At 53.7% G+C, this 1,068,428-nt stretch overlaps 9 protein-coding genes, 5 long non-coding RNA genes and 2 pseudogenes across 47 annotated transcripts; 8 read left to right on the top strand and 8 right to left on the bottom strand.

Annotated features, from left to right (window-relative positions):
• Window positions 1-42,509: 42,509 nt before the first annotated feature.
• Window positions 42,510-52,025, top strand: LOC744077 (large ribosomal subunit protein uL1-like; annotated as a pseudogene).
• A 7,393-nt stretch (window positions 52,026-59,418) lies between these two features.
• On the bottom strand, window positions 59,419-66,726 carry COX4I1 (cytochrome c oxidase subunit 4I1). Of its 2 annotated transcripts, none has more exons than XM_009431356.5 (5): window positions 66,533-66,646; window positions 65,139-65,212; window positions 61,312-61,479; window positions 60,551-60,682; window positions 59,419-59,677 (listed from the first exon to the last, which is right to left on the bottom strand). In XM_009431356.5, exons 1-5 carry the CDS (start codon window positions 66,547-66,549, stop codon window positions 59,541-59,543), a joined length of 528 nt encoding a protein of 175 aa, XP_009429631.1. In that variant the 5' UTR covers window positions 66,550-66,646; the 3' UTR covers window positions 59,419-59,540.
• Window positions 66,727-66,780: 54 nt separating this feature from the next.
• Window positions 66,781-87,821, top strand: EMC8 (ER membrane protein complex subunit 8). Of its 2 annotated transcripts, XM_001153950.8 has the most exons (5): window positions 66,838-67,352; window positions 77,367-77,443; window positions 85,162-85,231; window positions 85,972-86,066; window positions 86,578-87,821. In XM_001153950.8, exons 1-5 carry the CDS (start codon window positions 67,122-67,124, stop codon window positions 86,735-86,737), a joined length of 633 nt encoding a protein of 210 aa, XP_001153950.1. In that variant the 5' UTR covers window positions 66,838-67,121; the 3' UTR covers window positions 86,738-87,821. The 2 variants fall into 2 exon arrangements, with proteins under 2 accessions (XP_003315283.1, XP_001153950.1); XM_003315235.6 differs by lacking the exon at window positions 85,972-86,066 and having other exon boundaries at window positions 66,781-67,352.
• Window positions 73,482-74,043, bottom strand: LOC104002705 (uncharacterized). The gene is made up of 2 exons (XR_675096.5): window positions 73,821-74,043; window positions 73,482-73,709 (listed from the first exon to the last, which is right to left on the bottom strand). It is a non-coding gene; the product is annotated as an uncharacterized LOC104002705 (long non-coding RNA).
• A 2,001-nt stretch (window positions 87,822-89,822) lies between the features above and the next one.
• LOC134808831 (uncharacterized) lies at window positions 89,823-90,920 on the top strand. Its single transcript, XR_010152659.1, has 2 exons — window positions 89,823-89,883; window positions 90,410-90,920. It is a non-coding gene; the product is annotated as an uncharacterized LOC134808831 (long non-coding RNA).
• Window positions 90,921-115,574: 24,654 nt separating this feature from the next.
• Window positions 115,575-159,589, top strand: C16H16orf74 (chromosome 16 C16orf74 homolog). Its single transcript, XM_003952913.6, has 4 exons — window positions 115,575-115,786; window positions 131,296-131,341; window positions 156,819-156,962; window positions 159,040-159,589. The coding sequence occupies exons 2-4, from the start codon at window positions 131,314-131,316 to the stop codon at window positions 159,096-159,098; spliced, it is 231 nt and encodes a 76-aa protein (XP_003952962.1). The 5' UTR covers window positions 115,575-115,786; window positions 131,296-131,313; the 3' UTR covers window positions 159,099-159,589.
• An 18,382-nt stretch (window positions 159,590-177,971) lies between these two features.
• Window positions 177,972-189,370, top strand: GINS2 (GINS complex subunit 2). Its single transcript, XM_024349980.3, has 5 exons — window positions 177,972-178,315; window positions 179,558-179,672; window positions 185,358-185,457; window positions 188,374-188,500; window positions 188,703-189,370. Exons 1-5 carry the CDS (start codon window positions 178,226-178,228, stop codon window positions 188,826-188,828), a joined length of 558 nt encoding a protein of 185 aa, XP_024205748.2. The 5' UTR covers window positions 177,972-178,225; the 3' UTR covers window positions 188,829-189,370.
• A 1,462-nt stretch (window positions 189,371-190,832) lies between these two features.
• Window positions 190,833-695,326, bottom strand: GSE1 (Gse1 coiled-coil protein). Of its 17 annotated transcripts, none has more exons than XM_016930303.3 (17): window positions 692,995-695,310; window positions 502,612-502,792; window positions 232,857-233,075; window positions 217,973-218,172; window positions 212,341-212,513; window positions 211,800-211,997; window positions 210,820-211,011; window positions 210,090-210,394; window positions 209,151-209,478; window positions 204,982-205,601; window positions 203,654-203,766; window positions 203,133-203,403; window positions 201,620-201,733; window positions 200,398-200,769; window positions 198,313-198,597; window positions 195,651-195,754; window positions 190,833-194,600 (listed from the first exon to the last, which is right to left on the bottom strand). In XM_016930303.3, exons 1-17 carry the CDS (start codon window positions 695,275-695,277, stop codon window positions 194,466-194,468), a joined length of 6,093 nt encoding a protein of 2,030 aa, XP_016785792.3. In that variant the 5' UTR covers window positions 695,278-695,310; the 3' UTR covers window positions 190,833-194,465. The 17 variants fall into 17 exon arrangements, with proteins under 17 accessions (XP_016785792.3, XP_063653974.1, XP_063653975.1 ...); XM_063797904.1 differs by lacking the exons at window positions 502,612-502,792; window positions 692,995-695,310 and adding exons at window positions 311,299-311,320; window positions 312,133-313,440; XM_063797905.1 differs by lacking the exons at window positions 502,612-502,792; window positions 692,995-695,310 and adding exons at window positions 311,299-311,320; window positions 312,152-313,440.
• Window positions 550,674-565,523, bottom strand: LOC129137359 (uncharacterized). Its single transcript, XR_008539845.1, has 2 exons — window positions 556,556-565,523; window positions 550,674-552,057 (listed from the first exon to the last, which is right to left on the bottom strand). It is a non-coding gene; the product is annotated as an uncharacterized LOC129137359 (long non-coding RNA).
• LOC107968919 (uncharacterized) lies at window positions 574,795-579,181 on the top strand. The gene is made up of 3 exons (XR_001710467.3): window positions 574,795-575,300; window positions 576,090-576,226; window positions 577,178-579,181. It is a non-coding gene; the product is annotated as an uncharacterized LOC107968919 (long non-coding RNA).
• A 56,623-nt stretch (window positions 695,327-751,949) lies between the features above and the next one.
• On the top strand, window positions 751,950-766,381 carry CIBAR2 (CBY1 interacting BAR domain containing 2). 2 transcript variants are annotated; one of them, XM_001153164.5, is made up of 9 exons: window positions 751,950-752,434; window positions 754,303-754,537; window positions 756,670-756,738; window positions 756,822-756,923; window positions 757,099-757,104; window positions 759,334-759,438; window positions 762,419-762,532; window positions 764,514-764,615; window positions 765,397-766,150. In XM_001153164.5, exons 1-9 carry the CDS (start codon window positions 752,415-752,417, stop codon window positions 765,556-765,558), a joined length of 915 nt encoding a protein of 304 aa, XP_001153164.1. In that variant the 5' UTR covers window positions 751,950-752,414; the 3' UTR covers window positions 765,559-766,150. The 2 variants fall into 2 exon arrangements, with proteins under 2 accessions (XP_001153164.1, XP_009429619.1); XM_009431344.3 differs by having other exon boundaries at window positions 751,953-752,434; window positions 766,058-766,381.
• Window positions 766,382-770,529: 4,148 nt separating this feature from the next.
• KIAA0513 lies at window positions 770,530-836,842 on the bottom strand. 10 transcript variants are annotated; one of them, XM_063797898.1, is made up of 15 exons: window positions 836,702-836,804; window positions 807,049-807,187; window positions 799,762-799,876; window positions 797,189-797,689; window positions 792,691-792,790; window positions 791,569-791,642; window positions 788,641-788,711; window positions 786,936-787,143; window positions 786,115-786,155; window positions 785,567-785,645; window positions 783,185-783,262; window positions 781,986-782,015; window positions 777,866-777,946; window positions 777,423-777,517; window positions 770,530-776,490 (listed from the first exon to the last, which is right to left on the bottom strand). In XM_063797898.1, the coding sequence occupies exons 4-15, from the start codon at window positions 797,515-797,517 to the stop codon at window positions 776,441-776,443; spliced, it is 1,236 nt and encodes a 411-aa protein (XP_063653968.1). In that variant the 5' UTR covers window positions 797,518-797,689; window positions 799,762-799,876; window positions 807,049-807,187; window positions 836,702-836,804; the 3' UTR covers window positions 770,530-776,440. The 10 variants fall into 10 exon arrangements, with proteins under 10 accessions (XP_063653968.1, XP_016785790.1, XP_009429617.1 ...); XM_016930301.4 differs by lacking the exon at window positions 799,762-799,876; XM_009431342.5 differs by lacking the exons at window positions 799,762-799,876; window positions 807,049-807,187 and having other exon boundaries at window positions 836,702-836,822.
• A 15,872-nt stretch (window positions 836,843-852,714) lies between these two features.
• On the top strand, window positions 852,715-890,379 carry ZDHHC7 (zinc finger DHHC-type palmitoyltransferase 7). Of its 6 annotated transcripts, XM_016930298.4 has the most exons (10): window positions 853,026-853,303; window positions 862,695-862,921; window positions 868,603-868,688; window positions 873,974-874,305; window positions 875,736-875,846; window positions 882,601-882,725; window positions 885,542-885,638; window positions 886,829-886,910; window positions 887,611-887,741; window positions 888,317-890,379. In XM_016930298.4, the coding sequence occupies exons 4-10, from the start codon at window positions 873,991-873,993 to the stop codon at window positions 888,491-888,493; spliced, it is 1,038 nt and encodes a 345-aa protein (XP_016785787.1). In that variant the 5' UTR covers window positions 853,026-853,303; window positions 862,695-862,921; window positions 868,603-868,688; window positions 873,974-873,990; the 3' UTR covers window positions 888,494-890,379. The 6 variants fall into 6 exon arrangements, with proteins under 6 accessions (XP_016785789.1, XP_009429616.1, XP_016785787.1 ...); XM_016930300.4 differs by lacking the exon at window positions 875,736-875,846 and having other exon boundaries at window positions 852,715-853,303; XM_001152806.8 differs by lacking the exon at window positions 862,695-862,921 and having other exon boundaries at window positions 853,028-853,303.
• Window positions 890,380-944,371: 53,992 nt separating this feature from the next.
• Window positions 944,372-945,045, bottom strand: LOC107968917 (interferon-induced transmembrane protein 3-like; annotated as a pseudogene).
• A 10,753-nt stretch (window positions 945,046-955,798) lies between these two features.
• Window positions 955,799-1,045,391, bottom strand: CRISPLD2 (cysteine rich secretory protein LCCL domain containing 2). Its single transcript, XM_016930296.4, has 15 exons — window positions 1,045,243-1,045,391; window positions 1,026,660-1,026,973; window positions 1,019,447-1,019,565; window positions 1,015,916-1,016,048; window positions 1,014,745-1,014,860; window positions 1,010,614-1,010,714; window positions 998,350-998,493; window positions 996,479-996,539; window positions 992,898-992,964; window positions 992,286-992,416; window positions 991,454-991,497; window positions 987,914-987,986; window positions 984,688-984,763; window positions 975,870-976,003; window positions 955,799-958,708 (listed from the first exon to the last, which is right to left on the bottom strand). Exons 2-15 carry the CDS (start codon window positions 1,026,897-1,026,899, stop codon window positions 958,654-958,656), a joined length of 1,494 nt encoding a protein of 497 aa, XP_016785785.3. The 5' UTR covers window positions 1,026,900-1,026,973; window positions 1,045,243-1,045,391; the 3' UTR covers window positions 955,799-958,653.
• A 590-nt stretch (window positions 1,045,392-1,045,981) lies between these two features.
• On the bottom strand, window positions 1,045,982-1,065,602 carry LOC107968916 (uncharacterized). The gene is made up of 5 exons (XR_001710464.4): window positions 1,065,319-1,065,602; window positions 1,064,187-1,064,310; window positions 1,062,857-1,062,983; window positions 1,048,023-1,048,160; window positions 1,045,982-1,046,149 (listed from the first exon to the last, which is right to left on the bottom strand). It is a non-coding gene; the product is annotated as an uncharacterized LOC107968916 (long non-coding RNA).
• Window positions 1,065,603-1,068,428: the final 2,826 nt, after the last annotated feature.

The raw sequence follows: 1,068,428 nt of genomic DNA, 5'->3' as shown, positions 1-1,068,428 counted from the left end.
GAAAAAGGTTTAATTGACTCACAGTTCAGCATGGCTGGGGAGGCTTTGCGGAACTTACAATCATGGTGGAAGGTGAAGAGGAGGCAAGGCACCTTCTTCACATGACGGCAGGAAGGAGAAGTGCTGAGAGAAGGGGGAAGAGCCCCTTATAAAACTATGAGATATCATGAGAATTCACTCACTACCATGAAGACAGCACGGGGGAAACCGTCCCCATAATTCAGTTACCTCTACCCGGTCTCTCCCTTGATACGTGGGGATTACGAGGATTACAATTCAAGGTGAGATTTGGGTGGGGACAAAAAACCAAATCATATCAGTGGCATATCCATACCCTAGAATACTACACAGAAATAAAAGGAACCGACTACTTATACAAACATCAATATAACAATACAGATGGCTCTTCAAAGCATTATATTAAGTGTAAAAAAAAAAAGAATAAGAGACTAAATACTGTAAGATTCCATTTGGCTACAATTCTTAAAAAGGGCAAAACGATGATGAAAAGCAGATCTGTGTTTGCAGGGCACTGGGACAGAGCATGGGTTCATTACAAAGGGGAATGACAGGACCTTCTGGAATGATGGGAATGTTCTAGGTCATTATTGTGGTGGTTATGAAACTTACCAAATTGTACACCTAAAACTAGTGGGTTCTGGCTGGGTGCGGTGGCTCACGCCTGTAATCCTAGCGCTTTGGAAGGCCAAGGAGGGCAGATCACCTGAAGTCAGGAGTTTGAGACCAGCCTGGCCAACATGGTGAAACCGTGTCTCTACCGAAAATACAAAAATTAGCCAGGCGTGGTGTCGCATGCCTGTAATCCCAGCTACCCAGGAGGCTGAGGCAGAAGAATCGCTGGAACCCGGGAGGCAGAGGCTGCAGTGAGCTGAGATCAAGCCACTGCACTCCAGCCTGGGTGACAGAGTGAGACTCCGTCTCAAATAAATAAATAATAAATAAATAAATAAATAAATAAAATTGGTGGGTTTTATTGTACATAAGTTATGCCTTGGCAAATCTGACCCCCAACAATCGCCATGCAGTGGAAACCACTGACACGCCTATAACCAAAGTCAAGTCCGTATCCTGTGGCCACCAGGAGGCTGCCAGTGGGGAAGTAAGATTTCAGTTTCATTTTCCCAGAGGATTCCTCTAAATCTAGGTGAGCAAAAGCAAAACATGCTGCAGAAATTTTAGAGTTTTCCTGACGTCTGCTCCCCACCCCCGTGCCCCAAGCCAGCTCATGGCAGCTCTCCCATCACAAGCGTCTCAGTTTCTCTTCTTCCGAGAGGGGTCTGACCTCATGGTCAAAGGGGTGTTGGTTCTCAGTGGCCACATCAGCGTGTACTTTCCAAGCTGCATTCTCCAATGGGCAGCCGGGACCTGTAGCCTGGGCCATCTCTGTCTGCTCCCATGAATGCTGACCTACATCCTTTGCTTCCAGGCGGCACGTGGCCGAAACGTGCATCCAGGGCAGATATGGCAAGAGCAGGGTCCTGCATGAGTGGCACCCATGGGCGGGAAGAGAACATCACAGCCAGGAGCACAGCTCAGACCGCAGCTTCCAGGAAGCCACTGCTACCCTTGGAAATAGCACTGTGGACCCCAAGACAGGGCCTGCCACTGTCCCCGATTGCTCATCCCCCAAAACACAGCTGCCCCATTACCCAGTCTAACAGGAGCGTGTGTGGCCATCCCTCCACTGCCAAACCAATGAACATTTTCAGGATTTCTTTGTCCTTCTCCACACCAGGTGAGTCTTCATCCCTTCGCTTCCTTGAACACGTAGACCGGACTCTCCTCATCCATCTCTCCTGCTCCAACGTCTGTTCCTCACTTCCGCAGCCGGCAGGCCCCAATCTCACCTGGAAAGGCAGAGGTCGGCCAAGACAGCAAGGCCCACCTGGCTCTTTTTTTTTGCTTTTCTTTTGTTTTATTTTTTTGTTTTGGGGGAGGGGGTTGAGATGGAGTCTTGCTCTGTCACTCAGGCTGGAGTCCAGTGGCGCGATCTCCAATCACTGCAACCTCCGCCTCCTGGGTTCAAGCGATTCCCCTGCCTCAGCCTCCCTAGTAGCTGGGACTACAGCCACCCGCCACCACTCATGGCTAATTTCTTTTGTTTTGATTTTTTTTTTTTTTTTTTTTTTGAGACAGAGTCTTGCTCTGTTGCCCAGGCTGGAGTGCAGTGGCACGATCTCGGCTCACTACAAGCTCCGCCTCCCGGGTTCACGCCATTCTCCTGCCTCAGCCTCCCAAGTAGCTAGGACTACAGGTGCCCGCCACCACCTCCGGCTAATTTTTTGTGTTTTTAGTAGGGACAGGGTTTCACTGTGTTAGCCAGGATGGTCTCGATCTCCTGACCTCATGATCTGCCCTCCTCGGCCACCCAAAGTGCTGGGATTACAGGAATGAGCCACCTCGCCCAGCCTCACCTGGCTATTTTGTGCTCTGCCCACCCATAGATCCCATGGAAGGCTGGAAGGAGCCCATGCGGGCCCAACCCCCTGAGGGACAGCTCCCAGGCGGCGAGATGCCACTTCTGCCGTGAGAGCTGAGAGGGTGGGGAATGCAAGCATGAGAGTGCTCCACATAAACAAGGTAAAGTCAGGGCCCAGAGCCCAGATATGAGCCTTTCCATTTTCCAAACTCACCCAAAGGCCAACTGGCCACATTGTGCACCGCTAGTCACAGCTCAAGAAAATTAAAAATGGGGCTTTTCCACTGCAGAAATACCCAGTCAAAGGAGGAGTTTTCCTGCAGAGCTCAAGTGGAGGTAAATGAGGCCCGTGTCCTCCCAGCCTCAGCCACTCCCTGGAGCCCAATCAGTCCCTCTCGTCCCGGGCACTGTGGACATTGGGGCTGGGTCATTCTCTGTGGCAGGGCTGCCCTGGGCATTGTAAGATGATGAGCAAGATCCTGGCCTCGACCCACCAGATGCCTGTAGCAACCACCAGCTGTGACAACCAAAAATGCACCCAGACACTGGCGAGTGTCCCCCGTGGGGTGCTATCACCCCCTGTTGAGAACCACTGAATTAGGTTTCTTCCTTTTACTTCAGTCTCCTTTAAATCTTTTTCCCTGTACTCCCTGCAGCCTCTGCTCCCCAACCTTCCAGCCTGCCCCCATCCTGCAGTGCTCCTTGGCGTGTTCTGTAGCCGACAGACCCAGGGAGGGGGCTCCCCTCGACAGCAGCAGAGGCAAGAGTTCTCCCACGTGAGCACCCCCAAGGCAGGGTCCCAAGGAGGCCTGGTGGCGTCTAACACGACGGAGTGCTGCTGTCCTCGGGGAGGTGGAAGTCCGGCAGAGAATGGCACTGGCCTGTTACCTGCCTGCTCTGTGTCGCCCACATTTCCTCAGCACCGGCTGGGGGCCTTCCAGCTCAGGGGCACCCACCCCTCTCCCACTGATCCTCAGGCACTCCACAAGGTCTGAGCAGCAAAGGCCCAACACACCAAAAGTTTCTAGGAAGGGCTTTTCCTGCCACATCTTTAGGTACTGGAGTCGTTGGATGCAAAAGGAACTGATACGAAAGCAAACTGGATACCAGGCACCACTTCCCGTCAGAGGGACCTCCCATGCAGGGAACTGGGGAGTCCCTTGTGCTGCCTGAGTCACAAGCGTAGCCCATAAAAGGCTTTGAGGACACACCTGTCAGAGCAGCCCACAGCACAGACAGAAACTCAGCCTGCAAACCTCTTGGTCCCTGGTTTTTTCCCATTGTCTATTTTCATGGGGAAGGACAAACCAGAATGGATCCTAATCCCCAGGTCTGAATGGGAAGTCACTTCTGAGCTGGCTTGCTGTTCTCCTGCCTCAGTGGACCTGCTGCAGACTGGGCTTTCTTGACTTATGTGCCCCTGAACCCCTGCCTGTCTGGTGCATGGCAGACATGCCCTGTGAGCATCTGCGACGCTCATGGCACCTCGCCCTCCAGCCTGAGGTTGTGGGTAGTGAGTGCTGTGTTCAGACAGTGGTCCCAAGTGGAAGATCGGGTCTTGGACAAACAGCCTGAGGGCCTGGACATTCATGCCCCCTCCCCTCCTGCTCCTTGGCATTGCCACCTGAGATCATATTACAGCTCAGGACAGCCGTGGAGGAAGCAGGAGGCCATTTACCTGGGTTCACTGAGAACACTCCAGATGTCCTGTGTGTCCCTGAGCTCCTTCACTCCCACCTCCGATGTGGCCACCCTCAGTCCACAGGGGGAGCTCCCACGCACTCTGCAGAAAACAAAGGGGAACCTCTTCCCACAGAGGCTTGCCAGCCTGGCAAACACCTGGCCTGAAGAAAAGCACTCTGCTCCTCCACCCCGGCGCCCAGCAGCTGAACACAACAGAGGGGCCCCCTCTGCAATGGGACCTTGGCCCCCAGTAAGCCTGCCCGCCCTTCCTCTGTCCTAGACAACCCTCCCCTAGCCTCCAGCGGCCCCGCGGCCCTGCCGCTATTTCACCAAGAAAATAGAAGAAGCAAAAGAGAAGGTGGATGGCATCCCTGAGACCCAAGCGGAGGAGCAGGGCTTGGCCAAGGGACTGGGATCCACCTGGAAACAGGGTCTTCATGGAAGGTTGCTTCCCCAACCCCAAGCTGCTCTGGTGCCAGCCCACTAGGCCTGGCACTGCCCACAGCAAGACATCACTTAAAGAGACCTCAATGGTCACATAAGTGTCACCCCGAGACGGGCTGGAAATCCCCTGGGTTTAGAGCATGATGTCAGTCTTTCTTCCCCTCTTATTGGACAAATGCATGCCCAGGAAGTGGAAGGAAAGGATGAAAGGAGAGACATTGAGGAAAATTCAACCAACATTCCTCTCTAGGACCCAGGAAGACAGCAATGAGGAAGAAAATGGAGTTTCTAACACAACAGGGGAGTGAGACGTCAAACACATGTGCAGGATGACAAGTCGTGTCCTTCTATGAACGGCAGGAACAAGAGGGAAAGTGTAGGGGGGAAAGAGGAAGATGGAGAGAGGAAAGAGAGATGGAGAGGGAGAGGGAGAGGGAGACGGGATAAAGTTAAGGACTCTGAGATGGGGAGGTTATCCTGGAATCTCCAGGTGAGTCCAATGTACCCACAGCGTCCTTAAAAGAGAGGCAGGGCCGGGCACAGTGGCTCACGCTTGTAATCCCAGCACTTTGGGAGGCTGAGCCGGGTGGATCACCTGAGGTCAGGAGTTTGAGACCAGCCTGATCACCATGGTGAAACCCCATCTCTACTAAAAATACAAAACATTAGCTGGGCATGGTGGCACACGCCTGTAATCCCAGCTACTCGGGAGGCTGAGGTAGGAGAATCACTTGAACCTGGGAGGCGGAGGTTGCAGTGAGCCAAGATTGCGCGACTGCGCTCCAGCCTGGGTGACAGAGCGAGACTCTGGGGGGAAAAAGAAAAGAGAGAGAGAGAGAGGGAAAAGAGAAAAACAGGTGGTATCTCAAGGCAGCACCTGCTAACTAGGGGCCACATGAAATGCACATGTGGGAAGCACATGGACAGCTAGCGAGTCTTGCCATTCCCACAGGGGTTCAGCAAGAAACATCTTGGGCTGCTGGGACAGAAACATCTGGAACCAAAAGAAACACAGAAGATCCCCCAGCCCCCAAGACAAGAGCCATTGGTCACATACACCACCTTGTGTCTGCTATGACCAACAGACTCACAAGAAAAGATGAAGTTTAGGGAACAGGTCAGTGCCCATGGATAATTGTTGTAGGTTTAGTAGGAGTCACACTTCATAGCTGTTGGAGTATTTCCTGATAGACTTTCCACCAGGAGGAGTTCTACACACAATAAACAATTAGGAAACATTTCAATTTAACCACAGATTCTGAGTTTCTGTGACTTATGAGCCAGGCCGTAGGCGTTTTATAAAGACACCTGTTAGCCAGGCGCGGTGGCTCACACCTATAATCCCAGCACTTTGGGAGGCCCAGGAGGCTGGATCACTTGAGGTCAGGAGTTTGAGACCAGCTTGGGCAACAGGGTGAAACCCCATCTCTACTAAAAATGCAAAAATTAGCGAGGTATGGCGGTGCAAGCCTGTAGTCCCAGCTACAGCTACTTGGGAGGCTGAGGCAGAAGAATCGCTTGAACCAGAGAGGTGGAGGGTGCAGTGAGCCAAGATCCCACCACTGCACTCCAGCCTGGGCAACTACAGCAAGACTCCATCTCAAAAAAACAAAACAAAAAAAACACCTGTTGTTTGGTTTAGGTCCAGCCAGGTAATCCAGGCTGATCTCATCTCGAGATGCTTGACTTAGTTACATCTGCAAAGACAAATCACACTCTGGCCTGGGGGTTCGAAAACGGGCATCTCTGTGGGAGGCCACCATTCAGCCCACTGCGGGTGGACCCGTACCTGGCAATAGGGACAGGCTCCTCAGCACCCCAGATTTCCCCCCTCTTCCCCCTCGGAATGAGCTTTCCAGACCCTCAAGTGCCCCCCACAGAGGGGGTGATCAGGAGCAGTTCCAACCTGGAGACCTAAGACAGGTGTTCCCCCTCCTGCCAGCCACCCCAGGACCTCCTTTCTGCACAAGGAGAAGGGCAGTGAGGTCTTGGGTGAGACGAAAGGGCAGAAAGGAGACTCGACACCAGTGTGGAGGCCAGCTGCACCTGTCACGTCTCTGAAACCTGCTTCTTCCTCCTGACAACAGGATGACAGCAAAGCCTGGCATGGCTGTCCTGTGTGAGAGAAGGATAAGGCTGGCGACTGTCATGATGTCACAGCTCCTGTAGACGTGGGCTACGTCTGTGTGCCTGCTGAGAGCAACACTGAAATTCAGCGGACGTCAGGACCAGCTTGGTGGGGATCTGCCTCCTCTACTTTGGACCTGTTAGAATCATTTTTCTCATCTGGAAAACGGAGCATCGGCACTCACCTCACCTGGGGACTAAATGAGATGTTTGGGAAGCCAATACCTAGCCCATAACCCACACTTACTCGATCGATTTTCAAAATTCTCTCTCCATATTGTGGATTTCTCCTACCTCAAAGGCACAGGTTGTGTGCTTACTTTAGTACAGCATACATGGATAAGATAAAAACATATATACCTTAGAGAGAGAAATTATATCATACGTCAGGAGGCCATTTGTCATGGCCAAAAAACCCTCAGCAAGTGTGAAACTTACGCCTTGAGGACAAAGAATATCTCTCATCCTTAAGAAAGGCTGCCAGTGAATGTCTGTGCCATGCAAACTATTTCCACAGTCATGTTTTATTTCATTGCAAATTATTGAAAGTATTGTGTTAGGATAATACATTCCTCAGTCCAGTAAATCAGACTTGCAACCTACATATGTCTCGGTGTGCAACCTACACACGTCTCGATATGCAACCACGGCGGAGTTTCCCCTTCACCCTCAGAGTCTTCTTTGTCCTGCACATGACAGTTGACATCTGGCAACCTTGCAAGAACCAAGCGAGGGTGCTGGTGTCTCCCTACTTCTAAACATCTGCAAACTTCATTTTCTTCTTAGACAAGCAGAAATATGAGTAGAAGTTCAAATATTTTATTCTCTGACTCTAATGGGTCACCTACCCCCCCGCCCAGGGTGAGATAATTTGGAATCCTCCCATCCTGGGACACATTGGAGGAATAGGTGGCTAGGGGGTGACAAGATGGCCATTTCAGTGTGAGATCTTCATCTCCTAAAATTCAGGATACTAGGAAGGAGCACTGGTTGGCAGAGTCACGAGCATAGAGGGGACACACATGGTCTCTTGGCGCTGGGATACTTACTCCTGGAAAACCCAGGGGCTTTTAGGAAGTCCCATGGAGTGTTAGAGCAGTGTGCTGTCACAAGAAGGAGCAAAATCGGGAGTCCTGGGGTCAAGCCTTGACCCTGCTAGAAACTGGCCGTGTCATCAAGGTAGACTGCTGCCACAATGACTCCCTCCCCACAGCATGACTCATGCTTCCCTGTATTCTCGCCCCCTGGTCATGTGGCTTTCCTGCTCCCCCCATCAATAAATGAGGTCTAGGCCAGGCACGGCAGCTCATGCCTGTAATCCCAGTACTTTTGGAGGCCAATGTGGATGGTTCACCTGAGGTCAGGAGTTCAAGACCAGCCTGGCCAACATAGAGAAACCCTGTCTCTACAAAAAATACAAAAATCAGCTGGGCATGGTGGTACATGCCTGTAATCCCAGCTACTCGGGAGGCTGCGGCAGGAGAATCACTTGAACCCAGAAGGCGGAGGTTGTAGTGAACTGAGATCCTGCCATTGCATTCCAGCCTGGGCAACAAGAGCAAAACTCTGTTGAAAGAACGAACGAATGAAAGAGAGAGAGAGAGAGAGGAAGGAGGAGCGGAGAGGAGAGGAGAAGAAAAAAGATGAAAAGAAAAGAAAGAAAGGAAAAGAAAAGTCAAGTCCAGGCCAGGTGCTGTGGTTCATGCCTGTAATCCCAGCACTTTGGGAGGCCGAGGTGGGCAGCTCACCTGAGGTCAGGAGTTCAAGACCAGCCTGGCCAGCATGGCAAAACCCTGTCTCTACAAAAAATACAGAAATCAGCTGGGCATAATGGCAGGCACCTGTAGTCCCAGCTACTTGATAGACTGAGGCAGGAGAATAGCTTGAACCCAGGAGGCGGAGGCTGCTGTGAGTGGAGATGGCATTGCTGCACTCCAGCCCAAGCGACAGAGCAAGACTTTCTCAAAGTAAATAAATAAATATATATATATATATTTATATACATATATATGTATATATATGTATATAAATATATATATATGTATATATATGCGGTCTATTTCCCCATTTCCCCCACTCCTTGCCCCTCTGGGGTAGCCTGTGACATGCTTTGACCAATAGAATGGAGTGGAAATGACCTGCAACTTCCAAGGCTGGAGAGCTCCTGCTTTGGTACATTCTTAGCATCATTTGAAGATGCTGCGATGAAAGCTTCTTGGTGGCTCCCACCACACAAGTGAGCCCAGGTAAGATGAGCTGAAGAATCACTCAGTCAAACCAAAGAATCTTCAAGAATAATTCATCATTGCTGTTTTAAGCCATGAAGTTTGAGGGTCATTTGTTATGCAGCAATGCTGACTGATACATTTTCCCAGTCTGTTTATTCCTCTTCTGTACATCTCAGTTTCTTCATCTAAAACATGAGTTTGAATTAGATGATCTCTAGGTTCCTAAAGCTCTGAAGCTCAGTCATGAGGAAAGGAGATAAATGTTTGCCACATCAATAAATAAAAGGATGGAAAAGATGCCAAGTCAAAGAGAGCAGTGCCTGAGAATGAGCATTGTCTCCTCTTGGCTGAAATTGGTCCCATTCCATAGATGCTGCCAAGGAGAGCATAAAGTTTACCCCAGCTGCACACATGGAAGCATTGCACCCCGTAGGATGTGGAGCAAGAGATAAGTGATCTCAGACATTGGCCACACAGTCCTACAGCCCTGCACTCATATCTTGCCTCCACTGTGCCAACCTTGTGCCCTGACCCAAAAGTCTCTTTGATCCTGAGCCTGCAACCTCCTTTGCATGCTGCAGTTAGAAGTATCCACCTCAAAGAGCTGTTACAAGGATTAAATGAGATGTATGAAGTAGCTGGTGCCTGGCAAGCATTGAAAGTGGCAGCTACAGTCTTCCTGCTTCAACCCACAGGTGCCTGGAGATGACCACCTGCAACAGGCAGGAGGAAAAACTGCGATGGGACAAGCAGATGAGGAGCCAAGGTGTTTTCTATCATCCCGGCTACTTCAGTGACTAGTACTGTTAAGTACAGGAGGGCTTCATGCAAACTCTATGCGTGCTTATGGAGGCAAGACTATCAGAGGGTGGCACCCCTACCCCCCGCACCTACACGGCCTGGTACAAACATTGTAGTAAGTCACGATGCACGACTCCAGCGTTGTTTGTACATTCATCAAGGCCATAAGCCAGTGACCCTCGAGCTCCCCATTTTAAGTAAAGGGCACTTTCAAAGCAGCAGTTCTGGGTCACTGCTACTTCCCAGTGGTAGGGTCATTCTATTTTCTTCTAGCCCTTCTCAAAACTCTTAACTTCCCCATTAGAGAATCTCATTGAGTTGAACTCTCATTTCAGGCTCATTTCCAGAAGGATTTAGACTCGCAGTTCTGCAAGTCTCTCTCATTAGAGTGAATATTTAATGGCTTCCATGATGCTTACCTTGGCTGCCTGTATGCAGGAATCATGCATCAGCTATAAGAGCTCCCTGCTGCATTTGACTTCCAAATTATAGCTGCCATTAGGGCCTGAAGTCCCAGTCTCTCGACTTAAATGTCTGCATGTTGTGAAATCGAGGGTATAAAGGGATGTTCAGAAAATAGCTTCTCCAACAGGGCTTCCTTCCTGTGGCCAATTTCATGTAGACATGTCACAATTGCAGGGGGGCAAAAACTGAGAGGTTAAAAAAATACGCCGGATTTGCTGAAAAAGTTATTTCTTGTAAAAGCTTCTCCCTTCCACTCAGGGAGAAAACAAACAAGCAGATTCCCCTTTGGTTTCCTAAATTTGTGAAGCTTAAGAAAACCCTCGCTTCAGCAAGAATCCTGTGACTAAGCCTGCAAGCCCCTGTCCAGCCCAGAGTCCATCAAACCAAACCCCAGGTTCTCACCCCTGGCTACATTCAGGGCCTGTCCAGCCAGTTCTGTTTGAACACTTCCCATGACCTCAAAAAAAAATGCAGTGGAATGGGATCCCTGCTGAGCCAGGCTGAGATTTGGGCAGATCTTCCATTTGTATTCAGTTACCTTGTTCCTGAATACAGCCTTTACAAAGTATTTTAGTGCTGGTCACTCGTGGCAACCCTCTGTTAGTTTTTGCCTAAAATGTCATTGTTTCATTATCTCCCTTGAGTGACAGTTTAGCTGGGTTTATTTGTTTTTTCATATTTTGCTTGTTTGTTTTTGAGATGGAGTTTCGCTCTTTTCGCCCAGGCTGAAGTACAGTGGTGCCATTTTGGCTCACTGCAAACTCCGCCTCCTGGGTTCTAGCGATTCTCCTGCCTCAGCCTCCTGAGTAGCTGGGATTACAGGTGCCCGCCACCACGCCCAGCTAATTTTTGTATTTTTCGTAGAGACGGAGTTTTCCCACGTTGGCCAGGCTGGTCTCAAACTCTTGACCTCAAGTGATCCACCTGCCTCAGCCTCCCAAAGTGCTGGGATTACAGGTGTGAGCCACCGTGCCTGGCCTTAGCTGGGTTTAGATTCCAGCTTCATGGTTATTTTCACGGCTCTGTTTGGAGATATTCTTCTACTGTCTTTTGCGTCTAGAGGTGCTGGTAAGAATCCATGGTACACTGATCTGTGTTCCACTGGGGAGGGCTTTTCTCTCCGGCTGCTTGCAGACATTTCTTTGTCTTTGATGTTCTGCAGTTTTGCTGCAATGCATCTTACCGTAGGTTTGTTTTTATTTGTCCTGCTTTGTCCTTGCTGGTTGGAAGAGTCATGTTCTTCATCACTTCTGGACCTCTGCAGACATTCTCTCTCAGCACTGTCCTCTCTCTCCCGGAACTCTGATGTAACCTATGCTGGACTCCAAGATTCTGTAAACTCCTTTTAATGATATTTTGCACCAAGTTTTTCATTCAGCTACTGTCTTATTCTGAGAATTATTTTCTTATATTTTTAGTTTCTTTTGTGTATTTAATCATTTACACATAGTTATCATCTACCAGATTGCCTGATTATGTAAAGTTATTAAGGATCTAATCCTGTAGCATATTGTCTGTAATCAATTGGCTTACGATTATTGGAGACAATTACTGCATTAAGGTCTACCAAGAGAATTCACGCAATCCTTGCTTTAGCTAAGCTTTTTCATTATTCTCCTGTTGTGAATAAAACAACTTAATGGTGGTTAATATTTTAAAATAATTATAAATTTAAAGGGAAAATCATCTCCTTCAGTTTATGGAGATAGTCATGTCACAGGAAAAGCAAAGGAAAATTATTAAACAACGAAATTCAAATGATGGAATAAATTGGAGCAATCATCTAATCCTTTACTTCTGTAAGGATCAGAGAGTAAGTATTTTAGCCTCTGCAGGTCATACCGTCTCTGTCACAACTGCTCGAGTCTGTGTGCCAAAGCAGCCGTAGGCTCTGTCAACGAGTAAACGTGGCTGTGTTCCACTTTATCTTCAAACACAGGAGAGGGGCGGAATTTAGCCCACGAGCCATAGTTTGCCAAACGCTGATCTAGTCCTGTGTCTTACTCAAAGCAGGAACATTTTCCCAAAAAATTCCTGGAAGCCTATCTGAATACTTTCAGTGATGGAGAGCTCACCCCTTTCTAAAGGCCTTGGGAAAGCAGGAGTGTTAGTAACAACAGAAACAGTAGAAACCAATCTCCATGTCCCTCAAATGATCCTTTCTCAAGGATCATTAATGTCTATGAAAGAATTAGATTTTTCAAGGATCTTAATGTCTATGAAAGAATTAGATTTATCTCTTACAAGTCTCCAGTCCGTCTGTAGTTTACAAATGGGAAAACAGAGGCTTAATGAGGTTAAACGACGCGCCCACAGTGGCACAGCCGGCTTGCAGCAGAACTGGTTTTTTGGCCCTGAGTCAATGTTCATTTCCCCACACCACCTTAACAGGGTTTCCTGGCCAAAGAGCAGGGATGGAGATGATGATGGTGGTGATGGGGTGTGTGCCGGGCCCGGGAGAGGGTTGTAGTGGGAAGACGGGGAAGAAGCCACGCCCCTGGCCACTAGTTTCTTATTCGATTACTCATCTGTAGAGAGATTTGAGACGCATCACCTGACCCATCCGTGAATTCGCATCTGGCATCTAAAAGCACCAGAGTCAGTGCTGGGGAAAACACTATTTTAAAAAAATTCCCAGTTTAACCTCAATCCCCCAAGCTTCATCTCTCGATGGGTGCCAATGAGACTGTATTGACACCTACACCAAAACGTTTCCAGCTCGACAGCCCACGACCTGCTTATCTGCAGGACCCAGCCCTCCCTTTGAGGACCTATCTAACATCCTTGGGTACCCCAGCAGACACCTGACAGAGCAGCCCAGGCTTCCAGCCCAGTGGATGCAAAGTGGTGTCTCATCAGGGTCCAGAGTTGTGCTCTCCGATCCCCCTTCCCTATACTCACTGGCATAAGCACACTGTCTTCCGTGCGATATCTGTTCCTGCCTTTTGCCCCCTTTTTTAATTGGGCTGTTTATGTTTTCTTACCACTTTGCAAGAGTTCTTTATATAGTCTTGCTACTAAACTTTTATGTGTGTGAAGACTATGTTCTCCCAGTGAGTAACTTGTCTTTTCCCTTTTTCTTCAAGCTTCTTTTCGAAGAGCAAAAGTTCTTCATTTTAATTCAGTCAAATGGCTCCATCTTTTCTGGTGGACTATATCCTATCAGGAAGTCTTCCCTACTATGGGTTTTGCTGAATCACACTGCATAACAAACAAGTGGCTTACAGTCACAGACGTTTGTTGTCCTAGCTCATGGTCTGTGGGTTGGCAAGGGCATCCTGGGTAAGGCTGCAGGGCAGCTCCAGGTCTGGTCCCCAGGCCTTCCCTGGCTCTGGTGTCTACCTGGAGCATGCTGTTTTCATGGTAGGTGCCAGAAGCACTGGAGACCAAGCCAGATCATGCAGACGCACTATGGCCCCGGCTTGTGTCACCTCTGCCAAACTTGTTTTCGTCAAGCAAGTGTCACAGTGTGTAGTAAAGAATTTATCTTTGACCAAAGAGAGACCTGACCTTTGCCCTCAGCTTCTGGAGGGTCACTGCTAAGCCCTTGGGAGGCCATGCCTGATAAGAGTATCTGTTGGCATGAGGGCCTTGGGACAGCCAGATAGGACAAAAATAAAAGTGAGCCTTTGGATTCTTTTAGGACATTTTGGAGGGGAAAAAAATGTGGAACATGGTGAGTTTCAGGTGGACGGGTAGGACCGAGGAGGAGGGAGTGTCAGGAAGCTGATGCCGAGTCTTAGGAGCCAAGAGGGAACGACTGACTTAAATTAAGGTTAACCTCAAATGCTCCAGGAAAGTCAGTGGATTTGCAGCTAGAACATCTCTGATGTGGCCGAAAAGGCAGGTTAGTTACAGTGCAGACCACGGTGCATTGCCCAGGAAGTCCAGGTCACTTTCTGACATCTCCCTTTGATCTCACTGCCCTACGAGGTAGAACTATTACCGACTCTGTTCTGCAGATGAGGACAGTGATGCTCAGAGAGGTCGAGTGACTTGTCCAAGACCATGACCAGGGGAGGGTGGAACTAGAACTTGAACTCACATCTCCTATGGACAAACCCCACTTTGCTTTCCAGTAAACCACTCCTGTAGAGATGTGCCCACATTGTGGGACTGAGGAGCAGAGAGGGAGCCAAAGGGTCCCAGATGAGAGGAGAAGAGAGGGAGAAACAGGCGTGGACGGTGCTGTCTGCAAACTCAACAACCGAATGAAGGTGAAGGCAAAGGATGGAGCAGGTGGTCTTGCAGAAGAGACCTACTCCTGTGTGAGCGACGAGGACACAATGCATTGTGTCACCTGCTGCTAAGGGGAGACATTTAGCTGTCCTTCCTCCCTCTTATAATTGGAGAGTCAGCAGTCCCAAGTGGTACCCAGCTCCCAAGATACAGTAGAGGCAAGAGGTGCAGGGCACAGGCTTGAGAGTCAGAAGAACCTTGCCCTCAGCCTGGCTTTGTCACTTCCGAGCTTTATTGTCCTTGTCTGCGAGATGGGAGTAGCACTGACGAGCTCATAGTCACCTGATCCATGCTCAGTTGCATTAGCTATTCGTGTTATTACAGCTATCCGTAAACCATAAGAGCTAATACCTGCACGAATCATGGTTTATATTTATCAAGCACTTTTCAGGTCAGATACTTCGTTGTTAAAATGTGTACAGGTTCCCACTCCAGTTCAGGAACTATTTTCTTTAGATTATGCCGCTTCATTGGAAGAAACAGCTGGTGGAAAGGAAGAAATTGAAGATGCTGGAACGTAAGGGCTGGCTGAGGGGCAGAGGCAGTTGGAGGCCGAGTGGGATCAGAGCCAGCCAGGATCTGCTCAGCTGGGATGCAGAGAAGGGTGGGGGAGGTGTCGTGGATGTAGAGACTGAGGCCACAATCCCTCGGCCTCAGGCGTTTATCGGGAGCTTCCTGCGCCACAGTGACCAGCATTCTGGTTGCACCAGCAGGTGAAAGTGGACTTTTTTCTGAAAGTTACCATTTATTAGCTTCATCCTGCCCAGTACTTCACACCTTATTTCCTCATGGCAACCCCTCGGAGGCAGGTTATAATTGACCCGTTTTACAGATAAGAAAACTACGACTGAGACATTAAATAACCTGCCCAGGAAAAAAAAAAAAAAAAAAGGTTAGGAAATGGTGAAGCCAGGTCTGTCTGCTTGAACTTTCTCCACAATGCCACATTTCTTGTTTCTCCCCCGAATTTTTTAGTTGCGGTAAAGCACACATAATATTATAATATTATTTATCATCTCAACGATGTTTGCGTGTAGAGTTCTGTGGTACCAAATACATTCAGAGCACTGTGCAAGCAAAGCCACCATCCATCTCCAGACTCTTTTCATCTTGTAAAGCTGAAACTCTGTCCCGGTTAAACACTGAGTCCTGTCCCCAGCCCCCAGCCCCCAGCAGCCAGCATTCTACTTTCTCACAACACTGTGTTTCCAAACCTTTGAGACACCGCAGGATAAGGGCTGGCACCAGCCCCAGGCTGCAGGTTTGTAGAGAAAGGTCCGGAACGTCCTTTCCTGATCCATCTGAATCCATGGTGCCCTCTCCCGCCCTGGACCTTGCTGGGAGACAGACGGCGGGCTGTGTGTAGGGGTGATCGGATATTTATTATCCCACCTGGGACACTTTCCCCCCAACACTTCAGCATGAACATTTCAAACACACAACAAGGCAGAGAGGATCTCACGGTGCAGCTCGCGTCCTCACTACCCGGAGGCCGCATGGACACTGGCTCTCCCTGCCTGGTCAGGCAGCCGCCCGTCAATCCTCCCTCACCCAACCATCCATCCACCTTGGCTTTTGGACAAACGACAGAGCAGACTGCAGACTCCAGCACCGTTCTCTATTTAATATTTTAGTGTGCATATTGCTAGCTCATGGCCAACATTTGTTTACAGTTGCTTAAATATTTGCTGAGTTTGGGCAAATGCATAGACCTGTGTAACCCAAACCCGTATCAAAGTACATGTTACCACATCCCCGAAGCCCTTCCTGCTTCCTGCCATTTCCTGCTCAGTCCTGCCCGTGCACAACAGCGACCACCGTTCGTCTGGGCTCTTGCCACCACCGGGTGGATCTGCCGGTGCTGGGATGTGACAGACACGGAATTGCACCGGGGGTGCCCGTCTGGGCAGGACTTCTTCCACTCAGCACAGCCTTGCTGAGCCTCACCCACGCTGTCATTTGTCCCTTTCTGCTACAGAGTGACATTCCACTGCACAAAACGCCACGGCGTGTTCATCCATTCTCCCGTCGGTGGGCACCTGGCCGGTCTCCGATCTTGAACGAAGCTGCTCCGTCCATTCTTGTTCCAGCTGCTACACCTTTAAGAGGAAAAGTGAGCACAATTTATTTTTTGTTTTGTTTTGTTTTGGGGACAGGGTCTTGCTCTGTTGCCCAGGCTGGAGTGCAGTGGCGTCTCAGCTCACTGCAACCTCCGCCTACTGGGCTCAAGTGATCCTCCCACCTCAGCCTCCCCAGTAGCTTAGATTACAGGCGTGCACCACCACATCAGGCTAATTTTTTTTTGATTTTTTATGAAGGCAGAGTTTCACCACGTTGGGCAGGCTAGTCTCAAACTCCCGGGCTCAAGGGATCCGCCCACCTCAGCCTCCCAAAGTGCTGGGAGGGAGCACAGTTTAAAGTTAAGCCACCACCATCGGGTGAGTTGGGACTGCCCAGCAGGCCGGCACCCCGCGCAGCGCACAGAGCCCCCTGCAGGGCCCGATTTCCACCCCTTGAGCAGGAACCCGCCAGTTCCACCCCTGCAGCATAGGTGCCCTTGCTCCGCCTCCTCCCTGCACTCAGAGGTGAATGCACAATCTTTCTGCCGCTTCCCTCCAGACCTTGGTGTCAGGCCGCTGTCCCAACCTAAGCCTGTAGACCAGGGCCCCAGCAATATCTGCTGGTGGGTTTTCTTTGCTCCTTCACGACACTCTTCTGGAACATCAGATTTCCAAGTTCCCCTGCCTGGCTGTAGGACTGCCAACTCTTCCATTTATAGTAGAATCTTGGTGTCTGAGATCAACCGCACCTTAGAGACCCTCCCTCCCAGCTCGGCCTTCTCTTGTGACCTGGAGTGTTCTCCCCAACTGCCCTCTAGCTGGCCAGCTCCAAGGCTCAATGTGAAGAGTCAGGCGGCCCATGGCTGCTAAATCTGAAGGCCATCTTCCCGTCATCTTTCCCAGAGAACCCTGCTGACCCACACACTTTCTCCTGCGCCCTGGAAACCATCACCAGACCAGGGCCGGACACACAGGATGTCTCGAACCAATTTTAGTGAAATCATGAAATCTGTTTTTCATGCATGAAGTCCCACCATGCAACCCTCCAGGGGGAGACCCAGGAGTCCAGGCAGCCTGAGTGACTCACACAAGCCAGAAGTTTCTTCTTTAACAGATAAAACCTGCCTTGTCCCAAGAGATGTTGTCCCGTATTAACTTTCTAGCCTTCCAGAGACTTTGGGTTCCAGCTAACTTGGGTTCTGACATCCGAAGCTCTGGGAGGCATATTTATATTTAGCTTTTTTGTGATCCTGACAGTGCGTGGGCCAGCATGCCTTAGCCCCCGAAGGACTCTGATAAATATTTGTAGAAGAAAGAGGGTGAGGAAGGGAGAGCGAGACAGCGGTACGAAGGAAGAGAAAGACCCAGGGGGTCTCCTGCAGGCGCACTGTTTGCCTGGCCAGTGTGTAAATATGTGAGTACCAAAACTATACACTTTTTTTTTTTTTTTTTTTTTGGAGACAGGGTCTTGCTCTGTCACCCAGGCTGGAGTGCAGTGGCGCAATCTCGGCTCACTGCAACCTTGACCTCCCAGGCTCAAGCAACCCTCCCACCTCAGTCTCCCAAGTAGCTGAGACCACTGGCTTGCACCACCATGTCTGGCAAATTTTTTTTTTTTTTTTTTTTTTTTTTTTTGGTAGAGATGGGGCCTCACAATGTTGCCCAGGCTGGTCTTGAACTCTTGGACTGAAGTGATCCTCCTGCCTTGGCCTCCCAAAGTGCTGGGATTACAGATGTGAGCCACCATGCCAGGCCTACATTTTTTTGTTTGTTTTGAGACGGAGTCTCGCTCTGTCGCCCAGGCTGGAGTACAGTGGCGCAATCTCGGCTTACTGCAAGCTCCGCCTCCCGGGTTCACGCCATTCTCGTGCCTCAGGCTCCCAAGTAGCTGGGACTACAGGCGCCCGCCACCACGCCCGGCTAATTTTTTTGTATTTTTAGTAGAGACAGGGTTTCACCATGTTAGCCAGGATGGTCTCGATCTCCTGACCTCGTGACCACCCGCCTCGGCCTCCCAAAGTGCTGGGATTACAGGCGTGAGCCACCGCACCCAGCCCAGACCTACATTTTCTTTTCCTTGATAACAAGTCTGAGGGCAAAGGCCTTAAGGAAAAAGAAAAATGCGCTGTGGCGCTAGGGCAAAAATTGGGATTCAGACAAGTTGCCTACAGGAACAAGTTCAGCGTCGCTGAGCTCAGAACGCAAGGCTTCCTCCCGGTGGAGAAGCTGGTGTCCTGTGTTAAACATGTCGGGATGCGAGGGCAGCCTCGCCAGGCAAAGCAAGGAAAGGAAATCCACGCGTCCTCACACATCAGCAATGCAGCGAGCGGCGGCGTCTCCATGCAGCAAGCGTCTGCACCCTCCGTTCGGCTGCTCTCAGCCACGCACCGTGGGCCTTTCTTGGCCAACTGCAAGTACCCAAGGCAATGCCAGATTTATTTTAAAGGCAAATGTGTTTCAATGAAATGAGCCCTCCCCCACCCCCCAAATCCTCTGTCAGCACTCCAGAATTTAAAAGTGAGAACTTTTTAAAAGCCACAGCAAACGGCAAATGTTAAACCTGTCAGACAACGTCTGTAGCTAGACACACGCTCGCTATACAACCCAGAGCTCCAGCCGCCCATCCATCTCTCCCATCCCACATAAGAGTTAACCTACATTCGACCTTCAAAAACCCACAGACGCATAAACAGTGTGAGATAACACACAGCCCTGAGACGTCCGCTCTGAAGGGAGGCTGGCTGAGAACCTCAGAGAGGGAAGTAGCTGCACTGTTTAAATAGAGCTTGTTAGTCGCTGAGTTCCAGCGCAGCCTCCTCCCAACAGCTGCCTTTTGCCATATTATTAGAGTAAATATGCTCTTGGCTCCAGAAACACGGGAAAAGGGTGCAACGAAGGGGTCAAAGTAATAATACCCAGGAGCAAAGAAGCAGAGGCCGGGAGGAGACGGTGTTCGAGGAACACACTTGCAAAGCAGATGCTGGTGTGTCTTGCTACACAATTGTCAGTAGCCTAAGAGTAAAACACAGACATTTCCATGACCTAAAAAACTTAAGAGAGTGAAATGCAACATAGAAATCAACTGATTTGGGCCGGGAGCGGCGGCTCACCTCTGTAATCCCAGCACTTTGGAAGGCTGAGGCGAGTGGATCACCTGAGGCCAGGAGTTCGAGACCAGCCTGGGAAACATACCAAGACCCCAAATCTACAAAAAAAAAAAAAAAAAAAACTGTAATTGACTAGGCATGGTGGCTCACACCTGTAGTCCTAGCTACTCAACAGGCTGAGGTGGGATGATCCTTTGAGCCCCAGGAGGTTGAGGCTGCAGTGGGCTGTGACTGCCACTGCACTCCAGCCTGGGTGACAAAATGAGACCCCCATCTCTAAAAAAAAAAAGAAGAAAGGAAGGAAGGAGGGAAGAAGGGAGGGAGGGAGGAAGGAAGGAAGGAAGGGGAAGGAAGGAAGGAGGGAAGGAAGGAAGGAAAGAGAAGGAAGGAAGGAAGGGAGGGAGGAAAGGAAGGAAGGAAGATGAAGGAAGGAAGAAGGAGGAAGGAAGGGAGGGAGGGAGGGAGGAAAAGAAGGAAGGAAGGAGGAAGGAAGGAAGGGAGGCAGGAAGGAAGGAATCAATCAATTTAAAAAAGATCTGGAATTAGGCGTTTCTGTTGAAAAAGGGCCAGAGTTGAACCGCTGACACCAGTGATGGAATTAGTCCCTGTGCTGGGCGGTCTGAGTGAGGATATGCGGAAGTGTATGTTGGACACATGCAATAAAACAATAACAAAAATTCAAAATGAAGACAGAGGCGTAGGAAAGCCAGCATCAGGAAGTCAAAATAAGTAACACCATGGTAATACATGGACAGGGCTTTCAGGAACCCAAAGCAGAGAGCATGGGAGGCCAGCACTGGGGCGCTGGGATGTTGTGGATAGGGGAGGTTGGGGAGTTCCAGACTACCAGAGTAGCCACAGGAGGCCAAAAGTGGAGGCCAAAAGGGTGGCAGAGGGACCCAGCAACACTGCCGCGTGGGGAGAGTTCACACAGCAGCCTGAGACTGCTGCCCCTGGAAGGCGGCCTCCAAGGTCGGCCCTTGACTGGCACCTAGGAACTTGGACCTGGAGAGGGTTCCCACCATTTCCAGAGCTGATACGAGTAGCTCCATGTGCCTAAAGTGGGTCAAGAGTTATCACAAGAATGGCTAAAACCAGTAAGTTAGTAGAGCAAGCCGCACCACGCTTTTTGATGGGACTTCCAAAATCAATGCATCCTAAGTGTAAACTATATTGATTACCAAGAACAACAACAACAAAAATCAGGATTCAGTTTTCCTCTCTGTTTTGGGTTGAACTGTGACTCCCAAAAGGATATATTGAAGTGTTCACCCCTAGAACTTGTGAATGTGAACGTATTTGGATAGTTCACATTCCTATAGGATCTTTGCAGATGACATACGATCTTTGCCGATGGAGTCAAGTTCAGATAAGGTCATGCTGGATTGGACTGGGCCCCCACCCAGTGACTCCTGTCCTCATAAGAAGAGGGGGAATCTGGACACAGGGAGGAAGGCCCGGTGCTGACACAGGCGGGACTGGAGTGTTGGGTGCACAAGCCAAGGACTGCTGGCCACTCACGAATGAAGGAGAAAGGCAAGGAGAGAGCCTCCCCTGGAGCATTCCAAGACAGCATGGCCCTGCGCACACCTCAGCTGCGGACTGCTGGCCTCCAGATCTCTAACCGAGTACAGTCCCCATTGTTTTAAGGCATGCAGTTTGCAGTACTATGTTTCGGCAGCCCCAGGAAACCTACACTGAGTGACGCAGTGTGGGTGGAATGTCTCGTGCATCATCTGATGTCAGGTTCAAAGCTTTCTCCCCACTCCGGGTATTTCAAGGAGATACACGTGACCCGTCTTCTCTCTATGTAGAAGTGAATCAGCTTCAGCAAACCAAGCAGTACTAGCCAGGGTTTCAAAGTCAATCATCGAGCAAGCCCCCTCTCCATCCACCAGTCACTTCTCTTCTTGCAAAGCAGAGACTCTGACACCCAGCCTGACAGTCCAAGTCAGGGCCAAATCCGTCAGGGTGAAAGGACACCTTCCATGACAGATGGGTTCGTTCTCAGTCACCGAAGGACTGGGGCAACGGAAAGCCTATAGACACCCAGGCTCCTGCCGATGGGAGATAAACCACACAGCTGCGAGCTTAAGAGGAGGTGTTCATGTGTGGGAAAAAAACTATTTTTAAATTCTATATATGGGAATCAAAAGAAAAAAGTCTACACCCCAAAGCTTGTTTGGGGTGCTTTAAAATTTTGAAGACAGACTTTGGAATCCTGATACCACAAAGCAGACTTCTAATTCACATACACGCCCAGAAGCACCCAAGAACTCATGAGAGGTTCTTTGGCCTACAGCAAGTTGGTGACACGGACAAGGGGACAAGGGGATGGATAATTCACGACCCCATAAAAGACTCCAAAGAAGTTACACTTGACTGTGGCCAAGGGTCTTCAACAACATGTCTAGAGACTCTCAGGGCCTTTCCAAAGGGATCTTAGAGTCCCCGCTTCTTCCATTCGGAGGATTAGGAATTTTGTAGCCAAGTATATGAACTCATGCTCTCCAGGCTTCACAAGGGGAGGGGCAGAGCTGGGATCCTAGCTCCCAGTCCCTTCCTCGCCCATGCCCAACATGGCCCAGTGGGCCTGTGATCCCCACAAGAGCACTCTGTGCATTTTTTCTTAACTGATACATAAGTATACATATTTATGGGGTACATGTGACAGCTGGATGCATATATACAATGTGTGTGATCAAATCAGGGTAACTGGGATATCCATCACCTCGAACCTTTATCATTTCTTATGTTGGAAACATTCCAAATCTTCTCTTCTAGGTATTTTGAAATACACAATAAATTACTGTTAACTAGAGTCACCCTACTGGGCTACAGAACACGAGAACCTATTCCCTCCTATCTGGCGATATGTTTGTAATAAACTTTGTTGTCTTCTCCCCTCATCCCACACTTCCCAGCCGCTTTGTGCATTTCTGCACTCAGCCCATTGGACAGGTGGGAAAAGGGCTCAGAGAGGCGAGCGATGTCTCAGTACATGGTGGGGTTGGGCCAAGAACCCAGCTCAGCAGACATTCTCCCACACAGCCTGCCTCCCTGCATTCTGGGGAAAGAGTTTGATCCAGCCTGGAACGTGTGTGAGCAGAGCCTTCAAGAAAGGCTTTCCTTGAGCTTCGGAGGGGGGCGTCTGTGACCAGGTAGAAGGGATGCCTTCCTTTGGGTGGGAAGAAGGAAAGAGGAGAGGGAAAAGGAACGTAGCTGATGTGCTAGCCCTGGAGCCAAACTTCTCCGATTCTCGCTGCAGCAAAGCTAGGGCAGTGATCTGGGGGCATCTGTGACGGCAATTCAGATGAGGGGGTTCGCCCCAACTGTTGTCACGGGAAACGGTCAGGAACCTGGGTGCTGCATGGGAATGCTCCCATGAGGTGTAAGTTCTCCCCAGTGGCTCTGCGTTATCCAAGAGGCCAGTGCCTAGCTGGGCTCATTCCCAGGCGTTAGGCTTCGCCTGGCCAAGGCCCATCTCCGGCGTCTCCGCATGCCTTTGGGAACCACTGCAGATCACCAAGTCTCCCGCATGCCAGGGACACGGAGTGGAGGCTGTGCCCCTGCGTTTTGAAACTCTGCTCAACGCAGGAACACTGGAGGTCACCTGGGCACCTCTGCACATGTGGGGATGGGCTCATGGACTCTGGACAGGAACACTGGAGGTCATCTGGGCACCTCTGCAGATGTGGGGATGGGCTCGTGGACTCTGGGGTCCCCATGATAAGATAGCAGAAGAGATTGTGCCTGTCCAGGCTGGGAAGTTCTGAAAATGCGTTCAGACTTAGAATGCCTTGGGGAGGGGAATGGTAAGTAAGCCTTCTCCCTGGGACTTATTTCCACCTTGCTTCGCACTTGTTGATAAAAGGAAACGTCCCTGAGCTCACACATGTGTGAACTTCCCTCGCAGCCACCCTGAGTTCTGGGAGCAGGCTGTGTGGCGTGGCCCGGCTGCTTGCAGGATGAAGCGCAGGTAGGGTCTGGCAGAGGGGACGGAGGGCATAGGAGGACTTGCCCAATAATGCTTCCTCCACCCCTCCACCCCTAGGTGACTTATGGGGTCACCAAGTCAGAAGGGATTCTCACAAGGACCCTTTCATTCAGCACCTTAGGAAGCACCCCTCTTCCTGCAGTCCCAGCATGGCTCAGGACACCTTGGGGTGCAGGGCCCAGCTCTGTGTGCAGAGAGAAGAGGCCAGAGTGAAGGGGGCCCAGCTCCTCCAGACTGGGGGAGGGCAGTGTCTCCATGGGAAAGGAAGGAGGCAAAGCCGGGAGGGAGTGAAGGCCCTGAGAGGGGAGGCCAGAGACAGCGAAGCCAGGGACATGTTCTGGCACCAGCTCGTGCTAAGGAGTTCAGGCATTTTGTCCCATTGTCTCCTTCCATCCACGCTCCGGTGGAGAGCGTATGGCCCTGCCTTACAGGGGAGGATCAGAGGAGCTGGAGACTAGCCCAGCGACACACAGCATGGGGCCCAGGCCCGGGCAGCATCACGGATGCCCTGCCTGCCCTGCACCACAGCTTGTCTGAAACCCAAAACACACACCAGGCCGCCCCGTGCCTAGGTCCCCATCCAAATGGGATGTGGTCCTGCATGGTTGGGCAGGCGCTGTCACGCCGAGCCCCACACCCACACTCCCACACCACGCCAGCCACAAGGAGACCACAGACCCGCGGCTGGGCCTTCCAGCTGGGCTGGGCCACCGCCCGCTCCCCCAGCAGCAACCCTGAGAACAGAGGCTCCATGGGGAACTGAAAAACAGTGGCACGGTCCAGCTGGAGTTGGGGAGCCCGGCTCACGGGGACTTGGCCTGGGGACCCGGTTAAACCACGTCCATGTTTGCGTTTTGCTCACCGACCTTTCCTCCAGGCCTGCCTTTCCTGGTATCTGCGCGCCCCTCGAAGGCCTGACCATGTCTTCTTTCCCCACCTGTCTGTCCCCAAGCTTCCCACAGAGCCTGGCCACCGGGAGACAGTGGGCTCGCCCTTGTCAACCAGCTCACTGCAGCTGCAGACTTGGGGTTCAGGGACACTAAGAGGAAGACTGAGGGAAGAAGAGACGAGGCCTCTAGGACCTCCTGTGGAAAACGTGGTCCGAGGACCAGGGGCACTGTCCCATGCTCCCTCCCGTTGGCTCTGAGCCTCACATGGCATGCTGAGTGCTGGGCACAGAGGCCTCAGTGGCACTCGGGAGAACGAGTCAGGAGACACAATTCTGCCCCACCTGCCCTTGCCCCACACGTGCACCCGAGATGCACCCAAGCACCTGAGATGTTCCTTCAATCACATTTCACCCCCTCCTCTGGGACCTCCATCAACGCGCAGCCCGCATTCAATAACTGAGGAATCCTGTTTCGCTTCGTCTCAGGGGCACACCGGGCACCGTGACAACTGCTCTCGAGTGTTCTGGACAGGCTTCTGGACCTGCTCTGCTGGGTGCGGCACTGCCCACCATCAAGGACGGTGGGCTTGGTGCTCCGGGCCCAGAGCGGAGCTCTCAGAACAGCGCTGGAGCACAGCACAGCCCGGCCAACCCTGCTGCCCTCCCCACCTGCCGTGGGGTCTAACTCATCTTGGTCCCTACTCTCTACTGATCCACCCCAAGTTCCATCCTGGAAGAGGTGGTGCCCGCCACTCCATGGGAAGTCACCTGTGAACATGGTTCAGTGGCTTCTGAGTATTAAAGGACAGAAAGCCAGCGCCCCGGACCCCCCAGGAAAAGGACCCCAGGCCACACTGGAAACTGAACCCCTGGGTCCAGCCTGTGATTTATCAGCCATGTCACCTGCCTGAGTCACCCCTGTGGCTATTGGAGGCCCCAACAGTAAGCCAGGGCCAAGGCCTTCTCACGAGAGCAGGGAAGGATTGAACTCAAGGTCTCCTCAAGTTGCCAGGCTCAAAGATTCATGGGTCTGACTTACATAACCACCAGGGGCCATTTCCTCATTCGAAACAGAGGGACTTGCTGAGGACCCCAAGCACTTCCACTTCTAGAAGTCGAAGCCATTCTCGGAGGAGGCGTAGGAGACACGGGCGGATCCACAGCAGCTCCAGGGCATCCCCTGGAAACGGAGGTTCCTTCTGTCCTTCCGAACGCCTGACGTCCATGTGCTTTCTTATAATTTGCCTCTTTCTCCTAAAAATAGAATTTTTCTAATTCCCTTATTTGAGGTTTTACTTCATGATGAACTCTAAGAACAGCACTCACTCCTATTTTTTCCAAGAAACATTTTGGACTCCAAAGCCAAAGTCAAATACATAAGCACCCGTCCTAGACCCTCTTTCATCCTGAGAGCTTGGATAGAAATTCAAATGAGCTCAAAAGCCAGAAATCTGTTTTGAAAATAAGGTTTTCTGCCTTCCTCCTATAGGTTTGGGGTATTTTTATTTCAAATTTTAGATACAGGGGGTACATGTGCAGGTTTGTTACGTGGGTATATTGCACCCCGGTAGTGAACATACTACCCAATAGGTAGTTTTTCATCCCACGCCCCCCTCCTCCCTCTCCCTGGTAGTAGTCTTCAGTGTCTATCCTTCCCATGTTTACATCCATGTGTGTTCAAGGTTTAGCTCCCACCTTTAAGTGAGAACAAGAGGTATTTGGTTTTCTGTTCCTGCATGAATTTGCTTAGGATAATGGCCTCCAGCTGCATGCACGTTGCTGCAAAGGACAGGATCTCATTCTTTTTTATGGCTGCATACTATTCCATCGTGTATAAGTACCACATTTTCTTTATCCAGTCTACAATTGATGGGCACCTGGGTTGATTCCATGTCTTTGCTATTGTGAATAGCGCTGTGATTAACACATGTGTGCCTGTGTCTTTTTGGTAGAATGATCTACTTTCCTTTGGGCATATGCCCAGTAGTGGGATTGCGGGGTCAAATGGTAGTTCTATTTTTAATTCTTTGAGAAATCTCCAAACTGCTTTCCACAATGGCTGAGCTAATTTACATTCATCCTTTTAATAGTGGCCTTTGAAATAAACTTTGAAGTCAAGAGTTTCACGGGCATTGATTGCGTCTGCTCCTCCCAATTCCAAGGTGGGGCTCATGATCCCCATTCCACAGGAGAGTCACCTGGCCTTGAGGAGCTTAAGGGACAGTCCCGGGACCATGACACCACCACCTCCAGTGGACTGTGTCTCCCAGCTCTCAGCCTGGCGTGTTCTCTCCTTAATCAGCCATGCCCCGCAAGGGCTGATTCTGGGGTCTTGGCTGAGACCAGTTTCAGGAAGCTGTGCTTTCCAATCCCTCCAGGTGAGCTTGCGTCACACGCCTTGCTCGCCCCTCTAACCTGCTCCACAGCCACTGACATTGTTTCTAAAATCCAGTCTCCAACAACAAAGTGCCGTGTTGCAACAGCTTCTCGAGGCACAGAGTGGTGGTTCTCTCCTCTTGACCCACTTCTCTATATTCAAATTGTACTCAGCTCGCTGGAGAATATGAAAGATTCAGAACAGCAAGGCCACTGGACCAGCCCAGCAGGTCTTGGAGGAGGGGGGCACAAACGATCTGGCGTGATCACCGCAGGTCCTGGCGCTCCCAGGTGGCTTTCTGGTAGACCCATCTGCTTCCATGACTGTGGTCTCTTGTGTAATTGTTACATAAAGTTCACACACCTGGCAGTGGATGCCGTATCCCACCACCTGTCCTCCGGGGTGGCACACCTGTAGCTGGCTTCCAGACACACCTCTCAAACTCTCCTAAGGGGCCTTTGGATTCCTGTTTCCCTGGGTAGGGTGTCATGTGCCCCAGCGCACGTGTGCACCGCATCACAGCGAGAGGGCCAGGGACTTGCAGCACAGCCGATTACGTTTCTAGAGCAACAGGAGCAGTGAGGGCAGGGCAGCCAGCCCCAGCTCCCACCAGCTCACCAGAGCCCATTCTGTGCACCTCATTCCAGGTCCTCATCAGTGACGCCGTGGCAGTGACATGAAATCGGCCACAGTGGAGGGTTTGCCACCATGTGATGAGCAAGCCCTGGACAATCGGGGCTTTCCCCGAGCGAGCTGATTGTTAGGGTCGCCAGCACGTCACCAGCGGAAGGAGCCCCGAGCAACTGCTGGGCTGCATTGCATTCACCTATCCCAGCAGAGTGGGGGTTCCATGATCCCCAAGACATCTTCTGGTTTCTGAACCAACATTCTCTACTGCACAGCAGAAACGGGCTCAGAGGAAGGGCCCAGAAGCCCAGACTTGCTGCCCGGGTTTCCCTCGAGACCTGCCTTTCCTCTTCTCCAAGACGCATCAGCCCCCGACGGGGACAGGGCTGCTCAGTGTCTGTGTGGGGCTGTTTGACAGGTTCACTGAAACAGAGCCCCTCATCCTCCCTCTCCAGCCAAGCGGGACTCGACCTGCCGAGTGCTTTCTTGGCTGAGTATTTATTTTCTGCTTATGATTTATAAGGGACACCCTCTCTTCCAGAAAGGCCGGGGGGAGCCTGGTACCCCGACAAGCAGCACCTGCCACTGCAGAGAAGAATCTGGAATGTGGTCCCCGGGGTGGCTGGAAGCCGGGTTGTCCTCTCCAGGAGGCCTCGTGGGGTGACATTTGGTCCCCTGTCCCCAGTCCTGCTCCAGAATCTGCTAGCCTCAAAGATGCAGAACTGAGTAGAGATCCTGACCCAATAGACAAGCACAGGGAGCCAGGACCTGCTGACTTGGTGATCGGCATTGAACATTCTGCGTGTCACGGCCTGGAATACGCCTGCCAGGGTTACCTGCACAGTCTCTTGCTTTGAAATGTCTGTGCAGAAGCCAGGTCATAAACACGCAGTTTCTTGGCGAGCTCAGGGTTAGACAGCAGGAGCTGCATGAAGCAGACACCCCATAGCCTCTGCTGAGATGCCTGGGCCTCCCTCCTACGACGGCCGGTCACTCACAGCCAGCAGGCCTGGGACACCGCGCCGCAGAGCCGACACCTGCTGCCCAGGCACAACCTGGTGGGACAGCTGAGCTCCTCCCCCTGCATGGAGCCGCCCTTGCCTCCGCTATGCCCATGTCCTCTGGGGTCCTGCCAGAGCATGCGTGCCTGGAAGCCACTTCCAACTTTTGCTGACTTTTGTCTCTGCACTGGTCCAGTCGCCTGACACATGTTCAAGTGCTGGTCAAGGCTGCCCAGGTTCCAGCCCTGGCTCTGCCTCCTGCCAGTGGTGGACATGGGGCACACCACACACTGCCACCCACCTCTGTGTGCTCAGCCTCAGGTCGGGAGGGTGCTGGGCTCACCCGCTAGGCCTGGAGGGCTGCATGAGATGACACTTGGCAGGCACCTGGAACGGCACCCAGCACAGGGCAAGGACGTACAACAGGAGGACCGGTGGTTCCTGAAAGGGATCAGAGCTGAGCTCAGAGGGCAAAGCTTTTTCCTTTTCGCACTCCTCAGGAGTGGTTCAGGAACTCCTCAGTGGACAGGAGCTCCTAAGCTCTCAATTCTTGGAGATACATTGAGTTGCAGGCGGTTGCCCCCCAAACCCATCCCAAATACCCAGAGAAAATCCATTGCACCACCCCGTTTGAAGCTGCTGATGTTGAAACCTGGCTCCTGCACCTGCCCTGGGCCCACAGCCACTCAGGCTACTACTCCCTTCTCTGTATGGCGGCCCTCACATGGCTCGGGGTTGCAGCCCTCACCAAGCCCCCTTCGCTGCTCCTCACTCCTCACTGGCTTGCTTGGGTCTCTGGACTCCAGCTGCACCCTGGCTGGTCAACTCCTGGTAAGCAGGGGAGTTTCTCCTTAGGCAGAAATCAAGAGCACCACCCCATCCCCATCCCCATCCCCAGCGGCCCCCACCATTAAGCACTGAACCAAATGACGTGTGAGCTGAAGGGCAGTCTGTCACTTCCATGCATTCTCTTCAAAGCGAAGGAGCTAGCTCTGTCTCCCCCTCTTCCCCTCTTGCTGGTTTGAAGGCAGACACGATGGCTGGAGCCTCTGCGGCTGTCTTAGACCCTGAGGTGCTGTGCTAGAATGGCAGAGGAGCACGAGAAGAGAGAGCAGGCACTGTGGACCATGCCATGGTCAGCCCTGAGCTGCTGCTGATACCTGTGTAGTTTTCTTGTTTTAATATGTTGAGGGGAAATGGCCTGTCTAGAGAAAAAACACAGTTCCTCTCTCTCTTTTCTTTCCTATTCTTCCTTCCCTCCCTCCTTCCCTCCTTCCTTCTCTCCCTTCTTTCATCTTTCCTTTTCCCCTTTCCTTCCTCCATCCCTTTCTGCCTCCCTCCCTCCCTCCATCCCTTTCTGCCTCCCTCCCTCCTTCCTTCCTTTGACACAGCCAAATCTGATTCTGATACTCAGCCGGCATTGTTTCCATCTGTTCTACCCAGCAGACCAAGTGGAATAAAGTGACTGGTGCCATCCCACCACCTTCTCTGCAGGAGAACGCCTCCCATCAGAAGAGGCGGGCTCCATCCAGTCAAGCCAGCCGCCTGCTGCGGAGGAGCAGGGACCCCACCCTGGGTGCGAGGACAGCCCATTCCTCTCCCACAAGCCCCGGCTGGGCCAGACCTGGTGAGCTTGTGCCCCACCTCTGGCATCCGCTGCGGCCTGGCTGAGGGCAGAACAGCCCTCTCCCTTACTGACTCCCTCACCACTGGGGTGAAGGGGACCTGTGCTGTGACCTGTGCTGTAGCTGCAGGCGTCTGATTTCAAGAGTGGGAGTGAGGGGAAAGCGGCGGAGGTGAGCTCAGCCCTGGTCTGGAGCCCGGGTGTTACGCAGCCCCCACCCCTAATCTCATCTGGGGCCTTGGACAGCACACTAAACCCCGGTGCCAGAATCTCCCCTGACTCGAAGGGAAATGAGGAACAGGATCTGGCATCATCCCAAAGTACCTCTCCCCGAAAACATGTTAAAACAAAGGGAGGAAGCACGTTTACCATGGAGAAACCCAGCAGACGCCATGTGCACTGGGCAATGAAAGCTGGTGCCATCACGCTGGACAGACCCCACCATGTGTCCCCAGGGTGAGCTGAGAATATCTCGGCCTCCCTTCTGTGCTTTTCCAGCCAAAATGCATCACGTGGGTCCCATCATGAGGAAACATCAGACAAAACCAAACTGAGGGGCATTTGACACAACACGAGCCTGTCATACCCAAACAGGGCAAGGCCACAGATACCAGGAAAGACAGGACTGTTCCAGACAACAGGAGGTGAGGGAGGCGTGGCTATGGGACGTGTGCCCCAGAGGGGATGGGACTGCAGCAGCAGGCGCCCGTCTATTGAGAAATCTGAGTGGGGGCTCTGGGGATGGGGATGGGGAACACAGGAGTTCTCTGAAATAGTCTTACAACCTTTCCGTAAGTTCGAAATGGTTTCCAGATAAACAGTCACAATAAATGGAAGGAGAAAAAAAATAAAAACAGGCGGAACAGAGAGTGACAGAGCTGCGGTGCCTCCTGACAGCACGAGGGGGATGGACACCACTTCTGCCGTGTAGTCGCTGAAAGCTGTCCCTGAGTCAGAATGCCCTGGGGACAGGCGGCCACCAACAGGCACCTGGCAGGTCCTCCATGTGTGTCCCGCGTGCGAGGCGGCCTCCAGATGGCGGCCCAGCTTCCTCAATGAAAGGCGGCTAGAAAGAAAGAACTGAGGGAGATTTAAGACACAAATCGACCTTTTTGCATCTGAATTCAAGCAAACCAGCAAACCAACTTCAGGAAGACATTCATGAGAAAATCAGCGAAACCTGAATGTTGCCTGGATATTACATGATATGAAGGAATTATTGTTAAATGGTCTACATGGAATGATGATATTGCTGTGAAGGTTGTTTTTTCTGATTTTTGTTTGTTTTGGTTTTTCGTTTTTTGGGGGTTGTTTTTGTTTTGTTTTTGAGATGGAGTCTTGCTCTGTTGCCCAGGCTGGAATGCAGTGTCACGATCCCAGATCACTGCAACCTTCACCTCCTGGGTTCAAGCAATTATCCTGCCTCAGCCTCCTGAGTAGCTGGGATTACAGACACGCACCACCACACCCAGCTAATTTTGGTATTTTAGTAGAGATGGGGTTTCACCATGCTGGCCAGGCTGGTCTCGAACTCCTGACTTCAGGTGATCCGCTCGCCTCAGCCTCCAAAAGTGCTAGGATTATAGGCGTGAGCCGCTGTGCCTGGCCTGTTTTGGTTTTTTGAGACAAGGTCTCACTCTGTCTCCCAGGCCGGAGTTTAGTGGTGGGATCACAGCTCATTACAGCCTTGACCTCCTGGGCTCAAGCAAACTTCCCACCTCAGCCTCTTGAGTACCTGGAACTACAGGTGCACACCACCTCACCCAGCTAATTTTTTAATTTTTTGTTGAGACAGAGTCTCACCATGTTGCCCAGGTTGGTCTCAAACTCCTGGGCTCAAGTGATCTGCCCACTGCAGCCTCCCAAAATGTTGGGATTATAGACACAAGCAACAGTACCTAGCCAGTTTTCTTTTTTTTTTTAAGTCTTCATCTCTAAGACTATTTGGACACATTCATGGATGAAACAAGACAATGTCTGCAACTTGTTTAAAAACACCAGCATCAAACCACACAAATGTCTGTCAACAGATGAATGAATAAACAAAGGGTGATATATTCAGATATTCAGATGGTGGAATATTATTCAGCCTTGAAAAGGAAATTCTAATACATGCTATGACCTGCATGAACCTTGAAAACATTATGCTGAGTGAAACGAGACAAACAAAAAGGACAATACTATGATTCCACGTATATGAGGTTCCTAGAGTAGTCAAAATCGTAGCAGCAGAAAGTCAAATGGTGGTGTTCAGAGGCTGGGGGATGGGGAATGGGAGTGAATGTTTAATGGGGACAGAGTTTCAATTAGCGGCAGAAGGTAGTGTTCAGAGGCTGGGGGACGGGGAATGTTAGTGAATATTTAATGGGGACAAAGTTTCCATTTCAAAGATGAAAAAGTTCTGGAGATGGAGGGTGGTGCTAGTTCCACAACAGTGTAAACGTGCTTAATGCCACTGAAGTGTGCACTCAAAGAAGGTTGAAATGGTAACATTTAGGCTATGTCTATTTTGCCACAATAATTTTTAAAATACCAGGGTGGGTGAGCGCTATGCCAATCATCGTTGAAACTGGGTGTGGGAGCATGAGGAGCTCTTTTGAGTATCCACCGCATTTTTGTGTGTGTTTGAAATCTTCCACACGAAAATGCTCCCTTTAAAACTTCAGAGTAAAACAGCAATCCAAATCCATCAGGGCTGATGAGGAAATGCATGAAACGGCATGTGAAACGATCATGGGATTGTGTGGGGAAAAGTCTGGCTACCCAACGATGTCTATGATATGATTTCAATTATATGCAAAAATAGGCATTAGGGGGAAAAGTCTGGAAGGAAATATACCAAAATTACAATAGCTACGGTGTTCAGAGAGCGGGATAAGCGATCATGGTTTTTCTTTTTCTGAACTTTCTCTGACAGAGTTCCTTGTAGAGTTTGTTTGTTTGTTTGTTTGTTTGTTTGTTGTTTTTGAGATGAAGCCTGGCTCTCTTGCCCAGGCTGGAGGGCAGTGGTGCGATCTCGGCTCACTTTAATCTCTGCCTCCCAGGTTCAACTGATTCTCCCGCCTCAGCCTCCCGAGTAGCTGGGACTACAGGTGTGCACCACCACACCTGGCCAATTTTTGTATATTTAGTAAAGATGGGGGTTTCACCATGTTGGCCAGGTTGGTCTTGAACTCCTGACCTCAGGCGATCCCAAATTTCTAGGATTACAGTTGTGAACCACCGTGCCCAGCCCCTTGTAGAGTTTTATAAGTAAATTACATCCACCCAAGGCAGGAACAGGAGAGAGGATGTCAGGAAGTAACCAGGGCAGGGATACGGCAACATCACTCCAGAGAGCCCAGCAGCTTCCTGGGAGAGGCAGGCTGGGGGTCCATCAGGACAGCCCTAGCCCAGAGCAAGGAGCTCGGGGGCTCTGCCACCAGCTGTCTGGCCCTCAGATTTGAAGGCTGGACTCCCATCCCAAATGGACATGGTGCTGGTTGCAATAGGAATGAAGGAGGGAGCCAGTCTGCAAAGGAGCCCGTCCACCTTCTGACACCAGCCTTGGCCTCTGCTGCCCAGGGACCCCACCACAGGCCTTCAAGCCTGCCCGGTCCTACCCACTCCTGCCCACATTCTATTCTCTCAGAGGTCCATCCTTTGCAGCTACGGCTTGTTTAGGCCAATCGCTGCTGGCTCCTGGGGGTGCGATGGGCCAGGTCTGTCCTGAGAAATGGCCCTGGCAGGGAGGGGCCTCAGCGCCCACCCAGCTGCAGCAGGCCCCGTGGAGGGCGCTTCCTGCCCCTTCGTCTCCCGCTGCGGCGTCCATGGGCTTGTGGTTGCCTCGGCCCCAATCTGGACTCCGAGTTGCTCAACCGGCCATGCTTTTCCTGTTCCCCTTTTCCCAGGCGGGTGCAGCTCCTGCCGGTGTGGTCCCGGCCTCTGTGGGCTCACCGCAGGGAAGCACAGCCCCTGCACGTTGGCCCCCGGGGCTGTTTCCACGTCTCTGATTGCTTTTTCCATGCCTGGGTTGCTAAACAGTTGATGAAAAAACCCTTTCATTTGCTTTTTTATTTTGAGGAAGGAGCCCAGTTTGTCTGTCTGGGAAGACGTTAAAATGGTCCTAAGGACAAGCCCCCAGCAGACCCAAGAGCCACTGGAAGCACCTGTCCTCCCTGTCCCTGGGTGATGGTGCCCAAGCGTGCCCAGAGGCTGCGCAGTCATAATTGCTGGTGTTTACAGAGACTTCCTGTTCACCCAAGGAGAGAGTGCTATCCCATCCCACCCTCCCCGGAGTCCTCCAAAGGGGTGCCGCTCTGACCCTGGGTGTGCCGACAAGATAACTGTGTTGAGCTCAGGGAGGCAGATGGAACCACTTCCCCAGGCAGAATCACCTAGCATCTCACCAGGTGCCCACAGGTGCCCACGTACCACCCAGGCCACACAGACATGGGAGGATCCTTTGGTGAGTGGAGACTCATGCCCGAGTTTACCCTTTTCGGAAGGAAATATCGAGGGGCAGAGAAAAACACCAACAACCAAAAACACGTGCAACCAAAAACACCTGCAACCAAAAACACCTACACCCAAAAACACCTACAATAAAAAACACCTACACCCAAAAACACCTACAAACCAAAAACACCTGCAACCAAAAACACCTACACCCAAAAACACCTACACCCAAAAACACCTACACCCAAAAACACCTACACCCAAAAACACCTACACCCAAAAACACCAACAACCAAAAACACCTACACCCAAAAACACCTACAACCAAAAACACCAACAACCAAAAACACCTGCAACCAAAAACACCTACAATAAAAAACACCTACACCCAAAAACACCTACACCCAAAAACACCTACAACCAAAAACACCAACAACCAAAAACACCTGCAACCAAAAACACCTACAATAAAAAACACCTACACCCAAAAACACCTACACCCAAAAACACCTACACCCAAAAACACCTGCAACCAAAAACACCTACACCCAAAAACACCTACAATAAAAAACACCTACACCCAAAAACACCTGCAACCAAAAACACCTACACCCAAAAACACCTACAATAAAAAACACCTACACCCAAAAACATCTACAAACCAAAAACACCTGCAACCAAAAACACCTACACCCAAAAACACCTACACCCAAAAACACCTACAACCAAAAACACCAACAACCAAAAACACCTGCAACCAAAAACACCTACAATAAAAAACACCTACACCCAAAAACACCTACACCCAAAAACACCTACACCCAAAAACACAACCAAAACACCTGCAACCAAAAACACCTACACCCAAAAACACCTACAATAAAAAACACCTACACCCAAAAACACCTGCAACCAAAAACACCTACACCCAAAAACACCTGCACCCAAAAATACCTACACCCAAAAACACCTGCAACCAAAAACACCTACACCCAAAAACACCTGCACCCAGGAGAATCCCTTCTGCGGGGAGGGCGGGGGCGAGATTAACACTGGGTCCCGGGTAACGTGGCATTCTTATACCAGCTGATGGGTCCATGGGGGTTCACTGTATTACCCTTTATACATTCTGTGTGTTTGAAATCTTTTATAATAATTTTAAAGCAAAAAACTTTACATAATAATATAATTATATAATAATTGTATAATTTTAAAGCAAAAAACTGTACAGTTTTCCTCCCTAGCACTGAAAAAATACAAGGAAGAATATTAGCCAAGTGGCTGGTGGTCTTTGCATCAAAGACACTGGGCTCCACTATTTATCCCAAAACACACATTCGGGATTCAAGTACCCAACATACAGCGTTGGGCCAGGCCCGCCCTAAGGTGTCACCATGGAATTGGAATCGTGGGTTTATCGAGGGTCCCGCCACAGCCCCTCCGGCCTCCGAGGGCCGTCTGACCCCACCCCCTGCCATCAGCCTGTGCAGGTCACTCCCGAGGCCCATCCCCCGGCCTCCACCACCAGCTGTATAAAAACAGCAACCCTGACTTGAGGAACCCGCTACACTTTTCAAACCCAAAGAAAGAAAAATGCAGGCTGCTCAGACACCTGAAACAAACACTGACTTGGCTTTTCTGACCCTGAGTTCCACAAGGATCTTTATTACATAAACATCTGAAAGATCCATTCTCTGGAAACGGACAAAATACATAATTCACTCACAGCATAAACAGCCCAGCATCCCGCTGCTCCAGTCCCCAACTATCTGTTATTATTATTTTTATTTCAAAAACTTCACGAAGGGTTTCATGGCCAGTGACCAACGCTCGTCTCCACGAGCAGAGATCGGGCGGCAGCTGCTCTGCAGGGAGAGAGTGTGGAGAGAGCCTGGAGTTGGGGTGATAACTTGAGGCCCTGGAGGCCCCCACCCCCATGCCCACTCTCAGCCCCCTCTTGTGCATCTGGTGTGGGGTGGGTGCTAGATTCTGAAGTTTCAAATACTGGGGTTCCTTCAACTTGAAAATGCTTTCACAGGACCAGAAACTATGCTTTACATCTTTATTTTTTTGAGACAGAGTCTCAATCTGTTGCCCAGGCTGGAGTGCAGTGGCATGATCTGGGCTCATTGCAACCTTCGACTCCCAGGTTCAACAGATTCTCGTGCCTCAGCCACCCAAGGAGCTGGGATTGCAGGCATGCACCACCAGGCCTGGCTAATTTTTTTTATTTTTAGTAGAGATGGGAGTTCACTATGTTGGCCAGGCTGGTCTCGAACTTCTGGGCTCAAGTGATCCACCCGCCTCGGCCTCCCAAAGTGCTGGGATGACAGGTGTGAGCCACCACACCCAGCCTGCTTTACATCTTAACAGGTCAGTTCTCTGAGCCTGGGGTCTTTCTGTCCATGACACGGGTGGGTGGACTGGATCAGTGCATAAAAGGTCCCCCACAGATCCAAGATGTCCACATTGATCCTGTGAAGTGCATCGGCATTAGAGGTCTTTGGTCACAAGTAACAGAAGCCCGCCCACCCTGATGAAGCAAGGGAAAAAGAAATGTATGGACCCACATAACCAGGAAGTCCCAGAATGGACCCAGTGTGAAGGGGTGTAGAGACTCATCAGTGGGTGTACACATCTGTGCCCGTGTGTGCTTTGTGAGTGTGTGTGCATGTGTATGGTGTCCGTGTGTGCTTTGTTCGTGTGTGTATGTGTGTAAACATGTGTGCATGATTTGTGCATGTGTGTGCAAGTGTGTGCTTTGTTCATGTGTGTGCACATGTGTGTCCACATGTGTGCATGCTTTGTGCATGAGTGTGTGAAGCCCGCAGCGTGGCGAGGCCTCTGGACGCAAGATTTCTGGGGAGTGAGTTGTGCTGCCTGGAGCAAACCCGTGCAGGACAGTTTTTCTGTGTTTGCTTCAGAGAACGAAAACATCTCAGATACAGTGGGGGCCCCTTCATTCTCCCGATTCCGCTCCCTACCCTCCTTTCCCGGGGTTGGTATGGATTCCACATGCCTGTATTTCTTCTGCTACAGCTGAAGGCATCTGTAGGAACGGTCTATTGCCACCTTCTGTTTAACATTTGTCAGTAGAGGCTTCCTATGGCACAGACCCTCAGCAGCCTCTCTTCTTATGCCCCCTGCATGTTTCCAAAATCCTTCCTGTTGACGCAGGTACATCTGCTGCTTCCAGATTAACTGCAGGATGCGACTCTCGGGTGTAGCCCTGCCGCAGTTCATTTCTCCATTCCTCCCTTGATAAACACTCGGGCAGGGACCTCCACCGCCGGCTGTGCCCGGCATGGCCAGACAGCCCCGCAGCGTGGTCACACCTGTTTACTCTCCTCCTGCCCGCGTCTGAGAGTGGGGGACATATTTCTACTCAAAACAAGGTGGGCAGGGGACGCTGCAGGGAGGAATGACAGAGAAGAGGAAGGCGCCCACACCACAGCAGGAGTTGGAGACACGGATATCCCACGCTTCCACTGGCTTGGGGATGCCTGGGAGGAACAGCCTTCCCATCAACAGCCCGTCCTACCAATCTCCCAGCCCAGAAAGTCTCAGGAAGCCACCAGCGCAGGCTTCCAAGGACTTTTCAAACATTTTTAAAAGTAAATTTTAGCCTGAGATTCTTGGTACCTTGAAGGTCCATGGAAGAGATCCACGGGCCTAGCAGCTTGAGTGCAAGAGGTTCTGTGATCTTGCATGTACTTCTGGGAGAGGATTGTCAGCTTGTGTTGGATTTTCCGGGGCTGGGAACTCCAAAAGTCTTAGGATCTGTGTGTTAGGTCAGGGCTGTTTCTCTTACGAATGATAAAAAAAAAAAAAAAAAAAATCCAACCTAAACTGTCTTGAGTGAAAAAAGGAGAAAAAATGGAAAGTATTGGCTCACATAAGCAAAAGTTCCAGGGGTAGCAGGGCTTGCCAATCACACGAGAAAACAGGGTCTCCGAGGGCTTCACCTCCAGGCGAGTGCCTTCCACCTGGGGTCCCTCAAACGGATGCACACACACACCCTTGCATCTCCACATGCAGCAGAAAGTAATGCTGTCCCTCAGTCACTCCAGCAGAAGTCCTGGAGTCCAGTGAACCCATATACATCACATGCCCATCCGTGAACAATCCCTCTCCCAGAAAACTGGGATGTGCTGGTGGCTCGGGCCGGGTCCCATGCCCACCCCTGGCCTGCGGGATGCTGAGTCACCTGCCCCCACGTGGCTGGGCATGGGAAGTGTGACTCCCCACCAGAAATCCAGGTGATGCTCTGCCGAAGGGGTTACAGAGCAGGGCAGGGCATTGAACAACCCTTGTATTCTGGAACAGGCAAACTCCTGAGCCTAGAGCTGAGCTCTCGGGTAGTTTACTGTGGCCAGTCCTGGACGAGGCCTGGTGACTCTGGTGCCTGTCTGCAGGGATGTGCTGGGGAAGGCAGTGCCGTCTGTCGTGGGCTGGATTGGGTCCCCCCCCAATCCCAGAAGTATGTTAAAGTTGTTGAAGTCCTGAGCCAATGGATATGACCTTATTTGGAAATAGGGTCTTTGCAGATGTAATCAGGTTAAGATGAGGTCATGCTAGATTAGGGTGGGCCCTAAATCCAATGACAGCTCTCCTTATAAGAAAAAGCAGAGAGGGATTTGCAGGCACCAGGGGGATGGCCGTGAGACAACGGAGGCAGAGACTGGGGTGAAGTGGCCAAAGCCAAGGAACGCCAGGGAGCGCCAGAAGCTGGGAGAGGCCAGGCAGCCCCTCCCCCGGAGCCCGCAGACAGCGTGCCCCCCGGCAATGCTTTGATGAAGGCTCTGGCCTCCAGGACCGCGGGGAACACATCTCTGTTGTTCTGGGCCTCCCAGAGTGGGGCCGTTTGTTACAACAATCCCAGGACACTGTCACACCCACTGTCCAGTCCTGCCGTTGGCTCTGACCAGGCGGTGCACCCAGGCAACCCGACGTGGGTGCACGGTCACCCTGGCTCCTGTCCCTCACAGCCCCAGACCACTGGCTCCTCTACGCCCATGAGGATCCCAACCTGGGGTTTTCCAAAAAGACCACGAGGAGGTTTGAGGAAGTAGTGGCCCCAATGGCTGGGAAAGTCCTCTGGGCAGCCTCATGACTCTGCTTCCCAGGTGACCCCAGAGAGTCTGAAGACGCATCCTCCCCCAAATCCCCAGAAGGCTCCTGATCAAAGGGAAAACCCCAGGGACCCCCCTCCAGCCCAGCACACCCACAGCTTGTGTGGGATGCCTGGGCAGCACCAGAAGCCTACATGGCTATTAGCCAGGAAGCCCGGACACAGAATGACTGCCTGAGTCCCCTGTTGGCCACACCCTCTGACCACATGTGGTCACCTCCAGTTGGGACTCTCTGGTATCTGGACGTGGCTTGCCTCGATATCCAGTGTAGGAGCCAAGCCACAGCCACTCCTGACCAAGTTGGCCTCAAGGGCTTGCTCCCTCTGAGCTCAACTCTTATCTGAAGTCTGTGCTATTAGCCAGGCTACCATGGCTCAAGGCTGAACACCCTGGCCCTGGAAGTGGACAGACTTGTGTCTGAATCCCGATCCTATCACCTGTTTGACATACAGCCTTTGGAAGTTGTTCGGCCTTTCTTGGTGTCTCCATCTGGAACAGAAAACCATACCTCCTATATCTTAGGGTTGTAGGAATAGGTGACACAATGTACAACATAGCTGTTAGCATGATTTATGATGACAAGGCATGCATTAAGTGTTTATTGAATGCCTAATATGTGCCAGACAATATCCTAGAAGCTAAGGTTACAGGAGAAACAGAACAGGCACCATTGTCTTTAAGCCTATGAACATGACAATGGTGATGGTGGCAATGACGATGAGGATGAAGATGCTGATAGTGATGATAATGGTGATGGTGACAGTGATGATGATCATGATGGTGATTATGGTGATGACGATGATGATGATGATGGTGATGTTGTTGGTGATGATGATGGTGATGATGGTGGTGATGATGAGGATGGTGATGGTGATGATGGTGATGTTGATGGTGATGATGATGATGATGGTGATGATGATGGTGATGGTGATGATGGTGATGGTGATGGTGATTATGGTGATACTGGTGATGATGATGAGGAGGGTGATGTGATGATGGTGATGGTGATGATAATGGTGATGGTGATGATGGCAATGATAATGATGATGGTGATGGTGATGATGAAGGTGAAGCCAAGACTACTCTCTAGACCACAAGATCCTCCTGAACAGGAACTTTATCTCGCATTTTCTGTCCCCTTCAGCATCTAGCACAGTGCCTTGCACATGGTAGGTACTCAAGAAATATGTGTTGATGGACTTATGTTTCTTCAGGTTGCTTTAACCAAAGGAGAACCCTCTCCCAAGAGTAGCTCAAGCTGGCCTGCAATGCAAATTTCTTTGAATTTGTGTATTTTAAGATTGACTTGGGCTTTTTATTTCATTCCATTGTATATCCATGTTTGTTTTACTTATAAACAACAAGAACTTTTTTCCAAAACTTTGAGTGAAAATGATACCCCAGGAAAACATGGCTTGTTTATATCTGTGGCTTTTGAGACACTAACCACCCCCACAGACTCACTGACCCTCCCACCCCAAACCCCTCGGGCCACCACCCCATACATCTGGAGGTCCACAGAGCCTTGGGCCAGATGCACAAACCCAGGCTGCTAAGCCACTCTGGAAAAAACACTTCTCTCTCCCAGTGGTGTTGGGGTGGGGCGAGCCTTTGAAGGCAGGGGTCTCTTCTGCCAACTCAAGTGTCTCTCTGCGATCTGAATAGACAAGGAAGGTAGGCCTGGACGCAACCACTGTATTCGTAGAGCCAAAAGGATATCAAAATAAGAAGGCCCTGAAAAGGTCTCTGGAAACTTTGTTTTCCCTTTAAAACGGGGTATTTCCAGCATAGCGGCCACATAATGGGGCTGAACAGGCGCTGGATGACTTGGATGCAGCAGTGTGGGTTCCAGTATCACCTCCGCCAGACAGTCCACAAGAAGCCAGCGCCTTAGTGAGCCAGCACTATCTGCAGCCAGCACAATGGGATCTGCTTTTGAATCCTCACAACTCACTGCTGCCAGAAGTTCTATGACTAGGCCCCTTCCCGATGGTAAAAGCGAGCAGGAAGCGGTCAGGGCCCTCACCCAGGATGCGGGGCAGCCCAGAGCTCTGTCCAGAGCTGGGCCCCACCATGGCTCCCCTGCCGCCTGCCCCGCAGGGCCCGACCTCACTGCCACCTCCCTGAGTTTCTATTTCCCGGTTCCTAAAGTGAGGCCTTTCCTCGGCTGCCCAGATGTGTTCTGCTCTGTTACACACGCTCATCTTCAGAAGAGTGGGAGTGGAAAGCGCCACACAGACAATTTGATAACGACACGTGCTCAGAAGTAAATTGAAATTTATTGAGCAGATGAGAATGCTCTGGCTTGGCCCTGAGGATGGACGCCCCGTCCTTCCCCTAGCAGAAGTGTGGCAAAGATGAAAAAGCGGGTGTGGGTAGTGCCTACCCATCTCATTATCTCCCTCTTAGGTCAGGAGGGAGACCTACACCCCAACCACGTGGATTGCACTTCTCACACCAGGGAGGCTCCATTCACCTCCGAGGGGGTGCAGGGCCAAGAAACCTGTAAAAGCAGGTGCATCTTTGGGAGATGTGTCTTGTGGAATTTATGGAAATACTTATTTCTGTGTTAAAACAAACACAGCAGCGTACCATGGAGCAAAATGGGAAATTCCCATGGATTTTCGAGATCAAGGACAAGACTTTTAAAGGAACTTGACCTGTGTGGCAGGACAATCGGGTCACTGCCACGTAATCCAGACGGCGCAGGCTCCCTCTCCAGCTTCTCAGCAGATGGTTTCAGAAGAGAGATTAATTGGGGGAAGCGGAGCAGCTGCCGGGGCTCCAGGACAAGCGCGGGGCCCTAGCGCCACCTGGTGCTCACGCGGGATATGACCGCCAACTCCGCGCCGCGGGCCGGGAAGGTGGCCCAGATTCAAATGCGGGCAGGTGGGTACAGTCCTGGGGGAGGGGTTGATGTGTGGAGGGCAACCTTGCATTGCGGACCTCCCCCCAACTCCCGCCAGCCTTCTTCAGAAGAAGCTAGGCCCCCACCCCTTTATGAATGGGTTCCTTTGGCCTCAAGGTGTTCACCTGTGGGCTGTTAAGCTCAGATCTGTTCCCCTGGAGATTCTGATTAAGTAGCTCTGGGTTGGAGCCAAGAGATTGGTGTTTTCAACCAATTTCCCAGGTGACTTTCGTGATCACGCAACGTGGGATGCATGCAGTGGCTTGAACCTGCATTAGAATCACCTGAGGGGAACTTGAAACTGTAGCTGTGTCTGGGGTGGGCGCCTTGAAACAGTCGCCCAGGTGATTCTAACGTGCAGCCTTCACTGAGACATGCTGGAATGAAGGCCTTGGGCCAACATGGTGTTTTGTTTTGTTTTGTTTTGTTTTGTTTTGTTTTGTTTTGTTTTATGACAAGGTCTCTCTCTGTCGCCCAGGCTGGAGTGCAGCAGTGCGATCTCGGATCACTGCAACCTTTCCTCTGGGGTTCAAACGATTCTCCTGCCTCAGCCTCCCGGGTAGCTGGGATTACAGGCACCTGCCACCACGCCCAGCTAATTTTTGTATTTTCATAGAGACGGGGTTTCGCCATGTTGGCCAGGCTGGTCTCAAACTCTTGACCTTGTGATCCGCCCACCTCGGCCTCCCAAAGTGTTGGGATTACAGGCACGAGCCATCCATGCCCACGCCCAGCCTGGGAATGGGATTCTTAACATCCATCCCAAAACGAGGTGCTGCCCACAGCACAGGTCTAGGAGTGGCTCGGGGGTAACTGGTTAGTTGGAGACCACTGGACATCTGAGTTATCTGCTTTCATTGTTGACCTTTGATTAGGTTTGGAGTAGTGGCAAAGGGACAAAAGATGAGAAAGTTATTTGAAAAGACCCTTAGAGGTTGGCCCATGCCGAGGGCTTGCACGTGTTCGTTGATTCAGTAAACACTTACCATGTGCTAGGTGCTCACAAGGTACTCCACCAGATTGGACTGACTGAATTCTGGGGTAGGCTGATGCAAATTCAAATCCCAGCTCCAGCTTTATTGGCTGTCTGACCTTGTGAAAGTCACTTAACCTCTCTGTGCTTCTGATCCTTAACTTGTAAAATGGGGATTAAAAACCCCATGGGGTATAGTGAGGAAATAATGCATGCGAGGCAGTGGGCCAGGGCTCACATCCAGGTCTGTCAAGTCAGTGACCCTGCACTTACCCCTGTGCCAGGCTACTTCAAGAATAAAGTCCTCGTGCACTGTGAGTTAGGGCAGAGCAATGCCAGACGCTACATGCAACTGAAAATGGAAAAAGGCACATTTTTCCAGCCTTGTAAGCCTGCCGCAGACCCTTATAAAAAGCGTGCTTGCTTTCAGGGGCTGTGCCAAGTCAGAGTCTGTGCAAAGAATTCTTGGTGGTGAAATTATGTTTCCAGACTGCAGAGCTGTGACCTGCTGCAAGACGTTCCTGCTGGCAAGGACCCTGTAGGAGGCAGAGTCCAGCAGCTAGAGGAGAGGGAATCACAGCAGTTGCCTGGTGAGTAATGGGTTTGGCCAGAGCCATCCTGCAAGTCCCCTGCCTGTGGGCAAAGTGCCACTGCAAGAAGAGATGCAGGCAGCCACGGTGGCTCATGCCTGTAATCTCAGCACTTGGGAGGCCAAGGCAGGAGTTTGAGACCAGCCTGGCCAACACGGTGAAACCCTGTCTCTACTAAAAATACATAAGTTAGCCAGGTGTGGTGGTACGTGCCTGTAATTTCAGCTACTTGGGAAGCTGAGGCAGGAGAATCGCTTGAACCTGGGAGGTGGAGGTTGCAGTGAGCCAAGATCATGTCACTGCACTCCAGCCTGGGCAGCAGAATGAGACTCTGTCTCAAAAAAAAAAAAAAAAAAAAGAGAGGAAGAGAGAGACATAGAGAGAGAGAGACAGAGAGAGAGAGAGAGAGAGAGAGATAGAGAGAGAGAGAGAGAGAGAGAGGTGCGTGAAAAGGAGGGTGTGTCTCTCCTTTGCCCTCTGGGCTGGAGGAAGCTCCAAGGAGAAAGAAGCTCACTCAGCCCTGGGACCAGTTTCTGGACGTCCCCGCTCTACAAACGGGACGGGTTATGTCTCAGAACGCCCTCTGCTGTCCAGACCTGAGAATGCAGCCCACACAAACGCAAGTCTAACTCCAAGATGCAGGTCCCCGTGTCTCCCATCGCTGCAGTTTGAGACGCCTGCAAGTTGGAAACCCTTTAAGAGGCATCTGAGAAGTGTCTGTTCATATCTTTGGCCCACTTGTTGATGGGGTTGTTTTTTTCTTGTAAATTTGTTTGAGTTCTTTGTAGATTCTGGATATTAGCCCTTTGTCAGATGAGTACATTGCAAAAGTTTTCTCCCATTCTGTAGGTTGCCTGTTCACTCTGATGGTAGTTTCTTTTGCGGTGCAGAAGCTCTTTAGTTTAAGTAGATCCCATTTGTCAATTTTGGCTTTTGTTGCCATTGCTTTCGGTGTTTTAGACATGAAGTCCTTGCCCATGCCTATGTCCTGAATGGTATTGACTAGGTTTTCTTCTAGGGTTTTTATGGTTTTAGGTCTAACATTTAAGTCTTCAATCCATCTTGAGTTAATTTTTGTATAAGGCGTAAGGAAGGGATCCAGTTTCAGCTTTCTACATATGGCTAGCCAGCTTTCCCAGCACCATTTGTTAAATAGGGAATCCTTTCCCCATTTCTTGTTTTTGTCAGGTTTGTCAAAGATCAGATAGTTGTAGATGTGTGGTATTATTTCTGAGGGCTCTGTTCTGTTCCATTGGTCTGTATCTCTGTTTTGGTACCAGTACCATGCTGTTTTGGTTACTGTAGCCTTGCAGTATAGTTTGAAGTCAGGTAGTGTGATGCCTCCAGCTTTGTTCTTTTGGCTTAGGATTGACAAGTTAATGGGTGCAGCACACCAACATGGCACATGTATACATATGTAACAAACCTGCACGTTGTGCACATGTACCCTAGAACTTAAAGTATAATAAATATATATATATATATATATATATATAAAATAAAAAAAATAAAAGGCATCTGAGCCCCAGCTCTGGGGTAGGAACTGGGGATCATGGGTGATAAAGGACACAAACACAAATGAACCTCCCGTGGTGACACTCCCTTTCAGAGAGCAGCGTGTGACTCTTTGTGGGGCCCAGGGACCCCTTAGGCACAGAGCCCCACCTGACACCTGACAGCCACAGAACTGCACTCAAGGTCATGAGGACGCTCCTCAGCATCCTAGGCCTTGCTGCAGGCTGCTCTCCACCCATGCCGGGACTTCTCAAAGAAACGGGAACCACATCAGCTTGATGGTGGAAACATAAAATGGTGTAGAACACTTTGGAAAACAGTTCAGAAGTTTTTCCAAAAAAAAAATGACATATAAAACTGCTATATGGGCTGGGCACAATGGCTCACGCCTGTAATCCCAGCACTTTGAGAGGCCGAGGCAGGTAGATCACCTGAGGTCAGGAGTTCAAGATCAGCCTGGCCAACATGGTGAAACCCCGTCTCTACTAAAAATACAAAAAAACTAGCCAGGCATGGTGGCGGTCACCTGTAATCCCAGCTACTCGGGAGGCTGAGGCAAGAGAATCGCTTGAACCCAAGAGGCGGAGGTTGCAGTGAGCCAAGATCACACCACTGCACTCCAGCCTGGGCAACAGAGCAAGACTCTGACTAAAAAAAAAGAATGCAAAAAGATATGCTATGAAAATAATAACCAAAATATTAGGCAAAATAGACTTTAAGACTAAAGTATTATTGGAGATAAACAGAATCACTTCATAATGACAGAATTTCAACTTTCAGGACATTATAACCAATTTTAATTTGTAAATGCCTAATGATATAGTCTTAAGTATATAAAGCAAAAATTTACCAAAATTACAAGGAAATAGATAAATAGACAAAAATTTGTCTCAGAAATAGAACAAGCAAACGAAAACATCAGTGAGGAATAGAATGAACAGACAAAAATATCAGTAAGAGATGACATATGCAGGGACTCACGCCTGTAATACCAGCACTTTGGGAGGCCAGGGCAGGTGGATTACCTGAGGTTGGAAGTTCGAGACCAGCCCAGCCAACATGGTGAAACCCTGTCTCTACTAAAAATGCAAAAATTAGCCGGGTGTGGTGGTGGGCGCCTGTAGTCCCAGCTACTTGGGAGGCTGAAGCAGGAGAATCACTTGAACCCGGGATGCAGAGGTTGCAGTGAGCAGAGATTACACCCTGCACTCCAGCCTGGGCAACAGAGTGAGACTGTCTCAAAAAAAAAAAAAAAAAAAAAACAGATGATATGAACAACACAACTAACAAACACGGGCCCATCGGACGCACAGAAAGAACACTGCACAGGGCAGCTGAGGACCAAGTGCCATGTTCCAGCACACAGAATGGTAGTCAAAATGCCCAGGTGTAAAGCCTTAAAACAGGTATCAACAAAATCTAAAGGATTGAAATCACACAGAGCATATTCTCTGATCATAATGCAATTACACTTGAAGTTAATAGCAACAAAGTAACTAGAAAATTCCTAGATGGTTGGAAATAACATGGGTCAGAAAAGAAATCCTAATGGAAATTAGAAAGTATTCATATATTTCACTGAACAAGAATGAAAATTCTACAGATCATAAGTTGTGGGCTGCAACTGAAGCAGTATCAAAATGCATGGGAAAAGGCTGAAATTAGTAAGGCTAATTGTAAAAATACAGTTCAAGAAGTTAGAAAAATAACAGCAAATTAGCCTAAAAAAGAACAAATAAAGAGCACAAATTAAGGAAATAGAAAGAAAACAACAGAGATTATCAGCAATGTCAAAAGTGTGAGAAAGACTAATAAAATTGAGAGCCACTGATGAGAAAAAGAAAGGGAGAGTGAAACTGACTTCGTTAAGTGAAGTAAGCTTGTTCAAATTTTATGAGTAACCCCTAAACCAGTTAAAAAACCAGAATGCATAACATCTCTGTCAGTTAGGATATAGTTGTGCAAAACCACTCCAGAAATTCTATGCCGAAAGGGATTGAATACAGATAATTGGGTGCTTACAAAACCACAGGAGAGGCTGGAAAAGGGAGCAGCAGCCTGGGCCTTCAGAGGAATTTTAGGAAACAGAGCTGACTCACTAAAAGAGCTCTGTCTTCCACACAACTAGTAGGGTGGCAGACCCAGGCTGACGCTGGGACCACTTCAAGAACTGCCATCAGGCCAGGAGTGGCGGCTCACAAATATAATCCCAGCACTTTGGGAGGCCAAGGCAGGAAGATCGCCTGAGGCCAAGATTGTGAGACCGGCCTGGGTTACATAACAAGACCCCATCTCTACAAAAAATTAAAACATTAGCTGGGCATGGTGGTACACATCTACAATCACAGCTACTCAGGAGGCTGAGTCAGGGGGATCACTTGAGCCCAGGAGGTCAAGACTTCAGTGAGCCATGATCACACCACTGCACTCCAGCCCGGGCAACAGAGTGAGTCCCTGTCTCAAATTAAAAAAAAAAAAAAAAAAAAAAAAAAACCTGCCATTATTGTCAGTGAGGGTCAAACTGACACCCACCAAGGTTAGCAACAGGTCCTCCAATGCTGCTGCAGAAAACCCAGCATGACTATGTTTGCTGGCAGAAAATGCGATCTTCCTAGCAAGAGGGCCACTGCTTCACTCCTGCCTTTCCAGTCTCCTCCAAGTGCATCTAATTCACACCACTTGCATCCAAAACTTGAGCTGAAAAGGAGACTGGAAGAGGTAGCCTGTCTCTGCATTACAGGAAAGCTGTATCAGTCAGGGTCCAGTCAGGAGACAGAAACCATAATGACTGTTTGAACAGAGACAATTTAATATGCAGAATGTTTAACCAGGTTACTGTTAACTAGGTCATTCAAAGGGTAAAAAGAAAGGTATCACAGAAGCAGCAGCTCAAGAAGTGACCACCATTCCTAAGGCTAAGAGACAAAGGGAAGAGGTTGAAACTATTAAAAATCTAGAAATTTGGGGCCGGGCGCGGTGGCTCACGCCTGTAATCCCAGCACTTTGGGAGGCCGAGACGGATGGATCACAGGATCTGGAGATCGAGACCATCCTGGCTAACACGGTGAAACCCCATCTCTACTAAAAATGCAAAAAAAAACAATTAGCCGGGCGTAGTGGCGGGTGCCTGCAGTCCCAGCTACTCAGGAGGCTGAGGCAGGAGAATGGCGTGAACCCGGGAGGCGGAGCTTGCAGTGAGCCGAGATCGCACCACTGCACTCCAGCCTGGGCGACTGAGCGAGATCCGTCTCCAAAAAAAAAAAAAAAAAAATCTAGAAATTTGGGGAGGGACCGTGCAGAGCTGAAACTCAGATCCAGAAGAGAGGGTGCCATTTGATTGGTGCTAGTGTCTCTGAAAGGCATGATGGGCTGACACTTGCAAGTCTGGGAAAAACTGAAAACTGGACTCAGCTGCTGCTACAAAAGGAATTGCCACTGCCAGGGTGAAGGAGCATGCTGTGGGGATGCTCACAGGAAGTAAAAAGAAGCTGACAGGAAGCTCATAGGAAATAGGAAGCAGACGGGAAATAGACAGAATGGTAGTCCGGAAGCTCACAGGAAATAGGAAGCAGACAGGATGCAGACAGGAAGCAAACAGGAAGAGCAAGTCTCTTCCTTCTCCCCCAGCATTCCAGGCTCCCAAGTGCCCCTATTGGCAGAGGCCAAGCCAGCTGGGCAAGCAAAACTGCAGTGTGCAGCACCCCAGCCCCCGCATCCATCAGCTGAGTATGGAAGGTGGGTTTAGAGCTGAGAGTCAATGACTTGCCTGGCGTGGTCATCTCTTTACCTACCATGCATGTTCCTCCGCACATTATGAACTCCCGTATGATATCAAAACAACTGTAAGTCCCCAGCAAACAGATGCAAATAGTCTTCATACAAAGGAAGATATTCGCATCCTCACCCCAAAATGAAGATTCTCTGAGTTCCAACAGTCATTGTACAGATCTCTCAGCTATGTGAATTACCACTCAAATTCAGTCACACTCCCATCTGAATATTCTGAATATTACCTAAATACTGCATTGTAAAATTAACCTCCAACAAACTTGTATGAAACAGTTAAGGAAAGGAAGATAGAGAAGAAAAAATAGTTAATAGAAACATGTGCATGCACCCTCAACCAGCAAGAAAAAACATGCATAGGTGCTAAAGTCCTTATTTCTGAAACTGGTCATGAAACTGTCGCTCGTATTCACAGCTTCCTTGTTCCACTCTCCATTCCGTATTTCCTTGGCCCTTATCCAGGTCTCAGCTGGTTGGGGTTCTTCACATCATGGGTTAACCCAAATCTTCATTCATGTAGGGTCCAAAGCCTCGGTGGTTCTGCCTTACTGTGATTTTTATAAAACTTCTGTTTATGTAGCTTTACATTAACTTTTACGATTGGACTGCAGAGTTCTAAGAGGAACCCGAGAGAATCCCCTGGGTTCTAGACATAGACTTCCCTGTCAGCATTTGTGTAGCGCAAATCCAGTTTCCTCTTGATAAGCAGGATCCCTCACTCCAAACAGTAGGGGAGGAAGTCCCCCTTCTTTTCCTGCTGGTTCAGTGGCAGGAAAAGCCCCAAACAGTTGTGGCAATCTCAATTCCTAGTTCATTAAAGCTATTGTTCTGTCTCCTGGTAGAATTATTCATTCCCTTGGGAATCAAGACCTCCAAACCCGCAGAGAAAATGTTCAGAGATGGGAAACAGAAACCCTGCAAGTGTGAGCTACGATTGTGCCGCTGCCACTCCAGCCTGGGCAACAGAGACCGTATCTCTAAGAAGACGATAGGTGGCCGGGCACAGTGGCTCACACCTGTCATCCCAGCACTTTGGGGGGCCAGGGCAGGAGGATCACTCGAGGCCAGGAGTTCAAGACCAGCCTGGCCAACACAGTGAAATCCCATCTCTACTAAAAATACAAAAATTAGCCATCTGTGGTGGCGCACGCCTGTAATCCCAGCTACTTGGGAGGCTGAGACAGGAGAATCACTTGAACAGTGATTGAACAGAGGAGGCAGAGGTTGCAGTGAGCCAAGATCGTGCCACTGCACTCCATCCTGAGTGACAGAGCAAGACTCCATCTCAAAAAAAAAAAAAAAATCCTGCAAGTGTGAGATACAATTGCACCACTGCCACTCCAGCCTGGGCAACAAAGACCCTGTCTCTAAAAAAATAATAGGCGGCCAGGCGCAATGGCTCACACCTATCATCCCAGCACTTTGGGGCACCAAGGCAGGAGGATCACTTGAGCCCAGGAGTTCGAGATCAGCCTGGGTAACATAGCGAAACCCTGTCTCTACTAAAAAATAGGCTGGGTGCGGTGGCTCACACCTGTAATCCCAGCACTCTGGGAGGCCGAGGTGGGCGGATCACGAGGTCAGGAGATCGAGACCATCCTGGCTAACATGGTGAAACCCCGTCTCTACTAAAAATACAAAAAAAAAAAATTAGCTGGGCATGGTGGTGGACACCTGTAGTCCCAGCTACTCGGGAGGCTGAGGCAGGAGAATGGTGTGAACCCAGGAGGTGGAGCTGGCAGTGAGCCGAGATGGCGCCACTGCACTCCAGCCTGGGCGACAAGGCGAGACTCCGTCTCAAAAATAATAATAATAATAATAATAATAATAATAATAGTGCTCTTTTCCAGTTAGCACAGTGGGAGAAGCCATAAGCAGCAAAGTCTCTCGCGACACCCTGTACGAGGCAGTGTGGGAAGTCCTACGTGGGAACCAGCACAAGCACTGCAAGTTCCTAGAGACAGTGGAGTCACAGATCAGCTTGAAGAACTATGACCCCCAGAAGGACAAGTGCTTCTCAGGCACCGTCAGGCTGAAGTCCACTCCCTGCCCCAAGTTCTCCGTGTGTGTCCTGGAGGACCAGCAGCACTGTGACGAGGCCAGGGCCATGGGTATCCCCCACATGGACATCACATGGACATCGAGGCGCTGAAAAAACTCAACGAGAATGAAAAACTGGTCAAGAAGCTGGCCAAGAAGTATGATGCGTTTTTGGCCTCGGGGTCTCTGATCAAGCAGATTTCACGAATCCTCGGCCCAGGCCTAAATAAGGCGGGAAAGTTCCCTTCCCTGCTCACACACAATGAAAACACGGTGGCCAAAGTGGATGAGGCGAAGTCCACAATCAATTCCGAATGAAGAAGGTGTTATGTCTGGCTGTGGCTGTGGGTCACGTGAAGATGACAGATGATGAGCTTGTATGTGACATTCACCTGGCTGTCACCTTGTTGGTGTCATTGCCCAAGAAAAACTGGCGGAATGTCCGGGCCTTATGTATCAAGAGCACCATGGCCAAGCCCCAGCGCCTATATTAAGGCACATTTGAATAAATTCTACTACCAACAAAAAATTTTTTAAAAAGTACTAAATAAATAATAAACATAAATAAATCACGTAAGTGGTTATTATGGGTGATCGTGAATGGAGCCACTCATACTTCTAGCCACCGGCTCCCTGACCTGCACGTTCAGGCTCTAGTGGTCTCCCACGCAAAGCACAGTGCTGTGTGAAAAAAGAGAACACTCACCTTGACAGGGTGGAGGCCCTCAGGCCTGCACGATAGGGGACAGGTGAGGCATTGCCACCTGCATAACTGCTTCCGCGTCTGGGAATACACCCCAAAGAACTGAAAGTGGGGACTCCCGCAGATATTTGTGCACCTGTGTTCGTAGCAGCATGATTCGCCATAACCAGAAGGTGGAAACAACCTGATTTCCACAGACAGACGAGTGGAAAAACAAAATGTGGGATATATTTGGGGTACAAAAATGTGGTCTATCTGTTCAACGCAGCATTATTTAGCCTTAAGAAGGAATGAAATTCTGACACATGCTACAAGATGGATGAATCCTGAAGACAACTTGCTAAATGAAATAAGCCAGGCGCAAAAAGCCACACACTGTATGAATCCACTCATTTGTGGTCCCTAGACTAGTCAAATTCGTAGAGACAGAAAGCAGGATGGGGGGTGCCAGGGGCTGGGGAGGGGAAATGGGGAGGGAGTGTTTGGTGGGGACAGAGTTTCAGTTTGGAAGATGAAAAAGTTCTGGAACAAGTGCTGATGGTTACACACAAGGAAACGGGGGAATGTCCATGATGCCTGAGAATTGTGTGCTTCTAATTGGCTACCCTGACACCTTCAGTAGTAAACAAGACAGAACAACTTCTTAAAGATACATCTGAGCACACAGGTGTGAAAGTCAGTGTCCGAACCTGGGGCTGTGCTTTCTTATACTCTAGAATACATGAAGACAAAGGGAGGCTCTAATGAAGAAGTTGTTCAAGATGGAGTCAGAATGTTCATCGAAAAGAAGGTATAGCTAGGGCTGGGCGCAGTGGCTCACGCCTGTAATCCCAGCACCTTGGGAGGCTGAGGTGAGCAGATCACTTAAGGTCAGGAGTTCCAGACCAGCCTGGCCAACATGGTAAAACACGCCTCTACCAAAAAAAAAAAAAAAAGAAAAAAAATTCCAAAAATTAGCTGGATGTGATGGCATGCACCTGTATGTAATCCCAGCTACTCGGGAGGCTGAGGCACAAGAATTGCTTGAACCTGGGAGGCAGAGGTTTCAGTGAGCCGAGATCATGCCACTGCGCTCCAGCCTGGGTGACAGAGCAAGATTCCAGCTGAAAAAAAAAGAAAAGAAAGCACAGCTAACACTTTTAGGAACAGAAATGGACCATGTTGAAGACAAATCATCCAGCAAGTTTGTGTTCAGTAACCCAAACATCAGATGAACTTATGCCATGGAGAAAGCTGTAATATTTGAAACCTCAGGACACCTTGAGCCACGAGCTCCAGGAAAGCTCACGGAAACCCTAGGGCTTGCTGAAGAAATCATGTGATTGTTACATGTTTAATGCGTGGCTACCTTGTAAGGAAAATTAAGTGACGCGTTTTGAAAATGAAGAAAAAAAAAGTCTGGGTACCGTGGCTCATGCCTGTAATCCCAGCACTTTGGGAGGCCGAGGCGGACAGCTCACAAGGTCAAGAGATCGAGACCATCTTGACCAACATGGTGAAACCCCATCTCTACTAAAAATACAAAAATTAGCTGGGCGTGGTGGCACGCACCTATAGTCCTAGCTACTTGGGAGGCTGAGGCAGGAGAATCGCTTGAACCAGGGAGGCGGAGGCTGCAGCGAGCTGAGATTGCACCAATGCACTCCAGCCTGGCGATAGAGCAAGACTTGGTCTCAAAAAAAAAGAAAATGAAAAAAAAAAGGTTAAAATGGCTAATTCTATTTTATATGTATTCTGCCACAATTTTAAAAATTGGTATTTTTTACAAAATAATGTCCTGCATCGGGCGGGATGGTGCCCCAGCTCTTCAGAGTATTAGCGTTCACTGGCCTGTCGCGGAGTGTTGGGATGACCTTTTCAACTGGGCGGCTGCTTCCGGTGAGGGCAACGGTGAGGCCAGTGGCGTCCTCACCACTGAGGCATGAGCCCTAACCCTTTACTCTCTGGCTGTGAAGTGAGTGAGCTTCTTGATTAGAGCGATGTGTGGGACGCCCAGACAGCAAATGAGGCATGCACGGTGCTGTTGCAAGGAAGGCAACTCCATTTCCAGAATATGGGCCTATTCTTGGAGGACAAATCTCTGCCCCTCCGCTGGAGGAGGGGGTCTAATGTCACCCACCTGCCACTGAGTGGCTGCCTGGTGCTCCCTCATGAAGCTGCCACCTCAGGGTACCTCAACAGCAGTGCCTGCAGGCAGCCCGGGGGAGCGAGCGGGAGCGGTAGGGAGGCAGTCTGTTGCGTGGCAAGAGTGATGCCATCTTGGAGCAAAACTGCCATGATGACCAATGCTGGACTCCTGCACACCAAGCTGTTCTGCAGGAAAGTCTTTAAACAATGCCTTTGGCATTCATAACCGCTCCCAAAGATGCTTATCCAACCTCCCCAGTGGTAACGAGCTTTGGCAAGAAAGTCTGAGGCGTGATCAGCTGCCCATGTCTTTACCTCAGACGCCTGCTGTATAAAGGTGACTTTCTGGAAGGCAGGTACGGGGAGCCACTATCTGTTCGTAAGTCCCTATTTCTGTTCCTAAGTTCCTATTATTTCTTTCTGGTCATGTGCAGTGGCTCACACCTGTACTCTCAACACTTTGAGAGGCCCAGGTAGGAGGATCGCTTAAAGCGAGGAGCTCAAGACCAGCCTGAGAACATAGCCAGTGGTTGTCTGCACACAAAAATTTTAGATTAGCTGGGTCTGGTGGCACATGCCTGTAGTCCCAGCTACTCAGCTACCTGAGGCGGGAGGATCGCCTGAGCCCAGGAGGTTGAGGCTGCAGTTAGCTATGATTGCACCACTGCATTCCAGCCTGGGGGACAGATGGAGATCCTGTATCTTAAAAAAAAAATTATGTTTATTATTTCTGAGAAACTGAATTTGTCAGCCTCTTTCTTCGGCCTCTGGGCTCCCTCAGCCTTTGTGGATGGGTCTGCACAGACCTGTTCACGTGGAATAGAAACCCATGTGGCCCGGGCCATGCCATGCCTCCGTCCCTGTGCGATGGTTCCTTCTCCACGGCCCCAGCTCGTGTCCCCTGCTCTCGTTCTGAGCCCTGCCCATGCTCTCCTGCCGCTTTGCCTGTCTCTCCACCCAGGGATTTTAATCCGTTACAGCGCAAATTCTTCCCTGCAGCCCAAACTCACTTTCCTGCACTTCTGGAAGGAGGCGGGGCTCAGGAAAACTTTTCTACTCCCAAGAGCTCCCGCTGGGGTTGTTTTCTTTTGAGGTTCAAAAGCATGGACTTGGCCTCTGGGATTTCGGGCTCTCTACACTTTCCCCACGAGAATCTGGATCTTGCCTGTACTTTCTTTGCCTGCCCTGGTCAGTCCCCTTCCACTCCCGGCAGTTTCTCTGTAGTGTGGATCCCTGCCCGGGTACGGTAGCCTGGGAGAGTGGGTATAGAGAGCGCTCCAGCCCCTTCGGGACCCACTGAGAAGCCCCACAATCGCCTGCTTCTGCACGGGGCGGCCTCTCAGCGTCACAGGAGGGTCGCTGTGCTTCCCAGTGAGTGCCCCGCTGCTGTGTCCCAGGTCCACCCGCCGTCCCTTTGCTTCCCTCCGCGTCCTGCTGCACCAAAGCAGATGCTGTGTCGGGCTGTGGCGCAGGTGACTTGTCCCCACCCATTTGTATTCCGCAGATCGTGGGGGGTTCGTGGGAGTATCTCCTCACCTAGTATTGTCCATTGGGTTTATGGTTTTGCTACCTAGTTACTCTGTCTTTACATGGGGATTCAGGGAAATTCAAACACTCTGCCACCATCTTCCCGGAACCCCGTCCTCTTTGCTTTTTAAACCAAATTGCCCACCATTATTTTTACTGTTGTATTCAGCCAGTGCTTGAGTGGCTTTGCGTTCATGGTTTTCAGTTCCTGTGCCTACCGTTTCTCCTGGCATCTCACTCCTCTTTGAGCAGTTTTCTTCTTCCTGAGCCACATCTTTCAGCACTCTTCTCAGCAAGGGCTTGGTAGTGGTAGACACTCGTCATTTTTTCCCTCCTCTTGGTTAAAAGCTTAGCTGGTACTATTAATCTAGAGGAAACCACTGCTCCCTTATCTTCCAGCTTCTAAGATGTCTTTTAATGTGTCTGCTGCTGTCCTGCCCTATATAGGTAATGATTCTTTTATAAGCAGTTTTTTTTAAGAGACAGGGTCTTGCTATGTTGCCCAGGCTGGTCTCAAAACTGCTGCCCTCAGCTGGGTGCGGTGGCTCACGCCTGTAATCCCAGCACTTTGAGAGGCCGAGGCAGGTGGATCACTTTAGGTCAGGAGTTCGAGACCAGCCTAGCCAACATGGCGAAACCCCACCTCTACTAAAAATACAAAAATTAGCCAGGTGTGGTGGTGTGCGCCTGTAATCCCAGCTACTCAGGTGGCTGAAGCAGGAGAATTGCTTGAACCCAGGAGGTGGAGGCTGCGGTGAGCTGAGATCACACCACTGCACTCCAGCCTGGGCAGCAGTGAGACTCCATCTCAAAAAAAAAACAAAAAAACAAAAAAAACTGCTGGCCTCAAGCAATCCTCCCGCCTAAGCCTCACAAGTGGCTGGGACTGCAGGCTCAAGCCACCATGCCTGGCTGTGAATTTTTAAATTCTGGAGAGTAGAAAACTGCCAGCTGGGAGGAAGATGAGCAGAGAAGGAAGAAGAGTGACAAAGAGGGACATAGTGTATCTTAAATTCCAAGGAGCTTCAAAGTTAGGCTGGGGGACGAGGTCTCTGTGATGGTCCCACGTGGAGATGCAGGCCCTGGACGGGTAAGGAACCTCATCTCTAAGGCATCTTCCCTTGAGGCCCCGGCCTGGGGAGACAGGGCCCTCTCCAGCCTCCAGTGAGCTAAGTTGGGGTTGTCCCAAGGGCTCATCTTGCTCAAAGTCCTCCTGCCTCGTTAAGGAGCCTCAGTATTTTCCCTGAGCACCCTGGGAGGGGCAGTCTAGGGGTGAAATGAGACCCCGCACACACACACTCAGAAAGAGCTCAGTCCTCCTCTTCTTGTGGGCCGCAGTCCATGTGCCCTGGCATCTGAGCACCCCTGCCACACCCCCATCCTGCCTCCTCCCACAGTGCTTCTGCCTGGTGGCCGTCTTGCTGTCCTTTGAACACACCAAGCCCTGTTCTGCCTCCAGCGTCATGCCTGCTGTGCAGGCTTGGTGCTGTGTCCACCTGCCAGCCCGACCTTCCCTCAGGTTTCAGCGTGAGTGGCTCATCTTCAAGTCTCAGCCGAAATGTCACCTCTTCAGTGACATCTGCCCAACCAACCCCCACCCATAACCTTTTCTCCCTGTGCCCCCTCCCTCCACCCTGCTGGATCCTCTACTTCTCTGTGTATTTGTTTTACTTGTTGTCTGCCTCCCTGTGAGCCTGGGAAAGTGAGCACCTGGGGTCAGGTCAGCATCACGTCCCCATGGCATGCGGGTGACCAATGAAGGATCATGGGCTGAATCCAGCCATGAACCCCTGCGGCCTCCCAAATTCCCACTAAAATGGCAGTAAAAAGGGATTTTTATTTTTTTAAGCGTGAGGACAAAATCAGGATGGACAGCCACGTTTTGGAATCTGAATCCAATGGACAAATGGCAGTTCTCTTAGCAAGGTCAAGAGCACAGCTTCCTAAGCAGTAGGAGGGAAAGGCCAGGAAGAGCCTGACTGCTCAAGGACTCACTCAAGGCTAAAAGTAGAGGGCTTGTACAGCAGGCTCGATTCCACAGACACCTCTGCCTTCATCCTAGGGTGACAGCTCCTTCCTCTCAGCCTCTCCTGAGGGAGATGCAGGCGATGATGAGCCTGGCCTGCTGCCTGGCCCAGGGCAGGCGGCTCCACCAGAGCCAGGCAAAGGGTCAGGGACCAGTGGGGCCAGGGTCAACTACTTCAGCTTCCCCTACCACCCCCAGGAGCCCACCCTCGGGCAAGGAACTGAAAATGGCATCCCCCAGAGGGCAGTGTGGGCTTTTGTGGTAAAACCACCAAGGGGTTCACATGAGTCCTCACGGCAAGACTCCACAAGGCCCTGTAGCCCCCTGCATCCCACTCTCCCGGGGGGCTCAGCTGGTCCTTCGAGAACAAGGGATCAAGGGCGTTTCTACAGCACTGGAAGGTGCTCGATTGGGGTGTATTTGACCTGCTCTTGATTTTGAACTGAGCCCAAACCTTCCAGCCAGCCAAGGTCTTTGTCCCATGTATTTCCTCTGGGCAAGATCTAAGGGTCCCCTTTCCCTTCCTGGCTACAGCTGTGCTTCTCCGGGGCCATTCTCTCCCCTTGCCTCATTCCTATCCCCCAGTGCTGGCAGGAAACCCCTCTCTGCCAACCATCTCTGCTACTCTCAGCACACAGGCTGCAGATTTGTTCTCTTCTCCAGACAGGGTCTCCAGTTTGGGAACTGGTGCTTGGGTGGGACAGGTAACAGGATGAGTCCTGGAGAGAGCTTGCCAGGGGCCAGGATGATGCTCGTAAGACCACCGCTTTGACACTGGCCTTGTGACTACGTTTTAGATCAAAGAGTTGTGAGTAGCCAGGGAGCTGAGCAGGCCACAAGCAGTCCAAGGGAGACGGGGCCAGCACCCACACCTCAGTCAGACCTCAGAGTGGGGCTGTCCTCCCTGAGCTGGTGGCCGCCCACCCTAGCCAACATGAAAACTGCAGGGAGGGAGGGACAGCCCCAGAAGAAAAGTGGTTCATAGGCTGGGCACACTGGCTCACACCTGTTATCCCAGCACTTTGGGAGGCCAAGGCGGGCAGATCACCTGAGGTCAGGAGTTCAAGACCAGCCTGGCCAACATGGTGATACCCCGTCTCTACTAAAAAATACAAAAATTAGCTGGTCGTGGTGGTGGGCACCTGTAATCCCAGCTCCTTGGGAGGCTGAGGCAGGAGAATCCCTTGAACCCGAGAAGTGGAGGTGGCAGTGACCCAAGATTGTGCGGTTGCGCTCCAGCCTGGGTGACAAGAGCAAGACTCCGTCTCCCAAAACAAAAAAAAAGGGTTGTGGTAACTCCTGCCGGTGTGCCTACGATAATGGGATTTTACTTATGTAAAGATCTCTTGCCAAAAACCTCAAATGTCCTACATCAAGGAATTCTATATTTTCAGTTTTTGTATAATGTCCCCTTATACAATTTAAGATACTAGATTTTTGCCATTTCATTTGCACCCAAAATATATTTACTCCAGACCCTTGGGAGAAAACTATTGTTTTAATTAGCTTTCATTTAGGTATCATTAAAGAACTGATCACAAAGGGTTTCAGGTAAACTGGTCATTTATTAGCAGTGGTACAACTGTTTGGCATAACAGGTTTCCAGTAAATAGGCATGGAGTTGCATGGCGGTGACAGAGCCAGGTGCAGGCGCAGGCCAGCATCTCTCACTTCTTCCACTCGTTCTTTTCGTAGTCCCACTTGGAGGCTAAGCCCTGGATGGGGTTCACCTTCATGTCCAGCATCCTCTTGGTCTGCTTGGCCACCCACTCTTTGTCAAAGCTTTGCGGGAGGGGGCCGTACACTATGGTGTGAGACAGGTTATGGGGCAAGACTATCTCAACAGGTTGTTTCTAGGCCAATCCCTCACACAGGTTAAATCCTCCCAACACACCAGCCACCAGGTCAGCAGAGCCACCTGCCACTCAACACCCGCTCAAACACACGGTTTCTGACCACTGACAACACTGACATTTTAAAATTAGCCCTTTGTTTGTAAAAAGTTAGCAACAAAATAAGCTAAAAGCAGAAGGTCTTCTCTAAAGGCTATGGATAACAGGATCTGACAAACAGAGCCCAAGGTGACCTGGAAGATCAAATAGATTCGGGTCTGTTATTAACCCACATCCACATTCAAACCAAAAGTACGAGAATATACCTATTCAGAATGCAAAAATGCCTGTTCTGCCTGGACAGAAAGAACCTCGGGGAAGAGTCATTACCACGAGCGAGCAACCCGGCAATGCCCACACACAAACTATCAGGTCGGGACCCCCAGATGCTGGCTGTTGAGATGCAGTCCTCACAACAGTCGAGACAGTCATTAAATGAATGAGTCCCCTTATCCTTGCTCGAACCTTCACGAAGTCATCTTTTGCTAAGTGACTGGCGAGCACATAAATTGCTCCTGAAAACATGGTGTGCCGTACAAAGTAGTTAAGGTATTTCACCACCCAACAAGCATGGCTATGAATAATCAGATGCTGGCTTATAAACTAACCTCCCACGACTTCAGTTCTCCAGGTCACCAAGGCCTGGAAACAATCCTGAGATGAACTCTGGAATGCAGTCCCTATCTCATGGCCTCAGGGTGTGGAGGTCCCCCGCAGCCCACCAATGGGCACTGCAGGCTGGAGCCCCAGTCCAGGCGCCCATGCCTTCCTCCCTCTCTACTCACCATAGTGCTTCTGCCACATGATAACGAGCGCGGTGAAACCGATGAAGAACATGGCACCGCCCACAACCGTCTTCCACTCGTTCGAGCCCCTGTTCATCTCAGCAAAGCTCTCCTTGAACTTAATGCGATACACTGGGGGCAGAGAGGACAGCCATTTACAGGCACAAAGGTCAGCAGCTCCCTCCTCTGCAACATTCAACCACTTCTCCCCAAAACCACACTTGTGAAGGAGGAAACACAGAGCTGAAGGATACACCAACCCAGGCCACATCATGTTCATGCACGTACGTGCACACACGTGCCCACGCAGGCATGTGACAGGGCAAGGAAGGAAGAAAATGCATACAGTTCGCTTCAGGTGCAAATTAAAACTGCAAAATTATTTCTTACTTGAATTACAGTATTAGGGTCTATTTAATCTTGTTATTTTTCTGCCCCTTTCATACCAAACACTATGCATTTTGCTGAGTTTCTTTCAATAATTTACAGTTAACAATGTCTTACCCAGCAGATATGCTGAGAGGGTACCTCCACTCAGCACAGAGAAGGGGGCCTAGCAAAAGATCCTGTCAGCTGGCAGAGCTAAGTGACTGGTGAGCACATAAACTAGGGCCCTGGGACAGTGACCCCGAAACCCAGCAGAGCAACCCTCCTGTGCAAGACTGCTCTCTAGACAGTAGGCCCAGAAGTGAGCAGAGGCTCTGTCACACACACACTTCTGAGAGCTGCTGGGCGCGCCTGTGGGTCCCTTCAATACCCACACTCGACTTTCTCATCCATGGAGAGGCTGCTCCAGGAGGCCTTCTCCTTCTCCTTCAAGGCCTTCTGGCTGGCAGACAGGTGCTTGACATGGGCCACCTCCGGCAAGGGGTGGTCACGCCGATCCATATAAGCTGGGAGCGAAAAGTCTTCGCTCTTCACAACACTTTCTGAAAAACACATTGAATAAATCTTTGAAAATCCATGTAGGTTGAGAGTCACCCCAAGGTGATACTTCTGAAAACCGAAACACAGACGTGTGCACGCCTTGAAACCCTGGATCATCTCAGGGGGTCACAGCCACTGTTTAAACAGTTGCAGGAGTGTGGTGGAGGGGGAACAGAAGCACTTCTCATCACAGCCAACAAAAACCCACCAGGGGCAACTGCTAATGAACCCTGGGGCCAAGGTGCCCAGAGGCAGCACTTCCTACATTAACAGTTACCTGCAGGGCTGGGCGCGGTGGCTCACACCTGTAATCCCAGCACTTTGGGAGGCCCAGGCAGGCGGATCACGAGGTCAGGAGATCGAGACCATCCTGGCTAATATGGTGAAACCCCGTCTCTACTAAAAATACAAAAAATTAGCCGGGCGTGGTGGCACGTGCCTATAGTCCCAGATACTCGGAAGGCTGAGGCAGGAGAATCGCTTGAACGCAGGAGGCGGAGGTTGCAGTGAGCTGAGATCGCACCGCTGCACTCCAGCCTGGTGACAGAGCGAGACTTCATCTCAAAATAAAAAAATAAAAGTAAGAAAACCAGTTACCTGCAGACGTGGGCCAAGGCCCTCAGGGCTCCCTGAACAGGTGACTGGACAAAATGAAAGCCTATCTGCAAGGGACTCAAACTAATGAGGAAGAACAAAAACAATAAAAAACTCAAAGCGTTTCAAATTCAGAAACAAAGACACGTGAGAAGATAACCACGACAGCACTGTTCCAGGGAACCTGTGTCCAACCAGGACTGAGTGAGAAATCGTGCTAGCTCTTAGAAACGAGGATCATGGAGCCATTCATTCAGAGCATTATTTACCAAGCACCCTCTACAGGCAAGGCAGGGTTCTAGAGATCTGGGATCATCAGTGAACAAATCAAACATTCCTGCCTAGCGGCACACTTCTACAAGTGGAAAACAAACAATAAACATAACAAATGTGCAAGTCACATGTTTGGAAAAAGTACTCTGGAGAAAGAGGAGAGCAGGGGGGCATCAGGAATGTGTGGATGGCACGAAACAAGGGGCAACGTCCACAGGACGAGGCCGACCTAGGAGCCCAAATGCAGAGGAAGCGTGCACTCAGGAGTCACAGAGCACGGGCAGTATCGTGCACTTCTCCTTTCTGGAAATCATGTGCACATACTCACATACGCGTAACGAAACACACAAAACAGACAGGGCAAGCCACAAACTGTTATACAGGTAGGAAGGAGGAAGATCTGAGTGAGGATTTCTGCTCTATCTGCTTCTGTTATTTTAGTGCCTTCAAAGCAGCAGGTATCACATGGAAAAAAGTTCAGAAATCAGAAAGGTAAGGAATAGCTTGGTTGTACTGAGAGTCTTCCCACTGTTAGAAGCTGTTTCTCCAATTCTGTCCTACGTCTGCAAGAACTCTTTGTATTACACACTGGTCTGGAGATACAATGCCCACAACAATGCTTCAACTCCATTAGCTCAGTCCCAGTGACTAAAATCTCCCAAATCATGTGAACAGTAAATCAACATTCAGCTTTAAGCAAGTCGTATACAGACTTCTCTAGATGTTTATCTTAGCCGTGCAAATGACTGGTGTACTTACAAACTTATACTTGACACCTCATCCCAAAACTGAGCTGGGATTTGAGGGACAGGAGATGGAAATGGCCTGAATTACTTTCTAATTTTAAAACCCTAATTCTATGAAAATGATGAGTGAACTATAAAGAACACTTGTATACTGAATATTTTTATCAAGTTCAGCAACCCCCAGAAGTTTCTAAAGTTTAAAACACTCAGCTTACACATGAGAGTTATTAAAAATAAATGTAAATATGGGTGATGAGAATGTTCTAGAACTGACTGTGGTGCTAATGACAAAACTCAATGAATATACTAAAAACCACTGGAGCATACACTTTAAACGGGTGACTGTTATATGAATTACATCTTGTAAAGCTGTTGTAAATGCCATGACAGGGAGACTGGGGGGAAAAAGCTATTATAACGATGTAAACCCTCAAAACCTTGGCGCATGCAAACCTCAAAATTGCATCTTCCAGAATAAGAATGGCCAATTCATGGTTTCAGGGGTTCTTCAGAGCTTCAGGATTGGTCCCCCAGCAATTAAGGGAAAAGCAATGGTTAATATACCAAACATTTCTTTTAGAGAGAGAGAAAAACAAAGACTCTAGATTGTAAGGAATGTTTGTCACCGCTTCAACGTGGACGGATTTCTGTTGAGCCTCTGCTGGGGAGATCTGGTATATCTGGGCACCCCTCACTCAGGTGCATCACCACACAAATATCCCAACTGACTTCAGTGACGGCTGATGGTATTCCAGAGTGCTTTAATATCTTATGTTGAGAACAGATTCATGTATTATTCATGTATGACTTACGTAAGTTAAAACTTAACAGAGAAGACTTGTCTAAGAGCCTGCAGTTCGTCTTCATCTGCCTCCTATGTGCTGGAGATACGCCAATGAGTAAGACAGGCAGGCTCCCTGGCCTCAAAAGGCTTACACTCTAAGAGGCTGAGACAGCGATACTCAAATAGACATGCATTCATGAGGCATCCAGTGTTATAAGGAAAAGCACAGCAAGGTGAGGTGACAGGGAGCTTCCTGAGAAAGGATGGTCAGGAGAGGCCGTTCTAAAAGCACATTTGTATCGACGGTGAATGATTAGACAGGAGTGACCATCCACAACTCGGGGCTCTACGGGAGGAATGGAGTAAGGCCAGGGGGCTGGGGCAGTGAGCAAGTGGGGATGGGTGGTTCTGATGGTAGTTTTTGGGTTTTGAGTACAACAGTCAGTAATAAGATCGGAAAGGCAGGCAAGACCAGCTCTAACCAGGCAGGGTGTAGACTCTACTAAGGCAATGAAAAGACCATGGAGAGTTTCCTCCAGAAGCCTTCCCTGAAACCCACATCGGGCTAAATGCTTCTACCCAGGAGCCATCTCTTAATAAAACAGGGTCTTCACCCATCTGTCCCTCTTCAGATTACAAACAGCCTCCTGGAAAGAGTGTGTATTTCATATTCTTTTTCTTCTCGGTGCCTAACAGTGTCTGGTACAAAGTAGATAGACGCCAGATAGATGCAAAAGTAAATGTGCTGTATGCCAGACAAAGAACTAAGTTCTGTCCATATACTTCAGGTGAGCAAAGAGATTCCTGAGCTTCAGTAGCTAGTCCTTGATAGAAATGAGATGAAAACCCAGCTCAGGCTAGGAAGTCCAGGCTCTTTCGTTTCCATTGCCTCTATAACGTAAACAGAGGTGATGCAAATGGTTGGGAGTTGTGGGGGCAAGGTGGGGAAGGAGGTCATTAAGGTCAGTCAGTTATGGTGCAGAAGATCTTTTGAAAGGGGTAGATCTCGAAGCTTAAAAAAGTGGAACGGAAGGGAAGGGTAAGGGGGGAAGTATCAGTATAACCAAAGATCCAGAAGAGATTCAATTTGACTTATAAACACTTCTTAATCCAGAACCAAGCCCTGTGAGAACATTTATATCTCCCCTAAAGACCCTCAAGAGCCGAATTAAGGTCTTTAAAACTCCAGCACAGGGACTTACACACAGCAGGAGCAAAATGAAATTAGTTCAGCCTATTTAAAAGTAAGAAAAGTCACACTTACCATGAGCTCGTACACACACAGAGGTGGAAATTGCTCGCTTGCCAACTAGGCTAAATACCCTGGTAGCCAACATTCTGAAAGATAAAAATGTACACCTTCTCTATGAATAAGGACAAACAGCAAGGAATGAGTCTTCTTTTTGCCCCAGAGCATTTTGGAATTTTTTTGTTTGCTTCTCCCCAGCGCAAATGATCCATTCTTTATCACTGTCTCTGAATTCACAAAATGACCTAGGATGAGGTTTTTCTTAGTAATTGGCATGCTTTTAAGGAGCTTCATTATAAATCAACTGCCATAATATATACGCGCTTCAGGTAATTAACAGAACATTGGTCTTTTTAAAAAACAAGGAGAGGCCCGGCGCGGTGGCTCACGCCGGTAATTCCAGCACTTTGGGAGGCTGAGGCGGACAGATCACCTGAGGTCAGGGGTTCAAGACCAGCCTGGCCAACATGGTGAAATCCCGTCTCTACTAACAATACAAAAATTAGCCGGGCATGGTAGTGGGCGCCCGTAATCCCCGCTACTTGGGAGGCTGAGGTAGAAGAATCGCTTGAACCCGGGAGGTAGAGACTGCAGTGAGCCGAGACCGCACCACTGCACCCCAGCCTGGGCAACCAGAGCAAGAGTCCGTCTCAAACAAAAAAAGGCAAGAAAAAATGTTAACAAGGTGACTCTGAAAAAGCTAGAGATCATTAAAGCACTGTGCTGCCGTGACAGGCTCCATTCTTCAGGGAGCGGTGGGGGGAGGTGACAGCTCACAGGGACCGTGGCATGCATCACATTCAACTGAGTATTTGTTTAAAACCTAATACCGCCTGTACATAGACTAGAAGGGGAAATTGGAGAAGGCTGCCAACACAGCCCCGATCAATTTCCAATCCCTGAGGAGAGCGGAAAACCTATGAGACCCCCCCTCACCCGGGCCCTCCTCTATTCAGGCCCATCAACCTTACACGGCCGCCTTTAAATCGACCCTTCGGAGGACTGGTGAGAGTGATGTGGGGAAATACCCTCCTTGGGGCAGAATAAACAAGCATGACGTCAGGGCTGAACGCCCGCGTCTAGCTTCTCTCCTTGGGCCTAGCCCTTGCGTGAGCAAACAACTGGCGCCTTCCAGGCTGGAAAGCCGAGCGCCGCCCGGGAGCCCCGCAAAACCCGGGAGGGGTTGCACAGGGACCTTTTGAAGGAGGAAGGGCGGAGGCTGCAGGCACAGAGCGCGGGCCCGCCTCCCCGCAGCCTGCGCCCTCGGCCAGCGGGCGCTCCAAGGTCAGTGCCCGAGGCCGGTCCGCAGCCGCTGCGAGACCGGGGAAGATGGACCGGGCACTTCGGGGCGGCCCCCCGAGCCTGGAGCCACCGAGCCCGGAGTCCCCACGGGCCGGCCTCAATGTCACCTGGCTCCGAGGCCCATTCGGTGTTTCCTGCTGAAGCCGAGCGGCCAGGCTGCGGACGTGCAGACTTGATGGCTCCCGGCCCCCCGACCCGGCCCGGCCTGACGGCGCCGCACCGGCCACCTCCTGTCTCACCTGCCGCCACTGCCCGCCGCGACCGCCCTCTACACCCGGTGTCCCGCGACCGGAAGAGAGTAAGGCCGCGCCGCGGAGCACCACGGGATCGAGGAAGACTCCGCCCGCACCCGGCCGCACGGAGGTCACCGTGGAGCGGAAAAGGGTAGCGCTGCGAACGTCGTAAAATGCCGGGCCGGGCTGCTTTCCGGCAGGCGTTGGAGAGGCCGCTTTCCGGCGGCGCCGGGCGAGAAGCGCGACTGGAGTCTGGGGCTGCGGCTTCCCAGAGGCGCGAGTCGCTTTTCCAGGAGCCGAGGCCCAAACGGGGCCGGGCCTGAGGGGTCCCCCGCCAGCCCGCGGCCGCGCCATCAATCGCCGCCGCCTCGTCCCGCTTCTCGGCTGAGGCGCCGCGCGGCCAGGCAGCGGGTCCAGGCCTCAGCCGCGCGCCCAGGGGCCTCCGGGGCCCTCCCGGGTCAGCATGCCCGGGGTGAAGCTGACCACCCAGGCCTACTGCAAGATGGTGCTGCACGGCGCCAAGTACCCGCACTGCGCCGTCAACGGGCTCCTGGTGGCCGAGAAGCAGAAGCCGCGTAAGGAGCACCTCCCCCTGGGCGGCCCGGGCGCCCACCACACCCTCTTCGTGGACTGCATCCCCCTCTTCCACGGCACCCTGGCCCTAGCCCCCATGCTGGAGGTGGCCCTCACCCTGGTAAGCGCGGAAAGGGCCCCTTCCCCTTGCAGGCAGCCTGGCCTCCCCTCAGTCAGCAGAGAGGAAGCTGGCCCAGCGCTCGCCCTCCAACAGGCTCCTAGGACCCGCTCCCTAGGGTTGCCGTGGCCAGGAATGGGGTGATCCACGATGGCGCTTGGGTCTTGGCGCTCAATAAATAGCATCCCGTAGTAGCAGCGACTTTAACTGTCGTGGATGCTTTTAGAGGCACTTTAAGGCGACGAGTTATACGTTAGTTTCCTGAAATCCGTAGCCTTTGTAGAAACAAGTCATCGTTCACTTGGTGGGGATTCGACAGAGTTTCCCTTGAGGATTTCGAGTTGCAGGAAGTGTTCACGTTGTTGGGACATTAATCGCTAGCATTTGGTTCTTCGCACCTTCGCAGAGCCGATTCCTTATCTGGCAAAGTGTAAATGCTTCTTTGGCTGTCGGTGCTCGGGCACCCCGGAGCTCAGACACTTGTAGAAAGGTAGTTGCATGGTCAGATCTGTGTGATGCATCTTAGGCCTGGCTCCCCTTGATTGAATGTGCCTGAGCTTTGTGTAAAGAGAATTTGTTCCCGTTAATGGTTAACAACTTATCTAGAATCCTTCCATGGCTTTTAAAAGCTAAAGAATTTCTGTGGGGCAGGGCGCGGTGGCTGACCCCTGTAATCCTAGCACTTTGGGAGGCCGAGGCAGGCGGATCACCTGAGGTCAGAAGTTTGAGACCAGCCTGACCAACATGGTGAAACCCCTTCTCTACTAAAAATACAAAACTTAGCCGGGCGTGGTGGCGGGCGCCTGTAATCCCAGCCACTCGGGAGGCTGAGGCAAGAGAATCGCTTGAACCCAGGAGGCAGAGGTTGCAGTGAGCCGAGATCACGCCACTGCACTCCAGCCTGGGTGACAGAGCAAGACTCCGTCTCAAAAAAAAAAAAAAAAAAAAAGAATTTCTGTGACATTAAACAGCAGGGGCAGACGATCTGTCCAACACGCTTTTATGTTTTTGTTTGCAATGACAGCTTTATTGAAGTACAGTGGGAAAAAAGATGTAGCATGCAGGTAGACTAGTTGGTAATTGAATTTTAGGCAGTAGCTTTTCAGTTACGGTGATCAATGAAGGGAAAAAGACCATCTATAAATTCCATCGAGTTGTTAAAACCTGAAGGAAAAGTAAACTGTAGCTTCAGACCTGCATACCTGAGCTGAGGTGCTGTTTGTTTTTCATTTAAGAATAAACTGTGATCCTAAAAAATAGTAGCTAATTGATGTAAGAAGTAGCTAAGCTTGAGAAGGTGTAAGTAGAATTTCTTTATCTGTGTCCCTCCTCCACCAAGTAAAACGAAGCCATTTCATAATCTACCATTTATAACTTACCTAATTATGACACCCAAGTCAGTTCTGGGCAAGCAAGAAGTATCTCTGGGCAAAGAGTCCTGGCGTAAGGTTCCTGGGCACATCTTTGAGTGCCTGTTAAAGTTAAACTTCATATCATTTCCGGGTAGGATTCAGATTATTATAATACTTAGATGATATTTATAAAACTAAGTATTTTAGCTCTTGAAGATATGTGCTGTCATTACCGAAACTCCACTGGGGAGTGTGTGTGTGTGTTTTATTCCAGGTCTTTCCAACCATCTTTTTGTTTTTTTGAGATGGAGTTTCGCTCTTGTCACCCAGCCTGGAGTGCAATGGCACGATCTCGGCTCACTGCAACTTCCACCTCCCAGATTCAGGTGATTCTTCTGCTTCAGCCTCCCAGGTAGCTGGGATTTCAGGCGCCCACCACCACACCCAGCTAATTTTTGTATTTTTAGTAGAGATGGGGTTTCACTGTGTTGACCAGGCTGGTCTTGAACTCCTTACCTCAAGTAATACGGCCACCTCCGCATCCCAAAGTGCTGGGATTCCAGGCATGAGCCACTGCGCTCAGCCTTTCCAACCATCTTAATTGTTCTGTTGTCAAGAGAATTATTGGATCTGTGAAATGCATTGACTTGCAGGGAGCTAGATTCATCAGTAGCATTTATGCGGGATTATTCACTTTTCTAATAAATGTTTTTGAGTATCTGCTTTGTGCCAGGCCCGTGCTGAGGAGGGATATGGCTGTGGATGAAACACAGTACCTGCTTAGCACTTGAAGGTGCAGCAAGCCAGCAAGCACAGCACCTAAACCTCACAGGCGGAGCTTAGTAAAAAAGTGGCAAGGGATTCGAGAGAAGTCAGCCAGCCTAGGCTTGGGCAATCAGGGCAGTCAGGTTGCCCAGAGAAAGGGACATGCAGGCAGCGGGCCAGCCTTTGACCCTCAGGAGGTGGGGGATGGAGGGAGAACATTCAAGGGACCAGCATGTGCAAAGAGCAGGAGAAAATAGTGGGCGGGAGAGGAGAGCGAGTGGGGGAGTTTGGAGAGAGCAATAGGATGGAGTGTAAAGGGGCAGCGGGCAGAGAGAGTTGAGTGGTGGACAGATTGCTTTGTAGTGACCTTGTAGATCATGCAGAGGCATTTGGGCACCATCCTGAGGACAGAGGGAAGCCACTGGAGGAGAGTTGCGTGATCAGATCAGTGCCTTCGAGTGACGGCCCCAGCCTGCAGCAGAGAGGATGCTGGAGACAGGAGTACACCCAAGACTAGAGGCAGGGAGGTGGCAAAACTGAGTGCAGCATGGGTACGGAGAAGGGGACAGAAGAGAGAGCAGGTGGGAGAATCCACAGGTCTTGGTGACTAATCGTGCATGGACCTAGGGGGAAAGGAAGTAAGGGTGATACCTAGGTTCCTGGCTTGTGCGCTGGGACGATGGTGCAGTGGTGCCATTTGTTGAGGGAAGAGGCAGAGAAACAGGTCTGGAGGGGAGGTGATTACTTCTGTTTGGGGTATGTTAAGTTTGAGATGTTCAAATGAAGAAGTCCTAGGTTGAAAGGTGAAGAATGGGTCTGAGTACAGAGACCAGAGATGGATGTAGATTGAGAACCAGTGGTGTGCCGGTGACTTCTGAAGCCATGAGAGCAGGTCTTAGCACTTGAGGACTGCGTAGGGAAAAGCTCCCCAACCGCGTGTGTCCTCTGCTCTCACCGCCAACAGTCAACACAGAAGAAGACTTGTGTGACCAGATGTATAGGAGTTTCCCCACACACCAAGCAGCGGCCACCAGCTAGGTGTCTCCGCATTCTGTTCTGACCCTGCCTACCTGGAGATAGTGTCAGAGCCCACGGGTTGAGGGCTCAGCAGCAAGTCCAGGCTCTGGAACCTCTGACCCACCAGCTTCAAGGTGGGGTTTCCATGGCTTCCTGTTTGGATTTGATTAATTTGCTGGAGCAACTCACAGAGCTCAGGGAAACCCTTATGTTTATGGGTTTATTATACAGGACACTGCAAAGGATACAGATGAAGAGACACATAGGGCGAGGTATGGGAAAGGGGCATGGAAGCTCCCCGTCCTCTTGGGTTTTTATGGGAGCTTCATGACATCAGCATTCCTTCCCCTGGGGTCTAAGGGGGACCCTCTCCTGGAGGGTCTTAAGACCCACCATCAGCAAGGCGGAGAGGGAACAGTGGAGTGGAAGGAGGGCAGGAGAAGGTGGGGTCCTAGCGCCCCTGAGGCTCACGCATCTGGCATTCTATCAAAAGACTAACCAGGGCCGTGAGGAGCCAGGAACGGGGAGGAAAACCAGTGTCTCTCATCACACCCCAGGAACGTGGCGTGGGGACACTCTGGCTTTTATGGGTTGAGTGGAGGAGGAGTCACAAAGCAACTGAGGACCAGCCCAGGAGTGGGAGAAGAAGGTGTGGTGGCTGCTGGCCATGTAAAATCCTGTCAGAAACTTCTAGGAGCTTCTTGAAGACAAACTTGAACCTCATTTGGAATGTCAGATGTTGCTTATTCTTCTCATTCTTAAGTAACCTTGACAGAGTTAAACACTTCTGTTCCGACTATGGGATGTGAATGCAGTACTTGACAGAGTTAAACACTTCTGTTCCGACTATGGGATATGAATGCAGTACTTGACAGAGTTAAACCCAGGAACTATAAACAACTGCATTCAAGTCACCTGTACATGAATTTTCCACGGGGGAGCAGGGCTGCCTCCCAAACCACTTACCAGGGAGGAAAGATGGCCAGAGGGGACGGTGACTGCCTGCTACTTGAGCGTGAGAGAGCACCGGGCACCGCAGGAGCCCACTCTGACCTTGCTCCCGCGCCTCATTCCTAGTTACACTCTGCACTGTAGACACCCAGCCTCCAGCACCTCCCCCCACCACATGAGTCCCCATCCAGCAAGTAAGGGCCACACTTGACTCCCTGCAGTAACTACTCTTCAGCAGTGAAAACAAGCAACAAGTTTTGCCAGGCAATAGTTATTTATACTGACTTTTCCGAGATGGAGTCTCACTCTGTCACCCAGGCTGGAGTGCAGTGGAGCGATGTCGGCTCGCTGCAACCTCGGCCTCTCAGGTTCAAGCGATTCTCCCGCCTCAGCCTCCCAAGTAGCTGGTACTACCAGCGCACACCGCCACGCGTGGCTGATTTCTTTTTTATTTTAGTAGACAAGGTTTCACCGTGTCACCCAGGCGGGTCTCGATCTCCTGAGCTCAGGCACTCCGCTCGCCTCGCCCTCCCAAAGTGCTAGGATTACAGACGTGAGTCAGCGCACTCAGCCCTGACTTTTCTCATATTCACAAAAACTCATTCCCTGAGCAGTGGGCAAATATGAAAAAGACAGCAATCCAGTGCCCATGAAATAACTTTCAGAGGAAAGTTACAGGGGAAAATTTGCAGCTGGAGTCCATCCACAAATTTTGTACTTCAGTTAAGCTATTAAATTTATATTATTCACTTTTTGACTTAGTGACTTTCTAACCTGAAGGCAATGAAAACTCTCAGTGTTTAGAGCCATAGTTTATGAGGTTATCAGCCATAGAAGATGCAATTTTCACAAAGCATCTAAATCCATGCAGCTGTGTAAATGAGGCCTTATTCTCATGGCTCTGTTCCATTCAGAGAGCTTCCTATTGGAATTGTTTTTGATAAAGGGGAAAGACCATAGACTGTCTATCAAAGGACAACATTAGATTCCTTTGAAAGGCTTTTCATTATTTTCCATTAAAAAAAATCCTTGCATTTGTGCATGCTTTTTGCATGCTTTTTGTTTTTTTTTAAGTACTTACGCCTATTAACTTATTTATCCTTATAACCCTTTGACGTAGGTAGTGAAGGAATTATTTCTAATAGCAGAAACCCATAAAATGTTAGTATGAAAATTAGCTTGAACCTGTTTCTCTAATCCCTTTTTGCCCTTTTCCGCTTGTTGATTTCTAGTGCGGTGGAGTAGCTTTCTGTTACATTCTGCTCAGATGACTTGCTTGCTTGCTCATTGGCCTCATCACCATGATTTCAGGCTAGAATTCTTGCTGTGGCCTCCATGTGGGCCTGTCCTCTGCTCCTCTGCACAGCGGCTGCCCTGGAGCTCTCCCATGCCCCTACTCCCTCCTGCCCTTTGTTCATCTCCAGAACATTCACGTGCCACCTTGGGGATGGGGAGAGGGATGCTGTGGTTCCCTCTTTGAGTTCTTCCCCCTGAACTTCACCCTCTATCTCGGTCCCATTGACCTCCCAAGCTCTTCTTTCATGGTTCCCGCTCCTTCTCATTCCATAGAAAGATCAGCAGCTGACTTGAGAAGGAACTTTCCTTCTCAGTGAAAATAACAGTTCCTCTACTTCTGAACTCCAAGGCCTACTTTTTGCTGCAGATAGGAAGGCTCAGCAGGTTACCCTCATCTTGTTGGTAAGTGGCAAGTTGCGGTCCCTGCCTCGCCTTCTTTACGGTTATTGTACAGTCACAAGGGGCGTGGGGGGATAGTGCAGATTTTAGCAAGGCTGCTGTGAGAAGCTACTGCCTCTGTGCAAAGAGTCTAGTTGGGAATGAAAGGGGTGGCCCTAGCCCTTTTAATAGTTCTCTTCCATGTCTGGAACAGAAGCAGCCAAAAAGGACATTGAGCAGAGGGTGGTAGACTCCTGCCAAGGTGAAAATGTCCTTTCTCTCTTAAAAGTAAATGAAATTGCATGAGTAAGTGCAGAATGTGGAAGGTGTCTATATCAGAGTCAGTTTGACTACATTGACAGCAGTCTCCACAGAGTTTTCTCCTGAACTTTTATTTTCATCTTGATTTTTCACAAGATGCACATCAGGGTGTGGGGTGTCGTGCAGCGAAGCAGGGACATGGAAATGGATTCATTGGGAACAGAGGTTGAGTGGCTTCTCAGCTGTGCCTTGTCTTGCCTCACTTCGGAGGAAGCTAGTTGCCTTGACTCGTAGCTGCCACTTAGATCCACCGCAGCTTTTCATGCAGGAGCCATTTGGGCTGAGGGCAGGATCCTGCAGCCACTGGAGACCTGGCTGCCACACCCACACCCACACCACCAGCAAGCCCCATCCTCTTCCCCCAGCCCATTCCACTCCAGGGCACTCTCACCTGATGCCTAGTTCCAGATTCCGGACTGTCACAGGAAACTACCCTTATTAGAACTCATCCACCCTGCCGCTGTGAGTGCTGAGGCTTGGCCGAGTCTCCGTTCCTCCCTTCGAGTTCTCCATTCCTCGGTTGGTGAACGGGCTGTGTGCACCCATCATAGCCATCCATACAGCTAACTTGGTTATTCTCATGTGTGTCATTCAAAAGTTCTAAATTCTAAAGCGAGGCCAGAGCTTTTGTGACCTGGTTCGCTTTAAGGGCAACCTCTTCAAAGAGGTTCTACTTAAAGTTCCAGGTCATGACATTTTTCTGCTGGAATTTGGTTGGGCCCTTGGAGTTCTCATACAGGAATTTGTCCCTCAGCAGGCAAAATGTAAGTTGAGATATACATGTGTTTGTCATAGGAATCATCTTTTGTACCAGGTGGTTTCTGTGCTCTGAGAGCGGGTACAAGGTGATACCATATGTGTTTACTGGGCTATGAGTCCTAACCAGGTGGCTTCAGCCCAGGAAAGAGATGGAGTAGCCAACTGAGACTGCTGCTGGGGGTCTTCAGGAAGTTGCCTGTAGCTAAGTGAAAAATATGTCCTATGCTTTTTCCTAGAAAATGTTGTATGGTATGGTCAGCTGAGTAATAACCCCCCCAAATATGTCCACATCCTAATCCCCAGGCCTTATGTAGCAAAAGGGATTTGTAGATGTGATTAAGTTAAGGGCTTGAGGGTGGAGAGAATATCCTGAATTACCTGGGTGTGCCTCATGTAATCACAAAGACCTTTGTAAAGGGGAGGGAGGCAGGAAGGTCAGAGTGAGAGGAAGAGATGGATGATGGAAGCAGAGGTCAGAGTGATGTGGCCATGAGCCAAGGAATGCGGGCAGCCTCTAGGTGCTGGAAAAGGCAAGGAAAAGGATTCTCCCCTAGAGCATCCTGAAGAAGCACAGCTCTGCTGACCCATTATAGACAAAATATAGATAAAAAATTTTGGCTGGCATCATCCTCAGCAAACTAACACAGCAACAGAAAACCAAACACCGCATGTTGTCGTAAGTGGGAGTTGAACAGTGAGAACACATGGACACAGGGAGGGGAACATCACACACCAGCGCCTGTCAGAGCAGGGGAGCGAGGGGAGGGAGAGCATCAGGACAAATAGCTAATGCATGCGGGGCTTAAAACCTAGGTGACGGGTTGGTAGGTGCAGCAAACCAGCATGGCACATGGATACCTATGTAACTAACCTGCATATTCTGCACATGTATCCCAGAACTTAAATAAAAATTAAAAAATAAAACATGCACTTTAATCAAATATGGTTTATTTCAGAAATGGAAGAAATTAGGGAATTTGAAGTTAGAAAATCCAAAAACTGTATGCATTAAAAATTCTAAGAAAAAAAATCATATGATAATCTCTATGGATGGTGAAAAATCCTTCAATAAAATTTATTTCTTGCCTTAAAAAAAAAAAATTGGGCATGGTGGCTTGTGCCTGTAATCTCAGCACTTTGGGAGGCCAAGGCAGGAGGATTGCTTGAACCCAGGAGTCCAAGATCAGCCCGGGCAACATGATGAAACCTTTGTCTCTACAAAAAATTTAAAAATTAGCCAGACAGGATGGCGCACACCTGTAGTCCCAGCTACTCAGGAGGCTGAGGTGGGAGGATCACTTGAGCCCAGGAGTTCAAGGCTGCAGTGAACTGTGATCTCACCACTGCTCTCCAGCCCGGACAACGGAGCAAGACTCTCAAAAAAAAAAAAGTGTTGTTTTAAGCCACTAAGTATGTGTAACTTGTCACAAGGGCAATAGGAAACTAAGACAGTGGCCAATCCGACTATGAAAATAAGGGCAGGCTACGCTGGAGAGCAGGGATAGGGACACCCGGGGGGCAGAGACGTGGGTCACCTTAGGGGAGGACACACTCAGGAGGCCGGCCCATGATGGCACATGAAGGCTGGGAGCACGGTGCTCAAGGATCAGCTCATCAGGGAACTTGACCAAATTTAGAGCAAGGCCCTTTGATAGTGTATAGAGATGTTTGTTCTAAGCAGCAATAGAAAGCTTCTGGAATCTGTTCCATTAAGAGGTGATAGAAACAAAATATGAGTCGTTTTGGAGTTGTTTTCAGCAAAGTCACAATGATAGCACCATTATAGATATTTTACAGACATAATCCTGATCTTTTGGGTGGATGACCAGAATGTCTAGTTGGTTCACTGAGCCCTGGTTTTGACCCAATATGGTAATTCGTGAACTCTTAGGAGGCCAGAAATATCCTAATCCTGTGCAAGCCAGGGACCCCTGGACTGTAACCGTCTTGTCTGCTTTTGGTCGTGAAGGAGACTCAGAGGCCCAAACCAGAATTTAGGAAAAAGAGCAATAGGATTGTGTTTAAAAAACACACACATCCATTTTTAACCAGTTTATTCCCTACAAAAAAAAAAAATCAAGGTACCAATTTTTGTTTCCTCTTGTGCAGACTGAGAATAGACTTTATTACAGTGTATTCAAATTCCATTATGCCAAAACAGGATGAGCTTTTGTTGTTTTCAATAATGGCCTTAGACCTGCAGGAAGCTGCATCTGGTGAGAAACATGGTACCATAAAAGAAACCCAAAAACTTCGAAGGTCTGCCACCTTGCTCCCATTTCAAAGCACGCCGGAGAGAACTAAGGACATGTGCACCTGCCCTTCCTAACTTGGGACCTCTTTACCCTACACCCCAACTGAGGGGTATTTCATGATGCGGTGCTTAGAATGCTGAGATGGAGTATTAAAGACTTTTTTTTTTTTTTTTTTGAGACGGAGATGGAGTTTCACTCTTGTCACCCAGGCTGGAGTGCAGTGGCATGATCTTGGCTCACTGCAACCTCCCCCTCTGGGGTTCAAGTGATTCTCCTGCCTCAGCCTCCCGAGTAGCTGGGATGACAAGCGCCCACCACCACGCCCAGCTAATTTTTGTATTTTTAGTAGAGATGGGGTTTCTCCATATTGGCCAGGCTTGTCTCGAACTCTTGACCTCAGGTGATCCGCCCACCTCAGCCTCCCAAAGTGCTGGGATTACAGGCGTGAGCCATTGCGCTTGGCCTAAAAGACTTGTTTTGAAAGAGACTGAGATTCCCTTCTGGCTCTGTTTCTATCTGGTTCTGCAAACTTAGAACCTCTCTAAGCTTTGTTTCCTTAACTATGAAGGATAATGATTTAAATAATTTTAAGCATTTCTAAAGCCCCAGTTCTTTTTATTATAAGAGAAGGTAGGTGAAGGTCATCTTCCCTCCGACTCTCTGCAGCACTGTACCAATCCAGTACCTGTAGGCAAAGGGTCTTCTCGCTGGGACTGAGGAAGATAGTCATTCCTTATGTTCAAAGTCCTGCCCTTCCTGACCATTTTTTCCTGAGTCCCACCCTTTCTTCTGGGGTGTAGGGTATGAGGATTAAGATTCTGTCATGTCTTGTCCCAGCATGTGGGGGTGAGATCTGTGGTTTTTACGACTTGATATTTAAGGGAGAATCATTCATCTTTTCCCAATTTTTGTTCGTCTTTCAGATTGATTCATGGTGCAAAGATCATAGCTACGTGATTGCTGGTTATTATCAAGCTAATGAGCGAGTAAAGGATGCCAGGTACGTGGATGCAGAACCCTCTGTGGGCGAGGAAGTGAGCACGTGTTGGGCAGACCCCGTCTCTCGTGTGCTTTTCTACCAGATACGAAACCTGTGAGACCCACACCCCTTCCCTCTGTGCTTATTTATAGTATTTGAGGCAAACTGTGGTGTGGATAATTCCAAACAACAGAAATTCCAAACATTTCTGTTAACTTTGGGGTTCTGTTTTGTGTCTTCTTTATTTTGCATGAAGGGAATTCATACAATGAAAGCGACAGTTGGCTTCCGATTTCTGTCCCTGCTCAGCTCTGCCTTGCTTCCCCTTCCCAGACTAGGGGTGGTGTTGGGCAGAGCACTGGGAAGGAATGTTGCTCTATTTGCCGGTAAATAGACCAGCCTGTAGGTTTGGGGTCAGTACTCTGATGAAAATGTGGTATTTGCTGCCCCGTTTATACTGGCTCCTTCTTTCTTTTCCTTTTATCCAGATCCTTCCCCAACTGGGGCTCTCGCTAATAACAAAGCTGAGAATTTTTCTATATGTCTGCGACATCTTGGTCCCAACAGAAAAACAGATGACACACTCAGGTGGTGATAATCTGAGGAGGGCTTAATAAGCAGGCTGTTCACAAGGCCTGGGCCATAGATAACGCACAGGGGGTCGTGCAGTAAACAAGGCTGGCGACAACAGCCCAAAGTGTGGGGAGGAAGGAGCTGGGTAAACAAGTCCACCTTGAGAAGAGCAGTGCCCTTGGGCAGGTGGCCACAGCCAGCCTGACGTGGCCTCCCATTAGGGGAGAGGTGGCCCAGAGCAGTCAGTACATGATGTCCCCCTTCCGTTTTCCTTTGGCTGAACAGAGCCAGAAGCCAGATGGGCAGCTGGAAAGTCCACGCCGTATATAACAGGGGCATGCGTCAGGCTTCCCTGACATGGCTTCCTCATGTTGTCAGATAGAGCCGACCCTCCAGTGTCCGGGGAGATGGGGGTGCAGTGAAGGGCCCTGCCGTTGGGTCCACTTGCTCAGCACAGATGAGAAGGTGAGCTCAAGCACTTTGGAAATAGTACAGTAAGCTGGTGACAGCATTGCTATCACTGATGAGGCACCAGTGTTTCTGATGAGAAACATGGTATCCTAAAAGAAACCCAAATTTAGAAACATAATTATCTTACCCTTGGAGGGCTGGGTCCAGGCTGGGTCCAGGGCTGGGTCCATCTGCCTGAGGGAGGCAGATGTCCTAGGAGATGCTGCACTCAATGTCAGTCCGCTGAAGCGTCTGCCAAGGCGGTGGGCAGTGCGTGGAATCCCCGTGCACGTTGGCTCTTCTGCTGCTTCCTCTGAGCCCACGAGCAGCACTGGCCTCTCCGCCTTCAGCGCATCTCTTCTGACTCTCACTGGGATGTCCTCTGTTTGATATCGCCTGCCTCCCTTTGTTGATGAATCAGTGCCTCCCCTCTCAGTGCCTTCACTGAGCGAGAGCCTACCCACGGGGCCACATCCGTCTTAGTCTTTGTTACATGAAAGACTAGGCGTGGGCTGAGGAAAGCGCAGCCCTCTGGCCCTTGCCCTCACGTGGCTGAGTTGAACATGAAGGACAGTGCAAACACAGGCTGTGGTGCAGGACAGCGGCCCCTGCAGGGGGCTTGGTGGCAGGGGCCGGGAGACTTAGACCTGGTAGAATGATCCCAGAAGTCCAGGGCATGGTGTCCTGTAAACCAGGCCCTCGAGAGTGAGCAAGGCCTTGTCAAGTGCAGACGTGGAGACCAGGAGGTCAGCATTCCTGGTTGGGGGACAGCAGACACAGGTGAGGACGTGGCAAGGACTGGGGCCGTGCCCACATGGAGATGCTAGGAAGTGAGGCTGCACAGGTAGGTTGGGCCACACCTGAGGGCTCCTCCGTGCTCAGAAGCATTTTGAACTTCACCTTGCAAGCAGTGGGGAGCACCCTTGGCAGGAAGGTGTTCCTGGACCAAGCAGTGTCTGCCGTGGCTGTCCCTGCAGAAGGGAGAGGAGACTGGGCAAGTGGGAATGGCACCAGGTTGTCAGATGAGTGCAGGGGCCTCCCTTTCCTTAATCCCCCACCTGCAAATCCATGCCTGATGTGGTCGCCCCACATGGACCTGCGCAGGCTCTCCTATGCTCCTCTCTGCACATGCCTCATCTGGCTCACAGCTCTCACGTTCTTACTTCTGTGCTGACCTCGTTACAGCCCAGCCTGGAATTATCCTACTCAGACACAGTTTTCCTGCTCTCCATACCTTCCTTCTAGAATGTCCTCCCTATCCTCACCTAGTCCACGTCCTTCTGCGTCCTCCAGGAGGTTTTGCAGTCCTTCATTAATACTGACTTTTAAATGCATCCGGAGCAGCCATTTGTCAGATGTGTAGAGAGGATAAACCTTAGCTAGGAGTCTGCCACCCTGGAATAGGGAATCCACCTCCCCCTCCCCCACTGTGCCCAGTTGTTTGAGGAGGACATCTCAGGTAGGTAATGCCGTGCTATCCCTGGGCTCTATTGGGGTCATTTTATTTCATCCTCACAGCAATGCACAAGTGAAGAAACCAGCCAGAGAAGGTGGCTACTCAGAGGCCACACAGCTTGGGAGCTCAGGAGCTAGGATCCTGCCAACTTCTGACTTAAGTATGGTTTTGCTTCTGCCTGGAAAACCTTCCCCTCTCTTGAGCGAGACCTAGCTGAAAATTTGCTCTTCTTATTCTAGAAATATTGCCTGATTCACAGTGTCTTGCAGCATGATTTGGAGCCAAGTAGACCTGGATTCAAATTCTAGGTGACTTACTGATTAACCTCCTTGGGCCTCTGTGGCCCTGTCTGTAAAATGGAGCTGAGCTCATGCCTCAGAGAGTAGTCATGAGGACAGAATGAAATTGCGCAGCGTGTTTGTCCTTGTGCTTGGTTTACAGTAGTGGCTGGTGCTGTTACTAGTGCTGTGATGACTGTTTCTATTACTGTTCTAACGTAGTGTTTATAACTTTTATGAATTTCCTAAACTTTAGGTCATTCCATCAAGTTTTATTATATGATTCATTGTTGGCCAGTGTTTTGCTTCATAGTTAGCATTTGATATGAGTAGGTTTCGGTGCCCAGCAGAGAGCCCTGGCCTGAGGCAGACACTCAGGAGGAAGCTGTTAGATACACAGTGTAAGATGGCACTTACACGCTGGCCCGACATGGTGCTATTGGGAGGGTGAGCAGAGTGGTCTGCCTTCAGGGTGCCTGCAGTTTCGGTTGGCAGCTGGCTCTTCCTAGGAGCAGGGAGTTCCTGACTAGCAGGAACCACAGCGTGGCAGTCTTCATTCAGGATCAAGTGGATCAGTATTGGAGATTCAGTGCCTAAGACAGAGAAATGCAAAGTTGGCAGCTGTTTCAAATACTTTGACAGTTCATTAACTACAAATTTTTTTTTTGGCGGGGCGGTGGCAGAGCGGGCAGAGTCTCACTCTGTCGCCCAGGCTGGAGTGCAGTGGCACGATCTCACCTCACTGCAACCTCCACCTCCCGGGTTCAAACTATTCTACTGTCTCAGGCTCCTGAGTAGCTGGAATTACAGGCACCCACCACCACACCTGGCTAATTTTTGTATTTTTAGTAGAGACGGGGTTTCACTGTGTTGGCCAGGCTGGTCTCAAACTCCTGACCTCAAGTGATCCACCCACCTTAACCTCCCAAAGTGCTGGGATTACAGGCATGAGCCACCACACCCGGCCAACTACAAATTTTTAGACTTCTTTTAAAATAATAAATTTTAGGCCAGCCATGTTGGATCACACCTGTAATCCCAGCACTTTCAGAGGCCAAGGCAGGAGGATTTCTTGAGCCAGGAGTTCAAGACCAGTCTGGACAACATAGCAAGACCTCATCTCTACAAAAAAATACAAAAATTAGCTGGACATGGTGGCCTACGCCTGTGGTCCCAGCTACAAGGGAGGCTGGGGTGGGAGATCACTTGAGCCTGGGCAGTTGGGGCTGCATTGAGGCATGATCTCGCCACTGTACTCCAGCCTGGGCAACGGAGCAAGACGCCATCTCAAAAATCAGTGAATAGAAAGACAGATGTTAAGAGTTCTTGAGCATCTACAATGGTAGTTTTTCTTTTTAATGAGTGTTTCCTTACCCTCTTCCCAATAAAAATCACCAACCAGCATGATCAGTGTTAAGTAGGAGGGTAAGGGCTTTGCAAGCTCTTCATGGCAAGCGGCCCTGCCTTTTGCTTTCCAAGTTCCTCAGCAAATGCAGGAGCAGGCAGAGGTGGGTACATGGGCAGGCCTCCTGAGGGCTCTGTACCCACTCTTCACCACTTGCCGTCAGTGCTGTGGGGACCTGGCGCCCACCGAGTCCTGGTCAGTGCAGGGAAGCAGTGCCTTCCCTCTGCGCTAGGAGCCACCATCGCACTGCTTTCTTCAGTACAATTGGCTTCTACCTGAAATCCTCCCCTTCCCTCTTAAGTCATATTTTTCTTAACACAGTCACATTTTTAAGTCATGTTTTTCTTAATACTGCAGATTTATAATCAGTACATCACTTTGTCAATTTTGAAAACGAAGATACAATAATCATATAAAATAATTTGTTTTTTAAAAACATTATTAATTTTTTTTAGCCTAATCATAAGGGAAGGATTGTAATTGTATATAGTGTGCTTTGTTAAATAACTCACAATAATCCATGTATTTTTATGGCTGTTAAAAGAAAGATGGGGCCAGGCGCGGTGGCTCACGCCTATATTCCCAGCACTTTAGGAGGCCATCGCGGGCGGATCACGAGGTCAGGAGATCGAGACCGTCCTGGCTAACACGGTGAAACCCCATCTCGACTAAAAATACAAAAAATTAGCCGGGCGTGGTGGCGGGCACCTGTAGTCCCAGCTGCTCGGGAGGCTGAGGCAGGAGAATGGCGGGAACCCGGGAGGCGGAGCTTGCGGTGAGCCAAGATCGCGCCACTGCACTCCAGCCTGGGCGACAGAGTGAGACTCCATCTCAAAAAAAGAAAAAAAAAAGAAAGATGGATGGCTTGGTCCCTGCCACAAAAAGCTGAAAGCCTTGATGGTGCAGGGCAGACAGGATGCACAGAAGGAAAGCAGCACGTGCCATGGACTCTGTGTCAGAGCCTCTTAGAAATAAATCCTCAGAACTCCAGCAGGGCAGGGGGTCTCATCCTGGGCGGTTTAGCAGGGCTTTGTGGTGAGGGTTGCATGTCTTCTGGGCACTGAAAGAGGGGAAGCAATTCAGTAAGGAGGCCTTGGTGTGGAGGGCCAGACGGGACAGTGCGAGTGAAACAAGACGGGCATGTGAGGCAGATGACATGTAGGCGGATTTCCTGACATTGAAGACACAGCATTGCCCCTGTGGCTGCACACGGTAGCTCAGTTCACCGTAATGAAGGCCTGCCTCTGCCAGCCTGAGAATAGCAGCTTTCATCTTGCAGGCAGTGGTGAGCAGTAGTCTGTGGGGCTGTGAGCACCAGGGGATGTGATGGAAGTTCTGTTTTAGGAAAATCTAGTTCAGGAGAATTTTCAGGTTACATCGGATAAGAAGAGCCTAAGCTGAGCTTCGTAGCACGTGCCTGTGGTCCCAGCTGCTTGTGAGGCTGAGCAGGAAGGATTGATTGAGACCCGGAGTTTGTGGCCATGATCATACTTGTGAATAGCCACCATGCTCCAGCCTGGGCAACGAAGCGAGATTCTGTCTCTTTTTTTTTTTGACATGGAGTCTCACTGTTGCCCAGGCTGGTGTACAGTGGCATGATCTCAGCTCACTGCCACCCCCGCCTCCCGGTTTCAAGCGATTCTCCTGCCTCAGCCTCCGGAGTAGCTGGGTCTACAGATGTGCATCACCACACCCAGCTAATTTTTATATATTTAGTGGAGACAGGGTTTCACCATGTTGGCCAGGCTGGTCTCGAACTCCTGACCTCATCAGGTGATCCACCTGCCTCGGCCTCCGAAAGTGCAGGGATTACAGGCGTGAGCCACTGCACCCAGCCGACCCTGTCTCTTTAAAAAAGAGAGCGAGCGAGCGAGTGACCCTAGAAATTATGAGGCCAGTTAGGAAGCAGTTTTAGAAGCCCCTGCCTAAGGTGAGAGACTGAAGGAAATAAATGGCAGGGAGAATGCAGGAAAGGCGGGCAGAGAAAGGACCTGTGGCCTGCAGGGTGGGGAAGAGCAGAGGGAAAGGTGGCCTCAGGTCGGAGAGGCTGGAAATGGACTGGCCTGCCTGAGGGTGGTGGGTTCCCGCTGGGAGGCTTTTGAGGGGGTAGCAGTCTTGGGGCCATCAGGCAGTGGTCAGGAGACTTCCGGAGTGCTGCTCTGCAAGGGAATGGGTTAGATGGCAGATTGCACAGAGCTGTGGTGAGGACATGGAGCAAGACTAGCGGCTTGTTAAAGAAGTTGAAGAAACAGTCGTGGAAGGGAGCAGGGAAGCTGGACAGCAGCTAGAGGGAACCAGTTCAATGCTTTTGTTTTTCCCTGAAAATAAAGACTTACACAGATTTGAAGGCAGAACTGGGGCTTGGGCACAGAAAGAATATAAATAAGGCCCCCGAGGAGAAGGCCCCTTCCTGGCATAGGATAGAAGAATAACTTTGTGTTTGGAGACATGGTGCAGGAATGGTGGAGGAGCTGCTCTATTATTAGCTCTATTAACTTAAGGTAGAAAGGTGTCATTTATCAGGGTTGGGTGGCGGCAGGGCCAGAGCCAGCAGTGGAGGCTCATGAGTGTGGAGAAGATGTGGAAAGGCTGAGGAATTGCTCAGAGGGTGATGGACTGCCAGCTGCCCTGAGGTTGCTCTTACTTGTTGCAGTGGCCAAGTTGCTTTGCTAGCGTGCAGATGGAGAAGGCGGGCCCGGGAGGCTTGGAGTTTGGCCCAGGAGCTGGCAGGTGCCCAGCAGCAGTTTCACTGCCCTCTTCAGGCGACTCTCCACTGGCTTCCTGGGAGCCTTCCGTTAGGAGATACTCTCTCAAGATCCCCGTCACCAGGGTTTTCTGGTTGGAGTGAGGCAAGGACCCGCTTTACACGGTGCGCCCCATTACCCAACAGCGTTTCCTGTCCTTGCTGGCCACACCCATCACAGTGGGGCTGTCATCAGCCACTTTAAACGGGCAAAACGTATTTACCTGTCGGGGAAAACACCAAGATCACAAAGGTGGTTTTCCCAGGGCAAGGTTCGTCCATTGCACTCCAGATGTGCTGACCCCTGCGATTTCTTCATATGTGGGGAACTGCACTCACACTCTCCCCAGCAATACAAATAAATAAGTAGGCTGGGCACAGTGGCCCATGCCAGTAAGCGCTTTGGGAGGCCAAGGCAGTAAGATTGCTTGAGGCCAGGAGTTCAAGACCAGTGTGGGCAACATAGCAATACCTCCTGTCTACCAAAAAAAAAAAAGCAAAAAAAAACACTAAAAAGTAACTGGGTATGGTGGCCTGTGCCTATAGTCCCAGCTACTCAGGAGGCAGAGGTGGGATTGCTTGAGCCTAGGAATTTGAGGTTACAGTGGGCTATGATTGCATCACTGCACTCCAGCTAGGGCAACAGAGCAAGACCCTATCTCTACCAAAAAATTAAATAATAAGTAAACCGGCGAAGCGAGCACGTGCAGCCTGTTGGCTCCGCCAGTCTTTCTGTCATTGCTTGTTAAGTCTCAGTGGTGTTGACTGTGCCTTTTGTAAACAGTGTTGAATGGCATTAACTGGAATGTGGTAGCCTGACTATTTATTTGACAGTCCAAACCAGGTTGCAGAGAAGGTGGCCTCCAGAATCGCCGAGGGCTTCAGCGACACTGCACTCATCATGGTAAGTCACTTCTGTGCAGCATGTGGGAGGCCCTTGCGCCTCCTCTCACCAACCTGGAGCTTGCTCTTCGGCGGTTTCCTTTCCGCTAACCCCTTCACTCATTTATCTGCTTGAGACCATTGCCGCCTCTTGCAGTTTTCTCCTAGCTGCAGACCAGTCGAATCCCAGGCCATGGCTTCTGTGCTCCCGCATCACTACACAAGTGGGAGTGAGGTCCCCTGCCAGCCGCAGCACCTGGGAACTTGTTAGAAATGTGAATTCCCAGGCACCCACCCCAGACCCCACTGAATCAGAAATGCGGGGGGTGGAGCCCAGCAGTCCATGTTAACACACCTTCTAGATGATTCTGATCTGAACATGCCAAGTGTGAGAAGCACAGAATTAGAACAGCCAGCACAGCCTCTAGGGGCACAGGGAAGGAAGGTGCTTGTATGTGAGCAGATGACATCGAGGGCCTTGCTGAACAGCCTTGATTCAGACAGAATCCTAGGATGAGGGAAGAAGTCACATTTGGAAGCTTCGCTTTTGTGAAAAAACAATGAAGGACTTGACGTTTTCCTGCATGACACAACAGTTTTCCTCAGGCCAGACACTCGCGCCACTCTGCATACAGGCTCTGTCGGAAGAGTCTCCGCCCCAGCCAGCGTGGGCACGGCTGCAGGGAGAGCCCCGAGGAGGCGCCTGCCGCTGCTGTTTGGCTGGCATTCTGTTCACTCTCGTGTCCTTTGCCTTGTGCTCAGGTAGACAACACCAAGTTTACGATGGACTGCGTAGCGCCTACGATCCACGTGTACGAGCACCACGAGAACAGATGGCGGTGCAGAGACCCACACCAGTGAGTGCGCCCCATGCTGCCGCGCGGGCTGGGCTCCGTCAGCGCCCGGCCACGTGAGAGCCACTCTCACCCCGCCTGTGTTTTCAGTTAGCGTTTTCTCCAGAGGCATGATACCAAGCATATTCCCCGGCTCCTGTAGGCCCCAGTGTTCCAGCGCTTCCAGGCAGTAGAGGGAACCTCAGTGGTACCCACAGGTCTTCCCACCCCAGGTGCTAGGGCACAGACACTCTTCCCAGGCCTTTGCTTTGATGTATCTGTGGCCACTCAGAAAGCTTCAGTCATCTGCCTCCAACTTTCTGAGAATTCCATGTGAAGGGCGTCCCTTCCATGTATTAACCATGTCTTCTATGCTCTGTGTACATCTTCATGCGTTTGAAATGCTCATGTTTCTCAGTACTCTGCACCGTCTCTGTTCATACCACTGTGCATGTGGCTGGCCTTCTCTCTTGATGCTGTTACAAGCCACCCGTTTTCACTGTTAGTTCCTGACTTCTTAATGTTTGACCCGTAGTGACTACTGTGAAGACTGGCCAGAGGCACAGAGGATCTCAGCCTCGCTCCTGGACAGCCGGTCCTACGAGACGCTCGTGGATTTCGATAACCACCTGGATGACATTCGGAATGACTGGACAAACCCAGAAATCAATAAAGCTGTCCTGCACTTGTGCTAGGCAGGCACCGCTGTGACTGGGCTCCGGGCCTTTCCACTACGTTGAAGAAGAAAACCTATTTTTAAATGTAAATAAAATATCTCATAGCCTGTGTGGAAAGCTGACCGTTTTAAGAAGTGGCATGTGCCTTGAAAGGGGGCAGAATGTTCAGTCGGTCGTGGTTTTAACACAGAGTCTCTAGAAGAGGTGCAGACATCCCGTCTGACTGTCCCTGTGGACTCTGTCAGTTGTATGTTGCTATAATCCTCCACATCAAAGCTCTTTCTGCTTGTGCAAGATTGTTCCTATTAAACACTTTTAACTAACCTTTTATAATCTGGAGAGAATACTTTTTAAGGCTTTTGAACTATCTTTTTAAAAAAAAAAAAAAAAAAGCCCACATCTTATACTCCAATGAGTGTGTTTGTGAGTTTTTATCCTGTTTGAATTTTGATGTCGTCCAGGCGTCCTGGGATCAGGGTAGACACGTGGAGTGCTGGTGCTGAGCTGTTTGAGAAGCTCTGTGTGGGTGTTTCTGTGGTCAGGTGGGCTGGGCTGTGAACAGCACTGCTCCACACGGTGTCGGCTCCCAGAGCCACCGCAGCTCTGCCCAGCGGGAGTGACACCACTGATGCCACAGGAGCCTTTATCGTTACGGGCAAAAGCAGACATCTCTGGTAGCACGAGCTCAGTGTGGTGCTCTTCAGCCACCCAGAAACCTCACATGCCTGCAGGGCCAGGAAAGGGAAATGATCATTTCTTTTGTATTAGGAAAAACAAGACTTAGACTTCCCGAGTTGTGCAGAGTGACGTCTGTACTTTTTATACTTAGAACATTTGGTCAAGTTTTCTAACCAAACCTTAGGAAATTGAGAGGGAAACTTTATGGTACGTTTACCTTTTTTCCTTTTTATATGAACTATTTTGTACAAAGTTCAGAGAGCGGTACCTGTCCTACTGTCTTTTCTTTGACTCCATGGAGGAATTTGTAATGATCGGTGTGACCTGAAAGGGTTTGTGATACAGCGGTCACTATTTTCTCTTAACACATAGGAAAAAAGTTCAGACATCGCTACAATAAATGTGCTTTATTTGATCCACCAAATTCTCTCTTCCCCTTTCTTCAAATACCTCTTACTCTTGATTTTTTAAACTGGCGTTCTTTCACGTGGGGAGCACAGGAAAGCGTGAGGTGTCTGTGCAGCCCCTTCTCTCCCCTGCCCTTGGATGCCAAAGCATCACAGCTGGAGCGAGGCGGGCAGTCTTGTTCCGAATGGGCTTGGGTTTGTTTCATAAAGGGAGAAGAATCACCTCCAGCATTTGCACGTAAGAAGCTGTTTTGTCCTGAGACTGAAACAGCAGCGTAGGCCCCCTCCAGTTAGAAGTCCAGGGCAACTGGCACAGCTACTTGGAATGAAGGTGTGGTGAAGGCTAGTTTGGGAGGCATTTTAACGACACAGCCTTCCTGAAACCCTTCAAGGTGGCTTTCCCTCTGCCACCTCCCTGTGGAATTCTTTTCCTTGGTTCTCCTCCTGCCTCCCAGGAGCATGTGCTGTCCTAAAACCCTTCAGGGTGGTTTTCCCTCTGTGTCACCTCCCCGTGGTATTCGTTTCCTTGGTTCTCCTCCTGCCTCCCAGGAGCATACACTGTCCTCTATTTTGGATTTAGGCCAAAGCTTAAGCCACATAAGCTGTTCCCTGTCTATGGCTGAGTCAGGCTTAAATTTTCTAAAGAAAACATATGAGATACCCTGAAGGGAAGGATATATTTGTGAAAAGCCAAAACAGATTTCCAAAGTGCAGAGACTTGCTCCTATATTCCTTGTAAAAATAGCAGAAGCCTCTGCTGAGCCCTTAGACCCTGTGCTGACCCCTCTCTCTTGGTCTACACACACTGTGCTGTGTGGCCTGTGCTGCCTCCCTCTTACCACCTCCCCAAAAAGACAGAGTCTGGCCCTCAGCTTAGGCTCTATCTTGCCCCACCCAGGATGAAAGAACAAGCCTGTTGCAGAGCCACCTGAAACTTACTCACACTCTGCTTTTTTGTGGGCAAGACAGGAGCAACACAAAGTATGTATGTTGAAAATCTGCCCTACAAAATGTTGAAGCCAGGATCCAGTGCTGTGCACCTGTAGTTCCAGCTACTTAGGAGGCTGAGCAGGAGGATGGTTTGAGCCCAGGATTTTGAGGCCAGCCTAGACAACTAGCAAGACCCTGTCTCTTAAACTAAATCTGAGAGGGGTTACAGCTATGTTGACGTATGTTTAGAGACACCTGCCTTTAGAGCCAGCCATCTGCTTACAGTCATTCTGGTGGCCATTTTCATCTTTCATAGCATCCATCCGTTAAGAAGTAAGACACATACATTATTAGTTTATATGAAAATGTCATATTCTATTTCTAGTCATGGTTACCTTTAAGATCCGAGGATACTAAACATGAAAGATAGGCAGTAACTTCATAAATACTCTAAAAAACAGTGCACTTACTAAGGAAAAGTCAACTTTGCTAATGAAATTGGATTGCTTTAGAGCAGAAAACTAAGACAGTTAAATTTTCAAGTCAATTTTCCATGGATCTGGTATTTGTAAGCCTCCTGGATGTAAAAAGTCCTTGTATAATTAGCTTTGGTTTATTTTATTTTTAGACAGGGTCTCGCTCTCACTCAGGCTGGAGTGCAGTGGCAGGATCATAGCTCACTGCAACCTTGAACTCCTGGGCTCAAGTGATCCTCTACTCCATCCTGATATTACTTTAATAGCGTATTTTTCTGGTAGTTGTCTCGAAAAACCTATTGTTTCTGTAAAGTGTGTTTCTCAGCTTTTCACATCAGCCTTTTTTGTTTTGATTTGCATTGGCAAGACAGTGTTTCCAAAACCTCCTTTTTAGCATTACACTTCTCTTGCTACAGTAGCTACTTTATGCATCGTGGTAAACAGAAGCAGAAAAATAGCCTTGAGCAGCAAACTCTATACCATATGGACATTTTTAGCAATTTTAGTGAAGATAGCTGAACTTAAAAATAGACTTCCGCGTTAGTAATTGACATTTCTTGAGGCTTCCCATCAACTCTTAATGCCTCTTATGCATTGGACTTTTTTTTTTTTTTTTTTCAGTTCAATCAAATGCCTGGTAGGAATTGCTAGCGTTGCCCCTGCCAACTCTCAGGTATGTGGTGTCTTAATCTGACTTCATTTCCATACATCTCAGAATCCAGGAGATAATGTAAATATTTTCATCCTCATAAAGTTGACTCGTTACTCTTTAAAATCCTCACAATATTCTTGAATGGGACATAATATCTAATCGAGTTTGTTATTTCTCAGAAGTGAATCACCTGCTGGGCGTGGTGGCTCATGCCTATAATCCCAGCACTTTGGGAGGCCGAGCGGGGGGTGGATCACCTGAGGTCAGGAGTTCGAGACCAGCCTGACCAATATGGTGAAACCCCGTTTCTACTAAAAACACGAAAATTAGCTGGGTGTGGTGGAGTGCACCTGTAGTCCCAGCTACTTGGGAGACTGAGGCAGGAGAATTGCTTGAACCCAGGAGGCAAAGGTTGCAGTGAGGCAAGATCACACCACTGCACTCCAGCCTGGGCAGCAGAGTGAGACTCTGTCTCAAAAAAAAAAAAAAAAAAAGAAGAAGAAGAAGTGAATCACCATTCTTCTGAGGAGCCTTTTTTCCCTTTTAGGATTAACTTCTTGGAGAAGATGTTTCCTTGCGGGTTTCTGAAGTGCTGCCATTAGAGAAGCGATCTGAAGACTTCTGTGGAATAGGAGATCTAGCCCAGCTTTAGAAGAGCCGAGAATCATGTTCTTGGTCTTTTGCTTTCAGAGCCAAGTGACAGGCACCCGTACAGTGGCCACCTGAGTTTGACTAGAGGAGCCCTTCGGCTCCCACTTGCTCTGTTACCTTGTAAAGCAGAATAGCATCCTGTATTTAGTGCTGGCTGAAAAAATTCTAGATTCCATCAGTACACCTAAAGAATTGCAGTTCAGAATACTCATGACATTCTGTGGCCCAACTGCCTGCGCTCTCGGCCCCCGGAGGCAGGACCCCCAAGTTCCACCAAGCACCCTGGGTGCCCACCCTCACTGAGGAGTTCAATGAAACCTCTAAGGTGGGCCAGGATTCAGTAGCCTCCAGGTTCCCTTCTCTGCATTCCCTTCATTACTAAGAATACAGATTCTTCTTCAAGGCTGGACTTTCTCAGAATCTTGTTCTTGTTTCCAGCAGTGCCTGTTTCCCATTCTGCGTGTGTGTGTGTGTGTGTGTGTGTGTGTGTGTGCGCGCGCGCGTGTAAGACAGAGTCTCTCTCTGTCACCCAGGCTGGAGTGCAGTGGTGCGATCTCGGCTCACTGCAACCTCTGCCTCCCAGGTTCAAGTGATCCTCCCACCTCAGCCTCCTGAATAGCTGGAATTAGAGGTGCCCACCACCATGCCTGCCTAATTTTTGTATTTTTGGTGGAGACAGGGTTTCACCATGTTAGCTAGGCTGGTCTCGAACTCCTGACCTCAAGTGAGCCGTCCACCTTGGCCTCCCAAAGTGCTGGGATTCCAGGCATGAGCCACCGCACCTGGTCCCCATTCTTAAGATAACCCGGCAGAGCTGCGACAGCCCCTGCGGTTTCCACTAGCAGGGGGAGCTAGTGTGGTTGGGGGTTAGGGTGCTGCTCCCAAAGCCTCCTGGGGGCAAATCCCAGCTCTACCACTTTCTAGCTCTGTGGCCTTGGGCAAGTTACCTCGTAGTGATAACACCTGCTTGCATGGGTGTTACGGAGACCAGAACGCTTTTGCTAATACTTAGAATATTCGAGCCATGATGAAAAAAGTTCTTAACTGGTTTTTTGTTGTTGTTGTTGTTGCTGTTTGGTAAATATAGGACATTCTGTTGACCAGACTGACCTGAGAGGTACTTACTCATAGGAAACCTTCAGTGAACATTTATTGAATGAGTGAATCAAACCATTCATTCCCAAATTAGAGCAGTTTACATCTGCCTTCCCAGCAACCCTATGACAGTTCCATTTGACAGACAAGGAAATCAAGGCCCAGGCTGCAGAAGTGCCTGCCTGAGGCTGCACACCCAGTAAGCAGCAGAGGCTGTGGCAGAGGACTGCACAGGGCGGCCCCACTGCTGCCAGCAAAAAGCCATCTCTTCCTCCACTTTCCATCCTCCCCTTCCCCATTCTTGCTCACCCCCCACCCCAGTTTTAATACATTTTCTTCCTTTCTACAAAATCGATGTATGTTCATGGTAGAAAATCAAAGAGAAAATAAAAATATCTCCATTCTCCCATGCCCCCTCCTTCACTAGACAAGTGTAAGGAAGACAGAAAGTAGTCGAACCAGCAGGGATTTTGTGAACACCTTTATTGTCCCAGATCCTGAGATACAAAGAAATGGAAAGCATGGTGTCTGCGTTTGAGGAGCTTACAATGTAATCTAAGAAGTAAAAGGTGGCGTGGGTGCAGTGGCTCACGCCTGAAATACCAGCACTTTGGGAGACCGAGGTGTAAGGATCACTTTAGGCCAGGAGTTCAAGACCACCCTAGACAACATACTGACATCCCATCTCTACAAAAAAAAAAAAAAATTAAAATTAGCCAGACATGGTGGGGCACACTGTAGTCTCAGCTACTCAGAAGGCTGAAGCAGGAAAATTGCTTGAGCCCAAGAGTTTGCGGCTGCAGTGAGCCATGATCATGCCACGGCACTCCAGCCTGGGTGATAGAGCAAGACCCCATCTGTCTCTCTCTCTCTCTCTCTCTCTCTTTTTTTTTTTTTTTTTTTTTTTTGGTAACAGGGTCTTGGTATGTTGCCCAGGCTAGTCTTTAACTCCTGGGCTTAAGCAGTCCTTCTGCCTCAGCCTCCCAAAGCCCTGGGATTACCAGAGCGACCACACGCAGCACCCCATTTCTTTAAAAAAAAAAAAAAAAAAAGCAAAAGGCATAAATACCAGTAAAATATTACAAAGTTTGTGCAGATTCCTGGGCTCAGGTCCAGAGAATTCAGATTCATTGAGATTTGGGGCCCAAATTCTGCATTTTTAGCAGGTGGATTCAGGCCATGCTATAAATAACCCTGATCTTTAACCAAAACCTGCATTTTACTATGAAGAATTTCATTTTATTATTATTATTATTATTATTATTATTATTATTATTATTATTGAGACAGAGTTGGTCTGTCACCCAGGCTGGAGTGCGGTGGCACAATCACAACTCTATAGCCTTGACCTTCCAGGCTCAAGCCATTCTCCCACCTCTGCCTCCCAAGTAGCTGGGACCACAAGTGCGTACCACCACACCTGGCTAATTTTTTTTATTTTTTATAGAGACAAGATCTCACTATGTTGCTTAGGCTGGTCTGGAACTCTTGGCCTCAAGCAATCCTCCCACCTCAGCCTCCCAAAATGCTGGGATTACAGATAGGAGCTACCGCACCCGGCCTGCGAATTTCAGATATGCAGAAATAAGCAATTTGGCCAATGGCACATGTTCAACCAGGAACTGAAGAATTGGGGCATAAGGTTGAACGCTATGAAATTGCTAATTTAGTAAGTCAAAACCTCAAACATCAGCAATTTCACAGGAGTTGACCTAACAGAATTCAGACCTCCTGAATGAACGCTGTTATCTGTCTCCACAGGAGGCCATCTCATTTTCTGCTCTTTCAAAATTTGTTGCACAAAGAACGTGTGAATGTGATCTCAATTAAGAACAGTGGAGCAACATGGGGGCGCTGTGGCTCACACCTGTAATCCCAGCACTTTGGGAGGCTGAGGCAGGTGGATCACCAGGTCAGGAGATCAAGACCATCCTGGCTAACATGGTGAAACCCCATCTCTACTAAAAATACAAAAATTTAGCTGGGCTTGGTGGCGGGCACCTGTAGTCCCAGCTACTTGGGAGGCTGAGGCAGGAGAATGGCGTGAACCCAGGAGGCGGAGCTTGCAGTGAGCTGAGATCGTGCCACTGCACTCCAGCCTGGGCGACAGAGCGAGACTCCATCTCAAAAAAAAAAAAAGAACATTGGAGCAATATAAAGCAGACAGATTGTGAGCCATCTCAGCCCTGGAGCCAGGACGGCAAGAAAGGACAGGGCTTTACACTGCTTTCTGTCTCCCAAAGCATCCTACACATAGAAGACCTAGTTGTTTATTGGTGTTTTTTTGTTTGTTTTTTTGGGATGGAGTTTCACTCTTGTCACCCAGGCTGGAGTGCAATGGCGTGATCTCAGCTCACTGCACCCTCCACCTCCCAGGTTCAAGCGATTCTTCTGTCTTTGCCCCCTGAGTAGCTGGGATTACAGGCGCCCGCCACTACACCTGGCTAATTTTTGTATTATTAGTAGAGATGGGGTTTCACCATATTGGCCAGGCTGGTCTCGAATTCCTGACCTTAGGTGATCCGCCCGCCTTGGCCTCCCGAAGTGCTGGGATGACAGGCGTGAGCCACCGCGCCCGCCCGTAATTGTTATTTTTACTTAATTTTTGAGAAGTTGAATTCTAGTCTGTCACGTACTCCCCACTTCCAGCAGGCAGCTCTGTAGCAAGGCCTCTCTGTCAGCTGCCTGTCTGGTCTCTGGGGCCCTGGCCCAGTCCCTGTGTGTGCAGGACATGCCCCCAGAGACAGGGTATTGATCCCTATTTCCTTCAAAATAGCTCTACCTTTGTCACCAGAATAATGGCTTTTTGGTTTTTTTTTTTTTTTATCCAAACACAAAAAGGTACAAACTAAAAAAGCAAAATCACCTAAAATCCCCCCATTGGCTGAATATCCTTCTAATCATCTCTCTCCTAAATGTTGGGATTCTTTATTTTTGGCTTGTGAAGTCTGACATTTAAATTTGTTGATAGAGATGTATGGTACAACACTTTTTTTTTTTTTAGACGGAGTCTCGCACTGTCACCCGATTGGAGCACAATGCCGCAGTCTCGGTTCACTGCAACCTCCGCCTGCTGGGTTCAAGCGATTCTCATGCCTCAGCCTCCCGAGTAGCTGGGATTACAGGTGCCCGCCACCACGCCCAGCTAATTTTTTGTATTTTTAGTGGAGACAGGGTTTCACTATGTTGGCCAGGCTGGTCTCGAACTTCTGACCTCGTGATCCACCCGCCTCGGGCCCCCACAGTGCTGGGATTACAGGCATGACCCACCGCGCCTGGCCGGAACACCTTTTTTTTTTTGAGATGGAGTCTTGCTTTTGTTGCCCAGGTTGGAGTGCAATGGCACAATCTTGACTTACCACAAACTCTGCCTCCCAGGTTCAAGCTATTCTCCTGCCTCAGCCCTCCAAGTAGCTGAGATGACAGGCATGCGCCACCATGCAGGCTAATTTTGTATTTTTAGTAGAGATGAGGTTTCTCCGTGTTGGTCAGGCTGGTCTCGAACTCCCGACCTCAGGTGATCCACCCGCCTCAGCCTCCCAAAGTGCTGGGATTACAGGCGTGAGCCACCGCACCTGGCCTTGAATTACAATCTTGCCAATAAAAGTGTTCCACCACCAGGAACACATGAGATGCCTCAAAAAAAAAATTGTAATTGATATTTTCAGGATTATGTAAACACTTCATTTCCAGAACCGCTGTTTGGACCCCCACTATGTGAATACCCTAAATTTTGTTTGTATCCTCATCTTAGATGTATTTGGCAGAGGGTGTTTTTGAAAATAAAACTTATTTATTGATGTTTAAGAGGTGCCCAGAAAAGGACACAAATCATAAGGGTATAGCTCAGCGAAGGTTCACAAGGTGAGCAAAAGGACAGGCTCCTGGAAGCACCACCAAGCTCAAAAAACAGGCTCTAAGACGCCCCAGCACCCAGGAGCCCTTGTGTCCACACCCTGGACTAGTTCTGCCTGGCTTTGAGCCTGTGTAAGCGGGAGCAGACAATAAGTATTCTTACTGTGTGTGTGAGATTCACCTGTGACCTGATATGTAGCAATCTTTTATTCATTTTCACCACTGTGTGTTATTTTGTTGTATCAATGTACCCCAATTTATCCATTTCTATGTTGATGGATATTTGGGTTATTTCCAGATTTGGGCTGACACAGCTAATGCTGCAGTTAACATTCCTGCACGTGCTTGCCACACACCTGTGTATGCTTTTCTTTCAGGATATGTAGCGTGGACTTGCTGTGTGTTCACTTTTCAAGATATGTTGCCAGTTTTACAAAGTGATTGTACAAGCTGAACTTCCCACCCGCAGTGTCTGAGAGTTCCCATGTCCTCAGATCTTCAGAACTTTGTGTTATTAGCCTTTTTTTTTTTTTTTTTTTTTTTTTTTGAGACAGGGTGTCACTCTGTCACCCAGGCTGGAATGCAGTGGTGCAATCATAACTCACTGCAGCCTTGACCTCCCGGCTCAAGCAATCCTTCCACCTCAGCCTCCCAAGTAGCTGGGACTACAGGTGTGCATCACCACACCGAGCTACTTTTTTTGTAGAGACAGAACTTTGCCCTGTTGCCCAGGCTGGTCTCAAACTCCTAGGCTCCAGTGATCTGCCTGCCATGGCCTCCCAAAGTGCTGGGATTACAGGTGTGAGCCACTGCACCCAGCCATCAGTCTTTTTTATTTTAGACATTTTGGTAGTATGTAGTAGTATCTCAGATTCTTGGTCAAAATATGAAAAGTAAAATGATACATCTTCTAGACAATAACAGGAGGATATATTCATGACCTTGGGCTTGGCAAAGATTTTTAAACAGGACACGTAAACAATAAGTTGTGCTACATTAAAATTAAGAACTTTTGTTCATTAAAAAACAGAGTGGTAAGAAGGGAAATCCCACAGTGGGAGATATTTGTAATACAATTACCCAGCAAAAGACTTCTTTCCAGAGCCGGGTGCCATGGCACACGCCTATAGTCCCAGCTAATTGGGAGGCTGAGATGGGAGGATCGCTAGAGCCCAGGAGTTTGAGGTTGTGGTGAGCTATGATCACACCACTGCACTCCAGCCTGCATGAGAGAGTGAGACCCCATCTCCGAAAAAAACAAAACAAGGCTTCTTTCCAGATTAGGCACATCTCAAAAGAAGATATCCAAATGGCTCGTAAACATATGAAAATTGCCTCACTAATGTCATCAAAGAGAAGCCAAGTGAGAACATGAGTCTGTTTTTGTTTTTGTTTTTTTGAGACAGGGTCTCACTCTTTCGCCTGGCCTGGACTGCTCAAGTGATCCTCCCGCCTTGACCTCCAAAAGTGCTGGGATTACAGACTTGGACAATGGCACCTGGCCATGAGTCTGTTTTCTTCCCTTTCTTTCCTTTTTTTTCTTTCTTTTTTTTTTTTTTTTTTTTTTTTGAATAGTCTCGGCCAGGCGCAGTGGCTCACGCCTGTAATCCCAGCACTTTGGGAGGCTGAGGCGAGCGGATCACCTGAGAGGTCGGGAGTTCAAAACTAGCCTGACCAACATGGAGAAACCCCATCTCTACTAAAAATACAAAATTAGCCAGGCGTGGTGGTGCATGCCTGTAATCCCAGCTAACAGGGAGGTTGAGGCAGGAGAATCGCTTCAATCCGGAAGGCAGAGGTTGCGGTGAGCTGAGATTGCGCCACTGCACTCCAGCCTGAGCAACAAGAGGGAAACTGTCTAAAAAAAAAGAAAGAAAGAAAAAAGAAATAGTCTCCCTCTGTTGTCCGGGCTGGGGTGTAGTGGCGCAGTCTCGGCTGCAGCCTCTGCCTCCCGGGTTCAAGCAATCCTTGTCCATCAGCCTCCCAAGTGGCTAGGATTACAGGCATCCACCACCATAGCCGGCTAATCTTTGTATTTTTAGTAGAGACGGGGTTTTGCCATGTTGGCCAGACTGGTCTCCAACTCCTGACCTCAAGTGATCTGCCCACCTTGGCCTCCTGAAGTGCTGGGATTACAGGTGTGGGCCACCGCGCCCGCCCATGAGTCTTGTTTTGTTTGTTTGTTTGAGGCGGAGTGTTGCTCTGTCGCCCAAGCTGGAATGCAGTGGCACGATCTCGGCTCACTGCAGCGTCTGCCTCCCGGGTTCAAGGAATTCTCCTGCCTCAGCCTCCCCAGTAGCTGGGATTACAGGCGTGCACCACTATGCCTGGCTAATTTTTTTGTATTTTTAGTAGAGATGGAGTTTCACCATGTTGGCCAGGCTGGTTTCAAACTCCTGACCTCAACTGATCCACCCACCTCGGCCTCCTGAAGGGCTGGGATTATAGGTGTGGGCCACCACACTGGGCCGTGAGTCTGTTTTTTAATGGGAAGAAAATGTTTAGAAGCAGAATCCTCTTTGTGTGCACAGTCCAAGTGCCCTGGATACCCCAGGACAATTTCACACGTGTGACTGAGCGTCAGAATGCCTTCAAACAAACAGCAGCCTCCACTGCCTCTTTCAGTCCTAGGCCTGAATATTCTTGAGATTCTTGGCCTCGGTACCTGGCCTGGGCACACAGGTAGCAGTGGTTCTCGGTCTGAGGGTTTCAGCTGTGGATCTCTCCTGCACTGTTGAGTGGTTTTCCTCTGAGGGGCTTTTAAGAAAGGCTATATAGTCCCACCCTGGATGTCATCACCTACTGCCTCTACCAGCCTGGCCTCCCACCAGTCCTGCCCTGGAGCTCAGAGCAAGACCTCCCAGAATCTGATTGTTCTGTTAATCACCTACGGTGCCTGGAATTCTCTCTGCCAGCTTTCTGAGGAGCTCAAAACCATTTGCAGATCCTGCTGGTAAAATGGCTGCCCTGAGGTCAGCTGAGCTCTGTGCTAAATTACTTCTGCAATAAGAGGCAATTTTCCAAACTGTGCCTGAGAGTCCCAGAAACCCAGAGCTCCTCACCCACTGGAGGCCTTGGGAGGAAGGCAGTGTTTAAACAGACATCCTGGGACTCTCCCGTCAGGGTGGTGGTCTCCATAGTTACTGGGATGTGGTTCTCACAGTAGGTAGAGCGTCTGCTCACACAGCCCCTCCGCCTTTACACCTGGGCAGAGGGAAGCAGGCAGGACTGTGTCTGGGCAGGCACGTAGGCTGGAAGTAGAGAAAGGAGGGATGCATTTTCACTGGGGGACCCCTGGAGCAAAGCAGGTGGGAAAAAAAAAGTCCAGGACCCAAAGAAAGTGCCAGCTTACCTGGGTATCTCCCCGTCTTCAGCAAGGGGTCCCTTGGCTCACTTCCCATATGCACATCCCAAGCAGCCCACCCTGACACAGCCCTAGGTGTTCTGAAGATGCCATGTCTTCCCTGAACCTCCAGGAATGTTGGGCATAGCTGCTCTGAGCTCTGCCCCACCCAGACTCTGCCTTCGAAAGTCTTACCCAGGCTGACTCACTGTCCTATTACTCAGCCTTTCTGGGTGCTGTGTTTGGGATAACGGAAGGCACGAAGGGTAGCCTGGGGACTACGGGCAGTGTTGAGAGAGTAATGGAGTGCAGGGAAGGCCACAGACAGGAAGGAACCTGAGTGCCTGGAGGGGCAGGGAGGTACCCGGGGAGGATGAAGCGCCAAGCAAGAAGGGTCGCAGGTGGGGCTCCCATTTGCAAGTCCGGGTGGCAGGGAGGTGACAGTCTGTGGGGGTTTGGGCAGAAAAGGTCAGGAGAGGCAGCTGAGATGGCACAGGAAGCCCTTCCTGCCCCTCGCTCCTACCTCCTGCGCCGTGGTTCCACGGAGCGTCACTCCCTCTGTGACTTCTGGGTCAGCCGATGGGGATGGACAGAGTCTGGCAGTGGGTACAGGAACCCTCGCCACTGTGGGTGGCCTTGAACTCCTGAACTCAAATGATCCACCTGCCTCAGCCTCCCAAAGTGCTAGGATTACAGGTGTGAGCCACCGTGCCTGGCCATGAACTTTATCTTAATTTTAAAATAAGGTGGGTTTCGGTGGCTCATGCCTGTAATCCCAGAACTTTTGGAGGCCGAGGCAGGTGAATCGCTAGAGGTCATGAGTTTGAGAGACCAGCCTGGGCAACATAGCAAAACCCTGTCTCTATTAAAAATACACAAATTAGATGGACGTGGTGACACGCATCTATAGCCTCAACTACTCAGAGGCTGAGGTGGGAGAATCACTTGACCCCGGGAGGTTGAAGGTGCCATAGAGCCATGATTAGGCCACTGCACGCCGGACTGTGTGACAGAGCAAGGCCCTGTCTCAAAATAAATAAATAAATAAATAAATAAATAAATAAAACAAACAATAGTGGAGCATCAGGAAAAGAGATCTGGGAAGGGGGCACAGGGAAGGGGGAGCCCTCCTGGGCTGCCTGAAACCCCAGTATGGGGATCACAACCAGCTACCACCTCTCTCCCACTGCCATGTTAAGGGTCCCAGCTGGGTGTGGGGGACTGGATTCTGCTTTTCCTCCCTGAGGTCCAGCCTCGAAGAGCCAAGGCCACACACAGCTAGTTCTCATGAGGAAACTGGAAACTCTCCTCCAAGCCTCTCAGGGTTGCAAGGAAATGAAACAGGCATCAGATCCAACCTCTCCAATAAATCCAGTGCAGCGATCAGCCCGTGCCTAACCCGCGACGTTCGGGGAACTCACTGGGTCTTGAGCAGCTCAAGCCCGCTGCTGATTGCCAGAAATTTCCCCCCATGCTGTATGGAAACCATTTCCTGAATCTCCCATACTAACCCCAGTGTCACCCTTAGGGTGCCCCAAGATCTCCACATCTGCCTTACCCAGGACAGATTTGCAGAAGTGCTTTCCTCTTCCCGGGAACACACCCACCGTCAGTCTTCCTCCTGGCAGTGGCTTAGTTCCCCCACCACGTGGGCTTCTGTCTTTGGCATGGGCTCGGGTTGGTCCATTCCTCTAACCTCAGCCAGACAGTGGGATATGGAACAAGGGATTAAAGTTTCCCACAGCAACGGGGGCAACGGCAAGGCCTGAGCTTAAGGATAATTTCCCTTCTCTGCAAAGGCCAGGCATTTAGTCTGAATGGGCAGAGTCTGGAAAGAGTGGGCCAGGAAGGGACGGGGAGCAGCCACAGCCCAGATGGCCCAGAAGAGCGAGTGACTGTCCCCAACCTGAGCGAGGTCCCTGACACCCAAGGTGGCTACTGATCTCTTATCCCCAGAGGTAGGAAGGAAGGTGGGTGGGAGCCTGGGAGGGGGCTCCGGGCAGAGCTCCTGTGTGTGGCGGGGGAGCAGCCTGGTCTCCTCCCCTGCCCCAGGTCCCTGGGAGGTGTGGGAAGAGCTTCCTCCTCTTTGCCCTCTCTCTTCACTTCCTCTCAATACTTAATGCCACCTTCTGGGTGCCCACTGTGTGCCCAGCACTTTCCTGTACCCCTTTTCGGTGAATTTTCGAAAATACTATCTTTAGTTTCTTACAGCAGAAGTCATATGTACTCCAGTTTGTTTGCAATGTAAGGATCACAAAAAATCTATACAGACAAAGCAGCGGCTGCGCCGTGGGTTCCCTCCCACCCCCACCTCTGCCCCCACCCCCACCCAGGCACAGTGGAGTATGAGTCATTCCAACTGAAATTAAATGAGATATTGAAATTAAATGGCATGTAGAGAAGAGAGTTCATTTTCTTCACACCGTTGGCTGGCAGCGCCTGGAGGGAAGATCGCGTTCATTTGATGCACAATTCATTTGCTCGTGGAGAAGTCACTGCCGGAAGAGAATTTCTGAGCATCCAGCTTTTTTCTCGGGAGCTGCAGGGGAGCTGTAACCACCCTCCATCCTCAGCTGAGGCAGCCAGGGGCTCCTGGGGAGGTGAGCTGGCTCTCCAGGCTCCCAGGACAACTTAAGGGCGGGCTCTAGGACTCAGGGAATCCCCCTTCTGTGCAGACACCACTCTGTCAAATATTTTTATGGCTGAAAGATGGAAAGACGGGGCGATTGGTTGTGAAGTCCTCAGCAACCTTTGATATGCGGATGGACCCTGGAGTGCCGGGGTGCCCTTCCAGAGAGACTGGGCCATAGGGAGAGGGCCCAGCCCCGAGGCTCAGCCGTAAGCCGTCAGCAGCCAGAGCAGGTACCACCTGCCTCTTAAGGGGTTAGCCTAGGCACCAAGCGCCAGTGGGTGATGTGGCACCTGTAGACTTTAAAAATAATTTTCAATCTCTGGAAAAGGAAAGAAATGAGCATTGATTAGAGGCAGTATACAGAAGGGGGTAAAAATGCAAATTCTGAACCCGACTGAGTTCAAATCCTGGCTCCGCCACTTACCTGGCTGGTAACTCTGGGCAACTTACTTCACCACCCTGTGCCTCAGCGTCCTACCTGTAAAATGGGAGCATAATGAGTGTCTGCCTTTTATGCGTGCTGTGCTTACGTGGCTTTTTGGTGTCTAGCACATAGCAAGCTCTCACTAAATGTTCACGACTGCTAATGATGAGGGGCTTCCGTTTCCAGATGCTGGTCGTTAAAACATGGCTGTATTTTTGTCCTACATCAAAATAGTTCCACTGACATAGGTACTGTCATCCCTGTTTTTCAGACGTGGGAACTGAAGCACAGGGAGATTAGGTGGCTTTCTCAAGGTCAGTCTTTTTTTTTTTTTTGAGACGGAGTCTCGCTCTGTCGCCCAGGCTGGAGTGCAGTGGCGTGATCTCGGCTCACTGCAAGCTCTGCCTCCCGGGTTCATGGCATTCTCCTGCCTCAGCCTCCCAAGTAGCTGGGACTACAGGCGCCCGCCACCACACCCGGCTAATTTTTTGTATTTTTAGTAGAGACGGGGTTTCACCATGTTAGCCAGGATGGTCTCCATCTCCTGACCTTGTGATCCACCCGCCTCAGCCTCCCAAAGTGCGGGGATTACAGGCGTGAGCCACCATGCCCGGCCTAATTTTTGTATTTTTAGTAGAGATGGGGTTTCACCATGTTGGCCAGGATGGTCTCAATCTCGACCTCGTAATCTGCCCGCCTTGGCCTCCCAAAGTGCTGGGATTGCAGGTGTGAGTCACTGCGCCCGGCCAAGCCTGGAATTATATCAGTGTCAGCTCCGCGACTAGGCAGAGATCCCCTCGGTAAAGGGTCTGGGTGTCCCTGTGTTTTGTATTCCTAGACCTAGACCTGCACTGTCCTGACTGGCACAGGTGGCTCCAGAGCCCTTGACCCCTGGCTGGCTCGAGTCAAGGTGTGCTTTAATGTAAAATACACACCAGCTTTCCAAGACTTAAGACAAAAAGAAGAGAAATGGAAACTATCTTATTTTAATATTTTAATATTAAATCAAATATTAATATTGATTTAATATTAAAATTAAAATAATTTTAATATTGATGACATGCTGAAATGATAATTTTTGGATAAATTGGGTTAAATGAAAGATGTTCTTACAATGAATTTCACCTGTTTCTTTTTACTTTTCTTTTTTTTAACATGGCTACTGGGAAATTGTAAGTGGCACTTGTGGCTTGAGCTAGATTTCTATTGGCCGTAGGCCTTGCCGGCCTGGCGCCCCACAGGAGGTGCCCAGGAGGGCTTCGTAAGTGGATGAATGGATGAATGAATGAATAAGCGAGTCAGTGAGCGAATGAAGGAGTGTGGGAGGGAACAGACCCTTGAGAACAGGACCACGGTGCGTCAGAGTCCCAGCTGGCCCCATCCCTGGTGTTCTCAGACTGTGCAGAGAGGCAGGTCCCTTGGTGAGGGGCCTCACGCGAGGTGAAGTGAGTGAATGGGCTGAGGAGCCATGCCCATGAAGGACTGCCTGAGCGTTCCCCAGCCAGCCTACTCCCTGGGCAGGGCCTCACGGAAAGCCCCACGCTGACCCGGGAAGCAGCATCCTGCAGAACAGCTCAGGCCCCTCTGGGGTCCGGTGTGCACCCCTGGCCCCTCCCAGCCCCTGGCCAATGCATGTGACACCCCCTTGCTTCTAGCACTTCCTCCCATGTGTTCATCCAAAGCCCACGGGGGGCCAGGACCACACTGTAGCAGGCTTCGAGCCACCTGCTCTGCCTGCCCCAGAGGCCTCATGGAAGAATGCCAAAGCTGTGCTCAGCCCCCAGGACACGGTGCCCAGGCCAGCCCCAGCAGGGGCCTGCACACCATGGCGCCCACTGTGATGCTCGAGAAAAGTTAACTTTGAAGCTGCCAGTCCGAGCAGCTGAGCCAGGCAGGCTTTAGGAAGAGTGTTAAGGCTTCTAACCCTGCAGCCTCTGGTTCACCCATGTACAGTTGGGGCATGTGGTCTGAATCTCGCAGGGAAGCCCGCTGGACTCAACAGCACTCCCCTCTCTTTTCAAAGATGTGCGGAAACCCTACTCATTTGGAATACTTGGGAAAAAATATTTTACTTAAGGTTTCAGGTACCTGACTTTTAGCCCCTTAAGCACAATGCTTAATTAAACATGGTAATGGTTTTAGGGGAGAAATGTCTAACGATGGCATTTATCCTTTTCTTTATGACAAATGGTGGTGTAGGGAGGTACAAGGCTGGACTCTGTTGGACCAAAATGCTCTTGGCACTACTGGGCATAGAGCACTGGACTGGGAGTCCCTCCACAGCTCTCCCAGCGGCCACCCTGTTTGGATGTTGGGTATCCTTTTCACAGTTCTTCATTCTCCTCCTCTGGTCATCAGCTCTCGCTCCTGCTGCGTCAGGGCAGGGCGGCGTGTTCAACCTCCTTCCCTGCAGCCCCTTCCCCGCAGCCTACCTAAACCATCTTCAGATGGCTGCTTCTGCTACACTCAGCTGGAAAAGCCAAGCTTATTCAGCATGTGTACAGTTAGGCCAAAAGTTTGGGCCAGCTCTTGCCTCTGATCGCTGGGTGGTCTTTGGTGCCAGGCTTTGGGTCCCCCTAGACTCCTCTGCTGCCTCCTGATTCTCTGTCGAGGTGTGGACAGGTGAGGTCCCCAGGTGTGCCGTCAAATAAATGGCATTCCTGTCCTTCTCAGGATATAATTGGTCTATGAACAGAAATGGCTATTGCTCGAAGGCAACAAGTTCCCTGCAGTTAGCAAAGTACCAATCTTTGTGTCTTCGAGATGGTTTCAACATCTGCTACTTCCTGAATTTGGCAGGAAATAATTAATTCAACAAAGCAAGCTCACCCATGGGCTGAGTGGGGCACAAGGCTGAAATCTGGGAGCTATGCTTCATCCCTGTCCGCCTGGCCACAGATCCCATCCCTGCCCCTACCCCACCCACCCCACATCTCAGGGACTCACTTTACCTCTCCACTCCCCGACACACCCATCCCATCTTTCCATACCACGATGTCAACCCCAAGCAAAGCTGGGGCCTCCAACTCTCTTGTTTTGGGAGGTTCCACTCCTGAGCCCAGCAAGCTTATAAAAAAATCCCACCCATTTACACCATTAAATACCATTTGTTCTGGAACATTTAAAAACTAATTTTTATAATTTTGCATTTGAAATTATTTGGCTAAAGGTAACTTAAATGTAATGGTGGGCTGGGCGTGGTGGCTCACGCCTGTAATCCCAGCACTCTGGGAGACCAAGGCGACCTCACCTGAGGTCGGGAGTTCGAGACCATCCTGACCAACATGGAGAAACCCCATATCTACTAAAAATACAAAATTAGCCAGGCGTGGTGGCACATGCCTGTAATCCCAGTTACTTGGGAGGCTGAGGCAGGAGAATCGCTTGAACCCAGGAGGCAGAGGTTGCATTGAGCCGAAAATGCGCTATTGCACTCCAGCCTGGGCAACAAGAGCGAAACTCCGTCTCAAAGAAAAAAAAAAGTAACGGTGGCCGTGACTGCTTGGCAATCACGCATATTCAGGAAGACTGGTGAAGCTAAACTTCATTTGGCTTCTAAACATACTGAAATCGTTGTGAAGACTACACTTAATGACAAAGTTTCTGTGTCTTAAGTAAACTTTTATTAGCTTGGATTTTGCAGTTTTCTCCATATTTCAGAACCCATAAGGTTTTTTTTTGTTTGTTTTTTAACTTTTGGACTAGATAATACATTTTCATGATCCAAGTTGCAGGAGGAACAAAGGACATAGAGAAAAAGTCTCCCAGGACCTCTGCCCACCCCATTCCCTTCCTCACAGGCAGCCAAAAGCCCTGGTTTCCATTGGAACCTTATGGAGATGTTTTATGCTTCAGAAAGTGCAGATCCAGGTTCTCCTCCCTTTTTATTTTTATTTTTATTTTGAGAGGGAGTCTCGCTCTGTCACCCAGGCTGGAGTGCAGTGGTGCGATCTCAGCTCATTGCAACAACCTCCACCTCCCAGGTTCAAGCGATTCTCCTGCCTCAGCCTCCCCAGTAGCTGGGATTTCAGGTGCCCATCACCACGCCCGGCTAATGTTTGTATTTTTAGTAGAGACGGGGTTTCACCATATTGGCCAGGCTGGTCTTGAACTCCTGACCTCATGATCCACCCGTCTTGGCCTCCCAAAGTGCTGGGATTACAGGCGTGAGCCACTGCGCCCAGCCTCTCCTCCCTTTTTTATGCAATGATTGAACATTTGTATGGTCTTCTACACCTTGCATTTTTTCACTTGGAGATCTTTCCATATCAGAACGTAACAGCCCAGGCACAGTGCCGTGCACGTGTAATCTCAGCACTTTGGGAGGCTAAAGCAGGAGGATCACTTGAGACCAGGAGGTTGAGACCAACTTGGGCAATATAGTGAGACCCCGTTTTTACAAAAAATGAAAACAATTAGCCAGGCATGGTGGCGTGCTCCTGTACTCCCAGCTCCTTGGGAGGCTGATATGGGAGGATCGCTTGAGCCCAGAGGGTGGAGGTTGCAGTGAGCTATGATACGCCACTGCACTCCAGCCTGGGCCACAGAGCAAGATCTCGTCTGAGAAACAACAACAACAACAAAAAGGATATAAAAGCTTTGTCATTCTTTATTTCTTTATGGCTACGAAGCAATCTTTTCCTTTTAGTTTTGAGGTTTTTTTTCCGCTCTGGAACATCTTTATAGGCTCCTGGGGAGCTCACCGACCCAGGCATTGCCCACCTCCCAACACAGCCCCCATTCTCCTGAGTTCTCTGTGCCCCAACAGCCCTGCCCTGCGCCCACTCACCCCACCAGCAGGTGGAGCCGGCTTCCCAGGCAGCCACTGATCTGACCTCCCGCCCCTGCTGAAAACGCCTCCGTAGCCAGCTGCTAGCATTGGCACAGAGTTCCAGAATGGGACCCCAGCACCTGCAGGTCTCCGAGGATCACACTGCCCATGCCCTCGGGTCCAGCCCATCAGCCTCCTCCCTGCTGATCCTGCCCTCCCGGCCCTGCCCTCTCTAATCCCAGCCCTGCCATCTGCCCCTCCGGCCCCTCCACTTTGCTTCCTCACCCGCCTCACACTCACCATCAGTCAGGGTCTCTGCCCACGGCCTCAGGCTCCATGAGGCAGGGGTCTTGCTTGTCTGTTCCCCAGACTGCCAGCACCTGACCAAGTGTCCAGCACGTATGAGATGCTCAGGAAATAATGTCAGGAATGAATGAGCGAGTGGGAGACTGCCATAATTCTTCCTGTCCCAAGCGTGGGCTAGGAAATTTGAGACCTGACTCCTAATCCCAAATGCCCCCACTCATGGGGGACCTGCGGCAGCTCGCTCCTCACGTGACAGCCTGACCCTCCTTGCTTGCATCAGTGGGGCGCCCCCAAGGCCCGGCGCGGCTCCTCCGTCGTCTTCAGCGCCCCACCTGTCTCTTTTCCTCCCCTTCATCTCCTGCTGTCCCATGGCTTCTGCTTTCTGGCTTCCTTCCTCTTTCCGTGTGAATCTTTTTGTTTTCTTAGCACCAACTTTGCCCTCCTACCTCCTCCCTGCAGGAGGGCTGCCCCCCACCACCGGGGGCCAGGCTGTTCCTCTTTCTATGTGTGTTTTTGAGACAGGTTCTCACTCGGTTGCCCGGCCTGGAGTGCAGTGGCGCGATCGTAACTCACTGCAGCTTTGAACTCCTGGGCTCAAGTGATCCTCCCCCCTCAGCCTTCCGAGTAGCTGGGACTACAGGCATGCTCCACCATGTCCAGCTAATTTTTAAATTTGTTTTCTTCCCATGTTGCCCAGGTGTGGAAATCCTAGCCTCAAGCCATTCTCCTGCCTAAGCCCTCCAAAGTATTGGGGTTAGAGGTGCACACTGCCATGCCCAGCTATGTTCCTCCCTCTCTGCTGCAGAGCCAGCCTTTGGGACTGTGGGGCCCATGCACCCTCGGCTCTGCCACAGCAGTGGGGCTGCCTGGCATCTGTGGCATCTGTGGGTTATGTGGTCATGTCAGGGCCTGGCTGCTGTGCTGGGTGAAGCACCCCTTCCCTCCCTTGACCTCCCTTCCCTCCATTATTGTTTTATTACAGCCTCAATGAGGAGCCTTTTTTTTTTTTTTTTTTTTTTGAGACAGAGTCTCGCTCTGTCGCCCAGGCTGAAGTGCAATGGCGCAATCTCAGCTCACTGCAACCTCCGCCTCCCGGGTTCAAGCAATTCTCCTGCCTCAGCCTCCTGAGTAGCTGGGATTATAGGAGTGTGCCACCATGTCCAGCTAATTTTTGTATTTTTAGTAGAGATGAGGTTTCACCATGTTGGCCAGGCTGGTCTCGAACTCCTGACCTCATGATCTGCCCACTTAGGCCTCCCAAAGTTCTGGGATTACAGGCGTGAGCCAGTGCATCTGGCAAGGAGGCATTTTCATGTCGTAAAATTCACTTGTTTTAAGTATTCGATTCAATACTTTCAGTGAACTGACAGGTCTCTCTGCCCCTTTGCAGGCCCTCCTCCTTCCCAGCCCCAGTCCCAGGTAACAACCCATCTGTTCTCTGTTGCTAAGGACTTGCCTGTTCTGGACATTCCATACAAATGGAGCCATACAGTATGTAGTGTTGTGTGACTGGCTTCCTTAAGCATCATGTTTTTGAGGTTTATCTACATTGTAGCATGTATCGGCACTTTATTTCTTTTATGGCTGAATAATACTCCATCATAGTCCTGGCACGGGTGCCCACATCTATAATCCCAGCACTTTGGGAGGCTAAGGCGGGCAGATCGCTTGAGCCCAGGAGTTCTAGACCAGCCTGGGCAATATGGTGAAACCTCATCTCTACAAAAAAATACAAAAATTACTGTATTTTTATATACAAAACGCTGTGGTGGTGCAGCATGCCTGCAGGCCCAGCTATTCAGGAGGCTGAGGTGGAAGGATCACTTGAGCCTGGGAGGTCAAAGCTGCAGTGAGCCAAGATCATGCCACTGCACTTCAGCCTGGGTGACAGAGTGAGACCCTGTCTTCCCAAAAAAACAAAAACACCCGCCATCATCTGGCTGGACCACATTTGGTTTATCCGTTCATTCGTTGACCCACAACCCACAGTTGGGTTGTTTCCATTTGTGGCTACTGTGAGTCAAGCACTGTGAACATGAGTGTCTAAGTCTTTATATGAACATGTGTTCTCTTGGCCAGTACCTAGAAGTGAAATTGATGGAGCGCATGGTAAATAAATGCTTAACTTTTTAAGATTCTGCCAAACTGCTTTCCAAAGGGGCTGTATTATTTTACATTCCCAGCAGTCATTTAAGCATTCTTACCCACGCTTACCAATATTTATTTTCTTTTTTTAAAAAATCACAGCCATCCTAGTGTGTATGAAATGGGATCTCACTGTGGTTTTGATTTGCATTTCCCCGATGACTAATGATGTTGAGCATGTTTTCACGTGTGTGTTGGCCATTTGTATATCTTCTTCGGTGAAATGTCTACTGAAATCTTCTGCCCAGTGGTGTTTTTGTTTTTGAGACAGGGTCTCGCTCTGTTGCCCAGGCTGGAGTGCAGTGGTGCGATCATAGCTCACTGCAGCCTCGACCTCCTGGGCTCAAATGATCCTCCTGCTTCAGCCTCCCGAGTAGCTGGGACCACAGGCACATACCACCATGCCTGGCTAATTTTTTACTTTTTGTAGAGACAGGGTCTCCCTGTGTTGCCCAGGTTAGTCTGGAACTCCCAGGTCAAGCCATTCTCCCACTTTGACCTCCCAAATTGCTGGGATTACAGGCATGAGGTAGTGCGCCCAGCCCAGTCTTTTGGGGTTTTTTTTTGGTTTTGGGGTTTTTTGTTTTTGTTTTTGTTTTTGAGATGGGAGTCTCACTCTGTCACCCAGGCTGGAGTGCAGTGGCGCGATCTCAGCTCACTGCAACTTCTGCCTCCTGGTTCAAGCTATTCCCTGCCTCAGCCTCCCGAGTCTTTTTTTTTTTTTTTTTTTTTTTTTTTTAAGACAGGGTCTTGCTATTTTGATGACGTGGCCAACTATTCTTGGGACTTCCCCTCTGTTGGGAGACGCTTTTTGTGCTAGGTACAACAGCCTGGGCTTGAGTCTGTTTCCTGTCATCCCTTTAACACCTGGGTGGCCACTGTGTGTGACTCTGATCCATGTCCACTGAGGGACAGCACGGTGAGAATCCCAATCGGACTGCCTAGCGGGAACCCAGGCTCTGACCCCCACTCTCCTGGGGCAAAAGTGAGGACACCGCTCTATGCATCAGTCACTTCATCTGCAAAAGGGGAATCAAAATAGTACTGACCTCAGAACTCTATGCAAAGTTTGTATTTGAAGCAGTGCCTGGAACTTAGGCAGCTCACCACAAACACTAGCTATGATTCGTCTGGTTCCCTCGACTTCATGGTGAATTAACATTCACGCTCACTCCATCTTCACAGCGGTCCTCTGAGTGGTTCTCCTCAGCCCATGCTGGGGTGAAACACTGACACCCAGAGAGGCCGAATGATGTCACTAAGGTCTCACACAGCCCGTGAGGGGCTGCCGAGGCTTCAGCCCAGGTCAGGGGATTCCAGATCCCCTGCCACCTCGCTCCCCGACGGCTGCTCCCAGGAAGACAAAGTGAGGTTCATTCCATCCGTCTGAAATCTCAGGCAGAGGCTGTTCCGACGTCCCTGGGCCCCACGCTGATGCTGCTCAATAAACCAGTGCCTGCCAGGGGCCCAGGCATAGGGCTCAGTGGTGAAAGACTCAGCTCCCGCTGCTGCAAGAGGAACCCTTGGCCCTAAGGGAGGCAGAGCTGTGGGGGGTGGGGATAGAGGGCACCGGTGTTTGGGGACACACTCAGGAGGCCGGTGTGGGGCATGAGGAGGGGGCATCTCAGAGCGGGGGCTGCAGAGCCACAGGCTGAGCCTCCTGCATGGATGGGGTGTCCCTGCCTGTCCCCTTGCCGCCAACCCCGCTCCTGGGGCCTGTCTCCCCAGAGCCTGTACTTCTTTTTTTTTTTTTTATTTTGAGACAGAGTCTCACTCTGTCACCAAGACTGGAGTGCAGTCACGTGTTCTCGGCTCACTGCAACCTCTGCCTCCCGGGTTCAAGCGATTCTCATGCCTCAGCCTCCCGAGTAGCTGGAGCTATAGGTATGCGCCACCAGGCCTGGCTAATTTTTGTATTTTTAGTAGAGACAGGGTTTCACCACATTGACCAGGCTGATCTCGAACTCCTGACCTCAGGTGATCTGCCCACCTCGGCCTCCCAAAGTGTTGGGATTAGAGGCGTGAGCCACTGTGCCTGGCCCTGTACTTCTTTTTGTTTGTTTTTTTGGCTTTGTTTATTTTTTGTTTTTGAGACAGGGTTTCACTGTGTCGCCCAGGCTGGAGTTCAGTGGTGTGATCTCAGCACTGTGTCCAGCCTGCAGCCACCTTTAACCCTCCACGCTGCTTAAGAAACCATTGTTGGGCCAGGCGCAATGGCTTACGCCTGTAATCCCAGCACTTTAGGAGGTTGAGGTGGGCGGATCACGAAGTCAGGAGTTCGAGACCAGCCTGGCCAGCATGGTGAAACCCCCGTCTCTACTAAAAATACAAAAATTAGCCGGGCATGGTGGCACACACCTATAATCCCAGCTACTCAGGAGGCTGGGGCAGAAGAATCGCTTGAACCCAGGAGGCGGAGGTTGCAGTGAGCAGAAATCATGCCACTGCACTCCAGCCTGGGCTGCAGAGTAAGACTCTGTCTCAAAAAAAGAAAAGAAAAGAAACCATTGTTGAATAGGAAACCGAATGTCACAGGTGAACCACGTGTTGGTAGGACGTGGGGAGTTGTGAATGGGAAGAGGGTCTCCCTGCTAGCCCCACTCCCCACCCTGCAGGACCCCTAGGAGGTGATGCGGAGCCCCCGGGCTCAGGTCCCTGCAGAGTGGGGTGTGGCTGCGGGGTGCTCCTCTCATCCTGCACCCGGAACCCAGAACTTTCCTGGGAGCTTTTCCTCCTGACGCCCACAGGGCAGCTCCCTTGCACCTGCCAGGGCTTCCTCTACAATCACTGGCTCACAGAAGCTTTTTCCTGCCCATCCTGTCTACAATTTTGACTCCCCACCCCCAGCCTTTATAGCCTCCGCTGTAAGCATTTTCCCCGTAGCACTCAGGCGCTGGTGCCCATGAGGGGCAGGGTTTGGCCTGTCTCTCTCAGCCTCTCTATTCTCAGGGCATGGAGTGGTGCCTGATGGGCGCCAGTAAATGTGTAGAGCTCTTGTCAAACTGTGCACAGGAAGCTGCTCTCCCAACCATTAATCCCCAAGGGGAGACGGGGGGAGAAATTGCTCTAATTCTTCTTCTCCTACTTCCTCTGCAGACCGAGTCTCCAGGTCTGAGAAGGAAAGACGGGACTCAGAGGGCTTTGGTGTCAGGGGCCTACCTTCCCATCCTGTACCCCGCACCTGAAGAATCCCAGCCTCCAGCACCTGCCTTTCCCCACACTCCAGGGGATTCTGATCACAGGCAGGTGTGGGGCCACAGCCCTGGCCTCGTCTCCGGGGTCTGCAGGCTCAGTGCTCCCTGCAGCTCTTCCCAGGTGGTGGGACAAGGTGAGGCTGCTGAGCGGGACTCTCCTCCCAGAGCCCATGGGTCCCCACTAGCAGCTGCCCGCTACCAGCCCCACCCCAAGGTCAAGACCAAGTTTCTCTGGCAGGCACTTCACCTGGCTGCCAGGAAAGTGACATGCAGCTGGGCTTTCTGCTGCTAGATTCAAAGTTCTCTGTCAGAGCCAACTATTAACATCATCTGGGTCAGCCTCGACCTCCTAGGCTCAAACAATCCTCCCACCTCAGCCTCCCAAGTAGCTGGAACTACAAGCATGCGCCACTATACCTGGCAAATTTTTATATTTTTTGTAGAGATGGCAGGGGTTGTGTGTGGGGATGTCTCACCATGTTGCCCAAGCTGGTCTCGAGCTCCTGGACTTGAGTAATCCTCCCGCCTCAGCCTCCCAAAGTGCTGAGATTACAGCCATGAACCACCACACCTGGCCTCACCTAGGGGTTTTTACGTAACACCCATACCTGGGCCCTACCTGGGCCAATTAAGTCAGAGCCCATGGGGCGAGGCCAGGACCTGGGTATTTGCTTCATTCATTTTTATTTATTTATTTGTCAGCTTGCCAGGTGATCCTGGCATGCAGTCAGGGCCGGGAACTATTGGAAAATACTCAGGGGTTCTCAGCCAAGGGCATGGTGCTCCCAGGGAACAGGTGGCAATGTTGGGAGATATTTTTTGGTTGTCATGACTTTGAGGAACGGCTCTCCTGGCACCTCGTAGGTAGAGGCCAGGGATGATTCTCAGCACCCACAAGGCGCAGGACAGCCCCCAGCACAAAGGGTGACCGGCGCAGATGCCAACAGCGCAGACACTGGGAAAGTGACGCTGGAGTGTAAACCCACTGTTCTCAGGGCAGCAGCCTCCTGGGGGAGGAGGCAGCCGGATTCTTTCCACTCCTCATCTCAGTCTGTACAGTTGACAAAACACATCCTCCTCAGCCTCCAATCATTAGTGCACCGTCCCCTCCCCCAGGGCTGAGGCTTGGGCCAAACTCCCCTGGGATGAGCGGCTCCTGTCTCCGCTGGGGGCAGGAGAGCGCAGGAGTGGAGACAGAGCAGAGTCAGAAGGCAGTCCTCACTGGCTGGGAGACCCAGGACCTGTGACCTCCCTAAGCCTCGGGCCCCACACCTGAGAGGGTTGTCATGAACAGGCAGTGACGTGAGGGCCACCTGCCCAGTTGGCGCCAGGTTAAACACATAACCTGATAAATAAGTAAATCCCCAGTTCTCCTTTGAGGAAACTGAAGCCCAGAGACAAGCTGATCTCCACCAGTGTCACTCCTTCTGCACCCTTCCAGAACAAGAAAGCAGGGGTGAGGGCAACTGCTTGTCTGTCATCCCTAGGGACTTCCGCTGCCACCATTAGAGGAGACAGTTCACAGCAGCTCTGCCCCAAAGCTCCCTAGAGAGGAGCAGGACATAGGACCCTCAGCAGCCCAGGAAATGGCCCCTTGGGACCTTCAGGAGGTGCTGCACTTCCCCAGGGACCCGCTGACTCCTGAGGGGCTGGGGCACAGGGATCCCCTGGGATGGGCAGGAACCGGCAGTGCGGGGGAGATAGATATTAATCAAATCTTTGCACAATCATGAAAGGGAACCTGGCTCCAGGGCAGGCACAGCTGGGCCGGGAGGTGACTGACGGAGGAGGGAGACGTTGTGCCGTGGGGTCCCGGAGCCTTAGTTCTTAGTCGCCTAGGCTTGTCCATCTCAGTTCCTCGGAAGCCTAGGTCTGGTCCCTGCCTCCCCACACCCAGCGAAGGGCCGGCACACAGCCAGGCATGATGATTTGCCCACAGCCAGCTTGTTGAGCCCCCTCCCCCTCCTACCCTGAAGCCTCTGAGCTCTTCCTGGCTTTCTAGCCCCTCCCCAGGGATGTGCCCTCAGCAGGGAGCCACCTGCACAGGCCTCCCCGAGCCCAGCAGCTGGGGCAGCAGCTTTGATGGGCACGCCCACCACCCCAGCACCGGCCAGCGGCAGGTCCCATCCTGCCTCTGGAGGGTGGGGACGAGTGGAAGGAACGTCCTGCCCCAGGCCTGCCCCTTCTCTTTGTTAGAGGCGGGGGAGTGGGGGACATGATACATTTCCTGCCTGTCAGTCTGGACTCTATAAGGTCAGGGGAACCTAAAGATCGCTCCATTTTTAGGAATGACTCAAGCAGCAGCACACGGCTAGGAAGATGACTCCATTTCCTGCAACTCTTTGCCACATTCACTAAAGGAATGTCACTTTCCTGCTCTGTGACTCAGTTTCCCCTTCTAAGCCTCCAGAAATATATAGGGCAGGGGGTGTGGAGACGTTGGGCTTGTAGGGTGGACAGGGTACCACAGGCTTGTGACAATGACGTGGAAAGCACAGGGCAGGCATCTTTCTGTTCCTCCTGCCCCACTGGGCAGGTGTCTGCAGAGGCCTCCACACAGGTAGGGCTGACGGAGGGAGTGTGCCTCCTAAGAAGCTCATCTGGCCAAAAGACCTCTGTGTCCACACCGCGGGGAGCTCTGTGTCCACACCGCGGGGAGCTCTGTGTCCACACCGCGGGGAGGTGGGGGATTCCTCTCCCTGATGCTCATCAAGGTCATCACCAAACACCTGAAGCTGCCCAGGGGGCCAGGAGGCAAGCCCTGACCTCCTTGTAGGCTGCAACCCAGGGTTCGCCCCCGAAGTGGGGTGCAAAGGCTTGCGTGGAGAGCAAAAGGGAACCCCCACAGCTGCAGCCACAGGGAAGGGGCACTGCCTACCAGTCCCTGGGGTCCTGCACAAGGGGAGGGCGGCTGCAGACGGCGAGATGGGGCGGGGGGGCTGTTCTCGCCTCCCCTCTTCGCTTCCGGGCGGCGAGGTCCACTGAACCCGGGCCCCCCAGTATGGGAGGAACCCTGGTGCCCTTTTTCAACACCCAGGGCTGGGGTGCAGGGCCTCAGGGAGCCCGGCACCCAGCTCCGGAGAGGGGCGCACGGTGGGGAGCCATACGGGCCGCGGCCCAAACTTTCCCCGGGACTGCCCAGGGCCTGGAGGGAGGAAACAGGCAAGCAGCGAGGGGTCGGGACCGCCGCCGAGGGCGCCGGGCGGGTCCTGGCACGCTCCCCAAGGAGGCGACGGGCGGGCCCGCTCCGCCCCGCGCCTGGCCCGTGCAATCCTGGCGCCCGCGGCCCGGCGGCTGCCGTCAGCGCCGCCCTCTAGGAGCGGGGCGGGACCGCGGGAGGCGCGCGGCTGCCCGAGCGCCGGCCGGGCCATGACCCCCGCTGCTCTCTCTTGCAGGCTCGTCGCCGCGGCCCCCCGAGCCCGACCGCCGCCGCCACCACCACCAGCGCCCGGGCGGGCCTCGCGCGCCTCGGGCGCGGCTCCGCAGTGAGCCCACCAAGAAGGAAGCGGTGAGTGCCCCGCGCCTCGTGCCCGCCGCCCCTTCCCCGGGACGCCCGCCTTCCCCGAGCAACACGGCCCCGGCCGGGCGGCGTCCACGCCTCGCAAGCTCTAGCCGCTGCAGGGGCGCGGCCCGGGGGTCAGTGGGGGACCCACGCGGGCCCGGGCGTCCCCCCAACTTCTTGCAGACTTTGCTGCGGAGACACGGGCTTTGGGAAACTTGGCCCGGCTCTGGCCGCGCTGCAACTTGCACGGCGGTGGGGGTGTGTCCCCGCGCGGAAGCCTCTGGCCCCCCACTCACCACAGGCCACCCCGCGCCGTCACGAGTTCCTTGGGAATGGACCAGAACGCCATTCCTGAGAGCTGGAAGGCAGCCCGGCGGGGGGCGGGGGCAGGAGGCCTCCCGAGGAACCATTTCCCCTCTATCGAGTATTTCCAAATCTATTATTTATGAACTGCCTCACTTAGGGGCCCCCCTACGCTCCCAGGGCATCAAAGCAGGTTTGCAACCGCAAAGGGCGACCCGTGTGGACGCACGCGCTCCTTCTCCTGGCTGGCTGCGCTCGAGCGGAACTAGGGGAGGCCTCAGTAAAAAGGGGCACCCGCAGCTCCCCCCAGGGATAGGCGGAGGGCGGGGTCGGAGGGCGGCTGGGACTTCTCTCAGACCGCCTCTGGCTGCGGGGCCCAGATGGAATCAAGGGAAAATGTGTGCAGGCTCGACAGGCTTTGGAGCCCGGAGGAAGAGGGAGGAAGGGAAGGCTGCGAGGCAAAGGCACTTCTGAGGTAGTGCAGTTCTCGGGGAACGAACGCCTCAATGTACAGGTTAGGAAACTGAGGCTCTGAGAGGCATACCCTGAGTCACAGGCTCTGGCGTTTCCTGCCTAGACCCCACCCATCCGACGCTGTGGGGAGGCCCCTGTCCTGGGCTGGGTTAACTCCAAAAAGCACCCTCACCTGTGCGGGCCACGCCCTCCTTGGGTTCTGCGCCCCCACCGCTGGGGACCCGGTCCTGTGGATGGGAGGAGGCCGTGTATTTATGGAAACACTTAATCCCTCACCAGCCCCAAGGAGGCTGAAAGCTCACCACCTAATCTCGTCTCCCTGGAAGCGCCTTCCCATGCCGGTGGGGTGCACCCCAGACCCACGTAGAGTGTATTTTCCCAGCTCAAGGTGCAGGTTACCTCTGGAGACTTGAAATGGGAGCGTCCCGTCAGTGGACACTGAAGAAGAGCGCAGTGATAGTTCATGCTTACGGAGCACTCCTCGTGCACCAGACCCTGCGTTTTCTGTTTTAATCCCCTGACCAACTCTCCAATCAAATACTGTCAGCCCCATTTTAAAGATGAGGAAACAGGGCCAGGCACAGTGGCTCACGCCTGTAGTTGCAATACTTTGGGATGCCAAAGCTGGAGGAGTGCTTGAGGCCAGGAGTTCGAGACCAGCCTGGGCAACACAGTGAGTCCCCCCAGCTACTAAAAATTTTTTAATTAGCTGGGTGTGGTGCATACCTGTAGTCCCAGCTACTTAGGAGGCTGAGACGGGAGGTTTCCTTGAGCCCAAGAAGTTGAGGCTACAGTGAGCTATGATCACACCACTGCATTCCAGCCTGGGCAACAGAGGGAGACCCTGTCTCTTAAAATAAATAAATAAATAAATAAAAATTAAAAAATAAAAATGAGGAAACAGAAGCTTGTAAAGGCAAAGTCACTGACACAAGGTTACATGGCTGGAAAATGGCAAGGCCAGGCCTGGAACCCTGAGCCGTGGTACTGAATTGCTCTTACCTGCAGTGGAAGCCAGGCTAGGCCTCTGGGCCTGCTAAGTGTAATCCCCCATCATTAAAAAGATTAGTAAGTGATGATGGGGCCCAGGCACAGTGGCTCACACCTGTGATCCCAGTGCTTTGGGAGGGTGAGGCACGAGCATCACCTGAGGCCAGGAGTTTGAGACCAAACTGAGCAACATAGTGAGACTCCTTTCTCTAAAAAAAAAAAAAAAAAAAAGATTAGTAAGAGATTGTAAACCAAAAAAAAAAAAAAAAAAATCAAAGCCTCCCAATCATCTGAATGGACCACTCCCCTTGGCTAAGGGCATTCCAGAGTTAACCTGAAAAGCTGGTTCAGGCCATGATGAGAAGTGGGGTCAGACATGCCTCATTATACTCTCTTGCCTTTTGAAATTCAGACCCCGCTGACCAGCATTAACATCAGTGCAGACCTTCAGACTAATAGGACAGTCCCTTTAAGTCTGATAAGAAACATGTACAATCTGTTCTCTCTCAAGCCAAACCCCTTATCATAACCCAGACATTCCTTTCTATTGATTCCAGGTCTTTAGATAATAACTCTTTTGGGTTTTTTTGTTGTTTTTTGTTGAGACAGTCTTGCTCTGTCGCCCAGGCTGGAGTGCAGTGGCATGATCTCGGCTCACTGCAACCTTCGCCTCCCAGGCTCAAGTGATTCTCCTGCCTCAGCCTCCTGAGTAGCTGGGATTACAGGTGCGTGCCACCATGCCCGGCTAATTTTTGTATTTTTAGTAGAGATGGGGTTTCACCCTGTTGGTCAGGCTGGCCTCAAACTCCTGACCTCGTGATCCGCTCACCTCAGCCTCCCAAATTGCTGGAATTACAGGCGTGAGCCACTGCCCCCAGCCCAGATAATAACTCTCTCAACCATTTGCCAATCAGAAAATCTTTGAATCCTCCTATGACCCAAAAGCCATGTCTCCCCATCCCACCTACTTCCCCCTTCAGTTGTCCCACCTTTCCAGATGAAACCAATGTATGTATGTGTGTATATATATATATATACACATATATATATACACACACACACACATATATATACACACACACACACACATATATATATATATATATATATATTTTTTTTTTTTTTGAGACAGAGTCTCGCTCTGTCACCCAGGCTGGAGTGCAGTGGTGCAATACCAGCTCACTGCAACCTCTACCTCCCGGGTTCAAGCAATTCTCTACCTCATCCTCCTGAGTAGCTGGGATTACAGGCATCTGCGCCACACCTGGCTAATTTTTTTGTATTTTTAGTAGAGATGGGGTTTCACCAAGTTGGCCAGGCTGGTCTTGAACTGCTGACCTTGTGATCTACCTGCCTGAGCCTCCCACAGTGCTGGGATTACAGGCATGAGTCCTTGCGCCCAGCTGGAACCAATGTATATCTTACATGCTCTGACTGATACCTTGTGTCTTCCTAATGTATAAAACCAAGTTGTAGACCAACTACCTTGGGCACATATTCTCTGGGTCTCCTGAGGCCATTGGTCACTCACATTTGACTCAGAATAAATCTCTTCAAATATTTTACAGTTTGATACTTTTTGTGGGCAAGATGATATGCCCATTGTAATAAATGTACATCAAAAGTGTGCACCAGGTCAAGAAAGAGACCTTCAGCCCCCCAGGACACCCCCAGAAATCCCTTCATGCTCCTCCCAGCCATGGTTTCCCTATGGGTAGCCGTTAACCTGACTTCGAAGAGCAGACCCCTTTTATTTATTTTGAGATGGGGTCTCTCTGTTGCCCAGGCTGGAGTGCAGTGGCATGATCATGGCTCACTGCAGCCTCAACCTCCTGGGCTCAGGTGATCCTCCCAACTCAGCCCCCCAAGTAGTTGGGACCACAGGTGTGTGCCACCATACCCAGCTAATTTTTGTATTTTTTTGTGGAGACAGGATTTCACCATATTGCTCTGGCTGGTCTCAAAGCCCTCTTATTTTTTGATAAATGTTTGTATTGATGTATAATGTACAGAAAGGTGCTCAAATCCTAAAGGTGTTCAGCTCTATTATTTCACGGTGGCCCAGAGGCGGCAGTGGGCAAGTATTTTGCTGTGAGTCACGTGGCTCATCCGTGGGAGGCCAAGCAGGTGGGGATTTCGGTGGGCCTCCTGCCTCCACCCCATCCTGTTTCACTTCCTGCTGGTGAAGGCTTCCTGTGGGCCAGGTGGAGGTCCTGGCCACTCAGAGCGGGACTCACTGTCCCCACAGGACCATGGCTAAGCTGAAGGCAGCCCTCCCTTTTGCGCTCTGTGGACCAGGATGGAAGCACATGAATGCTTGCAGTATCGCTTCCCAACCCAGTTCCTTTGGCTGGAGTTGCAGGAATTCTAATCCTGCTGCAGAAAGAAAGTGGCTTTCCTAAAGAAGGAAGAAAAGCACCATGTGTGTCGTGAGCCTGCTGGGAGCCCCGCTTGCCCGCACTCTCTTCCCTGCTTGCAGCATGACCAGGCCCAGAGAGCTGAAGGGGCTTACCCAGCCTGCCCCACTGGGATTGGAGCCCACTCACCTGGCAGACAGTCACATTCTTCAGCTGTGACTCTTCTTCAGCCCTGCCCTCTTCTGGGTCCTCCTCCCAGGAGGTCTTTATTAGGCAAGCAGGGCAAGGTGCCACCGTGACTCAGGACCTCCATGGGGTTACTCTGATTTCATCTGGGAGGTGGGTCTGCAGGAACCAGTTCATTCACTTTCCCTGTCTGGTTCTCCAGGTCCCCATCTGGGACAGCCAGACGTTAGAAATCAGATGACCTTGAATAGGGTGGTCAGATTCAGCAAATAAACACAAGGATAACTAAGTTATCCAGCTAAGTTTTTGTTGTTGTTTTTGTTTGTTTGAGGCGAGTCTCACCCTGCCGCCCAGGCTTGAGTGCAGTGGCGCGATCTCCACTAGCTGCAGCCTCTGTCTCCCAAGTTCAAGCAATTCTCCTGCCTCGGCCTCCCTAGTAGCTGGGATTACAGGCGCCCTCTGCCACGCCCGGTTAATTTTTGTATTTTTAGTAGAGACGGGGTTTCACCATGTTGGCCAGGCTGGTCTTGAACGCCCAGCCTCAAGTGATCTGCCCGCCGCCTCATCCTCCCAAATTGCTGGGATGACAGGAATGAGCCACCGCGCCCAGCCCCAGCTAAGTTTAACTGCAGATAAACAATGAATAGTTTTTATGAGTGTGTCCCATGCAATAACTGGGCATCCTGTATTTTACCTGGCCATCTCTCTCTGACCACTTCCAGCTCTAGATTTGTATGAGGCTCTCCAGGATGGGTTTATCTCATAGCCTAGAGCTGAACTTCTGTGATCCATAGAAGTGGTAACTGAAGGGAATCGGCAAACGTTGGAGCCCGCTTTGAAAAGCAGGGTCCCTCCAGCCAGCGGGAGATTCTGTCTCTGGTAGGCAGTGAGCAGGGTCCCTCCAGCCAGCGGGAGTTTCTGTCCCTCATAGTCAGTGCTATGCCTTGGTTGCTTTTGACTTTATGAAAGAACACATCATTTTGCTTTTCTGTTTGCACTGAAAATCTGTAGAGGGCAAGCTGACAAGCAGTCATGTTGTGAGCTGGTAATTTGTGGCACCTGCCTTCAAGGCTGTTGCAAAAACAAACACAGCCAACATGGAAGTGGGACCTGTCCCTGGAGATGCTCTTGGCCTTAGAGAAGCTGTGTGGCATGCATGACATCTAATGTCTGTCTGTCTTGCCACCCCTCAGGAGGGAGTGGACCTCTGCCGAGGAAGTCGGTTTTTATAATTGCCCATTGCCTATCCTTGTCACCATAGAGAATCCGTGACCATTTGGCGACAGGAAGATTTTTTTTTTTTTTTTTTTTTTTGTGAGACAGAGTTTCATCTTGTTGCCCAGGCTGGAGTGCAATGGTGGAATCTCAGCTCACCACAACCTGCAACTCCCAGGTTCAAGCGATTCTCCTGCCTCAGCCTCCCGAGTAGCTGGGATTACAGGCGTGCACCACCATGCCTGGCTAATTTTGTATTTTTAGTAGAGATGGGCTTTCTGCATGTTGGTCAGGCTGGTCTTGAACTCCCAACCTCAGGTGATCCGCCCACCTCAGCCTCCCAAAGTGATGGTATTACAGGCGTAAACCACCTCACCCGGCTGACGGAGAGATTTTTTTTTTTTTTTTTTTTTGAGATGGAGTCTTGCTTGCTCTGTTGCCCAGGCTGGAGTGCAGTGGCGCGATCTCGGCTCACTGCAAGCTCTGCCTCGTGGGTTCACACCATTCTCCTGCCTCAGCCTCCCAAGTAGCTGAGACTACAGGCGCCCACCACCATGCCTGACTAATTTTTTGTATTTTTAGTAGAGACAGGGTTTCACCGTGTTAGCCAGGATGGTCTCGATCTTCTGACCTCGTGATCCGCCCGCCTTGGCCTCCCAAAGTACTGGGATTTCAGGCATGAGCCACCGCACCTGGCTGCTGACAGGGAGATTTTTATGCCTGGGTGCAAGAAAGAAGCTGTTCTTCTTCAAGCTGTTGTGCAAATAATTAACAATCTGATATTTCAACGGGAACATAAACAGAGCCCAATTCAATATGAAACGGAAGTTTTTCACACCCCTGCAAATGTGTGAAAAAGATAGAACATTTATACCTAAACTAGCAGTTCTTTTGGGCCCAACTGCTCCCATACCATCATGCCAAGCTAAGGGTATCCTTGCCTTAAATCTTTTTTTCTCCCATTAAATCTTTATTTTCTTTTTCTTTTCTTTTTTTTTTTTTTTTTTTTTTTTTTTGAGACGGAGTTTTGCTCTTGTTGCCCAGGCTGGAGTGCAATGGTGCAATCTGGGCTCACCGCTACCTCCGCCTCCGAGGTTCAAGCAATTCTCCTTCCTCAGCCTCCTGAGTAGCTGGGATTATAGGCATGCACCACCACACCCGGCTAATTTTGTATTTTTTTTTTCTTTTGAGACGGAGTCTCGCTCTGTCGCTCAGCCTGGTGTGCAGTGGCACAATCTCGACTCATTGCAAGCTCCGCCTCCTGGGTTCTCACCATTCTCCTGCCTCAGCCTCCCGAGTAGCTGGGACTACAGGCGCCCACCACCACGCCCGGCTAATTTTTTTGTATTTTTAGTAGAGACGGGGTTTCACCGTGTTAGCCAGGATTGTCTCGATCTCCTGACCTCGTGATCCGCCTGCCTCGGCCTCCCAAAGTGCCGGGATTACAGGTGTGAGCCACCGCGCCCAGCCCAATTTTGTATTTTTAGTAGAGACAGGGTTGCTCCGTGTTGGCCAGGCTGGTCTCGAACTCCTGACCTCAGGTGATCTGCCCGCCTCAGCCTCCCAAAGTGCTGGGATTACAGGCTTGAGCCACTGCGTCCGGCCTTAAATCTTTATTTTCTAGTTACAAAGATACATGTGTTTGTAACAAACTCAAACAATCTAGAATTCTGGCGTGTGGAATAGAACACTGCAACCCAGTGCAGTGATGTGGGCTTGGCTTTAGTGTCTGGCAGCCCAGAGCTGTAGCTTGCTAGCCCTGGGTGCTGGGAGTCGCTGGATAGCTGAGAGCCCCAGCTCCTCATTTATAAAACAGGATGATGATAATGTTTATCTCTTAGGGCATTGTTAGGGTTCAGTGGCATCGTTTTTATAGCAAACTTGGCCCACAATTTGGCACATTGAAAACAGCTGGATATCTATCAGCTGATATTGTCATGACGATGATGATAAAGTTTAAGGTAACAGTGGCTCTTCCCCATGTTTAGACAACTGTATGGCTTCTATTCAGACAGATGTAGAATCAAAGCTGTAACTCCTCCTTGTCAGACATTTCAGCTCATGTAAGGGGCCTCTCGCATGTAAGCATCTGTGGTCTCTGAAGGGGGCTGGCCCCAGATCTCAAAGGGAGTGGACAGGGCTCTCCACACTCCCACATAAATTCACCCCCAACACAACAGGCCACACTGTGGAATTGGGGCCACGTAGTGGGGGTGCCCTGGTGGTACCTAGTGGCAATCACACTGATGATGATGATGAGGATGATGATGGTAAAGGTGGCAGCAACAATGATGACAGTGACAAGGATGACAACAGTAGTGAGGTGACACCTGTCTTAGTCCATTTGTGTTGCTGCAAAGGAATACCTAAGGCTGGATAATTTATAAAGAAAAGAGGTTCATGCCGGGCACCGTGGCTCACGCCTGTAATCCCAGCACTTTGGGAGGCTGAGGCAGGCGGATCACCTGAGGTCGGGAGTTCAAGACTAGCCTGATTAACATGGAGAAACCCCATCTCTACTAAAAATACAAAATTAGCCGGGTGTGGTGGCGCATGCCTGTAATCCCAGCTACTCGGGAGGCTAAGTCAGGAGAATCACTTGAACCCAGGAGGCGGAGGTTGCAGTGAGCCGAGATCGCACCATTGCAGTCTAGCCTGGGCAAAAAGAGTGAAACTGTGTCTCCAAAAAAAAAGTTTCATTTAGCTCACAGTTCTGCATGCTGGACAAGAAACATGGCGCCAGGATGGTGAGGGCCTCAGGCTGCTTCCACTCAAGGTGGAAGGTGAAGGGGAGCCACAGAGATTGTGTGGCAAGAGGGTGGCAGCAAATGGGAAGCAGGGAAGGTGCCAGGCTCTTTTATTTTTTCTGAGATGGAGTCTCGCTCTGTCAACCAGGATGGAGTGCAGTGGCATGATCTCGGCTCACGACAACTTCTGGCTCCCAGGTTCAAGCGATTCTCATTCCTCAGCCTCCTGAGTAACTGGGATTACAGGCATGCACCATCATAGCCAGCTAATTTTTGTATTTTTAGTAGAGACGGGGTTTTGCCATGTTGGCCAGGCTGGTCTCAAACTCCTGACCTCAAGTGATCCACCCACCTCAGCCTCCCACAGTGCTGGGATTACAGGCGTGAGCCACCACGCCCAGCCACCAGGCTTCTTTTTAACAGCCAGCTCTTGCAGGAACCACTAGGGAGCGAACTCATCCATTACTGTGAGGACGGCACCAAGCAAGCTGTTCATGAGAGATTACCCCATGACCCAGACACCTCCCATCAGGCCCAATGCTCCGAATCAAATTTCAACATGAGGTTTGGAAGGGACAAATATCCAAACTATATCAATAAGAATGATGAGAACAATGATGATGATGAAGATGATGGTGACAACTCTGTCCCAGGCCCTGTCCTGGAGGCTGGTGGCTCAATGCCTGTTTGGCAGAGGAGGACACAGAGCCTGGGGGACCGAGCCCCAGCACCTCAGACTCGGGAAATGACCTGCTTGAGGTGGCACATCTCCTCTAGACTCCCAATTCTTTCTTGTCCCCTCAGCCAGTCCTGTGCCTACCGCCTTTGTGCTGTCCTTGGAGGCAGAAGCAGGATGACAATGAGGGCAAGTTCAGGGACACTGGGGGAGATCGTGTGAAAACTTTCCGTGTGGGAGTTCCACACACCCCACATCAAATTGCCATATGTGGACGTGACCACCCTCGATGTTGCACCTGCCGACCCTCACTGCATCCTGCCCCCAGTGTCACCTGAATCCCGGCTGGAGCTGCTCCTGGTCTCCCATCCTCTGGTTTGCTTCTTCCCTCCTTCCCTCTCTGCCTTCCTTCCTTCCCCTGTGTGTTTTGAGGTAGGGGTCTTTCAAATTGCAAGACAGCTGTTCAGAGAAAACCTGTCAGTTCCAGACACCTCTTCTGGGAGGTGGTGCTGCCTGGCACGGCATAATACAGATCCTTTGCTCGGCCGGAGCCTGGCCCCAGGAACGCATCTCCACCAAATCGTAGAAGCTGCTAGCAGGAAAACGGGATCTGACGCACATGCTGCCGCCCGCATCCTGCCCTGGGAGACCATGGTGGGGAGCCCAGGCATTGTGCAGGCTCTCAATGAGCTGCCCTGTCTCTTCTGGATGTTGCCTTTCTTTCCTTTTTAAGCCTTTTTCTTGAAGCAGTTTAAAAGTTAAAGAAGAGTTGTGAGAATATGAAGAGGCCCTGCAAATATCCTTCGCCAGAAATGAACATTTACCTACACGCGTGTCCTCATCTGTCCCTGCACGTATTCATGCGTATCATTATGTTCCTGCTGAACAATTTGAGAGTTAAGTTACGGAAATGATGACTCTTGAGCCCAGACACGTCAGTGTATATTTTCTTTCTTTTTTTTTTTTTTTTTTTTGAGGGTCTCACTCTCTTGCCCAGGCTGGAGTGTAGTGACACAATCTCAGCTCACTGAAACCTCCGTCTCCCAGGTAGCTGGCATTACAGATGCCCACCACCACGCCCGGATAATTTTTTTTTTTTTTTTTTTTTTTGAAACAGAGTCTTGCTCTGTGCCCCAGGCTGGAGTGCAGTGGCACGATCTCGGCTCCCTGCAAGCTCCGCCTCCCGGGTTCACGCCATTCTTCTGCCTCAGCCTCTCTAGTAGCTGGGCCCGCCACCACGCCTGGCTAATTTTTTGTATTTTTAGTAGAGACGGGGTTTCACCGTGTTAGCTAGGATGGTCTCGATCTCCTGACCTCGTGATCCGCCCACGTCAGCCTCCCAAAGTGCTGGGATTACAGGCGTGAGCCACCGTGCCCGGCCACACCTGGATAATTTTTTGTATTTTTAGTAGAGAGATGGGGTTTCACCATGTTGGCCAGGCTGGTCTCGAACTCCTGACCTCAGGTGATCTGCCCACCTCAGCCTCCCAGAGTGCTAGGATTACAAGGTGTGAGCCACCATGCCTGGCCATCAGTCTATATTTTCTAAGAGCAAGGACCATTTCTTTTTTTTTTTTTTTTTTTTGACACAAAGTCTCGTTCTTGTCGCCCAGCCTATGGTGCAATGGCGTGATCTCGGCTCCCTGCAACCTCTGCCTCCTGGGTTCAAGCGATTCTCCTGCCTCAGCCTCCCGAGTAGCTGGGATTACTGGTGCCTGCCACCACGCCTGGCTAATTTTTGTATTTTTAGTAGAGACAGGGTTTCACCATGTTGGCCAGGCTGGTCTCGAACTCCTGACCTCAGGCGATCCACCCGCCTCGGCCTCCCTAAGTGCTGGGATTACAGGCGTGAGCCACTGCGCCCGGCCGAGCAAGGACCATTTCTTACAGAACACAGTACAATAATCAGAATCAGAAAACTTAATATTGACCCCAGACTGTCACCTAAAATACAGTTGTTTCTCTTCTGACCGCTTTATTACTTCTTTTCTTTTTTTGAGACAGGGTCTTGCTCTGTCTCCTAGATAGTGCAGTGACACCATCACGGCTCACTGTAGCCTCCACTTCAAGGAGGCTCAAGCGATCTTCCTACCTCAGCCTCCTGAGTAGCTGGGATTACAGGCATGCACCACCATGACTGGTTAAATTTTGTATTTTTTTGTAGAGATGGGGTTTCGCCATGTTGCCCAGGCTGGTCATTACTTTTCAAACAAACACACCAGTATGTCATGCTCTCCTATCTCCCAGTCTCAACAGTAAACAGCATCCCGCTGCTCTCATGGTGACGCCTCCCTGTGCCCCACAGCATTTTGTTGTTGTTGTTTTACTGGAGTATTTTACAGCAAATTCCAGACATCATTCTTTCTGTGAGAACTTCCGTACAGATCACTGGTTTTCAAACCCTGGGTTGAGACATGTCAAAATCCACCGGGTGGGCTGTGATCAATGCTGAACAAAGACAGGATAAAAGGGAATAGATGATAAAATCTGAGTACTTTGTGCAGGGCCGGTCTGCGCTTGGTTGGGATGTCGAGTCTGGCTTACCAGCAGCCACAGTCCAGGGAGGTTTGGGAAGCCTGGCCAGCAGAGGCCCTGGGGCTCTGTGCAGCTTTCCCTCTGGCTTATTTGTGGTTGATCCTGACGTCAGGGCTGCAGGACCCCTTGGCAAGGCTGGCGGCAGGAGAGCCAGCATGGGCACAATTGATGGGGGATGGAGATGAGGTCTGCTCCGCCCTCCCCTGTTCCTGGAAGCTCTGTCCCCTGGGGACTCCAAGACTTCCCAGGTCTGCCTGGTCACTAAAAGCGTGGGCTCCAGAGTCCAAAGTTCTGGCTTCAAATCCCTGCTCTGTCACTTGCTACCCAGATGACCTTAGGCAAGTTAACTAATTTCTCTGTGCCTGTTTCCTGTGAGATGGGGACAGGAACGGTCCCAACTTCATGGGGTTATAGTGAGGATTCACTAACCATGAATACACATAAAGGGCTCTGAACAGTGCCGGGCCCATGGTGAGTGCCAGGAAATGTGCCTGTCGCTCCCACAGGCCTGGGCCCTCCGTCCCTCAGCCCCAGCCCCACTCCTCCGCTACCCCTCACTCCTCCCATAGGGAAGGATTCTCTCTCCTGCATGTGAGAGTCCTGCAGGGAGCTTTTAAAAATCCCAGTGCCAGGCCCAGCGCGGTGGCGCACACCTCAAATCCCAGCACTTTGGGAGGCCGAGGTGGGTGGATCACTTGAGGTCAGGAGTTCGAGACCAGCCTGGCCAACATGACAAAACCCCATTTCTACTAAAAATGAAAAAAAAAAAAAATTAGCTGGGTGTCATGGTGCACGCCTGTAGTCCCAGCTACTCGGGAGGCTGAGACAGGAGAATCACTTGAACCTGGGAAGTGGAGGTTGTGGTGAGCCAAGGTCACGCCACTGCACTCCAGCCTGGGCAACAGAGTGAGGCTCTGTCTCAAAAAAAAAAAAAAAAAATCCCAATGCCAGCCACACACCAGACCAATTGACCCAGAATCTCTGGGGGTGGGACTCAGGCAGCAAGCAGCATTTTGTTTTTAAGAGACAGGCTCTTGCTGTCACCCAGGCTGGCGTGAAGTGGCACGATCAAGGTTCACTGCAGTCTCAACCTCCTGGGCTCAAGTGATCCTCCCACCTCAGCCTCCTGAGTAGCTGGGACTACAGGCACAGGCCACCACACTTGACTAATTTTTTAAAAATGTTTTATAGCCAGGGTGTCCAATCTTTTGGCTTCCCTGGGCCACACTGGAAGAAGAATTGTCTTGGACCACGGATAAAATACACTAACGACAGCTGATGAGCTAAAAAAAAAAAAAAAAATCACAAAAAAAATTCATAATGTTTTAAGAAAGTTTACGAATTTGCGTTAGGCCACATTCAAAGCCACCCTGGGCTGCAGGCAGCTGGAGGGCTGCGGGTTGTACAAGCTTGTTCTTTGTTTTTTGTTTTTGAGATGGAGTTTCGCTCTTATTGCCCAAGCTGGAGTGCAGTGGCATGATCTTGGTTCACTGCAACCTCCATCTCCCAGGTTCAAGAGATTCTCATGCCCAAGACTCCTGAGTAGCTGGGATTACAGGCACCCACCACCACACCCAGCTAATTTTTTGTATTTTTATTAGCGATGGGGTTTCACCATGTTGGCCAGGCTGCTCTCGAACTCCTGACCTCAGGTGATCTGCCCACCTCGGCCTCCCAAAGTGCTGAGATTACAGACGTGAGCCACCGCGCCCAGGTGTAAGCTTGTTTTATAGAGACAGGGTCTTCTTATGTTGCCCAAGTTAGTCTTGTACTCTTGGCCCCAAGTGATCCTCATGCCTCAGCCTCCCGAAGTGCTGGGATGACAGGTGCGAGTTACCTAATCTGGAAGAAAAGGTATTTTGTAAAGCTCCTGGGTGATGTGCGGAGGCTGCAGTGCCCAGCTCTTCTTGGCTGTAGTGTGGATGCAGGTTCTGAGTGGGCAGGGCCAGCTCAGGGCCTGAGACTCTGCATGCACAGCTCCCGGGAAGCCTGTGCTGCTGTTCCATGAGCCATTCTGGGAACAGCAAGGCCCTGGATAAAAGGCCTAGCTGGAAACCTCGACCTCCTTTCCCTCCCTCTCTGTCATGAGGGACAGCAGCAGCTGACATTGTTCGGACTTCTCCTCTGTCCCCAGCACAGATCACTTCCCCACACTCACTTCTCGCTGCTGCTCAATGAGACTGTTATGTGCCTCACCCCTTTTTACATTTTTTTTTTTCTCGAGATGAAGTCTCACTCTGTCGCCCAGGTTGCAGTGCAGTGGCACGATCTCAGCTCACTGCAACCTCCACCTATGGGTTCAAGTGATTCTCCTGCCTCAGCCTCCTGAGTAGCCAGTATTACAAGCACCCACCACCATGCCTTGCTCATTTTTTTATTTTTAGTAGAGATGGGGTTTCACCATGTTGGCCAGGCTGGTCTTGAACTCCTGATCCACCCACCTCGGCCTCCCAAAGTGTTGGGATTACAGGCGTGAGCCACTGTGCCCGGCCAGCTCATCCCATTTTAAAGATGAGGAAAATGAAGTCTTGAGATAAACTATCCGTGATCACATGGCTGGGAGTTGCCAAGCTGGGACCTGGCCCAGCTAGTGCAATGGGGAAGCTCCAGAGAACACTCGTAAGTTGGAATGGCTGCCTTTCATACGCAGCTGGCCCAAGCCTGTTCCCATCAGTATCTCTCGCTTTCCCTCCCTTCCCAAGGCCCCAGTCTATGTCTTGGTGGTATCACCCACCCATGTCTTACTAGCTCCACCTGGACTTCCAGCTCCTTCTCCTCCAAACCCTTCCTGGCCTGCCATCTTCACATTCACCTCCCCGATTTCTGGCCCAGAGCAAGCATCTCTGACCTCAGCAGGCACAGAAATCCCTGGGGCCTTGTGCGCCTGGGTGGGCCTGAGCTGCTGCCTTGCTCCCCAGCCTCCGGGTTGCTGATGCTACCAATCCACCAACAGCCTGCACATGAGGGCCAGGCCTGGGGTCTCCTCACAGGCACTAGCCACACACCCCTCTAGAAAGCAGACTTGCTCCTTGGCGTCCTCAGAATAAGCTCTTAACTCCAAACCAGCCCCAGAAACCCCAGGTCCCGCCCATCTTTGGCTTCTCCCCACCTGTTCCTGCCTGACCTCCCATCCCCTGGGGCTCCTGCCACGGACTGTTGCTTTATCTTCCTCTGGATCTCTGCACACTACAGGCCCCTGTGGGGTGGGGCTCCAGCCTAGGGATTAGGACAGTCCTGGGTTCTAGTCTCAGCTCCACAGTCCCTAGTAAGCTGGTAGCCTTGGGCAGGTGCCGCCACCTCTCTGAGCCCTGATTTTTGTGTCTGTGAAGTGGGGACAGTAATAGTACCTTGCGGGGCTGTTACTGAGGGGTGAGTGTCAAGAGCATGCAGAGGCCCCGCACCACTGGCTGCTGCTTCTATTTTTCAATTGCTTAGAACTCGGGATGCCTCATGTTGCAGGAACATCATGAGAACACTGGTTGGGACAATTCTAATACCCGTGGGCTGGGGGGGTGCCACACGTCCTCTATAGCTCAGGCTGTAAGATCTCCAAAGAACCTGCATTAGGGGGAAAAAAAAAGCAGCATTAGAACGGGAGGTACATGGCCATGGGGGCCTCTGGGCCACCCCCGAGCCCTGCTGGCAGGTCTTCACATCTCTGCAGCTGCGGCCGTCCTGTGGCTCTTGAAAGGAAAGGCTTGGTGGTGTCGGTTTCCCATCATCAGTTCACTGCAGCCTCCACCTCCTGGGTTCAAGTGACCTCACAGAGCCAGGGCTGCAGACGCCGCCTTGGCTTCCTGTATATTTAACTTTGAGGCACCCGTAAGTTATTTCCACCAGCACAGACTCCATCTTTGAGCAAATCCAGCCCAGATGTAGTTGGCAGGTGGCATGACCTGGAGGCCGGTGGTTTCTCTCCACCACAACCTCCTGTTTTGCACTCATCAGGGCCAAGGGTGGGGGCCTGGCTGCACGTGGCCAATACAAACAAGTCGCGCCCTCCCCTCTCTCAGCGCTCTCCTCTCTCCACAGGCCTGCAGAGGTGCCGACATGGGGCTTAAGATGTCCTGCCTGAAAGGTAAGGCCTGAAGCTCTGCCCCCACCAGCTCTCATGGCGGAGGGGGTGCTGGGTTGGGGGGCAGGAGAGAGGGGAGTTGAAGCCCTCTGCCTTGCAGAGGGAGCAGGGCACCATCCCTTAAAGCAGTCCTGTACACAGCAGGTGCTCTAAAAATGCTTGTCCTGACTCTGAGCACCCCTCCAGGCCTTCCATTTCACTAGCAGTGGGTGACTGGGAAGGTGGCAGTGCCTTGGGGCCTCAGTTTCCCCCTCAGGGTGCCTAATCTCAGGCTGTGGAGAGTGAGGGAGGAGGAGGCCTTTGGGAAGGAGCCAGGCACATGCTGGGCTGTTTGCTTTCCCAAGGACACACCCGGGGCCTGTTATCACCCAGACAGGAGGTCCAGCGTCCAGGTGGTAGGAGAGAAGGCCAGCGGGAGAAAGTTCTAGAAGGACACAAAACCACTGAAGGGTGTTGTGGGTGTTAGCAAAGGCAGCCCAGACTTCTGTCCTGTGTGTGGATGGCCCTGGGGCACCTCAGACCAATGTTGCAGGAAACCTCCCATCCCAAGTCCATTGCTGCCCCTCTTCTTTACCTTGGTGACAGTTGCTTTGTTCTCCCCAGCCAAAAACCTGGGAGTCACGTGGGTGGCCCCTGGTCTGACTTGCGGCCCCGCTGCCTGAGACCGCCTCTGGCTCCAGGTGTCCCATGGCCAGTGGTGTGAGTGCCGAGCTCCTAGCCTGCCCCGGGGCCACCTACCTGACCCCAGCAGCCCCTTCCAGGCAGAGGCCACCTACCCACCTGGAGAGGTGGTTGGGAGCTGAGCCAAGCCTGGGATCAGCCTGCATGGTGTGAGTTGTGGCCTCACCAATGCCTCTGTGAGACCTAGATCAAGGGCCTCAGTTTCCTTATCAGTAAAATGGGGATCATGGCGGACCCGTCTCAGGTCACCAGGAGCACGAGAGCAGGGCCTGGAACACTCTGGCGGTGGCAGCTCTTAATTAATTGTACTATTTCCTTCGTCAAATTCACCAGGCTCTGTAGCCCATCCTTTGGGTTTAGGCAGACTTAGGGCTTTTAGATGCAAGCTACAGAAGCGGATACTGGTTAACAAGGAATTTACTGGAAAGCCGAGGGGAGCCCACAGGAAAAGTGAAGTAAGGAGGCGTGAAAAGGCCCCTGCTGGGAGCCGGGATGAATGGACCACCCTTCAGATTCCCAGGTTGGGAGGAATCCGCTCCAGGAGAGCATCCGATTGGCCCAGTTTAGGTCTTAGGCCCGCCCCCTCGGCCTGGAGGGAGGTGCATCTTGATTGACAGCTCCTCCAAGACCGCTTGCGGAGAGATTGGTTCCCCTGGTGAAAATCGGGGTGTGGTTTACTAAGCGGGATGGGATGCCGGACAGACACAAACAGCCCACGTCCCCTCCAGGACCTGGCTTCCTCTGAGACTCCAGGCTGACCCCACAGAGGAGTGGGGAGATGTTTGTTGAATGAGTATCTGTGAGTGGCTGAGGTTAATTCAGCAGCAGACAGTGGTTGAGAGGGTCAAGCCTAACCCCTTGAAACTTGAGGACTTTCTTCCCTTAGACATGAGTTCCCCAGTGCCTGGCACAAAGTAGGCATTGAGGATACTTTTCTTCTTTAAAAAATAATATATATCACATAAACTTACCGTTGTAACCATGAAGTGTACAAGGTTAGTGGCATTAAGCACGTTCACAGTGTTGTGCAACCATCACCCCACCCATCTTCAGAATGAAGGTTTCATCATCTCCAACTGAAACTCTGTCCCCATTAAACACTAACTCCCTGTTCCCTCCCCAGCCCTTGGCAGCCACCATTCTACTTCCTGTCTCTAAGAATCTGCTCTAGGGACCTCGTGTCAGTGGAATCTTCCAGCATTTGTCCTTTTGTGTCTGGTCTCCATCACTCAGCTTGGTGTTTTCTAGGCTCATCCACATTGAGCATGCATCACTGCTTCTTTCCTTTTCACGGCTGAATAATATTCCACCATGTGGACAGACTACATTTTCTTTATCACTTCTCCAACGATGGACACTGGGTTGTTTCCACCTTTTGGCGATTGTGTCAGGACATCTTTGACGGAGAAACCAGGCCCCTGGAGGTATCTCTGGGACGACTTTTCTTCCAGCCCAAGGCCGGGACTTGATCAGGAAGGTAGACCAAGACTCTGCAGATCCTGACAGTGCCTGGGAAATGCACTCCCACCTCCACCCACCCCCGGGCCCTCACGAGTGAAAGCACAGGCAGCCAGATCAGGGCTCATGGGGCTGGGAGCTTTTAAAAGGACCGCCTTCCTGTCGGCCCCAGAGCTGCTAAGTGTGCTAAGTGCTGGAACAGCGCCTGTCCCGAGTGTGGCTTGTCCATCCATTTTTCATGGCTGGCTTTGGTGCTGCCGGCCCCTGCCCACCCCCACTCACCCAGCCTGGGTCTCTGGAGGTGATGAGGCCCACACAATCATGGGGGTGACTTGGGGAATGGGGATTAGGGGGCCAGAACTCTTTTTTTTTTTTTTTTTTTTTTTTGAGACGGAGTCTCGCTCTGTCACCCAGGCCGGAGTGCAGTGGTGCAATCTCGACTCACTGCAACCCCCGCCTCCCGGGTTCAAGCAATTCTCCTGCCTCAGCCTCCTGAGTAGCTGGGATTACAGGCGTGTGCCACCACGCCCAGCTAATTTTTGTATTTTTAAGTAGAGACGGGGTTTCACCATGTTGTCCAGGCTGGTCTTGAACTCCTGACCTCAAGTGATCCGCCTGCCTCAGCCTCCCAAAGTGCTGGGATTACAGGCCTGAGCCACCACACCTGGCCCAGAGAGAATCATTTTAACTCGACATTTGAAGTAGCCAGGAACTCTGTAACATGGGGTCTTACTGTCCTAGGGCTGCCGTAAGAGATGACCCCAAACTAGGTGGCTTAAAAGAGGAATTTATTCTCACAGTTCTGGAGGCCAGAGGTGTGACGTCCAGGTGTGAGCAGGGCCTCGTTTCTTCTGGAAGCTCTAAGGAGGCTCCTTCCTGCCAAGCTCCTGGTGGCACCAGCCATTCTTTGGTTTGTGGGCTTAGCTCCAGCCTCTGCCTCGTGGCACATGGCTTTCCTCTTCTGTCTTCCCTTCTCTTTTAAGGACAACTGTCATTTGCTTTAGCACCCACCCTCGTCCAGGGTAATCTCATCCCAAGATCCTTAACTCAGTTACATCTGCGGGGCTGCACGGTGGCCCGTGCCTGTAGTCCCAACACTTTGGGAAACTGAGGCAGGAGGATCTCTTGAGCCCAGGAGTTCAAGACCAGTCTGGGCAACATTGCAAAACCCCATCCCTACAAAAAATACAAAAATTATCAGGGAATGGTGGCATTTCACGCCTGCAGTCCCAGCCACTTGGGAGGCGGAGGTGAGAGGATCCCTTGAGCCCAGGAAGTCAAGGCTGCAGTGAGCTGTGATCACACCACTGCACTCCAGCCTGGGTGACAGAGCCAGACCCTATCTCAAAAAAAAAAAAAAAATGACATCACAAAGATCCTGTTTTCAACAATGTCAGATTCCCACTCACTGGTTCCAGTTAGGTGTATCTTTTGGAGCGGGCACCGTTCAGCCCTGGATACGATTACTCTCACTCCCTGGGGCCTCAACACTACATGCTGCCCAGGGCACCAGGAGGAGGGACCCGCCAGGACCCAGGCCCTCTGCCCCTCTGCTCTAGCCCCGCAGCCTGGCCCAGGGACTCAGACCCACCCACCTGTTTCCAGGTGACCCTCCTGTACCATGCCCCCAGCTCCAGGCCTCCCTGGGTTCAAATCCCAGCTCTGCCCCTTAACGATTTGGCCTTGGAGCAGGGCCAGCTTCACGGGCATGTGACCTCTGCAGCTGCACAGGGCCCCGTGCTCAGTTTAATGCTCTTAATACATATTGAACAATGGGCCTCACATGTTCGTTTTCCACTGAGCCCCACAAATTACACAGTGGTTCCTGCCTTAGGGCAAGTGACCTTGTCTCTCTAGGCCTCAGCTTCCTCTGGGGTAAACTGAGGCATCCTGCATCCAGCCCACAGGTTTTATTGAGTGCTGGGTTCTGGAGAGGACTTGAAGAATCATAAAGACAGGACTCTGCTCAAGGACATGCTATCTAGAGCCACACCATCCAGTAGAAATAGATTTTAACGTTTCTAGCAGTCCCATGAATAAGGTACAAAGAAACAGGTACGATTACTTTTAAAATGTTTTATTTAATTCAGTATACTCCAAACATCATTTTAATGAGTGGGGTCCAGTTCACTGGTCTGGGAGGTTCAGTCAACTGATCTGGGGGGGTTCAGTTGTCTAGGGGATTTAGTTTTGTGATTTGGGGGATTTTGTTGTCTGGTCTGGGGGGGTTGTCTCGTATGGGGGAGTTGGTTAGTTGGCTGATCTATGGAGTTTAAGTTGTCTGGTCTGGGAGTTACTTGGCTGGTCTCGGGGGCTTGGTTGGCTGGTCTGAGAGGGTTTACCTGCCTTGTGTGGGGGTTAATTGGCTAATCTGGGGGTTCAGTTGGCTGGACTGGGGTTACTTGGCTGGTCTTGGGGGTTTAGTTGGCTGGTCTGGGGGTTTAGTTGTGTGGTCTGGGGGTTCAGTTGGCTGATGTGGGGGTTCAATGGCTGGCCTGGGGGTTCCCTCGGCTGATGTGGGGGTTCACTTGCCTGGTCTGGGGGATTTAGTTTGCTGCCCTCCTTTCCCTTCCCCTCCAGTCTGGGAATCTCTCCCTCTAGAACCAAAGTAGGCTTTCTGAGCCGGGAGGCACCTTGGCACTCATCTTGGAAAGCCTTACATTACAGATAGGGAAGTTGAGGACCAAGGAGAGGAAGTGACCAGCTACAGTCACACCAACTAGAAATGAGACGTGGGCTCCTCTAGGGAGGCAGCTCCGAGACCCGTTCTTATTCCCTTAGGAGGCGTGGTTACGGGAGGCATGGGCTGAGCCCACTCAGCAGAGTGTGAGGGTCACAGTGGGTATGACGTTCTTCCCTGCAGGCTTCATCTCACCCGCTCTGACCAGCCACAGCCCCAGCCCTCGCCACCTCCTCCTTCCTCAGCTCCCCCAGGGGCTCCGAGGCTGTGTAACTGCCCAGGAAGACACAGGCCCCTTCCCTATTGGGCTGGCTTTGTGTCGATGGCACCCGACTTGGCTGGCTGGGATGGGATCTGCCCACTGCTGGGCTGGCTTCCATCTCTACCGTGCAGGACTGTCCGGTGGCTGCTGTGACAAATGACCACACACTGGGGGGCTTAAAACAGCAATTTTTATTCTCTCATTGTCCTGAAATCGGCCTGGCAGGGCCGCCCTCCCTCCTCAGCTCCAAAGGAGGAACCTTCCTGCCTCTTCCAGCTTCTGATAGCTTCAGGCCTCCTGGGTCCAGTCTCTGCCTCTGTCTTCACGTGGCCTTCCTCTCTTCATGTTGCCCTGCATTCAACCTCCCTCTCCTCCTCTTGTAAGGACACCAGGCATTGGATTTAGAGCCCCTCCGCCCCCAAATCCAGGATGAGCTCATCATGAGATCCTTAACTAATTACATCGGCAAAGACCTCATTTCCAAATAAGGTCATATTCTGAGGTTCTGGGTTGATGTGAATTTGGGGGACACTATTCAGCCCCCATTAAGTCAGTTCACCTCTGAGCTTCCCCTGTGGGGGGCAGGAATGTGCTTCTCCTGTCTGGCAACAAAGACTCTGCCCAAGGGTGGTAGATATTGAGAGGGTGGCACAGGAGGAACACAGATGTGCCAACACCCCTTTGTTTCCGAGTCCAAAGGAGAGGGGCTGCAGAGTCCCTCTGCTCAAGGGCCTGGCCGTGGTGACTGTGACCCACGGGAGTGTCCCACAGGCCAAAGAAAATCTCCCTTGTGCCTCACCCTATAAGGGTTGGCACGTGCTGTCATCAACAGGATCTGGGCATGGCACCCTCATCACAGCTGAACTCTACAGACAGGGAGGCTGAGGCACAGGGGACCTCTCACTGGCTCAAGGCCACATGGCCAGTTAAGAGAGGTTGGCTTCACAGACGGAAGGGGAAAGGGGGAGTCGTCTCCTTGGTCCCTAAGTGCACCCTCTCCAGGTTCCAGCAGGTCGGCACAGCCAAGGAAATGGCGTGGTCCTGCTGCATGGTTCTCAGTGGGGTCCGGGACCTTCTGTATAGGCATCACTTAGGAACCAGTCAGACCATCAGATTCTCAGGACCCACTGGATCAACTGAGTCAGGAACTCAGTGTTTTCAACACGTCCTCCGGGGGGATTCCAGTGGCTGTGTAACTTTGAGGACCACTGGCAAAGTGGCTCTGGGGTCAGAGATCCGAGTTCATATTCTGGGTCTGCCTCTGACTGACTGCAACGTTGTGCAAGTCACTTCCCATGCCCAGGCCTCAGTTTCTGTGTCTGTAAAATGGAGTGGTGACTGGGAATATCTCCTGGGTCAGGTCTCGAGAGTTTTCTGAGATAGGCACTAAAGATGGCACCCAAGGAGCCGTTACACCTTCCTGCTATGGAGGTGGCTGCAGGTGTGCGGGGGCCTCCGCAGGAAGACTTAAACTGCAGGCATGGGCTTTCCCACTAGAGTGGCTGGCTGGGGCGTTAGGGCTACCTGGGAGGACCCCTGTGATCTGTGAGGTTCTGTGGGGGCGGGGTGGGCGTCAGCTCCAGCCTGGGTTAACTCCAGCATAACCATGGATACAGGCTCCTGGGAATGAGACTGGTCCCAGCAACTGTCCTGGGGAAGGTCCCTTGGGGCTGCCTGGGGCTTGGTGGAAAAGACGAAGGCTTTGTCCTGGGTTGGTAGTTTGTCATTGTTTTTTTAATTAGACTTTATTTTTTAGGACAGTTTTAATTTACAGAAAAATTGAAAAGATAGTACAGAGAGTTCCCACACACCCCACACCAGATTCCGCTGTTATGAACAACTTACACTCACACGGTCCACTCATTACAGCAAACCAATCAATACAAATCCATTGTTATTTATTTATTAGTGTTTTATTTATTTCTGTGCTTATTTATTTATATTTTTGAGACAGGATCTCACTCTCCCTCTGTTGCTCAGGCTGGAGTGCAGTGGTACCATCACAACTCACTGCAGCCTTGATCTCTGGGGCTCAAGTGGTTCTCCTGCCTCAGCCTCCCAAGCAGCTGGAGTATAGGTGTACAACACCATGCCCAGCTAATTTTTTTTTTTTTTTTTTTTTTTTTTTTTTTTTTTGTAGAGAAGGGGTCTCGCTTTGTTGCTCGGGCTAGTCTTAAACTCTTGGCTTCAAGCCTTGACCTCCCAAGGTGCTAGGATTACAGGCATGAGCCACCGCACCCGGCCAGATCCATTCTTATTAACTAATATCCACACTTTTTGTTTTTTTGAAACAGGGCCTGGCTCTGTCACCCAGGCTGGAGTGCAGTGGCACAACCTCAGCTCACTGCAACCTCCACCTCCTGGGATCAAGCCATTCTCCCACCTCAGCCTCCCAAGTAGCTAGGACTACAGGCAAGAGGCACCATACCCGGCTTATTTTTTTGCATTTTTAGTAGAGATGGAAGTTTTACCATGTTGCCCAGGTTGGTCTTGAACTCCTGGGCTCAAGCTATCCTCCTGCCTCAACCTGCCAAAGTGCTGGGATTACAGGCGTGAGCCGCCGCACCCGGCCAGATCTGTTATTATTAATTAATGTCCACATGATTCCGATTTCCCCCATGTATTTTTTCTGTCGCAGGATCCCACATGATATTTAGTTGTCACACCTCCTTAGGCTCTTGGCTGTGACAGTTTCTCAGACACTCCTCGTTTTTGTGGGGACCCCAGGCTGCCAGGCATGGCTGTGACTCCCTCGCTCAGGGGGCTCAGCCTGGGGGTGATTGGTGGTTGGCCGTTATGATACCCATTTTTCCGATTTGCCTTCAGAGGCTTGCGTCTAGCCCCTGGTCAACCCAAAACCCAGAATCCCTCCATATGGCCCCGTGACAGTGTGAATGCCTGGCTCTGCTGGCGGACAGCTGCAGGCCAGAATTGCGTGAGAGATTGATCCCTCCACAAACGTTTATTGCGTCCCTACCGTGCACTGGGCGCTGGCCCAGGTGCCGGGGCTACAGGGATGAACAAGGCAGTGTGGTCCTGGCCACTGGGAGTGTACAGAGGTGAGGAATGACCTTAATGCTAACTCAGTGCTGGATGGAAGCTAGCACCTGCCTACCCGGGGTGGCTAGGGGTGGCATCACCCAGGAAGCACCCCAGCCTAAAGAGCTGGCCTGGCACAGAGCGGGGAAGGGGTGGCTGTTTCCGGTAGCAGAAACTCATGGGCACGGGCTGGGAAGCAAGCAGCAGCCTGGCGTGCATGGTGGAGGAACTGGAGGGGCCACAGCGCCGGAGAGGATGGTAGCAGCCAGGTGGAGCCAGGCAGAGAATATGGAGTTTCCATCCCTGGGGACAGGAGCTCTGTGAAATGGGAGGGTGAGAAAAACGTTCATTCCACTAATACATTTCAGCAGTGTTCAGAACAAACTGGAAATTTCATACATTTGAAGGGAGATCACATGGTGGAATCCAGTCCCCGCTGAACCAGGAGTTAGAAAATAGCCAAGGTCAAGCGCCCCACTTCCCTGAGCTTTCCTGTCCCCGTCTGTAAAATGGGCTCAGGCTCCTGCCTGCGGGGATCCTGGGGGAGGTCCTCACCCGCCAGTGCCACCGCCTGTTCCAGGGGTCTTTGTCTACTCTGCTGACCTCCACACCCAAGCTGCGAACAGGAGCCAACGCACAGTCGCTGTTCCATGGTGCTGGTTCCCTTCCAGTGCGGGACAGAGCCCAGAGGAGAGTGTGTCCTGGGCAACTCCACACAAACATGTACTGAGTACCTGCTGCATGCCAGGCAGCACTCAGCCCTCGGGATGCAGCAGTGAGCAGCACAGAGCTCCTGTCCATGGGGGAGAGACGGAAATGTGGAATGGTGTGTGTGAACAAACACACACCCAGCAGGCTGGATTTCGTGGTGAGTGCTGTGAAGGGAATTGAGCAAGGGGGTGCAGTCGAGGGGATGAGGCAGGATGAGGGGTTCTCTGTGGTGCCGACACTGGAGTCAGCCATGTGGATGCAGGGAACAGTGTTCCAGGCAGAAGGAACAGCAAATGCAAAGGCCCTGAGTCAGGACCAAGCGCACTGAGCTGGTGAGCAGCGAGGAGGCAGGTATGGAGGCCGGGCTGAGCTGGAGGAGCTGAGGTCCCTGGGGCCAGCAGGTGATAGAAGCTGAGGTGTGGATTGAGAACTTCAGAGTAATACAGGCCAGGCGCGGTAATACAGGCCAGCACTTCGGAAAGCCAAGGTGGGCAGATTGCTTGAGGTCAGGAGTTTGAGACCAGTCTGGGCAATGTGGTGAAACCCCATCTCTACAAAGAATAGAAACATTAGTTGGGCGTGGTAGCATGCGCCTGTAGTGCCAGCTACTCAGGAGGCTGAGGTGTGAGGATTGCTTGAGCCCAGGAGATGGAAGTTGCAGTGAGCCAAAATTGCCAAATTTTGCCAAATTGCCAAAACCACTGCACTCCAGCCTGGCAACAGAGCAAGACCCTGTCTCAAAAAAGAAGAAATACAAAGCACTGGAATCATTCTAGCCCAGGAGTCTAAACCTCCACCCACATCAGAATCTTCTGGAAGGCTTCCAAATGGATGCAGCCACTGCCCATTCCCCAGAGGTTGGGATGAGATTGGTGTGGATGGGTCCCAGGCATTGGTGCTCTAGGAGGCCTCCTAGGTGATTCCCCTGGGTGGTCCAGGCTGACAGCCAATGTCCTTGCCTTGCAGATGGGGCTGCGGTGGGGACTGGCTGCCCAAGGTAACAAGGAGCAAGTCAGCCTGGCTGGGAACCCAGGTGTGCAGGCTCAATTCCAGGGCTCTTTCTGGAACCTTCTGAACAGATCTCTGCCCGGGAGGCAGGAGCTCCTGAGAGACACCCCACTCCAGCCTCCCTTCGGCTCAGGGCAGTGGGGTGGATCATCAAAGCCTGTTTTAAATGAGGGAGCAGATGGCGTCTGATCTCGCCCCCCCCCTGCCCAGGGCAGAGCGGGCACCCCTCCTGGCTTACAGCAGGGACTTAGCCGGTCCCCCCCATCAGTCACCCATGCTTAAGCTAAACCTCCGGCACCTGATATCCTCCGAAAGGAGGGAGGCCAGCAGGTGGGAGACGAAGCGCCATTTCCAGCCGTGCCTGGGTAGGTCAGCCCGGCTGGTCTACACCCCAGCACTCTGTGTTAGTATTCGGGTGATAGTTCCCAAGGATGTTCTCCTCCTCACACTCCTGGCTCCGTGAGGTCAGGAACCACGCTGCCTTTTTCATCCCTGTAGCCCTGGTACCTGGCCCAAGACTTGGCACACACAGACCACGCAACAAATGTTTGCAGAATGAATGTGCTCTCAGCCTTAGCCACCGTATGGAGACCCTCCTCGGACTGACCCTCCCGCCGGCCGGGGTGGCTGCCCCGTCATCCCCATTATCCTCATCATCCCCATGATTCCCATCATCCCACAGGGAGCTCAGTGCTCCCAAAGCTCACACCTCACCAGGCAGGTTCGGCTCTTTCCCTCCATCTCCTTTCATCCGCATAGCAAGGCTTCTGTGCTGTCCACTGTCCCCACTGTAGCTACAGAAGCTGAAGTGTCAGGTGGTAAAGCTCCCACCTGAGGTCACCCAGCCAGAGTATGGCCGAGCTGGATCCCTAGGGGCCTCAGGAACACAACCCAATCCAGCAAGTCCAGAGTCCAGACAGAGCCTCCCCCTCGTTCCCTGCAGTTTCCTTAGGGCCTGGCCTGCACCACGTGCTCTAGAAGTATCTGTGGGATGGACAAAGGTGAGGAATGAGCCTCCAGGGAGACAGAGGGATGGGGAGGTGCTGGGACTCACGGTCCCACCAGGGGGTCTCCCTGGGTTTGTGTTGCTCAAGACTCGGAAGTCAGAGCGGGCCAGGTGCAGTGGCACACACTTGTAATCCCAGCACTTTGGGAGGCCAAGGCAGGAGGATTGCTTGAGACCAGACTGGGCAACATTAGTGAGACCCCACTTCTACAAAATAAACATAGCCAGGTGCCACTGCATTCCAGCCTGGGCAGCAGAGTGAGACCCTGTCTCTGAAAAAAAAAAAAAAAAAAATCAAAGGAAGTTAGGGCAATGTTGACCAATTACCAGCTGCTGGACATGGCTGGGCACGGGAGCAGACCAGCCTAGTTATCCTGGGCCAGGTCATCACGGCTGCCCTCCCAGGGGCCTGGTTTCCAGAGAGCAGATGTGTGTCTGGGCAGAGGCAGCCTGCTCTTGTGCCCTGTTTTTGTCACCCAGCAGCACACACCAGGGTTGGCTCCTGTCAGCCCCACAGTACTGCCCACCCTTTCCCACAGCTGCACAGCACGGCTACGTGCACGCCCCACCGCCCTTGAACCCAAATCCGGCCTGCCTTGCCCAAGCAGGACTTCAGTAAATATCCTTCTACCATCCACTCAGAAGGTGGCCTAGGGCGGAACATTCTAGATGGTTGGAGGGTGTGCACCCTTCACATTTTGACAGCTTTGCCAGTGACCCCCCTGAAGTCACACCAGCAGCCCCTTCCACTCACCCCATGGGAGATGACCGTGGCCATAGCGTTAACAGCTTTCCCGTTTTTGCCAATCTGTTGGGTGAAAAATGGTACCTCAGGAGAAGTTCATGCTTCCTCTCTTTTTAACGGGAAGCATTTAACTTTTTTTTTTTTTTTTTAGTACGGATGGGATCTTGCTATGTTGCCCAGGCTGGCTTCAAATGCCTGGCTGGCCTCAAGTGGTCCTCCTTCCTCGGCCTCCCAAAGTGCTGGGATTACAGGCATGTGCCACTGCACCTGGCCTAACTTCTTTTCTTTTCTTTTTTTTTTTTTTTTGAGATGGAGTCTCGCTCTGTTGCCCAGGCTGGAGTACAGTGGTGGGATCTCAGCTCACTGCAGCCTCCACCTCCTGGGTTCAAGTGATTCTCCTGCCTCAGCCTCCCGAGTAGCTGGGATTACAGGCACGCACCACCACACCTGGCTAATTTTTTGTGTTTTTAGTAGAAACAGGGTTTCATCTTGTTGGCCAGGCTGGTCTTCAACTCCTGACCTCAGGTGACCTACTCGCCTCAGCCTCCCAAAGTGCTGGGATTACAGGCATGAGCCACCACACCCCACCAGGCCTAACTTCTGATTGAAGTGTAACATACACACAGGAAAAAGATGCAGGTCCTAAGTCAGCTGCTCCATGCATTTCACACTGACCAACAAACATGTCAGCTGCCCAGAAGCCCCTCAAGCTCCCTGTAAGGGCAACCAGGCTCCTGACAGCACAGATCTTGACCTGCATGTGAGCTCCACGTGTCTCTCTTGTTGAGCAAGGAACTCGTGCCCACATCACAGCTGAAGCTCCTCTGAGACCCTCCTCTGATGGCTCAGTGCACTGGCCACCGGGAAGGGAGGGCTGTGCCTCCAGCCGGTAGATGGAGGCTGCGGTCTCAGCTCCTCCACCCGTGAGGGACCCTCGGTCCACGCCTGAACTTCTCCAAGCCTCAGTTTCTGTGAAGTGAGGGCTGACCTGCCTCTCCCAGCGCTAACTTGAGGACTGCAGAAGATGCTCTAGGTGAGGTGCCGTTTCCTGGCTGTCACCCTCAAATGTCATTTGTCACCAAAAAGAACTTCACCATTTACAGGAGGGACACCGCCTCTGATAGGATGGCCTGTGTGCCCTTAGCTGTGTGATCTTGGGGAAGTGGCTTAACCTCTTTTCGCCTCCGTTTCTTCCAGGATGAGCTGGGCGGGATAACACCAGGGGCTATTTGGATCATTTCAGGAGCCAAGTCCTGTGAAGGCACTGGCATCGTGGCGCCTGGTGCACATAGGCGTTCATAAAACATGCTGAGGGACCTGTCACTGCACTTGTCTCTTCTCAACAGTGGGGCCAGCAGCTCCTGGGGCCCTGGGCCAGGGCTTTCCCGTCAGCAGTGAGCCCCTCTGTAAGATTCGCTGAGGTTGCCTGGGCAACAAAGGCCGGGTCCCAAAGCATGTTGCTGCTGTCGGAGTCCAGGAAAGTCCTGGTCCCTGATCAGGGAGCGAGCAGAGCAAGGCAGTCCTGGGGCCCTGGGCCCACTCAGCGGGAGCCAGGACTCCCCGGAGAGCTCACCTTGCAGAGTGGCTGGACCTGAGCTGGGAGTGACAGTGCTTGGTGCTGCTTCTGCTCCTGAATGCTGCTCCTACCTGGAGCTGCAAATCCAGCCCAGCCTTCAGTCTGCTCTGCTCTCTGGCTGCGGCCTTTCCTAGCTTCAGCTGCCCACAGGGCCCAGGTTCCCCTGGGATACTCCCAGTTTGCTCAAGTAGCAACGTTCACCACCTTTCTCTGGTACTAACTGAAATCGGCCTGCTTATACTACTCCTTCCAAAGCAGTAATAATGGTGCTAATTATATGGCCCGACTAAGTGCCTGCCATTCGACACCTTCCTCTTAGTACCATGCATCCTTATGACAGCACTGCAGTATACAGGTTATTATCTAGGGCAAAAGTTACAGTCAGAGCTGGGCACAGTGGCTCACACCTATAATCCCAGCTTACTTAGGGGGCCCAGGCAGGAAGATCACCTGAGCGCAGGAGTTAGGAAGCCAAGGCAGCAAGACCGCATGAGCCCAGAAGTTTGAGTTCCACCTGGCAACATAGCAAGACCACCATTTCTTAAAAAAAAAAAAAAAAAAAAAAAAAGTTAGAATCTCTATTCCAATGAGAGGGCTAACTGTGTGTAGCAATTGTTAGCGCCGATAACCCCCTTTGCATTAGGTGACAGAGAGGGTAAGAAACTTGTTCAGACCACACAGCAGGTCAAGGGCAGCCTGGGGGCTTGGGTTCCTCTGGTTTGGGCCATCCTGGAGCCCCTCTGTGTAGCCCCAGGCACTGGGGCCACATGGGAACAGAGGAGGCCAGCAGCTCCATGCCAGGAGTGGCAGCGCCAGCCCTGAAATGCCCAGTTATTGTTGCAGTGAATGACAATTACCCCTGTCATTGAAGATCGTGGGTGACGGGCCTGCTACCCCGACAGCCCCATGTAGAGTTGCCAGATTGAGGAGGAAAAAACATAAAAACAGGAGGCCCAGTTATATTTGAATTTCAGATAAGAAATACTGTCAAGTAGAAGCATGTCCCAAGCATTGCAGGGGACATGCCTCTACTAAAAAAACTATTTGTTAACCTGAGATTCAAATGCGATGGAAGGCCCGCATTTTACCTGGTGACCCTGCCCTCCAGGGACAGTTGGCAATGTCTGGAAGTATTTTTGATCATAGAAGCTGGGGGTGCTACAGGGTCTAGAGGCCAGGGACACTGCTAAACATTTTCTGACACACAGGACAGCCCCACCGCAGAGAATGACCAAACTGTCAGCAGCGCCAAGGCCAGGGGACCCTGAGTCACACACGAGTGTTTCCATGGCCAGGCAGGGTGCCAAGTACGTGGCTTTTTTTTTTTTCTTCTCATGGTTGTCCTGCTCTTGTTTCCATTTTAGGGATGAGTAGATTGAAGGCTGGAGGAGGGGACACTGCTGGGAAGTGATGGAGCCAGGGCTGGACCTGGGCTTCATTTTTTTCTTTTCTTTGGAGACAGAGTTTTGCTCTTATTGCCTAGGCTAGAGTGCAGCGGCGCGATCTTGGTTCACTGCAACCTCTGCCTCCTGGGTTCAAGTGATTCTCGTGCCTCAGCCTCCCAAGTAGCTGGGATTACAGGTGCCCACCACCACGCCTGGCTAATTCTTTTTGTATTTTTAGTAGAGATGAGTTTTCACCATGTTGGCCAGGCTGGTATCGAACTCCTGCCCTCAAGTGATCCACCCGCCTCGGCCTCCCAAAGTGCTGGGATTACAAGCATGAGCCGCCACGCCCAGCGCCACCCCCAATCGCTTTTTTTTTTTTTTTTTTTTGAGACAGGATCTCTCTTGCCCAGGCTGGGGTGCTGTGGTGTGATTGCAGCTCACTGTAACCTTGAACTCCTGGGCTCAAGCAATCGTTCGTTCTCAGCCTCCCAGGTAGCTGGAACTACAGGTGCACATCACCACGTCCGGCTAATTAAAAAAAATTTTTTTTTAGAGATGGGGTCTTGCTATGTTGTCCAGGCCGGTCTTGAACAGAATTGCTGGGCTCAAGCAATCCTTTGTCCTTGTCCTTCCAAAGTGCTGGAATTACAGGCATGAGTCACTATGCCCGACCCTGGACCTGGCCTTTGGAATCTGGGCTCACCACACTGTACCCACACCCTCCACAGCCTTCCCAGAGCGCCCAGTGCTAGGATGAGCAGGAACAGACCACGGGAACTGGGAGGGCTGCCCAGGAGGGAGGAAGTGCAGTCAGTGCCCAGGGCAGGAATGTGGTTTGGCTGGGTAGAGCCAGGTGGCTGGGCACCTTCCCCCACCTTGGTGTGTCGAAGCTCCTGTATCTAGCTCCTCTCAGGTTGTCTCTCTCCAGCAGCTCATCCCTGACGCAAGCTAGGGCTTTTTCCTTAATTAAAAAGAGATTTAAAACATCCACTGCTGTCTCTATTGGGCCTGGGATGCCTTGAAAAGGTAAAACCGCCAAGAGCTGCCCCAGCCTCATCCATAATAACACAAAGCTTTCCCTGTAATTGGAATTAAAAAAAAAAAAAGATTAAACGCATCTGGAACCCTTGGAGGAATTTATCAGTTTGCTTTTGAAAGACCTGCACTAAATCCAGACACCCGGTCATCTCTGAGGGATTAGTGTCAGCCCCGCTCAGCCCCTGTGGCCCCTATGTTCCTGCCTCAGGGCCTTTGTGTGTGCTGTGGCCTGTGGCCCCTATGTTCCTGCCTCAGGGCCTTTGCGTGTGCTGTGGCCTGTGGCCCCCCTATGTTCCTGCCTCAGGGTCTTTGTGTGTGCTGTGGCCTGTGGCCCCTATGTTCCTGCCTCAGGGCCTTTGTGTGTACTGTGGCCTGTGGCCCCTATGTTCCTGCCTCAGGGCCTTTGTGTGTGCTGTGGCCTGTGGCCCCTGTGTTCCTGCCTCAGGGCCTTTGTGTGTGCTGTGGGTGCCTCGGGAATCTCTCCTGCCGCTTTCTGATTGACCCCTTCTGAAAAGCCTTTTCCAATTCCCAGTCTCCCCTAAACCCTGCTTCTTGCCACTGTGAGTGGGCTTATCATCTGCCCCTAGTCCCTGCTTGAACTGACCCAGGATCTTGGAAATATCTTTGTGCTTCCAGCCCCCAGATCACAGGCTGTGCGCAAAACCCTGCATGGCCCCTGCAAGGGCCCTGACTTCTCTGTGCCTCAATGTGCCCATCTGGAAGATGGAGGCTGCCTCACTGGGAGGATCAAACGATCAGTGCCCAGAGGCACTCACACAGTCCAGCCTCCCACAAGCACTGTTCTCAAAGCTCAGCATTGTGGGCCCCTCCCAGTGATGGCTTGAATCCCTGGGGACCCTCCTGCTTTTTCTCCAGTTGACCCTGAAATCTTGGGGACCCCATTCCTGCTACTGGAGCCTGGACAGGAGGCATAGGGGGAAGGCACAGATAAACTTCTGTAGAGGCCGTTCTTTCCTCAGCAGTGTCTGCAGCACCTGGGGCCATGCAGGGCACACAGCAGGTGCACAATAAATGCCTGTTGACTGGCCACCTCCCTGGCCCAGGCTCAGAGCTGGGGTGTTACACCTGCGCTGCAAAGGAGGGTGATGTAAGCTGGCTCTGCGGGTGAGAAAGCCCAGGCCGCGAGGCAGCAAAGAAGGGTGACATAAGCTGGCTCTGCGGGTGAGAATGCCCAGGCCGCGAGGCAGTGTCACAGCAGGAAGCAGAAGTGAGATTCAGATGGAGAATGTCCTCCTTCCCAAGCCCCTGGCCATTCCCATAGAATAAGGGAAAATTGTGCCCCAAGAGTCAGGTTGGAACCAGGAATATTTTGCGTAGCACCCACTACAGCTGCGTGACCGCAAGGGGGCGACAAGGCCCCCGACCCACACTCAGGGGGCTGGAACAGTAGCCGTTGGCACCCAGTAGGTGCTGAATGTGGAAGGAATCAATGAATAAGTGCCCTGAGGACACTTACACCTGCAGTTCAAATCACGTGATGTGAATGTAAGCTTAGTATCAACTCGTGATCTGAATGACAGCTTGTGTTTATTACGTGTGCACAGCAAGGCCAGCACTGGAGTTTTCTCATCCACAAAACACATATAGAATCATCGCGCCGCATTGGCTGGAGTGAGGACTCAAGTGTGGTCCTTAACCTCTCATGCCTGCCCACCCGGACCTGGGCACTGTTATTTACCCCAGTTCTGCAGGTGAGGAAGCAGAGGCCCAAAGAGGTGGAGCCACTGCCCAGGTGGACTGTAGCCCAGGTGGGCCTTCTGGCCGTCCATCGCATCGTGGGTCCGACAGGCTGGAGCCCTGTGTGTGTGTGATGGTGCCTTGGGGAAGAGGGCGTGGTCCCATTCAGGGCCTCCTGGAGCCCTGTGTGTGTGTGATGGTGCCTTGGGGAAGAGGGCGTGGTCCCATTCAGGGCCTCCAAGTGAAACGTCTGGGTGCAAGCCCGAACACTGTTTTTGAAAGAATCAGGCCGCATGGGGTGGCTTATACCTGTAACCCCAGGACTTTGGGAGGCCAAGGCAGGAGGATCGTTTGAGCCTAGGAGTTCAAGACCAATATAATGAGGCCCTGTCTGTACAAAAAAGTTTAAAACTTAGCCAGGTGTGGTGGAGAGTGCCTGTAGTTTCACCCAGCACTTTGGGAGGCCAAGATGGGAGAATCGCTTGAGCCAGGGAAGTCCAGGCTGCAATGAACCTGAGCCACAGAGAGAGACCCTGTCTCAAAAAATCAATTCATTAATTTAAATGAAATGAAAAAGAACCAGTAGAGGGCGCACGTGAGCCGTGATGCCCGCGCTTGCTCCTGTCTCCAGCGGGTGTCTGCGGTGACCTCTGGGCGGCCGGGAGTTCACCAAGAGCTGGCACAGGGAGTGGTGCCCTGACCCCAGGGACCTGGGCATCCTCCACAGAGCCTGGATGTAGCGTCTCGGGCACGGGCTTGCCTGACTCAGGGCTTTTGAAGGATCAGGGCTGCGGATCCCAGCAGTGGTGAGGGCAGTGGGGCCTGGAGCCGCGTCAAGCCCCAGCCCTGCTCCCCAGGCTCTGTGTATTCCCAGCACGTTACCTCCCTTCTCCAAAGCTCAGTGTTCTCCTTTGTAGCATGGGCGTGATCCTAGTGTTCTCCCTGAGGGATGGTGTGAGGGTTGAATGCAGGAGTGCAAATGGCAGGCTCAGCCCAGAGCCTGGCTGCGGATGCTTTGGAAGTAGTGGTCTCAGCGGAGAGGCGGCACGGCACCCCCAGCTCAGGACCCCCTAGGCCCCGGCCAGCTGGCCTCCTGAGGGTCATTTCTCCCCACACTTGGCAGCCCCACTCCCCACACCTGGCACTTCCTGCAAGGCTGGTGTCATAACAGTTTTACAGCCAGGGAAACTGAGGTTCCAAGAGTAAAGCCACCTGTTCCCACAGTGGCCCTAGCTCAGGGGTTCCCATCCCTGGCTGTTAAAGTCACCTGGGAGTTTTTCAAAATCCTGGCGCTTCTCACAGAGCCTTGAATTAGCCTGGGCTGAGGCCCTGGATAGGTGATGTTAACTTCCCAGGTGATCTCAATGGGCAGCCGCGATGGGAACCACTGGGTGTCCTGGAGCTAGGAGGGCCCAGAGCCGGGTCTCAAAGCCTGTCCAACCTCGCCATGCCAGCACCCGCCTATGTAACCCGTGTGGAAATCCAGCTCCAGGGGCCCGGGTTCTGTGGTCTGGTCTGCATGGCTCTGCCCCCACTGCAGAGGACAGTGCATGGCCGTAGAGCGGGGGTCAAGGCCTGGTGACCCGGAGCACGAAGCCTCCCCGGAAGTGGGAAGGTCTTCCTGCACAGGCTCCATCCTTCTGAAGCCTTGGGACGGGCCTGGGTCCCTGGGATCTGCTCCCTTCCTTCTGGAATCCCAGGCTCAGGAAATAGGCTTTTAATAGCCCGAGGCAGGCACATAATTAACAAATAACAATTCTGGCCTTAGCACAAATGAGCTCCTTGTCTGGGGCAGGGCTGGCATTTGGTTTTTAATCCCCAGCATTGGCTTCATCCTCCTGAGAGCTTTCCCTCCTGTTTGGCCACCTCTGCTGCTGAGGCTTGGCAGCCCCTGGGGATGTGAGAGGGGCTGGGGTGTCTCTCTCCTCCCTGCCTGCCCTCCCCTCTCCCTCCCTTCCTCCTCCCTCTCGCCTTCCTCCTCCTCCTCCCTCTCCCTTGTCTGCTCCCTCCTCCTCCTCTCTTCCTCTTCCTGCCCTGTCTTTCCTCCTCCCTCCTTTTCTCCCCCCTTCCCTCTCCCCTTCCCTCCCTCTGTCCTCCTTCCCTCCCTCCTCTTCCTTCTCCCCTGTCTCCTCCCTCCCTTCCTCCCCTCTCTCCTGCTCCCTTCCTCTCCCTCCTCTCTTCCTTCCCTTCCTCCTCTTCCTCCTCCCTCCCTCTTCTCCCTCCTCCCTCCCTCTTCTCCCTCCTCCCTCCCTCTTCTCCCTCCTTCCCTCTCCTCCTTCCCTCCGTTCTCTCCTCCTTTCCTCCTCTCCCTCCAACCCCCTCTCCTCCGAGACTTCTGCCTCTCCAGGGCTCACTGAGAACCTGATCCTTCCAGGTTCTATGTGTAGGTTTTGTCCTCAAGCTCCAGACCACGTTAAAATGCAAACGTGGGGTGTTTTATTTTAGAATCTTGGAGTATTCACCAAGGAAGGGGTTTGGAGACTGAGCAGGGAAGCTCCCTCCTGTTACAGACACGATCATCAGCGATTCCTTTTGTCGGGGGCCTCCGCAAGGAGCTCTTTGTGGATGATAATAGAGAACACTTATGGGGCAGCTGGCTGGGCGAAGTGCTTTCGTGAATTCATTCATGTCCTCACACGCAGCCCTTCAAGAGGGAGCTGCCCTGCCCACCTGCAGCTGGGGTTCTGGCTGTGGCTTTTGTTTTTGGCACGAACAAGCCTCAGGCTTTCGAGGTTCTGTTATTGCCAGTGTGTCCTAGATCCCAGCTCCCCTCCGCAGCCAGTCCTGGATGTTATAGAGCAGGGATTGGCAACCACAGCCCTGAGACCCAATCCTGCCTGATGCCTGCTTTTAGAAATAAAGTTTTATTGAGACAGAGTCATGCTCGTTCATTTCCACGTTGTCTACGGCTGCTTTCAGGCTGCCGTGGCAAAGCTGTGTGTGTAGTTTGTGTGGCCCACAGAGATCAAATATTTCCTGCCTGGCCCCTTGCAGAAAGTTTGCCAGCTGTTACATGGGATTATGCTACAGGAAGCACCGGCTCTTGGGGTCAGCCAGATTCCAGTTTGGGGATGGATCCTGGCCCTGCCTCCCACTAGCTGTTCAGTTGTGGGTGGATATTACTCTCTTAGGTCCCCAGTTTCCACATTTGTAAGACGGGGCTGGTGACACCGAGCACGGTGGCAGTGGAGCCTGAAGGAGCGCACGCCTCGGCCCCAGTAGATTGTCTGGGCGGTGGCAACACATCCCTTTGTCTGTGGTTGTTTGGGGTAGGGGCGCCTCTCTCCAAGTGACTTCCTTTGATTTGTTTCACACTCTGGGCTTCTGTGCAAGATTGCAGGAGAAATGTTCTCTTCTTTTTTTTTTTTTTTGAGACGGAGTCTGGCTCTGTCACCCGGGCTGGAGTGCAGTGGCGTGATCTCAGCTCACTGCAAGCTCCGCCTCCCGGGTTCACGCCATTTTCCTGCCTCAGCCTCCCGAGTAGCTGGGACTACAGGTGCCTGCCACCGCGCCCGCCTAATTTTTTTGTATTTTTAGTAGAGACGGGGTTTTACTGTGTTAGCCAGGATGGTCTCGATCTCCTGACCTCATGATCCGCCTGCCTCGGCCTCCCAAAGTGCTGGGATTACAGGCGTGAGCCACCGTACCCGGCTGAAATGTTCTGTTCTTTAAAGAAGGTTCAAACCCCACTGTATTAGACCTGCTTCGATGGGGCTGTGTGGGTGCCGCTGAGGGGCTCGGAGTTCTGTTGGGCTGAGGTGGCCTCTTCCCCCAAACTACCCAGCAGTCGGGGGCCAAGAGTCTTCCAAGGCCAGGCACGGTGGCTCATGCCTGTAATCCCAGGGCTTTGGGAGGGCAAGGCGGGTGGATCACAAGGTCAGGAGTTCGAGACCAGCCTGGCCAATATGGTGAAACCCCGTCTCTACTAAAAATATAAAAATTAGCTGGGTGTGGTGGCAGGCGCCTGTAGTCTCAGCTACTAGGGAGGCTGAGGCAGAAGAATCGCTTGAACCCAGGAGGCAGAGGTTGCAGTGAGTCGAGATCACGCTACTCCATTCCAGCCTGGGCGACAGAGCAAGACTCTGTCTCAAAAATAAATAAATAAATAAATAAATAATAGGTCTTCCAAAGGAGGAAACAGGGTTGGGGTTCAGAAGGTGGGGAGGTGACTGGGGCAGTGCCTGGGGTGAGGGGCGGATGCTGGTCACTAGGTTTGAGAATGAGGGGAGGGAAGTGAGTGGCTGTGCACAGGACAAAGGGGGCTCATCATGGTCACCTCACACCAGCCGTGTGTGCCAGGGACCGTGGCAGTCTCTCCCCAGCCCAGGGAGTCGGCTGATTCCCCCACTACCACCTTGCGCTTGTCTGTGAAAACAAGAAGGCTGCAAAGAGTTAGACTAACAGAAGTGGGGCGGGGGCACACATGACCACCCGCCCTTCCACCACCAGCTGCAGGTTTGGGGCTTCCCCAAACCACCCTCATGTTTGTTCATTTGCTGAAAGGACTCACAGAAGTCACTGGAGGCTCTGATTCCCGGTTATGGCTCATTCCAGGGAAGGGACCCAGGTTAAGACCAAAGGGAAGACGCTCACAGGGCAGATCCCACGAGGGTCCCAGGCACAGTCTCCCACTGTCCTCTCCTTGTGGAGCCATGGACAGCACCAACTCCTCCTGACGATGGTGCGTGACAGCACAGAGCATCATCAGGAGGGAAGCCCCTGGCTTCAGTGTCCAGGGGCTTTAAGGATTGAACCGTGTCTCCCAAAAATTCATAAGTCAACCTCCTCGCCCCCAGGGCCTCAGAATGTGACCACCTTGGGAGTAGTGTCTTTGCAGGTGTAATGAGTTAAGATGAGGTCATTTTAGTAGTGTGAGCTTCTAGTCCAATATGACGGGTGTCCTTATCAAAAGGGGAAATCTGGGCTGGGCGCGGTGGCTCATGCCTCTGATCCCAGCACTTTGGGAGGCCGAGGTGGGCGGATCACCTGAGGTCAGGAGTTTGAGACCAGCCTGGCCAACATGGTGAGACCCTGTCTCTACTAAAAATACAAAAATTAGCTGGGCATGGTGGCGCATGCCTGTAATCCCAACTACTTGGGAGGCTGAGACAGGAGATTTTGTTTGAACCCGAGAGGCAGAGGTTGCAGTGAGCTGAGATTGTGCCACTGCACTGCAGCCTGGGTGACAGAGTGAGATCCATCTCAAAAAAAAAAAGCAGGGGGGAGTCTGGACAGAGACAAGACGCAGGGAGGATACAATGTGAAGGCAAGAGGCAGAGATGGGATGAGGCTTCTACGAGCCTAGGAACGCCAGTTTGTCAGCAACCACCAGAAGCCAGGGGAGGGGCTTGGAACAGTCTCCCTTGCAGCCTCCAGAGGAACCAGCCTTGCCAACACCTGGATCTGGAACTTCTGGCCTCCAGATCTATAAGACAATGAATGTCCGTTGTTCCAGCCACCTGGTTGACGGTGCTTTGTTGTGGCAACCCCAGGAGACGAAGGCACTGGGGCTCCTCTGGAGGCTGATTGATTGCTCACTTTGGAGCTCAGGCTGCAGGCTGCTGTCTCTCCGGGCATGACCCGGAGCCCCCCTCCATCAATCACGCCTTTGGACACCCAGTGTAACCACAGCCCCCGGCAAACAAAGACTCTCCTATCAGGCAAGATATTCCAAGGGCTTAGAGAGCACCTCCCAGAAACCACAGACAGAGACCAGACCTCTTTTTAGGCAAGATTAAATTATTTACTACACAAAGGGCCCAGAGAGGAGGTGCAGTGCACGCAGGGTCACACAGCTGGTGGCCTGATTCCAAAGCCAGTGTGCCTACTGCTTTCAGTTTTTCTGAGCCTGCAGCCTTGGTCAAGCTGCAGGTGAACCAAGAATTTGGCCTGAATGGCGTGGCTCCAGGTCCTCTAGGTGTACATGCTTTTGTGGATTCAAACAGATCATCCCTGACAGCCCAGGTGTAACCTGCCTCTCAGAGGAACACCCCTTGGGTGAACAAAGGTTACCCTGAGAAGCCCCCTGTGATTTCCCCACAGCCGGGTATGAGATTCCCACTGTGCACCTGCCATCCCTTCCTACTGGGTCAGGGAAAGATTTGCTGACTCTGTCAGTAATCTATCACTGCATAACAAACTATGCCAAAACTTTGTGGCTTGAACATCAAACCTTTATTATCTCAGAGTTTCTGTGGGTCAGGAATTGAGGAGTGGCTTATCTGGGTGGTTCTGGCTCAGGGTCGATCATGATGTTACATCCAAGATGTCAGCTGGGGATGCATTCTCATCTGATGGCTGGACTGGGGCTGGAGGCTCCACTGCTGAGGAGGCTCCCTTGTGGCTGTTGGCTAGAGGCCTTGATTCCTCACCCACGTGAGCTGCTCCACAGGCTGCTTGAGCATCCTCATAACATGGTGGCTGGCTTCCCCAAGAGCAAGTGTTCCAAGAGAGAGCAAGGAGGAAGTTGCAATGTCTTTTATGACCTCATCGTGGAAGTCACACACCATCATGGCAGTCCTATTTGTTGGAAGCAAGTCACTAAGTCCATCCACACTCAAGGGCTTAGACTCTGCCTCTCAGAGCCATATTTCAGAACCCCCACACTGACCCTACAATGGTCACTTAGGAACATTGTCCTAATGGTGGTCAAGGGAGGCCTGAGAACAGTAGGAAAAATATCCCCCCAACCCCTTATTACTCAGCTTCTCCTGTTGGTCAGGGGTTCTGATACTTGAGCTAATTTAATCCCAGCCTGGCACTGTTTGGGGCAAAACCAAAGTGATGGGACATAGAGACAAGGATTGTAACACCTAGCTTAATGCTGCCTGAAGGGTTTTTGGTTGCGTTTAATTTTTTTTTTTTTTTTTTGAGACAGAGTTTCACTCTTGTTGCCCAGGGTGGAGTGCAATGGCACAATCTTGGCTCACTGCAACCTCCGCCTCCCAGATTCAAGCAATTCTCCTGCCTCAGCCTCCCGAGTAGCTGGGATTACAGGCGCATACCACCATGCCCAGCTAATTTTTTTTTTTTTTTTTTTGTATTTTCAGTGGAGACGGGGTTTCTCTGTGTTGGTCAGGCTGGTCTCGAACTCCTGACCTTAGGTGATCTGCCCACTTCAGCCTTCCAAAGTGCTGGGATTACAGGTATGAGCCACCACGCCCAGCCTTTTTTTTTTTTTTTTAAGATGGAGTCTTACTCTGTCATTTAGGCTGAAGTGCAATGGTGTAATCTCAGCCTACTTCAACCTCTGCCTCCCGGGTTTAAGTGATTCTCCTCCTGCTTCAGCTCCTGAGTAGCTGGGATTACAGGTGTGTGCCACCACACCCGGCTAATTTTTGTATTTTAGCAGAGATGGGGTTTCACCATGTTGGCCAGGCTGGTCTCGAACTCCTGACCTCAAGTGATCTGCCCGCCTTGGCCTCCGAAAGTGCTGGCATTACAGGCATGAGCCACCGTGCCCGGCTGGCATTTGAAATTTAAAGCACTCCTACTTACTCTGTCTCGAGCATGCGCTAGGCTCAAGGGAAACACAGATGAATGAAATAGAGACTGTCCTCCAGGTGTTCACAGCAAAGAGAGGCAGAAGTAAAAATAAATCATGTCATTCATTGATGAATGAGTGAGTGCAGATGGGCAAAAGAGGGAGCAGCCAGATCTGCTGCGACACCTTTCCCAAGGAAGAGCCCGTTGCACTGGGCTTTGAAGGATAAGCAGGAGCTTGTTACTCAGGCAGAGGAAGAAAGAGCATCCCAGGCGGGGGGAGCAGCATATGCAAAGGCACGAAGGGGCCCCAGGAGCCCAGGGAGTCTGGGGAAGTGTGAGCACTTTGGAGAGTGGAGGCTGGAGCGCTGTGGAGAGTGGGGGCTGGTGGCCAGGAATGAGGCTGCAGCTGGCTGGGCCACATGGTAAAGGCTGACAACTGGACCCAGAGGCCAACTAGCCTATGATCAGCATTTCCCAAAATCTGTTTCCCGACTCATGGTTCTGTGAGATGTGACAGGGGCTCCTTTTTCATTCCTGAGATGCCGGTTTTCATCTGTGATGCGGGGACAGCTGCGCCCCTTGCTGCGAGGCGTCAGGACCCAGGTGATAGTGAAGGGAGGGTGGCGCCCGCGGTTCCCGGCGGCCACTGATGCCTGTCTCTCTGTCGTGTGTACGTGCGTGTGTGCTCCACGCCTGGCTTCTCAGGCTTTCAAATGTGTGTCAGCAGCAGCAGCAGCAGCCACGACGAGGCCCCCGTCCTGAACGACAAGCACCTGGACGTGCCCGACATCATCATCACGCCCCCCACCCCCACGGGCATGATGCTGCCGAGGGACTCGGGGAGCACAGGTGAGGCCGTCCCCTCCACCGCCAAGCCGGGTCGGGTCTGGGGGCCCGGTGGAGACAGCTCTCAGGGGCGTCCTTCCGGGCCACGGGGCCTAGCTTGCGTCCCCACCTCCCCCTGGGTTCGTTAAACATTTATGGTCAGACCTGTGTACACTGCACCGTGAGCCCCCTGCCACGGCACCAGCCTCAGCACGACGCGGCGTGTTAAGTAATTAGTAGACAGCCGCTGCCAGCAGCCAGGACGCTTGATGGATGGGGCCGGGCTGGCCCGCCACGCCGCGGCTCCCGCCAGCCAAGGTAATTGATGGATGCTCCTTCCCCTGCCAGCGGGAGGACCGCTGCTCCATCTTGTTGGCCGCTGCAGTTTGGCTGGACAGGACACACTTGGAAACACAGCTCGTGCCCAGGCTGGGGCCGGACCCTGGGCCTTCCAGATGCAGCTCACTGCTGGGAGCGGCGAGGAAATAGAGTTCTTCCCAGGGAGAGGGTGAGGAGGTGGGAGACAGAGGCCCAAATCGGCAGCCCTACCTGCCTCTCTGTGATACCTCTGGAGCTGGTGGGACAAACTGTTCATGTATTCATGGAGCAGAGATTTACTGAGCTGGGCCTATGCCAGGTGCTGAGGCTGCTGCTATGAATAATAATAACAACACTGGGGATGGTCATGATAGTTGGCACGGTACTGAGTGTAACAAATGGATTTTCTTATTTAGTTCTTACAGGAATTGTCAGAGTTCAGAGTTAAGTACAGATTTCATCCCTATTTTATTATTTGTATTTATTTATTTTTTTGAGATGGAGTGTTGCTTTGTCACCCAGGCTGGAGTGCTGTGGTGCAATCTCAGCTCACTGCAACCTCCACCTCCTTCATTCAAGTGATTGTTCTGCCTCAGCCTCCTGAGTAGCTGGGATTACAGGCACCTGCCACCACGCCCAGCTAATTTTTGTATTTTAGTAGAAATGGGGTTTCATTGTGTTGGCCAGGCTGGTCTCAAACTCCTGACCTCAGGTGATCTGCCCACCTGGGCCTCCCAAAGTGCTGGGATTACAGGCATGAGCCACCACACCCCCATTTTAGATATGGGTAAACTAAGGTTGAGAGAGGCTGAGACACTTGCCATGTAGCTAGTCAGGGGTGCCGCAGGGATGCAGCCCCAGGCTGTGTGATCTGCACTTCACCCCGTGGCCCCCAGGCCGGATGCCCTCCCCGCAGGTGGCATCAGTTAGCTGACAGCCATCATGACATGGGTCTCGCTGGGCCCATGCAGGGGACAAGGCACCCATGAGGCTGGTGTAGTGTGCGTGGAAGGCTGTCTGGGAGGGGGAATCCATAGACCCTTCCAGATGTCCTGAGCTTGGGTCTCCGCTTGCCCAGCAGAGTGAGTGACTGGGAGAAAGCTGTCAGGCCCCTCTGGGTTGGGCCAGTGCAGGTGCTGGGTGGAGCCATGGTGGGTGCAATGGGGCGCATTCCTCTGTGACCTTTCCAAGTGCCTGGCACCAGGCTAAATGCTTTTCACAAATCTCATTTAATTCTCATTCCAACCCTTATCTCTAGTTTACAAATGGGGAAACAAACAGGTCCAGAGAGGGACAGTGCCTCGCCCAGGGACACACAGCAAGGTGGGAGAAGAGCTGGGCTCCTGCTGCAGTGCGCCTCCTGCACCCCAGTGCTGTCTAATCAGAGAGCCCAGTGTGGGCGGACAGAGGCCCAGGTCCTTAGCTCGGCTGTCACAGTCTCTTCCCTCTCTGAGCCTGTGTCCTCACCTATAAAATGGGATCATACCACCTTCCCTGCTCCCAGGACCAGTGGGGGCATAGGGGAGACACAGGGTTACTCTACAAAGTCTGAGCCCTAGGGAGGTCCCTGAACGCTGGGAGGGGTTCCTCTTAAACTGAAGCAGTTCCGGGGTCCGATTCACCCAGAAGGATCCAGCATCACTGGGCTGGGTCCCATCTCAGCCTCTGGCAGCACCAGAAAGCAAGGAATCCCAGAGGCCCCAGCCCTGCAGTTCCCAGGGAAACGGGGCTTGGCGTGGTGGGGGCAGGGTGCATCCAGGTGTCCATCCCCTCTTTCTTCTAGTCTGGCTGGATGAGACAGGGTCGTGCCCAGATGATGGAGAAATCGACCCAGAAGCCTGAGGAGGTGTCCTGGGTTTGGCTGGCTGGCTCCTGCTCCAGCGGCCCGGCTTCAGGTGTCCGGGGGTGTGGCTGCCTGGAGCAGGTGTGCTGAATACCCTGGATGGGAACTGAGCGAATCCGGGCCTCCGCTCAGAGAGACGTGGCAGGACCAGCAAGGAATCCAGCCTGCCCACTTCCAGAACAGTGTTTCCCAGGCCCCGCTGAGTGGACCGGACCTCTGACACCTCCAGGTTCTTGCTGACTCCGGCCTGGTGAAAGGGAGCGCCATGGTCCTGGCTGTTGGGGTCCCAGGGAGAGGCTCTCTTCTGGACAAACACACCCTCCCAGCCCCCAGGGCTGTGCAAACACATGCCCCTGCCATAAGCACCAACAAGAACTTCTTGCAGGTGGAGTGGCTGTTTTTTATAAGTTGTTTTACAGATACGGAAACAGTCCAAAATGGGATTTATAATTTCTTTTTTGCATTATAAATAAAGATCCTCTGTAACAAATAGTGAATCCTTTTTTTTCTGAGATGGAGTCTCACTCTTGTCTCCCAGGCTGGAGTGCAATGGCATGATCTCGGCTTGGCTCACTGTAGTGTTGCCTCCCAGGTTCAAGCAATTCTCCCGCCTCAGACTCCTGGGTAGTTGGGATTATAGGCATGAGTCACCACACCCGGCTAATTTTTGTATTTTTAGTAGAGATGGGGTTTCACCATGTTGGTCAGGCTAGTCTCGAACTCCTGACCTCAGGTGATCTACCCGCCTCAGCCTCCCAAAGTGCTGGGATTACAGGTGTGAGCCACCATGCCCGGCCACAAATGGTGAATCCTGCTTCTTGGGTCAGGAGAAGGCGATGGATCATGCCAGGTAAAGCGTGGGTTTAAGAGAGACGCTTAAGATGGAAGAGCCAATCTGGTGTGTGCAGGCCATTGTGGGGGTCTCGAGCCCCTCCATTTTCAGTCTGCTGTCTAGGCTTCAGCGTGGCCCAGCCATGGGCTCTGCGGTCACGTGGACCTCGTTTGAGTCCCAGCTGTAGGATCCTGGTAATAATACATCTCTAAGGTGAGAGGCAACGTTGTGTTGGCTTTTTAAATTACATCACATCAGGGCCGGGCACAGTGGCTCACTCTTGTAATTCCAGCACTTTGGAGGCTGAGGCAGGAGGAGCTTGAGGCCAGGAGTTCAAGACCAGCCTGGCCAACACAGTGAGACCCTATCTCAATCAATCCAAATAAATACATAGCCAGTGCCCCTATCTTCCCATAGAGCACTCTGATACTGGTGTGGATGCACGTGTAGTGTGTATGCGTGTGTAGTGTGTACGTGCATGAGTGGGTGTGTGCATGTATGTGCAGGTGTGTGCATGTGTGTGGCATGTATGTGTGCATGTGTGTGTGGTCATATGTGGATATGCCTGTGTGTGTGTATGTATGGTGCGTGTGTGTTTGTGGGTGTGTGTATGTGTGTGTGTGGTGTGTATTTTCTCTCTCTTTTTTTTTTTGAGACAGAGTTTCGCTCTTGTTGCCCAGGCTGGAATGCAACGGTGCGATTTTGGCTCACTTCAACCTCCGCCTCCCGGGTTCAAGCGATTCTCCTGCTTCAGCCTCCCAAGTAGCTAGGATTACAGGCATGTGCCACCACACCCAGCTAATTTTGTATTTTTAGTAGAGACTGGGTTTCTCCATGTTGGTCAGGCTGGTCTCGAACTCCTAACCTCAGGTGATCTGCCTGCCTTGGCCTCCCAAAGTGCTGGGATTTCAGGCGTGAACCACCGTGCTCAGCCTTTTTTTTTTTTTTTTTTTTCTTTTTTGAGACAGAGTTTAGCTCTTGTTGCCCAGGCTGGAATGCAATGACGCGATCTTGGTTCACTGCAACCTCCACCTCCTGGACTCAAGTGATTCTCCTGTCTCAGCCTCCCGAATAGCTGGGATTACAGGCATGCGCCACCACTCCCGGATAATTGTGTATTTTTAATAGAGACGGGGTTTGTCCATGTTGATCAGGCTGGTCTTGAACTCCTGACCTCAGGTGATCCTCCCATCTCGGCCTCCCAAAATGCTGGGATTACAGGTGTGAGCCACCGCGCCCGGCAGTGTGTGTTCATTTTCTGTGGTGTCTCTTGAGTTTGGTTTTCCTTGTGTCTCAGGATCCCTAGAGCAAAGCCTGAGCCAAGGCTTTGGGTGCGAGGGGTGGATTTGGAGGTGGCTCCAGGACACAAAGGTAGCGGAGTGGGGAAGGGCACTTCCAGGGTCCCCAAGACCACCCTCAGGTCTAATCATCCACCAGAAGAACGTCATGGTGATGGCTTATTATGGCAAGCAGATACAGGTTAAAATCAGCAGAGGGCAGGAGAATCCAGGAGAGGTCAGGCACAGGCTCCCAGCCGTCCTCTCACAACAGAGTTGGGGAGAGTGGGAAAGTGCTAACTTCTCTTGACCATGATGTGGGACAGCACGCGCCAAGCATTGCCAACCAGGGACGCCCCAAACCTCAGTGTCCAGAGTCTTCGCTGGGGCTTGGCCACATGGGTGTGGCAGATACCACATGGCTGACCTTAGTCTCCAGCCCCTCCAAAGGTCAGCTGACACCAGGTAGCCTAAGGCCCCACCATAAATTCCATGGTTAGCCTAGACCATCCTGTGTAGCCCAAGACCTCAGCAAACAAAGACAGTCTCATCAGGCAGGACACTGAAAGGGCTAGAGGTGAGGAGGGAAAGGCCAGGCCTGTCCCTGGGCATGGCTGATCCTTCACTGCACGAGAGGCCAGGCAGGGCAGGAAGGAGCTTATAAGGTGCCATGGGGCCTCTGGGGAGGCAGTGTGGATCCCTTCAGTGAGGGGATCCTTGAGGGGTGAGATGTGGGGTCTGCACCCTCCCACTCCCACTCATTGCTGGCCAAGAGCAGCTTCCAGAACCACCCAGGATTCCCAGCCTGTCCACCCACGGACAGCAGTGCCCGCAGAGGCCGTGTGGGCACACACCAGGCTCTGAGTCCCAGGGATACAGTGGGCCCCACGGCCAGGGCCAGCTCTCTGGATTTGTCCTGCACACTGCCACAGGGCCCATCTCAGAAGGCCCACGCTGGGTTCAACACTCTGCTGTCGCACCTTGAAATTCTCAATCAGGGTCAAGCATGATGGCCCATACCTGTAACCCCAGGGCTTTGGGAGGCCAGGGTGGGTGGATCACTTGAGCGCAGAAGTTTGAGACCAGCCTGGGCAACATAGAGCCCCATTTCTACTAAGAATTTTTAAAAATTAGCCAGGTGCACACCTGTAGTCCCAGCTACTAGGGAGGCCAGGGTAGGAGGTTCACTTGAGCCCGGGATGTTGAGGCTATACTGAACTACAATGGTGCTGTTGCACACCAGCCTGGGCGACAGAGTGAGACTCTATCTCAAAACAAAAAAGAAGGCTGGGCGCAGTGGCTCACGCCTGTAATCCCAGGACTTTAGGAGGCTGAGGCGGGTGGATCATGAGGTCGAGACCATCCTGGCTAACACAGTGAAACCGTGTCTCTACTAAAAATACAAGAAAAAGTTAGCCAGCGTGGTGGTAGGTACCTGTAGTCCCAGCTACTTGGGAGGCTGAGGCAGGAGAATGGAGTGAACCCAGGAGGCAAAGCTTGCAGTGAGCGGAGATCACACGCCACTGCACTCCAGCCTGGGCGACAGAGCGAGATTCCATCTCAAAAAAAAAAAAAAAAAAAAAGGAAATTCTCAATCATGGCTGTGCAAGGGGCCCTGCGAATGTGATATGGCCAGTCCTGCTTCCAGCCCCCGTGAACATCTGTGTGCCGAGACGCAGCTCAAATGATGTGATGGCATTACACCCACTTGGGGGGTTCTGCCCGCTGTCCCCCTCAGCCCGTCCTCCTTAGAGGTTCACATGTTGTCTTTCTCATCCTTGGAGGAACCAGCCCACATCCTGGGAAATGGGAATGGCAGCCTGGCACTGGCATCTAAGCTGCTAAGCCACTGCCGCATCCGCCCCCAGTGTGTGTGTGTGTTTGTTTGTTTGTTTGTTTTGAGATGGAGTCTCACTCTGTCACCCAGGCTGAAGTGCAGTGGCACGATCTCAGCTCACCACAGCCTCTGCCTTCTGGGTTCAAGCGATTCTCGTGTCTCAGCCTCCCAAGTAGCTGGGTTACAGGTGTGCGCCCCCGCTTCCCACCACCATGCTCGGCTAATTTTTGTATTTTTAGTAGAGATGAAGTTTCACCATGTTGGCCAGGCTGGTTTTGAACTCCAGACCTCAAACTATCTGCCCGCGTCAGCCTCCGAAAGTGCTGGGATGACAGGCATGAGCTACAGCACGGCCTCCAGTTTTTAAACTTCTGTATTAAGGTATTACCTGGACAATTAAGTACAGCCAAACATCAACCTGTGGCTCAATCAGGTGTGTGTGCATGTCCACCATGAAACCACCTCCCTGAGCAAGACAGGACGTCACTGGGACCCTGACCACAGGCTTCACTGGGACCTTGGAGAGGTCATTGCTGTCCTGGGTACCTGAGCATGGGTTCCTCTGTCCTGTTCTCGCCCTTCATATACATGGACTCTGACTACAGTGGACTGCCTTGGCTGAGTAACTGTCTTAGTCTGTTCCTGCTGCTACAAAAATACCTTAGGCTGGGTGAAAACAGTAAAATGTATGGCTCTCAGTCTTGGAGGTGAGAAGTCCAAGATCAAGGTGCCAGCACATTTGGAGTCTGGTGAGGGCCTGTTCTCTGCCTCAAAAGAGGGCACCTTCGTACCGTGTCCTTGCCTGGTGGAAGGGGCAAGGCAGCTCACTTTCCTCTCCACCCTCCTGACTTAATCACTGCCCCAAGACCTCACCCCTTAATTCTATCACACTGGGGCTGGGCACAGTAACTCACACCTGTAGACCCAGCACTTTGCGAGGCTGAGGCAGGAGGGTCACTTGACCTCAGGAGGTTGAGGCCAGCCTGGGCAACATAGTGAGACCCCCACCTCTACAAAAAAAAATAAAAAAATCAGCTGGGCATTATGGCATGTCTGTGGTCCCAGCTACTCAGGAGGCTGAGGCAGGGGGATTGCTTGAGCCAGGGAGGTCGAGGCTGCAGTGAGCTGTGATTGTACCTCTTCATTCCAGCCTGGGTGATAGCGAGACCCTGTCCCAAGGAAAAAAAGAAAAGAGGAAAAAAAAATCCTATCACATAGGAGATTAGTTTCCAATATGTGAATTTAGGGAAGATGCCAACGTTCAGACTATAGCGGTAACATAAGTGGCTTGATTTAAAGGTGGCTTTAGGCCAGGCGTGGTGTCTCCCGCCTGTAATCCCAGCACTTTGGGAGGCCGAGGCAGGCAGATCACTTAATACCAGGAGTTTGAGAGCAGCCTGGCCAACATGGCGAAACCCCGTCTCTACTAAAAATACAAAAATTAGCAGGGCGTGGTGGCACATGCCTGTAATCTCTAGCTGCCCGGGAGGCTGAGACATGAGAATCACTTGTACCCAAGAGGTGGAGGTTGCAGTGAGCCGAGATCACGCCACCGCACTCCAGCTGGGGTGACAGAGTGAGACTCGGTCAAAAAAAAAAAAAAAAGGGAAGGAGGGAGGAAGGGAGGAAGGAAGGGAAGGAAGGGAAGGAAAAGAAGGAAGGAAAGGGCATGCCTGCTGATGCTTGGTGCTTGCCTTCTCTTCTACTTCTGTCCTTCACTCTGCTGCCTGCTCAATCTCTGAGCCCTCCACTGCCTGCTTAGCAGCCTCCAAAAACTCTCCACACTCCCTAAGAGGCCAAAGGCTCAGCCTTGCTCACCCTCCACTCCAATCAAGCTGAACTCCTTGATTTTCCTTGTGTGCATGCCTCTCGTTCTGGTTACCATTGCTGCATAACAAATATTTAGTGTGAAACAACAACAATCATCTATTTCGCCCACAAATCTGCAATTTGGACAGGGCCTGAAGAGAGAGTTTGTCTGTTTCATGAGACACCAGCTGAGACATGTATGTCATCTGGGGCTAGAAGATCCACTTCCAAGATGGCACACCCACAAGGGCAAGCACCTACCACGTGGCTGCCAAGTTGGTTCTGGGCTCTTGTTTTTCTCCACGAGAACCTCTCCCTGGGCGGCTTGGGCTTCCTCACAGCATGGCAGCTGACATCCAAGCAAGAGCATCTCCAGAAAACCAGGTGGAAGCTGTATCGCCTGTGATGACCTAGTCTCTGAAGTCACATCACATCACTTCTGCGGTCCTCACGGGCCTTCCTAGATGAAAAAGGAGGGAACATAGGTACCACCTCGTGACGGGAACAAAGTCAAAGGCGTAAGTAGAGCACCGGCTGAGTGCAGTGGCTTCTGCCTATAATCCCAGTGCTTTGGGAGGCCCAGGGAGGAGGATCACTCGAGGCCAGGAGTTCAAGACCAGCCTGGGCAATGTAGTGAGCTCCTGTCGGTACAAAAATAAAAAATAAAAATACACTGGGTGTGGTAGTGTAGACCCACCAGTTGGAGGCTGTAGTGAGCTGTGATCACACCGCTGCGCTCCAGCCTGAGTGACAGAGCATTAAGACCCTGTCTCTAAAAAAAGAGGAGGAGGAGGAGAGAGGAGGAGGAGGAGGAGGAGAGAGGAGGAGGAGGAGGAGAGAGGAGGAGGAGGAGGAGGAGAAGGAAGAAGAAGGAAAAAGATGAAGGAGAAGGAGGAAGAAGAAAGAAGAAGAAAATGTGGATGGGAGATGTTGTGGCCCGACTTGGAAACTACAACCTGCCACCCGGTTCAGGCATTTCTTCTCCCTGGAACGCCTTTGCTCCCAACCCCAGTCTCTCTGCAAGGTCCAGTTCCATGGAAGCCTGGTGCCCCTCTGTGCCAGGCCCTGCCAGCAGAAAGCCTTGCTGTCCTCCAGCTCCCACAGCACGTGTTCCCTCCCTCCCCTGTGAGCGGGGTGCCCTTCTGTTGTTTCGCAGTCACTGATGTGCAGGACATCACAGGAAGAGGTGCCTTGTCACTGGGGCTCACAGCCTAAAGCTGATCAACTCACCAACACCCCGGGAACCCCTGCCACTGTCTCTAATAAATACATTTCCTAAAGGTAGTGACTTAGTCTCACACATCAGTATATTCCCAGCACCTCTGTCATAGGCACTACCATATTTATTTAGTTTTTGTTTTTTGTTTTGTGGTTTTTGTTTGTTTGTTTGTTTGAGACAGAGCCACATTCCCTGCTGCCCAGGCTAGAGTGCAATGGCGCCATCTCGGCTCACTGCAACCTCCGCCTCCCAGGTTCAAGCTATTCTCACGCCTCAGCCTCCCAAGTAGCTGGGATTACAGGCCCCCAGCACCGCGCCCGGCTAATTTTTTTTTTTTTTTTTTTTTTTTTGAGACGGACTCTCACTCTGTCGCCCAGGCTGGAGTGCAGTCGCGCAATCTCAGCTCACTGCAAGCTCTGCCTCCCGGGTTCACGCCATTCTCCTGCCTCAGCCTCCCGAGTAGCTGGGACTACAGGCGCCCTCCACTATGCCCGGCTAATTTTTTGTATTTTTAGTAGAGATGGGGTTTCACCACGTTAGCCAGGATGGTCTCGATCTCCTGACCTCTTGATCGGCCTGCCTCGGCCTCCCAAAGTGCTGGGATTACAGGCGTGAGCCACCACGCCCAGCCTAATTTTTGTATTTTAAGTAGAGATGGGTTTTTGCCATGTTGGTCAGGTTGGTCTCGAACTCCCGACCTCAGGTGATCCGCCCACCTCAGCCTCCCAAAGTGCTGGGATTACGGGTGTGAGCCACCGCACCTGGCCTTGTTTTGTTTTTTAGAGACAGGGTCTTGCTCTGTCACCCAGGCTGAAGTGAATAGTATGAGCGAACTCTGGGGCTCAAGCAATTATCCTGCCTCAGCTCTGGGATTACAGGTGTGCACCACTGTGCCCGGCCCTCATTTAGCATTCATATTGCCTGCTATGTACCAGGCACTGTACTTAACACTTGACAGATATTTTAACTCACATAATTCTCATGGAAACCCTGAGAGATAGCGTATTAGTCAGTTTTCTTTTTGCTGTGATGTTGCTATGTAACAACCCCTGTCCCCCGCCCCCAAACTCAGTGGCTTACAACAGCGAGCACTGATTCCTCACTCACGGGTCTGTGGGTTGGCCGTGGCCTTGCCGATTGGCTGCAAGGAGCTGGGCTTTATCAGCTGCAGTTGAACTCCGATTTCCTTCAAGTGTCCTCTCTTTTAGGAACCAACCAGAGTATGTTCACTCACTCAGTGGGTGGCAGAGGCACAGAGCACAGGCAGAGCCAATGCAGTTGCAGCTTCTGCTTGTGACACATGCCCACATTCCCTCAGCCAAGCAAGTCACATGGCTAAGCCCAACACTGTGAGCCGGGAAGTTGCATGGCACAAGGAGGGGCCAGACAATTCTTCTAAAGAGAGGGAAAGGTGAGTCAGAAACAATAAGCTAATCTCCCGCAGGTCGGTGCTCTTATTACCCGCATTTTACAGATGGGGGACTGGAGGCACCTAGAGGTTAAATCATTTGCCCAAGGTCATCCGAGGTAAGTAAGTGGCAGAGGTGGGATTCAAACTCAGAGCCTGTGGTCTTACCACCCAAGGAATCTGCTTCTCTTGTGCTTGTTGATTGGCCAGGCAAATCGTCGCCCCCTTCCTTCTGGCTTCTCAGAGCCCCTTCTGTCCACCTAGAAGCCAGGCTGGACCCTCTGCCCTCCTCTTGAATCCAGGGGGCACTGGGTCTCAGGGTTGCAGGAAACCTCATGCCTCCCTGAATACTCCTCAGCGGTCTGCCGTGGCTGGTCACCGGCTTGCCCTAGGATTCTAGGGCCCACAGCAACCTGGCTGAAGACTCTGAGCTGGGGACACAGGTGGGAGGGCCAGCTAGAGGCTGCAAGGCCCCAGGACTCTGGGTGTGGCTTTCTCTCAGGGGCCTGGGCTGAGTTCCCTTATCTCCTAAAGGAACTGGGGCCCAAGGCATGTGTAGCAATCCCCAGCTTTGGGCCTGGTGTGGCCAGAGGCCTCAGTGAGGTCAGCATTTGGGAGGTGTTACCCCACGATGATGTCTGCTGAGTAAGGGCAGAGAGACCCTTCCTGGTGACAGCTGCCCCCACGCTGTCGTCAACCCTGTAGCATACCCACTGCCCAGCTCCTCTGCCTCTCATATGCTTCCCATAAGCTCTGCCACCCCTAGGAAGGGAGGGGCTCAGCGGAGGGGGGCCTGCTCCGCACCAGCTCTCACACAGGAAAGCATGGGAGCTGGGGGAAGGGCACCCACTACAGCCCTGGCACCGGGGAATGGGTAGGAGCGAGGGCTTTGGTGTCAGCCAGCTCCCCGTTGTGCTGTGTGATCCTAGAAAGTCACTCAACCTCTCTGAGCCTTTTCTTCACCTATAAAGTGGGGATAGTAACTACCTACCTTATGGAAGCATATGAGGATTGTGTGAAATCATCCATGTAGCCCTTCCACCGCCACGTGGAGTTTGGCACGGAGCAGTTTCTAAATGGAAGTCATCTTGATCAGGTGGGCTGCCAACCTCTCTGAGCCTCAGTTTGCTCTTCTAGGGAATGGGGACAATGCAATGGGAATCTGAGGATTGTGTGAAATTGTGCAAATGCATGAATGTGGGCTGGGATAGTAAAAGGGAGGGCCCCGGAGCAGCCCACCGGGGGTCCTATCTAGTGGACGCGCCCAGTGCCCACCCATTGCTGTGATGCCAGCAGCCCACTGCAAGCATCCTCTTCCTTTCCAAGGTTCTCTCTGGTGCATGAATAGGTGTGGCAGGGGTGGGGGCTCCTGAAGACCAACTAGGGGTACTAGGGACCTTAGACTCTTGCGAGAGCCTGCACCCCATATCAGGTGGGGTCAATAGATAAATACCCCTGCCTCCTTGCCCCTTAGTTCTGGTGTGGTGGGCAAGTCAGAGGAACTGTTCTTCTCACACTTTCACGTGCTCTCGGTGGAGATCTGGTTCAAAGGCAGAAGTCTGGGCTGGGGTCTGTGATTGTGCATCTCCAACCAGCTCCTGGGGGGTTGGCTCTTGCCGATGGTCCACGGGCCACACTTTGAGTGCGAGGCATCATAGCTGCCCAGAGGTTCCCGGTGGAACTGAGCCCTGGTTGCCGGCCATAGAAACCTTCTCGCTAACCTGAACCGGCTCCTTCTCAAGTTCCCGGTTTCAACCTCCCTTCCTGGGACTACCTTCCGAATAAACCACTTCCACTTGGATCCTGTTTGGGGACCCAACCTCAGGTGACGCTCCCGCACTCCACGTATCAGCCGATGGCCTCGAGCAAGTCACTTGGCCTCTCTGAGCCTCAGTTTCCTTAATCTTCAAATGGAGATGGTAACCAGGATGTGCAGAAGATGGCATGAATGAACACGCGCAAGGAACCGGAAATGCTAGCACCAGCGCCGATGTTTGCCCAGCTGTGCTGTAGAAAAGCAAGGCTGATCTGCGTTGCCACAGGGTTGCTGCAGTGTTGGGCTCTCAGTGAACCGGACGCTTCATCAAAGGCTGGGGTTGCTCTGTAGGTGGGGGTGGGTGCCCCTTTGGAGCAAATCCAGAGTGAGGATTTATGTTGAACCCAAAACGTCACTCCCCTATTCTTATTTTTTGTCTGTTCTTCTTTAAGTACGTCCTGGGGGAATGGTTCCTAATGTCTGCAGTTTATTTTTCATTTATTTTTAATGCCAAAGCCAAGCATACTGATTAAAACCAACAATAAAAAAGCTTCATGAATGGCTCCCCCAAAGTGTGTGTTGGGGGAACATGGGGCCACAGTAAATGGCAAATGAAGAGGAAATAGATGGAAATTAACAGCACCGGCTGCCGGCAAAGCCCGTTAACCCTAACCCTGATGTGTCAGGGGAAAGTTCCCAGGTTCCAGGAGGCGAGGGAACGTTCTGGTCTTGAAACTTGGGATTCATGTTGTATTCCTCCAGGAAGGGAGGTTGGGAGGGAGAAAAGTGTGAAAACAGATGGAAATGTAATTTTTTAATGACAGCAGCAGATGGCAAAAAGACACAAGAGTGTATTCACACCATGTCGGAGCCATTTGAGAACGCCTGGCCCAGCCGTAATGTGCGCGGCGGGGCTGTCATCATGGCTCCCCGGCCAAACCCAGGAGCCGGCGCGCTGCAGGCAGGAACATGCCGGTCCCCCAAGGAGGCATGGGACACGCTGCCAGGCTGTGCAGAGCTACAGGTAGATGGGGAAATACCTGTGGCCACCTGGGTTGGATCTGGAAGCTTCCCTGTCCCTGGCTCTTCCGGACAGAGTGTAGATGGTCCGTGGGCTTTAGATTCAGACAGACCCCACTCTTGGTGCCTTGGCTGCTCGGCTCACCTGCCTCCAGGTGAGTCTCCTGCTGCTATACTGCATCCTACCCTCAACTTCATGCACCCTAAATTCTCTTCTAAAGTGTATATCTAGGCTGGTCATGGTGGTGCACCTGTGATCCCATTGTTTTAGGACGCTGCGGCAGGAGGATGGGCTGAGCCCAGGAGTTCAAGGTTGCATGAGCTATTATCATGCCACTGCATTCCAGGCTGGGGAACGGAGAAAGACCTGGTCTCTAAAATAAAATAGGCTGGGTGTGGTGGCTCACACCTATAATCCCAGCACTTTGGGAGGCTGAGGTGGAAGGATTCCTTGAGCCCAGGAGTTTGAGACCAGCTTGGGGAACAAAATGAGACCTTGTCTCTACAAAAAAAAATTTAAAAATTGGCTGGGTATGGTGGTGCATGCCTGTGGTCTCAGCTACACAGAAGGCTGAGGCAGGAGGATCACTTGAGCCCAAGAGGTCAAGGCTGCAGTGAGCTGTGATTGCACCACTACACTCCAGCCTGGGTGGCAGAGTGAAACCTGTCTCAAAAATATTAATCAAATAAATAAAATGCAGCTCTATCATGTCACCCCAGGGTCTCCTATAATGAGATGGCTTGCCTTAAAGGGCTTCTCATTGCCTTCGGGATCAAGTCCAAGTTCTTCAAAGTAGCTCGCAAGGGCAGGCCCCTTCAGGCTGGCCCCCACCCATCTTTCTGGCTTCACCACTGGCCCCTGCCCTGGTGGGATGCTGCACTCAGCGGGAGAGGAACGCCTGGCAGGACTGTTGAGAGACAAGCCCTGCTGCTGCCTAGAGGACACGCCACTGTCTATTGAGCAAGGCTGCGCCAGACACCACTGAGGACTTTACGTGCGTCAGTCCCTTTAAGCCTTGCAACAGCTCCAGGAAAAGGTGATGTTCAAAATAAGCCACAGGTGAAGTGGTAGAGGGCCCAGTCCATCAGACTCTCTGCTGCTGGCCAGAAACACCGGGCCATGGGCACCAGGTGGAATCGGCCCTGCAGGAGGTCACGTGGTTGCCCCCTCGCAGACCGAGGTGGACTGCATGCCCAAGTCTCTCAGCAGGAGCCGCGGAGGTGGGAGGCCCCGCGTGGGAAGCCCTCCTTTCCTATTCTCAGGGCCCTGTTCTGTGCCATATCCCTGGCTTGTTTCAGAGGAGGCAGAGCAGGAAGAGTTACCCCCGAAGAGGTGATTTCCATTCTGTGTGTCTTTTTGGCTGTGTCGCTGTTTTTCTAGTCCCCTCCTCAGCTCAGCGATGACACCACCAGCTGCTAGCTACTGCTTTCCCCTAAGCTCCCCCCAGGAGACCCCAGGACACAGGCTGGGCTCAGTTTATGCCACAGTGGTGGCGCCTAACCTTGGCCGAGGAGTCTGGAAAATTCTGTTGCCCTGGCCCTGCCCCTAGAGGTGCGGATTTCTTTGGTCCAGGAGAAGGCCTGGTCGTGGGGCCGGTGGTTCTATGGCAGGTGGGGCTGGGAGTTTGAGGAGACTCTCCCCCATCTCCTCGTGTCTTCACTGTAACTCATTATTTTCCTAGGCTGCTGGTCTCCTCACTATAAGAGGGTGAATTAAGGGTTGAATTAACATCCTCTGTGCAGGTGGCCCACAGGTGCTCAGCCCCAGAATGACCTGTGCAGGCGCATCGGGGGGCAGGCCTCGCCCCAAGTGCTGCCAGCCCAAAAGTCAGACACATGCTTGAGTGGCCCACAGAGGACCCGGTCCCCTTGCAGGCACTCAGTCTCAGGGGCCACCTTGCAAGCACTGTTTCCCACATGCTGGGTGACACATCCCATCGTTGCTGAAAGATGACTGCTTTAAAATAGCACGACCAAGTCTCATTTCTGGAGGACCATTTGGCCTGTCTACATTCTAATGTCACCAAAAGATACTCTAGTGCTGAATATCCTGAAATAGGTTCACAGCTTCACGGTGTTACAGTTTTAAGGGTGGGTGTGGTGGCTCCTGCCTGTAATCCCAGCACTTTGGGAGCCCAAGGTGGGAGGATCGCTTGAAGTCAGGAGTTCAAAGCAAGCCTGGACAACATAGTGAGACCCCCATCTCTACACAAAATACAAAAATTAGCCTGGTGTCGTGATGCATGCCTGTAGTCCCAGCTACTCAGGAGGCCAAGGGAGGAGAATCACTCGAGCCCAGGAGACTGAGGCTGCAATGAGCTGGAATCACGCCACTGCACCCCAGTCTGGGTGACAGAGCGAGACTCCATCTCAAAAAGCAAAACCAAAAAAGAAACAATAACAAAAAAAACCACCCACAATAAATAAAATAAAATAGTTTATTTATATTATATTATATATATATATATATTTTTTGAGATGGAGTCTTGCTCTGTCTCCCAGGCCTGAATGCATTGGTGTGATCTTGGCTCTCTGCAACCTCCTCCTCCCAGGTTCAAGGGATTTTCCTGCCTCAGCCTCCTAAGTAAGTGGGATTACAGGCGCCGGCCATTATGCCCAGCTAATTTTGTATTTTTAGTAGAGACAGGGTTTCACCATGTTGGCCAGGCTGGTCTCCAACTCCTGACCTCAAGTGATCCACCCGCCTCAGCCTTCCAAAGTGCTGGGATTACAGGCGTGAGCCACCGCACCCAGCCACTCCCATGTTTATTGCAGCACTATTCACAATAGTCAAGATATGAAATCAACCTAAATGACCATCAACGGATGAATGGATTAAAAATGGGGTACAGGCTGGGCATGGTGGCTCACACCTGTAATCCCGGCACTTTGGGAGGCCGAGACAGGTAGATCACCTGAGGTCAGGAGTTTGAGACTAGCCTGGCCGACATGGTGAAACCCGTCTCTACTAAAAATACAAAAAAAAAAAACTAGCCAGGCGTGGTGGCACACGCCTATAATCCCAGCTACTTGGGAGGCTGAGGCAGGAGAATCGCTTGAAGCAGGGAAGTGGAGGTTGCAGTGAACCGAGATCACACCATTGCACTCCAGCCTGGGCAACAAGAGCGAAACCCTGTCTCAAAAAAAAAAGGTAGGTATATATACACCATGGAATACTGTTCAGGCTTAAAAAAGGAGGAAATTCTGTAATTTGTGACAACATGGGTGAACCTAGAGGACAGTAGGCATACTGAAATAAGCCAGGCACAGAAAGACAAATAACACTGCATGATCTCATTTATATGTGGAATCTAAAAAAGTTGAACTCATAGAAGTAGAGAGTAGAATAGAATAGCAGGGGAAGGAAGGGGAAATGGGGAATGGGGAGATGGGGGTCAAAGGGTACAAAGTCTCAGTTAGACAGGCGATCTGGCCAGGCACGATGGCTCATGACTGTAGTCCCAGCACTTTGGGAGGCCCAGGTGAGAGGATCACTTGAGCCCAGGAATTTGAGGCCAGTCTAGGCAACATAGTGAGACCTCATCTCTACTAAAAAAAAAAAAAAAATTAGCCAGGCATGGTGGTGCAGAATTGTAGTCCCAGCTACTCAGGAGGCTGAAGCAGGAGAATCACTTGAGCCTGGGAGGTCAAGACTACAGTGGGCCGTGATCATGCCACTGCACTCCAGCCCTCCAGCCTGGGCAACAGTGAGACCCCATCTCAAAAAAAAAAAGAAAAAAGAAAAAAGACAGGAGATGTATTGCAAATCATGTTTACTACAGTTAATAGTCATGTATTGTCTATTCAAAATAGCTAAAAGAGTATATTTTAAATATTCTTACTACAGAAAAATAAAAATAAGTATTTAAGTTGATGGATACATTAATTCACCTGATTTGACCGTTCCACAATGTATACCTGTGTCAAAACATCACTGTAGCCAGTAAATATATGTAAGTATTGTCAATTAAAATAAAACATAAAATGCAAAAGAAAATACTTCTGTATGCATCCCCTGGCACCTGCATTAAGCTAAACTTGAGTTTATACTGACGTCTCCAACCCTAATTCATCTCCATGTGAATCATTCCAGTTTTCTAGGGGAGGCGTTTTACAGAACAGAAAATGATGCTGGAAGGTCCAGCACCCCCACCTCCACCACTGCCCTCTTCCCCTCCCGTTTGGTTTCCTTCTATCTATTGGCTCTGGTTCCCCCACCCTGAGGCGAGGTGGGAGGACTGGCATTCACCTGGGTGCTGGGAATGTCTCAGAGCTGGACCAGATTGGGGCAAATCACTTCACCGGTGTTCTCAATCATAAAAACCTCTTGGGAGCTTCTTGAGTGTGCTGTATACCTGGGCCTACCCCAGACTTGTCAATCAGAAAGTCTGAGCCTGGGGCTTAGAGAGGGGCATTTTTCAAAACAGCTTTATAGGCTGGGCGTGGTGGTTCATGCCTCTACTCCCAGCACTTTGGGAGGCCAAGGTGCGTGGATTGCTGGAGCCCAAGGGTTGTTTGAGACCAGCCTGGGCAACATGGCAAAAACCCGTCTCTACCAAAAACAAAAAATACAAAAATTAGCTGCATGGGGTGGCACACCTGTAGTCCCAGCTACTTGGGAGGACAAGGTGGGAGGATCATTTGAGCCTAGGAGGCAGAGGCTGCAGTGAGCTGAGATTATACCACTGCACTCTAGTCTGGGTGACAGACCCTGTCTCAAAAATTAACAAACAAACAAACAAACAAATAAAATGGCTTTATTGAGGCATAATTCACATACTGTAAAATTCCCCCTTTTAAAGTGTACAATTCAGTGGTTTTTAGTATATTTACAGATTTGTGCAAACATCACCGCTATCTAATTCCAGAATATTTCTGTTACCCCAGAAAGAAACCTTGTACCCCTAACTCCTCATTCCCCCTCCTCCAGTCCCTGGCAACCACTAATTCACTTTCTCTTTCTATGGATCTACCTATTTTGGACATTTCATAGAAATGGAACCATATAATATGTGGACTTTTGTGTCTGGCTTATTTCACTTAGCATCACTTTTTTTTGTTTGAGACTGAGTCTCGCTCTGTCATCCAAGCTGGAGTACAGTGGTGCACTCATGGTTCACTGCAGCCTCCACCTCCCAGGCTGAAGCAATCCTTTCACCTCAGCCTCCTTAGTAGCTGGGACTACAGGTGTGTGTCTGTGTCCCTGTGCTGGGTTAATTTTTTTTTTTTTTTTTGAGACAGAGTCTTGCTCTGTCACCCAGGCTGGAGTTCAGTGGCACAATCTCGGCTCACTGAAACCTCTACCTCCCAGGTTCAGGTGATTCTCCTGCCTCAGCCTCCCGAGTAGCTAGGACTACAGGTGTGTGCCACCACACCTGGCTAATTTTTGCATTTTTAATAGAGGCAGGGTTTCACCATACTGGCCAGGCTCGTCTTGAACTCCTGACCTCATGATTCTCCTGCCTCGGCCTTCCAAAGTGCTGGGATTACAAGCGTGAGCCACCGTGCCACCACCCCCCCTTTTTTTTTTATTTAATGTAGAGATGGTATCTCACTATGTTGCCTAGGCTGGTTTCGAACTCCTGGGCTCAAGTGATCCTCCCACCTCAGCCTCCCAAAGTGCTAGGATTACAGGTGTCAGCCGCCGCTGGCATCACTTTTTTGAGGTTCATCCACGTCGTAGTGTGTACCAGGACTTCATTATGATTTGTAGCCAAATACTACTCCATCGTATGAATAGGCACCATTTTGTTTGTCCAGACGTCAGTTGGTGGCCACTGGGCTGTTTCCACATTTTGACTATTATGAATCGTGCTGCCATGAAGGGGAAGACACAAGCCTACCATGTGATTCTCACACACTCAGGCTTGAGGCATCAGGACACCACCCTTCTGCAATCTGTAAAGCTGCACACTTTCCCATCCTGTTCTTTCCAAAGCCCAGTGAGGCTAGCAGCAGCCCTGTCCCCATTTTACAGATAAGGATGCCGAGGCTCTGTGATGTGGACAGCCAGGCTCTGGTAGCCCTCCTACCCATCCCTCAGCAGCCTCTCTGAACCTCAGCTTTCTCATCTTTTCCTTTGCTCTTTTATAGGCTGGACAAATCAGGACGCAAACCCTCGTCAGCTTTGGAACACAAATATTTGCCAGTGAAGAAAACATTCCCCCATCAATCAAAACCCGGACAGTCTGGCACACACGTCTGCAGCTGCCTGAGGGAGCTTCTACTGTGGGAGGGGCCAGATGGCCCACAGCTCCCCCTCCTCCCGGAACACTGCAGGCTCCTTCTCTTCCTACTTCATTTTGAAGATAAAGAGACAGGGGTTCAGAGTTGTCACTTGCCCTTGGTCACATAGCATCCAGAGTGAGCTTTGATTTCTTCTCTTCGAGCATATCTGTCTTTTCTCTTTTGTTTTTATTTATTTTTAATAGAGATGGGGTCTTGGCATGTTGCCTAGGCTGATCTCAAACTCCTGGCCTCAAGTGATCCTTCTGCCTCGGCCTCCCAAAGTGCTGGGATTACAGGCGTGCCTGGCCAAGAGTATGTGTCTTCACACATGAAAGTAACTCAGCGAAAACTCCAGATCTGTAAATAACAACTTCTAAGGCAGATACACAACAGACACAGATTTGTGAGCAGGCTTGTGAGCTTTACGGCTTTTTTTCACCTTCCCAGTGACCGTCTATGGGGTTTCACGGAGGTTGGAGAGGAGAGCATCCGGTTAGCTGGGGCGGGGGCAGGGGGTGCTTTCTGCTGGAATTCCAAACCCTGGAATCCTCATGTCTCCTGTGATTTTTCTCGGGGGCCTAATTATCAGGGTTTCAAATTCGACTGCAGTCCTAGAATAGCGTTTCACCCCCAGGAAGCTTTTCCGGCCATGACCACCCCATCAAAATCACCTGGCCCTGGATGAAATTCAGCTTTCTGTCCTTTCCACGACTCCTGAATCCCAACTCCCAGGAGCGTGCACACAGACAATGGGCACCTGCTAGGGGATTCTGACACAGGTGAGCTCCAGCCACCGCTCTGGCTTCACCTGTGCCCACTGTACAGGGGCAGCCGGTCCAGCGAGCAGGTGAGTATTTGCTCAGGTGGTGCAAACCTGCCGCTCCTGTCTCATCTGGGGCTCCTGCCGAAGTGCAAATTCTGAGCCCCTGCTCTGAAGTGTCCGAATTGGAAGCTGTGGGGTGGGATGGAGGAATCTGCGTTTTTACAGATGTTTTAAACAATGTGTGCAGAGAGGGCAGAAGATTGTGAAATTAATGGAAACAAGGTCTTCCCTCATCCCTCTGTCAGCCCGGGTGATGCCTAGTCCTGGGCCCGGTGCTGAGTTTGGGCCAATAAATGCTTGTACTCTTGGCCTGGCACGATGGCTCCCACCTGTAATCCCAGCACTTTGGGAGGTCGAGATGGGAGGATCGCTGGAGGCCAGAAGTTCAAGACCAGCCTGAGCAACACAGCGAGATCCCAAATCCACGAAAAGTTGTTTAAAAATTAAAATAAAATAAATGCGTTTACTCTTGGCCCCATGCGGAACGCCGGCGTAGAAGCGGCCCGGAACCCCACCCCCGGCTCTTCACTAGGGCCGTTTGCGGCGGGCGCCGGGGACAGGTGAAGGGACACCAAAGCTGGCGCTCGCGGCAGGAGATCCTGACGGCGCCAGGTGCACGCCTACGGGCGGGGCGGGGCCGGGGAGGGGGCGGGGCCTGTCCGCGGGCCGGGGCAGGGCCGGCGCGCAGCCTCCCTCGGCCTTGCCAATCCGCGGGCTCTTCGCGACCGCGGTCTCCGGCCCCCCGCCCGCAGACAGCGCCTATAGGCTGTCTACCGCCTTCCTATAGGCTGGCGCAGGCCGTCTTCCGGCCGGGGCGGGCTCTCGCCGTGGCGGGAAAACGGCGGCCGCGGCGTCTCCTCCGGGACGCTGAGGGGCCCGAGGAGACCGTGAGGTTCTGGCCTGCAGCTCGCGCCGCCATGGACGCGGCCGAGGTCGAATTCCTCGCCGAGAAGGAGCTGGTTACCATTATCCCCAACTTCAGTCTGGACAAGATCTACCTCATCGGGGTGAGGCCTGGGCCCGCCGTGGGGAGGGGAGGCCGGGCTGGGCGCGTCCGGGGCTCCCGCGTGGCCTTCAGCCCCGGGGTCGCGGGGTCGCGGGCTCGCCCTGCTCCCGCATCTGCGGAGGCCACCACTCGGCGCTTGACTCGCTCACCGCCGTTCCCGCTTCTCGGATGAGGAAAGCGAGACTGCACTCTTTGCCAGTGCCCCGAACGCCCGGGTTTACAGGGCTTTTTTGATTTGTTTGGGGGCTTTTTTGGTTTGTTTTTTGGTTTTTGAGGTGGAGTCTCACTCTGTCGCCCAGGCTGGAGTGCAGTGGTGCCGTCTCGGCTCACTGCAGCCTCCGCCTCCCGGGTTCAAGCGATTCTCCTGCCTCAGCCTCCTGAGTAGCTGGGGTTACAGGTGCCCGCCACCACGCCCGGCGCATTTTTGTATTTTTGGTAGAGATGGGGTTTCACCGTGTTGGCCAGGCTGGTCTCGAACTCCTGACCTCATGAGCCACTCGCCTCGGCCTCCCAAAGTGCTGGGATGACAGGCGGGAGCCACTGCGCCCGGCTTATTTATTTGGTAGAGATGGGGCTGGCCTCGAACTCCTGGGCTCCCCAGGCGATCCTCCCACCTCGGCCTCCCAAAGTGCTGGGATTATGGGCAAAAGTCGGCTTTGCCTCTGTTTGTTTTTGTCTTTATTTTTGAGATGGAGTTTCGCTCTGTCGCCCAGGGGGGAATGCAGTGGCGCGATCTCGGCTCCCTGCAGCCTCCGCCTCCCGGGTTCAGGTGATTCTCCTGCCTCAGCCTCCCGAGTAGCTGGATTGTGAGCCACCGCGCCCGCCCGGCTTTGCGTTTTAAGTATAAGGGAGGCGCCTCGGCGCTGGGAGTCCTGGAGAAGGAGGGCAGGCCCTGTACCTGCCCAGACCCACCTCCCCGCACCCCAGGACCCCAACATTGGGTGTGTGAAACCTGTTCTGGAGTTGGAGGGTGCAGGCGGGAGAGGGAGCGCCCCCCACCCACTCAGGGGAGACTTGCATCCTGTCCGTGGAAAGGCCAGAAGGACTGAGCCCCACGCTCGCAGGTGTCTCGGAGCCGCTTAGGAGGTGCTTTGTTCTGAGTCTGGTAACAGTTGGGTTTTTATTATTTGCATTTGGACTTCAGCCTCTGCAATGCCTTGCCTCTTATTTGATAGCAGTAACGCACAGTAATGCTTTTTTTGTTCTTTTTTAATCTTACGGGGAATTGTTTTACTTTTGGCAGGGGGACCTGGGGCCTTTTAACCCTGGTTTACCAGTGGAAGTGCCCCTGTGGCTGGCAATTAACCTGAAACAAAGACAGAAATGTCGCCTGCTCCCTCCAGAGTGGATGGACGTAGGTAAGGATGTGGAGACTGGTTGATGCGTGGGTGGGGCTGGGCTTGGGGTGACGCCCTCTCCCACGGGGTGGAGGCATGGGGCCTCCTTCCTGACTAGGTCCGTGCTCCCTCTGTTCCGTTATCCACTGATCAGCTGAAAGGAATACTTGCAGATTCACCTCTCAGCAGAGTCTGCTAACCACTGTTAGTAATGTCATGTTAGGTTTTGGTGTGTGTGAAAGTTGTAGTTTATTTTTTGAGACGGGTCTGACTCCATCACCCAGGCCGGAGAGCAGTGGTGCAATCTCGGCTCAATGCAGCCTTCACCTCCTGGGTTCAAGTGATCCTCCTGCCTCAGCCTCCCAAGTAGCTGGGACCACTGGCGTGCGCCACCACACCCTGCAAATTTTTGCGTTTTTGTAGAGATGGGGTCTTGCCATGTTGCCCAGGCTGGTCTCAAACTCCTGGGGTCCAGCGATCTGGCCACCTGGGCAGATCTGCTGGGATTATAGGCGTGAGCCACTGTGCCCAGCCTATATTTTAATGTAAGATATTTCAATTTGCTTTAAAATAAATATATGACCTTAAATAAGCATTTGTTTTAAAATTTTAAAAATAAGTATAGGTTAGCATGTTGAGAAGCAGTTATAGCGAATGCATGAAAATAAAATATCACAATAGGGTTGAATATTATTCAGCTATAAAAAGGAATGGAATTCTGATACATGCTACTGCGTGGATGAACCTGAAACATCTTATAGATCTTGCTGAATGAAAGAAACCAGGCACAAAAGACCGCACACTGTATCATTCCATTTCTGTCAACTGTTTAGAACAGGCAAATCAATAGAGACAATGTAGATTAGTAGTTGCTTAAGTATGGGGGTCTTGCTTTGGGTGATGGAGGGATTGTGGAGTTTCTTTTTGGCGTGATGAAAATTGGGATTGATGGAGGTAATGGTTGCCCAAGTCTGAATACACTACACACCATTGACTTGTACACTTTGTTTTTAATAGCCCACAAGTGCTACTAAAACTTGTATACTTTTTTTTTTTTTTTTTGATACAGAGTCTCGCTCTGTCGCCCAGGCTGGAGTGCAGTGGCGCGATCTCGGCTCACTGCAAGCTCCACCTCCTGGGTTCACACCATTCTCCCGCCTCAGCCTCCCAAGTAGCTGGGACTACAGGCGCCCGCTACCACGCCCGGCTAATTTTGTTTTTGTATTTTTAGTAGAGACTGGGTTTCACCGTGTTAGCCAGGATGGTCTCAATCTCCTGACCTCGTGATCCATCCACCTCAAAACTTGTATACTTTAAATGGCTGAATTGTATGATATATTAATTATGTTTCAATAAAGCTGCTAGGAAAAACTGAAACAAATCAAAGATGCAGACAGACTTTATTCTGAGCCTTTGAAATCTTTTTCCTCTCTTGGACATATGAGTTGCTTATTATAGGAAAAAAAAATCTTAATTTTTTTGTGTGTGTTGGTGAGGAGAGGGGTATGGTCATACATGTAGAATTTGAAAAGACCCTGAGTGATTTTTTTTTTTTTCTTTTTGTGGAGATGGGGTCTCAGCCATGAGTGATTTTGACTGCCCCCTCCTTACTGGGACTTACTGGGGGTACCTACCTCCTAGAAGCAAGAGCTCATTGAGCCAGCTACTTCTGGGGTCCGTTTAAGACAGACTGCTTAGTGTCTTCCCCTTGCTCCCTGTCCTAAAGTGGCAAGTGACTCAGGTAGTCCTGAAACATAATGGGAAACCCCAGTTCCTCTGCTTTGAGACGGTTTTTTTGTTGTTGTTGTTGTTTTTGTTTTTTTTTTTGAGAAAGGGTCTTGCTCTGTCACCCAGGCTGGGCTATAGTGATGCAATCATAGCTCACTGCAGCCTTGACTTCCCAGCCTCAAGTCATCCTCCTGCTTCAGCTTCCGGAGTAGCTGGGACTACAGGTGTGCACCACCATGCCTGACTAATTTTTTGATTTTTTTTTTTTTTTTTTTTTTTTTAGTGGAGATGGGGGTCTTGCTATGTTGCCCAGGCTGGTGTCAAACTTCTGGGCTCCAGTGATCCTCTCAGAGTGCCGGGATTACAGATGTGAGCTGTTGCCCCTGGCCGGAAGGCTTTTGTAGCGGAGAGGCCCACCAGGCCAGGCTCCATTAGTGCAGCATCCTCTCCAGGCCCCTTGTTTAAAATCAGTCTCTGGCAATTTTGTCCCATCTAGACCCGAGGTGATAACATGGCAAGGGCCTGTTTTATCGCAGGCTAGAGTCAGAAGGTGTGGAGAGTTCCCCTTGAACTTTTTACCTGGGCTGGAGCCGTATTGTGGGAACAGTGAGGCACCATTAACCTGTTTATAGACCCTACCCAACACCCTGCTGCCTCCTGACTTCTGCACCACAGATAAGTTCTGCCTGTTCTGGGCCAGGCGCGGTGGCTCATGCCTGTAATCCCAGCACTTTGGGAGGCCGAGATGGGTGGATCACCTGAGGTCAGGAGTTCAAGACCAGCCTGGCCAACATGGCGAAACCCTGTCTCTACTAAAAAATACAAAAATTAGCTGGGTGTTTGGTGGGCGCCTGTAATCCCAGCTACTTGGGAGGCTGAGGCAGGGAGAATTGCTTGAACCCAGGAGGCGGAAGTTGCAGTGAGCTGAGATCGCGCCACTGTACTGCAGCCTGGGAGATACAGCGAGACTCCATCTCAGGAAAACAAACAAACAAAACCAGTTCTGCCTGTTCTGGGACTTCATGTAAATGGAATAATCTAGTATGTCATTTTTTGTTTCTGACTTCTCTCATCCAACACTGTTTTTGAGATTTACCTGTTTACGTTCTCAACACTGGGACACAGAGCTCAGCTCCCAACGGCTTTCTCCACTACCGAAACTCATATTCACACCACCTGGCTATGTTCTTTCATTGCTGGGTACTCTCCATACTACATATTTGTTCACCGATTCTTCTGTTGGTAGATATTTGGGATTCCCCTTTTTGGCTTTAAAAAAAAATTTAGAGACAGGGATTTCTCTGTTGCCCAGGCTGGATTGCAGTGGTTATTCAAAGGTGTGATCATAGTGCATTGCAGCCTCCAACTCCTGGGCTCAAGTGATCCTCCCATCTCAGCCTCCCTAGTAGCTGGGACTACAAGTGTGCATCAATGTGCCCAGCTCATTTTTGGCTTTTGAGACAGAGTCTCGCTCTGATGTCCAGGCTGGAGTGCAGTGGCGTGATCATGGCTCACTGCAACCTCCACCTCCTGGGCTCAAGCGATCCTCCCACTTCTGCTTTTTGAGTAACTGGGAATACAGGTGTATACCATCACATTCAGCTAATTTTTATAGAGACAGGGTCTCACTTTGTTGCTCAGACTGGTTTTGAACTCCGGGGCTTCCACCTCGGTCTCCCAAAGTGCTGGGATTACAAGTGTGAGCCACTGTGCCTGGCTCATTTTTGGCTATTCTTAATAAGGCTTTTGTGGATATTCTTGTCCACGTCTTTTCATGGATATGTTTCTTTTTCCCTTGGGTAAATAAATACCTAGAATGAAGGACTTGCTGGATCTCAGGGATAATGCTTAACTTTGTAAGAAACGGCCACCTGGTCCTTCAAAGCAGCTGAGCCTTTATCCTACAAGAAATATGAGTTCCCATTGTTCCATGTCCTGGCCAAAAATTTTGATTGTAGCTTTTTTATTTGCTAGAAAGTTGGACCAGAGGTGTTTCATAAGCTGATTCAGATGTTAATGAAAGGATCACTCTGCTGTGTAGAGAAGGTTGGTGCAATAGGAGCAGGGAATGAATCCAGGCAAGCACTGAGAGTGGCCTCTAGCTGATAGAGGTGGGAGATGTGGTAGGTGTCTAGGTGTGTTTTGAAGGAAGCAGCAGCAGGATTGGCTGAAGGACTGGCCATGGGGTGTGAGGGAGAAGAGTGAAAGCTGACAGCCAGGCTCTTGGCTGGAGGCCCAGGAGAGGGAGTTGCTGTCTTCTGAGGTGGGAGGCTGCAGGAGCAGGCTGTGGGCTGCAGTGGGTATCAGGAGTTGGGGTTTGAACTGTTGTGCTTTCTGGATATCCAGGAGGAAGTTACAGCAGCAATGAGGTTATTGAGTCAGGAGTTAGAGCTCAGGGGCTGATGGGGGTATAAATTTGGAGGTCTTTCTGAGCATGTGGGTGGCATTTGGACGAGGTGGTGTGGATATGAGTTTAGGTAGTGAAGAAAGGGGTTGGGAGCTGAGCTCTTTGTCCCAGTGTCGAGAGGTCAGGAGGAATTGCCAAGAGACAAAAAGGGGAGCCTAGTGAGTTCAGAAGCAAGCTCAGAGGGGTGTCCAGGGAGGGCCTTCTTTTTAAGGCTATATCTATTAGTGTGTTTGGGAGGATCAAGCAAGGAAGGGACAGTGATCATTTAAGAGCATGAGAGCTGCTGGAGTGCCTTACTGTGCAGGTGAGAGGAGGGTCCAGGACACCTGGAAGGCTGGTCCTCGAGTGGGTAGGAGCTACACAGGGAGTTTGGGGGATGGGGTGGCGTGTGGGTCACACTCAGCTGGGTGTCAGGTGAGAGGTGGGTGGTGGGTTGAGGCGGTGCTGGCGGCAGTGAAGAGAGGGTGAGTAGACCAATGAATTGGGCCAGGATTGCAGGACCGCACCAAGGGCCCTGGGGATGGGTAGTTGGCCGTTTACAATGGGACCCTGCAGCGTAGCTGTGCTCCGTGCTTGTCTCTTAGCTACAGTACACAGTCCGCTCCCAGGACAGATTTCTCTGTAGAGGGAGAGGGCTGAGGGAGCTGGAGCATGTGTGAGAACAGTGCTGATACTGGTGGAATTGGATACAGCTGTTTGATTCTAGACGCTGGGCTTTCACCCCTCTAGGATATCATGCCTCCTCCCGGCTGGGGTGGCTTAGCCCTCTAGGATATTGTATCACGCCCAGGCTGGGGTGGCTTAGCCCCTCTAGGATATTGTATTGCGCCCAGGCTGGGGTGGCTCTAGTTTTGTAAGTTGTCTTGCTCCCTTCTGAACAAGGCTTAGTATAAATAAATTTAAGTCACTGACTAGTTTGATCACTTATTGCATCAAAGGTCTAATACTGACCAGGTGACTCACTCCTATAATCCCAGCACTTCGAGAAGCTGAGGCAGGGCGATCACTTGAGCACAGGAGTTTGAGACCAGCCTGGGCAACATAGTGAGACCTTGCCTCTACAAAAAATAAATGGTGGCATGTGCCTGTGATCTCAGCTACTCCTTGGGAGGCTGAGGCGGGAGGATTGCTTGAGCCCAGCAGGTTGAAGCTGCAGTGAGCTGTGATGGTGCCACTGCACTCCAGCCTGGGCATGAGAGACCCTCTCAAAAAAAAAAAAAAAAAAAAAGGCGGTAAAGGTAAATCACTTTGCTGTTTCCCTAAAAAAGAAAAAAAAAAACAAAAACAAAACACAACAAACATCAAACTTTTGACTCTAACATTCTTTTTAGGAATATCTTCTGCAGGCCAAAGCAGCGACAAAAATTTACCTTTCTTTTGGAGAGAAAGTTTCAAGGAGGAGGCCTCAAATCATCTAGTTAATGATACAAATGTCATCCCAAAATGTTTTTTCATGTATTTGCTAGTTGATAATGTATTTGCCAGATAATATAGGCACTTGGTAAATTTGGAAGGTTTAATAAATATCTTGGTTATAATGATGGTAAAATGTATTAACTTCTAAATTTCAGAAAAGTTGGAGAAGATGAGGGATCATGAACGAAAGGAAGAAACTTTTACCCCAATGCCCAGCCCTTACTACATGGAACTTACCAAGCTCCTGTTAAATCAGTAAGTAGATCTCACCTCTTAGAGGCCACACCCAAGACTGGACTCGCCATGCCCTTCCCCTAACCCTCGTCCTTCCTCTCCGCTTCCCTGCTTATTGCCTCAGTAAGTGGCAACACTGGCCGCCCTGTTTCTCAGGTCAGTGACCATGAGGTCATCTGTGTACACACACCTGCCAGGTGCACTCTGTCTGTCTCTATGTGTCTTTCTGTCTGTTCTTTGCCTTTCTCTGTGTCTCATTTTTCCTTTTCTCCACCTCCCGGTGAAGCCCTTGGCTCTTTTTGTTCTGCCTCACATCACTCGACATTGGACCCCAGTGTGAGCCACCAGCATCTCACAGAATTGGCAGTAGCCATTCTTTGCCATGTATGTGTTTTATTTAGCACAGCTTTACTCCTGTTTCTCCTTGGAGTAGGTGGATTTGAGTTTTTTTTGTGTCTTTCGCAGGAAAGGCCAGAGGGCTTACATTTGCCTCTGTCCTTGGGTTACAGGAAAGCCCACTTCCCGGCAAAATCATGCTGTAGTAACTCCGTAGCTTGTTTGCCTTCATCCATACTGGCTCCGCTCAGCTTTCCATTGATTCTTCACATCTCAGTCAGAGGGGCCTTTGAAAGGCAGAACTGCCATGTGACTCCCTGCTTAAAATCCTGTCTTCCCTCTCGTCTACCTGAGCATGGTGTTCAAGCAGTGTACAGCCTGGTGCTTGCTCCTCCTCCCTCTTTCACCCTCTCTGCAGCTCTTTTCTCTGCTTCTGGAGGGCTCAGGCTCACACTGGCCCCTGTCACTTCTTCAAGCATTCTGACTTTGCATATACTGTTTTCTGCCCTGTAAGTCTGTCCTTTCCCTGCCCCTGCTCACCTCTGCTGGTTAGCATAACATGTCTCTTCTGGGTTCAGCACACATGTACTCTTGGCAGCTCTACACATTGCTATGGCATTTGCCAGTTGTAATTTTCTTGTTTGTCTGGCTGTGCCATCACATGTACCCATTCTAAATGGGTAGGGGCTGGGCCTCGTGTGCATATGTCCCCAGTGAGATGCCTGGGGCTCATGTTTGTTGAGTGAAAGTGAAACTAGTGAAGAAGGCAGACAAGGGTGGATAATTTTGCTTGGGAGATACTTAGAATGTCATTTGTACAATATCAAGCTTCTGAAGCTCCCCAGGTATCCTTTAACTGGGTTCAAGAGCAGAACTAGAATAAAAAATAGTGACACTAGTACTACTGCATGCTGCAGAGCAGCAGGAAGGGCTGGGAGCCCACTGAATGGCGCTGCTGAATTTAAAGGAAAACTTGGGGACACAACATGGGCTTGTGCTTAGGCTGAGACGAGGCTGCAGTCAGCCCATGAATTTCATAGAAAGCTAAGAAGCAGCAATGCACCAAGCATTCCACTCGGCAGTGGCGTTTGTCCCATAGGCTTGGTTCCTGGTGTGGTGCGGGAGAGATGTGGGCCTGGGAGCCTATAGTGAATCTTCAGTGTGACCAATGCTCTTGACAGTCCATCAGAGCGCAGTAAGGCCAGGTGGTGCCAGAGAGGGCTCACAGAGGTTTGCTGGGAGTGCAGACTTGTAGGAGGTGGATGGTAGGGGAGAGGGCAGTGAGGCAGGAGCTGATATGCTCAGGCAGAGTGTGAAGGACCTGGTGTAGCCGGGCAAGCAGAGATATTTGAGGATGTGTAGTACATTCATGGGAGCAGGGGAGTGGAGGCATAGGTTCTGCTGCAGTGGCCAGCCCCTGGGAGGGGCATGTGGCCTCAGAGGGACCTGAGAGAGACTGTAGTGGTGGTGGGGATGGTAGCTGGAAGGGAGAGGATCTATAAACAGGCTAGGTAAGAATTTGGCATTAGCTAGGTGAGGGGGCCTATTCATTTTTTGTTTTTGAAGTTCAATATATTATGGATGTAGTTTTTATCAAAAACCTTGTTTTATAATTCATTCGGTTAAGGGACTTAATTTTACGTTTGTTCTGTAGTTCAGTTGACGAGGAGTTGGGGTCCTTTGTCCTTTAACCTGCTGTTCAGAGCACAAGATCTAAATGTTTGGGTTTATAAATAAAACTCACTACATAAATTTTGTCCCAGTGGTTTGCCACTTACTAATCAGGAGTTTATTGTAGCATATGGAGAGAATGTCTAGCGTAACCTGTAATGCCTAGTGACGAACAATATTTGCTTCTGCTTTTATCGTGTAGTTTTTCTTCAAAGGTTAGTTTAAAATACTTCACAAAGGGAGCCTCGACTTTGTGAAAGCCTTCCTTCATCCCTTGCTGACTTTGAGCTTCTAGCCAGAATTTTGCTATGTGTAGGTGTGCTCACTGTATACTAATTTGCAGTTTCTTCTGTGATTTTTGAAACTTGTTTTTGTCTTCTCTGAAGAGCAGGAGAGTCCCTTCCCTTCAGGGCTTTTGTGAGGATAGAAATGCCAGGTAAAGTGCTGAGCCCAGTACCTGGCATGGAGTTGGCGTTTTCCTTCTCTAGGCTGTGAGCCCTGGATTCCTGGTGGGGAATAGGGAGATCTGCTCAACACTCTGTAAATGAGGAGCAATAGAACTCGACCTTTGAGCCAGCCCTTGAAACTGATTCCTTGTAGATGGAGGTTATGCAGCACGGAATGCTGTTATCCTGAGACAGAGGCTTCTGACTTAGAGCTGATTCTCTACTAATTTTCTTAGGTAAACAGCAGTCCTGTTCAGCAGCCTGCCATGGGATAGTTAATGTGAGCAAAAGAAACTCCATGTGGATCACTGCCGCACCAAGCTTAACTGCTACAAATCTTTACACCCTAAAGTTGAAAACAAAGCAAAACAGACTTTCTGAGTCTGGAATAGCCACGGTATTTTGCCTGAAAAGAGCCACTCTATCCAGCATTGCCTCAGCTTATCAAGTGTTCCCTGACTGACTTTAGCCCTTGCTCCTTTAGTGCTTCAGACAACATCCCGAAGGCAGACGAAATCCGGACCCTGGTCAAGGATATGTGGGACACTCGTATAGCCAAACTCCGAGTGTCTGCTGACAGCTTTGTGAGACAGCAGGAGGCACATGCCAAGGTAGGTGCCGCCTTGCCTGGGTGCTGGTGGCCTTGATGCCGCATAATTTCACATGGCTCCCGTCTGCTGAGGCTATTACAGGCAGGCATTACTAGCTGTGCTTTTCAAGAGTTCATTGGTTTCTTATTTTTATTCAGTAGAGTTTACCTTTTTCTCAAAATCAAAAACTCCTTGGCCAACTTGGTCTGTTTTCTTGCTTTAGCTGGATAACTTGACCTTGATGGAGATCAACACCAGCGGGACTTTCCTCACACAAGCGCTCAACCACATGTACAAACTCCGCACGAACCTCCAGCCTCTGGAGAGCACTCAGTCTCAGGACTTCTAGAGAAAGGCCTGGTGCAGGCGGCTTGCTGGGGGATGTGAGTGCTCAGGACGTGATGAGGTACTTGTGGTTCTGGAGCTCTAGAAACACTTCTGATGCATGAAAAATGTGTGATGGTGCAAGGAATGGATTCAGGATGTTGTTGGAGAAACAAGTTTGTGATTAGTCCTTAAAACTTAGCTCCCTGGGACATTCTTCAATTCCACATCTGTTTCTAGAAACCAGCCCTTTCCCCCCCCTCCTTTTGAGAAATAAAAAAGCCTTAGGCAAATAAGTTAATTCTCCCTAGCAGAGCCACTTGGGTCTCCTGCATGGGAACTGTCACACTTGGGCAGGTGTTCAGTGACTGGTAGGTGTAGATATAGCAGGAGTGGCCACGTGGTCCACGGCTTTTTTCCCCCTTCTTGATCCTGATTTCTTGGGCTGAATTTAGACTCTCTCACAGAGGTGGGTCACAGAGAAGGATGGCAGATGGTGCAGCTAACAATGCTGACCAGTGCTTATCCTCTAAGCCCTGATCCACAATAAAAATGGACCCAACTCAACTCTGACTCTTTAGGTTTTTGTGCTGCGTAACTACCAAGTAAAAGGACTGAGCCTGTGGCTGAGATGACTCAGTAAACCAAACTGAGGCACACGGCAGTTAAGTGGAAACTGCAGACCAACACCTGGGGTGTCTCCTTCTCTTGGCTACTTCTAGCTCAGGTTTAATGGGTTGCTTATCAAGAGGAGAGTCAGGAAAAAAACGAATCCAGTGTATTGAGCACGAGTGACACTTAAGACAATGCTAGAAGAAAAGTCAGACTTTTAATGCTGCTCTTGATGGATTTAGGGAAGGATTCTTTGTTGTAGGTAACAGTGGGCTCAGGGGAAATTATTTTTTTCCTAAGAGAAAATGACTTCATTCGTAGCATTTTGGAAATGTTAGGACCTTTACAGAAATTACATTACCTTGAGAGGTGAAATGATCGTCCAGCATCATGCAATGGATAGAAGGTTCTGTAATCAGCTTTAAAAAAAATTTAATTTTTGGCCGGGCACATTGGCTTGGCTCATGCCTGTAATCCCAGCACTTTGGGAGGCCAAGGCAGGTGGATCACAAGGCCAGGAGATTGAGACTATCCTGGCTAACATGGTGAAACCCCGTCTCTATTAAAAATACAAAAAAAAAAAAAAATTTGCTAGGTGTGGTGGCACACGCCTATAGTCACAGCTACTCGGGAGGCTGAGGCAGGAGAATCGCTTGAACCCGAGAGGCGGAGGTTGTAGTGAGCCAAGATTGCGCCACTGTACTCCTGCCTGGGCAACGAGAGCAAGACTCCGTCTCAAACAAAAAAATTTTTAACTTTTTTTTTAGACAGGGTCTCATTCTGTCATCCAGGCTGCAGTAGAGTGGCGTGATTATAGCTCACTGCAGCCTCGAACTCCTGGGTTCACACAGTCCTCCCACCACAGCCTCCCAAAGCACTGGGATTGCAAGCATGAGCCGCCATGCCTGGCCAGCCTATTTTTGGCTGGACACCAGTGGGCCAAAAGCAGTGGGGTGCTGTCTGGGGAGCTCTGAGAATGCGCATGTTTGACAGGCTGAGCCTAAAGACTGTCACCCAGCATCTGCCCTCCAGTGTCTAGCATGCTGCACACTATCACTCCATGTTGCTGCCCACGTGTCCCCGCCAGGCAGGTATTGGTGGTTATTTGGACACTGAAGGGTCAGACCTGGAAGACTGGGACCAAAAGACGAGGTCTCCGTAATTTAAGGTGCTGTTCAGAGTTGGTTCAGCTCATAGGACTTGTTCTTTCATCTCAGCCTTCCTTGGAATCCTCCTGCTTTCATCTGGGGATCTTTTAGAATGAAACCACTTGTTATTGTGGACGGCAAGGGGTCCTAATGCCCTCCTCTTAGAGCCTGAGCCAGTGGAGGCAGCTCCGTCTGCGGAGATGTATAGTTATTGAGCTTTTCTTTGTTTGGCCTTGTTTTATATCATAAAAAAGATTTTCCTCTTAACATGATTTAGGAAGATTTTATTTTTTGGATGTTGTCAGAAATTACAGCAATATATTCATAAATACCTAATTACTACATTCAACAAATAATATTACAATACAATTAATTCAAACAAGTACACTTAGAACAGGTTTAATTTCACAGCATCTAAACTGCCCCCAGAGTGACCGAGGCACCGGTGTTCCTCCCTCCCACCTGTGTATGGGTTTACTGTTCTAGAATTAAGCACAGGGTACATACAAAATAACACCAATTAGCATGGTCTTCCTCAGGTCAAGGCAGAGTTAAGGAGTTTTTTAGGTTAAGCACTGGATGGAAAAGTTGGGGACAGGCTACTGCAAGTAGTAAGAAAGTCAACAGCTTGGTTACTTGAAAGAATATAGAGATTGCTAAGTGGCTAATATACACTTTAAAGAGGAACAGAATCGGTTTGTGCTGACCATCTCCATCTTGTGGTGGATCCCTGGCATTTTCTACACTTGTGTGAAACACGTGGCTCAGGGAAAGGGGTAGGATCTGGTGTGAAATTCAGCTTAACTTTTGAGATGTGGCAGTATTATGAGCTACTTGAGGAAAATACCATTCTGCTACAAACTGCAGATTCCCTGTGTTAGAATCGTTCACTGCTGAAGGTGTGGGCTCCTTTTGATGCTCTCTGAATACTCTTAAGGGTGCAACCTATCAGAATGTTAGTCCCAATTCAGTGCTTTATTCCTTTAAGATTAGAATGTAGACTAAAATGTGGAAAATCCCGTCTTGGTCACTTATCTGAGACAACAGATTAGGAACATGGTATTTTATCATGTCAGTCTGACTCTGACTATATGAAACAAAAATAACTTGTTTCAGTGAGGAACCAGATAATTTACTATTGGAAGGTATCCCTCTGCAGAGGGACAGATGGCAGCTCCCTTCCAGGTAATGTAGGAAGATGGTCCAAGGACCGAGCCGAGGGCTTTCACGTACATCCTGACACACAGGTGGCATAATCGACTCCAGAGCAGATTTGACGTACTCAGTGTGAAGTAGCTGAACAAAAAACTTAAGAGATTGCATGTCAATTTTTAAGCCCAATTGAAAACAGATTTAGGTGCTACTGTGTTCTTTGAGAATAATCTGAAAGTAAGTTTTCAAAGTATGAAACTAATAGTTGGATGGGGAAACCATGACTGGGTACTGTGCTTTCGTTTTTGAGAGACAGTTCTTACCTTTTTCTTAGTTTATTCGTGTGGCCTTACTGGTTTGTATTCTGATTGTCGTATTACTTCTTGAGCAAGAGTACTCAGATCGCCACAAGTAGGTGGAAGGATGGGGAGACAGTGGGCAAGCAGCTCAAGGGCCGGGCAGAAGTGGGGTTTCCACTGGCAGGGGAGAAGCCAACTATTGCTAGCACAGTGACACTGCTCCCACCCTGGGCAGACCTCTCATGGTGTGCCACACCTGTCCCCTGTGCTGTCATAGAAAATCCAACCAAGGGAGTGCCCCTTGGATGGTAAGGGATGAGCTACGTTTTTAAGTTATCGGATCTACTTTTCCCTTTTACTTTAGCCAAGGCCATTACCAAAAGCATCCAGACATCTGTGATGGAGGAGGAGGCCTGAGAGCGGAAGTGCTAAGATGTGACTCTTAAGCCTTCAGACCAGAAACCTCAAGTAGGTTTTCAGTGGAGAAATCCAGTGAGATTTTGCCCTGATAGTTTGTAGCAGACTCCCTCTGAACACCTGTGGAACATGCTGACCTCCCAGTGTCTTTCGAGGGGAGGCCTGCAGCACAGCCCCTCGAGTTCTCTTCCAGCTGCTTCTGTGGAGAGGAAGGCGCTTGTTGACTGCTGATAATACTGGCGGTACATGTGTCTGAGTTTGCTAATAACTGGAAGATTCTTGGCAGACGTACAAAGCAAACTGTGCGGGGGCAGATAAAGCGACACGATGCCAGCTGCCAGCAAGCTGTTCTGCGCAGCAAGGGCTAGGGCCAAGGGCTCGGCCGCTGGTCACAGCAGTGAGCAGCCGGCACACAGGTCAGGCACCCTGCCCTCAGCTCAGGCCTCCACCCCCAAGACCAGTGACTGGCAGCCCTGGCCTCTGGTGAGGGCCCTTGGGAGCAAGAGAGGCCTTCTTGATCTAAACACTGCCTCCATAGGCAGTAACTAGGACAAGGAGGAAGACTCGCCCGTTGCTTTGCCTTGGTGTGATGAGCCCAGTTTCTGACCGTTCCTGTGCTTGTGACAGTAAGTTCAAAAAGGAGGGGTTCAGCTCAGACCTTGTGGCTTTTACAAAGCTTTGCGTTTAAACACAGCCTCTGAAGTTCCTATTCTGTACCTGCTCTCAGACACCTTAGAATTCTATCACAGAAATCACTGACTTCCTGAAAGGTTTTTAAAAGCCCCCGCCCATGTGTGCACATGACTGTCACACATGGGTTCTATAGACCACCCCCTCCTCCCTTGATAGCAATGGGTAATATTTGCTATTAGCTTGTCCAGATGCTGGGGGCAGGGAGGGGGAGTGGAGGAGGTAAGCAGTAGCGCATGGCTTTCTACGGCAGCTTCTGGTGCAACTCAAACTAAAAATGAAGTGATCGCATAGGCGCCAGTGGTAAGCTCTTTTACTTTTCTTCTTCTTTAATTTTTAAAAACATTTTAATGTCCTGACCAGCAGCAGTACAAACACTAAAAGCAAGGTTTTTTTTTTTTGCCCAAAAAAAACCAAAACAACAAACAAACAAAACCCCCAAACAGGAAAAACAAACAAAAATACCCCAAACCACATATTAAAAATGGCAGGCTTTTTATAACAATAGTTAAAGTAATAAAAACATACAAAACTTTGTTTTTTTTTTAATATATATACACAGTACAAGGCTGAAGCACCTTTGACTTTTCTCTCAAAATTTACGTCTGTATGAAAACCCCACCCACTGTAGTAAGAATCTGGTGGGTGTGAAGCTGTGTATACACAGAGCTCTGTACATGCTCCCCACGGAGTAATAAAAAGGTACCTTCAGTTTGTGAATTGGTTTTATCTTTAGGTAAGAAAGAGCTTTTCCAGGGAAAAGCCTTTGGGTTGCTTTGTGTGCTCCTAGGACTTGTTGCTTTGAAGAAAATTTTGCAGGAAAGTAAATGAAACAAATAAGCCCTTTTTACTGACAATGCACCCAACCTTTTCAGCTGAAGCAAGTTTCACTCCTGGGGAGGAATGAGACTGGCCCCATCGCTGCGGCAAAAGCAAACTGGGCTTGAGGCATAGTAACATGGCAACACAAGAAAGAACAGAACCGGTTTGATCCACTCATATGCACAGGGGGCTGTTAATGATCAAGTTTTAGTGTTAGCTAATGGAGCCTTCATGTTCAGATTAAGAAATAATGTGGGAGAGGAAGGGCCAAAACCACCTTTAAAAAGAAAAACTGTGGGCAATCCTACATCGGTTGCTCGCTGAATGACAACGGTGATTCAATTGCATTGACGCCAAGGTGAGTTCATTCTTTTTTTCTGGAGCCTGGAATCCTTTGCTTCATGCATGGCACATTCTCATTTTGTAAGCTTCAAACCTCCCAGTGAAAAATATTAAATATTCAAGGTAATAAAATAGATAATATTTCTATACTATAGGTTCAGCCTAGTGCAAGGGAAACCGTCACCTGGGGTATCCCTTCAGGTAGCCCCTAGGCCAGTGCATTGCAGGCAAGGCAAGGCACTTTCGTAAGTGGTCCAGTTCTGCCTGGAGCCGCTCCCGTTCTGAGACCATCTTCTGTTTCTGGCTCCTCAACTCCTGGAGAGAGGGAAATTTGTGTCAAAACCAACCCGTTTCCTCTGTAAGGACAAGCATGTAGAGTACAAACATGCTGGATGGAAGGGTAAACCTACATTTGAAAATGTCCCGGCCGGGCGTGGTGGCTCACGCCTGTAATCCCAGCACTTTTGGAGGTCGAGGCGGGCAGATCACCTGAGGTCAGGAGTTCGAGACCAGCCTGGCCAACATGGGGAAACCCCATCTTCTAAACAAAAAAATTAGCCAGGCATGATGTCGTATACCTGTAATCCTAGCTACCTGGGAGGCTGAGGCAGGAGAATCGCTTGAACCCAGGAGGCAGAGGTTGCAGTGAGCCGAGACTGTGCCACTGCATTCCAGCTTGGGTGACAGAGTGAGACTTTGCCTCAAAAAAAGAAAAAAAGTCCACTTCTCAGCCTGTGTTCTGTCCCTGGCTCTTCCAGAGTCTTAAGAATCGGCATCTGCTGCTGTCTTGGCTCAAACTCGGAGTTCTTGGAACCCCCAGATGTAAAAACTTTGAGACCTGCTTCCCATCCCTGCCCCCCAAGGACATCTGCTGGACCAATCCTGCTAGTGTGGCTGTGAGCCACGTGAGATGGTTTCAGTTGCTTCAGCTTCCCTTCTCTAATAAAACCCTGCTGCTCTCCTCAGCAAATCACGGTAGAGGAGACTGATACAGGCAATAGTTCATTCTGCAAACAGCATCCCTACCCTTCCAGGATCAATATTCTATAAGTAAATCCTAGATAATCAACTGGTGTCTGTATTTTCCCCTTTAGGAGACAGTGGTCTTGCTCTGTCAACCAGGCTGGAGTGCAGTGGTGTGATCAGAGCTCACTGCAGCCTTGAACTCCTGGGCTCATGTGAGGCTCATGTGATCCTGCCTCAGCCTCCCAAAGTGCTGGGATTACAGGTGTAAGCCATTGCATGCAGTCCAAATTTTGATCTCTTAAGAGCACATTTCCTCTCTAAAACTTATCTTCACGGGTGTTTCTGAACCCAAACTCAAAAGGTTGCGTGTTTGAAGGTTTCCATCCCTTCCCAACTCACCGCCACGCTGTGGGAGAGCTGCTCTGCCGTCAGGCTGAGGCTGTAGTGCCGGGCCTCCAGTCGTCTACATTGTGTCTGTAACACCTGCCGCTCTAGATTTTGCTCTGAAAAGACAGGAGATGGTGATGTATTTTCCGTATGCAGGAGCCCCAAGGCCCGCTTTGTGCTCTCCTCTTCACACCCTGCCCAGCAGAGCCCAAAACCTCTCTCCAGTGCAGCCAGCCAAGGCCTCTCCTGTGGGCCACAATGCTCCCAGCCCTTTGAATTGTACCGATAAATACATAAACGTCACTAAATTAAGCCCAATACACAGGAATAAAGACAAAGGATCCAGGACCTAAAGGCAATTTGATACAGATTAGGAAGAAATTTGATGGCCTTAAAATGCAGCTTTCCAAAAAAAAAAAAAATAGGCTTTCAGTTTAGGCTGCTGGAAAAAGGCCAGAGTACACCTAAAGCACAGATTTAATTAATAAAATAAAGCCTCTGCTCTACCAAAAGATACCAGGCCTAGTTTGAACAGGAGAGTGACTTCAAATCTTTCAGGACAAATCCCTACCTTACACACAGTGTTTCAGCAAATGAAAATCAGGGAAAGTGCTCACAATCTGGATACCAAAGTACAATAAAACTAGAGTCTAATACTAACGAACATACATTAAAAATCCTAAAAGTACTAACAAATTCAACAAGGATGGAGCAACATCAAGAAAAAAAAATCAAAGGATGAAAAACTCCGGAAATGGGAACCTTCACTCTTTAATGGGATGCTTTAAAGTTTCAGAGACAAGGGCCCCACCAGTGCCTCTCTTTGGCAGCACTGGAGTGACATGACAATCAGACAAATTCAAAAGGAAAGAACCGAACCTTGTATCTGCAGGTTTGATCATCTGTGATTCCTATGATCTAAGGAATAATCATAGGCAACACAAAAATCCAAAGACCCCCAAAATCTATGTGATACCTGAAACTAAATCTAGTCAAAACTTCACGTACAAAAATGATGTAATAGTTTTGTACCATATTCATGGAAAAGGATGCCAACCACGCCTGTAAATTCAATGCAACTGAAAATCTAACAGGACTCTTTGGGGTGAATATAAGGCGATCCTAAAATCCTTGGGGGAAAGCCATGGGCTAAAAACAGCTGAGCGGTAGCTGAGAGAAGAGGGGGTCAGCGCAGGTCATGCCTGACAGGGGCGAAGCCAGGCCCAGCAGGTGTGGGAGTGAGGCAGGGAAGAGGGCGCCCCACACATTGCCAGGACAACTGGTTGGGTGGGAAAGCTACAGTTAAGATTTCTGCCTTACTCTGTACACACAAATGAATCCTACGCAGAACAGGAAAAAGCCGAACTCACAGAAGAAAATACAGAAGAATAGCCTGACAGCCATGGGGTATGGAAATAATTCCCAACACCACACCAAAAAACCCACAAAACCAGAAAAGATGGAAATATTTCATCTAGGAGAGTTAATCACTGTGTATTGCTTCTGGATATATATGAGTGCACTAAAAGAATAGCAACATGTAGGGAGTGGTGCGCAATAAACTCAAAGATTCCACGGGAGGAGGAAAGGAAGCAAAATACAGGATTTGATGTCCTGGTTGTGGCTACATGGGCGTTTGTTTTTAGTTTGGAGAATACTTTTCCAGACTGAGTTCTACCAGGAGAAAAAAGAAAAAAACTACTTTTCTAAGTATTTGAAGTGGCTGACATTCATAATCAAGTCTTTGTATTTGATGATATTTACAACACTGTCATATGTGATGATAAAGAGTCCTCTAGGACATGTTAAATCAATTGCAGGTGGCTGCGGCCTGGCCCAGCTTTTGTCAAAGCACATACCCAGCAGTGCCCATGCAGTAAGGATGGTGAGTGCAAAATGAAGGCTGGGTACCTCTGCTGTTCCCCAAAGGGGCCTGTGCAATATCCTAGGGAAACTGAGGCACAGAGGCAGAAGGTGGGGTGCAGTATACAGGAGCATCAAATGCTGCAGCGCCCAACTTCGTGGCCCCACTCCCTGGCAGGGGAGATGTGGCCTGAGTCCGCCTGGTGCTGTGGCTTCCCAGGAGGGTTGGTGTGTACATTCCCAGGTGGCATCAAAACATCCTGGGTATTCTGAGAGGCGGCGAGCCTTCGACTAAGCCTTTACCAGGAGCCTGTCTCTTTAGGCAAAGTGCTTGGCTAAAGTAAAGGCAGCTGAAAACATGACTGGCACCCACTGGCCACAGAGCAATCCTTGCAGTGTGGGGAGTCTGTCACTAGGCAAGAGGCATGCTGGAGCAGTGACCAGGCCTAGCTGCCAGGGCTCAGCAAATCAACCAACTAGGTTGTCTCCCAGGACCCTTATACGAAGCTGAGGCCAACATCAGCACTGATGCAGCCCAGAGAGCAGGGCCCACATAAAGAATGACAAGTGCCACCAGAGCTGGCATCATGGTACTTGGATGCCCTAGCAAGACTGGCCTCAGGTTCCAGCATGGGACATCACCGCTACCAGAAGCCGGAAGAAACTTCCCTTCCAGTATTCATATCTACTGTGCCCCAGGACGGAGAGACGGTCCCCAGGCTGGCAGAGGTCTGCATGAACTCATCACTCAGCTTCCTTTCCAAAGGTACTTTCCTGACCCCCTCCCCGCTCTTCCCCAGCACCCCCTTACCTTCTATGTGTTCCTGGTAAGCTTCAAAAACGGCGTCGATCCCTTGCCACTTGCGCTTGGGGACTTCCTCATCATCTTCTCCATCTTCATCCTCCTCCTCTTCCTCCTCCTCCGAGTCCCGGTCCATCTCCTGGGTTGGGGGGCCCTTCCTTGCAGTGGGGGGCTCCTGCTGCCCATTGTGCTGGGGTGGAGGGGCGCGGCTGGAGGACTGCAGCTCAGGAATGTTGTAGTGGACGGACGTGTCAACCTTGTGGTTCTGCTCTGCGGACAGCACAGCCACGCTCCCTGTGGAGGGGACAGGGCTTGCATCAGTGTGCTGGGGGAAGGGACACAGGGTGCTGTCTCAGAAGGGAGCTCTGCCCTGCCCTTGGTGCAGAGTCAACATGACTGCAGGGCTCCGGGGACCAAGATGACATGGCGTAGAGAGGAGGGATCTAGCCCAAGACCTCTGGGCCACAGACCCAGCGTGAGAAAGTCCGAGACAGCCAGGAGACAACGCAGCCCTGAGTGCTAGTTGATTCTGGTACGTGAACCATTTTTGTTGGAATTCATCTCTGAGACTCCATTTTTTGTTTTGGCTGCCCTCAGTCCTCTGGGTAGCAGGCTGGAGAGAAATGGCGTGATCTCGGCTCACTGCAACTTCCCCTCCCAGGTTCAAGCAATTCTCCTGCCTCAGCCTCCGGAGTGGCTGGAATTACACGCATGTGCCACCATGCCCAGCTAATTTTTGCGTTTTTAGTAGAAACAGGGTTTCGCCACATTGGCCAAGGCTGGTTTCAAACTCCGGACCTCAGGTGACCTGCCCGCCTTGGCCTCCTAAAGTGCTGGAATTACAAGCGTGAGCCACCGCGCCCGGCTGCCTCCATCTCTTTGAGCTTGGTCTATAGTTAGCCCTCAGCAGACACCAGCCCATCCTCTCACAAGGCATGGCTGTTTTGATCCCTAGGCATAATGGGGCTCTGCCCTCCCCCAGGAGTCAGCCTCATTGTGCCCCGTTTCAAGAGGGCATGCCCTGTCTCATGGCATGGCCTGGTGGGTGACATCCTCAGGAGCACACCTGGCCTCCCGTGTGGATGGCAGCCCCTGGTGGGGCCTGAGACCAGCGCAGTCAATGGAGTGACTTGGCTCAAACTGGTATGGCAGAGTGACTAAAATCTAGAGGAAACAGTTTAGTGCAAGGCCAGGACAAGGTCAGAATACGGCAGAAAGTGTCCTAGGGCCACAGAAAAGCCTCTACAAGGTGCACTGCCAAGGGGCAGGGAAGGAGGGTATTCTGAAGTTTCGAAAGGCATCTCAGTAGCACTGTACAGTCTCCCTTGGTATCTGTCATGGAGGACTGGCTCCAGGACCTCCTGTGAATACCGAAATCCAGGGATGTTCAAGTCCCTGATATAAAGTGGCATAGTATCTGCGTATCACCTATGCACACCTCTAGAGTACTTGTAATACCTAACACAATGCCTACACTTGACTTGATTTGCATGGATTCAATGTAGTACCTGGTGCTTGGCAAATCCAAGTTTTGTTTTTGGAACTTTGTGGAATTCCACCCCACCCACAAATATTTCTAATCTGAAGCTGGTTGAATCCAAAGACACGGAACCCATGGATCCAGAGGGCTGGTGGTGACATCTTTAGATACCACCATGAAGGAAGGGAAGCTCTACCCTGAGGACTGGCGGCCATCTGCATCTCTGTCTTGAAAAACATGATTCTTTCAAATGAATGCGGGTAAAAATCCTCAAGTGCTCTTCCTGCCTTTGGGGAATCTTTTTTAATCTCTGCAAAAACCAACGCCTGCTGGCTTCACTCCTTTACCTCTTACCGATTGATGCGTCCCTGCTCACAGCACAGCGTCAGCGCTGGTGCCTACAAACGTTTCTCACCTACGAGTTCAGGTTTTAGAGCTTGGAGTTAAACAAACAAACATGGTTTTGGCATAATAACGAAATCATTTTCTTCTGGTGATTGGAATTTATAAAAACTTGTGCCCACGGCTGAACGGCTGAGCAGCTGTGGCGCTCAGCGACTTTGGTCAGCCTCAACCACAGCCGAGAGCTGAGCAGGGACTGGCAGCCTCGTTACCTTTATGCTTCTGCAGGGCCTTCTGGGTGGACTGCAGCACTGACTCGTGGAACTGATGTGCAAACTCTTCTGCCACAAAGGGCTCCCACGGCTTGCTCTTCCCATTGGTGCTGTGGGACAGCGGCACAGGAATGTCCTTGGGTGCAGCGCCCCGGATGTAGTGAAGCATGCTCAGACTCTTTTTGCCTCCAGGGGCCTCGCTCAGCCTGGCCTTCTCCCCGCTGGCAGGAGCTAGCTCCTGGACTCTCGACAGCTCCTGGGGCCGGACCTGTTCCAGCTTCCCAGGCTCCGCGGCCTTTGGGATGTCAGACAAGGAAGCAGCAACGCCAACCGGCTTCTCCACATCCAGAGAGGCTTGCTGCGTGGCTGGTTCTTTTAGAGACAGAAAGTGAAGGAAAATATTAAGAAATGCAAGTTAACAGGCTGAGTGTCCAGCACGCAGATCCTGGTCTCTAGAGCTTACACTTAACAAAGACCTAGTGCAAAGAACCAAGACCCGGGGAACATTTAAATAACCGCCGCGCACATGGCTATTCTCTGAAGACAGTGGGGTGTTTAGTGGCAAGTCCATCCTTGAAAGATGTCTCAAGAACGAAGAAACAGATCCACAGGAAGAAGGAAGTCCCCCAGCCACGGAGACAGTATGGAGGTATTCAGTCCAACCGGACAAGAGTGTGTGTGAGGAGCCGAGAACTGGGATGAACTGTAAAGATTCCCTGTGACATTTGACAGGGCAGAGGTCAGCCAGAAATGTAAGAGGAGGAAAGGTGTGGCGGCAGGTGCCGGCAGGGCCCAGAGGGCAGAGTGAGGAAGACAAAGAGCAGGAAGAGAGCCAGGGCGGCTAGGCTAGTGGCAGGACCAGGCTGCGGGCACTAAGGCTGGAGCACGCCCTTGCTCCTGGGATGGTACCATTGGATTGGCCTATCATGTGAGCCTCTGTGCCATAACTGAAGAACAACGGTAACTATGACCACAGTGACCACCACGTAGAGCTCCACAGAAGCCAGACCCTCCCCTCAACTCTGAGCCCGCCTTTAAACTGACGTTCCATCCCAATGACTGTCACAACTGTGCAAGAATCGTACGCTGGTACAAGAATGGAAGAAGACAGTCTGCAGGAGGCCACATTCACAATGATGAGGACCTCGAGTGGTCGCCTCTGAGCCTAGGCAGCCCATGGGATGGTCCTGGGTGGTGGCAGGTGGGGCTATCCTTCCCTTACCACTCAGGGAGACGGCAGGACTGTCCCTCGGAGAGTTTGTCAAGGAGTCGGCCACTGCTGCTGACAGTGCCTTCTGCTTCATGGCACGGAGCATTTCAACAAGTCTCTCTTTGTCTATGAGAAAAGCAGCCTGAGATTAACGAGCCAGTTGCGTCATTTTTTGGAGAGAAGGACAGCGGGATTCTAGCCGAGCCTTGATGGGCAGGCAAAGCACTAAAGCCCGAAAAACCAAAAGCAGGTGTGATGGGGCAGGCCCAGTTGAAAGGAAGCAACCATCTCAAAGCGAGCCCAGATTGCTCTCGGCATCCACTACACAATGTCCTAGACGTGCTCCAAAGACAGCTGTCCGTGCGGTGACGCCGCCTCTGTGAATCACTGTGCCCACGGACCTCGGTGGTGACGTGCGAGGATGTGTTCTTATTTCAAGTCAGAAAAGGTGGCCCCAACCAAAGAGACACCCCAAAGACCCAGGCCTGGCCTCTGAGGCAGGGCGCCTTCTCACCCACTCCTACCATTACTGCCACTTCCTGAAAGGGAAAGATGACCCCACGATGTTCCACACAGCAGATCCCTCATGTCACCCGGCCCTTCTTGACTGTGAAACTCAAGGGCTGCATCGCCCTTAATTTTTTTTCCTCCAAAAATTCAGGTAAAAAGATGCTCTGTATCTAGGGAACTGGGCTGGCAATCAACACGTCACTAGCCCACTAAGAGAAAGGGAAAACTACTGACTGGTTAAAAGCAGAAAGTAAACGGCTACACCCTGATCAACACCTTGAAGCTGCTCAAGGTCCAAGAAGTAACTCTGCTTTCCTTCGACTTTCTCCCAGAGAGGAGGCCAGGGGCCCATGAGGACTTGAAAGCGTGCATAAGGGGCAGGGCCAGGAACGTCAACATCTGGGCACCAAGCCGGCCTGCGCTGCAGGCCAAGGAAGCCAAAACCCTGAGCAGGTGTTGTGGCTGCGTTGTTTCTTCTGCTATATGGATTCTAGCCCAGAGGGTCTGTCCCAATGTGGCCCTGTGTGGCCAGACTGAACTGGAAGCATCTTTCAAGGCAAGCCATCTGCTCAGTGTGTGCTGCCCTGCTTGGCAGCCCTTCCCCAGGCCTCCAGCCACCAGGACACAACACCCAGCAGACCACCTAAGCGGTCCAGCAAGAGGAAAAGCCTGCAGCAGACAAACCTGGAACACCTGGCACCTCCCCTCACGCCTGGTGGTCACTGGAGCACTCGGCTCAAAGAGCGCCTTCTCGGGCGCTGGGAGATGGATGAGTGACAAGGGTAGTCCTCAGGTCAAGACGGTGGGGCTCTCAGAGCAAAGCCTGCCAGGTAAGGCTGCTGTGGAGGGCTTGTAAGAACAGAGAGGCTGTTCGCGGGAGCCGGGAGGAGTAAAGGGGCAGCCTCAGGCTGAGTGATCCCAGATCCTGCCTGGAGTGCACCGGCCCCACCTGCTGCTTCAGAAACCCACTTCCACCCCAGTGAGCCCCCACCTTCCTAGCCAGGCAAGGCCCTACCTTTCCTCTTCTCGGCGCTGATGTGGGTCAGGTTGAAGATGGTCAGGAACTTCTTCTTTTCTTCGAAGTTGGGACTGTTGTTCATCTCATCAGGGCTGTAGCGGGTAGACAGCGCCAGTCTCGGTGAAGGCGTCTGCCGCTTGCTCTGAATTGTTGGGGGCGACGGGCTTCTCTCTCGCAGCATCCGCCGCCGCTTCCTCCGCTTCTGGGCCACCAATTCCTCCTTCTGCTGTTGGGTGGTCAAGCCAAAAAGTTGCAAAAACTCTAGCTTCTAGATTGGGAAAGAAAACAAATGAGTTTGAAGCCACTGGCAGTGGTATGCTTGCACTGTCCCAGGGTCCCCTCCTGGGGTCCTCGAAGTGTGGGCCGTAGCTGGCTGCGCCTGGTGGCAGAAGAGCTTTGTGGGGCGAACCCGCCAGAACTTCGGAGGAACCTAGCAACAGTGGGGTGGACTGCGGGGTGTGGACGCTAGGAAGGAGAGCCCAGCCCAGAGCATGTCCATGGGGAGGAGAGCCCAGTACCTCAGAGGACGTGTCCAGTTTGAGGGGCGGTTGCTCGGCCACGCAACGGAGGTGGGCCCTGACCTCCTCCTCATCGCTCTCATCGTAAGAGTCATCGAGGTCGTAGTAGTATCCTGATGGAGAAATGGTTGTATTCAGCCAGACAAAGAGCCTTCATCTGTCCAGTGGACATGCCCGCAGGGGCTCATGTGTGCAGAGCACCTATCAGGCCAGGCCTGCTGGCACCTGAACACCCTGAAGGCCAGTTCCTTTCAACCGAGGTGGAAACCAACATTAACCCAGTCCTGGGGCTTTGCAGGACCGCAGACACCAGGCTTCCCTGGGATCCATGGCTCCCAGTGGCTGGGTGGTCCCCTGGGCTGACAAGACCTCCCTCCTCCCCCTGGCAGGGAACCATTCATCACACAGGCCTGGGGCTTGTGTCCACGGCAACACAGGGCTGCTTGTGCACATGCACTCCCCCCTGCTGTGGCCATCTGAGTCCATCTCCTGGGAGGGGACAGGCACACACAGGCCTGAGCTCTCTAAGGCACAAAGAACAATAGCAGAGCCCCTGCCCAGGGGCGCTGGGGTATCTCCCTCCTCCTTTACAAAGTGAGTAGGGGAGAGAAATTTGGCTGGGCCCTCCATCCAGCCTAGACCAACAACCAGGAAGACTGCCTGTGGCCCAGCTTCTATTGAAGAGGGGGCTGAGCTCAGCACTGGACAGGACCTGAGTGTTCAGCATCAGGAAGGAAACTGGGCTGGAGCCCCTGCTCCCCTCTGCACACTCTCGCCTGCTCAGTTGCTCTTCCTGGCTCTCTGGAGAACTCAGGGAGCTGCTGGCTGAGGACGCCCTGCCCCAAGCAGAAATAAGAATGAAGTGCCTGACCTCCTACCCTGACCCGGGGCAGTGCCAGCCGCCGCGTCCTCACCCCCTGGCCCACCTGCTGCAGCTGGTGGCAGCAGCCCTGTATGTGGAGCCCCCGATGAGCCCAGGCCAGCTCTCCTGTTATGCTGCACTATTAATATTTAAAACTCTTATTAGCCTCCGCTCATCACTTATTCATCATGCTTGTCTGTGGAACTATCTTCACAGGCGGGCTTTGATTTGGCTTTTTGGGACAATTTGCATCGAGGCAGGACAGGCACGGGGACTAGGGTCTGCCTCCCCTACGAGGGTGTCATGCTGCTACACAGAAGCCAGTGCACTTGCCACCAGGGGCCTGGGACTACCCCAGGCAGAAAGCAGGAGTGGACGGAGAGAGGGGCAGGTGGCTGGCATGCAGGCTCCCCATCCCCACTGTGCGGCTCTCCCTCAGCAGCTTGGGGCCCGCGGGGAGGCAGACCTTTCTCCTGGGCCTCCCGCCGCCTGCGCTCCTCCAGGTCCAGCTTGCTGACCAGCCTCCGGCGCTGCTGCAGGAACTCATCATAGATGTAGGCAGGGTCGGGGGCCCGTGGCACTGGGGGACGGTAGGGCGAGCCAGGCTTCAGGGGTCCGCTGAGCTCCCCAAAGGTGGCCGCCTGTGGGAGGGAGGCCCGCTGCTGGCCCAGGATGGTCTGGGTGGACTTCTCGAGCTCAGCCAAGAAGGGCCCGGGCCCGGGCAGGAAGGGCTGGTGCTCCAGGCTCCCTCCCTCTCGTGGTGGCGGCGGAGGTGGCTGGTACTTGTCCAGAGGGGCAGGCTCTCGCTTCCGCGGCCCCTCCTCTGCTTTCTCCGGGCAGAAGACCCGCTCCACCTTCACCAGCGGCACGGGGGCCTGGCGGCTGGGCTCAAATGCAGCCGGGTGGCTGTGCAGAGAGTGGCTTTCGGCCCGCCGCGTCTCCAAGGTGTTGTCCATGAGGGACACGGGGTTCCAGAGGGCCGTGGGTGCAGTGTGGAGCTGGGGCTTGGGCGAAATCAGAGGCGGTGGCCCCCCAAAGTGCTGTGGAGGGTCGCGGCCACCTGGCTCGTGACGGTTTGGTCCTGGCCTAGGGAGTGAAACCAACCCTTCAGTCAGGGAGAAAAGACCCTTCAGCCATCCACAGGCTTCCCTGGCTGCCTGCCGCTCCTAAGATGACACAGATGGCGCAGCCCCTTCGAGAGCCAGCGCCAGCGGGGCTGCAGGGAGGGGACACACACTCCACCCCAAGGATCACTGTTTCTGTCTTTCATTTTCTCTTTTCCTTTTTCTTTCTTTTCTTTAAAGACTCGGCCGGGCGCAGTGGCTCATCCCTGTAATCCCAGCACTTTGGGAGGCCGAGGAGGGCGGATCACGAGGTCAGCAGTTTGAGACCAGCCTGGCCAACATGGTGAAACCCCATCTCTACTAAAAAATACAAAAATCAGCCAGGCATGGTGGCGGGTGCCTGTAATCCCAGCTACTCCAGAGGCTGAGGCAGGAGAATTGCTTGAACCCAGGAGGCAGAGGTTGCAGTGAGCTGAGACCGTGCCATTGCACTCCAGCCTAGGCGACAAAGCAAGACTCCGTCTCAAAAAAAAAAAAAAAAAAAAAAGACTCACTCTGTCACCCAGGCAGGAGTGCAGTGGGGCAAGCTCGGCTCACTGCAACCTCCGCCTACCAGGTTCAAGAGGTTCTCCAGCTTCAGCCTCCCGAGTAGCTGGGATTACAGGCGTGTGCCACCATGCCCAGCTACTAATTTTTCCTATTTAGTAGAGATAGGGTTTCACCAAGTTGGCCAGACTGGTCTCGAATTCCTGACCTCAAGTGATCCACCTGCCTTGGCCTCCCGAAGTGCTGGGATTACAGGAGTGAGCCACTGCGCCCGGCCCTCCAACACCTGCGGCAGGTGTGTGCAGGCTGCTCCAAGAGGATGGGGAGGCTCCCAGCCTAAGCTGCTAGGGAAGGCAGAGACCCTCTCAGGCCCAGGACAGATCCAGTTTCAGTCGATTTTCCCACCTGCTTGCGTGAATTCCCCTAAGGGCAAGCGCTCATCCGCACTTGCCATGGGGAAACCCACTCTATATACTGGGCTGTGGCCCTGCCACCAGCACCCTCTCTCCTGCTGTGCCTTGTAGGGACACATGACACAGGGCAGGCTGGCCACCTTCACAGGGCAGTACTCCCTCCCTCCCCACTGTCCCCACAGGCAGCCACAAGACAACCTTCCAGTGTCTGCCCAGCCAGAGCCAAACCCACTGTGAAATGAAGATCCTCCCAGTCAGGATGGGGCCTGTGCCGAGACTGCCCCCCAGTGGCCCCTGTCACAACTGCAGCGACCCCACTGCCCAAGTGGCCTGTGGCAGAGGCCTCAAAGTGTCTTCAAGGACCCAGGCTAAGGCCTGCTGAGGCAGGGAGGGAAAGAAGGGATTTCTAACATCGGAACCCTTCCATTAAACAAGAAGCTGCCCCTTAGTTACACTAAATGGCTTGTTTCCTCAGTGCAATTAAAACAAGATTTAATCTACTCAAAAGGCTATTTTTAGTATTGTTTTTCCAGCTTATTTTTAAGAGACGGGTCTCGCTGTGTTACCCAGGCTGGAGTGCAGTGGCTATTTACAGGAGCAATCCCACTACTGATCAGCGCGGGAGTTTTGACATGCTCCATTTCCGACCTGCCCTGGTTCACCCCTCCTTAGGCAACCTGGTGGTCCCCCGCTCCCAGGAGGTCACCATATTTGTGCTGGACTTAGCTGGGACACCTAGTGGGTATAGTACACTACAGCCGAGAACTCCCGGGCTCAAGCGATCATCCCATCTCAGCCTCCAGAGTAGCTGGGCCTACAGGCATGTGTCACTGTGCCTGGCTATCTTTCTTTTTTTTAAAGGGAGATATACTCACAGGATGTCTGGACCAATACTGTGCAGAGACCCTGGGCAAAGCTTGAGGGGAAGAAAGAGGCAGAGGCCACAGCAGGCACATGGCCGGGCTCAGGGATCTCTAGCCTGCTCCGGGGGCCCTGTTTAAACACAGCCACCAAGGCTCTCCCTAGTTATTCCAGACTCCAGGCCAAGGGACAAATCCGACGCTGCTGTCCCTCTTAGCAGAATACAACAGGGAACCACAGGAAGAAGCTGTGTCCTTAAGTAAACAGCAAAGGAATGAAACCTGCAGGAGAATAAATATTTCATGCGCCACACCAAGCACTGAACAGTTTTCTAGCATGGAGCATGAGGGCCCTGTCAGGCCCCCGAGTTCACAATGCTGTAAGGCCACGTGTGCAGCCGGCCACAGGGGAACCACCGCAGGCAGGGGAGGCCAGGCCCTGTTTCCCATCATGCCCCAGGTCCTAATGGGGCAGCTACACTGGCTGGAAGCAGTCCATGGGTGGGCAAAGTCACAACACCTGTGCTGGGGCCCTGGGGATCCCTGAGGAAGAAGATGCCTACAGGAGTCAGGGCACCCTGATGTTATCAGGCCATGCCAGGTAGGAGCTGGCTGCCCTCAGTCCTCTGGGTAGTAGGCAAGGCTGATCCTGAGAGGCCTCAGGGACGGGGGCTGGGAGAGGCAGAAGGGATCTCACTTCGGCCGTGCCGGGCAGCGTGAGCCACAGGGAGACTTAGCTGTGGCCTGGTGACAGTCACTCCCAGTCATCCCTGATCAGCGGGGGCGCATTCCCTCGCCGCCCTACTGGATAACGAAGGCAGGCAGAAGGGAGGACAGATTTTAAACCACAAACGCGCTTCCGTCCCAGAGCCCAAGGGTTTCTTATCCCAGGACAGCACCCCAGCCTTGAGAGCTGGAAAGATGCTCAGAAATCATCCTACCCACCCTCCTTTGTGGACAGTTGAGGAAAGTGAGGCTCAGGGAACAGAAGCAGTGTCCCTAGGTCCCTGAGCTGGGCCTGGAGCAGAGCTATGGAAGGCTGGCAGGTCATCCCCACCAACTCTGGCTGAGGGTCTCAGCTCAGCCCTTCAGAGTGAGCCCTAGGGGTATATGACGTGGGGGCCTGGGACCAGCACAGCCCCAAGGCAGGAATCCCAGGGCAGGGAGGGGCAGGGAGGACTCGGGGCACTGGGGCCCAGCTCATAAGACCTGTGTCTGCAGCCGGGGTCCAAGGGACCACCACACAGTTTCCTGGGAAATGCTTTCATAAAGGGCTAGAAAACGGGCATGTGTTTTACTATTAATACAAAAGCAATAAAACTCATTTTTTTCCTTAAAATCAAAAGCTGTCCCCCTCTTGTTAAAAAAAAGAAGTCCAGGCTCAAAAGCAGAGGAAGATGGAGAGAACAGGTATTATTAGTAATTAAAGCTTCTACCTTGCACTCCATCTGCTGTGAATGGCCTCCTGGGAACTAGGTCAGGCTGCGTGTGCAGTGCCCTGGCTCTCAACATGGACTTGATTGGTCTCTTTACTTACTGGTGGGGGATACCTTTGAGCAATCCATTTTCTTCCTCAGTCTCAGCTTCCCCATAGGCAAGACAGGCATTATAACGTGAAGATGAAAGAACAGAAATGAAAGAGGCAGGCAGAAACGCTGGGGCAGGATGTCGGGCAAACAGGAGGTGCTCAATACACGCTGAACAAATCGGAACGTGAAGGCTCATCCCTCTTCCTTCCTGGGGCTCACTCACCTGGTGGTGCTCTCTGGCCTGTGCTCTGCCTCTGCCGGCACTGGGGGCCGGCCCATATCCAGGTGCTGCTCCAGCACCTGCTGCCGGAACTCGGACACCTGAGACTGCCGGTCCTCCTTCTCCTGCCGCAGCCGCCGCTGCCGCGCCAGCCACTTCTCCTCCTCATTGGTGCGCTGGATCAGCAGGGCTGTGGCAGCACTGCTGCTAGGCAGAGAGAAGATGCCATGGTTGGAGATGAGGCTGGGCACCGTGTGGTGTGGGGCGGGCACCGGATGCAAGGGGTGTTGCACGGGCTTGGGCGCCTGCAGGCCGGCATCCTTCAGCTTCTCTGTGGGGGGAAACACGGTCAAGCAGGATCTCAGCCACGTGGGACAGCATGCTCCCTCCCCGTCCTCTCTCACCCAACTGCTCAGAGAAACCAGAGCCCTTCCAAAGGGTTCTTCCCGCAGCCAGAACCAAGATATTCAGAAGGGGCCCTATGGGAGCTTTCAAGAAGCATGTCTTGTCCCTGGAAGGAAACGCTCCGTGGCTGGCTGGCAAAACTCTTGCCCAGCCAGTGCGGTGCCAGAGCCAGCTCACGCTGGCTCAAAGAGCAGACTATTAAATTTCCGGGAAACATGCAAAAGCTGGTTGTTATTACTGGACAATTGTTTCGTAAACTTACAGAGAAATAAAATCAACAAAGCACTCAAAACATCCCTTCCTAATGCCCCGGCTACATTTCACAACTGTCCTCCTGGGGTCATCTATATCCACTGTGTCTACATCGTGTGCCAACGTGCCTCTGCTCCCTACTCCATGTTCAGCCACGCCACGCTTTTAGGGTGAACTCAGCTGGGGAACATTTACACCACCCCAACCGGCAGGTGCTGCGACTCAGGGCTCCTCCCCGCGGGCGGCTGAGACCTTGCCCAGCACAGCCCACCCACGCCCAGGTACCTGCTCGGGTTGGGGTCAGCTGCTCCGAGGGCTTGCCCCGCTCCTCAGTGGCATGGCCACGCAGCCCATGCAGCTCGGCCACGGGCAGGAAGCTGGGCTCCAGGGCCTTGGCGGCCAGCAGCTCCTTCTCCCGGGCCCGCTGCTCCCGCTGGCGCTCCAGCTCGCGCTCGCGCTCCTTCTCACGCTCGCGCTCCTTCTCTTGCTCGCGCTCCTTCTCGCGTTCGCGCTCACGTTCCTTCTCCCGCTCGCGGTCAGCCTCGCGCTCGCGCTCCCTCTCCCGCCTTAGCTCCTCGTCCATCTGCAGCCTGCAGCACATGGAAAGAGTTGGGGGCTCTGCTGCACCAGGAACAAGAGACGGACCTGGGGCAGGCCCTTAAAAAGCGTAACCAGGAACGAGCCAGGGCGCTAATCTGAACAGTGACCGGAGGTGAGCAGGGTTTCACTGGTGCAGGAAGAACTTAAGGTCCATACAATCAAAGCGGCTTACAAAATGCCCAAGCACGCCCGAGAGCTCCTCGGCCTGCAGGTTTACTGCAGGAGACCACAGCTACCGAGACAGGCGCTATTTCAGAGCAGAGCCTGAACGATCATCGTCCCATTGGGCAGGTGGACAAACTGTGAGGACAGGCATGGCCAAGGAGTCCAGTCAGGTTCCAGCCCAGGCTTTCTGCCCAGCTGCCATCAAGGGACAGGGAGGGCAGAGGGGCTCCTCGGCTCGAGACGCACTTACCTCTCCGCGCTGAGGCCAGACATGCGCTCCGAATGCAGCGCTGCCAGGGATGAGTGGGACAGCTCGGGGGGGTAGCGGACCCCAGAGAGGTGCAGGTGCATCGCTGATGGGTGCAGCGGGGGCAGGGAGCCGGGGGTGGGGATGGGGTAGAACGGGGACCTCAGGGCAGACAGGCAGTAGGAGTCGTCCATCCTGTGCAGAGAAGACGGGGCTGTGAGCAGCAAATGAACCAAGGGGAAGACCCAGCCCTGTTAACAGGTGTGTCTCAGCCAGGTACACACACCTGCCTGAGCGTGAGGAACGTGACAAAATGGCTGGGGATGAAGACCATGCCTGCTGCTAGCCCCAAAGCCCCTTGATGCCGGAGGCTGCTAGGTGCCGACAGCTTGGGGTTCCAGGGCACCGCCTGCCACCTCCCTCCGCTCAGCCAGACCAGCACAGAGTGGTCAAGTGCCCAGGCCCTTCCAAGGCTGGCCAGCAGGCTGGGCTGCCCTGACGTGGGGTGGTCCATGTCATGACTACAGGCCCCTCTGACTAGGATGGGCAGAGCTTCTCCATGGACCCAGGCCAGACCACAGTGCCACCGAGGTCTCCTGCTACACAGCAAAGCATCGCCTCTCCCACGGGCACAGCCCTGCTCTCTTCACAGTGACTTGCTGTCAATGGAAAGCATCGCCTCTCCCACAGGCACAGCCCTGCTCTCTTAACAGTGACTTGCTGTCAATGGCCCCCCCGGTGAGAAGGGGAGGAGCCAAGGATGACAGTGCAGTCACCAAGGGGGACTGTCTACCAGGAGGGGACCCCTAATGGACCATCAGGGCTGAATTTAGGCTCAAAGCTGGGGACGATTTCAGGGGCTACTCTAGACCCTCCCCTAGGAGCCTGGCTCTCAGGTCATAAGAAACACCTTCCCCGCCAGGTTCCATCTTGCCAGGAACAGGCCAGCACCTAGACGAGAGGGCGCGTGGGGGATGCCTCACCTGAAGGCTGGGTGGGGGAAGGGGTGTGGGGCCAGGTAGCTGGGGTGGTAGTAGGCTGCAGCAGTGGCCGGGTCCAGGCCGAGGGGAGGCAGTGAGGACATGCGGAGGTCGTCGGTGGTGTGGTAGGGCCGGAAGCTTCTCAGGTAGTCCTCGGTCACGGTACTGGGGGGCACCACGTGGTGCACGGGCCGCTGGAGGCTGCAGGCGGGGATAGTGGGCAAGGTGGGGACAGGTGAGTGGAGACCTGCTCCTGCATGGGGGGACGGCTAACCTCCCTGCATCACCCCTGGCGCTCAGTTGGCACCCAGACTCCTGGCACCCCGAACGAGGACGGGGCTTAAGCAGCGGGGGGAGCGAGCTGCCACTGCCACCTCAGTGTGAAGGGGCACAGACAGGGCTGCAATCCCCAGGGCTCAGCGGCCGACAACCATCTGGCAGGCACAGCCTCATGTGTGCAAACCGCAGGCTGCCTGGGGACCCAGACCCTGAGCGCTGTGTCCCCACCTGGCCACCTCACCGAAGTCCCCGCCGACCAACTTACTTGAGTGGCGGGAAGCGGGAATCCTGCACAACTGAGCTGGGGGAGAGGCCGAAGGGGTAGGGGGTGCTGAGCAGGTGTGAGGGGATGGCTGGTCCCCCTGCCTTCTCCTGAGGGAGCGGGGGCTCCACAATGAGGCGTTCCCGACCTCCACTGCTGCTCCTGGAGCCGGCATCCTGCGGGAGGAGAGCGTCCAGTCAGGGCAGGAGCCTGGTATAGGCCACTGACCACAGGACACAGCCAGGTCTCCTGACTCACGGGAAGGCGCTAGATTTAGTTCATGTTCTAGAAACATCCTTTCCCTAAGGCTTTCTACGCAAAACATGGTGCATGTGGTGTGGGAAGCAGAACCGTAAGGAAGGGGATGTGGCTCCGACAGGTCTGGGGTGAAGTGCGTCTCGGGATCCGTCTCCCTCCCTGGGCCTCCTCAGTCCAGCAAAAGACCTAGAACCCCCCAGAAACACAATGTGTGCAGGTGAAGGATGCAGGGTGGCAGGGGCTCCTGCCTCCACCCCTCCTGGTGTGGACATCCGAAGGTCACACCAGACACACACCCGGGGAAGCAGACACCGTTGGCACCCAGCACACCGTGAAGCGAGTGCCACGATGTAGCCAAGACGTCAACTGCGCCGACAGCTGCCCACCTGGCCTCAGATGTCCTGGCCCCGGTGCCCACGTGGAGGGCAGGGGCCAAAGGAAGCTGGCACTGCCCCTGGGCCGAAGGTGCTGGTCTGCCCCCAACCACCTCCTGGGGTGGCCCTGGCCCTGGAGCCCACCAGAACAGGCAGCAGCTGGGCCCTGACTGGCCAGCTGGGGTACCGGCCTTCACACACACGGTGGGGCAGGGAAGGCAACAGCTCGCCTGTCCCAGGCTCCTGGACACAGTGGACCTGGGTGTAGCTGGGAAGGTGGCCCAGAGGACTCAGATGAGGGGTCTGCTCCAGGCACAAAGCAGGAGGAGGCAGTGGCCCAAAGCCCACCTTCCGGGCTGAGGTCCCTGCCAAGTTCAAGGATAGGCCGTGCCACCCCTAGCCACGCAGAGGCTGCCCCGCACACACGCAGGGTCCAGCCCGGAGAAACCAGAGCATGAAAAGGCCTTGCTTGTTCCTGTCATTCGTGTGACTAAGTGGGAGGAGGAGGGAGGCGGAGCGAGCCTCAGGGCGGCCCAGATGGGGGCTGTGCTCTGGACTCTGGATGGCTGCCAACCCAGGCGTCACTCTGTCACTGGGGCAGCCGCTCTCAGCCCCAGCATCTTCCCCATGTGGGGACAGCACTGCCCAGGCCTACCCTGACCTAGGGGTGTCTGAGAGCCATGGCCACGCTGGCCCCTCTGAGCTTCCCAGGGATGCAGAGCCACGGGAACCCGGCCCTTCCTCACGTTCCATCTGGCCATGTCGGGTAACGACTGCTGATCAGCGGGCAGTGCTCCTGAAGAGCACCAGCCCCGCTCTGCCTCCCTGAGCCACGAAATGCCAAACACCCAAAAAACAAGGAGGCCATGGCCGTCTCCCCACAAGATCAGCCGGAATGATGGCCCAGGGGCTCTGAGACCTGCCCCACCGTGGAGAAGCATCTGTCTCCCAGGGGCCGTGCCTGTGTCCCTGACCCGCCAGCCCCTCTTCCTGGGCCCATCCATCTTCATAGCGGCAGACGGTGACCCGGCAGCAGCACATGGCACCCGCGCAGAGGCAGTGCAGGCAGCCTGGGCCAGCGCCTCCCCACTCTCCACCCTCCAGGAGACAGTCAGCGAGGATTAACTGGAGGAGGAGCCGCCACCGCCGCCTGGAATCTTCAATGAGAGGCAGCATCTGCTCCCTTCCCGCGGGCTGAGCCCCGGCCCCCCTTCTCTGTAGGGTCCTCCTGGGTTCACGACCTCTGACCTGCCTCTCCAGGGTGCTGGTCTCGAGGGTGGGAGGTACACATGGGCACTGACGCCCTGCGTGGGGCCGGGAACTTCCTATTGAGGGGCCAGCGCCTGGCCTTGGGGTCTCCAGCCGATGTCAGCAACCGGGGTAGTGGGGGAGTGGCCGAGGGGCCAACCTGACCTTGGGAGACCTGGCCATCCTGTCGTGCCTCGTGCACACATCAATGGCATGTGCCCGTCACGGCACCTGCTCAGAGGACAGCGGAGTTGATGGCACGGCTATGAACGGGCATGCGGGGGACTCACAGGGCAGCAGAGTTGATGGCACAGCTGTGCACGGGCATGTGGGGGACGCACCAGCAGGGTGGGGGCCCGGACATGGCAGGTGTGTTGCCAGGCTGGCCTGCCTACCCCAGCCCCGTGAGGCTATTTCCAGGCTGGGCTTCTAGATCCTGCCTCACGCCCCTACCCTGCCTGGCATAGGGCCAAACATCTGAGGAACGGAGCACGAGGAAGGAGACACCCTGTTCCTAGGGTCTGGGATGGACTTAACGAGACGGAGTGGCCCCTGGCCCCCCAGCATCCAAGTAGCACCCCAATGAACACCAGGCCCAAAGCTAGTGGGTCTCTGGATGCCCAGAACAGGGGCCTCGCCTGCTCAGGCAGCCGGGGTACCTGGACTCCCCCTCCCAGGCTGGTGGTGAGGCCTCCAGGGCAGGAGGGAGACGACAGCCAGGGGCTTCAATCATCACCCAGCCTTGGGTGGCCAGAGTCAGAAGAGGGCTGGAGGACAGACCTCGACCTGAGGACAGCACCCAGGGAGAAACTACCAACAGCCCAGGCCTGCCGCCCGTCGGAGGACAGACCTCGACCTGAGGACAGCACCCAGGGAGAAACTACCAACAGCCCAGGCCTGCCGCCCTCCTCCGCATGCTGCCTGCGCCGTGGGCCAGGTCAAACGACAGAGCACAGGGCCCCAGCCGCCCCGCCACAAGGAGGGGCCTGTCCCCAGCCCAGACACGGCCCTTGAACCCCTTCTCCCCTCAGCCGAGGACAAAGCCCTGCTCGCAGGCCAGATGGCACCTTCCTGGCCTGGCTGAGGACAAACAGGGAGTCCGGGAGGCTGGGGGGCAGCCAGCAGGCGGGGCAGGGGCCCGGCGAGCCAGACCCACATGTCTGTGGCTTCCGTCTGGCTGGCGCCCCGCCAACCCTGGCACAGACACCTGGGAACTAGGTCAGCGGGGCCTGGAGTGAGGCACAGGGCTGCCCCCCATCCAGGCAAGGCCCGGCAGGCTCGGCAGCTACCCCAAAGGCACCCCGATAGCAGCAGCCGGGGTCTCACTGCCGTCTCCACAGACAGACGCATCAGGGCGCATCTGTGGGCAGCTTTTCATTTCTGAGCAGCGGCTGCAGCCGCAGCTGCAACGATGAAAGAAAGAAGGCGGAGGGGGAGGAGGGGCGGAGGGGGAGGGGGAGGAGGCAAATCCGTCATTCTCCGGTGATTAGAGCAAGGGTTCCATAGTCAGACAGGCAGGACATGCCCTGTTAGCTTTAAAACAGGCTTTTTCATCTCATTTCTCCTCTCGCAGCTCCCACTACACCTGGGAGAGAGGGGTGACCCCGAGAAGGGGCCGAGAAGCCTCCGGCCCGGCAACTGCCGCCTGCGTCTGCAGCCTCAGAGACTCATGGCCACAGCTTTGAGCCGGGTGGGAGGGGAATCCTCTCTCCGCCTCCCAACTCCGAGAGGATTAAATGCCCCGCTGAGCCTCTGTGCCCGAGCGAGGAGCCGTACATCACCTGCTAATCCAGCTGCCGGCCCCGCGCCTTCCCTGGCGGCACCGTGTTCCATTAAGCGCCGCGGTGGTACACTGCTGGAGCGGGCCTGTCGCACCCCTGCTCTGCTCTGGGGTAGCTCAATGTTCCCGAGGCGGTAAGGACCCTCCGAGGAGGGACCAGCTCAGAGCGGAGGAGTCGCCGGAAAAGGCGCTGGAATCCCCTCGAGGCGTCCTGGGTCTAGGCCAGGAGCTCTGGTCGGGGTCAAGGCAGTGGCTGGGTGCAGGGTCCTGGCTGGTAGAGGCTCCTGGTCCAGGCTGGGGCAGGGAAGTGGCCTCCCATGAGCTGCGGGCGCTGGCACCAGCAGCCAGGCCCCACCAGTGGGGCGCAAGGAGCCTCAGCTGTTTGAGTCAGGTGATTCAGGGCCCCTGGGGTCAAGGCTGGCCCTGGGGGGTGGCCTCTGGAGGCAGCGGAGCTGGTGACAACTCCCTCAGCCTCCCTCAAACCAGGACCAGGGCCGCCTTGGGCTGCTGCAAGCCCTGTGGGGTGTGGAGGCCCCTCTGGCCAGGGTCCACCCTCCAGGCCACGCCCTGCCCCTCGGTCTCCAGACCTCACATGAGGATTAGTCAAACTAAGAGAGGCTTCAGGGGCAGAGGAGGTCCAGCAAGGTGAGGACCCTGGGCAGGTTTGTCCCCTCAGCCAGGGAAGGCGTGAAAGGAAGCAGAGGCAACGTCAGGACCCGGGGGTCCCAGTACGGAGTTCCCAGGGATTCCCACTGGGACCCTGGATCAGGGCCTGCCCGGGGGCCATCACCTGTGGACTGAGGCTGGCTCCCTTCCCACACCTCTGGGGATAGAGGGCAGACAGGCCCTGATGATGAGCAGGTGGCTCCAACACCCATGTCCCCCCTGGGGGAGAGGGAGCTTCAGGCAAGAGCCACTCTCCCCTCCTCCCCACCTTCTTTGTGGTTTAATTAGTATTTCCAAGTGGGGCTGTCCCTCTAGGAACTCAGCAGAAAAGTCCAGGCGACAGCAGCCCCTGAGAATCACTCTTAATTAGGAAGGGCCCACTCCAGGCTGCGCGCCAGGGGTGGGGGGCCGGGAGAGCTGCAGGTACCCACCTGAGGGCGCACAGGCCCCAGGCAGGGGCAGAAGAGCAGCTCCCAGTGCCAGCTCCTTCCACACAGGCCGGCCCCAGTCAGTGCAGAGCGAGGGGCCCACAGACATAAGGAGCCCCGAAAACTTGGGGAGGGGCCTCCGCTGGGAGCCCCAAAAGTAAGACAGAAACACAAAACCCACCAGATGTCTTGTTCTGATAGCGTCTGGGCTGGGATCTTTCCTACCTCAATTCTTTGTTCAGTTCACAGACTATGACAGTCACAGCTAGGGTGCCGGGTGCTCAGCGTGCAAACACCACTTTACGGCTCGATGGTGTCACAGCTTGAACTGGACTGCCACCCCCGCCCAAATCCGTGTTAGAGCCCTGATGCCCAGGGCCTCAGAACGGAACTGCATTTGGAGACACGGTCTTTAAAGAGGTGACTAAATGAGAATAAGGACATTAGGGTGGGCGCTAAACCAGCTGACTGGTGTCCTTATGAGAACAGGAGATCAGGACCCAGACATGGAGACACCACAGATGACCCAGGGAGAAGACAGCCACCAGCAACCCAGGAGAGGCCTCTGGGGAAACCAGCCCTGCCGGCCCCCAGATTGTGAACTTGTGGCCTCCAGAACAGGAGAAAATAACGGGACACCCCCAGCGGGTGGTTTCTTCTGACAGACTGATGCGTGGGCCGATGTACTCACCTGCACAGGGCCTCCAGGAGGGTGCCGCTGTCACCCTCACGTTGCAGAGAAGGAGACGGAAACTCGGGGTGGGGGAGGCGGTGTCTTTGGAATGTAAACTCAACATCGAAAGCTCCAGAGCCCCCAACGGATGCCTGAATCCAGCCTCCCCACTTAGAGGACGCTAGGCTCCCTGCCCCGCCCCACTCACCTGCCGGCTCTCACTCCTCCAGACACCATTCACGGTTTTGGTTGGAGCGATGGTCACCACGGGGGGTGTGCTGGGCACGCTGTGGCCCCCAGGGGGGACGATGATAGGGCCCATGGGCACGCGCTTGGGTGTGCTGGCGGGGGAGCTGTGGTTGGTGGCCGGAGAGGACACGGGGGACGACTCGCTGCTCAGTGAGGACCCTGTGGAGGAGAAGACGGTGGCCTGAGTGGGAGCCGCAGTGACAGCCACTTGCAGTGCCAGCTGGGGACCTGGGCTCCAGCTGCCCCCCTGCTCCAAGTGAGGCCCCAGAGCTCCAGGTCTACCAGCCTCATGGGCCCCCACCCAAGACAGGCAGGCAGGAGACACCTCTCCTGAGGCCCGATCGGGTCAGCAGCTCAGTCTACCCCGGGCACTCCCTATCCCTTTGCCCCACGGGCCCTGCTCACGTGGCACAAAGCACAGATGCTCTGGTGCCCAGGGCCGCCCACTGCCACCAGACAGGAGGAGCCTGGGCAGGGCGGGCAGGACCAGTGCCTGACGTCCCTGAGTGAGAGACGAAGGTAGCACCTTCCGGGACAGACATGGAGCCCCAGAGTTAAAGAACACACGTGTTTCTAGGAGGTGTCATGAACCAAGGGCCTGTGGACATCCCAGGACACACGGGCCAGCTGGGCCACGCACCCTGCCCCACCGAGAGGCAGCTCCACGTGTAAGCAGCAGAGACCCCAAGCCTCTGAGTCTTCCCAGGGAGCCCCCATGTGCTTGGGGGGGTCACAGGAAAAGGCACCCCCTCCAGGGGCTCCCATCAAGCAGGGCAGACTTGGGGCTGCAGTGCAGCAGGGAACAAACACAAGAAGCGGTCAGCACTGGCCGGGCACAGCGGCTCACGCCTGGAATCCCAGCACTTTGGGAGCCCGAGGTGGGCAGATCACGAGGTCAGGAGATCGAGACCATCCTGGCCAACATGGTGAAACCCTGTCTCTACTAAAAATACTAATATTAGCCGGGCGTGGTGGTGCGCGCCTGTAGTCCCAGCTACTTGGGAGGCGGAGGCAGGAGAATCGCTTGAACCCGGGAGGCGGAGGTTGTGGTGAGCAGAGATCGTGCTGCCGCACTCCAGCCTGGTGACAGAGCGAGACTTCATCTCAAAACAAAAAAAGAAGTGGTCAGCACCCCTCTACGGGGCCCAGCCAAGCAGGGATGCAGTGCGGTGGTGGCTGAGGAAGCCCAAATGGCAGCCATTCAGGGTGACCCACGGTGACCCTGGGGGAGTTTCTTTAAAAGATCCGTTTATTTTTAAATTTCAGAAACTGAGATATAATTCACCATCTTTAAGGGTACACATCAGGAGGTTTGCCTAGGTTCGCTGTTTACAACCACCACCACGACCTACCCCGGAACACGCCCGTCGCCTCAGAAAGAACCCCTCAGCCCCCAAGACGCCGCAGGGATGGGAGAATGGGTGGCTGCAGCCCCGCTGGTAGCAGGGGGAAGGTGCAGGGCAGGCAGGAGGGCTTTGGGCCTGGGTGACTGGTGGCTCCAGCCAAGAGGATACCCCAAGGGCAGGGGGCATGGACGGGCAGGGCTGCCCCGGCCCATCTGCAGGTGCGGCAGGGCTTTGGACCGGGGAGGATGGGGAGGAGTGTTCCCAGGCCCTAAGGGAAGGGGCTTCCTCCTTCATGGAGCAAAACTGCCTTCTCAGACCAGGGCTCCCCTCTGTTGTCTCCCTCCCGCCCAGGTCAGAAGGGGACCAAGTGTGTGTGGTGGCAGGGGTGGGGGTGTCCAAAGGCACCTGCTGCAAGAGTCCTCCTGTCCCCAAGCAGGCACCAGCCTCGCTTCCGGAGCCCCCACCCCCTTGTTGTGGGGATCAAGCCCCCGTGACCGAGGCCAGAGCAGCTCCCCAGAGGCTGGGGCTGCCAGTGAGGCCTGGGCCTGGGGCTCCAGAAGCTCTGCTGCCTGGGGGTCAAGAGCCCTGCCCAGCCTGACGAGGCCCAGGGGGTGCACGGCTGCACACTCACACCCCCGACTCCAGCTGGCCTGCAGCCTGCAGCGGGGAGACCTCGTGCCGCTCACACGGTTGTGGACTTGTACACAGGTCAGTGTCCGGCTCACCCTCCCCAAGCCCCCTTCCCTGACACAGGCCCAGGGCAGATCTCCGCCCCCAAGAGCCACACACAGCACCCAACTGGTGTCCAGCACAGGCCAAGGTCCCCAACAAGGCAGGCTGCAGAGGTGGCCCTGGATTCTATGGTATCACAGCACAGTGTCCACTGCGGTCAGGTTCCGGCAGGAGCAGGCACATGTCCACCCACCAGCAGCACCGTGCGTTCAGGCACCCAGACCCCGTATCACAGCAGCTGTGCAAGCTTGCACTTGGGCCCATGGGGACAGATGCTGCCGTCTGAGGAGGTGTGGTACAATTGGGCACCTTCTGTTTGCAAAAGCCCCACTTGGGAGGCACCTACAGCCCGGGGCATGGTAGAAGCAGGTAGAATGCGTGGTAGAAGCAGGTAGAATGCATGCATAGAAAGCATGGTAGAAGCAGGTAGAATGCGTGGTAGAAGCAGGTAGAATGCATGCATAGAAAGCATGGTAGAAGCAGGTAGATGCCCTTTCCAGAAGGAGGACCCCAGCCCATCAGCTCCCGGCATCCTGCTCGACTTCTGTTCAGACCTGGCCTTGGTTCCGGGGGCAGAAGCAGCCTCATCTCCCCTTTGCTGTGTCCGGAGTGGGCACACGCACATTCACCAAAGAAAACTGCTGCTCACAGGGGGTGCCCAGAGGCCTCAGGCAGCCAAAGTGGCCTTAGTGGCGTGACCAGGAGGCAGAGGCCCCACAGGCATCCTGATGTGGAAACAGAGCTTTGCTCTCCCAAAGGTGCTCCCTTGGGGTGGGGCAGCTGCCCTGTCCCGAGGGCAAGTCCGTTGCTTCCTGCAGAACGGTATCTGGGCCTCTTTAATGTGGTTTCCTGGGCTTGTGTGCAACCTGCACAACTGGATAGGGCAGCCCCACAACAGACACTCAGTCTAGCCAGATGGGCCACGCCCCAGAGCAGCCCAGAGGCACATTCACATTCTCCCCAGCAACCCCTGAACTGCCCAAGGCAAGGCCCCCACCTCATCACGCTCCCACCCACCAGGATCTGGCCCAGGTGGGGAATGAGGCTGAGGGCTGCTGCCCCTGAGGCATGACCCACCCCCAGACCCCCAGATGGACTAGCCAGCCACTGCCCACACCCTGAGAACTCCACCACCCCAAGTCGGCTGGGCCAACACCTGGGACTGGGCACTGTGCCGGCGGGCTACTAGATCCACCTGAAGAGGGGAAACGCTGGCTGCAGGGCAGGGCACCGCGCCCCTCACCTCGGGGGCAGAGGGTGGGGAGAGGAGAACAGGCCTCAGCCTTCCTGATCCGTGGGTTCGTTCTGGACACTGGCAGTCTAGGTGCTTTTCTGTACGTATTTAGATTTTGAGAAAAAGTTCACTTTAAGTTTTTGGGGAAAAAAAACAAACTAGGGAAAGGATCGCTGTTTAAAAAAAAAATTCCATGGAGCCTCCATGGCTCTTGGGTTTCACCCAGCTATGATTCCACCCCGCGTAATTCACCCACCCAGCGCACGGCCCCACGGTTCTAGCACGTTCAGAGTTGTGCGACCATCACCACAATCCATTTCAGAGCATTTCCGTCACCCCAAAAGGAACCCCCTACCCACGAGCAACCACTCCCCTCTCCCCAGGCCCCGCACGCATTGGCTCTCCGTCTCTACGGAAGGGCCTGTTCCGGAGACTTCACATCAAGGGAATCCCACCGCGTGGCCCTTCTCGTCTGGCTCCTCTCACTGGGAGCCGTGTCTTCACGGTTCATCCACACTGCAGCACCTAAGAGAATCTCTCCTTCCCGCGGCTAAGTGACAGTCCGCTGTGTGCCTCTGTCCACCCACTCCTTACTGGTCCGTCCCTCAGCTGGTGGCATACAGGCTGGGCCCACCTTGTGGCCGCTGTCAACAGTACTGTGACCACCCTTTTTCTTTTTTTTTTTGAGACAGGATCTCACTCTGTTGCCCAGGCTGGGCTGGAGTGCAGTGGTGCAATCATAGCTCACTGCAGCCTCAACCTCCTGGGTTCAAGTGCTCCTCCCACCTCAGCCTCCTGAGGAGCCGGGACTAAAGGCACATGCCACCAGGCCCGGCTAGTTTTTTGTTTGTTTGTTTGTTTTTGGTAGAGACAGGGTCTCGCTATGGTGCCCAGGATGGTCTCAAACTCCTGGGCTCAAGCGATCCTCCCGCCTCAGTTGCCCACAGTGCTGGGATTACAGGCATGAGTAACGGTGCCTGCCCCACCACCCTACTTCATGGAAAGCCCTCCTGTGCACCCGGCCCAAACCCAGGGTGTTCCCATCTAGATTCCAGTACCTGTGAGTGGGGGAAATGTGGACATTTGTGCTGTGGAGCTGAAAAAGGAAATAAAACCAACACACCAAGAGCCGCCACCCCACCCAGGCAGAGGCTGCCAAGAGCTCATGATCCGGGCTCCTGCTGCCCAGGGGAAAAGTTGGGGCCAATGGCCAGGTGGGCTGTGGGTCCTCCCTGGGGACCGGACAGTGGGGAGCTGGGAGCAGGAGCTTCCGAGCCCCACCACGTGCCAAGCCCCAGGAACCTCAGAGACTTCTCTGTACCCCAACTCTACAAATGGGAAGAACCTTATAGCCCATGCCATAAGGGGATGCACAGAGAGCCAGAGCTGCCTGGCTCCAGACCCCATGCTGCCCCATCCCACTGAACCCCACCTCCCAGAGAGACCCCTCGCCATGACCAAGGCAGCTGCCACTCCAGAGTCTCTGAATGAGCCTCGTTTCTAAGCACCAGTGGGTGAGGAAGAAAGAGGGGTGGGTGAAGAAATAAGAGGGGCGGGCGAGGAGGTGAGGGGGGCGGGCGAGGAGGTGAGGGGGGCGGGCGAGGAGGTGAGGGGGGCGGGCGAGGAGGTGAGGGGGGCGGGCGAGGAGGTGAGGGGGGCGGGCGAGGAGGTGAGGGGGGCGGGCGAGGAGGTGAGGGGGGCGGGCGAGGAGGTGAGGGGGGCGGGCGAGGAGGTGAGGGGGGCGGGCGAGGAGGTGAGGGGGGCGGGCGAGGAGGTGAGGGGGGCGGGCGAGGAGGTGAGGGGGGCGGGCGAGGAGGTGAGGGGGGCGGGCGAGGAGGTGAGGGGGGCGGGCGAGGAGGTGAGGGGGGCGGGCGAGGAGGTGAGGGGGGCGGGCGAGGAGGTGAGGGGGGCGGGCGAGGAGGTGAGGGGGGCGGGCGAGGAGGTGAGGGGGGCGGGCGAGGAGGTGAGGGGGGCGGGCGAGGAGGTGAGGGGGGCGGGCGAGGAGGTGAGGGGGGCGGGCGAGGAGGTGAGGGGGGCGGGCGAGGAGGTGAGGGGGGCGGGCGAGGAGGTGAGGGGGGCGGGCGAGGAGGTGAGGGGGGCGGGCGAGGAGGTGAGGGGGGCGGGCGAGGAGGTGAGGGGGGCGGGCGAGGAGGTGAGGGGGGCGGGCGAGGAGGTGAGGGGGGCGGGTGAGGAGGTGAGAGGGGTGGGTGAGGAGGTGAGAGGGGTGGGTGAGGAAGTAAGGGGGCGGGTGAGGAAGTGAGAGAGGTGGGTGAAGGGTGGGGAGCTTCTCTGGGGCAGGGCAGGCCAATCCCTGCTGGCGGGTACTACTCATCAGACCAGCCAGCTCAGCCTCGATCGATGCCCCCACAACGCCAGGCCCATTAGCGAGGCTGGCACCTGGCCCTCGAACCCTCATTCTCACCGCGTGGCTGGAGCAGGAAGGTCTGTGATTGCTGTAATTAACTGGCAGTATTCAGCCAGGAGTTAGTCAACGAAACGGATCTGGATTGGAGATGACAAGACCCCGTGTCCGCGTCACCTCTGCTGTCTGACCTCGAAGATTAGCGCTGAGGCCCACGGGCAGATGTAATTAACAGCTGACACCCCAAAGTCAGCGAGGGAGTGTATTGAGGGCAAAAACAGGACTGCAGCGCCACAGCAGCACCTGTCAGCCACCCAGGCTCAGGCCCACCCCGCCAGGCAAAAACCACCGGCACCCCCTGAAGAGTCATCGGTCTTTAAGAGGCGCTTGGGGGCCAGGCCACAGGACCACTCTCCAGCGCACTGTAGACCGAGGCGGGCGTGGCCTCACCGTGGTCAGGCCCCAAAGCCACAGGCCCTGACCAGGCCAGCAGCGAGCATGGAAGGAAAGGGGAGGGGAGGGTAGGGCACCCTGAGACGTAAAGACTCCCCGGCCGAGCTCGACTCAGGCATTCCCCAGCCGCTGTTCTGCACGGCCCCGACCCACCCCAGGGCCCAGCCCCGCTGCAACTACTCAGGGGAACGGCGGAGACAACAGAACGGTGACTATCGGACATGCTTCCCTAAAGAGGGTCCCTGGAACGTCTTTGTGAGATGCCATGGCCGGGGGCTGCCCAGAGCTTAGCAGGGCCAGAGCCCCAGGGGACGGCTCCGGTGTCCACAGCCCATGCCTAGCCCATGCTGCCGATGGAGACACAGGTGAGGGGCAGCTTGAACAGATGGGTGAGCGACAGACCCCTGTCTCAGCCCCTTGGAAGGAGGGTCCCCAGCTGCACTTTGCCCCCTGCTTTCAACCATGCAGGGGCAGGTGCCGGCCAGGGTGGGAACCCAGGGGACCCTGTGTGTCTGCTAACCTGGGGGGTCTTCCTGTCATCTGTTCTGTCCCCAAGTCAGTGTTTAAAATTTTCTTTTTAATTACAAAATATTTTTAGAGACAGGCTCTCTCTCTGTCTCCCAGGCTGGAGTGCAGCAGTGCGATCATGACTCACTGCAGCCTCAACCTCCAGGGCTCAAGTGATCCTCCCACCTCAGCCTCCGAGTAGCTGGGACTATAGGCATGCAGCATCATGCTCAGCTCCCAGCTCAACCTTGAAAAGCTCTGGGCAGAGTCCACTCAGCAGGAGCCTCGGTGTGCCACTTGCCATGACTCTGGAGCAGACCCACCAACGGCAATGCCAGCTGGGCCCTCAGCCGGTGTAGGCTGCAACAGCTGGAGGGAGGGCGGGGCAGCTCCACAGAGCCTGTGTCTGCCAGGGCTGCTCCTCCACTTTCTACTTTCGCCTACCGACCTGTTTCCACCCAAAACCTGGGAACCCAGCCCTGGGCGGACTTGTGGCGACATGGACGTGGAAAGGAGCCCGGCCAGAGGAGGTCCAGCCCCTTGGCCCAGGAGGCCCACGGGAGCCACAGGAAGCCACCAGCCAGTGAGTAGGGAAGTGGGACAGGAGCTGAGTCACCCCAGCCACTTTCCTTGAAATCTGCCCAGTGGAACGGGAATAGCAGACCCCAGAGGAAAGAGCCAGTCAGACCCCCACCCACTGGGAACGGTGCGGGTCTGGAAGGTGAAGTCCCCATCGCACAAGTGACAAGAACAGGCTGGGAAACCTTCTGGAGTCACCGCAGCCCTGGTACACGGGACAGCAGGCACACCACAGCGCAAGGCTGAAGTCACGCCGCGACCCCCTGCGTTCCGGGGAGAAGCAGGAGACCAAGTAGCAGCAGCCGCCCTACAAGGCTCCCAGGACAGGGCTCTCCCGACCCGCGGCCTGCGTCCACCAACGAGGCTCCACCTCACAGCTGCAAAAGGGCGGGGGGGGGGGCGTCAGCCAGTGGTGGGCTCCCATGCCCACCCTGCCATCACATGCCACGGTCATCAAACCCAAACTGACAACGGGAGGTGTGGGTTTCTAGCTTGAGATGCGTTTTGCCGGGGGCCGATTATGTGCTGAACAGCGTGAGCTTAGATGCTGGACCCTGGGAGCCGGATGGAGCCGGGAGAGTCCGCGTGGGACCAAAGAAGCTGAGACAGGTACCCTGAGGGAGGTGGGACATTAGGACAAGGAAGAAGAAAGGGGCACAGGGGCTGCAGGGAGGCAGAGGGTGCATCAGGGGAAACCGGAAAAAAATCACCCTTATATCCAAGTGGCTAGGGGAGGCCTTGCCTCCATTATCCCAGGACAGGCCCCCAAAGGCTGACACGCCAAGTACTGGGCTCCTCCACCCTGCCCAGGGCTCCCCACTGTGCTATGCGGAGAAGGCGTCGGGATAGGTGGTGGGGTCCTCTCCGTGGGCCTTGCTCCCCTCTGGCTCTGGCTTCCCCTGACCACCAGCCCCCTGGCCCCCGGGCCAGGAGAACGGAGAGGCACCATGAGGACGCCCGCGGCGCTCACACCTGCGCTGGAGACAGACGGGCTCCAGACGCCTGCAGAGCCGCCGCCGCCGCAGACTGACACCCACGCGAGGCGCGCCTGCCAGGCGGGATCCTTCCTCCGTGTTTGTTTTGCTGTTTTCTTTGAGAGGCAGATTTCCGAGGCAGCGGCAGAAAGGGGGAGCCTCTCCCCCGCCCAGGCCGGCTCCACGGTGGAAACATTCCCACGGCAGCTCACGAGGATGGGTCTGTGGTCCCTGCTCCGTGGTCCCCGCTCACGTGGTCCCTGCTCACTCAGGTGGGATCTTGGTTTCAGGTGGCACCAGGGACCGAACAGTAACCGGATCTGCCTCCCCTCTTGCCTGCAAAGCCAGTGACAAGACGAGGCAGGCAGCCAGCAGACACCACCAGGGGAAGGCGGCACAGGGCCCCGCGGGCCTCGATGACAAGAGAGCAGTGCCAGCCCCACTGCCACCACCTGTCGGCCCCGTCCCTGTGGCCCAAGCCGGGCTATGGGTGGCTGGGCCACCCCTGCTGCAGGTAACACAGCGGCCAACACCTGCTTGGAGAGGCCTCTGGCAGCTTCCAGGGCAGGTACCATGAGCCCCCCAGCCAGTGTTAAGGGAGCAAAGTGTGGGCAGGGAAGCCATGAGTCCCGGCCACGGGGCTGGTGACAAGGAGGCGGGGTGGGAATGGGCTCAGACTCTTGTGCGCCCAACCCCAGCTCCCTGCACCATGGGTGGTGCTGGGGTGAGGTGGGGCTTCCTCTCCAGCCAGGAGCACCTGCTCAGAACTGTCCTCCAGACGGCGGCTCTCCAGCCCACCTGGGAAGGCTCTGAAGCCACCCTGTTCCCAAAGCGCCGGCCTCCCAGAGCAAAGGCCCGCAGCACGATTGCCCCCAACTGTTTCCCAGGGAGGGGGTGCCTGGTCCCAGGTGCTGCCTGTGCCTCCTAGAGCAGCTGAGGACACGCGAGGCTCCCCGTACCTCCGCCCCCGGCCGCCTTGGCAGACGGGCGCTGCGTCCCTGCGGGAGGCTGCTGCCTGCTGCACACGGCAAGCAGATGCCACACAGCTTGCGAGGGTGCCTGGCAGCAGCCCTGGCTTCGTCACACAGCAGTGGGGGCGGCGGTGGAGGCTCCACGGCCTGCCCTCTGCAGAGACACTGGGCAGGCCCGACAGCTGTCAGACCCCAGCCTGGCTCAGGGCTGCCTTCAGGGTGTGGAGCTGGGGAGCTGGAAGCACAGGGCCTAGCTCCAGGCACAGGCGTTCCCGGGGCACCCTCGGGGCAAACACCTCTTATTCAGTCAGTCAACAAGCACCTCCAAGGACAAGGGATGATGGGGGGATCCCGACACACCCGCAAGGCAGGCTAAGCCTGGCGCCCAGGAGGCTCAGAAGGGAGTCAAAATCTGTCCAGGGCAGGGGGTGGGACACAGGGCTGGGACCCATCCCCCAGTCTTGGGACTCCTAGGCTGAGGTTTCAGATGCCTATGGGGGTGGTTGGGTCTCTGTGCAGAAGAGGTCCTGGTAGGAGAGGCAGGGAGGGAGGCGGTGGCCAGGCCGCCATTCCGAGGAGGGGACAGGTCCCTGCTTGTACCCAAGGACCTGGTGCCACCCGAGGAGTCTGGGCTACAGCGGGAGCTGGCCCAGCTGCGTTGAAGGGAGGGCTGGGTGGCCCCGGGGACGTCCCTTTGGTGGCTGGGACAATGTGGGAGGAACAAAGAGACTAATAGCTACCAGGGCAGAACAGGGTCAGGGACGCCTCGGCTCAGACTGCAGCCCAGGCCGGTCGCTGGGAAGGGGCTGGGGGTGCAACCCAGGATCAACTCAGGATCACGCCCAAACCTGCAGCCTCCTTCTAGAATGTTCTGCATGGTGCCCGGGCACTCCAAGCCCCATTTCTCCCAGAAAGTCAAGACAAACAGGCAGCCACTTGGCCCTGCCTGCACCCTGCACCACTGGGACAGAGGAAGCCACCGCAGGCTCCCGGCCCAGAGCCATTGACGGGGGGAAGCCATGGCGGACCCACACCTTCCAACCCCACCGGGGAAGTACACGCCCTCCCAGGGCAGATGATGGGGGTCACAGGGGTAGGACGGGGAGTCAGGGGAAGGGGTGGCGGTGGGTGGAGGGGTAGGGGAGGCACGTAGGAGGTGGGGGTGGCAAGAATGGGGAAGGTGAAAGGAGGCAGCATTAGGGTGGGGGGCAGGGAAGGGGAGGCGGGGGTGGGAGCCAGGGTGGAGGCCTGCTGCATTGACGCTCATGCCACCATGCCCGGCTGTGGCACATTCCCACCCAGTCCCCACGATTCATGAGGTAGAGACCTGCTCCTCACCCAAGAAAAAGTGGAAGCTCAGAGAGGCAAAGCGGCCTGCCCGGATCACACAGCAAGGAAGGAAAGTGCTGGGGCATGCATCGGCGATTCGCAAGCGTCTGCCCTTGCCCAAAGCGCCCCAGCCTCGGGAGTGAGTAGGTTAAAGGGTCAGGCTGGCCCTGGGGATGGGTGTCTGGCCCGCGCTGGTGGGCGGGTGACTGAGCTTTGAAGATGAGAAGATGTCTCAGCGCCTCCAGAAAAATAAATCCCAGCGAGGGCCTCCTCTTCCTCTCCTTCCCAGCCTTTCTCCCAGGACAGCGCATGCCACAGCTTCGTCTGAATTGAATTTTTAAACTACACCCTTGAGACACAATGAGAGGAGAGACGCGGAGGCAATCGCAGTCAGATGGCGAAAAACGAGAGGCACTTCCAGAAGTCGTCAGGCGCGCACTGGAGAGGAGGGTCAGGGTGAGTGAGAAGGCTTGCCGCAGGCGGCTGGGGCCCAGGGCACCCAGAGGAGGGGCCGCGTGCGGCAGCACAGCCTCTGCTGTTCCCTGGGTGCGCCAGCTCTGCCACCTCCCCCTGCAGCTCTGGGAGCTGCCCTGCTTCCATCCCTGCCCCCTCTGCCCAGGACGTGCCGTCGCCAGGAGGCTGCCCTGGCTGCGGGCCTGTGAGCTGGCCAGCTCAGCCGCTAGCCCGCTGGGGTTTGGTGCTCTCTTGGGCACCTGGCAGGCACCAGAGAGACCCCACTCCCCGGCAGGTGTGGCTTTCACAGAGGCCCGGTCTCCCTTTCTGCAGGGAGGAGGCTACACCTGCGGGGCAGGGGTCTATGGAGTCTCAGGCACAAGCTGGGGGTTGGAATTCCCCATGCCACTTACAACGTGGGAGCCGGGCAAGCCGGAGGCTCAGTTCTCATCCACCAGAGGCGAAGGGTGTGTGAGAAGCACAGCGAGCCCGCCAGGGGCACAGCAGGTGCTCGATACACAGCCACTGCTGCGATCAAGGGGGGACTCGATACATAGCCACTGCCGCAATCGAGGGGGCACAGCCACTGCCATGATGAAGGTGGGGAGGCCCTCACTGGTCCAACTCCAGGACGGAGCAGAAAGGCAGCTGCGGGTTCGTGGCCCCACCCAGCTCCCCCGACCCGGGTCGTCCAGCCACGAGAAGCAAGAAGGGCTGTCACGCCGCAGATGGCCCACAAGGACCAGGAGATGTCACGCTCAGGGTCCAGACACGCACCGCGCCAGCCCGTGTGTACAAAATGCCCACAGGTACATCTACAGAGGCAGAAAACAGACAGCGGCCGCCGGGGGCTGGGGGAGGGCGTGGGGGCTGACGGCAAATGCAACCGAGGTTCTCTTAGGGGTGACCCAAATGTTCTAGAATTAGATGGTCACACAACTGTGTAGGAAAATCACCAAATCATGCGCTTCTACAGGGTGAATTTTATGGCATGTGAATTGTAACTAAAAAAATTTTAAATAAGAAATCCAGACCCCTCCCACTGCCAAGTCCACCAAAGGTTCCCCCTGCTGCCCTCTGGCGCAGATGGGGAGGTAGCACCAGGGAGCTGGGGGGGTAGCACAGGGGAGCTGGGGGGTCCACATGTCCCCACTGTCATCCAGGACTCCACAACCCACAGGGAGGCAGGGTCAGCGTGCTGACAGCGAGGCATAGACCCTTTGGTGCGCCCAACGCCAGCTCCCTGCTCCACTGGCAGTGGTGCTAGGGGTGAGGGGGGCTTCCTTTCCAGCAGGGACCGCCGGGACCACCAGCTCAGAACTGTCCTAACGGCGGCTCTCCCAGCCCCCCCGGGAAGGCCCAGCAGCAGTGGGACACGGACACGACCCCACCCGCTGTGGCTGCCGTCTTGCGACTTGATCTCTCTGAACTTCGGCCTTCTCAGCTGCCCGAGGGTCCCGGGAGGGCTGCCGGCCAGTTCCACGGACAGGGAAACGTGAGGTCAGGGTCCGGGTGACTCCATGAGAATGGGGACCAGGTGCGCTGAGTGGCTGAGGTCACGACGAACGAGTCACCCAGTCCCTCCCCATCCAGACCAAGGCCTGACAGGGGTGACCAGATGGAGATTCATCAAAACGGGTGGGGGCGACGAGGGCCCAGGCCCGGCTGAGGGCGTTCCAGGACCCAAACACTGCTCCACATCCGCAGACTCCGAGCCCCACAAACCTTGGCGTTCCCAGCTCAATAGGGGGTGAGTTGGGCGAGTGAACCGATGGGCACATGGCTCAGGCAGTGGCACTGCTCGCCCGCTCTCCCGACCCTCTGCCATTCAGTTCCCAGGCATCCACCCCGGGGGCATCTTTCCTGGGGGGCATCCACCATGGGGGACCCTTCCCAGTGCCCAGGTCGCAGCTGGGAGGGAGCAGGGCCCCGAGGCCATGGTGTCTGGCCTCCCGCCAGGGGCGCCCAGCGGCACTTTGTTCCTGGCCAGTGGGGACCAGCGGCCTCTGGCACTCAGGCCACCCGCTGGCCGAGCCACCAAGCCAAGTGCTGGGGCCAGCAGCATGGGGCAGCGGAGAGGAAGCGACGGCCCTGTGAGGCAGGCTCCTGCTGTGACACCCACGGCCGCTGCTGGGCCCAGGGAGGGAAGGTGAGTCTCAACACCTCTCTACCACCTTCCTTGGCGAGGAGGGAAACCTGCCCTTTCCTGACCACGTCCTCTGCAGCGTTACCCAGGGGTGGAGCCCAGAGGCCCCAAAGCAGACATAGCTGCTGGATGAAAGCAGGATGCAGGGATAACCCAGCCCAGGCAGCACCAGCGCCAGTCACGTGTCGCCCGTGGCCTCGGAAATCCCTCACCAGCCCTGGTTCTCCTGCCCCCAAACGCTGAGAAAAAAGACAACTGCAGCAGCAGGAGCTGGGCCAGCTCTGACCTCGCTTCTCTCCACCCCTCTCAGGAGAGCCCGAGTCTCGACTCCAAGCTCAGCTTCCTCCCAGGGTCTGTCCCCAGCTGCCTTGTTCACCGCCCCAGAGAGTCCAGGATGCCTCCACCAGGCAGGCAGTCCGCTTCCCCCTGAGCCACCTTGCCTGCAGCTGCCCGGCCTCTTGACACAGGTGGGGCCCATGCAACCTGGCCCGCTCAGGTGCGGCCAGGGAGTCCCCTGCCAAGGGCGTGGAGGGTTTTCTGGCGGTCCTGCCTGTGCCTGGTTTGCCAGGAAGAGCCAGGAGGCGAGGGGCTGCCCCCTGGTGGTACAGAAACCAGACCCCAACGGGCCTCCCTCCTGGGCCAATACCCCCCATCCATCAATGTCAGGTGTGTCCTCTCACACTCCCCCCCTCTCCAACGAGCAGTAGCAGAAAGGATCCAGGAAGGAGACATTCAGAAATGAGAAGACCCCCAGCCCGCCCTGGTCAGGGCAGGTGTCCCATCTGCCAAGCTGGAACCCGGGTAATGTAAAGACGGACATGGCTCCTGCATGTGTTGCTGTGGCCACCCCGGAGGGCCCTGGCACCCAGATCTTAACCCGTGGGCCATGGAGGTGAATGAAGCAGATGCCACTGGGGTCCCTGTTTCCTCAGCCCCCCGCCTGTCAGCAGCGAGTCCAGAGGGTGTCCGAGGCCAGAATCCACATGGCCGAGGCCCCCAGCAGCTCCAGCCGCCCACTGCCCCTCCCCATTTGTGCCAGCAGCAGCCCCGGACAATGGTCATCGCAGGTGCCAAAAAGTACCCCAGAGCCACAGCCAAAGGGGGCATCTTGAGAGCCTCACTGCACAGACAGGAAAAATGAGGCTCAGAGGATCAGCACGTGCCCAGGTTCACACAGCAGGTCCTGCCCAGGTGATACCAGAAGCCAAGGCTCCAGACCCCGGGGGCCGCTTGTCTATGCTCCCCACAGTCTCTGCCTCAGGGAGTTGAGCAGTGGTGGGTTCAGCGGTGCCAGAGACCCCCGCTCCAGACCAGTGTGTTTCCAGGGACACCATGTTCTCTGCCACTTCTGGAGGGAGTGTCAAAACCTGGGCAAGGAGCCACTTGGGGAGCACTAGGGCCCAGCTCTCCCTCTGCAGCCTCTTGGGACTCCCCTGGTCCAGGGCACCCACCCTCCTCCCGATCAAGTCACAGAGCTGGTAGGAGCACCTCGCTACATCCAGACACCCCTGCAGTGGCTCCGGGGGCCGTGGAAGGACAGAGGCAGGAGAGACAGAAGCACAGAGGCAAAGCGGAGGTGCTGGGGCAGGCGGACTGGCCCAGGGTCTGCAGCTCAGCCAGCACTGCCTGCTCCACGCAGAGCACACGGCGTGGGAAAAACGAGACCTGCTGTGAGCGTGCACGCCGCAGGCGGGAGGCTGAGTCCCGGCCTCGGGAGCCGCCGCTCCCCCCACGCGCAGCCTGGCGGGCCCCCTTACCTCTGGGCTCCTCCGCCTGTTTGGCGAGCTTGCGCAGCGCGGCGGCAAAGCTGGAGGATGGCGCGGCCTGGGCCGACAGCGCGCTGCTGGTGGCGGGGCTGCCGCTGGGCACCAGGGCGCCATTGAGCGGCGAGGGGGTGAGGGGGTTGACGGTGGCGGTGGTCCTGGTCGCGGTGGAAAGCATCCCTAGCGAAGGGGACTTGGGCTCATGGCTCATGCCTGAAACAGGAAAAGAAGAACCAGAGGTCACCCAGAGAGCAGGAGCGCCCAGCACCAGAGCAGGGTCGGCAGGGCCGGTGTCGGCAGCAGCAGGCAGGGAGCAGGGGCAGCCCCGGGGGCTCCAGCAGGACAAGCAAGAACAGGACAGAGCCAGCGCTGCAGAGAGAACAGACCCCGTCCCCAGAGTCCAGCTGGAACCCGGGACAGACCCAAAGGGCCCCCAGGACCCCAGATGCTGAACGGCTTGGGCAAGCACTGTCCCTCTACCTCTCCAGGGCAGTCCGGGCTGGGCAGGTGGTGGGGGATCCCACGCATCACCCAACAGGCCCCTGACCATCAAAGGGCGTGGGGAAGGAGACTGAGGCCCAGGGTGAGGAGGCGTGCGGCCCGCATCCTCAGGATGGAAACACGCTGGTGGAGAGGCCCAGGGACGACAGGAACCAAGACAACTGCTGTGGCCACTGACGCGACAAGCACACGATGCCAGGCACGCATGGCAGTGCCCTCAGAAGACTGGCGGGAGTTCTGCCCCACGTCACAGGCCACTGACGCAACAAGCACACGATGCCAGGCACGCATGGCAATGCCCTCAGAAGACTGGCGGGAGTTCTGCCCCACGTCACAGGCCACTGACGCGACAAGCACACGATGCCAGGCACGCATGGCAATGCCCTCAGAAGACTGGCGGGAGTTCTGCCCCACGTCACAGAAAAGGAAACTAAGGCCCCAACTCGGCCCAGTCCACGCGGGCACTCAGGGCAGACCCCCGGCCTCCCCGCCACTCAGGGACCCTGTGCGTCTCTGTCTGAGATGGGTCCCAGAGATGGGGCCACACAGGCAGGCTGACGGGGAGAGGCGGGGAACAACACGGCCGCACTGCAGACCCCACTGTGGCCCCTTACTGGGCACAGAGTCTGCCCAGAGATGCTAAAAACAGAAAACCGCAAATCCAAACCGCGGTGCAGCTTGGAATCCTCTTTCCTCCCGGGGCCAAGTTCAGGCCGACCTGGCCCAGCAACGGCTGACCTGGCCCTCCTGGCCAGTGGTGATAGCAGCAGCAGCGGCGGCGGCACCAGAGGTCTGAGCCCAGGGGCAGCCACCTGGTGACATCAGAACCACTGGGGAAAGGACATGGCCACCTCCAAACAAGCCCTCAGTCCTCCCACCCCGTGTGTCCAATCAATAAAAGCCCAACCTGGTCAAAATGTTTCCACCAACATCCCTCCCCCGCAGAGACGCCCCCACCCCTACATCACCCACAGACAGGGTCCCGGCTTCCTCCCTGTGGATGCATTTTGGGGCGGAGGGGCGCTGGGGCCACACATGGTGGGGCTGGTGTCACAGAGATCCGGGGGGCAACACACAAGAGGGGCGGACTGTGCACTTCCTATGGGGTAAGGGCAAGGGGGCCCCCAGGTTCCTCCCCGGAAGAGGCTGCCCTGACCTCCAGAGCCCACTCCACCTCTGCCAGATTCTAAGTGACATTGACAAGTCTAATTGGAACCTGTCCCCATGGGACAGCAGGCTCGGAGGCAGCGTGGAGAGGACCCCCTCAAGACCTCCTTTGTCCACCTGCTATCCCCAGAACTTGCCACCAAAGGCCGTGAGTCCTGGCCATGTATTCAGGGAGCCAAGTCCTCCCTCTCCTGATAGAGGGGACGTAGGGAGAAAATAATTCTTTGGGGGCACTGAGGGAAGGGCCGGGGGCACTGCCTGAGAGGGTGGGGCTGCAAATGAGAGAACAGAGAGGCTGGAGCGAGTTCGGGGGGCATCGTTTGTTCTCCCCAGTGAGAGCTCACACCTTGGGAACAAAGGACCCCTAAGAGCCCCATGCCCATGGCAGGCGACAGCCACGTGGCGCCGTGGCTGTGCCCTGCAGCAGCTGGCCCCACCTAGCCTGTCTTCCCTTGGCTCTTTCTGGAGGGGCCGGGGGTGGAGGGGGACCTGCACCCCCACCCTGCCTTTCCAAGGCCGCTTCAACCCGGCACAGACATCCAAACACGCGGGAGGGCGGGGGCTCTGCCTGGCAGCCTGACTTCCAGAAAATGCGGGCGGCCAATGAGGGCTCATCCTCGGCCAGCCTGAACCCTGCCAGCTGCTCTCTGCTCCGCACCGCCAGCCATGCTGCCCCCAAGGCTGGCCTGGCCTCTGCGTGTCCCCCGCACCGCGCTGCCATCAGTGCCTCTCCCTGTGCACAGAGGCGCACCGGGTCCAGTGGAGGCGAGGAAAACGCGCCTGTGGCTCAGACCCAGCTTCTGGGTGCTTCTGGCTGAACAACCTTTTGGGGCAAGTTACTTTGCCTGTCAGGGCCTCGGTTTCTTCATCTACCAAACGGGGTAACAGCACAGCAAAGCCGACCTCATGAGGTCACTCCCCTGAGCATAATGGGGTAACTGACATGAGGGGCTTCAGAGCCTGTGGGGCACCCCAGGGCCATTACGAGACAGCATGCCAGCCAGCGAGGACAGATGCCAGTCCCAGCAGGCAGATGCCAGTCCCAGCAGGCAGGGGGTCCAGCCAAGGCCACGCAGGTGTCTCAGCAAATGGGACCCATGCTCTGAGTCTGCGATGCTCACCCCACTGGAGCCACAATGGGGAGGGCACATGGTGTCAAGCTGGCAGGCACCCTGCCCACGAGCCCCGTGCCCTGGGCCCACGAGCCCACACACCTTCGGCAGAGGGCCACCCCGTGACCCCAAAAGGCCAGTGGCTGGGAAAAGGTGACCCACAGGACACTGGAGGATGGGGGAGACCAGAGCTCTTGTCCTGGTGCCTGCAGGGGACACTGGAGGACATGGCCCACATGGGGGCTGCCATGGGCAGTCCAGAGGACCTCCGGGTCCTATCTGTCACCGAAGCACCCTCAGCACCACACTGAGTAGGCTGCGGGGTTTTTAGTAGGGAATGTCTAGAAAGACGAAGTGGCACAGGACAGAGCCCCACCTTCACAGGGACCCACACGGACATCAATGAACCAGGTCCTCGTGGTCCCAACGAGGCACTCAGGAGGGTGGCGCTAGGAGAGCTGCCTGGAAGACAGGAGCAGGGCCCCGGGGAACGCAAAGACCACCCCCCCAGGGGATACTGCAGCAGCTCTCAGAAGTCACACAGACCAGTCGGGCACCTCTCAAGACAGTCTCACAGTGAGCCCAGGAGAGGCCACAGCAGCTGAACTGTCACCCACCACCCAGCCTGTGTCCCACCCCTCACAGCCATCGCCCAAGCCCAAGAGGCCTAACGTACAGATGGGGAAACCGAGACCAGGAGATGACCTAAGCTTGGTCCAAGGTCAGTCAGTTGAGCAACATGTCCAGGACTTGAACCCGGCTTCCTGGGCCCCCAGTGCTCATTACCAGCACCTGCCCAGTACACGGCCCAACCATGGCACCTGATCAGAAGGCGTGAATGGTCACATGCGCGCGCACCACACACAGCTAAGATATGTTGAACTGTAATGGTTAAAAACATTCATCCTGGGCATGGTGGGCACACCTGTAATCCCAGGTAAGTAGGAGGGTGAGGTGGGAGGACCGCGTGAGGCCAGGAGTTCAAAACCAGCCTGGGCAACATAGACGCTGTCTCTGTAAATTACCCTGAAACTACACATGCGTACCTGTAATCCCCACTGTTTGGGAGGATTATTTGAGCCCAGGAGTTGGAGCTACAGTGAGCTATGATCACACCGCTATACTCTAGCCTGGATAACAGAACCCTGTCTCTCAAAAAATAAAAAGAATGTCTATAGAGTCTTCATCAGTCATCCTTTCAAGAGGTAGAGACCAATTCCCTTCCCCAAGCGTGGGCCAGACTGAGCAACTCACTTCTGATGAACAGAGTATAATGGAAGCAGCAGTCTGCAGCTGCCAAGGTAAGATCACCTCCTTCCTGGCCCTCTTGGGTCACTCCAGTGGAGGGGGGTCAGCTGCCGTATCATGAGGATGCTCAAGCAGGTCATGGAGAAACCCACATTTCAAAGAACCAAGGCCTCCAGCCAACAGCCATGTGGGAAGCCACCTTGGCAACGAATCCTCCAGCCCCAGGCTGGCCTTCTGATGAGACCGCAGCCCCAGCCAACATCTCAAGTAGGCTCATCACAGACCCTGAGCCAGAACCACCCAGCTAAGCCATCCTCCAATCCCTGGCCCACAAAAACTGAGATAACAAAGGTTTTGTGTTTAAGCCACTGAGCTGCGGACAGTTGGTCACACAACGCTAGATAACTGATACGGTCAGCATCACCACACCCTCTATTAATCCAGGCCGCCCCCTCAATCCATCAGAAAGCCAAGAAGTGAAACTATCTGCACACAGAGACTCTGCATCTTCACCCAGAGTCTCCAAAACATGTCCCTTCGATGCCAGAGACCATCAGCATCCCCCATCCCCCTTTCCCACATTCCTCAGAGAGCCAGCCACTCTACATCTTGGCCGCCCTATGAGAAAGCTGTGACTGGGCCTATTTCCCAGATAGGCGAAGGCAGGCTTGGGGCCCAGGTCCAGTGCAGAGCAGGGCTGAGATGACCTCAGCACAGTGCCCACGTGACAAGCCAGCCAGGGCCCAGCTCGACCTGCTCCAGGGCCGCAGGAGGGGCCGATCTCTGGTGCAGGCTGGGTGGCTGACTATGCCCTGCAACCCACACCACATGCTACCACAAAAGGGGAACGTGGGGCACTGTATGGTCATTTCACCTCCAGGTGACCCGCCCTGAAGGTCTGGGAGCAGATGCCAATTCTCTCTCCCATGGCCTTCATGAGGCTGGCTGGCCACCCGGGCAGATGTGCTGTGACCACCAGCCACAGGCACGGGCTGGGTGGCTGAACTAGGCTGTCTGTGTTGCTATAAAGAAATACCCGAGGCTGTGTAATTCATAAAGAAAAGAGGCTGACTTTGGCTCCTGACTCTATGGGGTGTACAGGAAGCGTGGTGCTGGCATCTGCTTCTGGGGAGGCCTCAGGAGGCTTCTAATCATGGCGGAAGGCGAGGGAAGCCAGCACATCCAGTGGTGAGAGAGGGAGCAAGAGTGGGGAGGTCCCAGGCTTTTAAACACCCAGAGCCTGCGAGAGCGTGCTCACCACTAAGGTGACGGTGATAACCCCTTCATGAGAGATCCACCCCCATGATCCAATCACTGCCACTGGGCCCCACCTCCAACACTGGAGGACACATTTCCACATGAGATTCGGAGGGGACACACATCCAAACCCTATCAGTGGTACACAGAGGCCATGGCGCGAGTCCCAGACCAGACCCCAAATGGCGCACACACCTTGAAGCTACTGGCAGTGTCTTCAGATGGCAAGGAGAGGAGCTATGTCTTTCACTTTCATCCTTTTTCTCTCTCTGTATGTTCTAATTCTTCTGCAGTGAACCAGGCTTTTAAAAGGCGGACATTCAAAGGGATGGCGGCTCGACGGCACGAAGTCAGCACCGCTAACAAAAGCGTGGGGCTGTCCAGCCACAGGGCAGAGGTGGAGGGAACTGGGGTGTCCCTGCAGGAGTCTGAACCTGAGCCCTCACCCACAGCTCCCCAGCCCTTCCCTGGTGACCAGGGAGGCCCTCTGCCTGCTCCCTCCAATGCCTGGGTCTGAGGCTACCTCAGTGTCACTATCACCAGCCCACTGGCATCCTGACAGCAACCTCCCTACCCCGGCCTCTGACAAAGCCCAATATCTGCTCCCCGAGCCCCATGGGCCCCCTCCAGCCCCAGGTACAGTCTCCCTGGGTCCCTGGGGGTCCCCTGCGGGCAGCATCCCTGCCCCGGTGTCAGCTGCAGGCTCCTGAGGAGCTGTGAGCCTGGGAAGCGGCTCTGCTGATGTCAGGTCACTTAAAATAGAATTCCAAATGAGCGGCTTCATTAGGGGGAATCTAAAATTAGCGCTGCTCCTCAGTATGTGTGCACTGGGCAGGAGGGGTGGGGGCCGCAGCAGCCGGGCGCAGCTCCCTTGAGGCCAGGACAGGAGGCCAAGAGCCGGGGAACCCCGAGATCCTTGGAGGGGTCCCCCTGGGCCTGCTGCGAATGGACACAGCCTCCAGGGCCCACCTGCCTCCTGCCCCTCCATCACAGGCCTGGTGGGGTCACTTCAGGGCTGCTGCCCCCGAGGCCTCGGCACAAAGCCCCCAGCCCTCCCCAGGGAGGCAGATGCGGGCCTCCTCCCGTGCAGGTGTTCTCTGGCTGAGGTCAGGGCAGGTGCCAAGGTGTCCGTGGGGGACACAGGGATGGCGGGGGGAGAGGGAGGCCCTGGGAGAGCACACCCCCCTGCTGCCCTCATTAGAGAGGTATTTATTAACTTCTGCGCTCCTGGACATTGACTGAATTCTTGTCTACATTATCAGCTCATGTAAATTCATTATCCTAACAGCTGGGAATACGCTCCACCGTGTAAAGGCCTGTGACGGATGAGGGCCGGGGGGCCGGGGGCTGTCTCTGCACTGTACAAGATCTCTTGACATGTGCAGCTCAGCAGGCGAAAACGAGCCAGGGGTCTAGGTGGACCAGGTCTGTGAGGCCCCCACCCTCTTATTTACATCACGGGCTGCTCTGGACAACCCTTCCTGCCACTGTCAGCTGCCACCTTGACCCCCACCCCCAGGAAAAAAAAAGCTGCCACAGCCAGACACCTAAAGGCCCCTCGGCCCTGAGCACCCTCAAACTGAGGGGCCAGGGAACATACCCCTTCTTCATGTGAGCCTCAACTGTCTGCTCCCTGGACCCTTTCAGAAAGAACCCACCTGGTCTAGACAGTCTGCCTGGCAGAGCTGAGAACCTAGAGGCTTCTGCCAGAAGCCAGAGGGCAGGAAACGGAGAATGAAGCAGCTGCCCACAGCACCGCAAAACCCTCAGGTCCCACCATTTCACAGACAGGAAAGGTCTGGGGAAGCAAAGACCACCCCCTCCGGGTGAGGCCCCCCCCCGTAACAAAGCTCCGCTTCTTGAATCAATACTTTCTCCTATTCTCTGGCTAGGTTTCTAATAGGGTCAGAAGCAGCACAATGTTAAAAAAAAAAAAAAAAAAAGGCAAGAAGAAAAGGAAGCAAAGTCCCAGTGGAGGGGGCAAGGCTGGCTGGCCCAGCGAGCTGCTGTTTTCCGGAACCCCTCTCATTCTTGGTTCTTCAGAACAGACCCCAAACCGGTTTGCCTGCTGTCCAAACGCTCCAACAGCAGGATTTAAACGAGGGGGGAGGCCTCTCTACTCCATGAAATATGGTGTCCCACTCCTCGCTCCCCCTCCCCACGAGGGTGGAGGGGCTTATTAATCAGCGTGCCAGCCGCCCTCCCGCGGATCCCGTAATTACTGCTTCCTTTCATCCCGGCTCTTCCCCGGCACCAGACCTCAGGCCTGCTCCCTCCCTGCTCTGTAATTACAAGCTAATAGCTGAGATGAATTTTCTGCTGGGTCCCGGTTCAAGCACCAATCCGCCCCTTCCCCCTGACAGCCCCCCGTGGGGTAATTACACCCCGTGAGGCTGGGCCCAGCAGGCCTTCACTTTCAGGCCCTGCACGCACAATCTGGACCTGGATTCTCTAATCACCCCTCTTGGTAATTTTTCATTACCGCAGAAAGAAATGTTTGTGAACAAATAAAGGGCGTCCCCCAGCTCGGGGACTGCTGCCCGCCCCCGCGATCCCCGCTCCCCCAAAGGGGCGAGGCTTCCGTGGGCCTAACGAGGCCGGGTCACCCTGCTACAGACCCTGGCGGCTGAGGCTGCACGGGCACCACGTGATCCCAGGAGCCTGGGCGGCTTCATGATAAATTCATTATCATATCTGCCCTCCACGCGTTCCAAGCTCACTGGCACAAAGCAATTTTTCTTGGGGGTGGAGGCAAGGGAAGGGGCCGGGAGACCCTGGGGAGAGGTCTTCTTGCTCCAGACGCATGGGGGCAGCCTGCTTCTGCCTTAATTTTTTTTTTTTCAACTACAAACACCCCCCCAGGCTGCCCTGGGTCCCCATACTGGACTTGCTTCCCAAGGTCTATGCCCCAGAAACCGGCCAGCGCCATCACTCATGGCTAAGTCAAAGGACAGCCCTTGCAGGTGGCCAGGATCCTGACCTGGAACAAGAAGGGCTGGGAAAACACAAGCAGGTGGGCGGGGGCAACCTGTGCAGCCACAGGAGTCCCTACCCCAGGAGGAAACAGCAACACAGCGCCTGGCCCGTGTAGACCTGTCCTCTGCCACGCTCACTGAGCCACGGCAGGAGCCCCCAGACGCTGCCCTCCAGGGCCCCGGTCAACCACGTAGAGCCACCCGCAATGAGCCATCTCCCAAGCAATGCCTAGGGCCCCCAGCAGCCACCCTGAACCCCATATTCTGCCCGGGCCCCCACGACACCCTTGAAGCTGCAGTCCTGCTGTGAATGGGGGTGACGGGGAGTGGGCTGGCCACCCCGGTTTCTCCCCAGCCTTCTCTTGCTCACTGCCATGCTGGGAACACAAAGGAGGCCGTGTTCTGCAGAAGAACATGGGGTGCAGAGCTCTCGGGAGACGTCCACACAACAGCATTGGACAGTGCAAGGGACCAGGTCAATCCCAGGGGTGTCACCTGGGGGGCCAGGTCACCTGGAGGGGCTTCCCAGGTTGGACGCCACACTACAGTTTTAAGGATGGCAGGGGGGCTCTGCACAGAAGGCGCTGGATGCTGAGGTTGCACTCTGGGGGCCCGCAGACAGCAGCCTCCTAGGAGCCGACAGTCCTGCGACTGAGGTTCACGGCCACAGACTGTTCCCGGAGGTTCCCGGATGGAGGCGAGGGACGGGAAGTCAGGCAACAGATGGCAGCAACATTTGACGCGATTATCCTAAGCGGCTGCTGTGTGTGCGGAGAAGCAGGCCGGGCAGATGAAGGGCTGGAGAGGAGGGCGGCGGGAAGGGCGGGACTGGCAGATGCGGGCAGCAGCCTGGCCTCGGCGGGGAGGCGGCCTCCTAAAGGGGCACCACAGACCAAGTGAGAGGGCGGGGCCCTGAGGCAAGGCTGGGGTCGCTGTCCAGAGCTGTGACTCTGGGAGATGGTGCCCAGCACCAACAGCGATCAGGGTACCAGAGGGCAACTTTTACAGGGTGCCGGCTACCTGTACCCTTACTTCCCTTTATGTAAGCAGACCCCAGAAAGCAAAGCTGCAAACAGCAAAGTGACACAGGCCGCTGGGGCCACACAGCTCAGCTGAGACAGAGCCGGGGGCTCACCCACGCCGGCCGATTCCCAGCCGCTCCGCCACCCTGTGCCCTTGGCGGTCCCTGGGTTCCCTTGTCACATTCTCCCCATGGGCTGCTTCCCGGAGGCAGTGGTCCTGGCGGTGCCCAGGCGCCTCTGTCCACCTGTTTATTCCACACAGTGGGATGCTCACTCCCAGCCTACAGAGGGTGAACGGAGGCTGGAGATTCACGCCCTCAACCCGGGTCACATGTAGAGGCTCAGGAGCCCGAAGGAAACCCAGCTGTCCTGGCCATGGTGCCGGCTGCTTCCCTTTAATGTGCGAAGAGATTGGAAACGGCTGGCGTCACTTGGGGTCCCCTCCCTGTGGCAGCTCTCACCCTGTGGCGGCTGTTTGGGTGCCCATCCTTGTGCTATACCCGTTTTACGGACGGGACCTACACGGCTGGGAATAGGAAGGCTCTGGACTCGAGGCCTCCCCCAGCCCCACTTTCCCACAGCTCTCAGCCAGAGGGCACCTGTGCTGGAGGCCGGAACCGCCCCCGGGTGCCCTGTGTAGTCCATGGCACCAGAGCTGACCAGGCTGCCTTCCATTGCACCTGCTCCTGCGGGAGCCCTTCCTCCCTCCAGAGGCCCTGGGCAGAGGAACGGATGAGGTCCAAGGTGTCCAGGCAGGTGAGAGGTGCCCAGGAGGGAAATCCAACCTGGCTCCCCCACCCCAGGGCGGGCACTGAGGTCTCCAAGTTTCCGTGGCATGGCGGGTAGCGGCCGGGGGGCATGGGCCAGCAGGAAGAGGAGGCTGAGACGCTTGCTCACGAGGACCCACGAAATGCAGGCCCCTCTCCTCTCCCCAGTGTGGAGGAGGCTGAGTGTTTAACAAGCTCCCTCAGGTAAGTGGGAGGGAGAGAGGATCCAGGGACGTCTCCTGTGAGTGCCTGTCCCTTCCGTACCGAGTGAGTGCCGGTACCTATCTACAGGGCCCTTAGTCTCCAGCCAAGAACAGGGACCAGGCCGTACAGGAGCTGGACACCAACAGGTGCTCAAAGAAGCAATCATACAGGGGCCAGGAGTGGCCTGGGCAGCAGGGGAGCTGGCGCGGGGGCAGAAAGGGCCACGTGGCCTTCGAAGAGGGGTCCAGGGTCTCCAGCTTCAGAGGCGGGGAGATGGTGATGACTGGAAAACGTCCCTTCCCTCCAACAGGGCGGACGCCCACACCAGCAGAAATGGGCGCCTTTAAGTCAGAAGGCGCAGTGTGCCTGCCTGCAGGCACCGGGCTCCTCACATCCCACTCAGCCAGCCTGAACTTCCACTGAAGGCTGAGAGCTGTGGAGCCTCGAGGGAACACACTATGGGGGCAGAGCAAAAAGGGCTTGGTCCTGAGCTGGAAAACCAAGGGGAACGGGGGTGGGCCCAGGCTGACTCATGCCCAACAGCTCAGTGCGGACTTCCAGGGCACCACATGGCCTGAGCCTCAGTTTCCCTGTCAGTACCATGGAGAGAGGGTGCAAATGATTAGACGAGAGGGTCAGTGAACAGTGGCTCACGCCTATAATCCCAGCACTTTGGGAGGCCGAGGTGGGGGATCACTTGAGCCCAGGAGGTTGAGGCTGCCTTGAGTTGTCATTGCACCACTGCACTGCAGCGTAGGTGACAGAGCGAGACCCTGTCTCAAAAAAAAAAAAAAAAAAAAGGAGTGGACAAGGGGCCGGCCTTTTACCCTTCAAGCTGTTTTGATTTGACCTGAAATCACGCTGTGTTGTTTAAACGAGAATCAATGGCCAATGTCTTAAAATAGGAGGCTTCAAGTCAACGAGAAGGTGCCCAGTTTCTCCCGAAAAGTCAAAGCCATAAAAACCACAGCCCCATGAGTGGCACTTCTCCCTTAGTTTGTCCCTAAGTCTCCAGGTTGCCAGAGTCTGCACCCCTCCCCTCCCTATGGTCTCAGGCCAGCCAGCTTCCTCAACACCAGGTCTTCCCAGTTCTCCAAGTACATGCAGGTCTGAGCAACTAACAGCCCTGCAGCAGCTGCAGCTGCAACCCTCAGCACAGACACTCCACTCAGATGTCATCAACACGGTAACTCCATCAGGGTGTAACAGAAAGAGGTCAACCCCTTCCCAGGCTGAGCTTCAGGGGACGCCTATGAAGGCCACAATTCTGGCGTGTGTCAACCCCAAGGTAGGTCTCCCCTGAATCAAAGCAAGCTCACCAAGTCAGGACTTGCCCTTCAAGTCATAAAACAGTTACATCCGCCTTTGCAAAAAGGTCCACTCTCAAGATGGTTCAAAGTGGCGGACCAGACCCTCTCCCCAGGAAAATACACCTACTTCATGTTGCATAGTTTTACCAAGTTCGAAGAGCCTATCTGTAAACCCTGTGGGAGCCTGTGTTTGAAGATGTGTAGCATCCGTGAACCCAGGCCACAAACTCCTACAGCACAGAGTTCCGTAAGTGGCAACCCACGAGTATGAACACCCTCCCCAATATGACCTGCCTGGACAGATGAAATACAGAGTGAAAAAGAAAGGGCCCAGAACCATCCACGTTCTAATGGCATTTCCTCATCCAGACTCGTCTCCCATCTTCAAAGCCCCACATGCTGTGCCCAGACATCACTAAATGCCTCACTGGAAAAAACCAACAAGCTCCCTCAGCCAAGATGGACTTTGGAATGGGGCTGTCCAGGAAAAGCTCCCAGAACAGTCATGCGCCAGGAGTTGTGGACTCCCTCATCCAACCCAGCCACCAAGCAGGACAAACTGGTCACCTTTTCTGGCCACAATCATCCTGTCAACTGCTGAATGGCTGACTGCTTAAGTCTAAATGATTCTGTAATTCTCAACACACACACACACACACACACCCCTCCAGAATCCCAGTGAGGAACTTGTAAATTTCCCAGTCAGGTGCAGACCTGGCTGTTGGGAGCTGGCAGTCTCTGCCCACCAGGACTGGTAACAAAGTTCTTGTTGCGCCCTGAGAAGTAGTCCAGGCTATGTCTCCTGTCCTGAAGGCTGCATGGGGGGTATGGGGTGGGAAGAATGAGCCCGAGGTGGGCAGGTAAGCAGAGGTGGGCCGGAGCGCCCTCCCCTCCCCTGCTTCTTCAAGGGTAATCTGGCAGAAGGAACACAACAGTCTCTCCAGTGGATAAGAGACACGGATGACACAAAACCCCACGGTCCACTCTGCCAGCCGTGGCTGGAGAAACCCCAGCTCCAGCATCCAAGCAGACACAGTCCTGCTGTTAGTGGATTCAGAGTCACTCCGCAGGATCCCAACCAGTCTCAACCTGGAAACCAGATGCTTAGTTAAAATGTCCTCCCTGTGCCCAGGTGACAGGCTCCAGGGGTCTGGCATCCCTGCCGAGGATGGATTAACTTCCTTAGTCCTATAAAGTCTTATAAGATGTACATTTAGGTGGAAACAACAAGTTGTAAAACGGTAAGACTCTATTCAAAAAAGGAGGCCAGGACATCAGCTTGATTTAAAACAGATACGATCTCAGCGCACACCTCCACTCCCTGCACACCCCGGCACGGGTGGGGGCCACAAACCTTTTTCAAGAGACGATCTAAGCGGGTTCCCCCAACACCGCAGAGACCCAAGGCCAAGACCATCTAAACGGGTTCCCCCACACAGCAGAGACCCTGGGCCGAGACCATCTACACGGGTTCCCCAACACAAGCAGAGACCCAGGGCCATGACCATCTACACGGGTTCCCCAACACAGCAGAGACCCAGGGCCGAGACCCTCTAAACGGGTTCCCCAACAGAGCAGAGACCCAGGGCCGAGACCCTCTAAACGGGTTCCCCAACAGAGCAGAGACCCAGGGCCGAGACCCTCTAAACGGGTTCCCCAACAGAGCAGAGACCCAGGGCCGAGACCCTCTACACGGCTTCCCCAACAGAGCAGAGACCCAGGGCCGAGACCCTCTAAACGGGTTCCCCAACAGAGCAGAGACCCAGGGCCGAGACCCTCTAAACGGGTTCCCCAACAGAGCAGAGACCCAGGGCCGAGACCCTCTAAACGGGTTCCCCAACAGAGCAGAGACCCAGGGCTGAGAACAGTGCAGAGACCCAAAGCTGAGACCATCTAAACGGGTTCCCCAACAGCTCAGAGATGCAGGGCTGAGTGGGGCGCCAGCCCAGGCATTCCACAAGGGCCGATTCCGAAACCCTGTTTTCTCATCTGTTACGGGGTGACTAACCGCATCCTCCCGACGGGCGGCAGAGACGACCGCGTGGATCGGCAGCCTCTGGGAGGCGGAAGTCTCTCCAATGCTCCCATCTGGCTGAGAATTTTTGCTTGAACCGCATTCCACTTTGTGTCTTCAACACCCAGTATAGCATCGGCTGTCTAGTGGATCCTCGTATATTTAAGTGAATGGAAAAAATACCACATGTCAAATGCAAAAACATTACAAAAATACACTCAAAGATAAATGTACACTGGGAATTCAGTTGGAAGAATCCACTCACATCCCGAGACTGGGTGAAGCAGCTCAGTTTAATTTTGTTTTTTTGCTGAGACAAGAGTCCTGCTCTGTCACCCAGGCTGGGGTGCAGTGGTGCGATCACAGCTCATTGCAGGCAGCCTCGAGCTCCGGGGCTCAAGTGATCCTCCCTGCCCAGCCTCCTGAGTAGCTGGGACCACAGGTGCATCCCACCAAGCCTGGCTAGTTTTTTTTATTTTTTTTATTTTTTTTGTAGAGAGGAGGTCTTAAACTGCAGAGCTCAAGCAATCCACCTGCCTCGGCCTCCCACAGTGCTAGGATTACAGGCTTGAGCCACCGCACCCCATAAGCAGCCCAGGTTAAACAGGGCCTTCAGAAGCAGCCGGTGACCTCTCTCCAGGCTCTAAGGGAGAGTGGGTGGGAGTTGGGTGAGGAGGCTGGAGTGGGAAAATCATGGTGTGGGTTTCTGCTCCGCTACCAATTACCAGCTGTGTGACTACAGGGAGGATATGGATCCCCGGGGCCCCTTTCTTCCCTGGTGCATGGCTAAATGGGGATAATCCCTGCCTAGCAAGTCATTCCCTCCCTGGGGAGGAGGAGCACGTTGGAGTGAAAACGTCCCCCCACCATGCCTGGCGCACAGCCCACGGCGTGACCCTCATAGGCTGGGGCAGCCACAGCACCTCTGGATACAGAAATACAGTCTTTCCCATCTGGTTACTAAATCCCAGAGACAACTCCTTAAGTGGGATCAAGACCTGGCCAGCACACCATCTGCCCACAGATCACACCACGTAAGAGCGCCTGCCGTCCCTCCAGGCCCCTCTGGGGCTGTGGGGCATCGCTTGGCACCCCCGGGCTTTGCCCCCCAACCCAGAAGATAAGACTCAGGGTTAGCCTAAAAGTGGCCCTTAAGGCTGCGCCCCACCTCCCTCCCGCCCCCACTCGCAAGCTGTCTTGTGCTCAGCTTGACATATAGATTTTCCTTCGGGACGGCTTAACCTGTCCAACATCAATACTGCTCAACCAAAAGCTGGGCGATCGATACCCTTCATTGCTGCCTGTGGCCACAGACCCACCATCCGAGCGCAGGAAGGGCAGGGCTGGGGGAGGGACAGTTTGTTAAAGCATCTCCCGCCACCTGGGCCCAGAGTGCGAACCAAGGGGGCAGTGGTGTGCATGTGAGCCCAAGGGGGCGTTGAGGCTCCTAAAAAGAACCTCTGGTTGTTAAAGCCCAGCAGAGGGGCCGGCAGGGTCTGCTGTGGTGACTTGAGCCTTAGGGCAGAAAAAGCAACTCCAGTCTTTTTGGGAAAAGGGGCCACCCCCAACACTGCAAGGGAGTGAGTTGAGCGTAGGGGAACAGAGCCTTGGAACTTTATAAATTAAAGCCAAGCTGGACACAGTGGCTCATGCCTGTAACTCCAGTGCTTTGGGAGGCTGAGACGGAAGGATCACCCAAGATCAGGAGTTTGAGACCACCCTGGGCAACACAGTGAGAGACCCTGTCTCCACAAAAAAATTTCTTTAAAATTAGCCAGGTGTCGCGGCATGCATCAGTGGTTCCAACTTCTCAGGAGGCTGCGGCAGCAGGATCACTTGAGCGCAGGAGTTGGAGGCTGTAGTGAGCTGTGATCGCACCACTGCGCCCCAGCCTAGGCAGCAGAGCAAGACCCTGTCTCTAATTAAAACAACAGCAACAGGAGTAGCCGCAAGGCTTTGCAGAGCCTGTGTCAGGCGCTGTACTGGGCACTTGGTAATAAAGGCTTTAACCCTCAACAGCCTCAGGATACAGGTGACATTGTTATTCCTATTCCACAGATTAGAAGACTGAGGCCCAGAACACAAGTGCCTGAGGTCACACAGGCTAAGCAAGAGGCAGATACGAACAGTCAGATGCACTGATCAACACAGTAACAGCTGACACTCACCAGGGGCTCACCCCACGCTCCAGGCCTTCTCAACCCTCACCCGCATCTGTCAATTACCCGTCAGGGGCATGTGGCGGGCATTACAGCATCTCATCCTCACCCTCAACTGCCAGAGGGCCTCTGCATCCTCGTCTTACAGATGAGAACATGGGGGTGGGGGGTGAGGACGTGATGATTAAAGTGGAAGGATCTATGTCACCATGAGCACGCACCCCCCTCACGCCACCTCAGTCCAGTGATCCCAAAGCCACTATAACACACACCTCCTCAGACACGTCAAGTCCTCCAGCCGGAGGAACCGGTTCCAGAATTGGAAGGCCTGGCTAGAGATGCAGGTGAACACGCATCCACCCATGCCAGTGGGACTCTGCATTTGTAAGCCCCTTTAGAAGAGCTCAAAGCACACCTGGGCCAGGCAAGAATGACCTTCAGGATTCTGCCTGGGGTTAACACAAGGCCCACAGACATCCAGAGAGCAGCCAGGTGACAGGTGCCCCGTCCTGCGGGGGAGGTGGCGTAGAGGGTAGATGTCCATTTCTGAGTCACCAGGGTTCTCCAACCAATTCCGGGGCAAGCAAGGCGGTCTCTGGCTTCCCAGGTGGGAAGAGAGACCCCAGGTCTCCTGAAACAGCATCAGCCCATCTTCCCAGGAGAAGGAATTCCCACCCACATTGCTCCCCCCAGCAGAAGGCCCTTCTGGATTAAGGGGGCCAAGCATTGAAAAGCTCCCACCCTAGCCCCTAGGTGACTAGGAAGCTGCTCTGGAAGAAAGCAGAGCCAGGGTCTCAGCTTGGGCTGCACGTGGCAGTCACCGGGGGGGTTGACACACGGATGCCCAGGCTGCATTCCTCCGAGATTTGGCCTGAACTGCCTGGCAGTACAGCCTGGACACTGGGAGCTTTTAAAGCTCCCCGGGTGATTCAAAAGTGCAGCCAGGAGAGACCCCCGAGCTGGAGGCTCCCCACTTCCTCCACCTGCCTCCCTAGAAACCCCCAAGTCACAAGGACCCACAAAAGCCTCAAGTGCAGCCCAACCCCTTCTTTCCACAGATGATTGGTAGGTGCAGGTGAAGGTAAACCAGAGGCCCTCTCCAGCACCAGCCCTGCCCTCATCGACAGCTCCTTCCTCCAGGCCTGGACTCCGCCCCAGCCTCCTGGGGGCAGCTCTCACTTCCCCTCTGAACTTCTGATTCCAGACACGGGGTGGGCATGGGAGTATGGATGCGAGGGAGGCATCGGGTTAGGAGGGGCAGGTGGACTGGCCTCAGTGACAGGTGGGCTTTGGAGCAGACGGGAGAATCCCAGGCAGACGGGATGGCCCATGCTAGGACAGGGACGTGGCCAAACGCAGGAGTGGCGAGAATGGCGTGTGGTTTCGTCTGGCTGGAGCTGAGGGCGTGAGAGAAGAGGCTGGTGGGGAATCAGAGCTGCAGAAGCAAGATTAAAAGGCCCCCGAGTGTGCGTTTGGCAGGCATGCAAAGGGCTGCTTTTGGCCACGCTCCTGTTTTATCTGTCTGTACACCTCCCAGCAGCAAGCACACGGCTGGATTCAGAGGAGGAGCTCAATAAATTCTCATTGACAGGGACACTCCGAAACGTCACCTCCCAGGCTGTGGCCTCAGCCGGGGGAGAAAGGCCAGCATGCGGAAGTGAAGCCAGCAGCACGGCGTCCCACACCGCACTCGGTGAGGCCACCGAGATCTGAGACTCCACTGGGGGAGGAATTAAAGCCAGGCGGCCAGGCTTCAGCACAGCCACCAAGCTGAAATGTCACCTGCAACATGGATCTCTGCAGGTTAAAAAAACAGCTCTCCCGGCCCACCAGGAAAGGGAGGGGAAGCCCTGTGGTTTCAGAGGACCCTGCTGTTGCCACAACAGAGACAATTCACAGGCTACCCAGAGAGGGTCCCCATCCAACCCTGGCCCGATCCCAGGGTTTGATCCTTGGACTTCGAGTAACCCAGGCTGGGAATTCCAAGGCTTCAAATGGGGCCAGGAAAAACCGGCCCTGCTAGCCGACTCCACAAGCCCCTGCGAGCTCCTGGGGGCAGGGAAAAGGTAGCAGCCAGGCCTCTAGCTTACCCGCACTCTTCCAGAAAAGTGGGAGGCACCAGCTCCTGCCCCTCAGCTCGGGGCTCCGAGCCCAAAGGCCCCCCAGTCCGCCTCCTTCAGAGCAGGGGAGGACAGACAGTACCTGCTCCGGAGGCTCAAGGGGAATTTGGGACTCCAGGGGTTGGAGGGGGGGAATCTCTAGCTCAGAGGTGCAGGACCCCGGTCTGCCACAGAGTGGCGCTGTGCAGACTTGGCTCTTCCTGGGGCCGGCGATGCTGAGCCCACAGGCAGGCTTGGCTTCTGCTCTGAAACCACAAGGCACTCAGATCTGCAGCCCCTGAACTTCCCCCAGAGACAGGGAAGTGACTGCTGGAGGGGAGGGCTCATCGGGGCCATCGGAGGAGGCTTCCTGCTGTGAGCGCGGTGTCCGCCCCACGCCTGGCCCCAAGCCTCAGTTTGCCCCTTGTTCCTACCCCCAGTGTGTACGTTAGGATCAGCTGGGGAGCTCTGACAACCCCCAGACCCGGGTCAGGAACCCAGAGGCTGTGGCTTAACTGGGCTTGGAAAGGCCTGGCCAGCAGCAGTTTTAAAACACCGAGTTTGGAGATCTACAAGCCCCTTTGAACTCTGACACTCCAGGATCCTAAAAACTGTCCCAAACAGCTCAGAGCCTGCGCCACAGTGGACACCTTGTTGCCTTCCTTGTTTTGAGCTCAGCCTCACTGTGCCTAGAACCAGGACTTCCCGACCTCCCTTCCCAAGGCAGGGCTGACCCTAGGTCACCAGAGGCTCCTGGCGGGCTCTCACAAGCTCTGGCACGGCACCGCCCCCAAGGCTCCAGGAAAGAAAACTCCAAGCGTCAAAACCGTGGTTGGCTCCAGCTTCCCCCGCTTCCCCTCCTGACTTTGGTGTCTGCTGCCAGAGTGACAAAAGCCATCCTCGCACCCGGCCCGCAGGAGATCAGGAACGCTGCCGACACGGGGCTGGCTGTCTCGGAAAGTCTCTTAGGAAGCACCGAGGTCGCTGCTCTCGCAGGCCAGGGCCTCTTCCAGCGCTCCTGAATCTACCTGGGCGGGTCGACTCCCTGCACAGCCGGCGGCCGGGATGACACACGCCGCCGTCGGAGCCTGCGCCCTGGGCCCCTCACCTGTGGCGTGGCGGCTGAGTCAGGCACAGCCTGTGCCTCAGGTTCTGCCGTCCCTGCTGGTGGAGGCGGCCGTAAACACAGGGTGAGCAATACTGAAGTGCCCCAAGCTTAAGCAACACCGAGGGAGGCCAGGGAAGGCTGCTCACCTGGGTTCCCCCTTCCACCCCTGCCGAGAGGCGGGAGCACGGAATCCCAGGGGAGAGGACGAGACGGCCGACCAGGGGGCACATTTCACAACGCCCCACCAAGAACTTCTCTCTGCCCCTTTGTCCCCCGCCTCCTGGAAATCGGCTTAGGCGGGTTCGCTTCCACCCGGAGTGCGGCTGGGCCTTTTGTTCAGGCGCCTTTTACAAAAGGAGCCCTCTTTCCATTTGGTGGCCCCGCTTTTTGTTTCCAAACCCCAACCTGTGTGGCCGCTACCCCTCAGGCCCCAGATAAGGCACCGCAGGGGGGAGCAAGGGTTTAGTGTGTTTTAGACGCACTTTGTACAAAGGCTAGTTTGTAAGAGCCAAACCGACTCAACTCCGGCTGGCATCCACCGCCCAGCTGGGAACCCGGCAGGTGCTCCCCCACCGCCAGCACGCTGCCCTCGGAACTCAGACGGGCACTGCGGCCAGGCCCCCGGCCCACCACGTGGAAAGGGCGCAGCCTCCACTCCCCCATCTAATGAGGGTGTCGCGGTGTCCCTTCCCCCCATCTGGGAACCCCCTCCCTATGGCCTGCGCCTCGAGTCTCCACCGCACATTTCTAAGTGCCCCCCCGGTCCCCCACCCGGCGCTGGGGAGGGGAGGCGGAAAGCTGGGGGTGGGCGGGCGCAGGGAGGGTGAGCTCCACTCCCGCTCCGCCTCCATGAAGGGAATTTAATTAGCCTGCTAGAGAGGCGGGCGGGCGGCCGAGGAGGTGTCTCTGGTGCTGCAATATAATTGAATCGGCTCCACTCGGTCGGGCCACTCGCCGCCCATCAGCGCGGCCGCAGGGCCCGGGAGGGCTGGGGGCGGGGAGGCGCATCCAGGCAGAGCAGGAAGGGCCGGGGAGGGAAAAAGGCCAGTGCGGGTCGGGGGCGGCGGATGTGCAATCCCTCTCCCACCTCCGAGGCTGGGGCAGCCATCTTCTTTGGGGGGGAGGGGAGGGGCAGGGAGCCGCTCCGCCGGGGGTGGGGGGAGAGAGAGGAGAGAAGCGGCCGAGCCCGTGGAGCGCCCTTCCTCGGGAAGCAGGGCGTGGGGGACACAAACCCGGCAGGCTACGGTCCCGCCCTCCCGACCAACTCCCCCGAGACAAGGGGTCGGGGAGGGGGAGAGGAGCAAGACAAAAACCCTAACCGGCGCGGCCCCAGTAGCGAGCACCCCCCCCCCCCACACCCCCGCTTCCTTGGCCGTCGCCAGCACCTGCCGCGGGGGCGCACAGCCACCCCCATTCGCTCCCTCCCGCGTCGCCGCAAAGTTTTCATTCCAGCTCTCCAGCGCCCGCAGCTCTCGGAGACTCCCCCCGCCACCCCCATCCCCCCACTTTATCTGCCCTCTACCCCGCACGCACTTAAACGCACCCCCCCATCCCCCGCTGAGCGCACTCCTGAGCCCGGAGCCCCCGCGTCCCCGCCCGCAGCCAGGCCTCCCAGGCTGCGACCCGCGGGCGGAGGAAGGGGGTGGCCTTTGGTCGCCTGCCCGCCCTCCCGGCTCTTATCGCCGCTAACACTCCGGGGAAGTTGCCCGGGAGCCGTTGGCGGCCGCCCCCGCGAAACCCGCGAACTTGCAGGAGGAGAGTGCGGTGGGGGAAGGGGGGAGGACCCCGTCCCCGGCCGGGTGCGGCGCGCTCACCTTTCATGCCAGGGCCCCGCAGCTCCGCCTCGGCCGATACATGCTGGAGCCACCGTCGCCCAGTGTTTGTCTAAACTGCTTATCTCACCCGGGGCTGCTCGGCGGCGGCAGCTCGGGCCCGCTGGGGAGGTGGAGCTTCCGGGGCCCCGGCCAAGAAACACCTGCTGCTGTCGCCGCCGAGGACACACCCAAACGCAACGCCGCCCACTCCCGGGCCACTGGCTCGCTCCCGGCTCCCTGACCTCAGCCAGCGGGAGGTGTCGGGTTTCAGCCGCAAACACACAGGCGCGCGCGCGCGCGCACCGACGGGCGCCCGGGTCCACCCGCCCAGGCACACGCCCCTCCCCGGCCCGGCCGGCCAGGTGAGCCGAGGACACCAGCGGGGCCGCGGAGGTGCCACCCCCACGCTCTCGGGAGCCCCTGGCGGGACTGCTCGGGGGTCCCGGGGACCTTGGTGGCTAAGACCGGCCACTTGACTCTAAAAGTAGTGAGCAGCTACAGCACCCTCGCCACGTGAGCGGAGCCCTGTCTCGCAGCTGCGTCCCGAGAACCTAGAACAGTGCCTGACACAGAGCAGGCCCAATAATGGGCGGACGGGTAACTCCGTGTCCTGGAGGCCTTTTGGAGAACAACTTTCTGGGCGCTGGTGGCGCGTGGGGTGGGGGGAGGCGACACAAAACAGACTGTGTACCCAAGCCCCACCCCCCCATGCCTGACCTTATTACCCCAACTAGAAAAGGCTGAATACTAAGAACTTGGCCTCAAAATTCCATAAGGCACCCCACCCCCCAGTTTTAAGTAACTTTTGGGAAGGCCACAATGCGGGCCGCTGCGGGGGGTGTTCTTTAAAGAACCCGCGGCCCAGGGGCTGGAGAACCCACGGAGGCGCCGCTTCGCCAGGGGGATCATTAAGTAGCTGGGGTTGCGGTCAGAGGCGAGGTCGCCCGCCTCCAGAAACTGGCACGACCCATTGCGCTTCTGGCCCCAGCGCAGCGCCTCCCCATTCCTGGCACCCCCCCCCCCACCCTACCTCACCCAGGCACTTGACTGGAATGACTCAGGGAGCGTCCTGAAATTCCTGGGCACCCACAGGCGGCGCGGAGAGGGACTGAAGGCCCCAGCCTTCCCACCCCCCGGCTCCGCCCACCCCGCCCCGCCCCGCCCCCACCCCATCGCGGCGGGCGCGTCCCCAGGAAGCTCGGGGTTAAAGGGGCGGGCCTCGGGGGCAGGGGTCGCCAGGCCTCCCCTGCCGCCTTCTGGCGCCCTGGGCTGTAACCCCCCCGGGCGGCTCTGAGGCCCCGGGGTCGCTCCCTCCTCATCCTCTTCCAACACCCCTCTGATCTAGCGCGTCCCTACTTCTGAGCCCTGGGGCAAACCAGCACCCCCTGGGCGGCCGCCCCAGCGCTGCGCTGCGGGTTTCGACTTTCAGCCCCCTCGTGCCAGCCCCAAACCTGCCCCGGGACATGCCCGCGCCAGGCTTGGCAGGCGCGCACGCTGCCGTCCCCGCGAGCCCGCCTCCCCCGCCTTCCTCCCTCCCCCTCCCCGCGCCAGCCCGGATTGCGACGGGAGCGAGCGCTGGGCGCCTGCCACCCCCCATCCATCTGTTCCCGAAGACGCTGGCGGGCCTAGAGCGTTCGGGGCCCGCGCCAGCGGGGAGCAGAACCAGCCTGTGTGCCCTCCGGGGGGCAGGGTCTGGCGGGCTCCCTCAGGCCCCACGCTCCCCGCTCGACCTCCGACCGAGCGCGCGCCGGGGCCCGGAGGTGGGGGCGCGCGCGGGCCGGCCCCCCGCCTTGCACAAGGCTCCGGGCAGACCACAAACGAAAAGGGAAACGGACCGGCGAGGCCGGGTCGGGCCGTTACTGGCTCCTACCTGCGGACGCTGGCCGGCCCTGGCACGGCGCGGGGGTGCTGCTTCCCCGCACGACCCGCCAGCTCACCGGCGGCGCCCCCCTTGCGGCCTTGGCCGGACGCTATAATTTACGCACCACACGGTGGCTCGGCCGCGCGGGCCCGGGTAATTTATACCCGCACTGGCCGGCGGATTCACCCGGCCCCAGGCGGCCAGGGCTGGGAGGGGGAGGGGGAGGGGCGCCTCCACCCCCACTGGGAGTCACGGGCGGGGGGAGGGGAGGATAGGGAGGTGTTAGGAAGGAATGGACGACGACTGGCCCGGAGCCTTAAAAACAAAATTCATCTCCGGGACTGGCCCAACCCCTTTCCCACCTGGATTACACGCTGCGGGGGGAGGGGAACAGCATGCAAATGAGCCTCTCGCACCTGGCCGGGAGCTGCCTCCGGCCTAGTTCTCCAGGTAGGCACCTAGGCCCCACCTCCAGGTCTCTCACCGGGACACGGTGCCACCACCTACTCCCTTCTTCCTTGGAGAGGCCCTTGGGCCAGGGGTGAAGGTGGGGTTAGGTTTCTCCACCTGTTTGAGCAGGACCACGACGGCCAACCACAAAAACGTGTGGAGTGGCCACTGGGAGGTGCATCACTCGGCTTTTTAGGGCCGGCCAATCCCTCCGGCGTATACATCTAGCTCCCCTGGATTGCGAGATGGGTGGTCTGGTCCCGTTTCACAGATGAGGAAGTTGAGGCCCTGAGTTGCTCAAGATCATGTGCACACAGGTGACATGCAAGGTGCGCCCCAAACTGCTCACACCTGGAAGTCACTCCCCTTCCCAACCCAGTAGGCCTAGGGGAGCGAGGCGCTGCCGGACACCCCGGCAACCGCCGGGGGGCAGCAGCGAGCCGCTCTGTGAGTCCTGGCCGGGAAACGCTGGCGGCCACCAGGCGGGCTGGCAAGGGGGAGATGGATGACACTCACTGTCAGTGCGCCCGGCCCCCGGAAATTAGTAATCCGGAGCACGGCCTCCGAGTTTAAGGGTGGGAATTGCTCTCCTGCAGCCGGCGCGCTCCTCGCTAACGAGGTTTGTCGCTTGACTCCTAATTTCCCAGCACTGGGGCTAAGGCTGGCCTCCCTCCATTTCCCTCCAGGCCTGCTCCTCCTCCTCTCTCTTCCTAAGCAGCGCCCTACCCACAGCCCCGCGCCCCCAGATAGTGCGAGCCCTTCCTGGGCACAGCTCTCTTTCCCTGGACCTCCTTCCCACCCTCCACTCCCATTTGCCTGGAAGGAGCTAGGTAGGTGCCAGGGCCAGGCCTACGGAGGCACCTCCCAGAGCAGGACACCTGCCCTGGGGATGCTGCACGCGGTGCTCCTTACCACGGACTGTCCTTTGTGCCAAGGCAACAGGATGCTGGTGGCTGGTGCGCGTTTGCTCACACCCTGAGGCCCCTGCCAAGCTAAACTGTGCCTCCAAGAGCGGAAGGCAGGCTCCCAGCCCCTCACCTGCCTCAGGTACCTGCTTCAGTGACACCTAGGTGCGAACTCTAGCCCTACCTCCACAAGCCCTGGAACCTATCAGACCTGCACCACAAAAGAGATTTAAAATTTAAAAGCTTTCCTAAGGGCATGGTAGCTCACGCCTGTAATCCCAGCACTTTGGGGGGCCAAGATAGGCATATTGCTTGAGATCAGGAGTTCTAGACCGGCCTGGACAACATGGCAAAACCCTGTCTCTATTAAAAACAAAAAAAAATTAGCCCTGCATGGTGGCGTGTGCCTGTAGTCCCATCTACTTGGGAAAGTGAGGTAGGAGGATCACTTGAGCCCAGGAGGCAGAGGTCGCAGTGAGCTGAGATTGTGCCACTGCACTCTAGCCTGGGCGACAGAGTGAGACCCTGTTTCAAAGGAGGAAAAAAAAAAAACAAAGCTTTCCATCTCAGATGAACATGAGACACCTTAAACCTACTCCCTGAGCTCAGGAACTAAGAGGGGTGTCTGGAGGCGGGAGTCCTAGGAGGATCCACCAGAAAGAAAGGGACGCCTTGAACCACAGAGGGTGGGCGGTTTTTCACTCAACAAACACACTAAACCCTGGGCTGTGTTTCACACTTGGTTTTCCAGAAACAAAACTGAAAATTCCAGTAAGCCTTCAGCAAGCACCTCAGAGAGGCCAGGGTTAGCTGGGTGTGATGGCACAAGCCTGTGGTCCCAGCTACTCGCGAGACTGAGGCAGGAGGATCATTTGGGCCCAGGAGTCTGAGGCTGAGGTATGACTGTGCCACTGCACTCCAGCCTGAGCCACAGAGCAAGACCTTGTCTTTTTTTTGTTGTTTTCAAAGGCGGGGGCGGCAAGGGACAGACAGCAGAGGGCAGATGCTGACAGAGGGGACACTTCAAGGCAGCAAGGAAATTTGGAAGGCAAGGGGGCAGGATGACAGCACAGACCACCACCACCACTGCCTGGGCATCAACCTGGGCCACGTCAGGTGCTAAGGGGTGCGGGCGCCACCCGTGACTGTCACCACCTCACTAAGTCTTAGCACACGGCCCAGCCCTGGCGGAGGATGGATCCCGGACACGTTCTTTCTGGTTCTTGCTTCTTCTAGGGCTCAGCAGGACAGCACACAGCCTAACCCAAGGTCCTTCTCCATCCTGGCCAGTTGCTCCTAGCACGTAGGAACTGCATGTCACCTTCATTATGTTGCCTGGGCACCTTGTTCAGCGCCTGGATCCGCCAATAAGTATCAGGGACCTGGATGTCCGTGGGCCAGGAGGTAAAGATCACCTCTGCCATTCACCAAGCACCTAACAAGAGCCAGCGCTGCTCAGCGCATGTCACTGGAAGCCCTCCCGGCCCTGCAAGGCAGGCAGTGGCCTCCATTACACAGCCCGAGTGGGGAGACCTGAGAAGGTTAATTGGCCTGCCTCAGGCACACACATTCCAGCACGAGTCTCATCCAGACGTGGCTCTTACACCTGGCAGCACTTCTCGGTAACCACCTGCCATGGTCACTCTGATTATTAAGAAAGATACACCTGCAGGGGTACGACAGGTCTCAAGCGGTTTCAGGTCTACGCTCTTACCTCTGGGCAGCTGTCCAGTGCCTGAAAACCATTTTGGTTGGGGGCCGGGGGAGGGGGCCGTTAGCTGCCTAGAGCTGAGCACCCTGGGATTCACCCAGCTCCCCTGTATGCACAGCCCACCCTCCCCAAGGTTACCAGCCCTGGTGCAGGGGCAAGGGGCGGGGGGCTAAGTCCACAGAGTGCACTGAATCCGGGGCGCACGAAGAGCGGAGGGGTGGAAGGCTGCCAGGCTACCCCATCTGCCCTCAGCCCCCAGCCCTGCCCTACGCATCGGTGAAGGTGCAAGCCCCCACCACTTAGATTCCACCCTCCTCTTTCTGTTTCCTGCCCTGCTATCACTGGCCCAGAAATCCTCCCCATTCTTCAAAGCCCGGCTTACATCTTATCTCTTGCAAGAAAGCTTTTCCCATCCCTGCCTCTGGAATTCATCTCTCCAGGTTGCGTCCCACTCTTAGATAGCAATCACACAGTGCAGTGGGTCTGAAATCATGGGGGGGAGGAATACAGATCCCCAGGCCCCTCCCCTTACGGAGCCAAGGTCTCCAAGCAGTGCCTGAGAAGCAGCATCCTCCACCAGCCACCCTGCAGGCCGGGCCACAGCGTGTCTGCTGGAGTCCCAGACTCCCTGCTCCAGAGTGGCAGTGGAGGCCTCAAGGGAAGAAGGCCCCCTGTCTCCTAGCAGGGACACAGTCCCCAGACCCTGGGCAGGATTTAAGATTTAACCCAGATCTGCTGATTGGATAAAGGCTGGAGGGAGAGAGGGGAAAGCAGCGCCTGCCTCTCCCTGCCTGCCCCTCTTGGGGAGGAACCAGATTCGCCAGGGATGCTGGGGGAGCCCCACCCCAGCAGCTCAGGTGGCCCTCAGTAGCCCAGGTCACCTCTAGGGTAACAGGAAAGGGTTAAGGCCCGGCTAACTCCCTTTGAGGAGTTTTCCTCTTAACCCCGGGCTGCCCCACACTTCCTGCCCTCTCAGCGCCTGGTTCCAATCCGCACCCCGCACACAGCTGCACTCCTTTACAATCAGTTAACAGCTGTTTTGCATAGATTTTCAATTCTAATTGCCTCGCTTTGTGAGCGCCGCCGAGCCCTGGTGAATGGGGACGCCGCCACCGCGGCTGGAAAGCGGGCGGGAGAGGGAGTAAAAGGAAGCCGTGTGCGTCGGGGCTGCTGGCTTTTATTTTTCTAAATCAGAAAAGAATACCCCTGCTACCAACCGCCCCCCAGCTCCTGCCTCTCCTACTGGAGCGGGGAAACCTGAAACGGGTGACCCCCACCTCTGGAGAGGCACCCACCCTATGACCTGGGCTCCCTGACCCCAACCCAGATACAGGTCCCAGAGGGCAGCTTCCAGCTCCAGAGCTGGCCCAGGAGCCATGGCTCTCCTCCCTCCTGCAGCTCCCCTCCCCCTCCCCTTGCAGCCCCCCTCCTCCCTCCCGCCCCCCCACCCCAGGCTCTCCAGTATCCAGATATGGGAAGCTAATTGGACAATAAAGTTGAACAGCAAGGAAACGCACTCTCTGGAGACAGCTGGCATCTATAAAAGAGAAATATTTGCATTTAAAACCTTTAAACTTTATATGGCGGGGCCAGGCCGAGGCAGGGGAAGGGGGCTGGGGGAGCAGCGCTCGGACCCTTGATGGGGGGCAGAGAATCCTGGGAGTTTTGGGCGCTTCTGCCACCAGTGAGCACCCCCCACACATACCCCTTGCCCTGTTACTGTCTGGGAGACAAGTTGGCCCCTGCTAGCCAGACGGCCCTGGCCAAGTCTAAGTGTCCCAGGTGATTGAAATCCTGGGAAGAGCTTGCGTCCACTTGGGCTGCCACAGGCAAGCCACAGGGATCCCAGGGCATCCAGGCTGGGTCCTGTACCCTGGTGGTGGGCCTGGCTCAACTGCTGTCCACAACCTGTCCCTCTCCCGGGTCACCCAGAAGCTCCAGGACCCAGTGAAGGGCAGACTCAGTGGCAAAGTGGCCCCTTCCTGGCAAGGAGACGTTCTGCCAGGAGCCGCCTCTGGTGGCCTGAAGCCCTCCGTTCCATCCCCTGCACATCCAGACAGTGCAGCTGTGTGAGAGCACCTGACCAGGTCCGCGTTCAGGGCCCTGCAGGCTGGCATCACTACACTGCACGGATGAGGTTGTGGAGCTCGGAGAAGTCCGCCCTGCCTTCCCAGCACTCCTGCTGTCCGGGGTGGGGATGCCAGGTTTTCATTTCCTCACATGCCTAGTTCCCATTTTTCATATTTGAGAGAAACCTGGCCAAATTTTCCTACTGTCAACATTGGTGATGTAAAGCCGGGAGAGCATGTGTTCCGGAGTGGTCTGATTTTAGCAGGCTTTTATAAAATCCCAGGGCGCTGAGAACCCCGTCTACCTGGCAGGCCTGCTGGAGTGGGCTGTGCCACGGCAGACTTCAAGGGCAGGAGACGAAACTTCTGTGGTGGAGGTGAGGAGGAGGGCAGGGGCTGCCGGCCAAGCCCGATGGGCACCTGGGTAGCTTTCAATGATGTCAACTGAACAGAAACCACGGCAGAAACAGGTCCAGTTCACTGGCAGCAATCAGAGGGGAGCAGGGTCTCCTCCTTGCAACTTTTCTTCCCATCAGGAAACTATCTCCAGTCCAAGCAAGGCAGTCTCAGCTCCTGGGCCGCCCATGAGCACAGCCTGCTGTTTGAGGCTTCTGATCACCTACAATGCGGTCTTCAGTTTATCTGGCTCGCTACGGGCAGCACCCTCTCTACCACTTACCTCTAAAAACACCCTGGGGCCAGACGTGTTAACCCCATTCAATGACCACCCAGACAGCAAACGTTAAAGTGTGGCTTTGGAGAGCACAGCCGGTGGCCCCCCCCGGGGGTGCAGGGGGAGGATGGACATGGCAGTCAAGCTGCCGGAATGGGCAAATCTCCACCCACTGTGCACCCGTTTCCTTAGCTGCTGCCCTGCAAGGAACGTGTCCCCCTGCCCCCACTTTGGTGAGGACCAGACAAGACAATAGAGAGAGCCATGCCCAGTGCCTGGGACGAAGCTGGAGCTCAGAAGCGTTCCCTTACATTTGCTGTGCGGAGGAAGTGGAAAGGCGGCAGCACAGACAAATAAAGTTTTACGAGGAAGCACTTCTTGGCGCCAGACCAGATGGGCAGGGAGGTCGGTCACTCAGACCACTTCTGCCCTGGGACACTGGGCCTAGAGTGAGAGCAGCGGAACTCTTTTCTCCTCCGACATTAGGAGAGGCCTTGGAATGTCACACACACTCCAAGAATGACACCAGCAACTTGCGTGAGCCCAGCCCCTGCCGGCCCCTGGCTGGTCACTAGGCAAGGGGAGCAGGACAGCGGGTGGGGCCCGGCCGGCCACCCAAGTCCCTGGTTTCTGTAAGTGTGAGGATACTGATAGCAGGCCAGGCGCGGTGGCTCACATCTGTAATCCCAACACTTTGGGAGGCCGAGGCGGACGGATCACAAGGTCAGGAGATCGAGACCATCCTGGCTAACATGGTGAAACCCCGTCTCTACTAAAAATACAAAAAACTAGCCGGGCGTGGTGGAGGGCGCCTGTAGTCCCAGCTACTCGGGAGGCTGAGGCAGGAGAATGGCGTGAACCCGGGAGGCAGAGCTTGCAGTGAGCGTAGATCACGCCACTGCACTCCAGCCTGGGTGACAGAGTGAGACTGCATCTCAAAAAAAAAAAAAAAAAAAAAAAAAAAAATATATATATATATATATATATATATGAAAAAGAAAGATACTGACAGCACCCTGTCCGGCTTTCCCTCTCAGAGATCTTTCAGATATATATATATATATATATATATATATATATATATTTTTTTTTTTTTTTTTTTTTTTTTTTTTTTTTTGACAGAATCTCACTCTGTTGCCCAGGCTGGAGCGCGGTAGTGCGATCATAGCTCACTGCAGCCTCGACCTCCTGGTCTCAAGGATCCTCCCGCCTCAGAAGGTGCATCTTTAAAAATTATCAAATCAGCCCATGTGACCATCAACGGGGGGAAGAGATAAACAAAATGTGGTCTCTGTGTACAATGGAATATTATTCAGCCACAGAAAGGAATGGGTCCCGATACACAGTGAGGCATGAAACATACCTTCGCGTCCACGCAAAACCTTGTACGGATGTTCCTATCAGCATTGCTCATCATAGCCAAAAAGTGAAAACCTACATGTCCATCAGACGATGGATAGATGAAGAAAACATGGTTTATCCATACAGTGAGTGGACTATCACCCAGCCATAAAAAGGACTGAGGTGCTAATCCACGCTACAACACAGATGAACCTTGAAGACACGATGCTGGATGGAAGAAGCCAGACAAACAAGGGGGATTCCATTTGTATGAAATGCCCGGAACAGGCAAATCCAGAGACAAAAAGCAGATGAGTAGTTGCTTAGGGCTAGGGGAGGGGAGAGGGGAGTGGCTGCTAATGGATCTGAGTTTCCTTTTGGGGTGGTCCTTTTGGTCCCTCTGTCTTGCCCCTGCCTTTGCCACGTGATATGCTGGCTCCCCCTTTGCCTTCCCTCATGATTGTAAATTTCCTGGGGCCTCCCCCGAAGCTGAGCAGATGTGAGCACCATGCTTCCTGCAGGGCCTGCAGAACCATGAACCAATTATACCGCTTTTCTTTATAATTAAAAAGAAAAAAAGAAAATGATTTGGACCAGGACAGAGACGAGGGCTGCATATTAGGAATGTACTAAATGCCGCTGAACTGTACCCTTTAAAACGGCTAATTGTATGTTACATGAATTTCACCTCAATTAAAAACAATCCAATCTGGGCTGGGCCCAGTGGCTCACACCTGTGATCTCAGCATTTTGGGAGGCCAAGGAGGGAGGATCGCTTGAGCCCTGGAGTTCGAGACCAGCTCAGGCAATATAGTGAAACTCCATCTCTACAAAAAATAATAATAATAAAATAACCAGGCTTGGGGGTACATGTCTGTGGTCCCAGTTACTCAGGAGGCTAAGGTGGGAGGACTGGCTTGAGCCTGAGAGGTTGAGGCTGCAGTGAGCCATGACCGCACCACTGCACCACAGCCTGGGCGACACAGTGAGACCCTGTCTCAAAACAAAACAAAACAAAACAAAACAATCCAATCTGAAGGCCTCTGCCTGTCCCTGGGAGAGGCCAGATGCAGGGCAGGGCCTGCAGTTTCCAGAGAAGCCTCAAGAAGAGAAGCATCCCCTGGAAACTCCCTTTCGGGCTGTGCGGCTGACCCTCGGGCACTGGAGGCTGAGCGGAGTCACGAGCGAAGCCAGTCATGACCCAGCACATTTTCCTTCCGGGGAACTTTCCCCACTCGGCGTCTCTCCCCCTTCCACGGACGCGGTGCCCTCTCTGTGGACCCAAGCTCTGAGATGGAGGGGTTCACAATGTCCCCTCCCCCAGCTGAGCTCCCTCAAAGCTGCAGACCTATTTTTGTCCTCACTGACAATTCTCCCATGCAGGGGAAAGGCGGGTCTTGCTGCCTCGTGAGCTCTGAGCAGCTGGAGGTCGTGACACTGAAATGAACACACCTGTCTCCAAGCAGGGCTGCACGGCAGCTCCTGCCACCGGGCCACTCGGCTGGAAAGCGGCCAGCTGTGACCCTGGCAGGCCTGGAGGGGATGGGATGGCAGCCCAGGCAGGGGCACAGGGAAGCAAGGCCTGCAGAGGTCACCAGCTGCCCACGGAGCGCCCCCCTCCGGTCCCAGACCCCTGACCTGAGGCCAGTGTGTGGGCCCCTGCGGGGGAGGGCAAGGGCAGCCCCTGTAACCGGGTACATCGCTGGCAGCAGTGAGTACACTTCCACCTGCTGAGCCTGGACACCAGTGGACTGGAAATTTGGGTGATTCACTCAAAAGCCCGGGAGGAACTGTCTTCCTTCATAAAGATCAACCGGCTGTCCTCAGGCTGGGTGAGGGGCTTTCCTCTGGCTTCGTGGTCCATCCACTGGCTCAGAGGACACCTACACCCCAGGCCCCCACCAAGGCCACCACCCAGAGATGGGCTACATGCCCAGAGAGCACCCAGGAGGGCGGGTTCTGGAGCAGCGGGTCACCCTAGGCCCAGGACAGATGTGGGTCGGGCAGGGATCCAGCAAGGTCAGGGGAGCTCGCTCACACCAGCAGACCAGGAGCGGTTCTAGAACCCCAGGGCGGCCAGGGCCCAAGGGTCTCCATTAGCCCCCAAGAAGCCTCCCAGGGATCCTTAGAAACTTTTATTTCTGGGTCCCTGTTCCCTGATTTTCTACCACATGTTAAAAGCCTTCGAAGTTCTTTTCCGTATCAAGTAGCACTGGCTGGGGACACGCAGGCCTGTGATTCAGTCTACACGCTGCTCCCGCCCCGCCTCCTCCCTGCCTGGCCCCCGCCTCGGCCTCCAGGCAAGCCCCCTGGGCGCTGTGTGCTGCTAACCCGGCCCTGGCAGCAGCCCTGGCTGCTCAGAATCAGCATTCGTTAAGTGCCTACTGTGCCCGGCCTTCTGCCTTCATCCTTGCTGCAAACCTATGAGAGGCCAACTTCCCTGGATGGTGGGGCTGGGATCTGAACCACGGAGGAGCTTCTTCTAGAACTGCACTCTCTCTTCCTCCAGGCCCGTCTTCTCCCTCTCCCTCCCCGCCGCCTCCCAGTGCTCCTGACAAATGTCTTGATTAATAACCTACTGCCTGTCATTAAGATCACAACTGTCACTCGGACAATCAAGTCCCAGTTGCCTTTATCACTCGCGGGCTCGACAAGCGATGCACGCAGACAGAGGAGACCCTGGTGTCCAGGGCAGCTCTGCCCTCACCCACCACAGGATAGGCGGGCCCTGGGGACGCGGGGTCAAGACCTGGGCCTCAGCTCCCTAGCTCAGGACGGCTGCAAGGAACCCTCTGCTGCGGCTCTTGTTGTGTTTATGTCTTTATAATTTGGTCTCACAAAAATTAAAATAATCAAAAAGGAAAGGTTAGATGGACAAAGTTGTTTTCACCGCGCGAAGTTCCTGGTGTGGAGATTTTTAGTCAGCTGCCTGTGGCCCTTCTGGGTGTCTGCCGGCCCCGCGCTGAAGGTGAGCGTGGAGGCAGTGGATCCCCAGGTCACCCCCCACCTTGATTTCTACCTGATTGCCTCAGCTCCGCCTCTTGCCAGACAGCCTCTTCCCGCCTGGCCTTCCTCTGGCCTGTCTTTGAGCTCCCATCCTGAAAGGCCTCCTCCCCACCAGCCTGGCCCCTGCAATCCCTCCCAGTGCCGGTAAAGTTGCTCCCACGTTCCCTGACTGCCGTGGGCCTGGCAGACACCCATGGCTGCCCCACCCCTGCTGCCTCCTCTCCTGGGGCTGCTCCCCTCCCACCCCTCGGACGGCACCTCTCCCTCAGCCTGCCTCTGGGGTCTATTTCCCCTCTGAGACTCCCTCCTGGCCCTCAGGACTGCACTAGGGGCGTCTGGAAGCGTCTCACAGTCTCTCTAGACTCGCCCAGCCCCACCACCCTTCCCTGGGCCTGCTGTATCCTCCCCCAGCACAGCCCCATCTCCTTTATTCAAACCCTGACCTCTTCCTTCAAGCCCTGGCTTAAAATTCTGCCTCCTCCAGGGAGTCCTCCTGGATGGCAGCTCTAACCCCCCACTGGTGGAAGCCGACCTTCCCTCCTCCCACCGAGGGGTTGCTTTGGCATTCTCACTTTCTTCCAGGCGCTCACTGAGCTGAGCCGTTGGAGAGGAGACTGAGCTAAATGAAATCAAGAAGCCCCTAGGAGGACACAAACCCTCATCAGCGCCAAACAGCCCTCCTGTCCCCAAAATAAACCCAGCCAAAAAAGGATGCGGGAACCTCCTGCAGGATCCGCACCATGCCGTCTTGTCCTGGATTGCTGAGTGCCTTTCCCCAGTTGACAAGGATGGGTTTATTTCATCAGCCCTCAGAGTCCCTACATCTGCGATGCTACGCCAGCCCCTCCCCTCTTCATAGCTGGAGTGTTTTGCAAACAGCCACCAGGAAAACAAATGCTGGGTTTTTGGGGGGTGTGTGTGTGTGTGTGTGTGTGTGTGTTTGGGGTGTGTGTGTGTGTGTGTGTGTGTGTTTTAACAAGGCTCCCAAATGATCTTAAGACACACACACCACAGCCTTCTTAGCCACAGCCAGCCACTGCCTCTCAACACCAGCCTCTCACCCGGAGTTCAGACACTCTCCTCTCCCACGAAAGACAGTGGTCCTCGAGAGAGCTCTCAGCCTGGCCTTCCCCATCAGGCCTGGGTGACATCTTCCCAGCCCCTCCCCTTGGCCCACATGGAGGCATCGAGGAGGCCCAGCCCCCTCCTGCCTGGCCATTTGGGCACAGGGTGATCACAGCCCGGCTCAGGAGTTCTATTCCTGGCTCAGCCAGCAAATTGCTTTGTGACCTTGGGAAAGTCCCCACACCGCTCAGACCCCACCTGTGAGTGTTCCAAGTGAATAACCCAAGGTGGCACCTTAAAAGCAGGCTCAGCTCAAAGAAGCCACGTGGATAGAGCGGGCCTGGAAGAGGAAGGACCCCGTGTCTCTCTGGCTGCAATGCATAGAGAATACCCGCAGCCGCCCTCGGAGGCCACAGAGACCCAGAGGGGTAGCCAGGCACGGCTTCAAGGGGCTCACACAGGAGGGACCTTGCCAGGTCCCCGTCACAGGGAGGACAGCTGCCGCCCTCCCATTTTAGAGAGGAAAAGTCTCAGAGCCTTGCCCATGACTGGGGTGACAGCCTCATCTGTCTTCCAGGTGGCAAGTCTCTGTTGCCCAGGCTGGCAGTGGTACGATCATAGCTCACTGCAGCCTCTAACTCCTGGGCTCAAGTAATCCTCCTGCCTCAGCTTCTCAAGTAGCTGGGGCGACACGCACACCACCGTGTCCAGCCAGGTTCAGGGATCTTAAGAGGGAGAGGAGGAGAAAGAGAAAGGAAGAGAAGGTAGGGCCCGCGATAAATGTCTCTTCCATCTCCTCCAACTGCCTCAGCCCATTTCTGGCAATTCTTCAGGTCCAGAGAAGGCCACAGAGGTGAGATGCAAGAGGCTTGTGATCACAGGTGGCCAGGGAAGCACGCGGCCAGGAAGCCAGATCCCAGGATGCACCCCACTGCCACTTCCGTTGACTCACGATCCCCAAACTTCACTCTGCACAAGAACCAGCTGGTCCCGTGTCACCACCCCCACCTCCCTCACCCACATTCCAGATTGGGGGCAGGTCCAGGGTGGAGCCCAGGAATCAGTATTGTCCACAGGTAGCCCCTGTCCCAGCTCTAAGGGGGTGCTCTGCCGCTCAGCCCTGGAGAACCACCCCATGACACCAGCTCACCTCGTCATCTGACCTGTGGCGTGATCGTCTTTCAAAAATTAATTGTAATTTATTTCTTCTCCCCCGCCTCTCTCTCCAAAAGAATCTGAAGCAGCATCACCAACCTCTGATATCGAGATGTGTTTATTATTTTTATGGTTTCTCCAGGAAGCGTCGAGTAACTCAAAGGGGAATTTTATTCAGAGAGAATTGGGTCCCCAGTGTAAGTCAACATTATTCATTTAACAACTTCTATCGGCGCACGAAGATGTGAGTGGGCCTTACCCGAAGACGTCTCCTGCGGTTACTAGAAGATTTAATTCACAACATCCAAGAAAAATAATTGAGGGGGAGTAGGAGAGAGGAGGGTATGGAACAGGGCCTGTGGCTTGGCAGTTTCTTGTGCCAACCACTGCCCCGATGCTCCAATCACCGCCTGTGGGCTTTGTCATTGATCACAGACCACAGGTCCCTGCTCCAGCAAACAAGGGGCCATGTCCTCATCCAGAGGCTGCAGAACGGACGAGGGGGCCGCACCACAAAGCCCATCTGGACAGAACTTTTGGAAGAGGTGACAGCCAAGGTCCGAGCAGCCAAGCCAGCCCTCCCAGCACTCAATGGTTGCGGGATGCAAACCCTTGCCCCATGCCTACTTGGGAGGCCCACGTGGCCTGGAGCCCCTCTCGGCCTGCCTGCCCAGAAGGCATCTTCCCTTGCCTTTGCTGCAATGCTCCTTGGTGGCTGAGGGAGCCTGGGGTCCAGGCACTAGGGATTAGAAGTTCCTGCTCAGCTATTTGGAGTGCTGGTGCTTTCTTAAGCACATTCGTTGTAAAGTACACTGGCAATCTCTGAAAGATCAAAGTTGGTTTCTAATATGCATCGTTTGGAGGCAGGATACCAAGCATGGAGGGCCAGACACACGGCTCTGGGATGGGGCTGGGCATTCTCCTGAAAGCTGATGCCCACAGACAGGGTGCACCGAGGCACAGGGACCGGCTCTCGTGGGCAGCCCACCCGAACTGCCCTGCGCAGCTGGGTGCTGGCAAACCCAGGCACAGCACATGGGGTCCCAGAGAGCAGGAGCCAGCTGCAAAGAACCTTCTGGGCCCTCTTGTCCAGCCCTCCTCTGCTGAGAGATGAGAAAGTGAAAAAAAAAAACAAAAACAACCAAACCTCAGGCCTGGGAGAGAAAGAGAGAGAGAAAAACGCCGTTGCCTGCACAATGATTTTTGCAGATGGGATACACCTTCTCCCTGAAACAGTCCACGGTCAGGTTCCGAGGAATCGCTTCTTCAGTGCACCAGTCATTTTGGTATTTTATGTTCCATTTTCCACTCTCCTCTCTACCATTCCACAAGAAGCAGGACACCCTTCTGAATACCCTGAGGGCCGATCTCTACCCGTAAGAAAGGTTAAGCACCTGAACCCAAGTCACACAGCAGCAGAGAAGATCAAAATTCAAATCAGATTCCCAGCTCATTCTCCTACAGAGCGAATGCAAAAAGATCTAACCTGAGACCAGTAATGGCTGAGGCTGGCCCATCTTTTAGTTATTGAAGAATCCAGCCAGGCGCAGTGGATCATGCCTATAATCCCAGCACTTTGGGAGGCCAAGGCAGGCAGAACACTTGAGCCCAAGAGTTTGAGACCAGTCTAGGCAACATGGCGAAACCCCATCTCTACAAAAAAATACAAAAATCTGCCAGGTGTGGCGGTGCATGCCTGTAGTCCTAGCTACTGGGGAGGCTGAGGTGGGAGGATTGCTTGAGGCCAGGAGGTTGAGGCTGCAGGGAACTATGACCTCACTACTGCACTCCAGCCTGGGGAACAGAATGAGATCCTGTCCCTCAAAACAAATTAATTAAATTTAATTTAAAAAGAGAATCTGTGTGAGTAAACTTGTAGAATACTGCTCTCTGATAGAACTTTCTTCTTCTTTTTTTTTTTTTTTTTTTTTTTGAGACAGAGTCTCACTCTGTTGCCCAGGCTGGAGTGCAGTGGGACGATCTCAGCTCACTGCAACCTCTGTCTCCTGGGTTCAAAGCAATTCTCCTGGCTGGGCACGGTGGCTCACGCCATTAATCCCAGCACTTTGGGAGGCCAAGGCAGGCAGATCACCTGAGGTCAGGAGTTCGAGACCAGCCTGGCCAACATGGCGAAACCCCTTCTCTACTGCAAATGCAAAAATTAGCCGGGCATGGTGGCGGGCGCCTGGAATCCCAGCTACTTGGGAGGCTGAGGCAGGGAGAATTGCTTGAACCCAGGAGGTGGAGATTGCAGTGAGCCAAGGTCATGCCACTGTACTCCAGCCTGGGTGACAGAGCGAGAGTTCATCTCAAAAACAAACAAACAAAAAAACAACTACAAAGCCATTCTTCCGCCTCAGCCTCCCAAGTAGCTGGGATTACAGGTGTGTGCCACCACGCCCAGATAATTTTTGTATTTTTAGTAGAGACAGGGTTTTGCCACATTGGCCAGGCTGATCTCGAAGTCCTGGCTTCAAGCTATCTGCCCGCCTTGGCCTCCCAAAGTGCTGGGATTACAGCTGTGCGCTACCGTGCCTGGCTGAACTTTCCATGATGAAGAGAACGTTGTCCATCTGAACTGTCCAGTACTGCCACACATGGCCTCTAAGCACTTGAAATGTGGCCAGTGTGACAAAGGAACTGAATTCTAGATTTTATTTCATTGATTTAAAATTTTAAAATTAAGCATAAATAGACAGTGGCTACTGTATTGGGCAGCATAATGTTAGAATACAGAAACAACTTAAATTTTCTGAGCCAACGTTTATGATATTTGGTCTGTGAGGTGTATGTGGGCTTATGGAGAAAACAAGGTGGGCCACCTGAAGGCAGAATCTTCCTGGGAGGATTCCAGAACACACGAGCACACACATGATGAACACAGTGAGCCAGGTGCCCGGCTGCTGTCATGGGAGTCTCTCCGAAAGCTTGAGTCTAGAAACATCACAGAAGTCTGAGAACACTGCTCCTCCCCGGGGAGCTATCTTGAGGCTTCATTTCCCAAGTCAGTGATGGGGTCTGCAGCTAAGGTGGGCCAGGCCCCCTCCCCTCACATTAGGCGGACCATCATGCTGATGTGAGAAGAGCGGATGCATCCATCCTTCGAGCTGCGATGCAGCAGTGGGTGAGGCAGCCACGTCTCTGCCAGAGAAAAGATCCTACCTTTAGACCAAATATAGGGACCACGGATAGACAGTGGATGAGTGCATGGGTTGAGGGACAGATGGGTTCAGGGGTGGACGGAGGAATGGGTGGGTGGGTGGAGGAATGGGTGGGTGGGTAGATGGATGGGTGGGCAGATGGAAGAATGGGTGGGCGGATGGAGGAATGAGTGGGTGGATAGAGGAATGGGTGGGAGGGCGGAGGAATGGGTGGGTGGGTGGATCGGTGGGCAGATGGAAGAATGGGTGGGTGGATGGAGGAATGGGTGGGTGGGTGGAGGAATGGGTGGGTGGGCAGATAGAAAAGTGGGTGGGTGGATGGATGTGTGGGTAGATGGAAGAGTGGGTGGGTGGGTGGGGGAATGGATGGATAGAGGGATGGATGGATAGATGGTTGGGTGGATGAGTGAATGGCTGGGTGTGGGGATAGAGAGAGGAATAGGTGCATGAATGAATGAATGGGTGGGTGAGTGGATGGGAGGAAGGAAGGGAGGGAGGGAGAGAAATAGATGAAAGGTAGATGGGTAGATGATGGATGGAGGAATGTTAAAACACAGAAAAGATCTGGCATTACAAAGTCCCAACCACATGGAACGTGTCCTAGAGGCTCCTCAACAGGCATCAGAGGGTTTTCAGGAAGGAACATACTAGTGTTTCCTGATCAACAAGACCATGAGGACTCTGAGCCAGCTATCTGCCCTGAGGGGTTCTCAGCCAGGAGGCACAACCCTCTCCACCAGCCTAAGTCTCTAAGTCTCCGCAGAGGGGTCTTGGGCATTCAGGCTGCGTCTGTCAAACTGAAAAGGAGAAGCTGGGCCCCCAAAGAGAAAGGATGCAGAGAAAGGATGCTTCCTGAGTTTCTCCAGAGGAAAATGCTAGAAGACCCCAGGTAATAAAGACCCTTGGGGCAGCGTGTGAGGCCTGGGCAGGGCTTCCAGAACGCAGTCTAGAGGGGATGCAGGGGCCAGAGAGCAGGACCATGTGCTGGTCTGTACTCGAGAGAGACAGGAATGTCCCAGCCTCTGTGGGCCCCAGAGAACCTGCCCGTCTGTACTCAACAGAGACAGGAACGTCCTGGCCTGTGTGGGCTCCAGAGAACCTGCCAGTCTGAACTCAACAGAGACAGGAACGTCCTGGCCTGTGCAGGCCCCAGAGAACCTGCCCTTCCTTACCGCCCCTCTGCCTGTTCCCCTGGCCCCCTGGTTTCTTTCCAAGGCTCCTCATTCCTGGGCCCTTCCCATGGCACTGGTACCTCTTCCTTCAGCATGTTCAGCACAGCCTCGTGGGCCTCCAATGATGCCCAAGGCGAGCGGTGCTGGCGCCCTCCCCGGGAGCGGGCATGACCAGCAGTCACCAGCCACAGACACTGGGCCTGTGTTTCATGCAGGTGTCACTCGACAGACTTTATCCACATTCTGTCCTTTGATCCTCCTAATAGGCCCAGAAGGCAGGGACAATAATGACTCCTGTGTTACAGAGGAAGAAACCTGCTCTGAGAGGCTGAGAAACTTGCTCACATCCCACAGTGGCCATCTGACCCACGGAGACCAAGTACGAACCTGCACTCTGATGTAGGAAGAGGCTCCACGGGCGTTTGCTGAATGAATGAATGTGTGCGTGTATGCGTGAGGGAGCAAGTGAAGGAAGGACAATTTGAAACCGTTCCTGGAGTCTAGGAGCTAAGAGCTTGCTGGAAGGACAGCATGAAAGGCAGGCCAGCAGCCCCAAGGAAGGCCCTGGCCAGGCGACCGTCCAGCCAGGGAGCCACAATTCCCCTGGAGACTCAGGGCTCACAGATGGGGCCTGGGGCATGGAAAATAAAGGAGGCTTCAGCGGAGAGCAGATGGAGAAGCTGACCGCGGCGGGGCAGGGAGGTCTGGCGGTTCCAACCCCTGCCCGCCTGTCCCCTCCGGCCCCCCCCCACCCCCCAGGGATCGGGCCCAGGCCCTCCACAGCAGGCCTCCTGCCCTGGCCCATCGGGGCCACCGACAACCGGCAGGCAGGCCAGGCCTTGGGCAGCCCTGGCTGGTCCCCCTCCTCCTCCAGGCCCCTTTCCTCCCTCCCTTTTCTGCAAAGAAGTCAAATTTGCCACTCTGATGCATTAACCAAGCCGGGTAACGAATGCCGAGTGTGTGGTGTGCCCGCTTGGAAAGAGAGAAGCGCAGGCCAGGCGCGGACCCCAGCAACCGGGCAATTTTCCAGGCACTGCTTCCGAGCCCCTCCATTCAGCCCCCTCCGGCCCCCCCAGAAGAGAGAAGCAGCATGCTCTGTCATCAGAACCGCATTGTTCTGGCCAGAAGAAAAAACGGGTCCAGCAGATGGCAGGTGTAACAAAAGCAGCTTGCTGTGGCCAAACCAATTATTTATCTAATTATGATTTACCACTTAACCACATGATCTTTCTGCAGAGTTGTGGGCAATTAAAACCAGGGTGACTGTGTGGATTATGCAAATGGGCTGGAGCCCAGCGAATAAAATTGGAGATTAGACATTCACACAGGCAGGCGCTAGCACAGGGCAGCCCTGGTGGGGGGGGAGTGAGGGGCCAGGAGGGAGGGGAGGCTAAGGGGCCGGGCTGGGGAGGGCCAGGGGGTCAGGACGTGGAAGCAGGAAGGAGAAGGAGAAGCAAGGGAAGGGGAGGGGAGGACGGGAGAAGGCAGTGGGAACTGCATCTTCCCTCAAGTCCCCAGGCTGCCCCTGAATGATGACATCAGGCCCCTGGGAGAGGGAAATCAAGGCAGCTGACCTGACCAGCCCTGCAGAGAGCCAGCCTTGCCAGGCCCTGGAGGGGAGGCACTCCTGTGGCCTCCAGAGCTTGTGCTGGGCCCCATGGAGCCAGGGCACTCTCTGCTGTGGAGGGGAGGGGCGGGGTGGGGCAAGCTGGCCCCGTCCCTCCAGCTGGCTGCCCCACAGTGAGAGCTGGCCCGTGGGACCAGGTTTGGTTAGGTAGGTGGCAGCCACCACAGTGACCCACTCGATAGACCAGGATGCCCACGGTTGCCCCCAGCTCTGTGACTGACCCAGCAGCTGTGTGACCCCAGCCAGTTTGCTTGTGGTCTCTGGGCTCAGTTTCCAAAAAGGACTAGAGACGATGATTCCTTCACTTCCCTGCAGCTTTAAAAGATGGGGTGACACTCTCCAATAGCCAAATGCAATCCAGGTCTCCCAGAGCTGGCTGAACAGAGGTGGCGGGGCCTGGAGAGAGAGGCAGCCATGAGGGAGTCCAGGCACCCTCGCCTAGAGCTGGTCTCCTCCACCCAGAGCGCCCCCACCCACACTGCTCCAAATGCTTAGGGTGACTCATCCAGTTAAGCCTTCCAGAAGGTCTGTAAGGGGTGCCGTCATCATCCCTATTGACTGAGGCACAGAGAGGTTCAGTAACTTGCCCAAGGTCACACAGCTTGTAAAGGGCAGAGCAGGAACTGTCACGCATTTGTGCCTTCAACTCAGGCTCCCCTGAAATGCCAAGCTCTGGGTGGAAGTTAAACATAAAAACCAATGTAACCAAGGCCCCCATCCTTGAGGGGCTGCATTCTGCTGGAGAGAAATTTCTGGATCTGCCGTGTGTTTAAGCAGAGGAAGGGGCCACGGGTAGAAATGCTCCTCCCACCCCACCCCTGCAAGTGCCCAGGCAAAACCCTCCCGGACACGTGTGAAGGCCTCTGTGACTTGGAAACAGGGTCAGTGAAGAAAATATGCACAGGCCGGGCAGAGTGGCTCACGCCTGTAATCCCAGCAGTTTGGGAGGCCAAGGTGGGTGGATCACTTGAGGTCAGGAGTTTGAGACCAACTTGGGCAACATGGAGAAACCCTGTCTCTACAAAAAATACAAAAATTAGCTGGGCATAGTGGTCCCAGCTACTTGGGAGGCTGAGACAGGAGGATCACTTGAACCCAGGAAGTGGAAGTTGCGGTGAGCCAAGATCATGCCACGGCACTCCAGCCTGGGCAACAGAGAGAGACTCCGTCTCAAAAAAAAAAAAAAAAAAAAAAAAAAACCGAAGAAAAAAAGAAAAAGAAAAAATCTGCACAGAAAAGCTCCTCCTCACACGGAGCTCTTCCCACTAGCTCTGTACTGATGGGAGCGGGGGGCGGGGGGTGCCCCTGGCCGCAGGTGCTACTTAGCCTTAAACTGACGTGAATTAAAATTAAATACAACGAGTGCATCCGATCCTCATTGCTCCAGCCACATTCTGAGCACTCCATAGCCACATGTGGCTGGAGGCTTCCGATTTGGGCATCGCGGATCTAGAACATTCCATCAGTGTAGAATGTTCCAGCAGACAGCGCTGCTCTGGAAAGTCAGCTCCAGGAACACGGGATTTTTGTCTTTTGTTGGTGATGAATTCCTAGCACCCAGAACCGTCCCTGGCTGTCCATTTATGAAATGAATGAAGAAATGAAACGCCTCTTCTACAAAGAACAACAACAGCTGATTTTGAAAAGGAGCCGACGGAGTCCCGGTGAGGTCCGGACCCTGAGTGCCTGGTCTGCCTGCAGCCAGGAGCCCCCAGCACCCCCAGCCCATGCCCATCTCAGGGTCAGAGGGGAGGCTGGTCTTGCCACGGGGGGCACTGCCGACAGCCAGGTGACTGCCTCCAGGACCCCTCCCCAGCACCGCTGAGCCAGCAAGGCTGTGAGGAGCAAAAGGTTGGCTGTTTGCAAAGAACCAGTTCCCACCAAGGCTCCATCCGCATCTGGGAGTCGGGAGAAAAGTTAGAGCCACTGGGCTCCCAAATCTCCCTTCTCTTGGCCCAAACTAACCAGCCTCATCTCCCCACTTTCTGAGTTGGGGCCCTCAGTTCTAATTCAGGCTGGGGGTGACAGGGTAGCAACTGGAGGGGAAACTAGAGTTAAACAATTAAACTCCTGGGTACCTCCAGGGGCCCTGGAAATAAACCAGGAGGGCCTGACAGAGGCCCCTACACCTCAACCCCAGGGTCAGGCGCTGTTCTCTGGATCCGATGAAAGCCGTGGACCTTCTGCTAGGACTACAGGGAAGGACCCCAATTTTGCCACCAACGTCAGGGGGTCTGTAAGTCCCGATGGCCCCTGCCCTAGCATCTCTTCCCACACGAACAAGAGTAAGGAGGAAAGGGCAGGGTGGCCCTCGGGACACAGGCACCTCAAATGCCCTGTGCCCTGCTCCCCAGGAGGGCACACAGCTGTGGGCTGTCCCTGGTCCAGCTCCGAGAGCACGTCTGGTCCCCCCCACCGCATGTCAGCACCGAGTGCGGCCCAAGCTTCATCCCAGGGATTCTCGGCTAGCTCTGGGGAAAACAGGGTTCCCATTTTACAGGACGGAAAAGAGGGGTCCCAAGAGGCAGAGTGAGCTGCGGAGGGTCACAGAGCCAAATGGTGGTGCAGCGTGGCCGGGCGGGAGCCCAACACCCACTTCTCCCACAAAGGGCCCGCCACACATGCTCCACACACACTCCATCCCTCCCACACGCACACGCTCTCTCACACACATTCACATATCACACATGCTCAATCACACACGCTCACACACATTCACACACAGGCCCACGCATTCACACATGCACACAATGTCACACATGCTCAATCACACATGTTCATACTCATTCACACGCGGGCCCAGTCACACACGCAATGTCACACATGCTCACACAATCACACACACACTCATTCACACACGGGCCCATGCGTTCACACATGCACAAGATGTCACACACGCTCAATCACACATGCTCACACATTCACACGCGGGCCCACATGTTCACACACTCAATGTCACACGTTCACAAAATCTCACACACTCACACTCATTCACAAGCAGGCCCACGCGTTAATCACACACACATTCACACATGGGCCCATGCGTTCACACACACAGTCACACATGTTCACACAAGTTCACACTCACATGCGGGCCCACACGTTCACACATGCACACAAGGTCACACATGTTCACACAATCACACACATTCACATTCAGTGACATACACAATGTCACACACATTCACTCACACGCTCACAATCACAGGGTCATGATCACACGTTCAATTGCACACGCCTCACACACACCTTCACAGATACATTCATAAACACACACGTTCACACATTCACACTCACGTCTCACATGTTCATTCACACAGGTCACACAGTCTCACATTCACACATGCATTCACACACCACACGATCACTCTCACATTCACACACACGTCACACACGTTCACATTCATGCTCACTCAGGTTCACATCACACACAATCACTCACACACAATGTCTCCGTCACATGTTCACAATATCTCACACATGTTCACACACGTTCACACATATTCACACTCACATTCACACGTCTCACACATTCACACATACATTCACAATATCACACAAGTTCGCACATGTTCAGTCATCCACATTCACACAATGTCACATTCACACGTTCACACACACAATATCTCACGTTCACATTCCATACACAGCCATACATTTGCACACGTCACACATACACATTCACTGACATTCACACATATTTGCATGCACACACACACTGGGTCACACATGCTCAGGCACGATGCTTCAGAAATGTTATTCACTTGGAGAGCTGGTAAACAAATACCAGGGACCCCCCACCCCACCTTCCAGAGATGCCAGGGAAACTCAACCCGCCAGGTTCCCGCCATGGCTCCTCTGGAGTTCTTCCAAAAGTGCCCAGGCTCCACCCGCGCCGTGTCAAAGCTCCCACCCAGCCCAGGCCCTGCCCACCCAGCGTCCAGGCTCTGCCCAGCGTCCAGGGCTCTCAGGTCCACAGCCCTCTCCCTCTCCACCTGTGTGCACAGCTGAGAAACAGGGCCCTGCCCGACCTAGAAGCCACCCACAAACCCTCCCCACCCCAGCAGGTGCTCAGGTGGCATCCTGGGTCTCCCATGCCCCAGGCAGGAGGTCTGGGGTGCAGAGTGGTCACCAATGTTCCTTTCAGCTCCTGCTAGGAAGCGGGTGGGGGTGGGGCCTGAAAAGTCCCCAGCTGGGCAGAGAGGAGGGAGGGAGGGGAGAGGCGGGTACACGGGGATCCCGGGAAGGGGAGGATTTGGGGACCTGGAAGTCAGGACAGCCCATGGCCCTCCTGGCATGCAGGAGTGTACCCCACCCGCAGATGTGTGAGTGTGTGTGAGTATATGTGTGAACGTGTTAGTGTGAACGTGTGTGTGAATATGTGTGAGTGTGAACATGTGAAAGTCCCTGGGGGGACTCTCATTCCCCCAGAGTTGTGCGCACAGCTGCCCCCCAGGGCAGCAGGTACAGAGGCCGAGGGCCGTTCGGGAGGCAGCAGGCCTCGGGTGCTTATCTGGGCTGTCCTCAGCCCTCCAGCCTCCCCAGGCCCCCTGACAAAGGCCCCCCTCCCTCCAGGAAAGTGCTCCTTGTTAATAACGGCCACGGCAGATTTCGCCGCCTGCCCGAGTTGATAGGAGATTTATGCAGCCCGCCAAGTCGAGAAATACAGAAATATTCCTGATAATACTTCTTGTCCCAGCAAAGGTCACAGACAGGGCCTATCAATCCCGAGAAATAAAGAAGCCCCCGGTTTTGCTTGTTCTCTGGCGAGGCAGGAGAAGAGCCCTTTCTTTAATCGCCTCATTTGGAGCACTGGCCGGGGTTGTATGTCATCCGAATTACAGATTCAGCATTAATTGACCAGATGTGGGGGGCTCTTTCAGGGCCCTTGAGGATCATAAAGCCGTTCCCACACTGGTAATTAGCAGCCTAGCAGGCCCAGGCTGGGACACGGGCCCCCCAAGGCCCGCAGCGGGGAAGGGGGGGCCAGTCAGCCAGTGAGCATGTGCTGCCTCTCTCAAGGCCCAGGGACCCCCTCAAGAGCGGCCAGGCTGGTGGCCGATGCCATGTAGGGAATGCAGTGTTCTGGGAAGCTGGTGGCAGCCAGCAGTGGGTGCATTCCTTGGCTGACCCTGCCCTCCTGGTGGGGAATCGAGCGAGATGCAAGAGGCCAGCTGGGGAGGGGGGCTCACCCCAGTGAAGTGAAGTTGGCAAGGACAGCGTCGCCCACCACCAAAGGGGTGGGTGCAGCAGTGAATCCCCTGGCCTCTGGAAAGAGGAGGATGAAGAGACACTGCCTCCCCTGTAGAGAGGCAGGGGACGGTGACAGCCAGGTGACCAATTACGATGACCGAGGGCATCCACAGGGGTGACGTTACATTTAACAACCAGCCCGGCAAGGCAGGGGCTGAAGCAAGGTGGTGCCTGCCTGTCCTGCAAAACCTTAACTCTTTCACCGTCCAGACACGGGAAGGGCTGCGGGAGGGGGCCCAAGGGTCCGGGAAGGCTTGGGGGTAGGGTGAGGAACAGCCTCTTTGCCAACCGGCATGAAAGTCCTGTAACATTTTATCCACCAACCCAGACTAAGTATCCCAGCCCTCTAGCACTGGCTCCCTGAGGAACAGCTGGGGCAGGAGAGGGTTCTCGGTGGCAGAACCTTCCTGGGGATCCTTGCAACCCATACTCCAGCCTCTGCTCAGTGATGGGGCAAAACCAACAGGGGGCCTGGGCTGAGCTGAGAAGCCCCCACCTCGCCCAGGATCGTACCTGGGTGTACCTAGGCCGAAGGTGTGAAGCCCCCGCTGTGTCCCCAGGAGCCCAGCAGGTGCACGGTGTCCCTCCCCCTCCCCCTCTGAAGCCTGACCACCCACAGCCTCACATGCACACCGCCGTGATCAGTTCTGCTGTGATGTGTTTTATGAACATGCAGATGGTACGGCCAGGGCCGGGGGAAGGTTTTACCTTGGGATAAGAAATTAACACTGGCTAATAGCAAATTTACTGCATGTATTTTCATTTTCCTAATACCAGCACCATCTGCTAGCAATTGGGGCTCCACATCGCCGTTTCCCCCTTTATTTCTCCCGTCCGCTCTTTCCTGTTTTCATCTTCCATGGCCGGGCCCTCCAGACCATGGGGTCTGGTCTGGGGGTGGGGGTTTCATCCTCAGACCAGAGCGCCCGCACTGGGACCAGCACCCTGTACCCTCCCGCCAGAGGCCGAGGCCCATCCTACTATTGTCTCCTCCAGGCTACAAGAGATGGAGGTGCCCCCACCACACACATAATTCTGCATCTTAGAGGGGTGATGCGAGCCTAGCAAGGAACAGCCTGTAACCAACCCTCACTCTCAACCGTGGTAGTGCAATCAAAACAGCTCCATCCAGCCCCCTGGCAGCTGCGGGCACTTACTCCTCTCGCTGCATGCTGGAATTATTTAAAATAAGAAAGTTAGCTACTGTGCCTTCTGCACTGAGCTCGCCTGAGCTGGGGGAGTAGGGAGGGGCTGCCAGGGGGCCTGGGGGCACGGAGGAGAGCCCACCGGCTCCGGGGTTTCCTGGAGCCCAGGAGAAAGAGGCCCTCCATGCCAGGGCTGTGGACGGGGGTCTCACACGGCTGCTCTCAGAGGTGGGAGGGGTGATACTTTCCACATGGGAAGCCATGGAGCACGGCAGTCGGGGGGGCGCGGGGGCCGGCGTCGGGCCCGTGAGCACGTTGTAGGAGCAGCTGCGACTCTTGGCCATGCGGCCTGGCAGTGGGACAGCTGGTGTGGCCCGGCTCCCGGGAGGGACTGGATCCATCCTGGGAGCCCCTGGAAGAACAAACATACCAGGGCCGACCGATGATGACGCTCATGAAACAGCCTTTGGGCTGAGCCCATGGGAAGGCGAGATCAGAGAGATGGGGCTGGAGGAGAGGGGCTGTCCCCCCCGGCACTCGGGAACCTCACGGACAAAGGCATCCAGGCCAGGGCTCCGCCGTCCGAGGCAACACCTATGTCATGGGCTAAACTGTGTCCCCCAAATTCTTACGCTGAAGTCCTAACCCCCAGTGCCACAAAATGTGCCCTCATCTGGAAATTGCAGATGTAATTAATTAGTTCAGATGAGGTCACACTGGGGTAGGGTGGGCCTGAACCCACGGACTGGAGTCCTTCTAACAAGGGGAAATCTGGACACAGAGACAGATGCAGATAGCAGAATGATGATGCGAAGAGACACAGGGAACGGACGGCCAAGTAGGGGAGAGAGGCCTGCCTGGACAGACCCTTCCCTCCCAGCCCTCAAAGGGAGCCAGCCTTGGGGTGAACCTGCACCTCCCACCAAGACGTAGGCTCTTCTATTACCCCCATTTACAAGTGAGGGAACTGAGGCACAGAGAGGTTGAGTAACTTGCCCAAGGTCACACAGCTAACAATTGTCAGAGGCAGGAAGTGACCCTAGGCAGGCTGGCTCCAAGTCCACACTCCTCACACAGGTCCCAAGTCGCACCCTGCAGCCAAAGGAAGTGTATGTGGATCAGACACTTAAGACACTGGCTGGGAAGCTCTCAGAGTGGGATGATGCTCGTGTCATTGCCGTCAGCTGTATAAACAAGGAAACTGAGGCCCAGAGAAGGGACGGCACTTGCCCACGGCCATGCAGGAAGAGTTCCAGAACCAGGATGGGCCCCTTGGGTCCTGCAGCAGACTGCAATGATGGGAAGGACCTAGACTTGGGCTGGGACAGGACAGGAAAGTCTCCCTCCCTCCTCCCCACATGGAGACCCAGCTGGGCAGAAAGACACCCCAAAAGCAACCATGTGCCAAAGCGAGTGTTTGGAGAAACTGTAGGTGACACAGAGGAGAGTCCTGCTGTCCTGGGCGTACTCCATGGGGTCTCATGGCACGGGCCTCCAAGCTCAGGGGTCATGCCTGGGCACCCTGAAAATGCCCTCTCGGCTGCCATACAGAAGAACCGCCAAAAAGGGAAGAGAGAAGGAAAGCCCCAGGGCAGGGCTTGGAGCCATCCTGGATGGGCCTCTGGTTCCTGGAGCCCTTGGGGACCAATGGGTAGAAGCCTCTGGACCCCAGGATGCCGGTAACACACAGCAGGGCAGGCAGGGCTGCGGCAGGGGTTCCTGCAGGCCAGCACGTTTTTATTGTCCCATCCTCTGTGGCCTCGCCAGAGACAACAGCAGGTGGAAAGCGGCAAACGGCTCAGCAGCTGATCACGCCTTTTTTTTTCACCTTTTAGAAAATGTCCTCGCAACTTTTCTTTCCCGTCAGTGAAAGCTCCTGCCCCATACGCTGGATTTGGCCTTGGAAGACGAGGTCTTCGGACTTCCCTGGCCATCTCTGGCGCATCCCATTACCGTGACAACCCGGGCCACGTGGCCCCACGGTTTGCCTCCTTGGAGGTTGTGGATGGGGCTGGAGGGGTGGGGGAAGGAGCGCAGGGGGCGAGGGTCTTGGCAGCCTCCACCTTGGCACGCATTTCCATCCTGCAGAGCCGCCCCCACACCCTGCTCAGCCGTGCTGCTCCCACCAACTTTTCCGGCCAGAGGGAAGCCAATGCACGAGATTAGAGGATAAAATTTGATTTGAAAGAATTTTATCGTTCAGCCCAATAATGGTTTTAAATATTAAAAAGGCATAAAACGGAGGGGGAACGGAAAAGCAGTACCAAGTACCAGCCTCAGATGGCTTTCGCCAAATAACGCTGCCATCTGAGAAAGAACGCGTGCGGGGAGAGGAAGGGGTGGGGGAAACTGCTCCACCTCCCCGATCCTACTGCTTCGCAGGCGTTCTCAAAGCAGCATCCCGGATCTCCCAAACCTCACGGAGACAGGTAATACATTCATTATTGATGGATCAGTACCCGGAGAGTGTAAATTACTGAAACAAACACGGCATAATTAGGGCATTAGAGGCAGCATGGAGGGAAGGCGGGGTGTGCTCCGCTTGGCTGTGGCTTTCATCTTTGCAGGTGTTCATCTTGGTGGTAGCCAGCATCCCAGCCTGCCTACCATATGCACATCCCAGCTAGCCAGTTCTCAGCTGGGAGGCCCACTGGGAACTCCCTCCTGCCCAAAAAGAGGGGAGCCAGGGGCCCCGAACCAGCCTGGCATCTTGGGGAATACGCAGAGGGGGAGGAAGCAGGTCTCCAAACAGACAGGGGCCCACGCACCGGCACGCACGCACACAAAGACCCAAGGCCAGTCTGCGGGCTGTGCAGCTGGCGAGCCTGTGTCCCCGTCCCCATGCGTGCCCTCAGGATTTCATGACAAGAATGAAACTGATCAGGCAGCCTCCAGCTCCATAATTAGGGCCAATTGAAGGAGACAAAGAAATCTATGGAGATCACAGTGGGAAGTGGTAGTGATGAACGCTGGCTTTGAAACAGCGTTTTGTACTCACTGGACCATCACTGTCTTTACATAAAAGCTGCCTGCCTCCTTTCCCTCACTCCCCTCCCTGGGAGCAGAGGCCGCCGGGGAGGCAGGCTCCAGACAGCCCCTCCAGCAATTGCCTTTTCTGGGTCAGGCCTCATTTCTCGTGGCACGACAGGAGGAGGACGGGGGGCGGGTGAGGCCTCCTCTTTTGTTTTTTTGTGTTTTGGCAGTGGGTAAAGACAAAAGGCAGGCATGAAAAGCCCCCACTCTCACATGCATCTGAATATGGGGGGGCTGCAGGAAGGTGACTCACTCACTGGCATGCTGGGAGAGCACAGGGCCCGTGTGTGAGTTTGCGTGCGAATGTGTGAGCATGTGTGAGCTCCTGCGTGTGTGACTTCAGGCGTGCGTGTGCGTGTGTGTGTGTGTGTGTGTGTCTTGGAATGGGGGGGGGGGGGCGGTCCTGGAAAGGCCGAGAGCCTTGGAATCTGAGGAGTCTGCAGCCCATTCCTGATACTGCTTTACTTTCCAAAAAGTTATGACAACAAAACCACCCTGGGGCCCAGACCTGGAAGCCGTCAGCTATGGAGGACCCTGGAAGCAGGCAGAGAAAGGTGAGTTTGAGGGAACAGGGCCAGGGGCTGCTGGCAGAGCTGCAGGGCACAGGGCACACATGGCCAGGGCTGCCTGGGCAGACAGCTCACTACCTGGGGATCCTAGAAGGAAACCCCAACTGAGAATCACTGTATGTCCTGCCTATTACCCTTGTAATCGGGGGAACAGGGTTGGAATCAAAGACTGGGCCAGCGTGTCCTACTGTCCCCCAGAATTCCAGCGGGAGACCCCCAGGACACCACCCTCGCAGGAGGGTGTCCTCTGGAGAGCTGGGGGTGTACCCTGCGGGGAGGAATGAGTGGCTCCAGGAAGCCACCCTGGCTGGCATCCCCGAGATTGTGCCAGCCTGCTCAAGCACGCATGTGTGGCTTCCCTCCCCGTGCCCACAGTAATCCTCCGACTTTACAGCAAATTATTAAAACTCACTTATATTTAATCTGCCTTCTGGAATTAATTGAATTTTTACGCTCAGCAAATGCCACAGTTTGTGCTGCCTCCCGATCGCTGGCTCGGAACAGCTAAATGACAAGGCGGTCGACCAACCGCAGGCTGTGCAGACAGGCTCTCGGGGGGTGAAAAGGCATTAAGAGGCGAGCGGGGGTTGTGCAGGATGGCCCCGTCCCCACCCCGACGCCCTGAACCGTGAAGAAGAGAAGCTCAATTTATCAACACGGGGAGGACTGAGCTCCAGGCGCCCCAGGCGGCTGCGTAAGGGGGAACTGGGTGTCAGCTCTGGGGATGCCACCAGTGCTGACTGAGGACCACCAGAGGGAGGAGCCACCCAGGAAGCAAGCCAGGCAGGGCTCCTCCCCTCGCCAAGGAGGGTCCTCCCAGGGGATGTCGGGTCCAAGGAAGCTTCACCCTTTCCCAAGTGACCGGGCTCTGGCCAGTCCCCAAAAAGGCCCCAAGAACACCATTCCCTCTCCTGCACTTAGCATTCCCAGGAACCCAGCACGTGGGGGCTTCCCCATCCCCCATGAACCGCAGCCAGCTTCTGCAGTGGAGTTCCACCCGAAGGCGAAGGGATGGAGGATCCAAGGTCACACTGAATACTGGCACGCTCCCTTCTCGCCGAGACACATTAATCCAGGGGGTGCCGACACCTCGGGGGAGGAGGGGCAATGTTTGCAGAGCCCCATTCGGGTGCTAAGTGAATCCTCTTACATTTGCCAGGTTTGGAGTTTTCAGTGCGATGACACCAGCGTGCCTGCGGAAGTGGCTGTGTCTCCTCTTGCCTCCTTCCCCACCCAATTCCGCCCCAGGAGCCCAGGGATGGAGGCCCAGGAGACGGATCCCACAAGAGCCAGCACCCACTCCACCCCAGGTAGCTGGCAGTATCTGTCTCTTCAATCTGACTGATCATCCAACTTGGGGTGGGGAGCTTTGAAAAATGTAGACTCCCAGGCCCCACCCCAGATCCTCTGGCTGGGATTTGCTGGGTGGTAGAAACCCAAGGAAATTTGTGTTTTCTAGAACCCCATGAGATTCGGATGCAGCCACTGGGGGACAGGAACCTCAGCAGGGGAAGCCGCAGCCCTGGGTGTAGACTCCATCCGCTCGTGCCTGATGCAGCCCTCCTCTCAAGGAAGGGCGAGCTCACTGAAGGGGACAGGTCATAGGTCACCCCAATTCACCCTGAGCACAGAAATGCACACTGCATTTAGGACGGCCGGATTGCTGGACCAAGCCTGTCTCTCTGTCCTCTGCACACATATGCACATGCACGTGCACAGAGACGCATGCTGAACTTCTACGGAAGAGGAGAGCGGTAGGACCAGGCTCTCCAGGGTCCTGCCTTGGGGTCTCTCCCCACAAATGTGGCATAAACCTCTCTCCAGAAACAGAGGGCCTGATAACCCGTCAGCTCCCCAGAATCCGAATCCTAAAAGGCTCTCCCCAGGGTTCGTCCGGCTTCAGCAGAGACCCTTCCCACCCAGGCCAGAGCCCTGCATTCAGTTGCCAGGGACACTGTGCAGTATGGCCCCCAGCAACCTGAAGACATCAAGGTCCCGTCCCCCTGCTTCCAAGCTGCCAACCTTCCTCATTTCCTGGGTGGTGGGTAACGGGCAGGGGGGATGGGGCAGAAAGAGATCCTCCCCCTCTCTTGGGGCTTCCTCCACCAGCCCCCTCCCCACTGAAGCTCCCTTCTGAAGGAGGCTGGAGAGCTGCTGCGGAGAGAGGAGCCCATGTGGGATGCCCTCCCAACACACACAGGCTGATCACCTCACCAAATCCTTATTAAAACCATCCCTGTTCAAAGGCAAAATCAGCCAACCACCAGTGTCCCTCTGACCTGATGTCCAGCAGGACAAGAGCTCAATGCCTGGATGTCACCTCCAGGGCCTCAGCAACTGTGCATCTCTGCTCAGGCTGCCAAACAAAACACCCCAGACTTCGTGGCTTAAACACAGAAATTTATTTTCTCATAGTTCTTAAGGCTGGAAGGCCAAGATCAAGGTGCCGGCAGGGTTGATTTCTGTGGAGGGCTCCCTGCTTGGATTGCAGACAGCTGCCTTCTGGCCGAGAGCTCATGTGACGGAGACAGCGCACTCTCTGGGGTCTCCTCCTGTGAGGACACTAATCCTAGCAGAGCAGGGGCCCACCCTGAGAAGCTCACTTAACCATAACTATTTCCTTAGAGGCTCCATTTCCAAATACAGCCACCCTGAGGGTCAGGGCTTCCACAACTGAATTTGGGGGAGCACAAACATTCAGCCTGTGACAGGGATACCAACAGATGTGAGCCACCACAGCCAGGCCTTGTGACCCAACAGGAGGCTGCAGTGTCCCTGGGCATCGCTGGGGCATGTCTCAAATGGGTCTAAACCCAGTCCCTCTGGCTGAGAGCAGAGGTCTGAGAGGCTCAATGGCAGGAAGGAGCCCAGTTCAGTGGGGAGGCAGAGAGCACGCAGCCTCCCTCCTTGGCAGGGGTTCGGATGCTGCCCAGCCTTCAGGGCTGGCCGGCTGTTGCCCAAGCCCTCCCGCTTCTCCAGGAAGGGCCCTCCCTTGCTCTCTCCCTCTCTGAACTCACCCCTTCTCCCTCTCCCTACACGCTTTTCCACTGTGAGACTGGAACATCATCGGGACAGCCCAGAATGTCCTCTTCCCCTGCAGGAGCTCAGCAAACATCCACAGAGTGAACATTCCAAGCAACATAGTCCAGGAGCCACGTTCCAGCCATGGGGCCTCTGCACTGCTGTTCTCTTCACATGGCCTGCCCTTCCCCCAGAAAGAGAGAAGAGGCCCTCTCTGGTTGTCCCATCAAAACTCCGCCCTTCTCTCACCCCCCTCCCAGCTGTATCCCTTCTCTGCAGCCCTAACATGCATTCCACTTTATTTGCCTTGTCTACTGTCTGCCTCCCTAACTACTAAGTCAGTTCCAGCGGCTCCAGGATTTTTGTCTTTTCAGTTTAGCCCTGGTTCCCCAGGGCCTTAGTGACTAGTGTGTAGTGCCTAGCAGCCAGTAGATGCTCAATAACTGCTTGCTGATTGACTGGGGTGAGCTCCCCATCCATGGAGCTATTTCAAGCCAAGCCTAGACGATCTTTCAGGGCTAGTTCTTACCTAAGACTTGGTAGTTCCATGACTCTCTTCCTGGCCCAGACCAAAAAGGAACTTTCAGCAGGAACCCGGGACTGGGATCTGAGATGGGGCTCCTTGGAGGACTCTGACTAGGAAGAGAGACGGGAGGCCGCACCAAAAACACAAGCCCTTCATGGGTCTCCCAGGCGTAGGTCTGGGGAATCCCCCAGGCCCCTCAGGATCGACCCTGCTGGCCCTGGATCTCCAGGACGCGTCCCTCTGACCTGCCTGCCCGGCCTGTGAGTCCCCGGCAGCAACCGCTGCAGACACAGGCTGCCCAGCGCCAGGGCCAGGCCGGATTATCATACATTAAGACATAATTACTCTGCGGAAATTTACAATACAAAGCGCCCTCCCCAAGTTGGCTTCAGAAGGATTCCAAGGATACAAAGACCTGCTGTGTCTGCCACCGACCCAAGCTGGCCCCAGCCAGAATTTCAAAAGAAGTGGGTGGGTTAGTTTTTGGAAAAACCCCATTCTACCCTCCAGGCAGACGCCCCGCCCCAAGGGTAGAGCCCTCAGATACCCCAAGCCCCACCCAGAGGGGAGGGTCCCCTCCACCCCGACCAGCGTTGCTCCTAAACCACTCGGGTTCCCCCAAGCCCAGAAGCTCCAAGCTGACACCACCAAGGTCACCCCACTTCTCCCAAGTTCTCTCTTTTTAGACTATTTAGGCCTAAGGGCAGAAAGAACCTTAAATCCCAAGATGCTAGCTTTTGACCTGCAGAGAGGTGTGGCAGCCCACTGACATTGATTAAGCGCCTGCTGTGTGCCTGGTACTGTGTCAGCATCAGGATGCCACAGAGAACAAGACAAACCAGATCGCTGTGCTGGGGGGAGCTTACAGTCTAGTTGAGGAGACGCAGTAAGATGCTAAAAAAAAAAAAAAATGCACATCAGGTGTGCAGGATGGGTGAGTGACCGGGGTGCACGGTGGCCAGAGAGCCTCAAAGGTGGCATCTGAGCAGAGGCCTGAATGAGCAAGAAAGACTAGCCTGTGCAAAGGCCCTGAGGTGGGGCCATGTGTGGTGAGGGGTAGCGGGGGCAGAGCACAGGAGTGCTGCAGAGAATGCTGGCTTTTACTCTCAAGAGGGTTTCCAGCAGGGAAGCTGCCTGATTCAGGGGACACTTGGCCTGCTGTTCTGTTAGATTCCTGCATCTACCACCTCCTGGCCCTGGGATGCTGGGCAAGTCAGTTAGCCCTTTAAGCTTTTGTTCCTCCCTGCAAAATAAAAACAGTAACCACAGCTAACACACACTTGTTGCACAGAACAAGACAGAGAAAGTCGGGAAAGGGAGGGCCATGCGTGTGAGGGGCGGGGGAGAAGCTCTCTGAGCCTTAGCTGCCCCACATGTGAAATGGGAACCAGCCCCTGCCAACAGAAGGACTAAAGGCCCAGTGACTTGTGCCTCTGTCGTCTGGGGAGCCCAGGCACTTGGAGCCTGGCGTTCGGGACAGGCTGCCACCGTTATCCATGGCATTCAGGTGAAAACACTGACGAAGGGGTTATTTATCCCTCCGGCCATAAAACCTGGGGGAAGCCACACAGCAAGCAGCTGTCCCGGTACCGCCCTCCCAGGTGACAGCGCACAATATCTGGGGCGGCTCAGGGGGTCCTGGGGAGAGGCCCTGCCAATCTCCTCCAGCCTGCTGGGTGCCAGCCAGAGTGGAGAGCTGGGAGGGGCCAGAACTCAACAGAAGAACTGCAGGCCTTTCAGCAGCCTCCTCGCAGGAGAACAAAGGCTGCAGCCTCCCAACACCAGGTGGCTGACAGCAAAGAAAGAGGCTCAGAGAGGGGAAGCAACTTGCCTAGAGCCACACAGCGCACAGCAGCAAGCCGGGCTCTGCAAAGGCACGGCCATCGGGCATCAGCACCTGTGCTGCTGACTGGCTTGGAAGGCTCAGCTCAACTGAGAAATGCAAAATGCTGGAGCCCCTGGAGGACTGGGATGGAAAAGGGGAAACCTGGAACCCAAGCCTTTATCTGCCCTGCTGGGGTGGGGGACCCGGGCTTCTTCCTAAAACTCCCGGGCAAGGGTAGAAAGAAACATCAGTTCCTGAGTCAAGGGTAGAGCCAGGCCACCCCTTCCTAGGATGGGTGATCAGGACCTGCCGGGTGACCCTCGACCTCTGTGCCACACTCACACCCTGGGCAGGTGACTGTGCCTCTCTGGGGCTCAGCCCCTCCTCTGTGAAAGGGGGATCATCGCAGCGCTGCCTCCTGGGCTAGTGAGAAGGAGAAATGAGCCCATGCAGGTACTGCATAGAGTAGGCGCTCAATAAGCTTCAGCTCTGGCTAGCCCAGGATGGAGGACTCTTTGGATGTCCTCCAGCTGCTGGGTGGGGTGGTGGGGTCCTTGTCACAGCAGACCTGCCCTGGCTGGCCCTGAAGCACTTCCTCCACCACCCTTGCAGGGACAGCAGAGAAAACCCAAGTGCCCCGAATGCACACCCCACTTCCCTGACAGGACCGCGTCCTCCCTCCTCGAGGTGATCACCACTGGGCAGGCTGGGCACCTCCACTTTCTGGGACCCCAACTTCAAGGGCATCAGCCACCACCTACCATGAAGAGAACCGCAGAGGAGAAGACCTGCATCTGCCCCTGGCCGGGTGCCCAGGGACGGTCAGCTCACCTCCAGGACCCAAGTCCTGACTGTGATGCCCCTGGCCGGGTGCCCAGGGACAGTCAGCTCACCTCCAGGACCCCAGCGTCCTGACTGTGATGCCCCTGGCCGGGTGCCCGGGGACGGTCAGCTCACCTCCAGGACCCAAGTCCTGACTGTGATGCCCCTGGCCGGGTGCCCAGGGACAGTCAGCTCACCTCCAGGACCCCAGCGTCCTGACTGTGATGCCCCTGGCCGGGTGCCCGGGGACGGTCAGCTCACCTCCAGGACCCCAGCGTCCTGACTGTGATGCCCCTGGCCAGGTGCCCAGGGACGGTAAGCTCACCTCCAGGACCTCAGCGTCCTGACTGTGATAATCAAGACAGGGTCACCTAAAGTCCCCATGCAGGGCCTGCATTCAGGGAAGGGCCTGCCTGCTCTTGTAAACCAGGCAGTGTTGCAAAACTGGGGTGGGAGAAGCTGTGAGAGCCCAGTGATGACCCAGGGTCCCCGTGTCTAATCCACAGGCTTTGCAGTGGCAAAGCAAGACAGAAGCACCATGATCCCCAAGGACACACCAGGGCATCAGTTCCCAAGCAAGCCTGGAACCCAGATTTGCAACCCCAGGACACAACTGCTTTTAGTCCCTCCTGGACACTTGGGAAAGAAAAGCGTTTCTAAAACTCTACATCAAGAATAGGTGACCCTTCAAAAAATGCCCCATAATACCCATAACATACCCCTGCTCTTGGCAGGGCTTAGTTAGGAAGAAAGGGTCTGGGGACAACTTCTCCTGGGAGAGCAGACAGTCAATTGGGGACTTGCTAGAGGAAGACATGCTGCCCAGATGTCAGGTGATCCGAGCTCCAGCATCTACCCCAGGCCTCTAGCAGAGACCAATAAGGACGTCTAGGCTCCAAAAGTGTGGAAGGGGCAGCGTTTGGCTTCCCTTCGCTTTTCAAAAGCAAGCCCACCTCTATGCTCATTTCAAAGTCCTTCGTTAAGAGATAAACTATTTCCTTGTAGAGTCTGGAAAACCCATTTATTTTCAAATTCCAGTTACATCGGAGACCATGTCCCTTTAAATGTGCCTTTCCCTCTGGAATCCAAGAGACTCCGAAGCATTTGGTAATATTGTGTATTAAGGACGCACCATAAAAATAAACTGCATTGTAAAAGCCGGCCTCTTAACAGACAACCTTAGCTCCAGGGTTAAATGTCTAATTCCATACTATTACCCAGAGAGAGATCAGATAAATCAAAGGGCACCGGTATTCCTGGCCTTGCTCCTGTGGGCCTCTGGCCTGGCACAGAATGTGTTAAGCAGGGCCCAGGATAAGAAACCTCTTCCAGGTAATACTCCCCCGTCACTGCTGGAACACCAGGAGCACCTTCAAAACCAAATGCTCCCAAAGACAGCTGTCAGACACGTTAAAAAACAGGAAGGGAAAAAAAAAAAAAAAAAAAACAGAAACGAGGCAGCATACCAAATGCCAAAATATAATGAAAATTCAACAGCTAAAACAAATATAACCATAAAAAGACTGGAATCCTAGAAAAGCAATCTCTACAATTAAGCAGTTTTCTGCTATATAGTGATAATCACCTAATTATACTATTAATGACAGTTCAACCTGCTTTGAAATAAAAGGACATTCTTCCATAACAGGACGCCAGCTGTTAGTTACAGATGTCAAACATCTTTAAAGCATTATTATTAAGGGGGAGGAAAAAAACCCTATAAAATGAACACATCCATACCACCCCCACCGCCCGTCATGAAAAAGAAATCGCAATTAGCCGTGTGCTTTTGCAAGTGAAAAAATAAAAATAAAATGTGAAAGCCCAAGGAGGAGATCAGAAAAGAGGGGAGACGAGAGGGGAGACGAGAGGGAAGCCGGTCCCCACAGGGCACACAGCACCAGAGCGAAGCAAGGAGGGGTCTGTGTGTATTTTAACGGCATCCTTAATTCCTTCCAATGAAATAATCTCCGGAACCAGGATGTTTATGCCGGAGAGCAGATCTCCTAGATTCCGCCAGAACTCCCCGGGTAAACACAAATCCTGGAGTGCCTCGTTTGAAAGCTGCTCGCCACAGCCAAAGCTGGGAGCACCGCAGGTTGCAGAGGTGGCTGCCACCTGCCTGCCCTGGCCCTGCGGACATATGCTCAGCCTCATTCCCTGCCAGTATTTCTTCAAACTGTGCGTGCCTCTGACATTCTGTAGCGCCAAGGTGTGATAAATATCCAACTTTGTCTTCTGACAATAGGCAGCCACATTTAATTAACTGGAGCGTAAAAAGCCGGGGGGCGGGGGAGAGGGGGAGTGGGGAGCCGCTCCCCAGCGAGGGGATTAACCTTTGAAGCAAGCCGCTGGCGGGGCAAGGGGGCTGCCCGGCCTTGTCGGGAGGGTGCGAAGACAAGCTGGCTCAATCTAAAGAGGGGACGCTCAGGGTTAAATCCCCTGCCTGCCTGGAGCGCAGATCCCAATATAACCAGGGCAGGCTCCAGCAGGGAGCCCCCAAGGGTCCGTGACCGATGCCTGCTGCCTCCCACCCTGGCTGTAGCTGGGTGAGGAGGAGACCCAGGGGACCTGAAGCACAGGAGGAGACCAGCCAAATCTCAGCAGAGCCACCAGCGGACAGGACACAGTGTTTTCCGAAGGAAAAAAACATCTGGCACATTCCACACCAGCGCCTTCTTGGGCTCTTGGCATCACAGCCCAGGTGTCCTCTGGAGGCCGGGCGGAGAGGCCCAGAAAGGAATGACCTGGCTTTGGGTGTGTTCTATGAGGTCACTCCCTGTAGCTTTCTGACCCCGGGGCCTCGTCGGAGGCGGAAGAGACAACTTCGCAGAGTTCGGCTACTGCTGACGCGCAGGGAGTAAGCCTCGGGTTTTGATGGGATAGCAGACAGGTGGATTGCAGAGCTCCTGAAAGACCCAGCCGGGTGTCAAGAAGAGCCCTCCTAGTTTGGCCTCTAACTGGCTGTGTGACCCCAGGCAGGTCACTTGTCCTCTCTGGGAAGCAGCTGAATAATGAACACTGGGATTTTCCCAGGCTGGCTTCTCACTGCAGAGCAGAGGAAAAGCATTCTGGGGGCCTGCTATGGAGGGTCATTTATCCAGTTTACAACTTCCACGGCCGGCCCTCAATGGCTTCCTTTCTCTCCCACAAGAGCGCTGGGCCAAGCCAGCTCTGCACCAGTTGGACGCCTTCCAAGAAAAACTCAGGCTCCGGGGGCTGCTTGTCAGGACCAGACGGGAGGCCTGGCGCCCCCGCCCGCCATGTGTGGGGAGCGGGCCTCTCCCAAGCCAGTCCCCGCGGGGGCTGAGCTGATGGGATGTCCTGCTTCTTCTCTGGCCAAAGAGACGGCGCCACGTCTGCCCGAGTTCTCCTGAAATTCCCACACAAGGAGGGTGGCAGCTGTCACCTGCCCTTCCCAGCTTTGGTCTCTTTTTCTATGGAATTCAGCTTTGGAAAACATTTTCTTGAGTTCCCAGGAAGTTCCCCAGAAACACAGGGAGGACACTCACTCACAATAACTCCAATCTGAGGCAACTGGTGGCCGGAGGAGGAGAAATGCTTTCCGGGCCCAGACTGGCACAAGCCAGTGCGCCTGCCGGCTCCCCCTCCGGACGCGCCCACTGTGATGGCTGGGTGTTGCTATTAATAGCAGCAATGAAAGACATCATTCAGCTCCTTCCAGTTTCCAAATAAAATACACTACTTGATGCAGAAAACCAGCGGGACCCCAGGACACAGCTCCACTTCACAGCTGGGAAAACTGAGGCTCAGGAAGAGAGTCTGGCAGTTCCTCAAAAGGTTAAACAGACTTACCAGAAGGTGCAGCAGTTCCACTACAGATACATGCCCAAGAGAAAAGAAAACATACAGACACACAAAAACGTGCACGCCAGTGTTCACAACAGCATTATTCGTAATAACCAAAAAGTAGAAACAAGCTGAACGTCATCAACAGATGCATGGAGAAACAGAACGTGGTCTATCCAGGCCAGGACAGATGACTTGGCTATGAAAAGGAATGAAGTACTAGCCCAGCACAGTGCAGCACACCTGTAGTCCCCGCTACTCAGAAAGTGAACATGGCTTGAGTCCAGGACTTCGAGGCCAGCCTGGACAACATAGCAAGACTTCATCTCTTAAAAAAAGAAAGGGATGGGCCAGGCGCAGTGGCTCAAGCCTGTAATCCCAGCATTTTGTGAGGCCGAGGCGGGCGGATCACCTGAGGTCAGGAGTTTAAGACCAGCCTGGCAAATATGGCAAAACCCTACTAAAAATACAAAAATTAGCTAGGTGTGGTGCCGTGAGCCTCTAATCCCAGCTCCTCAGGAGGCTGAGACAGGAGAATCTCTTGAACCCAGGAGGCGGAGGTTGCAGCAAGCAGAGATAGCGCCACTGCACTCCAGTCTGGGTGACAGAGGGCTGCCAGCCCTCTGCATGTGTGATTCCTCTCTTGCAATGCCCTGACTTGATCATCTGCAGGTTCTCCAAAGTGGGCCTTCCTTTAGGTAACAGACAAGGCCCCACACCTCTTCCAGAAAGCCCACAATGACCCCTTGGCCCCCCTTTCCCGGATGAGGTCCTGGAGCAGCAGGGGCCCCTAGGGTTGGGGGAGCCCTCGGAAACCGAGGGAGGAGAACTGGGTTCCGGAGCAGCCCCTGCTGGGTTCTAAGCAGCCCATCCCAGGCACATCATTTAACCTGCTCTGGAAAAGAAGGCAAGGCACACTGTGCTCACACACGGCCTGGTGTGTGTGTGTATGTCGTGTTGTGTGTTGTGTGCACGTGTATGTGTGTGCGGTGTGTGTGGTATGTGGTTGTGTGCATGTGGTGTGTGTGATGTGTGTGTGTACGTGCTGTGTGTTGTATGTGCTGTGTGTGTGTGGTGTGTTGTGTGTGTGGTGTGTTTGTGCGTGGGGGTATGTGGTGTGTGTGATTGTGTGTTGTGTGTGGAGGAGTATGTGGTGTGTGTGGTGTGTTGTGTGTGTGGTATGTGGTGTGTGTTGTGTGTGGGGGTATGTGGTGTGTTGGTGTGTGGTTGTGTGTGGTGTGTGTTTTGTATGTGTGGTATGTGGTGTGTGTGTGCTGTGTGTGTAGTATGTGGTGTGTGTGTGGTATGTGGTGTGTGGGGTGTGTGTGTGGTTTTGTGTGTGTGTATGTGGTATGTGTGGTGTGTGTGTGGTGTGGGTGTGTGTGTGTGTGGTGTGTTGTGTGTGGTATGTGTTGTGTGTGTGTGCGTTGTGTGTGGTGTGTGTGTGGTATGTGGGGGTGTGTGTGTGTGGTTGTGTGTGTGTGGTGTGTTTTGTATGTGTGGTATGTGGTGTGTGCGTGCTGTGTGTGTTGTGTGTGTAGTATGTGGGGTGTGTGTGGTATGCGGTGTGTGTGTGGTGTGTGTTGTGTGTGTAGTATGTGGTGTGTGGGGTGTGTGTGTGGTTTTGTGTGTGTGTATGTGGTATGTGTGGTGTGTGTGTGGTGTGGGGGGGTGTGTGTGTGGTGTGTTGTGTGTGGTATGTGTTGTGTGTGTGTGCGTTGTGTGTGGTGTGTGTGTGGTATGTGGGGGTGTGTGTGTGTGGTTGTGTGTGTGTGGTGTGTGTGGGGTATGTGGGGTGGGGGGGTGTGGTTGTGTGTGTGGTGTGTGGGATGTGTTGTACGTGTGTGTGTGTGCTATGTGTTGTACGTATGCATCACTAGACACTAGTACTGATGTCCTCCAGGGTCCACCTGGTCCCCACATCCAATGCCACTTGACAATGGAAACCACTCCTTCCTTCATGAAACTGCCACTTGGTGGTTTCTGCCCCCACGCCCAACTCACTTCCCCATTTCATGGACAGCCACTGTCTCTCAGATTCCAAACATGTCCCTTGCTGCCAGCTCCTCCCTGGGCCTGGCCACCGACAGGGACCCTCTGCAGCCTGAGCTCCGCCATGGCCTCTGCCCCCACGCCTCTGCCTCCCTTGCTGGGGCCTCTTGCAGTCTCTGACCTGTTTCTCCCCCTCAGTCCTTCCTGTGTTTAATGTCAAAAGGTCAGTCAGTCAGGTCCCTGCTCCAGGTCCCTGTGGCCCCAAACACGGCAAAGACCTCCCCACTGGGCTCTCAAGAGCCTCCCCGAGAAGACCCGGTGACGCTCCCAGGCCCGTGCCAGTATCGCTCCGAGGACTGCAGGCCCAGCCTTCCAGCTTCTGGGCTGAGGACTGGCACGGTCTGGTGGAACTTTCTGGAACAATGGAAATGCTCTCTATCTGCACTGTCCGACTGAGCAGCCTCCATCCGCACGTGGCTGTTGGGGGCTCAAGATGGAGCTGCTGTGATTGGGGCACTGAAGTTTTCATTTTCTTTAATTTTGATCAGTTCAGTTTTCAGGTCTGATAGCCACGGATCTATGCTAGATCCGTGCAGGTCCAGTGCCCTGGCTATCCAATGTGAGGCCTCTGGGCCAGCAGCACTGATGCCGCCCGGGGCCTTGGAAGGGTGCACGTGACTCCGGGCTCAAGGGAGGGAAGTTCTCCTGTGCCTTGTTAGAAAGGCAGAGCCTAGGGCCCCTCCCAGACCCGCTGAATCCGAACCTCCCCTTTAGCAAGATCCGGGTCACCGGAGTACACAGTACAGTTTGTGGCATGCTGAGATAAAAACCACTCTCCTCTTCACACCTCCCCCACCTTCCCTTTTCAAAAGTAACCAACGCTTCAGAATCTGCTTCAAGCACCACCTCCTGCAGGAAGTCCTCCCAGATCACTCCAGCCAAAAGGAAACTTTCCATCCTCCAAGTGCCTGGAGTTATCTGTATCCTTCCAACCCCCAGAAACTTGGAGTCAGTGGCTTGCGGCTGAGCTCCTGCCTCCTCCGGTGTCCGGCAGTGTCTTCGAGAGAATCCTGTGACAGACTTTCCACCCTCCCCCTCAGCCCCTCCAGGGCCTGGCACCAACAGGTGCTCAGGAACTGCCCTGGCAGTTGCACTTGCAAGAAGCCAACGTCTCTTTCCAAACCAGGGCAAGGATAACAAAGTTGGTTGCGGGCTATTTGCGTTCCTATTCCTCCCACGCGGCTCACCCCACCGGTCTGACCCGCTGGCCACCTCTCTCCGAGAGCCCTAGCACCTGGGAGGTGACAGGGCCCTGAGTCAAAGGCATCAAAATCAGATGAAAAGCCAGGCAGGTGGAGTTATGGGTTTCAATAGCCAAATAAAACCGCACATGCTTTTCATGAGTCTCTCTGCAGGCTGGGATCAAATGCCACGACTTTGTCACACAGCAGGTGTCAGTTCTCGAAGTGCCTGCCAGCAGGCCACTTGCGGGAACCCCCAAAGCCCCAGAGAATCCCTGGCAGAGGCGGGTCAAGGGCCAGGTCTTTCCTCTCCCCATTGCACTCCCTCTCCTAAGCACAGACTTGACAGCCTCTTACATGCTGGGAGGCTCTGAGGACCTCCTCCAGCACCAAGGTCCTCGAAGATGGACACTGACCAAGTGCCAGGCCCATCCAGAACTCCCCCCGCCTTGGAAGGGGCCCTCAGAACCAGCCTGTGTGCCTAGGACTCTGGCAGGCAACCTCTCATTCCATCTGGCCACTCAGCTAGCCCGAGGGCTGCTTCTCCGAAAAGCTCACTGCAAGAAGTGGCCAGTTCAGCCTGGGAACTCAGGGCCGCAATTGTATCTTGGCTCTAACCCCGGAAGCCACCAGAAACCTCACTTTTCTCTGTCCTCCTCCGACAGAGGCGGGGATTGAAACCCCCACCTCCACCCCCTAGGGCTCAGGCAGGAAGTGGCCTCATCTCCACACAGAGGTGGGCGGTCTCCAGGGCTTGTATTACAAATGGGTCTGTCCAGGCGGTGGGCAGGTGCAAGGCCCCCCGGAGAGACTGGCAAAGCCCACACAGGCCTGATGCAGTGCAGAGGCTTTCCCCAACGCACGCCACGGCCACAGTGTAGTAAACTCTTCGGTTCCTGAGAAGCAGGGAAAACACACGTAACACGAGACGGCAGTCATCCGCATATACCCGTGTGTGCTGGCACTGAGCTAGGGAGTCCCAGGAGTTCCTGCACTGGAGCTTCTCTCCCAGCAGGAAATACAGTGATGATGACGATCACACAGACGATAATACCAAGAGCAAGTCCGCTCTTCCTGACAGCCTAGACACCACACTAAGCTCTTTAAATGTACAAAGCCTTTTAATTCTCACAGCAGCCTCAGGAAAATTATCCTCCACATTTACCACCCAAGTAAACTGAGGCCCAGAGAGTTTCAGTAACTTGCCCACGGTCTCATACACAAGGACTCAAGGCGGAGCAAGAATTCACAACCGACCACTTGGCCCCCGGGCCCAGGGGCTGAGCTACTAAATAAAGAGCTACAGTGGTAGGTCACGGTTGCTTACTATCTACCCAAGAGCACAGAGCAGGGAGCGGCCACTCCTAACAGGAGTGAGCACTGACCGTTCCCAGACATCTGGGCTCAGCGCTCTAGGCAGCAGGAACAGCCTGGCCAAAGGTGTGGAGGACAGGTAGAGAAGGGCAGGCTAGAGTGTTAGGCAGGGTTGGCCCTGTCAGGGAGAAAAGGATCCCAGCAGAACCATCTTGGAAAAAACGCAAACTTACTATTTCAAGAAGCCTTGAATTTGGGAGGAGGCTCCGTTGCATGCCACCCAGAAAGTGACCTCAATGACACTAACCATGATCATACTCCAGAACCAAAGATTATCTGTTAAAGGGACTCATTTCTAGGGGTCTCCATCCTTCCCAGGAGGCTCTAAGAGGGGAGCAGAGGCAGAGAAGTGGGAGCTTCTGGCTCCTTCTGCACAGACGTCACCCTCATCCACAGCAGCTCCACAGTGGGAACAGACCGCTATGAACCCAGGGTGATCCACGGGGTCAAGAACCCTCTGATTTCTCTCCCGTCGTGAGCTGGCCCCAGCCCAGCCCTGGTCGAGCTTCAACTTTGCTAATGAGCTGTGAGTTACCAGCCCCACCTCTGGACCAAGAAACTAAGGGAGTGAATGGGGAAGGGTTTCCCAAGAGCCTCCGCCCTGGGTAATAAGCCCGTATCTGGGTCACGAGGCTGGCTGCCTGCTCTAGCCACTGATCAACCAACCCTGTACTGAAGTCAACGATGAATATTCATGAGCCTATCCAGTTCCACACTTTCATTTCTGGCCCAAATTAATAATTTACCATGGAGTTTCATAAAAATCAGACATAGCTCATTAGTAGCTCCCTAAAAGGCACTCCCATCTTCCCACTGATCCAGTGAAGGGCTCATCTTACCTCTGTGACAAGAAACAACACCTTTATTTTGAGAGACAACCCTCACTATTGTTTTCAGAGGGCTGGTGAACCTGAAACTGGGGGCCGCCATGACTGTGGAGGCCCACCCCGGAGGCCTACCAGCCTCCCCACCAGGGCACAAAGACCTCTGCCCTCAAAGCTCCATGTCACAGGTCTTCAGGAAACTTCAGAAGCAGACCCTGGAAGAAGATGGAACCTCTTTCCTTCCTCAAGGCAAGGCTACCACTCTCTGGAAACACAGACTTCATAGAGGATGTGGGTGGGTGGAACATGTGTAGCTGATGACATTTTCAAGAGAGGAAACATCGATCGCATCTCCCAAACCCCATGCCCTTCTAGAAGGGTACCATTCCCCCATTAAGAGGTGGAGCCCAGGCCAGGCACAGTGGCTCATGTCTGTAATCCTAACACCACTGGGAGGCTGGGGCAGGAGGATCACTGGAGCCCAGGAATTCGAGATCAGCCTGGGCAACATAAGAAGACTCTGTCTCTACAAAAAAATTTAAAAATTAGCCAGGAGTGGTGGTGCATACCTGTGATCCCAGCTACTTGGGAGGCTGAGGCAGGAGGATCACTTGAGCCCAGGAGGTAGAGGCTGCAGTGAGCTGAGATCGCACCACTACACTCCAGCCCGAGCAACAGAGCGAGACCCTGTCTCAAACAAACAAAAAGAGATGAAGCCTAACTCCCCTCCAGTTGAAAATGGGCAGGCTTGTCCCTCACTTGCAACCAACAGAATGTGGTGTGGTACAGCCTTCCTTCCGAGGCTAGGCCCTAAAAGGCCGTGCAGCTTTCCGCTTGTGAGCTGGGACCACTGCCTTCGGAGCTCTGAGGCCGCCATGTTTTGAGGAAGCTCGTGCCACACTGAGGGGCCACGAGGAGGCGTCCCAACCTGAGAGCCCCGGCTGCGGTCTGGTGAACAGCCAGCACCAACTGCCAGGCCTGAGTGACAGGAGCCTTCAGACGACTCGGGACTCTGCACAGCAAATCACCTTGCCTCCCAGTCTTCCTAGCTGAGGCCCCAGGTGTAGCTGGGCAGAGACCGGCTCAACGCCACCACACCCTTTCTGAATTTCCAACGCACAGCAGCTGGGAGAATAAAACGATGTTTTATGACCACACACTTGCTCATGAAGTCTTCCTCCATGCCAGGAGCCCTGGTCCCCTGCAGACCCACCCACCAGCCGCCCCCTCCCCTCCCCCGCAACGGTTGGTCTGACCTGCCCACCGACAGGCCGGCACCCTGTGGTGAGTGCTGTCATAAAGACGGGTTGAAATCCGCCTGTGAGTGAAACTTTCCAGGAGAGAAATTGGGCGGAGGGGGGTGGGGGTGGGGGCGGGAGTAACACCTTGTCCCTGGGCCCTTAAGATCTAAGATAAAGGCCGTGACACTTCCGACAGTGACACAGGTTCTTGGAGCGGGTGAGAGGCCTACGTGACCGCCCCCCACTGCCCATGCAGTGGCCGGCCCTTCCGCTGCGGCCCCTCCACAGCAAGTTCAATTAAGACCCCGCCATTCTCTCCTCCTCCCTTCTTTTATGTTCCCTGCCGGCCCCCCTTTCTCTTGTCAGATAATCACGGGAAACCAGCAAACGGTTGACACAGTTACCAAGACGACAGAAGTTAGGACCAGCGAGGAGGTCTGAAAGCTAATCCTAAATGAATTACAGGACAAGAATGACGAGAGGTGGGGAGGGTTGGGGCCGGTTCAAAGGCCCCAGAGTCTGAGACAAGGTGCCATCAGCCTCGGGGCACTGGCTGTGGGCCTGTCACTCACTAAGGGTGACACTGAAGTCTTCTGGGGTTGGGGAGGTGGAAGAAGAAATCTATTACAATGAAATTCTCCGCTGAGGCCGGGCTGGCCAATAGCGCTCTCCATCCAGTGACTCCTGGGGCCCAGGGTTCACCCAGTTCGGCTTTCCTTACATGGGACGCAGTGGAGACAGGGCCAGGACGACCTCACCAGGCCAATTCCGTTTCTTCTTTACTTATTCAGAACTTGCCGCCTTGTGACCACGGCGCTGCGCATGGCCTGGGCTGGCGGACAGCCATTTCAGGAGTCTGGGCTTCTCAAAGGCCCTCCCTGCCCAGCCCACTGCCTCCACCAGGAGTGACTTGGCCAGGTCTCCCAGGTGGGGTCCTCCTCTTCCAGGTCATTCTCAAATCCAAGATATGGACGGCGTGCAGCTGGGAGCATGACAGCTGGGAGCTATCAACCCAAATGGTAATTGCAGCTCAGGGTCCTACAGCGCTTGGTCCCTCCCTTCTGCCAGTTAACTCATCGAACACTGTCAGCAGCCCCAGGAGACAGGCTCTGCTACTGGCCCCATTTAGCAGATGAGAAAACAGAGATCCAGAGAGGGTAAGGAACCTGCCCAGAGTCACACAGCCAGTAAGGAGCAGAGGCAGGATGGAACCCAGTGCTTAGGCAGCGCTGCAGCCTCAGAAAAGCCTGCTGCCCTGGAACCCACAGGGCCCACCAGAAGACTGGCAAGGACACCCGGGGAACCCTCGCCATCGGGACCCAGCTCCTCCTGGAGCATGGCTGAGACCCAGCGTCCCTCCTGCTGCTTCTCACACCTTCTCTCAGGCTTTGGCCTGGTTCGAGCACCGCTCACCCCACAGCCTGCTCTCAAATCTCCTCCTGGTGTCCAGGGTCAGGTGAAGGGGTCAGGCCTGTTCCCTCACTCCAGTGGGCACTGGCATCCCCAGGAGGGCTCATGAACATGCAGACTCCACAGGAAACAGCCTTGGCACTCGCTGCCCTGGCTCTCTCACCCTTCCCCTTCTCTCCAGAGCCTCCCTCGAGGGACCCTTCGCCATGGGCCCCTCGCCGGTGTGGGCACTGCACGAGGATGCAGCTCTGGGGGCTTCTCGGGGGCATCTCCCTGTGCCTGGCCTGTGCTCCCTCTACACGTGTTAAACAAGCACGGGGGGTTGGTTGGTGTTTTTTTTTTTTTTTTTTTTTTTGAGACAGAGTCTCACTCACTCTGTCACCCAGGCTGGAGTGCAGTGGCACTATCTCGGCTCACTGCAACCTCCGCTCCCAGGTTCAAGTGATTCTCCTGCCTCAGCCTCCTGAGTAGCTGGGATTACAGGCACGCGCCACCATGCCCAGCTAATTTTTTTGTATTTTTAGTAGAGACGGGGTTTCATCATGTTGGTCAGGCTGGTCTTGAACTTGTGACCTCGTGATCCACCTGCCTCAGGTTCCCAAAGTGCTGGGATTAACAGGCGTGAGCCACCGTGCCCGGCCAAGTTGGTCGCTTTTAAGAGCCCAGGTTCCCACTCACTGACAACAGAATCGAGTTCATGTGTCACCGGCTTGATGACATTCAAGACCCTCTTAAGACGTGGCTCCGACCCACTCCCCAGCTTCATTCCCACACTTCACCACCCCCTGACCACACTCTCCCCACCCCTAAACTCTGGGCTCTGCTTCCTGCCAGAAGCTGTGAAGGGCCCCGTCCACCACACTCCCGCACGCCTGGCTGTCTGAGGACAAGGACTGGGCCTAATGCATCTATCTCTCTGGCCTGCAGAGCCTGGGAGGAGCAGGGAACAGATTTGACAGGCACAGCTACCCCTTCCGCACAGCCTCCCTCTGCCTGCACATTCTCTCCTACTGTTCCTTGGCTTCTGGAAAGGGCCCTGCTGCCGGACACCCTCTGGTCCCCATGGTGCCTCTGAAGGACGCAAAGGCTTCAGAGCCCCACCCCTAGAGGGTGCTGCTGAGCAACGGGGCAGGAGTGGTGGCCTTCCCTGCCAAGTCCCCACTGGTGAGGAATGTGGGTTTCCCCAGAGTAGAAAGGAGAGCTCAAATGTCACCTCCGCTCTGTGGCCTTCTTGGACACAGCCTTCACCCCCATCTCAAACCAAACTGTTTTCCTCTGCACGCCCAGAAAATTCTACACACACCTCTCAGCACCAGTACTTGTCACCCTGATTACTCAATCCATGCCCCCCACACACCACCACCAACACCACAACGGGGGCAGGGATGGCCCCATGCCCAGCTCCCGGCACACCTGACATGAACCTAATGTGCTGAGTCTTGTAAGAGCAGTTTCCCTGTTTCTGTTCATCCCTCCTCACTGTGTTAGCCTCCTTCCTCCCAGCCTCACTCACCTCGAAGCTCCATACTTCCAAAGCCTGCTTTTAGTGCCACCTCCTCCAGGAAGCCTTCCTGGATTCCCTCTGCCAGGATGCTTCTAAGAGTTTCCAGAGCAATCCATCTTTGCTCAGCTCTCTGTTTGCTCCCTAAGTGACTTACAGATAAAACATAGATCTCCTCTGCTGCTCCTGCCCAGTGGACAGACGCAGCGCAGTGCCCGGCACCCACTGGCAGGCGCAAGCTCTGCCCAGCTCACAGGGGGCCTGACGGGAGGTGCTCAGGAAGGGGAGGCTTGGTCTGTGTCCTCAGAGGACAGGACTAGGTCACAGGCACGTGTTCTGTGCGAAAAGCAACAACATCCTAGCTCGCCACAGTGGCACAGCCCGGTCCAACCCAGGGGCAGGACCTGCACGTGCCCAGCCTGAGGTGACCACGAGACCCCCAAATCCAGAGAAGGGAGGGACAGCCCGTCTGACCTCTGAGGTCCCTCCCAAGTCCAATGTTCCGTGACTTCCTGACCCCACAGGCCATTAAGCAAGCAGCCAAATGCCCACTGGGCGGCGGTCCAGGCCTGGTCAGAGGGCGCTTCCTGTCTCACTGCGGGAGGGAGCAGAGGATGGAGCTGCCCGGATCCTTCAGGGCCTGGGCTTCCGGCAGGGCTGAGCTCCAGAATGGGGTGGGATCACCCTCTGGAGATAAGACCTGGACCTGGCTTTACCCAAACCCCGCCAGTGCCCTACTCCCGCAATCCCCCAGCCCCAGCACCCACTCCCAGCTTCCAGCACAGCTGTAACTGGGGCTGACGGTAACGACCAGCGCCAACCCCAGCTGCGGAGGGCCTGGCATGAGTGGGAAAAAGCCGGAAAAATACATTTTCCCCTAAAGACTTGTAAGAAAATTCTCACTGATTTTTTTTCCTTTTACCCCAAGCTTTCACAGCACTAAATGTGCCACACTTAGTAATTTTACGAGCAAACCAAACTATACATCACACGGTTTTATGTTCCTAAATTAACAAAAGGACTTTAAATCTATATGGAGCTCTTAAAAAAAAAAAAAAAAAAAGGAGGAGGAGAAGGAGGAGGAGGAGGATACCATGTGGATGTTGATTCCCTCACCCCCGAACTCCCTCTTCCCTTCGAATACACGGTGCCCCTATAGCTTCAAAATTTCTGCTGATCCTGCAGCTAGACCACCAAAAGGGGACAATCCCAGACAGGGACAAGGATCTGTTTGGCTGAGGAGGTCCCCTAAGAGGGGATCCCATCATCCTTCCTGAAAGGCCGCATTAAGGGCCACAACAGTCTAATGATTTTCCCACAAAGAGTATGACAGGACGCACCCTAGTTGATGGAGAGGCTGCCTCTACCACCCTAGTCTCCCCAAAAGTCTAAGGAAGAGAATTTGAAGTCAACAGGACTGCGAGTTCTCCTGACCGCTGTGATCTCATCTACACAATGCCAGGGTAGACCAGATGACTCCATCACACTTGACACTGGTGAGAGGGAATCCCCCTGGGACCGCTCCCCCCACACGTGTCCATGTCCAGGAGGAAGATGGGCAAGCGACACGGAGCACCAGGCTCAAAGCAGGAGGCCAAGTCCAGACACGTCCTCCCCTTCCCGGCTCTGTCCAGGAGCTGTGTGGCTTGGGCCACCTGCCGCTCCCACCCTGCACTTTCCCCTGCGTAGAAGGACACGCATTCTTGCCCCGGAATCCAGGTAACATAATGACCATTTGCTCCCAGAGTACAAAGAAACCTCTTCTGTCTCCAGAGTCAAGGAGATAAGAAGAGAGTTTCCAGCGGGACTATATCAGGTTCCCACCCATGGCGTAACAACAACACATTTAAGCAAGAAAAAAACCTTAATGAGAACCAAATTGGGCAGGGGGGGTGGGAACCAGACCAGGCCCCTCGGAAAAGGGCTGGGCTGCAGCTGGGACAAAAGGGCCCTGGCTTTCCCAGCCGACAGATGGAACCGTGGCGGCCTCCCCATCTCTCAGGGGTATCGGAAGATTAATTAGTGACTGCCTGGAAAGTGCTAGATGGAAGCCGAAATGCCTGTCCCCGCTGAGTTTCTGAGCTGTAAATAAGCAGCTTTCTCAATCACAACTAAAATAGCCATGTTTTCCTTTTATCTGAGTCAGATCCCATTAGGCCTAACCTGCGCCCAGAGCGGGTCTTGGGCGGTTCCGGTGCCACAGCTATGGTTTGCTAACGTCCCATGACAAGCCTGAGGCTATGCAAGACCTTGGTTCTTGTGGGTGCCCCGTCCCCGCCTCGGCTCCGAGCACCCTGGGAGTTGGGTTCCGGCCTGACCTCACCTCCAGACACCACCCCCAACCCAGGTGGGCCTGAGCCCCTGCCTCACACCTTGACTTTCTGGAAGCAGTTTAGATGGGTGGGAAATAGAAGCCAGCAGCCCCCACAGGCCGAGCTTCACTCTGGGTACCCCAGCTCCCAGCAGGGGACGCCTCAGCCTCCTGCAAGCCCCTCCCAGGATGGTCAGAAAGGGGCCTAGGACAGGCCGGATGAGATATTTATGACTTGCTCTGGCCTCCGGGGGCAGCTGGGGGTGGGGAAATATTCCAGGGGGACCCCGAGTCCTAGAGCAACCACCAGCAGGCTTCATGGCTATGGGCCAAGCCCCAGCTCTCTCTGGGCCTCGGTTTCCTCCCTGGAGGGCCGAGGGCAGCCTTTCTAGCAGTGGACAGTGATCCTGAGGGAAGGCCAGGGTCACCCAGAGTTCAGTGTGGGGCTGGGGTGGGGTCAGCTGATGGCTGAGGAGTCAGTCCTCCCTCCAGAAACAACAGGAACCAGATAAGGGGCTGGGAGGGTGCCGCTGCCAACGCCAGCGGCCAGCTCCCACTCAACACAGTCAACAGATATTTATGAAGCAGGGACTCTGGAGCCAGACTGCCCAGGATCGGCGCCCTGCTCCACCATTTAGCGCACATGTGACCTCAATCTCTCTGTACCTCAGTTTCCCTGGCTGTCAAGTGGGATAAGAGTAGCCTCACCTCCAGAGCTGTTCTGAGGAAGCACCGTGTCTGGCGTGGAATGGGAATAGTAGACGAAGCAGCCACTGCCTCTTCCTCATGAATAATTTTTTTTTTTTTTTTTTGAGACAAGGTCTTACTGTCACCCAGGCTGCAGTACAGTCGTGGAATCACAGCTCACCGCAGCCTCGACCTCCTGGGCCCAGGTGATCCCCTCACCTCAGCCTCCTGAGTAGCTGGGTCTACAGGCAGGCACCACCACGATCGACTAATTGTTTTTGCATTTTTTGTAGAGAGGGGTTCTTACCATGTTGCCCAGGCTGGTCTCGAGCTCCTGGGCTCAAGTGATCCACCCACCCCGGCCTCCCAAAGTGCTGGGATTACAGGTGTAAGATACCACGCCCAGTCCTCGTTATTATTATTATTATTTTTAGGATCGTTATTATTGTCCTGGCACTGAGTCTGGTAAAAAGGAGACACCCAGTCTGCGCCAGCATGGGGCTAGCAGCCTGGTGCAGTTCAGGAAAGGGGGGATCTAGGCATACGTACATACAGAGGAAGGTTTGAGAAGGGACCCCCGTTTGAATTTCCCAGTCGCCCCATTTGCAGGAAGGTGGAGGCCACAGCTTGTGCCCTCCCACTCACCAGCCCCATCTCCTTTCACACATGCCCCTGCACCTTGCTCTCCCTGCAGCCAGCATCCCCTCACGGCTACCATTTCCCCCTGGCCAGTGAAGAAGCACTAAGAGGCAGACGCTACAACCATGGCGGCAAGAGGCCTGGTCCAAAGACAAGAGTTCAGGTCCCCACTAAGAAGCTCTATGACTTGGCCAGGTGCGGTGGCTCACGCCTGTAATCCCAGCACTTTGGGAGGCCAAGGGAGGTCAAGAGATCGAGACCATCCTGGCTAACATTGTAAAACCCCATCTCTACTAAAAATACAAAAAATTACTTGGGCGTGGTGGCGCGCTCCCGCAGTCCCAGCTACTTGGGAGGCTGAGGCAGGACAATCGCTTGAACCCGGGAGGCGGAGGTTGCAGTGAGCCGAAATCTCGCCATTGCACTCGAGCCTGGCAAGAGAGAGAGACTCCGTCTCACATAAAAAAAAAAAAAGAAGAAGAAGAAGAAGAAAAAAAAGCTCTGTGACTTGCTGCAAATAATTCTACCTCAATAACAATAATGACCGTGACAAAATAAGAATTATTATTATTACAGTTATCACTCGACAAGCGCTAACTTCATCCCAGGCACCATCTTCAGTGGACCTGCTCATTCTGTTTCTTGCAACAGAGCGTGGGCAAACTTTCTCTGTCCAGGACCAAATAGTAACTAAAGATTTTAGGCGTGGCCAGCCCAGATGGTCTCTGCTCACAACTCAGCTTGGCCATTATAATGTGAAAGCTGCCAGAGGAACAGGCGTGGCTGTGTGCCAATCGAACTTGACTTACAATGGGCCGGGCCATGGATTGCTGACCCTTGCCTTACACGGATCCTGAGGGAGATACAATTATGGATCCCATCTTACAAATGGGAAAACAGACTCAATTGAGAGTATCAGTCACCCGCCCAAGGACACAGCTCAGGAGAGGCAGAGCCTGACTTCAAACCTACTGCCCAGCCTCAGTCCTCTCACCTGTCAAACAGGAGCAGCGGGTGCCTGATGCCAGCCTGACTGTGAACTGCCCCTGGGGCAATGGCTGGACAGGCGGGTTCTGGGCCCTTGCTCCCTGCAGTGTCTGGGATCTGGCATCAGGCATAGAAACCAAGCCCAAGAGGCTGCAGAGCACCATGGTGTCAGGCCTCTGTGGGGCAGGGTCAGCCTCTCATCCAGAACCACAGGCCCGAAGCAAGCCATGCTGGCTACTGCACCTGGCCCCCCTTATTCCCAGTTCAGTGTGGCAGACAGAAGCCAGCTTCATGTCCCAGCTCCGCCACTCCCAAGCTGGGCAATTGCTGAGCCCCTGGGCCTCACTTTGCTCATCTGATAAGTGGGTGGATGGCAGCAGCTACCTCAGAGAGAGGAAGTGAGATCTACAGAGAGCCCACAAAGCATTTGTAACAGGGCCTGAGAGCACTCAAGAGGACCAGGCCAGGGCTGGGCACGTAAAGCCTGTAATCCCAGCCCAAGGTGGGAGCCCAAAGTGGGTGGATCACCTGAGGTCAGGAGTTCGAGACCAGCCTGGCCAACATGGTGAAACCCCATCTCTACTAAAAATACACAAATTAGCCTGGCATGGTCGTGGGTGTCTGTAATCCCAGCTACTCGGGAGGCTGAGGCAGGAGAACCTCTTGAACCTGGAAGGTGGAGGTTGCAGTGAGCCGAGATCACACCACTGCACTCCAGCCTGGGCGACACAGCAAGACTCCATCTCAAAAAATAAAGAGGACCAGGCCACTGCTGTTTCCATCACTCTCAATGCGTTAACCCCAGCCCTGGGAAGCCACTCCCTGACCATAGTTCTTCCCGGTAAGCCCTCACCCTGAATACTACACTGAGACAATAAAGTGTAAAACCCAGTGGGGACTTTAAATACAACAACCAAAACAACTATAATGCGGAGAAAGCCTGCACCCACAGGCTGAGATTTACTTGTGCCCCGACCTCCCCTCCCCTCACTTCTGACCTCTCTTAATCTCCCTGGGGGTCAGGACAAAAGTCACCCCTCCTGCCTACCCACTGGGGGCTTTACTCCAGCCTGGGCTGATCTTCCTTAATGGCTTTGAATTTCCCAGCCTGACACTTCCTCCTCCTCTTTCTGAGTCTCCCTGTGTAAACAGAAAATCGGTCACCTGATGAATAAATATGCACCAGCAGCCTCCAGTGGCAGGTGAAGAGGGGTGTAGATTACAAACACCTGTGCTTTGAAGACGCCCTGTACTTAAGAAGATTCATTCTTGGCACAAGCTGGTCCTGAGCGCCTCCAAGGCAGGCACAGCTGCCGGGGAGGCACAAGCTCTCTGCTTTCCCCTAGCCAGAGACCCTGGGGGAGACAGACGAGAAAAACCCAGATACAGCATGAGGATCTGTTACATTTTGGGCTAAAGGGCTCTGGTGAATGTCAGCGCGACTCAGACCCAGCAGCCCTCATTTACCTGGCATCTTCCCATGGGAGAGAGAGCTCTGAGTTCCCAAGGGCTCACTCCGCCCTCCCCTTACAACCTTTATTTTACTAAGTTGGGGATTCCCGGTTCTAATTTGGATTGGATCCGCTAAGGGAAGTGCGGAGGGAGGGAAAAGCCAAGCTTGCTGTTTGTTGTTGATTTGCATTTCAGGCAGAGGAGGAGAAAAAAAAAAGATCAAGAATGGAATGGAAACGCTGGAAAATATTCAATATTCTTCCTATCAAAACGGCATACACACCAAGGAAAAAACATAGACCTGGTCAGTTACTGGGAACTAAAACAGACACCACGAAACTCAAAAAGAGTAAAAGTACAGATTTCCTCCAGGAGGAGTCTCTCCTGCCTTTTTTTTTTTTTTTTAAAGTCAGTTGGACTCTGGTGACCCTCTGCCCTGCTCTGTTAACTCAGTGAAAACGTTTGCCCAGGTTAGGGCAGCAAAGGCCAGATCCAAGGGAGCTGGGTCCTGTCCAGGCCCCTTCCTGCCCCACACGCTGCTCCTGGGGACTCCAGAGCGGTGTGGAAGCCTCAGCAAAAGTGACAGGATCTTCTGAACAGAGAAAAAAAAAAACCCGAAACCGAACACCGGGCCACGTGCACCCTTCCCCAGCAAAACAATTCAGAAATAAAGCTCCAGGGCAGCGTCTTCTGCAGAATTTTATAAAAGCCTCAACATGGGAAAACTAGGAACTTCCCCTCTCCTCCCTACACCCCCACATCACCCTCCCCACCCACACACACCCCACCTTCATTAGGTACCGTGTGTCAAAGCTCAAGGGAGATCAACTCGGAGGGAGGGAGGAAATAAAATCAGCTCATTCCTAGAACCAGCGGTCACACGCAGCACCGCCTTCCTGACCTGCGGTCACGTGGCCCCACCTGGGGCAGGCCTGTGCGTTTCTCCCCGACCCCAGGGGCACAGGAGTGGGGGTGACGGCGCGCGGTGGGGGAAGAACCCTGGGGTTCACCACCCAGGGCTCCCTCGCCTGAATTCCTGGATCACCAGCTTCCATGTAGCCTACACTTAATTTTTTTTAAGGTTTAGAAATCCAAATAAGGTGAATTCAGGAGGGGCTCCCCAAACCTCCAGCTGTCAACCCCCTCCCCTCCCCTCCCCTCCAGGCTGAAAGCGCGACTTGCCCCGAAACAGAAAGTTACAGGGCAAGCGGCTGTCACCGCGCAGGAAGGTTAAGGAAACAGGAAGCCACGCCAAATACCCTCCTGAGCTTCCCCGGCCCCCTCCTCCGACCTCGGCGGAACAAAACCTTCCAGGGAATCCCAGGCAGGAAGGGGGGCGGCGGGGGGGCCGGCGAGCCACGCTCGCGCCGAGACCGCGCAAGGGGGTTGGCTGGAGGGAGAGGGAAATAAACCCCAGGACTGGGGTTGGGGGGGCATGCTACCCGATCGGGGCGGCCTGCAGGAAAGTAACTTCACACTCGGCGCTTAATTCACCTTGGAAGGTTTAAGTGCCTCGGCCTCTCGCTCCGCCGCCGCGACGGAGCCGGCTCCCGGCAGACAAAAGGAGCGAGACGCGCAACCCCCGGCGGCGGCGCGATGGGGGCGGCGGGCCAGGTGGGCGCTCCCCGCCGCACGTAGCCACGCACACCGCGGGCTTGACCGCAGCGGGAGGATCCGAGGCCGCGCGCGTCTGCGGAGGGCACCGGCGGACCCAATGCCCCGACCCTGGCTCGGGGGTCTGGCGGAGGGGGGTCGGGTGAGGGAGGGTCCCGGGCGCGCCGGCGCCGCGCGGGACCCAGGGAGGCGCACGGCTCGCTTACCTGGTAAGTAATACAGAGGCGGCTTCAATCCAAACATGGTTCAAATTAGAATTCCATAGTGGCCAGAGAGGGATGAAGAAGGAAAATAATATTAAAACCCAGGAATGAACAAAAAAGCACCGTTCAAGCCACGGCGCTCAAAAATGTCCAAAACAATAAAATAAAGGCAGAAGAGCGATCCCGAGAGCGACGAAAAAAAAAAAAATCAGTCTTTCCCCCCCCCCCCGCCCCGCAAGATGATCAAAAGGCTCTCTCTCCGACCAGCGCCCGGGCAATTTCGGCCACCTTGGCCCTGGCAGATCCACAATGAGGTAATTGATGACCAAGGACGGGCCGGAGCCTCCACGGCTGCCCGGGTGTCTTCGCCGCGTGTGTATTTTCTGCCTTTTGGACTTGAGATGCAAATAAAAAAAAGGAGGGGGGAGCGCGGCGGAGGGAAGCAGGCGGGGAAGAGGAGCGAGAGAAAAATAAAGGGGGGAGGTGAGGGTGATGAAATTGGGGGGTTAAGATCTTCAGGGATTACTCATTTGAAAGGAAAAGAGAGAGGGGGGAAAGAAAAAAAAAACAGCCCCCAGGACGTGCGAGTAGCAATCTCTCCTCCATTCAGCCATTTGAATGTCAAGGGCGAGGGTCAAGAGACCTGTTTCCAACAGGGTTTCACGTTCAGAACCAGAAGGAAAAAGGAAGGGGGGGGGCGGCGGGAGGGGGTATCTCTTGTTGCCAAGGAGAAATCGGCTTTGTTTTGTTTCCCCTTAGCTACTGGGTGAGGAGGGGCGGGGTGGCGGGGAGAGGAGGAGGGGGCGAGCGGGAGAGGGGAGAGGAGAAAATTAATACCCAAACAGCCAAGAAGTACCGAGGGGGAGATTTCTTCTCGTAAATAAAAGAGGCGGCGATTGCAAACAAGTCTCCGGCAGGAGAAAGCAGGCTGGGGAGCCTGCTCCCCTCCCCCTCTCGCCACCAACACCCCTCCCCCCCCTTTTTTGGTTATCTCCCTGGCCCGGCGTCCCACCACTGACTCAGAGAGAGGGGGTGGAAGGAGGAGGAGAAAGAACTCGCGGGGGCTCTGGCGCCTGGGCAGAAGGAGGCAGGAGGAGAGCGGGGAGGCGAGAGCGCACGGCGGTGGAGAGCCCCTCGATCAATTTTCATGCAAGAATCATTATCGGTAAATTGGAAAGCTGGCTGCCTGACAGCAGATTTGTCTCCCCTAATGAAAGCGAAAGGGTAGGGGCGCAGCGGCGGGCGGCTGAAGGCGGCGGCGGCGGCGGCTCCTTCCGTCTCTACGCGGCATCTTCCAACAGCTCCATGCTTCGCAGGGCGATAATAATAGTTTCACTTGCGAGCTTCCCCCCGCGCGGCCGCCGAGCCGGGCGGCAGATCCATGCGGACGGGGAGCGGGGCGCAGGAAGCCGGGCTCGCCTCTCCAAACCCGGGGAGGTTGCCGCTGCCGAAGGCAGGGTGCTACCCTTCGCTCCGAAGCGGGGGCCGTTTGCAAACAGTGGGCGGCTGCGGGCGCCGCTGGTCCCCCCTCCGGCTGCCCAACTCCGCGCTCTGGCCGCCCGCCCGCCCGTCCGTCCGTCCTCCCTCCCTCCCCACCCACGACTGACAGCTGCGGGAGCCGGGAGTTCGCCCTCCGCCAGGACCCGGGAGGAGAATCCCCAAACCGTGACCCGGGGACTCGGGGCCGCCTTTTGTGGAACCCACGCGGGGCTGCGGCAACGCACACGCCGGCCGGCCCTGGTGAGCTCCTCGGGCGAGCGGTTTGTTTCCCTCCTTTCTTTTTCTCTCACCCCTCACCCCGCACCCCACCCCTTAAAAATCCCTGTTGCAAGTGTAATCAAATGCTTGATAGCATCTCCCACACTCTCCCTGCACTGGTGCATTATCAGATCCGGGAAGGCATGCTTCCAGGCAAATAGACCTAATAAATGCTATTACTGGGATTCTGCAAGCCCCGGCTGCACCATAGTAACGAAAGCCCCGGCTAATTTGGTTTAAGAAAACGATCAACTGCACAGAGAGTGTGAGTGTGGAGCCTGTATCTCTCCTCCCCACACCGCCTCCCTTTCACACCAGCTCAAGAAGGCCCCATGTGATAATTCCCCAAATCGAAGGGGAAAAAACCCTGCCGCCAAACCACATCCTGTGCGCTCATTGTCCAGCCCAGCGATTTTAAAGAGACAGGATCCATTTACCCACGTCCCCCCACCCTCTCCTTAAACGCACGCTGCAAAGCTGCCTCTTGATGTGACAATTTATTTTCAAGCCCTTTTACCTTCTGAGGGGCCCCTCGGTGGCACAACCAGCCGGAATCACGACTTGGTGACACTAAGGGGTCACCTTTTGACCCCAGATACAATCATGGTTTGAGGAACAGACCTGAGCCCGCAGGTACACACGGCGGGGCACCGCGGTCGCACCAGGCTTGGGTTCCTGCCAACGCTCTCCAACCACTGCGTAAATCAGGGGTCCCCAGCGGCAGCCCCGGGGTCCCTGCTAAATGCAGCGGCTTCAAATGACAGTTGAACTCCCGGAATACGATACCCTAGAGAAAAGCTCCGGAGGGCAAATTGGAGGAGGTGGGGGAGAGGGGGGAGCGGCGTGCCTTTTGACCTCTCCAAGCCACTTGCCAAACCCTCGCCTACCCCGCCAGAAAAATTCTTAAATGAGCTGGGCGGAGCGCTCGGAGCCAAGGGAGGGGTTGCGCTCTTCCCCGCCGCCGCCAGCGGCTCGGTGGCTGCGGCGTGCTGGCGGCCGCCTTCCTCCGGGGCTCGACCGCCGGGGTGCGAGGAGCGTCTTTGAGTCCCCAAGCTCGCTGCTGCGCCCCCTCCCCGCGGGCGGCCTAGCGCACGCGGGCGCAGGGGAGGGCGCCAGAGCTGCTGACCTGTAGGAAACCGGCCGCTCGGGGCCGCCCGCGCCCGCCGCCAGCCTCTGGCTGCTCCGCCCCGCGCTGACCCTGGAGGTCGCGCCAGGCCCTCGGCGCCGGCGGCCCTTTGTTTCCGGAGCTGCGTGGCGGCGCGCTCTCTGCGCCTCCCCTTGCACCCGCCGCCGGCGGCGGCGGCGGCCTGGCAAGCGGGGCGGCGGGGTCGGGGTCCGGCACCTGCCCTCCCTGCCCCCACCCCGCGCGCCCAGCCGGGCCTCCGCTCCAGCCCCCGCTTTCCCCTCCCACCCATTTATCACCCGCGAGCTGCACGATCTGCGCCCCTGGGGGGCGGGGCGGGGGGCGGCCAGAGCGCGGGTTAGACCGCCCGGGTGAGCTACCGCCCACCCGCTAACCCCTCACAAACTGGAAAAATCTCCCATCTTACTCAGGGGAAAAAAAAAAGAAAACTATTTTTAAAAGACCCTAAACTATCAGTTTCTGTTGTCATTCTTATATTGGTTTTTAATTCTCCGGGATTACACGAACAACAGTAGTAATTAATACTAAACCTTCCTCCACTGTATATGCTAATGGCAGGAGCCATAAAAATTAATTTGCAAACATGTCATTACACAATAGCTGTACAGGCAATAAACCTGTAATTATGAGCCAATCACAGGCATGGTACAGAGGGAGGGGTGCTCCCCCAATCTGCTGGGTGCCCCCCTTCCCCTGCTGCAGTGGGGAAGACTATGCCAGAAAGAAGCTTGCCTCCTGGGAGCCACCTGTGGAGATTGGGAAAGGGGCCTTTAGTCTGGAGCTCCCATCAGCCTGGCTTCCAGGCAAGATCACTTGGAGACAGCCATCGAGGTCCACCTGAGAGTGAGCGCGGTGGCCGGACGCGGTGGCTCACGCCTGTAATCCCAGCACTTTGGTAGGCCGAGACGGACGGATCACGAGGTCAGGAAATCGAGACCATCCTGGCTAACACGGTGAAACTCTGTCTCTACTAAAAATACAAAAAAATTAGCCGGGCGTGGTGACGGGCGCCTGTAGTCCCAGCTACTCGGGAGGCTGAGACAGGAGAATGGCGTGAACCCAGGAGGCGGAGGTTGCAGTGAGCCGAGATGGCGCCACTTCACTCCAGCCTGGGCACAGAGCGAGACTCCGTCTCAAAAAAAAAAAAAAAAAAAAGAGGAGGGGCGGGTGCGGTGGTTCACGCCTGTAATCCCAGCACTTTGGGAGGCCGAGGCGGACGGATCACGAGGTCAGGAGATCGAGACCATTCTGGCTAGCACGGTGAAACCCCGTCTCTACTAAAAATACAAAAAATTAGCTGGGTGTGGTGGTGGGCACCTGTAGTCCCAGCTTCTGGGGAGGCTGAGGCAAGAGAATGGTGTGAACCCGGAAGGCGGAGCTTGCAGTGAGCCAAGATTGCACCACTGCACTCCAGCCTGGGCGACAGAGCGAGACTCCGTCTCAAAGAAAAAAAAAAAGAAAGAAAGAAAGAAATTGAGTGCACGGAGGCGAAGCAGGGGCTTGGAGAGCTCCCCAGGCCTGGCTGGCGGTGGGTAGGCCAGACCAGGAAGGAGAGGGCCACAGAAGAGTGGGCATGCCGGTGGGCCAGCTCCTGGCTGATCTTTGCTTCCTAGTCAAAGGTGAACATCTCCCTCTAATAAGTATTTGAATGCCTGCATTGAATTACCTTAAAATGCTCAGGCCAAGCCCTAATTGCTTTTAGCCACACCCTTGGGAAGGAGAGCTGTAAGATTCTAGTGATAGCCCAGCCTCCTTTGGCCCTGGATCTGGGCGTCTCAAAGTAGGTTAGTGACATTTCCTGGTGACAGGGACCTTCGTAAGGGAGGAAAATATGAGACCCACTATGGGAGGGTGGTTACACCACAGCTGCCGACCTGATGCCAAAACAGCTGAGAAACAGAAAGCAACCCCACCGTGCCGCGCTGTGGGCCTCCCGGGCGGCCTTCCATTGAACGGCCCGGTTGTTTGCCACAGTGTGGCTGAACGGGGTAGCGGGAAGGATTTTCCCCTTCCCACTGTCCCTTGTGGCTTGGCTGTGGCTTTTGGAACCTATCACTACAGCCATTCATTCCCAGGGGAGCCGCAGCCCCCCTGCCTCTGAGGGTGCCTATGGCCTGGCTAGGGGTGACAGGGGCCACCCGTCTAGGCCACACCAGGACAGACTGCCAGGTGCCCATGTGAGAAGGGCAGTGCTCTTCGTAAGACTTCACCCCAGAGGGATTCTGTCCAAGGAAAGGATGTCTCTGTCTCTCTCCACCCACACTTCTCCGGAAAAGCCCGGTGGTGGCAATGCTCTCTGTCCCCATCCCTCAGCTCACCGCTGGGGAGGAGTCAGACATTTATGGAAAAGAGGTAGGAAACTGGGCAGGCTGGACCACCCAGACCCGAGCCTCCAGGTAGCCCTTGTTAAAGACTGGGGACGCCAAGGGGCAAACTCACCCCGCACCTCCCTGAAAAAGCCCTGCCCACGCTGCAAACCCACCCAAGGTCAGAGGGAAGAATGGGCCCCAACAGCACAGGGCCATGTTCTGGACACAGCAGAAAAAGAGAGAAAACTGCTTCATGTCTCAATGGGAGAAAACAAGCTGGGGGCTGCTAGGCTGCTTCCCAGGAGGCGGCATGCGGCCCGCCGGATCCCCACTCTGAAGATGCAGCCCCCCACCCAACACCAGCTGCACCTTCAAAATGGAGGGTCCCCAGACTCCCTCTAGCGGGGCTGTCTTTGCCACAGCAGGGAGACAGCCTAGCTGGCCAAGAGAGTCAGCTGAGAGCAATAAAAATAGCCTCCCAGCACGTGCTGGGAAAACTGAGGCTGCAGGCTGGGGTCTGGAGTGCAGGCGGCGGGGTGCCTCGGCTGGGAGCTGTGCCCACTGGCATCTGGTGGCCCCCCAGGACCAGGCCACAACCTCCCCCTCTGGAGAGAGGCACTGCTCCCCAAATTCCAGGAAAGGGAGGGGCGGGGAAGCTGCGTGGCTAACCTGGAATGCCCCGTCTGTTCTCGGGTGGGCAGCCTCCGTTTCCCTCTTTAGGGTAATAATACCAGCTGATGCTTCCCGCGTGCTCAGTCTGTGCCAGCTGCTGTTCTAAGCACTTTTCCTGGATAGCGCATTGGATCCTCGTGACAATCTGGTTCAAGGTCACCATGAGTTCCATTTTCCAGGTGAAGAACAGAGAGGTCAAGCAGCTTGCCCAAGGACACACAGCCAGTGGGTGGCAGAGCTGGGGTTGGAACCCAAGCTGGCTCCAGAGTGCATGTTCATTACCATCAGCAAAGGTTTGCAGTCAGACTTCAAATTCCGTCTCGCCCCCACCCTCTGTGTGCCCTCGGGCAGTGACATCAACATTTTGACCCTCAGTTTCCTTACCTGGAAAATGAGGCGAATCACCCCCGCACTCCAGGAACATGTGTGTAATCACACCGGTGCCTGGCACACAGAGACTCCATGAGCAGAGCATCCATTAGTCCTGTGTTTCAGATAACAGTGGTAATAATGCTAATAGCAGCTCCCACTGATGGGGCCTTAGTGCACTGGGGCTCCACAATGCCTGCTTTCCTACGATGTCATCTTACTTACGACCTGCCCCAGCATCCCCTCCCCTTGAGATGGGCACCACAGTGACCATCACCCACTTTTGTGCATGAAGATGCTGAGGCCCAGAGAAGTGAAGTCACTCACCAAGGGCAAGGGCATACAGGGAGAGGACACACCCTCTTTCTCCTTCTGTCCGGCTCTAGTCCTTGGGTCCCTGGACCGTCTATGAACATTCCAAGTCTCAAGCCACTCTGAGGTTGAAAGAAAAAAGGGAACCTCTGTGCGGTCACACCTCATGGTGACTTCTGCATATCCAGGTTTTGTTTTTACCTTTGCTTGGTGGGAGCTACAGGGCACACCCCACCCACGGGTGCTGTCTCCTCTCAGAGCATCTAACCAGGATCCTGGGACCGAGGCATCCCCAGCCTGCCCCTGTGCAGCAGGCAGAATGGTAATCTGCCAAAAGTGATGTCTACATGGCCAGGTGCAGTGGCTTATACCCATAATCCCAACACTTTGGGAGGCCGAGGTGGAAGGATTGCTTGAGCCCAGGAGTTCCAAGACCAGCCTGGGCAACACAGTGGGACTCCGTCGCTACAAAAAATAAAAATGCTAGCCAGGTTTAGTGGCATGTGTGCCTATAGTCCCAGCTACATGGGAAGCTGAGGCAGCAGGATCTCTTGAGCCCAGGAAATGGAGGCTGTAGTGAGCTGTGTTTGTGCCACTGCATTCCAGCCTAGGCGACAGAGCAAAGACCCTGTCTCAAAAAAAAAAAAAAAAAAAAAAAAAAAAGAAGAGAAAAAGAAAAAAGATATGTCTGCTTGGTACCTGTGAATGTGGCCTTATTTAGAAAGAATCTGCGAAGATGTAATTAAGAATCTCCAGGCCGGGCGTGGTGGCTCACCGCTATAATCCTAGCACATTGGGAGGCCGAGGCGGGCGGATCATGAGGTCAAGAGATCAAGACCAACCTGGCCAAATGGTGAAACCCCGTCTCTACTAAAAATACAAAAATTAGCTGGGCGTGGTGGCGCACGCCTGTAATCCCAGCTACTCGGGAGGCTGAGGCAGGAGAATCACTTGAACCCAGGATGCGGAGGTTGCAGTGAGCCGAGATCGAGCCACTGCACTCCAGCCTGGTGACAGAGTGAGACTCCGTCTCCAACAAAAAAAGAATCCCCAGACCAGATCATCCTGGATTATTAGGGTGGGCCTAAACTCAATGGCAAGGGTCTTTATAACAAGAGGAAGCACCTGCACCCCCACGTTTATCACCACACTGTTCACCACAGCCAAAACATGGAATCAACCTCGGTGTCCAACACGGACGAAAGAATCTAGAGAATGTGGTACCTACATGCGATGGAATACTACTCACCCGTAAAAAAGAATGAAACCCTGTCATTTGCGGCAACACGTGTGGAATTGGAGATTCTTACGTTAAATGAAATAGGCCAGACACAGAAAGGCAAACACTGCATGATCTCACTAATATGTGGGAACTAAGAAAGTGGATCTCATGATGACAGAGGCGGGAGGGGCAGAGGGAAGGCAGGGCAGAAGAGAAGTTGATTAATGGGTGTAAATATACAATTAGATAGAAATAAGACCTAGTTTAAAAAAAAAAGAGAAGACCTAGTGTTCTATAGATCAGTAGGGTGACTATAGTTTATAATAATCTATTGTACACTTCAAAATAGCTAGAATAATTCGAATATTTCTTTCTTTCTTTCTTTCTTTCTTTCTTTTTTTTTTTTTTTTTGAGACAGAGTCTCACTCTGTCACCAGGCTGGAGTGCTGTGGCTCAATCTTGGCTCACTGCAACCTCTGACTCCCTGGTTCAAGTGATTCTCCTGCCTCAGCCTCCAGAGTAGCTGGGATCACAGGCATGCGCCACCACGCCCAGCTAATTTTTTTGGTATTTTTAGTAGAGACAGCATTTCACCATGTTGGCCAGGATGGTCTCGATATCCTGACCTCATGATCCGCCCGCCTCGGCCTCCCAAAGTCCTGGGATTACAGGCATGAGCCACCTCGCCCGGCCTCGAATATTTCTAGAATAAAGAAAAGAAAAATATACCAAGCACACTAATTTTTTTTTTTTTTTTTTTTTTTTGAGACAGAGACTCATTCTGTCACCCAGGCTGGAGTGCAGTGGTGTCATCTCGGCTCACTACAGCCTCCGCCTCCAGGGTTCAAGTAAATCTTGTGCCTCAGCCTCCCAAGTAGCTGATTACAGGCACATGCCACCGTGCCTGGCTAATTTTTGTATTTTTAGTAGAGACAGGGTTTCACCATGTTGCCCAGGCTGGTCTCGAACTCCTGACTTCAGGTGATACATCCTCCCCGGCCTCCCAAAGTGCTGGGATTACAGGCATGAGCCACCACACCTAGCCCCAGTACACTGGTTTGATCTGTACTAATTATACAAATGTATTAAATTATACATTAATTATATAAATGTATTAAACTATCACATTACCCCAAAAACATGTTTTTTAAAAGAGGAACAGACAAAAGAAAAGACACACAGGAGAGATGGCCACGTGAAAATAGAGGCAGAAATTGGCGTGATATGGTCACAAGCCGAGGGATGTCTGGAGTCCCCGGGTGCTGGAAGAGGCAGGAAGGAGCCTCCAGAGGGAGCATGGCCCCGCTGACACCTGGATTTCAGTTTCATTCCGTGAGAGAATACATTTCTGTTGTTTTAAGCTGCCACCCAGTTTGCAGTAATTTGTTATAGCAGCCACAGGAAGCTAATACATCCTGTCACTTCTATCAAATGCCCTCTGTCCCACCAGCCCTGGGAAGCTCTGGGCATTGTCCAAGTCTGGAAGCCGCATGCTTTGGGCCACAGCTGGGTCAAGCCATCCTTCAGGTGTGTCACAGGGACTCAGACTGAGATAAAGTGTCCTGAGGCCCTGGACAGGGGTGTGGTGAGGCTGCCCGCCCTCCACAAAACTCACGTCTACACTCCACTGGGACCTGCCCGCCCTCTCATCTCACTCCCTTGTGACACACATTTACCAGCCAGGCTTTGGGTGGAAGCCTCGCCCCCGGAGATCATCGGATGTGGCCATCTGCCCGGGGAAATGGCCCGCCAGCCTTCCTGAGGGTCCTCCCCTAACTGCTGGCCTTGCGCACACCTTCAGGCCCCACAGGGCCAGGGGTGACAGTAACGACAAGAATCCCTGGTGGCCAGCTTCTTACCAAGCCATGCCCTTTCATCCCAGCCTCTAGGGCAATTGGGTGGGGCCAGGTGACCAAGTTCTGGCCAAGAGAATGTGGGAGAAGGAATCACTGGCCGCGTCCAGGCCTGGCCCGGAAGAGCTGCCTGTGCGAGCCTCTGTTTTTCTCTTCCTAGGTCTTTGTTATGGATACCTTCTCCCAGGATGACTCTGAGTACAGATACTGAAGCCAGCAACACCTCCATCAACTCCCCAAATGATGCTCAGGGCAGAGGCCCCTGTTCTGGCTCCCCACCAATCCTACATTATGTGGGCGTGTCCTTGAGAAATAAATATCTACTGTACAACTTCTAATATAGTGCACCCCTGAGAGGTTGAGCCTCTTTGTTACGGGGGCTTGTGTGAGTTTAACTAACAACACAGGCCGGGCGGGGTGGCTCATGCCTGTAATCCCAGCACTTTGAGAGGCTGAGGCGGGTGGATCACTTAGGCCACAAGTTCGAGACCAGCCTAGCCAACATGGTGAAACCCCATCTCTACTAAGAAATACTAAAATTAGCTGGGCACAGTGGCGCACGTCTGTAATCCCAGCTACTCAGGAGGCTGAGGCACGAGAATTGCTTGAACCCGGGAGGCGGAAGGTGCAGTGAGCTGAGATCGGGCCACTGTACTCTAGCCTGGGCAACAGAGCTAGACTGTCTCAAGAAAAATAAAAATAACTAATGGCTGGGCGCAGCGGCTCCCGCCTGTAATCCCAGCACTTTGGGAGGCCGAGGTGGGCAGATCACGAGGTCAGGAGATCGAGACCATCCTGGCTAACACGGTGAAACCCCGCCTCTACTAAAAATACAAAAAATAATTAGCCGGGTGTGGTGGTGGGCGCCTGTAGTCCCAGCTACTCGGGAGGCTGAGGCAGGAGAATGGCGTGAACCCGGGAGGCGGAGCTTGCAGTGAGCCGAGATCACGCCAGTGCACTCCAGCCTGGGCGACAGAGTGAGACTCTGTCTCCAAAAACAAACAAACAAACAAACAAAAAAACCAAAAAAACAAACTAACAACACATACCCATAGGTCTCTAGGTCTCCTTTCCGGATGCTGACTTTCTGCCGAATACTGTGCTACATGCTTTAAGTACATTATCTTGTTACGTCTTCACAACAAAAGCAAGTCTATTATTATCTCCATTTTTCAGATGAGGAAACTGAAAAGCCCTAGAAAAGTGAAGTGACTTGCCCAAGGTCACACAGCCAGTAAGAAGCAATGCTCAGACTGGAACTCAGACAAGTCGGAAGCCAGGCCCTGTATTTTCAACTCTCTCATCTCTCCGTGGTAGGAGCTGGCAAAGACACTTTACCCAGAAACCCTTCTTAATTAAAAGCAAAACAAACAAAAAACAGGAAGGGCAAGAACACCGCATCTGCAGTCTACATGCAAAACTGTGTGTCCGACCTCCATTCTGGGGCTGCCCCTGGAGCAAGCTGCCAGCAAGCTCAGTATTTGGGAACTCTTTAAAATAATGGTTTTACAAGATAGAGGCAGCAATATGACAAAAGGCCTTCCTTCCTATGACTATGGAGATGCCAGAGAAATCAGACAGCGACTGTGTTGGGGACTGCCCAGGCCACATAGCTCATCCCTGTGAAGGGACCCTCTGCCTGTCCTCGGAACGCCTCCTGGGACGCAGACGGGCCACTTTTGGAGGGAGTCCATTGGTAATCTCAGACAGCCCTGGTTGTCCACATTCTGCATTGTGCAGAGCCCATGGAGGCCTGGCAAGAGCTGTTGGAAGGCACCACGGAGGCCTCCCGAGGGGAGGAGAAATATGGGAATAAATGCGACTCTGCAGTCCCTGGACCAGTGGCTCACACACCATCTGTGGACACCGTGACAGCACGGGCACGGCTGGCCTCTTCACATCCTGCTCCGGCCGCGGTCCTGTTCTGCTGCCTGGGGGCAAACCGACAAGGCTTTCTTCTCCCCAGGCACTCCAGAGACCAGGCGAGGCCCTGCTCCAGGAAAACAGGCATTGTGAACAGCCCTTCCCACTGCCGGCTGCTGGGGTCTGCTGGACAAGAAGTCACTGCCAGGGTTGTAATTCCCCATTTGTGGATGACACACAGATCTCGCTGTCTCCTCCTGGGCCTAACTGGTTCAGGTCCATGTAGCCCTCTGGCCAACAAGATGTGGTTTCTATGAGCAGCTTCATCCCTGTCTTTCCCCTCATACTGGGTGCGAGCTTTTTAGTGCGACAGACCAGAGTGCGATGCCCGAGGGCCCTCTGTGTCCTTCTCTGCCTTTACCTTGCAAAGAAATCTGGAGTCAGCCCCAGCCACTTCCTTTCCTATTGGTCTTCCTCGCCTGCTCTTTCTGGACTGTCCCCGTGGCCTGAGCTGTCCTTTACTTGCCCTCCAGCGGGTCATGCCTGAACTGATGGGGGAATTCTCGATGTGTCCCCAGCATGGGGTATTCAGTAGAATGGCTCCTCTGTCCTGGCACTTACAAAGCATGGGCACAGCTCAAGGTTTCTCAGCCTCGGCAAAACTGACACTGGGGGCCGGATGATTCTTCGCTGCGGGGGCTGTCCTGTGCGTTGCAGGATGTTTAGCAACATCCCTGGCCTTGACCCACAAGATGTCAATAGAACGGCACAGTCATGACAATCAAAATATGTCTACAGGCTGGCGCAGTGGCTCACGCCTGTAATCCCAACACTGTGGGAAGCCGAGGTGAGTGGATCGCTTGGGCCCAGGAGTTCGACATCAGCCTGAGCAATGTGGTGAAAACCCATCTCTACAAAAAATACAATTAACTAGGTGTGGTGGTGCACGCCTGTAGTCCCAGCTACTTGGGAGGCTGAGGCAGGAGGATCGCTTGAGCTTGGGTGGCAGAGGTTGCAGTGAGCTGAGATCATGCCACTGCCCTCCAGCCTGGATGACAGAGCAAGATACTGTCTCAAATTAGAAACAAGTTTCCAGATACGGCCAACTGTCCCCCGAGGAGCATAACTGCCTCCGTAGAGAACCACTCGCATAGCCTAAATAATCCAGCCAGCACGCTGGGTGACACAAGTTTTAGACCTCCCACTACGGCTGGCCTTGAGCCAACAGCTGCCCTCTCTTGGCCCCAGCTTTACCACATACAAATTTAGAGGGGCTGAATGGGGTGCTCTGGTCTTCCAGCTGTCTCAGATTCTCCAGTGCTGCTTAGAACCAATGGTTCCAAGATAGGGATAAGCTTGTGACTCAGGACAACAGGATCAGAAGGGAAGGGACCCAGGGCCTGCCCCCCAGCAGGGCTCATGCAAAAAACACGGGGAATGGGGTGTGGACTCTATGGGGTGGGCAACCCTGGTGCCTCTGGCATCTCAGTGTTTCTCCCTTTTCTCTGTAGTCCTCTTTCTCCCCAACCTGAACAAAACCTGCTCTGAAAAGAAATATCTACTATTAATCATTCACACTGTAGTATGACTTAGCCTTCCCTCTGCTATCTCTATAGAATCCAGGCTGTGTCCCTGGTTGGGTCCATCTCCTAGCCCCTGGAACAGCTGTAGGATATATTTGGGAAAAGCAAGGCAAAGGAGACTTTTTTTTTTTTTTTTTTTTTTTGAGATGGAGTCTTGCTCTGTCGCCCAGGCTGGAGTGCATGGCACAATCTCGGCTCACTGTAAGCTCTGCCTCCTGGGATCAAGCAATTCTCCTGCCTCAGCCTCCTACAGGCGCCTGCCACTGCACCTGGCTAATTTTTGTATTTTTAGTAGAGATGGAGTTTCACCATGTTGGTCAGGCTGGTCTTGAACTCCTGACCTCATGATCTACCCACCTTGGCCTCCCAAAGTGCTGGGATTACAGGCATGAGCCACCACGCCCGGCTACAAGGAGACATTCTTAAGGGCATTTACGCTAAAAACAGTGGCTTCCATTTCTCAGGTCATGTAATGAGGGAAACTACTGAGTACCCTGTATTGCAGCAGCTGCTGCAGGGAGGGAGAAGCCCCAGCCTGGTGCTGGACTTGGGGGGAGGTCATGTGACTCACAAGTATCATGGTGAAGAGGTGGGGCCAGCAGGGCCACCCACAAACCAGGTGCTGTGTGGACAGTCCCCCGGGCTTCACGACCATCAGTCTCATACAGCAAACGCTAGCTTGTGCTGAGCTGAACACAGCACGAAGGCCAGAGCACTCTTAGTTAGCAGTCACAGTCCCAACCCATGTGTCCCAAAGACGGCCTTTCCGGTTGTTTGTGGGGGTGGAGCAACCCAGAAGCATCTCCGCTTCAGCTCTTCATTGGGAGGTAGGCTGGCTGCGCCTGGGCAGAGCGAGACACACCTGTTCAGTTCTGCACAGCGGAGGCTTATGGGTGTGGGAGAGGATGCTGGGTCCCAGCACGGTTCTGCCCCTGTGGCAGGTGCAGTGTGGCTCTGGCCTTCAGTCTCCTCCTCTGTAGGACACTTGGACGAAATGATCCCCCAGGCCCTCCAGCTCGGTGAGCCCATGATTAATAAAACTCAGACACACCATCTGCTCACTCTGACATTTAAGAAACAGAACGGGTTTCCAAAGAGAAAGCTGCCCTGTGCAGCCTGCTCCCCGCCTTCGCCTGCTGATCCAAATGTGGGTTCACACCCTCCCCGCATCCCAGCCCTGACTCTACAAATTCCAACATGCACACAGACAATCACACGCAGAGCGGGCTCCCCCTCCTCCACCCAGAAGGTCAAAACCGGATGGGGTGGGGGTGGGGCAGGGCAGCTGAAGGCAGAGGCCTGCCCTAATAAAACCCTGAAATGACTGATGTCTTCTGGGCCTCCCACCCTTTATACTGCCTTCTCTACCCCGAGGGCAAGGATGCATTTTGAAAACCACACATCTCCAAACTTCACAACTCCCCTGATGCCCAGACAGCCTTCCCTCATGCTCAGCCCGTTCCCAGTGCTGGGGAGGGAGACTGCTCTCCCCTTCTGCAGATGGAAAAAGTCAGCCCAAGGTCACACCAAGGACAAGCAGCGAGGCAGGGACGTGGCCCCTGACAGAGTACACGCATGTGGAATGTTCTGTGCCATGCAGGGCCCCTTCCCCCTGTACTGCTCATCAACACCATCCCTGCCGCTCTGTCCTCCAGACAGCCCTTCACCGTGCCCCGTGGCTTTGCCTCTTATGTGACAACTCAGAAACAGGACCTCAGGCCCACTCTGATCCCAGGCACAGAAGTGAACCCTCTGTGATGTGCCCGTGGCCCTGCCTTGTCCACGGAGTGGCTGGCAGGGGTCTGCTGGGCAAGAAGTGGGGGACAGTGTGGGCCCCCAGGTGAGACTTTCCCACCAGCTGGACTTAGAAAAGGGTTTTCACTTGGCCCAGGAGCTCAGCTGGGGCGGTGGGGACACGGTCAGGACAGTGAGGCCTGTGCCAGCCAGGTGGCTGCTGTGTGGCTTCCTCCGGGTACCCAGGCTCCGCCTCTGGCAGGGCACAGTGGAGAAAGTCCCTCGGGAAGGCCCTAGCCTAGGGCCTGGCACTCTTTGTTGACTGAGTCTCGGTCACCCCCAACTCAAGCTGTCCTCTTGCAGCTGGCAGCCCTCCCGGGGAACCCCCAGGTGGTCAGCTCTCACCATCCCAGTCTTGGCCTATCAACCTCCCTGGATGGCTTCTAGACTCTTCCTCCATGCTGGTCTCCTCCTGAACATTCCATGCAGCTGCCTACTCCCACCCTGACTGCGCTGGACAAAATGCCTGCTGCTCCCCACCATTCTCCCTGTCGAGCACTGCCCCCAGACCCTCCTCTCAGGCTCTGTCTCTGCCCCTACCCCCATCCCCGCCACACCACCCTGCTTGGCGAAGTGGCCTGAATGTCTCATAATGGCCAGTAAAACCAACCCAAAAAAACTAGATGAGAATGTACCCTAGGCTTCTTTTTTTTGAGACAGGGTCTCACTCTATTGCTCAGGCCGGAGTGCAGTGGTGCAATCACAGCTCACTGCAGCCTCAAACTCCTGGGCTCAAGGGATCCTCCTGCCTCAGCCTCCCTAGTATCAAGGACTACAGGCCCATGCCACTTCACCTGGCTAATTTTTTGAAGAGACAGGGTCTCACCATGTTGCTCAGGCTGGTCTCAAACTGCTGGGCTCAAGCGATCCTACCTCAGCCTCCCAAAAAGCTGGGATTACAGTTGTGAGCCACCACACCTGGGTACCTCCAGCACCAAAGAGCTGTCAAGACTAGAAGGGATCACCATGCCAAAAGGAATGGAAATAGGAAATCCTCAAGCTGACCTAGCTCAGAGGCCACATTTGCCCCAAGGGCATCTACAGGTCCTAGGAAATTTGAATTTCTGTTTTTATGGCCTTGAGGGTCAAGGGGAACACAAAGCCAAGCCTCAGGCACTTTGCACAAGTTGGGTATCCGATAGGAGACCCTCCCCACAATAAGCTGGGACTCCAAAGAACTACCTATTCCATGTCTCCAAAGAACTACCTATTCCGTGTGAGTGAAGGGCAAGTCGACCAGCCCCTGTGTGAAAGGACAGGCAGGGTGGAATCTCTAGTGCTGCCCAATGAACATCAAGGCCTGAACTGGATGAAGGGGGTCCAAAGCCGTGTCTCTAGGCACCTGCCAGACGTGTACGTCCTCCTGAAGGAAAGCACCTTCCTTCTGGGCTTCAAAGTATGCCTACAAAAATGTTTCAAATACAATGAGCTGTACACAATCAAAAATAACCAGGCAAACAACAAACCACACTTCCCAGTCGAGAATCAGCAGCCACAACAGCTGACAGAAGCAGACCTGCAGTGACTTTGGAAGCTGGAATTATAGGCACCCATACAACAACCCTGCTGACTTCGATATAAAATAAAAGACGAGCCTGCAGCTGTCTGCAGAGAAGAGGAAATCATAACAAGAGAAGTGGCAGTCTAACCTCTCACCAGGTCACAGGCCCCATGAGGGCCAGGACTCTCCTTTGTTCCCTGCCATGACCCCTAGAGCAATGCCCTGCCCACATGGGAGCTCAGTAGCAAACTAACTAAATGAACACACTGGACTAAGGCCTTCAGGGAGGGGACAGGGCAGCCATCCGCCTGTTCTGGGTGAGCCTGGTGAATCATTCTAGTCAGCGAGCAGATAGGTGAGAGGAGGTGATTAACCCCAAATTTCCCTTCAACATGACATGTCTCTGTGTGAACGCAGGCGCTAATGAAAAAACAAACCCAGCCACAGAACGGCCTCCACAGTGGAGAAAAACAACCCAGAGGTGTAATGACTATTGCAAAAAGCTGAATCCTTTAGGCCAAAACAAGCACCCCCCACCGTTATAATTTCGAGTTATCCATTCTTTATTACAACTCATAGCCTTGGCTCGAAAAGCCTGTACCAGGGATTCTTTCTGTGGGGGCAATTTTGGTGCCTGCAATTAGCTGAACAGGCAGCTTTTGTCCCTGCTAAAGCACTCAATTGCAGGTGTAATTAGGTTCCCTCACCCCTGAAATCTGCAGAGAGCCGCCCGCCTTGACTAACTGCACCCACAATTAAGTGCTTACGGGTATGTGGCTGGAGCCGGGAAACATGTGCATGCAGCTAATAGCAGGGGCACCAAGCAGGTTTGCAAAAATAGACACTGCGGTGGAGAGATCCAGGCTTTTTGCATTTGTTGTTCAAACGGCTCTGTCCAGCTGGGAATAACGAGGAAAGACAAACACACCAATTAGGCTGGGTCCATACATAAATAAACTGCACAGCTCCTTAATTAAGACACTTACAGGAGTGGGCAAAGCTGTGTGGAGGCAGGGGAAGGTGAGCCATGCCCCGCGGGGCTGGCACTGTGCAGGGGCACCGGCCTTGAAGAGCACCCAGGGCGGATGCCATGGTGGCCGGGATGGCAGAGTCAGTGGCAGACCCACTCCTGGTGAACACAGCTGTAGGCCACTCCAGCCAAGGGAAACCGAGGTGGGTGGGGGAGATTTGGGGGCTGGAGAGGGACTGGTGGGAGATGGGGAGGAGCCCCAGAGGTCTTCCAGGGCAAGAGGGAGGTTAAAGCAGGAAAGGAAATGAAGGTGGCTTAAATCCTGTGTGTCCAGAGAGCGGCAGTGGGGCACCGAGCCTGCTCCCAGATCCTTTTCCAAGAGCTGGTTGGTCTGGTGGGTGACCTCCTCCCTGCAAGCAGCGGTACCTGCCCTCTCCTCCTCCACTTCCTCCCCACAGGGGCCTCCGAAGGTGGCAAGTCCCCAGTGAAACCACCTGCTGGCTTCCAAGGCTGGCTCCCCCAGGGCACCTTCAGTCGAGACCCAGGCCCTTGTCAAGCTCCCTGGCTACAAGCACCGTCAGAGAAAAGAAAGGACGCATGGGGCCGGCGACAAGACGGTACATGCCAGGAGGTGAAAGGCTGCTGGGGACTGAGGGGAATTTGTGTATTTCTGCTCCCCAGTACCCCCACCCTTGTAAACTCCCTGCCGCACTGCTGTATTTCTTCTCGACAAGAAAACCAAGCAGATCATAGTCACTGCACTCAGGCCAGGGAGAAAAGCTTCCGTCTCTCCCCACAAGTTGAGCCACTGAAAGCGATTTGCCTTTTGCAGGGCTCAGCAGTCCTGGCTGAAAGCAAAGGGCAGAGGCAATATTTAGGTAATTAAAAACCCATTGCTGGCGGGCCAGCCGGGCGGCCACAGGTGGCTCTAGGGTGGCCCGGCAACGGCTCAGAACGGCCAGCGTGCCTCTCTTCTCCCCTCCCCTTCTGGCCTGGGTCTCCTGATTCAGCTATGGCTGTGGGAGATGAGAGGCCAGCAATCCAGCCGGGTGGCCAGTGGGAAATGGTGCCCAGGGAGGGGTCCGGGCCCAAGGCTGCAATTCTGGCTCCATGGCCCTCACTCAAGAGCTGGCCTCAGCTGCCTTTCCGTCCACCCCTGCTCCAGCCACGCTCGCCTCCCTGCCTCAGGCCTCTGTGCTGGCCGTGGCCTCTGTGTGGCTATCCATGGCTCCTGGCTCTATCCCAGCCTATACTCAAACACAAACTCCATAGAGAGGCCCACCCCGACCGCCCCAGCCTCCTTGACCCCTCACTCTGCTGCGGGGCTTTGGGTATCATTTGATTTCTGAATTCACACCTGGCTTTTCTGTCCTTCATTCATCTTTCTCGCCAGGGCCTCTTCGGTCTTCACCATGGGATCAGCTATGCAGCAGACACACAGTGACTGGACAAGTCAGTGGCCAGGTACGAAGCCAACCAGGCGCCTCGGAAGGTGGCTGGGCACGAATCCAGATGGGGACTGTGGCCTCTGTGAGCCCTATGGCTCTGGAAGCTTCCTCCCACGGGGGGGTTCCTGCTCCATGGGAGCTTGAGCCCAGAACTCGAGCCCTGGCTGAGCTGGGCCCCAGCTTTCAGGCGCCTGGGCAGCCCCGTTGACCCCAGGTTGGGCTGGCCGGGCAGCCCTCAAGCCCTCACTTAGCTTCACCTTTGCATTTTTAAAGCTCGTCTCAGGTCCAGGAGTCACCGAGCTCCCAGGAGCGGGGCAGAGAGCCCCCTGTCTCCACTGTCCCGCCCTCTCTCCACTCCCCTGCTCTTAGCAAATGCCTGTGAGAATCAAAATCAGGATCGGCTCCTCTTCACACAGCCCATCCTTGATGGTCTGTTGTCATGGGGACAGCCTGAGCGTGGGCCACCACCATCCACAGCTAACCTGCAGCCCGGATTTTAGGCCCTGCGTCACCTGCCTTCCGACCAAACGCTGCTCAGAGCCACTAATGAGCCACAGAACGGGCAGCTGGAATCTCCCTCCTGTCTCGCTTCTGCATCTCGGCTTCACTGGAGCCTTCCTGGGCGAGGTGCTGGAGAGGGCAGGGCCTGACCACTGCCCAGCCCACTCGTCGGGGTGGGGCCTGCTGGCCGGAAGGCTCAATGACCACGTCAGGCGTCCTGCTCTTTCTCCAAACTCCAGAAGCATGTGTCCCATGCACAGGGTCACCATTCCTCGCTGGTTCCATTCCAGGTCCTGAGTTTCTACAGACTTCCCCTGTGACCCATGATCTTTCCTGACAGCAGCCCCATCCCTTTGCCTGTAGCAGTGGCAAAATCAGCCACACCTAGCCCATCCCAGGAGGCCCCGGGCACCTCTTCCCTCCCTCTCACCCCTCAGAGACAGGAACAGTGACATGGCCATTCCAGGCCAGGCAGGCTCCTGGAGAGGGCAGGGGCTGGGAGCCAGAGGGCCTGGGTTCCAAGCCACTGCCATGCAGGGCCCGTGGCCTCGCAGTACCTCAGATCCTTGTCACACTGAGTGTGGGTGAAGAAGCTGCCACCCAACCGTGTGAAACACAGCGGAGGCCCAGCCCTCCGTTATCCGTGAGGTGTGACCGATGTCCCATGTGCTAGACGAGCCCTGCCCGCGGCCCACACAGGCAAGGACTGCAGAGGCGCCTGGCAAGCAGGGAACACCCTGGAGACCCTCCTCCTCCCTGGGAACTAGAGGCTGCTTGGCCGACCGTCCTGCCTCCTGGAGCTTCTGGATGGGGCTCTATTTCTTCTCACCCCCATGCAGCCAACTCCACTGTTACTTACTGAGAGAAGGTTCAGCCTCTCCTTTTCAGAGAAGCCCCAGTCGACACCTCCTGAGCACCACCCACTTCCCTAAAGGAAGCAAGCCAGGGAGGCCCCATGGAGAGAACTCAGAACTTCCTGGCCTTCAGCCACAGAAGCCTTGTTGGTGACCTGGCCAAAACCCATTAATCACTAGAGGTGGCTGGGCCTCCCTCCTGGGGACCGTTTCCCTGGGACATTCCCTCCAAGTTCTTCTGAATCTCTTTCTCTTGGCCTTCTGGGTCTGCTTTGCTACTGTCCCCTCTTGCAGCCCCTGTCCTGATGACTCAGCCCTTACTGTGTCTTCCATCTTTGAATCCCAAAGCCTAGGCCTAGGGCCTGTGTATGGCAGGTGCTCAATAAATGCGTTCCGGGTATACAGCAGGTGCCCAATGAATGCCCATCAGAGACCACATGAGGCAGAGATAGGGCCGGACAGGACAGGCCTTTGAAGCTGGAGGGAATTAAGGAAGAAGGCCCGCTAGCCCTGCGGCAACGGCTTTATTTCTGCAGGCAGAGTAGGGGTGAGGGTGGAAAAATGGTTCCCATTGGCGCCAAGCCAGGGATTTTGTGTTGGTCTCTCAGGCCCTGGGGCTGGTATCTTGACACATGCAGCTCCAGGTCAGTGATAGGACCTACTGGGGGTCCCACCCACTTCTCCTTTCACCCAGTATCACCCCAACCCCCAAGCAGCCTTCCTCTTATCAGCCAACTGTCACACCCAGAGGGCCGCGGTGGCTTTGCTTTTTAATCCCTCTCTCCCGGGCCCAGATAAGAAGGCCAACCTTTACCCTCTGCAGCTTCCCCTCAGCGGCCTGGAAAAGCTCCCGGGTCACACAGGCTGAGGGTGTCTGTAAAATCCCACTGACTCCGGAGGTAACCCAGGCGGGGCAGAGAAAGAAGGCCGAGGCCAGGGTTTCCCATCTGGGAGAATCTCATACCCCCCGGAGACCTGGCTGTGGCCGCAGACAAGGGGAGGCAAAGACGAGCACCTCATTCCCCGAGGGCTCCGTAAGGATGCCTTGTTGTATGACTGTGGCTCTGAACTGGCTGCTCCACCCTCTCGGCACCGTGAGGCAGGAACCAGAGTCAGGCAGCGGCACACAGGGCAAGCCTTCCTCATGCCTCCCCCAGGCTGGTGTGACCTTGCCCCACCTCACTGAGCCTGGAGCCCTTTGGGGCCAGGGCTGGGTCTCATTTCTGTCTGTATCCTGGCCCTGAGAAGGCCTGGGTCCCCTGCTCAGACCATCTCTGTGTATGTGAGACAGTCCCGCACAATCAGCTCTAAGAAACAGGTGTGTAAGGAGCTGCTGCCATGCCGTGCACACATGCCTCCAAGACCACGGGCTCCTCATTCCTCATTCACACAGCCCCAGCTGGAAGCAACCCAAGCATCTGTCCCAAAGCAAAAGACTGGACCAACAAACCGCTAAATCCCTACCACGGAACACCACGCAGCAGAAGGAACAGGCTATCAATACACGCAGCAACGCTGACGGACGTCACAGACAGGGGAGCAACGCTGTGTGACTGCATCTCCATGAGGTTCCATAGCAGGCAAAACTACCCCAGTACCCCAAAAGAAGCGACGGGAGGGCCCCAACAGACATTGCACACCCGAGCTCACGGCGGCACGACCAGCAGCGGCCAAGAGGCGGACACGACCCAGGAGTCTGCAGACAAACGACGAATAAACAAAATGTAGTACGCACAGACAGTGGAAGATGGCTCTGCCTTAAAAAGGAAGAAAATGTGGATGCCACAGGCTGGAGGGACTCTGAGGATGCTGCACTGGGTAAAATGAGCCAGTCACAAAAAGGTACTGCAGGATTCCACGTAATGTTATGTATATTTTACCATAATTTTTTAAAAAAAGAAATTGGCCGGGCATGGTGGCTCAGTCCTGGAATCCCAGCACTTTGGGAGGCCGAGGTGGGCGGATCACTTGAGGTGAGGAATTCAAGACCAGCCTGGCCAACATGGTGAAACCTCATCTCTACTAAAAATACAAAAATTAGCCAGGTATGGTGGCGCCCACCTGTAATCCCAGCTATTTGGGAGGCTGAGGTGGGAGGATTGCTTGAGCCTGGGAGGTGGAGGTTGCAGTGAGCCGAGATCAGGCCACTGCACTCCAGCCTGGGCGACAGAGCAAAACTCCATCTCAAAAAAAAAAAAAAAGGAAGAAGAAATTTAGAAACTAGCCTAAAGGGATGTAAAGCAGATGACAGTTGCCAAGGCTTGGCTGTGGTGGAGAGATGATTGGGAAGGAATACCTGAGAAGGAACGTTCTGGAGTGACAGCATTATTCTAGACCTTAATGGGGTGGGGGTTACACAGACGTACGCATATGTCAGACACCAGTGAGCAGTCCCCTCACAGTGGGTACATTTTGTTGAATGCAAACCATCCCTCAATAATGCCGAGTTTATTTTATTTATTTTTAAGACGGGGTCTCCCTCTGTTGCCCCGGCTGAAGTGCGGTGACTGGATCACAGCTCACTGCAGCCTCCACCTCCCGGGCTCAAGTGATCCTCCCACCTCAGCCTCCCAAGTAGCTGGGATCACAGGTGCGTGCCACTATGTCCAGATAATTTTTAAAATTTTTTGTAGAGATGGGGTCCCTCTATGTTGCCCAGGCTGGTCTCAAACTCCTGGGCTGAAGTGATCCTCCTGCTCTGGCCTCCCAAAGTGCTGGGATTACAGTCACGAGCCACCATGCCCGGCCAATAACATTGATATTAAAAGCTAAAAACATACTTTGAACACCCATCTTCCAACATATGCATATTTATTTGAGTCATTTTTATGTACTACATGTTAAAGATCTCTCCATTATAACACATATGCAAACAGAGATTTTTTGTTTGTTTGTTTTTTGTGTTTTTTTGAAACGGAGTCTCGCTGTGATGCCCAGGCTGGAGTGCAATGGTGCAATCTCGGCTCATTGCAACCTCCGCCTCCCAGTTTCAAGCGATTCTCCTGCCTCAGCCTCCTGAGTAGTTGGGATTACAGGTGCCCACCACCATGCCCGGCTAATTTTTGTATTTTTTTTTTTTTTTTTTTTAGTAGAGACAGGTTTTCGCCATGGTCAGGCTGGTCTCGAACTCCTGACTTCAGGTGATCCACCTGCCTTGGCCTCCCAAAGTGCTGGGATTACAGGCGTGAGCCACCACGCCCGGCCAAACAGAGAAATTTCTAAAAGACAAGACACATTGAGTTCTAGCATTTTCTTCCAGAGCCCACTGGGTTGCTGTCCTCACCTTGGAGACCAGATCAACACTGTTGACAGGCAGCGGCCGACACCTCCGGCAGAACAGGAGGTAGGGAGCGGGCTGGTTTGTGCTGGTTTTGGAGTACGTGGGGCATGTTCTGGGGAAAATCTCAAGTCCCTGAAGTGTGCTGATGACAACCACCAAACCAGGGGCCACAGGCGCAGGACTTGCAGGGGCGGCCCACTTCATGGCACATGCACTTTGCAGGTTCTGGAGCCCTCTGCCTACACCCTCACGTATAAGAACAGGCGTGACCCCAAAATACACATGTGGCAGATATGCCAGAATTCTCCAAAGCAGACGGAGTCTCCACCTGGAGCCACAGGCCCATCCTGCCTTCCACCCGATGCTGGAGCCTGGGGGCTTTGCTCAGAATCCAGGCAGGGAGGAACAGTGCGGGGCGGTGGGAGGCAACCACTGCAGACACACAGACGTGGCATGTAGGGCAGTAATCAGGAAGGAGGGGTCCCCAGCGCTAGGCCAGACGTGGTGGTTCACACCTATAATCTCGGCACTCTGGGAGGCCAAGGCAGGAGGACTGCTTGAACCCATGAGTTTGAGGCCAGCCTGGCTACAAAGGGAGACTTCATCTCTGCAAAAATAAAAATAAGTTTAGCCTGGCGTGGTGGCATACGCTTATGGTTCCAGCTACTCGGGAGGCTGAGTCAGGAGGATGGCTTGAGCCCAGGAGGTCAAGGCTGCAGTGAGCCATGATGGTACCACAACACTGCAACCTGGGCAACAGAGCAAGACTCTGTCTTAAAAACAAACAAAATGATCCCAGCTCTACCACATTTTAGCTGTGCAGCCTTAGGCATACTCCTACGTGCCTCAGTTTCCCCATATAAAAATGTGGATGGTGCTATGTGCTTGGGGTTATCAAAGTTGTGAGGATGAAAAAGCTAATATACAGAACCAATATATAAACCATATTAAAATGGAGTGTCTGTGTCAATGTTTCTTCAAGGCTAACACTGTATACAAAGCGCTCAGAGCAAGCCCTGTGCTGAAGACTAGTCACTGCTACTGTCTCCCTAGACATCCGGGTCCTGCCTCTGCCTGCCCCCCTACTCGCGCCCCTTCTCCATCAGCTCCCTGGGGAATCTGTGTTCTCTCTGAGGACACCAAGAGAGAGGGAGGAGAGTCTCAATCAGCCAAAATAGTCTCTTGTCTCTGCAGTCCAAGTTCAAGTCCACAGTTGGGTTTGTGTTTAAGTTGTCCTTTTCCTGTCCTGCGCCCAGCACCTGGCCCCTCCCTGAGCCCATTGTCTCAGGACCCGGGGCCATCCGGTCCATCCTGGGGGAGAACAAGGGAGCCCCCTGCCATTTCCTCAGACTTCAAGTCCCTTGGCCGAATAAACACAACTTCACACAAAAGACATTCCGGCGAGGCCATACAGCAGTGTGGGGCCGGGGCAGGGCGGAAGGGGGGCAGGCGGAAGCCATTGTTCCAGAACATTCTGTGTAAGGTGCCAGCGGGGCCATCCTTGGGTTCCAGGGTTTCTTTTAGCAGAGGCTGGGCCAAGAATGCCTGCCTGGAAAGCTGAGACCCTCCGAGAGGGCTCCTTCATCCCTCTCTCCTACCCGACACCACAGAGACATGCCCTATGAGAATCTATGGACGAGAGTCTGTGCTCATCCGTCTACCCAAGCAAGGGCCATGACAGGGGTCAGCGGCCCTGGACGACTTACTCCTACTCCCAAGCTGTCTACGGCCACCATCTGACCTCTCTGCCCCAGGACTGTGTTGTTTAGGGCCTCACAGGACACAGGACAGATGGGTACAAGCAGCTCAACACCCCAGCCGTCTCAGAGCTGTGCCCACAGTGGGGCTAAAGGACACACTCTCTATTGCTCCTTCCCTTCCCCATGTCCCCTTCCCACTTTCTCCTGCTATCTCCAGAGATCATTTCCCAAATAAAGCTCCTGCACTGAGGTCTGAATCCGGGCAACCAAACGAAGCCAGAGGCAAAGGTGTGTGCATGGCATCAGTTGGCAACTCCTTGGAGCCAGAGATCAGCCCCTGCTCCCAGCACAGAGCCAGGCTGGTGGGGTTCAGCCCAAGGTGACAACCCAAACAACACCTGTCAGACAAAGGGAAGCCAGGGCAAGTCACTGTCCAGGGAGTGGCCAAGGGGGCTACGCCTCAGCTCTGGCACGGAGGCTGCAAGAAGAGAATCCTCCTCACTTGGGCCTCAAGGTTTCCCCTGGTCTCAGTCACGTTCAGATTTTCCCTCCTCCGATGACACCCAACTATCTCAGAAGGAACTGCCATGCAGGCTGTAATTGTTTCCTGTGTATTCCATCCATTAATGGGAACTTGGATTCCCCGGCTGGGTGCTCTGTGAGGCTTCAGGTAGCAATTTTCCATTTGTGTTTCAAATTTTAATGAACGCACCTGTCCCCTGGGCCCTCGTTGCAGGCTGTAATCCTCATGGAGTGGGTCGCAGGCATGTCACCCAAGGCTGGGCTCCAGCGGGATTTCTACAAGGGCTTGATTTCTCCAGGGAATAGCTCCGACGAAAAATGGTCCATGCCACAGCCTCCTCCACCCCCACCACCCCTCCCTGCTGGCTCAGTGTCGAGCTGGCTGCAAATCGTAAGATTATTATTTCTTTCCGACATCCCCAAAGTATCCTATATCCCAAGATGGAGAGTAAAGTTCAGCTCTGATAAGATTGCATCACCGGGGAGGAGATACATTCTCGCCCTTGCTCCCTCTGCCTCTGGCTAACATAATTCCTTTCTGATCTTACCCAGGGCATCCAGTCAGGCTGGGAGGCAAACAGGATAATCCATTTTAGAGAGATTGATCAATATCGTTACGAGCTTTTCAAATGGTTCCACAGGCTTCAGGGAGCCAAGGCAGACAGCTGAGCTGGAAATCGGGGGCCGGAGGAGGCAGGACGGCAGGCGCTACCCTCACGGATTTCCAGACAGTCCTTCCATTTCCTACCAGGCTTCAAGAGCTGGTTCCAATCAGGGCAGGAACGCTGGGTACATGCGGGCAGGTTGTGCACTGCACAAGGAGCTGGGCAAAAGGGAACAGCAGGCTGAAGTCTAGCTGACCTTTCACTCATCTCGCCAGTGCCTGTCCACACACAGGAGGAACCCCTTTTCTAATCTGCAGCAAGGTGCCCTACAGGCCACGGCTGGTCCTGCTGGCAAAGGACAGAGGTGTTTCCTGGCTCCCAGCTGCCTAGCATTCTGGGTCCTGTTTCCCAGTAATCAGGAAGACAGCCTTTCTGGCAAACCCCTTCTAGCTAGACAGTCTAATAGGTGAGGTTCCGGAAGCCTCCCTGTTCCGTCTCCACCTACCCTCCCCTAGCCTACCCCCAAACAGGCCTCCATATTCCAGCCAGGGACACCTAAAGCCAGGGCGTAGAAACTCACGTGCTGGGAGGGCCAGTTAGGCAAGGAAAAGGGGCCCGGTAGTGGGGGTGGGGGGCTAGAGCAAATAGGAGGGTGCCTGCCCTCTCGGCATAGCAGGGGCTGCTCAGCTGCCCCCAACAGGTGCCAAGGGGGAGCACAGACCCAGGGTACCAGGAGTTTTAAAGAGAAGCTGGAACTCTGGGGTTTAAATGTGGGGAAGAAATTTCTTTGTTTTTAATTGTAAATACTGGCAATACATCTTAAAAAAATAAATAAAATACTGTGTAGGAGCTAAGAAAACATGGCTGCAGGCTGAGGCCTGCTAAGGCCTTCCACCAGCTGCAACCGGGAGACTCTGCCCCTGTCTCCTGGACCGCTGCTCGCTTGCCACGGAGCCACTGACGTGGCCTTCCGGGCCACACACCGATGGCACAGCTTCTCTGCTGAAAACCTCCTGGCGGCTTGACACCCCCACCCCCACTCCAGTCCCACACACGATTAACCACCTGCACATCCGGAATTGGACCAAGTCTAACACGGTCCGACCCCCCTGGACAACTGCAGGCGCCGCCTCACTGGCCTCCTGCTGCCACCCACGCCCCCTACAGTCAGTTCTCAGTACTGCAGCCTGAGGAGGCCGGTCCACCAAGATGAGGGTGCCTCTGCCCAGAACCCTCCATGGCTCCCATTTGATTCTGAGTAAAGGCCAAGTTCTTACAATGGCCTCTGGGATCTTGAGCTATTTTCCTCCCACTCGCTGATCTCCTGGCTTTCACTCCCGCCCCAGGGCCTTTGCACCGGCTCTTCCCATTTTGCCTGTCTTACCTCCTCCACGAGGCAGCCGCATGACCAGTAAGGGCTTTATCAATAATCATGCTGGAACAAGAGGCATCAGCTTGCACTTCCCCCAGACGATAGGACATCCCACCACCCTTGGTTTCTTCTGTGCTCTGCCAAAGGCTATCAGAAGGCCCTTCCTGACCACCCCATTAGAAAACAACAAAACAAAACAAAACAAAAAACAGCAATCCACGGCTGGGTGCAGTGGGTCAGCCTGTAGTCCCAGCACTTAAAAAGGAGGCTGGGGCAGGAGGATCGCTTAAAGCCAGAGTTTTGAGACCAGCTCTGGCAACATAGTGAGATCTCATCTCTACTAAAAATTAAAAAAAAAAAAAAATTAGCCGGGGGTGGTGGTGCACACACCTGTAGTCCCAGCTACCCGGGAGGCTGAGGTGGGAGGATCCCATGAGCCCAGGAAGTTGAGGCTTTAGTGAGCTAGGGTTGTACCAGCTGGGTGACAGAAAAAGACTCCAACTCAAAACAAACAAACAAACAAACAAACAAAAACAACCCCAGCCATCCCTGCCCTGCTCCCCCAATCCTTACTCTTTTATATCTTCCCCATATCGCTTTTCAACATCCAACCTAACACATATTTATCTGTTGATCTGTTTGTTCGAGGCCCTCATTGCACTGTACGCTTCACGGGGGTGAGAATCTTGTTTGTCCAGCTCACGCCCACACACCCAGGTTAGAACAGTGCCAATGGCTGAAGGCCTCCTCCCTGTTTGCAGGGTTTGTGCAAGCTGCTTAGCCTGATGCTGGGGCCCCCCCACACCCCTGCCCACCTCTGCAGCTGTCCTCGTCTCTCCCTCTGCCGTGAACTGCTGGAGTGTGAGAACAGAACAGACACACATGCTCCTCTCTCTCTTCCAGGAACGGCCTTCTCCTCCCCACCTACCAGGCAAACTCCTATGCATCCTTTAAAACCCAGTGAGGAAATCTCCTACTTCAGGAAATATTCCCTGACTCTGTTCCCATTCCACCAGTTAATCCCCCCTCCTTCGACGGTCACTCCTGTATATGTCTGTGCTGCCATTCACAGCTGTCCACGTCCATCAGTGTGGGCAAGCCCATGCGCTCTCTTCCAGAGCACAGGCTGTGCAATCAGCCCACTTCCCCGGCCCACTGCTGGCCCCACATTCCCCTGCCAGGGCTGCCAGCCCCACTTCCCACCAGGGTAGGCTGCTGGTCCCGGAACTCTATTCACTGCTGCAAGCCCCTCCCGGGGCAGTGTGGCGCGGGTGCGTAGGAAGTAACCGCCTCCCCAGCACAGAGCAACTGCCTTTTTGGCAATGCCCGTGCAGCAGGGAAGAGGGTCAAGAGCCTGGCTCTGGCCCCAGCTCTGGGCACGTGGCCCTTGTCCTCAACCCCTGCCTCCCCGGTAACCCTGGTTCATCCCAGCCCAGCTTCTTCTCTGGGAGAGGTTCTTCTGAGGGCAAACCTCTTCGGCATGGTCCTTTCGGCTTCCCTCCCTCGCAGCAGGGGCAGTGGCCTTCTCATCAATCACCCGCCTCACATGATGCCCTTTAACACACGCGTGTGCACAGGTGGGCGAGGCCGGAGCCAGGCCCTGTGCGCCCATGGACCAGTGGGGAGACAAGCCCAGGCAGCGGTTCCTCACGAGGGGGAAGCATGACAGGCCTGGCTGCAGCTCCCTGGGCTTGAAGTCAGGCCGCTGCTCAGGAAGACAGAGGAGGTGGGGCGCAGTCCACGGCCTCATCGGGATCATCCTGACCGGAGAGGTGAACGCAGGGAGAGGGCCACCCCCTCCCCAAATCCCTGCACCACGGACAATATTTTTACAACACTGTTTTGGCACTTCCACTGTGAACTTAATTTAACATCCATATTGCTGCTACTTAATTAAATAGATGAACTCATTTTACATTTACAAGTCTTAATTCATCCTGAACAAAACTGGCCATGTTTAGTTCTTTATACGCTAGCAGCTCCCTGGAACAAATGGTGACCTTTTCCAGTTAACGGTGGGGACAGGTTAAAAGCTAATTATCAGCTCTGGTCGCCTGTAAGAGAGCGAGCGGACGTCTTTATCCATCATCAGAAGTGAGGGGAGAGGTGGCTGGTTTGAATTCTTTCTTATGCAGTCACAGGCAGCCAAGCTGGCAGGCGGCGTAGACCTTGCCCAGATCCCTGATAGTGGGCAGGTGGTCCCACCCCTCCCCATCCCTGCTCTCCACACTGCCTGTAACCACTGCCCTGTCTGTGCTGCCCAACACACTCCTGTGTCCCTTTGGCCTGCCCGGCTGACCCAGCCTTGCTCCCAGGCAGCCGCTGCCTTTGAAGATTCACCTCTCTCCCCACAGCCTGACCCTTCCAGACCACCCTGCCCTGGGTCCCAGCAGTCCTGGCTGCTGGCGCGCGTGGGACTGGCCGTTCTTCTCACCCTGTGCAGACAGTGGGGCACGCACTCTACTTCTGCAGCTCCTGAGGGTCGGGGGCCAGTGGCACAGCGGCCTGGGTCCCCAACATTGCCTTGCATGCCCCATCACTACAGCTGGCAAAAGGGAACAGCGAGTCCCTATGTTGAGGGACTGTGGAGAGGGTTCTCGAGCTAATCCCTGGGGAGGAGCTGGACCTGGCACACAGTAGGTGCTCAGTGAATGTGTCTTTTGCTGCTGAGCACAGGGTGGGGGTGCAGAGATGTCTGGCTGGTGGGCTGCGAGTCAGGTGTCAGGCTCAGGTGCCTGTCTCTCAGCAGCTGTACCAGGTGGGGACTGTCTGCACCCAGGAGCCACGAGCTAGGGGACAGGGAAAGTTGCACGGACCCAGGACCTTTGCTGGAGGCGTCTGGCAGGTCCCTGCCTTTCTACCCCGGCAGAGTCAATGCAGCCAGTCCAAGGCTCCTGGCTGGTGTCCTAAAAGGCTGATGGGAGGCTGGAGGGCCGCGAGCTCAGGCTCAGCCACCAGTGAGGTACCCAAGGCAGCCAGTGCTCCCTCTACTAGGCAGGCAGGTCCTATTACTACCCCTGTGGGATGTGGGTGGCATTATAGGAAGAAACTGGAACCCAGAGAGGTTAAACAGCTTGTCTGGGGTCACACAGCTAGCAACTGTGGAGATAGGATTTGAGCCCAGACATACTGATGGCAAAGTCCGTGGTCTAATCACAAAACACACTGCCCCCTGAGGGACAAATGGAGCCCCCTAAAGGCGGGTAACTCTGTAGTCTGGGCTCTGTGACGTTAACTGGTCCCCAGGCATGTGAGCAGTGACACCCCCCATTTGGGGGGTCAGCTCCCACACCATGAGGTATTCACCCCCACAGGAAAGCCTGCCGGCTGGCTGGGCATCATGAGCAGGGTAGGAGGGAAACTGTGAAACAAGGAAGCCTAGGGCCAGCCTGGCCACCTCGCTCCTTCTCAGCTCCCTGGATTTCCCCAACGCTGGGGAGATGACAGCCACGCCGACAGCTGCTCTCCCACAGCCGCCCTTCCCTCAGGCTGAGCCAGCCGCACTGGGCCCACAGCTAACAGAGGGGTGTTGATCCCAGGAGAGGGGCTGTCTGTGCCCCCGGCAGTCACCTCACCATCAGTGGGGGGGGACAAGTGGGCCAGAGGAGCCCAGCTGCAGGCAGAGGGGCAGCTGCTGCCAAGGTGCCCTCCCCGGCTGATGAAACCACTGGGCCGGCCAGGGGCCAGTTACCCCCTGGCCCACTGCCCTCAGGTTCCCTGTGGAGGCCAGGAGGCTGGCGAAACCCCCCGGGCCAGCAGACGTGGTGACACAACCACAAGGGCCGATTGCAGCAGAGGCTGCGGGCAGCCAGTGAGACGGCCGGATCACCCCAGGGAGCAGGTTGTTTGTTTGGGGAAAGGGGAAGCGGGCATGGCGGGGGCTCACTCATTCATGTTTAATCCTGCTGGGCTCACTAATGGCAGCCTCTGTGGCCTCGGGGGCCTCGGGAGATCCCGGCAATGCAGAGATGAGGCAGGGCTGCTGCAGACAAGCCCAGGACCATGGACCGGCTGCCTCAGTTTCCCTAGGGTGTAAATGTCCTGCCCCTACCTCCCACCCATACGGGATGTGATGAGGCCATCAGATGCCCCTCGGGGGAAGTTGACTGGCCCCGGTGCCCTCTCCCCCTCGTGATTACAGGCCTGGCCTCAGGCTTCCTGGCCCAGGAATGCAAACAGGTCAGGACAGTGTACACACACACCTGGCTTCCTGGCTGAGGCTGACAGCCCCTCCCGGCCCAGGGCATGAGGCCTCAGCACCCCTCGGCTCCCCTTGGACCCCACCCTCACCCTCCCACATGTGGCAAGCCCGGGATGGAGACTGCAAGACCTAGGGGCTGCTACTGGCTCTGGGAGCAGGGCCCCATCCGACAACCACCACAGCCACGGCAGCCGTGCTGGCATTTAGGAGCCCTTGTGTCTCTGCTATCCCATTCTGAGCTTCGCAGGCAGCCCCATTTCTAGATAAGCAGACAGAGGCCCAGAGAGGCAGAGTTCCTTTCCTGAAGCCACAGAGCCAGCAAGCAGCAGGACTGGGATGGCATCTGAGGTGCCCTGGGGGTCTCAAGTCCAGAGCTCTTACCATCCCCGCCACCCCGCGTCACCTCTGCTGACATCCAAAGGGCAAAGACCTGGCCACCTGACTGCCAGCCAGAGAGAGCCAGCCACCTGCAGCCACAGGAATCAGACGGGGAGGTTTGAACGTGTAGGTCCCCCGCACCCCACCGGCCCCCAGACCTGGGCCCCGGAAGTCAGAGGGATGAGGGGCTCCTGGCTGCAGCAGCTGGCCCTGGCCCCACCACCCGGGAGACAGGGCTCAAGGCAGACACACAGGGGTCTCGGAAACAGCATCACCCCAAAAGCCCTCCCCTCCCCAAGGCGCTCCTCAGTTGGCCAGAAACCGAGGGAGTAAGCTGCCCCCTCCTGCGCCCTCCCACCTCTGCTCAGCCTGGGCCTGTTGACCCCGCCTCCCGCAGCACTGCCCTCCAGGCAAGAGCCCTGTGGTGTTGCTGGCTCTGAACCAGACCGCTGCGCCTGAGGGCCAGCCCCTCTCCTGGGGAAAACGTGACACCTAGACTGAGCTACCAGGCCAGGCAGCTAAGACTCTCAGGGTCTCCCAGTGTTCGGGGAGGCCGCCTGCAGTGACACTGGAACCCAGGGAAGGTTTGGGGGTGGAGGCAGGCACGAGGAGGGACCCCCTCTGTCCCTCAGCCCCCTGGAACCGCATCAGCTCCAGCCCCAAGGGCTGGGGCCAGGAGTGGAGTGGGAGGCGGCTCCCAGGGGTTCCTTAGCCCTGCTTCCTTCCTGGCCCCAGCCCTGGCTCCTTCCACAGTCCCTGGAGACTCTCCCTGATCTGGGGAGTGTGGCCAACTCCTCCCAACCGGGACGCTGTTCCATCAGCCAGATGGCAATGTATTTACCCAGCACCTTCCTGAGCATGGAGGATGGAGATGGGGTTTAACGAAAGTGGGAGAGGGAGCTCTGCTGGACAGGCAGGATGCCCCATGCACGCACGCACACACAGGGCACGCACAACCACAGGCACACGCATACAACACACAGAGGTCTCACACACACAGGGCACACACAACACAGTCACACGTACACAACACACAGGGGACACACAACCACAGGCACACGTGCACACAAACAGGGCACACACAACTACAGCCACATACACACAACACACACAGGTCTCACAGCCACACACACACACAGGCCACACACAACCACAACCACACACACACAACACACACAGGTCTCACACACACAGGCCACACACAACACAGTCACATGCACACATAGCCACACAGCACACAAAAGACACACACGCATACACACAACACGTGCCCACATAGTCACATTCATACACAATGCACAATCATACACACAACATACACCCACACAGGTCATGCAGAGTCACATGCACATACAACATACATACACAAACACAAAGTCACACATACAACACACAGCCATGCACACAACAAAGTCACACACAACACACACCCATACACAACATACTCACTCCTGACACTTATACATATATCCAACACACATTCACACCCAACACATGCACACACCCATTTACACCACACAGCACAACACACATACACCCAGTAAACTCCAACACTCTGCACAACCAACACAGACACCCACACGAGCACCCACTCATGCCCTCACACTCACGGACTCGGAGCCGGCCTGCTGTGAACCTGGGGCAAGTGATGTCACCGCCAGGTGACTCAGTTTCCCCATCAGTAGGATGCAAATTATCCCCACTTTGTGAGCCACAGATGAGCTAAGGCCGGAGACACAGGCAGTTCTCAGAACAGCATCACTGGCTCCAATCACTCTCACGAGAAACGCAGGGGTGAGTCGGTTGGACGAGGCGGGCAGGAAGGTCTCCTCTGGCAGGGAGGGAGTGCTACTGGCCCCGGAAGGACATGGGGAGGGATGGGCTGGGGAGGGGAGGGAGGGCTGCATCCTGGGGGCGGGGGGCTATGGGGTGGGCCCTGGGCTGTGGACATCTTTTATACCTGACCCAGTCCTGACGGCCCTGACCACAGCTCAGGCAGGCTTTGGGAAGGGCGCAGTGCAGGGAAAGAGGGGGGATACTGGACAAGCCACGGCCCGGCCAATCCCACAACTCATCCAGGGCTGTGGGAGGAGGAGAGGAGGGAGCCCCACTTCATAAGGCATCCATTAAGGCTGGTTGGGTGGGGGCTGACGATTGTCTCATTAAATCCTTAGAGCAGCCGTCCGCCCAGATATGCCTGCCTGGCTTCCAAAGACCGTCTTCCCATGGGGTCTCCTGGAGTTTCTAGGAGGCTCTGGAGAGGTTCCCATGGGAGGCTGGTTCCCCTGCCACCTTTGCCAGCTAGAAGATGCCCCTGGCTTCTGTGAGCGGGGCCCAGCTTCACGCTGGCACGCTCTGTCACGGGAACACTTGGCACTGCCGGGCCCTCATTAGCAGAGGATCTTACAAGAGTCGTGTGGGAACCCTCCACGACCCCCTGGGCTGAGTGCCAGCGCGCTCCGGATTTTATGGGGTGAGAACACTCAGACAGAAAGAGGCTGGCCCCTCTCAGGGTGGCTCCAGTGCACAACCAGGCCCCTGCCCTCCACAGAGCAACACACTCGTGCTCCTCCAGGCGGGAGATGGAAACCCCTTAGCCGCTGCTCAGATGCAGAGGGACAGGGAGGCTGCAAACACATGTTACTGACTGCAAGGGAAGGATGCCTGAGCAGGAAGGGGACTTCAGGGACACCACTGTAAAGAAGAAGATACCGAGGTCCACAGAGGACCCAAACGTGCCCAGAGCTGAACTGCTGCAGGTAAAGCTGGGCCTGAAACCCTGGCCTATTGATGTCCGCAGGCTGGGCCCTGGACAGGATTCTGCTGCAGGCAGGAGGAGAGTGAGTGTGCCCAAGGAGGCTGGGCTGGGAGAACGGCAGCGGATGGGAGACAGGAGCTTCGGACCCCATCCTGGCTGCTTCACAAGTTTGCTCTGAGCTCCAGGTCCTCCTCTACAAAGGTGAGCGCGAGGTGAGGTTTAAGTACAGGCACAGGGTCACTCTTTGGGTTTATGTCTCTAAATCTAAACAGAAAACCAGCTCCCAGGCCTGGCGCCGGTGCCTCTGATCTCTGACCCTGCCCCGGGACCACATCAAGTATCAGTGGATGGCCATCGGTGGTCAGGAGTCCAAGGCCTCCCAGCACTAGTCAAGACGGAGGTGCAGCCCGGGGGTCAGGGTGTCAGCATGAGCATGTTGATCCCTGAGATCTTCACGAAGAACCCAGACAAACCGGCTCGTTGGGCTCCCAAAGGCTCCTCAACCCCGGCTGAGACCTTCCGGCCCCAAGCAAAGACCTGTTGGACCAGTCTGTCTGCCAAGCCACCTCCATCCAGGGCAGTGCTGGCCAGCTGTCAGAGGGTGGCGGGACCAGGCCCACTTGGTCCTTGGTCCTGCACCTAGGACGCTGCCCTGTTTCTCCTTCCCCCCAGGCTGGTCCCCATTGTGATCCACAAAATCTTTTTCTCTGGCAGAAAATCAGAAAAACAGAATGTGGGTGTGTGTTGGGTAGTCTTGGCTTCTGAAAGGTTGAGAATAAAAATAGGAGCAGAGGCTAGGCACGGTGGCTCACTCCTGTAATCCCAGCATTTTGGGAGGCCGAGGCAGGTAGATTACCTGAGGTTAGGAGTTCAAGACCAGCCTGGCCAACATGGTGAAACCCCATCTCTACTAAAAAAACAAAAATTAGCCAGGTGTGGTGGTGGGCGCCTGTAATCCCAGCTACCTGGGAGGCTGAGGCAGGAGAATCACTTGGGCCCGGGAGGCTGAGGTTGCAGTGAGCCGAGATCACACCAGCCTGGGTGACAAGAGTGAAACTCCTTCTCAAAAAAAGAAAAAAAAAAAAAAATAGGAGCAGGGCTGGAAAGATTCCTCCAAGACCCTGCATGTCTTCTCTCAGGGGTCTGCTACAATCCAAATGTTTGTGTCCCCGCCCCCAATTCCTGTGTTGAAATCCTCACCCCCAAAGTGATGGTGTTAGGAGTTGGGGCCTTTGGAGGTGATTAGGGCATGAGAGCGCAGCCCTCACGATGGGATTAAGCTCTTGTTAAAGGGCCCCCCCTTTCACCATGTGAGGATACAGCGAGAGGGCACCATCCAGGAACCACGAGGTGAGCCCTCACCAAACACCTCATCTGCCAGCACCTTGATCTTGGACTTTCAGCCTCCAGAAATTGAAGCAGTACATTTCGATGGTTGTTAAGCCACCTGCTCTATGGTATTTTGTTATAGCAGCCTGAGCTGACTAAGACAGGGTCCTGGGCCTCCCTATGCACCCAGAAGGGCCAGAAGCCCCAAAGCACCGTGGGTCATAAGGAGAAGCCTCTGGGACCCTTTCCCAAGTATAGAGGGCATGAGAGAAAGGTGCCTTCCTTCTCCTTACCCCCAGCCGGGCTTTCTAGAATCCCAGAGCACCAGTCTCAGGAAGGAAGGGGAGCACTTGGACTCCTTAGCCATGAATGACGATGACAGTGACCACAATTGCTGGTTGTGGTGATGACAACGGTGGTGATATGGTGGTGATAGTGATGCTGATGGTGGTGATGGTGATGGTGATGATGATGACAGTGATGGAGACTGTGGTGATGTTGGTGAAGGTGATGATGATGGAGACTGGTGATGGTGGTGGTGATGGTGATGATGGTGGTGAAGGTGATGATGATGGAGACTGGTGATGATGGTGGTGATGGTGGTGAAAGTGATGATGATGGAGACTAAAAGTGATGATGGTGGTGATGGTGATGATGGTGGTGAAAGTGATGATGATGGAGACTGGTGATGGTGGTGGTGATGGTGATGATGTTAGTGATGGTGGTAAAAGTGATGATGGTGGTGAAGGTGATGATGATGGAGACCGGTGATGGTGGTGGTGATGGTAATGATGATAGTGATGGTGGTAAAAGTGATGATGGTGGTGATGGTGATGATACAGATGGTGGTGAAGGTGATGATGATGAGGGTCATAGGGGAAAACGTTTACAAATACCTAGAACCTAAGTGGTCCCACACTTGATACCCAGTACCTCATTTAGCCCTCACAGATCCCTATGAGGTAGTGGCTTCATTACTCCACTTGTCCAGAGGAGAAACTGAGGCACAAAAAGCAAAGTGATCTGCAGCCATACATGGTGAGGGAGGCGCTGGGATCTGAACCGAGGCAGACGGGTCCAGAGTGCGCTTCTCAACACCACGTGGTCCTGCCTGGATCCAGGTCCAGAGAAGAAAAACACGAGCCAGCAGAGGACAAAACGGGGGTGTGTGTTGGGGGCCCAGGTGTGAGCCTGAGCTGGGTGGCAAGACAGGGCTTCCTTCCTGCGTGGGTATCTCACAGTGCCAGGTGTCAGTCTTGCGTAAGGATAGGTCCTTTTTATACCACAGGGGCGCTAAACCCACGGTGGCAGCTCTGGGCACACCTGAGAGCACGTCCCCTGCTTGCTGGGTGATTTAAAACAAGGCCATCCGCACCCCACATTCTGGCTTTATAGACTGACTCTGAACCTCACCTATGCATAAGATGCAGCACTGAGGCGCTGCTGTCCCCATTTTACAGCTGGGGAAACTTAATCTCAGAGAGAGCAATTGCTGGCTGAAGGCAGAGTTGGGGCCGGAAGCTGAACGTGACCCACCCTGAAGGCCCCCTCAGCAGCCCAGCCTTGGCTCCCAGCTGTGAGACCTTGGCCAAGTTACTTCTGCGCCTCGGTTTCCTCTGATGTAACACACACAGTTGCATCCCTGTGTGACAGCGAATGAGATGACGCAGACACAGCACACGGGACGGTTCCGGCCACGCGGTCAGGGCACCGTCCTGTGGCTCCATTCCATATCTCCTTCCACAATCTGCCCCATCCACGGTGGGCACACTCATCACCCAGAGACCCCCTTCATTCTCTCTTGGGCCCTCACACCCAGAGAGAACTGACCCCGGGGGGCTCACCCAAAGCCCCCCACCAAGGCGTCACTGGATCTGGGCCTGCAGGCACAGATGTCTGGGTGGCCGGGGATGGCGGGGCCATGGCAGCAGCCTCTGCAGGGCAGTGATAGCCTGGCTGGCGCTGGCCGGCTGTGCCCAGTTCCAGCCGACGCGCCTGTCAGGGCATCTCGGGCCAGGAGCCGTGTCCCTGGTGCCCGGCTTGGGGCCGGCAGCAGGAAGCGACGGGGAGGCAGAGCCCCTGACAAAGCACACATCCTCTGTGAGCAGAGATAAACCTTGGAGGGGAGAGGGGCGCTCCATCAGCCCTGCCAGGCGCCACACACTGACGGGGCACACGCAAGGCCTTTCGCGACCACGCGGCTCCGCTTGTCGTTGTTCACGGCGGAGCCTGCTTTATCTCCCGCACAGCATGTGAGGCCATGAGGCGGACGCTGGCTCCGTGCACGGGGCTCCCTTAGAAAACATTAATATGTAAATGTCACTCTCCGAAGACCAGAAATGAAATGGAATGACCGACTGCAAGATGCTCTGCTGGTGAGATAAAACGAGAAAAGAAAAGGAGAAAAGGCTGCCGGGGCTGGAGGTGGGGGCGAGTGCTGAGCTTAGGCAGGCGGGGCTGGAGGGGAGCGTGGGATTCAGGGGCCGGTTGGTTTGTGGGGAGCAGGCAGCCACTTCCACTCTCTCCAGGCAAACGGCTTCAGCACAAGGCCTGAGAGCAGGTGGAAGCTTCTGGGCTGAGGCCCCAGTGTCTTCACCCCATCACAAGATGACACATACGGGCACTAATGTGTTACTGTCTCCAGGAGTCTGCTGGAAGCTTTTTATGTGCAGAACTCACTTGGTCACTGGCAGCTCTATTGCCCCATTTCACAGATGAGAAAGCTGTGGCACGGGGAGGTTAAGCAGCAGGACCAAGGACACATGACTGTGCTAGAACCTAGGCCCCTGCGTGTGTCCTCAGGTAACCCATCTCCTCCCACCTCCCACAGAGACACCAGGAAGGACCCATCTGATGGTCCCTGTGTGCTGTCGAACCCTAGGCTGCCTTCATCTCCCCAGCGAGGGGGGACACAGCCTGCCCACAACGAAGGCAGAAGCCCCCACCCACCAGGAACATCCAGAACCAAGACATGGCCGGGCGCGGTGGCTCACGCCTCTGATCCCAGCACTTTGGGAGGCCGAGATGGCTGGAACACGAGATCAGGAGATCGAGACCATCCTGGCTAACACAGTGAAACCCCGTCTCTACTAAAAATACAAAAAATTAGCCGGATGTGGTGACAGGCGCCTGTAGTCCCAGCTAATCGGGAGGCTGAGGCAGGAGAATGGCGTGAACCCGGGAGGCGGAGCTTGCAGTAAGCGGAGATCGCGCCACTGCACTCCAGCCTGGGCGACAGAGCGAGACTCCGTCTCAAAAAAAAAAAAAAAGAACCAAGACACATCCCTGCCCCAAGCTGCACCCCATGGTTAGTAGGTTAGTAGGTAACGCTATGAATACCACCTGGCTCCTCAAATCAAGGTGGAAAAAACGGCAGGGGGGCCTTAGAAAGAATCCAGCCCACCTCCTGGCCCTCTAATGTTACAGCTGAGGAAACTGTGTCTCGGGTAATTTCTTAAATCTTTTTTTTTTTTTGAGACAGGGTCTCCTCTGTTGCCCTGTAGAGTGAGGGCAATGGTGCCATCATATCTCAGTGCAAACTCGACCTCCTGGGCTCAAGAGATCCTCCAAGCCTGGCTAATTTTTTTTTTTTTTTTTGTAGAGATGGGGGTCTCTCTATGCAGCCCAGGCTGATCTCCAGGGAATATTTAATCATTGTTGAAATATCCACCACCCCGGGCCACACCACACTCCAACATTCCCACCCACCGCCCCCTTGAACTCTGGTGAGTGGGTGCCGGCTCTGTCTCCCAGTCACAGTCACAAGGTCACAGGTAGAGCAGCAGCCTGCCCAAGGTCCTGAGATCACAGGTGCTGGCACCAGATCACAGCCCAGCTCCGCCCCCTTCCCCAGGCCTCCCAGGAGTGAGTACTCCAGGGGTCTGGTCCCTGTGAGGCTCACGTGACACAATCTGTCCCCAGCAGGGACCACAGACTTAGCTCTGGGGAAGCTCTGTCAAGAGGGAAGACTGGAGTGAAGACCAGGGATGCCACTACCCCCAGGCCTCCTTTCCCAGCCTCGGCTGCTGCCAGGCACTGGCATTTTATTCCTCCTCCTCCCATCTCCTCTCTGCCCTTTCCCCTGCTTGCCCCCTGCCCAACATGTGCGGTGCTGGGACAGCAGAGTGGAGTCCCAGGCTCCGGGTGGGAACAGCCACTGGCCAGAGCCGGTGGGGAAAGGCAGGCTTAAGGCCTTGGCAGAAGAGGCAGGAGGGGACCGGCTTTCTTCCCCCGTGTTTCTGGGGTGCTTAAAGGGCTGTGTCCACATGTGCTGGGGGCCACTGAAGAGCAGGTTCCAATGTGTTTCCACCCCACCCCATCCTAGCCTCGGACCTCAGGTCTGCACAGCCCAGCTGCAGGGTGCCCTGGAAGGCATCAGGGACATTTCCAACTCCAGCCCCCGCCCTCCACGCCCCCCGACCTGTTCAGGCGATCTCCCCCCACACAGAAAACTGCCTGGCCCAGTCTGGGCCCCTGGTGCCCCAGGGTCCTCAGAGGACACAGGCCAGGCTAAGACCAGCCTCTGGCCCTTCTTTCTGAGCTCCTGCCTTCCCCCACGTCCCTCCGCCCACCCGCTGCCAGATCTCACCAGCAGACTCTCAGGGTGACCCCAGGCCCCGAAGCTAAAGAAGCAGTTGTGTTTCTTCCTCACCCACTGCCAGCTTGCTACTTAACCCTGTTGAGCACGGAAGCCCTACGGCCCAGGAGGCTGGCAGGAGGATCCTCGGGAGAGCGTGGGCTGAGACCAGGCCCCTCCTGGCTCCCCGGGCACTGCCTCCAGGCTGGAGTGCAGGACCCTGAGGACGGGGATGGGGGCAGAGGTGAGGCGGGTGCCCGCAGATGGAAACTGTGATTTCAGAAAGCTGGAATGCCGATTGGGAAACATCAGGGCTTGTTTGTCAAAGTGAGGCACACTGGGAGCAGCAAGATTGCCTCCTGGGCTCCCCGGAGGCGGAGCACCCCTGACACGTGTGCACACACATCCATAGGCATGCATTCATACACACACATGCACACACATCCACCCACACAGATATTCACATGTGCCCATGGGTACACCTGCACACACACACAAACATGCATGCACGCTCACATGCACACTCATAGGCAAACACACAAACACATGCCCACACACACGTACAGGCAAACACACGCACGTGTGCATGCACACACACATCCCTGCCAAGCCTCTGACTCATCAGCGTGGCCTGCAGCTCCCAGGATCCCTGCAGGGACGGGGAGAGGAGCTATTGGGGGCTCAGGAACCTCCTGCCAAGGCCCTGACCAACCCCCTGGGGCAAGGGGCAGGCAGAGAGCAGGCACTCGGGGCCTGGACGTGTGATCGGGACTTGGGAAACCTCCATCCTGGAATGAGAGGTTTCTGGCAATAGAGGCCCTTCCCAGGGACAATGGGCGCAGAGCCTCTGAGCTCAGCCGCCTGTGTGACAAGCCCAGCAGGGTGAAGAGTGGGGCTGGCCGCCTTCCCGGAGGCTGTGCCAAGCTTCCAGCGGTGTCATTCTCCCAGGCAAGGGGGCTACACAGCCAAGCCCGCCACCTCCAGGCCTGACTGCCCTGTCCCTCCTCCAGAGCCAAGGATGCCCCAGGAGCTGCCCTGGGGAGGGGACTCGAGAGCATGCGGGCATCCTGGGGGCAGGACTCAGAGGGTGCAAAGGATGGTGGGGGGGGGGTGTCCCACGAAGGAGGAAATGCAGGCAGCAGTGCAGAGGTGTTTCCAGGGAAGGCCTGGGGGTTCCTGGCCCTCCTCCCCTGAATCTCAACCGGAGGGAGAGGAAGAGGACAGAGGGAGAGGGCAAGAGAGAAACCGGGGAGGGGAGAGGGGAGACAGAAGAGGAGGAAGAGAGGGGTGGAGGGAAGATAAGAGGAGAAAGAGAGCAGGGGAAGAGGGCTGGGTGGGCAAGGGGGTCTTCCAGAAGGAGGCAGGGAGAGTGATCAGCCCTGACCTCTGCACCCAAGGGAGACCCCCTCTTTCTTCAGCCTGGAATCACCCGGGGAGCCTGGGGTCTTTTGTTTTCTTTAGGAGGCCCCAGGGATTCCAGTGTGGAGGGGTCTCAACAGGAGGATCCCACATAGCAGCAGTACCACCTGGGAGCAGAAATGCAGATGCAGATCCCGGGGCCCTGACCCAGAGTATCAGACACCGCGGTGGGGTCCCGATTTCTGCATTGTACACGTGCCCTGCCCCGGGGGGATTCTGATGTTTGAAGGAATGTGGGACCCCCCCCCTCCCCGGTCTGCAGTGTGCACCGGGGGTGGGGGGCTCCAAGAGCAGCCCTTTCTCAGGAGCAGGACAGGGAAGGAGTGGCCCAGGGGCCTCGCACCAGGCAGGAGGTACAGGGCCCAGGAGAGCTGTGGAGATTCAGGCGGGATTCCTTCTGCTTCCTGGAGGAGGAGGGTGAGGCCTGGAGGCGGCAGATTCCCCCAAGTCCTTCTAGAAGCTGGACAGACAAAGAAGGGGCTGGCCCAGTGAAGCCTGGGAATGTGTTTTGAGGTTGAGGAGCAGCAGAGGGGGAAGAGAAGAGAGGACGTTGGGTGCGTGAGCAGTGAGGGGGGTAGCCTGCAGGAGCCCCCCACGGTGGGGACGGCTAGTGCTTCTAGGCACTGTTTCAACCATTGTGGGAAGCTGTTCTTCCCACAATACTCAGGAGCAAATGGGGGCACAGAGACGGTAGGGCAGTGGCCTTAGGTCACCCAGCTGCAAAGTGGCTGAGCTGGGAGAGGAGGAACCAGATAGGCTAGAGTCCGGGTTCATGCTCCCAGCTGCCATCTCTGAGCCGGGAGGGAAAACCCAGGCGGGCTGGAGTCTGGGTTCATGCTCCCAGCTGCCATCTCTGAGCCGGGAGAGGGAGAGGCAGAACACAGAGGCAGCAGGAGTCAGGTGTGGCTGGGGGGTCCCTGCTGGGCCAGGTGAGGAGCTCCCCAGATGGGCTGATGGACCACAGAGCAGAGTGATGGAGACGCCCACAGGGCTCAAAACTCAGGCTGTGGGTCCCGAGAAAGCAGACAGCGGCAAGCGTACAGGACTGTTTTCAGGGATTCCAGAGCTCCCCATGGCAGCTGGGGTTTAGGGTCAGATAAAGTGTGGTGGGCAGAACACCATGGTTGTAGCTAGCCCTTCCAACTCTCTCAAGGCCTTGTCTGGTGATGCACCACTGCCCAGCTGTCCCTGTGAGTCAGCAGGCCGGAAATACACAGGCAAGATTGGGGTCCCCCTATACCCAACCGTCTCGGACCTGCGATTAAATTAGCTTCTGTCTCCACCAACATCACTGGCTAATCAGCGCCCACCGCTCCCGTTCCCTGGGTGATGGGAGCGCTTTGATATCGGAGTGGACTCTAATGCGTGTGGTGTGAGGGACCCTTAATTTATTACGTGCCTGTAATTGATGTTTATATAAAGTAGCTCTTACAGCTACTCAAAGTAGGAGATGAAAAGCAATCAATCAGCCATTTGCCTCAGAAGAGAGGGAAGAAAACACCACACATATCAAAAGCAGTCCCCGAAAAAATCTTGGGGAAGGGGCAGGATTAGCCCGTGAGCACTTTGAAGCGTGGGGTTCCCATCAGGCAGACGGATGGCACAGCCAGGATTTGGGGAGTAGCACAGGCTGTCCTGGCTCGCAGAAGCACGGCGAGTGTGGAGTCCCTTCTGGAGAACCCAGGCCTCACTGCAAGACGCTGTCCTGGGGCCCGACAGCTGTCCTGGGTGCCTGGCTAGTCCTGCTACCTACTCTAACTGCTTCACAGCCACCTGCTGTGTTCCCTCTGGGTCACAGCTGCGATGAATACTGCCTGGGTCCAGGCTTGGCGTTGAGGGGGCTCTGCTGAGAGGATGACCCCAGGGCCACACCCCTGCCTCACAGCCGAGGTTTAATAATGCCCATGGTGGGCCCAGCCAGGCTGTGGACTCGCAGAACAGTGCTCCTTACACCTTGTGCAAATTCTCTCTCCTCTGCTCCCACCCACACATTGCATCCAGCCCCCGGACCCTCACAACACTGCGATGCACCTCCCTCCACTCCGGCATGGAGACCTTGACTACAGAGCAGTGGGAGAGGCTGGGGATCGAGCCCTCCAAGCAGCCTGCAGGGGTCTCTGCCCTGCAGTGGCTTAAAACAACAGAATAGCTTCTCTCACAGATCTGGAGGCCAAAAGTTGGAAATCAGTAGCACTGGGCTGAAATCAAGGCAGAGGCAGGGCCCTGCTCCCTCTGGAGGCTCTAGGGAGGCTCCTTCCTGCCTCTTCCAGCTCCTGGAGCTCCAAGTGTTCCTTGGCTTGTGGCTGCATCACTCCAGCCCCTGCGTGTCTCAAATCTCCCTCTGCCTGTCTCTTCTGAAGACACTTGAGATTGCAATTAGGCCACCTGGATACCCCAGGACAATCCCATCTCCAAATCCTTAACATAATCCCCTCTGCAAAAACCCCTTTTCCAAACAAGTTCACATACACAGGTTCAAGGCATCAGGACCTGGCCATCATTTGCCAGGCCATCTTTTTTTTTTTTTTGAGATGGAGTTTTGCCCTTGTTGCCCAGGCTGGAGTGCAATGGCACAATCTCCACTCACTGCAACCTCCGCCTCCTGGGTTCAAGCGATTCTCCTGCCTCAGCCTCCCGAGTAGCTGGGATTACAGGCATGCACTACCATGCCCGGCTGATTTTTTGTATTTTTAGTAGAGACAGGGTTTCTCCATGTTGGTCAGGCTGGTCTCGAACTCCTGATCTCAGGTGATCCACCCGCCTTGGCCTCCCAAAGTGCTGGGATTACAGGCGTGAGCCACTGAACCCAGCCTGGAGGGGGGAGGCATTTTTCAGCCTACCACACATAGAAAGGGAAACGCCTTCCAGGTTCTTGCTTCTCTGAGTCCAGCTCAGATGGCCACAGAAAGCCAGGCACTTGGTCAGCACCTCTTCCATCCGTCTAATGTTCACTGAGTGCCAGGCACTGTTCTGGGCACTGAGGACATAGGAGTGAAGAAACAAGAGCGCAGCCCTTGTCTTCATGGAGCTTTACGGGTACGTGCTGTTAAAGAGCAACGCGTGCAAGTGGAAAAATAAAGCCAGAGAGGAATGGGGTGCTTTTTGACCCAGTTTTTGACAGAGTGGTCAAGGTTGGCTGCTTTTGCATAAAGGAGGAGCCGGGAGCATGAGCTTGTGCAGACCTGGGAACAGCGATTCAGGGAAAGGGAACGGCAGGTGCAGAGGCCCTGAGGCTGGAGCCATAAGGCCTGTGAGGCAGGAGTAGGGCACATGGTGCAGGGAGCAGGTTGAGCAGGAGGCCTGCAGGGGTCGCGGGGGGCTCTGGGGTTCCAGGGGCAACTCTGACTTTCACTCTTCATGCATGGGAGCCGTGGGAGGGTTCCTACAAGGCCAAAGCTACGTGCACCCACACTTGGGGGGCTGCCTCCCTAAAAAGGCTGGGTTCCCCCTCCCTTCCAGTGTTTTCCAGCAGAGAGCCTCAGAAACAGCCCCGGCCCCTGCTGAGGTACCAAGCCCAGGGCCTGTTCTCACACACACAGCTGCAGGCACAAAGCAAGGCTGCCAGGCGTGCCCCTACCAAGGCGGGTGCATGCAGGCCACACCGACACACACACACACACACACACACACACACACACACAGAGACACACACGCACGCTGGGGCCCTGGTCCTGGGCTGGGGGAAGCGGTGGGTGAGCCCAGGGGATGCTGGAGTACAGCCCCATTAAGAATTTATCAGCCCAGAGGGAAGGAGTCTTTCGTGCTGGGCCTCACACAGTGGGGTCCTCGTGGCAGCAAAACTTTGCTTCTGGGAATAAAATGGAAATTCAGCCCCCAGAGTATAATGAAAAGCCGGCTCACAAAGCACTTTCTTTCTGAGCAGCTGAGCGGCCCCCTAATGATGGGAGAGCCGAGGGGCAGGCAGGGAGCCCTGAGGGCTCCAGGGCGGGTACATCTGATGGTGGCGGCATGGGGGTGCTTGGCCCCCGGGGCCCCACCTGCTCAGCGCTGCTTGGCCTAATAAAGCCTCTCTCTTTGGAGTCACATTCAATGCGGTTCCAACAGGGAGCCATACGTCACCAAATCCGGCAAAAATTTGTGCTAAATTGAATCAATCCATCTTGGAAATGGCTCTTGTCAGCTTCTGTCAGAGGAACCGTCTGCAGGGGACGAAGGGATCAGGACGTGGGGGCTGGGGGGGTCTCCTCTCCCTTCCAAACACCTCCAAGGTTCCTGCAGTCTCTGACAGAGGCGAGGAAGGGACTCACACACACACATTTACCCTCACGAATGCGGCTCATGGCACACAGTCAGGGAGAAGGCAGGCAGCCGAGGGGTGCCGTTAACAGCACACATGTCCCCCACCCGGCATGGCCATTCGGCTCTTGTTCCCCACGCTGGCCTTCAGGGCCAGCACACATCCTCAGATGGAGCCTCCTGGCCTTTCCATTCAACGTCACTCCACAGTCATCAGGCACCCGCAAAGCACCAGGCAAGCTGATGACAGCGAGGGCCAGAGGTAGCTGGCCAAACGGAGCTCGGACCCTCCAGGTGGGTGACCAAGGACGATGACCCCTTCGTGCTCTGGAGCTGGCTGGGAGGGCCCTGGCCTTGCCCTTGGCCTCCTCGTATCTGTACCTGGAGCTGGAGGCTCCTGAGATGAACAGGACACCAGATGGGAGCCAGCCACTCCCCCATTGTTCTGAGGAGAAACTTAGTGAGACTCAGGCAGCCTCTGAAGACCCCAGCCCTGGTCCCCCACCAACACTGCCTTCCCACGACCAGGACTCTTGTTACCGCCGCCCAAAGCTGTCCCTGGCATGGATCCAACCCTTCCTGCCCCCTTGCGTCCATGTGCACCCACACATACCCACACGCCCATCATGTGGGCAGGCCACTTTCTCCGTCACACGATAACCCCGCTCTGCCCGGCCTTCCAGCTTTTGTCCGTGTCTTGCCCCTCACCAGGTGAGCGTTTCTTCTCTACAGAGGCCACCTGGATCCCTCCTCTTCCTCAGGTCCTGGTTCAAGTCCCTCCCCCTGCTGTTCCCACCTTTGCCCAGCCCTACCAGACATATCCACTGTGTCCCAGCCAGCCAGTCGCCAGTGACCAGCAGCGCTGTTGTCCAACGAACCATGTTTGCCTGCCCAGTGCACATACGCTGAGGGGGAAAGACCCTGACACACACGTTTGTACATCCCCCAGGACCTGACACCAGGCTGGGCACACAGTTACGAACCTTTCTCCTGGATGTGAAGTTCAAGGACCCCAATTCAGGTAAAAGACAAAGCATGATTAGCTTCCTGCTAATTTCAGTCTCTACAGAAAAACAGACCAGCACACCAGTTTCCACCAGCATACTGAGCACAAGCAGCAGCCTCCCCTCCGAGGCTGTATCTGGGTAACTATTGCCACGTGTCCACGAGGCACCTTCCCCGAGGATGTTTTAGAGGCCACGGGCCCTGCCCTGACATCCATCCAGGCCACAGCTGAGGGGGTGGACGGCTGGAGGCCCAGGCTGAAGCTCAACCACCTCTCACCCATGCAGGCAGCCCCTCCTGGCTCCCCACCCTCCATGGCATGTGCTCCTCCTGGAGCTGCTGGCTTCTCCTCCATCCCATCCCAACTCACCTCTCGCCCCTGGTGGTGCGGAAACAGAGCAGGGGCTAGGTAGAAGCTACCTGCGTATGTCACTCTGGAACATCATCTGTTCCGAAAAATAAGTGAGGGAGGCCGGGCGTGGTGGCTCCTGCCTGTCATCCCAGCACTTTGGGAGGCCGAAGCGGGTGGATCACCTGAGGTCAGGAGTTGGAGACCAGCCTGGCCAACATGGTGAAACCCCATCTCTACTAAAAATACAAAAATTAGCTGCGCGTGGTGGCGCATGCCTGTAATCCCAGCTACTCGGGAGGCTGAGACATGAGAATCACTTGAACCCAAAGATGGACATTGCAGTGAGCCGAGATCGAGTCACTCCACCCCAGCCTGAGTGACACAGCAAGACTCCATCTCAAAAGACAAAAAAACAAGTGATGGAGTTAGAAGTCGGGGCACTGGCCACCTCGGCAGGGGGCCACAGGGGGCTTCTGGGGGACTGGGCACACTCTTTGTCATGCAGGGGCCCATTACATGCTGAGCTCAGCCCATAGAAACACACGAGACGTGTGCTCGCAACTCTTCTGATGAATATGACGCATCCATTTCAAATTGAAAAAGAGGGAAAATGACACCTATTATAGGCTGATTTGTGTCCTGCGAAAATTGACACGCTGACATCCCAGCCCCCGGGCCTCCGAATGTGACTGTATTTGGAGACAGGGCCTTTGGAGAGGTGACTAAGGTCAAATGAGGTCACCCGGGTGGCCCTAATCCAATAGGACTGGTGTCCCCATAAGAAGAAGAGGTGTGGACACAGACCTGCACACAGAGGGAAGACGGCGTTCACACACCAAGGCGAGGGGCCCCAGAGGAAAGCAACCCTGCTCACACCTTGACTTCAGGCTCCTGGCCTCCAGAACTGCAAGGAAATGGATTTCTGTTGTTCAAGCCAGAGTGTGGCATTTTGCCATGGCAGCCCCAACAGAAGAATGCAGCACCCACTGGGCAAGGGCGAGTAACCCTGCGGTCCCAAATGGGAATCCCAGCCTTCTGGGCTGCCCTCCCCACCCCGGCCCAGGAGCCTGGGTGAGGCCAGAGGAAGAGAGAGACTAGTGGGGTTTGGCCTTGTGGGGTCGCCTACCACAGCCCCCCGCTCAGTTTCCAAACCGGATACCACGTAAGCAGAATGCCGAGGACGGAGCTCTGCAGAGGGATTTATGAGCAGACAGAGAAGACAAAAGCAATCTCGCTTGACACAAATCTAGATGAATACGTGGATAGGAAACCCACAGACTGGCAAATTAAAACGTGGTTCAGGGCCGGCGAGCGTCGACGACGCCCGCTGATGGATCTTCTCAGCCACACAGCCACGCCATCCAAATATGTCACCACGACGTGCTCGGGAGAAACCGCAACCCCGCATGGTTACCCCAGGAGGGAGGCAGAGCCACTGCTCGGCATACCACAGGCCACCAAGGCTACGGACTCCAAGCTTGCGGGGTGGCGTGCATGCAACTATGGACCATGCCTTGGAAGGAGGGGGCTGTCGGGGCCTCCCTGGCTCAACAGGGGAGGGTGGCTGAGCGATTGCTGGGTTGCTGGCACTGTCCCCTCACTAAGCTATAAGGTTTGGGGAATAAACCCTTCGTCTGCTATGATCACTTCCCCCAGCAAGTAGCAGGAGCTCACGGATCGGCTGATGAATGAATGAATAATGACAGTGGCTGGCACAGGGCTAATCGACGTTAGCAGTTGTTATGATTACGGCGCTGCCCCTACCTCCCCAGGTTGAAATGCATTGAAAACACACCCCCTCTACATATAAGAAAACACCCGACCCATGAGAGTGCGTTTTCCCCTACCTGGGCCAACCTCCTCTTCCATCCTCAAAACACGCCTTCTGCACTAGCCACTCCAGAAGCTCCCCTGATCGTCAGCGGGCCCTGCTCTTCTGGCTCCTTCTTCGCTTGTCTTGCCCCCTTTTCCTGGAATAACCCTTCCCTCCCTCCCTGGTGGACCCACCAGATCCCTCAGGGCTACGCTTGGACGCCATCCATCAGCTGAGCCTTCCCCACGTGCCTGCTCCTCCCCACCTGCAAATACAGCCAAGCCATCCATACGGTAGCCACATGTGGCTATTTACATTTAAATTATTGAAATAAAATCAAAGGAAAAATTCAGTTCCTGGGCCTCACGGACCACATTCCAAATGCTGGAGAGCCACATGTGGCTGGCGGTGACCGTCAGGGACACACCAGACACAGGACATTGCTCCATGGATGCAGGAAGTTCCGCTGGCCGGAGCTACCATAGGAAGCTCTGCTGCACAACTGCTCACAACAGCTGGTGTCTGCAGGTCACCTCCCCGGGGGTGGGTGCCTGGTTGGACTCACTGTGGAGTCCCTCTTGGAACGTGGCATTCAGGAGGCACTCCAAACTTGCACACAAACTGGAGATGTTTAGGGTGGCACCAGGTCTTTTTTTTTTTTTTGGAGACAGAGTCTCCCCCAGGCTGGAATGCAGTGGTGCAGTCACAGCTCACTACAGCCTTGACCTCCTGGGCTCATCCTCCCAAGTGGCTTGCACCACGATGCTCAGCTAGTTTATTTTTATTTTTTATAGAGATGGGGGTCTCCCTATGTTGCCCAAGCTGGTCTTGAACTCCTGGCCTCAGCCTCCCAAAGTGCTGGGGTTGCAGGTGCAAGTTACCGCACCTGGCCTACCTTTTGTTCTTAATTCCAGGGAGGCAGAGTTTCCAGAAGATTCTGTGATCATGATCACAATCATGTATTAGGGGTGTCTATACACGCCAGACCCTGAGCATGTGCCCCCCGACACTCCCAACTTCACCCTGTAATGTCCTATTTCACAGCGATGGACACTGATGCCCACACAGGTGGCACAGCTGGCACTGGAATGGTGGGTCTGACACCACAGCGGCACCTTAAAATCATGCTCCCAGGGCCTGGGCTCTATTTTGAATTCTTTGTAAGATAGGTAAGGACCATCTTCTGTGACCCTCCCCAGCCCCCAGGCAGAGTGACAGGCACCATCACAGTCCCAGGAGCACTCGCTGTGACTGATATGGGCATGTGTGGAAGGCCTCCCGGGTGGGACTCCCACGCGCATGGGAAGTTGGGGCTGGAAGTGGTCTCGGGTGTCCCTGATCGCATGGCAGGCCCTGAAAAGTGAGGGAAAGGCCTCAGGTGACATGAACATCAGCAGATGCAGCTCATCACCCTATCACCCTGCTCTTGGGGCGCCTCCCACCCACAGCACCATCCTCCCCTGGGCGCCAGAGAGTCCATCCCTAGGCACACGACAGGGCCAGGCCCAACATTCAACAAACCAGGATCCAAACCGGAAAAGGAGAAGGCAAATTTGGCCTAAGTGAAGGATGGGAGTGCTGGGTCACGTGGGGCTGTGTGTGCGTGCACATGTGTGTGCACATGTGATGCTGACGAGGAGAATGGTTGGGAACAGACCGAACTCTCGATGCAGCGACTTCATCGTCATAACTTCCTTTCAGACCTTCATCTTCCTATAAATTATTCATGCACCAACAAGCAAGGCCAAGGAGGATGCTCACATAGAGGGGCAGAGACAAGGCCAGAGCCACCGGCCTGGAGCACCCCCCATCCACCCTAGCTCTGTACCCCCTTGTTCTGGGATATTAAAAATACCCAGATGGTTTAAGCCAATTTGAGTCAACGTTTTCTGTAACCTGCAGCCCCAGACATCCCGACAAATAAATTTACTTAATATTTATCTAAATTGGCTCACTTGCCATTTTTTTCTTTTTTATTTAAATTTCTTATTTGTGTTTAAAAATTGTTTTCTTTCATCTCTTTATTTCCCAATTCTAATTACGTGGCAATCACTCACTATTTAACCCAATTGTCCCTGAGCCCAGACCCCAAAGACTCGTCGGCTTCACACTAACCGTATGCTACCTGGAAACACCTTAAAATAGCCATCAGGTGGCTGGTGAGTCAGAAGACATGCACGTGTGTACCCCTGTCACCGCTCTGCGGGCTGCAGCTGTCCTCACACGCAGCTTTGGAAAGCCAGACCTCTGGGTCTCAAAAGACCTTTCCAGATCAGGGCTCCACAATTCTGCCTCTAAGGGGAAAGTGTGGGGCCCGCAGCATGAGTCCAAACCCACCTGCTCACAATAGGCTTTGCAAACCTTCAAGTGCCCATCTTACATCGTGGGCTTTGGGGGTGGCCCTCAGGGACGGTCCACACCCACCCTCCTCAGCCCACTTCACCAAGATTCCCTCTGCTGAGCGGGGTACCTGTTCCACCCAACCTCTCTTCACACATGGACTCCTGCAGAATACTACCACCTGGTAGGGATCAGCAGTAAACACAGGCCTGGAAGAGAGGTGCGGGCAGCACCGTGGGAGGCAGAGGGCGGGCGGCGGATGGCGCTTTTCTGCAGGGTCGGCAGCCCGGGCTCCGGTGACCACCGCCACACCTGACCCTCCCTCCTAATGAAGGGAGCAAAAAGGATGACCATCTATCTTCCGCACTGCCGGTCCTAATTAAGCGCCGGCGAATTCCCCAGCCTGGCTGCTTTCCGTCCCTGGCATAATATGTTATTTACCTGCAGCTAATGGGTTCACGGGTGATGATAGTCTTGTATCAAATGACGGCTGCTTGGCTTCTGACAGTTTTAAAGACCAGTCTCGGGGACACTACAGTTTCTAATTACAGGGTCTGTCATCGGCGAGGTTTGCTTCGACACTGCCTTCTTCTCCCTCGGGTGACACTTCTGTCCAGATAGGAAATTTAAGTTCAGCCCCGACAGTTAAGGTTAAAAATACTGCTTGGTACAAGGCAAGAGATCATAATTTGGGTCGCTGCCGTGTTTAATTAATTGGACTGCGGCAATCAGAGCTCCGTGGGCCGTAATTACCAGCAGGGCCAGAGGCCCCGCTCCCCTCGCCGTGTCTCACAGCTGTAATTTTGTGGAGGCTCTGACCTGGCTCAGAGCAAGAGGCCCCGGAGTTCTCTCAAGGCCGAGGTCCTTCATTAGGTGGTCATGATTTGTGAGGAGGAGGAGGAGGAGTGGCAGCTGAGGGCAGGTGGAGGCTGGGGAGCTAGGGCAGGAAGGACTGCACCTGCCCACACCCTTCCCTCCTGGGCGCTGCCTCTCCACCAGGTCATTTTGGCAGCTGACCCTCCCTGAGACACCCGTGTGGTGACCCCTGGATGCTGGAGAAAGTCACAGGGAATGGAAATCCTGGCTTCAGCGTCTCACTTAATCCCGCGAGTGGCTCCCACCCACTCTGGCCTCCTGCTGTTCTACCAATGGTCTGGGTGAGCTCAGACCTCAGGGCCTTGGCACTGGCCGTGCCCTCTGCCCGGGGCACCCCTCAATGTCAACATGGTTTCCTGCCACTGTCTTTGCTCAAATACAAGCTCAGTGTGGTCTCCTCATGGGGCCTTTCCCAGCCTTCTTACCCCCATCGCCCTCCAGCCCTGGACCTTGTCTGTCTCCTCCAATAATCCTCCTCCCGCCATGCATTCTGTCTTCCGTGAGGACCCAGCCCTGGCCTCCTGGAACAGGCAGCTCTTTTTCACCCCCCTGCTTGCTCCTGGTCCCCAGGGCCAGTGCTGCTCTCCAGTCCAGGTTGATCTTGTTCAAGTTTCAGAGGATCCCTGGACAAGCCAGAGTAAACGCAGTCCTTCCCGGCTCCACGGACACCAAGATGGCCCTGCCCAGCTCGCTCCTTGAACTTGACCCCAGGCTCCCCTGCAGGTCGGCGGTAGCCTTGCCTCTGACCCTGTAGGGTTCCTTCTCCAGCTTCTTTTAGCTCATGATCTCAAGAGCAGAGGCCTCGCAGCCACCATGGCAGACACAGACCAAGAACTCGGACCACCAGGTGGAGGCCTTGGCTCAGGCCTGGCCCAGCGCTGGCTGAGTTCCGGAAACCCGGTTGCCCTCAGAATCTCACTCACCAGTAATAGCGGGAACTTTGGAACCAGACTGCTCCCTGCTGAGCCTCAGTTTCCCCATTGGTAAAATGGGAGGAGTCCTGCTTCCTCCCTCCTGGGAGCTGTCCTTCTGAGCAGATGAGCTGACGGTGCTCAGGGCGGCACACACAGGGCCATGAACCTGCGCTACCCACGGCGCTACCCACAGCACAGGCTGATCTCCTGGGGAAGCTGCCAGGATCGAACTCCACTGTACGCACCTAGGTCCTACAACCTCACGCACGAGGTGTCACCAAGGTTCTCTCGGGACGCAGCCCATATGGTCCCCCTGGCTGTCCCAAGCTCAGCTGGGCAGTTCCATCCCATCTCACCCAACCTCCAGCTGCCTTCCCTCAGGCTCAGCGCCTGCAGCCAGCACAGTCCCTTCCCACGGACCCCCATCGAGTGCCCCTGACACCCACTCCCCTCCTCCCGGGATCTTCCTGCCAGAGAGAGCTCTTGGTGGACATCTGGCTCCCCGGCTGAGCCTCCTGTGAGGAGAGCAGCCCCTCCAACCCTGCCCCCCAACAAAATATTCTTAGATGACAGCTCTGCCAGGGCCTGATGGAAATTCAGAAATAAAATTACTCGTGTGAAGGAGATCCAGTCTGCAACTGTTGGAGAATGAGGGGTGGAGGCAGGGCCCTGTCGGGGGTGGGTTCCCATTCTAAAGCCACACAGCCAAGGGGCAGCATCGGTGGGCAGCAGCCTGACCTGAGCGGTTCTCACCCAAAAGGGGGTGTTGTGGGCTGAACTGGTACCTCCAAAAGACATGCTGAAGTTTTGGCAAGGCACAGTGGCTCATGCCTGTAATCCTAGTGCTTTGGGAGGCCGAGGTGGGAGGGTTGCTGAGGCCAGGGGTTCAAGACCAGCCTGGGCAACATAGCGAAACCTAGTCTCTGCAAAAAATTTTAAAAAAATTAGCTGGGCATGGTGGCACACGCCTGTAGTCTCAGCTATTTAGGAGGCTGAGGCGGGAGATCGCTTGAACCCAGGAGTTGAAGCTGCAGTGAGCTATGATTTGCATCACTACACTCCAGCCTGGGCAACACAGTAAGACTCCATCCCCTAAAAAAAAAAAAAAAAAAAAGGTGAAGTCCTAATCCCAGAACCGTGTATGTGACCTTATTTGGAAACAGGATCTTTGCAGATATTAGTTAAGAAGAGGCCATACTTGGCTGGGTGCGGTGGCTCACGCCTGTAATCCCAGCACTTTGCGAGGCCGAGGCAGGCGGATCACGAGGTCAGGAGATTGAGACTATCCTGGCTAACACGGTGAAAGCCCGTCTCTACTAAAAAAGTACAAAAAATTAGCCGGGCGTGGTGGGGGGCGCCTGTAGTCCCAACTGCTCGGGAGGCTGAGGCAGGAGAATGGTGTGCACCCGGGAGGCGGAGCTTACAGTGAGCCGAGATCGTGCCACTCCAGCCTGGGCAACAGAGTGAGACTCCGTCTCAAAAAAAAAAAAAAACAAAAAAAACAGAACAGGCCATACTGGAGTAGGGTGGGCCTTTAATCCCAAGATGGAGTCTCTAGCAGAAGAGGAAAAGGGACTCAGACACACACACGGAAGATAGCCACGTGCTGACAGAGGCAGAGACTGTGAGGAAGCTGGAAGGGGCGAAGAAGGATCCTCCCCTGGGGCCTTCAGAGGGAGCATGGCTCTGCAGACACCTCGACCTGGGACTTCGGGCCTTTATGACATAAGAGAATACATTTCTGTTGTTTCAAGCCCCCTCTCCATCCCCCGGTTTTGGTACTTTGTGTCTGCAGCCATGGGACACTGATGGGGGGAGGGGGTGAAATGGAGGAGGAAGGGTGACATGGAGAAGAGGGGCAGAGCAGAGCGGCTGGCCGATGCCCTGGCACACCCCACTCGGGTGCCCTCTGCAGCGTGCCCAAATCCATCACTGCCACGACGTGCCTCTCCTCCCAGACCCTTGGTGCGCAGTTCCCATGGAGATCGGGGACCCAGGGGCTGGGGGACAAATACGCCTGTTTATTAGGAATCGAAGGCTGGGCTGTGCACATGTCAGTGGAGAGCTGCTTTTGAAGTGCCGAGTGATTTATTTTAGCCAATTACTGGTGCACTTCCCCTTCCCCAAGACCACACGTAATTGATTGAAACCTATTGAAAACAAATTAGCCAGCACCAGGATGCAAAGATCTGTTTATCACTTCTCTGGAGGTTTGCAGGAAATCCGCGTGAACTACAAAACACGTTCCCATTTGTTTTTCCCTTCCCCAGAAGGACAGGAGGAGAAAAAAGAACAAACCTTTTCCAGACTGAGCAGGCCTCGCTCTGCACCTGGCAGCCGGTTATTTTCTAGCTCTTGCAATATTGGGGATGATGATATGGAGGGGGCCCTAATATTCCACAGTACTAACACCACTGCTCTGTGGTGGGGTGTTTAGGGTGGTCTCATGATTTTACTGCAGAAACAAAACATCTGCATTCTCCCATTTGTGTGTCTGTTTGCTACGACTTGCTTCCTTACAATAAATTCCCCAGCATGGGATTTCTGGAATCCAAATGAAGAAACGTCTCCATGGGTCTTGCTTCCACTTTTGCCTTTTTGCTTTTCCAGAAAGGTTTTTCCCATGTACGTGATGCTTGGGCTGCAACAGTCTGTCCATTTCACCACAACTGTGCCAACAACATATGTTATCTTTTTATGTTTGGGGGCTGACCTAGCAGGTATAAAATGGTACTGGAGGGTGGGTTGAAATTGTACCTTTTACGTAAATTTTTAAAAATTATTTTTAATTGCAGTAAAATGCACATAAAATTTGCCATCTTTGCCATTTCTAAGTGCACAGTTCTGGGATATTAAGTACATTCACCCTGAGGTGCATTCTTAAAGATGACTTTCTGCTGGGTGTGGTGGCTCACTCCTGTAATCCCAGTACTTTGGGAGGCCGAGGCAGGCGGATCACAAGGCCAGGAGATCGAGACCATCCTAACACGGTGAAACCCCGTCTCTACTAAAAATACAAAAAATTAGCCAGGCGTGGCGGCGGGTGCCTGTAGTCCCAGCTACTCGGGAGGCTGAGGCAGGAGAATGGCGTGAACTCGGGAGGCGGAGCTTGCAGTGAGCCGAGATCGCGCCACTGCACTCCAGCCTAGGCGACTGAGCGAGACTCCATCTCAAAAAAAAAAAAAAAAAAAAAGTGACTTTCCTGCCTTCTCTCTGACAGCTGGCAGGCGCCGTCTCGCTGATGCCCATCTGGGTTGTCCTTCATGCCGCAGATCCTATGAGCTTCACTGTGCCCAGGCCTTGGCCTCAGAAGCCACTCTCAGGAGTCTCCCAAGTCCTAGAGTCCTACTCATACTCAGGGGATACCAAGGGGCTTCCTCCCCTGCTCAGAACCTGCAGTCTCACTCCTCTGCACTTCCCATCTGGCCTCAACTCCTCCTGGAAAAAGCCCTGCCTTCCACCAAATGCAGGTCACATGGTGGCCCTAGCCCTGCCCGTCTCCCCACTCTGGCATCAAGCTTCCACTTGCTGGAGCTGGCATCTTCTCTCCCCGGTCTGTGCAATGCCGCTCACTGCCTGTCAGCCCAGGCCAGGTGCAAGTGACTCTAACCACAATGGCCCTGCCACTCTGCAGGGGGAAGTGTGGCTGGGCCAGACAGGTGTTCCTTCAACTGGAGCCCAAGTGAGGCCTGCCTGTGCCACCCCTGGCCAGCTGCACCACTGCCCAAGCCGAAGAAGGTGAAAGCTCCCAGGCCCTGGGGGATCCCAGCCCTCTCCCCTGCGGTCACAGCCACCACTGTGTGCTGTCGTGTGCATACACGTGTGAGTGTGGGGGGTGTCTAGGTTGTAGGTGCGCACGTGTGGATGTGTGTGGTATGTACATATATACACATGTGTTTATACATATGTAAGGTATGCATGGGGGTGTATGCGTGAGTCTATATGCATGGATGTCTGTGTACATGCATGTATCTCTGTGTATGTCTGTGTGTCTGTATGCATGTGTGTACATGTCTATGCATGTATATGCATATCCGTATGCATGGGTATCTGTGTGTCCGTGTGTGTCTGTGTGTCTGGATGTATGTGCATGTGTGTACATGTCTATGTGTGTATATGTTCATCTGTATGTGTGGGTATCTGTGCATGTGTGTACATGTCTGTGTGTGTATATGTTCATCTGTATGTGTGGGTATCTGTGTGTCCATGTGTGTCTGTGTGTCTGGATGTCTGCGCATGTGTGTACATGTCTATGTGTGTATATGTTCATCTGTATGTGTGGGTATCTGTGTGTCCATGTGTGTCTGTCTGGATGTCTGTGCATGTGTGTACACGTCTGTGCGTGTATATGCTCATCCGTATGCGTGGGTATCTGTGTGTCCATGTGTGTCTGTGTGTCTGGATGTCTGCGCATGTGTGTACATGTCTATGTGTGTATATGTTCATCTGTATGTATGGGTATCTGTGTGTCCGTGTGTGTCTGTGTGTCTGGATGTCTGTGCATGTGTGTACATGTCTATGTGTGTATATGTTCATCTGTATGTGTGGGTATCTGTGTGTCCATGTGTGTCTGTGTGTCTGGATGTCTGTCCATGTGTGTACATGTCTATGTGTGTATATGTTCATCTGTATGTGTGGGTATCTGTGTGTCCATGTGTGTCTGTGTGTCTGGATGTCTGTCCATGTGTATATCTGTGTAGCCATCTATGCATGTGTGTTGGGGGGTGGGGAAGGGGACTCACTGAGGACGCCCCAGCAGTTCAGTGCCGTAGAAGGATGGGCACAGGCTGGGAGGATCCCAGGAGAGGAATCGCAGCCTGCAGAACAAACGGGGGAGTGTGTACTGTGCTTCCCTCCTCCCACCAGCTCCACTCTCCTTCATCAGCCAGCACGGCCCTGCCCACACACCCCTGTGGGGCCAGATCCAGGCACCCACCCCATCCCCACCCCACTGAGGTGTGGTGCTCCTGCGGAGCACACAGGCACGGTGGTCAGGGCGTGGGGTCCCTCGTCGCCCGCTCCCCCACCTCCCAGCTGTCAGACTTCTGGTAAAAGCGATGTCAGCTCCCCAGGCTTTGGTTTCCCATCTGTAAAAAGGGGATAACAAGAGCGCCACCCTCCCAGGGAGGCTGTGGGGACTAACAGAGTTGCCACGTCAGGTGCTGAGATGGTGCTGGCTGTGGGCCGGGGGTGCAGAAAAGCAGTCTGCCCCACCCCAGGTTCCCCAGTCCCAGACCTTGAAGAAAGTGCTGGTTGTGTCCCCCAAGAAGATGTGTCCATGTCCCCATCCCAGGACCATGCATAGGACATTATGTAGAGATGGGGTCTTTGTAGATGTGACAAAGGTGTAAGTTCATGCCACACCATACTGCTGCGTGGACATAGGAGGCCTGGTCCCTTTCAGCAGTTTGCTGTGAGATGGCTGTTAGGAGAAAAATAGGTTCCCATTAGAAAGAATAACTAAAAATAAGAGCGGGGTGCCTCTCAGGGAACCGTGACTCTGTGCTGGGCACTGGGCTGAAGAATTCACGCACACGACCTTGTCTATCCCAACCATCCCGTGGGCCCCTGGAGAGCTCTACAGCCCCATTCTATAGTTGAGGAAACTGAGGCACAGGGCTGAAGCCTCTCACTCCAGGTCCCACATGTGCTAGGATCTAGGAATCCCTGCTGCCACGAGAGTCCCAATGTAAAATGCAGGAGGCAGAGAAGGAGGTCTAGCACCAGAGGTGCGCCCACCCACTCCGCCTTCAGGAGACCCAGCAGCTTCAGTGGGACCAGAAAGGCCCAGATCAGGGCCAGGCATGGTGGCTCACGCCTGTAATCCCAGCACTTTGGGAGGCTGAGGCGAGTGGATCACCTGAGGTCAGGAGTTCAAGACCAGCCTGGCCAACATGGCGAAACCCTGTTTCTACTAAAAATACAAAACTTAGCGGGGCGTGGTGGCGCGTGCCTGTGATCCCAGCTACTCGGGAGGCTGAGGCAGGAGAATCGCTTGAACCTGGGAGGCAGAGGTTGCAATGAGCCGAGATAGAGCCATTGCACTCCAGCCTGGATGACAGAGTGAGACTCCATTTCAAGAAAAAAAAAAAACAAGGACCCAGACCAAAAGGGGGGACGTGGAAACCCTCCTGCCACAGGGGCTGCCCTGAGCCCCAAACTGGCCAGTGACAGGAGCAGGTGAGGGGCACTTTACAGCCCTGCCTGTCCTGGGTCCCTGGCAACAGCATCCCTCTGCTCCTGCCCCTCCCTCTCGTGCACCCCCGACCATCACTCACACCCTCCAAGGAACCCGGCCTCGAATCAGGTTTTGAATCTTCCTGAGCACTCTCTATATGTCGTGACAGCATGGTCCTAGCTCCCTGCAAACAAGTCAGTTTCTCCCCAATTCCACTTCTGCCCTCAGCCTGCAAAAGCTGCCAGCGGTGGGTGGGTCGGCCCCCCTGCCCACAGCTGGCCTGGATGCCACTCCGCAGACACGCCCCACCGAGGCCACCCGGGCTGCCCGTCTCCCCAGCACCCTTTGCTAGTCTCCCGGGCGCAGTAATGGTTCCCTCTCTGGAAGCTTCCACTCAGTGCTTATCACTCTGCTCTCTGTGAATCTCGTTTTCAACACTGTTGGGTCCCAGCGGTGCTCGGCGTCAGCCATGCAAACGCCATCACTCACGCAGCATAAACCTGTTGTAACCATCCCGGTCGGGCCTGCGAGGGGCGGCCCATCGCTCATCCCTGACGACGGCCTTGGAGGCACGGGGTGGCGGGAGATGGATGGTTCTGGGAATTGCCATTGGCTGCAAAGTGGGCACCTCTCACCTCTGGGGAGCGAGGTCAAGTCACTGTCACCGCAGGCTCGGGCCCTGGGGAAATGAAGCCGGAGACCCTGCTCTGAGCTGTGCCCCCATACAGAGTGCTTGGATGGATTCTGCACCCGGGATCCAGCTCTGGCTTGCAGAACAATCGATTCCCGAGGTTCCCTGCGATGCTCTGAGGCAGGTCCCCCCGCGGCTTTTGACAAATGAGGAGTCTGAGACCGAGGGATGCTCGATGAATCACCCCAGGTCTCCAGGCTCTGGCATCCTTTCTATCAGGACAAGCTGCTCTGGCAGGCCTCAAACTCAGCCTCCCCTCCTCCAGCCTCCCGGAGGCCTTGATTAGGCCTTAACTGCCCTGGCAGGGCTTTAAAATGTCCCCAGCATGGCTGGGCGTAGTGGCTCATGCCTGTAATCCCAGCACTTTGGGAGGCCAAGGTGGGCAGATCACCTGAGGCCAGGAGTTTTGAGACCAGCCTGGCCAACACAGTGAAACCCCATCTCTATTAAAAATTTTTTTAAAAAAATTAGCTAGACGTGGTAGTGCGCACCTGTAATCCCAGCTTATTGAGAGGCATAAGAAATGCTTGAACCCAGGAGGTAGAGGCTGCAGTGAGCTGAGATCCCACCACTGCACCCCAGCCTGGGCGTGACAGAGTAAGACTCTGTCTCAAATAAAATAAAACATAAATGAATAAATAAATACACAAATAAATAAATAAATAAATAAAATGTTCCCAGCATGTTCTCATCTGAGCTTCAAACCTTCAAACCCAGCAAGACAGTATCGGCCTTTGTCGGTGTCCTGAGCAATCTAGCAGGGCTCATGCTGCCACTACCGAACCACAGGCCGGGACTCCCACTCCGGTGCTCCCTCCTCGCCCCACGCCACCCTTTGCCTCAGAAAACATTATGGGCAGGGTCTTCCAAACTAGCTTGACTTGGGGTCAGTATTTTCAGGGACCCCAACCTTGGCTTTCGGGGAACAGGCCCAGCCATACTGAGCTTTTCTCTCCCTTTCTCCCCTCCTCCCGAAGGACAAAGAACACTAGAATAGCCACATGTTAAATAATTTAGTGCTGGAAACAGCCCAGCATGATCATAGCCCATAGGAAGGCTACCAGCCTGACCTAGAAACTCCTGGGCCGGGCCGGACCCAGCTGGGCTCTGCCCCTGTGCCCAGTGGTTGACCTCTCCACAGCCCACCTGTTTCCAAGCAGCAGGGGTTCGATACAGAAAGCCTGCACCGGCAGAGGCAGGGGACAGGGCCCGGCACCTCCTTTCTGTGTGGGGGCTGCCACAGAAGCACCTCGCCCTTCTGGGCTTGGCTTCCTCATCAGAAGAACAGGGGGTCACACTTGGTGAGCTGTAAAGCCCCTTCTAGCTTCTGAGTCTGCACTAGATTTAATAGAGTTCCCCCCAAATTTATATCCACCCAGAATCTCAGAATGTGACCTTATTTGGGGCCAGGTGTAGTTGCTCATACCTGCAGTCCCAGCACTTTGGGAGGCCAAGGAGGGAGGATTGCTTGAGTCCAGGAGTTTGAGACCAGTTTGGGCAACATGGCAAAACCCTATCTCTACAAAAATACAAAAAATTAGCTGGGCGTGGTGGGGCATGCCTGGAAGTGGAGGCTGCAGTGAGCTGGGATTGCACCACTGAACTCCAGCCTGGGCAACAGAGTGAGACCCTGTCTTGGGAAAAAAAAAAAAAAAAAAGGTGACCTTATTTGGAAATGGGATCTTTGCAGATGTTATTAGTTACTAAGGATAAGGTCATTTTGGAATAGGGTGGGCCCCAAGTCCAACATGACTGGGGTCCTTACAAGAAGACACGCAAAGCCAGAGGAAGAGACTGTAGTGAAGCGGCCACAAGCCAAAGGACACCAGGAGCCACCAGAAGCCACCAGAAGTTGGGAGGCGCAGGGAAACATCCTCCCCTAGAGCCTGCACAGGGAGCACGGCCCTGCTGATGCCTTGACTTCAGACTTGTGACCTCCAGAACTGGGAGAGAATATGCTTCTGTTGTTACAAGTCCCTCTGTTCGGGTAAGTTCTTAATGGCAGCTTTAGGGAACGAATACACTGACTTTTTTGTTTGAGACAGAGTCTTACTTTATCGCCCAGGCGGGAGTGCAATGTTGTGACTGTAGCCTCAAACTCCTGGGCCCAAGCGATCCTCCCACCTCAGCCTCCCAAGGTAGCTGGGACTACAGGCATCCACTACCATGTCTAGCTAATTTTTTTTTTCTTTTTGTAGAGACAAGGTCTCACTTATATTGCGCAGGCTGGTTTTGAACTCCTGAGCTCAAGCAAGGAGCTCCCAAGTAGCTGGGACTACACATGTGTACCACCACAGCTGGCTTTTTTTTTTTTATTTTTCTTTTTTTTTGAGACGGAGTCTCACTCTTGTTGCCCAGGCTGGAGTGCAATGGCGTGATCTCGGCTTACCACAACCTCTACCTCCCGGGTTCAAGCGATTCTCCACCTCCGCCTCCCGGGTTCAAGCGATTCTCCTGCGTCAGCCTCCCAAGTAGCTGGGATTACAGGCATGTGCCACCACGCCCGGCTAATTTTGTATTTTTAGTAGATATGGGGTTTCTCCATGTTGGTCAGGCTGGTCTTGAACTCCCGACCTCAGGAGATCTGCCTGCCTCGGCCTCCCAAAGTGCTGGGATTACAGGTGTGAGCCACTGTGCCCGGCCACAGCTGGCTAATATTATAATTTTTTGTAAAGATGGGGTTTGCCTCTGTTGGCCATGCTGGAGTACAGCAGTGTGATCATAGTTTACTGCAGCCTCCAACTCCTGGACTCAAGCAATCCTCCTGCCTTGGCCTCCCAAGTAGAAGACTACAGATTTGCACCACCCTGCCCAGCTAATATTATTTTGTTATAGAAATGGGGTCTCACTATGTCACTCAGGCTGGTCTTGAACTCCTGGCTTCAAGCAATCCCCCTGCCTCGGCTAATACAGAGTCTTAAACCTCAAGCCAGGTGCAATGGGAATTTGCCACAGCAAAGTTCTGCCTGGGGCCTCTGCATCGCCCCTCCCTGGAGAACACAGGGCTCACCAGCTCCCTTCCTCCAGGCCTCTGCTCCAACATCCCCCCACCAGCCTCCGCTGTCCCCCACTGGCACCAGCCCTGTGGCTCCCTACCCTGCACTAGCTCTGAGCTCTCTTAGTGCGCATATCCACAGACCGATCACATACTCTCAGGACGTGTAAAGCCAACCCCAACACACACAGAGACGATAAGCTCCTCCAGGGCAGGGGCGTCTACCTCTGTCCCTGCTCTGTCACCTGCTCCAGGCTCATAGCAGATGCTCAGCAAATACTCCTAGGATGAACATGTGTGATCTGAGCCCAGCACCACTCCAGGCAAACTCAGGAAGGAACAGAAAGGCACCGTGAGGTCATGTGTCAGAATCCCCCAGGGACGGCTCCCTCTGGGAGGGAAGAGGCCTGACTGTGTCATCTCTGGTAGGCAGTGTGGCTACTTAAGGGCGCTGAATCTGGAAACTACCTGTGTTGAAATCCAACCTCTGCCACTTCGGAGCTGTGGAGCCTCAGACAAGCTGTTCGGCCTCTCTGGGCCCTAGTCGTCCATCTGTAAAGTGGTGATATGAAAGTACCTCCCCTCATTGAACTCTTGCGGATATTAAAAAAGTGAACATGGGTGAGGCCCTCAGAACAGGGGCTGGTATTTCATAAGCACCAGGTAAGCATTTACTGCTGTTGCCATCATTGCTGGAATTCCAGGCAAAGAATTCCTAAGAAAGTAGCGTGCAGCAAGGGGGAGGGGATTCGATTTGAGAGGGGGACTCAAACAGGGATGGGGCCTGCTGACGGGGACAGAATCTGAGTCCCCAAACTGCTAGAGATGGAACCCCAGAAACCTCAGCACAGGCCGACGGGGGCAGCTCCCAGCCAGCGCAGCCTCCGGCAGCCTCTAGTCTATTTATAGATCAAACACGCTCACCATCAAGGTCCCTGTGTCCCCGCCAAAAAGCTGGTTCTGACAAGCAGGAAAAGCAAGTCAACCGGAGGCTCCGGCCAAGCCTGTCTGGCACCCGCTGCCTCGGAGGGGCGGGCGTGTCCAGTGGTAGCCAGCTCTCCAGGCCTGGCTGCCCGTGTCCAGGGGTCAGCTTCCCAGCACCTCGGTGGTGGTGGTGGTGCCCAGGTAAGCAGAAAGATGCCCCAGCCCACAGGGTGCTCAGAGCACCAGGCGGGGACAGGGACAGGCAAACAGAAGGCACCTCCTGTCCACATGAATGGAGCCATGTGGTGTCAACACAGGCCACAGCCACCCCCTGGCTGACCTCACAAGGGGCGCTGTGTCTCCCAAGAAAGGGGCACCCTCCAGGCTGCATCTAGCCAGGCCCAGTGTCACCCCCACTCTGCCCCTCTCCTCATCAGACTGTGGCACTGAGACCTGGCTTTCAGGCTCCCAGGAGGACTCGGGGTACCAGCTGCCCCTTCCTGAAAGGAGACCAGGCTCGGCCACTTTTCTCGCCTCCTCCACCATCATGTCTGACTCCTCAGGCGGGCCATGGCCCCGCCTGAGCCCAAGCTCCCTCCAGCTGCCACACAGCCTTCTCGCCCTCCTCGCCCACAGGCCAGGCCTCCCTGCGCCCCAGCACCCCTGCCAGAGGGCAGCTTCTGGGCTCACACCCTGGCCCCCCAAGTCATCCGGCACATATCACCTTCTCATAAAGCCCCTCCCAACACACTCTCTTCTAAACCACCACCCAGCCCCCCAGAATACCCTGCATCTTCCAACACCCCGCCTCTCCTGTTCCTGTAGGGAGCTTCCTGTCTGTCTCCAAGGGCAGGGACTGTTCCTCGTGGCTCCAGGGCACCCCAGGTGCTGGTAGGTGCTCAGTGAACATTGGGTGAAGAAACAGATTGATCCTGGGTCCCTTCTCGTGGCCCCAGGTGGCACCCAGAGGCCTGAATTGAGGCCTGATACTGTGTGAACACAACAGTGCCTACTAGCGGCTCCGGGCTGAGCTGCAGCTGAGAAGGCTCAAAAGCTCTTTCCATCTGCTCTGGTGCCGCCCCCCCTGCGACAGGGCTTGGGGGGCCCAGCTGTACCCCTCCCCTGGCGCCTGCAGGACCTACCTCAAGGAGGGCTTTGGGGTACCCTGGCGGCCAGAGGCAGGGGGAGAGATCGGGGTGTGGAGTCCAGCCCCGTGTTGGGGAGGCTCCCGGGGCCGCTAATGGCTATGCCCCCATCCAGCAGACTTGGCCGGCATTAATTTGACCATATATACACAGGCTAATCAGCTGTAACCGTGGCACCCAGCTCAATTCAAATTGATTTACTGAGCCTGGAAATGCATACAAATGTGATTAAAGGCTTTTTATTTTACATAGGTTCTCTATAAAATGATTTAAATCAATTGCCCGGCAGGCCCCACGCTACTGCTGCACAGAGCCTTCCTCTTCTATTGATGGATATGGTGCTCCGAGCCAGGGCTGGAGTCACAGTGCTCTCCATTCCCGCCCTGGGATCAAAGTCGGGGCAGCCACAGCATCCACTCGCGGTGTGGCCGCCTGCACTCGGGGTGCCTCTCTGCGGTGACCGGGCACCTCCTCAGGAGCAGCAGGAGCTAGCGAGTGAGGGGCTGGCCTGGGAGCCAGGCAGGCGGGCCATGGTGACAGCCTCCTACATCATCATTCCTTCTGGCTACGATGCCCTAGGCCTGGGAGGTCAAGTTGAGGATCTAGACCTCTGAAGGGGGTGCAGGAATGGGCGCTTCTGCGGACATCACCTGCTCTACCCTGCTGCCCCTTTTACACATGAGGAGACCAAGGCCCAGGGGTGTGCCCCAGGGCAGCAGAATCAGGGATAGACGGGTCCCAGCTCCTGGCATCCGTGAAGGCCCCACCTGCCCACATGAGCACCTAGCAGCTCTCGTTGATTTATAGAACATTGTCTCCTCCAGTGAACACAGAAAACACGAGGTGCTCCTGGGCCCCTCAGCCTGTGGGAGGGCTCAGCATGGAGCCAGGGTGCCACTCAACATCTAGCACAAGGGAGACTGGAGCAGCAGCCAGCAGGCCAAGGCAGGTATCTGCCACCACCCCCACCTGTATGTCTCCAGGGGCCACCATAACACAGGACTGCAAATAGCATAAAGCCACAGATCTTTCTTCTCTCTCAGTTCTGAAGCCCAGAAGTCTGAAATCCAGGGGTGGGCAGGGCTGTGCCCCCTCAGAAGGCTCTAAAGGAGGTAGGTCCTTCCTGTCTCATTCCCACTCCCGGTGGGTGTGGGCGCCGCGTGGCTGTGGCTGCCACGGCTACACTCTCGCCTGTCTTCACGTGGCCTTTCCTGCCTGTCTCTCCTCCTAAAAACTACCAATCAGATCGGATTTAGGGCCCACCCTAGTCCCATGTGACCTCATCTCAACTCGATGACATCTGCAAAAACCCAATTTCCAAATAGGGTCACGTTCTGAGGTTCTGGGCAGACATGACGTTTGAGGGGACGCTATATTCACCCCAGTTCAGACGGGGTCTGAGTCACCACACTGGGGCTTCAGCTGGGAAGAGCCCATCCTCTTGTGAAGGAGGCGCGGGCCGCGTAGCAACTTCACGAGTGAAACACGGCTTGTGGGGTGGGTGCTATGGGGCGGGGGCTGTGGGGCAGGCGCTGCGGGGTGGGCACTGGCTGTGTGTCTGGGTCCGATGGCTGCACAGTCCCTGCTCCTTGGAGGGGCGATATGCCACTGCCTGTCTCTGCTTGAGAGCTTCTGCAGCGGTTCTGAGAACTGCAGAGGCAGATGGTGCTGGAGCCATGTGCCACCTGGTTTCTAGGCAGACCCCCAGCCCCCAGTGCCCACTGACAGGCAGGGGCCACTAGCCTCTTGCATCTTGGTGGCAGGGACGTTGCTCAGAAAATTCTCACCGGCCCGGCTCAACAGCCCATCCAGGATGGGGAAGGGCTGGCTGGGGGCAGGGAGAGGGTCTCTGACTCCAGACCTGAGCTGTCCAGTAGAATAGCCACAGGTGATGATTTCAATTCAAAGTTAAGCTAATTAACATGAAATAAAATTAAAATTCCATTCCTGCGTTGCCCAGGCTGTGGGTAGCTCACTGGTAGCACACGGGACGCTGCAGACATGGATACTTCCCAGCATGACAGAAAGGTCTGCGGACAGCAGCTCTGGACCCGCTTTTCCTGGTGTAATTTGTACCATGTTGCCCATGGAGCGGGAAAGAATCACTGCAAACACTAACAACTTAAAAACGAAAGGCCAGGGCTGTTGATGGCCCTCATCCCAAATCTGACCCCCGGGGGTCTGTTAGAATCGGGGGGTCTTCTGCTGTTTCACCTTCCCTCTCTGGCCACACTGTCCAGGAAATCACCCACCTCTGATCCCCCCGGTCCCCAGACGAAGAGGCCCTTGCCTAATTCTCTGGTGTGCTCAAGCTTCTCCCAGAGGCAGCTCAAGGTCCTCCTTCAGTCTCCATCACTCTGTCCTCTGCTCTCCACCTCACAACTCCTGCACATCCTTCAAAACCCAAGTCCAACTTCATCACCTCCGGAAAGACTGTTCCTGAGGCACCTTGAACTTCCTCTCTTGTGGCTCTTTTCACCGAGAACCTGAGTCCCTGGTGTGTCTGCCCTTCCCTGTCTGGCTGTGAGCATTTCGTAACTAGTCAGTTCAGGACCTGGCAGGAACAGGGAACTTGGACCTGCTGAGAGAGGAATAAGCCAGACTTGCAACAAGACCCTGCGTTTCTAGAGCTTAGCCATGCAGAGAGCCCCGTAGGCTGTAACGTGCTGGCTGTGAGAATAAATGAATGTGCGACAACCACAGATGGGAACCAGCTCCCATCCTCTGTTCGTACTCTGAGCATACTCCTAAGCACACAGTAGGAGCTTAATAAACGGAGGCGGGCAGACAAGCTGAATTAAGTGGAGAAAAGACTGCAAGAGGACGAGGATGCTAGATGGGGAAAGTGAAGAGCTGGAAGGACCAAGAAGAAGATGAGGCAGCAGGGCCCATGTCCCCTGGGAGGAAGGACAGGCCCTCCAGAAGCCAACCCCATCACTCGGGTTTTCCTCCGCCTCCTTCCTGGCTGCAGAGGGAAGCATGGCCCTGCAAGGTCACAGCGAGGACAGCCACAGACTCCAGGACGTTCCCCCAGGTTCCCCTTGTCTGGTCCTGCTAGGAGCCTCGATGGCCAGGCAGTGGGGCTGCCACTGCTCTGCAGAGCCCAGAGGAGTGACGAGTGGCACTGGGGTATAGCCCTAGAGGTGCCAGGGGCATCAGTGATGGGTGGGTAACCCTTGCCCCGAACCACCCTTTGTGAGGCCAGGAGCCACGGCCTTCAGGGACCACCAACTGAGGCGGAAAGGGCACGTTAACCGTGCAAGGTCACACAGATGCCTGCCTTGAGCTCCACCATTCCAGAGTGAGCAGTGGCCTGGACGACCCACCTCCTTCCCCCACCACCGCCCATTTCCCGAGGGCACAGCCCTGGCCCCAAGCCCCCAGCTCCCTGCTTCTATTCTGGGGTCGCCATCAAGGTTGTATCGCGGGGTGATTCCCATCCTGGACTTGGGGACCTGCATTCGAGAGCCTGGCTCTGCCGTTCTCAGCTGTGTGACCTGGGCGGGTCACCTAGCCTCTCCGTGCCTGTTTCCCATCTATAACACAGATAGAAATAAGGGGAATAATGTGGTCACTGTGGGCTCACATCTTCCTGGCTCATAACGAGGCCTCAGTGGTTATGAAATCAGCCTGCCCAGGTGCGAACGTAGACCATGCGAGGGCTCTCAGGCCCTCGACATGCCTGTCACAGCCAGGAACACTCTACAGACCCCAGAGCTCAGTTCTGCAAAGCCTGAGCTCTAAAACACTCCTCTGTATCCACGGGACGTAGCTCGCCACGTGACAGGAGGAGACGCAAGGCTGTGAGTGCAAGGCAGACTCAGTCATTTTTGTAAATGCAGAATTTTTCCTGGGGGGGTGAGGAGGTGACACCCAGTGAGAGGCTATTTGTATCCACGCTCACCTCGAGCAGGACAATCTCTTCTGCTCCCGTTTTGCTTCCCCTCTTTTCCCAACTGGACAGAGAGCCCATCCGCTGGGGCAGGGCAGCCTCTGGAAGCTTCTGGAATTCTCGCCTTCCAGCATGGCCCAAGGCCTCCCTGCATCAGAACCCCCTGGGGTACATAGCAACCACCCGTGAACCCCAAGTCCCTGGGGTGCCTATACTGAGGTGGGCACAGGGCTAGGCACAAAATGACCACTCATCAGTAAAAAACTATAATTTCGCCTGAATCCTGCAGCCTATGTTTAGCAACAGCTAAACTCATCCCAAGAAATGCGCACTGAGCACCAGGCACCGGCGAGGCCCCAGCCATGCCAGGAGGGAGGGAGAGGGCTCTTCTCACAAGCCACAAACGGGGGGCTGGGGGAACCCCCGAGAACAGCCTGTGCAACAGGACAGATGCCCGCTCCATCCCGGGCATGGAGAGGCTGCTGGAGGTGGCAGGACAGAGGGCGGGACGGCGCTCCCACCATCCTCGCCAGGGCAGGAGTGGGACGAGGCTGGGGGCCAGGGCGGGCCCCTCAAGGAGAGAGGAGACTCCACACCACAGGAGCCGTGGACGGTTCCACACAGAGGCAAGGCCTTATCAGTTTGGAATCCTGAAATTCTAAGACAGGAGACATGCCACCCCCGAACGGAGCCACCTAGTGCCACTCAGTGGCTGCAATGTCTTTTTGATGCCTGCCATGCCAAGAGGTGGGAGCTGTGCTGCCGGGTAACAGCGGCCCTGGGCAACGCCGGGGAGAACAGGGGAGGGTCCCTGCTGCCCTTGGAAGGCTTCCCGGGCTCTTGTGTGCACGTGACAACATGCGTGCAAGAGCAGGAGCGTGTGCGTACGTGTGAGTGAGAGCAGGTGACAGCGTCCACCTGTGAGTATAAGGGAGCATGTGAATGAGTGTGTGAGTGTGCAAGCGTGTTATGTGTGAGTACAGAGAGAAGGGGAGAGGGAGAGAGACAGGCAGGGAGGAAGGGAGTAGGGAGGGAGAGAAGAGGAAGAGGAGGTGAGGACAGAAGCTGCAATTGGAGGGACTGGGCATGGGGTGCCCCCAGTTGGCAGGGCTGCACCTGAGGTGGGCACCCTCACTGCACTGAGCTGCCGTTATGTCCCCATCTGTAGAATGGGGCCATGACACTCCCTAGCAGGCTTCTGGGCCAGAACAGGGCCCCTATCGAGGGGAGGCAGCCGCCGGTGCAGGCTCATGGCCTCAGGGCCGGGGTGAAGGGGCCTGTGCTCCCTCTCCTTGTGTGTTTGGGGGAAGAACGTGGGTGTTTCCCGGAGCAGCAGCTCCCAGCTCCTACCTGGAGCCCGAGTTGGGTAGGGGCTGCAGGGGGAGGGCTGCTTCTGCCTGCCTGCCGTCCCTAGGGAGGGTGGCATCAGGCTCCCCAGGAGCGAGGCGGCCCAATTACAGGAACAATTACGGGCACACTGATGCACAGCCGGCCGCCTCGGCGCCCACCTCGCGAGTGACAAGCTGGCCCGGCGGGCTGCGCACGGCTTTAATCCGAGGAAGGCTCTCGAGTGCTAATGGTGCGAGCAGGCTCATTAGCTGTAATCCATCTGTCCTTAACGCGGCGGCGGCGGCAGCCGGGCCTGCGGGATGAAGGATGCCCTCCCAGAACGGCAGGCGGCAGGCGCCGCAGGCAGAGCCTGAGCAGAGGCCGTGCCTGGCTCCCTCCTTTGCCGCCCAGGAACATGAAATAAAGGCAGAAGTGAAGGCACAGGGGAGGAAGAGGAGGAGGACAGGGCTCCCCACCGCCCCTGGTGTGACAGTGGCTGCACAAGGGCTGCACGGGACCTGGCCCACCCTGCTGTGTGACTGCAGGCTCCTGTCTCTCCCTCTCCGGACCAACGCCATTCTCTGGGAAAATGCAGGGCCTGGGATCCATGCCTCTGGGCGCGGGAAACCGTGAGTGGGTGGCCCTGGGGTGCCTATCTCCGGGCACAGGCTGTCGCTCCACTTCCTTGGGAGGTGTGGTGGCGTGAACGCTGCCCGGAATGTTCCAGATGGTTTTCTGACAACCATAAATCCTGCTTTTGTCTGTGGTGGCGGAAGTGGCCCTACCGCACCATCTGGACAACGGGTAGCCTGGCAAGGGGCATCACTGTTGGGTCCCCAGGGCCTGGCCCCGGGCCTAGGACAGGTGCTGAGGAATCAAGGCTGAATGAGGGCTGAGCAGGCAGGTTCCTCAGGCTAGATTCGGGGTGCAGCCCACGCCCAGGGCAGGCACAGGGTGAGGCGGCACCCACATGGCCATCACAGTGGAGGGCAAAGACCGTGAACTGGAAACGAGGCCCAAGGAGACAGGTAAGGCGGGGGAGCTGGCTACAGAAGAGGGGCCACCCCAGGCACAGATCCGGCGCATGGAGCAGAGGTGGAGCGGCTGAGAGGGACTCTGTGCCAGGGCCCTGGTTTTGAGTCGGGCCTCTGCTGTGCAATTGAAGGAGGTTACTGAGCTTCTCTGCGCCTACTTCCCCAGCTGTAAAAATGTGGGAAATAACAGCCCCTCCCTCAGGAGACACGTAAGCTGCTGTGCAGAAAATCTGTTCCAATGGGCCTGGCCCCTGAAGCACCAATGGTGGCCCCTGCTGTGTCGCGGAGGCGTCTCCCTGGCTTCGTCACTCAACGGCCACTTCCGTGGTTTCCGCCACGGCTGCGTACACCCTGCCCTGTAGTATTTACTTACTCCTTCAAATCCATCTGTTGTTTCTGGTCTGGGTTTTGGAGGGATAATTTATATCAACTAATTTTTAAAAACTAATTTATCTCCAGAAGGAACCTGTCGATCACTGGCAGAAACGGGAATCCAGGCTCCCATCTGAGTCCTGCTGGCTATGCTGGCTCTGAGCGCAGACCCCTCTCTTGGTTCCCAGGGGACCCGCGGAGGAGAAAGGGAGAGGCAGGTGTGTGGGACCCACTGGCCCCTGGCCACGCCTTGCTCACCGCCCCAGTTGGAAGACTGTTAGGATGGAAAAACCTCACTGCGGTTCTATGAAGGGGCATATTCCTGCACGGCATAACTGGTCCAGGAGCCACATAAAGTCACCAAGTGTGGGACGTCATCCTACCGCGAATCTGAGGGTCTTCTGGGGTAACCCCAGCTCTGCCTCAGTTTCCCCATCTGGAAAACAGGGACGCACCTCTCGGGGAGGGTCGCTGAGGAGGTTTCCTCCAACGCTTAGGTCTGAAAGTCCCCCACTGTCCCAGCTGAGAGGCAGCAGAGTTGTACCCGTGACGGGCAGGGCCCAGAGGCCTGCTGGCAGGGGACGGTACAGCGAGGACTGCAAGCTCCCCAACATTCTTCAATTATTCAAACAATAATCACGCCCTTATTTAAAGTCTAGCCTTGCATTCGCAGCATCCCGGCGGCAAGCACCGAGCCTGCTGCTAGGTTTACATGGGGACGGGCTCCCTCGTTCAAAGTCAATTAATTAAGCAAACGCTTTTGCCAGCATGTTCTCAGGTGTGCGGCCAGGAGGCCCATCCGTCTCAGCCCGCCGCCTCGGAGACACTTGATCCCACAGGGCCTGCCAAGAGGGTGGAGACAGTGGCCGGGGGCCTGGGCATCGCCTGGTGGAAGAGAAGGGACCAGAAACAACTGTTCACAGGCTTCATGGAGCACTTGCTGTGTGCTGGGCTGCGCTGGGCCACGGGCACTGGACAGGCTCTCACAACCCTCTTGGCCAGCCCCTTAGCACCCCAGTGTACAGGTGGGGAAACTGAGGCAAAGAGTGGGTGAGGGACTTGCCCAAGGTTGAAGGTCACAGAGAAGGGGACTCAACTCCACGTACTCCCCTCTGCCCCGTTTCTGTTCTCGCTCTCCCATGACCCACCCAGGCAGGGAACAGCGGGAATGACAGCTGAGGCTTCCTTCTCTGAAAGCTCGGGACAGAGAGCCTCGCTTTTTCAGCTTTCAGAATGTTTGCATGTATTAATACACAGTGAGATGTCTTGGGAATGGGACCCAAGTGTAAACAGGAAATTCATTTATGCTTCATATACACCTGATCCACATAGCCAGAGGTAACTTACACAATACTTTGAATAATTTGTACATAAAATAAAGTTCATGTGAAGTCCTTATGTGTGGAATTTTCCAGATGTAGTGTCGCACTGCTACACAGAGAGTTTGGTTTTTTTTTTTTTTTTTTTGAGACGGAGTCTCACTCTGTCATCCTGGCTGGAGTGCAGTGGCGCAATCTTGGCTCACTGCAACCTCTGCCTCCTGGGTTCAAGCGATTCTCCTGCCTCAGCCTCCCAAGGAGCTGAGATTACAGGCGCCCTCCACCATGCCTGGCTAATCTTTGTATTTTTAGTAGGGACAGGGTTTCACCATGTTGGTCAGGCTGGTCTCGAACTCCTGACCTCAGGTGATCCGCCCTCCTTGGCCTCCCAAAGTGCTGGGATTACAGGGGTGAGCCACCGTGTTCGCCTGAGCTTTGTATTTTGGAACACCTTGGATGCTGGATTTTCGGACGGGGGTGCCTGATCTGTACATACAAGCAAAACACACACTTCCAAACAGAGGCTGGCACTGAAGACAGATGTCCCATCCACGTCACTCACATCGGTTCTCATATTAAGCCCCCAGGTAAGGACTATTGTTACCAGGATTTTATTTGGGGGGGGAACTGAGTCACGTGGAGGCTGAGGGACTCGCTGCAGGTCGCGGGTCGCTCGAGTTGTCAGAGATGGGCTGGGGGTTTGAATCCAGACCACCTGACCTGGTCCCTGCTCTGGAGCCAAGTAGAGCCTTTCTAATCCCCTTGCAGGGCAGCTTGAAGCACCCACGCCCTCCTCCAGGAAGCACGCAAGGGCGGTCTCTCACCTGGCAGGACTGGGCACACATCCGAGCACCCCCAGCGCCAGTGAGTCCCAGCATGTTCTGGAGGGTCCTGGAGCTGGACCCTCACCCACCGTCTCCCATCACCCACGGCTCTTCTCCAGCCGACAGCACTGGGCATCACCTGGAGACACTGAGCATCGTGCCAAGGCCTCCCTCCTACAGCCGCCTGGGTCCCAAACAAACAGGACAAGGTGGGTCGTCCACAACAGCGGCTCCCTTCATGGGTGGGGACATGAAATCCAAAGGCCGAATGACTGAGGCCAGATGGCCCGCCTGCAAGGGGCGTAGTCCCGGCAAGGGCATCGGCCACCCTGCCCCCAGGGCCTTGAGGAGCAGGCCGGTATGGTCCGTCGGCGGCTGAGAATGTGGATGCCGGCTGGAGGGCTGCCCTGCACCCCAGCTCTGCCACCTCTGCGCTGTGTGACCTTTTAGGTACATCACAAATAACATCTCTGGGCCCCAAAACATGGTCTCACAGGACTATCTTCTCACCTTTTCCACGCTTCTCACCACATCTCCCAAAGTGCCGGGCATTGGGCAGAGTCCTCCTAAATGCATTTGCTCTGGCGGCAGAATTAGCGACACCCAAGGTCAAAAGGAGCTGCTGGGCCCTGTGTCCACCTGCTCGTCTCAGCTCCTGGAAAGTGACCACATCAAGCACTTCCAGAAAACGGACATCAATTGCCCAAACCTTGGCACACACACAGGACAGAAGATTCCAGCCAAACAAAAGCATCTCAATCAACTCCCCACCTGGAAGGAAGAGGAGCCATCCACAAAGAACTAACTTCAATTCCTTGGCAAGGTTCCTCTTACATGGATTGCCCTTCTCTCCCTACCACCTCCTTCTAGAAAACTCCTATACACCCCTCAAAACCCTTCCTAAGCATCAAGCTCCTCTGTCCCCAGAGTTAATCCCTGCCTCTTCCCCTCTGAGCCTGGTACAAGCTCTCCCATGACAAAAACCACTGACTGTGCTATGCACTTTACATGGTTTATCTCAGGAAATTTTTCAAAAAAAGGAGGTGTCTTTTATCTCCATTTTACTGAGAAAGAAACTGAGGCACAGAGTGGCTACGCCATGTGCTGAGGCTGGGCGTAAACCTGGGAAGTCTGGCTCTGACCTCAGCTGCTTGAGGATGGACCGGGTGGGGAGAGAAGCGAGGCGTGGCTGTCCCAGGAAGAGCAGGTGTCGGGGCTGGCTGGGGAAAAACGCCGAAACCGAGGTGGGAGGCCGAGTGGCCCAGAGAGGGAGCAAGGGCAGATTAAAAAATAAAACTGAAATCAGAGCAAAGGCAGCACACGCTGTCCCAGGAGTGGGTGGGAGACCTGCGGTTCTGCACGCGCTGCTCCCTGGGGGCCCCGCCGGTGCTTGCTCAGCGTGGAGCCCAGCTGCTCCGGAGTATTATTTCAGGAGTGCAGGGAGGCAAGCAGAGGTCTCTGGGCCTCAGGTCAAAACTTCAGGGAGCAGGCGCTGGGATGTCAGGCAGAAAAATCAGACGGTAGGGATGGGGGCCCTGGACCTGACCGACAGTGCTGGCCACCCAGTCTGGCCCCACATCTTCTCAGGAGCCTTGGCCACCCCTGCCGCCCGCCACACCTGCTGGGAAGGCAACACCCAGGGTGGGTTGTCCCTGCTCTGTCTCCCGGGAGGGCAATCGGACACCAACCAGAGGAACAGGTCCGATGGGCCATGTGATTTGCTCTGGGTGGCCGGGGAAGGCGGGGGCTCCACTGGGCCTCCCAGGACAAAGAATGGGTGTCCCTTCAGCAGCTGCAGTCACAGGAGTGTCGAGGCCCAAGAGGGCTCAGAAACAGGGTGGAGTGGAGGTGGCGGCAGAGCTCACCAGGGACCCTGGAGCAGGCAGAGGGGGGTGGAGGCTCACATTGGTCCCACGCGCGCCCCCTGCCGCAAGGCCAGGAAGCAAGCAAGATGCAAAAGACGTCGCCCAGGAAAACTCCCAGTCCCGCCTCACCCAGTGGGGCCCTGGAATTTCCCTCCATCCCCATCCAAACATTGCCTCTCATGCAAGTGGTACAATGTCAGGGTCACGCTGTAGATTCTGGAGCCAAACTGCCTGAGTCCTACTCCTGGCTGGGGCCCTTGAGGCCGATGACCCTGGTTCCTTACTTCACCTCTCCGTGCCTCAGTTTCATCATCTATTAAATGGGAACGGGATGTTCAGGATGTTGTGAGAGTTAGTGATTTCAACCAAGTGCTGGGGACCGGCCAGGAACACGGGCAATGGCAGAGAAACATCACCCGTCCTGCATCATGGCCGCTGTGGGGCCTCAAGCACCTTGGGTCCTTTCTGAGCTTTGCGTCCTCAGATCTGAATCTGAACACCAGGCATGGAGAGCTTTGAGGAGAAAACAAACCTCGATGCTGCAGAACTATAAGCCACTAGGCCCGGGACTCAGTTTCCCCACTCTGTACTAGGAATGATGACAGCCCCACTGCAGAGCTGCTTGGGCTTCTGTGAAGGGTTCAGGCCGGCACCTGGCACACAGTGACACATGGAAAATGTTCACACGGCAATGGGACGTCCCCAGCCAGCCCCTCGCTGCGCTCAGTGTCCCAGCACCAACAGGAGGTTTCCTGCACGGAGAAGGGTTGGTGAGCTAAAAACCTCGACACTCAGTGAATTGAAAACATGACACCCACACACAAACTCATACAAGCCAGGCACGGCGGCTCACACCTGTAATCCCAGCACTTTGGGAGGCAAAGGCAGGCAGATCACCTGAAGTCAGGAGCTTGAGACCAGCCTGGTCAACGTGGAGAAACCCCATCTCTACTAAAAATACAAAAATTGGCCAGGCATGGTGGCTCATGCCTGTAACCTCGGCACTTTGGGAGGCTGAGACGTGCGGATCACCTGAGGTCAGGCGTTTGAGACCAGCCTGGCCAACATGATGAAACCCCATCTCTACTAAAAATACAAAAACTAAGGCCGGGCACAGTGGCTCATGCCTCTAATCCTAGCACTTTGGGAGGCCGAGGTGGGTGGATCACGGGGTCAGGAGATCAAGACCATCCTGGCTAACATGGTGAAACCCCGTCTCTACTAAAAAAAAAAAAAAAACCAAAAAATTAGCCGGGCATGGTGGCAGGCGCCTGTAGTCCCAGCTACTTGGGAGGCTGAGGCAGAAGAACGGTGTGAACCCGGGAGGCAGAGTTTGCAATGAGCCAAGATCGTGCCACTGCACTCCAGCCTGGGCGACAGAGCGAGACTCCATCTGGAAGGAAGGAAGGAAGGAAGGAGGGAGGGAGGGAGGGAGGGAGGGAGGGAGGGAAGGAAAGAAGGAAGGAAGGGAGGAAGGAGGGAAGGAGGGAGGGAGGGAGGGAGGGAAGGAAGGAAGGAAAGAAAGGAAAGAAAGAAAGAAAGAAAGAAAAGAAAGAAAGAATAAATGAGCGGGGCATGGTGGCGCACGGTTGTAATTCCAACTACTTCGGAGGCTGAGGCAGGATAAAAACTTAAACTTGGGAGGCAGAGGTTGCAGTGAGCTGAGATGGCGCCACTGCACTCCAGCCTGGGCGACAGAGCCAGACTCCACCTCAAAAAGAGGAGAAAAAAAGAAAAAAAACCTTATGCAAGAACGTTCATGCCAGCATCATTCTTGATACCCAAATGGTAGAGCTAGCCCACATGGCCACCAACTGAAGAATGGACACACTGGTCTGTCCATGCCAGGCCATGGAATTTTTTTTTTTTTTTTTTTTTTTTTTTTGAGACAGTTTCGCTCTGTCACCCAGGCTGCAGTGCAATGGCACGATCTCAGCTCACTGCAACCTCTGCCTCCCACATTCAGGTGATTCTCCTGCTTCAGCCTCCTGAGTAGCTGGGATTACAGGTGCCCGCAACCATACCTGGCTAATTTTTGTATTTTTAGTAGGGATGGGGTTTCACCATGTTGGCCAGGCTGGTCTTGAACTCCTGGTCTCAAGTGATCCGCCCGCCTCAGCCTCCCAAGGTGCTGAGATGACAGGCATGAGCCACCGTGCCTGGCCCCATGCCATGGAATATTCCTCAGCCATAGGAAGGTAGGAAGTACTGACGCACGCTGCTGCACGGACGAACCGTGAAGATGCAATGCTTCCTGGAAGAAGCTGGACACAAAAGGTCACACAGTGTGGGAGGTCCATTTCTCTGAAATGACCAGAACAGGGAAATCCACAGACAGAAAGCAGATGAGTGGATGTCCGAGGCCAGGGTGCAGAAATGAGCAGCGCGGAGTGACCGCTATTGGGGAGGGGGATTCTTTCTGGGGTGACGGGAACGTTCTGAAATGAGGTCGTGATGACAACACCATGGGCCTGTACACTTGAAAAGGGTGAAATGCATGATACGAGAACTTCATCTCAATAAAGCTGTTTGAAAAAACAAAACCCTAGGCCAGGCGCGGTGGTTCACACCTGTAATCTCAACACTTTGGGAGGCCGAGGCGGGCGGATCACAAGGTCAGGAGTTCGAGACCAGCCTGGCCAGCATAGTGAAACCCCGTCTCTACTAAAAATACAAAAAATTAGCCGGGCATGGTGGCGGGTGCCTCTAATCCCAATTACTCAGGAGGCTGAAGCAGGAGAATCACTTGAACCCAGCAGGTGGAGGTTGCAGTGAGCCGAGATCGCGCCACTGCACTCCAGCCTGGGCGACAGAGCGAGACTCCATCTCAAAAAAAAAAAAAACAAAAAAACCCTAAGACCTTTTTCTGCAGCTGGAAAGTGACCACCGAGAGCCCAGTAGGCCGGAGGGGCTCACAGCATTCACAATAAGGAGGTGAGCGGTGCCGAGCAGACCCAGCTGGCTGTGGGCATGTTTGCCTGTGGCTGGGGGGCACCCTCCTAGGTGGGCAGCACACACAGGAAGGGTTCCTAGGGTTTTAGTTTTGGCCAAAGAGTCAGGATGTACATTAAACAAAACGCATATTCGGAGTCTTCACTGAGCAGCTCCTGTATACGTGTTTTGGGCACCCGGGACAGGCTGTGGAGCCAAAGCCCATCCAGTGCCCCCCGGGTCAGCTCCAACTCAGCAAGAAGTTGCACAGGAACCAAGAACCGCATATACATCCCAGCACTTTGGGAGGCCAAGGCAGGCGGATCACCCGACCATCCTGGCCAACATGGCGAAACCCCGTTTCTACTAAAAATACAAAAATTAGCCAGGCATGGTGGTGCGTACCTGTAATCCCAGCTACTAGGGAGGCTGAGGCAGGTTCAATCACTCGAACCTGGGAAGCGGAGGTTGCAGTTAGCCGAGATCACACCACTGCCCTCCAGTTGGTCAACAAAGCAAGACCTCAGCTCAAAAAAAAAGAACCACATACGATGCCAGGCATGGTAGCTCACACCTGTAGCCTCAACACTTTGGAAGGCCAAGGTGAGAGGATCACTTGAGCCCAGGAGTTCAAGGCCAGCTGGGGCAACACAGTGAAACCCCGTCTCTGCTTAAAAAAAAAAAAAAATGGTCAGGCGTGGTGGTGCACGCCTATATTCCCAGCTACTGGAGAGGCTGTGGTGGGAAGATCGACTGAGCTGTGACTGTACCAGTCAACTCCAGCCTGGATGCCAGAGTGACCCTGTCTCAAAAATAAATAAATAAATGAAAGAATTACATCCACACAGTGGGTCAGCCAGGAACAGCATTCCAGACAGTGGGAACAGCATGTGCAAAGGCCACAAGGTGGATGGAATATAATGAGCCAAAAACGGCTGGTGACCCAGGGAACAGAAGGCATGGGCAGCAACCGCCATAAAGCCATGATACACGGAGTTTAAAGCAGACGTGAGTTCCAGGATTGCTGGCTGCCTGCCTTATCTGGGACTGTCATATGCACGTGTATGGGGGGATTGGAAGACCCCTAGAAACCTCACCATCCCTGAACGTCAACCCAGCCTCGGCAGGTGCCTGCAAGTTGCCACAGGAACTCCCACCCGATTCCACTGAGCGCCATCCCAGGTCTCCGGGAGCCCATCGTGTTCTTAGAAGCCCGCAGGCCTCAACAAAAGGTGAGGCACGGTGGCTGACGCCTGTAATCCCAGCACTCTGGGAGGCCCAGGCAGGAGGATCACTTGAGCTCAGCAGTTCGAGGCCAGCCTAGGCAACATGGCGAAATCCCGTCTCTACAAAACATTTTAAAAATTAGCTGGGCGTGGTGGCACGCAACTGTAGTCCCGGCTCCTGGGGAGGCTGAGGCGGGAGAATCATCTTAGCCTGGGAGGCGGCAGTTGCAGTGAGCCAAGATCGTGTCACTGCACTCCAACTCGGGTGACAGAGAGAGACCATGTCTCAATAATAACAACGATAATAAAGAAGTGGCCGCTGCAATGGCTCACACCTGTAATGCTGGCGCTTAGGGAGGCTGAGGTGGAACGATCACTTGAGCCCAGGAGCTTGAGACCAACCTGGGCAACAGAGTGAAACCCGGTCTCTAGTCTTTAAAAAAAAAAAAAGAAAAGAAAAAAGAAAAACAATTAGAAGAAACATTCCCCCAAAGCTCCTGCCTCCTCTTTCTTCCCAGTACAAGCAAGAAGCTCCAGTTCCCTCTGGAGAGGGCCCCTGGCCTGGGAAATTTCAGGCCTCGACCCCTGGACAGAGGCCCTGTCACTAGATTTACAAGGCCCAGAATTGCCCGGGCACTGCAGACAAAACTGAGGCATGCTACAAATAATCCAGCTTCTGAAGGCCGGAGCCAGCATCGTGATAAATCATCACTCCTTAGCACAATTACAGGCTCCAGGCAGCAGACCGTCTCCACCTCGGCATGGCCAGGCTGGAGGGACAGCCTGCCCTTGCCTGCTTCAGGACACCAGGTGCCTCTACAGGACAAACACGGTCCGCCTGCCTGCATCCCGCCCTAGCCTTTGGGCTATGGGCTGGTGATGTCCCACCCACCCAGGTACAGGCAGCCCTGAGGGGCCCCCAGCACTGATAACAGATTCAGCGACGCACTTGTCTGTACTTGCACTGCTCTGCAAACCGTCCCTCCCCTGCTGCCCCTGGTTTACAGGAGGTGGGGTGGGGTCTGGGCTGGTGGAGGCAGGGAGAAAGAGAAGGAAAGGAGATGGAAAAGTTGGGGCCTTGTCTGAGAGGGGCAGGAAGAGAAGGGGGCCAGCAGGGACTGCCCGTCAGAGCAGGGTCAGTTAACCCATCAGGGAGTGTTATTACAAGGCACAATTTATCGTCCCTGGGCCACATTAGTGGTAGCACAGAGGACATGGGGTCGCCCTGACTGCATCAGGAGATAAACTGGAGACGTCTGGAGAACAGGGTGGAGGGGCAGATTACAGTGAAATTCAGACGCCAAGGTCCCGGCCACGAATCTGTCAGTACCACGGGGTCTGTCCAATAAATTAGAGAAGATAAGGATTGAAGGATGAGGCAGGAAAAGCAACATTCTCTTCCGAAACTGGCACAAGGGCTTCATGGCATCTTTCTTCTCCAGGCTCCCCCTTCCAGGGGTCCTGGAGGCTCAGTTTCCAGGCAGAGAGGAGCTTGTTGGGGAGGAGAAGGTGGGAGTGGGGAGAGGGAGGAGGGGAAGGGGCACAGGGGAAGAGGAAACAAAAGGAGAGGAGGGGGAAGAGGAGGGGCAAGAGGAAAGAGAGAGGGAGGTGGTAAGAGCAAGGGGGACTGGGGGAGGAGAGAGGGTGATGGGGACACAGCCCAGGCAAGCACGTTCCCCAAGGCTGGGTCAGGTCATCAGCACAGGCACTCGGGTTTAACTGTGGGAAGTGCCGCAGAGAGGAAAATGAAATGTGACTCCCCGCCGGGGCTGGCATGGCCCCTCTGGCATCCCCACTGCCCGAGGTCCCCCACCCGCCTCCCTCCGTGCACCTCCAGCTGTTCTCCTCTGGCTCCCAGGAACAGCAGCTGCCAACGCGGCAGGATGCGGAGGAGGGCAGAGGGCAGGGCAGGCTGTTTGGGAGAAAGACAAGACAATCAGAAGCCCATCGGAGCACGGGCCGGCGGGGTGGAGGCTGCACTGAGATGCCGGCTCTCCCTGCATGGAGAGCCCAAACCTCTGCCCCCCTTCTCTGTCCCAGGTCCCTGGCCTGGCCTGGCCCAGCACCTCTCGTCTGCACTGGTGCAGGAGCCAGCTCACTGCCGTCCCTGCTTCCGCCTCAACCCTCACGTCTCATCCTCCATGTGGCAGCAGAGGACCCATCAGAAGACGGGTCAGCTCATGTTTCTCCTCTGCTGGGAGCCTCCCTATGTCACAACCTGCCCGCCTGTGCTGGTTTCAGGCCTGCTGCCCCCCAGGGCCTTCGGCCCCCAGGCTGTTCGTCTGTCTGGAGCTCTCTCCCAGGCATTGGACCAGCTCCGGCTCTTTTTTCGGAGCTGGTCATGCTAGTGCCTGGGAGAGTGCTACAGACAGACGCTCCCCTGCAGCGCCCTGCTCCCCACCAGACTTCTCAGAGAGGTCTCTGCTGTCCTCCTGTAGTGCTGAATGGTGACCCCCCACCAAAAGACAGGACCATGATCTGTCCTTGGAACCTGTGCGTGTGACTTATTTGGAAAAAGGCTCTTTGCAGATGTGGTTAAGTGAGGGCTCCTGCAATGAGGTGGTCCTCGATTATCTGGGCAGGCCCTAAATCCCACGATGTGTGTCCTTACAAGAAAAGGAGACAAAGCGCAAAGGCAACATGAAGACAGAGCAGGGAGATGCGGCCACAAGCCAAGGACCGTGGCAGCCAGGGGGAGCCGGCAGAGGCAGGGAGGGTCTTCTCTCGGAGCCCTGGAGAGAGCCCGGCCCTGCCAGATTTCACACTTCCAGCCTCCTGAACTAGGAGAGAACAAACATCTGTGGTTTTAAGCCCCTCAGTTTGTGATGCTTTGATCTGGCAGCCCCAGGACTCCAACCACCCCCTCAAATCCTGCAGCCTGCCCACTCCCACACCAGCTCCTGGCCCTGCCCCTGCACTAACTTGGTTTCCACAGCACTTTGCACCTTTCCACTCATCACTTTTATGGTTTATTGCCTGAAACAAGCTCCCCAGGCCAGGGACCTGTACCTTTTACTCAGTGCTGTCTCAGTGCACAGGACAGCAAATGGTGCAGTCAGTGACCAGCAAATAGGCCGTGGAACAAAGGACAGTTTCTGCGTGGCCCTCCCGCTTCCTGCTGATCTCCATTCAAATGTCCTCCCTCGAGAGGCCTCCCTTGTGCCCTGCTCCTGGCACCTTGGTGCCGAGCGCACCTCCTGTGCCCCCACCCCAAAACTCCTCAGCCTCCCTCGCCTGTGCCCATGTGGAGAGGAGCCCAGTGGGCTTGGGCCAAAAGCTCTCTGCAGACACACACAGAGTGAACCTCAGTTGGAGGAGTCACGGCATGGCAGGGTCTGCAGGGAGCCCAGGAGAGGCTGCAGCCCCTGCCCCCTGCCACCACTGCTCTGCAGCACCCTGCTCCCTACCAGAGGGGCCAAAGTCATCTCACTTGGATCCATGTCATGGTGACAGCTTCCCGGATCTTGTCCTTAGCCTTTAGGCCGTTTAAAGTCATTTCCCGGTGGCAGAAGCAGACAGAGCCGCAGAGAGCAGCAGGGTCAGACTGAGCAAGGCCTGGGGCTCCAACAGGGGGAGGCCAGACCGGGTCCAGAGCCGCTGCTGAACTTGGAGCTGTGCCGGGCTGCGCTATGCCTCCCATAATGCATGGTCACCCCGTAACATGGCCTTATTTGTAAACAGAGCCTTTGCAGATATAATTAGGTAAGATGAGGCCACACGGGAATAAGGTAGGTCCTAAGGCCAATGAGCTGTCCTTCTGAGAAGGAAATTTGGACACAGAATAGCACAAAGACAGACACTCAGAAAGAAGGCCGCGGGAGGAGAAGGCAGGGACCACGGCAATGTGGCCAGAAGCCAAGGAACGCCCAGAGCTACCAGAGGCTGGAAGAGGCAGGAAGCTTCCTCCCCCAGGGCCTCCAGAGGGAGCACAGCCCTGCGCACACCTTGATTTTGGACTCCTGGTCTGTAGAGCTATCAAATAATACATTCCTGTGGTTTTAGGCTACCCAGTTTATGGTCATTTATCATGGCAGCCCCAGGAAACATACACATACCTTAAGCAAGGATTTCTCAACAGGGACATTTGGATGGTCTGAGATCCCCCAGGAGACACTTGGCAATGTCTGGGCAGGTGTCTGGTTGTCAAACTGGGACAACCAGTATTACTGGTATCTCGTGAGCAGAGGACAAGGCCAACCTACAAAGCACAGGACAGCTCCCAGGACAAAGAAGTATCTGGCCCCAAACCTCAACGGTCTTACGGTGCCTTAAGGTGTAAACACTCATCAGATTTCCCCCATGAGGGGCCACCACAGGCGCCAGCCACAAGTGGGCACTTAACAAATGTGGGCTTAGCCAGGCACGACAGTGTGTGTCTGCAGTCCCAGCTGCTCGGGAGGCTGAGGCGGGAAGATCACTGGGGCCCCAGGAGTTCAAGGCTGCAGTGAGCTATGATCACACCACTGTACTCCACCCTGGGCAACAGAGCGAGATCATCGAAAAAAGTAAATTAAGAAATAAATGGGCTGGGTGCAGTGGCTCACGTCTGTAATCCTTGTACTTTGGTAGGGCGGATTGCTTAAGCCCAAGAGTTCAAGACCAGTCTGGGCAACATAGCGAGACCCTGTGTCTACAAAAAATGCAAAAAAATTATCTGGGCATGGTGGTGTGCCTGTAGTCCCAGCTACTCTGGGAGGCTGAGGTAGGAGGATCATCTGAGACAGGGAATGGAGGCTGCAGTGAGCTATGATCTCACCACTGCACTCCAGCCTGGGTGATGGAGTGAGACTTTGCCTCAACAAGTCATAAAGAAAGAAAACTAAATAAATGTGGGCTGAAAGGCCTATGAGCCTGACCTCTGGTACCATGCAACCAACATTGACGATCTTCATCTTAAACTGTGACTAAATGAGGTTGGAGCTACGAAATCCTCACATGAAATAAGGTGGCATTGGGACTGGCAGATCCCTACACTCAGCCACCCCTGGAGCTGGGGACCTGCCCCCACCAGAAATGCTGAGAGCCCAGCCTCTTCTTCAGGGCAGCAGGGACTGGGCGTCTCTGGGCAGGGGTCGGGCTGAGAGCACCCAGGGCGAATGGGGGAGGACTGAGCCGTGCACCTCTGACGTGGCTGGGCTCAAGGACATGCCACGGAGGCGTCCATGGAGAGAATGCCTGGCGGCTCCTGCTCTGGGGTGGCAGTAGGAGCCCCCAGCGCCCTCCTCCCCACCAGCACCAAGCTTCAGTGGGCCGCGTGTCTGCCAGATGGCAACGCGCTATGTGTCAGGAGATAATCACTATTAAAAATTCACTGGGTTTTATTTTATCTTTGTATTTCTTTCAGGTTCTGTTTGGGCTCTCTGCTTCCTCCTAAAGAAGCTACCAAACTGCCACGGTTACACTGTTTTAATCGCCGCTCATTAAAAGAAACACTGACTGGGTCACAGCGTTTCTCCACCCCAGCAGCTGTGGGGATAAGGGAAGTGGGCAGGGGGCGGGGGCTGGCTCTCCTGGGCAGCCTGATGGCTGCAAGCCCACCTGCTCACCCCTGTGGAGGAGACCCACAAGGTGCAGCCCTTCCCGGGGCACCCATACAACCCTCCCAGACCCCAAGCTCCCTTGAGGTGCAGAGCAATTGCATTGGGAAGGAATCTGGCCCCATCGGGTGAAGGTTACCAGGGAGATGAGTTTAGCACCCCAACAAGGGGCACCCAAGAAGCCACACATAGAGCATCCCAGGTGCAGTGGCCGGGCATGAAGGGGACCCCAAGGGGCCATGTCACTCGGGAAAGAGACAAGGATCCCAGCTCTGCGTCCGGGGCCTCGGGCAAGTCCTGACTTCTCCAGGCCTGAGCCCCAGCTCTGCCCAGTGGTGTGCTGAGCTTAGTCTGGCTGTGGCTGGATCACTGAGGGGCGCCGAGCCCCACAGAGGCACTCCAAGTCAGTGGGAAGACCCCCGCTGGCTGGCCCCAGGTGCCCTCTCACATCAACCGAGGATTCAGGCACCTCCTTGTTCCAGCAAGTTCTGGGTGCCGTGGGCACAGCATGAACAGCCCAGCTGGCTCGAGCTGCCGACTTTCTAGAGGGGTAGGAGGTGATAAAAAGCGGAACATGGATGGGGGCTCCCGCACCCTGGAGCGTGGCCCTCACCCTCAGAGTGAGCACATCCCAGGGAGGGGCCTCTGGGCAGTGGAGGGGGTGGCATTGAGATGCCTGAGGGCCTGGGGTGAGTGGGAGCAGCCCTCCATTTCCACGGTTGCCACTGCGGGGAACCACAGTGAGGATGGGGTCCTGGGGTACCCTGTGCCTGGTCGGGGACTCTGACGGGCCAAGGGCCCTGGCTCCCCCTCCCACCTTGCCTCCCACTCGTGGTGTCCCTAATCCTCTGAGGTTAGGGGACCCGCTTCAGCAGCTGCTGGGGAAAAGGCTGGATTTTTGCAAGGCGCATTTCAGACTGGAAAATGACCTTCCTCCAGTCAGCCTGGCTGATTTCTCCCACCTGAACTGGGGACAAGAGAGGGAAAGTGACTTTCCAGCCTCAGGGAGCAGCAGGACCCAGGTCCCCAAAGCTATGCCCCACAGTACTGGGGGCCTCAGAGTCCACAAGGAACGCTAGACAGAATTTTTAACCATCACACATTTTTAAAATATGTAAGGTGGGGAAAAGGTGATGCCCGTGTCCTAGTATTGCCTTAACAAACGGCCACAAACTGGATGACTAAAAACAAAGAAATGCCCTCCCTCACAGTCCCAGAGGCCAGATGTCCAACCCCGCTCTCACAAGAAGCTCTTCAGGAGGGTCCTTCCTGCCCCTTCCAGCATCTGGCGGACGCCAGCGCATCCTGGCTTGTGGCCACACCACTCCCATCTCTGCCTCCATCTTCACATGGCCGCCCCTGTGTCTGTGTTTTCTCCTCTTCTGTCTCTCATAAGGGCCCCTGTCATTGAATTTCGGGCCCACTTTTTTTTTTTTAGACGGAGTTTTGCTCTTGTGCAGGCTGCAGTGCAATGGCACGATCTCGGCTCACTGCAACCTCCACATCCCAGGTTCAAGTGATTCTCCTGACTCAGCTTCCTGAGTAGCTGGGATTACAGGCTCCTGTCACCACACCCAGCTAACTTTTTGTATTTTTAGTAGAGATGGGATTTTGCCACATTGGCCGGGCTGGTCTTGAACTCCTGACCTCAGGTGATCCACCTGCCTCGGCCTCCCAAAATGCTGGGATTACAGGTGTAAGCCACCACGCCCAGCCTCGGGCCCACTTTAATACAGGATGATTTTAGCTCAAGAGGCTTAATTAATTACACCTGCAAAGAAACTATTTCCAAATAAGTTCACATTCTGAGGTTCCCGGTGGACGTGAATTTTGGGGGTGGCCCTATTCAACCCAGTGTAGATGGTCGATGCCATCAGCACACTAAGATTAGCTATTCTTCTTCCAGCTCATACTCTTAGACATCAGGAGATGGGGAAAGGCAGCCACTCTTGCCAACATCTGTTCTGCGTGGCTCCAGGCAGGGAGGGGAGAGACATGGCCCTCCTGTTCTCAAAGCTCTCCAAGATGACATCTCTGGGTGGCACAGGCACAGAAGGGCCCTACGAGGGCTGGGTGTGGTGTCTCACACCTATAATCCCAGCACTTTGGGAGGCCGAGGGGGGCTGGTGGATCACAGGAGGTCAGGAGTTCAAGACCTGCCTGGCCAACATGGTGAAAACCCTAACTCTACTAAGAATACAAAAACTAGCTGGGCATGGTGGCACGCACCTGTAATGTCAGCTACTCAGGAGGCTGAGGCAGAATAATCACTTGAACCCAGGAGGTGGAGGTTGCAGTGAGTTAAGATCGCGTCACCGCACTCCAGCCTGGGTGACAGAGTGAGACCCCATCTCAAAAAAAAAAAAAAAAAAAAAAAAAAAAAAAGGAAAGAAGGGCCCTACAAGAAGAAGCTGGTCCAGCCCTTCAAGGAGTTAGGGAGGCTGAGGCTCTGAGAGCTTCATACCTTGCCCAAGGTTCTCGAATATTCCCTGTTCCTCTAGGGCTTTCCCACCTTCTTGTGGTTCAAGGAACCCCAAGTACAGAAACACCTGAGACCCAAAAGGTGGGAATCCATCTCCCATCGGGACCTCTGTCAAGGCTGAGGTGGGCTGTGGCTCTTGGGAGGAGGCCAGGGGGTCACTCCAGGGACACAGGGATGGGCAGAGAAGGAGCCCTCACTGGCTCGAGAGAAGGCAAGTCTGCAACCCCGACCCCTCCCATGCCCCATTCTCTTCTGTCCCTCTGTGTAGCTTTCGATGCAGACGATGTCTCAGGTCCCAGCTCAGAGATGTGCTAACATTCACTAAGTTCTCCCTATGTTGTAAGCACGCTTCACACTAATCAACTGTCAACTCCAACACCCCTAGCAGGTATGTGGCAGTCCTGAAAAACATCCACAAATTCTTTGACACTCTTCCCATCTGGAGGGGGTATCTCCGTACCTTCCCCTTGAACCCGGGCAGCCTTTGGTGGCTACCACCATAGAAGTGATGCTGTGTGATCCCTTTGGCTAGGTCAGGAAAGGCCACACAGCTTCTACTGGCCTCTCTTGGGACACTGGCTCTGGGAGCCAAGTAAGATGTCCAGCCACCAGGTTGAGAGATGGGGGGATGAAACCAACCCAGTATTCTCACCCCACCCATTTGAGTCTTCCCAGCCCAAACACCAGGCACAAGTACGGAATCGGCAAGATGCTCCCCAACCCAGCCCCTGTCTAATACAACAACATGAGATCCCAGGCGAGAGCTGCTAGCTGCACCCCCAGATTCACCAGCAAACAAAATTTGTGTTCTTGTTTTACGCCAATGTCTTGGGGTAGTTTGTTACATAGCAATAGCTGACTGGAACAAGACAGGTGCCACCATATTTATTTCCCCTTTTAGAGATGAGGAAACTGAGGCACAGAGAGGCCAAGTGTCTTGCGCACAGCCCGTAAGAGGCAGCAGCAGGATGCGAACCCAGGCTGGCTCGCTCCGGCCCCTCGCTCCTTATGGTTCAGCCAGGCAAGGGTGAAGACGCGGGTGCCCACACCATCCAGCAGAGGTCTGCATGCTCGCCCGGCTGCTGGAGGCCAGGGCCCAGGCCATCTACCGCCCACCCTGCCCCACTTCCTACCTGGCCTCTTCCTTTTTATTTTTAAGATGGAGTCGCCCAGGCTGGAGTGCAGTGGCGCTATCTCAGCTCACTACAACCTGAGCCTCTGGGGTTCAGATGATTCTCTTGCCTAACCCTATCAAGTAGCTGGGATTATAGGGGCCTGCCACCATGCCTGGCTAATTTTTATATTTTCAGTAGAGATGAGGCTTCGCCATTTCGGCCAGGCTGGTCTCGAACTCCTCACCTCAAGTGATCTGCCTGCCTTGGCCTCCCAAAGTGCTGGGATTACAGGTATGAGCCACTGCATTCAGCCATCTTCCTCCCTTCCTTTCTCTCTCTTGCTCTCTTGTGCGCTCTCCCTCTCTCTCCCTCTCTCTCTGTCTCTCTCTCTCTCTATATATATATTTCTTTTTTTTTTTTAATTTGCAAACCTGGAAACTCTGCACGCTTTCCTTACTGGAAGACAAAAGCACAAATGATACCACCGTCATTGCCACCCGCAGTGAGTCTTCAAGAATGCCAAAGGCATGGCCACCTGGCCCTATCTATAAGGCACCCAAATGCCATCCTCACCTCCCAGGGCTGCTAACTCCTCAGGACCGACGAGCTCAGCTGCCAGTGTGCGCCAGGAAGGCCCCTCTGAGGCCATGGAATCTCAGGGGCAGAGTCTGGCCTGGGCCCACGGGCGCTGGCAGCCATGACAGGGATCCGCAGGGTTCACACAGCCCCTACCCACTCCCCAGGGGGTCCTGGGGGCCACTCCTCCTTGGGGAGTAATCACATCACCACGCCTGCGTGGCAACTGCTCCATAGCCCTTAATTTCCAAGCACAATGAGAGCACTCCTGGCTACCAGAGCCTGGGCCCTGGCAGAGCAGGTCAGCTGGCAGGCAGCCGGGTTACCACGACCTGGCTTTGGGGATGAGCCGCCCTTGTCCTTTCAACACTGACCACATGTTCCACTCAAAGTGCCCGTGTTCTCACATTCCCACAGCCGGCTGCTGTCACTGAGATGTGAACCTGCCCTCTGGGCCCCAAAGGAAAAGCTAAGCTCTTAAGGCTGGGTCCACACCCCTGCCAATGAGCTCATCCACCCACGGGACTTGGAAACAATTTTAAGGCATCCCAAAGTACAGACTGACTTCGGATGTGACTCCACTAATCATTAGAACAAAGTGCTCACTGAATAGCTGGGAAGTGGAGCCACTCATTGGTCTGGCAAGAAAAATGGTTACTCTCTAGTCATATGACAAACATTTATTGGGCACCTACTACATACTCAGTAGCTTGGAAGATTCTGAGATCAGAGTGTAAAGGATCTTGAGGAACGTCTGTCTGATAGGGAGAGAAAATAGGTACAAATGTATGAATTCCACTGAGAAAAACAACAGCATAGACCATGAGGAGGCAGGAGAGATGACTTATGGCTGGGTGGAGTCTGGAAGGCTTCTTGGAGGAGGTGGCATTTAAGCTAGGCCTTGAAGTATGGGGAGACGGTAGGGAGAGGCAGGAAGGGACTTCCAGGTGGAAGAAAAAATAGCAGCTGACATTTATGACACTGACAGTGTGCAGTCATTAACTGGACTGATGCACTTACCCCTAGCAGGGCAGTCCTGCCATCCCCATGGAACGAATGGGAGAATGTGGCACAGAGAGCTGAGGTCACTTGCCCCAAGTCACACAGCAGTAATGAAGAAGAACCCGGATGGGAGCCCAGGCCTGGCGCTGTTCATGGTTCTATTACATGCTTCCCTTACAGCCCAGGCACCAAGCAGAGATGGGAAGGGCCAGGGCGTGGCACAGCAGCAGCATGAGATTCGGTTGGCAGGAGAGCTGGGGAGGCAGGAGCTCCAGGTGGGCGGGGGCAGCCCATGGAGGAGCCCAGGATTCCCACCCAACCGCTGCATGCAGCCGGGAACCAGGGGCCGTCCCACACTCCTGGATATCGGAGTGACCGGATCTTTCTGGAGCTGAAGGAAGAGATGCCAGTGGCCACAGATGGCTGGCTGGGGGCGAGACCCTGAGTGGGACTGCCTGGGCTCCCACCAGCCTCTCCCCTCTGCAGCTCACTAGCTGTGTGACCCTGAAAAACGAGCACGCTGTTTCCTCACCTGCAAAAACGAGAGGGCACGAAGCCAGTGCCCTCCCCCTGATGCTGCCATGAGGACTGAGGCGTGACCACAGGTAAAGGACATAGGGACGGCCCATTCTGTCTGCAAGGGGCCCCTACCAGCCCCTGTGGGCAGTCAACCAGGCCTCTCCAGCCGGCATCCTCCTCCCGGCCTCACTAGCTGGCCTTTGGAAACAAAGTGAGGGCCCTTCCAGCTCCACGCAGGTAGCCTCTGCACCTGGACAGAGGAGTTGGTGTGGCAGAGGAGGAGCAGCACAGCATCCAACCACCACACCCTGCAGGCCAGGTACACCCTCCGCCCGGGAGATGGTGGCACATTCCCGAGGCTTCATGAGTATCCTGTGCAACCCACATGACCATCACCCCTGGGGGGAAACAGAGACTCCCAGACACCGCATGACCAGGCCAAGGTCACACAGCTGGTGAGGCCGTCTGGGGGCTGCCGAGGCCCTCCTCCACCAGCCGGGCACCCGGAGGAAGGGCGATCAGAGGAAGCCAGGCAGAGGGGAGCCGTGATCAAACACCCAAATAAGAAGAGAGTTTTGCAGGTTCACTTAGCTTCAAGGAAAAAAGCCTCCCCTTTTCTCTAAGCGGCTGCCCCCCACCCCGGCCCCCCAGGAGAGCGCTGGAAACCGCCTAAGCCGACATCTGATGGACAGGGATTTGTTTTAAGCTCTTTCTACCCACTGGACTATAATCATCAACCGTTCGCGACCTCTCCACAAATGACTCTTTCTCCCCCTGAGTTTTCAAAAGGCAAAAAGCTTTAAAAGCTGCAGTTCAAACAGGCAGAGAGGTGCACAGAGAGAGGAGGGGTGGGCGGGCAGGCGAGGCAGCCAGGAGGGGCCAGGCATGGGGGATGGCGTCGTCCCCCCGCTGCTGGCCTGGCTCACCTGGAAGAAAAGGCCCGCAGGTAAGGGGCCTGAAGGTCAGGATGGGAAGGAGCAGTCCTGAGGCCAGCGTCCCCGCCCATTCTCTGTCACTGGAGCCACCCCAAAGGGACCTTGGTAGCCTGAGTTGCTGTTCATCGAAGGCTTCTCTCCATCCCTTACTCTGGCCGCCCCTCAGCCTGAGGACCTCAGTGGCCCACCGCCAGCTTCACACCCTCACCTGTGGCACTGCCCCAGGCCTCAGAGTCCCGCTCACCCTCTCTCCGATGGGACTCATGGCGCTCCCCACCCTCAGCGGGCTCTGTGACTCTCACCCTCTCGCTGCCTAACTGCGCCAGTGATGCGAGGCCTTGATGCCAGGAGTTCTCCCCAGAGAGCTGATGGGGCCAGGGAGGTGATCGGGCAGTTTGGGGAGGGGTAGGTTGAGAGTTCCAGTCCCACAACCCACCCCAGGTCCCACCTGTGCAAGCAAGAGGGCACGAAGTCCACACACACGCAGCCCCATTTCCCACCTCCCGGGTCACTGCAGGCACGAGGGGCCCTGCCAGGGTTGGACCCACCTCCAGGAGCCGCATGGCCAGGCTAAGGCAGAGCCCTGCGGTGCAGCAAGCCCGGTGCCCGCCGGCCACTTCCCTACACGGGGTCTGAGGGCAGCCTCCCCCGGCTGCCTAGAGTTGGCCCAGGCACAGCCAGACCGCGGGCTCAAGGGTTTTCTACCTGAGGAAACCAACCCAGGGCTTCTCTTCTGAGTTGACAGCATGAGGAGGCGGCGCTGGGGAGCACGTGCGTGGCCTGAAGGTGATGGGGCTGGAGGGCGAGGCTGGGTGAGTGCGGGGCCAGGTTCCAGCCCCGGGTGGGTGGCGCGCCCCAGAAAGTTCCATCCCGGACCCCCCACCCTCCCGTCCACGGGGCGGTGAGCTGGGCACTTACTGAGGTTCTGGAGCAGAGACGACCAGGTCTTCATGCCCAGCATCCTGCGCCGCCCCCAGGGCCGCGGGACCCGGGGCCTCTAGGAGGGGCTGCCCAGCATGGCCCGCGGCGGAGGCGAGCAGTAGGGGCGTCACGGGGCGGCAGAAGACGGGCCTGGAGGGGGCTGGGGAGACGGGGATGGAGCCCCGGGATTCTGCGGGGCGGCACGGAGCAGCCGGGGCGTCCCTGCGCGGTGCGCCCTGCCCGCGGCGTGGAGCCCGGGGAGGGGCCGGGGCGCCTGGGGGCCCCGCAGCCGCTCACGCCGCCCCCCGGCCCCGCGCCCCCGGCTTCACGCACCGCCAGCCGTGGCGGCGCGGCTGCCTCGCAGCCACCACCTCGTCCCCCGCCTGGCCGGCGCCGCCTCCCGCCTCCCTCCCGCGCCGCGGCGCCCCCGCCGCCCTCCCCCGCCCGCGCTCCCCGGGCAGCCCCCGCTCCCCTGCACTTGATAACGCGCTTGTCAAGACTGCTGAGTTGTCCTGACCTCTCCCCGCCGCTGCTAATTAAGGCTCCGCCGTGACAGTTCAAGTGCCGAGCATCAAGTTTGCAGAACCAAAGCCTCTAATTGGGGCCGCTTTTCATTTCTCCATCCCCAGGGCTGGGGCTCCCCAGACCTGGGCACTGGCGCATTTTTCTTTTGTATTTTTCATCAGGGAGGAGGGGGAGAAGGAAGACAGGCACCAGGAGAGGAGGGCAGGCAACCAACCAAAAAGCTGAGGGTAGGGAGGGTGGAGGGCCCCCTCCTGCCCAGCAAAAGCCAGGTGGCGGCCACAGGACACCTCCCTACCAGACGACCTGACATCGCTTCTAACCCAGGGGTCTCTGAGCTCCCTGACCCAGGGCTTTAAGGAGCTGAGCCCATCCCCCAGGAGGCGACTGCAGGGGGACCTCCTGACACCCTGTGCTCTGGCAAGGAGGGGCAGACCCGAGACTGGGTGCTGGGGACAGAGGGTGTGTGTAGCTCTGGTGCCCACAGCCCTGCAGAGCACAGCCTCCCTGCCCCTGTGGGGAGGTGTGCTCAGCCTCGCGCCCCACTCCCCGGGGGCCTGCTGGCCTCTCCTTTCCAGATAAGTGCTGTGAGCACCGAGGCTCTAAGTGACTCTTCAAGCTGCCTTTCTCCTCCACCGCCTACTAAATCAAGCTGCGCTGAGAGCCAGGGGCTGGGAGGAGAGCAGGAAGGAGGGGCAGGGCTGCCTGCCGCTCTCAGGAGCTGGGGAGGGGTGAGGGCTGGGAGTAGGTCCGGGAGGAGGGGAGGTGAGGAGGGGGCCCAGCCTCGGGGATGGAATAGGGGAGCTGCAGGAGGTCTAGTGAGGCTAGCTGGCGAGGCCTCTCAGCTCTGAATCCTGGAGCTTCACGCAGCACGGGGATTATGGCTATCCCAGCCCACCGACTGCAGCCTGAGAATTCCAGGTGATCCTAATTAAAGGGGTGGGGGCTTTCATTTGAGCCACTACCCAGGCGATTCTTATGACAAGTCAAGTTTGAGAAACAACCATGTACACCAGGGGGTCTCGAACCCCTCGCAACAGATTAGAACCACCTGGGTGCTTTTAAACCACAGCGCCCCCCTCCCCCCCTTGCGTGGGCCTGCCCCCAGACCAATGACATCACACCTCTGGGCATGGACCCAGCCATTGGTAGTTTCTAAAGCTCCCTGGGGGCTTCCAGTGCGCAGCCAAGGTAGAGATCCTTTGTTCCAAACCAGTGGCTCTCAAAGGGGGAGTGGGGGTTGTCCCCCAGGGCATAGTTAGCAACCAGTGTCTGCAGACATTTTTGATTGACACAACTGGGGGTCACAGCGCTGCTGGCACCTGGTGGGTAGAGGCCAGGGATGCTTCTCAACACCCTCCAGCAGACAGAACAGCCTCCAAACCAATGAATCAGCCAACCCCAAATGTCAACAGTCCCAAGGTTGAGAAACCCAGGGTGAGCTAATCCCCCACCAGGCAAAGGCCCTTCAGCAACTGTCCTCCACTGCGCCCAGCTCAGGGCTTGCCCGAAGCAGGTGCTCCCTAAGGGTGTGGGGAGAGAGGGTCCCTGGGTCTCCCTTCCCACTCCAGAGCTCACTCCTTCCCACCCGGCTGGCTGCCGTCAGCCTGTGACTGTTACAATTGCTTCCTGTGTTGAGCTGAAATCTCTTGACTTCTACCCCACTGGACCAAGCCCTTTCCCATCTGTCATCAGACTTCACGTCCTTATTTGCAGCCCACTCTCACGGTCCCCTGGGTCTGAACTGCTCTGGCAGACTCTCCCCACCCCCACCCTGGCTTCCTCAGCTCCTTCTCCATTGCCGTCCCTGGTTATGGGACGTTCCTTGGCCTGTAAACAACCTCCTTAAAGTGCAAGACCACAGGACCGTGTCTGCGCATGGGTGCTCCGCCCTGGCCTCCCACAGCCCCCGTCTCTTCAAGTCTTGGAAGTGACATTAGCTCGGGCAAGGAGAGGTCACTGCCGGCTCTTGCCCAGCTTGGAGCAGCCGAGGCCTCATTCACCCGAACTCCTAACAAGTGACGTCGCCCACTTTCTGCGTGTCAGTTTACTTTTGAAACGAAGTGCTGGGCTTTACATGAACTACCTTGCATTTTACCGAGTGCTTTCTTCCCATTGTCTAGCAGATTAGCAAGATCATGCGGTTTCCAAGACCAAATCGTCCAGCATCCCTCTCTTGAGGGTAAGCCCTGGTGGTCACCCCTGCTCGACGGGACAATTTGGGAAGTTTCAGAAAATACCAGGCTGGGCCCCACCCCTGAGCAGTTGTATCAGAATCTCTGGAGAAGGGGGTCCAGGTATCAGTGTGTCTCAAAGCCCCCGGGGTGGTTGCAAGGTGCAGCTACGGCTGAGAAGGCTGCTGGAAGGATCAGGGACTCAAGGCCTTCTCCAGGCCAGCCCGTTTGACCTTGAACACACTTGGTGTTTCAGGCTGGAGTGTCTGTAGGGGAGTGTTTATCTGGTCAAGGGATGTGGGCCAGGAGCTTGCATCCCCTGGGACATCGTGTCCTTGCTCGTCGGAGGCCAGGCGCTGGGTGAAGGTATGTGCACTGCGGGGCCCTGGGGGCTCATGCACCCCGGCAGGAGGACAGGATCACAGGGAACAGGGTCTGCTTTCTGGCAGAAATGCTTTGAGAAGCTCCTGAGAGGAGCCAGGAGCCTGGACTGAGATCCAACCAGGCCATCCACTCACCGCGTGAGCTGGGGGAATCGCTCAGCTTCCCTGGGCTTCAGCAACCCCCTCTGTGAAGGAGGAGTGAATGCCTGTTCAGCCTTGCACAAAACAAGGGCTCAAGACCAAAGAGATAAAGCCTCTGGGAAGGAGAAACAAGTCTTAACAGTGACTTGCCCGAGGCCACATAACTTTCAGGGCCTCAATATACTCCTCTGCAGGGTGGGCAGACTGGGTTCAGTGACTCCGTGGAGTCCTCTACCTCTAATCCAGCCCTTGGCATGAATTAACAGATCTTAGCCACTCCACACTAAGCACATAGGCAAAAGGGACCAGGCAGAGCATGGAAATGGATGCCCTGGTCTCTCTGGAGTGAAAGGGCAGCTGAGTGGTTTGTGCTTTAAGCCCCTAACAGCCAATGGGGTGGTGATGGGAGCCAACAGGAGCCCAGGGAAAAGGGCTGCCAAGTATAGTTGTCCAGATTGTTCACTGCACAAGAGCTCCTGGAGGAAATGGCAAGTGGGAGCTGAAACCCAAAGTCACTCTACTCTTCAACAAGCAGCTGGGCACAGGATGGGTCTGCCTGAAGCAAGGGGTACGTTGTAATTTGCACAAAGGAGCCATATGGGCGGGTGGTGGCTCTGTGGAGGGGCACCCACAACTCCTGCCTGGATGCATGTGGAGACACAGAGAGTGCCTGGGGGTGGCGTTTGCAATTGGCACGGTGGTTGTTCTAGATAGACTCCGCCTGCCTCTGACTTCACCCCGATGCCATCTTTCTGGGTGAATGAGCACAGGCGGCGTCAGAGGCCACTGTGTAAGCAGAGGATGATGAGCCGAGGCACCACAGGCAGCAGCCGACGGAAAGTCTCAGTCCCTGCCAAGGCCCTAGGCACAGGGTGGCAGGAGCGAAAGCGGCCAATACTCCTGAGAGTGGGGAGGGCACTGCTTGCCCCACCCAGACCTGCGGGCAGGTGGCACGGTTTCTCCAGAGCAGGGAGATAGGTACCTCCTTGCTGAAGGTGAAGGAACACAGCTCCCCTCTGGCCTTAGATGGAGGGTTAGCAGTAGAAAGAGGAGGCCCCAGGCTCCCTGAACCCAAAGTGACTTTATCCCTCCTGCAGTACAGGGGACCTCATGCTTTAAGAAGCACCAGGATCCCCAGCAGTGCTGGGGAGGACACAGCCTTGCTCTGCCACCCAGCGTTTCTCATTTAGCAGGTCTGGGGCGGGGCCTGAGAATCTACATTCCTAATGAGTTCCCAGGGCAACCCCACTTTGGGAACTGCTGCGGTGGTGTGATAGCCACCCGCAATGTGGAAGCCCCTGCCACTGGCCAGTAGGGCATCAACAGGAGATTCCCCTGGCCCCTGGGCCTCCATGCCCAGCTCAACCAGCCTCTCCATCTGGGCATCCTGGTACCTGGGACAGGGCCTCAATCTCTCCATGCCCCCTTCCAATGCCCTCCTGCTAGGGCAGTGTCTGCTCAGCTCTGGCTGCCCTGGGGCGCATCCTTCAGCTCCAGCTGTCGAGGGCTGCCCTCCAGGCACCTGCACCTGAAGGGCCATTCCTCCAAGCAGGGCCTCATTTACCTGTGGCCTGGAAGCTTCTACCTCAGTTGTGTCCCTGGGCTGCACTCCTCCCTGCTCCTTGAGGGCAGGACTGTCTGCCTTTTCTGAAGTGTCCCACGGCATCCAGCTGGGAGTGAGGCAGGGGGTCCCCGGAGCTGGAGGGGATCCAGAAATGGCTGGCCCACTTCCAAGTGCTGGGAGGCCAGGTCAGTGCCGGCTGGTGCTGCAGAGGGGGCTGTGAGGAAGCCCGGAGCAGATTGTAGGGTTTGGGGAGTCAGATCACACCTGAGCACCTCACTAGAAGACAGGAACCAGGGTGCACCAGGATGGGGTCACTGCTGTGTGCCTCAGTCTCCTTACATGTAAAATGGGGTCAATAATAGCTACTTCAATCTCAGAGAAGGTATGAAAATTACACACCATCAATGCTACCACATCTCAGGATCGAATGAGGCAGTGTATGGAAAGCCTCCACACAGGGCCCTGCACACTGCCAGTCCTTAATAAATGTTGGTTGCTGTTATTTTTACGGGAAAGCAGGGTTACCACCAAGCCTTGGTTATATTCTCCCCACATTCAGGGTGGCTCCCTCCACCCCTAGAGCCTGCCACTCTGCCCAGCCGGGCTGAAGCTGGATGCCCGTAGGGCAGAGGGTGGGGGTGCAATCGCCCCCAGGTCTCCTTCCTGGGGCATGAGGACCTGGCTGGCAGCTTCACCCAAGGAGGCAGGGGGTGCTGTGTGCAGGTAGCCTGGGGCCCTTGAGGAGCCCGTCCAGCCCTTGCCCTGCTCTCTGCATGCCTGAGCTCAGCCTCCACCAGGTCCTGGGACGATGACACATCTCATCACCACGAGGGAGACTGTGAAGCCTGCTGTGCCAACCCTACCGGACAGAGAAACCCAGGATGATCTGTATCCCAGCCCCAGGTCAGGGACCATCAGAGACAGCCTCTCCCCTGCAGTGGGCAAATGCTGGGACTCATGGCCAGGCTGACAGCTGCGGTCCAGTCTGGGGGGAGTCTCGCTGCCCCCCATCTCCCTGCTGCCCAGCTCAGGGTAGAGATGGACATGCTCCCTTCTCTCCTCCCAGAGCATCTTCCTTGCTCTGGGTTCCTGACCTTGCCCAGATAAGCTCTGACGGGGCCTCTGCCCTTCCACTCTCCTCATCCTTATCTGGCTATGTGCAATGCAATCCTGGCAGCCTCTAGGGCAGACCCCGCTGCCCTTTCTTTTGGGGTCAGAGGAAAGCGGGAGGCAGGAACTGCCTGGCTTACCCCCACAGCCACCCCGAGCAGGCAGTGATCTCAGGATGCCTACTGCTGAGATTCATTTATCAGAAATTCTTTCGAGTCCCCAGAAAGGAGGCTGTGGAAGCCCCTGGTCAGCTCTTCTGTCGGGAGTTGGTCTCTTGTGACTTAGCAAGGCAAGGCCCGTTTTGTCCTGGGCTGTGCTGTGAATGGCATCTTCTTTGAAAACACAGCCTGCCGGTGTCTCTCCTGTGAGTCCCACCATCCCTGGCAATGGCGGGGCTTGGGAGTGTGGCGGGGCACAGAGGGCAGATTCTCCCTGCCAGGACCCTGAGTCGCCACAGCAGCCTCCTAGCGGGCCTCTCACCCACCAGCGCTCACCCTGCTGCAGCCTCCCTCCCTGGAAATGCTTAATCTTCTTTAAATACCACTTAGCTGCCTCGAGTCCTTTCTGGAAGCAGAGCAAAAATGGCAGACCACACACACACACACACACACACACACAGAGCAGGAAAATGACCCTCCCCTCCCTGTCCTCAGGGTGCTTGGGGATTTGCAGCAGGGTCCTTGTCCCTACCACACCACCCCGGACTTCGTGGCAGTGTGAAATGGTGGGCTGCGTGCTGCTGAAGGTACAAGCAATTTGGAAATCCCAGAGCATAATCTGGAAGGCAGAGGGTGGTAGAGATGGCTGAGCTCTCATGTTCCAGAACAAGCTCAAAGGGTCCCACCTCCAAGCGCTTCCTCTCGCAGGGCCTCCCCACTGGAATGCCCTCTCTCTCTCCCACTGGAATGCCCTCTCTCTCTCCCACTTTGCCTCACTGGATTCTGATGCCCCAGCTCCACTACTTCTCAAAGCCAAATGTAATGCTGATGACAGACCCCCTTTGCACCCCACGACAATATACCAGGGGTCTGGCCCAGGTGTCCTCCAAAATACTGTCCTACCCCTCGGTGACCCTCCTCTGAACCAGGACTGGGTGAACTCAGGAAGGCACAGCTTCCTCTGGACACAGGTGAGGATGAGTTGAGAGGGAGGGCCAGCCGCTCAAGTTCAAATCCTAGCTCTGTTACTTACAACTGGCTATCCTGGGGCAAGTCATTAACCTCTCTGAGCCTTAGTTTCCTCGTCTCTAAAATAAGGATGCTATGAGTTTATTTGCATTTGTAAGGCACACAAAGCGGTGCCTGACCCCAGAGGTGGGGGTGGGTCCCTGGGAGGGAAGGGCATTAGGCCAGGATGGGAGTTAGGCAGCAGGATGGGCTCCAGGCAGGCGTGAGAGTGGAGAGAGAGCATGACGCTTTCACCCCCAGACAGCTGCCTGCACGTGGATGGGTCACATTCCCCCCAAGCTTGTCAGAAACTGAGAGCAGAACTCCCCAATGTGGGAAGTCTTGGCCACCTGAAGTCTTGTGCGGGGGAGGCAGCTTGCAGCGCGCCAGGCTCCCTGAGTCTGTCTCTGATCTGAGACTGAGCCATCAATTCCAAACGGGGCTGAGTTGCAGCCCAGATCATCGGGGTCCCCCAAATGAGCAGAGGCTCTGCTTGCCCTTCTGTTTCCTGGGTAGCCGATATAAACCCCACACTGGCTTGAGCATGGGGTGTGAGTAGGGGACCATGGGGTCTGCTGTTAGAACACCCCAGCTCCATCCCCAGCCCTACACTGGGTGGAGTTTCTTTTTTCTTTTCTTTTCTTTTCTTTTCTTTCTCTCTTTCTCTCTCTCTCTCTTTTTCTTAATGCCAGGTCTTGCTCTGTCTCCCAGGCTGGAGTGGCAGTGGCACAATCTTGGCTTACTGCAGCCTCAAACTCAAGCGATCCTCCCGCCTGCCTCCCCAGTAGCTGGGATTACAGGCATGTGCCACCACGCCAGGCTGAGTGGAGTTTCAGAGTCTCTGTTTCCTCTCCTGTAAAGAGGGACCCTGGGTCACCTTGGAGGAGAATGAGGCCCTGCTCTGAATAACCATCCAATCTGCAGGTGTTTATTGCAGCCGCAGGGCGCTGGTCAGGCCATCACCCCAACCCCCTCCTCTGATGCTTACGAAGCCTCATGGGATGCACTTTTACGGAGGAGGAAACAGAACATAAGGTGCCTGCACAGAACCTGGCACCCAGAAGGTTGAGTTATGGCTCTCCAGAAAGATCTGTCCACACCCTCACCCTCTGCACCTGGGCAGGCGACCTTATTTGGAGGCAGGGGCTTTGCAGATGGGATTAACTTAAGGCTCCTGAGATGAGCTCATCCTAGATTAGGGTGGGCCCTAAACCTAGGGAGGAGTGCCGTTCTAAGAAACAGAGAAGGAGACGTGGACCCATAGAAGGCCGCATGATGATGGAGGCAGAGCCTGGAGTGACGCGTCTACACGGCAAGGAGTGCCAAGCCTCCTTGCCAAGCATGGCCGGCACCGCCAGCAGCTGGGAGGAAGGCTGGAACAGATCCTCCGCCAGGGCCTCCACAAGGAACCCGTCCTGCCGACACCTTGACTTTGGACATCTCCAGAACTGTGGGAGAGTCAGTGTGTGTTGTTTTGAGGCCCCCGGTTTAGGGTGATTCATTATGGCAGCCCCGGGAAACTCATCCGGCATCTGCCCAGGAGCCTGGCTGCATGGATGCTCCAGGGAAAATGAGCCCAGCCAAAAGGGCACTGTGGGCTCAGCAGGGCAAACTAAGGCCCACTGGCAAGCCTGGCTGGCCACCCCTCCTGAGCTGTTCTGCCTTGGCTTGGAGCCATCTACTGGCCGCTCCCCTGCCGCATGGGCAGCCCTCCAGGGCCACTGCCACCACCAGGGCTGAGGGCGAGGAACCAAGGGCCTGGGGCAGCCTTGGAGAAGCTCGGAGGGTATGAAAATTACACACCACCAATGCTACCACATCTCAGGATCAAATGAGGCAGTGTATGGAAAGCCTCCACACAGGGCCCTGCACACTGCCAGTCCTTAATAAATGTTGGTTGCTGTTATTTTTACTGGAAAGCAGGGTTACCACCAAGCCTTGGTTATATTCTCCCCACGTTCAGGGTGGCTCCCTCCACCCCTAGAACCTGCCACTCTGCCCAGCCGGGCTGAAGCTGGATGCCCGTGGGGCAGGGGGCGGGGGTGGAATCGCCCCCAGGTCTCCTTCCTGGGGCATGAGGACCTGGCTGGCAGCTTCACCCAAGGAGGCAGGGGGTGCTGGGTGCAGGTGGCCTGGGGCCCTGGAGGAACTCATCCAGCCCTTGCTCTGCTCTCTGCATGCCTGAGCTGAGCCCCCACCAGGTCCAAGAGTGCCAAGCAAGTGGGGCCGGCCGAGGTCAGACACGTGGGGGTCCTCCCAGAGCTGGATGGGGTGTGACCGCCTTGTGCAGAGGGAAAAGGAGGTCTAGAGAGGGAGGGCGCTGGATGAAGTAGGATCCCCCCACAGGAAAGGCAGTGGCGCCCCCTCTTCTCAGCCCCCTGAGCTCTAGACTTCAGGACAGGAACTGCCCACCTGAGCCTGGTCTCATGGGGTGAGGGGCACAAACCAAGCCCTGCCCTCAACAGCTGGGGCTCCAGGAGCCACACCCAGCCCCAGGGTCACCACCTGAGGGACGTGCTACTTCCACCCACCGACCTCCTCCTGATGAAAGAGGTGCCCTCACACCTAAGCTGGGACCCAGCCCCCGCAAGCAGCCCCATACCCCAACCCTCCCTGCGGCCTTGCTTCCTGCGTCCAGCCACCCCGGCATGCACTGTCACTGCCTGGCACGCCCCAGCGCCCGATGCTGAGTCCTTTGTACACACTGCTTCCATGCACCGAGCAATCTGCCCAGCCTCCGCGGAGGGAAGGGAGGTACAGGAGGGTGGGCGGACTGCTCAGGGTCCCCGAGCCACCGTGTGACTTTACCACAGAGCTCCCCAAAACAGCTTTTCTTCACACCCCCATCAGCCGTGCCAATGTCTAAATCTAGAACCTTCCCCCGATATGGGAGCTGGAAAGGACTGCCTTGCAGTTGCTAACCCCCTGCCCCCATTTTACAGGTGGGGGACCCAGGCCCAGGAGCTTCCGTGACTCATCTATCCAAGATCACACAAAATCCTGGCGTCCCTCCGCCCTGGACCGGCAGCGTCGGGGACAGAAAACCAAAACACAGAGGCAAATTGCCAAACCACACAGCCAGAGAAGCCAGAAAGCTCCAGGGAGGACCCTCAGTGACCACAGGGTGGGGTTGGAGGCACCGAGCGACCACCCAGTCCCCCACCCAGCACTGCAGCACTCACCTAGCCCAGCGCCTGGCAGAGGGAAGGGCCCAATCCCTGTTTGTTAACAAAACGAACGGGGGAGAGAGAATGCCAATCCACTGCCACTGCCGGAAAAGACACCCGGAGTTCTGCCCACCACCCACCAGGGGCTTCTCTCTCCCAGGACCTGTGCTGAGGGTCTCTGGGTTCAAATCCTTCTCTGAATTTCGGTGAGGCCTTAAGGAGGAGAAGACCACAGGCCTCCCGGTGGGAACAGCCTGGGCCCACTGGGGCAGGGGATTCCGAGGAAGGAGGCCCTTTGTGATGCAGCAGCACCCCAGGCTTCCAGGAGAATCTACGTCCTTTAGACCAGGGGCTTCTGGGCTCCGCTGGGGTAGCTTTGAAAAATCCCAGTGGCCTTGCCACAGTCCCAGATCAACCAACTTAAAAGTCTGCGGGAGTATGGCCTGGCCATCTGCATTTGTTAGAGTCTGTCCCTAGGTGATGCCCTGAGCTGCCAGACAGAGGGAGAGGTGGGGGCCGGAGTGGGAACACACAGGCTCAGCACCCGCTGTTAATTACCGGGGCCCACTGGCACGTCCCAGCTCATGAGAGTTGGGTAAATAAATAAATAACCGCGCTGGCAGGGCCATCAAACATCATCACATTAGGGACGCGAGGAGTCAGACAGCTTGACTCTCAAAACATAATCGGCTTAATTGCGGGGCCCCGATGCAGGCCAGGGTGGCAAACGGCTTCAGCACTCCCATTCGTTTCATTAAAATCCAATTATTCGCGCCGGACACGGATCTCTCTGGCAGGGACAAAGATGCATCTTTGGCCATGGTCTAACCTGACACCGAGACACGGACCTTGGGTGGGGACGCTTCTTGCTTACAGCACATGGACCCAGTCTCCCTGGAACCAGAAACTCGGTGAGGGGGGAGGCAGGCAGAGACGGGCCTCTTGGGTGGCCTCTCAAGCCAGGTGGCCTGTTATGAGGAGCCTAGCAGTGTGACTGTGGGCTTCAGTGTCTCCACCGGGCAAACCATTTGTGGTGCATCCATACAGTGGTGCGCTGCTCTAAAACAGGAAGGAACCAACCACCAGCGCAGGCACCAACAACCACCAGCGCACGCACCAACCACCAGCACACACACCAACCACCAGCACACACACCAACCACCACCAGCTCACGCACCAACCACCAGCACACACACCAACCACCAGCACACACACCAACCACCAGCTCACGCACCAACGTAGATGGGTCTCAACCCTGGCACACTCAGCACAGGAGTGTTTGTACTGAACGCCTCCGCCAACATGACATCCTAGCAAAGGTGAAACAATCAAGTCAGAAAACAGACCCGTGGGTGCAGGGGCTGGAGGTGGGGAATGACCACAAAAGGACACCATGGGATTTTCTGCAGTTGGAGGCAAAATTTTGTAAATTATGGTGGTGGTTTTGCTGTATATGATTGTGAGAATTCACCAACTGGTACGCTCTAAAAAGACTGAACGCTCTTGTGCATAAGCTATATCTGAATAAACCTGGCTTTTTTTTTTTTTTTTTTTGAGATGGCGTTTTGCTCTTGTCACCCAGGCCTGAGTGCAGTGGTGCGATCTTGGCTCACTGCAACCTCTGCTTCCTGGGTTCAAGCAATTCTCCTGCCTTGGCCTCCCTAGTAGCTGGGATTATAGGCACACACCACCATGCCCAGCTAATTTTTGTATTTTTAGTAGAGACGGGGCAGGGGGATGGTTTCACCATATTGGCCAGGCTGGTCTCGAACGCCTAACCTTAGGTGATCGGCCCACCTCGGCCTCCCAAAGTGCTGGGATCACAGATGTGAACCACCGTGCCCGGCCAAACCTGGCTTTTAAAAAATATGTAAGGTGGGCCGGGCGAGGTGGCTCATGCCTGTAATCCCAGCACTTTGGGAGGCCAAGGCGGGTGGATCACAAGGTCAGGAATTCAAGACCAGCCTGGCCAAGATAGTGAAACCCCATCTCTACTAAAAATACAAAAAAAGTAGCTGGGCATGGTAGCGGGCGCCTGTAATCCCAGCTACTTGGGAGGCTGAGGCAGAGAATTGCTTGAACCTGGGGAGTGAAGTCTGCAGTGAGCCGAGATCAGGCCACTGCACTCCAGCCTGAGTGACAGAGTGCGACTCTGTCTCAAAAAAAAAATAAAAAATAAAAAATAAAAAAATAAAAAAACAGTAAGGTGGCTGGGCACGGTGGCTCATGCCTATAATCCCTGTACTTTGGGAGGCCAAGGCGGGCAGATCACCTGAAGTCGGGAGTTCGAGACCAGCCTGACCAACATGGAGAAACCCCATCTCTACTAAAAATACAAAATTAGCCAGGCATGGTGGCATATGCCTGTAATCCCAGCTACTTGGGAGGCTGAGGGAGAATTGCTTGAACCCAGGAGGTGGAGGTTGTGGTGAGCCGAGATCACACTATTGCACTCCAACCTGGGCGACAAGAGCGAAATTCCGTCTCAAAAAAAAAAAAAAAAAAGTCAGGTGCCTAAAATAGAACTGGCCACAAAGTACCCACTATGGTAACAGGGTTCCCATTACATGGGGACAGCTGGGTGCAGCTGTGTGGTTCCGATTCTACACCAAGGGGCTGAAGACAGAAGGCCACTGGGGCTGAGACTAGGCCCTTCCTTTTGGGCCAAGCTGGGAGCCCTGGTGGGCATGGTGTGGCAGGAAGGGCAGCGGCAGGCAGAAGAGGCAGAGCACAACTTTCTGTGTTTTATTCCCCACCAGGGAAATGATTATTATTGTTGTCATCATCAGATTTGCAAGGTGGATCTTCAAATGCAACCCTTCTATTTTGCAGGAGACAGAATCAGAGAAGTCAAGCGATCTCTCCAAAGTCACACAGCAGCGATCCAAACCCCAGGCATGCTGGCCCCAGTGCCCCCAGCTCACAACCACTACACCTGGCCCCTCCTCAAAGGCTACCAGTGTTTCCTGAATGCATCTCAGCTGGGCTGGGAACAAGGCATTTGGGCTTCATAAGCGTCCACTCCGGAAGAGAGGGCAGGAGCCGCCGCCCACTCCGATTTCCAATCAATCTCACTTGGCAAGCGTTGCTTACTTCATCTGGGCCTATGGAAATTGGATTCTCAGGTGACCCTGTGGCCAAAGGTGGCCAGACAGGGCCACGACCGCAGCCGGATCTGGGAGCCGGGGCTCTGATCTTCCCCGCCCCCCATGCGGCCTCGGCCCAGCTGCCGGCTGCCATCCCAGGGAGGCCCTGAGGTTTCCCAGCCATCCCTTGGCTTTGTTTTTCTGGGCCCTTCCAGGCCCAGAACCATCCAGAAAAGTCGGTTAGGCCAGGAACAGCTGCCTGGCGCCTCTTGAATGGCTCAGATGTGGTGCGCGGTGGGGCCCCAAGCCAATACACTGCCACTAGGTGAAACGGGCACCATTAGAGTCACAAAGACCAATTAAAATGAGAGGAAAAACAGCCTTCCGTTCTCCCAGGGCACCCCGGCCAGCTGCTCCCTGCTCCCACCTCACTGGCCCCAGGGGCTGCTCCCGGCCCGGTTTCCAGCCTGGCTCCCTCCTGCGCCCAGCCACCTGCCTTTGACAGAGTCAATATTGACGCCTGAGAGGCCTCCTGCTCAGGCGAGTGAGGGCTGAGGGGGTGGAGGGGCGGGGAGAGGCAAACAGCTCCTGGATTTTCGACTCAATTGCTGCGAGTAGAGATGAGAAATTGCCTTTCTGACCCAAAACCAGAGTTCACAGCTGCACTTCATTACCGATTTCTCCAGGAGGCCCTGGGAGAGGCTCGGCTCGGGAAGGGCTCACCTGTTAGCAGCAGCTGCCGCCTGCCTCTTTCATAAACACGTTGGTGGTTTCCTGCCCCGGGTTGCAGGGCCGGGGATGTGGGCGGCGTGGGGCGGGCTGCCAGTGGTGCCCCCGGAGCCCCCCTCCATCGCCCCTGCCAGTTTGCATTAACTTGGCAGATGGAGGGAGGAAGAGGCGCCAGATAAGCGTGCAGGAGGGACAGGAAATGGCCACAGGGTCGGCTCTGCTCACTTTAGAAGGGACCAGAAGGTGAGAGCACATCATCCCCCTGGGGTCCCGCCTCATCTCTCGGTCTCATGTCCACTGCACAGGGCTAACAATAGCATGACAGGTGACTGGAGCATCTCCAGGTACACAGTAGGCACTCAGCAAGCACTCTCTCCCCTCCTGGCTGGCAGCTGGCCTCTCTGCTTTTGAAACACCACCGTTCAGTATCTGGTCATCACTCAAAGAGCACAGGGTCTTGCACCCCAGGGGTCTTCCACCCTGGCTGCAGAGCAGAATCATCTGGAGAGCTTCCAGAAAGATCCCAAAGCCCAGCTGTACCCCAGAATCCCTAAGCTTGGGCCCAGGTATGTTTCCAGAGCTCCTGGGCAGCTGGAACACAAAGCGAGGCTGAGGCTCTCCGTCTGGGATCATTATTATCTGGATCTTCAAGTCTGCACATCCTTTTCCAGAGAAGGTGATGCGGGCAGGGCAGGCGGAGGAGCCCAGAGCTGGGTACACGACTGGGAGGAGGCAGAGGGCTGATGAGCCCTCGCTGGCTGCCAGGTGCCCTACGCTTCCTTCCCAGCTCTGCTTCTCCCTCTGCCATTAAGATTTGCAATCCTGTCCCCTACACTAAGCCACAGCAAGCCCTGAGGTATCAGCAGCTGCCTCGAGTCGCCCACCAGGAGCTGGCAGTGAGAAGCTGTGTGACCCTGGGCAAGTCACTTGAGCTCTCTGGACCTTTGCTGATGAGGCTGGAGACTGAACCAGATGGCCACTGAGCTGTGTGAAAGGCACCTCAGGGTCTGACCTCACACCTAAAGGTGCAGGTGGCTGCTCCCTTTGGAAGCCTCAGCAGCTCACTGCCAGTCTTTCTTCTCAATTCAGCCTCCACTGCTGGGTACCTGGGTGACCCTACAGAAGCTCCCAGCCCCACAGAGCCTCCGTGGCCTCATCTGGTTAGTGGGAAGATGTGACACCTCACAGGGTTGCTGTGAGGGTGAAATGAGGAAACAGGCACGGAGCAGGCGCCTGGCCCATGATGGTGACAGCTGGTGACAGCTGGTATGTGCTGAGCACCTGCGTGAGCCAGCTCCGTAGCTAACCTGAGTCCTCCATCCTCACAGCGCACCAGTGTGGCTGGTTCCTTTAACTGCCCCGTTTTTCAGATGAGAAAGTCAAAGTCCAGAGAGGTCATCTGCCCAAGGTCAAGTGGTGAATCTGGGACTTGAACCCTGAACTGTGAACCCCAGCTCCTGGCCACCACGTGTTTATATGAGCCTTCTTCCAGTGCCTTCTCAGGGCCACTGGGGCCTCAGAGTGGCCAAAACAGTGGTCCAAGAAAGAATCCTTGTGCGGAAACAGGGCCCAGACCACGGAGGGCTGGGGGTGCTCACACTCCTAACTAGTGCCTTCTTCCTAGCAAAGCAGGCAAGGTGGGCCCGGCATGGCCCCAGGTGCTGGGAGGGCCCATGACACGGAGGCCCAGAAAGCAGCAGGGCAGAGGGCCCAGAGTGAGAGGCCCGAGCAGGGTCACTGCTCAGGGCAGGCTGCTTTGTGTCCTGGCTCAAAATAGAGGCTCAGCTCAAGGCGTGTGGCCCATGGAGCACCCGACATTGTGCTGGAGGGGTCGGAGGAGCCAAGCTGAAGGGCATGGGGGTGCAGGGAGCAGGCACACAGAGCAGGAGGAGGGTGTGCCCGTGCAGAGGGAACGGAAGGCCAGATGGGGACAGCGGGAGCGGGGTTGCGGGCCCTGGAAGGAACCTTGGGAAGCTCCAGTGAGGAAACGGAGCCTGAGACAGATGAGCCAACCTGCCCAACGCACCCAGGAAGCCAAGCGGAACAGGACGCAGGCTACCGCCTCCACCATGCCCGCTCTTCCCTTGTTCCTCTGTTCCCCAGGGCTGAGCTCCAACACACGGTAGGTCTCCCTGCCATGCAGGCAGAGAACCCGCTCGATGGCGTCTACTGAGCCACCCACACCCCATAGGGGTCGAGCCCCACCCCGGGCTACCCTCTGCTCTCCACTCCTGCTGCCGTCCTTCCACATGAGCCCAGTCATCGCAGAACCCAGAGCCAACGCTGGGCCCACCGGGGGCTCCTGGCAAACAGGAGAGCCACCAGCAATGCCGAGTGGGGGGACATCACCCACCCATGCCTATCACGTGCCAGGCGTTGGTCCAAGAGCTTACAGCAGATCGTCTCCAGCACTATGAGGTTCAGTTCTGTTTTTATCCCTGCTTGACAGAAGGGGAAACCGAGGCAGAGAGCATTGCAGCTACCGCCCAAGGTCTCACAGCTGAGAGACCATGAGGTAATCAGACCATCTGGTCCCAGAGCTCCCACGTTCAACTGATGAGTGGAGGACGCAGCAGAGGCCTTGTTGTCCTGGGAAATACAGGTCCTCCGGGGAACAGGCCCCGACGTCGCAGAGCTGACGCCAAACAGCTCCCTGCCTGGTGGGATGCCAGGGCCAGGCGGGGCTCTCTGGAAGCAATCATACTACCAATCAGGCTGCTCATGGCGCTGATACCAGCAGCTAATGTTTACAGAACGCTCACTGTGTGTGCACCCAGGCACTCTTCCAAATGCTACACGCACAGCCGTTACCCGTGGAACCTCCCAAGCCTGTTAGGTAAATGCCATTATTTGCCCATTTCACAGATGGGGCACTGGCAGCACAGAGAGGTTAGGACACCCGCCTGAAGACACACAGTTACTAGGTGACAGTGCCAGGATGTGAACTCATCAGCCTGACCCCAGCGAGCTGCAAGGCGGGCCCCCAGCAGAAATCCCACAAGGGCAGCATGGCTGCAGGGGCCAATGGGAGCAGGCCAGCCACCCACCAGGGCGGCTGGGGGGAGCTCTCCCTCGAGCCAGGAGAGGGCTGCTGCTGCTGGCGCACTCCCCGAGAGGCCAGGCCTTGCAAGGGAAGCAGAAATCTGTCGTTAACACAGTGCCAAACCCAAAGTGGCTGCTCCCAAACTGCAATCCAATAAAAGTGCGACTTGTCTATTTATCATCCTCAGGGCTTTTTATCACAGTGCAGATGGCTGCTACCTTTGGAAGGCTCAGCAGCTCGCTGCCAGCCGCCCGCCACGCAAAGCTTAGCTCAACAGAATCTGGGCCTGCACCTGTGAGGGGTCTGGGGACTGGCCGCCCCCCTTCGCTGTGCGTGGCCGCCAGCGAGCACACTGAGGGCTGGTCCAGCCCACCTTTCCTCAGCCTCTCCCGCCCCCCATGTTCACGGTCTGCCTCCTTTGCAGAGTGGGGGGGTTCGCTGGAGCAGGTAGCAGCACACTCGCCTCTCCACTGTGCTAGCGGCAGTGGCGGCCACACCTGGTGTCAGCCTCTAATTACCGCACGTGGCAGCTGCTCCCAGGAGAGGAGAGCAAGCAGCAAGGGGCCCCATGGGGGAGGGCAGTCAGGTGTGTGGCACCCCGATGCCCAGTCTCAGGTGGCTCAGAACAAGGGGGCCCTGTGGGGTGCCACCAGCGATTCAGGCTGGAAGATAAAGCCAGGGAAGATCAAGGGCAAGGCGTGCAGAAAAGACAGCCCCCGCTCCCCTGCCTGCGTGCGGTGGGAAACCTGAAGCATGAAAAGCGGCTCAAGATCTGGCTGCTGCGGAGCCGGCGGCACACCTGGGCCTCCTGTGACAACGTGGGCAGTGGGGAGGCGGGGGAGGCACAGCCAGTGCCGCGGGAAGGGGCATGGGCGGGACACCCCAGGTTCAGCAATCCTGAGCTTCTGCTTCCACAGTGGAAACAGTCCCTTGGAGGCTGGAGGGGGCGGAGGAGAGGGACTGGGGCAGGGGCCCAGCACAGCGATGGCACGAGAGATCAGGCCTGTGCTGGATGCTGGTTCAGTGGGTCATAGGAGGCAGCTTTTCTAGCAACACGGAGCCCGGCTATAGCGTGTGTGCACGTGTGCATGTGTGCACATGCATGGAGAGGGTTGAAGGACTTACCCCAAGCAGACGGCAGAGGTCCTGGGGACACCTGCAACCAGGGCACTGCCAAGCTGGCAGGCCGTGACCTTTGCTCTCTGGACCATAACCCAGGAAACAGAATGCCCCAGAAGCCCCTGCCCAGGGTTCCTCAGGCTGTCTGGTGTTGCCTCTCCAACTAAACCAGACTCGGCAGCTCTCGACACCAGCGGCCTCCTGCAGTGCGCACTCAGGCCTGGCTGAGCTGGAAACGGCACCTATGAACTTCCTGCCATCTCTCTCGCCTCCCTGGACAAAGCCCTTCAGAGCCTCTTGAGACACTGTCCCCTGGTTGCCTTTGCTTATGTCCTTTGGGCTGGCTAGAAAGCACCCCCCTGACCGGGCATAATGGCTTACGCCTGTAATCCCAGCACTTTGGGAGGCCGAGGCGGGAGGGTCACGAGGTCAAGAGATCGAGACCATCCTGGCCGACATGGTGAAAGCCTGTCTCTACCAAAAAATACAAAAATTAGCTGGACTTGGTGGCATGTGCCTGTAGTCCCATCTACTCCGGAGGCTGAGGCAGGAGAATCGCTTGAACCCGGGAGGCGGAGGTCGCAGTGAGCCAAGATCACGCCACTGTACTCCAGCCTGGCGACAGATCAAGACTCCGTCTCAAAAAAAAAAAAAAAAGCGCCCCCTTGTCTCCCGGAACGTGGCAGCCACCCTCCAGGGCCCCCTTTATCACAGGTGGGCCGGCCCACAGCTTCTGCAGATGTGCTTTCTGGTCGCCATAGGTCACTGAGAGTGGGCGCGATCTCATCCTGTAGCTGGGCTGGGAGCTGAAGCTCCGAGAGGCTGGGGCACCCAGGCAGAGGGATCTGCCTGGCACTTTCCCCGCTGGGCTATCCGGCTCCGAGGTCCCTCTGTCAGCCAAACGCTAGGCCCCTCTGGTGCGAGGACTCTCCAGCAGGGAAGGCAGGCGGGTGGGGATGCGGCATTGCACCTCCTGCTGCCAGGCCTCGGTTCCCTGCTGCACTCGGCACACGCCACGGGAACAGCAGGAAGCATCTGTCACCTATGCTTCTCTGAGTTTTTACTTTTTGTATTAATACTACTTAAGTTTCTACCCAGAATAATAACAGTTAACGCTTATATAAACATTACCATGGGCCAGGTGGAAGCGCCTTCCATCCATTTCCTCACTGGATCTCAGTAACACGAGGAGGAAGGTCATTGTCCTAGCTTTGTTTTACAGGTGGAGAAGTGGCCACATGGAGGTGAAGACACTGGCCCGAGGTCAGCCAGTGGGAGCCAGGCCAGGCTCTGGGCCATGCGCTGCACTGCGCTGCCTCTTGGGGTACAGGGACCAAAGGGAGAAACGGGCGAGATGGGCCTGGAGAGGGTGGTCTAGGGCCTGGCGGGCCATGGTGTGCTGAGGACAGCCCCTCACGGAGCGGGCAGCGGCACGCTGGGGAGGAAATGGGGGCTGCACCGGGCTGGCCGGTGCCCCCCCCAACCACATTCACTTCCACCTCAAACCTTAGGCTAGGACCTTACTGGAAAGAGGATCTTCGCAGATGTCATCAATCAGAGATCTCAGATGAGACCATGCCACTGTAGGGTGGGCCCTCGATCCAATGACAGGTGTCCTTATAAGAAGACACAGAGCCCACAGGGAGGACGCCATGGGCGGACGGAGCCAGGGGTCAGGGTGATGCAGCCACTAGCTGCGGGACACCACGGGTCACCAACGGCCACCGGAGCTTGGAAGGGACAAGGATGGATTTCCTCCGGGGACCTCCAGGAGGAATCAACCCCACCAACACCTTGATGTCGGACTTCCGGCCTCTGGAACTGTGAGAGATGCATTCTTGTCATTTTCAGCCACGGCATTTGTGGCAATATGTTACTGCAGCCACTAATATGGGAGCTAATGGGGTGGCTGCTGTCAAGCAAGGGGGCCAGGGGCTGCCTCTCCACCTGATGGGTCGCCCGGCTCACAATGCCACCTGGGTGCCCTCTGGGTTTGCAGCAGCAGGCACAAAATCTAACAGCAGTCACGTCACACCTGTCTCCTGCCAAAAATTCCCAATGACCACTTGGCCAGATCCTAGATGCTGTGCACCACCCAGCCTCAGTTTACCTCCTGTGCTTCCCAACACATCATCCCCTCTAGCCTGCCTGAGGCTCCCCTCTATCCATTCATTCATTCATTCATCCATTCATTCAATAAACATTTGTCCACCACCTGCTGGACACCCAGCGCTGGGCCAGGATGCAGCAGGGAACAGGATAGAAGTCCCTGCCCGTGTGGGGCTGACGCTGAGACAGGGCCAGGATGGTAAACAAGCACGCAAACATGGAACAGTGTTGCAGCAACTGGGGGTCCCACAACGGAAACAAAGCCAGTGAAGGAGGCAGCAGAACAGCTATTTAAGGAGGAGTGGGGCAGCAAAGGCCTCTCTGAGGAGGTGATACCTGAGCTGAGGCCTGAAACGACGGCAGGACTAAGTTCTGGGAATATTTGGCAGAAGGATCTCCAGGCCATCCACAACAGCAGGTGCAAAGGCCCTGAGGCAGAAAGAGATCTGGCTGTTTGGAGACCAGCAAGGTGGTCAGTGTGGCTGCAGCAGGGGCCCACGTGGAGGTGGAGATGAAGCTGGACAAGGCCGCTAGAAGCCACAGCATGCAAGGCTTTTAGGCCATCGTGAAGAGTTGGGATTTTATTGCAAGCGGCACAGGGAGCTGCTATGATGTAGGGGGTTGTGGCGAGGGAAGTGAAATGGGCTCTCGGATGTTCTAAAATGGTCCCTCTGGCTGCTGCGAGGAGAAAGCATTGTAGGGGTTAGAGGGGAGGCAGGGAGGCCAAGGAGGAGCCCACTGCCATCAATCCTGGTGTCTTTCTCTGATCCTTCCTTCTATCACAACAGCTTTTCCTGGAAAACTCCTACACATCCCTCAAGACCCAGCTCAAATGTCCTATGTTTTGTTTTGTTTTTTGTTTTTGTTTTTTGAGACGGAGTCTCACTCTGACACCCAGGCTGGAGTGCAGTGGCGAGATCTTGGCTCACTGCAATCTCTGCCTCCCAGGTTGAAGCGATTTCAGCCTCCTGAGTAGCTGGGATTACAGGCGCACACCACTACGCCCAGCTAATTTTTGTATTTTTAGTAGAGGTGGGGTTTCACCATGTTGGCCAGGCTGGTCTCAAACTCCTGACCTCAGGTGATCCACCCACCTCGGCCTCCCAAAGTGCTGGGACTGCAGGCGTGAGCCACCGCGCCAGACCATGTCCCCTGTTTTGTGAGTGTCCCTTAACCCCATGATTCTCAACTAGGAGGTGACTGTGCCCCCCAGCGGACAAATGGCAATGTCTGCAGACATTTTTGGTTTTGACAACTGGGGGGTGCTACTGACATGTGGTGGGTCGAGGCCAGAGATGCTGCCAAATGTCCTACAATCCACAGGACAGCCCCCACCACAAAGGAGGAGCCAGCCCAAATGCCAACAGTGCCGAGGCTGAGAAACCCCAGCCTATCCCCATCCTGCAGCCCCCAGGGAGTTCCCTGAAGTCCACACTCTGCTGCCACAGCACAGGGATCAGCTGCCACCCATCTCCCCGCCAGCCCCTCGTTCCTCAGGTGTGGCCCAGCATATGCGTTGGCCCCCTGGGAGCTGGCTGGACGTGTGCAGCTCAGGCCCACCCCCAGCAAGTGGCCCAGGGCTCCAATTGCCACGAGGCCCCGCGTGATCGGTGAGGACTCCGGTGGGACCGCGTCCTCGGGAAGCCAGGCCGGGGCTGAGCCAGTTGGCCTCCCAGGGCACAGATGTGGCCTGCCTGGCTTCACTGCTGCCCACGGTTTCCAAAGCTGCAGGAAAAGCTCCCAGGAAGGCCCCACCTCCACGGGCATATTCCAGGCCGCGCTGTGCCCCCATGGCGGTTCCTGGGGCCTCAGCACCAGAACTTACCCAACCTGAAAAAAGTAAAAGCTGCAGGGAATGAGACCCAGTCAGGTTAGCATCCAGCTGACCAGTGACCACTGACCCCAGCCAGGGAACCTGGTGTGGCCCTTGGCAAAGTTAACCCCATGTCCTCCCAGTGTCGGCTGAAGGTCAGCAGCCGAGTCCTCATTCTGGGGTGGGTGTGAGAAAGACAATGTTTGGGACTGGCCAGCTGTCCGTCTCCTCTCCAGCAGGTTCATCTCAGATGCACGTGAAACTTCTGGAACCCAAGGAAGCGCCTCCCCTAGATGGCAAGTGCTTAGTCCAGCGGCTGGCTATCTCTGGGCAGTGGAAAGGAACACTACAAGGAATCCTGAGGCCTCAATCCAGGCTTGTGATTTGCTAGAGCAAGTTGTGCCTGCAGCTGTCCTTCTCTGAATGTCCTAAAGGTGTTCCCCAGTCTCCAGCAAAGCAGAGGGCTGACTGTCTCCTGATCCTCACCTCCAGACCCCAGTGGTCCCGGTGTTGCTGAGTCAAGACATGGTTCGAGCCATCCATGCATTCACTGACTCGACAAACATTTACCACACCCAGCCCCATGCTTGGCACTGGAGACACTTTGGAGAACAAGACACGGGATGTCAATTTGCTCAGGGCTTAAACTCGAAGGTGCAAGTGTATGTCTGTGGAGCTCTGTGCAGTCTGTGTACCGTGCATATTTGCATATGCATGCATGTGCACATATGTAATAATGTGTGTCTGTGTACCTGAGTGTCTCTGCGTATGCCTGTGTGCATGCATGTATGTATCTATGGGTGTGCATGCCTGTGTGTACCTGTGTACACATATGTGTGCATGCCTGTGAGTTTATGTGTCTGTGTGTGCATGCATGCATCTGTGCCCGTGGATCTGTAATCTCTGTGCACATGTGTGCACTCACTTTTGTGTGCGTGTCTGTGTGTGTGCATGCATGTGGATCTGTGGCTCTCTGAGCACCTGTGTGTGCACTTTTGTTGCATATATGTGTGTGCACATGCATGTCTGTGTGTGTTGGGGAGTGTCTTCACCAGGCGAGGCTGGACCTGCAGGTCCATCAGAAGCCCACCCCCCACTGACACAGGCCGAGAATTACAAAGCACCTCAGTGTGACGCCTGGGGTGTGTGTGTGTGTGTGTGTGTGTGTGTGTGTGACAGACTGTGTGTTTCCCCGCCTGTGAGTGCCTCTGAACAAAGTACACCCTTTACCTCTGTGAGTCCACTGCCATCTGTCTCTCCCCCTCCTGCTAGGCCATTTGAGCCAGTGGTGGAGGGGCACCCCCAGCCTCCCAGGCTGAGAGAGCCAGATGGCAGGAATCAAGGCCTCATCTTGCCCCAGGGAGGCCAGCGCCCGAGGCCGCCCCCACTGCCCCTCTCTGGCCACCTGGGTCACGGGGCAGGCCACCACCCTCATTCTTGGTGCCTCCTGGCTGTCCTGACCCCTGTTCCCGGGCCCCACCTCAGTGGCTTTTTGCCTCAGCCACATAAATCACCATCCAGGTCAGTGCCGGGTGAGGGGCCAGGGCAGGCAGGGCACGTCCCCTGGGTCTGCAGACAGAGTGGCTGCTGAATGACCCCTGACAGCCCTGGCTGGGGGCCTCAGAGGGCCAGAGGGCAGGTCAGGAGGCTCTCATGTTCCCCTGGGCTTTGTGGGTGATCTTGGCTTTGCCTCACCGTGTGGGGAGGTTGACTCTGATCACAGGGCCTGGGGCAGAGGTGCAGGCCCACACCTGCTCAGGTGGCCCCTGGAGGCAGGCAGGAGGCCGCGGGGGGATCCCTACCCTAGGACTGCACGGGTAGATTCCCAGGACGCAGTGGTCAGTATGGGAGCTGCACAGACAGTGCCCACAGACCTGAGGGCTGGTCCCAGCTCTGCCAGCCACAGCTGAGTGTCCCAGCACCAGCACCCTTTGCTTCTTCACCCCTGAAACTCAGGTGCTCACACCTACTTTATACAAAGTTCCCCAAGAACTCAAGGCAGCGATCACTCGCTCAAGCAGTCATTCAAAAAACAGAGGCCCAAGAGGCTGTGGCTGGGACATGCAGGCTCTGGAAGCAACTGCTTGGTGTGAATTCTGGTGACTCCCTTCCGAGCTGTAAGAGCATGGGCAAGTGACTCCACTGCTGTGGGTCTCAGTTTCCCCATCTGTAAAAGAAGAGGCTGACAGCACCTACCTTCTAGATTGTCCCGAGGACTAAGTGAGGCGGCGTTTAGAGCAGGCCCAACACCACAGAGCCTCTCCAGGCGGCAGCTGATGTTGCCCACGAAGGACCTCTGGGCAGGCGCGGGTACCAAGAACAGAGCGGGGTGCGCCCCTCCGTCTCCTGTCCCTCCCCAGAGGCCACCACTCCCCACTTTCCCCAGCAAGGAGCAGCACAGACCCAGAAAGACACCACCGCATGGCCTTGCAAGGTCCCCCGGGCTGGGCTGAATCCTCCAGCATCTGGAGTATCGAGTCTTCATTCATTCACTCTCTCATTCCACACATTCTACAGAGTGTCTACCTGTGTTAGGTACCCCGTGGGGGCTCACAGACTGACGGCGGAGGCAGAGACGAAAACACAGTATCCTGTCCGGGGGACACAGAGAAAGGTGGGCAGCCCCTGGGGTGCTGAGAACAGAACCCCTCTCCCGCCTCCCCCAGATGAGCCTGGAGTAGCTTCGGACACGGAACTGGCTCCTGAGCAGTAATAACACTAGTTAGAATAGCTGTTATTTATGCACCTTCCACACATAAGTGACTTAATCCCCATGCAACCCTATGATGGGAGGCAGGTACTATTGTCATCAAGGAGGCAGGCTCAGAAAGGTTCAGCAACATGCCTGACACCACACAGCGAAAGGGTGGGAGGGAGATTTAAACCCAGAGCCAGTCCAACCACTGAACATAGCCCCTGCTAGCTCTAGGCGGTGGTGTTCGGCCTCCTGGATCCCCCAGCCCTGATCTGTGGATTCCTAGACAGGAGGAAGGTAACTAGGAGGCAGATCGACTTTTTAAAGTGGGGAAACAGGTCCAGGTGGGGCAGCAGACAGGTAGGACAGGCGGCTCCTGCACAGGCTGAGGCTCCAGCCCAGATCCCTGCCTGGTCTCCGATCCCAATCCCCCGAGCATGTGGCTGCCCCTCCTCGTCCTTCTCCTTGGTAGAACCCGCAGGGCTGTGCAAACATGTAGCTCCCTCCTCCCCCAGGGCGGGTGTGGGTGCCGCCTCCCTAGATGTCATTATTTCCTTATTTCTCCTCCCAGGCACCATACGGCTGCCTCCCGGTCCAGCAGGAGGCCCCGGGTCTTGGCAACATCCTGCTTTCTAGAAATAAAAATGAGAAGAGGGAAAAAAGCCTTCCAGGAGGCCAGTTCTTCTATTTACATGTAAAAAGGCCTCCTCGGCACTCCTCGCCCCTCCCCCACTTCTTTTGGGGGTTGAAGATTGTTTGGAGGGCGTGCAGGGGGCCTCTGTGACCCCAGGAGCCTCCTTGGGGAGCCCGGCGGCGGAGGCGTCCGCAGGGAGGGAGATCAGATGGCCTCAGAGGGTTGGGGGACTGTGGGGAGGGGCAGGCCGCCTCGTCGCCCCACCTCCCTTAATGGGAAATTTCATGGGTGTGGTAGCTTGTGAGACCGGCCGGCTGCGCCCATGCCCCCGCCCCCGCCATCTGCTCAGAGGCCAAAAGTCGCTGGGGAGGGGAGTAGGCCTCTGCCCGGGCTCCGCCGCGTCGACCTCGACGGTAACCTCCCCTCCCCATCCCCACATTTTTTAAGCAGATGTCTCCCACTGATGAGCTCAAGGTTGCCTCCAGCCCGCCCCCACAGTCCCGGGCCGCCCACTGCGTGGGATGGGGGAACCGAGCCCAGCCCACACTCTGGCCTGCGGGCTCCCACCACCAGCCCGGCAGCCTGGCAGCGCGCGTGGGGTCCCAGCGGAACCAGGCACCTGGCCAGCGGGGACTCTGCCAGGCAGCTGGCCCGCCCCTCGGGCAGGAGACAGGCGCCCACGGGCCCTTCGGGGTTTGGGCCTTGCCCAGCTGGCCGGGCCTGGGGCTAGAGCTGCCTCCCGGGACTCTCTGGGAGGTCAAATCCTAACCCCACTGGGGCTACCGAGGTCCCCGCCTTCACACTCTGGGCCGAGTTTCACTGTTAGCCCCCACAGAGGAAGGGAGGCCCCCTGTTCCTGGGAAAAACAAATTCCACCTCCTGCATTCTAGGCAAAGAGTTACCCCAAGTAAAATGAAAGGTCAACCAGGGAGACGGCAGATTGGCAGAATCGCACTGGAGTGTGGCTGACTGAGCAGAGACGCCGGGATGCTGGGGCCGGACTCAGGGCTAGGACGGGCTGGGCCAGGATCCACAGTGGCCTGAGACAGTGTCTTGAGCTCTCTGGGCAATTTCCCTACCTGCAGAACTGGAATAAGAAAAGCTGGCTTGCAAGACTCCTGCGCTCTGATACCTTCACGGGCTGCTTTGCCAAGAGCAAGGGAAGGAGAGGAGAGGAGTTTAGGGCTGAACTTTTGGAGGAGAGAACAGGAGGTTCAAGGAGCTACCCCATTAACCCAGGGCTGGGCAAGGCCACTCAGTGACCCCTGACTCCTAATGTTTCTGGAAGGCTGTAGAGGTTGGGGGGTACGATGATGCAGACAGCTTAAAGAAGCTTCTGGAAGCTGCCCAGCAGGGTTCTGGCCCTGGAAATGCAGACCCACGCCAACCACACTGGTGAGATCCGGGAGCCCCAGACCCCACCTGCCTTCTGGGGTGACTACATGGGGCTGGTGGGGTACCAAGGACTTAGGCACACACAAGTCCCCTGTGGCCTCAGCTTCCTGCCTGGGGAACATGGGACCCACAGATCCACCTACAGCCGAAGGGCCCACTGGGTGCATGGCTCCTGGTCAACCCTCAGCCCAGGCCTCTTGCACAGATGAGGAAATTGAGGTACACACAGGCAGGGATGGAGTCACAGAGCTGCGTGGAGACGTCAGGAGAGGGGATTTCAGGAGAGGGATTTTCTGCTGCCCATTCCCAGGCCATCCTCATCCTACACCGTCTCTCCCTCTCCCCTTCCCTCTCAGACATTCCCATCAAGCCCAGATCCCCACTCAAAACCCACTCAAGGGGAGGAGTTGCAGGGGCAGCAGGAAGGCAACAGACCCCTCCCCTCCCTCAGCCCCCAGCCCCTCCCCCAGGACCCGCCCCAGAAGTCAGATGGGCGCACCTGCTGCGGGGGCTGTGACAGATCTAGGGCACAGGCTCAGAGGAATTTCCGCTGCAGTCGAGGGAGAGGGAGGGAGGGTGCAGGTCTCGATCTCTAGAGCTGGGCAGAGGGAGGACCCAGGCCGGGCCCCCTGGAAGGCTGCTCCTCCATGGAGGGCACAGGCTCAGAGGAATTTCTACCACAGTGGGGGAGGGGGTGGTGGGAGGGCACAGGTCTCCATCTCTAGAGCTGGGGAGAAGGAGGACCCAGGCCAGGCCCCCCAGGAGGCTGCTCCATAAAGGGCACCTCCTGGCGTGTGCAGGGCCGAGGCTCTGGGCATCTAGGCCCTGCTGCCACATCTCAGCCTGCCTGGGCCCCCTGCCTGACCTGGACAGGGAATCGGGGCTATGGGGCTGGAGGGGCCCCAGTGCAAAATGAAAATGGGGACCTCCTGTTCCAAAATGATTAAGCGCATCAAGATGGCAACACCAGGGCAATAAAACCAAGCGTAGGCCCTCCTGAGTGTGGGGCCTGTGTGACTGCTGAGGCTGCACAGCCACGAAGCCGCCTTGCTGCCAGTTTGGGGAGGGGACAGGGAAAGGCTGCGACCACAGGGGCCCACCCCAGTAGGACGGGGCAGCAGACCAAGATGGGCAAGCCCAGCCCCTGGCCTGTCTTTCCATTCTGGCTCTGATACTTCCTTTTATTTTTTGAGGCAGAGTCTCACTGTCTCCCAGGCTGGAGTGCAGAAGCACGGTCTTGGCTACTGCAACCTCTGCCTCCCGGGTTCAAGCCACTCTCCTGCCTCAGCCTCCCCGGTAGCTGGGATTACAGATGCGTGCCACCATGCCTGGCTAATTTTTGTGTTTTTAGTAGAGAAGGGGTTTTACCATGTTGGCCAGGCTGGTCTTGAACCCCTGACCTCAAGTGATCCGCCTGTCTCAGCCTCCCCAAGTGCTGGGATTACAGGCATGAGCTGCCGTGACCAGCCTGGCTCTGATACTTTCTAACTGGAGCCTTGGGCAAACAGCTCAACCTCTTTGTGCCTCAATTTCCTCATCTGTAACATGCAGGTAATAACACAGCAGTCCTTCCCTTACTGGATTGCTGGGGAAATAAAAGGAGTTACACATACAAGTAAAGCGCTGACACCGGGTATACAGGAGGCGGACGGCACTGATTATTATTATTATTATTATTATTATTATTATTATTATTAGACCACCATCCTAGTGACTCCTAGGCCATGCCCTAGATGGTGCTCATGGGGCAGGAGGGGCTGTAAGGCGTTCCTTGGGACCCTTAGTATGTCACAGAAATGAGGCTGCAGTCCCCAGCCCTGCGGGAAATAAATCCTGGGACCATGGCAAGTCTCTTCCCATCTTTGAGTCTCAGTTTCTTCCCTGGTGAGGAGTTGGGCCACAGTCCTTCAGACTTTGATACTGGAGAATTTCTGCTGCCCCTTTGGGTGGGAGATTGGTGCCCACAGGCCCTCAGGTTTGGGTTGTGCCCAGCTGAGCAGGCCTAGGGCTGGAGCTAGTTAGTCCCCCTTTCCGCTAGGGATATGAGGAATTATGGCTCTTCCTTCCCCTCCCAGAGCCAGAGATTTCCATCCTTCCATCTAGTCATCTAACCAACATCCATCCATCCATCCAAACCACTTCCATCCATCTGTACAACCAACATCTATCCACCATCCATTCATCCATTCTCTACCCATCCAAAATCCATCCATCTATCCAACATCCATCTATGCAGCATCCATCCATCCAGCATCCATTGATCCATCTGACCCTCCATCCACCATCTATCCAACATCCACTGGTCCATCTATCCTTCTGCTCATCTAATCCCATGCAAGTATCTATTCATTCAACATTCACCCAATCATCTCTCCATCCATCCATCCATCCATCCATCCATCCATCCAGGATCCTTCTCTTCATCCATCCATCTACACAGCCTTCATCTGGTCAGAGATACAGACACCAATGCCAAACAGCAGGGCCCAGAGTTGTCAGGACGCTACAGTGAGTGGGCAGCAGAGGTCCCTGGGGGTGGCCAGGGATCACAGCCAGTGGTGTGCACTCCTGCTTCTCTCTCTAAGGCTGGCCGAGGGCAGGGAGTAATTTGTGGGAAAGTAAAGGATTGAAGTCAAATCACAACTCTACTTTTATAATCTGGTAACTGGACCCAGGTGACTTAACCTCTCTGTGCCTCAGTTCCTTTGCTTGTAAAATGGGCATAAGAGATGTTTCTTTGGGGTTCTTATGAAGATTAAATGAAAATGACAATGTAAACCAAGCAAGAGAATGTCTGGAGCCAGTGTTGAACCCAAGGCTGGTTGCATCACTCGCCCACAGCTCGAGGCCCTCTGTTGAACAAGAGAGCACCTGCCTGGGGCTGGTGCTGAGCCTCCCTGAACCCCTGAGCCCCATTCCAAGTTGCCCCAGGGAAGTCTCTGGGGGGGACTTATCATCACCTGATCCCCCAAGCAGATCTGAAAAAGCACAAGATAAAAACGGGGCTCTTCCATCCACAGTGTGACCGCTCTAGGCCTCTGGATGCCAGATCAGTCCCTATCTGCCACCCCAGTAAGTCCTGGAGCCACAGGATGACCCGTGTAGAGCTGCAGAGAGTGCCGGGGTAGGCAAAAATCCCCAACCAGACAGACCGAGGTTCATATCCCAGCTCCATCCTCACCTGTGCACCTGGGGCCTGCTGCTGAAGCATCCCAGCCTTGCTTTTCCTATCTGTCAACTGGGGGCATTTCAGGACTGTTGGAAGCATTGCAGAGAATACCTGGAAAACACCTGATACACAGTGGTCCCTCAAGAATGCCTGTTTTTTCATTAGAAATGGGGGAAGAGGAGAGATGCTGAGAACCGTGGAAACACACAAAGGTGGCATAAAATATGCCCCACAAATGACACCTGCCACGATGTGCAACATATGTGCTTGCAGGCAGGGCCCTGAAGAGAACACGCAAGCGAAGCGTGGAAAGAACCGTGTGCAGTTGTGTGTTCTGGGATGTGCAGCTCAGCTGCTCGGCACCTGGGAGACAGTGGGCTGGGTCAGAGCTTCAAGCTCATTCTCTCCCTCTTCCCACCCAGTGTCTCGTTGCCTGTGAAGTGAACGCTACTGAGAATTCCCACCTCTAGGGAGGAGGTTTCACTTCAATACGGACTTGACTGTTGATTTCAAGTGCATCCTCAGTTCCCTAAAATTACTGGGAAGGGATGGCTGTGTACAGACCCTCTCCCTCCTCCATCTGGACGTGCCCGTCTTGGCCAATGGCAGAATGTTCTGGAAGCATGGCAATCCATTCTGCATGCATAGAACCTAACCTTACTACACTCTAAGGGCTTTATTAATAGCCTATTAGCGGGTAATTCATGCATTTTGATGAGAAGTCAGCCAGTGGTCGTTTATGGGGGAAGAGGGGTGAGGGGTGAGTTCGGGGGCGTGCAGCTAGAGGGTCACCTCCGGTGTGCGTCCCAGCACTCGCCCAGGCGGCGAGGATTCCACCAGGCGCCCATGCCATGGTGTGCCTGGGATGCCCCTCCCACAGCCCCGCCACTCATTAATCTTGATGAGTTTTCTGCTGAGTATTCTTCCAGGGCTTTCAAACCGCTAGCTAATTGCAATTAATCACTTACTGAAACAGATGTCAGGAACAATGGGCTTGGGAAGGCTGGAGGCTTGATAAAGCTGTCAGGAGAGGGTGCATGGGTGGCTGGGGGGCCAGGGAGGCAAGGCGGCCCAGATACCCTCTGGGCCCTGGGTGCTCAGAGTGCCAGACAGGCCAGCTCCTGTCCAGGTGGGCTGGGTGGAGCTTCGCTCCGAAGGAGGACGGAAGGCCAATGGCGGGAGGCAGGTGCCATGGCCAAGTGTCTCGGGGAGCACGGGCAGAAACCTCTGAGGCTGCCACGGCCACCACCCCGGAGGCGACTTTCCAGCCCTGATGCTCAAAGGATCAGATCTGGGGACAGCAGGCGTTGGATCAGAGACGCGCTCTGCAAGTGTGGCCTGCAAACACGGTAGGGGCGTTGTGTGTTTTTCGCCCCGCGGTAACGTAAGAATTGTATTTTCGCATTAGTTGCCAACATTTAAAAATCAGATTTGACAGAAAAATCTGGACTTCTGGCTTCTCTTTGAAAACACAAAGATTTTGCCATACGCCATCATGCGGCACCGCGGGCTGGGCCTGAGCGAGCTCCCGTATGGACGGGGCCTGGAGGCTGGCTTCTGCCAGCAGCTCCTCCACATTCACCCCAGGGGCTTCCCTCCTTGGGTCTCTGGCTCCTGCGCGCCCCTCACGTTGCCGCCCTATCAGGCTAGACTGAGAGGTTTTGCAGATTAACACCCCTGGGGCTTGGTGCAATTCTGAGCCAAGCTCAGGAGGGCTTGAATCCAGGATGTGAGAAATCCGCCCCCCCGAGGCAGTGGCTTTCAACCTGAGCTGCACTCAAAAATCACTTGGGGAGCTTTAAAAAACCCTCAGCCCAGGGCCTTGCGGGGGGCTGGAAATGTTCTGTATCAGCGGCTCTCAAAGTGCAGAGTCTTCAGCAGCGGCAGCCTCTCCTGGGAGCTGGGTGGGAACGCAGGCTCCCAGGCCTCACGCTGACCTGCAGTGTCTGAGACCCCGGGGCAGGGCCCGGCAACCTGCATTTGCCTTCAGGGGATTCTGCTGCCCGCTAAGTGGGGGAACCTCCGCTCCAGGCCCTGATGGAGGCGGGCAGATCATGCACGTGTGTGCCTACGTCAGGATTTCCCCAGCGGTGCCCTTCAGACGAATGCCCTAGACTGCCGCCGCCCTGTGCCCAGCCCGTACCTGGGGACTATCAAGCCAGAGCCTCTGGGGGTGGCACCAGGCGTCCCCGTTCCATGCAGCTCCCAAGTGACTGCCGTGTGGAGAGGGCTGAACGCCGCTGTGTGGCTCCATGCTCACCCCTCCGCCCCCTGGCCCGGCCTCCGAGGTGCAGGGCAAGTTTTCCAAGGTCATTCCCAGGCCGGGCTCCCTCGGCCACCCTCCCAGCACAGTTCCCACCTGTGTCCCTCTTGGAGTTGGCTCTGGCCCTACCGGGCTGGGTGACCTTAGGCAAGTTGCTGAACCTCTCTGTGGTTCTTCCCCCATCTGTGACTGGGAATGAGGACTGCACGGGAGGCCCTCTGGGTGTCCGGCCATTATCATGGCTGATCTCGGTTCTTCCTTCTGTGTGTTTCTTTGCTCCAAACTGCTTCTGGGGCTGGCCTCATCCTTCACTGCATTCTATCTGTTTCCTCTTCTGTCAAATGGGCTTCATGACCCATGAGGTTGTGAGGATTAAATGTGCTCACGGGCAACGTTCCTAGCCTCGCCCCTGGGATGTTGTAAGTGCTCAAAAAGTGCTAGATATTGCAGGGACCCTGCTCACACATCACTGGGCTCCGTCTGAACCCCCGATGGATTCCCCGAGGACTGGGAGGTGAAGAGACAGGAGAATGAATGAAATTCCCTGACCTGTGCTTACTGCACGTTTTTACCGAGCCCCCGCAGAATGCCAGGCTCTGTTCACAGTCCTGGGAACTGCACGGAGGAGAACAGGTCACTGGTGGAGCTGACAGCTCAGCAAGGAGACAGAGAATAGCCACACACACACATCCATGAGTAAGCTCGCTGTGACCCAGAGCTCTGGAGAAAAATGGAAAATCGAGGAATGGAAGGAGGCCATGTGGAGGCTGTGCGGGAAGCAAGGGGGCTCAGAGCCACATGCAGGGCTGTGCAGGTGGGAGCAGCGTTCCAGGCAGAGGGAACAGTGGGGGCAAAGGCCCTGGGGCAGGTCTGAGGACAGGGGAGGAGGCCTGTGGGGCTGGAGCAGAGCCAGCAAAGGAGATCTTGGGAGGAGGTGAGGACAGGAGATGCTGGGGGCCATGGAACAGATCACACCAGGCTTTGAGGCCAGGCTAAGGACTCTGGCTTTTGTCCCCGGGGACATGGGAGCCAGGGGAAGGTTCTGGGCAAGGAGGGACATGATGACGCCTCACTAGCAGATTCGCACTTGTCACAGCTGTGCCTGCCTCTGCCACCAGAGCCCCCGTCCTTGGTTCCTCTGCACTTGGCTTCCAGGGAGGATGTTTCGGGGCAGCAGCGCAACCCCTGCATGGAGAAGCTCTGCCCCCAGACAGAAGACCCTGCGGGGAGCTCCTCCATGCACATGCCCGTGGCAGAACATGCCAGTGATGCATGCCACACAGAATGTGACCGTGGCACCTGGCACTGCCGGGCATCCTGGGGGGTGCTCCGGACACAGGTCCTGGGCGGGGGCTGTGTGTCCTGAGAAGGCGTGCATGCCCTGGGCTGTCTCCCCACCTGCACCTCTGCATGTATGTTGCATGTGCTTGTGATGAGCAGGCACCTGCTGCTCCTGCGGCTGTTTACCGTGAGTGATGCAGCGTGCGAAGGCTTCGGAGCTGTGGGCGCCCCATGTATGTGCACGTGTTGTATGTGTGCGTTGTGCACGCTGCTGTGTTATGAAGCTGATTCTCGAAGGTGGCTGGGCAGAAGGAGTACCTTACAAATGTTACTGCTCACTCCAGCTGCCCAGGACGGTGGCCACAGCTCACCGGCCAGTGACAAAGACAGTTTACTGGTCTGCTGTCAACACCAGGGACCCCCCAGGCGTTTGTCTACTGGAAGCAGAATCGATTTTCCCCTAACTGCCAAGGATCCCCCAGCCCGCTCCCACCCACTGGACCCCTGGTAACTAGAATGGGGGGTGGGAGGTGAATTCAAACAGGAGCCAACAGTGAAATTCATCTTCTGGGGCTGTGGACAGTCCAGTTCAGGGGAGGGCTTACCTTTCAGCCAGGTGTCCCCCTCAGAGGACCGCCCTCAGGGGCTGGCCTGCAGCCTCACTCACCTGCCCACTCCAGAAACCCCACAGGGACCCAAAACACCTTGTCTTAGTGAGGCAGGGGAATAAACTGCTAGCAGTGCTGGTTCCAAGTGCTACGTCACTGCCTCAGCACCCCGTGAGGCAGGGGCTGTTATCGCCCCATTTTACAGCTAAGCAAGCTGAGGCTTGGTAAGGTTCAATCACTTACACAGCGTTACAGGGCCAGCAGGTGGCAGAGCTGAGCTCTGAAGCCAGACGGTCGGCTCCGAAGTTAGAGCCATGCCATGCCTGACACCTACCTGCCTCCGCCCATCGTTGCCCCTCACAGCTCTCACCAAGGCACGAGGGAATCCTGGGTGGTGCAGGAAGCCCAGGTCAGGAGCCCAGGGCCGGGGCTGGACCTTGTCTCGGGCCCTCAGCCTGCCCTGCTAATGAGGGGCCAGCCCCTGCTCTCCCTCCTGCCTGGGATCTGGTGAGGCTCAAAGAGACAAGGGTGGGCGAGATGCACCAGTTCCCAGCACCGAAGCCCCTTGAACAAGGGGTCTATCTGGGTCCTGTCCAATGCAGCGGGTCCTGTCCAATACAGCAGCCACGGGCCACGCATGGCCATGGAGCACTTGAAATGTGGCTGGGTCCAACTGTAATGTGCTCTAGGTTCAAATTCACACTGGCTTTTGAAGATTTAGGACAAAAATAAGGATATGGAATATCTCACTGATATTTTTTAATATTGTCCATGTGCTGAAATAGTAACAGGATATATGGGGTTTGTTAAAACATATTATTTATTTATTTATTTATTTATTTATTTATTTTTGAGACGGAGTCTTGCTCTGTCGCCCAGGCTGGAGTGCAGTGGCGCGATCTAGGCTCATTGCAACCTCCACCTCCCGGGTTCAAGCGATTCTCCTGCCTCAGCTTCCTGTAGCTGGGACTACAGGCGCATGCCACCACGCCCAGCTAATTTTTGTATTTTTAGTAGAGATGGGGTTTCACCATTTTTTTGAGATGGAGTGTTGCTCTGTCGCTCAGACTGGAGTGCAGTGGCGCGATCTCGGTTCACTGCAACCTCCACCTCCCGAGTTCAAGCGATTCTCCTGCCTCAGGCTCCCGAGTAGCTGGGATTACAGGCGCCTGCCACCATGCCTGGCTGATTTTTGTATTTTTACTAGAGACGGGGTTTCACCATGTTGCCTAGGCTGGTTTCAAACTCCTGGTCTCAGGTGCTCCACCCACCTCAGCCTCTCAAAGTGCTGGGATTATAGGCCTGAGCCACTGCGCCCGGCCTAAAACATATTGTTAAAATCAATTTCACTCTTTCTTCTTTTTTAAAGGTGACTACTGGAAATAAAACCTAAGCCAGCACGTGGCTCACATTTGTGCCTGAGTTGTATAATCCGTAGACAGTGTTGCTTTGCTTTGAACTCAGGCACCCTGGAGGGTCTGGGAGATACTTCTCCAAGGGCTGAATTTGCCTGAACCTGCAGCAGCTGCTGTCCCACTCCCAGGACCCCAGGACTCACAGTGCTGGTGCTGGGGTTGACACTGCATAGCCACCACATACTGAGCCTGTTCCCAATGTGAGGTCTGGGCTCATAGGTGGGGATAGAAGCGGGGACAGCCTCATAGCTCCATTTCCTAGGCAGGCAAACTGAGGCCCCCAGGTCACTCAACAGTAAGGGGCACAGTCAGGATTCAAACCAAGGTCTATGGGACACACCACAGTCCATGTTCTGTTCTACCCTCACCAGACATTTTTCAAGCACTTCTCCCTACAAAATAAAAGAGGAGGATGCATGAGCCACCAGAAGTGGGCTGAAGCCAGGGTTAATTTAGCACACTCCCAGTGACTGGAAATAACATAGCTTAAGAGGATATTTTTCTGTGGTTCATTCATCCATCCATCCTTCCATCTACCATCCATCCATCCATCCATCCACCCACCCATCTATCTACCCATCCTCCCTTCTTCTTTCCTTCCTTCCATTCACCCATCCACCCACCTACCCATCTACCTACATCTGTCCTTCTTCCATTTATCCATCCATTCATTCATTCACCCATCCACATTCATTCACCCCCCATCCATCCACCATTCAATCATCCATCCATCCACCCATCCACCCACCCTTCCACCCACTCTTCCATCCATCCATCCATATACACATCTACCCTCCCTCCCTCCCTCCCTTTCTCCCTTCCTTCCTTCCTTCCACCCACCCATTCATCCATTCACTCATCCATTCATCCGCATTCATTCACCCACCATCTATCATCCATTCATCCACCAGCCCACCCACCCTTCTTCCATCCATCCATATATACATCTACCCACCCACCCTTCCTTCCTTCCTCCCATTCACCCACCCATCTACCCATCCATTCATCCATTCACTCATCCATCCATCCACATTCATTCACCCACCATCTACCATCCATCCATCCATCCATCCAGCTATCCATCTATCCACTATACATCCATCCACCCCACCCACCCATCCATTCATCCATCCATACATACATCTACCCTTCCTTCCTTCCTTCCTTCCTCCCTCCCTCTCATTCACCCATCCATCTACCCATCCATCCGTCCATCCATCCATCCATCCATCCATCCATCCATCCATCCATCCATTTTCCATTCATTCTTAGAGAGTGGTGGTTAAAAGTGTGGATTCCAGAGCATGACTGTCTAAAGTTTGAATCCTGGCCTTGCCACTGACCAGCTGCACAACTGTGGGCAGGAAACTCCACTGCTCCATGCCTTAGTTTCCCCATCTAAAAGAAAGGGATGATATTGTGAGGTCTCAGTCTAGGATGTTCAGATTCTTCCTTGCCTTTTACTTGCCATGGATTTTTAACCAAAGTAAAAGTTACTTCATCTCTCAGCCTCAGTCTCCTGTAAAATGGGAACAAAATTGCTTCTTCCTAGTGGTAAGTGGTCAGGAGATAAGACTGCTCAGTGCGATGGGTAAGCGGGGCTGCATGACTTTCTGGGTGGGCAGGGCAGGCTTGCCTTGGAGGGTGGGTGGGGTGGCCATGTTTGGGTGACAACATCCTTTACTGCGCCTCTTCCCTGCGGCTCAGTCTCCGCCAAAGCATGCATCGGTGTGGCTCCGCTCCAAATCCCGCTGGGAGGAGACCAGCCCCTTTTTGCCACCACAAGATGGGTTTTGTCTCACGAGCATCACGGGCGACTTCCCTTCCCCTGACACTCGCAGCTCCAGCCCGGCAGCACACCTGCCTCCAAGGTCATTCCCAGATCCATCCTCCACCAAGCCTCTGGGTCCAGCAACTCCACCCTTTCCCTTGGCCCTGGGGGTGGGGCTGCTTCCTGCTGTCACCACCTCACATCACCCGTGCATCCCCTCCTGCCTTCCGGGTCCTCCAGCACCTGCTCAGCAGTGCCAAGAGTCAAATCCTCTCTGTTGAAATGCCTCAAGCAGCTTCTATCGTGGCTGGCCCCTAACTGAGATGGTACAGAACAGGCAGCTGGGACAATGCAGGGACAGCCAGGGATGCAAGCGGCTGCTGGGACAACCCCCCGCCCCAGGGCGCCCAGGGAGGGCCGACCGGAGTCCTGGGTGAGTGGCCCGGGGCCCCCAGCCCAGTCCAGTCCAGCCCAGCCTGCTCGGAGCTTGCTCTCCACCCTGGCCCTCTGCCTGCCCTGCTCCAGCTGCCTGGCATGGGAGGCAGAGCTCTGCCTGCAACCCGAAGAGGCCCTGACACATGTTAAAATAAATATTCTGCAAATATGATGTTCCATATGTATGACTTCGTGGGGTGATGATTTTTCCACTGATCGCTGTAAGTGACAGCTGCGCGGGCAGCGCTGGAAACACAGGCTCCAGCGGCCCTCGCCATGCCACGCAGAGGGGGTGGTGAGGGGGGTGCCACAGCGCGGAGCATCTGGCGACTCGGGGCGTGAGGAGCCCTCGCGCCTGTCAGTGCTGGGCGCAGGAACATTAGCGATTCCAAGGGACGGCGGGAGCAGGTGTTCCCAAGCAGCCTGTTTGTAATAATTACTTTTAGATTGTTTTAAAGTATGTGAGCAAGATCCTGGAGGGCTGGGAGAGAAGGAAGAGGGCGGAGGCTGCAGGCGGCCAGGCCAGCTCAGGGGCAGCCTTGCACATGCCCAGGGCCAGGCAGGGCTAGAGGCATGGCTGGCGGGTTCCCATGTGGCTCGTCCCCACGTGTCCCGCCAGGCTGGTTAACTGACACCCTGCCATTGCATCCTGTGGCCCCAGCAAGCTGCTTCCAGAAGGCCTGGCCTCTCATCAGGAAGCCCCCAGCCTCCCCATGAGCCCCGGGCCGAACAGGTGAAATGTTTTAAGCGGCGACCCTGCCGTCGCCAAGAACCTCAAGCCTCGACTTCTGGGTAAGATGTCTGTATGCTGGCACCGGAGGGGCGGGGGCTTTGTGCCCTGTTCCATCCCAGTCCTGTGAACACAGTGCTCAGTAAGTCCCCCAATGAACGAACAAATGCGTTAAAGCGGATTTCCATTATTAGGAGGACAAGAGCTTTCTTTCTGGTTCCTTCAAGAGGCCCCAGAACACTCTTCTTCTGAACACACTTGCTCCAAAGAGCATCCTGAGGTCTGGGCTGTGGGGCATGGATGGAGGAGGCTCTGGCCTCCCTGGTGGATGCAGGTGAGGGCTGAGGAGGGACTCGAGGAGAGCAGGCAGTGCCAGCCTCCAGCAAGTGGCCTCACGTCACTCCTTCAGGTGGGGTGCAGGTACTGGGGCTGACATCCTGGATGGGGCCTCAGGGGGGCTTCCCCGAAGATGTCCCACGAGACTGGGGCTGCGGGGGCCCTGCCTGTGAGCAGCAGAGGCCAAGACCGTGGGGAGAGCATTCCAGGAGAAGGGAGAGCAAGTGCAGCGGTGGGTGGGAGAGTGGATGGATGGACAGGTGGATGGATGCGGCGACAGAGAGAGGGATACACGCTTGCCACGGTTTGGGCTGCTTGGTGGAGTAAGACTCCCACCCTGGACACCAGGCCACACCCCACCCACCCAGGTCCCACCCCTACCCCACTGCGCATTCTCTTTTCTACAGCCCCCTAACTCCTCTCTTGTTGGGGTTCCCATGTTAGTGCATGGTGGCTCTCCAGGGGCTCAGCGGCCCCCCAGCCTGTGTTGAGGCCCTGGCTGCACACTGGAATCGCCAGCTTTAAGCAAGCCAAACCCTGCCACCCCAGACCAGCTGGATGGGAACAGCAGCTGGGACTCTGGCTGGGGGTGACTTCTGAAGCCCTCCAGGGACCTCAGGTGCAGCAGAATGAGGCCACGGCAGAGCAGCAGCTGGGTGGAGCCCCCGAGGCAGCGATGGGTGAGGCCATGGGACATCTCCGGCTGGAGCCTGACCCAGGGCCTGGCCTTGCCACTCAGGGAGGACGTCCATGCAGGTCTGGAAGTGGCTCTCCAGCTTGGCTGGGCATTTGCCCCTTCCCTGCAGAGAAGGGTTCCCCTGACCATTTCCAGCACAAAAGGTGAGCAGAGAAGCTTTCGCTCCTCAGGGGTGGGGCAAATGATGAGGATCTGGTTCCTGGGGAGCTGACTCTGCTCCACTTCAGTGCTTGCGAGGCAGTGCCTGGGGCCAGCCTCACCTGACTGCCTCCTTGGGCAGGGATGTGTGGACCAGGGGCTGGGAGTAGTGGTGTTTACAGCTGCTATTTGAAAGCCAGGCAAGTTCAATATTAGCTCTGGGGTTTGTGCAATCTGTTGTCAAGATAAAGCAGCCAGGCAGGTGAGCAAGCGGGGTGCGGCCCCGCCCCTGGAGCCCCGAGCGTCAGGCCCGGTTAATGAGCAGCCAGAGGGTTCAGCCGCCCTTCCTCCAATGCCTGCTTTCCAGAGTCTGCTGAGTCCAAATCCAGGGCAGCAGCACCCCCAAACCCCTCTCTCCTCACTCCCTGGCTCCGGCCTCCCAAGTCCCCAAGCCGCTTCTGCACCTGCAGGGCCTCTGCCTGGATCTCTCTCCTCTCGCCTCCTTCAGGTCAGAATGCCGCTTCTTGCGGCCAGAATGCCCCCTCTCTCCTGCCCCTTTCTCTCTCCTACTGTCTGCTTTTTTTTTTTGTTTTTTCTTTTGGCCAGAACAGGGCAAGGCCCACAGTGGCTGCTCCGTGAACGTGTGTACAAGGGGACTCCCGCACGGTGCTCCTCCTCCTCCTCCCTTCCTTGCTCAGCCCCACCCCACACTGCCTCCCGCGTGGGCCCCAGGCTTCTCCCATCCACCAGGCCTCCGGGGGAGGAACCGACATCCCTCATTTAGTGGCTCCACAGGGGCACCCCCCCGCCCAGCTCCTTCCCGCAGAGCCTCTTACTGTCAGCCTTGCCGGGAGCCTCGCCTGTGCGGGGAGGATCCTGACAGCCACCCCTAGCAGATCTCATCTTTTATTCATGCCGATAATGTCAACGGGATTGTGTCTGATGCAAAGTCACTTAACCCATTAGAAGAAGCTGTGGCTGCAGCCCAGCCAGGGACCAGGGGAGGAGGGGGCCGAGGTGGGGTGCGAGGATGACCCGGGCACACCCTGGGGACATGGGGGTTCGCTGATGGCCTGCCTGGGTCAGAGGTGCGGCTTTTCCATGCTGGGCTGTTCCTGTACATGGGCCGTGGGGTGGGAGTCCTGCCCACTATAAGCCTACATGGGAGAGGGGCCCCCGGAAAGACAATGATCACACCTACCTCAAGGGGGGTGCTGTGGGGCTGAACGGGATCCCTTCGAAAGCCCTCAGCACGGGCCTGCCAGAGGAGGCCAGCCTTGAAGCTTCTTTTAGGAAAAAGGCCCTGAAGTCGGCCCCTCACCCCGGAAGCCATTCCCCCCAAAAATACAAGCATGGAAACACAGCTACCCTCTCCCCATCTACCTCTCTGGGGTTCCTGGTGGGAGGCCCTAAGCCTCCACCCAGGACGACAGGAAGCCACCAGCCCTTGGTTCCCCGAGGGAAGGGGCTCCCTCCAGGCAGGAACAAATGGTACCTGGAAGCACCCCCGACGCCCCCAGGTGGAAACCGTTCACAAGCTCGGACCTGCAAATGAGCAGCTGCCAGCAGCCCCGAAAACCTGCCTTCTCCTCCCGGCCTGGTCAGAAAATCGCTGTGCAGCTGTTTGTTGAATTAACAAGTCATGAAGGAGTTGGGGCTGCTGTTTGAGACCCAGCTTGGGCTGTGCATCCTGGGGCCAGGCCCTGCCCCTCTCTGTGCCTCAGCTTTCTCCTGGTTGAATGAGGCGGTGGAGCCCCTGCTTGCTGTGCTCTTTTCTGGGGTGCATCTCCCGGGGCTGAGTGTCCAGAGGGTGTGGAAATTGGGGTGACCCTGTGGAAAGCAGGACCCCCGCAGGATGCCCTGGGCTCCCATCCTCCTGCAATCTGGGGCCAGGGCCCGAGAGACCCCCCCCCCAGGGACCCCAGTCTTGGGCCCAAATCGCTGGCGGCGGTCCTCGTCCAGGAGACAGGAGGGTGCCTGCTTGCACTCCGAACTGCCCAGCCCTGCCCTTCCTGTTTCTCTTGGTTTAACACACACTTTCACAGCGCCCACTGCGTGCCGGGCTCTGTGCTCAACACCAAACATATCAATTCATTTAATCCTCCCAACGCCCCCGGGTAATAACGGTAGGCTCTGTTATGATTCCCATTTTACAGAAGGGGCCACTGAGGCCTTGAGCGTCACGTGGCACAGGCGGTGGCGGCGCAGACGCGGCAGCCCGACTGCAGCGCGCCCCCTGCAGGACAGCGCGGTCTCACACCGCGGGCGAAGCCGCCATCGCCGCCGCAGCCGGTAGGGGCGCCCCCGTGTGGAGGCCCGCGGCACTGCAGCTCCAGGCTGCGGCCGGGTGCCCTGCAGCCTCTCTAGAGGTCCTGGTGGGAGGCCCTTACACTCCACCCAGGGCGAGAGGAAGCCACCTGCCCTTGGCTCCCCAAGGGAAGGCAGCTGCTGGCTAGCCACCCCTGAGAGTGCTGACGGATCACAGGTGTGGTCATAGTGGAATCTGAGCACCAGCATGCCCGGTGGGCCGAGTGGGCTGGCCTCATCTGCTGCAGGCCCTCCAGTGTTTGTGAGTCGCGTCACTGGAGGAGGCATGATGGTGACACAAAGGAGGCACATGGGCCCTGAGTGACCAGAGAGCAATGGTGCCACCCTTGGCCCTGGAAGCCCCAGGGTCCTCCGCAGCAGGGACTTCCTCTGAGGAGACATGGCGATGGGGAGGGAGGACAAGACAGAAGCAAATCCTGCCTGATCCTGTGTTAGCTTTCCAGGGCTGCCAGAGCTACAAACTGCGTGGCTTAGATCAACAGAAGTACGTTCCCTCACGATCCTGGAGACCCAAAGTTCGAAATCAAGGTGTCTGCAGGGCCACACTCTCTCCAGAGGTACTAGGGCGACAGGGCAAAACCCTGTCTCAACAAACAAAAAGCACACAAAAAGATATCGGGTCTCGCTGTGTTGCCCAGGCTGGTTTCGAACTCCTGGCTTCAAGCAGTCCTCCTACTTCAGCCTCCCAAAGCATTGGGATTATAGGCATGAGCCACCACCCCGTCTGGCCTGAGCACACTGCCCAGTGTCTGCCAGGGCACCCGTCACACCACTCTAAACACTTTAGGGCAGGGACTTGTTCTGTTCAGCATCCCTGGCCCCGATGTCAAGCTCAGCATTCACAGACCCATGATAACTGCCAGCTGGGCCTCAGAGGGGCCTTCCTAGCTCAGACTTTGCCCCTGCTGTCCCTCAGTTCTGTTCCAGCCCAGTCCCCCCGACTCTGACCCTCCCAGAGCAGTGGTGGTCAGCCCTGGCTGCCCACTCCACTTCACCTGTGGAGTTCCTGGCTGGCCCTGCAGAAGCCCTACTCGGACCATTTCCATCAGAGTCTTGGAGGGGTGGGGGCGGCGGGGGAGGCAGGCATCAGAGGGGTTTTTAGAGATCCCCAGCTGATTCCAATGTGCATTCACCGTTGCACAGCACTGCACCCGAGGCATGAGAAAGGCTGGCATGTTCTGGCATAATGTTATTTTTTGTTTTTTGTTTTTTTTGAGACACAGCCTTGCTCTATTGCCCAGGCTGGAGTACGGTGATGCAATCATGGCTCACTGCAGCCTCGCTTTCCCAGGATCAAGCGATCCTCCCACCTCAGCCTCCCGAGTAGCTAGGACCACAGATGTGCACCACCACACCTGGCTAACTTTTGTTCATAGAGACAGGGTCTCACTATGTTGCTCAGGCTGGTCTCAAACTCCTGGGCTCAAGCAGTCCTCCCATCTCAGCCTCCCAAAGTGCTGGGATTATAGGCACGAGCCACCACGCCCCGCCATCTGGTATATTCTCAAACCCTGACCCCGACTCTAAATGTTGCCTCCTGAGGTGGCCTCTAGCGCCCTCTATGAGGTAAACCTTTTGTAAGGGCAGGGCCCGGGCACCCTCACTGCTGTCCCTGCAGAGACTAAGGCAGCCTCTGACTGTCAGAATCCCCAGGCTCTGCGCCTGGGCTCCCATCACGTCACTCACTCCCAAGGTGTCTCCCCAGTCTCCCAGCTTTACACGCCATCTGTGCACTGGGACGCCCACATTCATAGCTCCAGACTCAAATATCCAACTGCCAGTTGGATCTCCGCACAGTGTCTCACGGCAGCTCTCACATGGCCAGGACGGAGCTCCAGCGCCTCTCCCACCCCCAAACCTGCTCCTCCTGGCAACACTAACCTTCCAGCCGCTCAAGTCAACAGACTTGGAGATGTTCTAAGGTTCTCTCTCTCTCCTATCCCACCTCTGCTCCGCCAGCAAATCCTGACAGCTCTATGCTCAAAACGTTTCCCAAATCCAATCCCTCCCTACAAAGCTGCCACCCTGGTCCTGCCTGGATCCCTGCAGCAGTCTTCTGGTGGCTCCCTGCTTGCCGGCTTGTCCCCCTTTTTCTGTTCCTCATATAGTGGCCAGGGGGATCCTGCATCAGTACCTTGGAAGGACTCTCTCTCCTTTTGGCACTAGACTGTGTCCTCTTGATGGTGCCTGTCCCCAGCGTCCCACAGACAGCAGTGGCTTCTCTATGCTGAGAGGCTGGGTCTGGCTCCTGGGAGGGGCAGGAAGGCTGCTGGCCTGTGTGTGCCTGTTCCTGAGCAGGCTGGGCTACAGCAGTCAGAGAGGGCTTCCTGGAGGAGGCGGGGCTTGTGCTAAGGGCTGATCTGGATGGGCAGCCAGGAGAAACACAGGAGATGGCCAAAGAGCAGTAGACGAGACAAGCAGTGTGCCAGGAAAGGCAGCGAGTGGGCTGCATCATCCTCTGCTTCTGAGGGAGCCGTGCCTGGGGCCACCCTGGGGTCCTATGCCTTGGAGGTTGGACCTTTCAGCCCCACCTCTGTGACTTTGCATGTTACTGGCTTCATGGCAGCTAAAAAGACTGCTCAGCATGCTTCCCGGAGCACATTTCCCCAACCTGCCTCCGTCTGGCATGGTGACTCGCAATGTGGCCCTTGGGCCAATGGCGGCATTGTTAGAAATGCAGCCTCCAGCCAGGCGCGGTGGCTCACGCCTGTAATCCCAGTACTTTGGGAGGCTGAGGCGGGTGGATCACGAGGTCAGGAGTTCAAGACCAGCCTGGTCAAGATGGTGAAACCCCATCTCTACTAAAAATACAAAAATTAGCTGGGCATGGTGGCAGACCCCTGTAATCCCAGCTACTCGGAAGGCTGAGGCAGAGAATTGCTTGAACTCGGGAGGCGTAGGTTGCAGTGAGCCGAGATCGAGCCCCTGCACTCCAGCCCGGCCGACAGAGTGAGACTCCATCTCAAAAGAAAAAGAAAAAAGAAATGCAGCCTTCAGCCCTGCCTCAGACCCATGGAATCAGAAATCCTGTGGGTGCAGCCCAGCATCAGGACTGTAACACGTCCTGCGACGGATGCTGATGCCCTGGGACACCGAGATCCTCTGCTCTAGCCTTGGGAATAGCCTGGGCCCAGCGCCCCCTCCTCTCCCACTGGCCTTGGGCCCCAGCCTTCCATACCCAGGGACATCTGGCCGCCAAAGCGGCCTGGGCCACCCATGGGGGAACAGAGCCACTTAACCCGCTGATGCAGACACTCTGGAGGCAGTGGTAGAGGTGAGCTTCCTACCGCTATGCTGCACACACACCTGGGCGGCCCTTCTAAAACCACAGGCACTTAGAGCCAGAGGGAGTCCGAAACCTTGTGCTCTGACCCTCCCCAGGCTGCAGGGAGAACACAGAGGCCAAGGAGCTGAGCTAAGCCTGAACTCGGGTCTTCCAGCAGACTAGCGGCCTGACAGGCTGTGCAGGTGGTCAGCCGGGGGTGATGTTGCCCCCAGGGGGACATCTGGCAATATCAAAAGATGTTTTGGTTGTCACAACTCGGGGAGTGAGTGCTACTAGCATCTAGTGGGGTTGAGGCTGGGAATGTGGCAAACACCCAACAGTGCACAGGATGGCCCCCACCACCCAAAATTATCTCACCCAAATATCCACAGGGCTGCTGGGCATGGTGGCTCACACCTGTAATTTGAACTGTAATTTGTAACTTTGGGAGGCCAAGGCCGGTGGACCGATTGAGCCCATAAGTTTGAGACCAGCCTGGGCAACATGGTGAAACCTGCTCTACAAAAAAATACAAAAAAATTAGCCGGGCATGGTGGCTTGTGCCTGTACTCCCAGCCACTCAGGAGGCTGAGATGGGAGGATGACTTGAGCCTGGGAGGTTAAGGCTGCAGCGACCGTGATCGTGCCACTGCACCCCGGCCTGGGGGACAGAGTGAGACTCCGCCTCAAAAAACAAACAAACAAACAAACAAACAAACAGAACAAGAAAAACCACCAACAACAAAAAACTCCACAGGGCTAAGGTTGAGAAGCCCCGGGATCCATGCAAGTTCTTGGGCCTTCAAGTCAGCCGTGACCCAGGGAACCTGTAATTCCACGAAAGTGGATTTTGCCAGGGACTCTTGGGTTCCCATGAAGAATCTTAGCAAGGAAACCTGCTTAGCAACTCTTAGCAAGGAAACCTGCAAGGCTGCTGAAATGTACAGGATGTGATGGGCCCCTGAAAGCCTGGCAGGCCCTACAGGTTGCCACCCTCAACCCGGGCTCCCCCTAGAGGGCAAGTGGGCACACCGCATCCCACGTGGCAGGAGCTGCACCTCCTTCCGGGAAGGAGCTGGGCAGAAAGCACCGCCCGGTGGACTCCCACCTGCTCGGGAGGAGCCGCTCTGAACCCACGGCCCCACCCCATCTCACCACTTGCTCCCACTTGGGGGCTCTGAACGGAGAAACCCCACAGAGCAGAATTATACATTCAACCTTGAGAAATTAGGCGGCCCTCCCAGCTCCCGGACCCGGGCCCCTCCCTCCTCCAGCACGCTGGCAAGCCGGGTTCCAGGAGCGGTTCATATTTAATAACGCAATTTATATTCCACTCTCAACATAAACTATTGTAAAGGCGCTCTAATGTAAAAATACATCTGGCTTGTCAATAGTTTATCTTCTGGATCGGCATCTAAATCCCTGGGCCTGTTTGACTTATGGCTGCACCACTGTCTAATGAATAAAAAGGTGCAAATTATAGGCCCGGCTTTAATGCTCATCATAAAATTAGACGATAGTTGCAAAAGCTGCATTCTCCTGCCCACAGTGCCGCGATGGTGAGCCATAAATAAAGTGTATTTAATGTATCCCTGGGCTGTGCAAACCCAGGAAACAGTGTGTTATTGCTCGGCCTTCGATGGGTCCGCCACAAGTTCAATGAAGTGATAACGGATCCATCATGTGAATTTATGTTAACTGTCTCCTTGCAAAGCCATGGCCTCAACACTGTAAATAGCCTACAATCCTTCTAGCGGGCCTGCCTGCCAATAAAACTGTCACTGCCAGCTTGGCAGCCAGCACCTCCAGGACAGGGGGAACAAGCCTAAGGTTCTGGAGGCCGACCCGGGCTGCGCCTCCCACCCTCGCAGCTCTGCTGTGGGGCCGTCAACTGTACAGGGAATGAATCTTCTTCCAAACAGAGCAGATCCCGATCACGGGGTCAGCAGAGGCCAGCTGCTGTAGAAGGGTTTGCTCGGGGCCCTGGCTGGTAGGGGACGGGGGCTGAGAAGGCGGCCATCTGCCTTGCCTTTGGGGAGCAGAGCCAGGGATCTCAGGGTGAGGACCCGATTTGCCAGCTCTGCATCTCTAGGATGGCAAGTTTGCCGTAGCAAACCCCAGGATGCCCTCAGCACCTGGAAGCCACCAGTAACAGTCATTATATAGTCATTCATTTGTTCATTCATTCATTCATCATCATGTCCTATTTAGCACTTTGTCTGTTGTAGGTCCTCTGTAGACATGAAGAGGACACACTCCCTCCCCAGGGGGACCCAAAAGATGAGAAAACAAGGTACACAAATATAAAATTAAGTCCTGGCCAGACGCAGTGGCTCACACCTGTAATCCAAGTACTGTGAGTGGCCAAGGTGGGAGAATCGTTTGAGTACAGGGGTTCAAGACCAGTCTGGGCAACATAGCGAGACCCTGTCTCTACAGAAAATACAAAAATTAGCATGGTGGTACACACCCAAGGTCCCAGCTAGTCAGGAGGCTGAGGCAAGAGGATAGCTTGACCCCAGGAGGTAGAGGCTGCTGTGAGCTATGATTGGACCACTGCACTCTAGCCTAGGCAACAGAGTGAGACCCTGTATCAAAAGTAAATAAATAAAAATAAAATTAGGCTGGGCACGGTGGCTCATGCCTGTGATCCCAGCACTTTGGGAGGCCGAGGCAGGTGAATCACCTGAGGTCAGGAGTTCGAGACCAACCTTGCCAACATGGTGAAATCCCGTCTCTACTAAAAATACAAAAAATTAGTCAGGCATGGTGGCAGGTGCCTGTAATCCCAGCTATTCAGGAGGCTGAGGCAGGAGAATTGCTTGAACCCAGGAGGCAGAGGTTCGAGTGAGCCAAGATCGCAACATTGCACTGCAGCCTGGGTGACAGAGCAAGACTCCATCTCAAGAAATAAATAAATAAATAGAATAAAGTCATACTAATGTCTATGCATATCAAAATTATGATGCTGTCTCCCTTCTCCGAAGCCCCAGGGCACAAGCCCTGACACCTGTGTTTCTGAGCGTGGGTGTGGGGACCCACGAAGGCATGGCGATGTCATTCTGTGGGTCAGGGCAGTAGTCTTTTTCCATGGCACAAAACAGAATAGAAAATACGAGAGATGTGGGTGTGGAGAAAGGGTGTGCGCTGTTTCAGGGAAGATGTGTACGTGGCCTGCGTCATGATATAAAATGTGAAATCCATATTGTGGGTTGTTGACATAGACGTTGGAGAAACACCTGACCATGGCAGTCATTTAGCAACCAATGCAGTTCCCGAAATACCAGCTTTCTCAGCACGTGAAAGTATCTGATGTTTCCGAGTAAGTCCCCTAAATGCCCCCTCCCTGCTCTGTGTCTAGCTTGACTCCTCATCCCATAGACCTGTGGCATGGAAGGGGAGCGTGGGCCCATGGGGGAGTGCCAGCTGTGCACACCCTCTGTGTTAGTCCGTTCTCACACTGCTATAAAGAACTGCCTGAGACTGGGTTATTTATAAAGGAAAGGGGTTTAATGGATTCACAGTTCTGCATGGCCGGGGAGGCCTCAGGAACTTACAATCATGGCGGAAGGTGAGAGAGAAGCAAGGTGCCCTCTTCACAAGACAGCAGGAAGGAGAAGTGCTGAGCAAAGGGGGAAGGGCCTGTTATAAAACCATCAGATCTCACGAGAACTCACTCACTATCACGAGAACAGTACAAGGAAAACCACCCCCATGAACTAGTCACCTCCCACCAGGTGTCTCTCTCAACAGCTGGGGATTACAATTCAAGGCAAGATTTGGGTGGGGACACAAAGTCTAACCATATCACCCTCCTTGCCCTGGAGGTTCTGGAAGTAACCATTAGGATTCTCTATGTTATATTCCTCACCCCCTTTTTGAATTGCTGTTTGGGGGTCAGTTTTATAAGGTACAGTCTGCTAGGCCAGTGGTACATGTATGTAATTGATACCTAAGTAACTACGTCCATTTGCGAAGCGTGTGCTTAATGTGGCTTTACTGACATGGGTTGAAGGAAGTCTGGAGACCACCGGGACCCTCAGCCCACCCTCAGCCCTTGCCGCCTGAAGGTGTAAGTGACATTAGTGATGGAAGATGGTGCTCCACGGTCACCCGGGAGAGCAGGCCGCCATGCTTGGGGGTCACAGCTGGGGAAGATGGTGACATCAATGTCCCCATCTTCAGGCAGCTCCTCCCTCCTGGACCCTCCCTCCATGGCCCTGCCTTCCTCCTAGGTAAAGCACCAAAGCTACTCAGCTCTCGGCTTCCCAACCCTCAACTCACCTCATTCCCCGTGTCCCACACTCTCGTGGGAGATGGGGGTCCCTCAGCCCCGCTGCCTCAACCTCACTCGCAGCGGCCGCTGCCGGGATGGGAGCGGCACTTCCACGTGCTTGTTGCAGGGTGTGCGGAAACACACAGGCTTCAAAATGGAAAAGGGCGCTCGGCCTGGAAACAGCCAAGAGACAAGCAGAGCAGCAGGGGCTCAGTGGGGCGGCCCCTCCAGCAGCAGCACGGAACCTTCCAGAAGCCAGGCCTTCCTAAGTGTGTGATAAAGGCTCAGCATTATAACCTGCACCCGAACAGGCACCCGGGCTGGTGGCTTCATGGACACATGGTCAATAGTCACACAGGGGCTGGGGTGGGCTGAATCATGGCCCCCTGAAAAGATGTCCCTGTCCTCATCCCTGGAACCTGTGAATGCGGCTTTATATGGCAAAAAGGTAAGGGTGTTTGCAGGTGTGATTAAATCAAGAGTTGCACTGGAGAGGTTAGCGAGGATTATCAGAGGGACCCTGAGTGCAACAGTGAGGGTTATCCAGGGGGGCCCTGAGAGTAACAGTGAGGATTATCCAGGGGGGCCCTGAGTGTAACAGTGAGCATTATCCAGGGGGGCCCTGAGTGTAACAGTGAGCATTATCCAGGGGGGCCCTGAGTGTAACAGTGAGGATTATCTAGGGGGGCCCTGAGTGTAACAGTGAGCATTATCCAGGGGGGCCCTTAGTGTAACAGTGAGGATTATCCAGGGGGGCCCTTAGTGTAACAGTGAGGATTATCCAGGGGGGCCCTGAGTGTAACAGTGAGGATTATCCAGGGGGGCCCTGAGAGTAACAGTGAGGATTATCCAGGGGGGCCCTGAGTGTAACAGTGAGCATTATCCAGGGGGGCCCTGAGTGTAACAGTGAGCATTATCCAGGGGGGCCCTGAGTGTAACAGTGAGGATTATCCAGGGGCCCTGAGTGTAACAGTGAGGATTATCCAGGGGGGCCGTGAGTGTAACAGTGAGGATTATCCAGGGGGGCCCTGAGTGTAACAGTGAGGATTATCCAGGGGCCCTGAGTGTAACAGTGAGGATTATCCAGGGGGGCCCTGAGAGTAACAGTGAGGATTATCCAGGGGGGCCCTGAGAGTAACAGTGAGGATTATCCAGGGGGGCCCTGAGTGTAACAGTGAGCATTATCCAGGGGGGCCCTGAGTGTAACAGTGAGCATTATCCAGGGGGGCCCTGAGTGTAACAGTGAGGATTATCCAGGGGCCCTGAGTGTAACAGTGAGGATTATCCAGGGGGGCCGTGAGTGTAACAGTGAGGATTATCCAGGGGGGCCCTGAGTGTAACAGTGAGGATTATCCAGGGGCCCTGAGTGTAACAGTGAGGATTATCCAGGGGGGCCCTGAGTGTAACGGTGAGGATTATCCAGGGGGGCCCTGAGTGTAATGGTGAGGATTATCCAGGGGGGCCCTGAGAGTAACAGTGAGGATTATCCAGGGGCCCTGAGTGTAACAGTGAGGATTATCCAGGGGGGCCCTGAGTGTAACAGTGAGGATTATCTGGGGGGCCCTGTGTCCAATCACAAGCCCGTTTCTGAGAGGTGGGCAGAGGGAGTTCTGACGCACACAGAGGAAAGGCCCCGTGAGGACGGCGCAGAGAGGGAGGTGAAGATGCCTGCCCTGAAGGCTGCAGTGAGCGGCCACAAGCCCTGGAAGCCAGAGCCCCCAGAGGCTGGGAGAGGCAGGAAGGGGCCTCCCAGCAGCCTCTGAAGTGGGTGCAGCCCTGCCCACACCTTGATGCTGAAGTTCTGGCCTCCAGACTGTGGCAGAATACATCTCTGGGTTTTTGTTGTTGTTGTTTTGAGACAGGGTCTCACTCTGTCACCAGGACTGGAGTGCAGTGGCAGGATCACAGCTCACTGCAGCCTCAACCTCCTGGGCTCAAGCGATCCTCCCGTCTCAGCTTCCCACATAGCTGGGACCACAGGCATGTGCTACCATAATTTTGTTATTTTGTTTTTTTATTTTTGTAGAGACAGGGTGTCACTATGTTGCCCAGGCTGGTGTCAAACTCCTGGGCTCAAGTGATCCTCCCACCTCAGCCTCCCAAAGTGCTGGGATTTCAGGTGTGAGCCACTGTGCCCGGCCTACAATGTCAATTTTATCCCTCCCTTGAAGAGTCACAAGGCACATTCATTAACAAACTTAACCAACCAAGAGACCCTCATTCTCCAAACACTCAGTGTTGGGGGCAGCTTTGACGAGCCCCCAAGGACCACGCCTCCTGGTGGTCATGCCCCTGGGTGGCCCCCGCCCTTTAAGTGTGGGCTGGACCTGGTGACTTGTCCCTAATGAATGGAACATGGCACAGGTGAGGGGGCTCGCTTCCGGGGTCGGTTACAGACTGTGGTTGCCATTGCGTGTGCCCTCTCTTGCCCTCCCCCGCACCCTCGCTTGCCTGATAGCACAGGATCCCTGTGGTGAGCTCAGCGTGGCTTCCAGCCAGCATCCGGCAAGGAACTGAGGCCTCTGTCCCACGGCCCAGAGGAACTGAGTCCCCCCAGCAACCATGGGAGAGGGCTTGGGAGTAGATCCTTCCCCAGCCAAGCCTTCAGCTGGGGAAGGCTGATACCCAGGAGGCCCGGCTAAGCTGGATCCGGATCCCTGACCCGCACACGCTGTGGGATAATAAATGGCGTCTGGAGCCACAAAGTTTTGGGGCAATTTTTTTTTTTTTTTTTTTTTGAGTCAGGGTCTTTCACTGTCACCTAGGCTGACGTGCAGTGGCACAATCAAAGCTCACTGCAGCCCCCATCTCCCCTGGCTCAGGTGATCCTCCCACCCCAGCCTCCCAAGTAGCTGGGACTACAGGAGCCACACCCGGATAACTTTTGCATTTTTTGTAGAGACAGGGTTTCACTATGTTGTCCAGGCTGGTCTTGAACTCCTGGGCTCAAGTGATCCTCCCGCCTCAGCCTCCTGAAATGCTAGGATTACAGGTGTGAGCCACCACGCCTGGCCTTGGGGCAATCTGTTAGGCAGCCAGAGGTAACTGGCAGGCCCAGGGCTGCGCTCCCGACAAGCTCTCTTCAAAGTGCCGCCCTGTGATGTCCCAGCCCCGGCTCCACATGGCTTGCAGGCCACTCTCTCTGGGTCCACTCTCCCATCTCCAGCCTCAGCTTTGGGACTCAGCATGGCCCCGGCCCTCAGAGAAACCACCATGACCTTCCCTATTCGCTCAGCCCCGTTCTTGAGGCTGTGCGCTCCCTTCTGCAAACCTCCTCCTCCCAGGCTCTCTCGAGTCCCCCTTCCTGGCAGCTTCTCCAACCAGACATCCCACTGGCGACTCCTCTCCCTCGAGCTTCTCAGCGTCTTGGGTTCAGGATGGAAAACACGGTGGCCCGGTGGACAGGCCGCTCCGGCTTCAGTACCCACCAGCTTATCTCACCTCCCCGCCAGGCCGCAAGGTTCCTATGGACACAGCCCAGACATCGCAGGGCGCCCAGAGCGTGCCGTAAGCTGGGTTCCGGGACAAACAGCACAGGATGCTACCCTCTCTGGGCCAGTGGTTCTCAAACTTGGGAACAGAACGACTTGTGCGGAAATGGTTGCGCCTCCAATGTCTCCGGGCTCCAGTTCTGAAAACCTGGCATGCAGCCCAGCTGCTGTCCCTCAGGGCGAGCTCCAGACACTGAGCTGCACCTGCAGACTCATACCTGGATCCCCCAGAAGTGCCCACTCACAGCGGGGCTGCCCAGTAACCAGCACAGGCTCACACCAGGCACAGTTAGATGGCTGGAAACACGGAAAGCACATGTTTAGACATTCCCGTCAGGAATGGTGGAACCCAGATTGAGAAACACTGCTCTCGGCCCTCCCCCACGGTAGCAGAATGGACGGGTATCAACCCCAGTAACCGGCGTGCAGTGCTGCGTGTACACAGCAGGTGCTCAATAAACACTCAGCAGCAGTTAGAAGCTCTTATATATGGCTCATTTGGGCCTCAGCCACTTGTCCCAGCCTGGGGACCCCACCCTGGCCTCGGCAGAGTGTTGGCCCTCACCTGGATGGGCCGCCCCACAGGTAGAAGTCCCCTGCCTCCACCCTGCCCTCCCAAGCCCTCTGGAATGGCTCATTCTCCTGGCCCCTGGTGCCTGACTTTGCGGGAGGTACCCCAAGGGAAGCAACTGTGTCCCCTCTTGGGGTCAGCAGGCCCATCCAGAGCCCCCGAGCTCCGGTCCGGCTGGGGCAGCAGCATCTTTCTCTCTCTGCCCCCACCCCTGGTGCCCCACCCACCCCCACCCACTCTGATGGCCCCGGTACTCCCTGATAATAGCAGTACTAAATCTTCCTGGCCAATTCTGCTCCATTTCTATAAATAATGTAGAATCTTTTTATTTACTGACAGGTTGTAAACGTATCAGGGAGAATAATGTGAAATCAGGAGCCGCTGAATAACGCATGACGTTGGCCTCACTCCCTCTCCTGCCGGGCGGGGGCCCCCATCGCCCCTCCCCGCACCGCACCCACCCAGCTGGGCCTCAGAAAGCCCAAGCTGCGGACCCCAGCACCATGTCCGCTGATTTGGGCTTTCGTGGTTTGGTCTCCATGCGGAGGTCTTCGTGGGTGGGGTCTCTGGATCTGCACCCGCACTGATGTAGATGCTCAAACCAACCTCGCCGGCTGCCTCCTCTCACACACAGAGATGTGCAAGGTCAAAGCCAGGTCTCCATTATGACCCCTTCCGCACATACACAGACACACAGACCCACAATCACACACAGAGACACACACAACATACACAGACCCAGAGACACACACACCACACGCAAACACATAATCACACAGACACAAAATCATACAGAGACACACACCACACACACAGAGACACACACATCACAGAGACACACGTGCACAACCACATACAGAGACACACCACAGAGAGACACAGACACAACACATACGAACACACAAAAACACACAGAGACACACGCAACATACACAGACAGAGACACACACAATACACAGACACACAGAGACATACAACACATAGACATACACTCATACACAGACGCATCACACAGGTACACAACCACACACAACACACACAAAGACATACAAAACACACAGGCTCACAACCACACAGACACACACAACACACCCACACAACACAAAACTACACGCAGAGACATACAACACACGGACATACAACCACATGCAGAGACACACACAAAGACATACATGCAACACACACGACCACAGAGATACACATACAGACATACACGAAAGCACACACAGTACACAGAAACACATGACACACACAGATGTATAACCACACACACAAAATCATACACAGAAACACACACACACAATTACACACACACACACACACACATAGAACCCTACACTTCCTGTTTTCCCATCTCTTTGATGATCCCAAAACCTCAGTAGGGAGGGGAGGGCCTGTGGGGCGTCTGGCGGATCATTCTCTGTTTTCTTGCCTTTGAAAGAATAAGCATTAATGATTTGCAGGGCCGGTGTGGCGGCGAAGACGCAGGTGTCAGCAGTCAGTAGCTCCGTGTGGCCGTGACACAAGGTCCCTGCAGGAGGCCCCTGTGTTTGCGCTGGGCCTGCTCAGGGGCTGCTGTGCGCCCAGTGTGACTTGGCAGGTCGCACTCCATGGGGCGCAGCTCCAGGTCACAGCCCCCTGTAGCTGGGTGTGCAGTGGCCTGGGGCCCAGGGTCTGCCCTGGCCAGTCTTGACTTCTCAGCAATCTTAATGGTAATATTAATCATGATAACAGCAGCCCACACTCACGGAGCACCCACCACCAGCCAGGGGCTCTTCTAGGAGCGAAGCACATATTCCTAATTCATTCTTCCCCCAAACTCAGCAGAATGTGCACCCCGCCAAGTGTAGGTATCCTTGCCCGTTTCACTGTCTGCGGCATCCCCCACGCCTACGGCAGTGATTGGCACACAGTAGGTGCTCAATAAACATGTGCTGAGGACACGAAGCTTGGTACTGCTATATCCCCACTTTACAGGCAAAGAAAGCAGGCAGGCAGCTTAGGAAACTGGTCGGTTTATCCAGGGGCCTGCAGGGGCTTCTGAAAGCCCGCAAGGATAGGGGGTGTGAAACTAGGGACAAGGTACAACCGCATCAGCAACGTTCTCTTCCTGAAGCTGGTGGGGTATGTGGGTGCTGGCTGTATTATTCTTTATACTTTTTGGAATGCATTAAATATTTCACAATTAGACACTCTGAAGGCCGTGGAGCCCCCGTGGACTGAATCCCCCCGGAAGCCCACCTTTCCAAGTGCAGAGGGCCCCACTCGGGGCAGCCTGAGAGGACTCTGTGCTGGGGGGGCCCAGCAGACCAGGCAGCCTCCCATGGGTGCAGGGTCAGGAGCTGACAGTAATGAAACCCTGGAGGGCTCCCCACAGCACCACACACATCACACGTGCACATCTATACGGTCACATGCACACAATACAGACACACACAAGCCATGTGTATGTGCAATCCTATGCATCCTCACACACACATGTACACACCACATACACATACACATGTGCATGCATATGTGTCTGCCAATGTCTGCCAACCACACACAAGTACTTACACAATGTACACACATATGTACATGCTACACACACACCGAGAGGCACACACAAACATACAACACATGTGGATACACACTCGACATGCAGTATACATGTCTACACAAACATACCACACATGTCGGTGCACACTCGACATGCATTATACATGTCTACACATGTGCACGTGTACACACGCACCCACACACATTCTCTGTGCGGGACCATGTAAGGACCACGTGAACAGAAAGTGACATTTTCTACCAGCCCAGGAACCCAGAGCTGGGCTGTAAAGTTACATTCTCTCTCCTGGCTCTGACACTAAAGTTGTAGGATCTGAAATGAGCCCCTCGATCCTAACCTATCCCATTTTATAGCTGGGGAAACTGAGGTCCGGAGTCATGCAGCGGTTTGTCAGATTATGCGGGAACATCATCATTATTTGGCCATGTGTGGCCATGTCCTAGGCAGCTCTCCCACGCTTTACCTCCATCTATCCTCACCACAGCCTCAGGGGGTTGCAGGGGTATCCCCAGTCTACAGATAGCAGCAGGGCACAGCCACTTACCCACAGACAACAAGCAGACAGGCGGTACCGGACCCAGCCCTGCTGACTGGGAGCTGGCACACTTCCCCTCCACCTCCTGCTCAGGAGGGACTGGGCTCTCGCCTGCTCTAACCCCTGGGAGCTCTGCGACCCCTCAGGCCTCAGTGTCCCAGGTTCTGCCACTGCAAATCACGACATGTTAACACTCCTTCTCCACTTCCCCAAAGACGCCTGAATTCTTCACCTGCTCACTTCATCTCACCCAGTGCTCACAACCATCCTGGGAACCCGTGATCCCATCACGCCCATTTTGCAGATGAGGAAACTGAGGTACTGAGAGCCAACATCACTCATCGGGGTCCGAACCTTGGAGACCTAGCTCCAAGATACCCCAGAATACCAAGGTGCGTCTTCCCTAGGGTCCTCTCCTGCACAGAATCACCTGGAAGCTCTGAGAATACACCAAGGTCTGCAGCCCCCACCCCCAACCCCACCCCCACGATTCGGAACTAACTGGTCTGTAGGGTGGAGCCCAGGCCCCGGGATTTTGTGACTCTAAGGGGCAGCCCCTGGTCTGCGGGGCTCATTTGCTTCCAGAAGCCTCACACCTCCTTCTATGCGGGCTGGAGGAGGAGGATCCCAGGGGAAGCTCCTGAATTTAAATCAGACCTTCAGGAGGGCAGCAGGGGACGTGCGCCTTCCTCCACAATTCAGCCCCACAGCCCAGGGCCACCAGTCCCCAGGGAAGCGGGGCAAAGGCGATGCAGGTGTGAGGCTGACGCGCGTCCTCCAGAGGGGGCCAGATGGCAGGTGGTGCCTCCCGCACCCTGGTGCTCCGGGGAGGCCCCAGGCTGAGTCAGAACCCGAAGGCTCCCTGCATGGAAGGTGACTTTGGAACCTCGTGAACTCAACATGACAGCTCCAGAAGCTGGAGGCAGCGGCGGGGGGCAGACAGAGGCAGAGGGCTCAGTCTCCAGATTTAGTCTCGTGACAAGCCTGGGCCAGCGGAGACCACATGTTCCAGGCAGGGTCCATGCGAGGAGATACACGTGCCATGCACTCTGCCTTGCCTTGGGGACACACCGCCCGCAGGAGACGGCTCAGCACCTGCATCAGCGAGTAGACACTGAGTGTCACTTGAGTGCCAAGGGTGGGAGCGGGGGTCGCAGCCTGAGCGCCCTGCTGTGTGGCCCCGGGCCCTCCAGTCTACCTCTCTGAGCTGCTATCTGCTTCCCCCAATGCAAAAGGGGAGAAAAGTGTCTGCTTTGCCAGGGGGCTGAGAGGAGGCATCTGAGCCCCTGCCCCAGTGTGTGGGAAATCAAGTCTCCCCCCAGGACTTCACAGAGGAGATGGGGGACAGGGGCAAGGGGGCTCCCTGGGACATTGGCCTGTCTCCTTTTCCATCTGCCCATGCCTCTCTGCACCCTCTTCCCACCCACCCAGCTGGAGGGGAGCCCCCGTCTCTTGGTCCTTGCTCTGCTTTTCACGTTTGCTCTCTCTCTCTGGACCTTTCTGTCACTCTGTTCTCTGCCTGGGTGTCTTCCTCTGTCTCTCTCCATGACCATCTCACGCTGTCTCTTTGCTGCTCTCTGTCTCTCTCTGACCTTCACAGGCTCCCTGGAGAGGGCACCCCCATCTCACACACAGACAGGAAACAGGCAACCGCCCAGCCCATGGCCCTGACCTGCGCTTCCCAGACAGCCTCCCCTGCCGCCACCCTCACCCACTCCTGGGTCAAGTCCCCACGGGGGCCTGTGGCCTCCCACTTGTGTAGCGTCCGGACATCCATCCTGCCCCGTTGTGGGGTCCTGAGAATGGCCTGGACGTCCTGAACTGAGCAGAAATGCTGCTCCCAATCGGAGGGAGGAGGAAGCTGCCCGTCCAGCCAACTGCTCTCCTCCATGGCTCCAGGTGGTGGGCAGCTGCCTCTGGCAGTGGCCAGGCAGTGGAAGGTGTTGGCAGGCACAGGAGCGGAGAGCATCCGGGACAGCGGCTCCTCCACCCAGCATGGAACTAGACTTGGGTGCTGGGGAGGTGGAAGGGGTGTGGAAACAACTAATCAGAGGTGTTTTTGCATTACAACTGCAGCACATCCACTCTGCGCTGGAGTTCAAGACAGGGCCTGTCTGCGCTGGGCCATGGCCTAATATTTCCTGTCTCTCCAAACAACACGGCCGCCCACTCCCAACTCCCCCCGCCCCAGTGCCTGGGCAGCAGGGAGAGGCTGAGTGAGCAGGAGAGCGTGTTATCCTCCTGCCTCCATGGACTTGGGGAACTAGGGAGGAGACGGGCAGGGGCAAGGAAGGACAGGCCTGCTGATGTCCTGCCTCCTGCTCATGGGGTCCCAGTGAGTTTTCCAAATGAAGTGGACAGACTGAGGCTGGAAACAGGCCACTTGGGGCTGAAGCTTTCATCAGCCTTGTTCATATCCAAGAGAAGGTTCTAGAAGCAGCAAGCTCAGGGGTAAAAAGCAGAAAAATCCCCAGAGCATCTTGCAACTCAGAGGACATACCAGCCAGGGGACAGGGCTGTGGGCTCTGCAGGCTGGGGGGACTCAGGCCGCCGGGACTCCTCACGCAGCCCTTCTGCGGGGCGCTGGCTGGTTTTCTTCTCTCCCCATCTCTGGGCTGGCTCTGCTCCAGGCCATCCTGGGAACAGGGCAGAGCCTGGGGAGGGTGGGCGGGCGCCCAGGAGGAAGCCGGGGGGAGGAGGCAGGCGGGATGATTTAGGAGCTGTTTTGGGCAGGCCCCTAGAGAGCGTGGGCAGGGGAGGGCGGACGTGACAGAGGGAGGGAGCATTTGTTCAGGGTGAGTCAAAAGATGCAAAGGGCTTTCTCGGGAGGCCTGGAGAGAAAGGGAGGTCTGGAGCCGCTGTGGCGAGGGCTGGCATGGTGCCCAGCCAAAGCCAGAGCTTCAGAGCTGGGTGCTGGCTGCTGGGAGGGTGTTTCCAGGCAGCGAACATGCCAGCCTGTGTCCAGCCTGGCCAGACATGCAGGCTCTGAGGTGCCCCTTTGCATCTCGGCTCCACCCTTGGCAGCCTGGACCCATTGTCGGGCCTTGGTGTGCCCACCTGTGAAGCGGGAGATTCCTATGGTCCTTCTCACATGAGGAGCCTGGCACACAGCAGGGCGCGATCATCTTAGCTGCTGCTTCTCCCTCCTTTCTAACACGCTCAGCAGGCGCCACTGCCCTGACACCTCAGCAGCTCGGGGCTTGGATTTTTCTGGGCCTCATATAGATTTTACCTGTTCATTCGGTTCCATTCCATTCCCAGGGATTCAGGGTAACGTTCGAGAAGCCAATAGCCTGGCATGCAAGGCCTACCCCAGCTTGCCCCAGACCATCCTTCCTGCTCATCCTCAGCTTTGTGTGGCTGCAGCCTACAACCTCCCTATGCTTAGGTGCCCCAGCCTCTGCCCGCCCCATTCCTCCCATCGAGAATGCCCAGGTGCTTCCCTCTGCAGGCCTAATTCCTATATGTCTTTGCCCATCAAGGCCCGACTCAACTGCCACTTCCTCCAGGGGGCCTTCCCTGGATGCCTCTAGCCTGCCCCATTGAGCTTCCAGAGTGCCTCCTCCAGACCATTCATCTACCCTTGGTCTGGGCCAATGTTTGAGCCCAGAAACCATGTGCCCAAGGAGCCAGGGCTGGCATGGAGGGGGATGCCCGAGGAAGCCTGGATTTTTGCAAGCGGCACGAACAGGAGAGGAAAGGTTTGCTCTGCTGTAGAAAAAGAGATGTTCTCGGGGGAGACGGACGGGGCTTCTGCTCCAACTAAGACAAATGAGCTAATATGAATCCCCAGGGCTTTCAGGGGGAGACGCCCACACACTTGGCTCCTGGCAGGGCCTGGAATCTCAAGGTGATCCTGCAGACAGGAGTGTGTGTGTGTGCGGGGGTGCTGGCGCCCATCCAGGACTAAACCAGTGACCCCACAAATGGGCACAGGGGAGGGTGCATAAGGCAGAACCCCCTCAAGCCGCTCATCCGAGGAACCACCCAAATCATTCGCTTTAAAGGGACCCTCAAAGCCCAACCGTCCTCTTCCTGTGAACATCACAGAAGCAAGCCCCCGACCTCCCCGATTATTTGAGAACTCTCCCTCTACACCCATCAAATTAGAGCAGCGTCCAGCGGGGCCGCACCAGCACCGACAGGTATTAAACTTTAATGAGCGCTAATGGCTTTGCCCTACTTTGTGAGTGCCAGGCCTACATTTATGAACATTTAATTTCTCGGGCCTTGACCTCGCTCCCCGGCCCCCGGCTGCCTCCCACCCTCCAGCCCCGCCTCTCCCCTCACAGATGTTTGTGTTTTTCGTCAGCAGTCACGGCGGAGCCTTCCCCGCCCCCCGACAGCCCGAATGTTCATTCTCCCAGGGGGTCAACAACCCGGAGCCAGCAGTGAGCCCGAACGGTATCGACGCCTGGTGACAAGTGGCCAGAGGTCCCCAGGCAGATTGGAAGTGTCCTGTGGGCCCCCGAGAGGGGCGCGCTCCACCGTGGCCCCAGGGTGCCTGGAGTTCCCCAGCCCAGCCCCGCCCCAGTGGGCCTGCATCAGGACTGCGGGGCGCAAGCTGGCGGCCAAACCCCTGCTGCCCCCTGGCGGTGAGAAGGCCCACCTGCCCGTGGTGGGGAACCTCAAGCCCCTCAGCCCAGCCCAGCCACCAGGCTGGGGGGCAGTGGGGGAATAGATAGAGGGGGTCTGGGCAGGGCACCTCATTCTGGACTGGGCCCCTAAGAAGATCAGAACCCTGAACCGCCTGCTGCCTCCTGGGTGCAGGTCCCCTGCCTTGGGGTCCTGTAAATCACACAGGAGCCTGAAGACTGTTCCAGAAGGTTGCAGACCTGTCTCAGTCAGGGATAGGTGGCTCTTTGGGACTCAGTAGTAGTCTCTGCAAAATGAAGTTAGCAAAACACCCTGCCAGCTGCTTCCACACCCCTTCAGCTCCAGGGATGGAGTCAATACGAGAGGCATTTATTAGGCACCTACTGTGTGCTGGGTACTGTGTGAGACGGAGCTGTAACGACATCAGACATTTCTACCATCAGGATTCAAGGGGATGGTGCATCAATCACAGACACCAGGTCATTTGGGCTGGGAGCCCTGAGAGGGTGTGGCCCCTGGCCTCCCTGCCGCTCCTGTCTTGCCAGAGGCCTCAGACAGCCTCAAGTTCATATATTTTGTGCCCCCGCCTCCCTTTTCTTGAGACAGGGTCTTGCTATGTTGCCCAGGCTGGAGTGAAGTGGCGTAATCACAGTTCATTGCAGTCTTGACCTGCTGGCCTCAAGTGATCCTCCCACTTCGGCCTCCCAAAGTGCTGGGATTACAAGTGCGCACCACCGTGCCCAGCGCAGTTTCTCTTCCGACCTCCAAGAGGCAGCTGCCTGTGAGAAGCAACGACTGCAGGCCCTGCACCAGCAGCCTTGACAGGGCCTCTATCTGATCCTCCTCCCTCTGACCAGCCTGTGGTCCTTATGTGAGGGAGGAGGCCGAGCCCAAAGAGGCAGGGAGAGGATGAGAGGAACCTCGGCCACATTGGGACCCCTTGCTCAGAGGCATGCACTCTGCCTCTGGGTGGATGGAGAGACCTCGGAGGGCATCCCCGCACATTCGGGGTCAGCCAACCTGGCCCCAGCCGGCTCTCGAGCCTCAGGCTCCATCTTCCCTGAGGCAACGCTCCCTAAGGGTCAAGGAGGCTGGCCTTCTGGGTTCCAGTCCCTTCCACAAGTCCTGGCTGTGATATGCGGCTGGCTCTCAGTTTCCTCATCTGTGATACAGAGATAGTGGGAAAACCTACCCCCCAATAGGATTGCCTGATAAAATATAGGACTCCCAGTGAAACTTAAATTTCAGATAAACAACAAATACTTTTTCAATATAACAGCTTTATTATACATAACCTGCATCCCATATGATCCCATTTAAAGCATACAGTTTGATGGGCTTTAGAATACTCACAAAAGTGGGCAGCTACTCACCACAGTCAATTTCAGAATATGTTCACCACTCCAGGGAGAAACCCCATAACCATTAGCAATCACTCTCCATCCCCTCCCCAGCCCGAAGCAATGGATGTTTTAAGAGCATAAGTATAGCCCAAATATTGCATGGGACATACTTATACTAAAAGGTATTTGTTGTTTATCTGAAATTGAAGTTTCACTGGGTGTCCTGTTTTTTTCTTTCTGGATCTGGTGACCCTCTCTGCCAGGCCTGCTGTAGTCCTGAAGGAGTTGGCCGCCTGTGCAGAACCAATGCTGTGTGTGCCAGCTGTTCTGTTATCATTATTTATATTGCCTTCATTTGGGTTCCTCCAGAAGCGGATCCCAGGACAAGGATCAAGGGCAGGGAGATGATCTGGGAGGGAATCACGGGAAGGGAGGGAGTGGGGGGTGAGGCTGGGAAGGAAACCTACAGGGGCCACATTGAACAGGCCAGCTGGGGCCCCTGGGAGAGGAGTTGCCAGGAAGGACAAGGACGATGGGGAGGTATCCACCAACACCTTTCCTTCTTGGGCTGGAGTGACTCCTGGGGACACCCACCTCCTGGCATGTAAGTTGCAGCCTGCGTGAGTCAGGGCAGCCCGGGAACACGTTCCAGCATAGAAGTCCAGAAGCCACAGGGTTCTATAGAGCCATCTGCAGGTGAGCTCGGAGATTGGTGGGGGACATGCCAGTGAGGCCCCACGAGCATCTACTCCAGTGACCTTGGGCACACATGTCAGCTTGAATAGTGTCCCCACCCCCAATTCATGTCCACCCGGAACCTGTAAATGAGGTCTTGCTTGGAAACAGGGTCTTTGCAGATGTCATCAAGTTAAAATGTGGGCATATTAAATTACGACCGGCGTCCTTATAAAAAGAGGGGAATTGGGACATAGACACAGAGGAAAGGCGGCCACGTGATGACAGCAGACACTGGAGTGATGCTGCCGCAAGCCAAGGAATGCTGAAGTCACCAGAGACTGGAAGAGGCAGGAAGCATCGCCAGCTGGACCTGCCAGGCAGAGTGTGGCCCTTCCAACCCCTTGATTTTGGACTTCTGGCCTCCAGAACTGTGGGAGAAGAAATCTTTCAGCTCCCCGGTTTGTGGTACTTTGTTATGGCAGCCGCAGGGGACAAATATCACAAGTCACTACCACTCTGTGCCTCAGTTTACTCAATTGACAAAAGGGATAAAAATGCCTGCTTCTTCGGGTGGGTGCGTGTGACATGCATTAATGCCCGAATGTGTTTGCACACTACCTGGAATGTCACAGCTCTGTGCCATGTGGGCTGCTGGGACCATTCTCATTGCTGCTGTGGGTCTGCCTTGCTCCATCCTGTTGCTCCATCCTGACCCTCTCTTGGAGGTGCTGGGGCTGCCAGCTTGGGGGAGCGGGGGCGGTGCCTGGGAGCTGACAGCATCAAACCAGCTAAGCAGCCCCAGCCAAGGAGGCTGGCGCCTTGTCCTGTCAACTCCCAGGGCGCGGCAGCGGAGCCGTGAAGGCGCTGCAATAAAGTGGACCGCTATCAGTTCCCCGTGGTGCCCGGCCCCTCTGCTCAGCCCTGCCCAGAGCTTGTCATTCTGCCAGCATGACGCATCTCCAAAGTGCAGACACAAAAATGTAATGTCATAACATTCGCAGTCCAATAACCTTTGCTTCAGGAGACAGCTCTGCCTGTCAGAGGAGCCGGGAGGTAAATATTTCAGCAGGCGAGGCCAGCACGGGGTTCGGGCTGGGGCCAGGCTCCCAGAGCTGGGCGGTGGCGGGGAGGGGTGGGGGGCAGAACAAGGCGGTGGGGGGGACAAGGTGGGGGTACGGGAACACTAGCGTCCAAGCTCACCCCGTTTAAAATATCCGCACAGTAAATCCAAGGTGAGTGAGCAGGAGAGGCCAGAGCCAGGATGAAATATGAGCAGACATAAAGCCCGACACCTTTATTGTTCTGAAATGTCTTCCAACAAGTTATAGGACGACAGCTTGACCCTAACCCATCATACTGTTATATGGAGGGACACGAAGCTAGCTCTTAGAATTAGGGCTCAAAGGGGACTAGCTGCCCTGGCCAGGCACAGCCCTGGGGGGCACGGGTGCCCCCCACTTAGCAGGAATCTGACCCTGATCTTGTTGCCAGAAAGCAAAGGAGGCCCCGTCCCCGTCTGTTGCTGGACACCTCCCCTTGGTCACTTGAGTGATGACCCCCACCCCAACGCCAGCAGAACCGTGCCTGTGACCGCACAAAGCTACAGGCTGTGAGTATTTTGGAGCACCTACTGTGTGCCAGCGACTGTCCCAGATTTCAGGGACACAGAAGTATGTGTAAGAATACATAGTTCCCTTGGTACAACTATTATGTATCCATCATAACTACAAATAAATAATTTTATAAATAGATAAAGAAATAATCTGTATTTTCTAGACCTGATCTGCAGCTGAATCCCAGCCTAGGCCCCGAGGTAAGCTGCTTGTGCTTTCTTCGCTTTCTCTGTCCCTTCTCAAGCTTCAGTCATGCCTCAGTTTCCCCTTGGGTAAAACGAGACGAAGAGCCTGACTCCACGGGGTCTGTGTAAGGCCTCAGTGCCCAGATCCGCTAAGCGTGGGCCCACCTGCCATGCAGCTGTTTGCAAGTGATGCCCCTCTCTGGGCCTCAGTTTGCTTATCTATTAAATGGGGGCAATACTAGCACCTGCCTTGCAGGCTCGTGGGGATTCAATGGGTTAGTTCAGGTAAAGGGCTCCAAGCAGAAGGGCTTCAGTGATTTGTTAGGATTATTCTTCCGTATATAGAAGAGAAGACCTTGGGGGCTCAGCTGTGAGAGCAGGAGGTTCTCTCTGCTTGAGGCTTTCTAGGACAGTGACAAATGGTGGGAGGGATGGAGGACAGAAGCAGAGACACGGCCACGGGAAGATGCTTTGCACATCCTGGTTTGCACCACCTGCATGCAAACCAGATGAAAATAATGTGACCCCCACCCTCAGCCCCTGGTATGACCCTAGCAGCCACTTTTTTTTTTTTGGAGACAGAGTTTCGCTCTGTCACCCAGGCTGGAGTGCAGTGGTGCAATCTCGGCTCACCGCAACCTCCCCCGCCCGGGTTCAAGCAATTCTCCTGCCTCAGCCTCCCGAGTAGCTGGGATTACAGGTGCCCGTCACCACACCCAGCTAATTTTTGTATTTTTAGTAGAGACGGGGTTTCACCATGTTGGCCAGGATGGTCTCGATCTCCTGACCTCAAGTGATCCACCCGCCTTGGCCTCCCAAAGTGCTGGGATAACAGGCATGAGCCACCGCCCCGGCCCCTAGCAGCTTCTTAATGAGGTTCTGCTCTACCAGAATGCCTCAGATGCTTCCTCGCCCCCATTGCTGGCCAGTCCCTCCTCTCCCCAGGACCTGGCTGGGGGGCCTCAGAGCCTGAGCTCCTTTTCCCAGTCAATGAGGGCCATTCCATGGTTCAGAGATTACCCTCAACATCGTGGAACATTTCTCTCTCTCTTTTTTTCCTTCATGATCTATACCCAAAGAACACTTCTTTACCTTGTAGGATTCAGGACACCTATGATTTTGCCCGGGGATTCCCCATCTAACCACAACCTCATCACCCAGTCACTTGTCCTGGCTCAATCCAACCCCCAATGCAGAGCCACCAGCTGCCCCACTTCTTCACCAATAGTCAGAACTGAGTCAAGGGAAGGAAAGAAACCCAGATGTTGCCTGCCCTTTTTCCATCTTTCCGTCCTTCCTTCCATCCACCCATCTATCCACTCATCCACCCATCCATCCATCTACTCACCCATCTACCCATCCATCCATCCATCCATCCATCCACCCACCCACCCACCTATGTATCCATCCATCCATCCATCCATCCATCCACCCACCCACCCATCCACTCACCCATCTACCCACTCATCCATCTGTTCATCCATCCATCTATCCATCCACCCACCTGTGTATCCATCCATCCATCCATTCATCTACCCACCCACCCACCCACCCATCCACTCACCCATCTACCCACTCATCCATCTGTTCATCCATCCATCCACCCACCTGTGTATCCATCCATCCATCCATCCATCTACCCACCCACCCACCCATCCACTCACCCATCTATCCATCCATCCATCCATCCATCCATCCACCCACCCACCCACCCATCCACTCACCCATCTACCCATCCATCCATCCATCCATCCACCCATCCATCCATCCATCCACCCACCCACCCATCCACTCACCCATCTACCCAGCCATACATCCATTCATCCATCCATCCATCCACCCATGTATGTATCCAACCATCCATCCATCCATCCATCCACCCACCCATCCACCCACTCACCCATTCATTCACGAATCCATACATACATCCACCCATCCATCCACTTACCCATCCATTCACCAATCCATCCATCCATCCATCCACCCACCCATCCACTCACCCATCTACCCACCCATCCATCTGTTCATCCATCCATCCACCCATCCACCCACCCATCCACTCACCCATCTACCTACCCATCCATCCCTTTATCCATCCATCCATCCATCCATCCACTCACCCACCTATCCACTCACAAATCCATCCATCCACCCACCCATCCAACCAATCATCCAATCATCCAATCATCCATCCATGCAAACATACACCCATCCATTTTCATTCACCCATTTGTCTAACCAATAAGTACTTACTGATCATCTACTTTGTACCAAAGCACTATCACTAATGTGTTCTGGTGACACATAGTGAACTACACAGATGAATGAGCTCTCACAAAGCTTATGTTCTAACCAAGGGAGAGAGATGTTTCAAAGAAGAAAATCAATGAACAAGACAGTTTTGGATAGTTGGTGATAAGCAAGAGGAAGAAAGCAATCCAAGGTAACATGAAAGTGGGTGATGTCCTGGAGGAGAGGGGCCACCAGGTCAGGTGATCCTGGAGGGCCTCACCAATGAGGTGACATTTGAGTGAGGCCTGAAGGCTGGGAAGAAGCCAGTCCTGCAAAGCTCTGTGGAAAGAGCATCGCAGGCTGAAGGGACAGAAGATGCAAAGGCCCTGGGGCAGGACCACAGAGCAGGAGCCACAAGGGCTTCAGCATGCGTGGGGGGTTGAGGAGGGGGGCTAGGAGGGAGGCTGAGGCCAGACCTTGCAGCACTCCCAGCGTTCCACAGCCTGTGGCAAATGGCAAGGCATCGGGAAAGTGGGGGGTTCTGGGGAGTCACTGGGCGTGAGACTCAGGAGAGGCCTGGGGCTGGACCATGGGTGCAGGGGGCTCCCACCACCCTCCTTAGGCCCGGTGTCTGTTGTGCACAGCACCCTGTGCTGGACTCCAGTACCTGTGGCATCTGGGCTGGAAGGGCCATCCAGAAACCACGGTGGTTCGGCAGTGGCAGGGGCACCCCACTATCACTCCTTTCTGTCTTTCAAGTGGTTTCTGAGAACCTCACGTTCAAATTGTCAAGAACTCAGGGAGCTGGTGCTAGAAGACCCTGGGTGATGCTGTGTGGCCCCAGGGAGCCCCAGAACCTTCAGTGGGAGCTGTCCAGTTGGCCCTTCCAAAGTCCACCCAGCCAAAGCCAGCAGCCAGGGCCACCCCAAGAGGCACCCCAGGAATGGCACCCTGGCCCCTTCCCTCCCCTCCAGCACCCATAGGGTAAAATCTGGTAACAAGAACTCCAGGAGAAGCCTCTGGAAGGGGTGTCCCAGGAGGGCAGCATGGGGGGGGAGCTGTTTCCAGCACCCACTAAGTGAGGTCGTCTTTCCTGACCACTGACTCAGGCCAACCTCCTTCCAAGGCATTTCACGCACAATCGTGCTGAACACTCAGGTCACAAAACTGAGGGAGGCCCAGAGAGGGTTTAGCATCTCCTCCAGGTCACACAGCCGACACAGCTGGGACCAGAAGCCATGCCCTGAGCCACCACTATGACAATGATGATGAGAAGGATGACAATAACCACAGATACCGCTTCTGTGGCACTAGGTGCCCAAGCTGCCAGCCATAGCCTGTCATGGCGACAGCTCACCCTATCAGCTCAAACCCCCGTGCGTTCCGTCATATCTTTATTATTGTCATTTTGCCTATAGGGGAAACTGAGGTAAGATGGGGCAAGAGACTTACTCATTTGCACAGTAAGATGGCATGACCAGGTTTGACCCAGGCAGCATCCAACTCCCCACCTAGAGTCAGCCGTCCATCCTGGTGTCAGGCACGCAGGCAGGATGCGTTGGGCCAGGCACCTGCCACAGTGTCAGGGCCTTGTTCAGCTCTGCTGGCCGAAATGCTGAGCCCAAACAGGGGGAACGGCGTGGGAGGGTTCCACCTGAACCACCATATTTAAACAGGGTGGGAGGGGGTGGTAGTCTCTGAGCCAGTGTCCCCTCAACCCTGACCTGTCACAGAGAGGCCTTGACCAGAAGCGCCGCTATCCCATGGCCACGGGAGGCCCAGACAGCCCCGCAGAGTGATGCCCTCCCTGGGTGTACCCTCAGGGAATGGGGGTTCGCTCCCTGCCCGCCCCTCCCCAATGGGGCTTGAGCCAGCCCTGAAAGCACCCCATACCCCTATCTAGCCCACACCCAGGTTCAGGGCTGTGCACGCCCCGTCTCAAGCTGGAGCTGGAGCTGGAGCCATCCTGGCCCGGGGGTCACCCGCGGTCATTCTTAATGGTTCCCCTCCCCTGTCCAGCTCTGTCTCCACCAGGGAGTGATCTATGACCCCATTACCGCCGAGGCCTCGGAAGGGCTCCAGGATGGATGGCCGGCTGCTTTGCGAGAGCGGGGAGGCGAAAACACGTGCAGGTGAAAAATGAACTTCATCAGACTCCCCGGGTCTCATGACCATCTGTCAGCAGCCAGGCTGGCCCTGGGGGGCCACGGGACTTGCTGGGTGCAGAGGCTGCGGACACCCCTCCTCCACCAGGGGTCCACCTCAGCCACAAACTCCGCTTGGCTTCCTGCCCTGCTCCCCAGGGACCCCGAGAAGGAGCTGTCTGCCACGGGTAGTGGTGGGAGGCAAGTATGTCCCACCCAGCCCGGTCTCTGTGTGGCTTTGAGTCTCTGTCCAGGCGTCTGGCCCCCTCTGCATGGTGACTCCAATAGTGGGGGCCATACTACACTCTTCTGGGAGCCCTGGCCTCACACACAGATGGCGTCAGGGGCAAGGGGCAGTTGAGAGGAGCCCTGCCTGCACCTGGGCCAGAGACGCACAGCTGATGTGACTCCCCTTCTCCTCCCAGCCTCCTGCCCCGGACAAGCAGCCACAGGCTGGAGGCACCCACCCCAAAACACCTGCTGCGGGTGCCCTGCCCCAGGCACCCATCCCAAGCCCCATGTGGCTCGGCCCAGGGTGGCACAAAGGGCTTCCTTGGCGAGAACAGACTTGTCTCCTGACTGGCGGAGCAACAGGGCCCGGGGCAGGTGACGGAGCCAGTGAGACTTTTATGATGGGAAGCGTTTCTGAAAGTATCTGGCCGAGCCAAGCTGAGGCCAGGGCGGGCGGGGCAGGTGTGCACAGCACGCTAACCTGCTGGGTCTGCGGCAGGCCGGATGCAAGGCCGGATCTCCTACCTGCTTGGCTGCTTGCCTGAGGGCCCCCAGGGTGCAGAAAAGCCCAGCAAGACTCGGACAGGCCTGCTCTGTCCCCTCCTGTGTGTTCCCTCCTGGATCCTGGCGCTGGAGGACCTGTTTCCAGTCCTCCACGCCTCCATCAACATCTTGTCCCCTCAGGAGAGCCTGGGCTTCATTAGCTGGAGCTCATCAAGGTCCCTGAAGAACAGGGCTATGAGGCATCCAGAACAATCCACCCACACGCCTGGCCGTGATTTCCCAGCCCTTCTGTAGGCTGAGCCACCGCCTGCACAGGTCCCAGCTTGCAGGAGAAGGGAAAGTGAGGCCCAGGGGCAGGGAACAGTAAAGGAAACCTCCCTCATGATGCCAGTCGGCACCATGTGTACAGGCCTGGTGCTGCACACACTGCAGGACCCTCTGACACATCTGGCAAGGTCTGGGATTGGCGCTATCCTTGGTCCCATGTATAGTTGTGGAAATAAAAGCTCAGAGAGGTTGAGAGAATGGTCTGAGGTCACACAGCCAGTAAACAGCAGAGGTGGGAGGAAGTGGAGCCCTTGTCCCATCTGCCACGCTATGGGCAAGGGGGAGGTTCTCCAGCCCTCCCAGGATGGGCCGCTCGCCACCCGGCCGCACCCACACAGAGCAAGGCACGTGTGTTTCTTGCTCCTCTGGGAGAGGGTCTCGGGGCCCCCATCAGGAAGCCTGGGCTGGGCAGTCACCTGTCCGTGTTCACAATACCACCTCCCTCCCCTCCTTTGAGTCTGTGCCCCCTGTAAGGGGAGTGGCATTGATTGTGCATAGCAAGGCCGGAAGGTCGAGGGAGAGGTGCTCTCTGGAGCAGCCTGGAAAAAGGAGGCTCTGCCCATGTGGATGTGATCACTGGCCTGAACTGGATTCTGGAGGGAAAGCCCAAGAGGCTCTGAAGCAGTCAGGGGTGGCGGCCAAGCCCCTGTGAGGACGGCCAAGGATTGAGGACAGCAGCTCCCGGGCCAAGGACACAATCCTGTGGACCCCATGCCACTGGCCCAGAGACCAGTGGTCCACTCTGACCCCAAGCTCTGTAGGAAAGAGGTCTGTGTGGTCCCCCCATTCTCGGCTGGATGACTTCCTGCCTTCATGGGGACCCTTTAATGGTAGACCCCTCTTAACCCTGCCAGGGTCAGCCACCCTCACAAGCCAGCCACTCTCTCCTCTTGGCCTCTGCTCCCCTCCCCAAGTGGACAGACACCCATGAGGCAATGAGAGGGAGGCAGGAAGAGTCCATGTGGTCGGCTTCTGAGGAAACTCATGGTCACCCAGGCTGGTCTGGAGGAGGAGGAGGAGTATGAGTGTCAGAGAGAGAGAGAGAGAGACGCAGGTGTGCGTGTGTGTGAGTGTGTGCTGGGAGCTCTGCGTGTATGTTCAAATGTGTGACAGACTGTGTGTACATGTGAATGTGTGCGTATCTATGTACAGAGGCTGTGTGTGCGTGCGTGTGCATGTGAGTGTATGTGTGCTGTGTGTATGCAGCTGTCTATTGGGTGCAGGTGTATGTCACGGTGTGTGTGTGCTGAGGACTGTGTATGTACATGTTTGTGCACATGCATGTGTGCTGGGAACTGTGTGTATGCTCAAGTGTGTGACAGGCTGTGTGTGCATGTGAATGTGTGTGTTTATGTACAGAGGGCTGTGTGTGGATGTGTGTGTGCAAATGTGCACTGTGTACGCAGGTGTCTACTGTATATATGGGTGTGTTATGGTGTTTGTGTCAAGAGCTGTGTGTGGGTGCACAGGCATGCTTGTGCACTAAGGCTGTGAGTACATATGTGTGTGTGCACATGCATGTACACGGTGTGTGTGTGCATGTGTGGGTGCAACCGTGTGTGCATGTGTTGTATGTGCACATGTGTGCGTGTGAGCGTGCATGTGTGTGTGCACGTGTTGTCTGTGCACGTGTGTGTGCACGTGTACGTGTTGTGTGCACGTGTGTACATGTATGTGTGCACAAGTGTATGCGTGTATGTGCAAGGTGTGTGTGCATGTGTGCTGTGTGTGCACATGTATGCATGTGTGTATGAGTGTGTGCATGTGTGTATGAGTGTGTGTGCATGTGTTGTGTGTGTGCATGCATGGGTGTGCATACATGTGTGTGCACATGCTTGAGTGTGCACATGGCTGTGTGTGTGTGTGCATGTGTGAGGTGCCATGCTCTTGATGGCCTGGGGCTTCTGCTGTTATTTGGCAGTGCTTTGGCTCTGGATCTGCTTCCCTGCTCCCCATTCTGTCCCTCCCATCTCACCCAGCATCTCCGGGTGTGGGCTCCGAGCCTGGGCACAGGCAGGTACCCCCTGCTTTCAAGGGCTCTGCTGTCTCATCGGGAAAGTGAGGGGCAGGCCATGTCCATCTTCCCAGGGTCCCTCCCAGCTGTGTGACTGGGAGCGATTTTACCCAATTCTGCACATTGCAGGGGCAGCGGGTCACCATGTGGCCTCTGAAACAGAGGAGCCCTCGTCCAGGGCCTATGGACCTGATTAGCCTTGTGTGGGAAGCAAATCCTGTCCCAGAGGGTCTGGTGACTAAAAGGCGGCCGTCCCTGCCCCCACCACAGTCAGGGTTTGCAAGTAAAGGAAGAGCCCAGACACTGAGATAAGGGCGGGCTGGAGAATGACCAGGGCGGGAGATCAGGCAGGGGAGATGAGCCATCGAGGGCCGCCTGTGCGAGCCCCGGGCCCCAGCAGCGATGTGTGGCCGGGAGATAACCACATTGCCTGGGGGTGGCTGCCCGGCCAGCCCAGGGCCGCATGATTGATCACAGCGGAGGAGCCAAGAGACCACAGGAGATCAGATCAACAGAAAGCCGGGGCTCTGTGGAGCTCCAGGAGACCCGAGAGCCAGCTTGGCTGACAGCCTGCACGCCTGTTATTTATTCCTGGGCCTGGGACCAGACTTCCTCAGGCACTCTGTGAGCAGGCCTGGAAGCCTGGCCCCAGCCCGGTGAGATGCCCCCAGGCGGGTGTCAGGCAGGGGACCCTGACAGGGAGAGGCTCCCCCTCTAGCTTGCTTTGCAGTGACATTTCTGTGAACAGATGCACCGGCCTCAGGGTCACCCAACAGCATCTTGAGGAGTGATTTGCACAAGGGAGGCCTCCTGGGCCTGTAACCCTGAGAAGCGGTTCCCAAGGGCCACTCAGAGCTGGTGGCCTTGATGCCAAATTACTACACTGACTAGTGAAAGCCAGCAGCATCTGGCTGCCTGGTTCAAATCCTGCCTGTTAAACCCACATAGCCTCAGTTTGCTCATCTGTAAAATGGAGGTAACAGTACCTCCCTCTTAGTGAGGTTATGAATATTAAATTGGCACCCAACAAGAGCTATGTATGTGCTTGTTAAACAAAATGAAAAGGATACCGTGGCCTATCAGATCCCCTCTGTGGAGCTCTATACCCAGAAGAATGGAAAACAGGTGTTCAAGGACCAATTTGCACACTCATGTTCCCAGCAGCATTCTTCACCATAGCCGAAACCTGGGGACGGCCCAAGTGTCACCAACAGAAGGACGAATACATAACATGGGGTCTATCCACACAATGAAATATTATTCAGCCATAAAAAGGGATGAAGTTCTGATTCGGGCCGCAATGTGGATGAACCTGGAAGATACCACGCTGAGTGAGAGAAGCCAGACACAAAAGGCTACAAACGGTACGATTCCATTTCTGTGAAATGTCCAGAATAGGCAGATTTATAAAGACAGAAAGTAGATCGATGGTTGCCAGGGACTGGAAAGGAAGGTGGGGGAGTGAGGAATGGCAGAGCTAATGCGTCTGGGATTTCCTTTTGGGGTGAGGAAATGTTTTTGCACTGGACGGAGGCGGTGTTTGCACAGCACTGTGAAGGTCCTAAATGCCACTGAATTGTTTGCTTCCAGTTAATTTTGTGTTAGGTGAATTTTACCTCAACTTTAAAAAATTAAAGTAACATACATTGCAAAGACTTTACCGGAGCTCACCACGTTCCCATGCCCACTGGAAATTCACAGGTCCCCAAATAAAATGCAAAGACCAGGTAGAAGGACGGTCTCCCAGCTTGGCAGGGCGACACTCCCTTCAGCTGGAGGAGCAGCGGAGGGCTGTTTGCGAGGCTGGATGATGGATTGGGGCTTGATGCAGGACCCCCAGTGAGTATTAATTAGATCTAATTAGGTCCGGGGCCACGTCAAATGGAGCCAATTTGTTAACCTTGTTTATGTCAAGATTTCAAATAGCTACCGTCTAATGCAGAGCACAGATCAAATGTCTGAGATGCCACACTAAACCTCGACCATGAGGGATGAGAGGCCTCCCCCAGCGGGCAGTGATGGGAGCTGGGGGTACCAGGGTGGCGGGCGGAGGGGGGGTGACCTCCCACCTTGCCTCACCCTGCTTCTATCCTGTTTCACCAAATGGTTCCCTACGCTACAGATTCATCACCTGCTGAACAGTGGGGTTGGCCAAGGGCTCGGGGAGGATTTAGAGGGTGGTCTTAGCACTGCCACCATTTAGATACGGCCCTGGAGTGCCACCTCCTCCCCTCTTGGACTTGTCTCCCTCTGCCTCCAAGAAGACCTTAACTACTCTCCTTTGCGTCCTGGAATCTTTCAAGTCACAGCCTCCACCTCTCCTCCTCTAGGGAGCCCTCCCAGACTGCCTCAGCCACATGCCCTAATCCTTGGGGTATAAGAGCCCTGCCTGCCCAGCTGGACTTGATGATCCCTGAGTACAAAGGATCACAGCTGTTCACAGCTATGGTGAATGTCCAAGTTCAGATTAGAGAGTTATGACCCTTTTACCCCATCAGAATGTTCTAGAAATGGCAATGCTTGGGCTTCCCAAGGCCAAACACCTGCTGTTCTGTCCTTGGATTTGGAAATTAAAGCCCCTTTGCCCACCATGCTTGGCAGGGCAGGGGTAGGGTCTTGGTAGATGTTGTCTGGGGCAGCCTGGCATGGACAGGCGGGCCAAGGGGCCAGCTAATGGCTACGTCTTAGAACCAGCGAAGGTCTTCTCTTTGGTGACCTTAGGCCAGGGAGCAGGAGCTGGGGGAGGAGCACAGTGATCTGCTTCCCTCAACCCCTAGGCCATGGCTGCTGGGCTCTGGCAGGGCCCAGGATCCAGTAGCAAAGGAAGTGCACAGCCAGGCTGAGGGGACTCCGGGACTCCTGGCGCCCCTTCAGTGGCCTGGCAGGGAGCAGGGTCCAGGCCCAGCTGTCTGACCTGCAATGGAGGGAGGGGCCGCAGGAAAACGCCCCCAGGAGCTGGGCTGCTGCTTCTAAGGAAGACCTTGGATGGTCCATGAGAACCCAGGGGTCCCAGGAGACCTGAGCCGTGCTCACCACGGGGTGAGGAAGGAACCAATACACGGAAGCACCTACTATGTTCCAGGGAGACCTCCTGGAGTCTTCTCAGGAGCAGGGAGGGGTCTGTGGGAGAAGAGGAGGGGAAGACCACTCTGTGTTCTCCCTTCTACATCTGACAAGGTTTTTCCGAGGGCCACCTCATGGGGCCAGGCACCATTCTAGGCACTGGGGGTGATGGAGAGGAGCAAAACGGATGGAAACTCTGGCTTTCTGGAAGCTGCTCAGCTAGTGTGGACACCAGACCAGGATTGGAGTTGATTGGTGCAACACACTCCCTCTGCCAGATGGCACTGCATGCTGAGGAGGCCCAGCGAGGAGGGTGCTGAGGCCCAGGGAGGGGCAGCCATCGAGGAAGAGGTAGGCCGGGCCCCGGAAGTCCAGGGAGATAGCAGCTCTCTGGGGAGAGTGCAGGGAGATGGCAGCTCTCTGGGGAGAGTCATAGCGGCTCTGTGGGAGAGGTGTGTGGCTCTGTGCATGGTGCAGGTGATAGGTGGCTTGCCCAGGGCTGTCTGGCCAGTGAGACCCAGAGCCGGGATCTGAACTTGAACCTGGATATTTTAATTCTCAAGTCCTCTGGCATTTGCAAGAGTTGGGGAGCATCCAATTTGGCCACCCTCAGTACTGGTTCAGGGAAGTTCTCAAGTGGAGGAGAGGGAGCAACAGCAGAGCCGGGAGGAGACTGCAGAGCAGCACAGGGGTAGCCACACGGACAGGGACAAAGGTGGGGAGGGAACTGGCAGGTGCTTTCCATCCCCAAGTTGCCTTCCTGGCACTGCCCAGAGACTCAGGGCAGGCACAGGGCTGCAGGGGGCAAAGGTTCGCCTGGGCCTCGGTCTCCTGGTCTCTAAGATGGGTCAGCAACTGTGCCTGCCTCATGAGAGCCATGGGAGGATTCAAAAAATCAATCAGCGCGAAGTGCGCCAAGCAGGGCTGCCCTGTCTGGTGAGCGCTGCATGTGTACGCTGTCATGGTCCTGATTACAGAGAGGGAGAGCCTGGGGTCTCTCTGGCCCTGGGGGAGTCAGGGAGGCTGAGCAGACTTCCCGTGGCTCACAGCTCCTAAGTGAAAGGCTTCCTGCCTCCACCCTCCCACACATGCCCACACTGCCAGGCGCAGGCTGGGACCCCTTACTGCCTCCTGGCACAGAGAGGAGACTGCCCCCAGGAGGCTGCCCCAAGCCGCCCGGCCTGGAGTGGATGGGCAGGAAGCAGCGTGGAGGACACCGACCCAGCTGAGGGAGGGGCTGGCGGAACCTGAACATCACAGAGTCCCAGAGGGGAGTCTAGAAGCTTGGCCTTTCCAGAGCCCGCCACGGAGGAGGGAGCCCTACCCCCACTGCCCTCCTCAGCCCTGCCCCAAGCTGGCCTCTACTGCCCTCCTCAGCCCTGCCCCAAGCTGGCCCCCACTGGCCCAGGGCCCTGCCCCGAGCCCTGACACCGGGTGGTGGCGGGGGATGGGGGTGGGGTCTGTCTCCAAGAGACGCGGCTGCCATTCCCAGAAAAATCCACTTGACCACATGTGTTCCCAAGCCCGGGGTGCAGATGACGGAGCTGATAGAGCCCTTCCTGGAGACAGGGCTGTCTGCAGAAGGCCAAGATAAGGCTGAGAGGCTGCCCAAGGAGCGGCCGGGCCCTGCGGTTTCCCCTGTACCAGGAGGTGGATGCTGGTGTGGACGAGGATTGGGGGCCCATGCCCTCCCCCCAGCTCCTGCACATGTGGATGCTGGGCCATTTGGAAGGCCACCCCCAGGGAGCCTCCTCCTGCAACCCTGCCCATGTTTACAAATCTGGGGCTCACCCTGGGCTAGGCCTGGTGCCGGCCACTCCCGGGAACAACAGAGGGGAGCCCCGGCCCCCTGCCTGCAGGACCTCCAGGTGTCACAGGAAAGCAGGAAGCAGCGGCTTCTGCCCAGGTCATGTGGGGTGAGAACTGCTGCTCACGCTTGCTTACTGTTCCTTCTCACAGTGCCCCCATCATCATCTCATTTAACTGCCTCCAGCCCTACCACATATTCTATCAGTCCCTCCTTCGTTCAGATAGACAGCTAAGGCACAGAGAGGGTAGGTAACTTGCCCAAGGTCACACAGCCAGGAGAGGTTTCCATTGGCATCTCTTTCCCCAGGGATCTGAGGGAGCCAGCAGCCCAAACCAGAGTCCTTGAGTTAAGAATTTTATTTCTTGGCAAGGGGGGCCAGGAGCCAAGGGGGAGAACAGGCCAGACCCGAACCACTGGGGGCTGTGCAGCATGGCACCCTGCAATTCAGACACTGCACAGATGCCTGTGGAGAGTGGGATGCGTGACACACCCAGAGAGACGCACAGAGAGATGTCCTTCTGTCCCCTGAGGACAGAAACGGCTTCCTGCAGCCCCCAAATCCTCAGACCACGTGCGGCCTACCAGGGGTACCCCGTCATCCACAACTGTGCACACACGGCAACCTTGTCAACATTCCAGGCTTACAATAAAAAATAAGGTGATCAGAATTCCAGAACCAAAAATCAACATGTGGTCGGTGAAGGTGGGAGGCAGGCCTGGGTCACTCACACTGGGCAACTCTGGCCAAACGGCCACCCGCGACTGCACAGTGTGCAACCTGCACAACAGGAGGGGCCATCGGGTAACGCGGGGCCGTGTGTGCGGTGTGCGGAGGGGTGTGCAGAGAGGCCTATGGCACCACGGACACAGCCTCTTTTCCCAGCAATCCTTGCTGTCCTGTCCTCCCCTTCACAGCCCCCACCTCCATCTCCCAGCCCCAGCCCCCTGCTCTCTGCCCAGCAAAGCCCCCTCTCACCCCCTGTGCAGCAGAGGCACCTGTGGCTTGGCAGGGCCTGTGCTGAAGGGTGAGGGCACAGACATGGCGTCCTCTCTCCCTCTGGGCTGGCCTCCAGCTCCCAGCCACTGCGGTGACAGCCCGCCTCCCACGACTTCGAGAACAGAGCCAGGGCTGTGTTCCTGTGTCCCCAGCCAGGACCACAAGCCCGGCAGGCAGGCAGGGAGGGCAGAGCCCCCAGCCCACTCTGCCCACACCACCCGGCCACAGGCTCTTTCTGTGCCCAAATCTGCCATCAAGGAGCCAGGAGGTGGCCAGACCAGCCCGCGCAGCCACCGAACTCACCCCAGCCCAGCCCTAATGGGCCGGGAGCAGAAGGGCAGGGTTCCAACAGTTGCGGTAATCCTAACGGGCAGGGGCACTGTGCCAGGCACCCAGGCACCTCCCCAGGACTAACCGAGGTCGAGCTCCTCGATCATCCCCATTTCCCGGAAAGAGAAACTCAGGCTCAGATGTGCCTGTGGGGTCTGGTTCCTGGGCCTCTCTGCGGCCATCTCACCATGTTCTGCTTGCCAGGGGAGGCAGAACAGGGGGTGCAGAGCTTGTTTGGGCTGGGGATGAAAAGAGAGAAGGCTGGAGTCTGTACCTTCTTTGGCGGGGGTGAGGACCCTGAGGGTTGTGGGCAGTTGCTCAGGCCCAAGGAGAAATCCACATAGCAGGAGGGAGGCCAGCTCGGAGTGTGGGGTCTGGTTCCCTGTGAGAATTCCAGCTTCAGAACTGCTGGGCTGGAGCCAGGCCCCCGGCACACCTGGGGCATACCTCAAACCTCTCTGAGCCTGTTTCTTCACCTATAAAATGGGGCTAATGGTGGAGCTGACATGCGCACGAGAGCTGGCATGCAGTAGGCACTTAATACATGTTCTTTCCCTTCCAGTATCTCACTTGGTGAAGGGGAGAGAGTCACAGGGGCCAGGGTACTGGAGGCGGGCAGTGTGGCTACGGAGCTGCCCCCGGGAGAGACAGGCAGGCCTGTGTGGTTCCCTCGCCTGTGCTGGCCCAGCCTGGGCTCATGGCACTCTGGGTGCTGCCTGGGAGGTGCCTGGCGAGGGAAGACAGAGTCAGAGGTGTCCAAACTCCAGTCTCCACCCCAGCTTCCCCTATACCTGGTTGAACACCAGCAAACCCACCGCTTAAGCCCTGCATGGCCCCAGGCAGGCTTGGGGGTCTCAGGGTCTTGGCATCCGGCTGCCCTGTACCCCACCAGCACTGGCGCTGCCCAGCTGTGGCTCTTTGTGACACCCGCTGCTTCCCAGATATGGGGGCTGGACTGGGTCCCACCTTAATGGGCGCCCTGGGCCTGGTGAAGATGAGGCGGGAACCTCCCTCATGGCTGCGGTCCTGCTCATCTGAGACTCCTGCATTGCCCCCCACCTGGGGGAGGTGAGGTGACTTGGCAGGGCCAAGGCATGGGCTCTGGGTGGCCCGAAAAGGCACCTGGGGCCTGGGAGGTGACACTGGGATACAGAAGCTCCCAGGCAAGGGGATTAGTAATGACAAGAGTGGCAGTGACAGGCAGGGTGCCGGCAGCTCGCACAGCCTGAGCTGGGTGTCCTGAGGGCCTCGCACCCCAACTCACTCTATCCTACAGTCCCAGCCCGTGAGGGGCTGCTGACTCCCCTTGATGGCCGGCAGCGGTGCAGAGAGATTAGGTGGCTCATCCAGGTCATACAGCAGCGAGTGACTGTGCCAGGATCAAAACCCAGAACGCTGGGGCTGCAGCCCTGTTTTCTACCATGACACTCGGGGGCAAAGGGGTGCTTGGGATGGCCTCGGCCCCAAAGGGAAGGCACAATGTCACCATCACCAGGAGGAGTGACGAGAGGAAGGACTGTCTTCGTCCCTCATCTGTCTTCACCCCACAGAGGATGGGGGCTGTCCGTCCTCAATGAGGCAGAAGGCAGCCCAAGAGGAGCTTGGCGAGGGTCCTGAAACTGCGTGGGCGCCTCCCTCCTCCACAGCCCTCACCAAACCAGCGGCTCGAACGCATCCACCGGGCCCATCCACCCCCCACCCCCTCCAGGGTCATGGGCCTGGCTGGCTGCCAAAGCTATTGTCTCCACGCTACTGCCCTCAGCCTGGCCATGGCAGCCACACACCCTGAGACCTGTACATCACACCACACAACACGCTAGGAGCTACCTGTGCACGCGCACACACACACACACACACGCACACACTGACACACATTATACACTGAGAGCCACACACCCACACACAATCATACATGTGCACACAAAAATGCACATGGACACAGACACAGACATGCACACTGACACACACTGCACACGGAGGGCCACACACAACCACACACATACACACTGACACACACTGCACACCAAGGACCACACACGACCATGCACAGGCACAATGACACACACTGCACACCGAGGGCCACGCGCGAACACACAGAGGCACACTGACACACACTGCACACCAAGGGCCACATGCAACCACGCACAGGCACAATGACACACACTGCACACCGAGGGCCACGCGTGCACACCAACACATACAGCACCACACACATACACACTGAGAACCACATGTGCACACAGACACAGGTACACAGATTCATGTGAACCTGACACATGTGGACACCCACACACATACGCACATGCAGCCACTGTGGGGCGATGGATAAGGCACCGCTGACCTGACAGGTCCTGCGGGGAGCGGGGAGGGAGGCCGGGCGGGTGCCTGGAGGCTGCCGCTCATGAAAGAGACACAGAGACTGGCCCTGCCGTGGCAGTGGTAACCGTGGGGCACCGTGGGGCAGGAGCACAATCACCCTGCCCTGGGCTGCCTCGGGGATCCAGGGTCCCCAGGCCTGCCGGGAGAAGGCGGCCAGCACTCATTCATTCGCCCTTTCGTCCCTCCACCCACCCGCCACACACCTGTTCACTCCAGAATCTCCCTGGAGCACCTGCTCTGAGCGGACTCTTCCAGGCCGTGGCCGGCATACCTGTGGCCCTCCCAGACACTCACTCCAGGCTGGGAGGACACATAGTAGCGATGTGGTCACTGAACCCCTGCTATACACAGTGCCCCAGCCCATTCTCCCGGGGGCCCCGGGAGGCAGCTGCCACAGCATCCCTACTTCACAAATGGGGAGACAGGCTGAGCTGGAAAGCAGCGGAGGGGGAGAGGTTCTCGTCCCCTCCCCTCCTCTGCTCTTCCCTCCCTTGCTTTCTTTCCATTTTTTGTCTGTTTGACAAGAGAAGACACCAGAGACACCCAAACAAACAGCCCATGATAGAAGACATCAGAGAAGGCACCCCAACAGCCTGGCTGTTTGAGACAAAGGGGTGGAGGGAGAGCGCATGAGAGTGGGGGATCCCAGCATGGAGCGATCCATCCCTGGGAGCACCTCAAGGCAGCTGGGCCTGCTACCAGGTGCCTGGCACCCACCCTGGTGGACAAGGAGCCGGCCTCCCATGGCCACATTGGCTGCTGCTGTTGCTGACACCTGCCTGTCCTGGCAGAGGACCTGGGCCTAGAAGGCCACAGCCCACTGCCCTCGCAGTCAAAGCCGTGCAGGTGATTCTGGAGAACTTCTGCATGTCTCAAAGTTTAGAGAACACTTTCCTAACCGGTGGACTTCCTGTAACTGAGGTCAGGATGAAAGCTCTGTGCCACATGGCCTGGCTTTGCAACCCAGCTCTGTGACTCAGCTGACTGGCGGGACGACCGTCAGCAAGTCACTTTTCCCCTCCTCCTTAGCCTTCTCATCTGCAACAAGGGGGAGGAGCCTGCCCACCTCCCAGGGTGTGGTGAGGATTTGGTGAACTGGTGCCCACCGAGGGTGGTGAAGAACCTTGGTATACAGTAAGTGCTCACTAAATCCTGGTGGCTAGGATCCTCATTACAGTACAGATGAGGTGCATGGAGGAACTGGGATCTGGAATCTAAGACCCAGAAGGAATATGGTCTCTTCTGACCTCCACAGACTCCTTGACGGGTTGCATGAATCCTGTTTGAATATGGTCAGGGATGGGGAGCTCACTACCTCGCAGCCAGCCCACGTGCAGAAGGGCACGAGGTGCGCACTACTTGCTAATGTGTGCTTGCCATAGGGTAGTGTGTTTTTTTTTTTTTTTTTTGAGACAGAGTCCAGAGTTTCACTGTCACCCAGGTTGGAGTGCAATGTGCATGATCTCGGCTCACTGAAGCCTCAACCTCCCAGGCTAAGGTGAGCCTCCCACCTCAGCCTCCTGGGTAGCTGGGACCACAGGCATGAGCCACCATACTCTGCTTATTGTTTGTGTTGTTTTTTAGAGATGGGGTTTTGCCATGTTGCCCAGGCTGTTCTGAAACTCCTGGGCTCAAGTGATCTGCCCACCTTGATCTCATAGGCACAAGCCACCGCGCCCGCCAGGGGTTCCTTCTTAATGAAATCAAATCCATCTTCCACAGCCCAAGCCAGGGACTGGAGGGTCCGGGCCACAGTCCCGCGCTACCTGTGAAACCAGCCATGATGGAGGAAGGGGAAGGTGAGAAGCCGCTTACACCCCACCTGGTAAGGGAACTAGGAGCACCAGGGCTTTGGTGTCACCTGTGCCACACACACCTGTGCCCTCCCGGAAGCTCCGCAGAGGCGGAGCCCCTCTGCACGCTTCCTCTCCCTCTCTGCCCGTTCCTTCAGCCAGGGCTGCCTGGCTCCTCTCCCAGCCCCTCCTGCCCTTTTCCTCCCACTTCCAGAAGCAGTAGGAAGCTTGGGAGAGGGTCATTCAGGTTCTAGACTTGGCACCATCCGGGGCTACTGAGCAGCCTCAGTTTCCCCCTCCACGGGAAAGGAGTGTGGGATTCAGTGACCTCAGAGGGCCACCTAGTACCCAGGGGCCCAGTGAGCTGGGAGGATGGGAGGCACCCTGAGCTCACCCTCAGGTGTCTGGTGCCAGGCTCTGTGCCAGCCTGTGTCCCGTAAGGGTCCATGCACAGTACAATAGGGGTGCCAGCAGCAGAGGCAGCTGGGATGTGCCCAGGGAGTGCCCAGAAGGCTGTCAGCTGTGGCCCCAAGGCCCTGCCACGCCCCCTTAGAATCCTAACGCCTGCGCCTGGGCACTGGGGCTCAGACTAGGACCATTATGCCTGTCCCTGGGGTCACCGTCCCCTGGGCCAGCACTCATGCTCCACATCTGCACCCATGCAGCCCCTGCAGCCAGGACGCACACCCTCACCGAGTCACAGCTCGGCCCTCTGTCCCTCCTTGCTATCTCCGTCTTCTGTCCTGGAAGTCTGGGCACTGTCCCAAGACCCACTCCCTGGCTCCTCCATGGCGCTGCGTGGGGCCATCCCCGGGGACTCACCCGGCAGGAGCACTTTCCACTTGGGGCTCTTCTGGTCCATGAGCACTGCCTGGCCCAGCCCCTGGCCCCCCTGCCCTGGCCTGGTAGCCCGAGGAGCAGCGGTGGCCTCAGTCATCAGTCAGCTCCCCTTGGCCTGGGGAAGGAACGAGGGGGGCGGAGCAGCGAGGCTGGGAGGAGAAGAGGACGCCTCCGGCTCCCTCCCGGCCCAGGCCCACAGCTCAGTGTGGGGCGCAAACTCCCCAGAAGAGAGCGCGAGGGTGTGGAGCAGGCCGTAGCCAGCCGCCGCCGGGCGCAGGCCCTCCTCCTGCCCTCCCAGCCTCCGCCCCACCCTGGCACAGGCTGCTGCAAGCTGTACACAGGAGCCAGGCTGGCTCGGAGGGTAGTGGGAGCTGGGAGCTGCGGCGGCCACTTCCTGCCTTCCCTGTCAACTCCGTGGGCAGCAGAGAAAACCCAGTTCCCAAAGGTGGTCACACAGAGTGATATCCCGCCCAGGTCACACCCATGGGCTCGCAGAGTCATCCAGCAGCACACACTGAGTTCTCACTCCAGGCCTTCTGCAGTGTCCAGCCCTGGGTTGGGGCCTAGAACTCGCTCCAGGCAGAAGCAGCCGTCCCCATGGGAGGGAGGGAGAGAAGGAGGGAGGGAGAGAAGGAGGGAGGGAAGAGAAGAGGGAGGGGAAAGGAGGAAGCCCACCATCATTGCTGTATCCACTTTCAGGTTCTTTTCCCCTGAGGGGCCTCCTTTGCCCTCCTAGGGTCTGGGTGCCCAGTTCAAGTAGTGCGCCTCCTCCCTGGAGCCCTCCTGGGTTGCACCGTGCTGTGTTCTCTGCGTCTTGTGAGAGCCCATCTTAGTGTATTTGGGGATAGATGGGTTGAGCAGTGACCAGAGGTGAGGACCATGGCTTAGCTGCTTGAGGGGCAGGCAGAGGCAGAGGGACGCCCAGTGCACTGGAAGGTGGGGTCAGTTGGCCATCTCCTGGGGTGCGTTGCTGAGAGGCTAGGGGAGGGGCAGAGCCTGGCTGGGTCTCTAGGGTGAGTGCCCTTCCCAGTGCCCAGGGACAGGGTGGGGGCAGCCCCAGGGCTTGGCTTTGGCTGTGCATCCAGGGCTTCACTGCGCCACCTCCTGGGAAAATGCTAAACTGCACCCAGAACCTCCTGGGTCCGGCCAGTATCCAGCCCCTGCCCCGCGAGGGTGGCGCAGGGACCACCTAGAGGGCTGCCCTCCCAGCTCTAAACTCGGGAGTTACTAACTGAGGCCACCCTCTCAAGGGGGCTCCGTCATCAGCCCCGTGTTCCCAAGGAGGGGACTGACCCGGGGTGACGCAGAATGCACCCTTGGGGTTGAGCCAGGCAGTGGGGCCCAGTTTGCCCCTGCAGAATGACCGTGAGGCTGAGGGGACCAGTCCCAGCAAAGCACCTACAACAGTGCCTGGCACACAGTCGGCGCTCAATAAGTGACTAATTGTGAGCATGGACACCACGCCCCTCAGGCTCAGCCAGCTCAGCCCAGCCAGGGAGAGTGCGTTAGGCTGCATGACAGCCCCAAAAGACGTCCACATCTAGTCCCCGGAGTCTATGAAAATGTCACCTTCTATGGCAGAAGGGACTTTGCAGACATGAGTTGGAATCTTGAGATGGGGAGAGTATCCTGGACTGTCCAGGGTGGTGAGGGGCATCTAATGGGGTCACAGGGTCCTTGCAAGGGAGGCAGGAGTGGGTGGTGGGAGATGTGAGAACAGGAGCAAGTGGGGGCTCATGCCTGTAATCCCAGCACTTTGGGAAGCTTGAGGACTGCTTTGGGAGGGAGGACTGCTTGAAGCCTGGATTTTGAGACCAGCCTGCACAACAGAGTGAGACCCCATCTCTACAAAAATACAAACATTAAGCAGGAATGGTGTCGCATGTCTGTAATCCCAGCTACTTGGGAGGCTAAAGTGGGAGGATCGCTTGAGCCCAGGGAGGTCAAGGTTGCAGTGAGCCGTGATCACGCCACTGCACTCCAGTCTGGGCCACAGAGTGAGATCCTGTCTCAAAAAAAAGGCAGCAGCAAGAGGTCAGAATGATGTAGGAGATGAAACGGCCCCTAGAAGTGGGAAAAGATGAGGGAACAGTTTCTCCCCTAGGGCCTCCAGGAGGAGCCAGTCCTGCCCACACCTCGAATTTATCCTCGTGAGATCCGAGTCAGGGCTCTGACCTCCAGAACTGTAAGGGAACAAGCTTTTGGTTTAAGCCACCAAGTCCACGGTGACTTCTTACAGCAACACAGAAATAATACGACTAGGAAGAGTGCTGTTCCCAGACACAGCACCCGACTCACAGCAGCTGCTTGGGCAGGACCCCCTCCACATGCTCAACTCAGGGAGCCTGCAGCCCTCCCAGAGCCGTCCATGCCCTAGGGAGGAGGAGCCATCACTCTCGGGTGACCTTGAAGTGCCCTTGACCCCAATCTAATCAGTCTGGGAAGCCCCCTAGAGAAAACAGGGTGGTCTACAGTTGCTGGAATTTTATTTTAAACTTCATCATCATTTCAAATGGAATTTTAGTTTAGTTTAGTTTTTTAGTGACAGGGTCTCACTCTGTCACTCAGGCTGGAGTACAACGATGCAAGCATGGCTCACTGCAGCCTCGAACTCCTGGGCTCAAGCGATCCTCCAGCCTCAGCCTCCTGAGTAGCTGGGACTACAGGTGTGCACCACCACGCCCAGCTAATTTTAAAATTTTTTGTAGAGATGTGGTCTCATTATCTTGCCCAGGTTGATCTACAACTCCTGGGCTCAAGCGATCCTCCTGCCTCAGCCTCCCAAAGAGCTGGGATTACAGGCAGGAGCCACCGTGCCTGGTCAGAATTGTATCTTTTAGAGAAGGCATTTAGGGCTGATCTAATCAGTTGTGAAACAGGCGGCAGGAGAGCCAAGGCTCTCCTCCGATGCTCCAGTGACCTTCAGAACTCTCCCAGCACAAAGAGTTCTGCCCAGAGAGGCCAGATGGTTGACTCCACCCTGGGTCCTGGAGAGAGAATGAAGCTTCTGGAATGCAGTAAGAACCTGCTTGGAACATCAGCTCTTGACCCAGGAAACTCGGGAAGATGCGCACCCTCCGTGCTTGTAAGAATCTTATTTCCGGTGGCTCACGCCTGTAATCCCAGCACTTTGGGAGGCTGAGGCGGGTGGATCACCTGAGGTCGAGAGTTCGAGACCAGCCCGACCAACATGGAGTAACCCCGTCTCTACTAAAAATACAAAACACAATTAGCCGGGCTTGGTGGCACATGCCTGTAATCCCAGCTACTTGGGAGGCTGAGGCAGGAGAATCGCTTGAACCCAGGAGGCAGAGGTTGCAGTGAGCCAAGATCATGCCATTGCACTCTAGCCTGGGCAACAAGAGTGAAACTCCGTCCCGAAAAAAAAAAAAAAAAGAATCTTATTTCCTCTTTACATTTGCCCTCCCCTGGTCATGTCTCCCAGCAACAGCTGACTTAAAAGCTCGCAGTCACTCAACAAAAGTTTACTGAGCACCTATTATGTGCACTGTGCCACGCACTGGAGAGATCACGAGGACAGAGAGCCACGGTCCCTGCCTTCATGGTGAGGGTAAGCATGCCAGGCACTGGCTGCCTCAGGGCCCTTGCACATGCTCTTCGCTTGGTCTGGAACTCTCTGCCAAATGCCACCTCCTTAGGCCTCTGTGACCACCCATCTAAAAGCCACGCCCTCAGGTCTCTCTGTCCCCTGCCTGTTTCTTCGTGGCCCTCTCACCACCCAGCATCACTCCTTTACCTGCTCATTTGGGAGTTATCTGCCTTCCTCTTGAATATCTGCTCTCGGGGCAGGGGTTGTGTCTGTTGTGTGCCCTGCTATGCCCCCCATGCCCAGCATGGTCTTTAGCACACAGGTGGTGTTCAATCAACACTTGTGAACAAAGGCACACATACGGCATTGTAGCAGCAGAGACAGACGTGCCGGCAGACAATCAGAGCTCGGTCAGATCGGAGCCGTGGTGAAGTTGCCAGCCAGGAGAGATCCCCAGCTCTCCCGTGGTGTCTGCTCCCACTTAGAAGGTCATGGGTGAGGGCAAGGGCGGCACTCTTCAAACCGCGTAAACCCACAGTGGTGCCAGACAGACCAGCCGAGGTCCCTGGTGACAGTTTATCAGCTTGGACCGGTCGAGGGGAATGAAGGACAGTGGGTGAGCAGAGGCCACGGCAGGGTGGTGGCCAGGCGGGCCAAGGCACAGTGGCCCCTGCAGAGACGGTCTGTGCCTGGTGACACGGCTCTGTCCCTGGGGTCCCTGGCACTGCCCCGGGGACACCCCACCCTAAGCTCCAGAACAGCCACTCCTGCTACTTAGCCAATCTCGTCTTTTCCATCTAAAATCTTTATCACCAACTTATTGGGAAAGAAATTCCAGTTTAGGGTAAACAGACCCTCTTAACAGCAATTTTGCCAGTTATAAAGATCTGCTTTTATTCAATGCTTGGTGTATTGTTTTTTCAATTGCCCAAGTTAAATTCTCTTTTCTTTTTTATTTCATACAAATCTAAACCAGTCACAGACAGACACACAGAGTCACACGCTAGCAAGGGAACCAGCTGAGGGAAACCAGATCCCAGTAAGTAGGAGAGCAGGAAACAGAGGGGCGAGAGGGTCTCTAGACCCAGCATGGGTAAAAGTCCCTGCTAAATATTCCAAGAGGCTCCTGGGGAGAGATCCACTTACAAGGAAAGAGCCTCTCAAGGCTGCCTGGGCTTCTAAAGCTTCCTGCCCCAACTTGCAAGCTCTGCACTCCCGGCATTACAAGAAGTTCCCGAGAAGATAAATAGATTGGTCGTGGAGAGGGAAACAGACTATGGATCCCAGCTCAGCTGGAAACGTATGAAGAGAGACAGAGACAGAGCGGGTGACATGAGCCAGGAGGCAGTCATGCTGCAGAAGGGCCAGCGAAGGGGGGCTCTTATGCAGAGCTGGAGAAGCCACAGCCAAATCCAGCCCCCCGTGCCCTCCAGAGCAGCTGCCGCTTGGCAGTGGGGGCAGAGCTCTGGGAGCGCCTGGTGTCAAAGCACTCAGCACCGGAGCCGCTACAGGCAAGGCTTGCCAAGGACTTCTGGAGGCCAGAGCCAAGTACCCAAGCACAGTCCCGCCTTCCTGGCGATGGAGGCCCAAGCCCGGCTGGGAGCCCATTTGCCCAACAAAAAAGAGACAAAAGCCGTCCCAGGGCCAGGGTTTCTGGTGGTCACCAGCTCTCTCTCGCTGCCAGGACAGGCCCAGCTCACACATTCCCGTGTGCCAGGCAAGCATCTGATGTGGCCTCTGATTCTTGAAACCCCATCATCCCCGTTTTACACATGGGGAAAATGAGGCACAGGGAGGCTATCTGCCACATAGCAGAAGCTCCAAAGGAGCAGAGCCAGGTTTGGAACTCAGGGAGAGGGAGTCCAGATGTGCACACTGAAAGCCATCCACAGCCTAGTCATTCCCAACGAATAACTGATTTCAACACATGGCTAGAAAAGAGAGAGTGGAAATGAAGTCGCTGTAGGCTACTATAAACCTTCACCTTCTATAAACCTTCGCCTTCTACAAACCTTCGCCTTCTACAAACCTTTGCTTTCTACAAACCTTCACCTTCCAGGCAATGCACATGGACGCACCCTTACGGCCCTGTGGTTCCATCTACTGAATGTGGTCCCCAAGGACGCTCCCCAGGCTCCAAGAGATCCTCAGCCTCAGGTTGAGGGGCTGAACCCCAAGGCTACGCTCTGCAATGAACCTGTCTGTACTTGCCCTCTGCTGGCTTCCTTCTTTCGTGTTCCCAGCTTGACCTGGGAGGAGCCAGGTGAACCAGCTGCCCCTTTGTCGGCAGGGAAAAGAGGAGAGTGAAGGTGGAGGCGGAGTGCAGGAGTGAAGGAGTGGTGCGTCTGAAGTGCTGTCTGCATAGACCAGACTGAGGCCATGGCCCTGGGCGTGTGCTGTCTCAGGAGGGTTTCTCAGAAGCAGACAGGGAGACCAGGACGCCGTGATCTCTAAGGCTGGTCTCCCGGGGATACTGGGGGCGGGTGTGAGGATGCAAGGGTGACTTCAGACACAGCCCCGACCCCAGCCCTGTCCCAGAGGAGCTCTGGAGGGTGGGTGGCTCCTCTCTCCAGAAGTAAGGGGCTTCCCACCCCACAGCTGCCAGTCACTGGCTGCAAGGGGCTGCCCCAAAGATGAGAGCTCCCAGCCCTTCCTACAGAGCAGCTGCAGGGGCCTGAGGACAGGCCTCCAAAGACAGCCTCGAAGGCAGCCAGGGGCTGCCTCAGAACCACAGTACACAGGAACCAGGGAGGGCGTATAGAAGTGGGAAGTGCCTGGGCAGCGCACAGACAGCCTCTGACCCGTGCCGTCTCAGGGACCGTGGAACCATGGACGAACCGCCCAGCAGAATGGCAGGGCTCGGCCCCTTCTGCCGGGGACAGAGTTGCTGGGGAGTGGCTGCTGTCCTGCTCCCCTTGCGTCTGGGTGGGGTGTGAGCTGGTCCAGGCCAATGGGAAGTGGGCAGGAACGGCATGGGTCACTTGAAGGCCACAGCGGGAGAGTATCCAGGGGTGTTCCTGTGTCTGTTGCCTGTGCCCGCTGGTGATGGGACATCAGGGCACTCTGGAAGTCCCAAGGAAGCAGAGACCACGGCTTGAAGAGAATCCGGGATCCTGAGTCACCCAATCAGGAAGACCCACCATGAACCCTGGGACTGTCTGTTACGGCACCGGGGGTGCCTACCCTGACTAATGCAGCTGACTTTATAAACACTGTGGCTGCAGGCTAAGCATGGACTCAAAAGATGTCTACATCCCAATCCCTGCAGCCTGTGCACGTGCCACCTTACCTGGGAAAGGGGGATTAAGGTTGCTAACCAGCTGACCTTGAGATGGGAGATGGGCCTGGATTAGCCACGTGGGCCTGGTGCAGTCACAGGGGCCTTCTAAGTAGGAGAGGGGGGGCAGGAGAAGAGGAGAGAGAAGGAGGTGCCACCCGGAAGCAGGGTCTGAGAGATGCTGAGTTGCTGGATTTAAGGTGGAGGGAGGGGCCGCAAGTCAAGGAATGCAGGCGGCCTCCAGCCAAGGAAGCTGCAGAAGGCACAGAAACAGATTCTCCCCTGGAGCCCCCAGAAGGAACAGGCCCTGCCCACATCGGGATTTTTGCACAGTGAGACTAATGTCAGACTTCTGACCTCCAGCACTGTAAGAACTATGTGTGCGTGTAAGAGTAATGAGTGTTGTTTTAAGCCACGAAGTTTGTGGTATTGTCACAGCAACCATGGGAAACAAACACAAACCTCTTCTTAAGTAAGACCCTGCCATGGTGATTGGCAAGGCAGAAGTCACAAGAGCAGGCAGAGGGAAGGGACCTTCTGGATCAGCCCAGAGTAGAGACGGAGGGCATGCTGTGTCTTCTCCAGCAGCTCCCACCCACCCTGCCAGCCCCCTCCTCTTCTCCTCTGCCCCACCCACTGTCCCAGACCACAGGGAGAGGCTGGCTTTCCTTTCCTCAGGTGGCCAACAGAGGGCAACTGGTGGTGACAGTACCCATGGGTAAACTGAGGCACAGCATGGGAAAATCAGGCTTTTGCAACTGCACCCTCTGGTGGGAAAACAGCTCAGTGCTTTCATTCTCTTGATTACCCTCGCTCCCTCCTTTCTCTGCTGTGTGTGGATGCTGGGATCAACCCTGCCCTGGGAACAGAGAGAGAAACCCCATGGGAAGAGCCAGGAGGAGGTGGAGACACCACAGGCTCTGACACCCATGTGTAGGGAACGCAAGTCCAGTCCTGGTTGGCCAGGGTTGGAGGTAAGGCCTGGCCCAGTGGTTCCCCAAAGCCTGGAGCAAGCACTGCTGAGAACAGGGGATCTCTGGGTGGAGGCAAAGCAGACAGCTACTGGGGCAGAAGGAACCCACAGACTGCCCCAAAGGGGCAATCAGCCCCAGCACCCCTGTCAAGCAAGGCAACACCCCAGTATGGCAGGTGAGAAAGGGAGGAGCCCCTGGAACATGGCCATAAGCAGAGAGTCAATCTTGGCCTGGTTTTCTGCAACCCCACCCCAAACTCAGCAGTGGGGTCTGTGGCATCTACTATCTCTATTAATAATGATATCCAGTGGGTGCGGTGGCTCACGCCTCTAATCCCAACACTTTGGGAGGCCAAGGCAGGTGGATTTCCTGAGTTCAGGAGTTTGAAACCACCCTGGGCAACATGGTGAAACCCCATCTCTATTAAAATACAAAAAAATTAGCTGGGCATGGTGGAGTACGCCTGTAATCCCAGCTACTCGGGAGGCTGAGGTGGGAGAATTGCTTGAGCCTGGGAGGCGGAGTTTGCAGTGAGCCAAGATCATGCCACTGCACTCCAGCTTGGGCGACAGAGTGAGACCTCATCTCAAAAAAAAAAAAAAAGAAGATATCAATAACCACTTCAGAAACGGTTTCACAGCTCAGGAAGGATACCCAGGGCCCACGTGACACTACTCCAGGGCCACCACTGATGTGCCACACGGCAGCCCCAATGGCCATGCAGAAAGCACTTTCACAGAGACCACAATAAGAATGGTGCCTCCTGGAGTTGTGCAGTGTGCAACCTGCACAGCCTTGCATGGCAGCCCTCAGTGCCTTCTCAATGTTCATCCAATGTCACTGACACCACGCTACCAGAAGGATTTTATTTTTACCATGCCTATTCAGTAGTCAGAGCAGCTGAGCCCAGGGAAGGTCCTGAACCTTGAGAAGGCTCCATGGCCGGGAAGTAGTAATGCTACGACTTGGAAACCTGGACCTGAGTCCAAGCCCCTCCCTCCTATCACCAACCAGTGCTGCTTCTCTCCCAAGGTGGCTGCGGACAACACAAAGATAATTGTTCTAGGGAAGCCTGTTCCCATCCACTGGTGATAAATTAGGAGTGTCCTCTCAATAGATTTTATACTGCATGCGATGGCACATGAGAAATGGGTCTTCATTTGACTACAGGCCGAAGAGTATTGGAAAGAGATGAGCTCAACTGCTCACCCGCCCCACGAGGGAAGGACATCCATCACAAGGTTTCGATTGCACCCTTCTCCCGGCAGCTGAAGATGCCTGGTCAGTCCGTTTGGGCCTTGCCTGCCAGAGGAATCCCAGCCCCAGGGGTCCTCATGGCCTTCACAGGAAGGCAGAGTCCCCAGCCCTGGAGCTGTGCTCCCGGCAGCCAGCAAGTGGCCACCTCCCAGACGGCCACTTCAAATGCAACACCTGGGAACCAAAGCTGCCCACATGGTGAGAGCCTGGCCAGCCACCAGGAGCCTTTGCCCGGGAGTGGCCCCACTCTGGACACGGCAGTGGCCCTATCCGACCGTAGTGACGCAAGTCTGATAAGCTCTGTGGGCTGGCCTGGGAGTCTGGGACGGCAGGGAACCCAGTGTTACCAAACTCATCACCGCCTTCCACAACACACACAACCCCCACCTCTGGGGGAGACCAAGGCAGCTGACGGCCACGTGTTTCCCTGGGGGACTCTGCCCAGGGCCCAGCTCGGCACAGGCTCCTCCTGTACCTGCTTCCTTTCCCTGGCAAAAGCTGCTGTCCCCACGTACGAGGCATTTCCAGGGAAGTGGGGGTCAGAAATGGACGGCCCTGGGCGGTTACAGTTCCGCCACCTGCCCTGGCCACCCCCACTGCTGGGAAAGGCCCCTGCCCCAGCCAGTGCCAGGGTGGGGCCACCATGGTAGGGGGCCAGAGAGACAGAGAGGGCAGAGAGGGCTCAGTGCCCCTGAGGCCGTGGCCTGGAAAGAGGGAGACGGGGCTGTGGTGGGGATGGGCATTTGGAATGTGTGTCCTGTGTGTGTGTGTCTGTGTGTTTGTGTGTGGGGGGGTCTGTGCCTGTCTCTGTGTGTCTCTGCCCCTGTGTGTGTGTGTGTGTGTTTGTGTGTGGGGGGTCTGTGCCTGTCTCTGTGTGTCTCTGCCCCTGTGCGTATCTGTGTGTTTGTGTGTGGGGGGTCTGTGCCTGTCTATGTGTGTCTCTGCCCCTGTGCGTGTCTGTGTGTTTGTGTGTGGGGGGTCTGTGCCTGTCTATGTGTGTCTCTGCCCCTGTGCGTGTCTGTGTGTTTGTGTGTGGGGGGTCTGTGCCTGTCTATGTGTGTCTCTGCCCCTGTGTGTGTCTGTGTGTTTGTGTGTGGGGGGGGTCTGTGCCTGTCTCTGTCTGTCTCTGCCCGTGTGTGTCTGTGTGTTTGTGGGGGTACTCTGTGTATGTATCCATATGTGTATTGCATATGTGTATGTGTGTCTGTGCTTGTATCCACCTGTGCGAGGATGTTTGGCTTCTGTGTGTGTGGCTGTGTGTGGTATGTTTGTGGTGCAGACAGGGTCTGTGTCTGTCTGCACGTGGCCCTGTGCCTGTAAGTCTGTGTATCCACGTGCATATCGTGTGCTTGGGAAAAATCTATGCAGGTGTGTGTGTGTGTGTCATGGGTTTGTGTGTGTGTATCTGTGTGTGTGCTGGGTCTGCCCATGTGTCTGCGTATGTGTGTGTGTGTCTGACTTATGCGTTCACCCGTGCCTATGCCGTGTCTGTGGGCTATGTCTCCGAGCACCTGCTTTCATGTGTGTGTGTGTATGTGCGTGTGTGTGTGCCTATGCGTGCACCCGTGCCTATGCCATGTCTGTGAGCTGTGTCTCCGAGTGCCATGTCTCCGACTGCCTGCTTTCCTGTGTGTGTGTGTGTGTGTGTGTGCGCGCGTGCATGTGTGTGATCTATGCATGCACCCGTGCCTATGCGTGTCTGTGGGCTATGTCTCCGAGCGCCTGCTTTCGTCTGTGTGTTTGCGTGTATGTACTGTGTCTGTGTCTGTCTCGTGCGTCTGCATGTCTGGACGTGCCCCCTCCCGCTGCACCCGCCCCGCCGCCCAGCTGGCAGTGCACAGCTGGGCCCGGGAGACAGCGCCCGCCCGCCTGCCGGATGAGAGGTGGCAGGTGTGTAATAAACCATTAGTCACTGTCACGTTTCTGAGCAGCAGTGGCTGCCCAGGCGGGGCCTGACTGCGGGACATGCTCCTGGTGGGTCTCTGGCTGGGGAGCTGCCCGGACTTGGCAGCAGCCTGACAGGGAGCAGCTGGCAGACGCAGGTTCGTGCCCCGGCCCTGCCCCACCTGCCCCTACCCGGCCACAAGGCAGGGGCTCCTGGCTTGCCAGGTCAGCCCTTGTTGCAGGGACACTCACGGGGGTCCCCCACAACCTCTGCACCCTTCTTGGCACCCCCAGACTCTCAGGCCCCCGCCCCCAACGTACCCCGCTAGTACGCAGTGAGTTGCAGCAAGGACCTGCTGATGAGACAAGGTTCTTTCCAGGGACCTGATGGCCACCGGGACCAGGGACTCAGGAGTGACCAGCCCCATCCCCAAAGGTCTCCAAAAAGGGCTCCTTTTGGAAATGTCACTCTGAAAACTCCTGAATTGATTATTTTAAAACTTTTTTTTAATTAAAAAAAATTTTTTTGAGACGGAGTCTTGCTCTGTTGCCTAGGCTGGGGTGTGGTGGTACAATCACGGCTCACTGCAGCCTCAACCTCCTGGAATCAAGTGATCCTCCCACCTCAGCCACCCGAGTAGCTGGGACCACAGGTGCGTGCCACCATGCCCGGCTAATTTTTGTATTTTTTTGTAGAGACAGAGTTTCGCCTGGGGGTTGCCCAGGCTGGTCTCGAACTCCTTGGCCTCCCAGCACTCAGGGAAGCAGCCTGGTGTGCCGAGGCTGAGTTCGGCGCGGGAGCCAGACGTCGGGGTTCGTGCGCCATCCCCCTCGCTCACTACTGTGTGGGTGGAGGCAGATTGCTCAGCCTCTCTGGCCTGCAGGACACTGTTTCACTGATGGAGGAGGACATGTGTCCCAACATGAGTGGGAAAAAGGCAGACTTGGTTCTTCCTCGGTGCCCAGCCCTCTTCAAGCATCTTACAAGCATCAGCTCACGAGGTTGCCACGAAACCTCTACCAACACCTACTATTAGGGCTCCCTCTTACAGATGTGAGGACAGAGGCTCAGGATGACTCATTCATTTGCCAAAGGTCCCTCAGATAAGAAGTGGGTGGGCCTGCTCCCCAAACCACAGCCAAACTCCGCCTAGGGGTCCATCTGGGCCTTGTTCTGCTCCAGAGGACTCTGGTTTCCTGGGGCAGGGCTCTGCCCAAAGCTGTGGGAGAGAAACGGTGAGAACCAGGCAAGCTGCCTCCTCCTCCGAGCCCTCCACTGACCCGTGAGCCGCCAGGCCCAGGAGGACGCATCGCCAAACAGGGGCACCCGGCCTGCCCTAGGCACAGGGGAACACTGGTGTCCTCCTCTGCCTGAGCCTCCCCTGGGGATGTCCTGAGTGACAGGTGGGTGTGGACCCAGCCTGAGCTGCCACCCAGAGCTGAGCGTGAGAAATCGCAAACAAATCATAACTCCCTGGCCCCAGCCTGCACCCTAAACACGGAGGGTGCCAAGGCCTGTCACAAACACGCTCGGGTCCTGGCTGAGTTAATCCCCACATCTGCCCCGTGAGCCAGGCACTCCCATTAGCTTTCTTGCCATTTCCCAAATGAGGAAACTGAGGCACGGAGCAGGGAAACTCACTTGTCCAAGGCTCTTAGCCATTCCTCCCCGACAATGGCCTGGCTTTTGTGATCAGGAGCTCTGATTCGCTGGCTCAAGGCAACGGCAGAGCAGGTCCTCAGACAAGGTGGGGACAGTAGTCCCTGCCTGGCCTGTTTTGTGGCCTGACCACCCTGACCTCAACCGCCAGTGTCTGGAAGCCCTCCAGAGGGGTCAGCGTCCCTAAAGCCCCTGGCCAGCCCCTTCCCTTCCCCGGAGCCTACCACACAAAGAGAAAGAGGTCGGTATTAGGGTTGCCCTGCAGATGGAGGTCCCAGATAAAAGTCCAGGGCTTGGGGGATGGGCCAGCTGTCCCCAGGCCCCCAGCAGTCCCCTGTCTGTCCATCTCCTCCCCGGCTCAGCCCAATAACATGGGGTGCTTTGGACCCACTGCCCTCACTGTGGTTGGCACCAGGGGCGGGCTGGGCTGGGGGTCTCAAGTCTCCCGTGCTGCGGGGGCAGCGATGGGGGCAGGACAGAGCCTTGACCACAGCCCTCTGGAGGGTCTTGCTGACGAACCTATGGCCTAAGGGGTGGCTTCAGGATGAGGCCATAAAAACGCATCATGGGGGTCACCACATGTCCAAGCCCAGCCAAAGCATCTGACCTGGCCCAGGCCCCAAGGCCCAGCAGCCAAAGCCTCAAGGGTCCACACACGGCGATTAACCAAGGAGGGCACAGCCTCGCCTGGCCTCAGGGAAGCACCATGCAGAAGCCCTTAGGATGTGTCTGAGGATGCCTTGGAGTGGGGGTGTGGTCCACAGCACGCCTGTGGCTGGCGGGAGTGGGAGGGGGAGGACGGCGGCGCATCTCCCCGCACAGAGCAGCCTGGTTCCCCGTGGCCCAGCCCAAGAGAACTGCACACGTGCACCTGGGACACAGTGTGTTGACATCCGAGAAAACCAAGAAACGATCCCCTCTGGGCTCAAGACTATCCATAACATCATTTTTTTTAATGAATGAATGAAGACAAGAGAGTGTATAGGTAAATAAATAAACAAAGGCAGCCCAGGAGCCCAGCAGGCGAGAGTATCTAGAACCAGGGATGTTGATGAAACTACGATTTTGGAACCCTAAGGAGTATGGAAGAGAAAATCCAAACTCCAGTAAGGGAGACCCAGCACCCGGTCTCTCCCCTAGGATGCCGAGGACACAAGGTGGAACTGTATCTGAACTCGACTCTGGGAGCCCCCATCCCTGCTGGGACAACCGCATCCCAGCCCAGTACCCAGAGATACAAAAAGAGCTGGCGTCTACCTGCACCGGTAAGGTCTGGTCCGTCCTCCTCCCGGCTGCTCTGCAGACACTGCGCTGGCCTCAGCTCCTGGGCCATCCTGGGGCCTCTGGGCAGGGTCTCCGTGGGGGCGCGTGGCCGGGTCTCGGACTCCCGGGTGGGAGGGTGGGTGGCTGTAGATGCTTCCAGAGATCCACAAACAGCCTGAAAGGAAAAGAGGTGGACACAGTGAGCCTGGGCCATGCCTGCAGGGGAAGATGCATGAATGGACTCTCTGGCCATAGGTGCCATTCCTCCCCGATGATGGCCTGGCCTTGGTGATCAGGAACTCAGACTGGCTGGCTCAGGGCAACAGCAGAGCAGGTCCTCAGTAAGGCCAGTGCCAGTGTCTTCCTTGCCCAGCAAGCCCAGCCTAGGGGACACCAGGCTGGACCCCTGCTGCTGGGGTCCCACCCACACAGCCCCATCTTCTTGGCCATCCAAAACTGGAGCTTCTGGAGCCCTCGCAGCAGCTGGCCAGCACTGCACGGAGCCCAGAAGCATCTAAGAGGGAGCCTGAGGCTAAGCCCAAAGGTCCAGCCTTGTCCTGTCCCCTGGCGGTGGTGGGGACAAGGTTTATTCGGTGGTCCTTGCCCAGAGACCCCCTGGGGCCTGGCACTTGGCTCAGAGAGCTGGGCAAACCATCTCAGCCGCACCCTGCAAATCAAGGAAAGGCCCTCATCTGAGTACCCCCGGGGGATGCTCTCTTCCAGACTGGGCCGCCGGGCACCTGGTGTGATCCTGAGCTGTTATTACCAGCCGGGGAGCAGCAGGCAGGCCCCTCACCTCTCTGAGCAACTGGAGTGCCTTGATTACAACATGACAAAATGGATACAGGCCAGGCACGGTGGCTCCCGCCTGTAATCCCAGCACTTTGGGAGGCTGAGGCAGGAGGATGGCTTGAGCCTAAGAGTTCCAGACCAGCCTGGGCAACATAGGGAGACCCCATCTTTACAAAAATAAATAAACAAATTCAAATTTTAAAAATGGACACAGGAAGGCTGTGATTGTGATGTCTTGATTTATTGCAGGAGAACAGGTGGGGCGGCACCTGGTTTGGTGCACATCCTGGTGGGGACCAGCTCTACGCCACAAGCTGGCTGGAGTCTCACCTGTGGCTTACTAACACAGATGTTTCTTCTAGGTCCCTGCATCAAGGGGAATCAAAGGGAGCACAGAAGTGGTGGGACCCTCCTGGGACCTGGCAACACTGGCCACTGACCACTGACAGCCGTGTCCCTCCCCGGGTGCTGCCCCCTGCCAAGGGAACGGACCCGTGCGAGGGCCAGGACTGCAAGGGTGCAGCCCCGGGCCTCAGGGCACTTTTGCAGGCACTGCAAAACGTGCCTCTCCATCCTGCGTGCACCTGGGCTCACTGGTCCCGAGGGGAGCAAGAACTACCATGATGACGACGATAATGGGGATGCTGATGGTGACGACGCCAACTGCCCGTTACTAAGGGCCTACCTGTCCCTAGCTCTACATGGAACTTGGAATGACCAACTACCCGTTATAACTATACGGATGAACTCAGTCCACACTGCAGGGGGGTCATCCCATGCCCACAGCCCTCACTTTTTTGTAATCTTTACTTTTTATTTTATTTTGAGATGGAGTCTCACTCTGTCGCCCAGGCTGGAGTGCAGTGTTGTGATCTCAGCTCACTGTAACCTCCACCTCCTGTGTTCAAGCGATTCCCCTGCCTCAGCCTCCCGAGTAGCTGGGATTACAGGTGCCCGCCACCATGCCCGGCTCATTTTGTTTTTTGCTTTTTTAGTAGAGATGGGGTTTCACTATGTTGGCCAGACTGGTTTCGAACTCCTGACCTCAAGTGATCCGCCTGCTTCTGCCTCCCAAAGCGCTGGGATTATAGGTGTGAGCCACTGCGCCTGGCCACTTTTCTGTAATATTTACAATTGTCATAAAATATACCGAACACAAAATTTACCATTCTGACCATTTCCAAGTGTGCACTGAGTACATTCCCAGTGTTGTGCTACCATTACCACCATCCATTTCTAGAACTTTCTCATCATCCCACACAGCAACTCTGTCCCCATTAAAAGGCTCCCTGCTCCCCGCCCTCAGCCCTGGCTGTCGGCATCTGCTCTCTGTCTTGGTGACGGGCTGCTCTTGTTGGCCCATCCCCTTTCCAGGAAGAGTTGGTAGGAGCCCGGGGTCACAGGCAAGGTCAGCCCAGGCCAGGGGCTTCAGAGCCCTCGGTGTGGGAGGCTAAGGGCCTGCCGTCTGGTGAGGTTGTGAGCTAAGCCCCAGCTTGAACAACGAACTGTGCTACCAGGTCCCTGTCGTGGGGGTTGGTGACCCTCCACTTCCCAATGATGAGCTCCAGGGACAGCAGGGTTGCGGAAAAGCAACTTTCTGTTGATCTGGTTTTTTTTTTTTTCTTTTAGGGATTAGTGCTATAAAACCCAAGTGCCTAAGTGAGATGGATGGTTCAGAATTCCTCGGGCAAGCGCAGGCCCCACCAGCCCTGCATGCGAGGGACGTATAAATTTACCGTTTGTTTCCGGGAATGCTTTAATTTATGGGATCCATATGGTGACACTGGCCAGACCACAGCCCCCACAAATCCCACAGGCATGCCGGCGGCTTAGGCTGGAGCCAGGAGGCGGCAGCACCTAGGGCCAGCACACTTGATTCATTCATCCACTCACTCAGGGCCCAGGGTAAGTCCATCAGGACGGCAGGTACCCTGCGGCCTGTACCAAGGTGGTTCCCACCCTGGGGACTGAGCTACTCCTGCAGCCTTGCCCTGAGTCATCTCAGGAAATGCTGCAGGGTGATGCTAAAGAGAGGAAGGCTTGGGGCTACTGTGTCCATGATGCGGCATGGACAGCAGCTCCAGCCAGCCCCAGAGGCTCCTGCTGCCAGGGACGGCTTATGGGGCAGCACCCGGTCATGCTGGGCCGCATCTGCATTCAAGCCCCCAGGGGATGGGCTGGAGGGGTGCAGGGGAGGGCTGTGCCATGCCCCAGTCTCGACCCCTGTCCACCTCCTGGTCCCTCCTGGAGCTGGGGGGCCAGGGTTCTGCTGGAGGGAGAAGCTGAGATGCCCCTCCTGGGGTGGAGATGGCTCCCAGAAGCGGGACTGTGAGTATAAGGAAAGAAGGCAGCAAACACGGCTGTGGTGAGGCTCACCCTCCACTCAACTCAGCACTGGAACAAAAGAGAAAACAACCCTTTTTACTGAGCACCTACTGTGTGCCAGGCACTGATCTAGGACTTTGTACTGATTAGCATAGTTAATCCTTCCAACAAGGCATGGAGGCAGGAAGAGATGAACTGAGTGATCTGAGCTCACACAATAACTGGAGGGATACGGGTTTGACCTGAAGCAGTTGTCTGTAACCTCAGACAGCTTACAAAGCAACTGGGGGACACAGCTTTTCAGTAGAGAACAGAAGATGGCAAGAGGGAATACCACTGGGGGAGATGGGAGCACAGATGACAAGTACTATAGGAGTTTGAGAAGGGGAGGGGTCCCCAAGGTCTGAGGAAATCCGCACAGGCTTCCTGGAGCAGCTGGAATGTGAAGTGGGCCTTCAAGAGGAGTAGGATTTGAAAGGGAGTGGGAACAGGAGGGACAGCATTCCAGGTGTGGGAGGCACCTGCACAAGGCGCCAGAGGCAGGAACACACACAAGATTGTTCAACAGACGCGGAGCCGACTGGGCAGCGGGCTTCCTGCAAAGGCAGCTTGGACGGGCTCCTGCTCTTCCTCGAGGGGCTCGTGGTCTAGGACAGGAGGTTGGAACACACATCCCCGCAGGGGCCAGGAGGGGAAACTCTGCAAGGGCATTGAGTGGAGGAGACTGCAAGGAGACAGCCACAGCCCTTCCCAGGGTCAGCAGTTATCACCTTGATGGAATTGAGCCCCACCTTGACAGATCTTCTGATTTTCCAAGAAGAATCTGGGAACCTCTTTTTAAACATGTTTTTATTAAGAGACAGGGTCTTGCTTGTTGCCAAGGCTGGCCTTGAATTCCTGGACTCAAGTGATCCTCCTGCCTCAGCTTCCCAGGTAGTTGGGACTACAGGTGGATGCTACCACTTCTGGCTTTGGGAATCCATTTTTTAAAGTTGAACTCTCCTGATGATGAAGTGTCAGCAACTAATCCCCAAAATGTGAAAACACTGTGCTTTTGATGGGAACGCTTTTGATGGGAACGTAAAATGATGCAGTTGCTTCGCAAAACAGCTGGCAGTCCATCAAACGGTCTAACATAGGGTTACCCTGCAACCCAGCAACTCCACTCCTAGACATATAGCCAACAGAACTGAAAACATCCAGCCACCAGCACACGAACTTGTATAGGAAGGTGCGTAGCAGCCCTCAGTCCTACAGACAAATGAATACTGACTGGCAACAACCCAAGTGAGTGTGGAGGTGGGTTCTTCCCCGGTCGAGTCCCCAGGTGAGACTGCGTCCTGGCCAACAAACCAAGTGAGTGTGGAGGTGGGTTCCTCCACGGTTGAGCCTCCATGTGAGACTGCGTCCTAGCCAACACCTTGATCTGCAGCCTAGTGAGGCCCAGAGCAGAGGGCCCAGTGGAACTGTGTGATAATAAACATGTGTGGTTGTAAGCTGCTAAACATGTCATACTTTGTTACACAGCAACAGAGAGCTGATACAGTCCTTAAAGTTCTAGAACAGTGCCTGGCCTGGGTATCAGTGTTCCCTGGCACCACTGTCTGCTGAGCTGTGTGTGTCAGAAACAGAGGGAACCAGGTGCCAGTCCCTCCCCTGGCCTAGCTCTTCCCACTACCATGACTCTTGTTGGGAGTGAAAGGATTTTACCCCCTTTCTTTGTCAGCAGCTGGCCTGGACTCCCAGGGGAGCCTGGTCAATATTAATGGACAGGCAAGGCTGTGGGGCACACAGGGTTTTGTGATTATAGATTATCTCATGCTCAGCACCATCTTGAAGGTGGAGACAAAAGTTCTCAGCCAGGTAATCAAACAGAGGCAAAGGGCCCCCCTTCCTTATCCTTCTAAGGCCACATTTACGACAGTCCCTGAAAAAGCAGGCCCTGAAACCTGCATATGTGCTGTGTCTTCTCTACCAGGGCCAGGAATTCCAAGCCCACAGTGGGTCTGGATTTAAAGTACTATTGTGCCTGGGCCTGTGATGTCAGCATCCCCCACTCCCAGGGGGCCCTGGAGAACATGGCATCTCAGAGCAGTTCAAGGGGCTCAAGCAGACTGGGCCTCGGAGGACTGGCCAGGCTGGGAAAATGCCATTGTTTCCTGAATTTCCCTGGACCGCAGCCACCACCTTTAAAGCTTTAGTTAGTTAATGGGGAAGGGTGAAAGGGGGAAATTTAATAGGGTTCTTCCAAATAAATGGGGATTCACAGCCCACCGCTGAATAGCCTAATGAGATCCTGCATTGTTATGCTTTCTCCGGGGAGCTGGAGTGGTTTCTGGAGAAAGCCGACTCCTGGTAGACTCAGGGGAGAAGGGTGTGGGGGAAGACAGACGCCACATCCCTGCTCCAAAGAGGAAGACTGTGTGTGTGTATGTGCATGCACACATGTGTGGTCAGTGCCAAGTTTTATTAATTTTATTAGTCCATGAGATCCCTAGGTCTGGGATCCCCAGTCTATTTGGGTTTTTTTTTTGTTTGTTTTTGTTTTGAGATGGAGTCTTGCTCTGTCGCCCAGGCTGGAGTGCAGTGGTGCGATCTTGGCTCACTGCAAACTTTGCCTCCCGGGTTCAAGCAATTCTCCTGCCTCAGCCTCCCAAGTAGCTGGGACTACAGGTGGCCGCCACCAGGCCCAGCTAATTTTTGTATTTTTAGCAAAGATGGGCTTTCACCATGTTGGCCAGTCTGGTCTCGAACTCCTGACTTCAGGTAATCCGCCTGCCTCGGCCTCCCAAAGTGCTGGGATTATAGGCATGAGCCACTGCGCCCAGCCCAAGGCTATTTTTAAAAATGCTTTATTGAGATACAAGTCACATACTATACAATTCGCCCATTAAAAGTGTATCGTTTGATGGCTTTAATGTATGTACAAGCTGTGTAACCATTACCACCATTCATTTCAGAACATTTTCATCACCCCCAAAAGAAACCCCCATCCCCATGAGCAGCCCCCCTCAACCCCATCCTTCCAGGCCCTGCAATCACTCATTTGCTCTCTGTCTCCGTGGACTGGCCTCTTCTAGACATTTCATACAAATGTCATTTCTGGACATTTCATACAAATCCAATATGTGGTCTTTTGTGCTGCCTTCTTTTTAAAGTTAGCAGCATGTTTTCAGGTTTGTCATGTTGTAGGGTGTAAACCCAGTATTTTGCACAATAAAGGACATTCCAGTTTGACGACCCACAGCAGCCCAGGGGCTGCTGGACAGAGAATTCCCTTCTCCAGGAGCCTCTTCGGCAGGAACTGGTTGGCTGTTCATGGAGCCAGTTCCCTCTCCCTCCTGGGCATCCAGCCAGATTCCATCTCCCGGCCTCCCCTGTAGCAGGGCACAGCTGGTGCCCCAGGTCTTGGCTACTCTCCCAGCTGGGAGATCTTAGCAGAGTGATTTCACCCCTCCAGGCCTTGGTTTCCTTTTGAGTACAATGAGAGTGGCACTTTGGGAGGCCGAGGCAGGCAGATCACTTAAGCCCAGAAGTTCAAGACCAGCCTGGCCAACATGGCAAAACGCTGTCTCTACTAAAAATGCAATAATTAGCTGGGCACGGTAGTGGGTGCCTGTAATCCCAGCTACTCGGGAGGCTGAGGCAGGAGAATCACTTGAACCCAGGAGGCAGAGGTTGCAGGGGACTGAGATCATTGCACCACTGCACTCCAGCCTGGGTGACAGAGCAAGAGTCCGTCTTGAAGAAAAAATGATAGTGACAACACAGTGCCTACCTCCAAGAGGAATGACGGAGGAAATTCAATGAACTCTTCTGCTAAGGCACTTGGAACATAGCAGGTTCTCAACAAACTAGCTGATCCCATGAACTAAGAGCAGGAGCATCAGGAACAAGAATCAAAGCATTACGGTGACCTCATGGCCCCTCAAAGCTTGAAGGGGTGTGTGCTGGGGAAGGCGTCTTGGCCTTGGGTGCAGATGGTGGGGGCAGGGCCTGTCCAGTGTCCCTCACACCCTGGCTGCTGGGCAGTTTCGGCTCCAGCTGGCAGGGCTGTCTCCTAGCTGCTGGCCTGGAGCCCCATGACAGTCTAGGGTCCCTGAAGTCACAGGGGCAGGATGCTCTGAACAGCTAAATGTCAGGAGAACAGGGCTCACCCACTTTTCCTGACCAGCCTGAATCATCTCTTCCTTCCAAGCAAGCTCCAGGTGCACCCCAGGAAGCCGGCACTGCTGATCTTGAGTAAAACACACGTAGGCCTGAGTCCAAGCTGCCACTCACCTGCTGGCGTGACTAGGAGAAACCAAGCGAGCCACAACTGCTCTGGCTCTCAGCTGATGTCTCCGGGAAGTGGGCTAGTAACACCTGCCTTACTTGTCCCGAGTACCTACTATGTGCCAGGTGCCAGCTGAGCACCTGCCATCGGCAGCCCATTTAATCATCCCAGCAACCCCACCTGAATTCTCAGAGGCTCAGAAGTCAAGTCCGCTGCCCAACGTCACCCAGCTGGTCACAGTGAGAGCCGAGAATGCAGGCCAGCATGTGTCCTCTGTCAAGTACCTAGTCCCCGCACAGTGTCCAGGGCACAGTAGGTGCTCAGTAAACACTGGCAGAGCCTGGTTCTGCACCCCCACGCCTAGCGGCCGTACAGCAACCCAGGCCGCACTCTGGGGCAAGTAGGTTTGTGCTGCTGGTGAATGGCAGAGAGGGGAGGTTTGCTGATGGGCTGAGGCTGATTTATCTCAAGAGCAAAGCAGGGAAGATGAGACAAGGAACACAACCGCAGGAGGGGGAAGAGACGCCAGCATCCTGACAACACAAAAGAACGCAGCGTCGCCTCCCCTTCGCCCCGAGGAAAAATCAAGCACAGGCACGAAGCCAAGTGTAGGGGGAAAGACAGTCCCTTCCCCAGGGCGCTGGCAGGGTGTGTGCATTGGCTAGGGAGGGCGGCGGGCACAGCCAGCCCAGGAGCACCTCCCGGGCTGGCCAGAGGCCCCTGCCCCTGCTGGGGACACTCAGGTTGCAGCACCAGTGCTGTCGTCTGCCAGGGAGGGAGAGAAGGGAACATGGACAGGCCAGCCCTGCCACGGGAGCCCTCTTCTCCCGCTGTCCTGACCCGCTGTGGCCCCGCACCAAAGCCCACCTACGAAGACATTCTGCTCAACCTGCCCTGATGGGATTTCTTGTTCTGTGCTGCAAGCTAGTGTGTCAGAAGCCAAAAACAGTATTTTACGCCCCTTAATTCCCTGTAATAGCTCCATAATGGCAAGCAGAGGCTCCAAATACTGCAATAAAGGGAATGATAAGGCTTCGGGTCAGGGGGAGATTGGAGATGCCGAATGCAGAGTCCCTGATAAGCAGACAACTAAAGGGTTATTAAATGTGCGCTGGCGACCGGGTGTAATTGGAAAGTTATTAGATATGGAATACACACAGCACCCGGCAAATGAGTAATCAGGGACTAATTAAGCACACGCCACACGGCAGATCGCGCGGGAGAGGCTGGTGGCTGCCACATCTGTGACTGCAATTAGGGCCGCTCCGGCTGCGGCGCTCCCGGCTGGGGTTGGGGAGCGGCAGGGCGGTGGGGGTTGGCTGTATCGGGCAGGGCGCCGCAGCTGGGGGGTCAGGATCAGACTCTCCCCCATCTCTCGGGGGCTGGAGGGAGGGAGGACAACAGAAGCTCAATTAGACACATGGTCCAGGGCTTGAAAAAATAAAAAGGCGGTTCTGTCCCAGGCTTCAAGTTTGGCCAGGTGATGGCTGGCTGCAGCTGCCCGAGTCTCCTGGACGATCCACGAAACACATGCACAAAAGCACGACCCAGAGCCAGGCAGGCCAGGCGAGAATGACCAACCCATTTTATAGATGGGAAAACTGAGGCTGAGCGGACAGAAAGTGGGCAGAGGTTGTCCAGCTGGATCCTCTTCCAGCAGGCACAGAGCACCTTGCCCTGGATGTCTGGGTTAGGGAAAGGAGCCTGCATTTCATGGATGGGCAGTGGCCAAGATCAAGTGGAGAAAGGGGCCAGATGCAGCTGGGTGACCAAGAAAGAGCTGGGACCTGTGCGGGAGTGAAGGTAATCTAGGGAATGCCTCTCTGTGTCATGTTCCTGCCTCAGCTTCCTCCTCCATAAAGGTGGAGCTGAGAGTCCCACCCATAGCTTTAAACTGGATGGGTTGATGGACTGAATGGACAGATGGAGAGGCAGTGGATGGATGGAAGGATGGATGAACAGTGGATGGATGGATAGATGGAGGGGCAGGTGGGTGGATGATGGATGGATGGATGATGGACAGGTGGATGGATGATGGATGGGTGGACAGATGATGGACAGATAGATGAATAGTGAATGTGTGGATGGATGATGGTTGGATGGTAGACAGGTAGGTGGCCTGGCCAAACTTGAAGCCTGGGGCAGAACCGCCTTTTTATTTTTTCGAGCCCTGGACCATGCGTCCCGGACCATGAGGCAGCTGTGCAGTCCAACGTAGCACAAGAAGTCCATGAGTGCATTTGCTACATAAAGAGTGGAAGAAAGAAGGGGACCCCACCCCGCCTGCCGCAAAGAAAAGCTTGTCACTGGAAGACAAGAAAGTCCCTGGTTCAAGGCCTCGAGGGCTGCTGGGGCTGAAAAATCTGGGTTCAGTTGACACTGGGGTTGTCCCCAAGCCCAGGAGCTGCTGTCTGTCCCTGACCAGGTGGAACAGAAGGTCCTAGAGCGGAAGCTTGTGGCAAAGATGGCTTTTGCAATGCCCGCAGCCACTATGTCCACAGCATCTACTGAGGGCCAGGCCTGAGCTTGTCCCTGCAGGTGCTGACCCATTTAAGCCTTAAACAACTCAGTGAGGCAGGAACTGTGTGTCCCATTATATGGATGAGGTCACTGGGGACAGAAAGATTGGTGCACTTGCTGTGTCTGATCCCACTGTGGGATGGGCGGGTGGGGCACGGGTCTTTCCGGGAGGGTCACTAGAAAGCGGGGATCCATCCATGTTGACGAAACTGAGAGCCTCAGGACACACTCAGGCTCGGAGGCAGCTGATGGTCCCTCGAAAGGCTGGCACAGGGCAGGAGCTCACTGCTTGCCGAGGCAAGAGCGCCTCCTCATGGCTGTCAGGCAACAGGGCGCTTGGGTGCTGCTGGGGAATCCAGCCGGGCCAGGGTGAGAGGCCAGCGCCCCAAGATGTGGAGGCCCTGAGACCTTGGCATCAGCCCAAGAACCTCCTCCTAGGGGCTGGCAGTGGGAGCTAGGCTGAGCTTAGACCGGCTCACCACGGACATCCTGTCTCTCCCAGGGACCCCTCCCAGCCCCAGAGGTATCCCCCCACCCCCAGCCTGCCCCATACCTGCTCATCTCCTGCCTCCAAGGGTGAGAGCCTCCGGCTAGACCTGGATGTACAGCCCTGCCAGCCACAGCTCTCAACACCACCGAGCAGCGGCCTTCCTGAAACACCACATTTATCCCGCCAACCCCTTACCAAAGTTCTGACCCTGTCACGTGACATCTAAGAGCCACGTTATTTCGTTCAGCTCAGCTTTGCATCCACATTTCTGTCACACCCTCATATCCACCCATCCACCATCCACCCACCTGTCCACCATCCACCCACCTGTTCACCATCCACTCACCTGTCCACCATCCACCCACTCATCCACCATCCATCTACCTGTCAATCACTCATCCATCCACCCATCATCCATCCATCATCCATCCACCACTTATCCATCTACCTGTCCATCATCCATCCATCCATCCACCATCTACCACTCATCCATCTACCTGTCCATCCATCCATCCATCCACCGTCCACCCACCTGTCCACCATCCACTCACCTGTCCACCATCCACCCACTCATCCACCATCCATCTACCTGTCAATCACTCATCCATCCACCCATCATCCATCCATCATCCATCCACCACTTATCCATCTACCTGTCCATCATCCATCCATCCATCCATCCATCATCCACCCACCTGCCCACCATCATTCCACTCATCCACCATCCATCTGCCTGTCCATCACCCATCCACCCGCCTATCATCCACCCATCCATCATCCACCCACCACCCATCTATCTACCTGTCCATCATCCATCCATCCATCATCCACCCACCTGCCCATCCATCCACTCATCCACCATCCATCTACCTGTCCATCACCCATCCACCCGCCCATCATCCATCCATCCATCATCCACCCACCTGCCCACCATCCATCCACTTGTCCACCATCCATCTACCTGCCCATCATCCATCCATCCATCATCCATCCACCCATCCACTATTCATCCATCTGTCCATCATCTATCCACCCATCCATCATCCATCCATCCATCATCCACCCGCCCGCCCCTCCATCTATCCATCCATCTTCCCATCCATTGTTCATCCATCCATCCATCATCCACCTGCCCGCCCCTCCATCTATCCATCCATCTTCCCATCCATTGTTCATCCATCCATCCATCATCCACCCGCCCGTCCCTCCATCTATCCATCCATCTACCCATCCATTGTTCACCCATCCATCCATTCATCCACCCGCCCGCCCCTCCATCTATCCATCCATCTTCCCATCCATTGTTCATCCACCCATCCATTCATCCACTTGTCCATCTGTCCACTGCCTGTCCCTCTGTCCATGCATCTATCCATCCACCCATCCATCTGTCCATTCATTGACGTGTCCATGTGTCCACCATCTATCTATCTGTCCATCCAGTCATCTATCCACCCATCCACATATCCACTGTTCATCCACTCATCCACCTGTCCATTTGCTCATCATCCATCCATCCATTCATCCAGTAAACATTTATTGAGTACCAGCTATGTGCTAGGCTCTGTGCCTGGGATGTAGTAGCAAGAAAAACAGCTAAAAATCCCTGCTGACATTCTGGCTGGGGAGACACACAGTATTTTAACATGAGTATGAATAAACAAACTGTTCATCTGTCCGTCAGTAGGAAGTGCCATAAAGACAAACAGCAGAAGAACAGGATGGAGAGAAGGGCGGGTGGGTGGAGAAAGTAACGGATGGGTGGGCAATGGTAGAGATATCATTTTCCATAGGCTGGCCACACTGAGAAGAGGATGTTTGTGAAAACACCCGAAGGAAACGAGGACACTAGCCACGGAGATATCTGGGGAAGAGTGTTCCTGGAACAAGGAACAGCAAGCGCAATGGCCCAGAGGCAGCAGCACATTTGCAAACCTTTTCTTAAAGGGCCAGATGGTATTTTTGGCTTTGTGGGCTGAATGGTCTCTGTCAAAACCACTCAGCTTTGCCACTGCAGCACCCAAGCAGCCTCAGACAATACCTAAATGAACATGTGTGGCTGTTCCAATAAAACTTTATTTATGGACACTAAAATTTGAATTTCACATAATTTTTATCTGTGGTGAAATACTGTTCTTCCTTTGGGTTTTGTTTTTGGCAACCATTTAAAAACGTGAAAGCCTTTCTTAGCTCATGGGCCATCCAAAAACAGGCAGCCAGCTGGACTTGGCCCGCAGGCCCCTGCTCTAGAAGCAGAGAGGAGGCCTGGGGTTTAGGAGGGGGTGGGAGGTGGGGCACAGTGCACGCTGACTCCTAAACACAAGGAAGTTTCTTGGAGGCAAAACCCGTCAGGGAGGGGGGCCTGTGGGAGGGGGCGGCTGAGTCTTGACAGAAGAGGCGAACCTGTGAGCCACGGTGAGGGCAGAGCAGAGCTGGCTACAGCAGCACCCACGGGTCACCTGCATCTGCCTGAAGGCGGCAGACAGCTCATTCTGAAGCACACATGGCACCAGCCAGCTTGTCTACACCACCGGCTCCTCCCCTCCCTTCTCTCTCCAGCCTGGGAAGCTGCATCCTGCTGGGGCTGAGGGCATAGACTCAGCCTTGCCTGCTTCAAAGTCCAGCACCACCTGATGAGTTGTGTGCCTGCAGGCGAGTGGCTCTGCCTCTCTGGGCCTTGGCTACCCCATCTGTGAAATGGAAACAGTGACAGTGCCAGCCTCCTGGGGCAGCCGCAAGGGCCAATGAGTCTGTGTTGTGAAGCTCTGGGACAGGGCCTGGCCCGCCAAGGGCACTGAAGGATAAACAGGGAGCAGCCCTGCGCTTCACACGTGCTCCTGGTGCCCATCAAATGTGCCCCGCACACCTGTCCTCCGCAAACCTGTCCTCCGCACACCTGTCCTCCGCACACCTGTCCTCCGCACACCTGTCCTCCACACACCTGTCCTCCGCACACCTGTCCTCCGCACGCCTGTCCTCCGCACGCCTGTCCTCCGCACACCTGTCCTCTGCACGCCTGTCCTCTGCACATTTGTCCCATCACAGCTTCTCAGGAGGGCAGCTCTCAGCCCCGAAACAAGGGCTGCTGCCGTCCTGGGAGCTTCGGGCAGCCAGCCAAGGAGGCTCCCCGGGCAGGACCCCGCTCGGCCCAGGGTTCCGGGCAAAAGCAACGCGCGGGCTGCTCACAAACCTTGCCAACTGCCTAGGAGTCCCCTCCCATCATAAAATGCCCCCCGCCTTTCTCCCAGAAATGTTCTCTGCCTCCTCCTCAGCCAGGGACCGTACCCTTTCCCCTGGGCACTATCCCCAGCTCCCCCGCCGAGCAGGGCTGGCCGCATCCCACCCCAATCCCAGTGACAGAGATTTGGATTGCAGATCCGCACCCCCAGACCATCAGCAACCTGTGAACAGCACTCCCAGGCCCTGGCACGGCGTCCTCAGCACAGCCGCTGGAGAAGACGTATCTGAGTTATGTAAGGAGCCATGTTCCTGGGGGAATGGTGTTTCAGGCGCAGGGAATGGCCAGTGCAAAGGCCCTGAGATGGGACTGTGCCTGGTTGCATTTGAGGAAGAGCAAGGAGCAAGTGGCACGGGAGGAGCTAGGGAAGCAATGGGTCCCATTTTGGAGGTCCCCACAGGTCCCCGGGAGGACTCTGGATCTCATTCGCAGTGAGAGGGGAGCCTGCTGGATGTTCCGAGCTGAAGAGACATCATTTTGATTTTTGCCTTTTTAAAATTTCAACTTTTTTTGAGTCAGGATCTCACTTGTTTCCCAGGCTGGAGTGCAGTGGTGCAATCATAGCTCACTGCAGCCCCAACCTCCTGGGCTCAAGCGATCCTCCCACCTCAGCCTCCTCAGTAGCTGGGTCTACAGGCGTGCACCACCATATGCCCTGCTAATTATTTATTTTTTGTAGAGATGGGGTCTGGCTATGTTGTCCAAGCTCATCTCGAACTCTTGGCTTAAAGTGATCTTCCTGCTTCAACCTCCCAAAATTTTAGGATTACACGTGTGAGCCACTGGGCCGGGCAAACTTTTTAAGCAGAGACACCTGCAGATTTGTTTGCAGCTGTAAGCAGTAATGGAGCCATCCCCGACACCCTTCACCCAGCCTCCAAGGGCAACCCCTTGCTCACTGTAGTACCCGCCACAAGCAGGAATGGATAACCACTAATCTGCTCTCCATTCTAGAACTCGGTCACCTCAAGCACGTAACGGAAATGGAATCACACAGTGCTCGGTCCTTTGGGGCTGGCCTTCCCGTTCAGCGCGGTCCTCTGGAGATGCACCCAGGTTGCCCTGTGCACCCATGCTTTGTTTCTTTTCATTGCTGAGTAGCATGCCGTAGTGTGGACGCGCCACGCTTTGTTGAACTGCTTGCTGATTTTGGGTTTAACAGGATCAAGAAGCACCTTCCTCCCTGAGAGGCTGAGGGAGGGAGGCACATCCAGCAGCTCAGCTGCTCCCTCTGCACCCCCAGGCCTTCTCCACAGCCTCTGCTCCCCACTCCCTGCTGCCTGCCACCCCCTCCTATCTTCAGAGCCTGTGCCCGGCTTTCTCTGCTGGCCCCCCTTTTCAGCGGCGCCCCCTCTTCATGCACAAATTGCTTGGAGAGGGGTACAATTTGTGCATGGAGAGGGGGTGCCACTGAAAAGGGGGAACCAGCAGGGATGCCCCATTTGCTAGGCACCTGTGGAGCACAGTGCTCCCTTCACCCTACCATCGCCTCCTCTGATGTCCCGGGCTGGGGAGGCCATTGGCTATGAACAGCTAATCCTTAGGGTGTGCTCCCTGTTTAGATGTGGCTCAGAGATGTTTAACAGCCTGCCAAACGTCAGACAGCCTGAAGATGACAGACTCTCGCCCTGGTGCGCCTTGAACCTCACAGAGAGAGATCCTCAACACATGCACTCTGAGGAGGAGGAATTCACCCAGCAGGTCTCCCAAAAGGACATGAGAGTGGGGGCTGGTGGGGCCGCCAAGGCCCACGCCCTGGGCTCTCAGCTCGAGCGTGGGCCACCACAGATGAGCGTGACACAATGACTGAAGGAGCAGAGCCGCCTCACCCAGGGCAGTCAGTTTCTCAAGCGCTGACAGGGCATTAGCTAAAGTGATCACTAGACTATTAATTTCGTCCCCAGCCCCTGCCAAGAGTATTACAGTGAAAAATGGCAGCTCAGCTACAGGGAAATTCTTCAGGGTGACAAACATAAAAATAGCTCTAATTGAAGTTGATAGAAATTATACCCTTTAAAAATACACGTCCGGATGCACTGGCTACAATGTGAGTTAATGCCAGGGCAGGGTTTCTGTCACGGGATCATGGAAACACAGTGACAGCCACAGCAAACAGCCTCAGGAGATATCACTTCTGCTTGGTGGGTCCCGAGGTGTCAGGGAGGTGGCAGTGATGGGCTGGAGGGCTGGCCACCGGGCCCTGCAGACACAATCCCACCTGCTTACCTGCAAGTCCCTGTGGAGGGACGGCAGGCAGCCCAGGGATAGAGAGACCACCTGCCGGTCTCTATTCCACTGCCGAGAGACCGAGTGTATGTCCTGAGCATCCCCAAAGGCCCAGGGACTGAGGCCATTGGCTCGTTAGCAGGCAAGTCTAGGATCCAACCCTAGCCATCATCATGAGGCCTTACTCCCTAAAGCCTGATGCCCATCTGAAACTCACACATTAAAAAATGTAAATAACAGGCCAGGTGAAGTGGTTCACACCTGTAATCCCAGTGTTTTGGGAGGCCAGGGAAGGAGGATTGCTTAGGGCCAGGAGTTTGAGACCAGCCTGGGCAACATAGCAACGTCCTATCTCTACAAAATTTTTATTTATTTTTATTTAGAGACAGAGTTTCACTCAGTCACCCAGGCTGGAGTGCAGTGGTGTGATCTCTGCTCACTGCACCTCTGCCTCCCGGGTTCAAGCAATTATCCTGCCTCAGCCTCCCGTGTAGCTGGGATTACAGGCACCTGCCACCAAGCCCAGCTAATTTTTGTATTTTTAGTACAGACGGGGTTTCATCATGTTGGCCAGGCTGCTCTCAAACTCCTAACCTCAAGTGATCCACCCGACTTGGCCTCCCAAAGTACTGGGATTATAGTCATAAGCCACTACGCCTGACCTCTAAAAAAAATTTTAAAATTAGCTCAGCATGGTAGCACATGCCTGTGATCCCAGCTAATTAGGAGACTGAGGCAGGAGGATCACTTGAGGCCAGGAGGTCAAGGCTGCAGTGAGCTGAGATCCACTGCACTCTAACCTGAAGACAGAACAACACCCTGTTTATTTAAAAAAAAAAAGGAAACAACAGAGCCCCTAGAGAGCTTAGAAAAATTCGCATGTTCTTGCATGCAGTGATGAATTGACTTTCAGCAGTCAGGAAGGTTTCAATTCAGTGGATGGAAGAATAATAAGTATAATGGCAATAAAATAATAATCAACACAGGTGCAGCATCTGCTCTGTGCTCTGCTCTGTTTTAAATACTTTCCACATATTTTAATTCACTTAATCCTTGCCACAGCCTGTGAGGTAGACACTGCCATTATCATCATCATTTTCCAGATGAGGAAACTCGTGCAGAGGCTCAGAGAGGCTGCATAACCTCCTAGACTGGGGGCCTGGGCAGAGCCGGGAGTGGAGCAGCTCAGGGCTCCAGCCCACCCTCGCACCGTCCTACCCTCCCAGCCACCTGCAGAGCCTGTCAGCCTGACATGTGGGAGAAACCCCTTGACCTGCTGACCTGCAGGAAGTGTCTCTGTTCATTCTTAAACCCAAGCTAGGAACGCACCACGCACAATGGTATCAGGAGCTGGTCCCGAACAGCTCACGTGAAGATGTTTTTTCTTTGTTTGTTTTTGGGACAGGGTCTTGCTCTGTCGCCCAGGCTGGAGTACAGTGACGCAATCTTGGCTCACTGCAACCTCTTCCTCCCGGGTTCAAGCGATTCTCCTGCCTCAGCCTCCCGAGTGTCTGGGATTACAGGTGTGCACTACCACACCCAGCTAATTTTTTGTATTTTTAGTAGAGATGGGTTTTCACCATGTTGGCCAGGCTGGTTTCGAACTCCTCACCTCAAGTGATCCTCCTGCCTCGGTCTCCCAAAGTGCTGGGATTACGGGCATGAGCCACCATACCCGCCTTTGTTTTTAAGACAGGGTCTCATTCTGTCACCTAGGCTGGAGTGCAGTGGTGCAATCACCGCTCACTGCAGCCTCGAACTGGTGGGCTCAAGTGATCCTCCTGTCTCAGCCTCCCAGGTAACTGGGACCACAGACACAAGCCACCACGCCCGGCTAATTTTTTTCTACATTTTGTATAGATGGGGTCTCACTATGTTGCCCAGGCTGGTCTGAACTCCTGGGCTCAGCCTTGCATGATGATTCTTAAATGATTTGTACCATCTGCTTCCATTCTGGATACACCTTTATCGACTGAGATTCAGAAATGTACCTAAAGCCCACTGTCTAAGCTCAAAGCTGTGCTGAGAGAAGTGGGGACCAGGGGACATAAAACAAGCCTGTTAGTGAATTTTAAATTATTTATCTGGCCCCCGCCCTGGGCCAAGCACCGTTCTTGGCACTGAGGACTTGGCAGTGAGTAAGACAGGGAAAGATCCGGCTTCTGTGAAGCTGACATTTCAGGTTAAAAGACAGACGATGTATATCCACTCCTTCAGGTTCCATAGGCAAACACGAAAGTCACCATAAATGAAAATGCAGACGCCGTCCCCTGGCATAAAGACACAATTCCAGAGTCTAAGACTCTCACCAGCAAAGGATTAAGAGTCATTTTTTTAAAGAGAAGAAAAATGGAAAGATTAAAAAGAACCGCCCCCACCCCCACCCTGCACCCGCCGCCTCTCTCTGCCCCCCTCCCCCTCCGCACATCCTCGGAAAGAAATCTAATAATGGGAGAACATTGAGAAGACAGCAATTTTAGTGCCTTTTCACTGCCGCCTTCCCTGAAAAGATCTGAAGGGAATAATTGACTGAAGTGAGTCCCAGTTGGGGTGGAAAGGGAAAAAGGAAACATAGGAAATAAAAGGCAGAAGCTTCTAGAAAGGGCGCAGCAAGCAGGCAGAGTCGTGCCAGGGCCTTGTCAGCACCGCGGCCATTTGTCCGGAGAAATCACGGCTGGAGCGAGCACAGCCCTGGGTCCAGGCAAAGACAAATGTGCCCCTTCCACAGGAGGAAAAGGATGTCGCCGGCTGGAAATCCCGGGTCAGCCAGCTTGGCATCCACGCCCAGGTGGACTCTAGAACAGATCACTGGGAAAATCAATTTGCAATCACGTAAAATAGCCACGAGAACTACTACGGGCCTGGCTACTGGCCTGGCTGGTGGGGAGGGAAATGACACCAGACCCAGTGACCTCCCTCCCTTCCGGGTGACAGCAACGGTTCAGGGGAAGAGAGCAGGGTTGGGGGCATCCACCTGCCCATGACAGTCACAGCGGTGGGGGGTGGTAACATGCCCAGCTGCGACTCCACCCAAACACCCACCCCAACACCGAAACCGACGACGCTCACAGGATGAGATGCCCCATGCTTCTGCCTGCCGCGTGCCAGGCCGAGCTCTGCAGACACGCGCTCATTCCATCCTCAGCAGTATCACGAGAGTAAGGCCACTGGCAGCAGCGCCTGTCCATCACAGCTTGCCCTGCTTCACGCACTGACTTGGTTACTGCGGGCTGTGTGGCCACGGGGAAGTGATTAAACCTCTCTGGGCCCCAGCTTCCTCATCTGTAAAATGGTCACAATGACAGTACCTACTACCTACCTCACAGGGGGAAAAAAGTGACTCAAGATGGGTGTATTTAGACTACTACCGGGCCTTTAGGAGCCGCTGGATAAAACCTAGCTGATTTTATTTCCCCTGATGGTAACCCCTTAATTATTTAATGTTATTTAAATTATTTAGCCACCACATGTGCCATGCAATGCTCAAGCACTTTGCAAATCTTACTTGCCTGATCCTCCAAACATGCCTATGACATAGGTGCTATCATTATACGCCCATTTGATGGAGGGGGAGACTGAGGCAGGGAGGGGTAAGTCAGCTGCCTCAGGTCACACAGAGCCAGCTCTGCACACAGACGCTGTTATCCTCAGCCTACACTGTTAACCCTGGGGGACATCTACCACTCAGAGCAGCCCGGAAGGTTAGGAGGGCACTCAGGGTGGCCCCATCGCAGGAAAGAGGTTCACCAGCTGAATGCACCCAGAGGTGAAGGCAAGATACAGAAAAAGCCACATCTGGAGATGCTGAGGGGGAAGATCTGCCGGTGCAGAGATGAGAAAGGAGGATGAAGCAGGCAACGCCCAGGCAGCCTGCCCCACCCTGCCGTGGGCAGCCCAGGCTCAGGGCTCCAGGGAAGAACAGGACAGGTGGTCAGCAAGTGGGCGCCCCAATGCAGCCGGGGCCCCTCGTGCTCATCTGGGACAGCAGGGCAACTGCACATGGATGATCGGCATCCATTCTCCAGATCTTTATTCAGACCCTGGTTTTGCTTTCAGTCACTATGAAAAGCAACAACAGCCACCAGCACCCAAGGAGGTAGAGGTGCGGAGCAGGATGAGCAGGGCCAGCACCCACAGGTCCAGCACAGGGAAGGCGCAGCTTCTGTGTTCATTCTCTTGATCCAGAGGTGAGGGAGAGCCCAGGGGTGTTCCCAGCACCCTCAAAGCTCGGTGGTGGGAAGAACCTGAAAGGTCACCTGCTCCATAGTCTCCAACTCCAGGCTGGGTCCTGCATGAGACCAATACGGAGGCTTTGGCCAGTGGTTTTCAGAAAGAAAATCAAATGGAATGAGAACACTGACTGCGCCGCATGCAGTGAAAACTGCAGAGGCTGACGCTTCCATTTCAGACGCCAGGTGTGGCAGCATTGCTGAGACCTGGACAACCAGGACTCCTGCCCTGGGCCCCGTGCTGAGAGAAGCCCGGCCCTGGCCCACACCCATGGACCCCTGAAGGCAAGGAGATGTGCAGCCCAGGGGACCGACCCCCAGCCCATCCCTGCGCCAGGTCCCCAGTTTCCCTGCTTGAAAGTCCTGAGCCCAAGTGCAGGGCCTCCCCCCAGGCCTGTCCTCCTGAGGGGGCTGTGCTGCCTAGGCCCAAAGGGTAGCATGAGCTTTGAGAAGCAGGCGGGGGTGCCCACAGGCGTGGCCTGGTGTGATGGGGGACACAGTGGCGGGTGAGAAGAGACAGCAACAGTAGGAGCTTCTGTCTGCACTCTGTCGCCAGCCCCTCGATGCTGGGGGCAGACCCGGGGTGTGTGCATATGTGTCAGTGTGCATCAAGCGCATAGCAAATGTGCCTGTGGATACATGCACTTGTGTGTACATGTCTGTGTGTGTGCCCGTGTATATGTGTGCCTATGTGTATACAAGCATGTGTGCATGTCAGCGTGTGCATTTGCGTGGGCATGCGTGTACACGAACGTGTGTGCCTGTGTGAGCACGTGTATGTGTGAACGTGTGAATGTTCATGCATGTATTTTGGCATGACATATGTGTACATATGGGTGCCTTGTGTGTGAGCATGCCTGTGTGCACATAAGAATTGTGAGGGCAAGGCTGGGCGTGGTGGCGGGCGCCTGTAATCCCAGCTACTCAGGAGGCTGAGGCAGGAGAATCGCTTGTACTGAGGAGGCGGAGGCTGCAGTGAGCCAAGATCACACCACTGCACTCCAGCCTGGGCGATGAAGTGAGACTTCATCTCGAAAAAAAAAAAAATTGTGAGGGCATGTGTGTGTCATGCGCACACATGAACATGCTCACACGTGTGTGTGTGTTAGACTGTTCAGTGGCTCACAGCCCACCAGGCTGCAGAAAGCCACCAGTGTCCTACCCGAGCCACCAAGGCTGCAGGTGGCCTAATCCTGCACCTCTGATTCTGCCCCTTCTGTGCTGAACGCCACCGACTAGTCGGCATCTCTGAAGCTCTGTCTTCAAAAGCTGATGAGCTGATGCTTAGGCCGGGAGCTCCTTGAGCAAAGTCTTGGCCATCCCCTGGCTCAGTGCCAGGCTTCATGAACATTTGTTGAATGAATAATCAAGGGAACGAACAAAGGCTCAAAAATCCATCAGCCAATCCCCAAACACTGCTGGAGTGGCACATGTCAGGAGGGCTAATGGAAGCTCATTAAAGCACCAAGGCTTGATGCTGCCCAGTCAGCCCCTGGTGACCCTGGAGTCCTGCGGAACTGCAGCCGGGTCCTCACCAAGGCTTCCAGGAGGACCCTGGCCTGAACCCGGGGCAGGGGCAGCCTCCACGCCCTGTTCCTCCATATCTCGGAGACACTAGGGTCGGAAGGCCTGGGTCCCACCTGTCCTAGTACGCGGTCCTGCCCTGGCTCTGTCCTCCTGGGACCCCAGCCCCAGCTGCTGGAAGTCCACTCAGGCCAGCCGGTCAGCATGCTGGAGCCTTCTTTATGGGACATCTGGGGTGGCAGGGAAACTCCACACTGGACGTGAGGTCTGAAGGGTGTCCCGCCCTGCTCCCAGCGCGCCCGGCTGCTTGGAGGCCTCAGACAAGGCACTGGCTTATTTGGGCATCAGGGTTCCCAACTCCGAAATGGACATGGCTCCCTCCCTTCTACCTCTTCCCTTCCTCTTTTCCTTCTCTTTCTCCCGGCAGCCAACAGTGTTATTGCTGCTGTCACTGTTGGTGGTGCCGGGCATGAGACTGCCACCCTGCAGCAGTGGCTGTGGGAGGAGCTGGGCACCTTTTGTGGTGCACGGCCTCACCCCATGTACCTCCTCCTATTCTGGGCCATGTACTCCCTCACCCCACAAACACACGCCCCAGCACCTGCAGGGAGCCCAGCCCACCCAGCACGGCCTCCGCCTCCTGCCAGCCCGCACAGCACGGCCTCTGCCTCCTGCCAGCCCGCACAGCACGGCCTCCGCCTCCTGCAACTGCCCACTCCCGGCTCCCCGCTAATTACTCATTCCTGCTGGATCAAAGGTCTTGCTGATTAAAAAGCCGACTGAACTCACTCGCTTGCCGAGGAAAGAATGCCAAGACAGTACGGCCCTCCACCCGGGCCCGGGGCTGCTCCCGGCCTCAGCAGTGCCACCATGGGGCAAAGGGCTGTGTCAGCGAAAACTACTCAGGGCCGCTCACACCCGGGCTCAGAGCTGGGCCCTCCCGGGATGGGTGTAGGGAGAGAAAATGACTCCCCTCCACCCTCCGGGGTTCCCTGGCTGGGCTGTGAATAAATCAACATGAGCGATTAACAGGAGAAAAACCATGTTTAATTACATGCACAGGCACGGGAGTCCCACCGCACGGGAAACTCAAACAAGGGTCAGGTGACTGTCGCTTGTACAGATAGCATCCGAGCTGAAGGAAGGAGCAGGGGCCTGGGGCTTCCAGGGGTGGCGGGAGGTGAGGGAGGAAGTGCCTGGTGAATCAAGCTTGTCTTGCTATGCAGATAAAGTCTCCCTGGTGATAAAACTTGTTGGAGCAGCTCTCTTCCGGGTGCAGACACCTCACTAAAGCGGCTCTCCTTTACAGATGCAAATTGCTTTTACAAAAGGACAGCTTTTCAGAGCGACTCCTGGCTCCGCAGTTTCTCAGAATAACCGGCTGTAAATACGCTGATGAAGTATATTTTGGGGTGCCACATTCTGGTCTCCTACAGCCATATTTTGGGGTGGTGGGTCTTGAGCCCCCACATTTAGGGGGAAGAAAAATGGCTTCCCTCCATGGGTCACACATAGCCCCAATAAGGGGCTCCTCACAAGTGGCCCACCCCACGCCAAGCGTCCCCAAAAGTCAATGCACTGCCCCTGCACCTCAGAGTCCACCCTCTGGTCGGGACACCAGGTCCTTCAAGGATGAGCAGAACCTGGGGACAGACAGGAGAGAGGAAACGCAGAGAAGGGATGCCGGGAGAGGAGAGCTCATCATGGCTGGAGGGGGCCAGAAGGGCCCAAGTGCGGGACCTTGGCAACAGGATGGTGACTCCAGCAACCCCAGCGCAGCTCCCCCATGCAGGCCCTGTCCAAACTCAGTTCCAGAAATGCTGTGAGGCGTGGATGACTTTTTCAAGATGACAAAACAGAGGCCAGTGAGGCCCAGGGCCACCAGGTGGCAAGTGGCAGCTCCACATCCACACTCTGGATGGACCAACTCGACTCCCGCAAGGTCCGTGGGCAGTAGGGAGCCAAGGCGATCATAGAGTAGAGGAGTGCCGACACAGCATCATGTGTGGGACGAGGAAGGCCGCGTGGGCTCAGAAGACAGCTTGGTCAGTGCACATGGTGAGGGCAGGAGCAGGGGAGTGGCTGGAGAGGGAGCGGGTCCGAGGAAAGCAGAGGCCCCGTGTCCACGCCCTGGAGGACAGACGGTGTTGATCCCGAGGCTGACGGGGACATTTTGGTTGTCACAGTAGTATCTAGCAGGAAAGGCCAAAGGCGTAGCCCAGCATCCTGCCACGCACGGGACATCCCCAATGTCAACAGTGTCCAGGCAGAGGAAGCGTGAGCACGGGGCGTCTGGGTCAGGGAGGGCAGGCAGGGCTGTGGGGGGAGGAGGAGGCTGCAGCTTGGGGCCCCCTGAGGGAAGTGGCCCAATGGGATGTCCACGCAGAGATGGCGGGTGCTCCGGAAGTGAGATCTCCAGAAGAGGCGTCCAGGTCCAAAGCTGAGGACCCTCTTTGGGCCCCCATGCCTGCCGGCCCAGCTCCAAAGACTTGCTCTCCTGTAACCCAGCCAGTTCCCAGGAGGCTGGTATGTTATTGTCCCCATTGTATAGAGGAAGAAACTGAGGCCCAGGGCCACATACAGTAAAGAGGCGGAGCCAGCTTCTGATGCAGGCTGGCCTCAGGCACCTGACCCAGGCCCCCCAAGCCCTAAGGGGGTGAGGTGGGCAAAGTGGAAGGGCCCGAGGCCGGGCTGCAGCCGCACTCAGAGGAGCCCGCAGGAGAGACAAGGAGGCGGCCGGGTGGGAGGCTGGAAGGGAAGCCTGGTGGGCTGGGCCAGCATGGGGTGGGTTGCTCCATCATACTGGCCTCTGGGGCTGCTGGGAGGGGATTTTGCCCTCTCAGTAAGGAAGACTGTCCTAGATGACCTGGGTGGGCCCGCGTGGATCAGCTGGGAGGCCTTCAGAGCCAGGGTGAGGCTTCCCTGAGGAAAGAGGACCCACTTGTGACAGAAGCTCCCCTGCCACCCCTCCTGGTAAGAGCCCTACAGACGCTGGGCCTGCCCACCAGCCTCCCCACTGTGAAGCTCAGTGTCCACCTCCCAGCTCTGCAGCCCTGGGTGAGTGCTGGCTGATTTGGGGGTTTCTAGAAGGGTCCAAGGCTGCGGGGTACAAAGGGATGACAGGTGGAGAAGTGGTCCCTGGTGGTGAGGGTCTCTGGTGGCCTCTGAAAGGACACACTCTGGGAGCAAGGGGGGGTTCAGTCTGAGAAGCTGGTGTAGACCAATCACAAAGGCCCCGGCTGGGACAGGGGATAAAGGGGGGTTCTGAGGTGGGACAGCATCCTCCCTGGGTGGCCAGCACACGGCCTGGCCCCTGGGCCCGCCATGAAGGGCACTCAAAAGACAAGCAATGACCCTGAGGAGAGAAGAGGCTGGAGGGGGAGAAAGGGCGTTTCAGAGGGAGGTGTAGACAGGAAGAGGCCGAACTGGTGTTTCCAGGTAGGAAAACAACCAAATCCAGCGTGGGAAAAGCATCACACCATCCAGTCCCCTCGGTGCGGCGCAAATGAAGCCAGGAGAGAAGGAGAGTCCTGCAGGGTCCGCAGAGAGCAGTGCGGCCCTGGCTTCTCAGTCCCACCAGCTGAGGGTCGGGGGAGGCACACGGGGAGGGGGCTTTGGACTCCATAAGTCATATTAACCAAGAGCTGCTGGCTATGGATCCCGCTGTGTGACCTTGGGGAAGTCACATCCCCTCCCTGAGCCTCTGCCACCCCATCTGGAAAGTGGGGACATTAGTCCTGACTTCGTAGGGTTGCTGGAGGATTCAGTGAGTTAAGGACAAAGCACCTGCAGTGCATGCTCGGTATGTACCGCATTCCTTAGTGTGATTATGGAGACGGAGGAATTCCACCCATCTGGGTCTGTAAGTGGGAGACCAAGGCATACAGACCCAGGGGTTGGTGGCACTGCAGCCCCCTCTCATAGTCGACGGCTACAGGACCCCAAAGGACAGACAGCAGCGGTGTTGTGCTTTTTACCTCTACATATGAGTCACCTCTGGTACTTCTCCCACTTGCTTGGGTGTGACTGGGAGTCTGGGCCCCCTGCCCCATCCCTGGCTCCCCACTTCAGACCTGGGGCAGTCAGGCTAGGACAGGAGCCCCCAGATGGTTGCCAAAGGGCCCCAGAGCCTCTACTTTGAGGCAGGAAGCACCCTCTGGATGCAGAATTGCCATAAAGGTGATTCAGGTGTACACACCCCTTCCTCCAGAGGCCCCAAGGCTGGACGCGCTCATTAAAGCTCTTAGGCCCTGCGCCTCAAGCTTCCAAACATGGGAGGCACACCCTCAGGAGCACTGCAAAGACAGGGAGTAGCTGGGCGCGGTGACTCATGCCTGTAATCCCAGCACTTTGGGAGGCTGAGGTGGGCAGATCGCTTGAGGTCAGGAGTTTGAGACCAGCCTGGGCAAGGTGGTGAAACCCCATCTTAACTAAAAAAAAATATATATATATATACACACACACATATATACACACATATATATATACACATATATACACATATATATGCACACATATATACACATATATACACACATATACACATATACACACACATATATACATATATACACACATATATACACAAATACACATATACACATATGTACATATATACACATATACACATATATACACATGTACACATATATACACATATATACACATATACACATATATACACATATACATATATACACATATATATACATATATATACACATATATACACACACACACACACACACACACACACACACACACAGAAATTAGCTGGGCATGGTGGCATGTGCCTATAATCCCAGCTACTTGGGAGGCTGAGGCAGAAGAATCGCTTGAACTCGGGAGGTGGAGTTTGCAGTGAGCCAATATCGTGCCACTGCACTACAGCCTGGGTGACACAGTGAGAGTCAGTCTCAAAAAATAAATAAATAAATAATAAAAATTTAAAACATAAATAATAACAATAAAAAAACAAAGACAGGAAGCATTTCCCATCTCCATTCCCATCTCCAGAGGAGCACCTGAGCTCAGAGAGGTTAGGTGCCCAGCCTAAAGCAACATAGCAGGGTATGACCTCTCTAACTCCCCACTAGGTGGCTTGCATTAAATCCTACCCCAAAGCCAGGCTTTGAAATGTGAGCCATTAACAGTTCCCACGTGTCTTAAGCAGCAAGACAAGAGTGATTCCCACACAGCAGCAGACTTCCAGAAACACTCAGACTTCCCAAGCCTGGGGTAAGAAGGGAGGAGGGAGATAGAGAAAGACAGGGAAGATGTGTCCCTGGGCCCCAAGGGCTCATGCTTGGCCACTGACATTTATCCAAGAGGGGCAGGAGAACTCAGAGAGGGGCAGACTCTGGGATCCGGGCAGATGTCATTTCACAGTTTAATTATGAAACATTTTAAACATACAAAAAATGATGCATCATGCCCTCCGGTGCCCACCCCTGCCCACCTGCACGCTTCCTGGATCGGCAGAGGCAGACGACATGGCAGTGGGGTGCTGCAGCCCCTCACAGTGCCCCAGGTGAGGCGCCTGCTGCGAGCGGCTGTCTCTGTGTTCTGCGGCTGCTGTAACATGCGACCACGAACAGTGGCTCTAACAACACATATCCACCCTCTTTGGAGGTCAGAAATCCGACTTGGGTCTTGCTGGACTAAAGTCAAAGTGTAGGCAGGGCTGGCTCCAGGGGAGACTGTTACCCGTCCTTTCTTCCAGCTTCTCCAGGCCCCTGCATTCCTTGGCTGGTGGCCCCCACCCCACAGCACTCCAGCTCCTCGGTCTGTCACCACACAGCCCACTTCCTCTCCTGCAGCATCAGCTTCCATCACCCTCTTCTAAGGACAGTCACAAGGACAAACCAGGACATTCTGTTTCAAAGTCCCCAGCTCACATCTGCAAAGCCCCTTTGGTGGGGGGATCAGGACAAGAGCCCTGGGGTCCCTGCTCAGCCCAGCACAGCAGGCATTTATTTCACAGACGTGGCTCTGCCCATTCCCCACTCCTGGCCGCCACCAGGAAGAACACGTGCACCTCGGAGCCCACCGGGGAGACTGCAGAGCACCTGGCAGGGGCATCTGCCAGGGGGGAGAAAATAAAGCAGGAAGCATGGGAGCCCCTGGAGGGCGGGGCCTTACCCCTGCCCCCCCACCAGCCTCTTGCCCCCTGCATCCCCCAGCCCCTTGCCCCCTGCCCCTGATGCCTGGCCCTTTCCCCTCCTGCCCTCCGCCCTCCCCACACGTTCCCTCCCCTCCCGTCCCCAGCCTTCTTCCCAGGCAGTCCCTGGAGTTACTGTTTTAATGAGTTCCTTGCCCTCTAATTAGCAGGTGCGGCTCTGAAAGGAAGCGCCTGGTGTTTACCCTGCGCGGAGCCTTTAATAACCAAGCCCAAGGAATCCTCGGCTGGCTCCGGCCTAATCCCCTCAGAACACCGGCGCTTAATGAGCCTTGGCACAGGCGAACCTTCTCCTGCCCTCTCCCCGCACCCCGCAGCCCCCCAGGGGCTTGTTGCTGAGCGCCTCTGAGCGGCTCCCACAGCCTGCGGAGACGCAGGCCTGGGGCCAGCGGGTGCCCGACTGGGGGTCCACCTGCAGGTGGCTCTGCAGCCCCCAAGCCAGCAGGGCACCCGGCTAATATCCTTCCAGCAGCCCCTGGGGCTAGGGCTGTTCCAGGCTTAGCCGAAGTGGCTGACTCACACCCACCCTATGTCTTCCCCACGCCGCCCCTAGCAGAGCTGAGGCCCTGTATTCACAGCACACGGGTGCTCCGAAGGTCCTTCTCCACTCACTTCACACACCAGCCCTGGAGGCAGCCAGCGTCCACCCCCATTTTACAGATGAACAAACTGAGGTGCAGAAAAGCTCAGGCCTTGGCTGGCTCCTAAAGGGCGATGCTGGGTTTCCAGCTGGGCTTGGTTTGATGCCAAGGCTGTGGCTCTTTCTGGGGGGCCCAGGGAGCTGTGGGGGAGGGGGAGGAGCCTAGGGCAGAGTTCAAGTGTTAAAACACTGGGGCCGCGGGGGTTCTGGCTCCACTAGGGGCGGGGCAGCTGACCTCACCCCTCAATCCCCCCCGAACGCCCCTCTTGGGCCCTTATGAAGGGTTGGGGCCCCCAGTCCTGGAGGGGCATCAGCCACCCTGCAGGCCCTGTCATCCTCTTCCTCTGCCAGGCTGCGGGGGCAGGGGTGGCAGGGGTGCAGCTGGAAGGTCTGGGTGGTCTCCTCTGTCCCCGTCCATCCATTCCACCGCGGGAGGCCCCGGGGCGGGGACGCCCAGCCGCAAGGCCTTGTCAATCACTGCAGAGGCGGAACCTGTGAGGACCCGGCAGGGGCACGGACATGACTACGGGGAGAGACCCAGCCCCGTTGTCTCTCTCCAATTCCCTGCCCCACTGCAGACCCTGCAGGGCCCACAAAGGGACCTGCACTCTGAGGAGGAATATTCTGGAACATGTTGTGGCTTTTTTCTTTTAAATAAATGGCTCTGCCTCTATGTTGCTTGGGAAGCAGGGGCACCTCCCACCCCATTTTGTGCTGCAGTTGAATAGCCCGCCAGTCGGCTGAGAGCTTGAAAGGAGCCTGGAGTGTTTAGGCGGGCGGGGGAAGGCCTCCGCAGGCTTCCTTTGTTGGAAAACGGCTCCCTCCGGCCCCCGCTGTGCCTTTATCTGGCTCAGCCGGCTCTTCCTGCAGCCCCGACGCCTCTGAGGAGGTGGCTGGGGAAGCAGAACCCTCCAGGCTGTGGGCAGACAGTGGCCAGGAGACTCTTCTCTGGGGTGACAGCCCCACCCTGGACAGGGAATTCCAGGCCCTTCCGCCCCGTCTGGGGGCTTGCTGTGGAGGAGGAGCGGAAACGGGGCCTGCCAGGCCTGGCCCCCCAACTCCGCTGTCCTATGTTCTGCCCTGGCCTGGTGAGAACGAGCTTCTTGGCATCGGCTGGGCATGAGCAGCCAAGCATTTATTGAGCACCTACTGCATGCAATGCTGTGTGGCCAACATAAGGAGGAGAGGCCAAAAGGCTGAGTGACCTTCTGGGACATGACCTGGGGGTCCACTTGACCACAGCCAGCTGGATTCAGGCATGGCCAGGGATCTGTACCAGGCGATCTGGGGGTGGGGGGCACCAGGGCAAGGATGACCCATCCGCCTCCCCACTCCAGGAATGTGGTATCAAGCAGGAAAGACAACATCCTCCCAAATAGCCTGTATATGGCAGGCTGTGAGTCTGTGATCCTAAGAATTCACTCTCCCCCCGGGACCTCAGTTTTGCTGATCCGTAAAATGGGCATGTGGAAAGGGTCAATGACCTGTATGAATCCATGCAGCCTTGACCCTCTATTTCACAAAGATGGAACAAACACAATGTGTGCCAGATTCTAGTTTCCAAAAATGGCCACAACAGTATTTCCCACCTGACATGCTCTTCCAGAACCTTCTAGTTTTGTTTATGTTTTGTTTTGTTTTTTTTTGAGACAGAGTCTCGCTCTGTTGCCCAGGCTGGAGTGCAGTGGTGCGATCTCAGCTCACTGCAACCTCTGCCTCCCGGGTTCAAATGGTTCTCCTGCCTCAGCCTCTGGAGTAGCTGGGACTACAGGTATGTGCCACCATGCCCAGCTAATTTTTGTATTTTTAGAAGAGACAGGGTTTCACCATGCTGCCCAGGCTGGTCTTAAACTCCTGGCCTCAAACGATCCGCCCACCTCAGCCTCCCAAAGTGCTGGGATTACAGGTGTGAGCCACCGCATCCGGCCTTAGAACCTTCCAGTTTTGTCCCATTCCCTTGGACCCGGGCAGGAGGAGGGCTCTGTGTCTGCATCTGCTAATAGCACGTGGTGGAAGTGGCGGGTGCCTTGTGGCTTTGGAGGCCAGGTCATAAAAGTAATCCAGCTCTTTCTTTTGGGACACTGGTCTTGGGACCCTGCCACCATGTTGTGAGGAAGCCCAGGTTGCCCAGGGAGAGGCTCCCGTGGAAAGAAACAAGCCCAAACCAATCTAGCAGCCCTGTGGTAGGTGCACGCACTGTCTTGGAAGTAGATGCTCCAGCCCTAGGGGAGCTGCCTCCCCTGGCGCCCTGTGGGGCAGGACCAGCCCTCCCTGCCGAGCCTTATGCAAATCACAGACCTGTGAGCAAAAACAGCGATTATGGTTTATGCTGCTAAGTTTGGGGTGATTTGTCACCGGGTAATAGACAACCGGAAGAAATGTTTCCAGGCAGGGACTGGGTCTTAAACTGATCGGGACCCCACAGCGTCTAGCACCTTCTAGGTGCCCACACGTGCTTGCTGATCACAGCTTCTACCCTGGACAGGAGCTGAAACCACAAAGTAAGCACCAGACCGTATTAGTCTGTTCTCACGCTGCTATGGCGAAATATCCGAGACTGAGGAATTGATAAAGAAAAGAGGTTTAATTGACTCACAGTTCTGTATGGCTGGGGAGGCCTCAGGAAACTTACAATCATGACAGAAGGGGAAGCAGAAGCAGGCAACTTCTTCACAAGGCGACAGGGGAGACAGTGAGTGCAAGCAGAGGAAATGCCAAACTCATGATCACAAGAACGGCATAGGGGAAACGCCCCCAAGATCCAATCACTTCCCACTGGGTCCTTCCCAGGACCTGTGGGGTTTGTGGGGATTACCATTCAAAATGAGATTTGGGTGGGGTCACGGCCAAACCATATCACAGGCTAAACTCATTTAACCCAACAACAATCATCCCCATTTTACAGATGAGTTCACTGAGGCACAGACATGTTAATTAACTCACTTAAGGTCACACAGCCAAGATGTGGTGGAAGTGAGATTCAAACCAGGCGGGTGGTTCAGAGTCCTCCTCATTAACCCTTAGGCTTAACCGCCCCTCCCAGGTGGTTGTGATGAGCCCATATCCTGAACCAGCCAGGGGGGCACCGATTCCAGAGATGTCTGACCCTTCCAGTCAAGGATCTTGTTAAAGTAGACACCGTCAGGCCAACTTTCTACCCCTGTCAAATTTTTCATATGAACATATTTTTAAAATTGACTGAGCTGGGGGTGGTGGCTCACACCTGTAATCCCAGCACTTTGGGAGGCTGAGGCGGGGGGATCATGAGGTCAGGAGTTTGAGACCAGCCTGACCAACATGGTGACACCCCCTCTCTACTAAAAATACAAAAATTAGCTGGGCACGATGGCATGCGCCTGTAATCCCAGCTACTCAAGGCAGGAGAATCGCTTGAACCCTGGAGGCGGAGGTTGCAGTGAGCTGAGATCGTGCCACTGCATTCCAGCCTGGGCGACAGAGGGAGACTCCGTCTCAAAAAAAAAAAAAAAAATTGACTGAAGGCCGGGTGCAGTGGCTCACGCCTCTAATCCCAGCACTTTGGGAGGCTAAGGCAGGTGGATCACCCGAGGTCAGGAGTTTGAGACTAGCCTGGCCAACATGGCGAAATGCCGTCTCTACTAAAAATACAAAAATTAGCTGGGCATGGTAGCATATGCTTGTAGTCCCAGCTATTCCAGAGGCTGAGGCAGGAGAACCACTTGAACCTGGGAGGCGGAGGTTGCAGTGAGCTGAGATCGCGTCACTGCACTCCAGCCTGGGCAACAAAAGTGAAACTCCGACTCAAAAAAAAAAATTTTTTTTTTACTGAAAAATACCCTTTATCAGATCACAGGACTCAATTTTTGGTTTGAAAACCATGATCGTGACACTGGAAGAACTTAGAGGGACAATAAAGAGCCCCCAGAGGTCAAAACACAGTGCCCGTCCAGGCCCAAGGCCTGCCCCCCTCGCCACTAAAGCTTTTTAAGACATTGAGATCTAGACTGGGTATGGCGGTTCATGCCTATAATCCAAGTACTTTGAGTGACTGAGGTGGGAGGATCACTTGGGGCTAGCAGTTCGAGACCAGCCTGGGAACACAGTGAGACCTCGTCTCTATGAACGATTTTAAAAAGTAGCCAGGTGTGGTGGCATGCACCTGTAGTCCCAGCTACTCAAAAGGCTGAGGTCCCTGGGCTCAAGTGAGTCCAGGAGGTCGAGGTTGTAGCAAGCTGAGATTGTACCACTGCATTCCAGCTGCAGTGACAGAGTGAGACCTTGTCTCAAAAAAACCAGATAAAAATAAAAATGAATTGGGATATAATTTATACATCACAAAAAGCACCATTTTAAAGTGTCCAACTCAGTGCTTTTTACATTTCACAATGCCGTGCAACTAACTCCAGAACTCTTCCATCACCCAAAACAAAACTCCATACCCATTCAGAGTTATCCCCCTTTCCCCCCCGGAATCGCCTTCCCCAGGCCCTGCCAGCCACTCATCCGCTTCCTGTCTCTGTGGATTTGCCTATTGGACATGTCACGGATGGGGCAGACCCACCCTCTGTGTTCGTTCCTTTTATGGCCCAGTCATACTCCACTCTCTGGATAGACCAGATTTTGTTTATCCGCTCATCAACTGACAGCTTCTGTGCTGTTTCCACTTAGGCTGTTACAAATAATGCTGCTGTGAACGTGTGTGCACAAGCTTTTGTGGAACCGATGTTCCGATGTTTTCTTTTTCTTTTTTCTTTTTTTTTTTGAGAGGGAGTCTCGCTCTGTCACCCAGGCTGGAGTGCAGTGGCGTGATCTCAACTCACTGCAACCTCTGCCTCCCAGGTTCAAGTGATTCTCCTGCCTCAGCCTCCCAAGTAGCTGCGATTACATGCATGCGCCACCACACCCAGCTAATTTTTGTATTTTTAGTAGAGACGGGGTTTCGCCATGTTGGCCAGGCTGGTCTCAAACTCCTGACCCCAGGTGATCCACCTGCCTCAGTCTCTCAAAGTGATGGGATTATAGGCGTGAGCCACTGTGCCCGGCCACCGATGTTTTCATTCTCTTGGGTACCTACAGTGCAGTAACTGGGTCCTCGGGCAACTCTAAGTTCATCATCTGAGGAGCTGCCAGGCTGTTTTCCATGGCAGCTGCACCATGTGCATTCCCAGCAGCTGTGCACAAGGGTTCCAACTTCTCCACATCCTCGCCAACACTTGTTATTATCTGCCTTTTTAATTCCTGCCACGTCATGGGTGTGCAGCGAGACCTTGGTTAAGCTTTCATGTGCAAAGGAATCGGGTGGTGCAGAAGCAGTTCACAGAAAATGCTCCTGGGCTCAAGGCAGATTCGGGCTCAAGGCCTTACTGGACTTGGAAGCTGTGTGGCAGGCGGCCAGATGACCAGCCACTCTGTGTCAACCTAGACCACAAGGCAGGACCCTTCTCATCTAAGGGGGAACTCCTCACTCAACAACAATGCAGCACATTAGGGTGGCGATGGGGGAGCGTGGAACTCAGCCTGGGGCCCCAAGTGTCTGCACAGTTGCCCCCCTTGGGGCCGGCCCTGGACACAGGTCTCCAGACCTCCGCCCACTGCTCAGCCTGGCCAGAATCAGGGGTGGGGGCAGTCACTGGGCAGAGCCTCTGGGAGTTGGCAGGTTCCCACCACACAGGCCTTGGGATTGGGGTCCCTCATTTCATGCCCCACCTCACCTCCCGCGAGCTACCAGACTGTGCCATCCACCCGGCAACTCGCCCCCTCCTCCAGGCCGGCGACTTTCCCCCCAGACGCCCTGTCTCTCTGGGCCTGTCTCCCTTCTTCCAGAATTCGGCTCACCTTGGCAGCCTCCTGAGACTCTAACTCCCAAGGCCTGGTCCGCCAGTGCTGCTGACCTCTAGGCTCTCACCCTTTCTAGAGGCAGTCCAAGTGGGCCACTAATTCTATCTTGCCATTTCGTGGTCTCCAGCAACCCTCAGAAGGTTCTGGAAATGTCAAGGCTTTGGCACTGAATGCTGTCTCCCACCCGGAGACAGCACAAAAACGCTCTATTGAACCATGTGACCCAATCTTTGGTTTTGAGACTGCAGCCCTTCAAGTTCCAGGCCCACCTGAAATTGCCTCTCACGTCTTGCCCCAAGATTCTGTCTCCACCACGAACCACAAACGGTCAGAAACAACAAACAATGACGCCCTGTTCTGTTTTCCCTTCCAAATGCTATTTTGGGAGGTGACAAAGTAGGAAAAAGCAGGAGCTTTTGACTCAGACCAACTGACATCTAGTCCCCGCAGGGTCACTCACCAATCAGCACTGACCCCGAAGTCGTCTGAGCCTCAGTTTCCTCAAAAGCAAAACGGAGGCTGGGCGTGGTGGCTCATGCCTGTAATCCCAGCACTTTGGGAGGCCAAGGCGGGTAGATCACTTGAGGTCAGAAGTTCGAGACCAGCCTGGCCAACATGGTGAAACCCCCTCTCTACTAAAAATACAAAAATTAGCCAGGCATGGTGGTGGACGTCTGTAGTCCCAGCTACTCAGGAGGCTGACGCAGGAGAATCGCTTGAACTCGGGAGGTAGAGGTGGCAGTGAGCCAAGATCACGCCATTGCACTGGAGACTGGGCGACAGAGCAATACTCTGTCTTAAAAAAAAAAAAAAAAAAAAGCAAAATGGAGATAACAGCCCTTTGCTCAAAGTCACCCAAGAGGGCTGGGAACAACCTCCCTAGAGCACGGCAGAGAGGTCCTGAACCCAGCAGACCCCTGCAAGTATCCACTGTTGGCTCACTGCAGTACAAACAGTCCCTTGGTCACTGCCTGCAAACCTCCTCTGATTAGGTTTATGTATTTATTTTTCTTTGCAACAAGGTTTGAAAGTGCAAACAGTGTGGCCAGTTACAATATTTCCAGAAGCCTCCGGGAGTTCTCAGCAACTCTGGGTGGGCTGCTCCCCTTCCCCCACTGCCACCTTCCCCCCCGCCCGCCCGGGGCTTTCAGGGTGCTGACCCACCCGGTACTATCAGACCCAGACTGGCCTCCAGGGATGGCAGAGGCCGCTCTGTTTCCTGGAACGTGTGCCATGTGACACTGAGCTAGCCGCTGGCAAGGCAGAATGTTGAACTTGGAAACAACACTGCTCTGAGCGCCTTGGAAGGTCCACCCAGTCCCAGCTCTTCTGACCTGCAAGTTGCTGGGTGCAGAGCCTCAGGCACCTTCCCACGCAGGCTCCACGCCAGCCCCTAGCAATGGTCACTGCCCAGGCAGGGAGGAGCTGCGGCCAGGCTCAGTGGGTGGACACGGCCCTGGCGGTCAGGAAGCTGGACTTGGGGTCTGGCTCTACCCCAGCTGGCTCAGGACCTTAGGCTGCATCTGCTTAGGTCCTTCTAGGAGCCTCAGTGTCCGAGGCTGTTACTCTAGATGTTCCAATCAGCCTCTAGATTCTTCCGTCAGTTACAGGCAGAACTTTTTTTTCTTTTTTTTTTTTAAGACAGGCTCTCACTCTGTCACCCAGGCTGGAGGGCAGTGGCACAAAAGTCCTGGGCTCAAGCGATCCCCCTGCCTCAGCCACCCAAGTAGCTGGACTACAGGAGCACACCACCACACCCAGTTACATTATTATTTATATTAACAAAATTTTTTTAAGAGCTGGCTCTTGCTCTGTCACCCAGGCTGGAGTGTAGCAGCATGATCGTGGCTCACTGCCACTTCAAACTCCCCCGGGCTCAAATGATCCTCCTGCCTCAGTCTCCCCAAGTGTTGGGGTTACAGTTGTGAGTCACCATGCCTGGCCTAATTTTTTAACTTTTAGTACAAACAGGGGCCTCAGTACATTGCTGGCAGAATTCTTTTCGCCCTTCCTTTCAAACAAAAATAAATATATAATTTAGAGAAAAGCAGACCAACTCAGGCAGAAGAGGGGAGAAACCATGGAGTGGATCCCTTCTTCGCCCTCCTCTCTCCTTGTGCTGCAGCTTCTGAAACCCCTGTGCTGAAGAAATCATTACTTCAAGGACCCCTTGGGATTCCACAAGCCTGCACACTTGAGCTACACGAGCATTCACTCAGGCTACAGATGGAGTTGAGCACCTACTGTGTGCCAGGAACTGTTCTAGGACACGGGCAGAAGAGATAGACAAGGTCCCGGTCCTTCCAGTTGCCTGGAGGTGTCACAGACTGGCAAATACACATACAACATATAGAGGGCCAGGGGTACACAGGAAACTAAGGCGACCTAAATAAGGTCGGAGTGATGGGGGCAGGGGGCGCAGAGGAAACTAAGCCATGCTAAATAAGACTGGGGTGACGGGAGTGTGATTTCTAGGAGGTCATGTGAGTAGACTCCTAGAAGAAGTGAGGAAGGGAGCTCTGGGTGTTCCGGGCAGGAGGACGGCAGGTACCAAGGTCCTGGGGCACAAGCATGCCTGGTGCTGTGGAGCAATAGCAAGAAGGCAGTGCCTCCAGGGCAGCCACGCAGAGTGGGGAGAAAGGACATGGGGGCTGGAGAGGTGGTGAGAGCCCATCCTTGGGAAAGCAAGTGCAATGGCTGGAACAGTGTTCCCCAAGAAGTCATGCTGCTCAAAACCTCAGAATATGACCTTTTTTTGAAATACGGTCTTGGAAGATGTTACTAGTTAAGATGACGTCACACTGCATTAAGTGTTTCTGTAAGAAGAGAGGATACAGGCCGGGCGCGGTGGCTCACGCTTGTAATCCCAGCACTTTGGGAGGCTGAGGTGGAAGGATCACTTGAGCCCAGGCGTTTGAGACTAGCCTGGGCAACATAGAGAGACTCCATTTCTACAAAAAAAAAAAAAAAAAAAACATTAGCCGGGTACGGTGGTGGCCCTGTCTGTCCTGGTTCTGTGAGCTCTTGGATTCACCAGGTGAAAACTGGGCGTCTGCTCCACACACCTCCTGGCCTCAGAGGAGGCAAACGGGCCTGGTGTTCTGCGTGAGCAAAAGGAAAACTGCTCCGGCCTCAAGTGACACAGGTCTGCTAACCCATGTGCCGCCCGCTCCCTCCACGGAGGGCGACCAGGGCCCTGCTGGGTGGGGCCGCGGCTGCCCACTCTGCTTCCCACCCAGTCCCCTCTGGAGGCCCTTGGCCCCAAGAACAGCAGCAACATGGATTCCCCGGCCCCGACTGCTTCTCCTTGTTGCCTTATTTAAAGTTTCCCAGACAGATTTCTCCTGTGAAAATGTGGGGCCTGTCATTATCCATCTGAGAACCTGTAATTTGTTTTTAAAGAAACGCAACCCCAAGGAGAAGCGAACCGGCTGGGTAGGGGCAGCCCCAGTCTTTGCCAGTTGTAAGCCCGGGACCCAGGGAAAGCTTACCCATGGACTCAACAAGCATTTATTGAGCACCTTATGTTTGCCAGGCACCATGCTAGGTGCTGCCTCAAACGGCACTTCAGTTCAGTTCAAGGATGTTGTACTGAATGCGTACCATTTGTGAGAAGGCCTTCAAAGAAGGTCTAAAAGGTATAAGATGTAACACCAAACTGAAATAACACAGTACGAGGCAGAATCTGCAAATGCCCCCAAGAGAGGCCTCTAAAAGATGACAGGGAAGCTCAGAGAAAACAGAGTGAACTAATGCTGGAGGCGGCGTTCGAGGCCCCTGTGGGCCCTGTTCTGGGTGGAGCCTCAATATGCTCATCTGTGAGATGGTCGCAATAATGTCTGCCCAGAACCTTGCCTGGCAACTGAAAAGCTCCAATGGGCTCAGCACAGGGACCCCTTCACACAGGGAGCTCATCAGCCCGACGCTCGCCACCCCACCCACTCCCGCTGGAACGGAAGGGTGAGGACGAGGAGGCTCCGCTGCCAGGGCGGACACAGGCTGAGGCCCAGGAGCTGGCGTCTCTCCTGCTCTGCTAGAAGAGCTGCCCGGCTCACTGCAGCCTGGTTACGACGGGACTCGATCCAGAGGCTTCCATTAGGACTCCCGCTACACTGTCCCACCCAGTGCCCTGGCACCGATCGCGAGTTCTGGGTCACACGCCTACTTTTCCAGAATTTTCTTCACAAATTTCTGACAACTGATGGTGGAAAGCTAGTGTTTTCATTGGCTCTGAGACCCTCAATCTACCGCCTGGGCATTTGCCTAAATGTCAAGAGAGAAGAGGAGGAGAAGGGAGGGGGTGAGCGATACTGAGGGCCTATGACATGCTGGGCCCCACAAGTTCACATCTAATGTCACCGCCACTCCACCCTTCCAAGATACAGATGATGCTCGCTTTCCAAAGGACACCAGACACTAGGTGATGCGCCATTCTTAGCACCTGGGTCCTCAGCCCAGCCTGCTTCTTCAGGACTCCGCCTTAAACACTGCCTCATCCATGTTATTAAGGGACCCAGGTCATTTACCAACATCTCAACCTCACAGGTTGAGTCAACAGCTAAGGTGGCCCAGGAACTGACAGTCCGGGAGGTCTCCCCGACCCTGTGTCTCCTGCGACACTACCTTTGGGGAGTCATTGGGGGTGAGAAGCTGAGAAGCCACATCCTCACTGGAGGCTGCTCTGGAGTCTGCCCAAGCAGCTTGATAGGGCTGTGCCAACCCCACCACCTCTGACGCTGACCTGAACGATGGCGCTGGCTCTACGTGTGCCCCACAACCACCACTGTTCCAGGTGCTTCTCACAAATCACTCATTTAGTTCCCACTATCGTCAGCCCCATTTTATGGATGAGGAGGCTGGGCACAGTGGCTCACGCTTGTAATCCCAGCACTTTGGGAGGCCCAGGAGGGAATATCATTTGATCCCAGGAGTTTGAGACCAGCCTGGGCAACAAAGGGAGGTTCCCACTTCACAAAAAATTAAAAAATTAGCCAGGCATCGTGGTGCATGCCTGCGGTCCCAGCTACTTGGGAGGCGAAGACAGGATGATCACTTGACCCCAGGAGGTTGAGGCTGCACTGAGCCACAGCTGCACCAGTGCACTATAGCCTGGGGCCCAGAGTAAGACCCTATCCCCCCATCCAAAAAAAGGGATAAGGAAACCGGGGCTCAGAGTGACCGAGTTACTCATCTTCCAGACATAGCCAAACTTCAAAGCGATGCCCTTTGAAGTTTAGAAAGGACTGAATCTCTTAAGGGGCCTGGCGGTGGGCACCGCATCCCTGGCCCCAGATCTGAAGCCTCCTGCCCACTTGGGCACAGGTCCCTGCCCTACCACCATGGGACGGCCTCCACCCCTGCCCTGTTCAAACGTGGCCTTGTCCTGTGGCCAGATCTTTGCAGATGCTATTCTTCCTGACTGGCTTGCCAATTCCTCTCTTTCCAGCTTTCTAGAATGTTCCCAGTTCTTTTGAGACCCAACTCAGGCCCCACCTCCCCCAGGAACCCCGGGCTGAGGCAGATGTCCAAAACACCTGACGATTCACACGATAGTTTCCCTCTTAGTCTGGGCTCTCCCAGAAGCGGACGAGGCAAGGAGCTGAGCTCAGAGCTCAGGTCCCACACTTAGGAGGGGAGTGCTGGATACACTGGTGGGCAGCGCGGCAGGAAAGCGAATGAGCCAGCGCAGGGTGCATGAATGCTCACCAGCGTTCACTGTGGGCACCGGGGCTCAATCTTGCCAGGGGCCTCGGGGGCTGTGCAGGGCGCATGGATGCCCACCAGTGCTGACCGTGGGCATTGGGGATCAATTTTGCCAGAGACCTTGGGGGCTGTGCAGGGCGCATGGATGCTCACCAACACTCACTGTGGGCAGCAGGGCTCAGTCCTGCCAGGGACCACGGGGGCTGTGCAGATCAGGCCTAGGCTATACCACCTGAGGGGCTGGGACTCGTAGGGGGGTTGTCCTCACTTCCTGGGGCTGCTGGCTGAGGCTGGTCCTGGGGGCATGAGTCTGCAGCACCGCTGGAGCTGGAGGTAGGAAGCGTGGTGTGCACAGCACACCAGAGAGCCAAGAGGAGAAGGAGGGCTATCGACCTTCTACAGGAATGAACCAGCCAGAGGGACGCATGCCTGCTGTCAACAGCCAGGAGGTCCTGCAGCCCTGACATGGAGCAAGTGTTAGTCCTGTCCACACCCAAAGGAGGTGCCTGATGTCACAGTCACTACAACCAGACAAAGGCCCCGTCTTGTCCCCACGTGATCTTCAGAGCCAGGCATGGTGCCTGCCCAGCACACAACAGGTGCTCAGTAAACGCTCATGGTTAAATAGACACATGGCAAGATGGAGCAGAGACTTTTACGGGAGAGAATCAATGTGCCTGCCTCTGCCTTAGGCCCCAGCAGTGCAGGGACGGGGCCTGAGACTCGCTCAGCAGCCCACCCCCAACAGAGGTGGGTTCCCCAAAAGTGCCAGGGCATCCCTCCCGGGGCTCCTGCTCTGTGGCCTACTCAGTTTTTCCACTCTTTGAGGCCGTACCCTGTGCCCTGAGGGGCTGCAGCCACGCCGGGCGGGGTTCCCTGAGCCCAGGTTCGGCCCCTGACACCCCATCATCCTGACAGGGAGACGTCTGATCCCAAGACACACAGGAAAAGGGCCACAGCACCACTGTGGATGGTAACCCCTGCAGAGCCCCATGGAGGTTGGGACTCGATCTACCGCAGCCCCCAGTGAGGACGTCTGCTGTCCTTGCAGGTGGCCTGGTCCATGGAGGGCAGAGCACTGACCTCCACTGCCCCCTACTGGCCACGGGCAGTCCAGTCCCCTTACCCCTGCGGACCTCAGTGACTCCTCCCCCAGTGGGAGAGACCTCAGATCAAAGCCTGCTGGAGCGCTCTTCACCGGGGAGAGAGGACACCCGGACCAGTGGCTGGGAGGTGTGGGTGCAAGATGGGCTGGTCCCTTACGGCCACCTGGGCCACACGTGGCTAGGGAGCCCTCGAAACGTGCCCTGTGCAGATTGAGACATGCTATAAGCAGACACACCGGATTCTGAAGACTTGATAGGAAAAAAGGAATCGCTCTCTGACAATTCAACATATTGATGACATGTTGAAATGATAATATTTTGAATATATTAGGCTAGAGAGAATATATTAAAATAAATTTCACCTGCTTTTCCTTTTTAAAAGTGTGGCTAGTAGGAAACTGAAAATGGAATAGGTGGCTGGTGTTGCACTTCTGCACCGAGTTACTCAGGGAGCTCGTGGCTGCTATCAGGTTTCTGGTAAATTCACTTCGCCCTTTGGAAACAGTAGTCAGGCCAGATGGCCTCTGCCGTCCATCGGGTGGGACATTCGATGGCTCTGAGCGCTGACGCAGGAGCGGCCAGAGGAAAGCCCAGCAGGGGCACCATGGGCACCAGCCCTGCCCCTCCAGCCTGGTCCTGCCCCTACCTTCACCCCCCCTCCCACTAGGGCTTCACCCTGCTCTGGCGTGGGATGCAGTGGATACACTTGCTTGGTCCTTTCCCAACCTGGGTGTGCTCCGAAGCCTTTATCCCCACTACTCAGGGTTGCCAAATACAACAAATAAGAATACAGGGTGCCCAGTGCATTTCAGATGAACAACGAATACGTTTTTAGTATAAGTATATCCCAAATACTGCATGGGATAGACTTTTATACTAAAAGCGTGTTCGTTGTTTATCTGAAATGCAAATGGAACCGGTGCGTATTCCTCTCTTGCCTTACACACGGTCTCAAGTCTACACACACCAGGCAGGCGGCTCCCCCAGGACACAGGGGTTGGGTTTTGGTTACTCTTGTCCCCAACACTGTCCCACGGAATGAACGAGGGAGCCCAGCACTTGCTGTAGGAGGCAGCAGCCAACCCGAGGCCCTCTAGGCTCTGCCCGCTCCCAGGCACTCAGCACGGGCTCCCTCTCAGGGCCAATCCCCAGCCCTGACCCCCAGGGCTCTGCAGGATCACCATCCACCATGGTGCCATGGCCTGTTCCCTGCCTGTTTGCCATCTGAGCCCTATTTGTAAGCAAAACGTCCTTCAATCTGATGTGCGTGCAGGAGGGGCAAGTGAGACCGGACTGCAGGAGAGCAGGCCCTAAATGCTCCTGTGAAGACGGGGCAGAGCTGTGTGGCCTCCCGCTGAGCCTCCCCCCGACCCCTGCTCCCTCAGCCACCCCTTTGTCTCCTTCCTTGTCAAAAGATCACCCTGCAGTGCTGCCCTCAGAACTTCTCAGAGGAAGATGTTAAGGCCCACTGTGTCCAGGGCGGGCAGGGTGGGGCACTCCCAAATATTTCTAAAATAAGTGACAGATCTTCACTGGGCCTTGGCTTTGTCCCGGGACATGCTGCAGATTTTCTGAGCTGGCCCTGATTGCAAACACTAACCAGTTTTCTTCCCAAGCATCTAAGCATCCTGGGTGTTCCTGTGAGGTCAGCAAATGGCAAACGCAGGGCCGTGCCAGCTTGTCACTTGATCAACACACGGCCCAGAATGCTTAGCTGGGAGGGTCCCAGGATGGTTCTGTCTCCTCTCCAAGAGGCCTTGGAAGATACATGAGACACAGAGACCTCTCCTGGGCCTGCCCCCAGGGAACCTTGCCTGGGAGATGAGAAACAGCAGGAGAAAACAAGCCTGGGGAACCTAGGGCCTGCTGCGGGGGAGACGGCGGAGCTCCAGGCTTCTAAGCCAGAGACCCAGCCCCGTCATGCATGGGGAGCCTGCCAGGGGAGCAGGTGTTCAGGAAGGAGTGGGGCGAGGAAGGAGGGAGCCTGTGGATGTGTTCGTGTGTGTGCACATGCTCACGTGTGTGTGTGTACATGCTCATGTGTGTGCATGCATGTGTGCACACACGTGTAGGGGACAGTGGGATGACCAGCCTGGCCACCTCCAAGCCCTGCAGCCTCACCAGGCCCCACTGTTCCTGACATCCCTTCATCTGTCCCACGGCCCCACACAGATGCTGGGCTGGGACATGGCAACCTGCATGCTTCACCTCTACCCGTGAGACACAAGCTGAAAACAGGCACCCAGCGCAGACTCAAGACCCTTCCAAGGGACTCCTGGGAGGTGGCAGCATTCACGTCCCCCTATTTTGGCGAGACATGTGTAGGGTCTGGCTGGTTTTTGTGGCACTAGCCGGCAGAATGCCTGCCTCCTCCTTTCCTTTCCTTCTCACTCCCCGGACTCTGTGAGGCACTGCCTCAGGGGAGGGAGGCTGGGGAAGTGACAGCCCTTCTCTGAGCTAGGCTGTGTCACACACACATACAAATGGCTATGTCTTATACACACACACAGCTGTGTCACACACACAAATGGCTATGTCTTATACACACACTAGGCTGTATCACACACACACACACTAGGCTGTGTCACACACACACTAGGCTATCACACACACACACACACACACACACACACACAGAGGCTCAGACTAGTGCAGTAGCACATCACCCCAGGATGCATTTGCTGTTCATGTATCTTGGGTCCTCCGGCCTCCTAACTCCCCAGTGGGCATGTACGAGGGTCTCGCAGCCCAGGGTGGACATCGCCAGCTCAGCCCAGGCTGGCGAGGAGCAGAAGCCAGGCCTTGGCCACATGAGCTGCCCAGAGGCTCCCGGACAGCTCTCCGCGGGCTTCCTTTCCCAAAGCCTGTTCTGACCGCCCAGACTTTGGGCCTGCCTGAGCAGGCCCCAGAATCCTCCTTCCCCACCCCCCAGCCTAGGGCCTCTCCAGCTGTCCCAGGGGGACCAGCAGGGTAGGAAAACCTCTCACAGCAAAGGGCAGGGAGGGGGCAGGAAGGGGATCAGGGGGGTGGGGGGTGGAAATATTCTGCTTGGCTTCCTCGGGGCCAACATGAAAGGGGCCCCTTGTCTGCAAGAGAGGAGGCCGAGATGGCCTGGCCCCGGCCCAACGGGACAAGCCATTCCGAGACTTCCACCAGGGTGGTCTCGGGGCAGGGGCAGCCCTCCCCAAACACGGAATCACGCTGGACAAGGTCAAGCCAGGTGTCTCGAGGACCTTGAGGAAGACACGCAGGACAAGGGGGTCTGCCCAAGGAGAAGCAGGGCAGGTCTCACCAGGAGCCTCTCGGAGCCCTGACCCCACGCAGGTGCTGCCCCCGGTCCATGAATGCTCAGCTGTGGTCAGAGGGACAAGGGACCCCAGCAGGCCAGGGGCCCCACCTCTCACTTTCTGAGACGGTTCCCTGGGAGGCCCCACAGGCTTCCCTCCTGCTGTGGCCAGGGCTGAGTGTGCACTGGAGTGTCAGAGCTGGGGCCTCTGCGAGTATCAGCCGGGCAGTGGCTCCTCCTCCTCTCCCAGGGAGGCTGCCCGCTCCAGGGACCTGCAACCCGGCTGGCCCTGAGGCCCGCTTCATCCCCTGCCCCTTGGCCTCAGCACTTCCGTCGCACCTGCCTAGGAGGCCATTCAGGAAATCCACCAGCCTAGACAGGGTTGGACAGTGTGGGGAGAGGACACTTCAGCTACTCCCCTCTGAGGCCAGTGTCAACCTGGGTGGACGAGACCTCCTCCTCCTCCTGCCCCTGCTCCTCCTCTCCTCCTCCCCCTCCTTCTCCTCCTCGTCCGCCTCCTCCTCTCCTCCTTCTCTTTCTCCTCCTCTCCCTCCTCCCCCTCCCTGCTTCTTCTGTAGTGAATAGCATCCACTCAAAACCCATGTCCTGCTGGAACCTGTGAATGTGGCAGTCTGGAAAGGGGGTCTTTGCAGATGTCAGGAAGTTAAGATGCTCTAAATCCAGTCTAAATGCACCCAAATCCACGGGGCTCTAAATCCACTAACTAGCGTCCTTATAATGAGAGAGAGATTTGGGGACAAAGAGTGAGGAGGCCACGTGAAGGAGAGGCAGAGATCGGGGCAATACAGCCATGAGCCAAGGCACACCTGGGACCAATGGGAACTGGAAGAGGCAGGACGGGTCCCCGAGCCTTGGAAGGGAGGGCGGTCCTGCCAACAGCTCGACTGTGGACTCCTGGCCTGCAGAACCGTGAAAAAGTGAGTTTCTGCTGTTTTAAGCCGCCAATTTGTGGCACACTGTCACATCAGCCTAAGGGCACTCACTTGTGTTTAGGGTTTTGGGGTAAGTGTGTCCCCCCCCGCCGGCAAGAGGATCAGAGAGACCACAGAGGGATTGCAATGTTCTCTGAGCTGGGCACATGGGAGGGGATGGAAGCGGTGGGCGAGGGGGCCAGCAGGAGAGTCTGAGCGCGTCCTGTTCTTGCCCCAGGGCTCTGGGGGTGCGAGGCAGAGAGGCCAAGCCAGCCTGGGCCACCCTGGTCCCAGAGGTCGAGCTGGCCCAGCTGCTCCAGCAGTGTGCACGGACACCGCCCACATCTCCAGACATGAGGACAGTGGTGCGGGGCTGGGGCTGGGCAGTGCTGGGCCGGCGGAGGGAACCCGGGAAGGCAGGGACTTCACAACCCTCATTAAACACAGACGCTGGGGTCTGGGGTGAGAAGGACTCGGGGCTGGGGCCACAGGTCAGTGGGTCCCCATCACCAGGACTGCAAGGTGGTATGTGGGCATCGGCAGGTGGGACAGATGTCCCTGGAGAGCCTGCACCACCTCAGGTCCTAAGACATCTGAGAAATGAAGCAGGCAGGAGGCATCCAGGGCCCCAAGAGAGCCACAGACAGAGCCACCAGGCCCAGGTACACAGCCCAAGGGGCCCTGGAGAAGGAACCCCAGGGGCACCGAAGCAGAAGCCCATGGAGTACCCCAAGGAGGGAAGAGAAGAATCCGGAAACAAAGCCTCGGGGAAGGTGAGCACCCCGGCACCTCCTTCCCTCCCTCCCTCCCTCCCCAGTGTCCCACGGTGGGAGGCAGCCGAGGGCTCCGCCCACGTCCTGTCCCCAGCAGCTCTCTTGTGGTGCCACGAGGGCAGGGTGTCTCCGATGCTGCTGCTGACCTGGGCTGTCTGCACCAGAGCTGGTTTAGAACTGCACAGTCTTGGGTCCTGCCACCACCGTTTCTGCTCTCACGACGCCCACCCTGTCCAGGGAGCCCGCTGCCTGGCAGAGAGGATGGCACACCCTCTCTCCGTGGCTAGGCTCTGCCCCTTTGTGCCCACATCAGTGCCATGGGATTCAAGTCTCAGCTCTTCTGCTGGGGGCACCCTGGGAACCAGGGGCATCCGATGGGCCTCTGGAATTTGGGACCAGCCCACGGAGCAGGCTGCCCTCCCCTCTGCCGTCCTCCACGGCTGTCAGATGCCCTGCCTGCTGGACGACGAGATAATCCTTCTTGACAGAGCCATGGCCATTGCTGACGGCCGCGGAAAGGCGGCTGGGTTTATATTTAGCCTCAAACTGCTCCTGCCTGCCGGGTGCTGAAGGATGCGGAGCGGCGGGGGGCCCTGCTGTCCCCTCTACTGTGCCTGTGGGTGCCCCCCTCCATCCCCAGCCCCTGAGCAGACACACAGGGCTTTGGCTGTGCACTGCCTTGCAGCCCACCTGGCCACACTTGCTGGACCCGGGGTGGGTGTTGAGGGGAGGGGCTGGGCTGGGGAGGTGGGTGGGGTGGGGACGCAGGCCAGAGGTTGCTCCGAGCACCTCAAGTGGACCCTGACTGGGTGCGCTGCCCTTCCACATCAGGCTCCATCTCTCCCTGGTGGGCCCCAGAGGGCCCTCCTGCTCCCTCCCTCCCTCCCTGCCAGCCTGCGATGGCTGAGAGAGGATGCCCAGGTGTCAGGGAGCAGGGAGAGGGGCTCAAAGGGAGAAGCAACAAGGACCAAGGGCAGTGGGCAGGTGACAGGATCTGAGAGGTGGGGGAGAAGGAGGAGGTGGGAGGAGGGGGGAGGGGCAGAGAAGAAGAGCACGGCAGGGGAGGGGAGGGAGGGAGGAAAACAGGAAGGAACCGCTGATCAGAGCCACTGTGAAAGGAAGGCAGCCGACAATGACATTAATGAGAACGACAGCTTAATAAAGTAGCTACTGTTTCTCCAGTATCGCCAGCTGGTTCACACATATTAAGGCGCTGAACCTCACAAACACTCCATGCAGTGGCCACAGCGATTGTTCCCATTTCCAGATGTGCAAAGTGAGGCCCACAGCAGTTACACGCCTCACGCACCCCTCCCGGGTCCTCTCCTGCCACCCAGGCAGGCTGGGTCAGGGCGTGGGGGCGCCAGCGGGAGCAGGTGGTGGGGGCAGCTGGCAGGAGGCACAGGCCTGCGTGGTGCCCCTAGCCCTAGCTGAGTGCCAGGCGGGACAGGGGTGAAGCCGTGCTAAGTGGCTTATGCCGGGGCTTATGCCTGGGCTCGGGCCGACTGACAGGCGCTGGATTAACAAAGACACGCTCTGTTCCCAGGCAGGTCATGTGGAAAGCACAGCCGTGACCCCGCCACTTCTCCTTTTTTATTTTTTTGTAAGAAGGGATGTCTGTTCCTGAGCTGGGGCGTGAGGGGGTGGCAAGGGGGCGCCCGCCACTTCGCCAGCTGTAACCACATCAGCTGCTGCGGGCACAATGGATGTTTCTTGGCCGCGTCCACCCTTCACCCGAAACCCCAACCCCAGGCCGCCAGCCGGCCCAGACCCAGGGCTCAGCCTGCCGCTCGGCTCTGCAGCACCGCGACAGCACTGAAAGCCAGCTCACAGACAGCAGCTGATAATGGATCATTAGCCCCAAATGGCGTCTGCAGAGCAGGGGAGGGGGACAGGTCCTGGCACCGTGGAAGCTGCTCCCGGCCAGATCCGGGGGGTGGGCCACGTGCCTCGAGGACGCTATTTTGGATGTGCTGAGTTAAATAACATATCATCTCAAAATTAATCTCACCCGGTTCTTCTTATTTATTTATTTATTTATTTATTATTGTTTTAGAGACAGGGTCTGGCTCTGTCGCCCAGGCTAGAGTCCAGTGGTGTGATCATGGCTCATGGCAGCCTCAAACTCCTGGGTTCAAGCGATCCTCCTGCCTCAGCCTCCTGAGGAGCTGGGACCACAGACAGGTGCCACCATGCCTGGCTTTTACATTTTTTGTGGAGATAAGGGTCTCACTATGTTGTCCAGGCTGTTCTCAAACTCCTGGCTTCAAGCGATCCTCTAGTCGGCCTCCCAAAGTGCTGGATTACAGGTGTGAGCCATGGCACCTGGCCTCCGTTTACTTTTTAAATGAGGCTACTGGACCATTTAAAATCCTGTATCCGGCTGGCATTCTGTTTCCTGTGGGCGGCCTGGGTCGAGAGCTTCGCTAGTGCAAAACCGGCTGAGACCAGCAGCTGCAGCAGCCCCTCAGAGCCTGTCAGAAATGCAGAGTCTCAGGCCCCGCCCCATCCTGTGGAACTGAATCCCAATTCCCAGGCCAATTTTGGAGCCTCCACGGCTGTCCTTGTGACCTGTCACTACCTGAATGCAGACCTCCCGTGCATCTGCGCTTCTGAAAAGCCCCATGTCACTCTAGATGGCTTGTCGCTGTCACGTCATCCGAGATAGCACAGTCCCAAGCTGGGAGGAATTTCTCCTGTGGGTCATGGTAGTGGCAAAATTGGATCTGAGAAGGCTGAACTTGACCCGGTCTCTCCAAAATGGCTTTTGCTGCAAACCTCTCTGATTCAGACTGAAAGGAAGGAAACAGCTGTCTTGCAGAATTCGAGAACCATTGACAGAGCGAGAGCCTTCCCCAGGCAATGTGTTTTAAAAATATATGTTCTTCTTTGTGGCTATACACAACATCAAGCCAGGCTTCCCTGTTGAAAATCTTTCTGGGGTCAGTTTTAATAAATAGATGAGAAGGTTTCCTGTTCAGAGTGGATTGCAGGAGCTACGGTGACAGCTCCTTTCAAAGTCCCCGAGGACTTTCTTTTCTGAAGCAGTTTAAAGGAAGCCCTCCGTATTCCTGTTTGTAATCAGTATTGCGCTTTATGGCTTAAAATGCACACTGATGTTCGAGGATTGCCAGGCTCCAAAACAGAAGCTTCTCTGTTTTGATCCAGAGCCTTAAGAAGTGAAAGGCGTTCTCTGCCCTGGCTGTCCCAAAAGGTTCCCTCAGCGTCCTCCCGGAGGCTGGACTCGGGGTCCACAGAATGGTGGGAGTAGTCATCCTTTCCTGTCCCCAGCTCTCGCTCTGAGATTCCAGCTAGGTGGTCTTCAGAGCTGAGGGCTTCCTTTAGATGTCTCTTTGGAATTCAAAGAGAAGAGCAGCTCAGCGTTCTAGGTGAAATACAAGGAAACCGAAATGCAGACACTTACTCGGAGTCTTCTGAAGTTCATGACCAAGTCCCTCCTTTGCCCACAGAACTGCACCTGACCTCCCTCCTGCCTGGTGGAAGCTGTCCACGCTGCCGGCACAGCCCGCGGAGGGAAATAACCAAGCCCGCCCCTGAGGATCTAGAACCCGCTATCAGCTTCACAGCTGAATCCAAATTCCCAAACTCCCAAGTACTGGTGTACAGTGAAGGATTAACTGAACTCACAGAAAGTCTGACCTTTCCCCCGGCTCCTGGGGCGGTCACCTCTAGGCCCTTGAAGAGTCCCGCCTGATGACAGTGTCTTTGTTTACCTGAGGGCTTAGCCACCCTGAACAGCCTATGCTAATGATAAGATTCATGATGGGGCCTTGAACCACAGGGCATCAGCTTGACCTGCGGAGGTGCTGGAGGTTAAGGTCAGTCACATGGTGTCAGCCGTGCCCACGTGACCAAGCCCCAGCAAAGACTCTGGACACCCAGGCTGGCGGAGCGTCCCTGGTTGGCAATGCTCTGTGTGTGCCATCACACGCTGTTGTCATGAAGAGTTAACACTGTCCAGGACTCCACGGAGAGGGACAGCTGGAAGCTCTGTGCTGGGAACCCTCCTGGGCTCACCCCATGGGTCCCTCCCCTTGGCTGACTTAAACCTGCATCTGTAATAAACTATAACTGTGAGTGCAGCTTTTGGCTGCCAGTTCTGCGGTTCTTCTAACAAATTACTGAACCTGAGCGCTGTCTTGGGGCCCCCTGAGCTGGGCAGGTGTGTCAGAAGTGAAGGTGATCTTATAAGCTGCCTTGGAACGTCACAGGTGGTTAAACCAGAGAGAACATAGAAAAGAAACAAGAGAAAGCGGTGGCCACTGACAAGGAGCCTCCAGGCCTGACGCGGAGTGTACCTGCCTCTCCACCATGCAAACCATTTGACAACCTCAGGTCAGCAGGTAAACGAGGCCTGAGCTTCCATCCCACCCCACCCCACCCCACCCCCACTATCGGGGGCGGGCAGCCGGCTGCAGCCTGTACGTGTGACCAGAGCACAGAACAACCTCTGCCCAAACTCAGCTGCTGGCCCAGCCTGGTGGACACTTCCCAACCTGCCCTCACCTGCAAGGAGCTTGGGCTGCACCCACACACCTGGGTGGCTTGTGCTGAGCTTGGGCACAGCGCTGGATGTGTCACAGCAGAGCTTGTGCCCCAGTGCATAACAGGAAGGGGACACCCAGGCCTGTATGCTCCTGCCTTTTATGAACAGGTTCAAACCGTTTGGGGCCTCTGAAAGGCCACTCTCCTTTCTGGAAAATGCTCAGCCTAAAAGTCGCTCTGTCAAGTCCACAGCTCCTTCCGATCTGCCTCCGTTTGGCCATACCCAGGGCTGGAGGTGGCCCGCTCTTATTGGCCTCAAATTGCTAGAAACAGCCAGGCATGGTGGCACATGCCTATAGTCCCAGCTACTCAAGAGGCTGAGCAGGGAGGATCGCTTGAACCCAGGAGGTTGAGGCTGCAGTGAGCTATGACTGTACCACTGCACTCCAGCCTGGGTGACACAGGAGACCCCATCTCTAAAATAATTTTTTAAAAAAGGCTAGAAAGTTATTTCTCCTACTGACTCAAAGCCTTTCTCCTGCAACTCCTACCCACAGTCTGAGGGGAGCCCTTGGCTCTGACCGGAAAAACTCTACTTACTCTCAGCACAACTCACAACCGAAGCAACGACCATGTGACCACGCCCCTGTGATGACGCAGCCCCACTTCCCTCAACTGCCGCTCAGGCACCGTGGCCTCCTGCACTCACGCAGACCTGACCCGCCAGGTCCACATGCCAGAGTGTCAACATGACCCAGCCAGCCTCCTTCCTGAGCTAGGAGGATTAGGAAATGAGGCTGGCTAGGAGCACAGCCAGGGCTGGACTGTTCTTTAGGGAAACTGGAGACCAATACATTCTTGGAGGAAGGTTCTCTCTTTCTAGAGCAGGAGTTCCTAACCCTGGCTGCAACCAAATCACCAGGGGAACTTTATTCATTTATTTTTCTATTTTTTGAGACAGGGTCTCACTCTGTCACCCAGACTGGAGTGCAGTGGCACGATCTAGGCTCACTGCAACCTCCACCTGCCAGGCTCAAGTGATTCTCCTGCCTCAGCCTCCTGAGTAGCTAGCATTACAGGCACGCACCACAACCATCCGGCTAATTTTTGTATTTTTAGTAGAGACGGTGTTTCACCATGTTGGCCAGGCTGGTCTCGAACTCCCAGCCTCAAGTGATCCTCTTGCCTTAGCTTCCCAAAGTTCTGGGACTACAAGTGTGAGACACCATGTGCGGTCCACCAGGGGAACTTTAAAAAATACTGATGCTGGGCGGAGTGCAGTGACTCACGCCTGTAATCCCGACACTTTGGGAGGCCAAGGCAGGTGGATCACCTGAGGTCGGGAGTTCAAAACCAGCCTGACCAACATGGGGAAACCCCGTTAAAAATACAAAATTAGCCAGGCATGGTGGTGCATGCCTGTAATTACCCAGCTACTCGGGAGGCTGAGGCAGGAGAATTGCTCGAACCCAGGAGACGGAGGTTGCAGTGAGCTGAGACTGCACCACTGCACTCCAGCCTGGGTGACAGAGCAAGACTCCGTCTCAAAAACAAAACAAACAAACAAACAAAAAACAACAAAAAACTGATGCTGGCTGGGCATGTGGCTCATGCCTGCAATCCAAGCACTTTGGGAGGCTAAGGCAGGGGGATCACTTGGGCCCAGGAGTTCGAGGCTGCAGGGAGCCATGATTGTACCATTGCACTCCAGCCTGGGCAACAGAGACCCCACCTCCAAATAATCATCATCATCATCATCATCCTGATGCCCAGGGTCCATCGTCAGAGATTCTAGCTTCGCGGACTGGAACGAGGCCAGGACATCAGTATTTTGTGGAGAGCTCTCCAGGTGATTCTCAAGTGTAGACCGTGCTCCAGTCACGGGGGTGGGGAACCTGGAGATGGCCCAGGGAGCTGCTTGCCTGGGGCAGAGCCCACCAGGACAAGCTGCAGCCCAGGATGGCATGTGCCCTAGGGGAATGGGAGGGCCTCTCATAAGGAGTTGAGCTGGGCTGGATGGGCTCCTAACAGGATGTGGGCTTGTGTTGGGCGGGCCTGAGAAGGGTGTGGAAGTGGGTCCCACGCTGGGTTGGACAGTCAGGAAGCAGGGGTCACTCAGTGCTGGGCTATCTTCATTTTTTTAAGGGGCTCAGAAGGTTAAAGCAAGGTTAGAGTTGTCACAGGTAAAGGAACAGCAATGAACAACGCTGGTTGAAAGACGGGGACATTGAGTCATTCTGTGGCTGCAGAGTGGCCTGGTCGCTGTCTTATCCCCAGTGAAGTCGAGAGGGCCCTGGCCTGTCTCTGCCATCTTCTGCAGGTGTTATTTATGTTCAGGCAGGAACATCACGGCCCAGCTGCCAACAGGTGGCTTTTCACGTTCTCAGATGACACCAGGTTTGGTGGTGGACTCAAGGCAAAAGGGATGCCCCCCACCCCCGCCCCCGGCTTGGCAGCTGCCATGCAGCTTTTCAATCTCAAAAGCTCCCCACTTCCCTTTCCTTTCTGAAGCTACACGTTGGGTGCTTCTCCTGGCATGGGAGAGCCTGAGCTCCACAGAGCTGAGGGCACTGCCCCTGGCGGGCGGCTACCCTGCCTCACCCACAATGCCCAGGAGTCAGCTGGGGCCCAGCCCCCACAGAATGCAGGCACCCAGCCCCTCTGCTAGAGAGCCCCGGCCCCACCGAGGGCCTCTCCCCTCCTGGCTGTAGCCAGGAGAAGAAAAGGGCAGGAGGTCACTAAAGACACCATGCCAGGGGGCTACTCCCAGCTCTCCACCACGCAGCCGAGTGATCGATCCCTTCCTTTTCCAGGGACTCAGTTTCCCAGCATAAAGCAGGACGGCTGGCTATGTCTCTGGGGCCCGTTTGCTCTGTATTCCCTGGCAATGGGATGCGGTGCAGAAAGGCCACTGGGCAGCGATTCTGTTCCCTAACCATGGAGAGACACACCAGGGACCTCAGGAGGCCAAGGGGATCTGTCCTGCGGCTTTTTCTGCTGTCTCCTCTTATCTGGGCCTCGCTTCTGGAACCTTCTCCTGCCCTAGACCACTGCCGTCCTGTTCTCATTGTCTCCGCGGTCTTCGCAAGCAGCCCAGAGGCAGGAGGCCGGCAGCCGAGAGCAGCACCAACGGCTGGGGCGTCCCCGGGACAACCCTGGGGGCAGCGGCACTGCCAGGCGATTCCCAGCCTTCTCCCATGCAACCCTCGCAACCCCGCCAGGCCAGGGCCTGTGTTCACCCTCGTTTCACTCGTGAGGAAACTGAGGCAGGGCCAGGCCGCAGCCGCTTTCCCAGGTGCCCCCAGAACTCGGGAGGCGGCGGCCGGTGCCTGTGGCCCCAGCGCCCGGCTCCTGCCCGCACCGCCGTGTTTCCTAACCTGGTCTGCAGCTGGCCAGCTGTGCGGCCTCGGGCAGCCCCGTTTACCTCTCTGAGACTCAGTCTTCCTGTCAACAAAATGGGAGTCACAATAGAACCTGCCACCCTCAGTTGTCGTGAAGGTCCAATGAGCGAGTCCAGCGGCCCCGGGCTCACAGCAAGCGCTCAGCAAGCGGCGGACAGCGGCTGGGGTGCGGCGCCCTCTGGTGGCTGGGAGGGCTTCCTGCAGGAGGAGGGGACGCGCGGCACCGTCAGACCGACAGGTGGGAAACCACAGACCTCCTTTCTGGAAACATCTGGGTCGTGACTCCCCACCGAGGGGTCATAGACCCTCACTTCCAGGGTGTGCCCTGACCTCAGCATGACTGGGGCTGGGGCATATCCTGGAGCCCCAGATATGAACCCAACCAGAGTGACCGCGGCAAGCAGGGCAGTGGGTCCCATGGAAAACTCCGCCTCCGCTTCCCGTTGCTTGGCCACCTGTCCTCAATGCCGGGCACCCCACTAGGCCTCCGGGCTGGGCAACAACGGCCAGAGGGATGGTCACTAAACCCGTTTCCTCGCTCTGGACACATGGCTAAGCAACATTTTCACCCCCTCGCTGCAGGCGGGGGCCACAGGACTGGCTCCAGTCAGCGCAATGTAGGTCGAGGTGACGTCACCACTGTGCCATCCTCTGCTCATCACTAGCAGTGGGGAGGCCGAGGCTCCGGGAAACCGGACCCCGAGTCACCTTGTGGAAGACCCACTGAGCACCCCGTTGGACCCGATTGAAGAAGAATGCGCTTCGGCTGCATCACGCCACTGAAGACGCAGGGCTAATTGTCACAGCCGCTGACCTCACCCACCCTGCCCGGCACACCACACCTCGACAAGGCAAAGGCCAAGAATTGACCTCCTGGAGCTCATCACGTTCTCAGGTTCAGATGCCTGGGCCCCCTACACCAGAATTACCAGGGGTGCTTGTGAAAATGCAGATTCCTGGGCCCAATCAGCTCTTCTGATTCAGAGGCTCTGGGGATGAGGTCCTGCAATCCACATTTTAAACCAGCAGCCCTGGTGATGCTGAGGCATGCGTGCATTTCAGAGCTGTCAGTATCAGTGCAGGAAAGCACAACCTCTCACGCCTGCTGTCCTCCCGAGCCCAGCCCCCTCCCTACTGTCAAGAAGAGCCTTGATAGCAGTACTATTGGTGTGTGTGGCGGGGGGCGGGGGGCGGTATGCTGTGACTCATTTGTGGCTAATGGTCATTCAGTAAACTAGGCCAACAAGAGATTCATTAGGGTCCTTGCTTAACGCAATGACGAATTCATTGAATTCTGCTAAGGTCGCCCCTTAGCAGGTGGGATAAATCGTGGCTGATCTCTGTCAGGATGACTCCGAGTCACCCCAGATTAAATTAATAATGATTAATTGGGGCTCCTGAAAGCTGAACCGCCAAGCGAAGATTAGAGTGTGCGTTCGAGTCCTCTCTCTCTCTCTTTTATTTCCTCGCTCCCTTCCTGGGCTGTGTCTCCTCTCCCCAGGTGACATTCGAAGACGGGAAATTGGACGTGGATGATTTTGAGATCTGGGGTGGCCATTAGCAGCTGTTCAGAGGGCTGCCCTGCAGCTCAGCCGGGGACGGAGGTTTGGAAACAGCCCTGCCTGGAGAGTTCTCTCTGGTTCTCCAGCGCTGTGCCCCATGAGGGTGGACAGGGCCATCTTCCTGGGGCATGGAACTGCTCAGGCTGGTCTGCACCCTGATTTCCAGACAAGGCTTGACTATCAGAACCCAAGGATGCAAGGACAGAATGGGGACAAGGTCACGGGTTCCTGGCTGTGCTCATCTCGTGAGACAAACAGCAGGATCTGACAGCCGGGGCCTCTGGGCCATCTGGAAGGAGGGTGCTCCCTCTTGGGGACTGCTGCCTGTGGGGGTGCCCCTCTGCCCTGCCCTGGGAGGGGACCCAGGGAGACAGGGTCCAGCTTCAAGGGCACAGAGGCAAAGGAAACACAGATGGCAACAGAGCCGAGACGAGGGACAGATGTCCATTAGAAAGCACTGTCCCTGTTTAAAAATCAACCCTGCAGGGAGAGAAGTCCCACATTGGCCCCAGCAACTTTCCTTTGGCGGGATTCTTTCCGGTGCCCATGCAGGGCAGCTTGCCATCCACCAACCGGCAGCCACTGGATTTTATCTCAAGTGTGGCTTGCACAGGTGAGGGCAGGAGCCTGTGTCTGCTGGCAGACTTTTAACAGGAGATCATGTTTCCTGGAAACCTTCCATCATCCCAGGAACACGCCTCCCAGAGACCACCCACTCCAGGGCCTTCCTCAATCACCCCCATGAATCCGACACGTCTCCCAGTGAAGGCCGCTCCTGCCAGCTGCCTGGGTTCTTAGCAAACATTCACCAAGGGCACCACTTTCCTGGGCCCAAAAGGCTCATAAAATGGAACACGGGCTCGACCTGGGAGGTTTAACCATAAACATGCCTGCAGTGGGCTTGGCAACCGCCCCGACACTGACCACCACGGCGCCATGTGAGGGGAGAGGGAGCGCCCCACCAGGCCTGGGGGTCTGGGGAAGGTTTGGGGCCACTTTAGAGAGCCGGTAGGTGCAACCACATGGGAATTCTGTGTAGTGGGGGAAGGTGGCCCCTGGAGGAGGGAACACGCTGGATCCTGTGGCCGAATGCTCCCATCCCACACCGCCACTGCATCTCTGCCTATGTCTTCCCCTTCTCCAGCCCCCAGTCCCCACTCCCCCCAAATTCTGGGAGGCAGGATGGCTGGCGGGTTCAAGGTATAGGGCGTGAGTCCAACTACCTAGTGTGTCCCAGTTCAGCCACACGCCAGGTGGGTGGTCGGGGCCAAGTGGCTTCACTCTGTAAATCCTGCCTCACCATCCACACCGCGTGAGACTGGAAGCGGAAGCCGAGAGGCAGGAGGTGAAAATGCCTGATGCAGAGCGGCTGCTCCAAAGTGGAATCCTGGCAGACGAAAGGACACACAAAACGTGGTCGGACCACTCCATGGACTGTTCCTCAGCGAGAGAGGAATGAGGCACTGACACCCCCTGCAACGCGGTAGACCCTGACGACGCTGCTGAGTGAAAGCAGCCAGACACCAAAGGCCGCAGTGTGTGTGAGTCCATTCACATGAAATGTCCAGACAGGCAGCTCCTTAGAGACAAGAAGCGGATGAGTGGTTACAGGATCTGCTGGGAGGAGAACAGGGGCTGACACCGAATGGGTACAGAATTTCTGTTTGGGAAGATGAGAAAGTTTGGGAACTAGATGGCGGTGACAGTTGTACAGCATTGCAAATGTACTCAATGTCGCTGAGGTGTATACTTAAAAATGGCTAACATGGGCCGGGCGCAGTGGCTCACGCCTGTAATCCCAGCACTTTGGGAGGCCGAGGTGGGACGATCACCTGAGGTCAGGAGTTCGAGACCAGTCTGACCAACATAGAGAAACCCCGTCTCTACTAAAAATACAAAAATTAGCCAGGTGTGGTGGCGCACACCTGTAATCCCAGCTACTTGGGAGGCTGAGGCAGGAGAATCACTTGAACCCGGGAGGCAGAGGTGACAGTGAGCTGAGATGGTGCCATTGCACTCCAGCCTGGGGAACAAGAGCAAAACTATGTCTCAAAAAAAAAAAAAGCTAACATGGGAAATTGTATGTTATATATGTTTCCACACAATTAAAAAACATTGTTTTTTTTTTGAGACAGGGTCTCACTCTGTCACCCAGACTGGAGTGCAGTGGTGGGATCAGAGCTCACAGAAGCCTCCACCTCCCAGGCTCAAGCGATCCTCCTGCCTCTGCCTCCTGAATAGCTGTGATTATGTATGCCACCATACTTGGCTAAATTTTTTCTTGTTTTTAAAATTTTTTATAGAGACAGAGTCCCACTGTGTTGCCCAGGCTGGTCTTGAACTCCTGGGCTCAAGCAATCTTGCTGCCTTGACCTTCCAAAGTGCTGGGATTATACGTGTGAGCTACCTTGCCTGGCCAAAAAATACAATTTTTAAGTTTGCAGTTAAAACTGCTTAATTTCTGCAGAGAACGGAGTAGGCAGAGGGCTCAGGTGTGACATGCTGGGCTTGAATCCTCAAAGCAAGAACAAGTTCACTGGAGGCCCAGAGGCAGGCCTGCTAGGGATACGCTCCCTCCGACCTCAGGCAGGTCACTGGCAGAAGTGGGCTTCGTGGCTTCCCTGGATTCCCCTGTGGCCAGGTGAAGGCTGGCAGGGGGGTTGGAGAGGATATAGAGAAGGCAGCCCAGGACTCAGAAATCCAGGTCCTACCCCTGGCTCTGCCACCACTAGCCTGTCACCTGCAGACTGGCCCATTCCTGAATAGACACAGGAATTCCAACATCCCAGATCCAGCACCTGGCGCATTTAGGACCAAGCCCCTTAACAACTCAGGTATTATTTGGCCAGCATGTTGCCTAGACTTGCCAGGACAACCCCAAATGTATTTTCCCCGAAAAAGACAAGACGGTGCAAACATACGGACATGGGATTTGACTGACCTAACACCATGCTGCATGTTCACTGCACATATTCACTGACCAGAGGGCCACGCCCCACAGAGGAACCGGGGTCACGAATGTCAGGAAGCATCCTCACACCTGTCCTCCAGCAGCGAGGAGGGACATTCCAGACAGGCAGGCTGGCCTGTGTGCCTACGACTGCAGGTGACTGGGGACAGCCACAGACTGCCTTTGCCAACCAAGGACAAAGCCCGTCCACCAGCACAGACATAAAAACCCATAAACGCCTATGCTCCCCCACACCCACTCCCAAAAGTTCTAGCCCATCTGCAGCGGAGTGCCCCTGCTCTACCTGTGACATTCACAATGCGGTCCCGGCCCAGATTAACATGCAAAGGGCGTGAATCTGTTTCTTTAAAAATATTATGAGGTCTCGGCCAGGTGCAGTGGCTCACGCCTGTAATTCCATCACTTTGGGAGGCCGAGGCAGGTGGATCACTTGAGGTCAGGAGTTCGAGAACAACAGGGCCAACATGGTGAAAGCCCATCTCTAAAAATACAAAAAAATTAGCCAGGCATGGTGGCGCACGCCTGGAATCCCAGCTACTTGGGAGGCCAAAGCAGGAGAATTGCTTGAAACCGGGAGGTGGAGGCTGCAGTGAGCCGAGATCATGCCACTGCCCTCCAACCTGGGCGAGAGAGAGACTCCATCTCAAAATAATAATAATAATAATAATAATAATAATAATAAATAAAATACTAAGAGGTCTCTTGTCAGGGCTATGCAAACAGTGGTGATAGCCCTGCTCAGCGGGTGACTCAGGAAGGTGGACAGTTTAAGAAGGAGGTGGAGATAAAGCGCTTCTTCTTGGATATGTCAAATTTGCCTCTTGGAGACATCTGGGCAGGGAGGCAGCTAAGGGATGGGGCCAGGCTCTCGGACTCAGAGGGCCCTACACCAACAGCAACAATGCATCACCAGGGAGCTCATCAGAAATACAGAGTCCCAGGCCCCACCCCGCATTGTGGAATTCGAATCCGTTTTTCTAACAAGATCTGGACATGTCCCACGTTGCAGTTTGAGAAGCTCTGGGTGTCCTCCCCTCTCTGGAGAATGGAGATTACAGCCTTCTACATCTTTCCCTCAATGATCTGTTCCAACTGTCTTCACGGAAGGCAATCCTTAATAAGCTGAGCTCAAGATAACTGGCCTGTTTCCCACTCTCATCCCCACATTTCTGCATATGGAACGCAGGGACTAAAATCAAGTTCCACGGCACCCTGAAAATAAGTTCTGCAGGCCACGATGGAGATTTCATATCTCAGCAACAGAGGGAGACAAGGAAATATAAAACTCAAAAGATGAGGGCCAGGTGCAGTGGCTCACGTCTGTAATCCTAGCACTTTGGGAGGCCAAGGTGGGAGGATCCCTTGAGGCCAGGAGTTTGAGATCAGCTGGGCAACAAAGTGAGACCCTGTCTACAAAAAATAAAAAAGAAAAGGAAAATTAGCCAGGCACTTTGGGTGGCATGTGCCTGTGAGCCCAGCTACAAGGGAGGCTGAGACTGGAGGATCACATGAGCCCGAGAGGTGGAGGCTGCAGTGAGCCATGATCACACCACTGCACTCCAGTCTGAGTGACAGAGCAAGACACAATCTCAAAACAAAACAAAACAAAAAAAAACACAATAGCTAGACATTCATGACAGGGGCAACCCATCTGACAGGAAGTCATAATTCTTAAACTAAAACTAAAACGTCATCTGGGTTCAGATCAAAGTCTAAGGGATTTACAGATGCTTTGCTTCTCTGGCTAAGAAGGTTCCTCTCTGTCTCTGGAGTTCGTCTGCTGCCCCTACCCTTCGGCAAGTCACTTCACTGGTGGGCCTGAGGGAGGCCTCTGGCCCTGTGAGTCCCAGTTTTCAACGCCCACTGACCTGGTGGCCCAGCTTCTGTACAGATGCTCCCAGCAACTCCAGTGCGCCCTCTGGAGGGAGGGAAGAGGAAGCGCCGTCTCCTGACAAAACTGGAGGGTGCCAGCCTGGCTGGGCAGAGGGCGGGCAGCAGGATTCACTGGGATCACTGCACCCACCCATCCTCCCCACTCAATCCCCCTTGCCCCACACTGTTCTGAAGGCTTGGGACTTCCCAAGCCCCATAAGTCACTAAAGATGCAGTCCACACCCAGCAGGCACAGAGTGAGGTCAAAGGAGGAAAGATCGGGCACTGGCCGGGGCAGCGCCGGGGGAGCAGCATGGGCGTGCCGACAGACCCCCTGGGTTCAGACCCCACTCCCGCCCTCACAGACTGCAAGACTCCAGGCAAGCTGTGGACTGGCCCATGCCTCAGTCTCCCCGACTGTTACATGCAGCAAGTGACAGTCCCTTCCTCCCAGGGTCTCTGTAAGAATGGAAGGAGTTAGGACATGAAAGGGAGGGAAGCCAAGGCTCTGAAAGAATCGGTGCACAGTCAGCGTTAGCCCAGGTCGTTTGCACAGAGGAAGAAGTTGAAGGGCGCTCAGAAATGGGTTCATGCTGCACACTTTTTGTTTGTTTGTTTTTGGTTTTTGTTTGTTTGGAGAAGGAATCTTGCTCTATCACTCAGGCTGGAGTGCAGTGGTGCGATCTTGGCTCACTGTAACCTCCACCTCCTGGGCTCAAACGATTCTAGTGCCTCAGCATCCTGAGTAGCTGGGATTACAGGTGTGCACCACCATGTCCAGCTAATTTTTTTTGTATTTTAGCAGAGTCGGGGTTTCACCATGTTGCCCAGGCTGATCTTGAACTCCTGAGCTCAGGCAGTCCACCCAGCTCGGCCTCCCAAAGTGCTGGGATTACAGGCGGGAGCCACTGCACCCGGCCCTTTGTTTTGTTTTAATGAAACTACCTGACCCCGCTTTGTGCCTGGGTGTCCGTGCTCACACATGATGAGCCGTGCGTGGGAGGTGGTTAGAGACTGGCCACAGGGAGGGACGGGCAGTGTTCGCACAGGCTGTTCCCTTCCCTAACGTGACTTTCATACCTTGTGCAGTTCAGAAATCACCTCCTCTCCGCTCCCACATCGCCCCTCAGCCTTGAAACAGCTTTCATCCCTACATTTCCCAAGCCGGCCTCCTGGTTCTCAGCCTGCAAAGCTGATCCAAACTGGCTCCGAGGAGAGCTGTGGTGCCGGCTTCCTGGATGGGTGCTCAGAAAGGCTGGATTGCAGTGCAGCAGTGACGGTTGCCCCTCCTTTTACAAATAAGGGCCCAGAGCAAGGGGGACCATTAAAGTCCCAAGTTAAGCTGGGTGCGGTGGCTCACACCTGTAGTCCCAGCACTTTGGGAGGCCAAGGTGGGAGGATCACTTGAGCCCAGAAGTTCCAGACCAGCCTGGGCAACACAGAGAGACCCCATCTCTACCAAAAAAAAAAAAAAAAAAGTCACGAATTAGCCAGTTGTCCATGGGAAAAAGGATCGATGTGTGTTTTCTACCAGTGTTGCTGTGATGGTCCTGAATCATGTCCACAAATTCTTTGACAGCACCAGCAACAGGGGACTCTAATTCTCCTCCCCTTGACTTAGACCAGCACAGGCTCACTCCTGACATCGAGAGTGCAACAGAAGTGACACAGCCCTGTAACTTCCACGGCTAAGTCATAAAAGGCCACGAGGCTTCACACAAGACCTTCTGCATGGACGTGACAGCAGCCGAAAGGTGGAGACAGCCCAAACGGCCATCGGCGGTGGACGGGCAAACAGGACGCGGTCTACGCGCACGGTGGAATAATCACTCAGCCATAAAAGTGCTGATGCGCTGACCAGCGCTGCAGCACGCGTGAACCTTGAAAACTGATTTGTTTGTATTTTTAGTAGAGACAGGGTTTCGCCCCAGGCTGGTCCTGAGTGAGAGAAGCCACAAAAGAGCTTGTACTGCAGGATTCCATTCCCAGGAAATGCCCAGCACAGGCCATCCTCAGGCAGCAGGTGGACCGGTGTGTGCGGAGGCCCTGGGAAGCGGGGCATGGAGTAACCGCTGGGTGAGTGTGGGGTTTCCTTTTGGGGCGATGCTATGCACTGAATATATCTCCCTCAAATTCAGGTTGAAACCCGAACCCTCGAGGTGATGGTATTAGGAGGTGGTGCTTTTAGGAGGTGATTTGGTGGAGAGGTAGCTCCCAACTGTAATCCTAGAAACTTGGGAGGCCTAGACAGGAGGATGGTTTGAGGTGAGACATTCGAGACCAGCCTGGGCAACACAGTGAGACCCCGTCTCTGCAAAAAAGTAAAAAAACAAAAACTAAAAAACCCAAAATACTGTGAACGTACAAAATGTCACTAAACTGTACACTTTCAAATGGTAAATTCTGTTATTAACCTCAATTCACAAGAGATCCCCACCCCTTCTCTCTTTGGACTTGCACCTTGGGGTCCCTGGACTTCTGTGCAAGGATCCCAATTACCCTGAAGCACCCGTGCTGGAGAGATCATGGAGAGACTGGGGTTTTGGTGGGGGGGGGAGGGAGGGAGGGAAGGAGGGGGGAGAGAGAGAAAGAGAGAGACAGAGAGAGAGAGAGAGAGAGAGAGAGAGAGAGTGAGAGGCATGCTGGCAAGATCCAGGAAGGCTGAATGTGACCCCAGCCTGTAACCCTGAAATTCAGCCCCACACTGTTGAGAAACTGTCAGGCACCAATATGAGGCAAAAGAACAGCCTGGGCAGCATCTGTAATAGCAGAACCTGGAACCAACCTCCCTCCATCGACGGAACACGAACAAACAAATGTCACCCATGGAACACCACGCAGCTGGGACAAGGGCCAGCAGGGCCTGCACGAGTCACTCAGAGTAAAACTCACACTTTAAGCGCAGACTCCAGAGGGTACAGGTTCCATGTGACCATTTATCCAGGGTTTACAAACAGGCAAAACAAAACCAGAGGTGGACTCTGACTGGAGCCATATGCCCTGAAAGTCTAAAGGAAGCATCAGGTTTTCAAGAGTGGGCTGCTCTGGGGTGGAGGAAGGAGGCAGAGGGGACCCCGGGGTTCTCGTCTGCAGCTGAAGAGATGACAGCTGGAACAGGCCACCTGGTTTGGCTGTTGCGGGGAGCCAGGCTGTGCTCTGGAGTCTTTGCCGGTGTTTTCTCATTTCACCAGCGGCCGGGGAGGAGGCATCACTGCTGCCATCCCCATTGCACAGAGGGCGCCTGGAAGCATGGGGAGGCATCGTGCTGGGTTGGCATTGCTCCCGAGACTTCAGGTCCACCACAGACTCAGCACGTGACCTCCTTTGGAAAGTGGGTCTTTGAGATGTAATTATGACCAGATGAGGTCATGCTCGGTTAAGGTGGGCCCCCATCCAAAGACCGGTGTCCTCCGTAGAAGGCCGCGTGAAGACACACAGAGAAGGTCACATGATGGCAGAGGCAGCGATCACAGCGATGAAGTTCAGTGATCGGAGAGATGGCTTCTAGGAGCCAAGGAACCCCAAGGACTGTGGGCAATGCCAGAAACTGGAAGAAAGGCCCGGACAGATTCCCACTCTAGCTCCAGCAGAAGGAAGCCGTCCCGCTGACACCCTGATTCCGGACTTCAGGTCTCCAGAACTGTCAGAGAACACATTTCTACTGTTTCAAGCTACTTTAAAAAAAATTTTTTTTTTGAAATGGAATCTCACTCACTCTATCCCCTGGGCTGGAATGCAGGGACTCAATCTCAGCTCACTGTAACCTCCACCTCCCGGGTTCAAGCGATTCTCCTGCCTCAGCCTCCCGAGTTGCTGGGATTACGGGCACACACCACCACGCCCAGCTGATTTTTGTATTTTTAGCAGGGACAGGGTTTCGCCATGTTGACCAGGCTAGTCTCAAACTCCTGAGTTCAAGTGATGCACCCGCCTCGGCCTCCCAGAGTGCTGGGATTATAGGTGTGAGCCACCGTGCCAGGCCAAGCCACCACTTTTGTGGTGATTTGTTACAGGACACTAACAGGACACGGGACACTACCACAGGCTTGTCACTCATCCAATCACTAACAGAAAGAGTACAGCGATGGGGGGACAAAAGCCGATCCGTGACTCTCAGGTGCTGGGCTGGGGAGAGAGGCCTGACCATGGGGGCTCGGCGGAACACTGCGGAGAGGGGGAGGTGTTCAGCATCACGATGGCGGTGGTGATGGCCACACAACTGTACACGCTTGTCAAAACTCTTCAAAACAGACACTTAAAACATCTGGCTTGTATTGTATGTATAATATTCCTCCATAAAGCCAATAAAAAAAAAAGCAATTTAATTTGCGTGCACACTCAGCTATTCATCACAAGAGGTAATGTCTAGCATTGTCCCTGTTTCACAGACGATGGAATGTTCTGGGACCACACAGAGGTGACGGGTGTGCACTGTCGTGAATGTGTGAAATGCCCCTGAACTGTACACTTACCAGTGGTTCATTCTGGCCGGGCACAGTGGCTCACACCTGTAATCCCAGCACTTTGGGAGGTCGAGGCAGGTGGATCACCTGAGGTCACGAGTTTGAGACCAGCCTGGCCAATATGTCGAAACCCCATCTCTAAAAATACAAAAATTAGGCCAGGCACAGTGGCTCAGGCCTGTAATCCCAGCACTTTGGGGGGCCGAGGCAGGTGGATCACAATGTCACAAGATCGAGACCATCCTGGCCAACATGGTGAAACCCCATCTCTACTAAAAATACAAAAATTAGCTGGACGTCGTGGCACGCGCTTGTAATCCCAGCTACTCGGGAGGCTGAGGCAGGAGAATCGCTTGAACCCGGGAGGCGGAGGTTGCAGTGAGCCAAGATCGCGCCACTGCACTCCAGCCTGTTGACAGAGCAAGACTCTGTCTCAAAAAACAAAAAAAAAAAAACAAAAAAAAACAAAAATTAGCTGGGCATGGTGGCGTGCACCTGTAGTCCTCGCTACTAGAGAGGCTGAGGTATGAGAATTGCTTGAACCCAGGAGGCGGAGGTTGCAGTGAGCCAAGACTGCGCCACTGCACTCCAGCCTGGGTGACAGTGAGACCCTGTCTCAAAAAAAAAAAAAAAAAAGTTCATTCTTTTGTGTGAATTTCACCTTCAATTACAACAAATTAATCAAAGCCCAGAGAGGTTAAGCAATGTGCCCAAAGCTGCACAGCAAGTAGCTGGGAATATGGGGGGCGGCACCTCCCATGCTGAGGGTGGATTTCCTGATCACCTCTCTGCCTCCTTTACGGGGCTCCCAGGGTCAAGGGCAGGGCTGCCTTATTTCTATGTAAGTCCCCATAGCCTGACCCGGTCAACCCAAAGCCGGCTCTAATAAAAGCAGGAGGGAAATAAGGGCCCTTTGTGGTGAGAAGGACGAGTGTTTTGTGCTGGCGGGGGGATGGGGAGGAAGGCAGACAACCAGGAGGTTATGGGCCCCACGGAGAGGCCTGGGAGGTGGCCTCTGGCCTCTGGGCCTCTGCCCCCAGCCTGACCTTCACCCCTAACCCCCACAGGGTGAGGGCAGTGTAGGGAGGGTCTCCCCGGGGTCAGGGGCCCAGCTGGGCTCTGTCAGCAGCTGCGGCTGGCCGGGCGGAAAAGGGCGGGGATGAGGCCCAGCCTCGTTACCAGGCGGTGGCCACACACTGCGCCCAAGCCGTGGCCCTGAGCCCTGTGGGGAAGTCTGCCCTGCCAGGGCCGACAGCCCTTTATTCGACCCCATGGGACACCAGAGCTCACGCGGGGGCCGGGGAAGGAGGCTGGGGAGGGTGGCGTCCCCTCCAAGGGTGGTAGCAGGTCCAGTGGAAGAGAAGGATCCAGAAAATGCTGCTGGATTCAGGAAGGAAAAAATCCAGCACAAGCCAGATGGGCACAAAGGCGCCCTTCTGCAGAGCGGGCTGCCCAGGGGGGCTGGTGCCACCCTTGGGACAGGGAGGAGGAGGGTGAGGAGGGACGCCTGGCTCCTACTCAAGCTCTGAGCAGGCTCAAGGTGATCAGGAGACCTCAGCTGGGATCTGCAGCCTGATGTCCAGCTCTGCTGAGAGACCCTGGGTGAGGGACATACCCACTACATGCCTCAGTTTCCCCTTCTGTAAAATGGGGATAATGACAGTGCCAACCTCCCAGGGCTGCTGTAAGGATTCCATGAAATACTGGATGTCACATGTGTGGACAGTGTCTGCCTGAATCAGGCTTTGCTGTTCTCGTGATTATTCCAGGCCTGCAGCCCCCTCCCACGTCTGTCTGCTACGGCTCTGACACTGAGAACGGGCACTTCGCTGCTCCCTGCTCGGGGACCCGGCAGACACTCCCCAACTGCTTGCTCTCAGGGGAGGCTGGGTGGGGCTCCCACACTGGCCTGCTCAGGGACAAGGGGACTGCACGAGCTGGTGAGGCTGAGGAGCAGGAGAGAATGCAGGACATGGCACTGGCCGGCCATCTGGTCAGCATGACAAGGTGAAACAACTCAGAATCTACTGGACAGCTCGTGGGTGGCCATCTCCTATCTTTGTGTGTCTCAGTGACAACAAAGGCTCTATGAAGAGTTAGTTATTATTACAGATTATTACAAACAGGGGTGTATGTTGGAAAAAGGTGCTCCCTTGCTCCAGAACACCTGGCATGGTGTGTGCTGTGTGGCCTGGATTTTGGTCTGCGTCCTTGGTCCTTGGGCAGTGTGTAATCTGCACAACTGCACGGGGCAGCTGTGGAATGAACACACAGAAGGCCAAGCAAGTGACGGAGGGTTTAAGGCATGCTCCTTGCCCCCTAGAGGCCTAGTGTCTATCGAGGTTGCAGAAAGAGAACTGCTTACATGTCATTTGATGGGATCAGTACCCAATGGAACGGAGCTCACTGGAGGTCATGGGGAGGGATCCTTGAAGGCTGCCGCACTCCAGGTTGGGGGCCTGGGGGTGACGTGGACATGGCCTTGTGATGAGAAGACGGCAGGGGCCCGGGTCTGCTGAGGCAGGGCAGGCCTGTGCAGGGAAGTGCAGGCGGGGCCTTGGCCAGGGGCAGGAAGGCTGCCCTCAGGAGTGCCACAAAGGGGACGACCCTTCCCACGCAGGGAAGTGACTGACTGTCCAATAACTGGCATCCAAACCACTTCTCCCCTTCAACAAAGAAAACCCAAGCGGCGACTCTGGGAGGGGAAGAGGCGTCGTCTCACTTCCCCGCTGGGTTCTGCACCCAAGACCTCTGCTCCCCGGCCTTCTTAACACCCACCTGCCCCCATCACCCGCAAGGACATGCACCAGGGAGCTGGAAGTCAGGCATGGGACAGCAGAGTGGGGAGTGGAGTCAGCTGAGCCCCCCGCTCTGGGGGATGCTGGGCGCCTTCCACAGAGCCTTGGGGCCCTCAGCCATCCCAAGGGGAAGGGAGACCTCCACAGTCAGCAGCGTGGCCTGCGCTCCCCTCATCCCTCCTTGGTACCCCCAGGTTGCCATCCTCCCCTCTCCAAAGTTCTAGGTGGCTCCTGAGGATGATGGACCCCCCTCTCCAGGCAAAGCTGTGCAGGCCTTGGCTTGGAGGCAGCCTTTACCCCAAACCTTCAGTGGCTCCCCACTGCCCACAGCTACTTTCCACCAACAGTGAGCCCCCAGCCCATCTCCCTCAGCTCCTCCACACACAGCTCCTGCCCAGCCAGGCCCCCAGGGCTCTGTGTGCCTTCCTCTCTCTAAACACCCTTTCTTCAGGCCCAAAGATAAAGAACGAAGCCAAGGAGGCCGAGTGGCTTCCCTGTCACTCACACAGCTTTTCGGGTAGGAATCAATCAAGCTAGACGCAGACATCTCCTGCCTGCTGGGGCCGCAGGCTCAAGGCCACCGTGCTGCGGTTCTGGGGAAGCCAACCAGGTTCTAGCTGCCCTCGGGGATCATCGTGCACGGTTTCTATCACCTCATAGTGCCCTTTTCAATCATCCACCACATTCTCATGACAGTGGCATTTTGATGAGCACCGGGCAGGTGCTGGAAGCCTTCATAAGGACCACATAACTCTCCCATTTTACAGATGAGGAAACCAAGGCTGAGAAAAAGTAAAGGTCTTGCCCAAGGTACACAGTAACCCAGTGGCAGGATCAGCACCAGAACCTGGTCTTCTGTGCCCACGTGCAGCACACTGCCACCAGGCTAGCCTGGCATGACACAGGTGGGACCCCAGGTGACATGGAACCTCCCAGTTCATGCTGAGACCCTTGGCACCCAAGACATACCCCCAGGTTTAGCCAGCACTGGTGATGCCTCCCACCAGCCCCTGGGCCCACATAGAGATGGGGGCGGCTGAGCAAAGCACTGCTCTTCACCTATCCACCTGCCCACCAATCCCTTCTGTCCCATGTCTCCCTGGCTTCTGTTTCAGGGGGCTGATGGCGGGGCAAGCCCAGCCTCCCTGCACCCCCAGCCTCAGCTCTCCGCGGCACTTCCTGTTGGCAGCCTCTGCTGTGTCTGTGAAAGGCCGTGTGGGCTGCAGCCCGCCCGATGGGAACCCTGGGGCCTGGCTTCTGCTGCAAGTGTTCAGAGGCAGTTATTTCCGCATGAGGACTTGGAACGGAAATGAACGTGGCCAAGCTCGGCGCCCTTCCTGCAAAGTGCCCCTCAGGGAACCGCCGCTCTGAGCTTTCCTGCACGTGTATGTGGGGAGATCTGACGGATGGGCGACCCGGGGGAACCTGCTCCCTCCTCCCGAGCCTCTCCATCTTTGCCCAGGCGAATACCCTGGCAGCTGTCACAGCTCACCCTGCAGGGCTGGCTAAGCGGCAGGATGGCCCAGTGGGTGGGGGTCTGGGCTCCCACCCAGGGCCCCTCCTCCTGCTGCTGCTTTCTTTGAGTGGGAGCTCTAGAGAGATCAGCAAGGCTCTGTGGGCCAGGAGTGGACAAAGAAGCTTCTGCAATGACTTGTGGGAAGGACAGTGGACAGCCTGCCCCTGCCTGCCATGGTTCCAGCAGCAGAAACAGGTGCTGGGTGCCCTGGGGTGCTTCTAGCCCTGGTGGCTGGATGTGCCTGGGACTGATGCTGCCCAGGTTTGAATCCTAGCTTTGTTGCTTCTTAGCTGTGTGACCTTGGGCAAGTTACCTGCACTCTCTGGGCCCCAACTTCCTCTTCTGTACTCTGGGCACAGTCATGGCCCCCACCGCCCAGGACAGGGCTGAGGCACTGGATGAGACAACCCTTGTCAAGTATGGGGAACAGCACCTGATGCTGCTCCAGTGTCCAAGAAGCGCCAGCGGCTAACGCCGGTCCAGAGCTCAGCAAGTACCAGCCAACAACCGTCAGAATTGCACACCTCAGTCTCCCATCTCCTCTCATTCCCCATTGCCAGTGGCAGACGACGAGGACAACTGGCTCCCACGGGAGAGCTGAGAAGGAGGTAGAGGCTTCCGTATTCCTGGTGGATGGGTGCATCACAAGTGGCTCCCAGCACCCACGGGAACCTCCAGCCAGCAGGCTTGGAGTCTACTGCCTCTCAGCAGTGGGGTCTTGGGCACTGGTCCGACCTCTCTGGGCCTCAGGTCTTCATCAGGCAAACAGGGACATCAGCCCCTCTTGGGAGAAGGCGTCAGGAGGGCTCACAAAGAAAATGTGCCAGATGCAGAGCCTGGCCCCAGCGCAGCTCCCGGGCAGGGTCTGGCTTCTTCCAATCCCCATCTGCAGACCCCAGAGTGTCTGCCCTCCAGGCTGCACTCAAGCCTCTCTGTGTTTCTTCTTGGAGGCTGCTCTGGGAGATGGTTTTGGGGTCACCCAAAAGAAGGGGACTCATTACTTGACATTTGCCCCTTGGCATCATCTGCCCCTTGGCTTTGCCCCACGCGGAACCCACAGCCTGATCCTTAGCAGAGTCAGAGACAAACCACGGCTGGCCATTCTCAGAAATCCAGTCCCCTCTCACGCCCTTGAACATGGGCTCCCGAATGTGACCGTGGAAGGAGAAGAGACCCGAGGCCTGTGAGTGCAGGTGAGGCCACCAGACTAGGAGCCAAGCTGTGTCGGAGCAGGGGGGTGGGGAACAGCGGTGTTTGTGTTGTCAGAATTGTGTGATTATCTAATAATTCATTTTGTCCTCTCAAAGTAACATGCTGGCTTTCCTTCTTTCCTCTGCCTGGAGGACCCTGTCCTCTTCCAACAGACAGAGGCTCATCAGGGCATATGTCAAAGGACACCTCTTCCAGGAAGCCTTCCTGGATTGGCAGTCCCCATAAAGACTATTGCTGCTCCCACAGCACCACTGCCCTCATCATCCAGGGTCAGGGAGCCCATCCGCCCCTTCACAGGACTGGGAGTCCCCCTCCCCCACCTCCAGTAGGACACGGACTTCTCTTTCATCTTCCTCTGAAGTCAGAAAGCCTAAGTCACCGGGCGCAGTGGCCCACGCCTGTAATTCCAGCACTTTGGGAGGTGAGGGCGGGCAGATCATGAGGTCGGGAGATCGAGACCAGCCTGGCCAACATGATGAAACCCTGCCTCTGCTAAAATACAAAAGATTAGCCAGGCATGGTGGCACGTACCAGTAATCCCAGCTACTTGAGAGGCTGAGGCAGGGGAATCGCTTGAACCCGGGAGGCGCAGGTTGCAGTGAGCTGAGATAGCGCCACTGCACTCCAGCCTGGCAACAGAGCAAAACTCCATCTCAAAATAATAATAATAATAATAATAATAAATAAAAATAAAAAAGCCTAAGTCTAATCAGCGTCATGCTGTTTCCAGCTCCCTCGCATACAAATGTGTTCACTAACCACTACCCTAGATTACAATGGGGGTTGTTACAATGGGATTTTAGAAGGGAACGGTTCTAATGGCCAGAATTGATTCTTAAAGTTCTCTATCCCTTTCCCATCACTTACCCACACCCCATCTCATCAGCTCTGGTGATTTGCTTAGGTCACGCATTCTTGTTCTCATGCTGTAGCTAAGGCAACTGAGGCCGAGGGACAGGAGCTGGTTTCCCCAAGGTTCCCCGGCATCCAGCAGCAGAGCTGCGGTTAAACCCAGGAGGTTCAAGGTCACCTGCTGCGCCCCAGCCTGGGTGCTTCTTAAAAAATGCAAATTCCTGGGCTCCAGCCAGATCTAATGAATCTGAATTCCAAAGAGAGGTCAGGCACACACATGCTCAGAAGCTCTACCAGGGGTTTCTTTCTGAGTGAAACCGTGGTTTTCATCCCCGCCCCAACATGAAGGAGCCCCCCAGCCTGTGAGCCAGAGGCTGAACCAGTTGAGGGACAAAGACCAGCCCGGCCTGGGTTCCTCATCGGGCGACTGCCCCAGGACCTTGCCATGTCCTTCACCAGCAAACGTGAGTTGCCTACTCTACCCCGTCCTCTGCACCCTCCTGTATCCCACCACCACCCCGTTGCTTACCCTAAGCCCCTAAGCCAGGCTGCAGACAGTCCAGCTCCATGGTTCTCAAAGTGTGGTCTGTGGCCCAGCACATTGGCCTTCCCTGGGAGCCAGTGAGAATGCAGAGTCCTAGGCCTCATCCCAGACCTGCAGAATGGGAAACGGCATTTCCACAAGGCTCCCAGAGGGTTCACACACATTGGTTTGAGAGGCCTGGCACCACATATGTGTTACTTAGGGGACACGAAGCAAGGCCTGGACACGAGTGTGTCAGGGGCAGGGGAGCTGAGCTGGACACGGGTGGCCACAGTACAGGTGAGTCCTTGCGGGGCAGCTGCTTCTTTCACTGACAAAGCCAGCCTCTCGGGCCTGGGAAAAAACCCCAGCATTGGAGGGGAGGCCAGTGGCGGGAGGATGAACTCACAAGAGCCTCTGGGACTGCAGGGGGGACTCCAGGGACCCTCCCATGTAGCAGGTCAGGCCTGTTTGTATATGAGCTTTGCAAGCAGAAGGGGTCAAGGTGACACCCTGCCGGAAACTCAGGGCTGTGCCAAAGATTATTTGAAGATAAAATGAACCTTGAGCCCAGGATCTGATCATTCAGAGGTAGGTGGTGAGAGCTGCTGCCCCACAGACCTGGCAGGTGGAGGTGAGGAAGGCGGCCGAGGCTCAGGAGAGCCCGACACCATTGTTTTCTCGCTGACCTCCCCTCCCTGCAGTGTCCTAGTGCTACGCACACCATTTCTCAGGCCCATAGAGCCCAGGCTGGGCCTCCCGTCTCAGACGGCAAAGAGGGGACTGAATTTTACCCCCACTCCCTCTCTCTCAGGGTGGGTGCCTCCTGCAGATGCTGACAGCCCCACCCTCCCCACCTCCAAGATTTGCTGGGGCTGAAATGCCCCCACCCCCAGATTCCAATGATCCAGCACAAATGCCGCCTCTCCGAGGAAGCCTGCCTGGACCCCATGTGAGTTTTGCTTCTTCCTCTATGCACCCCGGCCCCCAGGACAGAATAGACTGCATCCTGACCTCTGCTGTCCTCAGTGGCAGGGGTGTCTCCCCACAGAAGGGAGGCTCCTTCAGATCAGAAGCTTCTTTGAAACTTTTATGACCCCAGCTGGGCATGGCACTGCCACACACAGCGGGCTCTCAACAGGTTGTCACATTCCACCTCCCCAGTGCCCCCATGGGTCAGCCCAGGCTAAGAGGCAGCTCTGCTTCCAATTAACTGCACCGCCCTGGGCAGGTGGCTTCTATGCCCTGGGTCTCTTTGACCATCTGCCCAGGTTGGCTGTATTGTCCTACGAGTTCCTCCAGCTCTGGCACCCCAGAGTGAGTTCAGGGTCAGTGCCTCTCTAATTATTTTTTAAATGTCAAAGTGCGTAGCGGGGCTGAGAGTACTTATTTCTTTTCTTTTCTTTTTTTTTTTTGAGTCAGATTCTTGCTCTGTCACCCAGGCTGGAGTGCAATGGCGTGATCTCGGCTCACTGCAACCTCCGCCTCCCGGGGTCAAGCGACTCTCCTGCCTCAGCCTCCTGAGTAGCTGGGACTACAGGTGCACGCCACCACATCAAGCTAATTTTTATATTTTTAGTAGAGATAAGGTTTCATCATGTTGGCCAGGCTGGTCTCGAACTCCTAACCTCAGGTGATCCGCCTACCTCGGCCTCTCAAAGTGCTGGGATTACAGGTGTGAGCCACCGTGCCCGGCCAATAGCGCTTATTTCATGATGAACTCCATTTCCTCCTTCCACAGATACTTCCATGCCTACTGTGCGCAGGCATTATTCTGGGTCCTAGGGATGCCGCTGTGAACAAAACAGACCAGCCATGGAGCTCCTGCGGCTCCTTTAGGCTTCAGCAGGGGTGAGGGCAGGAGACAGGAGGCACAAGGTCAGTAAGTAACTCACCAGCCAGTGCTGGTAACACATGCCAAGGAGGAAAATGGCATCGGGGGGTGGGGTCGGGACTGTCAAGTCTGGGGCTGGAGTTTTAGAAAGGGTGGTTAGGGAAGACCCCACAGAGAAAGTGACCAATACGGAAAGGCCGAAGGAAGCGAGGGAGGAGCCGTGTGGAAATCAGGAGGAAAGCAGTCCAGGCAGAGGGGGCAGCAGGTACAAAGGCCCCGGGGCAGCGGCGTGGCTGGTGCAATCAAGGAACAGCAAGAAGGCCAGCAGGGGCAGAACAGATCGGGTGCGTGGAGGAGATGAAGTCAGAGGCGGGGATGTGGGTGGATCATTACTGCCTTGTCAGTCACCATAGGGACATGCACGGCTGTTTCACTTTGAGGTCTTCCATGAGGTCCCACAAAACCCTGGGGTGGCTGGTGCAGGGGGATGGGCAGGCAGCAAGTCCCCCACTCCCCAGCTTGCTCCGGCCCCATGCGTCAGCCCGAAAGGCCACCCTGGGAGCTCAGGCCTCCAAGCCTCACCAAGTGGTGCACGTCTTGCACAATTTCCAGGAGCCAGAACTGACAGAGCCATCTGTCTCGAACAGACCCCGGCACTCGCCTCCAGCTGGCCTCGTGCATGAGCCAGAGTTCTCAGTGACACGGCAGAACACTCATCTGCCGCCGCCAGCTCAGTCCCCCTCCCCCGAGACATGCAGGGAGGCCAGAGGCGCTGGAGAAACAAGAGTCCAGCTGTGGCGGGCGGCACCCGGGGCGGGCAGAGTGACCCGCTGGAGCCCGCGGCCCCCGGCGCTTTCCAGGGTGGAAACACATTTTGCAAAGGCTTCTCTTCCACCAGAGCTGCTTCCGACCGGGCCCTAGTCCGCGGAGCCCATACTATGGGGCAACGAAAAAAACTGCGTTTTCTCACTATTTTGTTTTTAATCCCTACACAGGGAAGAAAACATCCCACTCGCTGATCATACGAACTCGTCTGACTTTAAACTTCCCAAGTGATACCAGAGCAGATGTTCAAACAGCCCCCATATCTTTCATCTTTCAAAAAAAAAAAAAAAATCCCAACCCAATCTGAAGCTGTTGGGCAATTGGACTAATAGATGCGTAAACCGCAGCGCCAAATAATTTCTGGCAAGCCCAAGAGCTGCCCACGATGATTGTTGCAGCTCCGACCGGCCTACTCTTAATTTATTTTAACAGCCCTCAGCCCTCCGGGCCAGCCGCACTACAATAACCTATTGTTAACATGGAAGTCTCCCCATGTGGGAACGGACATTTGGAAGACCATCTTTTGAACGGACACCAGGCTCACCAAGTCCTTGATTCAGTAACACGGACTGCGGCAGCAATTTGAGGGGAGATGAGGCACCAGCCGGGCACAAAGACACAGACACCCCCTTTTTATTTGTCAGAGCTGAGTTGTCATACACTCCCTCGAATAAATGTTCCCATCTGGAATGAGTCACTTGGCAAGGACACGGAGAGCCTTTGCCAGCCCGTGGGCCGACCCGCCTGAACCCCGTATTGGAAAATATCAAGTGGCCACTGTGTCCTCCTCCCGCTAACATGCTCGGAGCACGGGGCCCTTTGCTGGCACTTGTTCATCACCGCCCAGTCTGCTGACCTCCTGGCTGAGCAAGAGGCACACATGCGCCCTGGGCTGTAAACTCAGCAGCTCGGGACGGGGGAGGGGCTGCAGGCCAGATGAGGGGACATCCCGCCCCGTGCCAGGCCCAGACACCAGCCCCTCCATCTTTTCTGGGGGACCGCCCAGTGCCCAAGATAGTGGGCCTCACTCACCCCCGCAGCCTGATGCCCACAGTTGCTTTGACTTGTCTGCCAGGGCACGCCACGAAGTCCTGTTTTCCCATGTGCTTCCTTGTGATGTTCAGACAAATGGCATCAAAGCCACACGCTCTGGGAGGTGGAAGGTGTTTTGGATTAAGCATTCTCAGCCTTTACTGTGTACATGGATCACAGATGTGGGGCTTGTTAACATGCAGGTCCTGATTCTAGGTCTGGGGCAGGGCCTGAGACTCTTAATTTCTTTCTTTCTTTCTTTCTTTCTTTTTTTTTTTTTTTTGAGACAGAGTTTCGCTCTTGTCACCCAGGCTGGAGTGCAGTGGCACGATCTCGGCTCACTGCAACCTGCACCTTCTGGGTTCAAGTGATTCTCCTGCCTCACCCTCCCACGTAGCTGGGATTACAGGCACCCATCACCACGCCTGGCTAATTTTTGTATTTTTAGTAGAAACGGGGTTTCATCATGTTGGCCAGGCTGGTCTCAAACTCCTGACCTCAGATGATCCACCCACCTCAGCCTCCCAAAGTGCTAGGATTACAAACATGAGCCACCATGCTTGGCCGTGCTTTCTTACAAGCTCAGGGTTAAGGAGGTACCCCTGCTGCTGGTGTACAGACCCCACTTTGAGTAGTGAAGGGCTGGTCCAAATCCCCACCCATACAGAATCAGCTACATCGAGAAGCACACACTCTCGTGAGTTTAACCAAATGGACTGTTTGGGGCAGGAAGAACCCCAGAAATGACACTGGGTTCCCCTTGGCGCTTCATGTCACAGGCACACCGTGTCACCCTGGAGATGGCAACATGGATCACTCAGTGTAAGTGACATCTGCCAGGCTTCACCTGGCCATTGTCCCCTTTGAAATTAATAAGTATCTCATGGAGAGATACTTTGAGACGATGCAAATCGCCGTTCTTCATCACACTTTTGCTCACTGATGTCAGCATCCGTTGATGGTTTTGCCTGAAACGATGACCACAGCGCTGTTTGTAAGCAGCGATTTTCTATTTCCATTGTGCCCTCTAGGTTTATTAATTTTTAAGTTCAAATTCTGGTCTGTGATTACAGACCTACTCTAATACCAAAAAAGAGCCCAGACACCCTTGAGCTGACATCTCAGCAACACCTGTCACTGACTGCCGGGACGGCAGCGGAGCAGGCAGCTTCCTCAGCTGAAGGTGAGCTGTGTGTGCCAGCCCTGCCCGCACCTGACAGCCTTCCCCTTAGTATTCCATGAGCCACCATTTTCCCCACAATCCCTCCAGCCTGAACAATCACATCCTACTGTGGACCACGACTCTCCCAGCAGCGGGCGTTTAATATCCAGTTAGCAGGTTCTCACCACCCCCTCGCTGGCTCGAATACAGCATCTGCACCGAGTTCCCGAGAATTGTCAACCCAGCAAATCCCTTAATTGGTGGACATGAAAATCCAGGGCTTTGTGCTGTAATAACAGAGTCCTGGGGGCCTGGGGAGTTTGTGCCGCTTGGAGCTCAGGTTTCTGGGACAGAGGCTGAGCGCAGGGCAGGGAGGCAGGTCTCACCTGGCACCTCCCAGAGTCCTCGCCTAGCAGATGGAAGCAGAGGCCTCTCGCGCCCGGCCCCCGCCGGGAGACCTCTCTTTCCCTCGGCCTGCTCTGCCCTCTCCCGCCTTCTCCCTGTCTGATCCTTCTCTGCTGTCATGTTCTTTGTCCTCGCGCCACACGCTGTGATTACACACCAAGAGTCGCCCTACAGCGACAGCTAAAGCACGACCCGCCGGGCAGATTCTCAATTCTCCCGGCCTCCCGACCCGCCGGGCCTTCTCCTGGGCCGGGGGCATCTTGAAAGCTGAACAACTGGCCTCTGAAGGCTGGCAGGCAGCTGTCCTCACGCATGCCACAGCCACGGGCATGCATTTAATTGCTGGGAGGGACTGTGGAGGCCATGCAGCCTGCCTCCCTCCCCGCCCCCATCTTACTCACAAGAGGAAACTGAGGCCCAGAAAGGCAAAGAGATGGGCCTGAGGACATGTGGGCAGGAGGGAGACGTGGTGGAGCGGATAAAAGCATGGATGCTGGAGCCAGACAGCCTGAGATTAAAGCCCAGCTTCAGCATGTCCTAGCTGTGCAGTCTCAGCTTTTCTGGGCCTCAGTTTCCTCATCCATAAAATGGGTATAATAATGGTCTCTACCCCTTAGGGGCTGTTTGAGGGCTGAATGAGCTAATACACTTATGAAGCACTGAGAACAAGCCCAGCAGAATCAACAGCCATAAATACTGTTTTACCCCACGTTCAATTCAGTGCCCTTCCTTGGGCTGCGGCTGGACAAGGTTGCACCGTGCATCAAACCCTGCCTGCTGGGGTCCACAGCCCATCCCAGGGAGAGCACTGAGGATGCCACCAGCCCAGCCCACTCGCCGGCAGCTGCAGGACGACAGCCTGGGTCCCTCTGGGGCCTTCGCCAACTACTCTGCCTGAGTTAGGCCATGCCTCAGGGCCTGCGACTCTCACGAGCCCATTCGCTCCAGAACAAGGTGCGTGTGCAGCCCCAAAGTCCAAAAAGGGGATCCAGCTGCAAGCCAAGTAGAGCCAAGATGCTCAGGGCGCATGGGGTTGGCACCCACTCTCCGGAGAGCCCGAGTCTGCAAGCCACAGGGGCCCCATGGGGCGTTTTCATTCTCTGCCAGTCCAGCATTTGGTTAGGACGCAGCGAGGAGACGGGAGGCACAAGAGCAGCAGAGAAGAGAGCAGGAACCTGTGTGGCCGGGCCCAATGGCAGAGGCATGGCTAGTACCTCCCAAGTTGGGCCATCCAAGGGGTTCCAGCCTCTACCCTGGTCAGCAGCCACCATATCATGAGGTCATCCAAGCAGCCTTGTGCAGAGGCCCACTTTGGAGACAGGAAACCATGCGCCTACCGTGGGAGGGAGCCGCCTCTGAAGCGGAGCCTTGGAAGCAGATCCCCCTGCCCGGCCCCAGGCCAGCCTGCAGGTGACTCCAGCCCCAGCTGATGTCCAACTCCAACTCCGAGAGAAACCCCAAGGCAGAAGTGCCTGGTGGAGCCACCCCTGGAATCCTGACCCACAGAAACTGTAAAAGATCATCAGTGATGACTGTGGTTGTAAGCCACAAGGTTTGGGAGTGATTAGTTATGCAGCACTAGATAATTAATACAACACAGAATTATGCAAATTTGTCAAGAGACAAGACTTCAAGGCAGGTGATAACATTGAATCTCGACTAAAATCCTGGTATAGCAAAAGCATAAAATTATGGACAGAAATAAAGGAAATCATAATTCATAAAAATCCTCCAAGGAAAAACAAGAGCCTCTGAGTGTCCCCAGCTTTTAACGAGCAGCCCCTGATCCTCCGGGGGCTCTGGGACCTCGTCATCAAACAGTCCAGGATGCCTGAACATTTCCCCGATCCCGTGCGACTCTGACTTTCTGAGACTGGAATTTCCAGCCCTCACTGGGTTCGGTAAATGCCCTGGGTCCCCAAAACATGCACGAGAACTCTGAACCGGGCTTTCAGCAAAAAACAACTTTCAGAAACCTGGAGGAGAAAAAAGCTTTGAAGTCAGTCTACCCCAGTGAGAGGCAGGTCGGTGGCAAACTGATCTAAAGCAATCATGAAAATACAGCAACCCAGCCGGGCGTGGCGGCTCACTCCTGTAATCCCAGCACTTTGGGAGACCGAGGCAGCTGGATCACAAGGTCAAGAGATCCAGACCCTCCTGGCCAACATGGTGAAACCCCGTCTCTACTGAAAATACAAAAATTAACTGGGCATGGTGGTGCACGCCTGTAGTCCCAGCTACTCGAGAGGCTGAGGCAGGAGAATCACTTGAACCCAGGAGGCAGAGGTTGCAGTGGGCTGAAATCGTGCCACTGCACTACAGTCTGGGTGACAGAGTGAGCCTCTGTCTCAAAAAAAAAAAAAAAGAAAAGAAAACATAGCAACTCACAGGATAACCCCGGATGTGGCACCCGGCACCATCTGTGCCATCTAAGACCCTACACAGGGCTCTGCATGTGGGTGGCAAACCTGGGGACTGTGAGGTTTCTGGCGAAATAATGCTGGCATGCTGTGGTGGGCGTGTCCTGCTCAGATAACGTGAATCTATTCCGCTTTTCTTCCAGAGCTCCTGAAATCAAGAGTGGCAATGATAAGCTTGGAAGCAACACTAACCCCGTGCACATGCTCTCCATCCTCCCACCCCATCACTGGACACCACCTGTAACCTGAAGTGGGCTGACACCCTGAAAACCACGTCCATGCACCTTGGTTTTGCCCACGGTGACCAGGTAGGAGGGAACTTGAGTTTTACATTCTTCTAGGGTTTTCTCTTTCTGGAGCATTGCATATCGTTTTTAGAGGAAAATAACAAAAATGGAATCCTTGAAAGTCACTGGGGCCTCTTAGCCCCAACTAATTAAGAGGCAGGTTAGATGGCGCTCCCATGCAAGGTAACTTCTCATCTGGCATTTAAGACACTCACCCCACCCCTGTGGGCCTCGGTTTAGCCACCTACAGCGGGGATATGAGTAATAATTATCTCCTTTGGAGAGCTGCTGTGAGGGTTAATTAACTCGTGCCTGGAACTGCTTGGAGCTGCTGGTGGCCGGGGCTTGGAGGGTGTGAACGTCACCATCCAGAGTGCTGTTCTCAGAGGAGCCGTCACCTGCCTGCTGTCAAGAGGGCCTCTTGTGTCCCCAGCTAACTGGGACCTGGGACAAGCCACAGGGCTTCTGCAGGCCTCAGATGTCCTCCCCAGTAAAGGTTCAGAAATGACAGCCTGGAAGATCATGTCCAGCTCTAAGGCTTTGTGGAGGTGATGCTGAGAGAGGCCGTTTGCATCGTGGGTTCATTTGCTTCTTGACAATTTTGGGTCCCTGCTGAAGTGACTTTAGAGCAAGGAGAGCCGTTCATCTCAAACTTCCCCACAACCCATCAGAGACATGGGGCGGCAGAGGCAGCTCTGACCTGGCCCAGGCACTGGTGCAAACCCAGATGGGAAGACCTGGGCAGGCAACGCCAGGACCTGGTTCCAATTCAGTCCGAGGACCCACGGGACCCTCTCCTTGTCACCGCCGATGTTCTCTGCTTCTCCCTGCACTGGCTTTCTAAGAAATCAGACACAGTAACACAAGAGAGAGTCCTCAGAGGGCTTGAAAAATGGAGAGACACTGACACAGCTGCAAGGAGGCAAAGGTGACATTTTGTAAAGAATGACAGCAGGGATGGTGTGGGGGCAATCCCCAAATTAAAGAGACCATGTGGCCGGGTGCTGTGGCTCACACCTGTAATCCCAGCACTTTGGGAGGCTGAGGTGGGCGGATCACTTGAGGTCAGAAGTTCGAGACCGGCCTGGCCAACATGGCAAAATTCCGTCTCTACTAAAGACACAAAAATTGGCCAGGTATGGTGGCGGGCGCCTGTAGTCCCAGCTACTCGAGAGGCTGAGGCAGGAGAATCGCTTGAACCCAGGAGGTGGAGGTTGCACTGAGCCGAGACTGCACCACTACACTCCAGCCTGGGCGACAGAGAGAGACTCTGTCTCAGTAAATAAATAAATAAATAAATAGACCACGTGACCCAGTGGGACAGCCCAGGAGTGGTGCATTCCATGGGTGGAATCTGAGAGCTTGGGTGCTGGATGGGGCCTTGGCCAGAGAAGCCTCACCCTGGACTGGTAGAGGCCTTACTCAAGGTCACCTGGCCAATGGAAAGCAGGGGCCGGGTGTACTTTTCCCAAAACCTCCAACTCCTGGGCCAGGGCCTTCCTACCATCTCAAGCACCGCCTGCTGGGAAGCTGGGTCTCCAAGGGCCAGTTCCATCTGCTCCGAAACAGCATGCGCTCTGGAGAGAGTGCCGCAGACCTTCCGAGCGCTGGGCGTGTTGCCAACAGAACTGCAGCCCTCAGCAACCCTTGGGTGAAAGGAGAACTTTCTGGAGCCTCAGCAAGGCTCAATTTCCCCCTCAGCTCTGTGTGTGAGGAGAACTGAGTAATTTCACTGATAAACCCTGGAGTCACCGCTCACACTTAATGAGCTGCCATCTCCCCGGCTAATGACGCCGCCGGAGTTTGCTCTGAGCTGGCGTTCCTTCCACCGGGAAATGGGCGGCTCTTGAAACACAGATCCTCACTCAGGCAGGGGAGGCACAGAGAGTCCCGAGAATTCAAGTGAAGACAGAGAAGTTGGAGTTGAGAAAACACCGCCTCCCATAATGACACAAGGCTTATGGGCTCAGGTGCTCACGAGGCCCCATGGAGCAGGCCGGGCAGCACCATTTCACAGGGAGGAAACTGAGCTCCGACCCACAGACCTACATCACTGTTTGATTGATTGATTGATTGACTGACTGACTGACTGAAACAGGGTCTTGCTCTGCCACCCAGGCTGGAGTGCAGTGGTGCGATCTTGACTCACTGCAACCTCCACCTCCTGGGCTCAAGTGATCCCCCCTTGAGTGGCTGGGAACACAGGCACACATCACCATGCCTGGCTAATTTTTGTACTTTTTGTAGAGATAGGGTCTTGCTATAATGCCCAGACTGGTCTCAGACTCCTGGGCTCAAATGATCCGCTGCCTTGGCCTCCCAGAGTACTGGGATTACAGGCATGAGCCACCACACACAGCCCCATGGCACTACCTTAAATGAGCTTGTAGCGGGCTTGCATGGTAGAAGGTATTTCAGGACTGAGAATAGAACCCGTAGAATACATAGGAAAATACACTTTCTCCCTGGGGCCTTGGCCTGAAGCATCCTCCTCCCTCCCCATTATTTTATCACCCTGTAGCCCTGAAAGTTACCACATCGTTATTTTATGTCGTTTGCATTTTTTAAAAATCTGGGCATTTCTCCATCAGCTGGGAAGGACACTGGTGTTGAGGTTGATGTCCCTATCAAGGACAATAACCGCCAAAGCTTCCAGTGCTTTGACAAAACCTCAGATGCGTGGCCTTCTGGCCAACGTCTGCAATTTCCTGTACTGAGCATTCACTGTCTCTCTGGGGGCTGTAGCTCTCTGTAAGTCTGCTGTGGCTGAACCAAGAAAGAGTCATTCGCAGATTTCTACAGCAATTAGGATTCCGTGAAGGATTTTGAGGAGATGAGGAAGGCTGGTATCTTTCAGAGTGCAAGGTGATTATGGAACATAGATAATCTTCTTGGGTTGACCTAAAAGTTTGTCGCTGACCTATGTTCCTGAACTATGAAACATGAATATGTGAGTTAAGAAATAGTTTCTCTTGAGAAATAAACAACTGGCAAATACTTTGGACAGGAAGGTCTCTGCTACATTATTCTTACTGATAATTCAAGACACTTACTTGTATCAGAATTGGTTTGGGATTTTTAACTGTGCTTATGAAGCCTACGAGGCTAACAGAAAAATATCTGAGGTAAAAATATACCCCTGAAAAATCTGGGGTAAACAAACAAAACCAAAAACAAACCTTGTGAATTCAGGCTCATAGAGTCTGACCAGGCTCAAATGATTTTTTTAAAACCTGTATTGTTAAATACAGTGTCTTCTTTCTCAAAAACCTAATGAAAAACAGGCAAACACAGACAAAAACAGAGAAGCAAAGCACTGCTCAGTAAGGGTGCTCAGAGCACCTTGCTTCAGGCATGTGTGGAGAGGGACCTCCAGGGCTCCCGCCAGTGTGGCCTCACTACTCAGGAGCAAGAAGAGAGGGTCTCAGGTCACACTCTGCAAAGGGCCTGGGTCAGAGGACGGCACCCCCGCCCCCTGACGCTGCAGGAGGGTGAGTCCAGGGGGGCCTCACCAGTTTGGATTCAGACCCCGGACTTTAGCCAGGGACATGGACCCCTCTCCTCCATCTTCTCATTGTAAAATGGGGCCATGCCCGTGACCTTCCTCGCGGGACAGCTGTGAGGTTGAAATGGACAATACGGTTGGGACACATGCCGCCAATATTGTGACTGCTCTCAATGGAGTCGTGAAGCCTGCTTTCCCACCCATTCCCCTCTGTGTGCACTCATGGGATCTAGGGACCCGCTGACCCCAGGAGGAAGGAGCCCCGAGGTGGAGGCCAGGAGGAATCCACAGGCCAGTCCCAGGCAGAGGCCCAGCAGCAGCTGGTGTCCTGGGGCCGGCCTGGAGTCTGCCATAGGCGTGGACGGCACAGAGGCTGAGGGCTGGCCCAGACACAGCTCGAAGGCAGTGGCAATGGAGAAGCAGGCCTGAGCTGTTGGAAATGGACATAAAGCAAAGAGGAGATGCTTTGTAGGGGTGAGGAGTCCCCAGCAGACCACCACACACCCACCGCTTCCAGGCTGCCCAGCTGCAGCCCAGGGGCTCTTCCAGGTGGGGTGGAAGTTGGGCTGGATGAGGCACCTGTGGGTAGGCGGGACGGCTTCAGAGTGAGGCCCTGACCCAGCATCACAGGCAACAACGGAGTTTTTTAGAAATCCGGAATCCCAGGCCTGGCCCCAGGTGACTCGCATACACATCTGAGCAGCACAGGCTTGCCCTGTGCCCACCAGCCGCCCAAGAGACAGGCCCCACCAGACCGGCAGCTCAGCCTCTTCCACCTTTCAGGGGTGGGTTCTGGCACTGACAGACCCTGGAACCCCATTCTCTCCTTCAGGGCTCCTGTGGAGGGCTCCAAGGCACCCCAACTCTCACATGCAAAAAAAACGACCCAGCCTGGGCCCGTCTGGAGGCACTGGCCAGAAACCCAGGAGGAAATCTCCTTCCCTCCTTGGGCAGCCCTTACAGTGCCCCACCCCCACCGCCGCCTCACCTGCCCAGTCTCGCCTCTATTTCTCCCCACTCCACAGGCTGGCCGTGGGGTCTCAGGGGCCTCTGATGGGCCAGGTGTCCCCTACACCCCTCCCCCAGCTCTTTCTCCAGATCCAATCCATTCTGGAGCAGCTGTTAGGGACTTTGAAGATGCCATCCGATCCTCTCATCCTGCAACCTGAAACCCTCAGGGTCCCCCTGCTCTCAGAACAAAGCCCCCAGGCCTGGCCCGGCTGCACGGTCCCCTCCTGCCCACCCACGCTGCCCAGCACCTTCTCCAGAGCCCGGCCTTGGGGGTTCTCTAACTTGAGCGTGCACAGGAGTCTGAGGACACCTGCCTTTCAGAGCCCTGGTGGGAAGCTCCTGAGTCAGGCGGACTGCGTGGGGCCGAGAGCACATCTCTAAGGAGTTCTGGGTGACATCCTGCTGCTGGGCCATGAGCGAAGTCCCACCCCACACACCTCCCCGGCCCCTGCCCTGGCCCACGCTGAGAGCAGCGTGGTGGGTCCATCCTGTCTCCCGCCACCGAAGCATCCTCCACGTCCTTCCCGGCCACTTGCCTCTACTAGCCCCTCATGGTCATCACAGAGAGGTCACCCCGAACCTGGGCCCTTTCTGGATTAAACATCCTTAATATTGCTCCCTGAGGCCCTGCCTTGGCTGAACCTGCTCAGTGACTTAGGAGCTGATTCCATTCATTACATTCACCACCAGCAGGCTTTGGGGCAGCAGGCAGTGTACACAGGCGGTGCTCAGAAAACCGTTGGGTGAACAAATCGCTGACCTGGCCAAGCTGTAAGCCAGACTTCCTGGTCCAGTGCGTACCAGCTCTGAGGCTCCTGGGGCACCTTCCTGAAGTCCTCCTACCTCAGTTTCCCCTTCTGCAGCAGTACTCGTTGTAACAAGTGAGGAGATTCAAGTCAGGTGCTCAAACAGTTCAGACAGCAATGCTCGGCATGGGCTGGCAGCCACCAGGAGGGTCTTCCAGCTGCCCCGCAAGGCGGAAACAACAGGCCTGGCCTGCTGCTCCCAGCTGTGTGACCTTAGGCAAGTCACTCAACCTCTCTGGGCTTCAGTTTCCCCATCTGTAAAGTGGGGAGGCAAACCCCAAGGAAATCTACCAGGACCATCTTTTCTGTGGCTCTGGCTATATCCCAGGCCCTGCGCTAGCACAGGACTCAACTGCTTATCAGTCCCTGTTTGCCCATCGCTGGGAGGGGGACCCTGAGGCCAAGGACATAGGAAGCTTCCCCTCTGACTTTGCCTATAGCTCTGCAGCATGAGGCATTCCACCCACCTGTGCATAAGTGAACGGGGCCAGAGAGCAGAGACCGCCAGCAGGCAGGGCTTCCTCCATCACCAGCCCTCCTCCCAGCCAAGCCCTTCCCTTCCCAGGCCGAGGGCGCCATCTGCTGGGGGCATGGGGCTCAGCGCCCCGGTTCATCCCTTCGCTTGGTTTCCACCTGGGTCCAGGGCCCCACGCGGAGGGCTGCAGCTTTACATGCCCCTATTCAGTCCCTGGGGTCCCCTCACCCTGACTGCCTCCCCACCTCTAGGACCGACCTCTGGAAATCAACTTTGACCCCAAGGACCCTGGGGGTGGCCCAGAGAGGACGCCACAGGGAAAGTATGAAATGCTGGGTGCTAGCTCCAGAATCTTCTCTTTTCAGTGGTGCCATTTGAACTCGGTGGCTTGTCGAGTGAGACAGGTCTGAGACTCGCACCGAGGTACTTCTGGATGCAAAGTCCAGGCCCTTCCTCCAAGGTGCTCCTTGCCGGTGCCAAGGGAGTGAGCCCTCAGCACCCCTGGTTCATGCTCTCCCGACAGAGCCTTCGCCCCTCGATGCCCTCTGCCCAGGCTTCTGTCCCCTGCCTGCCCTCTGCCCAGCTTTTCTGTCTTGTCCTTCCTTCGGTGTGGAGGAATGGGGGCTATTGGAGCCCTGGCTGGCTGTCCTAGCAGGGAGCTGTTCTGTCTCCTCCAGTTCGGAGGCCTGCGTGGTTTGGGAGTAAGACTTCACGCCACGTGGTCCAGGGAGAGTTTTCCCTTGTCTGGGGGTGGCGCCCGCACAGGCCCAGGTCTGTGTCTGCGGATCAGCTGATGCTCCATGTCATGCTCCCTGGCCAGCCACAGCAGAACAGCATATGGCCCCTCACACCTGACAGACTCCTGGCTCTAGGCACCAGCCACCAAGGAGCTCTAATAAGGAACGCTTTGAGCCTCAAGGCTGCTGATGGAGAAACTGCAGAAAATGCCTGGTCTCACTCCAAGAACAGCGGGAGGGGCCGGAACTGGAACAGGGGCAGTGAGGGCCAGGCCCCACATGCATCTGCAGGGTCCAGGACTGAGCTTTCTGCAGGTGACCTGCTGCTGGAGGCAGGTGCCAGTGTGAGCTTTCTGCAGGTGACCTGCTGCTGGGGGCAGGTGCCAGTGGCTGGACGTGCAGGCTGGAAGCAGCCTCAGTGGTCACACTGGACCAGCGCTCTGGGTTTAGTTCCTCCCACTGGCGAGAGGGAGACAGGCACCTAAGCCCTGTTAGCACTGCTAACACTAAGCTGCCCATCCCACGTGGGAGGCTGGGGATCCCTACAACCGCCAGGTCCCCTGCCCACAGAGGCCTCGACGGCTGCCCATTCATGGCCCTCTTCACACTCCTGAGGCCATTCCTAAACCTGACAGGTAGCAAAGTGCACAGCCACTGGGATCCCTGAGCCAGGTTTTAGGAGAGCCACCAAAGCCATGTGGCCGAGTGCTCGATAAGTACATCAATACACCCTTTCCCTCCTTTATTTATTTTATTTTATTTATTTATGTATTTATTTTTGAGATGGAGTTTCTTGTCACCCAGGCTGGAGTGCAGTGGCGTGATCTCAGCTCACTGCAACCTCCGCCTCCCAGGTTCAAGCGATTCTCCTGCCTCAGCCTCCCGAGTAGCTGGGATTACAGGTGGCTGCTGCTATGCCCAGCTGATTGTATATTTTTAGTAGAGATGGGGTTTCATCATGTTGGTCAGGCTGGTCTCGAACTCCTAAACTCAAGTGATCCACCCGCTTCAGCCTCCCGAAGTGCTGGGATTATAGGAGTGAGCCTCCGTGCCCAGCCTACAATTGCCCATTTTCAAGTGTACAATTCAGTGGCATTCACAATGTTGTGCAGCCACTACCTCTATCTAGTTCCAGAACTTTTTCATCACCCCGAAAAGAGACCCCAGATGGGTGTGGTGGCTCACGCCTGTAATCCCAGCACTTTGGGAGGCCGCGGTGGGTGGATCACCTGAGGTCAGGAGTTCGAGACCAGCCTGGCCAACATGGTGAAACCCCATCTCTACTAAAAAAAAAAAAAATACAAAATTAGCCGAGTGTCGTGGCGGGTACCTGTAATCCCAGCTACTTGGGAGTCTGAGGCAGGAGAATCACTTGAACCCAGGAGGCAGAGGTTGCAGTGAGCCGAGATCGCACCACTGCACTCCAGACTGGGCGACAAGAGCTAAACTCCATCTCAAAAAAAACCAAAAAGGAGACCCCATGCCCATGAGCAGTCACTCCTCTTCTTCCTCCTCCCAGCCCCTGGCAGCACCAGTCTGCTTTCCGACTCTATGGACTGGCCTGTTCTGGGCAGCCCATACGAATGGACTGATACACTATGCGGCCTCTGCAGACTGGCTTCTGTCACTCAGTGTCACGTTTTCAAGGTTGATCAATGCTGCACCATGGATCTGCACTTCACTCCTTTTTATGGCTGAGTAATATTCCACAGCATGGAGAGGCCACATGTTGTTTCTCCATTATCAGTTGATAGACACGTGAGGTGTTTCCACCTTTTGGCTGCTATGCATAATGCTGTTATGAACATCTGGGCACACGTTCCCTTAACTTGTCCTAAGGTCTGATTGACTGGGGACGCTTAATTATATACAGTAAAATCTACTCTTCCTAAGTGGATGTTGTGCTGACTCAATGGCCTAGCATCACTGTTTTCAATCTTCCCCCACCCCCAACCCTAGTGATGGGGACACCAGGGCCCGGAGAGGCCAAGTAGTTGGCCTGGGGTCCCCCACCTGTAGGCTCCCATTCCGTCAACTCCCAGCCAGTCACGGCTTCAATTCTTCCCTGAGAACAAGTAAGGCCCCCATGGGCTGGGCACAGTGGCTCACGCCTGTAATCCCAGCACTTTGGGAGGCCGAGGCGGGCAGATCACCTGAGGTTGGGAGTTTGAGGCCAGCCTGATAAACATGGAGAAATCCTGTCTCTACTAAAAATACAAAGTTAGCCGGGCATAATAGTGCATGACTGTAATCCCAGCTACTCGGGAGGCTGTGGCAGGAGAATTACTTGAACCTGGGAGGCAGAGGTTGCAGTGAGCAGAGATCATGGCATTGCACTCCAGCCTGGGCAACAAGAGTGAAACTCCGTCAAAAAAAAAAAAAAGAAAAGAAAAGAAAAGAAAACAAGAAAGCAAGCAAGCAAGAAAGAAAGAAGTAGGGCCCCCTTGCAAGGACAGCTTCAGGTTCTCTTTTCTCCTGTGGGTCCCCTCACCAAGCCCCCAGCACTGCCAGGGGCTGTCCACAGTCAGCCCAGCCTCCCCGCACACCCGTGGCTTCTCCAGAAAGGGCCAGCTCTGAGCACGGCTCCACCCCTCCCACTGCCTGGGCCTGAGGGACCCCAGGCACCATCCCACAGACATTCAGAAGGTTTAGGAGAATGCCACCTATGGCTGAAGGGTGACATGTAGAAAGATCTCACCAAAACCAGACCGTTTTCCAGGAAAACAGAAACTGTCAGCATTCACCCAATAAGTAGAAACAAAAACAGATCTCAAATCAGGGCAGAAACAGAAGAAAGTTGCCCAAAGAATCACTCCAGGAATGGCAAAGGCCCCGACACCTCTGCGGGCCTGAGGCTCCTTCAGACATGGAAAAACGGATCGTCCCATGCGCGAAGCCCTTCCAGAGCACGGCCAAAGACAGGAGCCCCTATCCGCTCCATGCTAGGAAGTGTGCAGCCCAAACTCAGACATCCAAAGCGGAGCCTGTTAGGAAAGGGAGCCTGGGCTTCCTCGGGCCTGCGTGTGCACCCAGCTAATGGCGGCCGCATGGTGACGATGATGGGAACGCAGGATACGGGTCTGGGGCCATCTGCCCTCAGGCTGGCGGCACCATGCCCTGTAGTGCACAGGAGGCAGCCTCCATCAGAGGGAAGGGGTGAGACAGTGGTTTGGAAAGCGAACCCTTGCAGAAAGGCGTCCTGCAGACACTGGCCTGGCCACGTAGCCCCCGAAGGCACTCCTGAGGTGCCCTGACCCCAGCCCTGGGGCCTCCGGCTGCTACCCTTAGAACAGGGTGCATCTTAACCAGAATGTGACCCATTGCTTCACCAAGAAACCATCACAGCCCGACTGGAGCTCCCCCATCCCATCTCTCCCTCCAGGCGGCACTGCTCTCCCCACTTCCCCTCTGTCACAGGCTCCCAAGACAGGGTGAAAAGTGGCAGAGGTGGCGGGTCATGGCACCTGATCACAGGCCCCTGGTGTCTCTGAGCCTATGTCCAGCTTTAAGCTCCTGTACATACGGCCCTGACTGCCTCTGACTCTCAGGACACGCTGCGAAGCGGCAGGAAAGCCGGTGTGGGCTGCAAAGGCCTCACCAGTGCTGTCACTCCCGCACTTTGGCAGATGATTCAGGCTTTGGGGATGCCTCTCCTTTCACCCCCAAAAGTCCTACTGCTGACTCCAAGAACCACAGTCATACTTCACCACCAGTTCCCAAGCCCTGATCTTCCTGTACCAGATTCTGAATATATATCTGCATCCCACAGAAACCCCAAGGAGCTGACTGAGAGGAAGATGAGCCATTCATGTGAGCAGAGATGTCAAACGGGCAGGAGTGCGGGGAAGAGGGGCAGGGGAGGAAGAGGCTGGGAGAGAGCGTGGGCTTGAGCCAGTCACCCTGGTGGGCAACTGGAACTCGATCCTGCTCGGGGGCTCTGGGACCCACCGTGAAAGACATGCTTCCGTGGTCCACCCACAGGAGGGATCTGGGATATTTATACACCAATTCCCACAGACACTAGTAAAGGGCTCCTCCCCGGGGCATTCACCTCCCGGTACTTCTGGCCTCCCTGAGGCCAGGTGGGCTGCTGGGCCACAGAAAGCACCTAGGAAAAGAGATCCTTTTGCGGACAGGGCCTGATGGCATTCGCTCTGCCTCAGTGAGACGGGGGAGATTAGCACCAGTAAAGAAAGGAAGAAATGCTGGTTCAGCTGGCACAGAGGAGGCAGGTATGTGAAGCCAGGTCTGTGTGCCTGCACCGGGTGCCTTCTTTCCATGTCCGCCTGCCTCTGTCCAGCCTGGGATGGATGGGCTGCCGGAGGAGCCAGACAGGCACATTTAGAAACTGCTCTTTCCCGAGTGGATGGCGAGACCTCATAAGGAACCTCTCCCACCCCGGAAACACCCAGGGCGACATTCTCTCCAGCTGGCGGGAGCTGGGCTTCTGAGGATTATTAAATGGATTTTTCCTCCCTCTCGTGTGTGTTTCCTTCAAGGCCGCACGCAGGACAGAGCATTAACAAAGCAGCCAGCCCAGGGCAACATCAATCCAACAAATACAACAGCCCGAGAGCTTTGATTTAATAAAATCGGCCCCCACTGGGCCGCTTTAATTGTTTCCAGATTCTGAAAACACTGGAAAAGAGGATGCAAATGGAAAAATCTACCTCTGGCTACCGAAGCATCCCAGGCTTGCTGTGCCGAATGTCTACAGGAGCTGTGTCCTCGGAGAGTCACCCAAGCAGACGGAGTGGAGCCTTGGATGTCGCTGGGACAAATGTCCGGGAGAAGAAGGGCACCAGGAAGGAGACTCTCTCTATCCATCAGACACGGAGAGCAGCAGGTCACTGGGATCATCACCTGGGCCTCAACAAAGAGGCATGTGCTGGGAGCCTAGGTGGTTCTGTTTTGTCCCCAGAGACCGTGGAGTTGTGCTGTGGCAGGTGGGAGCCCCAGGATCTGCTCAGGAAGCCGATGGCCCGGGGAGGTTACCACTGAGCGTCTGTCCAGTCCCTTCTGGCCAGTGTGACCCCAGAGGAGTGAAGCCACGCTAGGCTCCACAGCAGAAGGTAACATAGCCGCATGGAAGGAGGAGCATGGGGTGGAGTCCAGCAGACTTGGATTTGAATCCTAGCTACCAACAGTGTGGCCTCAGGCACATCACTCACCTTCTCTCAGCCTCAGTCTTCATACCTGCAACACGGGCTCACTATGCAAACCACAAAAGCCTTCCGAAGTGTCCACAGAACGCAGCACATGTCGGCGCTGCCTCGGGTGCTGCTTGGTCATCAACATGGCGTGTGTGTAGGGCACAGGCATCCCACCTACGGTGCCACCTCTCTCGACAGGGCCTGGTGCTGCCCCAGGGGAGGAGCCCAGAGACCCCGGCAGACCTGCTGCAGAGTGCCAGGTGCAAGGGCATCTGGTGCAGCTCCTCTCTGGGGACACTGGGAGCCCCTTCCCCATGGCTTGGGCTTCAAGGTGGGCACTGAAGGCTGGACAGAGGGGTTTCGGGGGCCAGGGGAGGGGCCGGGCATGCAGAGCACGGGAGGCAGCACCGGGGAGTCAGGAGTCTCCTGTTCTGTCCTGGGTCTCCAGCCCCACAGGCCATTAGCACTGTGTTTGTAAGAATTTCCCTAACAGGAAAGAGTGTTTTGTTACCTCCGTAGAACACAAGGGTGAGAACACTCACACACACACACACACACACACTCACACACCCACACACTCATGCTAACAGGCGTATTCCCACCCTGCGCTGACGCAGATGACAGCCTGCCACGGTCTGTATGTTACAAGTCAATTACGCTCGCCTCCCAGCCTGCCTCTGATGCCGCTGGGGAGGTCATCTCACCATCTTGGGACACAGGGGAAGGATGTGGGATGCTCCCCCAGGAAGGGCCTGGCAGCCCTCAGGAGGCCACCTCCCGTCAATCAAAGGAGTAAATTGGAGGTGGGGGTGGCTCATTTATTTTCATCTCTCCATATTAGATGGCATGGTAATAAAAGAAAAAAACAGTATGGTTCTCGGGTGGCCTCGGGCAAGTTTCTGAATGGTGTTGATGCTCGGTTTGTCCATCTGTAAAACGGAGGCCATGCCCACCCCAGGGTCACTGTCCAGGAAGCCCTTGACTCAGAAGACATCACAGATCCATCCTTTCCTCCCTCCTGGCGTTTTCTGCAGCCTCCCCCTCCCCTGTCATTAAAATCAGAACCTGTTGGAAGGCAGGGGCAAGCCTAGCCCCCTGGTCCCCCCTCAAGTAGAAATGGGTCCCATCCTTCAGGGCCTGTGTCTGAGCAGCTTTGAGTGTGGAGAGAGCACGGGGGTCCCAAAGTCCACCTGGAAGGTGGTGGCTCACAGGTTCTTACCCAGGAGGCTGGGCACAGACGGAACCAATGCCCCCCGAGGAAGGCAGAGGGTGTCTGGACAGCTGCACCCCTCCTGCTGAGGCTGTGCTGGCAGGTGAATTGTCCAGACCCTTGGGGGGCTCCAGGGGCAGCTACACGCCAGGATCATAGCAGCAGCAGTGCCCCAGGCCAGCCTCACAGGCCTCACACCTGTCCTTATGGCCAGACAGGGTTTCATCAGACACCTGAACGAGGATGAAGGTGCCCTTTGGTCTACATGGCTCGCAGCCCAAAGCCAGCACCCCTGACTGGCAACCCCCCTCCCCACTCATAGAAGAGTGATCGCAAACTAGGACCCACACCTGGGGCAGGGGCCAGACGGGGAAGGGGAGTGACCTGAGTGCACGATGCAGAGGGGATCACTGAGGGACTCGGCGCGGTCACTCAGTGGGGACCTGGCAGTGTTTGTACTGTGACCATTATCACTATCAGGAGGAGGACTGCGGGGGGAGTACAGCTGTGCGATGCTGTGTGTGAAATTATGCTTCTGCACCAGTGGCCTATAGAACCCCCACCTGGCCACACCTTGTGCCAGTACCAGGGCCTCAGAGAGTAGACGAGCTGTGGCCCCTTCCCTGGGCCCCAAGCAATCCCCCCAAGGCAGCAGGATAGACAGCACTGTGTCACCAAATACAGAGGCATCATAGCAGACCGCTCAGCAGTGGGCATAGTGAACCCCACCTCCTTACCAACCGTGACAAAGCCTGGCAGCCTCTGGGCAGTGCCAGGCAGTGACTTGAGCTCTTGACAAGTATCACTAAGTTAATCCTGGCAACAACCCTCTGAAGTGGGCACTGCTATTAGCCCCATCTCCCAGATGAAGAAACTGAGGTTCAGAGAGGCCACTTAGCTGGGGCCAACGGTTAGTCTGTGGCAGAGCTGGGGTTTGAATCTGGCATCTGGTTCCATGGCTCATGTTTAACCACGACACTATGCTGCCTCCTGTACAGTAAGAGCATATCGATACAGTGCCCTGGTTGTTTGAGGAGGGTTTGCCTGCAGTGGGTTTTGAAGGATGAATAGGAGTTGTCTGAGCAAAGGAAACAACCCAGGGGTCAGGGAAAGCTTGGATGTGTTCAAGAGAGTAAAGAAAAGTGAGTATAGCTGGGAATAAGGGCAGCTCAATCCCTGGCACATAGTAGGTGCTCAATAAAATACTTGTTGCAGCAGGTGCTGGGGAAGAGCAGCTAGATGTAAGCTCGCAGGGGGTGGCTAAGGAGCGTGACGTGACTGTCCTTTAACCCACCTGTACATGCATGCGCACATAGGCACCTCCCCATTCCCCCACCCACCACGGTCACTGCCCTCCTTTCCTTCCTGCCAGCCCCTCCATGCCAGGTGTCCTTGGGAAGTCACCGAGGGTGTGATGGAGAAAAGAGGAGACTCAGGAAGGCAGGGACAAGGCAGGGGTGGAAAAGCTGGTCTACTTTGCTTCTGGATTTTTATGGTTTTGGAAAATATGCCAGGGGCAGGGGAGGTTAGCTATCCACTGCCACCCCCACTTCCTGGGCACCCTGATGGGGAGGGGGCCGAGGATGTGGCTCGGCCTCAGGCCAGGGGCGGGAGTCTCAGGGGAGGCCAGCCCAGGCAGCCACCGCTGCTGCTCCGATAACCTTCAGCCCTGACCTCATTTCCCACCGAGGCTCGTGCAATTTCTTCCAATTTTCCACATAATTAGCTGAGCGGGAGACGCATCCCCTGCTCTAGAGGCCCAGCCTCCCGGGCAGGAAGGAGCCAGCCATCTCGGAGCCCAAGGGCCTGTGGCTGAGAGCAGAGCCATCCCCCTGCAGGCTCCCTCCTGTCCCCCCGCTGAGCAGGCACCAGATGTCCAGAAATTGGGTGTCAAGGGGGAAAGGGCAGGAGCACAGGACATGGAGGTTGGTTTCCACTCCCCACCAGCTGGTTGTGTGGCTCCAGTACTCAGCCTCTCGGGCCTCAACACACAGGTCACATATGATCAGTACCTGCAAGAGTCCACTAGAGCCCTGTCTCTGCCCACCCCTCCCAGCCCCAGCATAACCCCAGCAAACAGCCACCCCTCCTTCATGCTGCCCTCACCTTTTCTGGCAGGCCCCAAACCACCCCTTCCCTCCCTGGAGAGGTAGGGGGTACAAGGACTAGGAAGGGGCATCTAGGAGGCCCACAGCTCAGCTCTGCACCAGATCCATCCCTTGTCTGCTGGGTGACAGGCAGTGTTGGAGACCCATCAGCCTCAGCCTTGCCCTCTGTGAAGTGGGCACAACAGAAGCTACCTCAAAGTTGGGAAGAAACAGGTCCTTGTGCCGGAGACCCTCGGTGCCAGCCCTGCTCCCTGCCTGGCAGACGGTGCCATCCCTGTCCTGTTAGAGGGAGGCCTCGGGATGCTTCTGGAATGCTTGCCATTGGCAATCTCCAATTTGGCTCAACAGAAGCAGGGAGGGAATTCACTCCTCGGGCCTCAGTTTCTCTAACTGAGCAATGAGCCCTTGCTCATTGCTCTCTAACTGAGCAATCAAGCTCGCTCATTGCTAGAGTTTTCCTAGAGAGAGAGGACGCATGCCCAGCAGTCTCGCCCAGAGCTGGAAGGGGGCACTACGGCCCCCAAGGTGCCCAGACACAGGGACAAGTTTGCCCTTCCTGGGGAGGGAGGCCCCAGTCAGATGGGTGGGGTGGGGCGCTCCCCCACCTCCCTGGGGAGCCTCGGGCTCCTTGGAACGGCCTCCCCGTGACAGCATGAGCGATTCCCTTCCTCACTCCCGAGCCCAGCGCCGCGGCCTGAAATCCATCATTCCACTTTGTCTGTCCAAGGACCTGCAGGCCACCCAGCCACTCTTACAGGGAGTACAGCAAACATTCTCGGGCAGAACCAGGCACAGCGTACCCAGAAAATGTCAAGGCCAGAGAATGCAGAGACCCAGGCCCACCCAGCCCTGTGACCGTGGACCTGGGACCTCACCTGCCCTGGCCCTGGGCTGCTCATCAGGAAAATTCAATCATCTACGTCACACAAGCCTGGACCCTGGCGATGCATGGGATGCTCGGGCACCCCATGTCCTGAGCACAGCAGAGAGCCCCCCATGGCCTGATCAAAACATTCCTCCCTCATGAAAACCAGAACCTGCCCCAAATACACATGGTCTTTCAGTGCCTGCTCCCAGCAATAGCAGGGTGGGCATCAGCCTCTGGAGTCAGCTGATTTGGAGAAGGCTATCAGGCAAGGCTTCCTGAAGGAGGTTATGCCCGAGATGAGGAGTTTGACCAGGGGACAAAGGAGGGGTCTGCCCAGTTATGAGATATAGTCTGGACATATTCTAGAAAAGGCCAGGAATTGGCCTGAACTGGGGCAACGATGTCAGCAGTGAGGTCCACAGGGTGCATTAGTGTGGGTCTGGGGCGGTCGAGACTTAACAGGGGGAGGACAGCGTCTCTGAGCAGTCAGCCCTCCTTAGCAGCAGTCATGTCTGCCTCCACCCAGCGGAGGTGGCCGCCAACTCCTTTCTGTTCCGTTTATGAAACTGGCTTGCAGGCAGTCAGGATTGGTGACAAGCTCTCCCTTTGCAAACAGGCTGGTCTCAGCGTCCCGTCCACACTCCAGGCATTTACCCGCAGGCCCTCATTCTAATTCTGCTACTTGTTTGCCCTTAAGAATAACAAAATTATATTCCCCCTTGCAACTCTCCCAACTCACCAATGCAGGGAAGCAGCCCCCGCCATTGCAGTGATAAGAGTGCACGTTTACTGCGCACTTACAACATGCCAGACGCTGCTCCAGGTGTCACGGTGGTGCCTGCTCGTTTACTCTTCACCGCAGCTCTCTCAGGCTGTTGTGATGTGACTGTCCCATTTCTCAGAGGAGAAAACTGAGGCACGGAGAGGCCAAGTCACCTGCCTGGCCTCACACAGCTTGGAAGTAGGGGAACCCCTGTAAGGACCCAGGGCGTCTGATCTCCAAATGCGAGGACTCAGCCCAACCCCTTCACCCCTCCCGGTCCTGGTTACCCACACTCTACACACACCTGACACCAGGGGTCTCCACAGGGGACGGGCCAATTTCACATCGTTTTCCTGACTCTACACACACTGGGACACCAGCAGCTGGGAAGTCAAGCAGGGAGAGAGGGCTTGAGCTGCGACAAGCACCAGGGACTGCCCACCCGACGCCGTCCATAGGGGGATCTCATGCGAGCTCAGAGTCCGAGCAGCCACCCCCGGCCCTGGCCCCTTCCTCTCGCCCCTGGGGGTCCTCTGCTGTTGATTCTTAGACCTCAGTTCCAGGTCTTCAGCGAGTGGCAGGTGCAGAGGAGAGTCGGCCGAGGAGGGAAGTGGTGATGCTGGGGGAATCAATATGAAATCAAGACTGGGCCCGGAAACCTCAGGGGCTCCCCGGAGTTGAGGCGTGGAACCCCCACAACAGCCTGCCCAGCGTGAGGCCAGGGCTCCCCTCTACCTCACCCGGTCCCCCAAGCCCATCTGAGATGGGGTCTTCCGCAAGGTCTCCCTCCTTGTGCTTTTAAGCTAGGGATGTGGGACAGATACCACATTCCACACCAGGGACGTGATATTCCACCCCACGGGTCAAGGGCCCCTCTACCCCAACATGAAACCTCAGGCCCTCTGAGAGGGGCCCACTCCAAGCTCCAGCTGCCCCCCACCCTCCCACAACAGGCTGTGCCCCATGATCCCTAACTGCTAACCTCCTTGCAAGGCGCCCTACCACTTGGAATACCCTTCCCCGCCTTCTGTATCTGGTAGTGCTAAGGGTCTGTGGAGCCCTCACTGGGGGAGAGACGTCCCTGCCTCCTAGAAGCCCTCTCTGGCCCCAGGCTGGAGGGCCCGCTGTTGACTAAGCTCTGTCTGTCCTCCCTGCCGACCAGCAGCTCTGTGAGGCCAGGACGGCAGAGGAGACCTGGAATGACGAATACGAAATAGAAAAAGTGGCCAGGCGTGGCAGCTTATGCCTGGAATCCCAGCACTTTGGGAGGCCGAGGAAGGCAGATGACCTGAGCTCACGAGTTCCAGACCAGCCTGGCCAACATGGTGAAACCCTGTCTCTACTAGAAATACAAAAATTAGCTGGGTGGGGTGTCCCACACCTGTAATCCCAGCTACTTGGGAGGCTGAGGCGGGAGAATCGCTTCAACCCTGGAGGCAGAGGTTGCAGTGAGCCAAAATCACTCCATTGCACTCCAGCCTGGGCGACAAACTGAGACTCCATTTCAAAAAAAAAAAAGGAAAGAAAAAGTGGCCATTTCATATGGTGTGAGCTGACCCTAGGTGCCCCCGAGGTAGAAGAAATTCAAGCTTTAATGCAAGAGCCAAGTCCATTTGGGCCTAGACCAGGGATTCTCAAACTGCAGCCACCGGGCCAGGAGCGCAAATACCACCTGGAAACTTGCTAGAGACGCAGATTCTGAGTGAGAAACTCCCAGTACTGCCAGCAACCTGATTCCCCGGCTCTCTGGGGGCCTCTGATGCACACTCCAGCGTCACAATCCCTGCCCTAAAAATTGTAAATTAATAGGCTGTGTATTTCTAACAAGCCAAAAAAAAAAAAAGGTTTGATGATCTTTGCTAAACAAGCATGATGCTAACATGATGATGATGATGATCTCAGGGAGGCCTATTCTGACCACACTCTTTGAAGCTACAACCCTCTTCCCTCCCGCACTCTCCAAGCGTGAGCTTCCTTCTTCTGGAAGCCTCTAATCACTGCGCGTCGCTAATTAGCTGTCAGGAGTGCTGTAAGCGAGCCCGGCCCCCGCCCTCCCGCGATCTGTGGGATCTGTGTGTTATTTATCTATTCCTGTACTGTCTCCTTCCCTGCTAGAAGCTCAGCTCCCTAAGGGCAGGGATCTCTGTCCACTTTGTCCACTGCTCTATCCTCTGAGCCTAGAACAGGGCCTGGCATACAGTAGGTGCTCAATTAACACTGAATTGCAGAATGGAGGAACCCAGACGCTCGCCGAGTTCTCTTCAGCTCCCATTGCAACACATTTTCCAACTGGTGCCCACGGCAAGCTTGTGAGAGACGGAGCAAGCGTCACTCCTATACCCAATTTCGGATGAGGAAACTGGGCTGTGGGGAGGATGAGAACTTGTGCAAGGTCACACATGGAGTCTCGGACTCCCACTCTGCTCTGATTGCTAAATCCAGAACCCTGTGATCTGTTGGCAAATTCAGGCTCTAGGGATCAGGCGTTCTGGCCTTGCGTCCTTCTCCTGCTGACAAGCCCACAGTCTAATGGCATGGCCAAAATGGAAACCGTTACCCTAGAAATCACCGATGTGGGGCTGGAGGAGGGAGGCCACGGCATGCTTCCTCTGAAGTCCCGGCATGCGGCTTCAGGGCCATGACGATGATGCCTGCCATCTGAGAGGCCCCCCGGTGCAAAGACACACAGCTAATTAGCTGTCAAAAGCGATGCAAACTCTAGCTGGCCCCCTCCCCGACAATCTCTCCCAGAATCGCCCTCTGCCACCGCGTGTCACCACATGATAAAAGGAAATATGTTCAAAGCAGAACCACTAACAAGAGACGGGGAGGCTCTGAGAGGCAGAAGGAAGCAGATTGCCTCTGACACTCTCCGAGGAAAAGGGGATAAATTAAAACCATTAAATAAATAATTTGTCATCGTCAGTTTTCAGAAAGAAGTCATTCTTGAAGAGCAGGCTTCTTGTTTGGGGCATTCCAAGCACCCGCCGGGGAGACGTCAGTGAAGTGGTTAAGAGTCTGGGCTCTGGATTCAAAACAGGCTCTGTCCCTTGCAACCTGTGTGACCTGGGGCAAGTCACCTCACCTGCTCGGCCTCAGTCTGCCCATCTGTAAAGTGGGGGAGACAAACATCCCGACATAAGGCATGGGGGAGAGCCTCTGAGAAAATACACATATCTCAGGATACACATGAGGGTTTAGCCCCCCAGGGACAGCCGAAGCGGGCACCAAATCACAGGTGCTGATACGCCCCACTGCTGCCCAGCTGCAGAAACACAGGCACATTCTCAACCCCCTCAGCTTCCCTGTCTGTAGAATGGGGACGACGGCGGCTCTGGCATACAAAGTGCTTAGCGTGCACCTGAACAGCCATCCACCGCGGGATGATCTGTCCGAGAGCAGCTGCTGGGCCCTGTGGACACTGCTGAAAGTCAGTGGCCTCAGGATGGCCGGGAACTCATCAATGCCCAGCCCTCTCCTGCTGGCCGCCATGTCCCCTCTACCACACGGGGCAGCCCTCCACTCTGAGCCTGTCCTGGCCTCTCCCACGAGGCCCCCATGGATGCGCCTCCTGTCGGTCAGAACCAGCTGGGCTGCCTCGGTGATGTGCCTACCCACTCTGTGCCCTCCTGCTCTGCGGGATAAGGGGAAACATGCCAAGCGCCTACCTGGCTGAGCCCTTGCCAGAAGTCAGGCACAGCTCAAAACTGCGTGAAATTCACTGAGTCAGCAACTGCTCACTGTACAGATGGAACACTGAGGCACCGAGGCAGAGTCACACCCTGAGTGAGTGGGGGCACCAGGCCTCCTGCCCTCAAGGGTAGGTGAGGCAGAGTCACTCCCTGAGTGACTGGGGGCACCAGGTCTCCTGCCCCCAAGGGTAGGTGAGGCAGAGTCATACCCTGAGTGACTGGGGGCACCAGGTCTCCTGCCCCCAAGGGTAGGTATGACAGGCAAGCACACGGCACTGGGTATGGTTAGGGCCAAAGCGAAGGTGTAGTCTTGAGCATGTGTTTGGAAAGCTCTGGCAAGAATGCGAGCTGGGATGGGGCAGCCCAGGGCAGAAGAAGTGGCCCAGACCCTGGGCAGCCTTGGCCCTCCAGGCGGGGGTGGTAAGGGCTGATCACTTAGAGCACTGGGTGAGGCCCGGTGACCAGAGCACCCGGGAGAGGCCAGGACCCGTCAGGGCCAAGCCATGGTGGAACTGAGCACCCCCAGGCTGAATGCCCCCTCCCAAGATGCCAGGCCGGGCCTTTCCAAACACATTCGCTTTCTCCCTGCAGCTAGGCCAGGGTAGGTCAACAGATGTCCTTAGCCCCCATCTGGATGCTGGCACAGAGGCCACCCATGGACTCCCTGAGCCCTCAGTGCCACGCCCCATGCGCTCATCGCTGCAGATGTCGTGCAGGGGTGGGGGTTCCCAGTACAGTGCAGGGGCAACAGGGAAGCAGAGAGTAGATAGTGGGCACATGGGCAGGGGAACAGCAGCTCCCTGGAGTAGGGAGCACGGGGGGCCAGAAAGGGCCGTGTGGAGTAGCCCCCATTGCCCTGGGAACCGCTCCTACCAGAGTAGTCGCTGAGTTCAAATGTTTGACCTGGCTGGGTGTGGTGGCTCATGCCTATAATCCCAGCACTTTGGGAGGCCGAGGCAGGTGGATCACCTGAGGTCAGGAGTTCGAGACTAGCCTGGCCAACATAACGAAGCCCGTCTCTATCAAAAATACAAAAATTAGCCAGGTGAGGTTGCGGGCACCTGTAATCCCAGCGACTTGGGAGGCTGAGGCAGGAGAATCACTTGAACCCAGGAGGTAGAAGTTGCAGTGAGCCAAGATAGCACCACAGCACTCCAGCCTGGGCAACAGAACGAGACTCCATCTCAAAAAAAAAAAAAAGAAAAGAAAAGAAAAAGAAAAAGGAAAAAGGAAAAATAAAAAAGAAATGTTTGACCTGACAAGAGTCAAGGTCACTGAAATTAAAGCCGTGGTGTGACCCAAGACCAGAGGCAACCAGACTGTCAGGTGTCCAGGTACCATGGGAGGGCAGTGGGCTGCCGTGAGCCCCAGTCTGGAAGCGCCACCAAAGATGACCGGCACCGCTGCGGGGGGCTGCCCATGCCCCGCAGGGCCCCCTATGTCCTGTGGGGCTCACACAGGGACACCAGCCCCCTCCTCCACTGCCTCATCTCCGTCCCTTTCTGGTAAGTGCTGGCCAGATGGAGCCCTGAGCCTTGCGGTAGGCCTCCTTCTCCAGGAAGCTGGGTCGGGCCCCGCCTTTGTATGCCTGAGTGGTCACCATCCAGCCCTTTCTCCCTGCAGCTGGGCCGGGGTAGGTCAACAGATGTCCTCAGCCGCCATCCGGATGCTGGCACGGAGGCCATCCATGGACTCCCTGAGCCCTCAGTGCCATGCCCCATGCGCCCATCACTGCAGGATGTCATGCAGGGGTGGGGGGTCCCAGTACAGTGCAGGGGCAACAGGGAAGCAGAGAGCAGGTGGTGGGCACACGGGCAGGGTCACAGCCCTGCCCTCAGGACTGTTACTGCTCTCAATTCCCCTCTCCTCTGCCACCTGTGTGGCCCCCATCTGGCACTGATGCTTCCACAGGGGACAAAACCCCAGCAGCAGGACAAGCAGCTCCTCCCCTAGCCCTGGGCAGCTCTGTGCAGCTGCACACCCTCTCTGTGCCCTGGCTGCCCTGGGGCAAAACAAGCCGGCCGTGAGGGCCTCCAGCCCACACCCCGCAGGACAGCTGTGACTTCGGTCTTTATTCTGAGATCCCCTGTCTGGCTGTTTGTGGATCCTTGGCCTCTTTACACAAAAAACAAGTCTTCAGGTGCCTGGAGCCCAAGGCAGGAGGGGTGGAGCACGGAGGGAAGGGGCGAGCACAGGGTGGGCCAGGGTGGAGCACAGGGCAGGACGGGGGCTGCACATACTGGGGCCGTGCGGATGGGCAGCCGGGAGGCAACCAGGGTTCCTTAGAGACCAGGGGCACGAGCCCCCGCCCCTGGTGACATGATGTTACTTCTCCCTTCCACAGTCGCGGTGGCCCCTGCAGAACCCTCCTCCTCCCTTGCACTGAGCCCCCATCCTGCCTGGGCAGAGGTCAAGGCCCTCTCCTCTCTCCGGGACCAAGAGGGGCCTCTGGGGAACTTCTCCCCAGCCTGGCAGCTCCCGGGGGCCTCCCAGAAGAAGCCTCCCAGAAGCTCAGCCCCCAGAGAAGAAGGGGGAGCAGTGAGCCCCTGACAGCTGAGCGATTGCTATAGCAACCACGCGGCAGGGCAGCTGGCAGGGGGGAGGTTGGCAGAACAACGGGCTGGCCTCCCACGGGGAGAGGGCGAGGTCAGGCTGGGGCACGGGGGCCACAAGGGGCGGAGGCTAAACCACCACAGCTCCCTTCGCAGGCCTGACAAGCGCCAACATGACAAGCTTGTCCCTCTTGGAGGAGTGCATGGTGACCCCGCTGGGCGGTCACTGACCAGGCGGGAAGGACATCTGGGAACCCCTCCAGGCCCGACCGCTTTGACAACCATCTCCCTCCTCCTCCCACAGGCGGAGAAGGGGCTCTCGCTGGGATTCCTGATGCCTTGGGGGGCAGAGGCGCCCTGGCACCCAGCTCCCCCTCCACCTGGAGGGCAGCCAGGAAGGGGTGGCAGGAGCAGGGGCCACGGGGCCGCAGGATGCAGGAGGGCTGAGCTTTGCTGGGTTTGCCTGCTGCTGTTTCTGCAGCTCATGGTGGGGACCCGGTGAGAATGTGTTCAGTGGAAGAATCAAGGAATCAGTGGGCCTCGTCTCAACATCCTTTCACTGCGGCTCAGGAAGGGAGTCCCAGGGGTGCGGAGCCAGGACAGATGCTCGGCTGAGATCAAGCTCAGTCTGTGTGACTCCAGCCTCTTGTCAGCCCCTCAAGGGAACTGGGCTGCTCCCAGCGGTGTGATGGGCCAGTGGGCCATGTTTACAGTTTTGGGGGAGCTTCAGGAGACTCTCAGCCCAACTCTGTCCCTTCTGAAGATGCGTGAGGAGGCCCCTGCTGCCTGCTGGCCTTCTAGGTGCACACCCTACCCTGCCCCTCAATTGAGATCCTCATCCAACCCATCTGTAGAATGTTTTGCCCATGGGGCCACTGGGGATGGGGAAACTGAGGACCCCCAAAGTGAGTCAAGCTGCCCAAGATTACTCTGCAAAGTGAGGAACTAAGTCCAGGCCCTGAGCTCCCAATCACACCACCCCTCCTAGGCCCCTGGAATCTCCAGGTGAGGGGCCTCAGTTTACGTGTATGTATAAACTGAGACATGGAGGAATGATGAGAGAGCGTCCCAGATACTCAGGGAGATACTCAATCTTAGCTAGTCTCTTCTCTCCTTTTTTCTTTTTTGTTTTTGAGACAGCGTCTCACTCTATTGCCCAGGCAATGATGCCATCGTGGCTCACTACAGCCTCACTCAAACGACTGGGCTCAAGTGATTCTCTCACCTCAGCCTCACCAATAGCTGGGACCACAGGTGCGCACCACCACGTCCTGCTAATTTTTAAGTTTTTTGTAGAAACGGGGGTCTCACTATGTTGCCCAGGCTAGTTTTTTTCCTTTGCAATAAAGGCAGTTTATAAAATGCTTGACTAAATGTGATTTCATTTTTCATTATCTTTTAAGACTTCTGTAAATCAATTTACAAGTATATAAGAAACATCCTTCCTCGCGCTATGTGCTCCAGCTTGAAGTTGGATAAAATATAAGGGAATGAGCTCCTGGGGAAATATGGTAGAAAATGCAGAACATTGCTGAGCGTGGTGGCTCATGCCTGTAATCCCAGCACTTTGGGAGGCCGAGGCAGGAGGATCACCTGAGGTTAAGGGTTCGAGACCAGCCTGGCTGACGTGGTTGAAACCCCATCTCCACTAAAAATACAAAAATTAGCCAGGCATGGTGGCGGGGCTCCTGTAATCCCAGCTATTAGGGAGGATGAAGCAGGAGAATCGCTTGAACCCAGGAGGTGGAGGTTGCAGTGGGCCGAGATCGTGCCACTGCACTCCAGCCTGGGTGACCCTGTCTCAAAAAAAATGAAAATACAGAGCATTGTTCCAGTTGTTCTTCTCCAACAAATACAGCAAGTATAATCCACCCTTCATCTCTTCAACCTCCCTATGTCCCATGTCCCCCCACCCAAAGACTCCCACCTTGTCTAATAACAAGAGCAGCACCATCCAATACAAAGTATCCTGACAGAAAGAATCTTCTAGATCTGTGTTGCTCAATGCAGTGGCGACCGGCCACATGTGGTGAGCACTTGAAATTCAGTGAGTGCAGCTGAGGAACTGAATTTTGCGTTGCGTTTCATTGAAATATAAGTGGCCACATGTGGTGACAGTCCTGGGCCCCAAAGCTGGAGAGTAAAACGTTTATCATTTACTACAAGTGTGTCCTGAGGCCAGAGGGCAGAAGAGTGAGGGACGAGACCCCAGGGCTGACAACACCTCTGGGTGGCTCAGCACCCCGTGACGGGGACAGACATGGGGTCTGAGCTGGTGGGTGTGTTCAGGCAGGGATGGGGAGGAGCTGGTGGAATCCGGGGTCCCGGATGGAAATACAGCGTAAGCCAAGGCCGGGAGGCCCGGCCAGGTGCTGGATCAGGCCCAGTGGGAGCTTCGCCAGGGAACGTGCCTGGGCGGCCCTGACCCCGAGTGAGCGCCTCAGCCACATCACACCTCAGCTTCCCCATCTGCACCAAGGCAACGAGAACAGTCCCAAACCTAAGGCTACTCTAAGGCTGAATGAGCCAGTGCATGCAAAGCGTCTGCCTTATACAGGGTGCTCCTAAGTGCTGACTGTTGTCATTTTTATTAATGCAAAGCACTTAGACGTGTCTGCCTTATAGCGGGCGCTCCACAGGTGCTGGCTGTTGTCATTATTATTATTATATTATTATCATCACATGTTTGTTGGGTTGTTTTCCCCACTTGAAGCTCCCTTCCTCCACCCCCCGGTGCTGTCCGAGTCGGCCTGCCAAGGGAAGAGCCTCCAACTCACCCTGTTGGCGTCCCCTCCCCACCGCATGATTTAACCAGAAAAACCGGCACTGTTTCAGCCCCACAACACTATGAGGAAATTAGTATTATTCTCCCATCATACATATGGGGAAGCTGAGGCACACGGAGGTTAAGGGACTTGCCTGAGGTCACGCAGGATTGAGAAGTAGGCACTGGCCGGGTGTGGTGGCTCACGCCTGTATTCCCAGCACTTTGGGAGGCTGTGGTAGGAGGACTGCTTGAGCCCAGGAGTTTGAGACCAGCCTGGACAACACGGTGAGACCCCATCTCTACAAAAATTTAAAAATGAGCCAGGCATGGTCATGCACACTTGTAGTCCCAGCTGTTCAGGAGGCTGAAGTGGGAGGATGGCTTGAGCGCAGGAGGTGGAGGCTACAGTGAGCCGAGATCACGCCACTGCACTCCAAAAAAAAGAAAGAAAAGAAAAGTAGGCACTGACTGGCCAGGTGCGGTGGCTCACGCCTGTAATCCCAGCACTTTGGGAGGCCAAGGCAGGCAGATCACGAGGTCAGGAGTTCAACACCAGCCTTGCCAACATGGTGAAACCCTCTAAAACTACAAAAATTAGCCGGGTGTGGTGGTGGGCGCCTGTAATCCCAGCTACCTGGGAGGCTGAGGCAGGAGAATCACTTGAAGGCAAAGGTTGCAGTGAACTGAGATCATGCCACTGCGCTCCAGCCTGGGCAACAGAGCAAGACTCCGTCTCAAAAAAAAAAAAAAAGTAGGCACTGACATCACCCCCACTTTACAGATGGGGAAACTGAGGCTGGGGGTATCGTCAGTGGTCCTGGACCACACAGCCAGAAGGCAACTGGGTCACGCTGAGCCAGCAGCTGGGCTTTCAGGCCTCCCAAGCCCAGGCTCTGGCCTCTGGGCTCCCGGGTCTCCCAGGCAGCAGGAGTGGGGGGAGAAGCCTCTGGAAGGGCTGGGGAGCGGGTGGGGAGGTGTGGACAGCAGGCTGGGCTTCTGCCACTCGCTCCATCCTGCCTCTCACGCCCGCCCCTCGGGGAGCCGGAAGCTGGCAACAGCGACCGCCGCCGCCGCCTCCCTCTCTGGGCCCATCTGCTCCGGCACCGGGATCCGGTGGGTGGCGGGTCCCTGCAGAGACCGCCCGCGGCAGAGGTGGGTGCTGCCCCCAACCACCTCTTCTCCCCAGCCTGGGGATCACCGGGGGACACAGAACAGTGTTCATGAGCGCACTGTGGTGGGCAGAGCAGGCCGGATGCCCCTCCACCTCCAGCACTGGGACCTGGGCACACATCTCCGGCCTCGGCTGCTGCAGGTGTGAAACGGGCACAGCATGTCTTGGTGTAACAGTGGGCTCTAGGCCAGCTCCTGCCCCTGACTGGGACCCCTCTGCCTGCGTCCTTCCCTTTAGGTTTCCTGACCATAACGTCTGGGTTTCCAAGACCCTCCCATTTCAAATCAGTGCTGCCGCCCAGGAGCACGGTCATCCTGGTCACAGGTGTGTGGCCGGGCTTAGGATCAGAGCGAGCGAGGCGCGAGGATGTGTGGACAGGGAGTGAGATTTCCAAAAGACCTCCCCAGTGGGTGGCAAGGGCCCCCCAGAAGCTAAGAGCCCAGAGTCACCTGTCTCAATTGATGACGCTCATTGCCAGACCTCCTGGGGTCAGGGGACCTCTCCGAGTGGGGGGGTCATGCTAAAGGGTCACCTAATACCAGAATATGTGCTGAGTGCCTGCTGTGTGCGAGGCACCGTGGGAGAGGCTAGGGGACAACTTCTTCAGGGTCAACACATGTCCCAGTCCAGACAGCCAGGAGAACCAGGTCTGCAGGCACCTGGGCTGAGGGCAGGGGCAGGCAGGGCTCTGTGGGAGAAAAGCTGGGTCCCACCACGTGTTCCTGCTTCCCAGGAGTGGGCTCCAGTGCCGGCTCTGCCAACGGGCTGTGTGACCCCAGGCCAGTCACTTGACCTCTCTGTGCACCAGAGTACACCAGGGTAGAAACCATGCCCCCTTGGGGGCGATCCCGAGAGGTGAGATGAGCTGCTGCCTGGCACATGGTAAGTGCCCCATACGGGCTGGTAATCGGATGGTGCTGAGGCTGTGCCCCACACGGCAGGGTCCCCATCCTTCTCCAGATGGGAATTCGGCCTCTATTTTTGCTCCAGCTCCATCCCACACCTTCCAGACACGATGCTCCAGACATCCAGACATGTTTGCCACCTCTGAGCCCACAGCACCCAGTCTGTGCCGCCTCCTGCCCTTTGCACACACAGTTCCCTCTGCCAGAGCAGCCTCCGAGCCCACAGAACCCAGCCTGTCCCACCTCCTGGCCTTTGCACACACAGTTCTCACTGCCAAGAGCAGCCTCCAAGCCTACAGCACCCAGCCTGTCCCACCTCCTGGCCTTTGCACGCACAGTTCCCTCCACCGGGAGCACTCTTGCCACCCTCCTTCTCCCCTGGCTAACTCTTCCTCCATGTCTTCCAGGAAGGAGGCTGGGCGGGATGTCCTTCCTCTGGGTTCTCCCAGACTCCTGGAGCTCCGACCAGTGGCATCAATCACACTGTGCCATAGCCCACCCTGGCACAGTGAGCCCTGGGAGGGTGAGGCCTCCCCATCCCTCTGCAACACCTAGAAACCAGCGTACAGGAGGGACTCCAGAAAGAGGAGGCAGAGGAACAAAGGGGTCCCAGGTGGAGACAGCAGAGGTGGCTGCAGCAGCAGCTCTGTTCCCCCTGGAGACCCCACCCCATTTCCAGGGCCACACAGGCTGCAGCTCTGCAGGATCTGGCAGGGGACAGCGACACCTAGCGGGCAGCGGGCACAGTGCCCCACCACCCAGGAGGCCCAGCACAGCCCAGGCCCCAAGCAAGCGGGGTTGCAGACTCCAGGGCAGGACTGGGGCAGAGGGGCACCCAGCAAGCCAGGTGGGTGCTGTGAGTCGCCGGCGGCGAGGCAGGCCTTGGCGCCTTCTCTGCTCCTCCTGCCTCCTCCCGTGGGCAGCTCATTCCCGCATGGCATATGCCCGCCATATGCTCTCCCCGTCACAGCATCTTCAGCGGGCCTGCAAGCAGCCTGCTGGTTGGGGGGGGGGGGGGCGGGGGCACCTATGAGCTGGAGCCGCCTGGCTGCTGCACCTTACAAGCTGTGGGGAGTGGCTAGGGGCTGCCGAGGGCAGGGAGCCCACCCAGCTTCCACCTCCCTGTGGGCACGTGTCAGCTTCACCAAGGCCCCTGCAAGGGAGCCGAGCCTGTGGTCATCCCACATTACAGGCAGCCAAACTGAGGCTCGGAGAAGCTGAGTGCCTTACTGGAGGATACAGAGCCTGCAAGGACAGGCCCGTCCTGTCACCGGCAGCCTCAGACTGCACCTGTAACTCGGGGCAGGTGAATGGGGTGACTCACTGTGGCGCTCTCTGATGTTGGAGGCTCAAGGGTTCAAAGCTTTGCTGTGCCGTCCCCACACCGGCATGACCTCAGTTTCCTCCTCCCCTGAAGCCACAGCTGGGGCCTCTCCGGCCTCTTCCTGCTCTGACAACCCCCTGAAGGAGGATCTTCAGGGCACTTCTGGGCCTGACACCTGACCCTGACTTGAGCTTCTCAAACTGGGTTCCCCAGAGTGCTGGCGCCTGCAGATGGGCTTGGGTGTGCCCAAGGGGCTCAGGGGAAATTTGAGATGGGGACCGGGGGTTGTCCCCCTGAAACCAGAAAGTGTCTAGGGCTGATTTCCACAGTAATTTCATGCACATACACATCCTAAGCAACAAAGGGAGGGAGGAAGATTCCAGAACTTTGTGCTATGGAGGAGGTAACACTGAGCTACAGTGACAGGTCCAGCCCCCTCCTGCCACCAGATTCCCTCAGGAGCCAGGCCGGGTGATCCCATGGAGATAGTGACAGGCTCAGCCCCCTCCTGCCACCAGATTCCCTCAGGAGCCAGGCCAGGTGATCGCATGGAGATAGTGACAGGCTCAGCCCCCTCCTGCCGCCAGATTCCCTCAGGAGCCAGGCCGGGTGATCGCATGGAGATAGTGACAGGCTCAGCCCCCTCCTGCCGCCAGATTCCCTCAGGAGCCAGGCCGGGTGATCGCATGGAGATAGTGACAGGCTCAGCCCCCTCCTGCCGCCAGATTCCCTCAGGAGCCAGGCCGGGTGATCGCATGGAGATAGTGACAGGCTCAGCCCCCTCCTGCCGCCAGATTCCCTCGGGAGCCAGGCCGGGTGATTGCATGGAGCAGATTCCCAGGCAGCGGATGTTTACTGAGCATCTACTCAGTACGAGGCTCCGTCATTTCCAAGCTTCGTTTAATCCCACAGTGTGGGAGTCAGCCCTGGGTCTCTGGAGTCAGACTCTGGGGTTCAACTCCTCTCTCTGCCATCTATTAGCGTGTGCCGATCAGGCAGTGACTCACCTCTCTATGCCTCCGTTTCCTCATCTCTAAAATGGAGCTGACAGCAGTTCCTACCTGTTCATGGCAGCCTGGCATGGTGGCCTCTGACAGCCAGGTAGTGGCTGGCTCTGAGCACACAGCAGGGACCTACTTGCCTGGAGGATGGGATAGGGGTTCCGCACACCCAGCGGTTGTGTGCAGCCCCCTAATGCAGACAGGAGCCGGGTGCCAGTCCACCAGGCAGCTGCTGCATTACTCAGGCCCCCTGATGCAGAATCACCTGGGAAAGAGGAAGAGCCGCTTGCGTTTAGAAAAGCGGGTCCTGTACCCCGCAGCAGAGGCCTGCGTGTGAAAGGGGGCACGTGCCCAGCAGGCAGGGTCTGACCGCCCAGCAAGGCCCGGGAGGCACCACCACAAGCAGGCAAGCCCCGGGCCCAGCCCCTGCCCAGGGTCACTCTGCTGCCCTTCTCCAGCCCTGTCTGGTTTCTGGGTCAGGCGGAGCAGGGTTCGAGCCCCGGCCTGGCCGCACCCCCGCTGGATGACCTCGGGCCTGTTTCCTGCTGAGCCCAGGGAAACAGAGAACAGGACTGTGCTGCAGCTCAGCCAGCTGGCGAGTGCCAGGCCATATGGCCGCCCACTCACCCGGCGCTTCCTGGGCACCTACTCTGTGCTGTTTGTGCTGGGTGCTGGGACACAGTGGTGGAGAAAACAGACATGAGCCCTTCCCCATAGGGACAGGCTTTGTCACCTTGAGGGCATCCGTGGGAGGACAAAGCAGCCTGAGGGCAAGGCCTCTGAGAGCTAGAAGAAGCTGCTCTGCGGAGAGCACTCACACACGGAGGTGCCCAAGAGCCATAACCCCATACCAAGGCACATGTCTGAGGGGATGGAGACACGCGTCCACAGGCACGCTCACAGCCGGGTGATTCACAACAGCCCAGAGTGGGAGCAGCCCAAACATCCATCCACGGATGAACAGATAACGAGACGTGGCACACCCACACAGTGGAATATTACTCAGCTATGAAAAGGAACGAAGCCTTGACTTGTGCTACATGGATGACTGCGGAAACCAGGCGCCGAGTGAAAGATGCCAGACACAGAAGTCCACATGCTGTGATTCCACACAGATGAAATGTCCAGAACAGGCCAATGCCTGGAGACAAGAAGTAGATGGGTGGTTGCCAGGGACTGGGGAGGGGATGGGGAGAAGCAGATGGGTGGTTGCCAGGGATGGGGGGTGGGGGTGGGGAGTGACGGCTGAGGATGCAGGGTTTCTTTTGGGGGTGGTGGAAATATTCTAGAATTAGATAGTGGTGATGGTTGCACAACTCTGTGAATATCCTCAAAACCACTAAACTCTACACTTTAAATCAGTGGCTTGCATGATATGTGAATTATATCTCAATACGGCTGTTATAAAAAAACTGCACTTAAAATAGCACTTACAAAATGCCATTTTTCATACATTGGGGTATTTTTGAAATACAAAAATGAAAAGGCATGAACACATACTGTTTTGCTGATCAGCAGCATAATAAAGGTGCTTGGGGTCTCCATGGCAAGGGGCTTGCAGACAGAGCGGTAGGGGGTCGGGGGAGGCCTGGCCCTGGCGCCTCCGCCCCCAGCTGGGCTCACCAGCCATCCTGGGAACACCCAGCTGGGGCGGGGCCAGCCAAGCGCAGACGCCCCACAAGCTGCTCTGTTTGTAAACTGCCAGCCGGTCCTGCAGGGGCTGGGCAAGAGGGGGTGCGCTGCTGGCGCAAACAGGGCGCCACGAGAACCTCTGCCGGGAACCCAGGACCCTTCGCCAGGCCTCCCTGGAAAAGTCCAAGCCCATTCTGAAAGAAAGGCCACTTGGCCTCCCTCCCTGGTGTGGGCAAGGGGGAGAGGGGTCTCTTCGAGGGACACAGCCAAGGGCTCGGCCTGGCCTCAAGTTGGTGGATGAAACTAGGAGAGAACCGAGCAGAGCTGCCGAGGCCGCGGCAGACCAACACCGCAGGAGCTGCAGCAGGAGCCAGGCAGATGCTGCTCCACAAACCTTGCCCTCACCCCAGGGGACCCCGCAACAGCTTGGGAGGCAGGAGCCGTTCTCATCACTCCTACAGACAAGGAAACCGAGGCATGGAGAAGCGCCCAGCTGGCATCGCTCTCGGCCCTGCCGCATCACCAGCTTCTGCAGCTGTGACATTGCTGCCCTCATGGAGGACAACTGGAGCGATGGGCTGTGGAGGGTATCTGCCTGCCCACCTGCCAAACTGCAGGGCGGCCTGACCCTGTGCCACTTGGGCACGGAGCTGTGAGGGGCAGCCCCGACTCCAAGCCAGGCCCTCAGGGCTACCAGAACACCCCCTTCCCAAATGTCCTGCTGCGGGGACAGCTGGACAACGGGAGCCCCAGGACCAGGCCTGCCCCAGAGCAGCTGGACGCCTGCCCCCAGTGTCCTGGCGGGAACCCAGGACTCTGCCCTGCTGTGCTGTTGCTCCACGGAGTGACAATCCGTGAGAAGTCTTGGTGCTCGTGCTGGCACTTGCAGCAGCCTTTGGAGAGAGGCGCGCCCCCGGAACCCAGAGCTCTGGCTGGCATCCCAGCACTGCCACTCAGGGTCCCAGTCTGAAACAGGCTGACGGCAGCCTCACCTCGGGGTTGCTGCCTGCACAGGCCCACAGAGTGCTGGCCCGACTGGGCCTCCGCAAGTGCCACAGTCCTCGCTGCGAGCATCCCTCCTGGGCCCCATGCCCCCTTCTGCGAGGGGTCCCCGCTATCCCCCATGGGACCTAGGGAAGGGGCCAAGTCAGAGACGGGCTCTGGGCCCACTAAGGCAGCTTCGTTCCTGCTGGCTGGGTATACTGGGCTACTGGGCACAATGAAGTCTGCACAAACGCGGCCGCTGCTGCTTAAATAACTCTCATGCCTGGGAAAGGCAAGATGTCTTAGCTGGGCCTCAAGCTGGCTGAGCAAAAGGGCTTTTGTGGACTCGGAACATGAAGTGTCTGGGGCAGGAGACCTTCAGGCATGGCTTGATCCAGAGGCTGAAGGCATCACCTGGGAGCTGCCTCCTATCTGTGTCTGTGTCTCCCCTGCCCCAAGTTCCTCACTCTTGGGGGACTCTAGTCATATAACGCCCCAGAAGCTACAGGGCTCCACCTGCCAGTTGAGCACTAACTCCACGGGGGTGCCCAGTGCCCAGGGCCCATGCAGGCTGGTCCAATCAACCACTCTCAGCACTGACTCCACGCCTCCCAGGACCTCAGCCTGGACCCTGGTATCTTCACCCAAAGGGAGGAAGCAGTTCCCATTAACTAAAGACCTTCTGAGCTGGTATCAATGGGGGGAGATGGCTCCAGCCAGCACCCCCCTCCCTGCTTGGTTCTAGCCAAGATAAGGTTCCCAAAGGACTAATGCTGGTGTGTAAATATTAGATACTTCTGTCTCCTTCGAGACCAATTACACAGATCATGGCGGCTCCCCCAGGACTCTGCCTTCCACTTACTGTATCATCATTAACAGCCTATTAGGTAACAGCTGCTCAGAGAGAGAGAGAGAGAGAGAGAGAGAGAGAGAGAGGCAAAGAGGGAGGAAGAGGCAGAGAAAGGGAGGGAGAGAGAAAGACAGAGGGAAAAAGGAGGGAGTGTGAGAGAAAAAGGGAGAGAGAGATGCGGGAAGAGAAAAGAGACAGAGGAAACAGAAAGAAGAGGGAAAAAAGGGGAAAGACAGACAAAAGGAGAGAGAGAGACAGAGCTAGTGAGGATGGCAGCACAGGACACAGAAGGACCCAGAATCCAAACCGGGCAGAGGCGGGAAGACAAACAGTCAGAGAAAGGGAAAGACAAAGGGATGCGGAGGGAGGCCAAGGCGGAGTAGGCAGCTGTGAAGACTCTCTGAAGGGTACAGGGATCCGGGGGCCCAAGCCCACCTGCCCAGCGGGGTCCCCACAAGATGAGCAGCAGGGTCCTGCCCATCCTTCTCCATTTGCACCCGCAGCTCTATGCACCCCACCCGCCCTCAGCCCCACAGGCAGGTGGACAGAGCTGGGGGCACCAGGCAGGCCTCAAGCAAGCTCTTTTAAAGCCAGGGTCACCCCTAGCTGTCCTAAGCCCAACAGCACTGGGCAATTTGTCCCCGAGGAATTCCTACAGCCAGAAGTGACAAGATGGAAGCCACCATCTGGCGGAGCCCAGGCCTCCTTGCAGAAAGGGCCTTCAGGTGCATGCTTGGATGCAGGGCCTGTGCCACTGCTCAGAACGGGGCTCAGTTGTCCCCACTGCACTCACAGACCAGCCCCCTGGCATGTCCCCCATGTGCCCAGCCCCTCCCTCCCCGCGTTCCCTCCCTGAGTGCTCACAGCAGCCCCAGGGGCAGCAATGAAGTGAAAGATGAGAGGCAGGGGCTGTGAATGACCTGCCCAGGGCCAGCTGGCCGGGGAGCCCCAACGCTGCTGCTGCTAAACTCCAGGACAGGCAGGTCCTTGCACCCAGGGTGGGAGAAGTGGCAGCGGTGGCAGTGGCTTGAGCCAGGCTTAGGAGAAAGAAGCCCCTGTATGGTCAGCCAGGTCCAGGCCTCCTCTGAGGAGCATGACGTGCGGGTCCGGCCCTCATCCCGTCCTCCTCCCTGGCTCAGGCCCAGTCCCTGCATGCAGCCACTGCCTTCTGGAGCCTGTAGAGTCCTCTAAGCCACCGTCCCCTGCTCAGGGACCCCACTGAGCTCTGAGGATCTCCCAGTGCTGCGGTGGGTTTCCCATCCATTGTCCATCCAATGTCCAATGGACAATTATGTGTCCAAACAACACATAATTGTGGAGCACTCCCTACCCACTAGGTCTTTTCTAGGTGCTGGGGACACAGCATGGACAGGGAGACACATACCCTCCCACTCAGAGCATCCAGCCCGTGGCGAAATCAAGACCAGGACACTTGTGACCAGAGAAACCACAGATGAGAGCCTGGGTGGAAACAGAGCAAAGAGAGAGGTGTACCAGAGGTGGTCAAGGAAAGCTTCCGGGACAGCACAGAGCAGCAGCAGCAGCCCTGGGGGGTGGGGCAGGCGACGAGATGGGTCAGAGAAGAAGGCTGTGCCCCCCTCTAGGGACCCCCCTGAGCCATTTAAAATTGTATTCTAAGAGCACTGGGAAGCGCCTTGGCGACAGTAGCAGGGGGTAACCCAACCTAGCCCCTCTACCAAGCTCCCCTGGGCTATGGTGTGGGGGACAAACCAGCCAGGACTCTGTGACAAAGGGGCTGATTTCCTGAGCACCCCCCTTCCTCTGGTGCTCAGTAGGGGCCACAGACATCCAGGGGGGGAGGCTCCCCCAGAGGGTGCCCGTTTCATTGCTTCCAGGCACAGTGCCTTTGGCTGCCCCCCCCGGCCCTCTCTAGGCCACTAGGGTTCTGGGGCCTCCGAGGGTGGGAGTGGGGTGGGCCTGGTGCCCAGAACCCCTGCTGAGATTTCAGGCTCCCAGCCCTGCAAAGCGCCTCATTTCTCCTCCTCCAGGGCCAGGGATAATTAGACGACTGGGGACATAAATCACGGCTGCTCCTGCACAGCTGGTAATCACATCTCCTGCAGACAGTGTGTGGTGTGTGCGCGCGCGCGCGTGTGTGTGTGTGTGTGTGTGTAGGGTCCCTGAAGCTGGGGCATCCTGCAGTAGGGCCTCCACGGCACCCCATGTCCACCAAACTCCCCAAGAAAACGCAGGTGCTAGTGTGTATGGTCTCAGGTTTCCTGAAACTCACAAGCATTCACACAGTCACACACACATGCTCTGCACACTAACACATGCAGACAACCCCCTAACACACACACACACACACACACCCGTTGCCTCCCCACTAACACACCCAGACACCCCCCCACACATACACACGCCTTGCTCCCCAACTAACACACGCAGACACCTCCCCACACACAGACACCTCACACACACACACACACACACACACACACACACACACACACACACACGCGCACGCGCGTGCGCACACGCAGGAGGCAGAACCCCCAGTAAGGACCAGGAAAGTTCAGGGTTGGGTTTTGGTGCCACCTAGAGTCCATGTCCTGGAACTGCCAGAGCTGGACAAGGCACCCCCCAGGCGGTGCCCACAGTCTTGCCGTCCCCCTCTAACCAGAGGACACTTTTTTTCTATTAAAGGTCCCTAATCTGTTACGAGTCCGGTTCATACAATTAACTGGAAGAGATAGTAAGGACTATTTTAAGAGTTAAAACGTTTAATGTAACCGCTTTTAAACAAGATTAGGGCATGAAACTTTATATCCAAGAAATCCAATCAAAAGGGGCAAGAAAAGAGGGGAAGTGTTTTTAAACACAGCCAGTTAGGAAGAAGCTCCTTCTCCAAGGATGACAGGACAATGACGACAGCAACAATAATAACAGGACACATGAATGGGTATGTGTCAGGCAGAGGCTCTGCCCCTGGACCAGGTGGAAACGCAGCATCACGTCCACACACAGCAAGCGAACTTCCCTTCACCATGCTCCCGGCAGAAAGTCTCGGGAGGGTGATGATCTGGCTTCAGTGCCTCTCAAATACTAGCCGATCTCCAGCTTTAATAGCAGGGCAAGGGCTGCGGCTGAGAGACATCAGAAGCTATAATATCAGAAACTCCTCACTGGCTACCTTTTATTTATGGTGAGTGGAGCCAGGGGTGTTTTGTTTTGTTTTGTTTTGTTTCTTGAGACAGGGTCTCACTCTATCACCCAGGCTGGAGTGCAGTGATACAATCATAGCTTTCTGCAGCCCTGAACTCCTGGGCTCAAGCCATCCTCCCACCTCAGCCTCCTAAGTAGCTGGGACTACAGGCATGTGCCACCACACTCGGAAAAAAAATTTTTTTTTTTTTTTAGATGAAGTCTCACTCTGTTGCCCAGGCTGGAGTATAGTGGCATGATCTCAGCTCACTGTAACCTCTGCCTCCCGGGTTCAAGCGATTCTCCTGCCTCAGCCTCTTGAGTAGCTGGGACTACAGGCATGTGCCATCACGCACGGCTAATTTTTGTATTTTTAGTAGAGACAGAATTTCACCATGTTGGCCAGGCTGGTCTTGAACACCTGACCTCAAGTGATCCACCGGCCTCGGCCTCCCAAAGTGCTGGGATTATAGGTGTGAGCAATTGCACCCGGCCCCAGATAATTTTGTATTTTTGGTAGAGATTGGGGTCTCACTATGTTGCCCAGGCTGGCCTCGAACTCCTGGGCTCAAGCGATCCTCCTGCCTCAGCCTCCCATCGTGCTAGGATTGCATGCGTGAGCCACTGCACCTGGCCTGGTTTTTCACATATAGTTGCATTCATTTCCTGTGGCTGTTGTAACAAATGATACAAACTGTCCTAAAATTAATTTTTCTTATTAAAACACAAATTAATTTTCTTATGCATCTGGAGGTCAGAAGTCTGGTAAGGTCTCCTGGGCTAACATCAAGGGCTCAGGAGGGCTGTGCTCCTTCTGGAGGCTCTAGAGCAACATCTCGTTTCTTTTCCAGCTTCTAGAAGCCACCTGCATCCCTTGGCTCATGGCCCCTCCTTCCATCTTCAAAGCCAGCGATGCCAGGTGAGTGCCTCCCGCATCCCACCTCTCTGACTCTCTTCTGCCTCCTCTCCACTTACAAGGACCCTGTGATTACACTGGGCCCACCAGCATAATCCAGGGTTAATTCACAGCCTTAATTCCACCTGCAACCTTAATGCCCCCCCTTTTTTTTGGACACAGAGTCTTGCTCTTGTTGCCCAAGCTGGAGTGCAATGGTGCAATCTCCGCTCACGGCAACCTCTGCCTCCCAGGTTCAAGCAATTCTCCTACCTCAGCCTCCTGAGTAGCTGGGATTACAGGTGTGTGCCACCACACCTGGCTAATTTTGTACTTTTAGTAGAGATGGGGTTTCTCTATGTTGGCCAGGCTGGTCTCAAACTCCTGACTTCAGGTGATCCGCCCACCTCGGCCTCCCGAAGTGCTGGGATTACAGGCGTGAGCCACCGTGCCTGGCCAACACATGATTTTTTAAAAGCCAAACAGTAGAAACAGTTAAAAGTGAAGGTTGCTTGGACTCCTCAAAAATGACCACGGTGGATCCTTCCTGTGCATCTTCCCCAAATCTGCCACGCGTCCACACATGCACAGATGCGCCCACACACATTCTCACCTGCCAGGACAAACCACGGTGCACCAGACACGAAGCCTGCTCTGTGCTCCTCCACTCGCAACATCTCGGGGAGCTCTTTCCACCCCAGCTCCTGCTGCTGCACAGAGGCCAACGCTTGGCTCCTGTGGTTCATTTCCCAGCCCCGCCTTCCAGGAGGGCATGTGCAAGGCTCCTGGGATCGCTGTGTGCACCCGGCAGCAAGCAGCCACACGCCACCGCCTTCTTCAACACAGGCCGGGATGCCAGGGACACAGTTTCAGCAGCAAAACTGTGACGAAAGGAGTGTGTGTCCCCGTTTGGGGTAAGCCCCACTGCCCATGTCCTTCCCCTCACAGGCAGCCTCTAGAAGCAAAGAGATTCTCCCCTGTAGCCCCCAGAAAGAACCTGCTCCACTGGCACCTTGACTGTAGCCCGGCCCAGCAAGAATGATTTTGGACTTTGGACTTCCAGAACTGAAGAATAATAAATGTGTGTTGTTTTAAGTGCCAAAGTGTGTGGTCATTCGTATCAGGACCACACACTTTCCAAACTGATACATTTGTGTGTCTCCTCAGGGGCTGCATGTTACTCACCTGAGGGATGGGCGCAGAGGCTTATGCCTGTAATCCCAGCACTTTGGGAAGCCAAGGAAGGAGGATTGCTTGAGCCTAGGAGTCCGTGACCAGCCTGGGCAACACAGCGAGACCCCATCTCTGTAAAAATTTTTAAAAATTAGCTGGACTTGGTGGTGTGCACCTGTAGTCTCAGCTACTCAGGAGGCTGGGGTGGGAGGATCACTTGAGCCCGAGAAGTCAAGGCTGCAGTGAGCCATGATCACACTACTGCACTCCAGCCTAGATGACAGAGCAAGACCTTGTCTCAAATAAATAAATTAATTTAATTTAATTTAATTTAATAAAACAGGGTCACCTAGAGAACTTTGCAAAGATGTCCAAGCCCAGGCTCCACCCCAAGCCAATTACATCAGAATCCCCAGGAGCAGGGCCAGCATCAAGATTTTTCTAAGGAGCAGTGGGGTCGGGGTCGCTGTCGTATACCTCCTGTTTCCAGAGTCCCCATCCAGCCCTCCCTGCTTTGGGCAGGGGCTGCTCCCTCAAGCCCAGCAGGCACGGCTGTCCTGGATGGGTCTCAGTGCACCCATCTGTAAAGCATTGGTGACAACACTGTCCACACTGTGCTGCTATGAGTTTAGAAGAAGGACCAGTGCAAAGTGGCCGAGCACAGGCCCTGCCCTGCGGGGCACCGACAGAAAGACGGAAGGTGGCCTTCACCAACTGCTCGGCTCCAGGTGGTCCTGCTGACCGCACTGACCCACCCCTTCCTGCATGGGGGTGCGGGGAGGGTGACACATCACCTGTTTGCAGGCCCTGGCCAGCAGGGACAGACCCCGAGGGCTGCTGAGCCTCTGGCAGAGGGGAAGCAGGAGGGCGGCTGCTTGCAGGGGGGCTGGGGTGAGCAGAGGATACTGAGGCTTGTGGACAGGAAGGCATTACACTCTTCTTTGGTGCCAGGAGAGGAAGCGAGGGCCTCTGCAGGCATCCACAGGGCGAGATGCCTGGCGTGTGATGGGCAGTGAATCTGTAATGCCAGTGAGCACCAGCACAAATCACTTGGGGACGTGGGACTCTTGCAGCTCCTGAGAGTGGAGGGCTCAGGGCAGAGGCAGGGACACCAGGACGGTGTAGTAGGGAGCAAGGGAACCTGGCTGACCCCAGGTGCAGACAGCAACTGGGAGAGATGAGCAGCTTTGGAGGGGCCAGCTCCCTCCCCTCCCGGCAGCCACCATGAAGGGAGGCCAGGATGCCCAGTGTGGGCTGGGGGTGCCCGGGGAGGGGGTCTATTGTGTAGGCCATGAGATACCATAAAGGGCATCAGCCACTCTTAGTCCTAAAGTGAGTACAGGAGGAGAGATCTGGGAAAGAAAGTCCTTTGAATCCCAGCTGGGAGCCACACCGCCTCCAGGAAGCCCTCCCAGACCACCCTAGGAGGGCTGAGTACATAAAGCACAGGGTTTCAGAGTCATGCAGACCTGAGTTTGAATCCCTGTTCGCTGGCTTACTAGCTGAGTGACATATTCCTAAATCCAGGCACTGGGAGACCACACCGGGTAACTGACACAGTTTATTCAGAGACTCACCAACGCCCCCTCCCTGCGGTGTGAGGTAAAGGTTTAACCACCAGCTTTCTGAAAAAAAATAAACAACTCCAGCTTGCAGTACCTGCCCATTTCCCTGGTGTAAACACTCCCACCACAGCAGACTGCAAGCTACCAGCATGAAGCCATGCAATGCCCACTTGGGAAAAGGTGGGGCAGAGACAGAGAGGGCCTGGGAGGTAGCACAGGGAAGCAGGCCCTCAGGGGGCAACTGCCAGGTGCCAGGGCCTATGCTGGGTGCCCCAGCACCGACTCCTCACCACAGCCCTCTAGGTGAAAACCATCAGCCCTGCTTTTACAGACACAAAGAACTGAGGCTCTGGGAGGAGAAGCAACGAGCCCAAGGTTATGCAGCCGAGCCCAAGGTCACGCAGCCGAGCCCAAGGTCACGCAGCCGAGCCCAAGGTCACGCAGCTAGGAAGTATCAGAGCCAGGTTCCAGCTCAGGTCTGTCTCAGAGGAAGAAGGAGGCTTGTTTCATGGGGAAGCCTGGCTAAAGCCTTGAAAACCATGACAGGCATCCATGGAAGATGGAAACGGCCTCCTCCTGCCTCCAGACTGGACTGAGAGACACCAAGGCCTAGGGTGGCAGCTTTCAAGGGGGCATTTTTTCTAGGAGGGAGCTAGCAGGATGGGAACACATCTCTCCATGACTTACAGAAAGGCGTGTTTCTGCTTCCCTGGGTCCTGCGTCCAGCCTCTCTGCTCCCTGACTGTGCTGGAATCATAATTACCTGGGACCCCCCAACCCAGCACCAGCCTCTGAATACAATTCAGCCAAGAGAGACGAAGTCCTGAGCGCCCACTCTGACACCCTCAACTGTCACTCTGCTCAGGACAATGGCAGTCCTTATGGGCAGCATGCCAACAGTGGCCCCAAGGAACCTCGCAGGGCGCACCCAGGCTCCAGCTCTTCATGACCCCTCCATGCACCATCTCGTTTAAGTCCAGGAGACCCCTAGCAGCGGGAACTACCATCTTCCCCTCACTCCAGGTGAGGCTCAGAGAGGCTCAGTGACCGCCCCTCGCCCCTGCCAGGACTCCTGGGCTGCGAACCCCAACAGGGAAGCTGGCAGGAAAGGCCAGCAGCAGCCCCAGGAGAGACGTTGATGAGGAATGCAGGGGTCGGAAGTGCCGGATGCTGACACTCCACCCCCCTCCCCCTTGGTGGGGGTCTGGTCTACCCCGAGGGGGCCTGAGCCAACTGAGGGGCTCTGGCTGTGGCTGTGCGGCTGGGGAAGGGACCCAGAACCAGCAGGGAAGGTGCGGGATTCCAGATGGGGAAGCCCCTGGGCTAATGACTGGGGAGGAGGGGACAGGTACAGAGAACACCCTGGGCACCCACGTGTCATCAGAACAGTGACAACGGCCAAGCATCACATTCCTATTAACTTATTTCATCTTCACAAGAACGCTTGGAGAGCAACACCACTGTCCCACTTTACAGATGAGCAAGTTGAGGCTCAGAGAGATTCAGTAACTTGCTTAAAGCCACCCACTGGCAGCGCCACAGGGCTGCAGGCTCACTCTAGGCCCTTGAGCCAGGGTTGTTCTACCAGGCCACAGACATTTACAGTGAAGCGCACACAGTTCAATGTCAGGCCTGATGCTCTGATGCAGAAGGATGCACCCCGTTACCCGTAGACCAAGACCAAAAACATTTCCAGACCTAAGGTGGCAAATCAGACTTTCCGTTGGTTTGGGATCTGAGATTTTCAGGATTTCAGTATCGGATTTCAGGATCCAGAACTGGGGTGATCAAGATGGAGAAGAGATTTCTATTGAATCATGACAATATGGCAGAATCACAGCCCCGGTGGGACCCCCAACCCTGGCTGTGTTCCTGTGTCTCCCCAAGGTCGGGTATGGAGTTACCCGGAAGAGCCCTCACTAGGAGCTGGGAGCCGTGGGGCCCGCCCTGGCTCTCCAGCTCTCACCTCTCCCAGCCTCATCTCCTGCAGCCCAGGTTAGGTGGGAAGGTGCTTAGTCCTGAAGGCATGGTAGCACCAGGATCCTGAGGCCAGGCTCCAGGAAAGGCTTGCAGGAGGAGCCCAGGGGGACTCAGGGCAGCCGTGCAAGGACAGGTCAGTGTCCCTTCTCAGAGCTCTTGAAGCAGACGGTCCTCCTCACCCCTGCAGCGCCTTCCACCAAGCTCCCCAGGGAGGGATCTCTGCCAGCTTTGCTCACATGCCCTGCCTCACACCTGGTGCTCAATACCTGCTTGTCCCCAGAGGCAGCCACCTTGCACTAGGAGGGTCTTTAAATGCCCAGCTCTGGCCACCGCCCCCATTAACACCTTCCAATGACTTTCGCTAGAAAAGGCCACTGCCAGGCCTGGCGTGGTGACTCATGCCCATAATCCCAGTACTTTGGGAGGCAGAGGTGGGTGGATCACTTGAGGTCGGGAGTTCGAGACCAGCCTGGCCAACATGGTGAAACCTCAACTCCACCAAAAATACAAAAACAAATTAGGGGGGCGTGGTGGCGGGTGCCTATAATCCCAGCTGCTCGGGAGGCTGAGGCAGGAGAATTGCTTGAACCCGGGAGGCAGAGGTTGCAGTGAGCCGAGATCACACCACTGCACTCCATTGTGAGCAAGAACGAGGCTCCATCTCAAAAAAAACAAAGAAAATGCCACTGTCCTCCCCAGGCCCGGGTGTGCAGGTGGCGTCAGCAGGTCTAGCACACAGTAGATGCTCATTAAGTATCTGTTGGAGGAAGGACTGGAAGGAAGGAGCCCTGTGGATGAATAAGTTAGGGGAAGGGTAGCTCAGGTGGCAGTGGGAAGAACAGGAGCCCCCCTACCCTGACTGAGGGTCCCCCACCCTGACTGATGGTCCCCCACCCTGCTGAGCGCCCCAAGGGCTGGCTACAGCAGGGAGACCCTGCGGCAAGCCGCCTGGAGCCTTCCTCTACCCCGGCTCTGACCCAAACCCTGCCTGGCTCCTCCAAGCGGGAGCGCAGAGGCTGGCGGCCCCAGTGGGGGCAGAGCTGAGCGAGCAGAGGCAGCCAAGACAAGCAGAGAGGCTTCCAACGCCCCTTCCCAGGACACACGCCGAAGCCAGGGCGGCCCTCACGCACGCTCGGGATTCCGCCTGCAGAGCCCGGAGCCAAGGGCTGACGAAACCGCAGCAACAGCCCCCAACAGGCTGCCGCTGCAGGGGTGCGGGGGGCAGAGGATGTCTCCGGAACACCGCCCCCCTTGGATGGCTGCCTTGGTGAGAGGCGATGGCTCTGGAAGAAAAACAAACAGGCACTGAGGGAGAAGGAGGTAGGCAGCAGATGCTGGAGGGGGACTCTGTCTGGGGATGTCAGGGCAGGCTGGCACACCTTCCCTAACCCCGTGTGTGGGGAGAACCTGGGCAGAGAAAACATCAATAGCAGGACGCCACCTCCCGGGGGTCTTCCTGCACCCACCCACCCCCAGGCCTGTGTTGGGTCCAACAGCACCACAGGCCATGTGGCCCAAGGCAGAACCTCCAGCCTCAGCTCCTCACTGCCCTCCTCTCTCCACTGCCCCTACCCAGGGCCAAGCCCTCTGCATTCTTCCCTCAGAACCTTTCACTCATTCATTTATTCATTCATTCATTCAACTAGTGATGAGCAAACTCCTACGATGTCCCAGGCCCTGTTCATGACGCTGGGGTTGGAGCAGCAGATAGGCCCGTCTTGCCACAGGGAGGTTTCATTCACTCACTTTCTTTTTTTTTTTTTTCTTTTTTTTGGGGGGGGGACAGAGTCTTGCTCTGTCGCCCAGGCTGGAGTGCAGTGGCGCGATCTTGGCTCACTACAAGCTCCACCTCCTGGGTTCACGCCATTCTCCTGCCTCAGCCTCCCAAGTAGCTGGGACTACAGGCGCCCGCCACCACCCCTGGCTAATTTTTTGTACTTTTAGTAGAGACGGGGTTTCACCTTGTTAGCCAAGATGGTCTCAATCTCCTGACCGCGTGATCTGCCCGCCTCAGCCTCCCAAAGTGCTGGGATTACAGGTGTGAGCCACCGTGCCCAGCCTCATTCACTCACTTTCAGTGGCTCCCCAGTACCTTACGGAGAAGCCAAACCCCAAGCACGTGCTGTCAATCCCCAGCTCGGAACTCCCTCCCAGGACTGTAGCCCCACCTCTGCCCTCCAGTCACTGAACAGTCCCCTGCAGCGGGCACCGTGCTCAGCTCACACCTCCTCTACCAGGTGTAGGGCTCTAATGCCATTTCCATCGTTTTATTTATTTATTCATTCATTTATTCTGAGACAGTCTCTTGCTCTGTCGCCCAGGCTGGAGTGCAGTGGCGCGATCTCAGCAAACTGCAACCTCCAGCTCCCGGGTTCAAGTCATTCTCCTGCCTCAGCCTCCCGAGTAGCTGGGATTACAGGCGACCGCCACCACGCCTGCTAATTTTTGTATTTTTAGTAGAGGCGGGGTTTCACCATGTTGGCCAGGCTGGTCTCAAACTCCTGACCTTGTGATTCACCCACTTCGGCCTCCCAAAGTGCTGAGATTACAGGCGTGAGCCACGGCGCCCAGCCCATTATTCTTTCTGGAAGTCTCTTTCATCCTCTGTGAGACACCAGCTTGAAATGGAAACCCTTGGGGTGGTGACAGTGGTCATAAATGCACTCAGGGTGCAAGTGACTCACAGTTCATTCGGGGAGTTCTGCAAGGGCAGGTGGCTGGAAGGTGTGAGGCCTAAGGAAGGGATGGTCGGGGGGAGCCAGGCAGAGATCCCAAGGTCCCAGGGGGCCTTGTAGGTACAGGGGAGGCACACTTTAGAGGTATTACAGGCAGCAGGAGTTGTTCCCTCATAATCTCTGGGGCACTCTACCCAGGCTGGAGAGAGAACTTTGGCCAGGACTCCACAGGCCACTCTCCTGCTCAGGAACCTTCAATGGCTCCCTATGACTCAACCACAAAGTCCAAAGAAATACAGGCTGTTGGGACCCAAGAGCAGGCATTCACAGCCTTCAAGCTGGCCCAACCCACCCCCAGGCCTACGCACACACTGTTCTCTCTCCACACCATGAGACACACGGAAGGTACCCACACCCAGGCCTATGCACAGGCCGTTCTCCCCACAACGGGAGTCACACATGATGTGCTTGCCTCCGCTCATTCCTATGCCCCCAGTGGGACCCCAAGTCAGAGTTTCTAGCCCACTGGGCCAGAGGCCCAGACCCAGCCAGGGCCATGCAACTCGGGGGATGTGAAAATGAAGCTCTGTGGACTTGACCACACTCAGATCCTTATTTGACTTTTACACAGAAGTCAGCATCTGTTGTGCCACAGCTCGCACCACGGGGGCCAGCCAAGGTGCCCTAGGACCCGGCCCTTCACCCCTCCGGGCCTCGGTTTCTCCCTCCGTACTATGGGGGCCCCAAGAGCCGGTCCCAGCCCCCACCAGGAGAAACCCGAGCCCAGCCCCCACCAGGAGAAACCCGAGCCCGGCCGCCCTCTTTTCCGGTCCGGTGGCCCAGCTTACAGCCTGCCCGGGAGCCACACAGGCAGCCAGGGAGGGAGGAGCCGGGAAATCCGGGAGGGGCGGCACCAGCCCCAGCCCCAGCCCCAGCCCGAGCCGCAGCCGCAGCCCCAGGCCCAGGCCCAGGCCCAGGCCCACCCTCAGCCCCAGCCGCAGCCCCAGGCCCAGCCTCAGCCCCAGGCCCAGGCCCGGCGCCGGAGGGGGCGCCGGCTGCTGCAGCCTCGCTCCCCAGATGCGCGCATTCCTGGAAGGTAGCGCCCGGCCAGCGCGGGGGCGGGGCGCGGGCGCCGCTGCCAGATGTGCATCGCGAACAGCTGCCCCGGCGCCCGTAAGGTCAGCTCCTGGCTCCAGCCAGCCGCGCTCACCGGCCGGCGCCTCGCCCGCCTGGCACCCGCCACGCTTCCTGGGGCGGGCGGGCCCCCCACCTCCTAGTCCCGCCGCAGAGGGGAAGGGGCCAGAACGCCACCCAATGGTCTGGGGGAGGGGACGGAATCCAACCCCACCCTCGGGGGCAGGAGGGGGGACGAGGAGTATGAGCCCCACCCCCGTGGTGGCAGAGGAGGGGCGAGAACACGCGCCCCCGCCCCCCCCCCCACACACATATAGTCCCTTTATCACCCCCTCATCCAGGTCTGGCCAGGAAAGACCTCTCTGCGGTGGGAGGGAGATGGGAGGCCAGAACACACCCCCTACACACACACACACACACACACACACACACACACACACACAGTACCCTTCCATCACCCCCCTCACCCCACCCCCCGCTGCGGTCTGGAGAGGAGAGGCCTCTCTGAGGTGGGAGGGGGGTGAGGGGGCCAGAACCAACCCCTCTTCGCCTGGGGAGCCGTCACCCCCCAGCAGTGGGGGAAGAGGCCAGCCCACCCCCGCCTGGCAGCCAGAGGCGGCCGGGGGGTTGGGAGCTTGTTCTGATTTTGTTTTATTGGATGTTTCCTTTCAGTAATTGAGAGCCCCAGCCTGGGGAGAAAGGGCACCCCTATTTCGGGCTGGGCGGAGCTGCCTGGGAGGGGCAGCGGTGAGGAGTCTGGGGCCCCTAGGACCCCTGCCCCTCCACCTCACCCGACCCAGGAACACCCCGCCCCCATCTACAGATGTGTGGTCCCATCTCTGAGGGTCCTGGGGATGCGAGGAGCCAGGAGGGGGATCAGGGCCCAGATTGGCCTCTCTCTCTAGTATCCGGGTCTCCGGCGGGGCCCAGGGCAACCCCCGCCCCTCCGCAGTAGATAAAGGCGCCGGCAGCCGCCTTTGTTTCTTTGGTGTAAACTGAGCCAGATGCCTTCTAATCCCCCAGCTGGGCCGTATTCGCTGGCGGCCGCGGCTCCCACCGCCTCCACCCCACCCGCCAGCACTCCCAGGGCTGCCGGCTCCTCCCTGCTGCTGCGGGGGCGGAGCCGGCATCCTCAACCTCTCCCTTGGTCCAGCAGAGGGTCAAGGGCAGTGTGAGGCCAGCGGCTTTGAGATCTGCCCTCCTGGGCCTCCTGGCGTTGGGAAAGTCACAGGGCCTCCCTGAGCCTTGATTTTCCTGTCTGTAAATTGGGAATGAGGACACAGCCCACAGGGATGGAAAGTGCTTGGCAGGCATCTGTTACCCTTAGTGGGATCCACTAGCTCAGAGCCACCCCGCCCCACCTAACCGCCCATCCATCTCCAGGGCAGAGAATAGCAATGGCAGGAACGTCACTATCCAGAGTTGCTGCTGGAGCGGTCCCTGTACTCACTCACTCCTTCCATGAGCCGGAGAACCTGGGGAGGTGGTGCTCATGTGATCCCCACTGTACAGACCAAGACCAAGATGGTGGAGCCCAGAGAGGCCCCAAAGCTAGTAAGAGAGGAGACTCTTATTTCAAAATGAGGCAGTAGCCCAGAGAGGTAAAGTGACTAGCCTAGCATCACTCAGCAAAAGGGAGCCGGGGGATGGGTATCTAAGGGGCAAATACAGGAGGGCGGGGAGTGGATACCTTCCTTCCTGGCCTGCACCAAGACTCCCTTGCAGCACTAGGTGGGTTCTTCAAAGCCCACCAGAACCAGACACCTACAATGGTTGTTAAAATGCAGATTCCCTGGCCCTGGTCTTGTCCTATTGAACCTGAGTTCCTAAGGGGGCCTTGGAATCTGCTTTTGTTATATAGGGGCTGGGGGGCTGGTTCTGGGGCCCATTCAGGTTTGAGGAGCCGCCTTCTGTGCTCCTGCCCATGTGATCCCTGCCATGTGTGGACAGGGGGCAGGGGTAGGAGGGCCCTGGGACACAACAAACCTGTGTCGGCTCCAAAGGGGCTCCCTACACCTCCCCAGGCCACTTGGGCTGAGCAGGCAGCCTCACCTGGGCTGGTCCAGCCAGGAGGCCAGCAAAGTGCCAGCTGAGAACCTGCCAGGAGCGTCTGATGGATGCCTGCCTCCTTCCAAAAACCATTAATCATTCCAAGAAAGTCCCTGTCAGTGTGTCTGTTCCCACTGCCTCCACCACCCATCCACACGCACATCCCCCATCCACACACACCACATGCACACACACACATGCAGAGGCCACACATGCAGATGCCACATGGACACATATCACACACCGCATACATGCAAGCATCCAGACACTGTACAACATGTGTGCATGCACATACATGAACACACAGGCACATGTGTGCATATGCAGCTGTCAGAGCAGTTCCCACCCCTCAGGAGGAGAGAACGGGGCCCTGGAACTGTTCTACATTTCCCCAAAGGCCGAACCACCCCGCCCAGCCTCCACCTGAGGGCTCCAGCCTGGCTCCAAATCAGGTACCCTTGATTTTGGTGACAATTCTGTCAACCTAGCAGGCACTGGGCTGTTCACCCCACGCAAACACCTGGTGGGTGGATAGTGATTTGATGAAGAAGACGAAATGAGGCAATGAATGAGTGCTTGGCTGACAAACGAGGCTGGGTAGACACCTCGCCTTTGCACGCACAGGGTCCCATGAGGGAAACAGCAAGGGGGACTGTCGGGGATGAGGAGACCAGGACTGGAGCTGCCTCTGCATTTCATTCAAGAGGACAAGGCCCAGCTGGGGTGCCTGTTTGGAGCCATGGGGCCAGCAGCCCCAGCAAGGCCACTGGGACCAAAGCAAAGGTCTCCCTGCCCTCGACTGCCGACTGCCATCTCTGACCTCAGCTGCCCACCTTGACACCCACATGGCCCCGCCATGTGGACCTTGCCCAGGCTCATGCACTTTGCATGCTCACACCTGGAGCCATTCATTAATTCACACCTGGGGCCATTCATTCATTCATTCATTTGGATCAGAAAGAATACTAACATAGGGTTGAGATCCTGAAAATGCAACCTGGGTGGAAGGAAGCTAAGAAAGCTGGGGTGGTCAGGGAGGCCTCCGGGAGGAAGTGGCTTTTGAGCTGAGACTTGGAGCTGGCACTCTGGGCAGAAGAGCCACATACAGTGGCAGGAGACTTGTTTCACAGGACCCCACTGGCTGGAGCCTAGCGAGGAGCACCTCGATGGGAGGGGAAGCCACCTCCTCCTGCCCAGTCCTCACACAGGAGCTGGGTCTGCTGGGCCTCCCTTGGGCCACATGGCAGGAGACCAGGGCTCTGGAGGGTCTATCCATTTTGCTCCCGAGACCACACCCTGAGCAGGACAAGCCACCAGGGAGCAGCTCGTTCCTCTTTCACTCTAGATGCTCACAGCCTGCCCACACCATCAGCCCCTGCCCATCCACCCATCTGAGGATGTCAGAGCCTGAGTCCTCTTGGGGTAGCCTGGGTTCCCATCCTCCCCCTGGGAAGGTGGAGGTCTGAGGGGAGTAGATGTCAAGTGGACAGAACATTTAATTTCAGATAAACGAGGGTTGGCCTTTTCAAAGTGAGGCCCCTGGGGAGCACACTGTGGCCAGAGCTTCTCTTTGGATGTTCTTTGGGGTTCAGAAGGCAGCTCCCAAGGAAGGAGTCATAAAAATGCTTGGCTCGCTGTGGCCTTGTTGAAACAAACATTTACCTCCCAAGGGATGTATCGAAGGCCAACGCCTTGCTTCTGGTCCGCCTGCCAGGAAGGCTTTTGCTGCTTTATGTCTCCCCAGCACCACCTCTCACTGTGGGGGAGTGAGCCTGGCTTGGCCCAGGTCCCCTGAGGCCTGGCACTCCCTAAACAGCGGCAGGGGGGCAAGCCAACACTGGCATTCATGGCGGTCAGAAAAGAGCCACCAGAGAGACGCCCACCAGATGTCAACATTGGGTATCCCCGGAGGCCAGCACCATGATGACTTTTCATTTGCTTTTGCAAGTTCCTCGCCTTCTAGCTTTTTTCAGATAACCAGGCATCATTTTATGCTGAGACAACAGTAATTCTGACACAGAGAAAAGAGCAGAAATAACCTTGATACAAAAATGAAGGTTTAAATGGGCTTCAGAGCCTAGACAGGTTGCTGACCAAGAGGAAGACCCAACATGGTCATCATCACACAGGTAGCTCTGCCCAGAGAGCTCCCAAGAAAGGCAGGGAGAGGGGGCTACATCCAACTAGCCACCCCTCTATTCCACCCAAGCATCTAACCACTGGTCCATCTATCATCTACTCATTCATCTACAGTTCCACCTGTCTATTTTGTCTAACCATCTGCTCATTCAGCCATCCATCTTTCTATCCATCCCTCCGTCCATCCATCTATCCATCCATCCATCCATCCATCCATCCATCCATCCTTCCATCCATCCTTTCATCCATCCATTCATCTGTCCATCCATCCATCCATCCCTCTGTCCAGCTATCCATCCATCATCATCCATCCATCCTTCTGTCCATCCATCATCCATCTGTCCATCCATCCATCTGTCCTTCTATCCATCCTTCCGTCCATCCATCCATCCATCCATCCTTCCATCCATCCTTTCATCCATCCATTCATCTGTCCATCCATCCCTCTGTCCAGCTATCCATCCATCATCCATCCATCTATCCTTCTGTCCATCCATCATCCATCTGTCCATCCATCCATCTGTCCTTCTTTCCATCCTTCCGTCCGTCCATCCATCCATCCATCCATCCGTCTGTCCATCCATTCATTCATCCATCCATCCATTCCATTCTATCCATCCTTCCATCCATCCCTCTGTCCGTCCACTCATCCATCCATCCATCCATCCATCCATCCATCCATCCTTATCTTTCCATCCGTCTAGTCTTCCACACACTCATTTGTAGTAGGGAACTTTTCCATTTTATCTAATCAGCATCTGTCCCTCTCCAACCCAGGAGGACTGTGAGTTAATACACCCCTTTCCCCCTTTATAGACACGGCATGTGCCCCGGGGTAGGCCAGTCATAATCTGCCCTTGGGTATTCGCTAAGAATCTCTCCCCACACGTCCAGGATCACTAGACGTCAGCCTAGAACTGCTGGTGGCCATCTCCGACAGCATGCGAGGAGAGCCTGCTGGAGAATGAACCCCCGCAGCAAAAGGCAGAGCGAAGTAGGGAGAGGTAGAGGCCTAGAGACAGCCAGTGAGTCCTGCATCCAAGAGGCTGAAGCCAACGTCACCCCATCGGTTACACGAGTCAGTAAACCCCCTTTTGCTTGAGTGAATCTGAGTTGGGTTTGTGTCAGTTGCAAAAAGAAAGGGGCGTGGGTAACACAAACCCTTTCAATATAATACAAAGTGATTTAGAACCTTCTAGAAGCTTAGCCCTGAGCCAGAGAAGGACACACAAAAGATAAATAAGCCCTGTCCTTGCCTGCCAGTTGGAGCAGCAGTTCTAAAACACAAACAATGAGGTTACAAACCAGACGGCACAGGCACTCAATGCCAGCATGGGGTTAAAGGAGGCCAGACAAGACTCCAACCAATTAACTTCAGTTTTCCTACGTGTAAAATGCAGACAGCACCACTTACAGTGCAGGGCTCCTGGGAGAACCCATGATGGAGCAGGGGACTCAGCTGCCCACGAAGCAGCCATATTGGCCCAGCCTGCCCCCTACAGAGCCTGAGGAGGCAGATAACGTTCCCAGAGCCCTTTCAATTACAAGTGGGCATGTGGCACAGCCCTGGACAACTGGACCTAGGTTTGCACAAACCTCCTGGGAGACACTTTCTTCCCCTAAAGAGAAAAGGGCAAGAGGGCCCTCTACCCCCTTCTCACCCTGCTTTTGGATGCTATCGTGTGAGAATGTGATGTTTGGAGCCGTGGCAGCTATCTCGCAACCATGAGAAAAGGACCAAGAGAATCACACTTGGATTTACTCTGATTTAAGGAAAAGCTCATTTGTTGTACCCTGGAGCTGCGAACTGCGCTTTCCACTCTCACTGAATATTGGTTTCGGGAATCAGTCTCTTGAAGCAGTTAAGAGCATGGCTTCTGGAGCCAACCTGCCTGGGTTCAAATCCCAGCTCAACGACTTGCTGGCTGTGTGACCTTAGGCAAGTTTCGGAACCTCAGTTTCCTTCTCTATAGAATGGAACTCATGTGAGTATGAAATCATTTAGTACACATGAAAACACTTAGCACGGTGCATGGCACATAGACAGTGCCCAAGAGACTCTGGATGCCGCACTAGCCAGAGAAGGCGGGGTGGAGTGAGAGGACGGACCAGGTGGGCCAGGGAAGGCCAGAGGGGTGCAGAGGCCAAGGCCCCAGTGAGCTGAACGGCAGCCACAAGCCCACTCCCGGCCTTGACACGGCACAGGTGGAGCTGACTCTCACTGTGTCCGCCCTGCCAAGGCCAGAGCTGGCTCCGGCCTGCCGCTGACTGCAGCGAGGGCCACCCCCTCAACCTGACATGGCTGCCACCCCCCTACCCGCCCGCAGGCCAGGCCGCTGGTGCCGCGCCAGATCTCAGCTGGAACCCACAAAGGGGGGTATCTTCTTAGGTAGGGAGACCTCAGCCCCCTGCTCCCACGATGCCGCCACCCCCACGCTGCAGGCTGTGCTCCACAACTCCCCAGCGGATGTGTTTCCTCCTTGGTGGGGATGGCGAGTGTCGCACCCTCCCATGGGCCCAGCGTGGACGTCCATCTGGTGAGGCAGGAACAGTTGTTCCCTCCTGGGATGCCCAGGTCCTGCCCAGCTCAGAACAGGCTGCAAGGCTGGGATGGCTTAACTCTTTCGGGTATGTTTTCCTTCTCCATGGAAGACCAAAGGCCCCAGGGTGCCTTCTAGTGGGGTAAACTGAGGCAGAAGGCGGCCTCAAATCTTGCTGCACAATTTCCTTTTCTGAGAAGATGCTTTATGCCAACTGGTCTTCTGGGCTCAAGCATATGTCACCGCTGGCCCTCTCATTTTCCAAAGCCACCCAGCCACGGCAGATCTGCTCTCTGGCCCGTCTGTGCCTGTGACCCATAATTCATGCCATTCTCGTGGGGCCTGGAAAACGGCACCCGTTAGGCATACACTGCAGGCAGGGACTGTACTGCTGACACGCAACACTTCCTGGAATGCCCACGGCAACTCCAAGAGATAGGCGATATTATTATTCCCATTTTATAGGAAAGCACACTAGGGCTGGGGAGCGTAAACACCCTATCCACCTCCCACATCAGGGTGGGGAGTTCAAACCCAGGCACAGCTGACCTGGAAGCCTGGGCCTCCGCCGCACTGACTCAGCCTTCCCCGAAGCTCCTGGCCCCAGAGCTTTGCCCTCTCCCTCCTATCTAATCCTGTACGCTGCTGGCCACAAGCAGTGTGCACACCCTCCTCTGCTCAAAAACCTACAATGGCTCCCCAGCAGCCACAGGAAAGAAAACAAAACAAATCCTTCGCAAAGCCCTCTGTCTGTAGCTCTTGACATCACCCCCAGACTTAACTCATGTTTCACTGCGAGCCAAGTAACAGGGCTCCTCCGGCGGGGGCCGGGACTCAGCGCTGCTCCTCCAGCAGCCAGGCTCACTCCTGCCTCGGGGCCTCTGCCCATGCTGTTCCCTCCTCCTGGATCACCCGTCCCCAGGGAGCCACTCGCCCACTGCCCCTCCACTTGACTGCTGCCTCCTCCACAGAGGGGCCCTCCCAGCCCTCCCAGGCCCTGCTCCCCACCACACCCCCTCCTGAGGTATTCCCTGTTTCACTCCCCTGCACGGTGTTCTCTGCGTTGATCTGTTTAATGTTTGATGCTCTTGACTCAAGTGTGAGCCCCGTGAAGGTAGGGCCCTCCCTCTCTTGTTCACTGCTGTATCCCCCGGTCTGCATGAGGCCAGCATTCAGCAAACAGTGAGGGAATGAATGAATCAATCAGTCAACCAATCAATCTCCATCTCCCAGGGCCCAGTGCAGAGCCAGACTATGGTGGGTGCTCCAGAGCCTGGGGCTGCCCTGAAATGAATCTCCCCTCCCACTTCCTCTCTGCCTGCCCTCATCTTCCCCAACCCTCAATGTTTCCCTCAAGTGACCCAACCACCCCGCATCCAGCCCCAACCTGCAAGAACCTCCCCGCTGCTCTCCCAAGAGACTGCCCAGCTGCTTACACTTTCCCATGCTCGCCACACTCTCATGCCTCCTGGGCCCTGCCTGTGCTGTTCCTGCTACCTGGATCACCCTTTATCTCTCACCCACCCAGCCAACTCCTGCACATCCCTCAAAAGCCCATTCAAGTACTTCGTCCCTTGCAAGGTAGAGCTGATCACAGCCCCTTCTGGCACCTCATCCTCTGGACATACCCACCGTGAGGTCCGTGAGAAGAGGCCTGCGTGCACTAGCCTTCACTGAGAACAGCAGGTGCTCACTAAACCACTGCAGGATGACTAACCATCTTCTCCATTCATGCATGAAGAACAGGCGTTCCCAACCAGACTGGAGCTCTCTGATAGCAGGGGCTGTTTTGTTCATTGCTATGTCTTCAGCATAAAATCCACTGCCTATTGGATGGATAGACGGACCAATGAACAGATGGGTGGGCGGATGGATGGATGGATGGATGAAAAGAAGGACTGAGGAAAGATGGGTAATGGGTATATAAATAGACAGATGGAAGATGAAAGGAAAATGGGTGGGTGGGTGAATGGATGGAAAGCGGATGCGTGGGTGGCTGGATGGGCAGGTGGGCCCTAGGTGTGGGGATGGCCGCTACCTGACTGACTTATTCCTGCACGGAGAACCTCAGTTTTCGGGCCAGATGAAGAGCCTGTAAAGTCTACCCCAGCCTCACCAAGTGCTACCACTGCTCAGAGGAGCAGAGGGGTGCTAGCTCCTTCGCCCTCCTTCACCTACACACACACACACACATACACACACACACACACACACACACACACACACACACAACCAGTCCGGGCAGCACCATAGGCAGCCCAGTGAGGCTCAGGCTCAGGCCACCTCCCAGCAGGGGACACCCATCATGCCAGTCCTCATGCCGAGCCCCCTGTGCAGACTCCATTCTATCTAAACCTCACAACAGCACCGGCAGCAGCCTGCTCCCTCACCTTATTAAGAAGTAACCGAGGCCCAAGGAGGTAAGATGCCCACTGCAGACACACAGCTGTAGGCAGCTGAGCCAGGACTCCGACCAAGGCCATCTGGATGCAGAGTCACACGCTGCCAGCAGCCCCCTTGGTCAGGCCCCACCTCTGCATCCTGGCATGCTCCCTCCACTTGTCCTTCACCATCACTTTACTTAATATTTTTTACTTCATAATTTTCCTTAAATCAACTCACTCTTTAAGCTTAAATAAATTAAAATAAAACTGTAGATGACTATCATAAAATGGCAATCAGTATCAAGCAACATAAATAGAAATGTAACCCTAAAAAGAGGTCCTGGGAAACCAAGCAGTGTTATCCCATTTCATCCAGATATCACTCCTGATAGACGGCCTCTCTGCCAGTGGTGGTTTTGGAACATGTCCATGGATCCTCTGACATGCCTACCTTCTTAGTGACACGTGTCTAAGGAAGTGAGTATGGTGGAGTGGCAGGGTGTGGCTTCTGAGACCAGGCTATCAGGGGCACTGCAGCAACCACCTTGCTTAGGGGGAAACCAGCGCCCTAATGTGGGGACATTTCAGCAGCCCTCTAGAGAGACCCACATGGCCAGGAACTGAGGCCTCCAGCCAACAGCCACAAAAGAGCCACCCGGCCATTGGATCCCCCAGCCCCAGCAGAGCCTTCAGATGAGACCACAGCCCCAGTTGACGTGCTGATGAGGGCACCTTGCGTGGGAGAAGCCAGCTAAGCTGCTCCTTAATTTCTGTCACACACAAACTGAGAGATGATAAATATTTATTGTTTTAGGCTACAATGTTTTGAGGTATTCTGTTACACAGCAATACATTACGAATACTGCAAGTGTTTGAGAGGCTCTGAAGACAATAATTCCACACCAAGATTCTCTGTGCAGTGAAACAGAGTGGTGTCAGAATGGCCAAAGACACCTGAAAGGGGAATGAATGTATCCTTGTGGGGATCCATGCATTCCCTAAGAACGTGACCGCACCAGCCCCTGCAGCAGCTCTCTACCCGGCAGCGGAGGGACAGGGTTCATGCGGATCAGGCTGCACCTCCCTGGGGACCCTTCCCACGGAGTGTGAGCTAAGTGCTCCAAGGCCCTGCTGACCTCTGAATCCCTACCCCCCACACAGCCCCTGTGCTCACTGCTCCAGCCCTGCTGGCCTCCTGCTCTTCCCAGGAAGCCCCACACCTGTTCCCTCCTCGGACCCTCTACACTGACTGCTCTGCTCTCTGCCAGGAACACCCCTCTCCTGGCCAGCCCCAGCTCCACCCTGGGCTCTGCAGAGAGGGCCCCAACCACAGGATCTATGGGGCAGTCCTCCCAGAGTGTCTGCTCAACACCTCAACTGTGTCTTCAGCTTTGTGTATGTGTGTGTGTGTGATGTTTGTGTTGCATTCAGCTCCCTGTGATCCCACGTGGTCTATTATTCACTTACTTCTTTCTTTTTTTTTCTTAAGAGGGAATCTCTCTCTGTCACCCAGGCTGGAGGGACGATCTCGGCTCACTGCAACTTCCACCTCCTGGGATCAACGATTCTTCTGCCTCAGCCTCCCAAGTAGCTGGGGCTACAGGCACATGCCATCATGCCCAGCTAATTTGTTTTGTATTTTTAGTACAGACAGGGTTTCACCATATTGGCCAGGCTGGTCTCAAACTCCTGACCTCGTGATCTGCCCATCTCGGCCTCCCAAAGTGCTGGGATTACAGGTGCCACCACACCTGGCTATTTTTTTTTTTTTTTTTTTTGTATTTTTAGTATAGACAGGGTTTCACAATATTGGCCAGGCTGGTCTCGAACTCCTGACCTCATGATCCGCCCACCTCAGCCTCCCAAAGTGCTGGGATTACAGGCGTGAGCCACTGCACCCAGCCAACTTATTTCTGCATTCTGCAAACCAAGCGCCCCCCTCCCCTGCCATCAGAAGGTAAGCTCGGCAGGGGAAGGGATGGAGCTGTCGTCCACGGCTACACCACCATCACCAAGAACAGTGCCCGGCACATAGTAGATGCTCAAGGAACCTCTGTGGAATGAATGAATGAATGAATGAATGAATGAATCTGGATACTGCCAAAAGCTCAGCATCCAGGAACCTAAGGAGTTAGGCTCCAACTGAACTAAGCTATAAACCCGAACTGGAACCAACCACACTAATTTGCAGAGCCTTGAGCTAAGCCCAAATATTAGTTTCTCAGCTGCCAACCAGATCGAGAATTTTTTTTAATGAGTTTGGCTCCTGGAATCCGTCCTGTGTGTTCCCTTTTTTTTTTTTTTTTTTTTTTGTATTTTTAGTAGAGATAGGGTTTCATAAGGGTTATGAAACCCTCCTCCTCCCTCGCCTTCCCGCTTTTCATGCGCATCCTTCAAGGGCAGGTTTTTCTACAGAGGTCCTGTGCTCCTTTCTCCCCACCAGCATCGTGGGACAGGGCCTCTCCCACAGGAACCGGACAACACTTCCGTCTCCTGGGGCTTTGAGATGCGCCACGTGCCTCCAGAATCGCCGAGGCAGGAAGTGTCTCTGCCTCCAGAATGTCTTAAAAATGGTGCTGATAATGGGGCTGGGGCTTCCTTTTGGGGTGATGATAAAAGTTCTGGAAATGGAGGGAAGTGGTGGTTGCACGGCCTTGTGAATGGGCTAAATGTCACTGAACTGTGTGCTTTAAAATGGTTACAGTGGTGGGCCAAATGAGGTCACTCACGCCGGTAATCCCAGCACCTTGAGGGGCCAAGATGGGTGGATCGCTTGAGATCAGGAGTTTGAGACTAGCCTGGCCAACATGGTGAAACCCCGTCTCCACTAAAAATACAAAAATTAGCTGGGCATGGTGGCGCAAGCCTGTAATCCCAGCTAATCGGGAGGTTGAGGCAGGAGAATTGCTTGAACCCGGGAGGCAGGGGCTGCAGTGAGCCAAGATCACGCCACTGCACTCCAGCCTGGGCGACAGAGCGAGACTGTCTAAAAATAAATACATTTAAAAAACAAAAAATAAAAATAAAATGGTTACAGTGGTAAATTTTATGCCACGTGTATTTTACCACAATGTTTTTGTTGTTGTTTTTTGAGATGGAGTCTTGCTCTGTTGCCCAGGCTGGAGTGCGGTGGCACGATCTTGGCTCACTGCAGCCTCCGCCTCCCGGGTTCAAGCTATTCTCCTGCCTCAGCCTCCCGATTAGCTGGGATTACAGGCTCACGACATCACACTCAGTTACTTTTTGTATTTTTGGTGGAGATGGGGTTTCACCATGTTGGCCAGGCTGGTCTCGAACTCCTGACCTCAAATGATCCACTCGCCTTGGCCTCCCAAAGTGTTGGGATTACAGGCATGAGCCAACGTGCCCAGACTATTTTACCACAATTTTAAAAAGGTTACAAACATGGTTCTGGTTCCATTTGGCATGACTGAATTCAGGAGTGTGTAGGATTTATAATAACCACAGGCTTGAAGACTTTTTTCTGCCTCTTCCTGAGATAAGACAAATGGGTATGGCAGCCTTGACTCCGCCGGCCCCGTACCTGAGAACAGAGCCTCTCCTTCGACCCTAACCAGAAAAAAACAAAACTAGACGAAAGCAGTCCGGTAAGACTATCTGCAAAATGAAATTCTGAAGAACTCTGCAAGCATGATTTTTGGATATATAGCAGACAGTTTTTCAATTTTTATGTTCCTCTTTTGCATGCAAAACTAAAATGGTAAGAAAACAGAAGAAAAGCCACCGTATGAAGGAAGCTCCGCATGGATCCAAACTTCTGCTGCAGAGGAGGCCCGTCAGCAGCGGGAGACCAGTGAGACAGAAAATCAATCAACAAAAGCTCCCCACCCTCGGAGAGGGCATCTTCAATGAGAAACATCTCCTCCCGGCAGTCCACGCAGAGAGGGAGACACGTTTTTAATTGGGCCACGTTTTCCATTTCCTGGACTTCATTTGTGTTCGAGGAGGCAGTAAAATTCATTACGATTTCCAAATTTGTTTGATCCGACAAAGAGATGTTGGTGCATGGCTGCTGGGGGTGGGAATCGGCTATTGTGAAAAATAGCTATCAGCCTCCTGGCGGTGTTTTTCCAAGATCTGAAGCTGCTGGTGGCCTGGTGTGAACCGTCAGGCATGTCCTGGAGAACTCCTAACTCAAAGGGACTGGACCATGAAGATAATCCCCAAGTGGAATGTGCCGACCCCATTTCACGCAAGCAGGGGGCATAGCCTCCAGCCCGCCCTGTGGTCTAAGGGACCTCTCCACCAACGCCGAGGCCTGCCTGGGCTGGAGAGCCGTGCGCTGGCCCCAGCCCGGGACCTGGGCTCCCATGCTGACATTCTGGACAAATCTGTCCCTAAGGTCTGGTGGGCTCCGCTCAGGGCAGAGTTCACTGGAGGGACAGGCTGGCCTCTACATTGAAGTGCAGGAGGCTGCTCCACCAGAGCCACAGGGAGCGGGGAGGGGCAGTGGGTGCCAGCATCCATCCTCTCGTGGAATAGATGTGACCCAGAGGGAGAGGACTACTGTCCTGTCCCCTTCCCCAGGCCCTGGGCCTGCGTACCCCAGGCTCCCAGCAGACCCGAGGCTGACAGATACCAGGCTGCTGTGGGCCTCCCCTGCCCTCCCTGAGGCCAGCCCACCTGGTCACCAGTGACCCTGTGGGGCGGGGGCCGGGAGGGGCAGCTGAGTCAGCTCCCTCCAGATCAACAGAGAGCTGGCCTCTCCATCAGAGGCAGAAAACATGAGGGCTCCAAGCGGGACTGACGTGGGCTCTGGCCCCCAGCCCCGGCAAGGGGTACGGTGTGCCATCCACACCCCACCCCGAGATGCCAGGGTGTCTGGGGGCCGAGCCCCCACCTGCCTGGACATGAAGGAAAGTGCACCTCTCTGGCTCTGGGCTTAAAGGGCTGCTGCTGTTTCAAACCTTCATCTTGTTTAGGAAGCCAGGGCCGAGACCATTCAGGCGGCACGTCCTGGCCTCGTCAGGGGATGTGGGTAGGGGCAGCCCTGGCTGGGGAGTTGGGGCTGGACGGGTGGTGCCTGGTTTAGGGAACCTGCTACCATGTGAACAGGGGACCAGGTCATCCCTGTAGAGGGATAGGAATGTGGCGTACCCTGCTCATAAGCTGTGTGTGTGTGTGTGTGTGTGTGTGTGTGTGTGTGTGTGTGTATACACATGTGCACACACGTGGATGCATGCATGCAGGGTGTGTGTGTATGTATGTGGTATGTGTGTATGCATGTGGGTGTGTGTAGTATATGTACATGGTGTGTGTGTGCATGTACTTGGGGTGTGTGTGTGTGTGTGTGTGCGCTAGGGAAGTGTGAATCAGGCCAGTAGCCTGCAGCTGACCTCCCTGGCAAACCAGCCGCACAGTGGGGCTCCTCGCACAGCCCGGCCCCCCGCCCGCCCAGCACGGGAGAGACAGCTGCAGATGCCGACCCTGTGACCACGAGGCCTGTGCCCCTGGCCTCCCTGCCTCTGGGCGGGGGCTGCGCCGCTTGACCTCAGAGGTCTGGTCGACTCCAGGATTTTACGGCTGGGGGCCTGGTTTTCCCAGCCGCAGGGTCTTGGAGAGGGGGCAGCCCGGAGGACGCTGAATGGCCACAAAGGCTTGGCTGTTCTCCCATGTGCCTTGCTGGGCCAGGGAGGGGGAGAGGGGCCACTGGAGGAGGGGGTGGGCAGGAGGGGTGGGGGGCAGGGTAGGAGGATGCTGGAGGAAGCAGTGGGGGGCACGATTTGGGAAGGTTTCCTGCAACGGAGGAGGGATGGGGAGGAAGTGGTGGGAGAGAGTGAATCAGAGACAGAGACACATACTGAGAGAGATGGAGAGACAAAAAAAGAGAAACCGAAGCAAGGAGAGAGAAAGGGATAGAGGCAGACACCAGAGGTGCAGAGAGCGCGAGAGAGCACGAGAGTGGCAAAGCCAGGGACTCCAGGCAGCAAGACAGAGACAAAGCGAGACGGGCCAGGGCAAGCGGGCAGCAGCGGGCAGGCCCGAGAAGCCCGCCTGTGTGGGGAGGCTGAAGTTCAAAAGGGAGGGGAAGAGGTGGTTTGACGACCAAAGTCATTGAAAAATTTTTGGCACAGCTGCCCCAGGCTCCTGGCCGCGGGCCCGGCTCTGAGCTGAACTTAAACAAACCCCTGTTGCAGCCATCTGCTTGATTTTAAAATAAATCAAACAGTCTGCTGAGCCGGGGGTGATCGAGTTTCCATCTGCGCCGCCGCCCGCTCGCCGGCTTGGAGCCTCGCTTGCCTCTCCCAGCCAAGGCTCCTGGCAACATGTGGTCCGGTAATTCCTCCAGGAGCAGGGAAACCGGACCCCCGCCTGCCCCCAGCTCCTAACTGAAACCAAGTGCCATTTTCACAACCACCCACTGGAAAGCGGACCAGGAAGAGCTCTTGAAATCCCAGGTGCGGGGTAAAGCCGAGCTGCTTCTGGCCCAGAGGGGAACATGTTTTGGGATTTCCCTGTGCTCCTTGAGAAAGGGTGAGGGGCCGAGGGTGGGGTGCTGGCCCCCCAGCCAGAAGGATGCTCTGACATCATGTAAGAACACACAGGCCACCAAGTCTGGGCAGCTGTGGCTCATGGGAGAAGGGAGCGCCCACCTGGAGCAGCTGAAAATAGCAGCAGGGATTCCCATCCCCCAGGCTGGGGTCACCCTGGGAAATGCTGCCCACCTGTTCCAAAGGAAGTCCTGTCACCTGCAGGGCCAGGAGACCAGGAGAGCCTGCCTTCCCTGGCCCAGGCCAGAAACAAAGAGACGTCGGCTTGGGGGCCCTTGGTGAACCCATCTGTAAACTGGGCATAAAGCAAAGCTGGTGGTCCCACAGTCTTGGGGCTGTGGCTTGCAGAAGGGGGAAGGAGGGGCTCCAAATGCAATTCTGGAAAACGCAAGAAGAAATGACCACAGGAGACAGGTCAGGTGCACGGACGCAGAGGACATGATATGAACACTCAAAGTGCCACAGGCGACACTCGGAGATGGAGGTGGGATGGAAGCAGAATGAGAACATTTGTCTCTTCTGGGCCGTGCAGTGAGTGTACTCATGCTGTCAAGAGGGGGCTTTCTAGAGAGTGCAAGGTGGTCCAAGACAGCTGGCCTGAGGGCCGAGGCTCCCTGACCAGGTAGGACCCAGGCCAGTCCCAGGCCAGCAGCTTCATGCGGTAGGTCTGTCCTGGGCTCCAAAGCTACTTTTAACCAGCTCTCCACAAAGATTATTCTGGATCCAACCAAAGTGTCAAAATATAATTCATTTTTTTAAAAAACCCACATGGGCAGCAGTCCTTTTGGCTGGGCACGGTGGCTCACGCCTGTAATCCCAGCACTTTGGGAGGCCAAGGCAGGCAGATCACCTGAGGTCAGGAGTTCGAGACCAGCCTGCCCAACATAATGAAACCCTGTCTCTACTAAAAATACAAAAATTAGGCCGGGCGCGGTGGCTCATGCCTGTAATCCCAGTACTTTGGGAGGCTGAGGTGGGCGGATCACGAGGTCAGGAGATCAAGACCATCCTGGCTAACATGGTGAAACCCCGTCTCTACTAAAAATACAAAAAACTAGCCGGGCGTGGTGGCAGGCACCTGTAGTCCCAGCTACTCGGGAGGCTGAGGCAGAAGAATGGTGTGAACCCGGGAGGTGGAGCTTGCAGTGAGCCGAGATCACACCACTGCACTCCAGCCTGGGCGACAGAGCCAGACTCTGTCTCAAAAAAAAGAAAAACCCGCATGGACTGTCAGAATACATAGGAAGGACATGTGACATTCAATCGGTCATTTGGTTCTTATAAAAAATATGCAAAGGGTGCCTGGCTACTGCACGCTGGAAGCTGTGGAAGCAAAGATGAAGTAGACGCAAGACCAGCTGGACGCACAGAGCAGGACCTGCAGAAGGCAGGTCATGGGTGAGCCAGGCGCAGAGCTGGGCCCGTCACTTGCTGGACTCCCACAGGCCTGTTCTTACTCCCATTTTCCATATGATTTGGAAAGTGAGGCCTAGAGGCAGAAAGCAGTTTGGGAGGTCACACAGGTAGCAAGTGGCAGAGTTGAGCTCAAACCCAGGTTCACTGCTCCAAAGGCCGCGTTTTACAACTACGAGCGGCACGTCTCGTTTCACGTGCAGCCCCAGAAGTGTGCCTGGCACTCCGCAGGTCTCCATAAACATGCACTCAACGAAGGGGTTTAATTCTCTTTCAAAGAATCTTAGGAGCTGAGAATATGCACTGTGTTCTAGAGATGAGGCCATGAAGATTCAGGAAGGTTCAGCAGCCCATCCCGAGTCACAGGGTAATACATGGACTTGGGGCTCAAACCTGGTGCTCTGGACCCCCAAGCCCATGACTTACAGTGGAAACCCTAGGAGAAAACCACCTCAGCACAGTGAGCTTCAGATGAGGCTGAAACGAGCCAGGCGTGGTGATTCATGTCTGTAATCCCAGCACTTTGGGAGGCTGAGGTGGGCAGATCACTTGAGGCCAGGAGTTAGAGACCAGGCTGGCCAACATGGTGAAACCCCGTCTCTACTAAAAATACAAAAAATTACCTGGGTGTGGTAGTGCGTGCCTGTAGTCCCAGTTACACAGGAGGCTGAGGCACAATAATTGCTTGAACCTAGGAGAGAGAGGTTGCAGTGGGCCAAGATCGCGCCACTACACTCTAGCCTGGGTAACAGAACAAGACTCTGTTTCAAAAAATATATATAAAAAATAAATTTCTGTTGGAAAAAAAGAAGAGGCTGGAAGGACTTCTGACTGGGGACAGGGAGTGCACAGGTGGTAGTCAGGGAGGGCTTCGAGGAGGAGGCAGGAGGAAGAGGATTCGGGGAGGATGCAGCAGGGAAAAATGACGTGGGCAACAGGAGGGCTTAGGAAAGTCCACTGGGCTGTTCGGCTTTGAGGCAGGGAATGAGATACTCCTGCTTGCTGGCCTTCACTGAGCACTTCCTCCGGCAGGCCCTGTCCTGAACGCTCTTCCATGTATTCACGCATTTAACTCTCACAACCAGGCAAGGGCATCATCCCCCATTTCACCCAGCATCACTTCTCACGCACTCCCCATGTGGCTTTGGGAAAGCCACGCACTCTCTGAGCCTGGGATCCCCCTGGTCAAACTCAGAGAATGGAGGAGCCGCTGGCTCGGGGACCTTCCAGCTCCCACCTTCTCACACTCTGCAGGGCACACGGTCCTCTGGAGGGATCGCCAGCCTTCGCATGGTCCCAGGCGTGGCGGCTTCTTCTGGCCCACCTGACCAGGCTTCGCTCCCAACCCCAAACACAGCACAGAAGTGAAAACAAGCTGATTCTGAGAGGCACATCCCGTCCAGGGCCTGCCCCAGCCCCCTCCTCCTGCCTCCCACCCTTTTCCCCCATCGTCCCAATGTGCAGCATTTGTTGAGCGCCTATGCAAGGCAGCGCGTCACAGGGAGCTTGACACCCGCCCAGACACCTGTGAAGTCGCTACTCTCATCACCCCCACGCTCCATATGGGGAAACGGAAGCAGAAAGGGGCTGAGTCAGTTGCCCAAGGTTATCTCAGGATTACCTGGCGCAGCCAAGGCCCCAAATCCAAGCCACTCGCCTCTACGGCCCTGTGTCAACCACAGCGCCCCGCTCCTTCCTCCCACACAAGCATCAGGGGCTTGCCGCTTTCCATAGGCCACCTCACCCATTCCTCAAGAGAACCCAAAGAGGGGGTGCTGCAAACTCATTCTGCAGTTGGGGAAACTGAGTTCTGTAGATTGCTCAAAGCCAGGCAGCCGGCAAGAGACAGGAGTGGGTTTGAGCAGCAAGTGCTATATCTTTCCAGGGACAGCCCCAGAAACAGCCCAAGGCCAGGGAGTCCCCCAGAGGCTGGAGGAGGTGAACACAGCACCTCTAAGCAGGTGCTGGGAGTCCCACAGCCCAGGCTCAAATGCAGCCTCTACACCTGCTGTGTGTCTGTGGGAAAACAGCTTAACCTCTCTGTGCCTCAATTTCTCATCTGTCCCAGGGAGATAAGAAAAGTACCAACCTCCTGGGTAGGAAGTGAAGGTCACAGGCATCAGTTTGTGTTCCTGACACGTGTGGTAAGCTAAAGTTTTTCTATTTATTATGACTACTTAAAAAATATTATATTAGATATGAATTATTATAATCAGATAACATTATATCACTATTAGATATGGTAATAGAGAGAGCTGGTAATAACAGTGCTTTATCTTTTGTTGTTAGAGACAGGGTCTTGCTCTGTCATTCAGGCTGGAGTGCCGGGATCATAGCTCACTGCAGCCTCCATCTCCTGGGCCCAGGTGATCCTCCCAAGTCAGCCTCCTGAGTAGCTGGGACTACAGGTGCACACCACCATGCCTGGCTAATTTTTTGATATTTTGTAGAGATGGGGTCTCACTATGTTGCCCAATATGGTATTGAACTCCTGGAGCACTTTACCTTTAAGCCCTTTAAGGGGTCGGAATGATGGTGGAAGAACGAGAGAGAAAGGGCAGAAGCCCTGGGCTGGGCCACCCTCTCGCTCAGTCCTGGGAGCAGGCAGAGGCAGGGTGGGACAGGAGGGGCTTGCCCCTCCCCAACTCCTGTTGGCTGTGGGCTGACCCCCAGGGCTGAAGGGAACACGTGTCAAGTATGTCTCTGGCCCACCCCTCCAAGGGCTCTGCTCACAGCTGGGGTTGGGGACAGGCCTCCAGGTGACTGAGGGCCCTCATGTCTCAGTTGGCAGCCAACAAGCTGATCCTGTTCTGCAACAGAAGCAGCAACCGGTGGGGTTATGGTGGGGACGGGGGAAGGGGAGAGTTGAGAGTCCTAGGCTAGCCCTCCAAAGCCAGCTTAACCCATAACATCCCATAATAATCACACCCCCCAGAATGTGTGCTCTGAAAGCAGTGGTGTTCACTCCTTGATCCCCAAGTGCCGGAACAGTGCGGGGCACACAGCAGGCACTCTGTGAATGTTTGCTGAGTGAATAAACAACAGCCACGTGTCAGGGACTTCTCTAACAGGCATCTATGGGACTGTCACCATAGGTCTATAAGGCAGATATTATTATTTTTTTAAATGTTTATTTCAATTGCTTTTGGGATACACGTGGTTTTTTGTTGCATGAATGAGTTATACAGTGGTGAATTCTGAAATTTCAGTGCACCTGCCAACTGGGTAGCGTACGCTGTATCTAATGTGTAGTTTTTATCCCTGGCCCCCCACAACCCTTCCCCTTCTGAGTGTCTAAAGTCCATGATATCACTCCGCCTGCCCGTGTGTACTCATAGCTTAGCTCCCACTTACAAGTGAGAACGTATGGTTTTGGGGTTTCCATTCCTATGTTACTTCACTTAGAATAATGGTCGGCAGATATTGTTTTGCACCTCCATTTTACAGATGAGACAAGTGAGGCCTGCAGCAGTTAAATGACCCAAATCACAGGGTTTCAAAGCTGAGGAGCAGGGATCTGACTCCACAGAATAGAATTTGGAGTCGAAGCTCTTTAACCACTTAACTTCTGGCCACAATCCCATGTCTGTGTAGCCTGTGACAGGGGTCAGTGTTAATGGTGGCCTATTCCGCAAGGCTCTGGACACTCCGCTCTTTCCTCTCTGGGCACTCTAGCTGGGCCTTGGGCCTGGCATTGTGTCTCCACCCACCCGCCACCCGCAGAGGCCAAGACCGGGCAAGGAGGGGTGAATGGACATGGGGAGGGAAGGGGCCAGCCCTCCTGTGGCCACAGGGTCCGCTCTCAGAGTCAGCCCTGCCCTTCTCCTCCTGCCCCATCCCCACCTACCTGTCCATCCACGAGGGCCCCTGCATCCTCACACTCACTGCAGACCTATGTTTTGCCAGGCCTGCCAACCCTGCCTAGGATACCAGGCCATGCAGAGGACGCTCTAGTCGCCTGCACCCCACGCGGTCTGTGAGAAGGGACGGGGCGGGGCCACAGAGGCCAGAGAGGGAGGCCTCAGAAGGGCCCGGGTATTACTGTCTCAAGGCAACTGTGACAAAGAACCACCATCTGGTGGCTTAAAACCTCAGAAAGTCATTCTCAGTGCAGTTTGGTTAGGAGAAGTCTGGATTCAAGGTGCTGGCTGGGCCACGCTGCCTCTGAAGGCTCCGGGGCCGACTCCTCCCTGCCTTTTCCAGCTTCTGGGGGCTCAGCCACCATCCTGCGCATCGCTTGGTCAGTCGCTGCATCACTCCGACCTCTGCCTGCACCCTGTGTCTGTGTCTCTAAATCTCCTTCTTCTTGTGAGGACATCAGTCCCTGGATATAGGCCCCAAATCCAGTATGACTTCACCCTAACTTCATGCATGGGCAAAGACCCTATTTCCAAACAAGGTCACACTCACAGGTTCTGGGTGACAAGAATCTGGGGGGGGGGGCCCTCACCCCAGCATAGTCGGCTTCCCCGAGGTGGTGCCTCCGGAGCTGCTCTCGTGGGTAAGCGGAGGCCGCCCACAGAGGGAGGGGCCGGCGGGCACGCCAGTCTCGGAACCCGACACTCGTACGATGTCAATCTTCTTTCTGTCTCTGTGCACTCCAAACAGCCAGGCCCTATTATGGGATATTATGTACCCAGTGGAACGATGCCGGTGCCAGCCTGGCAAGAGATGCCCTGGGATGGCCTCCACCTCCCTTAACAGCCCTCTCTCTTTTTCTCTGTCTCATGGAAGCAGTCACAGAAAATCTCTGCGGGGAGGACTGAGGCCTCTGTTCCCACGTGACTGACCTGGCACAGCTGCCAACAGCCTGGGGCCCTCTGTCCTCAGGGCCTGTGAGTCTGATCTGCCTATGGACTCTGCTCCCCACTCCCACAGGCTGGGCAGCGGGGGCCTTCAATGTTCTTCACTCTTTGAGAATCGGCTCAGAGCCTGAGCTCAGTTCAAGGTCATGTGGTCCCTGCAAGGGCACTCCTGATGCATGTGAGTCCAGGCTCTAGACTCTGGGCTGGGGGTGTCTTCCTCACACAGCAGAGCCTGCCTTGCTGACTATCACACACGGGCTGGCTGTTGCAATCCGTGCAGGAGCCATAGCCCGGACACATGACACTTCGGCTCGGAAATGCCACTGCTGGAATTGTGCCCTGCAAGCATGGCAATGACAAAGTACACAGGGAGGTCCTTTGCACTGTTATTATAATAGTAGGGGGTGAGGGGCTGTTCTTTAATTTTTAGAGACAGCGTTTCACTTTGTCGCCCAAGCTGGAGTGCATCGGCACGATGATAGCTCACTACAGTCTCCACCTCCCGAGCTCAAGCGATCCCCCTGAACTCCACCTCAGCCTCCCAAGTAGCTGGGAATGCAGACGCATGCCAACATGCCTGGCTAACTTTTTCTTTTTCTTTTTTTTTTTTTTTGAAACAGAGTCTTGCTCTGTTGCCAGGCTGGAGTGCAGTAGTGTGATCTCGGCTCACTGCAACCTCTGCCTCCCGGGTTCAAGAGATTCCCCTGCCTCAGCCTCCTAAATAGCTGGGACTACAGGCATGTGCCACCACGGCTGGCTAATTTTTTGTATTTTAGTAGAGACGGGGTTTCACCATGTTGGCCAGGATGGTCTCGATCTCCTGACCTCATGATCTGCCCACCTTGGCCTCCCAAAGTGTTGGGATTACAGGAGTGAGCCACCGCATCCGGCAGCCTGGCTAACTTTTAAATATTTCGTAGAGACGGGGTCTTGCCATGTTGCCCAGGCTGGTCTGAAACTCTTGGGCTCAAGCGATCTTCCTGCCTCGGCCTCCCAAAGTGCTGGGATTACAGGCACAAGCCACCACACCCAGCTACGGTTTGTTCTAGACATTCAGCAATAAGGTATCATTAAGAAAACACAGACGCCCCCTCTTCCTACACAGCTGGCCATCTTCAGCTGTCACCCCTGCGAGTGGGCGGACACCCCTCACAGACGTCTGTGGGGCGTCATATTAGTTTTCTTGGGCAGCCATAACGAAGTGCCACAGGCTGGGTGGCTTACACAATAGGAATGTATTTTCTCACAGTTCTGGGAGCTGGAAGTCCAAGGTCAATGTGTGGGCAGGGTGGATGTCTCCTGAGGCCTCTCTCCTTAGCCTGAAAACGCTGTCTTCCCCATGTCCTTACACGGTCATCCTCTGTGCAATATCTGTGTCCTAATCTATCCTTATGACTACATCAGTCCTATCGGCTTAGGGCTCACTCTACCCAAACCATTCTACCCCAGGTTTGTTTTTTTGTTTTGTTTTTTTTGAGACCTAGTCTTGCTCTGTCACCCAGGTTGGAGTGCAGTGGCGCAATCTCAGCTCACTGCAACCTCTCCCTCCCGGGTTCAAGCGATTCTCCTGCCTCAGCTTCCCAAGTAGCTGGGATAACAGGCGCCTGCCACCACGCCCAGCTAATTTTTGTATTTTTAGTAGAGACAGGGTTTTACCATGTTGGCCAGGCTGGTCTCGATCTCCTGACCTCAAGTGTTCTGCCGGTCTCGGCCTCCCAAAATGCTGGGATTCCAGGCATGAGCCACCACGCCCGGCTTCTAGCCCAATTATTAATACCTTTCTGAAGACCCTATCTACAGACACAGGCACATTCCGAGGAACTGGGGGTCAGGGCTGCAACACACAAATTTGAGGGACATGGCTCAGCCTGTAACAGGAGTCCTCCCCCAGTCAGAAACCATTTGATGGGCGATGGTTCAAGTGATGCCAGCACGGGGGTGACACAGAAGCCTTCAGCCCCCTGGTGCCTTGAAATCCAGGCGCTCAAAGCTGTGTGTGACTTCAGGAAGAGAGCCCTGCTGGAAATCGCTCTCCCCCAAGAGGCAGCATCCAAGTCTGGGGAAGAGCCCGGGTCAGCTCCCAGCTTCAAGAGGCAGCAGCGGAGTGGCACTGGGCAGGCACTGATACCTGTCTCGCGGGTGCCCAGTACCCTGTCAGGCTCCATGGGGCACCCTGGCCCACACCTCCCATCCCCAGGATCTCACTCCACCCCTGGTCTCTCCAGGCCAGATGGGAACCGCACAGCTCCAAGTGGTTCCCGCCACAAGTCACCACCTGCAAAGGGCTTGCACGCCAGGGCCCCCTCCAGACCCTCAGCCCTGCGGAGAAGCTGCGAAGGTGCCGCCTCGCCGTACGGATGACTGAAGCGAGGCTCGCCGCCAGTGACTTGTCTAAGGTGACACGGCGTGGCAGTGGCAGAGTGGGACAGGAACGCAGTTCTCACACTCCACCCAGGCTGCAGTGATGCTTGGCTGGAGTCACGATGTGGGACTCCGCCCTGCATGCCAGTGGCTTGTCAGCAATAATAAAGTGCTTAGCAAGAAAGACATTCCCTTAAAAAAAAAAAAAAAACACAAGCCTGAAGCTGAGACCAGTCTCTCCTGGCACCCCACATGCTTTCTGGCATGGGAAGGGGCAGTTTGGCCAGGGGGCTGGGTACCCCCCTAGGAGTGAGGCCCTAAGGAACTCCCAGAGGGGTGGTGTCAGGATCCAAACCTAATGGAGGGTGTGGGTAAGCATGCCTGTGGCTCACAGAGCCCAGTGACTGCAAACAGGAGGCACTCAATAAATGCTCCTTGAGCACTCAAGGGCCCCACAGCCAGTATCAGCAAAACCTGCATCCCAACAAGGTCAAGTGGCACAGCCCTCACCTGTGAAAAGGAGTCTGGGAGCTTCCTGGCCCAAAGATCATCTTACAGAGAAGGAACCCGAGGCCCAGAGAGGCAAAGCAACCTTTCCAAGATCACACAGCTTGCTTGGGTCTTGGCCAGAAGAAGAGTCCAGGTGGCTCCTCTCCTGCTGCCAGAGATGACAAGCTCAAGTGACAAGAATGCCTCCCTCCCATTTAGTGCTAAGATGACATGGTGACAACATTAAAGGATGTTTCAATGGGCAGCGGGTGGCTCCCCCGTCACCTAATCACAGCCTCATGCAGCTTCCCAAATTCCTCCCAGCCTCAATTTACACAGGCATATTTCTTTAAGGCTGGAATCAGGACACGTGTACAGTCTGGCATCTGCTTATGGCCACTCAACATGACATCACTGGGGTGTTTTTTTTTAAGACAAGGTCTCACTCTGTTGCCCAGGCTGGAGCACAGTGGTGCAATCACAGCTTACTGCAGCCTGGACCTCCCATGCTCAAGCAATCCTCCCACCTCAGCCTCCCGAGTAACTGGGACTACAGGCATCATGCCCGGCTAATTTTTTTGTAGAAATGGGGTTAGCCATGTTGTCCAGGCTGGTCTCTAACTCCTGGGCTCAAGCAATCTGCCCGCCTCAGCCTCCTGAAGTGCTGGGAACACAGCAGTTTTGTCAATCACACCTTACTGTGGACATTTGGATTTTGTTTCCACCTGGTAAATAACAGTGCAAAGAACAACTCTGTGCACCTATTATTTCCCTTCTTATGAGTTACTTCTTTAGGACAAATTTCCAGAAGTGGGACTCCTGGGTCAAAGTAGCCAGTGTTTCTCAAACCCTTGACACCTGCTGACAAATGGTTTCAGTAAAGACTAATACGACACAGAACTATGCTGCCAGCGGCAATATGAATGAGCCATATTTTTGCAGCTCACCGGCATCGAGTCTGACCATCTTTTTGGTATGCTAATAGTTGGGACTATTATGCTAATAGTTTGGACTGTAACCGTGTCCCCATGTATTTACTGCTGTGTCTCCTCTCATTTGAATTAGCTGTTAAAATCCCCTGCTAAATCACAGCACCCCTGGAGGTAGGAAAGCTCAGTACCAGTCTCTGGTGGCCAACAGCTTTAGGTCACCAACTGGTCACTTTCTGGACCAGGTCAAAGGCAGGATTAGGGTAGGGACCCCTAACCCTCTCCCAGCGGCCCCCTCAGCCTCAGCTGCCTGGATCACCAGGGCAGGCCCAGCAGGCAACGTCAGGCGGCCTGCCAGACTCTCCCTCCCAGCCTCGGGATCACGTGTCGTGACCATGGCCATGCACCTCGATCTAGGGTTGCAGAATGTGGGCTGAGCAGCCGGGGAACACCTCCTGGCCTTGCATGACCCTCGGGCTGGCCGCGGGAGGCCGGTGCTGCAGAAGCCGTTTCTGGAACTGTGAGTTGCTTGTGGGTTTCTCCCTAATGTGGGGCAGTGATGGTGATGGGGGACAGGGTGGGAGGGGTCAGTGGTCCAGGGGGATGCACGCCAGCTGGGGGCCACAAGAGATGCAGAAGACTTCAAGAACAGAATGCGGCAGGTTCCTCTGCATGCCAAATGATCAGAGCAGGGGCGGGGCACGGGAGCCAGGCACTGACAGCCAGGAGGTGCACATCGAGGTCCCGAACAAGGACGGAGGATGTTGCCCTGGCCAGCTATGACACTTCGGGCAAGTTCCTTAATCCTCGGTGCCTCAGTTTCCTCATCTGTAAAATGGGAGCATTGTGCCTACCTCGTGGGGTTGTTGTGAGAGTTAAAGGAGCCAATTCCTGCGCAGCTTCTGCAGGCCAGGGCCACAGTGAGCAGAGAACAGAAACGCTGGACTCAGTAAACACACGGCAAACCCCAACACACAGCGAACCCCAACACGCGGCGGACCCCAACACATGGCGAACCCCAACACAGGCGAACCTCAACAAGTGGCAAATCCCAACACAGGCGAACCCCAACACGCGGCGAACCCCAACACGCGGCAAACCCAACACGCGGCAAACCCCAACACAGGCGAACCCCAACGTGCAGCGAACCCCAACACAGGCGAACCCCGACACGTGGCAAACCCCAACACATGGCAAACCCCAACACAAGGCAAACCCCAACACGTGGTGAACCCCAACATATGGTGAACCCCAACACAGGCGAACGCCAACACAGACGAACCCCAACACGTGGCAAACCCCAACACAGGCGAACCCCAACACGCGGCGAACCCCACCCCCACCCCCATCCGCTAATCTAGAGCAGGCAGCAGTCAACTGCGGCCCAGGCTAAGCTAAGAATGACTTTTACATTTTGAAAAGGTCATTTAAAAAAAAAAACAAGGGAGAGTATGGGGCACAGAGCCTGAGGCTAAGTGGCCCGCAAAGCCTAAGGTATCTACAATCTGGTCCTTCACAGAGTTTGCGGTCCCTGGTCTAGAGGTACCAAAGTTTCCTTTGGAATCATGTGAAAGGGGACAGGTGGTGTGGGGGACGAGGACCTGAAGGAGTCAGGAGCTGAGGCAGCAGGAGGCCAGCGTCAGGCAAAGCGTCAGGGAAGGGGCCTGGTCCAGGGCGTGGCTGCTATGACGCCCCTCGAGCCCCAGGCAGGCACCAGGATGGAGTACTGAGTGGGAGCACCAGCCAAGATGCCACGGGCGATGGCTGAGAACTCCGGAGACCGTTCAGGGAGCCCTGATGATTCCTTCCGCCAGCGACGTGGCAGAGTGCATCCCCAGCATGTGGTGGGGTCCCTCTCCATCCGGAGCTCAAGAACCCAAGCCTAGCAGGAATGTTGAGACACCAAGGGCCTGGACACCAGGGAAACTGAGGCTAGAAGAAACAGCATGACCCATCCAAAGTCACTAGGCCATTCAAGGACAAGGACGACAACCAGGCGTCCTGACTCCCTCCTAATGCTGCTCCAACCACACACTGACTGTGGGGTACATCCCCATGGTCCTGGGCACCTGGCACCCCCCCAAACTTCCTCTGTCCCCAGGGACCCTGATCAGACACCCTCCTGTGAGGTCACCCGGGCCTGGATGCAGGGCCCTTGAGTGAGGCCCTGGGACAAGGACCCAGCTACCCCCCAGCAACATCGTGCCTTTCCAGAGCCGGTCTCCCCTTCACGTGCCATCCCTGAAAGCCTCTGTGGGTTTGTTCGTCACATCCCCAGCACCCAGCACGGCGCGTGGTGACCGGGAGTGGGTGTGTGAGTGAATCAGTGGCGACCCAGAGAGGTCGGCTGTCAAGTGACGTCCTTCTCCGCTCATTCTACAGGCGAGAAAGCAGAGGCCCGGAGAGGGTGATGCGCTCGTCTGTCCTCACGCCGCTGGTCAACGGCAGAGCCGGGATTCAACCCAGCCTCATCTGGCTCTGCAGCCCGGGCTCCTCACACCAGTACCTGCAGGGGATTCATGAAGGGGCTGCAGGCTCTGAGAAGAGAAGATCTCCTGCCGCTGGGGCAGGGTGCAGGGGCCTCTGAATGACCCTCAGTCACTCCCAGCAGGGGAGGCCAGCCTCTCCCAGCTGGGCTGCAGGTCCCAGTGCATCTGTCATGTCCACTGCCATCACCCGGGGGCCGGCACGGACCAGGTCCTCAGCAGGAACCTGCTGGGTGATTGAGTGACGGGGATGGCTGGCGGCGGGCAGGGGCCCCCAGTGCAGCACAGCAGAGCCGGCCCTGAAGACCTTCCCAGTTGGAATCCAGGAGCCTGGCCCGCAGAGCGGAGCCTGAGTGGGGGGCCAGGCCAGCGCTTCTGGCCGAGAGGAGCAAGTGGGGGTTCTGCTGGGGAGCAGTGCCCTTGGGAGGACGGGGGGGTCCCAGATTCGGCTCCACATTCTGCCTCCCTGAAGGTGGAGATGCTAGGTGGGGAGAAGGCAGGCAAGCGCAGACGCCAAGAGCCCCAAGCCGCCAGCCTGTCCCCATCACCAAGAGCCCTCCGCTTGGACCTGCCAAGAGCCGGGGCCAGCAGTGGGCCTGGAGAATAAACATGTCACAGCGAGGCCAGCCCGCCGGACCGCTGGAGCCAAGAACCGCCGGAGGCTGTAAACAGTCTCTCTCCTCTTGGCCACCGGCGCTGGCCCACCCCTCTGGGCTGGGAATTAGCACTTTGCCTGCCATAAAGAAAGGGCAGGAGGGCTGGGGGGGCTTGTGGAGGGGGCGGTGGGCAGGGAAGCTGGGCTGGCGGGGGGCCAGCACCTCCATCCTGGCGGGGGGCCAGCACCTCCATCCTGGCGGCCTAGAAGCTTCCCCCTTTCTCCAAGAGGCGCTGGGAGATTGTGAATGAATGGGGCCTGCTGAGGACGCTGGGGGCCCAGCTGGGGAGGGGACGGGCAGGGGCAGGAGAGAAAGGGGTGGGGGAGGGGCTGAAGCCCATGCTGTAGGGGCCCCCCGGCCTTGGCCCGGGTAGGCAGACGCTTTTCCAGCATGCCAAGCTCCACCTGGCTTGCAGCTGGATCTGGGGAAACCTGGGGGTTCCTGGGGAGGGGGTGTCCAGGCCCCATGGAGACCCGGTTCAGCCACCCCGAAAAGCCTCTCACACCAACTCTCACTCTGCTCCTGGCTGCTGGTTCCAGTCAGGCTCAAAACCTGGCTTCATTCCAGTTCTCCTTGCTGGAACACAAGGCTTCTCAAAGGGCAGATGTGGCCCGGCCATCCCCAGCTGAGACCCTTCCACCGTGCCCCCACCCTTCAGATCATGGCCTGGGTCTCCAAGAAGGCCTCCGGCCCGGGCTTCCCCCAACGCCCGCCTCCTTGCCAAACACAGGTCTTCCCACCACACCCGGCGCCCTTTGCACATGCGCCCCCTCCATCTGGCTGCTTCCCTCCCCCCTTCCCATGCCTGGTTCACTCCCCCTTATCGTTCAGAACTGGGATCAGCCAGCACCCCCGGCAGATGCCTCCCGGCCTCCCCAAGGAAGTCAGTTCCCTACCTGCCCTGTTCCCTCTTTCTCTCCTTCCAAACCCCTGTCCTGGTGGCACGCTGACATTTGTTTGTGTGATTTGGCCACCGACATCTGTCTCTCCCACCAGACTGGAAGCTCCGTGAGGGAGGAGCTGTGTCTGGCTTTGCACACCACGTTTCTGTCTTGCAGGCACGTGACGGCACTCAGTAAGTACTTGTTAAATGAATGAAGCAGCAGATGAATGAATGGATGGATGAATGAATGAGTCAGGCAGCCGTGTCACCTGGAAAGGTCACCCAGGGCTCAGTTCAAATGTCCTCCCAGTCTGCGAGGCTTTCACAGATGGGCCCCTGGGTCCCGCTCCCCAGAGCTCCCCACAAGGCAGGCCCATGGGACACCCACTCACACTGAGGAGGGAACACCGCATGCTGCCCAGGGCAGGGGAGATGGGCAGGGGCCTCCACAGCTGCCTCTTACCCCCAGTGTAGAGCCCTGGAGCCAAAGAGGGGCTGTGGGGGATGAGCGTGTTTGGGGAAAACTAGGGAAGGAAAAAAAAAGTAAGGCAGTGAAGACACAAAGCCCAGCCTGCTGTGACCTCAACTCCTGTTTCTGCTGTGTCGCCTCAGGCCAGTGGTCTAACCTCTCTGCACTTCACTTTCCTTATCAGCAAAACAGAGACAACGCTGGGCGCGGTGGCTCATGCCTGTAATCCTAGCACTTTGGGAGGCCAAGGCAGGCGGATCACTTGAAGCCAGGAGTTCAAGACCAGCCTGGCCAACATGGCGAAACCCCGTCTCTACCAAAAATACAAAAATTAGCTGGGCATGGTGGTGGGCACCTGTAATCCCAGCTACTCGGGAGGTTGAGGCAGGAGAATAGCTTGAACCCCCAGGAGGCGGAGGTTGCAGTGAGCCGAGATCATGCCACTGTACTCCAGCCTGGGTGACAGAGCGAGACTCTGTCTCAAAAAAATAAAAAATAAATAAATAAATAAAAATTAAAAGAGATAATGATGACAGCATTCACCTCTTCAGGGGCTGCGGGGGAGATCCACTGAGCCAAGACCTAGGTGTACATGCCCAGCAAATGAGAGCTTTTAGGATTTGGGCAAGTTACCTTTCAGGAACATTCTAGGGGGGTTAAGGGATTCCCTTTTGGAGTGTCCTGGCCCAGGGGCTTCAACTGCATGGACTCCAGAACTCTGAGATTGTGGTCTGTCCCCAGCCCCAGGCCCTAGGTGGAAGACCCTGTAAACAGCTGTGAGCACACAGCACCCTTGGCTGGCTGGGTGTGGGGGACTGGGGGGCAGGCCTGGCATAGCAGGGAATTCAGGGACATGTGAGCCCCACCCTGTGAGCTCAGCTTGCTGCTGGGGAAACAGGAGTCCCCAAGAAGGGCAGATCCCTTTGTCATTCTCCCTGGGGGAGAAGACACAGTCTGTCCGGGCAGAAAGCCCACAGTTCAAATCCTTAACCAGGAGACACCACTTCACACCTGCTAGGATGGCTAGAATCAGAAAGTCAAATAACAAGAAGTGTTGGTGAGGTGGTGGAGGACTGGAACTTCAGACACAATAGCCTGGCAGGTCCTCAAAAAGTTAAACACAGAATTGCTCACATGACCCAGCATTTCTGCTCCTAGGAACTGAGAATTCCTCAGAGAATTGAAAACATCCATCCACACAAAAACTTGTACTCACATGTTCACAGCAGCATTACTCACAGCAGCCAAAAGGTGGAAACAACCCAAAAGCCCACGGGCTGATGATGGATAAAGAAAACATGCTGTTTTCCATACAGTGGAGTATTATCTGGCCATAGGAAGAATGAAGTTCAGGGGTGAACCTTGAAGACATTTTGCAAAGTGAGAGAAGCTAAACACAAAGGTCACATGTTATGATTCCATTTATAGGAAATATCCAGAATAGAAAAATCTGTAGACGGAAAGGAGATTCACAATCGCTGGAGACTGAGGGGAACGGGGAATGGGGAGTGACAGCTTAACAGGTATGGGTATCCTTTAGGGGTTAAAGTTTTGGGAAATTGGCCAGGCACGGCGGCTCATGCCCGTAATCCCAGCACTTTGGGAGGCCGAGGCGAGGCAGAAAGACTGCTTGAGCCCAGGAGTTTGAGACCAGCAACATAGTGAGACCTCGTCTCTACAAAAAATACAAAAAGTGAGACCCCATCTCTACAAGAAATAATAAAAATCAGCGGGTCATGGTGGTGCACACCTGTAGTCCCAACTACTCAGGAGGCTGAGGTGGGAGGATCGCCTGAGCCCAGGAGGCTGAGGCTACAGTGAGCTGAGATCACACCACTGCACACCAGCCTGGGCGACAGAGTGAGACCCTGTCTCAAATAAGTAAAGTTTTGTAAAACTGACTGTGTTGGTGGCCGCACAACTCTGTGAACTGTACACTTGAGACAGGTGAATTGTATGCTCTGTGAGTCATGTCTCAATAAAGCAGCTGCACAAAGGAAATCCCAATGCTTGGCCTTGGCTGCCTATCTGTAGAGTGGGGTGACTCTAGGCCCACTTGCCACTCTTCCTCCCCTTCCGTGTCCTGCACAGCTGTGTAACCCGCACCAAGGGCCTGCTGGCTTCCCACGAAAGAACGAGCAGGGTCTCCCTCCATCCAACCCCTCCCTGAGGGGCCACAGGGGCAGGCCGTGTCCCATGTCCTGTCCTCAGGCCTTGGCTCTGCCCGCTCACCACTGTTGCCAGGGTGCCACACCACCTTAGCATCCCGCACCTGCCCCACCTTTAGACTGGACCTGGACACAGGTGTGCCTGCTTCACCAGGACCCCACCTGCCCAGCCTGGTGCTATGCCCTGCGAAGCTGTTGCAGGGCTGGTGGCCATCACTCCATCTAGGTGGCCATCGCAAATGGATACTGAGGAGGACAGTGGAGCAAAGATGGAAAGGGGGCGCCTAGGAGAGCGGCCCCAGAGCCAGGTGTGAGCTCAGAGCACAGGCACCCCCACAGGAGAGGACCCAGGGCCAAAGCAGTGAGCATCTCAGGAGAAATCCAGGCCCCTGCCACCGCCGAGGCCAGCTGGGGCCAGAGCCACATTCCCCAGGAACACACAGATGTTCTGGCCAAGGAGGAGGGGGAGAAGGGGGGTAGAGGTGGGGAGGGAGGGGGAGGAGGGAAGGGGAGGAGGCGAAGGGAGAGGACAAGGGCTGGCTCTGACCTTCCCACAGAGCTGGGGCACAGCCAGGAGGCCCACAGCCTGTCTCCAGGGCGAGCGCAGGACAAGGCCCAATCCCCAGCCTCCGCTCCCCCTTGGCCAGGCCTGGCTCCACGCTGGGCCTGGGAGCACAGCATCTGGACTCCCAGGAGGGCTCCAGGCGAGAACAGACACAGGGAGCTGGGTGTGATCGGCCTGGCTCCGGCCAGAGGCCCCCCAGGGCCCCTCCCAAGGGGCTCTCCCAGAACCCTGTGGGCCTGGCCTGAGGATCGAAGGGTCCCCCAAGAATGCTGGCAGCCCCATCATTGTGGCAACTGAAAACATCCCTGTGTGGGGTGGGGTTCTGCCTCTGGTGAGCCCACAGCCTGGCTGGGGGCCTCATGTTCTCCAGAGCCAGCCCCCTCCCCATCAACGCCACCATGAGCCCAGGAGTTTGAGACCAGCAACATAGTGAGACCCTGTCTCTACAAAAAAATGTCCTGTGGGCCCCACCCCACTCTCTCCGGGCCAAGCCAGGCCTCTTGTTCCAATACTCCCAGCACTGGGAAAAGCTTCCCAAGCCCACCCTGGAGACTGTGTGGGGCACAAACGGGGAAGAATGAGGATGTAGGGAAGTCCCCAGAGACCCTAACACTCAGGCCCTTCCTCGGAAGGTGCCGGATTCCAGAAGGCAGTTGGGGCTGGGGAGGAGAGGTTCCTGGGAGGGGGACAGCCAGCCCCAGCCCTCACTGCCCGGGCAAGCCTGTGCCAGCTCCTCCACATCACAGGCCGCCCGGGCCCTGACGGGGGCCTAACAGGGGAGCACCTCCTAAGCCGGCCAGCCCCACGGGGGAGCACCTCCTAAGCCGGCCAGCCCCACGGGGGAGCACCTCCTAAGCCGGCCAGCCCCACGGGGGAGCACCTCCTAAGCCGGCCAGCCCCACGGGGGAGCACCTCCTAAGCCGGCCAGCCCCACGGGGGAGCACCTCCTAAGCCGGCCAGCCCCACGGGGGAGCACCTCCTAAGCCGGCCAGCCCCACGGGGGAGCACCTCCTAAGCCGGCCAGCCCCACGGGGGAGCACCTCCTAAGCCGGCCAGCCCCACGGGGGAGCACCTCCTAAGCCGGCCAGCCCCACGGGGGAGCACCTCCTAAGCCGGCCAGCCCCACGGGGGAGCACCTCCTAAGCCGGCCAGCCCCACGGGGGAGCACCTCCTAAGCCGGCCAGCCCCACGGGGGAGCACCTCCTAAGCCGGCCAGCCCCACGGGGGAGCACCTCCTAAGCCGGCCAGCCCCACGGGGGAGCACCTCCTAAGCCGGCCAGCCCCACGGGGGAGCACCTCCTAAGCCGGCCAGCCCCACGGGGGAGCACCTCCTAAGCCGGCCAGCCCCACGGGGGAGCACCTCCTAAGCCGGCCAGCCCCACGGGGGAGCACCTCCTAAGCCGGCCAGCCCCACGGGGGAGCACTTCCTAAGCCGGCCAGCCCCACCTCCTTCGCCAGCTCAGCTAAGGCCCGCCACCACCCACCAGGACTTGCACTCACCTCAAGTTTTCCTTTTCACCAACTCACTTTTAAAAACTCTTTAAACATTAAAATGTATCTCTCTCTCTTACCATCCACAGATGGCAACTAAAATATATCCACGGGTTGCACTGAAAAGCCCTAGCTTCCTTGTCCGCAATTCTGAAATCCAGGAGGCCCTGAAAAACTAAAAAACAAAAATTCCTAAGTTTGTGGCAAATCATCTGGCCATGAGACTGCATGCTGACAGACAAAAGGCTACGCGGCTTTGTCTCACATCTCCAACACATAGAGAAAAGTGAAGTCTGGAACTGTGGGGCACAGCCAGGGCCCAGCCAGGGCTTGAGTCAGTGGTCAGTGGCCCAGCCACGGTCACTGGTTTTTTGTTGTTGTTTTTTTTTGAGACGGAGTCTTGCTCTTTCACTCAGGCTGGAGTGCAGTGGCGTGATCTCAGCTCACTGCAACCTCTGCCTCCTGGGTTCAAGCAATTCTCCTGCCTTAGCCTCCCGAGTAGCTGGGACTACAGGCACCTACCACCATGCCCAGCTAATTTTTGTGGTACAGATGGGGTTTCACCACATTGGTCAGGCTGGTCTCAAACTCCTGACCTCAAGCAATCCACCCCCCTAGGCGTCCCAAAGTGCTGGGATTACAGGAGTGAGCCACCGTGCCCGGCTTCACGTTCACTTTCTGAAGTCAAAAAAAAAAAAAAAAAAAACCAAAGGGAAACATGAGTTGCAAGGATCACTCGAGCCTAGGAGTTCAAACCCAGCCTGAGCAACACAGGGAGGCCCTGTCTCTAAAACAAAAACAAAATAGCTGGGTGTGGTGGCGCCTGCCTGTGGCCTCAGCTACTCAGGAGGCTAAGGTGGGAGGATCACTTAAACCGGGGAGGTTGAGGCTGCAGTGAGCTATGATTGCACCACTGCACTCCAGCCTGGGCAACAGAGCAAGACCCTGTCTCCAGAAAAAGAAACACCTCTAGTCCCAAGGGTTTTCAGATAAGGGGTTACAGATCCACACAACGAAAACAAAACCAATACTGCTTCGTTCTGTTCTAGACACTGCCCTGCTCCAAGGCTTGGAGCCTGTCACCAGGGTCAGTTCGTCTCTGACCTGTTCAGACTCACGGAGACAGAAAGTAGAGAGCAGCCAGGGCTGCAGGAAGTGGAGTTCATGTTTACTGGGGACAGTTCAGTGTGAGAAGACAAAGTTCTGGTGACGGACGGTGGTGGTGGCTGCAAAGCACTGTGAACGCATTTAATGCCACCGAACTGTACACGTAAAAATAGCTGAAATAGTCCATTTCCCGTCATCTTAGCACGACAAAAATTGTTGAGGTTTGTGTGACCTACTAGCCCTTGAACTGTCCCCTTGCAGTAAGATTAAATGTGGGGCGAAAGAGGGCAATGTCCTCTTGGGGTGATTCATTGTCAGTGAATGCTGCGTCAGCAGGGCCCCTTGAAACATGTCATCCGGTGTTAAGAGTTCAGCCCACACCTGGCAACACCTGCCCAGAGCTGACAGGTCAGGATTTAGAGAACAGGGCCCTGGGTTCAGGCTCTGCCTCCACTGCATAAGAGCTGTGTGACATGGGGGAAACCACATGACCTCTCTAAGCAAAGCTTCCTTCTTTCTTCAAGGAGATGGAGGATACTTGCAGCCACCGAGACCCAAGCCCCCAGGAAAATGCTCCATAAACATTCATTATTCTCCCTGTGATTACTAGATAAAGGTGAGGTTGGCGAGCCCACCTGACGTGGGAGATAGGAAAAACATCCAAGGGTTCTATGAGGTCCCTGTCCCGAGGAAACTCAAGACCCCTGGTAGAAAGATATAAAACTGGGCCCCAAGGACAAACCTGTGTGTTATGTGATAAAAATGGGATCCGAGCATATTTGAAGGTGGGAGGAAAGAGTGACAAGGTGTCAGCAAGCGGGTGAAGGAAAAGGCAGAATTATCTTCAGCCCGCAGAGGGAGGGATGACAGAGGAGACGAAGGCAGAAGGCAGGGTGACAGCCCACAGCTATTTTTATTTATGGCAAAAAGAGAAGAGGGCAAAGTCAGGCAGGGGCTGGTGGCTGCGTCTTCTGGCCTAGGAGTTTCACGTGTCCCCCCTCGTCCTCCACATCCCACAGTGGCCATCCACGCTGTCCCGTCACTGGTGCTCGGACCACTGCAGTAGCCCCCTCCCTGCTCTCCCAGCCGCCAGCCTCCGGAAGCCACCTTGGTCTCCACACGGGGGTGTGCCAGCCACATCACACCCCTGCTCAAAAGCGTTCCCTGCTGTGTGGCTGAGTGGGCAAAGCGTACCTTCTGAATAGAATGTCCCAGTGTCATCCTTTTTGGATCCTGAGCTCCCAAACTTAGACTTCAGAGAGAAAAAAAAAGGGAAGAGCTGCAAACTCGGTGTTCCGGCCCACAGCACTTTTCACAGGAGAAAAAACTACGCATTACCCAGAAATCAGCGGAGGGGCCTCCTGGAGAAGAAACGTGTCTCTTTTCGCAGCGAAGCCGATGCGCCTCTGATAAAACAAACGCAGCCGGACACTCTGGTTTGTATTCTTGGAGACGGTGTTTACATTTTAAAATAAACACATCGCCCTCCTTCAAGTCTTTTGGTCAGAAGACTCGGCTCCGTGAGTCCCACCAGTGGACAGAAGAAACCCCACAGCCAGGTACTGTGGCTCTCGCCCGTAATCTCCACACTTTGGGAGGCTGAGGCGGGAGGATTGCTTGAGTCCAGGAGTTTGAAGCCAGCCTGGACAACACAGTGAAACCCCATCTCTATAAAATATACAGGCGGGGCACGGTGGCTCATGCCTGTAATTCCAGCACTCTGAGAAGCCGAGGCGGGCGGATCATCTGAGGTCAGGAGGTCGAGACCAGCCTGGCCAACATGCTGAAACCCTGTCTCTACTAAAACAAAACAAAACAAAACAAAACAAAAATTAGCTGGGCATGGTGGCACATGCCTGTGATCCCAGCTACTCGGGAGGCTGAGGCAGCAGAATCGCTTGAACCAGGGAGGCAGAGGTTGTGGTGAGCCGAGATCACGCCACTGCACTCCAGCCTGGGCAACAGAGCGAGACTCTGTCTCCAAAAAAAAAAAAAAAAATTAGCCGGGTGTGGTGGTGCATGCCTGTAGTCCCAGCTACTCCAGAGGCTGAGGTGGGAGGATCGCTTGAGCCCAGGAAGTCGAGGCTGCAGTGAGTCACGATCACACCACTGTACTCCAGCCTGGGCGACTAAGTGAGACCCTGTCTCGAAATAAAAAAGAAGGAATCCCACACTCCAGCTCATATTTTCTCAAAACAAGGAGGCCTGGCAAGGAGCAAGGGGCTAAAGGGTCGGGGTGGAGGGTCTCTGCAGTGTAGGGCGGAATCAAATGGGGGCACTGCAGTCTCAGCAGAAAGAACCATGGCATCCAGGGCTGAGTGGGCACTGCCCAGGGAAGACGGAGCCCTCCCCAGCCCCAGACTCTGGCCAGCAGAGCTCAGGCTACCCCCATCCCGACCCTCCCAGCACATCACCACTGGATGCACCCTGGTCCTGCTCATCCACTGCTTTATGGCCTGTCTCCCCCACCGCAAGGTCAGCTCCTGGTAGCCGGGGACTCTGGTCTGTGTTGTTCACAGCTAGGCACCCCCACCCTGTCCAAGGACAAGCCTGGCCCATAGCTGAGGCCTAGAAAACGTGTTCCAAGGACATGTCTCAGTGTACTTTGCCAGCTGCTCTCATCCCCTGTTGACCTCGTCCGTAGGGAGGACCCTTTCCTCTCCCCTTTTACAGCCAGGAACACATGACTTCGGTCTTTCTGAGCCCTGGTCCCCATGGTTGGGAGCTACAGTGACCCTCTGGGTCCAGACAGGGTGTCCCTCAGGTTCACTGCAGCTCCCAGCCTTCCCAGTGGTGGCCAGGGCTTCTGATCTTCCTTCCCTTCTGCCACCCACATAGAGGCTGACTCCCAGCCTGAGGTGTGAGGACGCTGACGGACACACCTGCATGTCCTGGCCACCTTCTGCTGGAACAGGACTCGCCCAACCAAGGGGTGCTCTCGGTAGGAGGCAGGAGTTGTTGACTCCTTGGCATTTGGTTTGTCACTGACTGTATCTAGGAATTGCCCTGTGTGCTCACCACACATCCAAGATGGAAAGAAAACACACTTCATGAGAACCACGCTGATTTTTGCTCCAACAGCCCCTTGGGGACCCTGGGCTGGCGGTGCTACTGGGACAAACCCTCTCTCTGTTCCAGGCCTCGGATTCTCAGCTATAACAACGTGCAGGTGGGGACTGCCCCTCTAGGTCCCTTGGCCAACGAGGAGATGGGGCAGGCGGATGAAGGTGCTTGCTCTAAGGTGACACAGAGTGGGGACGCCAGGACCAGGGAGGGCCTTGATCCCGGAGGGAGCTGCCAAGCTTCCTAGCATAGAGAGGGATTGACTTTAGTCTGCAGAGAGGCCAGCGCTCTTGTGACTGCCGGCGATGCAGGAAACACAGTCCCCAGGACCCATCTTCTGGAACCAAGTGGAAGACCTGAATTATTTGGGTTTTAGGCCCTAGGCTGAGATAAAAGATTTGGGATTTTAAAGCTGGAAGTGACACCCTGGGTGTTATGCTGGAACAGGAATTGAGTTAAAGACGCTGTAAGCAAAAACCCAGTTATATGTAAGAAATTCCCCCTGAGGAAGACAAAGGGCTGGAGTCCTTTAAAATTAACTGCCTGCTCTTCTCTCTGTGGCTAGTGAGCCTCATCTCTCCCTTTCCCAGGCATTGGGAAGACTCCCTTCCCGCCCCTCTCCAAGTGGATGGAGGGGGCTCACTGGGGTCCCACAATCCCCCTTCCCATGTGGATCCCCAAGTGGCTCTGGGTCCACCGTTCTGAACTGCCCGTCCCTGTGTCTGGCTTCCCCGCCAGGCTCCGAGCTCCGAGGGGCCAGGTCTTGTTGTCTCTGTGCCTGGCATGCAGGAGGTGCTCAATAAATGGCTGATCGATAAATCAATCACACCCAACCCCTCGTCTGACCCCACAGGAAACGCAGAAGTTAAGCGGCTGGCCTGAGGTCACCAAACAAGCAGCAGGTCCCATACCAGGGTCTCCAGACTCCCTGACCAGTGCTCATCCTCTGACGCAGTACAGGCTTCTCCAAGTGTCCTGGACACATATTCACAGGGGAGAAACCCAAGCCCAGGGTGACCTTCAAATTCAGTTAAAAATGGATTCTGCTGATCTTAATAAAAGATCCATTTAGCTTCTGAATGAGGGAATGCAAATTCCAGCAGGCCCCCCTGCCCCGTCTAAACATGCGGTCTAAACACAGGGCCTAATGGGACTCCCTCCCAACACAGGGAGCCTTGGCAAAGAAGGATAGCATGTCGCTGGATTAATTTATGGAGCTGCTCAAGGTCCGGGCAGGTCTGGCTGCCAGCAACCGGGGAAAGAGCACGTCTGTGTTCCACCCATCGAGAAACAATGCTTACCAAAGGCCTCGGATGGAATCCAGAAAACTCTCCAAACTCCCCCTGGGCACCAGAGACTCAGCCAGTACCAGTCACACTGAGGGCCCTTTTTTCTCTTTCTCTCTCAAATTAAGAAAGTCACACACACTCATTGTGACAAGCCAAGACGCAGGAGTGCACACGTGAACTTGACGCCAATCCCTTCCCTGCTCTCTCCTCTCCCATCCCCCAGGGGCTGACAGTCAGATGCAGGTCCCCTCCAAGTTCTCCCTGAAACTTGTGAACAAGTTGGAACTTGGAACAAAGTTCCAGAGGAGAGAGGGGCCTTCTCTCCCTAGTCACCTAAACTGAGATTATCCCATGCACATTACTCAACATTTCAGGGGCCTCACTCAGGTCGAGACAGTGATAACACGGGCCCCAACCCTCTACCCACAACCCCCAAGTCCAAAAGTTCTGGAAACAATACGATTTTCTTAACTCGTTTGGCAGCAAAAACTGCCCTGCCCTGAGGCTATTTAGAGCCCTCGTTTTTCCCCACTGGGCGTGAATACTCACATGTTTTGCAGCAGAAACATGACCGTGTTTGGTTATCGGGTGCTGCCCCCGACTCCGCTGGGGTGTCGTGTCAAACACAGCATCGGTACTAAAGCATCTGTCTGAGGTTCTGAAAAATCCTGACTTCCGAGACATATCTGGCCCCAGAGGTATCAGACCAGGGGCTGCAGGTCAGAAGTGATGGGAATAGGAGCTGCTGGCTTTGATTTATTTTTTAACTCTGTGTAAATGGAATTAGGCTGCTGACTTCTGAAACACAGAGGCTCTCATTCTTTCTAACCTTTCCGGGACAGTCTCAGCAGTGCGGTGCCCTGGTGCATCCTGAGTCTTCTCCTTCGCGGTTAAGTTCATGGGGTTAATTTTGACGACCAGAAGACGCTGCAGTGGTCATCCTCAATGGTGCATATGCACCCCCTGGAAGCTTTACCTCGATAGGGGATTAGCAGGGGGGACCCAAATGGTGTCAGAAATATAGGGCAGAAGAAGGCGGATTTGACAAATGTGGCATAGAGCAATACTCCAAGACTCTAAATCCAGAGAGCTGCATCCAAGTCCATCCCCTGCGTGACTCGAGGCAAGTGACTTAACCTCTCTGGGCCTCGGGAACATGGGAAGCTGCAAAGCTGCTTCCAACTCTCCTTTGACAGCTGCCACCCCTGTCCCAGCCAGGGTTACGGCCCCCACCTCCGACGTGGTTCTTGCTCATTTCCTCCTCTCCTTCTTCCAACTCGCCTGCCCGGTGGCACTCAGAAAAATCCTTCTCGTGAGATGTTTTGTTACAGCGTCGTTCACCCCCGCTCCAAATACACAGTGGCTTATTACTGCCCCAGTGAATGGAGCTCAAGCTCCTCTGTGGGTTTTTTAAATCTTATATTAAAAATATTAAAGTACTTAAAATTCCACCAACCACAAGATAGCTGACTTCACCTATGCCTGTTCCTCCTCTCCCCTCACACGTAGGCAGAGGCACATCCTACGATTGGATGGTGGAGTCTGGACGGGTCTGTTTCTCCCTTTTCCCACCTCACAAATCTCCTGAGTGATTCCTGTACCGGGAACAAGTCTTTATGATGATCTGAAAGCTACTGGCCTCATGACCAGCCCTGGCTGAGCTATGGCTGCCCCGAACACTCACTGTTAGCCATTTTTAGCCACTCACTTTTAGCCTCTTCTTAAAAAAAAATACACAGACCTAGGCACCTTGGATCCTGCTCTCTAGACACTTGTGTCCACCCCAACCTCGGCAGCAGAACTTCAGATTCTCACCCTGGAGAGAAGGTCTTTTCAGCCATTTCCTGAAACACACTGCACAGAACAGAAGTCCAACGCAGTAGACAGCCGTGCGTTAAAGGCACTGATAAGTCCTGCAGCCAAAGCTCCTGGTTAACTGTCTTTAATCTAACTGTTTCCCAAATGCATTTGAGCAAGGGGGAAAAAAATCCCAACACTCGAGTCATTAGTCTTCCTTGGCACACACATGGGGCCCTGCTAAGGGTCCACGGTCACCTCCCATACTTCCAGAGTCATCTCCTGCTCAAAAACCTTCCAGAATGGCCCCTGTCTCCCTGGTAACCAGTCTGAATCCTGATTGTTTGCAATCAACCTCTTTTAACCTCTTAGAAAAACAAGCTCATTGTGGTTACTGCCTTGTGCACATCTAGAAGAAATAGTCCCAGACCAGCCTCTGACCTCCTGGGTGACGTTAAGCAAATCCACTGGCCTCCCTAAGCCACAGTCTCCTCATCTATGAAATGAAAGAACCAGCATCCCAGGACTAGGATTTTTGGGTTCTAGTCTATCCAGGGGTCTCAGCCCAGAGCTGCAGCAGAGACCACAAGGGCGCCCGGACACGAAGTCCAAGAACAGCAGCAAAGAGAGAAGGTGACCATTCTCCTGAACGGATTCAGGGGCGTGGAGTCAGAGTGGAGCTCTGCTACGTCGTTGAGTCAGAGTAGAGCTCTGCCACATACTGGCCGCATGAGCCTGGGCAAGGCCTTCACCTCCCAGAGCCTCATTTCCTTTTTCAAAAATGAAGCAGGCTACACACAGATGTACGCACACACAAACACACGCGCGCACACACACACACACAAGTGCATGTACAACTGGAGAAGTCCGAATAAGATCTATGGACTGTCGACGTCAGTGCCCTGACTGTGGCATTGTACTATAGTTACCCAAAAGGTTACCACTGGGAAACATTCAGTGAAGGGTACACTGGCTCTTCATTATTTCTCACAACTGCAGGTCAATCTACAATTATCTCAGAATAAAATGCTTTTAAAAATTGGCTGGATGCAGTGGCTCATGCCTGTAATCCCAGCACTTTGGGAGGCTGAGGCGGGTGGATCACTGAGGCCACAAGTTCAAGACCAGCCTGGCCAACATGGCAAAACTCTGTCTCTGCTAAAAATACAAAAATTAGCCAGGCATGGTGGCGGGTGCCTGTAATCCCAGCTACTCGGGAGGCTGAGGCAGGAGAATCGCTTGAACCCAGGAGGCGGAGGTTGCAGTGAGCTGAGGTCGCACCACTGTGCTTCAGCCTGGGCGACAGGGTGAGACCAACTCAAAAAAAAAAAAAAAAAAGAAGAAGCAGGTGAGCCCAGGAGTTCAAAGCTTCAGTAAGCTATGATCATGTGCCACTGTACTCCAACTTGGGTGACTGAGCAATATCCTTCCTCTACAAAAAAATAAAAATAAGAATAAATTTAGAAACGTAGCAGGAATACTCATGCAGATGTGGCAGCTATTCAACAGGATGGTGTGTTTATCATTCCTTTCCAATGCCTATCCACGTCACGAGTGTTCAATAAACAGACACTGAAGAATTGAATGAATGGAGAAATAGAGGGAATGTGGACTCGGTGTTCAATCTTTTTTCTTATTCTTTTGATGAAGTCTTCATAGTCCAGAAAAGGAAACCCGTTTTGAAGTCCGATGGCTGGGTACACTGTAACCAGAGGGCTCCCTATGCTCTCCCAAGCATTAGAGGCCTTACCAAGATGTGCCAGATGCCTGGGGAAGAGCCTCCTAGCAGGCTCCCAGCCCCCTCCAACAGCCCTCCTGCCCTAGTCGGCCAGACGCCAGGTTGGGCGCAGGCACACAGCCAGCAGAACCAAGAACAGGGGTCACTCTTGTTTGCGAGGGCATTTACGCAAATCCCCCCTTCTTCCCAAAAGGGCGAGGCGGCTTCCAGGTGAGGCCCAGATGCTGCCTCGGACCCCCTCGCCTTCTCTCCTTCTGCCTATGTCCCTTCCAACAGCTGGCCCAGGGAAGCCACCCAGAGGCTGCCACAGAGAATATCCCCCTCCTGATCTCACGCCCTCTGCCACTTGCTGAAGCTGGCAAGGAGGCCAGGAGGCCTCCAGGCTCCCCAGTGCCCGACGAGCTTAGGCTCCGGAACCTGCAAGGTCACTCAATAAGAACAAAAGGGTGAGGGGGACAGGCCCAGGATGGAGGCAGCAGAAGCACAGATGAGGTCCACAAAGGCTCCTGCAGAGCCACTCACGCCTGTGAAGCTGGAAACAACCTGGGCGCCCAGCAACGGGCGGCCATATGCACCCAATGAAACTCCTGTTCTAGAAGAATGCTGAGCCACGTGAGGCCATATAACAATGCTTGGCACATTGCTCTAACACGTCCTAACTTGTTTAACCTTTGAAACAACCTTCCAATAGACATATGACTATTAACCCTTACAGATGGGGAAATTATAGCACAGAGAGGTTAAGTAACGGACCCAAGAACACACAGCTAGCAAGGGGTAGAGCCCCGATTTGAACCCCAGCATCTTGCTCTACAGTGGAATAGTCCTAACCCCTCTAAAAGACATTCATGATGTCCTGGGTGAAAAAGACCAAAACATACAATGTACAGCACGGTCCCACCCACAGTACTGCCTATGTGTGTGCCCTGCACGTGTCTGAGTGCACCAGAATGTGCATGAGCAAAAAAGGGCTGGAAGCTCTGGATGGCGGAACTTAGGTCATTTTCATTACCTCCTTCTCATCTCTGCTGTCTACATTTACAACATGAATAGCTTAGACTTCGGAAAAAGATTCAAAACTGCTGCCCTTGTCCTCCTTGGTGCCCTGCCCCTCTGCACACGCCCACCCATGCCTGCCCACCCTGGAGACCCTGCTAATGGCCTAAGTCCTTCAGGCCCCCAGACCGTCCCACCACCCAAGTCTATCCGTCATGGTGTCAGGGAAATCTTCTAGCCAGAAGCCTTGCAAGTATCACCTCCCACACGTGTTGCATCAGCACAAGCGGCCCTTCTCACCCGGGGCGTTTACTCTCGAGGTGAGGGGTAAGTTCCGGCCTCTAATCGCAAGCCCATCACAGGCACGAGGACTATGTTTGTAGCAACACAGGGGGATGTTCACGCCGGGGCGTGAAGTGAACAGAAGAGGCACAGCTGCACGTAGAGTTCCATCTCAACTTGATAGAAAGTACGTACTGAACACGCCAAGGGGGAAACAGGAAAGATCAGCTGTCGCTGCCTCTGAGCTGCTCAGGGAGCACTGCTCCTTCATTCCTCTCTGAACTTTCCAAAATTCCTACAGCAAGCATGGAATACTCATAAAAATGAAAGCTAACGTGGCCGGGCAGAATGGGGTTTCTTTTAGGGATGAATTTCTAAGATTAGACAGCGGTAATGATTGTACAATTTTGTGAATATACTAAAAACATTGAATTGTACACTTTAAAGGGCAAATTATATAATAAAGCTGCAATATTTTATATATATACATATATTTGTTGTTGTTGTTTTTGTTGTTGTTGTTGTTGAGATGGATTCTGGCTCTGTTGCCCAGGCTGGAGTGCAGTGGTGCAATCTTGGCTCACTGCAGCCTCTGCTTCCCAGGTTCAAGCAATTCTCCCGCCTCAGCCTCGCAAGTAGCTGGGATTACAGGCACACAACACCACGCCCAGCTAATTGTTTGTATTTTTAGTAGAGACAGGGTTTCACCATGTTGGCCAGGCTGGTGTCGAACTCATGGCCTAAAGCGATCCACCCGCCTTGACCTCCCAAAGTGCTGGGATTACAGGCATGAGCAAGATTCTGTAATTCTAAAATATATATATCTTTTAAAAGAATGGAACTGACACAGAAGCAGCTGTCAGTGGCTCTGACAGGACCCTGGGCCACCCTGGAGATGAAAGAGCAGTGGGTCTGCAGGATGCTGCTCACCATCAGCCCCACCCTGGTGAGTCCCACCCTTTGTGCCCTGGGCCAGGAATCCCACACAGGCTTGGCAGCTGGGGCTGACCTCCCATGGCCCCTCAAATTGCTAATGTAAAAATACCAGGATATCTATTGCCAGAGGGACAGTCTTGGCTGATGAAGCAGAAATTCCCAGGGCACTGGCATTCTGCCTCAGCCTCTGACAGGCTAAGTTGTAGGCAAGTCCTCCGTATTGGTGGGCAAGTCCCTTTCCCTTCCTGGGCCTTGGAGTCCTGTTAAAGTGAAGAGTGTTAGACTCAACTTCACCCAGTTTTGTGATTCTAAACAGACACTCATATTTGTTAAAAATACAAAGACAAGTGAAACTGGAATTTCAATCAAGGTTATGGATAAACCATACTTTGTCGCAAAAGCACAGAAGGTCACAAATACTTTAAATGGTGGATACTTTGTATAAGAAATGAAACATAATATTATTAAATGCATACGCTCCAAATAACACAGCCACTAATATATGCGAGAGCCAGCAATTCTTTATGATCTGTGATTCTGAGATAAAGTAGTTCTCTTTTCTGCATTAAAAAATATTTCAGTTTAGTATCTTTCTTACTTATCCAAGTTTTCATAAAATCCACTCAAGCCAAAGGACACACCATCTGGACTTCACCAATGTCCATCACAGGGGCAGGTGATAGAGAGAAATTGCTTTAGCCTCCACTGGCTCAATGCACAGAGAGAAGATCAGGCTTGGGAAGTGTGCCCTTAGACCTAGATAACTTGGAACAGTCCCGGTGTTTTCATACACATTTCTTCCAGATTTGCAAAAACAGAACAAGATAGGTGACAAGTGCAAAAGATGATACATCTTAAGCCCCCCAAAAAACTGGTTCAAAAACTTTAAAGAGGTAAATCTCTAAAATATAAACCTTTTGGGAGATTAATAAAATTCCTATACTGGTTAAGAAAAGAGTAGGCACCAATATCAGGAATGAAAGGGGGGACATCATTACAGAACCTACAGGCATTAGAAAGATAATAAAGAAATATTAAGAACAAAGTTATATCAACTAATTTGACTACCTAGACAAAATGAATAAGCTCTTTCAAAACAATAAATCACCAAAACTGACTTAAGAAGAAATAAACCTCATGGGAGAATTCTCATTGTCAGTACATCAAGACATTGGCCAAGTTTCCCATCTACTTAAGAAGGTAATTCAGAAAAAGATTACCAACTGGAACAGGTTTTTAAATGTGGACAAATCTGGTTTGTTTTGGCAGTGATGTCTCTTAGAACTTTTATTTACTGTGGTTTTTAAAGACATATACTTAATGCCATTTTTATTGTTTTTCCCTAACCTCCCATTTTGACTGAGACTTTGATCTTGCCAGCTGTGATTTTGCCAAGTGCAGTGCTTTTCAGGAATGCCACTCCCACAGCTGGCAAGGAATCACGGTGTACAATGCACAAAAGAAAAACAATAGAGGGTCAATGGGTAAAAATTCAAATTTTAGCTATTTTTTCTATCTAGTTGGAGAAACAGGGCTTACACATATGAGTCAATCAGAAGACAACATGAAGTCAAATAGAATAAAGTGCTAGGTTATTATCAAATGTCAAAAATGCTACATACAGATAAGTGTCTATGTCAGCCAGGAGAGGGAAGAGAAACTTCAGCTGGCAGGAGCCAGCAAAGAAGGCTCCCCGGAGCAGGAAAATAGGCAGAAATGTGAAAGAAAGAGCATGTGTCAAGACTTAATGGTGGGAACAAGCTTGGCTCTTCAAGGAATGGTGAGGAATAGGCTTCCGGCAACATTGGAGCGTGTGCAGGGAAATGTGTCTATAACAATGGCTGTTTACATTCTGGGAGTCACATGTCCCCCACAGCAAGTCTGATAAAAGCCACTGATCCTCTCTCCAGAAAATGCACATATGCATCAGATTTTACATTAAATTTTGAGGGTTAAGAAAGGTGAATGTAAGAACAGAGGTAGTGTTGAGAATGATGGATCTTTGTAAACTCCTGTGTTTTTTGTTTTGTTTTGTTTTTTTTTTAAGATAGAGATAAGGTCCCACTCTAACACCCAGGCTGGAGTGCAGTGGTGTGATCATAGCTCACTGCAGCCTTGAACTCCTCGGCTCAAGTAATCCTCCTGCCTCAGCCTCCCCCGTATCTGGAACTATAGGGCATGCCACCACGTCTGGCTAATTTTTAATTTTTTTGTAGAGATGGCGTCTTGCTATGTTGCCCAGGCTAGTCTTTAACTCCTGGCCTCAAGTGATCCTCCTGCCTTAGCCTCCCAAAGTGCTGGGAGCCACTGTGCCTGGCCTCCCCTAGCTCTTTCCCATAACCTGACCTAAAAAGTAGCCCTCCTGATTCACCTGGACTAAAAGGGTCTAGGTCCCTGTGTTTTTGAGGTCTAGGTGCCAGCTCTCCAGAACAGTGAGAACAGAGGAACAGAAGGGAAATAATAAATAGCAAAAGTAATAAGAGCCAACAATAATTGAGCACATACTATGTACTACAGCCTGTGACACACACTCTACTGTAATTCCCATATACAGATGAGGGAACAGGGCCCGCAGACAGACAGACGGTCAGGCAGCAGGTGCCCGCTGACTGCTGCCCAGTGCCCAGCAGCCCCGTGAAGGACCACGTGTCTGAATGCCCCTCCGTCTCTCAGACGAGCACTGGGAGCCCACGGGGTGTTGAGGGAGCCTGGATCCCAGGTACCCTCCAGCCACTCGCAGGTTTCCATCCCACACCTGCCTCCCCTTGGATGACAGTGGCCACGGCCTGGCAGCCACTGTGAACAGGGCCCAGCACCCTGCAGGTGGTACCAAGGCCCATGGGAGACGTGCCAGGAGCCTGGGAGCAGGGGTCCTGCTACAAGGCCAGGGTGGTCCAGGTGGGGGAAGGGAAGAGTTATCCTGAGCGTGAGGGGCACAGGCCCCTTCATTCCCAGGGCCTTTGAGTGGGGCCTCAGCTACCTCCCCCTGCCTTTCCTCTGCCCCTAAATAACCACAGCGATCATTTCCCGAGTCCGGACTACAGGAAGGGCCCTCGGCTGTGGCTTCACGTGCTCCATGTCCCACAGTCCTGTGAGGTCAGTCCCAAGCCTGTCCCTGTGTGTGGGTGAGGAGCTCAAGGCCCAGAGAATGGAGTGACCTGCTGAGGCCACCCAGGTAGGAGCAGGTGGGGGCGAGGCCTGATGTCCGCACACCCTTAGCCAAACCACGCCATCTCCCGGTCAAGAGCAGACCAGCACGACTGTCCCTGAAGCCTGGGTTTCTCTGTCACAGGAAAGGGATAGTACCGGCATTGACCTCAGCTTCTTTTGTAAGGATGGCTGGAGAGCCAGGTGACACTGAGCAGGAATGGGCTTCGTCACGGGAAAAACTTGAGAAGCAAGTTTTTAACTCCTTCTCTCTCTTCCCCCAGAGCAGGGCTCTCAGCCCAGGAAGCGGGGGCCCCGGTGCTCCCCAGGGCCTTGGCGCAGCCTGAAGCTGCCCCCAGCACTGCCCAGCGTTGCTCTGTCCCTTCCACCAGCCAAGGCCCCCGAGCTGCGGGGCTGCCAGCTCTGCTGCTGCTGACGCTGCATTCCGCTGGCCTGATTAAGGCCCTGGAGCTGCTGCAGCCACAGTCACAAGGGATCCCATCATGCCTCCTAGGCCCCGAGCTCCGGGCACCTGGACACCACAGAGCCTGCCGGGCAGCTGAGTCGCTCCCACTGGCCGGCTCCAGACCTGGAGGCGACAGAAACAAGAGGCACCTCAAGGAGGACCACTCCCCAGAGACACCAAGCGTGGCTGCGTCACTGCACCAACCCCAGTGCTGGCCCAGCACATGCTCAGCAGGGCTGGCCTCGTCCAGACCCCACCAAATCACCCTGAGGGGCTGGTGGGAAAGAGGAAGTCAACTTCCCTGGTACACCCGTCAGAGGGTCCTGTTTACAGGGTCAGTGAGGTAATGTCTTGTAATCGATACATGGCAACCATCGCTGCTATTTCTTTATCACCATCACCATCATCATCATCCTTACTGTATTTCACTGATTTGAAGACTCAGACTGTTTAGATTTTTTTGTCTTTTGTTGTTTTGATATAGGGTCTTACTCTGTCACCCAGGCTGGAGTGCAGTGGCATGATCATAGCTCACTGCAGCCTCAAACTTCTGAGCTCAGGCCATTCTCAGCCTCCTGACTAGCTGGGACCACAGACATGCGCCACCACACACGGCTAAATTTTTTTTTTTTTTTTCCTTGAGACAGAGTCTCACTCTGTCGCCCAGGCTGGAGTGCAGTGGCACGATCTCGGCTCACTGCAACCTCCTCCTCCAAGGTTCAAGCAATTCTCCTGCCTCAGCCTCTCTAGTAGCTGGGACTACAGGCATGTGCCACCACACCCAGTTAATTTTTGTATTTTTAGTAGAGATGGGGTTTCACCATGTTGGCCAGGATGGTCTTGATCTTCTGACCTCATGATCCACCTGCCTCGGCCTCGTAAAATGCTGGGATTACAGGTGCGAGCCACCACACCCGGACAATTTTTTAATTATTTGTACATATGGGGTCTCACTATGTTGTTCAGGCTGGTCTCGAGCTCCTGGGCTCAAGCAATTCTCCTGCCTTGCCTCTCAAACTGCCGGGATTACAAACGTGAGCCACTGTACCCAACCTGTTTTACATGTTAATGTATCTGAAATGTGAAATCAGGACAAAATCTCACAATCGGCGGAGGGTCAGTCTCCCAAGGCAGCATCTTCTCAAGCCTAGGGGGACATAGAACAGTATCAGTGGTGACTATGGTCAGATGTCGCTGCCCGGCCCATCGTGGTCTCTCACGCTGGCTTCCATCTACTCTCATCTGGCACACAGTAGGGCCCGTGAAACTGCTGACCGAACCCACCCATCACCCTGCTCAGGCCTCCGCGCCCTGGGCAGAGATGCCCCTCACTGTGTCAATTTCCCCCATAAACATCTCCTAGACAACGGCCCTCCCAGCCCCCGCAGGGCCCTCCAGAGTTTCCCAGAATGCCCCAGGGAGGGTTCAGACCATGGGCAGGAGGCCTTCTGCCAGCACGGAGCCCCTGAGGCGCTTCAGGCCACACCCTGGCGAGGGCGAAGCACCAGGAAGTGGATTTGGCTGGGGCTCCCAAAAGCCCACACAGACCAGGGGAGCCAGAGACGGGGGACGTTTCTCCTGCTATCCAGAGAAATTCTTATGACATGTGAGTCCTGGGAAGATCTGGCCAATATGCTCAGAACCATCTCACCAAACAGGGAGATGGCGCCAGGAGCTACAGAGCTAGAGCTTAGTGAGAAGTTTCCAGTGGGTATTCCAAGCGTGCTCAGCAGCTCCCTGCAGGCTGCAGGCCAGACGCTGCGCTCTGCATGGAGGTGACTTCTGGGGCTGCTGGGAGGTCCTCTGCCAAGGGCAGGTGGGGACACAGCTCTGGCCACCTGGCAATCATGACACCAGAAAGTCACCGGGAAGGAGCATCTCTCAGATCCATGGCCCCAAAGCGACTGTTGGAGTAGAGAAAACCTGTGTGCAGCTGGGCTGAGAAGGGAGCACTCTGCCCCTGAAGCTGACACCTGTGTGGCCTTGGGCAAGTCACTTTCCCTCTCCGAACCTCAGAGACCTCAGTGTCCAGATGTGAATAATTCAGATAAAAGAGGTGCCAAGACAAAGATGCTGCCAGAGATGGAGGAGCTGCATCATAGTGGAAACAGCGCCGATTCATCCGAAAGACAAAACAACCACGAATGTGCCAAATCCACGATGAAAGACTGGACAAAACTAAAGGGACAAAAAGACAAATCCAAACTGTAGTAGATCTCAGCACTCTTAGCAACTGATAGACAAAAAAAAAAAAAAAAGTTAATGACCTAGACAATTTGAACACTGCTACCAAGCACCAATCTCTTCAAGTTAATTAATATGTAGAGAACCAAATACTGCTGTTTCCATATCCTCTTCAAGAGCTTGTGGTCCCTTCTTCAAGAGAGTACACTTAAATATAAAAGGATTAAAGCCATACAGAGTACCTTCTCTGTTCACAGAATTAAATTAGAAATCAATAACCATAAGATATTAAGAAAGTCCAATGTTTGGAAATTAAGCAACATACTTCTAAATAATCCATAGGTCAAAGAAAAAAAAAAACAAGGGAAATTGAAAAATATTTCAAATGAGATGAGAATGAGAAATGACTTATCACAAAGTGTGGGGTGCAGCTAAAGCAGTGCTTAGAGGAACATGCATAGCTTTAATTGCCTCTATTAAAGTAGGGATAATAATCCCTCCCATGCAGTATTTTAGAGAAAAGTAAAGGAGCTCTCATGGGGGAAAGAGGGAAGCATATGGGGAATGCTTAGCAAATATGCCAGTGCCTGGCCCCCTTCGTAAGTATAATTTAGCAGGCATCACTGAGGTTAGAAATTTCTCTCTCCACATCCTGAGGGAAAACATGACTTTGCAGATTCCCCTCTTTTCCCCTAGGGAATACAAGATCAAGAATTTGCCAGGCATGCAGGGGAAGGGGGAGTAGAGACATCAGAAGATGCCACCAGCAGAGTCACTGGGGAGCCAAAGGCATTGGTTCTGAGACAAGGTAATAAATCAGAACCAGAAACAACAAAAAGACAGGCCTGAGTCACAAATGGGGTCCAGAAGCCCTTCCCAAGACTCTTCCTGTTCCCCAGAACTCCCCAGGCAGAATTCTCAGAGCTGCAGAGGATCCTCAGAAGCCTGTCATTCCTTCCTGACACATCACAGGTGACGCCTGGCTTCTGAGGGAGTGAGTTCGCCATCCCTGGAAGGATTCAAGGGGAGACTGAAGACTCTCTGGGGAATGATAAGTAAGGCCACAGAAACAAATATGAACAATTACCGAGTTTTTACTGGGAGCTTGGTCTGTGCAGAACACGTCAACAGCTTTGTCTCACCCTCATGACATCTCTGTGAAGAAAGTTCTAGAAAGGAGGCAAAGGGTGGTATCTGAGAGCCAGACTTTGGGTCAGACACACAGGGATCCCATGTCAGCTCTGCTGCTCCCCACCTCTGACCTTGGCACGTGTCTCCACCTCTCTGAGCCTCAGCCTGTACATCTGTAAAATGGGGATAATCACCTCTGAGGTAAAGGGGGGCATCCACGTAGGTGAGCCATCATTCCTGACCCAGCTTTACAGCCAAGCCTAAGACAGGCCAGTCGACTTACCAAGTGTCACACAACGGAGAAGGACAAGTGCAAACATCTATCTGAGTCCAAATGGCCCCAGGGCATGGAGGACGGCCAGATCACCAAATCAGAAGGGACCCTCTGGGGTCACAGATGAGAACCCAGAGGACCACAGGGGTGAGGGCAGAGCAGGGAGGAGTCTGGGTGCCCTGGCTGTGGAACACCAGCCTCTCCAACCCCACCCTGCACCTTTCCTCCCCAGCCACTGTGCCCACCTCCTTCCTGGTGCAGCCCAGCTGGACTCCAGAGTCTGTGCCAAGTTGTGTCTTAAGACGGACACCCCTATGGCCAAGAGGAAACAGTGGCACAGGTGAGAGCTACGCTGGCACACGGGCCCTGCCAGATTCACCTCCAGGCAAGAATGTGAGTGTGTGTGCATGAGTGTGCATGAATGAGGGTGTGTGGGAGTGAGTGTGTGCATACACATGTGTGTGAGGACATGCGGGTGTGTGTACATGCAAATGACTGTGCAGGTGTATGAGTGCGAATGTGGCGGTGAGGGGGTGAGGGTACAGGTGTGCATGGAAGAGCACGCATGTGAGTGTGTGGGCACAGGTGTGAGACAGTGTATGAGTGTGCATGGGAGTGATGCATGTATGAATGCATGTGACCGCATGTGTAACAGTGAGTGTGCATACAAGCGTGTGGGTGGGTTTGCATGTGAACGTGTATGCATACAAGTGTGCGAGCGTGGTACAGGAGAAGGAGGTGCAAAGTGCGTGTGTGCGAGAGGGAGGCGGGTGTGCTGGGGTGTGTGGGTCAGAGGAGTGGTGGGGGCAAAACTACCCCACCCTGTGGATGCTGGGGGAGGAGGGGCTTCACTCCCATCTCGTGCAGCCGTCAACAATCCACTGTCCCTCCCACGCAGGCGGCTCCCAGCACCCCTGTTGGCTTGGCCTGCCTCCCTGAAGACCTGCACTGCACCAGGTCTTAAGCCCTAAAGACAGGCCTGGTTCACCTTGTCACCTGCCAAGGGACAGGTGAGCAGTCAGCGTGCTCCAGGTTTCTCCCGTTAATGGGAAGTGCTCTTGAAGAAGGCATCCAGCAGTCACACCCCTGGGCGCTCAGAAAACCAGACCCTGCACTGACCCCAAACACTTCCGAATCAGGAAGAAAATGCAGTTTCCGGAAGAGAAAGAGGTTGAGGCATGGGAGAAGCAGCGATCCCCCCTGCAGGGACCAGGCCACCAGGGCAGTGACACCTTGTCTGCGTGCTGCCTTTCACCATGGGGCTCACACGTGAGGCCACCTGAAGGCCAGGCCCGACCCTCCTCCCATCCTCTGGAGCCTGCCCGGTTTCTCAGACAACAGGGCTGAACCCAGAGGCCATTCTGCACGCCCTGGGGTCCACCAGGTACATTCTGGCCTTCTGTACGAGGCTGATGGTGGGTATTATTCCCAGGATGGCACCTCCTCCTCCCACAGGAGCCCAGACTACCCGGACTCCTGGCAGCGGGGGGCGGGGAGGGTGGGGGAGGGCCTCCCAGGAGCCCTCACTGTCCACCGTGTGTCCCCCATACTTGGTGTGAACAGCCTTGCTGGGGATGCCGCGCAGCCTGGAAGCAGAGCACGAAGCCACATTCTGGACGTTCCGGGGCTCCCTTGTCCAGAGGCTCCTGGGTACAATTGCACAAGAGAAAGAACAGTGTACAGCCGTGAGACGGTCCGTCTCAAAGGGCAAGGGCACGCCTGGAGAACGCACCAGCTCAAAGGGACTGCAGATTCACAGAGCTGGCACTGCAGCTGTGGCAAGGCCCCGCCACGCTCTCGGGACATCCAGGCCTCAACCTACCCTGAGCTGCCATCCAGGTGCCTCCTGGCCTCCCTTTGCTGCTGGGTCTGGACCCCAGGACCCCTCCCAGCCCCATGGCCAGTCCTGTCGCGTCTGGAAGTGTGGAGGCCCCACGCCACTTTTCAGCTGCCGCCCTTATCACTGTCACTCGCCCACACAAGCCTCCTAGCCTGCAAACCTTCCCACCCGAAGCGGGAGACTAGGTTGATGGGTCTGGAAAGGTGAATAAAACTCCGCAGCAGCGGTCAGCCCTCTGACCCTCTCCCTCCGGAACTGAGAGCCTTTCTGAAAGCTGATGCGAGAGACCACGGCAGCCTCCTGCGCTCAATCAGGGGCAGGGCCGTGTGGAAGCCAGGCCCCCACCAGGGCTGCATCGCCTCCCAGAAGCACCCCTGAACTCCAGGGCAGGGGAAAGGCTGAGGCAGTGGCATTGGACTGGCCACTCTCCCTCACCTCCCAGCCCTGCCAATGACGGCCGGCACCTCCACCACAAACTCTCTTAAGTTTCTGAGCCTTGGCCTCCTTCTCTGAAAAGCGGGAATGATACCATCCGCCCATGGGGCCATTCACGCCCCCTCTGTGGTCCAAGGAGAAATGGGAAGGCTTTAGGGAGGGGAGGAACTGGCACCCTGCCCAAGGTCACCAAGTTAGCCGGTGTCAGTGTGGAGCCCAGATGAGACCCACAAGGATCCCGGGGCCAGCGGACCCTGTGGGCAGCTGCAGAAGCTGGGGCTGACACCAGACACATGGCCCAGCGTTCACCGACTCTAAGCTTTCCAAGTTCAACATCATGAAACACATGTTCTTTCTATATGTAAAATACGACACAATCTGAAAATGACTTAAAACGTTGAAATGGTTCCCACAGTATAATACATTGGCAGGCAGCACCCTGGCACACATTTAAAGAAGAAAATCAGGACCTTTTAAGGTGACATCACTGGTACGTAAATTCCAGAAGAGGAAGCTTTTCTACATTCGCCACTTAGTTAAATCCTAAGAACTCATCGGATACCCCTTCTCCAGGGAGGCTTCCTGAACCCATCTACCGTCATCTCCCTCCCAGCCTGCCTTCCCATTCAGGAGGGGTGTGATGAGCAGTGCAGAGTGCAGACACTGGAGCCAGGCAGCCTGGGTGCGGATCCCGGCTCCGGCACTTCCCCACTGTGTGACTTTGGGTAAGTGACTTAACCTCTCTGTGCCTCCATTGCCTCGTCTATAGAAACAAATAAGCCCACTCATAAGACAGTGAGACAGTCACGTGGGACAATGCAGGCAAAACTCTTCGGACACTGGCTGGCACCAGGCGCATGCTATCAATGCCCTCTGCTGCTGCCACTGACACTGGCGTCCCCTTGCAGCTCTCATCAGAGCCCGAGGGCTTGGGAGTGGAGGGCCGGAACCTAAATACCCTTTCTGTGCCAACAAATGACACTAATGATGGGCAGGATAGCGTGGCCTCGGTGGGTGACCTTTGAGGGGCCGCCTTTGGGCCCTGGGCTGCCTCCTCTCCCCAGCCCACTCTCGCCAAGTGGAAAGAGCTGCAGCCAGAGGCACCTGCCCCGGGCCCTGGCTTGGCAGGGCAGAATACCAACCCCAGCCTTTGTGCCACTCCAATGAGGTTCTGCACCTCTCGCGGGAAGCCCAATCCAGCAACCGATTTAATCAAGGGCTCCACGCCAAACAGGCCAGGCAGCAGAGCTTAAAACACAGCAGTCAGGGCAACCAGACGCCAGGCAGGGAACCTGAGAGCCATGGGCTCACAGAGCCAGGCCAGACCCCAACCGCCCAGGTCTTCCCTGCCCCACAGCCCCCCGCCAACACATGTAGAAAGACAAGATGGTTAGCGACTGTCAGCTGTGCAGGAGCTGAGGGCTCAGCTAATAGTCTACCATCTACCATATGCCCCCATTTTCCAGAGGGGAAAACTGAGACCCAGCCAGGGTAGAACATCTTGCCCAAGGCTGCTGTGAGTGTTGGGGCCATAACCCAAGGCTTCTGATGCCCAGGGTTGTGGCTGGAGCAAGGCAAAAGCCCCCAGAGCCAATGCAACCCCCTTCTCAATTCTTAGTACAGCTCCCCTCATCCCAGGGAGAACAAAAACGATAGCCATCTTCAAACGCAAATCCACTGCCTGGAGACCAGGACTAAGAGGATGGACTGCAGGCAGAAGTGATGAAACAGGGCTTCAAGGAGTCACCAATATGACTTTTCCAAACCTAAGCCCCATCACGTCATTTGCCTGCTGAAAACCCCCAACGGGAAAACAGTCCTCAGAGGGTTAAACCTCCAGTAACCCTGGGACGCAGCAACCTTACTCCCAGGCGCGTACTCAAGAGAAATGAAGACATCTGTGAACACTTGCCCATGCGTGTTCACAGCGGCATGATTCAGAGGAGCCGAAAAGCAGATGTCCACGGTCTGATGTTGGGGACACAGAACGTGGTCCATCCATACAACGGCGTTCTTAGCCACAAAACGGGATGAAGCTCTGATCCACGCAACAGCATGGATGAACCCTGAAAACACGGCGCTGCGTGAAAGAAGCCAGTCACAAAAAGGCACGAATTAGATGATTCCACTCACAAGAGATGACCAGAACGGGCAGATCCATAAAGACAGAGGGCAGACGAGTGGGTGCCAGGGGTGGGTGGAGGAGGCGACGGGGATTAACTCCTGACGGGCACAAGGTCTCCTTTGGGGGTGATGGGAATGTTCTGGAACTGGACAGTCATGGTGGTGCACAACTTCGTGACTGCACTGAAACCCACTGAACCGTACACTTTCAAAGGGTGACTTTCACGGTGTGTGAATTGTATCACAATTAAAACAACAACAAAAACCACCATGCTTTCTCCAGGGCAGCCCCACAGTCCCTATTCCCACCTGACGGGTCCCCACCCGCTGCTACAATGGACAGCGTACCCCTCGTCCCCCCCTGCCCACCCCCCGCACCTCCCTCCTCACTGTCCCTCAGTCCCACCTCGAGCCCCTGCCAGGACACTCGTCACTGTGCGGGCGGCAGGCCCCCGCCACCCCTCTCTCCGGCCACTCTGCTGGCCACCATCACTGCCCCCAAGACCCTGCCTGGTTGCTCACTGCTGGGTCCTGGTGTATAGAACAGTGCCTGGGGCGCAGTGGGCACTCAGTAAACACAGGCTGAAACCTGGAATAGCATCCTTTTCCCGTGGCCTTCCAGGATAAATCCCAGACTCCTCAGCTGTGCCCACGATGCCATCCGTCAGCAGTTCTCACCCTTGCACTTGAATCTGCTAGAAGCTTTAAAATACCATGGCCCGGGACCACCCCTCAGAGATCCTGATTTAACAGGCCTGGGGGCAGGGCCCTGTCATTGGTATTTTTAAACTCAGATTGATTGACACTGATTCGAGTGTGCACCCAGGGATTCCAAACACCGCCGGGAATGCTGGTCCTGCCCACCCCTCGTGCCCGTCCCCTCTTCTGGCTCCATGCAGAATGACTGTTCTCCAGCACATTACCCCCCAACATCCAGGCCTTAACACCTGCTCCTCTGCCAGGAGCACATGGCCCCTACACGGACTTGGCTGAATCCTTTTCAGTCTTCAGGACTCAGCTTAGATGTCACCTCCTCCAGGAAGTCTTCCCTGTACACGCCTGTTTCTCACCCTGCCATAGGCTCTCAGCAGACCCTACCCTGACCTCAGCACAGAACTCAATGCACTGCACAACCACAGCTGAACCTCTTCACTGGTTCCTCATCCTCTCATCGCCCAAGAGCACCCTGAGGTCAGGGGATGCCTGATGTCATAGCAGGTGCCCAGAGCGCCAGATGCTCCCGGAGTGCCTGGCCCAGGGCAGACACACGTTGTTCAGTTAGTGGGTAGAATATGGGTGTGCTTCTCCAAGGTAGATATGGATGAGGGTAGAGGCTCGCACAGGGACGGGAGGCAGGACTGCAGCTCGTCCCTGGCCCAGCACTGCCACCAGGCTAAAGTGTTGTCTGAAAGTGATGGTCTGTGAGATTCTTCCTGACCCTAACATGTTATCCTCCAAGGGACAGAACCCCATGGCGTTTTGGGGTCCCGGCATCATATACTAAATTTAAAACCAGGCCCCAAGATGAAGTCATGCTCCTGTTCCTAGCCTCACAGCAGAGACTGCCAATAAATCACAAGACATTTTCCTAGAGAGTCCAGACATGGCCTCAGAACCCTTCTTAACACAGCACGAGATGGCAGAATGAGACACCACGTACACAACGCAAATCGCCTGTGATCTTTGCAGACCAGTCCTGTCACTTTGACGGATGGGGAAACTGGATGAAGGTCGCCCAGTGAGGAGGGGCTCCTTCCACAACTGACCCCAAGAGTGTCCCACCTGGGGCTATGTGCAGTCAGGAGGCAAGTCCTGCAACGCTCTTCTCCGAGGACAGACATGGCATCTCTCTTCAGTGTCCCCACTAGAACGGGGACCTGAGGCGGAAGAGGGCCCTGAATTCTGGATGCGGGGTCTTCCCCAGCCAATAAAATGTGCCCAGAAGCTATACATCCTCCAAAGACACTCCCAGCAGAGTTAACCTCACAAGGGTGAGATCCTAAGAGATCTAAGCAGAGGAGGAACCAGGAAGCTTTGCAGACCCTGGCTCCTCCAGCCTCACCCCTTCCCCCTCCTGCTTCCAGGGGAGGCCGAGTTTTGAAGACCTTTCGCCTTCACTTGCTCCTTCCCCTGGTTTTCTCCGACTGCCTCCGGGTTTAGGGGGGGCACAGCTGGAAAGCTCACTCCTCTGAGTTTGAGAAGGGCCTGGCCACTTTCCAGCTGCTGCCAAGGAGAGGGTGCCAGTACCAGCCCCAGCCAGGCTGCCTCCTGTGGCACCTTCCAGAAGGTCCCCACTTCCAATCAGTCCTGACCAGGTGTTCCAGAGCCTGGGCCTGGGGAGGAGGGGCAGCCAGGCCCCCTGAGGAGCAGGGAACTGCGTGGGCGCAGATAGTCAGGAAGCATGGGAAACAGATGTGCACGTGGCCTGATGGGTGGGTGACGACAGACGCTCTCTGCAGACCTCAGATGTCCCTGCAGAGAAGAAAGGTGGTTGCGGCAGCAACACCTGTTCTGGGCTCGGAGGCCACACTCAGGGGGCCTGGCCGGGGCATCCCCACAGTGAGAGGCTGGGGTATGGTTAGGTAAACAGCTGCATGGGCCATTAACCAGAATGCTCTCCGGACAGAGTCCTGGAAGCGGGAAGCGCGGCCCGCCCGCCAACTGGCTTGCAGGGAGAGCCAATCCATCACGCAGCAGACCCATCTTCGACGGGAGCTCTCCCAGCAACAGAAGGAAGGTGCCGGCTAAGACCTCAACAGATGGGCCACACTGGGGAAGCCAAGGCACAGGGCACCACTGCTCAGTAAGCAAAGAAACTCAGGGGTGCAGCCAAGGCAGCCAAGTGGGGCGTCTCAGGGCCTCTGCCCCATGCAAGCTAACTCCTGCCCCTGAGATGTTCTAGAGGCTGTGGCAAGGAGGGGTGGGCACACACAGGAAATTAAGAGCCACTGCCCCACCTCCAGGCCATGGCCACCTCCACAACTGCAGACCCACAGAAGACAGAAAGGCAGGATTTGGGGAGGCCAAGGTGGGAGGATCACTTGACCTTAGGAGATCAGCCAGGGCAACAGAGTCTCTAGAAAACAACAAAAAATTAGCTTGGCATGGTGGCGCACACCTATGGTCCCAGCTACTCAGAAGACTGGGGTGGGAGGTTTGCTTGAACTCAGGAGGGGGAGGCTGCAGTGAGTGGACATTGTACCATTGCACGCCAGCCTGGGCAACAGAGTGAGACCCTGTCTCAAAACAAAAGAAAAGAAGCAAACAAAAAGGCAAGACCAAGTAGAGGCTGGAGCACAGACTCAAGAGCTGGACTCAGGCCCGACGCTGGCCCTGGGGTTACTAGCTGAGTGACCTTGGACAAGTTGCTTAACCTCTCTGGACTTATTTCCTTATTTACGAAAAGGGAACAGTGGCACCTCCTGAAACCGGGCTGCGGCGAGGCTTCAGTATGTGTGAATACAGGTGAAGTGTGCACGCCTCCTGGAGGGTGGGAAGCACTCCATAATGGTTATCACCCGCATTATCACATCCCCAAATGCTGCCCCCAACATCCTGGCCAGCCTTGTTTCTAGCTCTGAAGGGAGGGACAGCCGTTCCCCATCCCAGCAGAAAGGCAGCAGGCAGAGGCTGCAACCTCAGAAACCCAGCGTCGCGCCAGCAGCACTTCACAGGGGCAGGGGGAAGGGGGCGTCAACGCATCCGCAACCCCACTGCGAGCCAGGCGCTCTCACCCAGGCCGGCTCACTCGGTTCCAAGGCCCAGACAGGGCAAGAGTCTTACCCAACATCACACAGCCGACTCCCAGCAGCATGAATATTGAAGCCTGGCTTGTCTTAAGGCAAGCCCGGGGTCCTTCCAGAGTTTCACAGAGCTTCCTTGGGAAGCTTGCAGGGAAGGGTCCGTCCTTGGGGCAGGGGTGCCCAGCCCAGAAGAGCAGGCTTCAGCCCTCCCCAGGCCACCCCAGACACAGCCCTGGCGAAGGAGGCACGAGTCAGGTGCCTGCAGAGCATGGTGCTCTCTGGGGACCCGGGGCCCAGCTGGAGGGAAAAGAGTAAATCCTATCCAAAGCAGAAGGTGCAGGGGACACCCTCCTCCTCTTCTTTCTTTCTTCTCTTTATTTTTCTCATGTTTCCTCTTGTGTTTTAAAGCTGATTCACTAACGCATGAACACATCATAGGGAACAACTGAGGAGTCACAGGAAGCAGCACAGATCATGGTTCTGGGACACGCCACGTCCCCAGCTGAGTGGCTTCCCCGCAGCTAACTTCCAGTGCCCTCCTCATCCCACCTAAATTCTCAAACCACCCCCCAAAAGACAGATGGGAAGATGCACGTGAGGATCAAGATCTTGGGGGCTGGCATGAGGAAATGGGCTTGGGGACAGCCCCTCCACCCTCTCTCCCTCCCCAGGGGGCTCACAGGCTTCTCCCCTGCCCGGAGCCCCAGCTCTCATTCCCAGCTCCTGCAAGTGCCACCTTCGCTGCCCATGCCCACCCTGGCACTGGGTCCTAAGTTTAATCTGCTCGGCTACTTCTCGGCACTTTGCTCTGCTGGAAGTGGCTCCTCCCCTCCACTCCTCATGTGTGTCCCCCTCCCCCATGACACTGGAGGCTCTGTGCTTGCCACCAGATCCCCAGCATCTGGAACCGCGCCTGGCTCAGAGTTGGCGCTCCATAAATATTTGTTGAATGAATGGGAAGGAGGGGGAGGGAGGACGGAAGACCAGAAGGCTGCCATTTCCGGCATTCTCCCGGCTGTCAATCGTGCTTCCCTGGGAGCTGAGAGCTGAGGCTTCTCCTTTCCCTCCGTCCAGGGGAGCCTGAGACCCATCAGAGCTGTCCTCTCTGTGGGCAGACCTGCCCCAGCGGCCTCACCACCCACCTGGATTGCTGCCACCTCTGGGCCCTGAGCAGGTCTCTTCTCAGTCCGTTCCACTTTCTTTCAAGAAATTGTTATTGCTCCCCTGAGCCTTCAACTTCAAATCCAACCTCCTATTCCTGATTTCAAGGCCTGGAGTTCACTCCAACCTTATTTCCTCTCATCCACAACAGGCACCTCCCGCCCACGGAGGCTGAACAGGTCACCCCTGCTTCTGGGCCTGTTTGCCTGCCTCATTCCAACAAATCCTACCTCTTTTCTGAGGCTTGACTCAAGCTCCACCTCCTCCAGGCAGCTGGTGGAAGAGGGCGTAGGGAGCAGAAGCAGGTTCAAAACCCACCTCAGATACCCACTGGCTGTGTGTCGTCTGACTTCTCTGAGTCTTGGTTGACTCATCTATAAAATGATATAAGAAGGCCTCAAGAGCCATGGTAAGGAGTGAATGCACTAACTTGTTCTAGGGAACAGAGCACACATCCATACCACATGAAACCTCACCAAACCCATGCTGACCCCTTCTGGGCAGACACCAGCCTGCGTTCCCGTCCACACCAGACTACTCTCCACTCCCCCTTCCCAGCTGCCTGGGAAACGGCGGCTTCTTGTTTCCTGGCGTTCTTATCAGCCAAGGCCGACGGGCAGCATCCCATCAACTCCTGACACGTAAGCAAATCCACATGAGAAAATACATCAGAATTTGGATACTTTGCACAAAACCCTGTGTTTGAGGATTTGCAGAGAGTTCTGACTGCCCCTTGAAACACCACTGCCAGGTATAAAACTGGCACCCAGCCTGCAAGCCAGCACCTCGCACACAGAACCAACCCACATCCAAGAAGAATTTGCTCCTATGCACCAGGGTGGAGGACACGAGGGTCCCACTATATGTCAAGCATCTGACCCTCTGGGGGAACTTACATTTCCCCCAATCCATTGAACTCTCACCATGTCCCTACAAAGCAGGTGGTATGTTTCCACTTCTCAACCAAGGAAACTGACATTCCACCAGGATAAGAAACTAACTCACAGGTACTTAGCAAGAGAAAGGGCAGAATTTCGAAATCTGCCTCAGATACCTACTGACTGACTGTTGTCTGACTTATCTGAGTCTTGGTTGACTCATCTATAAAATGAGATGAGAAGGCCTCGCAGCGTCATGGTAAGGAACAAATGAACTGGGGTCAGTCTTGCTCCAAAACTTGTTCTCTTCTCCCAGTTTCAGCCCTTTTGGGAACTGCAGCTCTTCTGATTCCCACAGGCTGCACTGCTATATGCCGAAGAGGAGAGCTTCAGCATCTGTGACGGGAGACGATGTGCTCATCCAATTAAAACGAGAGACCATCCCACCAAAGCCACAAAGACAGCTTGAAAGTCCAAAGCTGTCATCAGTAGAAAAGGAAATCTGAGTAGAGCATGAAGACGGGGGCCGCGTATCGGGGGAGAGGTGGGCAAATCATGGCAGAGCACACTTCCCGGGTGCAGCCACTATAAGTGAACATGTCCCCCAGAGAGTCCACCTCCGTGCCCCACACGTGCAGGTGGGAGGCAGGATCAGGAAGCTTTCAAAGGGTGGAATGACCCTTTCTGAACAGGACAGCGCCACCTTTCCCATCCACACGTCCCTCTGCCCACACATGGCCAGCAGCTGCCACTACAGGCGTTTGATTAAAACAAGTCGCACTGACTGTCTTTGGCAGAAATGAGCATCCATGCCCCGGTGGCCGGGTTGGTGACTGCCACTCACGGACGCCTACATCTACCTCCCCAGACCCACCGGGGGCAGTTCCTGCTTGGTCCCTTGCAAAGCCGGATCCCAAATTAACTGAGCCCCGTCTGGCTCCTCGCGGGCGGGCAGCAGGAAGGCAGGCGCCTTATAAACAGGGAGAGTGCCAGGCCTCCCGTCTGCCTCCTGCACAGCTGACTTGCAGAGAAGAAAGACTCTCTTCCCGCTGGGGGAAAAGTCTGTTTAGGCCACTGTCCCTCAAATTCCACACCCCCATGTCTGGAACCCTGTTTCCCTCCGCCGTAAAGCAAGCACGGTCTCAAAAGAACAGTGTGAACTTAGGTGGAAAACTCTGGAAAAGCCAAGCCACACGGGAGCTAGAACGGAGAGGAACTTCCACCTCTGATGTGTTTCAAACCGGGTGAGCACGGAGACCTCTCTGTGACCCGCACGGCTGGACTAATTACCAATGTTATCAGGCGGATGACAGACATGCCCCGAACTTCCTCTGTTTGATAGATTCCACTGCAAACACACCCAAGTTCAGGCCCGTGCCTGCTGTTCTCAGCAGTGCCCTATTCTTCCCTAAGACCACTCCTGATCCCCACTCCTCTGACCCCTGCCCCATGCCTCCAAGGTCAGCCAGGCCAACGTACCCACCAAGCACCAGCCCAGTGACTCAGGGAGGGTACCTCCCCCGGAACACCCCGCACAGAACCAGTGAAAACTCCTCCTTCAGAGTTTTTCTGAGGAACAGAAAACATCTCTCCCTTCCCTGAATGGATTTTGGAGGAAGCGTCTAAGATGAGATGAAAATTGCTGCTTACCTTCGTCGCTGCTGCCACTGGGGAGCTCCAGCTCATGGGTCCTTGGCGGGTGAGCCCTTGGCCCGCACACACCAGGGTCCCACACTCCACGCAAGCACCGATGATCAGCTGCTGTCCGTCATCCACCAACAGGCTGTGGCTTGCTCGCAGGGTGTATAGGAACAGGGGCAGCCGGGCCACCCGCACGGACTTCAGCCCCAGACACCGTTTTTTCTCCTGCTGACAAAAGAAGCACACGAACGTCTCCACCTGGTACTGCCGGGACCAGGCGCTGACAGCGTGGTGGGAGCTGCGGGCCTCATGCTGCAGCCACTGGGCCAGCAGGTCATGGTAGCAGAGCACACAGGTAGCCACCAGGCCGGTGGAGTCCACAGGCCTGGCACGAGGGGCAGGCGGGTACACGGTGAGGAAGGGGAAGAAGGGCTCCTTCTCGCCCAAGCGGCTGGCGGGGTTCACATTGAGCTGGAACTCCTTCCCGGGGCCCAGCTCAGCCCCACAGATGTAGCAGATGGACACGGGGCCGCCCTGGGCCGACGCCGGCAGCTCGGAGAGGGCAGGGTCGGAGGCGGAGAAGGCCTGCTGGTACCTGCCCAGGAATCCCTGCACGGAGGTGATGAGCTCCTCGTTCTGGCAGGCCCGGTACAGGGCCCAGACATCCTCCAGGACGCTGAAGCACTTGGGGCAGCTGCGGACTTCACAGCGCTTGTTGGGGCCCTGGGCGTTGGGCGGGCAGGGCAGGAGGCTGAGGAAGGGGAAATGCATGGCGCTCCTGGCGTTGCCGTTGAGGATCCTGGAGGGGACCGCCCGGGCATCCGGGGTACAGTCCTCCCCACAGAGGTAGCAGGCCTCTCGCAGGGCCCCGGAGGGCAGACCCTCTTCCCTCGGGAGCCTCCTGCCCTTGGAGGCCGTGCCGGGGGAGTGGCTGTCCAGGGGCACCACATAGAGTCGCTGCAGGACCGGCACGTTGGCCAGCTCGAAGCTCTGCCACTGCTGCGTGAGGGAGGAGAAGCAGCTGGCGCACACCAGGGTACTGCCGCCCTCGCTGATGGGCTGTGCCCCTGGGGGCGGGCTGTGCAGCCACAGGAAGGGGAAGAACGGGGCCTGAGCCAGCTTCTCCTGCTTCTGCACGTGGACCTGGTGGTGCGAGGCCGGGGACAGCGGGGCCCCGCAGATGTAGCAGCAAAGGCCTTCTGCTGGTGCCGCCCGGCTGTCCGGGAGAGCCCGGGGGACACGGCCCCTGTTCTTCTCTTTGGGGTTGCAGACGCCTGGGAAAGGCTGTTCCTTGTGGTCCTCTTCCCCACTGGTGATGTTGATGTCACTGTCCTCGGAGGTGCAGAAGCCCCGGAGGGTCTCCCCCAGCGGCCTGCTCTCCAGGGTCTTAGTGGCTCTGCCAGAGGGAGGGCCTTTCATGCCGTCTGCAGGGGCCTCCTGGACAAGAGGGCCTTGCCAAGGATCCTGAATGCCCCTCAGGACGCTGGCCCGGGCCTCGGGAACCCAGTGCCTCCCAACCCCCTTCCGCCGGCGCCTAACCCCGGCCTTGGGCTCCCCATCCGCGTGGGCCTTCGCGGGCAGCCCCTCCTCCTCCGCGCGCCCCTGCGCCGAGGCCTCTGCGCCCTGTCCCGGAGCGGGTCCCAGAGCCGGCCTCCACTCCTGGCCGCGCCCCCCGCGAGGCCCTGGCCCTGGGGCCCCGTCCTGGTGGGGGCTGGCGGCGTCCCGCGCGGGCGGGTCGGGCTCGGAAAGGGGATCGGTGTCCGACAGCTCCGACAGGTCGGAGTCTCGCGTCTCCTCCGCGGCCCCGCGCAGCCGGGGGCCGCCACCGTCGTCCTCGTCGTCGTCGCCGGTGGCGCTGCCCAGCGCGTAGGCGACGTTCCACTCGCGGGGGGCCCCGGCGCCGCCACGGCGGCCGCCTGCGCCCGCGTCGCACTGGTGGGGCCGCTTGAGCCAGTACATGCGCTTGTCCACCGGCGTGCGGGCGCGCTCGAAGGCGGCCCACTGCTCGCCCAGGAAGCAGCGGCACACGGCGCACACCAACACGCAGCCGTCGGCCGGGGACAGCTCGCGCGCGCCGGGAGCCGGCTCCTGCTGCTGCAGGAACGGGAAGAAGGGCTGCGCCGGGGTCCCCGCGCCCGCCGCCGGCTGCTTCACCTGCAGCTTCAGCTCCTTGCCGCGCCCGATGCCGCCGCCGCAGATGAAGCAGGAGAGCGGCGCGCCGCCCGCCGCCCGCTCGCCCACGGCTGCCATGAGCCGCTGCTTGCGGGAGACCGGGGCCGGCCGCCCGCTCATGGCCGCGCCGCGCCGCCCGCCCGGGCCCCCGCGCGCCCCGGGCCGCCCTCAGCTCCCGCCCGCGCCGCCGCCGCCGCGCCCAACTTGGAGCATGTGTGCGCGCCGCAAAGTTTGGCGGCGGGCGGCCGGCGCGGGCGCGGGCGCACGGCCCCTCGCAGCGGCGCCCCCCCGGGCCTGCCGAGCCCCCCCCGGCGGCGGCGCGGGCCGAGGCGGCGCCGCGGCGAGCGCGCCCGGAACGCAGCGGCGGCGGCGGCTGCGGCGGCGGCGGCGGCGGCGGCGGGGCCCGGGCGGCTGGAGCGGCAGCCGCATGTGCGAGCTCCGGCGCCTGCCAAGGCGTGGGGTCATTTAATTGGGGAGGAGGGGGCGGGGCGGCGGCGGGCGGGAGGGGCGGGGAGGGGCGGAGGGCGGGCGCGCGGCGGGCGGGGGAATCCCTCCCCGCGCGCTCCCTCCCCCCGCCCTCCTCCTCCAAGCCTGCCTCCCTCCCGCCCGCCGCCGCCTCCCCCCGCGTCCCAAACTGCGCACAATAGCGGCCGGCTCCTCTATCTATTTTGTGTCCAGCCGGAGCCGCGCGCGATGATTCATTGCCCCAATTAGGGGCTCTCTGCAGCGCGCCCGGCTCTAGCCGTCTGAAGGGTCTCCTGGGGGACCCGCCGAAACCCATCAGCGGCTGGAGCTAGTCTTTAAGTAAAGGTCAATCAGGACGCGGGAGGAGCCAGGTAAGGACGCTGCGGGCGCCCCTGGAGGCGGAGGAACCCCCCACCCCAGGGCTGCAGTAAGGGCAGCCCCAGCCTAGATGCAGGCACCCTGCCGGGTTCGTTCAGGGTAATCAAACCTCAATTGATTACTATCAAACCTCTTAATATTGAGGGTCCGACCCTCTCAAAAGGGGGGACCAAGCGAGAAGGCCATTTACAGTCCCGAACAGGCCTGAGTTGGGGATACCATTCAGGGCCCCGCGTTCTAATTTTGGAGAGAGAAAAGAGGAGCCGTCCCCGTCTCCTAGAACCCGTTAGTGAATGCATCATCCTGCGGACAGTCTGAGGCCTGCTCTGCCCCTTCCCACCATCGACAGGGGTCACTGGGTCACCAGCAGAGGTAGAAAGGGTCCTGTGTGTCCCAAGGTCAGTGAATCAACCTCTCTGGGTCCTGATTTCATTGCCTTCAACAGGAGCTGCAGCAGGGGATTAACTGTTTCCGTGTCTTTATTGTTCATGTGTAGAGATCCATTGTATTTATTTAACAAGCAGAGGGACTTGCGTTGCGAGGCGCTTAGGGTTAACTGTGGTGATCAGCCCCATTTCACATACAGGAAAGAAGTGGCATTGAGTGTTAAGTTTTCATCCAAAGGGGCTAAGCAGAATTCAGACCCAGGACGTCGGGCTCCAGGCCCTACTCTTGACCACCAGGGCGAGTAGCCGTGCGAGGCAAACGTCTGGTCCACGTCGCCAGTCTGCTGATGGGGACGGGACCGTCCATGGCAGGACAAGGCCAGGATCCCTGGGTCCTCCCGGATGATCTGGCTCAGGCCCTGGTCCAGTCTAGGCATCTCCAGACCTCTCATTCCCCATCTGTGAAATGGCACCCCTTCCAGCTTCAAAATTCTACGAGTGTCTGACTTCTGGGCAGTTTAGAGCTTCCTCATTTGCAAGCAGCAGCCCAGAATCAGCCTGGGGACAAAGGTGCCCGGTGGTCCTCTCCAGCCTCTGGGACACTGAAATGTAAATAAAACTGGGCTTCCTCTTGGCAAGGAAGAGGGCCATGCATTGTAAACAAACGCAAGAAGAAGGCCTCCAGAATCCCTGGGGGATATTCCAGGGCTCAACCCTTAGTCCAAGGGTTAACAGGAAATCATCATTGGTTGGGACTTTGGGCCTTCACCCTGGCCCAGAGGAATGCTGTGTCAGCAAAACTGTCCCGAAGGAATGTTGGGAGCGGGGCAGGGGGCTTCTTGGCTCCTGGCATTTTTAATACCTGGAGAGAGGAGGAGGGCTGATTAGGAAAAGTTTAAAGGGCAATGTCTGTTGAATTGCATCCTTGCACAGTTAAAGAGGGACTATTAGGTCCCACACAGACCGAGAGGTTGCTAGTAAGACACTGCCCGGCTGGGGACATGCAGGTCAGCGGGTGAGTTAAACATGGGTTCCTTAGGGCTCAGCACGTGCTGTCCCTTCTGCTTCAAATGCATTTTGGGCTCATCTGTATGGCCATGGCCGCAGCATCATCCTCAGAGGCCTCCCTTTCCTCTCTAGAGCAGGTGCTGCTCCGCGCTTCTCCTCATCCCAGCTCCCCAGCGCAGGAGTTTGCCATTGATTTTATTGATTTTTCCGTCCACTGCTCCTGTCTGCCCCGCCCCGGAATCCTGGGTGCTCCCTCTCAAGGGCAGGAGCCAGGTCTGTCTTGCTCACTGGAGATCTGGGGCCTGGCTCAGTGCCTTGGTCCCACACACCTGGGTCTCCATCCTGTTCTGTCCCTTGCCAGCTGTGTGAGCCTTGGGTGGACTTCTTAGCACACCGCCCCTCGGTTTTCTGCTCTGTACAATGGGGGTTGTTAAATAAATAGGGATTTGGGCGCAGGCGTGGGCTCTGGCATGCTATAGGTGACTGTGTACGTGTGTTGCCTCTTCCTCTTTCCAGTGGATGAAGAGGTTCTCCTGCCGCCTGTCCGCACTGCAGGGCACACTGCAGGGCGGCAGGGAGGGCCACTGTGCTGAGTTCACACAGAGTCTGAGGGAGAAGGATCACGGGGCCAACCAGACCAAAAGAGAGACGTAGGGTTTTCTTGGCTGAGCCGGAATCCTCCAGGAGGTATTGCACCATACATATGCAGGTGTGAGTGTGCGCGTATCTGAATGTGCATGATTCTGCATTTGTTAGATTATATGTGTGTGTGTACATGTGCATAGTTATATATGTATGTGCACCCTGTGTGTGAGCATGTGTGTATGAGTTCACCTGTGTGTTTCTGTGTGTGTGCCTGTGTGTGCATGTCAAGCGGGCCAGGAGTGGGAGGCATCCAGCTGGATGTTTTTCTTCTCTTCAATGACCCAATGACTCAGGAAAGTCCCCTGGAACACGTCTTGGGAGCCAGGAAGCAGGGTGAACACAAATCAGAGGAGGAGGCCGGTGATGATGGCTGCTCCTCTGGGGGGATGACATGGGGGCAGGGCCACTGCCACAGCTTGACACAGCAGACTGACATCACACAACCATTTACTAGCTGTGTGGCTTTTGGCTTGCTCGTTTAGGTCTCTGAGCCTGAGTTTCCCCATCTGTAAAGCAGAGCCAACTTGACAGTGTGCAAAGAGGGTGAACTGAGCCAATGCTGGTACAGTACATTGCACTGGGATGCAGAAAAATAGTGATATAAGCACACACAGCATGTGTAGACATTAAACACACAGCACACCCATTCAGTGTGAAGCACACACCAGGACCTATGCTTTGCAGGTGCCAACTCATCAAATCTTTCCCCAAAGCCCACGAGGTAGGTGGTGCTGTACCCGCAAGTTTAGGGGTGAGGAGATTGGGGCATAGGGGAGGGAAGTCACAGGCCCAGGGTCTCACAGCGTGGTGGAGTTGGGACTGGCACCCCGGCCGCATGCCTCTGAAACCCTCTGCTTTGCTGGCTAGTGAGATTCACTTTCTCTTCAATCCTGCAATGCTAGGACAGGAACAGCCTAGAATCTGGTCCCCCCTCTCCTCACATGTGTCCCCAGTTTCATGCCAAAGGAAACAGGCCCTCAAACGTGCCTGTCTGGGTACAAAACGGGCCAAGTTTGTGCCAGGAGATGAGAAGAAATGTCAGGGTGCATTGGCATGAACTTCATGCACCAAAGTAGACTTGAAGTCCCTGTTTCTAATGGAAATGGGCAAAAGGCTCCAACAGGACTAAGCCATCCAAACATCCCTGCCAAGTGCTGCTGGGGCCACAGCCTGACCATCCCCAGCAGAGCCATCTCCTGGCTTCCCTCTAAGTCCTACACCTCACCCTGCAGCTGGAGAGAGGGTGCCAGGCTCCCTCCAGACCACACACTGCACAGCCCGGCTCTTCATCTTTCAATTGTAGAACTTTAAAAGAATTGACAGATGCTCACAGACAGACCTTGCATTGGGAGCAGGTAAAAAATGCCCACCTGGATTCTGCAGGAGAAAAGGAGGCCGTCAGCGTGGAACACCTGGGCACATCTCAGATTTGCAGCTACCTGTAGGTTCGTCTTAGCGCAGAAACCGCAGGAATCTGCCCTCATCCTGCCCAGGAGAACTCATTTCCAGCCTCCAAATGCTTAACCACACGTTGTTTTGTATCTCTGTCTCTTTGCCTGCCTCTCCCACTGGGGCAGAGCCTGAGCTGGCTTGCCTTGCCCTGCCCCACAGTTTCACAAGGATGTGGACATGGTTGGGGACCAATCAGTGCTTGAACCAGGGACGCTGCTAGACTCTATCCAAAACCTCACTCATTATGCCTTCCAAGTTCCAGAATCATCCAGCTGCCTGGCCAGCTTCTACTGCGCCATCTTTTATTCCTCTTGAGTGCCAGCAATCAAGATTAAGCTCTTTCATGTGCCCCTGGCTTTTCCCAACCCTGCAACCCGACTTCCCTCCTCACTGGGCCTTTTGCCCTTTTCCTCCTTCCTCTAAACTATGCCTTCGCCTTTGGCATCCCGCCCAGGACCCATTTACCTTCTTAGGCTGGTCCATCCTCCTCTTTTCAGAGACAACGTGTGCTGTGTTTGGCCTCTGGCTCACTGGGGACCAGAAAAACAAAATTTATCATCTGACTGCCCTATTTTTTTCTTTTTTCTTTCTTTTTTTCTTTTTCTTTTTTTTTTAAATTCTTTTTTATTCTTTTTGCCTAAGAATGAAGCAAGCCCTTCTCTGCTATCCTCAGAAAGAGCTTCAGACATGGCAGGCCACTGGCAAAAATGTATCCTCCTTCTCAGAGGGAAAGAATGTAACTGTTAACAACGAAAAATCCCTGGGATTTGTGGAGGCCTTGGGCTTATGAACCGGTTCACCTCCGTGCACTCGTGTGACACAGCAGTACATGGAGGCATCACATCCATTTTAAAGATAGAGAAACTGAGGCTCCAAGAAGCAGGGATTTCCCCAGGGGCACCATTCTTGGAATCAGGATAAGTTGCCAGCTTTGGGGCTGATGAAATTTTGTTGCATTTTCTATGCATTTATTGTGCTAATTTGTTAAATATAAACATTAAACACATACAGCATGTTTTGTAGCCGTGTCTTAGTATCTTGTTGCCTTTTCATTTTTTATTTTATTTTTATTTATTTATTTATTTTTGAGTCGGAGCCTCACTGTCACCCAGGCTGGAGTGTAGTGGTGCAATCCCAGCTCATCACAATCTCCGCCTCCCAGATTCAAGCAATTCTCCTGCCTCAGCCTCCCAAGTAGCTGGGACTACAAGGACACGCCACCACACCCAGCTAATTTGTGTATTTTTAGTAGAGACAGAGTTTCACCATGTTGGCCAGGCTGGTCTTGAACTCCTGACCTCAAGTGATCCACCCGCCTTGGCCTCCCAAAGTGCTGGAATTACAGACATGAGCCACTGCGCCCAGCCTTGTTGCCTTTTTAAATACAGGAGTTTCTGAGCATGGAAGTGGGTGGGCCATTTTCTATCCCGGGGCCTGAGACAACCTAGGCAGAAACATTCTGTAAACTGCAAAGTGCCTTTTTAAACAGTGACGGTTTGCACTACACAATTAAGTGTCAGAGCACGGGCTACAGATTCACAGAGCAGAATCAGGTGCTCTAAAACCTCGCCTTGCTCCCCTAAGCCTGAAAAAGAATCCAGCAGAGAATAGCCCAGTCTCCCCCTCCAGAAGACATCATCCCCCACCCCAGCCCTCACCATCTTGAAATCCAAGGATATTGCCATGAACTTCAGGGCCTCATAAACCCTTTTGATAAATGACTGCTGGAGCTGACCTGCCACTGGGGATGATGGGACAAACACTCACATAAATCTGGAGTGGACTCAAAGACTCCCTTGCCGCCGGCATCTCAACAGGCCCCTGATTTGCAGCATGAAATTCACAGCAGCCATTTATGTGGTTTGTCCCCAAGCTTCCCAGCCATGGAGGTTTCTTGGTGGGGCACAGTGGGCGGGGTGGGGGCACAAGCAAAGAGAGACAGAAGCCAGAGCAACCGAGAAGTGCCATGAGGGCACCTGGCATGCAGTCGGTGCTCAATACTAACCAGCGTGCAATCGAGAAGTGCCATGAGGGCACCCGGCATGCAGTCGGCGCCCAATACTAACCAGCGTGCAACCGAGAAGTGCTGTGAGGGCACCCGGCATGCAGTCGGTGCTCAATACTAACCAGCGTGCAACCGAGAAGTGCCACGAAGGCAGCCGGCATACAGTCGGTGCTCAGTACTAATCAGCGTACCTCCTGCAATGACAATAGCTGATGTTTAACTAGAAGCCAGGCACCATGTTCACAGCTGATAGTCATATTATTATCCCATCTGGCTCTCTCAACAGCCTAAAAAGTAGGCACGATTACACTCTTTTACAGACAAGGACACTGAGGCTTGGAACAGCAAATCCATGTCCCCAGTGTCAGAGCTGGGAAGTGTTAAAGCTGGACTGAGACCGGTCTGGCCCGAGTGCCTCGCTCTCATCCGCCCTGCTGTGTGCTCAGCTCCTGGCCTGTTGGGCCGCCTTCCCAGATCCTTCCTGCTAGAGGCGTCCTTGTCCCTCAAGGGGTCCTGCCAGGGAGGCTGATGGTCAGGCCTCGCTGCAGGCCTTCGAGTCCTGCCTATGGCTTCATCAGCGGCCGCCAACTTCAGGACAGGTTTCCCCAGCTCTCTGGCACTGGAATACTCAGTGGGCCGTGGCAGGTCCCCCGAGCTGCCTAACAGGAGGGCGGTGAAGTCAACAGCAGCAGATTATTTCCAGCTGCTGCTCTGAGTCACCGAAGCATGTTCCAAACCCAGCCGCCAGCTCGACTTCCCTGGCCTCTGATTTATGCGGCTGGTGGGTCGTTGCTGGACTCACGGATGGGGATGTGAGGTGGGACTGAGGCATGTGTCTGACGCTACACGGGGGTGTCATTTTTAAAAAACCTTTTTACACTGAAGTGTCGCCTCCGTACAGAAAAGTGTGCATCTTCATACATGTACAGCAAGCTGAATTTTCACAAACAGAACATATCTGTGTAACTAGCACCCAGAAAGAAGGCATGTCCAGACTCCCAGTAGGCCCCCATGTACCTGCTTCGAGACCCTCAGCTACCCGCAAGGGTAACGACTTGAGCCAGGACTGCAGGCATCTTGATTTCTAACACCAAGAATGTTTTATTTTTTAGCAGCTTTATTAAGATATAATTCAAATACCACACAATGCACCCATTTAAATTGTACAATTCAATGGCTTTTAGTATATTTACAGAGTTTTCAACCATTACCACAATCCATTTTAGAACATTTTCATCACCCCCAAAAGAAACCTCATACCCTTTAGTTCTCACCCTCAACACCTCCAGCGCACCCCCACCCACTCCCTGGCAATCAATAATCTACTTTCTGTCTCTGTGGATTTGCGTGTTCCGGACAGTTCGTATAAATGGGATCATACAACACGTGGTCTTTTGTGACTGGCTTCTTTCACCCAGCATAATGTTTTCAGACCTTCACGTTGTAGCCCATGTCCGCACAGGCTGTTTTTGTACCTTTGCTAAGTGGAAGCGTATCATATGTACCCTTCGGGTCTGGCTTTTTGCTCTGCATTAGATCTGTGAAATTCTTCCCTGTTTTTTTCTGAAGGAGTACATTGTTCTTTTTGATTGCTGTATAGTAGTCTATGGATGAATATTCCGTCATTTGTTCATCCATTCCGCCATTGGTGAGCTTTTGGGGAGTTTGCATTTGGGACTTACATGGTTGTGTTTTTCTGAACATTCTATTTCATGTCTTTGGTTGAAAACACAAAATGCAGCCTGGGTGTGGTGGCTCGCATCTGTAATCTCAGCACTTTGGGAGGTTGAGGCGGGAGGATGGCTTGAGCCTAGGAGTTCGAGACCAGTCTGGGCACTATAGTGAGACCTCATTTCTGCAAAATTAAAAATTAACTGGTCAGGCTGGGCGCGGTGGCTCACGCCTGTAATCCCAGCACTTTGGGAGGCCGAGGTGGATGGATTACGAGGTCAGGAGTTCAAGACCAGCCTGGCCAAGATGGTGAAACCCCGTCTCTACTAAAAATACAAAAATTAGCTGGGTGTGGTCTTGGGCACCGGTAATCCCAGCTACTTGGGAGGCTGAGGCAGAGAATTGCTTGAACCCAGGAGGCGGAGGTTGCAGTGAGCCGAGATCGCAGCCACTGCACTCCAGCCTGGGCAACAGAGCGAGACTCCATCTCAAAAACAAAAAAATTAGCTGGTCATGGTGGCGAATGCCTGTAATCCCAGGTACTAGGGAGACTGAGGCAGGAAGACTGCTTGAGCCCAGGAGTTCGAGGCTGCAGAGAGCTATGATCATGCCACTGCGTTCCAGCCTGGGTGACAGAGTGAGAAGCTGCCTCCAAAGAAACCTCTAAAAGCAAAAATACATAATGCATTTCTGTTGAGTAAATACCTAGGAGTCGAACTGCTAACCATGGGGTCAGTGTATATTTGACTTTAATGCATACTGAGATGTTTTAAATCACATTCATAGGCCTATGGAATTCCCAAGGCTCCCTGGTTCCCAGACTCCGCCCTTCCTGACTCCTCCCCTCAGCTGCTCACCCACCAGCCCGACCCCCTGGGCGGCTTCTTACAGGGCACCCCCTGCCTTCCAGAGCAGCTGCAATGAAGTCCATACAAGCTACAGAGGAAACGGTCTTCATGGCCAAGATTTGGGTTGGGTTTTGTGAGCACACATGGTTTTTCTGCCCTGGCTCTGAAACTGTGTTCCTTTCACAGGCCAGAAATACTTAGGCATGGCTCACTCTAAAAGGGGAAATACATTTTTAAATTCCAATCTGCCTGGGTCTTAGAATGATTTAGAACATTCCAGCTGTCTGAAGGACAGTGCTCACCAGGAACAGTGGCTTACAGTCCCCGAGATCAATCGCCTGTGATTTTGGGTCCTGACTCCACCGGGCCTGGGTTCAATGTGCATTTCTTCCGGGGGACTTCTGGGTTCAAATACTGTGCAGAGTCCTGCCATGCGCTGTGGCTCACGCCTGTAATCCCAGCACTTTGGGAGGCCGAGGCGGGCAGATCACGAGGTCATGAGATTGAGACTATCCTGGCTAACACGGTGAAACCCCGTCTCTACTAAAAATACAAAAAATTAGCCAGGCGTGGTGGCGGGCACCTGTAGTCCCAGCTACTCGGGAGGCTGACGCAAGAGAATGGCGTGAACCCAGGAGGCGGAGCTTGCAGTGAGCCGAGATCGCGCCACTGCACTCCAGCCTGGGCGAGAGAGCGAAACTGTCTCAAGAAAAAAAAAAAAAAAAAAAAAAAAAAAAAATATATATATATATATATATATATATATACACACACACACTGTGCAGAGTCCAAGCAAACAAGCAGCAGGCCGACACAGTGGCAAGCACATGCATCTTCGAGTGAGACTTCAATACAGCAATCCCGAGCCCTTAGCTAGCTGAGCTAAATCTGCACACGTCATCCCATTTCAGCCTTTCAGTGCCCGATGAGGTGGGTGCACAAGTATTATTTGCACTTCACAGATGAGGAAACAGAAGCACAGAGAGGCTAAGCTATTTGGCCAGGATCACATAGCTTCTAACAGACAGAGCTGGGATTTCAACCCCGGGCTGTCTGGCTCCAGAGACCACACTGAGTACTGTACTACTTTGCTCTAGATTTCAAAATCTAGATGGAAATTCAACCCTGCCATTTATTATCAGTGTGGCCCCTGGTAAGTGGCTGAACTTGCGAGCCACATTTCCTTACTCCACGTGGGTGTGGCGCAACAACCATGCCCATGACACCCCCTTGTCAAGAGATCAAATGCCAAAGGGCCTCGAACACAGTAAACGCTGCCCAAAGGTTCATCTCCCCACCACCGGCACCCCCGACCCGGCTCCCTGAAATGGCTCTCACCTTCCAGAAGTGCCTGCCTTCCGAAGCCTGAATTTTTAGAGAGAGTTGAGGCATTGGATGTGCTCCAGCCCACCCCCTGAATTTGAGAGTCCAAGGCCCGGGACAGCCCTGACTTGACCAAGGTCACACAAAGTCCAGCTACAACTCGGCATTCCTGACTCCCAGCCTAAAGCTCCTTTTACCCCTTTGGAAAAGGGTGATTTGTGGTTATGAGGCCAAGGGGCCCTCAGTCAGTCATTCAAGAACTTCTTCCTGACTCCATTTCTTCCTTGGAAGCCCGAGGTTTCACTCAAGGGAAGTTGAGCTCTGGCATTAAGAGAAAACCAGAGAAAGTCTGATTGTGGGGCTCCCAGGCTTGGCGCCCAGTGGGATGGGGTGGGGGCAGGCGAGGAGGCTGGGAGTCAGGCCCGGGTGTCCCGTTGCGACTGTGACTGGGCACCCTGATGTGCCTTCCAGAAAAACTATCTCTCCGTGGGGCCCCCCTCGACCCTACGTGGCCATTAATATTTATCAGAGCTGAAAGCTGAGCTGCTGGAGCAGTGGAAAACAGCCATGGACAGGTGCCGCGGTGGCTGGCACTCCAGCCCAGGGTGTGGGCCGCTGGGGGGGCTTAGCGGAGGGTAAGGAGGTGGGCAGGGTGGTGTGGGCCAAGCCGGGGCCTCATCGGGGGGTGGAGCCAGGACTGCCATCTGAAAGGGGGAAGCAGGTGATCAAGAAAGTGGGGGTCTCCTTAGGAGAAGCGGGAGCTCCCCTCCTGCCATGGGGGTCTGAGACCAGAGGGTGGGGACAAATCGGAGGTCCCTGGCCTGGGCCGGAAGCTGGGGAGCTGGGGGAGGGGCTTGGCGGGGCAGCCCCAGCCTCCAACCTGCTTCCCCTCTGGGGGCCCCCGTCCGTCTGTTCTCCACCCAGCAGCCAGCACTGTCTTTTCAAAAGCGCAAGTCTGGTTGTGGTCTCCCACTTGCTTAAAATCCTTCTCAGCGTTCAGAGCTCTCAGGTTAAAGGTCAGAATCCCTGTTTGCTGGCCCTGCCCAGGTCTCCAGGAGACCCTGAGGCCTCTCGGGACCCTGCACCCTCCTGGTGCCTTGGCCTTCCCAAGAGGCACCAGGCACGTTGCCCCACAGGGTCCTTGTACGTGCTGCTTCCGTTGCCTGGAACTTGCGCCCCTCCCCTCTGTGGCTGATGAATTCCTGCCTGTCCCAGGCATACCCCATTCCTCACCCTTCTGCTCTGCAGGCTGACCCTGCAAACTACATTTCCCAGGCTTCCTTGCCTCTGACTTCCCATTAGGGACAGTCCTTGAGAGGCACTTGAGGGAGACTGGAGGGCCAGGGGAGGGAGAAGCCTTCCTCTCACTCCCTCTCTCTCTCTTTCTCTCTCTCTCTGCTTGGGCAGTGTCTCTGCAAGTGGCCAGATCTCTGTGGTTCCGGCAGCAGCTCTAGTAACTCCATCCTCCTCCCCTGTCCTGCCCAGGGGTGACAGCAGCTTCCTGCTGTTCTTCGTCACGAGTCAGCCTCACTTCCCTGCTTGCTCTTGCAGCTTCTTCACCGCTTTTGCAGCCCGTTCTCTTTGTTGGATTCCTCTCTTGACTCACCTGGCTCAGGTGCCCTTTTCCTTGACCAGCGTTGGCCTCTGCATGACCATCCAGATCTCGCAGGAGTCCTCCCTGGCCCCGGGGCCTGGCTCGGAAACCTCTGTGACATTCTGAGTGATTTCTTTTCTTTCTGGGCACTGTGTGGGCACCGCTTGTAATTGCTGTTTGTAATTATGGCTTCATGAGTGGGGCTACTTGGCTAACATCTGTCCCCCCTCACATTTGTAAGTTTCATGAGGGCGAGGCCCAGGCATCTGTTTTTGCTCAACTGTGTATCTCCAGCACCAGAACCGAGGTGATGTCTGCCACTTAGGGGGCACTCAGTAAACATGTGCTGAATAAAGGGCAAATGAATGAATGAGGAGAGCTGGGAGGGACGCGTTCCACCAGAGCCACTTGCTCCAGGGGAATCTTTTTCCCTTTCTCATAAAGTTACTAAATAAATTGCTTGGAGAGACTCATCATTCACTCATTCGACTAGATTTATGGGCACCTGTCTTGGGCACCAGAATGGATGGGTGGATAGATGGGTGAATGGATGATGGTTGGGTGGGTGGATGGGTAGACAGATGGAAGCATGGATGGATGGAAGGAAAGAGAAATGAAGGATGGATGGATTGATGGATGGTTTGGTGAGTGGGTGAATGAATATGGGTAGATGGATGGATAGATGGATGGACAGATGATGGCTGGGTGGGTGGATGGATAGGTAGATAGATGAATGGATGGAAGGCAAGAGAAATGAAGGATGAATGGATAAACTGATTGGTTGGTGGAGGGATGGTTTGGTGGGTGGGTGAATGAATGATGGGTGGATAGATGGATGAGTTTGGGATAGAAGGTTTGGTGGGTAAACGGATAGATGGATGAATGGGTGAATGGATGGATGGATGGAGAAAGGATGGATGGATGGATGGATGGAAAGAGAACAGATGGATGGATGAAGATGGGTTGGTGGGTATATGGATAGGAGGAAGGAAGGATTTACTCCTGGAAAAAAAGGCAGGGAGAGAAGACAGGCAGACTGATTTAAGATAAAAAGCACAACTGCCCTTTGCGGAGCAGCAGAGGGCCAGGGAATGTCAGTGCTCACGTGGGAACTTCGTGCTGTGTTCCGCAAAATATGCAGAAAGGTCAGGCTCTGAGAAGGGAGTGGGCAGGGAAGGTAATATCTGAACTGAGGTGCAATTCCCTTGCGTTAACCAAGATTAATGACTTGCTTTGGAGAGGCCACTCCCAGCCATGGCTTTTTGGCCAACAGGACATGCCTGACAGCCCTGTGGCTGCCTCAGAGAGACGGGGCTCTCAGGGTGACAGTTAAGGTTGACGTGCTCCTGGCAGCAGGGGGTAGAGGCAAAAAGTGAGATCCTGGAGCCCCTAAGTTCAAGTCCAGAAGAAGTTGGAACAACATTTCCCTTCACCCCAGTCCTGGGACCCTGGACAGAGAATCTCAAACTAAAAAGGACGCAGAATCACCGTGAGCCTATTAACAAGCTGATGCCTGTCGCTCCCCAGCGATCAGGTCAGGAGGCCAGACTGGGGCCTCAAAGTCTGCATTGATTTTTTTGTTTTGTTTTTTGTTGTGTGTTTGTTTGTTTGTTTTTGAGACGGAGTCTTGTTCTGTCACCCAGACTGGCACGCACTGGCGTGATCTCGGCTCACTGCAGCCTCTGGCTCCTGGGTTCAAGAGATTCTCCCGCCTCAGCCTCCCGAGTAGCTGGGACTACAGGTGCCCGCCACTACGGTGGGCTAGTTTTTGTATTTTTAGTAGAGACCGGGTTTCACCATGTTGGCCAGGCTGATCTCAAACTCCTGACCTCAGGTGATCCACCCACCTCAGCCTCTCAGAGTGCTAGGATTACAGGCGTGAGCCACGGTGCCCAGCCTGCACTGGATTTCATGAACATGCAGGGATTCTGAGGTCCATGGACTACAGTTTGAAAAACAATAACATTAGAGACATCTCAAACAGCATCCCCCAAGAAGGGGAAGGAGCAGGAAGGTCTAACAGCTTGAGCTTGGGCTTGGCAGCCAGAGATCTAGGCCCAGTTCTGGCCTGTCTCTCATGAGTGGAACCTCCCTAAGCCTCAATGTCTTTATGTGAGATAGAACAAATTCTCTCCATGTTTGAATTCAATACATGAGCGAAACACCAGCAAAGATCCAGCAAATGTCAGCCCTGAAGACATCTGTCCACGTGGTTAAAATCGAATGCACCTCCATCACAGCAGAGGAGTTCCAGAACTCAGTATATTCTGTAGCATTAGAATTATAAAATGGTACCAGTGCCAAATCTTACGTGACACCCCAGCGGGACTGAGGCAATTCCCTTAATCAACCACTGTTATATTTCTGTAGCGAAATACATGAATATTCATGCAGAGTACAGCAAGTGGAGGCTCCGATGAGCCTCAGGTCAGTTTTTTGCAGCCAAATGAGTGACACAAAAACTTGGTTTTTTTGAGCACTTGTGATTTTAGAACTGCAGGTAAGGGACAGAGCCCTATATAAAGATGTGGGCATCCAAACCGGGCCTGGTGGCTCCCGCCTGTAATCCCAGCACTTTGGGAGGCCGAGGCAGGTGGATCACCTGAGGTCAGGAGTTCGAGACCAGCCTGGCCATCACGGTAAAACCCCATCTTTACTAAAAATACAAAAATTAGTTGGGTGTGGTGGCGGGTGCCTGTAGTCCCAGCTACTCAGGAGGCTGAGGCAGGAGAATCACTTGAACCTGGGAGGTGGAGGTTGCAGTGAGCAGAGATCACGCCATTGCACTCCAGCCTGGGCGACAAGAGCAAAACTCTGTCTCAAAATAAATAAATAAATACCTACCTAAATAAGTGGGCATCCAGGTGATGCTATGAAAAAAAAATCATGCTCTGGTTACCTAGGTATTGACCTGGAAGGAGGTTAACCTTATATTGTTAAATAGAAGGAAGATTTTTAAAAACTAAATACGTCTTCATAGAAAAAAAGACTGGAAGACTGATAGTAGGTGTATTTACCTGGGAATACAGATGGTGGTTTTTCTCTTTTTGCCTGTGGATATTTTCAAAAACCTCCACCTTGGACCATGAATGTATATTACTCATCTGATTTATTTTTAACAACAGGAGTTTTAGGTCAGGCGCATTGGCTCACACCTGTAATCCCAGCACTCTGGGAGGCCAAGGCGGGAAGATCACTTAAGGCCAGGAGTTTGAGACCAACCTGATCAGCATAGTGAGACCCCATCTCTACAAAAGAAAAATTAGAAAATTAGCCAGGCAGGGTGTTGCACACCTGTGGTTCCAGTTACTTGGGAGGCTGAGGAGGGAGAATCACTTGAGCCAGGGAGGCTGAGGCTGCAGTGAGCCACGATCTCGCCACTGCACTCCAGCCTGGGCAGCAGAGCGAGACCCTGTCTCAGAAAAACAACAACAAAAATAGGAGTTTAAAAGTCTTTAAATGCCCAAAGATTTGGTGAGTGACACCTTCGAGGGACAGATTTGGTGGGATCTTCAAGGGACCGTGGTGGGATGGGGTGTCAGGGGACATGGGGGTCAGCATCTACCCATGGCCCCACTTCGGGTCTCCTCTGAGGGGTGACCAAGCCCCTTTCCCTTGGTCTGCTGGGGCTCTGCTTTCCCTGCCCTGAGCCTTTGCAAACCAGGCTCTGAAGAGGATGTCTGTCCCCTCGTCACCTGTCCAGCCTCAGTTGGTCTCCTCTCTGTGAGAGCCCCTGCCATGGATGCTGCAGGGGCTCAGTGCAGAACACAGGGAGTAAGTGAGGCCAGCAGGTAGGCAGGAGGAGGGGGGCGGTGGAGGTGCCTCTGGTGGGGGTTGCCAACTCGCAGCCATCCCTTCCACAGGTGGCCTGCCATCTGCCCCGGCTCCCCGCCCAAGCCACGTGTCCAGCCCTCTTGAGTTTAACTTTGGCTGTGCACGCAGCCTGAGTTCATACAGCCAGAAAAAGAACTTGCCGAGAGCAGCCAGGCCTGAGGACAGAGTGTGGGTCACTTGTCCCCAGGGAGGGAGGCTAAAAATGACCAGGGACCTTGGAAAGTCCCCCTGCTGGGGCCCCAGGCTGCCTTTTGCTTCTCTGGGTTCCTGGACCTTGGCTTGAAAAGCTTTCTAGAGCTGAACGCTCCCAGGCTTAACCCGACAAATGGAAATGCGGGCCCAGAGAAGTGAGGAGGCTTGCCCGGGGTCACACAGCCCAACTGTTCATTGATTCATTCATTGATTCTGTTTATTGAATGAGCTCCCTGCCCTCTGCAGAAAGGAGGGGGAGCCTATAAATCCAGCGAGAAGAGGAGCTGTCTATACAGACACCTAAACTTCATGCACGAGCTTCCCAGCTCTGCTGCTGATGACCTGAGAGAATGTTCGCTGCGCCCTGAGCCTCTGCTTCCTCATCTGTAAAACAGGAATAATAATAATAGCACTGACCTCTTGGATCTAGCATGCTTGGCCATGTCACGGATGTCTGATGAGCAAGTCCTTTTATTCAACCTCAGCGTCACGTGCTTTTAATTTTTTTCACACAACCTTGAGCAGTCGCCATCAACATCAACAGCTGTTGTTGTTGTTTGTTGCTGTTGTTATAGGGTCTTGCTCTGTCAGCCAGGCTGGAGTGCCGTGGTGCGATCATAGCTCATTGCAGCCTCGACTTCCCTGGCTCGGGTGATTCTCCCAGCTCAGCCTCCCCTAGTAGCTGCAACTGCAGATGTGTGCCACCACAGCTGGCTGATTTTTGTATTTTTTTGTAATGACAGGGTTTCACCATGTTGCCCAGGCTGGTCTCGAACTCCTGGGCTCAAGTGATCCTCCCACCTCAGCCTCCCAGAGTGCTGGGATTACAGGCGTGAGCCCCCGTGCCCACCCACCAGCCTTTTGCAGTGAGGAAAGAGACGTGGCGAGTTATTTGTCAGTGCACCCAGGACAAGCCCAGACTCGGACCTGGTCAGTCTGATCCCCAGCCGGCCATCCCCACCCCCTACCCCCCCTCCTCCCTGAATCTGCCTCTGCCCTGCAGGGAACGTGTTGGAGCCTGTCCCCTGGGGTGGGGCCCAGCTGTCATCCTCCGGCTGCCAGGACTCTGGTGTTTGACACCTGGTGCCAGGCCTCAGGCCGAGGCTGGGGAGACACACGCAGCTTCTGGACCATCAAGGGCAGGAAAGGGAGCCCAGGGGGCCAGGCAGGAGCCTTGGGTACAGCATGTTCCATCCTGCGCTACCCACCACACGAGGCCTGCACCCTAACATGCCCCCTCCTCCAGGCAGCCAGCCCTGCCTGATGCCTGTGGGGAGAACCCAGCCTCTCCTCCTGCCACCATGCATCTCCCTTACACCAGCCTAAGCATCCACTGGGAGAGTCACTTCCTTGCGGGGTTCCAGGGTGGGAGCTGCCCACCATGATGGACTCTCTGGCGCCTGCAGAGCCTGGGACACCCAGTAACTCAGCAATACATGTTGGGTTTTCTGAGTATCAGCTGGAAGAACGTTGTGTGCGTGTTTCTCAGAGCACTGCCGTTGAGGAGTGAGCGTTCCCGCAGCTCACGTGGAGGTGGCCAGTAGGCGCCATGCACTCACGTTATTGAAGACACCTGTGCCGGGCATGGGGCCCTCTCTGTGACCTCAGCCTTCCGGCTATCCTGGTGGGCTGGGGCTCTTACCTCCACCTGGAGATGATGGCCTTGAACTTGGAGACATCCTGTCACTGACAGGGGCAGCTGGGCTGTGGCCCCAGGGTGGCCAACTCCAAGCGTGTTTGTCCCGCTGGGCTGTTTGTGTTTCTGACGAGCCCTACAGACGGTTGTTGTGAGTGGGCTGGTGGCTTCGAGGCCAGCTCAGGCCTGGCTGCCCTGGGGACTCTGACTTCCTGGGTCCTGCGGGGGGCTGCCCCCCTCAGAGCTGTCAGGGGCTCCCCAGCGACTCACCTCAACTGGGGCCAAGAAACACAGACCAGCCGGGGAGAGGAGGGCGGGGGCGATTGCTGAGGGAAGCTGGGAGGGTGGGGCCTGGCAGGCCACTGAGGGAGGTGGAGCCCAGGCCTCTTCCCAGCCAGAGGTTCCCTGGACTCCTGCAGAACCCGAGGGCATGCAGAGCTGGCAGCGCTCCTCAGGGATACAGGGGCCTCTCTCAGGAGGAGGGAATTCATCCTGAAGGCTGGAAGGCATGGAGCCAGCCGCTGCCTGCTGCCTGCTGCCTGGGCAGGAACGGGGTAGGCCTTGTCCCAAGAAAGGCCTGAATGCCTCTTCCTGCTGCCTGGAGGCACTAGAGCAGCCTGAGAAGGAGCCACCGAGTCAGGGCTGGCCCATCCCCTCATTCCATCTGCCCGGAGAGGGGCCTTCTTCTCACCCTGCCACTCAGGAGCCCAGAGGCAGGAGAGGGACGCTGTGAACCTGACCGTGCACAGAGATGGAGGGAGATAGAGATGCAGAGACACACACAGAGCGGGAAGCAGAGAGACAGAACGAGATACAGAGACAGAGAGACACACACAGGATGCTGTGAGACAGATACAGAGACAGAGATACAGAGACAGAGAGACGTACACAGAACGGGGAGCAGAGAGACAGAACAAGATACAGAGACAGAGAGACACACACAGAGCGGGGAGCAGAGAGACAGAACGAGATACAGAGACAGAGAGACACAGAGAGACACACACACAGGATGCTGTGAGACAGATACAGAGACAGATATACAGAGACAGAGAGACACACAGAGAGACACACACACAGGATGCTGTGAGACAGATACAGAGACAGATACAGAGACAGAGAGACACACAGAGACACACACACAGGATGCTGTGAGACAGATACAGAGACAGAGATACAGAGACAGAGAGACACACAGGGGCCCAGAAAGACAGACAGGGATATAGAGAGACACTGAGAAATACAGAGACACAAAGACAGAGACAGAGTGTGTCAGAGGCACACAGAGATACAGAAACAGACATGCAAAGAGACAGACACACACAGAGTCAGAGAGACACAGAGACACCCAAAGAGAAACAGACACAGACAGAGGGACACACATACAGCTACACACACACACACACACAGACACACACACACACACAGACATATAACACACACACACAGACACATACAAACTGATCCCAGTATCCCCCACAGAGCCCCCAGCCCTCACAGGCCCTGTGCACATGTGCAGCCCTTGCAACCCCACCTTGGCTGCTTCTTGGGGAGCAGCAGGAACAGCCTCCGGGGCCATCCTGCCAGCCATGACCCAGAGCTTAGCCGTCCCCAGGGCCCAGCAGTCCCCAGCTCTCAGCCCCCAGCTCTCAGCCCCCAGCTTTCTGCTCCCAGGGCCACACATCCCAGCATCAGTGTCTTGCGTTTTGACCCAAATTCGCTCAGGGCGAGGCTCTGCGTGGTGAGGAAGCCCACCAGTGGACATGCTTGGACCCAAGACCTGTGTGTACATCCTAGGACTGCCACCCGCATGCTGCAAGACCCAGGGCAAGGGTCTTCACCTCTCTGAGCCTCAGTTTCCCTCATCTGTGAGGTAGATAGAGGTGGTGGCCAACCTGGAGGCTTGGGGTAGCTGCAGGCTGTGGGAGGAAGGTTGATAACCAGGACGTGGCCCCTGGTTGGCCTCGGAGGGGCTGCCAGGCTGCCTCGGCCCAGCGGTGTGGACTCCAGGAGTGGAGGCGTTTACACTGCCAGCCTGAAGAGTCAGGGCCAGGTGCAGGTCCAGTGGGGACCTGGCTTCTAGTCCCAGCGAGGGCACCATTAGCCATGTGGGCTGTGGCTTGGGTTCTAAACAGAGCTCCTCCCAGACATGGCTCTGCCCCCGTCCAGGGAGACGACAGAGCTCGGTCAGCAGCCGCCAGGTTTCCCGGCGAACTTACTTCGTGCCCAGCACTGGCGGGACTCAAAGTGCTGCACTCAGGCACGAAGCGAAATAAAGGGAATCCCAGGCTACATGGCCCAGAGAGCTGGGGCTGAGCATGGGGAGCACGGAGAACAGCAGGCATGGAGGGCTGGGAAACTCAGCTTCCTGGGTTTTTTTTTTTGAGACAGATTCTTGCTCTGTCACCAGGCTGGAGTGCAATGGTGCCATCTCAGCTCGGCTCACTGCAATCTGCATCTCCCTGGTTCAAGCGATTCTTCTGTCTCAGCCTTCTGGAGTAGCTGGGATTATAGGCACCTGCCACTGCACCCAGCTAATTTTTGTATTTTTAGAAGAGACGGAGTTTCACCATGTTGGCCAGGCTGGTCTCGAACTCCTGACCTCGTGATTGGCCCGCTTCGGCCTCCCAAAGTGCTGGAATTACAGGTATGCGCCACCGTGCCCGGGCTCAGCTTCTTTTTATGAATGGATTTCATTGAGGCATAATTTATACAATGAAATACATCCGTTTTAAGTGAGTTTGGCACAGGTATCCACCCTCATCCCCACCACTGCAATCGAAATAATCAATACATTTCCCCTTTCCCTGCCAGTTCCCACTCCAGTCCCTGAATGCCACTTGTGGATACTCTGTCCCATATTTTTGCTTTTCCTGGAATTTCGTACCGGTGGAGTCACACAGAGTCACAGCTCACAGTTGCAGTCCCGTGCCTGGCTTCCTTCATTGGCATCTTGTTTTTGAGACTCTTCCAAGCTGCTGCGTGCATGGGTCATTCTTTCCTCTTTCCTGATGAGGAGCGTCCCACTCCAGGATGACACCACGCTTTGTTTACCCAGCTCCTGTGGATGGATATTTGGATCGTTGCCAGCTCAAAGTTATTATTGAGAAAGATGCTGTGAACATTTGTGCACAGGTCTTTGTGTGGACATGTGTTCTCATTTCTCCTAGATAAATACCGAAAAGTGGAACTGCTGGGTCACAGGGCAGGTGTTGACCCTGAGTGGAGCGGTTTAGCCTCAGTTTACATTTATTTATTTGTTTATTTATTTATTTATTTATTTAGAGACAGAGTCTCACTCTGTCTCCCAGGCTAAAGCGCAGTGGCGCGATCTCAGCTCACTGCAACCTTCGCCTCCCAGGTTCAAGTGATTCTCATGCCTCAGCCTTCTGAGTAGCTGGGATTACAGGCTCACACCACCATGCCCAGCTGATTTTTTGTATTTTTAGTAGAGACAGGGTTTCGCTGTGTTGGTCAGACTGGTCTCAAACTCCCGACCTCAGGTGATCCACCCGCCTTGGCCTCCCAAAGTGCTGGGATTACAGGCTTGAGCCACCGCACCTGGCCAGTTTCCTTATCTTTATAATGGGAATTAAAAAGTTGGAAACAACCACCTGGCATGCATCAGCAGGTGAACGGATAAACAAAATACGATGTGTCCACAACATGGAGCATTATTTGGCCAAGAAAAGGAATGATAGCCCTTGACAACATATGCCTGGAGACAGAAGCCAGACACAAGGCCACACACTGATCCCATCGACATGAAATACCCAGAACCGGCAATCCATAGAGACAGAAGGCAGCTTAGTGGCTGCTGAGGGCTGGGGGCCAGGGGGCTGGGGAACCATGGATCGTGGGGATAGGGTTTTCCTTTTGGAGTGATGGGCATGTTCTGAAATGAGATACAGGTGGTGGCTGCACAACCTCATGACTGCACTGAACGCCACTGAATTGTACCCTTTAAAATAGTTAAAGTGGGCCAGGTGCAGTGGCTCATGCCTGTAATCCCAGCACTTTGGGAGGCCAAGGCGGGCAGATCATGAGGTCAAGAGACCGAAACCAGCCTGGCCAACATGTGGAAACCCTGTCTCTACTAAAAATACAAAAATTGTCTGGGTGTGGTGGAACGCGCCTGCAGTCCCAGCTGCGCGGGAGGCCGAGACAGAATTGCTTGAACCCGGGAGGCCCAGGTTGCAGAGAGCCTACATCGCACCACTGCACTCCAGCCTGGCAACAGAGCGAGACTCTGTCTCAAAAAAAATATGTAAAAAAAATAAAATGGTTAAAGTGGTGAAGTTTATGTTATTTGAATTTTGTCTCCATTTTCAAGAGGGGGAGGCTAATCTGATCGTCGTTTTTAGGGTTCCTGCAAAGGTTACACGAGATGCCCCAGGGAGCATTTAGCACAGTGCCGGGCACACAGTCCCAGGATGACAGCTGCAGGTCTTCGGGGGTTCCATCTGCTCACGTACGGCTCTGTCCCCATGCTTACAACACTGCCTGCATGTGGGAGGCACGCAATGAATATCTTTTCATCAGGAACAGTTAGCTTCGAGACTATGATGTCCTCAGGCCCCTAAGCAAAGCCCTGCCAGGAATGCATGGTAATGAGAATGTCTGCAGCACGACTGTGACCTTGACATCCATTATCTTCAAGAAATCTTCACAACGACCCCATCGTTAATCTCCCCATGTTTACAGAGAAGGAAACCGAGAGGGGTTAAGGAAGCCGTCCAAGGTCAGCCACCAGCCCAGACTGGCGACTCCCGAGCCCATGGGGCAGGTGAGCAGGCCGTGTGGTCAGCCAGCACAGACTCCACCCACGCAGCATCACCGAGCCTCATACGGAGAGGCCCACCCTCGACAATCTGTGCAGAGCGAGGCTTTCTGCCCTACTCTCAGGCTGGATTTTCACAGAGACGAGGCCGGGAGGGGAAATTGTCCCTGTGGGTCTGTCCCGGAAGAGACCCTGGGCTCCAAGCACAGAGCAGGATGTAGCCTGCCCCGGGGTCCTCCGGCCGAGCCAGGAAGAAGGCCTCAAGGCAGCCAGGCCGGCAGGGATTTCCCAGAGGCTCTGACTTGGAGGGAAAAAGGAGGTAAGGAAAATGCAGCCAAAACTAGGCCAGGGAAACCGGCTCATGGCTGCCTGGGCCGGCCGCTGTCCCCTGGCAGCTGCAGTGACTCTCCCAGGGCTTCGGCCATTGATTGGCCTCTTGTCCTTAGCCCTCAGTGGCCATGGGCGCACCTCGTTCTCATTCTTGGAATTCTCCTGAGACCTCACTTTTGGCTGGATCTCAGCCTGGCTGACCCCTCCCCAAGGCCATCATGCTACTTCCTGCCTGGATTGGGGAAGGATCACCCTAGAGGCTTCCCCCTCCTCATTCCCCCATTCCCAATTCCCATCCCAACCCCTGAAAAATGTTTACCCCGGTGTACTCGTGAGCATGCTTCTGCCACATCCAGTTCTGCAAAACTCTGTTTCATGCATGTTACTCTCCTGCTCTCAAACTATCTGTGGCTCCCTAGTGCTCTCAGAGAGGCAGTTCGAAGACAGGCTAAGAGCAAGGATGCTGGAGCCAGGACATCTGGGTTTGAATTCTGACTCAGCTACTTACACATTGAGAGATCCTGGGCAAGTCACTGACCTTGCCGTGCCTCTCTTGCTCCATCTGTGAAATGGAATAAGCACTGGGGCCTCCCCACACCATTCTTGGCATAGTAAATGAACTGATGGACATAACATGTTTAGCACAGGGCCTGCTGGTCATTGTAAGCACTGTGAATACTGAGGGCAGAGCCAGTCCATCTCCAGGGTCTGGACCAGGGCATGGTATCTGGGATCCACTCCAGCCAAAACACACGGCCTCCACTGGCCGTCCCCATCACTGTGATGTTGCTCCCCCACCCCCAAGCCTTCCACCCCTGCAGTCAAATTATCTTACAAGCTCAGCTCAACAGGCACCCCATCTACCCGGCCCCAAGCAATCGGGTCACCCGACTTGACCTTCTTCCATGGGTGTCCACACCAGCGCTTCTCAGACAGGAAGTACACATGAAGCCCCCTAAGTCCGCCTGGAAGAGGAGCTGATCCCCATCTGGGCTGAGCCCTGGACAGGCAGCTCTGGTCAGGAGGCCCCTGGCCTGCGGGCTTTGTGACCGCCCCTCCCGGGAGCAGACTCCAGGCTGGTGTGGTGCCCGCTCAGGGCCATTCACCAGAGTTAAACATCTAGCCAGCAAGAGGGCGGGGGCCTCGGCTACGCTCCAGCCTCTGCCCTCCCCAGCCCTGCCCCAGTGGCTCTGTCCATCCGTCCTGGGCAGTGCTCAGCAGCCTCACTTCCTCTCTCTGTGGCCCCCTCCCCTGCACAGGACCCAGGGCACCCCGTCGGCTCCTCCGTCCCCATCTAATGCCACCTCACAGTCACTTGTTCATTCATTCGACACGCATTCATTAAGCGCCCTCTGTGGCTTGCCCAGGTCTCTGATCCCTCAGCTGTCATGTAGCTGTTCTCGGGAGAAGCTTTACTTTCTCGCCTTGTAAAGTGGTCTTGGGTGGGTCATGTCACCTTCTTCCCCAGGCCCCGCTGGGATGGCCCATGAGACATTGCCATCACAGGTTGAGCACCTACCATGTGCTGGGCACTGTGTCATGCAGGTTACAAATATCCTCCCACAGATGTCCCCGCAAGCCCTGGAAAGCCAGGGCCTCTTCTGCTCCCTGCCCCTCACTTGCAGAAAGTGAAGCTCAGAGAGGCAGAGTGACCTGCCCCGGGGCGCACAGCTGGTGAGAGGCCAAGCCAGGGCTTCTTGCTCCAAAGTCTGGGATTCGCAGGGCTCCACAACCCCTCGCCTGTTGGTGTTGGCTGCGTGTAACAGCCACATCCTACGATGAGACTTTCTGTGGCTTCTCAGTCCCCTCAAACCCCTGTAGATGGCAGCTCGGTCCTGTCCCCGACCCTGACCTCGGGATCCTGAATCTCCAGCCCAGAAATGTTGACCTTGACGTCAACCCTGCAGGCTCAAACAATCCCCAAAGGTGCCCCTCGTCCTAACCCCTGCACCTGCAACTGTGTTAACTTGGGTGGCCAAGGGACTCTGCAGACGTGATTCAGTGAAGGACCTGGATGTGGGGGGCGGGTGTGTGTCCTGGATTAGCCAGTGGGCCTGAGGAACCCCGGGGCCCTCACAGGAGGGAGCCAGGGGCGTCACAGTCAGAGAGAGGAACTGGAAGATGCTCCAATGATGGATTTGGAGAAAGAGGAAGGGGCCAGGAGCCAAGGAATTCGGGCGGCCTGGAAGCTGGGAGCACAAGGACCAGGGCTTCCCAGAGCCTCTAGAAGGAACCAGCCCTGTCGACATCTGGATTTTGGCCCAGTGAGAGCCATGTCTGACTTCTGACCTGCAGAACCAGGAGAGAAGCAGCTGCGAGGTTTCAGCCTCTAAGCTTGTGGTGATTTGTCAGGGCAGCCATGGGACACTCACACAACGCCCTGGACACCCCACTGCTGTACGAGTCCTGGCCGTGCCTGCCCTCCTCCCTTCCCTACCCCAGGTTGATGCAAGGCGGCCCCCACCCACACCCAGACCCCAGGCGCGAAGGAGGTCTTGGCCGCCCCAGCCTCTCCGGTCTCGCAGCCTCTGGGCTCTGGGCCCTGCCTCTGGCCCTGCTCGCTTTCTGCCCTGGGCCATTGTTAGTGACTTATCAGCCCAGCACATCTCGCCTGCATCTAATTGGAATTTCCTCAGAGGCAGGAAACCTGGCTCAGGCGTCATCAGGGCTCAGATGGTGGACCTGTGGCCTTCCTACTGGGTAAACTGGGTAAACTGAGGAACTGACTTTTACTGAGTCGCACACCTGCCCACTCTTGGCTAACCTCCTGGGGCTGCTTGATGCTGTTTCCCATGGCCCAGGAAGCCCTCAAAGTCAGCCCATCCTCCCTCCCGCTGTGTCCTCCTGCAGGGCCTCTGCCCAGGCAGCTCTCTCTGCCCGTAAGCTCAGCCCCTCTGGGTGCAGAGCTGCTCCGTCTTGCTCAGGGCTCAGCGTGGCTGGAGTGAGAATCCACCTCTTTGAGAGCTGCCCCGCACGGCATTCCCTTGCTGGAAATCACTTCATTATTGCTTGGCTTTTTTTTTTTTCCCCTGAATCTTCTGAGGGGATCATGGTGCCTACACCACTCCCAGGACCTGTTTCGAGGCAGGGGGTCCACGTATCTCTCACAGATGGGCCACGGCAGCTGTTGCACAAAGGTGTTCCTGGCTCCAGCTGACCTCAGGCGAGTCAAGTCTCCTCCTGGGCTGGGGGTTGCACCTGGAACATGGCAATACAAAGGCAGGTCTGGTAAGGACATAAGACGCCTGATGGCACACACAGTATGTGCTCAGCTAACAGCAGCTCTTTCCCTTGACCCTCCAATGATCGTCAAGGTGCCCTCTTGATCCACAGGCCAGGGAGGTTATTGATTGATAAAATGTTTCCCCTGGCATGGAATGCATAGCCCATGATGCCCTGTCCTCCTTCAGGCAGAGCCGAGGGCACAGGAGACCCACAGCTGTGCGGACTCCCCGCTGGTGGGGATGGCCACATTCCAGGTGGGACAACAGAGCTCTGCTCAGGGTCATACAGCTGACATGTCACAGATTCAGACTTCCAACCTGCTCTGTGTGGCTTTGCCGTGGCCCGAAGAAGAAGAGCAGGACTCAGAGGCATCTCACAGGTGGACAGAGACCCCAATCTGCGTGCAGCGGTTAAAGCTCCCCGTACACCTCCGGCTGTGGACAGAGACCCCCGAATCTGCGTGCAGCGGTTAAAGGTCCCCGTACACCTCCTGCTGTGGACAGAGACCCCCGAATCTGCGTGCAGCGGTTAAAGGTCCCTGTACACCTCCTGCTGTGGACAGAGACCCCCGAATCTGCGTGCAGCGGTTAAAGGTCACTGTATGCCTCCTGCTGTAACCAGAACCCCACGAACAGCTCATGTCAAGGTTCCCAGGCCGGCCAGGCAGGGCTGGGCAGAGTGAGGTGCTCCAGCTCACGGACAGGGGGACTAAAAAGGCTTGGGGGCTCGGAGAATGTTCATTCCAGTTCCCCAGGGACAGGAATCCGCCCCAGCCCAGGTTCCTGCCCCAGCGAGGCCTTCTCATCGGTGTGATCGGGGTCCGGTTTGGAGCCAGGCCACACAAAGCCACACAGAGCAGCCTCGGAAGTTTGGTGACAGAAAACGACATGACCTTGGCGGGGTTTGGAGGCTGCAGCTTTTGGCGGGGCAGGTCACAGTCCCGGGGTGTTGTGGCCACAGAGCCACGCAGGGGAGGCGCTAGGTTGTGGGTCAGGGGACGGGGAGGCCCCTTCATCCCTGGCCAGATTGGGCAGCAGTGACGCCTTCTTTCCTCCCCCACTGCCCCCCTACAACCCCGACATTCTTCACGGAACCCCTCTGTCTGCTAGGCACTGGGTAGGCACTATTTGTATAAATAAAACTCCTTTCGGGCCTGTGTGGATCCCCTCCTGAGCCAAAAGGCAGTTTGAGTCTGGGAGTGACAAGACCTGGCCGTCACAGGAGTGGGTGGGGCAGGGAGAGGAGGTGACCTTTTGCAGCTCAACCCCCTCCACAGCCTCATGGAAAGGTCCTGCCCAGGACTGTGGGGGAGAGGGGAATGAGGAGGGGGACACTGTCTCAACAAAGGTCATGATGTCCCAGTTTTGCCCGAGGCTGTCCCCCATGTCATTTCTGCCAGCTGCAAAGAGCAGAGGAGCCCACAGCCAGCTCTGAGTGAGGGGATGGCGGCCACCACCCGGCTAGAGCCCCGCTCCACGCCTGCCAGAGCAGAGGATGCTGGAGAAGCAGGGGCCAGGACACATAGGTGGTCCCAGAGCTGGGAGCTGCTGAAGGAGGCTCCAGAGACCCCGCAGCCTCCACAAACAGCATCCACTTCCCGCAAGGTCCTCTCCCCAAGGCCCCATTTGCTTTGAGCAAACAACCCTCTCACTGACTCCCAGGCCTGACCCTGGCCAGGCTGCATGGGGTCCTCTGGGGAAGGTTTTCACAAAGACCTGTCCAGCCCATGGGCCACTGCAGGAAATCCTGGAGGCCAGCGCTACAATGCATCGCTTCCGGCAGCCTAGGGGTACCTGGGCACAGGAAAGAGGTGCCGGCAGCTCTCAGGCTTTCAAAAGGGACTGGGTGGCCCCCTGGGATCATCACGGCCTTGAGCAGCAGTGGTCAGGCAGGGGAACAGAAAGGCTGCCCTGGGAGGGCAATGGGAGTTTCGAGCTGTGAGGGACAGCCTTCCTAAAATCCCACTTTCTCACTCCTCTGCTTACATACATTCCATGGCTCCCCATTGCCCAAAGGATCAAGTCTAGACGCTGAAGCTTGGCAGGCAGGCTTTCTCGAGCGTCTCCACCAGTGGTAGCCCTCTCTCCAGACAGACCAGTCTTACGCCAAACACTCCCGCCCTGACTGAGGTCTTTGTCTTGGCCGCTACATCTGCCTGGAAGGCCCACACTCCTCCCCAGAGCAGCTTTGGGGCGGTCCAGTGTGTTTAGTGCTTATCGTGATTGACTCTGACAGCTCCTTAACCCCATGGTGACTGCAGTTCTCCCAGGTCCAGGACGGTGCCCCAGCTGCTCCCACAGGGAAGATGTGCACAGCGTGATCAAGATAGCCAGACAAGGCCAGGTGCGGTGGCTCACACCTTTAATCCCAACACTTTGGGAGGTTGAGGCTCGTGGATTCATCTTAGGTCAGGAGTTCAAGACCGGCTTGACCAATATGGTGAAACCCTATCTCTACTAAAAAATACAAAATTAGGCCAGGCAAGGTCGCTCACGCCTGTAATCCCAGCACTTTGGGAGGCCAAGGCGGGCAGATCACGAGGTCAGGACATCAAGACCATCCTGGCTAACACGGTGAAACCCCGTTTCTACTAAAAATACAAAAAATTAGCTGGGCGTAGTGGTGGGCGCCTGTAGTCTCAGCTACTAGGGAGGCTGAGGCAGGAGAATGGCGTGAACCCGGGAGGCGGAGCTTGCAGTGAGCCGAGATCATGCCACTGCACTCCAGCCTGGGCGACAGGGCCAGACTCTGTCTCAAAAAAGAAACAAAATTAGCCGGGCTTGGTGGTACACACCTATAATCCCAGCCACTCGGGAGCCTGAGGCAGGAGAATCCCTTGAACCCGGGAGGTGGAGGTTGCTGTGAGCCAAGATCACACCACTGCACTCCAGCTTGGGCGACAGAGTGAAAATCTGTCTTAAAAAAAAAAAAGATATTCAGACCAGGCCGGGCACAGCGGATCATGCCTGTAATCTCAGCACTTTGGGAGGATGAGTTGGCGGGAGGATCGCTTGAGCCTAGGAGTCTGAGAACAGCTTGGGCAACACAGCAAGACCCCATCTCTACAATTTTTTAAAATATTAGCTGGGCGTGGTGTTGTGCACCTGTAGTCCCAGCTATCCAGGAGGCTGAGGTGGGAGGATCACTTGAGCCCCGGTGGTTGAGGCTGCAGTCAGCTGTGATCCCACCACTGCATTTCAGCCTGGGCAACAGGGCAAGACTCTATTCGACACCGCCCCTCCCCGGAAAAGATAAAAATAAAAAAGATAAGGTGAGCATTGAGCATGCAGCTGCCATGTGTGGAGATGCTGAACCTTTTCTCTGCAGCTCTCTGCTTAGGAACAAAAGGAAAGGCAGCTTCTCACAGGACTCAGCTTTCAGCTTAATTTCTTCCTTTTGGCAGAGTGAATTGAGGTCCCCATATTTTATTTTCCTTTCACACCCCCTCCGGCACAAGGCTCAGGTGCTTGGTGCTGGATCTGGAACATGGGCTGGCTCTGTAGGGCTGCTCGGGGAGGAAGCTGCTGAGTTAGAACCCCTCTTTTGGACACGTCTCCCCACCACCCACGCCACCAGCAACTGCAGGAGTCTCTGTAAACCACAAATCTGGCGATGACACTAAGACTAAGAGTTAAACCCGCCAGTGGCCCCTGAGGTCCTCAGAACAAAGTCCGCCACTCTCCTGGAGCTCAGGCCTACCACAACCCCACCCTGCCTCACCTCCTCACTTGTGCAACGGGGAGCACTTAACTTCTATCGTCCTCAAATGTGTATGTTTTCTCTTGCCTCTGTCCTCTTGCACAGGCAGCTCCCGTTGCCTGAAACACTGTTTTCTGCGTCCCCGCTCCTCTTTCTTCTTGTTTTCTTCCCTTCATTTTCGGCTTAAATGCCTCCTCCTCCAGGATGCCCTCCTGATTATTCCAAGACTGGTGGGATGCCTTTAAGGATTTGTGCAGCCCCCAGAGCTGCCCATATATTTTATATTTCTTACACTGTCTTGTCAATACTTGGATAATTGTTCTCCTTGCTAGCCAGCCCCCTGTGAGGATAGGGACCTTTGACTTCTCTAGGTTTCATCCTCTATTCCCTACCTCTGGGGTCACCATCTCATTGATGTCACCAGCACCTCCACTTAAACAATGAAGAATCGCCTCCTCCCCGCTCACTCTCCCTCCCCTCACGCGATCCCACCACCTGGCCAAGGGGGTCTTCCTAAAACATGAGTCAGACCCTGAGTCTCCCCGGCTCAAGCCCACTAGTGACCTCCCCACTGATCTTAGAATAAAGCCCCAAGTCCTCACCATGGCCCACAGGACGCCCGGATCAGATCCTGCCCCCCTTCCCTTGGTCCCTCCTTGTAAGCCCCCTGAGGCTTCCTTCCATACTCTACAGCCCAGCAAACCTCTTGTGCCTCAGGGCCTTTGCACATGCACTCCTGCTGCCAGGAGAATTCCTACTGCTCCCCATGTGACTGGGCCCTCTCCTCCTGCCCAGCCCAGGTGAAAGGAGCCCCCCTCAGAAGCAGGCTGACCTTAGACTCACCGGCTCCAGCACCTGGCTGACTCCCTTCCTAGACCCACCCTAATGACAATTACCGTATTTACCCACTTGGTTATGTTTTTATTCCTCGCATTTCACGAAAATGGAGGAGGCAGGATATTCTGTCTCGCATGCTGTTATAATCCAGATGCCTGGCATGCACCCTCACCCCCAACAGGACTCGGCCAATATTTGAGAAACAAATGGATGAGTGAAGGGACGGAGGCCTTCTCTGCCATGCTGGGTTTGAGGAGGCCAGGGACCAGAACCCCTGCCCACGCCCCCCTGAGCCCCTTCCTCTACCGGCCTCCCCAGGCTCTCCTGGAGACATGTTACCCAGTCACGTGCAGAAGAGGTGACGCTTTTAAACAAAACAAACATGCTTTCAAGTGGCCTGGGGACATGGTGGCTCACACCTGTAGTCCCTGTCACGTGGCCTGGTGTTGGCGGAGGTTTCAGCAGGTGGCATTGAAGGGAGCCACAGACAGATGGATGGACAGAGGGCTGGGCAAGCAAGCAAAACCACCATCCTGGGTCACAGCTCTGCTGAGGTCCGTGAAGTCCTCTCTGCACCGTGTCTGTCTCAAAAGTGTCTGCAATCCATCAGTGTCAGGGGAGCTTGGGGCCTGCCACTGGTGGCTACAGGCTTGGCTCTCTCTGTTAAAATGCTGTGGACACTGGGCACAGTGGCTCATGCCTGTAGTCCCAGCACTTTTGGAGGCTGAGAGGGGGAGGATCTCTTGAACCCAGGAGTTCAAGACCAGCCTGGGCTACATAGTGAGATCCTGTCTCTACCAAAAAAAAAAAAAAAGGAAGAAGGAGAGAGAGAGAGAAAATTAGCCAGGCCTGGTGGCACATGCCTGTGGTCCCAGCTACCGGGGAGGCTGAAGTGGGAGGATCACCTAAGCCCGGGAGGGGAGGCTGCAGTGAACTGAGATTCCATCACTGCACTCCAGCCTGGGTGAAAGAGCGAGACCTTGGCTAAAAAACAACGACAACAACTAAAAGGATGCAACCCATGACGTGGGTGGGGGGTGGGCAAGAGCACAGCTGTCCCCCACTCCACACCATCTTTAGAAGCGGACAGACTGGGCTTGTCCAAAACCACATCATTTGTTCAGGCTCTTGCCTTTCAAAGGGACATCTTCAGAATGTGATCTTCAAGCAGGAAAGAGAAAAAGTTGTGGGAAGGAGAGGCAAGGAGAGAAAAGGAAAGAAAAAAGAAGGAAGGGATGGAGAGAGAGAGGAAAGAAAGAAAGAAAAAGAAAGAAAGGGAGGGAGGAAGGAAGGAAGGAGAAGAGGGGAAAAGGGAGGGAGAGAGAAAAGGGAGAAGGAAGAAAATGAAAGAAGGAAGGAGGGAGGAAAGAGAGAGAGAGAGACCAACAGAAAGCCAGAGAGACGGGAGAGGAAGGAAAAAACAGAGAAAGAAAGAAGAAAAAGAGAAAGGCAGGAGGGGCAAGGGGAAGAATCAACATGCACATCAGCCCTTAATCAGAGGAGCCCCAGCCCCCTGTCCCTAAGCCACCCCAGAGGCCCCCGTCTCCCCTTGGCAGACCAGGCTTGCTGGTGGGACCCCACCCACCGCCCAGGCCCGCCCCGCTCCTGGACACGGCGGTTACACAACGGCCTCTGTGGACACCGTCCAGAAGCTGGAGGTCACATGGGGCAGCTTCGCCCGGGACTGGGAGGCGCTTCCCAGACCCAGGCCACCCCTCCTCCCCGGCGAGCTTGGCCGGGAGTCAGCTCTCCAGCGCACTGGCCAGAGTGTTCCCAGATGTGCACCGCGGGTGATAAAAGGCGCACTGGTTCCTGTCAGCAGCAGGGAACTCCAGGAGGGGACCCCCAGCAGCCGGCCGGGGCAGATGTTTGCAACGTGTGCGCTGGCGGCAGGGAGGGGAAGCCAGAGGCACTGGGATGGCCTGGCTGGCTCGCAAGGGGACCACACAGGGGTGTCGCCGCACCCCCTCTCCTGGGACGCACATCAGACGGGATGGGGTCAGGTGCAGTTAGGAGGAGACACCCTGCCCTTCCCACCTGGCTGCTCACTCCACCGTGGACTGCCCTGGGAGTGTCATCCGGTTTGGGGTTACCCTGGGCCTCTACTGCCTGCCCTGGAACTGCATCCCAGCTTGGAAATGGGCTGCTCCTCCCTCTGCCCCTGAGTTTCTGGGGATGGTGCCAGTCCCAGTACTTTGCCCTTGACCCTTGGTAACAGGGAAGCATGTAACCCAGTCCCGACCAATCACAGTTTCCCATTCCCCTGGCCGCTGTGATTGGTGCAGGGATGGGCACGGGACCTGAACAGGACCAATGGAGTCCTTCCCTGAGAATGAAGAAAGTTCCCTCCTGAGTCTCAGACCGTGTGAGGAGCGATTCTGGAAGGTCGCTCGTGGCCACTAGACTCCTCGGCAGACCAGGAGATCGGGATCTGGAATGGGGCTTGGAGTTGAGCTCATGCAGCAAGCTAGGGGCAGGGTGAGTTTAGGACAAGAATCAGCCAGGCTCCTGGCCGGCTGGGAGGGGCTCCGGCAGTCCCAGCAGCGTGGGCGAGGAGAAGGGAGTGGAGCAGCCACTCTGGGCTACCCAGTGACCTTGAACATTTGAGCCCCGTGAAATCGGGGCAGCTGGATGAGGAGCGCAGAGGCAGCTGGGGCTGCGCACAGAGCACGGGGAGGGACTGCCCCCGCTGGGTCCTCAGAGAGAGGCCGCTTTCTGCTTTAAAATGCAGGCAGAGGCCAATTAAACCAAAGCACCGAGGTGCCTCCCGGCAGAGATGGCCGCAGGAAGGGGTTAAACAAGGGCACAGCTCACTGGCCAGCTTGGGACAGGAAGTGGGGCCAAGCTGAGGCCAGGCCAGGGAGGAAATGCAGGACTCTCTCCCTCAACCCTCAAACTGACCTTTTCAGATCACCCAAATCTTCTTCCTTTTTTTCCTAATATGTCTGAGCACCAAGCAGCCCTGTGATTTGTGGTCGTGGTTTCTGTGTCTCAGGACAGCTGCCGGGGGAGGAACTATGTTTTGCTCACTGTACAGATGAGGAAACTGAGGGTCACAGTGGTGATGCAGCTGCTGATAACTGACAGGGCTGAGGCTGAAATCAGGCCCTTCTGACCCCCAGGCCAGGGCTCTTTCTTTCTTTTTTATTTTTCTTTTAGAGACAGGATCTCACTCTGTCGCACAGGCTGGAGTGCAGTGGTGCGATCACTGCTCACTGCAGCCTCTACCTCTCAGGCTCAAGTGATCCTCCCACCTCAGCCTCCCAAGTAGCTGGGACTACAGGCATGCACCACCACACCTGGCTAATTTTTTTTAACGTTTTTGTAGAGATAGGGTCTCACTATGTTGCCCAGGCTGGTCTCAAACTCCTGGGCTCAAGTGATCCTCCCACCTCTGCCTCCCAAAGTGCTGGGAATGCCAGATGTGAGTGCCGTGCTGGGCCTTTCCAGAGCTCTTTCCTTGACAGCTCTGTGGCTCCCACTGACAGGGCTCTGCCAGGGAGCTGAGGAGCTGCCTCTCTGTCCCTTCGCCCTATGCTGGGGTGACTCACAGATGCCCTGGTCTCGTGGTGGCCTGACTATGGCCTCCCCACTCTCTGCTCCCATCTCCTCTCTCACAGAGCCCAGCTGTGAGTGGATATCTGTCCACCATGTATAGCTGGTGACCACACGCACACACACACACACACACACACACCACAGTCTGTCCTGGAGAAACTTCAGAAGGAAGGTACATCACGCTTTGAGCCTCTGCTCCTGGAACTGCTATTTGGGCCAAGTCCCTTCTGACTTTCTGGCCCATCCAGGGCATTTTGCTGGATAGTTTGGAGCCGTAGCTGAGGGAAGGGCTGTCCTCTCTGATTCCAGCACTTCCCAGTGCTTCCTCCAGGTGTGAGGGTCACAGGTACAGCTTCAGGGAGGGGCTGGAGCCCACCAAGCCCTGTGGTGTCTCCAGCGGGGGGATGGCAGTGGCTGTCCCTGTTGAAGGCAGATATGCCTGGGCTCAAGCCTTGCCCTGCCTTCCCCCCGGTACACTCAGTTGTGTGACCCTGTCAAGTCGCGTAACCTCTGAGAGCCGCAGTTTCCCCATCTGTGAAGTGGAGATAATGATGCCCTTAGGACTGCTGAGTGACTGGCGGACCCTTGCCTGCAGGCTGTTATACCAACAGGCACCGCTGTCCCCAAAGCTGCCACCCAGCGAGCCCAGCGCCACCCCACTCTCATGCCCCAGTCCAGCAGCCCTGAAAGGCTGGGGGTGGGGTCAGGCAGAAAATGGAGCAGCCCGGCCAGCAGGGTGGGGACCGGAAAAAGAAGGGGGTGGCTTCAGGAAAGGTGTGGCCGGAACCCCCGGAGCCAGCAGCTGGAAGGAAGGAGTCGCCAGGTGGGTCCCGCCCTCGGCAGGCTGCGCCGGGGGGCATGAGGCCAGGGTGCTTGGCTGGGCCATTCCTACCTCCGGAGACCCTGGGATGTCCTTCGGGATGGAGGGCCAAGCATTGTCCCTGATTACAAGAGGTGCTTGCTGGTGGCTTTCACATGGTTCATTGTATGCTGGGGCCTTGGGAACTGACTTCAGCACTCCTGGATCAGTGGGGTCTCAGATCACGGCCCTCCATCTGCCATGTCCCTGAGCTTGGTGCCGGTGCGGGCTGCAGACCAGGGGTGTGGCGGGAAGGGAGGAGGGCTGAGCTCTCCTGGCTGCAGTCACTCATTCAGCCTGCGTCAGCGTGTGCCCCTGGATGTCTGGCCCTGGGCTAGGCCCTGAGGAGAGGGCGATAGAAACTCTGTGTGACCCCTGCCTTCCAGGAGCTCTGGCGGGGTCTGGCCTGAGCAGCCACATGCACAATGATTCTGCAGGTGCCCCAAGAGCAGCACGTGACCCGGCCATGGGGAGATGGGGAAACTTCCCAGAGGAGGTGGAGGTTGAGACCTGAAGGACCAGGAGTCGGCCAGGCTGAGGTGGTAGAGAGAGAAGAGAAGGCACTCCAGGCCAAGGGGCAGCACGTGCAAAGGCCCTGAGGCCAGAGAATCCGTAGGACAAACAAATAAGCAACCAAAAATGGGGATGAGGGAGAGGAGTCAGTCTTCGGGGCCACTCTGAGTGCCTTTAAAGGGCTGGATACGAAATGTGGCACATCAGGGCACTGCCGAGGGTCACATGGCTAATAGGAGTGGGTTAGGACTCAAACCCAGGTCTGAGTCCCTTTGATCCGTGAAGTCATGCACCACACAGAGTCTTTCTCAGGCCAAGGGTGTGGCCCTGTCCCAGGGGATTTGACAGACCAACCAGAAACTGAGCCACAACTTAGAACTTGACCTTTGGAAACAGACAGCAGGCACTGGCCAAGGGCGTCATGGAGAAGGTGACCTTAGGCTGAGCCTGGAGGGACAGGTGAGTTTAGGTTCCCAGTAGGCGAAAGGAAGAGAGGACACAGCAGAGTCCTCCAAAAAAAGATGGGCCTCCAGGCCACCTCCCATCTGCACTCCCGGCCCCCACCTCCCCTTCTGCACCCCTGGCCACCTTCCCATCTGCAGCCCCCACCTCCCCCTCTGCACCCCCTGACCACCTTCCCATCTGCACACTTTCCTCCCTCTACCAGCCAGTTTCCTCCCCTCCTCCAGCCTCAGTCTCCCCATCACAAGGGGAAAGGAGGAGACCCAGGCAAAAAGGGCCAGGACAACTTGGGGACTCTCAGGAGGGCTCTGGGTTATCTCCTTCCCAAGGAGAGGGGAGGGGGCAGGGGGCCTAGAGTCAAGGCCCCCAGCCTAGTCCCCTGCACTTCCCTCCTGCCAGGACTCTGAACAATGACTCTGGAAAGTGGGGTTACTAAGACCCTCCAGGGGCATGGGTAAGGTGCCAAGGAGTGCCTGGTACACTGTAGGTATTCAATAAATGCTCCTGGGCCCTCTGGGTGCTACCCATTCCCCCTGACAAGAAGCAGCTACTGATCCACAATGAGTGGGGCAAAGTCCTCTTGTAGGCCCCAAATGTCCAGTGCTAAAGGGTCCCCACCTGAAAACAAGTCCTACCCCTCTCAGTACGCGGGTGTGTACACACAGAAACATGCTCACACTCACACATACGTGTACACACAGAAACGTGCAAACACGTGTACACACAGAAATGCATACACACAAAAACACATGCACACACAGAAATGTGCACACTTAGACACACGTGTGCACACACGGCGTCGAAAATCCCATCCCCCTGGCCAGGCACAGTGGCTCACACCTGTAATCCTAGCACTTTGGGAGGCCGAGGCGGGCAGATTGCCTCAGCTCAGGAGTTCAAGACCAGCCTGGACAACAAGGCAAAACCCTGTCTCTACTAAAATACAAAAGTTAGCTCGGTGTGGTGGTGGGCACCTGTAATCCCAGCTACTGGGGAGGCTGAGGCAAGAGAATGGCTTGAACCTGAGAGGCGGAGGTTGCAGTGAGCGGAGATAGCGCCACTGCACTCCTGGGTGACAGAGCGAAACTCTATCTCATTTAAAAAAAAAAAAAATCCCATCCCCCTATCTCTCCGTCCACGAACTCACCCCTGCATCCCCAAGGCTCTGCCCAGCTCTGTGCCCTGTAAATAGCCATTCAAGGTTCCAGAGCTCCAAGCCCCAGGACCAAGGGGAGGTCCCACAGCTGAGCACTTCATGTCCCTTCCTGTCTGACTCCTCAGTGCTCTTAGTCACTAGTGGCTACAAGTTGGGGTGGGTCTCATGGCTAACTAGGGATGGAATAAGTGGTACCCAGGCTTTGGAGAGGCAGCGCCAAGTTCAAATTCAATTACTCATCAGGGTTACTGTGTCCCTTTTTTTTTTTTTTTGAGATGGAGTCTTGCTCTGTCGCCCCAGGCTGGAGTGCAGTGGCACGATCTTGGCTCACTGCAACCTCCGCCTCCTGGGTTCAAGCGATTCTCAGCCTCCCATGTAGCTGGGATTACAGGCGTGCACCATCATGCCCAACTAATTTTTGTATTTTTAGTAGAAACGGGATTTCACCATGTTGACCAGGATGGTCTCAATCTCTTGACCTCGTGATCCGCCTGCCTCAGCCTCCCAAAGTGCTGGGATTACAGGCGTGAGCCACCACGCCAGGCCTCACTCTGTTCCATTATTTAGGTTGAGCACTGCAAGGAATCCATGACAAAGGGGATGCTGTTCACATCGTGGACATCTTTATAATCTAGAAAACATGTTTGTGTTTTTATGATAGCTTTATTGACTTGAAAGATGGACTACTTATCCATCAATTATATCAATTTTCTGTCAGATGGCAGCAAAGGCGCTTGTTCTAACAAAATCAGTGTCATGCAATTGTCTTAATTACTCCCAGTGGTTGTTATTAAAACTGGGGGTTCCTATTATTTTGTTTAATTTATATATAATGACATCATATCTGGTATACTATTGTTAAGAAATTAATCATAGGAGGCCGGGCGCGGTGGCTCACGCCTGTAATCCCAGCACTCTGGGAGGCCGAGGTGGGCGGATCACAAGGTCAGGAGATCGAGACCATCCTGGCTAACATGGTGAAACCCCGTCTCTACTAAAAATATAAAAAATTAGCCGGGCGTGGTGGCAGGCGCCTGTAGTCCCAGCTACTCGGGAGGCTGAGGCAGGAGAATGGTGTGAACCCGGGAGGCAGAGCTTGCAGTGAGCCAAGATTGCGCCACTGTACTCCAGCCTGGGCGACAGAGCAAGACTCCGTCTCAAAAAAAAAAAAAAAAAGAAATTAATCATAGGATAACTTTATTTATTTATTTGACATGGAGTCTGCTCTGTGACCCAGGCTGGAGTGTGGTGGCGTGATCTCCGCTCACTGCAATCTCTACCTCCTGGGTTCAAGCAATTCTTCTGCCTCAGCCTCCTGAGTATCTGGGACTACAGGCATGCACCCCTACGCCTGACTAATTTGTTTGTATTTTTAGTAGAGATGGGGTTTTGCCATGTGGCCAGCCTGGTCTCAAACTCCTGACCCTAGGTGATCCACCTGCCTCGGCCTCCCAAAGTGCTGGGATTACAGGTCTGAGCCACCTGGCCAGATGAATCATAGGATAACTTTAAAATATTAGTTGGAGAAAGAGGTGGCCTCTCAGCCTGTTTCCACATGTGTCTTCTGGGCCTAATGGCTCACCCCTTTTGAGTTGTGCCAAGGATACAGGAAAATCTATGTGAAGTTTGTGATGGCCGGTAGGTGCTTAGCCAGTGGCACCTCTGACATGCAGCTCTCCTGGAAACTTGCTCTGCAAAGTGGCAAAGTGGAGGGAGCTCACTGCCTCAGTTTACCCACCCGAGAAGAGAGGCAAATCTCCCCAAGATCGGAGGAGGCTCGGTCATCACAGAGTCCTGTTCCTGCCTGGGCTGAAATTCTCACCCCTGAGCTTCTCCAAATTTGGTGCTGCCCAGAGTCCTGACCCTGTTTCCTGTCCCCCCACATCCCGCCCCTCCGTCCTGGCTGCCAGAGGGGCCGCACTGATGGGTCCCTCCCTAGAGCCCCCAGAAACTGCCCATAGAGGGAATCCTCTTCCTCCTCTTACAGGCTGGAAGCTACAGAATGTTTCTTTTGGAATTTTTTGGCTTCCACATTGCAGAATGTTCTAGCCTCGTCAGCCACAGGCCCCCCTTCCCTCTCGGCTGGCAATTCTTTGGCCAAAGGCGAGCTTGGGCCTCACCTCTCCTCTCCCTCCTCCTCCTTCTCTGAAGTTTGTTGTGAACAAAACAAGACATGCCAAGGAGCTCAGAAGATCTGACCGGAAATTAATGAAACTCACCCAACAGCTGATGCTTTCCAAAAATAGAGAGGCCGGGACAGCAGAGCAGGACAGCTTGTGGCACCCCCAAAACGACAAAAAGCGGGAGGGCAGGGGAGAATCCGGAGGGCTGTTTTGGGCCTCGCCTTGGCCTGGAAGAGAAAATCCTAGCTCTTTCCTCATCTAGCTCCGAACCCTCCTTTCTTGGCAGTGGAATAATTAAATATTCATGCCTTTTCTCCTTCCCCTAAGAAAACGATAAGTCAGATTTCTGCACACACACACAGAAAAAGCGACCCAAGGTGAGGGGTTGGAGCCAAATTTCAGTTGGAGACAAAGCCTTCACTTCAATTTACGAATGAAAACACCCTTCACCTTTGCCGCTGTGAATTTCCTAGATACACATGGTCAAGACAATCTGAGAATTATGAGGCTCCAGGACCAATTAGGGCTGTTTGTGTTGACGTCAAGTCTGGGGAAATTTTTTTTTCTTCCCTTTGCAAGTATTTATGATACTGACAGATGCAGCAGGGAAAAAAATCCATGAACAGGAATGAGCCTTGTTGGGCCACGTGGGTAAGGACTCAATGTGAAAAGCAGTCCCTGATATGGTTTAAACCACCAGATCTGTGCCCCTGATCTGCAGGCATGAAGACAGGGAAAGACAGCAATTATTGTGCACCTACTGTGTGCCAACATGCTCCCAGGCATGTTATGAAGACTGCATGGTTGGTTTGTTCGGTTTTTTTGTTTTTTGCTTTTTTTTGAGACAGAGTCTTGCTCTGTGGCCCAGACTAGAATGCAGTGGCGCCATCTCAGCTCACTGCAACCTCTGCCTCCCGGGTTCAAGCAATTTTCCTGCCTCAGCCTCCTGAGTAGCTGGGATTACAGGCATGCACCACCACACCCAGCTAATTTTTGTATTTTTAGTAGAGATAGGGTTTCACCATGTTGGCCAGGTTGGTCTAGAATTCCTGACCTCAAGTGATCCGCCTGCCTCGGCCTCCCAAAGTGTTGGGATTACAGGCATGAGCCACGGCGCCCGGCCAAGTGCATGGTTTAATCCCAACAACAGACCCAAGGAGAAAGAGCTCATCCCATTCTGTGGGTGAGGAAATGGAGCAGCGGAGTCATTTTCTCAAAGGCCAGGGATGGGATTTCGATCCTGGCTCATTTCGCTTTTTTTTTTTTTTTTTTTTTTTTTTTTTGAGATGCAGTTTCCCTCTTCTTGCCCAGGCTGCAGTGCAATGGTGCAATCTCGGCTCACTGCAGCTTCTGCCTCCCGGGTTCAAGGATTCCCCTGCCTCAGCCTTCCAAGCAGCTGGGATTACAAGTGCAAGCCACCACGCCCAGGTAATTTTCTGTATTTTTAGTAGAGACGGGGTTTCACCATGTGGGCCAGTCTGGTCTCGAACTCCTGGCCTCAAGTGATCCGCCTGCCTCGGCCTCCCAAAGTGCTGGGATTACAGGGGTGAGCCACCGTGCCCGGCTTCGTTTAGCTTTAAAGACGGTCCCACTGTTTGCAATTCTATGCCATTTAGGTTCTCCCCGTGCAAAGCGCAGTAAAGTTTGCCATCCTGTGGGAGGCCAAGGTTGCAGCCTTTAGGCTCTGCTTGGAGTCATATCTCTCCTGCACACCAGGAAAATCAGAGAAGAATCTGGAGGGGCTGAAGGGCCTGGATCAGGCCCAGCGTCTGAAGGGACTTAACAAGGAGTAAAGTATCTGCCCTGCTGTCCCTTACAAAACCACCTGGAGAGGGACAGGGCTGGTGGTGTGGTTTAACGCAGCCCACACTTTCACTCAAACATACATCGATTCGGCACCTGCTGTAGGCAAGGGGACAGTGCGGTGGTAAAGTGCAGCCTCTTCAATGCTGGCCCTGAATAAGGGGTCGCTCCCTCTGGACCTCAGTGTCCACATCTGAAAAATGGGGACAAGGAGAGAGGCCCCTGGCAAGGTTGTTGTGGGCACTGAGATGAAGCAGCAGAGGTCCCCTGTGGGCTTCTGCAGCCAGAGGCCTGGGTTCAAATCCTGCCTCTGGGTGGCTGTGGTGGCTCGTGCCTGGAATCCGAGTTTTGAGAGGCCGAGGCAGGAGGATCACTTGAGGCCAGGAGTTTAAGACCAGCCTGGGCAACACAGCGAGACCTCATAGCGCTAATTTATTATTATTATTATTATTTTAATTAGCAGGGTGTGGCGGCCCACACCTGTAGTCCCAGCTACTCTGGAATCTGAGGCGGAAGGATCACTTGAGTCCAGGAGGTCAAGGCTGCAGCGAGCTGTGACTGTGCCACTGAACTCCAGCCTGCATGACAGAGAGAGACCTTGTCTTGAAAAAAAAATCCTGCCTGTACCTCCTGTGTGACTTCAGGCCTGCAACTCACCTCTCAGTGTCTCCGCTTCCTCGCCTGGAAAATGCAATGGTAACAGTGGCTACCTCACACTATTGTTGTGAGGGGTAAAGGCATTTGTTTATAATTTGTTAAACAGGGCAGGTCGTGGTAGCTCATGCCTGTAATCCCGGCACTTTGGGAGGCCAAGGCGGGTGGATCATGAGGTCAGAAGTTCAAGACCAGCCTGACTAACATAGTGAAACCCGGTTTCTACTAAAAATACAAAAATTAGCCGGGTATGGTGGTGCACGCCTGTAGTTCCAGCTACCTGGGAGGCTGAGGCAGGAGAATCGTTTGAACCCGGGAGGCGGAGGTTGTGGTGAGCCGAGATTGTGCCTCTGCACTCCAGCCTGGGCAACAGAGTGAGATTCTGTCTCAAAAAAAAATTTTTTTTTTGTTAAACAGTACATATATATTTTATGTAGTTTTCTGTAGACCTGTTCATAAGAATTGTCTGTGGTGGTGGAGAAGGGGCATTGCACACGAAACCCCTTAGCACAGTCCAGGCACACAGGCAGTCATCAGGAAATGTGCTGCTATTTTTATCCTGTAGGTTAGTGGGAGCCATGGAGAGTCTTGGAGTGAGACAGTCACATTGAGCAAAGTTCTATTTTAAGCATTTTAGAAGTGAAGATTTACGAGCCGAGACCACCAGTGCATGAGCTACCTTTGTGTGTGTGAGGAAAAGATGTCCCCCGCTGGGCAGACAGAGCCTCATGCCAGGGCACATGGCTTGTTGGATGGAGCCAAGCACCCTTGCAGAGTGAACAACCTGCCCAACAGTACCTGGCAGCTTTGGCCAAGAGGACATAATGGAGTAGTTGTTAATTAGAGCCTCTGCCACTGAATCTCTCTGCCTCTCTTACTCAGTGTCCCCTCCCCCGCTCCCCACCCCACCAACCCCCCTGCATAGAGCGGGCAGCCCTGAGCCTGGAAGCCCACGCAGCAGATGGAAAGGCTTCCAGCTGGCCCCGGGCATGTGTGTGGGTGGGTGGAAGGGGGTGGGTGGAACAATTTCCTGTGCCCCGATCCCAGCTAGCTCACTCTCTGACCACATTTTTCCACCTCGCTTTTTTCCTTATAATTCGCTCACACATCTTACAATCTGGATTGTTTTTTGTGAATGGAATGTAACCTGAGAGCTGGGGAGGAAAGTCCCGGTGAGGCCGTATAGATGGAGAAGGCGCCCCTCTCCGTGTGAAAGGGGAGCCGGGGCAGGCACTGCGGGCTCCCTGGTGGCCAGGGCAGCCGGCAAGACGGACAGGGCCAGGTGGGGAAGGTCACAGCGCCCGCAAGGCCGAAGAAACAGGAGAGGTTGGGACTCCCCCAACCCCCTGCCGCCTGGCAGCTCCCCCAACCGTGTTTTCTGAGCAGGACCACCCAGGGAGAATCTGACCCCTGCTGGGATGGGGCACTGGGGGCTGTGGCCTCTTCCAGGAGGAGTCTGGTGACTTCCAGCGGCAGATCTGAAGTCTGTGCCCAGCACCCGGTACTAAGTAGCCCTCGTTCACTAATTCATTCGTTCATTAATTTGTTCAAAAATATTTATTGAGTGCCATGTGCCAGGCACGGCGCCAGGCACCGGGAACTGCTGTGAACGAGACAGCTGAGGCCCTGCCCTCGTGGATGGTGGGGAAAAGTAACCAGCACACGCCTCTGAACGCTGACAGGCATTAGGGGTTCCTCCGTGAGCTAAGCGCTTTGTGTGTGTTATGTCATTTCATCCCCAAGCAACTCTAGAAGTGATGTTGTCACTGCCCATTGAACACACGAGAAAAATCAAGGCCCAGACAGATTCAACAACTTGCCGACGAACAGAGTCAGGAAGGCTGGACCCAGGTCCTGTTGACCCCTGTCCTGGGAGTCTCACCACTGCGCCTCCCACAGCTGAGTCCCAGCTTCGGACGGGTCCCAGGCTCCCGGGACTCCCTGGGCATGGGAGGTCTGGCATCAGAGGCTTCCTGGCCCTTCCCAGTGGCGAGGCAGGCCTTGCTTTGCTGAAGAGCTGGGGCCTGCCAGGGTTGCCCCCGATGCAGCCAGGGAAAGAGTGTGAATTTGAGGGACTCACAAAGCTTCCCAAGGCTCCTGCCTTCAGAAGCTGAGGTTAATGACTCCCTCACCAAAGAGTGAGTGTGAGGATGAAACAAGGTTCAGTTTAGGCAAAGTGCTAAGCAAGCTTTCTGGCATATGGTAGGAGTTCGATAAATGCTGCTTGCACAGTGAACAAACTGCCCAACAGTACCTGGCAGTACACTTCCCGGTGTCTTTCATTAAAAGGTGCTACAATTGAGCTGAGAGGTCCAGCAGGGGTTGGCGTTGAGGCTAGATAGATTTGGGTGGCGCTGAGGACTCTGGAGAGAAGCCAAAAGGTGGCTGTTCCAGACCCTGCCTGCCGCTTCCAACACACCTGTCCTTTCTGAGCACTCACTGTGCTCACAGTGTGCCAGCACTTTCCCTGGGCAGCCCAGAGCCACAGAAATAGCCCTCAGCAAGAAGACCTTGAAGATGGGGCTACGGTCATTGCCTTCAAAAGCCTGGAAAGCTTCAAAGGAATTAATACGGTATATGCTTTCCTGGATTTGTGAGCTGAGAGAGCCCATGTAGACTGAAAGCTCCCGGCCCTGGCCCTTCTGTCTGCTGAAAAAAAATGGAGCTATAATCCATATGCCATAAAATTAACAATTTTAAAGTGTGCAATTCAGAGGTTTTTCATATATTCACAAGGGTGCTCGAGTATCACCACTGTCTACTTCCAGAACATTTTCATCACCCCAAAAGATCCCATGCACTTAACAGTCACCCCATCCCCTCTCCCCCTGCCCCCCAGCCTCAGGCAACCATGCATCCACTTTATATCTCTATGAACGTTCTTGTTCTGAACAGTTCTTGTAAATGGAAACCTATGCCATGCAGGTCTTCTGTGAACTGCTTCTTTCACTTAGCATGTTTTCACGATTCATCCACACTGTAACATGACTCAGCACTTCATTCCTTTTCCTGGCTGAATAATATTCCACTGTGTGGATGTACCACACCTTATCTCTTCATCAATGGATGGACATCTGGTGATTTCCACTAGTTGGCTACTTAAGAATATTGCTGTTATAAACATCTGTGGACAGGTTTTGGTGTGAGCAGATGCTCTCATTCATCTTAGGTATAAGCCTAGGAGTGGAATTGCTGGGCTGCATGCTAACTCTGTGTTTAAACCTTTTGAGGAGCTGCCAGACCGTTTCCACTGCAGCTGCACCACTGTCATCCCCACCTGCCACAAAGATGGGTTCCAATTTCTCTGTATCCTCACCCACACTTGCTGTCATCAGTCTGTATGACCCCAGCTGCTGCACTGGCGGGAGTGAAGCAGCTTTTCAGTGCCATGTGGCCCTTCACTGGCATGTGCTTGTCTAACTGGGGCTCTCATGAGACTGGCTCCAGCAAGGCACGGCCCACCCATGCCTGTCACCTGTCACGTCCACCACTGGGCCTTCAGAGCCAAGCCCGGAGCAATTGCTCCATAAAAATGCGTTAAATGAGTGAGTAGCTCAAGAACTCCTAAAGTGCAAGGCAGCCATCCTGACTGCATGTGGCTCTGAGTTCCAAGGATTTTTTATCATTTAGAGAAGTCCAAGAAACCATAACAAAATTGCCATCGTGTGGAAATTTCCCAGGGCCCATCTGATGACCTGTCCTCACTTCAGGCCCCCTGGGGCTGTACATCGTCCTCACAGCGGGCCCCCCTGGGGGGGACTTGGTCCCGAGGTGGGGCAGGCAGCGGGGGAGTGACTGTGCCAGGCCCACGGGAAGCAGTGTCTTCTTCCTGGACGGCACCCCGGCCTGGCTGGGGCCCAGTCCCCGCGCCTTGGCCTCTGAGGTGGTCGTCCTGGCCAAATGCAAGGACACGTCACCTCATTGGAGCGGATGTGCCTGGGCCGCTCTGGAGAGAGGAAGCGCCCAGCTCAGCACTTATTGTTTAAAGAAGGTTTCACAAAGCCCCGAGGCCCAGGCTGTGAGTCGTTCCTGTGGAATCGGGGAGCCTGCAGGGAGGTCACCCTTTGTTCCTTCTGACAGAGGCGGCTTGGCTGGTGGCCGTGGCCTCAGCAGAACCCTGAAGTCAGCAGAGCTTGTATCAGGGACCTTCCCACTTTCCTCGCTCACACTCCCGGCCTTCCCTCCCTGCGGGAAGGCTCCCATCCCAGGCCCAGCCAGTGTCTCCTCTCCAGGACAGGCGCGGAGGAGAAGGCAGAGTAAAACCAGCCACCACTCAGTGAGCACGTGCTACGCCCCAGGCCCCGGTGAGGCACGGCATTATTCTCTATTCCACTGGGGAGAGGAGGGGGGCTCTATTCCTATTTTACAGATGAGGAAACTGAGGCCCACAGCAAGTCAGAACCAGTCCACAATTCACAGCTGGTAGGTGGCGGAGCTGGGATTGGAACCAAGCAGTTTGGCTGTGGCAGTCCCTAAAATGTGGGCTGGGCGTCGGTGATGACTTGGGCCAGAGTTATCGGAAGCTCAAGACAGAGGAGGAAAATAAGGGCTCGGAGGCTGGGCACAGTGACTCACGCCTGTAATTCCAGCACTTTGGGAGACCCAGGCGGGCAGATCACTTGAGGTCAGGAGTTCCAGACCAGCCTGGCCAGCATGGTGAAACCCCATCTCTACTAAAAATACAGAAAAATTAGCTGGGTGTGGTGGCGCATGCCTGTAATACCAGCTACTTGAGAGGCTGAGGCAGGAGAATCGCTTAAACGCAGGTGGTGGAGGCTGCAGTGAGCTGAGATCGTGCTACTGCACTCCAGCCTGGGTGACAGAGACTGTATCTCAAATTTTAAAAAAAGTGGGGACGGCGGGGAGGGCTCTGAATATTTAATTAATTAATTAATTTTAATTTCAATAGGTTTTTGAGGAATAGGTAGTGTTTGGTTACATGAATATATTCTTTAGTGGTGACTTCTGAGATTTTGGTGCATAGTGTTTAGAATATAAGAGGTAAGGGCAGCTGGCCTTGCTTCTAAGGTTTTTTTTTTTTTTTTTTTAATTGTTATTTTTTACCACTTCAGGAGCTTCTAACCTTATGCCTTTTGTCCTTTTATTAAAAAAAAAATTGGTGTGACAGTATTCTTCCTTTGAATAAAATGGTATGATAAGGAGACTTCACTTTTTGGAGTTTTAAATAAATGTTTCTTGACACTGATTTTTTTTTTTTTTTTTTTTTTGAGATAGAGTCTTGCTCTGTCGCCCAGGCTGGAGTGCAGTGGCATGATCTCGGCTCACTGCAAGCTCCGCCTCCTGGTTCAAGTGATTGTCCCGCCTCAGCCTCCCGAGTAGTTGGGATTACAGGCACCCACCACCACGCCCAACTAACTTTTGTATTTTTAGTAGACATGGGTTTCACTATGTTGTCCAGATTGGTCTCGAACTCCTGACCTCAAGTGACCCACCTGCCTTGGCCTTCCAAAGTGCCGGGATTTCAGGAATGAGCCACCATGCCCGGCCTTTTTTTTTTTTTTTTTTTTTTTTTTTCAGAGGCAGGGTCTTACTCTGTGGCTCAGGCTGGAATGCAGTGGCGCCATTTTGGCTCACTGCAACCTCTGCCTCCTGGGTTCAAGTGATTCTCCTGCCTTAGCCTCTCAAGTAGTTGGGATTACAGGCACCCACCACCACACCTGGCTAATTTTTGTGGCGCAATCTTGGCTCACTACAGCCTCCACCTTCTGGGATCTCAAGTGATCCTCCCATCTCAGCTTCCCAAGTAGCTGGGACTATAGGCGTGCACCACCATACCCAGCTAATTTTTTTAACTGTTTTGTAGAGACAGGGTCTGTTTTGTTCTGCAGGCTGGTCTCAAACTCCTAGACCCAAGCAATCCTCCTCCCTCAGCCTTCCAAAGTGCTGGGATCACAAGTGTGAGCCACCACATCCAGCCTTAAGCAAGGACATTTTTTTAAAAAAGTAACACAACCATTACCATTTTGTACCCAACAAGACACACAAGACTACCACAAATGAAGGAATACAAATCCCTAAATTCGTTTTTTTTTTTGAGATATAGTCTCACTCTGTCACCCAGGCTGGAGTGCGATGGTACAATCTCAGTTCACTGCAACCTCCGCCTCCCGGGTTCAAGTGATCCTCCCGAGTAGCTGGGATTACAAGCACCTGCCATCATGCCTGGCTAAATTTTTTTTTGGTTTTTTTTTTGTAGAGATGGGGTTTCACTATGTTGGCCAGGCTGGTCTCGAACTCCTGACCTCAGGTGATCTGCCTGCCTCGGCCTCCCAAAATACTGGGATTATAGGCATTAGCCACCGTGCCCAGCCCCTAAATTGTTTTAAAAATTTAAAACAATTTAAATTTTTGTCACTTTGTCACTTTGTCAGTTTGCATTTTCCATGTTCTTCCCAGTTCACTGTGGACAGTGGCAGTGCCAGCCTGGCTCACTTTGCTGTGCGGCTGGCTTTCAGGGGTCCCTGGGCTGGGTGCCTCGGAGGTAGCATCCTACCAACAGATGCTTGTCGCTGGCTTCCTGCTGGCTGGGGAATGCCCTGGCAATTTCATACTACAGAGGAAACAGGTCCCAAACTGTTGGCCAAAAAGTCCTCATGAAAACCCTTCCACCATCCCAAAGACGCCCGAGTACTAGGGAGGACTGGTTGACCCGCACACAGCCTTCCACCATTGGAAATCTCACTTCTCCCATGCTTAAGGGCTCCTTTACATCTCCCACACTCCTAGATAGAGTGTCCTTTGAGCAAACACACGACTATTTTGTTCACTGACAAGGCCCCAAAGCCTGTGAGATTGCTGGGCACAGAGTGGGCGCTTAATACATATTCATTCAGTAACTGACCGAGCCCAGACACGTGTGCCCTAGTGCAATACCACCCAGCCACTAAAACGAGCTTGATCACTGTGCAGACGCCAACACCCATCAAATCCAGAGGGTGGGGCACAAACTGCATGCTCTTCTTTTTTTCATTGTTCTATGTATTTGAAATCTTTTTAAATAAAAAGGTAGAAAAATAACAAATACTGGCCAGGCACAGTGTCTCACGCCTGTAATCCCAGCACTTTGGGAGGCCAAGGTGGGCGGATCATGAGGTCAGGAGATGGAGACCATCCTGGCTAACACGGTGAAACCCCGACTCTACTAAAAATACAAAAAATTAGCCAGGCGTGGTGGCGGGCGCCTGTAGTCCCAGCTACTCGGGAGGCCGAGGCAGGAGAATGGCGTGAGCCTGGGAGGCGGAGCTTGCAGTGAGCCGAGATCACGTCACTGCACTCCAGCCTGGGCGACAGAACGAGACTCCATCTCAGAAAAAAAAAGAAAAAAGAAAAAGAAAAAAGAAAAAAGAAAAATAACAACTATTATATTAGCATATGAGAATGCCTGTGACGTCAAAATTACGAAATCATATAAATTATTTCCTAAAGACTGTAGAGAAATGCATCCTCTGTTACCCACGGGTATCTCTGGATGTGGGATTATGCACTTTTCCTTCTGTACTTTCTACCTGTATTTCTGGATTTACTACATAATTAGGGAGGGAAAGGCTGGGCACGGTGGCTCCCGCCTGTAATCCCAGCACTTTGGGAGGCCGAGGTGGGTGGATCACCTGAGCTCAGGAGTTAGAGGTCAGCCTGGGCAACATGGTGAGACCCTGTCTGTACTGAAAATACAAAAATTAGCTGGGCATGGTGGCACATGCCTGTAATCCCAGCTACTTGGGAGGCTGAGACAGGAGAATCGCTTGAACCTGGGAGGCGGAGGTTGCAGTGAGCCGAGATCATGCTGCTGCACTCCATCCTGGGCAACAGAACAAGACTCCTCTGAAAAAAGAAAATAATAATAATTAGGGGGAAAAACAGCTTTGTAAAAAATGCAACTTCAGGCTGACTTTCCCCACCATCCTTCCGTTTATCTCCTGTCCTGGGGAGCTGCAAATTGCTTCTAAATTGCCTTCTCTTTGCCCAGGAGGGGAACAGGCTTTTTTCCTGTTTCGTGGAAATGTTTGTGCTGCCAAGAGTCCAGCAGAGGAGAGACAGGAGAGGAAGACAGCACCTGCATGGTCCCACGTGTGGGGCGTTTTGTGGGGAGCTCCAAGCTGGGAACAGAGGCCCTTCCCTGTGCTCAGAAGGCTGCATGGAGGTCAGGGTGCAAGATGTTCTGGGATGTGGGATGGGGCCCCAGGGTGTCAGGGCTGGGAGGGCGCTAGGCCTCACTAGGCCCCACTCTCTCATTATACAAATAAGAAAATGAGACCAGGCTCGGTGGCGTAGTCCTGTAATCCCAGCACTTTGGGAGACCGAGGCGGGCAGATGGCTTGAGCTCAAGAGTTGGAGACCAGCCTGGACAACATAGCGAAACCCTGTCTCTACCAAAAATACAAAAAATTAGCTGGGTGTGGTGATGTGTGCATGTGGTCCCAGCTACTTGGAAGGCTGAGGTGGGAGGATCGCTTGAACCCAGGAGGCAGAGGTTGCGGTGAGCCAAAATCTCGCCACTGCATTCCAGCCCGGGTGACAGAGTGAGACCCTGTCTCAAAAATTAAAAAAAGAAAGAAAATGAGATTCAGAGAGACAAAGTGACCTGGCCAGAGCCACACAGCACACCCGTGGCTAAGGTGGAAGTTGATCCCATGACTCCTGAGCCTCCGCCCAGCCCCCGCCAGGCCCCATTCACCTTTCTCCAGGGCCTCCACCCCAGCCTGTTTCGTAAACCCACATCGCAGTGATGCCAGCCACTTCCTCGCTTCCTTTGTCACCAGCTTTTGACATAATCACTGGGTTTTCCAAAGAGAAACATATTTTGGGGTTTTGTTTGTTTGCTTGCTTGTTTTATGAGACGGAGTCTCGTGCTGTTACCCAGGCTGGAAGGCAATGGTGCGATCTCGGCTCACTGCAGCCTCCACCTCCCAGGTTCAAGCGATTCTCCTGCCTCAGCTTCCCGAGTAGCTGGGATTACAGGTGCCTGCCACCATGCCTGGCTAGTCTTTGAATTTTCAGTAGAGATGGGGTTTCACCATGATGGCCAGGCTAGTCTCAAACTCCCAACCTCAGGTGATCCGCCCACCTTGGCCTCCCCAAGTGTTGGGATTACAGGCGTGAGCCACCATGCCCAGCCATTTTGGTCTGTCTTTTTTTCTGCTCACTCGAAGAATTCTGAACGCCCTTCCTAATTATTTGGTTGAGACTGGAGGCAGGCAGCGAGGCACACCAAAAAGACGACAACAACCCCAGGGACCCTGCAGTCACTGCTGGCCTGGAGGAAGATGGGACACCAGGCCTGTCGCTGGGGCATGGTCAGCTCATGAGCCCGAAGGTCTCAGGAACAAGGGGCGATGGCCAAGCTCCCCAGCCTGATTGTGGTCCCCTGCAGGAGTGGCTGAGGGAGTCTACACAAACTGCTCCGAGGCTGGGGCTTTAGCAGCTATGAGTGCCGACAGAGCCCCTGAGGAGGTGAATGGCCATCAGCCCAGCCAGAGTGGAGCCCTGCAGCCTGGTCTACCCTGGACACAATCCCTGATTTGTACCTGAGCCTGTACCTGAGATTACATTTCCCAGCCTCCTTTGCAGCTAGGTGTGGTCATGTGACTAAGTTCTCACCAACGGGATGTGAGCACAAAGTGATGTGCATAGCTTCAGTAAAGAAAAGGGCATGACCAGGCACAGTGGCTCACTCTGGTAATCCCAGCACTTTGGGAGTTTGAAACCAGCCTGGCCAAAATGGTGAAACCCTGCCTCTACTAAAAATACAAAAATTAGCCAGCATGGTAGCACACACCTGTAATCCTAGCTACTAGGGAGACTAAGGCAGGAGAATTGCTTGAGTCCAGTGGGTGGAGGTTGCAGTGAGCCAGGATCATGCCACTGTACTCCAGCCTGGGTGAAAGAGTAAGACTCAGTCTCAAAAAAGAAAAAAAAAGAAAGGGGCACGGTCTCCTTTGCCCCTCCCTTCTTCTTGCTGGCTAGATGGTAGGTGAAATGGCTGGAGTTCCAGCAGCCATTTTGGACCATGAAGCAATTCCAGGAATAGAAATTGATAGAAGAATGAGATAGGAGAAGCCTGGGTCCCAACATCATGGAGCCTCACAGACGTGAGAAATAAATTCTCATCTTTTTAAAGACATGAGTATTTGGAGTTTTCTCTTACTTGTGGCCAATACTATTCCTGTACTATCTTTTGGTTGGGGAGGGGTTGCAGTCATTTACAGAGAGGTTGTGAGGGGACCTGCTATGGCGAAGGGCTGGGACAAGTCCTGACATGAGGTTGGTAATTCTTTTGCATAATACTAATTGCTGATGAGCATGTGTGAAACCCTTAGCCCAGGGCCCAGCACAGTTTAAGAGCGCAATAAATGTTATTTTATTTATTTTTCTTTTTGAGACAGAGTCTCGCTCTGTCACCCAGCCTGGAGTTCAGTGGCGTGATCCTGGCTCACTGCAACCTCCGCTTCCTGGATTAAAGTGATTCTCATGCCTCAGCCACCTAAGTAGCTGGGACCAAAGGTGTGTGCCACCACGCCCAGCTAATTTTGTGTTTTTAGTAGAGACGGGGCTTCAAATTTCACCATGTTGGCCAGGCTGGTCCACCCGAAATTCCAGGTGGTGGGCGGCCTCTGGGACTGACGCTCTGCAGATGGGTGGTGGGAGGAGGCTGGAAATGATGTCATGTGGGAAAAGGTGGCCTAGAAGCATCTAGGGAAGAGAGTCTCACAAAACAGAGGCAGCGGCAGATGCAGGGCGCGATGGCTCACGCCTGTAATCCCAGCACTTTGGGAGGCCAAGGCGGGCGGATCACAAGGTCAGGAGATCGAGACCATCCTGGCTAACACGGTGAAATCACATCTCTACTAAAAATACAAAAAAATTAGCTGGGTGTGGTGGCGGGCACCTATAGTCCCAGCTACTCAGGAGGCTGAGGCAGGAGAATGGGGTGAACCTGGGAGGCGGAGCTTACAGTGAGCCGAGATCGCACCACTGCACTCCAGCCTGGGCAACAGAACGAGACTCCATCTCAAAAAATAAAATAAAATAAAATAAATAAATACAATAAAATAAAACAGAGGCAGGGCCCAGGGGCACCTCTGAGCCATCCTGCCATGACCTCAGCCTGAATCGGTGCTCGAGAAAATGGGCACCGAGGGATGTTCCCCAAAACAACTGGCTCAGAGTCCCCAGAACGTCAGTATCGCGCCTGCTAAAGGCAGCGGGTGGCTGTCCTGGGCCAGGAGACAATGGTTTGCCTGTTTGCTAAAACGGTGTTATTGAGACAACTGTAGAATCTGAATGAAGTCTGTAGATTGGGGAATGGAACATAACAGAGTGAATTTTCTGACGTTGATACTCGTACTGTGGTTATGTAAGAGACTGGTCTTGTTCTTGGGAAACACATATGAAATATTTGGGCAAAGGGGCTTCAGGTCTGCAACTGTTCTCAAGTGGTTCAGAAAATAAAATACACATGAGAGAGAGAGAGGGGCAGAGAGAATGATGAAACAAACGTGGTAACATGTCAACAACCGGGGAATCTGGGTGAAGGAGTTCTTATATTATTATTGCACAACTGAAATTATTTCAAAATAAAAAGCTACAGAAACTTAAAAAACCAAAGTCAGTATCATGAATGAAAAAAGGCTGAGAGGCCGGGCACCATGGCTCATGCCTGTAATCCCAGCACTTTGGGAGGCCGAGGTGAGCAGATCACCTGAGGTCAGGAGTTTGAGACCAGCCTGACCAACATGGTGAAACCCCGTCTCTACTAAAAATACAAAAATTAGCCGGGCGTGGTGGTGGGCGCCTGTAATACCAGATACTCAGGAGGCTGATGCAGGACAATGGCTTGAACCCAGGAGGCGGAGGTTGCAGTGAGCTGAGATTGTGCCATTGCACTTTAGCCTGGGTGACAAGAGCAAAACTCCATCTCAGAAAAAACGAAAACAAAAACAAAAAAAACTGAGAACAGTTTCTGATTCCAGGAGACTATGTAGACCCAGGTAGTCATTGCAGACTCCCCTGGATCCGGGGAAAACCGGCTGCCATGACGGCAGCGGCTGGATGTGGCAAGTGAGCCTATGGACAGTGTCAGATGCCAGCACGGCCGTGTGAATTTCCTGGGTGTGGAGTCACAGGTGGACCTGCGGGAGATGTCCTTACTCTTTGGAGGTGCTCCCTGGATTTCTTGATGTCTGCAACCCTCTCCCATGTGGTTCCCCAAAAACACATTTATAGGGCCAGGTGCAGTGGCTCATGCCTGTAATCCCAGCACTTTGGGAGGCCGAGGTGGGCAGATCACCTGAGGTCGAGAGTTCGAGACCAGCCTGACCGATATGGGGAAACCCTGTCTCTACTAAAAATACAAAAATTAGGCGGGCTGTGGTGGCACGTGCCTATAATCCCAGCTACTCAGGAGGCTGAGGCAGGAGAATCACTTGAATCCCGGAGGTGGAGGTTGCAGTGAACTGAGATCGTGCCACTGCACTCCAGCCTACGCAACAGAGGGAGACCCTGTCTAAAATACAAAAACATTTATAGGAGAGAGGGGGTGGGAGGAGGCCCATGGATCTGAATGGGGGCACACAGGAGAGGGGGTGGGAGGAGGCCCATGAGATCTGAACCGGGGCACACAGGGCTTCATGCATCCCCCAACTTCGCCCCAGCCCCCATTTCTCAACTTTTCTTTCTCTGGCCGCTAGATGTCTCTGTGTTGTCCAACCAGGCAGTGGTTTTCTTTTTCTTCTTTTTTTTAATAGAGACGGGGATCTCACTGTGTTGCCCAGGCTGGTCTCAAACTCCTGACCTCAAGTGATCCACCCACCTCGGCCTCCCAAAGTGTTGGAATTACAGGTGTGAGTCACCATACCCAGCCTTCATTTTTAAAAAATGCTTAAAGTTTCTAGGATGGTGAATTAAACTTTGCCCTTCCTCTCTGACCCTCCTCTCTCCCACCCTGTGTTAAGGTGGCCTTTTCTGAAACGAGCTGCATCTCTGGTTTCCCCAGGGACCGCCCAGCCCACTTGACCTCTGCAGCAAAGCATTTTCCACCAGATGGGTCTCTGCTGCCCTCCCGTGGCCATCGGCAGTAGCGCGGACCAGGCCAACTGGTGGGCAGACACCTGACATGGGTTTTGTGGTCTCTCCTGTCCTAGTAGAGCTGGGGTCTGCAAAGACACACAACCAATCGGACAGCGATTTACTTAAGGGATTGGCTCACATGACACACAGAAGACCCTCCGGGAGGCTGGCGCATGAAGGAATTAATTCACCAAGGGGATAATCCAAAACTCTCTCCAGGACCTGGCTGTTCAGCTGGAAAGTTAAAACACAACCCTTAAAGGGGCCGGGCACAGGGGCTCATGCCTATAATCCCAGCACTTTGGGAGGCCGAGGTGGGTGGATCACCTGAGGTCAGGAGTTTGAGACCAGCCTGGCCAACATGGTGAAACCCCCATCTCTACTAAATATACAAAATTTAGCCGGGCATGGTGGCGGGCACCTGTAATCCCAGCTACTTGGGAGGCTGAGGCAGGAGAATTGCTTGAACCCGGGAGGGGGAGGTTGCAGTGAGCCGAGATCTCACCATTGCACTCCAGCCTGGGCTACAAGAGCAAAACTCCGTCTCAACAAACAAACAAACAAAACAAACAAAACCACAACCCTTAGGACCGACAACCCAAAATTGCAACAGAGCAGAGCATTTATGTGAGGTGGACATGGGGGGAAGTGATGGGGTGGAGGAGTGTGTTGGAGGAGGGGAAAGGGCAGGGGTGAGGTCAGGGGGCTCTGGAGAGACCCTGTGGGGTAGACCATAGGACAGCTTGCTCTCTTTGGACCCTGTGTGAGTGTCCTGGGGCTCCCATAGCAAAATTGCCCCAAACTGGGGGCTTAAAATGACAGAAGTTTCTTCTCTCCTAGTTCTGGGGCCACAGAGTCCGAAATCAAGGATCTAGGGAGGCTGCTGCAGTCCCTCCGGAGGCTCTGGGGCTGTCTCCGGCTCCTGGCAGCTCTCCGTGCTCCTGGCTCACACTGCGCCGCTCCCGTCCCTGCCCCATGGCTGCATGGCCATCTCCCCTGGGTGTGTCTCTGTCTCCTCTTCTCATGAGGACCCCGGTGGTGGGATCAGGGCCCACCCTCCTCCGGTGCGACTCAGCCAATCACATCTGCAGCCACCCTGTCTCCAAATAAGGCCACACTCTGAGGTCCCCAGGGAGACATACATTTGGGGGGACACTCTCCCACCCAGCACAGCCCCCAAGAGTGAAGGAAGCAGAGAGCAGGAGAGGGACTTGACTGGCACTCAGCGACGGCTGCACGGCACAAAGGGGACACAGGACCCCACCACCCCACAACTTGGCACAGAAAGGGAGGAGCCACGCTGACAGTGGAACCCCAGGGGGCTACTTAGAGCCATCCCGTGGGAGGTTGTGGGGGTTCATGCCCCAGACAGAGAATGGGGACCCAGCAGGGACAGAGCTGGGGTGGTCCATGCGTTGTTCGGGGACTCCGGGGAACACAGGGCAGGGCATCTGCAAAGGGACGATTGGAGAGAGTGTGACGATGAGATCACTGGAGAAGCATGAGGAGGGGCCAGCCAGCCGGCACAGCCCAGTGGGCACCTGGGGATCAGTCACAGAGGGAAGCCGCCACCAGCCTGGGCCTGCGCACTGGGAATTTCAATGAGTTCTGGGTCCCCGCCCCAGCCTCTGTGTCTGTCCCTTCGCCCCCATGCCAGGGACTTACTTCTCCTAACTGAGTACTGTCATGAGACCATTCTGCAGGTGAGGGGACTGAAGCCCAGACAGGTCAGGGGACTTGCCCAAGGTCACACAGCAGAGCGGGGTCTGGGATTTGAACCTGTATTTAGCTGACCCTAAAGTCCTTGCTTTTATATATGCTTTAAAAACAAAACAAAACAAAAAACCCTTTCCATTTCCATAATGAAAGCCTCCAAACATACAAAGTAACGGAACAGCAGAGCAAGGCCTGGGCCGCTTCCTCTGCCCGCCTCCCATCCCCGTTCCTTACTGTCGTGATTTTTATGTTTCTTTTCTGAAGGTAAAGTGTCTACACATTGAGATATAGAAATCATACAATTAGTGGAATGTATTGGACTTGAGCTAGTCAATCTGACACGTGCATTTATATTTTCTTTCTGTGGTATCTTAATTGTCTTACTTTACTAACAGTGAGCAGATAATGCTTTTATAATAAGGGAAAAAACAATGCAATTATGATAAAAACGTGAAAGACGCTCCTTTGAGCTGGTTCCTTGCCCCACCCTGGGGAGCCCGAGTTTACTCTGTGCGTCTGCAACCCCCACCTGAGCTTTTCCATGTCCCGCCCACCTGAGACTAGACCCCAGAAAGGCCAGTGGCTGGCTCGGGGCAGGCAGCTTCCCTGAAGGGAGGGAGGAGCCCAGTGGGCAGGACCCACACATGTGGCTGCACGCAGGCCTGAGCCTCCTAAATCTCTCCCTGCTACCTCCTGGGGAGCCCCAGCCACTAGCCCCGTTCCACAAGAGCCTCCATCTTCAAAGGGAGAGTGTGGGCCTCTGTGGGGTGCCCTCTTCTCTGAGCAGCCCCTGAGCCAACACGAGGCTGGGGAGGCCAGCCTCAGGGAGGCATTGCCCGGGCGACCGGCTCCTCCTAGGGCCTGCCGTGGGCGGCCCCATCGCCTAGCAACCGGGTGGCAGCGTCCCTTGAGCCCAGGCCACACAGCTGCACCCAGCCCTGCCCAGCTCCTCCCAGGCCTGCAGGACTCCTGGGGCCCTGTCCTTATTCCCCAGCACCGGGACAGCCAAAGCTCTGGTCACAATGAACATCGTCTTCTCCAGGTGAGTGGGCCAGCGCCAGCCTGGCTGCGAGGGAGGTGGAAGTAGGGTTTTGAGGCCCGGTGCACCAACAAAGATGAGGGCAGCAGGGCCTGCTGCTTGGGGTGGGGGTGGGGGGTAAGGGGAGCTCTCCCTCCCACGCCGCCTCCACCTCCATCCAGCTCAGGGAAGACAGGGCTTGGGACTATAGAAGCTTCCAGAATCTGGCCTCCGTCTGCTTCTCCAGCATCACTGCCTGTGTATCTGGAGTAGTCAAATTCATCCCCTTTCCTTTCTCGCCTCCACCTGGAAAACCCCCATCACACCTCAACCCCAACCAGGCCTCCCCCTTCGTGGAGGCCCAGTCCACACTGCCCCGGCCCATGCCGTCCCAGCTCTCACAACCTGCCTGCCCTGCCCCGTTCATTTCCACGCCTGTTTCCTCTGAGGTTCCAATTCCAGGCAACCTCTCAAGCAACCAATGTGTTTTTATCTTTTATTTTTTTGAGATGGACTCTCACTCTGTAGCCCAAGCTGGAGTGCAGTGGTGCAATCTCGATCTCGGCTCACTGCAACCTCCATCTCCTGAGCTCAAGCGATTCTCATGCCTCAGCCTCCCAAGTAGCTGGGACTACAGGCGTGCTATTACGCCCGGTTAATTTTTTGTATTTTAGTAGAGACGGGGTTTCACCATGTTGCCCAGGGTGGTCTTGAACTCCTGAGCTCAGGCAATCTGCACACCTCGGCCTCCCAAAGAGCTGGGATGACAGGCGTGAGCCACTGTGCCCAGCCTAGATGTGTCATTAAAACGCAGCTTCTCAGGCCCCCTCCCAGGGATTCTGGTGCACATGCCTGGGTTTGGGGCCTGGGAGCCCCAGTGTTTGACTTCTGACCCCTGTGCTGCTGAATCAGGGGCTGTGAGGACCCTACCTGAGGGAACAGAGGCTGTGTCTGGCTGTGTGACCGGTAGCAAGATGCTTCACCTCTCTGGGCCTCAGTTCACTGCATTTTCACATGGTGATACCAGCAGCACCTTGCTTATAGGGCGGTGCATGCGGAGTGTTTTGCAGTGAGGGTGGCAAGAGAGTTAGGGTCTGTCGGGACAGAGGGCTGCTCCTCAGGGCGTTTCTCGAGTCAGGGATTTGATGAGAGGGTTGCACGGGGGACTTTGGTCACAGGGAGAGAGGCAGGGACAGTTACACGCTGGGGATGAGGGAAAGGAGAGGGCGTGAGGAGGCCCAGGAGAGGCCAGACCTCCCTGGCTGTCTTAGAAGCCTGAATGCGGTGGATCAGTCATCGCGCACCTGCTGCGGGGGGGCGCCGGATTGGGAGCCCTTAAAGGTGAGTCGGGGCCGAATGTGGTGGCTCATGCCTGTCATCCCAGCACTTTGGGAGGCCAAGGCAGGCAGATCACCTGAGGTCAGGAGTTCAAGACCAGCCTGGCCAACATGGTGAAACCCTGTCTCTACTAAAAATACAAAAATTAGCCAGGCATGGTGGCAGGCGCCTGTAATCCCAGCTACTCAGGAGGCTGAGGCAGGAGAATTACTTGAAACCAGGAGGCAGAGGTTGCAGTAAGCCAATATCATACCACTGCACTCCAGCCTGGGTGACAGAGCAAGACTGTCTCAAAAAAAAAAAAAAAAAAGGCCAGGTCTGCAGCCAAGCCCGCGTTTATATTCCTGCCCACTACTGACCAGCCCAGGCAGATCCCCCTCATCAGCCTCAATGGCCATGATGCTGCCACCTTGAGTGACAGCCTGTGGCATGTGCGTGCCACACCAGAGGCCGGCTGGTGGCAGATCCTGTTTTCATAGCTATTGTCTGCTCTTGGCATGACCGGGGCCCTGCATCTCTGCCCAGAATGCCTGCTCAGGTCCCCGCCTCCACAGGGACAGCCAGGTGAGGGTGATGGAGAATATCGTGGCCAACACCGAGAAGTACTTTGGGCAGTTCTGCTCGCTGCTGGCCGCCTACACGCGCAAGACGGCCCGACTGCGGGACAAGGCGGACCAGCTGGTCAAGCAGCTCATCGACTTTGCCAACTCCGAGAACCCCGAGCTGCGGGCCACCATGAGGGGCTTCGCTGAGGACCTGGCCAAAGTGCAGGATTACCGGCAGGCCCAGGTGAGTGCTGCCGGCCCGGGTCTGGGATGCTGAGGGGTACCCAGGCTCCAATGCCAAGGTCAGGCCTGAGGGCTGCAGGAGCCCTGCTGTGGCCACAGCCAATGGGTGTGTCTCCAGAGACATCCACCGACAATGGACACTTACACCCTTTCCAGGGTCACCCTCCACCTGCAGGATTGAGAGCCTAGGAGGCTTTGCTGAGTCGGATGAAGGGTCAACAAAGCAAGGAAACCCAGGAAGCCAGCCCTGGGGGCTCCATGAACCCCTGAAGGAGACACATCCAAGGCCTATGAGGGCCGCGAGAAGGAACAGAAATCCTGGCGGGGAGTCAGGGGCAAGGAGGCTGCAGGGTGTTTAGGAAATAATTAAAAATAGAAATTCCTGCCAGCCCAGAAAAATCCTCACCATGAATTGTAGAAAAGAATAAAAAAGGGCCAGGTGCTCACACCTGTAATCTCAGCACTCTGGGAGGCCTAGGTGGACAGACTGTCTGAGCCCAGGAGTTTAAGATCAGCCTAGGCAACATAGCAAGACTCCATCTCTAAAATAAATAAATAAGCAGCTGTGGTCCCAGCTACTCAGAAGGCTGAGATAGGAGGATCATTTGAGCCTGGAAGGTCGAGGCTGGGGCCATGATCGTGCCTCTGCACTCTAGCCTGGGAGACAGTACGAGACTTTATCTCAAAAAATACCAAAAAACAAAGAATGGAACAGCTTTACAATTGAGTAAGCTTTAAACCAGATAGCAACGCATGTCATGGGCAGTCCAAGAAAGACCTCACAGACAGAAACGGCACTCTCTTCTCCAGGCAGGCAGACACAACCCACGGTGCCCATGTTCTCAAGACAGATGACAACTGTCCCCCAGTAAGAGGCCTTGACAACCCCATTTCTCACCAGTACATCCTAGTTTCACCTGGTAACGGGGTGGCCACCTGTACTAGCTAATTATCTTTATTTTATTAAAAAAAAATTTTTAAGAGATGGGGTTTCGCCATGTGGCCCAGGCTGGTCTTGAACTCCTGGGGTCAAGCTGTCCTCCCACCTCAGCCACCCAAAGTGCTGGGATTACAGGCGTGAGCCACCATGCCTGGCCTAGTTAATTACCTTTAACCAAAGGAAAAATAAAACTTCTCACGGCTCTGTGACAAGCAGGTGGCAGAGCTTGGAGCCAGGAGCCTACACTAAACTCCCACGGAGACCGGAGGAAGACCAGGGCACCAGGAGACAGGGTGCCATCTTCCTTGATGTCTACGCGTTCACAGAGACGGCTCCTGGCCCTCCCAAAGACATTCCCGATTGTAAAATTGGCAAGAGGCTGCTTTAGTTTTTTGTTGTTTTTTGTTTTCTGAGATGGAGTCTCGCTCTGTTGCCCAGGCTGGAGTGAAGTGTCACAATCTCAGCTCACTGCAACCTCCAGCCTTGCAGGTTCAAGCGATTCTCCTGCCTCAGCCTCCCAAGCAGCTGGGACTAGAGGCATGCACCACCATGCCCAACTAATTTTTTGTATTTTTAGTAGAGACGGGGTTTCACCATGTTGGCCAGGCTGGTCTTTAACTCCCGACCTCAGGTGATCTGCCCGCCTCGGCCTCCCAAAGTGCTGGGATTACAGGCATGAGCCATCGCGCCCAGCCCCACTGTGACTCTCAATAAAGTCTTGTCCCCAAAGCAAGGCTCAGTTTTCTCATCCGCAAAGTGGGTTTGTCATCGCCACCCTGTGTGGCAGTTGGGAGACGGGGCCAGGGCTGTCGTGTAGAGAGACTGAGCACACACCAGGGGCCTGTCCTGCCCTCCTCAGTGATGACACTCCCTGAGTTCTGGGCCAGGCACCATCTTCCTACTGTCCTGAAACCCTGGTGGGTGCATCCATGACCTCATTTGACAGGTGAGGCAATGAGGCTTTGAGAGACTGAATGCGTTGCTGGAGCCCTCGGGAGGCAGAGCCGGGCCCTGAACCCAGCTCCGTGCCTCCAACACACCAGGAAAAGGGAGGGCACCTCGCGCTCCACCTCCCCCCGCACAGCTCTGGACACGCGGCTCCCGGGTGCGCGCTCTGCTTTATATGCCCAGGCTGGAGGCAGGCAGCACCCTGCGCCCTTCGCTCAGATCCCCTGGTGTCCCCGCTCCCCCAGGTCGAGAGGCTGGAGACCAAGGTGGTCAACCCCCTGAAGCTCTACGGGGCACAGATCAAGCAGACACGGGTGAGCCGGGGCATCTCGGCGTGGGTGGCGTCCCTGTCTTGCCCTGTGGGCTCCCAGGAAACAACCCTCCTCCTTTTCTGCAGGCTGAGATCAAGAAATTCAAACATGTCCAAAATCATGAGATCAAACAACTGGAAAAACTGGAGAAACTGAGGCAGAAGTCACCCTCGGATCAGCAAATGATCGTATCCTTCCCTGGAAGTGGGGCCTGGGGCTGCCGGGCCAGGGTGTCCACTCACACTGATGTCTTCTGAGGTTTTCTTTGCCTGGGCCCACTGGGCAGGGGCTGTGAAGGGGGCGGACCACCCCCCAACGGGGCTGCCTGGGCTTAACCTGGTTCCTTAACAGCACGTTTTTCAGTCCCAGGTGAGTGTCACATGTCTGTCTGGGGCAGGCAGAATCACACATAGGAAATACACGACCTCACAAAACGGCCAGGTAGACTTTACCGGGGCTGAAGCAGGTGTGTGCAGGACCTTGCGCTTAGGATGGAAAAGCCAAAGTTACCAGTAAAAAGGGGCTCTGGGGGTCTGGAGACCTGGGCTCTGTCCCATCGTTGACAGCATCACTCCCTCCATGGGCCTCGGTTTCCCTGCCAGTTACTTGTTTAATGCTCACATCAGGTGGGCACTGCTAGCCTCATCGCCATTGTCTACAGGAGGAAACCAGGGCTCACAGAGACGCAGTTATGGGAGCTCGTGGGGCACAGCAGGTGGAAGGGACCCCGCATGCTGTCTGTCATACTGTCCTGCCCCGTGGGAAAGATGCAGGGGCCGGGAGGTAGAGTGAGAGCTGGAGGAGGGCTAGTCACCGCTGCTGTATGTGTAACTGATTTGTGACTGAGTGTGTGACCTCATCCAATGAGTGCCCCCCCTTTTTTTTTGAGAGACAGAGTCTCGCTCTGTTACCCAGGCTGGATGGCAAGTGGCAGAGTCTCGGCTCACTGCAACCTCCGCCTCCAGGGTTCAAGCGATTCTCCTACCTCACCCTCCCCAACAGCTGGGATTACAGGTGCCCACCACTGTGCCTGGCTAATTTTTATATTTTTAGCAGAGACGGGGTTTTGCCATGTTGGCCAGGCTGGTCTTGAACTCCTGACCTCAGGCGATCCACCTGCCTCAGGCCTCCAAAATGCTGGGATTACAGGCCCAGCTACAAAGAGTGCCCCTTGATGGAGCTAAGTCAGCGGTCCTCACCTGGGGGCATTTCACTCTCTGGCGATGTTTCTGGCTCACGATTGGAGAGCTCTGCTAGAAAGTGTTAAGTTCTTCCCACTGTTGTGAAAAATGACGACGGACTCTCACCGTTCAGGAGGTTAGAGGTTCACCGTGGGCCCACTGGGCCAAATCAAGGTGTGGAAAGGGCTGGTTCCTTCTGGAAGTTCCAGGGAGAGTCTGCACCCTCGCCTTTTCCAGCTTCCAGAGGCCACGCACATCCCTTGGCTCATGGCCCCTCCCCTGTCTTCAAGCTGGCAGCCTGCACCTTCCCTCTGTAGTCACATCTTTCCCCTGACCTGCCCGTCTCCCTCTTCCACTTGAAAGGACCCTTTGATTGCACTGCTTGTAGCAGATAATCCAGGATCATCTCCCATGGCAAGGACGGCTGATTAGCAACCTTCATTCCACCTGCTACCCTAACTCCCCGTTGCCTTGGAAGGGGCATATTGACAGGTGCCAGGGATTAGGATGTAGACATCTCTGGGGGGCCGTTATCCTACCTACCACCTGGCATCCAGTGGGAAGATGCTGCCAGGGGTGCTGCTAAACCTCCCACAGTGCCCCGGACACTAGTGCCGAGCGTGGGGAGTCCTGACCTACACGAATGCGGGTCACAGCCCTGCCCGAGCACCTCCGGATTCTATCCTGGATCCTACCTGGGTCACCCACCGTCTCTGCAGCCATTTGTTTGAGTGACAACAGCTTTCCCTTCTTTCCTGAGGGCTTCCTAGATGCCAGCCCCCAGCTGTCTCTTCCCATCTCAGGCGTTTCACAAACACGAAGGTGGTTTTAAGTCCCCATTTTAAAGAGGAATCTGAAACCAAGAAAGGTGACTTACCCAAGGTCACACAGGCAGTTAAGTGGCAAATTTCAAACGCAGCTCCAAGGTGTTTGACTCTAAAAGCCAGATTCTTCATGTCTGGGCTTGGCATGGAGTAAGCGTCTATAGATGTTGATCAAAGGAACGAAAGAGTTAATTACCTAAATGTGTTTCTCATGCAGAAATTAATTATCAATGAACGTGGAGCACCTGTCCTAAGGGCTCAGCAGGTGCTGCTGTTTAATTTTTACAACAGCCCTGCTAAGCAAGTCTCATTACTGTCTTCTGTTTACAAGCATGGAAATTGAGGCTCAGAGAGGGTAAGTGACTTGCCTGAGGTCACACAGCTAGCAAGCAGGTGTGTCTCACTCCAGTGACTGCTCCTTCAGCCGGGGTCCTACTCAGCCATTCCTTTGATGACCAAATTAGCAAGAAACGTCCCTTGAGGCAGGAGAACTGGCCTGAGAGAAGGGTTTAGAGACAGAGTGATTCAGAAAGGTGTCTAAGGGCCAGAAGCACCCCCATGACACTTTCTACCTCTTGTGTCCCTGGGGCCAGGCAGAGACCAGAGTGCAGAGGGCCGCTGTGGACTCCAGCCGCACCACCCTCCACCTGGAGGAGACTGTGGATGCCTTCCAGAGGCAGAAGCTCAAGGACCTGCAGGTGAGGGTGGTTGGCCGGGATGGGAGGTGCCCTGGGCTGCCTTGTGTGTGTGCATGCACGTGTGTACACGTGTCTATGTGCATGCATCAGTATGAGTGTGTATGGGTCTGTATACACGTGTGAGCACTGGCAGGCGTGAGTGAGCTTATGCCCACACAGGCTCCCGGCACAGTTAATCCTAGCCACAGGGCATCAGAGGCTGGTGCTCAGGGCAGCTGTCCCAGCACAGCCGGAAGCCACTGGGTGGCCCTAGGTCCAGCTCCTAGCCAGCAAGAGTTTGTCTGCCTCCACACACACTCCCCACTTCCTCTCCACACAGGATGGCTCTAACCTCTTTTTCTCCTCACAGCTCTAAACCCCCTCCCTGAACAAGCCACGTTAAGGCCCAGCAGCTGGGTGTGGGTGCCCTCCTCCTGCCACCCAGATCCCCACCCCAGCGCCCCAGAGCCCCAGCTCTTACAAAAGGAGCTCAGAGAGGCGGGGTCTTTCGGGACTAGCTGATCGCAGAGATTCCTTCCCCAGCTCTTGAGCCCTCGCTAGTCCATTCTCCAAAGGTGCACACCACCCTGGGGATTTTATTTTATTTTATTTTTTTTAGATGGAGTCTCACTTGGTTGCCCAGGCTGGAGTGCAATGATGTGATCTCCACTCACTGCAACCTTCGCCTCCCGGGTTTAAGTGATTCTCCTGCCTCAGCCTCCCAAGTAGCTGAGATTATAGGCACGTACCACCACGCCCAGCTAATTTTTGTATTTTTAGTAGAGAGGGGGGGAGGTGGTCTCACCATGTTGGCCAGGCTGGTCTCGAACTCCTGACCTCAATTGATCCACCCGCCTTGGCCTCCTAAAGTGCTGGGATTATAGGTGTGACCCACCGCGCCTACCCCAGGGATCTCTTAAAAGGCAGGTCCAATTCATCATCGCTGGGCTGAGCACCCTCTGGTGGCTCCCCTTGTTCTAAGGATTAGAACCAAAATCCCTTCCAGGCTCCTGAAGCCCTGGCTCAGGCCTGCGGCCTCATCCTGCCCGTGGCACTCCAAGCTCCAGTGCACAGAGCCCATTCCTACCCGAGGCCTTTGCAGGGTTGTGCCTTGATCTGCGTCCAGTCGGTGACTCCTTCTCCTTCGGCTTCAACCTCATTCTTTGGGGAAAGTCACCCGGACCCAAGACTGGTCAGGCCCCTTGTTTATACACCCTACTCTGCTCCCACGGGGCTGCCATCCCAGGTGGAATGGTTAATTGTGTATTCAATTCACATGTTACTTTAACAAGTGTGGAATGCACACCTACTGCGTGCCAGGTGCTGTGCCTGATGCTGGGTACACCATGCCCAACAAACAAGGTCCCTGAGCTCATGGAGTTGACACCGTTGGGGCAGGAGGAGATGGATGGATCATGTGGTCTGTGGTGTGCTGTGTGCCATCCATCACATTCATCACGTCGTGGAGCAGAGAAGCCTGTGAGGTCACTGTGTGACACACTGCATGTCAGTGCTACAGGACAGGACCCCTGCCGGATCCCAGCCACAGGGTCCAGGGCCTGGCACCTAGTGGGTATTCAGTAAATGCTTGTGGAATGAACGAATGAGTGAATGCCTGCATGAATGAATGCACAAGGGAATGAAGCGTCAGTGATTAGTGCTCACGCTGCCTACATGGCAAGGAGGACCTGAAACAGTGGGCAGACGTTATTCAGCACCTGATGTGTCTGGGGCTGGGTGGGCAGCACCAGAGAGCATGGACCACACGGTTCTCCAGGTCAGGGGCCAACAGAAGCACAGTTTAAAAGTGGGAGTGCTTTCAAGTTCTGGGATTAAATTTGTAAGAGATGTGAATCCAAACCATGCCTTGAAAGCCCTTCACATTTCAAAAGAGATAAAAGCAAGAACTTGAGCTAATCATCACCACCTTTCTTAGTCCATCCAGCCTGCGCCAACACAACACTTTAAGCTGGGTGATTTATAAACAACAGAAGTTTATTTCTCACGGTGTTGGAGGCTGGGGAGTCCAAGACCGAGGCTCCAGCAGATTCAGCATCTGAGGAGGGCCTGTTCCCCATGGCTGGTGCCTGCTATGAGTCCGCATGTGGCAGAAGGGGCAGAAAAGCTCCCTCCAGTCTTTTTTACAAGGGCACTAATCCCATTCATGAAAGTGGAGCCCTCCTGCGGATCACTTGAGGTCAGGAGTTCGAGACCATCCTGGCCAACATTGTGAAACCCTGTCCCTACTAAAAAATACAAAAATTAGCCGGGCGTGGTGGCACACATCTGTAATCCCAGCTACTCAGGAGGCTGAGGCAGGAGAATCGCTTGAACCCGGGAGGCGGAGATTGCAGTGAGCCGAGATCACACCACTTCACTCCAGCTTGGGTGACAGAGGGAGACTCCATCTCAAAAAAAAAAAGCCTCCTGTGAAGAGATCTCCAGGACCGATTGTTAGCAGGGGAAAAGCAAGCTCAGACGAGAGTGAAAAAGGGAGAAGAGAAGAGAATACTGGCTTATCTAAGGAAACAAGGCGGGAATACACAGAAACTTCTCAGCGTGATCTCAGGAGGCAGAGGGGGAGTGAAAGAAGGGAACAGCATGGAGGATGGAGAGCAAGTCTCCTCAGTTGACACTTTGGCATACTTTATATTTATTTATTTATTTACTTATGTACTTAGTAGAGACAGGATTTCACCATGTTGCCCAGGCTGGTCTTGAACTCCTGGGCTCAAGTGATCCTCCTGACTCGGCCTCCCAAAGTACTGAGATTACAGGCATGAGCCACTGTGCCTGACCAATAGTTTTGATTTTTGAACCATGCAAATGTGTTCTCTATGAAAGAAAAATAAGTTTAAAATAACATGTCGAAACTCCCCACCTGGGGCCTGTCCTCACACGGACAGCCCTCCTCACCCCCACCCCATCTGCCTGCATCCCAGGCTTCCCTGGGCTCTTTCTCACTGCGATGCTTACATTCTTTGGGTTTCTCTCCCCACAGAAATTTTTTTGTGACTTTGTAACTATTGAGATGGTTTTCCATGCCAAAGCGGTGGAGGTGTATTCTAGCGCCTTCCAGACCCTGGAGAAGTATGACCTGGAGAGGGATCTACTGGTGAGTCACAGACACCACATTTCCTATATGGTGGAGTGGGGCAGAGTTTCATTTTGGTTTTGTCTTGATAGAAGTCGTTTTTGTTGGTAACATTTCACAACTTTTCTAACTTTGAAGACTCATGCTGATGAAGCGTTGTCAATATCTGCCCCTGGGTGGGTGCCAAAGTGAGGATAATTTTTCTTAACGCTATTTGGAACATCAACATATTCATCATCACTGGGGTGTTTAAAAACAAATGGATCGGCGGGGGCATGGTGGTTCACGCCCGTAATCCCAGCACTTTGGGAGGCCGAGGTGGGCGGATCACCTGAGGTCAGGAGTTCGAGGCCAGGCTGGCCAACATTGTGAAATTCTGTCTCTACTAAAATACAAAATTAGCCAGGCGTGGTGGTGGGCACCTGCAATCCCAGCTACTCGGGAGGCTGAGGCAGGAGAATCGCTTGAACCCGGGAGGTGGAGGTTGCAGTGAGCCGAGATCGTGCCACTGCACTCCAGCCTGGGCAACAGAGCGAGACTCCATCAAAAAAAAAAAAAAAAAAAAACACACACACAAATGGATCAACAACAACAAAAAGCATTTCCTGGCTGATGCTTGATGTAGTTTTGAAATAGAAAGAAGTGCTTTTTATCCCCATCTGATCTGGTTAAAATCTAGAATGAGCTATTTGCGTTATCTGTAACACCCTTCCGCAAGCCTAGTATTGTAAAGCAACAATCAGTTATCATGATTCTTTTCTGTGGGTCTGGAGTTGATGGGGCTCACCTGGGCAGTTCTCAGGTGGAGGCTTCATGTGGCTGCCATTGGTCAGAGGCTGGGGCTGTCTTTTCTTAGCTTTCCTCCCTCTTGTCTAGCAGAAGGTGGCTGTCATCTGAGCACAGGACAGGCCACGAGATTTGCAGGGCCCACTGCAAAATGAAAATGTGGGGCGCATCAACAATTACTAAGATCTTCACGACAGCAGCATCAGAGTGCTAAGCCAAGCACAGGGTCCTTCTGGGCGTGGAGCCCCAGGCAACTGTGTGAGCTACACCCCACAAAGCCTGCCATCCCTGGGTCTTCCTCGGGGTCTACGGCCACAGTGGCTGCCTACGGCTTTTCCGTGGGGCCTGGGCTTCCTCACAGCAGCTGGTTCCAAGAGGGAGTGTCACCAGTTTTTTTTTTTTTTTTTTGAGACGGAGTCTCGCTGTGTCACCCAGGCTGGAGTGCAGTGGCACTATCTTGGCTCACTGCAAGCTCCGCCTCCCGGGTTCACGCCATTCTCCTGCCTCCGCCTCCCGAGTAGCTGGGACTACAGGCGCCCTCCATCACGCCCAGCTAATGTTATGTATTTTTAGTAGAGACGGGGTTTCACCGTGTTAGCCAGGATGGTCTCGATCTCCTGACCTCGTGATCTGCCTGCCTCGGCCTCCCAAAGTGCTGGGATTACAGGTGTGAGCCACCGCGCCCGGCACTCAATCACCTTTTATGACCTAACTTCAGCAGTAACCTAGTGTGGCTTTGCCATATTCCATTTGTTAGAAGTGAATCTCTGAGGCTGCCTGTATTCAAGGGGAGAGGAGTTTGATTCCAGCTCCTGATGGGGGAAGCATCAGATCATCTGAGTTACCAGTAAGCCTTAAAACTACCATGAGAGGTTTGATGCAGGTCAGAGGGGCTCTCTCGCATTCACTCACTTCACAATATTCTTTTTAGGGGAAAGGGGGATCTCGAATCCAGCTGTTTTCCTGTGTGATGATGGTCATGTTACCTGGCCTCTCTGGGCCTCTCCCATCTGTAAAATGGGGTGATAATGCCCACTCACCGGGCTGCTGTAGATTATGTGAAATAAGAAACAGGAAGCTCCCGGAGAGGACTGTGGAGTTCCACGAACATTAGCTGTCTCGGGCTTTCTCGTCCCCGCCGTCTTTCCATCCCACTCCCCCAACCCACGCTGTGTTTTCCCATTGGATCCGACCCACCCTGGTCTCTCCCCGGCAGGATTTTAGAGCCAAGATGCAAGGAGTTTATGGGCATTATGACACTCGGCTGCTTGCCAACACCAACCCCTCTCCATCTGTTCTTCAGTTTCTCGCCAGCCAGGTGAGTGTGTGGGTGGGGGGGTGTTACACCTAAAATGACTTGCACGGCCTGGGGGGCCCGTGGTAGTAACCCCAGGGATTAGAGGAGGGTGGCTGAGAACTCGAATTTGAAATGGGAGGCTGAGGAGGCAGGGGTGGTGGGAGCGTGGAGGGCTGCCCAGGGGTCTGACTAGAACTTTGCCTTGAAGTAGAATGAAGCTGGGCACGGTGGCTCATGCCTATAATCCCAGCACTTTAGGAGGCTGAGGTGGGAGGATCACTTGAGGTCAGGAGTTCGAGACCAGCCTGGCCAACATGGTGAAACCCCCATCTCTACTAAAAAAAAAAAAAGCAAAAATTAGCCGGGTGTGGTGGTGTATGCCTGTAATCCCAGCTACTTGGGAGGCTGAGGCAGGAGAATCGCTTGAGCCCAGGAGGCAGAGGTTGCAGTGAGCCGAGATCGTACCATTGCACTCCAGCCGGGGTTACAGAGCAAGACTCTGTCTCAGAAAAAGAAAAAAAAAAAGTAGAATCAATGAAGCCACGTCACCCAGTGTGGTAGGCCACACGGTCCCTGCCGTGGCTGCCATGAGTCCTGAGCACTCCCTGGAGGCACTCTGAGGTATTGCCACTTGAGAAACAGAGGCCCCCAGTCAGGTCCACACCTCCATCCCAGCCCGTGGGCCCGCGGGTTCCAGAATCCAGGGTTCCTCAGAGGTTAGGGAGGTGATTAGGTACATACATTAGATGTTACCTTACAGCCCCAGGAAGGCCTGTCATCAGGTGCATTTATATTTCTGCAGGGAACTCTGCAGGTCCAGCTGAGTAGGGCAAATGAAGACCCTGAACATCCTCATGCCAATCATGGCAGGTTTAGTCTGTGTGAGTGGGTGGTTAAGGGGCAGCCAGCCCACTGTGTGTGTGGGCAGGGTGGGCATCTCATGCTTCCAGGACAGTCTCTCTAAGGACGTAGGGTAAGTGCAATCCCAAGCCGTTTAAAATAATCCCAGACTGCCTGGAGGCTTTGTTCTTATTTTCTGATTCTTTTTTCTTTGTCTTTGTTGGATTGTGTTAATTCAAAGACCTTGTCTTCAAGCTCTGAATTTCCTTCTTCTACTTGTTCAGTTCTATTGCTGAGACTTTCCAGAGCATTTTGCATTTCTGTAAGTGTATCCAATGTTTCCTGAAGTTTTGATTGTTTTTCTTTATGCTATTTCTTGGTCCGAGCCCACTGCTCCTGGCGGTGTGACCTTGGGAAAGTCTCCTAGCCTCTCTGTGCCTTAGAGTCCTCGCCTGCAGAGTGGCTTAGAACAGTAACCTCCGTGTAGGGCTGTGCTGAGTATCAGATGAACAGATCTATACGAAGCATAGAAAACCCGGCCTGTTGCGCAACAAACACTCGAGACTTGTTGCTGCCATTATCATTACTGATGTTGCTGTTGTTTTATTATTATTATTATTTAGAGTGCTCAGAGCACCATATGGAGCCCAGGAAAAGAAGGGGAGGAGAGTGAGGACAACTCCATGGAGGAGGCCCCCATGGAGGACCTCAGGGCACTGGGGCAGGGACCCCATAAGAGAGAACTGCCCACAACAGTCAGAAGAACTTAGCTGGCCTTGGATCCTCAGGTGGGCTCTGCTGTGTGCCCTCAGGCAGGCCACGTGTCCTCTGAGCCTCAGTTTCCTCATCTGTACAACAGGGCCAATATCACTCACTTCACAGGTTCCTCTGGGGGATCGCTGTGCCTGGCATATAGTAGGTGTTCAATAAATGCCCTGTGACTCTCAGCTTGAGCCCGGCTCTCTCGTCCTGCCTTTAGTCCGGGGGCTCGGGTGGGGTGTGCCTGCCCCTGTGTTCATGTTGCAAGCACAGTAGTTTCCTTTCCTGGGCTGCCTTGACAAAGCACCACTGCCTGGGCAGCTCAAACCACAGAAAATCACTCTCCTGTGTTCTGGAACCCAGAAATCTGCGAGCAAGGGGTCAGTAGGGCTGTTTCTTTTTGGAGGCTCAGAGGGAGCACCCATCCCAGGCCCCCTCCAGCTTCCAGTGGCTCCTGTCCTTGGCACGCCTGGGCTTGTAGCCACATCCCCCGGGCCCTGCCTTCCTCTTCATGTGGTGTTCTCCCAGTGTGCACTTGAGCCTGTGTCCACACCTCCCCCTCCTGTAAAGGACGCCCATCATCAGAGGCCCACCTACTCCAGGATGGTCTCATCTTGACTAATTATATCAGCAAGGACCCCATTTCCAAATAAGGTCACATTCTGAAGTAGGGGGGCGGGTAGGACTTCAACATAGACCTTTGGGGGCAAAATTCAGCCCGTAACACATGGACGTGATGTGCAGGGATGCTCTTGGGACAAAGATTGTCACAGAAGTCCACAGAGGTCAGAGGGGGATGGAAGTGTAGAGAGGGTTGGGGTGTGTGGACTGGGGGGCTGTCTGCTGGGGCCTCTGGTGCACAGCCGGGGAGCTAATCCTCTGGACCGTCTCTGAGGGCAGCCGAGATGAGCCCGCTCCTCCCAGCCTGGCACGACTTGGTGACATTGAGGCTTGGTGGAGATGTCTGGGTCCTAGAACTGGCTTCCGTGGCCGGGCACGGAGGCTCACACCTGTAATCCCAGCGCTTTGGGAGGCCGAGGCAGGTGGATCACCTGAGGTCTGGAGTTTGAGACCAGCCTGGCCAACATGGTGAAACCTTATCTCTACCAAATATACAAAAAATTAGCCAGGCGTGGTGGCTTGCACCTGTAATCCCAGGTAATCGGGAGGCTGAGGCAGGAAAATCGCTCGAACCAGCAGGGCAGAGGTTGCAGTGAGCCGAGATCGTGCCACAGCACTCCAGCCTGGGCAACAAAAGCAAAACTCCGTCTCAAAAAACAAACAAGCAAACAAAAAAAACTGGCTTCCGTGCTTCCCATGAGTGTGGCCATCTCTGTCCCTCAAGGCCACACACTGCCCAATGGTCCCGGGTTGGAAAGTGCACCTGGAGCCTGCAGATACGGGCTGGCTTCACTGATCCCAGCACCCCCAACAGGCCACCCCCGGTCGGGGGTCCCAGCAGCTCAAAGCCAGAAAGCAGCTTGTCTCTGTTGAGACAACGGAAGCCAGTGAAAGTTCCAAATGAGGCTAAATCCTCCATGAGGAGATGGAACAGCATAGAAGCTTCTTTCTACCAACTTCCTAGGTAGGATCACAAACCTTCCATCCTCGGGGGGCGCCTGTTCCAGCTGTGGAATCCTTTCGAGGGCCTGGGGTGGGGCATCCACGCTGTGGGGGGCTCATCCCTGGCTAGCCTCCTGCATTCTGAAGACCTTGGCTGGGAATGGTCCACCCGGTGGCCCCTCATGCTGCCCTCGTAGATAACCGCTGAGCTCTAGAGCCAGACAGCCCCGAGTTCGCATTCCCCACGTGGAGTGCCCTGGTTTTTTTCATTAGCAAAGTGAGGGACACACATCTTTCTCACAGGATCGAGGTAGGGTTGGCGTCTTCATCACAGTGATTTTTTTGAGACAGAGTCTCACTCTGTCACCCAGTGGTGCGATCTCAGCTCACTGAAACTTCTGCCTCCCAGGTTCAAGCGACTCTCGTGCCTCAACCTCGCCTGTAGCTGGGACTACAGGCACCTGCCGCCACGCCTGGCTAATGTTTTGTATTTTTAGTAGAGGTGGGTTTTTGCCTTGTTGGCCAGGCTGGTCTTAAACTCCTGAGCTCAGGCAATCTGCCCACCTCGGCCTCCCAAAGTGCTGGGATTACAGGCGGGAGCCACCGCGCTCGGCCCACGGTGACTTTCATTACCCGAGATCTGACTCCATGGCACCTCTTGGGGAATCCTGGACTCCCCCAGGCCAGGATACACACTCCAGAAATAACTTGACTCCCCCAGGCCAGGATACACACTCCAGAAGTAACTAAAACTTTCTAGATGTTCTGTACAATCTGTATATTCCATCTATTAATGCTTTAGAGTGTATATTTGTATACTTTTATACGCATATACCTGTGTGTACACACACATTTGCTTATATGTAAATGTCTGTGTTTTCAGAAACCTCAGCTGAGTCCCAGCTCTGTGATAGTTTCTGAAGGACAATGACCTTGCTTGTCAGGGCTGTGGTCCTAGAATTGGTGGTGCCAATTTCATGTAAGGTCAGCTGGGTTGGGGGTCTCTCCCCTTCCCCTTTGGCCCCAGTGCACCAAAGAGACCAATGGTCCCGGAGTACAGGTGGGACAATCGGCCCAGAGCCTTCCCTGTCACTCCTTCTCCACTGGTCACTTGGGAACTGGCAAGAAAACTCAGAAATTCCCTTTTGGGGCTCTGAGGAGGCAGAGGTGGGGGTGGCCGCCTCCCACAGGGATGCCCTCCCTCCCTGCCTTTTTTTTTTGAGATGGAGTCTTGCTCTGTCACTCAGGCTGGAGTGCAGAGGCATGATCTTGGCTCATTACAACCTCCGCCTCCTAGGTTCAAACGATTCTCTTGCCTCGGCCTCCCAAATAGCTGGGACTACACGTGCCCACCACCATGCCCAGCTAATGTTTGTATTATTAGTAGAGACGGGGTTTCACCATGTTGGCCAGGCTGGTCTCCAACTCCCGACCTCAAATGATCCACCCGCCTCGGCCTCCCAAAGTGCTGGGATTACAGGTGTGAGCCACCGCACCCAGCCGAATAGTACATTTTAATTTATTCCTATCAAAATTAGAAGAGCTGGGTCCTTTTTCTTTCACTAGATAGGGAACTTCCTACCCCTGTCTGAAGGGCAGCTGTGCAGGAAGAGGCCTGCCTGCATTTCCCACAGGAACGGCCTAGGGCGTGTGATGCTCTTCTTCCTGGTCCACAGATGAAGAAGCTGAGGCTCAAAGAACCATCTGGCTAAGGGCATACAGTCAGCTGGCGGAAGGTGGAACTGGATCCGGGCCCTTCCAGGTCCTGCCCCGAGCTGCCCAAACTCTTAGGGGTCTTCACTGCCGTTCAGAGGAGTTTCTCCCCTCCCTGGAGTTTGCCTCCGAGTCGAACCCCTCACCTCCTGTGGGAGGAATCCCCCAACACCAGAGAAAAAGCCCAGATGCGACGCCCCAGGGCTGTGCACCCACCAGCCATGCCCGCCCTCCCTGTGTGGCTAAGAGGGGGCAGACGGAGAGCCAGGGACGTGGAGGCTGCTCCATTCTTCTCTGCCTGGAGTGGCACGGAGTGTCCCCGTCCACTCAGGCAGCTGGGGGAGGGGGACCTTGCATCTCAGCCCTGGGGTCTGGGGGACACCCCTGTGCCCTGCTCCTTCCCCGGGCATGAAGGGGACCCCTGCATCTCAGCCCTGGGGTCTGGGGGACGCCCCTGCGTCCTGCTCCTTCCCCGGGCGTGAAGGGGACCCCTGCATCTCAGCCCTGGGGTCTGGGGGACGCCCCTGCGTCCTGCTCCTTCCCAGGACTCATTGCCCATCTGTTTAGGCCAGAGTATCAGAATGTGGCTGTGGACTTCTTACAATCAGAGAAAAGGAAAACCCCCCAGATGTTTGAAATACTTTTGTAGAACGGAGTTGGAAGGAACTGATGCAGGCGCCCTGCTTGTGTCGGATAGGGGCGGTGGTCAGGGCCACTGACCACCCCAAAACCCCCAATCAAAGAGGTAAGGTGGCTTTGGCTCTGAGGGGTAGGGTCAGGTGTCCAGGTGGAGGGGCTCAAGGCACTGGTGGAGCCTGGGCCAAGACCCAGTCCAGAAAGGGGGTCCCTCATTCATGAATACAGACTCCCAGTGGCCAGGCGAACCAACATGGCCAACGTGGCTGCTCTATCTGTTAAGACCCGGGTGCTCAGCCTGCATGGGAAAAATGTCTATTTGGCCTTAGAGAAAATGGTTTTCTTCTGAAAAGCTATGGGTATCACTGAGAAGATTGCAAATTCTGTAAAAAGTCCTCATGGATGTGTTAAAAATTAAACAGACTTTTTTTTTTTTTAAAGTTAGTTTATTTCAATTTCTACCTTCTGACAACTCAAGGTGCAATATATACACATATGTTTTTCTTCACAGCAAACACCTTTGATTTTAGCACTGTTTTGAGATCTTCACCCTTGAAACTTTCTAAACCTTAAAATAGAGTTTGTAGAACATCACCGAGCGGGACACAAGATTGCAAAAATGCAACAGAGAAGATACTGGTGTCACTGCACGCCACTTGGGGGCTACCAACAAGGTAACGTCTGGATGTGAGCACCGCGAGTCTAGGAAAGAGAAAGCAGAGGGCGTGCGCATGGGAGACGCCACTGAGAGTTCCAACGGGGGCCACCAGGTTCAAGGCGGCGGCCGGTCAACCGTGTTCTGACACATTTACATGTTTTAAGGGGATCCATGTGTATTGTCTGAATTTCTAGCTTTTCCTAGTGTTCGAACGTTTGCCTTATCTTTCTCCAAGTGTCCACCCAGAAGACCCTAAGCAACAGCCCCAGGCTCACCGGGACGGCAGGAACTCCTCCCCAACAGCCAAAGCCAAGCCAAGCTGTCTCTTGCACGGAGATCTGGAGTCCAGCCCTTAGGACTGCACCTCCCGGAGTGCATGCGGTCGTCCCCCACCTCTATTTCATGAGCAAATCATCTAGGATTAAGGAGGGAGCGGGCGCAGCCCCCCAGTTCTAGTCAATGCACAGGGGATTTACTGACAGGCATCCCCTTTTTAAAGTGCAAAGTCCCTTAAAGCGCTGCTCAAGGGAGCTTCAGGCTGCAGTGCACTCAGGCTCTGACTGTTTTGTCAGGTCCCAGAGTCTGCAGATAAAGTGGGGAGCTGGGTTCTCCCCAAATCGTACTGTCCTGCAGGAGGGGTGTAGAAGGGAAGTTGGGGTAAACAAACCCAGCCCATCGTCTCTCCCCTTGGATATGGTGAATTTTTCCCTTTCCAATAGTAACTAAGAAACCCTACCCCCACCCCCAGCCCCCGTGGGAGCGCTGTCCCACTGAAATCCTGTGGCCACGTGCATCCCCAGGCGCAGCTACAGGCAGGGCCGTGCTCCCAAGGACTCCCACTCACCGCGCTCTGCAGGCTAGAGACACCCACACAAACCCAATCCCTTGCCAGCACCAGAGCCAGGGCTCCCACGGCGGCACCCATCCTTGCGAGCCCATCGGTCACATGATTGATTCCGTCCCTTTCCTGGAGAGCATGTGATACCCAGGCCCAGGGATGCACGGGGGACTGAAGCGCAGAAGGCAGGCCCCCTGAGGGCCTGTATGGAGGGCAGCTTCCGGGCCAGTGTTGGCCGCAGGAGAACAGTCTGGATGTGCTTCTTCCATTTGGTGTCTCAGGCACCAACACATTCCTGTTCCTGGCCCGCGGCAGCAAGGGTTCCTGGGGTGCGTGGCCTGTGTGGCTCCGGGAAGCCCTGCTCTGTCTGTGGTCTTAGCCTGTGCGAGCCAGGCGGGGTGCAGCTGGCATCCGACTCCCCTTTCCTGTGGACGCAGCTGGGAAAGAGTGAAACCTATCTCCAAGAATCATCAACATGAATACACGATTTACAGGACAAGGGAGTGAGATGGCTGCATCCTAAGAAAAATGGTTCAGCAGAAGTGAATGGCTCAGTGGGACTGGAAACGGGACAGGAAAAGGAGTGAGAATGACCTTGAGTGAGAATCTGGCCGCTTCGCCTTGTGGCTGCGGAAACTGAGGAGGGACCAGCCTCAGAACACCTGCCCGCTGGGCCCAGAGGGGGCTCTCCCTCCCCTGTCCCTGAGGCTGGGGCTGGGCCACTGCCACCCTGTGAGCATCCCTTCCTCTGCAGAAAGGGACCCTCTAATTTTTAAAGTTCTCTTTCTCAAGCTCCACAATGTTTTTGGAAACACTACTGGGCTCCCTGGCTGTGCTGTGGTCTGGTTTTAGGTAATTCAGTAACAAAGCTGATCTAACCACACGGGCCTAGCTGGATCCTTCCTAACTAAAAAGCCAACAGAGGCGGGTGTGATGCCTCACGCCTGTAATCCCAGCACTTTGGGAGGCTGAGGTGGGGGGATCACCTGAGGTCAGGAGTTCGAGACCAGCCTGGCCAGCATGGTGAAACCCCATCTCTACTAAAAATATAAAAATTAGCCGGGCATGGTGGCATGCACCTGTAATCCCAGCTACTCAGGAGGCTGAGGCAGGAGAATTGCTTGAACCCGGGAGGTGGAGGTTGCAGTGAGCAGAGATTGTGTCACTGCACTCCAGCCTGGGCAACAAGAGCAAAACTCCGTCTCAAAAAAAAAAAAAAAAAAATGCCAACAGAGATAGTGGGACCCAGGAAGGTCAGGCCTGTAGCTTCCAGCCCTGGCTTCCAGCTAAGGAACCCCAGTTAGACTGAAACCTTTCACAAACTCTTTACAGTGTGAACCTGCATTCCTCGTGTCAGGGGTCTGGAATACCAGGTGCTCCAGGGTGATAAGGTAACCCACGCCGAACAGCCTAGGGAAAAGCGAATCTCACAGCTCCAGCCTTCTTTCCTCACAACTGAACTCCTCAGCATTACTGGGCTCGGAGGAGTGAGCGAGAGGCCTGTTTGGTTTCAACTCACAGGAAGGAAAGAAGACGAGACTTGGTGATGTCTGTGATTCCCCCACTGGGCCTCGGTGCTGGTTTTAAACCCAACGCGTGTTGCTTGGATTAACCTGAACATCAGGATTTTAATTTGGGTACAGAGCTCAGAAACTGGACTCTCCCTCTAGCCATTTTTTGGAAATTTCAGAGCTGTTTGGCCCCCTTTCTTTTGGCAATAGGAAAATCATACAGTCTACCCCATTTCACTTACAGAGAACTTACGACATCAGAATTGAGTTCTCTGGCCTTTGGTTAAACATGCACATGCACAGGGCAGATGCAGTCTATTACCACGGCCCCTCTTAAACATCTATCCATGTTGCTAAAATTGTAACAAAGGCTAAAAACATACAATGCTGCCTGTCAACAGGTCCTGTTTTCAAAGCAGGGAGCTTTTTACTTGTGTGAGTTGTTTGCATTTTGGTTCACTAGGATTGGCACAGCCCTCAAGGTCGGGCAGCAGAGTGCCTGCAATGGCCCCATGGATGACAGGCCTCCGTGCTCCTGGTTTTGGGCATTCTGCCTGCTGGGACTGGAAACCTCTCCCTAGGAATCACCTGACACTTCCTGAGTTTAGAGGGGCCACCAGAGCTCTCCTACACCCAGGTGGCCCTGGGTGTGCCCCTGGTGTGACACCTCCCCACGCAGGGACCTTTGAGCAGTGTGGCTGGGTCTGCTTGCTCTGCACCACAGCCCAGCTCATGCCTGCTCTGCCCAGGTCCTGGGGGAAGAGAGGAAACCTTGGTGGCAGGTGGTAAGCCCTGTCCCAGGCACACTGAGCCTCCTCCAGGCAACCCTGGCCAGAGCCACTGTCAGCCACAGCCGGAAGGAGACCACAGGCAGCCTCCAGAGCCACTGCCTGCTCTGCTCACAGCACAAGGGGCTGTCTCTCCGGCATCCTGTGTGGATGGAGCACAGAGGAGACCCTTCTCTGTCAGCCTTCCTCCAACTCTGAGGAGCTAGATCTACAAGAACAGGTAGTACAGGGGGAAACAAACAAACAAACAAACAAAGAAAACCCCAACCCTTTCCTCCCCTGAAATGGCTATTTCAAGAGTCTATGTGGAGAAAAAAGTGTCAAGACCATTTCTGAAGTTAAAGTGCTTGGAAAAAAGCCCAACGAAGTCAGCGCTGCCTTTCCTTCCAGAGGCTGTGCACAAGCTCTCCAGCGTTCCCAAGAGAGTCTCAGAATCAAACAAAACTTTCATACAAAAATCCTGTACATACAGGGGTAAGTCCTGTGGGCACCGCAGAACAAAGTCTGAATGCATTTCAGCTAACATGAATAATGCATGACTAAGAACGCTGATGACGAGGCGGCTGAAGGGAGCGCCCGGACAGTCAGCCCTCAAGTGTGGCCTGAGTTTTGCCGGTGCGAGGAGGAGAGCAGTGCCCTGGAGCCGTGGCTGGACGCTGCAGGAGGTGTGTATTATCTGCAGTTGGCATCAGAGCGAGGGGTGTCCACACACCCCTCGCTCTGACGTTTCTCTAAATGGATTCGGTGGAGACATGGCCGTTGGGGACCAATGATGGGGGAAGGGTCACCCCAGCCTGCACAACTCCCCAGCCCTGACCCAGCTCATGGCGAGCACACTGGCAGCATGGCCACGGTCTGGCCAGCGGCATCGCTAGGCTGAGATCACTCATGCACCATGCAGTCAGGGGCCCTGAGCCCCGGCTCCCCCGTTCTGCAGTCTGGCAGCATATGGTCCAAATGCATCAGATGACACCACGTTTCAGATAATGCCCCAGACACACATTCTGTGATCCAACCAATCTGCAGCACAGATTGTTGTCTCTAGAGAATGTTCCGTCTCTGGAACATTCCAGGGAGGCATTCCCCGGAGGGAAACCTTCCAAGCAGTGGCCGGGTAAGTGACTCTCAGGCGTTTTTGTGGTACTCACAAAGAAGACGGGACTTATCTGACTGCATGTCAGAGGAGGTAGCCAGGAAGGGTGGGAGGGGAGGATGGCGGGAGGAGGGAGAGCCCCGCGGGCCTGTTTCGCAGTCAGGGACCACAGCAGTGACAGGCAGGAGGCAGGGGACCCCAGGCGGCCTAGCAGTGTCCACGCACGGTGAAACAGAAGGCTCTGGACCCAGCATGCAGGTGTTGGGGTCGGGCCCCGGGCCCACGGGCTGGCCTGGAGTACGTGGTACAGACCCACAGAAGAGAAGGGCCGTGGTTCCCAGGCAGTAGGTGCGAGGTGAATGGAGTCTCTGCAGAGGCTGGAGGAGCTACAAAGGTCTGGTGGGGAAGGGGCCCAATGCTCAGTGCTTAGAGGCAGAGGCCACGCCACTGGCTTGCCCTGCATGTTGCACAGATCTGCTTCTCTCCAGCCGCTGTCACTCTCAACTCAGACTTTCCTGCCTTGTCTGGAATAAAGAGCAGCACTGTTTGCTTTCAGAAAGGGTGGTTGTCTAGTGGCTACTAAAGAAACTTCTCTTTCCTGTGCTTCTTGCGAGGGACACACAGCACAACGCTGCTTCGTGACCGTGGAGGCTTCTCTGCTTCAGAAGGGAGCTGTCCGCCAGGCGGGCGCATTTCAGACGGTCTGTGTGGTCTGCCGCGGACACCTCGGCACTGCTGTGACTGGCGGAGACACACAGATCCCGGGCCGTCTGCAGGCACACACACGTCCCTCTGGTGGGAGCCAGGTCTTGCTCCAGCCGGCCAAGAGCATCCTCTACACCGCACCCACTCTCTCCCTAAAACAGGCATTTCCTCCTCAAGGTTCCTGTCACTTCCCGTTCCTGCCCCACAGAGGGAGACTGGGGAATAGTGAGGACCGGCCACAGCCCCACGCTGAGAGGGCTGGATGGGAGCCGCGTGTGCACCCATTGCAGGGAACGTGGCCCACGGCCACCCACCGTAAGTGGCAGTGCCGGCCCTCCACCACTGGGTGTGCCGGCTGCAGCCCCACCTCATGGCTGTCCTGCCTGCATCCCTTACCCGCCCCCACCCTCGCCAGCCCTTGGCCCACGATGGCCCATGGAGTCCTTCCCCTCCTCCCTCTTGGTCTCATCTCACAAGCCTGGCACTCGGGGTACAACTGGTCACCTCGGCTTTAGCTGTGTGACCCAAGGGACACTTTGGCACATGGATGGGGGTCGCAGACACAGGCAGAGGAGATGAGGGAGGAGCAGCGGATTCTTCTAACCGCTAGTTCTAGGGCAGCAGGAGTGGCTCTGGGTGCTGCTGGCTTCATGCAGGTCATCGGGTGGGGTGACGGCCGGGCGCTGGGCCCGGGAGAATGGCACATGGCCTCAGTCCTCCTGCGGAGTGCGACCTCTGGGGCCTACTCAGTGGCCATTTGCTCAATGTGGTCACTAAGCAGCTTGTATTGTTCTGGAAGAGAAAGTGATGTTATTTCTCAGATGAAAGATAGTGACAGGGACAGGTATATCCTGCTCTTGTCACTCGGACAGAGACGAATCGGGCCTCCCTGGGAGCAGGGCTGCAGCTCCTGAACCACACTGCCTTCTGCAGGCCACACTGCTTGCGTGCTTCAGGGCAGGGCTGTGCCACGAGGGCGCGTTGCACACACAGCCTCTTGGCCAGCACGCCGCCTGTGGGGCAAGCAGGTGGCTGGAAGCAGCCCTCAAAACTGGGAAACGCACCTTCTTATGAAAATGGTGTCATGGGGCTCAGCCCCTACAGCCTGTGAAAGGCAAGGGGCAGTCAGTCCAGCCACCCTGGGGACCGGGAGAGGTGGCAGCATCCCCCTTGCCCTTTGCTAGTGAGGTGGGGCTGCTAGCAACATTCTGAGATCGTCCAGCAGCCACTGGCACTCTCATGCCTCCTGAGGCCACTCCACCACAGATCCCTTGAATTAGGTGGAGAATGGGATTTTCTAAAGAATATGGGTCAATCCGTACCCACGCCTAAGTGTAAGTCCTTTTCGATGAAGAGGAACCAACGCCTGTGGCAGATGGCGGGGGGGGGGGCACACAACTTGGGGCCAGAGTTTGGCTCCGTGCAAGCTGAGTCCAAGTGCTGCGTCCCCCTTCTTCCTCTGCCCTGACTGTGAACACCCAGGCTGTGGCCCTAACGCCCGCAATCCCATCTAGCAGAAATGGATTCCAAATGGAACGAGAGGTGTCCTGTGCGTCTGTCTACAGACTGGGGAGAAAGGAGGGGCTGTCTGCCGAGAGCTCAGCACCACGTTTCCGACTGCAACACGACATGCCTTCTGGCAGTGCAGAAGCGCCAGCGGGCACAGCACTGGCTCCTGACCCCAGCCCTGCCCGCCTCCTGCCAGCAGCCTCCCGCAGACGCACCTTCATCCAGGTTGCCAATCACAGCCTGCTTCTTCAGGAAGTCATTGCACAGCTTCTTGTTCAGTCCAAAGGCCAGCATGTTGTGCGTGAATGTGCTGCAGGAGAAACCCCAAGAGCATCACCTGCTGGCCTCCCAGGGGAAAGGGCCGGGGAGCTGGGCCCTCGTCTCTGGGACACCCACCATGGCCTGCCTGGAAATGTCAGCAGAAACTAAAACGCACTGCTGCCTAATTAGCCACCAGCAACTCTCACTGTGGCACCGCGGCCACCAGGGGTCGTGTAGGAGGCGGATTAATTATGAGCTGGCATGGAGGCCAAGTGTGATGAACCCCATGCCTCAGAGCAGGCTGACATCACACCCCAGGGTGTGACACCAGGTGTGACAGCTCACAGGGTGGGCCCTCCCCTTCTCTCCCCTCCCGCTTTCCCACTCTGGCCCTTACCCCAGCTGCCCGAAGGTGATGTTCTCGTTGAACCGGAGGCTGTCGTCGCGCTCCTCCTGGGTCATGTGGCACCACTTCTCCCTGCAAGCACAGGAGGTGACAGAAGCGGGGCTCAGATGGTGCTGTCCTTGCCCCAGCTCCTCGCCCTGTTCTGACCCGCAGGTGCTGGCGGCACCCATGTACGGCCCCCACCGGGCACAGAAGGGGGTGCCTTCCACTGGAGAGCCGTGTGCTGGGCCTTCCACAAGGCCTGCCGGGATCCTCACACCGCGCTTGGGGTCCCCAACATTCATCTCACTCTTCATAAGATAAAGAGACGTGGAAATGAAAGTGCTCTTTATGGCCCTGAAGGCGTGGAGCACCACGCGGCTATCCAGGCACTCTACAGGCAGCGAGGCTGGCCCCAGAGCCTCACTACGGTTGGAGAGTGGGGTCTGGGCCTGTCCTCGGGGGAGAAACCTCCAGAGAGGGAGGGGACCTGCCCAACGTCCCAGGACAGCGGGCCTAGGTGGCCCAGGGAACGTTTTCAGACTCACACCTGTGTCTCCTGACCAGCACGATGGGCCAAGCGAGGTGCGTCGTCCTGGGGCCAGCTGCGGATGGCAGCTTCCACAGAGGCCGAGGGCGCTGAGGGCCACACTGTCCCCTGTCTGCAGAAGGCTGTGCCCTGCTCAGCTGCGGTTTCTCCATGTTGGCTTTCTCGAGGCCCTCAATGCTCTCTCTAGTCCCCTCCCTAAATAACACAGATCAGGCCCCCACGCTCCCCGCCAGCCTCTTTGACTGTGACCCGGTGAATGCTATGGACCATGGTGAAGACAGCACCCAGGCGTGAGAACAAAGTGCTGAAAACCCAGTAAGATGGCATCGGCCGAGGTTTGCACAAGCTTCAGGAGCCGGCGGGGACCCTGATGTGTTCTCCGCACAAGGCCTGAAGTGGGAGGGTGTTCTGAGCGTTCACCTGCTGCGTGCTTTAGAGGGGAGTGCTGTTAATCCCTCACCTGTCCAGGGCAGAACAAGGGGGCTCCCCACCCCTCAGTGCCACAGAGCTTTTCTGTGTTGCTGGCTCCTTCCCCTCCCTCCAGGGCCTGGGGCCTCCCCGACCCTTACACAACTCCCTGGACACCACGTCCATCTGAGAAGCTACCTGCAGAAGCAGCTGCGAATGTGGAGACACTAATTTGAGCCCCTTTCCCCCTAAAAAGAAAACTGGATGGATGAGTCTGACTAAAATAAGGTTGAGAGGAAGATCAAAGAAAGGGGAGAAGGATGTATGAGAGGGTGAGAGGTTGGGATCATGGAGAAGCCAGAGGAAGAGAAACAAAACAAAGGAACATGAACTCCTGGCTCCTCGCCACCCCCTGGCCCACGAGAGGTCACTGGCACTGCTGCAGCTTAGCAGGGGTCACAGGACATCAGGGGCATGATGGGGGTGACTGACAAAGGTCACTCCCAGCCTCCTCGTGCCGATGGCAGGATGCCCACGAAGACACCAGAATATACTTCCAGGTACTCTGCAGAGTCCCATCCCATTTCCTTCCTACTGTCTTTCCCCGAAACAGCCACCCTGAGGGTTGTCCAGACACATAAACCCCCGCGCCCCCTGCAGGCCTGCTGTGCACAGCTGTGCAGGTTGCGCCCTGCACAACCCAGACCACACGGGAACGTCTCCCTTGAAGTTGTACAGCACAGCAGCCCTGACCCCTCCTCTTCCTGAGCCAGATGAGGAGGCGATTCTTCTTGCCATGGTGAGGACGAAAGCTGGGACATTTAACCTGACGTCTCAAGAAAGAGGTAAACGGTCACTGGCAGTAGCAGATCAGGTAATGCCCACGATAAAATCACTTCTTACAACTGAGTTCAGGCCGGGTGCGGTGGCTCATGCCTGTCATCCCAGCACTCTGGGAGGCTGAGGCGGTCAGATTACCTGAGTTCAGGAGTTCAAGACCAGCCTGGCCAACATGGCAACCCTGTCTCTACTAAAAATACAAAAATTAGGCCGGGCGCGGTGGCTCATGCCTATAATCCCAGCACTTCAGGAGGCTGAGACAGGTGGACCACCTGAGGTCAGGAGTTTGAGACCAGCCTGACCAACATGGTGAAACCCTGTCTGTACTAAAAATACGAAATTAGCCGGGCATGGTGGTGGGTGCCTCTAATCCCAGCTACTCAGGAGGCTGAGGCAGGAGAATCGCTTGAACCCAGGAGGCAGAGGTTGCAGTGAGCCGAGATCGCACCATTGCACTCCAGCCTGAGCAACAAGAGCGAAACTCCATCTCAAAAAAAAAAAAAAAAAAGAGAACGAAAAGAAAAATTAGCCATGTGTGGTGGCGGGCACCTGTAATCCCAGCTACTCGGGAGGCTGAGGCAGGAGAACCGCTTGAACCCGGGAGGCAGACGTTACAGTGAGCTGAGATCGCACCACTGCACTCCAGCCTGGGCAACAAGAGCAAAAGTCTGTCTCAAAAAAAAAAAAAAGAAAAAGAAAAGAAAAGAAAAATTAGCTGGGCATGGTGGCGGGCACCTGTAATCCTAACTACTCGGGAGGCTGAGGCAGGAGAATCGCTTGAACCCAGGAGATGGAGGTTGCAGTGAGCTGAGATTGTGCCACTGCACTCCAGCCTGGGCAACAGAGCGAGACTCCATCTCAAAAAAAAAAAAAAAAATTAAAAGAGTTCAATTTCCAGTACTGGTCAAGCTCTGACACTGGGCAGCGAGCTGAACATGCATCTACACCGCTACAGTGGGAATCTGGACGGGACCAACAGCCTGCTGAGAGGGAAACCTTCTGAAATGGAGAATCGTCTGCCTCTGTACACAGAGAGGATGATAATGGCATCTTGCTGTCAGCAGAAGTTACCAAAAAAGAGATGGCATGTTGGAAGCATGAGGTTGCCTGGGGACTTGGAGCCAACCTCGCCCCCTTCCACCTGCCTCAATCTCAAAGCAATATTCAGCCTTCTTCTGGGGAAGACTCAGGGGCCGGTCAGAGATGAGGAGCTGGTGCAGAGCTATGGGTGGTCAAAGCGAATCTGCCTCGGTGAGAAGGCCCAAGAGGCCAGCTGTCCCCTCAGCTGAGCTCAGGACAGACCACCCCTCCCCAGCAGTACCAACCAGCTCTCAGAGGACGCTGGGATGCTCCCAGCCCTCCTTGGGCCAGAGCTGTGGGGCTGACTCGTTCCTGGAAGGCTGATTAATCACACAGTCACCCAGAGAGTCAGTGAAAACCTAGGGGCTTTGTTCATGAAAGGAGGTGTTCGTTAGACCTAAGTCCTCCTTTGAAAGCCGTAAGTCTGCATAAGAAACGCGATTGCTCACGACAATAAACACTACAGACATATCACTGATTAGAGGAGGCAACTTCATGAATCCTCCAACAAAAGAGCCATCGTCTCAGGGACTGTATTTGAAGAGGCAGATCAGCGACTCTAAAAATACATCACAGAGGATTCTAGCCCACAGAAAGGGGAACAGAGAGAGTCAGACCCTTCTGTGGGCTGGCAGGAAACAGCCCCACTCTCGGATTTCCTCGGGGGCCCCTCGCACCCCCATCCCTGAGTGGCTGGGAAAGTGGGAGTGTGTCCTTCTTCCGTGCCTCCCTCAAACTGGCGGCCCCAGCAGACCCGAGAGTGGGTGGTGTTGCAAACACGACAGGCTCTGCACCCCACCCATGGCTTCCCAGATGAGCCGGGACCCACTTCTCCAGTGTGAACAGTAAGGCCAAGGGTGAGGCTTTCAGGTCTGCTCAGAAGGGGCCGGAGTGGCTGGTGGAGAGCACGGCTGGCTCAGAACTGGAGCCCGCTTTCCCCGGCGTCACCGCCTTTGCCTCTCGAGCTCATGCTGTCGCCAGGGTGTCTCAAGGTGTCACATTGGCTTTCTGACTATTTCGGAGTGCTCCGGCCTTGGCAGGCTCCCACCTGCCCAGTTCCGGGACGCATTGCCAGCCTGCCCTAGCGCTGGCCTCACCTCCCCAGGGCCGCCCTCCCCGCCGGCCACCAGGCTGCACCTGCGTCTGGGCTGTGCCTGCTGCAGCAGCTCAGCACAGTACACAGCCCCCACTCTGCAGTGGCCTTCGCAGGAGCCCGCACTGTAAAATGGAACAAAGTCACGTGGACACACACACCTCTTCTCCTCCTCCTCTCCAGCATCCCCTCTGGAGCGGCAGCAGAAACAGGTAAACAAAGGAACATGTCAAAGTCATGCAAGATATGTGGATGGTAAAAAGAGAACAAGCAGAGGAGGGTTATTACAGGCAGAAACGGAGCGGGACAGAGAAAGACAGGATATTCGAAATAAATTCACTTCCTAGCAGTCTGAGAACTAAAGAGGCAACGCCCCTCTGCCTAGGGGCATCTGAGCATGTCCCTGTTCTGGTCTCCTGGCACAGCGGGGTCTCTCAAGGCTCCTCGGGCAGTCTCATCGTCTTTCCCTCTCCACGAGCCCCTCTGCCTCCCCAGGAAATGCGGCCATGGCACAATGCTCCGGGCCTCCCGCCCCCAGAGGGTTTTAGCTGCCTCCAGAAGAAAGAATTTCACTTGAGACACGGCAAGTGCTGGTAGACTCGAGTCTTCCCCCCAACAGCAGCCATCTGCCCACTCTCCTGACAAGAGTGAAGGATAGAGGGTCTCCCCAGTGTTACAGGGGGAGGGATGTGCTTTATTAATGAGGAGACCAGGGCCCCGAGAGGCTCAGACTTCAGTCACATGACTGGAAGGGGCTCCCCCAGGGGCTGCCGTCCCTCGCCGTCATGTCGCTGCACATGGTGGACGGCAGCTTTGCTTGCTATGGCATCGGCCCCCATGGGGTGGGTGCCAGCCCCTGCCCTCTGCCACGTGCAAGGTGGCCCTCGGTGAAGCTGGGAAGGTCTGCTCAGGCTGCAGACCCAAGAGGTGAGTTGTGAGCGGCAACTGCATTCCCCAGGCGCCAGCTCTCGAGGGCAGTCTCGGGGATGGTGGCCAGCCCTTCCTCCCAGGACCCTGCTCCAAGCGTTCATCCTCAGGATGCTGATTTTGTCCAGCAAACAGCAGGGTGGGCCCAGCAGCGGGGGTCCTGATGGTCTTAGTGGGAGTTTGCATTTTTAGGAGGGTCAGGCCAAGTCATGCCAGAGCCCCAGGACAGAAAGCGCTCATGCAAGCTGAGCACCCCCACCCATGAAGCTGTGACCCCTCAGGCAAAGGCGGGGCACCAGGGCCACGAGGGGGTGAAGAAAAAACAGACACGTCCACTCAGCTGCTCTTCTGCTCTCCTCTTCCGAAACCGGGAAATAAAGCCACTCCCTGGTCCTTTTTCCTGAGGCCAAATGGGGCCACACTTTGCTCCTACCTGGTAGTGGGAGATCGCTTTGTCCTCTCACAATGGACAGCGTCAAAAAAGGCTGCATTCCAGAACCTCAGAGTGTGCCTGCAAGACAGAGCCCCAATCACACTCTCTCCAAGGGGAGGCGGGGAGGACACGGGTTGTGGGCCCCTTGAGGGATAAACAAGGGCAGTGTCTCACATCTGTCTGAGCTTCTAAGAAGTCTCAGAGAGGTAAGGCTGAGAAGGAAAAACTGAGCATATGGCTTGATCTAATTACAGCTGTTTCCCTGGGGCTCCCAGTGGCTGCGTATCTCTTAGGAGAGATAGCGCAAGTGGGAGGGAAAGCTATGATAACCCGGGCTGCGCTGCAGGCAGGAGGGCACCGGCGGGCAAAGTTGAAACCACCATCTGTAGGACACGGAGGTGGGTCGTTTTCTTCTTCTGCCTTTCCCGTTGGGACTCCCAAGAGGAAGCAGAGGGCTGGGAAGATGTGCTTTTCTACATCAGGGTCTAGTAACATAAATGGCAACCAGGCAGGGACTCCTCGTGTGCTGAGCGAACTAACGTTCATAGGGATACTCAAGGAAAAAAACATTCTTATTTTATTTATTTATTTATTTTTTTGAGATGGAGTTTCACTCTTGTTGCCCAGGCTGGAGTTCAATGGCACAATCTCGGCTCACTGCAACCTCTGCCTCCCAGGTTCAAGCATTCTCCTGCCTCAGCCTCCTGAGTAGCTGGGATTACAGGCATGCGCCACCACACCCAGCTTATTTTGTATTTTTAGTAGAGATGGGAGTTTCGCCATGTTGACCAGGCTGGTCTCGAGCTCCTGACCACAGGTAATCTACCCGCTTTGGCCTCCCAAAGTGCTGGGATTACAGGCATGAGCCACTGTGCCCAGCAGAAAAATTCTTCTTAAAGAACATCAGGGGTTGGCAAACGATGGTGTGTAGGCTGAAGCAGGCCAGTGGCTTGTTTCTGTAAATAAAGTTTTATTGGAACAAGCCACGCTCATCCATTTATACAATGTCTCTGGTGGTGTTCACGCTACAACAGCATAGTGGTGTGGCTGCAGCAGAGACCATCTGGCCCGCAAAGTCTAACATATTTATTATCTGGCCCTTCACAGAAAAGTTTGCCAAGTGACAATGAAAAGACAGCAGCCAAGTCAAGGACAGAGGAGCTGAGCTGAATCACCAGACGGCGGGACAAAGCGGGCCAGCTTCTCCCCATCCTCTGCTTCCATGGGAACCGGGTCCAGCCTCCTCAAGGGCCTTCCTGACAGCTCCAGCCCTGCCCTCTGCCCTCTGGGTCCCGGCAGCACTCCCTGGCCAAGCTCCTCAAGTAACCCTTGCTTGGTTAACGGGCAAAATGCACCACAGACAACTGTGATCTTCAGGGGAGGGAGGGCCTGTCTGACGCTGATTCCAGGTGCTAGCAAAGCACTCTAAAATATGTCGAGGAGAGGCTTCAGAGAGATTAACGCAGCACGACCATCATCTGCGGAGCCGGGCCATATGCCAGGGTGGCCGAGATTTCCCCTGCAACACTGGTCTCACACTTCAACCATGACCTCCATTCACGTATATATAAGTAAGAGCTTAATTAGGATATAATTCACATGCCATGAAATTCACCCTCTAAAACATACAATTCAGTGATTTTTAGTGTATTCACAGAGTTGTGCAGCCACCACCATTTCCAGAACATTCTCTCACCCCACAAAGAAGCCCCATCCCCATCAGCAGTCACGCCCCGCTCCCCATTCCCCACCCTCTGCCCGGGCAATCAGTCATCTGCTGTGTCTCTAGGAATCTGCAGTTCTGGACATTTCACAGGGATGATACAATACTTGGGCTTCTGTGTCTGGCTTCTTCCACTGAGTTTCACGATGTTTCCCAGGTCTATCCCCGCTGCAGCGTGGAGTAGCATGCCATTGCTTTTCATGGCTGGCTAATAGTCCATGCAACGGATGGACCACATTTTGTTTACCCATTCATCACTGGACAGCCATGAAGGTGGTTTCCACCTCGGGGCCATAATAAACGACGTTGCTACAGACATTTGTGTACAAGGTTTTGTGAGGACATGTTTTTCTCTTGGGCGACTCCTAGGAGTGGAGCTGCTGGGTCACAGGGTGACTCTGTGTTTCACCTTTAAAGGAACTGCCAGACTGTTTCTCAGCGGCTGCTCCATTTACATTGCTCCTAGCCATACAGGAGATCTCCAGTTTCTCCACATCCTCACCAACGCCTGTGAGTGTTCATCTTTTTATTCTGCCCCCCTGGTGGGTGTGAGAATTCTGCCATTCTGATGGGGACAAAGGCAGCTAGAAGTGATCCCGGGGAGTGACTGCTGTCCCCATCAGTAAGAGGGTGACGGGAAGCCACGGGCTCGGCCTTACCAGATGGGCTGTTGCTTCAGGTGCGTGTACAGGTAGATCTTCTCCCCCTTCTTTTCGTCCTCGGGGCTGTACACGGTCACTGCGGGAGGAGAGAGAAAGGCTGAAAGCAGCTCTGGTTGCGCACCCACTGTTGGCAAACCCCGGGTGACAGCCTCCCAGCAGCCAGTTTCTCCCCAAATGTCACAGAAACACGTGGTGCAAACCCCACCATGGCTTTTCTGCTAGCCATAGCCAGTAACGGTGCTATTCCCACCCGGCAATAAGGACTTCTTCTGAGGGATGGTTCCGTAGCATGGCCACAGCCCCTTGCGGTAACCCTTAGCTTTCCTGGGATAAGGAATTTAGTTCCTCCTGAGAAAACTGGCTCTTCCACAAAAACTCAGTGAGAAAATACAACCACGGGAGCTGGGAAGCAACTGGGGCATCACCCAGGGCAAGGTTCCCATGCTCCGTGGAGGCAGGAAAGCCCCAGAGGCCGTGCACCTGCTTGTGTGCTGGCTGAGGGGCTGTGGGCTGGGCGTCTCCTGCTGCTGCCTGGGCAGACTCACCAGCCCTGGGCCGCTTCTCCTGGGGTTTGTTCTCGTCTTCCCTGAGGGAGAGAAGGCACCATGATGACAAACGCGACTCACACCACACTTTCTCAACTCAAAGACGCTGTTCTACACTTCTAAGGTGGGACTGGGTACATTTAATGCGGCTTGCTCTGAAAAGCCTTTTATGAAATCGAGGCTCTATTTGTCAACTGCCAGTGTTTCAGAATTCAGGAAATGTGGCATTGAGGTTTCTTTATGTCATTTTCTCTGAATCCAAAGCTGAATGGGGTAGAGGAGGAGGCCAAGGCACCCGGCTGTGGCCCAGCCATGAGTGGGAACAGGGGACCCCGGGGGCTCCCTCTGGCTGCCGCATCCCTCTTCCTTGTGGAAGTCAGAGCTTCTACGCGTCTACTTCTGATGTGCCCGTCCCCACAGCATTCCTCGAGTGTCTGTCAGAGCCCTGCTCTCCTGGGGACAGTGTTCTTTCTCCTGCGACTCAAGACGGTGTTCCACAAGCACTCACTGTTGGTCCAGCCAGGGGATGGAGGGGACAGAGGAGACAGAAGGGAGGGCTGCAGTTCCCTCTGCCATCTGACAATCCCTTGGGCTCCTCATCAGTCCCAGGGAGTGTGGCCCCCAGGGACATCCCTGCATGTCGGTGGGGGGCTTGGCTTTGCAGACCATAGCAAGCCATGGGGGCAGAAGCGGCTGGGCAGCGCAGTGTTCCTGACAGTCTCTGGGCCTCACCCGCACCCTCCCTGCTGCCCCCACCCGAGCTCCACACCAGCCTCTCCCCAGTCCCCTGCAGGTGGGAGGGACCCCAAGGCCACACGTACTCGTTCCTCCTGGCCAGGGGCCCCTTCAGCTTGGTCTCCAGCCCCCCGAAGAAGCCCTTGACATTCTCAGTCCTGGCCGAGGTGTTCTTCAGCAGCCGCTCGGCGATGTCCTTCTTTTCGGCCAGCCAGCTGTTTGCGGATTTCAGGTAGGAGTCGATGCTGCCCGCGGGCTTCTCCCGGGACTCCGGGGGCAGCAGCTGTGGTTTTCCTTGGATGAGAGAGGGAACAAGACGAGGCCAGTGAGGCTGGGGTATGCGCCTGCTAACTGCAGAGGCCCAGAGGGAGCCCCGCAGGGGTCCTGTGCAGTGAGGATACGGGAGCCTCCCTCCTCAGCCCAGGACAGGGGGTGGTGCAGGCTCAGCCGGCTCAGGATGAGGAAGTGGGGGCCCTGCTCCCCGTGGGCGCCCCCAGCACCTGCTGTGCACTGAGAAGCCACTAGGAGCAGGGAGGGAGCAAAGTAGATGCAGGTAGGAGGAGCCAGGTCCAAGTGGCAGGGTCTGCAGGCGGGCGAGGGCAGAGGCCCGACCATGCCAGTGCCAGGGAGGCAGAAGCCAGCTGGGCACCAGGCCCCTGGAATGGGAGTGTGGAGACAGCGGGTTGGGGGGGGGCCTGGAGAAGGAGTCTGGGCAGCACCCAAACTCCCTTAGCCAATGGACGGACATGAGGCCCTGGCGCCCCCACAGGATGAGGCACCCCCACGGGCCTCAGTGCCCACTATAGGTCAAAGGTCCTCTGCAGGCCCCAGTGGGGTGTCCTCGCTAGCTGAAGCTGCTGTGGGTGGCCCTGTCTCAGGAAGCAGCGTCTATTCATTACGTGTCTATCCGTTCTTCAAAAAGGAGGAGCCACGGGTTGTACTGGGGGGTTCCTACCCCACCCAAAGTGGCCTGGCAGGAAGGGCCTGCCCACTGGTGTGGCTGGGACACCAGCCATGGCAGTTGGACCAACTGAACTGAGGGGTGCAGAGAGGATGGCTGTGGGAGGGGGAGGGGATACATACACCCCAAGAGTGAGCACGCGGGTCCCGAGAGAGGACAGCACGGGGGACCAGGGCCTAGCACCTCCCTGACCCAGCTCCAGTCCACGAGGAGGCTTCCAGCAACCTCCCACCGATGGTGGCCTGAATGAGTCCTATTGCTGCAGCCCAAGGAGGCTCACGCGGGAAGCCCTTGAGCTCCAACAGACGAGAAAGTGCCAACGCAATGAGGCGGAAGAGATGTCCTAGCCTCAGCATCAAGCACAGTCCGCACTCCTCATAAGCCATCTCCAGCCCATCCCTGGGAACTCTCTGCAGCTTCACATCCTAGGCTGCTCCTCCCCACCACCCTCCAACAACCAACTGTGTCTTGTTTTGGTAAAACATAAAACTGATTATCTTCATGTCCAGCAGTTCCTGTTTCCACCATGAAATGTCCTGCCTAGCATGTTTCTTTTCTCATCTCCTACCAGCTCAGGAGTTTCCTTTGCACCCTGGTCAGTCAACCTACTGCCCCAGGAGAGTTTCCTTCGTACCCTGGGCAGTCAACCTCCTGCCCCATGATTTGGACTGTGTTTTCTCTGAAGTCTCACTTCTCTCTAACATCAGCTTCCTCTGTTCTCTGGAGGCCCCATAGCTTTTGCCTTTTATCATGAAGAAAGCTTCCTCTGACACCACATTATCAGCAGACTAGCCTCAGGTGAGCCCCACATCAGCCCACCCATGTCTTACCGATGTGGTAGTAGGTGAAGCACATGGTCATGAGGTTCTTGGCAGGCCCAAAGTCATCCATCTGATGACACCTGAAACAAGAGGCAAGGCTCATGGCTAAAGATCGCTCCACCTGCTTCTCCCTGCAAGTCGGTCAGACATCACTGAGACACCTGACACATGCGTCCCCATTAATATCTTCCCCACTGGAGACGCACAAAACAATCTCTCCAAGTTCCATTAGGAGAGCTACACGTAGGCACACGGCCTGGGACTGATTCTGAACGGGAAGGAGGTTGTGGTCTGCCTGCCCAGCTTCTTTCACTGGAAAGGTGAAAGCCCAGGCCTGGGAAGCTCAACTTGACGCCCAGGAGCAGAGCCAGGATGAGAAGCCAGCCCTCAAGTCTCAGTGAAAACCCGTGGCTCAGGCCGCCCAGCCCTCCAGCCCTTGATTTCTCGGGAACTAGCAGTAAGTTGGATGACCTTCCCCGCATCCCTGGCTCTCAGGCTCCCGCCCACAGCATTTGCAGTGGGGTGTCAGGAGGTGGAACCTCTGATTCAACAGGTCTTGGTCTTGGGTCGGGCCCTTCCTTTGTATTGTAGGTTTCTTTGCTTTTCTATCCTGATCCCTTTTAGACTTTTCTTTCCTGTTTGGGTTTTAACCTTGGACAATTATTACTTTACAAGTCAAAAGAAATTATCTAGACAGTGGGATTAAAGGCCATTTTTATCTTTTTATATAAAAAACTAATCAACTAAACTAGTAATAAAACTATAAAAGACTAAAAGTAAAAATTAACTTTTTACTTTAGATGTTTAACAAACTAAAGATTATAAAACTAAAAAATCCCATATTGTCTAAATATTAAAAGGGTTTTTGTTTCACTTTGTTTTTGCAACTATACAAACATATATATGCTCAGGGACCAAGTGATGGCAAGAATTTTTGTGTTTTGGCAGGGTTGGGACTTTAATCCCCTCCCTCCCCAACGTTACTTATATAAGACAAAAAACTCAAAGGAAAATGGAGAATTACTTTTAGCCTAGTGCAAATTAAAAAAAAGAAAGAAAGAAAATGGAGAATTAGAACTATGCAAAATGGGATTTCATGAAAATGCCTGTGACTGCAAATGTTGGAAATTGAAGTATCTTAATTGCATGAGAGAATGCTTCATAAAAGGCAATCTGGAGGGCCTGTTTTAAACCACCGCCCTCTTGGCCAAAGGTGAGGGCTCACTCAACCTCTTTCAGTGGTTTCTTAGCCCTCCCCTGGCCAGCTCTGAAGGCCAGACCTCAGAGGGGAAATGGATCTTGGACTTGGGGTATCCTGAGCAAGAGCAGGAAAAATAGGGATACTCCTTTTGTTGGTCTTCTTCCAGTATATGCCCAAGTTCAAAGAGAAAGAGAGAAAGTGGAGAGACATGAAGCAGGAGAACTGGGACTCAAGAGAGCAGGCCGGGTGTGGTGTTTCACGCCTGTAATCCTAGCAATTTGGGAGGTTGACAAAGGAGGATCCCTTGAGCCTGGGAGTTTGAGACCAGCCTGATGACTTCATCTCTACTAAATATATATATGTGTGTGTGTGTGTGTATGTGTGTATATATACGTGTGTGTGTGTGTGTGTGTGTGTATGTATATATATATATATATATATATATATATATATATATATATGGAATATGGCCAGGTGTGGTGGCTCACTCCTGTAATCCCAGCACTTTGGGAGGCTGAAGCCAGTGAATCACTTGAGGTCAGGAGTTCGAGACCAGCCTGGCCGACATGGTGAAACCCTGTCTCTACTAAAAATACAAAAATTAGCTGGGCATGATAGTGCGTGCCTGTAATCCCAGCTACTCAGGAGGCTGAGGCAGGAGAATTGCTTGAACCTGGGAGGCAGAGGTTGCAGTGAGCTGAGATCCCACTGCACTCCAGCCTGGGTGACAAAGCAAGACCCTGTCTCAAAACAAAAACAAAAACAAAAACAAAACAAAACAAAAAAACGACGCAAGAGGGCAGCTTTCTTTTGGTTGGGAGACAAGGACGTAAAGGAGGGATATTTTTCAGGCCCGGGAGGACAAAACAAAGGCAGTGATGTGAGAAGGTGGCGATGGGATGAGCCAAGGACCAGGAGGGGACGTGGGGCCCAAAGCAGGGGCTGCTTGGAGGCCTTCTGCAGGAGATAAGGATAGTGGGGTACAGATATGCCCAGATCAGGGCTCCCAGCCCCAGAATCCTCCTCTCGAGGCTCCAGGTCGGTCAGGCCACTGCCCAGCCTCCCCAAGGCCAAGAGGCATCCCCTCCATTTCACACCTTGGAGGCATGAAGCTGGTCTGGTGACCCCAGAGAGTCATGCTCCTGAGAAGAGGGTCTATGCCTCATGGGGTCTGGCTCCCTAATCCCACAGGTGAGCGGGGGCAGAGATGGGACTGGCCCAAATCTCCAGCTGGCAGCCATGCCCTTTCCACCACCCCTCACCGCCTACCAACGGCTTCCTGTGATAAAAGGCCCCAGCAGTGCCTAATCAGTGTTCGCAGGGAAAGCTACAGTCCTCCCAACATAGCATTAAGTGTTTATATGCTGGTGGGGTGGGCGGTTGAGTTTGAAGTACTTTACAATAGGAACTCGGGAAAGTGCCAGATCTCCCGAGGAGGGTAGGGCCACAGTACACCATCACCACCTGGCCCTGAGGACCCACACAGAGGATACTCCTCACACCCAGCGGCAGCCCTCTCATTTGCTGCCAGCTAAGGACTGCCAGCCCTGCTCCCGCGAGATGGTGGTTACGACTGTGCCTTTTAGCTGAATGCTGGGCGTAGCAGAGCAATTGCAACCTGATGACTAGTGTGGATATGGTTCACAGCTGGGTTATGACACGGCTGGGTGGGGAGGGAGGCAGGGAGGGAAGAGGAGCTTGCCAGGACAAAGGCTTTGTGCCATGGCATTACTTACTCGAACAGCACCACTGCAAAAGACTGCACCAGGCGGTAGAAGGTTGCCTCTGAGACACACTTGGAGTTGCAGCGCTGTCCAGAAAGAGGCCAGACACATCATTGAGGTTCAGGGCGACACGCGCAGCACTCAGTGAAGCTGCAGGCTTTGCACTCTCAGTGTTTCCAAATGCAGCTGGCATGGGGGCCCAGGATGTCTGCTGCCTCTGCACTGTAGAACCCGCCCCTTCTGCCAGGACCCGGGCAGAGTGTAGCCACCTGCACCCAACCATCACTGGGCAGGGCACACAAAGGGGTTCCCCTCGGTGTCCTTCCCAGATTTTTAAAAGTAGGAACTTCATACACACCCACACACAGAAAGGTACCCCACAGTGACAACACTGGCTGTTTCCAAATTGTGGATTTGTGGGTAATTAACTTCTCTTAGCTCATCTGCATTTTCTAACTTTTCCATGAAAAATAAATTATTTGCACTAAAATACTCAAAAACTAAAAACTTATGCCACTCAGGAAAAAAAAAAAAAAAAAGAACCTATTGGATATTTACAAAATTTAATTCTTTTCTAAACTTTGTTAATATATTTTCTTCACATGGCTGTCATGGTCTTGAATATTTTTTGTTTTTTACAAAAAACTGAGTATTATGGGTTAATAAAAATATGCACGCACATAATTCACATGCTTGCCTTTAAAAACTGAGCTTTTCCAGAATTTCATAAAGTTGAAAGCCCAGTTTCTTACTCTTTCCCTTGAAGTGCGACATCCAAATGAGCTACTTCCCGTTTCTCACTATTCTTTTTTAATTTTTAGAGATGCGGGGAGGGGGGACCTCACTATGTTGCCCAAGCTGGTCTCAAACTCCTGGGCTCAAGCGATCCTCCCACCTCGGCCTCTCAAACTGCTGGGATTACAGGCATGAGCCACTGTGCCCAGACTGTTTCTTACTATTCTAAACACTCCTTCTCAGAATATTTTTGGATAAGTTTTACTTTTTTTACTGTTGGGTCCTTTCCCTTGACTCTTTTCTCCAGAGTGTCATTGTAGGATAAAGTCAAATTTGTTATGCTTCACTAGATTCTTCCTTGAGAGTAAACGCCCATCCTTCCCATCACCTCGCCCTTACCTGGGCACTCACGTATCGAGCAAACCACTCCCGGCCTTTTCCATTTTCACTGCTGCAGTACTCTCCAAACTTGGCTTTCTCCTCCTGATCCAAGTCCTCCCTAAAAAAAAAAAAAAAAAGAGCAGAGGAAAAAAAAAAAAAAAAACCCTTTTCAATCCCCTGGAGCAACAGGGGAAGAGCAAGGAGAAGGAACTAACGAAATATTCCCCAGCCAAGCACAGACTCCAACTGCCATCAGCTCATCTCAGCCTCCGGGCGGTCCCATGAGGAAAGGGTGTTACTATTATTTCAAAGGCGAGGAGCCTGGCTTGGAGAATCACACGCCGGCTTGAGAGTGGTGAACCAGAGTTCCAACCAGGCTTCCTGGTTCCAAAGCCCATGTCCTTCCCCTGCCCCTCCTGACCCCTGCCTGGGGAGGTCTGAGCCTGGATAAGGGCACGAACCCTAAGAGGTCTTGGTTCTCCAGCTCTCTGACTTCCCACTAGTTTTTGATGCTGAAGTCAGCATGGAACCAGCCCCTGAATTTAAGCCATCCTGAATTTGCTCTGTCTCAGCATACGGACGCCAAGGTCTGATGCCAAGAAGAAAATCACCTCCCACGTATCAGCGGGGCGCTCGCTCATCCCTCTGCACTTCTGGAGCGAGGCTGCTCATGGTTCAGGCCATCCCCTGCTGTGTGTGAGAGGGATGGAGACCGGGGACCTCCATCTTGGTGTCGCCACCACTAGGATGGATAACATGCTCACATGATTTCAGGCCACTTCTCATCACTCTTTGTAAGGGGCCAACACTCTTTCCCAAATTTAAAGACTCAAAAATGGAGCAGAAGGCTGAAGATCACTTGGCTTATGCAATCTTCATTTATGTTTTGTAGAAAACATCTTGGTCCTTATTTACTCTCAATACCAGCATCAGATGAAATATGTGTATCTGCAGGCTTTTGCAGTAATTTCTGGAATGCTTGTGAAGATGCATCTGACTCAGGTGTCCACATTCCGTATTGCGGACAGGCTACTGCAAATAGAGGCTGGCTTTCTTGGCAAATGAACAAACTTCTGGGCATTTTCCCCTTTTCATTAACCAGGGTGTGCTCAGAGAAAGCACACCCATCTCAGTGTTGGTCAAACAAAACAAGTAGGAAGCTACATCTGCTCTCCTAAAATGCACTCAAATTAAACATAAATGCATTTTTATTTATCAATTTTTTTTGAGACAGAGTCTCGCTCTGTCTTGCCCAGGCTGCAATGCAGTGACGCAATCTCAGCTCACTGCAACCTCTGCCTCCTGGGTTCAAGTGATTTTCCTGCCTCAGCCTCCCAAGTAGCTGGGATTACAGGCACCCGCCACCACGCCCAGCTAATTTTTGTGTTTTTAGTAGAGACGGGGTTTCATCATGTTGGCCAGGCTGGTGTCAAACTCCTGGCCTTAGGTGATACACCCACCTCGCCTCCCAAAGTACTGAGATTACAGGTGTGAGCCACCGTACTCAGCCCATAAATGCATTTTGAGACAGTCAGATATTTGGATTATCATATAACGGTTCTCTTTTCTAACCACATAGAAAACTGAGGCTGGTCTCCATCAAATGAAAAGCACCCATGAATAAGGCAGAAGTCAGCCCTTGACAGTTTACACATGCGGGACTCAAATCGCGGTGGAAACAATGCACTCTGCAGAGTAAAACGCAAAATTTCTTTCTTTCTTTCTTTCTTTCTTTTTTTTTTTTTGAGACAGGGTCTCCCTTTGTCACCCAGGCTGGAGTGCAGTAGTCCGATCACAGCTCACTGCAACCTAAGCCTCCCTGGCTCAATTGATCCCCCCACCTCAGCCTCCTGAGTAGCTGGGACTATGGGTACATGCCACCATGCCTGGCTAATTTTTGTGTGTTTTTTTTGTAGAGAGGGGGTTTCACTATGTTTCCTAGGCTGGTCTCAAACTCCTGGGCTCAAGCGACCTGCCCGCCTCAGCCTCCCAAAGTGTTGGGAATACAGGTGCAAGCCACTGAGCCTGGCCACACATTCTAATTGTGTTAATGAAACTGGAAAACTTACCCTTAAGCCAGTGCCTCTCAGACGCTGACGTGTATGAACTGTCTACTGATCTTGTTAAAGGGCACATTCTCACTCAGTGGGGCCAGGCAGGGCTCAAGACTCTGCATTTCTCACAAGCTCCCAGGAGATGCCACTGCTGCCGGCCCACACACGACACAGCAGCAAGACCATCCTTATCTAGTGTGCTGCTGCGAATGGTGGAAGCTCCACAACCCACACCTGAACCCCATGGCTCTGGGGTGTGTGTGCGTCCTCCTTCCCCTGGCTGAGATATTAACAGGCAGTGAACCGGGGTAGGGAAACCTCAGGCTGATGCACAGATTCCCACTTCTCAGTGGACGTCACAGCCCCGAACTCTCCCTTCCTGCTGCTCCAATTCTCAATACTCCTTATTTTACCCTCAAGAACCACAAAAGAACGGCCATCCAGGGAAGGGCCCCATGCAAACAGCTGCTTCTCAATCAGCTGCTGGCCAGTACAGTGGCTCACTGCTGTCATCCCAGCACTTCGGGGGGTCGTGGCAGGAGGACTGCTTAAGGCCAAAAGTTTGAGGCTGTGGTGAGCTATGACTGCACCACTGCACTCAAGCCTGGGTGACAGAGTGAGACCTTGTCTCCAAAAAGAAAAAAAAAAAAAAAACACAAAAAAATGAGCTGGGCATGGTGGTGTGTACCTATAGTCCCAGCTACTCGGGAGGCTGTGGTGGGAAGATTGCTTGAGCCTAGGAGATGGAGGCTGCAGTGAGCTGTGATTGTGTCGCTGCACTCCAGCCTGGGCAACAGAGTAAGACCCTATCTCTCTAAAAAAGAATCTGCTCCTTATGAGCACACCAGTATGGCTAACCACAGCTTTATTATCTTATGTTGGCCCTATATTTAATTTCAGTGAATCATTGCAACCTCTTAGCCAACTATAGCTGTGACAAGGAGCGCTAGGGAGTGGCTAGCCTACATATGCTCAGATGGTCCCACAAGCAGAACAAGTGCCCCTTGTGTTTAGCAACAATGAGGTAAGACAAGCGTCGGCGGAGTGAGAAGAAAGAGACAGTCCCTCCAAAGCCTTGTTTAAGAATGCATGGATGGCCGGGCATGGTGGCTCACGCCTGTAATCCCAGCACTTTGCGAGGCCGAGGCAGGCGGATCACCTGAAGTCAGGAGTTCGAGACCAGCCTGGCCAACATGGTGAAACCTCATCTCTACTAAAAATACAAAAATTGGCCAGGCGTGGCGGCTCACGCCTGTAATCTCAGCACTTTGGGAGGCTAAGGCAGGCGGATCATGAGGTCAGGAGATCGAGACCATCCTGGCTAACATGGTGAAACCCCGTCTCTACTAAAAATACAAAAAACTAGCCAGGTGTGGTGGCGGGCACCTGTAGTCCCAGCTACTCGGGAGGCTGAGGCAGGAGAATGGTGTGAACCCAGGAGGCGGAGCTTGCAGTGAGCCAAGATCACGCCACCGCACTCCAGCCTGGGCCACAGAGCCAGACTCTGTCTCAAAAGAAAAGAAAAAAAAAATACAAAAATTAGCCAGGCGTGGTGGCGCATGCCTGTAATCCCAGCTACTTGGGAGGCTGAGGCAGGAGAATTGTTTGAACTCAGGAGGTGGAGTTTGCAGTGAGCTGAAATCGCATCACTGCACTCCAGCCTGGGCGACAGTGTGAGACTCCTTCTCAAAAAAAAAAAAAAAAAGAATGCGTGGATAAAATTCAGGAACAACATGCACTGGAAAATAACAGAGCTCAGCCGGGTACGGTGGCTAACGCCTGTAATCCCAACACTTTGGGAGGCTGAGGCAGGTGGATCACATGAGGTCAGGAGTTCGAGACCAGCTTGACCAACATGGTGAAACCCTGTCTCTATTGAAAATACAAAAATTAGCCGGGCGTGGTGGCAGGTGCCTATAGTCCCAGCTACTCGGGAAGCTGAGACAGAACAATCACTTAAACCTGGGAGGCAGAGCTTGCATTAAGCTGAGATCGCACCACTGCACTGCCTGGGTGACAGACCCAGACTCTGTCTCATAAAAAAAAAAAGAAAAGAAAAGAAAAGAAAATAAACAAAAAGAACATAATGGAGCTCACGGGGATGATGGGGACCTGTGAGCTGGGCACTCCGGAGCGTGTCCCTCCAGGGATTCTCTGCATGGTTGCCCTTCCAAATCACCTGGGAGCCGCACATACTTTGATGCTGGGCCTCACCTTAGAGAACTGATATAACTGGTCTGGAGTGAAGTCCAGGCTCGGGTATTCTTTTAAAGTTCTCCGCATGGCTCTGCATGCAGCCTGGAGTGGAGTGAGGCCCCTGCAGTCGCCACCCCTGGCTGATGGGGAAATGGAAGCTCTGGCCCCAGGTGGCACCCTGGGGAGAGGCAGAGCCGAGAGCAGGAGGCGAGTCCCCTTGGGCCCTGTGGCCACACCAGGCTGTCTCGTCCACACAGGCCCCTTACCCTCCAGAGAAGATCTTCTCCACGTAGCCACGCATGAAGTCCCTGAGTGCCAGGGTCTCTTCATCCTGGGTGGACTCGGTGCTCTGGTTGGAGGAGAAGGACTCGTTGGAGGAGGAACGGCGGTCTTGGTCCCAGGACGGGTGCGAGGGCGACTCGCCTATGTCATTCTCACTGTCCGCAGACTCAGTGGTCTCACTCTCTGATGCACCGTCCCCCAGGGAGCCATCGCCATCCTGCAGCACAGGGGGTGGTGCCTCCAGGGGAGAGGAGGTGGGTGCCTCAGGCCCAAAGTCGATTAGCGAGCCCACGGGGACCTCTGGGGTCTCCATGGCTCAGGGGAGCTGCTGGTGAGGCTGCCTGGAGGGGAGGCTGCCTGGAGGGGAGCCCAGCAGCCTGGTGTCCCAGGTGCGTTAGTAGGAGCCCACCAAGCTCACAAGTTGCCAGTAACCGCCGGCCACCAAGAATGAGTCCTTCACAGCAGCTCACCTGGCCCTACGGCATCTAGAATGGAAACACAGACACAGACATTAGCGCCACTCCTCACCAGAATCCCGACCTAGATCACAGACTCCCCGGAAAGAGAACCTCTGCTCTTCCGGAATTTGGGGTGCCTCTTTGCCATCATCTTCCTACTGTCCGCTTTACTGTTCAACACCTGGTCCATGGTAGGTCCTCAATAAATACGTGTGAAATGAATGAACAAATAAACACTGACATCAGCATTTCAGACTGTCAGCACACTGCCTCTGCTGGCCTCCTCCCCGCTCCAGCCCCAAGACTGAGCCCATCGCCAGGACAGAAAAGGCCCATCCTGGGCTGGAAACGGAGGATCACCAGGGACAATCCACCTGCCCGCTCGCTGTCACTGGAATCGGTGGCTACGGAAGAACCTCCCTACTGAGCAAGACACACCTCACCTCCTGGGCTCCGACCTCCTCCTTCCTGGGCTCTGTTCTCATCAAAAACATTCCCGGACTGTCAGAGGTCTATCCCCTCTCAGCTTCCTTCTCAAACCCTATGATGGTTGCTAACCACAACATTCGCCATCTGGACCTGTCCCCTCTCCCAGCACTGCAGCCCCCCTGGACAACGACACACCCCTTGGCTCCTCAGGCTGGGCAGCCCTCTCCCTTCTCCATTCCCCAACTTTTTCCTCCGCCATTCCCACCCTGGAGTTCTATTCACCCCTCAAGCCTCTGCCTCGGCCACGTCTTCTGAGAAGCTCCACTCTGCTCCTATTCAACATGAATGACTGACTCCTCTGTGGGCTCCAGCATCTTATTCAGCCTCATTTATCATCCTGCTTGCTTTACTGACAGACACCAGTATCTCTGTTTACCCGTAAAGTATACGCCCCTCCAGAGGGACCATGCCCTGGCACCACTGTAGCCATGCTGTGCCCAGCGAGGACTCCTGACTACGTGCATGTGTGTCGTGTGCTTGCTGAACGAAGGAACAGACCGGATTGTGAACATGCTCACAGGGTCAGGGGAGCTGGCTACATAGGTCACAGGGTGGCAGAGCTGGGATTTGAATCTTCGCTTCTAACCCAGGTCTCCTGACTGCTGGTTTAGAAGGTACTGGGGAACCTTCCTCACCAGTACAGAGGCAGACAGCTAAGCGGGAAGGAGACGCCCTCCTGACAGCCCCTCAGAGCAGAGCACACCTCTAACCTCAGCCCTGTCCCTGTTAGACCCCAAATATCTAGGACAATGCCTGCCAGTGGGGTGGCTGTGAAACTGCTGAACTGAACGCGTCTTCAGAGGACAACTCAATAGCAGAATGGCCTTTTCTGCCTCTTAAGAGCTTAATGCTCACCCATTGATGATGGATTCCTCCAAATTCTTCAGTCTGGGATATTTTTAAATACCCTGAGTCAGAAAGAGAAAAGGCTGGTTCCAGGTCACCAGCGTGGTGCTAGGCATGTTCAGGGGAGCCCCGCAAAACAAGCCTCAGTCCAGAAGAGAGAAGCATAAACCTCAGCTCAGTAGAACTTTCCAGGCCAGGACAGCACCAAGGACTCTGATGAGCTCAAAAGGCAGTGGCTACAGCTCAGGGAGCTGGAGAGCAAGGAGTGGCCGGGCGGGGTCTCCCCTTGCCAGCTGCGTCCCCGGCCAGGGCGCCTAGTCTCTGATGGGTCCGCCCTGGCCGAGGCACCAAGATTGGATCAGAAACCCAAGGCCCTTCCACAAGCGCATTCTCACTCACCAAAGAACAGAAAACCACACACACGGTAACATGCCCGGCATTAAAAATGAAAAACCACACACTAGTAAAATGTTTACAGTAAATATAGTAGGAACATTAAGCTAGTGCTGTCTGTACTACAAATTCACACAACTCTAAAAAGTCTATATTCTAACAGCTACACAAACCACTCAAATAGGCAAGGCACGCAAGAGGAAATACAATTATAGGCCGGGCGCGGTGGCTCACGCCTGTTATCCCAGCACTTTGGGAGGCTGACGCGGGTGGATCACCTGAGGTCTGGAGTTCAAGACCAGCCTGGGCAACATGGTGAAACCCCATCTCTACTACAAATACAAAAATTAGCCAGGCATGGTGGGGCGTGCCTGTAATCCAGCTACTCGGGAGGCTGAGGCAGGAGAATTGCTTGAACCCAGGAGGCGGAGGTTGCAGTGACCCGAGATGGTGCCATTGGACTCCAGCCTGGGTGACAGCACAACTCTGTCTCAAAAAAAGAAAAAAGAAATACAATTATTAAAGGCGTAGACAATTCTTCAACCCATACTAATAACCACAATATAAATATGCAAATTAAAGCCACAAGGTACCATCCTATATTTCCAAATTAGCAAAAGTTTAAAAACTATCTAAATACTGGTAAAGTTATGGCAAAATTAACATTCTCAAACACTGCTGGAATAGGGAGAGATAATACTTCAAAAGGCAATTTCTATCATTCTTATTTTTCTCTCTTCTGATTCAGGAATTCAAATGCTTGGAATTTATCCTAAGAAAATAATTCAAAACACACAAAAAGTTACATAGAGAAAAATGCTCATTGCAACAGTATTTATAATCCTGATTAACTGGGGAGCTGGGTAGAAAAAATACCTAAATATAGTAAAACGGGCCAGGCACGGTGGCTCACTCCCGTAATCCCAACACTTTGGGAGGCTGAGGCGGGTGGATCACCTGAGGTCAGGAGTTCGAGACCAGCCTGGCCAACATGGTGAAACCCTGTCTCTACTCAAAATACAAAAATTAGCCAGGCATGGTGGCGCATGCCTGTAATCCTAAACACTCGGGAGGCTGAGGCAGGAGAATCGGTTGAACCTGGGAGACGGAGGTTGCAGTGAGCTGAGGTCAGGCCACTGCAATCCAGCCTGGGCGACAGAGCAAGTCTCCATCTCAAAAAAAAAAAAAAAGTAAATAAATAAATATAGTAAAATGGTAAATACATGTGAAAAAGTTGCAGTAGTGATCAGTGTATGATACAATTCAGAAAACGTTCACTTTCTAGTGAAGTAAACAGAATATTCTTCGGTCAGCCAAGGTTTACTGAGTGCTCCTGCTTGCCACCCCCTGTTCAGAGGCCTGCGAATACTGAAGTGAGAGAAATTTAATTTTACTCTAATTACAATCATGTATACATATGCAAAAGCGATGGGAAAGAATGTAGAAATGTCTGGCGGTGCTGGCATCGGGGTGATTTCCTCTTTCATTTTGTTCATTATCCTAACACTGCGTGGCAAACACTCACAGTTCAGAGGGAAAAAGGAAACAAGTCACTGTCTCCGGAAGCCGTTCAAGCAGTAGCAGGGCCAAGTCTCTCTGCCCACACACAGGAGGTTCAAGATCAAGCTGGGGCTGGGGGCAGTGGCTCACGCCTGTAATCCCAACACTTTGGGAGGCCGAGGCGAGTGGCTCACCTGAGGTCAGGCGTTCAAGACCAGCCTGGCCAACATGGCGAAACCCTGTCTCTACTAAAAACACAAAAATCAACCGGGCGTGGTGGCAGGCGCCTGTAATCCCAGCTACTCGGAAGGCTGAGGCAGGAGAATCACTTGAACCCGGGAGGTGGAGGCTGCAGTGAACCGAGATTGTGCCTCTGCACTCCAGCCTGGGAAATACAGCGAGACTCCATCACAACTAAATCAATCAATCAATCAATCAATCAAACTGGACGATCGTGGCTATTTCTGATCCAGCCTCAGGCACTCTTGGGCCGTTCAGATGCTCTCATGAGTCACCCTCTCCCAGAAGCTCTGAGTGCTGGGTGCCGCCTTCCTCCGTGGGCTCAGCACGGAGGCGATAACATCACAGGAGAGGCACAGAGTAAGAGGAAGCAGATGGGTGGCAGGAGGGCTGGTCCTGCACGCCGATAGCTGTGGCGTGCACCACCCCTGTCCCCGGACCCCTCAGCTCAGGGATCTCAGCTGCCTTGGGGCTCGCTCCCAGAGCTAAGATGTCACAGCAGTGACTGTCTGTGGTCATGGCAGGGGAAGCAACCCCACCCTCTTCCTCCAGGAAGGAAAGGTCATTGTGGGCCTGTAGGCAGGACAAGGTCATGGCCACTCTCACATTGCAGGGTCACAATCTTGGCCAGCTGGCGAAAACAGAGGAGGTGGTCCAGCAAGGAGCCACACTGTCCCTGCTTAGAGCCAGCCCGGTGCTACCATTTGGGAATGTAGACCCAGGAGTATCAGAGCTTCTACAGGTTTCTAAGGAATGCTGAAATCCCGTTACATGAAATCTTCTGATTTTTCAACACTGGCAACTAATTTAAATTTATTTCAAAACACTCTGGGAGTCAAAAAACCCATCTGTGGATTGCATCCCAGCCCATCTGCTTTGTTCTACATTCAAGGAGGTACTGAGGCCCAATGCAGGTCCCCAGACTCTGAGAAACCGCGTTTTTGGCCACAGGGGAATCTGTGTCACTGGAGATAGGAACATGCTGGCCTGCGGGCCTGAAGCACTGCAACCCCCCCTGCGGTTACACTTTGCAATTCGCATCGTAGGCCCCATGATGGAGGCTTCCACCAACCAAATTAGGCTAAAATTCTAAGTCAACCTGTACCTTCCAAAGCCCTTATGAGATTCTGCAAACATCCATTCATTCTTCACACATGCACTGAGCATCTACTATGCATCGGTTACTGTGCAAGGAGCTAGAAATGAAGCCATGAGTGAGACCTTATGGGGCGTGTGTGTGTGTGTGTGTGTTTACGTACGTACCAGGGGCAGGGAGAGGGGAAGATAGAGTTAATAGAATAAAAAACCAAACAAGAGCTTCTGCAGCACTAAGTGCTACAGAGACCATCTGAAGGTGATGGTCCTGAGAGGGCTGAGAAGTGGCTTCTTTGGACAGGCAGGTTGGGGAGGCAGATCTCTGAGCTGAGATGGAAAGAGGGAGAACCAGCATTGAAAAGGCTTGAAGGTGACCCAGGCAGAGGGAACATGAAGCATGCAGGCCCTAAGGTAACCACTTTAGAAAGTTCAAGAACCAGGAAGGCCAATGAGGCCGGGGAGCCACTGCTCATGGGAAAAGAGGCCACAGCGGTCTGTATTCTGGAGGGGGTTTCCTAACCTCCTGCTGCAACCCCTTCCGCCCCACTTCCCCCACCGCTTCTTCCCACCCAGCAGCCTCCAGCTGTAGAAGGAACTCACGAGATTGCCCTGGTGTGGCTGCTCCGCCACTTCCCCACGGAGCTGTGCTCACACTGATTTCCCCAGCATGCCGGAACAACCAGAGCTGTGGCTTCTCCAGCTGGTTGGCCTTGGGCAATCAGACAAGAGCTCCCTGCAGGGAGAATCTGGAACTTTCTGTGAGCCTGCCCCTTCCCATCAACCTCAAGACTCTCCTCTCTTTTCGTGTCCCCAAGAACTCCCGAATGTGCTGCTCCTCTCAGAGTGTGCAAAACCTCAGGCAACACACAACACACACACATCACACGCACGTGCACCTGGATTGTCTCCCCTGTTGAAGCTGCAGTAAGGCAAGGCGGGGAGAGGCCAGGAAGAGACCGGGCAAGGAACCCGCACACAGGTCAGCTGGAGAACCAGGGGCGCTGATCCCCACGTCACCCTCACCTCTTACAGCGACATCTCAGATGCTTGAGGAGGCATTTCTAGATGTGGAACTGCTGGCCAAAGGGTGTGCGCATTATTAAGGCTTGTGATAGGAATCACCAAGTTACTTTGCCAAAAGTCTGTCTGCAGCAATATATACTTGGTGGGCTTTTACCTGAAACTTTTCTTTCTTTTTTTTTTTTTTGAGACGGAGACTCACTCTTGTCGCCCAGGCTGGATGGAGTGCAGTGGCGTGATCTCGGCTCACAACTACCTCCGCCTCCCGGGTTCAAGCAATTCTCCTGCCTCGGCCTCCCAAGTAGCTAGGAGTACAGGCTCCCGCCACCATGCTGGGCTAATTTTGTATTTTTAGTAGAGATGGGGTTTCACCATGTTGGCCAGGTTGGTCTCGAACTCCTGACCTCAGGTGATCTACCCACCTCTGACTCCCAAAGTGCTAGGATTACAGGTGTGAGCCACTGGGCCCAGTCTTTTTCTTTTCTTTTTTTTTTAAGATAGGTTCACGCTCTGTTGCCCAGGCTGAAGTAGAGTGGTGCAATCTTGGCTCACTGCAGCCTTGACCTCCTGGGCTCAAGTGATCCTCCTGTCTCAGCCTCCTGAGTAGCTGGGACTATAGGCATGTGCTACCACACCTGGCTAACTTATTATTATTATTATTTATAAAGGTGAGGTCTCACTATGTTGCCCAGATTTGTCTCAAACTCCTGGGCCCCAGCAATCCTTCCAACTTGGCCTCCCAAAGTGCTGGGATTACAGGCGTGAGCCACCGTGCCTGGCCTGAACCTTCATTTCAACTGTAAGGTGGAAACATCACCTAACCCCAGCCTCGCAGCTGGGGTCCCTGGATTTTGCTCCTGCTGTCCGTGAAGGGTGCTGTGCAGGAAGAGCAGGTGCACTGTGCACATGGGGCACCGGGACCCCGAGACACCACCTGTGTCTCTGAGGGAGGCCTGAACTTCCCTCCTCTCCACAGCTGACTAAAGTACCTAGTTTGCCAACTCCCTGGCAGCCCAAACAAGGAAAAATGCGCCTCTTCGTCCTTGAGTCTCAGCTCCATCACAAATCAACCTAAGAAAGCTGGGCACAGTGGCTCACGCCTGTAACCCCAACACTTTGGAAGGCTGAGGCAGGAGGATCACCTGAGGTCAGGAGTTCAAGACCAGCCTGGCCAACATGGTGAAATCCCGTCTCTATTAAAAATACAAAAATTAGCCAGGCCTGGTGGTGCATGCCTGTAATCCCAGCTACTCGGGAGTCTGAGGCATGAGGATCGCTTGAGCCCAGGAAGCGGAGGTTGCAGTGAGCCAAGATAGAGCCACCACTGCACTCCAGCCTGGGCAACAGAATGAGACTCAGTCTCAAAAAACAAAACACACAAACAAACAAAAAATCAAACTGGGAAATCATTTGAATCTGTACCCTAGTTTCCTCTTTGAAAAATGTGAAGAATTGCTCTTTTCCCTAATCAGTAGGATTATCACAGTAAGTGACGCACTACATGAAGGGCCTTAGAAGAAACACTTTGGGGAAACAGGTTATGGTCCTCCCAGCTCAAAGGGCGAAGCTGAAGATCTTCCCTGGCCGTGCTAACATGAGACAGCTCAGAGGAGAAATCAATGACCCTATTATCAGAGTAGTTCATACCTTTCAAAGAGCAACACTATACAAAAACATTTCATTCTGAGCAGCTTCACACCGCTGAGGCAGTATTATTGCTTTTACTCCCAGTTTAGAGATGAGAAACGTGGGGCTGGAGAAGAGGGGTGTGTGCGGGGACCACCTCCAGGCAGACCTGGCGTCTGATAGCATCTTAAGCATCATGTTCGCACTCGGGCACCCCACTCTTTTCTGGAGCCACCTTAGCTGGATACTGCCTCCTATGACTAGAGGAGACAGCCTGGCTCAGGGCGAACCCCCAAATCCTCACTACCTGAGGCACAGCTCAAGGGGCTGAGAATGCTTTTAACCTACGGTTGTGCTTCCCAAACTGGCACAAGGGCACACCCAGAACACCTAAGCAAACTTATAGGGGCACTACAGCATAGATCAGTTTTTCGAGGGAAACACAGCAATACTGGATACCGGCAAGACAGCACATTACTAGCTTGAAGCAGTTCACTTCTACCATGAGGTCATGTTTACATGTCTTTTGATGACACCCTATCTGAGCCAAAAAGAGATTTTTGGCTGTTTCGGGCTACTAAGCAATAGTTGGTCTAATAGTTGGTCCAACAGTCCATGTCAAGTCACAGGAAATGTCAATGTCCTTTTAGATGTGTGTGTCTAAACCCAATGTCAGCGTGTTTGGGTTGCTGTCCAGACAAAGATTTATACTAAGTCAATATGGATCTAGAGCAACTACGAGACAGTGGAATCAACCAAATTCATTATGGCAGTTGGGCAGTGGATTTAGTTGTGTTTCTTGGCAGCCAAAGCAAAAAAGAAAAGCATCCTTGCTCATAAAATTCTCTTGATCTGACAAATTCATCTGCAGAGTAGCTTTCTGCAGATACTGAATTTGGAAATGCACTTGTCAGGAGGGTCTTCATATGCAATGACACTGATTACTGTGATGACAAGGTCTCTAACAAGGTCTGTAAAAGGTAAAGAGATGTTGAAATCAGCATTTCTTTCTTTTTTTTTTTTTTTTTTTGTTTTCTTGTGTTTTTTTTTTTTTGTGTGAGATGGAGTTCCGCTCTTGTTGCCCAGGCTGGAGTGCAGTGGAGCAATCTTGGCTCACCGCAACCTTTGCCACCCGGATTCATGCGATTCTCCTGGTCAGCCTCCCAAGTAGCTGGAATTACAGGCATGTGCCACCCCACCCGGCTAATTTTGTACTTTTAGTAGAGATGGGGTTTCACCACGTTGATCAGGCTAGTCTCGAACTCCTGACCTCAGGGATCCACCTGCTTCGGCCTCCCTAAGTGCTGGGATTATAGGCATGAGCCAACGCGTCCGGCCAAAACAGGCATTTCTTTAAATGACTCTCAAAAAATCTGAAGGCATACATGAAATCAATTTGGTACAGGTATTTGTCTGGCTGGATCCCGCTACTAGGTAAAGAGAAGAGCTCCCTGATAAATGAGGCATGACAGTGAACATGCCCGTGAGGGTGCCTCTCCTCCAGTGCCAGATGCCTCAGTAGGGCTTTTGACAAGTGTCGGACCACAGACCATTCATGCCTGAATTCTCTGAAGAGGGTACGAAGTGCCGAGGTTCTGATTTGATAACCAAAATAGCATCCGCGTGCTGTAGTCACCGGGGAGGGAGAACTGTCATTCTGCTGTGAACATAAGAGCCTGGCTTTATTCCCTCAGACACAGACAGCAGCAGCATCTTAGCCATCTGCAGGGGCTACTCCTGTGGGGAGCACTGCCCAGTAAAGACAAAAATGTTGGGGTCACCAATGAGGAGGGCAGTGGGGGCAGCTCCAGCCCACACCAAGCCGTGTGCAGACACACCAGGTCCCACACAGAATGACCTACTCACAGGTGCTGGCTTGAAAGAGGCAGCCTCAGCACCGCAGGAAAGGTAAAAAGAGAGAGAGAGAAAAAAACCCACAAAAAACAGAGGCAGCCTCTCCAGTGGAGATCCTCTAAACCAGGCACTGGCATACGGGCTAGCTCTGGCTGACTGCCTCCTCGTGGCCCAGGACTGAAGATCCCAGGACAATACTCCACCAACACAAGTTCCCTGGGAGTCAGGAGTCGTGTGTGTTTTCTTCACTGCAGTATTCCCGGGACTGGAACAGGGTCAGGCCCATAGGAGATGATGTCAATGTGTTTTGGTTGAAAACTCACAGTGCCAGCAAAGGTGAGCTCCACCCAAAGGGGCTGCATCTGAACTGCTCCTTCCTCCACACCTGCCATAGTCTGCAAGGTCAGTTGCAGAGTCCAGCCACTGGGGTCCCAATCACACCACACACTTCCTCCCGTCGCCCTGTACACGTGGTGATGGGGGAGAAACAGTTTAAGGAAGACTGTCAGTAAAATGCCCTGCTGCTGATTTATTTTGTAACTGAAAGGAGAAAAAACTATATGATCATTTACTGGTCTTTTGATCAATAAAATGCATCAGCCCGGACTCTACGCCATTCATCTCGGCTGCATGAAAGTGTACACGGCACAATTCCTGACCACAGGGGGTTTACAATATAACCCAGGAGGCAAAGAAAAACCCATTCAACAATTCAGCTGACTCGCAAACAAACATGCTTTCTGCGGAGGTGCTATGTACAGGGCACTGTGCAAACAAGAACAACTGACAGACTCAGCCTTCAGACACTGTTACACCCAGTAGGAAAAATAAGACAAGTATCCCGGCTGGGTGCAGTGGCTCCTGCCTGTAATCCCAGCACTTTGGGAGGCTGAGGCAGGAGGCTCGCTTGAAGCCAGGAGTTCATGACCAGTGTGGGCAACAAAGAGAGACCTTGTCTCTACAAAATATTTAAAAAATAATTAGCCAAGCATGGTGGCATGCACCTATAGTACCCAGCTGTCTGGGAGGCTGAGGCATGAGGACTCCTTGACCCCAGAAGTTCAAGGCTACAGTAAGCTATGATCACACCACTGCACTCCAACCTGGGTGACAGAGTGAGACCCCACCTCAAAAAAAGAAGACAAGTATCTAAATAATTGGGCAATCGAGCAGAGGGGGCCAGCACCGTAACCAGTGAACAAAGGGCTCTCGGCGAGCGGGGCTCGGAGGAATGCAAGAGCACACCCAATGGCAAGGAGATTCTCAGGGAAGACTTGGGGAACTGTGTCTTGGAAGGCTGGGTGGGTTTTAAGTGGAGCTGGGAAGGGAGGCTTTCCTGGAGAGGGACCCACATGGAGAAAGTCAGGCATTTCCCATGGGGTGGGCTGTGAAGCTGCCCTGGCTCCCTCTGGCTGCTGTTCTGTGGAATGGAAAGAGCTACCACTGCAGTGTGGTATGATGGGGAACTCACTGACTGGCTTCTCCTGAACCTAACTTTCAGGGCGTTTGAAAGACTTCTCATGGCAGTGTTGACAGGGGGCCTCGGAAAGGCGGGCTTTTCTAACACCGCGCTCATTGGAAGGAGCAAAGGGTGGGAGGCTTAGGAAGGCATGGGTCCTATGGCAGTTTAGGATCCATGTCTGGGATCCTGGATCCCCACTGCAGACCGTCATGCCTTCCATCGCAACCAACCCCCAGCTATCCTGAGTTCAAGGTGCCTGCTGGCACGTGCTTCTCACATGGACAGGAGAAACTGCTGGCTGTGGCTTCCAGGGGGGTCTGGGCTGAACCAGAGGCACAAACAAAGCACAGAACCATTTAGAGTGCAGAGAAGGGCTGAGCTGCAGCACTGGCAAGGCCAGGATGGGGACTGGGGGAGACACGGGAGGGAAAGAAAAAGCACAGATTGCCCCGCAGCACCACCCAAGCACCAGCTTAGAGGTCTGAGTGGGCCCGAGAGCCCACGCTTGTTGGGAGGCTGGCTCCGAGCACTCGGCTGTCACACTGATGAATTACAACTCACAGGCTTTACAGAAGAACTCTCTGAATCACGATTTCTCATCTCCAAAAAAACCAAGATAACAGGCTGGGGGAGAGGTGAGAAGAAGGGCAAATGGAAACCTCATTTCAAAAGGAGAAGGTGGGGGATTCTGTGCAACAGATTAAGTAAGATATCCATGTGAGTAGGTGTCTAGAAAGAGGCTACCAACACGACACTCTGCAAGCACCAAGAAGGGGAAGTGGTGAGGGCTGAGGTCAGGAGCTGGTGCCAGACTAAGCCCTGCAGTTGTTTGTGTGTGTTTGTTACAGACTCAGAGATCAGGGAGATTGTCCTGTCCTGTAGAACAGTACACTGAGTTTTAGCAAGGGACTTCACTTTCACTTTCTGTCTTTGAAGGCGAGGCAGAAAAACATGGCCTAAACAATGTGTAATTTGATGGATTTAGAAATATTGTATTTCATTATCCTAAAACGCATCTTATTTTCTTTTGCACTTTAAGATATCTGAAATCAGATGTGTCTTATCACTGTTTCAACCAGCCCATCACGGTACTGTCTAGAGACAAGAGTGGACACTCCTTTTCTATTTTTAAGCAATCAAACAAACAAAAAAAAACCACAAAAAGAGGCTGGGGGTGGTGGCTCATATTTGTAATCCCAGCACTTTGAGAGGCCAAGGCGGGAGGCTCACTTCAGTCCAGGAGTTTGAGACCAGCCTGGGCACATAGTGAGACTCTGTCTCTACAAAAAAATAAACTAAATTAGCTGGGCGCGGTGCCACACACCTGTAGTCCCAGCTACTCGGGAGGCTGAGGTGGGAGGACTGCTTGAGTCCAGGAGTCAGAGGTTGCAGTAAACCGAGATTGTACCATTGCACTCCAGCCTTTGTAACAGAGAGAGACCCTGCCTCAAAAATAAAATGAAATACAGAAAATACATAAATCATAACGATGCCGTTCAATGAACCCTCACAAAGCGAATACGTCCATGCAGCCACCACCCATGCCAGGACGTACGACATTGCCATCCCCTTTAGGCCTCCCCAAAGGTAAATGGATGGCACATTCTGGGAAGGGCACACTGCTGGTGACAGGATGATACTGTACAGAAACATGGATTTTGGCTGGGCGCGGTGGCTCATGCCTGTAATCCCAGAACTTTGGGAGGCTGAGGAGGGTGGATCATTTGAGGTCAAGAGTTCGAGACCAGCTTGGCTAACATGGTGAGGCCCCATCTCTACTAAAAATACAAAAATCAGCCAGGTGTGGTGGTGCGCACCTGCAATCCCAGCTACTTGGGAGGCTGAGCCAGAGAACTGCTTGAACCTGGGAGGTGGAGGTTGCAGTGAGCCGAGATGTGGCCACTGCACTCCAGCCTGGGCAACAGAGTGAGACTCCATCTCAACAACAACAACAAAAAAAAAAAAGAAAAGAAAAGAAAAAGAAAAAAAGAAACACAGATTTCAATGGCGCTGAGATAACTTCAGAAATATGGGTCTTTGAATGTGAAGAAGCTTTCGAAGTATTTTAACCAATTTATTTTGCTTATATTTTCTTTCTTATGGACCAAGGTGACATATAACAATCTATGTCTAAGTAATTCTAAAAGACATTCTTTCAGTAAGGATAGAACAAAAATTCTAAGTGATAAGAAAATGTGTAATAGTGTAAACGGCAGTGTTTAATCTTATTTTTGAGACAGGGTCTCACTGTCACCCAGGCTGGAGTGCAGTGGCACAATCACAGCTCACTGCAACCTCTACCTCCTGGGCTCAAGTGATCCTCCCACCTCAGCCTCCCGAGTAGCTGGGACTACAAGCATGCGCCACCACACTCAGCTAATTTTTTTTTTTTTTTTTTTTTTGAGACAGAGTCTTGCTCTGTCGCCAGGCTGGAGTGCAGTGGCATGATCTCAGTTCGCTGCAAACTCTGCCTCCCGGGTTCAAGTGATTCTCCTGCCTCAGCCTCCTGAGTAGCTGGGACTACAGGTGCACGCCACCATGCCCAGCTAATTTTTGTATTTTTAGTAGAGACGGGGTTTCACCATGTTGGCCAGAATGGTCTTGATCTTTTGACCTTGTGATCCGTGCCTCCTCAGCCTCCCAAAGTGCTGGGATTACAGGCGTGAGCCACCGCGCCTGGCCTTAAAATTTTTTTTGTAGTGACAACTTCTCACTATATTGCCTGGGTTGATTCTGAACTCCTGGGCTCAAGTAATCTTTCTTAGTAATGTATAAAATAAAGATGAATCTTAGGACTGATGAGTTGTTAAGTTTGATAAAACATGATAGCTGAGCTGCCTTATCCAGAGAGTCAACCTGGAAAGATGTCTCCATCCCTAATGGGGCAAACTCTAGTCCAGGCCTATCCTTACACCCTATTAATTATTCAGATATGAATGCAAACAACATGTTGATAGAGAATGTGGGGAACATAAAACCAAGAGATACAGTTAACTTACAGAATGACACAATCGAGACCCAAAAGGATTTTGGCAGGCTGCAGCAATGCGCTGGGTGTAAAAGATGCCTCTGGCTGGGAAATTCATTCATTCGCTGGGTGTTTCCTGAGTACCTTCCGTGTATCAGACATGATGTAGAAACAACATGGTGTCTGCCTTCCAATAACTCATAAATGACTAGCGAGGTTATCTAAAAATTTGATCCAGGTCGGGCGTGGTGGCTCACGCCTGTAATCCCAGCACTTTGGGAGGCTGAAGTGGGCGGATCACCTGAGGTCAGGAGTTCGAGACCAGCCTGGCCAACATGGTGAAACCCTGTTTCTATTAAAAACTACAAAAATTAGCTGGGTGTGGTGGTGGGCACCTGTAATCCCAGCTACTTGGGAGGCTGAGGCAAGAGAATCGCTTGAACCTGGGAGGAGGCTGCAGTGAGCCGAGATCATGCCACTGCACTCCAGCCTGGGTGACAGAGCGAGACGGTCTCAAAATAAAAAAAATAAAAATAAAAATAAAAATTTGATCTGAAGTTACACAAGCACGACATTGAGAGGCAGCTCACTGCTTGAGGGCGCGCTTGCTGAGTCAACATATGTGGAACTAATGAAAACAGCAAACTCTGAACCAACCTTCAGATGCACGGACAAAAGCACCTGCCCCCATACCACAGGGATGATGCCACTCACTCTGCTTCTGCTGGTCAGGCTGCTCCTGGAACACTCTGTTCAATTCCATGCCTCAGGAGAAATGATCAACTTTCCACAGCAATACTGTGGTTAGCCACGTCCAAGAATCTATACTCATTGTTATCCTGAAACCTTAAGCCCAAAGAAACCCATTAGGATGCATCGATTGATTGATCGATTGATTGACTGATTGATTTGAGACAGGGTTTTGCTCTTCTTGCCCAGGCTGGAGTGCAATGGCACGATGCAATGGAACCTGGGAACCTCTGCCTCCCAGGTTCAAGCGATTCTGGTGCCTCAGCCTCCCGAGTAGCTGGGATTACAGGCGCCTGACACCAGGCCTGGCTAGCTTTTTGTTGTTGTTATTGTTGTCGTTGTTGCTTTTTGAGACAGAGCCTCGCTCGCTCTGTCACCAGGCTGGAGTGCAGTGGCATGATCTCAGCTCACTGCAACCTCCACCTCCAGGGTTCAAGCGATTCTCCTTCCTCAGCCTCCTGAGTAGCTGGGATTACAGGCGTGTGCCACCATGCCCGGCTAATTTTTGTATTTTTAGTAGAGACGGGGTTTCACCATGTTGGCCAGGACGGTCTCGATCTGTTGACCTCGTGATCTGCCTGCCTTGGCCTCCCAAAGTGCTGGGATTACAGGCGTGAGCCACTGCGCCTGGCCAATGCGTCGTTTTAGAAAGGATAACAACCTTGCAAAGGCATTTTCATTTAATAAGTGCTTGCAAGACTTAAAAAATCATGAAAGGAGGCCAGGCACAACGGCTCATGCCTGTAATCCCAGCACTTTGGGAGGCTGAGGCTGGAGGGTCACTTGAGCCCAGGAGTTTGGGTCCAGCCTGGGCAACACAGCAAGACCCCGTCTCTTAAAAAAAAAAAAACATGATAGGGAAAAGGCGAGAGCTACCAAGAATCTGGAGAGCATCCAAAGAAATCCCAAACAAACCCCGCCAGCATTGTTAGGGAGTCTAATAATCATATCACATGAGCAAGGGTGAGAAAGTTGAAATTTACCATGGGGGTAAGTAACATGAGAGACAAGACGGTGGTCTTTAAATGTGTGAGAGTCGCTGTATGCGAGGAAGTAGAGAGTATGATTCTATGTGGCTCAGAAGGAAAGCTGAGCCTGCAGAGGAGTTCGAGCAAGGCGGAGCCACCACCAACCGGAACAGTTCTCTGGGGTCTCCTTTTGAGGGAAGCGGGAAGGGGAATGGGGATGTCTGCTTGTTAACAGGTTATTAACAGGGAGAGGCCATTGGACCTCTAGGGTTTCTTGCCATTTCTCTTCTGAGATAACATTTTATAAAGCTTAATGCAGTTCTCCCCTAAAACTGTCATAATGGCTATATCCAAAGATAGGTCCTATTTTATGACCTCCGGGAAGAGGAAAACATCTAAATTTGGTTCACAGTTCACAGAAAAAAAGAGAGAAGGGGCCATCTGCTGGTTCCCCAACCCAGTGGGAGAATAAAACGCATTAAGTTCTCCACGAAGACGACCTCACAAAACTATGGCTTCAACTGGGTCCTTTCTTTTTTCTTTTCCTTTTTTTTTTTTAAGACAGGGTCTCACTCTGTCGCCCAGGCTGAAGTGCAGTGGTGCAATCATAGCTCAATGTTAACCTCAAATTCCTAGGTTCAAGTGATCCTCCCACCTCAGCCTCCCAAGTAGCTGCACCACCATGCCTGGCTAATTTTTTAACACATTTTTGTAGTGATGAGATCTTACTGTGTTACCCAGGCTGGTCTCAAATACCTGGGGCTCAAGTGATCCTGCCGCCTTGGCTCCCTGAAGTGCTGGGATTACAGGCATGAACCAGTGCACCTGGCCCACTGGGTCCATTTGTAAACGCCTGTGAAGGGCAGGCTCTGTGCTAAGTGCTGGGCACAAGGCAGGCAGTGCAGGGGATACATTCCTCACAGCACAGAGCACACAATCTACTGTTTCTGCCTTCCTTGACTCAGCAACAATGCCCAAGGCTCCACAACAAACCCAACTCTACCACACTGCGGAAAACAAGCGGTGAGTCAGCCCCCAGGGGATCAGGGAGGGAAGAAAAGAAACACCATGGTTATAAATCAACAGCTCGGCTGGGCACAGCGGCTCACGTCTGTAATCCTAGCACTTTGGGAAGCCGAGGCAGGGGGATCACTTGAGGTCAGGAGTTCGAGACCAGCCTGGCCAACACGGTGAAACCCTGTCTCTACTAAAAATACAAAAATTAGCCTCCCAAGGCTGAGGCAGGAGAATGGCTTGAACTCGGGAGGTGGAGGTTGCAGTGAGCCGAGATTGCGCCACTGCACTCCAGTCTGGGTGACAGAACAAGAGTCCGTCTCAAAAAATAAATAAATAAATAAATAAATAAATAAATAAATATCAATCAACAGCTCCTCCAGAGTAGGAGTCTTTGAAATTTCTTGTTTTTTCAGAAGTTGTCCTAAGTCCCAACTCAAGTCACCTCACACAAGCACCTGGATTTACACTTTGCCCTTTAGTCATTGTTTAATTGGTCCTAGGTAATTCCTGAGTCGAGGGCTGGGCCCTCGAGTTTCAGGCACAGAGACAGCGCAGGGTGAGGGGTTGTTTACCATCAGCGATCACCATTGACTGAGTTGGTTCCACTGCAACTGCGTGTTAGAACCCACCGTAAGGCACGCCCTCCCTGGGTGACAGGCTGTACTTCTTTCACAAAAGGACATAGCGGCTGACTCCGGGACAGCTGAATTCAATTCGGACAGAGACCGACTTGGTCTTCCACTCTTAAGTAATTTGGCAAAATAAACGAATATTGCCCCAACCCCTTGGCATGGAGACAGCCGCACTTAATTACTGGACAGGGAGTGGCTCCCTAAGAGATGCAGGACTCGGGCCTTATGAATGTGAATGAGGCCATTCTTGCACTGCTATAAAGAAATACCCGAGACTGGGTAATTTATAAAGAATAAAACCAAAAGTTTCAATTGGATCTACAGGCTGGGCAGGAAGCATGATGCTGGCATCTGCTTGACTTCTGGGGATGCCTCAGGAAACGTATGAACACAGCAGAAGGTGAAGAGGGAGCAGCCACGTCCTACGTGGCAGGAGCTGGAGCAAGAGAGAGAATGAGGGGAGGTGCCACACGCTTTTAAACAACCAGATCTCATGAGAACTCACTATCTCAAGGACAGTGCCAAGGGGCATGGCGCTAAACCATTCATGAGAATTTCGCCCCCATGATCCGATCACCTCCCACCTCCAACACTGGAGATTACAATTCGACAGGAGATTTGGTGGGGACGCAGATCCAAACCATATCAGAACCCAAGGTAGGTGAGGGTGGAACGGAACCAACCTCCATCGTCTTTGGATTTGGTGCTCAGCTCCCGCTGGCCCCATGAAGGGCTAAAGCTAACAGCTGTGCACTGAGGACATCCATGCCTCTATGGGAGGAAAGACTGGGCAAATCCTCCTGGATCCAGGGATGGCCTGGCGGGCCACAGTGAGCCTCCTGCTCAAGAGCCACTAGTGTCTGTCCCTGCCTACCTGTGACACCTGCCATCTCTGGCTGGGGCCCAAGGCGCTCTGCAATCTGGAGCTGCTTGTAGCTGCCCACGCAGTTCGGCAGGGAGCAAAGACAGAGGGGACATGGCCACCGTGCAAAGCAACCTCACAGAAGCACTCGGTGTTGGTGTCTTCAAGAAAGAACTTCTGCCCTAATCAGGCCGCTATTCCCTTCCTCTCCCTCTCACACACACCCTGCACCTTTGCTGAGGCTTTCTTAATTTCCCCCACACTACCCACCTCCCTCTGGGCTGTGGCCAACCCAAAACCTGCCCCTCAATGCGGAGAAATCGGAAGATTGTTATTGTGTTCTACTGTTTTCTACAGGTCATTTGTGGTCTTCTGAAATCCTCCCTTATCTGGTTGATACATGTTTAACAATATTTGCTTAGTATTATTATCATCATTAGTATAATTTAGAGACACAGTCTCGTTCTGTCACCCAAGCTAAGGTGCAGTGGCACAACCTTGGCTCGCTGCAGCCTTGAACTCCTGGACTCAAGCAACTCTCCCACCTCAGCCTCCCAAAGTGCTGGGATGATAGGGGTGAGCCACCACATCCAGCTTGAGAAAGTCTTTTAACAAAGCCAGAATCATTCTTGCAATAAAAGGTTTGTTTTTTGAGAAAAAAAGGGGGGAGAGGGTGAGAGTGAGAGAAAGAAGGAGAGAGAGAGAGAGATCTGCTTTGAGACACTAAATTCTTTATCAAGCCCAGATCCAATCGTGCAGCATGAGGCTCTGCACATGGGTGACTACCTGGATACAGACACTTGATATCATGGATTAAAGACTCCTGACTCTTAGAAACCCCTTTCCATGTCTCCATCGATACCTTTCTGACACTCCCCGTGGAAAGGATAGGCTCGCGTGCTGACGGTCGAAGCCTTTGTCTCAACCTGGAAGGCGGGGTGGGTGCAGAGGGCTTCCCTCCTCCCTCTGCAAGGTGCACATGGAAAGATGGGTGAGGGAGTTAGGGGGTGGGCTCCAGAGGCCCACAGGATCCTGCATATCAGGCGCTTCTGCTCACTCTCACCTAATCATTCACCCTTTACTTTATTCCTGACTTCCTCATTTCTGTTTGTAATCCAGACGTTTCTGTTTAAGGCCTTTAAAACACATCTTCTCATTTCCTTATGGTTCTGGTTTCCTTATGGTTACTCCACAGGGAGTAAGCACCACCCCCGCCACCCTTCCCTGCCCACTGAACGTGGCTAAAAGGCTAGACAGGCACACAAAGGAGCTACTGAGGCCTCTGAGAATTGACCAGTAGCAGGTAGAAGGGGGTTGAAGACCAGAATTTGAAGTGCCACCAAGGTTGCAGTGAGTTTGCCATGTCCCTGACCCTGGTATCCCCAGCCTGGACTAAATACAACTCGATATCCAGAGGCGAGCAAGAGTGTGCCCAGGGGCTCCAGGAGAAGCACCTAGTAACAGGAAAGGGGTCACCTGGTTCTGAGACAGTGGGCCAGATCCCTGGGTTTTTTCCTTTCTCCCTGTCTCTCTGGTGCCCTGGTCCCCAGGAAATTCCACAGCGGCAGTGGTGGCAACAGTGACAGTGCCAGCAGAGGGGTCAGCCTGCAGGTGTCTGAAGCTCTGAGGGAACCTTCCTTTCCAGCTGGAGGAACGGTGGTCCAAAGAGGGTGAAAAACCCCCTGGCTTTTTTTCTCTGCGTCCTCTTCTTGCTTGGCCACAAAAGTAAGCTCAGTCACGGGAGAAGCGTGGCAGAGCTGATAACTGAAGCCCTGCCTCCTGGCTGAAGGGGTAAAGATAGGAGGCCCAGGAAACCGGAAAGTGCTCGAGAGATTGCAGAGAGGGAGGAGCTCGGGAAAACAACCCCATCAAGTTGTTACGAGCTCCTGGGCTCAGCCCTGAGCGAGGCATAAGTAAACAAAGCCCTCAAGCACAGACCCTGAGCACTGAAGGTCAGGACGGAGCATGCCCGGGGCCCACACAGGCCATGGAGTGCTACATAGTGGACAGATCTGAAGAGTGGGCAAAGGCTTGGAAAACGGCACCAAAACCCACAGCAGAATGGTAGGGACTGAGAACCTGAACCCAAGCTGGTGGAGTGCCTGCCAAAACCAAGCTACCAACAACTCTCCAGAGGACTGAATCAGGAACCACAGCTTCCTAACGTAATATTCAGAATGTTCAGGACCAATCCAGAACCACTTAGCATACAAAGAAGGTGAATATACTCAACTCGCATGGGAAAAGATGAGCAACAGCTTATCTGAGCTAACAGAGACATTGGAATTAGCTGACAGACTCCATAGCAGCTATTATAAAAAACACTCCAAGAAGTAAGGAGGGGTATTCTTAACATAAAGGGAATGATGAAAAGTCTCAGGAAAGAAACAGAAGGTATAAAGGAGAAGCAAATGGAAAACTTCGAACTAAACATACAGTAACTGAAATTGTAAAAACCCACTAGATAGGCTCAACGGCAGAATGAAGATGACAAAGGAAAGAGTCAGTGAACATGGAGAGAACCCTGGGCTGCACACCCTTCCTGACAAGCACATTCTGGACCTAGGTTCCCTCTCAGTGTGTATCACCAGCTGACCTCGAAGGATGGCACCAGCCTATAGACGGGCCGTCCATCTGCAGAAGGGAAGGGATTCTTTCTTGTGAGAATGAGGAACACGAAACATAACCGAAGGGGACTAGAAATGACGAAGGCAGAGCAGACGGGCCTCCGCTGGGCTGACGCTTGTCAGCAGTAGGCTGAGCATCAGGTTATGTGGGAAAGGAGGTGGGAGAATTTAGGGAGTTCGCAATATCGGAGCCCCAAGTTTTTCCGTGGTTCTTCATCCTCTGTAAGGAGAAAGGTGTCATGGGCATGTAGAAAGCACTCCGGGTTAGGTAAGATGTTTGTTTTTAAACTGCACAGGGTAAGAAACTGCTAAAAGAATAGCCATGTGTGAAAGATGCAGCTGCACTGCCCAGAAAAGCATGGCGTGTGGTAAGAAGGACTTCACAAGAGACAGCCCCAAAGAGTTGACTCCTACTCGGCTCTCTATATAAAGCTCAAACAGCCAGAGACCAAGGGAAGGGCCGAAGCAGCTCCCTCAATGTGCAAAGCCAGAATGCAGGCAAGATCAAGGGCAACATCCTGGCTCGTTTCCAGGGGCTGTGGCACGACCCACCCCCTGCGACATTTCCTGTGGATCCTTCCTCGGGTGGTCGTCCCTTTGAGATGCACATTATCGGCTGCCATCATCTGCCTGGCCCTGCAGGAGCACAGCCATGGGACTAAGTACAGAAAGTCCAAGCCAGATGGACACATGTAAGTGGGCTACTCACTGGAGCTCCACAAAGCCTTGCGAGGTGCCCGCTGATGCAGGTGGCACGCGTCCACACAGCCTGCACAGGCTGGAGCAGAGGCCAACAGACAGAGCAGAACCTGGTCCCCTGCCTGATGACAACTTAGGACCACTGACTCTTCAAAATGGATCCCAGTTCCAGGAATTCCATGTCATGTCCTTAAAACAAGGTCACTGGGGCTGGGTGTGGTGGCTCACACCTGTAAACCAGAACTTTGGGAGGCCGAGGCAGGTGGATCATTTGAGTTCAGGAGTTCGAGACCAGTCTGGCCAACATAGTGAAACCCCATCTCTACTAAAAATACAAAAATTAGCTGGGCATGATGGTGGGTGCCTGTAATCCCAGCTACTCGGGAGGCTGAGGAAGGAGAATCACTTGAACCTGGGAGGCGGAGGTTGCAGTGAGCCAATATTGCACCACTGCACTTCAGCATGGGTGACAGAGCAAGACTGTCACAAACAAACAAACAAACAAGGTCACTGGGTCTCTGCTTAAGTATCAAATATAAGGACTCTCTTCCCCCAAAGAACAGTGAGTGCTTGGCCATAAATCAGCCCTGATAAGCTGAAACCAGGCATGTGTGGTAGCCCCAGCCTCCCATTCACCTGCTCTTTCACAGCACAGAGATGTCCAGAAACACATCTGACTGCTACAGACCATTGACATGATGAGGGACAGATGCTTTCTTTTTTTTTTTTTCATTTATTATTTATTTATTTAGAGACGGAGTCTCGCTCTGTCCCCCAGGCTGCAGTGCAGTGGTGCAATCTCAGCTCACTACAAGCTCCACCTCCCAGGTTCACGCCGTTCTCCTGCCTCAGCCTCCCAAGTAGCTGGGACTACACGTGCCCACCACCACGCCCGGCTAATTTTTTGTATTTTTAGTAGAGGCACGGTTTCACTGTGTTAGCCAGGATGGTCTTGGTCTCCTGACCTCGTGATCCGCCCGCCTCGGCCTCCCAAAGTGCTGGGATTACAGGTGTGAGCCACCACGCCCGGCCAAATGCTTTCTTTCTTAAGAGGAGCATTACTGCCTGGGCACAGTGGCTCATGCCTGTAATCCCAGCACTTTGGGGGGCAGAGACAGGCGGATCACGAGGTCAGGAGTTTGAGATCAGCCTGGCCAACATGGTGAAACCCCCGTCTCTACTAAAAGCACAGAAATTAGCCAAGCATGGTGGCACGCGCCTGTAGTCCCAGCTACTTGGTAGGCTGAGGCAGAAGAACCGCTTGAGCCTGGGAGGCGGAGGTTGCTGTCAGCTGAGATCGCACCATTGCACTCCAGCCTGGGCGACAGGGCGAGACTCTGTCTCAAAAAAAAGAGGAGCATTACTTTGTGGTGCTGGATGGACAGAGACTATGTTTCCAGAACAGCAGGGACCTCACTTCGAACCCCAAGAAAGGAAACATTGTCAACGTGTCCCCCTCTGGGATACTATGAGGGGCCTGATTTCTGAGTCACCTCGCTGAGTGCTGTGACCTGCCCTAGATGACACAGGGGACACTCGACATGCCTTCCTGGGGACCAGAGTCCCTGCACACGCAGCGGGCACCACTGGTTCACCTCTCCTCAGTTACAAACCAATACGACGGACCCAATGTCTTCAATGTTGATGGGACAAGGGCCCAAGCCACAGAGAACTTAATGAGTGACTACAAAAGGAAAAGATAAGGTGGGCTTCCTTCTTTCTGTCCTATTGAGGTTTTTAAGAAACAAAGATGGAAAAACGTTCATGCCAGTCTACAAGCAAGAAGGTTCAAGTAAGGCATTTCTCTTTTTTTTTTCTTGAGACTGAGTTTTGCTCTTGTTGCCCAGGCTGGAGTGCACTGGCGCGATCTCCACTCACCACAACCTCCGCTTCCCAGGTTCAAGATTCTCCTGCCTTAGCTTCCTGAGCAGCTGGGATTACAGGCATGCGCCACCTCGCCTGGCTAATTTTGTATTTTTAGTAGAGACGGGGTTTCTCCATGTTGGTCAGGCTGGTCTCGAACTCCCGACCTCAGGTGATCCGCCTGCTTCAGCCTCCCAAAGTGCTGGGATTACAGGCGTGGGCCACCGCGCCCGGACTCAAGTAAGGCATTTCAATCCATTAAACATCATTTCCTGGCCAGGCATGGTAGCTCACACCTGTAATCCCAGCACTTTGGGAGGCTGAGGTGGGTGGATCACTTGAGGTCAGGAGTTCAAGACCAACCTGGCTAACATGGTGAAATCTCATCCCTGCTAAAAATACGAAAAATTAGTCAGGTGTGGTGGCGCACGCCTGTAGTCCCAGCTACTCAAGAGGCTGTGGCATGAGAATTGCTTGAACCCAGGAGGCAGAGGTTGCAGTGAGCTTAGATGGCACCACTGCACTCCAGCCTGGGTGATGGAGCGAGACTCTGTCTCAAAACAAAAAACAAAAAACAAAAAAAACCAAGAAGCAATAGGCTCCAAATACTGTCATCTCATGCCCTGTTTGAGAAGGACGCCTCATCAGTGTGCACCACAGATGGAGGCTGGAGGTTGTTTCAGTGCGCAGGTATGTGTGGTGTGTACCCGGGTAAGAGAACTTGCTTTCCAGGTTCGTGCTTTCAGTTGTAGCTGGGGGCAGTAAATTGAATTGTTTTAGTAGGTTCTCACAAGGAATAACTACACAGCTGTTTTTTCAAGTGCTACTGTACCTATCAAAATTACTATTTAAAAAGTATTTTTATACACTGCTAGTCAAAAATTGTATTTCGGTTTGTGCCTGTTATGACATATTAGCAAACGTAAAGAATTATCTTTCCTACTACTTGTTTATAAAGCTCGTAGTTGTTAAAAATAAAGATGTTTATTCCACGCATTATAGAAGTTATGTACCATCACAGTTTTCTAAAAATTGTGTCCTTAAAAACTTATATTTGAATAAAAGGATGGCAATTTCAGACATCTCAAAAGTCTCTGCTCCTCTCTCTCCGGGAATCTCAGAAGCCTGCCTGCCTCTGAGTGCCACGGCGAGGCCTAGCACAAATGCCCTGCAGAAAGGCCAAGCCGACTGCTGCCTGCTGCTGCCTCTGTGCATGGCACTGCTGAGAGGGAGCCATGCTGGTCTGGACTGTTCTTTTCCACAATGCCCAGCATTACCATTATTTACTACTTTTTGATAATGATATAATAACTACAACTCACCTTTATTGTATATTCCCTACACACTAGGCATTAATTATCTGATTTCATTCTCCAGTAACATATGAGCTAAAACTATTATCCCCACTTTATGGAGGAAGAAACTTTAAGGCTTAAAAGGGTTAAACAGTTGCCTAAGGCTACAGAGCAAAGATGGAAGTGTCTAGATAAACCCAAGCAGAGGGGGAGTCCACAGCCTTACAATATTGCGGGTATGGACAAGGACCCTGCCCCCTATTTCCTCATTTGGGGGATGAATAAGGACCCTTTACATAGCTGCAGTACACCGGGGTGGATTAATACTCCCTCTACCAACAGCCATGGGAAAAGACTCAACCTATAGGTCTCCTCATTTGGAAGACACACAGGCCGCACGTGATTAGCAATTTGATATCCCATCCAAAGCATCTGAACTTCTCTATTTCCCACTTTAGTAGAGACTGACAAACAAGGAGGGCTTAGCACTTTTCACCCATAAATGCTGGGCTTTCGCAAAAGTTACTCGCTGCCAAAAGAAAAGAGTTGAATGTTATTACAATAATTATAAGAGAATAAAGGATGTTTGCAAACAAGTGGGAACAAAACAGCTATGCACTAATTAATTCTAGACTTCGTGTTACTCAAATAAAACCCCAAGATGTCAGGGTTACATGAGACTTCAGGCTTCTGGCAAATGGGTAGAGGCTTGGCAGACAGACAAGGAAGGGACAGGAGTGGGCAGCGTAGGGGCAAACGCTCGGATTCCCGGGAATCGTTTCAAGAACGGGACACTGAAGCCCAGAGAGTGAAGTGACAAGGTGAAGCTGTATCCCCAAAGTCAGGCGGTGGTTTCCTCAGATGGGTCCAAAACTCCCATTTTCCACCCACCGTGTCACCAGCTGGGTAACACGGAGAAACAGGGGAACCCAGGGTCCCTCCTTCCCCGGGTGGCTTGTCACCTCTCTGCTCAGTGCCAAGTCCGGTAATTTCACCACCGGAGGCTGAAGAGGACAGCTGCTGTCTCTGCCACTTCTCCTTTCCTTACGGATGGAGGCAGCGCCCGAGTAGCGAGACAAAAGGTGTTACTTTGTCCAGTTCAAGCCATTCACTTGGCAACCATCTTGAAGCCCCTACCAAGCACTGGAACTGTGATAAATCCTACGAAACAAAGATGAATAGGACATGACCCTTCCTTTCCCAAGCACAATCCAGAGAGACGCATACAGAGAAGATGACAGCCACGTGCCATATGCTCTGACTCCAGGAGGCAGATGCCAGTAGGAGCCCAGGAGCAGAACTCCACTCTCCCTGGGGCGGTTTTCAAGGGCTGCGTTCTTTGGGTGAAATCTGGTAGAAGCCTGAGCCTGCCAGTCATACAACGGAAGATATTCTGGACAGAGGAAACAGTTGGCGCGAAGTGACAGGCGTGAGGTGGTTTGCTATCCCCCACATGGCTAATTCAGACTGATTCCGACCTAGTTGGAGAGTTGGGAAGGATTAAAAAAATACTGCCTAGTCTAGCACAACTTCAGTTTCTATTTGGAAGTATTCCCCAAAACCCTAAAACTGAAACATATATAATCAACCACTTTTCTACCCATAATAAAACAGGAGCTGAATTCTTATTTAGTGGACCTTAATATATAACAAGAATTAAAATACATCTCATTCTGCACTCTAGTCCTGCTTTGCAATATGCAAATGCATTTTTGAGGAGCCTGGAAATGGTGGAGTTGGCAGATGTTTACTTGCATGTGAGTGAAAAGAAAGAGGTTTCTGCGGCTGTTTTGCTTCAAGCGTATCTAAATAGGTTCCAAGGACTGCTTTAAGTGTATTGATCCACAGTTCTCAAGGCACACGCTTCTCTAGATAGCTTCTCTGCAAAATTCTCATCTGTGGTTTACAAGTGGAGCCAATTTTCTTTCATCTCAAAACGCTTTGGCTGCAGGCGGCTCCCATTTAGTCTGTGCTTTTAGGAAAAGCAATGATAGGTTGGGGAGGGTTTAACCTGAACAGAGAGAAGGGAATGAAAAGATGGGGCCTGCGTGGAACCTCTCAAGTTTCCTGAAACTAAAAACTTTCCCAACGTTACCAGAGGTAATTCCGAGACAGCAACAAACGTGTACCTGCGATGATGGACAGTGGGGTTTCTTTTTTTTGAGGCAGATTCTCATCCTGTCACCCAGGCTGGACGGCTGTGGTGCGATCTCAGCTCACTGCAACCTCCACCTCCCAGGTTCAAGCGATCCTCCTACCTCAGCCTCCCGAGTAGTTGGGATTACAGGCGTGAGCCACCACGCCCAGCCAACAGTGGGGTTTCTTGACAATGACATTGTTAACATTTGGGCTGGGTCATTCCTTGTGGTGGGGGCTGTCCTTGCACTATAAGATGCTTGGGGCACTCCTGGCCTCCACTCACTAGATGCCAGAAGCACCCCCGAGTTGTCACAACTGAAAATGTCTCCAGCTGAAAATTCCTGATCTATATTAACTCCAAGCAACAGCTTCAAAGAATCTCAATCTCTGCACTTGCTTCCTGTTGAAAACCCTTCTCTGGCCAGGCACGGTGGCTCACGCCTGTAATCCCAGCACTTTGGGAGGCTGAGGCGGGCGGATCACCTGAGGTCAGGAGTTCGAGACTAGCCTGGCCAACATGGTGAAACCCTGTCTCTACTACAAATACAAAATTAGCCAGGCGTGGTGGCACATGCTTGTAATCCCACCTACTCAGGAGGCCGAGGCAGGAGAATTGCTTGAACCTGGGAGGCGGAGGGTGTAGGGAGCCAAGATGGCGCCACTGCACTCCAGCCTGGGTGACAGAGTGAGAGCCACCTCAAAAGAAAAGAAAAGAAAAGAAAACCTTTCTTTCTTTGGTATCAGCATCATCCGGAAAAACCCAACCCAATAAAGAGTAATCATGCCAGCAGTGGTGGCTCACACCTGTAATCCCAATACTTTGGCAGGCTGAGGCAGGGGGATCACTTGAGGTCAGGAGTTCAAGACCAGCCTGGCCAACGTGGCGAAACCCCATTGCTACAAAAAATACAAAAATTAGCCAGGCATGGTGGCGTATGTCTGTAGTCCCAGTTACTCAGGAGTATTCCCAAGTCTGTAGTCCCAGTTACTCAGGAGGCTGAGGTGGGAGTATCACTTGAGCCCAGGAATTCAAGACCAGTATGGGCAACACAGCGAAACCCCATATCTACAAAAAATAAATAAAAGTAGCTGGGTGTGGTGGCACATGCCTATGGTCCCAGTTACTCAGGAGGTTGACGCAGGAGGATCACTTCATCCCAGGAGGTTGAGGCTGCAGGGAGCCCTGATCGTGCAAGTGCACTCCGGCCTGGGCAACAGAGTGAGACCCTATCTCAAAAAAATTAAAAAGAGTAATCATACAGACCTTTGATGATACATAAGTCCCTACATAAAACAGTGTTTTGGGTTACAAGGAACCTTGTGACATTAAATGGGCCTGGTTAAAATAGGATCCCAATGGCACTGACTACTCCGTGACCTCTATAGCAGCAGGAGAATTGAGGGTTTGTGTTTGGCCTCCGTCCATTCAATCACTCAACAAGTATTATTGAGCATCTACAGTGCACCAGGCATTGCTCCGGGTGAAAGAGACAAAAGCCTGGCCCTCAGGGAGCTTATGTCCTAGTCAGAGAGCAAAAAAAGCAAACAAAAATACTATAGCCATCATCTGTGCTATGAATAAAATACGTCACTAACAGGTCAGAGCTGTGCTACCCACTGTGGTAGCTGCTGGCCACATGCGGCCCTTGAGCCCATGAATGTGGCTCGTTCAAGCTGTGACCTGCTGACCACACCAGACTTCAGACTTTGGACAGAAAAGAGAATGTAGCTACCTCATTAGTAATTTTTATATAGATTACATGTAGAAATAATAATATTTTGGATACATTGGGTTAAATAGAATCTAACAGCAAAGATATTCTTTTTTTTTTTTTTTTGAGGCTGAGTCTGGCTCTGTCGCCCAGGCTGGAGTGCAGTGGCACAATCATGGCTCACTGCAACCTCCGCCTCCCAGGTTCAAGTGATTCTCCTGCCTCAGCCTCCCGTGTAGCTGGGATTACAGGTGCCCACCACCACGCCCAGCTATCTTTTTGTCTTTTTAGTAGAGATAGAGTTTCACTGTGTTGGTCAGACCGGTCTGGAACTCCTGACCTCAAGTGATCCACCCACCTCAGCCTCCCAAACTTCTGGGATTACAGGCATGAGCCACTGCACCTGGCCAATTAAAAAATAAATTATACTGCTAGATACCCTTACTTGTTTAATGTGGCTGCTAGATTTAAAATCATACACGTGGTGCGACTTGCATTTCTGCTGGATTGTGATGGGTTAGGGAAGGCGGCTGGCAGCAAGGAGCACCTTCAGCCTGAGAAAGCGGGGAGGTCACTATGATCCGGAGGCCGTGGGGCCCAGCCCAGGGAAGAGGCAAAGTCAATGCTCTTCAAGGGCAGGGACCTGGGCCATTCTATCTACGGCGACACAGTGTGGCCCAGTGGGGTGCACAGAGGTGGCGTGGAAGGAGCTGAGGGTGGGAGGGCTAGAGGGACCAGCCCATGGAAGCAGGGACTTGCAGGCCAAGTTACAGACTTGGGAATACATCCCAGGAGCAACTAGAGGGTTTACACCTAGGGAATGCCATGACCTGAATTCGATTTTGGAAAGATGCTGCACTCTGGCCACTGTGTGGAGAGTGGACTGGCATGCTAGCAAGAACAGATGCAGGACCACAGGTAGGACGTGCAGCCTCACGGGGCCCCTCTGCTCTTGGCCACTCCAGCTCACTTGGGAGGGTTCCCTGGAGGAGGGAGAGAGGACGTGAGAGATGCTACTTCTTTCCCACAGCATAGATGACTTTGTTAATTCTACTTCCATTAAATTTCTGATTATGTAGAATACCGCTTCCTTCCACAAGAGCAGACTCATAAAGTGTTTTTTATTATCCAAATTGGGCCTTGGGATTCTAGGAGTGATGTTGTTCTGCATAATGAAGTTCAACATAATCTGCCTCTCACTGAATAGAGTGCGGATTAGACTAGTTTTACTTTGTTAACGGGTTTTCTATTTCCTTCTAACCACTGCAAATTAAGTTTTTAAAAAATTACGGGAGGCAGTCTTAGGTTTGACACTGACATATGGACACTGTTTTCGTCTCATCTCATTCTTTTATTGCATTCTCGATACTTACTATTCACTCAGAATGTGGTTCTCTTCCCTCATGAGGCTTCCACCCCTCCTTTCAGGGTCCCATTTTGTATCCTAGCGTCCTAGGTTCACCCGATATCCCCTGACTCAAGGAAGTCAGCGTCACAGCAGCCATCCACACGCACTGACTCTGGCATTTTCCATTTGTTCCACTGTTCCCAGATTCTCATTTTCCCCTAGCTCATTGGTCACTTTTGCCTCTGAGTCATCTGCTTGTGAGTCACGCCTGGCTGTCATGTAAAGGCCAGGAAAATGTCTCCAAACATACCTGGCAGAGAAAAGGACGTCACTGAAGAAGATGGTCTGCCAGGCGCATGCTTTCCTACATGGACTTAGTCATGAAGAGAAAAAAATAATCCCCTCCTCTCTCCTTTCCTTCTTCTAATTTACCATCCCCATCAGCCTTGGCTAGAAATTATTCCTACAGTGCTATGGGTCCTGGCCATGCATTTCTGATATTTAGAGGCAGGAGAAAGTTTCTGGAATAAGGCCAGAAACCCTGCAAGAATGAAAGCAGGATTTTCTCAAGTCAGGTTCTTCCTCTATTGAGCAAGGTGGGCCTCAGACACACGCTGCCGCTGCATGGCTTTCCTTCGGGGAGCTATGAAGATCCCGTGTTACATGGAGACCACCAAACTGTGTGTGAAATAAGGAAAGGCGGGAGCTGTCCCCGGGCAGGGGGTGCTGGGCTGGTGTGACCACATGCAATGTCGTCCCCTGGACTGGATCCTGGAACAGAAAGGACAGTACGGGAACACTGTGACAGTCAAGTAAGGTCTGTGGCGTAACACGTAAGCACACCTAGTAGGGCTACTGCCTGCTCGTCCACCCCACAATCAAAGGCTCCATCTGCAAGAGGGCAGATGGAGACGAGTGCAGAGGGCCAGAAGGCACCAGCACTCTTTCCCAGTACTAGACAATCACTAAAAACATCTACACTAAAAAGGAACAAAGGATGGACATGTGCTACAATAGCAATGAACTAAAAATGAATCTAGTTACAAGGCCACATACTGGACAATTCCAGGTTTACGAAATGTCCAGAGCAGGCGAATCCACAGAGTCAGAAACTGGATTAGTGGTTGTCAGAGGCCAGTTTGGGAGGCAGGGGCAGAGACTGCAAATGGGAAAGGGGTTTCGTTGATGGAGTGATGGAAACATTCTGAAATTAGATTATGATAAAGGTTGCATCACTCAGTAAAGTTACTAAGAATCACTGAATTGTGCAATTGAAATGGAAAAATGTTATGATATCTAAAACATACTCAATAAGTTGTTAAAGAAACAAACAAAGAAGGAGGAAAGAAGGCTGTTTAAACACTCTAAGCAGGCCAGGTGTGGTGGTTCATGCCTGTAATCCCAGCATTTTGGGAGGCCAAGGCGGTAGGATTGCTTGAGCCCAGAAGTGCAAGACCAGCTCAGGCAACATAGTAAGAACCCATTCCTTTTTTTTTTTTTTTTTTTTTTTTTGAGACGGAGTCTCGCTCTGTTGCCCAGGCTGGAGTGCAGTGGCACGATCTCGGCTCACTGCAAGCTCTGCCTCCCAGGTTCATGCCATTCTCCTGCCTAGCCTCCCAAGTAGCTGGACTACGGACACCCGCCACCAAGCCTGGCTAATTTTTTTGTATTCTTTTAGTAGAGACGGGGTTTCACCGTGTTAGCCAGGATGGTCTCGATCTCCTGACCTCATGATCTGCCCGCCTCAGCCTCCCAAAGTGCTGGCATTACAGGCATGAGCCACTGCGCCCAGCCAAGATCCCATTTCTACTAGAAATAAAAAATAAAAATAAATTAGTGGGGCATGGTGGCACATGCCTGTAGTCCCAGCTACTTGGCAGGCTGAGGTGGGAGGATCACTGGAGCCCGGGAGGTCAAGGCTGCAGTGAGCGGTGATTGCACCACTGCACTCCAGCCTGGACGACTGAGCAAGATCTCATCTCTAAAAACAAACAAACAAACAAAAAACAAAACAAACAGCGTAAGCAAAGTGAGAGAGATTCTGATGCTAAAAGACTTGAGGTTAAAGCCTTCCTTTTACAGCCTGGGAGAGGAGGGTCCCCACGGAGCCAGGTGGAGACCAGGGCTTCCTAAACCACCAGCTGCCTGTGCTACCAGCGTTTCTTCGTCACCTGCTCCATGCTGAGCACTGGGCTAGGCCTGGGGAACCGAAGAACGAGCAGGACAACACAGAACTTGCAGAGCCGCTTCTGACCTGCTCAGAGAGGAACGGGCAGCGAAGGGGGCAAAAGACAGGTGCCTGCCACGGGATGGGGGACAGACCCAGCACCACCATGGCCATGCTCGGAGAACTGGGGGCTCTGGGAAGATGTCCTGGTGCCTGGGATTTTGACAGCCAGGTGGAAATCAGAGGGCTGAGAGGAAGCAGGGTACCTGACGGCTCGGCCTGGGGAAGGGGGCAGAGGTAGGTGCACAGGTGTGGGGTGGGGCTTAGGGGCCCAGCGCCCTGCAGAGCACTTGTCTCCGGTGACAGGGGGTCTCAAAGGTGACCTGCACTTTGTCGGGAGAGGCAGCACAGGGGAGAGGCAAAGAACCCAGGTCCAGAGATGGGCTGCCCTGACCCATGTGCTGGTGCTGCCCCTACACACTGTGTGATGGAGCCATGTTACTCTGCCTCTCTATGCCTCAGTTTTCTCATCTGTGAAATGGGGATGGTAACTTTGGCTACGTTATACTGTTTTTGTGAGGGCTAAAGTGACAGCCCCATAAGGCACTGGGCACACAGCTGGGCGTGGACAGAGGAAACCCTATAAATATGAGCCATAATAACAACCACACTATTTTTATACCTCAGCCACATAAGATAAACTGCCCCCATTGCCTTCCTTCCGGTGAGTCCTCTGTACTTGCCCTGGACAGGGCAAACCCTACCGAGTGAAGTCTAAGGCACAAGACTACGAAAACCACCCCATAAATAAAAGCCCTTTCCCCACACTCTTGCCCCACATTTACCTCTACAGACTCATTTCTGCTAAGCACCTTCCTTCCCCAGATAAACTCCTTGGCAGGAGTACAGTCATCAGCTTTTTTGTTGTTGTCGTTGTTTTTTTAAATGGAGCTTCCCTCTTGTCGCCCAGACTGGAGTTCAATGGTGTGATCTCAGCTCATTGCAGCCTCCACCCCCCAGGTTCAAGCAATTCTCCTGCCTCAGCCTCCTTAGTAGTTGGGCTTAGAGGCACCCACAACCATGCCTGGCTAATTTTTGTATTTTTAGTAAGAGAGAGGTTTTCACCATGTTGGCCAGGCTGGTCTCGAACTCCTGACCTCCAGTGATCCACCTGCCTCCGCCTCCCAAAGTGCTGGGATTACAGGCATCAGCCACCATGCCTGGCCTCATCAGCTCTTAACATGGGAAACAAGTCATCTGTCCCAACAGATGTGCTGTGGCGAGGTTGGAGGAAGGAAGGATTGAGGGGAGGGATGGCGAGCATGGCCCACGGGGTGAGGGGGATGATGGTAATTGGGGACATTAAAAGGACACTGGATCTCTGGAAGGAGACACAAGAAATAGGCAGTAATGCCACTGGGGAGGGTAACTGGGAAGTGGGGGGTGGGGCAGGGAGAGACAAACTACGACATCTTTCTGTATCATTTGAATTTGGTACCATCTGCACATATTACTTAGTCAAAAATAAATAAAGACGGGCATATTGAGTATCTGGGTGACAGAATCAGGAATTGAGGCATCTCCAGGTGCCAGTGCCAGTCACCAGATAAGTCAGCTGGCAACGGTCCTGCTCTACCCTCCCCCATCCCTGCCCCCACCCCCAGCCCAAAGGGAGAAAAGTTGCTCTGTGAACTCCCTGAGGGCTCATCCTTGGTCAGATATGAGATGCAGAAGTCCAGAGCTCTGGAGGCCTTGGTGAACAGCCCTTCCGAATTACACACGGGAGGAGGCTTCTACATACGCCACTGCCTCTGGGCAGCATTGCCTAAGTGGCAGGGCATCGTATTCAGCCGCGCCATTTATTTCACTGCTGGACGCCGATGAGCTGTTCCTCCACTACAAGGACCAGTGCAGCAAAACGCAAAAGAAGGGAATCATCTCTCTGGGCCCCTGCAGAGTGCATCATAGAAACCCTGCATCCTGACCTGAAGCAGCTGTGGCATCCCTGCTGCTGTGGCGTCCCTGCTGGGAGGGGTAAAGAAGTTGTGGGCTCTGCAATTAGCAATGAGGAGATTCACTGTCAGGAGCCGCATGGCCTTGGGCAGGTCGCTGGATTGCTCGACCTCTTCACGGTGAAGCACAATGGTCAGTACTTGTCTCGCAAATCATAAGGATCATGAATGCTTCTCGTAAAAACGTCCACATCCCTGTCATTATCCCTAAAAATAACTGAGCACCTCCTGCCAATCCCTTTAAAACATCACTGCATCTTGATGCTGGAAGGCATTATGGATTGAATTCAGGCGCACCCGCCGCAACCCCTGGACCCAAAAGATATGCTGAGGTCCTAACCCAGGGAATCTGTGAACTTAATTGAAAATAGGGTCTCTGTGGGGCCGCGCGCGGTCTCTATGCCTGTAATCCCAGCACTTTGGGAGGCCCAGGTGGGCGGATCATGAGGTCAGGAGATTAAGACCATCCTGGCTAACACGGTGAAACCCTGTCTCTACTAAAAATACAAAAAATTAGCCGGGAGTGGTGGCAGGCACTTGTAGTCCCAGCTACTCGGGAGGCTGAGGCAGGAGGATGCCATGAACCCAGGAGGCGGATCTTGTAGTAAGCCAAGATTGTGCCACCGCACTCCAGCCTGGACGACAGACTGAAACTCTGTCTCAAAAAAAAAGGGTCTTTGTGGATGTAATTAGTTAAGAGGAGGTCATCCCACCACTTGAGAGGCCAAGGCAGGAGGATCACTTGAGGTCAGGAACTTGAGACCAGCCTAGCCAACATGGCGAAACCCCATGTCTACCAAAAATACAAAAATTAGCCAGGCGTGGTGGCACACACCTGTAATCCCAGCTACACAGGAGGCTGAGGCAGAAGAATGGCTTTAACTTGGGAGGCAGTGGTTGCAGTGAGCTGAGATCTTGCCCTGCACTACGGCCTGGGCAACAGAGACTCTGTCTCAAGAAAACAGAAGGTCACAATGGAGTAGTGTGGACCCCAAGTCCAATCCGACTGGTGCCCTTTTAAGAGGAGAAGAGAGGCATACCCACAGGAGGAGACATGAAGTGGAGACAGACACGCAGGGACAAGGAGGCCATGTGGCCACAGGGGCAGACCCTGGGGTGACGCAGCTGCCAGTGAGGGGACATCACGGATCACCGGCCACCAGTAGAAGCTGGGAGTGAGGCACAGAGTCTCCCTCTGAGTCCCCAAGAAGGAACCAGCCCTGTCGACACCTTAATTTTGGACTTCTGTTCTCCACAACTGTGAGAATAAATTTCGGTTGCTTTAAGCCCCAGTGCGTGGTTCTTTGTGAGAGCACTCCCAAGAGAAATAAAGGTGACCTGGCATTACTGTCTGTCTAGTGCCTGAATTCTCTTGCCCAGTGGTCCACTAGCCAGGCTAGGTTTGACCGTCTCTAGTAAAAGCATTCTCCATTAAACAAGGTCATTTCTGATATTGTTATGAAGAAAATAAAACACTGTAATATGATAGAGTGAGTGGGCAGGGATCAGAGGAAAAAGGAACATTATTTTGACTATTAGGGAAGGTCTCACTAAGGATGTGATATTGCAGCAGTGACCTGAATGACAGGAAGCTGGCCATGGAAAGGGGAGGAACAGCCCAGGCAAAGGTCCTGAGGCAGAGTCATTTTGGCACACGCAAGGCACAGGAAGAAGGCAGGACCGTGGTGAATGACAGCAGCAGTCGATGAAGCTGGAGAAACAGGCAGGGTCAGTCAGCACCTGTGCAGTTGCCCTAGTTGACCAAGGTCCTGGGAAGCTGCTGGGGACAGACACGATTTAACTCAAGAGTTTTTAAACGACCACTCTCGCACAATCACGGTCTTAAAACTGACGTCCGGGGTGCAGTGGTACATTGTTAGCTCATGGCAACCTCCCCCTCTGGGGCTCAACTGATCCTCCCACCCCAGCCTCCCTAGTGCTGGGATTACAGGTTTGCACCACCACACCTGGCTAATTTTTGTTTATTTTTTGGTAAAGACGGGGTTTTGCCATGTTGCCCAGGCTGGTCTTGAACTCCTGGGCTCAAGTGATCCGCCCACCTTGGCCCCTACAAAGTGCTGGTATTCCAAGCGTAGCCACCACACCCAGCCAAGGCCAAGTCTTTCTAACTATTACTTTTGTCCTTCAGTTCTTGGAACCTTGGGCCTCTACAGAATGAGCTTAATAAATCACAGTTCCCAAGCTTCTCCAGGCTTACATCTAATTCATTCACCACTGTAGCGGTTTCCAATTAATATGCTTATTTTTTTCTGCACCCTTCATTACATGTGACGTCCAGAAAAGAACACAATGTTCTAAGCATGGAGTAGATTGCAACTATCACCTGTTTCATTCCAGACCTACACTTCTGTTCGTGTGCTGGGGATTGCCTTGGCTTTCCATTGTTTTATACCACTGACTTGCCGAAACATTTACTGGCCAACCTCCCCGTGAAGTCCTTTTTAGGACTCCTCCCCATGATGCCCAGATTTAGAAAGTGGGATTAAAACTTGTCCTTCCCTCATGAGAACACTATGCCTTTATTTTTGTCTTTTTTTTTTTTTTAGATGGAGTCTTTCTCTGTCACCCAGGCTGGAGTGCAGTGGCGCGATCTAGGCTCACTGCAACCTCTGCCTCCTGGGTTCCAGTGATTCTGCCTCAGCCTCCTGAGTAGCTGGGATTACAGGTACCCGCCACCATGCCCAGCTAATTTTTGTATTTTTAGTAGAGACGGGGTTTTACCATGTTGCCCAAGCTGGTCTCGAACTCCTGACCTCAGGTGATCCACCTGCCTCGGCCTCCCAAAGTGCTGGGATTACAGGAAAACAACAGCCACCGCGCCCAGCCTTATGGCTTATTTTTCTTAAGTGTCACCATAATGCATACAATGCCACATATAAAAAACGGTTTCGAATAAACAAAGTTACTGGGTCAGCTCCCTTGGTTTCACAACCACCGCATTTCTCTTTCGGGTGGAGGACAAGGAAAACGATTCTAGCAGGCTGCCCGAGAACTGCGTGCTCTCTTGCCTCACACAGCTGAAGACACCTGGGCTATTTGGAAACATAGAGACTTAAGCAAAAGACGCTCTTTGCAATCATACTTCCTACTGGATTTCTCAAGGACGTCTAAATAAATCTGAGTCCATGCAGACTACCTCAAGCTTGGGGCGGGCGCAGGGGTGCTGCGGCAGACTCGGTAAGCCGGGGAGGTGGTGGAAGAGAAGGATGTTTTGCAAGCCTCTGGGGACCCCTCGTGTGAGGCACAATCCACCCGGATCCGCCCCACTTCCCATTCCACAGAGCGGTAAGGGCTGCTATATCCAGCGTCACACGGTTGGGTTAAACACTTCACTGTGCCCCCAGTAGCAAAGAGACCCTGGGCAAGTCACTCAGCCTCAGTTTCCTCATCTATGACATGGGAACGATAACAAACCCATCATGATTGCCAAGCTTATAATGAAGATCAGCCAAGAGTCTGCATGGGAAAACCCTTGGGAAGTATTAAAGTGAGGGTTATTACGGGCAATAGGGTTTTTACTCCTGCCTTTGCATGTCTTTCCTGCTGCTGGTTGACTTCTCAGGACTTTTTTTAAAAAACTGCCCCAGGCTGCTTTTCGTGTTTCTTTTAACCTGATTACTTTTGCTTTATGAGAGAAAGGAGGGAGGAGGTGGGAGGAGAGAGAAGCACACAGCATGACTCATCCCACCCCTTCCTGGGGACTGTCCTAAAAGATGCTCCTCAGAGCCGCTGGGGCTACTATAAAGCAATTCACCTTTGAAGAAGCAGTTATTGTCGTGAAAAGACAGCCACATTCAATATCTATGGAAATCGACCACTTTCTGGGATTTGGCAGCAGATTATTTAAGGCTTGTGATTTACTCAGTCACCTAGTGGCTTCTCATTGCCTTTGGCTGTTACATCTCAAATAATGCAAACCAACCTTCACACTAACTGACACGTCCCATACAAAAGGCAAACAGGGCCAGAAACGTCAGAATGTAACACAGAGAGGCTAGTGATGATCTGATCGCAAACGCTGCCTACATGTGAGTCCCACGCCATCTTCATCTCTTTAATGGAAAAAAAATCTCATGAGTCAACTTTTTCATTGCGAGCCAATTTCAATAGCCTTTCGTCCTGTGTTTCAAAGGCGTAAGCAGTCCGATTTCTGAACAAAGTGGAAATAAAAACAAGTGACAGCCAAAGAGAGACACTGAACAATGGAGAACGTACGCTTCCCAGGAGAAATGGGGGGAAGACAGGAAGGAACGCTCACATGCAATATTACCCAAACCTTTTTCCTTTGAACGATTCGGTGTTAAGCATCTCTCTGCCCTGCTTTTAGGCTGAGGGAGGGGGTTGCCTCTAAGGAAATGAATCTGAAACATCAACATCAAGTCGCAGCCTGGCTAAAGCAGCCTCGGTCCTGACAGCTGTCAGCCTGCCTCTAACACCGACTCACCACAGCCACTACCTCCACGTCAGGGGCGCCTCACCTGTGCCAGCTCAGAGGCTGTTCCTGCTCAATCTGGAGGCTGGGACTCATGCCTGGCCCCTACCTAGAGAGGAAGAGGACCTGGCTAGTGCCCCTGTAAAGTCTTTTTTTCCTCTTCCCCTTTTCATCTTCCCAAGTCTAATCAACCTGCAACCCAGGGAAGCACAAACCCAGGACAAGGGCGGGGGTGGGGGGCACGCACCCAGCTCCAGAACACTCAATTCTGTCCTTTCCAAGATCCTCTAAACGGGTTCAATTCTATCTGATCCAGCGGTCCTAAACTGACCTGCTAAAACCGCATTTCCATTGCTATCCTCCCTGCAATCCTCCCCTTTGCTCACTGGCCCATCAAGAGCAGAGGGAAGACGCAGAATGGACAGGGGTGGCCACCCAGGCCAGGAAGCCCCTTTCTCTTACCCCCACCCTGCTAGCCCCGGGAGCGATGAGGCAGCAACTTCACACCCCGCACACACGCATGACTCGCCAATGTCTTTCCCCCGGGGTCCTTGCACCCTCTCCCCAGAATGCCCTTGCAGGAGTCCGGGGTTTCTTCTTCCCCCAAGACTGGGACACCAGCTCCATCCCAAAGCCACCTGCTGCCACCATCTGCCCCGGGGTTGGGGGCGCCTCCTCCAGGCAGCGGCCCGGGTTGCACTCATTCACGGGCGTCCGCACTGCCCCTCCGCCCGTGGGCTCCCGGCGACCTTCCCCTATTCCCTTTGCCTCCCAGCAGGCGAGGAGCCCGCGGAGAACCCCGGCCTGAGACCTCGGCCCGCGAGGCCCCGCCCCCGCCCGCCCCGCGGACCCCTCCTCCCTCCCCGCGCCCCTCGCCCCACGGCGCTCCCAGCTGTCACCCCTCGCAGACCCCCATCCCGGGTCCCCGCAGTCCCTTCCGGGTCATCCTTCCCCTCATGAGCCTGTCAGGCCGGCCTGAGGCCACCCCACCGCACTTCTCACCGCGGGCGGACCGGACAGCGAACCGGCGTCGTCGGACTCGGCTGCTGCGGCGACTGCGCCGCCCGCGAGCAGCCGGGTCCTTTCCCGGCGCCGCGGCGCGAGCTGTCAGTCAACCGGACGCGCCCGCCTCCAGCCCCTTCTGCGCAGGCGCGAGACGGCCCTCCCCAAGCGGGGGGCGGGGGGCGGCCAGCGCTTGGTGTCACGTGACAGGGCGGAGCCTGAGGGGCCCGAGGTCTGCCCACGCTCGGTAAGAGCGCTCTCGGGGACGCCCGGCGCCCCCTTGCTGGCTCTGCTTAGAGGCTGGGTGTTCTCGGACTCTGGGAGGAGTGGGTGGGGCAGGCCCGGTGCAAACAGGTGAGTGGGTTATTTCATGATTTAGTTGGGGGCATGGGAAGCGCCATCAGGGAGCTAGGAAATACCGTCGGATTCTAGTTGTTTCCTAGCCCTGGGTTTCCCTACCTTTAAAACAGGCGTGTCAGTTACCCGCCCTATCCCCTAGTTACGGCGAAGGCATGTTATTAACCAACATACCATTAAAATTAGTCCAGCGAGTCTTTGAGCAGGAGCTAAAAATAATAATAAATAAATGGTATAAAAATTTTTCAAAAGAGATTTAAAAAAGAAAAATGTCCGGCTTGGATACTTGGTATGGAAGAGCAATCAGAGGCCAATTTACTTTTTTAAACGGGGCATCTTTGAGACTGGTAGATTCCATCTCAGCTGCTCCATAAATTCTAGGCCAGTCGGCATCTTTTCCGCAAATACAGTAAACACAACGTTCAGGCCATTCAGTTTCTTCTGTGTCTCCTCAATTAAAAGAAAAAAAGTTTTTAAAATAGAAGTGCTGCCTTTGGACGCCTTTTTAGTTGTAGAGGAAGTATAGAAACATAAACTGACAGCCCCTCCCTAGTAATTTGGGGGTTATGTCAAACTCGACTGCAGCACCTAGCAAAGTGGAGAATCTGGTTCTGGAGTATTGACTGACACCTCAAATTTTCTGAAGATATTTGTACAACTATATTCCAGTGCTATAATGCTCTTTCTGGTAGCTCCTTAAATGATCAAGCCCTGTCTCTAAAGAAATGCAGTGATATCTGAAATAGGGCTGAATGTCAATTTTAGAAAACGGTGGGTTTTCTGAAATTACGAGAGTTATGCAGGAGAAACAAGTTCTATCACTTAAGAGAAAAGATGACATATGGATCGATGATCAAGTACCTGTCCCACACCCCAAGCAGAAGTGGCAGTCCTTGGAAAGATGTAGACTTGAACTGTAGACTTCTTGGGAAAGTTTAAGGGAACACATGAAGAAAAAAGCTGGGAGCTGCAGTGCCGTGAGGGTTATGGAGCCTTCAGCACCATAGCTCCTTCTAGTTCACTCCAGATTTGTTTGACCAACTGGGTGTGGCCACCATGCATGTGAAGCTGGAACTCAGGGTGTCTCCAGCTTGGTGTGAATTCAGTTTGTGTCCAATACCCCTCATTCCTTTACGTGGTTGCTACAGGCGAGTGGGTGCGCTTTTGGTCTCTGCAGGGTTCTGCCGTGAGTCCAGCAGGATGCAAGTGCCATCTTGTAGAATTCATGGGAATGGAGGAGGATGGATGCTGTGGCTGAATAAACTCCTTCCCTGGGTCAGCAAGTGAACCTAGCACAAGGCACCGACTTGTGCCATCCTGACCTGCCCTTGCATTACCAGCTGTTTGGGAGAATTGTAAAAAGGTGACTCATTTAGAGTCAGATTCTGTTTTAGGGGAATATCATGCAGACCCTCTCCTGACTTCGTAGAAGGTTTTCTGACCTTGTCAAAAGGTTAGAGAGAGGCAGATGACATGACCATTTTTTAAAAGAGGAAGAAAGTGAGTTCTGCAAACCACAGATCAGTGAACTTGACATTGGGCCTGGAAAATCTTCAGGACAGATGACTTAACAAAAAAATATTTGTGACCTCTCCAAAGATGAAACAACAGTGACAAAGACCAAGTCACACTAGGTTAACCTTATTTCTTGATGTGAAATGTATAAATGTGTAAATCAAGGAAATATGGTGGAAATATATATCTGGGCCTGGAAGGTATATTTCCCAGTATTCTTTCAGTTACTAGTGATGGAAACTCAATTCAAACTGGTTTTTAAAAGAGAGGGGGCTGGGCGCGGTGGCCGACGCCTGTAATCCCAGCACTTTGGGAGGTCGAGGCGGGCGGATCATGAGGTCAAGAGATTGAGACCATCCTGGCCAACATGGTGGAACCTGGTCTCTACTAAAAATACAAAGATTAGGTGGGCATGGTGGCAGGTGCCTGTAGTCCCAGCTACTCGGGAGGCTTGAGGCAGGAGAATCGCTTGAACCTGGGAGGCAGAGGTTGCAGTGAGCCGAGATCGCGCCACTGCACTCCAGCCTGTCGACGGAGTGAGACTTAGTCGCCCCCCCCACCAAAAAAGGAATATGTTGGCAGACATAAAAGGCTCTGGGGTTGGCTCAGCAGGATCCAGGGGCACAAGTGATGTCATCAGAACTTGGTCTCTCCCACTCTTCACTGCTCCTTTGAGTTGGCTTCAGTCTCAGATTAGGCTCTTTTTTTTTTTTTAAATCGTCTCACTCTGTCACCCAGGCCGGAGTGCAGTGACGCAATCTCAGCAACCTCCACCTCCCAAATTCAAGCGATTCTCTCGCCTTAGCCTCCCAAGTAGCTGGGAATGCAGGTGCGCACCGCCACGCCTGTCTAATTTTTGTATTTTTAGTAGAGATGGGGGTTTCACCATGTTGGCCAGGCTGGTCTCGAACTGCTGGCCTCAAGTGATCCACCTACCTCGGCCTCCCAAAGTGCTGGGATTACAGGCGTGAGCCACCACGCCTGGCCTCAGATTAGGTTCTTTTTACAGAGTGTCCTCCAAGAGCTCTAGGCTTATATTGTCTCAGCTTAGCAGCCCCCATGGAAAAAAGGATCTTCTCTTTCAATACTTTGAGCAAAAGCCCCAGGATTTGTTCTGAATGGACTGATGCACCTGTGTGTTCATCCCCTGGAACCAATCTCTGAGGCCAGGTTGTTGGAATAACTGGATTGATCAGATCTGCACAGGAGTAGGGGTCAGCCCCACTCATACTACTTGAGTGGAGAGCAAGGGAACAGAGGCTCTTCTGAGGAAACTGAGGTGGTCTGGCCAGAACAAGGAGGGTCGTTTCTGGATAGGCAGGGAAAAGCTACAGATATCCAGGATGGAGCCTCTGCTGACATATCTCATGACATTGTACAAAGGACACGGGAAGGAGGTAGGAGAAGCAGTAAAGTCATTGGATGGCTAAATCAATATTAAAAAATACTCTGTCCGGGCACCGTGGCTCACGCCTTTAATCCCAGCACTTTGGGAGGGCAAGGTGGGCAGATCACAAGGTCAGGAGTTCAAGACCAGCCTGGCCAACATGGTGAAACCTCATCTCTACTAAAGATACAAAACATTAGCTGGGCATGGTGGCGCGTGCCTATAATCCTGGCTACTGGGTAGGCTGAGGCAGGAGAATCACTTGAACCTGGGAGGCGGAGGTTGCAGTGAGCCGAGATCGTGCCATTGCACTCCAGCCTAGGCAACAGAGCAAGACTCTGTCTCAAAAAAAAAAAAAAAACTCTGAGACCAAGTGTGGGGCCTCATGCCTGTAATCTCAGCACTTTGGGAAGCCAAGGCGGGTGGATCATCTGAGGTCAGGAGTTTGAGACCAGCCTGGCCATCATGGTGAAACCTCATCTCTACTAAAAATACAAAAATTAGTCAAGCGTGGTGGCACATGCCTGAAATCTCAGCTACTTGGGAATCTGAGGCTGGAGAATTGCTTGAACCCGGGAGGTGGAGGTTGCAGTGAGCTGAGATCCTGCCATTGCATTCCAACCTGGGCGACAGAGCGAGACTCTGTCTCAAAAAAAAATACTTTGAATAGGTTGGGCGTGATGGCTCATGCCTATAATCCCAGCACTTTGGGAGGCCGAGGCAGATCACCTGAGCTCAGGAGTTTGAGACCAGCATGGGCAACATGGTGAAACCCTGTCTCTACCAAAAATACAAAAAAATTAGCTGGGCATGGTGGCGCATGCCTGTAGTCCTGGCTACTTGGAAGCCTGAGGTTAGAGGATTGCTTGAGCCTGGGAGGTCAAGGTTGCAGTGAGCCAAGATTGTGCTGCTGCACTCCAGCCTGAGTGACAGAGGGAGACCCTGTCTCAAAAAACAAACAAAGAAATACTTTGAATAGAGGATGAGTCCAAAATACAACTATACAAAATAGCAGGTGATATGCATTAGCACCAGTTCTGTGTGTGTTTGACTACCATGCCTATTTTTCCTTTGTTTGTAACAAATCACCACAAACTTACTGGCTTAAAAACAACACAATTGGCCAGGTGTGGTGGCTTATGCCTGTAATCCCAGCACTTTGGGAGGCCGAGGCGGGTGGATCACCTGAGGTCAGGAGTTCAAGACCAGCCTGGCCAACATGGTGAAACCCTGTCTCTACTAAAAATACGAAAATTAGCCAGGCATGGTGGTACACCTGTAATTCCAGCTACTCAGGAGGTGGAGGCAGGAGAATTGCTTGAACCTGGGAGGCAGAGGTTGCAGTAAGCTGAAATTGCGCCACTGCACTCCAGCCTGGGCCACAGAGCGATACTTCGTCTCAAAAAAAAAAAAAAAGAAAAGAAAGAAAAGAAAACCATAATATATTATCTTACAGTTCTGGAGGTCAAGTCCTAAAATTGAGGTGTCAGCAGGGCTGTGTTCCTTTCGGAGGCTCTAGGGGAGAATTGTTTGTCTTCTCTGGCTTCTAGAGGCCACCTGCATTGCTTGGCTTGTGGCCCCTTCCTCTGTCTGCCTAGTCAGTCTCCTTTACTCTGGAACAGTTCCTCAGCTTTTCTTTGTCCTTTAAGACACTGATATTGACTAAGAGTGCAGGCCAGTGGTTCCATAGGATGTCCCTCAATTTAGATTTTCCTGATTGTTCCCTTATTATTAGAGGCAGGTAACACAGTTTAGCAACAGCAATTCATAGTGAAGTTGTGATCTTCTTAGTGCTTCATATCAGGAGGCACATATTATCTATTTGTCTCATTATTGGTGATACTATGCTTGACCCATGGTGATATATTTCTCCATTGTAAAGGTACCTTTTTTCCTTTGTAAGTAATCAGAAATTTGTGGGGAAGATACTTTGAGACTATTTAGATACCCTATCTTACAACAAACTCAATGAACTTTCAGCTAGTGGTTTAGCATCCATTAATGATAAGTCTATAGTGGTCCCCAAATGTTGAGTTTTCTTCTTCTCCTTCTTATTATTATTAAGACAGAGTCTTACTCTTTTGCCCAGGCTGGAGTCCAGTGGCGCAATCTCAGCTCACTGCAACCTCCGCCTCCCACGTTCAAGTGATTCTCCTGCCTCAGTCTCCCAAGTAGCTGGGATTACACGCATGTGCATCATGCCTGGCTAATTTTTTTTGTATTTTTAGTAGAGTCAGGGTTTCACCATGTTGGCCAGGCTGGTCTCGAACTCCTGACCTCAAGTGATCCAACCGCCTCGGCCTCCTAAAGTGCTGGGATTACAGGTGTGAGCCACTGTGCCTGGCTGAGTTTTCTAATTCTATTGCTCCACCTACATTTATTAGTTGACATTTCCCTGTATCTGTCTTTGCCCTTTTTTTTTTTTTTTGAGACAGAGTTTCGCTCTGTCGCCCAGGCTAGAGTGCAGTGGCACGATCTCGGCTCACTGCAAGCTCCGCCTCCCGGGTTCACGCCATTCTCCTGCCTCAGCCTCCTGAGTAGCTGGGACTACAGGCGCCCGCCACCACGCCTGGCTAATTTTTTTTTTGTATTTTTAGTACAGACAGGGTTTCACCGTGTTCGCCAGGATGGTCTCGATCTCCTGACCTCGTGATCCAACCGCCTCGGCCTCCCAAAGTGCTGCAATTACAGGCGTGAGGCACTGCGCCCGGCCTGTCTTTGCCCTTTTCTAATCTGTCCTCCGCAAAGCAGCTGGAGGGCTCTCTTTTCTCCTCTCCTCCTTCTCCCCTCCCCTCCCCTCTTCTCTCTCTCCTCTCCTTATCTCCTCCTCTTTCTCTCTCGTTCTCTTTCTCTCTTTTTCTTTCTTTCTTTCACAGTCTTGCTCTGTTGCCCAGGCTGGAGTGCAGTGGCACAATCTCTGCTCACTGCAACCTCCATCTCTTGGGTTCAAGTGATTCTCGTGCCTCAGTCTTCTGAGTAGCTGGGATTATAGGTGCACGCCACCATGCCCAGCTATTTTTTTGTATTTGTTTTTCTTTAGTAGAGACAAGGTTTCACTGTGTTGGCCAGGCTGGTCTCAAACTCCTGGCCGCAGTTGATCCACCTGCCTCAGCCTCCCAAAGCTCTGGGATTATAGGTGTGAGCCACCACGCCTGGCTTTTTTTTTTTTTTTTTTTGGATGGAGTCTCGCTCTGTCACCAGGCTGGAGTGCAGTGGCATGATCTTGGCTCACTGCAACCTCCGCCTCCTGGGTTCAAACGATTCTTCTGCCTCAGCCTCCTGAGTAGCTGGGACTAAAGGTTTGCGGAGCACACCAAACTAATTTTTGTATTTTTAGTACAGACAAGGTTTTACCATGTTGGCCAGGATGGTCTCGATCTCTTGACCTTGTGATCCGCCCACCTCGGCCTCCCAAAGTGCTGGGATTACAGGTGTGAGCCACTGTGCACCCCCCCCTTTTTTAATTTTTAATTTTTTTTTTAAAGAGAGCGTCTTGCTCTGTCACTTAGGCCGGAGTGCAGTGGTGTGATCACGGCTCACTGCAGCCTTGACCTCCTGGGCTCAAGCGATCCTCCCACCTCAGCCTCCTGAGTAGCTGGCACTACAGGTGTGTGCCACCTTAACTGGCTAATTTTTGTATTTTTTGTTGAGATGGGGACTCACTGTGTTGCCCAGGCTGGTCTCAAACTTCTGGGCTCAGGTAATCCTCCCCGCTCAGCCTCCCAAAATGCTGGGATTACAGATGTGAGCTTCTGTGCCTGGCCTGGAGTGACCTTTAAAAACCACAAATGTGCTCCAGTCCTTCAGTGGCTTTCCTCTGCCCCTCACATATGCCAGCGTCCTTCACCTGTTGCTAGGGCCCAGCATGACCTGGCCCTTCCAAGCTTTCTGTGTGGTCTCGAGCCGCTTCCCCTTGCCCTCCACACACTGACCCTCGCAGGGCCTTAAAGAGTCCATGCTCCTTTCTAGTGTAGGACCTGCCTGCGTGTCCCTTTGCCCAGAACCCACTTCCTTTGACCTCAAGCTCCTTTGCTCAACAAATATCCATGTCTTTCACATGTCACATCCTAAAGGAATCCCTGCATGTGACCTCCAGACCAAGTCAGAGTCCTGGGTGTATCATCTCAGCAAATAATATCATCTTCCTCCACAGAAACACGTTTGCAATTATGCATTTGTGAAAATGGACTCTAAGCTCCATAACAGGCAGGAGCTTTGCCTAGTTTTGCTCACTCATGTGTCTGCAGCACTTAGCATGGTACCAGGCACACTTGTTGAATGAATAAATATGAGTTTAAAACAAGGATCGCAGGGAGAAGGTAGACAAGACGAGGACTGGGTTATTGTAGCCTGAGGACAAATGGGCAGGGGCTTGCTTCTGAAGGACTCAGTGGATGTGGTCATGGTACCCACTTTAGGACACCCGTGCCTAAGGCAAGCCCTTGAGGAGGCTGGCTTGGCACAGAGCTAGTATTGTGGGCCCTTTCGAGAGGGGTGTGGCGTAGCCGAAACGGCAGAGCTTTCACAGCCCAGTGTTGCTCACCTGCCAGCTGGCTCTGCTCCTGTACTTCATTTGGTCAATGGCTTACATCTGACTCTGAGTTTCTGCAGCTGTACAAAGAGATTTCACAGGGTGGTGAGGATGAAGTGAGTCTACGAGGCGGTATAACAGCAGCTAAGAAGTTCAAGGCACATTTGGGGCGGCATCCTGGCTCTCCACCTCTTCACTGTGTGACCGGGAGCACACTGCTCAACCTCTCTGGTCCTGTTAGTCTAGAAAAGGGACCAATCATAGTGAGTTCACTCATTCATTCAGTGCAGATCTATTGAATGACTACTTTTTCAAAAGTTTTTATTATTTATTTATTGGAGACAGAGTCTTGCTCTGTCACCCAGGCTGGAGTGTAGAGGCACAATCTCGGCTCACTGTAACCTCTGTCTCCTGGGCACAGAGCCATTCTTCTGCCTCAGCCTCCTGGGTAGCTGGGATTACAGGTGCCTGCCACCACGCCCGGCTATTTTTGTATTTTTAGTAGAGATGGGGTTTCACCATATTGGCCAGGCTGGTCTCGAACTCCTGACCTCAGGTAATCTGCCCGCCTCAGCCTCTTAAAAGTGCTGGGATTACAGACCTGAGCCACCGTACCTGGCCAGATGACTACTTCTTTTTAGAGGCAGGGTCTCACTATGTTGCCCAGGCTGGCATGCAGTGGCTATTCACATGAGTGCCTACTTTTGGACAGGCAGTGGGGACACAGTGAACAACACCAACAAAACCCCCTGCCTTTTGTGAGGCTTGCATTCCGATGAGGAATAGTCAACGGGGTAAGTGAAGGATACAGGTGAGACGTGAGATGTGGCAAGGAGTAAACCAGGGAAGGGAAATGAAATATGTTGCAGGAATGCGAGGGAGGGAGAAATTTTACATGGGGGACCAGGGAGGAAAACACTTTCTGAGTCAAGTCCTAACAGCCATGAGAGAATGAGCATGGACTACCTTGGTCACGCTTGGCACTCAATGAGTGGCCCACACAAGGCTTTGCCAAGCACCCTACCTCCAATTCCAGACCTGCTCCACCCACAGCGGAGGTGAGGTGGCCTGCAGAAAAGGAATTCAGGGACACGTCACCCCCTTCGGGTTTAAACATCTACCACAGGTTGTGGAATTTCAGTCTTCTGGCTTTCCTAGCATGGCTGTTGAACTCAACACCACAAACTCGGTGGGAAAAATAAGAACCCAAACACCCGTCCGGAACAAGTCTCTGATTTTCCACTGCATAACCTTTGCAAGTTTCTCTCTCTCCCTGCCAGCATCTACTTGAAATAGAGAAGACACCAGCTGGGCGCAGTGGCTCATGCCTGTAATCTCAGCACTTTGGGAGGCCAAGGTGGGCGGATCACCTGACAGGGTTGGGAGTTTGAGACCAGCCTGACCAACATGGAGATACCCCGTCTCTACTAAAAATACAAAATTAGCCGGGCGTGGTGGCACTTGCCTGTAATCCCAGCTACTAGGGAGGCTGAGGCAGGAGAATTGCTTAAACCTGGGAGATGGAGGTTGCGGTGAGCTGAGATCGTGCCATTGCACTCTAGCCTGGGCAACAAGAGTAAAACTCTGTCTTAAAAAAAAAAAAAAAAAAAGAATACAAATAAGTGTACATAACTGAATGAATTTTTACCTAATGAACATCCGTATAACCAGCACCCAGACCAAGAGATTGAATATTACTAGCACCCTGCCCCCCACGCTCCCTTCCCTTCAGTGAGAATCACTGCCTTGCCCTGTCTTCCTACACCGAAGATCAGTTTTGCCTCTTTTTATTATATTGCATGTACTCTTTTGTGTCTTCCTGCTTTTACTCAACATTATGAGACAAGAATAATCCAGGGTGGCCACAGGAGAATTAAATTCCGAGCAGTAGTTTCACATGACTAGAGGCTATGGACTTATAAGACCCCAAAAACCAGGATGTGGGTCAAACTGGCTAAGACCAACTGGACCCAACATGGCACTGGATGTGACCAGGTTTCTCCTAGGACCTCAATATACACTCATTAATATCCTAAACACACACCCACCCGTGTCTCGACAGTTCCAAGAACACCCAGATTTGATGTAAAAATGGGTGGCACCACAGTTCCAAGAAATCTCCACCTTTTCCCAGGAATGTTCATGAATATCCCACCCCTTGGTTAAAGAAACCTATAGAGGTAGCAACCTCAAACCCCCTTACACGTGACTTTTGAGTCCGCCTGCATTCCCTTGAGTGTGTACTTTTCCCTTTGCAATAAATCACTGTGCTTTCACTATTTTCTGACTTATCCTTAAATTCCTTCTCACGACAGTGTGAAGAGCCTGGACACCAGCTGGGGTTGAGGTCCCATTGGTGTTTGGGGATCTCTCCCAGCCCACGGGTATCAGTTATATTTGTGAGATTGATTCATGTTGTTGGGTGTCGCATGTATGTGTATTGTCGTTGTGGCATAGTATTTCATTGCACGAATATGCCACCATTTATTCATTCTGTTCATGGACATTTAGGTTGTTTGAAGTTTGGGGCTATTATGGATGGTACTGTATGAATGAACATTCTAGTAGAAGTCTCTTGGTGAGCATAGGATGTGCATGTTCAGTTTGAGCAGCTCCTCCTGTGAGTTGTCCAGGGCAGTTGAACAATTACACTCTCACCAGCAGCGTGCGGAAGTTCGGTTGTTCCGCGTTTGGCCAACCCTTGGTGGTGTTTCATTCTCGCCATTCTAGTGGGTGTCTGGATACTATTTCATTGTGGTTTAAGTTTTCATTTCCCTGATGACTAATGAGAATGAGCACTTTCATATCTTTCAGATATTCTCTTTTGTAAAGTATGTTCAGTGTTTTGCCAATTATTCTATTGGGTTGTCTTATTTATTTGTAATTACATTTTTACATAAATTTTTTCATGTATGTAAAAATGAATACATGCTCATGATTAAAAAATTGAACAAGTTGGCCGGTGTGGTGGCTCATGCCTGTAATCCCAGCACTTGGGAGGCTGAGGCAGGGGAGTCGCTTGAACCTAGGAGGCAGAGGTTGCAATGAGCCAAGATCACACCATTCCACTCCAGCCTGGGCAATAAGGGTGAAAACTCCATCTCAAAAAAAAAAAAGAAAAAGAAAAAAGAAATCAAGTCTAATCTCATATTTTAGAGATTATTTTTGTATAAAGCTGAGGCATACAAAGGGGAAATGACTGGCAGAAGACCACATATCACTTCCGTTGAGAAACAGATGAAGATCCTTGATAAGAATGGAATTATTTTTGTCAACTGCTAGCATCTCTGTTAAGTATTTTAACGAGACAGGTGCGGTGGCTCATGCCTGTAATCCCAGCACTTTGGGAGGCTGAGGTGAGAGGATCCCTTGAGTTCAAGACCAGCCTGGGCAATATAGTGAGAACATGGCCATCACCCTCAATCTTTAATAAAAAAAAAAATTAACCAGGTGTGGTGGCCGGCAGCTGTAATCTCAGCTACTTGGGAGGCTGAGGCGAAGGATCGCTTGAGCCAAGGAGTTCGAGGCTGCAGTGAGTTATAACAGGGCTACTGCACTCCAGCCTGGGCAGCAGAGCAAGACCTTGTCTCTCTCGCCAAACAAAGATTTTAATAAATGATTTGATTTTTTAATTTCTTTTAGCAAGGGTACAATTTTACACAAGCTATACCAGTAACTAAAAGCACAGGCAATGCAAACAAATATAAAAGAACATTTCAGGACTGTAAGCCAAAAATAAAATTTTCGGCCAGGTGTGCTGGCGCATGCCTATAATCCTAACAGTTTGGGAGGCTGAGGTGGAAGGATCACATGAGCTCAGGAGTTTGAGACCAGCCTGGGCAACATAGTGAGACCTCATCTGTATAAATTTAAATAATAATAATAATAAAATTTAAAAAGTTAAAAAAATAAAATTCTAAGCCCCCCAGCCAACTGAATGGACCCTTCCTCTTGGCCAAGGGCATTACAAAGCTCACCTGAAAAACTAGTTTAGGCCATGACGTGGTTGGGGGGGGTGGAAATGCCCCACTATATATAATCCCTCCTCCTGTTGGAATTTAGGCACAGCTGACCAGAACTAACATTGAAACAGAGATCTTAAGACTGATGAAGAAACAGACTTTTTGTCATATGACACCAAATTCCAGCCTGACTCTAGTATAGCATCACATGACAGATAGCAGGCCCTGAGAGAAATCAAAGTATATTTCTTTTTCTTTTTCTTTTTCTTTTTTTTTGAGATAGGATCTTGTTCTGTCTCCCTAGCTGGAGTGCAGTGGTGGGATGATCAGCCTCAACTTCCTGGGCTCAAGCAGTCCTCCCACTTCAACCCCCTTGAGGAGCTGGGACTACAGGGATACGCCACCACGGCCAGCCAATTTTTAAATTTTTGTAGACAGGGTGTCATTACATTTCTCAGGCTGGTCTCAAACTGGCCTCAAGCTATCCTCCTGCCTTGGCCCCCCAGTATGCTGGGATTGCAAGCGTGAGCAACCGTGCCTGGCCCAAAGTATATTTATTTGACATATTTGGAAATGGCCCTGCAAAGCTGTCTCCTGTGGGGAAGTCTACATTCTGTTGAGAATCCCCTTTTCTATTCAGGTGTTTTTCTTGATCCAGGAGATAATTTACTAAGAACCTGGCACCTTTTTTAGGTCTGTTAAGAGCTCTGAGGCCGTGCGTGGTGGCTCACACCTGTAATCCCAGCACTTTGGGAAGCCGAGGCGGGTGGATCGCCTGAGGTCAGGAGTTCGAGACCAGCCTGGCCAACATGATGAAACCTCGTCTCTACTAAAAATACAAAAAATTAGCTGGGCATGGTGGTGGGCGCCTGTAATCCCAGCTACTTGGGAGGCTGAGGCAGGAGAATCGCTTGAACCTGGGAGGCGGAGGTTGCACTGAGCTGAGATTGCGACATTGCACTCCAGCCTGGGTGACAAGCGTGAAACTCCATCTCAAAAAAAAAATAAACAAAACAAAACTCCTAAGCCTGCTACTTGGAGGCTTCACATGCATGATGAAACCAAAGTCTCCACAACCCCTTAACTGACGCATTCCTTTCTATTGGCTCCAGGTCTTTAGATAATAACTCTGCCAACTAATTGCCAATGAGAAAATCTTTCAATCTGCCTGTGACCTGGAAGCACCCCTCCCCCAACCTCACGACGTTATTTCAGTTGTCCCACCTTTCCAGACTGAACCAATGTACATCTTACACGTATTCATTGATGTTTTGTCTCCCAAAAACCAAACTGTGACCCAACCACCTTGGGAATGTTCTCAGAATCCCCTGGGGCTGTGTCCTGGGCCATTGGTCACTCATATTTGGATCAGAATAAATCTCTTCAAATATTTCACAGAGTTTGACTGTTCGGCTCTTTTTGTCAACAGGACCCTCTAAATTTGTCAAGGGGTAAGTCAAGCCCTGGAGACTGGATCATATGGCATGTTTGCAACTTCTGCTTCTTACACTATAGGTTAACTCCCTTCCTCACTGTTCTTGTTCTGTAGATGACTAGGAGAGATCTCCTCCCCTTCCAATCACTAATCTTTGTTACAGATTAACTGCCTTCTTTATTGTCCTGTACCTAACTCACACCAGATGCCACAAAGACTCTATGGCTGTCACACCTTCACTGTGGAATGTTAAATAAACCTTTTCTAAAAAAAAGAGCACCTTGACGAATCAGATTGTTGTAACTGTGCATTAAGCCTGCTATAGAAAGATGTTGAAATTCTGTTAAGCTTCCCTAAACTATTTCTCTATAAACCATCCCCAAACTTCTACACTCCATACAGTGACTTCCATGCTTTGAAATCTATACTTCTCAGGTGGCCATCCTGAAACTTTGAGCTTGAATAAACTCTCTTTAGATTCCAATCCTTTTGATTATTTTGGGTTGACAAAAGTGTGGGGACTGAGAATTATGTGGTGAGGATCCCTCCACTCCTCATTTTTTGAGAAAACTTTAAAATGGGCGCAAAGATTTTTGGGTGTGTAGGGGAGGAAAAAAAAAACTCCTTATCTCTATCTACCCTTTTACATTCTTGGTTGGGGTCCCTGTAACAAAGACAAATTAGGCTGGGTGCAGTGGCTCACGCCTGTAATCCTAGCACTTTGGGAGGCCAAGGTGGGTGGATTACCTGAGGTCAGGAGTTCCAGACCAGCCTGGCCAACATAGTGAAACCCTGTCTCTACTAAAAATACAAAAATTAGCCAGGTGTGATGGTGGGCGCCTGTAATCCCAGCTACTTGGGAGGCTGAGGCAGGAGAATTGCTTGAACCCAGGAGGTGAGGTTGCAGCGAGCTGAGATCACACCACTGCACTCCAGCCTGGGAAACAGAGCGAGAGTCTATCTCAAAAACAAAACAAAACAAAAAAACACAAATTAATAAGAGAAAAACAGAAGTTTATTAACATGTACATCTCATATATACATAAGAGAAACTTGGGAAAGAGTAACTCGAAGAGGTAGCTTGGAATGTGGTTTCACATAGTACCTTCGACAAAGAATAATACCTTTGGCCGGGCGTGGTGGCTCATGCCTACAATCCCAGCACTTTGGGAGGCCAAGGTGGGTGGATCACTTGCAGTCAGGAGTTCAAGACCAGCCTGGCCAACATGGCAAAACCCTATCTTTACTAAAAATACAAAAATTAGCCGGACGTGGTGGCGGGCCCCTGTAATTCCAGCTACTCAGGAGGTTGAGGCAGGAGAATTGCTTAAACCCTGGAAGTGGAGGTTACAGTGAGCTGAGATTGCACCACTGCACTCCAGCCTGGGAGACAGAGTGAGACTCCATCTCAAAGTAAAATAATAATAATAATAATAAAAGAACAATACTTTTGTAGAGAAATGACAGGACAAAGGAGTTTTGAGCTTCCAAAAGTGGCAAACTATGGAAAGGTTTATATATGGGAAGAAACTTAATAGAGTAATGTTTGTTTGCAGATTCCTTTGGTGCCCTCTCTGGGCTAAGAAGAGTCTAGAATGTCCAGTAAAGGTGAATTTACACCTGCCCTTTAGGCAGAAAAGGGAGGATAAAGAGAACTTTTCCTGCATTTGTCGCTTCTTAATTGCCTTCAGCTGAAAATAATTTTTATGTCGAAGAGGCATATTTTGCGGTGATATATTCTGGTTTTCTTTTTCTTTTTCTTTTTTCATTGAGATGGAGTCTCGCTCTGTCACCCAGGTTGGAGTGCAATGGCACGATCTCGGCTCACTGCAACCTCTGCCTCCCGGTTCTCAAGCGGTTTCTCCTGCCTCAGCCTCCCGAGTAGCTGAGATTACAGGCGCCCAAAACTGCACCCGGCTAATTTTTGTATTTTTAGTAGAGATGGGGTTTCGCCACGTTGACCAGGATAGTTTCGAACTCCTGACCTCAGGTGATCTGCCTGCCTCGGCCTCCTACAAGTGCTGGGATTACAGATGTGAGCCACCACACCCGGCCTTATTCTGGTTTTCTTTAGGTGTCTTCATTGAACAAGTAGGTATTGTCTGGCATACCCTTCTGGGTTATCTCGTCCTATGGGGTCTTACTTTTGTCTTTAAGCTATCTAGAGCTCTAGTGGAGCATTGTATATATACCATCATTAATGAGTTAAATGATATCTTTGACATATGTTCATTTTATATTTGTGTGAGAGTCATAATTTTATTTAAAAAAAAAGATATGCTTTTTTTTTTTGAGACTGTTCACTCTGTCGCCCAGGCTGGAGTGCAGTGGCTTGATCTCAGCTCACTGCAACCTTCGCCTCCTGGGTTCATGATTCTCCTGCCTCAGCCTCTCGAGTAGCTGCTGGGATTACAGGCGTGCACCACTACATCCGGCTAATTTATGTGTTTTTAATAGAAACGGAATTTCACCATTGTTGTTCAGGCTGGTCTCGAACTCCTGACCTCAAGTGATCAGCCCGCCTTGGCTTCCCAAAGTGCTAGAATTACAGGCGTGAGCCACCGCGCCCGGCCTTAAAATACATGTTCCTACTTTCAAACACTTAGGGCTTCCTATATGGAAGGGACAGTGGCGGTGCTCTAGTGTCCAAGTCCCTCAAGGAGGAGGCCGGGGGCTCCGCGGACCTCAGGAGTCAGGCCTCCAATCTCCAGTTCAGGGCGCTTTCCTCTTTTCCCAAGTGCTTTCTGGCTCAGCCATTTCCACTCCCGCTCCCTTACTTTCCCATTTCCTTCGGTCACATCCCCGCATATAGTACAGGCCACACCTGGAGCTGCCTCTGAGACACCGCCGCGGGCGCGGGTACACACTCCGCTAAGGGCATTCCCAACCCGGTTCCGCAGCCTAACGGCGTGGCTTGGACCCTGCTGCAGCCCGTAGCCCCTATCCTTTCTCCTCCGGACTTCAGTTTGGCGGCATCTCTGTCTTAGCGAGAGGGGCTGTGACTAAAAGCTGCCTTTCTCAATGAACTGCCAGTTTGTAAGAGCCTCCGGGTCCCCTCAAACCGCCTCGAGCGCCCCTCTCCGCGAGAGCTGCGCGGCCGGAACTGCGCCGGCGTGACGTCACTGACCTCGTCGGGTTCACTTCCGGCGCTCGCACCGCCCCGCTCTCCAGCCAAGGCTCCGGGCTCAGGCATTTGCTTGGCTGCAGCCTCCTTCCGACCTGCCCGGCGGCAGCCTCCTTCCGACCTGCCCGGCGGGACCCAGGGGACCAAGCCGAGCCGAGCCGCGGGGCCCGCTCCGGCCCGGCCATGAGCGCGGCCGCATGATGCGTCCCTGCCTCGGCCGCTGCAGTCGCCGCCGCCGCCGCCGCAGGCCGGGAGGAGCCGCAGCGCCGGGCGACCCCGCCCGGGCCTCGGGTGAGTGCGGCGGGCTGGGCCGGGCGGGCTGCTCACTCCCGGGTCTCCCGGCCACTTCTGGCCCCCACCGTGCCCTGTCCTTCCGTCGGTTCCGCCGCTCTGTCTCCACCCCGCCGCACACCTGCGACCTTCTGGAGTTCCTAGGGGCACCTCCGTGCCCGCACCTGACTTCCCTTCCAGGTGCCCCCTTGTCATTCCTTAGTTGCTCTCTCGGGATAGGGCCCGGATTGCAGCCCCAGCTTTTTGCCTGACCTTGGGCGTGACACTCAGCTCTCCGAGCCCTGGTTTTCTGTGTGGCTAATGACGGGGTGGTGGTTACAGAGCAGCTATAAACCCTGTGTAAGCTGTAAAGAGTTTTTTTATAGGCAGGTATTACAATGAGCGGTCTCGCACTTCGCGTTGTGGCTTCTCTTCCTCTTAAGCTGTAAACTTTTCTCTTTTATTCTCTGCCCATCTTCCTAGTTATCTTCCCTCCTGCTCCATGTCAGTCATGGGTGTTAGTTGCCTGAAAGGGCATCTGGGACAGTAAAGCTTTCAGGGCAGTAAGGCTCACCTCTCCTGGTGTGCTTCCTTCTACAACTTTGTCACACTCAGTTAGATAGACACACTTTATTAGCTTATGAAGAACCAGTTTATTGTGGCCGTTAAATTGGAGTGTAAGAGACAGTGTTGATGCGGCTACCTGCCTTGTAGCTTCTTTTACTGTCTGGGCTGTATACAGTGCTGGGCAAATCGCTGCTACAGTGTTGCATTTTCAGTCTGCTTAGTGTATGCACTTAAGCGCACGTATTTATCTATTTTACTGTTACTATCCCAAGGGGTTTAGAGATTTAGGTCAATGTGTATTAATATTTCTTTCTGAACTCTTCATCTCACAGATGAAGAATCTCTTTTTTGTTATGTTTTACAGTGTTTACATACCTGAAATCACCTTTTAGTCACTTTGTGGCCTGGTACGCACGCGGTGGCTCATGGCTCATGCCTGTAATCCCAGCGCTTTGGGACGCTGAGGCAGGAGGATCACTTGAGCCCAGGAGTTGGAGAGCAGCCTGGGCAACACAGTGAGATCCCCATCTCTACAAAAAAAATTAAAAAATTAGCCGGATATGGTGGTACACACCTGAGGTCTCAGCTGCTTGGGAGGCTGAGGTGGGGGGATCACTTGAGTTCGAGATCATACCACAGCACTGCAGCCTGGGCAACAGAGTGAGATCCCCATCTCAAAAAAAAAAAAAAAGTCACTTTGTTAAATTTGCTTGTTAAAAGTCAGAACTTGGTCAGGCACAGTGGCTCATGCCTGTGATCCCAGCACTTTGGGAGGCCGAGGCGGGCAGATCACGAAGTCAGGAGATCGAGACCATCCTGGCTAACACGGTGAAACCCCATGTCTACTAAAAATACCAAAAATTAGCTGGGCATGGTGGTGGGCGCCTGTAGTCCCAGCTACTCGGGAGGCTAAGGCAAGAGAATCACGTGAACCCGGGAGGCGGAGCTTGCAGTGAGCCGAGATCGCGCCACTGCACTCCAGTCTGGGCGACAGAGCAAGACTCCGTCTCAAAAAAAAAAAAAAAAAAAGTCAGAACTTGGTTAAAGTGAAAGGCTCTTGGGATATTTGAAATATGGAATGGAACTGAAATATTAACTAAATTGCAATTCTTGAACATTCTGGAAAATAGGTTAGGGGCCCACATTGGCTTCTGATTTGAGAGTTGAAGGAGAAGAAGACTATTTGAAAAGGTAATTCCCAAAGGATTCGCTAAATAACAATGGGAACTCTTCTGCTACCATTGGCTCAGAGCCTGCCTCAGTTGACAGATTAATGAATTGAAACTTTACAGCCCTGCTAATCAATGAACTATAAAAACAAATCCTCTTCAAGAACAGAAGAGTATTAGCATGAATAGAATGGCCCTCTCAGTGAGAAAGAAGCACTGAAATGAACTTTATATAAGAACAAACTTGATTCAGTCAAAAGTATGAACGTACTTTTACATTCTTACTGAAACTTACCTGCTGGCTTGGATGCTTTGTTGATATAAATAATACAATCTTTGTTAAATTAACAAAGAAAATGGGTCTAGAAATAAGTTCATATAGAAAGTTAATGTTTGGGATGAACATTGAATAGTTTTCGTGATTGGACAACTATACAAGATAATTTTACTAAAGCAGCTTTTTGGGGTATGTTTCTGTAATATTTTAACTTTAGAAGTACTTTTTTTTTTTTGAGACGGAGTTTCGCTCTTGTTGCCCAGGCTGGAGTGCAGTGGCTCGATCTTGGCTCCCCGCAGCCTCTACCTCCCGGGTTAAAGCGATTCTCGTGCCTCAGCCTCCTGAGTAGCTGGGATTACAGGCCTGAGCCACCGTGTCTGGCTAATTTTGTATTTTTAGTAGAGACAGGATTTCTCCATGTTGGTCAGGCTGGTCTCCCAACTCCTGACCTCTGGTGATCCGCCTGCCTCAGCCTCCCAGAATGGTGGGATTACAGGCGTGAGCTACTGTGCCTGACCCTTTTTTTTTTCTTCAAACCCTAGAGCAGAACATAAAGTCAAAACTGTCATTTTCACTGAAATATCTTATTCCCAAAGTTAGTCTCCAGGGTCAGTGTTAACAACTTGCTGTGTGACCCTTCGGTTGTAACATCTGAGAAGAGTTTAGTTGGACTGTGCCAGTTAGCTAGCTATAAAGTTGAGCGGGAATAGTGCCAGTCCACACAGGACTGCCCTCACTTGTGATACCAACTGCAAGTTGGCTTTTTTTTGGGGGTGGGTGTAGGTGGTGGTTCCCAAAACCACCCTTGGGTGGAGTCCAGGGAAGTACCAGATGGGGAAGCACCAAAGTCACGATTGTCCTCTCCCTGTGGACTCAGAACACGTTACTTTTTTGGCATTGATGTGTGACAATATGCATGGAGTATTGCCAGCCTGGGAAGCTCACCTGAGTCTTTGTGGTCAGTTTTTATTGAGGCCCCATTATGCAGGCATGATTGATTGATTGATTGATTGCCCACATGGTTGATCTTAGTTCCCAGATAGACTGATACCCTGTGACGAAGAGCTCCCCCCTCACCCGACATCATATTGTGAGCTGAGGACAGAGGGCAGACCTCTTTTTGGGTAAGATTAAATAAGGTTAAATTGTTTTTTGTTTGTTTGCTTTGAGAGGGTCTTGCTCTTTTGCCCAGGCTGGAGTGCGGTGGCACAATCATGGCTTACTACAGCCTTGATCTCCTGGGCTCAAGTGGTTTCTTCTGCCTCAGCCTCCCAGTTAACAGGGACCACAGGTGTACGCCACCATGTCTGGCTTATTTTTTGTAGAGATAGGGTCTCACTATGATACCCAGGCTGGTCTGAAACCCCTAGGCCCAAGCAATCCACCTGCCTTGGCCGCCCAGAGGCATGTTATACTGTGCCTGGCCTGGTTAAATTATTTACTACATATCCTACTTCTTTCCTGGTCCCTTCCTACTTGAAAATACTGTATACTACTGTGCTTTGCCATTGACAAATGACTGTCCCTTCTAGAACATGGAGGAGACACAGGCCACAGGGAGAGCTCTCAACCTTAGTTCCATTTTAACTAAAATGTCTTCGAATATCTATCCATCAGTCATTTTCTTCTGCTTTGCCTCTGAGGAAGAGACAGTCCCTCCTTCCTGATGTTAACGCTTGTGTCTGCTTTGGTCTGCTTGTTATGGGACTGTGAATTATCATTTACTATCTCTTGCCTTTTTGATTGTTTTTTCCATTTGCTGGTTTCTTCACTTGTATTTACAAACATATCCTTGTCTTGGTAATCTTGGCCCTGCTTGCTACTGAGTTCCATTCCATTTCATTCTTTCTTTTTTTTTTTTTTTGAGATGGAGTATCGCTCTTTTGCCCAGGCTGGAGTGCAATGGCGTGGTCTCGGCTCACTGCAACCTCCGCCTCCCAGGTTCAAGCGATTCTCCTGCCTCAGCCTCCCGAGTAGCTGGGATTACAGGCACCCGCCATCATGCCCGGCTAATTTTTGTGTTTTTGTAGAGACGGGTTTTTACCATGTTGCCCAGGCTGATCTTGAACTCCTGACCTCAGGTGATCCACCTGCCTTGGCCTCCCAAAGTGCTGGGATTACAGGCATGAGCCACCTCGCCCAGCCTCCATTCCATTCTTGAAAAACTTTTCAGTAGAATCCTATTAATCCTCTGATCAAACCCAGACTCCGTATGGGGCCCAGACAATGCCTTATTTTGGTTCAGCATCTTACAGTTTTGAAAACACCGTGTTCTTCTATGGTGTCTTATAGGTAGTGGGTGCTTGAAAACTGTTTGGTGAATGAATAATTTGGCAAGGCAGAGAAAGAATTCTAATTGGAGGAAACAGGAGCAAAACCACAGAGCTATGAAAGGCGAGGTAAGGGGAATCCAAAGGAGCACCATATGGAAGAGAGTGGGGAATGTTGAGCCTGGAAAGGTTGGGAGAGCCAGAAGGTTTCGCAACAGGTTGATTTTGTGACCTGTGCTGTGGTTTTGTTTTATTTAATTTTTTATTATTACTATTTTTGAGACAGGGTGTTATTCTATCACCTAGGCTGGAGTGTAGTAGCATGATCTCAACTTACTGCAGCCTCAACCTCCTGGGCTGAAGCGATCCTCTCACCTTAGCCTCCTGAGTAGCTGGGGCTACAGGTGCATGCCACTGAAACTGGCTCCTTTTTTTTTAAATTATAGAAATGGGGTCAGGCCGGTTGCTCAGGCCTGTCTTGAACTCCATGTTGCTCAGGCTGGTCTTGAACTCCTGAGATCAAATGATCTGCCCACCTCAGCCTCCTAAAGTGCCGGGATTACAGGTAGACCGGTGCCACTGCACCTGGCCCTATATATTATTTTAAAATTATTTAATTTTATTTTTCAAGGAATTTTTATATAGGTTTTTAATTTTTTTGAGACAGGGTCTCTCTCTGTTACTCAGGCTGGAGTACAGTGATGCAGTCATAGCTCACTGCAGCCTTGAACGCCTGGGCTCAAGTAATCCTCCTGCCTCAGCCTCTCGAGTAGCTGGGATTACAGCTGTGTACCACTGCGCTCAGCTAATTAAAAAATTTTTTTTGTAGAGATAGGGTCTCGCTATGTTGCCCAGGCTGGTCTTTTAACTCAAGTGTTCCTCCTGCCTTTGCCTCTCAAAGCACTGGGATTACAAGTGTGAGCCGCCACCTCTGGCCTGTGCTGTGATTTTGAACGGTGATTCCTGCAGCCATGTGGAGAGTCATTGGAATCTAGTGACCCTTGAAGTTAGCGTTCTGCAGAGGTACAGGCTAGAGATGAGGGCTGCCTAAATTTGGGTTGTGGGAAAGGTGAGAAGGATCAGAGCTGTAAGGGGGAAGTGTCATCATACATGTAGGAATGGAGGAATTTTGTGTCCAGAGGCTAAAAGGTGGTGAATCAATCCTGGTTGCATGAGGAATGTCACTGATTTGGAAAAAGACGCTAGCTCTATGTTAAGCTGGTGGTTTGGTTCACCGGGAAACACTGCCGTTCATTTGCAGCACTGCGTGAGGAGGGGCAGTCAGCTAGAGAGGCTTCCAGTCTCATTGGAGACCAGCTTTTACAGTTCACTGAAATGTTTTGAATTCTTAGATTCCATATTTCCAACATTCAATTTATTCATTACAGAATGCACTTTCTTAAACTGAGTGCTCTGGAAGCCAGTGTATTTTAATGGAAGAACACGGGCTTTGGAATCAAAACAGTTCTGACTCCACCCTAAGTGGCTGTGGATCTGAGCAAGGCACTTAGCCTCTAAGACTCAATTTTGTCATCCTGAAAATGAGCTCGTGATACGCCTGGCTTTTAGGGTGGTGGTCACATGTGTAAATCTCCTGACAAACAGAGTAGATGCTCAGTAAATAGCCTTTCTTCTCACCTTCAAATGTTTTATGTTGTCATTAACTTGTAATTGAGAGCTAAATGTATTGTTAGCATGTCATATTTTCTTAGTATTTTGAACTCTGGTTAATCTGGCATTATAAACGCTCATTTTGTATTAAACAAGGAAACTCTAGGAAGATAGGGAAGGAGGTTGGGAATACCAGCCTGATTCAGGCTCTGCTCTTCCCTGGGGCAGGATGCTTAATGAGGTTTGGAACTCTAGAGTTCTTTTTATTTCTGGATTTAGATTTCTTGAGGGTTTAGTTACCATGCTGGGATTTTTAAAAATAGCTGTTCCATTTGACTGTCAAAGTTAGGTTGTGGCTCTCGTACAGGGATGAAAGGGGAACCTTTGGGGTACGAGTAAGCATTCCTTGGAGACCACCTCATCTGGCCTGCATGCTCTAGTGAGGTCCCGCGCACATGTTTTCTGGACCTGAAGTTGTGACTTCCCTACAGGTGGGGTTTTTCTCTTCACCCCCTTCTCCCTCTTTCTCTGTAACCCTTGTGCATTTCTCTTCTACTCCTTTTCTGCCAGGCTCCTTTGGGCCTCTGGCCCACTCCTCTGGCAGATCTTATCACACGCCCCTGTCATTTGCCTGTGGACTTCCTTTCTACTTTTTCTTGTCTCCCTCAAGCACCCTTCTTCCCTTACTTATTCACTCAACAAATGTTTGTGGAGTGCGTGGTGAACCCAGGAGTGCTGGGGATACTATGAGTAACATTCCATTGAGGTGATGGCAGAACAAGCAGCCAGGGAGAGGCTGCTAGGAAGGGAGGCCAGCAGGCTCCAGATGGAGTGGGGCTTTCTAGGCCATGGTGGTGGGGTGGAGTGGGGGGTGGGGTGGGATTTTATTCGCACTGAAAAGGCAGTGATTGCACGAGCTTAGGGAGGGGAGTGAGATGATCTGATTTATGTCTGTAGAAGACCACTCTGGGTGCTGCATGGGGGACTGGACTGTTGGGTGAGCAGAGGCATGAGAGTAGAGAGAGGACTGGTCAGCAGGTGATCGAGCACTCCCCAGGTGAGAGCTCATGGGACCTTGGTCTGGGCGGGTGAGGAGGTGGGAGAAGTGGTCGGATTTGGGGTAGGTTTAGAGGTGCACCCCATAGGACTTGCTGATCAGCTAGATGTGGAGAGGTGGGGAATGAGATACATGAAGGGCGGGGCCTTTTTTTTTGCGTGTAGTGTGCCGTTTATTGAGATGGGAAAGAGTGGGGTCGTGACTGAGTGGGGGAGGTTCTGCTTTGACCCTCCTGCCCTGGAGTTGTTAAGTGGCCAGTTGGATAGACGCCCTGAGGGATGCATCGTCAGCCTGAGAGTTTTCCAGATATCTTTTTTTGTTTAAACTTCGTGAAACTGAGGTTCCCCATGAGCTCCTTTGTGGAGAGCATGTAGATGAAGGGAAGGCCGAGGACTAAGCCCGGGTGCTCCCGGTGTTTACATGGGTGGAGGAGAAGTATCCAGTCAGAGACCGGGTGTGGCTAGGGGGAAGGGAAGTCAGTGTTGTCCCCCAGGCCCCTCACTCCTGAGACTGGCGTTCCCTCTCCCACTTCCACGGTTCATTGTGTGCTGTGTGTGTTCCCCCACTTTGCCATGTTTTTGATCTGCAGTGTTCTGATCCTACTGTAGAGTGATTAAGTATTTTAATATGAAATGCCCTTCTAGAAAGGTCAGGCAAGGTCACTATTCGCCGTATGACTTATGTGCCAGCATATCATTGAGATCTGGCTTGAGTTGGGTTAATATTCTGGTGTGGATTTTTTTTTTCCTTAAAAGTAATATTCTGATCTTTGGATTCAGTAATTTGAGTAGAAAATCATGGTTTCTTACAGCATCATTTCCTATGGTAGGATTTGAAAGGACAAACTGAATATTTCATGATTGCCAGTTGATGGCAAGAGCACTTAGGAGCGCAGTCGCCATCAGCTCACTGCAGTGGGTCAGCTGAGTGCTGCGCTCCTTTTGTGAGTAGAGGGAGGACGTGAGCTCCCTCTGTAGCCTTCCCCACCTTGACTCAGGTTCCCTGACTCATCCGGGCTGGTGGCATACCTGGGATGTGGCCCCATTTGCACGGCCCATAGGAACCACTGCCTCCGGATCTTACAGCGCCCCCCTGGACCCAGCCTCAGTCCTGCCCCTCACTTCCTCTGAGTCTGTTTCTCAGGCTCCTCGGGCCCTCAGTGCCCTGAGTTTCGGTCACTTGGCTTACCAGGCCTCTCCTCCTGCCCCCTGGACTCTGAGGTTGGCCTCTCCCGCTTGCATCTTGGTCTTGCCTTCGTTACTCTGCTTTTCTAGCCCATCATCCTGGCTAATCTCCAGCCCTGGGTAAGTTTACGGTGCTGGGCTGGGCTTTTGGATAAAAGGACCAGCCATTCCCATCCTCTATGAGACACTTAAGGTGTCAGCATTGTCTGGGCCCTGCAGGGTGACAGTTCAGGCCCCTCTTGGCCGCCGCCTCTCCACCCCATTTCCATTTTGCGGTCTCCATAGGCCCTCCCAGCGCCGCAGCCCCGCTCCTCCTCTCTGCTGAGACACTCAGCACTCGTCTTCCTGAGTGTGAACTGCTTTCACTTCTCTTCATCCCCGGGTTTCCCCTTTCTTCCTCCAGGGAGGAAGGATCATTCCGCTTTGTCGACCATCCCCCCACTCCACCCACGCTTTCTCCTATCGATAAAATTCACACTTGATTCAGATTTCCTCAGCTTTTCCTTAATGTCCTTTCTCTGTCCCAGTATCCCACCCAGGATCACACAGGACATGAGTGGGCACATCTCGTCAGCCCCTCTTGGCTGTGGTGCTTTCTCAGGCGTTCCTTGTTTGGATGACTGGCACTTGGGAGCAGTGCTGTGGGTCAGGGATTTTTTTGTAGGATGCTCTTCTCTTGGGACTTGTTTGATATCTTCCTCATGACTAGACTTGGGTGATGCAGTTAGAGGGCCTGTCTCGCCACAGCCTGTCAAGGCTGCGTTCTGTCCACATGACTCATTGCTGTGGATGTGGCCTTGAACACCTGGCTGACTGAGGTGGTGTTTGCCAAGTTTCTCCTCAGTAAAGTTATTTTCCTCCTTTCCGTACTCCACTCGTTAGAAACTGTCCCTGTGAATGGCCATACTTGAGGGGTGGGGAGCAGAGTCCTCCCTGCTGGAGGAGAAGCCGCAGGCATTCCTCAGACTCGTGGCGCTGGGTATTTGTCTATTTTCTGTTTATTCAGCCACTGCTTTATATCAGTCTGGACTCGTGCATGTTTACTTGATGCTTCGGGTTATAAAGCAATACTATTTTATTTTCCTGGAAAAAGCTTTGGCCATTGGGAGCTCTTTTACTTGGTTCCTATATCCCTTTCATGAGCCCACCTGTCCCCATGATTGTGTGTGTGTGTATTGTGAACACTTCATTATTCTCTGGCAATACAAGATGCTCCAAGCTCATCTTGTATATATATATATTTTTTTGCCTCAGTCCTGGTTCCTTTTATTTATTAGAGAATGGTATTAAAAACCAAGATCTGTGGTGGCTCACACCTATAATCCCAGCACTTTGGCCGACCTGGGAAGATCGCTTGAGCCCAGGAATTCAAGACCAGCCTGGGCAACTAGCAAGATCCCATCTTGAATATTAAACAACAACAACAACAAACCAAGATCTGGGAATTAGGTGTGCTGGTGGCTGTTGGTGTGTTGCTTCTAGGCCGTCTCAGCTGACAGAGCAAGTAAGTATATGTGTGGATGCTAACCCATGTGTGTATACATATCTGTAGATATTTCCATATGCAACTGCTTGTATCTTCCTTAAACCAAAAACTTAGGTCATTCTAGCTTCCTCCTCTTGCTTACCTGGAAACTTCCACCCCAACAGTGAGAAGCCTGGCTCTTGCCATCCATTTACTTAATTTTTTTTCTTTTTTTTTTTTTTGAGACAGGGTCTTGCTCTCTTGCCCAGGCTGGAGTGCAGTGGTGCGATCTTGGCCCACTGCAACCTCAGCCTCCAGGGTTCAAGTGATTTTCCTGCCTCAGCCGCCCAAGTAGCTAGGATTACAGGTACTGGCCACCATGCCTGGCTAATTTTTGTATTTTTAGTAGAGACGGGGTTTTGCCGTGTTGGCTAGGCTGGTCTTGAACTCCTGACCTCAAGTGATCCACCCACCTTGGCCTCCCAAAGTGCTGGGATTACAGGCATGAGCCACCGCGCCCGGCCCCAGTTATCTTTTAAACCATCTGGTTTACCTAAGGTCTGGTGCCTCCCATTCCAGCAGAGTGAAGTACAGAGTTCCAGGTTTCTTAGCGTGGCATTCAGGCTGTGGTTCCATTGGACCTCAGGCTTGTCCTTCTGGTCACATTCCCCTCTGGAATGCTGAATTCCCTTCTGCCTCTGTGCTGTGTCACATGATCGTCCTCTCTTGTCCATGTCTTTCTGGTCTGCTGGGGCCCACCCATGCTGTCTGTTGTCTTTATTGACACTTTCTCTGGTTCTTCCAGAAGTAGCTGTTTTCATTTCTCTCCCTGATCACGCTTTGCTGCTAACTTGGGGAAAGTACTTTGCACATTGGATCCTCACCTCGCTGCTGTGTGCACTCTGCTCCTGTGGCTCAGGCTGTCTTTGGCTACACATCCTTGAGGCCTTGCACAGAGTACGTGCTTGGATGCTCACCCCCCAACTCCCCAGCCTGATGTTTGAATTGAGTGGACTGTTCATGGCAGGGGTTGAGTTTGTTTTGTATCCTTCTGTCCTAAAACAGGTTTGCTTAATTCCGTTTTTTATGGGGCTGAAGTGGGTGTATGAACAGTAAAGCAATGACAAATTTAAATAGTATTTTAATATAAACATGGATACCAGACTCTAGGGTGGACATTCTTAGCAGTGCAGTGGTAAAAATAATTATGTCTTGGTTCTTTTCTGTAGTCACTGATCACCAGAGAATGCTGGTATCTTTTGTTTACTTGTTTTCAGTGTGTTCCTGAGAAATACATTTTCTGTTTATAGCCAAGGAAAAAAGTAAGGGCGAAGAGCTTAAGACACTTGCTTGAAGTTACAGATACAAGTAAATCCAAGACAGGGTCTGGACTCAGGAACGCGGGTTATCCAGGAAGAAAAGTGACTCCACTGCTCGCTGGGACTTGCCTTGTGCCGCACCCTTGCACTGTCACACCGGCCGTACATACCTGTGCTGGGTATTTTTTCTCCTGCTCATGTTTTTAATTGAGGCATGATTAATGTACAGTGAAATGCACAATTTTATTTTATTTTATTTTAGAGACAGGGTCTTGCTCTGTTGCCCAGGCTGGAGTGCAGTGGCACAAACACAGCTCACTGCAGCCTTGACCTCCGAGACTCAAGCGATCCTCCTGCCTCAGCCTCCTGAGCAGCTGGGAGTACAGGCCCTGCCCAGCCAATTTTTAAAAAAATTTTTTTGTAGAGACAGGGTCTTGCCATGTTGCCCAGATTAGCCTTGAACTCTTGGGCTTAAGTGATCCTGCCTTGGACTCCCAAAGCACTGGGATTATAGGTATGAGCCACTGTGCCCGGCCCCACAATTTAAAGTGTATAGTCTATTGGGCTTTTTTTAAACAGCGAATTGTATTTTGTTTTGACAAACGCATATGCCTGTGTCACCCACTTCCCTCTCAAGATACAGGCATGTCTGTCAACTTACAATGTTACCTTGGCCCTTTCCACAGTCACTTCTACTTGTGCTCAAATCCTTATTCTGATTTCTTTCTAAATAAACGAGTTTGCCTCATTTAGAATATCATACACATAGAATCACACTATATATTCTTCCGTGTCTGGCTTCTTTCAATTAGCATAATATTTTTGAGATTTAGCCATGTTGCTTGTATCAGTAATATTTTCCTGCTTTTTTGCTCAGAAGTATGCCATTATGTGAATACACCAATGTTTGTTATCTATTTCCTGTTGACGGGTTTGGGTTGTTTTCAGTTTGGGGGTATTATGAACAAAGCTGCTGTGAACAGTATCGGACAAGTTTTTGTGTTCATATTTATATTTATTTTTCTTGGGTAAATACCTGGAAGTGGAATCTCTGAGTCACAGGGTAGGTATTTGTTTAACTTTGAGAAAGTGCCAGACTGCTTTCCAAAGTGGTTACTTTTTTAAATTTATAAAATTAATTGGAGATTTCATCTCATTGTAGAAAATCTGGTGTAGACCTGATGCTTGCGATTCACAGTCCTGAATTTTGCAAACCAGTTTCCGATTTTAAGACATTGCTAAGATAAGCTCATTGGAAAACAGTTCAAAATATTACTAAGCATTTCAAGTTTCTGGCTGGTGCATAGATATTTGAATAAAGTTACTATATATAAATGCTGCATTTAGCCTGGGCACGGTGGCTCACGCCTCTAATCCCAGCACTTTGGGAGGCTGAGGCGGGCGGATCACCTGAGGTCAGGAGTTCGAGACCAGCCTGGCTAACATGGTGAAACCCTGTTTCTACTAAAAATACAAAAAATTAATTGGGAGTGGTGGCGTGTGCCTGTAATCCCAGCTACTCGGGAGGCTGAGGCAAGAGAATTGCTTGAACCCCAGAGGCGGAAGTTGCGGTGAGCCGAGATCACGCCACTGCACTCCAGCCTGGGCAAAGGAGTGAGACTCCATCTCAAAAAAAAAAAGAAAAAAAGGTTCAGAAGGGATTGAGAGCTGGAGCTCTGTTGGGGAACCAGTGCTGTGTCAGCATTTGTCTAGGGCCTGGGCAGAAGCTTGAGGGAAAAGCGACCCCTGAGGGATCTTGCAGTCGGTGTGATGGGCACAGGGACCTCCACAGAGCAGGCCCAGGTGGAGGCTTGGCACACTAGGGCGGGAGACAGCGAGCCATCTCGGGTTATCGGGAGGCACCCCAGAATATGTTTTCAGAAACTAGTCAGGGCTCTTGGTTTCAGACAACAGACAGCAGCTGGGGGTTGACTCAGGCAGAAAAAGCACCGTCGTGGAAGCATCTCAGCTACAGATGGAGTGGAGGAGCCAGGCAGCCGGCGCCGAAGCCAGAGCCGAAACCTACCACAAGGAGATCTGCTTGCGCCCTTTTCTCCCAGGGACCCCTGTGCTCAACCTCTGTTGTTTGGAAGGTGGACCTCCTGACCCGATCTTCTAATTTTTTTTTTTTTTTTTTTTTTTTTTTTTGAGACAGTCTCGCTCTGTCACCCAGGCTGGAGTGCAGTGGCGCGATCTCGGCTCACTGCAAACTCCGCCTCCCGGGTTCGCGCCTTTCTCCTGTCTCAGCCTCCCGAGTAGCTGGGACTACAGGCGCCCGCCACCACGCCCGGCTAATTTTTTTTTATTTTTAGTAGAGACGGGGTTTCACCGTGTTAGCTAGGTTGGTCTCGATCTCCTGATCTCGTGATCTGCCCGCCTCGGCCTCCCAAAGTGCTGGGATTACAGACCCGATCTTCTAATTTTATTTTACATTCTCTTCTCAGTGTTTTCTCTCTGTCTTCTAGTTCTCCTCTCTGGGACATTTCTATTTTTTTTTTTTTTTTTTTTTTTTTTTAGACGGAGTCTCGCTCTGTCGCCCAGGCTGGATGGAGTGCAGTGGCGCCATCTCGGCCCACTGCCAGCTCCGCATCCCGGGTTCATGCCATTCTCCTGCCTCAGCCTCCCGAGTAGCTGGGACTACAGGCGCCCACCACCACGCCCAGCTAACTTTTGTATTTTTAGTAGAGACAGGGTTTCACTGTTTTAGCCAAGATGGTCTCGATCTCCTGACCTTGTGATCCGCCCACCTCAGCCTCCCAAAGTGCTGGGGTTACAGGCGTGAGCCACCGTGCCTGGCCCATTTCTACTCTTTTGTCCAGTTCTGTTTAAGAATATTTAGAGGCTGGGTGCGCTGTCTCACATCTTTAATCCCAGCACTTTGGGAGGCCAAGGCGGGCGGATCACGAAGTCAGGAGATCGAGACCATTCTGGATAACATGGTGAAACCCCGTCTCTACTAAAAATACAAGAGATAATTAGCCAGGTGTGGTGGCGGGCACCTGTAGTCCCAGCTACTCAGGAGGCTGAGGCAGGAGAATGGCGTGAACCCGGGAGGTGGAGTTTGCAGTGAGCCGAGATTGCGCCACTGCACTCCAGCCTGGGCGACAGAGCAAGACTCCATCTCAAAAAAAAAGAAAAAAGGAAAATTTAGAATCTATAGACTGTTGTATTTTCGTTGTAGAATAACCAGGAAGTTCTTAAACTGTTCCTCTTTTTGTTTCACAGAGCCAATCTCTTCTCTTATTTTGAAGAATATGAATTTTACCTATGCCTTGTTGACATTTTCTTCTCTGTGCATTGTGCGTGTTCTGGACTCTTACCCTTCATTTCTGTTTTGTGCTCTTTCATGAATCGTGTTTGGATTTAATTTTTTTTTTTTTTTTGAGACAGAGTCTAGCTCTGTCGCCCAGGCTGGAGTGCAGTGGTGCCATCTTGGCTTACTGCAACCTCCGCCTCGTGGGTTCAAGCAGTTCTCTGCCACAGCCTCCCGAGTAGCTGGGATTACAAGCGCCCACCACCACGCCCAGCTAATTTTTGTATTTTTAGTAGCGACGGGGTTTCACCATCTTGGCCAGGCTGGTCTTGAACTTCTGACCTCATGATCCACCCGCCTCGGCCTCCCAAAGTGCTGGGATTACAGGTGTGAGCCACCGCGCGTGGCCTGGACTTTCTTTTTTTATAATGGAGCTACGACAAGCACTTGGAACCTCTCTGTCCGTGGCGGGGGTTTCCCTGTGGCCCTCGACTTAGGGAGGTCTGACAGTGAATCTGACCTTCTTCTTGGGTTTTCCCTACATCGCAGAGTCTTTAGACCTTTTTCTTGGGTCATATTAGTGCTAGAGAGGATTCCTCGACCCTCCCATCTGTCAGGGTTCGGGGAGCTACGTGGGAGATGCGTGCCAGGAGTCTCTGCTCTCATTGAGTGGCCCTCACTGGGTTCCACTGTCTTCCTTCACCTCCTCGCCCCTCCCACAGCAGGGCCTGCCATTCTAGTCCACCCCTCCTGCCTCAAGTGCTCTGTCTCTCTGTTCTGTGATTCCTTTAATGTGGCCAGTAAATCAGCTTATCGACGGTAGAAGTGCAGGCTACCCAGATTTGGTCTGCCCTAGGGGATTTTTCTGGAGGGATTTTAGCTTATAGATCTGTATTTAACACTGGGGCTAAAAGAGCAGGAGGGTAAATGGAAATATTTAAAATAAATTACTTGATTTCCAGGATTGTGAATTTACCTAGTAATCAAAACTTAGAAGAGCAATGATTTCATACTTAAGGATAGTTCTGAGTGACAGAACTTGATGCGTCAAATGTTACGCTCCAAAAATTAATCATACCCTAAGAAATATGACACACGTCTGTCATAAAATAAATCACTTTTTCTAATCAGATTTTATTACCTTTCAGATCCGATCACATAGGACAGTATGCACCTTAAGATCCTGAAGAAACGGCACAAAATGTTCAAGTGATGTTTAGAAATAACTTGTGAGGTAAGAGTGTGATTATTTAGGGTCCAATCACTGTTTCCTTTCTCACAGCTGACACTAGCTTGTATATTACTAAAAAGGTAACCTGTGCATGTGGCAAAGCAGAGGCGTGGTGCCAAGCTGACAGGCACGCCTTCCTTTTCATCCGCTGCCTTCCGGTCCTAAAAGGGGAGGGTGTATCTGTGGAGGGGACTCCATGAATTGAATTGATGAGTTCTTGGCCAGTATCACAAGATGAGGGGAATACCCTGCTTTCCACCTGAAATGGAAAGTGGTTTGTTTTTTTTTTGTCTGCTTTTTTTGAGATGGAGTCTCAGTCTGTTGCCTAGGCTAGAGTGCAATGGCGTGATCTTGGCTCTCTGCGACCTCTGTCTCCCAGGTTCAAGCGATTCTTCTGCCTCAGCCTCCCTAGTAGCTGGGATTACAGGCACCCGCCATCATGCCCGGCTAATTTTTATATTTTTGGTAGAGACGGGGTTTCACCATGTTGGCCAGGCTGGTCTTGAACTCCTGACCACAAGTGATCCACTCGCCTTGGCCTCCCAAAGTGCTGGGATTACAGGCGTGAGCCACTGTGCCCGGCCTGAAACAGAAAGTTTTTGCTTGTGTGGTTGTCCCTTTAAATATGGAGATTTGTAGTGTTGCTTTTGGTGTTCTGGGAAACAGGGCTTTATTTAACATGCCGAGAAAGAGCTTAGGTTCGGGAGTGTTGAGAAAATCCCATTAAATCGGCCATTAGGGTAGAAGAGTGATGCTGGGACATCTGTGTGAGAGTGCCCAGTGTTTCACGGTTCCCTCAGAAACTGTCTTGAGTATGAAGTCAACGGTGGTTTTAGAATTCGGTGCAGAATAAGGCTGTGCCCTTGCTCCTAAGGAATGTGTACATTTTAATACCGCATCTCAAATGGCCGTGCTGTTTGCTTTTAGATTAGCTTCCATGTAAAGGAATGGTTTCTTCATTTCTTCCCCTCCCTTCCTGTTGCATTACTCAAGTGTAAATACAGTGACTCAGAGACACGAGTGAGTGCACTGTGTTACTGAGAGCTGTATTTGTCCAGCCTAACTTTGCTATATTCGTTTGTTGCTTTGTTGAAAATAAAGCAGTTTTTGGATTTCATGTTATTTTCCTGTTGACTTCTAACGGATCTTACAGATATGGCACTAAAGGCCTCAAGTATGATATGTCACCCTAATATGTGCTTATAGGAACGTCCTGCCATGGCCAGTGTTTGGTGTCTATGGGCGCTCTCCTTACACAGCTGTGCCTGCCATCCGCACCCCCAGGTCAGGCATGGAGCCACAGCAGCATCCTGCACTCCGTGGAGGTCTTACCAGGACCTGAACCAGGAAGGCGGAGCTGAGCTGGCTCAGGTGTCACATGTGTGCCTTTAGAAGACTTTCAAGAGGCCCTGCTTTCTGGAGAGAGCTCAGACTGCCCAAACATTGTGCTCTGACAAAAGTATAGCTTGTTTTACTGCCTGGAAAGCACCCTTCCTTTTCTCATGGAACGTGTCCTATTAGAGAAGTCACCATAAAGCAAAATGGTTCTGCTCAGAGGAATTTTTCAGCTTACGGCCTTGATGTACCTGGGCCCACAGATAACGATTCACCAAGAAACTTAGATGGAAATCAGCAGGAGGTGATTGGAATCTGAGAGAGGGACTGCTTGCTTTTTGTTGCATCTGCCTTTTAGCAAACATGCCCTTGCTGTGCGCCAGACAGCATGCAAGGCACGAGGGGGACAGGGCAGGAGGAGACCCAGACCCCCCTGGAGGGGCTGACATCAGGCCCGGAGGTGGGACCTGCAAGAGCTCTCAGGTAGCAAGTGGTAAGTACCTGGGAGGGAGAGCTGGTGAGTGTGCCCAGGGCTTCAGCGGAGGCAGAGAAACTTGCAGGTACTTTCTCAGCCCCCTGACAGTCAGGCTTTACTAGTGGTGCAGGCAGAAGCAGTTTCAGCCTTCATCTCCAGATAGTCACATGTGATGTCTAGAGACCTCTTCACAAAGTGCTCCTCAGAAGAAGAGAACTCCCTTTTCAGGTTGGCTTGCCTAGAAGAGAGAAAAGTTAGGCCCTGCAGGGTGAATGGGGTTTATGTAGAGGCAATGGTGCTGCAAAGGTATTTGCAGGGGATGTTGAGCAGATAGATCCAGAAGATGTGGGTTCAGAAAATGCTGAAGGAATGGTTGGCTAAGGGGTCTTTCCAAATTCTTTTGATCTTTAGTTTTTTCTATTTCACTTAAATGCTTATTTTTAAAAGTTTTTTTAATTAAAACAATTTTTTTGACATTGGGTCTTACTTACTCTGTTGCCCAGGCTGGACTGCAGTGGTGGGATCGTGGCTCACTGTAGCCTCAACCTGCCAGTGTCATGCGAACCTTCCACCTCAGTCCCCCAAACAGCTGGGACTACAGGTGTGTGCCACCATGCCTGACTATAAAAAAAAAAAACAATTTTTTTTGGTAGAGATTGGGTCTTCCCATGTTGCGCAGGCCAGTCTCAAACTCCTGGGCTCAAGAGATCCTCCCACCTTGGCCTCCTAAAGTGCTGAGATTACAGGTGTAAGCCACCACACTTAGCCTTAAGCATGTATTTATTTATTTTTATTTTTTGAGACAGGATCTCTCTGTCATCCAGGCCGGAGCGTGGTGGCATGATCATGGCTCACTGCAGCCTCAACCTCCCAGGCTCAAGCAATCTTCCCCCCTCAGCCTCCCTAGTAGGGGGGACTATAAGCGCAAGCCACCATGCCTGGTTAATTTTTATTTTCTGTAGAGATGAGGTCTTACTCTGTTGCCCAGGCTGATCTCAAACTTCTGGGCTCAAATGATCCTTCTGCCTCAGTCTCCCAAGTGCTGACTTGAGCCACTGCACCCAGCCTTAAACATTTTTTAAAGCTGCTTTTATCTGATTGAAAAATAGGGCTATTTTACTGACTTTGGAAAACAATTTCATTTTGCTCTTGTACCAGTCAGCATTTTTGCATCGAGAGGAAATTTTTTAAAGTATTTGGCGAATGAATCCTCACCACATGTTCATTCGGCAAATGTTTTCATAATTGCTATGTTCCAGTTGCATTTAAGAAAAGAAAAAGTCACACCCAGATTTGAAAAACAGCACCCAGTGCTGTTACTCAGTTGTAGTGACCTGACCTCTGAGAACATTCTTACTACACTCCTTTATTCACATTTCAGAAGCCATGGTTTCTGCACTCTGCCTGCTTAAAACATGAGGAGCACTCCTGCTCTGAGAAGGTGCCCGGGTCAGTTCGTTAAAATATTTGTCAGTATTTTCTCCCCATGGGAAAGCTAGGTGAAATTGACTGTCTCTTCCTTTCCCTGGCTCTTTATCTGTGACATTACAACTCTTAGAGCAAACACCGATAAGAGAAGGGCATACAATCAAAGAAGCAGTCAAAACAGTTACCAGGAAAAGTGCACTTTTTTCTTTTTGTTTCTGGAGAGGGAGTGTCACTCTGTCACTAGGCTGGAGTGCCGTGGTGCGATCTCAGCTCACTGCAACCTCCACCCCCCGGGTTCAAGCAATTCTCCTGCCTCAGCCTCCTGAGTAGCTGGGATTACAGGCGCCTGCCACTGTGCCCGACTAATTTTTATATTTTTAGTAGAGACGGGGTTTCACCAACTTGGCCAGGCTGGTCTTGAACTTGTAACCTCGTGATCCACCGGCCTCTGCCTCTGAAAGTGCTGGGGTTACAGGTATGAGCCACCGCACCTGACCCACTTTTTTCTTTTCTTTTCTTTTCTTTTTTTGAGACTGAGTCCAGTGCAGTGGCGTGATCTCAGCTCACTGCAACCTCCGCCTCCCAGGTTCAAGTGATTCTCCTGCCTCAGCCTCCCGAGTAGCTGGGATTACAGGCGCACGCCACCGTGCCCGGCTGGTTCTTGTATTTTTAGTAGAGACGGGGTTTCACCATGTTGACCAGGCTGGTCTCAAACTCCTGACCTCCCAAAGTGCTGGGATTACAGGCATGAGCCACTGTGCCCGGTCCTACTTTTTTCTTTAGTTTCTTTAGATCTTGTATGTTCTTAGAAATCAGATGCTATTGGAAATAGGGAAGAAGTGTCAAAAGGATGGCTTGCAAAAGAATGGATTAATAAATGAAGGAAAGGCTGGGCATGGTGGCTCTACCTGTAATCCCAGTACTTTGGGAGGCTGAGGCAGGAGGATTGAGCCCAGGAGTTCCAGAGCAGCCCAGGCAACATAGTCAGACCTCGTCTGTGAGCTATGATTGTGCCACTGCACTCCAGCTTGGGCAACAAAGGGAGACTGTGTTCCCAAAACAACAAAAACAGGAAACTTTTAAAAGATTAAAATAGAGGCCGGGTGCAGTGGCTCATGCCTGTAATCCCAGCACTTTGGGAGGCCGAGGCAGATGGATCACCTGAGGTCAGGAGTTTGAGACCAGCCTGGCCAACATGGTGAAACTCCATCTCTACTAAAAATACAAAAAAATTAGCTAGGTGTGGTGGTGGGCGCCTGTAATCCCAGCTACTCGGGAGGCTGAGGCAGGAGAATCACTTGAACCTGGGAGACGGAGGTTGCAGTGAGCCAAGATCGCACCACTGCACTCCAGCCGGGCAACAGAGTGAGACTTGGTTTCAAAAAAAAGATAAAAATAGAGATGAAGGGCATTCTAGAAGCAGGGTAGAGTGTCAAGGAACAGAGATATAAAAATGGGAATCTGCTCCAAAAACATCACAGATAAGCGAGGATAAACTGAGAATCAAATTGAGGAAAAACAGGTAAGACCAATGAGGTCAGTGTGTATGAGGCGGTGTAAAGATGAATAGAGAACCAGTGACTTACTCGTCATTCTTTCATCATGCTGCTTGCTGAAGTGGGTGCCGAGCACCTGCTTGGGAGCATTTAGGTGAGCTGCTGAGCAGAGCAGGAACAGGTGGGGCTCAGGGGAGCAGGCGCAGCAGTGATACAGCAGAGCTCCTCTCCACGCTGCCGGGGAACCCAGTGCTGGGACTTCGCGTCTAGCTTGTGCTTTCCATAACCTTTGTATGTGGCCACGGCTGGCCATAGATACAGTTTTGTATATGTAGGCATAACCTGTACTGTGGGACTTACTGTGTTGCAGTAAAGCAATCAATCAAGTCAGAGATTTAAAAATTCAGATCTTAGTTATGTTTTTATGTTCTTTCCCACTATGTGTATTTAGACTAACTTCATGAAATGGCCAAGGACAAACTGTAACACATCATATTTAAGGTAGCTTGTGAGCTTTTTGAGCCTTACCAGCTCTGTGTCGTCCCCCTCCCCAGGGTGCGTCAGGGAAATCATGCAGCCATCAGGACACAGGCTCCGGGACGTCGAGCATCATCCTCTCCTGGCTGAAAATGACAACTATGACTCTTCATCGTCCTCCTCCTCCGAGGCTGACGTGGCTGACCGGGTCTGGTTCATCCGTGACGGCTGCGGCATGATCTGTGCTGTCATGACGTGGCTTCTGGTCGCCTATGCAGACTTCGTGGTGACTTTCGTCATGCTGCTGCCTTCCAAAGACTTCTGGTACTCTGTGGTCAACGGGGTCATCTTTAACTGCTTGGCCGTGCTTGCCCTGTCGTCGCACCTGAGAACCATGCTCACCGACCCTGTGAGTACTGGCTGCGTCTCTGGGTGGCTCTCTTGTGTCTGGTCTAGTGTCCTCAGGTGTGGCTGACCCTTTGGAGGAAGCAGTGCACAGGGACAGATTGACATGGGTGTGGAACAAGAAAGGTGGATTGAGCTCATTTTGGGAGCAGATTCCCTTTAGGCTGAGAATAAACATAGGCCAGACCTAGCGCAGTGAAATACCCCTAGTTCCTGACGCCTTGCAGGCCACCAGATTCAGCTTCCAGCTGGGCTTTCAGGCTGTTCCTGAGTTTTGAGACATCCTTCAATCAGGGAGGGGCATTCGGGCCGATCGTACAGAGATCTTGCAGCTCAGCCATCCGTCACCTCTAGTGAGTGAGTTCCAGGCTTCCCACAGAGCTCGGAGGAGACGCCCAGCAGCTGCAGGCGTGCAAAGTCAGGTATTAGCAGTCAGTAGATTTTCATTTGAAAAAAGTTCTTTCCACTGCTTTAAAACAGTGGTTTTAAACCATGGTATAGGGACTCCCAATTTGTCAATTTAAAATCTACTGGGTTCTTGTCTGTTTCTAAGCTTTCTCTAAAGAAGGTACCCAGATGTTAATAAGATTAGGACTTTTTTTTTTTTTTGAGACGGAGTTTTGCTCTTTTTGCCCAGGCTGGAGTGCAATGTGCGATCTTGGCTCATTGCAACCTCTGCCTCCTGGGTTCAAGCTATTCTCCTGCCTTAGCCCTCTGAGTAGCTGGGATTACAGGCATGCACCACCATGCCTGGCTAATTTTGTATATTTAGTAGAGACAGGGTTTCACCATGTTGATCAGGCTGGTCTTGAACTCCTGACCTCAGGTGATCCACCCGCCTCGGCCTCCCAAAGTGCTGAGATTACAGGCATGAGCCATCGCGCCTGACCAGGACTCTTTTTTTGAGAATAAACTGAAACGGATCAGCTCACAGAATGTGGTCTGCACGTGGCTTTATCTGTCTTTGCTTTATCTGAATTAATTATTCAGGGTTTGGATGTACATTGTTTACTGTCTCCTGTTTTACTAGTAGAGGTCATGGGCAGCTGTCCTGGGAATGGGACAGTATTATAGGCCCAACCAGAGGGCAGCTGGGGAGTGGTACCTTGGGGACAAACTTGGAAGCACAGTCTGCCAGTGGCTTTGTAGCCTGATCTGATGGTGGAGTCTTTGACCATAACTGAGTCTCTTCTCCGATGGGTTTGTGCCTTCAGAGAATTAAAGGCTGTCTTGTCATTTCCTTTTACGCAGCAGGTCTCCCTCTAGGAGCCAGACCCTGCTTCTGATCCCTGTGTGTCTCCGCCCTCTCCTTCCTTGGCTGCAGCAGAAACCCCTTGTTTGTTGCCCAAAGTGCCCAGGCACTTCGACAAAGGAGAGGGCCAGCTACAGGGCCAGGTCCAGCTCAGCGATTTTTACTGGAATATTGCCTTGTAGGAAAAATCCAGTGACTGCCGACCATCTGCCTGCACAGTGAAAACTGGGCTGGACCCAACCCTTGTGGGCAGTTGTGGTGAGGGAACCGAGTCTGTGCAAAGCCTCTTGCTTGTGAGTGTGGGGTAGGCACATGGGGGAGGGTCAGCCCTGCTGGGAGTCCTCAGCAGTTTGCTCCTCTTTGCTGACAAGCGCACTTGCCCCTTCCTCCTCTGCGCTCAGACTCTACAGCTACTCAGCAGTCCAGCTTCTGCTCCCACCCCGCTCCTGCTCCTGCGGAAAAGGCCCCAGAAGCCTGGAGAGCTAGAGGCGGCCAGGAAGTCAGGGTAGAAGGTGTGTGCAGGGCGTGCTGCCGCCCTGGTGGGCAGATTTCTTTTGCTTGTTGTATTACTGCAGAGAATGTTGAATGGAACATTCTGAGGGAGAAGTTGGAGATCTTGGATGTCAGGGGTGTTTTGATTGAGATTGAATTCACATAGCGCTAAATCCATCCTCGTGTGTAGTCCCGTGGTGTCTAGTGCATCCACAGAGTGTCCAACCATCACCCAGTCGGTTTTAGGACATTTTTATCACCTCAGAAAGGAACCCCACACCCCTTAGCCATCACTTCCCAGTTCCCCGACCCCACCACCCGACGCCCTCTGCCCCTGGCAACCACTCATCTGCTGTCTCTGTGGAATTTGCATGTTCAGGGACTTTTTTTTTGAGACGGAGTCTCACTCTGTCGCCCAGGCTGGAGTGCAGTGGCGCGATCTTGGCTTACTGCAACCTCCGCCCCCAGGGGTTCATGCCATTCTCCTGCCTCAGCCTTCCGAGTAGCTGGGACTACAGGTGCCCGCCACCATGCCCGGCTAATTTTTTTGTATTTTTAGTAGAGACGGGGTTTCACCGTGTTAGCCAGGATGGTCTCGATCTCCTGACCTTATGATCTGCCCGCCTCGGCCTCCCGTAGTGCTGGGATGATTACAGGCGTGAGCCACTGCGCCTGGCCGCCTGTTGAGGGACTTTCATAGTCATCTCGTCTGTGGCCTTTTGTGCCTGGCTCTCACCAGGCATCGCGTCTTCGGGGTCCATCGTGCTGTGGCATGATCAGCGCTTCATTTGGTTTAAGGCTGAATAATATTCCATGCTCTGGCCGGACCCGTCTCGCCTATAGCCATCGTTAGTTGATGGGCATCTGGGCGAGTTCTGCTTTTCGGCTGTTACAAATCATGCTGCTCTGAACGGCCGCGTGTAAGTTTTTGTGTGGATGGGTGTTTCATTCCTCTTGGGTATATACCTAGGAGTGGAGTTGCTGGGACATATGGTGACTCTGTGTTTAACCTTTTGTGGAACTGCCAAGTATTCTCTGAAGTGTCCCCACTGGGGGAAAAAAAAGAAAAAGGAAAAAAAATCTTGTGGGGAAGGGAATGATGAAAAAAAAAAAAAAAACCCCAAAACATCGAAGCATCCACACCATTTTACATTCCCACCTGCAGTGTGTCCACATCTTCAACACATTATTGCCGTTCTTTTGTGACGCTGTATCTCACTGTCTTTGCTGTGTATCTCCCTAATGACCAACGATGTTGAGCATCATTTCATGTGCTTGTTGGCCATTTGTGTGTCTTCTTTGGAGGCATGTCTGCTTGAGTCCTCTGGTGACAAGTGACAGAAACCACCAGGAGTCACTGTAAATGAAACTGAGGAAGGGGGAGTATGCAGAGCCCCAGGGCAAGGATGCTTCTGGCTGCTGGCAGGCTGTGGAGTGGAAGGTGGACAGAGGGGAGAGGCTGGCAGCTGTCCTCAGGCTTTGTCTGTCTCTCTGAGTCCTGGCTTTCCTGCTGCCCAGGGAAGAAGGGCAGTCCCCAGAGCAGGTGGAGTGGCAGTCACTGATGTCCAGGTCTACTTTTCTGAAGGGGAGAGTGGGCATGGCCCAGCAGGGTCAGGTGTCACCTCTGTTCTCCCAGTGGGGAGTTGATTTCTTCTCTCCACAGATCATGTCTTTACCCTACCAGGGTCCAGTCCAGGCTGAACTAGAACCATCACATCACCTCTGAACTGAACAGTTCAGGGGTTGGGGCAGATACCCCAGTGGGACTTCATGTCATTTTTCTAAACCAATAGGACTGGGCAGTCCTCGCTGGGATTGCCCTGGACAATACAAATTGGGATTTGTATTGTCACTTGAGGAAAGTCATTGGTGCTTTGAGTGAGGAGTGGAGGGGAAGATGGGGTCAGAGGCCTACTGATAGAGCAATGAACCCTGCTGTGGAAGGATGCAACTTTGATCCCAAGCTTCACTTTGGGATCGTGAGAGGGCTGGGAGGGAGGAAGGCCACCCACGGCCCTGGGCCCTGCATCCCTTTACTTGTTAGAGCCTGTGTCTTCAATGCCAGCCCCGTGGATGCCCACGAGCCTTCTCGGCAGCCGTGCGAGTGCCTTCCGGAGGTACCCTTCATGGGGCCGCGGCTGCTGTCCAGGAGCTCTGCCAAAAGCGTGCTTTCCTCCCACCGTCACAGCAGTGCTGGGACGTAGGTGTAGCATCCGTGTGAGAACACGAGGCCTTGCTGTGCCAGTAAGAGGCCAGGCTGGGATTTGAACCAGATTGTCTATCTTCAGAGCCCCGGCCTCGAAAATTTCAGTTCTTACGGGAAATTCCAAATGTGCACGGTAGGAAGAAAAGAGCACTCCACCTTGAGCTTGTCACCACATCATGTGGTGGCCTCGCCCACGCCGTTCCCCTCCCCCAGATAACCTGCCTAAATCTCACTCATTCTTTTGTTTCATTTGTAAACGTGTGTATCTTTTAAAAGGGCTCTTTGTAAAAACATAACCTCAATACCGGTAGCTCATGTAAAGCAATGTATTTATACCACCTATCCTGTTAGAGCTCAAATTTCCTCAATTGTCTCAATTCTTTTTTTTTTTTTTTTGAGACAGTCTCACTCTGTTGCCCAGGCTGGAGTGCAATGGCAGGATCTCGGCTCATAGAAACGGTCGCCTCTTGGGTTCAAGCGATTCTGTCACCTCAGCCTTCTGAGTAGCTGGGATTACAGGCATGTGCCACCATGCCCGGCTAGTTTTTGTATTTTTAGTAGAGATGGGGTTTCATCATATTGGCCAGGCTGGTCTTGAACTCTTGACCTCAAGTGATCCGCCTGCCTCGGCCTCCCAAAGTTCTAGGATTACAAGTGTGAGTCACCGTGCCTGGCCTGTCTCAATTCTTTTATAATTTTTTTCCCTTGAATCAGGATCCAAATAAGGATCCATACAGTGTGATTGGTTTATGTGTCTCTGACATCTCTTTTAATTAATCTCTGTGGTCCCTGCAATGTCTTTTTTTCCCTTGGGGTTTAAGTTGAAGAAACACAGTTCTTTGTTTGCAGTTTACATCCCTGTACTGGGTTTTGCTGTGCTCCTCGTCCCCAGCATTTTCCATAAATTAGGAGGCAGATCCACAGGCCCGGCCCCATTCTTACCTGCCGCTTAGTTAGGCCCTGGGGATCCAGAATGCATGACAGGGAGCTGGGGTGGAGAGCAGGGGAGAGAGGACCGGAAGCATGCTCTGCGAAGCCTAACTGCCCTGGAAGGGCGAGGTGGCACAGAGCGCCTTGCCTGGGCCTGGCTGGCTGCTTTGTCTCATCAGGGCAGACTGGAAGTGGGATGTGGGCAGGGGCACCAGAAGAGGGAACAGCCAATCAGGGAGCACCTCTGAAGGGAGGCCGCCGGGTGTTTGGGTGGGAGGGAGGAGCCTGAAGGCATCCCATGGCCTGGAGCCTATGGTCAGTCCCACAAGAAGATGAGTGGGAAACATTCAAGAAGTGTTTTAGAAAAAAACGTCCCGAAAATGGTTAAAATGGGAACTGAGGAATGTGCTCAATTACTTGGAAGGTTTGTTCTGGTGGGAAGAAGAATGCCCCATGGGTGCAGAGGAAACGGTGCTCCAGCCCCTGCCGCTGTCATCGTGGGCACATCCTGGCGAGGCCCTTTGAGATGGTGCAGCCGTGCACACCCCCTCTGCATATGGTCTCTGTTTCTGCCAAACCACATCTCGAAAGGCTCAGGATGAAAATGTAGGTGATAGACTCGGGGCCTCAGGTGGAAGGAACCCCTCCTTGAAACCCCCAGGACACCATGCCCGTGAAGAGTTTCATTGATTGTCTGCCCAGGGTTCTGAGCAGCAAAAAGGAATCCCTGGACCCAGCAAGTGCCTGAAATCCCACATAGTCTCAGGTCCCTGAGGATCACCCAATGTGTACTTGGTTTCCCCTTCGAAATGCCTTTCCTTGGTCATAAGTGACCAAAAACTGGGGTAGCGTTGGGGTAGCCGCTTTCCAGAAGTGTATCGTGCCACATCGTATCATATTTGCTGCTGCTGTGGAAAAGTGCATGCATGGCTCATAAAATTACGGTGTTTGGAGTTTTAAAATCTGGCCCATTTCCTCTGAGGAGATGTGTAACACTCGACTGTCACCTGGGGAATATATGCAACATTGTGGAATTTTATAAATCAAAGCAGTGTTAAGATCCCTAGATTGTTGGAGGAAAGTTGATTGAAGACTCCAGGCCGGGCACGGTGGCTCATACCTGTAATCCTAGCACTTTGAGAAGCTGAGGCGGTTGGATCACCTGAGGTCAGGAGTTCGAGACCAACCTGGCCAACACGGCGAAACCCCGTCTCTACTAAAAATACGAAAAATTAGCCGGGTGTGGTGGCGCACGCCTATAATCCCAGCTACTTGGTAGGCTGAGGCAGGAGAATCGCTTGAACCCCGGAGGCAGAGATTGCAGTGAGCCAAGATCAAACCACTGCACTCCAGCCTGGGCAACAGAGCAAAACTCTGTTTCAACAAAAAGAAAGAAAAAACAAGACTCTAAATTGTAGAATGTAAGTTAAGTAAAAAAATTTTTTTTTTGCTGGAGTGCAGTGGCGTGATCTTGGCTCACTGCAGCTTCCACCTCCCGGGTTCTCTGCCTCACCCTCCCGAGTAGCTGGGATATTACAAGCGCAGGCCACCACGCCCAGCTAATTTTTGTATTTTTAGTAGAGATGGGGTTTCGCCATCTTTGCCAGGCTGGTCTTGAACTCCTAACCTCGTGATCCACCCACCTCAGCCTCCCAAAGTGCTGGGATTAAAGCCGTGAGCCACCCTGCCCAGCCAGTAAAATGTTTTACTTATTCTGATTTAAGTTTTCAAAGATGAGTTTAAACCCTTTTCTAACTTCTTTAAGGAGGCAGCATGTTAGGAAACACTTTGATCTTGACCAAAACAGCTTCCCCATATTGCGGCCATGGGACTGACGGGGCCTTGTTTGGAGGAAGTAAACCTCAGGGGAGGTTTGGGCAGTCAACACTCACATTTGCCCTGGGGCCCCCCTGCCTGTGCTGCCCAAGGCTCCAGCTCTGGCCTGTTGGTAGCCCTGAATCCAGCGGGCAGCAGTCTGGCTCTGCAGGGCGCTCACCTGCTGAACTTTCTAAAATTTGGATGTCAACCCTCACCCTGCAGAGGTTCAGATCTGTGGCTCCGGAGCCCAGCGAGGCACCTGCATTTTAAGGAGCTCCAGCAGGGCCATCTGCTGTTGGCAGAGCCCTTCATCACCTCTGCCATCTCCCAGGCTGTTAGCTCCCACCTTCCATTTGCCCCACCTGTATCCCCTGTCTTTGCACAATCACTGCAGCCCTGACTGCTGTTCCCAATGTCCGTGGGTCTCATTCTCCAGATCTGTGATTTCTACGTGAAGTGCAGGATCCAGGCTAAGAGGCAGACACAAGGCCTTGTTCCTCTTCTTGAGGCATTGGAACCCCCAGGCAGGTCTGCCTATTTTATTCCACCCTGCCACAGCTCCCCGAATTGTCTCCCACAAACATGGTTTTGATGACATATCTCCACTGCCCAAAGAACAAAGCCTCTGCTGTTGCAGCCACCTCTGGCCTTACCTTCCCTACAGCGGGTCCTCAGTTGACATGGTGCTGGTAGGGTGACTCTTGGCCTTCAGCTCTGCCCCTTACCAGCAGCTCACAGCCTCCCCAACTCCTCTTTCCGCTGCTTCACCATTGCTCATCTTCTCCAGCTCCTCTAGCACTTGGGGCACAGATGGATGCATGTTCAAGTTTCTGATGCCGCTGGGCGGCCTCGTTGCCAGACATGAATCGGGTCAGGTGGTCTGGGCCGCCACCTCCAGGTTTGTGTGTGAATGCCTTTGAGGAAGTTGGCCAAGAGACAAAAGTATCATGTCACTTTAGCAACACGAAATTAAAGTCCTTTTTGAGATTGTTTTGTTCTTTGTTCCCCGACTGCCCGATAAGAAAACTCTGGGCAGTGCTTATCAGTCACCTCCCTGTCAGCAGGGGCTACAGGGAAGTGGTGTGCAAAGAGGTTCCCTGCCCCCCCTGGGGACAGTCAGTGCCCTTGTCTGGGAATAAGCCTTGCCTCTGAAAATGCAGGTGGTTAAGCCATTTATCAAAAGGATAATAAGGTAGTTTTTTAAAATTGTTTGATGATATAGAAAATATATGATTTTTTTTTTTTTTTTTTGAGATGGAGTCTTGCCCTGTCGCCCAGGTTGGAGTGCAACGGCGCGATCTTGGCTCACTGCAACCTCTACCTCCTGAGTTCAAGCGATTCTCCTGCCTCAGCCTCCTAAGTAGCTGGGATTACAGGCGCCTGCCACCGCGCCTGGCTAATTTTTTGTATCTTTAGTAGAGACGGGGTTTCACCATGTTGACCAGGCTGGGTTGGCCAGGCTGGTCTTGAACTCCTGACCCCGTGATCCACCCGCCTCAGCCTCCCAAAGTGCTGGGATTACAGGTGTGAGCCACTGCGCCCGGCCTGATGTTTTTAACTTTCATTCTCCCCAACTAAAGTACATTCTTCTTATATGGTAGGGGGCAGTACCCAAAGGAAACGCTACGAAAGAATACATGGAGAGCTTGCAGCTGAAGCCCGGGGAAGTCATCTACAAGTGCCCCAAGTGCTGCTGTATTAAACCCGAGCGCGCCCACCACTGCAGGTACGTGCGCTGCTGTATTAAACCCGAGCGCGCCCGCCACTGCGGGTACGTGCGCTGCTGTATTAAACCCGAGCGCGCCCGCCACTGCAGGTACGTGCGCTGCTGTATTAAACCCGAGCGCATCCGCCACTGCAGGTACGTGCGCTGCTGTATTAAACCCGAGCGCGCCCGCCACTGCGGGTACGTGCGCTGCTGTATTAAACCCGAGCGCGCCCGCCACTGCAGGTACGTGCGCTGCTGTATTAAACCCGAGCGCATCCGCCACTGCGGGTACGTGCGCTGCTGTGTTAAACCCGAGCGCATCCGCCACTGCGGGTACGCGCGCTGCTGTATTAAACCAGAGTGCGCCCACCACCGTAGGTACATGGCCCCTGAGCATCTGGGCAGCGTTGTACGGGCGGGGCCGTAGGTGTCATGTTCTTTCTGGGGTAGGGAGCTGAGTAAAGGGCCGGTGCCCTAGAGTCTTTTTGGGAGCTGGGAAACAGTATGGATTCAGGGATCCCCTCCTTCCCGAGGGACTCGCTGTGGCTCAACAACCGGAGGAGGTGACAAGGTTCCCGCCTCTGTTGTGGCACACATGCCACACAGGCCAGCACGTGTGTGCTCACAGCTCCTGGGCACATCCTGTGTGGGGGCCAGAAGAAAGGCTCAGAACCTTCCCCTCACTCCTGCTCTGGGTTCTTCCAGCCAGCCAGAGAGGCTGTTGTGCGTTCACTTTTGTTCTTACCTGGGGTGGTGGTGCAGCGTAGAAGCAAGGTTCTTTTGGATGTGCTCTCATTTTTTTTGTTGTTTTGTTTTTTTGTATTTATTTGGGCGTGCTCTCAAACACCAGTTACTGTATTTTTTAAAAGCCACAGTCCAGTTATCTGCCTGGCTCAAGTAGCCTTCCTGGCCCTCACACCTCACCCCTGCTGGTCTTGGTTGCATTTTATCCTCTTCCCCCAGATTTGCCAGTTCCTGACTCCTTTTTCTGCTCTTGGAGGGGCTGGCTGTTGATTTCACGTGTTGAAGTGTGAATGTCTGGGTGTATTTCTCCATTCCTTGAAATAATTGTCACACGTCCCTGTACTGTGTGACAGGCTGCACCTGGACAGTGGCCTGCTTGAATAGGCTGGAAGCCATTGATGGCCTCCAACGGGAGGAAACCCAGATACAGGGTGCCAACTGCTTTATGGCTGGAGTGAAAGCTTTAAGAGATTCATATCCTCATGGTTTGGCCAGAAAGTAAAGAGAGATGAAATGGCATCGGAGAGTAAATGGGTGGCTGTTTTGGGCTGGGGTTGGAAATAGGCAGTGACTGCATATGGGCTGAGGTTTCTTTCTGGGATGGTGGGAATGTTCAAAAATTAGATGATGATGGTCTCACAACTCTGCAGATAGAATAAAAATCATTGAATTGTACATTGCAAATGGGTGAACTTTTATGGTATATAAATTTTTGGGGGATGGGGGGATGGAGTCTTGCTCTGTCGCCCAGGCTGGAGTGCAGTGGCATAATCTCGGCTCACTGCAACCTCTGCCTCTCAGGCTCAAGCGATTCTTGTGCCTCAGCCTCCCTAGTAGCTGGGATTACAGGCGCCCGCCACCATGCCTGGCTGATCTTTGTATTTTTAGTAGAGACGGGGTTTTGCCACATTGGCCAGGCTGGTCTCGAACTCCTGACTTCAGGTGATCCACCTGCCTCGGCCTCCCAAAGTGCTGGGATTACAGGCATGAGCCACCTCGCCTGACCTATGGTATATAAATTATACTTCAATAAATCTGTTTAAGATAAAATGGGAATGTTTTGGAAGTCAGGTGCTGTGGAGGTCGGGCAGGGAGCCAAGGTCAATGAATAGAAGGTGACGCTATGGGCGGGTGCGGTGGCTCACGCCTGTAATCCCAGCACTTTGGGAGGCCGGGGTGGGCGGATCACGAGGTCAGGAGATCGAGACCATCCTAGCTAACACGATGAAACCCCCATCTCTATTAAAAATAGAAAAAAAAAATTAGCCGGGCATGGTGACTGGTGTCTGTAGTCCCAGCTACTCGGGAGGCTGAGGCAGGAGAATGGCGTGAACTCGGGAGGCAGAGCTTGCAGGGAGCTGAGATTGCGCCACTGCACTCCAGCCTGGGCGACAGAGCAAGACTCCATCTCAAAAAAAAAAAAAAAGGTGACGCTATGATAGCAAGTCTGCCTGGAGCGAACCTGCTGCCATCGATGTCTGCTTGATGTAATTAAATGGTGCAAGCTTGGACTAAAAAGTAATCGATAATCAAATTAGTTATTTAAAATTGGACATACAGAGTGTTTTGGGCAAAAGTAAAATACAGCTGTTAAAAACAAGACGACTTCATGCCTGGGTGTGTAGTTGATGATTCAAGATGAATATGCAATCCATACTGCATATTCATCAGTGAACATGGATTGAGTGGTAGGAATTATTTGAAGATATAAAGAATGTTTCTCCCTGAGGGTAAAATTTCAGTTTTTGTTTTTTATTGAAATAGACTTGTAAGCTTGCAAAATTAGGAACATTACTGATAGGTGTACATGATCCAGCTCTACTGGGGGAGTGTCTGAGAACTCGTGAAGTATGGCTTAGTGTGACCTTTCGCCCCAACCTGTTGGTCCATTGAGTATTTTCCTTAGGAAACGGAAGACATTTAATTAAAATGATAAACCTTAAAGGAATATAGTGAGAATGTATGATATTTTTTGACATGTTGTATTAGAATATACATTCTAATTTTCCTCCACCTTTGATTTTATTTGGTTGTGTTACTCTGGTTTCCTCAGAGCATGGAATACTGAAAAATCAAACTCTCCTTTTCAGTATTTGCAAAAGATGTATTCGGAAAATGGATCATCACTGCCCGTGGGTGAACAATTGTGTAGGAGAAAAGAATCAAAGATTTTTTGTGCTCTTCACTGTAAGTAAAAATATTTTTGTATTGAATTTACATTGAATTTGAAATTCTTTAACTGCTTCTTGCCTGGAGCAGGGAAATCTACTAATGTCAGGCCAGTTTCTCTCCAGCCTTTTCTCCAGGATTCAAATTATAATACTGTGCTGTCATTGGCAGGAAGTAGTCCCAATAAGTAATATGTTGCTTGTATTATTTTAGGTGTTCACTGTAATTTAATTCTCTCCCAGATGTCCTCAATCGCTATTGTTTATTAATAATAACAGGAATCTTCCTAAAGTATGTTAGAGTTTACTTCCTTTTTCTTTTTTTTTTTTTTTTTTTTTTTTTTTTTTTTTTGAGATGGAGTTTTGCTCTTGTTGCCCAGGCTGGAGTGCAGTGGTGTGATCTCGGCTCACTGCAACCTCCGCCTCCCAAGTTCAAGTGATTCTGTTGCTTCAGCCTCCCAAGTAGCTGAGATTACAGGCATATACCACCACGCCTGGCTAATTTTGTATTTTTCGTAGAGATGGGGTTTCTCCATATTGGTTGGGCTGGTCTTGAACTCCCGACCTCAGGCGATCCGCCCACCTCGGCCTCCCAAAGTGCTAGGATTACAGTCGTGAGCCACCGTGCCTGGCCGTTTATTTTTTTATAGACGGGGTTTTGCTGTGTTGCCCAGGCTGGTCTTAAACTCCTGAGCTCAAGCCATCTGCCCGTCTTGGCCTCCCAAAGTGCTGGGATTACAGGCGTGAGCCGCCATGCCCAGCTGTATTTTTCTATAAAATTATTCTACTTGGTCTAATATGATCTTGGGTAGGAAAATGTCAACTGCTGCCATTTAATCCTTCCCTCATTTTTTTCTCTGACAAGATGGAGGTATACACATGATGTGCCATCAGCCTTTGCTCTTAGAAAGACTTGTTTAAGTTACTAACTGGCTGGGTGGATCACTAGAGGTCAGCAGTTACAGACCAGCCTGGCCAACATGGTGAAACCCCATCTCTACTTAAAATGCAAAACAGTTAGCCGGGCATGGTGCTTGTAGTCTCAGCTACTTGAGAGGCTGAGGCAGGAGAATCGCTTGAGTCTGGCAGGCGGAGGTTGCAGTGAGCTGAGACTACGCCACTGCATTCCAGCCTGGACAACAGAGGGAGACTCTGTTTCTAAAAAAAGTAAAAAATAAAAGTGACTAACCAATCTCCCCCTCATTCTAGATGTATATAGCTCTGTCTTCAGTCCATGCTCTGATCCTTTGTGGATTTCAGTTCATCTCCTGTGTCCGAGGGCAGTGGACTGGTAAGTTCCCTGGCTGTGTGTCATTCCTGGCTTTGCATGCTGTTATTGGGTGAAAGGGGAAAGCTTTAAAGGAAGAACCAGGTTTCCAATTTTGAAGGAAATCATTGCAATTATTTTAGCAATTGAATTTTAAAGAATTTAGTTAAGTTTTAACACCACCATTTTACTAGTATATTGTTGCCCCAAAAGCTTGTGTCTATGTCTCCTGGTCAGCTAGCTCGCCATTGTTCAAAGCAGGCTTCGCGTTGCTTACCTGAGTGACCGACCCTAAGCAAGTGTAGTGAAAATAGGTGCTCGTTATCCTACCTTAGATAGGCAGTGAGGTCTGGACAGGCTCATCCCACCCCAGGGGAACATGGTGAACAGACTCCTGTGAGCACTGCTCACTGGTATGGGTGCACACAACTCTTCTGGTCTGGCTTCATTTGCCATTTAATTCACAAATACAGTGTCAATAGAAACCACAGAAAATACAGACTCTTTTGAAACCACTGGCCAGGAAGTCATGGTATGAATTTTTGCTTGGAAGGGTGGCCCTCCTCTGCTCCTTGGAGAACAATGAATGTGCCCATTTAGAAAGTGAACAACTTCCCCCTGGAAGCTGGCCAGGGGCTGGCCCTAGAGGATTCTTCTCTGAGCCCAACATTCTGCCACTCGGGGTATTCAGGACCAGTTATAACCAACTTCCTCTTGTCCGCAGAATGCAGTGATTTTTCACCTCCGATAACTGTAATCCTGTTGATCTTCCTGTGCCTTGAGGGTCTTCTGTTTTTCACTTTCACTGCAGTTATGTTTGGCACCCAAATCCACTCCATATGCAATGACGAGACGGTAAGCTTTGTTCTCGGCTGTGTGGACTTCATATGTGGTCCAAGCTTGAGTAAATGAAAAGTCCTAATGTCAACAATAGGTGCCTGTGGACTGACTCGGGAACGTAATGGGACGGTCTTGATGAGCTGCAACCAGCTCCCTGTGTTTGCTGTTTCTTTCATTCTGGGCAGTGCATATTTCTAGTCTCAGTTTGATTTGCAAGTCAGCAGAGCCAGGCAGATTCCCAGCTCCCAGTGCAGTCAGTAAATTTCAGGGAACTGACTGCCTTTAGGGCCTGGCTCTGCAGGCCTGGAGTGGCGCTCAGTAAATGTCTGTACACAGTAACTAACGAGCGACAAATGTTGGTGCCTGGCTGGGAGGGCCATTGTGGTAGTCTGGGCTGGCCACGTGGCTGCAGCCGGGCTGGGCTCACAGAGGCCACGGGGTCTGGATCGGGGCAGAGCTGGGAAGGAGAGTTCACTCACCTACCCTCCATCGAGCCCACACTGTGCTTGAGCACGGTGTGATTCTGAGGCTTGGTGGGGTCTGCCGAGCTTCCTGGAGCCGCTGCCACTTGCTTTTCTTTCTGCTTCCAGGAGATCGAGCGATTGAAAAGTGAGAAGCCCACATGGGAGCGGAGGCTGCGATGGGAAGGGATGAAGTCCGTCTTTGGGGGGCCCCCCTCACTCCTCTGGATGAATCCCTTTGTGGGCTTCCGATTTAGGCGACTGCCCACGAGACCCAGAAAAGGCGGCCCGGAGTTCTCAGTGTGAGGCGTGGCTCATCAGACTGAAACTTGCTCACAGACTTCCAGTTATTTATTTGGGGTCTGAAGGGTATCAACAGCTCATCTGTGACCAACAGGGCAACTGGAACCTACACAAACCAATTGCTTGCAGCAAGCAGAGTTTTATATATTTATAGTCACAGATGGCAGAGGAAGAGGCTCTTAGTCCCCACCTGTACAACAACGGAAAGGTGTGTGGCCACACGAAGAAGCCAAACGCCGTGGCCTCCTGCAGAGCTGGGGCTTCTGTGGAGAATACTTTGGGTTATTACATGGGTTATTCAAATCCTGGGTCCTGAGCTGCTGTTTCCAATCATGAAGAAAAACAGTGAATCCAGTGAACAGGGATTCTCCAAGCAGTCATTTCAGGGGGCTCCTGCTGACCCCGCCACTCAGCAGTGCACTCCCCGGATCACAGCAGGGCGTTTACATAGAAAGACGTTTTGGTCTCAATTAGCTCCGATGCTTTGCACTGAAGTTGCAAAAGATCTGTGCACTGAACAGTGAAGGTGGCTTCCGGCACACTCCCCGCTGCCCCGGAAGAGACATCCTTTGACCCTCTCAGCAAGTCTGTGTGTGTGCGTGTCTGTGCGTGTGTGCGCGTGTGTGCATGTGTGTCAAAATTGCCAGTATTGTTTAGGCAGTGTAACATTTACCGGCTGTGTACAGCAAACAAGCTATTTTTTAGAAACCGACGTTTCAGGGAAGAGGGGAGAGAGCCGCGGGGTCCTGCCCGTGGTTACTATGAATGTATTGCTGTTGGAGGACATCTCGATCCAAAGAACAGCCGTTCCTGTGCGGCCCTTCGTTGCCCTCGTGCTTTCATTTTTTAAAGAAATCTTGAGTGCTTGAGGGCCTTGGAACTGATTTTTTTTTTTTTTTGTTCCAGCCAAATTAGCAGTGTATAAATGGCACCTAGGTAAGAGCAGAGCTGCGGCTCGGTGACTTGATACTTGAGGCAGCCCGATGCTGTGTGTGGGGCAGGGGAGGCATCCCTACTGGAGAGGCAGGGCCCAGCCCTTGGGCACCTCTGGGAAGGGGAGGGGACCGTGAGGCAGCCAGCCCCTGGCAGGGGCGACTGTGCCACTGCAGGCAGCGCTCCAGTTGGGAATGGCCAGGATGGCGCCCTCTTGTTGGAGTTTTTGGTTAGCTTTTACGTTTTCTTCTCCACCCACGGCACAGGTGATAAAATAGGATCCTTGGTGCGGAGCTTAAAATTATGCCAGAAAGCCAACAGCTCCCCTCGTGGGGACTTGCCTTAAACTTGCCTGGTTTGTACATTTTTTGCCGGACGCATCAAGAAGCAATCTGTGACAAAGTCTGAGGGTCTTCCTTTATGCTTGCCCTCCACACTAAGAGAAGTTGGCGTCTCCCTCCTGGGAACTGTTTTGCCTTTCTGTTCATCTGTGAACTGTTTTTTGTTTTTAATTACTCTGTACCCCATCCGAATCAGGGCTTCTACCACTGCTGATGCAAAACCACAAAGGGACCTACCTGAGCCACCGTCCTAGCCAAGCGAGCAAACCTGCAGGGGGTTTGGAAGTGGACTTGGTCACCGCAGAAGCGTGTGCGCCGTTGGGGGAAGAGCTGCGTCACAGCCAGAGGGACAAAGTGTGGGTGATCCTGGAGACGCCAGTTTCCGAGATTGTTTTGCATATTCATTTGCACATTGTTGTCTGGGTTGGACATGCGTGTGGGCTTCAGTGTGAGGCTTTTAATATGTATATCCTGTTATCAATAAAACAATTATCCAAGTGGTTGAATCCTGTGAGACTTGGCAAGTGTGTGCAAATCAAGTATACTTGACTTTTCAACCTCTTCTTTCAATGTAACTTTTATATGAAATAAAGTAATCAATTAACAGTTCTCAAATGGCTTCCAAAGCGCCTGTTCTTCATGGATGGCGGTGTTTTCAGGGGGTGCCTTTCCGTGCTTCGTGGACCCAGCCCCAGGCTGTTAAGGTCACTCCCAGACAGTTTCCAGAAACTCTAAATGCTTTTGTGCCCATGACAAGTGACCTGGGCACTCAAGCGCGACTCACAAATGTTGCCCAGTGAGTACTGTTGCTTGTTGAATGTTTAATTCGACTTCCATAGTTTTACTTAGTCCTTTTTTTAGTGCACGTTAAAATAAAAACAATGTTTCAAAATCTCCACAGTTCAGAATCTCAAGTACCTACAATTGGATTTTAATTCATTCAACAAATTTGTCTAACATTTGCACTGTGAGGGAACCAAAATGCCCACTTACCTTCCAGAGGCCAGATGGTCAGTGTGTGCCGCAGCCCTGCCTCGCTTACCTTCCAGAGGCCAGATGGTCAGTGTGTGCCGCAGCCCTGCCTCGCTTACCTTCCAGAGGCCAGATGGTCAGTGTGTGCCGCAGCCCTGCCTCGCACGTGCTGTGCCTTGGGGCTCCTGGTGGCATTCCAGACACGCGGAAATGAGAAGGAGACTCGAACACGGAGGCGCACACCTGAGCCGGGCGGCTGCATGGGCAGCAGCCCTCCAGCTTGTGTCTGTGGCTCTGCCGAATTTTGCTGCAATATTATTTGTATTCCTTATATTAGATTGTTATGTAGACTCATTATATAGAAGTATGACGCTTGCATTAAAACAAAACAAAAATATCCCCCAAATAGGAAGGTGGCTAAATCCTATCTTCTATTGTACACGAACTTGGCTTGGGTATGGAAGCAGGGGAAAATAGCTTGAAGGGTAGCCTGGGAGCCGCACACAAAAAGCAGGGTGCCCATAAAAAAAAGCACAAGCGCCCTACAGCATCTCCTGAGGAGCCTGTTTAAAACCGCAATGCCCCTTATCCAGCTGCTAATTTTAGCCAAGACAACCTGAAGACGCCAAGGGAAAATTGGTTTTCCCTGTGGCTGGTTCTGGGCGCTGAAGGCTGAGCCAATCTCTGAGCTATAAGAGAACGAGTAACTCAGCGGTCAGGCCCGATAGGCCCATGCAGGCGGCTTCCCAAAAGGGCCAGCAAGTTTCCGAAGAAAGTTCTAGGCACAGCACATCTGCAGTCCAGAGAACTCCGGGTTTCCTGCCTGCTCTCCCCTCCCCATTCACCGAATATATGTGCGTCCCACGTTTCGTACATGATCAAGTTTAGTTGTGATGACTGAATACTTTGCTGCTAAACCAGATAGGGGCCCCTGATTTTTTGGTCCAACTTTTTGCTTTTACAGAGGTGAAGCTGCCTCATGTGTGCCTGTTCCAGCTGTCGCTGAGTGCCTGCACCCCAGCCAGCCTCTGCCACGGACAGCATCTGCACCATCTCCCCCATTCCCTGCTGAGAGGGCCTGGCTTCTGCAGGGTTGGTGGGTTCAATCTTCTGGGTCCCAGGGTCTACACCTTCCAGATCCTTCCAGTGGTATAACCGCTCCCTGAGAGTTGCTGGAGAAGGGGTGCCTTATTCTTCAAGTTTCCGGTATTTTGGCTCACCTAAAAATACCTTATTCTGCCTCACCTTTGGTTGATGGCGTAGCTAAGTACTTTTCACTCAGCCTGTTGGAGACACCACCCCACCATCTTCTGGCTCCCAGAGCAGCTGTGGAGAGCCCACACTCTCCTGGCCCCTGTGCTATGTGACCTAGCTTTTTTTTTTTTTTTTTTTTTTTGAGATAGGTTCTTGCTCTGTCACCCAGGCTGGATCTCAGCCCAGACTGGAGTACAGCAGCGTGATCTCAGCTCACTGCAACCTCCACCTCCTGGACTCAAGCAATTCTTGTTCCTCAGCCTCCTGAGTCACTGGGACTACAGGCCCTTGTCACCACGCCCAGATAACTTTTTTGTATTTTTGGAAGAGACAGGGTTTCACTATGTTGCCCAGGCTGGTCTCGAACTCCTGACCTCAAGTGATCCGCCCACCTCGGCCTCCCAAAGTGCTGGGATTATAGGCGTGTGCCACTGCACCTGGCCCACGGCCTCTCTTTAGTTCCTCGGTTTCTCAGGGTTGTCGACAAGGTGCCTTGGCCTCAGTTCTCCCGCTGGCTGTGCTGATGCTCAGTAGACTCCACCTGACACTCAGCTTTCTGGTTCTGGCAGACATTCTGTGTTATGTCTTTGGGAATCCCATTCACTCCATTTTTTTCTTAATTTTAAGATTGCATGTTGAACCACCTAGACTGATCCTCTGATTTTCTTATTGCACACTCTGTTTTCTGGAAATCTTTAGCTTTGCTTTTTGTTTTTGTTTTTTTTTTAGACGGAGTTTCCCTCTGTCCCTCAGGCTGGAGTGCAGTGGCACGATCTCCGCTCACTGCAACCTCTGGCCTTGCAGGTTCAAGTGATTCTCCTGCCTCAGCCTCCTGAGTAGCTGGGATTACAGGCGTGTGCCACCACACCGAGCTAATTTTTGTATTTTTAGTAGAGACGGGGTTTCACCATGTTGGCCAGGCTGCTCTTGAACTCCTGGCCTCAAGTGATCTGCCCACCTCGGCTTCCCAGAGTGGTGGGATGACAGGTGTGAGCCACCACGCCACGCTTTGTCTTCTAGCTCTTCTGGATGTTTTTTAAAATTCAGGCTATGGCAGTTTTAATTTCCAGAAGCTTTTTATTTTCCTTTGTGGTTTTGAGGAAACATCATCCAGAGTGTCTTCTGCAGATGCCCTGCTGTTCCCTGTCTCTAAGGATACTGGGGTTTCGTTCTGCATTTCCCCTGGCTTCCTGGGTGGTGGACTCCCAGCCTCCCCACTCCGCATTCTCTCCTCTGCGTGCTCTCTGGCTTTCCTATTAGAAGGCCTTCTCCATGTTCTGCGTGAGACACCAGCCCACTGCCTGGCAGGGCTGTGTAGGGAGCCAGCTTTTCCATGAGGCGGCCCCCATCTCCTGACTGGAAGACTGGCTGCTGGGACTCGGTAGAGAAGGGCCCAGAAGCTTCGCTGGGCAGTAAATAGACCAGCTCCTCTCTCCTTTTCTGCCCCGAGTAGTGCCTGCTGTCCTTGACCCCGTGATCTTCCAGGAATAGCTGCCCCTCTCCTTTGGGGTCTGGGGGGTGGTACCTAGGAGTCTGACCTCCTCCTACAGAAAATTCTTTCCCCATCCTTCGTATCTGGGAACCAGCTGTCAAGCTCTGGTGTTCCTTGGTGCTCCCCCCACATCCCTGGGAGGCAGTGTGGCCAAGGTGGTCATTTCACAGGTGGGGAAATGGAGGCCAAGAAGCTTTCTGACATGCCCAGCTGGGTGAGTAACAGGGCTGACCTCTCACGGTGTCATCAGCCCATGCTCAGGAGAAAATTTCCCCCAAATACGACAGCGCTTCTTTATGGAAAACCTGCCTGTCCTGTGCTGATTTAACACGCACCGTTTCCCTTAGCTCTCGCAATCATCACCATCTCATAGATGGGGAAAAACTGAGGCTGAGAGAGGTTGCTCGGGGCCCATAGGCAGCAAACAAGGATCATATTATGTTTAACTTGATCAGCACTAGCTCTTTAATCATGGTGCCATTACTAATAATGTGAGAAAGTCTAACAGGGACTTTCCTCCAACTCACCTGATCATCCAGAAGCACAGAACTCCATGGGGGCCAAAAGCTGCCACTTTGTGGATCTGCACACGTCACCGATGGTGGCCACATGGGAAGTGGGTGCCAGGTGAGGGACTTATCCTGCAGGGAGAAAACGGGTTGGCCCCTCAGCGTGTGCTGCATGACGGCCACCAGGGGGCGCCACGAGACAGCAAATACCCACACACTGCTCAGGCCGCGGGAAGAAGTTCACCCATCGCCGGCTCATCTGCTCAGTAGGTCCACAGATATTTACAGAGCACCTACCGTGTGCCAGCAAGGCGTCTGCCCTCAGTAGACTCTAATTAGCTGGGTGCAGTGGCTCACACCTGTGCTCCCAGCACTTTGGGAATCCAAGGCAGGTGGATTACTTGAGGTCAGGAGTTTGAGACCAGCCTGGCCAACATGGCAAAACCCCATCTCTACTAAAAACAAAAAAATTAGAGGGACATGGTGACTCACGTTTTTAATTCCAGATACTCGGGAGGCTGAGGCAGGGGAATCACTTGAACCCGGGAGGCGGAGGTTGCAGTGAGACGAGATCGTGCCACCGCTCTCCAGCCTGGGTGAACAGAGTGACACTCAAACAAGAAAAAAAGACACTAATACAAGAAATTAAATATGCAATTTGTAGACTGTGATTTCTGCTATCAGCATTGAGAAAAGGAGATATCCCCTATCAGGGTGGATATTGTGGAGGATGAGTTGTCAGGAAAGGGCCCTGGAGGGAGGTGAGGGGTTGCAGCTGCGGTTACCAGATGTGCAAAGGCCCTGGGGCAGGAAAGGGCTGGGTTTTTTGCAGTTTCCCTCCCTCAACATGTCCCTTCTGCACAGTGGCTCATGCCTGTAATCCCAGCACTTTGGGAGGCTGAGGCAGACGGATCACCTGAGGTAAGGAGTTCGGGACTAGCCTGACCAACATGGGGAAACCCCGTTCCTACTAAAAATGCAAAAATGAGGCAGGCATGGTAGTGCATGTCTGTAATCCCAGCTACTCTGGAGGCTGAGGCAGGAGAATTGCTTGAACCCAGGATGCAAAGGTTGCAGTGAGCTATCACCCCACTGCACTCCAGCCTGGGCGACAGAGTGAGACTCTGTCTCAAAACAAAACAAAACATGTCCCTTCCTTTCCCACCCTCAGCCTGTAACTTCCCCACTACAGCATCACATCTAACTGGGGGAAGGCTCATACTGAAGCTGTTCTCAGTCCCCCAAACCTTAATATGAATGAACTTGTTTTATTTAGGACAGTGGTTTTCAAAGTGCATTCCCCTCCCTGGACCGGTAACACCGGCATCACTAGGAACTTGTTAGAAATGGAAATTCTCAGCCCCACCCCAGACCTCCCCAGTCAGAAACTCTGATGTCCACCCAGTGATCTGTATTTTAGCAACATGCTCCAAGTTGAAAATCACAGCTTTTGGACCCAGCATTGGAAAGAGCAGGGGATTCCCTGGGTGGAGGGGAACAGGCTTTTCAAGCTCAATGCAACCAGAAACCACCAAATCTGGTCATCTGCCGGCTATTCAGGATCCCAGCACCAGCCTCGTCAGCTGTGAGGCCCGGAGTGGGTCACCTCCTGCCTCTGCATCTCAGTTTCCTTGTATGTAAAATGACAACAACTTCTGCCTCGTGTAGCTGCTGGGAGGATCAGCAATAATGAATCCTGAAGGGCAGGAGGATGCTTGGCACATAGTAGGTGCTCAAGAAATAGTAAGGATGGCCGGGCGCGGTGGCTCATGCCTGTAATCCCAGCACTTTGGGAGGCAGAGGCGGGTGGATCACAAGCTCAAGAGTTCGAGACCAGCCTGGCCAATATGGTGAAATCCCGTCTCTATTAAAAGTACCAAAAAAAAAAAAAAAAAAATTAGCCGGGCGTGGTGGCGGGCACCTGCTTAGTCCCAGCTACTCGGGAGGCTGAGGCAGGAGAATTGCTTGAACCCAGGAGACGGAGGTTGCAGTGAGCCAAGATTGCACCACTGCACTCCAGCCTGGGCAACAGAGCGAGAGTCCATCTCAAAAAAGAAAAAAAGAAAAGAAAAGAAATGGTAAGGACTATCATAGGATGGGCTGCAGAGGGCTCTGCAGCCAACGCCTGACAGCAAGCCAGACCCCACGGAGCAGAGAGCGGGAGGCCTGATTCCATGCCCATCTTGTTTACCCCTTACTTGGTTTTTTGGGATAACATGGTGATCGCAGTTAAGATGGTCTAGTAGTTTTTTGTGGGTTTTTAAAAAAAAAAGAAAAAAAGCAAACAAGAACATAACCAACCAAACAAAACCACGTCCATTTATAACAAAATCCACCAGAGTAAACATTTACAATCTCCGCAGAAAGTGTTTTATCCATGGCAGAGAGGCCTGTGGGATTTTAAAAGGCTGCAGCTCTTGTCTTTTAAAACCATGAACATCTTGGTGTTTGTCTAGAGCTTTTCTCTCTGCCTGGAGGTACTTTTCCGTCTGTCCTCGTTTCTCCAAGTAAACCCCAAGGAGGTGAGGGGTGGCCATCTCCCAGATGCTTCCACCGAACACACAGACACCCCACCCCAGGTCACCTTGGGTTAAGACTGCAAGCTGGTGGCTGAGACCTAGAGCTGCCCCCAATGGCGTTGATAAAATACCTTTAGTCACTTGCTAAGATCTACGTATCAGGAGATTCCACCTTGAAATTCAGATTCATTGCTTCCCTGGGCCCCAATTCTTCCTGGCTGGAGCTGGAGGCTGTGCCTGTGCACTCCCACCCAGGACAGCATTTCACTTTTAGAAAAATAATATTTTGAGATAAAATTCATGTGATGTAAGAGCAACTAATTTAAACTGAATAAGTCAATGGCGCTTAATATCATCTATTTGCAATCTTGCACGAGCTCAATCCTATCTAGTTCCAAAACATTTGCATCATTCCCATTAGCAGCCAGTCCCTACTCCTCCTCCCCGTCTCCTCCCCCGGCCCCTGGCCCCGACTCGTCTACTCTGTTTCTATGAATCTGTCTGTTCTGGACATTTCATAGAAACGGAATCTTGCAAAACGTGTCCTTCTGTGTCTGGCTTCTTTCACTCGGCATTATGCTTTCAGGTTCTGCCCATGTGGTAGCGCGTGTCCAGACTTCATGCCTTTTTATGGCAGAACACGACAGCATCACGTGTTTGCGCCTGTATCACCGTTATCCACCCAGTATCCCACAGCAACCTCGAGGCAGGGTGGGCCCTGATCCCACCTCCTTTTTGCCTGCTTTGGCCTCGCCCCTTCCTCTACCAGGCCTCGCTAGCTCACTGCCCCCAGGGCCGCTCATATTGGTGGCAAACGTCCTCTGAGGAGCAAGTCTCTGATGGATGCAGGCATTCCCTGGGCTCACCTTCCTAGCTGGGTGCTGCATTTTATTAGAAAAAAACTTTTGATTTTTCACTTTGAAATAATTTCAGACTTACAAAAAAGTTGCAAATATAGCAGAGATTTCCTACATACCCTTTATATAGCATCCCCCTCCCTTTCTTTTTTCTTTTTTTTTTTTTTGAGACAGAATTTCGCTCTTGTTGCCCAGGCTGGAGTGCAGTGGCGACATCTCGGCTCCATGCAGCCTTCCAGTTTCAAGTTGAAACCTCAGCCTTCCAGTTGCAAGCGATTCTCCTGCCTCAGCCTCCCAAGTAGCTGGGATTACAGGTGCTCACCACCACGCCCAGCTAATTTTTGTATTTTCAGTAGAGACGGGGTTTCACCATGTTGGCCAGGCTGGTCTCGAACTCCTGACCTCAGGTGATCCAGCCGCCTTGGCTTCCCAAAGTGCTGGGATTACAGGCCTGAGCCATCGTGTCTGGCCTTTTTGTATTTTTTTTTTAAATTAGAGATGGGGTTTCACCATGTTGGCCAGGCTGGTCTCAAACTCCTGGCCTCAGGTGATCCACCCACTTTGGCCTCCCAAAGTGCTGGGATTACAGGCGTGAGCCACCGTGCCCGGCCTAACCCCTGGGCAATTATTGAAACTAGGAAGCTGGCATGGAGGCACCACTGTCAACTCGTCCGCAGCCTCTTCCAGATCTCACAATGACCCGCGGGGCCCCCCAGATCCAGGCTGGCTCTCACAGTGCTCATGTCTCCTGGGACTCCTCAATTGGAGACAGTTTCTCAGTCTTTCCTGCCTAGCATTAGCCAGATATTTTGTAGAATGTTCCTCAATTGGGGCTTGTCTAACGCTCCCTTAGGAACACATCTGGGTTCTGCTGTGCCCCATCTTAAGGCCTCTGCTCCTTTCCAGGGGAAGCAGCTCCGGAAGGAGGGAGTAAACAGGCGGGGAGTGCCAGCCATGGCCACCACTGTCCCCCATCACAAAGGTCAGGCTTCCTACCAAGAACTGGAGCTTCACAGGGGAAGGCGCTGAGTGGACAGGCACCACTTGTAGGATCTGCCTCTGCCCTGAGATGACTCCATCTGCCCCAGGAAGACACCGCAGGGCCACCTCTTTCTGTCTGGGCTCTCCACAGCCCTCCAGCCCCTCCTTCCCTGGGAGGCTGAGATCACAGCAGGGGCCCCCGTTAAGCTGGGGCTTATGAATGGGTGGTGGGCTGGGGGGCTTTAGAGATGAACTTCCTGCTGGGGCTGGAGGCTCTGAGCCCACCTTTGGGGTCTGGCTGGTGGGTCTGGGGACAACATCGTTGGGGCTGCCCTCCTGGCCCAGCCCTTCCTGACCTCTCCTTGCTGGGGCCTGGGAAGCGAGGGCTGGGCTGGGATCGGGGTACCAGCTTCATCCAGAAGGAGCTGAGTACTTCAGCAGCTGGGCTTGCTGCATTGTGCATCTGTGATTGTGTGTGTGCGTGATTCTGTGTGTGACTGTGTGTGAGCATGATTGTGTGATCTGTGTAATCATGTGATTGTGTGTCATTGTGTGTGACTGTGTGTGTGCGTGATTGTGTGTGATTGTGCGTGATTGTGTCTGCGCGTGATTGTGTGTGTGATGGTGTGTGCGTGACTGTGTGCGTGATTGTGTGTGCGTGATTGTGCGTGATTGTGTGCGCGTGATTGTGCGTGATTGCGCGCACGTGACTGTGTGTGCGCGTGATTGTGCATGCGTGATTGTATGTGATTGTGTGTGCGTGATTGTGCATGATTGTGAGTGCGTGATTGTATGTGATTGTGTGTGCGTGATATTGTGCGTGCGTGATTGTGCGTGATTGTGTGTGCGTGATTGTGTGTGCGCGTGATTGTGCATGATTGTGTGTACGCGATTGTGTGTGCGTGATTGTGTGTGCGTGAATATGTGATTGTGATTGTGTGCGACTGTTTGCAATTGTGTGTGATGGCATGTGTGATTGTGTGTGATTGTGTTTGTGCATGATTGCGTGTGTGTGATTGTGTGTGACACTGTGTTTACATAAGTGCAGTTTGCATTTGTGTGTGGTTTTTATGTGATTTTGAGTGATCGTGAGAGATGATTGTGTGTACATGTAATTTTGCATGGCTGTGTGTTTACGCAATTTTGTGAGATTATATGTCTGGTGTATGCGAGTGTGCTTAGAACGAGACTGAATTCAGGTCTCTGAAGCTCAGTTTCCAAACTGCAGTGGGAGAAATCTTGGAGACATGGGAGGTGCCCAGACCCAAGTAAGGTTAGGGCTTCCCCGGCTCTTCCCCATCACTCGAGGGGTTGGGGGGCAGGGCAAGTGGCTGTAACACCAGAAACAGAAACAGCAGCACCAGCAGCAGCAGCAGCAGCAGCAGCAGCAGCTACCAACAGTCAAACCCTTAGCTCGGCCAGCTCCCAGTCCGCCCATCCCTCGTGTGCCAGCTCCTCACAAAAGCGCCAGGGAGCAGGAGCTGTGAGGGGAAAACCGAGGCTCAGCGTCAAAACCTGGACCCTCTAAAGCCAGGGTCTTTGGGGTTTTTTAACCTCTATTTATTTGAAAACTATTAAGTTCATGTTTTGAGCGGGTGGTACCCACGCGGGGCCTAGACGGTCTCTGAGCATGTTCAAGCTGACAGGTGCCTGTGCATGCATACACACATTTCAAGCTGACAGGTGCGTGTGCGTGCACACACACGTTTGAAGCCAACAGGTGTGTGTGCGTGCATACACACATTTGCTCACGGATGTGTTTGTGCACGAATGGTAGCAAACATTCACTTTGCTGTTTTGCACGTCACAACATGTCTTGGAGATCTGTCCCTATCAACAGTCACGGAGCTCCATCCTTTCCTGTCCCTCACCGTGTGGCCACACCACACCTAATGGATGAGGCTCAGGCCCCCTTGGCTCTGTGGCCCACCGGGGTGGGCCAGCCCTGTCCACTCCCATACCCACACCCAGCCTGGCCTGGTACGGGCCCTGAAAGGGAGGTCAGAGATGTTCTCTGTTCTCCTGGCCAGCCCTCCCAGGGCAGCACGTATGGGCCCTTGTCTTCCAACTCAATGCGCATTTGTACTTCCAGACTTGGAACAGATGCTTGTTAACTACATGAATGAAGAAATGAATGGCTACTTCTCACTCATTGTTCAAGGCCTGGCTCAGAATCCACCTCTTCCAGGGAGCCTCCCTGGTCGCCCCCGGCAGGGTTAGTTCCCCTCCTCGGAGTCCCATAGGCCCACACCCTCATAACAGCACTCAAGCCCCGGGTATGTGGTTGACAGGTGCTGCATCCGTCCCTGGTTCCTCGCGGTATCGCCTCCTAGCACGGCATACTGAATGAACAGCAAGCACGTGCTGGCACAGGGTAACGGAATGACCCATGCCCTCTCGTCAACCCCACACCTGAAGCACACCTAAGGGCTCCAGATCCCACTGCACCCCATGAGGAGGGGTGGGAGAGGTCACCATATCCATTCGATGGAGGAAGCTGAGGCTCCCAGAGATTCAGCCGGTCCCCTGAGGCTGACCCCACCCCTCTGCTCCGTGCCACCTGAATCTTGCTCCCACCGTGTCATCAGCAAAGCAACCTCCAGGTGCTAGGGGTGAGGATGCAGGTCAGGGCAAGGGTGGGCTGGGGTGGGCAACACCTCCCGGCATCCTGGGGTGCTCAGGAATGCCAGTGTGGAGGGTGAGGACTGGTGGAGAGGAAGGGGACCCTCCGGTGGAGCTTGATTGGAACACACGCCCTGAAAGTGCGGAGGCTGGGGACTAACTGAGGTCCTTCAGCAATGGGGTGGGTTGCGGGGTGTTGGAAGAGACTGGAGAAAGTAGCCACTGCAGATGATCCGCCCACACCCACCCCTCCCAAAGCTGGAGCCTCTGTCGTGTTCTGGCCACGAAGTTCAGGGCCTCCTTCACCCCCCCGTCACCTCTCCTTGGGCAGAGTGGGAGGGAGAAAGAACATGCCCAGCCAGGGGAAAGCTCTAAAGACGAGAAACTCCAGCAGAAGAGGAGATGATGACGAGGGGGACCAGCCGCAGGGCAGATAGTGAAACACAGGATGCATTTCGGGACTGGTCCTCGCCAGTTAAGGCGCACCGTGTCTGCCACTTGGCTTTCCTCCTCCTCTGCTCTCCAAGGGGAGCTCTGCCTTTCCCAGGCTGGTTCCACTTCTAGCAGAGTCGGGGAAGGGGCAGCGAGAGACAGGACGTAGAGAGGAAGGAGGGGACAGGTGAGGAGGCTGTCCTTTATGGCGGAGAATCCAGATTCTAGAGGAGGCCATGAGAAAACAAGCAGAACTGGAAGAGGAAGCTCCTCCCCCTAAGCCAAGCAAGGGCTGGGGGAGGTGAGGGGAGGACGAGAGGCAGAAATGAGGGCTGGATGTCGGGGGCAGTTCTGGGTGACTGAAGGAAGGTTCTGGAGCAGAGCAGGATACAGGAGAAGCAGGGAGGAGAGGAAGCAGGATTTCGAGAAACGTAATTGTGGGTTAAGAGGTGGATTCCTTTCAATGTTCTAGAGACATGCAAGTAAAACCCCAGATTCCTTTCCAACCATTTTTGGTGACTGGACTGTGCACGTTTGTGACTCTCTCTAGACCGAGCTGTCTGGGACCCTAGCTCATATTCGGGTTACATCCATAAAGGCTGTCTCTACGAGGAAATTGTTAGGAAATTTTCTCTACAAGGCAGACATGAGCAGGGTAGGAAAGGCCCCCCTCCCCCAGGAATATCAGGAGACCCTCAGGTGATGGTCAGGCAGTTGCTAAACTGTCTCTAAAGTAACAATGGGCTGCAGCTGGCGCCAAGGAATGGCAGGGTCCCAAGAGATAGAAACACCTGGAGGCCGAGCTTGGTGGCTCACACCTATAATCCCAGCACTTTGGGAGGCTGAGGAGGGAGGATCACCTGAGGTTAGGGGTTTGAGACCAGCCTAGCCAACATGGTGAAAACCCCATCTCTACTAAAAATACAAAAAGTATCCGGGCGTGGTGGCACACGCCTATAATTCCAGCTATTCAGGAGGCATGAGAGTCTCTTGAACCCAGGAGGCGGAGGTTGCCATTTCATTCCAGCCTGGGCAACAGGGTAAGACTCTGTCTCAAAAAAAAAAAAAAGAAAAGAAAAGAAAAAGAAGAAAGAAAGAAAGAAACACCTGGAGCTGGTGATCGGCAGCTTCCTGATAAGATCCCAGGAGTGGGGTGAGCAGGCTCAAGCACACACACTAGGAGGCAAAATGGTGGAGTTTCACTTTCTTTCTTTTCTTTTTTTTTTCTGAAGCAGAGTTTTGCTCTTGTCGCCCAGGCTGGAATGCAATGGTGCTACCTCGGCTCACCACAACCTCTGCCTCCTGGGTTCAAGCCATTCTCCTGCCTCAGCCTCCCAAGTAGCTGGGATTACAGGCATGTGCCACCATGCCCGGCTAATTTTGTATTCTTAGTAGAGACAGGGTTTCTCCACGTTGGTCAGGCTGGTCTCGAACTCCCGACCTCAGGTGATCCGCCCGCCTTGGCCTCCCAAAGTGCTGGGATTACAGGCGTGAGCTACTGAGCCCAGCTGGGGGGAGTTTCACTCTCACTATATGGCCTTCCTCTAGGAGGAGCGCTTGACCGTTCCAGTCGCCTCAAACGAGCATGCACGCAACTTCAGTAGACTCACAGTGCTGGTGGCCCCTTCTAAGTGCTGACAGGCCACTGCACATGCAGACAGCCCACCCCAGGGAAAAATCAAGGGAGGAGAGACGCAAACCCCAGAATCATGCCAACGTACAAAACCCCAAGTCAAAGGCTGAATAGAGCACCTGCATCTCTCGAAGCCGCCCGCTTAATGAGCCCCTCCTTCCAAGCGTACTTTACTTCATTTCTGCTCTAAAACTTGTGAATAAACCTTCACTCCTCCTCCAACACTTGCCATGGTCTCTCACCTTATAACCCTTGGCCAAATTCTTTCTTCCAAGGAGACAAGAATCAAGTTGCTGCAGACCCGTATAGATTCACTGCTGCTAACAAAATAACTTAATCCTCACCACAGCTCACAGAGGTTGAGGTTATCATTATCCCTCCTCAAAGATGGGGAAACTGAGGCACAAAGAGGCCATGTGAGTTCCCAAGGTCACAGCTAGAAAGGAGCTGAGCCAGGGCTAAACCCAGGGCTTCCTGACTCCAAATCCGAACCTCTCGTCTCAGTCCAGCTGTCCCCCCGGGAAGGATCCTATGACATGGAATGGTCTCTTTTTCAGAGTTTAGTATTTCAGGCCAAATCTGAGTGAGGTCTGCTGTTTCCTCTGCAAAGTCTGGCTGACCTGACTGGTCACTGTCACAGTCGTCTGTTGGCGGTAATGGGCTCAGGGAGGCTGCTCTGGGTACAACTGAATGGAAACTCACATAACTCAACAATTCTTATTTATCTTTGTGGTAAAAATACACAGGACCGTTTAAACATGTAAACTATGAAAATGCCCAGTGTTGGCACGGATTGGGGGAAATGAACACTGCTAGTCTGTGTTGCTGAAGTTTAAAGCTGTATGACCTCTGGAAGGAGTTTTTGTTTTGTTTTGTTTTTTTTCCAGGGTCCTGCTCTGTTGCCCAGGCTGGAGTGCAGTCGTGCAATCATGGCTCACAGCAGCTTCGACCTCCTGGGCTCTGGAGGGCAAGGTGGCACTCTGAATCGGAGGTCTTGGAAATGCAAAGCCTTTCGCTCAGCCTTTCACTCCACCTTTAGGAACACAGTTTAAGGAACGAGTCCTTTAGAGAGAGCACAACACAATTGTTGGAGTTCACACACTGATCCCCTCAGGGTCAGGCTCCTGTGTGCTCAATGGCACTCAAGTCAAATTAAGAAGAATCTGTTCTTCCCTGAACTACTTTTGCTTCCCCCCAAGTAGGAAAGCATTTGGACTATTTTTTTAAAAAGCCTCTAATTAAGCAGACAAGTTCCTTTTGTGAGTTGGCTTCCCGTCGTTAAAGCCACAGAATTTTCTTTTCTTTTTTTTTTTTTTTTTTTTTTTTGAGATGGAGTCTCGCTCTGTCGCCCAACTGGAGTGCAGTGGCACGATCTTGGCTTGCCACAACCTCCACCTCCCGGGTTCAAGTGATTCTCCTGCCTCAGCCTCCTGAGTGGCTGGGATTACAGGTGCGCACCACCACGCCCGGCTAACTTTTGTATTTTTAGTAGAGATGGGGTTTTACCATGTTAGTCAGGCTGGTCTCAAACTCCTGACCTCGTGATCCACCCACCTTGGCCTCCCAAAGTGCTGCCGATTACAGGCATGAGCCGCCGCACCTGGCTGGCCACAGAATTTCAACATGGAGAAGACCTTAAGGGTTTTCTAGTCCAACATTTCCCAAAGTATCTCCCATGGGAAGTTCATGGGGTATGGAAATGGGTGCTGGCATGATTGAATAAGCATGGGAAAATAGAACATTTTCTTCCCTGCAGGACTTCTCAGAGCCTTTGTTCTACGACGGGCATTACCATACTCCACAAAGCAGATGGAGAATGTGGTATTTTGCACCCACGTTCGGCCACCGTATTCGTTTCCCGTGGCTGCTCTAACAAATCACCAAAACCGCGTGACTTTGACAACAGAACTTTATTCTCCCACATTCTGGAGGCCAGAGGCCTGAAACCAAGGTATCAGTGGGGCTGTGCTCCCTCTGGGGACCCCTCCTGGCCCCTCCAGCTTCCGGCGATGGCCGGCAATCCTTTGTACTCTGTGGCTTGTGGCGGCATTGCTCCAAACGCAGCCTCTGGTTTCACCCGCCTCCTCTTTTCTGCGTCCCTCCCCAAACTCCTTCCACTTTCTTATCAGGAGGCAGGTGATTGCATTCAGAGCCCATCTGGATAACCCAGAACCAGCTCCTCCTCTCGGGATGTTTAAAGTAATCCCGTCTTCTGCCATATTGCACAAATACAGGTTCTGGGGATTAGAATGTGGACACATTTCAGGGGACCACCACTCAGCCCCCTGTAGCCATCATCTTTTTCGGGTGCCGCATCTGAAGGGATGATGCCCCAAAGAACACCCGATGAGAAACATCTCGAGTCCAGCCTTCTTATTTTGCAGACAGACAAACTGAGGCCTGGAGCGAGGAAGGGACTTCACAAAGTTCCAGAATATGTTTGCATCAGAGCCGGGTCCTACCCCTGGGTTAGCTGACCACAAAGCCTCCTTGCTAAGTGTGCGATGCTCCCACGCAGGATTGCGTCAGGGCTGTGCGGCTGCGGTCTCCACGCTCCACCGCAATACTGCCACCACCACAATGCCAGGCTTGGGCATCTCTCCCAGGATGGGCCACGGCCTTCATGCACTGGCCTCACACGCTCCCCCTGCCCGAGTCACCCCAGCACTGCACTCCAGGGGCCCCACACTCCATTCACCCCCCAAACACGCTGCACCCCCTGCAGGACGGGCCTTGCCTGTCATTGTGGGTGTCAAAGTACCAGAGACTGTCAGCAGGAGGAATTCCTCCTTCCAGGACCTCAGCGTCCTCTTCTGGAATATGGGGTCTGAGGGTGTGAAGGTGGCTTCAGGCCTCATGGGCATGGCCGACTGGTGTCCTCCTGGCCTCGGGCAGCTCTGCAGATGTTGTCCCCACACACATTCCCTGCAGGGCCTTCCCAGCAGCGGGTGTGTGCCTGGGTGTTCCAGGGAGGGCCAGGGTGGCCATACCCGGTCTGACCTGACCCCTTCCTGGGAGGGGGCACTGAGTGGGAACTGCCAACAGACAACAGTGCAGGAGTGTGGTCCGTGTGGAGCAGAGGAGGTCGCCTCTGTGGCTTTCAGTGGCTGCACGTCCCAGGCGGGGCCGAGCCACTGGGCTCAGTGAGTCCTGCGGGCACAACCTCAGGCCTGGAGCCTGCTTCTGTTTCAACAGGGCTGAGGCTGAAAAAGAACCATGTTGCCCGGGCCGAATTTGCCCGCCAGCTCGCTGGGCCGCAGCATCCCTTCCCAAGCTGGCCACGCAGCAGGTTACAGAGCCAGAGTGAACCATCCTAATTTGAACTCTAAAATTCCTTGTGAGCCTCTCCCTTTTGCCGGGAATTCAAAGGACTCGGTCCAATGTCTGGGCAAGAAGGAGGCTGACCTGTTTCCACGGACCTGGTGGAACTGGGCGGCAAAAGCTGTGGCTGTGAACTTGGCTCCTTCCTTCCCTTGCGGGGGACCTCAGACTAGTGCTGCCATCAGTACCTCACTTTCCCCATCCATAACATGGGACATGATGTCCACAGGTTTCCCAGGGTTGGGATGCCTCCACACCTCTCAGTCTGGGGAGGGTCATGGATGGGGGTGGGAGGGAGGGGACTCTGAGACCTCCCCTTCTCCTTTCCATCCCTTTCTGCCTCAACTAGAGCAACTGAGGTTGTTCTTCCAAGTAAAAGTTCACTTGAAAGTATGTCCTGAAGCTAACAGAGGTGTGAGAAACCCATGACCAGCAGTCCGAGATCTCATGGCCCTGACATCCAGTCCAGGGACCCTTGGGTTGCTGTCAGACGGCAGAGAGAAGGGAGGCCTGGACCACCCTGCTTCCTTCCCAGCCTTCCAGAAGCTGAGCTTATTCCAGTCATGTGATGCTGGAAGAGCTGCCAATCACAGGACCCCATCCCTGGATACGCATCTGACCCAGGCCTGGCCAATCACAAAGCTCCTACCCAGTGGCCACCATGATAGTGCCCAGGGCTAGGCACATGACCACACCCAGCCAATCAGAGTCCTTCCCTGGGTGTTTCTATTCTGAAATAGGTGGAGAGAGGCCTTTTCAGAACTTTTTCACCAAGGTAAGCAGACCTAAGCCAGGGCTGCCTGCATCATGTTTCCCACTGCTGGGAGAAAAACCTGCCCACTTGGGGAGAAAATGAGGTCCCTGCAGAGCAGCCAGGACAGGAACAGATGGCAAGAACGTGCATTCTCAGCACTGAGGTCCCGGTTTCAGCCTTTGTGGCCCCCAGCATGGCCCTGGGGCTGAAGCTTCCTCTGGTTTGAGTTTCTGTCACTGACAACCATGGAGTTCTGCCTGACTCAGCACCACCGGGAAAGGTAAAGAACTCTTCTTCAATAGCCAAGTCTCTAGAGGCAGTTTCAAGCTTCTGGAGGGTAAGTGGAAGTAAGAACTTCACTTTCTATTTACTTATTTATTCTGCAGTATCAGATGCAGGTTGGGGCACCCCACCGGTGCTGGAAAGACTCAGAGGATAGGGAGAGGGGAGGCGGGAAGAGCAAGGAGGTAGAGTCATTTCATATGGGACCTGGCAACTGGCCAAGAGCGACCCTAACTCCAAACTGCAGGGGGACTGGAAGACCCCGAGAGCATCATAACCCCTCACCCAGAGCCACACACAGGGCCTGTGAGGCAGAACCTGACCCAGAACACAGTTCTCTCGGCTCCAAAACCCATGTCCACAGGCTTTTGAATTTCATAAAAATTCAGAAGAACCTTTTGAGAATGATAAAAGATCAGCAGATAGACATCCGTAGCCGTCTGTGTCCACGGTCCCTCCAAAAAAGGACAGTTTAGCCCCCAACACTGAAGGAAGGTCATAATCTGAGTAAGGGCCAGTTCTTGAATTAGGATTTATCAAGGGACACCCGATTTTCTTGTGTTTCCTCAAAGCGTTGACTACTGGGCAATGGGTGGCAGTGGACAGGTGTGTGTGTCTCCTGGGGATGCTGTAACAAAGTGCTGCTAACTGGGGGCTTAGGACAGCAGAAACGTGTGTTCTCTCTGTTCTGGAGGCAGAAGTCTAAAATCAAGGTGTGGGCAAAGCCATGATCTCTCTGAAAGTTCTAGGGGAGTGTCCCTTGCTGCCTTGTCCAGCTCCTGCTCACTGCCAGCAGTCCTTGGCGTTCCCTGGCCTGTAGACACATCACTGCAACCTCTGCCTCCATCCTCACATGGGCTTCTCCCCATGTTTGTGTCTAAATTTCCCCCCCTACCTTTTTGTTTTTTTTTTTGAGATGGAGTCTCGCTCTGTCGCCCAGGGTGGAGTACAGTGGCACAGTCTCGGCTCACTGCAACCTCTGACTCCTGGGTTTAAGCGATTCTTGCATCTCAGCCTCCTGAGTAACTAGAATTACAGGCGTGCACCGCCACTCCTGGCTACTTTTTGTATTTTTAGTAGAGATGGGGTTTCACCATGTTGGCCAGGCTGGTTTCGAACTCCTGGCCTCAAGTGATCTACCCACCTCGGCCTCCCAAAGTGCTGGGATTACAGGTGTGAGCCACCATGCCTGGCCAATTTTCCTCTTCCTGGAGTCCAGTGGCACAATCTTGGCTCACTGCAACCTCTGCCTCCTGGGTTTAAGCAATTCTCCTGCCTCAGCCTCCCAAGTAGCTGGGAGTACAGGTGTGAGCCACCACACCTGGCTAAATTTTTGTATTTTTAGTAGAGATGGGGTTTGGTCATGTTGGCCAGGCTAGTCTTGAACTCCTGGCCTCAAGTGATCTGCCCACCTTGGCCTCCCAAAGTCCTGGAATTACAGGCGTGAGCCACCGTGCCCGGCCCAGTTTCTCTCTTCTAAGGACACCAGCCATTGGATTAAGCTCTAGCCTACTCCAGTGTGACCTCATGTTAACGAATTATATTTGCAAAGATTCAATTTCAAAATAGGGTCACATTCACAGGTTTCGGGGATTAGGACCTAAACGTATCTTTTTCGGGGACTCAATTCCACCTGGTAGAGTGGGTCAGCATTATGCCTGCCCCCCAACTTACTTTGCTGCCAGCAAAGTGTGAGAAAGACTGAGCCAAGGAGCCATTCCCTCCTGGCCTGGGGGTACCGTTGGGGACCCCTGGGCCATTCCACTTTCCCTGGCAGCTGTAGGCTTATTTCCCTTCCAAGGAATGGCTGCCCTGAGGTCAGCCAAGCCAGGTGGAACACAGAGCTTTAGGGCCAGGCCCTGACCTAAGCTCCCTGGGGAGGGAGCACCTTTGACTTTTGGAATGGAAGGGCAGGAAGGTTTGGCCTTGATTGGAGGGCTCTGGGGCACCTGCCAGGCTGCAGGTGTTGACACGTAGCGGCCGCCAGCCCAGCCTGATCCCCAGTGCCCAGGCAGGGACCAGAGCGGCTCCCAGGTAGCTGGTGCTGCAGGGAACCTTGGGAGCTCTGCCAAACCAAACAACACATTTCCAGAGACGTGTGCTGACTGGCCTGAGGTCACACAGCGATCAGACAGGGCCAACATGGGTGGCCGGGGCCCCAACCACATTCCTGCCAATTTGAGCTTCTTAGCCTTTTACCCACCAAGAGGGCACAGGGTGTCGGGGGTAGGTAGTTTTTTTGCCCATGGGAGCCCAGGGCTGATTTTATTTTGAGACAGTCTTGCTGTGTCACCCAGGCTGGAGTGCAGTGGCACCATCTCAGCTCACTGCAGCCTTGACCTCCCCGGCTAAAGTGATTCTTCCACCTCAACCCCCCAAGTAGCTGCGACCACAGGTGTGCACCACCCTACCTGGCTCATTTTTAAAAATTGTTTTTGTAGAGACGGGCTCTCGCTATGTTGCTCAGGCTGGTCTTTGACTCCTAGCCTCAAGCAGTCTTCCTGCCTTGGCCTCCCAAAGTGCTGGGATTACAGCATGAGCCCCATGCCCGGCCAGGGTTGATTTTATAATAGCTTTGTAGTGGCAATCAGGAAGAATCTGTCACCCAATTAGCAGCCAGAATGGAGCTGTGTCACCAGATGTTTGGGAAAAGGGGCAAGAGAACTGACGTGGCCTGAACCCCTCCTCTGTGCCGGCACTTTCCGCACAGGCTGTCACCAAGTCCCAGCCTCTCCCCTGAGAGGCAGTTAGACGCACATCTCACCTGTAGGCAGCCGGAGGTCCACGCAGCTTGGAGTCAGCCCGGAGTTCCCGTCCCTGTTCAGGTCCCCGAGGGGCGTCAGTTCATCTCAGAGAGCCTCAGTTTCCCCATCTGTGAATTGGGGATCACAGGCCCAGTCTCACAGGTGGTCACGAGGATTAGGAATCACATCCCAGGAACGGCCATATAGGAGCTCAAGAAAGATGACGGGTGGATTTTCGACGGGTTCTGTAACAAATGTCCACAGACTTAGCAGCTTAAAAACCGCATTTGTCATTTACGGTTCCACAGGTCAGAAACCCAGCCTCAGTCTCCCTGGGCTTGGGTCATGGTCAACAGGGCCGGTAACTTCTGGGGGTTCTGGGGGAGAATCTGTTTCCCTGCCTTTTCCAGCGTCCAGAGGTCACTGGCATCCCATGGCTCCTGGCCTCTTCGTCCACCTTCAGAGCCGGCAATGTTGCATCTCTGCTGCTGCTTCGGTCATCACAGCACCCTCGGAAAGGTTCTATCACGGCTCCCTCTGACCGCAGCTCAGAAAGGTTCTCTGATTCTAAGGACTCGTGTGACTCGATTAGGTCCACCTGGATGACCCGGGTTACCCTCCCTATGGCAAGGTTAACCTTCATCCCACCTGCAAAGTGCCTTTTGCCACGTCAGGTAACCTGCACAGGTTTGGGGAATTAGGGCGAGCTGAATCGCCGAGCTCATCGGGCCACAGGTGAGTTGAGTTGAATTCTGTAAAGCAAGGGAGGCCTGGGCTGGCCTCTGGCGGTTCTTTTTGGAAGAAGAAGATTCCACTAAAACCAGCTCATTCTAGGACCATTTCCCATCTTTCTGCTGTTTTTGACTCTTTTCAAAGAGGCCCTGTCTAGCCAAGGAGACTGGGTCACGTCTGCCAAACCTTTGCTTCAAAATAAACCCTACTAGGAAATTTCCATGGGACTGGGCCCTTTTCTTCCCCCACGGACCTGCTTGAAGTTCAAAACCTGGCGGGGCTTCTGTACAAAAGGGCACCGGTCGTTACGCGGCCCTGAGAGCAGGTTTTCTGTTGTTGTTTGTGTGGTTTTTGTTTGCTTTCCCCGTCTCCATCTCTCCACCCGGTGGGGTCGTAGCAAGATGGTCACCTCTGTCACCTCCCCCAAGTCCCTCTTGCAGCCGCCTCCTTGCTGTTTGCCTTTCTGTCCCCAGGGCTGCATCTTGCACGTGTCCCCTGTCTGATTTCCACTGTGGTCAGGTCACGTGTGGCTCTGGGAATTCCAGGAAAGCCTGGCTTTCAAGACCACTGTCTCATCAAAGACTTAAACCTTAAAAACCCTTATTTTGATGCTCAAAGCTGAGTGTGGAGTCCTCTGTACCTGTTCTCTTCCCTGAGCAAGAAGCCTCATTTTCAGAGCCTGGTCGTGATAGGAGAAGAGGTGCTGGGGGCCCCCAAAAGAAACTTCCGGAGCTATTTCATAACATCCTTTGCCTGTAGACGTAAAGCCAGCAGCCAGCAAGTGGCAGTCCATTCATGGGACACAGCCCTCTCCAAGAATCACTAAGCTCATATTTGCTGCTCTGTGCTGGGGCTCTCTGGAAGGACAAAAGACACCAGCAATGTGGAAGGGAAATGGGGCTTTGGGATGGGAGGGGACTTGGTTTCCTGACCCTTTGGCACTGTGACACTGGACATGTGTCTGAGTGTCTTTTACTGAAGGAGGAAAAATTCCTTCTCTTGCCTCTTTCCAGAAAAGGTCAGGTGGCTCAATTCATCCTGTCTGAAATGAAGAATGAAACAGTTGGTGGCGGTCTTTTGCTGGCAGGCTGTACTTCGGGAAGTCCCCAGGCCATGGCTGATAAGGGCCTGCGGCCTATGGTGCAGTCTCAAGCAGAGAGAGGCCACAGGCATGTGAGGGAGGCCCTGGCCTTGGGGCCCCCTTTGTCTGGCTGGTGGAGTTTATCTCCCTTCCCAGATGAGGCCAGGAGCTGTGGAGTCAGCTCCTGGCCTCTCTGCCCATTGTCTGGCTCTCTGCCTGGGGCCTGAGATTCACCAGCCCTGCACGAAGATTAAGGGGATCAGGATTCCATCCCCTCCCCTTGCTCAACCTCTGAAGTCAGGTCCCAGCCAGGCACCCATTGGAGAAAACCCAGGCTAGCCAGACCTTCTGCCGTCTGGGTCAGCTCGGTGTAGCGCTGGCCTGTCTGTCTGGTGTCTCCTGGAGAGCATGACTTGGTGGTGTGCCATCTCAAATGTCTCCTGCCAGCTGGAGACTTGGTTATTGCCTTTTGTGAGCGGTGTCCACCCAGCATTAATGGAATGGGCATTCTCTGAAGGGCTGCAAGTAAGGCTTAGAACCAAGCCCAGGACTGGCCGGGCAGCAGTGTCTGCAGCCTGCAGCTGCCCATGTATGTTAAGAGTGTCATTCCCTAAAAGGCCACCAGAGGGTGCTGCTCAGAACCACATCGCGGCAAACCCTCTATGGCTCCCTATGGCTCTCAGGATGAGGGCTGGGGCTCACAAGCCGGTGTACAAAGTTGTGAATGATCTGGCCACTGACCTCTCCAGCTCCATCTTACTCTCCTCCGTGCTATGTGTTCCACCCACGCTGGCTTCCTCACAGTTGCTGGAAAAGATTATTTCCTGCAGCCACAGGTCTTTTGCACATGTTATGCCCACTTCTTCTTTTTTTTTTTTTTTTTGAGATGGAGTTTCGCTCTTGTTGCCAGGCTGGAGCACAGTGGTGCAGTCTTGGCTCACTGCAACCTCCATCTCCCAGGTTCAAGTGATTCTCCTGCCTCAGCCTCCCAAGGAGCTGGGATTACAGGCGCCCGCCACCACGCCCAGCTAATCTTTGTATTTCTAATAGAGATGGGGTTTCACCATGTTTTCCAGGCTAGTCTCGAGCTCCTGACCTCAGGTGATCCACCAGCCTTGTCCTCCCAAAGTGCTGGGATTACTGGCATGAGCCACCGTGCCCAGCTAATTTTTGTATTTCTAATAGAGATGGGGTTTCACCATGTTGTCCAGGCTGGCCTTGAACTCCTGACCTCAGGTGATCTGCCTGCCTCATCCTCCCAAAGTGCTGGGATTACAGGTGTGAGCCATTGTTCCCGGCCCCGCCCACTTCTTAGAAGGCTGTTCCACTCATCTTCACCCAGAGAACTCCTAGTCACCCTTTAGGCCTTACCTGAAACACTGGTCCCAAAGTGAGGGGCCTTTCTAAACCCCTCCTTGAAGTCACTGGACCCTGCTCGACATACTGGAGCCCAGCATTCTCCCTGCAGCAGGCGCCACCCATGCAGTGAAGTCATGAGTTCTGTCCTGGCTTGTCCACTGTCTGTCTTCACTGCTGGTTCCCTATGCCCTGTGCAGTGCCTGGCACCTAGGAGCTGCTCAGGAAGCTGTATTGCACTGGATGCTCGCTGAATGCCACCTGGTATAGATATTAGTGCTGGGCACCAAATATTTCTGGTTGTCTCTCTTCTAGGCACCTGGTAGGATTAGACTTTCTGCCCCTTTTGAGGGGATGTGGCACTCATTGTCATTCTCCTACATGTAGCCGGGAAGCATGTGAGCAGAAGAGACATGCGTCCCTGCCCAGGCTGGAGCATTTACTCACCAACGTGAGCGCCTCTGGCACGGCTGCTGGCAACCATTGAGATGTGGCTACTCCCTGAGCTGGGGCCCCCTAGTGTCCATGATGAGCAGAACCCCCTGCTGGCCTCTGACACAGAGAATGAGCAAGGAACACATCCTTATTGTCTTCAGCCACTGGGATTTGGGGTTTGTTTGTCAGAGCAGCACAATGTGGCCAGTCCTGACTGATACACCACCTGCTGCCCAAAGGCAGGAAAAGTGCAATCACCCTGGGGCCGAGCTGGCTTAGGGGGCCAAGATCTAGGAGTGCTTAAAGGTGGTCAGGAAGCAAAGGCTCTGTGGCAGCTGGGGGAAGGCTGGTGTGGCTGCAGCAGCAGGCGCTGGGAGTGGGCCCAGACAGGTCACAGGGTCAGACCCTACTGGGCCCAGTAGATCATAAGGGTGTGGCTCTTTAGGTTCACACCATGCCTGGTCCAGCGCCCTCAGTTGGTGGAACTCATTGTTAAATAGCAATTAATAAATTGGTAATAGATTTATATGAATTTTTTGGAGATAGGGTCTTGCTCTGTTGTCCAGGCTGGAGTGCAGTGGAAAAATAATTTACTCCTAAGAAATTAATACAATTGATTTCATTTGTTATTTAATAATTTAATCAATGACTAAAAATTAATCAATTAAATAATAACTTGAGGTCTCAGAGAAGGGTTCTTTTTCCCCTTTCTTCATATACACAAAATATATTTTTCTACTTGGCCTGAAATTCCACCATTAGAGTAAAATTCCTCTGGCTTGTGAGGAATGGGTCCAGCTGAGGCAGGGGGTGAAGGGTGATGGGCATGGCACCCCAGAGGTTGTGGAGCTCGGTGGCCCTGAGGTGACATTTGAACAGAGACCAGGACGATGGGAGACAGGGAGTCATGTGGGGCTCAGGAATGGTGTGCAGATGGAAGGAACAGCATGTACGAAGGCCTGAGGCAGGACATCCTTCTGTTTAGAGAACAAGGAGATGATGCCAACCTGGAGGGAGAAGGAGAGGGCTAGGATAGCTGGGAAGATAATTACATGGCTGTGCAGAAAGTTGAAGGAGGTGTTAGTTGGATGTGGGAGTCAAAAGGAGTCCAGGCCACTTTCTCTTTTTATCAAACTGGAGAAACACACCTCCTTTCCATTTTAATGTCTCTGGAATCGGGATGCTCCTCACCTGCAGTGGTAGCTCATATTTGATGAAATACGGTAATTGCAAAGCCGTTCAAGAAGCAAAGGTTTAGCCCTTGAGTGGAGCCCTTGAAGAGTTGCTGCTGTACTCATGCTCGGTGGCACCGAGAGAACATGGACCTTGATCACTCAGAGGTAAGGAGTGATTCAGAGAGTCAGACTCCAAAAGTGAAGAAGTTTAGGACATTCTGTAATCCATCCATTTCACTTGTGTTTCCTTTGTTTATGTGTGCCCGGAGTGTTCATAAGAACCTATCTAAATAAGTCTCGCAGAGCTCTTTTGGCAAGTATCAAATACAAACTAAGGGATACGCAGGCCCCGTGGTGGAGGATTCGCGCTTCCTTTCTCAGAGGCACAGGTTGGTGGAGAGCCTCAGGACTCGGGCTTAGAACCCAGTTCTGCGACTTAGCACCTGTGTGACCTGATACCTGCTCCTCCCCTGTAGAAACATCAGAGAGAGGCACACCCCACCACACACACGGAGACACACGCAGAGATGCACCTGAGGCACACATGCACACATAAAACCACACAGACACGCACACACACACAAAACCACACAGACACGCACACACAGACACAGACAAAACCACAAACACACAGACAAAACCACACAGACACGTGCACACACACAGACAAAACCACACAGACACGCACAGACACAGACAAAACCACACACGCACACACAGACAAAACCACACAGAGACACGTGCACACACACAGACAAAACCACGCAGACACACACACACAGACACAGACAAAACCACACAGACATGCACACACACAGACAAAACCACACACACACACAGACAAAACCACACAGAGACACGTGCACACACAAAACCACACAGACACACACACACATACACAGACAAAACCACAAACACACACAAAACCACACAGACATGTGCACACACACAGACAAAACCACACAGACACGCACAGACACAGACAAAACCACACACGCACACACAGACAAAACCACACATGCACACACAGACAAAACCACACAGAGACACTTGCACACACACAGACAAAACCACACAGACACACACACACAGACACAGACAAAACCACACACAAACACAGACAAAACCACACAGAGACACGTGCACACACAGACAAAACCACACAGACACGCACACACAGACACAGACAAAACCACACAGACATGCACACACACACACAGACAAAACCACACAGAGACACGTGCACACACAGACAAAACCACACAGACACACACACACAGACACAGACAAAACCACACAGATAGGCACACACACACACACAGACAAAACCACACAGAGACACATGCACACACACACACAAAACCACACAGACACGCACACACACAGACAAAACCACACAGACACACACACACACACAGACAAAACCACAGATTCACACATGCACACACAGACAAAACCACACAGACACATGCACACACACAGAAAAAAACACACAGAGACACACACACACACAGACAAAACCACATAGGGACACACACACACAAAACTACACAGGAACACACACACACACACACACAGCCACAGCACCGCCTGGCACCTGGAGTCCTGGCCGGCACACGGTCGGCGCTTAGTCAGTATCTGCTGAGTGATTGAGGAAATCATCACTGCCCCTCATGTGCCACAGTGGGAGGCACTGGGGGAGAGTCCCAACGCCTGTCTCAGGTGGGAGGCCCTAGAGGCGCAGCCCCAGGTGAGGACCTGCGTGCAGGCACCGTGGGAGTGCCCGGCCGGGCGGGCTTTGGGTGCAGAAGCAGGGCAGGCTCAGGACCGGAGGAAGCCTGGCCAGGGCCCCGTTTCAGCCCTAGCCCAGCCCCAGCCTGATTCGTGGGCAGGCAAGCGGGAGGCAGTCTTCAGGCGAGGGAGCTGGGTCTCTGACCCTGCAGCCTCAGGCCACAGAGTGACCCAGAGGGACTTCAGCCGGGTGTCTGCTGTAGCCTGAAGGCAGCCCCCAGAAGGGGTGTTTGCAGGTGCTGGCCACGGGAACAATAGCACAGAGAGATCCGTGGGGACCTCTGTGGGTTACCAGCGTTATCCACAACACACACGATGTACACGCTTTGGGGAAGGAAAAGCATCTTTTTTTTTTTTTTAATTTTATTTATTTATTTATTTTTTTGAGACGGGGTCTTGCTCTGTCGCCCAGGCTGGAGTGCAGTGGCATGATCATGACTCACTCCAGCCTCAACCTCAGCAGCTCAAGTAATCCTGCCACCTCAGTCCCCTGGGGACCTGGGACCACAGGCAGTGTGCCATGGTGCCCAGCCAGGAAAAGCATCTTAACTTTATTCTGAATATGGAAAGAGAGGGAAATACCTGCTACCTCTGTTAGCATCAGGCATGGGAAGAACCCTGGGAGCCTCAGTTTCCCCCTTTGTAAATGGGTGCTGATGCCAGGGCCTGGCCTGCTGGGCCTGTGGAGCCTCAAATGGCCAGGACTGCACGAACATCCCCAGCGTCATTCTGAATCCTGCCTATCAGTGAGGCTGCGAGGCGTGCAGCTTCTTCCTGGTTGGCTTTGGGGCCGTCCGCAGAGTTAAACTGGCCACATTCCCTTCTGACCTGGGTGGGCTGGAGGGGGATGAAAGTGTGACCAAGACAAAGTGCCTCCCAGGGCTGGCTGTGCAGCCTGGCCCCCGCCTGCTTCTCTTTTTTTTTTTTTTTTTTTTTGAGACAGGGTCTTGCCCTGTCACCCAGGCTAGAGTGCAATGGCATGATCTTGGCTCACTACAACCTCTGCATCCCAGGTTCAAGCGATTCTCCTGCCTCAGCCTCCCAAGTACCTGGGATTACAGGCGTGCGTCACCATGCCTGGCTAATTTTTGTATTTTTAGAGGAGATGGGGTTTTGCCATGTTGGTCAGGCTGGTCTTGAACTTCTGACTTCAAGTGATCCACCTGCCTTGGCCCCTCAAAGTGCTGGGATTACAGGCATGAGCCACCACGCCCGAACCCCACCTGCTTCTTGATAATGAGAGATGAGCGTGGGGGAAAATCACTCACAGATGGCAGGGGGCCTGTGGCGGCTAAAATAGGCCAGAGCAGGGGGCCAGGCCCTCTTTTAAACGGACGAGTCTCGAATGAAAAGCCGGTGTTGGGGTGCAGGCCACAGCTGAGCAGGCAGCAGGCAGGAAGCCTGCCCTAGGCCTCTTTGGGCTGGAGGACAACTTCCTAAGTGAATGGCAGTCGGCTCTGAGAAGAAGACACAGGCCCTGGAGAGAGGCCAAGTTCCTCCTTGGCCAACAGCCTCTTACCTATAAATCCTTCAGTGAACAATTTCTGAAAACAGGGATATTCCGGTAACATAACCACATATAATCACCAAACTCAGGAAATCACGTTGCCACAACTGCATTATCTCCATTTTTGCTCTAGTTCATAACCTAGTTTGTGCTCAAAAGTCATCGACTGTCCCAATAATGTCCTTTATAGCTGTATTTTCTTTTCCTTTTTGAATCTAAAATCGGATCCGGGATCACCATACTGGTCTAGTTGTCAAGTCTCTTTAGCCTCCTTTAGTTCTTGGCCCACACCTTCCACCCCGCTCCTTTTCTGTCTTCCATCATGCTCACTTTCTTTTTTGTTCGTTTATTTTTTGTTTTTGTTTTTGTTTGTTTGTTTGTTTTTTGAGACGGAGTCTCGCTCTGTAGCCCAGGCTGGAGTGCAGAGGCACGATCTCGGCTCACTGCAAGCTCCGCCTCTCGAGTTCACACCATTCTCCTGCCTCAGCCTCCCCAGGAGCTGGGACTATAGGTGCCCGCCACCATACCCGGCTAATTTTTTGTATTTTTAGTAGAGATGGGGTTTCACCGTGTTAGCCAGGATGGTCTCGATCTCCTGACCTCGTGATCCGCTCGCCGCGGCCTCCCAAAGTGCTGGGATCACAGGCGTGAGCCACTGTGCCCGGCCCGTGCTCACATTTTCATAGCATATGAACAAGCTATTTTGTAGAATGTCCTTCAATTTGAGCTTGTCTCTCACTGAGGCTTAGGCTACACATTTTAGGAACAGCACAGAAATGGGGTTACATCCTCCTCAGTGCATCGTATCCAGGAGGCCCATGATGTGGGTTTGTGCCAATTTTGATGATGTCAGTTTTGATCAATTAAGTGTGTGTCCATTGAAAAGTCACTATTTCCCCCTTTGTAAATAATAAATAATTTGTGGGGAAACATTTTGAGACTATAAACATCCTGTCACTCAAAAAATTGTTGGCCAGGCATGGTGGCTCATGCCTGTAATCTCGGCACTTTGGGAGGCTGAGGCAGGCAGATTGCTTGAGGCCAGGAATTCGAGACCAGCCTGGGCAACATGGTGAGACCCTCCTCCTTTATCTTTACCAAAAAAAAAAAAAAAAAAAAAAAATTAGCTGGTGTGGTGGCATGCACCTGTAGTTCCAGCTACTTGGGAGGCTGAGGTGGGAGGACCACTTGAGCCCAGGAAATCAAGGCTGCAGTGAGGTGTGATGGTGCCACCACACTGCAGCCTGGGTGACAGAATGAGACCCTGTTTCAAAAAAAAAAAAAAAAGATTACTAGTTGTTAGCATGCACGAATGGCCTGATTCCATCATCCCTAACTGTATTAGTCCGTTGTCACACTGCTATAAAGAACTACCTGAGACTGAGTCATTTATGAAGAAAAGAGGTTTAGTTGACTCACGGTTCTGCAGGCTTAATAGGAAGCATGGCTGGGAGGCCTCAGGAAGCTTACAGTCACGGCAGAAGGTAAAGTGGAAGCAAGCACCTTCTTTACATGACTGCAGGAGAGAAAGAGAGAGTGAGGGGGAAGTGCCACACACTTTTAAACCATCAGATCTCGTGAGAACTCAGTATCACAAGAACAGCAAGGGGGATTATCTGCCCCCACGATCCAATCACCTCCCAACAGGTGCTTCCCCCAACGTTGGGAGTTACAGTTCGACATGAGATTTGGGTGGGGACACAGAGCCAAACCATATCACTGCTGAATTTGTTAGTTGGCAGATATATTAGTTGTTAAAGAGGAGCTTTCTTTAAAAGAGAACTGTCCCTTCTTTCTCATTTGTTTATTCTTTCATTTGTTTGTGTCAGCATGGACTCAAGGATCTTATTTTATTTAGTGGGTTATAATTCCTTCCTATATTTATTTTGAAGTTCAAATTGTTCCAGACTGGGGCAGGCTGGCTTCTTTTTGACATGTCCCCATTATTCTTTGAAAACGTTCTGGGGCAATAAGATGTTCTCAGCTCCTCTTTGTTCCTGCTAGCCCTGGAGTCAGCCTTTTCTTCAAGGCGCCCCAGTCCCCTAGAGTGGACAAGCACTGCATTTTATAAACTTGAACCAGCAGATCTTGGCATGGGAAGGGCCTCCATTCCTCCACAGTGCCCCCTGCTCCCTGTTCTCCACCCAGCCTGTGTGGTTCCTTTCAGGACCTCTCTAGCCCCTGCAGACATTTGCTGTGCAAACCTTGGCCTGGTCCAGCCCATTCAGAGTCGTGAGAACACAGTGGAGTTTCTCAACAGCAGGTGCTGCAGCGTTGGACGTGGCACACTTCTCTTCTGTTTGGTTTATTGTGACAACCATGCCCCCACTACATTTCCAGCACCCACCCCCACACTGGTCAAGAACCACTGTGGTTGAGTGTGATGAATGATCCAAGACGGAATTCTGTGAGGTGCTCTGAAACTGGGAGGGCAGGATCTGAAGTCAGGACTGTAGGGAAGACTCAGGAAGGACTTCCTAGGGGAGGTGATTTATTTGAAGAATAAATAAGAATTGGTGAAAGGTAGAAAGAAGCATTCCAGGCAAGACTGACACACAAAATGTGATTAGGAGAACCTGAAAATTCCTTCCAGGAGCCTAAAGTTGGGGTGTGTGTGTCTGAAGGAGATAAGAGACAAGCCCAGAGGGATAAGTTGGGGCCATGTGAGTCAGAATGAGAAATCTGGATTTTGTTCCAGAAACCACAAGAGCCATGAAGGATTTTTGGTAGAATGGGGAGAGATCTTTGATGGGATGGTTCCAGCTGCTGTGGGAAGAATGGGTGGGGGTGGGGGTCTTAGTTATCAATGGCTGTGGAACATGTCACCCGAAAACTGAGTCATAAACATTAGCTGTCTGTCTTGGTCTCTGTGGACCAGGTATTTGGGAGTAGCTCAGTGGGGGCAGTTCTGACTTGGGTTTCCTGGGGTCAGGATGCTGGCCTGGGGACTTCATCACAACCAGAGGACCTACTTCCAGGGTGGCCACTCCCACGACTGCCGTGTCTGTGTTGGCCTTGGCAGGAGGCCTCAGTTGCCTTCTGCGTGGGCCTCCCCATGGGCTGTCTGAGCATCCTCACGACATGGCTGTGGCTTCCCCAGAGTGAGGGAGCTAAGAGGGGAGCCAGCCACAGGCTGGCCCTTGTAAGACTAGCCTTACAGGCGACATAGCATCCCTCCCACCATGTTCTATTTGTTAGAAGCCACCACTGTGTGTGATCCATACTTAAGGGGATGGGAATTAGGCTCCACCTTTTAAAGGGAGGAGGTCAAAGAACGTGAGAACATATTTTTAAACTGCCACAGTGGGCTGGGTGTAATGACTCACTCCTGTAACCCCAGCACTTTGGCAGGCAGAGGTGGGAGGATGCCTTGAGGGCCAAAAGTTCAAGATCAGCCTGGGCAACACAGCAAGACCCTTGTCTCTACAAAAACAAGAGGTCGAGGCTGCAGTGAGCTATGATCACACCACTGCACTCCAGCCTGGGCGGCAGAGCAAGACCCTGTCTCTAAAAAACAAAATACAAAAGATAAACTGCTACAGTGCATTCCTCAAAAAGTTAAACATAGTTACTCTGTGACCCTACAATGCTGCTCCCAGGTATAGGCCCAGAAGAATTGAAAACAGGTATCAAACACTTACCTGTTCATAGCAGCACTATTCACCACAGCGAGAAGGTGAACAGAACTCAAGAGTCCACCAACAGATGAATGGATAAACAACTGTGGTCTGTGTGACGGAATATTATTCAGCCATAGAAAGGCATGAAACAGGCGGGTGTGGTGGCTCAAGCCTGCAGTCCCAGCACTTTGGGAGGCTGAGGTGGGCAGATCACTTGAGGTCAGGAGTTCAAAACCAGCCTGGCTGACATGGCGAAACCCCATCTACTAAAAATACAAAAATTAGCCAGGCGTGGTGGTGGGCACCTGTAATCCCAGCTACTCAGGAGGCTAAGGCAGGAGAACTGCTTGATCCTGGGAGGCAGAGGTTGCAGTGAGCCAAGATCACACCATTGCACTCCAGCCTGGGCGTCAGAGTGAGACTCCATTTCAAAATAAATTAAAAAAAAAAAAAAAAAAAAGGGATGAAACACCGATCCAGGTTATACAATGTGGATGAACCCTGATGGCATGGTGCTAAGTGAAAGAAGCCAGACAAAATGACCACATACTGTGTGATTCCATTGATAAGGAATGTCTAGGACAGGCCAGTCCATAGAGACAGAAAGCTGATTGGAGGCTGCCAGGGGCTGGGGGAGACAGAAATCAGGAGAAACTGCTTAATGGGTTTGCGGTTTCACTGTTGGATGAGGGAAGTGTTTTGGAGCTAGATAGGGGTGCTGGTTGTACAACATTGTAAATGTACTGAATGCTGCTGGGGGCAGTGGCTCATGCCTGTAATCCTGGTGCTTTGGGAGGCCAAGGCGGGCAGATGTCTTGAACCCAAGAGTTCAAGACCAGCCAGGGACACATGGCAAAACCCTGTCTCTACAAAATGTTAGCCAAGCGTGGTGGCACGTGTCTATAATCCCAGCTACTTAGGAGGCTGAGGTGGGAGGATTGCTTGAGCCTAAGAGGTTGAGGCTGCAAAAAAAAAAAAAAAAGTACTAAATGCCAATTAATTGATCACTTTAAAATCGTTATTTTTATGTTATATGATTTCACCTAAATAAATTATTTTTAAAACCCTAAAAACGAAACACCACAGTGGACAAGGCAGAACCAGGAGGACCAGTTGGTAAATCAGACAAAAAGGAGGGCAGAGGGGTAGGGTGGGGAGGAACCTGGGGTGTGCAGACAGTTAGGGTGACAGGCGCCATCCGAATGGTGGGGTCAGCAGGAGAGGAGAGGAGAGAGATGCCCAGCGTCTGGAGGAAGGGTGGATGAATCTAAAGCACAATGGGCTCCAGAAGCTTCTGGAAGGAGAGAGGACCTGTTTATGTGTGGGGTCTGCGGTGCCAGAGGGCCTCTCGGGCGGGGAGCTCATGTGAGTGTCTCCCACTGAATGAGTCAGGCGGAGAGTATGTTGGAAAAATACGCTGACATGTCCTGCGGTGTCAAACCATCCCTGGCCCAGCCACTGTGTCACTCAGCCCAAGGGCAGATGGGGAAATGTGCCTGTTGAGGTGCGGGTGGGGTGGGGAGAAGGTCACCCTAGTCCATCTGGGTTGCGGGGCGGGTGTGCTCACCTCAAAAGAAAAGTCTGGTCCAGGAATCCCAGTTGTCTGGACAGTGGTGTGTCTCCCATTTTACTAGGGGGAGGATGCAGATCCAGAGAGGCCCGGGTCCTGGGGAGTGAGGGGCGAGTCGGGTCTGCCTGGCCTCTACACTCATGCCCTTGTCTTTATTTCACGCTCAGCCCCTCATCACATAGGTACCGTTCAGAAGCACATTCTAGAAAGTCCCCTCCTAAAAGTGGACACGGTTTGGGAGCAGAAGGAGGAAGCCTCGGTGGTGAGGAACGTTCACGGCAGGAAGGCGTGAAGGACCCGCGCTCAGCAACTGCTGCAGCTCCGGTTTGGAACCAGGGCTGTCGGGGAGTTAAGTGTCTCTGGGTCTGGCTTCAGGTGTTCATCAAGGCACAGGCAAAAGCCACTTACTGGGGAAGGGGGTTGGGAAGAGCAGGCCCCGAAGGCACACTTGAGTTGGGATAATTTAGGGAGCGCTCAGGAAAAGGACTGTGCTCAAAGGTGCAGGGATGGGTGGGCTCTGGGACACCGCAGGCGGCGCAGGGGCAGCACCAGGGCTGGCAATGGCAGGAGCGCCCAGCACTGAGGCCCGAGGGTGAGGCTGGGGACACGGGACGCAGCTGGCCCATGCGGCCCTGCAGAGAGGGAATTGGGGGAGTGGATGCGATTCAGCTCCTCCAGCCCCGTCCAGTCTCTTGCGGACACCTCCCACCTGCCAAACGCCTCCAGAGGCCGGGGGCAGCTGGTCCTACAGGGGGTTTCCCAAGGCCGGCATCCCTGGGTGGGGAAGCGTGGACGTGGGCCCCAGGCTGTGTGTGTGGACTTCAGGTGACACTGGATGGCATTCCGCAGCCCTGAGCCCCCCTCACGCACATGGTCACACACGGGGGGTCCTGGCCGCCTCTCAGGAGGGGCCTCTCATCCTGCTGTTTGTAAACTTCAGAAAACCAAACAGTCCCTTAGAGAAGCCGGGCCTGGATTTGCTCCGGACATCTGGAACAAGTTACCCTATTTCCCAATCTCTGCTGATGGTTCCCCGCTGCGGGAATGCTGCCCTCGGCCGACAGGGACGAGGACCTGTGGAGAGGGGCAGCCCCCACAGGCCGAGGCTGGCAAGGCGGGCATGGGGGCCAGGGCTCTGGTGGAAATGTCACATTTGAGGCAGCTCTCACAAGGGCCCTGTCTGATGCGAGGCCAGGCCTAGAGAGGATGGTGGAGACTGTGTGTGTGCAGGGTGTTCCGGAACCTTCCCTGAGATGCATGGGGCCTCGCCGCAGGCCATCTCTCCAGACCTGGGCTCACCCCGCCCCTGTGCTGTTGCCTTTGTCTGGAATTCCACCCCAGCCTTCTTGCCTCAAGAACGCGCTTCCCCCTTCAAATCTTATGGGCACAGTCCCCGTCTTCCTAAACGGGGTCAGAGCCCCCAGTAATCATGACAAAGACCCTCTCCTCGATCAAGCTTTGGTCAGGCTCCTCCAAACCCTCTTCTCCAGGAGGCCTTGGCCTGGGGGCTTCTGCACTTGTCTTGGCTTTTTCCAGTTTTAGGAAGAACCCAGAGTCAATTAGGAAAACTCCCCGACCCCCGACGCGTGATCAGTTCCTTGCCTGGCACTGCCCCTCGGGGGTGTCTGTTCACCTGGCCTGCCTTCGGCGAGAGTCCTGTTCCATCGGTTTAGCCAGAACTTCCCCCCACACCTAATGCTTCCTCTTAGTCGTTTTCTTTTTTTGAGACGGAGTCTCGCGCTATCACCTTGGCTGGAGCACAGTGGCGCGATCTCAGCTCACTGCAACCTCCGCCTCCCAGGTTCAAGCGATTCTCCTGCCTCAACCTCCCAAGTAGCTGGGATTACAGGTGTGTCCCACCAAGCCTGCCTAATTTTTGTATTTTTAGTAGAAACAGGGTTTCACCATGTTGGCCAGGCTGGTCTTGAACTCCTGACCTCCAGTGATCCACCTGCCTCGGCCTCCCAAAGTGCTGGCATTACAGGCATGAACCACTGCGCCTGACCTCCTCTTAGCCATTTTCCATCCACTGAACCTCTGCTCCAGGTGACATCCCCACTCACCACCGCTGTATTCAGACCGGAGCCCAGGTCTACACCGAGGTCTCTTCCCTCATTTCAACAGTTCCTCAATAAAATCTGCTTTTACGCTCACCTATTTTCTGGCTCTGATTTCTTCGATAGTCGCATGGTCTGTCTCTCCTGCTGTCAGCGCCGGGTGGGCAGGGCTGTGTGTGTTCAGTTCCTGCTTGTCCATACCTTGTATATGGTGGAAGCTCCATAGAGAATTTTTTGAATAGGCCAGGTGCGGTGGCTAACACTTCTAATCCCAGCACTTTGGGAGGCCGAGGAGGGTGAATCACTTGAGGTCAGGAGTTCGAGACCAGCCTGGCCAACATGGTGAAACACCATGTCTACTAAAAATACAAAAATTAGCTGGGCGTGGTGGCAGGAGCCTGTAATCCCAGCTACTCAGGAGGCTGAGGCAGGAGAATCACTTGAACCCGGGAAGCGGAGGTTGCAGTGAGCCGAGATTGCGCTACTGCACTCCAGCCTGGGCCACAGAGGAAGACCCTGTATCCAAAAAAAAATTTTTTTTTTGAATAGATGGATGGATAACTGGAAACCCTGATACAGGATTTTTCTTTACTCAGTTTCTCCTGATGTAAACGGGTTTGGAACATGTGGCTGACACAATCCCTACCTCTCCCTCCGTGTATTTTTCATGTTTTGGGTACAGGGAAGTAGAAACAAGTAAAAGTCATTTGTTGAAGTTGCAGCAACATTGAAAGCTGCAGTTGACCACTTTTCATAGCTCTTCGGCCGCTCTTAAACCTTCAGAGGTTTGTTCTCTGGGCCAGGCATTGCTGCCCACTGGGCTGGGCTGGTCTGAGCTGGGGTTGGGGGTGGGCAGAGTCCTCCATCATCCCAAGAACCCTTTCCTCAGTGAACTCAGCCACACAGAGGCCTCAGCTCCTAGCTGGGCTCAAGGAATTGTACACGATTACAATTCCTTCCTGGGTACACGATTCTGTCTGCCCAGGTTTTTTTTTTTCTTTTTTGAGACAGAGTCTCACTCTTGTCACCCAGGCTGTGGGTGGCTCACGGCAACCTCTGCCTCCCAGGTTTAAGCAATTCTTCTGTCTCAGCCTTCCCAGTAGCTGGGATTACAGGCTCCTGCCACTATGCCTGGCTAATTTTTGTATTTTTAGTAGAGATAGGGTTTCACCCTGTTGACCAGGCTGGTCCTGAACTCCTGACCTCAGGTGACCCTCCTGCTTCAGCCTCTCAAAGTGCTGGGATTACAGGCGTGAGCCACCGCGCCCGGCCTGCCCAGGTTTTCTTTAAGAGAGCAGGGGGTTGGCCAGGCACCGTGGCTCATGCCTGTAATCCCAGCACTTTGGGAGGCAGAGACAGGCGGATCACAAGGTCAAGAGATCGAGACCATCCTGGCCAACATGGTGAAACCCCGTCTCTACTAAAAATACAAAAATTAGCTGGGCGTGGTGGTATGTGCCTGTAGTCCCAGCTACTCAGGAGGCTGAGGCAGGAGAATCGCTTGAACCCCGGAGGCGGAGGTTGCAGGGAGGCAAGATCGCACCACTGCACTCCAACTTGGTGACAGAGTGAGACTCCGTCTCAAAAAAAAAAAAAAAAAAGGTAGGGGGTATAAAACGGGGTGTACATCGAAATTCAGATTTCTGAGCCTTCTAGATTCAGGAGGACAGGGTTGGGGATCCTAACAGGGAGGGCTTTCGGGGGCCCAGGCTGACAGAATGGCCTGTGGCCTCTCTATGGGAGGGGGCCCCCACATCTGGAATCCTGATGCGGAGAACGCTGATGAACTGCAAGACATTTGGACAACACTCACCGGGGTCTTGATGGCTTTGCCTGAATAAAGAGAAACGTGAGCCGGGTGGCCCTTCTGAAAACGACGGTTAGCAGAATCGTTTGGCTCATTAACAGCCTCTCAGAAAGCCTGGTCTGGAAAATCTGTGCAAGAAAAAATAAAATGGAAACAAACATGTAAAAAGAGGGGAAAGATGTTTTCATAAAAGCTGGAACATTTTGGGGTTAAACTCAGCTGCCCACACAGATTCATTTCAGCTCTTCAGCGTTATTCTATATGATTTATTTCCTGTTACACCATTTGACAATTGTTGTGTAAACAGTTTTCATTTATTCTGGAAAGACATCGTTTCCTGCTTTGGGGAAGTCTTACCAGGACCCAATTAAATCAAAACAACAACAACTGGTTTTGATTTGGAAAAACAAAACCCACAAGAAGGCAGAAGGGTCAAAAAATGCTGATTCCAAAAGGAACCTCAGATATTCCAGAATGAGTTACCCAGGGCACCTCTGGCCCCCTGGAAGGTGGAGGTCTGAATCTTGCTGTGTGCTCTTGGGCAAGTAACTTAACCTCTCTGAGCCCTGTTTCTTCAATTGTAAAATGGGGACAGTAGTCAGTTCCCCTCCTAGGGATGTTACGAGCATTAACTGAGACTGGACATGGCATTTGTAAACACTGAGCAATGGAAGCATGTTCCCACTTGTAAGTGGGAACTCAGTGGTGAGAACACACGGACGCTATGGGGGAGCAGCAGCCGCTGGAGCCTGCTCAAGGGAGGAGGGCGGGAGGAGGTGGGGAGGAAGTTGGGACGAGGGTGGGAGGAAGGAGCGGAGCAGGACAATTCATATTGGGCATTATGCTTATTACCTGGGTGACAAAATTATCTTTTTTTTTTTTTTTTCTGAGATGGAGTCTCACCCTGTTGCCCAGACTGGAGTGTAGTGGCGCCATCTTGGCTTGCTGCAACCTCCGCCTCCCAGGTTCAAGCAATTCTCCTGCCTCAGCTCCCAAGTATCTGGGACTACCGGCACCTGCACCACACCCGGCTAATTTTTGTACTTTTAGTGGAGAGGGGGTTTCACCACCTTGGCCAGGCTGGTCTCAAACTCCTGACCTCAAGTGATCTGCCCACCTCAGCCTCCCAAAGTGCTGGGATTATAGGTGTGAGCCACCACGCCTGGCCCAGGTGACAAAATTATCTGTACACCAAATCCCCATGGTACAGTTTGCCTATATAACAAACCAGTACATTTTGCCTATGTAACAAACCAGCACATGTACCCTTGAACTTAGAAGTTAAATTAAAGAAAAATGGTAACAATTATTTTTCTTCTTCTTTCTTTTTTTTTTTTTTTTTTTTGAGATGGAGTCTCGCTCTTGTCACCCAGGCAGGAGTGCAGTGACGCAATCTTGGCTCACTGCAACCTCCGCCTCCCAGGTTCAAGTGATTCTCGTTACTCAGCCTCCCAAGTAGCCGGGATTATAGGCACCCGTGACCATGCCCGGCTAACTTTCGTATTTCTAGTAGAGACGGGGTTTCACCATGTTGTCCAGGCTGGTGTTAAACTTCTTACCTCAGGTGATCCCCCCACCTCGGCCTCCCAAAGTGTTGGGATTACAGGCGTGAGCCACTGCGCCCAGCCTACTATTCTTTTTCTTAAATAAAATTTTTTAATTTTTAATTTTTGTGGGTACATAGTAGGTGTATATATTTATGGGGCCTATGAGATTGTTTGAAACCGGCATACAGTGGGGAATAATCACATCAGCATTTAGCCTTTCTTGATGTCACAACCAATGCAATTCTACTTCTTCTCCCTTTTTTTTTTTTTTTTTTTTTGAGACAGAGTCTTGCTCTTCACCAGGCTGGAGTGCAGTGGTGTGATCTTGGCTCACTGCAACCTGCGCCTCCCGGGTTCAAGCCATTCCCCTGCCTCAGCCTCCCGAGTAGCTGGGATTGGAGGCGCCCACCACCACGCCCAGCTAATTTTTGTATTTTTAGTAGAGACGTGGTTTCACCATGTTGGCCAGGATGGTCTCGATCTCCTGACCTCGTGATCCGCCCGCCTCGGCCTCCCAAAGTGCTGGGATTATAGGCGTGAGCCACTGCGCCCGGCCAAGAGTTTCTACTTCTTCTATAATGTGAACATGGCCAAGAACAAGGGCGTTTTCCTTACGGTGCTTCATAAATCCCTTCACGTTGCAAAGGTTCCAGCAGGAACTGAAAACACCTAGATTTGAATTTTGGACATAAAACGGACTTATTATAGATGAAATAACTGAGATTCAAAAAAAGGATGTGGGAGTCACTTGTAAAGGGCTCATCCCATTAAAGGCAAAGCTGTCTTTGGTTCTAAAATAATCTTTTCAACTGAAAGAAAATGGGACTCTCCTTTAGAAAATAGTGGTTTGCAGCCAGGAGTCAAATCACCTTGGGAGGCCAAGGCGGACGGATGGCTTGAGGCCAGGAATTCAAGACCAGACTGAGCAACAAGCTGAAACCCCGTCTCTACAAAATATATTTTTAAATTAAATTAATTAATTAATTTGTTTTTTGAGATGGAGTTTCGCTGTTATTGCCCAGGTTGGAGTGCAGTGGCGCAATCTTGGCTCACTGCAACTTCTGCCTCCCGGGTTCAAGTAATTCTCCTGCCTCAGCCTCCCGAGTAGCTGGGATTACAGGCATGCGCCACCACCACGCCAGGCTAATTTTATATTTTTAGTAGAGATGGGGTTTCTCCATGTTGGTCAGGCTGGTCTCGAACTCCTGACCTCAGGTGATCCGCCCGCCTCGGCCTCCCAAAGTGCTGGGATTACAGGTGCGAGCAACCCCATGGCCCACAATGTATATTTTAAAACCGCCAGACGTGGTGGTGCGTGCCTGTAGTTCCAGCTACTAGGGAGGGTGAGGTGGGAAGATCCCTTGAGCCTGGGAGGTGGAGGTTGCAGTGAGCCGAGATGGCGCCACTGTACTCCAGCCTGGGTGACTGAGCGAGACCATCTCAAAAAAAAAAAAAAAAAAAAAAAAAAAAAGGAAAGAGAAGGAAAAGTGATTTTCAAATCTCCAGTCAAGTCATTCTTTTATGGCCGTGATCAAAAAAACAAAATTGTTATTTAGCCAATTCAGTGACGTTAGCTGGAGAAAAAAAGAACTTTCGGTGAGCTGGCATTGGTGCAGGATGAAACTCAGGTGGTGGGAAAGGGCTTCTGGAACGCTCGTTAGAGTTAGAACTGAACGAAGACAGGTTTTCCTGCAGCTCTCAGCAGCAAGTATCAGGGTCTGGGCTGGCTGGAGGGAGGCTTGAGTTTTGCCGTGAATGCGGGGAGGTAGCTGCAGGTGTGAGGCGTGACTCACAGACTCCTCGAGGACCCGTCTGCTTGGTGTGTGGGGAGTTGTGCTCCAGTGTCCACTGTTTCTGGGGGTTGTGATCACACGGCACCCCCCAGGCTTGGCACAGAACAGCAGGGGCCACCTGGCTGGCTGGGGAAGGCCATCCTCGCCCATGTGTGACTGGCTGGACCAAAGCCCCCGCCAGGTCACAGCACAGAAGAGGGCCGCAGGCTGCCCTGCTAAGTTCATCATCTCATCTGGCCTCCCCCTGGCAATGGAGAGAGGGAGGCCAGGGGCTGAAGGCCAAGAAAGCAAGTTGAGGTCAGCATCGGCAGAGCCGGGCAAAGGAAACAGAACAAGTGCAGGCCAGGCTGACAGGCCAAGGTCAGCCCCTAGGCTCCAGACCAAGCAGCTGAGGACAGGCCGGAAGCCACGCCAGGCAGGCAGGCCAGAGTCAGCACTGGGATACCGGCTGGGCGGCGGATAGCCTGGCAGCGGGCAGGAGCCACCCCCTAGCCCAGGGGTTCCCAGCAGTGCGCCTGAGGACACAGACAGCTCCCCACAGCTGTGATCTGGCCACCTCCCACTGAGGACGGGCTGCGGAAGGGGTCGGAGGGCGAGGTGGCCGTGGCAGAGCAGTCGGGGGTGACCTCAGTGCTTGGCATGCACCGTATTCCCGCTTCTCAGCTGTGACGTGCTCTGATTCAAGGCCAGGACTTTGCACAGGGCTAGAGGGGCCTCATGACAAGGACAGCCCAAAATTTCAAGAACCTTCCTGACAAGTCAGGGGCAGCTCAAAGCGGTGGCCTAGACCCTCCAAATATTCATGAGCCCTTCTTCCTTGTGTTTGAGATTGGGTCCCCCAGAAGCAGAGCCTGAAGCAAGGAATTGAGTACGAATAGTTTAAGGAGAGGGAGGTGCTCCCAGGGAGCACAGGTGAGGGAATGGGGAAGTAAGGCAGGGTGGGGAAGGCAATAGAGTGGGGTGCCTGCTGGAGGGCTCCAGGGGCGACTAGAACGTGCCTCAGAGTCATCCATGTATGGGGCAGGGAGCTGGTGTTTCTACACCCATTCTTTCTTTTTTTTTTGAGATGGGGTCTCACTTTTATCACCCAGGCTGGAGCGCAGTGGTGTGATCTCAGCTCACCGCAATCTCTGCTTCCTGGGCTCAAGCATTTCTCCAGTCTCAGCCTCCCAAGTAGCTGGGACTACAGGTGCGAGCCACCGACACCTAGCTCATTTTTGTATTTTCTGTAGAGACAGCATTTCACCATGTTGGTCAGGCTGGTCTCAAACTCCTGAGCTCAAAGCAATCCGCCCCTCTTGGCCTCCTAAAGTTCTGGGATTACCGGCATGAGCCATTGGGCCCGGCCATCCACACCTGTTCTTGACCTTCCTTGCTGGAGGGCTGCTCTGGGGACATCAGCTCCTTGTAGGGTGACCAGGTGTCCCAGATTGCCTGGCACTGAGGGGTTGTCTGGGATGTGGGACTTTCAATGCTGAAACCAGGAATGCCCTGGGCAGACGGGAATGAGTTAGGCACCCTCCTCTCCAGCCCTTTTGGCCAGCCCCTTACGAACGCTGAGTTTGCTCCTGCAGTCAGAGAAAGCCCTCAGGGACTGCAGGAAAGAAGCCGCTGGCATGAGCCACACTGTGCATTCAGAGGGGCACAGCTGGGGCCTCCAGCAGCATCTGCTAGGCCAGACCAGCTGCTCCCATGAACCCGTGCCTGCCCACTCTCCTGGTGTCCTTCCTGCCGCCTCCCCTTACTCCAGCCAGGATGTTCTGGCCAGCCTTGAGGTTTGGCAAACACCAGGATGCTCTGACCTCAGGGCCTCTGCACTGGCTCTTCCCTCTGCCTGGACATCTCTTCCCTGGACTCATACCCTCACTTCTTTCTCTTCTGCTCAGTGTAATTGTACCCATGGGGCCTTCCACTTTCTTCCTCTTCCAGGAAGCTCCCCTTCCCCTTTTTTCCCTGGAGCAGGTGTGTCCACTGACGCACCATCTGTCTTACGTGTTAATTGTCTATCTCTGGCACTAAGACACAGCCTGCAGGAGGAAAGTTGACTGGTTGTCACCAGTGGGGTATTCCCAACACAGAGATCAGGGCCTGGCAAGTAGTAAACATTCAACCACTAAATAAATGCATTGAAATCACCTAAAACCAACACTAGCTAAACAGAAATAACGGTGTCAAATGCACCTGGATACGAGACTCCATGGAGTTAGCTTCCTCCAAAGGAAGCTAGGGGATTGTCAGTTATGGATGTAAGGCAGTGAACCTGGGTTCCCGCAGCTCCCTGCAGCCACTGCTGCCTCAGGCCCTGCCAGCCTCCAGCATTCCCCAACGTGAACGTTAGTCGGGATGGGGACTTGCTGACTTCTGTACTTGAGCAAATTAATCTTATGCAGAAACCTGTCGAATAAAACAGAAAATGTGGTATTGCCTTCATTAGAGCAGAGATGGGGAGCCTAGACCTGCCTGCACCCCACCTCCCTCATGGGGGCCTGAATAGCCCTAGGGATTTGGGGTGCAGCTGGAAGTCCAGTAACGTGGGGTGAAAGGAGTGGGAGGGGATAGGGAGGATGCGAAAGTCTGCAGGGCTGAGCCCGGAGCTTCTCCAGCGGCAACGTGCAGGCCCACTGGTTGAGGGCTCATTACAATTCGACGGTCAATGCACAAGGTTTGAGCTGGAACCAGAGCATCAGCATTTCTAACCAGCTCCCAGGGGTCCCAAAGCTGATGCTGCAGGTCCGCGGCCAGGGCTGTGGGCAAGTCTCCCTCTCTGCCTGAGTCACAAGGAATTTGATCATCTTGCCTGCACTTTCCACAAGCTCAGCAGTGGTGAGGAGCAGGAGAGAGGTGGCAGAGGCCCCGGGAGTTCACCGGAGGCACATCTCAGACACAGAGGCCCAAGGGTCTGAGCTAGTCACTGTGTAAGCTGTGGTGAAAAAGAGGCCCCGTAGTACACGATCCTAAACAAGATAGATGCTTGTTTCTCTCCGATAGCACAGAGGGAGGTGGCCCGGGGCTGGGAGGGCAGCTCTGCTAGCTTCAACACGTGGGGTTTGCTTGGTTGTTGTTATTTTTAATTTTTAAGAATTTCTCCAGTGTCAGAATCTAAGGGCACAGCACATGGTTTTTAACCTCTGGATCCAAAGTGGTTGCTTCAGCTCCTGCCATCCTGTCTACATCCCAGATAGTGGGAAGGAAGGAAAGGCAAATGTGATTAAGTTGAGGACATTTGGATGGGGAGGTTTTCCTGAATTAGCTGGGCGAGCCCAATGTCATCACAGGGGCCCTTTCTAAGAGGGAGGTGAGGGGGTCAGTCAGAGGGGAGATGGGACAATAGACTCTGAGGTTGGAGTGATGCATTTTGAAGACGGAGGAAGGAGACCATGAGCCAAGGGATGCGGGTGACCTCTAGGAAGCTGGAAAAGGCAAGCAAGGGATGAATCTCCCCGACTCAACACAGCCATGCCCATGCCCACACCATGTCCTTGCTACACCCACTCACCAACGCCCACATCCACACCCATGCCCACACCCACTTATCCACACCCAGGCCCACTCACCCACACCCACTCACCCACACCCACACCCACACCCACTCACACCCACACCCACTCACCCACGCCCACTCACCCACACCCACTCACACCCACTGAACTACACCCACTCACCCCCATCCACACCCACTCACCCACACCCACTCCCACACCCATTCACACCCACTCACTCACACTGTCACCCATACCTACTCACCCATACCCATTCACCCACACCCACTCACCCACACCCATACCCATTCATCCACACCCACACCCACTCACCCACACTCACACCCACTCACCCACACCCACTCACCCACACTCACAGCCATTCACCCACACTCATTTATCCACACCCACACCCCCACTGACACCTACACCCACTCACCCACATTCACACCCACTCACCCACACCCACTCACACCCATACCCACTCACTCACACCCGCTTACCCACTCCCACACCACTCACACCCACTCACCCACGCTCAGTCACCCACACCCATTTATCCACACCCACACCCCCACTGACACACACCCACTCACCCACACCCACACCCACTCACCCACACCCACACCCACACCCACTCACCCACACCCACACCCACTCACCCACACCCACACCCTCACCCACACCCACTCACCCACACCCACACCCACTCACCCACTCACCCACACCCACTCTCGCACCCATTCACACCCACTCACTCACACTGTCACCCACACCTACTCACCCATACCCATTCACCCACACCCACTCACCCACACCCACACCCACTCACCCACACCCACACCCACTGACCCACACCCACTCACCACACTCACACCCACTCACCCACACCCATTTATCCACACCCACACCCCCACTGACACCCACACCCACTCACCCACACCCACACACCACACCCACTCACCCACACTCACAGCCACTCAGGCTGGCACCACGCAGACGTGCCATTTCCTTCACATCCCATCTTTGATGTAGGAGGAAAGCTGAGTGCCCATAGAAAACCCACGCAGACATGGGAGCGTGCAGATGCCGCACACACAGGGGCCCCAGCCGGGAAGCGACACTCCCCCCATTAACGCGGCACTGAAATCACACTGAATGGCGTGGCCCTGGGGCCTTCCACGTGCTTAGGCTGGTTTCAGCCTCTGCATTTGCAGCCGTTGGCTGGGGTGGCCTTAGGAATGAACACGCGTGCAGGGGAACACACACCCCCGCTTAACCCCAAGGCTCCTTCTGGCTTGAGAGCGTGGGGGCGGCAGCCTGGGCTCTCCATGACTCCTCTGGGTCCTGATCTGCGTGTGGGGGCTGCACCCTGACTGAGACCCGGCCCTTGGTGTCTTTCCCTCCTTTTGGGGCCTTCCGCCAGGCCCTCCTACCATCAGCTGAGGACAGAAATGTGCAACCCGGGCAGATGTTGAAGAAAGTTTCAATCTCTGCTTTGCAACTGCCAAGGGACTTTGAAAGAACGTCCAAGTGAGACCAACCTCCTGCCACGACAACAGCTCTTGAACACCCCTTCCCCTGCTCCTGCTCTCTGATGGGATCATGTCAGAGTTACTCAGGCCCACTGACTACCCCCCCAACCCCCTAAAAACCTCTCACATGGCCCCAGATCACTCAGATTGGAGGCTCACCTGGCCCTTCTCCCCTTCCTCCTCTCCATGCCCCTCCCCGTGCCGGGCACCACCTCCCCGTCCTCCTGGCCGCTGGGGGTCCCACCCTCGCTCATGGCCGCAGCATCCGCAGCATCCGGCGGCATCGCAGCATCCACTTCTCCTGCTCCTCCCTCACCGAGGGATCCCCCATAACCCCCTACTCTGGCAATGTAGTTTTTTCTCATTCTGCCTCTCCCTGGAGGATTTCTGGTGAATTTTACCAATAAGCAAGCTTTTTAAAAATAAGTGACGTTCTTCGAGGACTATTTATGTGTCTGGCACTGTGCCCAACATTTCCTAGACTACACAACCTCCTTTCAACATCCTGATTGCCCTTCCCAACAAAGATAATTATTAGGCAGCCTTTTCTCCATTTTGTAGATAAGGAAACGGGCTGGAGGGGTTCCCAAGGTCTCCCAAGGTCACGGTGCTGGGAGCTGGAGGAGCTGGGTGCAGACCCGGGTCTGGCTTGGCATCGAAGCCCCTGGGCGGCTCTATTTTCTGTTTCTGGGCTGTTGCAGGAACTGGCTGCAAAGAACCATCCCTTCTCACTGGCCTGAACAGCTTGTCCACATTTTCTTCCAGAAGAGTGGCCCTTAGCGTCCCTAGGGCCACTTCCCTGTTTTCCTGACAAGGAAGATAAACTGAGCCGGTGCTGTGGGTCTGAGGCCGGGCCAGGGAGGCTGAGCGGCTCTGGCTCTGGCCGGATCCGCGGCCCAGGACCAGGACTGAGTCAGCGAATGCACAGCCCCACCCTTGGGATGGGTCAAACCAGGCCCAGGGAAATGGCACCGCTCCTCATGGCTGGGCTGGGAGGCTTTGTTTAAAGGGTGTCTTTTCAAAGGACCGTTCTGAGTAATAGGCCATGCAGGGGCTGTGGACAGCAGACCATTTAACCCCTGGCCAGCGCCCCTCTTCCCCCATCTTGAAACCCCCTGAAGCTGAAGGGGAGAAGGCTGGCCTGGAGCCCAGGGCTCCGAGCCTCCGTTTCTTACCTGTAAAATGGAACAACAGCCTGTCTGCCCTCCTCCAGGTGCTGAGGACCAAATGAGATCATGGAAAGAAAAGTGCTTAGGAAACTCACTCATTCCATGAAGCGTCTTCGTGAAGGGCTGCGATGGGCCAGGGTGGGGAGGGGGTGCGCAGAGGGCGCTGTCGGGAGGGCGGAGTCGTGCCCAGATGAGCCTGGGAGCCCTGGAGTGCCGGGCGGTTCTGGGGCACCGGAGGGAGCTGTAGCTGGAAGGGTGGAGGGCAGTGAGCTGAAGGAGGTGCTGTCCCAGAGGCCAGAGCCAGCAGGAATGCCAGTTCACCCCAGCCTCGCACTCAGGGCCCGGCACGCTTTAGCTCACAAGCTCTTGCAAACAGGGGGCTGAGGCTCTGGAGACGGCACTTGTCCAAGGGCACACGGCCGGGGCCTGGTGGAGCTGGGTTTGACGGCCTGAGCGGAGGCCCAGAGGCGCCTGGGAGTGGGAGGAGGGGCAGGATGTGCAGGTGGCCAGGGGTCAAGGCGGGGAACCCAAAGGCCACCCTCACAGCCTGAAGGTCAATGGGATGGCGAGGGCACCCTGTGGGAGGGTCTGAGTGAGGGAGGGGACAGAAGACGCAGGGTCCTTGTGCCAGGAGCCCCATCCGTTCTCTCCGTGACTCTGCCAGGGCTGGGCTGCGGATGCTTCCCTCTCATCACTGAAGGGTGTCGCTTCCCTTTTCGGGACCCTGCCTGGGCCTTGGTCTTCTGGACAAATACTTGGAGTAGGGCGAGAACATATCCTCTCGGAGATAAGGCCGGGGCAGGATCAAGGCCAGACCTCCCTGGAGCTGGCTTCATGGATGGCTGCGGGCTCCCAGCCTGACTCTCTGGGCCTGGAGACGCTGGAGTTTTTCTGGTGATAAGTTACCCTTGAACCCCTGAGGAACTCAGGGGGCCTAGCACACTTTCAGGACTATATGGAGTTTACAGACAAATCTGACGGGAAAGTCTGTGGCCTTTAAACAAATGCAATACTCAATGCACTGCTTTGCTTTGGTGTGTTATGAAGGCCCGGCCACTTGAAGGAGGGCTGTGACAGAGCCCCTAACCTGGACGTGGAATTGAGCTCAAGCACCTGTTCTTTTTGTTCTTTTCTTTCTTCTTTCTTTGTTTTGAAACAGGGTCTTGCTGTCTTGCCCAGGCTGCAGTGCTGTGGTGTGATCCTGGCTCACTGCAGCCTCAAACTCCTGGGCTCAAGCAATCCTCCTGCCTCAGCCTCCCAAGTAGCTGGGATTACAGGCTCACGCCACCATGCCCGGCTGATTTTTAAAATTTTTTTGTAAAGATAAGAGTCTCCCTATGTTGCACAGACTGGTCTCGAACTCCTGACCTCAAGCAATCCGCCTGCCTCGGCCTCCCTCTCGAAGCACTGAGATTACAAGCGTGAGCCACTGCACGTGGCCTCAGGCACCTTTTCTAAACTCTTTTGCTTAGGGATCGGTTTGGGAAAAATTATAATGTTCATGGGGTGCACGTGTTTTCTCTCATTAACAATTAAAATAGCTCTAGAGAATCTCATGGGAGAAGCATGGATTTTTTTTTTTTTTTAACAGCTTTTTTTTTGAGGTATAATTCACATACCACACAATTCACCTGTTAAAAGCCCACAGTACAGTGGTTTTTCGTGTATCCACAGAGGTGTGCAGCCATCACTACAATCCTCTTTAGAATATTTTATTTCCCCCCCAAAAAACCCCTGTACCTTAACCATCATCCCCAATTCCCCAACTTCCTCCAGCCCCTGCTAACCATGAATCCACTTTCAGTCTCTCTGGATTTGCCTGTTCTGGACGTTTCCTATAAATGGCATCATGCAGTCTGTGGTTCTTTGTGTCTGGCTTCTTTCACTCAGCACCACGTCTTCAAGGTCGTGAACATTGTCACACATACCTGAACACCATTCCTTCTTCATGGCTGAATAATGTTCCATTGAGTGAATGGAGCACTTTTTGTTTCTCCATCATCAGCTGATGGACATGTGGGCTGTTTCCACTTTTTTTGGCTACTGTGAGTACTGCTGCCAAGAGCATTCTTGCACACGTTTTTGTGTGAATGTAAGTTTTCATTTCTCTTGGGTGTAAACTCACAAGTGGAATTGCTGGGTCCTGCGGAAACACTATGTTTAACCTTTAGAGGAACAGCCAGATTGAGAACACATACATTTTTACAACTTACATGACCTGTTTATTAAGAAAATTTGCTGATATTGGTGAATGTTTACTACGGGCCAGGGTGTCTCATGAATGATCTTATTTTGTCCCCACAACAAGCTTATTTGGTCGGTTCTGTTACTGTCCCCAGTGGACAGAGCAGGAAAGCTGGGGATCAGAGAGGTTGTGACACCCAAGTAGATTCAAATCCCAGCTCGTATGAATCAGGGATTCGAATCCAGGCCGTGGGGTCCCCTCCCTTCTGATGCTTCCTGATGAGTGGCCTCTACTGAAGTGCCCAGTCTGCGGAGCACTGAGGCTCCTTTCCAGCCACAGAAGCGCTCATTTTGGAGAACTGGCAACGCCGAGGGTACGTTTAACTCTTCCTTCTGGATTCGATGGGAGCTGGGTCATGGGCGCTGTGTGTCGAGGCCGTCACCATACCCAGCTCATTCATCCATCAGGACATATGAACCACCTACTGCAGCCGGCACAGGCCAGGCCCGCAGAGTCCAGTGCCCTCGTTCCAGGTCAGCCTCCTCGTAGTGCAGGGCACTGCCACCACCGCATGTTGTCCTTCCTGATGGCAACACTGGCTGTGCAAATGAAAGCAGTGTTCCTATTTGGCCTGATTCATTGGTTCTCATATTTGAGCTGCATCAGAATTTCCTGGAGGGCTTCTTCAAACCCACATTGCAGGCCCACTGCCTGAGAGTCTGGTTCTGCTGGTCTGGCGTGAGGCCGGAGAATATGCATTTACAACAAGCTCCCAGGTGAGGCTGCTGCTTCTGGCCCAGGGACCCCACTTTAAGGCATTAAGAAGTCCTGGGGATGGGGGCTGGGCCCCTGGGATGGGGGCGGGACCCTTTCTTGGATAACAGGTCAAGGGCTTCAGTCACTACTTGGGCTAAATGGCCTCTAAGAAATGGGGTTCCTGCTTCCCTGGAGGCCCTTCTGGACCCCTGGGGTGTGCGGATGGAGCACATATTGGACGGGAAGGAAGAGGGGCTGCCTAGATGGGTTGGGGTTAGAGGCAGCCATTCTCACCCCTCCGGGGAGCGGTAGCAATTGGTCCCTGGTGCTCTGCTGCCCCCTGGTGGTGGGCAATTCTGCACTGCCCCCTTTGAGGGTGATGAGACCCTTGAGCGCTGTCTGAAGCCGGGGCGCCAAGCTCGACCCCGCTGCCGGGGTCCTCGTACGTGCTCTCTCTTGGGAACTGATCTGCTGTCAGTCATATGCACTTTAGTGAGGATAAGTCCAAGTCCTTGATTCTTGTCTCCTGGGGGAGATTTACACTTAAATCCCACGGCTCGTGGCTGAAGAACAGGAAGGCTCTGCCCAAGACTTGAAGCTTCAGGCACCGGGGAAGGAAGGGGAGGGTCCTCCCAAGAGTCTTGCTGAACAGCTGTGTACCCCGACCCCTGAACCTGGGAGGACCTGGCCACGTGCCTGCTTCCCAAAGGCTCCTCCACCTCGAGGGGAGCGGCCGTGCTGCTTGCATGCTGCTTTAGAAGACACCATGCTCAGACCTTCAGCGCTTACCACGTGCTGAGCGTCTTTGCTGTAGCCTCCTGCACGTGCACAGCGGCCCTCCAAAGTCATCATTACTTTACATGCCAGGCAATGGAAGCCCAGACAGGCTAAGAGGCATCAGCCAAGGCGTGGAGATGGCCATTGGCCAGTGGGCTCTATGGACCTGGGCCTCAGAGAGGCAAGAGCTGAAGACGTGGCGTGGGGCAGGGGGCACACATGCAGATGGCGTGTAAGGCAAGGGATGGGATGACTGCAGGGTAGAGGGAGCCCGGGCAGAAGGGAAGAGGCCCAAGGTCAGCCAGTTAGCAGGGGCCAGGAAAGGAGTGGGGTGGAGAGGCCGGGGATGGAAGGAGAGAAATCGCAAGGGCGTGAAGCATGCACGGGGCTTACAAGCAGACCATAACGGAAGGTTTGTGACCTTTAAGAAAAATCTAACCATTTGATTGGCTGCTCTGCTTGGCTGTAGTGCAAAGCCCGCCCACTTTGAAGAGGGGCCCAGAGGCAGCCTGAGGCTCTGTCCTCTGGGGGACTTGAACTCAAATGTCTTTCCTGTGTTTTTTGCTTGAAGTCCAATTTTCAAACTTGTTTTTCCCCCCCGTTATTTTTGCAGAGATGGGGTCTCCGTATGTTGTCCAGGGTGGTCTTGAACTCCTGGGCTCAAGTGACCCTTCTGCCTCTGCCTCCCTGAGTGCTGGGATTGCAGACATGAGCCAGCATGCCTGGCGAGATCCAATTTTCAAGGAGAATATCTATATTCTTTAGAATAGTTTACATTAAACTAATATAAACTATTAGTTTATAACATACCATTGTACTAGTTTGAATCTTCAAAAAGATCCGTCCACATACTAACCTCAAAGAATTATGATTGGGACCTCATCTGGGGAAAGGGTCTTTGCAGGTGTTAAGAAGTTAAGGATTTTGAGGTGGGATCATTCTTTTTTTTTTTTTTTTCTTTTTTGTTTTGAGACGGAGTCTCGCTCTGTCGCCCAGCCTGGAGTGCGGTGACACAAACTTGGCTCACTGCAAGCTCCGCCTCCCAGGTTCACGCCATTCTCCTGCCTCAGCCTCCCGAGTAGCTAGAACTACAGGCGCGTGCCACCAGGCCTGGCTAATTTTTTTTTGTATTTTTAGTAGAGATGGGGTTTCACCATGTTAGCCAGGATGGTCTTGATCTCCTGACCTTGTGATCCAAGAGGTGGGATCATTCTTGACTAGGGTGGGCCCCACATTCAGTGACAGGTGTCCTTCTAGGAAACAAGGGGAGAAAGCCATGTGAAGGTGAGGTGGAGACTTGGGTGTCCTGGGATACGTCGGCATCTATTATCCATCATCTGTCTATAGGTAAGTAGACAGGCGGTAGCTATGGACAACCATATATAGATATAAAATATTCTCCCTTGCATATAGATCATATGTCATATAATGTGTCAGTGTTTCTCAAAGTATGGCCTGAGGAACTCCTGCATCAAAGTTGCCTGGGACTTTGTAAAACTAAAGACTCCTGGGCCGGCTTTCAGACCTATGGGATTAGACTGTGGATGGGGCCCAGGAATGGGCATTCTAGACACAATTTCTGAGTGATTCTGATGCCCCTGGTGGTTCCCTGATATGCTGAGGATGGCTTGGGAGCAGGTGGGGGGAGGTTTGTCAACCAGAAGGGACGAGGAATGTGTCCAAGCAGAAAGGCAGGGACAGGGTGCACTGTTCTGGCTAAGGGGGAGGTTGCTGGCGCACCTCCCTCTGGGGCTGATGGACAGCTGGTGTGTGCTGGGGGCCCAGATGTTTGGGGTCATGGGGACCCTGCTCCGTCCTTGTTGGCACTGGTGCCCCTACCGCCCTCTGGGCCCAGCTGCTGTTGGAGAGGGGCCAGGAGTACACACGGGCTATTGTCAGCCCGTCTCACACTCAGTGTGCCTGGCCTTCCTGACGTTTAGACAGCTGCTTTGTGTCTGGCTGCTCTGGGAATTCCAGGGCCCGGGAAGCGACCGGAGCTGACATCCCAGGACCAGCTGGTGGGGTGGGCCGCGGGGCCATCTGGAAGTTTCCGGACCTCAGGGAACACTTATGTAACTGGTTTAGAGGGGAGGTTTGGACAATGGATTAGCTGAAGGGCCAAGAACAAACTGAGCCTTTCCCAGGGCAGGCAGGTCCTCTCCCGCCAACAGGCATCTTATCTACTCCCCAAGACCCCTCTCAGCCCCAGAGGGTCCCTGCTGTCAAAGCCAGAAGAGCAGACGATGGGACTGAAGCTCTCCAGGGGCAAGGACTTGTCTGTTTTGCCTTGTCACCCTCTGTGCTTAGCACAGCGCTTGGCCCGTGCTGAGTGCTGAGTGAGGGTTGAATGAACATGCGCTTGTGTACATGACAGAGTTTCCAACAGGGAGGAAGGACTGGCCCAGAGCAGCGGCTCACAAAGCGGGGTTCCTGGGTCAGCCCAATCAGCATCCCCTGGGGCTTGTTAGAATGCAGGTTCTCAGGCCCCACCCCAGAACTCCTGAGTCAGATGCTCTGGGGCTGGGCCTGGCAATCTGTATTTTCACGAGCCCATCAAGGGATTCGATCCAGGCCGGTGCAGGAGAACCCCTGGTGTAGGGCAGCGAGAGGCAGCTTCCAAAACCAGGCAACCCCCAACAAAATCCAACTGCTTCCACTCATAGCACTATTACTACTACTACCCCCACTACTACGGTTACTGTCACGACTGCCATTGTTATCACTACAATTACTATTATTACTACGACTACTTCTACTGGTACTATTGATTTAGTTGAGGCAGAAGAGCTGGGTCCTCCACGCATGGGCACTCAGCTTAGATTGTAGCCGAGTCCCTGAAGGTGGGGCGCAGATGCTTAGACGTTTCCAGGGACTCGTGGGCAGCTGGCGGGAGACCCACTGGTTTGGATGAAAGGGCACACGGGGCCTCTGAAGTGACACAGATTTGGATTCAAGTCCTGGTCCTGCCTCTTTATTTATTTCTTTATGAGACAAGCTTTCGTTCTGTCACCCAGGCTGGAGTGCAGTGGTGTGATCTTGGCACCCAGGCTGGAGTGCAGTGGTGTGATCTTGGCTCACTGCAGCCTCAATTTCCTGGGCTCAAGGATCCTCCCAACTCAGCCTCACAAGTAGCTGGGACCACAGGTGCACGCCACCATGCCTGGCTAATTTTTGTATTCTTTTGAGAGATGGGGTTTTGCCTTGTTGCCCAGGCTGGTCTCCAGTTCCTGGACTCAAGTAATGCTCTGGCCTTGGCCTTCCAAAGTTTTGGGATTACAAGAGTGAGCCACTGTGCCTGGTGGCCCTGTCTTTTAATAGTGGGGAGACCTTGGGCAAATCACATAAAAGCCCTGTGCCTCAGTTTCTTTATCTATGAACTGAGGGTGGTCGCAGTGGCGCGATCTCCGCTCACTGCAACCTGTCTCCAGGGTTCAACCGATTCTTCTGCCTCAGCCTCCCAAGTAGTTTTGCCATTTTGGCCAGGCTGGTCTCGAACTCCTGACCTCGTGATCTTCCCGCCTCGGCCTCCCAAAGTGCTGGGATTACAGGCGTGAGCCACCATGCCTGGCCAAATTTTGTATTTTTAGTAGAGACGGGGTTTCACCATGTTGCTCAGGCTGGTCTTGAACTCCTGACCTCAGGTGGTCCTTCCTCACAGGTGTCTTGGAGATTACATGAGTTTGTCTCTGAACGTGCTTACAAGGGTGTTTGGGATGCAGAGGACACTAAATGACAGCTGCTGCCACTGCTAGTTTTAGTATTATGATGACCATTATTTATTTATTTTTCCAGGAACATGTGGACTTTATTGAATGCCATTGTAGAAAAGTGTGTGAGGATAAACGGCTGATACAGGACTTGGCTCTGGGGGCAGGGCAAGGAATAGAAAGTGGAACATGTGGGAGACAGGGCGTGGGCCGAGCTCCTGGCCTGGATGATGCCTCCTGATCTATCGATAGATTTGGAAGGTCAGCACCGGGATGATGATGAGCAGAATGGTCATGAGGATGCCCACGATCAGGGCCCAGATGTTCACGTGCTTGGCGGTGGAGGCATAGGCCTGGGCCCTGGTCAGGTCGCCAACCATCTTCCTGTCCCTAGACTTCACGGAGTAGGCAAATGCTATGAAGCCCAGGCAGCAGGAGTTCATGAAGAGGGTGTTCAACAGGGACCAGATGACATGGTCGGGCACAGAGGTCTCGCTGTGGATGTGCATCACGTGGACGTCAGGGGAGCAGGGTTGTGGGGCGCCCCCAGCACAGCCACCTCTTGCTCCTCCCTGAGCATCTTATAGTTAGGGGAACGGCTGCTGTTGGCGGGAGTGAAGAAGGTTTGGACAGTGTAGTTCATGGTGTCCAGCGAAGACCAGCTGTGGCCGGGTTGCTGGGATGGTTCTCCTCTGATGACCATTATGATCACCACTGCTGTTCCTACCATTATTATCAGTTCCATTATTACTATTACTAATACTATTATTAATATTATTACTGGGATTATTACCACTAATAGCGGTATTACTACTACAACCGCCACTTACCACTATTACTGTTACTGCCGCTGTCATTATTACTACCGTTACTATTATTACTACTAATGTTACTACTACTTCTACTATTACTATTTGTTTAGTCGAGGCAGAAGAGCTTGGCCTTCCATGCATGGACAGCCACCTCCCATGCCTAATGACTTAGCTCTGGGCTCTGGGAGCAAGAACTCAACTAAAGCCTTACACTTGGTGGCTGAGTCCCAGCCTGGTGCAGTTGGAGGACTCAAAGGCACGGGGCGGTGCCCTAGAAAGACGCAGCTGTCAGTCGGCGGTGCGGAGGCAGAGCTTTTGCTGCTCCCTGCCTCCCCACCCACCCCGTTTTGGGAGCGGCTGGGTTTGTCTCCCCTGGAATGCATCTGTGTTCTTCCTGATGGCTCCCGGATGTCAGGAAGCACCACGCCGTTTCCAGCTTCTCAGGCTCACGGCTTAAAAGGACCCCAGCCAACTGTTCTTCCCAAGCAAGCAGACGGGATTTATGGTGGCGGTTTCTTCAAAGTGCTTCTTCTCTACCCAAATCCAGAAGCGAAACAAAACAGAACACCCCTTTACCTTTTCGAAGGCAGGAAAACGAACTCCTCTTATTTTTTAAAAGGCCCAAGAGCTGCAAGCAAATGTCAGCTTCATCCTGTGGTTTGATTTACATGTTTCTTTGGGAGAAAGGACAAAATACAGCATTGAACTTAAAAAAAACTTACAGTGAACTGTTGTAACTCAGAACATGATGCACAAACCCAGATTTAATAAATGGAGCAAAAAAAAAAAAAAGTTCTTCTGAGAGGCTCCTCGTGTGAGGCTGCGCCTGTCTGGCAAATCCTCTTGGAAATGGATGAGGTTAAACCAAGAGCCATTGAGTCCCAGCACTGGGATTGTCTGCTCCCTGCTCTGAAAAAATGGAAAAGCTACGTCCATAAGAGGCATGGATTTCTCTAGAGCTGGCCAAATATACGACGCTTTTTTCGAGTGCGATTTTCCCTAATTGTAATATTGTACATGATCATGAATGAAAATTTGGGAAATGGAGAAAAGTAGAAAGAAAACAATCCCCTGTTGAGAGAGAACCTCTGTTAATCTGTCGTAAATTTCCTGTCAGTCTTTTTTCCGTGTATTTTAAAACCAAGGTGCTGTCATATTGTAGATTGTGCTTTGTATTTTTTAAAAAAATTTACTATGGCCACGATTTTTCTTTCTACCTCCTTCCTCAACCCGAAGGTACCTGGATTGATTGACGACACCACCAGTCCAGCTTCATGAAGCCAGGTAACCGGGAGGCATCTGACCCTGCCTTCTCCCTCTCCCCAAAGCCTGTGTACTCCCAAGCCAGTGTCTTTGCCTCAGTATCTCTCTACCAGCTTCTCTCCATCCCAGTGGCCACCACCCCAGTCTGAGCTGCTGCAATCTCTCACCCGGGCTGGGAAACAGCCTCCACCTGGTCTCCTTGCCTCCACACTGGACGTGTCTACCCATTTTCCATGCTGCCATCAGAAGGAGCCTTGGAGATGCAAATCTCATCCCAGCACCCTTGATGAACACTTCCATGACTGTGGCCGTTGCTCCTAAGATAAAGACCAGATTCCTCCTCCAGGAAGCCTCCCTGTCTTTACACACAAAATCCCCTGCTTCAAAGCCACATGCCACTGACTACCACTACTATTTGTGAGACTCTTGTTTACCCCTTCCCTGACTCTGGGAACCACTCTGTCTCCGGTACTCAATCCTGAGCATTCACTTGAGAACCTCATTTGTTGATAGAATGAATGAGAAAGCTCTCATTGCACATCCGAAAACATGATGTTAGGGCGGCATTGTGACTCCCATGATGCATTATGAACACCCACACAATTCTGGCATCTGCCATCCTAAGTGCTGAGGACGGTACCATCACCCGCATTTTGTTATCGGAGTCTTAGTCTAAAGAGAGATACTGGGGAAACAGCTGAGCAGAAAGTAGGACTAGAGACAGCAGTCCCCGAAAATCCCTTCAGGCCTTGCTCCCTGAGCTGGGAGGGGAACTGCGGTTGCCAAAGGCAGCCCCGGCCCCCGGTGTTCTTCTGCTGCGTGACTCCCAGCCTGCAGTGACGCCCACACCCTCCCACTCTTATGATTGTCGAATTGTCTATTGTCACCACTGACTGGTGAGCGAGCCACCCGGGGCAGTTTTGAAAGACAGCTGGCGAGATAAGCTGAGGCCACACAGCCAGCCTGGAGACACTGGCAGTGTCTAAACTCCCTTTCCTTGACTACGCTTTGGGGCTAGGTCCCCAAGTCCCTGGAGGCAGTGCAGAAATTCCACACGAAGGGGTAACTGGGGTGTCAAACAGGAGCGCCTGCGGCCACTCCAAGCTGGGACCCATCTCTGCCGACACCTCGGGGTGTCCCTGCTGTATTCGGTGTCCTTTTGTTTCAAAAAAATAATTTTCCTCTTAGTACATGGCAGGTGGTGGGGTTTGTTGCTCTTGAATTGGCAAAGCAACTAGAGGAAAAACCAACCCACGCAGTCTGGAAGGGAAGGAACTGTCGAAGGCTGAGACTTGGATTCTCCCTCCTTAGCATCTGGGAGGCAGGCGGGGAGTGAAGTGTCTCATCCGTGACGTGGTCGTCACTCTGATCCACATCAGTCCCGTTGTGATAAAGTTTGCTGAGCACAGAGCCAGTGATCTGGGGACTGCATTGAATTGAATTGAATTGATTATCATTTTCTTGAGACAGGATCTTGCTCTGTCACCCAGTCTCTATTAAAAATACAAAAAATTAGCTGGCGTGTCGCTGGGCTCCTGTAATTCAACTTGGGAGGCTGAGGCAGGAGAATCGCTTGAACCCGGGAGGCGGAGATTGCAGTGAGTTGAGATCACTGCCATCGCACTTCAGACTGAACGACAAGAGTAAAACTCCATCTCAAAAAAAAAAAAAGAAAGAAATTAATATTTATAGAGCTGAAGACAGTGCCTGGCACAGGTAAGATGGAGCACTTTGGAAATACAGTAGCTGTCTGGTTTCAATCACAACCATCTTAAAGGTGCAACTTGCATCACACTCCTTCTAGGTCCAGGCACACAGTGGCTCAGTCACTAGAAATGTATTCATGTTTTAGCCCCTTCCTTTCCCTTGGACTCCCTCTTTACAAATGCACACACACACACACACACGCACACACACACACGCACACATGGAGGAGACACAGAGCCCCTTTTCTCCATCAGTTTCCTGAGCCCAGCCTGCCAGGCAAGGGGATCGGTGAGGAGGCAGGAGGTTGAAACTCTCAACGAGGCTCCTGGTTCCCCATGCTCTTTGTCAACTCCCTAGGGAGAAATCAGCCGCATTTACTTTCTGCCTCCTTTTAGCCCTTCATTTAACAGGAAAACATCCAAAGGCCCAGGCAAAAAGTCAGAAAAGGGGAGTCATAGAAACAAACTCTCTTCTCCCCAGGGCTGAGCAGGTGGAAGCAGAGGCACCTGTCTTTCCTACCCAGGAAATCACACTTTGCAGCCTCTCATCCTCCATGGAGCAGCAGTTTACAGCCACACACACCCTGACCTGCAGCCTGGAGCTGCTGAAATCAGAAAACGAAACCAGTGTCCACACTCGCTCCTCCAGGGTTGGTGCCACCAGCTGTGTGTTCATTCATTCGCTCATTCATTCACCAAAGTGGCACTGGATCTAGGCACTGTATACAGCATCCTGGACATAAGTAACTCCATCCTGGAAAAAGACTCCATCCTACATTTTAAAAGGCATCATGATAACAGGGACCAGATATTTTGCCTAATCCACAAAGACTGCACCTATCTGGATAAGAACTCCCGGGCACACTCTCTTCCTCTCTCAGTCCTCACCAGAAGACTCTGTGGCCATAAAGAGAGCAGGACTCCCCCTCAGCTCAAATCTGCCGTCTTAACAGACACTGTCTTGCTGTCACTGTGGTAAGTGCCTGGCATCTGCCACCGAAGGCTCTGCCCACATCAAAGACTCTTCCTTGGAAGGCGCTGACGGACCACCCAGACCCGGACAGGCCGGGATATCCTTCTTGTCCACATCACTCTCCCTGGACTGGTTCATTAACCCTTTCTCCTATCCTCTCCTCTTTTTTTTTTTTTTCTGAGATGGAGTCTCACTCTGTCACCCAGGCTGGAGTGCAGTGGTGTGATCTCGGCTCATTGCAACCTCCGCCTCCCAGGTTCAAGCGACTCACCTGCCTCAGCCTCCCAAGGCATAATTGGATCAGGGTGCATATAGCATCCCTGGTCTGCAGGGAGCTATCAGATTATGGGTGCCATTTGTTCAGGATAGCACCAGCTACAAGGTGTCATTGCCATGTTCTCTGGTGGCATCTGCTGAGAGGGCCAGGTCTCCCATCCATGCCCTTTCCCTGTGGGGAGATCCCCTTCAGGATCTCCTGGCTGTCTCTTTTGGGGGCATGGGAGCCTCTGCCTGCCCTCCCACATCAGTCCAGGGCATTGCTGCCTCACTGGGCGGCTCCAGGCTTGCTCTGCCCTGGACTCTCTTCCAGGCCCCTCTCCTGAGAGTGCTTCAGCTTGCAGGGTGGGGAATACTGCAAATTCTGAGTGGAAATGTGGAATAGGCCCTTCTACGCTTGGGTTTTCCAGGACTGATCTGGCACTTTCTCCCTTTTTTCCCAGCTGGATCTGGCTCTGTGAGAGATGGGAGAAGGTGACTCTTTCCAGAACCCCAAGTTCATTTAAGCAGAAAAGGGATTTGTTAAAAGGACCTTGAAGATTCCACAGAATCTCAGGGAGGGCTGGAGGACCAAGCAGGGAAGCTCTGCAGCCAGGAGTGGCTCCCAGTTCCTGCCACGGAACTGTCTGAGGGGACCCGCCTGCTTGGTGGCAGGGCCGTGGCTCCATGCAGCCCCCTGGGGTGGGAGCCTGGGCTCTCCTGTTAGACCCACACTGGGGGTGCCATATGAACAGCAGGCCAGTTCATTTTTATTTTTTATTTTATTATATTTTATATATTTTTTTGAGACAGAGTCTTGCTCTGTCGCCCAGGCTGGAGTGCAGTGGCGTGATCTTGGCTCACTGCAAGCTCCGCCTCCCGGGTTCATGCCATTGTCCTGCCTCAGCCTCTGGAGTAGCTGGAACTACAGGTGCCCGCCACCACACCCGGATAATTTTTTTGCATTTTTAGTAGAGACGGGGTTTCACTGTGTTAGCCAGGATGGTCTCAATCTCCTGACTTCACGATCCGCCCACCTCGGCCTCCCAAAGTGCCGGGATTACAGCATGAGCCACTGCACCTGGCCAACAGCAGGCCAGTTCAACGGGAACTGCAGATAAGCAATAAGTACGTTTCGGGGCTAAGCGTGTCCCATACCGTATTTTATTGTTATTATTTTATTTTGCCTAAATTTGGCATTCCCACATGCTGCCCCTGAAGCCCCCACTGCTCCCCTGAGACCTTTCTGGACCCCACTCCTTGCACGTGGTGCCCAAGTTGCAAGGGAGTCTGGGAAAGTGAGTGTCAGATACTCCAAATTTCTACAGGGGGAGGGGGCCCTGTCTCGTAGGACTGGGGAGCCCCTCAGACCATTGCCAGCATCTGGGTTTAGGCTTTTGCTCTCCATCATCAGGTCTGGATGGGGTGAGGAGCCAAACTCTCCCCAAATCTGTTGTTTTCGAGATACAAGCATCTCTTCCCTCAACCTGTTTTCTCTGCCAGAGTGGGTGTTTTTTTTTTTCCACCTATTTAGACACCATTCTCCACCAGAAGGAACCAGGGCTCCTTGGAGAAATGGCTGATTCCAGGGCTGGGCAGGGGAAGTACAAGATGAGCCAGGAACATCTTGTTGTGCCAGAAAGTCAGGAAGTCCTCGAATTGACGGGCCGCGCTGGAAGGACACAGAGCCAGCTGGACGGAGCTCCCCTCTCCAAATCTGGGACAGTTTGAGCATCCAAATAAAACTGATAGGAACGCATTTTAATCCACTGCGTAAAATAAGAATTCCTGAGTCCATGCCAATGTATATGTGTGTCTATATTATAGATCAATGATATAATCATATCATATCTACATCTATGTGATATCATATATACATAATATGTATCTAGATAGAGATCGTATATCTGTATGACACACATATATATCAATTATATAACATACACATATATCAGTATACACACACATATGCATGTGTGTAGGCAAATAAATAAATAAATGGAGGAAAAGGGAAATCTCTTCCTTACAGTACAACGCCAACTAATAAATGCGGAAAGCATAGTGAAGTTAGAAAGTTCACCTTTGGCAACCATCATAAAATACTTGTCTCAAGAAAGAATCATCAATAGAGGCAAAAACTACTGGGTGAAGTTTTTATGGGGAATAGGCTATTTACATAGTCTCAATATATCTCTCCAGAAGATAATTACTTAGTTTAAAAAAAAAACAGAGGCCAGGCACAGTGGCCCACGCCTGTAATCCCAGCACTCTGGGAGGCTGAGGCAGGTGGAATGCTTGAGCCCAGGAGTTTAAGACCAGACTGGACAACATGGCAAAACCCTGTCTCTACCAAAAATACAAAAAATTAGCCGGGCATGATGGCACACAGCTGTGGTCCCAGCTACTTAGGAGGCTGAGGTGGGAGGATCACCTGAGCCAGGGGAGGAGGAGGCTGCATTGAGCCATGTTCATGTCACAGCACTCCAGCCCAGGCAACAGAGCCAGATCCTGTCTCTAAATAAATAGGAACTTCACAGTGGAGAGATCTGCCAGATGCCTCAGCCAAGCCATCAGAGTCAGCAGCTGCAGGAACAGGACAAACAGATGCGGCTTCTGATACGAGCCATGGAGAAGGACACAGTGTCTCCCCTGGGGTATCTGCCAAAAGTGTATACCCTGAGCCTCATGGTGAAGAAACACCAGACAAACTCAGGTTCAGGGACATTCTTCGAAATATTGGCCAGCGATCTTTAACTAAAAAAGTCAACATCATAAAAGGCAAAGATAAGCTGGGGCCAGTGGCTCACGCTTGTAATCCCAGCACTTTAGGAGGCTGAGGTGGGCCGATCACCTGAGGTCGGGAGTTCAAGACCAGCCTAACCGATATGGTGAAAATCCGGCTCTACTAAAAATACAAAAATTAGCCGGGCTTGGTAGCACACACCTCTAATCCCAGCTACTCAGGAGGCTGAGGTGGGAGAATCGCTTGAACCCAGGAGGCAGAGGTTGCAGTGAGCTGAGATCATGCCACTGCGTGCGCGCGCGCTCACACACACACACACACACACACACACACACACACACACAGGCAAAGATAAACTAAGGAGCAATTCCAGATGCAAGGATACTAAAAAGACATGAAAGCTTCCTGGTGTGGTGGCTCACACCTGTAATCCCAGGGCTCTGGGGGCCGAGGTAGAAGGATCAGTGGAGCTCAGGAGTTGAGATCAGCCTGGGCAACATGGCGAAACCCCATCTCTACAAAAAAATAAAACCAAAACCAAAACCAAAAATTAGCCGGGCGTGTTGGCACACACCTGTGGTCCCAGCTACTCCAGAGGCTGAGGTGGGAGGATTGCTTGAGCTCAGGAGATTGAGGCTGCAGTGAGCCCTGATTGTGCCACTGCACTCCAGCCTGGACGACAGCAGATTAGGACCCTGTCTCAAAAAAAGAAAAGAAAAGAAAACTGAATATACCTCATGACCTGAGATTCTCTTTTGCCATAAAGGACGTTACTGAGGCAACTCGTAAAATCTGGACAAAGTCTATAGATTAGATGATATATTGCACTAATGTTAATTTCCTGATTTAGAGAATTATATCATGGCTATGTAAGAGAATGTCCTCATTCTTAGGAAATATACACTCAAAGTATTGAGATAAAAGGAGTGTGATGCCTGCAATTCTCTCTTAAATAATTTAGAAATGAGATGGAGGAAGAAAATGACCAGTGCAATCCAATGCTAGCGTCTGGGAATCTGAATGAAATGTATATGGGAATTCTTTGTACTGTTCTTGCAACTTTTCTGCCAGTCTGAAATTGTGTCAAAATAAAAAAGTTAAAAAACAAACACGCGAGGTGTAGTGGCTTGTGCCTGTAATCCCAGCACTTTGAGGAGCTGAGACGGGAGGATCGCTTGAGCCCAGAAGTTCAAGACTAGCCTGGGCAACATGGTGAACCCCCGTCTCTACAAAAAATACAAAAATGAGCTGGGCGTGGTGGTGTGCACCTGTGGTCCCAGCTACTCAGGAGGCTGAGGTGGGAGGATTGCTTGAGCCTGGGAGGCAGAGGTTGCAGCGAGCCTAGATTGCACCATTGCACTCCAGCCTGAGTGACAGGGTGAGACTGTCTCAAAACAAACAAACAAGAAGTCAGTTTAGAACTCGAAAGCTGACATTGACCCCTTTGTTCCTGCTATTTGGCTGTGGCCTCCCTTCCCTGGGGTAGAAGCCAGGAGAGCAGTGGCTGAAGCAGTGAAGGCCTGGGAGACACTTTTAGAGGAGAAAACAGTGCAGGGAATGCCAAATGCATTGGTCAAAATAATGATAGTAGGAGCAGTAACCATCTGTATGTCGCAGGACAAATGCCATACGCTGAGGATGCTGCGGGCAGAGCCGGAAGTGTTTCGCAAACGTCAGCCCTTATTATCCAATCTTGGTGATTTTTGCAATTGACCTGCACAATCTTAACTTACTCAACATTTTAAAATGGACATTTTAAAAGCCTGGTATTTATTAAAGAGGAAAGCTATCCCCATCACGCATGGAAAAGGACCGCACTAGAGATGAGCCTGAGAGGAAGGCAGGCGCCTTCACCGGGGAGAGGAAAGGCCGGCCCCGTGCCCCCAAATTGCTCTGGGGCTTTGGTGCATTGAGGCACTTGGGGAGATGTGACTGCGCTTGGTGAAAAGGGGCTGCTTTGGGCTGATACCTGGGAAGAAGGTGACGTTACCAACTAAATTTCCCACCCTGAACACATAGGGTTTTGTTTGTTTTGTTTTTGAGATAAAGTCTCACTGTATTGCCCAGGCTGGAGTGCAGTGGCGCGATCTCGGCTCACCACAACCTCCGCCTCCTGGGTTCAAGCCATTCTCCTGCCTCAGCTTCCCAAGTAGCTGGGATTACAGGCGTGCACCACCACGCCTGACTAATTTTTGTATTTGTAGTAGAGATGGGGTTTCACCATATTGGCCAGGCTGGTCTCGAACGCCTGACCTCAAGCAATTCACCCACCTCGGCCTCCCAAAGTGCTGAGATTACAGACACGAGCCACTGTGCCCGGCCCACAGGGCTTTGAAATGATTCCAGACACCTCCACAGGTTGCTACGTGGGTGACGCGTTTTGCTGCGCTAAGAACTTGGTGTGCCCCTTCTTCCCTGGAGAATGTGGTCTCACCCCTTATCGGACCCTGTCTGCGAGCTCCTGACCCTCACGACTGGACTTCCACACACATGCAAACCTGCCAGTGGGACGGACCCTTTGGGAGCTCCGGCTGTGGCCGGCTGCACCCTCGGCCTCTTCTCCCAAAGCTGGGAGCTCCAGCTGTGGCAGGTCACCCCGCCAGCCTTGGAGCTACACTCAGAAGCCTCTGGCCAACGCTGGTACTGCCTTCTAGGGACCAGGGACCTTACAGCGCTTCCAAGAACGGCTGGTAGAAGGTGCACCTCAAACTGAGGCCTGCTTCCATCCTAATTGAGCAAGTAGGCCTTGATCATTCTGGAACTCACCCACTGCAGGGTTAATGGGCTTCGTCTGTCAAGTGTATTCTCTGTGAGGTTTGGTCTCATTCTCTCCCTGTTTAAGCACTGGGAACCTAAGGAAAAAACATCTTTATGTAGCAATGAACTGTGTGATTTGTGAAATCGTACTTTGATCATTTCCTTATGTAACCACACAAAACGATCCCCAACCCCCAATGTACTTCTTTCGTGTGTGTGTGTGTGTGTGTGTGTCTCGCTCTGTCACTCAGGCTGGAGTGCAGTGGTGTCATCTTGGCTCTCTGCAACCTCTGCCTCCCAGGGTCAAGCAATTCTCCTGCCTCAGCCTCCCAAATAGCTGGGACTACATGCGTGCGCCACCATGCACGGCAAATTTTTGTATTTTTTTTGTAGAGATAAGGTTTCCCCATGTTGCCCAGACTGCTCTTGAACTCTTGGACTCAAGTGATCCTCCTGCCTCAGCCTCCCAAAGTGCTGGGATTACAGGCATGAGCCAGCCTGTGTATTTCAAGGTAGGGCCTTTAAGGAGGTAATTCAGGTTAAATGGGTCCTAAGGGTGGGGCCCAGACCCAATATGACTGGTGTCCTTGTAAGAGAGAGAGAGAGACACCAGGAGTGTACATGCCCAGAGGAAAGGCCATGTGAGGACACGGCCAGGAGGCAGCCACCTGCAAACCAAAGAGAGGCCGCAGAGGAAACCAACGCTGCTGGCACCCTGATCTTGGACTTCCAGCCTCCAGAACTGTGAGGAAGATATCTCTGTGGGTTAAGTCACCCAGTCTATGGTACTTTGTCAGGGCAGCCGGAGCTTAGACACAATGGCCTTGAGCCCACCACCACTCAGAGTGTGATCTGGGGACTGGCAGCATTCGCATCACCAGGATCTTGCGAGAAATTCACAGTCCCTGGCCCCATCCCAGCCTTGCTGAGCCCGAAAGCGCATTTTGGCAAGCTCCTCCTTCCTTCCCGCAGATGGAGTGGAGGTCTCCACCAGGCCCTGGCTGTCAGCATCTCTGCGTATATGAGACATCCTAGCAGAAGCAGCCAACACAAAACAGTCCAGAGCCTGAAAGATGGTTTTCAACGTTTTATTTCACAAATTGTTCAGATTTGTTCATAAAAGATATGTTACAGGAACATTTTAGAAATCAAACCAGTTTTACTGAAACAATTGCAACAACGTGGCCCCTGTTCATGCAAAGCACAAAAAACATTTACAATAAAACTTTGTACACAGGAAGTAGCAAAATACATCATTTTTCATAGAAAAAAGCACACACATAAACTGCGGGCTGAGTGAGCCTACAGACAATATGAGAAACCAGCACACGCTTTGGAATACGGTAGGGCAAAACTCCTAAGGAAGCCGAAAATGTTCATCCTGAGGGCAGGAGAGCCAGGAACGCCGTTGGCTTGGTACAAGATCTTTTTAAACACAGGGTAAGTGTTGGTAGCACGAGGGGCCTCTATTCCACACACAGGAGAGGTGGTGCTAGGGACAGGGCTTATCATTTATAGTCTTGTTTCCATTTTCTGAAGACAAATATTCCAGTTTCAAAATGTTGTGGGGATGATAAAGACAGCCAGGTCCATGGCCGGGCGCAGTGGCTCATGCCTGTAATCCCAGCACTTTGGGAGGCCAAGGTGGGTGGATCACCTGAGGTAAGGAGTTCAAGACCAGCCTGGCCAACATAATGAAACCCCATCTCTACTAAAAATACAAAAATTAGCCGGGCATAGTAGCTCACGCCTGTAGTCCCAGCTACTTGGGAGGCTGATGTATGAGAATTGCTTGAACCCGGGAGGCGGCAGTTGCAATGAGCAGAGATCATGCCACTGTACTCTACCTTGGGCAACAGAGTAAAACTTGGTCTCAGAAAAAAAAAAAAAAAAAAAAAAAAGACAGCCAGGTCCTGCTCTGGGCAAGGACTTTCTATCCTGCTAGGAAGGCCCAGTGAAGGAGGCATTAAGGAACCCGGGGACTTTATTTTTAAATGATGGGGTCGGAAGTTTCAAGTCTCCCGTGAGTGGGATGCTTTGGAAGCGAGCCCACTGGGATCGTCCTGGACCCTTCACTAATTCTGCAAACCCCACAAGGCGATCTAATTTATCTTGCAGACACAGACACAGCCACAGAAGTCCAGCAGCAGAGCACCCAGCACCCAGAAGTTTCCCAGATCTTTGGTGGTAACTGGACTCACGACCTGACAGGCTGACCGAATTCTTCCTCTCTGACATTTGGGGCTGAAGAGTCAGTACCTATGAATTACGACTAGACTACAATGCACAAAGCACGTAGTCCTGTGAATTTTAACTCAGTCAAGCTAAGAGTTGAACTGCTTTTTACCAACTCCTTAAAGGGGTGGGTTTTTGTTTTGTTTTAAACCTATTTACCTTCAGATTCTGCATTTATTAGAAAGGCAATCAAAGAAAGAAGGCATCACCTAGGTGCCCAGGTAGAATTTCTTGTCCAGTCTACAGTATCTTAGTTTTTGACTTTCTGCTAGTTCTTTCACCTAAGAAATATTTTGAATCAAATTTGAAACTAGCATTCACCAAAGTGATCTATTGGCTGGCCCGGTGGTAGAGAGTGGAATTTTCACCTTCTGCAAAAAAATGCTATTTACAAAAGTGTATTTCATTTCACTGTGGGCTTTTGGTCTGGGCTCATGAAGCACTTTTATAGAGTGATGGCAGCCAGGGTGTACTACACTCCTTGGCGCCTCGGGAACGTTTGGCAAGAGTCGTTTCATGAAAACAGGAAAAGAGATCCTTCTAGTGTATTCTCATCTCTCACTGTCATGAGGCCACAGACGGTTTCATAACCACAAACTGAGCTGCTAACCTCGGTGAGGAATGTACCAAAGACTCCATTCCTCCCACGGCTGAAAAAATAGGTCATCGGGTGTGTGGGGAATCTGCACATTTAATTGTCATTTTTTAAAAGCAGCAAAGAGCAGTCCTTCTTTGGTTGTTCTCAGACATCTCATCTCAGTGAAACCTTACGAGACCAGGAGTTAAGACGTGGGCTTCAAACAGGTTCGCTTGCAAAGAAAAGTCCTGGGTGTGAACCAGGACACGTAAACCAGTCCGAGGCAGGGTGGGAGCCACAACGGGTAGGGGGTAAAGAAAGGGTCCCGATCCTTAGTCCTCAATGGGACCAAAGGTCACGGCAGAAAACAGGTGGGCCATAAAGACGAAGGGCCTGACAAAGACAAGATACATCTCTGAAGTGACTGCCGAACTCTACATAAACCAGCACTGCTGTGTATAGAGCCATCCTGAATGTGGCCATTGAAGGGGGCCTGTGGCGGGCCACCAGCAAGGACACGTGCCAGGGCGGAGCCGGGGTCTCTCATACCCGCAGCCCTCTTATTCTAGCCCATTTGTCTGTCTGACCAGCAAACATTAAAACCATTTTCCTCTATTAGTAGGGACGGACTGTGTTTTTTATTTTTAAATAACTACCTTCTACTTCATTCCTGAAACTCATTGGCGCTTGCTCGAAAGGCCTCTTCCGACGCCGTGAATGCTTCACAATTGCGAGCTCCAAATGGTTTGTTCTTTTGGCAGGGAGGTTGAAATCAACTTCCTCCACCAACAGAAGAACACATAGCAAGGAACATTTTGGGCAACTGTCCCCTTTAAGAGACAGCTCAGATCTCTAAAGTAGAGAGGACGTCCAGATGGAGACCCCCGGGCCCCAGCAGGATTAGGCACCAGGGGGTCCGGCTGAGCACCTTGGGATGCTGTTGCTTCAGTGAGGGGATGAGATGTCATCTCACCCACAGGCCACAAAGTGATGGACACTGAACATCAGTCAAAGGAAGTTTCCTGACTCTCCATATACCCCGCAATGACAAAATAAAAATAAAAGCAAAACCCCGAAGCCCTCTTGAAGACGCCCCTTCTCCCCTGGTGCTGGAAATTCACTGCCTGACAGCAAAGATCCGGAAGGCCTTTCCATCCCGAGGAGTCCCCAGGCTGAAAAAAGAAGAAAGAGGGCCCGTTACTGAGAGATCCGGAGGGCCTCCTGCAGGGACTCTGGGTGGGCAGGGAGACCTGGGTGCCTCCTGCTTGCTCCCGTAGTGGAAGAGCCATGGCCAAGGGACACTTCCTCGCAGCCGGCAGACACAGAGCCTGCCTTGAGTTGAGAACAGCTGGCAAATCCCATTTGCTCTGCACATGAGCATCCATCTGATTCTAGGTCAAGGCTGTTAAGTTATTTCCTTTTAACTCAGGGATTTGCTGGCCCCAGTCTGTCTGGATTGGACTCACCCTCCGAGAATTCTGCTTGGTTTCACTACCACCTGTCAACCCGAACAGCGGTGTCTTGGGAGAGATGAACAGGTGCTATCTCAGCACTACTGCATATGCCAGGTGCTTCACCGCCTTCCACCTTCCTCCTGAGGGAGCTGTTATCCCTCGTTCACAGGGGAGGAAACGGAGACACCAGGAAATAAAGAGATTTACCCAGGGCCCCACGGCTGGTAAAAACTGCCCTCTCACAAGAGGAGTTAAATCCTTCAGCTAATCAAAGATGGTTTTTAAAAAAGAGCTTTAGGCCAGGCGCGGTGGCTCACGCCTGTAACTCCAGCACTTTGGGAGTGAGGCGGGTGGATCACCTGAGGTCAGGAGTTCGAGACCAGCCTGGCCAACATGGTGAAACCCCATCTCTATGAAAAATACGAAAATTAGCCGGATGTGGTGGCAGGCGCCTGTAATCCCAGCTACTCGGGAGGCTGAGGCAGAAGAATCACTTGAACCTGGGAGGCGGAGGTTGCAGTCAGCCAAGATCAAGGCATTGCACTCCAGCCTGGGGGACAAGAGTAAGACTTTGTCTCCAAAAAAAAAAAAAAAAAGAGCTTTATTGGTCAGGCACGGTGGCTCACACCTGGAATCCCAGCACTTTGGGAGGCCAAGGCAGGTGGATCACTTGAGGTCTGGAATTCGAGACTAGTCTGGCCAACATGGTGAAACCCTGCCTCTACAAACAATTAGCCAGGCATGATGGTGTGCACCTGTAATCCCAGCTAGTTGGATGTTGAGGCAGGAGAATCACTTGAACGTGGGAGGTGGAGTGTGCAGTGAGCCAAGATTCTGCCACTGCACTCCAGCCTGGGCAAGAGATTGAGACTCTGTTTCAAAAAACAAAAAAAAAAACCAAACCAACTTTATTAAGTTTAACATACTGTATAAACTCAACCTTTCTAAGTGTACAATTCAATGGTTTTTAGAGATTTTATATGGTTGTGCAATCATCTCCACAATCCAGTGTTAGACAATTTTTAAAAATTGTTTTAGACACAAGGTCTGTCACCCAGGCCAGAGTGCAGTGGCATGATCGTGGCTTACTTCAGCCTTGACCTCCTGGGTGCAAGCGATCCTCCCTCCTCAGCCTCCTGAGCAGCATGTCACCAAGTCTGATTGATATATTTTATTTTTTGTATAGATGGAGTCTCACTATGCTGCCCAGGCTGGTCTCAAACTCCTGGGCCCAAGTGATCCTCCTGCCTCAGCCTCCCAAAGTGCTGGGATTATGGGTGTGAGCCACCGTGCCTGGCCTAATGGTGTCTTTTAAGGCATAAAAGTTTTAAACTTTGATAGAATACAATTTATCAATTTGTTTTCATTTATAGATTGTGCTTTTGGCATCATATCTAGCAAACTATTCAAGGTCATGAAGGATTTATACTTGTTTTCTTAGAGTTCTGTAATTTTTAGCTCTTATATTTCAGCCTTGGATCCATTTTGAGTTAATTTTTATATATGGTGTGAGGCAAAGGTCCAACATCACAGTTTTACTTGTAAATATCTAATTGCCCTTGCATCATTTGTTGAGAAACTATTCTCTGCCCACTGAATGGTCCTGGCAGCGATGTCAAAATCAATTGGCTGGAAGTGTGATGGTTTATTTCATGGACTTCCAATCATTTTTTTTCAATTTTTTTTTTTTTTTTTTTTGAGATCGATTCTCGCTCTGTCGCCCAGGCTGGAGTACAGTGGTGCAATCTTGGCTCACTGCAACCTCTGCCTCCCCAGTTCAAGTGATTCTCTGGCCTCAGCCTCCCAAGTAGCTGGGATTACAGGTGCACAGCACGATGCAGGGCTAATTTTTGTATTTTTAGGAGAGACGGGGTTTTGCCATGTTGGCCAGGCTGGTCTGGAACTCCTGACTTCGTGATCCTCCCTCCTTGGCCTCCCAAAGTGCTGGGATTTCAGGCGTGAGCCACCGTACCGGGCCCAATCACGTTCTCTTAATCTCTGTGTCTGTCCTGATGTCAGCACCACCATCTTGATTATTGTCACTGTATAGGATGTTTCAGAATTGGGAAGCCTAAGTGCCCCCTCCCGCTTTGCTCTTCTTGCTGTGGGCACAGCCTTCTAGAACACCAGGGACGCCTGGGAGCCTACCAAGGGCCACCACGGCTGTCTCATTCTCTAGATCCTCCCTGATTTTCTGCCCCAGATGATAACTGCACCTTTGGACCAACTGGCCTTCCTGTGTCTTGGCCACCAGGTTTAATACTGTTCCTGACAATGGCCAGAGGTGTGTGGTTTTCCTCGCTCTGCTTCAAATCAAGAAAGCCGCTGGTTGGCACAGCCCCACCCCAGTAGAACTTCCAGCCATAGGAGCTGGTGGGGTGAACAGGAGCGGTCCCAGGCTCAGACACCACAGATCCCTCTGTTCTTATCCGAGGTCCACACTTTTTTGAACAGACACCTCCCTGTTCGTTGTATGCCTCTGTGGTGTATTTCTGGAGTCCTGAAACAGCTGTTTTTGAACACTGCTTTTGGGAATAAGATTTCCCAGGCATCCTGCTTTGGCATTCTGCAAATCTCACCTCTGGAGCATGTCTTCCAGACGCGAGTCTCTATCCCTACACTAACATTTAGTAACTGTGTGACGAAGTCACTAAGTCTCTTTGGGCTTTTTTTTTTTTTTTTTTTAATTTTAAGACAGAGTCTCGCCCTGTTGCCCAGGCTGGAGTGCAATGGTGTGATCTTGGCTCATTGCAACCTCCGCCTCCCAGGTTCAAGCGATTCTCCTGCCTCAGCCTCCCAAGTAGCTGGAATTACAGGCATGCGCCACCACACCCAGCTAATTTTTGTATTTTTCGTAGAGATGGGGTTTCACCATATTGGCCACGCTGGTCTCTTGGCCAGGCTGGTCTCAAACGCCTGACCTCATGATCCGCCTGCCTCGGCCTCCCAAAGTGCTGGGATTACAGGCTTCTAAGGATACTTTCCGGAATGTTCTGTGACAGTGCCGATGTTCGGGGGTACCTGGGTTGTTGGGGGAGGTCCAGGAAGGGGCCAGGCTGGAGAGGAGACCCGGAAGGTGGGAGGAGGGGAGCATTAAATTGACGGGAGGCCATTGTTTTGGACTGGGCTAGGCCCAACAGACCAAACCAAATCAGATCGGAGTCGCCCTGCTAGGTGCCACCTCATCAAACTGAACTTAGAAATGGGCTGGTTTTAGGCCAGGCACGGTGGATCATTCCTGTAATCCCAGCACTTTGGGAGGCTGAGGTGGGCAGATCACTTGAAGTCAGGAGTTCGAGACCAGCCTGCTCAACACAGTGAAACCCCTACTAAAAATACAAAAATTAGCTAGGTGTGGTGGCGGGCACCAGTAATCCCAGCTACCCGGGAGGCTGAGGCAGGAGAATCGCTTGAACCCAGGAGGTGGAGGTTGCGGTGAGCGAGATCACGCCACTGTACTCCAGCCTGGGCAACAGAGTGAGACTCTGTCTCAAAAAAAAAAAAAAAAAAAAAAAAAGCAATGGGCCGATTTTCCAAAAAATAGGAGATACACAGCAGCAACCAATCAAAAGGGCCCCCAGTCCCTCTGAGCCAGCAGGATAGTGTGGCCTTCCTGCTTTAATCCTACAAGAAAAGTAACTGGGACGACCCACCCGAATTTTGTTGTTTCTTTTTTTTTTGAGATGGAGTCTCGCTCTGTCGCCCAGGCTGTAGTGCAGTGGCGTGATCTCTGCTCACTGCAACCTCCACCTCCTGGGTTCATGCCATTCTCCTGCCTCAGCCTCCCGAGTAGCTGGGACTACAAGTGTCCAACACCACGCCTGGCTAATTTTTTTGTATTTTTAGTAGAGACGGGGTTTCACCTTGTTAGCCAGGATAGTCTCGATGTCCTGACCTTGCGATCCACCCTCCTCGGCCTCCCAAAGTGCTGGAATTACAGGCGTGAGCCACTGCGCCCGGCCTGTTCATCGTTTGTACTCTCTGCATGCAGCCTTTGCTGACTCTAAAACCTCCCCTCGCTGCTCAGTTCATGGAAGCACCTTTCTATTCTGTACTTGGGATATTGCCTGATACATGAATTGCTAATAAAAGCCGATAAGATCTTGCAAATTCGCATTTGTTGGAATTTTGTTCTAGAAGGCAGCATGGCGCCTTGTAGACCCCAAAGCGTTGTTCACAGTGTGCAACCAGGGCCGGGCGCGGTGGCTCACGCCTGTCATCCCAGCACTTTGAGAGGTCGAGGCCGGTAGATCACTTGAGGTCAGGAGTTCAAGACCAGCACGGGAACATGGTGAAACCCCATCGCTACCAAAAATACAAAAACAAAAATTAGCTGGGTGTGGTGGCAGGTGCCTGTAATCCCAGCTACTTGGGAGGCTGAGGCAGGAGAATCATTTGAACCCAGGAGGTGGAGGTTACAACAAGCCGAGATCACACCACTGCACTCCAGCCTGGGCGATACAGTGAGACTCTGCGTCAAAAAAAAAAAAAAAAAAAAAAAAAGTGCAACCAGCGCCAGGTGCAGTGGCTCACGCCTGTAATCCCAACATTTTGAGAGGTTGAGGCAGGTGGATCACTTGAGGTCAGGAGTTCAAGACCAGCCTGGCCAAGATGGTGAAACCCCATCTCTACCAAAAATACAAAAACAAAAATTAGCTGGGTGTGGTGGCAGGTGCCTGTAATCCCAGCTACTCGGGAGGCTGAGGCAGGAGAATCATTTGAATCCAGGAGGTGGAGGTTGCAATGAGCCAAGATCACATCATTGCACTCCAGCCTGGGCGACACAGGGAGACTCTGGGTCAAAAAAAAAAAAAAAGTGCAACCAGGAGTGTTCTTTCCACATCAAAATTAAAATGGAAAAGACTAATCATAGCCGCACATTTTAGTTTTTGAACACACAATCCTTAAGGCAAAAAACACTCTCCCTCTCAACCCTGTCTTTCTGCACCAAGTTCTCCCCAGAGGACAGATGTCTAGATCTTATGCGGATGTAAACAATTATTATATTTTTTCCCTCACCCATTTTTTCACACAAATGTTATATACATACTAGCATAGACATACCACTCTGCACTTTGCTTTTTTAGCTTAACAATATATCTTGGGATTTGTTGCTTTACTATACAGAAAGAACTCATTCTTTTTATCCACTGCATAGTATTCCATTGTAATAAAGTGTCATATTTAACTGGGTCCCTATTGGTGGACATTTAGTTCTTTCTAATCTTTTGTGTGTGTGTGTGTGTGTGTGCAGTGACACCATGATGATTCACTGCAGCCTCAACCTCCTGGGCTCAAGTGATACTCCCACCTCAGCCTCCCCAGTAGCTGGGACCACAGGTGCATACCACCATGCCTGGTTAATTTTCGTATTTTTTAGAGATGGGATTTCACCATGCTGCCCATGCTGGTCTCGAACTCCTGGGCTCAAGCAATCCTTCCGTCTCAGCCTCCCAAAGTGCCCGGATTATAAGCGCGAGCCCTTGAGCCCGTGTTTTCTAATTTTTTACCTTTGCAAACGATGTCATTGTTGTCCATGGGACTTTTTGCTTTTGTGTGAGGGTGCCTGAGAGTGAGCACCTAGGAGTGGAATTGCTGGACCAAAGGACGTGCATTTGCATCTTGACAGCTGCCAACCTGCCCTGCATAAAGATAACACCTGCAGACTCCCCGGACAATGACAACAGGGCTGTGCGATGCCTCCCAGCACTGTGTGACGTCTTGCTTTTAGTTCTTGACCAATAGAAGGTAGGGAGTGGCATCCAGATATCATTTTCATTTGCATCTTGCTCATGATGAAGGAGTTTGAGCATAAGATTAACAGCCTAGTCATCATTTATGGGCAGGGTTTCCTTTAGGATCCCCACTCCAAACAAAGAGAGCCCCCAGATTGGAAATTGCCAGACTAGCCAGGAGACCCCGGCCCTCTCAGACCGCTCGGTAAGATCTGCAATCCTCCGAGAGCAGGCCGCTTGGAATTCCTGGTTGTTTTTCAGCCCTTCTCCATGGCAGCTTCACACTTTTGGCTACCCTGGAATTGAACTTTTGAAACGTGTATCAGATGGGAGCACTCGGAGAGATGGAGCTGCAAAGAAACGCCAAGAGCCAAGACCCAGGCAGAACGCTTGGCCGCAAGTGGCTCCGGACCAAGAGGAGGAGAAAGAGTGGCCAGGGGCTGGGGTGACCCTGGCGGCCCTGCTGGTTTCTGGAAAGTTCAGATTCCAGGGCCCTCCTCAGGCCTTGGGGGATGTAAGATTTCCCTGAATTCTCTGTCCAAGTGAATATCCTGGGAGAACCAACCAGGGCCACAAGTTACTGTGGTTATTCTGCATGGGGGGCAAGCCACGTTGGGGAAAATTACCAGGGGTCTGTGTCCCTCCTGACTTACTATGGGTCTGCAGATTCTATGGACGGTGCAGTGGGTTCTCATGTTCTCAGGGCCCCAAACAACCAAGGGACAAGGGAACCATTCAGGCTGCTGTCCAGATGTGGACACGGCCAGCCCAAGGGCCCTGGGTGTCTTGCCTGGACAACCATGCACCCCATTAAACAACCTGCTCACCTTGGAGGTAAGAGCAGGCCCCGACAAGCTGGGCAAGTATTTCCTAACACAGCAAAGAATGTGCTGACACTGCCCAGGATGCCACCGTGCAACTGGCAGCATCAACTGTTGGTGCCATCCACCGCCACAGGTAAAAATTCCCGCAGGTTTGGGCACCAAGAAAAATTCCCCACCTTCAGTGTCCCCAGTTGTTCATGCCTCAAGCAGTTATTAAGCTCCAGGTACGCTGGGGAAGTTGGTAGTTGTACGTGTCTGATGAATAACGAGTGTGGCTTGATAATTATAAAATACCCTTCCCACCCTTCTTTCCCAAATCTTGCCCTCTGATTCTCTTTTTGGATTAGCTTGTAACTCCCATACATGCCTGAAGGAGTATAAATTGCTGCAGTATTTCTGGGTAATTTTCATAAAAGGTATTGGACTTTTTATCAAGTGTATCAAGCAACTTTCATAAAGAGCACTAAACAACTTTGATACGGGGTATTAAAAATCCCTCAGGCGGGGCACAGTGGCTCACGCCTGTAGTCTCAGCACTTTGGGAGGCTAACGTAGGCGACTGCTTGAACCCAGGAGTTTGAGACCAGCCTGGGTGACACAGTGACCCCTGTCTCTACAAAAATAAAAAAATTAGCCAGATGTGGTGGTGCACGCCTGTGGTCCCAGCAACTAGGGAGGCTGAGGTGGGAGGATTGCTTGAGTCCAGGAGTGCAATGGTGCAATCAGAACTCACTGCAGTTGAGGCTGCAGTGAGCCCAGGAGTACAACGGTGCAGTCACAGCTCACTGCAGTTGAGGCTGCAGGGTCTCACTTATGTTGCCCAGGCTGGAGTGCAGTGGTGCAACTGGGACTATAAGTGAGAAATAAAAGCCCTCAACCAGCTCTGAACCAATTGCCGAACTCAGCAAAGGCTCATTCAACCAGTGTTTACTGGGCACCTGCTATGTGCCAAGCGCTGGGCAGCATCAGGGATGTGGGGTTAACAAGACCAGTGAGGCTCTTGCCTTCAGGAAGTTTACAGTCTGGGGTGGGGAGAGAAGTAGCAAAACATGTACAAGAAACAGTTTCAGAAGGTGATGAGTCAGGGGAAATGACACAGATCCATCAGGGAGCAGGAGACAAGTGCAGGCTGGATGGTGGAGAACGCTTCCTAGGGAGGGGCCATTTCAGTCTAAAACAGCCCAGGAACGTATGAGAGCCCAGAGGGTACCAGACAGCAGCTACAAAAGCACTGAGGTGTGCATGATCTTGGTGCAGTCAAGGAGCAGAGAGGCCAGTGACGTGGAAATGTAGGAGGAAGATGCACAGAGAGGGTGGGGGAGCAGGCAGGGGCCGAAGCAGCTGTGGCCTTGAATGGGAGGGGGGCGGATTTGATTCTTAGTACAATGGAAAGCCACTGGCGCGGGAGCCTTACACAGGAAAGGATGTGCTGACTTTTTTCCTTGGTGCGACACTGTGCATTGCATTAGGACAGCACTTTGGTGGCTGTGGCTGTTGTGGTAAGAGGAAGTCACCTAAATAAATCGGCAAGAAAGTGCACAGGCTTGCGCAAAAATGTTCTTTCTAGTGTTGTTTATTACAGTGAAAGAAAAAAGGAAACGATCTGAGTGTCAATCAGTGATGATAAATGGATGATGGTCTCTCCATGCCTCAGAATCTGTGTAGCCACTGAAACCACGGTGTGGCTAGATAGGCTAGGGCTTGAAGAGCTAGCCACAATCCGATTAACAAAACAATACTAATAGCATAATCCCTTTTTAAAAAGCATGTTTAAGCCGGGTGTGGTAGCTCACGCCTGTAATCCCAGCATTTTGGGAGGCCAAGGCAGGCGGATCACCTGAGGTCAGGGGTTCGAGACCAGCCTGGCCAACAGGGCGAAACCCCGTCTCTACTAAAAATACAAAAATTAGCCGGGCCTGGCAGTGGGTGCCTGTAATCCCAGCTACTTGGGAGGCTGAGGCATGAGAATCGCTTGAACCTGCGGGGCAGAGGTTGCAATGAGCCGAGGTCACGCCGCTGCACTCCAGCCTGGGCAAAACAGCGAAACTCTGAAACTCCGTCTCAAACAAACAAACAAACAACAAAAGAAGGCGTGTTTATATGTAAACACAGAAGAAACCTGAAAGAAAATACACTGGAATGTTTACAGAGGTTGTTTCTGGGTATGGGAAGTTGAGTGCTATGAAGATCTTAAAATTATTTTCACTATATTGTTGAGGTTTCTCTAGTCTTTTTGAGACACAGTCTTGCTCTGTCACCGAGGCTGGAGTGCAGTGGTGCAATCTCCACTCACTGTAGCCTCCTCCACCTCCTGGGTTCAATCAATTCTCCTACCTCAGCCTCCTAAGTACCTGGGACTACAGGTGCATGCCACCATGCCTGGCCTTTTTTTTTTTTTGTATTTTTAGTAGAGATGGGATTTCACCCTGTTGGTCAAGCTGGTCTTGAACTCCTGGCCTCATGTGATCCTCCCACCTCAGCCTCCCAATGTACTTGGATTACAGGCATGAGCCGCCGTACCCGGCCTAGAAAGGCCCTTTAAAGGCCAGAGTAAAGGGGCAGGAACAATCCAGGGACTCTCTGAAGAGCTCCCCAGAAGCACGGGGCTCCCTCCTAGAGGCCAGCCAGGGACAGGCACATGGGGCTGCATCCCCCTCAATTGCCTTGAAAGTGACCTGAGGAGGAAGAGCTTGCCTTTTGGCATCACCCAACACACAGACGGGATTAAGGAGGGTGGACGGCCAGTTCTGGTTCCAGAGGCAGACAGGGAAGCTGACCTGTGGAGTCCTGAAGCCAGCACTAAAAGGACGGCAGAAGAGGAACCCCTGAGTGCTTAGTCTTCTGGCTTTTAAAAAGTGTAATTTATTTTTAATTATTAAGAAATATCATTTATATGTATATAACTGTCTCTATATGTATGAGTGTACATACATGACTGTGGACACAGATGCTCCCTGACTTACGGTGGGTCGCGTCCTGATAAACCCATCGGAAGTCAGAAGTCCACATCGGAAATGCACTGAATACACCTCGCCTCCATCACAGCTCAGCCTCGCCTACCTTCCGTGTGCTCAGGACACTGACCTTAGCCCACAGCTGAGCAAAATCACCTAACACAGGCCTATTTTACAAGGAAGTTAGTATAAAGAATTTTCAATCAAAATGCAAAATTTGAAGTATGGTTTTTGCTGAATACATATGGCTCTCACACCATTATAAAGTTGAAAAGTCATAAGTTGAACGATCTTAAGTGTCTAGGACTGTCTGTATATGTGTATGTGTCTGTGTGTGTGTGTCTCTCTATACATATGGTCTTTTTGTTTTAAACGATTCCAATCCTGGCTGGGCACGGTGGCTCACACCTGTACTCCCAGCTCTTTGGGAGGCTGAGGTGGGCGGATCACTTGAGGTCACGAATTCGAGACCAGCCTGGCCAACATGGTGAAATACCATCTCTACTAAACATATATATATATATATAAAATTAGCCAGGTGTGGTGGCGGGTGCCTGTAATCCCAGCTACCTGGGAGGCTGAGGCAGGAGAATCACTGAACCCAGGAGGCAGAGGTTGCAGTGAGCTGAGATCGCGCCACTGCATCCCAGCCTGGGCAACAGAGGGAGACTCCATCTCCAAAAAAAAAAAAAGGATTCCAATCCTGTTCTCCCAGAGTCTCACCCCTCTATTGATCCCTCAGGAAAATTTAAAAGTTAGACAGATACAGGTTTAGCTCTCATCTTTAGGATCTTGGGCTGGTTAACCCTTTTCTCTGAGCCTCAGTTTCCACATCTGTAAACTGGGTTCCTCAAAGTGCCCACTCCTTAGGGACACTGTAAAAAGTCCATGAGCCTCTCCAGGGAGGTACCTGGGTCAGAGGCGAGCATCCAGCAGGTGCTCAGTAGCCGGGAGCTACAAATGCCATCGCCCCTGCTAGGTTTAAACCTCGCCCTCCCTTCAAAGTGGGAATGTGGGCAACGCAGGCCGGGTATGCACAAGTGGTGAGTGAACTATCCTCACAAAGCCCACACTCTAGGGAACTGTCAAACCTCTTCATCTCATTTGATCAAATATATCATTATTCTTAGGGGGGAAAAGTTTCAGACTAGCACGTATAATACAATCTCCATTTTGATTTGTATGTGAGTTTTATGTGCACGGGGGAAAAACAGGTCAAGAAAAGTTATAAATCAACAGTTAACTGAGGTTAACAGGGCACCTGTTGGGACTCTTACTTTTTGCTCTCTGGATGTATTATTTAAATAATAAGTATATATTTCTTGTATTGTAAAGACAGGAACAAGTATATCTTGGCATTCAAGGTTCTCCCTGGCCCCTTCTTGGGAAGGGTCTGTGCCCCAAGTTCAGTGGCCTGTCCAGGCTGAGGAAGTCAGGAGTGCTGCTTAAAAGCATGGATTCTGGTACAGGCGGCCTAGGTTTGAGTCCCAGCTCTGCCCCTGGTAGGCTGGGTGACCTTGGGCAAGTCGTTTAACCTCTCTGTGCTTCCCTTCCTTTACTGATAAAATAGGGATAACGACAGTTCCTACTTTGCAGGGCTGTTGGGGAATTAGATGTGCTAATGTGTGCAGAGCTGGTGGAAGTCTGGAATACGAGTGGAGGAGGGGAACCTGCCTGTCTGCTATCAGCAGCTCCTCTGCAGAGCAGAGAGAACCTCATGTCCCAGCCTCGGTGCAGCCTGGCTTGGGGGAGAGTGCAGGGCTCCTTAGATCTGGAAATGACAGCTTAGTAGCTTCTGTTTCTCAGGATTTCTAGACCCATAGCGAGATCTTCAGTCACCTGACCCTTGAGATTCTCGGTGCTGAGTTGTCTAATACAGTAGCCACCAGCCGTGGGTACTCACTGAGACCCAAAATGGGCTCGTCCAAATGGAGATGTGCGTAAGTGTGAAACACACACCAGATCTCCAAGATCTTATACCCAAAAAAGAATGTAAATTTCTTATTTCTAATAATAATTTTCTATTGATTACATACTGAAATAATATGGATATATTGGGATAAGTAAAATGCATCCTAAAATTTCCCTTCCATTACTTCTTCCTTTGGCTTCTAGAAACTTTAGAATCCCATGTGTGCTCACATCATATCTCTGCTGCACTTGCCACAGCAGACCACACCCCTGTGAGGACAGGGATTTTTCTCTCTTCTGTTCTCGGCTGTGTCCCCAGTCCCTAGCGCAGGGGCTGCCCATGAGTGTTAGGTGAATGAATTTGCGATTCAGATGGCTGTGCACCCATATATACCTTTGTATAAAGGTGACATTTAAAAAAATCAAGTGGCCAAGAATGCTCACTGTCATTGTTGATATATTTCCCAATCTCTTGCAAAATCTGTGTTAAAAAATGGTTCTGGTCTAAGAAAAATTCTGAACTGACATTCATCCAGATGTCCAGCATTTCCCCAAGAATATTCAGACAACTTCGTCCCAGTATTGAAAGCTCTTCCTGATGTCTTTTCTTTCCTTTGCTACCCAGGTGGGCGGGGGTGAGAGAGCAGGTGCTAGGCTCTTATGTTGCCTCATTTCTGCATGGCTGCCTTTCAAAACGTCCAGAAAGTCCTCTTCCACAGGAGGATCATTGCTAAACCAAAACCACTGTGAAGCAGAACGGACTTTCGGCCCCGTGTGCTGAGAATCCTGTTTGGGGGTTTTGGTGCTTTGTGTGATTGAAGGATTCCCTACATTTAAAGTACAGTTTGCTGTGAACTGGTCACAGTATATACAACATCTACGTCTCCCTTGGGACTGCCTGTGACCGCCCCCTCGCCAAGGGCTTACCAGCCGTCAGGGACAGAGCCACCCTCTGACTCCAGGCTGGGTTTCCACGGCCCCTATTGGGAATAAGCTCCTGGGAAATTTCCCAGCCTCTGCTTTGTGCAGAGATGGTGGCTGAGATCCCACCTAAATAAGGAAAGGACAGGGCATGGCCACACCCAGGTGTCTCTGCAGGGTTCTCTTGGGAGCCATGTCCCCAAGGAGTCCCCTCTGGACAGTAAGACTAGCCCTCTTGATGCCTCCCTGAACTGTCCCTCCACAACAGTGACCCCCTGGGCCCTGCTGCTGGCATTGTCATTTCTGCACTGTGTCCTCTCACTAGATGGCAAATCCCATGAAGGCAGACGTCTGCTGTTGTGCTCCCTGTGGGATCCTGGGTGCCAGGGACATCGTCAGCGCTCCCTAAGTGTATGATGCCTGCATGGAGTGAGCATTGGAAGGATGGAAGCAAGGATGCAAGAACGAATTCCTGGAAGATCCCTGACCCCTCATCCTGAGAGATAAGTCATGTAGGCCATTTCTTAGGATCCAGCCACCTGACCCTATGAGAAAAGAACCATGGCATCTTTTGAGGTTGTGGCAACAGGTGCCCCTGGGTTTCATGTCATGCTTACTGTGAGCCACTAGCCGAGGGCTTGGCACACATCTCTCACATAATTCTCATGGCAACCCATTAGAGAGAGGAGCTGCCAAGGCTCAGGGAGACTGCCTGCCCAAGGTGACCCTGCTGGGGAGTGGGGGAGCACTGTCCCCAGTGCAGCAGGTGCCACATACTGTCCCGGCCATCAACCTGTTGGGGGCTCCAGTGCTCACTCCCCTTCTGAGCTACGAGTTCTAGGGCTCAATCATCTGTGCCCTGGGTCCCAGCACAGGTGCGTGATGAATATCCAGTGAATGAATGACTCTTTTTTTTTTTTTTTTTTTTTGAGATGGAGTCTCACTCTGTCACCCAGGCTGGAGTACAGTGGTGCAATCTCGGCTCACTGCAACCTCCGCCTCCTGGTTTCAAGCGATTCTCCTGCCTCAGCCTCCCGAGTAGCTGGCATTACAGGCGTACACCACCGTGCCCAGCTAATTTCTGTATTTTTAGTAGAGACGGGGCTTCACCATGTTGGTCAGGCTGGTCTCGAACTCCTGACCTCAAGTGATCTGCCCGTCTTGACCTCCCAAAGTGCTGGGATTACAGGTGTGAGCCACCACGCCTGGCTGAATGACTCTTAGTAGCAAAATAATATCAGAATCAAGGGTATAAAATCTTGAAGATGCGGTGTGTGTTTCACACTTATGCACATCTCCAAACGGGCTCAGGATAAGCTCATTTTAGGTCTCAGTGAGCACCCACCGCTGGTGGCTACTGTACTGGACAACTCAGCGCTGAGAATCTCAAGGGTTGGGTGACTGAAAATCCCTCTATGTGTCCAGAAACCCTAAGAAACAGAAACTATTGAGCTGTTATTTCCACATCTAACAGGCTCTGCACTCTCCCCCAAGCCAGGCCGGAGCAAGGGTGGGACGTGTGTGCTGACTGACTCGTGTCAGGTTTGCCAGGTTCGCATGACTCTTAGAACGGCAGCTGTCACACTCGAGCATGCAGCACGATGCCCCCGAGGACCTGCTCAGACGCAGGCTGCTGGGCCCCTCGCAGAGATTCCGATTCAGCAGGGCTGGGTGGGGCTGGAGTTTGTGCTTTTCCAACAAGCTCTGGGTTGATTTGGACACTGTTGGCCTGGGGACCCCACCTGGAGACCTCCTGCCCTGCCACCACCTCAGGGGGCAGGTAATATTATTCCCCCCTTTATAGGTGAGGAAACTGAGGCACAGAAAAGCTGAACCCAAGCATTATCACAGATGCCAGTCCACAGGACGGAGGAGCAGAGAGTCCGAGGAGCAAGAAAAGCAAAGTCTTAACTCTGGAAATGCTGCAGAAAATCACTAAAATCTTTCTAGAGTGCAGAAGGCACCACTGACATGTGTGCTTGGGAGGGATGCCTGGAAGACACCTACAAAGACAGCGAAAGTGGCGATTTGGGTGGGTGTCACAAGAAGAGAGAAAGACCGACAGCCCCCCACACCCTGGGTGATAGTGGGGCGGGTGGGGAAGCTGCTTCTGGGGCCTTCTCTCCATCCCTGCCCTCCCCAGGGGCCTACCCAATGGGGCCCCCACAATGAGGCTCCTGTCCCCAGCCCACAGGGCACTGCTATGATGTTCTCATGAATCAGCCCGACAGGGAACAAATCCCAGCTGGCTGCGCTGCTCAGGAAGACTATTTTCTCTCAAAGAGGGTACAAAGAGCTCAATAAATTGATGTCCTGGGATTTCTTTCCAGCCCGGCCAGGAAATTCCTCCTAATCAGCTGCTTCATTTCCCTCCCATTAAATCAGTGGAATTTCCCTTCATTAAGCTTTTCCCAAACAAAGGCCGCACGTGCTGAAGGAGAAAACGTGGAAGCTGTCTACTTGGGCTCTTCAGGGCTGCCGATGGCAGAGTCACCGGGCAGGGGTCCCGGGAAGAATGGGCACGATCTGGGTACAAGTGATGCTGTGGCATCTTCACAGACAGGGCAAGCCCGCTGCACAAAGTGCCCAGGAGGCTGGCGGTGGAAGCAGGGGCCACGTCCCAGGAGGCAGGAAGGCCTGAGCGTCCAGGGGCCCAGGGCAAGTTACAGCCTTGATTTTATTCCTTCTCTAAAGAACGTCCCTCAAATATGAAATCTTCAACATTGCCCTGTTACGAGCTCGCCTGTGGTCCCTCAAAATCCGTATGTTAATGTCCTAACCCTCAAGTGCACCTCAGAATGTGACTGTATTTGCAGATCTTTAAAGAGATAATCATGGCAGCCGAGTGCGGTGGCTCACACCTGTGATCCCAGCACTTTGGGAGGCCAAGCCAGGCAGATCACCTGAGGTCAGGAGTTGGAGACCAGCCTGGCCAACATGGCAAGATCCCATCTCTACTAAAAATACAAAAATTAGCCAGGCATGGTACATGCCTGTAATCCCAGCTACTTGGGAGGCTGAGTGCCCTTTCTGAATGACACTCAGGAAAGGCCCCACTTAGGAATTTCACTGCTAGGGACTTTGTTTGGTCTTTTTTTCTTTTTTTTGAGACAGAGTTTTGCTCTTGTTGCCCAGGCTGGAGTGCAGTGGCGCAATCCTGGCTCACTACAGCCTCTACCTCCCGGGTTCAAGTGATTCTCCTGCCTCACCTGACCTCAGGTGATCCACCCACCACTGCCTCCCACAGTGCTGGGATTACAGGCTTCAGTCATCACACCCGGCCCACTTCTAGGGATTTAAGGAAGCAGTCACGGTGTGTGCAAGCATTCCTGGAGAAGACTACTTACTAGGGGAGGATCTGCTCCCTGGGATAGAAAGGACTCACACCAGCTACGAAGAGAAACGCGCTACAGTCATTCACGGTCACTACCAATGACTTATGGTCATAGATTTCCATAAAGGTATGGTCTCGAGTGGAAATACGGAGTAATCAACATAACCCTCATTTGCAGAGTGCTTCTTACTGCCACTTCTTTTTTTTTTTTTTTTGAGATGGAGTCTCACTCTGTCGCCCAGGCTGGAGTGCGGTGGCACGATCTCGGCTCACTGCAAGCTCCGCCTCCAGGGTTCACGCCATTCTTCTGCCTCAGCCTCCTGAGTAGCTGGGACTACAGGTGCCTGCCACCACGCCCGGCTAATTTTTTGTATTTTTAGTAAAGACGGGGTTTCATCGTGTTAGCCAGGATGGTCTCGATCTCCTGACCTCATGATCTGCCCGCCTCGGCCTCCCAAAGTGCTGGGATTACAGGCGTGAGCCACCACGCCCGGCCACTGCCACTTCTTACTGGCACTAGGTAGGCACCATTTCCGTTCACCTCCCAACAGCCCTGTGGGGCAGGGTCTATTATTATCCCTATTTCACAGATGAGAAAACTGAGGCTCAAGGAAATCAGGTGGCTTACTCGGGGCCACAAAGCTGGTAAGAAACAGGGCCCAGGTCTGTTGGACTCCAGGCTCCCTGATCTTATTTAACTCTATGTAACTATATTACGATGTAGCTTTATATGACTAGTATGTAACTATCATTTGATCCCATTTTTTTGTGGGAAAAAAATGCACACACACACACACACACACACAAAGAAAAACAACCAGAAGGACGCACGCCAAGAAATCTAACAGTAAATTCTCCCAGCTGATGAGTTATGGATGACTGTTTATCTTCGGGCTTATCTGATGTTCCTACAGATTCTAAATTTTCTACAAAAACGTCCATTGGTAATAGGAAAAAAAGTTCTTTTTTTTTTTTTTCTTAATCCCAAATGTGATAGTAGGGAAAAGCATTCCCTAGTTTGAAAAACAAAAGAAAGAGAAAAGCAAAGAAGGCTCTTACCTGGGAGTCTTGGTAAGAATTCGTGCAAGTCTACCCGAGTTTTATTTTAAAGGGTAATGACTCTGGGCCTCTTCCCAGGCCCCCCTGAGGGACCATTAGCAGCCGGGACTGGGTGTCAAGGGTTGGAGAACGCCGCCCTACCTTTCAGACTGAACTCCGTTCCTGAGTGAGCCCACGTAGGTCTTCTTTTTATCCACGGGCATCACGTCCACGTCACCCCCACTCTCGTTGCTGATGACTCCCGCGTGCACGGCTGTCTTGCAGATGCTTGAGGTCTGGAAGCACAGGAAGGGCTGTGATCAGGGATGGGGATTCCAGCTCATGGGTCAAGCCAGCTGGGGCTCCATCATTCACTGCCGGGCAACCTGGCTGGTGGGATGTGGACCACATCAACCCCTAGGAAATAATCATCACTACCTTGATTCCTTGGGGGTCTCTCCAGAGAGACTGGACATCATGCATTCATTCATTTGTTCAACAAGTGTTTTCTAAGCACCTATTATATGCCAGGCACAGAATTAGGAACTGGGGGAATTCAGCAGGGAACAAGATAAAGACCTTGCCTTCAAGGAGTCGAGTGAGCAAATAAATAAATACACAAATGAGGTAGCGTCGGCTATGAAGAAAACAAAACCAGTTCCCAAGGTTAAATGCCTGGGTGGCGGGGGCTACTTGAGAATTGTTTCATCAGGGGGAACTGCTCAGGGAAGACAGAACGACATAAAGGAAACAGTCACAGCCGTGGGAATGTCTCTGCACAGAGCATCCCAGGCAGAGGGAAAGGCTCGTGCAAATGCCCTGGGGTGGATATAAACTCATCATATCCAAGAAATAGACAGACAGCCAGGGTGGCTGGAATACAGTGAGTCAGGCAGAGCGTGGCAGGAGGTGTGGGCAGGGACTATTCATGCCATCTAGACTGGACACGGGGTGGCATATGGACTATTCTAGGTACCAAGGGAGCAGCTGTGTACCTCGCAGAGGCAGGATGTGCTGGTTTCTGACATCATCAAGGAGTTCAATTTCTGGGTGATAAAACCTTCCAGGCTCAAGGGATCCTCCCACCTCAGCCTCCCAAGTAGCTGGGACTACAGTTTTGTACCACAACACCTGGCTAATTTTTAACAATTATTTGTAGGGACAAGGTCTCGCTGTGTTGCTCACGCTGGTCCTGAACTCCTGGGCTCAAGCAATCCTCCCGCCTTGGCCTCTCAAAGTGCTGGGATGACAGGCATGAGCCACTGCACCCGGCCCAATTGTTGGTTTTGAAGATGGAAGAAGAGGCCATGAGCCAATGAATGCAGGTGGCCTCTAGAAGCCGGAAAAGGCAAGAAAACGGATTCTCCTCTGAAGCCTCTAGAAGGAACCAGCCCTGCTGCCACCTTGATTTTAGCCTGGTGGCACCCACATTGGACTTCTGGCCTCCAGAACTGTAAAGATAATAAACCTGGGTTTCTTTAAGCCACCACGTCTGTGGTGATTTATTCTAACAGTAATAGGAACCTAACAGCTTCTAACCACTGTCCACAAAAATGTCTCCCACTGTGGGTGGACCTAGCGATCTGATTTATTAAGTCCCTTAAGTCTGATGACTTCAATTTATTTATCTATCTATTTTTTGAGACGGAGTTTCGCTCTTATTGCCCAGGCTGGAGTGCAATGGCGAAATCTCGGCTTATCGCAACCTCTGTCTCCTGGGTTCAAGTGATTCTTCTGCCTCAGCCTCTTGAGTAGCTGGGATTACAGGCATGCACCACCACGTCTGGCTAATTTTGTATTTTTAGTAGAGACAGGGTTTCTCCATATTGGTCAGGCTGGTGTCGAACTCCTGACCTCAGGTGATCCACACGCCTCGGCCTCCCAAAGTGCTGGGACTACAGGCGTGAGCCACCGCGCCCGGCCTGACTTCAGATTTATAGGAAATAGAATCCCCAGGAGAATGACACCATAGATGTCTGGACAACAGGCTCACCCAGGCTCACGGACTCGCCTGATCAGTCCCCCGCAGCAACTTGCTAATTTAAGGAAAGATGAAAAGCTGGACCCGTTGTCTACAGAGCAGGAAGATGGACTCCGGTCTTGCCTCCATTCACAACCGAGTGATGTCACGGCCGTGGCTGTCAGCGGACTGAGCCCCCAGGCACTTTATGGTTCAAGGGTGGGGAGGTGAACGGGGCAGGCTCCCCATATTCTGTCCTCCCTGCATGTGTAGTGTAGAGACAGAGGCCACCACCAGCAGGTCTGAGCTTAAAAGCTTAACCCCCACCATGGGTCACTCAGCAGGAGGGCGGGGCTGGGCTATGTCACCTCTGAAACCCTCCCCTCCGCACAATACCCGAGCCCCAGGGGTCATCGGGGAGAAGATGAAGTCCCAGCCACTGGTTCACCAAGCTGGTGCCTCCTTCAAGAAGAGAGCAAGACATGGTGGAGAAGATGAAGCTGGGATGATTTCATTTATAGGAGGCATCCAAAGAAGTCAAATTCATGGAGACAGGAAGTACAGGGGCTGGCGGAGAGGAAGCGGGAAGTTGCAGTTCAGTGGGTACAGGGTTTCAGATTTGCAAGACAAAAGAGTTCTGGAGGTCGAACCCATTACAACGTGAATATGCTTAATGCTAATAAGCTGTGCACTTAACAATGGTTAAGAGGGTAAGTATAATGTTATGTATTTTTTTGTCAGGGGACAGGGTCTCACTTTGTCACCCAGGCTGAAGTGCGGTGATACCATCCGGGCTCATCAGAGCTTTGACCTCCCGGGCTCCTCCCACCTCAGCTTCTCAAGTAGCTGGGATCACAGGCACGCGCCACCACGCCTGACTAATTTTTCCATTTTCTTTAGAGATGGGGTTTCACCATGTTGCTCAGGCTGGTCTCAAACTCCTGGCCTCAAACGATCCTCCCACCTTGGCCTCCCAAAACACCGGGATTACAGGTGTGAGCCATTGCCTGGCTTATGTTGAACTTTTTTTTACTACAACAGAGAGGGGAGTGGGGAGCTACACCCAAGCTCAGGGAGCCATTGCAGAAGTAATCAGTGCCCCCTCGAGAGAGGCCAGCCCACCACCATCCCTGGCACAGCCTCATAGCTCCTTTGTCCCGTCCTTACCACTGTGCTCTGCCCATCTGGGGGCCCCGGAAGCATTGCTAAAGCCAAAGAGAGCCTGTGTCTCAGTATCCACTGTAAAAGGACAGTTTGTCTGGAAAATGCACCCTGAGCTGTCCTTTAAATGGGACAAGCAATACAATCTAGCAGGTTCCAGGCATGAGGGAATGAAGAGAGGCGGCTCTTTGAAAATACCAATTTGGCCGGCTTGGTGGCTTACACCTGTAATCCCAGGACTTTGGGAGGCAGAGGTGGGCAGATCACCTGAGGACAGGAGTTTGAGATCAGCCTGACCAACATGGTGAAACCCCATCTCTACTAAAAATACAAAATTAGCTGGGCATGGATCAAGATGAGCCTGGGCAACATAGCGAGATCTGGTCTCTACAAAAAATTTAAAAACGTTAGTCAGATGTTGTGGCACATGCCTGTAGTTCCAGCTACACGGGTGGCTGAGGTGGGAGGATCGCTTGAGTCCAGCTACACGGGTGGCTGAGGTGGGAGGATCGCTTGAGCCCAGGAGGTTGAGGACACAGTGGGCTGTGATGGCATCACTGCACTCCAGCCTGTGCGACAGAGCTCCAGATCCCATCTCAAAAATAATAATAATAATAATGGATCCAACATTCCCACATTAACAGTCATAAGCCTATTCAGAAAAATAAAAAACAAAAGAGAAAAGTGGAGCCAAAACACACATTCATATCAAAGACCTGAAAAGTGGATTTCCTGCTTTCCAGGATTCATTTACCGAGTAACTGAAGGCCACTTTCTAAAAACTCTGTGCTAACATGTCTTCATCTTCTTCAATAAACTAAACGGATGAGGGCGGGGTTCCTTAGCCCAAAGCGGGGTCCCGGGTATCTGGGAGGCCCTGGAGTTGCAGGCAGAAGGCCGTGGACCTGCAGGGGCTGATGTTAGCACAGGGCACAGGAAACCCCTCAGCCCTAGGCAAACCAGGGTGGCCGGCCTCCCTGTCTGAACCAGGACGCATTTTCCCCCTTTGGAGGAAAGATCCACAACTTCTTAATTCTCAAAGAGTTTGTGCCCTGCTAAAGACTAAGGAGCAATAACTTTGCATCCATCTCAAAGAGAAGCGAGGAGACTTTAAGATGAAGCGACCATTTCAGAATTCCTCTAAAATCGCCGTGAGCGGGGGCGAGTTTGATAAGCCAACACAATTAAGCTCATTGTTCTTTCCGGCAGGCGGAAGCCTTGGTGCTTGGATAAGTTCTCACACTTGTGCGTGTTTCAGAATCCACCCCCGCCCCTACCCGAGGGCTGGAGCAGATTTTTGGGTCCCACTGTCAGCGTTCAGGATCAATGGTTGATTGGAGCCAGAGAATCTGCATTTCCAACAACAACAACATGATGAAATAAGACCTCCAGGCTTTCTGTCTCTCTGAGCATTGCTCGCACTGCCAACTGCTGCAGTACCAGGAGCAAGGCCCAGGCTGTTTCCCAGTGGAACGCCAGGAGGGACCCATCCCTTCGGTGTCACAAACTCAACCTCTAAAAGCCCTGGCAGGGGAGGGGCACCCTCCTGGTTGAGAGCTACCAAGAGGTTCTGGTTGGCAGCCCCAGAGGCGGTGCTTTGCCTCAGTCCCTGGAGGATTTCTGGACACAAAAGTGACACAAAAGTTTTCTGTGATAACATCAAGCTGCAGGGTGTCAGTATGAAAAGCTCACACCCATGGCCGGATCTTTCTCACTCCACAGGCCCGGTACCGCCCCGTTATCAATATGCACATCTCCCACACAAACACCTTTCCTCCTTTCTTCCTTCCTTCCTCCCACACCTCTCCTCTCACAGGCTTCAGTAAAAGGGACAAGGCATCCAATTCCTCTCCTCAGGGCCCACTGCAACAGGAATACCTGAGTATTTATTAACAATTGACATCCATGAAGCTGGTAACCAATCCTGCATCCAACGCCGGCTGGCTGTGTGACCTGGGATGACCTGTGTGAACCCCAGAGCCCCCCCCTTTCTCCATATAAAGCAGGGATGGTCACGGGTCATATCTTTACACGTCTTTGTTCTATGCATTTCACATGCATTGACATAGTGATCCCAGTAACTCTGCCGGGTAGGTGTTATCATTATCAATCGCTTTGAACACTCAGGCGACTGAGGGGCAGGGGGGCTCACACCTTGCCCCAAATCACTCAGCTGATAAAGATCAGAGGCGGGACTGCCACCCGGAGCCAGCAATCTGTCCACTGTCCTACCTAGGGTGATGACAGTGAGGAAGAAGAGGGCTACTGTGAAGATTAAAGAAGGGCTGTGTGTGGTGGCTCACGCCTGTAATCCCAGCACTTTGGGAGGCAGAGGCAGGCAGATCACTTGAGGTCAGGAGTTCGAGACCAACCTGGCCAACATGGAGAAACCCTGTCTCTACTAAAAATACAAAGATTAGCTGGGTGTGGTGGCGGGCACCTGTAATCCCAGCTACTCAGGAGGCTGGGACAGGAGAATTGCTTGAACTCAGGAGGCGGAGGTTGCAGTGAGCCGAGGTCACGCCACTGCACTTCAGCCTGGGTGACAGAGTGAGACTCCGTCTCAAAAAAAAAAAAAAAAAAAAAAAATTAAATAAGACCCCAGGCTTAACGCAGGATGGCACACAGCACATGCTCAGTAGGTGTCAGTCAAGACAAATGCCACCGTCATGATTGTCATAGTCACCACCACAGTAGAAAATTTCCAAGGGATTGTCTTTGCTAGCCCAGTGGTCCTCAACATGCAGTTCCAGACCAGCAGGGTTGCCTGGGAACTTGTTGGAATGCAGATTCTCTGGGTCCACCCAGCCCCACTGTTCCTGAATGCTGAGGGTGAGGCCTAGAAATCTGTTCCAGCCCTCAGGCAGGCGCGGGGGTGGATTCTGATATGTGCACAAGTGTCAGAACGTATCCAAGCACCAAGTGGGATGGGGAGGACAGAAGACTGAGGTTCAGAGGAGGGGAAAGGTTGCCTGGCTTCCCACAACTGGCAAATGTCACCGCTGTGGCTCAGCTCCCTGGGCCACACCCCGATGCTTCTGTCTGCAGCTCACCACACAGCGAGGGGTCTGCCAGGAAATGCAGTCCTGGTGAACAGGCGGGAGCCGCAGGCAGGAACAGGCCCTTTGAAGGTCTGGAGGCAACTCTCCCAAAATGAATCTCTTAGCTAAACAGACATTTTCCAAAAGCCATCATCATTTCCCAGAATACAGTGACCTAGAAACTGAGGCCAGAAAAGAACCTCTCACACGGAGGTGGCTTTCTTCCTTCCCTCCTTTCCTCCTTCCCTCTTCCCTCCTTCATTCTTTATTTTTTTTTGAAGAGCTACTTAAGTACTGAGTACTGCAGTATCTTCATTTATTTATTCCTCCAACAAACAATGATTGTGTGTCAAGCCCTGTCATGAGCACAGTGGTCCCAAAAGCTCAAAATCCTAGTGAAACTTGTTAATGAAGACTGCACATAGCTTTTTCCCCTCACGCCTGTTCATATCAGTGTAGCTATGAATGCAGGTAACATCAAGCAAGGCAGCATACACCAGGGAAAGAGCAGAGTCGAAAGCCGGACACACCTTCACCTGTTTGTCATCTTTGCCACGTGCTCACTGTGTGGATTTGGACAGGTTACTATGAGCCTTGTTTTCTTCCTACAGGAATAAGGATAACGATACCTAGAGACGGTGTTTTTAAAGAAAGGACCTAAAACATAGTATGTGTTGAATAAAAGGTAGCCTTCTGGCTGGGTGCAGAGGCTCATGTTGGTAATCCCAACACTTTGGGAGGCCGAGGTGGGTGGATCACCTGAGGTCAGGAGTTCGAGACCAGCCTGGCCAACATGGTGAAACCCTATCTCTACTAAAAATACAAAAATTAGCTGGGTGTGGTGACAGGTGCCTGTAATCCCAGCCACTCGGGAGGCTGAGGCAGGAGAATCTCTTGAACCTGGGAGGTTGCAGTGAGCCGAGATCGTGCAATTGCACTCCAGCCTGGGCAACAGGAGTGAAACTCTTGTCTCAAAAAAAGAAAAAAAAGTAGCCTTCTATTGTTGCAAATATCCATTAAGTTCTTGCATTTCTTTTTTTTTTTTTTTTTTTTTTTTTTGCTTTATTGGTTTAGCTGCTATATTGTTTGGTGTGTACAGTTTTTATTCCTTTTCCTGTAAATTGTATCTTCTGTGCCATTGTGTAACATTACTTTGTCTCATTCAGTACATTTAACTTTAAATTCCACTTTTTCAGAGAGGAATATTGCCACTCTTGCTTTTCATGTGTTTGTTTGTATTTGGCTGGGATAGCTTTGCCCAGCTCTTTATTTTTAAATCATTTGAAAACCTCAGCCTCTGTCTCTTAATGGTAGAATTTGGTTCAAACATTTGGTGTAATAATCGACAATATTATTTTACTCCTTCATAAAAATTCTAACTCTTATAACTCAATTTTAGCTGAATCACTTTCGAGAAGAAAAAAAGACCCATTTAAAGAGGAAAGAAAAAAGATGGGGGGAAAAAAGCTTAGTCATGAAGCCTGCTCTGACCTTACAGAGCCCAGTGACCTCATATTTACAGGAATCTGGAACAAATTAAGGCAGACAGAGGCAAAGATGATGGCGGGGAGGAGGGAGAGAGCTGTAAAGGAGGGGGTGATGACAAGCAGCTGAGTAAAGCTCTATCTGGAGGCCGGGTGCAGTGGCTCACCCCTATAATCTTAGCACTTTGGAAGGCCAAGGAGGGAGGATCGCTCGAGCCCAGGAGTTCGAGATCAGCCTGGGCAACATAGTGAGACCTTGTCTCTATTCAGAAAATAAAAAAATAAAAAACATTAGCTAGAGATGAATGATGCTGCCCTAATCACAGAATTTTAGATCTAGAAGATTCCCTGGATTTGATAATCCCGGTTCTGGGCCGTTCCACCACAAGGAAACAGCTTGACAAGATCACACAGCCTGCTGGCAGCAGAAGTGGGACCATAGTCACATTGTCTGGGTCACCATGTCCCCAAACCCTGGACAACCAGAGGGAACAGACAATGTTCTGCAGGATCCACCTAAGAAAAACCGGGCTAAAGCTCCCTGGTTAAAATTCGGAGGGAAAAAACAGAGGAAGAGATTCGTATAACCAGAGTGGCTATCAACAAGCAGTAAATTAGGGTAGTCTGTATTATCTTCTTTGTGCTTTTAGCTAAGTGTGTGCATAACTGAGAAGAAATACAGTGTGTGGACCAGTTTCTATAAATGCATCCAGAGAGCTGGGAAGATGACTAAATAGCCGGAAAAATGAACTATCTGAAGCATGAGAGCCTTCAAACTGCGAAAACATTTGAGTAAGGCCAGGCACTCCTGAATCTGCATTTGTGAGGACAGGTAGGTAGAAGCACTACTATCTCTAGAAATGGGGAAATGGGGAAAACGTTTGCAGAAATGAGTGGTCTAAACTTAGCTAAGAGGTTGGCCGGGTGCGGTGACTCACACCTGGAATCCCAGCACTTTGGGAGGCAGAGGTGGGCGGATCATCTGAGGTTGGGAGTTAGAAACCAGCCTGGCCAACATGGTGAAACCCTGTCTCTACTGAAAATACAAAAATTAGCCAGGCATGGTGGTGCACTGTGTAACCCCAGCTACTTGGGAGGTTGAGGTACAAGAATCGTTTGAACCCGGGAGGCAGAGGTTACAGTGGGCCAAGATTACTCCACTGTACTCCAGCCTGGGCAACAGAGTAAGACTCCATGTCGAAATTAATTAATTAATTAATTAATTTAGCTAAGAGGCACTGGAATAAAGTTTCAAGTATCCAGATCTTGGAGCTTGCATGTTGAGGTCTTTAACAGGCTTTGCGAGATAGTTGTTGAAAATGCATCCTACTCACATCTGCATAGATGTTGGTTCCAAACACCGGAGCCCAGTAGGAAGGTTCGTCTTTGCAGTGTGCCGGACAATGGATTCTGGAAAACAGGAAGCATTTATGTGATGGGTCTGAGCACAGAAAACCAAACTTCTTAAGCTGGCTCTCTTTATTTGAATTCCAAGATTTAAGTTCGTAGATGAAAGGAAACCGCCATACAGTTTTCCTCATTAAGAAAAAAAACAATACTTCTCCCCCCTCAGCAGAGGTAAATATATTACTATTTTTGCTTCTCTTAAACAGTGTAGATAGAATTTTTAAACACACACACACATCCACAAAAGACATGCACAAACAAAAAGGTAAAGAGAATAAAAATCTAAGAGAGAAGAGTGTGGAATTGTGAGGCTGCCCCTCCCATTCTTGGATGTTGGCTAGTTCACACTGTGGGTACATTATGGAGATTAGCATCAAGAGACTTTTTCTAAGGCCGCTTCCCTGTGTGGAGGAGGAAAGGGTGGAGGGCCCTCACCTCGCTGAGTCACAGAATATTCCAAGGCGGGGGCACTGATAACCTGGGGTGGAAGGGGTTAGATCACTGTGTGTCAGTCACCACATATGCTCCAGGGCATGAGGAAAGCACCTCAAACTGGAAATGGGTGACCCCTGGGTGGTTTGACAAACTCAAGCCAGGAAAGAGCACGGGCTTTACTTAAGAAAAGATCTTCTGTGTTTATCTGGAACAGTCCACCGTGGGCTGGAGCCCAGGGACCAAGAAACCAAAATGGCAGCCGGAAGCCATCTGGCCCCAGGCAGGCAGGATTATGGGAAGGAAGAAGGCCAGGCAAAGGGACTGAGAAGGAGTTGAAACAGTTCTTAGGGGCTCGGAGGAAGGGAAATGAGTGGGTAGAGAGAAAGGGTGTGTGTGTGGATTTAAAAAAAAAAAAAGAAGGCCAGGCGCAGTGGCTCACACCTGTGATCCCAGCACTTTGGGAGGCCGAGGTGGGTGGATCACCTGAGGTCGGGAGTTCGAGACCAGCCTGGCCAACATGGTGAAACCCCATCTCTACTAAAAATACAAAATTAGCCAGGCGTGGTGGTGCAGGCCCGTAATCCCAGCTACGCGGGAGGCTGAGGCAGGAGAATGGCTTGAATCTGGGAGGCAGAGGTTGCAGTGAGCAGAGATTGTACCACCGCACTCCAACCTGGGCAACAAGAGCGAAACTCGGTCTCAAAAAAAAAAAAAAAAAAAAAAAAAAAAAAAAAATTGGAAAGAGTCTAAGAACAGTCTCCATTCTTTCCTACTTCTTTTGGAATGGCAGATCAGAAATTAACATTTTGCATATTGCACTCTGTCAAGTTTTTCTGTTTGTATTTTCTGAAATTCTTTCCTTCTGCTTCTCTCTAATATTCAGGGAAAATCTACTAAAAGGCTGTTATCCCCACTCGAACATTCAAGGGGGATCAAGACGGTGGTGCGGAGGCAGTGGAGGCCCAGAGAAAGCCTGAAGTGGGGTGGCAGTCAAGGGAAAGGAGTCTGGGCCCCTCCCAACCAGTCACCCTCCCGGGCCTTTCCCTGCTCGGAACCTTGGGGTCACCACCTATTGTCCCTTGGAGAATCCACAGGTCTCCAGCCCAGGATGAGGGCTCATGAGGGCCACACCACCCAGCCTCCAGGGCAGCTGTCTTCATCCTCAAAGCATTTCAACCCAGGGTCCTGGGACTGTCATTCTATTTCTAATTCTACAATGGAGCTAAGTCAGAAAGCGTGCTCTGTTTGAAGGGCAGCTTAGCATTACAGATGTATTATATGATCTGAACCCTGGGGAACATCTATAAAGTGGGGACGTCCCAGAGACCTGCAGCCTTTTCCACCTGAGAAGGTGCCTCAGCCGATTCAAATAAGAGGATGTTTCCTGTGTTCCCTTCCCAAGAGGATCCACCAGGAACTTCAGTGACAACTGTTCCCAGGACACCCTTTATTTTATGCTGGGAGACATCGTTCTCCGTGGACCACTCATTTGGGGTTAGCTGCCTGTAGAACCGATTCCTGGGACAAACCCGTTGTCACGTATCCACAGAATGGAATGCTGCATGAGGATTTGAAAGAATAAACAAACACGCTCCACAACACGGCTGAGTCTCCAACACATGACGCAGAGTGAGAAGCCAGACACCCAAGACCACACCCTGCCACGGCGCCATAATTTTGCTGAAAAAGCAAAATCAGAGCAACAGAAAGAAGCTCCCTGGTGCAGGGGTGTGGCCGGGAGCTGGAGGGAGAGGGACTGACCACCAGGGCAGTAACGACATGGGGTGGCTGGGAGGTGGAGGGAGAGGGACTGGCCACCAGGGCAGTAATGACATGGGGTGGCTGGGAGGTGGAGGGAGAGGGACTGGCCACCAGGGCAGTAATGACATTCGGTGCTGACAATGTCCTACACTTTGACGGGTGGTGGTTGTGACCCTGTATACCTTGGCTAAAACACATTGTGTACTTTTTTTTTTTTTTGAGACGGAGTCTCGCTCTGTCACCCAGGCTGGAGTGCAGTGGTGCGATCTCGGCTCACTGCAAGCTCCACCTCCTGGGTTCACGCCATTCTCCTGCCTCAGACTCCCGAGTAGCTGGGACTACAGGCGCCCGCCACCACGCCCAGCTAATTTTTTTTTTTTTTTTTGTATTTTTAGTAGAGACGGGGTTTCACCGTGTTAGCCAGGATGGTCTCGATCTCCTGACCTCGTGATCCGCCTGCCTCGGCCTCCCAAAGTGCTGGGATTACAGGCGTGAGCCACCGTGCCCGGCCACACATCGTTTACTTCTAATGGGTGGATCGTATCATGTACCTCAATAAAGCTGATTTTTAATTTGTATTTTATTTATTTTGGGACACAGTTTCACTCGTCACCCAGGCTGGAGGACAATGGCGTGATCTCAGCTCACTGCAACCTCCGCCTCCCAGGTTCAAGCAATTCTCCTGCCTCAGCTTCCCAAGTAGCTGGGATTACAGGCACCCACCGCCATGGCTGACTAATTTTTGTAATTTTAGTAGAAATGGGGTAGAAATGGGGTAGAAATTTAGTAGAAATTTCACCATGTTGGCCAGGCTGGTCACGAACTCCTGGCCTCAAGTGATCCACCCGCCTCGGCCTCCCAAAGTGCTGGGATTACAGGTGTGAGCCACCTCACCCAGCCTAAAAAGCTACTTCTAACATCTTCCATAGAAAAGATGACAGATCAGGCCCACCTTACCTTGGGCAGTGAGTTGCTGGCTTTTCAAACGGGCACAGCTGAGCAACGGTCGTGTAGCAGTCCAAATCCTGCACTGTGAACAGGAGCAAGGGGGAAAGGGTCAGGTCCCAGCACGCCTGGGCCTCAGGCTACCAGGCTGTTAAATGGGCCACTAGACTACCAGGGCCTATGGGTTCCCCGGGCCCTTGAATAGAGCTGGGACTAGGACGCAGCAGGCTCCTCGTACCCCACGTAGGGGCACTTAAGAGATGAGACCAAACCCACGGCCTGCATGTGTTGGCGGGTTGAGGGCGTTGTCACCCCCAGTGGTTTCTCTGTGGGGCTGATGGTGCTTTTCATCTGAATGGTGACTTTCTTATTTGGAAGCTTTTCCTGACTTGATCACCTTTGCTCCTCACAGCAGGTGTTACTCTAAGTAGGCAGATGAGGAAATGGAAGCTCAGAGAGCTCAGAGTGCCCCTCCCAGGACTGAGGTGGGAGCCCAGGTTTCCAGTGCCTGCTCTAGAGCTCTTTCTGACATACCACCTACCTCCTGCTGCTAATCAAGGCACATTCATCCCTGCTGCGGGGCGAGGGGCTTTTATCTTCAAGGTCATTTGTTGTGTTTAAACAACAGAGGTAAGGAAACAGTTCTAATACTGGCCACCTGTGATCTCTGACAGCATGTCTTTATTTAGTTCAGGGCTAAGTAAACTTTTTCTTTTTCTTTTTTTCTTTGAGACAGAGTTTTGCTCTTTTTGCCCAGGCTGGAGTGCAATGGCGCGATCTTGGCTCACTGCAACCTCCACCCCTGAGTTCAAGTGATTCTCCTGCCTTAGCCTCCCGAGTAGCTGGGATTAGAGGCGCCTGCCACCACAGCCAGCTAATTTTTGTATTTTCAGTAGAGACAGGGTTTCACCATGTTGGCCAGGCTGGTCTTGAACTCCTGACCTCAGGTAATCCACCTGCCTCAGCCTCCCAAAGTGCTAAGATTACAGGTGGAAACCACCGCACCAGCCTTTTTTTTTTTGAGACGGAGTCTCACTCTGTCGCCCAGGCTGGAGTGCCATGGCATGATCTTGGCTCACTACAACCTTCACCTCCTGGGTTCAAGCAATTCTCCTGCCTCAACCTCCCAAGTAGCTGAGATTACAGGTGCCTGCCACCACACCTGGCTAATTTTTGTATTTTTAGTAGAGACGGGGTTTCACCATGTTGGCCAGGCTGGTCTCAAACTCCTGACCTCAGGTGACCCATCTGCCTGGGCCTCTCAAAGTGCTGGGATTATAGGCGTGAGCCACCGTGCCCGGCCAGGTAAACTTTTTCTTAAAGGACCATAGAGCAAACATGTTTGGCTTTGTGGTCCTTATGGTTGATGTCAAGATTAATCAACTCTGCTGTTGTAGCAGAGAGGAGCTATAGATGATGTGGAATAGGTGTAACTGTGTTCCAATAAAACTTTATTTACAAAAGCAGGCAATAGGCAGGATTTAACCCATGAGTCATCGTTTGCTGAACCCTGCTGGTCCAGTCTGTCACTTGAACAGGCCATGGCTCTATATAGCTATCCAACAAAGGGGATTGGTTTAGTACATCAAGGGACTTCTATTCAATGGGGAGATCATTCACATTAGGTTTGGAAGAACATTTAAAGCAAGGGTGTCCAGGCCAGGTGCGGTGGCTCACGCATGTAATCCTAGCACTTGGGGAGGCCCAGGCGGGTGGATCACCTGAGGTCAGGAGTTCAAGACCAGCCTGGCCAACGTGGCGAAACCCCGTCTCTACTTAAAAAAAAAAAAAAAAAAAAAATTAGCCGGGCATGCTGGCGGGTGCCTGTAATCCCAGCTACTCAGGAGGCTAAGGCAGGAGAATCACTTGAACCCATGAGGAGGAGGTTGCAGTGAGCTGAAATTGCGCCACTGCACTCCAGGCTGGGCGACAGAGAGAGACTCCATCTCAAAAAATAACAAAATAAAAAATAAAATAAAAAAAGCAAGGGTGTCTAATCTTTTGGCTTCCCTAGGCCACACTGGAAAAAGAATTGTCTTGGGCTACAGATAAAATATACTAACACTAATGATAGCTGATGAGCTACAAAAAAAAAAAAAAAAAAAAAAAAAGTCCATGCATAAATCTCATGTTTCTCATGTTTACAAATTTGTGTTGGGCACATTCAGAGTCGTCCTGGGCTACATGCAGCCCATGGGCTGTGGGTTGGACAAGCTTGATTTAAAGGCACAGAAATATATTCCTGACACACACACATATATGTATATATTTTTTTGAGACAGGGTCTTGCTCTGTCACCCAGGCTGGAGTGTAGTGGCATGAACATGACTCATTGCAGCCTCAAGTTTCCAGGCTCAAGCAACCCTCCCATCTCAGACTCCGAAGTAGCTGAGATACAGGTGTGTGCCACCCTGCCCAGCTAATTTTGTGTGTTTTTTGCAGAGACAGGGTCTTGCTGTGTTGCCAGGGCTGGTCTCAAACTCCTGGGCTCAAGCAATCCTCCCGCCTCAGTCTCCCAAAGTGCTGAGATTACAGGTGTCAGCTACTGCATCAGCCAGACACATAATTATTTAAGAAAAAAATTAGGTTACCAAATTGTATGTAACTCCATTTCAAGTTTTAAAAGTCATCAATGTATATATTACCAATGTACATACTTTGAATATGTAGAGAAAACAAACTGGAATATTTGCCAAAGTGTTCACGATGGTTATCTCTGGCTGCTGGAATTTAGGTCATCACTACAAAAAAATGTTCCACTCCATGTTTAAATTATCTGGAATAAACAGGCATTCTTTTTGCAATAAGAAAAAAAACTACTACGTATTTTAATAAAGATATCTAACTAGAACTTTTGCATGAGGGCAAATGATAAGAGTTGCTGTCCCAAAACAAAGGCATGGTCTGCCGGCAGAGCTCCGGGGAGGAAGCTGGAATGGCTCCTACATCCTTGCTTGCCTGAGATTATTCTAGTCAAGGGCACAGTGTGGGCAGCTATGATCCATCCCCTCACTTCTGGTTGGAGTGTGCTCGCCCATCGTGCGTCCCACCTTCCAAATGAACATACACTAAGCAATGTAAAAAGCTGGGCCAGAGATGGCAAGTAAGTGCCACACACTTCCCTTCACTTCCCTCTCTTGCCCATGGCAGACATTACTAATCTATCAAGCTCTGTTTTCCACTAAGCCCAGATGGAGGCCTCAGAATCCTTCTTAACACAGCACTCCAGGTAGCCATTACCAATCGACAGAAAGTGGCACTCCCAGTGAAACCTCTCAGCCACTTTAGCCCCAGGCATCAGTATGTCTGTGACATTCAGCTGGCAACCTCAGCCCTGTGTTTCTGGTTCAGTGATCTCAGGCCAATTTCCAGTCCAGATATTCTTAGAAGCTGGTTAAAGAGATGACGTCTTGAAAAAGGCTTGACAATGATGAGAACCATAATGTTCACGGGCATGATAAACATTAAATCAGCGACTAAAGGAAGTGAAATTTCCAGGAAAATCTGAGATAACTCAGGTATTATGGTCGCAAAAGAGACTGGCCAGCTTACCTTTCACTTTTGACACCATGAATGAGCTGGAAGGTTTGTATTTGCTGTTTAAAAAAAAAAAAAAAAACGGGCATTAGGTAAATGCAAATAAAATTGCTTCTAAAAGTGAACGCTTGCTCCTATACTTATCTTATTTGCAGTCTCGACTTCACACTTTTCTACTTGTTTCCTATCAGCCTGAGAGCTCTTAGAATGTTCTAGACCAGGGCATCTTAACTTTTTTTGTACCAAGGACTCTTCTGGTAGCCTGGTGAGGCCTATAGATCCCTTCTAAGAATAATGGTTTTCAAATATATAAGATAAATTTAATCTAACCACAGCTGCAAAATAAAGAAATTTTAAAAAGATAAATTTAAAACATTACAAAGAAGTTAGTTATTATTAATATCATGATCAAATTATAAAAACACATTTGCATTAGAGTTAGAGCTGTGGGTTGTTTTTTGTTGTTGTTGTTGTTGTTGTTTTCTTTTTTTTGAGACGGAGTTTTGCTGTGTTGGCCAGGCTGGAGTGCAGTGACACTATCTTAGCTCACTGCAACCTCTGCCTCGGGCTCAAGCGGTTCTTCTGCCGCAGCCTCCTGAGAGTAGCTGGGATTACAGGTGCCTGCCACCACACCTGGCTAACTTTTGTATTTTTAGTAGAGACGGAGTTTCACTATGTTGGTCAGGCTGGTCTTGAACTCCTGACCTCAGGTGATCCACCTGCCTCTGCCTCCCAAAGTGCAGGTGTGAGCCACCACGCCCGGCCTGTGTGGTATTTTTCAAAATTTCAACAACACCGTCATAAACAGGAAAACCGTTTCACAGAGCCCCGATCACAGAGTAGTTACCTGAGGGACTGCACGCCGTGTCTCTCAGACTTCACGAAGAAGGGGACCTTCCCATTCCTGGTGATATCCACCAGGCCTCCCTTGTCATCCAGGATCCCGTAGTGGATGGCGGCGCGGCATATGCTAGACGACTGGTGGGAAGGGAAGGGAAGACCAGAGGCATATTCTCAACCTCTGTCAGCAAGTTTCACCAGAAATACCTAAATATTTGTCCTCAACTCACTAAAAGCCTGAAGGACGGGCCAAAGCTCACTCTACTCCTGCCTCTTGCCTCTGTCCGTAACCACATATTTGTTCCTGGGGTTGCTTACCTTAAAAACTCATCTGAGTTGCTTTACAAACTAAGAAGAGTGACAAACATCCCTTTCTCCCTGCTCGGTCCAGTGTGTGAATGCTCGGTCTAAGACGGAGACTGGCCTTCAGGAGGATCGGTCCCCGAAAGTGGCTTTGCTAGTTTGTAAGCCCATAAATATACACCCGCCCCAGTTCTAGAAATGCCAGGTTTGACTAAGGAGTGGAAAGAAAATCTTTTCCTACTAAAGCCAACCACCTGCTTCAAACATGCAACAGGATCCCACACAAGCCATTGAGAGGAGGACTGGCCACACTCACGCTTTCATAGAACAGAGTTCCAAAGATCTTCGCCTTGTGGTTCAGGCAGCCTGCTGGGCACTGGTACCTGACGAGGAAGAAATAAAATGATGTCCAGAGATAAGCACGTTGATTACATCTCACAATGAGTTTATCATTTTTTTCATCGATGGCTCTATTACTAAATATAGAAAAGCTTCATTCATGTGGATTCCATTGTTTTTGGACAAGTCAGACCTTACCCAGGCGCAGACTGATTCACACAAGCACAATACAGTCGTCCCTCGGTATCCGTGGGGGATTGGTTCCAGAACTTCCCTAGGATACCAAAGTCTGCAGATGCTCGAGTCCCTTATGTAAAGTGTCCTAGTATTTGCGTATAACCTTTGCATCTTTTCCCATATGCTTTAAAACATCTCTAGATTACTTGTAATACCTACCACAAGGTAAATGCTATGTAGATAGTTGTTACACTGTACTGTTTTTAAAATTTGTATCAGTTTTTTATTATTATACTGTAATACCATACACTTTTTAAGAAATATATTTTTGATCTGCAGTTGGTTGAATTTGAGGTTGGTTGAATCAGAGGCCGGTTGAATCCACAGAAATAGAAGGTCAACCATAGTCTTTTTTTTTTTTTTTTTTTTTTTCATTAAAAAAAAAAACAAGGCCAGGCACAGTGGCTCACACCTATAATCCCAGCACTTTGGGAGGCCAAGGCAGGTGGATCACCTGAGGTCAGGAGTTCAAGACCAGCCTGGCCAAGATGGCAAAAACCCATCTCTACTAAAAATATAAAAATTAGCCGCGTGTGGTGGCAGGCACCTGTAGTCCCAGCTACTTGGGAGGCTGAGGCAGGAAAGTCACTTGAACCCGGGAGGCAGAGGTTACAGTGAGCAAAGATCGTGCCACTGCACTCCAGCCTGGGCAACAGAGCAAGACTCAGTCTCAACAAACAAACAAACAAACAAACAAACAAACAAACAAAACCCCAAGAAAGAGTCTCACTCCATCACGCAGGCTGGAGTGCAGCGGCGCAATCACAGCTCACTGTAGCCTCAACTTCCTGGGCTCAGGTGATCCTCCCACCTCAGTCTCCCAAGTAGCTGGGACTACAGGTGTGCACAACCACACCCAGCTAATTTTGGGGGTTTTGCCATGTTGCCCAGGCTAGTTTCGAACTCCTGGGCTCAAGCAATCCACCCACCTTGACCTCCCAAGGTGCTGAGGTTACAGGCACAAGCCACCATGCCTGGCCTGCAAGGATTTTTTAATAGGGTAAAACTCAATGATGGTGTTGCTGTTCATGGAAGTGTAAATCACTCTAATGTTTAAGAAAATCTTTAAGAAAGACTTAAACATTCATATCCATTAGCTCTTCAGCTTCCCTTGTAAATGTATATTCCAAGCAAAAAGTCAAGAAAGCCAGACCTGCAAGCATATCCCAACTATTTATTTATTTATTTATTTATCATTTTTTAATTTTTGAGACAGAGTCTCATTCTGTCACCCAGGCCAGAGTGCAGCAGTACACCTCGGCTCATTGCAGCCTCCACCTCCCAGGTTCAAGCGATTCTTGTGCCTCAGCCTCCCGAGTAGCTGGGACTATAGGCATGTGCCACCGTGTCCAGCTAATTTTTGTATTTTTAGTAGAGACAGGGTTTCGCCAGTTGCCCAGGCTGGTCTCAAACTCTTGGCCTTAAGTGATCCACCCGCCTCGGCCTCCCAAAGTGCTGGGATTACAGGCTTGAGCCACCGTACCTGGCCGCAACTGTTTATAATGGTGAAAAGCTGGAAATAAGCCAGCAGGTGGCAAAGCAATGGCTAAACACATTCATGTACAGTCGTGTGTCAGAGTATCACGCAGTCACTAAGCATGAAGTGCATGACGAATATTTGGAAAATACTAAGTGAAAATACATAAGCAGGCTAGGCACAGTGGCTCACGCCTGTAATCCCAACACTTTGGGAGGCCAAGGCGGGCAGATCACTTGAGGTCAGGAGTTTGAGACCAGCCTGGCCTGGTGAAACCCCATCTCTACCAAAAATACAAAATATGAGCCGGGCATGGTGGCATGTGCCTGTAGTTCCAGCTACTCGGGAGGCTGAGGTGGGAGAATTGCTTGAACCCGGGAAGCAGAGGTTGCAGTGAGCCGAGATCATGCTGCTGCACTTCAGCCTGGGTGACAGAGCAAGACTCCAACTCAAAGAAAAAAAAAAACAACAAAATACATGGGCAGCATTAGCCTCATCTGTGCACAGAAAAAAAGACTGGAAGGAAATACATCAAACTGCTGCTGGTATTGATGAGATTTTGGGACACATTTTTTTCTTTCTACTTTTTTGTTGTTGTTATTGCTTTCCTGAATAATTATTAATGAGCATAGATGCCTTTTCAAGTCAGAAAAAAAACCCCACTGACTATTATTTTTGTAAAAGCACCATGAACAGAAAACAGGTGTGCCAGACTGTGGGGCGGCTTCTACAGAGAGAATGAGGATGCTCCCACAGTGGCAGACTGGGGCTGAGTAACTTTTCTTGACTGGAGGCCTTTAAGAGCCTTTGTGTGGACAGATTCCTGCCTTCTCCCTGCATGGGGAGTGCCCCACCCACCCCGACTCTGGAACTGCCTCGATGTTGTCTGACACGGAATGTTCTCCAACACGTGCTCACCTTTTTCCGCTGAGTACTACTCAGGGGTGATGCTATCGCGATGCGCTTAGCCTTCAGAAAGATACGTCGCCACAAAAGGACAACTCCAGCTTCTCAGCAGCCCAGACGGGGCAGTGCACACGGCGGAGGTCCCTGCCAGGCGCTGCCTGCTTTTTCCCAATTCGCCCAGCACAGAGACATGCAAATGCTACCCTAACACTGAGCGTGAGGTTTTAGGCACTGTTATTCCACTGCTGACTGTTGACGAATGAGGCTCATCTCACCAACAAACGACAGTACCACACGTGAGCCCACTGAGCCGCCTCATCCCGGCTGCTCCAAGTCCATCTCATCACAGTCCTGCCAATGTCTAAGTGAAGTGTTCTCCTGGCAAACTGAATTCCAAACCCTTGCAATATAAAACCGAAGATTCAACCTTCCCTTTTTAACATGTGCTTTAAATAACTCGATTCAGCTTTCGGCAAACTGATGCCAGAATTTGTAGGAAGACGAGCAAGGTCCCCTCTCCCAGTGACATGGTTTTCCCATTTGACTCTGAGGGTGTGCTTGCGGCGGCTGCACCTGTTGGCTGTTTACTGCCACAAAGAACAGCCCAGCAGTCACACTGCCAAAACCAAATGCGTTCTTTTTGGCAGACAGCGTTCATCATCTGAATGACTGCAACAACTAGATGGATTTATTCATCTACCATGGGGGGGATATACCAGTGGCCCTTCTGTCTGGTGGGGCCCACTGGGAGCAGCCTGCTCAGATCCTGCAGCATTCCCATAGGATCTGCCAATGGCCGAGGCGAACACATGCCCAGACACTGCCCAGCCCTAACCCCTGTTCTGCCTGCTGAGAGCAGCTTGCTAAATATGCAACAGCAGGACAGCCCAGCATAGGCCCAGAGGCCACAGTGGCAGGACAGCCCAGCACAGGCTTACCTGTTACACGTGGACCCTTTGCACCTGTCCTTCATCTTGGTGTCACATCTGACGACTTGGGCTAGGAGAGAAATGTGGGAATACATGTCACGGCATGAAAGCAGGAGGGTGAGAAGACCCTTCCCCATGCTGAGGGACATTCTGGAACATTCTGCAATCCAATCTGTGCTATACTAAGAGCAAGGGCAATGCCTGATGGTTGCAGGTTTCCGCTGGGGGCTCAGACCCCAGGCCCACCGCTTTACAGTAGCAGTGTGACCTTGAACAAGTTGCTTCCCCTCTCTGAGGTTCAATTTCCGCATATGGACAATGCGGACAGTGACAGTACCCACCTCCAAGGGCTTTTGTGAGCATTGAGAGAGAAAGTGAACTCTGGCATTGGCAGGGTGCCTGGCACACACGATGTGCCTGGGGTCCCACAGGGCTCTGCAGGGCAGGACTCCTGAGAGGGTAGGGAGGATGCTGCTCCGAGCCTGTGGGGCCGGAGACCCAGCCAGGCTCACCCGAGTCATCTCCCCCATCGCCAAGATGCCTTTTGCAAAGCTTTTTGCTTTGTTTATTTTATGGGAACATATCAGAGCCTCGGAGTCGTGTTATAGTTTGAAAAGGGACGCAAACGTTGTATGTTATTAAAAGAAACAACGGCACCGTTTTGAACTCCTGGACAGACAAGGGCCTCCGCATGTTTCCTGGTCAAAGCAAGCTACAGAATGCTTCAGCATCTCAGGGAAAGAGGTTTGAAGAGGACAGAAAGACTGGTGGGGGCAGGGGAGATGGTAGTTATGAAAAGAAGAGAGGGGCTCTGAGAAGGCGGGTGTGAGGCTGTTCCTCAAAAAGGGGTCCAGTTGTAGGGCCTTTGAGGCTTGCGGGGCAAACGGGGCGAGCCAAGGGCATCCAGCCCAGCCCTCCAGCCCCGCCTGAGCAAAAACGCCCCTCCACTGCCCCCAGCCTGCAGAAACGGTGGCTGCAAATCAGTTCCCGCAGCAGTGTCTGGGGGGAACTGAAGGGGAGCTGAACTCCACCCTGGGGCGGTGAAGGCAGGGAGAACGAAAGCTTGGGGAACGGAGGTGCCCAGGGAGCCAAAAGGCCAAAGGTGAGCAGGGGAAGAGTCAATATTTTGGGGATTCCCGGAAGTCCCAGGGGGAAACATCTCTCCGTCTCTACTAAAAATACAAAAATTAGCTGGGCATAGTGGTGGGCACCTGTAGTCCCAGCTACTCAGGGGGCTGAGGCAGGAGAATTGCTTGAACCCGGAAGGCAAAGGTTGCAGTGAGCCGAGATCATGCCACTGGACTCCAGCCTGGGTGACAAGAGCGAAACTCCATCTCAAAAAAGAGTTGTAGGCAACTCTGCAATGATCTCAATGTACAGGGAGGCCTCAGCTGGCACTGGGTGACCCGTGTTGCTGCAGCTCATCCTCCGGGTAACCCTGATGTGGCATCTCTATCCCCTACTTCATGGATGCGCCAACTGAGTCCAGACCCAGGACCTGGTGAGAAAGGAGTGGAATCTTCCAGAGCCAGGCTGGACGCTGCCTGCCCTCTGCGGGGCCAGCGCTTCCCAGAGGAACCCAACTTCAGCCCAGGTCCCTTTTGAAAGGACAAGGGAAGGTCTAACCTTAAAATACCTGCCTGGGTGTGGGGAAAATGCCACCCAAGCACAAGTCCTATAATGCTTGCTTTTGAAATGACTTAAAAATATCGTTTTTGAAAAACGTCTTACGGTTGTGCCTCCATGAGCTTCGCCGCACCCTGTTTGCCACTGTTTGTGGATTTGCAGACCTAAACCCACTAGCTCCCCTCCTCCACCCACCCCGTCCCCTTTGGAGGTGGCTGGGAGGGCAGGAGGGGTGGAGGATGGCCTAGACTCACTCATGTAGTTGACCGCAGAGGTTTTCTTGGGCTTGGTGGGTCTCATCACCCTCGGTTGGAGCCAAACATGGTTTTCTTCAGGAATGGGAGCCGTTTCCACCTCATTCATCTCGTCCGTTTCAGGTTTTGGAGTGTAGGTTTCTTCTTAACATTGGAGACGGAGGAAAAAAAATAACACACTGGGATTCAACAAAAACGCACTTTGGGGAAAAAAAAGCAATTTGAAAACTAAACGTGTTTGAGGTTTGCTTTTACAAAGAATCATTTCAGCGGCAAAGAGAAAGTTACATTTCAGAACAGACCTGGCCAGGTGGAATTCTACCAGCCCAGATGAGATGGGGACACTCTCTGCTCACTGTGTTTGCTTTGGACCCAAGATCAGCCAGGCTGCCCAGAGGTTAGCAGGCCCCACGCCCACACCTGGGTTATCATAATGGTTTCTTGTCCCATCTCCTCCTCCACCTGACCCTCTGCCCCCACGAAGCAACTTGAAGAAGCTGCCTCAGGCCGGGTGCGGTGGCTCATGCCTGTAATCCCAGCACTTTGGGAGGCTGAGGTGGGCGGATCACCTGAGGTCAGGAGTTTGACACCAGCCTGGCTAACATGGCGAAACCCCGTCTCTACTAAAAATATAAAAATTAGTTGGGCATGGTGGCGGACGCCTGTCATCCCAGCTACTTGGGGGGTGCTGAGGCAGGAGAATCGCTTGAACCCGGTAGGTGGAGGTTGCAGTGAGCCGAGATTGTGCCATTGCAGTCCAGCCTGTGTGACAAGAGCGAAACTCCATCTCAAAAAAAAAAAAAAAAAAAAAAACTGCCTCAGCCACTGGCCCAAAGCCATAGTGGACTCGCTGGAAGTCCCCTGTCCCTGGGTTTTCACTGGGGAAGGGGTCTTCCTCATCATGCACGCATCACGGCGCACAAGGCCAGCCTCAGTGCTCCTAGACCCCAACTGCACCTCACACCAGCCCATTTCCATCCCTTCTCTCCCCCTGCCAGTCAGGGTCACTTAACCAGCTCAATTGCTGCTTCTGTACTGGAGTTTTACTGTCCAATAATGTCAGACTCAACATGTAGAACTATCCAACTATCCGAAAGAACAATCTTTTCCTTATTCAAGGACATGGTATATTATTATTTCTCCAACTATGACCATGACCCATGTTTTAAAACATTTTAATTAACCAAACAGATTGCACTTATTAAACCTCAGTTAGCTTATCTTCCAGTTTTCATCCTGAAAGACAACTACAAACTGCTCACCAGAATCTGCAATCAGGCCACCAGGATACCAATTTGTAAATTCCAGCTAAAGCAAAGACACTGCTATTTTCATTTGCCTGAGCGGCCTGATCAAAGACAAATTCACGAGCATATCTGCTGGGGACACTTAATACCTTTACTTATGGCATGCTCCTCCTATGCCCCAACAGATGTCTTTGGACCAGAGTTGGAAACCTGTGGCCTCCAAGCTCCCCAAGCAAAAAAGGCAACAGATGTATTTGGGTGAAAACAATTTCAAGGAGAATAACTAGAGCACCCTCGCAGGTCTCTTTGTGGTTTTGGATTAAAATCCAAGTTTCAGGGCCAGGTGTGGTGGCTCATACCTGTAATCCCAGCACTTTGGGAAGCCGAGGTGGGTGGATTGCATGAGGTCAGGAGTTTGAGACCAGCCTGGCCAAGATGGTGAAACCCTGTCTCTACTAAAAATACAAAAATTAGCTGGGCATGACGGCGGGTGCCTGTAGTCCCAGCTACTTGGGGGGCTGAGGCAGGAGAATTGCTTGAACCTGGGAGGTGGAGGTTGCAGTGAGTGGAGATCGCACCACTGCACTCCAGCCTGGGCAACAGAGCGAAACTCTGTCTCAAAAAAAAAAAAAAAAAAAAAAAAAAATCCAAGTTTCATCAAGTGTTCCTCAATCCCTAAGTCTTAGCTCCACTTCTTAAAATACATGAGCTTTCTTTGCTAAAGGACACAGCAAGTGTTTTGTGTCCACACAATACCAAACAGCCAAACGAGGGGCAAATGACTGACTCCCTGACGCCTTCCTGGGCTGGGGTTCTCCATAGCTGCTTCACTGGCCAATTTCACTACCCTACAACCACCACCCCAGGCTGGTCCTGTCCCACAAGGGGAAGGGACGGGTTTAAGTCAGAAGATGGGAAGCCATTCTGAGCTCCAACTCTAATCTTGGATGTGCTCACTGGTCACCCTGCACTGTTCCCCAGCAGCTTGCTCGCAGCTGTCATTTCCCCACCACCTGCCTCATCCACCAGCTGCAAACTTCCAGAGGCCAGGGGCCAGCCTGCCTCACACCTGGCACCCGGCACACAGCAGCTGCTCAACAAAATTCACAATTGCATGAACTACCAAAACCCCCAGAGAATCCTGTCACCTAAAGAAAAGAGCGTATGTCCAGCAACAGAGCTTAAAGACATTCAAAGAGGTAACTCTGAAAGCACCTCTGGTAGCAAAAGCTATGGGTGGAAGCTTCAGGAAGACACCGGGTTTGCAGAGGCTGCCCAGGCGCGTGTCTGTTCTTCCCGTCAATGAGGCTATTCAGGCTTGCCCTCACTGAGAGCGGGAGCTGGCTCGAGAATAAGCCGGGTTTTCTTCCACTGGCCTTTAGGATGTTTAGACCTCATAATCGCAGCTTTATTTAGCCGAAGAGAGTTTGGTAAAGCGGTCTAAAGCATTTGAGGACTCTCTATTTAAGAAAATGGGCAGACAGACAGTCCTGGCTCTCACACCAACAAATGAAAAGTAGAAGGCTTTACCCGCAGGATGGGCTGGATCCGAGTACCTCCTAATGAAGACACCTTGTATGGCCCAGCACGGGCCTGGGGAAATTCTGTGCAGAGGTCACAGCAAGGTTATTCTGTGCCCCATTCTGCTCCGGGCCAGGGTCTCAGGGCATTGTTTATGTCACTCTGCAGATTCCCTTCTGGTTCTAAAGCTGGTGACCATGCTCGGAGCTAATGTTCACTGAGCACTGGCCAGATGCTGGCTGGGCCCTTCCCGGCATGCATTTTTCTTTCTTTTCTTTTCTTTTCTTTTTCTCTCTCTCTCTCTTTCTCTCTCTCTCTCTCTCTTTCTTTTTTTTTTTTGAGAGGAAGTTTTGCTCTTGTTGCCCAGGCTGGAGTGCAATGGTGTGATCTCGGCTCACTGCAACCGCCGCCGCCCGGGTTCAAGCGATTCTCCTACCTCAGCCTGGGATTACAGGCATGCGCCACCACGCCCAGCTAATTGTGTATTTTTAGTAGTGACGGGATTTCTCCATGTTGGTCAGGCTGGTCTCAAACTCCCGACCTCGGTGATCCGCCCGCCTCAGCCTCCCAAAGTGTTGGGATTACAGGCGTGAGCCACCGCGCCCGGCCATCCCCAGCATTTTCTTCTGTCAACCTCCCATTTGCCTTCGGAGGCATGATTGGCCACATTTCACAGATGAGGAAGAAGGCTCAGAGAGGGTAAGGGCCCTGCCCAGGCTCACACAGCTGGGAAGTACCTGGGCTGGGTGTCAAACCACCTTTCCCCAAAGCCTGCGCCTTCTATCACCACACAGGTGGGGGTGAGAGGGGAGAATACCTCTTATTTTATATCCTTATCCCTGTTCCATCTCCGTTAGAGGTCAAGGCCTTACCAGGCCCCCTGGATATGCTCTTGGTAAATAGCTTCTGCAGATAAGCTGCTTCAGAGGAGACTTGCTGCGTGCTTAGCTAGAGAAATTGGGTGCCTGCCAAGGAAAGTTGGATACTTTCTACCAAAAATTTAAAAATAAGTACGTGGAGCTATGTTGGTGGAGGTAAACTGGCATCTAAGGTTTCTGTGCACATTTGTTCTTTGAAAATGCCCCTCTGTGGCTATTGGCATATTTATTCAAACAACACATAAGACACCCCTGCCATGTGCCTCCGGAGGCCCTGGAGTGAGCTGGCAGCTGAGACGACAGGACGATCAAGGTTCCCAAGGAGTCTGGGGGTTGATGAACATGGGGCAGGTGCACTGTCTGTCTGTGAAGTCCAGGAAGGCTCCCTGGAGGCGGGGGTCACACCAAGACTGCAACAGGTGATACATGACCCAGACCCAGATACATGGTCTGTCTTAGTGTCCAGATCGCTCCTTCTTCCATCCCCATCCCCACTTAGGATGTCCCCTCTCCCCAGCGGGCAGTCAGCCATGAACAGCTGACTGGGACAACAGAGGACCTGGCTCCTGAGAGGGTCTGGGACCACTGATCTAGCCCACTTGTTCTTCACTCCAGAACCCACCAGCCTGATCCCACATCTACCCCACCCTTCCCTGCCAGCGGAGCCCACCCAGCTCTCTGCAAGGCCCCTTGGTCACGGCAAGGCTGCCAGTGGAGCCATGTTAAAAAAAAAAAAAAAAAAAAAAGCCTGGGCCACATGAGCATGGTCAGCACCATGGCCCAGCCATGCCCCATCGGGGACATAACTTCTGAAAGCCTGAGGAAATATCCCAAGACATGAGAAACGCTTTAGGCACCAGAAATCTGTGTTATTTATAGTAGCAGAAGTGGAAACATCCTAAATGGGAACCAGTGAAGAAATGGTGGGCGGGCATGATGGTGCACGCCTGTAATCCCAGCACTTTGGGAGGCCAAGGAGGGAGGATTGCTTGGGAGTTTGAGACCAGCCTGGGCAATATAGTGAGATCCCGTCTCTACAAAAAATTTTTTTAAAATTAACCATGGTGGCATGTGCCTATAGTCCCAGCTACTCGGGAGGCTGAGATGGGAGGATCCCTTGAGTCCGGGAGGTTGAGGCTGCAGTGAGCCAAGATTACGCCACTGCACTCCAGCCTGGGCAACAAAGGGAGGCCATGTCTCAAAAAAAAGGTGAACTAGGTAGAAAATCGCACCGCCCCAACAGCTCCAGTTCTGAGAGCTGTGGGAGTGGGGGTGAGAAACCTCTAGCACAGTCAGGGGAGTACCAGCAAGACACATGCATGAAGGGGAGGCCAGTGGGGGCAAGGACACAGGAGTAAAGGGTCAAACAGCCCGGGAGGACTGATCCTACCCAGCTGTCCACATTGCAGGTACTTCCCACTAGTGAGCTCATTTGGAATATCACGTTGTTTGCTTTTAGTTTCTTGTTCAAATGTCTGTTTTATGTTTTTAGAGTTGGGGTCTCGCTGTGTTGCCCAGGCTGGAGTGCAGTGGCGCCATCATGGCTTACTGCAGCCTCAAACTCCTGGACTCAAGCGATCTTCCCATCTAAGCCTCCCAGGCCACAGCCAGGACCACAGGTGCATGTGACCACACCTGGTTAATTTTCTATTTATTTTTTGTAGAGATGGGTTCTTGCTATGTTGTCCAGGCTGATCTAGAACTCCTGGCCTGTGACGGTTAATACTGAGTGTCAGCTTGACTGGATTGAAGAATGCAAAGTATTGATCCTGGGTGTGTCTGTGAAGGTGCTGCCAAAGGAGATTAACATTTGAGTCAGTGGCCTGGGTCTTGGTGGGCACCATGTAATCAGCTGCCATAGCAGCTAGGATATAAAGCAGGAAGAAAAATGTGAGAAGGCAAGACTGCCTTAGCCTCTCAACCTACATCTTTGTCCCATGCTGGATGCTTCCTACCCTCAAACATCAGACTTCAAGTTCTTTAGCTTTGGGACTCGGACTGGCTTCCTTGCTCCTCAGCTTGCAGACAGCCTATTGTGGGACCTTGTGATTGTGTGAGTTTAACACTCCTTAATAAACTCCCCTATATATATATATATATATCCTATTAGTTCTGTTCCTCTAGAGAACCCTGACAAATACAGATTTTGGTACCAGGAGTGGTTCTAGAGGAACAGAATATTAAGGATGGAGTTCTTTCATTGGTTTTAGGGTTTCTGGAGTTGGCTGCTTAATATGATTAGACCCCAAAATGCTAAGGACTCTACTTCTAATAGTATGGAGAACACTGGGAGTCCTTGGCATGAGCTATTTGGAGAGTTATGCAAAATAAATGCATTTGACACTCCTGATTCAGCGCTCCTGAGAGGGGAGTTCAGCGACTCTAGACTTAATACCTCTGACTATATGTGGAGAACCAAGGAACATAATGAAGCTGGTTGGTTGCTTCTAAGTTCACCGGACAAAGTGATGAAAGAAAATGTTGAACTCAGGGATTCTAACTTCCGGCTTCAGAAGCAGATACTGAGCCTCAAATCTGCTAAGATTATCATGAGTGAGTCTTATCTCCTGTAGAGAAAGAGCTGAAATTGTGGAAAAACAGACACAAGCTCTTCTCATGCAAGTGGCTTACCTGCAATGAAGGTGCATGCACAGACACCTCGCTAGGTGTCTACTTATTAAAGTGAGGGCATTGATTGGAAAAGAATGGGGATGTGTGGGAGGACCCTGCTGAAGCTAGGGACACTGAGCTTGTAAATGCTGATAAACCTTTTTTGCCAGAAGAAACAGGTTCCCCATCCCCAGTAGTGGTAACGTCTCCTCCCCGACCCATGCTGCGGTCAGCCTTTCCACCTTTGTCTGAGGGGATAAACCCTGCACTGCCTGAGGCAACAGTGATGGCCTCCCCTGAGGCAGCTGCCAGGCAAGATAATGTTGATTCTCCTCAGGAGCCAACCCCAACATCCCTGTTTGCTTCTAGACCTATAACTAGACTAAAGTCCTGGCGGGCCGATAGAGGTGAGGTTCGGAGTGTGACACATGCTACACTCGAAAAGAACTGCTTGAATTTTCTAATGTATATAAGCAGAAATCTGGAGAATAGTCATGGGAATGGATATTAAGGGTGTAGGATAATGGTGGAAGGAACATAGAGTTGAATCAGGCTGAATTTCTTGATTTGGGCCCACTAAATAGGGATTCTGCATTTAATTTAATGTTGCAGCTCAGGGAGTTAAAAAAGGTTCTTCACTGTTTTTATTTGCTTTATTTGCTGGGTTAGCTGAAACATGGATTAAAAGGTGGCCCACTGTGAGTGAACTGGAAATGCCTCATCTCCCTTGGTTTAATGTAGAGGAAGGGATCCAAAGGCTTAGGGAGATTGGGATGGTAGAGTGGATTAGTCATTTTGGACCTACTCATTCCAGCTGGGAGAATCCAGAAGATATACCCTTGACTAATGCTTTGTGAAATAGATTTGTAAAGGCAGCACCTGCATCTTTGTAATTGCTTTTTTCTGTATGTCAGATCTAACAGTGGGAACCACAGTCACTCAACTACAAAATTTAAATGCAATGGGAATGATTAGATCCCAAGGTGGCAGGGGCCAAGTGGCAGCACTCAACCATCAAAAGTAAGGTGGGCATAGCTACCGTAATGGACAGCAGAGGCAAAGCGGCAATCAGAATAGTCTGGCTCGTGTAGAGTCCTGTCAATGGCTAATTAATTGTGCTGCTCCTAGAGGTGAAATTGACAGGAAGCCTACTACATTCCCACTTAATTTACATAAGCAGAAAACTTCCAGATTGAGTGGACAAAAGACTAATTTGAATTATAAAAACAGAGAATCATGGTCCCTCCATCAATTTCCAGATTTGAGCCAGTTTACAGACCCAGAATCCCTTGAATGAAGGGGAGGCTAGGTCCCCTTGAGAAGGACCCCACTACGCTACTGACAATTTATGCTGTTCATCTTTCTCCCATACTTCCCTGGGGAGACCTCTGGCCTTGTACCAGGGAAACCGTGCACTGGGGAAAGGGAAATGATCAGACATTTTGGGGACTACTGGACACTGGCTCTGAGCAGGTGTTGACTCCAGGGGACCCAAAACATCACTGTGGTCTCCACTTAAAGTAGGGGCTTATGGAGGTCAGGTAATTAATGGAGTTTTAGCTCAGGTCTGGCTTACAGTGGGTCCCTAGACTCATCCTGTGGTCACTTCCCCAGTGTCAGAATGCATAATTGGCATAGACATACTTAGCAGCTGGCAGAACCCCCACTTTGGCTCCCTGATAGGTAAGGGAGGGCTATTATGGTGGGAAAGGCCAAACAGAAGCCATTAGAGCTGCCTCTACCTAGAAAAATAGTAAATCAAAAACAATATCGCATCCCTGGAGGGACTGCAGAGATTAGTGCCACCATCAATGACTTGAAAGAAGCAGGGGTGGTGATTCCCACATCCCCGTTCAACTCTCCCATTTGGCCTGTGCAGAAGATAGATGGATCTTGGAAAATGACAGTGGATTATCGTAAGCTTAACCAAGTGGTGACTCCAATTGCAGCTGCTGCACCAGATGTGGTTTCATTGCTTGAGCAAATTAACGCATCTCCTGGTACCTGGTATGCAGCCACTGACTTGGAAAATGACTTTTTCTCCATTCACGTCCATAAGACCCACCAGAAGTAATTTGCCTTCAGCTGAAAGGCCAGCAATGTATCTTTATTGTCCTAAGCTCAGGGGTATATCAACTCTCCAGCTTTGTGTCATAATCTGATTCAGAGAGAACTTGATTGCTTTCGCTTCTGCAAGATATCACACTGCTCCATTGCATTGAAGACATTTTGCTGATTGGATCCAGTGAGCAAGAAGTAGCAAACACGTTGGACTTATTGGTGAGACATTTGTGTGCCAGAGGATGGGAAATAAATTTGACTAAAATTCAGGAAACTTCTACCTTGGTAAAATTTATAGGGGTCTAGTGGTGTCAGGCCTGTTAAGGTATTCCTTCTAAGGTGAAGGAGAAGTTGCTGCATTTGGCCCCTCCTACAATCAAGAAAGAGGCACAATGCCTAGTGGGCCAATTAGGATTCTGGAGGCAACACATTCCTCATCTGGGTGCGTTACTCTGGCTCATTTATCAAGTGACCCAAAAGGCTGCCAGTTTTGAGTGGGGTCCAGAACAGGAGAAGGCTCTGCAACAGGTCCAGGCTGCTATGCAAGCTGCTCTACCACTTGGGCCATATGACCCAGCAGATCCAATGGTGCTTGAGGTGTCAGTGGCAGATAGGGATGCTGTCTGGAGCCTCTGGCAGGCTCCCATAGGTGAATCACAGCAGAGGCCTCTAGGATTTTGGAGTAAGGCCCTGCCATCTTCTGCAGATAACTACTTTCCTTTTGAGAGACAGCTCTTGGCCTGTTACTGGGCTTTGGTGGAAACTGAACGTTTGACTATGGGTCATCAAGTCACCATGTGACCTGAACTGCCCATCATGAACTGGGCGCTTTCTGACCCATCGAGCCATAAAGCGGGTCGTGCACAGCAGCATTCCATCATCAAATGGAAGTGGCATATATGTGATTGAGCTCAAGCAAGTCCTGAAAGCACAAGTTAGTTACATAAGGAAGTGGCTCAACTGCCCAGGGTCTCCACTGCTGCCACCCTGCCTTCTTTCCCCCAGCCTGCACCAATGGCCTCATGGGGAGTTCCCTATGATCAGTTGACAGATGAAAAAAGACTAGGGCCTGGTTCACAGATGATTCTGCATGATACGCAGGCACTACCTGATAGTGGACAGCTGCGGCAGTACAGCCCCTTTCTAGGACATGTTTGAGGGATGGCAGTGAAGGGAAATCTTCCCAGTGGGCAGGACTTCGAGCAGTGCACCTGGCTGTACACTTTGCATGGAAGGAGAAATGGCCAGATGTGCGATGATATACTGATTCATGGGCTGTAGCCAATGGTTTGGCTGGATGGTCAGGGACTTGGAAGAAGCATGATTGGGAAATTGGCGACAAAGAAATATGGGAAAGAGGGATGCGGATGGATCTCTCTGAGTGGTCAGGAACTGTGAAGATGTTTGTATCCCACCTGAATGCTCACCAAAAGGTGACCTCAGCAGAGGAGGATTTATTAGTCAAGTACATAGGATGACTCATTCTGTGGACACCACTCAATCTCTTTCCTCAGTCACCTCTGTCATCGCCCGATGGGCCCATGAACAAAGTAGCCATGTTGGCAGGAGTGGAGGTTATGCATGGGCTCAGCAACATGGACCTCCACCCACCAAGGCTGACCTGGCTACGGCCACTGCTGAGTGCCCAATTTGCCAGCAGCAAAGACCAACACTGAGCCCTCGATATGGCACCATTCCTCGGGGTGATCAGCCAGCTACCTGGTGGCAGGTTAATTATATTGGACCTCTTCCATCACAGAAAGTGCAGAGGTTTGTCCTCACTGGAACAGATGCTTACTCTGGATACAGGTTTGCCCATTTTGCGTGCAATGCTTCTGCCAAGACTACCATCCGTGGACTCACAGAATGCCATATCCACCGTCATAGTATTCCACACAGCGTGGCTTCTGACCAAGGCACTCAATTTATGGCTAAAAAAGTGTGGCAGTGGGCTCATGCTCATGGAATTCACTGGTTTTACCATGTTCCCCAACATTCTGAAGCAGCTGGATTGATAGAACCGTGGAATGGCCTTTTGAAGTCACAATTACAATGCCAACTAGGTGACAATACTTGGCAGGGCTGGGGCAAAGTTCTCCAGAAGGCCATGTATGCCCTCAATCAGCATCCAATATGTGGGATTGTTTCTCCCATAGCCAATATTCACGAGTTCAGGAATTAAGGGGTGGAAGTGGAAATGGCATCACTCACCCTCACCCCTAGTGACCCACTAGCAAAATTTTTGCTTCCTGTTCCTGTGACATTACATTCTGCTGGCCTAGAAGTCTTAGTTCCAGAGGGAGGAACGCTGCCACCAGGAGACCTAGCAGCAATCCCATTAAACTGGAAGTTAAGGTTGCCACCTGGACACTTTGGGCTCCTCCTACCCTTAAGTCAACAGGCTAAGAAGGGAGTTACAGTGTTGGCTGGGGTGAGTGACATGGATTATCAAGATGAAATCAGTCTACCACTCCACAGTGGAGGTAAGGAAGAGTATGCGTGGAATACAGGAGCTCCCTTAGGGCATCTCTTAGTATTACCATGCCCTGTGATTAAGGTCAATGTGAAACTACAACAGCCTAATCCAGGCAGGACTACAAATGGTCCAGACCCTTTAGGAATGAAGGTTTGGGTCACTCCACCAGGGAAAAAACCATGACCTGCTGAGGTGCTTGCTGAAGGCAAAGGGAATACAGAATGGGCAGTAGAAGAAGGTAGTCATCAATACCAGCTATAACCACGTGACCAGTTGCAGATATGAGGACTGTAATTGTTATGAGTATTTCCTCCTTCTTTTGTTAAAAACTTGTTTGTGCATATATACACTTGTGCTAAGAAAATATCTCCATGTTATTTCCTTTTTCCTTCATCATGGGACATAAGATTTATTAACTTCATATCAGCATTTAAGTATTGTTAACTTTATGTCATAGTATTTGAGTTGGGGATTGGTGAGTTTCCAGTTTTACGAAGGATGGTTGTATTGTGTTAGTGTAATTATGATCTTCTTATTGTATTTATTTGAAGATTATGTATGATCTCAGGAGATGTGTATGGGTTCAAGTTGACAAGGGGTGGACTTGTGATAGTTAATACTGAGTGTCAACTTGATTGGAGTGAAGGATGCAAAGCACTGATCCTGGGTGTGTCTGTGAGGGCGTTGCCAAAGGAGATTAACATTTGAGTCAGTGGGCTGGGAGAGGCAGACCCACCCTTAATCTGGGTGGGCACCAACTAATCAGCTGCCAGTGCAGCTAGGATATAAAGCAGGCAGAAAAATGTGAAAAGACTAGACTGACTTAGGTGGAGACTGGGAGCAGCCTCCATCTTTCTCCCGTGCTGGAGGCTTCCTGCCCTCAAACATCGGGCTTGAAGTTGTTCCACTTCCAGACTCGGACTGGCTTTCTTGTTCCTCAACTTGCAGATGGCGTATTGTGGGATCTTGTGATCACGTGAGTTTAATACTCCTTAATAAACTCATATATACATATTTATATATATCCTATTAGTTCTGTCCCTCTAGAGAACCCTAATACATGGCCTCATATGGTCCTCCTGCCTCAGCCTCCCAAAGTGCTGGGATTACAGGTGTGAGCCACGATGTGCGGCCCGTGGCCTATTTTATATGAAACTGTGAATGCTAACGAGGGTGAGCAGTGCGTCTGCATTTAATGCTGTATCCAGCATCCGCAGAGCCCAGCACGGGAGATGCCCATGGGAAGCCATGTCTCAGGGCAGTGGGGCTCTCCAGGGGCCTGGAAGCTGAGCCTAGACCCTGGAGATGAGGCTCACCTCATCACGGAGGCGGGAGGAACGTGCTGAGAGCGTCTTAAATAGGGCCGGGAGGGGTGACTGACTTCTTTAATTCCCCTGTTTCATGTAACGCTGTCGCATGACTCAGACTGAGGGCAAATTCACTGCAAAAGTGTTGGGAGTAAATTTCCTACCTCGGTAACACAAGTTGTTCCTGCAGCTGCCTCCATAGCTGGGCGGGCACTCAGAGCAGGGCCGGCCATTCTTGTAGGGGGCTTCTCCAATCCAGTTCCCCCTGAGGACAGACCCAAAAACAACCGTCAGAGGGAACCACGACGTGAGGCCTCGGGACTGATCCTCTTCCAAGGCCCACGTGAGTCCCTGAACACCGCCACTGACGGGTCAGGGGGGAAGGTTGTGTGCTGTGGGAAGTGGGAAAGATGGCTGTCCCAGGCCTCTCCCGTGCACAGAGAGTCTAGAGAGCTCCAGAATCCCAGCGATTCTGCAGAAGGGAGCTACAAGATGCCCTTCCACACAGTACCTTTGCCCTGGCTGGCTGTCGGCCCCATGGCCCCCCTTCCACCAACACAGCTCTGAACACTGTTAGGGCCCCTAGATCACAACACCTTAGCGCTGAAAAGCTGCCAGGACCCCCTTTTAAGCCATTTCTCAAATGTGTAAAGCCAGCCTGTCCCGGAGATGGCTTGCGTTTCCCAGTTTTCACCACACACCATCCCTGGTCTGTGCCTTCACTCCACTCCTCACCCCATCTCCCCAACACCCCAGGAGGGAAGAGCTGGAATTCAATACTTTTGCAGAGGAGGAAACTGTGGCACAGTGAGGTTAAGTGACTTGCCCCAGGTCACAGGGCAAGCAAGTGGCGGGGCTGGGATTTGAACACAGGCTGTCCGGCTCAGAGCCTTAGGCACACTCTAATCTAGGGGCTGGATCAAAGGTCCCTCTTGGGTCACAGTTGCCCTCTGCCTCCCTCCGGAGTTCCCAGGGGCAGGAAAACTGGAGGCCGCACCATAGGCTTTCTCCAGGGGCCAGGTAGAGGTGGTGAGCGGAATCCCCAGGCCCTTCCTGCGGCTCCTGGGCTGTGAAGAGCAGGCTCCCCGGGTTGGGCCCCAGGCTGCCAGCATGTGCCCTCGGCCAGCCTCCTCCAGCCCCAGCCTCGGTCTCCCTTTCTGTAAAATGGGGTCACGGCAGCAGGGCCGCTGTGAGACTGAGGGAGTGACCGTGGGGAAGCCCTTGGACCGGCACCTGACTCACGGGGAAGGCTGTGCTCTGAGCGTTGGGGAAATCCACAAGCTTGTGCGGGGAACGCTCTGATGCTTTCCAGGGAAGATGGGGAGGGGCCCTGCCAGTGCTGGCCAAAGACAAACGGCAGGAAACACGCTCTGGGTCTGATGGGCATCCGTCCTTACAAGAGTGGCCTAGAACTTCCCGCGGCCCCAGAAGCACCCTGGCCTCACCAAGGGGCCTGTGGGCAGGGGAGGGACAGTGGGCCGTGCAGTGTGGGGAGGACAGGGCTGGGCACTGTCTGACTGGGCACTGTTATGACGTGCACACAGCCTTTTCCACCCTCTCACATTCCGGAGGCAGAATGATCGTGTCCGTGCCATGCCACAAGACATCCCTGCTCAGAAACCGTCTGTTCAGATCCCCGGGGGTCTTCGGGATGACTCCCCCAAAAGGAACATCACCAAGGGACCGAGAGGGCCCAGAGCCCATCCTGTCTCTGGGTGAAGCCCAGTAGGTTTCTCAGATGATCGTGGCCCTGTCATGGGTACGTCCCACTGCCCCTGCCAAGTTTCCCCTTGTGTCTACGGTTCTATATTTCCTCAGACAAACCACACCACCGACGCTCCCAGCTCAACCCTAACACTCAGGGTTGGCATTGGTGGAAGGCTGGCTGGGCATCAGGTCCTGCAGACAAATAATCTCCTTAATATTTGAGACAGGGTCTTGCTCTGTCACCCAGGCTGGAGTGCAGTGGTGTGACCACAGCTCACTGCAGGCTCAACCTCCTGGGCTCAAACAATCCTCCCACCTCAGCCTCACAAGTAACTGGGAATACAGGCATGCACCACCACACCCAGCTAACTTTTTGTATTTTTCGTGGAGATGGGGTTTTGCCAGTTGCCAAGGCTGGTCTTGAACTCCTGGACTCAAGCGATTCTCCTGCCTCGGCCAAAGGAGGCTGGGATTACAGGCATGAGCCACCGCGCTGGCCAGTCTCCTTAATTTTTGAATAGCACCGTGAAGTACCTTCCCTCACACACAAGGCCCTCTGTGTACACACCCACCCCACCCCTTGTCGGGTTGGGAATCCCCCTCAAGGGATCTGACCCCCCCCACACCCAAACTCACCCTCCCAGCCACCCTCCTCACCCTGGTGCCTGGGACAGTGTCCTGCATAGCCCAGGGGCTCAAGCCCTCTCTCTAAGACAGAGGCCGTGGACAGCACGCAGTAATATGCAGCAGACAAAAGGAAAGAACCGGTGATCACGCAACACCACGGGGAGACCTCAGCAATGTGATGTTGAGCAAAACACCATTTGGGGGTACAGGGAGTGTGCTGTGTGGCCCCCTTCATGTGAGGTCCCACACCAGACACCACAGACCGATGGGAAAGATGCTAGAATGGTGGTCACTTTGTAGGGCACGAGAGAGCCTCTGGGGCATGGGAGACACTGTCCATCTCCATCTGGATGGTAGTTACACGGGTAGAGGGCTATTGCCGTGGACTTTCAGTATATGTCTCCCCAAATCCCAGTGTGGAAACCCTCACCCACAATGTGACTGTACTTGGAGACAGGGCCTTGACGAAACTAATTAAGGTTAAACGAGGTCAACAGGTGAAGTCCTGACCCAATAGGATTGATGTCCTCATCTCTCACCACCATGTAAGAAAGTGGCCGTTGGTGAGCCAGGAAGAGAGCTCCCACTGGAGCCCGATGCTGCCACCCCTTGATCTGCCACCCCTTGGTCCAGGGGACTTCTAGCCTCCAGAATGGTGAGACATAAAAGTCTGATGTGTAAGCTGCCCAGGCTGTGGCCTCTGTTGTTGCAGCCCCAACAGACTAATGCATGTGAGACTGTGTCGCACTGTATACTTAAGATGAGTATATTTTACCATATGGAGGTTATTCCTTCTTTTAAGGAAGCAGGGGGCAGCTACAGAAGGAAATAATTTCATTTCTGATAGGACCTTCTAGTGTCTATTTTTTATAGAGTCAAGTCAAATGATTCCTCATTCACCACCTGCCACTGGGCCAGGAATTCCACCACCTTGGACCAGTCTGCTGCTCTTGCATGGTGCCTGCGTCCCTCCCAGGCAATGACACACCCGCTGCGCTTATCCATGTGGGCTGCTGAGCCGCGCCACGCCACCGCAGGCACACCAGATGGTTTTGAGAGGGCTTCTATTTTTCCTCCCAACCTCAGCGATTCCCCCTTCATCCCACCTTTTCATAACTACTCCTGACCCAAAACAAATAAATGAGGTCATTCCCATTTCATTCAGTCACTGAGCAAACATGCCCCGGGGCCCACTCTACACAGGGCACGGGGCAAGAACGGCGGTGGCCAGCGGCCAGCATGCAAACCTCAGGCCATGAACTGGGGGAGTGACTCTCCAAGAATCAGCACATATTTGTCCCATGAGCAAATGAGTCAAGGGCTGGACACCACACTGATGAGCTGAGCATGCTATAGGCGGAGGAGGCACCATGATCAGGAGGCCGCATGTGGACCCTCTTTGGAGGGAAACAGAGAAGCTAGGCTTTGTGTGAACATGTGTTTTCTAGGGTGCTGTCTACTGCATGTTTTCAGAGAAAAATAATCATACTGCCAGGGCAGACCATGCTGGTTGCCCAGCCAGCAGCTACTCCCACTTCTGACTTTGTTCAGTTGGTCGCAGAGGATGTCTTGCAAAGCCAGTTGGGGCAATCTTTTTCCCCCTCATCTATGATTGGTCTAATTCTGGCAAAGAACATAAGGAGAAAGTATGCCAGTGTGCAAAAGACCTAAGGAGAGAGCCCTTTGACCATCCTTCCTTCTGCTTGGGGAGATGTGATGTTGGTGCTGTGCAGCCATCTTGGGACCATGAGGAGAGAATGGTATGGCAGGAAGACGGAAAGAACCCGAGTCCTTGTTGACACTGCTTAGCTATTAAGCTAACCCAGATGCACTAAACTCCAGATTCTTTGTTATGTGAGATATTAAAGACTTCGCTGCTCAAGCCAGTTTTCACTGGGTGCTCCCTGGCAAGCAAACACATCCCAACCCCCACCCCATACAACCGCATCAACTTGTCTTACTTTGGAGAATAATTGCAGACAAAGTAGACCGCGTTCTCCCAAACTTCTCCCCAGACAGTCATCTTCCGGCAGGTGTTCACAGCACAGCCGATCTTGTTGGTGGTGGCCCAAACTATCTGAAAAGATGACATTTGTGTGTCACAGCTCGAGGGATAAGGCACAAAAGGGTGATACCATTTGGCCTGGATGTATAAGGTGCTGGCACTAAAGAGGTACGCGGTGAAGGGTTGGGGAAGCAGACATTAGTCCCTAACCCATTGAAGATACATACATTTTCTTAAAAAGCAAAGCAAGTGGGCAGGTGCGGTGGCTCACGCCCGTCATCTCAGCATTTTGGGAGGCTGAGGTGGGCGGATCATGAGGTCAGGAGTTTGAGACCAGCCTGACCAACATGGTGAAACCCCGTCTCTACTAAAAAAACAAAAATTAGCCGGGCGTGGTGGCAGGCACCTGTAGTCCCACCTACTCAGGAGGCTGAGGCAGGAGAATCGCTTGAACCCAGGAGGCAGAGGTTGCGGTGAGCCAAGATCATGCCACTGCACTCCAGCCTGGGTGACAGAGGGAGACTCCGTTTCAAAAAAAAAAAAGCAAGCAAACAAACAGACTCCCACACAATGAAAATGCCCCACAATGTCAAATTGCCATAGAAGTTTTCTCGGTTGAGTGCAGTAGCTCACACCTGTAATCCCAACACTTTGGGAAGCTGAGCGGGGAGGATTGCATGAGCCCAGGAGTTTGCGACTAGCCTGGACAACATAGCCAGACCCATCTCTAAAAAAAAAAAAAAAAATACAAAAATTAGCCAGGCCTGGTAGTGCACAACTGTAGTCCCAGGTACTCAGGAGGCTGAGGTGGGAGGATTGCTTGAGCCCAGGAGTTTGGGGCTGCATTGAGCTAAGATCATGCCACTGCACTCCAGCCCAGGTAGCAGGGAGACACTGCCTCAAAGAAAAAAAAAAAAAAAGAGTTTGTAGTGCTCACTCAGTTTCTGACCTTGCTGGTAACAAACAGCTTCTTCTCCCAGCTGTACTCTGCATAGAACTGAATTTTTAAAAATGAAGGCAACAACAGCGCAGAGGCTTTACAGATTTGACAACAATCCCCCAGGGGCAGGGGGTGAATGACTGGGATTGGGGGGCAGGGCTGAGGTTGTGGCAAGTCTCCAAGTTACCTGTGTGTAGTGCGTGCACATGGGCCCCGAGCACCTCTCTGGACACCAGGGGTTGCACTCGCTCGGGTAGGGGTAGGTGTAGTCCTTCACCTCGTCATACCAGGACTGCACATGGAACCCGGGAGAGCGATACCTGCAGGGCAGAAACTGCTCACTCAGTCCCAGCCCCTCCCCTCACCCACCAGTGGAGACAGCAGCAGCCACGGGCAGGTGGGAGGGAGGGAGGCCGAGGAGGGTGAATAGCGGCCAATTCCAGGAGCAGCCACGGGCAGCCGGGAGGGAGCGAGGCCGAGGAGGGGGAATAGCCCCCAATTCCAGGAGCAGCCACGGGCAGCCAGGAGGGAGGGAGGCCGAGGAGGGGGAATAGCCCCCAATTCCAGGAGCAGCCACGGGCAGCCAGGAGGGAGGGAGGCCGAGGTGGGGGAATAGCCCTCAATTCCAGCAGCACCTGGTACAGGTGCTTAAAACCACTATCCTTGAGGAGCTCACCTGGGGTCTCTAGTAGGCTCCTCAGGTGGCTCATACACCACCTGCACGTGCAGGAATCTACACCTGGCTCTTAATGAGTCCTTTTTTATGTCAATTAGGTGTTTATTTTCAGGTACGTTGGAGAAAAACTACCCAGCCCATGAAGCCCGTATTTCACAGATATTGTTGTCTAAGACAAAACCTGATTAAGACGTGAGTGCACTTAAGGCCGAACATGGTGGCTCACGCGTCATCCCAGCACTTTGGGAGGCTGAGGCGGTAGGATCACCTAAGGTCAGGAGTTGGAGACCAGCCTGGCCGACATGGCGAAACCCCGTCTCTACTAAAAATACAAAAATTAGCCGGGCGAGGTGGTGCACGCCTGTAATCCGCAGCCACCAGCTGCACCTGTCCCTGGACATCCTCCATGGGGTCATCGCTTCATGCCCACCACTCCCTTGCTTCAGCCTTGGCTGCCAAGGTTGGCACCATTTTTTTTTTTAATAACTAGGGAGAAAACCAAACTGGAGGCAAGTCCACAGTCACACTGTCACCAGCAAGTATAAACAAAGTGGTTTCGATGAAGAGAAAATGCTCACGGGGGAAATGACCATTTTTAAGGGCCATGTGGTTGTCGAGGCAGTTAGAGGTCTTGTAACAATCACTGTCTGGAAGCGGAGCGCACGGCAGCGGGCAGCGGCATTTGCAGAAAGGCGTGCACACAGTGAGGAGGCAGGAGCAGAGGGCTGCTGGCCACTCATCCGCTTCCCTGCGGCTCAAGGTCACGCAGACTCAAGGCTGGCACTGGCACGGCTGTGGGGAAAGGAACCCGCGGCTGCCCCGGGGGGCCATGCAGAGTCAGGGGCTCTTTTGCAAAGCAAGTTAGCAAAATTCCTTAAGAAAGGGGGAAGTCTGTGTGCCCTTTGGCCCAGCAATCCTACTTCTCAGGAGTAATCCTAATGAAATCATTCAAGTGAGACAAAGACAAAAACAAAAAACAAAAATGAATCTGCAAGAGCCAACGGGTCAATTTTGGTCTGTCCACAGAGGGATCATTAGGGCATTTGCAGGGCGACATTCATGACAACTGTATCACTGAAAATTTCCTGATATTGTATGAAAAGGAAAAAAAAAAATTTCAAAGTGATCCAGGCTACAGTCTCAATGCTGTAAAACTACGTCGGCGCCCAGCCAGGTGCTGCAAAGGAGCTCAGAAAAATGAAAAGAGCTGAACCAGGCTAGTGGAATTACAGATCTCCCTGCTTTAGACACTTGACTTTCATGTTATTGTAAGATTTTTTTTTTTTTTTTTTTTGAGACGAAGTCTTGCACTGTCACCCAGGCTGGAGTACAATGGTGCAATCCTGGCTCACTGCAGCCTCCGCCTCCAGGGTTCAAGTGATTCTCCTGCCTCAGCCTCCCAAGTAGCTGGGATGACAGGCGCCTGCCACCACGCCTGGCTAATTTTTTGTATTTTTAGTAGAGACGGGGTTTCACTATGTTGGCCAGGATAGTCTTGAACTCCTGACCTTGTATTCTGCCCACCTTGGCCTCCCAAAGTGCTGGGATTACAGGCATGAGCCACCTTGCCCAGCCTGTAAGATAGTTTTTATAAAAAGCTAACTTCACCAAAGAAAAAACTATGGTGTGGATTTGCCTCTGTGAAGTCACCGCGGTCGATCCACCATGACACCTGCCCAGGTTTGTCCTGAAAACCCACGGATGCAGAGGAAGGTGTGGCTGCCCGTGGCCCAGTGAAACCCAAGCTAGGAAATCCCTCCATGGGAAGTGAAAGCAAATCCTCACCTACATTTTAAGAGGCTGTCTAAAGCCCAGTCCAACTTTTCAATAATTAGGGCAAAATGGATGTCAATCCAGGTCCTGGATGGGTCTGAGGATGTGAATTCTGGCCTTGGTCATGGCACGGTCACAGGTTGGTCGTTAAGTCTTATGTGGTCTTAGTTGTTATCCTGGGCGTGGTCAAAAGACATTTTTCCACTTTCTCCAATGAAACCAGCCGTCAGCCCCCAGGAGGGGACTTCTGGGTTCTTTGGGAGCACGGATACATGGTCCAGCTTACTCTGGGGAAGTCCAGTCGGCTGCATTTAACAGACAACCGTCAATGCCTCCTATGGGAGAGGGGACAAATCACTCCCAGACAGGGAAGGAGAGGGGACAGAACACTGCCAGACAGGGAAGCCTCGGGGGTCTGGAGAAGTTAGTGAGCTTCCCAACGGCTGGATGACGCGGGGAAGGCAATAGGCATCTTCCCAACAGGGTGGAACCTGGCTCAGCCTTAAACAGTGAGCAGAACCAGACAGAAATGACCCACCATGAACAGAGCAGTTCACCCCACAGGAACGGGGACTCAAGAACCCTGCACAGGAGATGGAATGGAAACCCCAAACTACAGGCCAGGCGCGGTGGCTCATGCCTGTAATCCCCGCACTTGAGGAGGCCAACGTGGGTGGATCACTTGAGGCCAGGAGTTCGAGACCACCCTGGCCAATATGGTGAAACCCTGTCTCTACCAAAAAATACAAAAATTAGCCAGGCGTGGTGGCACATGCCTATAGTCCCAGCTACTTGGGAGGCTGAGGCTCGAGAATCACTTGAACCCAGGAGGCAGAGGTTGCAGTGAGCCGAGGTTGAGCCACTGCACTCCATCCTGGATGACAGAGTAAGACCCTGTCAAGAAAAGAAGGAAGGGGAGGGGAGGGGAGGGGAGGGGAGGGAAGGGAAGGGAAGGGAAGGGAAGGAGGGAGGAAGGGAGGGAGGAAGGAAGGAAGGAAGGAAAGGAAGAAGGAAAGGAAGAAGGAATACCCAAACTACAAACTTTAATCGATCATCAGTGTCTGGGGTCAGCCAACCAAGCTTGAAAACATTTTGTCAGTCACTCAGGAGTGTTCCTGGATGCCAAGCCTCAGTTTCCCAGAATATCGATGGGACGGGTGGTCTCTCTCACTCTCTTTGCAGGCTAAACTTGATAATGGGCACAAGTGCTGAGCCCGGCACACGGCAGTGGGGGCCTGCGGCAGCCGGAGAGGAACTTGTGGCTCTTACCTGCCCCAGTGAGCGCCCAGGTTCTGCCCGATGGACACCAGCAGACTGGTGGGCCCGTGCTCCCAGATGCACTGACTGGCCCACGCCGCAGCAGACTTCTCCAGTTCGTCATCCCAGGTCTGCAGGGGAAGGAGAAACGGGCACCAGGAGGTGAGGGTGAGGGAGGGGCGTAAGAACCATAAGTACGGCAACGCCCCAGCCTGGGCTCCCGTAGAGCCTACAGCCAATGCTCTGTTGCTGTATTGCTGGGTTCCTAAATCAGCCAGGGGGCGTGGCAGGCCAGACGTGCCGGCTCCAAGCCTGTCTTCAGGCCTCCTGCTGGGCCTCTAACTTGCCAGAGGTCCTGGGCAGGTGCCTTCTCTCTGGGCCTCAGTGTCTGTGAAACAGGAGTGGCCATGCTGAGTGACCTCTGAGGGTAACACGGCATGCTGTGTGGAAGACAAGGGAAGGTCAGCAGCCATCTCTAGGGACGGTCTTGGCCTGGAAGCCTGTCCCGATGACCCCGGTCTCCTCTCCTTATGCATGTTCCAGGCACACCAGGCTTCCTCTCCTTAGTACGCATGTTCCAGGCACACCAGGCTTCCTCTCCTTACTACGCATGTTCCAGGCACACCAGGCCTTGGGCTTTACCCCAACCTTTTCATTGCATTCTAACAGGGGGCTCTGAAGCAGGCCCTTAACTCCATTTCACAGGCAAGCAAACCAAGGCTTGAAGAAGCAATGCCATTTTCCCTGGGTCCCACAGCCAGTCACAGAACCAGGATCTGAACCCAGGTCTTCAGGACCTTGGACCCTGAGCTGTCTCCATGTACGCAGTTATGTGTGGACCACAGCAGGTAATAATCAGATGCTATTCCTAGGCCAGGGGCTAGAAATCAATTATCCGTGTGGCGTTGGATTGGCGCTCTGAATGCTGGTCCTGGAATCGCAGTGTGAACCTAGGCACGCAGTTACCCTCTCTGAGCCTCATGTCCTCATCTGTAATGTGGGTATGTCCACGGCCCTCACTGTGAGCAGTAATGGGGAGGGGAAGCCTACGAGATGCCCAGCCCAGGGCCTGGCTGCAGTCAGGGAGGATTTATCCAGGTCAGCCACACGCAGGCCTGCAAAGAAAAGCAGACGAGGGCCCCTGCAGGGGATTTTAGACTCTCACTGGCCACCCGCGGGGCAACGCAGCAAGAAGGGCCCTGAGATGAATGGGTGCCGCATTTCAGTTGGAAGATAGAAAGTGCCGGAGATGGGCCCGGCGCAGTGGCTCACGCCTGTAATCCCAGCACTTTGCGAGGCTGAGGCGGGCAGATCACTTGAGGTCAGGAGTTGGAGACCAGCCTGCCCAACATGGTGAAACCCCGTCTCTACTAAAGATAAAAAAATTAGCCGGGCCTGGACAAAGTAAGACTCTGTCTCAAAAAAAAAGAAAGAAAAGAAAAGAAAAGAAAGTGCCAGAGATGGATGGCGGGGATGGTTGCACAACAGTGTGAATGCACCTAATGCCACAGAACTGCACACTTAAAAATGGTTACAGTGGTCAATTTTATAGTCCGTATACTTTACCACAATGAGAAGAAATTGACAAGAGACGTCTTCAGCTTGCCCAGCCCTGCTCACCTCCCAGCACGGCCCATCCTGAATCAGCGGGGCCTGAGCAGGGGTCTGGGCAGAGACTCTGAAGACAGGCTGGCCCCAGGAACACACATGACTCCTGGGGAGAGAATTCCATGAACACAGCAAGCGTGTCCTTTCTCCTCTGTGGAGGAACAGACGCCAGGCAGCCCTGGCACAGCTGGCAGCTGACGCTGCACTTCCTCCCTGGAGTCCTCCCGACAGATGCTCCAGCTTTAAGCAGGCAGAAGCTGGCCTCCTGCCCTCTGCACACCCAGCCCCGGGCACACAGCAGATGCTCAGGGAAGACAGTCCTGTCTTAGCCCTGGGACCCCCCAGCAGGGAGTACCTGCCCAACACAACCGCATGCCTCGCTTCCCTCTCTCCCCGTGTCCCAGCAAGACTCCTCAACAGCCAAGGGGCAACAAACCTTGAGTCTTGGAGAGGTTAAGTAGCATGCCTGAGGTCACACAACCAGGAAGTCTTTCACAACCCCCTCTTGTCTGGCTACTAAGGGGGCTCTTCCTGCCTTGCATACTGTAACCAAGTGCCAGACCCATCCCACGAAAATCATAAGTTACTAAAATATGCTAATGCAATATGCTGACTGTGCAATATACTAAATGAGAATAGCATCATTCACATTTACTTGGAACTGATTTATGCATTATCTCATTGCCTCCTCCAAACAACCCTATGAGAAAGGGTTTCTTGTTCCCATCGTGCAGGTGAGGAAATATAAACAGAAAGGCTAAACAATCTGCCCGAAGTCACAAAGCTGGCCAGTGACAGAGCTGGCTGGAGGGAGGTAGGCTGGCTCCAGAGCCTGTCCACTCATAAAACCTCAGGACGGGCTGCTCAAATCTTCGGGGTTTTAGAATCCACCTTTCAGTGCTAAGGCTGTTTCAAAGGACTGTGGCTTGAAGCCACAGCAGGCAAGGTTGAGCAGGAAGCCACGTTTCCAAGACGCTTTCTCAAATCTGCATTGCTTGTTTGGGTGTGAACCAGAGCAGGGGGGCAACGCAGTGCAGTGCTGAGGGTGCTGGGCTGAGTGGCAGGGCCCCTGCCACCCCATCCTTTCAGCCTCCTTGCTCCGAGGTAGCCTCAGTAGCATCCACGAAGGCTCAGCCTCCCCAGCAGGCCAGCCTTTTAGACCACAGGACCCAGATCCCAGCTCCAATCCTGAAACATCACCAAGTAAACAAACAGGAAAACATGAAAGGCCTGCTCTGGGCTGCCCGGGCGGCCTGACTTTCCGTGCTGCAAAGAAGCTCCTTTCACTGGCACTAAGTCTTGCATGAAACCGGGAGGACCACACAGTGCAGGGACAAGAAGACCAGCATGAACCCAGCCTGCTCCAGACCGGGAGGCGGGAAGCATCTGGGATCCTGGGGGTCGCAGCTCAGTCAAGCTCCAGTCCCAGATGCTGACAACCTCTCCAGAGAGACGTGGGGCCTCCCTGCCCCATGAGGACCAAGGCCAAGCCACCAGGGATGCGCGGATTCGATGGGTCTCAACGTTCCCATGGCCCCTTTCCTTTCATTTCTCATAAAGCAACTCTCCCAACAGCATGTTCCAACAAGCCCCCTCTGCTCTCAGAAATTGGCGGTGAAAAAGAAAAACTTAGGTTGGGCACAGTGGCTCATGCCTGTAATCCCAGCACTTTGGGAGGCTGAGGTGGGCGGATCACCTGAGGTCAGGAATTCAAGACCAGCCTGGCTAACGTGGTGAAACCCCGCCTCTACCAAAAATACAAAAATTAGCTGGGTGTGCTGGTGCGCACCTGTCGTCCCAGCTACTCAGGAGGCTGAGGCAGGAGAGTCGCTTGAACCGGGAAGTGGAGGTTGCAGTGAGTCGAGATAGCACCACTGCACTCCAGCCTAGGCGATAGTGCTAGAATCTGTCTCAAAAAAAAAAAATAAGAAAGAAAGGAAGGAAGGAAGGAAGGAAGGAAGGAAGGAGGGAAGGAGGGAGGGAGGGAAGGAGGGCGGGCGGGAGGGAAGGAGGGCGGGCGGGCGGGCGGGCAGGCAGGCAGGCGGGGAGGGAGGCTAACTGACTTGGAAGACGAGGGGAGCGTGGCACGAGGGAACGCAGTGACTCTGAGGGAAGGCTTGCAGGTCTTCCGGCCTCTGCTCTGCCCCTTCAGAAACAGCCCCTGGGCAGGGTTGCTCTGCTTCCAGGAGCCTTTCTCACGGTGCGGTGTGTCCAGAGCTTGGAGAAAGACAGAAAGCCCAGCCAGAAAGCCAGTGTAGCCCTGACCCATTGGCAATGCCTCCCAGTTCTCGGGAACGGCTCTTTGTTCTTCACTCCCCGCCTCCCGCCCAAATACGGCCCCGTCACTCCTCACCTGCCCGTCACCTGAGCCGCCTCCCTGCTTCCTGCTGGGCCCTCCAATCCCCAACACCGCACAGCAGCAAAAGTGTTTCACAGCCAAGCGCAGTGCCTCGCTCCTGTAATCCCAGCACTTTGGGAGGCCGAAGTGGGTGGATCACCTGAGGCCAGGAATTTGAGACCAGCCTGGCCAACATGGCAAACACTGTCTCTACTAAAAATACAAAAATTAGCTGGGCATGGTGGTGGGCACCTATAATCCCAACTACTTGGGAGGCCGAGACAGGAGAATCGCTTGAACCCAGGGGTCGGGGGTTGCAGTGAGCCGAGATCACGCCACTGCACTCCAGCCTGGGGGACAGAGCGAGACTCTGTCTCAAAAAAAAAAAGTGCTTCACAGTCATAAATGTATCCTCTCCCGCAAAAAAACCCTGTTTCTTTTTTTTTTCTTTTTTACCCCCATTTCAGCAATACCAAAACTCTATTCCTCATAGAATAAAAGGCAGGCTCCTCACCTAGCCTTAAAGCCCTGTGTGATTTGCCCCTGCCTGCGTCTCTGACCTCTTCCAATGGCCTCACTCCCTCAGAAATGAGCCATGGCCCTGCTGGCTTTTTGAGAGCTCCTCTGAGACCCGAAGCTGTTCTCCCGTTAAGGAAAGAGACTCACGAGGTGGTGGTGGCTTTCACACCTTCTGTTCCCTCTGCCCAGAACACCCTTCCCTGCACGCTTGCTTGCTCAACCATGCTCACCCTTCAGGTCTTAACTGAGATGGCTCCACCGCAGAGTGGGCCACCCTTACTCCTCCCTCTCAGTCAGGTTTCTTCCACCCCTAATGTTTTTTCTTGCATCTCCCTGTATTTCTTCATCTAACTCTGCACAACTCATAATCATGCCTCTTCCTGGAATCCAGGACAGTGCCTGGCACATCGAAGGTGCTCCACAAATACTTCCTGGCTACACTAGTCCGGAGGTGCCATGTGGACGGGGACCTCATCTGCTTTGTCCACCTCTTTATAGCAAGAATCTCACGGGGTGCTGGGCACACGGGAGGCACTCAAAAATACATAGAATTCACCAGTTGATTAAATATCAGGTATGTGGAAGGCAGAGAAGCAGAGCCTCCTACCCACACATTCAATAAATATGTATAGGCCGGGCACGGTGGTTCATGCCTGTAATCCCAGCACTGTCGGAGGCTGAGGTGGGTGGATCACTTGAGGTCAGGAGTTTGTGACCAGCCTGGCCAACATGGTGAAATCCCGTCTCTAATAAAAATACAAACATGGTGAAATCCCGTCTCTAATAAAAATACAAACATGGTGAAACTCCGTCTCTAATAAAAATACAAAAAATTAGCCTGGCGTGGTGGTGCATGCCTGTAATCCCAGCTACTCAGGAGGCAGAGTCAGGAGAATCGCTTGAACCCGGGAGCCGAAGGTTGCAGTGAGCCGAGATGGCACCATTGCACCCCAGCCTGGACGACAGGGCAACACTCTGTCTCAAAAACAAAGAAACAAACAGAAACAATAAATACGTATTAGCACCTTCTATGTGCAGGTTTTGGGGACAGACAGGGTGGCTTTGAATCCCAGCTTCACCATTTGTACATTTGTAGCTGTGTGGTTTGTACAAGTCCTTTAAAGATGAACCTCTCTGAGCCTCAGTTTTCTCTTCTGCAAATTGGTGCTAATACTTTCTATTTTCCAGGATTACTGTCAGGATTAAAGACGACACAATTCACGTGGCACGTAATAGCCACTCAACCCTCATGCCACGACCCTCCATGGCAGCTTTGTGGGGGAGACACGGGTCATCACCCAGTCCAGCTCAGCCTGTGGCAAAGGAGCGTGATCACAGCTTTAAAGACACAGATGAGACGGCAGCGTGTCTCTCAGAGCAATCACAGCAGGGGGCCATGGGTGCATTCCAAAGACATGATGATGCCTGTACCCGCACAGTGGCAAAGACTCAGACTCTTGGGGAGATGTGGATTTTTTTATTTTTATTTTTTTTGAGACAGGGTCTTGCTCTGTCACCCAGGCTGGAGTGCAGTGGCGCAATCTCAGCTCACTGCAGCCTCGACTTCCCAGGCTCAAGTGATCCTCCTTCCTCAGCTCCCACCCCCCACCTCCACCTCCACCTCAGTCCCACTGCAGCTGGGACTACAGGTGCGCACCACCATGCCCGGCTAACTTGGATTTTTTTGTAGAGACGGGGCTTTACCATGTTACCCAGGCTGGGACGTGGGTTTGTTTAAAAAGCCATTCATAGCTGATGGATGGCCAAGGTGGAGGCTCCCGGTTGGTGGACGAGGAGGGACCCTGGAAGACTGTGGTCCTTTCCTCTGTAGTTCTGGAAAACCAGCCAGGAAGGAAGTTTCCACACTGGAGCTTGGGGTCAAGTAGCAGCATCCCCCAACCACACCTGGAACACCCATCACAAGCACCCGGGAGGGTTGACCTTGCCTGTCTTCTGTCACCGTTAGCTCCTTTCCCGGTTAGCAAAGCCTAGGGGTTGGGGAGGCAGGGTCAGTCTGTGCCGGGCCCTTCACAGCCTCAGCTTATCTCACAGTCATGGCAACCACGCGAGGAAGGACTCTCCAAGTGGAAAGTGAGGCTCACACGGGCTAAGGAGAAGTCAGGGTGGTGCAGCTAGCGTGTGGCACAGCTGAGATCAGCATCAGCAAAGCCCAGCCCTGGGCCCCTCCCCACTCTGCCTCCAGGTGGGAAGGGCTGAGAGCTGTGTTCCCAGTGGAGCTACCAAGAGTGACATGAAGGCAACGAGGCAGGCTCTGCACAGGGAACCCACGTGTGTTGTTTTGGCAGAATGTTAAGAACAGAGCCAGAGCCAGACAGGGTGACTCATGCCTCTAATCCTAGCACTTTGAGAGGCTGAGGCAGGAGGATTGCTTGAGCCTAGGAGTTCAAGACCAGCCTGGGCAACATAGCAAGACCCCCATCTCCACAAAATATTTAAAATCTAGCTGGGCACCATGGTGCATGCCTGTAGTTCCAGCTACTTGGGAGGCTGAAGCAGGATCGCTTAACCCCGGGAGTCTAAGGTTTCAGGGCATGACGATTGTGCCATTGCACTCCAGCGTCAGTGGCAGAGTGAGACCCTGTCTCAAAACAAACAAACAAAACAGAACAGAGCCGGGATCCTCCCCTGCCAGAGGAGACCCTGAGCCAGCCATCACACGCACTGGCTGGGGAACAGAGCAGGCTGGTGGCCCAGGCCCCACCCCCGGTGCCAGCCTCTGCGGCCGGAGCCGGCGCTCACCATGTACTCCATGTTGGAGGCCTGAGGCTGCACCTGGCCCCGAAGCTTGTTGTGCAGCATCAGGATCTCCTCCTTGTCCTCCCTGGGGATGGCTCTGCGGACCCGGGAGTGAGACTCGTTGTGCTGGTATTTGCTGAGCAGCTCCTCTAAGAGAGTGACGTTGGGCAGGAGGTAGCCTTGGGATCCGCAGACCAGGAACAGCAGCCCCAAGGGGATGACACCACCCAAGACGCAGCTCATGGCTCCACTCCTGCAGCAACTATGGGACTCACGGGGCAGCCTGGGCTCCTGGGGCAGAGCTGGGCGCTTGAGCTCTGAAAGGAAGCAGAGGGTGGTGGGAGACGTCGCATTAGTAGGAGCCGGTCACAGCGCTGGCTGGAGCAGCGAACGCAGCACACACGACTCTCTCCATTTTACAGATGTGGAAACTGAGGCTCACAGAAGCTAAACAAGCAAGGTCCCACAGACAGGAAGTGGTGGAGCTGGGATTTACGCCCAGGGTTTCCAGCGAGGCGAGCTGTCAGGATTGCAAAGAGGATAACCTAGGAGAGTTCCTGCTGGACTCAAGTTTTCCTTGAGCGAGTCCCTGCATTTTCTAATCATGAGTCAGCACCTCTTATTCATTCAGGACTCAGCTGAATCTCAGGCACAAATTAGCTTCTATCACCTGCCCCAAGGGGATTGCTAAAGTCATTTCCCATCACCAAAGGATGCTCCGTGGACCAACGTTGAGAGCAAACTTCTAGTCCCTGTGAAGTCAGACTCAGTTTACCAATAGTGGTTGACATATGGCTCCTCTTATCACGGCCCTCGCCCCGGGCCCCACCCGCACATCTGTTGCACACTAAGACACAGCTGCCCAGAACCACGTCCAGCCAAGGCCTCAGCCTTTTGTTCCCTCAGAAAACCCTTCATCAGCACCTACATAGGCCGGTCGTTTATGTTATTCTCAATCACCATGGCAACCCAGGAGGTCAGGCTGTTCTCATCCCCATTTTACAGATAAGAAACCTGTGGCTGGCCGGGCGCGGTGGCTCACACCTGTAATCCCGGCACTTTGGGAGGCCGAGGCGGGCGGATCACAAGGTCAGGAGATCGAGAACATCCTGGCTAACACGATGAAACCCTGTCTCTACTAAAAAATACAAAAAATTACCCGGGCGTGGTGTCGCGCGCCTGTAGTCCCAGCTACTTGGGAGGCTGAGGCGGGAGAATGGCGTGAACCCAGGAGGCAGAGCTTGCAGTGAGCCGAGATTGCGCCACTGCACACTAGCCTGGGCGACAGAGCGAGACTCTGTCTCAAAAAAAAAAAAAAAAAAGAAAGCTATGGCTTAGTGTGGAGACAAGACAAGCCCAAGGCCGGCCTCCTGGTAAGCAGAGATGCTGAAATTCGAAATGATGATTACAAAGACCCAGAGTTTTCCAGCAAGCTACCTTGACTCCTCTGTCCCTGGGGGCCAACTACCTCCCCTCCATTATAGGGTCACGAACCACAGACCCCCTCCTCCTGGCTTGCCATCTGAAAAATATATGTTATTGGCCCAAGAAGACAAGGAAGGGCTTGAACGAGTGCGTCCACACACACCCCTCCTCTCTGCTTTCCTCGCAGGGGAGAGTCGGGGCCACCCAGTCACCTCCATCAAGCGCCTTATTTTGTGCTGGACTCTGAGATGGAGACTGGGGATGCGAAGATGAAGAGGACTCTGTCCCTGGCCTCAAGGAGCTCAGTTAGGTCGGGGAGATGGAGGAGGAAACCCGCAGTCCCCACATAGCAGGACAAGGCTGACTCTAAAGACAGCGCCAGGCCCTCGGGGGCCGGAAGAAGCAGCTCTGTCTGGAGGGTTGGGTGGTGGCCGTGCCTCAGGCTGACCCTTCGGAACTCCACGGGGCTCAGTTCTTCACATGAGTCCTCCCTGGTCTTCACCCCCATAGCACCAACCAGGTGTTTACCAGTCAAGTTGGCTGGGACAGTGGCAGTGCAAGGTGGGCATCCTCGGGTGGGGCCGGGGTGGGGAGATGTAGATCAAGGCCTGGAGGGGATGGAGGCCAAGACGGGCATCCCAGGAAGCAGAAACGTTGGCAACAGGCGACAGAGGCTGAGCCAAAGAGCTATGGGAATGCTGTGGTTCCCATTCCTGACCCCTGGAAACTCTCCAGGGTCCTGACTGAGCCTGCGCCTCAGACAAAAATAACCCCATGCGGAGAGGAGAGGCTTGGCTTGCTTTGTAGCAGGCCAGACGGGCTGCCCTCCTCCAAAGCCGAGCCCCGGGCTGCGTGGGGAGGACCTCTGCGTGCTTACTCGTCCCGCTGGGAAGCAGACCAAGAATGCAGAACTTCTCAGGATCCCTGATCTCTCTCTCTCAGGTTAGTCACACCACCATATATGAGCATTTCCAGCTGCAGGCGGCCAGGCTCAAAGAAGAGACGCCAGAAAACTCTGACGCTGGGTTGAGGTTGAGAGTGCGGTAATCGGCGTCACGGGGTGTCCTCCTGGTGTCATGACGATGCTCCGCTGATTTGCATGTACATAGTGAGATATCTTGGGGATAAGACCCAATCTAAACACAAAATTTGTTGATGTTTGAGATACACCTGATACATGTAGCCTGAAGGTAATTTTATCCAACGTGTTAAAATAATTTTGTGCATGGAACAAAGTTTTCACTGTGTTTTGACTGCAACCCATCACATGAGGTCAGGTGTGGAATTTTCCACACGTGGCTTCAGGGCAGTGCTCAAAAAGTTTTGGATTTTGAAGCATTTCGGATTTTGGATTGTCAGATCAGGGAGGGCCAACCTGTGCTTAACAAAATAAAACAAAATGCCAAAGTGAGAACACAGGAGGAGTCAAATGCTGTTTTTAAATGAGTCCTCTGGCATGTCCTCCTGAGCCAGCGTGAGCTATCCCAGGAGATCTGACTGGCCGCCTTTGTTCTGAATGTTAAAGGGACTTCCACAGCTTAGAGGCTGGTCCTTCTCCAAGGATTCCAAAGAGAAGTTATGAAGTCTCAGGTGGAGCTTTAGAGTTGGGAGAACCACGCGGTTTAGTGAAACCTCCACATTGGAAGACAACAGAAGGAAAAGGGGAGAGGAATGGAAGGGTTTCTCCAAGTGCCCTCATGTGCACCACAAAAGCCGCCAGCCTGGGAAACACAGGCCTGCCATGCTGGGTGGTGTGCCAGTACTGTTGGGTCTGAAAGTGGTTGGGTTTGACTTCAGCCCAGAGGGCCTGGGGGTGGGTCGGGGGGTCCCTGCTTGGGAGGGGATGAGGCTCCTCCAGATCTGGATGGCTCCTACTACATTTGGGCCGCAGGAGAACACAGAAGATTTTGAGCAGAAAAGTAACCATAGGCCGGGCATGGTGGCCCACGCCTGTAATCCCAGCACTTTGGGAGGCCGAGGCAGGTGGATCACCTGAGAAGTTCGACATCAGCCTGGCCAACACGGAGAAACCCCGTCTCTACTAAAAATACAAAATTAGTTGGGCGTGGTGGCGCCTGCCTGTAATCCCAGCTACTTGGCAGGCCGAGGCAGGAGAATTGCTTGAACCTGGGAGGTGGAGGTTGCAGTGAGCCGAGATCATGCTATTGCACTCTAGCCTGGGTGACAAGAGCAAAACTTCACCTCAAAAAAATTAAAAAAAGAAAAGTAACCATAAAAGGGCCAGCACCTCATTCCAGTTTGTACCCCCAGAGCCCAGTGCTGGGTGCACAGGAACAAGCACACAGCTATGGGTTTGAGCTGGTTTTCCCCAAACTCACACATTGGAGCCCTAATGTCCAGGACCTCCAAATGCGATGTATTTGGAGACGGGGCCTTTGCAGAGGTGATTAAGGTAATGTGAGGCCATGAGGTTGGGCCCTAACCAAGCTGACTGGTGTCCTTACTAGAAGAGTTTAGGACCGAGACACGCAGAGGACGACCACATGAGGACACAGGGAGCAGACGCCGTCTGCCAGCCACAGAGAGAGACCCCAGAAGAAACCAGCCCCGCCAGCACCTTGATCTTAGACTTCTGGCCTCCAGAACTGTGGGAATCTAAATTCCTATTGTGGAAGCTTGTGGTACTTTGCTGTAGCCGGCTTAACAGACCAACACGCATCAGATAACACATGGGTGGACAGGACTGTTTCCAAATATGCCCCTGGCTATTGTAAAGAGGAGACACGAAGGAGGCAGACAGGCACGTTAGGAGGCCAAGGCCAGGGTCCTGGCTGGAACCTGGTTGGTGCCATCTGCCAAAGCCACAAACCAATTGGTCGAGGCCCAGTTCACAGGGGCAGTGCCCGGCAGCCCTGGCCCACACTGCCCATTCTACCCTCACTTCTGAGACAGCTCAGTCGGAACCGGGACCGAAGCACTTCCACCCCTTTTCCATTGACAATGAAAACACACAAACTCTTTCCAAATGGGATGGACCTCCAAGTGGTCCTGGGCTTGCCAACGTCAAGAAGGGGCTCATGCCAGCAACCCTCAGGGCGAAGGGGGCCGCCGGGGAAGACCTGCCCTGCGCCCGTCGTGGTGTGAGCGCCTGACCTCCGTGACCTCCTCTCACCCTCCTGACTTTCCAGAGTCTGGGCTCCATCACTCCCACTCTACACATGAGGAGGCTGAAGCCCATGGAATTTAAGGAACCTGCCCAGGGCGAGCAGCAAGTCTGGAGCTGGAACGCAGCTCTCCTAACCTCGAGGCCCAGGTGTGCCCTTGGCTTAGTGCCCTGCTGCCTCCCGCGGAGTGGGCTTCCCTCTGGATGTGAAAATCCCAAGCACCCCCACCAACCCATGCAGGGGGAAGGGGGCTCCCAAACCAAACAACCGAATCTTGCCCTAAAGTTCTCTTCCACCCTCTTCTGCCTCCTGAGAAGGCTGCTGGGCTGGGGGAGTCAGGGCACGGGCCTCCCGGGTCACGTGGTGCCTCTGTTGATGAGAAGGCACCAATGTGTCCCCCCATGGGAGACGACGGAGACCCTCGCATCATGGTGACGTTCCACCAACACAAACACGCCCCCCCACCACCATCGGTGCTGCCCACTCACCTTTGACCCAGATATGATGAGCTGATCTGTGACCTCTGACCTCTGGCAGATGGATGCCCCCTGCAGAGTGCCCTCCTAGCGTCCTGGAAGAGCTCACGCTTTGGTGGCTGCCCCGAGTGCACTTCAGTACCCGGGGAGTGAGGCTTCCACTCTAACTCTGCTCTTCTACCCCTGATGCTCCCAGGCAGGGCCGGGTGCATGCGTCACTCCTAGAGAGATGCCCCTGCATCCTGTCCACTCAGCCACTCATTGATAATGAAATATCACTGGGGACCGCGGGACAACACAGCAGAAATGCTCTCTGGAAGATTTTGTTCTCTTTTGCCAGAGTTGCAAAACTGAGCCCATAAGACCACAAGTAAGATAACGGCTCCGAGACCTCATGAAAACACACCAGATTTCAGCACACAGCAGAGGCTGGGAGGGGAACGGACAGAGCTTTCAGGTCCCAGGGTCAATGGTGAGACCCACAGCTGGCGAATCAAAGCGACGGGAGCCACATTTCTCCCGCGCTGCCCAGAGCTTTGAGATGCATTTGGACTCTAGCAGGGAGGCAGCTGTTTTCAGCCCCATTTTACAGAAAGTACAACTGAGTCCAGGAGACTGGCATTTAGGAGACTGTGTGCCTAGTTTAAAGTGAAACCAAGACTTGAACTCAAACTTGCCAAAAGTTTGGAGGACTTTCAACACAGCTTGTTTGCACTATGAGCTCTCCAACCGCACCCCTCTACCCTGGCCAAGGCTTTGTGGACATTTAGGGGATCGCCAAACCATGTGTCCAAGTTTAGCGAGGGGTCTCCCTGATGGTTATCTCTTGGGCGCCATCGTACTCAACACTCAGAAGTGAGTGAGGGAGAAGGAGCTGGGCTGAAGCTCATTGCGTCATTGGCCTGGGCTGCAAGTGCCTTGTGTTTAGGAGAATCTGCCAGAAAGATGAATCTCGGGACTTAGCCTGTCAGCCGTCAGCTCCCAGCCTGTGCCAAGCTCCCTGCTTTTGCACATGCTGTTCCCACAGCTCATCCCATGACCCCGACATGCCCCGCTTCACTGGCCCAGGCCGGGGAGATGAATTCCTGCTCATTGCTAAGACTCAGCCCGAGGAGCACGGCTTCCTAGAAACCTCCAGTGTAATCACACCGCAGACCTGCGGGTCTCGTTCACCGCCGAAGCGTCGATGTCTAAGTCAGTGTTTGATAAATATTTACGGGATGACTGTGTGGCCCCCTCCTGCTCCCAGCTAGATCAGAAAAGCCATATAAGGACTACGTCTGATTTGGGCTGCTTCTTTACTGACTGCAGCATGGGCTCTCGGGGAAGAGAGACCTGGGTTCAATTCTTGACCTTGCCCGTCACTGGCCCTTGGCCTTGCCCAAGCCTGTGTCATCTTGGACACAGCACCGAGCTTCTTGAGTTCACATCTGTGGGTGGAGGGGAGTGACAGGTCCTACGGCTGTGAGGAAGGAAAAAGGTCCTGAACTTCAGTCCCCAGTCAGTGCACTGCCTGTTATCATAAGGAGGCTGTGCCAGAGCCTCCAAAAATGCATCGTTTGAAGGGATTTTAGAAGGCTGGAGTTAATAATGTGGAATGCTATGAACAGACAATTCTCTCTTCATATTATTTCAAAGCCCACGTTTGCCTTAACAAAATCCAATGTTTAAAAATCCGGCTGGACATGGTGGCTCACGCCTGCAATCCCAGAACTTTGGGAGGCCAAGGTGGGTGGATCACCTGAGGTCAGGAGTTCAAGAGCAGCCTGGCCAATGTGGTGAAACCCCATCTTTACTAAAAGTACAAAACTTAGCCAGGTGTGGTGGTGCGTGTCTGTAGTTCCAGCTACTCAGGAGGCTGAGGCAGGAAAATCACTTGAATCTGGGAGGTGGAGGTTGCAGTGAGCCGAGATCGTGCCTCTGCACTCCAGCCTGGGTGACACGGCAAGACTCAAAAAATTAAAAATTTGAAAATTTAAAAATTAAAAAAAATAAAAATCCTATTAGGCCAGGTGCGGTGACTCACATCTATAATCCCAGCACTTTGGGATGTTGAGCTGGGAGGATCGCTTGAGCTCAGGAGTTTGAGACCAGCCTGGGCAACATGGTGAGATCCTGTCTCTAGTAAAATTAATAATAATAAAAAAATTAGCCAAGCACGGTGCCACATGCCTGTAGTCCCAGCTACTCGTGGAGGGGCTGACATGGGAGGATCGCTTGAGCCTGGGAGATGGAGACTGCAGATCGTGCTACTGCTTTCCAGCCTGGGCGACTCTATCTCAAAAGAAAAAAGGAAAAAAAATCTGTTAAATGTCCAATGCTTGGGGGATGGCAGGGGACCCTCTACTGAATTTGAAACGTTTATTAGCTCAGTATATACCTTGAGCATTGGCCATTTTTCCCCAGATGTCCAAGATGTCATGCGCCAGGTCTGGGGGATTCATGTCACCACCTGGCCAGGTGCCACCCATGCAAATGTATTTGGTGATTCACGCCGAGGTTATCTTGTCAGATGTCATTTTCTGTCATGGAGCTCTGTCCTCTTCCATGGCTGCGTCTCAGCTGAGTTGACAGGCCCATGGGCACCCCCAGCCCTGGGCTCCCCACCCAGGATTGCAGCTGCTCTGACTCAGCCTCCCTCCCTGGACCCAGAGCTTCTCAAGGGCCGGAACAGTGGTGGGATGGTAAATCGTTCACCACCAGCTTCCAAAACAAAAACCAAGCATAAACCAGCCTGCCTTGCAGTGTTTGCCAATTCCCTCGGTGTAAATACTCCCACCATGGCCAACTTCAAGCAACCAGTGTGAAGTCACCGAGCATGGAGTTTCTGGAAAGAGATCCCCAGAAGCATGCGGTCACGCAGCCTTTCCATCATGCAGATCCCATAGACACTGATAATCTCAAGAGCAGAGGCCACAGTAATATGCAGGAAAAAAGTCAAAAGTGATAGGTTTTAAGTATTTATTACCTTCTTTTTAAATATGACTCTTTTTTTTTTTTTTTTTTTTAAGACAGAGTCTCACTCTGTAGCCCAGGCTGAGGCTAGAGTGCAATAGCATGATCTCAGCTCACTGCAACCTCCACCGCCTGGGTTCAAGCAATTCTCCTGTCTCAACCTCCAGAGTAGCTGGGACTACAGGTGCATGCCACCACGCCTGGCTAATTTTTGTATTTTTAGTAGAGACAGGGTTTCCCATATTGGTCAGGCTGGTCTTGAACTCCTGACCTCAGGCAATCCACCCGCCTCGGCCTCCCAAAGTGCCAAGATTACAGGCATGAGCCACCATGCCCGGAATATAACTTAACTGTAAGTTTTTATAATCTAACGTTTAATGCTGGTTGTGTTGAACTGGTTCGCAATCCATTTTTTACTGAATTTTATTTATTTATTTGTTTTGAGGCAGGGTCTCTCTATTACCCAGGCTAGAGTGCAGTGTGCAATCATGTCTCACTGCAGCCTCAACCTCCCAGGCTCAAACGATCCTCCCATCTCAGCCTCCCAAGTCGCTGGGACTACAGGTGTGCAACACCAGGCACAGCTAATTTTGTATTTATAGTAGAAACGGGGTTTCACTATGTTGCCCAGGCCACCCTCGAACTCCCGAGCTTAAGTGATCCTCCCACCTCAGCCTCCCAAAGTGTTGGGATTACAGGTGTGAGCCACTACGCTGGCCCTGAAAATGTAACTATCAGCTCTCAAGAGCTGGTATGAGCCAGTCCAAGCTGGCTGCAGTTCACCATTGGCCAGCACTGAGCCTTGTTCAATCAACTTTATGCCCCCAGCAAATGTTCATCACCAAACCCACGCCAACGCGGGATGAGGAAGGGGCTGCCGCAGGCATGGCCTGGGCCCTCTACTCCTGCACTGAACATTTCATGTGGTCCACAAACTGATGAGGCCACTGTGACAATAGCCCTATTTTACAGACGATGAAACTGAGGCTTAAAAAAGATAAGCAACTTGCCTGTGGTCACACAGAAGGCCTGAGGACAATGTCGATTCATTCACTACGCCCTGGTCACTTACCAGTCCTGGGTCGTCCACACAGCGACTCTCCTAAACGTCAGGGCAGTTCTGACCTGTGGCCCCGCACGACTCAGCTGAGAACCATGGTCCACAGGAGAGCAGCTGACCCCAGAAGCCTGGGGGTCGGGGTGTTCTCTAGGCTCTACCCTTCCTCACAAGTATCAAAGGAGAACTCAGATCTGAGCAAGAGGCCAAGGGCAGATCAGAGTCATACCCACAAACCACCCAGAAATTCCAGGAATGAAGCAGTGGCTGGAAGGAGGGGTACTCCACTCCCCCCGTTTGTGTCTCTGGCAGATCCCTTGACTGAGCAGAACATCCCGTTAGAGCGCCTGGGTAAGCACCACGCAGTGAGTGGGGGCCCTTTCTCCCCTACTCACTGCAGCCTGGCAGTTTTCCTTAAACCCTTCTTGGCAGGATTAAAGCCAGACCCAAGGGAGGCCACAGTCCAGCTCCAGCTCCTTCCCTAGCTGCTGCCTGCACCGTGCTGAATTCCCCATCTCCCCAGGACAGCCAACAGTCCACTCAGCTTAAAGGCGACACCAGCCCCACAAGGCACCTTCTCTCCTCCTGTCACCTCAACAAAAGATAATATTCTTTTTTTTTTTTCTTTTTGAGACGGAATCTTGTTCTGTCCCCAGGATGGAGTGCAGTGGTAAGATCTCGGCTCACTGCAACCTTTGCCTCCTGGGTTTAAGCGATTCTTCTGCCTTAGCCTCCCGAGTAGCTGGGACTACAGGCATGCACCACCACATCCAGCTAATTAACAAAAGATATATTTTTATGGGATTTCTGAGACAATATGTCTGGATGCTTAATTGAGCAAAAAAACTATACAATGCTTTTCATTGTTTACATACTATGCTAAGAATATACAAAATTTTGGACAAAAAGAAAATAGTCATTCAACAAACTCTTATTTAATCTACTATGTGAAAAAAAACTGAAAAGCAGGTGCATTCGATGCAAGCCAAGGTGATATACAAGAAAAGTCACTTTTAAGGGACCAGGTAATAAATTAATACATTCTTTAAAACCCCAGGACATAACTCCTGGGGCACCTTTCTCCCTTCTTGAAGACGTGTGGCTGTTTCCCTGGAAACAATGTTCCCAGCAAAGCTTTAAAAGATAAACAGCAGGAGCCCTCCCTCTCCGAAGGGAAAGGAATTACGGACTCCCAGAAGGCAATGCGGAAAGGCATAGAGAAGAATGGGCAGCTCTGGGTTCGAATTCTGCCTCCACTGCATGGAGCTGGGCTTGCCTCAACTTCCTCAAGCCTCTAATTCCTCACTCATGCATGAGGCCCTGAGTTTCTTCCATGGCTAGGGGAGGAAGGGTGCTATGACTACCCAGGATCATGTTTATAAAGGGCCCAGTGACAGAATCCCAGGAACTTAATGGTGTTTAATGATGTTTCTTTCCCTTCTCCTCCTGAGTAAATTCAGGGCCCCAGGTCATCTCTGTGCTGGGCTCCAGGGCTGGCAGCCCGGGCCAGTCTCCCTGCCTGAGAAGCGTGATTCACTGACAGGTGGCATCCGCGAAGATGAGTCGAGAGCCGGCTGCGGAACCTCCACAGCACTCTGCAGGTGAAAATCCCAGGAGTCCTTGCGATCTGCAAGTGAAAAAGACCGAATCTGCCCTCGGGACTGGGAGGAGACAGAGAGTAAACAAACGGGCAGCGGACAGGTAAATACAGAAGGTGTGAGCAGGACATCCCGGACACACGGATGGCGAAGATGAACAGAGGAGGGGGGCAGAACCACTCTGGTTGGGGTAGACGGCAAGGTCCTGCTGAGCTCTTAAAGAAAGGGCACTGTAGGCCCGGTGCGGCGGCTCGCACCTGTAATCCCAGCACTTTGGGAGGCCGAGAAGGGCAGATCACCTGAGGTCAGGAGTTCGAGACCAGCCTGGCCAACATGGTGAAACCCTGTCTCTACTAAAAATACAAGAATTAGCTGGGCGTGGTGGCACCTGCCTGTAGTCCCAGCTACTTGGGAGGCTGAGGCAAGAGAATCGCTTGAACCCGGGAGGTGAAGGTTGCAAAGAGCTGAGATCGCACCACTGCACTCCAGCCTGAGCAACAGAGTGAGACTCCTTCTCAGAAAAAAGAAAAAAAAAAAAAAAAAAGAAAGGGCACTGCAGGCAGCAGGAAGGGCAAGGACAAAGCCTCAGAAGGGGTCACAGTCGAGGCGTGACCGTGACCGAGGACAGGCGAAAAGCCCGTGAAGCTGGGGAGGAATGGGGTCAGGAGGCAGCCAGGGCCAGGTGGTGAGCAGCCTTGAAGGCCACGGTGAGGACTCTTGGTTTTGCTCTAAATGCAAAGAGGGCCCTCGAGGGAGGGAAGTCGGGCGGTGACAGGGTCTGGTTTGTGTCGCGAAAGCCTTGCAACACACAACAGCACAGACAAACCCCGCAGACACGGTGCTCAACCAACAGAAGGGGCCAGACTCCGGGGATTCAACACGCATGGTTTCATTTAAGTCAAGTCCAAACCAGGCAAACCCAGCCTGTGCCCTTAGAAGTCCGGAAATGACTACCTTGGGGGGTGCGGGGGCAGTGAGAGGGGCCTGGGGGGCTTCTGGGGGCTGGCCAGGCTCTGCTGTGACCGGGGCTACGGCGCTTTGTGAAAATCTCTCTGCTGGTACAGAGACGGCTGTGCCCTCTTCCCCGGTATGTTAAGCATCAACAAGAAATTATAAAAAAAAAAAATTTGATGTTGCTCTGACCTCTGTTTGAAGACTGGATTATGAGGGCAGGAGTGGTCCAAGGAGAGAGCACACCATTATGCAAGAGAAAATCCCGGGGCCTTTCCCTCAGGAGTCTCAGAGCTGAAACAGGCCTGGGGCCCCGGCTCAGCAGCCTTCAAAGTGAACTGCGATGTGTCAGGCCCCAGATAAAGTCCAGCTGGCGGCGGGGCCTCCCCCTTGGACCCGCACACGACTCTCCTAGACAGGGCCCAGTTCATCCCAAGTCTGAGAGAGCACTTTGTCCTGCGATGCCAAGGCCCAGCTGAAAATACCTTCTCAGTCCCAGGGCAGCCCCAGCCTCGCAGGTCCCGGGGAATAAACCGTGTCTTCCCTCCCGGGGAGAACGGACTGGCTGTGTGGGCAGCAGGCCTGGGGCAGGAGGGAGAGATGGCAGGGAAGATGGACACACATCATAGAGGTGTCTTCAATGCCCTTGAGGAAACAGCTCACCCCTTCAGGGGTTATAAGTAAATGTGCGTAGCTGGCTCTTCCCAGGCACATAGGGGCATGAAACGTGCTCTGAAGGAGGGTGCCAGCATCCTCAGGACACTGACTCAGGCCCTGGAGCATCAGGGCGTCACAGCTTCAGCACAAAGTGCCAAAGGGCTGAGTGTTCTTCTGGAAGAAAGCCTTCCAAATATGCCAACAACTTGTTCTTAAGGGGCCTTCCTGATTTTGGAGGGAGGTGGTCTTTCAGCTGCCAGGTCACTAGTGACTTCTTTCTGGTCACACCAGGCCCTATAACCAGAACCGTCCACACAGCTCCACGCTGACCCCGGTAGCCAGCCCTCCATGCCCCACCTTTGTGCCAGGGCCCCAGGGCAAGCCTTCTTTAGCTTTCTAGGATAACAGGATGCTTTGTTACAACAGACTGCCAGCCCCACCCCACAGCTTCTGATCCAGGTCTCCAGGGAAGCCTGAAAACCTGCATTTCTATGAGTCCTCAGGTGCTTCCAGGTCAGGAACCCACTTTTTTTTTTGAGACAGGGTCTCACTCTGTTGTTCAGGTTGGAGTGCCATGGCGTGAACACTGTTCACTGCAGCCTCAACCTCCTGGGCTCAAGTCTTCTACCTCCCAAGAAGCTGGAATTACAGGTGTGCCCTACCACGCCTGGCTAATTTTTTTTCTTCTTTTATTTTATGTATTTATGTATTTTTATTTATTTATTTATTTATTTGAGATGGAGTCTCGCTCTGTCACCCAGGCTGGAGTGCAGTGTGTGATCTTGGCTCACTGCAGCCTCTGCCTCCCAGGCTCAAGCGGTTCTCCTCCCTCAGCCTCCCAAGTAGCTGGGATTACAGGCGTGCACCACCACGCCTAGCGAATTTTTGTATTTCCAGTAGAAACAAGGTTTTGCCATGTTAGCCAGGCTGGTCTCGAACTCCTGACCTCAAGTGATCTGCCCACCTTGGCCTCCCAAAGTGCTGAGATTATAGGTGTACGCCACTGCGCTGGGCCTTTCTTCCTTTATTTTAGAAACATGGAGAGGACAAGACACATTGAGAGGACACCAGCTAATTTTTAAATTTTTTGTAGAGACAGCGTCTCACTATGTTGCACAAGCTGGACTCGAACTCCTGGGCTCAGGCAATCCTCCCGCCTCGACCTCCCAAAGTGTTAAGGTTACAGGCATGAGCCACGGCGCCTGGCTGCAGGCCCCCACTCTGAGAAGCACTTCTATAAATTATAACAGCCTCTCAGTTCTCCTTCTTCCCCGACCTTGATCCAGCATTTCCCAAACCCTGTCCTTTGAATACCCCCCTTCCCAAGTTTTGCCCACCTTCCTACTGTGTACTGGTACCAGTACATATTTTGTTTTTCTTTTGAAATGGCATCTCGCTCCGTCACCCAGGCTGGAGTGCAGTGGTGGTGTGATCTCGGCTCACTGCAACCTCCGCCTCCCAGGTTCAAGCAATTCTTCTGTCTCAGCCTCCCCAGTAGCTGGGACTACAGGTGCCTGCCACCACGCCTGGCTAATTTTTGTATTTTTAGTAGAGATGGGGTTTCACCTTGTTACGCAGGCTGGTCTCAAACTCCTGACCTCAGGTGATCCACCGCCTCAGCCTCCCAAAGTGCTGGGATTACAGGCATGAGCCACCGCGCCTGGCCCCATATTTTGTATTTTTATTTAACTTGGCTTGTTTTTTGGGTTCCAAGAAATTTACTTTAAAAAGGTAACTTTCTATCACTCCCACTGGCAGAGAACCTGATCACTGGTGCCGTGAACAGACGGCAGGAGTGAAATTAAACACAGTAAAAACAACGGTTACTTCCTCCCAGCCAGGCACTGACACCAGCCAAAGGCTTTGTTGTAGAGGATGCTTGCTCTTTGTTGTAAAAGGAGATCAGGGTGTGGGAGAGGTGATAGGGACAATTCCACCTGTGACTTTCACCTTGCCATAAGCAGAAGGACCGGAAGAACAGAGAATGGAAAGAACAGCTCTTGGACTGGGGGGATTTGCTGCTGGATCTGTGCACGTGCTCAGTCACCTTGGGGACCCCTAGGTATGGGCTCTGCACACTTTGGAGGACACAGTTCATTCTAGAGTGAGCTGTTCTCAAGTTCTCAGTGCCACCGTGTTACTCTCTGTTCATCTTGATGGTGCCCACTAAGTGGTACAGCTCATCACAACACCTGCAGGACAGACCTTTGCTGCCCTGAGCCTGGCTCGTAGACTACAGGCACACCAAACTTCCTGCCATTTTCCAAGAGTCCCAGGCCCTTCTCCCCCTGCAGGCCTTTGCACACACACGGTGCCTCTGCCTGGGGCACCCTCGCCAGCTCCCCACCCACCCACTATCATCTTCCCCTGCTCGCAAAACCCTGCCTGTTTCCTCTAGGCGTTATCAGGCTCTTCTCAAGTCAGTCTCAGAAGATGCCAGCTCCATGCCAGCTCCCAGTCCTTAGAGGGGTCCAGTTGAGTCTTTCCCCTATTCAAAAAATATCTGGGGTAGGGTCAGTTCCAGCTCACTTGATTACAAGCAAAATGGGAGCATGACTTTTTTTCCTGGGATGTTGCCATTCTGTGCTCAAAATAAAACACGTTCCAGAAATTGGGATTGAAAATGTGGGATTTCATAATTTATAATTTTTAAAAAATGATGGTCCGGAAATTGCACAATCCTCATCAGGACATTTTTTTTTCCCTCTGACTCTGTGGTTTTTGTCTTAGCTGACGCAGCACTCAAGACAATCAAAGATAAATCTCCCTCGGGCTGGACCACGATGTCCTCGCAGCCTTGCAAGAGGGGTCTTTGTCCAAGAGTACCCCTCATTGCACAGCCTGGGGTAGAAGGCAGGGCTCCCCCAGGGCGATGTCTCAGGATTCCCTGCCTGCTGCTGCTGTGACCCAGGTGGCATGCCAACACTGCCCACAAATGCCAAATGCCAGGGCTTCCCTGCACCCATGGAGAAGGCCAGCAACACATTCTGGAATGACATGACCTGAGTTGATGCTTCAAGAAGGAAGTCAAAAAAGAGGCCACAGTCTCCTCAATAAGTTAAACATAAAGTTACCATATGACCCAGCAATTCCCTCCCAGGTAAACACTCAAGAGATATGAAAACATCCGCCCTCAAAAAGCCTTGTACGCAAATGTTCACAGCAGAAGCCTCCGTAAAAGCCAAAGGTGGAAACAGCCCAGATTTCCTTCAGTGGAAGAATGAATAAACAAAACGTGGTCTATTAATACAATGGAATATTACTCAGCCATAAAAAAGGAACGAAGGTCTCATACACATTACAACACGGATGAACCTTGAAAACATGATGCTGAGTGAGAGGAGTCAGACACAAAAGGCCACACATTGTGTGGTTCCATTTACATGAAATGTCCAGAATAAGCAAGTTCGTAGAGACAGAAAGGAGATGAGCGGCTGAAGGGAGGAGAATGGCGAATGATGCCTAATGGGCCTGGGGTTTCCTTACGAGATGATGAAACGCTCTGGAATTAGTGGTGGTGGCTGCACAATACTGCAAATGTACTAAATGCCACTGAATTGTACACTTCAAAATGGGTTAAATGGTAAATTTTATGTTTATGTGTATTTTTACCACAATACATCTTTTCAGGAAAAAGAAAAAAGAACATGGCCCATCCTATTAACCACCACCCAGATCTACCTGTCCCTTGCCTGTCCCAGAACTCAGCGTGCTCTATTTAAGACTTTACAACGTGCTTTAGGTCCCTGTCCCTGGAAGGTCTGAGCATCTGTTCCACTCAATGAACTGAAGACGAAGTGAAATATGCCCGGATTGAATTTTCCTTTCCTGACAAGCCGTCAGCCCCTTTGAGTGATCCTGGGTTTGCACATCTGGGACTGATCAAAAACCAGTGCGTTTGCAAAAGAAGAAAAAAGAAAAAGAAAGAAAAAGCCTCCTGAGTCCGGCGCAGGCAGACATGCAGGCACCTCCCACACACAGCAAATGACGCTGGTGACAGAGGAAAGAAAATTCCAGTTCCCACAGGCCAAAGAGGTCAGTGCCCTGCCTCCAAAAACTTTCTGACCTCCAAAGACGTCAGAGGGTCCTGCCTCCAAAAACTTTCAAATGCAACCTACAAAGGGCCACATACTTAATTTGAGGTCTTCTGAGGGATGAAGTGCAGAGGTTTTAAGAGACCTCGCAGCCTTCTTCCCTAGCTCAGGCCTTCCCAGTCAAACCAAGTCTCCTCTCCAGGACAGAGGCAGGACTCAGAACCAGCACTGATCTGGGTCCTGGGACGGGGCTCTCAGTACCTGTCAGCAATGTTGAGCCCAAGCCCAGGGTCAGTTGATCCCCTTCCAGCCTCACCCCAACCGGGACCAGGGACCCAGATCCCTGCCAATGTTAAAAAAACTCCTACATGGCACAGAAAGACTCAACTAGTAGCAAGCTCTGCTGGGACAGTCATGTGGCTGGTCATTAGATGGGCACCTTCCCCCAGAATCTGGGGCAGGGCCCAGCCTGGACGGCAGCTCTACCCCGCTCCGGCTGTGTCATGTTGGGCACACACCTTAATAATTCTGAGCCTCAACTTACTCCTTGTAAAAAGTGCCCAGCTCATAGAGCAGGCAGTGAGCTCATCCATGGAAACCCTGGGCATGTCTGGTCTGTACTAAGCATCATGTAAATGTCAGCTACTTGTATTATTACAAATGGCATTATTACTATTCCTACTCTCACATCTTAAGAGACTCTGAAAAAATCAAAATCACCCTCTTGGTTTCTCCTCCCTGGGTACATTGTCCAGTGGTTTTAACTGGAGCCCCTCTAAGACAAAACATCACCTGTGTGAAGGTCAGGTTCATGGGTGGAGTTGGCAGTGGGCAGAGAAGTGTCTTAAAGAAAGTAGGGTCAAGAGTGCAGATAGGACCCACCTGGGGGTGACAGCATTCCATACCAGCTGGGGGATCTTAGGCAAGCACTTCACCTTGCTGAGCTTCAGTTTCCTCAGCTGTGAAGTGGGCATCAAGAGGCCTACTCCCCGGGGTGTTGCAGCGATGACAATACAGGTAAACTGCGTGGCACAGACCGCGTGCCTGCCGCACAGGCAACACAGTGACACACCCACCCCTTCTCCTGAGTAGGAACAGCCAGATCAGGGGCAGAAGCAGAAAATCAGGTGCATACAACCCAAGGAGCCCTGGGACAGCCGACAGTCACAACTCATGGCCTCAGTCTACTGGAAAGGACCATGCCCCGGTCCTGTTCTGCAAGCTGTCTTCACTGTCAGACATCAGACCCTGGATGGGGAAAGCAGGCTCACCCCATTCTACCAGGGCAAGAGGTCCAAAGGCCCAAAGAGGAAACTCACAACCCCACTCTCGGTTGCAAGGCAAGCCAGGCATTTGCACGGGATGCTTCTCTCAGCCAGGGCAGCAACTCACATTTTGGCTGAGAGATGCCCAATTCAAGTTGGACTGCGATGAGCAGGCATCAGCGAAGTCCTCCCTGGCTTGTCCACCAGCCCAGCCTTAGCAAGGGAGGCTCTGGGTCTGCAGCACATGAGGGACTAGCCCTGGCTCTGTCCACGTGGGACGACCGATCTCCCCCACACTCCAGAGTGAGCCCTCCGCTTCCAGGGTAACTCTCCCCACGCAGGAGTTATGCAGGTGCCCGCTCTGGCTAAAGAAACCCAGAAACGTGTTCCCCCAGACTGCAGAACCCTGACATGGCCCCAAGTCTCTACACATCCATTTGAAGCTCTGGAGACAGACAGAGCTGGGTTCCAGCCCTGGCTCTGCCCGGACAACTTACTTCACCTCTCTGACCCTCAGCATCTTCATCTGAAATATGGGAAGAAGGCTACCTTGCAAATGAAATCACAGAGGGGCGTGGCCCTCTAAACTGCAGCTGAATGCACATGCCACTAGATCACCCTGGTTCTCCAGACATGAGTAGGACACATTCTAATGCCTGCCATATCCATGCCATCAGCTTTCCAGTTATTGACACCCACTACGAACACAGGAATGCAACAAATGCTAGTGAACTGCACAAGGAAGGCAAGAGAGTAAACAGCCTCTAAGCAGCAGGATTCTGCGCTCAGATCGGCGTTGAATCCTGGCTCCCTGGAGTCCTGGCTGTGAGGTCCTGGGCAAATGAGTTGTTCTCGCTGAGCCTCAGTTTCTCCATCTGCAAAAGGGCATGTCGCAAAGCTGTGTTCCGCTATGCAAGCAGAGCACTCGGTGTGGTGCCCGCACACAGTCAGCCCTGCGAGGTGGCATCTGTCCTAGTTATTCCATCTTCTCGGGGGGGGGGGTAACAGTTTGCAAAACGGAGAGGCATGGAAATCACACTTACCTCCGCAGGGCTCCAATCACCAGCTCGCTGGCGTCTCCCGCGTCCAGCAGACGCGGTAGCAGCGGCGACAGCGCGGGCACAGCAGGCACAGCGGGCACAGCGAGAAGACAGCTCAATGGGAGCAGCCGGAGACGCCCTGGGATGCGAGTGGGTGCCGGGGCTCAGCGCACCGCCTCTTGTAGGCTCCCCGGAGCCCGGAGGCCACGCCCCCAGATGGCTGGCGGCGCTGGTAGGACCGAGCATCACCGGCCCCGCCCCCGGCCCCGCCCCGCAGGCTCAGCGGGCTGAAGGAGGCGGGGGGCAGCTGAGGCGCGGGCGCCGGGTGGGCGAGGAAGGCGGGGCCGCTGGCCTCCAGGGCCGGCTAGGGACAAGGAGACGCTCAGCTCCCTCGCCACTGGCCACACAAGTATAGTTTTTATTGAGCGCTTACTATGCGCCTGGCGCGGTGCCAAGCGCTTCCCACAAGGGGCTTGCAAATTTACCAAACCCCAGCTCTCTGCAGCTCAACTGGAAAATAGGAATAAGGAGGCGACCTCCCAGGGTTTTAGCAAATGAAATCCGCAAGGGCTGGGCGCTGTGAACTGTGGCGCGGTGCAGAGTACACAGTTACTGAGGTGACTCCCACCCTCTACACGTGCTTAGAAAACTTAGGCCCCCTCTTCCCAATTTGCAGACGAAGAAAGGGAGACTTGTTTCCGGATGGGGGCGCTAGCGCGGGGATCCAGGCTCCGCACTTTACCTTCAACGACCGCAGGACGCGTTCCCAGGAATCCAGGGAGGTGGAAATCACCCCATTTCACAGATCCAGTAGCTGAGGCTTGGAGAAGAGCGTGCCCCAAGTCCCGTAGCTAGGAGCAGTGCAGCATGTTCATATCTCTTTTGCCCGGAGGCATTTAGCATTCTTAACCTGTGCAGGTATATACGGAAATCAATTTAGAGCCAGACGAAATCACCTTTGAAACAGGTAAATCCACGTTCCTTAAGAGCTAAGGGACTCCCCCGTGCTCCCCCCTCAGTCACAAAATGTGGACGGGTATGCAGGCACTGCGCGGTAAGGTGCTGGGGCCCAAGGGCAGGAGGGGGCCTGTCCGCACTGCTCATCTCCGCACCAAGACACCGGAATTAGCTCCTCCAGCATTAACTCATTCCCCAAATACCCATCGAGTCGCTCTGTGCCGGGCCCTGTGCTATACAGCAGGCACAAACAAGACACCTCCGGGATCTCAGAGTCTGGGGCCCCCACGAGCTAGGGCACGTGGGAGAAACAAGGATGGGGAATGGGTGGAACAAGGACTATGGAAGGCTGCCTGCGTGACGCGGACTCAAACGGGGAAGGCTTGCCTAAGATTTTGGTGCGGCTCAAATGCAGATACAGAATAATGTAGATTGGCCGGGCGCGGTGGCTCACACCTGTAATCCCAGCACTTTGGGAGTTTGAGGCGGGCGGATCACCTGAGATCAGGAGTTCGAAACCAGCCTGGCCAACATGGTGACACTGTCTCTACTAAAAATACAAAAATTAGCCGGGCATGGTGGTGCATGCCTGTAGTCCCAGCTACTTGGGAGGCTGAGGCAGGAGAATCGCTCGAACCTGAGAGGCAGAGGTTGCAGTGAGCTGAGATGGCGCCATTGCACTCTAGCCTGGGAGACAAGAACAAAACTCCATCTCAAAAAGATAATAATGCAGATGTTTTCTGTTATCTTTTTTTCCTCTTTTTGTTTTACTTTTCTCAGTCTTTGAAGCATCATTCTTCAGATGCACTCAACTGGCATGCAGTCATCCAATAATTAAGCACCTACTATGTGCTGGGCTCTGTTTCAAGCACTGGAGGGCTCAGTAGTGAATAAGACTGTTCCAGAACAACAGTCCTTGGATTGACAAAAGACAAACCCAAGGGGAGAAGAGATCTGTGTTAGCAGATGCCTTTGGAGGCCTGGCACGATGGCTCAGGCCTGTAATCCCAGCACTTTGGGAGGCCCAGGCAGGTGGCTTGAGTTCAGGACCAGCCTGCAACATGATGAAATCCAGTTGCTACAAAAATTAGCCAGCATGGTGGCATATGCCTGTGGTTCCAGCCACTCAGGAGGCTGAGGTGGGAGGATTGCCTGAACCTGGGAGGCGGAGGTTGCAGTGAGCTGAAATCGGGCCACTGCATCCCAGCCTGGGTGACACAGCAAGACCCTATTTCAAAACAAAACAAAACAAACAAACAACGACAACAAAACAGATGCCTCTGAGTATCTGACCCCAAAGCATTCTACTGCCAAATCCTGCCACCCCCAACAACCCTGCAGGCTGGTACTATTATTAGCCTCATTTTTTCAATGACGGAACTGAGCACAGAGAGTGTAAGTCACTTCCCTGAGGCCACACAGCCTCTGAATAGAAGAGCCAGGATTTGAATTCACACTCTCACCCACGTGGCTGCCGTTGCCTGTGACCATGAAACCTTGGGTGCAGGGGAATGGAATAAACTGGGTCCCCACTCCATCCCCACTCCAGCAAAGAGGAAGGAAAGCTACACGGAATCAGCCTTTACATAGGCCCAGCATGTGGAAGGGGGGTTGGTAGTTGTCAATAGTGAAATGTTTGCCACTTTGCTAATCCAACCCTCATCTCCTTACAGATCCTTTGTATGGCAACCCTGTAGGCTCCTCACCGGCCCAGGTTGGCTCTGGGGAGACCCAGCCCAGCCCAGACGCTCCAAGGACACCATTGGCAGAGCTGCAACCAGAGACCACTGCTCTGCAAGCTACGATTGCTGTCCGGGCAGTCTCACCCACGGGGCAGACTGAATCCTTAGCTTGCTGGTTTGTGTCATCATCCGGCATCAGGCTCAGTTCAAATCCCAGCTCCTCCACTTCCAAGTTGTTGGCCTTGAGCAAGTCACTTAATGTCGCTGTGTTCCATGCCCCATCTGTGAAATGAATGTGGTAATAATGGCATCTCTGTCTCTCTCTGTGGGCACAAATGGTTAATAGATGGGAAGTAATACGTGGCCTGACACACAGAAAGTGTTAGTTAATACCGTTATTATTAGAGCCAGTAAAGCAAAGAGAGAGAGAGGAGTTTAGTGGTGATCAACTTTTCCATCATGTTGCAATCTCAGAATCTAATTTCCAAAAAATAACATTTGAATTTGAAAAAAAAAAAAATGGTGTTTCATGGGCAAGGGGGACCCCTGGGAAGTCCCAGATGGGAGAGCACCAACTTGTACCAAGGAAAGGAGCAAGATGGCCAGTCCCGTCCCAAGTGCCCCCTGGGAAGGGACTGGTCACTGATACCCTTGGACATCCCAGCAAAGACTCCTATTTGCTACCCAGGCAGGGAGTTAAGTCATGGACAGTTTGAGACAAAGGAAAAAAGTCATCCTTCTGGTCACAATGAAGCCCAACCTGGAAAAACGAACAGGAAAGCCTGGTGGGGCCACCCTGGAGAGCCCAGCCCTCTGCCCACTCTCTCGGGACCAAGATGGGCCGACAGAAGGACCGCATGCATGTCTGCAGAACGGTGGGTGGGGCCGGCGGTCATAAATGTTTAATTACATGATGTAAAGATCAAGGTCGTTCTTTCCTCTCGATGTGATTGCTGTAGGGCTCCTGTCCTCACACCAATTTCTTATTCATCATTTATTTTTATTGGAGGCTCTATGAACTGGACATCAAGAGCAGAGGCCGGGGAGTCCCAGCTTTTCATTTGTTCCTGCCACACCCATTCAGCAGCTGCAGAATGTCACCAGCCCTCAACTTGGCATCAAAGACCACTAACAAGCCTGGGCAACATGGCGAAACCCCGTCTCTACAAAAAATAGAAAAATCAGCCAGGCATGGTGGCGCGTGCCTGTAGTCCCAGCTACTTGGCAGGCTGAGGTGGCAGGACGGCTTGAGCTCAGGAGGTCGAGGCTGCAGTGAGCTGTGATTGCACCACTGCACTCTGTACTCCAGCCTGGGCAACAAAGCCAGACCCTGTCTCACAGGAAAAACAAAACAAACAAACAAACAAAAACCCACTAACAATTTGAGGCAAGGAGACATAGGGGTACCATTTTGTGATGTGTGATGTGGTGCCATTTTTCTAACTCTTTTCCAGAAGACTTGGAAAAATGGTGCCACCTCTGTATTAACAGGTGCCAATCATGATCTTCCAAGGCTCTCCATGGGACCCACTTGTCTGCCTTGTTGGAGAGGAGGGGGCAAGGGTGACACCTTGTACATCTTACACTGGCAGGCCACTCTCTGGGGGCAGTGGAGACCCTACAGTGGGGAGCTCTGGGGGCGAGGTCTTAATCAATTGGAGTTGCAAGTAACAGAAATCCACTCAAGTTAGCTGAAGCAGAGAAGGGGACTGCTTGGGTGCTTGGGAGGATACTGAGTTATTTGGGAACCCAAGGCAAGTAAGACTCTCAGACAACTAGAGTGAGTCCTGGAAAGGCACCAGGCCCTCTGGCAGTGCTTTCTGTCTATTTCCTCCTTCTCTGGACATGATTCCTGTCTCCCTCTGCAGCCAGGCCTCGCCTATTCCCTGTGGACATGGCCATCCCGTCAGCTTGGGGGGTCACCTCTCCTCTGTCCCAGAGCCCAGCTCAGGCTGTGCCTCACCATCTCCCACTTCAACTTCCTAGAGGGAGAATCGAATTGTCTGTTGGGAGCAGACGTCCACCTGCAGCTCAACCGAGTGACACCAAGGGATGTTATCGGGCTGCACAAGCATGATGAAATAGTGCTGTGGGCTGGTGGGGTTGATCACAGCAGAGTCTGTGCAGTGTCTGTAGACACATCCAGAAAAAAGCCCCAAATTTAGTGGGACAACAGCTTTGGGTAAATAATCTACAACTAGGACTGAAGCCGACTGTCCTCACAGATCCCAGCCATCTCTGTGAAGGCCAACCTGACTTCCAACAGCCACACCTGTGTCTTTGCTGGAGGGCTGTCCCTGAGCTATCAGAACCCACACAGCACATGAGCATGGTGGCCCATGAGTGCCTAGGATTTAATATCCCCTGGGACAATGGCTGATAACAGCAAATGGGGATGGGGATATAAATACCCCAGATTTCTCGTCCTTGGGTGGGATGATTCAGAGCTGTTTCCCGGAGTTTTCCAGAGGGATTTTCCAATTGGCCATGTGGTAGCTGGCTTAATAACCTACACTGTATCAGCTCTCTTCCCTTCCCTGGATCATTTACCCATCTCTTTCCTATGTTTCTTGCACCTCTCAAACAGACTACCTGCCCTCAAAGCCTCAGCTCAAGGTTTGCTTCTGGGAACCCAAACTAAGTTAACAACCCCAAAGTTTGCAAAGAGGGACTCAGGAGTTACTGCTGTTCTCACAGGCTGTCGTGCATTCATCCATTTAGCCAGTGAATATATGTTGAGCATCTGCTGCCTGCTCGGTAACTCACTGACAAATGTGGGAGAGAAATAGGAAGGAACCAGGGAAGTCTATGCAGCAATAGAGGAGATGACTTTTTACAAGGAGAGCTTGGGAAGCCAAAGACTGAGCTGTGGTCTTATTATTATTATTTGTTACTATTTGAGACAGGGTCTCCCTCTGTCACCCAAGCAGAGTACAGTGGCATAATCATGGCTCACTGCAGCCTCGACCTCCTGGGCTCAAGCAATCTTCTCACCTCGGCCTCCCAAAGTGCTGGGATTACAGGCATGAGCCACCACACCTGGTCAGTATTAGTTAACTATAAAAAACTATGAGTCACGTAGGAAAAGTGAACACCAAATTCCAGAATATGATGGGCACCCCCTTACTGTTTAGGTAATTTAGGGCAAATTAAAGGAAATTATTCATCCAACAGCCGACAACAAATTTATCCAACTCGTGTTACCCCACAAGAAGTAATACAGGCAGAAAATGTAAATAGATTTTTAAAAATAAATTAATGATGAGGGCTGTGAAATGCGAGTTCATTTTTTTCTTCTTTTTGATGACCTTCATGGAGGACTTTCTTTGGACCGGGCATTACGAGGGAAAAGAGATGAGTAAGGCAGATGTGACACAGAGATTTTGATGGAGGGACCCTGGGTGACCGGCAGACACTGTCCTTCAGGCTAAACGCAGTCACAGAAGTATCCAGGGGGAGGGATGGGCTTCAGGTTCAGCCCAGGACCTCAATCACAACAGCCATTGTCTCCTGCCCTCTCCTCAGCTCCCCTCTCCTCCTGGTTCTACCTAGCCATGGCCATATTCCCTCCTGTTACTCTGGGAGGAAGAGACGATGGTCTCTGGCAGCTATCAACTCAACCTCTCCAGCCCTGCGACCAGCAGGACTGGCACCACCCAACTTTGCTGCAAATCGAGAAACAAAAATCCCAGGGAAAGGCACTGATTGGCTGGCTTGGGTCACATGACCTCTCTGGCAGATGATATCATGCCCCATCCTGGTCCTCGCACCCTCACTTCCTACCGCCAGTACATGTGTTCCTCGGCATGAGCGCTTTCTCTGTGCACGGGAACTTGTGGCAGGCTAGAATCAACGTGGGTCACGCCACTCAGCAGCAGCCTCAACCGATGATTTCACAGGCACAGGGGCACTCACGTCCCAGCTTTCTCACCTCTCTGGGGGACCCTGAGGTGTGCTCCACAGTGGCTCCCAGAGTCCCCTGTGGGATTGAGCTCCAGGGGCCCCCACTGGCGGCTGACTCCATAGTCCACCCTTGATTGGCTGCCTTTCCTAGCTCACATCCCCACTCTCCCCCGGTATTTCCTGGGATCATCTCTCAAGTAAACTACTTGCACCCACATCCTGTCTCAGAATCTGTTTGGGAGGGAATCCAACTTGAGACATCCGGCCATTGGAACAAGCCCATGGCTGTGGCCAGGGGATAGGGACCTTGTGACTGGCTAGCCTGCATGACATGCTCCCTGCCAGGGTCACATAATCTGCGTGAGGGAGGAGCAGCTCCCCCAAGGAAGGGGGGCTCGGCAGAGAGAAGGGCAAGATAGATGGATCTAGAAGGACACACAGGAGACAGGCTCAGGGCTCTCCGGGCAGAGGATGGTGTGTGCAGGTTGGAGGCAGGAAAGCGCGTGTGTGAGAATCCCAGGATGGAGGCGAGGGTGGAGAGGTGGATGCCTGCAAAGCATTTTAGACTTGAACCTTCACTAGAGTGAAACCTGCAAAGGAATTTAGACTCCAACCCACGGGGAACAGAGAATGAGGAGCCCCAGAAAGGCGAGACTTCCATTTTGGACAGATCCTGGGGGATGTGTGGTGAGGGTGGCTTGGAGGAAGAGCTCCTGGCATCAAAGAGCATGACATCCCAACCCCCTGAACAGCATGCTTCCTCTGTGGGCACCTGGCGAGCCCCGGGCTGCCCAGAGAATGGCTTCACCCAGAGAGGCTTCATTGAGTGTGCAGCTCAGGGAGCAGCAGATACACTGGCCTGCTGAGGCTGTCTCGGGGACACCAGGACGGCCTACACCCTCCGTGTGCCACTCACTGCCTGAGTAACACACGGGAGGGAACTGGGAATGGCAAGTTCATCACCTATGGAAGCTTTACAGGAATCCTACATCCCATCCTCATGTCAACGCGATGAGGTGGGGTCTGCAGGATCCCCATTTAGTCAAGGAGAAAACCGGGGTTCCAACGCATCAAACAAGTGCCAAGGACGGCACAGCAAGAGTCACCGAGGGAATGAACCCAGCAGGCTCCAAATACCGACCTTTTCACAATTCTGTCATGTGGTCATTCATTACTTGTAGGTCAGGTGCAGGCCTTTCTCTCCCAGCACCCCCTGAATCTATTCATGTCCTGAGTTCCAATTGTGAGCTTTCTGCTGGAGATGGACACCTGCTCAGGCAATGAGGTGGTCAGAAGGGAGGTGTCCTCTTGAATTCTTTGGTTAGAAAGTACTGGAATATTCATGGAGGCTTTAGCCACAAGGCTTAGGATGGAAAAGCTTTTATGGTTTCAATAGTATAAAAAATTATCCTGGAATGCTCGTAAATCCTTCCTCTGAAGCCAACGAAACATCTAAAAAAGTGATGAGGCTGCCAAGTCATCAACACCCAGGGTGGCAGTTGGTGGCTGCCCTGGGACTCTAACGCCAGCTTCCCAAGTCTCCATCTCAGGGCCAGGTCCCTTCTACCACAAAAGTCCCCAGCAGTGGCACAGATGGCTCAAGTTGCCTCCCGATATCTTATCTGCTTTCTTCCTTAATAATAGGAAGATTCCTGACTTCTAAATGTGTGCACTGTCACTCAACTAAAGATGATACTCCCCTGCCTGCCTTGCAACTTCTCCTGTCCATAGAAATAAGTTTTAGACAAAGAGAAGTGAGTGGGACAGTTGTGTATGACTTCTAGGACATCTCTTTAAAGGGAGGAGGAGGTGTGTCCTTCATGTTCTCCTTCCTCCTTCCTACCTGGAATGAGGGTATGATGGCTGGAGCAAAGCAGCCACATTGGCCCATGAGGTGCCTTCGGAACAGAAGGCACAAATGGTGGGTCTTGAATCCCTGACACTGTAGGTCTCTGTACCAGTCCCACTGCCTAGGTCAGACTTCTTCTACATAAAGGAGAGATACATTTATATCCCCATTTAGGTGAGGGAGAAGGGGAATGGTGTTTGTTACCCACAGTGGCTAAACCTGATACGCCTTTAGTTTAAAAGTGAAAACAGGCCAGGCAGGGTGGCTCACACCTGGAATCCCAGCACTTTGGGAGGCTGAGGCAGGAAGATCACTTGAGGCCAGGAGTTCAAGAACAGCCTGGGCAATACAGCGAGACCCCACCTCTACACAAAAGAAATTAGCTGGACGTGGTGACATGCACCTGTTTCCAGGTAAATGACAGCATTCCTTTCGGTCTTCCCAGCTACTTGGAAGGCTGAGGTGGGAGGATTGCTTGAGGCTGAGAGGTTGAGGCTGCACTGAGCCATGATCCACTGCACTCTAGCCTGGGCAACAGAGTGGAAAAGAAAAGTGAAAATAGACCTAATGTTAGAACAAGGGAGTTTCTTTTTTGTTATTGCATCTGGGCTTTCTTTCCTTTGAATCCTCCATCTGGCACCTCTTCAACCTTGGGGGAAAACCACAGAACGGAAGGATGATTGCATCTCTACGAGAAGCTGGGGGCTCTACTGCACGATGTCGTAAGAGACATTTTGCCCAGGCCGCTTTGTAACCACCACCCCTGGACAGCCCAAGCTCATACCCAAAGCATACCTGGGTTCCCACCATCCCCTGAGCTCCTGCCCCTTTCATTTCTTCATCATCCAAGCTTAGGAGTCAGAGAAGCAGGGTGATGACCTGGAGCGGGAATTCCTCAGAAAAATATCCCCTGGGCGGCTCCTTTGGCAAATGCTGCGGCTGTGACCACTTTCTCCCCTGGAGGACAGTCAGGAGGCTTCTCCAGAGGAGACGGCGTCCTGGGCTTCACCTCCAGGGTGCGGTTTCTGGAAGATTCTAAACCTGTCAGGCCAGGAAGAAGGCAGGCCTCTGGATGCTGCAGGTCCTGCAGATGGTGTCCCCGGCTTCAGGGTGTGTGCTGGATCCTGTGTGAGCCCAGATCCCTCCACACCAGGCCGGAACAGAATGGAAACTTATCCTGCCAAGACCCTGGCAAGGACTCAGCAGTACCCACGCTGGGTCCCCAGGTCCCCTGTTGGGCGTGAACCCCAGCTCCAACACCTCCTGGCTTGAGACCCTGGAGACGTGCCTTGGCGTCTCTGCACCTCAGTGTTGCATCTGTAAAGTGGGAATGATAATAAGACCCCTTCCTAACACTGCGTGCCAGGTGGGCTCACTATCGGAAGTTCTCGTCATTAGTAATCTCCCCTCCATCTTTGCTCTCCAAGTCGTCAACACTGTGGTCTCTATAAACACTATGACTGCTATCACCCTGCCATGGGTTGCCCCACTCACCCCCACCCCAGAAAAAAAATTCAAATAAGTAGAGTTTCTGGTCAAAGCTTGATAAGCAGGTAAATGACAGCATTCCTTTCTCAGGACTGCCATACGAATTATCCCCAACTGGGTGAATTAAACCAGCAGAAATATATTCACTCCTAGTTCTGAAGGCCAGAAGTGATGTCAAGATGCCGGCAGGGCTGTGCTCCCTCTGAAGGCTCTAGAGGAGGGTCCTCCCTGCCTCTGCCAGCCTCCCTGGAGGTCCCTGGAGACCCCTGGAGACCCCTGGAGGTCCCTGGAGACCCCTGGAGGTCCCTGGAGGTCCCTGGAGATCCCTGGAGGTCCCTGGAGGTCCCTGGAGACCCCTGGAGCTCCCTGGAGGTCTCTGGAGATTCCTGGAGACCCCTGGAGGTCCCTGGAGGTCTCTGGAGGTCCCTGGAGACCCCTGGAGGTCCCTGGAGTTCCCTGGCTTCTGGCTGCACCACTCCAGTCTCTGCCCCCATGGTCACTGCATTTCTCTCCCCGTGTGTGTCTGTGTGTCTTCTTTTTTTTTTTTTTTTTTTTTTTTTTTTTTTTTTGAGACGGAGTCTTGCTCTTCTTGCCCAGGCTGGAGTGCAATGGTACAATCTCAGCTCACAGCAACCTCCGCCTCCCGGGTTCAAGCAATTCTTCTGCCTCAGCCTCCCGAGTAGCTGGGATTACAGGCATGCACCACCACACCCAGCTAATTTTGTATTTTTAGTAGAGACGGGGTTTCTCCATGTTAGTCAGGCTGGTCTCGAACTCCTGACCTCAGGTGATCCGCCCACCTCGGCCTCCCAAAGTGCTGGGATTACAGGCGTGAGCCACTGTGCCTGGCCTGTGTCTTCTCTTATAGACACATAAATCATTAGGGCCTACCCAATTCCAGTGTGACTTCACCTTAACTAAATATATCTGCAAGGACCCTATTTCCAAAACCACCTTCTGAGGATCCAAGTGGACACGAATTTTGGGTGGCCAACATCCAACCCAGTACAACGAATTAAAATAAAATAGGTAAATGCTTGCGCACATAGTAAATATTAAGGTTTAACTAAAGATTAATTATCACTGATATTAACAACAATTGGATTTTTATTGCCAGGATAGACAATAACGGGGCATGGCACCCAGCCTCCACCCTACGCTGACCTCCACCATGAGCTGGCACTTGGTACTTGGGGTGGTACAGGAATTGGGACAGATGAAAACCACAGAGATGTGTCCACTTAGGGAAGTGAGGACACAGAGCACCTGCCCCCGCACAGCTAAGGGCTGGCCCATGGAGGAAGAGCTATCCCTCCCAGCATCCCCTCTGGGTGGAGCGCAGGGTTGGAGCCTGGAGCGGGGATGGAGCAGTAGAAAGGTTTGTCTCTGCAGGAGGGTGTGGCCATCCAGTGCTCTAGGAACAGGGAAGAAGTAAGTGTCTGAAACAGAGTCAGATGCCAGGTTAGCCCACATGAGGAGAGGCAGGTGTGTTGAAGGCAGGCACCAAGAGGACCAGGGATTTGGGATCCCAGTGTCCCAGGGTCAGTCCCTCCCTCAGCGTCCTTCTGTGTCTTGCTCTGGAATACTGAGGTGGTTCCATTAGCTCACCCAGTTGGAGTCTATGTACACTTTTAAAAAATGGTCTCAGGCCGGGTGCAGTGGTTCACGCCTGTAATCCCAGCACTTTGGGAGGCCGAAGAGGGCAGATCACTTGAGGTCAGGGGTTCAAGACCCACCTGGCCAACATGGTGAAAACCCGTCTCTACTAAAAATAAAAAACCTTAGCTGGGCGTGGTGGCGCATGATTGTTATCCCAGCTACTTCGGAGGCTGAGGCAGGAGAATCTGGGAGGTGGAGGTCGCAGTGACCCGAGATTGCTCAATTGCACTCCAGCCTGGGCAACAAGAGAGAAACTGCGCGTCAATTAAAAAAAGAAAAGGAAAAGAAAAGAAAGAAAGAAAAGGTCTCAGGCCGGGTGCAGTGGTGCACGCCTATAGTCCCAGCACTTTGGGAGGCCAAGGCAAGAGGATCACTTGAGGCCAGGAGTTCAAGACCAGCCTGAGCGACATAGCAAGACGCTCATCCCTACAAAAAGTAAAAAATTAGCCGGGCATGGTGGTGCATGCCTGTATTCCCGGCTACTTGGGAGGCTGAGGTGAGATGGGAAAATCACTTGAGCCCAGGAGGCAGAGATTGCAGTGAGCCGAGATCACACCACTGCACTCCAGCCTGGGTAACAGAGCAAGACTCTGTCTAAAAAAAAAAAAAAAAAAAAAAGTCTCATGGCCCGCCTGGCAGCAGAGGCCACCTTCGCATGTGACAGTCTCAACTTACGCACCTTATCCACATGGGCTTGAGCACCTGCCCTGTGACAGGCCCTGTTCTGCAGAGCCACGCCACTCTGACACCCTTCCAGGCGCCCTCTCCACTCTCCAGCTCTTCCTTGACAGGGACTTGGCCCATTTCTCCGCCCTGCTAAGGGTCTGTGGAGGGCTGAATAATGGCACCCCGTCTAGGCCTGTTCCTGACTCCTGGAGCTTGCAAATGTGCCCTTACACGGTGCATTTGCTCCTAGGGCTGCTGTAACTAAGTACCAGAAACAGGGGGCTTCAAACAACGCAAATGCATTTTCCCACAGTCCTGGAGGCCAGGAGTCCAAGGTCAAGGTGTCGAAGGGGCCATGCTCTTCCCGAAGGGCCTAGGGAGGACCCATCTACACATGTCTCAGCTTCTGGTGGCCGGCAATGCCTCATGTCCCGTCTGTGGCCATTCCAATCTCCGACTTCCTCTTCACATGGCCACCTTCCCGGTGCATCTGTGTCCAAACTTTCCTCTTCTTATGAAGACATCGGACACTAGATTAGGGCCCATCCTAGTTGAGTGTGACATCATCTTAATGTGATTACATCTGCAGAGACCCTAGTTCCAAATAAGGTCCCATTCTGAGGTCCCAGGTGGACATGGATTTTTGGGAAATGCTATTGGACCCAGCACTCATTGTAAGGGGGCCTCTGCAGACGTGATTCCGCTAAGGGTGGTGACATGGGAAGAGCGGCCTGAATTCTCCTGTGGCCCCCACGGAATCACAAGCCTCCCTTGTAAGAGGGAGGCCAGAGGGTCAGCGTCAGAAGACAAGGTGCTGTGATGACGGAAGCCGAGGTTGGAGTGATGCACTCTGAGGATGGACGAAGGGGCCATGAGCCCAGGAGTACAGGCAGCCTCTAGAAGCTGGAAAAGTCAAGGAGACGATTCTCCCCTGGAGGTTCCAGGAGCAACCAGCCCTGCCCACACCTTGACTTTAGCCCAGGGACGCCGATCTCAGACTTCTAACCTCCAGAACCGTAAGATGGGATACTTAAGCTGTTTCCAGCTGCCAACCTTGTGGTCACTTGTTACCGCAGCCATGGGAAACCAGATGGATCCATGAAGAGCTGTGTCTGTGACACGGCGTCGGCAGGGCTGCAGAACCGGGCTCCTGCGCCGCCCTTCCAGGGGAAACAGCCATGAATGAGCCCTCAGGCAGCCAACTGTTTCCCTGCGGAGCACCCGGGCCCGGCAGGCAGCCGGCTCCCAGACCACACACGCTCCGCACAGTCCTGAGTCATCTGGCCTGAAGGTGCTTCCCTAGAGCCTCTTTACCGGAAATGGCCTGCGTTTGACCTGATTATTTTTGTAGCAATCGATGAACACTTCCCAGATGCAAAATTGGACAGTGGCCAGTTCCAGGCTGTGCATGGCCCAGGACCACCCATGCAAGAGCCTCCGGGGGGTTCTCTAGCCCGAGTGGTGTCACTGCATTCCCACTGTTCCCGAGCACCCACGGTATCACCGCCACCATCAGGGGAGCCTGAAGTGCCTGCAGAAGCTCTGGCCAGGCCCAGGGGGTGGACAGGAAGTCCAGTCATCCTCGGCATCCTGTGAACCGCTGCTTCTTGCATTTTTAATCTCGGCGGGTCCCACTTGGGTGTCTGAAAATGCAACTTCCTTATTTTCCCTAACAGGGCAGTTGAGGGGTGGGGTAGTACTTAACCTTGACAACAGGACATCTCTTGGTTTCTTTTTTTTTTTTCTGAGTCGGAGCCTCACTCTGTCGCCCAGACTGGAGTGCAGTGGTGCAATCTCAGCTCACTGCAACCTCCGCCTTCGGGGCTCAAGTGATTCTCCTGCCTCAGCCTCCCCAGTATTTGGGATTACAGGCATGTGCCACCATGCCCAGCTAATTTTTGTATTTTTAGTAGAGACGGGGTTTCATCATGTTGGCCAGACTGGTTTCAAACCCCTGATGTCAAGCGATCTGCCTGCCTCAGACTCCCAAAGTACTGGGATTACAGGCTTGTACCACCATGCCTGGCTAATTTTTGTATTTTTAGTAGAGATGGGGTTTCACCATGTTGGCCAGGCTGGTTTCAAACTCCTGACCTCAAGTGATCCGCCTGCCTCTGCCTCCCAAAGTGCTGCTTACAGGCGTGAGCCACCATGCTCAGCCTCAGTCTCTCTATATCATCTCTGTTAATTTGCAGCGGTCTCTGCAGCAACTAGCCCACCCATGTGCACTCAGAGCCACTCAGGGCCCTCGCTCTTTCCCTCCTTCCTCTCCTCTCCCCCTAGATGAGTGGGAAGGAAGTTTAGGGACTTCATGGTTTTGCAGAGAGGCAAAGACGGAGCCCACCCACCGATCTTTTTACATGACAGGAGCCCTGATTAATTTCCCAGGGCTGTCCTAACAAACTGCTGCAAACTGGGTGGCTAGCAATAGAGATGTGTTCTCTCCCGGTTCCGGAGGCCAGAGGTCTGAAATCAAAGCGTCTGCAGAGCGGAGAGAGGGAAGATCCTTCCGGCCTCTTCCAGCTTCCAGGGGCCCCAGGTGTTCCTTGGCTTGTGGCCGCATCACTCCCATCGCTGCCTCTGTCCTCGCGTAGCCTTCTTCTCTTCTTATACGGACATTCATGGTTGCACTTAGGGCACACATGGTCATCCAGGATGGCCTCATCTCAAGACCTTCTATTGATTACAGCAAAGATACTTTTTCTTTTTCTTGTTTTTTTTTTTTTTGAGACAGAGTCTCACTCTGTTGCCAGGATGGAGTGCAGTGGCCTGATCTCAGCTCACTGCAACCTCTGCCTCCCAGGTTCAAATGATTCTCCTGCCTCAGCCTCCTGAATAGCTCGGACTACAGGCATGTGCCACCACGCCCAGCTAATTTTTGTATTTTTAGTAGAGGCGGGGTTTCACCATGTTGGCCAGGATGATCTCGATCTCTTGACCTTGTGGTCCACTCACTTCGGCCTCCCAAAGTGCTGGGATTACAGGCCTGAGCCATCGCAGCCAGCGTTTTTATTTATTTATTTATGTGAGATGTAGTATTGCTCCATCACCCAGGCTGGAGTGCAGTGGTGTGATCTCGGGTCACTGCAACCTCAGCCTCCTGGGTTCAAGCGATTCTCGTGCCTCAGCCTCCCGAGTAGCTGGGATTACAAATGTGCACCACCAAGTCCGGCTAACTTTTGTATTTTTAGTAGAGGTGGGGTTTCACCATGTTGGCCAGGCTGATCTCGAACTCCTCACCTCAGATGATTCAACTGTGTCGGCCTCTCAAAGTGCTGGGATTACAGGCATGAACCACCGTGCCCAGCCAGATTCTTTTTCCAAATAAGGTCATATTCACGGGTTCTGGGCATCAGGGCTTGGATATATCATTCTGGGGGCCACCAGTTAACCCACTCCAGCAAGCTTGGACATACCAGGCCACATCGGCCTACAGGGCTTGGGGAGTCACCCAGGCTGGGGCTGCTCCACTGTGCACGAGGGCTGTCCTCCACCTTGCACTGGAGGGAGCTGCCTCATAACACGTTCGCTCTCAGCCTCCTCCTTAATCTGCCTCCTCCCTTGACTCCAGGGTCCCGACCAGGGGCAGAAGCTCTTTTTCTCCTGTCCGCTCACCTTGCTGGAGCTGGGAGGGAGGATTTTCCACCTTCTTATGTTTGGGGTGTTCCTTCCATGAGGCACTGGGTTTTCCATCCCCTCTGGCTGATAATAAGTTTGAAGTTCAATAGGCCTGACCTTTTTTTTTCTTTTAAATTTTTCACTGACTTTGTTGTTTTTTTGTTTTTGTTTTTCTTTTTGTTTTCGTTTTGAGACGGAGTCTCGCTCTGTCGCCCAGGCTGGAGTGCAGTGGTGCAATCTTGGCTCACTGTAAGCTCCGCCTCCTGGGTCCACGCCACTCTCCTGCCTCAGCCTCCGGAGTAGCTGGGACTACAGGCACCCGCCACCATGCCCGGCTAATTTTTTTGTATTTTTAGTAGAGACAGGGTTTCACCGTGTTAGCCAGGATGGTCTCGATCTACTGACCTCATGATCCGCCTGCTTCGGCCTCCCAAAGTGCTGGGATTACAGGCGTGAGCCACCGCGCCTGGCCCTTTTTTCACTGACTTTGTAAAACAATTGTTTTTTTAAAAAAAAACTTTTAACTTCCAGGGTACATGTGCAGGATGTGCAGGTTTGTTACTTAGGTAAACGTGTGTCACGAGGGTTTGTTGTACAGACTATCTCGTCACTCAGGTATTAAGCCCAGTATCCATGAGTTCTTCTCCTGATCCCCTCCCCGCTCCCACCCTCCACCCTCCGACAGGCCCCAGTGGGTGGTGTTCCCTTCTATGCGCCCATGTCTTCTCATCCTTTAACTCCCACTTATCAGTGAGAACGTGCGGTATTTGGTTTTCGGTTCCTGCGTTAGTTTGCCAAGGACCACGGGCCTGACTCTTGATGCAAAAGGGGTGCAAAGGATGTGGGCAACCCCGTTCCCCTCTCCATTCCTTCCCAGGGCTCTGGTCTCACTGAGAACTCTAAAAGCTAAACAAGTTGCTTTCTTGCTGAGGTTCTGCTAAGCTTTCCTAGTCCCCCGAGGCAGGTAGGGGCTCCAGCTGAGGAGTAAAAAGGTCGGCTAGCCAGAAATTCAAATGACGGAAAGACATCCCTGTGTTCTAAGAAACAGGATCCCCTGACGTCCACCGACCTGAGCAACGTCACCAATAGGAGGCCTCAGAAGCATTTTTAACATCAACCTTACAGGGGGTGGGGTTTATACACAAGCATGTGTACCCATTTAAGTGGACAGCTGGATGAGGAACAGATGTCTATACCCGCCCAACTACCACCATGATACAGAATGTTCCCATCACGCCCATCTGCGTCCCACCTCCCCCAGCAACCATGGATCTGCTTTCTGTTGCTTTGCTGTAGACTTGCTTGCCTGTTCTAGAATATTCTGTAACTGGAAGCATATGGCATGGTCGAGGACTCCTTTCTTTTTTTGAGATAGGGTGTCGCCCTGTTACCCAGGCTGGAGTGCAGTGGTGTGATCTCAGCTCACTGCAACCTCTGCCTCCCAGATTCAAGCGATTCTCCTGCCCCAGCCTCCTGAGTAGCTGGGACTACAGGCAAGTGCCACCACGCCCGGCTAATTTTTGTATTTTTAGCAGAGATGGGGTTTCACCATGTTGGTCAGGCTGGTCTCGAACTCCTGACCTCGTGATCTGCCCACCTCGGCCTCCCAAAGTGCTGGAATTACAGGCGTGAGCCACCACGCCCAGCCAGTCGAGGACTCTTGACTCCTCTCTTCCCTTCCTGCTCCCCTGAAACTGGTCCCACACCCGGTCCACTTGACGCAGGTAGAAGCCACATCAGTCCCTCCTTTCTCCTGCAGCCCATCCGCCATTTTGGTTGGGGGCTCTGGACTCACCCTATGGGGAGGCGCTGTGGCCCAGTGGCCAGCTCCCCACCTCCCGGGTTTGGATCCTAGCCCACCATTTCCTCACTTGAGACGCTGGGCATGTTCCTCAGGCTCTCCAGGGCTCAGTTTTCCTCATCTGGGGAATGGGGATGAGAACATCAACCTCTGTGCTTCAGGAGCAAACAACAACACTAAAAGTTCTGGCTGGGTGCGGTGGCTCACACATATAATCCCAGCACTTTGGGAGTCCGAGGCAGGCAGATCATCTGAGGTCAGGAGTTCAAGACCAGCCTGCCCAACATGGTGAAACCCCGTCTCTACTAAAAATACAAAAATTAGCCAGGCGTGGTGGCGCATGCCTGTAATCCCAGCTACTGGGGAGGCTGAGGCAGGAGAACTGCTTGAGCCCCGAAGGCAGAGGTTGCAGTGAGCTGAGATCGCACCACTGCACTCCAGCCTGGGTGACAGAATGAGACTCTGTCTCAAAAAAAAAGAAAAAAGTCAGCATTCCCTGAGGGTGAGCACAGTGAGCTCCCAGCTGATCAAGCCTGGCCAATGAGGAAAGATTTTTAAATGAATGCAAATGTATTTCTTTTTATGCTAAAATTAATATTAATAATGCCTATTTCTTTTTCTTTTTTGAGAGGGAGTCTCGCTCTGTCGCCCAGGCTGGAGTGCAGTGGCTCGATCTCGGCTCACTGCAAGCTCCACCTCCCGGGTTCATGCCATTCTCCTGCCTCAGCCTCCCGAGTAGCTGGGACTACAGGCGCCCGCCACCACGCCCGGCTAATTTTTTGTATTTTTTTAGTAGAGACGGGGTTTCACCGTGTTAGCCAGGATGGTCTCGATCTCCTGACCTAGTGATCTGCCCACCTCGGCCTCCCAAAGTGCTGGGATTACAGGCATGAGTCACCGCGCCCGGCCAATAATGCCTATTTCACTCGGTTGCTGTGAGGTTCTAATTAGGCATGTAAAATGCCTGGCTTTTTCTTTTTTTTTTTTTTTTTTAAAGAAAAACCTACACATGTTAATTATTTTAATTGTTCCTCTTCTCTGGTCTCCACTTTGCAGCCAGAATCATTATCTGAAAACCCAAGCCTGACCAGACACTTCCCTGCCCATTAATGACCTTGGTTATCTTCATTACTGGCAACTTTCTGGGTTCATCTCTCTCGACTGCACCCAACTCCCTGCCCCATACCCTCCCCACCGACCTGCAAGCACATGCACCCCTCTACGCATCAGCAGCACTAAGCTTCTTCCTTCTCTCTGAGCCCACAGGGGCCTTTTGTGCCACTGGACCTTTGCACACGCTCTCGCTCCACCTGGGAAAACCCACCTTTCAAGACCCAGCACCGATGTCACCTCCTTTGTGAGGGCATGTGGTTGGCAAGGTAGGCAGTTGCTTCTATCTTTTGTCTTCCTTAGCAACATCTTGCTATCATGCAAATTGCTTTGCTCGCCTGTTAAAATAAATGAGGTGAATTGAATTATTGGTTCTGGTTCTCCACTCTGCTGTCTGTTCTACAGCCCAATGGCCTTGGGGTCTACCATGGCCTCATGGTGGGCAAAGAGTACTTTCCACCTCTTGACTTTGAGCTTAGCCATGTGACTTGCTTTGATTGATGGGCTTCCGCCATGGCCACAAGGAGAAAATGCCCCAGGCAATCCACGGGTCACAGAACAAAATGTCCAGTAGAATTGGATCCATCCTGTAGCTTGAGCCCAGCATAAATCAGGTGACCCCACCCCACCCCGTTTTCCCAGATGATTTGCAGACAGAGAGCAAGAATAAAGCCACAGAGTTACGGGTGGTTTGTTACTCAGCATCACCGTGGCAATAGCTAACTGTGACAATTGTTCCATCTCCTCTTTTACTTCGAGCATCTATAAGCTGGAGACCACGTCCCACTCCCTGGGTATCCCCAGTACCAGCATAAGGCTGATATTTGAAGGGGAAGGAAATTTCAGAGGGCCCTGTGAAATACTGATTGTTAACTTCAGCCAGCAGGGAAAGAGACAGAAACAGGAAATCCAAGGACTGGCAGGCCCTCCCAAAGATAGCTTAGGGACCAAGATCATAAGTCTGGTAATTGGACAGCACAGGTTAGAATTCCAGCAACTTCCTTCAGTTCACTGAGATGCCACTTCATCAGCCATGGAGGGGAGCTAAGAATCTTGTCAGTCTCACAGTGTTGTTGGGAGGATTAAATGATTGAATGTAGGCAAATCCCTGCACATAGTGTTTGGCACGTTGTCAGTTCCTCGAAGATACTCCATCAAATTGATATTGGAGAGACATGCAAAGTAACCCAAGAACTGTACTTAGCAATGACAAGAACTGGAGAGCATTTATTCATGAAAAGTATCCTCTGGCAAGGGAAGTTTTGGAGCAGAATACACAACTTTAGAGAGAGGGCTTAGCAGGAGGATAAGGAAGGTGAACACACCGTTCCTGACGGAACACTCACCTTCAGGACCTTCAGGACCTTCCACGACCTTCCATGACCTCATGTCTCCTAAATTTCCAGGATTATCAAGTTTGTTCTTCTGATGATTCAAATCATAGAAACTACAATTGTGAGCTTAGGAAAAAAAAAATACTTAACTTCTGGTCTAGGTTTTATTCTGTTTCCTAATGATAACTGAAGGTAAGTCCAAACATGCAATTTTTTTCCAAACATGCATTTTTCAATTGATCTTTTCCTTCATGAGTCATCTCATGATTGGCCTCATTATTTTAGAAAAATCATCTATTTTATGTATATCCCTAATGAAACTTCAACTTTTTACATATCTGCAAGCAAATAATATAGATAAATTGGAATCAGACAGGCAATGCAACTAATCTAAAAGAAGACAAGAAAATGGCGAGAAAGGAACAAAGAAGAGATAAGACAAATTGAAAATCAAATAGCATGATAGCAGGTTTTAACCCAACTATATTGATTTATGTTAAATGTAAATGTTCTAAACATTCCAACATAATGTAAGGTTGTCAGATTGTATGAAAAAGCAAGGCCCAACGGTATGCTGTCTACAAGAAACCAACTTTAACTACAAAGACATAAATAGGTTAAAAGTAAAGAGATGGAAAAATGTATACCATGCAACATGCTTATACTCACCAAATGAAAGCTGGAGTGGTGATATTAATATTAGACAAAGGAATATTTCCAGGGATAAAGATGGGTTTGTCATAATTACAAAAAGGCCAACTCATCAAGGATATAGAAAATTCCTAAATGTATATATGCCAAATAACACAGCTTTTTTTTTTTTGATACGGAGTCTTGCTCTGTCGCCCAGGCTGGAGTGCAGTGGTGCAATCTCGGCTCACTGCAAGCTCCACCTCCCGGGTTCGCACCATTCTCCTGCCTCAGCCTCCCGAGTAGCTGGGACTACAGGTGCCCGCCACCACGCCCGGCTAATTTTTCGTATTTTTAGTAGAGACGGAGTTTCACCATATTAGCTAGGATGGTCTCGATCTCCTGACCTTGTGATCCACCCGCCTCGTGCCTGGCCAGCATTCTATATTATTGATCTATTTATCGACCTCAATACAAGTACCATACGGTGTTGCTAAGTTTTATAACAATTTTGAAGAGGACTGTAAATCTTCTAACTTCGGTCATGCTTTAAAGTTGTTTCGACTGTGTTTTATTTTTTCATATTTCCATACGTATTTTAGAATCCACTTAATTTCTACCAGAAAAAAAAAAAAAAGCTGCTGGGATTTTGATTGGGATTGCACTGACTCTATAGATCACTCTGGGGAGACCCTCAAATCCTGGCTTGTTGAATACAGTGTATTTATCCGCTTATTTGGGTCTTTCCTTTCATTCAGGTATGTTTGTAGTTTTCAATGTACAGGTCTTACGCTGATTCGTCAGATTTGAGCCCAAGGATTTCATATTTTTATACTATTGTAAATGGTATTGTTAAAATCCTATTTTACAATTGTTCTTTTTTGGCATATGCAAACACAATTGATTATTGTGTATTGATCTTTTATCTGGCAAGCTTAGTACACTCACTTTTTAAAACATTTTTAAATTAAAAAAATAGAGACGGGGTCTTGCTGTGTTGGCCAGTGTAGTCTCGAATTCCTGGCCTCAAGCAATCCTCCCACCTTGGCCTCCCAAAGTGCTGGGATTACAGATGTGAGCCGCCATGCCCAGCCTACACTCACTTCTTAGTTCAGGGAGATTTTTGGAGATTCCACAAGGTTTTCTACCTAGGTTTTCATGTTGCCTGCAAATAAGGAGAGTCCTACTTCTCTCCTTCCCATCTGAATGCCTTTTATTTCTTTTTCTTGCCTATTACACTAGCTGGAGGCTCCATTACAGCATTGAGTAGTAGTGGTGGAGTGGACGTCCTTACCTTGCTCCAGACATGGGTGGGAGCGTGCAGTCTCTCACCATCAATTACGATGTTAGCTGTGGATTTTTTTAAATAAATGTCCTTTGTTAGGTTGAAGCAGTTTCCTTCCCTCTCTAGTTTGTGGCGAGCTTATCTCATGAATGGATGCTGAATTTTGTCAAAAGCTGAATCTATTGAAATGATTACATGGCTCTTCTTTAGTCTGTTTATATCATGAATTATGTTGACTGATTTTGGTAAACTTTTAAACTTGGAATAATTTTAGGTTTTACCGAAAAGTTACAAAGCTAGCTAAGAGAGTTCCTGAATCCTCCTAGGGTTATAATCTAATTATTTTGTTTTGTTTTGTTTTTGAGACAGAGTCTCGCTCTGTTGCCCAGGCTGGAGTGCAGTGGCATGATCTCAGCTCATTGCAACCTGTGCCTCCTGGGTTCAAGAGATTCTTCTGCCTCGGCCTGCCACGTATGTGGGACTACAGGTGCCTGCCACCATGCCCTGCTAATTTTTGTATTTTTAGTAGAGATGGCATTTTACCATGTTGGCTAGGCTGGTCTCGAACACCCACCCTCAGGTGATCCTCCCTCCCAGGCCCCCCAACGTACTGGGATTCCAGGCATGATCAATTCTCCTGCCTCAGCCTCCCTAGTAGCTGGTACTACAGGTTTGTGCCACCACGCCCAGATAATTTTTGTATTTTTAGTAGAGATAGGGTTTCACCATGTTGGCCAGGCTGGTCTCAAACTCCTGACCTCAGGTGATCCACCAGCCTCGGCCTCCCAAAGTGCTGGGATTAAGGCATGAGCCACCGCACCTGGCCAAGAAAATATTTTATAATATTTTGATCTCTTAAAATTTGTTGAGATACAGTTTTTGGTTCAGATTATGGTCCAAGTGATTATTTTATGCATTTGAAAAGAATGTATATTCTAGAATACTGGGTGGACTATTGTATAAATGTTAATTAGGTCAGTTAGTTGGTAAGTTTGTTTAAGCTTTCTATAATCTTACTGGTTTTCTGTCTTCTTATTTCATCAATTAGTGAGAAAGGAGTGTTGAAATATCCAACTGTCATTTGGATTTGTGTATTTCTCCTTTCAGTTCTATCAGTTTTTTCTTTACATACTGTAAAGCTGTTAGGCTGGGCGCGGTGGCTGAAGCCTGTAATCCCAGCACTTTGGGAGGCCAAGGCAGGTGGATC

Source organism: Pan troglodytes, chromosome 18, assembly GCF_028858775.2.
Source record: "Pan troglodytes isolate AG18354 chromosome 18, NHGRI_mPanTro3-v2.0_pri, whole genome shotgun sequence".
Taxonomy (NCBI): Eukaryota; Metazoa; Chordata; class Mammalia; order Primates; family Hominidae; genus Pan; species Pan troglodytes.
The sequence above is the reverse complement of the archived record's forward strand: the minus strand, read 5'-3'. Positions and strand labels throughout refer to the sequence as shown.

Coding starts and splice junctions, on each gene's coding strand:
- GINS2 (XM_024349980.3), top strand. CDS start 178,226: ATGGACGCGGCCGAGGTCGAATTCCTCGCCGAGAAGGAGCTGGTTACC. Junction 179,673..185,357: donor TCCAGAGTGGATGGACGTAG/GTAAGGATGTGG, acceptor TCTAAATTTCAG/AAAAGTTGGAGAAGATGAGG. Junction 188,501..188,702: donor AGCAGGAGGCACATGCCAAG/GTAGGTGCCGCC, acceptor TTCTTGCTTTAG/CTGGATAACTTGACCTTGAT.
- CIBAR2 (XM_001153164.5), top strand. CDS start 752,415: ATGAACATCGTCTTCTCCAG. Junction 754,538..756,669: donor AGGATTACCGGCAGGCCCAG/GTGAGTGCTGCC, acceptor CCGCTCCCCCAG/GTCGAGAGGCTGGAGACCAA. Junction 762,533..764,513: donor ACCTGGAGAGGGATCTACTG/GTGAGTCACAGA, acceptor TCTCCCCGGCAG/GATTTTAGAGCCAAGATGCA.
- EMC8 (XM_001153950.8), top strand. CDS start 67,122: ATGCCCGGGGTGAAGCTGACCACCCAGGCCTACTGCAAGATGGTGCTG. Junction 67,353..77,366: donor TGGAGGTGGCCCTCACCCTG/GTAAGCGCGGAA, acceptor TTCGTCTTTCAG/ATTGATTCATGGTGCAAAGA. Junction 86,067..86,577: donor CGGTGCAGAGACCCACACCA/GTGAGTGCGCCC, acceptor TTTGACCCGTAG/TGACTACTGTGAAGACTGGC.
- ZDHHC7 (XM_016930298.4), top strand. CDS start 873,991: ATGCAGCCATCAGGACACAGGCTCCGGGACGTCGAGCATCATCCTCTC. Junction 882,726..885,541: donor GAGCGCGCCCACCACTGCAG/GTACGTGCGCTG, acceptor TCTCCTTTTCAG/TATTTGCAAAAGATGTATTC. Junction 885,639..886,828: donor GATTTTTTGTGCTCTTCACT/GTAAGTAAAAAT, acceptor CCCTCATTCTAG/ATGTATATAGCTCTGTCTTC.
- C16H16orf74 (XM_003952913.6), top strand. CDS start 131,314: ATGGGGCTTAAGATGTCCTGCCTGAAAG. Junction 131,342..156,818: donor TAAGATGTCCTGCCTGAAAG/GTAAGGCCTGAA, acceptor CTGGCTTCTCAG/GCTTTCAAATGTGTGTCAGC. Junction 156,963..159,039: donor GAGGGACTCGGGGAGCACAG/GTGAGGCCGTCC, acceptor TCTTTCTTCTAG/TCTGGCTGGATGAGACAGGG.
- KIAA0513 (XM_009431342.5), bottom strand. CDS start 797,517: ATGGAGACCCCAGAGGTCCCCGTGGGCTCGCTAATCGACTTTGGGCCT. Junction 792,791..797,188: donor GAGAAGATCTTCTCTGGAGG/GTAAGGGGCCTG, acceptor TTTTTTTTTTAG/GGAGGACTTGGATCAGGAGG. Junction 777,947..781,985: donor GGAGAGGAGGAGGAGAAGAG/GTGTGTGTGTCC, acceptor CTGTGCTTGCAG/GGAGAAGTGGTGCCACATGA.
- COX4I1 (XM_009431356.5), bottom strand. Junction 61,480..65,138: donor TGTGTGTGTACGAGCTCATG/GTAAGTGTGACT, acceptor TGTGTTTTTCAG/AAAGTGTTGTGAAGAGCGAA. Junction 60,683..61,311: donor CATGGATGAGAAAGTCGAGT/GTGGGTATTGAA, acceptor CTCTGCCCCCAG/TGTATCGCATTAAGTTCAAG.
- CRISPLD2 (XM_016930296.4), bottom strand. CDS start 1,026,899: ATGAGCTGCGTCTTGGGTGGTGTCATCCCCTTGGGGCTGCTGTTCCTG. Junction 1,016,049..1,019,446: donor CTGGGCGCTCACTGGGGCAG/GTAAGAGCCACA, acceptor TCTGCCCTGCAG/GTATCGCTCTCCCGGGTTCC. Junction 998,494..1,010,613: donor GAACAACTTGTGTTACCGAG/GTAGGAAATTTA, acceptor TCCAATGTTAAG/AAGAAACCTACACTCCAAAA.
- GSE1 (XM_016930303.3), bottom strand. CDS start 695,277: ATGAGCGGGCGGCCGGCCCCGGTCTCCCGCAAGCAGCGGCTCATGGCA. Junction 218,173..232,856: donor ACAGGCGGAGGAGCCCAGAG/GTAAGGGGGCCC, acceptor TCTCCTCCACAG/GGTCCTCACTGAGCAGCGAG. Junction 212,514..217,972: donor GGAGGAGTGAGAGCCGGCAG/GTGAGTGGGGCG, acceptor CTCCTCCCGCAG/GATGCCGGCTCCAGGAGCAG.